General features: G+C 43.9%; 1 protein-coding gene and 1 long non-coding RNA gene across 4 annotated transcripts; one reads left to right on the top strand and one right to left on the bottom strand.

The window, feature by feature from the left end:
• The first annotated feature begins 187278 nt into the window (after nt 1-187278).
• Nucleotides 187279-1131979, top strand: DCC (DCC netrin 1 receptor). 3 transcript variants are annotated; one of them, XM_081881357.1, is made up of 29 exons: nt 187279-188093; nt 553437-553757; nt 663909-664193; nt 680669-680819; nt 681157-681293; nt 785612-785766; nt 790523-790643; nt 876165-876321; nt 887146-887300; nt 907060-907208; nt 907482-907620; nt 913837-913886; nt 979802-979943; nt 985132-985242; nt 990912-991106; nt 1018149-1018244; nt 1027358-1027536; nt 1029561-1029699; nt 1032489-1032596; nt 1037603-1037797; nt 1058976-1059008; nt 1076895-1076960; nt 1086354-1086516; nt 1094682-1094908; nt 1097644-1097760; nt 1102395-1102550; nt 1116635-1116847; nt 1128623-1128765; nt 1131640-1131979. In XM_081881357.1, exons 1-29 carry the CDS (start codon nt 188003-188005, stop codon nt 1131727-1131729), a joined length of 4284 nt encoding a protein of 1427 aa, XP_081737483.1. In that variant the 5' UTR covers nt 187279-188002; the 3' UTR covers nt 1131730-1131979. The 3 variants fall into 3 exon arrangements, with proteins under 3 accessions (XP_081737483.1, XP_081737482.1, XP_081737484.1); XM_081881356.1 differs by having other exon boundaries at nt 1027298-1027536; XM_081881358.1 differs by lacking the exon at nt 187279-188093 and adding an exon at nt 188675-188729 and having other exon boundaries at nt 1027298-1027536.
• On the bottom strand, nt 1084913-1094803 carry LOC309352917. The gene is made up of 3 exons (XR_014161478.1): nt 1094698-1094803; nt 1092454-1092614; nt 1084913-1085005 (listed from the first exon to the last, which is right to left on the bottom strand). It is a non-coding gene; the product is annotated as an uncharacterized lncRNA (long non-coding RNA).
• Nucleotides 1131980-1153433: the final 21454 nt, after the last annotated feature.

The following is a 1153433-nucleotide window of genomic DNA, read 5'->3' as shown; positions in this document are numbered from 1 at the left end:
AGTTCGAAAGCATGTCAAAGTGCAAGTAGATAAATAGGTACCACTCTGGCGGGAAGGCAAACGGTGTTTCCACGCACTGCTCTGGTTCGCCAGAAGCAGCTTAGTCATGCTGGTCACATGACCCGGAAGCTGTACGCCGGCTCCCTCGGCCAATAAAGCGAGATGAGCGCTGCAACCCCAGAATCGGTCACGACTGGACCTAATGGTCAGGGGTCCCTTTACCTTTACCTTTATATTTTAGTATTTTCTTAAGTTCATCATAAATCAGCTCCCAAAATGTCTTTACTTTATCACAAGTCCACCACATGTGATAATATTCATCACCAACCTCTTTATACTTCCAACATTTTTTATCCCTCATCCTATATATTTTTGCCAATTTTGTCAGTGTTATCTGTCCTGAATTTTCCAACCATCAGCTTCATTGACTGTTCTGGTGTTATGAGAGATAGAGAACATTTTCCCCTCTGTCCACCTTTTCTGTCCCTCACACAATTTTATAAACTTCTATCATGTTACCTCTTACTCTCCTTTCCTCTAAACTAAAAAAAGCCCAAATGCTGCAACCTTCCCACACAGGGGATTTGCTCCATCCCCTTGATCATTTTGGCTGCTCTTTTCTCAACCTTTGGCAATACGATGGACCTTTGTCCTGTTCCAGGAGGACTTTTCTTATATTCCTTAATACCTGATGCTGTATATGACTTCCTGATGAGCTAAACCTGGGATTTTTGAACCTCTGAAATACAGATCACAAGTTGTCACCCCTTCTGAGGCCGTGTAACTTATTGCTGAGGAGAAGGGGGTTGACAGCTCTTGCTAGCTCAGCAGCTATGAAATGTCCTTCCAAATTCTACGAGGCAGAATGTGCAGGGGTTTTGCTATGCTTTTGCCTTTTCCATGCAGCTTAGTACTGACTACAAAACACTTGGCTTTTGAGGATTCAGATGTCTGTGCATTAATCTTTGCAGGTAATGCTTGCAACCCTATGATCCCCATGTTATCGTAAGATATTTCTGAAATGAGGAGTGAGGAACCATGCATCGCACCATGAGCTCTTTGGAGGAAAAGGTGGTATATAGAATCCTAAGATCAGGAATCACAAATAAATTACAAATAAAGCATCCATGACAGATGACTATCCAACCTCTGCTTTAAATGAAGGAGAGTCCACCATCTCTTCTGGGAGTCTGTTCTGCTGTCAAACGGTCAAAAAGTTCTTCCTGATGTTTAGCTGGAATCTCCTTTCTCGTAATTTGAAGCCTTTGGTTTGAGTTCTACCCTCCAGAGCAGGAGAAAGCAAGCTTGCTCCATCTTCCATGTGACAACCATTAAGATATTAGAAGATGGCAGTCATATCTCCTGTCAGTCTCCTCTTTTCCAGGGTAAATATACCCAACTCCTTCAACCGTTCCTCATAAGGCTTGGTTTCCAGACTCTTGATCTTCTTGGTTGCCCTTCTCTGCACATGTTCCAGCTAGTCAACATCCTTCTTAAATTGTGGCACCCAGAACTGGACACAGTATTCCAAGTCTGACCAAGGTTGAATAGAGCAGTACTATTACTTCCTTTGATCTGGACACTATACTTCTGTTGATACAGCCTAGAATAACATCAGCTTTTTTTGTTGCAGCATCACACTGTTGACTCATGATAAGCTTGTGGTCTACAAACCTTTTGGGATCAAGGGATCACAGCAGGGGACCCACAAGAGGGGTAAAAATATTTGTTAAAAATTGGGGGGTCATGGGGGTTACAAAACCTCTTGGGGGGGAGGTTGTATTTGGCCATGGTCTGCAAGCTAGCCCCCTCTAGATTCGATGGCCATTTAGGTTCATTCTAACTTTATGATTCTGTGGTCCAGGTGTGGAACTTGATGGAAGAAACAGCAGATAATAGGAGTCTTTGTTCCCAGCTCAGTTGCAGCTGCTGTGCCTCACCAGATGCTTCTCTTGTGAAGCTCTTTTTTTGAATATCATATCCTGAGGTAGAACTCACGGAAGACAGATGGCACTGTCAGCACTTCCAAGCAGATGAGTTGAGCAGGAACTATTAGTAAAGCTGTGAACTGCCTTCAGTGCATGTGGATATGAAAATAACTACTATGTGGAGGTTGGGTTGTACAGCAGACAACCACCGTTTAGAGCAGTGTTTCCCAGCCTTGGGTCTCCAGTTGTTTTTGGACTACAACCTCCATCATCCCTAGCTAGCAAGACCATTGGTCAGGGATGATGGGAACTGTAGTCTGAAAACAGCTGGAGACCCAAGGCTGGGAAACACTGATCTAGAGAATGGAGTGTGACACAGGCTATAAAACTGCTTGCCTTATAGCAGGGACTGAGAACCCTTTGCAACCCAAGGACCACATTCGCCCCAGGCAAGCTTCTGGGGGCCAATGCTGGTGGTGGGTGGAGCCAGAGGCAAAAGTGGGTGGACATGACTATGCAGTAGACTACGCACAGGTCACGAGTTTTCTACACACACCTGTTTCTCCACCCTCCATCCTGGCAGGCGAGAGGCATTATCATAGTTAAAGAACACAGTCTAGCCAGACAAAAGCACTTGAGGAGCCCGGTGAGGGACGTGATTTGGGGAGAGGAGGTGTGGCCCAGAGACATCCCCAAGGGCCAGACACAGTGCTGCATCTCTGCCTTAAAAGTCATCAACTTTCCATGTTATTCAGCACTGACCTTTAAAAAGTTCCAGGGCTCCTCTGCACTTTGCACCATATTTTACCTCGAGTTCCTAATCTTGAAATGACTATGGAGAGATGCTCCTTTGAGATTCCTGTTCCCTTGTGCTCTTGTGTCATTTGTCTGGGCATAATCTGTGCAGAGAAACGAGAGCACATAATTTCCCTGCTGACTTTCAGCAACCGGTGACCCAGACTTGGAAACCGTTTTTTCTTCTTCTGGAGTTCTGCTAAAAAAATAGGTGGTGGAAACTCAAAAACTGAAAGAAGGAGAGAGAGTGAGGCAGAAAGAGAGACAAAGAGGTGGGGTAGGAGAGCCAAAGCATTAAAATGGTTGAAAGCTGAAAGTGCGGTTACAGTTGGCTGAGAAAGTGAAGGCTGGCTAGTAGCCAGAGCCGAATGGGTTTTTAAGAAGTCCCCAGTGAAAAGTGTGTGCTGCTTTTTCTAGTTACACTGCCTAAGAATGGCTGTCTTTTCCTCTTTCCTTCAACTGGCTGATATTAACGAAAGAATAATGGTCTTTCAGCTCTGGGAGAGGCTTGTCCAGTGGGGCGGAGCCGCAGGATAGCCCCCCCCTGCAGCAGTACAGTGGTACCTTGGGTTAAGTACTGAATTCGTTCCAGAGGTCCGTTCTTAACCTGAAACTGTTCTTAACCTGAAGCACCACTTTAGCTAATGGGGCCTCCCACTGCCGCTGCACCGCCGGAGCACGATTTCTGTTCTCATACTGAAGCAAAGTTCTTAACCCAAGGTACTATTTCTGGGTTAGCGGACTCTGTAACCTGAAGCGTATGTAACCTGAAGCGTCTGTAACCTGAGGTACCACTGTATCGCTGACACTTACTGGGGTGCTGAGGCAGAAAGGAGAGGCGGGGCAGCGGCGAGGTCAGGGCTGTGCAGCGCATTGATTGGCTCTGGCAGTGCACTGTTCACCGTGCAGCCTCACCACTGCCTTGCCCCCTCCCAGTAAACAACAACATTGCCACTGTCAGGAGGCCATCAGTATAACCCTACCCTATCGAGCAAGCTGCTCCTGTCCACTTTTTCTCTTCTATACACTGAGCAACTGTGTCAAGGAGGTAGTGGGACCATAATGCTAGCCCCACCTTGATAGGTATTGTGATTCCCTGGCTCCACCCTCAGTAAACCACATGGAGATCTGAAGTTCTGGAAAGTTCTGTGGATGCAGAAAGCAAGAGGAGTGATAGCAAGCTATTCTGGTTCTTCATGCCTCACAACTAAATATCTGCATTGTTTTACATTGGAGGTCCTCTTCCGCGTGCCATGACCAAGATAGGTTCAATTGAAGACGGGGCCTTTTTGGTTGTGGCGCCCCATCTTCGGTATGCTTTCTGCAATGAGGCTGCCTGGCACTGAAGTTCCTGTCTTTTCGGTGCCAGTTGGAAACTTTCCTCTGCTTCCTAACATTTCATGGCATGTGAAGGGCTGGTTTTAATTATCATTAATTGTTGATTCCTATCTGGAACCTTCTGTCGGTTTTTATTTTGTTGATTTGTATTGGATATGCCCTTTCATTTTGTATGGATTATATTGTTGTTATTTCACTTCACTTTTAATTTGTATACCACCTCTCTATATTAATATACACGAAGCAGTTTACAAGCTGAAGAAACAACAAAATAGACAGCAAAGATCACATACCCAACAACAATCTGATCCAAAACAAAAAAGTTACAATAAAAGCACAACTTTACAATAAGCAACATATCAAATAAAGCAATATTCAATGTAAACAGTAAAATTAAATACCAGCAAATAACAATTAAACAGTTTGCCCTTAGCAATTACAGTGAAGAATTACTAAACTATAATCAATGAAAATAGCGGCAAGTCACAAAACATAAAAAACCAACACAAAAGGATCAAACTGAGAAACAAGGATGCACAACTTAGAAAAAGTATTTTCTAAAATTATCCTTGAACTCCTGAACTTAAAATCAATTATTTTATTTTAAAACACACACACTCATTTTATATGTTACTGTATGATAAAATTCAATATACAGCTCTGAAAGTGGTTGAAGGTGTTGGAAGGTCCTTTTCTTTTCTCAGTAATGTAGTGAGAACACTATCCTGTGATGCTTATAAGGCTGGAGATGTTTGGCAGCACCACCAACGCTGCTGAAGAAGAAACATCTGTAGTATCCAAATTCTGCTTTATATACAATGCAGATTTAGAGTTCTTGTTGGGATAAAAGCCCTGAGTATCAGCTCAGCACCACATGCACCAATTTCTTTTGCACCCCAGCGAACATAAATTGCTGATGAACACAGCAAATATGCAAAGGGTAGTATTCTAATTCAGATTTCATGCATGGGGATGTGGGAGAGGAAAGAAAAAAGGTTGGAAGAAAGGCACGAGTAATGTAAAAGTGAAGGAATTAGCCATTTTAAATGAAAAACCTGAAAATAGATGGCGTCCCCCCCCCTTCTTTTGTCTTTCTTGTCTGACATTCTCAGCCGAGTAGAGGTTTTTTAGAACAAAAAAAGAGGAAAACACAGCAATGAGAAATTAAGAGCCCTTCCTTGGACGCACACTTGTTAGATGGGTACAAAACGGAGTCATTGCCTTGAGCCAAGCCAGTTATGGATTGAAGTAATACCATCAATGCCTGTCCTTTGTTTACAGATGTGGGAGGTGAGACGTCTCGACTGCCAGTGATTTGGTGAACTCTGTTCACTGCAGATCTCCATTTAAACCCTGCTGACTCATCGATCTTGTGCATTAATTCACCTTAATAATAATAATAATAATAATAATAATAATAATAATAATAATTTATTTATACCCCTCCCATCTGTCTGGGTTTCCCCAGCCAATCTGGGCGGCTACCAACAGAACACCAAAATACAATAACTTATTAAACATTAAAAGCTTCCCTTCAGACGTCTTCTAAAAGTCTGGTAGTTGTTTTTCTCTTTGACATCTGGTGGGAGGGCGTTCCACAGGGCGGGTGTCACTACCAAGAAGGCCCTCTTCCTGGTTCTCTGTAACTTGGCTTCTCACAGTGAGGGAACCACCAGAAGGCCCTTAATGTGAGAGCCAGTGTGGTGTAGTGGTTAAGAGTGGTAGTCTTGTAATCTGGGGAACCGGGTTCGCGTCTCCGCTCCTCCACATGTAGCTGCTGGGTGACCTTGGGCCAGTCACACTTCTTTGAAGTCTTTCAGCCCCACTCACCTCACAGAATGTTTGTTGTGGGGGAGGAAGGGAAAGGAGAATGTTAGCCGCTTTGAGACCCCTTAAAGGGAGTGAAAGGCGGGGTATCAAATCCAAACTCTTCTTCTTCTAACACTGGACCTCTACCTGCTTCTAAACTGTCTCAGCTGCTTCTAGATTGTCTCAGCTGATCAGTGCTGAGATGAGTTCCTTTGAAGCTCATTGGACAGCTCACTTTCCAAGGGGTGCACTTTCAGCACCTATCAGCTGATCAAAGGTGTGTGCTTTCAGCACACCAGCTGTTAGGCACTTAGAGAGCCCCATCAGCTGCCCTAGGAAGCTCCTGATACGGATAGAAGAAGGCATCTTTTCATGTTCTGACATGTGTTTGTCACATGCAGCACCGTTTCCTTTCTTCTGCAGTTTGTCCTGCTGTTGATTGCGGTGAAATTATGTAACTTATTCGATTTGTAGAATGAATTGCACAAACTGCACAACTTACATATTTGCATTGTCATTATATTATTCCATCCCATTCATTTCAATCCAAAGGGAACCCAATGCAAAAGGGGGGAGATGTAATCAATTATGTATCGTTTGTGGACCGAAAGCAACAACAGCAGTGAATACCAATCGTGTTTGCTGGATTGATTTCCATTCTGGACACGGCACGAATAAGCGGACGTTGGCAATTTCCACTCCTGTTTACATTTTCATTGGAATTCTCTGGCATCACAACATATCATTGGGCTGATAGGTGTGGTTGGGAGAGGGAATCAGCCTCATGGGCCTCATTTGACCCACAGGCCCGTGGTTTCACAATGCTGCTCTAAAAGTTGGGCCAAACACCATCCCTCTACCCAGCTGTATGGATTCCTTTGTCATACCACTGTGAGCACATGCAGGGCTTTGAAAAATGTGTTCAAGAGCAATAAAATGGTAAAGCAGTAGCTAGTACTCTGGAGAAAGTCTCTAACTGAACTAAAGGGTGAATATTTCTCAGTGCTCTTCTTCTTTGGCGATTTCTCAGTGCTCTTCTTCTTTGGCGATCACCGAGTAAGAGTGTCTTCCATGAAAACGGTTTTAACAGTGAGTCCGTAAGTGACTGTGGAGGCCAATTCTGTATCCACACATCCTTCCACAGTGGGGACACAGGTTTCTAGGTGGGAGTTGATCATGGTAAGGGTTTGCCAAGCGTGCCTTCCTCTTAGCACGTTTCTCCCTTTCATCCTGAGTTTGAGTGTTTTCAAAGCCCATGACACCTTTGGTAAAGGCTGTTCTCCAACTGGAACACTTGCAGGCCAGTGTTTCCCAGTTGCTGGTGTTTATACAGCATTTTTTAAAATTTGCCTTGAGAGTGTCTTTAAACGTCTTTTTTTGACCCCCTACATTACTCTTTCCATTTTTAAGTTTGGAATAGAGTAGTTGCTTTGGAAGACGATAATCAGGCATCCACACAACATGACCAGTCCAACGAAGTTGATGTTGAAGAATCATTGCTTCGACACTGGTGATCTTTGCTTCTTCCAGTACATTGGCATTAGATTGCCTATCTTCCCAAATGATGTGTAAAAATTTTCAGAGACACCATTGATGGAACCTTTTGAGGAGTTGGAGATGGCGTTTATAAGTGGTCCACATTTCACAAGCATACAGTAAAGTTGGTAGTACAATAGCTTTGTAAACAAGCATTTTGGTTTCCCTACGAAACCAAAATCTCAGTGCACGGTTGAGTTCAGTAGGCGAGTAAAGGTCATGCTTAAAAAATCTCTCCCATTGGGTCTCTCAAGATGCCAGGGCCAGATCCTGCCTCTGAGTTCTCCATGGCTAATTAACTTCATACTTCTTTGAAGTCTGTATGCACTTGCTTAATATTTGTTTGTTTGTTGTAACTTATTTGTTTATCCATATTTGTTAATTGCCTCATAGCATGGTCCTCTAAGTGATGTACAATAAGTTTAAAGCAAAACAGAAAAGCTGGCTACCCCCCCGGGGGGATGGTACATCCACCTTGTACAGTCATACCTCGGGTTACAGATGCTTCAGGTTGTGTGTTTTCAGGTTGTGCACCGCACCGAACCCGGAAGTACTGGAACGGGTTACTTCCGGGTTTCGGCACTCACACATGCACATAAGTGCTAAATACCGCTTCATAGCTGTCAATGTTTCCCTTTTTTAAAGGGAAATTCCCTTATTCCGAATAGGCTTTCCCTTAAAAAAAGGGAAAAGTTGACATCTATGTAGTGCTTTGCACATGCGCAGAAGTGCCAAATTGCGACCCATGCATGCGCAGACGCGGCGCTGCGGGTTGCGAACGTGCCTCCCGCATGGATCACATTCGCAACCCGAGCGTCCACTGTACAGCTAACAAGATAAAAGTAACCTCCCTTTCTGCAAAGTGCTTCTGCTCACAGCCTCTTGGGCGGGTGTGTTTTCATTTCGCCAACCATGAATTGCCAGAAAAGATCTGATGAAAGGCTTAGCTCAGCACTGCCCATGACTAAGCATGGTGGAGAAGCATGGATGTCTTATGTCAGGAACTGGCTGGATGAGGAAGAGTGGTGGAAGCCCCTTACTCAAGAGCCCCCCAGAGAAGGCATAGAAGAAGATGACTTAGATCCTGGATCCTGGTCGTGGGATACCGGGCACACCTCAGAGGAGGGGACAAGCTGGGAAGTACTAGAAGCAGGAAGTTTGAGGGATCATGAAGAGGCAGAAGCTGGCAGGTGGCCCAGCACAGGACAGGGTGTTGAGGTTTCCAGTTTGGATGCAGGCACTGACAGAGATGACAGAGGCGAGCCAAACCCTTCATCTCTCCTGCAGCTCCATTATGAGAGTCTCTCTGCTGAAGGCTGTCCAGCCCCACTTACTCCTAGAAAATGAAGGATGTCCCATGTTGCTGAACAACAGGCCAGACAGACACACAGAGAGGCTCCTGGAACTCACTATAGCAGAAGACTACAGAGGAGGAGAACCGTCTCTGAGGGCTAGAGAGCAAAGGAGGGGTGGCACGCCAGTTTGAGCAACTTCTGCATTAGGGGAGTTTGCCTTTATGAGCCTCCTTGTATTTCCCCTCTTTCCTTAATAAAGAAACTAACTGCAAGTTAGCCTCCCGTCTCTCTTTCTGACCTATGAATGACCTGCTCTTCCTGTTAGCCCCATGACACCTTACAAAGGTTGGTTTAGCTTACAAGGACGTTGCACATCTGCCTGCTAGAAGCTCACTTGTAATAATAGAAACATAAGAGCTTGCACTTTATTGAGTCAGTCCCTTAGTCCATCAAGCTCAGTGTTGTCTATGGTGACTGGAAGTGCTGACTCTCACAGCTTTCTAGTAGGAGCTTGCCCCAGCCTTACCTGGATTCACTGCCTAGCAACTTCTGCATGCAAAGCGGATGCTTTGCCACTGAGCTACTGTTCTTCTTCTCCCAGTAAACAACTTTGCCCCATGAGCCTGCTAAATCTCCTGCAGAGTAGGAGATTAACTCTTAGGCTACCACCCTCAAGGGTTTGTCAATGAACTCAAACAACTTCTGCAATCAATGGAACAAGTAAGTAAAGATACAGAACAGGTTGCCTGATCTCAGCAGGCTAAAGGAGGTGGGATGATTATTCTTCCCCAGTTATTGAGTCCAGCTTCATTTCCAGAGTCTTATATACTGGAGAGGTGAAGGAAGGCTCTCTCAGAGAGCCTCAGACCACTTCCAGCTTTTGAGGCCCCCAAATAAATAACTTATATCACTTAAGAAGGAAAAATGTGTATTTTTTTCCAAATCACACCTTTTATTTGCTTAAATTTGCAGCTCTGCTCGGAGAGTGTGTGTCACATTCTGGGCTGCTACGCATAAAACAAGTTGTGAAACTTATCAAATGTAACTGCTCCCCTCTCAAAACACCAATGTCTACCTTTGAGCTTCTCCTTGAGACTGAGGCCCACCCAGTCCAAATGGGCCCCTCTCCCCACCTCCCTCATTTGCCCTAAGTGAAGGCAGCACTCTCTGTGACTTACAGGTCTAACCAAAAGCCCTCACTGAAGCTTTCATGCTTCCCTTAGAAGAGGATAACCTTCACCGAGTATATGAACCGGGCATTGATTTGAGAATGCAAACAAAATCTTAGTGGCAGGGATTCCCAACCTTTGTAGGCAAATCGACGTATCTGGAATTTTGAGAAGGTTCCATGGGTGCCAGTCACAAAATGGCTACTGTGGGGGTGTAGCATAACACAAAATGGCTGCTGTGGGGGCCTGTAGGAGAAGCTGATTGTGTGCAAACTGGAACTGAGCAGGAAGAGGTGTTTTGTGCTTTGAGACCTTTCACTGGCACCATAGGAAATGCTTTGGGGCATATTTGTGCCTGCAGCTGTCTTGTTGGTCACTTCCATCAGAGCATTTTGACATGAAAAAAAATGTATTGGGTTTATGCTAGAAATGTGAAGGTGCTCCAATACAGACAGCAGAGGAAGGGGAATCCCAGACAGGATAAGAAGCAAAGGAGAGTTGAGGAAAAAACACGCTGAAATGACCTAAGAGAAAGGAAGCAAAGAGTTCAGAAGAATAGGGGGGCATTGGCTAATGATACACTCCAGGCCTTTTCGAAGGGCTCTGCAAAAGGTCAAAGGCCAGAGGCAGCCAGGATGAAACAGCTGGGAATTATACAATAGTATTAAATGCAATGCCCTAGATAGGGCAAAGATTCAATTACATCACCCATTACATTTGGTAATACACTTACTTTTGGTGAATTTAAGAGAGATCTCTAGTCTGCATTCTAGTTATATGAACTGCCCAAGAGGCAAGAAGATAGAAATTTAAATTGGGCAATTAGAGGAAGCAGCTAAACAGAAAGAAAGATAAAAAGTTCAAGCTTGGCCTAGAGAGGGAGACAGTAAAACAATTTTCACAGAGGCTGAGCTGGATATTTAGCCACGAACGCCTAACGGAATGAAAACTAACGTATTATTTACAGGTGCAGAAACCGACTGAGAGTTTTAAGAGAGCGGGGTGCTCTGGGGTTTCATGAAGCCTTATTAGTGCTAAAAGTTGCAGAAGCCCAAGAGGTTCTGAACATGGGCTAGCTGCTGAAAAATATAGTGGGAATAATTTATAAAACCATCCCTCAAGAGCTCACGTTATGATGATGAAGTCTACAAATCTTTGACTTGAGGTTTAAAGAGGAGGCAATTAGGCTGTTGGCCAGGCTGCGTGAAAAACCCAGATGCCCAGTCGTGGCTGCTGCCTTATGGAACTGCTGGCATGGAATCATGGCAGTGAGGCCACTAGTACCTGGAGTCAGAGCCAAGGACCGACAGAGCCAACAAATGCTTGTTTTGTCCCCATCCTCCTTCCAGCTGATTTCTATAAAGGGCAACACTGGGACTAAGGAGGAGGAAGACGCTGATAAGGTAGAGCCACCTCCTAGACTGGTTGTAAATAAGAGAGAAGGCAGGCAGGCAGCGACTGATTGGTAGGGAAGCACCCCATTTGTTCTAATGGGCCAGCCTCCACTGGAGGAACACCATCAGTCCTCAAGTCCAGTCTGGTAACTCTGTAACATAACTCATAACACCAGGGGTCCATTCACCCGTCCGTCTTCCAACATGGTTTATGGCCATTGTCTGCTCACAACACTCTTCTGAGTTTTACGTGGGACAAACAGATTAGTCTTTATGGACAGAAGAGGAAGAGGGTTCAGAGAAGAAATTGAAATTGAAATACTTTATTGTCACTTGTACAACTTGTATACAGTGAGATTACACGAGCACCCCCCCACTCAGCTCTCTTAGTCTTAATTCCCCTCATTTACTGACACCCACCCACCAAACCCGAAAGTCAGTTGCCCTGTTGTTATCTTTTCATTCAGCAGCCTAACAGCCCATGGATAGAAGCTGTTCTTTACCTTGTTGGTGTGACTAATCATGCTTCTATATCTTCTGCCTGAGGGCAGGAGATCAAGAAAGTGCCAGCCAGGGTGTGAATCATCCCTGAGAATTTTCCTCACTCTCCTGAGGCAATGTTCTTCCGCGGTGTCATCTAGCGGATTCACAGGACAGCCCATAATATCTTGTGCTGTATTCACGACCCTCTGGAAGCACTTCCTATCCGTTGATGTCAAACCATGTATCACACTCTGAGCTGTTTAATAATCCCTCATCTCGGGGAACTTGTGAAATCACCATCACCACCACCACCACCATTATTAATTAAATTTGTATGTCACCCTATACCCATAGGTCTCAGGGTGGTTAACAACAACAAAAAATGATGCAGTATGAAAGGACACTTTCTATTGTGGACTGGTAGAAGGAGATTATCAAATGTTGATTGACATCGTTCTTTCACAATACTCTGAAGATATCAGTGTTGGGATACTGCCAGGGAGACAAAAGCCATCATGCCCCCACGCTGTCTCCGGACGTCCATCGACCTCCCGTAGAAACGCAGTATCAATCAATTAGTGACATGAGCTCCAGAAATAGCTTGCAGAGCTGATGCACGCTCTATCAGCAGAATTCGCACAGCGAAAGATGCACGCAGGAGAGCATTATTTACAATTTTATTCAGCGTTGGTCAGAACAAAGAAAACATGACTGCCTGCTTCAGTGTCTCAGGCACAGAGAGAAAAACGAAAGCATAGACACAACATAAACATCCTGTGAGCAGGAAACACGTAGGCTGTGACTCACAACAGCTTGTCCCCTTTTTAAGGTGGAACGGAAATATCCTAACAATCAGAAGTGGCCAATGCTGGTATGTTAGGTGCTGGTGTCAGTTCTGAACCAGGCCTCAAGATTCCATCACACACCCACACCCTGGTGCAGTGAAGAAATACCACCTCAGATGGGGCTATGAAGATAAAGGGGCCAGGGTTATGAAAATACTGTTGGAAAAATAGTCCCAAATGGCTCCCACTAACTTCTATGGGACAGAGTAATGCTAGAGTAATGCTGCATTTGGGGCATAAAGATTAGGGCTGCAGGGAAATTCAATTCAGTTCACATCTATCCAATTCACACTTCCTGAAACAATACACAAACTGGAATTCCAGGGGAGAGAGAGGGAGTGTGTGTGTTGCGGTATGCCTCATTCCCTGGGAATCTGGAAGCTAGTTCCCAAATCAGGAGTCCATTAAATCAGTAGATGGTTGCGGAAGTGCAAAAAATAAAATAAAATGGGTGTCTTAGGAGAAAAGTGCATTAAAATGCTGATGAATTTTCACAAGGACTTCACATTTTCTTTTGCAGGTGGAGAACTAAACTTAACATGGGAAGCCAATTCCTAGTGACGCAAATATATAGATGTTCCAACTATAGTATAAGAAACTGTTCATGGAAGCATAAGCTACTTTTCTGGATGCTCTATAACTGCGGAACAGCAGAAGTAAACTGGGAATCAACTTGGAAGTAATGGTAAAGGTAAAGGACCCCTGACAGTTAAGTCCAGTCGCGAACGTCTCTGGGGTTGCAATGCTCATCTCGATTTACTGGCCGAGGGAGCCGATGTTTGTCTGCAGACAGTTTTTCCGGGTTATGGGGCTAGCATGACTAAGCCGCTTCTGGCGAAACCAGAGCAGTGCATGGAAACGTTGTTCACCTTCCCACCGGAGTGGTACCTATTTATTTACTTGCACTTTGACATGCTTTTGAACTGCTAGGTTGACAGGAGCTGGGACTGAGCAACGGGAGCTCATCCTGTCGTGGGGATTCAAACTGCTGGCCTTCTGATCGGCAAGCCCTAGGCTCAGTGGTTTAGACCACCGCGCCACCTGCATCCCAACTTGGAAGTACTTGTTGCTATAAACAGCATTAACCACCGTAAAGGTGATTTGAGATCTATCTATCTATCTATCTATCTATCAGTTGCCACTTTGAGAGTGGGCACAAAAACCTTCAGGGTTGGTGGCTGTGTGTGGTCTGCAAGCTACAGCTTACTCACCCCTTCTTTATACCCATTACCATGACCATAATTTCAGTTGTTCTTTTATGAAACGGTCCTGATGAAAGCAAAGGGCTGGAACCCACATTCTGCATCCAGAAGGGGTCGATATGGCTCTCAAAAGCTCTTCATTTACTTCTCCACTTGATAGTCCAAGGCCAATAGCTTTCTCCATCTGCATATTAGTGGCAGAAAACTTCAAAGAATTAGAGAGCTGGAGCTCTTCTTGGAAGCAACAGAGCACACCATCTCCACCAAGGAGGAGACAGGGGACTCCCCTGAGAAGGAGGCTAGTTCACCAACACAGGAGCCAGATATATGGAGAAACGTGACTCAAAGAAGTAGGAAGCCCAGGGTTCGCTCTGATTGTTTAGAAATACACAATCGCTTTGAGGTCCTCTCCCCTAGCATGGAAGACGAAGAGCAGACTCCGTTTGAGGATCTCTCCCTCATTACAGTCGATCAGGTATATGAAGACGAGAAGCAAAGTCAGTCCTCAGGGAACGTGCAGGCGACCTTGGAACGGACAGCTCATGGAAGAACCCCGACCAAACCTAAGAGGAGGCGTGTAGTGGTGATAGGGGATTCCCTACTGAGGGGAACAGAAGCAGTGATCTGTGGGCCTGACAAGATGTCTCGGGAAGTGTGCTGTCTTCCCGGGGCTAAGATCCAAGATGTAACTGAACGACTGCAAGGAATCATAAAACCCACTGACAAATACCCCTTCCTCTTGGTTCATGTGGGAACCAATGACACTGCAAGCAATAGCCTCCAGAAGATCAAAAGAGACTATGAGGCTCTGGGCAGGAAATTGAAGCAATTAAATGCACAAATTGTCCTCCCAGTTGAACGATGTGGCCCAGGGAGAGAGAGAAAAATAGTGGAAGTGAACAGCTGGCTTCGCAAATGGTGTAAACAGGAACGTTTTGGATTCTTAGATCACGGACAGCAGTTTCTTGAAGATGGACTTCTGGCAAGCGATGGGCTGCACCTCACAATGGTTGGGCGGAATGTTTTTGCCAAAAATCTCAGAAACCTCATCAGGAGGGCTTTAAACTGACTAATGTGGGGGAGGGAGACAGTGCTCCTGAAGGTAGGAGTCCAAATGTCATAGACCAAATGGAGCAAACAGCACGCAGACCTAGTGATGGGAGGAAAAAATCCTTAAATAAGAGACACGGGGGAATGATTAATGGACTTCAATGTCTGTACACTAATGCGCAAAGCATGGGTAATAAACAAGATGAGCTTGAGCTCTTGGTACAGCAAACTAAATATGACATAATAGGCATCACTGAAACCTGGTGGGATAAGTCCCACGACTGGAATGTAATAATGGAGGGATACAATCTATTTCAGAGAAACAGACCAGACAAGAAAGGAGGAGGAGTGGCGTTATATGTCAGGGATGTGTATACCTGTGAAGAGATCCAAGATTTAGAACCTCAAAGCCAAAGTGAGAGCATTTGGGTCAAAATTAAGGGAGAGAAGAATAACAGGGACCTCATTGTGGGAGTTTACTATAGATCCCCAAGCCAAACGGAGGACATAGATGATGACTTCCTGGAACAGATGGCCAAGCATGCAAAAGGAAGGGAGATAGTAGTAATGGGGGACTTCAATTACCCGGATATTTGCTGGATGTCAAACTCAGCCAAGAGCATAAGGTCAAACAGATTCCTCACTGGCCTTGCAGACAACTTCATTGTCCAGAAAGTGGGAGAAGCAACAAGAGGAACAGCCATTTTAGATCTGGTCCTAACCAATGTTGATGACCTGGTTAGTGGGGTAGAAGTGGAAGGATCATTAGGCGCGAGTGATCATGCTCTTCTGAAGTTTACTATACAGCGGAAAGGAGCAGCCAAGCATACTAGGACTCAATTTCTTGACTTTAAGAAAGCCGACTTCATAAAACTTAGGGAAGTGCTGGGTGAGATCCCATGGACAGTAATACTAAAAGGAAAGGGAGTTCATGATGGCTGGGAGTTTGTTAAGAGGGAGATAGTAAAAGCACAACTTCAGGCAATACCAATGAGACGGAAACATGGAAGGTGCCTAAAGAAGCCAGGGTGGCTATCTAAAGAACTTTTAACTGAGGTAAGATTAAAAAAGGATGTGTACAAAAAATGGAAAAGGGGGGAAACCACCAAAGAGGAATTCAAACAAATAGCCAGCACGTGTAGACACAAAGTCAGAAAAGCTAAAGCACAGAATGAACTCAGGCTTGCTAGAGAGGTTAAAAGCAACAAAAAAGGCTTTTATGGGTATGTTCGTAGCAAAAGGAAGAACAAAGAAACAGTGGGGTCACTCAGAGGAGAAGATGGTGAAATGCAAACAGGGGATACCGAAAGGGCTGAACTCCTCAATGCCTTCTTTGCCTCAGTCTTCTCCGATAAAGAAAACAATGCCCCTTCTGAAGAATTTGGAGCAAATGATTCAGCAGAGGAAACACTGCCCAGAATAACTAAGGAGATAGTACAAGAATACTTGGCTAGTTTAGATGTATTCAAGTCTCCAGGGCCAGATGAACTGCATCCAAGAGTATTAAAAGAACTGGCAGATGTGATCTCAGAACCACTGGCAGTCATCTTTGAGAATTCCTGGAGAACAGGCGAAGTCCCGGCAGACTGGAGGAGGGCAAATGTTGTCCCTATTTTCAAAAAGGGGAAAAGAGAGGACCCAAATAATTACCGCCCAGTCAGTCTGACATCAATACCAGGGAAGATTCTGGAGCAGATCATTAAGCAAACAGTCTGTGAGCACCTAGAAAGGAATGCTGTGATCACCAATAGTCAGCATGGATTTCTGAAAAATAAGTCATGTCAGACTAACCTGATCTCGTTTTTTGACAGAATTACAAGCCTGGTAGATGAAGGGAACGCAGTGGATGTAGTCTATCTTGATTTCAGCAAGGCATTTGACAAGGTGCCCCATGATATTCTTGTAAAGAAGCTGGTAAAATGCGGACTTGACTATGCTACCACTCAGTGGATTTGTAACTGGCTGACTGACCGAACCCAAAGGGTGCTCATCAATGGTTCCTCTTCATCCTGGAGAAGAGTGACTAGTGGGGTGCCACAGGGTTCTGTCTTGGGCCCGGTCTTATTCAACATCTTTATCAACGACTTGGATGATGGACTCAAGGGCATCCTGATCAAATTTGCAGATGACACCAAACGGGGAGGGGTGGCTAACACCCCAGAGGACAGGATCACACTTCAAAATGACCTTGACAGATTAGAGAACTGGGCCAAAACAAACAAGATGAATTTTAACAGGGAGAAATGTAAAGTATTGCACTTGGGCAAAAAAAATGAGAGGCACAAATACAAGATGGGATGGCCCTTGTGGTCTCTTCCAACTCTATGATTCTATGATTCTATGATTCTATGATTCATCTTTCCTGTCTTTGGGCTTTCATATTTCCACTGTAATGAATATGAGATCAATGGCTGCATAAGTGGTCAAGGCTTTTCACTCAATATTAACAGGATATAATTGGAATGCCAGCCAAGTCCACTGGAGGCTCGGTGCCTGTGTGTGGAGGATTCTCAAAGTCTTGGCAGAGCCCTGTCCCTCTCTCAACTTACACACATGGTAAGCAAGGGTAGAGGAGATACTCACTTGGTCCATATTTTAAAGTGAAACAATCTAATTTGATGGTCCTGGACTGGCCTGCAGATTAGAAAGTAGCTATTGATTGGGGCAAACCAGTCAGGTGGGTGGGGTACAAAAAATAAAATTGTTGTTGTTGCATTTTCATTAATGTTTTTATTTTTCTGATTGTAATTTTGCATGATATATTATGCCTTGCTGTATTTTTTTGTACTACGAAAGTACGGTTTCTAAACATTTAAATACTAATAGATAAATGCATACCCTCCAACATTCATCAAATGAAAATAAGGACACTTCTTCCTCCTCCCCCCCCCAGCTGACCCTCCTCAACCCCCCCTTTTTTATTGGCTTAAAAAAAATTATACAGACAGCAAAACAAAGAAGCCTAAATTAACACTGCCTTCTACTGATAAGAAATAATAATAACTATTACAATAATGAAAATACTAAAAGTACATTTACTTCCCCTTTTAAACTTCTATTCTGGTTACAATATATTACTATTCTATAAGAATCTATTATATCCTTTGCTGTCCCATATATTATTTTATTTCCCAAATTCAGCCTAACCCTCCCCTCCTCCCCACTGCTTCCCTTCACCTGTGTGAGATCTTCCCATCATAATATTTCTTTTTCCTAGTTGCTTTGATAAAAGAGAGTAACATGAAAACTGTTAAATTAGAATTACTTCTTTTGTCCTTACACATTTCACAATTGCCTATTAAGAGTTCTGCTTTAACACCATATTTCTTCATGTATTCCCCTATGCCTTCCCATTGTGTATAGAATTTTTGATTGGAGCAGCCTCTGACTGCTGCAGTCATTTTTGCCATCTCGGCTAACTCACAAATCTTAACTTGCCATTCTGTCATTTGTGGTATTTTTTCTGTTTTCCAATATTTTGCCATAAGTATTCTTGTGGCTGCAGTTACATACAAAAATATATTCCTTTTGTCCTTGGGTATGTCATTTGTCAATAAACTCAATAAATATGACTCTGGTTTTTTTTTTGAAAAAGAGCTCCTGAGGATCTTTTTGATCTCATGTATCTCGTTCCAAAATTGTCTTACCACCTTACACCCCCACCACATATGGTATAATGTCCCCATCTCTTTCTTGCACTTCCAGCAGAGATTTGGATGCTTTTTATAAATTTTTGCTAACTCCCATTTTTGTCTCCCCTGCAGACATATGACATTGCCCTTTCTACTTATCTCTGACTTGCAAGCATAAAGCCTTCCTCTCCCACTGATGTTCTCTTCCTGCCCCCCTTGCACATAGACACTTTAACCTCCCCAGCTATGATAGCTGGGGAGCACAGCATTTAACTGGCACTCCCCAGCCATCATGATGCAGTTAAAATTTCTGTCCCTGCCTTGCTATTAGCACACGAGCAATGAAAATCTTGGCTTTATCGGGAGCACTGACAGGGGCAGGTTAAAGCCAGTTGTCATGACGAAGCTAAAATTGCTGTCCATGCATCGCCTTGTTGGGTGAGCACAGCAATCTCTTCCCCTCTGGTCAAATAGCTGGTCAGTGTGGGAAATGCTGAGATGGTTGGACAGTGTTCTCGAAGATACCAGCATGAGTTTGACCAAACTGCGGGAGGCAGTGGAAGACAGGAGTGCCTGGCGTCCTCTGGTCCATGGGGTCACGAAGAGTCGGACACGACTAAACGACTAAACAACAAAGCGTGTTCTCCTTCATGGAGAGCACGTGTTGCGGTGGGGGCCGCCAGGACACTCCAAAGTTGGGGGCAGGCTAATTGATCATTGGCCACTGATGAGATTGGGGCTTCCCTTGTTGTTGGGAAGAAGTTAATGTTGCCATTTGTTGATTGACAGCCAGAAATGCTAAAACTCCTTGCACGAGGCTAGGGCTTCCTCTTTTCGCCCGTGTATCGGATTGCCCGTCCCCCCCTCCCTAGAATTAGGGTTGTTTGCTTTGACCTTGCTATGCCTGTCATGGGGTCATCTGCTCTTGGGGCAGGGGCCCGGTAGGAATTTTGTCCATCTGGCTGATTGGCTGGGGCCATTTGGTTTTTGCCTACTGCGTAGCAAATCATCACAACTTGTAAGGTTGCGGTTAGGCATTGGTTTATGGTTTGGTTGGTTGAGGGGCATGGATTGGCTGTGCCTGCCCCTCTAATGCTGCTGCTGCAAGGGATTCCGTTAAAGGAATCAGGGGCTAACTATTGCTTGTCCACTCTGTCAAGGGGGCTCGGGCCCTAGCAATGAGCTCCTGGTTGCATTTGGGGTGAGGGCAGGTTCCCTGCTCTGTCGCTACCCCAAAGTGTATTCCCCTATTCTGACTTTCACATTGTGCGGAATGTCAGTCTGTCCCCCATGGTGGGGGCAGATAGTCGCAACCAATGCCTAAGCAACCACTCACAAATTTGTATTTTAATAAAGTTGTGGCCAAAATTATGCCAAAAATCTTAAACAAAAAATTCTGTGTGATGCGTGAGTTATTGGGGTGGCCCTGGGGACCTCGACACACAACAACAAGAGTGGGAAATGCCCAGGGATTCTGCGGCATGGCAGGCTACATGCAGCCCGCATGTGCCATATGCCAGGGTAGGGAACATTATTCAGCCTGTGGGTTGCATTCACTTCTGGGCAATCTCCCAGAGCCCGTGTGCCAGAGGAGGGGGTGGGGTCCAGAGGCAATAGTGGGTGGAGCAATGAATGCAGATTTTGAGCAGCAGTCGCTGATAATCGGAGCTGGGGAGAGTGCCACTGCCCACAAGTCCTACTTGCAGGTTTTCCATTTGGGCATCTGGTTGACAGAGGCATATTTAGGGGAACATGACGGGTTCCCCTGCATTGGGTGCCAAGCCTAGGGGGCATCACAGGGTGCCTCAAAGTTAACGTAGTGAATTCAGCAGAAGGTGATAGGCAGGGTAGGGCTCCAAATTTTGACCTTGCATTGGGAACCACTGGTATTTGAAAGACCAAAATCTGCCACTGCGAGAACAGAGTCCTGGACTAGGCAGGCCTTTGTCCTGACTGAGCAGGCCTCTGCATATTTCCCTTGCCTGTGTCCCTCCTAGTGTCCCTATTTTCCAGGGACAGTTCCGGATTCACAGAAGCCGCCCCAGTTTCTGATTTGATCCTGAAATGTCCCACTTTTACTTAGGACATCCCTGTTTTCATCAGAGAAATGTTGGAGAGTATGGTAAGATGTCCCTATTTACATCAGAGAAATGTTGGAGGGTATGGGGCTATGCTACCCCCAAGCCAAGGAGATAAGTAATTTACAACTTTTAGAAGACATCTGAAGGCATCCTTTATAGGGAAGTTTTAAAATGTTTAATGATTTATTAAGCTTTTATATATGTTGGAAGCTGCCCAGAGTGTCTAGGGCAACCCAGTCAGATGAGTGGGCTATAAATAATAAAAAAATAAAAAATTATTGTTATGGAATAGGGCAGGGGTAAGCAAACTTTTTCAGCAGGGGGCCAGTCCATTGTCCCTCAGACCTTGTGGGAGGCAGACTATATTGGGGGGGGGGGGAATGAACAAATTCCTATGCCCCACAAATAACCCAGAGATGCATTTTAAATAAAAGGGCACATTCTACTCATGTAAAAACAGGCTGATTAGCGGACCATCCGCAGGCCAGATTTAGAAGGCGATTAGGCTGGATCCGGCCCCCGGGCCTTAGTTTGCCTACCCAATAGGGCATCCCTATTTTCACCCTTAACCCTTAGAGAGCCAGTGTGGTGTGGTGGTTAAGAGTGGTAGTCACGTAATCTGGGGAACCGGGTTCGCGTCTCCGCTCCTCCACCTGCAGCTGCTGGGTGACCTTGGGCCAGTCACACTTCTCTGAAGTCTCTCAGCCTCACTCACCTCACAGAGTGTTTGTTGTGGGGGAGGAAGGGAAAGAAGATTGTTAGCCGCTTTGAGACTCCTTAGGGTAGTGATAAAGCGGGATATCAAATCCAAACTCTTCTTCTTCTTCATCAGAGAAATGTTGGAGGTAAGTCTCGCTCTTTTATAGACTACTTCATTTGCTGGCATTTTATTGTCCGTAATCCCCATTTTTAAAAAAGCTGAAAAATACCAGCTGTTTATTCTGAGCCAAAGGCCCAGAGTTCCCAGGGAGGAGGGATTGATATTTTAACCACTCTGAGAATTGTATCTCTGTGAGGGAAATGGGGGTCTTCTGATATCTCCCAGCACCTTAACAAACTACAGGGGGAGACAGGATTGTTTAAAGTGGTAATTGTTACGATATGGATGCAATGCAGCTGCAAAGTGCTAGCTTGAATAGTAAACATGATGGGAATGTTGGGACTGCCCGTGGGAAACAGAGGGACAGTCAATTCACAGTGCGAAGCACCGGAATTAGCTCAGAGTGTAATATGAGCTCTTCCATTTGTTCCTGTCCAGGAAGTACAGGAAGTGTTTGTCGTCACTAGACTGCTGGAGCTTGATGAGAGCAGTCATGTTTTTTGTAACGCTGCAAAGACAGAAATAAAGGCATGTAAATACGTTTCTGTCTATCTCTTTCCCCTGCCAGGGGGCAGGAAAGAGGGGTGTGTTCTTCTCACGTTTGAGAAGAATCGCCTATCGAGACCTAGCCTGGATCTTGCTGGGGAATGCAGCCAGGGAGGTCAACAGGGAATCATGCCGGGTGCCTGGGAGAGTTGCCAGTTTCTCCTGATAAAGGCTTGATTTCCGACAGTAATGTAGTGCTTTAAATCTAGGCTGTGAATGTGGCCAGCCATTATTTTTCTTTCGTTGCTCCTTTTTTAATGTGCAGAAATTCATCCAGCCTTCAAGTTTCCTTTCACACATTTTCAGGCATTCATCTGACCCTCGATCAGAATGAAGGTTGCTCTCCACCCCCCACCAGATTCTGCAGCACCTGCCCATTGAGGGAGGTAGTCAAGGGCGTTCAGGACTGGAGAAAACCTTCTTCCTTCCCAGCTTCTATCATCTTGGTGAGCCCAAGGTTAGTCTGAAGCGTCGGCCTCCCACTGCAGCCATATCCGTCACTCTCTGAGCCCAAATGCTTCCCTGTGCATTCGTTAGTTACAATGCTTTGGCACGTAACTGATGCTCTAAGGAGCCATAGGAGTGTCATTACCTGGTTCAAGGTGACTGGCTTCAAATATCTCTCGCTCTTTGCAATCTCAGTTGGAGAGGAGTTCAGGCAAGGCCTATTTTAGGGAAACAAGGTGGGGTGTTGCCTATTTTAATAACCTGCTGTGGCTTAAACACCTTCTGCTCTGTTGAACAACTCCACTTAGTTTATTTTCCTGCTCTTTTAAACACTGTTACAGGTGCCACATGATACTCATTCCACATGGGTAAGAAACTTTTCCCCTTTTTCTTTGCTGTGGCAGCACCTTCACTTTGGAACTCCTTGCTTATCGACATCAGCTGTCCTCCTTTTTGCTTAAAACATTTTTCTTTTCAGAAGTCTGTTCAGACATGCAGAATGTTTACATGCCATTCAATCCCTTTTGAGCTTATTGTTGATTTTAATTCTCTCTTTATTTTTTATTTTTTTAAATGCCTGTTTGAATTGCGTTTTGCGCATAAGTCTAATGTTTTGGGCTTTTTTGCTAAACCATTTAGAGGTTTTATCAGAGCTGTAGCTTGGGGTGCACAATTTTGAGGGGAAGTGAACCAGGTGTCCCCACACTGGGATCCCTGTCACACCCTGCCTGCTGCTGGGGGTCTCTGGGCCCCAGAACCCCACCTGGCCTGGCCTCTGCATGCCTGGCTCCTTTGCTGAATGGTCACCTGGCCAGCATTGATGGATTCGTCCTCCAGAGGCTGCAATGGCTAGCCTGGCTCTCCCCATGTGGGCAGCCAGGCAGTGCAGTGTGGCCCCATGAACCTTCTGTGGCCCCCCGTCCAGTGATGGTGGTGGAGAGGGCTGGGCTGCTGCAACAGGTTTTGTTCACCCTCTGCACTCTGCCCCCATTCCCACCCAGCATGGCTGTGTGCAGGTGTGTGTGCCTACCCCGAGCACCAGCAAAGGATGTAACACCACTGGGCTTTATTACAATTAAGTGATAGCAGAAGGGGAATATGGAGAAGTGTGGCTTCTGGTCTTTTGTTCAACGATTGTGATGATGTCATCTGCAGGTGATGATGTCATCTGCAGGAGTGCCAAGGGAACTTGCTCTGTCAAGTAAAATTAGGTTATGACAAGGCTTTCAAGATGTGACAAAGACGAGCATAGAGGAAGTAGGAGAATGAAGACAATAGCCAAGCAAGGTCTGGATCCTTGTTCCTCAGCGATGTGGCTCAAATTGTAACAGTTCTTTGCAAGATGCATGGCGTATTTTAATTTAAAAACTAAAGGCTGCCTTTCACCTGGCTGCAGAGATTTCATTAAAGTTCAGCGAGTTTTACAAGTTGGAACTTATGCAGTCAGATGTAAGCACCGCTGAGCTCCATGAACCTTACTCTCTGCATCCATGCTGCTTATAATGAATTGAGTATTACCATGCTATTCACTGGTACCAATGAATACGTAAGGCAGAGACCTTTTCATCGAGCTAGGAAAGCTTGTTAAAATAGGTGTTTAGCCAAGCAAATCGCACAATGTGACATCATCTCTTTAAAGGTTTCCCTGCCCCTACAAGAACATGCATTTATTTCAGCTACTCAGTTATTTCCAGTATTCAGTGGTGGCTGCAGGTTTTTTGGGGGGGACTGGTGGGGGTGTAAGGCAGGAGGCTAACAGTAGGTGGAGCCAGAGCCAATACAGACACAAACACAGCCCGTAGTAGGCACAGTCAACTGATCCCAGCTTTGTCCACAGCCTTCTCCTTTCTGAGTTCTGCAAAATGATTAAGGAGTTAAAAATTAGATTAAGGAGGAAGAAGCTGCCAGCCAGAGCCACCCTCTGGACTTGTTGTAAGTAAGAAGGCAGGCTTGGGGTGTGTGTGCTGGCTGAGGAAAGGCTGATACTGGTGGGGCAGCACCCTGTTCACCCTAATGGACCAGCCTCCACTGCCAGTATGATATCAGACTTCCTTTCAAAGGCAAATGGGAAGAGAAGTCCTTCAGAACAACAACATTTATAATTTAAAATGCTTTGGAGCTATACAATACCACCACTGTTTTGTTTGAGATCGATTGATGTAGACCAGTGGGGAGGAACCTGTGGCCCAAGGGGTGTGCGATTTGATGGGAGCTCAGAGGGGGTGGGTGGTGTTGACATTTCCATTCCACCTTAAGGAACAGACATGCGATTGTCACATGTCACATGTCTGTTTACATTCCAGCCCACTATGCTGGGAACTTCTATTGTGTATTGCTTTTGCTTTTAGCTGTTCCCTCTGAGACGACATGAGAGACAGACGACATGTTTCTTTCTCCTGATTTATGATTAATAAATCTGTAGTTGTAATATGCTTCCACAAGCCTCACGCCTATTCTGTGTGCGCAGTTCTATCTGCTGATAGTGTGCCGTGGCTCAGAAGCCCGGGTCGCTGATTTACATCGGAGCAGAGGTGATGGTCTTTGGAGCGGGACAGCTGGAAGGTAACGGCCCAGCCAGGGCTAGCCAGCTGGCCTCCCGGCCCTCTGCACACCAACAGATAGGTGGGAAGGGGAGTTGGAAGGAGAAAATGGCAGTGGTCTTGGTGGGAAGTCAAAATGGATGGAGCAGTGGAACATAGAGGGGGAAATGGCTTCCGCAAGAGATTAGACCTCTGACCAGAGTGATGCGTCCTTCCCCATACAGCCCACTGTGCAGGGAGAAAGAGAGCATGAGAGAGAAGTGGGTGGCAGAGAGAAGGGGGCACCCCCTTTTTGCTCTGGCCCTTCCCACCACTTGCTTCTGCCCCTCTCGCCACCAAAATGCAAACCCCCAAGGGAAGAAGGCCCTTGACAGAATCAAAAGTTTCTCCATTTCTGGTGGAGCAGATGAGTTGTCCAGTTAATGTTAAACCCAAGGATCTTGCCTGATATGCTGCAGATGCTGCGATTCTAGGCCTAGACAACGTGGGTAAGAAGAGCTAAACCTTGACCTGGATTCCTCACTAGCTGAGCACACTGGAGAGTCAGAGCTCAGGCCTCACAGCCATGGCTGCCTAAGCCTTTTATGGCTTGGGGCATCTATAGCTAAAGGACCACCTCTTCCCATATGAACTTGCCCAGATTGTCATCTGAGGCCCTTCTCTGTGTATCCTCTCGAACTAGAGAAAGGGCCTTCTTTGTGGTAGCCCCTCATTTGTGGAATGCTCCCTCTCAAGGAGATCTGCCTCCTGCCAACTTTGGCATTGTTTTATTTATTTCTTAACCAATAATATTTATTCAAGTTTTAAAAGGTTACAGAGAAGAACACAATATACAAAAACAAAACATATCCAAGAAAGAAATAAAAATAGAAAAATAGCAAAAGCAAAAACAGCTAAAAGAGAGAAAAAAAAGATACAATCCAAAAAACACACACAAAAGAACAAGTTAAGCCTTAATATAACTCCCTTTCTTAACTTATCTCCTTGACTTCCTCACACCTCCCCTCTTTGTATTCTAATTCATATAGATATTTCAGCAAATCCTTCATCTTAATTTTATCCTTATATCTTATCTTAATATACTGTAATTTTCCATTCTTTCTTTCACCAATTAACCATCCACTTTTGCTTTATTTAATCTTATTTCTCATTAAAACTTATATATCTAAACTTATTCTTAAGACGTTTCCCCTAGGGTCAAAAAAAGATAAGAAAGAAAGAAAAAATTATAGTATATACACTTTAAATTCCCAATTTTCTTTCACCAGCTCCCCTCCCCAGTTTCGGCCCCTAGCAATAGTTCCATCAATCTCGGAAAACCATCAACCTGGAGATCTTAAGTCCGAGGCTCTTAAATCTCTTTCATGTCCCCTCTGCCGGTCTTTTTGGTAGTCTTTGGTGTTAAAAACCAAATCTCGGGGAAGCTCCAACCCAACGGTAATCGTATTCCTTCCTGTCAGACTTCCATAGTTAAAAGTAGGGCCTATAGGATATTCCAAATCTTGTTTCGCACTCCTTTCAAATCCAAAGGCCCCCAAAGCTCCAACCTCCACCTGGCTCAGATTTGTATCCCAAAAGTCATTTGATCTCCACATAGGGAGATCTCTTCATCTTTCATTTTCCAAACCAAGCCAGGCTTCCATCTCCAAAAACTGGCTTCTCCTAGTTGCCATCATGTAAGGCCTCGAGTTATAATCCACTATTTGCCTCTGTGGGGTTACGGCTCCCCCTTGCATCACTTTAATCACAACAAATTTCTCCTTCTCAGATTCTTCAATTTGTTCAGTTGGAAGAGGTTCCTGTGCCGGGTTCTTGTCAACTTCTTTACTGATGCCCACTTTTGTTCCCAAGATTACATTAGTAGCCATAACATTTATCTGGTCTTGCAGCTTTCCCAACAGATAAAGTGTCCTGTTCAATTCACACTCGACTTCTTTCCTGACCGCCATTCTTAAACAGTCCAAGGTCAAAACTAGTTTCTCCAACTTTGGCATTGTTTTAGTGCCCGGGAAAGACATTTTCATTTTCCTGGGCTTCTAGGCAGCACCAATGACTGCATGTTTTTATTCTGACTGTATGCTTTTCATTGCGTTGATGCAGTGGCTTTTCTTTGGTTAACCCCCCCCCCCAAAGAGGTTCTAGTATTCATATATTGATAAACATGCTGTGGGCGCCAGCACAAAATGGCTGCCAGGGCAGTGAAGATAGAGATGCTGGTATCCCATACTGTCATAAAAAAAGAAAACTTCCATTTGTTTCTGTCTTTTTACTACTGTATTCCCCCCCTCCCCCGTAAGTTGCTTCAGGGCTTTTTGTTGTGAGAATTGATTCATTAATTTAATACATTAAACTAAACTAACCTAACCGGTTCTGGAATATCGGCTCCCTTTGTGCTAATCCTAACAAGGTGAACCTACCTACACAAAGCCTTTCACAAATATACACCCACATAACACATTTTTAAAACTCTCCAGGGGACACAGGAGTATGTTGACTCATTCTGTCTGGACTGACTATGTGGTCAATTTGAGAGGTCCATGAAAGATGACAGCAGGAGCCATCAAAGCCAAGAAATAAATCTAGCCTGGCTCAATATGCAGTCCCTGGAAGTGACCAAGTCAAGAGAAAATGAGATGGATGAGCAAATGATTAGCTTGGCGTTAATGCCGGATTGTCACCAAGACTAAATGCAATTTGGTATAGTCAGCACAACTGGCTGCCTTTGCATCTTTCACCGTGCGAAAATCACACCTCTTGACTTGTCAGGAAGCAAGGTGGTGCCTTCTGGGGTTTGTTTTGATTTAATCTTAATTTAAATTATATAATCACGCTGCTACATTGTAAGGGATTTTGTGTGTCCTGCGAGTGGCAGGACAATCCCATGGAAGCCTACAAAAGGCTGCTAATGTATTCCTAATCCACATCCTATGATGGTCTGATTTGGCTAAAAGTCTGGGCAGTTGCTTCTCATTTAGTTTGGAGCGAAACAACCGCCACCAGTCTTTTGTGGTGACAGTCTTCCAAAGCAGGGGCAGGCGATGTTGAGCACGTTAGGTTGCAACGTGTAGCGTTATCACTCAACGTACTAGGCACTTTCCAGTTTTACCAGCACAGCTGAACGTATGAAGCTGCCTTAAACTGAGATGGACCACGCGGATTGGTGAAGGCTGTGACAGCATCACCCCCTACATCTGAGGCGGCAGGTCAGATCAGCAGGCTCAGGAGAGGCCACATGGCAACAGAAGGGAATGGCTGAAGGAATTGTTAGGTTTCTGTTATGCCACTGTGCAGTTCTTGGAGTCACAAGACTCTGTTGACATTCCAGACTGTTGGAAGTCTCATGGGAGACGGGAGACGGATGTTGATGTTACTGGTTTCCTGTTTCTCTGTCATGTTGTTTTCTGTCTCTCACAGAGAGCAGACGCATATTATTTTCTGTCTTACGTAGTTAGAAATAAAGTAGCAATGTAGCACATATTTCTGGCTCCTTCTGCTGCTGTCTGGGTACTCTGCACAATGGAGAGTGTGCCTGAAGTCTCATTCAAAGGCTTAGGTCATTAATCACCGTTGGAGGAGAGCCTGGATGGGTTCCGAAGATACGGCTGGAGGAGTAGCCATTGCAGCTCGGTCGTATGGGGCTCCGACAGGAATAACCAAGAAGTGCCCCTTAGCACTTGATGCCCGAGGTAATTGCTTCACTCTGCCCAGTGGTAGGGCCAGCCCAGCCTTGGAAAGACCAGAGTTGTTGTCATCAGCACCAATCATAATCACCCTTCCTCCTCCTCCTCCTCCTCTTCTTCCGTAGTTGCCTCATTCTGTCCAATGGTAGGGCCAACCCTGGAGGGACCAGAATTGCCATCATCACCATTCTCCTCCTCCTCCTCCCCCCCAAATTATGATGGTAGCCAAGGGGAGATTTCACACCACTAATTTCTATGGGTTTTAGCTCTCTGGTTGATGACTCCTACTAAGGCACCTCATTACTTGTCCTTGGGCTGTATGCAATTGTAGTCAGATTGGTTTTTGTGCATGCCACTTCATGAGCCGTTTTAGGGCAGGAAAATCAGGATTGAAATCTTAGAAACAAAGTAGGTGATGAAAACAAATAGTTGAGGGTGATGGTTTTTAAAGAATGAGAGCTCCAAAATCTTTGAAACTTTCTGGCTCAAAAAGAAAAGGGTGGGTGGGTAGGTGGAGTACATTCTGAGCTTCCTTTAGGAATAAAATAAAAGGCAAGTGGGAAAGTAGGAAAAATATATTAAATTGCTTCATTCGTAAGAACTCGTGGCACAAAATGTCATTTGATGCATGTGTGTGAGTCCCATTAACTCTAATTGGAAAGAGAAGACGGGAACTGTCTGCCCCCTGGCAGATTTATCTAGCAGATCTTGTTCCCTTTTGCTTAAGTCAGTAGTTTATGTGAGCAGCAAGATTAGGAGCTGGGGCTTATAGAGCTACAAATACAGTGCAGAGTGGAGGAAAAAGTGAATAAACAGCTACCTGCCCTAAGGATGTTTTAACTTGGGCAGTCGGATCCAGTCTTTCACTATGACTTATCCTCAGATCCTTTTGACTCCAACTTCTCTGAAGATGACCCCTAATCCAGGCTCTTTTGCCCAAGAGGTCTCCTGGCTCTTCTGCCTGCTAGAACTGGAGCTTTAGAAGAAAGTATAAGAAACCTAATGAATTTCCAAAACTCTCAACCTCATATTTGTAAAGACTGGGAATGAGAACCGGTCCAGACTCCTATAGGTTCCCAGGAGCTATCTCAGGACATTCAGTGATGCCACAGAACTGCAAAGCACTTTGTGTGGGACTTCCCTTGCAAATGATGTCCTGGAAACTGCAGGTTGTGCAGAATGCTGCAGCACAACTGCTGACACAGGTAAGATTCTGCCACCTGAGGCAGCTGCCTCCCTTGTCTAATGGTAGGGCTGTGTTTCAGTCTGTGTGTTGTCTCAGAAAGTGAGAATTAGGCAGCTTCACTTTTAAATGAAAACTGGATTGAATTTCTCCTAATTCCTAGTCAGCACTTGCTGAAATTCCCTCTTACACAAGTCCCTCATAGGTCTGGTCACTCCAGGAAATGAGAAGCATCAGACAGTGCCTCTTTTGTAGGGTGCTGGTTGCATACGTCCTCACTTACCCCCCTTTGGATGGTATGACTCAACATTCGCATTAGAAAATACACCTGAAGCCTCTCTCCTTGGGTCCCTGCCTCCCAGTGCAAGTCTGGAAGTTAACACTGTTCATCACATCCCCTGAAGTTTGCAACTGCTGGCATCTCACGTTAAGTCAGTTTCTAAGGAAACCATGAACCAAATCATTGAAAGCTTTCAAAGGTCAGAAACAACACCTGAAACCAGGCCTGAAAACTAATTGCTTATCCCCTGGGAGAGGAGGAACATTCCACCTGTCAAATCAAGTTTGTAAGGACAGGTTAGCTTGCTGCAGATGAGGCCATCGCAAGATGGAGGGAAACAAAGTTTGATCACACCTTACAACATCTCAAAGCCAGCTGTCCTCTCCTTGTCTTCCTTCCAGGGCCAAAGTAGGTGAGATATTTTTCAGGCTTAATTGTAGACGCACCAAATTTATTTATTTTTTGGTCTCGGTTCATGTCTAAAGGTGCAAAAAGGTAAAGGTAAAGAACCCCTGGACGGTTAAGTCCAGTCAAAGGCGATTATGGGGTTGCAGCACTCGTCTCACTTTCAGGCTGAGGGAGCCAGTATTTGCCCACAGACAGCTTTCCGGGTCATGTGGCCAGCATGACTAAACTGCTTCTGGTGCAATGGAACACTGTGAAGGAAACCAGAGCGGACAGAAATGCCATTTACCTTCCTGCCACAGCGGTACCTATTTATCTACTTGCACTGGCGTGCTTTCGAACTGCTAGGTTGGCTACCACATTCACATCCCTCAAAATCTGCATTTCTTTGAATTTTGAAATGCAGTTCTCCGCCCAAGCAAAAGTGTTCATAGAAATGATTTATGAAGAATTACATGCAAAAGTTTAGGGGAAATTGTTTTGCAAAGATGTGTATATTAGAGAAAATCGAATACAAACATTCATATCCAGGGAAATTTGCACTAAAATGCTGGTGAGGGCGTATTAAAAATAAATGCCCCAAACAATAGCAAAACGATGTGGAGATGTGGAAAACTGAAAATTGAAAATGTGTGAAACTCAGCAGAACTAAAATTGACAAATTCAACAGTCCCTGAAATTCAGCCTCCAGTGCAGTCTGCTTCTGTGACTGAAATGGGAGAGGTCATCTTCTTTTTCATTTACTTCTGGAGGAAAATGTGCAGGACTAATCCTGAATTTACTGACTCTTCAGACCTCAATATAAATTGCCAGACATTGGAACATTGGAAACAGAAGCAAAAAATGAAATGAAATGAAATGGGGCAGACCAAGAAGACTTTTGCTGATCCAACACTTTTTTTTTTTACTTTGCTGGTTCTCTTCTATTTCTATTTTGAAACCCTGTTCTCCGAATTTCACCAAAGACCAGCAGGGTGCAAGATACTGTATGTTGGATCAATAAACTCATTCTTTTTTTGCTTTTCTGTCCACTTGTTTTTGGGTGGCTACCACTTTTGTTGGTTTTTACCTGACCAAAAAAAAAAAGGTTGCTGGCTAAAATGTCAGCCTCTATGGTGGTAACCCTATGTGTTATATTACAAAGCCTGTCACCTGAAGATGATATCATCAGCTCAGGACTCAGGACATTCTTAGATACCTTCAACTCAAAAGTCAAAAGGTTTACCCAGACACAGTGGATGCAAGTCTCCCATGCAAGTGTGTGTGTGTGTGTGTGTGTGAGTGAGTGTGTATTTTCTTGTGCAAAGGTCAGGGCTAAATCACCTGGTTCTATTTTTTCTAATTCCCATCTGATGCAGAAACAGCTGCCATGTGGAACTAGCGTACAAAGCTTTCGTTGTGAACACTGAAAGAAAAATATCTGTTAGTGGCAGGCATACTGCAGTCATTTATTTTCTCTAAAATTAGGCTGAATGATCAATCAAGGCTACACCTAACGAGCGGAAGCAATACCAGAATTGTAAGGCACCGTAGCAGGAAGGTGGTAACAAATGTGCAATTCAGTACAAGCTTTGCTAAGGGGAAATGCATTAGTTCCATGCATTAATTTATCAACCTCATTTCCCAATACCCCAGAGAGTATTATACCAACCTGTGTTTAAAGGCTAAAGAGATGCTGCGTTCGCTGTCGTCAGCATCTGAGGACACATGGAAAGCCTTGCTGGATCGGGTCAAAGACCTGTCCAGTCCAGCATTCCCACTTCTGATTCCCAGCAACTGGTTTTAAGAGACATAAAGGTAAAGGGACTCCTGACCATTAGGTCCAGTCGTGACCGACTCTGGGGTTGCGGCGCTCATCTGGCGTTATTGGCCGAGGGAGCCGGTGTTTGTCCGCAGACAGCTTCCGGGTCATGTGGCCAGCATGACTAAGCCGCTTCTGGCAAACCAGAGCAGTGCACGGAAACACCGTTTACCTTCCCGCCAGAGTAGTACCTGTTTATCTATTTGCACTTTGACCTGCTTTCGAACTGCTAGGTTGGCAGGAGCAGGGACCGAGCAATGGGAGCTCACCCCGTCACGGGGATTCGAACTGCCGACCTTCTGATCGGCAAGTCCTAGGCTCTGTGGTTTAACCCACAGCGCCACCCGCGTCCCTTTAAGAGACATACTGCATGCCTATTGCGGCTAGTAGCCTTAGATAGTCTTAACCTCTACAAATTGGTCCAGTCTTCTTTTAAAGCCACCCAAATTGGTAGACTCCATCTTGTGGGTGTGAATTCCATACTTTATCTATGCTCTGTTAAAGTTATAAGTTCAATGTACATAAAACGCTGTGTTTGAATGCATTATATTTAAAACTCTATAATGTGAAATTTACCTTAGGCAAAAAAAGTTTCATTTTGGCAAAGGCGTCAGAGGTGGCTGGTATTTTCCCATCAGAGTGAGATAAGCTACCTGATGGCTCATCAACATCGGCTGCAGAGCTGATTTAATTTTTTAAAATTAACTTATTCATTGATACTTATTCGTAGATATACAAAAATGCATACCCATTGCAAAGTATCTTTTTATAGTATACTAAGATAGCTAATATTTAAGACCGTTATGCAGTAAGGCTTTGAAGCCCATTCTTGTGGAGAGAATTTGTTTCTACAATAGGTCCAGATCAGGGATTCCACTAGACAATTCTAACATGTGAAGAAATACTTTCCTTCGCTTGCCCTGAATTTTCCAGCTTCATCCAATGAGAGGGTGAGTTTTGCAAGACTTGTTAGCTTCGCGGAATTTACAAAATTTTGCTTATGATTGTCACATGCTTTTTTTTCCTGGTAGAGCTCCTGTCGTTTTTTTTAAAATAGTTACAGGACGCCTGCAGCTCTCCACATCTTTGAGCAAGAAAGGAAAGTCTAGTCCTATTGAATTTCTTTTTGTCATGTAGTTATGAATGGCAACTCTTGTCATTTGGCCCAAGAGGAAGTTGCTTCATACTGTCAGACTATTGGTCCATCTTGCTTAGTGTCCTCAGCACTAGCCATCCCAGATAGGGTGGCAGAGGTTATATTTTCTGAGAATCCTCAGGAAAAACAATCTCTCAAAGGACCTGTTGATGACATTTTACCATTGTACTGTGGAGAGTGTATTAACTTATGGTCTCTGTGTGTGGTTTGGGAGCTGCACGGTCAGGGGAAAAACAACGCTGTCCAGGGATGTAAAGACCGCGGAGAGAATAATTGGGTGCACTCTTCCCACCTTAAATCAAATCTATGCTGTCAGGTGCCATAAGAATAGTGCAGAGATAGCGCAGGATAGTACGCACCCCGGAAATGATCTCTTTCAGCTTCTGCCTTCTGGAAGAAGGTATAGGGTTATAAAGACCAGGACTAGCCGCCTGAGAAACAGTTTCTACGCAAATGCAATTCTCTTTCTAAATGCAGCATAAGGAATCTCTATAGTATATTTGTCAGGGGCTCAGGAGCAGAGGCACAGGGGAGAGAGGAAACGGAGAGCGAAGGGGAAGAATCTGAGGGCAGCGTAGGGGAGTATGACAGTGGCCCGAGAGATTCCATGAGCTTCTCCAGCAAATCAGAAGATTCCGAGAGGGGGGCGCCGAGGGCCACGGCAAGGGGGGTCCCAGGGAGGATGCACCAGAAGCAAGGGGCCAGCGGGGACTCCCAAAGCAGCAGCGGGAGATCAGGACCAGTTCCCCCACCAGAGCGTAGTGGGGGGGAAGAGTCCCATGCATCAGGGCCAGCGTCTCCTCCAGCAGGGAGAGAAGATGAGTCAGGGCTTACCACGCCTCTATCGGAGAGTGAGGGAACGGAGGGGAAGTCAGGTCCAGCTAGCACCCCCGAAGGGGGAAGCAGTGAGAGGAGCAGTGTAACGGTCAGGAGAAAGGTTGCCGGCTGGGCACGCGAGCCAAGTTCTAATGTACAGGCGCGCGGGACAGCGGAAAACCCGGATTGGGAACCAGGTCCCAAAGCCCGCCGGAGGCTGGGGGAAGACTCAGGGGACTCAGCGTCAGAAGAGTCTAGAAAGGACAAGACCCCAGCGGACAGGCGGACCCAGAGGAGGAAAGAGCAAAGGAAGAGGTGGAGCAAGGCTAGAGTCTTAAACTGGTGTCTGGGGGGAGGAGATTCAGACGGAGCTTCGGCGGTCTAGAGTTGAGACGTAGAGCTGCACGCCATGACTTTGAAATCGAAACAGAACTTCAATAAAGACTTTTGTATATAACAACGAACTGGCGTTGGTCCTTTGTGAGCTGGGACCTCGGGCAGCCCTGACAATATTGTATTTTAAAATGGGGTTTCAGAGTTTTTAGGGGTTTTTGAATGTTTTATGTAGATTTTCAGTTTCATTCTTCTGTATGGGACAATGACAATAAAGATATTGTATCGTATTGTATCGTATCGTATTTTGGATACTGCCATAATCCCTGACCTTTGACCATGCTGGCTGGGGCTGATGGGAGTCATAGTCCAAAGGGCTGAGGGGCACCAGATTGAGAAGGCTGGTCTACACTGACTGGTAGCAGGTTCTATGAGGTTTCAAATAGCAGTCTTATCCAGCTCTACCTGGAGATTGAAATTGGGACCTTCTGCATCCACTAAGCCAGGCACCTCCAAACTCAGCCCTCCAGATGTTTTTGGGACTACAATTCCCATCATCCCTGACCACTGGTCCTGTTAGCTAGGGATGATGGGAGTTGTAGTCCCAAAACATCTGGAGGGCTGAGTTTGGGGATGCCTGCACTAAGCTATAGCTTTTCCTCGATGGATTTGATCAAGAACATGTTGACTGACTCACATCAGCCAAGTTGTTGTGTGGAAGTCCGTAGTGTTCAGGCACAAATAATGCTAGCCAATTTTGCTTGATAACAGTTGTTCCCAGAAGTCCATTGAGTCTCAGAAGTACAATGCTAAAGTCTTCTGAACCCCCTTTAGCACTACATTACTTGGCATAGGACAGTGCGGATGCTACTGTGACATTAGAGCAGGTGCAGTCTATCCCACCGTTTCCTTCATGGAGCTTAATGTGGCTTACATGGTTCTCCCCCTCCTCATTTCATCTTCACAGCAACCCTCTGAGGTAGGCTAAGCTAAGAGTGAGTGACTGGCCCCAGGTCACCCAGCAAGCCTCACAGCCAAGTGGGGATTCAAACCCTGGGTTCCCAGGGCTCTCTAAGCAGTATGCCACCACTGACTCTCTTCCTGTTATCTTGCTGAGAATCCACTTCCCCTATAGGAAAATCTGTTTCTTCCTCTTCTGCAATATATCCACAATGAGATGACTTCAGCCAAACATGGCAGTCAGAGTGGATTTCTGACTTGGCGTGGCAGAAGCATAAAGCTTCCCCTCCACCGTAACTCTCTCTCATCGTTTTTCAAATGCATCTCAACCTTTGGCCCATTTCGCCACGCAAGCGTAGCAGCACCTTCAAACGAAGTTTCCATTGAGCTGCTGACAATGATGCAGAGGTCCACCTCTCTGAGTGCTCGTGTAGTTAATTTTGAAGCTAACAATGAGTTGTTTGAATTGCTCCTTTCAACAGCGTGTTGCCTTCCATTTGTCAACAGCTAAAGTTCACATGCCATCATACTGCTGGTTCACCCTTTTTTGTGAGACCCTCTCTGCAATCCGTCGCTGGCGAATAAGGTTGAATCATCAAATAATATTGTACCGTCGTCGGCAGAATTTCCTGCTCTGTTGTTTGCCGGCCTCTCCGTGTAATTAAAAATTACATCCCACAAAAATTACAAAGAATCTTTGTCAACCTTTTTACTCACCTTTTCAATGGATGCAGCACCCAGGGCTTTCTATGGAGTCCTCCTGTATCCTCTCCTAGTGCCTAAATCCATTCCTATAGGGCCAACTGACTATCTATGGGAAACCTGTAAGGAGGCCATGAAGGCAAATAGCTCTCTTCCTGTGTCATTGCACAGCAACTGATACTCAGAGGCAGATCAAATATAACCATCATCATGACTAATAGCCCATGATAGGCCAACCTCAGTTGATTGGAAAATAAGGCTATTGGGGCAAATGGAGCAGTGCCATAGAAACCTCAGGTAATAATAATAATAATAATAATAATAATAATAATAATTTATACCCCGCCCATCTGGCTGGGTTTCCCCAGTCACTCTGGGTGGCTTCCAACCAAATATTAAAAACAATACAGCATCAGACATTAAAAACTTCCCTAAACAGGGAAGTAAAAGTAAAATAGTTGTTTGTCGCCTTGACATCTGCTGGGAGGGCATTCCACAGGGCAGGTGCCACTACCAAGAAGGCCCTCTGCCTGCTTCCCTGTAACTTGGCTTCTCGCAGCGAGGGAACTGCCAGAAGGCCCTCGGTGCTGGATCTCAGTGTCTGGGCTAAACGATGGGGGTGGAGATGCTCCTTCAGGTATACAGGACCGAGGCCGTTTAGGGCTTTAAAGGTCAGCACCAATACTTGGGTGCCTGTCTTTTCACATCCAATAGCCACAGTAGCCATTGATGGACATCAGGGGTGCCAACTTGAATAAAATATTGGGGGGGGGGAGGTAAGCCCCACCCCATATATTTGATCACATGATGCAGTGCAGGCACACCATCAACTTTGCGGGGCCCACCCCCTCAAGTATTTTATTGGCAGCCCTGAAGACCCCTTGGCCCCTAGGAGTTGGCTCCTATGATGGCTGTCTTCTACCTTCACTATCAAATCCATTGTGAATACCAGTTGCTGCGAATCTTGTGTCCTGCTTGTGAGTTTCCTACAGACATCTGGTTGCCCACTTTGAGAAAAGGACTAGATGGGCTGCTGGCCTGATCCAGCAGGCTAAACTTATGTCCTCATGTGCTTGTCACCTTCCTCCTCCTTAGTCTCAAGTGTTTCTCTTGCAGAATTCATCTGGGAGGAGGATCGGTTCTGCCTGTCATTGACTCTGGATCCACTTTCTGTGGGTCTCCCTGCCTTCCACTCCACGCATCTTAATGTGCACCAGCCACCATTGCCTCCCATTAATAACCTTCTCTGGGGGTACACACTCCCCCTGTTGAATTTCAGCCTGCCATGCTGCTGCTGCTGCCTACCTTGTTTACATGCCCAGAGTTAAAAGCAGCAGAGGGAGAGAATTCTGATGATTGCAGCTGCCTCCTTCAAGCATTTAAGAGCGCCTTTGCTTTATATAAAGAGCAATAAAGTAAGTCAAACAGGAGAAGGCTGGGGAAGGGGGGGTGGGAGATGGAGGGAGAAAGCTAATGGGCGAGAAGAAAATAGATTAATTAGTTGCTGCTGCTTCCTGTGGCTGCAGGCACCAGCAATCTCCTGTCTGATTTGGAACCTGCATCCAGATAACAAATCCACCATTAATAAGGGAACTCGCAGGTAAGTCTATCACGGGGGCCAGATTAGCGGAAGTTTAATGGCCCGTGAGCTCCCAGCGCATTGCATATGGTTTCATTATATGGGACGGAAATTGAAAGCAGTGGCAAGGAGGAAATGGGCGGAATGACAAGGGAGTGGTGGCTGAGGAAATAAGATTGCATGTCGGGTAACAAATGAGAAAATATACTGTCTCCAGGGCTTGGCAAGGAAAGAACGGGATGGGGTTGCCACAGCTCAGATTTGTCTTTCTGTTCCCGGCTCCATCTCGCCTCCGTAATTACAGGCATTGCCCATCCTCCGGGCTTCTCCTTGATCACAGTTCCAATTTCCCCTTTCTCAACCCCATTGCTCCCTTTTTCTTCACGTGTGCAACTTTGCATGGGCAGTGAAGCTCACAATGAGAGCATAGAAGAACCCTGCGAGATCTGCAAGGTTCCCATCTCAGCCCAGCATTCTCTTTCCAGCAGCGTCCAATCAGATGCCACTGTGGTGATCACACAGGGTCCCCAGCTGTTTCACCATCTATTGAGCTCTGTGCCACCACTTTATTTCTCGCTGCCACCACCCAGGCCCTACCTGGTACAATACGGAGTCCAGTCAGGGTTAAATTGTAACATAAACTTCTGTTTATTAATTGCAGTTCAACAAGCGTGTGGTTTCATAAACGGTATCGGTCAATTACAATCATGGGGTGTCTATCCAGACCTATAATTTCCGCTACCTGCTCTCATTTACTAAACCACCTCACAGATACTTACTTGTCTTCCTAGCCCCTAACTGTTCCTGACTCCGCTTATTTCGCTACACTAACTCAACCTACCCACAGATTCTATGTGATGGCCTGGGATTCGGACTCGGAGGCTGAACCTGGGGAATCCCAGCCTGCACAGGATTCCCCGCCTCCAGAACCAGCTGACCTGGGGCTGGGGCTTGAGCCTGAAGGGTCCTCACCTGTGCTGGATCCTCAGGTGCAGGCACCAGCTGAGTCTGCTCTGGCTCCTGAGGTGATGGAGGACCCATTGCCTGCAGGTGCTCCACTCTAAGCCCCGTCAGGGGAAGGTGAGGTTGTCTCTGGGTCTGGTAACCCTCCAGCCTCTCCTGAGCTGCAGAGGCTCAGGGCAGAGAGGCGGAGGGAACTAAGTTCCTGCAGGAGGAGTGCTCGCCTCCAGGCCAGGAGAGGTGAGTCACCAGAGGATCGGGGCCACCCTATGCCTCGGGGCAGATAAAAGCTGGCCAGCCCCAGTCCCAGGTTGTGGGAGCAACATTGTTGGTAGCCTGTTCCTGCCTACACCCTGTCCTGCTCTTCTGCCAGAGCTCCTGACCTCACCCACCCTTGGACCTAGCTTCAGCTTTGACGGACAGCCTCCATACAGCACCCTTGACCTTGACCTTGGACTGGACTCGGACCTCGCCTCACTGTTAACCCTCGGGACCAGCACACTCTATCCCAATTCACTCCCACTCCAACCAACCTCCAACAAACTCCTCCTTTCGCCCCTCCCAGAGTTGGTTTTATAGTCCCTCTGACTCCACTCCCTGGGTTCTGATTGGGTAACCTGTTTAACTATTTCACCTCCAGCACTCTCATATGTTAACCTCACAGCCACCTCCCCACGAAGCCCACAAACAGGGCACAAAGGCATCTGCCCCGCCCTGTTGGTTTGGTATTCTGGAGGGCGCAGCTTGGCAATACCTGCAGGTAACATGATCATGCTGTCATGCAGAGAAAAAAAGGAACGTAACAGGCAGGCTCTCCAGCTTCCACAATTTGCTGCATTTATGTACTTTAAATATTTGAAGATGTTATTTTTGTTTCAGACCCTACAGATCATAGACAGAGTGGAGTGTTTTGGGAAGTGGCAGAAAGATATTTCTAGGTTTGTCTGGCAGGGCAAAAAGCCCCAAATAAAATTTAAAATACTAACGGATGCCAAAGAGAGAGGGGGGTTTGCCCTGCCAGATTTAAGGTTATATTATGAAGCTGCGGCTTTCTGCTGGATGAAAGAGTGGTTATTACTTGAGAACACTGATGTCTTGGATTTGGAAGGGTATGACAATGCTTTTGGGTGGCATGCATATTTGTGGTACGACAAGGTAAAGGTTCATAAAATGTTCAAAAACCATATTGTCAGAAAAGCTATATTCGCGGTCTGGACAAAATATAAAGACTTATTAGAGAGTAAAACCCCGAGGTGGTTATCACCAGTGGAGGCCAAGGCTAGAAAAAGACTCAATATGGAGGTCGGATGGCCAAAATATTGGGAAATGATAGAAAAAATAGGAGACAACTGGAGACTGCAGAGCTTCGAAAAATTAAAGAATAGGGTGCAAGATTGGTTTCACTATGCTCAAATTCAAGAAGTCTTTAAGTCTGATAAAAAAATAGGATTCCAGGTGGAAAAATCGAAACTAGAGACAGAACTGTTAGAACCTAAGACTAAGGTACTTTCGAGAGTGTATAACTTGCTGCTTAAATGGAACACTCAGGATGAGATAGTCAAATCAGCCATGATAAAATGGGCTCAGGATATTGGGTACAACATTATGTTTGAAGACTGGGAAAGGTTATGGACCACTGGAATGAGATTCACGGCATGCAATGCCTTGAAAGAGAATATTATGAAAATGATATATAGGTGGTACATGACCCCAGTCAAGCTAGCAAAAATTTACCATCGATCTGATAATAAATGTTGGAAATGTAAGGAGGCTGAGGGGACATTCTTTCACCTTTGGTGGACTTGCCCAAAAGTGAAGGCCTTCTGGGAAATGATCTACAATGAGTTAAAAAAGGTGTTTAGGTACACCTTTCCTAAGAAACCAGAGGCCTTCCTCCTGGGCATTGTGGACCAAAAGGTGTTAAAGAAGGATAGAACATTTTTTATGTATGCAACTACAGCAGCAAGAATACTTATTGCAAAATATTGGAAGATACAAGATCTTCCCACGCTGGAAGAGTGGCAGACGCAGTTGATGGACTATATGGAACTGGCTGAAATGACTGGCAGAATCCGAGATTTGGGAGAAGAGACAATGGAAGAGGACTGGAAGAAATTTAAGGACTATTTACAAAAACATTACAAGTTGTATGAATGTTAAGAATCTGCATGATTTGGAAATTTGAGCTCCTGCAATTAGATTGGGAAAACAGAAGATTAAGTTATAAGTAAGAAAAAGTTGAAATTTAAAGTTATTTTATGTATTATTTTAAGGTATAAACAATTGACAAAAGGTACTTTAAATCTAGAAGTAAAATATTTTGAAAGATATAAAAAAGATACGAAACAAGGTAATAATTTGCTGATATGTTTATTGTAAAGAATGCAGGGTGAGGGAGATGTGGGGAAGTCCAGTTAGTAACGTAAAAATGCATTTTGAAAGATGGATTGTTTTTCTTTTTCTTCTTTTCTGTTTGTTCTTTTTTTTCCCTTTTCTGTAAATTGAAAATGTAATAAAAAAATTATTAAAAAAAATAAAATAAATATTTGATTTCGTATTATTTACTGTTCACACTTTTTCTCCAGTTCAGGAAAGCAATGCAGGCAGAAAGGTTATCTGGAATCTGGAGGCTCCAACCCTCTCAGGGTCCTTAGCCCAGCCCTGATCCAAGTGTGTACTGAGATGTCCTTCCATTCCCTCTTTAAGTTGAGGTTCCTTTATTGCAGGGGGTTGGACTAGATGACCCTTACGGTCCCTTCCAACTCTACAATTCTATGATTCTGTGTATTGTTAGCTGGGCACTCTACTGACAGCCTTGAAGTGCCTGTCTGACTCATTATCTCTATAGCTCCTATGGCCCTGGAAGTGATGGGCGCATGCTTCCTAGAGTCACTCAGTAGCACAGGTGACTGATAGGGAGACATCGGTTGCGAGGCAGGGATTTATAGATCTGATGGCTTCTCAGCATCTCTGGCAGAATGGGGATCTGGTGGGAAGTCTAGCTTCCTGGATCCCTGTGCGAGGAGACCTCCGATTCTAGGTCTGCAGTAAAGATCTGCCAGTTACAATTCCCCTCACTTTCTCATTTTTCCAACCCACATTTTCTTTTGAAAAGGCCTCATGAAAATTCACCAAGATCTTAGTGCAGATTTCCCCCAATATACACATTTTGGACATAGTTTTCCCTAAGGCACACATTTTTGTAAAGCAATTTCCCCTAATATAATGCATTTTTTGGTATGTCCCCCCCCCCACAAATATATGCGTATATATGCACACTTTACTACATGCATTTTGGTGCACATTACTTGACTGGAGAACAGCACTGCAAAATTCAGAAAAGCGTGGATTTCAAAGAAGGGCTATATTTCAGTTTGCATTTTGTTTCAGAAAGTGTGAATTCGGTCCACAAAATTAAACCCAAAATGCTAAATGCATGGCTCCTGGTGTATCCGAACTGTGCATCTTCAGAGGAGCCATGGGGGACTATTAACAGTGGCTCCTCTGAAGATATCGGTGATTGTGCAGGGCTATAAAGGCTAAGGCACTCTTTAAGGTATCCTGGACCCAAGTTGATAAGGGCCCTATAAGTATATACAGGAACCTTTAACCTGCCCAGTAGCATTCTGGCAGCTAGTACAAACTTTGAGCACTGGAGTTATGCACTGGCGATAGTCTGTCCCCATCAAGAGTCTAGCTGCAGCATTTTGTACCAGCTGGAGCCTCCAAAAAGAAGAAGAAGAGTTTGGATTTGATATCCTGCTTTATCACTACCTGAAGGAGTTTTAAAGCGGCTAACATTCTCCTTTCCCTTCCTCCCCCACAACAAACGCTCTGTGAGGTGAGTGGGGCTGAGAGACTTCAAAGAAGTGTGACTAGCCCAAGGTCACCCAGCAGCTGCATGTAGAGGAGTGGGAACGCGAACCCAGTTCACCAGATTACGAGTCTACTGCTCTTAACCACTACACCACACGTGGCCCAACAGTAGCCCCACATAGAGCACATTGCAATAATCAAATCTTGAGGATATCAATTCATGACTGTCACAAGTTCAGGTTCCCAGCTTGATAACACAGTAAGCGTAGGTAATTAAAAAGGAGGATTTATTGCAAAAACAACCAGATAGCTCCGGACGGCTCTAACAAAACCTCTGGCATCATCACCTGATAACCCTTCTGAAGACTCCTTCCAGTGTCGACAGAAGATATTGAACTTATGACCCTTACGTCTCTTGTTTTGCTTCCTATCTAGGAGCCCTCCCATTTGCTGACTCTTCGGACTTAGTGGGTCAGCTCCAGCCTCTTCCTGTTTTGAGGAACTGTCTCTGTGTCTGTTCGCGCCTGTTTGAGCTTCCTGCGAGCTTTGGCTGTGTTCCAGCCTGCTCTCAGCTACTGCCATATCATCCTGCCATTCAAGGTCAGGAAGAACCGGAGTCTGCAGCTGTCGGCTCTCTCCTGCCTGAGTAAAATCTAAGCTTCTCTGTTCCTGGCTGCTTTCTGCAGTTGGCTGCAGACCTTCACTTGGAGCTGGCTTATTCCTGACAATGAATTATCATGATCAGACCATTCCAAGAATGGCTATAATTGGTGTAGCTGCTATAAGGCACTCTTAGCCACTGAGGTATGAAGTACAGTTCAGTCGGTTAGGGCATGGTGCTGATAAGGCCAAGTTTGCAGGTTCAGTCCCCAAACTGCTGAAGTGTGTGGCCTTGGGAGAGGGTATGTGGTTGAGGAAAGGGTGTGGCCAAGGCAAGAGACTCAATGGTCAGATAAAGAGGCCTTTGGCCCATGGGCTTGAGGTTACCCACCACAGATTTAAGGAATATAGAGCAGACAATTTGGTGGTTGCAGCACTGCCTCCTAACATCTTGCCTCAGCATAATCTACCGGTACCTCTTGAGATGGCTGCCTCCTTCTTCCTAATGTTATGACTGGTGCTGACTGAAGCGTTGCTCTCTTGTGATCCTCTCCCAGGCTTCTCCAGCAAATGTCTTCCTCCCCACCCCTCAGAAAAATAATAATAATGAATTATTTCCTGTTAACCTTGTTTTTCATTTGTCCTCCATCCCTCCTACAGTCACATCCTTTTGAATGGCTGATTAGAATCACTGGACACAATAAGCAGAATTGAGTCTCTCTGGCACAAGGCAGGGCAAAAAGAAGAGGGGGGGGGAGAGAAGAAAAAGATTTAGCATAGGCTTGATGGGAGAGAGATAAAAATGTTATTAGCTGAGAAGAGAGAGAGAGAGAGAGATTATCAAGCTTCGATGAATTGTCATTTAACAGAAAAATAATCTCCATTTATAGCACAAATCCTTTCTCTTCATCCTCCTGATTTCCATCCTTCTCAGAGGGCAACTGACTAACCCTTTAGAAAAACCCAGTTCATGGGGACCTGCTTCAAAAAAGCACATCATTTCTGAGATGGAGAGAATGGGAAAATTAAAGAGATGCACGATGAACTATGTTGGGTCTATCACTGTCCACAGGCGGAGCTAGCTGCTCTGGCACCTGGAGCAGAGTACACCCGGGGGGCGGGGCTAGCAGCCCACAGGGGCGGGGCTGGTCTAGGGTCCCAGAGGGGCAGGGTGAATGTCCCGGGGGGGCAAGTGTCCTGGGGGTGCGTGGCCACCCACTGCGAGCATCCCGCATGTGTGCTGCCGCCTGCCGTGAGTGTCCCGTGGGTGCGCCACCCACCACAAGCACAGCCATGTCACACCCCCCCCCAAGGGATGGCACCCGGGGCAGATTGCACCCACTGCTCCCACCTTTCTCCACCTCTGTCACTGTCTTTTTAGGGGAAATTTCGGATAGAGATTTGTGCAGCCTTAAGGCCAAAACAGCACTTTATGCTGGAGACATGAGACATGCTGATTGATTGATTTAAACTCTTTTTAAAACATCCCACTTCCTCCTAACAGATTCTAGGACAGTGTTCAAATGGTGGGATCAAGGAGAAGGGGACCACAGAGGACGAGATGGTTGGACAGTGTTCTTGAAGATACCAACATGAGTTTGACCAAGCTGCGGGAGGCAGTGGAAGATAGGAGTGCCTGGCGTGCTCCGGTCCATGGGGTCACAAAGAGTCGGACACGACTAAACAACTAAACAACAACAACCACTACCCTCTTGAATAGAATCAGATGCTCTTCTCATGCTCCACCCCCTTCCTCATGTTATACCAAAATCATCCAATACGCTCTATGGCTAAGTGGGTTTTGGAATGTTAGTTGCACCAGTCCTGTTCCAGAATTGATGGTCTTAGGGCAGGATACACATGTAATAAATAAATAAAAGTATTTGTCAATCAGTCCATTGCTCGGGGCTACAAGGCAAGGATTTTGATATGTCGACAATGATGACTGCTGAACTGAAACACTCTCGAAGCTGCCTGGATCGCTTTTCCATCATAGCCGCTGTTGCAATTTTAGGGTAAGGAGCTGTCATGATGCTCCGGCATCACTCAGTGCGAGACCTTCAGAGAAATGGGATTACCTGGTGGTCAGTGTATCAAAAGCGATGCTGGAGATGGAGCTCTGGGGACGGATTTAGCCTTTAGGATAGCAGTTAATCAAATGTTTTGCTGCAAAGGGCAAAAGCCAAGGCATCAGATACTTCGGCTGCCATGAAAAAATATGATCTGCGATGACCCCCCCAGGAACATTGACAAATCACACTTGGATTTTCAAAGCGCACTGACAGATTCAGATAATAGCTTTACTCAGGCAATTAGCTGCAACCTGCAACTCACTCGAAACCCAAGCAGAAGGCCTAGTCCTGCCAGGAGAGGGGAATCTGGAAGAGGAGAGGCCAGAATAGAAACTGTGAATGGATTAAGTCCTACTTGCCATCAATTGCCCCCCACCCCATCACTTCACACAGAAGTCCACTCCTGGTTTGCTTTCTTCATTTAAACCTAATTCAGGTGAGAGAGAGAGAGAAAGAGAGAGAGAGAGAGAGAGAGAGAATGTGTGTTTTTTGCTGCTTATGCTAAACAATTTGGAACCAGAAACTCTTGTATATCTACAGCAAATAACACAAAACTTTATTGGTAGATCCGCATATACTTTCTGCCCAGCTCTGCTGTGGTGCTTGAGACCCCAGGAGGGGCATTCTACAATCTATCTGGAAAAACTCATTGTACAGAAAACCAGCATCTCAGAGAGAAGACAAAGCTATGAAGTTGTAGTGGCACTGTGTCCTATGCTGGTGCCTGCACCAGGTGGGACCAGGGGCAGGACCAGGGGCGGGGCAGGAGAGTGAAGAAAACCCGCCGCACCAGCCCTGCCCTTGCTGCCAACACCACACCAGGTGGGTGCGGGGCACGAGGGGTTCATGGGGCTGCGCTGTGCCACTTGCCTACTCATGCATGGGGCAGCCTGGCTGTTTGACGCAGCCCTTGGTGGTTGCATCCTCCCAACACTGGCCAGGCAGCCATTCAGTGAGGGGGCTGGTTGCACATCAGCAAGGCCAGGCCAGGCTCCGGGGCCCAGAGAACCCTGGTGTCAGGCAGGGTGGGGCGGGGATCCCTGCATGGGGGGCGTCTGGTTCAGGCCCCCTCAAAATCATGGTTCCTCTGGCCCTCTCCATGCTATGTCCCTGTGAGGACGGACTGCAGCTCAGTGGTACAACATCTGTTCTGCATGCTGGAAGTCTGAGGTCCAATCCCTGACTTCTCCAAGTATGGATGGATGTTTCCGCTGACTGAAACCCTGGAAAGCCACCGCAAGTCAGTGTAGACAATACTGAGCTGGATGGAGCCATGGTCTGGCTCTGTATAAGGCTGTTTCCTGTGTTCCTTCGGCTGGAAACTACACTTTAATCCAGTTTTCTATGTGCAGGGCACATGAAACATGGGAAGAACGTTCAATCAGCCTCCCTTTCTTCACAATAAAGGTGATGCATCCCACTGATATTTTTGGCTGCATCGATTTTCACCTTTGCCATCTATCTAATTTGAAGTACAGGATGGCTAAAGTGGTGCAGAAGAGTCAATTTTTACTTAGCCTATGGACTGCGATGCTAGATTCCCAGTTGAGGTCTTTCAGAAGTTTCACTAAATCTATATACACTTCAAATGTCTTCCGCTGCCACCCCCACACCGTCCTTCATTTCAGTAATAACACGTTTCTTTTCCTGGAATAATCAGAGCTGCGCTATCTTCACATTTAGCTGCCGTGAGGTTAACACCAACCTACATCCATATTTTTGCAACTAAACTAGGTAACCTGCTGTCAGGCACTATCTCTACCTTGGCATGTGAGCACTGCTCTCCCAAGGAATGCAACCTGACTGCACTCGTCTTGGTTCAGTTTTGCCCAGAAACTGGCCTGTTCATATGCTTGTTTGTGGGTATGAGGAGTCCAGGAAGAAGCTGAGCTGAAAAAGACAGGGAACCCCACAATTTCACAGCCAAAGCAGACATTTCTTTCCCTGTTGCTGCCTCTTAAGTTGGAATGCCTCTGTGACCCCACATCTCATACTTCCTTCAAACATTTCCTCAAGACCCATTCCCCGCCCCCATTAAGTCTTTAATGCATCCCTCTCCTGCGACTAAGTACGTGCAAATGAACAAATCATGTCTTCTCCCCCTGTTTACCCTTGTCTCCATTTTATGCCCCCTCCTGTATTGTTAGCCGCTCTGCGCTCATATTGAAAGGAAAGGTGGGTCTAAGTATGAGTGAGCAAGTAAATAAATAAATTCATTATCCATTTCTTCCACTTCTTCAAAATCATCTTATGCTGTCAGGAGTGCAGTCCCCGGCTTGATAACACAGTAAGCGTAGTTAATTAAAAAGGATGTTTTATTGTCAAAACAAACAGATAGCTCCAGGCGGCTTACCACAGCCTCCGCCATCATCAATCAAGATGACCCTCTTGAAGACTCCTCCAGGTTACAGAAGATATTGAACTTTCTCACTTTGCGCCTCTTGCTTTGTTTCCGGTCTAACAGCCCTCCCCTTAGCCTACTCTTAGGAGGGATTGGCTCAGCTCCAATCTTTTCCCGTTCTGACAGACTACTTCCTTTTCTGTTCGCACCAGGTTGCACTTCCGAGAACCTTGGCTGGGTTCTGTCCTGCTCTCAGCCATTCCCTTATCAGCCAGCATTCCAAGGGGAGGGGGAGTTGGCACTAGCCGATGCTCATCCTGCATGGCAGTTAACCCTTTCTGTTCCTGGCTGCTTTCTTCAGTTGGCTGCAAACTTTCACGGGGAGCTGGCTGCAAGCTTTCACTGGGAGCTGGCTCATTCATGACATATGCTCCCTTACTGCTGCATTAACATTCCCAAGACCAACACTGAACTCTGAACTCAGCCAGGCACACTTCTTAGAAGCCTATTTTGGCATTGAGCAGTATATAAACCTTCATCCTCATCCAAAACATCAAGCCTTTGTACCAGATTTATTGTGCTGAGGATCCTAAGCCCTAAATTACTTAGGACCCAAATATCTGCAACACCACCACCATTATTTATCCACCCTCCACCTTAAGGTACCAGGTCAGGTTAGAAGAAGAAGAGTTTGGATTTGATATCCCGCTTTATCACTACCCAAAGGAGTCTCAAAGCGGCTAACATTCTCCTTTCCCTTCCTCCCCCACAACAAACACTCTGTGAGGTGAGTGGGGCTGAGAAACTTCAGAGAAGTGTGACTGGCCCAAGGTCACCCAGCAGCTGCATGTGGAGGAGCGGGGAAGCGGACCTGGCTCACCAGATTATGAGTCTACCACTCTTAACCACTGCACCACACTGGCTCTCGATTACCACATTAAAATGCAATATTAAAAACAAGGTGTTAAAATAATCATAGGGAGCAGTCTCAGTAGCTCCATCTCCTTCAGGGGTTGTGTGGCCCAGTAGATGGCATTCTCTGTGGCAGCCCCTAAGTTGTGGGACCCCCTCCACACAGAGATGTGTCTGGTAACTTCATTATACAGCTTTTGCCATATGCTGTAGACACACCTCCTCACCCAGGTCTTGGATACCTGAGAGGTGTATTTCTTAGGATCTAACTTGTTCTTTCGATTGTGATTTGTTTTAAACTCTTTTCCATATTGTATTTTACATGGCTGCAACCTACCCTGGGACCTTATGGTGAAGGGCAAGCAACTAATTGAAATAATGATAATCTTAATAACATGTTAATCCTTTGTTGAACGTTGTCTATTTTCACCCTGAAATCCTTCCAGTTTCTCCTGATAAAGAATTAATTTCTACCAAGAAGTTTCTTATCAAGTCAAGTCCAATTTCTTTCTAACAGAATCCCTTTCTCTCTTTTTATTCTTTCATCTTCTGTTTTATCCCTCTTTAGTCCCTCCATATTCTTTATATTCTGTGCAAGCACACACACAAAAATGGATCTAATTGTTTCCATAGATATTCCTGAGGGCATTTCCATCTCTCCTTACTTAGCACTTGCTATTGACAAGGTGGAAGTAAAGTTGGGCAAAGCAATGAAACTCTCGAAAGGTGCTAAAGGCAACAGCAGTGAATGCCAGTTGAGGTGGCACCAGAACAAAAACAAGGCATATTTCACTGCTGTAAGCAACATTTAGAGGAGAATCCAAAGTGTCAAGGCCACAAGTTTGCACTGACCAGTGTTGATGCAATAATATTAATAGTAATAATAGCACGAAATGAGAGAGACACCTTGGCAGCCTTTAAAGAACAATACCCCCCCTTCAAACAAATAAAACGTTTCCAGGTTTCACTGAAATTGAACATCCAACAAATGACTCTCCATCAAAACTCATTGTCAAGGACATCCCAAGGTCATGGTGTTCTTCTGAATTACGGCAAAACTCTAATCCCAAGAAAGGAAAGATGCTTTAGTGCCAGCAGTTCTGCCCATCAGTGAGACAGGAGAAATTGTTGTCAAATTATGTGATGTTTGTCTGCATTATTTCCAGAAGTAAGACTGACTAGTGGGCTAAGAGGGAGGAACTGTGGCAGGAAAAAAAAGAGAACCAACTGGCAAATTGTTACCAACTCAGGTCAATGGTCCATCCAGTTGGTCTGTTCTCACAGCGGACCAGCCAGATGTCTGTGGGATGCTCAAAGGCAGGACCTGAATGCAACAACCCTCTCACCACTTGTGATTCCCAGCAACTAGCATTCAGAGGCATGCTACCTCTGTTGGTTGAGGTAGAACATAGCCATTGTGGTTAGTAGCCATTGATCACCTTATCCTCCATGAATTTGTCTAATCATCTTTTAAAGCCATCCAAATTGGTGGCCGAGCCATGTCAGTGTCATTGGGGAGGAGGTTCCATAATCAGGGGGCCACCACTGAGAATGTTCTGCCCAGCAGGAGCTGAAGTTGGAATAAGAAGCAGGGCATCCCCAGAAGATCTTAATATACAGGAGGATAGTACTTGATGAGGTACTTGGGTCCCAAATCATTATCAACATATGAAATAACTTTGGGAGCCTGGTGTTCCATATTACCCAATGTAAATACAAACCGATGCCTGATTTTTTCTCTAATTTCTTGTTTGATTCCCCTACCCTCGGTCTTTAATCATCCAACTATGCCAAAAGTAGTTCTAACAGACTTAAATCCCCAACAATGATAAGAGATTGTTGGGAACTTTTTTTTGCTAATTTTGTTGTTGTTTAGTTGTTTAGTCGTGTCCGACTCTTCGTGACCCCATGGATCAGAGCACGCCAGGCACTTCTGTCTTCCACTGCCTCCTGCAGTTTAGTCAAACTCATGCTGGTAGCTTCGAAAACACTGTCCAACCATCTCGTCCTCTGTCGTCCCCTTCTCCTTGGGCCCTCCATCTTTCCGAACATCAGGGTCTTTTGCAGGGAGTCTTCTCTTCTCATGAGGTGGCCAAAGTATTGGAGTCTCAGCTTCAGGATCTGTCCTTCCAGTGAGCACTCAGGGCTGATTTTCTTAAGAATGGATAGGTTTGATCTTCTTTTGCTAATTTTACAAGGGTACAATACCATATTTGTATTAGCTTCATAACGTTTTCTTTCAAGTGCATGCTAATTACATTTTCCATAGCCTGGTCACAAACAAATCACCATTGTTAATCAATAACAGCGATATTAAATGTGCTCTCCCTTTTCTGCCTTATCGAATTTGTATTTCCACAATCCTCCGCTGCTAGAATCCTGCCAGTCTTAGACAGCAGCCCTTTCCATTGTCTGGAAAGTAATCACCTTTCACAAGCTGTTAAATTCCTTGTCATATCCACCCCCTCAACATAGTTTGTATCTAATTTCTTATTTGTAAATGTTGATAGAAAGGCTGATGAAGATTCACATGTCTTCGCACTGAAACAGCATACGGAGTTATATCCCCCTGTATAATAAAATCCATACAGAAGCAAGCTGGCCTCATTCAGCCATTACACTCTTGCTGTTCATGGATACAAATAATGCACTATACCTTCCTTGAGTGTTGGTTGCTGGTTGCAACGTGCCCTTGAAATCTGCTAATGCCTTTTGGCTCCCTGGATGTAGGATAAAGACATACACTCCTATATTTCTCTGATGAAAATAGGGACATCCTATTCCATAAAAAGGTAATGGGACCCCTAACCATTAGGTCCAGTCATGGCCAACTCTGGGGTTGCGGCGCTCATCTTGCTTTATTGGCCGAGCTTCCGGGTCATGTGGCCAGCATGACTAAGCTGCTTCTGGCGAACCAGAGCAGCGCACGGAAACGCCATTTACCTTCCCGCCAGAGCGGTACCTATTATCTACTTGCACTTTGATGTGCTTTCGAACTGCTAGGTTGGCAGGAGCAGGGACCAAGCAACAGAATCTCACCCCGTCACGGGGATTTGAACCACCGACCTTCTGATTGGCATGCCCTAGGCTCAGTGGTTTAGACCACAGCACCACCTGGGTCCAATCCTATTCCATACTCTCCAACAATTTTCAGATGAAAACATGGATGTCCAGTGCTCTTTTTCCCCCATCATGAATGCCTCCCTTGTTCTCTTATAATAGCAATAGCTCCTACCTGAGAGGTGCCTGAACTGAGTCCAGCGAGTTCTGGTTGGGGAAAAAAAGCCCCAGGGAGAAGCAGAAAAGACTTTTTATGTATGCCATGATGTTACTAGCCCAGAGATGGAAAGAAGACAAAGTCCCTACCAGAGAAGAATGGCAAAATAAACTGTTGGATTATGCCGAAATGGCAAAACTGACCAGAAAGCTCAGGAACCAAGAAGACCAAAACTTCAATAAAGAATGGGGAAAATTTATAATTTACTTGAGAGACCACTGTAAGCAGATGAAAACATTAGCAGGATTACAATGGCACTGTAATGCAGAAGATATTATGAACAAAAATGGAGAGACATAAAATTTGGATGATGAAATAATCCAGTTGAAAAGGTTTATAACAGGACCCATGGAGGGGGAGGTGAAAAGTCTAGAGATTCGGAGAAAACTCTAAATATGGATATGCATTTTGTGTGGCTATAACTCTACATTTGTAAAATCAAATAAAAATTATTTCAAAAGAAAAAAAGAAAAGAAAAAATAAAGCCCTGGGGTAATCCTGTTCCAAGACCAGCTTCTGTAAATCTGGGACCTGTCACTGGAAAATAGGGACACTTGGAGGGTCTGTAGAAAAATTGCCTATTGTATGCAAAGACAAAACATCCATTTGTGCCTCGAGGCCCCAAGACCCACCCCCAAAATAACTACACACGGACACTTATATTGGGCAAAATTTGGCCAGAACTTTATTGAAATACAATCACTTGAGCGGTATTGGCTTAGGCATTGACTCCCCACTATAACTTACTCCACCTCTCAGGGTGATCGTCCAATGAGGTAAACCAAACAAGGGAGCAAAGTCGATGAGGACCAACCTAAGCTCACCCTGGGGTTCCTGTGGTCCTGGCATGGCCCTAGCCCCTCAAGCGGACTTCGGATGAGTTCCAGGACCCCCAGATTCCTTTAACGGAATACCCTGGGTGATGGCCGCACCTCCCCTCCCCACAATCCAACTGAGCCAATGCCTAACCACCACCTTACAAGTTGTGACGATTTGCTAAGGGGTAGGCAAAAACCAAATGACTAAAGCAAATGGAAAAAAGTCCTACACAGCCCCTGTTCCAAAACAGGGAACCCAAACCAAAGCAAGGTCAAGCGACTCTAGGGAGGGTGGGCGGGTGTTCGGCAGTGTGAACCAAGTGCCCCTGCTTGTGTCACGTTACCGGTTTTAAAGCCCCTGGGATCACACCACCCTCCGGCTATTGGCTAAACAGCCTGGTGCAATCCCAGGGGCATGGTCAGGACTTCCTGCTACTTCCCCCCACCATTTTAACCCTATAGGGGTGAGCCCCTGGGTCCTGAGTGCAACCAGGACCCTCTGATATGAGGATCCCATTTCATTGCTCCACCCACATGTGCCTGTGGCCCCACCCACCACTAGCCTGTGGCCCCTGGAAGGTTGCATAGAGGGGAAATGTGGCCTTCATTCTGGACAAGGTCCAACCCCACCCTCCATAGCTGTCATGTACTGGAGCTAATGGGGAGATATGTAGCACACTTATACTCCTGTCAAATCTTCACAGCCACTTCCTGTGAACCATTTTCATGTTTGTTAAAGCAAATCCAGTCTGATACTACTGAATCAATTCCAACCTGTTCTGCAAGCCACAGCACCACTTCTTTGAATGTATCAAACCATAGTGTCATAGCAGTTAATATTGCTGCATGATAACACCTTGCAACGTTTGGAACTGACAGGCACCCGATGGATTTCTTAAGCTGCAAAAGTTGTGATATTGTGTTTGATGGTTCATACTTCCAAATGTACTCATTAAGTTCTGATTGGATACGGCTGTGATTTTGTGTGATTTCATAGCTAAAAGTGGGGGGCGGGAGGAAGATGTTATTCTGGGCAATATATTCATCTTCATGGCCAATACCCAGTCAAGCACACTTTCCTGTATCCTTTTGTTGTTGTTGTAATCTAGCTTCATGCTTTTATAAGGATTTCAGGAAAAGATGGAAGGAACAACAAAAACAACATCTGGAGGGATTTGCCTTTAGTAGGTTACTTTATATTACATCCTCTTTTCACGCCTTGCTTGGTTGACAGAGAACTCCCAGTAGTCCGCTGGCCATCACAGAATGTATTCCTATTCTCCAGCTGGCACATACTTTAAAAAATCAAATTCAAATACTGGGTCCTCATGATTATATTTTGTACACTATCAAGGATGTGTTCCCTGTCAACACTTAATGCTTCATAATGAATATAAGCAGGAAGTGGACTAAAGTGTAGAGTGAGAGATGGGGGAAGAAAGAGGGAGGCAGGTACGCAGCTTTGGAAACCTGAAGATCTTCCTTTAAAAATTCATCTGCTTTTATTTTACCACACAAGCTTTAACCAGTGCATCAATTAGCAGTGACGATCCCTGTTGTTAATGCAATTTCCTCCTTACATCTAGGCAAAATATTTTTCTTTAAAGGAGAGAATCGCTCAAAATGTGAACAGGTAGGACCATAAAATACTGTGTGTGTGTGTACACTCGCACAATAGGAAGCCCTCCCATTTGTTTCCGTCCTATTCATTTTCACACAGTGCAAATAATATATATTTTCCCCATGGTCACAGACCTCTATTTAACGTTTGTGTGCCCTGTCTTTTATTATGGCTCGAATGGGCATAAAAATCAGATAGACTTTACCGATCATTATTAGAGGTGATAATTTACAGACTATAGGCTGTTGCCATGGAGACTCAAGAAGGCCCCAAAGAGCTAGGCCAGGGAGTTAAGGCCTAATCCGGAGGTGATTTTTCAATAGCGCCAGCTGTCCTGGGTCTGAAAGGCGTGGCAAATTACACCATTATCGGAGGGAAATTGTACGGCTAAGTTAATTATGTGTCAGCTTTAGACACAGGTGTTCATAAAAGGGGGAACATGCACTCCTAATCAAGCCTGACTCCAGTGGAACAACAGCTCAGCGTGAGGTTTTCTAAGAGTTGTTTGTACTGTCCTTCATTTAAATCATAAAAGCGCCATCGTGCGCCTTCTGCGGTGGGAGCTTCTAATCATGCCTTTAGTTTGTCATTACAGGTAATGACGCTTTGGATAAGAGTCTCGGAGGCACCTTGCTAATGTTGCATTTCCGAAGCATCCCCAACCATGTGAGCTTCAGCAGAGAGATTGTTCTTAATGCAAAAAATAAATAAAAAATAACCGATTGGGGCGAGGGAGGGAAATGGGCATCTGATTTCTCCTCGAGCTCTAAATTGGCATAATGCGCTGGAAAGCTGCATGTTGACCGTGTTGGCGCCTTCAGATTAAAAAAGAAAAAGTGTTGTTTCCATAACAGTTTGTGATCAAACTTGAAAAGAGCTCATCTGCAAGTTATAGAAAATCGCTTGTAAGCAACAGCAGAAGCAGTGATATGGCTTCGTACCAGACAGCTTTTCAGAATCCAAACAAAAAAGGACTGAGGTTTCGACTCCTAGTCTCTCCCACTGCCTGATCTTGGGGTTGTCATCCCTTGCCCTCAATACTGTCAATAAGTTACGGCGTGTACCAATATTATACTAATCAAGCTTTCTGAAGTTTAAATCATGAGTGTGTGTTTTTTTGTATTCATGCCTCTGTCATCAGGTTTATTATTATGTTTTAATTATTTTGTTTAGTGGAATGGATATACCACGCAATATTCAAGACTTCTAAGCTGTGTACAGGAAATGAAATTTACATTAGAAGGTATCTCAGAGGTCATATACTCAGAGGTCCTCCTGTGTCATGGATGCTTTCATGAAGATTCCTGCATTTCAGGGGCTTGGACTAGATGACTCTCAGGGACACTTCCAACTCTACACTTCTATGATTCCATGACTCCAACCCCAGAGCCATGCATGAAATCTTCTGAAACCCAGATAGTTGGCTCTCTAATCTCTGCTTAAAAACTCTGAGGAAACGTCCATCTGCTTCCAAGGCAGCCTCTTCTGTTATCCAGCAGTTCACACCACCAGGAAGATCTTCCTAAATGCTTAGTCTAAATCATTTTTCTTGTCTATACCATCGGTTTGGGTCCTGAGCTCTGGAGCAAGGGGGGGGGGAAGCTTCATCATCTATGTCACCTCCTGACAGTCTTTTCTCCCAGCTCAACACACCAATGTCCTTCAACATTTCTTCACAGGGCTTGGATTCCCCAGGCCCATCATGGATGGCTGCCTTATAGTGAGCCAGACCATTGGTCCATCAAGTTCAGAATTGCCTACACTGACCGGCAGCAGCTCTCCAGGGTTTCAGGCAGGGAGAGACCCCTGCCCTACCTGGATATGCTGAGGATTGAACATGGGGCTTTCTGCATTCAGGAAAGATGCTCTGCCACTGACCTATGGTTCATCACCATCTTTGTCAACCACCTCTGGATTTGCTCTGGTTTGGTGGTATCCTCCTAAATTTTGGGGAAAGGTATTTCTGGAAGTCAACCTTTCCAATACAATTCTTTAAGTTTTATAAGAATTGATCACCATCATCAACAACAACAACTTCATTTTCTTGGACACTTTCTACTAAAAACAGTCCCAAGGTGACTTATGGGTGAATCCTTGAGAAAATAGACTATTCATGGTCTGATTCACTTATCCTTGATTGCTATTATTAATTTTAATTTATACATTGTTTACTTGCCAAAACGGCTTCTGTTAGCTGCATAATGTCCATCAGGCATCACACCTGAGGCACCAGACCCACTGTTGGAGGTAGCAATGCTTCTGAACACTAACTGGTAGAAACTGCAGAAGGTGGGAGCACTGTTGTCCTTAGGTCCTTCTTGTGGGCTTCCTATGGGCATCTGGTTCGGCCACTGTGGGAACAGGATGATGGACTAGATGGACCACTGCCCTGATCTAGCAGACTTTTCTTATGTTCATCACACAATGTCCTCTGCCATATGTTACTAATCTCCACCCTACCCCACCAGATTCCACTCAGCTCCAAGGCTCCACCACCTTGGGTAGGATCTGGGCCTCAAGATCCTCTAGCAAAGGGCCAAACTCTACTTGTGTGCAATGGTTCTAGGGGTTGCTCGTGCATAAGTCGTCACCACACCTGGCTGAGTTACCTGGGTGAACCCGATTCTGTCCGGACAGCCACTCACCCATGGCTGTCTCAGTCGCTGGCAGAATCCGTCAGTGGGCGTTTCTTGAACTTCTTCCAGCAAAGAAACTCTTTGACGCCTAGTCTCCGCCTACTCTCCCTGCGCAGAAGCCTTATGCGCAGGGAGGGTGTGGGCAGCGGAGGACCCGTGCTCTCCCCGCTGGTCTCCGGCGAGGAGTCATGGAGCCACCTTGCTGATTCCCCCATCTGCCCCCCTTCTCCACTGGTGCTACGCTGATTTCCCTCCCCAATAGCTGGGCTGCTTCTCTCCCTCCTGGGACGCTCTCCGTAATCCCTCTGGAGCCCCCCCTCTCCCTCTGGCTCCGATGGCAGTTCCCTGACATTGTGGTTTAGATTAGTGGCTCCCAACCTTTTTGGTATGGTGGCACACAAGTCTGAATTTGCTTGGCATGGTGACCCATCAGTTCATTGTCCCATGAAATTTGGACCTCACGTCTCTGGCAACCTTCAGCATCATGCATTTAAGCCACAAGTTTGTCCAGCTTCTGTAATAAGCATCATCTGAGGCACCCAAGCAAAAATTATGAAGCCCAGAATGTACTTGCAGGTCAAGACCCTCCGGTTGGGAAATGCTGGTTTAGAGGAAAGTATGATAGATTCTGAGCATTAAGGATTCGTAGCAGTTCACATTTTTTTACTCAAGAGTGTGAGTACACATTAGGATTTATTTATTTTTGACACATGAATACTCCCAAGAAGCAAAATTATAGCCAAGGAAGCAGCTCTGCTTGAGGCAGAGAGGGCAAGGTTCATGCCTGCATGGGGAAAACCCAAGCACAATATGGCAAGGGAGCAGGTTAAAGAGCATTTAAAAGCAATTATTTGACAGTGGTGCTTTTGTGGATGCCATTTGGTACCCAGTGCCCTGTGAGAAACCCTGACATGTAATTAACAGTGACTTCCAAGGAAAATGTTTATGAGCCGGTGACAGTTTTCAAACAAAAGGCCATATGTCAAAGGACAAGTGTGTGCATCATAAAAGAGAAAGGGAAAGTATAAATGAAAAAGCAAGCACTGTACTAGTCCGCAGACAGATTCATCCACAACAAACTGGCCACAAATGTTGCTTACCTGGTTTACTTTGTTATTTGTGCAATAGTTTCAAAATTGCCTTTGGTATTTGTGTTCCTGAGTGCTCTAAGACGTTTCGTTAGTTTCTCCATAAGGGTTCTATTCCAAAGTCAATTCCACCATGCTTCTGGCGTTAAGTTAGTAGCTGTTTTCCAATATTGTGTTATTCTATGTCTAGCTACAGATATGGCCCCTTCGTTACGTATCTTTAGGCACCAGGCAAAAACATTCCTCTTCTCCTTTGGCTAATTAAACAATCTATGGCCTTTTAAACTGTTTGTGTCTGGGGTTATTAGTTTTTTGTTTTGTTATTATGGTATGTACTTTTGTGTTTTTATATTGTGAACCATCCTGTGATCTTCAGATGGTATATGAAGGGTGGTATAGAAATTAAATACAACAACAACAACAACAACAACAGCAACAACAGGTCCTTGAACAGTAAATTCGTATGGTCATCTGTAAACAGTGTTAATAATGCTTGCCTTGGACCAGAGCAATGACTGAACAACCCATCATTGAGTTCATGGTGGAGTTGAGATTTCAACTGGTGATCACCAAGTCACCAGGTTAATTTTTATTTCATAGATGAAAAGTGGTCAAGAGCTATTACTCAATAACAGTGCACCAGGAAGTCCTAGGTTCAGTTCCTGGTACCTTTAGGTATGAGATCTCAGACAACAGGTAATGGGAAAGTCTTGTCTAAAATCAGGGAGAACAGCTGTCAATCAAAGTCAGCAGTGCTGGGCTAGATGCACCAGTGAAGGCTTGCCATATGTCAGGAAAATTCCTGCTATGTCCTGGTTTTTGGGTGTAAAAATGGTGTTGGGGGGAAACATATTGAAAAGCCTAAAATCATTATCTTGGGGGGGGGGAGGTTCAACAATTTGGGTTTATTCCCCCCAAAAAGCTCAAAAAAGTTGAGTTGTGCTTGAGCTTGAGCTTGGATGGGAAAAAGCAAACTCTGAGGTATATGATGCCCAGACAACTGAGGGCTTTCAGGGTAGGGAGGAACACTTGGATTCGATGGGACTTGGGCCGTGATTGGTAGTTGTACCAGAATAGATAGGGAGAGATAGAAAGTAGCATAGGCCTGCTCAGCTATATTTCCTTAGTTCCAGCCTAAGACATGGCTTCTGTGTTGCAAGCCAGGAACTGTAAACATTGCGCTTGAGAATATCTTGCTCCACTCATCCATGTCAAATCGGCCATCCCAAATCAGCCAGCCCTCACTCTGCTACAAATCCCAAATCTCTTCACAAACGGAAGGTCCAATCTCAGGCTCATTCGTTATTATTGTTCTTTCCTCTTGGGCTCTTGCTCAGAGCGCCTGCCCTGCCCTGAGCACATTTCTGGATCAAGTGATGTAAATGAAATATTTTGCTGGTCTTAATAGATGGGGATTTGATTGTGTTTGGTGGACTGGGGGCCCGAAGTGTTATGAACAAAGGGGTTAGTTCTTTATTTGCCTTTGCAAATAAAGTAAATTCTAATCATTACACATTTCGCCTCTGGCCATGCTATCAATTCATTACATTATTTTGTTTTGTGCCACCACTCTGTGTATGTGTGTGTGTGTGTGTGTGTGTGTGCATTTTAAAGAAAACTGTGTTCCTGTTTTCAAGCACAAATCAATGATTTTTAAAAATGTTAATAGCTAAACAACTTGGAGGGATTTTTTTTTAAAATATAGCTTAAAGCATATATTTCATGCATCAGAAAAGCCAGTCTTAAGTGGATAGATGCAGGGAAGCCTGGAGATCAGGTTTCTGACACTTAGCTTGCAGTCCTGTACTGAAGATTCACCATCTGAAGGGCTATAGCATTCTTTGGGGCAGTGATGACTTGACCTGCAGACCTGCAGTGTGTTCTACATGGGGCTGCCCTAGGAGACGACTGGGGAATTTCAACTGGTCCAAAATGCAGCTGCCAGATTCCTGGTTGGGGTTCCATTTAGAACTCACTTCATCCTTGTTCTGGTTTCCAGTTTCCCTCTGTGCCCTTTTCAAGGAGCTCAAATTGATGTTCAAGGGCCTAAGTGACTCAAGGCCCAAATATCTGACACCTCTACAGACCTTCTCAAGTGTTGTGACCTGCAGAAGGGTACCCCTTGGTAGTTCCATCACACTCAGAAGTTCAGGAGGTGGCAACCCAGGAGAGGACATTCTCTGTGGCTGCTACCAAATGAGGGCATTCTTTCTTCTGGGAAGTACACATAGTGTCCTCATTGTAGAGCTTCCATTGTATGTTGAAGACATTTTGCTCCTCAGCTGAAATATAAGATGGCAGCTTCTCCTCATTCCATGTGCAGAATGATCAAACAGGCAGTTCAATCCCATACACTCCAACATTTCTCCAACAAAAATAGGGATGTCCTATCCTGGTGCTCCACTACATGAAAGGGCAGCAGGCTAGCTTATGGAGAGGGGACAGGCAGGCTGCCTTAAAAACACAGCTCTGTCTTCCAACAACTCTCTGTTTGTCTACCCTCTACTAGTATTTGCTGCCAAAGGGAACTGCCTCACTCTGCCTAATAGTAGGATTGGCCCTATGCATTTCCCAGGGTACCTGGCAAACCTATGTTAGACGCAGGAGGACCAGTGCTTTCTTTCTAGAAAAATAGGTGCTGGTACTCACCATGAGTGGAACACGGGTGGCTCTGTGGGTTAAACTGCAGAGCCTAGGAGTTGCCGATCAGAAGGTTGGCAGTTCGAATCCCTGCGACGGGGTGAGCTCCTGTTGCTCGGTCCCTGCTCCTGCCAACCTAGCAGTTCAAAAGCACGTCAAAGTGCAAGTAGATAAATAGGTACCGCTCCAGCAGGAAGGTAAACAACGTTTCCGTGCGCTGCTCTGGTTCACCAAAAGTGGCTTAGTCATGCTGGCCACATGACCCGGAAGCTGTACGCCGGCTCCCTCGGCCAATAAAGCGAGATGAGCACCGCAACCCCAGAGTCGGTCATGACTGGACCTAATGGTCAGGGGTACCTTTACTTTTACTTTACTCACCATGAAGTTGTTACAGTAAGTGCCACACGTTTTATCAACAATAAAAGAGGTGCCGGCCTTTGATTACACCCTGAAAAGAAAGCATTGCAGACGACCATATTCTACTAATCCAGTATGCTAGCAGAAGCCAGTGCAGGGGCTCCTGTTCACACAATGGTACTCCCAATCTTCCCCACACATCTCCATGCCTCCCCCGAAACTTCTCCAGAGGGTTAGGAGAACCCCAAGCACAGTGCAGGCTGACAGAGACGAGGGGATGCCTACCTGACAAAACAATCAGAAGAGCACAATGTTACATTCTCATATTCTTAAGCCTGGTATTTTGGACCCTACAAAGCCATAAATCTCCAGTGCCAGTCTTTCAGCAGAGTAAACTATGGCCGCAACACTCAACAACTCCATGTTTTCAACTGCTTTGCCTCCCACACCAGCCTTTGGGAGGACAAAACAGTTCCACGATTGTCTAGAACAATGATTCCCAATTAGTTAAGTACTACGGACCCCGTGTTTTTCAGAAGTCAAGCCACAGACCCCCTACTTTTGAAAATGCTGATATCTCTGTGGTAATTTTTGTTACGTGGATGTTGCCACCATACTTTCCAACATGTCCTACTGCAAAACCGGGATGCACGTACGTGTTGACAGGTACGTGCCACAGACCCCTGTGGTCCGCGGACCACCAATTGGGAACCACTGGTCTAGAAAAAATATATATTCTTACCCTTCATGACCAACCTTACCTGATTTTACCATTTTATTTTTTTAAAAAAAGCTAGGGAAAGAATATGCAATCGATTTAGAAGCCTACAGCTTTCATTTGTTGCAGCCATCGTTGACACTCAAGATTGATTTTCCCCCTTCAGATTTACATCTCGAAAACAACAATTTCCAGTAATTTACCACATTGCCTGTGGGATTCGTTGCCGTGGCCATTAATCTAGGGAAGCATGGTCAGCTGGCGTACATCTGCACATCTCTCCAGGGGTGTGTGCATGTCGAACACTCTGATAAGCAAAACCTATATGACTCTCCATCTACGTGTTTATATAATTTGTCCTCCTTCCCGCGTAAGGCTAGGCTTTCAAATTATCTCCGAAGCTGTGCCAGTGATGATCTTATTCCATAACCAAGCTTTTGCTTTGACCTAGTTTAATGACACGACATCCTGATTGCCGGTTAAGACTTGTTTGCTGTTAAACTTGCTTCCTGTTACAAGCAATATAGTTTTCGCTGCCGATTCCCAAGTGGTACTTGGCTTGGAGCCGTGGCACTTCATTCTTGTTCCCATCGCCCTATGCTAATATGGAGACAATGCCTTCGTTCCCCAGCTGGTCTTCACCTGCAACCTCAAGAGCAGAAGAGCCCAGGGTGATGCTGTCGCTTCCATTGAAAAAAAACCAAAAGGGGCCCAGTGATAAATGAGGTGGCTGCTGCAGCCCGAGTTATAAAATTTATCTCAAATAAGCCCACCCCCCATCCAGACTGAGAATAATTGCAGGGAGGGAAAATATTCAGTTCAGCCACACTCCCCACCAATTTGAAGGAGACAATGCTGTGTGAATCCCAGCTAATGCTGCTCCCTGTTAAAATTAAGGGGCACAGCCATCCTTTCCATTAGACACAAGGAAAACTGCATTTCTGCATGACTGAGAAGACTACCGATGGCTCACTTAGACAAATTTCTATCTATTTACAAGCCATTTGTTTTCATTTTGCCCATTACCAAAATGTTCGCCTGCAGAACCTGTGTTTCGTTGTTGCTGGCAAGAGTTTTCAATAGCCATACAATATAAGCATGTTTGCCCCCCCCCAATTGCAAATTATTTACAAAAGGCTGTAGATGGAGGGGTAGTTGAAAATTAAAACTATGTTGAACTTTGGGGAATAGGATGGAGTTTGAAGAAGGGCCTTGTGGAAGAGGTGCAAATCTGTGAATTGGTTACTTGTTCTGCAACTTGAGGTGAGCTGGACACAAAGGAGGACTTTCCAGAATGCAGAACTACATGGACGTGGTTATCGGGGTCTGACCAGTTACAAGAAACCTTATGTATGTAACTTGTATCTTCTCAAAAAAAACCAAACCCTCTAGAACTCTGGATTGCACAATGGGTTTGATGGCAGGAGATTGATTCACAATTATTTGAGGGTTTTGTTGCCACACAATACGTCGGCCTTTAAGAACATAAAATGAGCCCTGCTGGATCAGCCCAAAGGCCCATGTGGTCCAACATCCTCTTCTTACAAAGGCCAACCAGATGCCCAGTTGAGACATCTGCGAGTCAAATCTGAGTGCAACCCTGTTTTCTCAACTTGTGATTCCCAAGGGAAGTTCCCTGGCAAGTTGGATCGGCTGTTAAATCACTCTGAACATTGTAGCCCTAAGAGGGGAATAGGAGTCTCCTAAGAACTCTCAGCAAACTATGGCTCCCAGGAATCTTTGGGGGATGCCATGGTGCTTAAAGTGGTACAATAACGCCACATCAAAATGCAGATGTGGATGGAGTTTCTTCCAGAAGAACTCTAAGGGGATTTTTCTGGGCTTTCCGGTTGAGGCATGAAAGATGAGTGGGGTTTGTTAGGTATAAACACCATAAGCTTTGGGACTGCTTTTGAATGGAGAGTTACTGGAGCTTTATACTCACTCAAATTTTGATCTATGTCAAATAAACTGTTCATTGTTCTTTTTCTTGGTGTTCTGTTGTAGTGATGTTATTATAGCGTTGCCATATTTCAAGCAGTGAAAATCTGGCAAAGTCGTTGAGCAGGTTGGCAAAATCGGATTGTCCTGGACGTTTTGCCGATCTCTGCAGTATTCTGGATACGTCCAGGAAATTCAGAACGTATGGCATCCCTAGAAGTATCCTCTATTCAGAATGGATGGGATAGTAGTGTAGGTGCCCAATTCTGTCATCCAGTGAAGTGCAGGTGTGTTTTAGAGGGCTGAGCCACTGGAAACAAGAAGTGAGTAGGAAGAACAACCAGCCTCTCATGCACTGTGGATTTTTGATGGGATATTTTATGAGACCTTTCATGGACACATCAGAGATCCTGATGTGCACACTGGCAGGTCTAGCCATTGCCAATGTTGGTTCGTTGTCGCTCTATACCATTCCATTTAATCCAACTACTGGACTAATGTGACTACCCATATCTGAGGTCAGGCACGCCATTATGCATAGAGCCTTGTGACAAATAATTGCCTCCAGCTAGCCTGGAGATTGACATCCTGTCAGAGACGCAGGCTCGAATGCGCCTCTGGTATATGCGCTGCTTATTATGCAGAGGTATGGTGTGAAGCAAATACAGCTGAAACCAGAACAAGGCCTTTGGCAGCCACTGATTCAACACATGAATATTAATCCCATTTCCTTGAGCATCCCTCCCTCTGTGTTGGGTACCAGGCGGCGGGGGAGCAGTGTGGGGGCTGCACTCGCAAACTACCCTACCAGGAACTCCTTTTGAAACTCTTGCCCAAAAGGAAGCCCAAAAGGAAGAAAAAGGCAGTCAGAACTAATTTTGTTTACCAATGCAAACAAGTTTGCTTGTAGGGGATTTCTGCACAATCATTCCTTTGATTTACTCAGAGCTGACCCTTGCTGTTCCCAACTCTCAACTCAGCAATCAAAACAGGCTTAACACAAAACTCCATGCATTCTCACTTGTCGAGAACAATAAACTCATATATTGCAAATTACTGAATTTCCCGGCAAAGAACAAACCCATGAACTGATGTTTTGATTTTTTTTAAAGTACCAGTGTTTTGGAAATCTTTGGGAGTAGAACCAGGAACCTTGGGTGGCCCTGAGTGGTGAGCCAGAGTCTGAAATATCATGTGTTCTACTTTATAGAGAACAGCCTCCTATAGGGAGGATTGTAAGACGACAATTCTCTATTTAAAGCAGGAATCGGCAACGTTTTTTGAGGTGGTCCGGTCCACTCCCAGGCAGAACTCTTGGTGGGCCGGAGCGTGTGTGCCCGTGCGTGCCTGTGCGTGCACATTCACTATTTCTGGCACACTTTCAGGATGGAGGAGTGCCGGTGCGCATGCACACACACTATTTCCAGGGCTCTTCCGACCCGGAAGTCGGTCCCCAGGGCAAGAAAAAAAATGACACCACAGAAAAGAAAGCACAGAATCTCCACGCCGATCCATGGAACAGCTGTGGGCCGGTTCCAGGAAACTCATGGGCTGGAATCGGCCCATGTGCCTTAGGTTGCTGACCTCTGATTTAAATGCACCCTCTAGTTGGAACAGAACTGCTAGATCCTAAAACTAAGGTATTATCAAGAATGTATAACTTACTGTTGAGATGGAATACTCAAGATGAAATGGTTAAATCTGCTATGATTAAATAGGCACAAGATGTCGGACATAACATTATGTTTGCTGACTGGGAACAGTTATGGACTACAGGTATGAAGCTTACGGCATGTAATGTTTTAAGAGAGAATATTATGAAAATGATATACAGGTGGTACATGACACCAGTCAAGCTTGCAAAAATATATCATTTGCCCGATAAGAAGTGTTGGAAATGTAAAGAAAATGAAGGTACATTCTTTCACCTTTGGTGGACGTGCCCAAGGATTAAGGCTTTCTGGGAGATGATATATAATGAAATGAAAAAGGTATTCAAGTATACCTTCCTGAAGAAACCAGAGGCCTTTCTCCTGGGCATGGTCAGCCAATTGGTGCCAAAAAAGGATAGAACTTTCTTTATGTACGCCACAACAGCAGCAAGAATACTCATCGCAAAGTACTGGAAGACACAAGATCTACCCACCCTGGAAGAATGGCAGATGAAAGTAATAGACTATATGGAATTGGCGGAAATGACTGGCAGAATCCGAGACCAGGGAGAAGAGTCGGTGGAAGAAGACTGGAAGAAATTTAAAGACTATTTGCAGAAATATTGTAAAATTAATGAAAGTTAAAATGATGTTGGATTGAAACGAAGTGGTTTTAGCAATAAGGTTAGAATGAATTTGCAAAAATAGAGTGATAACAGATGAAAATATAAAGTTACAATGCATTAAGACATTGGATTAAGATTAAAACAAAGAGGGAAAGGATTTGCTGAACTAAATATGTGAATTGGAATACAGAAAAGGGAGGTGTGAGGGGGTCAGGGAAATAAGTAAATGAAGTATAAGCTATGAAAAGATGGATTAGTTTTTAATTGTTTTTTTCCCTATTTTGTATTTTTTTTCTTGTAGTTTTGTACTTTTGTATCTTTTCTTTTTTTTGACATCTATTTTGTAATCCTTTTCCTTTTCTAAAACCTTAATAAATATATTTTAAAAAATAAATAAATGCACCCTCTAGTTGGACTGTTTGGACTGTGCCTGGTTTAAAGATGAATTTAAAGCACTAAAGATGAATTTAAAGCTTAGGGTTTAATTTCAATTGCTCCACAGGCCTCAGGAGCAAAGATTGTGGCAAACTAGATGGAAAAATAAATATCACTCATTTGGTTTCCATACAGCTCTATTGGCAGGGGTCTACATAGGAGACAGGATCTACTCAGGAGTAGGCATCGGTGACAGATGCAGTATGTATTTAAAGCTGAATTTATCACACTTGCACTTTCCAAAGCAATATGCAAACTGAAACACAGCCATCCTTTGAAACTTGCACTTATCCAAATTCTTCCATGCAGTTCTCTAACCGAGCCGTGTTTGCAAAAATGCATGTGTCAGAAGAAAGAAAAAGGAAGGTATTAGTGAAAATAACCTACAGTGGTGCATTATATTAAGGAAAATAGCTTTCAGAAATGCACCTATTAGTCAAAACTGCATATAAAAATGTGTTTCTTAGGAGAAATCCACACTAAAACTTTGATGAATTCCCATGAGGATTTGAAAAACAATTGCTGCAGAATGTGGAGAAATGAATTTAAGATTGGAAAAATGAAAAAAAGAGGAGAGAACTGACGCTGACAGATACTCCCATCCCTTCTCAGGAGGAAGAAGACCCAGCTGCAGGCAACTATCGGGCAGAGTAACAGCAGCTCTGTCTCCTCTGGACCTTGGCTGGTTTAACAGCTCCCTTCAGAGCTCATTAATGTTCCTGGTTCCAGTGCTGGTCCTGGGCAGCAGATCTATATGGGAGAAGATGCTTGTTCAAGTGCCTAGGTCAGTCTTAAAGGGCTAAACATGTCATCACAAGCACCTTGAATTGAGCTCTGTAGCATCGCCTGCAAATAAATACCAACTGGAAGTTTGATTTGTCTAGGCAGGAGACGGCGCTGAAGTTGAGAGAGGAGACCAAAGGGACAAATAACAAATCAACTAGCCTGGAGGGCAGAATGTAAGAAAATGAAAATAAGGGCAGAATGTAGGCCTAAGAGCTAAGGAGCCTTAAAAGTAACATAATATTTGATGTAGTATTTTACGATGAGCTGAATCGGAGACAAAAGAGAACACTAGCATCATAATAAATGTGTACATGACCTTTATGGAAGTTACTGCCTTTGCATTCATTAAATAAACCATATGCAAGGCTTGCAGTTCTTTTAAATCTATCTCAATTTTCTCTGATCTTTATTTAAGAACAGCAACCCCTGTGCAAATAAATCTAAATAGGTGTGACCGTGTTGGTAAACAGAGGATTTAAGCTTTTTTTTTCTTTTTTCTTTTTTTGCATATTCGAAGAGACCTTTAACATGCAAGGGCAGAAATAATTGGCCAGAATAGGGTGGTGGTGGCTGTTGTTGTTGTTGTTGTTGTTGTTGTTTTTGGCTTATAGGTAGCGCTGCAAGTAACATTAGGGTTTAGCTACACTTAACTTTTGCCCTGCTCTTTCCGGACAGAAGTCTGCACTTTTAACACTCTGTCTTTGTTTGCCTTGACATTTTCCTGCAAAAACAAACAAACAGAAACAGCACTTTAAAGCTGTATCGGAGCAAAAGTCAATCGGGTTTTCTACAGAGCTTTAAATTGCAGGCCGTGTCTGGAAAGAGCACAGGAAAGGCAGGGGTGTGGATAAGGCCTTTAGTCTCATATAGTCAATAAAGATCAGGACTTTTTAAAAAGGAGGAAAAATGTACTACTGAAAATAAATGCAAGCTGAGGCATTGCACATACAACTGGAAACAATGGGTCCAGTTGGGTCTGTTCACCCAAACTTGCCGTGGTAATGCATGCATTGGGCTATATGGAGATGGGACTATTGCGATGTGTTCTGTGTGACACCACCTTTGAAGAGTCTCTGGATCCTTCAGTTGATCAAGGCGGCTCACAGAAACATGTGTGAGCTCATGGCCGACTCTGGGGTTGTGGTGCTCATCTCACTTTAATCGTTGAGGGAGCTGGCATACAGCTTCCGGGTCATGTGGCCAGCATGACTAAGCCGCTTCTGGCGAACCAGAGCAGCGCACGGAAACGCCGTTTACCTTCCTGCCAGAGCGATACCTATTTATCTACTTGCACTTTGACGTGCTTTCGAACTGCTAGGTTGGCAGGAGCAGGGACCGAGCAACGGGAGCTCACCCCGTCGCGGGGATTCGAACTGCCGACCTTCTGATTGGCAAGTCCTAGGCTCTGTGGTTTAACCCACAGTGCCACCCGCGTCCCCTACTGCAGATAGAAACATAGAATTGTAGAGTTAGAAGGATTGCCAAGGGCTGTCTAGTTCAACCCCCTGCAATGCAGGACGTTGGACTTGGTTTTTTGTGTAAGCCTACTGTCAAAAGTGACACATCATGTGTGGTGTAGTGGTTAAGAGCAGTGGACTCATAATCTGGTGAACTGGGTTCACTTCCCCGCTCCTCCACATGCAGCTGCTGGGTGACCTTGGGCTGGTCACACTTCTCTGAAGTCTCTCAACCCCACTCGCCTCACAGAGTGTTTGTTGTGGGGGAGGAAGGAAAAGGAGATTGTTAGCCGCTTTGAGACTCCTTAGGGTAGTGATCAAGCGGGATATCAAATCCAAACCCCTCCTCCTCCTCCTCCTCTTCTTCTAGTGTGGATGTGACCAGTGGCGGAGTTAGCCACCCGGGCACCTGGAGTGGCACACATTCGAGCCACCCAGGGGGGCGATCGATGCAGGATGTTGAGAATTCCATTCCACCTTAAGGAACAGACGTGGGACTGTTGTGTGTCACATGTCTGTAACACACACCAGCATTGCATGGGAACTTCCGTTTGTGTATAGCTTTCTGTTTTGCTTCGGACATGAAGGAGATCTGACATGTTTCCTTTTGCCCTGATCTATGCTGAATAAAACCTGCTTGTAAATATGCTCACACAGCCTCACATGCCACTTCTGTTTGTGCAGCGTTTTCTCTGCTGATTAGCGTGCTCAGTCTTCTAAAGCCTGGGTCAGTGATTTATGCTGCACCAAGGACAGGAGTTTGCCTGGCACACCGGCTGGTGGGCTGGAGCCAGCTGAGGGCCTGCCAATTGCCCCCATTTCCTTGGGTGCATGCCAACATGGAGACTGACACCCAGGGAGGTGGCACAGCGATTGGCACCCATTGAGGGCAATTGGCACCCAGGGGGGTGATGGGTGCAGTGATCTGCCCAAGGGGGTGATTGGCACGGTGATCGGTGCCCAGGGGCATGGCACAGCAATCTGCCCAGGGGGGATTTTGTCACCCCCCCTCAGGGATGACACCCGGGGAGAGGTGCCCCCACTGCCCCCCTTCCTACGCCCCTGGATGTGACCTTCCTTTCAGTTTCCTGCTGGTGTTTCCAAAAGTGAGTCCTCTCATGTACACATTCTCAGAACTCGTTAGTTCTTGCTAACAGTGCAATGAGAATGCATAAGAATGGATTCGCTTCAGCTGGGGGATCCATGAAAAATCAGGATGAAAAATAATGTGGGGAGTTTGGGGGGGGCACCCACATCGATTGCAAATAAAGTTAAACTGTGTCAAAAAGCAACAAAGTAAAAGCTCATAATTAATTTTGAAGGCTCAACACACGCACACAGATATGGGGTGAGGGAGAGAGAGAGAGGGAGAGAGATGGTGAGAGAGAAATCTGAAACTGGAGCATTTATATTTATAATTATCTCACTGGTACTATACACAAAGTTGTATAGCTTCTCATGAAGGATGAAATAGATATACCATATTTTTCACTCTATAAGACGCACCAGACCACAAGATGCACCTAGTTTTTGGAGGAGGAAAACAAGAAAAAAAATATTCTGAATCTCAGAAGCCAGAACAGCAAGAGGGATCGGTGCGCAGTGAAAGCAGCAATCCCTCTTGCTGTTCTGGGTTCTGGGATAGCTGCGCAGCCTGCTTTCGCTCCATAACACACACACACATTTCCCCTTACTTTTTAGGAGGGAAAAAGTGAGTCTTATAGAGCAAAAAATACGGTATACACTTAAGTCCCTTTGCTGTAAAGACGAGTGATTGATTTTGGTTGGCATAATGCAGCTTTCGTTGATATGAAGGCTGAAACAGTAACCTCAAGAAATGCTTTCTAGAACTTGCAGTGGTGCTGTGTCTTAAGAAGCATTCATCCATGCTCTGCCCACTCCTACCTCTGACCCCACCCACTGCTGGCATGTGGCCCTCGGAACATTACACAGAAGGGAATGTGGCCCTTGGGATGAATAGTGTTTCCCACCTCTGCCAAAGGCCACCACTACATCTTGTTGCAGCAAATGTCATGGTTTAACTATGTGCTGTGTGAGGAAGTAGCACCTCCTCCTTCCTCCTGGCCCATCACTACTCAATATTGATCCAGAGCAGAACTCCGATGTATAGTTAGCGGAATAAAAACTTAAACACGTTGCAGGATTCCCCAAAAATAGACCAGAGGCCATTAATATTTCATTCAGCAGAGCTTTACTGCTACTGAAGGCAAATGAGCATAATAGTCACAAATCCAATACATCCAGGATTGGCACTGCCCGTAAGGAATCCAGTTGCAGTCGACTTAACTTAAACTTACAATAACTTATAATAAGTCTAAACCAGAAGATGCACCAGAATGAAAAGAGAGACAGAAAGAGAAAGTGAAACCCAGGCTCGTTCTGGCCTATTATTATACAGTCATACCTCAGGTTACAGAAGCTTCAGGTTGTGTGATTTTGGGTTGCACACCGCGCAGAACCTGGAAGTACTGGAATGGGTTACTTCTGGGTATTGGCGCTTGCGCATACGCAGAAGTACTAAATCACGCTTTGCACATGCACAGAAGTGCTGAACTGCGACCTGCGTGTGCGCAGACACGGCACTGCAGGTTGCGAACGTGCTTCCTGCACAGATCACGTTCGCAACCCGAGCGTCCACTGTAGTCAGCATGACCTTGACAGAAGAGATAAGAGAATCAGTTTAAGTCAGCTGTACTCAGCTTCTCTGAAGGAATAACCCAAACACCATGAACCTTCTGCTTGTTTCTTTCACACAGAGAAGCTTCCAGAACCCTCTTGAATTAATTAGAACAGGAAAGATCTCTACATATCAAATCAATACTTTCTGTACTAAGAAATGCAAACGGACAGGTTTAACTCTGTGCTGTGTGAGGAAGTAGCTCTTCCTCCTCCTCTTGTTCGTTTGATAGAAAATGCCTAATCTACTTTGCAGCGCTGATGTTTCTGTCTCCTGAAAGGAGCTTCTGTATTATTTTGCACCTCAGGCAAAGCCTCCATGGAAAGCTGCCGGAGTGTGCATCAATCAGCTAGTGTGATAGATAGTTTAGGATTCATGACCAAGCATCATGCTATTGTTGGAAAAGGCTCTCGGAATAACTTCAACAATTTTAAAAAATTGTGTGTGTGTGTGTGTGTGTGTGTGTGTGTGTAATTGGAGGTGCTCTATTGGAGCCTATTGCACCAATAGGCTCAATGAAGTTAGCAGAAGGTATTATTCATATCTAACCCCTTCCCCAGCTTTTAAATTTCCTTCTCCCCATTTCTTTTGCTGTGCCTGCAAAATCATAAATAGTTTCTATGCATATATATATATAAGCCAATAAGATGGGGAGATCTTGCCTAAATAGGTCAGGGAACTAATACGATACGGCAAGTCCAGTGTTGTAACATCTCTGTGGAACACCCAGAAACAGCTAATATCTCTCACTGACAACACTGACATGAGCGTGCTTGATGGGCCAGTGTGTACATGACAGCTGAGATGTGTCAACATGTGGAATTCAGACAGACGATGGACTGAGACAACCTACTTGCATACAAATTCTCTGAGACACTGGAGTGTCAGTGGGTGGGCACAGATGAGCGTCTACTCAGCGGTAGTTCAGACATCACTCAAGACTCAATATAGTATATCACCATCGGCATCAATCCATTTCCAGATACTGTACATTTTGAGAAATCAGCTGCTGGCAAGGCAAGGAGCATCAGGCTGGTCATCTAGACAAAGAGGACACATTCCTTCTCCCCATTCAAAAAAATGGTTGCTCGGAGCTGCCCCTTGATGAGATCATCATGTAGCCAGATCTGATTGGCTAAGTGATGCTGTGATGTCACCAAGGTCACGCCACCTGGGATAGCTCAGTTGGTAGATCACGAGACTCTTAATCTCAGGGTTGTGGGTTCGAGCCCCACGTTGGGCAAAGGTTTCCTGCATTGCAGGGGTTTGGACCAGATGACCCTTGGCTTCCCTTCCAACTCCATGTTTCTATGCATAGAAATTTTGCACCCATTCTTTTGAAAGATTTGTATATGTGTTGTCATTGTATAAGTTCTGTTTCAATCTGTCATGATGCATAAGTGCAAGGGAACAGGGAATATGAAGTGCCTGGGCTTCCTGTTGAAGAAGAGAAGAGTTTGGATTTGATATCCCGCTTTATCACTACCCAAAGGAGTCTCAAAATGGCTAACATTCTCCTTTCCCTTCCTCCCCCACAACAAACACTCTGTGAGGTGAGTGGGGCTGAGAGACTTCAGAGAAGTGTGACTGGCCCAAGGTCACCCAGCAGCTGCATGAGGAGGAGCAGGGAATCGAACCCGGTTCACCAGATTACAAGTCCACCACTCTTAAACACTACACCACACTGGCTCCCTCTGTTGAAACCACTTACAAATCATCCCTCATAAGTCACCCCAGATAGCACTTCCATTTCATCCTCAAATCCTCTATGAGCTGATTTAATAATAATAATAATAATAATAATAATAATAATAATAATATAATACAGCTCCAAAACTGCTGTCTCTTGAGCAAATCCACTACATCAGTGAGGCTGGGAGCCCTTAGTGGGGCTCACTTCAGAGTAGATTGGATTGGATTAAATGACCTGGTTGCATTGCACTGTAATATTTTGGATTAAATGACACAGTTTAAATGATATCAAATGATATCTTTTGGGGGATTTTTTTTTTACAGCCACAGCAGGCGCTGTAACTCTCCAACGGTATGACTTTACCTCCCAAAGCACACTTTTCCATTGCTTCCCGAGACAGACCGATTGCAAGAACCTAGTGTGGTGTAGTGGTTAGCTGTTAGAGACTGGGCAGAGGAGGAATAGTGGAGACCGCCTTCCCAGCCCGACCTTTCCAGTTTAGATTTACAACAGGGGTTTGAAGGAGGTCACAGCTCAGAGGCAGATGAGGGGAAAAGCTGAGAAATCATGGGATACCCAGAACAACATCCGGCTGACATGTTGTCATTAGAAAGCATTCCAGACCCTCCATCTCCCAGAACCTGGCGAGCCTTGAAAGTAGGAGAGCAAAGAGCTCAAAGACAGAGGGCACTTTTCAGCACTTGTAGGAGAGACATTGAGCTTGACGAATGAGGAAGTGGAAGAGACAGGGGGCGGCGCGGGGAGGGGCTGGAGATTCACTTGGGACAATGCCATTATCCAAGAAGCTGGGTTTTATAGTCTCTCTCTGTAAATACTGAATATAGGTAAAAATGTTTCATCTTTGTACATTCCTGGGCAACCAGCCCTGGAAGTCGTTGGCAGCAGCCTGACATTAGCGTGTTGGACTAGGACCTGGGGCAGCAGGGTTTAAATCCTTGCTCAGCCATGAAACTCACTGGGTGACCTTGAGCCCGTCACAATCTCTTGCAAGGTTGTTGTTAGAATCAAATGGGGAGGAATAGAACCACCTATGCCTCCTTGAGCTACGTGGAGGAAAGGTGGAATATGCATGTGATAAATTAACACCAGCTGCTTAAAGCAGTTAAACGAAACCAAGTAGTTATTGCTATAAACTCTGCATGCTCTTCAGTAGCACCGATTTATGAAGTCCCCTCCTTCTCCTCATCTAGGCCATGCTGAAAGCAGCATGTGGTTTGAGATGCATGGTGCGGCATTCACCAAGAGACATTGCGTCTAGTGATGCCATCTGGCCAGGATTTAGGGGGAGAATTTCAGGTCCCCAGTCAACAGGATGAGCGGGAGGGTCCCAAAACAAGGTACAGCTGGCTCACCACATTTTGAAATGGCCGTATAAAAAGCTCCCCCCTCGATGGATAAAAGAACACTAAGACAGAATGTAACATCACCTAACCGCACATCTGGCTGCACAGATGCTCATCTTTCTGGTTGCCTTGCTGCAGCTGCCATTGTTTGCAGGCCAAGGACTGCACTCCATAGTAGGGTTACCACTACTTCGGGATATGAAGTTTCAAGAGTGTAGCTTCCTTCTCAGAATCCCCAGAAGTAGATTTAAGGATGGGTTTTCCGAAGCTAGGGAGGATGCTGTTTTCTGGTTTTCTCTGATGTTTTTATATGGGCTCCCCCTCCGTGTCCACCAGGCACCAAGAATGAGCCAGAAGACACAGGCCAAGGTCTGCCCCATGGGAAACTAGATGACGTTTCCTGCCATATGCTGCTGGGGTTTCCCCCTTCTACAGAAGGCTCCATCCTTTCGGTCCAAAGTTCAATCTCCAGGACTTGTAGGGTTTGAATTACAGGAAAACCAGCAATTCTACTCCCGGGTCCCCTCCGATGTCACAAGAAATAATGGTTTCTCGTATTACAAATGACTTGGGGCTTTGCCCTTGCATTGGTTCCTTCTATTGCCTCGTCAGTGTATTGATTCTCTGTAAAAAATATTAGGGGGAATGACACCGGGTCAGGCTCAATTTCTGACATCTAAAATAAGACCTGGGTGCAGGCCCCCAAAGAGTCTTTCCAGGACACTAACAATATGCATGGTCTTGACCTTCTGTCTGCAACCAAGTTCTTTTCCTAAGAGTTGCTTGTTATATGTGAAATCTTGTAATACCGTAATCTTAAATTATGCACGCAACATTTTATTTCAGAATCAACAGAGACTAAGCATTTGGGGGGGTGTGTGTGTTATACATACCCCATAAACAATCTAGTTGTAGTGCAATTTTTATTTTATTTTCACTTGGAAAAGGCCTTCTGGAGAAGCTGGTTCCATTCTGAAAATAAGAGCTTGTTGTAGAATGATACTGCATTACCTTGCTGTGTGTTGATTTGAAAACAGATGTAAAAAAGAAAAAAAGAAAAAGTAAAGGACCCCTGGATGGTTAAGTCCAGTCGAAGGAGAATATGGCACTCATTTCACTTTCAGGCCTAGGGAGCCAGTGTTTGTCCACAGACAGCTTTCCAGGTCATGTGGTCAGCATGACTAAACTGTTTCTGGCACAATAGGAAACCGTGATGGAAACCAGAATGCACAGAAATGCTGTTTACCTTCCCACCGCAGCAGTACCTATTTATCTATTTGCACTGGCATGCTTTCAAACTGCTAGGTTGGCAGGAGCTGGGACAGAGCAACGGGAGCTCACTCTGTCACGGGGATTTGAACCGCCGACTTTCTGATCGGCAAGCCCAGGAAGCTCAGTGGTTTAGACCACAGTGCCGCCCGCGTCCCAACAGATGTGGGTGGTCCTGGCAATGGTGTGTCTATGTATCCGCACTTGCCTGATGACATTGTAGGCGGGTTGTGTACTAAGATCTCAATTGCTATTTCTTTCATTCACCTGGGACATGTGCAGGGCAGAAAGGGCAGGAGTGACCCAATTAACGGGAGAGGTTTCAAACACATACCAAGTAACCACACCTACTCTTATGAATGGCAGGATCTAGATCCATGGTTCTCAAAGGGTGAGGATGGAAGTGCAGTCAGAAGAATCAAGAACGAAGAAGCATTTCAGGATTTCAGTATAGTATAGTACAGAATTTTATTTATTTATTTGCGGAATATGGATTAATACCTTTTCAGAATACAGTGGTGCCTCGCAAGACGAAAAGAATCTGTTCCGCGAGTCTCTTCATCTAGCGGTTTTTTCGTCTTGCGAAGCAAGCCCATTGACGGCTTAGCGGATTAGCGCTATTAGCGGTTTAGCGGCTTAGCGGCTTAGAAAAAGGGGGAAAAAAGGAAAAAACCCCCGCAGGAACTCACAAGACATTTTCGTCTTGCGAAGCAAGCCCATAGGAAATTTGTTTTGCGAAGCACCTCCAAAACGGAAAACCCTTTCGTCTAGCAGGTTTTCCGTCTTGTGAGGCATTCGTCTTGCGGGGCACCACTGTACAGTGGTACCTCAGGTTAAGAACTTAATTTGTCTTGGAGGTCCATTCTTAACCAGAAACTGTTCTTAACCTGAAGCACCACTTTAGCTAATGGGGCTTCCTGTTGCCGCCACTGCACAATTTCTGTTCTCATCCTGAAGCAAAGTTCTTAACCTGAGGTACTATTTCTGGGTTAGCGGAGTCTGTAACCTGAAGCGTCTGTAACCTGAAGTGTCTGTAACCCGAGGTACCACTGTACTCCTCTTGGTAACAGCCACTGGGGCAGCTTAGCCAGCCCCACCTTTCCCCCATATTCCCCTTGCGGAATATGGATAAATACCTTTTCGGAATATCTTTTCTGAGAAATATGAAAGATCAGGAAAGACAAAGGCTTCTTTGTGTTAATGGGGAAATGAGGGTTTGTTTGTCACAAATTACACACAATATAAATGCGATTATCCAGCAAAAGCAAACACACATCTCATTGAGTTTGTCTACATGCTTAAAGTACATATGTAAGAGGCTTGTTTATAATCAAATTTTGGGAATGATTTGCATTCTTATGTAGCTGCATTGCTTTGTCTCGTGATCATATTCTAAAGTAGCTGCGTTCTGTGTTATAAATCAAGCAATGCTAAGAGTTGTTCCTTATTGTTTTCCAATGTATTTATATTGGGGAGGGGGAATGGATTTGGTGTGAACAAATTTTTATTTTGCATGGACAGGCGGAGTCCCCAGATCCCGCGCGATCCCCCCCATCATGTGGAATAACGACTCAAGACAATGTGCTATGGGATTAAATTGGCCACAACTTTATTAAATTTCAAATGTGGGTAGACCTTGGCTCAGGCATTGGGCGTTCTCCCTCCCCAGTCCCCAGCTGGGGACCTAGGGAGCATCAGGGTTATCCAGTGTGTGTGTGTGGGGATGGGCCGGCTCTGGAGAACATATGTTCAAGCAGAGATAGCCGCCCCCGTTACGCTGCCGACGCCGGGGAGAGCAATGACGACCTTTCGGCGTACGGCCAAAGCCTCCCTTCAGAAACCCCTTTAACGGGGAACCCTGGTATCGCCGCCGCAAAGAGGAAGATGGACTAAAGGATTCCGCCCAAGGCCTGATACCGCCAAAGTTGTGACGTTTTGCTACGGGAAAGGCGAAACCTGCCAATGCAGGGAAATTCCTTTCCGGCCCTTTAACAGCGACCTTAACGTAGCAGCGCCCGCATACCTGTGAAGAAAAGCTAACCTGCAAAACCTGTGAAGAAAAATTAACCTGCAAAATAAGACATTAACTGAGGGTGGGTAGGGCGGGAGAAGCTCTGGAGCCAAGTGAGGATTCCCAGGTAAGATCCTCCCTCTATTGTATGGGCAGGTAATCCCTCCCCTACCTGGCCTGGTCTCCTTGGCAACACTCCCCCCAGGTGGGATTGGACAATTGACTGAGGTAGGCGGAGACCTCTAGGTATCCCACCTGAGGGAGGCAAAGCCAAGCCTATGCTGTTGGAGCCGCTTCAGATCTAGGGGCTGCGCGCGTCCACGCAAAGGGCGCCCCCCGTTTTAAGCGGGGAGCGGTCATTGTGGCTGGGACAACCTAGTCCAGGCATAGGCAAACTTGGCCCTCCAGATGTTTTGGGACTACAACTCCCATCATCCCTAGCGAACAGGACCAGTGGTCAGGGATGATGGGAACTGTAGTCCCAAAACATTTGGCAGGCCGAGTTTGCCTGTGCTCGACCTAGTCAGATGGCTAGGGTACAAATAAAATACTGCTGCTACAACAACAACATTTCTGAAAGGGTGGCCCAGAGAAAAATGTTTTGAGAACCACTCATCTAGAATCATTCTAGCCTGAATGTAGCATATTGAAGATGAACATGACTAATTCTAAGTTGAGAAATACTACAGTTTTGTGCTACGAAGAGGTTAGCTGCCCTTGAGGCTGACCCAGAAACTCCAGCGGGTGCAGAATGCTGCGGTGAGACTCCTTACAGGATCCTCGCTGTGAGATCACATTCACCCGGTGCTATACCAGCTGCACTGGCTCCCAGTGGAGTACAGGATCAGGTTTAAGGTGCTGGTTTTAACCCTATATGACCTAGGACCCTCGTACCTATGGGACCGTCTCTCCTGGTATGTCCCACAGAGGAACCTACGGTCTTCAAATAAAAACATCTTGAAGGTCCCAGGCCACAGAGAGGTTAGGCTGGCCTCAACTAGAGCCAGGGCTTTTTCGGCTGTGGCTCCGATCTGGTGGAATGCTCTGTCACAAGAGACCAGGGCCCTGCGGGACTTGACATCTTTCTGCAGGGCCTGCAAGACAGAGCTGTTCCACCAGGCCTTTGGTCAGGGCACAGCCTGACTCCCTCCTTTGGCAATCTTCACAGAGCTCTGGCCCAGTGGTTGCCATTAGTTTGATTTAAGTTAATTTTATAATGAATGATTTTGGTATATTGTACTATTTTATTGTTATTAGCCACCCTGAGCCCGGATTCGGCTGGGGAGGGTGGGATATAAATAAAATTTATTATTAATTATTAGCGTATACACAGCCTTAAACTGAAATTGGAAAATTGGTGATTGGAGAGCCCAGTTTGGTAGGTGTTTTCCTGTCTCATTTGCTAAAGGGGGCTTAAAAAAAGAATTCCATATCATGTGGTATACGTGACCATTATAATTCTTTGACTCTTATTATAACGGAATTCTTAAATACTCTCTAATGACATCACAGGGGTCATTGGAAGAAGGGGGATTGCTTTCGAATGAGCAAACAGCCTCCAGCTGCCTGCCACCGTGGACCTTAAAAATGGAGAAGTGTGTCTAATTGGATCTAATTCAGCCTCAGTGACAATCCTAAGCCATTGAAAAAATAGTCACATGTCAAGACATACCCAACATAGCATAAGCTGAGGTGCATTTTGGGGCAAGATGTTTGTCAAAATGTACATAATTGGGGTCGGGTGGCAATGCTTCTATTCTACATGCCCACCCCCTCTTTCCCCCTTTTCTTCCTAATGTAACAGCAATGTCTCAACAAATGGAACTGACCTGTAGAAAATCTAACTTGAAAAAAGAGACATGGCACATACTTTTGTTTACCAAGAAACCTTGAATAATAAAAAAAATGTACATAATTGGGAAAAGTCACAAACTAGTGATATTGAATACATACTTAGTATCTTGTTTGTTCCTTCCTTCCTTCCTTCCTTCCTTCTTTCTTTCTTTCTTTCTTTCTTTCTTTCTTTCTTTCTTTCTTTCTTTCTTTTTATAAAACAACCTGGCAGTACTTGGCGATAATGGCTAATTATCTCTAAATTTGCATCTGTGCATATAAATTAGCACATGCAATCCCTGACCATTGCCTATTCTGGCTAGGGCTAATTGGAGTTGGACTCCAGAAACATGAACTATATAAGGTTCTTCATCTCTGCTTTCAACTATAATGATCTCCAGGCAATTTTTAAAAGTCGTTTTCTTATGCTGCTGTAAGTTAGCCCAGTATCACTATATCCAAACTTCTTGGAAAACTCAGCCATGGTATTAACACTAACAAAAACTGTTAGTTGGCTGTAAGTTGGCCCAGCATAGCTGGAATGAGCAAGTGGCTGTTGCCATCCCATTGGGAATCAACATAAAGCTATAGTTGATTAATTTTGTGTGTTTGTGAGGGGCTGTTTACTGGTGAAGTTGCCACGGAAGGGGACATTTTATTCTTCTATAGAGCCACGTGAATGCAAAAAAATGGCCTGCTAATCACATATTGTGGTTTTTGTTCACCACATTTTAAGCTATATCTCAGTCTCCCTACAACACCCATGGAAAAGTCGCTTGCCTTGAGGCATAGGCAATATGCAAATTTATTTAAATTAAATCAATTAAAAGCCAGATCATTAATCAACTTTTTTTTAAAAAAAAAATCTTGCATCTGTGGACAGTCCTAATAGATTACACCTGGGGGGTTAAGGGAGCTGCTACTGAATTATTTAATCAGATCCTATTGACCAACAACATGTCTTATTAATTTCCTTATAATGTTTAAAGGGCAAATCCATAGCAATTAGACACAAAGGAGGCAATCCAGGAAGCCTTGTGTCTGTGCAACTTGCATTCTTTTCAATACGAGGGCCTGTAAGAGGCCCATAGGAAAGAATGGCTGTTGGGTGCTCAGTTGGGTAATATCTGAAATCATCAGATAATAATTGCAATAACTGACTTTGGAAATCTGTTGGCTTGCATTCATTCACTCCAAGTGTATGCAATTAATATTTTAGGTTGCTTAAAGTGAGAATACAGGTGGTGCGTGTCGGCACCTGCACTCTGATTTTCAGTAAATACAATTGAAACACTTTCATTAGGAAGCTCCCTTGTTCCTTGCTAACTTTCCATCACAAGGGTGGAGAAAAACGAACAGAATAATGCTGAGTGCCCAACATTTTTTCAGTTGCTGTAAATGGCTCACAGATGACCTGCTTTCAGGAGGAAGGGGTTTGCTGTTCTCTGATCATAAGGTGTGTGAGGACCTCATTTGCTACCTTTTAAAGAATCTCAGGTAAAAAGATAAGAGAATACCAGACGTGGGACATAATATAATGTTTGAAGACTGGGAAAGGTTGTGGAGGAAAGGGGTCAAGTTCACTGCATCTACGGTGTTAAAGGAAAACATTATGAAAATTATTATAGATGGTACTTAACACCTGTAAAATTAGCAAAGATTTATCATAACAGTGATAATCTATGTTGGAAATGTAAAGAAAAAGAAGGTACTTTTTATCATATGTGGTGGACTTGCCCCAAGGTGAAAGACTTCTGGGAGAAGATTTATAATGAATTGAAAAAAATGTTGAAATATACATTTATTAAGAAACCAAAGGCCTTTTTACTTGGAATAACAGGTTTGGAATTGCCCAAGAAAGATGTTAGACTGTTTTTGTATGCCACAACAGCAGCTGGAATTCTGTTAGCTAAGAATCGGAAATCACAAGAAGTCCCAACAGTAGAGGAATGGCAGATGAAGATGATGGACTTTTCGGAGCTAGTCGACCTGACTGCAAGAGTCCGCGACCAGAAGGAGGAGGAGTACCAGGAAGAATGGAGGAAATTTAAAGACTATTTACTTAAATACGTTAAGATAACTTAATTGGAAAAACTTGCAAATATCAGATAGGCTTAGGATTTAAATATGTGATGCTAGAGAATAATATGTTTAAAGTTAAAATGAAAAGAAAGAAAGATGTCAAGTGATCAAGTTAATATTATGAGAAAAATAGGTTTTGGAAACCTGTTACAATGATATACATTGAAATTCAGCTAGGGGAATTTGAGGAAGTCATTTAACAATATTACTAAGATTGGATTAAGTTCAGATATGATTTATGTTTGTTTGTTAATTTTTTTTTTTGGAAAACCAATAATTTTTTGGGGAAAATAATAATAAGAGAATACCTTTGTTTGAGTTCCAAACGACATGCTATGCACATGCCTAACAGTATCCTCACAGATTTTTTTTTTGGGGGGGGCAATTGGGAGTTAAAAAGCAGTTGAGGGAGGGACACTTAACTCTTTCCCTGCCCACTGCTTTTTAAGTGTCTTTTGAGACATATGCTTGTGGTGGCTTAGTGAGCCACCAGTCACAGTAGAGTGGGAAGGGGGAACCAGTTGCTCTCCAGATGTTTCTGGACTACAACTGCAATACCTCACCATTGGCCATGCTGGATGGGGTTGATGTGAGTTGGGAGTCCAACAAAATCTGGGGTACCACAAGGTCCTCCATCTCTGCTGCAGAGAATACTGGATTAGGTTGATTGGACCCTGTTGGGTGATTGGCGTAGGATGAACTTAAATATTCACCTAGTAGATTGATGCTGTCTGTGGGAGAGTTTCTCTTGCAAGTTCCGAAGATCTCAGAAGCCTGCTCTGCAGTCACCCAGAGCAGGGCTTTTAGTGAGTCAGCCTCTGTTTTGTTGTGGAATAGCATTCCTGTTGAGATAAGACAGGCACTCACTATGTGTACTCTCCCAAAACAACTGAAGACATTCTTGTTCCAACAGGCTTTTCTCAGTCTTTGCCACATGTGTCTATTTTGTGTAGTTTTGTTGTTTTCTTTAACTATTCTTGTTTTATTAAACATCACCTGGAGACAATTGTATATAAGATGAATAAATTAATAACTTGTCAAGGTCTGCTCCTATCTCACTTTAAGAATTAGATGGCATAAGGTACTTTACCTTGTCCTATTACTAGCTGCAGTGGACGTGGGTGGCTGTGGTGGGATAGTGTGCTGCTTGTGCGTAAAAGCTTGATCCCTCTGGGGTTTGGCTGGTCATCCAAACCGATGCACTAACGGAGCCCCCAAAGCATGACTCCGTCAGTCGCTGGTAGAATCTGACAGTGGGCGTCTACGGAATTTACGCCAACATAAAAGCTCTTTGACAGACATGCGCTTTCGAGACTCTCTGCGTGACAGTTTCCGGCGAAGGGTGGGCGTTCCCAACGGGGGTCCCGTTACCTCTCCACTACTCTCACTGGAAGCATCCCAGAGCCTCCCCTCCGCTGTGACTCCTGCACTCCCCCTGCTGGTTCCCTCTTCTACTGCAGATTCTCTCCTATTCTCCTGTAGCCTGTCCACTACCTGTCTCTCCGATGGCAGTTCCCTGACATCCACCTCCCCCCCAGGGCCCCCTTCACCCCCTCCCGCCTCCTCTCCCACTGGCGGTGAGGGCGGAAAGCCCCTGAAGGAACTCTCCTCGTCGTCCGAGGATTCTAACACTTCCAGCCACGGCGTACCGTCTCTCTCCCCGTCTTCCTCTTCTTCGTCGGAGTCGGCTTCTTCACCCACCCCTGACTCTGGGAACCCTTCAAACTCTCCTTCCTCATCGGTGGTCCCAAAGTGTTCCCTTCTAAATCGAGCCACGGGTTGCGGTTTTCTTGGGAAACGCTGATGAAATGTTTCTATTAAAACCTCGTCATTGACTACCTCTGCTGGTACCCAAGTGTTTTCCGACTCTGCTTCCCCCTCCCATTCTACCAGATATTCCACCTGATTCCCCTTCCACCTGGAATCAATGATTCCTGCCACGTTCATGTCGCGCTCTCTCTCTTCTATCACGGGCGTTTGGGTGGCCTCTCTCTCACGCTCCCCCCACTCGCGTCCCTCTCGGTACGGCGACAGTAATGACCTGTGAAATACTGGGTGTAATTTCATGTGACTGGGCAGCCTGAGTTTGAATGCCACTGGGTTGACCTGCTGTATGACCTCAAAGGGTCCCAATCTTTTGGGCCTCAATTTCTTACTCCCGCCCTTGAACGGTAGCCCTTGGGTGGACAACCACACCCGGTCCCCCACCCTTATAGTTTCACCTTCCCTCCTATTTCTGTCTGCTTGCTTCTTATATTCTTCCTTGGCTTTCTCTAAGTTAAGTTGAAGCTGACGGTGGATCGCCTCCATCTCTTCAAAAAAATATTCCGCCGCCGGCACGCTCCACCTCTCCCCTCCCTCTCCTGGGAATGCCCGGGGGTGACACCCATAATTTGCCAGGAAGGGACTCATCCCTGTGGACACGTTCTCCGCGTTGTTGTAGGCAAATTCTGCTAGAGGTAACTTATCCACCCAATCATTTTCTCTGTCTTTTACATAACACCTCAGGTATTGTTGTAAAACCCCATTTGCCCTTTCCGCTTGCCCATTGGTTTCTGGGTGCCGGGCAGTTGAGAAATTGAGTTCTACGTGCAGTAAGCTCATAAGTTTCCTCCAGAACCTGGAAGTAAATTGTTTCCCTCTGTCGCTGACCACCCTCAAGGGGGCGCCATGCAACTTGAAAATATGTTCTACAAACAACTTGGCGGTTTCCTCCGCTGTGACTGCATGTGAACAAGCTATAAAATGACACATCTTGGTTAATTGATCTACCACCACCATGACAGCTGTTTTGCCTTTGGATTTTGGCAGGTCCGTCATAAAATCTATGGATACTGCCTCCCATGGCCTTTCGGGCGTGGGTAAGGGTTGTAATAGCCCCGCTGGCGCCACCCTCTCTCCTTTCGCTCGCTGGCACCTGTCGCAACCCCTGACATATTCCCGTACGTCCTCCCTCACCTTGGGCCACCAAAACTCCCTGGTAACCAACCACATGGTTTTGTGCTGTCCAAAATGTCCCGCTGTGGGGCTGTCATGCAACTGCTTGAGTACTCTGCCCCTCAGTTCCCCGTCGGGTATGTACAGTGCCCCTTTGTAATACAACGCCCCGTTCTTTTCTTCGAACCCCCCTGTGTTCTCCTCTGTCCTCCGGAGCTCTCTGAGTTTCTCTTGGGCGTATTCATCGTTCTCCGTACCCTCTATCAGTTCCCTCTGCCCCACCAATGCCGCCCCACACACCCAGCGGTCTTCAGGGATTACATGCCTTGCCTCAGGCGCTCCCTCCCCCTCTAAGTACTCAGGTTTCCTGGAAAGAGCGTCCGCCCTCACGTTCTCGGAGCCGGGCACGTAACGAATCTCAAAGTGGAATTTGGAGAACTCCTGGGCCCATCTCACTTGTCTCTGGTTCAGCACTCGGGCTGTTCTCCAGTATTCCAGATTTTTGTGGTCAGTTCGGACTTGAACCTTGTGCTGCGCCCCAATCAGCAAGTGCCGCCATTTCCGGAATGCTTCATGAATGGCGAGCAGTTCTCGGTCGTACACTGTGTAGTTCCTCTCTGATTTGTTCAACTTCCGCGAGAAGAATGCACACGGTCTCCATTCAGACGTATCTTTTCCCGGCTGGAGAAGAACGGCCCCCACCGCTCGGTCTGACGCGTCAGTCTCCACTCTCATTGGTTGTTGTAGATCCACGTGCAAGAGTTGCTCTTCCGACGCAAACGCCTGCTTTAAGCGTTCGAACGCTTGTTGCGCTTCTCCCGTCCAAACAAATTTCTTTTTGCTACTAAGACAATCCGTGATGGGCGCTGTTAAATGGGCAAAGTTTTTGATGAACTTCCTATAGAAGTTTCCGAAGCCCAGGAACCTTTGCACGTCCTTCTTGGTCTTTGGTGTTTTCCATTCCAGTACCGCTTGAACCTTGCTGGGATCCATGGCCAATCCCTTGTCAGACAACCGGTACCCCAGGAATTCCACCTCCTTGGTATGAAACTGACACTTCTCCAGTTTCACCCACAGCCGGTTTTCTCGCAGCTTGCTCAGTACCTCTCTTACATCTCGCACATGCTGCTCCTCATTGTCTGAGTACACCAGAACGTCATCTAAGAACGCTACGCAGTTCTTGTAGAGCAGTGGCCCCAGGACGTGATTCATGAATGATTGAAAACAGGCGGAGCCCCCTTGTAATCCGAAAGGCATAACGGTGTACTCAAAGGCCCCCAAGGGGGTGAACATAGTGGTCTTCCACTCATCCCCCTTTCTCACACGTATCAAGTTATATGCCCCCCTAAGGTCCAGCTTGGTAAAAATTTTCCCTTTTCTCACCCGTGTTAGAATGTCATCAATTCTGGGCATAGGGAAAGTCACTGGTTCTGACACTGCATTTAGGGCCCTGAAATCACATACAAGCCTGGGCTTGCCTGTGTTTTTTTTGTCCACAAAGAACACTGGGCTGCCCCCCACCGCTCGTGACTCTCTGATGAAACCTCGCTTGAGATTCTTGTCAATGAACTCCCTTAACTCCTGCATCTCACTGTCTGACATTGCATACAGCTTGCCCACTGGCAATTGTGCTCCTGGGAGTAAGGTAATTTGACAATCAAAGGGTCTGTGCGGGGGCAGTTTATCTGCTTCTTTTTCGCTGAATACGTCAAGCAAGTCAGCGTATTGTGGTGGCACCCTCCCTTTGTCCATCACTTCCATCCCTGCTAGAGTGCCCCTGGCGCCTGCCTGAGCCTCTCCCTCCTTGCAGTGTTCTAGGCAATGTGCTGATCCAAAGGAAACCACTCTCTGATGCCAGCCTACTAGCGGATCGTGTAGCGCCAGCCAGCTCATACCCAAGATAATAGGAGCTCCTCCCAAGGTGGCTACGTTAAACGCTATCAGTTCGGTGTGTCGTGCCACCCTCATTATCATTGGTACAGTCTGTTGGCTCACTTCTCCTCCCAACAGCTCCCTCCCATCAATCGTGGTAACCTGCAAAGGCTTACTCAATGGGATAGTCTGTATTTGGTGTGCAGCTGCAAACTCTTTGCTCATGAAATTACATGAGCTACCTGAATCCAATAGCGCCTTTATCTTCAGTGGGTGTCCGTTTGCCAGTTCCAGCAACACCTCTATCACAAGCGCTGGTCTTGGAGGTTCCGGCGTGGGCACATTCATTACTTCCTGGCCTGGCTGCTGTGCCCTGATGTTGGCAACCAGGCGTTGGCTTTTACTGGCTCCGTGATTTCTTCTTCCTCCTTCCCCCCAACAGTTCCCGCCATCCCTTGCCATTCCTTCCTTTGCGGACAGACTCTGGCAAAGTGACCTGGCTGTTGGCAGAGATAGCATCTCTTGCCGCTCTTTCCCTCCTTCTTCCGCCCTTCACTGGTGTTTGAAACTGCGCGCGCGCGCGCTGTTCCAAGTTCCATCGGCTCTGCTGGCGGGAAAGGCTGCTCCGGAATCTCTGGAATGCGGAAGTCCTTCCAACGTTCCCCCTTTCCTTCCCGCTTTTCCATAGCTCTAGCTTCCTGGCGTGCCCCAATGGACAGCGCTGATTTAGTCAGCTGATCCATAGACTCCGCCCTAGGCGCCCGGGAAAGTTCATCTTTCACTGCCGGAGAGAGACCTTCTTCAAACAGCATTTGAATAGGTTCACTAGCAAGGTCCCACCCAAGTCTATGAATCAGCATGGTGAACTCAGTCCAGTACTCACGTACAGATCGGCTCCCCTGTTTACACGCCATTAACTGCCTGCGCACCACTCCCTGCTCGATCTCGCTGGAAAACATCAAGTCCATGGCGCGGAAAAACTTCATTGTGTCCTTTAAGATTTCATTATTGGCTGCCATCAGGGGCCGAACCCAGTCCCTCGCCCCTCCCTCTAGATGGCCAATCACGTACGCCACTCTAGAGTTCTCGTCGGGGAAGTCATCAAACAGTAGATTGAGTGCATATTGCATCTCTGTCCTAAAGGCTTGATAGTTCCGGGGATCCCCCCCAAATTTCTGCACCAGTCCAGGCACCCGTCTGGCAAGTGGGGTGGTCTTCCCCTTATCTGCATCTTGAGCCCTCCTCTCCTCGAGCCTCGCCGTTTGCAGTGCCAGCTGGACCTCCAACGCCCTGTACCTTTGTTCCAGGCTTGGATCTGCGCCAGCTCCCGCTCCTGCTCCTCCGGTTCCGGATGGTTCGCTCATGATGCCTTCTGCTTGCACAAGCTGCTTTCAAAGACTGTCAGATTGCTGTGGTGGGATAGTGTGCTGCTTGTGCGTAAAAGCTTGATCCCTCTGGGGTTTGGCTGGTCATCCAAACCGATGCACTAACGGAGCCCCCAAAGCATGACTCCGTCAGTCGCTGGTAGAATCTGACAGTGGGCGTCTACGGAATTTACGCCAACATAAAAGCTCTTTGACAGACATGCGCTTTCGAGACTCTCTGCGTGACAGTTTCCGGCGAAGGGTGGGCGTTCCCAACGGGGGTCCCGTTACCTCTCCACTACTCTCACTGGAAGCATCCCAGAGCCTCCCCTCCGCTGTGACTCCTGCACTCCCCCTGCTGGTTCCCTCTTCTACTGCAGATTCTCTCCTATTCTCCTGTAGCCTGTCCACTACCTGTCTCTCCGATGGCAGTTCCCTGACAGTGGCACTGTGGTCTAAACCACTGAGTCTCTTGGGCTTGCTGATCAGTAGGTTGGCAGTTCGAATCTGCAATGGGGTGAGCTCCCATTGCTCTGTCTCAGCTTCTGCCAACCTAGCAGTTCGAAAGCATGCCAGTGCAAGTAGATAATTAAGTACCACTGCAGTGGGAAGGTAAACAGTGTTTCTGTGCGCTCTGGTTTCTGTCACGGTGTTCTGTTGTGTCAGAAGCGGTTTAGTCATGCTGGCTACATGAACTGGAAAGCTGTCTGTGGACAAACTCCGTCTCCCTCGGCCTGAAGCAAGATGAGCGCTGTAACCCCATAGTCTCCTTTGACTTAACCATCCAGGGGTCCTTTACCTTTTTCCTAGGACTTGCCGATCAGAAGGTCAGCGGTTTGAATCCCCGCGATGGGGTGAGCTCCCTTTGCTCGTTCCCTGCTCCTGCCAACCTAGCAGTTCGAAACCACGTCAAAGTGCAAGTAGATAAATAGGTACCACTCTGGCGGGAAGGTAAACGGTGTTTCCATGTGCTGCTCTGGTTTGTCAGAAGCAGCTTAGTCATGCTGGCCACATGACCCGGAAACTGTACGCCGGCTCCCTCGGCCAATAAAGCGAGATGAGCACTGCAACCCCAGAGTCGGCCATGACTGGACCTAATGGTCAGGGGTCCCTTTACCTTTTTAACTGCATTTTGCTAGTTTCACCTTTATGTTGCCTTGCTCAGCTCCTCTAGTACAAATTTCATCTTCTGCAGGTGTTCTTCAAATTATCTCCCATTATATCTCCCATATAATCAAGTACCCTAGGCAACACAGACCCTTTAGAATTGACACAATGGCTCCTATCAACCTTTGAAATGCCCCAGAATATTACTGTTGTGGGTTGGCCATCAGGATATACCTCGGCTTGTGAATAGCTGCTGGACAGAGCCAAGATATTGGCTTTTGATGCCAAAGATGTATACTTTTAGGATCCACTGTTTTCTATGATTTTAAGTTGTTTATAACTGTTTTTAACATTAATTGGTGTCACCTGCCCTGGGACCTTAGAGTGAAGGGCAGGTTAATGTTGATGAGGATGATGATGATGATGAAGAAGACTGAGCAGGAGTTTTAACCCTTGTCTTTCTGGTCCTAGCCCTTAGTCACTCCTTCATGCTAACATTGTACCTGCTTTTCAGATACAGGTGCACGTTTTACTGATGATTTCAAGTAAAATCTCTGCCTACCAAACAATTCACCATAGTTTTTCCTTCAGTTTTATTTAAAAAGCACACACAGCCCCCTTCAAAATTAGATACAAAATTGGGTTACAATTTCAGACAGCTGTGCTGATCCTGCCAAGAGATGTGCCCTCATTTGGAATAATTATGCCATATGAGAAATTTATAAATATTATGCTTGGTGGGGGAGGAGGGAAGAAAAAGCAACGTCTTCCCAGAGAGCGTTCAAAATACCTTTCCACTCTTCTTCCTTTTTTCCTTCCCCTGCCCTCCTTATTACACCCACTTTCCTTCCTTTCTTCAGAGAAGCTAATCACAGCACTGAGACAAACACAGACATTATCAGGCCAAATTAAGGTATAAATCATGGAGGGAAAAGCAGCTCTCCCTGGGTGCGTGTCTCTTCTTCAGCGGAAAACTGGAGAAATCTGATTTTGCACTTTACATTCTGTTTCATGTCTCTAACTCTGCCGTGGACCATTTGTCTCTCCTCCCTTTCATGCTTCATTATGACACAGCCAGGCGCACGGGAATGACAGAGTTGGTTATGCCAATACCTCTCAAATGGTGTGGTGGGGACAAACACCTGTGGGGGGACTGCATTGTGATGGCCTGGGAATTGGATTCAGAGGCTGAACCTGAGGAATCCCAGCCTGCATAGGAGTCCCCGCCTCCAGGACCGGATGAGCTGGGGCTTGAACCTGAAGGGCCCTCACCTGTGCCGGAACCTCAGGAGCAGACACCAGCTGAATCTGCTCTGGCTCCGGAGGTGATGGAGGACCCATTGCCTGCAGGTGCTCCACTCTCAGCCCCATCAGGGGAAGCTGAGGTTGCCTCTGGGTCCGGGAACCCTCCAGCCTCTCCTGAGCTGCAGAGGCTCAGGGCAGAGAGGCGGAGGGAACTAAGTTCCTGCAGGAGGAGTGCTTGCCTCCAGGCCAGGAGAGGCGAGTCATCTGTGGACTGGGGCCGCCCTATGCCTCGGGGCAGATAAAAGCCAGTCAGCCCCAGTCCCAGGTTGTGGGAGCAACGTTGTTGGTAACCTGTTCCTGCCGGCACCCTGTCCTGCTCTTCTGCCAGAGTTCCTGACCTCACCCGACTCCCTGCCTTGGACCCTGCTTCAGCCTTGACGGACAGCCCCCATACCACGACCTCGGACTGGACTCGGTCCATGCTGCACGGTAACCCCCCGGGACCAGCACATGTATCCTGTTTTGCATGCTTTTGTCCAAGGGCAGGGGACTTTTTTCAGACCGAGGGTTACATCCCTTTGTGGGCATCCTTCTGCAGGCCACATGCCCATAATAGTCACGTCCAGGTATAAAACTGTGTGGCACAATGAATGTGGCTCTTAACTTTGTACAGCTACTGTCAGGGAGCATGCTGAGGAAGGCTGCACTGAGGAGGAACGGTGGGAGTCTCCCCCTGCTCCTGATCATGATCCCAAATCTCCCCAGGAGCAGTGGGACAGTATAGATTTGGAACAGTGGTTTGCAGAAGGACATAGTTCAGAAGACAGAGTTGGGAAGAACTGGGTGGTGAGCAGCTAGGACATGGGTAGGCAAACTAAGGCCTGGGGGCCGGATCTGGTCCAATCGCCTTCTAAATCCGGCCCATAGACAGTCTGGGAATCAGTGTGTTTTTACATGAGTAGAAAGTGTCCTTTTTTTTAAAAAAAAAGCATCTCTGGGTTATTTGTGGGGCTTGCCTGCTGTTTTTACATGAGTAGAATGTGTGCTTTTATTTAAAATGCATCTCTGGGTTATTTGTGACAGTGGTGTCGCAACAGGGTGCGGGTTGTGTGTGTGTGTGCGCCCCGGGTGTCATGTCTGGAGAGGTGACAAGAAGGACCCCGCCGGGGCTGGTGGTGGAGTGAGCAGACATCGCACCCCCTCAACCACATGTGGAGGATCCTCCGTTCGTGGCTGCAACTGTGAGCAGAGGATCCCAGCGCCGGCAGCAAACCGCTATGTACAGTGCATGTGCTGTGGCGCTACGTACGGCGCATGCGTCGTACGTAGCAACACCACACGTGCGCCCTATGTAGCGACGCCATGCCCCGGGTATCATGACGGCTTTGTTCACCCCTGATTTGTGAGGCATAGAATTCGTTCATTTTTTCTTCTTCTTCAAAATATAGTCCGGCCCCCCACAAGGTCTGAGGGATAGGGGACTGGCCCCCTGCTGAAAAAGTCTGCTAACTCCTGAGCTAGGAGAAGAAGAAGAATTGGGAGAGAGAGAGTCAACAGACTTGCTTTCGCTGGAAAGCGTCCATCCGCTCAGCGCAAGGTCAAGAAGAGTAGATAAGGTGGCAGCACAGAAAACACAGTGGTTGAAAGGTGAAGTTGCAAGACATGGAAGTGATGTGGGTGACTAGGGGGAAGTGGGTGGAACCCTTAATTGGGAACACCTTGATTCTGAGGAATGGATTCTTTGTTCTCTCACTGTGATCATTAAAATTTCTAACTGGTAGGAGACTCCTTTCTCTTTGTTCTGCTTATCTTTGGCCAAAGGTGGGTGGGGAAGAAGACAAGTCGCTGAAACCTGACACCTACATCCAGTAACACAAAACTTGGAGGTTTCTGCATACTCACATTCACACACATGATCTTTTCATGCTGGTAAGTCTAGTATCATGGGTGTGCAAAGGAGATGGTGTGTGTGTGTGTGTGTGTGTGTGTGTGTCCACACCTAGCAAGGAAAGGTAGCTCTAGCTCCAGGGCCCAGGACATGATTGCTGAAACAGCAAGGAGCTGTCCACAAAGTTGCTAAGGCATGGACCAAGGAGTTGGGCAGGGTTGGGATACATCAGAAAGATACTGGGGTCCAGGAGGTGGTCATGGGAAAGATGTTGTGTGGAAAGAAGTATGTCCACGAGTCCTTTGATTTCACCAGAGTCCAGGGACAGAGGGTCCTTTACGGTGGCTGTGTCAGAGTCCACACTAGGGGGAGCCAAAGCCTTTGAGCCTTGCACACACTTTGTTCTGTTGGGTTGCCCTTTCCAAGAAGATCTCATCTGAGTCGGGTTCCAGACTGGGGGTCCTTGAATAGTGAGTGTGGAGGGGGCAGTATTTGCAGAACCCCATACCTGCATGCAGCAACATCACTCTTTGGAGATGAGGTCAGTTACCTGGTTTCCATAGAGAATAAGAACTCAACCACAAGCACTAAAGTGAAAATGCTGATGATTTTCATTCAAAACATTTTGCTTTGCTCAAGAAAATTATGGGAACCAGCCCCAAATGTCTGGGGATTACACAATTAGCCTAGAGGTCATAAAGCCACAACACACACACACACACACACACACACTCTCCACAATCCTAACTGAAAATGGATGGGGTAGAAAATATACAAAAAAGAGCATTTCTGTCTTCCCTCTCTTATGCACACTCAGCAATCAGACTTGCTTTCTGGATAAAGATCACTGACTAAGCAGTGCTGTGTTAAGCCTTAAAAATGTTAACATTCAAAAGTGATAAAGATTTGCAGGAAAAAATCATATCTGAGGCATTCCTGGTTTTATATATATATATAATATCTGAAGCAAGAAAGATTACAGAAAAACCATATCTAAGTTCTCAGCTGCTGAAGAGTTCAAGAATATCTAAAACAACCAAAGATGCAGAAAAATATCAAACAACACTTCTTTAATCTTGTAAATGTAGTCTGTCTCTGCAGTCAGAAGGAAAGCCACTGCCTTGATACAGTCCCTTTGCTGTGTGCCCAAGACACAGAGGAGGCTATTAATAACGTGCTTGTGCTGTTGTCCATTGGTCCAGGATTTGCTCCCATCACAAGACTAAACAACTGTTACTTGTCTTTTAAGAGCCGATATTTACATAAAAGATATGGTCAGGAATCTTTTCGGGTAGCTTAAAGATGTCTGACTAAGTCGCCACCTGTGGCCTCTGCTGCCTTGGTCAAAAGACTTCAAAGTGACAGAGGGAAGCGTGCAGGCCTTTTGCATGTATGCATACACAGAAGGAGATTAGCCTATTTGCAAAATCCTTTTAATTTTACCCCCTCCACACACACACATTGCCCACCCCTTAAGGACATCTGTTAGAAATTCTGCATGGAAGCCAAGCAAGGAGACATCTTGATTGCATAAGAAGCCCCATTCCCTTGTTAGATATATTCAGCCAATTAAGGCCCGGGATTGCACACATTTCCATTTGAATGCTGTTTATCGGTTGCCATTATTTCCAGCACGTGAAGAATAGAGTTCACGACCTAGGATTCGTGTGTTGGCTGATTTTGCACATTTGTTATTAAGGAAAACTCTAATTAACGTCATTTGGAAAATTTGTTTTCTGCAAACGAAAGCGAGAGGAATGGAAACAGGAGAAGCTACGACGGCAGCACAAATGGGGTAATCACCGTGCCAAATTGCTTTGAAACTGGGTTGCTTTCTTCCAATAGCCTCCATGGGTCTGGCGGCGAGAGCACTCTTGTTTTTCACAAATTAAGAGGAGCGGCAGGTAGTCAGTCGTCTGAGTTGCGCTGGAAATGGTGTAGAAGTGATGGCAGTGTGAATTTAATCAGGCCTAATCTTCCTTTATCACTCAAGCTCTCTGGAATAAATGCTTATTTATTCGTTTGACATTTTGTGGAGTTTGCACCCATTTCGAAGGATCCAGTCGGGGAAAACAAAATCCATATCTAAAGATAAGGAGGAAGAATATTTCTTACTGTTACTGTTACTGTTACTGTTACTGTTACTGTTACTGTTACTGTTACTGTTACTGTTACTGTTACTGTTACTGTTACTGTTACTGTTACTGTTACTATTATATAGGGCTGAATTCTTGCAGGGTTCCATTTTATTTATTTGCTTAACCATAATGTCTAAAAGTATGCATGGTGTAGGGAAAGTAGATAGGGAGATGCTTTGAACTTGGGGCCGTCCAATGAAGCTGGAAGATTCAGGACAGAAAACAGGAAGTTCTTTGCACAACACATTGTTGTACTATGAAATTTGCAATGGAGATACAATGGCAGCCACCAACGTGGATGGCTTTAAAAGGGGATTAGACAAATTCACGAAGGCTATTAATGGCAGGTGGCACTGTGGTCTAAACCACCGAGTCTAGGGCTTGCTGATCGTAAGGTCGGCGGTTCAAATCCCCGCAACAGGGTGAGCTCCTGTTGCTCAGTCCCTGCTGCTGCCAACCTAGCAGTTCGAAAGCACGTTAAAGTGCAAGTAGGTAAATAGGTACCGCTCCGGTAGGAAGGTAAATGGCGTTTCTGAGTGCTGCTCTGGTTCGCCAGAAGCGGCTTAGTCATGCTGGCCACATGACCCGGAAGCTGTACGCCGGCTCCCTCGGCCAGTAAAGCGAGATGAGCGCCGCAACCCCAGAGTCGGCCACGACTGGACCTAATGGTCAGGGGTCCCTTTACCTTTACCTTTTAGTCAGTGATGGCTACATTTTAGCTCCACTGTCAAAGGCATGGCCCTAAGGACCAATTGCTGAGAATCACAAGTGGGAAGAGTACAGGTGGAACTAAACACCCATACTAAGTAGAAGTCCTCTTTAGGTCTCAGTCTGGTGTTGCTGAAACAGTTGGAGAACTGCATTGCAAAATCGGAATAAGTGCAAGTTTTGAAGCTGTGCTTTGCTTTACATTTTGTTTTGGAAAGTGCAAATGTGATCAGTCTGGCTCTAAATGTATCAAATTTATCTTCATCCCTAACAACAACAACAATGACAGCAGCAGCATATTTTTATTTCTATGCTGTCTATCTGACTGGGTTGCCCCAGCCACTCTGGGCAGCATCCAACAAAATATTAAAACACAAAACTCCCTCAAACATTAGAAAACCTCCCTGTACAGGGCTGCCTTCAGATGTCTTCTAAAAGTCAAATAGATATTCATTTCCTTGACATCTGAAGGTAGGGCATTGCACAGGGAGGGCGCCACTACTGAGAAGGCTCTCTGTCCGGTTCCCTGTAATCTCACTTCTCGCAATGAGGGAACCACCAGAAGGCCCTCAGAGCTAGATCTCAGTGTCTGGGCTGAATGCTGGGGGTGGAGACACACTTTCAGGAACACAGGGCCAAGGTAATTTAGGTCTTTAAAGATCAGCACCAGCAATTTTGAATTGTGCTTGGAAATGTACTGGGAGCCAATGTAGATCTTTTATGATCAGTGTTATCCAGGCGGCTGCTCCAGTCTGGCAGCCACATTCTGCTGCCCTATTTGGTATTTTGCTATTTGGTATTGATTATGGTCATGGCAATAGCTTTGCATGTTCAGGGGTTAATGGAGAATTTCTGCCCTCCCTCATTTGCACATCACACATTTAAATTTGCCACATGCGGTGTGAAACACTTTGCTAGGAAAGCACAGTTCGCTTGGTGCGTGATTCCCTGTGTTTATCAATGATGATGTAGCAGATCAGTTCTCTTAAATTAAGTCAACCCTAACCTGGAGCAAAGCATCAGGGTTGCCGCAAATGAGTCTGAGACCCAAATGACTTAAGACCGTCAAAATGAAAATGCATCCATTTTGGTCTATGGTGACATCAGAATTCCTTTCTTTTGTGTTGCAATTTACTTGATTATCTGTATAATAACTGGTTTACCCTTAGCAGCTAGCACAAATAATCAGCATGTTAATTAAGACACTCTGGAAGGGGACCAAACACTGATAAAATTAAGAAAGAACCTGGACTCTTCAAATGAAATGGCTTGTCTGTGTAATGAAGAAAGAGAAAAGTTAAAAAGAACTACCTGAAGACCCCCCCCCCACACAATGAAGTATTAGTAATCTTTATTACTGGAAACCTGGAGAATTGGAAACCAAATTGTTCTATTATTTTTCTGTAATGCTTAATTTAGCTGATAAGCCGAAGTGATCTTTGCGGGACGGATGGAGGGAAGAGAAATCATTTCAAGGAAGAGAGTTATTACATGAGGTGCATTGAATCTGCCCCTCAGCACCCTGATACCTTTTAGTGGAATATGGAATACTGATGAACTGGAATACTTCACAAAGATCTGGTCCGTAGGGCCCTAGCCTCTTAACAACCTCGGCAGTCTTTGTCTCCTGCAAGAATCAGGAACACTCAGCAGTTTAGACAATTCAAACTTTAACAAGCTCAGGAACCAGCTCATTAGAGCAGTCCTTGCCAAAGAGTGTTTTTGTTACAAAATGCATGTCTGAGAAATTGAGTCCTATTATCACAGGATCGGCTCACTTCCTATCTCAAAGATACTTAACAGCACCAGAAATACATTTCTGGGGCTAACAAGGCAACATCACCACATTTTCTGGGCAGATTGCTGAGGAACATGGCCTGTTTGTTTTTCCGGGAACCCTGAGATAAAGCAAGCAGTTGTTTTCCCTGTCCACAGAGCATAGGATGAGAAGCAGGTGTTGTAGAGCAGTGTTTCCCAACCTTGTGCCTCCAGCTGTTTTTGAACTACAACTCCCATCATCCCTGACTAGCAAGACCAGTGGCAAGGGATGATGGGAATTGTAGTCCAAAAACAGCTGGAGGCCCAAGGTTGGGAAACACTGTTGTAGAGTATAAGGAGGTAGGTTTAGAGTCAGTTCAAGATGTATCATCAGCACTGTGGATCCTGCTCTCAACCTGAACCTGTCATTCAAAAATCAGCTCTGTGAAGAGCCAAGTCCTTTCTGTTTTTTATAAGCACACTTATGATGTGTGTTGTGATGTCATCACATCACAACGATGTAATTGCTTCCCCACCCCTGCTCCACATCATTGGTTGCTGCTAGGCAAGGAAGACACAAGGAAATGACCTCATGATTTAGATATATATGCACAAAGAAGGGAAATAATGGCAACACCAGGCTGCTATTTTCAAATGGCAGTGCAAAGTCTATAATATTCTGTTTTTATTTGGACTCGGGGCTCATACTATATATATGCTCCAGGAATCAGATAGATGCACCAAAGTCTTAACAGAGTAGCAACCTTCTCCCACCCCCCAGCTATGACACAGGTGAGAAAAGTCTTTCCCAACTTGGTGCCTTCCAGATGTGTTGGACTCGCAACTACTCTCGCAACTATGGGAGCCAGTGTGGTTAGTGGTTACGAGTGGTAGTCTTGTAATCTGGTGAACTGGGTTCGCGCCTCTGCTCCTTCACATGCAGCTGCTGGGTGACCTTGGGCTAGTCACACTTCTCTGAAGTCTCTCAGCCCCACTCACCTCACAGAGTGTTTGTTGTGGGGGAGGAAGGGAAAGGAGAATGTTAGCCGCTTTGAGACTCCTTCGGGTAGTGATAAAGTGGGATATCAAATCCAAACCCTTCTCTTCTTCTACTCTCAGCCTCAACCAGCATGGCCAATGGCCAAGGATTATGGGAATTGTAGTCCAACACATCTGGAAGGCACTAGGTTATAGGGCTCATCCATTTAAGGAGGGAATCCTTGGTTAGTAGCAGGCCATCACTGCCCCCTACTTATGAGGAGAAGGCCTATTTGCATATTTTGGTGCATTCAGAGGGCCCTTTTGCACTTCCACCAGATAAATATATGGATGCATGGGTGTGTGGCACAGAGGCAATGGAAAACTGGGCTAGCTGGCTCAACACCATAGCCACCTTAACAACAACAACAACAACAACAACAACAACAACAACAACAACAACAATTTATTTGTACCCTGCCCATTTGGCTAGGTTTCCCCAGCCACTCTGGGCGGCTTCCACAAAAACCAAAAATACATTAAGATGTCACACATTAAAAACTTCCCTGAACAGGGCTGCCTTCAGTTGTCTTCTGAATGTCAGGTAGTTGTTTATCTCTTTGACATCTGATGGGAGGGCGTTCCACAGGGCGGGTGCCACTACTGAGAAGGCCCTCTGCCTGGTTCCCTGTAGCTTTGCTTCTTGCAATGAGGGAACCACCAGAAGGCCCTCGGCACTGGATCTCAGTGTCCGGGCTGAACGATGGGGGTGGAGACGCTCCTTCAGATATACTGGACCGAGGCCATTTGGGGCTTTAAAGGTCAACACCAACACTTTGAATTGTGCTCGGAAATATACTGGGAGCCAATGTAGGTCTTTCAAGACTGGTGTTATGTGGTCACCTTAAACAGGGATGGGAAATATCAGGCCCAATGGCAAATGTGCCCCTCCCCCGGCCTCTCTATTTGGCCCTCAGTAATCTCCCCAGCCAATACCCTGCCCTGTTTTGCACATTCCTTGAGTGTTTTTTCCTGGCACCCTTGAACTCTCATAATACTTCTTGTTTGCCTGCATAGAGGACAGTGAGGGATGTGTGAGGGTGTTAGGGTGGGGAAAATCCAGAGGGTGTGGGAAATAGAATGGAGTAACCTATCTGGACAGGGATAGCCTAACTTCTGTGTAACCTCTAGGTTAGATGACTGCAATGTGTTATATGTGGGGCTGCCTCTGACTACATTTTGGAAACTTCAGCTGGTACAGAATTTGACAGCCAGCTTGCTCACCGGGGCAAGACAAGTTGGACATATAACGCCAATCCTGACCCGACTGCTGCCTCTTAGTTTCCAGGCCCAATTCAAAGTGCTAGTGTTGACCTATAAAGCCTTACATGGTTCAGAACCTCAATACCTTAAGGAGCAGATCTCCCCATAGAAACCAACCTGTGCTTGTCATCTGAGGCCCTTCTCTGTATCCCCTCTTCTCAAGAGGTTTGGAGGGTGACAGCATGAGAACAGGCCTTTTCTGTGGTGGCTCCCTGTTTGTGGAATAATCTCCCCAGAGAGTCTTGCCTGGCACCAGGGAGAAACATTCCTCTTTTCCCAGGTCTTCAGCCATTAAACAATCTACAGTGATGCCTCGGGTTACATACGCTTCAGGTTACATACGCTTCAGGTTACAGACTCCGCTAACCCAGAAATAGTGCTTCAGGTTAAGAACTTTGCTTCAGGATGACAACAGAAATCATGTTCCGGCGGCACAGTGGCAGCAGGAGGCCCCATTAGCTAAAGTGGTGCTTCAGGTTAAGAACAGTTTCAAGTTAAGAATGGACCTCTGGAACGAATTAAGTACTTAACCCGAGGTACCACTGTATGACATTTTAAATGTGGAGGGACTGTTACTGTATTGTTTTTCTGGGATTGTTTTTGTTGTTATATGTAAATTATGTTTTTAATATTGTTCACCATCCTGGGATCTTCAGGAAAAGGGCAGTACAGTGGTGCCTCGGGTTACATATGCTTCAGGTTACATACGCTTCAGGTTACAGACTCCGCTAACCCAGAAATAATACCTCGGGTTAAGAACTTTGCTTCAGGATGAGAACAGAAATTGTGCTCCGGCAGCGCGGTGGCAGCAGGAGGCTTCAGGTTAAGAACAGTTTCAGGTTAAGAACGGACCTCTGGAACGAATTAAGGACTTAACCCAAGGTACCACTGTATATAAATTGAATAAATTAAAAATAAAAATAGAAGCTAGCCGACGACGCAGAGGTAAAATGCACATTTGTTTTTCTGCCCACTCTGCTTGCCCAGAAATGAATTCCTCCAGCTGGAAAACATTCTCGATACTTGTCCTTTTGCACACTTCCAACATCTGATGGGTAACGGGGGTGGTGGTTGTGTGAAACCCCCTCCCCCAAGATAACACCCAGAGAGATTCAGAAGGGGAGATGGTACACATCTAAAGATACACTGTTACATATATGACAAAGCTTAGTATCTTATCCTGGTGACGTTACTCAGAGCTGTCAAGATTTCATTGTCAAGAATCTTCTTCCAGATGGCAATTATTGTGCTTGAAACCTAAGTTCATTTGTTTTTTCCATTTTATAACCGAGAAACTCAGTGCACATTTTAATGTGAACCCACCTGTACAAGACGTGTATAGCTCCGGGGAGTAAACCAATATAATGCGGCATTATATATTAATAATAGTAATTTATAACTCGGTTGAAACGGTATTCGAACCAAAACGCAGCCATCCTTTGAAAATGTGCACTTCTCTGAACATTGCAAAGCGGTTTCCCAATCGAAAACTGAAAAAAAAGTGTGTATTAGGAGGAGGTGTGCATAATAATGTACGTATTAGTGAAAATAACATGCAAAATGCCATAGGTGCCAACTCTATAGGGCTGAGGTGTTTACAGCCCCACTCCCCCAGCAATGTATGTTGGGATGGGGCTAAGGGGGCGGAGGTGATTGATAGGTGGGCAGCAGCAGCCACCTGTCACATTTGGCCCATGAGGCCCATCCCTGTGGTGCCAACCCAACGTTTATCATTATTACAGCCCTCCAGCACCACCAGGTTAACAATAAAAAGGCACATTTGAAACCACAGGGGCTACCTAACCAAAAGCGGATTGAAAAACAAATGTTCTCAGGGTCCACCTAAAAAACAAGAAGGTGGCCAAATGTGTCTTCCATGGGAAGGAAGTTCCATATTCAGAGTCATCACCAAAAAGGCCATGTCTGTGATTATCATATCATATCATATCATATCATATCATATCATATCATATCATCTCATCTTATTATTTTCATAAAATTTATACACTGCTTGATTGTAAAAAACAAACAAACTTCAAAGTGGTTTACAAAAAGAGAGAACAAGAAAATCAATTTAAAAAATACAACCGTACTTAAAAACATACGAAAGTTAAAATACTAAACAGATTAAAATTAATTCAACTTTCTAAGCATCAGACAAGAATGTAATTTTAGCAGGAACTCAAAAGAGTGCAGTGAAAGCGACTTGTTGATCTATGGTATTCTCTGTGAGTTCTGATTGGCATCAACCAATTAAAGGTCGGAATGCTGTTAATAAATAGACAAAGATGAGATTTCTTCTTTTGTGGTCCAGCACTTTCCAAGGTTGCGCCAGGCGTGTGCATCTGTGTGTAAGACACAAAATGAAAAGAAAATAAACAACCTCCCCACATTTTTATAATGTGTTGCTTTGTGTCTTCCGTTTGCCACCTCTTCTATTCAAGGTTCATTTGCTTAAGCACAGCCGGGACCTTTGGAGAAACAATTCCATTTGCTGCTTGGAGATGTCAGCGTCTTGCATATCTATTTCCTTCTCAACTGGCTGAGCAGGGACTGATGTGTAAATCTCCACACATCCCGATTAGCCTGTGCTCCAAAATGATGGGTTCAATAGAAAGGTGACAATGTTGCACGAGAAGTGGGCCTCTGTTTGCAGAGGGGCTTTTGGAGGAGTTGGCCTCAGAGCAGCACGCTCGCTTGCTCTCAGATACAAATCACTCGTCAAATGCTTTAAGGGGTATATTTTCCCCGTCAAACCGCTCTCTGAGGCAATAGGCATTTATCTCAGACTGCTACCTCCTGAAGGTGCTTGCATACTGCAAAAGGCACAGAATACCAATTCTTCCAGAAAGGCGCCATTGCTCTCCAGGCTGCTGCTCTTGCTGGGGGGGTTTGGAGGAACCCACCTATGCTATTTTCATGTGCAGTGTGGATCAAGGACAACTCAAGTTTTTTGTGAGCCCTTTGGCAATAGGGTATCAGTGACCCCCCTTTTCCCTGCCCCTTCCTCCTAAAGCCACACCCTCCTAAAGCCATGTTCCTACTTCTTCCTCCTGAAGCCACGCCGTCTCCTCTTTGGCCCCTCCCATTCCTCCTCCAAACTTCTTTGGCCTCCTTCCTTTTGGTTCTTCCCCTTTAACAGATCTTGACCAAAAGTGACAACCTCTATCTCACCAAATATCTTTTCCACCCAGCATTCTGCTTCCTACAGTGAACAGCCAGGTGATTTTTGGAAGCATATGATGAGCAGGCAGTGAAGATCCAGGAACTTCTCATGTCACCACCATATGATGTTCCAAGCTATACTGCTCCTGCATGTGGAAGTTCTGCGCAGAGGCGGTTTTAGGGTGGCATGACTGAGAGCTGCTGGAATTTGAGAACTCAAAGTCCACCACTGTTCTGGGGCTATCTTCATTCTTGGAGGTGGTATGCTTCCTCAATACCAGTTGCTGGAAACCCCAGGAGGGAAGATTGCCATTGTGCTCAGAACCTGCTTGCAGGCTTTTCACAAGCATCTGGGTGGCCAATGTGAGAATAGGATGCCGGGCCAGAAGGATCATGGGCCTGATTCAGCAGACTCTTCATATGTTCTTATATCATGGCAAATGGCTGGAATGTCTGTTTGATGAGAGCGAGCCAGCAGTAAATCACACTGTGGCAGAGTCTCAGGCCTAGCGAGTACAGGAACTCATCTCTGGTAGGTCTTGCCCCCATGGATCAGTTGTTAAGACTAAAGGTCCCCATCTCCCCATCTATGTCTCCTCCTTTCCGAAGCTTTTCTAAAGCAATCTGAGACTGTGCCTGCATGCCTGCCTTTGCTCCTCTTGCTTCATGCCTCTTCTGGTTCTGGGAGACCAGGGGGGAAGGGAGCTGGTTGCAGCAGGAAGGAGAGATACCCATGACTCTTCACTAGCCTGACTCACCTCTGTCTCTTGGCCTCTCTTCTCCCACCCTCCTGCTTCAGATTCTGCCTCTGGTTCTGGACTCCTTCTGTCACAAACTCTCCCTGCTCACTAAGCCCTGTTACCCCTTCAGCTTCTGACACCTCCTCCTCCTCCCAGTCTTCTCCCTCTGATCACTCATTGTTGTTCTGCCACTAGTTCCTGGGCTCTGAGCCTTCTTCCCTTAGTGGTTCCCCAGCTGGTTCCTCCCATTATTTCTCTGCACCCAGCCAGTCCATGACACCATTTGGGGGATGTTAGAATTCTCTCTGTGTGTGTGTGTTTTAAAATAATCTGAAAATTTAGAACCAAGTTTGCAGTAAATCTGAGCCAAAATATTTGGCCTAAACATTTTTCATCCTGTTTGTGGGATGGGATGAAAATGGCCAACAAAGATTGCAATAATCCAGGGTGGGAGTTATCGGAAAAGCATGACTTATTTCTAAATGTGCATCTCTGTATATAAATTAGCAAATGCAAATGTGTGTTTCCTTCCACCCTTGTTTGGGCGATGCACCTCTTTTTCTTTTCTTTTTGGCAGTGTGTCGCTGGCCACCTCATTGAGGGCTTTTGCTAAAGATTGCCTTGGAATGCCCCTGGAGATTAATGCTAAGCAAGATCCCCAAGGCTCAAATCAGAAATAGCTTGGCTTAAACCTGTTTGAAGAAAGGGAAGACTCGATATTTATAAAACGTCCTCAATTTAAAGTTGCAGAAAACTTGTTTCTCGTCAGGCCTCTGGCAGGGACTTTTGTGCGTCAGCAGGAGAAGCCTTAGCATGGGTACCGAAATAAGCAAATAATCACAAATGTGCTACGCCAGAATTGATTTTGCAGGGAGATTTCCTTGTATCAGCATTTGCAGCTTGACAACATCTTTCATTACGGATGACACAGTGCAGGAAAAATCCAAACCCTTTATGGGAACAAAACTGGGGAACACCCAGAAAAGAAAATTAGAACAGTACAAAGTAATGATGATAATAGAGCCATGCAATGTGCTCGTGGCAAGCAGCTGGATTTTCTTTGACCTGCCCACTCACAGTATTGTGCATGTTCTTTATTTTTAACCAGGGAAAGGTCACCCAGTGCCTTCCAGATGTTTTGGGTGACAACTCCCAGCTCCCCCTGCCATAGCCATTCTGCCTGCAGCTGATGGGAGTTGTAGTAAAAAAACCCAAACCCTGCCAAATCTGTTTTAATGCAATGCAATGTTATTTACTTATTTCATTTATATCCCACTTTTTTTCTCCAAGGAACAATGGTGATTGTAATGGTTCTAGGGGTTGCTCGTGCGTAAACTGGCGCCACACCTGGCTGGGTTGCCTGAGTGAACCTTTTTCCGTCCGGAACAGCCACTCACCCGTGGCTGTCTCAATCGCTGGCAGAATCCGTCAGTGGGCGTTTCTTGAACTTCTTCCAGCAAAGAAGCTCTTTGAGGGTGTGGGCAGCGGAGGACCCGTGCTCTCCCCGCTGGTCTCCGGTGAGGAGTCATGGAGCCGCCTCACCGATTCCCCCATTTGCCCCGCTTCTCCACTGGTGCTACGCTGATTTCCTTCCCCACAAGATGGGCTGCTTCTCCCCATCCCGGGACGCTCTCCGGAATCCCTCTGGAGCCCTCTCCCTGCCTCTGGCTCTGATGGCAGTTCCCTGACAGTGATGAACCTGGTTCTCCTCCTCCTCATCTAATCCCCATGACAACCCTGTGAGGTAGGTCAGGCTGACATCCAGTGACTGGTCCAAGGTTGGCTAGTGAGATTCACGGCTGAGTGGGGATTGGGATCCTAGTCTCCCAACGCTCTCAATCATTACACCACACTGACTCTTAACTGTTTTAAATGCTCAGTTTTAGATTGTTGCAACCCACCTGGGAGCTGCTGGTGAAGGACAGGTACTAAATTTAATCATTGTCGGCCCTGGGAATGTAGAGCAATAGTGGTGGAGTTCTCTGCCACCACATTCTAGCAGCTTCTGGTGGTGGACCTCCCTCTCTTCGGCGTCATCCCCCATCTCATCCCCCTACATGCCCCATAGGTAAAGGTAAAGGGACCCCTGACCTTTAGGTCCAGTCGTGGCCAACTCTGGGGTTGCGGTGCTCATCTCACTTTATTGGCCGAGGGAGCCGGCGTACAGCTTCCGGGTCATGTGGCCAGGATGACTAAGCCGCTTCTGGCGAACCAGAGCAGCGCACGGAAACGCCGTTTACCTTCCCGCCGGAGTGGTACCTATTTATCTACTTGCACTTTGACGTGCTTTCGAACTGCTAGGTTGGCAGGAGCAGGGACTGAGCAACAGGAGCTCACCCCATTGTAGGGATTCCAACTGCTGACTTTCTGATTGGCAAGTCCTAGGCTCTGTGGTTTAACCCACAGCGCCACTCGTGTCCCTTACATACCCCCCGGCTCTTGGAAGGTCAGTACAACCCCAAGAGCAGTACAGGGTTGGGGGGGGAAGGAGGATTGTTCAATCTGGCAAGCTGCCACTTTCCCACACAATAATTTCAGAAATGATCATTAAACATATTTATTTTTGTTCAACATTTTAATTTAATATTTTAGAAGCCACTCTTGGAGAATGTATTGCACCCTGTTAATAACACCTGGAAGGGAACGGAGCGATACAAAAGTGAGGACGGCTATAAGACGATTACACTGAGCTTGCAAATCCAGGCATAAAAAGGAAGAGAATATCTTATGTTTAATCTTTTCACTTGACTCTCTGATTAATTCCACTCCCCACCACCACCACCGGGCTTCAAAATCTTTTGCTTTTGCTTTGATAACATCAGTCACCTAATCTGGTTCATTACAACTTATTTTTCCTTTCTTTCTTTTGAGCCTTAGTAGAAGCCAAATGCAGATTGTGTTCATTTGGAATGCTTGAAAACAAAATATGCCAGGGCATCCAGCCAGTCTGCCGCTAAGAAAGTGAAAGGAAAAGGAGCAGTTTAGTCCATTTGATGCTTGAATGAAATTTGTGGTTTATCTGAGAAAAGCAAATGCCACCAATTAATTAATTGATTTCTTAGGTTTTCTACCCACTCTTTACCATAAGGTCCCGGGGCAGAGTTACCACAATGCATACACCATAATACCATAAATGCACACCAGATGTGCAATTATAGAACCTCTGCAATTATAGAACAGATAAAATGTGACTTTAGCTGATGTCCATAAAGCCATTCTTTACTTACTGGTTGCTACTAGGGTGGCAAGACCTATCTTGCTCACAGGTACCCGCCAACACCTTTCCAGATACCCTTTCAACATCAGTTGCTGAGACTGCTGCTCAAACTGCTTGTACAGTGGTACCTTGGTTTTCGAATGTCTTGGAAGTCGAACGTTTCAGTTTTCGAACACCGAAAACCTGGAAGTAAATGCTTCCGTTTTCAAACACGCCTCAGAAGTCGAACGGCTTCCTCTGAGTTGTTTTCAATTTTCTCTATTGAATTTGCAGGCCGTCCTTTGCACCTTGGTTTTTGAACGTTTCAGAAGTCAAACAGTCTTCCAGAACGGATTACGTTCAAAAACCAAGGTACCACTGTATAATACTTACCTTAAAACACATGACATAGCTATGAAGGCTATGTTCTGTCTCCATGATAATGAATATGAGTTACTGGGAGCCACAGGAGGGGAGGGTGTTCTGGAGTTCAGATTCTGCTTGTGGGTTGGCCACTGTGAGAACAGGTGTCAGGGACTGACAGGACTCTGGAGAGTGTGGGGTAGAGGCAGGGGACAGGGGGAGTGACCCAGGAGAGGGAACCAGTGATTTATGGGGTTTGATGCCACCCACAAGGGAGGAACAAGAGGATGGGAGGGAGCCAGGGCAGTCCAAGATGGAGGAAAGCACAGCAGATGTGGTAGAAGAAGAATAAACTGTTCAGCCAATGGATGGGTTAGTAGACTCTCCACCTTCCCCCGCACCGCTGTCTCCTAGAACCAGGAGCGGCATGAAGTGAGAAGAGCAGTGGCAACTTCTGTGCAGGAAAAGTCTCAGGTTACAGGCACACAACCAGTCAGAAGGGGGTATATAAGCCAGTGGGACGGTGGTGTTAGGATTCTTGCCCCGTGCTTGCAGTCATTGGATTGTTTTATCACATGATGGTGTATGTTTTCATTCCACATTGTGGGACGTGACGGAGACAGGATGTTTATATTACTGTGTTCTGTGATGTGGGACAATTGTCCTTTGTCCTTTCTCTTTGCTGTCTGATGAGAAAGAGGAAGGGACTAAGTCAGAATGCTCCAAGTGCATTATGTGTAAATAAAGTAATATAGCTAATTTTGCTGCGCTATTGAGTCTGTTATGCGGACTGCTAACATTCTACTGATCCTAAGTGTGCTGATGTCTCCAAGGCATCGGTTGCTGTGATGTTCGGGCTGGAGAAAGCTTTTGAAGCTCCCGACTGACCAGGAGGGTGAGAACATGCCAGCCGGGCATGTGTCTCTATCGGATTCCTACTCGTGTGTAGGATAATTCTGACAGGCGGGTGGTCTCCCTGTTGCTGTAACTACTCTGCAGGGCCTAGAGGCTGGAAAAGTGTGTGTGTGTGTGTGTGTGTGTGTATCCAGAGTTCTATGGAAGCTGCTGTGAGTGGTTTTCATGTCAACAAAGAGCTAACTATCAGAAGTATGCCTTCCTTGGCTGGGGAGGGCTAAGACAACAGGATGCTGGACTAGATAAGCCAGTAGACCAATCCAGCAGGCTCCTATTTCTGGTCACACCTCAAAAAAGGAAACTGTTGACCTTTACATACTCTTACTTCCCTAAGACTCCTTGACTAGTGGTCATTACTCCTGTCTCAGCAGCTAGAGCTGCTGCCATCCCTGCAGCTGGAGAAGAAGACCTCTTTGTCTTTCCCCTACATCTTCTCCTCTTCCTTTCTGGTGCCTGGGTGCTGTCCTTCAATTCTAAGGGCTCATCCACACTCCCACTTGTCCTGTGTCCAGAAAGTGTGGGTCACAGGGGTTTTCTGCTCAACCTACACTTTCTAGGCATGGGTCTGAGCAGTTTCTCCCTTGCTGCACTCGTTTCCCAGGGAAAACTTGCTCTTTAGCACTAATTGGTGCAAACGTCCATCTGGCAAAAAGCAAAACTGGTGTTTGTTCCAAATGAGTGCTAAAGAGCAGTTTTCTCAAGGGGGAAAGTCTACAGAACAGGAGCTGTTTAGGCAACTCCCAAATCCAGTTCCTTCTCTGTAAATGAAAGTAATACTCAAATGACAGGAACTATAATAATAATAATGACAGGAGGTGCATTGAGGACAAATCAAAATACAGATTAGAAAAGCATGTAAGTTATGGAATCATAACAATACACATGAAGTGTCTTTGCTTTCCCTCCCTTTCACCAACACTGCATATATTTCCTTCTGGCATCAGAATCACTTACTGTCACTAGATGCACAGTTAAAAAGCAATATACATCAGTGCAATACACCCACTCACACTTGCAGAAACCAGAGCATTCCCCGTATCACTGCAAATTTGCTTCCGACGTGTGTTCTTGTGATGCAGACAGTGCTGGTTGAAAGCAAGGCGTCAAAGAGAACTCGTCTCCTTCCCCAGGTCACCCACGCAGACCAAGGCAAACCGAGGCTTTAAAAGAAACCCATGTTTAATGTTTAAGCTTGACACAGCTTGCTGCCACGCTTGAATTGCAACACAGCCTTACGATGCCACCCTCTTTTTCTTCTATAAAAAGCTTCAAGGGGAAAAATGCATTTTAAAAAGGAAAAACCTCTGCATGTCCGCATTTGTCAGGCTTTTCTATGGCTTGTTTTGGGCTCATACATATTGAAGGGATCACTGTGTAAAACATGTGTCTCTCTGCCTCTCACATGCCAGGCATTTTCACGGAGCGGATGAAGTGGAGATGCATGAAACCACGCTTCTCAACGTAAGTGGGAGAGGCACAAATAACTTGCCTACCCTGGTGTGGATGAAGCCACCTCGGATGGGGGCAGAAATTCAGGCTGGTGCACATTTCTCCCCAAGCAATATGCAAACAAAAACACGGCTATCATCTGGAATTTGAATTTTACAATGCTGTTCTCCAGCCCCCAAAATCTGCATTTAAAATGCACATCTTAGTGAAAATAACACAGAGAGATTCATTAGATGAAAGCAGCTTGCTTACAAAACGTGCATATTAAGGCAACATTGCATTGCAAATGTGTATTTTATGAGAAATGTCCACTAAAATGAGCCAACAGTGTGATGCGGCAGCTAAAAAAGCCAATGCAATTCTGGGCTGCATCAATAGGAGTATAGCATCTAGATCAAGGGAAGTAATAGTGCCACTGTATTCTGCTCTGGTCAGACCTCACCTGGAGTACTGTGTCCAGTTCTGGGCACCACAGTTCAAGAAGGACACTGAGAAACTGGAACGTGTCCAGAGGAAGGGCAACCAAAATGGTCAAAGGCCTGGAAACGATGCCTTATGAGGAACGGCTAAGGGAGCTGGGCATGTTTAGCCTGGAGAAGAGGAGGTTAAGGGGTGATATGATAGCCATGTTCAAATATATAAAAGGATGTCACATAGAGGAGGGAGAAAGGTTGTTTTCTGCTGCTCCAGAGAAGCGGACACGGAGCAATGGATCCAAACTACAAGAAAGAAGATTCCACCTAAACATTAGGAAGAACTTCCTGACAGTAAGAGCTGTTTGACAGTGGAATTTGCTGCCAAGGAGTGTGGTGGAGTCTCCTTCTTTGGAGGTCTTTAAGCAGAGGCTTGACAACCATATGTCAGGAGTGCTCTGATGGTGTTTCCTGCTTGGCAGGGGGTTGGACTCGATGGCCCTTGTGGTCTCTTCCAACTCTATGATTCTATGATTCTATGATTCTATGAAAATGTGAAGGCAGTTCCGCCTCCTCCTCCTCCTCAACTGATGCAGAATGTGGCAAAAGAAACTTAAAACTGGAGGAAATCAGAATACTCAAATGGACAGTTTTGTCCATCTTTAGAAGCCACACGCAGCGCGCAAGCCTGTATGTATTTACTTAGAAGCACATTCTACAATGTTTAATAGGGTTTACTCTTAAGCAAGTGTTTGCAGGATTCCAGTTACCAGGTGCTTATAACTGAAACACAACCAATTGCTTGGCACAAAAACACAAAGAGAAACAAAGAAGAATGATTCCTGGCCACTCTGTGCTGCACAAAAACACCTTGAGTTACGACTGTCATCAAAGCAATTATCTGAAGGAGTACTGTTGCTTAGTTAATAATTTGTAGTTGATTAATCAATCATCTGCCTTTTCACTGTTTAAGTGTTTAATAGGTAATTTTCAGGAGGCAACAGGGAAAGGGCTGTAGCTCACCAGCACTTTGAAACACAACTGGTATATTACTGTGTCAACCAGAGATGTAGGAAGGCATCAGTTTCCATTCTGGTCTATATTAATCACCTGCACCACCGGTTCTGTTCTGCTGCAGTTCTGCTGCTGTCAAAAACTATGCTTTTAGTCTTGCTGTTTACTACAGTGAAATTTTACGTAATTCTGTAATTAATGACATTGTCATGCCATTATCCCACACCATTCAATTCAGTGCAAAGGAAGAGCCCTATCAAAGCACGGGATAATTGTAATAAATTAAGTGTCATTTGCAGATAACAAACAACAACAACAACAACAGTGAATAGCAAACCCATTCCCTGTTTAGGGAAGCTTTTGATGTTTGAGGCATTATTGTATTTTAATATTGTGTTGGAAGCTTCCCAGATTGGCTGGGGAAAATAAATTGTTGTTGTTGTTGTTGTTGTTGTTGTTGTTGTTGTTGTTGTTATTCCATTCTGGACACGGGATGAAGAAGTGAACATTAGCAAGTTCTGCTTCCCTTTTCATCTGATTTTTCTGACATCCCTATGTGTCCTGTGTTTTGACTGCTTAAGATTTGAGCTGTTTCATGCAGTATTAGTTGATTTTTCCAAACCTTCAAAGCCAGCCCCAAATAGAGCACAAGACAGTACTCTAGCCGGATAAGTTTGCCTTTGCTTAGGGTTGCCACACATCAGAAAATTCCAGACATGCCAGGAAATCAGATGCCTAAAATGGCGTCTGGGGGCAAGTTTTGAATTTTAAGAGATGTCAGGAATTTCCAGGACATATGGCAACCTGGGTCCCCCCCCCAGTTTTCTGCCCCCCCAATCCCCCCCGGTTTTTAAAAAAATATTTTATCGGGGGAGGCTGCACCGTGGCGGCACTGGAAGTGACAAGTCATCACTTCCCTTGGCTGGGGAGGGGGGAGAGGGAGGAGGCGGGGGAGGGAGGGAGGTGACACAGTGGAGAGATTAAAAATATGGTCAACCAGCAGGGCCAGATTAGGTTTGATGAGGCCCTAAACTACTGAAGGTAATGGGGCCCTTTATATGTCCAGCTGTCCTTTGTCAACAACAAATGGTTGCTGTTTTTGTGTTGAATATACAGTGGTACCTCAGGTTACATACGCTTCAGGTTACAGACTCCGCTAACCCAGAAATATTACCTTGGGTTAAGAACTTTGCTTCAGGATGAGAACAGAAATCGTGCTCCGGTGGCGCAGCGGAAGCAGGAGGCCCCATTAGCTAAAGTGGTGCTTCAGGTTAAGAACAGTTTCAGGTTAAGAACGGACCTCTGGAACGAATGAAGTACGTAACCAGAGGTAGCACCGTATGCTATATGGTAATTTATGGACCTAATAGGTATCTAAAGCCATTTACACATGCAGAATGTAGGCACCCTATATATAGAAATGAGCAAACCAGTGATATTTTAGGGAGCAGGCTAGCAGGTGGGGCCCATTACTTGCATCATAGGAGCCTACACAACACAAAACACTGTTGCTGTATGTTTTTTGTTTAGTTGTTTAGTCGTGTCCGACTCTTTGTGACCCCATGGACCAGAGCATGCCAGGCCCTCCTGTCTTCCACTGCCTCCCGCAGTTTGGTCAAACTCATGCTGGTAGCTTCAAGAACACTGTCCAACCATCTCGTCCTCTGTCGTCCCCTTCTCCTTGTGCCCTCCATCTTTCCCAACGTCAGGGTCTTTTCCAGGGAGTCTTCTCTTCTCATGAGGTGGCCAAAGTCTTGGAGCCTCAGCTTCAGGATCTGTCCTTCCAGTGAGCACTCAGGGCTGATTTCCTTAAGAATGGATAGGTTTGATCTTCTTGCAGTCCATGGGACTCTCTTCATTTTATTTGTTTTTTTATCTTATATTTTGGAAATGTACATCCAGTCCCCGCCCCCTTTAATTTTGGGGGGCCCCCCAAGAGAGTGGAGCCCTAAGCTATAGCTTGTTTAGTTTATCCGTAAATCTGGCACTGCCAACCCAACCCCAAAGTTTTTCTACCCCTGTTTTATGAGAAACAAGTCTATAGAAAAACCATCAGAACCTGAAGTGACTGACTTTTTGGGTGGCAAACAGATGCTAAAAAGCATTATTCAAGTCAGCAGCTTATATATTAGCATTATCTAAATCTCATGCTGCTTTTATTGAAGCCCATGTTGTGTGAATTGTTACTATTTATCGCTGTAATGCTAACTAATTTCGGTTGATCCCAATTTTGCCCTTGCAACCATCTGCATGATATGATTTGTCATCCATCACTGTATGTTCGTCTGTGTGTGTGTTTCACATTACTGTGATGATATATGACCATATTTCCAAGACTAGAAATAAACTTTTAATCTAAGCACAAAAGCAAATATTTGTTGTTTTAAGCAAGCCGGAAAACAAACATCAGATTAACAAGACTTGGATAGCGTGGGGTAGCGTGGGATAAACAAGAAAGTGTCTGCGGTATTTGAATTTGAGCTTTCACAGAATCGCAGCATTGTAGAGTTGGAAGGGACCAAAAGGATCATCCCCTGCAATGCAGGAATCTTTCAACATGGGGCTCAACCCAACTACAGTGGTTCTGAAACACTTTGGTTCTCAAACTCTGAAAAGCCGGAAGTAAGTGTTCTGGTTTTGAATGTTTTTTGGAAGCTGAACATCTGATGCGGCTGTCAGCTATTGTTTCCAGGGCACCTCCACCAATCAGAAGCTGTGCCTTGGTTTTTGAACATTTCAGAAGTTAAATGGACTTCCAGAACTGATTAAGTTTGGTACTTTTGTTTTGGCCATTTATTTTGTGTTTTCGTTTTTGAGGCTTTTTAGTTTAATTTGTTTTTGTGACTGTGTGGAACCCAGTTCAGCCACTGATTGATTGATTGTGTGACTGCAGAAATGGATAAAAGCCCCTTATCCAAACAATGACTACCATCAGTGCAGGTAAGAATTTTTTATTTTTTTTTATCATCTACAATACTGTCTTATTTATTTTATATTTTATTGCTTTCATTTTATGGATCAGTGGTCTCGTTGGATAGTAAAATTCATGTTAAATTGCAGTTTGAGGGGTTGTTTTTAAAAGTCTGGAATGGATTAATTTGTTTTTCATTACTTTCCAAGGGAAAGCACACCTTGGTTTTGGAACGCTTTGGTTTTGGAATGGACTTCTATAATGGATCAAGTTTGAGAACCAAGGACCCTGTACCCTGAGATTAAGAGTCTCATGCTCTACCAACCAAACTATATCTTCTCTCTTCTGCCTTATAATCCTATTGTGTTTTATATTAAAGGGCTGCGACTTGTCTTAGAAGGCTCTTTTGTGACTCAAAGGCTAACACAAGCATGATGAAAAAACTTACATGATGCTGGAAACCAGCGTTTTGTGTCAAGCACACAATAGCCCTATTAACTGTTATGATCAATGTTTGCTAAACAGAATTATCCAAGAGTTTTCAGGAAAAAACTATTTCTTCATCAAGTGGTGATGAAATTGCTTCTTAAGAAATCAAGATTTTCTGAATGGGCTTTTATGTGTTGTATAAAACTGAATGTGTGTGTTAGACCGGTCAAAACATTTCCTATGGTAAAGGTTAATATAGGATTGGCCATTGCTGGCAAACGATTGTGAAAATGTTACTGCTCTCTGTGTTTGAAGAAGGCAGAACAAGTGTGAGATGAAAAGAGCTTGCTGTATGTGGCTAGACTTGTCATTATGCAAAACTGGAAAAGTTCTGTACAGTTGACCACACATAGTTTGCCCTGCAGAGCTTTGGATGGCAGCAGTAGCAGAGAAGCTTGCCAATAATATACCTGCAATCATAGGGTTAGCGAAAGGAGACTCATACTTTTGCAGAGTGGACTGACTTCATTTCTTACACAATGGGAAGTATTTCAACAGCATACTCCTGCCTTTAAAAAGCATTTCAATTTGGAAAAAAAGCAATAGAGGGAAAGGTCAGAAATAGAAATTATGGAGATTGTGGCTAATGTATATGTTGACATTTGTGGTGTCGGCATTATAATTTGAAGTTCTTGCCGCTACTGATAAGGCTTGGACTTCTCAGCTTCTGGGTATTCATGGTCCTAGAACCATAGAATTGTACAGTTGGAAGAGACCCCAAGGGTCATCTAGTCCAACCCCCTGCAATGCAGGAATCTCAGCTAAAGCGTCCATGACAGATGATCATCTAACCTCTGCTTAAAAACCTCCAAATAAGGAGAGTCCACAAACTCCTGAGAGAGACTGTTCCACTGTCAAACAGCTCTTACTGTCAGAAAGATCTTCCTGATGTTTAGTTGGACTCTCCTTTCTTGTTACTTGAAGACATTGGTTTGGGTCCTTCCCTATGTAGCAGGAAAAAAACCAAGCTTGCTTCCACGTGACAGCCCTTCAGATATTTGAAGATTACTTTCAGATCTCCTCTCAGTCTCCTTTTGCCGGGCTTAACGTACCCAGCTTCTTCAACCTTTCCTCATAAGGCTTGGTTTCCTTTTTCAACTTGATTGTCTTCCTCTGCACATGTTCGAGCTTGTTAACATCCTCCTTAAATTGTGGTACCCAAAATTGGACACAGTATTCCAGGTGTGGTCTGACCAAGGCAGAATAGAATGGTACTATGACTTCCCTTGAGCTGGACAATATACTTCTGTTGATGTAGCCTAGAATAGCAACATTTGGCATCAACAGGACCACAAGGTGCCTTTATCCAATCAGAGCTTTCTACCTCGAGCAGGGACAGCCAATGTGGTGCCCTATACATGTTGTTGGATTACAACTCCCATCAGGTCCAGATAGTATTGTCAATGTCCTAGGATGATGGGATTTGCAGTTCAGCAACATCTGGAGGGCAACAAACTGGCTACTAGGAGCCAGAGAAATAATCTCTATTCAGGCTACCATTCTTTCAGCTCAGAAAGAGTAAGCATTTGTCTATGTGACTAATATACATGCCTGTGAGTCTAGTATTCTCAGGTTTAAGGTGCATAAGCACCTTTAGCCTGTACAGAGAGCTCAGGTGATTCAGCTGAAAATCATTTATGGTTTATTGGCATAAGTAGTATATTGGCTGTAGAAAGCTTTGTGCTGCCTTCATTAAACTTCATTAAAGAAAGAAATGAGAAAATATAGACTCACATCAGTAGTTCTTAAATGATACATTTCAGTGCTGAAAAACTGCAAGCCCACATTTGGTTACCAGTGATCTGTTGCTAAGAAAGTGTCAACAATAAAATATTTAAGGTATTTTATGAAGCAGTTCACAGCTTTTTGCTGCATGAAACATTTTCTTTTGGGGGATGAAAATTCTGCATTTTGCCAGAAATCTGAGAAATGGAAGCATATTGATGGTTTGTATCTTAGAATAAGTGCCGACACAAGTCCTCTGGTGATACACATAACAGGTGCCCAAAAGTTAAAACAAAATTTAAAGCCAAATCAATTGCATCACACTAACTCCATTTAAAATAGATGGTGGTGGTCACCAGCTGGTTGTTAGGGCAGGTTCCAACAATTGGTTTAGAACTAGCAACTTGAGGGGTTAGAAGAGGAAATTAACCCCATGCAGCCCTAGCCAGAGGAAGTAACTAGAGGCCAACCCATGAAGCTAACAAATAATAACCTTCTTGATACCAATAGATGGGAGGAGATCAAGCAGTGCAATGACCCTGGAGCCGAAAAATGAATCACATACAGTGGTGGACTAAGGACCTAGACCAGGTTCTTGGCTCTGAGGTTGATGCTGGTGACCGAGGGACCATTAAAGCTTAAGATGGCATGCAGGGACCCACTGAACTGGATCCTACAGAACTAGAGCCAGGATCCCCACAAGTGCCTCCCTTGAGTCAAAGGAACTGAGGCACACCAAGCTACCTTGCTAGTCCAACATCATTGGGAGTGCATCTGTTGTGAAACCATGGAACGCAGGAGAAGTGTCTATCTTTAGGTCAGAGGTCTGCACCTTTAAAAGGCTCCAGTTTATTATTATTATTATTATTATTATTATTAATAATAATAATAATAATATTCTGCTTTCTGGAAGAAGGTACAGGGTTATAAAGACTAGGACTAGCCGCCTGAGTAACAGTTTCTACCCAAATGCGATTTTGGTTTTAAACGCAGTGTAAGGAGTCTCTATGGGAGTATATTGTATTTAAAAATGGGGTATCAGAGTTTTTAGGGGGCTAACCAGGTTGGGATAGCTGGGATAGCAGGCTTGTTGGTTTTTGAATGTCTTATGTAGATTTTTCAATTTCTTTGTTCTGTATGGGACAATGACAATAAAGATTATCATATAATAATAATAGTAATAGTAATAATAGTAATAATAGTAATAATAGTAATAATAGTAATAATAGTAATAATAATAATAATAATAATAATAATAATAATAATAATAATAATTCATATGCCACCCATCTGATTGGGTTGCCCCAGCCATTCTCGGTGGCTTCCAATGGATTATAAAACCACAGTAAAACATCTAACATGACATGGAGCCTAGGAGAGGAAGAAGGGAGGGAAAGATTCAACTTTTCAGTCCACTTTTGATCTTGGTGTCTGCCAGATGCTGACTTGAATCTTGCCAACAAGCCATGAGCACAGTAGCATTCCCCTTTGCCTTCTTTATGCCCCCCGCCCATACTCAATAGGGGCCAGGCTTTGTGTAAGACCGGAACCTGACACCATGTGAGAATGACATTGGGATGAGCCAGAAATCTTTGGGGGGTGTCCAATACCTTCACATACCACACAGTGGGGAGGAGATGCACAAAAGCATGGGAGAGCAATCTGTACTGGACCAGACAGGCTGGCCGCCTTCCCCATGACTGGTGCAAGAAGCCAAGCGGAGGGGGGCGAGATCTTCCCTATTGATTCCCAAAGAGTCAGAGCTGTTGGCTAGATGCTTCTGCAGCAAGGAGATGCATTCAGGCCCCCGTTTCCTGAAGTGCAATGAACCAGAAGCCGCCCAGTGTTCCTGTGACTGGCTATCATTGGGATGTGCCAACTGGCTGCTTTGCAGAAGGCCACTGCTGCTTCCAGCCTCCCCTCAGTGTCCCCAAAGCCTAAACATAATGGGAAGCGAGTGTCGGCCAACACCTCTCGCTTTAACCAACACTGCGGAAGAAAAGACAAAGGCGTTTTCAGAGAGCAGGGAAGAGAATGCAAATCCAGTCCCCAGAGGTAAGGCAGGACACTGGACAGAAAGGGTGCTGTCCACCTCTGTTAACTTCAGCGGGACTTTTGCCACAGGCTTTCATGGGATGTGGGCTCCATCCAAGGTTGCTTTCTGTTTTAGTCTGGCACAAGCGCAGGCCATATCATTCACCAGCTGCCTGGTGCGAGGAACCAAGTGTGAAAGGATGTCCAGGGTTCCATGGCAAAGTCTCAGGTTGCCATAACTAGACTTTAATATATTTCAGCTGCAGTTCAGGAAAACGGGTTTGTATCTGTGTAACAGGCTGCCTGAGCATCTCTCCTAGCCATGGGAATCATTGCATGGTAACTACCTTGTTAGTGGAACGTTTATTACTCTTAGGGCAAAAACTCTAAAAGTGGGTGGTTGTTGTGCTTATTCTTTGTTTATATTATGCATTTGGTTTTTACTATGTATTTTGTGGTCCCCTTGTATTTATATACAGCTGTACCTTGGTTCTCGAATGGAGTCCTTTCGACTTCCGAAAACATTCAAAAAGCAAGGCGCAACTTCCAATTGGCTGCAGGAGCTTCCTGCACTCAACCGGAAGCTGCGGAAGCCACGTCACATATTCAGCTTCCAAAAAACACAAAACGGAACACTCACATCCGAGGTTGCAGCATTTGGGAGCCAAAAATGGAAGAGTACCAAGGCGTTCAAGAACCAAGGTACAACTGTATATATAATTTTAGGCTGATTTGTCCTTTTCCTTGCTTTAATGTTCATACAGTGGTACCTTGGGTTAATAACTTAATTCATTCTGGAGGTCCATTCTTAACCTGAAACTGTTCTTAACGTGAGGTACCACTTTAGCTAATGGGGCCTCCCACTGCTGCTGCACAATTTCTGTTCTCATCCTGAAGCAAAGTTCTTAACGTGAGGTACTATTTCTGGGTAAGCGGAGTCTGTAACCTGAAGCGTCTGTAACCTGAAGCGTCTGTAACCAGAGGTACCACTGTATTTGTAAATCATTTTTCAGTTCCTTTATTGTTCTTTTTTAAAAAGTAACTAGTCATCATAATCATATCACCATCTAGTTCAGGGGTCGTCAGCATGGTGCCTGGCAGATGTGCAGTGCAACTCCCATCATCTCTGACTGTTGGCCATGCCGGCAGGGGCTGATAGAAGATGGAGCCCTAAACATCTGGAAAGTTCCACGTGGCCTACTCTGATCTAATTCAACCCTCAGCTAAATGCAGGAATTGCAACTACAGCATCCTTGACAGATGGTTCTCCAGTCTCTGCCTAAATACTTCCAGGGAAGGAGATTCCGCCACCTTCTAAGGCAGAAGAACAGCTCCATTGCTAAGCGCTGTTAGGAATTTTCTCCTGAAATTTTGTTGTGGCACTGTGTTTATGTAATGCCATTTCGATGCCAGGCAAATATTTGGCTAGGCTTTTACTGGTAGCATCAATTCATTGTGTGATAGTTTTATCAGCTCTATAATTATTTTATCATGAACTCCAGTTTATACTTTTGTTCCACTCACTTGCTTGATTCTACATGGTTTCTATCTTCTTCTTCTTCTTCTTCTTCTTCTTCTTCTTCTTCTTCTTCTTCTTCTTCTTCTTCTTCTTCTTCCATGCTACCTTGACAGTTGCACTGAATGATAGCCAAAGCAGCTTTTAATGATGCTGGCCACAGGTGAAGATTTTGCATTAAAATAGCCAATTAATGTAACCAGAATTTCTTGTTATTTGTTTATTATTACATTTATATCTCACCTTTGCTCCAAGGAGCTCATAGTGATGTGCATGGCTCTCACCTTCCCCATATTACCCTTACAACAATCCTGTGAGGTTGGTTAGGTACAGAGATGATAACTGGCTCAAGCCCACTAAGGGAGCTTTACAACTGCTCTCCCAGGTCCTAGTCCACAAAGCCCTAAACACTGCACCAGATTTCAACCCCCCCCCCCCCAGATCAGGTAAGTTTATTGCACAGAGGCCTGTGATGAGAAGGTCAGTTTGTCTCTGATTTACTTGGTACAAATATCTGAAAATTGCAAAGGTCAAATTCACCATACCTTTTAAAAATTGTGATCTTCGGCTGGAGGGAACTAGAAGCAGTAGGAAATTTGTCTCTCTCTGACTCAAAGCAGCAACCCTACAGCACCTTTTCTTTTTCCTGGTAAAATTTAGCCATACAATATTTATCCATTTGTTTAAATTCATTTACATGTGTGAAATTCACGCTATCAATGTGTGTTGTTGTTCAGTTGTTTAGTCGTGTCTGGCTCTTCGTGACCCCATGGACCAGAGCACTCCTGTCTTCCACTGCCTCCCGCAGTTTGGTCAAACTCATGCTGGTAGCTTCGAGAACACTGTCCAACCATCTCGTCATCTGTCGTCCCCTTCTCCTTGTGCCCTCCATCTTTCCCAGCATCAGGGTCTTTTCCAGGGAGTCTTCTCTTCTCATGAGGTGGCCAGAGTAGTGGAGCCTCAGCTTCACGATCTGTCCTTCCAGTGAGCACTCAGGGCTGATTTCCTTCAGAATGGATAGGTTTGATCTTCTTGCAGTCCATGGGACTCTCAAGAGTCTCCTCCAGCACCAGAATTCAAAAGTGTACTGTACTGTACTCAATGCATACTGAACTGCAATTCTACCCCTCCACACATGGAGGAACATGGAGGTGAGGACAGTTTGCAACATGGCGCTGTGTTTCTAGATGTTTTGTTGTGTTACTGAGGGATGAAAGAGGAAGAGATGTGACGCCTTTATGTATGCCAGTGCTCAAGCATTTCCCATAATAACATGTCTTCTTCCCCTTGGATGTACACTCAAATGTAATGTGTGAATTAGTCCTGTCTACTTAGACCACATCCACACCATTCATTTAAAGTGCTATGATGCCACTTTAAACAGTAATGGCTTCCCCCCAAAAATCCTGGGTTGGGTAAGGGTGCTGTTTGTTGTTAGGAGACTTTAATTCCCCTTACAGAGCTACAATCTCTAGAGTGGTTTAACAATCAATGCGTCTTCACGGAGAACTCTGGGCATTGTAGCTCTGGGAAGGGAATAGGGGACTCCTCACAACTTTCAGCACTGTTAGCAAGCAACAACTCCCAGGATTCTTTGGGGAAAGCCATTGCTGTATCGAGTGGCATCATAATGCTTTAAATGGATGGTGTGGCCTTAGTCTCCTGACTTTAAAGAGATAATCTTCCACTGCTTCCCCCAGTTCAAAGCTTGAGACATATGATGCCTTCTTGAAGATTATGTGTCTGAATAGAATCATACTTTTTTGTTGTCGTTCTGGTTCTGGAGCTTTGCTATATTTGCATGAAAACAGGATCTTTTATTTCTTAAGAGCCCATCTGCTTCTAAGGTTTGTCCCCTGCAGGCCACTCAAAGGCCTAATCCTTTGTATGGTGATGTGATGTCTGGATGTTGGAAAGAAATATTGGTGATGTCAAAGACATGGGATTATGGTGCTTTTGCATGCAGGAGCAGATGGACTTTGTATAAAAAGTGGAATGCAACATCCTGAGTCGTAGGAAGTGAGGGGAGGATTTCAAAAAAACCCACAGAAACACTGTATACCAATGACACCCACATGAGCTGATAAATGAAGCATCAAACACACTATTCCACAATGCTTCCCTTCCTTTTATGAACCTGTGTTCTGTAACTTCCTGCTGAAATCCTGCAACCTTTCACACTGCAAATGTGCTGGGGTTTGTAATCCCACTTTTGTTGCTCTATATAGGAACAATATTGCCAGACCACAAAATTACAGTAACGCTGGGGACCAACATTATTAGTTGGCCGCAGACTGAGTAATAAAGAAGAATGATGTGCAGACTGTCCAGTACAGATTCACCACTAAAGGACTCATAGGTCTGCCGTGACCCATGTGGAAGGTAGGAGGAGGGATGCTGAGAGAGAGAGAGATGCAGAGAGAGAGGCTGGAATGAACCTGCAGCTTCTGTATATGGTGCATCTGTCTATGGTGATGAATGGGGTGAGGCAAAAATTGGAATGATGGGACTGGAGGGATGTGCGGTGTCTCTATGGCATTGAGTGAGGCAGGGAGGCAAGTGAGAGAGAAGTTATCACCTAGTGAGCTTCATGACCAAATGGGAATTTGAACCCTGGTCTCTGAGATCATAGGCCAACGCTGACTAACCACTACGCTACACTGGCTCTCATCCAAATTGGCTCATCCTAAAACAGATTAGTATGTAACCTCTCTCTGCTGGTTATCAATAAGTTATAAATACAGTGGTACCTCGGTTTTCAAACGTAATCCATTCCGGAAGACCATTCGACTTCCAATACAATCAAAAACTGAAGCATGTATTTTCGGAAGCATTTATGTCTGGAAAACTCAATACGGAGGCTGCGTGGCATGTTTGGCTTCCGAAAAGCATTTGAAAACCGAAGCTGTTACTTCTGGGTTTTTGGCGTTCGAAAGCCAAAACGTTTGTCTTCCAAGATGTTCAAAAACCGAGGTACCACTGTATAGATGTGCATGTGCGTTAGAGAGATGGGGGGTTGGATACGCAGATGCGAATCACCTTTCTTTCCGCTCTTTAATTTAAAACAACACATTTTCCTCAAGCAAACATTTTAGCACTTATTTTCAAGCCTTTCTGGCCAGTTGTGCATGAGGTTTATATGAGATGGTGTGCCATATGTAGAATGCAATCGCATAAGGCCTGATCATTTTGCCTATGCAAGTTGTTTATGCTCCCATAAATGGATATTCCTCCATGCTGCAGTGTCAATCAAAATGACCTGTGCTTGTTCCTTCTCATGCCGCTTTGAGGACATGGTGCCCTAGTAATTTCCAGCAATTGAAACTGAGCTCTACGTAATGAATTTCCTGGCTTTAGAGTAACTGGACTGTGGATCATGATACACTCTGTTGCCAAGCCAGCTGTAGAGAAGTCTAATGTAGTTGAATGGCATCACCCATTTGTCCGCATTAGCTTTTATTTAGATATGGCACTGGTTTGCTACAGAGAACACTCCTACACTCATTCAATCTTCTCAATTCACCCTGGGAGTCGGAGACAAATCATTCATGCTGTCATAACTCTTAGGCTAGACTACAGCAATCCATTCTACATGGGGCTCTGGTTGTAAAGCATTAAAAATGGAAAGGTTATTAAAAATATAATAAAATTGTTTGGCCCGTCCTGTCTCATTCACACATCACTAGCACTGCTTAAAAGTAAAACACACAGGAGTCCCGTTGATAAGGAATAAAAGGTGCATTACTTATACTTGCTTTGTGTTCACAAAGCAAACTTTGGTTCATGGCTTTGGATTCTACACAACATGACTGGAGCTGCTTTCATGGCATTCTTGTGCAAGGAAATGGGCTGAAGAGAGAGGGGAAGAGACTGGGAGAAAGTGGTGGAGCTGATGCATTTAGTGCAAAAGTACAAAGTGTACTTTTCCTATCTGTTAGTCTCGACACTGTCCTACTGACTGGAAGCATGCAAGGTTGCTTATACCCAACAAAAGCATGAACAGAAAATCAGTGGTGTGGGTGTCACACGTAGCACTGGCACAGGCAATGTGCTGTGGCTCAGCGGTAGAGCATCTGGGTTGCAAGAAGAAGAAGAAGAAGAAGAAGAAGAAGAAGAAGAAGAAGAGGAGGAGGAGGAGGAGGAGGAGGAGGAGGAGGAGTTTGGACTTGATATCCCACCTTTCACTCCCCTTAAGGAGTCTCAAAGCGGCTAACATTCTCCTTTCCCTTCCTCCCCCACAACAAACACTCTGTGAGGTGAGTGGGGCTGAGAGACTTCAGAGAAGTGTGACCAGCCCAAGGTCACCCAGCAGCTGCATGTGGAGGAGCGGGGAAGCGAACCCGGTTCACCAGACTACGAGTCTACCACTCTTAACCACTACACCACCCTGGCCCCATGTTCAATCCCCAACATCTCTAGGTAGGATTGGGAAGGAAAGATCCTGACCTGAAATTCCGAAGAGCAGGTGTCAGTCAGTGTACAGCAGATGAAACCAAGGAACAGAGGAAGCTGCCCTGCATGGAGTCAGACCCTTAGTCAATATAGTAGTTTCCTATGTTTCTCTGGTGCTTCAGGCTTTCATTGCCTTTTTTGCCTCCATTGGAGCTACACTTTGCCCTCTTCCTCCCTCAAACTCTGGTCTTTCTGGCATGTCCCTTTCATATTTATACATGCTCCCTCTCTCCTGTCATTGCAACACATTGCTTGTCAAGTGAGCAATGCTTTTGATAAATGCTGTCAGCTCCAGGCATTATTTATTCTCTCTACATTGAGAAGGAAACCTCTGTCAACTTTGATAATGAAGGGCTGAGCTTTCCTTTGTGATTAAAATGCTTGTGGGTGCCAGCTGCCTTTTTTTAGTGGCATGTGACCACTCTCGGGCTATGTTTATCAAACTCTTGGATTTCTTTAATCCAGGAGTGAGGAACTGGGTTAACACAGCCTTCTGGACTCTCATTGGTACTAATCCTGATGTCCACCTTCTGCCTCCATAGTCAGAGGCAGCAATCCTTCTGAATTCTTAGAAACCACAGAAGGGGAGAGTGCTATTGTGCTCAGGTCCTGCTAGTGGACTTTCCACAGGCATCTGGTTGGCCACTGTGAGAAGAAGATGCTGGACTAAATGGACCACTGTTCCCCAGGCTACACCCCTCACCAGTCCCATTCTGTGCCCTCCTCAAGAGCCTTTTCCTGCTTTTACTATGTCACTGACTTGTGATAATCTTGGTTGCTTGGCTGATTTCCACCTCTGACATTAGGGAGAAGAATATAAGCATGTGGGGTGACTTCTAAGGGGAGAGATATGCCTGTTGTCTTTGCTGATGACTTTGTTGGTGACTTCTAAGGGGAGAGATACCAGTGACAAACCTACACAGCATCTTAAAAAGCAGAGACATCACCTTGCCAACAAAGGTCCATATAGTTAAAGCTATGGTTCTCCCAGTAGTGATGTATGGAAGTGAGAGCTGGACCATAAAGAAGGCTGATCGCCGAAGAATTGATGCTTTTGAATTATGGTGCTGGAGAAGACTCTTGAGAGTCCCATGGACTACAAGAAGATCAAACCTATGCATTCTTAAGGAAATCAGCCCTGAGTGCTCACTGGAAGGACAGATCCTGAAGCTGAGGCTCCAAGACTTTGGCCACCTCATGAGAAGAGAAGACTCCCTGGAAAAGACCCTGATGTTGGGAAAGATGGGGGGCACAAGGAGAAGGGGACGACAGAGGACGAGATGGTTGGACACTGTTCTCGAAGCTACCAGTATGAGTTTGACCAAACTGCAGGAGGCAGTGGAAGACAGGAGTGCCTGACGTACTCTGGTCCATGGGGTCACGAAGAGTCGGACACGACTAAACGACTAAACAACAACAGCAACAAGGGCAGAGATGTGCGAGCAAAACAAGCAAAGGTGGCAGCCCTTAGATATGATACTGATTAGATTAGGGTGCCTGAAAAACATCTCCCATAAAGGAGACAATGAGACAAAAAGGGATAGAATTGGCTTAAGAGGTTGTTTCAGACCTTGATTGTACTCACTGGACATGTTTCCGAACTTTAGACAACTCCTTCATTAGGATTCATACAGTGATCTGCTAAACTTACTGTTTTGCTTTGCTGACATCACTGGATTGGTTTGCTGTTTGAATGACCTCAGTAGTACAGGATAGTCTGTGGAGCAGCATAATCTCTGTATCCTAGATTTGCTGAAAATAGGACATAAGGAATAGCTAGCAAAGGGACATCTCCAAGCAAGAGCTATCTAACACCACTTTCTCCTGCATGGTCAATAGTTGGAGATGTTGGGAGTTGTAGACCAAATCATTTGCAGGGCACCAGGTTCTGCTTAGCTTTTAGTAGGGTGGGGTTGTGTTGGAACTGCTCTTTTATACATATTATTGGTGAGCATTTTGGGTTGTTTTTACCCTTGTTTTTAACCTTGGTTTCTGTAAGCCAATGTTGACTTTAATGTTGGTTTCAGAAGTTCTGTATAATTAGATGTTCAGGCTTTCAACAAGGACCTTTGTTGATTCCAGGATGGTCATCCTGTTCCACTGGTGAAGGCTTGCTTCATGTCAACTGCAAAAGGTCCAGGTCTCAGTTCCACCTAAAGATTGGAGATATTAGTGGTACCCACAAGCTGAGAACATCATAGTTCAGGAATTACCCCCTGTTATAATTGGAACTCTGTGGTTGATTTATAATTGAATACAATTGTGCTGCATTTTTTTTTTCATAAATTTTTTATTGGGTTTTTACATTTTATAAAGACACACACACACAAAAAGACAAAGACAACACATATACAATTTCATACCCTTACTTTCTTTACCCTCTTTCCCTGACTTCCCCCCACCCCCTCTTCATACATCCCAATTCCGATAATTAGTTCAGCAAGTTCTTATCTATAATCTTAAACATATTATTATTATTTTAAAAACTTAGCTCTTTTTACTTGTCCACATTTAATTTATCCAATTCTCTTATAAACATTAAATCCTTTTTCTAAGGTCGACCTAACTTCCCTTCCACGAATTTCTCCCTTTATTATATTAATTATAGGTCACAATGGCCAAATACAAAAATCATAAAATTTTGAAATTCTATTCTCCCCTCCCTCCCTATCCCGGTTTCCATCCCTTCCCAAGCAAATGTCCACAAAAACAGTTCCTAGCCCGGATTCCTCATATCCGAGGCCTTCAATTCTCTGTCAGTCTCTCTCTGCCGATTTTGTTGGTAATCCTTTTTGTTGGTCCTCAGGTCTCGAAGGAGTTCTGTCACAGTCACATCAAATTTTCTTCCATCCAAAATGTTTAAAAGCAATTGCTGCAAAAGGTCAGCTGCTCTCCCATACTCAAAGAGGAAGTCCCGATCATGTTTCTTTATTCTTTTAAATTCCAGTATTCCAAGTACTCCAGGGACTTCCTTCCTCATCTTTCGCAGATTTGTAATCCAAAGATCTTCTTCTTTATTTTCTGACGATATAGGCTTCTGGTTGGTATTTTCCACCTGTACTTTCTCCACTCCTTCTTTCCTATCCGCCAATTCCAAAGATGTCTCTTCTGGTTCAGCTGCAGATTTTTTATCAGTCGAATCTTTTATGCATTCAGCAGAGTTGTTTGTTTTAGAATTCAAGGTCATAAGTTCTTTGTTCATAGCCGTACTCTGCTCTTGCAAGATTCCCACGGGAAAAAACATTTTTTCTATCTCTGCCAGTAATTTCCCCTCTGCAGCCATTGTAATGTCTCTAGTTCCCCCTAGGGGGATTCCAATTGCTTAATAGTCCTTTTCCAACAATCCGTTACTTTGTTGTTTATTACTACTTTGTTTCCAACCACCTCAATTCAAATGTAACACCTTTAGTTCAGAGAGTTATTAAATAGCAAAGTTCTTGACTTTAACCGCCCGTTTGACAGCTCCTTTCACAGCTGTCAAACTCCTTATTCTTTTTCCTCCGGCACACACACAGGACGCTCCCGGGTTCGGGGGGAGGGGTTACACAAAAACTTCCAAAATTCCTCCCTTTCTCTCCAGCACAAAGACTTCTTCTGTCAAATTCATGGAAATATCTTTTATCTAGCACCAAAAAGACAGTAATCTCTCCACCTTAGTTCTCCAATCCTTGCTTTAGATCGTTTGTAGGTAGGGGGGGTGCGGACTTCCCTTTAGCACATCCCCCGGTCGTGCCGAATTCAAAGGTAAAAATTTTAAAGTCCAAATTCCATTCTACTCACAGGTTGTTTGTTTTCCAGTCCAAATTTTGGGAAAAAAGTCAGTGCTCTCCGGCCATGGCTCGCTGCTTCGCTCCACTGAAGTAGCGGTCTACTCACAGCACCACGCCGCTCTCCGTACCTTCTCCGTAGCCTTTAAAAAGGCTCTTCGTGGGTCGGGGAGGGCGCTTAAGGTGCCCACCGAGTCACCAAGTCCGCAGGCTTCCGCGCCTGCGGTTTCTAAGGGTCCCCGCGTCGCCGGCGCGGCAAGACCCGTCTTCAGCAGAGCCGATTCCCTCCGGAGCTCGGAGGGAATCCGCCATTAACCGATCGCGCTAACCTGGAAGTCCCAATTGTGCTGCATCTTTCCCTTCTTTTTGCATTCTGAATTCCCTTTTGCAGTTATACAGCCTGGTTAATCCTTAAGGTGAGATGTGTAAGTGGTTGAAGAGAGATCTGATTCCTCCATTCTCTGTCTGGCACACTCATTAGGAGTGCCAAGAGAAATAGCTCAAGTGGCGTGTAGACCTGTATTGCTTTATTAAGGGCTACACAACCAAATGTTATGTTCCCTGTATGAAAATTACAGTTACAAGGATCCCTGGTACTTAGAATGTGGGGCACTTATTGTACTGAGCCCGTCTAATATGAAAATCCAGATACTCGCTTAAAACACTAAAGGGTATCTATATCACAAACTGGTTTAAAGCATTCATTCTCTCTACAGAACCCTGAGGATTGTGGGTTTGTGAGAGAGTTGAATACAGATCTATAGCAGATAATGTTCAATACCACCACCAAACTATAGTTTCTAGGATCCTGACAAGGATGGAGGGAAGCCTTAACAATATAACCATTCCCAGATGCTAAAAATATTAAATGGACATCAGATCTAAATGCGTTTCTAGCAGAGATACCTAACCAGTGGGTGGCAGTATTCTTTGCTTATTCTTTCAATACTGTATAGTTAATGTTGCTTGGTACTATTTATATGGTGGGTTTTTCTTTTTTTCTTTTTCATAAGTGTTTCGTTAGATGATATATTAATGTTTACATGACTCTCCCCTTTCACCCCTTCCCTTATGGAATTATATGTGTGTGTATGTTTACTGTAAGTTGCTTGGAGACCTTTGGGTGACCAGAGTTTAATAAGTTTAATAAAATGAAATGACCAGAAAACTTCTCTTTGCACCAGCCTAGTGTCCTTCAGTGCTGCTGGACTTCAGGCAACATGACCAATGGCCAGGACTGGTGGAAGTTGTAGTCCAGCAACATGGAAGGACATCTGGCTACCCCAGCTTACTGCTAAGTCTCTGTTCCTTTAAGAACAAGCAAATAGCCCTGCCCTATCTCCAGAATATAAAATGACATGTGTCGCATTTGGTTTGGGGTTTTGGGGTTTGTTTGTTTTTCAGTCAGAATCCTCAGATGTGATGTCTCTCTCAAAGAATGATTCCACTCTTACCCAGAAAACATCAGCATCCACACCAAAGTATTTTAAGCACCTCTTCAGGCAAAAATCCTGACTGCTGGAGAATTTCCCTGCTGGTGCAGAACTGCAAAACTTTTTCCTAGGTGTGATTTTCTCTTACATGGCTTACAAAAAGAGAGACGTGTTCTGGGAATCAGATGCCTGTCGGGTTTGGGAGTGTGATTCAAAAAATGTACAAGTGTTACCTTCAATTACTTCACTTGTTTTAAAACTAGTTGTTTTTAAACAATAACAACAGCAGCAGCAGCAGCAGCAACACAACATCAGTAAATGTTATTTTTTTCCAGTGGAAAGGAAATAGGTATACGCGTCTGTTAAAAATAACCATATGAAAGGTCTCATTTTTTCCAGGTGGCGATTTTCCAGATGTAGCGTGACAAAAAAGCAGCTACTTAGAAAAATGCCAGTCCCAAGACAAATTAAAGGAAGAGTGTTGAATCATCTAACCCACCGAAGCCAATACAGAAGCTGCATTGGGACTGAAGTTCTAAGGACCAGCAGTGTCAGGTGACCAGCATTAGGACCCTAGAGGGCATTTCATTAAGCCATATGGGAGGGCACTATGCTGAGAGAATTATACACCTGCTAGAACTATGTATAGTGTTATACAGTACGATATATTTATTTTTTACATTTATTATTTTTTTCATTGGCATTTGTAGTCCACCTTTCTTCCTAGGAGCTCAAGGTGGCATACGTAGTTCTCTCCCTGTTTATCCTCACAACCACCCTGTGAGGTAGGTTAGGCTGAGATTGAGTGACTGGTGTGAGGCCACCGATTGAGTGGGTGGGGATTCTGGTCCAACACTCTAGATAAATCTCAAAATGGGTGTTTCAGGACAGGAAAACATGTAGAAAAGGGGCAGCCATAACTGATTAAGGGATTGAAGCAACTCCCCTATGAGGAATGTTTACGAATTTGGGTGGGAGGTTAGCTTGGGGGGGAAAGGAACGGACACAGGATAGAGGTGTCAAAATTATGCATATTGCGTCTGAAATGGATAGAGAGTTTTTACCCTCTCATAATATCAGTGCTGCTTGGTTCTCTTTGGGATTGCAGTGAGTCCACAGCCAACTCCATTAACTCAGAGAATCACAGGAATAAAGTTATGAAATAATTCCTGCCCGGCCCCACCAATATGGTGGCCAACATTTGTTCATAGCAAGGTCACTGTTATAGAAATGCATATAAAGAGGGCAGGTGGGCTGGGAGATCTGGCGAGGAGGCGAAAGAAGGAATGATGATAATAATAATAATAATAATAATAATAATAATAATAATAATAATAATAATTTATTTATACCCTGCCCATCTGGCTGGGTTTCCCCAGCCACTCTGGGTGGCTTCCAACAAAATAAAGCTTCCCTAAACAGGGCTGCCTTCAGATGTCTTCTGGTAATTGTTTTTCTCTTTGACATCTGGTGGGAGGGCATTCCACAGGGTGGGTGCCACTACTGAGAAGGCCCTCTGCCTGGTTCCCTGTAACTTGGCTTCTCGCAATGAAGGAACCGCCAGAAGGCCCTCGGCACTGGACCTCAGTGTCTGGGCAGAACGATAGGGGGGTGGGGTGGAGACGCTCCTTCAGGTATACTGGACTGAGGCCTTTTAGGGCCCCAGCCACACCACAATTTAAACAGCCCGTGGCCATGCCCCCGGCTGTGCTGATTGGACAGCCGGGCACATGATGTGCCTGGGAGTCAGCGTGATGCGGGCCACATCGCTCCACCCCCCAGCTGGATCTCTGAGAGGTCCCGGATGCCTGGCTGCAACACTGCCCACCAGGAAAGGTGAGAGGACTTCGAAAACAGGGCAGAAGCACTAGCAGTATAACCAGGAAAACTACTGCAATATTCTGCATGTCTGAGGAATATTTGTAGGGGGTTGGACGTTTGGGTCTTTTCCAGCTCTACCACTCTTTGGGTCAAAACCCTTGGTTTTGACTAGCACATGATGGATCTTGTCCACGGCCCATTTGTCCATGGCTAAAACAAAGAGTGTGGATCTTTGACGGCAGTTCTTCCTGTGGTTCCTCCAAATGTATATAAATCTTGTCAGACTAACCAGCTTTTTTTTTTTTTTTAAAAAAAGAAAAATTTAATAACCGAGTTAGCAGACATTGAGCACGTGGTTGGAATAACAATTTATCACGTTCTTGGGTGAAATTGAGATAAATCTTTTCCGAGACAGAATAATATAGAAAAATGGTTAGAAATGGGGAAATGGATTAATAACCTGCACAGTGAAGACGGCGTCAGCTGTCAGGGTGTTTGCCTCTGAAGTCAGATAGGAACCAAATGTGCAAAGACTGAAACAGGAGCAGCAGACAAGGAAGAAGAATAAAGCAGTCATGTAATCCAGCTGTGAATACATCAACAGTCAAAAGACTTTCATAGGAGTTGGGCCATCATACAGGGGGAAAGTAAGGGACCAGAGGATGGTATGGAAGAATGCAATTTCAAGAACCAAAATAGTCAAACCATCTTTTCCTATTTTCCAGTTAGTCTCGTCCAGGCATGGCAGAGATGGGGAGGTTGTGATCCTCCACAACAGAACATAAGAAGATGCCTTATATTGAGTCAATTGGGCCATCCAGGCCAGTATTGTCTACACTGACTGGAAGGGACTTACTAGGGTTTCAGGCAGGGGACATTCCTAGCCCCGGGGAATGAAACTGGGACCTTCTGCAGGCAAGCTCAACTGCGGAGCTATGGACCTTTTTAGCTGCAGGAACATAGGAATTTGCTTTGTACTGAGTCAGACCACTGGTGCACCTAGTTCAATATTGTGTGCCAATTGCCCCGCAGTTCTCTCAGGTAATAAACACATGGACACAAATAATTTAGGTTTGTGGGATAAATTAGGCCCCAACTTTCTTGGTTACAGATGTGAGCGGTTTGGCTTAGGCATTGGGTGAAACCCAGCTATATCCTGACTCCTGCCCATCTGCAGGGAGTCTCACTAAACTTAAAACCATGGAGAGACCTGGTCTGAATAGAGACATTGGATTCCTATCTCATTATACGTGATTAAGCTATTTTTGGCCATCTCATCCCTTGCTTTTTCCCGTAAGACCAATTGCAGTCATTAACAGTCGTCAACAGGTTTACCATACCTATCAGCCAATCTCCCATTCCTACCACCCTTCTGGGGACGCAGGTGACACTGTGGATTAAACCACAGAGCCTAGGGCTTGCTGATCAGAAGGTCGGCGGTTCGAATCCCCACGACGGGGTGAGCTCCCGTTGCTCGGTCCCTGCTCCTGCTAACCTAGCAGTTCAAAAGCACGTCAAAGTGCAAGTAGATAAATAGGTACCACTCCGGTGGGAAGGTAAACAGTGTTTCCGTGCACTGCTCTTGTTCGCCAGAAGTGGCTTAGTCATGCTGGCCACATGACCCAGAAGCTGTACGCTGGATCCCTCGGCTAATAAAGTGAGATGAGCACCGCAACCCCGGAGTCGGTCACAACTGGACCTAATGGTCAGGGGTCCCTTTACCACCCTTCTGAGTAATACCCCTCCCCACCCTCTCACTATATATAAAGGTCTGGTGACTTCTGTTTCAGTGTATCTGAAGAAGTGTGCATATACACGAAAGCTCACACCAAGAACAAACTTAGTTGGTCTCTAAGGTGCTACTGGACAATTTATTTATTTATTTTTTATATGCCCTCAGAATGTAAGGGGTGGGCTTGGAACAGGATATTATTTTCACCGGCCCTTAAATTACAGAATTCCCTCTCCAGAGGAGTGCATCTAGCACCTTCACTGCATAGTTTCCTTTGTGTGAAGAGGATGCACCTCTTTACCTTGGTCTTTGACAGGAGATATACATTTTTGGACCCACCCCATTCTTGTGACCATAATTTGTTTTAAATATTGTATTTTTAAGTTGTAGTAACCCACCCTAGGACCTTAAGGTAGAGGATGGGTAAGAAATTAAAAATAATGATAATAATGATGATGAAATAATAATAATAATAATTAATAATAATAATAATAATAATAACAACAACAATAATAATTCCACTGAGCTTTGTTCCTAAATATTGCTATACAACTCCCAGCATTGAACAAGTGGCTTTGTTTGAAGGAGGTGGACAAAACTCTTGGTTGGATGGAGCTGATAGGAGTCTGGAAGGCCAAAGTTTGCCTAGTTCTGTGATAATGCTGAATTAGATGGACCTTGGTGTAATTGAGAGCAAAGCAATTCTTCCATTATGTCTTCTGACTGGCCTTGTTTGGAGTAAGAGTGGAAACTTGCAGACAAAGAATCATTATCATCTTTATGAAGCACTGCAGTGCATTCGATCAGAAGCCTCTTCAATTTCAAGTGGTAATCAGAATGTGTCTTTCTCTCTCTTTTCTGCTCTCGGGTTTTGTCATGACAGAATGACATGAGAATGTAATGCCGAAAATGGAAAATTAATAATTTACATGAACATGCATGCACACAATATTAAAGGTGACACGAATGCTTTAGAACACATGGTTGGCAATGTTCTCCTTTACTGGCAGTGGTAGGGAGGAGACATCTGTGCACATCATTCCTTGTTTAGTTGTTTAGTCATGTCTGGCTCTTCGTGAACCCATGGACCAGAGCATGCCAGGCACTCCTGTCTTCCACTGCCTCCCGAAGTTTGGTCAAACTCATGCTGGTAGCTTCTAGAACACTGTCCAACCATCTCGTCCTCTGTCGTCCCCTTCTCCTTACGCCCTCCATCTCTCCCAACAGCAGGGTATTTTCCAGGCAGTCTTCTCTTCTCATGAGGTGGCCAAAGTCTTGGAGCCTCAGCTTCAGGATCTGTCCTTCCAGTGAGCACTCAGGGCTGATTTCCTTAAGAATGGAGAGGTTTGATCTTCTTGCAGTCCATGGGACTCTCAAGAGTCTCCTCCAGCACCATAATTCAAAAGCATCAATTCTTCAGCGATCAGCCTTCTTTATGGTCCAGCTCTCACTTCCACACATCACACATATCACTACGGGGAGAACCATAGCTTTAACTATATGGACCTTTGTTGGCAAGGTGATGTCTCTGCTTTTTAAGATGATGCCTAGGTTTGTCATCACTTGTCTCCCAAGAAGCAGACATCTTTTAATTTTGTGGCTCCTGTCACCATCTGCAGTGATCATGGAGCCCAAGCTCCTTCATGGATCACTGCCTTGTCGTGGCGAAGGGACTTGAATAACTCAGAGAAGCTATGAGCTATGCGGTGCAGGGCCACCCAAGAGGGACAGGTCATAGTAGAGAGTTTTGACTAAACGTGATCCACCTGGAGCAGGAACCGGCAAGCCACTCCAGTATCCCTGCCAAGAAAACTCCATGGACAAAAACAACATCACTCCTAGGTGTGTGTTTTTAAAGACTATAGCCTAACAGGGGGTCAAAGCAAAAAAAAAAATCAATAAAATATCTGAAAATAAAGTGATATGAAAGAACTCAAATGTTTTTTGAGAGCTGCATCCAGCTTCTAATCCAGAGGAGTGGAACCTCTAGCATGTGGCCTACCAGGGTGTCCAAGTTGGTCTGTGAGGCCATTTCCCCTGAAACCATGCCCACCTGGCCATCACCTGATGTCATTGGGTGATGTCAGCTGATGGGTGGGCAGTCGAAGGTCAGTCCATCTGGGTGCTGCTTTGCCAGTTAATTCCTTGCAGGGAAGGTGCAGCTGAAGCAGAACTCTACTCCTTTGCCCAGGGTCAACTTTGACAGGTGGGTAGGACTACCCACCTATCACTCACCCAATATCATCATGCTGTGAATGATTTACAGAGTATGCTTAGTAAAGGTAAAGGGATCCCTGACCATTAGGTCCAGTCATGGCCAACTCTGGGGTTGCGGCACTCATTTCGCTTTATAGGCTGAGGGAGCCGGCGTACAGCTTCCGGGGTCATGTGGCCAGCATGACTGAGCTGCTTCTGGCAAACCAGAGCAGCACATGGAAATGCCATTTACCTTCCCACCAGAGCGGTACCTATTTATCTACTTGCACTTTGACGTGCTTTCGAACTGCTAGATTGGCAGGAGCAGGAACCGAGCAACGGGAGCTCACCCCGTCGTGGGGATTCAAACCGCTGACATTCTGATCATCAAGCCCTAGGCTCTGTGGTTTAACCCACAGCGCCACCCACATCCCATGCTTAGTAGTGTCCTTCTATAAAATCATTATTGGAGCCAAGATCTTGGCTGCATGTCTATTATCTCTGTATGAATGGTAAGCCTGCCGTGTTGAGTTTGGGGTTTTTGCAGTTGTCTAGTTCTGCATGGGGACATGAATCAAAAGCCAGTTTAAGAGCACAGGTGCAGCCAGTCCAACATTTTGTTCTCACTGTGGCCGGCCAGATGCCTGTGGGAAGCCTGCAAGCAGCACTCTCCTCAACTCTGTTTCCTAGCACTTGGTATTCAGAGCCATATGCTCTGTGGAGGGAGACTATCTTGGCCATTGATGTCTTTATCCTCCATGAATTTGTAGTATCCTCTTTTAAGACCATCCAAGTTGGTGGCCATCGCTACCCTTTGTGGAAACAAATTCCATACTTTGTGCAATATGAAAGATAGTTGTGCTGTGGAAGGAGCATAGGTCAAAAAGTAATATGTGACTCAATTTTTTTTTTAACCAAACCTACCCATATGCTCTTATGGTTGCTTGTTTATGAAGGAGTATTGACCCCATGGCTGCAGAGCTATTTCAGGGATCTAAAAAACTGAGTTCAATTTTTTAAAAGCCAGGATGAAGATACATCTATTTTCACCCCCCAAAAATGAAAATCAATAGCTGACCGTCAGCTCATTCTTATATCAGTCATTTCTTATGGTCTGGTGAAAACGTAGGTCAGCTTGCAGCCATCACAAGAATAGCCTCAGTGAACATTTTTCAGCGCACCTTCCCTTAAGTGCGTATTATTTAAATATCCTAAGAATCTTCAGGTTCTCCAACCCTACATACAGATTCAGAAGTGTCCTTCAAAAAATAGCTGTTGCCAAACGGCTGTTAAGCAGGAACTATAAAGAAATAGCTGGCAGTGCTGAAAGAAAACTGAGCATATTTTTCTTTCAACGTGTATTTCAAGGCATTGTGGGGTTTGAAGCCAAAACAGAGGTGTCAAGCTACACCCCATTATTCATTATACAACAAAGCTCTAGAGACAGGAAGCACTGGGTCAAAGTCAGGTGATCTTACACTACTTCCTGTTTGGTTCCTATAGCATGGAGAACCTGTGGCCCTTCTGATGTTGCTGAACATCCATTGCTTGGTCATGTAGACTAGGGTTGATGGGAGATGTAGTCCAAAAACATCTGAATTGCCACAAGTTTCCCCTCCCTGCTTTACGAAAAACAAGAGCCAATCTACCTGTGATAATAAAGTAATTGCACCATTTTAAGCTGCAGAAGAGTGTTCATATTTTGGAATAATCTTCTGCCCTTGTGAACCTCCAAGTCTCATTTGGTTGGCCTCAAATGGAATGGTGAACTAGATCAGTTTTCTTTGACCTCACTGATCTAGATGGACCTTGGCAGGAAATACAGTCAGCCCTAGTTATAGCTGCCATGGCTCAGCTAGGAGCCTTTGGGCTTCTGTGTGGCTGCCCCATGTGGTAGGCCAATGAATTGCACGTTGCTGCATCTGGCTAGGCCCCTGGAAAGACTTTGCCTGCCCAGCGTGGCCATTAACAACATAAGAAAAGCCTTGCTAAATCAGGCCAATGGTTCAGCAGCCTCTCCTTGCAGTGGCCAACCAAGTGTCTCTAGAAAGCACACATGCAGCACCTGAGCACAACAGCACTCACCCTCCTTTGGTTTTCAGCAACTGGTATTCAGAAACAAACTGCCTCCAACAGTGGAGGTAGAACATAGCCTTTAAGGTTCATAACCATTAATAGCCTTATCCTACATGGGCAGGAAATAGTATAAGAAGACTCCCTGTTCTGGTTAAGCCTTGCTTGAGCAGCAAAGTCTTCCTGAGCTCTGGTGTGGTCCTGCATCTTTTGGACATTCTTCAATTCTATCTTGCTGTGAACAGCTTTCCTTGAATGAGTACAAGTCAGTACTGGGAGCTCTCCAAGGTACTGATTTGCCTTGCTTAGGATCTGGCAATGTTGTCCCTGACCGGATGATTAAACATGCCTTGCCTTGCAGCTTTTCAAGCTGACCTCCTCTGGCAGAAGACAAGATGCTCCTTGACCCTGCTTTTTAGTTTGTCTTTCAGTCCTGAGTACTAGCATAGGCTGTGGTTCCTGGGTCACGAGAGACTGTTGATCATAGCCCAGCCATGATGTCCTCCTCCAAGTTTTGATCTAAATCATAAACAGCTAAGTACCGTATACACATTACACTGCAACCCCACCCCACCCCCAGAAAAATCCATTCTGACAAGGGAGATTCAATTTGCTCAGAAGGAGTCCCATTCTTCACATACAAAGCACCACTCTATCCAACTGTGTATATTCCAATGGTGGAAGACAGATGACTTGGCCATCAAAAAGCATTCATGCAGCCAGAGTTGTTGGGGGGTCAGTAAGTGCTCAAGCAGCCAGAAAACATCCCAACATTATTAAATGCCGGCCAAAATTCCCATCCAGAGGCCTTCTGCCCAAACAGCTGTGTTTGAAAGCACTTCCATGGTAGATTTGCCAAAGAATTGGTATGAGAGTCACATTGCCGGCAAGTATCACATTAGTATAAACATGGTATGATGGGTCATGCTGGATTCCAGCATCTACTGTAGAATATTTCTTTGGCTGAATCAAATGTCCAGGAACTCTTGTTGCTTCCTGACTCGCAAAGTTGGATTGGGAAAACAGGAAACAGAAACTGTTCGCCTTCTCATGTTGCCTTGGCGAGGTGTGACGGGAAAAAGGCTGTCGTTCAGTGGAACAGCCTCTGCTTTACATGCAGAAGGCCATAGGTTAAATCCCAGCAGCTCCATGTAGGGCTGGGAAAGTCTTTTATCTCTAACCCTGGAGAGCTGCTCCCACTCAGTGTAGATAATATTGAGCCAGATGAATCAGTAGGTTGACTTGGTATAAGGCAGTTTCCTTTTTGCCATCCATCCTGACCAGTAGCAACTCCTGTCTGTCTGTACCTGACTCGTCCGATGCCCAAGTCCCCAAATATATCTGATTTGGTTTAGGACTTGACCAAATGTGGTGCACAGCCCTAATATATAGGGATCTGAACCAGGATCACCCCAGTTCATACTCAGTACTCCATCCATGACATCACCTTACCTATGAAAAATTAGATTGTCAGTGGAATGTAGTCCAGGGCCTTCCCTGTTTTGCTTTATGCAATATTTTCTTCCTTTCTTTGTAGGACTAACAGAGGACAACAGGAGGTTGCATGCAGGTGAGCTGTGCAGAAGCACACTGGCAAGCATGCTCCAAGCAGGCTGCCGACTAGCTCTGCAGAGGCCCCTTTTATTAGCAGAAGTCAACAATTGGAAACAGTAGAGAAACCCCTCTGAACATGACGTATTTCCATCTAAGCACGTTTCCAGTGTTAGCAAATACATGTGTCAGCAGGTGTTTCCCTAAAATGTTTTCACCGATACTTGATTACATCTGCGTCCCCGGCCATGCTCCAGCCAAACGTTATGTCTAATAACCAAATCTGTGAGAGGACAAACGGTCGGGGGGGAAACCCTGTTTGCTAGCCAAGAAGGCAAAAGGTCAGGGAGCGTGGGCGCAATGCTCCTTGGCACACTGTTGCATGCCTGGTGCGAGGTTTGCCTCAGCACAGGTGGAGCCTCACCTCCACATTTCTTTCTACATGGAAACATTCAATCATGTCATGCCCCCAAAGCATTCTACAAGTGATGCAGTCTGAATAGGGTCTGGGATTCTTCTGAAAATAGAATTCATCCCTCTGCCTCATGGCCTATCAGTGCTATACACTACTGCTTCTAATAATAATAATAATAATAATAATAATAATAATAATAATAATAACCCCCCCCCAAACAACTATCTGAGTTAAAGTTATCTGATGTTTGTATGAAGCAAGCACCAGAGGGTCCTTTGGCAGTGCAGGAAAAAGGGCGCATGTTCCTAGTGAACCCAGCATGTTTCGTTTAATTCTACAACCTCATGTAATTTCAAGAGGGAATACGGACTTTGCTGATTAGCAAGTCGGCGTCTCTCACTCTCTGCTACAAAGCGAAAGCGAGGCTTCCCTGAGAAGACAGATATCTTTTTTTTTTAAAGAAACTTTCCTTACAAAGCATAACAATTTACAGCACATATACCAGTTGCAAACTCTATTCCCCCGAGTCCCTCGAAGAGAAGATTAGTAATGGCTGACAAGCTGCCTTGATTGAAAGAGTTTGCCCATACTATCAATCTTGAGTGTAGTTGCAAAAGAGGTTTGGGTGTGATCATGTTTGCACTCTCCGTTGGCAGGGAGAGAACAGTGAAGGCCAACTGGATCAGGCAGTGTCACACATGAACCAAAGCTCAATCTAGGCATGCAACAGAGCGCTGTGGGAATGAAGTACAATGCTGAGATGGTACTGTACCAATTCATGCTGCAGGTGGGACATCACATAGTTGAATGCTCCTCTATTTATTTTCAGTACATGTGATAAGAAAACTAGAACATTAAGGTACAGCTTTGGGAAAGAATCTTTGTTCCTGATATGTTACTCTTTTTTTTCTTGCAGGGAGCTGTGAAGCTCACTGGGTGACCTAGCAGGGTTATTGTTGTTGTGGGGAGATGGCGGGGGGGGGGGGGGGGGAGAGAATCCATCTACACCACATTTCAGCTCCTTGGAAGAAATGTGGAATATAAATGTAACATATAAACTAACGAACAATAAGAAACCATCACATGGGCAGAACAGTATCAGATGAGCCACTTCTTCGGTATTTGAACGTCTCAGAATTTGCCTCAGAATCAAATTCTGTTTCCTCATTCAGCCCTGGCCCTAGAATTTGCCTCAGAATCCTTTGTGATGCATACTGTCAACAGATGACTTGTTCCCTAAGGAAAAGACCCCTGAAGAAAGGAAGTTTCAAAACCAAAGTACTGTACAAACGAAGTTGCTCTTGGTTTGGAAAAGGACGTCCTCCTCATGCGGGCCAGCCAGTTCTCCCTCAGACACAGCAATTTCAGAAAGGGGAAAATTTTAAAGATTCATTTTAGACTGCAAAGCCTAGCCGCTTTATCATTTTGACTGCAGAGTTCTGGAACTGTGAATACCTGAGTGAGTGTTAGCAGTATAGTGAGAAAACTATTATGCTTTCCATCGAGTTAATGCAATTTGGGTGCCAGAGCATGTCTGGGTGTCTTTTTCTTCCCTTTAGACAAAAAGATGTTGGGGCAGGGAGGGGTACATAACCTGCTTCACTGAGAATGAACGTACCAATTAAACTCTACGGGAACCTTATTGAGCATGCCATTTGTAAAATCCAGCTCTTTGGAGGGAAAGGTTGGGGAGGTCAATGAGCAACTCAAAATCTACGGCCCACTGACCCCAACTTCATTTGTCACCTCTTTAATGAGCAACAGAGATGCTCTCATATGTGCAGCCAGCAGATCAAAAAGTCTGCAGTATTCTAAACCAGCTGCCTTGTACTCAACATGCCGGGGAATTCTAAGAAACTCAACAAAATCAACACAATTTTGAAATCAGTGGTTAAAATCAGTGAAGTTTTGAAAGGTTCAGTCTGCCCCCTTGATTTGAAATGGCATCCAATTGTATCCAAGCACAGACCGAAACCTTGAACTCAGGAACCTTGATGCAAAATTTGGATACACTATCATACAAGGTGTACAAATGCATAGGAAATGAACAGTTGATTATGATGGTGGGTTTTTGTAATAAAGGAAACCCATGTGACATTTGTTGCCTAGTTATCCCTTGAGTGTAAGTATTTGGGAAGAGCAGCATGGATTGGGGACTCGGCCAAAGAGTTTTAAAAATAAAAATGAGTAGGAGAATGAACTTGAAGATGAACTAGGAATCGTTCAAAGTTCTATCCCCCAAATGAACTTACAGTATTTTTCGCTCTACGAGATGCACTTTTCCCCTCCTAAAAAGTAATGGGAAATATGTGTGCGTCTTATGGAGTGAATGCAGGCTGCGCAGCTATCCCAGAAGCCAGAACAGCAAGAGGGATTGCTGCACAGGGATCCCTCTTGCTGTTCTGGCTTCTGGGATTCAGAATATTTTTTTCTTGTTTTCCTCCTCCAAAAACTAGGTGTGTCTTATGGTCTGGTGCGTCTTATATAGCAAAAAATATGGTAATTGACATTCAGCTCACCCAGCAATTATGGGAATGCCTTTGAGGTGTAGTTTAGAGATTTTTGAACTAGTTCAATAAGCTTCTTTGAAAAGAACTTGCTCCTTCCAAGCTCTGTATGTGTTTAATCTCGACATAGTGCCCGATTCCATTTCTTGCTCTTCTCAAATCAAGTGTGATTTCTATTAGCCTAAATACATATCAGGCTGTGGTCGGGAATTCTGTATCAAAGAAGTCTCAGAGCCATGCGCCCCTGGAACTGATCGTATTTATTCAATATTCAAGTCAGGACAGCTTCTGGCTCAAACTTATCTCCTCAGTCAACAAAGAAAGCAAATGTAGACGGTTACAGGTAATAATTTTCTGCCGCACCTTATTGAAATTCATACGGAGCAGCTATTTACTCAGGATTCTGCAGATAAATATGGGAATGAGACTCATGGCTTGGATACGATGGCCCAGGCAGACTCTCTGTTGCAACTAATTCACCTGCATGTCAACTCTAGTGATTGTGTCCAAAGTGAATGCAATGGCTGGATTCCCATCACTCACTTGGCAAGGAGAGCTTTGTTCATTGTGGCTGCTGCCTGGGTTGCTCTTAAAGGTGTATTAGCGGTGGGGTGTGGGTGGGTGTGGAAATGTTTTGCTGTGTATAGAAAATCATAGCATGGCAAGAAAATAAGGAAACTGGAAATGACTCCCATTTCCTCCTTGCACCTCAACAGAACACCTGAACAGAGGCTGGTCCATTATGTCAAATGGGGCACTGTCCTTTGCTAGTCTCTGCCTGCCTGCCTGGCTCCTTACTTACAGCTAGACCAGGGAGTGGCACTGGCTGTTAGTCTCTTCCTTCTTAGTCTCAGTGTCACTTTTATGCACTTCATCAGGGGGGAGGATAGGGACCAAACAATAACCAGGCAAAGGGCCTTCTTGGCAGTGGCACCCTCCCTGTGGAACACCCTCCCATCAGATGTCAAGGAGATAAAGAACTACACAACTTTTAGAAGGCATCTGAAGGCAGCCCTGTATTGGGAAGTTTTATATATATATATATATATATATCAGATGTTTTATTTTGTTTTAACATGTGTTGGAAACCTCCCAGAGTGGTTGGGACAACCCAGCCAGATGGGTGGGCTATAAATAATAAAATTATTATCAGTTATTAGTTATCTTAGTATTTATTTAGTTCATAAAATTGAGACACTGTTTGATTGTGAAACGAAGGGGGAGAAAGCCTCAAAGCAGTTTACCAAAAAAGATGAAACAACAAAATTACCACTTAGAAAAAATGAACAGCATAATTTAAAACTTTCTAAAAGTTAAAGCAGCAGCCGATTAAAAACAGATTAAGACTCATACTAGCTTTCTGAACATCCAAGTGAGACTTTTCTAAACAAAAATGTTTTTGGCAGGTGCCAAAAAGAGTACAGTGGTACCTCGGGTTAAGTACTTAATTTGTTCTGGAGATCCATTCTTAACCTGAAACTGTTCTTAACTGAAGCACCACTTTAGCTAATGGGGCCTCCTGCTGCCGCCGCACCGCTGGAGCATGATTTCTGTTCTCATCCTGAAGCAAAGTTCTTAACCTGAAGCACTATTTCTGAGTTAGTGGAGTCTGTAACCTGAAGCGTATGTCACCTGAAACATATGTAACCCGAGGTACCACTGTACAGTGAAGGTGTCTGCTGATATCGATAGGCAGGGAGTTCCAAAGTGACACACTAAACGACTGAATTCTTACAAATGCAGAAGAGGTAACACGTGGCACATGTAATAGTGCCAATTCCACTGATTGAAGCAGGCAAGTGGGTGCATATAGGGTAAGCCGACCTCATAGCTGTTGTTACTTAGCCTTCCCTGTTATTGGCTCTGGCCTCACCTACCTTGGTTTCTCTGCCTTCCATCCTAGCAGTCTCAATGGGTACAACTGCAGAACACCTAAGGGCTGCCAGAGCAGACTAGGGCAACTTTTGGCTCACCGAGCCAACAACTAAGTACAGAGTCTCAGCAGCAGTTCGAAATCATCTTCTTCTCCTTGCTGTCAGATTAGCAGGCCCAGTGGCAGTTCCTGGCAACCTCAGGCAGGACCCACCTTCCTTTGTACTCTACGTCCCTTGAGTTGTTCTTACTGGGCAGTCCTGGTGGATGAGTGGTAAGTCACCATTTCTGATGGTCCCCACAATGTGGTGGCATGATGCATTGTGGGAAGGGCCACATTTCAGTGTGGAACAGCTGTTCTGCATGCAGAAGGTCGGAGTCTTCCCAGCCCTACCTGGAGATGAAAGGGATTGAGCCTGGGAGAGAGCCAGTGTGGTGTAGTGGTTAAGAGCAGTAGACTTGTAATCTGGTGAACCAGGTTCGCGTCTCCGCTCCTCCACCTGCAGCTGCTGGGTGACCTTGGATAGTCATGCTTCTTTGAAGTCTCTCAGCCCCACTCACCTCACAGAGTGTTTGTTGTGGGGGAGGAAGGGAAAGGAGCCACTTTGAGACTCCTTTGGGTAGTGATAAAGCGGGATATCAAATCCAAACTCCTCCTCCTCCTCCTCCTCCTCCTCCTCCTCCTCCTCCTCCTCTTCTTCTTCTTCTTCTTCTTCTTCGGCATGCAAAGTAGATGCTCTTCCACTCGCTTCCTTAGGGATGATATATTATCCACTACTGATGCTTGAATTGTGAGGGTGCCTTTTGCCTCCATGGCTCCTGTTTTCAGAAAGCTATGGGGGAGATCCCGGAGGTGGGGCTGGGATATGGATTTCATCAAGGCCTCCTTACCTTTCGCCCATAATCCAAGCACGATGCAGAATCTCTGTGTTAGTATTATGCAAATAGAGTCTTGTTGAATCAATGCCAGAGGAACAAACCCCATTCTTACTTCAGTCTGGTAATGAGCATATATACCAAAGCTATTCACAAGAGGAGGATAAGAAAAGAAGATTAAGGAGTGCTTCGCTGACAATTTTTAGATATGTCAAAGGAGCTCAGCAAGAAGAAAGAGACTGAGTCGAGTACTGTGATCAGGCCGCTGTTATATAGACACTGGTACCTTCATGGCTGCGCTGTGTGTGTCATGTAGGACAACTCTTGAAGACACGCACACATGGAGCTGTAATGGGCAGGACATTGTGGCTAGCAGGCTTCTGACTTTGTTAGGGCCGTTCAGTGGTTGCCCTTCTCTAAAACACCCTAAGTCAGGGGTCACCAGTGTGCTTGCCAATATCTATTATGGCATCTGCAAAAGGTCTCAGTAAATAATACCCCCCCCCCGAAATCCAATACATGACTGACTCTTTGCTCTTCCTGCTCAGGTCCTGTTGTTTACTATGGAACTGAATATCAATATATGTATCAAAGGGATGCGGGTGGCGCTGTGGGTTAAACCACAGAGCCTAGGACTTGCCAATCAGAAGGTCGGCAGTTCGAATCCCCGCAATGGGGTGAGCTCCCATTGCTCGGTCCCTGCTCCTGCCAATCTGACGTTCGAAAGCACGTCAAAGTGCAAGTAGATAAATATGTACCGCTCTGGCAGGAAGGTAAACGGCATTTCTGTGCACTGCTCTGGTTCACCAGAAGTGGCTTAGTCATGCTGGTCACATAACCCGGAAGCTGTATGCCGGCTCCCTCTCAGAGTCGTTCACGACTGGACCTAATGGTCAGGGGTCCCTTTACCTTTATTCGTATCAAGGCTTTGAGATTAGACCACTGAAGAAGCCTGAAAAACTACCTTGGGAGTGTGCTACCTGCAAGCCCCAGTAAAAGGGCCCCATCAGGGGCAAACAGTGGCCTCTTGATTACTTGGACTGCCAGAGCGAAACAGGTGCAGAACGCTGGCACCCTGTCATCTACAACTTCATTAACATCCATCTACAACTTCACTAGCATCTCTCAGTATTGTGAACAATACCGAACTTACCCTTTGTTGGTATCTTCATGAACTTACCTAAAAAGATAAAGAACACAAAAGACTGAGTTAAGCACTTGAAAAATCCATTGAAATCAGACATTGTAAGTTCATCTTAGGTTGGGTAGTTCGCAAGTCTCTGTGGCTTTACATAAGGTTTTGTATTTTTCTCAGAAGATTGATAAAGAATGCATAATCGTTTTGGTGATTATTGTGTGTATATTAGTCATAGAATCATAGAATCATAGAATCATAGAGTTGGAAGAGACCCAAGGGCCATCGAGTCCAACCCCCTGCCAAGCAGGAAACACCATCAGAGCACTCCTGACATATGGTTGTCAAGCCTCTGCTTAAAGACCTCCAAAGAAGGAGACTCCACCACACTCCTTGGCAGCAAATTCCACTGTCGAACAGCTCTTACTGTCAGGAAGTTCTTCCTAATGTTTAGGTGGAATCTTTTTTCTTGTAGTTTGGAACCATTGCTCCGTGTCCGCTTCTCTGGAGCAACAGAAAACAACCTTTCTCCCTCCTCTATGTGACATCCTTTTATATATTTGAACATGGCTATCATATCACCAACGTGTTGCATGAGTCGTACTACTTCTACTGTATCAGCAGCACAGGTTGCATTTTTCTAGCAGGTCCTGTTGATGGCAGCCTCTCCTCCTCCTCACTTGCTCCCCAGCAGCTGCTAGGAGCTGCTCAGGGGAGGAGGCAGGCAGCAGTGACCACCGGGAGGCCATGGAGAGGCAATGGGATGTTCCCTCTCAGCCGCCAGCACTGTGGCCACTCAGGACAAGTGCCAGTTCATCCTCAATCCTGAGATTGGTGGTGGCGGCCCTTATGGGGGGAAATAGGGACCTTCTGGGTTCAAATCAGAAGTTGGGATGGCTTTCATAATTCTGGGACTGTCCCTGGAAAATAGGGACACTTGGAGGATGTGGAGCGTGCCTCCTTTGATGTGCCCCTTCCCCAAGGGTACAGCACATCTGTTCTCTCTCCTCACCATAACACTATGATAGTTTGCATGCAGAAGAGCCTGGATTTATTTCCTGGTATATCTGGTTAAAAGAAAAGACAAGCAGGCAGCAGGAGATGAGAGAGACATCTTTGTCAGATCCCAAGCAACCACCACCATGACTGAGCTACACAGACAAGCAGTTTGACCTTATTGAATTCGTTCTGGTGGGCTTTCCATGGGTATCTAGTTTGTCACTGTAAGAACAGGATGTTGGACTTGGGAATGTGGGAGAGATTTAATTCCGTTTGCATTTAAAGATGAACCTACCCAATGAGCTCTTTCTGGGACATTGTGCAAACCAAAATAGAGGCACTCTCCAAAATCTGCACTTCTCTGATGTTTGCAATATAGTTCTCCACCCAAGTGATATGTACAAACATCCATATTCTTGACCAGATTGTGCATAAAAAATGGGCATATTTGTGATTCCCTCCCCCTCTTCTTTTTTTCCTTTTCCCTCCTGTGATGGAACTCCTATTTGGGAACTTCCCTGGCTTTTTTCTGGCCCATGTAGGACCAGTCTGGAAAGTTAGCCTTGGTGAAGACTTGATGTTACCATCTCCAAAAAAGTTTTTTATTTGAGTTTCCATTGAAATGAGGCTGTATTTTAATGTTTTAATGTTGTATTTTAATCTTGTTTTTAAGTTGTATTTCAATCAACTTGTTTTTATATAGGGTGTTAGCCGCCCTGAGCCCGGTCTTGGCTGGGGAGGGTGGGGTATAAATAATAATAATAATAATAATAATAATAATAATAATAATAATAATAATAACAAAAAAATTCCTTCCAGTAGCACCTTAAAGACCAACTAAGTCAGTTCTTGGTATGAGCTTTCGTGTGCATGCACACTTCTTCAGATACCTTCTTAGGTGAGAGTCTCTGTCAGTAGAATTGGAACAGATGCGGCTGTAACGTAGTGCCTGGCTATATACAATGGACTGTTTGGTATGTTTGGGATGGTAGCTAGAGGCATGTAGATATGTTTGTCGGTCAGTTGGTTTACGGTATAAGGTGGTGTCTATGTGCCCATCCTGTATTTTTATAGTAGTGTCCAGAAAATGTATTTCTTGCATAGATTGATTCATTGTTAGGTTGATTGTGGGGTGAAAATCATTGAATTTCTGGTGGAAGGTGTTCAGGGTCTGTTGACCATGTGTCCAGATGATAAAAATATCGTCAATGTATCGCAGGTATAAGAGAGGTTTGAGTGGGTAAGAGTTTAGGAAACGTTGTTCTAAATCTGCCATGAAGATGTTGGCGTACTGTGGGGCCATGCGGGTGCCCATTGCTGTGCCGCTGATCTGAAGGAACAGGTCATCACCGAATTTGAAGTTGTTGTGGGTAAGGACAAATTGGCAGAGTTTGGTGGCAAAGTCCGCTGTGGTTTTATCTGAAATGGTGTTCCTTATAGCTTGTAAACCATCGTTGTGTGGGATATTGGTATACAGGGATTCCACATCCATAGTAGCTAGTATAGTATTGTTGGGAAGATTATTTAAAGATTGTATTTTCCTCAGAAAATCTGTGGTGTCACGTACATAGCTGGGAGCACTGATGGCATATGGTTTCAGAACAGAGTCCATATAACCGGAGACACCCACTGTAATAGTGCCAATACCTGAAATGATGGGGCGTCCTGGATTTCCTGGTTTGTGTATTTTAGGTAGAAGATAGAAAGTTCCTGGTCGAGGTTCTGTTGGTGTGTTAGTGAGGATCTGTTCTTGGATGTGTGGGGGTAGCTCCTTAACAATCTTGTTCAGTTCTTTTTTGTATTCTTGTGTGGGGTCTGAATCCAATTTTATGTAAAAGGCGGTATTGGAAAGTTGTCTGTGAGCCTCCTGGATGTAGTCAGTTTTGTTCATGATGACGACAGCTCCACCTTTGTCCGCTTCTTTAATTATGATGTCTGGGTTGTTTCTGAGATTATCTATGGCTCTCCTTTCAGCATGGTTTAGATTTTGTTGTAAGCGATGGTGTTTTCTGGTCACATCTGTTTGGATTCTGTGGCGGAAGCAGTCAATGTACAAGTCCAGTGTGGTATTGCGTCCATCAGGAGGGGTCCATGTGGAGTCCCTTTTTGTGTAACACTTTTTCGGTGGTAGTTGGTGGTCAGTGTTCTGTTGGGAGGGTGGTTGTTGTTCTCCAGTGGGTTGAGAGGTGTTGTGTTGTGAAGTTGTTGCTTGTTCTGCTTTGTCTTGTTGTTGTGTGTGTTGAAAATACTCCTTCAGGCGTAAACGGCGGAAAAATGCTTCCAAGTCCCCGTAGAACTGGATCATGTGTGGGGATTTGGCAGGGCAGAATGACAGTCCACGTGAAAGGACTGATTCCTCAGCTGGGCTGAGTGCTTGCTGTGAGAGATTGACAATATTGTTGATCTTGTTTTGATTTGTAGCCTGTAGGTTGGAAAGGTTAGAGAGTTTCTTGTTTTTCTGTTTTTTCAGTAGCTCCAGTTGAGAGTGGTAAATGTTTTGTTTTTCCTTTTGGAACTCTTGCCAAGCTTGGTGGTTCCTGATAGAGTTGTCCAATACAAGGAGTTCCTCCTTTATTAGCTTCTGTTTAGAGTAGAGAACGCTGATCAGATGTTTGAGCAGCTTCTTAGAGAAAGTGTTGCATAGTTTTCTTGCATATTCAGTGGGATACGTGGATTGTAGAGGGTTCTTAATTCTAAGACCCTTGGGTATAATGTCCAGGTTCTTGCATTTAGTAAGAAAGAAGATATCAGTCTGTACCTGTGCAAGTTTCTTGGTGAGGTTGATGGACTTCCATTTCATGCGGCTCAATGTGGTGCCTTCCATAGTTCCAGTTACAGATAGGTAGCCGTGTTGGTCTGCCATAGTCAAAACAAAAAAATTCCTTCCAGTAGCACCTTAAAGACCAACTAAGTCAGTTCTTGGTATGAGCTTTCGTGTGCATGCACACTTCTTCAGATACTTCTTCAGTATCTGAAGAAGTGTGCATGCACACGAAAGCTCATACCAAGAACTGACTTAGTTGGTCTTTAAGGTGCTACTGGAAGGAATTTTTTTGTTTTGACTATGGCAGACCAACACGGCTACCTATCTGTAATAATAATAATAATTATTATTATTATCATCATCATCATCATCATCATCATCATCATCATCATCATCATTATGTTAGGCTTTTGAAAAAGCCTGGTATGCAGGCTGAGACCCTACCTGCCCACGGACTGTCTTGCAAGAGTGGTGCATGTTCTAGTTATCTCTTGCTTGGACTACTGCAGTGCGCTCTACGTGGGGCTACCTTTGAAGGTGACCCGGAAACTACAACTAATCCAGAATGTGGCAGCTAGACTGGTGACTGGGGGCGGCTGCCGAGACAACATGACACCGGTCTTGAAAGACCCTACATTGGCTCCCAGGACGTTTCTGAGCACAATTCAAAGTGTTGGTGTTGACTTTTAAAGCCCTATATGGCCTCGGCCCAGTATACCTGAAGGAGTGTCTCCACCCCCATCGTTCTGCCCGGACGCTGAGATCCAGTGCCGAGGGCCTTCTGGCAGTTCCCTCATTGTGAGAAGCAAAGCTACAGGGAACCAGGCAGAGGGCCTTCTCGGTAGTGGCGGCCGCCCTGTGGAATGCCCCCCCATCAGATGTCAAAGAGATAAACAACTACCTGACATTCAGAAGACAACTTAAGGCAGCCCTGTTCAGGGAAGCTTTTAATGTATGACCTATTAGTGTATTTTTGGTCTTTGTGGAAGCCGCCCAGAGTGGCTGGGGAAACCCAGCCAGATAGGTGGGGTATAAATAATTAATTATTATTATTATTATTGTATGAGAAGAAATTCCCCATGAAATGTTGATATATTTTCTTTTTTTTTTTTTAAGAAAAAAAGGGAAACAGAGAGAACCTGAAATTAGCAGATGATTAGACCACCTTTAAGGGACGCGGGTGGCGCTGTGGGTAAATCCTCAGCGCCTAGGACTTGCCGATCGCATGGTCGGCGGTTCGAATCCCCGCGGCGGGGTGCGCTCCCGTCGTTCGGTCCCAGCGCCTGCCAACCTAGCAGTTCGAAAGCACCCCCGGGTGCAAGTAGATAAATAGGGACCGCTTACCAGCAGGAAGGTAAATGGCGTTCCGTGTGCTGCGCTGGCTCGCCAAATGCAGCTTGTCACGCTGGCCACGTGACCCGGAAGTGTCTGCGGATAGCGCTGGCTCCCGGCCTATAGAGTGAGATGAGCGCACAACCCTAGAGTCTGGCAAGACTGGCCTGTATGGGCAGGGGTACCTTTACCTTTACCTTTAGACCACCTTTAGCTGTTTTCTTTTCATTTTCTTCTCATATTCTTGTTTCTCCTTAGTCATCTTTTCACCCCCGCCTGAAACCTGAAAATCCCAAATGGCCTAGCTATTCCTTGCACGGTGTGTCCACGTAGAAAGGCTGTTTCATATTCACCACCGCTCCCTGCATCCTCCTCAGAATGGGGGAGTCTCTGGCTCAGTCACTTACTGAAAGGAATGGTCCCAGCCCCCTTGATAAATGGCAAACAGCATGACATTTCCAGCAGCGAGCCATGTGTGCTGCTTGCTTCCAACCCCTCTAGATAATATACAATGCGGCACCATCCATCGCAACAAAGCTAGGATGGATGTCAGACTCAGAGGAGGGAAAGCAACTCTGAAAGCAGTTTCCTCAAACTAGTTGGAATGGGGATGGCAAGGGCGGGGGGGATGAAATGATACCATTTTACTGCTGGACATTATCATTTCCCAAATGGCACCCCTGCTTCAAGCAACTAACAGGAGCGATGGCTTTATTACAGGGGCCCATATGTTCCATTGGCTTTTGGAAAAAGCCCTCCAGAGGTATTGCACATGGACGTTATTTTTGCTTCATGGTTTAATTTCTACTGGCGGGCTTGTTTTTTTTGGTTTTCCCCCTTGAAACACTTCAGTTCATTCAGTGAAGGGACAATACCTAAAACACTAGATCACTCTTTTCCTGGGCAGATGAGTGTTTTCTTCTCTGCGGAGCCTGCCAAATTGCACACTGTTAAATGTTCCCTGGGAATTAAACACGAAACAACTGCACTAAGCATTTGCGACATCATGCTCTCTGAGAGTTTATTTCCTATAGTTGCAGGTCACCTTTCCTCAAAAGGAACTCAGGGCACCATGAAGGGTTCTTTCTAGGTTGCACTGAGAGGTAGGGACAGATCAAAGGCCACCCAGTGAGTAGGGTCCATTGGGACTATGAATCCAGGTCCTCTCAGTCTTAATCTAACCACTAGTGCCTGCAGGCGGTTGGAGGATGGATTGTGGCTAGCAGATTGAGGTTGAATCCTGACAAGGCAGAAGTACTGTTTTTGGGGGACACGGGGTGGGTGGGTGTGGGGGACTCCATGGTCCTGAATGGGGTAACTGTGCCCCTGAAGGACCAGGTGTGCATCCTGGGAGTCCTTTTGGACTCACAGCTGTCCATGTAGGCGCAGGTTAATTCTGGGTTCTGGTATGCAGGCTGAGACCCTACCTGCCAGCAGACTGTCTCGCCAGAGTGGTGCATGCTCTAGATATCTCCCGCTTGGACTACTGCAATGTGCTCTACACGGGGCTACCTTTGAAGTTGACCCGGAAACTGCAATCAATCCAGAATGCGGCAGCTAGACTGGTGACTGGGAGTGGCTGCAGGGACCACATAACACCAGTCCTGAGAGAGCTGCATTGGCTCCCAGTACGTTTCCGAGCACAATTCAAAGTGTTGGTGCTGACCTTTAAAGCCCTAAACCTAAAGGAGCGTCTCCACCCTGATCATTCAGCCTGGACACTGAGGTCCAGTGCCGAGGGCTTTCTGGTGGTTCCCTCACTGCAACAAGCCAAGTTACAGGGAACCAGGCAGAGGGCCTTCTCGGTAGTGGCACCCGCCCTGTGGAACGCCCTCCCACCAGATGTCAAAGAGAACCATTACCAGTCTTTTAGAAGACATCTGAAGGCAGCCCCGTTTAGGGAAGTTTTTAATATTTAATGCTGTATTGTTTTAACACTCAATTGGGAGCCGCCCAGAGTGGCTAGGGAAATTCAGCCAGATGGGCGGGGTATAAATACATTATTATTATTATTATTATTATTATTATTATTATTATTATTACTACTACTACACCATACTGTGCTCAGATTACTCCTTTGTTTCAGTAATCCTTGTGAGACCCCTGCAAAGGGATGCCCCAAAGATGTTGTCAAGGTTACAGGTTCAATCTTCATTTGGGACAACTGCATATTCCTGCATTGCAGGGGTTTGGACAAGAGGATCCTCAGACGACTCTAAAATTCTATGTTTCTATGGAATTTCAATTCAATTCAAGCAAATGGCTCTTCATCTGGTCCACATTGTGTATGTGTTTGTTACCTATGTGGCCCTTTTGGCTGAAATCCTATGCTCCTTTAGCTGCGAGTAAGCCCCACTGAACACAGACTTACCTCTGAATAAGCATCGATTTATCCTGTAGCAGTCATCCTCCTCCTCATTTTGCAAATGGGAGACTGAGACTGAGATGGGGTGAGGAACCTCTGATCGCTCTGTGATCTTTCGGCAAGGGCAGCAGTTAAATCAGGAGCCTGATGAGTCACGCCTCAGCATCACAGCCACTAATGCTGCACTAACTCTTGCTAATAATGAGGTGTAACTAAAAAGGATAGCACACCTTACATTGTCATTCTGCAATGAAGGTGAAGCACTGCCAAATATTTCTTTTTTAAAAAATCAGCCTTTTTTTTTTTTTTTTTTGGCAGGGAGGCACTCTATCCTTTTGTAAGCAAACTTGGCAACTTGCCAAACCGAGTTGTCCTAACTGCCCTGCCATTCCCTTGGAAAGCTTAACATGGATGAAAATAAATATTAATAATGCTGTGCAAAGGAAATCAAACTTCCAGGAATTGCTCGTTCCGTTCTTGCATCAAGGTTGCTTTTTGCATGACCTGCAATCAGTCAAAGTTTTTGTGCCAAGCAGGGAGAGTCTAGAGCTGATTTCTTTATGGGTATCAGGTGCTGTTGGGCTCAGCCTTGACACCCAGAAGGAGAAGAACTGGTTCCTTATTCACTTCACTGCCAGGGCAGCTGGTTGGAGTAGAGAGCTGAAGGTACTTCACTAGAAACCTCTGTGCAGAATCTTTCTTTTCTTCCAAAAAATATTTATCAGAGTGGCTTACAATAATTGTATGTCTAACCATACAATAAAAACAAGAGGCAAAGTTAAAATAGGGAACCAGCTAACCATTATGGGAATTTGCAATCTTAATTGCCTGCGTAAGCTTGATGAAACAGAAGGTGTCTGATGAAGTTCTATTGGCAGAATGCTCAACAACACCAAAGCATTGTTTCTGTGTTGTTGTCAAATGAGCCCCATTAACTTGGGGAAGGGCCAGTGGTGCTCTTGCAAATGAACTCAGCAAGCGAGCTGGGATATAAGGGTTCAAGTGATCAGGGAATCATGGACCATATCTTGGAGGTAGAGCACCTGTTTTGCATGCAGAAGACCCCAGGTTTAGTCCTCAGCATCTCCAAGTAGAGCTAGGTGAGACCCCTGTCTGAAACGCTAGAGAGTCACTGCCGATCAGTTCAGACAACATGGGGAGCTATCACATACTGAATAAGACCATTGACTCATCAACCTCAGTACTGTCTACACAATTGTAGGGAATTAGAAAACCGCTTACCTGGAACTTTGTTTTGTTTTTTTTAATAATTTTTATTAACCGGCCAATCAAATCAAATCACATCACATCACATCACATAAATTCCAAATTACAAAGCCGAATTTTAAATTTTGTTGAGGGAACCCATATTTCAAGATCCGAAGGGGGATTCTGATTTATCTTCTTGCCACTGCGTTAATGTCCAAATCAGTCCAAACAAAGTTCATAATTCTATCCAGTCTTATCTTGCTGTTTCCACATCACATCTTTTTCATATATTTTCTCTTTTTTCTTTATGATCTCTTCTGATAGTCTCCTTAAGCTGATAAACACCAATAATAATCCTGTGTGAATTTTTCTGTTCTTCCAATCCTCAAATCAAGATGGTTTCCATATATCATCGCCTTCATAGATAACAGCGCTCTTTCCATCATTAATTACAGAACTGTCATTCTTAAGTCCCACTGAGGAGTTTCACCCACAATATAAAAAAGCTCTATTTCTCTATTTCTCCTCTCAGACTTAAGTCCTCCGACAGAACTTCCCAATATGGCGACGGAATTTTTAACTGCGTCATTCCAAAGCCCTTATACATTCCACGCTCTTCTTAAAACATGCTTTGGTTCAAAAGTTTATCTCCACACAGCCTTAAATCTACAGCCTTAAATCTACGACATTTCTGACTTGTGAGGGGGGGGGGATTCTTGTTTAATCACATAGGGAAAGAAAGGAAAGTTTTTTCCTCCCTCCCACATCAGTCCCTTTGCCATACCGAGTCTTGGCGTATCTTCTCATGATTTATACTTGTTCCTCCGACTCGTCTTGTTTTATCAGAGATCTCTTCTGTTAGCAGTCTGTACTCCCCCTTCTTCTTTGAAACATGTGCATTCACTTCATCCAAATTGTTTCTTGCAGCTAGTGGCGCGGATCAGAGACGGCGTCCAGGAGCGCCGAAATCCCACAGGAGGGCATTGTGCCTAGTGCCCCCATCCCCACAAATTCGGGGGTGGTATAGGGCACAGCAGGCAAGGGCAGTCCCCCACCACAATCCTGGGGGGGGGGTTGGGAGGCTATTTACTCCCATCACAGCCTCCAATTTACCTCGTGTGGGTCGGAGAGATGTTATTGTCAGCCATCTTCTGATGCACCCCTAGTGGTCCCTGCTTACCTGGAACTTTGATCCTGACTTACCACTTAGGATATTTAGATCACAACAGCATTTTCCATCTTAATCCCTCATCCTGGCTCATCTGCAAGATGCTCATTTACCTGTTTTTACAGGAGGCACGCTTTACCTCCTTGCCTGTTGTGTGCCTCTTTCTGCCACATCTCTCACTTCTCCTGTTTATTTTCTCGCCTTCTTTTCAATCCTCCAGTCTTGCATCCCTGTTCTTTGGATTTTTTTGGGGGGGTAAAATATAAGTTTGTTTTTAAAGCAGCTGTGGAAGGAGGAGAGGACAGAGTGTGAAGAAAGAGCTGTGAGTGAAGGGGAGCCCCATCCTTTGGACCCCCCCCCCCAGGAGACTCAACCAACCTGCTGTACCTGCAGTTGGGTCTGGAGAGTGCAGCTGAATGGGACACAGCCATAGGCAGTCTGAGGAAGTACCCTGCAGCTTGGGCCTGCCCATAAAAAGCAATTTTAGACTGAGAGACTAGGGTGGTGTCTGCTGTTTCCAGGAATTCTTCTCATTGTGAGACATTTGTGGATGAGACTAGAGTTTGTTTGGACCCTGGGTGAGAACCCTGAGGCTGAGACAGGGGGTGTGTCAGAAGGAAAATGAATTGATATTGATTTATACATATTAGTAACTTTGTATCAATACAACATTTTTATATGCAGCTGCATATTTTTGCAATGTTTTGTTTAAGCCGTGTGTTGTTACTTCAGTTTTTTTGTACGCTGCTTAGAGATATTTTTAATAGATCGAGCGGTATAGAAATTATATAATCAATCGGTCAAAATTGCACACACGCATTGCTTTCCATTTTTGAGAAAAGCCAACAGCTCAAAAACAAATCTTAACAAATAAAACATTTTTTTTTTTTTAAGGAACAGCAATATAAGGAAAGCAGCATAAAATTACAGTGCAGCAGTGGGGTGTAGCTGCAGCAATTGCTCTTTCATGGATTATACTGGGTACTTTCTTCCCTCCCTCATTCACAAGAGCAGCAGGGGTATTTGTATGGGGGTGGGGCAGGAAGCTGAAGGCACAGAGGGATAAAACATGGTTTGTGGATTGTGTGTGGGATGTGTGTGGGTGTGTGAAAGCCTCAAACTGGACCTGGTAGGTGCTTTTTTGAAAGTGTTTGTAGGAAGATGGAAGCATGGCGTTATTTTCATTTGCTTTTCCGTGATTATTGGGGTTTCTGCTACCAACCCTGGTTGTAATTTTAACCACAAATTGAAGCTCTTGCCAGCTTTTCAGAAATCTGAGGGAATCAATAACTTCAGGGGCAGGGGGAGACCTTTTACCAAGGGATTCCAATTTGTGGTGTGTGAAGGGATTAATGGTCAATATCACTTCTCTCTCCCCCTCCTCTAAAATGCCATTCTGCTGATGAAGCACTAACAGAACCTCTGGTCATCTTTTTCCACCCAGAAAAATACATAATGTTAGGCCTAAAAGACTCAGGAAATAAGAAAACAGATTAACTGTCATATCTCATCATGGATCCCACTTTGGGCTGTGGGATGAAATTACACTGGACTTTCCCCCCTGTCCACTCTGGAATCCCCATGGCCAAAATACTATCCCTAATGTCATTTTCTGTATATTTATTTACCGGTTTGCAGCTAGATTCAGCCCAATTGTCCTTATATTAGTGTAAAGGAACTGACGCCATATGGGATATATTAGTCGTGACACACAACACAGCTATTATATATGGGATAAAATATATCTGTTGATGGGAACCGATAGCTCACAGAGGAGGCAAAGAAAGTGAATCAGAAGCCCTTTGATCTCTATATGTTGGATTCAAATTCATCTTAGGTCTACAGTGGCTATGGTTTTATTGCCATTTAATGGCCTGGATGAAATGAATTGAAGGAATCAGTTCAGTCTATTTACTAATGGGCAGAGAGATGGCTTCCACAACATTCACTGGTTAGATATTTAGGAAGGCATCTGTGGCTGCATTCTGTTTCTTTCCCCCCCAAAACAATCCACAGTAGAGTAGTGGATTTTAGAGTAGGAAACTCCAAAAATGCAGGCAGCTGTGTTGATCCATTATTAACCCCCCCCCCACACCCATGAGCAGCAGTACACAGTATAATACCCAATGAATTGGCACCGTGTGATAATCCTAGAACAGTAGGAAGGCTTCATTCTCCAACTTCCTCTATGCTAATCTGCCCCAATTAATGGCCAAACGTGAATGTCTTGGTACCATTTCATTCATTTGCCAGTGCAAGGAGGTTCCATCAATTCAATTGGCATGCCTGCAAATGACATCACTGCTCAATCTGTGAAAAAAAGTCCCCAAGAAGCGCTCCTTTGCATTCCCCTCCTCTTGACTGAAGTCTATGTGACTACTCTTAAAATGTCTGAAGGTGAGAATTAAAGCTGCATTTCTGAAGCCACATAAACTGACAGAGTGGGACTTAATTGAGGAGTATGATCCAGCTGCAATGAAATTGGATAGCACAGATGCAAGTTAGCTTGGTGCGAGCCCCAATAGGACTATTTATTTATTTATTTATTTATTTATTCCTTCCATTATTCATGGTCTTGTAAGGAATAGACTTATTTGATTCAATTCCTCCAAGGGGCTCAGCACAGTATACATGAGGGTTATCCCATATTATCCATGCAGCAATCATGGGAAGTCAATCAGTGAACTTCATGGCAGAGCAAGACTTTGAAGGTCTCCCACCTTTTAAATCCTATGGTGTGCTCATCACAGCACATTAGTTGTTGAGGTTACCTGCATGGCAACTACACTAGCATTTAAGCTATTCTGCCTTGCCTGGTTACTGTAACCTGCCTCATGTGGCTATCAGTTGCAGCAATTTCAACACTAAGTCACTCTAATCACGGGCAGACATGTCACCTTGTGCACATTAAAAGACCCAAACTTTTGGGTGTGCAGTACATACCTATGCATGTTTATCCAGAAGTCAGTGTTATTATGTTCAAAGGAATTTACTCCCATGTAAGTGCATGTAGGACTGTAGTCTCAGTCCTTCTAGAGTCAGCTGGATTTTGTTCTGAGTAAGCATGTATAGGATTGTGCTATAAATGTGGTGGATAAATTATAAATACTATCCAAAGCCCTTAGTGTTCACCAGCAGTCCATGGGACTCCACCTGCAATCATAAACCATGCTCTCATAAATTTACCAGTTGGGTTTCATCATGGGCTGTTATGTGCTTACGAACATAGTTTATGGTGTTTATATTTTCTGTGCCCCCTCAGATATTTCATCCATCTTTTGGGAAGCACACTGGGACTCGAATGCCTTTGACCTGGCAATGTTTCTAAAAAAAATATGAGCTCACCTCATTAACAAGAAAGCAGTCCATGAATGCCAATAGTACCAGGAAACAATCGATTACATCTTCTTTAACCCAGGGAATGATGGGAAGACTGTGTGGAAGAGTGAGACGAGGGTGTGAGAAAGGTTAAGTTGTAGCATATAGCACATGGCAGCAGATTAGAATGTGCATTATATAAAAGAGAGAGATGTGTCTGTTGCAAGGAGGTAATATCACAGAAAACACACTACTTTCAAAAGATGCTATGAGAAACTAGGAAGGTGTGAAGGGTTTCTTTCTTCCATTCTCTCCCCCCACCCCCCACCCCAGGGAGCCGGTGCAATGAAAAATGTATATTATTATCCACATCCAGCAAAGAGAGATCTTCTGGGAGAAGAAGTCATCAAAGAATGATTGTACCCCATTATTATGCCCCAGGAAGTATAATAGTGACTGTACTCAGAAGAGCAGTTTAGCAAACTGGGAGGAAGAGATGTTATCACTGCATTGTTAATCCAGCACCTTGGACAGCGCTGTTCCTCTCTATGAATTCCGGTGTGGGTAGGGGAGGGAGATTGGGAGGCCGAGTTGAAGGAATTAGCTGTGCAGGCTGCTATTGTCAATTTGTAGAGGCGATGCCTGATCCTTTGCCCTCTTACCTACAGCGTATCCATAATCCCTCAAGGTAGGCAAGCCATTTTATACACAGAGTGATTACCAGCCTAGCAGGTGCAGTTTGATACAGAGATATTTAGCGAAACATTAATAGCAGGCCAGATCAAGGATGCCATAAATCATAGCAATGGCTAGAAACACTGCCTTCAGAAAATTAGAAACTCTGGCTCACAGGGCCTGTGGAGTGTTTTTATCTGCCCCCATTCTTGTAAGTAACAATGCCTCCTCTTTCTAGGCCACCAAGGACCTCAGGGTAATGAACCTGGATCTTACAGGGTGTGGGACTGACTTGGCCATGACTGGACATGGGAGAAGTTCTGTAAAAGAAGTTCCTCACTGCCACTCTTTTACAGTGAGAAGCAGAAGGGTCTGATCCTGCATGGCATTGCACCTTAATTAGTGGCTTCCCTGCTCATGGGCATAACACATGGGTAACGGGCATTGCACGGGACCAGATCCCTCTGCTTACCATCTGCTTAGCATGAGGATCCAATCTTGCATCGTGCTGCTCCTTCATGAAGGAGCAGTGACTGTCATCAAGCTCTTCCTGCTTGAGAGCTGATAAGCAAGAGAATCAGATTCTGCTTGGTGCTGCTCCAGGTGGTAGGAAGGTGTGGAGACATGGAAAGAAGGAGAAGCCTTTTTCCCTTACCTTCTGCTGTGAAGACACAGCTGCCAGTTTACGCCCCTTTATTTTTGCAGTTAATCCTTCTTCTTGCTCATGCCTGCCTCTCCTTCCTTCCTGACACCCCACCGACAGCTCAACCCAACCTTTAGCAATCCAGGGCTGCTTCAACCCAACTCACCCAAGACCTGGATCCTTCCAAATAGGATTAGTTGGATTCATGGTGGAGGAAGCTGCTCGTGTGCCTGAGGTGGGGTGAGCTGCCCATGGAGCGGGGCAAGGGCAGGGCACACTGCGGGGGCCTCTGGAATCTGCCTGCCTCCTCCCACTCAGCCGCCCTACAGCTGGGGGGGGGGGAGGCAGTTGGCGGACTGTTTGGGCAGCATAGAGCCTACATGAGCCCAAGTCACCACGTCACTCCCAGGAGAGACACGTGGCTCAGGCACACTGCAGGCCCCATGGTGAGTGCTGCCTAGCATTTCATCACCCCCCTCAGTGGTGACACCCGGGGCGGCCCGCACCCACCGCACCTCCCTTCCCCCACCCCTGGCTGGATTCAGGATTTGGGCCTCAGCTGAATCCAGTGCACAGTTCTAGTTCTAGGTCTCTTCTAGAGATCTGGTCCTCCTAATCCTCAGCATTTTGGGGGTGGGGGTAGAAAATGAACTCTTGTTTTTGGATCTTAAGTGGAAAACACTGTTTCATTTTTGAAATCCACACACTGTTTGGGTGCCATGATCTCAGGAAAGTCTGCCCTTTAACTCTTTGAAGGATGTGACAGATGGCTACTGCCCGCTCCCCTTCAATATGATGAAACACCATCCTCTTCCTGGAGATGCCATGATTTATCGCCTACATCCCTCATGCAATCTCTCTCTCTCTAAAAAAAAAAACAGAGGCGGCTTCCATTCTACCGGAAGCATGTTTACTTTCAGAAAGTCCATACAGAGATCCCAGCTGTTCTGGGGTTGGTTGGGGGAACTGCACCTCAACCCAGAGTAGCCTGGTGGTGCATCTCATCCTGTTCATTGGCGAGGAGCATTTTGCCACATACCAGATGCACACATGTGCTAAATGTTGTGGTAGAATGTGCAGATTAATGGCCATCTCTATGAGCCCAGCATGGTGACCAAACCATACCTGGTTGAGATTCTGTCATCCTGGAGTTGCTTGGCAATCTGTGCCCTCCTGCTAAAGGGTCAGGAAAATTTTAACACCATACACTTGCTTACCATGAGCATGAAGCTGTTTGTCCTTACTAGGGGTGAGTCCATTTTGGGGGGGGGCCCTAGCCTTATCCCTTAGGCGGGAGGATGGGTGATTTGGGAGAGAGGGCTCCCCACCTGAAAAAGCACAGGTGATAGTTCATTTTACTTTTTTGTTGTTTCGTATATTGTTGCTTGAATTTTGTGTATTTGATAACCTTTGTAAGCCAACTCAGGTAGCTTTTCAGCTGAGAGGTGGTCTGCAAATAAACCGCAAGTTGGTGGTAGGGAACCTCAGGGCCAGGGGCCAAAAATGGCCTTCTGGGATTCTCTTTCTGGTCCTCAAAACTCTTCCTGGGCCATTTCCCTCACTGATGGTTATGCTGGAAAGACATCACTAAAGCACCAGGTACTCCTGGAGTTCACTGCTGTGAGAAGTAGACTCTCTGCTTGAGAAGAAGAAGAAGAAGAAGAAGAAGAAGAAGAAGAAGAAGAAGAAGAAGAAGAAGAAGAGCAGTAGTAGTAGTAGTAGTAGTTTGGATTTGATATCCCGCTTTATCACTACCCTAAGGAGTCTCAAAGTGGCTAACAATCTCCTTTCCCTTCCTCCCCCACAACAAACGCTCTGTGAGGTGAGTGAGGCTGAGAGACTTCAGAGAAGTGTGACTGGCCCAAGGTCACCCAGCAGCTGCATGTGGAGGAGCGGAGACGCGAACCGGGTTCACCAGATTACAAGTCCACCGCTCTTAACCACTACACCACACTAGCTCTGAGAAACTGCAGAGCTCAAACTTGGGTTTCCAGCTGTTGTTGGAATACAGCTCCCATCATCCCTGACCACTGGTCCTGCTAGCTAGGGAAGATGGGAGTTGTAATCCAACAACATCTGGAGACCCAGGTTTTGAGAAACACTGTTGTAGTATATGAAGAGTGAGGAACCTGAGGCCCTTCAGCTGTTGCTGGACTCCAAATCCCATCAACCCCAGCCAGCATGGCCAATGGTCAAGGAAGATGGGAGTTGTAGTCCATGGAAATCTAGAGGCACCTCTGGCAACTCATTCTCTCTCAGACAAAACTATCTTGCAAGATGGTTGTGTGGCCAACCCTCCCCACACCTCCATATATGCCGTGCTCTGGTTCTCGATTAGAGCGACAAATAATCAGATGATTTGTCCCTAGGCAGATTCCTTGGATGGGATTTGTAAAGGGCCAGAGACCATCCAAACCCCAGAGTGGGACTCCAGCTGGCTGTTCAATGGGCAGTGTGCGAGGTGACTGGAGAAGAATGATAAAGGGGGGGGGGTGTAATCAGGAGTAGAGCAGCTGTATTTGCTTTGCATTAACTCAAAGGGAAGCTTGCTCTGGGATTCCCTTCCAACTGAGATGGTAACTTCTATTTTGGGTCAGAAGTGTAGGAAAATTGCTAATGTAGGGCCCACCCACCCCCAACCCCGACATATCCTTTGTTTCCAGTAAAGTTTTAAGGCGACAGTCCTACCATAGGCTATAGCATCTCTATCTATTCCCATAAAAGCCACAATGAGTGTTGTCATATGGACCAGGCATTCCATCCTCTCCACCTTTCAAAGTGTGCAGCATCATAACAGCTGCCCAAGCGATCAAAACTCAGAACCCAAATTGGCTCGAAACATAAATCACACATTTATAGGAGGAGGAGATGAAACAGTACATATTGCCCATCTCATATTTGTGAATTGGATGTTGTTTTACGCCGATTCAAAAGTTGCAGTCTCTAAGACTGTATAAACATCAATAGACTTTGATTAATTTGCTTGGCTTAATTAGTCATTTGCAGCTTTGCAGTTCTATCAATATAGTAACACGGTAGCATTCGTTTTTGTGACTGAAATTCCAATTAGTGAAATATGCAGATTTCCAGGCCACAAATAACCAATTCCACAACAATAAATAAAAGTTGTCAGTAGCTTCAGGCCTGTGAGAAAATTGGGTCCTTGCAACTGCAGGCAGATTCTTTAGTGAATGCACCATCCTATCATCGCATATGCATGTCAACACCCTGTCTGGTGCTTAAGCAATATTAACTCACACTGTCTGACAACCTACTGTCACCTATTTATAAATATAGAAACCATTACTTTTGCCCCATAACCCCCATGATAGCAGCTTTAAAAAAGTTATTGTGTCTCATCTAGTAATCCATGTGTGCTATGAGCTCCTGATGAAGATGTGGACAATTTAATTTTAAAATACTTGCCTGCCATTTTTCTTCAGCTAAGAAGAGGGACAGAGGATAAATTTGATTCCGTTCACATTTAAAGGTTCAGTCCCCAGCATCTACAGGTAGGACTGAGAATGTCCACTATCTGAAACCTTGGAGAGATGTTGCCAGTCTGTGCAGAAAATATTGAGATAGATTAACCAACAGCCTGACTCAGGATAGTAAAGGTAAAGGGACCCCTGACCATTAGGTCCAGTCGTGGCCGACTCTGGGGTTGTGGTGCTCACCTCGCTTTATTGGCCAAAGGAGCCGGCGTACAGCTTCCGGGTCATGTGGCCAGCATGACTAAGCAGCTTCTGGCGAACCGGAGCAGCGCACGGAAATACCATTTACCTTCCCACCGGAGCGGTACCTATTTATCTACTTGCACCTGGATGTGCTTTCGAACTGTAGATTGGCAGGAGCAGGGACCGAGCAACGGTAGCTCACCCCGTCGTGGGGATTTGAACTGCCGACCTTCTGATCAGCAAGTCCTAGGCTCTGTGGTTTAACCCACAGTGCCACCTGCATCCTAGTATAATAGTCTAATTGTCAAAGCAGCTCATGATTCCACTGGGGGTCTTCTGCAAGCACATACATTTAGGCCAGCCTTCGCCAGGTCAGTTCCCTCCAGATGTCTTGGACTACAACTCCCATCAGCCCCAGCCAATATGGTGCTGGCTGGGACTGATGGGCATTGTATTCCAAGACACCTGGAGGGGACTGACTTGGTGAAGGTTGTTTTTGGTTATATGTGGATTTCCCTAGCTAGAGATTTCAGCTGTTTTAGCGGTGTCTGACTTAGAGTGAAGGCTTCCCAGGGGGTGTCATGTTAGCAAAAGCTGCCTTTGCCATTGTACTGACGCAGGTAGATTACAGACCCTTGATGTCATCATCTCTAAACGGAAATCAATCAATCAAACAAAAGAGGCGGGGGAGGGGGTCAAGAGCGGTTTCCAAATGCTTTAGGAAATGCTGTCCTAGGCGCACAACAGTTTTCAGCCATCTCAGCTGTCACGCAGGCTGTCAAAAATGTTCTTTGTTGGGATGTGGGGGGGAATGACAGCTCCTGCTGATGCAAATTGACCAACGCTCAAGTTATCATATCAGGAGGGATCAAAAGCACAGCAGCTTGGGATAACTGTTACACTGCATGGTAACAAACTGATGTAGGGGCAGTCAAGGACAGTCCTGAGGCAGTTGCACCTCCAATAGCCCCCTATAATGTCTTCCTGTAGTTGTCTGGGATAGCTCAATAGGTAGAGCATGAGACCCTTCATTGCAAGGTCATGGTTTTGAGCCTCACATTGGGTGAAAACATTTCTGCATTGCAGGGGGTTAGACTAGATCACACTTGCGGTCCTTTCCAACTCTACAATTCTATGATTTTATTCCCCCCCCCCCTTCTTGGCCTGTCCATAGCTCAGCTTAATGGAATTGTGAACCCATTGTGCCTTCTTAATAATAATAATAATAATAATAATAATAATAATAATTTATTTATACCCTGCCAATCTGGCTGGGTTTCCCCAGCCACTCTGGGCAGCTTCCAACAGAATATTAAAAACATGATAAAACATCAGACATTAAAAACTTCCCTAAACAGGGTTGCCTTCAGATGTCTTCTAAAAGTCAGATAGCTGTTTATTTCCTTGACACCTGATGTGAGGGTGTTCCACAGTGCGGGCGCCAATACCGAGAAGGCCCTCCACCTGGTTCCCTGTAACTTTGCTTCTTGCAGTGAGGGAACTGCCAGAAGGCCCTTGGCACTGGACCTCTGTGTCCGGGCTGAACGATGGGGGTGAAGAGGCTCCTCCCAACTACCGCTGTCTTACACTTTCTCCTCCCTAAATCTGGAGATTCCATATGGTTTGAAAATCCAAATAGGAGAGCTACATTGATTGCATAGGGAATCTCCAGCTTGAGGAGGAAAAAGTGCAGGACAGCAGTGATGAAAAGTGCAGTGAAGGCTCCTGTTTAGAGGCAGGGAGTTCCAAAGAGTAGGTGCTGCCACACAAAGTTCAAGGTGATGAGTGTTTGTAATAGGAACCTGCCTTACGCTGAGCCAGACCATCCATCTATCTGGCCAAGGAGTGTCCACCATGAATGGCAGCAACTCTCCAGGGTTTCAGGCAAGAGTCTGTCCCAGCCCTACCTGGACATGCTAGCTGGGACTCAAATGGGAGCTGGAGTTCAATGACACCTAGAGAGCCGCCACTTTGCTATCATGGCTGTGGGTGGAAACAGGTTTATGGACTATTATACACCACCCCAAACTCTGAGTGGCGCAACATCCCAGGGGTTCCAGGCACTGACTCGGCGCACATGTTTCCATTTAGAAATGAGGCACAGTGGAGACTGTGGTGTCTTTATGATATATGGTTTACTTGCACATATACACAACCGGTGCCTATGATGGAGGAATTCACAGCACCAACACCCAAAAGGGCCTTGTTTCTCCCACAACTGCAGCCTTGGATCCAAACAGACACCAAACATTTCTCACTGCCTCTCTCTCCAGTTTGCTGCTTTGCTTCCAGTTCACATCACTCACCAAATCTCTGCTCTAAACTCTGGCTTTATCTGTGTAGGGAGATTGCCCCACCCATTCGTCATCTCCCACTGAGCCCCTTAATCCACCTTAATGGCTCATCACCCAGGCTATCACTTCACGGGACTGATTAGATTGATTGGATCAATTGTAACACTTGATGGATCCAGGGATTAAACAGGCCTAGCACCCAGTTTAACACACCAAGCCTTGATTAACTTCCTAACATTTGCTGCATCCAGGGATTAATTTTCCCAATAGCGATGTATGGAAGTGAGAGCTGGACCATAAAGAAGGCTGATTGCCAGAGAATTGATGCTTTTGAATTATGGTGCTGGAGGAGACTCTTGAGAGTCCCATGGACTGCAATTACAGATAGGTAGCCGTGTTGGTCTGCCATAGTCAAAACAAAACAAATTCCTTCCAGTAGCACCTTAAAGACCAACTAAGTCAGTTCTTGGTATGAGCTTTCGTGTGCATGCACACTTCTTCAGATACACTGAAACAGAAGTTTCCAGACCCTTCTATATAGTGAGAAGAAACCAGTAGGAGAACACTTCAATCTCCCAGGACATTCTATACAAGATCTCAAAGAGAAACCAGTAGGAGAACACTTCAATCTCCCAGGACATTCTATACAAGATCTCAAAGTAGCTGTTTTACTACAAAGGAATTTCAGAAATAGACTGGAAAGAGAAGCTGCTGAATTACAACTTATCACCAAACTTAAAACCATGGAGAAACCTGGTCTGAACAAAGACCTTGGATTCTTATCTCATTATACATGACAAAGCCATTTTTCACCTTTTCACCCCTTGCTTTTTCCTGTAAGACCTATTGCAGTCGTTAAGAGTCGTCAACAGGCTCATCACAGCTATCTGCCAATCACCCATTCCCACCACCCTTCTGAGTAATACCCCTCCCCACCTTCTCACTATATAGAAGGGTCTGGAAACTTCTGTTTCAGTGTATCTGAAGAAGTGTGCATGCACACGAAAGCTCATACCAAGAACTGACTTAGTTGGTCTTTAAGGTGCTACTGGAAGGAATTTGTTTTGTTTTGACCATGGACTGCAAGAAGAACAAACCAATCCATTCTGAAGGAAATCAGCCCTGAGTGCTCATTGGAAGGACAGATCGTGAAGCTGAGGCTCCAATACTTTGGCCACCTCATGAGAAGAGAAGACTCCCTGGAAAAGACCCTGATGTTGGGAAAGATGGAGGGCACAAGGAGAAGGGGACGACAGAGGACGAGATGGTTGGACAGTGTTCTCGAAGCTACCAGCATAGGTTTGACCAAACTGCGGGAGGCAGTGGAAGACAGGAGTGCCTGGCGTGCTCTGGTCCAGGGGGTCACGAAGAGTCGGACACGACTAAACAACAACAACAAAGCACCCACCAGCTCATAACACGGACCTTTGATCTGATCCAGTGAGTGATGCTCTACTTGTTTTCTTGAGTCCTCATTTGGCTTTTCAGCACTGAATTCTACGAGGGCCTGTTTCAAAAAGACTCAGCTTTGAAACTTGCTGAAAGCAAATGCCGTCAAGTGACAGGTTATTTACTTGCTGATATTTTACAGCTGCCATTAAGCTGCTAATCTAGGTTCACGTTGGAAGCCAGGGTTCAGCTGGTTCAGTAAAGTTTGTTGAGTATTTACACTCTTAATTCCCTCTCATCTTGGATGTGATCCTGGGAGGCAATTTTGAAAAAAAAAAAAAATGCCTTTCAACACAAGGCAGACAACCCTGAAGCAAAACTGTGGGGTGGGGGTGGAAGTGGAATGACCAGATGGTACATTGGTTTCCAGAGGGAGTAGCATATGGGACTGAGCATCAGATTTGAAATAATTAGTCTCCCTAAACATACAGCTTCCCATTCCCAAGAGCGTTGGCTCAGTAGCCTGTCATTCACAGGTAGACATAATAGGCTTGTTCCATTAACTACTAGAAGGGGGATGGTGTAATGAATTAGGCATGGACAAAATAGTCAATCAATTTGGGCAAGAAAGAAAGTTAATTGTTTGCTAGTGAACTTCACTGCTAATGGGCTTTGTGACCCAGGTTCATTTAAGCTAGTGGGAAGGCAGGATGCAGATGTGCTTACCTGGAAACATGAGAAGCAATGGGGTCAACACAGGTGGAAATATAAGGTGGAGCAGGACAGTTATGGCTCAGAAGTGGTCCTCCAGATGCTGCTGGACTACAACTTCCAACATTCCTGGCCATTGGTCATGCAAGCTGGGGCTGATGGGAGTTGGAGTTCAAGAGTACTAAATGTATCCCATCCATTATAGATGAATGGGGCAGCCTTCCTGCTTTCTTATCTTTGCTCATGCAGCCACTAAAACCACAACCAGCTCTCTGTCAAAGCAAATTTACGCTGAGCCATTTCTGGGTTGCTCTTGTTGATTTATTTATTTCATAAAATTTATGCATTACTTGATTGGGGGAGAAACATTCAAAGTGGATTATAAAAAAGATGAAAACAATAATATCAATAAGAACAATTAACATCAATAATTCAAACTTTCAAAAAGTTAAAATAACAATAGACTAAAAAGAGATTAAAACCTGTATCGAAACATCTAGGTAGGCTTGTCTAAACAAGAAGGTTTAGAGGAGGCGCCAAAAAGAGTACATTTAAGGTACTTGCCTGATTGCTGAGAGTTCCAAAGTTTAGATGCTGCCACACTAAAAGATGGAGCTTTTACAAATGTGGAGCATGTATTATGCAACTCCTGTAACAGTATCAGTTCTGCCAATTTAAGTGGTCAAGTGGTTGTCTAGAATAGAATAGAATAGAATAGAATAGAATAGAATAGAATAGAATAGAATAGAATAGAATAGAATAGAATTTATTATTTATACCCCGCCCATCTGGCTGGGTTTCCTCAGCCACTCTGGGTGGCTTCCAACAGAGTATTAAAATACAGTGGTCTGTTAAACATTAAAAGCTTCCCTAAAGAAGGCTGCTTCAGATGTCTTTTAAAAGTCTGGTAGTGGTTCTTCTCTTTGACATCTGATAGATGGGCATTCCACAGGGAGGGTGCTACCACCGAGAAGGCCCTCGGCCTGGTTCCCTGTAACTTAGCTTTTCACAGGGAGGGAACTGCCAGAAGGCCCTTGGTGCTGGACCTCAGTGTCTGGGCAGAACAATGGGGGTGGAGACGCTCCTTCAGGTATACCGGACCCAAGCTGTTTATGGGGTTGATTGGACTCACCGTTCACACTAATCTAATGGCTCAGGTTAGGCATCCTCTCCCACTCTATTCCCAGCTATGAAAAGCCAGTTTGAATAAAAGCATCCTACATTTCCTCCAGAAGATGAACAAGCTCAGGCTTTGGTGAATCTCCAGAGAAATCCATCACTGGGAAGTAGCCACCAAAATCACCTCTCTGCAGTCCTGGTTCAGTGCATTGATCGTGGGCTTCAGACAGTGTTCCAAGCTGATATCGAGTGTCATTTTGAAACATAAGGGCATAAAAGGAGGGTGGTGTCTCTTATATATGCTGTGCCTAGGCCATTTTGGGCTTCCTCAGGCATCATTGCATGTTCTTCCCAACAACATGTGCTTGTGACAGAAAGCACGTACTTAAAAATTAGGCATATCTTGTGGGGGTGGAGGAACAGGGATCTAGGTTCAGATTTCTCTGTGAGAATGGATATTATTTACACTTACTATAGGGACGCGGGTGGCGCTGTGGTCTAAACCACTTGGGCTTGCCGATCGGAAGGTTGGTGGTTCAAATCTGTGTGATGGGGTGAGCTCCCATTGCTCTGTCCCAGCTTCTGCCAACCTAGCAGTTCAAAAGTATGCCAGTGCAAGTAGATAAATAGGTACCATTGCAGCAGGAAGGTAAACAGTATTTCTGTGCACTCTGGCTTCTGTCACAGTGTTCCGCTGCACCAGAAGCAGTTTAGTCATGCTGGCCACATAACCTAGGAAACTGTCTGTGGACAAATGCTGGCTCCCTCGGCCTGAAGCGCCGCACCCCATAGTCGCCTTTGCCTACCTTTACTTATTTACACTTACAGTTCAAGAGCCCAGTCTTGGCTAAATTCCAGATTCAATTATAAACACCTGCATTTTGAAACAGGGTTGAGGAACCTTTGTCTCTCCTGATGTTGCCATATTGCAACTCCATGCTGGCTGGTGCTGATGGGAGTTGGAGTCCAGCAACATCTGGATGGCCATAGGTCCTCACTCTTGTTTTTAAACAATCAGTTGCAGATACTTCTTCATTCTTCTTATCCTGGGCCCTTGCCAAGGTCTTAGCTATGCATATTCTATAAGCAGGACTAATGGGCATTTTGATACATTTTCTATTTTTAAAGGTGAGTGAATTGTGCTCTTAACATTCACAGCTAGTAGACAGCACCATCTAATTCCTTATAACAAGTTTGCACATGGGTAGAATTAATAAGTCACGCAAAGATGTGGAATAATCACATCTGATCTAAAACACTGATATGCACACGAGTGAAAGAGATTATTCACAATTAGCCATTGTTTCACACAATGAAGTATTCAAAAGCATCTTACAAGTTAATAAGTCACAAGAAAGTCACAAACAAAAGTAATCATAAAATGAAATACCTAAGATGTGCTCATCCATCAGTATCTATAAAAAGGACAAATCCTATGCAGGGAAAGGAAGGCACCTGGAAGATGTCCATCAAAATTTTGCACATGGTCACACTATCACTCCATCCCCAGCATGGTGAGGTGCTCTGTGTTTCTATTTGAATTACAGTAAAAGATTTAAAATCTGCAGCTATACATATAAATTGGAAAATGCAAATTTTATGCAAAAACCGTATCCTCTTGGGAGGACTTCTTCTTCTTTGGCAATGCATACCTTACAGACTTCCACAATTATGTGCTGTGTGAAGAGCTGCATTCTCTTCTCTGTTGTGAATCTGTTCTGTCAATCAACTTCAAGAGGGAAGCCCAATTTCTAATAATGCAAGGCAAGCCAGGGGAGATGCATCCCTCCAGATTATGTTGGGTACTTCTCCCATCCTTTCTGGCCACTGCCCTTGCTGGCTGAGGATGGTGGGAGTTGGAATCCAACATCTGGGGGAACACAGGATCCCTGTTCCTCTCATATGGTCTATATTGCCTAGGAGTGGTTTGACTAAGCATAAAGCAGCTTTCCTATGTTGCAATTTAGAAGGACAACCATAGCTCAGGTGTGGAGCATCTGCTTTGCATGCAGAAGGTCTCAGGTCCAATCCTCAGCATCTCTAGGTAGGACTGGGACATTCCTGAAACTGTAGATACTCACTCCTAGGCAATATAGACCATATTGAGTTAGGTGGACCAAAGGCCTGACCCAATAAATGGAGGCTTGTTGCGTTCCTATATATTTTTGCAAACCTTTATCAAATCTCATCCCTGTCAGTCTTCTTCTATTTTAATATTTACTCACAGGGAAGGTGCCTCAGCTCCCTGTTTAACCCAGTCGATCTTCCATTCAACAATTGCCTGAGATGTCAATGACATGTTTTGTGTTTTACCTAGAAGCAACATTGTGAACAAGAAGCCAATAACAGGAGTAAGCAGAGGGTAAACCTGAAGCAAAAAGCCAGGGCCTTGCAAGATGGAGCTGAAGTTGTGTGTTGTATGAATGAATTTGCTACCATCAGATGGTGGCCACTGAGTTGGGCAGCTTTAAAAGGGGACTGGACATATTCATGGCCTGTAGTCATGATGGCCTGTAGTCATGATGGCTTCATATCAAAGGCCTGTAGTCATGATGGCTTCATACAACCTCTGCTATCAGAGACAGTTCATTGTATTCAATGAATGTTTGCTCAGAATTGACCTAAGTGAGTCACTGCCATTAATTTAAATGGGTATACTCTGAGTAAATGGGTCTGCAAGCCAGTATGTCTCTTAGTGGAAGAGTGCTGTTGTGCTCATGCCCTGCTTGTGGAATTTAGGCATCTATTTTGCCACTGTGAGCAGAGAATTCTGGACTAGTTGGGCGAAATGATCTGATCTACTGGATAAATTATTATGAGGTGTGTGGGCTACAGAGAAGCTACTCCCTAGCAAAGATCTTCTGGTACATGAAACAGAGAAGAGGTTCTTGCTGTGCAGGTGTTATTTCTGCTGGATGGCGGCACGCCTGGGGATGTCACCTTCCAATGCTTTGGGGGAATTGTCAACCGTCAAAGCCCACAGACAGGGGCGCCGACTTATAAAAAATATTGGGGGGGCGGGGGCCCATACCGACTTATAAAAAATATTGGGGGGGCCCAAGACCTCCAAACCGCTGCTGCTGGGGGAACGAAAGGGGCGAGCCCCGGGCTGCCCCGACCTTAAGTGAACCTGTGAGGGCCCGCCCTTTGCGGCAGCCAATTGGCTGCCGCCGTGGGCGGTGAATATTAATGAGCTAGGGGGAATCCCCGCTTCTCGCGGGGCTGACGCCAGCCCCGCGAGATTGTTGATGGGTTGAGATCGGGAGTGGCTTTGTTTTAACTCATTACTGAATGTATTTTAAAAGGTAACTATCGTCAAACAAGGAAAATAAAAAATACCAACATAATTTTGTGATTTTACAAAGCATAATATAACTAATAATTTTCTTAAATTATTGGGGGGGCTGAGCCCCCCCAAACGAATTTTTGAGGGGGCTCGGGCCCCCTCAGGCCCCATGGAGTCGGCGCCTATGCCCACAGAGCATTGCATAGATGAAGGATTCATTTTAGGTTCACTCAAGGTGCTAGACCGAATTGAAAACCCTACATAAATAAAGAGGACTGGTTGACTTTTTAAAGAAGAGAAAATCCCATCTCCTTGTTTAAAGTAGGACACATGGGAACAAGCACGGGAGGGAGGATATCAGATGGGTCACTCATCACGTCCCCTTCCCTGCTTCTGACAGATGTCACCCAACAAGTCGACTTTCGTGCCTCAGAGAATGCTGCTGAGAAGGTGAAAACCACAGACTCTCGCCTCTCTCAAAGATATGATTTAGCAGAGCCTGGATGCAAAGTGCAAAAAAAGAGAGAGTGAAAAGGCAACTTGTTGCCCAGTTACAGCAGCCAGCTAGCTCCCTCTAGCATGAAATCTGATTATTCTTATCTCATCGAAGCTAGTAAGCTAATTAGTTGGAGATTCATTAGCTAATGCTCGCATGGAGCTTTGACAGTGCAGTTCATGTTGCGGTTATTCACTTGATTTAAACATGCACGCACACACACATATACATCTGAAATTTCCTCCCCGGTTAAGGTGATACATCTCAAATCAGGGAGGGTGAGCAGTCGCAAGCGTCTCATGCCAGACTAGCTGAGAGCAGAAATGTGGGTAAATAAATAATAAACATCATTAGCTGTCATAAAAATGTCTAACCCTTTTGACAGACCCATCCATTACATCTGCCTCCAGCCCTCATCAGATGACCTCCTTTGGGAGAAAGTTTCATACTTTGGGTTTGGTGTTTTTTATTTGTTCTGCACTGTCATTCCCAACCCCAGAAAAATTACTGAGCGACGGAGATGATATCTTATCTTTTTATAAGGCGGTGTTATAACTGAATGGAACCCCAGGAGAGGCCAAGAATTCTTTGGCAGTTCCATTCAATGAACGACTATGCTCTAGAATCCAATATTCCTCTCTGCTGATGGAAAGGAACATTTCCCCCTGAAACCTGGATATTTTTATATGTTGTGGCCTGGACATATTTTTTGCAGAAGGGTGGCTGTTTAATGCCAACCCCCACAGCCATCCTAAAAGAAAAATCATTACTATGCAAATCCCCCCCCAAAAAAATACTTATGTTAGTGTGGAAAGGCGGTTTTAAAAAACCCAAAAACAATTTTCACACCTTTTTCAACAATGAAAATGTTAACTTCTTTATTGCTGTCCTCCTTGCTACTCAGATTTTAGTTTGCCACCCCAAAGTACAATATGTGGCACTGCAATACAGGTTACCTTGATTAATTTCTAAAAGGAGAGGTGCATGGGTTCAGCGTGTTCAAAAGCCATATCCTCTCACTAGGTGATCTTTATTTTAGGGCTCACCACCAAGGTTCAGTCACTAGACAGATTTTGGGTGTCAGTCCTGGAAAAGCCCTTGGCCCTGAGATTGCCCATGCAAGCCTCATTCTGATCTAGAACTCTGCATCGGAGAGTATGGGATGGTGTGATGTCATGTAACATCCTTGCTAACAGCCAATGTCATATAATCACCCCACAAACTTTCTGCAAACAGATAAAACTAATGCTCAGTTACCGTATTGGCCTAAATATAGGCCGCACTTTTTTTTCTTCCAAATTCCGACCGTGAAAAGTTAAAGTGTGGTTTAAATTCGTGACCTTACAAAAATTGGCTTTTACGATATCGCTCCCTTCTGGTCTGCAGCCCCCCCCCCCGCCTCTCCCAAAGCTGGGTAGGAAAAAACGTGGGGGAGGACCGCTGGCACTGTGGCACTGCTCTCCCTCAGCCCGTGATGCTCTCAGGAATGGGGGGAGGCGGCGCCCACCCCTGCCCACAGCTCCCCAGACCTTCCCCCCACAGCCAGGAAAGGGAGGAAGCGGGGAAGGGGGAAGGCTCCCCCCCACCCAATATGCAGCAGGGAGCACAAGACAAACACACCAGGAGCGCGGGGAAGCAGTGCCCGCCCCGCACATAGTCCCTCCATCCTCACCCCAAGGCCAGGAAGGGAGGAAGGGAGCAGCTTATATTCGGGTATTGTCTTTTTTTCTCCCCCCCCCCCCTTGAATTTTAAAGGCATGGCTTATTTGCAGGTGTGACTTATATTCGGGCCAATACGCTAATAAGTCATCTGGAAGTGGCCAGAGAGGGAGTCCTGTTCTTGAAGGAGCAACATTGCCTAGTGTCCAGGGATGGGCCAAGCAATAAATATTGGTTTGTCCCAGCTTGCCTTATTTCCAACCTTGAGTTCAATTCCCCAATGTTCCTAGAGCAATTTGCATTAAAAAATATATAAAAAAAATTCTCATGGAAATTCATTCAAGTTTTTTTGTTTGGATTTCTCCTAAGAAACACATTTTTTGGTTTGCAATGTTGACTAACATGCCCACATCTTTCCAAGCAATTTCTCGCAATATAATGCTTTTTGGTATGATTTTCACAAAAATATGCATGCCTACGCATGCTTTCTCCAGAGATACACGTTTTTGCACACACTGACTGTTTTCAGAACTGAATTGCAAAATTTGGAGAACTGTACATTTTGAAGGCTAGCTGTGTTTCAGTTCATGTGAATTAAGTTGTTTCACATTAAAATTAAAGCAAAAGCAAAAGCAATCTTCTTCTCCTACACCCTACTATTGTGTAGCATGATGGCTTTAGCGCAGAGCCCTCTACAGCCATGAAGGAAATAGAGGCAACCATTCTTATAATTATTATTTCCATATCTGAGAATCACAGGGAAGTTTACAATATAAAAACACAAAAATTCATTCTGCAGTGGGAAGCCACTGCAGAATAGGCCCATTTTCGTGTTGCCATCCTCTGGACCTGTCATGGAGAAGGCACATGAAGAAGAGTGTCAGATGATGATCTCAGGGTCTGGGTCAGTTCATATGGGGAGAAGCATTCCTTGAGGTATTGTGGTCCTGAATCATTTCAGGCTTTATAGGTCAAAAGCACCACTAATGGCGGCTAAGGCTGTTCAATTGGTCCCTGTAGCTTTGCCTTTCATAAAGGTAAAGGTAAAGGGACCCCTGACCATTAGGTCCAGTCATGGCCGACTCTGGGGTTGCGGCGCTCATCTCGCTTTATTGGCTGATGGAGCCAGCGTACAGCTTCTGGGCCATGTGGCCAGCATGACTAAGCTGGTTCTGGTGAACCAGAGCAGCGCACGGAAATGCCGTTTACCTTCCCGCCAGAGTGGTACCTATTTATCTACTTGCACTTTGACGTGCTTTCGAACTGCTAGGTTGGCAGGAGCAGGGACCAAGCAATGGGAGCTCACTCCGTCGAGGGGATTTGAACCACCGACCTTCTTATTGGCAAGCCCAAGAGGCTCAGAGGTTTAACCCACAGCGCCACCCGCGTCCATTTGCCTTTCATAAGTGAACTTAATTTGCAGTGATTAGCAGCTTACATTAATTACCTCCATGTCTTGATAAAGCTTCACCTTCCAATCTTTGCTTCTAGGTTCAGTCTAAAGAGAGCTGGTCTGGTGTGGTGTAATGGTTAGAATGCCAGACAAGGACCCAGGAGACTCAGGGTTCAAATCCCTGCTCAGCCATGAAGCTCACTCCATAACCTTGGGCCAGTTATCCTCACAGGGTTGTTATGGAGAAGGGGTGATCTCTTTGGAAGAAAGGTGGGCTATAAATTCAGGAACAAAGAAGGAGACAATGACCTAGCCTTCATCTTAACAGCGGGATAACAGAAGCAGGTATGTTTTGAGCGGGGGCAGTTGCATTTAGCATTAAGAAGAATGAAATTTTCTATTGAAAATTTCACCCTACTTGATTCTGTGGCAGAATTTGAGAGTGGAAGATTGGTGACTGCAGATACTCACAGTTCTGCAGCATAATCCTATACATACCTATTCAGAAATAAGCACCATTATTTCCGGGAGAGTGTATAGCTGGGATGGGCAACCTGTGACTGGGGGTGAAAATGGTGCTTCTCCAGTCCTCTCAATCCGGGCCTTGAGATTCTCCCCAGAGCCCACTGCACACACAAACACACAGCTCTGCTTTGTGTCATCCTTGGGCAGTTTTGCCTGAGTGGAAGGTGCCCTTGAACTTCAATAATACTACTTGCTTGCCTGGATTTTGGACTGTGTGTGTGTGTGTGTGTGTGTGTGTGTGTGTGTGTGTGTGTGTAAATTAGCTTACTGCACAAAGGCAAAATTCACATGCATGGCTCTGCTTAATTTTGCTTCTGCCTCCCTCTACAGCGGTACCTCTGGATGCGAACGGGATCCGTTCCGGAGCCCCGTTCGCATCCTGAGTAGAACACAACCCGCATCTGCGTGCCTGTGTGTGCATGGGTCACGATTCGCTGCTTCTGCGCATGTGTGTGACATCATTTTGAGTGTCTGTGCATACACGAGTGGTGAAACCTGGAAGTAACCTGTTCCATTACTTCCGGGTTGCCGCAGAGCGCAACCTGAAAATGTTCAACCTGAAGCATGTTTAACCCGAGGTATGACTGTATTGGCATTTGGGTCCTGACAGGCTGCTCAGAAGGGAATTTGACCCTCAGGCTGAAAAAGTTCCCCCACCTCTGATGTATAGGATTGCTACCTGGTAAGCCCTGCTGAACTCCATGGGGCTTAAATCTTTGCAGCAGACATGCATAGCATTGCACTGTAAGATCGTTCAATGGAGATTTAGAACTGCATTGCCCTGTTGACCCTTTTGGTGGTGTCTGCCAGTCCTTTCTTTCCCTCCACCCAGTTCTTTAACTCCACTGTAGGAGAATTCCATCTACAGGACCTCAGAAATGACCTCTTTGCAGTGATTGGGTCTAGAAGACACATTGCCAAGACTTTCTGCAGATGTAAAATTCAAACTATAACTTTTGACATGAGGAGCTATTCCATTTCCTTTCCTCAGCCTTTTTTATTTTTTTAATGGACAAGTTTCTGCTCCATGTAACAAAATAGTCATTTACAGACAGCGGTTCAAGTAACCAAGTCTAAGCTGGCCAATTCTCCCCTTCCCCCATTTTTCCCAAAACAACCGCTATCTTTAAGGTGTTTTCACTGAAGCAAAACAAATTCCTTCCAGTAGCACCTTAAAGACCAACTAAGTCAGTTCTTGGTATGAGCTTTTCGTGTGCATGCACACGAAAGCTCATACCAAGAACTGACTTAGTTGGTCTTTAAGGTGCTACTGGAAGGAATTTGTTTTGTTTTGACTATGGCAGACCAACACGGCTACCTATCTGTCACTGAAGCAGTAATGCTGTGTTGCGATTGTACCGCTGTAGCTTTAGGCATGGAACATTCTGATTCTCCATGGTGGTGTTGGAGGGTGAAGCCTATACATGGAAAACTAGCTCTTCAGCGAAAAGGAAGGGATGTAGTTCAGTGGCAGAGCACCTGCCTTGCATGCAGAAAGTCTCAGGTTCAATGTCTGGCCTCTCCAGGTATGGCTGGAAGTGACCCCTGTCTGACACCTTGGGGTGTCGCTGCCAGTCAGTTTAGACAATACTGAGCTTGATGGGCCATCAGTTTGCCTGAATGTAAGGCAGCCTCTTAAGTTCCTATGATTAGATGACAACCCTGACTTTTTGTTGTTGATGTGCATAGTTCATTTGCTTTTGTACAGAGAAGCATGTAAGCAACCAACCTCCAAAAAACAATCCAGTTCAATCAATCCAGTTCAAACAATCAACGATCACCCCTTAAATCCAGGGATGGAGACTTTTTTCCTGTCAAGGGCTGCATTCCCTCAAGGGGAATCTCTATCTCTGCCTGTTGGGATGCATGTTGGGGGGAGGCTGAAGGCAGTGGGGTGTGTGGACAGAGCTAAAAGGGTGATAAGGCCCCAACTCTCTTTCTCCACCCCCATCACCCCTCTCTCTCTTTAGGCCACTCATTTCTGTCCCCTGCAACCCATTTTCTTTCTCTCTCTTCTTTCCCACCAGTGAAGAGGCATATTGCTCCTGCCAGAGGTCTGGGATCAGTTGCGGGGGGCTTTTCATAAGAACACCAGCAGAACCTGCTGGATCTGACCAAGGACCCATCTGGTCCAGAACTCTGTTCTCACAGTGGTCAACTAGAGGCCCATGAAAACACACCTGTAACTCACAGCAACTGGTATTCAGCAGCAACCCTTGAATAAAAGGGTTTGGTACAGTTTGCATCTTGCCAGAGCAACTTATCTGCTGTGCCAGAGCTGTCCATTGTATGACAGTGTCTGCTTCTAAGACCTTGTCTTGGCTACCAGTCTCCATCCTGTGGCCCATTCCTCAGCCATCTGCCACCCAAATGGGGCACCACTCCACTAACCTCAGCACCCTCAGCCAGCCCCCATCTCCCTGCCTTCTTACTTGCAATCAATCAATCAATCAATCAATCAATCAATCAATCAATCAATCCAGGAGTTGACATTGTTTATCAGCTACTTTGTGATGGCCTGGGAATCCAATTCAGAGGCTGAACCGGAGGAATCCCAGCCTGCACAGGAGTCCCCGCCTCCAGGGCCGGCTGAACTGGGGCAGGGCCTTGATTCTGAAGCGCCTGCACCTGTGCCGGATCCTCAGGAGCAGGCACCAGGTGAATCCACTCTGGCTCCAGAGGTGGTTGAGGACTCAGTGCCTACAGGTGAGTCTCCCCCTGGGTCCAGTAACCCTTCAGCCTCTCCTGAACTGGAGAGGCTCAGGGCAGAGAGGCGAAGGGAACTGGTTTCTCCCAGGAGGAGTGCTCGCCTTAAGGCCAGGAGAGGCGGGTCTCCTGGGGGCCGGAACCGCCCCTGGCCTCAGAGAAGATAAAGGCCAGTCAGCCCGGTCCCAGGTTGCGGGAGCAACGTCGTTGAAGAGCTGTTTCGGCCAGCATCCAGTCCTGTTTCCCCCAGAGTTCCTGTCCTTGCCCCGCTCCTCGCTGTGGACCCCGCTTTGCCCGTGGAGGCCTGTCTGCCGACCCTCGACTCAGGTCCTGGACCTCGCCCCACGGTAACCTCCCCCCTGGACCAGCACATACTTCCTCTTTAGTCTCAGTGTTGCACCTTGTAGAATTCAACAAAGAGGAGGATGGGGACAAAGCTAGAATTAGTTGACTCTGCCTCTCTGGCTCTACCTAGTGTTGGGCTCCCTGCCTTCTGCCTTACCGGTCCCAATGGGCACCAGCCACTGTTGCTATCACCTCTGCTGGGATAGTTCAGCTGGTAGAGTATGACACGTGAGGGAAGTGAGGGGCAGATGGGGCTTATCAGTCTGGGAAGATGGGGCTCGTCAACCTGATCCCAAACCTCCAGTGCCTTGTAGGATATCTTCTTGAGAAGAAAGGGCTAAGGAGTAAACCCTAGACAAATCTGGAATGAAGTCCCTAAGGTGATTGGATGGTGCCTTGTGTGCCTCCTTCTGGCAACGCCTGCTGCCAAGCTGGTGCCAAACATATTGTTCTGCTTTTCTTTGGACCACATTAATGAGTCGGGGGGGGGGGAGTGTTTTCAACTGGGCAGCGCAGGACCTCCATACACACTGCCTAGGGTTGTACCCCAGGAAGGTCATTTTGGTGCTGCTAACATGGCGGTTTGACTTTACCCATTAAGGCACACTCCATTGTTTCTCAAGGCGGAGATGCCAAGCACAACTGGGTTTGAGCCTCACAGTTGGCAAAAGATTCCTGCATTGCAGGAGGTTGGACTAGATTATCCTTGTGGTCCCTTCCAACTTTGCAATTCTATTCTTCTGGTTATTTCCTCCTCCTGCTTTCTATTATTCTTTCATGGTTTCCAGACAACTGTGAATGACTTTGCCTGGCTTGCCAACGTTCATAAATGCGAGTTTGTGATCCCAACACAAAGAATTGATGCTTGCTGTCTGAATGTTTTCTCAGTTCTCACAAACTAAGTCCAGCTGAATTCAGTGAAATGTAACCTTGTGCAAGTATGCATAGGTATTGGGTTGAATTTGCAGCAAAGCCATTAAGACACACAAGAAACCTTTGAAATATTGAAAAATGGAAGACAGGATTCATCACAATCAGTCAAGGCTATAACTAAATAATGTGGAAGAAAAATGGCTTTGGGGGTCTAAGTGGAAAAGAGAATTGCATTCACACTTTGTTTAACATATACCCATTTTCTAATTATGCTTAAGGAGTATTTCATTGGAGTTTGTTAAAATTAGGTGTTGCACAGTTGGATAAATTCACGAAGGTGTATAAAACATTTCTTGGAACAAATGAAAGGGGAGTAGTGATTTTTAGAGAACAAAATTACAAGAGGGGAAGTAATTGCACATAATCTCCAGGAGCACAATATGAAATGCGTTAAATATAGCTTATTGGACTATAAGATTGTGGTGGTGGTGGGGAGCAGAAATCCAATTGTTTTCCAAAAGACTATGCAGGTAAAAGAAGCAAGAATTCTAAAGAGAATGTTGCTCTGTGTGTGATTGTCTGGCGGAGGGTGAATTCAATCAGTTTTCTCTCCCCCCCACTGCCCCACCCATACCATAATTTTTGCTACTGCAGAGCACAAACACTTTATCTGGAAGTGGAGCTAAAACAAACGTGTGTGTGTGGAATCTCTTTGATTCTCCTCCGTTGGATTTCAGATTCCAATTCATATTCTCTTAAGTTAAAACAATACAGAGAGATAGAAGGTTCTAGTGTCCTTGCACAAATGGAAGTGTCGTTCTGCTCAGGCAATGAGTTTTCTTGCACCCACAAATCTTCTCTGAAGGTCTGGAGGCTTTGGAAACTGCAAGATTCCGGATACCAAGACAGACCAATGGTCCATGTGGCTCAGTATAGTCTATGCTGACTGGCAGTGGCATTCCAAAAGTTCAACATATGCCTTACCTTTCCTCCCAAAGGAGCCCAGGGAGGCAATAAAACAATAGAAGTGACCAATACAAAAGGAGACTAGGAAAGAACTCAACTGAAAAGACTTGTTGAAAGGTGAAGGTCTTCAGCAGGTGCCGAAAAGGCAACAGAATAAAATCAGTTAAATTGAAACCATTATTGTTACTGATTGATTATTTGTTATGATGATGCTGTATTGTGCGGAAACTGCTTTGGGAAGAATCTGGTCCCTGCTATTTAGGTTTAAAAAGCAAGTCACGTGTTTTATCTAGAACAGCTGTAGCTTTTTCTTATCACTCCGATTTTGCTTTCAGACTCTAGCAAAGTGGTCCATATTTTGGCTCTTTTTTGCACATATTCCAGTGCCCACCCCATGGGCTCTGTGCTGCTGGGGTTCATGCACACAGCCACATTCTGTGTAGACTTCAGCTTGCTCTTCAACATAATCAAGATTAGGTTTCAAGTCGGATCCCCTCTGCACTCTGCGACAGCTACTAGAAACCATCCTTCTCCCCCCTGCCACCCAAAAAAACCTCAGGGAAAATCTATGCTTCTCTGTGTGATTTCTGCCGCTTAACACACTTCAGTTGCCTTTGCCAATATAAGATCTTTAATTTCTAGCAATCTTCCTCTCAATTTGCAATTATGTACTCCTAGGACAATCTGATCCCTTATTAATGAGTCAGCAAGCTATCCACAGTCACATGCCTGGCTCAGCCTTCTTGGGTCAGCTGAAAAACTGTAAGGATTCCATCTCATTTCGATTTCTTGTATGGAAAAAAAAAGCATCTCTTTCAAAGATCTCATTTTGCCTGGTACACAGTGTTCCTGAAACTTGTTAACCACAGCATCACATCTAGACCTCTCCGTTGCAGTTAGTGAGCAGGAATTAAAGAAATCAATACCTTGGGACCTTACAAGATTCAATAAAAGGGTTACCTTTTACTTGTGGGTGTCCATTGAAGCTGGATTTTGGAAGTTTCAAGACAGACAAAAGAAATCACTTCTTCATGCAGAACGTAGTTAAACTATGGAACTCACTTCTCCAGAAGACAGTGATGGCTGCCAACTTGAATGGCTTCAGAAGAGGATTAGAAAATTTAGGGAGGAGAGAGCAGTCAATGGCTACTATCTGCAATGGCAAAGCTCTTGCGCTGGGGTCCTTCTTGTGGTTTTCCCACATGCACCTGGTGAGAACAGGACTAAAGGGGTCATTGGTCTGATCCAGCAGGCTCTTCTTATGTCTTCTCATGAGCGCCACTTGAAGTCTTCCCCAGTTGTCTGCAGCCATGGTTGGAGAGATCCAACAGATCTTGAGCTCTAAGCAGTTCCATCTTTCCTCTTACACCAGGCATAGGAAAACTTGGCTCTCCAGATGTTTTGTGACTACAGTTCCCATCATCCCTGACCACTGGTCTTGTTAGCTAGGGATGATGGGACTTGTAGTCCCAAAACATCTGGAGCACTGAGTTTGCCTATGCCTGTCTTACACACACTTTCAGGCTTCACAATCACTGTATGGATCTATACCCCACTCGTAGCACCACACATTGCTTCTAGTATTATAGCTGAGCTGCTGGGAGCCTGAAGGACCCTGCCCTCCTTCTCTCCACCTGGCTTGGGGCTCCATAAAGGACTGCTGCTGCTGCTGCTGGGCAGAGAGGGTTCCGTTTTTGTTTTTGCTTTTTAAATTGCTTTTACTTTTTTATCTATGTCATTTTAAATTGTGATTGATATTAATGCTGTATTCTTAGTTTTAGATTTCATGATTTATGTGGAAATTGTTTTCCATTTGGTTGTGTACCTTTTGATGTGTTTTATTTCTTGTTTATAACTTTTGTTATGTGGGTAATTACGTAAATCTTGTCATGTTGTCAGCCGCCTCGAGCATCGTTTTAACTATGGAAAGACGGCACATAAATAAAATGGTGAATGAATGAATAGCACAAAGCTAGAAATCGTTGTAAACTAACAGCAAGTGTTTTATTGTGTTTCAGTACTGCCATCTTTCTCCCTTCCAGCTGAGCTTTTAAAGATGCCTTATTCTCCGGCATAGGAATTGTACTGTCTTATCCTGAGTCAGAGGGACGCGGGTGGCTCTGTGTGTTAAACCAGAGAGCCTAGGACTTGCAGATCAGAAGGTCGGCTGTTCGAATCCCTGCGACGGGGTGAGCTCCTGTTGTTCGGTCCCAGCTCCTGCCAGCCTAGCAGTTCGAAAGCACGTCAAAGTGCAAGTAGATAAATAGGTACCGCTCTGGCAGGAAGGTAAACGGCGTCTCCGTGCGCTGCTCTGGTTCACCAGAAGCGGCTTAGTCATGCTGGCCACATGATCTGGAAGCTGTACGCCGGCTCCCTTGGCCAATAAAGTGAGATGAGCACCGCAACCCCAGAGTCGTCCGTGACTGGACCTAATGGTCAGGGGTCCCTCTACCTTTACTATCCTGAGTCAGACTGTTGGTTAATCTATCTCAATATTTTCTGCAGTGACTGGCAACATCTCTCCAAGGTTTCAGATAGTGGACATTCTCAGTCCTACCTGTAGATGCTGGGGACTGAACTGGTTCCTTCTGTATATGAAACAGAATCCCTACCACTAAGCTACAGCACTTCCCCAATCTGATTTCTGGTTCTGATCTACATATTATTGTAGAGTGGTGTTTTCCTGCAACTATTCAAACAGTATACTGCTTTTGAACCTGAAACTTTAGATAGAAGTTGGGGCATTGTTTAGAGGGTTTTGGTTGGGTGGGAGGTTGTTGGCAATTGTTTTTGTACCTTTACTTTGGATCTTATGATTTATATGGAAGTTGTTTAATTTGGTTGTGTACCTGTTGATGCTTTGTTTATTGTTTAGGCCTATTTTTATTCTATTTATTTCTTAAATTTGTATACAGCCCTTCATACGTAGATCTCAGGGCAGTACACTTTACCAGTATACAACATAAAATTACAATATAAAAACCACAAAATGTGTCAGAAAAATAGGAACAACTAGCCAATAATTTCCCTTTGTTATGTTTGTAGCTATGCTATATGTTGCAAACTGCCTTGAGCATGGTTTTAACTTTGGAAAGGCGGCCTGAAAATAAAACGATTCAGTCATTGGTTATTGAGAGATATGTTCCCCGTGTATTTCTCTGATCCCTAAAGCATCCCTGTGTTCATAAGAATTTGTATTAGAGCATTTTTTCACCCACATTTTTTTTTTTTTTTAAAAAAAAGCTTTCAAATGCAGCCGAAGATCTGCAATGCAGCCTGGGCTTCCAGAGGGCAAGAGGTAATGATGAATGCCTCCTCTTTGCTCTGAAGGCCCACAGATCAAAGCAGCTGGCAGCCACCGTCACATCTGCATGGCAGCCAAGTTCGTGATTAGTGCTGCTTACTCTGCTGTACACAAACATTCACAGGTACTGAACAGGTTGCACAGCAGGTCTTGAGTGACAATAAAGTTTCTGGCACTGGTCTTGCTGCACTCCAAGGAACCTTGCTTAAATACAGTTCAGTTGGGAGGGGTTCCTACCAGGCTAGATGACATACAAAAGCGTTCCCATATAACTTCTCCAGAGGAGGCTGACAGCCACAAAAGGCAGATTTCAGGGAGGGCAATGGTGGTAAGTTTCTTCCCCAGCCTCCTGGAAGTATCAGCTGCTGATGCAGGTTTTATTGCAATTTTGCAGTCAATGAAGTCACTGTGCGAATGGCATTATTTCTGCTCATGCAACTGAGAGCACCAAAAAGCACGTGAGCAATGGTAAAATCTTGCAACACAACATTCACAGTGTGGCCAGGATTCCTTTTCCTTGAGGCACTCATGTGCCTCTTTGTCTGTAAGCTCTAGTATTGTTTGTATTTATGTACTTAAGCCTAGACTGTTTTTTTTTTTTAAATTGAATTCATTCTGTGCTTGCTAAATTGTTGTTGTTTTTTGAATCCACTGACAGGCTTTGTATTTGGCATATTTGTACAGTCAAACCTCGGTTGTCGAATGTAATCTGTGCTGGAACGTAATCTGAATGTAATCTGTACTGGAAGACCGTTCAACTTCCGAAACATTCGACAACTGAGGAACGGCTTCCGATTGGTTGCAAGAGCTTCTTGCAAGCGGAAGCCATGTTGGACGTTCAGGTTCCGAAAAACATTCAAAAACTGGATCATTTACTACCAGGTTTTTGGCATTTGGGAGCTGAAACGTACGATAACAGAGGCATTTGGGAACTGAGGTTTGACTGTACCTCCAATGCTCTGTATTTTGATGTTTTTGAATGTTTGCTGTAAGCCATTTTGGGGGCAGCTCATTGTGTAAAGTAGCATTCATCAAGCTCAACCAACCAACTATTGGATACAACCCTTATTTTATTTTTGTTAGGTTGGTGGATAGTTTGGACTGGCTTTATTGCAAAGGCGTCTTCTGCATGTCAACCTTGAGTCGCTCAGTAACATAGGAAGTTGCCTTCTACTATGTCAGACCACTGGTCCATCTAGACCAGTATTGTTGACACAGACTGGCAGCAGCTCTATATGACTTTAGGCAGGATTGTCTCCCAGTCCTACCTGGAGATGTTGGGGGTTGAACCCAGGACAGCTCTGTCACGGAGCTATAGCCCTCACCTTTGGGATGAAAAAGCAACTGTGGTCCATAAATTAAGCATACAAATCTGTAGATATAGACAAGGATGTTTTTATCTCACTGAACTAAATCTTAAGCTAAGCATGTGAATTGCATTTATGCTTCTCCAATCCATGTTGAATCTTCTCTCACCTTTTGCTCCCTCCCTCCCTTTCTCTTTGTTGTAATGTGGGTTGTAAGCACCTTGGGACAGAGGCGTCTCTTATTGCTGCTGCCCTATAAAGCACCATCATTCATGTGCAATGGTGGCTGGTCTATTGGGGCGCATGGGGCACTCCCCCACCAATTGCAGAGAGCTGGTTGGCCAGTGAATGGAATATTGACAGAAAAGTGTCAAGAACTCTCTTTCCATTGAAGTGGATTGTGGAAGGATGTGTTGGGCAGGAAAGAGTGTGGCTTTGAGATGGAGAAGAGGACTTAAAAAACACACACCCGTTGGTCATTTCACTTGGTGGGGCTGAGCCCTTTTTGCCTTAACAGACCAGTCTCTGCTAGGTAAACCTGGGACCTGTTCTGAGCATGTTCAGAATTGTTTCCTCCAAACAGCTTCAAGCACATTCTTGTACTCTCAAGGGTGTAATTTTCTCAGGGGAAAAGGGGTCTTTTCCTATTCCCTGAGCAGCTCCTGAGCTGCTTGGTGACTAGGAAGTACAGAAATGCCCTCCTTCTCCAGCTCTTTTATTCTCCATCTTCCAGACCATAAACCTTGTTGCCTGTGTCACATGAAAAAGTGTCTGCATTAAGTGTTGTTATGTCTAGATGTGTGTGAGAGAGAAATGGCTTGTGTGACCACCCCACCAGATTAAATGGGCAGCCCCCACCACTGGGCTCCCATCAAAGTGATTGATTGTCTCATCTGTGAATGTCCTGAATGGTTTAGATGAGCCTTTCCAAAACTCATGTTCTTCTGATAGAGTCCAATTCCCTTCTGTCCAGTCAGTAGAGCCAATGGACAACAATGAGATGAGCTGTAGTCCAAAGCATATGGAAGGCACCAGGCTGGTCTGGGACCTGGATATCTGGAGGACTACTTCCTTATAAGTCTCCCCAGGCACCTAATTCCACAACCGAGACCCTGTTGATCGTCTATCTTCACATTTTCTGAAGAATAGTCGGTGGGAAACGTGAGATAGATATATATATATTCTGTGGAATCCCCACTCCAAAAGCCTGTACTGACTGCTCTCTGAACAAAAATGTGGGCTTTTAAATAATAATAATAATAATAATAATAATAATAATAATAATAATAATAATTTATTTGTACCCTGCCCATCTGGCTGGGTTTCCCCACCCACTCTGGGAGGCTTCCAACAAAGATAAAAATATATTTAAAGTGTTTGGCCTGCATTGATATTACTTTCTGCTCCTGTAAATTTCCTTGTGCCTTTAAAAAACCCACTCCTGTGCTTGTGTTATATTGTAAACTGTAGGAGCCAACTCCTAGGGTCCGAGGGGGTCTTTGCCCTCCGCAAAGTTGAGGGGGCTGGCTCTCCCCAAAGTTGATGGGCATTGCCATTCCAATGGTGTGCATGCACTACATCATGTGATCAATTATGTGAGGCGGAGCTTACCTGCCACCCCCCCCCAATATTTGATTCAAGTTGGCACCCCTGTTGTAAACTGTTTTAAATGGGAGATGGCCTTTTGGTTTTGCATCCTAAGCCAGCTCTAGTCTCTGTTAGAGAAAGGTGGGATCCTGATGGTTAAGCAAGCAAACCCATAAAGGGACAAGCAATACACAAACTGCTTTGCCCTGCTAATTAATAATAATAATAATAATAATAATAACAACAACAACAACAACAACAACAACAACAACAACAACAACAACAACAACATGCACACTTCCATGCACATAGATGTGCAATTCTTGCTTTAAAGTCTTTCGGGAGATTTTCCTGAACACTGAACCAAGTGAGCCAAAGCAAAGTTTCCCACCCACGGGGGTGGGCACAGCCCAGCCTAACTGCAACCAGCCGTGTGTCTGGGCTATATTACTAAGGCCCATTGAGAAAAGTGACTTCCCACGCTTTGCCTACAGAGGGCATCCCTGCTCATTCATATGTAGGCTCAGCAAATACAGCTGCTGGAGGCAAAGCAGACTGCCTTTTTCTCTCTCTCCCTCTCGCCAGTCTGTCTCTCGCTCGCTCGCGCTCCCCAAGCAGAGTCTTTTCTTCCCCCGATCCAGTCGGCGTCTCTCTCCGCTCTCCACGTTTTCCCTCCCAGCTCTCCACTTCTCCGGATCAATGGACGTTACAGCTCTAACTCTTCCCTCTCACATACTGCTGGTGGGCAGCACCAGTAACAAGTGAGAGACCATCGCATCCTTCCCCCTTCTCCGCCCCTCTCTCTGCCACCCTCCCCGCAGCGAACATCTGCGGAGCCAAGAAGGAGGAATAATAACACTATTACCAATACTAGCCCAGCTGTTTGGTCTTGCACGGGATCGTCGGCGTTTCTGATTGCGTTTTACTTTGTACACCAGCAGGGATGGAGCAGCCCCGACGCTTTTGATGCGCCTTCCTTGGCTTTTTGATTTTTTTGCAGGATTTTTGTATGCGCGCGCGCCTATGGATGGTTTTCAAACGCTGGGAGACCCTTTCCTCTCCTCACCTCTTTTTCCTCGTTAGTTTCTGGACATTTCCTGGCTTGGGGACTACATTTAACTTTTTCTTTTTCTTTTTCTGCCTTCCGACCCACTTACCTTGCCCGTGGCGGGGGGGGGGGGAGAGCTAAGGGAACCCCACGACCACCCCATCGAAAAGGGAGGAGACCGAAGCGGCTTGTGGAGACGTGCCGGGATTGTTGCCTGTGTGACCCGGACCCAAATATCGCTTAGGTGTGGGTTGAAATATGGAGAATAGCCTTGGATGTGTTTGGGTACCAAAACTGGCTTTCCTGCTGTTTGGGATCTTTGTCATCACTCTGGACCTTACAGTCACTGGTAAGTCATTTGTGGGTTTCTTCCAACCCTCCTCCTGCTTTTCCCTTCTTCCCTTTGGCTTTAATGGATGAAGCAGGACAGTTCAAAGAGATGCTTGCAGATTTGTGATTTCGTGCTGTCTCTACAGCCTTCTAGCTGGATGAGTTGCTGTGAGCTTTGCGAGAGACTTGGGCAGGGAAGTCCATTAAGAAGATCCTCTTTTGGTCTTTATTAAGGAAAATTCAGTCAGGATGGAAGGAAGCCTCCAATCGAAAGGGAAATATAGCAGAAAGTGATGATGGTGTGATTTTTCTGTTCTGCTTAGCGGTTTGCTCTTCCGGGCTGAGAGATCACCAGCTTTAGAAATTATGGGGTTGTGTTTTTTTGGTGGTTGTTCCTCTTGTTATATTGAATGCAAGAGGTTGTCCGTAAGGTAGAGTGTGCAGAAAAAAAGGAAACATTTCACGTAGAGTGTCTCCAAACTCCATTTGATTGATATTCTGGAGGGCACGCCTCTCTTTGCACTTGGCAGACACATTTTTCTAATTAAAAATGGGAAAGCTGGTCGCGTTGCTGAATCGGAGAGGAGGGGGAAGCGATATGGTGTTGTTCAGCGTTTCTCAGGAGACTGGGAAGAGCTGGAGATGAAAGAACAGGGTAAATAAAATAAAATAAAACCCTGGAACGAAACGAGAGGTTTCTCAGGAAGTGTTGAGGAAAGTAGTGGTGCCATTTGCAGCGAATAGGGCTTGGGGACCGGTGTGTGATGGCAAGGGGGGGGGGGGACGTTCGCTTCCAGCGATCCTTTGCTTTGCTTTGGATGATCAACAGTAGCATTTCATTAGCAGGCAATCTTGGAAGGAGCGGATCACGTTCTACGAATCCAGCCGTACCTTAGGAGTGGCATATAAGCCACTGATGAACAATGCATGCTGATTTCTCTCACCCCACCCCACCCAGAACAGAAGCGAACATGACACCCCCACCCCACCAATGTACAAAAATGCAACATTTCAGCCTAATGCAGAATGAAAAGTTTACTCTGCTCCGGTGTCATTCGGTCGCTTGCAAATATTTGAAATGGCATCCTTTAGAGGGGCCCAAGAAAGATAACGCTTCCGCTGATTGTCTAAGGCTTAACAGGTGAACCGTAAGAAGCTCCTTTTAAATGCATCGAGGCTCATTTCTTTCGGTGCGCGCGTGTGTGTCTGTGCGCTATGCACACACAAGGCGCGCTGGAGACAGCCAGAATGGGGTAATGAATAGGCGTCTCTCCCGAGTTCCCGGCTGAACGGATGGCGCATGGAAACATGTTGGTGTGATGCTCTTTCTCTGAAAAGATGATGGACTTGCAAAGCATCTTTGCCGGCTGAGGACAGAAATGGGTGGGTGGGTGCGGGTATATGTACACATATCTGCGTACGGGGAAGGCACTGGGGGATGGGGTCGGGTTATAGGACGAGCAGAAGAGGTGTAGCACGCTGTGGTGCTCGGGAGTGAAAAGGGGAGTCATGAAAGGCGGTCCTTCTTGCTGTGGATTTTGGTGGTACGTTTTGCTCGCCGCCTCGGAGGAATTGGCGTTGCATGTTTGGCTCCCTGCTGCTGCTGCTGCTAAGGTCTTTCTCCTCCTGCCTTTGTGGCCCACGCTTTCTGTGCATGCTTGACTGCTGTGGCGACGGGGCAGGGCGGCTGCTGCTGGGTTTCTGTACGTCAAGACCAGGCAAAGTTTCCCTCTCCCCTCGTTTCACCTGTAGGCAAATTTTGGCCCAGGGCTGTTTGTTTTACGCGCAGCTTTGGGCGCCACTTGAATGGGCAGAGGCCAAAGGCAAGCCGCTCATCTGCTTGAATGTCTCCCCCTCCCCTCCTCCGGGAGCTATTTTCTCCCCACTTCAGCATCCTAGCAGGGGACTGATCAGGAAGAAAGCAGCATTTCGCTCCATGAAAGGACCAGTAGGAGGTGCCCTTATTAAGGCCAAGTAGCCAGTTTGCCGCTTGGTGAAATTCCCATTCAGCAGGGCATTTAAAGACTTTGTTGATGGGTAACAAAGGGCTTACAGATCTGCGGCACAATGTAGCTTTGTCCTTTACCCCCTTTCTAGCTAAAGCACAGCGCTGCTTCGGAGATGCAAGATTCGCGTGTGTGTTTCCTTTTAAACTTTCTTTCCGAAAATGAGCACGGCTCAGCGTTGGCGTTACAAGAGAAATAAACGTTATTTTCTCGTTTTCACACAGTCCTTTCTCTTCCGCTTCCCTTTCTATTGTTTCCAAGGTGCCTAAAGGATGCTTCCGTACAAAACACAAATGAACAAGCCGGCCACACAAACGAGGTTCCATCCATTTCACGGGCCAGAAGCGAGAGTGTCTGGTGCACACAGGGTCCTGAGCATGACTGGGTGTGCTCCGCTCTGCAGTTTGGAAACGCAGACGATAAAGAAATGATCGGGGGGGGGATCACCCCCCTGCATTTACGGATTGCATTTAACCCTTTCCTGTGTGCCGCACAATAGAGTGGGTACTTCGGGGTTCAGAGGGAAGTGAATGCTCAGGACCCCTTTGTCTGAAAGTGGAAGGAAGATCCCCGCCCGTTCTTACCCTTAATCCCTTTTCCTTCCGCACTTCCTTATTATGGTGCAGAGTCAAAGAGCGGGCTGCATCGCCTTGCCAGAGACCCTCCTGGTGTCTGGGCAGGAGAGCAATCATATTCTCGGCAAGTGGTGCAATATAAATCAACAGTGGTCTGTCATAGCATCCATTTCACACGCAGGCAGAGTTGCCCTTTGTGTTGTGGGGTGGCGGGAGCTACCACAGGTGTTGTATGACTTGGGCAAGTCGCCGTGCATTCGGTTTAATGTTGCTGGAAAGTTGGGGCTTGTGCTGCTTAGGGAAGAGCATGGATCCCACCCCATTATGCCACGGGGGCGGCACAGGACTACTCTGTGACATAGACATAGGTTCAAATTGGGTGGTTTGGGGTGTGGGTGCATGGCAGGAGACGTTGGTCATTATTTATTGGTCGCAAACTCCAGTCTTTAAAATAGGAATTCTAGTAAGGCAGTTTCACTTTATTGTTGTGAGAAAGGAGAACAAAAAATGCACCATTAACCCTGCAATCCTAAAGCTCCCTGCTCCAGAGTAACAGCTTCAGAGAAGTCTACAAACCTGCTACAAGATTCAATTGCAGTAATAATGTACCTTCAGGGTTTGGGTTTTTGGAAGAGTTCCTTTGAAATTAAACTTAATATGTGGGATGAGCAGAACAGAGTTTCACTGTTTACTTCCACAGAGTTGTTCATCTTTATGATCGGAGCTGAGTTCAGATCTCCTCTGTTTTCTTGAGTACCAGCAGCCTCAGTTGGAGTTTAATGATCCAATCTTAATTTCTGGGCTTGTGTTTTAGACTGAGATATTAGTCAGCATAGAGCCATGTAGAAAGTTACCCTACTCATCGTATGAGACATTCCAGTCTGCGGATGTAACAAAACCTTCCCTGGAAGTCTGTAGGAGTTTGAACTGAGTAAGTCTTCTAATTAAACAAGATCTGCAGCTCACGAGGTGGATGCCACTATTGATGGCTAACTCACACTTGCGTTTTATATCACTCAATAGCTCATCATTTGGCAACCTATCGCTCAATGACATTCAACTGGATGTGTGAATTGCCTCCATTGAGAAGTATTTGGTGTTTTGAGGTGATGTCAGGTGTGAAAGTTCTGCTCACATTGTTGGAGGCGCCATGCCTCTTCTACAAATCACCTCTTTAATGTCACAGGCATAAAGTAACAAATGTGTTTGTGTGAATCCCAACCTGAGATCGGTACAGCGGAGTATGGAAAAGAATCTGTAGATATAGTGGCTGGCATTGTTTTGGTTCTGCAATATGTATTCCATCCAATAGGAGGCCCATTAGCTTTTCTGAAATGATCAGATATTCTTTGGGATTGGCACCAAGTCATGATTCTAATTGAGCTCCACCACTGCTTTACAAGGAGGGTGCGGGTGGTGCTGTGGTCTATACCACAGAGGCTAGGGCTTGCTAATCAGAAGGTTGGCAGTTCGAATCCCCGTGATGGGGTGAGCTCCTGTTTCTCGGTGCCAGCTCCTGCCAACCTTGCAGTTCGAAAGCATGTCAAAGTGCAAGTAGATAAATAGGTGCCACTCTGGCGGGAAGGTAAATGGTGTTTCCATGTGCTGCTCTGGTTTGCCAGAAGCGGCTTAGTCATGCTGGCCACATGACCCAGAAGCTGTATGCTGGCTCCCTCGGCCAGTAAAGCGAGATGAGCGCCGCAACCCCAGAGTCGTTCGCGACTGGACCTAATGGTCAGGGGTCCCTTTACTGCTTTACAATAATATTCTAGAGTTTTCATCCTCCTCTCATTTCTGTAGCTGTCTGCATCATCTATAACCATCTCATAAAGGCTGGTAGATGGATTTGACTTATCAGTTATTGTACTGCAATGGAGGAAAGTCTTAATGAACTATTCCAATGATATTCCTGAATGGCTATATCAATTCATCTGGTTCTTAAGATCAAAATTTCCCCATTATCTTTGAGTAGCCTGATTTTACCCCATCCTTCCTGTGTCAATATTATTGCCTCTTCATTTTCAGTTGCATTAGCATTAGTGAAGGGAGCATAGAATCATAGAATCATAGAATCATAGAGTTGGAATAGACCACAAGGGCCATCGAGTCCAACCCCCTGCCAGGCAGGAAACACCATCAGAGCACTCCTCACATATGGTTGTCAAGCCTCTGCTTAACAACCATATGTGGGTTTATCCAGTAGTCAGTGGTGGGTTTATCCAGTAGTCAGCTGTTGAGCTCTGCTCAGAAAGAAACCCGTTCCAGACCAAACATCCCAGCTGGTCTGTTTTGTTTCTGCTTCTTTAGAGTTCAGAATTATTCAGTAGTTCAGAACTACTTGGTTAGAAATATAAATGTGCCCAAGCTTGTAGTGCTCAGATGTATTGTAACTCAAATGCCATTTCCCAGAGAAGTTCTCTTATGGCTTAGATTAAAAGGAGACTGTGCACATCTGGGAAATGACACTGAGCTTTTAGCTGAAGTCTAGCTCTATTGCTGCTGTATCTTATGCTACACATTCATGTGAGTAGATCTGTTTTTTGTGCTGGCAGTTTTATGAGTAAGTTAACAGTCAGAAATGACATTTCAGTGCACTCTCTCCCCCCCCCCCCATTTTGAGGGAGTGATACATCTGTAAAACAAAAAAACATTCCTGTTTCCTGTTTGTGCTGGTGAGTTTAGCAGAATCTATTTCTGCTTCTCCAGGCATGCTTCATGACTCAACTGGCATGGAACATGTGATCTCATGGTATAAAATAGCGGTAACCAATATGGTACCCTCCAAAACTTGGACTCCAACTCCCATCAGCCCCTGCCAGTGCACACCTGATATATAACATTCCATTCATCCTGCTTTGTGACAAAGCTTCTCCAACATACATACTTTAAATTGAAGGGATGATACAGTTTGCCTTTCTTTCTTTCTTTCTTTCTTTCTTTCTTTCTTTCTTTCTTTCTTTTCCTTTTTGGATGAGGATAATAAGAATGCCACAAGCTCTGCTGATGATAAGTCGTCTTCAACAAATTGCACCTTGCTTGGTGATCTTTCAGAATAATTCCATCAAACCCTATATACACCTCTGCAACCACACAGATCCTTTGTTGATTAGGCTTTTCAGATGACATCTGTTCAGTGTGGGAGGCATCTCATTGTGGCTGCTGTCAGGAGCTAAATGGGGCCATGGGTGGAAAAGAAGAAAGGGTGGGAAGGAAGAGGCCTTCATTTTATTTCTTAATATCTATTTTACAGTGGGTGAAACTCAGCATTACTCATACTCCTAACAGACCCATTGAAATCAATGGACTTTCCCACTGGATGGGAAACCTGTGACCTTTCAGATGTTCTTGGGCTACATGTCCCATCATCCCTGCCCATGGATTGTGGTGGCTGAGGCTGATGGGAGTTGCAGTCCAACAAGTGCATCTGCAAGTCCACAGGTTCCCCATCACCCAATACACCTGGCAAAGGTTTCAGCTGAAATGTGTTGAGCCTAGATAATAATTTTGAGCATCTTTGTGTACCCTTGTGGGTCTCCTCCCCTCCAGTAACTGGTCAACAGGCTGCCCCACTGTGAATTGCTACCTTACTAGCTTGCTGTGAGGATTACCAACACATAAGGCATGCAAACGCTTTTAACACCCTTTAGTGCTAACTTGAAGTCCTCTCCTCTGCTTCTCAGTCCACTCTGATAGTGACCATTCTGTAGAGTCAACTGCTATGCTTGATTCCCTTGCCATGACAACACAGCCCAAGAAGCAATGCTGATGCAGGAAATAATCACATCCACTGACTCTCCTGAAATGCTTGCTTGCTGCACACATCATTTTTACAGGAGTTGGGGGCGGGGGGGGGGGGGTAATGCCTTTATGAAGTGTTTCCCCGCTGCTTGGAAATAGTCAGAATGGTGCCTTACTTTCCTTCCATAGAAAACAAAATGACTTCATTACATCCCCCATCCCACTCCCCTGTGGCTACTTCCTCTGCCTTAAGAAAAGAGTGTCGCAAGTGATTTTGCAAACTGTACTTAGAGTGGAAAGGCGCCGTTGTAAGGATCATTAAGTAAATGTGTGCATATGGCTAAATCCAATAAAATTGTTTTCCTGGTTCTGGTACTTCCTAGATATAAAGTGCTTGCATGGCTTGTCACATTCTTTTTTTTAAAAAAATACCATGCTATAATCATTACTATGTAAAAACGTAATATGACAATCAATGCACTTTAAAAATAAATAAATCAAAAGGTATGAATCTTGGATCAAAAGCCAATCCTTAACTGCAGATATTTGAATTCAAATGAGATCATGCTGGTCTCATTTTATCCTTCGCAGAAGTGCTCCTATTGCAGAACTCAGTTGTGGCCCAGTTCATACTGGGTAGGATCAGGCTTATTCAACCTCGGCCCTCCAGATGTTTTGAGACTATAATTCCCATCATCCCTGACCACTGGTCCTGCTAGCTAGGGATCATGGGAGTTGTAGAGCAAAAACATCAGGAGGGCTGAGGTTGAGGAAGCCTGGGGTAGGTGGTTTGGGAAGCTGGTAGAGGAGATTATGGTGCTTGGTTTAATTTTGACCCAATTTAACATAAGCCATGGGTGGCTCATATATCTCCAGTTCATAAGTGATTGACCCTCTTTCCACCTGCCTTGCCCCACCCTCCAGTCTCTGGTTCTCCTTTTGTCTTGTATTATGTTGTGCACTGTGGCTTGCTGTTGTTTTATTGAATAGAGTTTAGAAATCACTTACTGTAACTGTTAAGAGTGGATTCGTGTTTAATCTTGAAATACTGGTGTTTAATATTATTCTATATTGCTTTAATGAATGTTGAATGTTATTTGCATATTGTATATTGTATTATGCATATTGTCTTATTTATATGATGTTAGCCGCTCTGAGCCCGGCTTTGGCCGGGTAGGGCAGGATAAAAATTATTATTATTATTATTATTATTATTATTATTATTATTATGTCACATAGAGTTTCACAGCTGGGATTTGAACTTTGATTTCGCTAGACCAACTCCAGTCTACTAGATAGATGCCATGTTTGGCATCTACCCTTTAACTATTGTTGTTGTTTAGTCATTTAGTCGTGTCCGACTCTTCGTGACCCCATGGACCAGGGCACGCCAGGCACTCCTGTCTTCCACTGCCTCCCGCAGTTTGGTCAAACTCATGCTGGTAGCTTCGAGAACACTGTCCATCTCATCCTCTGTTGTCCCCTTCTCCTTGTGCCCTCAATCTTTCCCAACATCAGGGTTTTCCAGGGAGTCTTCTCTTCTCATGAGGTGGCCAAAGACTTGGAGCCTCAGCTTCAGGATCTGTCCTTCCAGTGAGCACTCAGGGCTGATTTCCTTAAGAATGGATAGGTTTGATCTTCTTGCAGTCGATGGAACTCTCAAGAGTCTCCTCCAGCACTATAATTCAAAAGCATCAACCCTTTAACTATACACTCATCCAATCAACATGTTCTCTTTTCTGAATCCTGCAAGCCGATACTGATGTATGCCATTTCAAATAATCATAAATGCATGCAGATCATGTAAACAAACAAGATTTAGCTCTTGGCCCCTTGGGTACATTGGTCTAAGTGGAAAAAGATTGCTTTCACATAGCTGGAGAGGTAATGCAAAGTAGATTGTGAAGGAAAGCTAAGACTTGAATATTTGTATTTGACTACAGTGGGTGGGGAGGAGCTATAGATTGGTCCAATCTGGGAAATAATCTTATTTGTTGAAAAGTAAATAGATGGAAATATTGGGAAATGTTGATGTTGTCTGAATAAAAAGAATATTAACAGAGATGTCCTCAATTAACCAAAGACACAAAAACATCACTTGACTATATTAAAATAATCCCTGGGGTGGAACATTAAGTGGATTTTATTTCTCCTGTGTATAAAAACAGAAACAATTTTGGGTCATATTCTGATGACTGCTCCTCTGGTTTTACAGCTATGCAAATCAGGTATAGACAATCGACATGCCTTGCGATTTAAATAATGGTGAGGTCAGAATCGGGTTCACCAATTTGATTGTGAGGAACTTGCTCTGTTGGGCTGGATAATTTGTGGTGCCTAAGAGAAAGATTATGAGATTGTTCAAACATTTATTTATATTTTCCTTTATTGTTTATTGCATAATTGCTGGCTACAGCATTTACTGTTGATACATTAGTCAGGAGTAAACATTGCACTTAGGGAGCGAGAGAAAAACAGAAAAGTCATTCTGAGATTAGTCTATAATGTAATATAGATTCTATATTGTGTTGCACTTGTGGTGGTGAAGGCTTGGATACTGAATGGAGGACATGGTGTTGTGTGGAATGTTTGCAGTCCACTTTCTCTGAGGCAATAGAAAGTTGTCAGTATGGCTGGGATGAAAACTTCATATGGGTTCAAAAGATGGGCTGGCTGAGAACTGGGCCCTATGGGGGGTGGGGGGAGAGGAGAGGGTCCCAAGGAGATCATAAAATCATAGAGCTGGAAGGGACCTCAGGGGTCATCCAATCCAACCCCCTGGAAGCAGGAACCTCAGATACAGAAGCTAAGGGATAAGGTGTCCAAAAGCAGCGTGGCTGAGGGAAGAGGCAGAATAGGTCAGTGACTAAGAGATAAGAATCTGACAAAAGGGTAGATAATGGAGAAGTGAGTTTGAGGAAAGGGAAACAGGAGGCAGAAAACTACATGCATTGACTTCAATAAATCAGCAAATTCTTTGTGCCAAATGAATGAAAAGTCCATAAAAATGTATGCCTTTTCCAGATTTTCTTCCAGAAATGCATAATGTGTGTCCAAAATGCCTTTGTACCTTGGGTTTTGCTCTCTAATCTATCTCCCCTGAAGTCCTTTAATATGAGTGCTCTAGTGATCTTCCATAAGATATAGCTGGCTTCAACTAGCAATGTGATGAAATCTACTTTGATGTTTCATTTCTTATGAGGCTGGCAACACTTAAAAATACCGTATTTTTCACACTATAGGATGCTCCCGACCACAGGACACACCTTGTTTTAGAGGGGGAGAACAAGGGGAAAAAATCCCCCCCCCTCTCTGCTCAGTGCCCCTTCAGCGAAGCAGCAGGAGAAATTCTGGTTACGCCCATGCCATCAACATGGGGAGTTGAGCAGTCCCAGCCCCTTAGCTCTGCTTCCCTTTTATGCCTTGCATGTTGATTGCAGCATCTGGGTTGGATGAGGCCTGTGACCCTCACCTGTTCTGAGCATACTCCAGGTGAAGAATCACACACCTCCACCCTGAGCTATGATACGATACGATAATCTTTATTGTCATTGTCTCATGCAGAACAACAAAATTGAAAAAATCTACATCAGACATTCAAAAATCAACAAGCCTGCTATCCCAGGTATCCCAGCCTGGTTAACCCCCTAAAAACTCTGATACCCCATAATTAAATACAATATACTCCCACAGACACCACCTTACACTGTGTTTAAAACCAAAATTGCATTTGGATAGAAACTGTTTCTCAGGCGGCTAGTCCTAGTCTTTATAACCCTGTGCCTTCTTCCAGAAGGCAGAAGCTGAAAGAGATAATTTCCGGGGTGCGCACTATCCTGCGCTATCTCTGCAGCTTTCTTATGACAGCTGGAAGCATAGATTTGATCCTAGGTGGGAAGAGTGCATCCGATTATTCTCTCTGCAGTCTTTACAACCCTGGACAGCATTGTTTCCCCCCTGACCTGGGCTTTTGCCTGCCTTAGCCTCCCAGAATGTCCCTCCTACTCCTCCGAACCAGGGGTGGAGGAAGGGGTGTGCGGTGGGGGCGATCTGCCCTGGGTGTCACCACTGAGGGGGTGACAAAATGCCGGGTGGCACTCACTGCAGGGCCTGCCACGTGCCCGAGCCACGTGTCTCTCCCTGCTGCCTCAAACTGTCTGCCTGCCGCCTCCCCCTCAGCTGTAGGGCAGCTGAGCGGAGGAGGCAGGCAGACTCCTTGGAGCCCTTGTGGAGTGTCCTGCCCTGGCTGGCCCCGCCCCTGGGCGCAGGGTATGTGTCTTACCCCAGGTGCCTGATTGGTTTGTTCTGCCACTGCTCCCAACACCTTAGAACCCACCTTGTTCATGGAGATGCGGGTCTCTCTCTGACTTTGATAAGGTGTCCTCTCTTCTGGTCCCTGCATGGGTCCCCTTGCCATCTTCTGCCATCCCATATGTATTTTCCAGAAACCCAATCCATCCTTTCCCATCCCCGGCTTGCCACGGGGGGTCCCAGTCGCAGCTGCACCCCTTGTGGAGATCTTCTTACTCGCCACCCCACTGCCCTTCCAGTTCATGACAATGGGAATTGAAGTCCAACAACCTTTGGAGGGCCTCAGGTTCCCCATCCTTGATGTAGTGGAAAACACATCGGCTGCATGCCAATAATTGCAGCTCATGCTAAAAGTCTTTATTTGCAAGCTTGCATTTCTATGGACCCAGAGGCGGAGAAAGAAGAATGTGGTTTATCCCCCTCGGAAGGCAGCAGCAGTGCAGAGGCATACATCATAGCTTTACATTTCCATCACAAAGATCCTGATAAAGGAGAGTATATTATTTTCGAATGAGATAACAGAACAGATAACGGCAGGCCTATCGGAATCTCTCCCCCTCCACCCCGCTTTTAAATGGTGTTTGTCAGTTTAAGGCTTGATGTGTAAGCCTTCGTGTTACAGTGGGATAATCTAAAACTGTTGCACCATCTCATTTATAGATGTATGAACTGTAAAGGAATCTGCGGTTACAGAGAGACACAATAAATCACACAATTAAATGTCTGTCACTGTTTGCACTGATAGTAACCATTTGCCAATGGGGATGCCAATATATGCTGCTATTTTTTTTTTTTTTTTAAGAATAAAAATACAGGAAAAATGAATACTGTGCGAAGTGACTGCCCAAAGCAACTGGGGAGAAGGGGGGGGGGGGAATTGGCTGTCAAACAGAGGAAGCTTTTAAAAGAATATTGCAAATGTAGCAATCACATTTTGTACCTGGTACAAAAAAACACTAAAAGATTGCTAAAACGGAAATGGAGGCAGTGAAAGAAAAGCAGTATTTTATTTTATTTAGAGGAAGGGGAATCTTTACACATACAAATGGTTTAATCAGGGAATAATAGAACCCTACATCTGGGATAGTATTTAAAGAACACCTTGCCTATCCTCCTTTTATTGAGACAGGTGTAATTCAGTTGGAATGAAATAATAATACTTTACATTTGTAAAGCTCAATGGAAATGTGCAAAGCAGTCCACTTACACCATCTCAGTAATCTGAAGGATCTTCTTTCCACATGTCAATCTCCTGAGACATTTAGGTCACCGTTAGAAACCCTGCCCCAGATTCCCTGCGAAAGAAGCAGGCAGTTCCTAGGGAATGGCCATCTCAGTGGTGGCACCACAGCTATGGAGTTATCTCTCCAGTGAAACTAGTGTGACTCTTTCCTCTTTGTCATTTCTCTGAACTTTCTTTGCAGGAGAGATTTGCATATGAATTGTGCTCTACCGTTGGTTGGCTATGGCTGTGTTTATGAGCCACTATAAATCCACTTTGGGAAATTATGAACTGAAGGGTAGTATGGAGGTTTTAAATAAATAAGGTGAATTGCAGGTTGCTATCATATTTATATAAGGGACACGGGTGGCGCTGTGGGTTAAACCACAGAACCTAGGGCTTGCCGATCAGAAGGTCGGTGGTTCAAATCCCTGCGATGAGGTGAGCTCCCGTTGCTCGGTCCCTGCTCCTGCCGACCTAGCAGTTCGAAAAGACATAAAGTGCAAGTAGATAAATAGGCTCTAGCAGGAAGGTAAACGGCATTTCCGTGCGCTGCTCTGGTTCGCCAGAAGCAGCTTAGTCATGCTGGCCACATGACCCGGAAGCTGTACACTGGCTCCCTCAGCCAGTAAAGCAAGATGAGCGCTGCAACCCCAGAGTCGTCCACAATTAGACCTAACAGTCAGGGGTCCCTTTACCTTTACCTATCATATTTATACTGCTGCCATATCAGAATGGTAAGAAAACTGGGTTCATAGTGTTGTCATCCTATGGAACAGCTCAATGCTGAGCTACTTGGACCAAGAGTCTGGCTCCGTACAAAACATCTTGTACGGAGCCAGACTCTTGGTCCAAGTAGCTCAGCATTGCAGGGTTGCCATATTTCCAGACGTAAAAATCTGGACAAAAAAGATTGTTGAGCCAGAGCTGCCCACACAAGAGCCCGCAACAGAAACAGAGCCTGAGATAGAGCCCGGGTACCACCTGCTGGCATCCGAGCCTGAACCCTAACTGCCTGCGTGAGACATTTTTTTAAGCCGCCCCCCCTCCCCAAGACCCAGACATTTGCTTAAAATTGTAAAAATTCCCCCGGATGGGCATGTAGGCCCCCCAGAAAAAGACATTTCTGGGATTTCCCAGATGTATGGCAACCCTAAGTATTGTCAACAATGGACTGGCAGTAGTTGTCTAGAGTTTCAGACAGAGGTAATTCCCAGCCCTACCTGCAGCCGCCAGGGATTGAACCAGAGTCTTTCTGCAAGCAAAATGGGTACTTCACTGAGCCATGGCCTTTATATTTGAGACGGGGGGGAGACACAGTTGATTCCAGTCAGAAACACAGCTCATAACATGCCTTCAAGAGTCCCCATTTTCCAGAGACAGCCCCAGATTTATAGAAGCCCAGAAGTCGTCCCAGTTTCTGATTTGATCTGGAAATATCCCACTTTTACTCAATAGGAGGTTCCTGTTTTTATCAGAGAAATGTTGGAGGGTGGTGACACAAACATTGTAACTAACAGAATATTCCTTGTGAGAGCCCTGTCAGATAAGTTTGCATTGTGAATCACAATATGTAGATAGGTGTCTGAGGCAGAGAATTTGTGGTCCAGGCTGGCTCTGGGTTTGAAGGGGCCATGTGTAAACTATCCCTTGGTGGATGAGCCCCCTCTTAGGTTGATAGGAACATAAGAAGAGTTTTGCTGAATCAGGCCAGTGACCCATCTAGACCAGCATCCTGTTCTCACAATGACCAGCCAGATGTCTGTGGGAAACACAAGAGCAGAACATGAACACATGAGCCATCTTCCCATGGTTTCCAGCAACTGGTCCTCCTGGATTTACATGGTGGTGGTAGCTGTATTCCATGAATGCTTGGGAGCTGCCATTTTAATTTCCCATGATGCCCGAGAGGCCTGATGTAGTGTAACCCAAGGGAAATCAAAATGGTACACTGGTGACCACGATGGCTGATGGGAAGCCCAAAGGGAAGGTATCAGCTCCTGTGAACCCTGCTAGGGTACAAGGGCATCAGCAACTGCCCAGGGCACCAAGGGTTGATGCTGATTGCAAGCAGTGGCTTACTGAAGGCCACTTAGCATGATTGTGGATAAGGTGAGTGCTTAACAAGTGATTTTCTAGCTTACATTGATAGCAGCCACACTAGAATACCTCTCAAGGGTCCTCTCTGCTCTTCAGATTGATCATCTGAAGAGCAGAGAGGATGCAATTTTCCTTCCGATTGTTGCCATGGGCTGGATTTAGATGCCACTCACTGCATAAAAAATTGGTTGGTGCTTTTGGGGCCAACAAAGTTGCCGGCGGAGACAGGGGGCAGACAAAAGCCTGTAGGTTGGTTCTGAAGAAGTGTGCATGCACACGAAAGCTCATACCAATAACAAACTTAGTTGGTCTCTAAGGTGCTACTGGAAGGAATTTTTTTTTACTTTGTTTCGACTGCAGGTTGGCAGCTCACGATACCTGCCATAAACAGACACGAGGTGGAATAAACTAAGTTTTACTCAGGTTAGATTCATTGAAATTAATTTACATGAATAACTTGGGTCAATTAATTTCAATAGGTCTGCTCTGAGCAAAAGTTAGCTAAACATCACCCGTTAGGGTTGCCATCTTTGATTGGGCGTAATAAAGGACAGGTCAGGCAAAATATGGGACAGGTTGGGGGGAAATTAAGGAACTAAAAATTACTTTACTTCAAAGCAATCCGTTACAATGGCACATGGGGGCTATAGTGTTTTATTCAATGAAAACAACAACAAAAACACTATGCGGGCGCTCAGTGAATTCTTTTTCTTCTTATCTTGCTCTTTGGCCATTCTCCCTTCCTGCGCACTGCAAACTCTTCTGCTCTCCACCAGAGCAAGCCCATTGGCCAACCCCCCTCTCTTGCACTCCAAGTCCAACCACCTGCCCCTTCTGCAAGCACAAAAAGAAATCTCTCTCCACCAACACTGGAGCAGACCTGTGCTGATGCAACCCCCTTGCTCCCCAATGCACCCAGCACACCCCCTACCCATACAAAACCCAAGACTCCATGCTAGCAGGCCCTTGCACTGCAAACCCCCTCTCTCACTCTCCACAACCCACCCTGCACAAAAACTCTCTTTCTCTCTCTTTTTTAAAAAAATAATATTTATTAAAGTTTTAAATGTTACAAAAGGAAAAAGAGATAATTAAACAAAAACTTAACAACACATCACAATAAAGAAAGAGAATAGGATTTTTTTTATATAAAAACCAGAAAAACAGAGAAATAGAAACAATTAAAAAACACAACGAACCTTCCCATAACTTATCTTTCATTTACTTGTTTCCTTGACCTCCTCGCACCTCCCTTTTTTTGTATTCTAGTTCGGTTAGCTATTTCAGCAAATCCTTTCCAACTTTCCCAATTTTTATCCTATAATTTATCTTAATATAATGTAACTTTACCTTTCCTCCTTTCATCCATTAACAATCTATTTTTACTTAATCCTTTATAATATTTCCGCTAAAGCCACATAACTTCATTCCAGCCTCCTTCTAACTTTCCTTAATTTTACAATGTTTCTGTAAATAAACTTTAAATTTCTTCCAATCTTCTTCCACCGACTCTTCTCCCTGATCTCGGATTCTGCCAGTCATTTCTGCCAGTTCCATGAAGTCCATCCAAAAACTCTCTTTCTCAAACACCTCCTCCCACCGGACCCACCCTATACCCACTCAGTTATGAGGATGAGGATGAGCCTGAATACGTGAAAAAAGGCATCTTGTTTGAAGTCTAAACAGGACAGGGGACACTTTTCTCTAAAAAAGAAAGAAAGAAAAGGACTACCACATTTTTCTAGCAAGCCCATCATCCATGGACTGGTCCATGTTTTCCCAAACTAGTGCCTTCCAGAAGGTTTGGACTACAACTCCTAGAACTCCTGACCATTCTGGCTGGGGCTGATAGGAGCAGTAGTTGAAAACTGAATACCACCAGGATGGGGAAGGCTGCATTGGCCACCGCTTACTTTTTGTGGCATACTGTTTGAGATGTTCTTCTGGCTCAATTGCAAAAAGCACTTGTTCTCAATCTGAAATGGTAGACTGTGGGAAGGCCTCTTCCTGGAACATTAGAGGCTGCTGCCAGTCAGAGACAGAAGGCTGGCTAACAATCTATCCCACTATTATACTATTTCGTATGTTCCTTCCTGCCATTATATATTTTAGTGTCAATAGATGGCACTGGAGTTAGTTGTATTTGGGTGGAACCGGCAGTCTCCTGCTGCTGTTTGGTTCGTGCTTCAGAGATACAATGAAGTTCTCGTCTCGCTTCTTGATTGGTAAGTCTTCTTAGCTTTCTATGATACCCTCCCTGCCAGATCAGTCCCAATAACTCTTCACATGGAATCCTGTGTTTCTCTTCAGTTGTGAGATGTTATAAGCCAATCCAACTCTGCTTGTTTCTGCATGAATTCAACTGCTCCCCTAAAACTGCTGCAGTTACCGGTATCTGTACTCTGTGCAATCACTCACAATCCCTGCCCCATGCTTTCTGCCTGGTATCTAATAGCTCAATATATTCTTTAAATTTCTATATCTCATCCTTCATCTGAAGATCACTGGACAGTTTATAATATAGAACACTCCCCCATACATCCCATAATAACAAACAAAACAATACCCCTCCCTGCACTTCCCAGCAACCCAGGTTGATCCTTGATTATCTTGGCCAGTTGCTTTTTGAGACTCTTGCCAAGCTAAGTGACTGTGTTCTCTTCTCACAATAACAGATCCGCCTGTAAAAGACTGAAAGATTTCCCCCATCCCAGCAGTTACATTAATAAACATTTCATCACATCAGCTTAGTCAACTGCTAGAAGTGGGCTTGGGGCAGCAAGGCAAGAGTCTTTGCTTAGGTCCCACAAAACGAAGTTTTGTGTGAAGGTAGTGGATGGGCCCTGGCTGTTGACTAGGAGCCCTTGAAGGCACAGACTGGGACAGCTGTCAGCAAGTCTAGTCTGTGCCTCCAAAACTCCCACTTCTCAGGTGGAGAAAACCTGAGGGAAAGGATCTGCACCTGAGGAAAAATGGCTGAGGGATGGTTGAATCCATTCCTTCAGAGGCATGCCCTTTACAGAGGCTGTTCTGGTCTTCCTGTTTCTTCCTATCACCACATGCAGATAGGAGCCTGCACCAGGGTCCAGCCATCCCATGAATAGGATCCTTGGGGCAGTGGATCCTGAAGTAGATTTTTATTCCCCCTTTGTTCCTGATGTGACCCTTCGCTCTGCCCTTCTCCTGTGTCAGGGTGTGTGTGTGTCATTTTGTGGTTCCCCTCAGATGCCAAAGTGTCTTGGGCCAGGGTTTTGGAGCATCATTTAGAAGACGCAATGAAGAACCACTTCCCTCATTGCAGAAGTCCTATGCTCCAATTCCCAGGGCCTAAACCTGGGTTGTTATAGTACTCTCTTAGATGAACATACAGGGATGTGGGTGGCTCTGTGGTCTAAACCACTGAGCCTCTTGGGTTTGCCAATCAGAAGGTCGGCGGTTCAAATCCCCGTGACAGAGTGAGCTCCCGTTGCTTTGTCCCAGCTCCTGCCAACCTAGCAGTTCAAAAGCACACCAGTCAAGTAGATAAATAGGTACTGCTCTGGCGGGAAGGTAAACAGCATTTCTGTGTGCTCTGGTTTCCGCCATGGTGTTCCGTTGTGCCAGAAGCGGTTTAGTCCTGCTGGCCACATGACACAGAAAGCTGTGTGTGGATAAATGCCGGCTCCCTCAGCCTGAAAGTGAGATGAGCGCCGCAACCCCATAGTTGCCTTTGACTGGACGTTACCGTCCAGGGGTCCTTTACCTTTTACCTTCACAGGTGTAATATCTGTTCTGGCCCAGCAAGCAGCCAAACTGACATCAGATTGAACAGATATTCCTGTAGTAAGTTTGGAGTCTGGTACTGGAAATATCATGATCCAGAATCATAATGGCATCTTAACCTTATACATCCATCAATGTTCCTTGCTCTTTGACAATTCACCTTTATGAAATCCTCTTCTGCAGATCAACACAGGCTGAATGTCCAGTATCACCAGGCAGAACTTAGTTGGACTGGACTGTAAACACCCTCCCAAGTTAGTATGGAATTTTAATTGTTCTGAACTTGTGCCATTTCATACTAACATATGTGGAATCATTTCCTGTTACGTAGCTGGAGAGAGTACCTTCTCAGGTGGTCCCAATACTAACTAAACCAGTCAACCAACCAACCAACCAACCAACCAATAAACTGTATTGGGCTGGTCCTGGTTTGCACACTGAATGTTCATATCTTGCATGAACTCCCTCACATTAAAGATTAGACAGGTGCTGCCTCTGTTGTCTTCCTGGCACATCCTGAAGACAAGCATTTTCCGTAAAGATCTTTCCTAGTCTCCCTGTCTATTATAATTGTTTGTAGAAATTTTATTGTTAGGGATGTGGGTGGCACTGTGGTCTCAACCACAGAGCCTAGGACTTGCCGATCAGAAGGTCGGCAGTTCAAATCCCTGCGGCAGGGTGAGCTCCCATTGCTCGGTCCCTGCTCCTGCCCACCTAGCCGTTCGAAAGCACTTCAAAGTGCAAGTAGATAAATAGGTACCACTCTGGCAGGAAGGTAAATGGTGTTTCCATGCGCTGCTCTGGTTTGCCAGAAGCGGCTTAGTCATGTTGGCCACATGACCCAGAAGCTGTCTGCGGACAAACACCAGCTCCCTTGGCCTATAGAGCGAGATGAGCACGCAACCCCAGAGTCGTCTGTGACTGGACCTAATGGTCAGGGGTCCCTTTACCTTTATTTTATTGTTATGTTTGCTGCCCTGGGCTACTTTGTAGTATAGTATAGTATAGTATAGTATAGTATAGTATAGTATAGTATAGTATAGTATAGTATAGTATAGTATAGTATAGTATAGTATAGTATAGTATAGTATAGTATAGTATAGTATAGTTGTTGTTATTATTATTAGTAGTAGTAGTAATTGGTCTGGGTGAGCCAGGCATATAATAATTCAGCCTTTTTCTGTGCAGGGGCAGGATTCATCTCCTACCTTGTATTCATGGGTGGTGCCATTTTGGCTACATAACGATTTTCATTTACTCCTCAGTTTCAGCAATAGAGGGAATCTTCTTTTTTCAGTTTTTTTGGGCCCCGTTCAGCAATAGTTTAAGAATTAACACTAAATGACACTTAAGCTTAAGAAGATTTTGTATTTTTACAATAAAAAAATCCCAGTGCATTCATTTCAATGCATGGTTAAGATAAAAAAAAAAAACATTTTTTATTCCCAATTCATCAAGACAATCTGAGACAAAGCAACCCTGCCAAGGGATTTGGGTGGCTCAAAGCCAGCACGCACATTTAAGCAAGAGGGGGAAGAAAATGTCAGAGCAAGAGGCGAAAGTGCTAATTTTAAGCATTAAAACAATCCCTGGCTTTTTCCCATGTGAATTTGTGGGTGGACCGTTCTTCATGCTGGCAATCTCAGAAGCACGGCCGCTGAATTAATATGGAACTTTATTAATATGATACAACTCAATTATGCCTGCAATCAAGATATAACTAATACTTCAACGACGTAATGCTGGGACCTGACAAATTCCCTACACAGCAGATAAGATGCAAGACAGCTGACATTCACAAAATCTCCCCGACTGTGAGGTTAATAATCTCCTTAATACGAGCACAGCTGCTTTAGCAAAGCCAAGATGCTTAGTCCAGCTGGCAAGGAAAGAGTTAAAGCTTTGTGGGCTTCATAGAGGCATCTGGCTGGTCACTGTTAGAAACGAGATGCTAGGCTAGATGGATCTGATCCAGCAGGGCTTGTCTTAACCTTGCTGTTGTTTTCTGTGCAAGCATAATGCAAGATATCACCTACAGCAGAAAAATGATATTGCAGAAGCATTGCTGATTAAAAGGCAGAAACTGGGGTGGTGCCATGAAATGCTAGATTAGCAATCTAATCTAATAACTCTGAACTCGGGCAGGGAGTGCCAACAGGCAATGAGCCAAAATGGGAGCAATGGGGGGGGGGGATGAAAGATGTGTCAGCAGGTTCTGAGAAACCCAAGGTTTGCAAAGTTAAACCAAAACAGAACGACATGGCCCAATGAGGTCTGAGCATGCTCGGTAGCCATGGAATGTTGTGTGACAGTCGGAAAAGGGAAACTGATAACTTGGGGGAATGCCATGGCATGCTGGAAGAGGGAATTGCTAGCTGGAACCTTGAATAAGAGCATCCCTATTAGGAGGCGAAAACAGATTGCAATATTTCAGCTGCAGGTCCTGATTTTCTAATCTAATCTCATACTTTATTGTTTTAAGGCCTTTTTCCTAATTAGAAAAAATCAAGTACATTGTCCTTGCAAAGTTTCCCACAAATGCAGCATCTCAGCTCCATTGTAGGGCAGGTATGCATGGTCCTCGGGTGTATAATGTATGTACAGGAATAATAGTTGAGAATGCCCAATTTCTGTTGGAGGAATTCCCTTTTTGCTATGTGTCTAGTGAATACTGCCTGTGGACTCTGCTCTGTGTTGGATCCCTCCAACTGACCTAGTTCCATTTTGGATTGATAGCACTGGCAACTGGAAAATGCAACCTGTTGGATGGATTTAAATGAATAGGAGAGGTTATTTTATTTAGTAATTAGCCTTCCTCTTTCTCACTCATGTGAGGATGCCAATATCTATTTCAGCAGTGTTAAAATCACCATCCATTGTTGTTGTTGCTGCTGCTGCTAAAAATTGTATACCGCCCTTCATCTGTACATCTCAGGGAGGGTCACAACATAAAAATACAATATAAAAAACAAAAATTACATAGAAATCAATCAATCAATGCATACATACATACATTAATAATACTGATGGATCTCCTATTGAAAGCTTGTTGATGGCTCTTTCTGCTGCCACTGGAGTAGGGATCCTTTTCTCAGCCAATGTCTGCATGTCTTCGTGGGGAACCTTCTGGGAACCCATGATGCAAATTTGCTCTTACCCACAATATTTGCTCTTATCCACAATGATGCAAATTTGCATCATTTGCATTAATGGCTCCCACCCTTTTATGAATGGAGTAGACCAGGAGTGGGGAACCTTTGACCCTCCAGATGTTGTTGGACTCCAACTCCCATCATCCATGATTGGCTGTGGAGGCTGGGGCTGATAGGAGTGGTAGGGCTACAGATTTCCTACCATCAGCACAGACCTTCTAAACAAGATGACTACTGTGGGGCCCAAACATGTAAGGCCTATGGGTCTTACTCTCGGCCTATGGGTCATGCAGAAACTGACTGCGGACAGCCTTGCCTTGCAGTGAAAATCTTGGTCCACTTTCAGCCCCATCCAACTCAAACGTTCTCTTGTGGTTTAATATTAAGTATGATGGACAAGAGAAGAAAGGGGGGAAAGGCAGGGTGGGAGAATGAAGGGGCCACTTTAAAATGGCTCCTTTGATCAGCATCACAAAGTCTTGAGAGGGAAAAGTGATAAAAAGGGGGAAGGAATATGGATTGCGACATTCTTGATGCCGATTTTCTCCCTTTGTAGCTAAGAGAGGAACAGAGTGAATATTGTAGAGATAATCCCACCATCCCCCAAGTGCTCTTAGTGCCTTTTAGACTTCAACTAGCAATAGGGAGAAGATCAGAGGGAAAGATTCAAAGGGAAGGGAGGTCAGCATGTGAATCAAGCATCAAATGAGGACTTTTAAGTAGCTATCGGCTGGGACCATAATACCCAGCTTGGCTTAGTACAGGCAGGTATCTCCAAAGTCCCTGACTACTTGCTTAGAAGTCTACTCAATTCATAAAGAGAGGGTGTGGGGGGGGAGTTCTTCTTCTCTTGCAAGTCCTACATGTCATGCGGTTGTATCAGATGACCTTGTCCAGCGATGTCATGTCCCGCTAATTGCTGCTCTCGGGCTATGTAAAGGCAGATGAAAATGCCCACCGATTAAACCGCAGGTCACATAGATAATGCAGAAAGGCCTGGTAGAGGTTGCACTTCTTCAATCCCTTATGGTTCTCTGTCGCAGAAGCTCATTCTAAGAGGAAATAGGTAGAAAATATAAATGTGGGGAACTACGTTGACTGGGTGTCTGGGTCCAGCCCAGGGTTTCCCAAACATATCTCTCCAGCTGTTTTTGGACTACAGTTCCCATCATCCGGGACCACAGGTCCTGCTTGATAGGGATGATGGGAGTTGTAGTCCAAAAAACAGTTGGAGACCCAAGTTTGGGACACACTGGTCCAGCACAAGGAAGGCATTGGGAAAGTCCATGTGCCCTTCTCTACAATGGCCCCTTCAAGGTAAAGGTAAAGGGACCCCTGGCCGTTAACTCCAGTTACGGACGACTCTGGGGTTGCGCGCTCATCTTGTTTTACTGGCTGAGGGAGCCAGCATTTGTCCGCAGACAGCTTCCAGGTCATGTGGCCAGCATGACTAAGTCGCTTCTGGCGAACCAGAGCAGTGCACAGAAACACCGTTTACCTTCCTGCCGGAGCGGTACCTATTTATCTACATGCGCTTTGATGTGCTTTTGAACTGCTAGGTTGGCAGGAGCAGGGACTGAGCAATGGGAGCTCACCCCGTCGTGGGGATTCGAACCGCCGACCTTCCAATCGGCAAGTCCTAGGCTCTGTGGTTTAACCCACAGCGCCATCCATACCCCTTAGAAGCATTATAATCACAGGAGGTCAACCTTATCTTTGTACACTAGGCTGCACATACACCTTGCCTCTCCATCCAGGCATGGAAGTGGTATCACCAAAGCTCAAGCCAAGCAAAAGCCCGCAGTGAAGGAGAGGTGAAGGGCCCAGGAGGGATGTGGCCTAGGGAAGGTCTCAAGTGCTGGATGGTTAGAATTCTTAGACAATCCCTCTTCCCAGGGAACTCTGAGCTGTTTAACAATCCCTCATCTCGGGGAACTTGTGAAATTACCACCACCACCACCACCATCATTATTACCGTATTTTTCGCTCTATAACACGCACCTGACCATAACACGCACATAGTTTTTAGAGGAGAAAAACAAGGAAAAAAATATTCTAAACGAAACCGTGGATGTATGATTTTTGTGGTTCATGCTGTGGCCATAGACATGTGATCTGACAGTGAGTTTGAGGTAGCCCAATGCAAAAATCCTAAGGATCCATGTGGATCCATGCTTTGTAACCACGTTTTTGCACCACTGCGGCCCCAGGCAACAGTGGGTGCATGATTTTTTTGGTGCAAGCTGTAGCCATGGACATGCTATGTGATCTGATGGTGAATTTGGGGTGACCCAGTGCAAAAATCCTGAGGATCCATGTGGATCCATGCTTTGTAACCACGTTTTAAGTGGGGAGGGAAGGAAAAGCACTCAAGGGACAAGCAACACGCATGGGGTGGGTGGAGAAGGATGCTGTTAATAATGCAGAAGAGGGGTATAAGAGGAGAAGCAAGCAGGCTCTGCTTCTCTCCCTCCTCCCCGGCTCGCTGAAAAACTTTGCTGCTATTTAGCCAGCTGAGTGGGGAGGAGAAAGGGACAGAGAGCCTGCTTGCTTTAAAGGAGCCAACTAGACAGGAGCTGCTTACACTCGTGTAAGCGGCTCCTCTCCTCTCCCACTTTGCTCCTTTAAAGCAAGCAGGGTCTCTGTCCCTCTCTCCTCCCCACTCAGCGGCTCTTCTCCCACTTTGCTGTTTCAAAGCGAGCCACGGAGGAGGGAAGGAAGGGGAACCATGGATCCTCTGCTCACAACTGCAGCAGATCCCCCCGCCATCCGTAGGCATTCGCTCTATAACACGCACAGACATTTCCCCTTACTTTCTAGGAGGAAAAAAGTGAGTGTTATGGTGCAAAAAATACGGTAATTAAATTTGTATGTCACCCTATACCCATAGGTCTCAGGGTGGTTAACAACAACAAAAATCACTACAGTATATAAAAAACACAAAATACATAATAAAAACAAAAACAAAGATAATCCAATAACACCCCCCCTTCCATAACACATTTTGAAAGAGCATCAGAAGTCAACCAGCTAAAGACCTGGTTAAGAGGAACACTTTCTCCTGGCACCTAAAGGTGTATAATGAAGGCACCAGGCGATCTGCCTTGGGGAGAGCATTCCACAAACAGGGAGCCACGGCAGAAAAGGCCCATTCTCAAGCTGTCACCCTCCAAACCTCTCTTGGAGGAAGCACATGAAGAAGGGCCTCAGAAGATAATCTCAGAGTCCAGGTGGTAGGTTCATATGGAGAGAGGCAGTCCTTGATGTATTGTGCTGTCTACAGACAAATGCCGGCTCCCTCAGCCTGAAGCGAGATGAGTGCTGCACCCCATAGTCAAGTTTGACTGGACTTAACCATCCAGGGGTCCTTTACCTTTACCTTTGTTGTTTAGTCATTTAGTCATGTCCGACTCTTCGTGACCCCATGGACCAGAGCACGCCAGACACTCCTGTCTTCCACTGCCTCCCGCAGTTTGGTCAAGCTCATGCTGGTAGCTTCGAGAACACTGTCCAACCATCTCATCCTCTGTTGTCCCCTTCTCCTTGTGCCCTCAATTTTTTCCCAACATCAGGGTCTTTTCCAGGGAGTCTTCTCTTCGCATGAGGTGGCCAAAGTATTGGAGCCTCAGCTTCAGGATCTGTCCTTCCAGTGAGCACTCATATCTTTACCTAGGGGTCTCCTAACATATATCAGATCTCTTAACAAATGCAGTTCCAAGGATTCCTTGTGGCTGTTTAAAGTGTTATGATACTGCTTTAAATATATCACAGACTCAACAATGTCTGGAATCAGTTAGAATCTATGGCCTTAATAAAATGCCCTTGAAACAGTCCTTGTTTGCCTATGCAGGAGTAGCTGGTCTTTTCAGCCTACTGTAAAGTATGAAGTTAGCATTTCTCTCCCTCTAGCAGTCACCTGAAGCTATCCCTTCACAACCTTATAACTCTGAAAGAATACATACTTCAAGAGCTATTAGTCTTAGGATAGTGAGTGGAAAGAAAAATCCAGTCTCCCGTTGACAAAAGCTGCCTCGCCTCCGACCGTCACCACACCTGACACATTTTCTTGACGCTTCCCAGCGTTAGCAAAGGAAGAAACAGCACCTTTCTGTACTCCGCTGAGCTACAGTTGGTGACTTATCTCCATTATCTACAGTGTCATGCCTTTCCCCACCAAAACACCTTCTAGGCAGAGGGCTGAGTAAATCTCCACAGATGTTCGCAACAGCAGCAGGTCAAAAGGTAAAGCAACAAAATTGGTAGCATCTGTTTCTTGGCTCCAAACGCCATGAGGTGCCCACATTGTGCCCAGTGACGGTGAGAACATATGAGGCCTAGCTGAAGATAAACAAAGCTTCATGCTTCGCTCTCAGGTTTATTTCAGATTATAATGAAATGGGGCATTCATTTCATTATAACTCTCTTCAGAAATTAGGCCCCATAAGTTCAAAGAATGCAGAAGGCTGTTCTATATGACCCATTTATCAAGGGCTCATCCTGATTTGCATCCACAAAGCTTTTGAGGAGGTTAGGCCATACCTGGTCTTTATTGAGCATTATTTGATTGTGAGGCAGTTATATGAGCATTCATCCTGATCTGCTTGTGGGGTCTTTCTGTGGTTCAGCGGCATTGTGTGAGCTCACGGTGTTTGGGGTGGGCACATGCAAGTGCTGGGGAGAGTGGCAGGGCACAGAGGGTGAAGGAGCCCACCACAGCCCCATGTGTCCAGCACGCCAAGGGAGAAATGAGCTCCCTTGGGTACGGTGCCTTGCGGGACTGATGGAGCTCATTGTTCTGCACACCAGGTTCCATGTATATGGTTATATAGTTATTGTTGCAGATATTAATATTGCACAGTCTGAAGTGTTCGGAAGCATAATAATTATTTGGAATAAATAATTGTCCAGACCCATAAAAATATTATTCAAACTTTTACTGGCAGAACTCTTTAAAATAAAACAGAATACAGTAAATGATTCAGCCAAAACATTCATACAATGTATTGTACTGTTCAGCACAGGCTCAGCGTCTTACAAAAATATGAAATAATCCAAACATCTCCTAAAAGCAAAGGTCCCCCCCCCCTCTCCATAGCCTGCATTCCAGCCTCCAGGTTGTTTACCCTTTCTTCAGGAGGACTTCATTTTACATCTTCACTCCATTGGGTTTGGGAGAAAAACTCCCTTCAAAATGGAGATGTGCAACCTAATACCTCTCACATGATCTAAGGTTACAGTACATGTATGTTAGCTACTGGAGAAACAACAATCAGTCAGTTAATCATTCACTTAGCAAGAGCTCCAAGTGCTCTCCTTGGCTTTAATATAGCCCATGGAAAAACACCATGTTAAACCATTTTTCATTTCTGTGTCAATTTAACGGTTATACAGTCATACCTCGGATTACAGATACTTCAGGTTGCATGTCTTTGGGTTATGCACTGCGCCAAACCTGGAAGTACCGGAATGGGTTAATTCCAGGTTTCAGTGCTTGCACATGCACAGAAGCACTAAATCGCGACCCATGGGTGCGCAGACGTGGTGCTGTGGGTTGCAAATACTGCGGGTTGCAAACCTGCCTCCCGCACGGATCATGTTCGCAACCCGAGCGTCCACTGTACTTAACAGTCAAAAGCACAATCAACAACATTGATGGGATCACACTGCAAGGCTGAAATCCCCATGGAACTCAAGGACTGCACTGGTAGAATTAAGAGGCAACGTGTCTGTTGGATCGTACCACTTCAGGGTGCAAAAGTGTGCAGAGCAAAGTCATGAAAAAAATAGGAACATGTCAAAGATGAGCATTCAGTGCTCAAGGAGATTTCCCTCCTCTGTGTGAGTATTCAGATATGCGCTTACCCTTCCATTTGCAGTCCTGAATGGCTGCAGTCCAGGACATTTAGAAAAACAAAAGGCTTTACCACCTGATTCTGCTGATTGCACACACGGTGCTCATGAATCAGGAAACTGCAGGAGCTCATGATGTTGGCATGCAAGTATCCCTAATGGAGAAAATGCAGCAGCGCTAATTACCTTAATCTTCCAAAGTGTAATTCAAAGAAGTTAGAAGGCTTTAGCTTGAAACAAACAGCTCTTAGTTATTGCCAGCAGGGACCAAATGAATAGCTTGCCGATTTCTGAGAACTTGACATTTGTTTCCAGATTAAGTACACCCTTCAAATAGTTTGCTTTACAGTGCAGGAATGCTATATTTGTTACTGAACACACAATATTAAATGCATGCTCTCACCTGGTTCACCCAACGTGGTAAGCCAAACTATGGTTTTATGGGATGGCACGAGTATGTAGGCTTCCAGAGGATAACTCACAGCTGCTTTGCTTCTCCCTGGTTCTTTTCGCTGCTGTTTCAAGAACAAAAACATTGGCTACCGTTCAGGATTAGGGAGGAGAGAGCTTAATCTGGTGGAACGCTCTGTCACAAGAGACTAGGGCCCTGCGGGACCTGACATCCTTCCGCAGGGCCTGCAAGACAGAGTTGTTCCACCAGGCCTTTGGTCAGGGCGCAGCCTGACTCCCTCCTCTGGCAACCTGCACAGAATCTTGCTTAATCAGTTGCCATTAATTTGATTTTAATTGATTTTTATAATGAAATATTTTTAGAATGTGCGATTATCTGATTTTTTGATTTTTTGATTGTTGTTAGCCGCCCTGAGCCCGGCTTCGGCTGGGGAGGGCGGGATATAAATAAAATTTATTATTATTATTATTATTATTATTATTATTATTATTATTATTATTAATCCTGAGTCCAGGTTTGGAGAACACACACAAAGCTGAACCTTGGCTTAGCTCTGCATGGTGCAGCCTAGGGAGAGCAAAGTAGTCCTTAACTCCTCTCTGGGAGATTTTGCATATTTGCAGTTCCCGTAAGCCATAATTTGGCTAAACATCAATGGCTGCTAGCCATGACATACCCTCCAACATTTCTCTGATGAAAATAGGGACATCCTAGAGAAAAGAAGGGCATTCTTGGATCAAATAAGAAATTGGGACGGCTTCTCTAAATCTGGGACTGTCCCTGGAAAATGGGGACTAATAATAATAATACAGTCATACCTCGGGTTGAAGTTGCTTCAGGTTGAGCGTTTTTGGGTTGCGCTCCGCAGCGACCTGGAAGTAATGGAACACATTACTTCCGGGTTTCGCCGCTCGCGCATGCGCAGACGCTCAAAATGACATCATGCACATGCGCAGAAGCAGCGAAACGTATGCACAGACGTGGGTTGCCTTGGCTTCAGGATGCGAACGGGGCTCCGGAACAGATCCCGTTTGCATCCAGAGGTACCACTGTAATTATATTGATTTATTGATTTATTGATTTATTGATTTATTGATTTATTGATTTATTGATTTATTGATTTATTGATTTATTGATTTATTGATTTATTGATTTATTGATTTATTGATTTCCCACCCATCCATCTGGGTTTCCCCAGCCACTCTGGGCGGCTCCCAACAGATTAAAAACAGAACAAAACTTCAGATATTAAAAACTTCCCTAAACAGGGTTGCCTTCAGATGTCTTCTAAAAGTCAGGTAGTTGTTTGTTTCCTATTGGACTGCCATGGTCTGCCATGGTCTGCCATGATGGCTATCGTCTTCCATGATCAGAGGCTTCTGATCATGCTTCTGAATGCTTGCTGGAAGCCATAGGCAGGGTGAGTGCTCTTGTGTAGATCCCACAAGCATTTGATTAACCACCATGAGTATAGGATACTAGACTAGGCGAGCCATTGGCCTCATCCAGCAGGACTCTTTTGTTCTATTTTTTTTAATTTCATTTGAAATAGGACTTTGCTTAGCTGTGGATAGATAAGACATCACAGTTTTTCACTGTAGGGAATCTTCCCTCCTGAATTTAAATTGGAGGTACACTGCCCTCCTGCCTTCAGAAAGGTTCACACACAGAGACATATTGATCCGCTCCTAGAATTACGAACAGGCACTATCCTGCAATTGTGGAATAGTTCATATTGCTTGCTACCATCTTGCCACTGAGTCAGAGCCCAGGATAGAGATGCTTAAGGAAGTTGACCTTTTCAAATCTGGAGTCACCTGATCCACACCTCCTGGTCTAACAGGCAGCTCAGAACACAGTTATCTTTCAGATTTCACACATTTCCAAATTTTGCTCTGCTCAGTTATCTGCTAACCCTCCTTCCATATCACAATGCATTTCAGCATGCCTATTATGAGATACAATACGATATTGTATTTCAAGAGCAATGTGTATTCAAGAGCGATGTGTATTTTAAGAGAAGAGGCATTCAGGAAGACACAATTAAATGTGAAGTTTCATTTAGATCAAAAGTAAATAAATTGCAAGCTGATGCAGAAATGGGATGGAATTGACTTATGAATGAATGCATGTTCTAGTGACATGGACTAGAAGAATATGATCCACTGAGCCCTAGCTCAGGGCTGGGCATGAGGTTCTGCTTTCTGGGCAGAGGTGGCCATTCTGAGCTTCTGATCAACCTTCTGCTTTCAGTTGGGGTGATGTCACATAATGTCACAGAAAGAGACTGAGCATGCTCAATTGGGTCTATCCATTCTTTTTTTTTTTTAGTTTTATTTATTTATTAACGTTCTTATGTTACATTGGTAAACATTATCATATTACATCACAAGGCTTATTATAATATAATTTTCAGCCTGTATACAAAGTTTATATACAAAGTTTATATACCTAAAGAAAAGAAACAAGGACAAAAAACTATTCCAAAATCATATATGTACCAACACTTTGGACTTCCTGTATATCCCTTGTATATTCCTTTTTTACAAATAAATGTACGCCTATTATTGTAGATTTCTTTACATTTTATCTAATACATTCCTATATCAATGTGTACCCTTGGTCTTATTTCTCAACTCAGTCTCTCTCCAACGTCAATCGGATGCTAGCATAGATAGCGAACCTTTACAGTATTTTTGAACATATATCTTATACCTATCCCGCTTTCCCATAATTTTTTGTTTTGAATTGCCTCGCAGGCTATTTGTCAACTGCGCCATTTCAGCAAATTCTTGGAGCTTGTTATGCCAATCTGTTATTGTCGGGACTTCTTCTTCCTTCCACCCTTTTGCCACCAAAGTCTGAGCTGCAGCTGTTGCATATAAAAATACCTCCCTATACCTATGGGTCTATCCATTCTAGAATCATAGAATCATAGAGTTGGAAGAGACCACAAGGGCCATCGAGTCCAACCCCCTGCCAAGCAGGAAACACCATCAGAGCACTCCTGACATATGGTTGTCAAGCCTCTGCTTAAAGACCTCCAAAGAAGGAGACTCCACCACACTCCTTGGCAGCAAATTCCACTGTCAAACAGCTCTTACTGTCAGGAAATTCTTCCTAATGTTTAGGTGGAATCTTCTTTCTTGTAGTTTGGAACCATTGCTCCGTGTCCGCTTCTCTGGAGCAGCAGAAAACAACCTTTCTCCCTCCTCTATGTGACATCCTTTTATATATTTGAACATGGCTATCATATCACCCCTTAACCTCCTCTTCTCCTGGCTAAACATGCCCAGCTCCCTATTCTAATGAGCCCATAGTGGTCAGTACTAGAGTGCTAAACACATCCATCTTGAAGATTGTATTTTTCAAGGCACACACCAGTGGCTCATGCAACAAGCTTGTTGTCTTGCATGCGGACTTCACATTTGGGCGCCTGGCTGGCCACTGCAGAATGATAAACTGTGATGGACCTTTGACCTGATCCATAAAGGCTCTTCTTACATTCTAAATCACCGATTCAGCAATTCCTCTTTAGGCTTTGGAAGATTCACATGCTTTTGATTATGGTATAAATGAGGGCTATAAAGTAGAGTGCTGTGTCTTCATTAAAAAAGAAGCGGCAATAATAATGAAACAATATGCTGTGGTAGGCCTTCTCTCCTGTCCTTTTTTTGTTGTTGTCAAAAAAATGGAAAATAATAATTATGATGTATGCACAATACATTTTTCTATTCTTTTGCTTAACTTGGCTTTCAATGGCAAAAATATGTAATTCACCTTTACTAGCAAACCAGAGGATAAACTCACCCCTTATAAGAGATAAGGACACATGTATTTTTATATGCAATAACGGCAGCAAGAATATTATTGGCACAAAAATGGAAGCGAGAAGAATTACCGACAAAAGAAGAGTGGCAAATGAAATGGACTATGCAGAATTAGATAAATTACAGAAAGGATTCAAAACTTGTGGGACCAGAGATTCTTAGAAGACTGAAGTAAATATTTGAACTATTTGAAAAGCAATTGTAATAAACAGATCACTCTAGTAGGACTGCAAGAAGTTCTGTAAGGAAGATTATCTGAAATATTGCAAGACTATGAAGAGAACTAGGGATGCAGGTGGCACTGTGGTCTAAACCACAGAGCCTAGGGCTTGCCGATTGGAAGGTCAGTAGTTAGAATCCCCGCAACGGGGTGAGCTCCTGTTGTTCAGTCCCAGCTCCTGCCAACCTAGCAGTTCGAAAGCACGTCAAAGTGCAAGGAGATAAATAGGTACCACTCTGGCGGGAAGGTAAATGGCATTTCCGTGTGCTGCTCTGGTTTGCCAGAAGCAGCTTAGTCATGCTGGCCACATGACCCGGAAGCTGTTGGCCTATAAAACGAGATGAGCGCCGCAACCCCAGAGTCGATCGCGACTGGACCTAATGGTCAGGGGTCCCTTTATCCCTTTACCTTTTTATGACGAGAACTATTAGTTAATGATAATTAAAAGTAATAGAGAAATTAAGAAATGCAGAATAAGTGATAAAGAATGGAAAATCTTCAGAGGTTGTTGACGGAAGTCTAAAATGTTGTGTAAGATATGAAATGATGTTAAATGACGATTGGAAATGATATGTTAAAATTAATAAAAATGTATTTAAAAAAAGAGATACGGACACATGTTCACACGACACACACTGCAGCCGACACACCAACGTATCATGACACACCACCTGGAAAGCTCTGATCTCAAAGGCTGTTACATGGAAGATGGAGCAAGCTTATTTTTTTTACTGCTGCAGGGGCTGGGAACCGAACCAAGGGATTCAAGTTATAAGAAAGGAGACTCTGACTGAACATCAGGAAGAGCTTTCTGACAGTAAGAGCTGTTTGACAGTGGAACAGTCTCCCTAGGGAGGTAGTACAATCTCCTTCCTTGGATGTTTTTAAGCAGAGGCTGGATGGCCATCTGTCATGGATGCTTTAGCTGAGATTCTTGCTTTGAAGGGGGCTGGACTAGATGACCCCTGGGGTTACTTCCAACTCTATGATTCTATGAAATTCTATGTCTGTGCAACCCATTGCGAGGGCTACATAGATGATCATAAAGAAATCGAGGTCTGTTCTAGAGGGGCAAAACATTCTGTACGAGTGGATTTGTATCCCACAGAGTTTTGCCGAGGAAACAGCAATAAATTTTGATACACCTGAGTTTTGTGAAACTGCAGGCACGATGGTGTATGCTGTGATGATCAATGCAGGGAGAAGGAGAGGGGGGAAAGATATTGATTTGCCATGCAATAAAGCTAAGATTGTCTATAAATAATATATTTTTCATGGGCCTTTGATGAAATTGCTTGTCTTGCATAAATATTTGACTGGTATATCCACCCTCATTTGCACAACGGTGAATTGTGATTTAAGTACCGGGGCTGGATTGGTTGTGTGGAAAGCGGAGCGACAATGGCTTCAGACAATGAATTAATGTGGCAGAAAATTTACCAGGTTTTAAGGCTGGTGGGGGCTGTTGCTAACTAGTGGGGAGCCCATTAGTTTTCCAGTCAAATTTGCTTTCTTCTGCAAATTTCTTCAGCTTCTCTCGATTCAGAGGCTGTCTAAGCAGTTTGTCATGTGGCAAAGTGTTTACGGTAGTGCTGTGCCGAAAATCTCTCCTGTGTTTTCCCCCCTCACACACCTGCAACCATTCTACAAAAATTGCAGCTGCAGGACGTCATGTAAAAGTTTCCTAAAGGCAAGGAAATAAACATCCTTCCAGTGGTAAACAACACTCGGCCTTCCAAAGGATACATTCTCTGAGGATGGTATACTAAGCATGTTGTAAGATGAAATATGTGGCATTGGAGTGTCTTCAACAAAGACCTACTCAGAGTAGACCCATTGGCGATTGCCAGCAGGGTCATGCCGGAGCACCAGACTGGAAGACATGCTGGCACTCATCAGCAGGGTCGCACCACCTTTGGTGTGACCTTGTTGACTTGCGCCTGAGTGGTTGTCTTTTGGTCTAGCGCTCTGGCATGGAGACTTACGCCAGAACTCTGGAACAAAAAACCAGATGTTCTGGGATCCAAACGGAAGCTGGGATTGGCTTCTGTGATCCAGGATGTTCCACTTAAAATGGGACACTTGGGGTGTCTATGAGCTATGTTGCAGCTCTGGGAGGGGAATATAGTGGTACCTCGGGTTAAGAACTTAATTCGTTCTGGAGGTCCGTTCTTAACCTGGAACTGTTCTTAACCTGAGGTACCACTTTAGCTAATGGGGCCTCCCGCTGCCGCCGCACGATTTCTGTTCTCATCCTGAAGCAAAGTTCTTAACCCGAGGTACTATTTCTGGGTTAGTGGAGTCTGTAACCTGAAGCGTCTATAACCTGAAGTGTCTGTAACCCGAGGTACCACTGTAGTGTTTCTTAACAGCTGTGAACACTCTTTAAAATATAGTGGTACCTCGGGTTACAAACACTTTGGGTTACAAACACTTTGGGTTACCGAGTCTGCTAACCCGAAAGTAGTACCTCAGGTTAAGAACTTTACCTCAGGATGAGAACAGAAATTGCGCGGCAGTGGCATGGTGTGGTGGCAGCAGGGGGCCCCGTTAGCTAAAGTGGTACCTCAAGTTAAGAACGGTGTCAGGTTAAGAACGGACCTCTGGAATGAATTAAGTTCTTAACCAGAGGTACCACTGTACTCCCAGAATTCTTTGCAGGAAGCCATCACTGTTTAAAGTGATGTCATGGTGCTTTAAATGTGCGGCGTGAATGTGGCCTAACGTGGCCTACCTTTACTTAACTGCACCTGTGTTTGGCACTGAATAAGACAGGAATGGGAGCTAATGAATTAAGACAAAGGATTTCCAAGTTAAGGTGAGTTTTCAGCTGAGGTTGGAATACGATCAGGTACAGATGGCATGAGCATTGCTGACTTCACATGGAGAAAGTGAATGTAGCAGAGGTCTCTGGTATCACAGCAGCTTGCGGTGCGGCTGGGTGGAATGCTCTGTAGCCGCAGTTGCTGCCAGCCTTAACCATGATTTGTTATTGCACATGTTCCCTGCTGCTGTATGGAAGGCACACACCCTGACACATGCCCAAGGATGGGTCAGGACTGCTCCCACAGCCTACTGGGAGATGGTCCGACGAGAGCCAACCTTATGCCGCTTATTTTCTGGGAAGAACAAAAAAGCAAACCAATGCTACAGGGCTTCCGGAGTGATGTTCAGCCATGCATAAGGAGCCTCATAAGCCCTTGTGGCTGCCTGAGGCCCAGGGCCTTGTTCCAAAAGATGAACTTTACTCTTGCTTCATAAATATGAACCAAAACCACTTTAGCATTCTCGATAAAACCCCTCACAAGCAACAGTGACAGGTGGGCTTCCGTGTATCAGAAAGGAGAGTGAGATTAAAATGCAGAGGAAGATTTCAGAGGTCCCATTTCTGAGATCTTCACAGGGCAGGGCGAGCATGCTTTTGCCACTAACTTGCCCGCACCTGGGGTGTAATCCAGAGCCATTAATACCAATGAAGTTTTGGCCAGTGGCTTGAATGAGAAACGGGTTGCATCCCTTCTTTGTATGTAACACCTGAGCATCTTATATAGCAGGTTCCAACGGCTTTTCTGTCAGTGTAAACCTCAACCCTATATTCTTTCTTCAGCACACACCTAAACCAAATTTGGACCATATATTTAAAGCACTATGATACAACTTTAAGCAGTCATGGGTCCCCCCCCCCCAAAAAAATGGAAGCTGTAGTTTGCAAAGGGTGCTGAGAGTTGTGAGGAGACTGCTATTTCCCTCCCAGAACTACAATTTCCTGAGTTCCCTGTGAAGAGGAAGGGAATTGGGTTCTGCTAACAACTCTCAGCTATGCTAATTTTGTTTTGTGTCAGTTGGCCACCATTTTGCACATCTCATTTTGGCATGGTAAGTCTCAACTGCCACAGTGAACTTTCCCTAGGGCAACAGCATGTTAAGCAAAGTCCCAAGATCTGACCTGACCTGACCAGGGTTTAGGAACCACTGTAGGATTCCCTCCTGTCAATGAGATATTCACTCCATTGAAAGGTTGATGACGCGAATAGAGGGAAGTATTTCTCTCCAACCCCCTTGGCTTCTAGTTAGGACTGATTGTTTCCAGCTCTCTTGCACTTCCATCAAGAGTTAATGCAAGGATGGGCAAGCTACTTTCCTTTTCAGGGGCCACGTTCCCTTGAGTATAATCTGTTGGGGGCCACAGGCCCGGGCAGGGTCAGAGCTTCTGATGGGTGGAATCAGAGACAAAGGTGTTTAGGAAGAGATAATCCAGAATTAAGACTGTCCTCCTTCAAGTTTTACCAAAGCGATCACCAGTGCAGATCTACTCAGAAGTAAGCCCCACTGGGTTTGATGGCTTTTCTAACAAGTAAGCACACAGCAGATTTCCCCCCGCCCTTTAGTACAGACCAATACAGCTATTGACTTTAGTCTACTACGTGCACTGATGCACACAGACATGCCAGAAGCCTCCCAATTTGTTCTCAGACAGCAGACTCGGGGCAGCTTCTTTTCCCCAAGCAGTACAACTAGCAACAAAGCCAAAAAAACACATCAATTTGTTTTTATCAAATAAAATATCGCCCCTTCCAATCGTTCTGAAACTACAAAGTGTGTGTATGTGGGGAAACACTTTTTGAAGCTTGGGAGAAAAACATGGAGGAACAAGATGGAAGGCACCCTGAATGGGGCAACATCAGGGACTGTCTGTAATGGAGTTGAGGAATATATGAATATATGAAGAGGAACTGCAGGCTGTTGAATGGTTTCTTTAAATGTAAAGGTTCATCATTGTTCCACCCGATGTGTATGTCTTTAAGGGGCCAGAGCAAGGGCCAGAGCAAAATAACGAGACCCAGCTTTACAGCTGTGAAACATAGCAGGTGCTGCTGAGTTGTATTGATTAAGATGTGTCAGCAATTGGGTGTAGTATATAAGGAGCAGCACCTAGCTCTCCCATTACCCTGGGGGATGGGTTGGTGGTTGGGTCATGTTTGTTTGTTGATGTATTTAGTGTAAATGGAGTTTTTGTTTTTGTAATTAAAACCTTGTTTAAGTAATTTTTGAGTCCCTTTTTAATGCATGGTCTCCCCAGCAAGCTCTCTGCAGCATTACTATACTGCAAATAGTCAACATCTTTGGTTATGGGCCCAGCTGCTGAGTGGATGACTGCATATTTTTGGACTCTGTGAAAGGTTTGAAAACTCCTTCTCTTGTTGGCGTAATTCTGTGAGTCTGGAAGAGTTCCAGAATGGTTGACCGGGTTCCAGAAGCTGAGAAGGCTCTGGTCTTCCCACAGCTGACAGATGAGAACTATAGTTTATGGTCTTTTAGGGTGGAGGTGCTTTTGACCTCTAGAGAAGTATGGACCTATGTAACTGATGACCCTCCTAACCCTGTAACTAATGCTTGGTTGAAAGGAGATGCGAAAGCCAGGGCAATACTTAATTTGGCAGTCAGTGACCAGCAAGTAGTCTATATAAGGAATAAGAAAACTGCCAAAGAAATGTGGGACAGTCTTGCAGCAGTGCATGGTATAAAAGAGTCAGAGTCTTCATTGACGTTTTTCAAGCAGCTGTACCAGACGAAGTTGCAGCCTGGTGGTGATTTGGCAGCACACTTGAGATGTCTGGAGGCAATACGCTGCGAATTAATTCGAAGGGACATGGAGATACCTGATATTCAGTATGTTTTTATCATTCTATGTTCCCTTAATGAGGACTTTGATGGCATAGCTAGCCAGATATCTGCTGTTCCACCAGCACAATTAACTGTGGAAGGGGTAATGGCAAGATTAATGGGTGAGTTGGATAGAAGGGAGGCTTGTGCCATAAGCACTCCTATTTTCAGAAGTAATGAGGAATGCCACATGCAAACTTGTGGTGATACAACTGCATTTAAAGCCGCCAAACGTTGTTGGTTCTGCAATAAGCAAGGACATTTTGCAAAGGACTGCAGAGCCAAAAGAAAAGTACTCCCAAGTCTGTTTCTGTTCGTCAGTCACAGTCGTCAGCCCAGCAGCCGACATCTCGTAAAGACAGAAACAAGCCGCGAGCTTTTCATGCTCGGACTACAGATCGTAAAAGAATTAAAGGTGCCAAGTGGAATTCTTTTATTGTGGACTCAGGAGCATCTCACCATATTTGCAACGATCAAAGTTTGTTTATTTCTTTCGAAGAGGAAATTGGTAATGTACATTTAGCCAATTCACAAGTCCTGCAGTCGCTTGGCAGGGGTACTGTTAAACTTGACTCTTTAAACATTACAATAGCGAACTGCATTTACTGCCTGTCAGTGGACAATTTATTATCAGTAAGGTGTTTTGCTCGTCAAGGCATAACTGTGCATTTCCTAAATTCAATGTGTGAGTTTTTCAATGGGAACAAACGTCTATTGTATGCCAGGGACTCTGATGGTTTATATAGACTGTATTTTCGCACCTACTCACAATCACCTATAAATTGCACAGCAGCACAGTCAAGCCAGGGGTTGAGGAATGTTAGGCCACATTCCGGGTGTGTCCATGAGGTGCACAGACTTTTAGGACACCTGAATTTTGCTGATGTAATTAAGACAAAGAATATTGTTAATGGCCTCAACTTAAAACCATGTAAATTCTTTATGCAATGTCTATCCTGTTGCAAGAATAAGATTAAGGTTGCACGCAAGGGTAGGTGATCAGATAGGAAAGTAACTGAGCCATTTGAGCGCGTACATTGTGATTTAGCTGGGCCACTCCCACCATCATTAGGAGGTTTTAAGTACTGGCTCACTCTGATAGACCAGTATAGTAGATATTGTTGGACTTATGCAATAGCTGAAAAGTCCCAAGCATTTGAGAAATACAAAGTTTTTTGCAACTGGGTAAAAACACACTTTAACAAACCTATTAAGAACCTGTTTTCTGACCGGGGCGGGGAATTTGTTTCTGAGGATTTTGAGAATTTCCTGGAAGCGCAGGGGACTACTCATGAGTTATCTTGCCCCCGAAGTCCCTGGCAAAATGGGCTTGTTGAAGTTGTGCAGCATGACCTGCAGGCAGGGATTAAAACTTATCTGCATGATGCTAATCTGCCCAAAGTCTTTTGGGCTGAAGCACTCAATGCCTTTTGTTATATTAGAAATCGTAGTTATCATTCTGGTTTAGATGTCACCCCCTATGAGAAGTTGTTTAAAAAACGCCCTAATCTGAAATACCTACGTATTTGGGCTTCAGATGTAAGAGAGCTGGAGAGAGAAGTCGCCATGAATCCTCTGTCTGTACATAATGTGTAAATAAATACGTGGATTAGCTCTACGATGTCTCACGCTTCTTGCTGTGTTTTGCTAAAAGATTAGTGTGCATATATGTTGGATATGTTGCTGAAGCACACTGGAGAAGAAGGGAATTGCCTTTTCCAGAGCTGGGCATACCGGAGGATGCTCAGAGTTTGGGGCTGAAGGGGCACCCCAGGGCATTTCCCAACAGTCAGTGCATATCCCATAACTTCCTGCTGAAATTCCAGATGTTCTGGTTTATCATTGTCCTACTTTTATTGGGCTATAGCCTCTCTGGGCATCGATAATGTGTTGGGGAAGCATTGCAGAAAAAACAAAAGGGGGGGGGAGAATCTACCATTAGTGCACTATTATCATGTGTTGCAGAATATGCCCACTATAAAACATCAGTCTGTAGGAGTGCAGAGTCTCTTCAAACCTTTGGGTGAAGCAGAAAAGACTTCGCCAAGAAGGCCACACTCATTGCCCTGTTGCAACATCCTTCAATGCTGGGTGGGGCCCAAGCTGCTCTGATGGAGAATTCTCTGTTTCCAGGGTCAAATATATAAATGCCAGCCTCTCCCCACCCACTCAAAGTGTTATCTGCTGTTGCTAGTGACTCTGAAGCTTGCCAAAGCCTCTCCTTGCTCTGAACAGTTATGGAAAGATGGAACAATCAAGCAACCCATTCATAACAAATATGATGCAATCCAGGCAGAAACTGGGATGGGCCAATCTCTTGTTGATGTCACTTTTGGATGTGTTCAACCTGAAGTATTGTGGTCATGTATCCTACTGTAAGTTTTCTGCTTAAAGGCTTGTCAGACAGAACCATCTTCTGTTTGAGGGGCTGTCCAACGACCATCTGGTTTAAAGACAAAGTACCATGAGAAGTGAAAGCAGGAGGGGTACTGAAGGTGTCCAATGACAATTAATGTTTGCAAATATGTGCCCACTTTCCTGCTCTTCGTTGATGATGCATAAATCACCACCTTCCCCATAAGTCCTTTCCAATCCATGTTTGCATTAAGCTGCACTTAAGCTGCAATGGAATCTATCTGGACCCTTCTGAATTCACCTGAGACCTTTTTCCAGGTGGCCCCTCTGAGTGACATTTGAAGGGTGGTGACAAGAGGGTATTTTGGGATGTGGCTCCCTGTTTCTGGACTGTTTTCCCCAGTGAAGTCTGCCTGATCCATTCATGAACTCATTTTCATTTTTCTTCTCAAAGTATGCATGTGAATTATTTTACTACTTCTTTTTTGAGCCAAGTACTACATCTGAACATTTTGGAAGTGTAAAAAGCAAGCGGTTAAACTTCATACTGATCTGTATATCAGTCAGGCAGGTGTAGTTCATATTGGTATCTGCAAAGATCAAATCCCGCTAACATCCCAAGGTGGATAGGAAAAGCCACTAGCAAAATATAACTGGATCTATTTGGACCCATGTTGTATTCTATAGCTTAATAAATATCAGTGGGTGGAGAGCCTAATAAAAAGATAGAAACCGGATCTGTCCGCAGTCATTTTAAAGATGTCAAAAATCCACGGACTTCATATCTTATAGCACATTTGTTCTTCTTGCTCTGCATGGACCAGAGCGTAGTTTAAGATGCATCTGTATATTGTTTCTCTCTCTCTTTTTGCAGTCTTTAATTGGAAAAGCATCATCTTCATTCTCCTCACGCAGAGGATTTGTCATTGCCTCCAACTGTGCTGTTAGTTTTGCAAATTAAATACAGTCAGACCTGCTTAATCCATGTCTTGTTTAGCCATATGCCTGAGTGACCAAAACTCTATGTGGTAAACAACATACGCCTGTTCCTCGCTCACAGACGGAACCAAATTAAACAAGCATGACGTTCATACAGTGATTTCCGTCTGAGTTGGGATGAATGAAATTGGCGACTTCTGCAATATCTTATTGAATAATGCAGGGAAATTACAGGGACCATGAAGACAAAATGGTCTCCTCTTTTGCCTCCTTCCCCACGCTGCAAGTGATGCTGAGTGTTGTTTTTTCCCCCCAAGGCTTTTGCTCTTTCTTCCTAGCTGGAAATACTAGGTAGCATCTCAGCTGTCAAAACTGCTGTGGAGAGGGTGGTGGTGGCAGAGGTGAGGAAGAGCACAATGGACAATTCTAATTAATGAATAAATCTTTCATTTCTTAAAAAGTGCTCTTCATTCCTAGGATCCCAGGGCTGTTCACAAAACTGCCATGTGAAGGTAGAAGAAAACAGTATTTTGAAAACTATTTTTTTAAAAAATCCAACCTAGCAAAATAATAAGACAGCATAATAGTAGGCATCAGATTAGCCCTTAGAAATTTAATTAGCTGTTTCAATCATCCATTGCCTCCCAGAAGTCTGAAGTAAAAGATACATTTCAGTTCATGCCAGAAAGCTTTTTGTGTGTGGGAGAGCCACACTTTCAAAGGAAGGGAGTTCCATAATGAGGGGGCCATCACAAAGAAGGCTCTGCCCTGTGTCACCAACTAGCAGAGCAGTACCTAATTTAGTTCTTCACCAGCTGCCATTAGCTCTTTCAGAGAGGGTGTGAAGCCTTCATCAGAATCATAGGACAGGGTCAGGGGGTTGCATTTAGCTTATCCTGTTGACCAAGTTGCCAATCAGTCTAGCTCAACTTTTTTTTATGCTGAAGAGTTTTAGGAAAGCCCCACACATTCTCACAACAGTGTAAAAACTTTGCAAGCTGTGTTCCAGCCCAGGATCTCTTCCTGGTATGATTATGTGACCTCACAACCCTACCCAGAACAGGCCACCTTCCCAATTCCAAGATATGGGAATCATCAACCTTCAATAGCTCTATCTTGTTGGGATTCAGTCTCTGTTTATTGATCCACATCCAAGCTGTGACTGACACCAAGAAACCTGTGTATCTGTGTATCTGAAGAAGTGTATCTGAAGAACTGTGTATCTGAAGAAGTGTGCATGCACACGAAAGCTCATACCTAGAACTAACTCAGTTGGTCTTTAAGGTGCTACTGGAAGGAATTTTTTTATTTTGTTTTGTACCAAGAAACCAGTCCAGCACCTGAATAGCCTCTTCTGATTCAGGTGGTGGAGTGATAGAGAGATAGATAGATAGATAGAGAGAGATGGGTGTTATCCACATGATGATGGCACTGGGATTCAAATCTATTTTACTGTACTTCTGATTAGGCATGGTTAGGATTGTGCTGTGAGCTCTTGAAGTCCATGCAGTGCCAGATTTACGTATAAGCTAAACAAGCTATAGCTTAGGGCTCCACTCTCTTGGAGCCGCCCAAAAAAATGTAAAGGAGAAAAAAACCCTGGATGTGCATTTCCAAAATATAAGATAAAAAACAAATAAAATAAAACCTACATACAGCAACAGTGTTTTGTGTCGTGTAGGCTCCTATGATGTAAGTAATGGGCTCCACCTGTTATATAAAGGGCCCCAGTACCTTCAGGAGCTTAGGGCCTCATCAAAACTAAATCTGGCCCTGACTCCATGGAACCTACTTCTGTGTAGAGGCTTGCACTGTGAATCTCCACTGGAAGAATTGCTCTTATTCCATTACTTCACTTGTAGTTCTGAGGATTGCATCTACCTCTTGCACCAAAGGCTTGAGATGGATTTATTCTCTCCTTTGAGATAAGTTGCTACCAAATTAAAACCCCCAGCCCTTGTAGCCATGTCTCTGAAATTAGTTTAGTGCATGCAGAAATGTAATAAGTCTGATAGCCTGCAAGCCTTTGCACCGTATAGATTTCCTTTTACTTGGGCAAGTAATACATTTAAATTCCATGGGCAGGTTAACAGAATGATGTACAATTGTATCTGACTCCTAGGTCTGCTACACACTTTACGTTGCTGTGGAATCAGTCTTGCTGATTGTAGCCTGTAGCTAACAAAAGCAGATCTTCAAGTAGTACAGAAGTTCAGTGGAATACCTGGTGTGATGTAGTGGTTAACAGACTGAGTTTTGAATCAAGAAGTCTCCAAGTTGAATCTTGTCTCTGCCAAGAGCTCACTCAATGGCCTTAGGCAATCCAAACCCCTCCATCAGTCCTTCCATCTACAACATGGGGGATATGAACACAGACTGTTGTAAGGAGTGCAACTGGATAATTCATGGGAAACATTTTGAGCATTTGAAAGTAGCATCCCAAGGTGGAGGACCTCAGAACTGGAGGTGGAATGCAGGCATCTCTAGCTGGTCCTTGGAACTCCCTCCCACAAGTTGCTTCCCATCCTCAGCCACACCTTGCTTGAATTGTCTTTGTCTGCCTAGAATGCGTCCTTGAACTTTTCTTCCAGTTGAACATTGCAGGTGGAAGTTGCATGCATATGCAAGTCTGCAAATAATCTGGGAGGCCTCTCAAACAGTCCAGCTGGAATGTGTCAGTGGGGCCCGAAAAGACTAAATCTGCATTTGGGGATTGCATGTTTTATTGTAAAAATAATAATAATAATAATAAAAAAAAAACACCTATCAAATGTGTGATGTTCCTAAAGCATATCTTGAAGCCGCCCCCAGCCGCTGATGGCATTCTTCCCACAGACACCATGTGTGGCATTGTTGGCATCTCAGCTCAATAGCACAACTTCTAGGCCAACTGTACCCTCACAAAGGCTCTGGTGGTTTCTCTGCTACACCTCCACCCTGCAGGTACTTAAGCCTACAGCTTGGGTGGAGGAAGAGAAGAAGGAGCCAGGAGTTAGAAGGATGTAACTGGTTCACATAGAAACATAAGAAGCTGTCTTATTAGGAGTTAGCTTACTGCTCCAGCTAGCTAAATGCTGTCCACACTGATAGGAAGCTGCTCTCCAGCATTTCAGAATGCCATCTCCTCCAGCCCTACCCTACCTGGTGATGGCAAGGATTGAAACTGGTAACTTCTGCATGTGATTCAGATGCCCCTTCCCCAGCAACTAAAAAAAAATTGTTGAAAAAACTCATGGGGAGGCGAACAAATGAGCACAGAATGTTGGGAAAGGGTAAAGCAGAAAAGCAAGGAGGGGAGAAATGGAATTGCATGTCATTTTGTTGCAGGCTCTGCTTGTCAGTACTCAAACCACCTCTGACACAATCATTCATCTCCCTCCCGTTCCCATATTCCTCCACCAATTTCTGATACTGAACCACAATCATTTCAGATTTGGGGAGATTTATCTGAACCTTTGGACTGGCAAAATTGCAAGCAAAAATTAAGATGCATAGGGTTGAGGCCTCCAAGCCAAAGCTCTCAGACATAGTCATGAACAATGTTGAAAAGCAGGAGCTATGCATGTCTGAACACAGACAATCGACTCCTAGAGAACAGCTCAAGAAAAAATGTTTGTACAGTGGTACTTCGGGTTAAGAACTTAATTCGTTCTGGAGGTCTGTTCTTAACCTGAAACTGTTCTTAACCTGAAGCACCACTAATGGGGCCTCCTGCTGCCACTGTGCCACCGCTGCACGATTTCTGTTCTCATCCTGAAGCAAAGTTCTTAACCCGAGGTACTATTTCTGGGTTAGTGTAGTCTGTAACCTGAAGCGTATGTAACCTGAGGTACCACTGTATCTGTCATTCTCATGACATTCAAGAGAAACTGTTCATACTCTGCACATTTCACAAATTCGGTATTCAAAAGCAAACAATGGTAGTACAAACAATTCCACATTTTAAAGAAATGTAATGAAATAAATATTTCTAAACAACGTACATAATTTAACTAAGACCCACAACCACAAATGATATACAAAACTTTATAATACTGTATATAAGTAACGCATCATAATGCATCGGAGCTATCAAAGGCTCTCTTTCCTCAACCCTGCTGAGGTCAGAGCTCACAACAGAACAATATCTGTGTGGTAGAGCAGTGCAAGCTAGATCATAAATTCATAGATTCACAGAATTGTGGAGTTAGAAAGCACCACAAGGATCATCTAGGAATCTTTCACCCAACGTGGGGCTTGAACCCACATCCCTGAGATTAAGAGGCTCGTGGTCTGTACAAGAACAAAAACCCACAACATCTTTCCCCAACCTGATGCCCACCAGATGTTGTTGAGCTCCAGCTCCCATCGTCCCTGACCCTGGACTGATGCAAGTTGTAGCCAGAAACTGCTAGAGAGCCATGGGTCCTAAAAGGCTAGTCTACAGCAGCTCAAAAGGGAGAGACAAATTCCTACTCCCGCTCCATCCATCCTTCTACCCTCAAAAACTCTGAGTGGAGAAACAACAGGGCGCTGGAAACAGTGACAGAAGCAGGAGAGCAAAATCAAATTGGCTTTACGGGAAGCTGGCAGGAAAGAGGGAAGAAAATGGAATGACAGCATGCGATGTAACAGGGAGAATTTTAAAATGGATGGCACCGAAACCTCAGAAGTTAGTGACGTGTGAAAACAGGAGGAGTCATATGAGAAGCAAAGGAGAGTGTAAATAGAATGTTTTATGTGGTTGGCAGCTACCTGATGTGGTTGCAGCAAACAGCAGATTGGGCTGTGCATATCGGGAGAGAAGTGAAAAATGCGTGTGAATAGGATGTTGTCACAGGCTGTTAATTGGGGGAGGTTGCAGCTCAGTGGGAAAATAATATATTTTGTGTGAAGCGTGGATTTCCCTCTGAAAGTTTCTTAGATTGAAGCCCTAGAGTCACTCCCCTGGGTGCAAGTTCCAGCGAACATAATGGCACTTGTTCCTGAGCAAAAAAAATTGGATAGGATTGCACTGTAAAGACACGGCAATCAGAAAGCTGTCAGGCCTGCGTACCCTGGAGAGTCACGGTCAGGCAGAATTGCGCTCCATGCCTCAGTGGTCTGATCTAGCATAAGGCCAGTTCATAAACCCCCCTTTCATATTTCTGTTGCTTGCAAATTTAGAACTAACTGACTCCCTTAACAGCCTTAAATCACCAGTGGGGCTCTTTGGTTTATTTCATGCAATGGGTATTAATTCAATGTACATTAATATTCAAGAGTTATTTGATTACTATTAATTAATATATAATGAATTTGTTTTCCTGTGCAGAAAGGCTAAGGCACTTGAGGGTTTTCCATTTAGAAGGAAGGCAATTAAGGTAGGATGTGAATGACAGCGGTTCATAGGGGAAGTGGGTAGAGAAAGCAATGTTTCTCTTTCCATCGTAATAATACTGTAGATCTCTGAGATCACCCTGGGAAAAATTGGTGATGGATGCAGGATGAGCAAACACTGACTGGGGTCAGGGGCGAACGCAGGCATCATGACACCCAAGGCAGGGTGTCGCTATGTAGGGAGCATGTGCGGTGTCGCTACGTACGACGCATGCGCCTTACGTAGCGATGCCGCACATGCTCTGTACATAGCGGTTTGCCACCGGCGCCGGGATCCACTGCTCGTGGCTGCAGCCATGAATGGAGGATCCTCCACATGCAGTGGCGCGATGGCTGCTCGCGCCGCTGCCAACCCCAGTGGGGTGCCTTCTTGTCACCCCCCCCAGACATGGCACCCAGGGCGATCCGCCCCCCTGTTGCGACCCCACTGATTGGGGTAGATTCAGGAAAGACCAGAAAAATATATCCAAACAATGGTTTATTAGTTTATGGAAATTTGCCCCATAGGATGGGGTGATGGGCTTTAGCTCAGATGCTCAGATTAGACCGGGTAAAAAAGTGCATGGGGCAACTTTGTTTCTTTCTAATGCAGTGGGAGCCAATGCCATGCCCTCCAGATATTGTTGGACTGCAATTCCCTTCATCCCTGTCCATTGGCCATGCTGGACGGGGCTGGTGGGAGCAGTAGTTCAACAACATCTAGAAGGCATCACTTTGGCTAACATTGACCTTCCTACTGAGTCTGCAAAAACTCTGGTTCAGGTTTTCATTGTGTCCCGTTTTTATTGCAGCAATCTTTTATTTAAGGACAACTTCCTTTTTCTCATCTTGCTGCACTTGCTTCTCCCTGGAACTCATCGGCCCATTTGATTTATCTCGGTCAGCCTTGTAACCCTATTACACCTCTTTATCTTTCTCTCCATTGGCTCCCTTTATCTTTCTCATTAAGTGCAAGATTCTTCCTCTTATCTCTCTACAATCTTGTTCCACCTTTTGTCTCCTCATTGCTTTCTCTACATTCTCCTCCTTGCATTCGTCACTCTACTAGTACTGATCTACTCCTTAAGCCACCAATATCATGCACTCTCTCGTATTTGTCCTCTCTCACTGGGGGTCTCCCAATGCTTAGACTTCAACCCATTATTTGTTTTGTTCAAGGGTAAGAAACCTTTTGCAAGTGGAGGGCCACATTCCTATCCTAACCTTTTGAGGGCCACATGCCTGTGGAGGGTGGGGCCAGAGACAAAAGTGGGTGGAGGAACAGGCTTTTTACTTTTGTACAGTAGGCTAGTTTCTACACAACTCACACACTCTTCCAGAAGCTCCATCTTGCGCCCAAGATGGGGGTGGGTGGAGTAAGTCGTGTGTGTGACATCATATTCACAATGACTCATTGTGTGGTGAGCCAGTGTGGTGTAGTGATTAAGAGCAGTAGACTCGTAATCTGGTGAACTGGGTTCGCTTCCCCGCTCTTCCACATGCAGCTGCTGGGTGACCTTGGGCTAGTCACACTTCTCTGAAGTCTCTCAGCCCCACTCACCTCACAGAGTGTTTGTTGTGAGGGAGGAAGGGAAAGGAGAATGTTAGCCGCTTTGAGACTCCTTAGGGTAGTGATAAAGTGGGATATCAAATCCAAACTACTACTACTACTACTACTACTACTACTACTCTTCTCCTTCTTCTTCTTCTTCTTCTTCTTCTTCTTCTTCTTCTTCTTCTTCTTCTTCTTCTTCTTCTTCATTGTCAGGAGGAGACCAAATGGGCATTGTTCAATGGCTGGCTGATCTTGAGCATGAGAGAGGAAACCATGTTGGTCTTCCTGCTTAGCCTCCTTCTGACGATGTGATGTCACACGAGCATCACACGTATGACATCACATCTTTGGAAGGAGGCCAAATAGGGAGCCCAGTGTGACTTTCTCTCTGGAGGAGTCAGTCACTGAACTGCACCACACTCAGACTGCTTCACCTCCTCAACATTGAGGTGGCCAGGCCCCCCTGCCAGCAAATATTGAGGGGACCGAACCCCCCAGGAGTTGGCATGCCTGCACCCTCCTTTATTCTCCATCCAGACAAACAAGAGAAATTATCAGTGTCCAAGGTCACATTTGCAATCATTTGGGGTGTGAAACAGGGTGGGCAGGAAAGCCTGGGGAGAGCAGATAGTGGTCCTGGGAGAGTTCAAAGGAGCAGATAGAGAGGCCTTTGGCAGCCTGGACAGCTGCATTAGGCTCCCATATTGTGGCTCCCTGCCACTGGTTCAGCTACTTCTTTCTTTTCTTTTTAAATGTCATTTGGGAACAGTTGGGGCATAACACAGCTCCGGTTTCCCCAAGGAGAAAATGTTGACCATTGTCAGAAATGCTTTCTAATTTTAAAATAAGAGATTGCCCACTAAAATATAAAATACTGTAGGCAAACGCTCCCTCCCCTTGAAATGTTGAAGATCTGCATTTAGAATGTTGTCGCTGTTTGGAAGTCTCTCTGTGAAGAATGCGGAGCTGTCAACAGCATCGCTCTTCAGACACAGCTTCACTGAAGACATTTTGTGGTTGTTCTCGAATCGCATCTAATTTCAGTGCACTATCCCTATGTAAATCGTGGAGTTTAAATGAAGGAGCCTCATTTGTCATCCCCATGCCTCCTAGTTTTAACTGGCAGTAACATACTGGGGGGTTTTTTGCACACTAACGAGCATCAGAGTTAAAAATACCCACAGGCCCTTTTTACTGGGGTAGAATAGAGGAACACTATCAGAAAAGAAGTAGTCCCATGGTAGCTAACAGCCAACAGGTCCTGCTAGGCAGAGCAGCTGCTATAACAGATTTTGGTTTTATAGGGGATCATCTGCTATCCTGCAGTATTATTCTATTCTACTGTACCATCCATAGATAGGGCCCACAAAGTTGCTAGATCTCAAGGCTTTCATTTATGTTTGAGACATTTCCCACATGATAATACTCTCTTGGTAAGAGCATAAGAACATTAAAAGAACTTCCATGGATCAGGTTAAAGGCTTCTCTAGTTCCACATCTTGTTCTCCCAATGACCAGATGCTTATGGGAAACTTGTGATTTCCAGCAACTGGTATTCAGAGCAAGGACGGGGAAGAAATTTGATTTGGTCAGCATTTAAAGGCAACTCTCTCTAATTCTCACTTTCCAAATCAATATGAGAACCTTCCTGCAAAATTTGCACATTTCCAAATTCCAAACTGATGCAGTTCTCCAGCTTAGTGATGCATATAAAATTGCATCTACTGCAGTGACATGTGCAGAACAAATGCATACATTACTGAACCTAGCAATAAAAAATGCATTATAATCAGAAATATTGTTTACATGCATTTGTTTTGCCGGCAAAAATGTATACGGACATGGGCTATATTAGGAGAAATTCAACTAAAATGCTAACAAATTTTAGTGAAGACATGTTCACACACAAACACACACACGAAAATCACAAACTGATGTGGGAATGTGGAGAACCAAACTTAAGACTGGAAAAATGTGAAACATAACTTTAATAGTCACATTTCCCTCATCACCTTTCCTTGCTTCCTGGAAGTGCCCTCCATTAATAATAACAAAAAATAACAACTATAATATTTTAATTGTTAGTGGGTAAAGAATGACTGGGAACAAATTAGGTCACCCCAATGGTCTAACTCTGCGATTGAAGTCCTGCTGTTCTCCCAGCCAGAACTCAGAGGAGAATGACGACCCATGTGAAGAACAACACTATTTCTTCCTGCATCCCTCTCCCAAATCACTGTGATTGGAGGGGCCTTGGAAACTAATTCAACTCTGATGGAAAGGAAGACCTGTCCATCAAAATGAAAGATCTGGGAGTTTCCTTGATTTCAATTCTCAGGAAAGGAAAGAAAGTAAAAGAAGAGGGAGGTGTGTGCTTGTTTATGGGGAAAAAATAAGGCCAGAATTTAGGCAAGGGGTCCCGAATTTGTCTCAAGACACATTCTTAACAGCACAAACTGACTTAGGGATGTGAGATCATACTGTGGATTAGGCCCTGATACTCACCTAAAGATGACCCCAGGTGATGGCCTTATGTCCTACATTACAGAGGACAGTCCTCAGTTTGAAAGGATGTCTGCGGGCTTTTATAAGGCATCTTGTCTTTGATTGGCTGTTTTAAAGATAAAGAATGCTAAAGAGAAAAAACACGAGGGAGCCTGCAAGTTGTCCATCAACACTGAGAGCACCTGAGCAGGTCAACTGTGCAAACTCTTGTTCCCCACTTTGGTGAGAGGTATTGCATTTCTATTTAAATTTTGGTAATGGTCATTTCTAAATGTGTGCCTTTACATAAGTAAGCACATACAATAGTTATGCACATCTATGCCCCATTTTGTTCTCTTTTCTGGGCAATGTGTAACCCCCAACCCACTGACCCTGCCTCCCCTCTGACAACATAGGGGAGCCTAGAGTTTTCACTGATTGCTTCTCTTTGGCCTTGCCAGCTGTGTCCCCTCCATGCCTGGACCACTGAGGATTCCCCTTTAGGTCAGGTTCCTCAAGGGTGACCATTATATTCCAATAATGGCCTTCAATTAATGACTTCCAACCCGCCCACATTATACAACCTCTTGTTGAACCCCTTTCATTTATGCTCAGAGGAAGGAGGGGGGAAGAAAACTGAGAGATTTCAACCCAAAATAAACTCTGGCACTGGGTCTTGGTAGTAAAATAATGTGGAGGGAGCCTAGTTCTTCCCAGGCGTCTCTTTGCTCTGGCTTTAATAAATTGTTTTGATCAACAGCTGTGGCTCCTTTAGGCTCAGGAGACTTCTAAGTCAGATCGGATTCTTTGATGTGGTTTGAAAGGATTCGTCTGCAAAATGCCTTGTTACCTAAAAACGTTAATTTTACACAGCGCAGCAGGCTGATAGGTGAGGATTATTTTTCATTATATTGATTTAATGTGCAGCAAAGGGAGTGCTTGGTGTTTGCCAGCAACTGCAACCGGAATTATCGCTGTGATATTTGCCCACATGTTGCAAGGGAGAAAGAAAACCAAAAACGTGTGGCCTTTGAAATGATTAGTTTCATGCCATGCGAAGCTGCTTCAAAATAGCCTTCTGGTAGGTTGTTGTTTTTCACGGAAATAGCTGTTGAAAAGGAAACTCCTAGCAAGGTGTATAAATGGCAAACACAATCCAAATACATTTTTGAAAAGCTGGGTGTGGGGGAGGCTAGGAAAGAGCAGGATCTAATGCGATGAAACCCAGAAGCAAAAAAATAATAATACTGGATTGAATCAGCTTCTGTTGCAAGCATTTAAGAACCTAAAAATAGCCATGCAGGATCAGGCCAATGGCCCATCTAGTCCAGCATCTTCTTCTCATAGCAGCCAACTGGATGCCTGTGGGAAACCTGCAAGCAGGACCTAAGCACAAGAGCACCCTCTTCTCCCATGTTGTTGTTGTTTAGTCGTTTAGTCGTGTCCGACTCTTCGTGACTCCATGGACCAGAGCACGTCAGGCACTCCTGTCGTCCACTGCCTCCCACAGTTTGGTCAGACTCATGTTTGTTGCTTCGAGAACACCATTCAACCATCTCGTCCTCTGTCGTCCCCTTCTCCTTGTGCCCTGCATCTTTCCCAACATCAGGGTCTTTTCCAGGGAGTCTTCTCTTCTCGTGAAGTGGCCAAAGTCTTGGAGCATCAGCTTCAGGATCTCTCCTTCCAGTGAGCACTCAGGGCTGATTTCCTTCAGAATGGAGAGGTTTGATCTTCTTGCAGTCCATGGGACTCTCAAGAGTCTCCTCCAGCACCATAATTCAAAAGCATCAATTCTTTCACAATCAGCCTTCTTTATGATCCAGCTCTTACTTCCATACATCACCACTGAGAAAACCATAGCTTTAACTATACAGACCTTTGTCAGCAAGGTGATACCTCTGCTTTTTAAGATGCTGTCTAGGTTTGTCATTGCTTTTCTCCCAAGAAGATGGTTTCCAGCAATTGAGCTTTTGGGGTTCACAGAGCTCTGTTGTGGGGTGAAATGAAGATATTCGAAGAACACACTGGCACTGAAACGTAGGTATGGAAGTACCTAAAGGCCAATGGGCAGGGTAATGTGGAGTGGGTGGAAAATGTTCACCATTTGGGGCATATCATTAGGTGCATGTCAGTCATAACAGGGCTGTGTTGCATGGTGGGGTGGGGAGCAGTGGCATAGCGTGGGTGCCAGTGCCCGGGACCACACAGAGGGGGATAGTAGGAGGGAGGGGAACGGACGGAGTACGTATGCACATCCAACTGCCTAGTGACATCCATGTCACTCGGGAAAACTTTAGTGTAGGCACCAGTTGAGCCATTCTGGTGAGGGTGTTTCCCAGCCATCACGCCACGGCACAAAATAACAGGTGACAAGTGATGTTTCACCTTGCTAACTTCATTACTTTATGTTCAGGGCTGGCTCACCCATGAGGCAAGCCGAGGTGATCACCATAGGTGATAGGATCCACAGGGCCAGCAGATCCCAATGTAGATTTTTATTCCATCTTTGTTCCAGATGTACTGTACTTTCCCGTGTATTAGACAAGGTATTTTTACTGAAAAATAATGTTAAAAAATGGGGGTCGTCCTATACACGGATAGTGCATAGGGGGGACTGGCGATTGCTTGCAGCCTCGAGCTGCAGCTTGTCAGTGGTGATTTGGTGGATGATTGGTGGCTGTGGCAAGGGCTGCCTTGGATTGGCTGCCACTGCGGCAATTGGGCGTGCGATTGCCGGCTGCTGTTGTCAAGCGGGCAGACGCTTGTTGTCTTACATTGGCTCCCAGTATGTTTCCGAGCACAATTCAAAGTGTTGGTACTGACCTTTAAAGCCCTAAACAGCCTTGGTCCAGTATACCTGAAGGAGCGTCTCCACCCCCATTGTTCTGCCTGGACACTGAGGTCCAGCGCCAAGGGCTTTCTGGCAGTTCCCTCATTGCGAAGCCAAGTTACAGGGAACCAGGCAGAGGGCCTTCCCGGTAGTGGCGCCCGCCCTGTGGAACGCCCTCCCACCAGATGTCAAAGAGAACAACAACTACCAGACTTTTAGAAGACATCTGAAGGCAGCCCTCTTTAGGGAAGCTTTTAATGTTTAACAGACTACTGTATTTTATTACTTTGTTGGAAGCCGCCCAGAGTGGCTGGGGAAACCTAGTCAGATGGGCGGGGTATAAATAATAAATTATTATTCTTATATTATTATTCTGCTGCGATGCAAGCATTGTCAGTCAGGTTAGTGATTTTCTGCACACCACCAAAAAAGCTCAACAACTTTGGGCCATCTCCTCCCATTTTGAGTCTTAGAGATGGAAAAATATGGTAGTTCTCCACTCACTCCTACCTCCCTGGTGGGGAGTGCGGTGCAATTTTGTGGTTCATGTGCTAAAATGTCTTGGGCAGGCCCTGACTGTATTTTAAATTTGCAGCTGATTTAATGCTTAGGGATAGCAACTTTGCAAGCATTTCCACTCCAGATGCCCCTGACTTATTGGCAGAGATTGTCAATATGGCACACTGGGCATTATTTTGTGTGTGCTTCTGGAAGAAGTTAGTGTGGTTTGAATGTCAGACTAGGACCTCTGGGGAATGAAACCCACTGGGTGACCTCGGGACAGGCACTATTTCTCAGCTTAATGTACCTCACAGGAATAAAATGGAGAAGTGGGAAAGCACGTACATCACCTCGAGATTTTTGGAGGAGAGGTGGGATATAAATGGAATTTAGAACTTAAGAAAGGGGGGGGGGGCAAAATTGTGAATATTACATTCATACTTAAAAAGAGAAGAAACAAGAAGACACACCATATTCACTGGACCTTTTCCAGTGATTTGTGAGACATGTGTATCAAGTGTATCAAGAAGTGTTGGAACAAAAATCCACTATTTTTGAAATTCGCAATTTTGGCACTCAAATTTCAATTTCACCCTTCAAATTGGAATTCGGGAACTTTACGCTTGTTGGAATCTCTTTGGTGTTTTGGCAGGCATCAAGTATGAAACCATATCAGCTGTCAAGCAAAATAGTATTACATGTCAAATATCAGCTGTCAAATAGAAAATATTGAATCATAGGATTTCAAACAGATACGTCTCAAATATTCGGCAGCAGCTCAAGTACCTGGAGGGGATCTGGAGAATGTTCAGCATCTGATATTGTAGAGCTAGGAAAGGCACAGAAAAGAGTACTCCAAAATGATCAAGGGACTGGAACAACTCCTCATATTGTGGAAAGGTTACGTTTGGGACTATGTAGTTTGGAGAAAGGCAAGTAACTGGGGTGGGGGGCATGACGGAAAGTTATAAGAGTATGTATGATGTTGATAAAATGGACAGGGAGAATCTCTCTCTCCTTTCCCCTCCGTACTGGGATAGCTCAGTCAGTAGAGCATGAGACTCTTAATCTCAGGGTCGTGGGTTTGAGACCCACATTGGGCAAAAGATTCGTACATTGCACTGGTTGGATTAGATGACCCCCTTCCAACTCTACAATTCTATAATTCTATGGACTCTGCTGCCATAAGATATAACGATGGATCCTGTATGTGATGGCTTTGAAAGGGGGCTGTCAAGAACCTAGCAACCAGTGACTTCTGAGTTGCAACCTAATCTAAGGTGGGTTGCATTAGCACCATACGGATATATGGTTTTAAAGAATCAAGAGATGGTTCTCCAAATGCATGTTTGGGTCTGAAAACACAGAAAACAGCAGCTCAAGCAAGGGAAGAACTCCCTACAATTCATTTACACTCTTTCCCATACATACCACTTAGGAACGTTTTTTATGACATCCCACATATACCCCCCTGCTGCCTGTTAACACCTGGATTTCCTAATTATTCTAAATGTAGAACTTAATTATCTGTTGAACGTTTTCTGCACTGTTAAGATGTTAATTGTTCCAAAACCCTAGGAATAAAGAAACCTGGTGTATTTTATCATCCACCCCAGACTGCATTAAACAAAAATCCCACACTAATGCGAATATTAAAATAAAGCTCTTTTGTTTGCCATTTCAAGGCACAACGATACCTTGGTAAGAACTCATATTTACTTTTGCTTTTCCTAAGAAGCGTTTCAAAGCATACTGCATTAATTAATCATTTCTTGCAGATCTACTGCAAAGGAGGTGATTGATAATATCTCACAAAATGTGAAGGGAATTCAGTGGCCACTGTTCCTCCTAGTGCTGAGCTCTTGTGCCTTTAGCATTGCCAACTGAATATACAGAAATTCGGCGGGTGAAACTTTCCTCAATACATCTACCTACAAGGAGAAGAAGTGTCAGCTACATGTCTGTGGCTACATTCATACAGTTAATTCCATTCACTTGTCACTTCTCTGACTGTTAATTAGAACAATAGAACCATGGACTTGTAGGTTGTGACCCCAAATGTCATCTAGTCCAATCCACTGCAATGAAGGAATCACAGTTAAAGAATGCCTGGCAGATGGCCATCACTCTTTGCTTAAAAACCTCTGCGGAAGGAGAGCCTGCCGATGTGGCGTTTGCCCATTCTTTTTAAAATGTCTGTGCAGGGGGAGAGAAAGAGTTAATAGGTAGACCAATAGAAAAGCCAGAGGCGGAGCCTACCTGTTTATAAAAGGGCTTAGCCTGAGGTTTGGGTTGGTTGGTTTTAGTTGGTTGGGAAAAGGCAGTTGGGAAAGCAGTTGGCAGACAGTTGGAAATAGAGAGACAGTGCAGTTGGTTCTTGTGTGAGGGGAGGTAGCAGAGTTAGAGGCAGGATAAAAATAAGACTAAGAAGGTAAAGAGTAACAATGTTTTGAATGCAGTTAAAGTTTATTTGTGTCTGCAATAAACTGCACTCTTCTTTGTTAACTTAAGAACCTGACTGAGGCTAAGTGATTTACCGGGGAGGACCTGGTTGGTGGCAGCGGATTAGTGGTGTACGGGTCAATAGTCCGTGAGACAACCGGGGGCTCCGTACAAACGCCACAGCCACCTTCTAAGGGAGTCTGTTCCACTGCCCAACAGCTCTTAGCACCAGAAAGTTCTCCCTAACGTTTAGTCGGAATCATCTTTCTTGCCATTTGAATCCATTGATTTGGATCCAACTTCTGGGGCAGCAGAAAACAAGCTCACTCCATCTTCCATGTAATAGCCCTTTATATATCTATATCATCATCATCATCATCATCAATTAAATGGCTCTCATATCACCTCTCACTCTTCTCTTCTCCAGGGTAAACATACCTAATACCCTTGTTCCTTATAACATCCACATTACACGTGAGCTTCCACATAATTTAAAAGCCATTTTTGAAAAACTAATGGAATATAGTCCATGTTTAGCACTCATTTCTGCACTATTTGATTCCAGGAAAAAAAAAAAATATCAATTTGCAGCCTACTTAACCCAGAAAATCATGGGACTAAAGCAGGCTTCCTCAACCTCAGCCCTCCAGATGTTTTGAGACTACAATTCCCACCATCCCTGACCACTGGTCCTGCTAGCTAGGGATCATGGGAGTTGTAGGCCAGAAACATCTGGAGGGCTGAGGTTGAGACAGCCTGGACTAAAGTGAAGGAATTTGGTGTGGTTCTTTCCTGCCATTTTTTGGGGGGAGGGCAGGGTTGGGGAGGAGCTGATCACGCAAGAACGCTTGTGCAGAAAGGGTAGGAAAGAAGTGAAATTGTCCAAAGATGTCAATTGCTGTGTCACACCAGACCCACTGGTGTGAAAGAAATTTAGCATAATATATTGGCCAAAGAGTCACAGTTCCATAGCACAACAACCACAGCAGCGTGAAAATAACATGCAAAAAAGAGACAGAAGCACTATCATTGTAATCAAGAAAACTAATACAATATTCTCCATGTCTGGGTGCACCTTATGCCATTAGGCTGCTGTCACAGAGCAAGACATTGCACCAGGGCCTGGAAGAAAAGTTGGTTCTCCTAGATTAGTGTATCCCAAACCTGGATCTCCAGCTGTTTTTTGGACTACAACTCCCATCATCCCTAGCTAGCTAGTCAGGGATGATGGGAATTGTTGTCTGAAAACAGCTGGAGACCCAAGTTTGGGAAACACTGTCCAAGATGGAAGCCTAGGTGAAATCCTATGTGTTTACTCCGAATCAAGCTCCGCTGAGTTTAATGGGACTTACTTCCAGGTAAGCAAGTAAAGGATTGCACCCTAAAACTGGTGTATAGCCACAGTAATGTAGGCTTCTTGCAAATTTTAAAGCCTCCTCTGATTTTTTATACTCCTAGCGAAGTGAACTGAATGTTCACCTTCCATGAAAATGAGGTTAAAAACAACAGGTTCACCTCAACAATATTTATGACCTTTGTCACAGGCTGCAATGCAAATTTTCTAATTTATTAGATCCAACTTGTGCAGTGGGAAAAGCGAAGTCCTGTTCTTGGCTTTGAGCTGCAAAGGAAATGGACCAGCCTGGATTTCTGAGGAGAGTCTGTTCCCAAAGCTGCACCTCCATTTATCACTTTATTACTTCGACCCTTAATTTCCACAAAAGGATTGCTCATGGCAGCTGCTGATTTTCGGTGTCTGAGGAGGCCAACTACTCGTAACTCCTTGGTCTCATTCAGCAGCAGCAGAAGCAGCGAAATTTCCCAGGGAAAAAGAGTAAAAGGTGGAATTAATTAACTTTATTTCTGCTCATGGCAAAGAAGTCAGTTACCTTGTCGCTTGAAATCATGCTCCAATGACAGGAAGCAGAGCCAGCCCAAGACATCTTGGCACCTGAGGGAAACCATAAAATGGCTTCTCCCACCCTGCCAGGGAAGAAGTGGTGAGCGAATATTTACATTGGGAACAAAGGGGAAAATTAAATCAACTTTACCTGACAGTTGGAGTGGGAATCAAAGGCTGATGCAAGATGGAGGACGGAATGGGCCCACTATGAATCAGGTGCAGACCCCAGGAGACCCCAGAGGGCAGCCCCCACCATTTCTTCCCTAGAGATGGGAGGAGACAAGCAGAACCTCCTATTCACCCAAAGGCTGCTGTAGAGGCAGCAGATCTGGCTTCCAATGAATGAGCCACAGCAACAGGCGATGCATTTCTTGAAGGCCAGATCTGCTGTCCCTGTGGATCCTGCCACCTGAGGCAGTCACCTCACCTTGCCTCATGGGTGGGCCGGGCCTTCACTGAAGATTACAACTCTGGTAGCTTTAACCCCATCAAGGATGGGGACCATTTATCAGCTTGAGGGCCACATTCCCTTATGAGTAACCTTCCAGGGGCCACAGGCCAGCAGTAAACAGGGCCAGAAGCAAAAGGTGGACTATCACATTTGTACTGCAGGCTAGTTTCTGCACAAACTCACACACCCCTCTCTCTATCCTAAAGGTAAAGGGACCCCTGACCATTAGGTCCAGTCGTGGCTGACTCTGGGGTTGCGGCGCTCATCTCGCTTTATTGGCCGAGGGAGCCGGCGTACAGCTTCCAGGTCATGTGGCCAGCATGACTAAGCCGCTTCTGGTGAACCAGAGCCACGCACGGAAATGGCGTTTACCTTCCCGCTGGAGCAGTACCTATTTATCTCCTTGCACTTTGACGTGCTTTCAAACTGCTAGGCTGGAAGGAGCAGGAACCAAGCAACGGGAGCTGACCCCGCCGCAGGGATTTGAACCGCTGACCTTCTGATCGGCAAGTCCTAGGCTCTGTGGTTTAACCCACAGCGCCACCCCGCGTCCCCTCTCTATCCTACATCAAGGCAAATAAAGGTCGCCATGAGAGTTAGATGACAGATTCCAGCCAGGCGAAAACACTCAGCTGATGGTTTAAAGTAGCATACTGCACAACCGTTCCATTTTAAGCAGGATATCCCCGATTGACAGAAGCCACCCTGGCCTCTGATCCCAATCCCAGATGTCCGATTTTGGCTCCCATGCTCTGGCTGCTCCAGAGCACAGGACCAAAAGACTGACCCTTTTCGTCCCACCCTGTGGCGTGAGACAAGCACAGGCAGCTCTCAGAGCGAATCCTCCAGGGAGGGAAGTATCCAAACCTCCTTGATTCATGGAGCTGAGTAAGGCATGCTTTGAGATTCAAGGTCTTCTCAAGCTGCCCTGTAACACCCACGCTTCATCTGGATCCATTTCCTCAGAATGATTGTGATTCAGACGGCGTTGTAGCTGACCACAAGGCCTCGTTTCCTGCTTGCAAGTGTAAGTTATCATATCATTACTCCATTGTGTGAAATTGCATTCAAATTGTGCATCACCTCCTGGAAAATTAGAGCTCCTTTCTGTCTTACAAGGGCTAAAAATACTCTGCTGCTCACCTCCTCACACCCAGAGCACAGGAAAGCCAGCTGATGTCATCAAGTGCTTTTGTAATGTCTCCTTTAGTTGGGATCCTGATTCCAAAGGAACATTTTCTAAGGTTCCATCTGCACAATACATTTAAAGCTGAACCAGCCATGTCTGCTCCGAAAGAATCCTGGGAACTGTAATTTGCCAGGGATGCTGAGAATGGTTAGGAGACAGCTATTCCATTGACAGAGCTACAATTCCCAGTGTTCCATGGGAAAGGGGGTGGACTATTAAACTACTTCGCATTCAAAAGCCAACATGCTGGCTATTTGTCCCTCAAGGGCCAGTATTAGCTATTCTTATGGGCAGCAACCCTCCAAGGTCTTTCCCAGCAACTGCTACCTGCTCCTTTCCATTGGTTGCTTCTTACTGGAGATTGAATATAGCACCTTCTGCATGCAAAGCATGTACTCTCTACCACTGAGATGTGCTCCTTCCCCCATCTGGAAGGAGGCACTTCTTGGTAGACTTTTTGGCCAGCTGCTCTTCAAAATCCTCACCACAGCCCACCCCCCAAGCATCTGTGGAGAGGTTTGAGGAGGTGAGCAAATATTCTAGATGATATATGGACCACCACTACCCCTGGGGCAACATGCATAACCACCTTCTACATTGACAAGACTTATGAGAGGAGTGGGCAGATGTAGAAGAGGCCTAGACGCTTGCATCTTTCAGAATTGTGCAGATGGGGAAAGTTCAGCAGGGGTCTGTTGCATGATAAGCTACACCTGCTGAAACGTTCTCTTCTGCAATACAACTAAAGACTCAGGAGCCTTTCTTCTGTTTCAACCGGCCACCCTACTCATTGGGATGGAGACAAAACTCATCAGCTAGGGGAGACAAAACTTGCTCATTCTGCAGTGACCTGGCCTGATTCTCTGCAGAGCAGAGCAGAGTTACCCATAACACTTCTTGGAACTTTGCAACACAGCTTTGGTTCATGAAAACGAGTATTTTACAGGAAAAATGTGTATTGCACAAAACCACATATTTTAGGAGGAAAGCATTTCAGAGTGTACAAACATGTATTTTCAGTGAAACTACACAAGAAAATGTGTACAAAATGCACACAATTTACATGCCAATTGTTTGTTCACTTCTTCACGTCTGCTTATTTTTTAAAAGCAGGACAGATCTATGATTGAGCACATGCGAAATGGGCACAGAACAGAAGTAGGCTTTTCTACCCACCCTGAGAAACACAGAATATCTGAGGTCTCTTTAACATATGGTTCCACACACAGAGACACACACACACACTTTGCAGGTTTAGAAATCCTTTCCACCCACTCACCTCTTATTGTCTAATCAGAACATCATCTTCAGACACCTTGAAAAGGTTACAATGGTGAGACAGTCTCGCTGTTTTTAAAAAATTGATCTCAATATGTTCTCCAATTGTAAGCTTCTAGCTTTCCTGCTGCTCAATTCATCCCTGACCACACCAGACTTGCTCTGCTCCATTGTGAGAAGGAGCAAAACCTGACGAGTGGGAGGCTTAGGAAGCCGGAGAAGAAAAAGCTGTAATTTCAGCAAGGTCCCAGAGGGAGTTTCAGGAGCATAAAACTGCAAGACGGAAACCTCCTAGGAACATTGACTTTCAACCTTATTGAACACAAGTATTTCAATTTATCCTTACTCAGAAGATGCTGTGTTTCTTAGCTCCTTTCCTCCAGAGGCTTAACTAGTGCTTGGGGAGCTGTAGGCGAATAAAGATTTCCATGCACTTGGTTGGTCTTTGAGGGCCTTTCGCTCCTGACGGAATAGCGTTGTGTCAAAGACATTTGAAAGAGAGAGACCTCGTGGGCTTTCTCTTCATTGTGCTTGGTGTTCCCCTTTCTGGAGAGTTCACAAACCTAAATGCCAGCACACAGGAATGGTTTTCGCCACAGATCCTCCCCACCGCATTGAGCTTCTTACATGATCAGCTGACAACATCAAGGAGAACAAATATTATAAATGCAACTGCTGTGTCAGGCAACAGGCGACGTATGGGCATAAGTCGACATCATCCATTCATCACTTGTTAGCTAGTAATAACCAGGAACAGTTTCATTTTTCTGCTGCTTAATTATGCACTGCAGGTTACAGATGCCTTTTGACAGACAGATCCGTCACCACCAAACATTCTGAATTTCAAGTCCTGGCTTTCTCTTCCACTCCACTTCTTTCTTGTCGCCTCTGCTCCAGCCTGGCTTACACTAAAAGTGGGGGAGATCTATGATTTTGCTTGTATTTTGATGAGGAACTACCTTTTGAGCAATAACATTGCATTCACTGAGCAATAATAATGCATTCACCTTTTTTCATTGCTCTGTGATGCTTATCTAGTGTTGCCAAATCACTGTCATCTGAAGGGGCACAATAGCCCAACAAAAGTGACACACACACACACACACACACACAACCTCCTGGAACATTTGTAGCATGGAAAGCTATAGGATTTCAACAGGAAAGCATATGACATGCACCAATTGTGGAAAAAAGCAGTAGCACATACTCAGAACATTTGCAGGTGCAAACAGTATTGAAAGCATGATAATGTACGATCACCCTGATACCACTCGCAAGCAGAAACATGCACATTAAGAAATGATGTCTGGTGATGCCCTTATTCTGAGAACAACCCCGTGACAATAGGTTAGACCCAAGATGACACTACCGGCTTGATGGCCGAGTGGATATTTGAACCCACAAGTCCCTGGTTTAAGTTTTCCCATAGATATGGCTGCAAGAGCTATTTTATGCAGGCTGTAAATACCTCTCTCCACATAGGGGGCTGATTCCGTAGGTCCTTACCATCTGGAGAAAGTGGCAAGGGTCTTATTTTATTGTTTATTTTATTGCATTTATATCCCACCTTTTCCTCCAAGGAGCTCAAGATGCCATCCATGGTTCACTCTCCCCTCATTTAATTTCCACAACAACCCTGTGAGGTAGGTTAGCCTGAGAGGTAGCTACTGGCCCAAGGCCACCCAGTGAGCCTCATAATTGTATGGGGATTTGAATCCTTTTCTCTCAGGTCCTAGTCTAACTGCTACACCACTTTGGCTCTGCACAATTATCTTCTTTTCTGTCCTTTCGGGCCTTTTAATGTTGCTGCAGTTCTGAGTTATGAACCCATGTCTAAGAGTTCCTGCACACACAGGTGCTGTAGCATTGAAAATACACCTCAGTCCAGTGCTCTATTCACAATTTCACCCCCAAGAAAGCAGCAGCAGATCACCTCCCCTCCCATTTTCAAAGGAAGATAACAGTTTTAGGAGGCTAGGGTAATAGTTTTGGGACAGGGAATCTTAAGGTAAAGGGACCCCTGACTGTTAGGTCCAGTTGTGGCCGACTCTGGGGTTGCGGCGCTCATGTCGCTTTATTGGCCAAGGGAGCCGGTGTGCAGCTTCTGGGTCATGTGGCCAGCATGACTAAGCCGCTTCTGGCGAACCAGAGCAGCACACAGAAACGCCATTTACCTTCCTGCCAGAGTGGTACCTATTTATCTACTTGCACTTTGGCATGCTTTCAAACTGCTAGGTTGGCACGAGCAGGGACTGAGCAACAAAAGCTCACTCCGTCGTGGGGATTCGAACCGCCGACCTTCTGATTGGCAAGTCCTAGGCTCTGTGGTTTAACCCACAGCGCCACCTGCATCCCAGCCTTAACCCAGCCTTATTTTCAAGCCTGCTATTTTCACTATGTCCTCGGGCTGTCTCTCCTATTCTTCAGCTTCCTGTTCTCCTCCTCCTCCTGTTCTTTGGGGTTCACTCTTTTCACCTATTGGACTGTAACTCACATTGCCAGTTGGACTCAGGCATGCATGCCAAGGGGAGATCAGACCCCTTAAGTGGAGCTCATAAGATTCATCTTTAGAAGTCAGGACTTGCCTTCTCACAGGCCTCAGAAACTTGCTGCCAGGTGTGGTGCATCCTTGGGTGCCAAGCATTCAAAGGCAACCCCTTCAACCCTCAGCTTTCTGAGGGGCATAGATCATCCTGGAATGAATGTAAGGCCTAAGTAAACACATATTTTAGGACTCTCTGAGAATGCTCAGGCCACACCATCCTTTTACCAACATCTTTCGGGTTCATAAAATATGCACATTGTATTAACTTTCAAGGATTTCCCCAGGTAGCGCATCGCCTGGAGTGAGGATGTTAGAAGTACATAAACAGTGGGCCTTTAGATTTAAATGAGGCTTCAGAAGAAGATGCAAGCCCTTTCCAGTTGTTCATGCATGTAGAATGAAGGTGCTTTGATTATGAGGGTCACGGCACCATGGCTGTGCGGTGGCCATGTGTCCTACTTTACTGAGGAAAGTCCTTCATTTGAAGGGAAATCCAGTCCAAGTCTGGTTTAAAGGAGCTGGCTTTTTCAGTCATTGTCCTGAACCCTGGCACAACCAGAGGTAAGACGGTGATGCACACAGTCCCAAGGGCAATGCTAGAGACCGTCCAAATGGTCAAATATTGGTCCAGGTTCCAATACAACAAGCAAGGTCTGAAGTCAAACCTTAAGGCCAGGTTCTCATCTCTGGAGAAGATCCAGGGTTGAAATACCTGGGGTTAATCCCAGGTATTAAGTGGCGTTCTTGAAGCAGCCAAGCTGTGCTCCATCAAAGTTGAGCAGACCCAGTGTCTCTGTCTTGCTCCCCTTTTATCCTTCCTAAGCTTGATTGCTACACCTGAGTTTGCTCCAGCTGAGCAGCTGTGCTTCTACACTTGACCAAGCATGTGATCTTCAGCTGCCCAGAGCTTAACCCAGCTGAGTGACCACAAACCTCCTCCTAGACCTAACAAGTCCCCTGATCTCCACCTGGTACACTAGTGAGCTGAGCTGTGTTCCCTTGCCTGCCTCAGTTCTCAATACCTTAGAGCCCACCTTGTCTGCAGAAATGGGGGCACCTCTGGTTCCGGTGATGTGGCTCCTTCTCTTGGCTCCCACGAACTGTCCGCTGCCCCCTTGGCATCATCCAATGTCCTGTGAGTACCTCCTAAGTCCCCAAAGTCCTCTTCCCCATCTTCAGCTTGTCCTGGTGGGTACCAATCGTGGCTACACCACTTTCTCCTCCCCTTCCTCGGTGTCCTGCCTACTCATGACAGTCATCAGTCTTGAGCCTTGGAACAATCTTGGGTTGGCCATTTGCATAGAACATCTTGAGTTATTTCTGAAGCAAGCACAAGCAATTTTGTTGTGCCGTACTTTCAACAGATAGTTCTATCTCAGTGTATCAGAGAGGCTTTGTATTGTTTTATTGAGGGGATGTGGAACCTTTGGCCCTTCAGACATTGCTGGGCTACAATTCCCATCATCTCTGGCCATTGGCCATGCTTGCTGTATAGAATAATAGAATCACAGAATTGTAGAGTTGGGACCACAAGGGTCATCTAGTCCAACCCCCTGCAGTGCAGGAATCTTTTTGCCCAATCTGGAGGGCCACAGGTTCCCCAACCCTGTTTTATGCTATTTTTATTTGCTTCCTTCTCTCACCCTTCCCTCCAAGGAGGTCAGGGTGGGGTGCATGATTCTCTTATTACCTCTGCTTTACCCTGCTTTACTGGCCCAAGTCACATAATGAGCTTCATGGATGAGCGTTCCAGATCCTGGAACATTAAAACTACTACAAAACACAGAGGGCAGAGAGAGAAAGACTGCCAACACCTGATGCACAGCATCAAAAATCCATCAAATTTAGCACCTTGTTTCCAACTGTGGCCATCCATATCGTTCTTGGAAGCCTACAAGGCAAGTAACAGGCCTTCCCGGTTGTATACTGTACCTGGACATTACAAGCGTTTTTGTCATTTTGAAAGAAAATTGAACACAGCCAGCATGTTGTGAGTATTAGAGCTAATCCTTAAAGGACAGAGGGGTGCTTTAAACTGATGCTTTGTGGTTCTTTCCAGAGTGTTCACCCATTCAGAGTGAGGGAAGCAGTGCCATCACTCTGAATTGGCTTAACAATGGTATACCACAATCAAGTTGACTCCTTAGATTGGCTTAGCCTGTGTAGTGATCATGGAGAAGCCTGCTTAAGAGCTGCAAAAAAACACAGTGCTGTTGTAGTTATGTCCAGGCTCCCACAGGCATCTGGTTGGCCATGGTGAGATTAGGATACTGGACTAGATGGGCTCTTGACCTGATCCAACAGGGTTCTCCTTATGTTCAAATATAGTATTTAAAAGAATAGGTTAAGGCATTTTATGGTGGGGGGGCATTTTGGTCCCAGATAGTACTGCATTTACGCAATTCTTTAAATATGAGAATAGTTAGTGCAGCCCTAATTAAAATTAACTAAAATACAGTGGTACCTCCAGTTGCAGATGAGATCCGTTCCAGAGGTCCGGTCGGATCCAAAGACTTCTGCAACCTGAGGACCGCTTCTGCGCATGCGCAGACTGCTTTTGTGCATGTGCAAGCAGCAAAATCCAGTAAAATACTTCCGGGTTTGCCGCGTGCGCACCCCGAAGTTTACATAACCAGAGGGTTACGCAAATGGAGGTTCGACTGTAATGAAGAGTTAAAGACTCAGAAGTACATTCGTTTTCTCCCCATACATTGACCTTGCTGGTTTATGGCAAGAGGACAAAGGTCTTTAAACTTTGAAGAGAAAATTAATTTAAAATTCATCTCGAAAAACAACAGCCCTACACATACAAATGCAGATTATCTCGAGTACCACTGCCTTCTTTTGCTGAGCTGAGATTTCTTTATTGCCCTTTTTACTGAACAATTTCAATGAATAGAGTGGAATGAATGACCTCTCTGGAACATAATAGAAGACAGAGCGAGAGATATAACCGTAATGGATATCTTTAAGCAGCATATGTTTAAATGGAGCCATAAAGTGCAGCCGCTGTCCTATAAAGTCCAGTTGATTTTGACACAACTATTTGTAGTAAAAGGGAGTAAATAACAGAATGGGGGCACTTTTTAGGCAGTCGATGAGCAAGGTGGGCCTAGGATAGATGCTTCCACGCACTGCTTCCATGTCCTATCCCACTTGCCCAGGAATCATGGATCAAATGGTTGGACAAATCTGTAGCCTGCCCTGCCCCAAAGATGGAGGACTTGTTAGACTCCAACTCCCATCAGCCTTAGCCATCATGCTCAGTGGTCAGGGATGGTGGAAGCTGCAGTCCAGCAAGGTTTTGGTGTGCAGCAGGTTCTCCACCCCTGTCCTATCCCAAAGGCTTGTGGAGAGGTGGAGGGGTGATGCAAGCATTTGACAGGAACGTGTTATAAATGCAAACACTTTCTCAATCAGGGCTCCCCAATTCAAGTGGATGCAGCCACCATTGTGTTTAGTTTTATGTCTCCACCACTGCCATACCCAGCCCTTCAGACCCACAGCTTCCCCAAAGGGGGGGGGGAGAACTTAGCAAAATGGGAGGGAGTAGCCAGTAGGTCTGTGTGCTTTTTCAAGGCTCAGATTAATTCTACTTTTACCGCGGTCCCTAGGAAAAGCAATGTGTGTGAGCCCCTCATAAGCTGTTGGATCCCGACACCCATCAGCTTTCACCAGCACACTGAATGGTCAGGGATTATGGGATATGGAGTCCAGCAACATCTAGAAGGGCACAGATTCCCCAGTATTGTAGTACACATTACTTTTCTGAATAGGGAGCCTCTGTAGGGCCATTAATAAATTTTAAACTTTTGATTGACCATCTCTCATGGATGCCTTAGCTGAGATTCCTGTATTGCATGGGGTTGGCCTAGTTGACTCATGGGTTCCTTCCAACTCTACAATTCTATGAATAATTTTAAAAGAGAAGTTCCAGTTAATGTTGTTTCTTATTATTTAAATGGTGGGTTTGTTGTTGCTGTTTTTTGCATAAATGCTATGGTAGAAGATACACTAATGTATCATTGTATGTGTTAGAATTCCTGCTCCATGATTGCAGTCATGGGACTGTTGTCTATTACATGACGGTGTATGTTTCGACTCCACAGAGTGGGAAGTGACGGCGACAGGATGTTTGTGTTACTGTGTTCCATGAAGCGGGACTATTGTCCTTTGTTCTTTTTCTCTTTGCTGTCTGATGCTAGAGAGAGTGGGAGCCATGTTGCAGTGCTCCATGTGTGTTTATATGTAAATAAAGTAGATTAGCCAAAATGCTGAGTTGCTGAGGTCTTTCATGCAAGGTGCGCAAACTCTGTGGATCCCTAAGTGTGCCAGTGTCTGTTGGCAGCAGTGGCTGTGATGTTTGGGGTGAAGAAAGCTTATGAAGCTCCCAAACGATTGACCAGGAGGGAGAGAACATGCCAGTCGAGCATGTGTCTCTGCCAGGGTCCTACTCAAGTGTAGGCTGAACTCCTGACAGTATGACCCCCCCTCCTCCCCTTCCTTTATGTTAGTGTGGGTGTGTTTGCTGTAAGTCACTTGAAGACATTCAGGTGTCAACTAATGAGTATAATATATTAATATATTATATTAATATAATAAAATATACCGTATTTTTCGCCCTATAGGACGCACTTTTCCCCCTCCAAAAATGAAGGGGAAATGTGTGAACGTCTTATGGGGCAAATGCAGGATTTCACTGAAGCCTGGAGAGCGAGAGGGGTCGGTGCGCACCGACCCCTCTCGCTCTGCATGCTTCGCGGACCTCTCCGCAAGCAGCGGGAGCGCTCCCGCTGCTTGCGGAGAGTTGCTTGCATGCCGAAGCCTGCGCGCGCTGAGCTCAGCACGTCCAGGCTTCGCGGACCTCTCCGCAAGCAGCGGGAGCCAGCGCTGGGCTCCCACGGCTTGCAGAGAGCTGCCTGTTTGGGGGCTGGGGCGGGGGAAGCTCGGGCCTCCCCCGCCCCAGCCCCGCACCTGGGGGGGGGGTGAAATAACTTTTTTCCCTTTATTTCACCCCCAAAAAACTAGGTGCCCCTTATGGGACGGTGCGTCCTATAGGGCGAAAAATACGGTAATATAATATAATAATATAATATAATATAATATAATATAATATAATATAATATAATATAATATAATATAATATAATATAATATAATATAATTATAATATAATACAATACAATACAATACAATACAATACAATACAATACAATACAATACAATACAATACAATATAATATAATATAATATAATATAATATAATATAATATAATGTAATAGTTGCTCCAGAACAGTAGTGGCACTGCAGGCATCCTTCCAGAATGCCTCATTTTGAGGAATCACCCACTTCCTTTCCCCAGAGCAAGGCAGAGAGGAGGAACTGGTGCAGGAGACACACTATCACCATGCTAGCAAAACATTAAAAATAAAGGGAGGTGGAGAAGAGTAGTATCAGTGGGCAAGGTGAGCGAGGCCGTGTTGGGGCTAATTTGCTGCTCCAGGCCCTTGGCTGCCTGAGGCAGTTGCCACAGTTTGCCTAATGGGTGGGCCAGTTCTGCAATGCTGGTCCCCCCACCGCTGTTATTTAAAGGAAAGAAGAGAGACATACAAAATGGGATCACGCATCTAATGTCATAACTAGTTTGACCTTAGCAGTCTCCTCGGAGTGTATTGTGCCTACGGTTTCAATGTGATAAGGGGAAAAAACAACAACCACCGTGTCCCAGATATTGCAAATTTGGCAAACTTTGCTGTAGGCTCTTCTGCAGGCCCTGAGGGTAATCTCCCTCAGTTCCATGCCTCTGAGTTGCTTCTTCTTGAAAGCATTGTAAGACATTCCTTTTTTGTCCTAGCATTTATTTTCTAGGATTTATGTTAGGGGAAAGGCGTATTTAAAGTGACACAGCTTGGATTTTATCTTTGCTTTCTTATTTATTTTTGCCACAGCATTTGTTTTTATCATTTGGATTTAAATGCGCCATCTTAACAGGCAACGGCTTATTCAGTAAGTAAGTTGCCTCCTCTGAGTTTTCGGGAGAAGATAAGATCTAAATCAAACAAAAAGGTATTTAGGTGTATTATGTGAAAAATAATTTATTTCATGTGCATGTGTACCCAGAAATAAGTCCCATTGAGTTCCATGACACTAATTTTCAGGTCAGTGTGATTGACTAAGCTCAGGAATAGTTACATCTCTCTCTCTTTTTTTTAATGAATATTTATTGGCATTTTCAAAAAAAACCACACAAAAACAAGAATAAACAAAAAATAACAAAAATACAAAAGTCCAAAACTTAAAAAACACATAAGATTTCAATTACTTATTTTCATTTAACTTGTTTCTCAGACCTCCTCACACCTCCCCTTCTTGTATTCGAATTTAAATTATTAACTCAACAAATCCTTAATACTTATTTCTCAACTTTAACTTAATGATTTATTTTAGCATATTGTTATTTTACCTTTCCTCTTCTTCTATTTCCTCATTTTATTTTTGCAAACCTTATTTTCATTTAATTTAAACCATTTTGAAAACCAATTTTAACATATCCAAACTTAAACATCAATACTTATACATCATTACTCATTCTTAAACATTTTTCCTAAAGTCGACCAAAATTTCCCTTCCACAACTTTCCCAATTTCCATACCGATATCAAAACAAAATGAAAACAAAACAAAAAAAATGGTTATAATTATATACCCTTTGGATTCCCAGACTCCACCCACCCCTTTCCCAGTTTCAGTCCCCAACAAGTGTCCGTCAGTCTCAATATACTGCTTAGCCTGGGGATCTCACATCCAAGGCTCTTAAATCTCTTTCAGTTCCTCTCTGCAGGTCTTTTAGGTAGTCCTTAATGTTAAACCCCAAATCTCGGAGAGGCTCCGGCCCAACAGGATCCATGTTTCTTCCAGCCAGACCTCCATACTTAAAAGTAAAGCCTATGGGGTACTCCAAATCTTGTTTCATGCTCCTTTCAAATCCAAATGTCCCCAAAGCTCCAACTTCCACCTTGGTCAAATTTATAATCCTTCGGTCTTCAGATCTCCACATAAGGAGATCTCTCAGTTTTCCACTCTCCAATTCAGGCCAGACTTTCCACATCAGGTGTTTTTTTTTCCTTTGTTGCCATCATGTCAGGCCGCAAATTGCAACTCTCCTTTAACATCTGCAAAACAGCTCCTCCTTCCTTTTCTTCAGGGGCAACATATGTCTCCTTCTCCATATTCTCATGGCTCTCCAGTTTCTCTATTTGTCCAATTGAATAGGCTTCCTGCTTCAAATCCTTATCAGAGTCAACAATGTTATTTACTGCTAAGTCCAGAGTTGTGACGTTTATAGCCAAAACATTGATTTGGCCTTGTAACTTTCCCAAGAGAACAAATGTTCTTTCCAATTCAGTCTGGATTTTCCCTCCTCCAGCCATTCTTGTAATGTCCCTAAGCCCCCTCTAGGGCGATTTTGGTTCCTTAATGTACCTTTCAGCTCAAGTCCAAAAATCAAGTTAGTTTGTATCAACCCTTCCTTATTTTCAACAAATTGTAACAGATATAACCAGCAGAAGCAACAGAAACAAAGTTCTCTTTTTCCTTCTGACAGCTAACTTGACAGCTGTCAAACTCTTCAATACTTCCTCAACAGGCTCTCTCGCGGGACGCTCCCGGGTCCGGGGTGTGTGTGTGTGAAACTTTCAGCTCCCAAAGTTAATCTTTTATCCTCCAGTAAAGTTTTCTTATAATGTCAAACCGTGAAAGTTAAAGTCTTTTAAAAAATAAGAAAGAAAAGATTCTCTCGACCTTAGATAGCCAGTCCTTTGCTTTAGGTTGTTTACAAAGAGGGGGGGGGGGACTTCCTTTTTAACCCTTCCCCGCTCGTTCCTGATTCAACAAAAAAATTTTAAATTCCAATTTCTGTACTACTCACGGGTTGTTACTTTAAAGTCCAATTGTTCCAAGGAAAAAGTCAGCGCTCTCCGACAATGGCTTGCGGCTTCACTCCGCAGAAGGAGCAGTCTACTCACAGCACAGCACAGCACCGCGCCGCACCCCGTCCCCGTTCCGGAGCCTTTAAAAAGGCTCCTTCACAGCTTGGGGGGCCGCAAATGGTGCCCGCCGAGTCACCACGCTCACAGGCATCCGCGCCTGTGATTTTTGAGGGTCCCCGCGTCACCGCCGCGGACAAGACCCGATCCTGTGGAGCCGATTCCCTCCGGAGCTCGGAGGAAATCCGCCATTAATCGATGGCGCTAACCCGGAAGTCCCAGGAATAGTTACATCTCAAGGCTGAATTAGACATTCAATAACAAAAGTGGGTATGGGAGCCTTGAGTGGCACCCAACAACTGCAAAGTAGCACCGGGAGGGTGCAATTTACAGCAGAGAAGCCTCATGTAGGCGGAGGGTGCTTAACCCTTCCCCTGCCGACTCTCAGACTGATCTAGAAATGCTTATGACTGACGCCAGCATTCTGGCCTGGATTCATGTTGTGGCAAAACTCTGTTCTATCCTTCATTGGGCCAATGCTTTTTGTAAGCCACTGAGGTTTTGTACATTCAAGTGGTATACAGTGGTACCTCGGGTTAAGTGCTTAATTCATTCTGGAGGTCCGTTCTCAACCTGAAACTGTTCTTAACCTGAAGCACCGCTTTAGCTAATGGGGCCTCCTGCTGCTGCCGCACCACTCGAGCACGATTTCTGTTCTCATTCTGAAGCAAAGTTCTTAACCCGAGGTAATATTTCTGGGTTAGCGGAGTATGTAACCTGAAGCGTATGTAACCCGAGGTACCACTGTATATATATATATTTATAAAATAAACAAAAAAACCCCACATCCTTCAGCTCATAGCTGTCAACATTTCTGTTTTTTTAAGGGAAATCCACTTATTCCGAATAGGATTCCTCACAAGAAAAGGGAAAAGTTGACAGCTATGCTTCAGCTAGGAAAGAAGCCATCAAACCCTAACCAAATACAATGTAGTGGTTACGTCATCTTCTTTTTAATCCTTTGGCTCAACCACACGCTGACAGGAAGAACAGTTGAGAGGTCACTGGATGTTGAGGACCTCCTTCTACATCACTGGAGACAGTCCTATGGGCAGAAGCTTCCTTTCATTGTGTAGCAGCGGAGAGCTTTGGCGTCACTTCTGTACCAGCAGCAGTTGCTTCAGAGACCATCTCTCTCTCTCTCTCTCTCTCTTCACATTTGATGGTGGATCTACCAAAGTTGCACTCCCCACCCCCCAAAAAACAGAACAGAAACACAGCCATCCTTTGAGATTTGCGCTCCTCCATTTTTTTAAGTACAGTCCTCTAGCCAAGTAGTGTGGGCAAAAAATGTATATAGTAGGTAAACTCTGCATAAAACGCACATATTAGTGAAAATAACATGCAAAAAAAAGCATCACCTTGCAGAAAACTCCTTTGTGAAAATGAGTGAAGCAGGCAAAATTTCATCCAAGAAATGTCTCGCTAGGAGAAATTCACACTGATCAATGTTCATGACTTTTAAAAAATGTAAACTTGTATGGAAATGTGGAGAGTAGAAAAATAAAAACCTGAGAAGAAAGAGATGGATTTGCCCATTCCTAGTGTCCAGATTCCTGTTTTCTCAGAACATGACCCTAGAAAGGCTGAACCAGAGCTGGTATAGTTATTTGCCCTCCATTCTCTCAATAGGAGAGAAGTATTTTTCCCAGTAGTGATGTATGGAAGTGAGAGCTGGACCATAAAGAAGGCTGATCGCTGAAGAATTGATGCTTTTGAATGATGGTGATGGAGGACACTCTTGAGAGTCCCATGGACTGCAAGAAGATCAAACCTATCCATTCTTAAGGAAATCAGCCCTGAGTGCTCACTGGAAGGACAGATCCTGAAGCTGAGGCTCCAATATTTTGGCCACCTCATGAGAAGAGAAGACTCCCTGGAAAAGACCCTGAGGTTGGGAAAGATGGAGGGCACAAGGAGAAGGGGACAACAGAGGACGAGATGGTTGGACAGTGTTCTTGAAGCTACCAGCATGAGTTTGACCAAACTGCGGGAGGCAGTGGAAGGCAGGAGTGCCTGGCGTGCTCTGGGGTCACAAAGAGTCGGACACGACTAAACAACTAAACAACAACATTTTTCCTCCACAGGACTCAGTAAGAAAATGAAAATAAGAGGAAAATCTACCCCCTCCTCCCCATTGCACACCTTTTGCTCTGGCTGGTGTGAGCCAGCAGGACTTCTGAACTGATGGTTTCTCTACTTAAGATGGCCCCCTTGCCCATCTCAGCACCAAAGATATTCTGCAGGGAAGGAGTCAGCCTTACAGATATTTGGGGCCTGATTTGTTTAGGGCTTTAAACACCAAAATGAGCAGCTTGAATTGCTCACAGAAACGAACTGGCAACTAGTGTAGCTGCTTTAAAATAGGAATTATATGAGATGTACGTGGAACCTCAGTCAGTTATCTGGCTGCTGCATGTTGAACCAACTGAAGTTTCTAGTGGTCTTCAAGGTCAGCTTCAGGTAGACTGCATTGTAACAATCCATTCTGGAAGTTATCTGAGCATGGAATACGGTACAGTCACGTTGAATATGTGAATGCCCCATAGGATAAGCAGAAATAAAAGCCACCGATTCGGGCCCAGGATAGACGTATGGTGTCTAGACTTGCCTCCATAGACATTTATTCAGATATGAGCTCATTTTTCGGCGCTCCAGATGTATAATTTCGATAATTGAAATATGACATTGCACGAGGCAGTGGTGAGCACACCTATATTTTCCCCACTCACAAATGCCTTCAGGTTTTTGTAGTTAAACGACTTGCCACTGCGACTCACAAAGGTAACTCAAAGCCATTAGGAAATCTTTACGCCACATCTCTGCATGTGGAGGCAATTAAAGTGTCAGAGCCACATGAATACCAATATTAACAATGCAGTCAAACTTTAAATGATTTATCACAATTCGGGGCTGCTGTGTCAGTGAGGAAAACAGGCAGACACCCTTTTTTCCCTCTCTCCAAAGCCCCAAAAGGAAGCAAGTGGAGGGAGAAAGGATAATATGAATAAATCCACATGAAATATATTCAGTGCAAAATGCAAATTACTGAGATAGCAAAGAGGTGCTGTTGTAATGGGTGATGGATGGTGTTTGGCTAGCATAATGCTTCAGCCTTATCAGAAATGTGGGAACATATTCATTTTTTAAAAAATCTTTGCAAACCTTCTGGACATGGCCCCGGTTCTGGTGTGCTGTGGTGGAGTGCCAAAGAATTATGAAAATCTAGCGTAAATGGTTTTTCTTTATTATCAGCATTCAGACAAATTGAACTTTTCCGAGGAGCAGAGGGAGCCAATTTCTCCCCCCCCCTCAAAATGAGATAAAAACACATGAACTGCCAATGCAAGAACAGGTGAAGGTCCGTCTGCTCCAGCATTTTGTCTCCTCCATCCAGGTGTCCTCTGAAAGCTCACAGGAGCAAGATGGAAAAGATCATGTTGGAGACAGCAACAACCTTCTCTCTTTGGCTCCAGAACGGGCCAATCAGTAGCTTTTGCCTAGCTTGAGGTAGAGGACAGTATCAAGTCCTGGGGTGAACTTGACTGTTTCTCAGTTCTACTCAAAAGGTTCAAAGATGCTTTTAAACCAGGGTCCCCAGTGTGTCACCTTTGGGCACCATGGTGTTCTCAAACACACTCCTTGGTGCCCATCAATGTCTCCTGCCTGTCCCACTGTTTTTGAAAAAAGGGGGTGGCTGGAAGAGGTTGTGCTCTTTTGGGGGGTATTGTTAGCTTTTTTTGCCTGTGTTTTATTTGTTTTGGGATGGATTTTGCCTGTTTGGAGAGGTTCTGAGCATCACTAGTTTTTCATTGGTGAAATGGCTACTCTCTGGTACCCATAACCATTTCTTAATGTTTTAGATGTGTTTGGGAACCCCTGTTCAAGACCTTGGGCTAGTCCACACAGTTAACTATTTTCATTGTTTGTTTGCTAGTTTGTTATTTATTATCATTATCAATTGAATTTTTACACCTCCTCCATACCTCCACACCCTGTAAGTCTCAGGGTGGTTCACAGGATAAATTCAGAAGATAAAACCACAGAGTACATAATCAAAATAAAAACAACAGTGACCCAGTAACCCCCAACACATTTTAAAAGGACATAGAATGCAGGTTAAAAAGTGTTTAAACACCAATTTAAAAGCAATTTAGCAGAAGAAGCAGTCCTCTCTGCTGGGCAGCAGCAGGTCTTCTGAAACCTGTCAGGCCCCACCCTGGGCCAGGTGAAGTGAGGCAGCAGTGGAGCCCCAGGTTCTCAGCAGGGTGGTCCTTGCACAGCAGTTTTCTTTACATACTAAGGTTAAAGAGGCATGAGTATTTCTCTATACATGTGCTTCCCACATTCAAGAAAGTGGTCTGAACCTGGTGAGGGCTCTGAAGGAATTCTTTTCAAAGATTAGACAGATCAATGGAGGGTAAGTCGATGAATGGCTATTAGCCGTAATAGCTAACGGCAACCTTCTGCATTCAGAGAGAACTGTGGGCCCCAAGTACCAGAGAAATAGTGGTCAGGAACTGGATCAGGCCACTGTGACAGGTGGTTGAGGCCACCCATCTGTCAATCACCGGACTGGGAACATCCTTCCCAATTCATCTTCCTTGAATTTTCCTATGCCCAGAGTCATATATGACTTCAGGCCCAAGAATGTTGGTGTGGGTTGCCAAACAGGCCTGGAAGGTCAAACTCTGAGGCCTGGTGGGCCCAATTAGGTCAAAAGGGGGAAGAGAATCCTTTCCCCACATGTCCTAGAGGCAAATGGCTAAAAATAAAAATAAAAATAAAAATGGCACCCCACATCTTTGGTTTATTGTGAGCTTCCTAGGGTCAACTAAGCTAGACCCTGTTGAAGATCAAATGCAAGGCTACATGGACTCTAGGATTGACCTAGCAAAACATGTTTGTTTTTTAAAGTCATGTGACAGATTGGGTTACTGAAGCCAACTTCAACATAGGCTCTCTCACATTATGACTCTGTGTGTGTGTTTTGCCTATGCACCCAGAAGCGCAAATTCTAAATGAGGTGACATTTTTTGAAATGTAGAACTTAGATGAACTGCAGTTCTCAGCTGAATGAACAAAAATTGGATTTGATGCCATGAAGTGTGTGGAATGGCCTTTCCTGTGCTGCTCACCCACAGAACTTTCTGGAATGTGCGCAGGCCACCAATAACTTTCCCTATAAAAGCAGAGAAATACGGCACTATTCAGTAGTGCCTGATGATTTCTGAAACAGCCGCCTGTTTTCTTTACGTCTGTCAGGAAAGTTTTTCGTTTCAGCTTCGAGGCCTCTCTTCCCGAGACTTCTTGTACCCTCCTTGCTCCTTCATTCTGCTGGTGTTTGACTTTAATGCTGTGCATTATGTAACATGAGCTGTAGAAGGCATTTTCAGATACAGAGCGGGTGAGAAGGTGTGGAAAACAAGGTTTGCCTCTCTTGTATCCTCTGCATTTTTCAGCACGCCAGCTCATTTCTAACGAGGGCCAAAAATGCAATTAAATGCAAGAGGAGCTTCTCCTGGTCTAGGTAAAGCAGGGGCCCGACGGAGTGCCTTTCCTTGGGATTTAAAAGCCTTCTATCTCACTTGAGAGAAGGGGATTTATTGTATCTGATTATTGTAATGCCATTACACACGCAGCCGCTAGATTCCTAAAACAGTGAGAAGATGAGCCAATTATTTCTAACACTCTTTGTGTTTATTTGGATGTGGGCTGTTAATGGGAGGGTGGCTTGCAGCCACAACAGAGCTGATAAATCTTACATTTTGGTCTTCTTCAGTGTATTTTCCCCTATTCTTTCCTCCTGTATTTGACATCAAGGGCCAGACTTCCAAAGATTTGCTTCTGTAAGCAAGTTGTGGTTGTTGCTCTTATTTTTTTATTTTGTTCTATAAAACACAACATTTCAGCTTATGGTACCTGCAATTCAAAATAGCCTCAGTGAACTGCTGTAACTTGTATGCAAAGCATTCTGGGGATAAAACCACTTGCATCTATCAGGACTCAGACTCTAATATTATAGTAGGTCAGTTGCATACCTTCCAACATTTCTCCGATGAAAATAGGGACGTCCCATTCCATAATGATAGTTTTACTATTTATACCCCACACATCTTTTTGGGTTGCCTCAGCACTCTGGGCAGCTTCCAACGTATATATAAACATAATAAAATATCAAACATTTAAAAAAACATACCTGTACGGGATTGCCTTCAGATGGCCTGGGGGTTGGATAACTCCATACCCTACAACATTTCTCCAATGAAAATAGGGATACCCTAAGAAAAAGTGGGACATTCCAGGATCAAATTAGAAACTGGGACAGCTTCTCTATATCAGGAGTGTCCCTGGAAAATAGGGACACTTGGACAGGAGCCCACCCTATCACGTGGATTCAAACTGCTGACCTTCTGATCGGCCAGCCCAAGAGCTCAGTGGTTTAGACCACTGTAGAAAATGCTGAGCTAGGTGTGCAAATGGTCTCACTAAGGGCTCCATCCACACTTTACTTCTCCTGTGCCTGGAAATAAGCTTTCCATTTGCCCCATGCTTTTTAGACATGGGTCTGAGTGGTTTCCCATTCCCCCACCACTTTCTCCAGGAAAACCCACGCTTTAGAGCTGAATCGGAGCAATCGTCAATCCATAGAAGACCCTACCCCTTAGGATAGGGCAGCTTTCTATGTTCCTAACTGTCCACAGGAGCTGTGTTCCATCAACATTTTTTCTATGTTATACCCTTAGAAATAAAGGGACGTGGGTGGCGCTGTGGGTTAAACCACAGAGCCTAGGACTTGCCGATCAGAAGGTCAGCGGTTCAAATCCCCGCGACGGGGTGAGCTCTCGTTGCTCGGTTCCTGCTCCTGCCAACCTAGCAGTTTGAAAGCACGTCAAAGTGCAAGTAGATAAATAGGTATTGCTCTGGCGGGAAGGTAAACAGCATTTCCGTGCAGTGCTCTGGTTCGCCAGAAGCAGCTTAGTCATGCTGGCCACATGACCCGAAAGCTGTACGTCAGCTCCCTTGGCCAATAAAGCGAGATGAGCACCACAACCCCAGAGTCGGCCATGACTGGACCTAATGGTCAGGGGTCCCTTTACCCTTTACCTTACCCTTAGAAATGCTTTGGCATGGTAAAATTTGGATATTTTTGCTGCATGCCACCAAGGGATGACATTTCTGAAGTTTCAGGTCATTGGTCTCATCCTTCCTTCTTTGTCTCCTGTGCTGTTTTCTGTGTAGTGTTTTGCAAAGTGGGTGTGGAACGAGTCCCATTGATCTTCCCAATACTCCCGAGAGTGAGAAAGGGGGGAAAGAGCAAAGCGGCATCGATTTGGAAATGGTAGTAATGGAATCGGGGGGGGGGGGTGTTGTTTGCTCGAAACAGATAAAAATGAGCGACCTTTCAGGCGGGCTCTATCTGCTTAAATCAAACCATAATAAATGAGGCTGCCTTTTCAGACACACAGAATCAATAGGGCAGAGTGCATTCGAGGAACCTCGTATCAACAGAAACTAACTGGGTTGGACTTCATAATGCAGGTAATAGCATCGCGGAGGCCCACATAGCACCAAGAAACATCACGGAAATCATAATTCACAGGCCCCTGGATATAGCAAGGGGTCACCAGGGCAGTAACAGGCTGCTGAGACTGAAGGCTGTTATAATGTTTGTCGATTAAAAAAAAAAGGGGGGGGGGGAGAAAAGACAAGTAAAGCTGAGCTCAGCACTGATGTATGAGTAGGATGATCTTTATTATTGATGTTATTTTTATTTATTTATAAGATTTATGCCCAATCTTTCCTCCGAGGGGAGCATACATGTTTCCTTCTCGTTTTTCTTCTCCACAACAAGATATAGTGGTAGTGAGTGGCCCAAGGTCATCCAGTAAACTTCCTAGCTGAGATGGGGTATGAACCTGGGTCTGGTTGAGGCTGGTCCATTAAAGCAAATCATAGAACTGTAGAGTCACGTAGTCCAACGCCCTGCAATGCAGGAATCTCAGCTAAAGCATCCATGGCAGATGGCCATCCAACCTCTGCTTAAAAACCTCCTGGGAGTCTGTTCCACTGTATTCTTCCTAATATTTAGTCGGGAGCATCTCTGCCCCCCATTGTTTAGCCTGGACTCTGAGTCTAGCTGCAAGGGGCTTCTGGTGGTTCCCTCATTGCAACATTACAGGGAACAGGGAAAGAGGGCCTGCTTGGTAGTTGCACCTTGCCTATGGAATGCCCTCCCTTCTGATGTCAGAGAGAAAAATAATTATACAACCTTCCATAGACATTTGACAGCAGCCCTGCATCAGGACATTTTTAATGTGAGATGTTCTGTTGTTGTTGTTGTTGTTGTTGTTGTTGTTGTTGTTGTTGTTGTTGTTCTTCTTCTTCTTCTTCTTCTTCTTCTTCTTCTTCTTCTTCTTCTTCTTCTTCTTCTTCTCCTCCTCCTCCTCCTCCTCCTCCTCCTCCTCCTTTTCTATCATGTTATTGTTATTTATTATTTGCAAGACACTTTGGGATTCATTTGAATGAAAAGCAGCATTGAAATATAATCAATCAAATCAAACTTCAAGAGAGTATGGGAAAGATGACAGCAGCTCTAGCCTGGTGTTAAAGTTATAAGTGTAATAAAGTGCATTTTTGGGGGGCGGGGAGGGGATTGTATGGAGACAGAATGGGTACTTTTCCATTGGGTGTGGTAGTTGATTGTACCACAAGGTTTAAGTCTTATGACTAAACAGGAGATCTGAAATCTGAGTAATTGCTTGTGTATATACAGTAAATGACATGTAAATGAGGTTGCTTGCAACAGAGAGACACACACAGACAGACACTGTGAGATACCAGCATGCAGAGAAAGAACAGAGGCACATTTTGATTTCAGCAATGAAAACTCTGCAAATCTTGCTTAGATTCTCACTGGGATCAGAGGAAGAAATGTTTTAAGGACAGAACCATTGCTAGTTCTTTGCAATGTACTTTTTAAATTATTATTATTTTGCAACATTTAAGTTTTTAAGACTTCTTTTCTGCACCAAAGCTTTAAAACTAATTTCTTGTGTAGTCAAGCAAAAACAATACATGGTGTTCTCGATCTCTTCCCCAACCTGCCAGTTTGGGATAATATTTTGCCAGCTCCTTCCCCCCAGAAAACAGGGACCGAATACGGTATGCACACAAAAATAAGAACACGAGAATCAACTTTGAGGCTGAGTAATTTCCTAAAGTTTTTCAGATGTCTTCTTCATCTTGTTGAAAGTCCCAGGAACTTTCAGTTTCCAAACAAAATGCTTCCTTTGGAATCACAAAACGTTCATCAATCATCACAAGCTTCTTGTGAGGTAGGTTAGGATTGTGTTTCCTTACTCAGTACATAGAAATAAATTGGAGAGCAGAGAGATCAACCCTTTTGTTCAAGGTTGGGGAGAGAGAAAAAAATCCAGCCTCTTGATTTCAGCAGTGCTGCATGAACTTAAGAATCTAGTGGTTTCTTTCTACTTCTACAACTTATAAACTTAGATATTTCATATTTGAAAGATCAAGTGTTTTGTGGCTTTATTATTATTATTTATTATTAGCTACCTTCACCAGCAGAGCTGGTGTGCTTAAGGACCCTGAGAACAATAGATTTAAGCATACTTGTTGAATTTCAGTTATAGGTAAAGGTAAAGGGACCTCTGACCATTAGGACCAGTTGCGACCAACTCTGGGTTTGCGGCACTCATCTCGTTTTATTGGCCAAGGGAGCCAGCGTACAGCTTCCGGGTCATGTGGCCAGCATGACTAAGCGGCTTCTGGAGAAACCAGAGCAGTGCATGGAAATGCTGTTTACCCTCCCACCTATGGTGGTACCTATTTATCTACTTGCACTTTGACGTGCTTTCGAACTGCTAGGTTGGCAGGAGCAGGGACCGAGCAACAGGAGCTCACCCCGTCGTGGGGATTTGAACCGCCAACCTTCTGATCGACAAGTCCTAGGCTCTGTGGTTTAACCCACAACGCCACCCGTGTCCCTATACCTTTCCGTACAATGCTCCATTTAATTCCCTCTTCCACCCATTTTTTCATTTCCCTCACTGACCCTCTTCTGAGGTTCTTATAATGAAGTTGATCATTGGAAGACTCAGGGCAGATAAAAGAAAGTCCTTAGCCTTGCAGTACCAAATTAAACTATGGAACTTGCTCTTACAGAAGGCAGTGATGGCCAATAACCTAGATGGCTTTAAAAGAGGATTTGACAAATTCATGGAGGATCTACCAATGGCTACTAGCTATGATCTGCCTCCATGGACCATGGGCCTCCACAGTTAGAAACAGTAATGCTTCTGAATGCCAGTTGCTGGAAACCACAGAAGAGGAGAGTGGTCTTGTGCTCAGGTCCTGCTTGTGGATTTCCTACAGGCATCTGGTTGGCTATTGTGAGAACAGGATGTTGGACTAGATGGGTCACTCGCCTGCTCATCTTATTCAAGTCTGTATTCTGTTTCCATTAAGAATGCAACTGCTGCAGCCAGAATGATTATAGCAAAAAATTGGGAGAAAAAACTCTCTCAATAAGAGAATGGCAAATAAGATTTTGTGAATATATAGAATCAGCAAGACTTAACAGCAGTGGTAAGAGGCCAATCAGACCAAAAGCTGATAGAGGAGTGGACTTGTGTGAAAGAATACATTGTTCTGGTATTAATATATCAATATGCAATGAATTAAACTTATCGAGTAAAAAATTAAGAAGAAATGGGTATAAGATGAGATAGTCAAAAATAATATTGATAACACAGCGAAAAGAAGAAAAGGAAGCCACATATAGGTGGAGGGAAGTCAAAATTTATGTCTGTATGTTTAGTTTGTATGTTTGTTTTCTTTTTTTGTAATTAAGTTGAGAGGTGTATGTATCTATGTATAATAAGTTTGTTTCGTGTTCTGGTTTGTGTCTCGAAGTATTGCATTTACCAATAAAAGTTTAAAAAATGTACAGTTTTCAACAGACTGATTTTGGGTTTCACTGACCCCTTAGGTCTTTTCCTTAACAATATATATTTTTGTACTTCTGCGGACCTTGGGGTTCCCCAGACTTACTGCTACCACCCTTTTGTACGTAGTAAGCACTGTTCTGGCTCATGAGCAATGGCACTCATTGCCTGAACATCTGAGATAGAAGGAATAATTGTAAACACAGTCCCACTTCTTCCCCTGCATAGCTTTGTCTTTTGTTCCATCTCTTGGTCATGCTAGAGTGTGAGAGATGCTGGCAACTTGCTTTTACACCCACTGCAGATATTTCATGCAAGACCAGAGACAACCCCACTTCTACACCACCTCCCGAAAAAGAAAGGAATAACAATTTGATGCGTGGATAGATATCTGCAAAATCAGCATATGTATATATGCTGATTTTGCATATAACCATCCACGCATCAAATTGTTATTTCTTTCTTCTTTTATAGGGGTTGGGTAGACATGGAGGAGTTTCTGGCCTTGCATAATACGCCTCGAGTACTATTCCATATTAGAAGCTCTCCACACCCCTTTTCCTTGTATATACAGAGCATGGTAGAATGCGCAGCCAGTTCTTTAATTATCACCCTGAAGAGTAGCCACTAATTCAAAGAGATAAGCACTACAGGGGCAATAGGGAGTAAATGAGTGAGATTCCTTGATTTCCACAGCCCTGCAAAAGTGAGGCTAGCTAACACCCACCCACCCACACCCATCCACAAGAGCACATTTAAGAGAAGGTTCACCCTTCTTTTAGTGAAACTCAGTGGACCAATGGTCTGAATCAAGATGGACCAATGATCTGAATGAGCTTTCTATGTTCCCTACAACTCTCACCAGAGTTCCTTCCTCCCATTCCATATCAACCAAGTCAAGGACGATGAACGTGGCTGGATTTTTAGAAGACATCTGAAGGCAGCCCTGTTTAGGGAAGCTTTTAATGTTTGATGTATTACGGTATTTTAATATTTTGTTGGAAGCTGCCCAGAGTGGCTGGGGAAGCCCAGCCAGATGGGCGGGGTATAAATAATAAATTATTATACTTATATTATTATTATGGGCAGCTATTGACATCCCTATTTATTGGCCCTTCTGGTTGGAGCTAATAGGAGTTGGAAGCCAATGACACCTGGATTCTGTACCCCTGAATTACTCCACAGGGCCTAGCTTCCTTTTCCTGTTGACCACATGCTCTAACTCCAGGCATTTGTGAAGCGGGGCTATCATGGCGCACAAATATTTCAGCAGGATAGGCCACGAGAATCAGGTCAACTAGCACAGAATCTATTGCAGATGCTTTGGAGAGGAATAGCTGGGTTAGTTCATGCTGGTAGAGCATGAGACCCTTCATCTCAGGGTTGTGGGTTCAAGCACCACATTGGGCAAAATATTCCCAAATTGCAGGGGTTTGGACCAGATGGCCGTTGCAGTCCTTTCCAACTCTACAATTCTATGATCCTTTGGCCTCCATGTGACTGGGATGGCAAACCTTTTAGGAAGCAATAGACTCCTGAGCCTTTGACGAATTTGTCATTAACATAATCCTGGTTGAAATGCTCGGCTGTGATTTGGCAATCTTTGACCTGTAGAAAGACCCTACTTTGTTTTCTCTGATGCTTCTATATCACATTGGGTGTGCAGTAGCTTCTGTTTGAACCCTTCGTTGTCCAATGGAATGTAACCTAGAAACCTGCTGTCAGGACTTTGTGGAGCAGTTGACCCACCTCCATGTCTGCAGCCAGCCATGCTAGAAGATGATGGCGGGCAGTACAGAGTGATCAGGTCTGATCCCTGAGACAGCTCTAGGCTGACATAGTGATCATGTATGAATTGAACCCCATGCAATTGTGTGATGGCATCAGCAAGAGAACACCCATTTGGTGGTTGATGGGGGACAAGTTGAGCTTATTAATTCAAACCCACACAGCCCAGCAGAAGGGTTTATTATTATTACTCTGTAAGACTCTTAGCAAGGATAACAAAAGATAAATAAACAGGGAAACTTCTGCACTGAAATAAACAAAGCAAACAAGCTAGGCAAGAGAAATCTCTGGGTCAGAGCTAAGGTGGTGCTAGGATGAAATATGTATTCCTTCATACTTGATAAGACCGCTGTGTTTATTTTGGTTAGGGTGGCACTGGAAGATTGATGACATCATTAACTCTTCATTTCCTTGCTTTATGTGTTCGCACTTTCCTCCCCTTTTAAATGGTGTAGTAAGCAAGTGAATTGTTGTCACTTAGCAACCCTATCAGTAACACACACACACACACACACACACACACACACACACACACACACACACACTCACACACACACACACACACACACACACACATGCATACATACTAAGTGTGTTTTAGAAAATAATGGCGCTTTTTGAGTTTTCACAATTCCATTTCACAATTCCCTTCTAAAGTACGTTTGTATAGTTAGGTGGAATATAGATTTTAGCTAACGCTCTTTCTTTAATTGCCAGCCTTCCAAGCTAGGCAGGCAAGCAGACTGAAGCTGCTGACCTGTATGAGCTACAAGGGTGGGTGGAATTTCCATAGCCAACCCCTCCAAAAAAACCCCTAAATTAATTACACATCATAGTATAAAATACATTGGCAATCTATTCCGGTTGTTGTGGCCTAGCAGCTTAGAAGCTCTGTGTGTCAATGTAGAAATTCCCTCACCTGCAAAGGTGCCACATTCATTTCAAAGGAGATTCCAACTCCAGAATCCTGGCTTGGGACCCAAGGCCTTAAGAGATAATTTACTCCAGCATCAAACACCTTGGCTTTTGTAGTCAGCAGGGCAGATAGCTGCCACTGGGCACTGCCCTGTTGTTGGAGACATCATTTTCTCAATAGTGGATTCCAGTTTTGGAATGCCCTCCCTGGAGCGGTGCTTCTATTCGGATGGAATTCTGAAACCATCCTTTTTACCCAGAAATTTGGTGGTTAAAGGATACTGTGTGTTGGCAGCTGTGAAACAGCCATGGAAAGGTTGGTTCTTGTTGATGTTTAGGGTTTACACATCCTAGACAGAAGCAGTTATGCCTTGTGCAAGAGGACTGGTCCACGTAGCTCAGGATGCCCTACAACATAGGAGCCAACTCCTAGGGGCTGAGGTCTGTTTGCCCCCCCCAAAAAAAAATATTTGAGGGCCTCCCAAAATTAATGGGCATATGCCCTCCCCCATATTTTATTCAAGTTGGCAATCCTGTTCCACAAAGTCTCAGGAAGGAGCCTTTCTAACCTGAGATCCATTTGAATTGTAGACCCCCAGTAAGCAAATGGAGGATACTTGACATGCAAAGCATGTTCTCTTTCACCAGGGCCGTCTTTACCCAGGGGTGCAAGGGGTGCTGAATTCTGGGGGGCGCCAGGCACCCACTGCTGAAGCCACCTAAGCTCTTAACTATCTACCTGTTATGAAATAATAAATAATGTTGATCAAGCTAGAAAATCTATCTATCTATCTATCTATCTATCTATCTATCTATCTATCTATCTATACACACACACACACACACACCTAGGTATTACTGAAATGTATACCTACTGTTTCACTGAAGGACTCTAATTACTTACTACTTAGGGCTCTACTACATATGCATTTCAGCACGTGATTTTAGTTTTCCATTCCACAAAAACCCGCCTAGAGCACACACTATGAATCCTGTGAGCTGCATTTTTTTCTTCATTTTGCGATGAACGATAAGCGAGAAACACATTTCTTTTTCCTCCCTTCTTTCGTAAACAAGAGATAAGGCATAAGCGTGGTGTCTCACATAAGCATAATAAAAGTTAATTTGGGGGTAAACTAAATTGGGGGGCTCTGGGCGGATCTTTGCACCCCGGCGGCACATATGCTAAAGACGGCCCTGTGACTTTCACCAAACTATGGGCACATCTCAACTACCTAGAATGGGTAGATGTCATTTGGATATAGCCTTACGTTTGCCCTTCAGCAGTTCCTCCTGCCTGCATCCGTCTAAAAGTCCAGGATGCTTTCTCTTGGTCTTTCTATCTTCTCTTCTCTGTACCAGAAACCTTAATCTCCTTACCCTACTTCCACCCATGCCTATAATCATTTTTGTGTCCCCCTCTGAACATGCATAATTCTCTTTATCCTCCTTTCCTGTCCACTTCCATCAAACTACTATTCGCCCTAATTGTTCCCCCTTTTCCTCTTGATGGTATTCAATGCCCCTCCCTCTCACATTATACGCAAGTGGAAGATGGTGTGCATATGTTCCTTCTCCCCACCCCATCTTGCTGCAGAAGGAAGAGAAAGGAGGAAGGAAAAGATTTTAATCCACGCATTTTAAATATCCGAGCCTAAGGAAGACCACACAAATGCATTTTGATGCTAATTTGAGAATGCATTTCACATCCAAGAAATGTGCCCTGGTTCTTCTTTTTAATACTTTCCTTCCTTTCTTTTTTCTTTTTGGTGAAGATTTGGTCTCGGCACCTGCTCTCCGCAAAGAAGGGCTTTTAATGTATATTTTATGGCTCTGTGAGGCTGGCAAGGGAAGAGGGCTTTTTATTCAGAATTCTCAGTGTCAGTAAACACAGCGCTGGGATTTAGTCAAGGGTACTTAGTTAGCCTTGGCTCACAGACTGATTTACACCAAATACCATGAGCTTAAAAACAGCCTTTTCTCCAGTCTTACCCTATAAGCAAAAGAATGTCATATATTCTAAACAGAGGTAGGACTAAAAATGGTGCTCGGACAGACTGAAAGTATTGGATTTTTCCCCTAAACACAAACACACACACACTTACCTTGTTGAGCAAATCTGGAGATGTGGAAGAAATTCAATTCAGGTAGGCAAACCAACCTAATCCACACTTTCTGAAAACAGCACGTGAATAAAAACACAGCTGTCAGGGGCTCAGGCGCTGAGGCACAGGGAAGATGGGAGATGGAGAGCGAGGGGGAGGAATCCGAAGGGAGCGTAGGAGGGGACAGTGGTCCGAGGGATTCCATGAGCCTCTCCAGCAAATCGGAAGATTCACAGAAGGGAGCGCCAGTGGCCAGGGGCAGGGGGGTCCCAGGGGGAACGCCCCAGGAGCAAGGGGGCAGCAGGGACTCCCAGAGCAGTAGTTGGAAATCAGGACCAGCTTCCCCACCAGAGCAGAGTGGGGGGGGAAGAGTCCCAGGCATCGGGGCCAGTGCTTTCCCCACCAGGGAGAGGAGACGAGGCAGAGTCTACCACGCCTCCCTCAGAGAGTCGGACAACGGAAGGGAGTTCAGATCCGGCCAGTGTCACGGAAGAGGGAAGCAGTGATAGAAGTAGTGTAACGGTTAGGAGAAAGGTCACTGGGTTGGCGCGAGAAGCAAGTTCAAATGTACAGGAGCGCGGGACAGCAGAGAGTGAGGATTGGGAACCGGGTCCTAAAGCACGCCGGAGGCAGGGGGAGGAGCTAAGCGACTCAGCGTCGGAAGAGTCCAGAAAGGGCAATGCCCCAGAGGGCAGGAGGACCCAGAGGAGAAGAGAGCAGTGCAGGAGGTGGAGCAGGGCTAGGATCTTAAACTGGTCTGGAAGGGGCAGAGACTCAGACGGGACTTCGCCGATCTAGAGTCTAGACGTAGGGCTGCACGCTCTGGCTTTGAAATGGAAATTAAACTTCAATAAAGACTTTTGTACATAACATCAGCCTGGCGTTGGTCCTCTGTGAGCTGGGACCTAGAGGCAGCTCTGACAACAGCCTTTGAAATTCACCCTTCTCTGAATTTTGCAATGCAGTACTCCAGGCAAGTCATGTGTGCAAAAATGCATATACAATTTTAAAAGGATCTATTAGTAAAAAGAGCATAGAAAAATGCATTATTTTTTGGGGGGGGGGGAGTGGGAAATGGCTTCATAAAAAAGCATGTGATTGGGAAAATTGTATACAGAAATGCACACTAGGAGAAATTTGCACTAAAATGCTGGCAGTTTTTTTTACAAGGAATGCTAACTGATGTGGAAATGTATAGAACTGACATGAGTGGAACATGAGAAACTGAAAGAAACCAAAATTGGCAGATTCGCCCATCCTTCTGAATGGAGAGCCTGGGTGAGCGATGAAATCATATTACAATGGAAAGCACTACAACATTACATGAGGTGTGGGGAAGGGTTGTATTGTCTTGTTTGTATTATGCATTTTGTGTTTTTATCTTGTATACTAGTTTAACAAATGATTATGATTATGATGACTTTTAAATGAACTGAATAATAATAATAATATCAATAATATCAATAATATCATCAATAATATCAATAATAATAATAATAATAATAATAATAATAATAATAATTATTATTATTATTATTATTTATACCCCGCCCATCTTGCTGGGTTTCCCCAGCCACTCTGGGCAGCTCCCAACAGAATATTAAAAACACAATAAAACATCAAGCATTAAAAACTTCCATAAGCAGGGCTGCCTTCAGATGTCTTCTAAAAGTCAGACAGTTGTTTATAGTCATACCTCATGTTATGTTTCCTTCAGGTTGAGCGTTTTCAGGTTGCATCCTGCAGCGACCCAGAAGTACCGGAAAGAGTTACTTCCGGGTTTCGCTGCTCGCGCATGCACAGATGCACAAAATGACGTCACAAGCATGTGCAGAAGCGGTGAATCGTGACCCGTGCACATGCAGACGCAGGTTGCATTCCTTTCAGGTTGCGAACGGGCCTTCAGAACGGATTCCGTTCACAACCAGAGGTACCACTATATTTCCTTGACATCTGATGGGAGGGTGTTCCACAGGGCGGGCGCCACTACCTAGAAGGCCCTCTGAAATGAAAGAGGCCTCATTAATCAGTCCACCTTCTAGCAGCTGTCCCTCAGATCTCCGCCCTGTGGAGCACTTGCAACAACAGTGAGACCTCTCCTCTCTGCCAGCTTATACGCCCTCCCCTGAGACTTCTCCTGCACAGAAGTAGTCACTGCTCTTCCCACTTCAAGCCCCTCCTTGTTCTAGGTGACAGTGGGGTGGAGGAAGGTGGGGAGTCTACTGACCCATCTGTTGCCTGAACAGCCCCTTCTTCCTTCACATCCTTCACACCTTCCTCTTTCTTAGACTACCCTGACTCCTCCCCCTGCCCTGTCTCCTGTCTCGTGGGTGGCGCCAAATCCTATACATCTCTGGTGCCCTCCCCTGGATCGCTCACCTGGTCCCTGACTTCCCCCCACCCTCTATGGATACCTGCCAGTCCCTGCCTGTGAGGCACCAGACACCAGGTGGTGGAACATGGTGGTGGAACCAATGTAGCCATTTCTGGCAGCAGCACCATGGCTGTGGGGCGCCCTTCCCAGAAAAGCTTTCCTCCAGCCTTCTGTAATGCCATTTCGACACCAGGTGAGGACACTCATATTCTCTGGTTATTCTCTGGTTATTCTTCTCAACGCTGCAAGTTTGAATGCCACAAACAGTTATTTTATTATCAATCTGTGGTGCCATTTCCTTGCACAAACAGCCCAGAGAACAATTATTGGGTGGCTCTATATAAATGTAGTAAATCTGTGGAGTGTCCTCCCTGGTGACCATTCAGGGGGAATTTAAAAACATTCCTGTTCACCCAGGCATTTGATGGCGGAAATGTATCATTCCCAGCAACCTTCGAATCATTAGCTGTGTGGATATGTGATTGCTTTAAAATCGTTTTAGACGTTCTTACTGCTTTTATATGTCTTTATGTGTTTTTCTCCTTAATTGTATTGTTTTGCTACTTTCTTGTTTCCTGCCATGGGCTCCATTGGGAGGGAGGGAGGGAGGGAAAGAAATTTAATAAAAACACAGAAAATCAATGAAATAATTTATGAATTAAAGCCATCCTCCTGCAATTGGGCTCGTGTCCTCTCACTGGCTATTTCTTAAAAGAAAAATCAGCTACAAGAGAAAATGTTACATGATAAACTTCACATCTAGCTTGGACCTAAGTCAGTCACCTTGTTGAGGTTTAGAGGCTGCTTCCAAAGCAAATATGGGGAACCTTTGACCCTCCCCCCGATGTTGTTACAACTCTCATCTTCCCTGACCATTGGCCAAGCTTTCTAGGGCTGGTAGGACTTGTAAATGTTTAGGAGTGAACCTCACCAAGCGCTACATATAGCCTGTGATGCTTGCAGTGTGCCTGGAAAAAAGTGTCTCCTGGCCTGATGACTGTGGCATTTTCATCACTTTAAGAAACAATAGGAAAAGAAGTGATTTTGCACCACTGTAACTGAAGAATGGCCCTATGCTTGGGAAGTGTGACAAAGGCGATATTTCATCTGGTGCAGCCCTTCCACAGAGGCTCTTAAAATGAAGTGCTTTGGAGGAGAGTGGCGACAAAGTCACCTTGAAAGTACTTAAGAGCAGGAAGACTTGGCCACATCATCGTTCAAACTCAAATCTCTTCCCTGTCCGGCACAACAGAAATCTCAAACTGCACCCCGGTGACTCATATCTGGCTAAAAAAGAAAATATATAATTCCACATTTTGTCCTGTATAACCTTATTAATTTGGTGTTCATTCCCATGTAGCAGAAGGAGAGATTGCAACAGAGAACTGGATCACGCTTAGGTTTTTTGATGGGACGCCCTGTCCTCCATCTTGAAGGGCTGTTCTTAGGGAATTCTTCTTTTCTGATTTTGCTTGGCATCCGTGGTGGCAGATTAGAAGGCTGGGAAGCCACCTTAATAGACCAGCTCCCACTCCTTATTTCTGTCAGAAGTGGCCATCGGGAAATATTGGCAACACATGCCAGGACTCCCAGCAGTATCATCATTTTGACTTACTGGGAGAAAGAGGGAGAGGGACAAGAGGGGTTTGACTTTGATGCTGTGTTGACATACCAGTGGAGCCAACCTGATGCTCCCACCAATGTCCCCACATTGTGCTGACATCGCCATTGCCTTGGCCCTCCTCTTCTTCCTCCCAGTAAGCTGCATCAAAGCTGCTGTTGGTAGGCAAGATGTGCACTATCAACTGGGTCCACCTGATTTCTATCATTCATTCACAGAGCCTGTGGCCAACATTCCTGTTAGCTGCTGCTGCTGCTGTGTCTTTAATAGCAGCTGGATGTGCAGACATTAGCAGGTGATAATGTTTATCTCTGTGCTGCCTCCCTCGCTGCTTTCTATGCTGCAAGCATCTGTCAAGATGACAAGAGGCTACATGATGTTAATGATCAATGCCATATGCTAGGTAGATGAGTTGCGCTGTTCTAGGTTGGCTATCTCTGTGGTTTTGAAGACAACTTTAATTTGCTATATGTGTATAAAAACTTAATAAATACATTTTTTTAAAAAAGAAGACAACTTTATACACAGGAAGGCAGCTAAGGATCTAAGAAGATCAAACAAAAGGTCCATTTAATCTAGCAACCTTTTTCCTCCAGTGGCCCTCCAGATGCCTATGTAATATAACTGTTGATTTCCAGCGATTGCTATTCAGAGGCAAACTGTTTCTGATCCCTAGGTAGGATGTGGCGATCAAGACTTGTAGCCATTATGACTAGTAGCCACTGACAATTGAAATATGTTCAACAGCTCACTGGATTTACTCAGAATCTATAATATAGACAACACATGGGCGCACATTGCTACAAGCACTTAAAATCACTTGAATCCGAGACCTGGGAGAAGAACTGGTGGAGGAGGACTGGAAAAAATTTAAGGACTATCTACAAAAATACTGTAAATTGTATGAATGTTAAGAAAGATGTAAGATTAGTAATAATATGGCTTCAACAAATTAGCTATAAAAAAACACAAATTTAAGTCTAAATTGGAAGAAAAGACAAATTTTGGTTAAACAGTATCTTATAATTAAGTCTCTAAAAGAGTGATTTTAAATTCCAAAATTTGAGATTTAATCTTGGGAAATTATATTATATGAATGGAATCAACTTAATAATTTGCTAGTAAAATTTATGAGTTTAGAATGCAGGAACAAGAGTTGTGAGGAAGTCCTAGGATGAGAATGAAATGTGGATATTGGAAAATATTATGTTATTATGTATGTTTTTTATTGTTTAAAAAAGTTAATAAATATTATATATATATATATATATATATATATATATATATATATATATATATATATATATATATATAAATCACTTGAATGGGAAATAATGTTGACTATTGATAAGATTATGTTGCTTATATTACTCTCAAAGTTCCACTTTGGTGGTACAGGATGGGTGGATTCTCACTCTCGCACACACAAGTCTACAGCCACATTCATGTACATTTGTGCTAATACACCATTCTTCCATGATCTGTGTTTGTGGGTGGCGCTGTGGGTTAAACCACAGAGCCTAGGACTTGCCGATCAGAAGGTCTGCGGTTCGAATCTCCACGAGGGGGTGAGCTCCCGTTGCTCGGTCCCTGCTCCTACCAACCTAGCGCTTCGAAAGCATGTCAAAGTGCAAGTAGATAAATAGGTACCACTCTGGAGGGGAGGCAAATGGTGTTTCCGTGTGCTGCTCTGGTTCGCCAGAAGCGGCTTAGTCATGCTGGCCACATGACCCGGAAGCTCTTTGCTCTTCCTGCTCAGGTCCTGTTGTTTACTATGAAATTGAATATCAAAGGGACGCGGGTGGCGCTGTGGGTTAAACCACAGAGCCTAGGACTTGTCAATCAGAAGGTCTGCAGTTCGAATCCCCACAATGGGGTGGGTTCCCATTGCTCGGTCCCTGCTCCTGCCAACCTAGCAATTCGAAAGCACATCAAAGTGCAGGTAGATAAATAGGTACCACTCTGGTGGGAAGGTAAACGGCGTTTCCGTGCGCTGCTCTGGTTCACCAGAAGCGGCTTGGTCATACTGGCCACATGACCCAGAAGCTGTACGCCAGCTCCCTCAGCCAGTAAAGCAAGAGGAGTGCTGCAACCCTATAGTCGGCCACGACTGGACCTAATGGTCAGGGGCCCCTTTACCTTTTTACACATCATATTGTGTGTGCACTTTCCCCAATATATGCATTGTCACGGAGATTTTTTTGGATGGAAAACTGCACCACAAAACTTAGAGGAGCGTGAATTTCAAAGGATAGCTTTGTTTCAGTTTGCACAATTGGTTTTGGGACATGTGGATTTTCTCCCCTGCCTCTAATGATCCCATACACATAACAGTTGCAGTTTAACGAGCCTTACCAGTTACCTGTGGACCGACAAGCCAAGAAAGTGTCTGATGCATGATGTGCCATGCAGTAGCTGAGTTTGCCTTAAAATCCTAACCTATATAGATGGCAACGAAAAGATTTTCTTCTCCTTCTTGGATGTTTGGAGAACATTCCCTCTGTACTTCTCTTCTCCCTAGGTGATCTTCCTATGCTTTGAAGCGTGAAATCTTATTACCTTTTAACCCAGCTATAAAGTTTATATATATATAAATATATACAGAACTTTCAAACCGCAATGAAACATTTATTGCACCTGGCTTCCTTTGTGTGGTTTCGGGTGGGTTTCTGCTGGAACAAAACTTTCCATTCCTTCTTTGGCTTCCATATAATATAGCAGCGAGGAAGATGCTGATAAAATGACAACGAGGAAGTCATTAAAACTATGCCGCAGAGCAATTCTTTAGTAGTCCCGTTGCCATAATTAACTGTAGTTTTACATCTGGCAGGTGCATTGTATTACATTTAATGGACCTATGCTCACAAATGCTCACAGATATTCCCCACTATATGTATGTATTGGTATGTGCTTGAGAAAGAGATCCATAAGCAAAGATCACAACTGTTCTTGCAGAGTACATGGGCACCATTTATGGAAGGATTGGGGAACCTGATGCCCTCCAGATCTTAGTGAACTCCACCTCCCATCAGTCCCAGCCACCACTATTTATTTATTTATTTAATTTTCTATACCGCCCTATACCCGAAGGTCTCAGGGCAGTTCACCATAACCAAAGGATGATGGGTTCAGTGACATCTGGAGGGCCACATATTTCCAACCTCTGATTTGCGGGAAGGCTATGGTGACAGTCATCTTTTTGTTTCAGACCACGTGCATTTAGTTCTCAGGAGCAACTAAGGTTTATTTTTCATGGAGATAGTAAACTTAATCCTGAGCTGTACCACTTTTGATAACTGGTGAGACTCAGGTGATTTAATCCTTTTCTACACAGAGAGAGAGAGGGAGGGAGGGAGGGAGAACGGCAATTCTTGCAGATAGGAAATTAGATCTCAGGGAGAAGCATTTTATCCCAGCCTTGTGCAGGATTTCATTTTTAGTTTATTAACTATAGTACAGCTATTATGGCTTGCATCCAATGTTAGTCATACTCAGAGTAGACTCATTTGAATTAATGGGCATAGCTAAATTAGTTTCCTCTATTTCAACGGATCTACTTTAACTATGCATATCTCAGATTACACATCAGTTACAACCAACGATAAAATAAATTATAATAGCTCTACGATACCACATTGACAGTTCAACGATAAACAGTTCTTGCAAAGCATATCAAAAGCTTAAGTGAGCATAAAGCATAACAGAAGGTCAGTTTAACAATATCCAACCCCTAATAACATCAACGCATGCACATGCATCAGTTCATATTGCGAGACCAAATAAGACAGATAAGACACCAAAGTCTAAATCAAACTAGCAGCAAAAGCAGAACAGATGAAACGAACAAAATGGAACTACCCTTAGCATCAGCTTCCAACCAAGCTACGCCAAGCATATCTATATGCAGAAAAAGCACAAACAAAATGTTCATCTGAAAGCATAAGAACATAATAAGAACCATGGTGGATCAGGCCAATGGCCCATCTAGTAGCATCCTCTTCTCACAGTGGCGTACCAGATGCTTGTGGGAAACCCTTGAGGAGGACTTGAGTACAATAGCATCCTTCTTCTCCTGTGGCTTCCAGCAACTGGTATTCAGAAGCATTACTGTCTCAGACTGTGGCGACAGTATCCATAATAGTTAGTAGCCATGGATAATGTTATGTACTGAAGTTCTCACCCTGGGCCAGCAGAGGCTGTAGATAGTTCAGGTCCACATATGCAAATAAGGAATCGAAAGTGACATTCAGTGATTGGATAGTTATAGAAAGTTGTTACAGTTACGTTGTACTGGAGCTCTATATAAGCAGGCCGACTGAACCCTTCAGTTCAGTTCTGCTCTGACCTGTGAATAAACAAGAGCTGTTTGGAGAATTGCTGTGCCGTCTGATATATTCACCCACAACTTAACAGATAAACTTTTCGGCCATGAATTTGTATAACCCTCTTCTAAAGCCATTCTGTTCCTTCTGGAAGATTGCAACCCTGCCCAGGGCAGACCACATCCCCATGTCCCGGACGTGAGGACCTGTGAAAACATAACCTCTGTCTTTTCAGCTTCAGCTGACTGGCCAAATTCAGCCCATCACTGCCTCCAAACACTAGTCTAACATCTCAACTGCCTCTCCTGATTCAGATGAAGCAGAGAGTGAGACAGAGCTGGGTACCACCTGCATATTGGTGACACTTCACTCCAACTTTCCTGATGACAGCTCCCAGGGGTTTAATAAAGTACAACATATGTTTGGGAACTTTCCTGGGTTCAACACTGTCACTGGGGTCTCAGGTGGCCTTGGTGGCTCAGAGTGCCTTATTTCAGCTCCAGTTGGTTTGGCAGCTATGACTCCTTTGGACAGAGATGACTTGGCCACTGTATTCTATGCTCTGGTAACTTCCAGATTGGATCATTGCAGAGCTGCCATTGAAGATGATTTGGAAACTTCAATTGGTCCAAAAGCCAACAGCCAGATTTCTGGCTAATGTTCACTTTCAATCTCATGTAACCCCTGTTTTAAAATAGATGTACTGGTTGCTAGTTTCCGGGCCTAATTTCAGGTGCTCACGTTAGTGTTTCAGACCCTAAATGACTCAGACCCCAAATATCTGAAAAACTACCTCCTTCCCTACATACCCTCTCGGGCGCAGATATCAGCAGAGGGTGTCTTCTGGGTAGTTCATCCAGCCTCAGAGGCACAGGAGGGCACTCTCTGTGGCATTTCACACCTTCATTGTACTGTTATTGTTTAGTCGTTTAGTGGTATCCAACTCTTCGTGACCCCATGGACCAGAGCACGCCAGGCACTCCTGTCTTCCACAGTTGGTCAAACTCATGCTGGTAGCTTCGAGAACACTACCCAACCATCTCGTCCTCTGTCGTCCCCTTCTCCTTGTGCCCTCCATCTTTCCCAACATCAGGGTCTTTTGCAGGGAGTCTTCTCTTCTCATGAGGTGGTCAAAGTATTGGAGCCTCAGCTTCAGGATCTGTCCTTCCAGTGAGCACTCAGGGCTGATTCCTTCAGAATGGATAGGTTTGATCTTCTTGCAGTCCATGGGACTCTCAAGAGTCTCCTCCAGCACCATAATTCAAAAGCATCAATTCTTCGTCATTGTACAGATTCCGGCAAATGCTGAAGATGCATATCTTTAGCCTGGCCTTTGACACGAGGTGTACATTTTTAGGACTCACCTTATTTTTGTCATTTCATGTTGTTTTAAACTGTTTTTAATATTGTGCTTTAATGTTGTAGCCTGGCTTGGGACTTTAGGGTGAAGGGCAGGTCATAGATATAGATAATAGATATAGATATATTTAAAGGCCCCTCCTGCAGTTGAGTGGGTGCTATTCAAATAAGTTTTTTCCCCCCTCTCAGAGCAGATTCATTGAAATTAATGGACCTAACTTAATCATGTTCTTTAAGTTTGTTGGGTCTACTCTGAACAAAATTGAGTTGAATGCTACCCTTTGTATTTAAATCTGGCATCACAGAATCACTTCAAATGGAGGACCGTCCTCAGTCCTCAGTCATCTTGGTAGCGTCCTGAACTATCAATTGAACCCACAAGGTCAGCATCTTTCAACAGGATCATTAGCGGAGAGAGTTTCTGAAAGATGTTCTGTGTGAATCAGCATTTCAGTTCCTTCTTTCAGAAACGTTAAGAGCTCAGGCACTTTGGTTTAGGAACTTTTCATCCTGCTGGGTTTTTATTCCCCCCTCCCAATCAGCCGCTGTTACCAGTGTGGAATTTGTTCTGGGCAGAGGTTACCTAATTCCTTCTTGATGAAAATGCACGATTGCGAGGCACTGCTGCTTTTAAACAAGAAAGCAGAGGGGCTAGAAATTGGCAAAAAGCTTGCCCTGCTTGATGAGGGAAGGGACTCTGGAGAAGTGGTGATGGAAGTGTGCATTTAGTAGAGATAGTGCAAGCTCCAAAATATGAACTCCCTTACATAACAAGTACTCTAATAAGTGGCCCATTTGTTCTCTCTCATTTTCCATCTCTTTCCCTGATCAAAGTTTGACACAGTGTTCCTACTTCTTAATCTGCAGCGCTTAAATTTTTTTAGCACCAGTATTATATCTCCTCCTTCATGGCTCCCCACCAACTGCTCCTCTCCTGGAATCCTATCCATGTAACCTGATATCTGCAACATCCAAGAGTTACTTGTCCAGCCTGCAATATCCATCTTTGTCATGAAACCCACGGCACTCTCGGGATCTGGTTTGGGGTGGCAGACTCTGATGGAGGAAGTAACAGGGGAGGGGGACTGAGTTGTGGGTACCTGGGTTGCACCCTAACTTCAGCCACTTTAGAAGGGGATTGGGGGTGCTGGCTCTCCCCTCTGAACTTCCTGCAGAGCCTTGGAGGCTGTGATGGGCTTTGCTCAGCTGAGGTGGGAGGCTGAACGGGAGGCAGTGGCCACTGAACCAGAGCCAGAATGGAATGATCTGGTCATCTAGAACCAGGTATTGCCTTCCTAGGTGAGAAGAAACTCACCTTCATTGACAGCAGTAGCATAGGTAGTCAGTGGTGGGGTGGGAGTGGTAGGGTGACAAGGGGGTCTGTAGAGCACCACGGAGGTCCCCTGCAGTGTTTTCCATTGACTGCTGGCCTGCTCCAGGTGCTGGCAGAGGTTGCTATGTCACTGCCTGACAGAGTATCACCTTGCAATCTAAGCATTCCCACAAGGCGAGAGTCTCAGGAATGAGTGGGCCATGCTTGGTGGGTGGGGGTAGGTAAACTTGTTGGGACATCTTCATTGCTTCTGCCCAGTTCTGAACTACTTGCCCTGCTCCTGAACTCCTGAATTGTGGCTCCTGAGCACTGTGTCTGCTGCTCAGCCCGCCTGAATAAAAATCTCTTACTTATGAGCAAGACCCTCTTTGACTGTGTATGTTGGGTGGGAGCCAGGACAATCTGAGAGTAAAGTCTATGAGCTGATCTCATGACAACAGCATCCAGCACAATTCCATGTGCTCCATTTTATAAAATGACCAAATGCAGCCTTTTCCAGGTGCTTGTGGATCTGATCACACAGTACATAATTCAAATAGCATCCCTCCCTTCATCCTGCCTCCCCTTAACTCTGGTGTAGTTAGCAGCAGGAGTCATGCACAAGCCAGTTGGTACTGCAGTGCTGGTTTTATCCAGTTCTTGATATTAATAACCAATAATAATAATAATAAAAAGAAAGCATCAAACAAACAGGATCTTCCAAGAGGCTTTGATAGCTGGAGCATGCAGGGTGCATTTAAAAGACAGCAGCTTTATGTGGATGTGTTTCTGAGATTAAAAACTATCTCCGTCAATAGGATTCAAATCCCTTCTCTGCAAATTTAAAAAGGAGGCTGTTGAATAACATGCGCTGAATAAAGACATTTATGCTAAATGCTTGTCTGAATGGGAGTTTCAATAGCTCCTCCTGAACTGCATGTTGACTCGTAAATCCCAGCTCATCCCTGTTGGGTGTTGGGGCATGAAACAAAATAACCTTGGGGTCAGCTTGTTTGGTCTTGTTTGTGACATGGGGCCTTTTATCCTTCTGCCAAAAGAGTACCTCTTGGGAGTATCAATTTGGAGTAGCATCCTTTGGAAGCTGTCTTATATGGAGCTCCAAGGTCACCTAGCCCAACCCCTTGCAACGTAGGAGTCTCAGCTAAAGCATCCATGACATGGTCTGTCTAGCTCAGCACTGGGACCAGGTGACTTAAAGGATCACCTTGCCTTATACCCAATGGCTGTGATCTGCAGAGTTTCAGAGGTATCTTTAGGGTAACGTGACTGGTGTGGTTGCACTGAGTTCCACCCTGCAGGGGACACCAAAACAATGCTGTAGAATGGAGCATAAGAGGTGAGTGGGTTGCTGAATTTTAGTGTCGAACAGGGTGCTGCTGAAATTTGAGAGCCCAAAGTCTGTCACCAGGAGTCTGCAGGGTTTTTTTGGTTTTTTTGCAAGTGCCTTACAATGTCTGTTTCACATCTACGAGGGCTGTGTGAGTGAATGTGGAAACTGGCCTGCTGTACAAAGGTGAAATGTGTTGCTCCACCTACTTTTGCATCTGGCCCTGCCCACCACTGGCTTGTGCGCTCCAGGAAGTTGAGCGGAAAAGAATGTCACCCTCAGGCTGAAAATTGTTGCCCATTCCCTGGAATAGATAACAGTGGACTAAATAGATCACAGTTCTGACTCGGAACAAGGCAGATGCAGCGAGGGACTCTTATTTGTAGGTCCAAATTTGGCAGAGTGATGGAGACATGTCATCAGATTTCTCATGTCTTAAGCTTATAGTTAAAAAACCGCTGTAGGGTTGGGTGACTTTGATCAGGGCCACAGAAGTAGATAACAGTGGACAAACTTACTGAACACTTTCATTCTATAACACAATGCAGATGTTCTCACACATTGTCCCAATGGGCTGTCAGGGAGCAAGATCACACCATATAGCCATGCCACGGATTTCACATGCACGGACTAGCTCTACCCTCTGACATAAGAAAGTCAGAAGAGCCCTAGTGGATCAGGCCAAAGGCCAACCAGTGACCAACCAGATGTCTGTGGGAAGCCCAGAGGCAAGATCTGAGCGCAACAGCACTTTCCCCCCAACAATTGTTATCCAGAGGCGTACTGCATCCCCTCTACAGGGTGAATGTCTGAAGGGAGGGAACCTTTGCATTTCTGCAGACACATGTGCTGTCATTTCAGATGTCAAGAGACATGGCGAATCTGCATATGTAATGCTGGGGCCATGGCTACTCAGTGAAGCCCCCTTGCAGCAATGTGTATGTAAGATGCCTGTGTAGGGCTAATGCTTTGACCTAGTCAACGTCACAGGGCTGCCATGGATTGTTATAAATGTCACTTCTAGGATGGAGGAAAGGATATACTTGATAGCTTTCTTGCCTACGTCTTAGGATTGCCATGAGTCTAGAGGTGCCAGTAATGAGCTGCTTGGAGGAATTCTGGAGAGGAGAGCAATATTATGCCATTTCAGGCTCAGCAGCTATAGTAGCTTGGTGCATTCCATGCAGAAGATCCCTGGTTCAAATCCTGACATCTCCAGGTGGGGCTGGGTGCGCCCGCTATCTAAAACCCTGGAGAACTGGTGCCAGTCATTGCAGACCAAACCTCCCCAACCTGGTGTCCTCCAGATGTTTTGGGCTTCTGCAACCATCAGCTCTAAGCAGCATGGACAATGGTAAGGGATGATGGGAGTTGTAATTCAAAACATCTGGAGGGCACCAGATTGGGGAAGTCTGGTGTAGGCAATATGGAGCTATATGGACCAATGGTCTGTCTCAGTTTATGGCAGCTTCCTATATTTCTATGTTCCTATATTAGATGAAGCCAATCTCTTACTAATATATATATTATATTACATATTATATGCTCTTAATTAGACTATTTCCAGAGGCTTCCCAGGATCACCCTTCAACGAATTTCCAGGGTCCCCCCAAACTGCTCTTGGTTTCTTCCCCAATGTCTGAATGAATATTGCAGAAGTTGTGCAGAGGAAAATATGGATTATTTTTGTAGCAAGAGAAACTCCTGTGACTTACAAGCCACTTGGGGGGGGGATTGTGTATTCATTTTTATTAACTTTAATTATAGAAGCTTTCTAAAGTGATCCCATTCTGTGGTCCATGAAAAATGCATGAGTTAATTGCTCCTGACATTTAATTGCTTTATACTTCTCCCTAACACCGTCTTCTAAGGCATGAGAAGGGGATACTAGTTGGTTTGATTCAGAGATTGCCGGGGATTTGAGCACCACGAAATTAGACAATTTGTTACTTCAGAGGCAGAATTACAAATGCGATTTTAGAAGGGGTATGGAAATACTCAGTTAAAGGCTCAGGGATAGCAACCAGAGGCTATAGCAATTATTAAAGCTAAGTGGGCATAGATTTCATCAGAAGTTTGAATGAGTGACCACTGGGAGCCCTGTGAAAAGTAAGAGATGTGTATTGTAAGGAGAAAAAATGTGGAACTTGCAACAATGCGTTACAGTAGGGATGCCTGTGGAAAAAGATTTCTGGGAATTTTGATGTGTGCAAACAGATCCATGCTCCCCAAACTAATGTGAGAGTTGGAAAGTATCAATTGAATTTGAGACTTCTTCCAATTTTGCAGTACAGTTCCTGGCTCAGAAAAAAAGCCAAAAATGAATTAAAATGTGCCAAAATGTATTCAGAAATGTGTACTTTGAGATGCATTTGTCATAACGTGATAAATATGCATTTAAAAAGAATTTCTGAGTGAAAATTTTGGTAAAAACTAAAATAACGTTTTAATGCAGAAATGAGATTGGATGGATATACGAATGGGCACATGCAAAAATGACACAAATTGAAAAGAGACTGATCTAATCACCCCTAGCTGCAGCGTATAAACGCTTCCAGTCAACGTCAGAGGGGCAGGGCAGCAGCAGTTACCTGACCTCCCACCAACAGTGTTGCTGCAGGAGGGAGAATGAGAGGGGTAGAGAGGCTGCCAGATCGGCATCATAGAATCATAGCATTGTAGAGTTGGAAGGTACCCCAAGATCATCTAGTCCAACCCCCTGCCATGCAGGAAACTCAGCTAAAGCATCCATGACAGGTAGCCATCCAACTTTGGCTTTAAAACCTCCAAGGAAGAGACTCCCCTACCTTCCAAGGGAGTCCATTCCACCGTTGATCAGTTCCACACTGAGAGCCAGTGTGGTGTAGTGGTTAAGAGCGGTAGATTCGTAATCTGGGGAACTGGGTTCGCGTCTCCGCTCCTCTACATGTAGCTGCTGGGTGACCTTGGGCCAGTCACACTTCTTTGAAGTCTCTCAGCCCCACTCACCTCACAGAGTGTTTGTTGTGGGGGAGGAAGGGAAGGGAGATTGTTAGCCGCTTTGAGACTCCTTCGGGTAGTGAAAAAGCAGGATATCAAATCCATACTCTTCTTCTTACTGTCAAAAAGTTCTTCCTGATGTTTAGCCAGAATCTAACCAGTCCTGCTTTCCTGCCAGTGCATTTGCACCCCTCCAAAATCATCACAGTCTCAACCTTCCCAGTTAGCTGTAGCAATGTCAGTGACAGAATGCCAGATAAGCACTGATTCCCCATCATGGCACCTGCTACAACCTGGTCACCGCACCTACTCCGGGATATTATAAGGTGTTGAAGGTTCAAACAGGGCATTCAACTCCCTTCCTAAGAGTTTTCCATTTTAGTGGTGTTTTCTTAAAGAGACTTCTGTAAGCCTCAGAGCCCCCTCAAGTACAGTGAGGCGGAAAAGTATTTGATCCCCTGCTAAATGTGCCCGTTTGCCCTCTGACGAATAAATGACCAGTCCATAATTTTAACGGTAGGTTTATTGTAGCTGCGAGAGACAGAATAACATCAACAGGAAAACCCCAGAAACCCAGAAGACAAAAGTCAGAGATTGATGTGCATTATAATGAGTGAAATAAGTATTTGATCCCTTTGCAAAAGATGACTTAGTGCTTGGTGGCAAAACCCCTGTTGGTAATTACAGACGTCAGACATTTCTTGTAGGTGGCCACCAGGTTTGCACACATCTCAGGAGGTACAGTACCCGAGGGGGTTAAGAACTTAATTCATTCTGGAGGTCCGTTCTTAACCTGAAACTGTTCTTAACCTGAGGTACCGCTTTAGCTAATGGGGCCTCCTGCTGCCACCGCTGCACGATTTCTGTTCTCATTCTGAAGCAAAGTTCTTAACCCAAGGTACTATTTCTGGGTTAGCGGAGTCTGTAACCTGAAGGGTCTGTAACCTGAAGCGTCTGTAACCCGAGGTACCACTGCATTTTGTCCCACCCCTCTTTGCAGGGAACAGTGGGGGTTTTCCTGTTGTTATTCTGCCTCTCACAGCTACAATAAACCTACCATTAAAATTATGGACTGGTCATTTCTTCGTCAGAGGGCAAACGGGCAAATTTAGCAGGGGATCAAATACGTTTTCCCCTCACTGTATGCTGTTATTTCCCTTGGCCCGAAAGTGAGATGAGTGCTGCAATCCCATAGTCGCCTTTGAGTGGACTTAACCGTCTAGGGGTCCTTTACCTTTTACCTTTTGCTGTTATCTCCCTCCTGTGTCTTGGTGGCCCTGTTTGGGTTGTGATTCCATCGGCACTCACTACTTGAGTTTGCTGTTAGAGGGAGCGGTGTTTGTTTGTTTTAAAACCAGGGAGTGGTAGCATATTACACAAGAGAAATCTTCCTACGTATGATTATATCTGTAAGTGATTTGCTTTCCCCATCTCCCCTCCTGCATATCTCCCACTCCCATCTTTATCTTACTTCTACTATAGATCTGTCAGTCTTTCATCTTTGTTGCAAGATTTAAACCATCTGGACTCATCACTGTCTCCATTCCATTCCCCCTCCATCCCTTCCCACAAATGTCATCTCATCTGCTGCTAAGAAGGGTGGGGGGCTGGGGGTGGGGAAGGCAGGCTGCATCTGAAATCCGAATATTACCAATTATAATTTATGACGGGTAGATAATCTGAGAGATCAGCGGCGCCTCTCATTTCCCATGGCAGTCAGACGCGCTGGATCACATCCATCACCTCGGAGGAGGCTGCTGGAAGCTCCAAAAGGGGAATGGGGATATTTTATGCAAAAGCCAATGAACTTGATAGTGATTTGGGAAGACAGAACAATGCGCAACACGGCTAAGTGACAGCAGCGCAACTGCACGGTGTGCTTTGAAATGCTAAGTCGTTTTGCTCCTGGCGTTGCATGCTCAGGTGCTTCTTCAGCGCCGCCATCACTGGGAGCATACGAAAACTTTGAGTATGATTGAACGTTCTGAATTTTAATTCCTCTGGAGCAGGGAGCGGGAAGCCAGTGGTCCTCTGGATGTGGTTGGACTTCCAGATGCTGTTGGAATACAATTCCAATCAGCCTTGGTCAGGTCAGCCCATCGTCGGGGGTGATGGAAACTGAAGCCCAAGGACACCAGAAGAGCCAGAGGTTGTCCACTCCTGCTCTAAAGCACATTGTTCTTCCCTTTTAAAAATAAATATTATTTATTGAATTTTCAAATTTTAAACATTTTTCTATGGACATTACATTGAACTCCCCTTGTGATCTCCCATCCACCCTTCTGTGATGTTCTACGTTCACCTTTAAATGCTGTGTATTTTTGATTCCTAATCTCTATATTGAATCATCCTAAATTGTTCATCTCAATGTTTCGAAGCTGTTACTCATATTTCAAATCCTGCTTGCATTTTCATAATACTATAATATTTCTATAAATACTGTACGGGTTACTTCAGTTCCTCCAAAAGCACATCATACTTCCCAGATAGACACAATAGACACCCCTTCTTTGCATTTGCAAACCACCCGCAAGCTGCACAGGGAGAGTTAGTTGGTTCATTTTGTGAAGCACAGAAGGGCAGGTGGACTGAGCTTCAAATCAAGAAACCCCCAGGTTAAATCTGGCCTCTGCCACAATCTCACTAATAATAATAATAATAATAATAATAATAATAATAATAATATCCACCTTCCTTACAGGAATGTTCTAAGGATTCCAAAGAGGCTAAGAGGTTACTTGTCTTGATAACTCAAAAACACGTGATGTTGCATTCCATCTAATTCTGATGTTCAGGCTGTGAGTGCTGTTGTTGATGTGGTCAAATCTGCACCGCCCGCCAAAAGTGTTGTGGTCCAGGGTTGTATGGGAGTCAAAGACCCATGACTATATCTGCAGCATGGTCCCAGCAAGTCCCTGCCCCCAGCATTCTAGAGCTGCCCACTTAGTATGAAAGGGGAGCTTATTAGCATCTCCTCATCCTTTGTGCTGATTGGAGTCCATGAGAATGAAAGGAAGTGAGTCAGCTACTGAGGATTGGCTCCAAAGGTCCCTCCGGAGAAAAACACATGGGGAAGAACATAGAGAAGTTTTGTGTGCTCCAAAGCTAAGCATTTAGGAACATGGAAGACACAAGGTGCTTCCATTTCAAGAGAATAGTGTGCAAGTTCTGTTTCGTAGAATGGAAAATCAACAATGGAAAACGCAACCTGAAAGAAGATACCAAAGCACTCCAATTCATTTCTGCATAATCCAGGCACCCCCAAACTCGGCCCTCCAGATGTTTTGGGACTACAATTCCCATCATCCCTGATCACTGGTCCTGTTAGCAAGGGATGATGGGAGTTGTAGTCCCAAAACATCTGGAGGGCCGCGTTTGGGGATACCTGGCATAATCAAAGAAGGTTGTGCACTCTTAGAAGAGGATGCGGCTGAGACTATCTTGAAGGAACCTTCACTTCTGAATTTGCTACTATGCCCCTTGTTACCCACACACACACGAGAGGGAGGTATCAGTAGGCTTGGGGGAACCTTGCCAGAGTGCCTCTCTCAATATATCCTTCCCAAGCACTATGATCTCCCAGAAAGGCCCTTCAAACTGCCTCGCCTTTGGGAACCATACTGTATATGCCGCAACTCAGGAGAGGGTCTTCCCCACACTGGCTCCCTAACTGCAGAATACCCTCCCCTCTAAAGTCTAACTTGTGCCACCTTTAGCTCAGTTTCAGTGCCTTCAGGCATTTGTGAGCAGTGTAATAAAAAGGGAATCAGCCAATTTATTCTAAAGATTTGTTCCACATAGCACACTGGTTTATTTCTTGTTAACTGTATATACTCTAAGAGCAGATCAATTCATTGTCTGTTTTTGCTTTATTAATGAAATGTTTTAAATGTGTTTAAATGGAGGGGTTGGGCTGTAGCTCAGTGTTAGAGCATCTGTCCCTGGTTCATTCCCCAGCGTTTCCAGTTAGGACTGGGAGAGATCCATGTCTGAAACCCTGGAGAGTGGCTGCCAATCCGTGTAGGCAATACTGAATTACATGGGCTTAGTGCAAGGCAACTTCCTATGTTTCTTGAACCCCAGTGGGTTGGTACAGTTTAAAATACCCAAGGTTTGCAGGAGTACATAATTTCTTTTTATTTAGGAGCAGGGGGTTTAACCCCCAATGAGGCCTGAGCAAAGTTCAGTGGTCACAGAATGCTGACTGACTACGCTGGTGGTGAAAGAATATGGAAAACGAGGTGGGATCATGAATGGAACAGAAGAACATAATGTTATTGAGCCAATAGACCAGCATCCTGTTCTCACAGTGGCCAGCCAGATAATTTACGTAACTATATAATGGCACATGGTGGAGGAGGCTGTGACTGGCTGGCTGAAACACTGAAAAGAAGCACTCTGCTGCAATGTTTCATTGTGGGTCCCACCTATAGCAGTATTAGAAGTGGCAGTACTAACAGCGGGGCACATTGCAGTATACTTAGCAAACTGGCTGTTAAGGGTATCAGGGGGTTGCTCGAGAGCAATCAGACAAATGCCTCCCTGGTCTGTTGTAAAGCCTTGTTACTGGTGCAAAAACAAAACAAAACAAAAAAAAAACCCTTCACCATGCAGAGCGCCTCTATTCCGTGGCTGGCTCATTCACTGGCAGAATCTGAGAGTGGGCGGTCCTTAAACCTTCCCCAGCAGAGTAGTTTCTTGACGCCCAGTCTGCGCTTCCCCTCTCTGCGCGGAAGCCTACTGCGCAAGGAAGGCGTGGGCAATGGAGGACCTCTCTCCACCCCGCTTTGCTCAGGCAAGGTGTCCTGGCACTGCCTTGCCTCCTCCGAGCCCTGAAGCTCCTCCCCACTGGAGGCGTGGTTACTCTCCTCCGCTGAGGAGGAGCTGCTTCCCACAATCTTTGTGGGCTCTCTGTAATCCATCCAGCTTTTCCCCTCTCGACCCTGAGCCGATGGCAGTTCCCTGACACTGGCATCCCAGGGGGAATGACATAGACTGCTCACTGCCCCACCACCAATTATAACAGAACCAGTTACAACTAACATTCAGTCAATGTTAGTTTGTTCACAGTCATGGGGACTAGAAAGATGCTCTATATTTTTACAGGCACACACAAGCATAGTAAGAAATGCAAATTATATAACATTTCTATGGGCACATATGGACATCATTTTGTACCCTATCCAATAAGCCCAGTTTATTCTAAATATTTGCTCCATGTAGCACATGGAATATTTTGCTTTCTTTTGAAAAGTTTCCCACACTTTAATGAAGGCTCTTGCAATTTCCCATCTTCATAATACTCATTGCAAATTTAAAAGATGAGTAATTATGTAATAAGATAAAGCTATCTCAAAGATTAAAGGCAGTAAAGAAAAGAAAAAAACCCACAAGTGGGTTTGCTCCTTATGATTTCTTATCAAAGTTTGAAAGAATAAGATCCCAGAACCAGATAGGCAATAATTAAGCAAATTATTAAATTGCTATCAGATGTTTGTCTCTTGAAACAGTGAAATTAAACTGCATGTTAGGCCTTGAGGATGTTTTAACTTGCAGGGAGCAAATTCAAGCAAAAGCAAAATGGATTTGGAGGGATGCTAATTTGCTCGGAATCTGGCTGAATTTTCAAAGTCCTTTCTGCTTGTCAATCACTTTGTAGCTGATACGAAATAATGAGGTTGCGTGAGTGTCCAACACACCATCTGATGGGGGGGGGGTGAGCTGTAATTCTGTGTCCCTCTTCTTTTTCATTTTTTGCATTATTGCACCAAGCCAAAGAAACCTGTGATATTAGAATTCTGATGTGTTGTGAGGAAATCCTATACTTACTGAAACCATGCTGTTTGGGGGTGTTGTAAATTTCATGTTCTGTTGAGTTACTTTAGTTTTCCAATTTAAACAATGTGCTGAAGCAGAAACCCAGGTTCTTCCTCTTCATCATCTTCCTTTTTCTTTTCTAAAGAAGGGCTGACACTCATCTTATGAGCAGCGTGGCTCAGAATACCAAATGCAGCATATATAATCGAGAGCGGGGGAATGAGAGCAATCGTGGCTTGCCTCAGAGAGAGAGAGAGAGAAAGCGAGAGAGAAAGCTGTCAGAGACCAGAGATCAGTCGATTACAGGGTGGGTTACATTACCCACTGTGGCAGCGCTGCTTCTGGCAAACTGGCAAGACTTGTGTTTATCGCACATCATTTAGAATCATATTAGCGTATGGAGAGTTCGGCAAAGATTCTGCTGGCTCATTCAGAGACAGCATTTAGAATGTTAGTGGCAGTTACAGAGCTGGAGTCCTCCGTAATGGATATAATCTGGGGTGGGGAAAAGTGGTATCCAATTCCTGAGAAATACATGTATGGCTCAAAACCAATATGCCGTGTGTTGTCGAGTTATTTGCACCTTAGGGAAAAGGGTGGTCATGGGGCCTTGATATGCAAATACATGTATGGATGCCTGGCTCAGGATTCTAGCACTCCACACTTGTCCTTGCAGCCTGCAATTTTCTAGTCCTCATGATCACAGATGCATTTTTGCAAAGTGGTGAGAACTTATTTTTTTTAAAACCACCTGTCCATATTATGATTAGACAAGAGTAGAGTCAAGCTGAGACCTACAGCAAGGGTGGCCTTCACCATGAATTGGGGAAAAAACTATACTGTACATCAGCAGCATAGAACATTGGCTAGGAAAATGCATCTTGCAATGAGAGTTGGGGAATGGGTGCTGTATTGGGGTTTAAAATTAATAATAATAAATATGTTTTTTAAAATAGCCTGCTCCCATAGTTATGTCACTGTGTTGCCGAAAGGTTTTTTGTGGCCCCTTAAGTCCTCTGTACAGTGTTTCTATCATCTATCTATCTATCTATCTATCTATCTATCTATCTATCTATCTATCTATCATCTATCTATCTATCTATCTATCTATCTATCTATCTATCTATCTATCTATCATCATCTATCTATCATCTATCTATCTATCTATCATCTATCTATCTATCTATCTATCTATCATCTATCTATCTATCTATCTATCTATCTATCTATCTATCTATCATCTATCTATCTATCATCTATCATCTATCTATTATCTTTGCGTGTGCAGACCCAGAGGCCTCCCCCCTAAATAAATTCACACTTGACTCAAAATTTTGGGTTTTTTGGCAGAATTTAGGCCACAACTTTATTGATTATGGCAAGTAGTGGTTGCATAGGCTCTGGTTTGACTAGCTCCCTGCCATGCAGGTAGCGCTGACCCAGGGTTCCGCCATAGGTTAGCCAAGGGTGAACATCTGGATAGGCGGAAAGCTGGGAACAGGCTATCTCCACCACCCAAATGTCCCCCTGGACTCAGGCACGGGCACAACCCCCTCTCAGGGGTTGACCAAACCATCAAGACCCTGGTTCCTCTGCAACCTTACAAGTTGTGACAATTTGCTACACAGCAGGCAAACCCCAAAAGGCAACAGCCAATTAGCCAAGTGGGGAAAATTCCTGCTGTGCCCGTCCCAACGACAGACAACACACAACGGCATAGCAAGGTCAAGTGCAAAGCCCTAAAAGTAGGGAGAGGTGGGCGGGTGTTCCGAATGCACGCGCTGAAAGAGGAAGCTCTGGGTCACATGCATGGGCATAAATAGGTCCCTTGAACCGTTTGGACTGTGTTCCATGGGCCAGATTGTACCCAGCTACAAGGAACCTACCAATCGAGGGCTGTGGCTGACCAATCGTACCCACCCACAACACAGGGTATCAGTTTTCCAGGTCTCACCGGAATACGTGCCCTCTTTGATATTAGCCACTCTAGTAGATACTCTGCTGTGATTCAGTGGTTTTCAGTGCCATCTAAGCTAGTGTCCATCAACACATTTTCTATACCAGATTAAATGCACATACCACTTATGCAGAGTAAAACCTCTAGGTAACTTGTAGCAATGCCAGCTGCGGTGGCTGCCTCTATACCCACCTTTCTCTGCAACCCCTTCACCCTGCAGTAGAATCCAAGGTAGAAGGGAGCTTATAATTCAGTTGCAGAGCATAAGCTCTGCATGCAGAAGGTCCCAGATTCAATCCCTGGCATAGCAAATAAAATACGATCAGGGGTACTAGGTAATATTCTCCCCTTACATATTTCCCCCTACTTCCCAAGACCTCTCTCCGAGATCCTGGAGGGCCACTGTAGATGGCACTGGGCTTGATGGTCCGAATAGCAAGATCATTTCAGAAGAGCCTGGACCAACCCAAACACCCATGTAGTCAATTCTCCCAGTGGCCAAACAGATGCCTATGAAAGAAGCCAACCAGTGGGACTCCTAGCATACTGCCTCTGATGGTGGAGGTAATTTCTGACCTGCTATAAGACAGCCTTTTAAGTCACAGGAGTGGGCCAGGGAACCGTTCTGCTGTTAGTGTTAGCATGGCTTCCACCACAGCTCATCAAGCTCTGCCCCTCAGCCACTACCTGGATAGCCACCTGGCTCCCAGTACGTTTCCTAGCACAATTCAAAGTGTTGGTGCTGACCTTTAAAGCCCTAAATGGCCTCAAACCAGACTTTTAGAAGACATCTGAAGGTAGCCCTGTTTAGAGAAGCTTTTAATGTTTAATAGGTTATTGTATTTTAATATTCTGTTGGAAGCCGAGTGGCTGGGGAAACCCAGCCAGATGGGTGGGGTATAAATTATTATTATTATTATTATTATTATTATTATTATTATTAAATGTTTGAAATACAAATTAGCGATGGAATCCCTAAACCCAGTGTGTGTGTGTGCACCAGCAAAGTATCTTCATCAGTTTCACATTTTGCACAACCCTGCTCCAACTACCGTTAGTGGAGAATTGAACCTTGCAGGAGGGTCATGTACAGCACACTTAATTAACAGCCAAATGTTGAATTGGAGGATCAGGTTGTCTGAGAGTGATTATTTGCGTACTGGAAACCAAGCTGCCAATTGCATTGTACGCCGCGGTGTTTATGTGTATGAGCCAATCGCAGCACAGATCACCGTTCAGACTTTCTATTCCACCCATTGCCCTGTCAATGAACCCTGCTACGTGTCTGCTAAGAAAGCTTATTCACTTGCTGAATTAACCTAGTTTTGGGGCTCACATGGAATGATGGTGATGCTTTCCTTGCAAAAAGAGACACATATGGTTTATTGCAGCTCTCGTGAGTCATGGGGGCTGACTGGGGTCAGTGGAGATTGTACATATATACGGTATTAGTGCATTTGCTATTGCATCATGATTGCCTGAAGAAACATGCCTTCATGATTTGTGCATGTTGTTGCATGCTAGAGTGAGTGATCAGGTGTGCGTATGTGTGTGTAAACTTTCTGTTTACCTTAAATAACAAGGTGGATCTGAGTATTATTTCATGTCACCCTGTTAGATTGCACTGCTAACAAGTAATGTCAAGGCAGATCAGAGAGTGTCCAACTTTCTGAGTAGCTCGGTTGCCTTAGTTTTCCTTTCAAGTTAAATGCATACCTGTTTTGTCCCCCCCTTTTTTTCTTTCCTTTTCTGAGAAATGAAACCAAGCTAATGGGAAATTCTCAGAGCCCAAGAGGTGACAGGGTGTAGAGGAGAGGGGAAGGGGTGGATAATCTTTCATTTTGATGGACAAGTCTAGCTTTTAATCACAGTGAACGATTAACCCAGTGGGCTCCAATCACAGTGATTTTTTGGGGTGGGGGATTGAATAGACACAGGCTTTGCCATTTTCTTCCAAGTTTTGGCTGTGAGAAAAGGGAGTAAGCAGTGGGGTAGGAATTTGGGATTGTCTATTTTCTCTGAAAGCATTCTATTCTCTAACAAACAGTTAGCTACCATGGAATCTCTTTTTTCTTCACAGAGAGTAATTTCAGGAAGTTACCTAGGAGAGGGAATGGGATTTCTGTTTTCCAACACCAGAATGTTAAAATCTGCCCATTTCAGAGAAATGCAGCTCTCTTTCTGAAATTTGATAGGCTTCATCCCCCTCAGAAGAAGTGGCTATGCCTGCCATTTGCGTCCAATTCTGCCAGAAAAACATTCAAGACCCTCCCTCCCTCCCTTCTTTTTTAAAAAAATTAAACTTAAATTATTACTTTGTGGAAATTCCAGAAAATATGTCTGGTGTAATCCACTCGGGAGGGGCTCCTTTGTCTGCAAATTTCATTCACTTCTGTGAAAAGGAAAAGTGATTATAGTTGCTTTTGAGATTCCCACATTACAGTTAATGGGGGCAAACCAGAGCTCTGGATTTAACGGGTCAGATTCAGACCCAAATAACAAATGGAATCAGAATGATGCAGAGTGGATCTGAAGCAGGATGAGCTACTTCCAACTGCTACAGATATAAAGTGATGCACATACTATATTAATGCAAAGCAGAAGGAGCAATTTTACTGGTATATATACACATATATACATGCACATCGGTAAAATTGCTCCTGCTACTTTGCATTAACCTCTACAATACACTGGGAACTGTACAGAACAGGTAAATACATGTCTTGCTGGTTGCTTTGATATATTATGGATGAATTCACATGAGTCTATTGGAGATGGTGGCGTGTTTTCCTCTATCTCTCTCCATAACAAATTGCTTGCCTGGAAAGTTGATCAGAATAATGACTGCAACTTTGCACACTGCTGCGCAAACATTTTGAATTTGACAAAGGCTCTTATGACACGTCTAGGCACTCTGAACCTTTCCCAAAGAAGTGAATGTGATGCATTTACATATATGGGGGGGGGGGGGAGAGAGATTAAAATCTGGGCATTATCAGGGCGGAGGCTAAACCTGCTCATTACTCTTGGCAAATCTAGGGTCTGAGGCACAGGCAGATCCCCCTCCATGTTGCTTTTGTGTTCCAGATTGCTGCCCATTCTTTTCCATAGACCTCAATAGGAGACATCTAGCATGGAATCAGGCCTGAAATGACCATTCCCATTTCTTCATTTGCTGGGTTCCATTCAGAGGCGCAGAGTTCCACCCAAATTAGGGGGTGGGACTCATCATGTGTGTGCAATGACACACGTGTGATAGACAGGAGTGATGTCACAGGCATCAGGAGGAGGCCGCAAGGCCCAGCGATGCTCTCTGCCATCACAGGGAGACCCAGTGGGGCCCGACCCCTCAAGTTTGGGGGAGGGCTCAGCCCTGTCCCCACATCCTTGGGGGGACGACTGAGCTGTCCTCAGCCCCATAGAGGAGCCTATGGTTCCATTCCTTGGTCATGCTAGAGCTGGCTTCTCTCAACCTATGGCCTTCTAGACTGCATCTGCCATCGTCCCTGGCCATTGCCTATGCTGGTGTGGGCTGATGGGAGTTGGAAATTCAAGAACATCTGGAGGTCCACTGTTTGGGGAACACTGTGCTTGATTATGACAGGATATTAGTGTGTGTGACACATTTTATTTCCTTATAAGATTTCTTTACTGCCCTTTACCAGAAGATCCCAGGTCAAGTTACAATAGAATACATCATTATAAAAACAGATAAAACTGTTACAGTTATAATGCAGGTAAAACTATTCCAAATGGAACAGAACAGTCCCACAAAACAAAACACCTTAATTGTTAAAGGCCAGAGTAAAAAGGTACACCTTCAGCGTTCAGCTGAAGATGCAAGACACAGCGCTTTGGGATAGGAGTGGCACAACTTGGGGGCCACCACAGGCCACCATTCCCTGGATGTTTGGGAGTGATGGAACTACCAAGAAAGACCCTTCTGCAGAACTTGACACCCATGAAGATCAGAAGAGATGGAGATGATATGTTAGATGTTTTGTGCCAAAGTCATTTCGGGCTTTGATTGCTAACGGGAACATTTTGAATTGGTAAACAAACTGGCAACCAATGAAGCTGCAGCTATGTGAATTTTAAATGGATCCCCACCCAGCAATCTGCCATTTTGGACCACTTTAAATGCCTGCAGCATCTTCAAGGGCAGCCCCAGGTAGAATACATTTCAGTAGCCCAGTCCAGAGGGTACACGAGCAGGGAGTACAGTGGCTAAGTCACACTTCTCTGTTTTTAGAAAGCTCAGAATGGGTCATACCTACTTTGCTCCAGCAGCAATACAGCCTTGAGTATCTCCCAGAACATTCACCAGACCACTCACAAGAGCTACGTGAGCAGACATCCTCAAGAAAGCACCATATTCAAATAGCTGAATAGTGAGATCATAATTGCATGGCTGAGGGTGGTGGGGAGAACGAAATCTCTGCCTAATCACGAGTTGTTCATCTAAAAGTGGCGTCCCCGCCTGTTTCATCCAAGTTATTCTACATGCTGTTTTTGTGTTTTCCCTTCAGTGCTTACACATCTATAATGTGGATCGAAATGAGATCAAAGACGAGAATGCCAGCCAAGAAGAATAGATGCAAATCTATGTGTATCATGTGATGCTAATCTTATTGTGAAAATCGCTAAGGATACATAGCGCACATTCAGTCCGGCAGGTGTGTGGGTTGGTGTGAAAGATGTATTTAAAGCAAATACTTGCTGTGAACCAATCATTTACCTCAAGAGAAACACAGAGGAGGCTGTTTCTTTGAGGAATCCGCTAGCTCCCTTTGGATGGATGATAACCTCTTATTTCTAACAGCATCCGAAAGTCTGGGCTCTGTTTATAAATCCTGATAGGTATCTCATGTCCAGAGAGCGCCTTCTCTTCATCGCCTTCTTTCTCATTTCTTCCACTTGAATATTCTCGCCACCCTTATCCCTGAACCCTCCTCCCAGTAGACGTCTCTTGAAGGATTTTCTTTAACATGCTAGGAGACAAACAGTGTAATCTTTCACACTGCTGATCTGGAACAGAGAGGGGGGGAAGCCTCTATAATTTCTCCTGCTGTACATTCCCGTCACGTCCCTGGGACTCAATTGTCTTTGCTGGTGTCTTGCCTCACGTCTTCACTCCTTCCTTTGGCCTTGCATTTTGAATGCCATCTTCCTTATCGCTTTTTGGGTGTCCTCTTCCCTCTTATCTTTTGTCCTCTATCCAGGAACCACCTCTCAATGCTCTCCTGAATAATTATTAGATGCTGAACTCTCTCTCTCCTTATTCAGGGTTGCCATTGTGGGAAGCTGATTTGATTAGATCAACTCTGCATTCTTGGCTTGTTCTTGCATTGTAGTTTATTTCATCATCACCACCGCCATAATTTATCTCACTAATTAGTGACTTTCCACAAATAATCATCATATTAAAGTGACCTTTAAAGAAATAATAATATCCTGCCCTTTCTCTCAAAGGAACCCAAGATGGCAAAAAGCAAAACAATTAAAACTTCTTTAAAATGTCTTTAAAACAATTCCAGTACAGATAAAAACCGGGAGTGATATCTACTGAAAAGGCATGTTGGAAGAGGAAAGTCTTGAATAGGTACCAAAAAGACAACAAAGATGGAACCTGCCTAATAATAATAACCGGGGGGAAAAATGTCCAGTAGCATTTAGAGACCAACTGAGTTAGTTCTTGGTATAAGCTTTCATGTGCATGCCCGTGTATCCAAAGAAGTGTGCATGCACACAAAAGCTTATACCAAGAACAAACTTAGTTGGTCTATAAGGTGCTACTGGACATTTTTATTTTATTTATATATATATGTATTTTGACTGTGTCAGACCAGCAGGGCTACCTACCTGAATAATAATAATAATATTTAAGGGGAGAGACTTTCAAAGGTTAGGTGCTGCAATGCTAAGTGCCTGGAGCAATCCTACAAATGTACATTATGAGAAAACTTTACATACAGTTTAAAACCTTGCAAAAGCAGCTTTCCTGATTTGGCGGGGAAGATCCAATATACACTCAGAGGACAATGCATATGGTAATGTGGGGTTGCATCAGAAAAATAAAACTTCTGTAGTTAGGGGGTTTTCCAAGCCAGTTGTTGTTGTTGTTGTTGGACCAGAGCACGCCAGGCACTCCTGTCTTCCACTGCCTCCTGCAGTTTGGTCAGACTCATGTTGGTAGCTTCGAGAACACTGTCCAACCATCTCATCCTCTGTCGTCCCCTTCTCCTTGTGCCCTCAATCTTTCCCAACATCAGGGTCTTTCCCAGGGAGTCTTCTCTTCTCATGAGGTAGCCAAAGTATTGGAGCCTCAGCTTCAGGATCTGTCCTTCCAGTGAGCACTCAGGGCTGATTTCCTTCAGAATTGATAGGTTTGATCTTCTTGCAGTCCATGGGACTCTCAAGAGTCTCCTCCAGCACCATAATTCAGTTAGCTCAGTTGATTAGAGCATGGTGCTGATAATGCCAAGGTCATTGCTTCAATCCCCATATGGGCCAGCTGCATATTCCTGCATTGCAGAGAGTTGGACTAGATCATCAGGGTCCTTTCCAACTCTACTATTCTGTGGTTCAGTTCTATGGACCAGCTGTCATGGTCTTGCGAGAGAGGAGGAGCTAAGCATGACACTACAATGCCACCATCCTCACACCTTGCCTGCACCCATTCATTCTATTTGCTCTTAATATCAGTAAAGGGTTATAGAGTGAAAAAAAGTGTGTGGGGTCAGCTGCAGCGTATGGCAATGGAACATAAGAAGAACCCACTGGATCAGGCCAGTTGTCCATTTAGTCCAGCATCCTAGTCTCACAGGACAACCAGATGCCCATGAGAAACCTGCAAGCTACCCAGAGGTAGTAGCAATTGGTAGCATTATCTTCCATCAACTCTATACCTATTTTGTCTTATCTTCTTTTGAAGCCATCCTGGTTGGTGGCCATCATTCCCTTTTGTGGGAGCAAATTCTTGAATCTTCCAACATTCAACTTCACTGACTGTCCCCGAGTTCTAGTGTTCTAGCAGTTTTGGTCACAGCAGCTTACCTGGACAGGGCAGAGCAGCAGCAAGGTTGCAGCTGCATGGATGCACAGGTGGAAGCCCACCATTGGCTCCACCGGTGCGTCTGCACAGCTCTGACCTTGGTGCCCCCTTGCCCTACCCCAGTCCTGTCCAAGTAATCTGCAGTGATGCTAGAATTGGGAAGGCAGCTCTGCGTCACCCAACGGGCCACTACTAGTCCTCCTGACACATGCAGGTGATTGCAATGTCATCATCTGAAGTGGTGCTCAGCACACAGTGCCCAGTTATCAGTTGATTGGTTCCTAAAGCTTCCACCTCTGACTCCTCAGCTCTCTTGTTGCAGAGATAATATATCTGCAGTCTCAAAGACAGCGATGCCCTGCACACCTGAGGCTACTCACAACTTGAAGCGATTGTTAGGGAGTGAATGTTTCCTCGGAGGTTATTGAGATCTCAGTAGTGGCCCTTACAATTGTTACCTTTGCTGCATTTGTTACATGGCTAGACAGTTATGTCTCTATCCTCTCCCTGGATTATATATGTTTGTAAAGCTCGGTTTTCTGAAGTACAATTTTTCAGGACTGGACAGCCAGCTGGTCTTATCTGTGACAGGTCAAGCAGTTGTCAGTCTGTGTTATTATGTTGTGAACTTCACTACAGAAAAGGGGCGTCTTGCAGCAGGAAGCTACAACTGTGTGGGCTGTGTTGCGCGGCCGGTGCACATTTAAACTGGCCTATGCATTTTTTTGTTGAATGTGTGCACCAGGAAATCATTGCAATATCACATTCCTTTATTATGAGGGCTTGAACGCTGTGGCAAATTGTGCATGATTCAATGGCATAATTAATTTTAGAGATTCTCCTAAGTAAATGGGAATTCCAGAGGCATGCACATGTAGGATGTATCAAACACACAGAAAAATAAGGCAACAGGGAGGGGCAGTATGGTCCAACACATGGCCCTCAGAAGCATTTAACACTCCCCAGCCCTTGTGCTACCTTCCAAAGCCAGGTAAGTGAGGCACTGGGCTTTGGGAAAGAGGTGGGAGGGCTCTGACATGGCCCTAGAGTCCACTGTCCTCCTTCCCAAAGCCTAGTTAGCACTTTCCCAGCTTTGGGAAGGCTCTAAGACCCTGCCAGAGGTTTGCTCTTCCTTCCCAAAGCTCAGTGCCTTGCTTAGCCATCTTTGGGAAGGCAGTGTGGGGGATGTGTGTTACAGAATGTGAATTTTTGTCCCCACTCCCCCACTCCATGCACAAGGCAGTGTGCAGCCTTACAGTTCCATGTCAAAGTACTCTTGTGGCCCACTTTGTATGAAAAGTTGCCCACTGTGGGATAGGGGAATCCCGCTCATCCCTGCCGCCCAAGCACCTGAGACTCAAAGACTTTGGAAACACTGGAAACCTTCTTCATCCAGATCTCACTATTTGTCCATTGAGTCCAGGGTTCTCTACTCTGATTGGCAATGGCTATTCTAATGACATATGTCATTCCAACAGCTTGCCACCTGATCCTTTAACTGGAGTTGCGTTGATCCTGCGACATATGACTCGTGTCCTCTTTCCCTGTCTCCAAACACAACTGTGTTCAGCTACTAGCCATGATGTCTATCTTCTACCTCTACTACACTGCCAACTTTTTCCTTAAGAAATGTTATCCAGGCAGCAGCCAGGGAAGGGGGTACAGCTGGTAGAAACAGTGCTAACACTAAGAGCCAAATCATCTTGCTGCAGGCTTCTCTGACCGGTGTCTGTATTTGAAACTTGGAAAGTTGTGTTATTGCAGGTCAAAAATTGGTGAAGGGTGAGACTAGCAATGGCTACTGGCCACAACGGCTGTTTTGCCTCCACTGTCAGAGAAAGTATGCCTCTGGATAGAAGTTGCTGGGAATCACAGATGCATACCCTCCAACATTTCTCTGATGAAAATAGGGGCATCCTAAATAATAATAATAATAATAATAATAATAATAATAATAATAATACTCCTCCACACATCTGACTGGATTGTCCCAGCCACTCTGGGCAGCTTCCCATATATATAAAACCATAATAAAACATTGAACATTAAAAAACTTCCCTATACCGTGGTACCTCGGGTTACAGATGCTTCAGGTTACAGACACCACGGACCCAGAAATGTTATCTCGGGTTAAGAACTTTGCTTCAGGATGAGAACAGAAATTGTGCGGTGGCGGCACGGCGGCAGCGGGAGGCCCCATTAGCTAAAGTGGTGTCTCAGGTTAAGAACAGTTTCCGGTTCGCCATACCTTCCAACATTTCTCCAATGAAAATAAGGACATCTTAAGGAAAAGCGGGACATTCTGGAATCAAATCAGAAACCGAGACAGCTTCTGTAAATCTGAGACTGCCCCTGGAAAATAGGGAGACTTGGGAGGGGTCTGCAAGTGGGGAGATGGATATTGCTCTCAAAGAGGTCCTTCTGCTTTAGGGCCTCTCATATACATCTGTTTGGCCGCTGTGAGAACAGGATGGTGGGCTTGATGGACCATTGGGTTCTTCTTATGTTCTCATGATGCTAACTTGTGCAGATCTGACAAAACTTACTTTTTGCTCCCTGCCCCTTTCCCTATCCCACAAGATGGTATGGCCAGGGTACCTGCAGTCCTCTACATGTTGCTTCACTGCAGCTCCCACCCACCCCTGAAGTTTGTGGCTGGGGCTGAGTCCAGCAACATCTGGAGGGCCACATGTTTGTTTTCCCCTTTCCCTTCAGTCCTATAGCGATGGAAATCCAGACGCGTTTTGCTGCTCCACCACCCTAAGCCTAACAAGCTGCTTTCTTTCATCTTTGCTGGTGGAATGTACGAGGGCCGAGGCAATGAACCATGCCTTTAGAAAGCTGGTTTTCCATGTATGTTGGTTGCCAGGGGAAATGCTGATGAAAAGTCACCTTGCGCCTTTTAAAAATAGGAAAGTAAGGAGAGGTTTGCATTGTTCCACAGGAGGGAAGATGGAAAGGCAACACAACTCATACCAATAGGGGATACTGGCAGTTTATGCATTTCCCTTTTGGGGGTCTCCCAGGCAATATACAGCCTGGGCAAGGAAAGGATCAGCTGTCCCTCTGGGGATTCTGCTTCTACGGATGCTGTAGCATTTCTGTCTTTTAAGCGGCAATAATTCAAAACATGCTGCCTCCCAGAAGGATTGAGAGCAGTTCTAACATGCCTGCCTTCCTCTTTTGTCGGCCTCTATTCTCCCATCAGTGCACGAGAAAAAGAGATCCAGATATTCCTGTTTCTACTGACTGAACGAAAGCACAGGAAGAGTAGACAAATTTGCCCATTTTGGTTTCTCGCTTTCTCATTTTTCCAGCCTTATCTTCAGTTTGTTTTATTTCTGTATCAGTTTGTGATTTTTTTTTTAAAAAAAGCAAACACAGAAATGTGAATGCATTTTCATGACCATTTCTCCTAATTCACTTATTTTTCCTGTGCAAATTTGCCTAATAAATGCATTTGTGCAAACTTTTTTTCCTGATTTAATGCATGATTGCATGTAATTTGCACTAACTTTAATGACATTTTTGTGTGTGCTTTTCCCAAATACATTTGTACACATTTTTGGGGGGTGGTAGTGGTGGAGAATTGCCTCTCGAAATTCAGAGCACTGCAAAATACAAAGGATAACTGCATTTCTGTTTGCATTTTGGTTTGGAAAGTTAGAATTTTAAGTTTGCAGGGTTTTTGGCTTTGGGCTCTCACTCCCTACACCAGGGCAAGGCTGTCATCAATCTTGCATGGTGTCATTTTTCCCTCTATGAGACTCACTAATGTTAATGTTATTCTTTATTTTTTATGGCATGTTTTGGCCAATAGGCCCCCAAAGTATCATATAGAAGAAGTTAAAAAGCATAATAAACATATCAACATGAATTACAAACACTGCCATAAAAAGCACCACACAATGAAAGTAGTACAATGGCATTTTAAACAGGAAGCAATGACTATAGAGGTGGGGAAAAGGAATCTGATCCTTGTGAAAAGCCTAACATAAAATGATACCCTTCCGCATCTTTTGGAAGGAAGTTAGTGATGGAAGCAGGAGCAGCTCTCAAAGAGGGGGATTCCAAAACCTAGGCAACACCATCGGGGAGACCCGCTCTCAACCTGATCTCAGATAACAGTGGTACACGTCACAGAACCTTCTCCAGTGTCAGGACTAGAGAGCTTCTTCCAGTTCTTTTATTTAAATCAACAGAATACACAGAGAGACCATGAACTATGCTCCCTCAAGATGTTGCTTAGAGTGCCCACTCCACCACCCCTTCCTAGCTTCCAAACCCCTCCTTACTGCTTATGGTGGCCAGCAAAGGAAACTCTCTGTCTCTGTTTGGCTTTCTGCTCTAAGATACGAAGGGAGCGCCTGGTTCTCAGAGAAGGAGGAGGTTCTACCAAGCTTCCAAGTGGACGTAGTGTCCACTGTCTGCTGTACTGTTCCTCCCACTTCTGAGTCCTGTCTCTGATCAGGACTTGAGCATCTGCTAGCTTGCTCTTGTTCCTCATGCTCCATTGTTGTCCTGCTCTTTGCTTTATCTTCTGGGTCGTGCCCTGTTTGCCGCCACCATGAACCTGGGTCCATACTATCATCATCTTCCTCCTGCCTGGAAGCTTCTTGGAGTGGAGGTCTCCACCACTTCTCCTAATCTGCCCAGCCCCTGACAATCCAAATAGCTTAATAGGTGGACAGTCTCATACGGGCTGCCTCAGTATCACCATGTTACAGATAGGTAGCCGTGTTGGTCTGCCATAGTCAAGACAAAATAAAAAAATTCCTTCCAGTAGCACCTTAAAGACCAACTAAGTTAGTTCTAGGTATGAGCTTTCGTGTGCATGCACACTTCTTCAGATACACTGAAACAGAAGTCACCAGACCCTTCTATATAGTGAGAAGGTGGGGAGGGGTATTACTCAGAAGGGTGGTGGGAATGGGTGATTGGCAGATAGCTGTGATGAGCCTGTTGACGACTCTTAACGACTGCAATAGGTCTTACAGGAAAAAGCAAGGGGTGAGAAGGTGAAAAATGGCTTTGTCATGAGATAAGAATCCAATGTCTTTGTTCAGACCAGGTCTCTCCATGGTTTTAAGTTTGGTAATAAGTTGCAATTCAGCAGCTTCTCTTTCCAGTCTATTTCTGAAATTCCTTTGTAATAGAACAGCTGTTCTAGTCCTTATTTGGCATAGCAGTACCATCTAGGCCAGGCATAGGCAAACTTGACCCTCCAGATGTTTTGGGATTGCCACTCCCATCATCCCTGACCACTGGTCCTGTTAGCTAGGGATGATGGGAGTTGTAGTCCCAAAACATCTGAAGGGCTGAGTTTGCCTATGCCTGATCTAGAAACAAGGGGAAAGCATCAGCAGATGAAGTGGAATCCCAGAGTTTGCAGAAGCATCTTTCTGAAACAAAATAAATCTCCACTACCCCAACAGCTCAATGAGAACTGAGCATGCTCAGTGGCCAGGGAATGCTGAATGGTTATTGGCTAGAGGAGTTGAGTGAAAGACTAGGTGGGAAGTGGAAAATAAAACTGGGTGTTGGTGTATGGCTAATGAATAGGAACAATGAACAGAGGTACATCAATTGCTGCATTCCCACTTGTTATCCAGATTAATTTTGTGTATTTGACTGAAGCATATTGCATATCCATGCAAAGCTCCTACATGTAGCCACATCAATATAGCCTGCTATATTTTATCCATGCATGCATGGCACATCAGCAATGTACAGGGATAAAAAGAAAAGCATCAAAGGAACTGATAATTGTCAGAATACAGCATTCTGTATACAGTTTAGATTATTTTTATTTTTAAAGGAGTAGTGGAAAGACCCTAATGCATTGGTTCAATTTCAGAAGCAAGATAAAATAATTTGGAACTCCAAAGAGAGGGGGAGAAGTTTAGGTGAGAAGAATTTCAGAAGCATCCCTGATAACGCATAAACAGCAAACAGTCTTGTGGCACCTTAAAGACAAATAAGTTTATTCCAGCCTAAGCTTTCATGGATTGGAGTCCACTTCATTAAATAATCAATCAGTGCTAAGAGTTCCCGAGTGCACACTCTTATTTAAGAATATAAGAAATGCCTCCTGCTCTCGCTTAATGGTTGGCCACACTGGGTTGCCTGCATGTCAAGTGTGGAGCGACTCTGCCGAGTGTTAAGATTCATTGATGTGGGAACAGAGCATGTCCACTGATGTTCATTGGGACTGGTGAATGTAAGCTTCCTATTCACCCATCCTTCTCTATCTTTCATTCTGGCAAGCAAGAAGCATATCAGAGTTCAATAGTGAGGGTGTGTCCTGGGGATAGTTCTGAGACCCAGATAGAGAGGCTTGGGGGGGGTATTTTTGGCCCCCAGCCCTGAGTTCCCCCATCCCTTTGCATGAATTTCAAAACTATTCAGGAGTAATTGCAAATGGCATTGAGTACTGTGCATTCTGGCTCTTTCACCTAGCCGTTGATGCCAGTTCGACATTCTGCAGCCAGCACTGTAGTTTTCCCCTCCCTATCCCTTTTTGCAGCAGCCTTCACCATCAGACTCAATGTTAATCATGAAACAGTATATCTAATGACAGAGGCGGCTGCTCTGACAATGAAACACAAATGTGCTGTCACAGAGCCTCCTTGGTACTAAACCAGGAGCGACAAAGATCTGACTCCTCTGACCAGATGGTAGATGATTTTCCGATGTAACCTCAGTATATCTCACTCTTGGGAAACTAAAATACTGTAATGCTCTGACTCATAGAATCATAGACTTGGGAGGAGTCTTGTAGGTCACCTCATTCCTGATGCTGTATTTCAATGACAGCCAGCATCTGCTGCCCAACATGACCACCTTCTTCTGTCCAATGGCAGGGCCGGCCTTCGGCCCCCCGAGCACCCTATCTAGGACATGCTAATGGCCCACAATATGCCCACAATAGCAACTAATACATCTGTCTGAAGTCGCCCTTTCCCCCTTCAAACACCTGCCCCCCAAAGTCCAGATGTGGCCAAACACATTTCAGTAGAGATCTCTACGTGTAGGAAAGCACTTTAAGGTGCTTCACAATGCCCTGTTGTTTTTTTGCTTCTAAGGCAGCCCTGCCTCTGGAATTCATCCCTAAATTATGATTCAAAAATCTGACTGCTTTCCTCATGCCTCAATTCGTCACCATCTTCTATAGGTCTCCAGCTTTCCCCTGCAATTTTTTGATGCCTCCCAAGATCCTTTGGTCTCAGTCCAAGTAGCAGGTGACAAAGACTCTCCTTTGGTCTTTTTCTCTCAACCTCCTCCTTTTGAACTGGCTAGCTGAAAATTAGATCGCATCATGCCGGCAGGCTGGCTTCCATCTTCCTCAATCGCTGTGTGTGGAGGGGTGAGGTGGGGATGAATGTGAAAAGGATTTGAAAGTCGGAAAAGGGCAGTGAAGATCAGTAAGGCTGGGCAAGTTCTGAAAGATCTAAAGTGGCATGGGTTTCTTGCTGAGTAGGGTATGATGGGTGGTGAACATTCCCCAAGAAAAGTGAGGGTGATTTTTTATTTTATTTATTGAATTCCCATGAGTGATGTGCAGCTATTGGGCATATATGCTTCTGTTTTGCAACAGTTGCCTTGCTCCAGTTCAGACAACACTAAGCAGCATTGCCTAATCTGACTGGCAGCTACTTCCTATGGCATCATGAAGTGGTGTTTCTGATCACCTGCTTATTGACCCTCTCGAAATGGGAGATCCCGGGGATTAAAGCTCCAAATCTACATGCAAAGCATGTGCTGTACTGCTGAGCTATGGCTCCTCCCCTTTTGATTTACATTGCAGTAAGGACAGAGTTGGCTCTTCAGGTCTGTCTGTTTCACGATTCTTCCCCAGTCCCCATGGAGATAAGTAGCAATACAACCAGGGCTCTTTTTTCAAGCTGGAACTCAGTTCCTTCACATCTCAGGTTAGCTCAATTGCCATTATAAGAAAACAAGGGTTCATGGTGAGTTCCAGACCTCTTTCTAGAAAATTATCACTGTATACAGCCTTTAGAAGACATCTGAAGGCATCCCTGTACAGTGGTACCTCGGGTTAAGTACTTAATTCATTCTGGAGGTCCATTCTTAACCTGAAACTGTTCTCAACCTGAAGCACCACTTTAGCTAATGGGGCCTCCTGCTGCCACCAAGCCGCTGGAGCACTATTTCTGTTCTCATCCTGAAGCAAAGTTCTGAACCCGAGATACTATTTCTGGGTTAGTGGAGTCTGTAACCTGAAGTGTATGTAACCTGAAGCGTATGTAACCCGAGGTACCAATGTATAGGGATGTTTTTAAATGTTTAATTATATTTTTATATATGTTGGAAGCTGCCAAGAGTGGCTGGGGCAGCCCAGTCAGATGGGCGAGTTATAAATAATACAATTTTTATGAGTGTGGAATAGGACATCCCTATATTCACTGGAGAAATGTTGGAGAGCATGCAGTAGGCTAGTTTCTTCTCTTTCTCCCTCCTTCCCTCCTTTCTGCAGCCAGGCAAGCAAGGATCTTCAGAGTTTGGCAACAGACTCCAGCCAGGCAAAACACTTGAGGAAGGCATGAAGCATGTCCAGTTAGGGGTGTCGCCTGGGGAGAGGGTGTGGCAAAGGAAGGTTGTGACTTGATGAGATTTCCAAGGGCCTGGAGGGGCCACAGGTTTCCCATATTTATAGTAGTTGTTTCCACTTCTGCAGTACTGATGTAAGGGAAAGGGGAATGTATTTCAGTGTGGCAGGATGTCTTTAAGAAATGTGGGATGGCAGCAGATATGGGTAAGGAGAAGCCGGGAATTGTTCTCCTGCTGTTCTCCAGGTCTTGATGCCTGCTGGCGAAGAAGTTTGAGACTTGCAAAACTCACATCTGCTTTTTGTCGATGGCATTTGATTCTGAGCCAGAACTCAGAGAACTTCACCACCACCTCGGCTAACTTCTTTCCCCTCCGGGGATCACCTACGTTGAATCAGTGTTCCTGCCTGTGAAACACAAAGGGCCTTTTTATGAAGAGATCCACTGCAAACTGGCATTTCTTCAAGTGCAAAAAGCTCAAAAGAGAAGGATGAGGCGTATTTGTGCTTTGTACCACTAAGCTTCTGTGCACATCAAATGTAAACAAAAGAGAAGGGAGGAAGAAAGGGAGAGTTGAGCAGTTCAAGAGCATCTCGGAACAAAGGAGATCTCCTCAGCACGGCAGATCCGATCTGATTGTTGTGGCATTTAGTGGTGGTTGGAACTGCTTTGTGTTGTTCCTTCATAAGAATTAGCTTGTAATATTTATGACCGTCTTCCTTCATGACACAGAGAGAGCCTTTCTACAAATCTTGTATAACGTTGTTACACTTGGAGAACACTCTCTCAAAAAATTAAAACGTGCAAAGAGGTACATGACCCCTGGACGATTCCCTTCGCATCAGTTGCTTCTTGCCAAAACAAACAAAGCAGAAGGTCTATCTCAAAATCATTTGATGAATCTTTTACAGGGGGAAAAACATTTCAAGGTGAGATCCTTTCAGGCTAAGCTCAAGGAAAGCATCATTCAGCCCTTGCAACCTCAGACGCTCAGAGACAAATGTAGCTGAGACCAAACCAATTGCGGGTTTATTTTTGAACATTTTTGGCAGTATCAAAAATCCCCTCCTGCTTCCTGCCCTCTTGAATGTCCATGTACGACCGAAACTGATGTGTTCTTTATCAGAAGGGGTGTCAAGCATTGAGCTAAAATACCCCTGCCCCTTCTGAAATTTTGCCGTCCAGTTCAGAGGCTGAGGAATGGGGTGGCGGTGGTCATTCTTGTAGGATAGGTGGTGCATTTCTGCCACTTACTGCTGGTGGCATTTACACTCCAAGCCAACCAGCCTCATGCAACTGCTTGGAATTAGTTGGTCACATAAGAAACTGCCTCCTAGCCCTACCCAGAGATGCCAGGGGTTGAAGCAGGGAGCTTTTGCAGGCAAATAAGATGCCTCATCACTGAGCAAGAGCCAGTGGGTTGTGTTGTTTCTTTCCAGGTGGGGGCACTCAAAATCGTCACATGGAGTACCTCTTTTTATCATTAAGGATTGTGTACTGCTGGTTGGCTATTCAATTTGGTCACATTGGCAGGAGTGCAGACATGGAGGAAGCTAAATTAGGATACCCTGGTAAACAACCTGAGGTACCTTAGAGTGTAAAGAGGGGGCCCTCAGTTCAGTCTTAATCTGCATACAACATCCTCACCCCATCACATTATTTCAGCCTTGGTACTCATCTAGTAGGACGTGGGTGGCGCTGTGGTCTAAACCACTGAGCCTCTTGGGCTTGCCGATCAGAAGGTTGGCAGTTTGAATCCCCGCAACGGGGTGAGCTCCCATTGCTTGGTCCCTGCTCCTGCCAACCTAGCAGTTCGAAAGCACGCCAAAGTGCAAGTAGATAAATAGGTACCACTCCAGTGGGAAGGTAAATGGCGTTTCCATGTGCTGCTCTGGTTTCACCAGAAGTGGCTTAGTCATGCTGGCCACATGACTCAGAAAAACTGTCTGCAGACAAATGCCGGCTCCCTCGGCCAGTAAAGTGAGATAAGCGCTGCAACCCCAGAGTCGTTCGCGACTGGACTTAACTGTCAGGGGTCCTTTACCTTTACCTTTTTACTCATCTAGTGATGGGGGGAAGAGTTATGCCTGTTTTAAAGAAGTGAGTGAAGCACCTCTCAATCTCAAAATGCTTTTATCTCTTCTAAGTTGTGGAACATCTGAACTGTCAATTGCATTTTTTTCCAGGACCCTCTTTTCTCTTTTTTTAAACCCTGCAGTTCACTTTGACTTTGCCATATCCCCCTTTTTTTCTCTTTTTGGACAAAGGCTCCCTTTCCTGACTCTTTTACTGTCTCACCAGGCTTTCCTTTTGAACTGTGCCTTGTACCTTGCTGTGGGTTTTTCAATGGCCGGGACTTATTGCCAACACGCCGTGTGTTTGGACAGTCACCGTTCCTTTTATCGTGCCTCTCCACTTATGATCTGACAGAGATGTCCCCATGTGTGGCTACAGAATTAAAAACCTAGTTTGCCCTGCAGATTCCTAATGGGTTTGATGTTTCTGGCACATTGGCTGTTTGGCAGCTGACTTCAGATACTCTGCACAGCTTATTATTTCCAGTGTACGAAGTCTATTTCTTTCTGCCTCCTCCTGGTTGCTGAGATGAATCGAACAGAGGAACTTCTCCCTTTCACTCACATCTCATTTTCGGTTATCTAAGTGCCTTCTAATGGCATTAATAAAACAATGCCCTCTCCTTGCAAAGGGGGCGTACGCAAGAGTTTGGTCCAGGCAGGGGTGCAATATTGCTGAGTTGGGAGTGTTGCCATCTGAAGGTCCTGAGGGCTGAGCTTTATCTTCCTTTCACCTTTTGTGACACTAGAATAAATTATGCCTCTGGCACAGCAGCGCACGGAGAGAACAATGGCAGGGAGAATGAAATCCTAAGGATTTGCCTGTTTCATAAGAAAACCATCTCTTGGCCTTTATGTCCTGATCTGCTTTTATTCCTCACTTCATTACAGAGGAGGGAATAAAAGAGAAGGGGGGGGAGAGGATGAATATATTTTTATATATGTATGCGAAATGACCTTTTTCTTAATCTAAGCACGCAATATGTACAGGCTTAGCTGTTAACCATTCACACCGTGAGTCTTACCAGAATACAATCTTTGATTCCTCCTTTCCTCCATCTCTAATTTATCCCTGTAAGAGATTTGCCCAAGGGAACAGTGTGGTGTGAGGCCAGGATTTTGAAGCTTCGCTTCCCTTCCCAGGGGCCAAGGTGCATATATTGAAGCTTCAGATCACACACACACACACACAGACAGAGAGAGAGGGAGAGAGCGCAGAAATGCCATTGTGCCTTATCCCCATGTTTTTGACCATATGTGATGATTTCTCAGGAGTATTTCTCTCTTTGGCCAACTTCAGTTCTACACCTGGAGCGATTATGCTAGGAATAATTAAATGGCCCTGTGTACTAGCTTAAGCATGCCAAAAGCAACACTAAGGATGAGTTGCGTTTGTAACATTGCTACAGATATATGATGGGGGACACACACACATACAAGCACATACATTAAATGAATATTCTTAAAAGAATATTAAAAAGTTAAACTTGAATATTATATAGAGGGTTTGCAAATGAAATAATAATTGGGGGGGGGGGAATGATTTGGGGAGTTCTTCTTTTATGTGGTTTTGCTTTTGATTTGTTTGCTGCCTAGGAGTATTTTGGGTTCCGAAGGTATTTGGGTTGGAGCAGGTTCCATAAAAGCCCCACCTTGAGAGTCAGCCTTCTGACTTAAGGAAGGCGGCCTAACTCTTCTGGGGCTGGGTCACCTCTCTCACCCAGTGAAACAAGCCCCAATGTGATGGGAGTCAGAGGAGCTGCTGCTTCTAGCCATAAACCCGTGGCCACCAGCACGTCACTTGAACATCCCTCTGGGCTAGTGGGACCAGCTAAGGAGAGGGCCTCCTTTGAGGCAGCTTCCTGGAAGAGAGGTCTATTGGTAGTTTCTTTCTTTTAAAACAATCATTTTTACTGAGTTTTCCATTTTAACAATCCAATCAAATCATGTTAAATATTCCAAATTATACATATACAGTGCTGCCCCGCAAGACGAATGCCTCGCAAGATGGAAAACCCGCTAGACGAAAGGGTTTTACGTTTTGGAGGCGCTTCGCAAAACAAATTTCCCTATGGGCTTGCTTCGCAAGACGAAAATGTCTTGCGAGTTCCTGCGGTTTTCCCCCCCTCCCCCCCTTTTCTAAGCCGCTAAGCCGCTTATCAGCTGATCCGCTAAGCCGCTAAAAGCCGCTAATAGCGCTAATCCGCTAATCCGTCAATGGGCTTGCTTCGCAAGACGAAAAAACCGCTAGACGAAGAGACTCGCAGAACGGATATGCACCACTGTACATATCAAATAATCCAAATATTCTGCCAAATTTTATTTTTTTTATTGGGACTTCCCATGCTTCAAGTTCGGCGGGGGGGGGGGGGGGCTCTGATCATCTCATATCTCTACTGCTTTTAATAGTTATTTCCAATAGTTCCTTTAAATCTTCCTGTTGTTAACCTTCCTTCTTTCACATCCTCTGAGTTATTCCCACAAGCGAGTTGAAGTGTACGTTTCTGTGTGAATTTTATGTGTATGATTCCCCTCTGTCCGTACAGCATCTCCTCACACGCTGGTGTTTATGCCAAATCAACCCAAAGGTCTTTTCACTGCTGGCAGCCACCATCTTCCCTCAGTTCCGATGAAGGTCTATTGGTAGTTTCTAGGCAGGATAACTATGCTCCGCCCACCACAGTTGGGATGCAGCGATGCTTCTGGTTGCCAGTTGCTGGAAACCACGGGACGGGAGATTGCTCTTGTGCTCAATTCCTGCTTGCAGGCTTTCATTAGTGGGGGCACTTGGTTTGCTTCTGTGAGAAAAGGATGCTGGATTAGAGGGGGTATTGGCCTGATCTACCAGGATCTTATGTTTTATGGCATCGGTTAAACCACAGAGCCTAGGACTTGCTGATCAGAAGGTCGTCGGTTCGAATCCCCACGACGAGGTGAGATCCCGTTGCTCAGTCCCTGCTCCTGCCAACCTAGCAGTTCGAAAGCACATCAAAATGCAAGTAGATAAATAGGTACTGCTCTGGTGGGAAGGTAAACAGTGTTTCTGCGCGCTGCTCTGGTTTGCCAGAAGCGGCTTAGTCATGCTGGCCACATGACCTGGAAGCTGTACGCTGGCTCTGTCGGCCAATAAAGCGAGATGAGCGCCGCAACCCCAGAATCGGCCACAACTGGACCTAATGGTCAGGGGTCCCTTTACCTTTAACCTATCTGACAAGGGATGCGGGTAGCGCTGTGGTCTAAACCACAGAGCCTAGGGCTTGCTGATCAGAAGGTCAGCAGTTCAAATCCCCACGACGGGGTGAGCTCCCGTTACTCCGTCCCAGTTCCTGCCAACCTAGCAGTTCGAAAGCACATCAAATGCAAGTAGATAAATAGGTACCGCTCCAGCGGGAAGGTAAACGGCGTTTCCGTGCGCTGCTCTGGTTCGCCAGAAGCTGTTTAGTCATCCTGGCCACATGACCTGGAAGCTGTCTGTGGACAAACACAGGCTCCCTTGGCCTATAGAGCGAGATGAACACGCAACCCCAGAGTTGTCCATGACTGGACCTAACAGTCAGGGGTACCTTTACCTTTTTTAACCTATCTGACATAGTAGTCAGCATGGCTTTTCAGAAAAAAAAGTACTTGGTGGGGGGGACACATTTTTAGAAGATAGACATATTCAAATTCAGCTCGTTATAAATATAACATTGATTTCAACTGTTGAGAAGGAAGGGGGCAGGGGAGTTAAAAAACCTTGCAGGCTATGCCAAAGTTGGGGACACGTGAAACCAGCGTCTTCGGTTGTGACCTAGTATTCCTCCCTTCCCTGCAAGTAAATAATTTAGCACATGGAATAAGCAGGACACGCTGCTGCGCCTCTGACATTAGGATCCGGGAGTAAAAGAGAACTAGGAAGCTTTCTCCTGCTGGGCTTTGTCTGCCTCCCATTCCATTCACTCACAGCACAGTGTAGCTCTGCACACTGGGACAATCACACCTTGACCGCATGCAAAATGAATGTAATCAGTGCGGAACTCCAGCCTTCCATTTGGTCTCTGGGCTTTAATCAGAGGAGAAGGGGGGAGTGAAATGCTAAAAGCATTTATTCTGCATTTGGCATTTGCAACAGATGTTCGCTTGGGCGGATGGGAAGTAGTCACTTACAATATGTGCCTTGCTGGACCCTTCAAAAGAAGGTTTGTTCATTTTTGTGTGTGCAGGGATGCCATCTTATTTTCCCCATGTTCCTCCTTCCTATATGGGGAATCAGCAAAAGACTCACATTGCGCCATCAAGCAAATGATCCTGCAAAACATTCTCCTTAAGTAGGACAAAGTTGGGAGAGGAGGAAAGCAGATGGGCGGGCAGCAAAAGAAGAGAAGACAAGAGTTTGGATTTGATATCCCGCCTTTCACTCCCTTTAAAGAGTCTCAAAGCGGCTAACATTCTCCTTTCCCTTCCTCCCCCACAACAAACACTCTGTGAGGTGAGTGGGGCTGAGAGACTTCAGAGAAGTGTGACTAGCCCAAGGTCACCCAGCAGCTGCATGTGGAGGAGTGGAGACGCGAACCCGGTTCCCCAGATTACGAGACTACCGCTCTTAACCACTATACCACACTGGCTCTCATTTTAGTCGTATTGGATGAGATCACAGACTCAACAGAATAGATAGAAATTTTGTTATTGTTGTTAGTTTAACAGAATGCCACCTGTAGCATTCGTATTTCACATCAGTTGGCGGCATGAATCTTCGACATCACACATGTGCCATCTTCATATTATTATCATTGCTGCTGTTGTTCGTGTGCCTTCGATGTGGAGTTTAAGAGCATGGTTTCCTGCCCCAAGGAGCTTACAGTATAACCCCCATCACAAAGCAGACAACTGAGGAAGGGCAGGGAGGAAGGGCAGTCAGTTCAGCAGGCTGTGATGCACATGGGGACTGCATAGTGATAACGGCTACTATTGCACACTGATTTCTCCTCCTGGATTGGGATGTATGTCTTCAAGTTTAACAATGTTATTTTTGTACAGGGGGCAAGGTGTCTTCAATCTGTAGGCCAAAGTTGGCCCACCAGAGGGTCAAAGTTAGACTGCAAAGCCATTCCTCACCCCCCATGACACCCACCCATCAGCTGAGGCCATATGATCAGCAGGAGGACAGGGCTAAATTCGGTGTTGGCTGCACACTCCTGTTACCAGCAGGGAATAAGTGCACAGCCAAGATGGTGGGCTTTAACTCCCCACTTGTCAGCTGATAAACAAGGAGTTCAATCCTGCTCAGTTTGGCAGGATCTAAACCTTCCTTTTAGCAGCACCTTTGGGGTTTTAAAGCACCTTGCGCCTGATGTCATTATGAGGTCATTTGATTGACAGGTGGGTGAGGCAGATCCTGATCAGAATCTTGCCCCTGGAGCCAAAAAGGTTCCCTAGCCTTGTTTTAGGAAGAGGGTCCTGAAATTTGACTGACAAATTATTTGTCAATGCCGGCTTTTCAAGGAAAACTCCACAGCAATTTTCAGTGAGTGATTCTAAAGGTTTGACATGGTAGATAGTTATTACACAGCCATGGTAAGGAGACCTGTAAATGTTTTGGGCTTCTTCTTTTTTCTTTTTTCTTTTTCTTTTTGCCCTTCTTTTTCAAAGTTGAGTTATAGTGTTGACATTTAGTATTTCAGTTCATCTGCCAGCTCCGTCGTCTGTACAGAACAGCCAGGCAATAAATTAAAGTAGACTTTTTCTACACTAAATTTTTCTTCAGAATGGGAAGATTTTTCTTCCCTTAAAAAAATGAAATGAATTAGCAGAGTTCGCTTGAAAGGAGTCAAAGTGGCAGTCTTTGTGCAGAGCTAAAGGTTGTCATTTCAGTTGTTTACAATGAAGTGGTACGTACTGATACTTAGTGGGGAAGTGGTTTTCTGTTTCATTTTTGACACTTCACGAGTCCTTACGTGTTATTTTAAAAATGCATTTGAGTTAGATACCATAGGTCTTATGATACCAGTGTTTGTCACTATTGGTAATGATGGGTTTCACAACAAATAAACTGGGAACTGGGAATCTTTTGGAATACAGAGCAACATACGATTCCCACAATAGCCAGCCAGAGCTTGAGTACTGCTATTATGAGAAGAGGGAGAGATTTTACTCTTTATCTACCATCTCCACACCATGAATAATTGTATTCACCTCTATCATTTCCACCCTCCCCTTATTTGCCAGTTGCTTGGAGGCTTCAAATCATGCAGGGAGGGAAGAAGGGTAGAGGGAATTAATGTATTTAGTTACTGCTTTTGTGTTTGGGTTCTGCTTGCCAGCTTCCTACAGACGTCTCGTTGGCCACTGTGAGAGCACGATGCTAGATTATATGGGCCCTTGGCCTCATCTAACAGACTCTTCATAGGTCCTTTTGCTATCACCTTTTTCTAAACTGAAAACCCTCAAATGTTGCAACCTCACACATAACAATTTCTCCCTCTCTCCCTGCCTCCCTCTCCCTCTCTTGTATCTCCCTCTCCCTTTCTTGATTTCAGAGTAGCAAACACAAGGTTATCCAATTTTATGCTCTCAAAAGCTTTGTGAGTTAGGTGACGCTGAACGATAGGAACTTTGCTCAAGGGATCCTTCCTGCTGGTAAAGCTGCACATTGGCTTCCATCAATAATGGAGGCCATCATGGTACTCAGGCATCATGGCATCATTCTCAGTTTCCCGTTGTGGAGGACTGTTTCCTGGACCCAGGATCCATTCATACCCATTTTGTTTCAAGGATGTGACAGGCATGCAAGGCATCCTAGAGCAGTGGTGGGGGAATTTTTTCAGCCTAGGGGGCCACAGTTCCTTCTGGGTCCACATGCCAGTGGTGGATGGGGGGCAGAAGACAAAGTAGGTGGAGCAATAAATGTGAATTCTACCTTTGTACAGTAAGGTAGTTTTTTCACACCCACACATCCTGCTCCGTCCAGACAAGCAAGAAGCATTATCAGAGTTCAAGGGGACATTCTGGCAAGGGCAGTGTGTGCTTCCCTTCAACGCTTCAATCTTCAGGTAACTTGGTTAGATTCCTTGACTATTTGAATCAAGCGGGAATCTCCAAATTTAAAATTTAGATGGTTTTGCATCAGAATCTATACATTTTGATTTAAACAGCTGCTTAGGCGTGTTTTGACTCTCCCTCCCCAATTTTTATTTGCCACTACAGGTGGAATTTGGTGATTGACAGGTCAAGCACATTCGAAAATTCTCTGTGAGTTTCTTTCCTCTCCCCCCCCCCTCCCCACACAGACCCTCCCCTGGCAGAGGAACCTGGTGCTTAATAGGAAACAAAAGTTCAAGTTGGGTCAAGTCCCTCAACAGAAAACTGAATTTATTTTCTGACACAACGAGATTAGTGGATACTTCACAAATCCCCAGTCCACCCTCTCCATCCTTTCACTCTAATGAGTTTAGAATGCGATAATGATGCCGTGAGAATTCATATGAGTTCTGATGGGGGACGAAGAATTTCCAAACTCGGCCTGCAAATGAGGTCTGTGCCATAAACTGCAGCCATCCATCAAACGGAAGGTGCCTGCGCCTCATAAAAGGCTGTTTAGGCAGAGTCAATCAAACGGACATTAGTAGAGCCCGGTGGTATTAGGCTGTCCTTCAGAGGCATGGGAAGAAAGGGAGAACAGGACTGTGGCACTCTAAATGAGATACATTTATTCATAGCCTCAGACTTTCTGAAAATTTTGGATGAAGCACAAAGAGGGCATGCCATGCAAAACATTAATGGTATTTGCAATAGGACATAGGCAAAATGATATCATGGTACTGAGAAGGGTGATGGCATCTGCTATGCATGCAGAAGGTCCTCAGCATCTCCTTGTAAGGCAGGGAGAGATCCCTGAATGAAACCCCAAAGAGTCTCTCCCAGTCAGTGCAGACAATATTGAGCAAGGTGGGCCATTTGGTCTGAGTCGGTTCCAGACAGCTTCCTATATTCCTAAGTCTTAATGGATGGGGCATCGCTCTGTGGTGGAGCATCTGCCCAGGTTCAAGACCCACCATCTCCATGAAGGGCTTGAGGAGGCTTCAGCCTGAAATGCTGGAGAACAACTGCCATTCAGTGTAGACAATATTGAGCTTGAGGATAATCCATGAACAGAAAGAGGAGGAATACCAAGAAGACTGGATGGAATTTAAAGACTATTTAGCTAAATATTGTAATATAAGATAATTGAGAAGTCCTAAACAGGCCATGGACAACAATAAGAATGTGGTATAGCAATATGGATTTAAGACAATAAGAAAAGAGTTGAATATAGTTAATTGAAGGAACTATGTTTGGGAGAACTGTTACAAGGTGATATAACGAAATTCAGTTAGGGGGATTTGAGGAAGTCACTTAACAATGGAATTTAAAATGCATATAAGAAGGAATAAGTGTTTTTTTATTTTTTAGTATTCTAATGTGTTTTGTTTTGTGTATTTTATATGTTATATTTGTTATAAATGTGGAAAACTAATAAAAAAAAAATTGGGGAAAAAATATTGAGCTTGAGGAACCCAAGCTGCTGCTGCTATTGTCCATCCATTTCAGGAGACAATGGAGTTGTGCGCCTTTAGAGGTGAAGCCAAAGTGTTGGAAGGTTACAGCACCTACTGTAGCTGTAGAGACTGAAATGGAAGAGGCATGTTTTGTTGCAGATGGAGGAATTCAGTTTTGCTGTTACAGGTCCACGATGGCGTTTCTTCTCTCTGCATTCCATCTCTGGTCACTGCTGTGGACACACAACCTGACTGCCTGTCTCCTGGTGCTATGATCATCTGGAAGGGATTCCCACACAGCGGGGTTGATGTTGCCAGCCTTCATGTCACATCTGACACATCCTTTGTCCCTATATTCTTACCTATCACAAATAGCGGTCAGTTGCTCACTCCCCTTAAAAAATAGCTGTGTCGAAACCACAAGGCATGGGCCTCTGCCATTTGTAGAAATGTGGGTTAAACCACAGAGCCTAGGACTTGCTGATCAGAAGGTCGGTGGTTCGAATCCCTGCAATGGGGTGAGCTCCCATTGCTCGGTCCCTGCTACTGCCAACCTAGCAGTTCGAAAGACGTCAAAGTGAAAGTAGATAAATAGGTACCGCTCCAGCAGGAAGGTAAACGGTGTTTCCGTGCACTGCTCTAGTTTGCCAGAAGCAGCTTAGTCATGCTGGCCACATGACCCGGAAGCTGTACGCCGGCTCCCTCGGCCAATAAAGCGAGATGAGCACCGCAACCCCAGAGTCGATGGTGACTGGACCTAATGGTCAGGGGTCCCTTTACCTTTACCTTTGCCTTTACTGCCTTTCCAATATGACTTGAATCTCTGTGCTATGTACTTTATGGCTTCAAGATGTGATAGGCCAACCCTGCAGTGTTTGGGGACATCCCTTCTCATTCTGCTGAGGGGGTGGGGTGAAGCTGGACCTCTGCCCCAAAGCCCTGTCCTATGACATAACTAGCTGCAGTGTGAGGTTTGAGGAGACACTGACTGTGAAGTCCTCTGGGCCACACCTGCACCATCCTGGTGGTATAAAATCCCAACCCCACTTCAGCATGGCAGTGAGCAAGAAGCATCAATGAGGCTGGGCGAAAACAACTGGCCACCTAGCACTGGATGGGAATGTTTCAAAAATCGGGGCCCGGAGTATTATGGGCAAATGAAAACGGGAGTCACAACTCTACATTTTCAAGTCAAATTTGAGTCTTGCCTTCTGCAGGTTTTCGGTGGGATAGATGGTGCTTATCACAGGGAAGGTTTTGTGTATTTCTGGCATAGACATCTCAGGGTTACATATGCTTCAGGTTACTGTACATACACTTCAGATTACAGACTCCGCTAACCCACAAATAGTACCTCGGGTTAAGAACTTTGCTCCAGGATGAGAATAGAAATCGTGCAGCAGCGGCGCGGCAGCAGCAGGAGGCCCCATTAGCTAAAGTGGTGCTTCAGGTTAAGAACAGTTTCAGGTTAAGAACAGACCTCCGGAATGAATTAAGTACTTAACCTGAGGTACCACTGTATGTAGGGACATGGGTGGCGCTGTGGGTTAACCACAGAGCCTAGGACTTGCAGATCAGAAGGTCGGCGGTTCAAATCCCTGCGATGGGGTGAGCTCCCATTGCTTGGTCCCTGCTCCTGCCAGCCTAGCAGTTCGAAAGCACGTCAAAGTGCAAGGAGATAAATAGGTACCACTCTGGCAGGAAGGTAAACGGCGTTTCCGTGCGCTGCTCTGGTTCGCCAGAAGCAGCTTAGTCATGCTGGCCACATGAACCGGAAGCTGTACGCCGGCTCCCTCGGCCAATAAAGCGAGATGAGTGCCGCAACCCCAGAGTCGGCCAGAACTGGACCTAATGGTCAGGGGTCCCTTTACCTTTACCTTTACTACTGTATGTGGCTCTCTGAACCAGTCTTCCTGAATTCTAAATTTGCAGGGTTGAGTGTGTGCATCGCTTCCTGGCCTGGAGACTAGCAAATGGTAACATTTCTGTTGAATCAGCCTCACATGAAAATGCATTTGCTCTCAAATTGCAAGAGTAGTAGAGCCAGAGGAGAAGTGGGGAGGGGGAAGACGAGAGAATATGGTGTCTTTTCAAAATTTTGCCGGATGATTGCTAAACAACCCCAGTGGCGTTTCTTTCCTTTAAATTACAGCACAAGAAGATTAAAGGTCCCTATGAAAGAGACATCTTTCTCCAAAGCCTCCCCGTACCCCTCATGTTTAATGTATTTTCCTTGTGGTTGGAGATTGGACCGACTGAAATATGTTTATTAGCCCCATGAGAGTAAAGGTTAAAAGGCTTGTTTCTCATTCAAATGTTGTCGGGACTCTCGGATTTAATTTTCACAATACAATAAAACCGAGATTTGCTTTTCTCTCCCTCCCCTCCTTTTTAAAACCTTTTCTTTGCAGAGGGAATGTCAGTTTTGCTGCCAAAGAATCATCTAGCATCTGTTTTGGGGTCCCAATCTTTCTCCTGTGCAGTCGATGTTTTAAAATAAATAAAAGGAAGGAAATCCTCTTTGATTGCTTTGCTTGATCTCGAGGCTAAATGGGAATCTAAATGCAGGGGCAAATGAACAATAAGAGTTTTACTGGCCAGCTGCCCAGAAGCCCCCCATCCATCCGAGATTGGCTCTCTCTTTCTTGATACATTCTTCTTTGTCATATAAGATAGCTAGAGGTGAGTGGGTTTCAGAGACACTGCAAGGAACTTAAACAGCAAAGGCATAATACTGCATAGGAACAGATGGAAATTCAGGCTTTTGAGAAAATTCAGAGAATGGGTGGCTGTGGTCTCATCATTTTGTGGTATGTCCTTCTAAGCCTTGTAAACCAGATGTAGATAAACTGTGACGTTCTGCTCTTTCTGGTCCTTGGGCCACACTGCACCTACTTCATTCCCTCCTTGGGTGTTTTTTATGCCTGGCGGAATGTCTTCTTGAACCCTAATCATGCATCTTGCTGCTGCTACTTCTGCTCATTATTTTTATTTAACAAATTTATAGACCCACTTCATAGAATAACACAACTGAAGTGGTGCGCAAGACAGAAAAAAGAACAGAAACACAAGTTCTCAAAACAATAAGATCATTTCAACCAACTCTGAAAACAATAAAACCATCTTTATAAATTAAAAAACAAACAATAAAACAATGTCCTTGGATATACAATTGCTCCATAACTCACAGGGTCACATCACAGTGAATGCCTTGTTAAACAGAAAAATACTGTAATGTGTTCAGTAAGCACTTAAACATCATGACATGGCATGCCTGCCTAATTTCACCTGGTGAATTTGGTGTGTGCATGCGAGTATTTTGATGACTGAAGGTGTGTTCACATGTTTCAAGATGTGGGGCACTTAAAGAGTGGGGGCAGTTAAAAAAGGAGAATGGATCTTAACTCAGACCAGCAGAGCATAATGTTCACATAATATTCCTCAAGTGGGTTTGGATCTCCTGATTACCAAGGGCAACATAGATGAGTTCCTCATCAACAGTGCATGGGTTGGCTACCTGGAGCAACATCTACCTTGCCACCGGTGGTAGACAGGAGAGCCCCACCATCTCTACTGTGGCCCACCACTAGCTAGGACAGCAACCGGCACAGCATCTGGCTGAGCAGGCTGAACAATGGGCATTATGTGCATTTTAATGAACTGAATAGAGTGAAATACCATGAAGACATGGAGATTGTGAGTATGAACTTAGCAGTGCTTGGCTTGTTTTTTCTAAGTTGCTATTTTGTTAATATTGTTAATATTGTTTTATAGATGCCGTATTGATTTATGAATCACATAATGGGACTTTTGCTGTCATTGTGGATTTGCTCTCATTGTGATGTTTAGCTTAATTTATTTAGTTGTTGCTTTGTTAAAAGTCTTTCATAGATTGTAATTATTTAACTGATTATTTGTTCATTATTTTATATGATTTATGCTGTACTTATGATGCTCCATTGAGCCTGATTGTGTTATTTTTATTTATGGTTTGTAAGCCTCTTTGGGATCCATTTGAAAGAAAAGCAGCATGGAAATTCAATCAATCAATCAATCAATCAATCAATCAATCAATCCCATCTTATGATACAGCCACTTCTGACTGACTGTGATACAGCCACTTCTGACTGACAGCCACTTCTGACTGACTGACTGACTGACTGACCTGCAGAATGCCTGGGAAGTTATGGCATCTGGTAGACCACATTCTTCCCAATTGTTCCAACAACCCTGGGCCTTAGGCTACTTGTTATTGTTGCATTGTTCTAAACCACTGAGCCTCTTGGGCTTGCCGATCAGAAGGTTGGCAGTTCGAATCCCTGTGATGGGGAGAGCTCCCGTTGCTCTGTCCCAGCTCTTGGCAACCTAGCAGTTTGAAAGCACACCAGTGCAAGCAGATAAATAGGTACCACTGCAGTGGGAAGGTAAATAGCATTTCCGTGCGCTCTCGTTTCATAGAATCATAGAATCATAGAGTTGGAAGAGACCACAAGGGCCATCGAGTCCAACCCCCTGCCAAGCAGGAAACACCATCAGAGCACTCCTGACATATGGTTGTCAAGCCTCTGCTTAAAGACCTCCAAAGAAGGAGACTCCACCACACTCCTTGGCAGCAAATTCCACTGTCGAACAGCTCTTACTGTCAGGAAGTTCTTCCTAATGTTTAGGTGGAATCTTCTTTCTTGTAGTTTGGAACCATTGCTCCGTGTCCGCTTCTCTGGAGCAGCAGAAAACAACCTTTCTCCCTCCTCTATGTGACATCCTTTTATATATTTGAACATGGCTATCATATCACCCCTTAACCTCCTCTTCTCCAGGCTAAACATGCCCAGCTCCCTTAGCCATTCCTCATAAGGCATCGTTTCCAGGCCTTTGACCATTTTGGTTGCCCTCGTCTGGACACGTTCCAGTTTGTCAGTGTCCTTCTTGAACTGTGGTGCCCAGAACTGGTCACAGTACTCCAGGTGAGGTCTGACCAGAGCAGAATATAGTGGCACTATTACTTCCCTTGATCTAGATGCTATACTCCTATTGATGCAGCCCAGAATTGCATTGGCTTTTTTAGCTGCCGCGTCACACTGTTGGCTCATGTCAAGTTTCTGGTCAACCAAGACTCCTAGATCCTTTTCACATGTACTGCTCTCAAGCCAGGTGTCACCCATCTTGTATTTGTGCCTCTCATATTTTTTTTGCCCAAGTGCAATACTTTACATTTCTCCCTGTTAAAATTCATCTTGTTTGTTTTGGCCCAGTTCTCTAATCTGTCAAAGTCGTTTTGAAGTGTGATCCTGTCCTCTGGGGTGTTAGCCACCCCTCCCAGTTTGGTGTCATCTGCAAATTTGATCAGGATGCCCTTGAGTCCATCATCCAAGTCGTTGATAAAGATGTTGAATAAGACCGGGCCCAAGACAGAACCCTGTGGCACCCCACTAGTCACTAGGTTGCCAAGAGCTGGGACAGAGCAACGGGAGCTCTCCCCATCACAGGGATTCGAACTGTTCCGTTGCACCAGAAGTGGTTGAGTCAAGCTGGCCACATGACCCGGAAAGCTGTCTATGGACAAACACTGGCTCCCTCAGCCTGAAAGCGAGATGAGCGCCACAACCCCATAGTCGCCTGTGACTGGACTTAACTGTCATGGGGTCCTTTATCTTCTCGGCATTTGGAAGTGGGAAGGAATAGCAGGTACTTGGGGCATTCTGGGTGGCCAAAAAATGGGAAGATTTCGAGACTTTAGAAGCTGCCACCTTCAGCTGCACATTTCACAAAATTTTCTCCGCAATTGCCTCCACACAAAGTCTGCAAACTTTCGGCTAAGCACCAAATATTCCATCTGTGTGGTGGAATGTCCAACCTTTGACTGTACTGTCAAAATAGCGTTCTGGGCCGATCTCAGGGATCGCAGCTGCACAAAGGTTGAAGACAGCCTCTTAGGAATGCAGGGCCCAAGCTGTTAGGCTGCGAAAGAGGCCTTTCAAGCCCCCATCAAAGCTTTTCGAGTGTGAATCCCCCTACCCCCCAGCTAATCAGCTGTTAAGGGAATAAAAGTGTCTCGACAAGGGCACAGAGTACAAAAACTGTAGATTGCCGCGAATATGACAATGCGCTTCACATTTCCCCTCTGATGACATAAAGCAACATGTTCTTTCCGCGCAGCCAAGCTGGTGGGAAGAAAGGAGGGTGGCAGGAGAAACCCAAGACAACAAAACAAGCTCTAATGCATTTCTGATTGCGCCTGTGATGGAATAATACACATGGCATGTGTCAGCCCTTCCGATGCCATCATTTGTAACACCTGGCCCAAAATAGCATCCTTTTATAGTAATAGACACATTATTAAATGCATCCTGCTTATAAAGGCACCAGGGTGACTGACAGATCCAGACACCAACATGCCAGCATAAGGCAGGAAGGGTCCCGCTAATAAACCCTTGATTTACTTCTCTTATAGCTACCAAGAAGGTATGTTAGATTTTGATGCCTGCAACAGTCTCTGCACAAATGAAGCTGCCTTCTAGTGAGTCTTGCTGAGCCCCAGCTGTTCGGCGCAGCATTAGCGGGGGAACCTTGGGGCCTCATTCTCTTCTGGGAAAGCTCCCAGGGGCCGCATGCACATGGCAGGAGAGGCAGAGGCACAAGTGGGTGCAAATTTTACCTTAGTACTGCAGGCTAGCTTTGGCACACACTGACACGTTCCTCTCCATCGTCTATTCAGGCAAGTAAGAAGCACAGTCAGTGTTTAAAGACACATTCCAGCCAGGCAAAAACACTCCAGGAGGGTGTAAAGCAGTACCTATAAAGGGCATGGCCTGGATAGAGGGGTGTGGCTGTGGAGGTGTCAATGATTCATATTAGTATTTTTGTGTGTGGACAAGTCTGCCTCTTTCTTCATTCCTGTGGAATTAACTCCATCGTGCTTTTTGCAACACAGAAAGCATTTGTAAGATCTCAATCTTTTACCGCGGCAGCACCTACCACTTCAGAACTGCCTATTGATAGCCCTTCCCTGTCCTCTGTTCAGCACCTGCTTAAAGCATTCTTGGTTTCTAAACCCAGATGTTTAGAAAGTTGGTGCGAGTTTTCGTCTCTTTTTAGTCTATTGCTATTTTAACTCGAGAAAGTTTTAAATTATTGTTGTTAATTGTTCTTATTGATAATTTGATAGTTTTATCTTTTTCTGTCAATTGCTTTGAGGTTTGTTTGTGTTTTTTTACAATCAAGCCATATTTCAGTGATAGGAAATAATAAATAAACAAACCTCCGTTTCTTCCTCCCCTTTGCTTTTGGACCCTGCAACAGATACTGAACATGGGCTTTGTGATGAACTCTACTCAGCTTGATTTGGAGCTGGCTTGGTATTTTTCAGGAGTTTTCTCAGGGAGTCTTCAGAAAGAGCTTTCCAATAGTAACGCCCCCGCCCCACCCCACCCGGGTTGGGACATTATATCAGCCAAGAAGCACTGAGAACATCAGGATGCCGAGACCTGCAGGTTGTTGGCAACGATGGTGGGTGACATTGCACCTCCTCCTCACCTCACCTAAGTAACTCAGCTCCAGCTGCGGCTTTATTGGGAGGCATCTGCAGATGGCTCCCTGCCTCCCTGCTGACCTCAGCTGCATTGCTTTTCAGGAGAACAGTGGGATGCCTGGACCTGCAGGGAGTTGCTGAACGTGGCAGCTGGTGACGCCTGAGCTCCCAGGGCACTCTCCTTGCCTCAGCAAACAGCAAAGCCCTTTCTAACAAGCTTGGCTCCCAGGGATGGCTGGAATAGTAATTGCCAAATGTACAAAGGAGCAGAATAAGGGTGGCGTGCATACAAAGGCCACATTCACGCCATACCTATAAAAGCACTATGGTACCACAGCGGGTGGCGCTGTGGGTTAAACCACAGAGTCAGAATGTCAGCGGTTCGAATCCCCATGACGGGGTGAGCTCCCGTTGCTTGGTCCCTGCTCCTGCCAGCCTAGCAGTTCGAAAGCATGAAGTGCAAGTAGATAAATAGGTACCACTCTGGTGGGAAGGTAAATGGTGTTTCCGTGTGCTGCTCTGGTTCGCCAGAAGCGGCTTAGTCATGCTGGCCACATTACCCGGAAGCTGTACGACAGCTCCCTCGGCCAATAAAGCGAGATGAGCGCCACAACCCCAGAGTCATCCGTGACTGGACCTAATGGTCAGGGGTCCCTTTACCCTTTACCACTTTAAATAGTTGTGGTTTTCCCCAAAGAATTCTGGGAGATGTAGTTGGTTAAGTGAGTCATTAGTTGGTGCTGAGAGTTGTTAGGAGTATAAACAGATAACTAAATAAAACAAAAAAATAAACCATCCCCAGTGGGGTTTAACAATCAGACCCTTTTCATAGGGAACTCTGGGAATTGTAGGAAGAGAAATAGGGGTCTCCTAAGCATCCTTCAGAAGCTACATTTCCCAGGATTCTTTGTGGGGGAAAGCAAATGGGGTATCATAATGCTTTAGATGTATGTTGTGAATGCAGCCTAAGGTTTACTCAGGAAAGTAATGAACATGACTAACTTGGGTCCATTCAATTCAGTAGGTCTGCTTTGAGTGAAACGTAGCTGAGTAACACTCTTGAGTATTCAGCCTACCTTTGACGTACATCCTGTAGTGTGAAATATGGATGGGGGCAGGAATTGGATTCAGTCAGCATTTAAGGTTAACCCCCCCCCCCCAGTTGGCACTTTCTGAAACAATCCACGAACTGATAAACATTTGAAATCCACACCTTTTTTTTTTTTTTTAATTCTGCAGTCCAGCCAAATAATGTGTACAAAAATACCTATGTTAAGGTGAGGTATGTATAAAAAATGTGTTTGTTAGTGAAAATAACATACAAAAAATGTATTGTATAAGGGAATGTTGTATACAAACATGTGCAATATTGAGAGAAGTCCCAATGTACAGATGAGTTTAAAATGCTGGTGAACCTTTTTAAAAAATAAATAAATAAATAAATCACAAACCCATGTGGAAATGTGCAGAAACTGAGAACAATGGAAAGTGATAAGACTTGCCCATCCCTCTTTTGAAATATCCTTTGTGCTGCTTTTGTTTGCTGGTGGAGGGAAAGCCACTAACTAGATGGGTAACAACCTAGGAAACAAATGCACACCACCTTAGGTTCTGGGATGGAAGAAAGGTGGGGAGAACTCTAACACTGCTACTGCTAATAAATATTTAAACTGAATTATAAATTGGATTAAAATGTCACAGTTCCAGCAATGTTTCTTAAGTCCCAGCGATGTCTGTGACAGAGATTTAGGCATTTGCTTAACGCTTCAAAAGGCTTCAAATGCCATTACATGTGCCTACATTGTACCCATTGTTGCTTTTTCTTGAGATGCTGTATCAGGGGTGGAAAACCGTTTTTCAGTCCAATGACCACGTTCCCCCACCCAGCATTGGTTGGGGCCAGATTTAAAAAGAGACAGTGCATCAGATGGGACACTTAATCTTGTAAAGGAAGTTGCTTTCCAGCTGTGCAAAAGTTGGAGTTTTCTACACACACACACACACACACACACACTGCAATTGCACCATCCTTCTTCCAGGCAAGGAAGAGTTCAAGGATGATTCCAGCCACCCAATTGTCCCATTTTAAGTGGGACGTCCTGGATTGAAAGAAGCAGCCCTGACTTCTGATCCTAATCACAGGTGCCCTGTGTTGGCTCCCATGCTCCGGTTGTGCTAGAGCACGGGACCCAAAGACGGTGTGTGGTTTTTGTGTGTGTGTTTTGTTCCATGCAAATCAATTGGTTCCCACCAGAGCACAGGATAAAAAAAAAATGGAAGTGAAACCTACCTTGCCCTCGTCGCTACTCTTCTCACTCCTTCTGCCCTGGCACTTCTGGAAGCTGGCTTCCAGAAGTACATTTGCGGTGCTGGTGGAGGTGGCAGGTGAACGTGGGGGGGGGGAGAGAGAGAGCAATGTGAGCGAATGAGCATAGAGATGGGGAGGAGTGCTGAGATTTGGTGGGTGAACAAAGGAGTGTGGAGATAGGGCAAGCAGGTAGCACCGAGACTGGGTGGGTGGGTGAACTAAGGAGCATGGAGATGATGTGGTCAGGATGGAGTGGGGTGTCTGTGTGTGTCCTGCTGTCAGGAACTGGGCAGAGGATGAATGGTGGAGATTGCTTCCCCAACCTGACCCTTCCAGGGAGGAGGAAGAGGAAGACAGTATAGATTTCCAACAGGGGTTTGAGGGAGGTAGCAGCTCAGCGGCAGATGAGAGGGAAGCTGGGATATCATGGGACACCCGGAACAACACCCAGCTGACACGTTGTCATGAGAAAGCATTCCAGACCCTCCATCTCCCAGAACCCGGTGAGCCTTAAAAGTAGGAAAGCAAAGAGCTCAAAGACAGAGGGCATGTAACAGCACCTGTAGAAGTGATGAATGAGGAAGTGGGAGAGATGAGGGGTGTGTGTGGAGATTCACTCGGGACAACGCCATTATCCAAGAGTCTGGGTTCTATAGCCTCTCACTGTAAAGATTGAAATAAAAATGGATGGTAAGAAACTTTTCCTTGTCTTTATACTTACCTGGGCAACCAGCCGGGAACCATTGACAGCAACCTGCCACCCACTTTGCCCTCCTGGAATGTTGGAATATATGCAGCCAGGGATAAGCACTCAAGGAGGGTGTAGTCCATGTGACAAGGTGTGGCATGGGGAGAGTCTCATGTGTCCAACAGTGAGGCCTGGAGGGCCACATTTGCACCCCAAAGGTCTGAGGTTCTCGATCTCTGCACTGTGCAGTGCAGGAAACTGTTTCTCTCTTACTTTGTTCTTCTGTGTTGGTTCCTGGCCAAGCGAGACAAACTGATGCAAGATGGATGCAGCCAGATTTCTCCTCCTCCCCACACCCACTGGACCTGACTTTCCTGTTCAGATGTGTAATTTCTAGGCTGTGTGTTTTTGTCATAAGTCCAAATGAGTTTCAAAGCAGCTGTGAGAAATCTAACCTGAATGAGGAACTCCACCGAGTGTGCTGCTAAATAAGGCTGCTGTTGATTATACGATGAGACCCAGCTTCCTGCCAGCATAAAAGGTGCTGCATTTCTCATTTCCATTAATATTGCAACCTGCTACCACCTGTCACTGCAGAATTTAGATTAGGCTTTGTTGTTCATCTGGGCAGTAATATGAAAGAGTAATCCCTGCAAGACGTCACAATGGAGAGGAACGGGAGAGGGATGTCTAGATCAGAGGCAACCAACTCCTGCTCCCTTAAGGATCATTCTGTTCTCCCAATAGTACTGGAAGTATGTATTGCCCCAGAAAATGGCATCCTCATGAGTGGCCAGGCTCCATCTCGATAGTCAAGGCTTGACAGTCAAGCATCATGGAATACACTATCCCAGGTTTGAAGTGCAAAATCCAAAAGATGACCAGGGTATTAAATGGGTGGGATCCATAGTGGCCCTTACACTTATGTAAGTGAAGGCATCTGCTCACAGAAGAGGAGGGATGGGATTTTTACCAGCTTCCCTTCTCCCATGCTGATGTCATTTCCTGTTCCCCCATCAGCTCCAGAGAGTCAAGGGACTCAGACCTTTCTGAGAAGGGTGGGCAGTTAGAAGAAGGGGTTCAAGTGGAAATTGGCAAGAATTTCCTCTCCTCCTCCTCCTACATAAGTGGATCCCTCTAGTGGTTCACAAGACAGTGAGAACACCAACTGGATTCTCCCCTTCCTTGCACCATTTTCATAACCAAATACCACCCCCAGGCAATATTTGCACCAGTATTCGCCCCCCAGGTGTCCAATGACAACTGTGTGTGTGTGTGTGAAAAAATATGTGGGGGGAAGAGTTTTAACACCTATCCTATTCTGCTACTTATTTATTCATCCCAGGGCATTCTGGGGTGGGATGGCAGCCCTCATAGACACCATTTTGTTGAAGGAAGCAACTCCCCTACCCATTGCCACAGAAGCATACAATGCCCAAGAAGTTGTGAGTGAATTAAATGGTGGCCCTTCAGGATCAGCTGCAGGAGTGATCTCTGCTGCTGGACAGAGGCAAGCCATTCCCCTTCCAAATGGTACCAATCCATACTCATTGTTTGTTTTGGAACAAATGAAAATTGAATCCACATGTTCTCTTTCCTGAAACAAACCTGTACACTAGAATCCATACACTTAGGAACATAGGAAACTGCCTTATATATTTATAAATAAGACTATTGATCCACCTGCCTCAGTATTGCCTACAAGGACTAGCAGTGACTCTCCAGGTTTTTGGAGCATGGGACCTCACAGTCCTACCTGGAGATGCTAGAGACTGAATTAGGACCTTCTGCCTGAAAGCAGATGCTCTACCACAGAATTGTAGCCCTTCCCCTACCACAGAGATTTGGGGTAAAGCTCCATGGTTGCAGTCATGGGATTTTTGTCTATCACATGACGGTGTATGTTTTGACTCCACGAAGTGGGAAGTGATGGAGACAGGATGTTTGTGTTACTGTGTTCCGTGAAGTGGGACTAATGTCCTTTGTTCCTTCTCTTTGCTGTCTGATGCTAGAGAGAGAGGGAGCTCCGTGTGTGTTTATATGTAAATAAAGTAGATTAGCCAAAATGCTGAGTTGCTGAGGTCTGTTATGCAAGCTGCAAAGACTCTGCGGATCCCTAAGTGTGCCGATGTCTGTTGGCATCCGTCGCTGTGATGTTTGGGCAGAAGAAAGCTTTTGAAGCTCCCGAACGATCAACCAGGAGGGGGAGAACATGCCAGTCAGGGTCCTACTCAAGTGTAGGACAAGCTCCTGACAAAAGCCACATCATACACAGGTGTCTCTGTGTGTTTATGTGCAGGGCCAGATTAGGATATTTTGCTGCCTGAGGAAAAGAGCAAGATGGTGCTGTTGCCACCACCAATCTAGGCATGGAGACCTTAGACCATTGCCCCACTGTGCTTGATGTCAGGGTTGCCCTGTTTTCATGCAGCAAACCCAAGCTAGGTGAAGTGTAAACCAAGGCTTGCAAGATTTCCGAATGTCAAAGGACAGAGGTGGAATTTCTTCTTGGAGAGTGGAGAGTGTGAAAAGGTGGCTGCCCTCTTTGTTAAATGATTCAGGGCTACAGAGAAGCATGCGTAATTAATAAAGCAAGGCCATAACAATCCATCTTGCTGCAGCAAGCTCTTACACCCCAGCCATTAACGGAGATAAGCCTTTCTCTTTCCAACTGAGCCCATTGTCATGAAAAGGGCGGAAGCTGGACATTGATGGAGAGATGAATTGCCTCTCTGTGCTCGATGGCTCAGAGTCATCATTAAACCTCCACAGATCAATTATGTCTCCCCTTAGTTTATTAATGACACTCTTATCTAGTTTTAATTCCAGGGCACTAATATTTAAGGAAGATGTTCCACTGAATATAATAGGCCATTGGAAAGACACAGCTTGAGTCATTTTTGCCAATTATTCCCCAAGAGGTTTATATAGCAGAAGATATTAGATAAGGCCACCAGTCCTTTGTTAGGCTGATCTGTTAACAAGAAACTTCCATCCCTCAGTTCTTTGCCCGTATGCCTCTGTGCAATGGCAGACACGTATGTTGGGTAAATCAATTTCTTCTACTTTTGAAGACAGTATAATTTGGAGGTTGTATCTCTCTCACTCTACATTTCTGTGTCTTAACTGTACAAGCCTGGACACTGGCATTAGGCACAGGAACCACATCCTGCAAATCTCCTCTATTACTATACCAGCATTTGGCCCTTAAGGCTGCAGATGAAATTTTGGGAAATGTCTAGACAATGTGTGATGACATTATAAAAGATAGAGGCCATGCAAATTGTCTTCCAGTGGTCAAGCAGTGGGTGGACAACCATATTACTCTGCCATGTTGCAGTCTTTTCATCCCAGAGATGCATGTTGAGCAAAGGAGAGAAGGGAAGCAAGGACCAGCCTATCGGTTCTGCTTTGACTAGCAACTTTTGGTTCCTTCTCTCCTTAAACTGCAACTTCTCCATATTAACTGGTAATTTAGTGCATGCTTTGCTTTTTCACCCTCCACTTCACAATTTTTTTTTTTTTCCCTTTTGTGCCATGCTTTTAAGGCTGTTAGCCTGAGAGCAGGGACTGTTTCTGTACTACACCGGGAGTCTTTTTCAGCTGAAGATTTCTGCAAAAGTGCATGTGTATTCTACCCCCTCCTCCGCGAGAATTTTCCAAATGGGTAAATTACAAGTTATTTCACTTACTAGCATAAGAACACATCTTTCACTGCTACCTGTCACCTTTCCTTTGTAAGAGGTTCCTGGGTTGCTGTTGAACAGATGCTCAGGAAACTGTTGAAAATAAAATCTTTCACCATCACATCCTTCAGAACAGACTTACTCCTCCTCCCTTCCTTTGTTAATCTTCAATTATCACCTGAAAACCCTGTTGATGTATCCAGGACACTTGTCTGTGGTTCCAAATATGCAATTCTCGTTCTAAAAAGATGAAAACCATGAACGTCCATTGCATTCTTAGTGAAAGTGAGTCAGTGATCAATGGTCACAGTTTAAGAGTCACCAATATAATTAATCAAGTTGTTGTGTGACAGTCCTAAAATAGATTACAGTGGTACCTCAGGTTACATACGCTTCAGGTTACAGACTCCGCTAACCCAGAAATAGTGCTTCAGGTTAAGAACTTTGCTTCAGGATGAGAAGAGAAATCGTGCTCTGGCAGCACGGCGGCAGCAGGAGGCCCCATTAGCTAAAGTGGTGCTTCAGGTTAAGAACAGTTTCAGGTTAAGTACGGACCTCCGGAATGAATTAAGTACTTAACCTGAGGTACCACTGTACTAGTTTCTGGACTGTCTTCAAAGGCAGCCCCACAAAGCATATATTATGGTAGTTCGATTCTCTCTCTCTCAATCTCCTCTCTCACTCTTTCTCTCTGCTTGCAACAGGTGTGAGAACTGGAGTGTCCAAAATGCCAGACAGACTCCTGAAGTCTGTCTTGGAAATTCTCTAGGCACTTCCTAGCCCTTCATGTTGTAATTCTGTGTAACGGTTCCCTGCCGTGTTCATGCTACGCCAAACTCTCGTGACTTCAAAAATACCACAGTCACAAATGAACAGGAGGACTGCTTAGCTCTTAAGATGTGTAACTCTTTTGCCTGAGCTTAGTTTTGATGTCATTCCAAATGATCCCCCCCCCCCAAGCAGTGGGTGATCTGAGCCAATTAGAATCTGCACAGTTGGTAGCCACTTTAAAAGCTTACTGTATGGCTTCTGTGACTATTTGAGGAGATGCTTGACTGAGCCTTCACCTGAGCACAAGAACATTCTTCCTTCTAGCACGTTCCAGCAACTGGTATTCAGAAGCCTTACTGCCCCCGGTGGTGGAGGCAAGGCACAACCACCATGGCTAGTAGCCATGGCCCATGGGGAGAAAGGCAAAGAGATGGATCCAGTCTACTGACTGGATCCTGTTCTTTACCCCTAAGATTTAGCTGAAAATACTGACAAAAATGTGTAGCATTTAAATATTTTTAATATTTAAGTATTTTTGAGAGATTTTTTTAAAAAATGGAATGGACTTACAATTGAAAACTTACAGAATGGACACAGAATGGAAGCAAGTCAGATCAGGCGCACTGTCTTTGGAGATTACTGGTTTGGAAAACCAGGAGTTCAGATCAACTGGGCCACAATTTGCCTACAGATCTCACCAATGCAGAGCTTTACAGGAGTTAAATTAGCACATTGCATTGTCTTGTCGTCATAATCCCTCCCTCCTTAGTGCAGACCATGAACCAGGCCGTCAAGTTTGATATGGGATTGTTCCTCCCCCCCCCCAGCTCCAGCCCCAAGAACTAGTTGAGTGTTACGAATTAATACAGAGAGGCTCAGCAAAAAGGTTTAATTATGCAGAATCGAATGTGATAGGTTGAAAGCTTTGCACTCCCTCAGTGGAGTTCACAGCAAAAACAGTAAATAAGTCAACCTTGGTTCCCTGCTTCAATTGGCAGCTGATAAATGAACATAACTCACTGTCATAATTCCATGCTCAGCAATACGTTTTAGGGGATCTGTTTATTTCCTTTTATGCCAAGGGACTCTTGATTGGTATGAATGCATTTGCCTGGAAACAAAACTGGTGTAACACCACTGATTTAGGACAGAACATAAGATGAGCCTTCTGGATCAGGCCAGTGGCCCATCTAGTCCAGTATCCTGTGCTCACATGATGCTCTTGCAATGCCTACAAGCTGATCATGAGTGCAATAGCACAATTTTCTCCTGCAATTCCCAGCAACTGGTTTTCAGCTGCCTCTCATAGTGGAGTGTCAGGGACTGGCCGAATGAGGAACAGTGATGGGAGCTGCCTGCCCAGGGAGGCCACAGAATATGACAGCTTAGATCCTGGATCCTGGTGGTGGGACACTGAGGAGCAGTCTGGAGAAAGGACAAGCTGGAGGTGCCAGAAGCAGGGGGTTTGAGTAATTGAGGGGCGTCAGGAGAAAAAGGGCCTTCTTGGACAAAGGGCTGGAGGCTGAGAGTCACAGTGTGAGCGCAGATTCAGATAGAGAGGAGTAAAAAATTGTCCCTGCTCCACAGCAGCAGGGCAGTCCCAGTCTTGCTGGCTCTCCTCCCACTCTGACACCCCATTCAAGGAGAATCCTGCATGTTGCTGAGCAAATGTGTGACATTATCAGGGTTCAAGGATACATTTCAGCCTGGCAAAAGCGTTCAAGGTGCACCTAGAGAGGGGTGTGGCCTGGAGATTGGGGGAAGTGGCTGGAGAAAGGGTGTGGCCTCCTGAGAGCCAGTTAGAGAGGACTGCAAGGACATATTCACCCCCAAGCCTTTGGGTTCCTCACAACAGAGTGACAGCTGCCATATGGGAAGTTGGTTTCTACCCAAAACCACATTCCAGGTGGAGATAGGCTGTTAGGTTTTGGAGGAGTTCTAGACAATAGAGGAGTATAGCATCTAGATCAAGGGAATTAATAGTACCACTGTATTCTGCTCTGGTCAGACCTCACCTGGAGTACTGTGTCCAGTTCTGGGCACCACAGTTCAAGAAGGACACTGACAAACTGGAACGTGTCCAGAGGAGGGCAAACAAAATGGTCAAAGGCCTGGAAACGATGCCTTATGAGGAACGGCTAAGGGAGCTGGGCATGTTTAGCCTGGAGAAGAGGATGTTAAGGGGTGATATGATAGCCATGTTCAAATATATAAAAGGATGTCATATAGAGGAGGGAGAAAAGTTGTTTTCTGCTGCTCCAGAGAAGCGGACACGGAGCAATGGATCCAAACTACAAGAAAGAAGATTCCACCTAAACATTAGGAAGAACTTCCTGACAGTAAGAGCTGTTCGACAGTGGAATTTGCTGCCAAGGAGTGTGGTGGAGTCTCCTTCTTTGGAGGTCTTTAAGCAGAGGCTTGACAACCATATGTCAGGAGTGCTCTGATGGTGTTTCCTGCTTTGCAGGGGGTTGGACTCGATGGCCCTTGTGGTCTCTTCCAACTCTATGATTCTGTGATTCTGTAGACTTCCATTCATCTGAGGGGATTACAGCTTAGAGTTTGGAAGCTCCTGTGTTAGAAGAAGCTGGTCCCTTTATAATGACAGAGCGTGTTCCATGCATCACCAAGCCCTCAAGGTACTTTTGAAGGATAGTATTACTAGAGCTGAAGCTTTGAAGGTGGCGGGAAGGTGAAGAGAAAAGCAGCTTCTTGAAGTTTCAGCATCTTTATTGTTTCTAGATTGAATTCTGGTCCATTAAGCAGAGGCTTTTAATTGGGTAATGCAATTTCAGAAATACTGTGAATAATAAGTTCATTACATCTATTAGCCGGCAGATGATTACAAAGAAAGAAAAGGAGAGAGGAGAGAGAAAGAAAGAAAGGAGATAGTAAATGAGAACCCTTTTGTTGCCTTAAATACCTTCTCCCTACTCCACCACCTAATCAATCTTTAATCACAATGATCTTTCACTGAATCCTGGGTTCCTGCAATGAGAAACAAATACGACAATTGTCAGGTGAGAAGCTAAACAGTGAAAGGAATATTTGTGTATTGATTACATTAATGTGGTGTTGTGGAAAGCAACAAATGATCTACACCCCTGCAGCTATGATGCAAGTGACTGCTGATGGGGTCACCAACCCAGTGTGGGCATTGTATTGATTTCTGCAGAGACTTGGAAAGAGAGAGAGAGAGAGAGAGAGAGAGAGAGAGAGAGAGAGAGAGGAGTTGTCTGGATAAGTGCTGATCTGTAGGCAGCCTTTGGGGAAGAGCCAGGAGTGCTAAGTACATAAGAAGAGCCTGCTGGATCAGGCCAGTAGCCCATGCAGTCCAGTATCCCATTCTTACAGTGACCAAGCAGATGTTGTCAGGGCTGGTTCAACTGCATGTCAGCATGGAGACTCAGAGATGAGCAGTAAAGTTGATTGTGTATTCTGTTTCCTTGAGTAAAGAGAGATACAAGACTGGTGCTGGTATGGCAGTTGCCAGAACTGATAATCTGGGCCTCCCATTTTCCCCGTCTCTTCCCCAGCTGGCTGTTTTCCCAGCAGCCTTAAACTCCATTGGGGAGAGCTCTCGCCCTGCTCGATGTGCTCTTTGCTCTGCTACATGCAAAGCTCTCCATGCCCTTGGAGACAAATGAGGAGGGGAGCTAAACACAGCAGGACTGGCAAGCTCCTGTGAATCTGTTGCAGGCTCAGCCAGTGTGGTGTAGTGGTTAAGAGTGGTAGACTCATAATCTGGTGAACCGAGTTCGCGTCTCCACTCTTCCACATGCAGCTGCTGGGTGACCTTGGGCTAGTCACACTCTCTTGGCCCCACTCACCTCACAGAGTGTTTGTTGTGGGGGAGGAAGGGAAAGGAGAATGTTAGCCGCTTTGAGACTCCTTCAGGTAGTGATAAAGCGGGATATAAAATCCAAACTCCTCCTCCTCCTCCTCTTCTTCTGCCCCTACTTCTGCCTATCCTACATCTCCAGGGCTTTCTGCCTCTTCTTCCTCTCTCTCACTCAAGCTTGTTCAGCATCCAGCCAATCTTCACCCCCTTCCTCCTCTGACTGGTCTTCATTGACTGACCACCACTCCCCTGGCTCTGAGCCTTCCTCTTCTGAGGTTTCTCTAGGGGGTTCTCCAGCTGGAATCTCCCACCACTCCTCATCATCCAGCCAGTCCCTGACGTATGTGTATGGGAAACCCACAAGCAGGACCCAATCACAAGAGCCTTCTGTGGCTTCCAGCAATTGATATTCAGGAGTATTCCTGCCTCCAGCTGTGGAGGCAGAACATAGATATCATTGCTCACAGCCCTTGATAGTCATATCCTCCTTTTCTCTATCCACTTGGCTTATGCCATGCACAATTTTTAAAATTTCTGTCACGTGAAGGCCGAATACACACAATTCCGCAGAGGCATTTTCCCAGATACAATGCATACAATGTCCCCCCCCCCCACTAACACGTGCATTTTAGGGACACTTTACCCCAGCACATGCATTTTTGTACACGTTACTCAGCTGCAGAACTGCGCTGCAAATTCTGGAGAAGTGCACATTTTGAAGGATGTCTGTGTATTGTTTTGGAAAGTGGTTCACCTTTGTGTGAACTGAACTGAATTTCTCACCCATCCCTGTTCCACCAACCTAGCCACTTGACTATGATCTATGATACCAGATAATTGATAACCAAGTTAAGTTGCACCGGCCCCAATACAGAGATTTGCGAGACTCCACAGCTTACCTCCACCCACTGAAAGATCAGGGGGCAGAAACAAGGAATACGCAGAAAGGAAAACCATTTGTCTGTACTCTGCAGGGGAGTCTGGGAGAAGCTGTGGTAGCCAACCACTTTCCTCCCATTCTTTTTCCAATCAATGGGATATGCCGCTTTGTAGAACTTAAGCATTTGCTTCTGCAATCAGCCCCTTGCAGCCACTAATTACGCCTGTGATTTTGAACTGCCCCGTGTGAAAAACCAGCTTTGTGCCTAAGGAACTGTATTTTTAGATACAATACGAAAACCTATTTGAAGTCAGACATTGGTTCCTGATGCAAGAGGGAGGACTGAGGGTGGACAAAGGTTATAAAGAGGGCAGATGTCCTGAGATGGGGGAGCCAATGTCATCTGGGCACCCTGGCAGGCTGCCTGTTTTCTGGTGCTTTTTACATTGCCCTGCTTGCTGGATTGCTCACTAATTGTCCTAACTGTACCTATGTATTCCCCTCTTGTCTACACTGGGACAGAAGGAGCAGTGTGTGAATTAATTGCAAGCAGAGCACCATTATCTGGGCTACATATTTGCCCACTCTCCATCCTGCAAGGACCAATAAGGTTGGTTAAGCCACTTTTGATTTAGTTTACAGGATGCAGGGGGTGGGGACCAAGAAAAATTAACTGCCATTTCATCTTGCCCCATGTTACAATACAAATGCTCTAATTTATATCAAGGGCAAAATCTGAGGTATATATATATATGGCTCAGTTCCCACACCTCCACACCTCTGAAGGAAATATACAGCCTAAACAAGAGATGTTACAGAGCTAGAAATTTAATGGCAACTTTGGCTATATTTTCTAGCAACCTGAGGTTTACGTGAAGAGCATAAATTTCTCATTCGGAAAATGAATAATTGTGCAGGCAAAGCTTAGTACTTTGAAGTCAAGTGAGACAGAGTTAAGCAAATGTGTAACTCTCCCATTGAAATCCAGGGGACTTTAAACTGCTTAATTTTGGCTGGATCATGTTTATTTTTTTTGAATTGTATAATCTTATTAATCCAACCAAGAAACCCAAAAGTTCTTGAATTTTCCAGAATGCATATCAATATGCAAAATGGTGTCCAATCACTTGTGTTATTTGCTTAATATGCATCGTCTTGAACTAGCCAAAGTTAAGCATTGTTAATTCCCACTAATTTTACACTCATGTGTTTCCATAACTCCTGTGCAGCACAGTCCTGGATGTGTTTACCCAGGAGTAAATCACACTGATTTTCAGTGGGCCTTACTCCCATTTAGGATTCATCAGACTCCAGCCTTAATTAACACTTTTATTAACTTGCAGACTATATTATTTAATTTTTCATGGTTTAAGATAGAATTTGTGGGGGGAGGGGAGCCAGCGGGGTTCTCCCTTCTCCTCCCTTTTAAAAAAACCTAATTGCACAACACAAAGGAATGTCCTTAAGCCTGCTGCAAAATGGGTTGATTTTTCTTAATTTCAGCAAAGCCACACGCTAAATCCCTGCCGATTACTCCCTGAGCGCTTTTATAATTCATGCCCCGCAGGCAGGAGGGCCCCTGAGCCACAGCGGTGGGTAAAATAAATTACTAGGATTCTCAGCTGTCTGCAGGGAAGGCTCAACGCTCTTCTGCAGGGGATGGAAGAGTCTCTTGTGTCGCTCTGCGGAGGTGAGGGGCCTCTCTTGCTTGGGAATAGACATCTGCTACTAAATCATTTGGTCACCAAGTCCTCTCCTCATGGTTCCTTGCAGCAAAAAAGGCCCGGACTCCAGGTGCGTGCCAGAACTCCTCACCAAGGCCTCTGCGGCACAGTTGTTAAGACACAATGGGCGCGTCTCATCTCTGTGTGAACCCATCGCCTCCCTCCTTTCTTTCTTTTTTTTAAGCTGTCCCCAAAGAGTCTCAGCTTGACAATAGCCACCCCGAGGAAGCACTGTCCCCCTTTATGTTTGTGTTGCCAAAAGAAGCCGCATCTGTTTAAGGTCTAGCGCTTGAAGTGGCTCTATTCAGACCCTCACGGCGGCACTTGTTCTTTTTTTAATTGCTCCTTCCATTGTCTGGGAAGAGTGCGACACATTTGCGTCCTGAAAGGAAATCAAATGAAGTTAGTCCTTGTTTAGCAAATATTGTCTAGTGCCACTTCTCGTGAGTTTTGTTCCTCTCTGCCTCCTCCCCCCACCTATTCCCCAGCCCTCTTTGTCCCTTTGACACTTCTCCAATTTATAATTAAGTGCGTAAGGGTGGTGGTGACACACATTGTCAAAGCACTTCGGTTAAACTGATACCTCCTGACTCCGACTCAAAGCTCCCTGGCCTGATTATGATCCCAGTTCAGTATGAAAGGGTTGTGTTAAAACCTGTTCCATCACAGACATTCTGTTCCCTGTTGCAGCACAGAGAATGCAGATGCCCCAACAGTCGCTGTTTACCAGGAAGAGTCCATTCTGTGGGTCCTGGTTTTATGATTATGAATGGAAGACAAAGAAGGATTTCATTGAGGACAAGAAGTTGGTGTTTGCAATGTTTCCCCAAGGCAGGAGTCCATATTTCACAGATAGCACATTTCCCCAGAAACGGTCCGTGGTTTATATAGATTCTACTTGGGATTCTGCCATTGGTTGTTGTTTTTCCCCCTGAGGAAAAGAATTAAGTTTTAACTGTTTAACTGGGATGCTGTAATCAGGATAATCACTTTCTCTCTCTCTCTCTCTCTCTCTCTCTCTCTCTCTCTCTATATATATATATATATATACCCCACATGAGAGAATGAATGTAGCCATTCAACAGTCAATAATCCATACAAAACAAACATATCAGAGATCCTTCTCCAATTAATAATATTATTCCGTTGCTCAAAACCCCTGGACCATCATTGCTTCCCATCAGTTCCAGCTATGTGTTAATATGTCGACATTGCCCTTAATTTGCACTGTTTCTTGGAGCGATGATAGTTCTGGTAACAACTCTAATTGCGGGCAAAACTCCTATTGATTTTGAGAGCGGTTTGGGCAGTGTAAGATGCCTGAATTCACACAATTTTCAACATGTCCCCCCCTCCAAGCATTTTGTTGTTGTTCTTTTTTCCTTGCCACTTGGCACATAATTCATGTTTCAGAGGTGTCAGATACAGAATTACTATTCGAGATCGCACCCCTTTTTCTGTGAGGTTTGCTACAGAGGATGCTCTTAAATTATAAAGCAGAATTAATTGTGGGTTGTTTGGATATTAGCAAGTATGACATCATGGCAATGTTTTAATAGCACAGGTGGGTAGTCTGCAGTGGGTACCACTGATGGTCCTCCCATTGCTTTCAATACAGCCCCCTAAGCCAGAGAGGGGGGGAGAGAGAGAGAGGGAAAAGAGAGGGGGGGATATAAGTCAGTGAATGAGTGATGGGTGACTGAAGGGGAGGGAGGGATGATGGTGTTGGTTTGTATGTGTTTGTGAACAGGTGTTCATGTGAGAAGAGGGAGGGGGAGAATTAATGCATGGATGGAGGATGGAACAATGGAACAATGAAAGGGAGAAAAGGAGAGAGAGGTGGCGTATTGTCATCTTTTTTGCTTTGGTCCTTCTCATTGCCATTGGTCTGTGGCTCCCCCAAGGAGATGTGGCCTTCAACCTTGATCTGCTTGCCCATCCTCATGTTTTATAGGGTGGGGTGAAGGTTTGCAGAATTGGTGGCTTATTCCAGCTTGGGGACATACGATAGGCGGCCAACAACTCTGGGCCACCCCCCCCCAAAAAAGCTCAACAACTCAGGACAATCTCCCCCCATTTTCTTAATTTTGCGTCTCCAAAAATAGGGGGCGTCTTATACACTTATACACGGGGGGTTATTATACACAGAAAAATATGGGGTGTCTGTGTGTGTGTGTTTCATTCTCTTGAGCCCAAGAGAGTGTCTTCTTGCTTCTAAAAGTCCTTGAAGCAGTCTATAAATATCAGTCCACCATCTGTCATCACCAACTCCTCCAGGCAGCACATTTCATTTCATAGTTTTTCCTCCCCCTGCCCCAATACAATTTATTCTTTGTGAAATACATTTTCTAACCAACATAGTACAACACATCCTTCACCAGGTTGGCTTGGAGGGTGCAGGGTAGGTTCTGACATCTTGCTGCCCCGATACCTTCCAACTGACATGGCTGCTTCACTCTTCCTGATGGTAGAACCGGCCCTGCCAAATGATATAGCTACTACCAATTTGCAACCTGTGATGTGGAAGAAGCACAGTGGCTCAGTGGTAGACCTCATGGAGATGGTCTTAGGATCTACCCGCTTCATCTCCAGGTAGGACTGGGAAAAAGCTCTGTCTGAAATCCTGGAGAGCTTCTGTCAGTTAGTGTAGTAGGCAATGCTAAGCCAGGTAGACCAATGTTTCAGCTCAGCATAAAGTAGTTTCCTAAGAGGCACTACTTAGCAGTTTCCATGTGCAGGTGCAGACGCTGAATTGGGCCTAAGGGGAATAAAAGTCTTGAGAATGTTTTTCTTCTCCCGTGCTGCCTCTATTCAGCTCTGAGCCTCTACTGTACTCACAGGATGCAATAGAACAGTTTTATCTGATGACTTAATGTCATTACAACCTTTGGAAATGATGCTGAGATCTTTTTAGGATTAAGCCTATTGAACCTCTGGGAGGCCTGACAGCTGGGAGCTGGAAGCCTTATTCTTGCAGAGACAATTTAAGCAGGGGGTAAAACATCACTGCAACTTTTCCTAGTTAAACTCTAATAGGCTTAGGAAGAGGGGATAATAAAAACAGTTAATGTGAGGCTGGCTCAGAAGTTGAAAACGGGGGAGAAAAGAAGTGTGGGGGGGGAGGGGGGGCAAGAGAAATTTACAACCGGGAATCATCACAGATCTAGGCAGCAAAGTTAGCCAACTTTTGCCCCAGCCCCTTCCAAAAAAATAGGTTTTAATTGACCGTTCTCATTTGTTGATTTCAGGCTTGTCAGAAGCATTGGTTGAGGTCTTCCATCTTGTGACAGTAATGAATTTTAATGGCACACCACACAGCCTTTTGACACCAAACTCTGAGATGGGCTACGCTTGCTAAAGAGTTCCACATCTCTGACTTGGGAGCTGTCAGGGCTGCAGCTGTAGCTAGACAGGAAGATTCTCTCTCTCTCTCTCTCTCTCTCTCTCTCTCTCTCTCTCTCTCTCTCCACTTCCATTCTCTAGTATCTCTGAGATGGCAAGAACCAGATTAAATAGCCAACAAAGATTTTGCAGTTCAGCCTGGAGCCGAACCGAAGTCAGCCAAAATACACATTTCTGAGAAACGTCCTATATTTTTATCATCTCCCTACCCCCATGAAAAAGAAGGGTGCTCTGGATAATTTTCTCCAAATCTTGTCCACCATTTTGTTGTGGCTGTCACCATTCTGCACCAACAAAATGCTCTTCATGGATGCAAGGTCCCAGACATTGTGGAGGATGCAACATGGTGAATGCTGTTGCCACTTGTACTGGTGTCTGTGGGCATGTGGAAAGACAGAGGGAGAGAGAGAAAGAGAAATGAGGGGTATGTGGCCCTCCAGTTGTTGTTGCATGCCAGCTCCCATCATCCTTGACCATCGCCCATGTGGACTGAGGCTCTTCGGAGTTGGTGTCCATCAATATCTAAGGGACACAGCATTTCCATTGCTGGCATAGATTGAGCTGATGAGAATCAAGCACACACACACAGACACACAGACACACAGACACACACACACACACACACACACACACACAGAGAGAGAGAGAGAGAGAGAGAGAGGCATTGTTGGTCACCACAACCGTCTTTTATTATTTCCAGAGTTTGCAGCAAAAATTGAGGACTTTATAGCAGATTCTTTTATTATTAAAAATGTCAGTAGCAACAGCAACCCCCAAACCTAGAAACTGCTTCTGATAGCTTAGCAACCTTAACAATCTTTTCTAGCCCCCTCCCAAACTCAACCTGTTTGTTTCTCTTTTATTTTATTTATTATTTGTTATGTACTGAAGTTCTCACCCTGGGCCAGCAGGGGGAAACTGTAGATAGTTATGCAAATGAAGGATCGAAAGTGACGTTCAGTGATTGGATAGTTTGTATGCAAATGAAGGATTGAAAGTGACGTTCAGTGATTGGATAGTTTTAGAAAGTTGTTACAGTAACAAGGTACTGGAGCTCTATATAAGCAGGCTGACTGAGCCCTTCAGTTCAGTTCAGTTCTGGCCTCAGAATAAAGAAAAGCTGTTTGAAGAATCGCTGTGTCATCTGATATGTTTGCCCACAACTTAACATTATTTTTTAAAGAAAATAAAAATGTTTCTTTCTCCCAGTTGCAAGATTGAAAAACGCAAAACTTTTTGCCTATAAGGTATGAAGCTCGGCTATGTCACAAACTCCAGTTGCCTGAAGAAGACGGTGGTCATCAGAATACCATAACATAACAAAAACCTCTTGTCCTTCAAGTGCCAGATGTTACAGCAGGGACAGAGAGCCTGTGGCCTTCTAGATGTTGTTAGACTCCAACCTCTGCCAGTCCCACCCTGCTCTGACAATAGTCAGGGATGCTGGGAGTTGTAGCCCAGCAACATCTGAAGGACCAGAGGTCCTCCACCACCATCCCCATACCAAAAGGGAAAAGAAAAAGAAAAAAAAGAAAAGGTTGGTGTGTGTATTTTGTATGAACAAGGAAGGTGACTGCAAATAAAAGGAAAGGGGGAAAAAAATAGAAGAGCCACTGAGATAGTCTGTGGTTTAACTTGTCAACTCAACAAGTTCTTCATGATCAGCTTCAACTACTGTCATTAAATCTTGACCGGGGCACTCCTAATTTGTCTTGCTGTCAGACGTGCTATGTGCAATAACCATGCTTTGCCCTTAATTATTATGAAACGTACAGCAGTGGCAGAGATAATCTGACCTCAGCCTCAGTTAGATTTGTTGATGGGAGAGAAGATGGTGTCCTCTTTCTTTCTTTCTTGGAAAAAAGCATTATGGATGTTTCTTCCCTTTTTCCTGCAAAAGGAAGAGCAGCAAAATGGAAACAGGTGCAGGCATGGAAATAATGGTTGCATTTTCAGATCACTAGAAAGCCGTCTGCAAATTGTCTGATATCCGGAAGGGAAATGATAATAACAGGTAGGGACTGTACTCTTAAAGCATCAAAGCATGGGAGGGGTGCAACTTTACATGAAGGGCAGCTCAGACTCATTTATTCAAATTACAACCTGGATACCCATATTTTATGCATAACTCGGCTGCTATCCAGCTTTATGTGAACTAGAAGCCCAGGCTGGATACTAGGCGGTTGGGGAGGCACAAAAGGTGGAGGGAAGGGACATGCAAAATCCAACTCATAATAAGTTTGTTAGCTGTTAAGGAACCACAGGACTCTATATTGTTTCTGATTCTTTAGCTGTGGTTCCTGCATTGCAGAGGGTTGGACTAGATGGCCCTCCCAAGTCTACAATTCGGTGACTCTATTAATCTAATGACATAGCAGGTTAAGGCTGCATTCTAACTGCCTGTGCAGCTCTGTTGAAATCTAAAGTTCCCCAATGACTAAAGCAAATGCTGACGGAATTGATACGTTAGTGTACAAAGGGTTTAAGCACCCCTTAACTCTACTTAGGATACCACCCCACCACGAACACTGTTTTCTTTTAGTACCTGAGAACACTGAACTTGGAGCGGCTGCCGAGACCACATAACACCGGTCTTGAAAGACCTACATTGGCTCCTAGTACATTTCCGACCTTTAAAGCCCTAAATGGCCCTGGGCCAGTATATCTGAAGGAGTGTCTCCACTCCCATCATTCTACCTGGACACTGAGATCCAGCGCCGAGGGCCTTCTGGCAGTTCCCTCACTTCAAGAAGCAAAGCTACAGGGTCATTGGCTTGCATTCTTGTTTGCCCTTGATTGCTTCTGCCTGTCTGGAATATGTCTTTGAACACTGATAATTCCTCTCGCTTGCCTGGATGAAGGGTAGAAACTAGCCTACTGTACAAAGGTAAAATTTACATTGATCGCTCTGCCCGCTTTTGCCTGTTGTCCCGCCCAGCACTGGCCTGTGGCCCCAGGAAGGTTTGCTAGGGGGAAAGGTGGCCCCCTGGCTGAAAAACGATCCACATCCCAGACTTAGGGCAAGCAAAACATTAGCTGAGTCATCAATGAGAGTCAGTTGGCGAAGATGAAAACTGATGTATTATGGGAGACTGAAAGCATATTGAAATTGCTTCCCTCAATTGTCCCCACTAATTCACACATGCATTTTTAGCACCAGGCAATGGCGTGAATATACAGATAGGCCATCACAGTTTTGACTATGACTAGAACTTCCTCCGTTAGGAATAACTTTCTGAGAGTAAGAGTCATTTGACAGTGGAATGGACTCCAGGTGGTGGACTCTCCTTCATTTGAGGTTCCTTAGAGATTTTTTAAGCAGAGGTTGGATGGCCATCTGTCAGGGGTTCTTTAGCTGTGATTCATCTATTGCTGGGGGTTGGACTACATGGTCCTTTGGTACCCGTTCAACTCTACATTTCCTTAATTCTATGAACTTGCACGCCACTTCATCATAACACCTGGAGAGCAGAACACTTTATATACAGTGGGCGCTCGGGTTGCGAACGTGATCCATGTGGGATGCACGTTCGCAACCCACAGCATTTACAACCCACAGTGGCACACCTGCGCACACGCAGGTTGCGATTCAGTGCTCCTGCACATGCACAAATTTAGCGCTTCTGTGCATGTGTGACCCCCCAAATCATTCCAGTACTTCTGGGTTTTGGCGGGTTTTGAAGCGTCTGTATCCCGAGGTATGACTGTATTTGCAAGAGATAGTATATCTCATTTCTCCCATTTACCAGCTCTAGATAGTTTCCTGTTCTGCACAGGTCAGTTATTCACTATCTTCCCCACTGTATTGAAAGGTATTGCATTTCATTTAAATTATAAGACTGATTTCTAAATTTACATCCAGGTATATAAATCAACATATGCAAACCAGTGTCTTCTATTGATCTATTCTTTGGTGTGTGTGATTAATTTCCTTTGTACAATGCTTCAGTGACCCCAACCCCTTCCTTCCCTAATGCTTTAGCTGTGCAGAAAACAATGTTGCCACTTAAATAGTTGAGGACTCTCAAATTTTTCACATTCCGAGAAGGAAGCAAGTTTATGTCTTACTCAGAGAAAAAGGATACACAACTGGCTTAGAAGAGATGTGTGAAAGGGGGATCTTTTAGAGTAAGAATTTCAGGGACGCAGAAGGCCGCACATTACAATTCAGGAGCAGGAGGAGGGCAGCAGCAACATCCTTCTGTTTTTTTCCTTGGAGTTGAGAGCTTCGGTCTCTATTGACTGCTTTTAAAGTTAAAACATGAGGTGAATCCTAAATTCTTAAAACAACAACTGAGAAAGACAATATTTGCAGGCAGAAGGCAGTCAGTACACACAGGCCTCTCGGAAGCTAATCCTTTGTTGTTGTTTTTCCTGGGGATGCTTCTGAAATTATCCTCATTCAAATTGCCTGCCACCCAATCTCCAACACACACACACAATTTCTGAACTCTGAATCACCAGATCTTGGTTAATGCATTTTGGGAAGGATTTTCTTTCAATGATAGAGAATCAAATTTGCATGCATAATGTCTCAACACCAATCTGTAGAGTGTTCCATATACAGTGGTACCTCGGTTTATGGACTTAATCTGTTCAGGAAGTCCATTCTTAAACTGAAACCATTCTTAAACTGAGGCGTGCTTTCCCTAATGAGGCCTCCCATCATGATGCCCTTCCACTGTTCAGCTTCCGTTCTTAGACCAAGGCATTGTTCGCAAACCGGGATACTACTTCTGGTTTTGCAGAGTTCGTAAACCAAATAGTTCATAAACAGGGCTGTTCTTAAATTGAGGTACCACTGTATGGCTTAGTGGAACCAAGGATCATTCCAATATTGTCATGGGACTGCCAGAGAATGCCAGGGGGGAGGAGGAACATTCAGAGGGAGGTGGACAGGAAGTGACGGATGGGGAAGGGGGAGAGAGACAGGAGGCGGAAAGGCTCTTTGATGCAGAAGCAGAACCCCAGCACCGCACAGGAAGTTCTGGCACCAATGGTGAGGTGGTGCCTATTCTGTCTGCCCAGGAGAGGAGAGAGTTAAATAGGAGGAGGGAGAGGTGTCACAGGAAACTTGCCTGCCTTTTCTGTTGGAGGAGAAGCCGGCGAAAGCCACTCCCAGAATCTGAACTGGAGGACTATGCTACCACTCAGTGGATTTGTAACTGGCTGACTGACCGAACCCAAAGGGTGCTCATCAATGGTTCCTCTTCATCCTGGAGAAGAGTGACTAGTGGGGTGCCACAGGGTTCTGTCTTGGGCCCGGTCTTATTCAACATCTTTATCAACAACTTGGATGATGGACTCAAGGGCATCCTGATCAAATTTGCAGATGACACCAAACTGGGAGGGGTGGCTAACACCCCAGAGGACAGGATCACACTTCAAAACGACCTTGACAGATTAGAGAACTGGGCCAAAACAAACAAGATGAATTTTAACAGGGAGAAATGTAAAGTATTGCACTTGGGCAAAAAAATAAAAAAAATAAAAAAAAATGAGAGGCACAAATACAAGATGGGTGACACCTGGCTTGAGAGTGTTGGAATTCTGCCTCGGTCAGAGGAATGTGCCTACCTCTCTGGGCACCGGCTGAATTCCTTTGACCTCCCCCTGCAACTCCCGGCAGGTAAACAGGCGAGGTCTGTAACAGCGATTTTTCCCAGACTGTGAGAAAAACACACCACTGCTTCTCTCCTCCTCCCTGCTCCCCAGGGAGGGGAATCAGACTCAGACAGAAATGTATTTACATGTCTTTATTTCTGTCCTTAGCAGCCATACAGATAAAGATGTCTGCACTCTTTCAACAACAGCAGAGAGAGTATAACTCCACCCTTGTACATCCTGTACAGGTCATATGTCACACACTGAGCTCACATCCGGTGCTCAATATGAAGAATGGACTGCCCCTTTCTTGCCATGGTAACAGTCACAAACATCCTGTCTGGCTTTCAGCCACCAGCAGCTGGCTTAGCTGCTGCTTCTTTCTTCTGCATTGCTTCTTTATAGTAACATCCTCCCCCTAAAGAATCAATGCGTGCAGAGTGCAATGCCTGATCCAGAGAAGAAAACAAACAGTTGTTATATGTATAACATTCCCCTGTTGTTTCAGTTCCACCCTTGGAACTACCCGCCACTGGTTTTACCAATGTACCTCTCTGGTTGTGTGACTTCCAAGGAATGAGTGCATCTGCATTACCTTGGTTAGCAACTCTCTGTTGTGCCTTTGTCTCTGACTCAGACACAGCTTCAATTTGACCTTGGTCGTTTACAACAGCAACACATGCAATAGCTAGGTTTGCATACTCTTTTGAATACCTCTTGGGTGGTACACCCTTCGTTGCTCTCTCAGACCTACGTAAGAGGTGCTGCTCTTCTCTGCTTTCTGGTTCAGCCTTTGGACTCTTTGGTGAACCAGTACCAATTGTAAACAGTGGTTCATCCTCCTCTTCTGAGGGTCTAGTCATTGTATGAGATTTTCTCTCAATGACTGTGACAACTGAGCTGTCTGAGCTATCGCTGTCATCATCAGTACTACTGAATTCAATAAAATCAACATCATCATATCATCAGAATCATCATCTCCTGTGGGAAATGTGTGAACAATCACTCTCTCCTGTTCAGGAGCACTCTCTAGAAATTTTGTGAGAATCACCTGACCAGATTCAGACAAAATTACTCTGTAGAGACCCTTTTCATAACCCACAAAAATGCCTCTGGCATTCTTTACTCCACCCGGAGCTTCTGTCCTCACATGAGACCCAAAAACCTTGAAATGGGCAACAGAAGGTTTTCTGTGGAACAGTTTCTCAAAAGGAGAACTTCCCAACTCTGTTGAAAACTTTCTCAACCACGTATAACAAAACGACATTAGCAACTCAGCCCAGTACTCATGTGGCAGATGTGAACTTAGCAATTGCGCCTCCATTCCCTTTTGCAATTCTTTGTTCACCCTAACAGACACATCTCTTCCATGCTTCTTCGGAAGCAGCAATTTTGTGTCTTATCCCTTTCTTCTTCAGGAACCTCTGGAAATCCTGTAAAAGAAAAATTGGCTTCTCATCTGTGCAAAGACAATCTGTCAGCATCATGCATATTTTTAACCTTGTCACAAAACTCTTTAAACCTTTCTAAGGCGTCTTTTGGTCTCTCCAAAAGATAAATCCAGACAAAACCTGTGAAAGAATCAACACATATTAGGTAATATTTTGCATTGCCTCTAGATGGTGCTACAGGACCAATCACATCAGCATACACCTGCTGAAATGCCCTGTCGACCCTCGAGGTGACCTGCTTGGCGTCCTTCTTGGCTACACCTGCAAAAGAGATCATGTTAGAATTACATTTCATGTAATCATTTTGATCAAAAGTCAACAAATACAGTCCATCTTTCTCTTTGGCAGAAAGATACAACTCTCCATCTTTGTAGATTTCGCAGCTCTCATCATCATAGGACAGTTTTAGTCCTTTCTTAGCAATCTGCGATACGCTGAGCAGATTGTACTTCAAATCTGGAACCAAATAAACATTGTTTATAGTCAAGTTCAGACTTTCAAGATACACAGTTCCAATTCCGGTGGCTTCCAGCTCCTGACCGTTGGCCTGTTGTACAACGAAGCTTTGCTTCTTAAACGACAAAAATAGATCCCTGCGTGCTGTCATGTGAAACGTACACCCCGTGTCGATGACAAAAGCGTTCTCCACTTCTGGCGTGGTTCCTTTCGACATCAAAGCCTTTGCAGGCTTCGCCTGTGACATGGTATGACTTTTGCCTGATGCCTCAGACTTCGTGGAGCTTCCCTTGTGCTGACGTGGCTTCTTACAGCTCCGCTGAAGATGCCCAGTCTGTCCACAATTGAAACATCAGACAACGTTCAAAGCTACAGCGTTTTCTCCAGTAGCTACAGCAGTGGGGGTGTTAGAACTCTGTTCTTGTCTCCCCCTGTCCTTGACCTCCAGTGCAGCAAGTCTGTCCTGTTCATTAAGGACGACGGCAAAGACCCTCTCCGAAGTCAAATCATTCACTGGAAGAGACCCCAGCTGACTGGCAATGGATTTGTAAGTCCGATTCAGGCTGTTTATCATCATGAAGCAAAACACTTTCTCCTGCAGACGGAAATTGCGTTCCACCATCTGTTGACGCAGATATTTCATTTCTGTCAGGTGCGCTTGAACATCTCCATCAGGCGCAAGCCTCAGGTTGGTCAGCTTTTCAAAAGACAGCAACGCTGAAGAACCTGCATCTCTCTGATGTGTCCTTCTCAGCGTGTCCCAAACTTCTTTCGCGTGCTGTAAATCCTGTATATGCACAAGCTGTGAGTCTGACACGCACAGAATTATAGCCGTTCTGGCCTTCACATCCTGTGACTCCCAAGCACGCGTTGGTGCTGCAGGGATGGGGTTCTCAATCACCCCAAACAGTCTCTGATTCTGCAGCAGGGCCTTCATCTTAATAGACCAAGATGCATAATTGCCATTGGTCAGAAGGGGTGGAGAAGGCAGGGCTCCCCCCTTCTTGGCATCCAGTTTGAGTCCTTTGCCTTTAACTCTCAAACACAAGCCTCTAAAATCCAAAAGCTGGTTTGTTTACGCTCTTGGGCACCTGGCAGCTCTAACACAGGCTGCGTGGAAAGTCCCTTCCAAGAGTTCGTGAGAGCCTAGTCAAAACAAAACTTTGTTTTCGCCTCTCTGAGGCATAGCCTGACTGTCCAGCCCTCTCGTGTAACTTTCCACTAAACTGGCGGGCGTTGCTTAGCAACAGTGCATTCCTTTTCTTGTACAGGAAACCACAAGAATTTCTGGAATGCAAGCCTCTCTCACTCGGAGCTGTTTTCCCAAACGCTGCTCCCGTGAAGCAGAGAATGAATCAATCTGCTTTCACACTTCTAAGCCCGAAAATCTCATACCTTGGGCTCCGTGGCTTGGCTGTGAGCTTCTTCTGGTCAGCTTCTGGCTGCAGAGGATCAGCCCCTCACTTCAGGCTTCCAAGGAGAGAGATGAAAACAGCAGCTCTGCTACTATTTTTGCAGACTTCCATGGATTGAAGAAACCAGCAGCTCTGCTACCAGTGTTGGAATTCTGCCTCGGTCAGAGGAATGTGCCTACCTCTCTGGGCACCGGCTGAATTCCTTTGACCTCCCCCTGCAACTCCCGGCAGGTAAACAGGCGAGGTCTGTAACGGCGATTTTTCCCAGACTGTGAGAAAAACACACCACTGCTTCTCTCCTCCTCCCTGCTCCCCAGGGAGGGGAATCAGACTCAGACAGAAATGTATTTACATGTCTTTATTTCTGTCCTTAGCAGCCATACAGATAAAGATGTCTGCACTCTTTCAACAACAGCAGAGAGAGTATAACTCCACCCTTGTACATCCTGTACAGGTCATATGTCACACACTGAGCTCATATCCGGTGCTCAATACGGAGAATGGACTGCCCCTTTCTTGCCATGGTAACAGTCACAAACATCCTGTCTGGCTTTCAGCCACCAGCAGCTGGCTTAGCTGCTGCTTCTTTCTTCTGCATTGCTTCTTTATAGTAACAGAGAGCAGTACATGTGAAAAGGATCTAGGAGTCTTGGTTGACCACAAACTTGACATGAGCCAACAGTGTGACGCGGCAGCTAAAAAAGCCAATGCAATTCTGGGCTGCATCAATAGGAGTATAGCATCTAGATCAAGGGAAGTAATAGTGCCACTGTATTCTGCTCTGGTCAGACCTCACCTGGAGTACTGTGTCTAGTTCTGGGCACCACAGTTCAAGAAGGACACTGACAAACTGGAACGTGTCCAGAGGAGGGCAACCAAAATGGTCAAAGGCCTGGAAACGATGCCTTATGAGGAACGGCTAAGGGAGTTGGGCATGTTTAGCCTGGAGAAGAGGAGGTTAAGGGGTGATATGATAGCCATGTTCAAATATATAAAAGGATGTCACATAGAGGAGGGAGAAAGGTTGTTTTCTGCTGCTTCAGAGAAGCGGACACGGAGCAATGGATCCAAACTACAAGAAAGAAGATTCCACCTAAACATTAGGAAGAACTTCCTGACAGTAAGAGCTGTTTGACAGTGGGATTTGCTGCCAAGGAGTGTGGTGGAGTCTCCTTCTTTGGAGGTCTTTAAGCAGAGGCTTGACAACCACATGTCAGGAGTGCTCTGATGGTGTTTCCTGCTTGGCAGGGGGTTGGACTTGATGGCCCTTGTGGTCTCTTCCAATTCTATGATTCTATGATTCTATGATTCTATGATTCTATGATTCAGAGGCATGATAGTAACATGCTGCCTGTAGATATGTAAAATAAAGAACTGTAAATATCTCTGAGTGAGCAGAGGTGCTTATTGCGAAGAGCATTCACACGCCATCACAAATAGTCCAGCTTCCTGTTCTCGCAGGGGCCAACCAGATACCTGTGGGAAACCCACAATCGAGACCCAAGTTCAAGAGTACTCTCCCCGCCTACGATTTCTAGCCTTATCTTCCATGAATTCGTCCAATATCCTCTTTTAAAGCCACCCATGCTGGTAGCCCCCATTTCTTCTCATGGAAGCAAATCCAATAGTTTAGCTATCTGCTGTATGAAGAAGGACTTTATTCTGTGTGTCCTGGATCTAGGACGGGTGTATAGTAGGAGAAATTTGCACTAAAATGCTGATTAAATTTCAAAAGACTTAAAAATTAAAAGTAAATAAAAAGTAAATAACTGAATTTAAGATGGGGAGGGGGCAGAATGAGAAACTGAGAAAACAAAAATTGACATTGTCAGCCCATCCCTGTCTAGAACTAAGAAGGAACACAACAGAGGCAGCATCATAGATAGCTGGGCCATTTTCTAAAATGGAAGGAATTTTCTTTGCAAGGCCAGCAAACTGCACGTCTGGAAGGTTCAATTGATCAACAGGCTGGGGAAAAGATGCTATCTGTGGCATCTTTCCCAGACCAAAGTGCTGAATTGTTGTATCAGTTTTCTCTACGATCCTCCTCTCTCGCTTCAGCCCGCCCTCCCCCTGCTGCTGCTCATTCCAAAATTATGTTTGCAAAGATTTCTCTTCCTCTAACTAATCCATTAAAGTCTAGTTCAAGGATAGATGCAGACAACACCACTTTAACTTCGCCTTGATCTTGCTTGTACCAACAAGGCCACTGAGCAAAATCAATAGCAAGTGCAGAGACCTCAAGTACAGTTCTGCACACCTGGAGGATGCCATTCCTTTTCAGTCAGTGGGAGTGTCAAAGAGCTGGAGAGAATGGTGATGTTCATTTTTATTCTACACAAGATCCATTGAAGTGAATGGGAACTGCTCCAGAGCACATAACTACAAGGTACAGTGGTACCTCGGTTTATGAACTTAATCCGTCCCGGAAGTCCGTTCTTAAACCAAAGCTGTTCTTAAACCGATGTCCGCTTCCCTAATGAGGCCTCCCACCGCCAGTGCCCTTCCACCGTTCAGTTTCCATTCATAGAATGAGGTAAAGTGCACTAACCGGAACATGACTTCCGGTTTTGCGGAGTCCGTATACCGAATAGTTCGTAAACAGGGCTGTTCTTAAAACGAAGTACCACTGTAATGTTATCCTCCTGAGGCTAGGGTGTCCTCTACCACTAACCTAGGAGTTGGGAATCTCACACCTTGTGGCCCTCCAGGTCTTTATCAGGCCCTTTGCTCAAGCACCTTTCACTGGCCCTGCTTTGTGACCTCCCAGAATTGCTTGCCTACATGGAGAAATGCTTATGTGGAAACCTCTGACTTTTGCATGGCTAGAATGTACCCTATTACCCAGAGTTAAGAATCACTTCTGTTGTTCAGCCCACTTGCCTCTGGCTTCGCCCACCACTGGAATGAGGTCCCCAGAAGGTTACCCTTGAGGTAATATGACCCTTGGGGTGAAAAAGGTTCCCTCTCTCTTTGCCAGTCAACATCTCCTCCATGGAATTCTGTGCTACGTTAGTTGCAGAGAAGGAGAACCAATTTAGAGAAGTGGATGCATCATCTCCAGTGCAGGATCTATTTTGGGGAAGTATCCATGCCGCAGAGCTCCATTGAACACAGTGAAAAATAGCATCACACATATATGTTTTGTCATTCTTCTTCCTGACTAGTACATTCGTTTTTTTGTTGGTCTTCCTGACAAGTAAAGCTTCACTATAATTCATAAGATTGCTCCACTTGGGTAGTTCTGTCAGGCAAAATCAAGACGGATTCAGCTTTCTTGGACCTAGACAATGACTCTTGCCCTTTTTAATATTTGTTCTTCAAAGGCGATGTAAGCAGTATATCCTCCCTTTGTTCAGCAGTCAGCTGCAGCAGGGTGCCCAGCAATGTAGGAATTCATGTTTGCACCTTAGATCTGTGCATATTATGGTTTTTGCCCACCAAAATAATTGACCTGGAATGCATCTCTGGGCAGTTTTCTGCAAACTATTCGATCCTTTCCACTTATAAAACATTGCTAACTGAACAGCTGGACACTGCGTGGATTTCCATTTTTTCCAGGATACTTTCTGATATTATTTCATCACTGTATCATCTCTGGAATGGGTTTTCAAATGAGTATCATTTTTTTCTCCTTCCACGCTCTTGAAAGACCGGTTGCAGATAAGCCAAAAAAGCCGGTGTTCTTGTGAGTGCCATGAACATGGATTTGGCACACTGAAATTAACTAAATTGACATGAGTCTTAAACAAAGAATGATCCATGCAGCCAAATGTAATTGAGAATGGCAAGAATCCAATGCAGAGTTAAGCACGCTTAAGCCCATTGATTTGCCCATGTCCTGATGCAGTTTAAGGCAGCTTGAGATGTCCGTGTTTCGTTTGCTACAACTAAAAATGGGCATTGCAGCTCAGCAGTCACTGCACCTCATTGATTTATTTTCAAAGGTTCTTAGACCACCTTTCAGCTGGGGTCTCCAAGGCAGCTTACAAAAAGATTTATGAAACATTGGTCTTCCAATGGTGGGTCAGGACCCATTATCAGGTCACATAGTCTGATCTAAGATGGGTCACACTGCCAGCACTATTAAGATACAAATAAACGATAAAATAAGGAATATCTCTCCCCAATGCATTTTTGGGTTAAAGGTGGGTCCCAGGTCTGAAAACACCGAAGACTACTGGTGCATAGCAATGTACAAGAAAAGGAAGTCACAGACCTAAAGCATGGAATTTAGAACTTATTACCGTATTTTTCGCTCAAAGACGCACCAGACCACAAGGCACACCTAGTTTTTGGAGGAGGAAAACAAGAAAAAAAATGAAAGCAGCAATCCCTCTTGCTGTTCTGGCTTCTGTGATAGTTGTGCAGCCTGCATTCGCTCCATAAGACGCACACACATTTCCCCTTATTTTTTAGGATGGAAAAAGTGAGTCTTATAGAGCAAAAAATATGGTATTTATTCACCTAGGAGAACTAAGAGGTATTTACTTGGCACCAGAAATACAGCAGCTACTAGCTATGATGGCTGTATTCCAACTGTGGAGGCATTATGCCTCAGAATGTGATGAGCTGCAGGTGGCAGGGTGCTATTGCGCTCATGTCCAGCTTGCAGGCTTCTTATGGGCATCTGGTTGGCCACTGTGAGAGCAGGATGCTGAACTAGATTGGTCAATGGCTTGATCCAGAAGGCTTGTCTTCATTCTTATGTAGTGCCAGGTGGTGCATGGGATGCAGGTGGTGCTGTGGTCTAAACCACTGAGCCTCTTGGGCTTGCCAATCAGAAGGTCAGTGGTTTGAATCCCCATGTTGGGGTGAGCTCCTGTTGCTCTGTCCCAGCTCCTGCCAACCTAGCAGTTTGAAAGCATGCCAGTGCAAGTAGATAAATAGGTACCGCTCCTCAGGAAGGTAAACAGTGTTTCCGTGCGCTCGGGTTTCCATCACAGTGTCCCGTTGCACCAGAAGTGGTTTAGTCATGCTGACCACATGACCTGGAAAGCTGTCTGTGGACAAATGCTGGCTCCCTCAGCCTGAAAGCAAGATGAGCGCCACAACGCCATAGTTGTCTTTGACTGGACTTAACCATCCAGGGGTCCTTTACCTTTTGCTTTTAGTGCCAGATGGACACCCTTAGATAGAACATGTCACAAATGGGGGTCCACCACCAAAAAGGGCCCATTTCCACTTGACAACTGGCTCCAGTTGTCACCCAGTTCCAAGGTCCCCAATTGATACCTAGAAAATCTCACTTCCAATGGTGGCAGAACCTGGAGAGTAGCCTCTGAGGCTGATCTTAATGAACTGGCAGGTTCACACAGGAACATGCCATTCTGTAGAGACATGAAGGCGGGGTAGCTCAGTTAGTAGAGCATGAGACTCTTTAATCTTAGGGTCGTGGGTCTGAGCCCCATATTGAGCAAAATATTCATGCATTGCAAGGGGTTGAACTAGATGACTCTGGTGGTCCCTTCCAACTCTACAATTCTATGGTTCTATGAATGTACAGTGGTAACTCGGGTTACAGACGCTTCAGGTTACAGGCGCTTCAGGTTACAGGCGCTTCAGGTTACAGACTCTGCGAACCCAGAAATAGTACCTCTGGTTAAGAACTTTGCTTCAGGATGAGAACAGAAATTGTACGGCGGCAGCAGGAAGCCCCATTAGCTAAAGTGGTACCTCAGGTTAAGAACAGTTTCAGGTTAAGAACGGACCTCCAGAACGGAGTAAGTTCTTAACCTGAGGTACCACTGTATCTCAACACTTGATGACTCACAGGTCAACTGACCGAGTGGGGGGGGGGGATGAGCTGATGCTTTTCATCAGGTTTCTCTATCTGGCCCATAAAACTCTCCCCAGCCACACGCTTCCCAAGTACCACCTTCACTAGTCCTGTTTTGCACCCTCCTTGCCTGGTTGCAATGCATCCTTGAGCTCTGATAAGTTCCATTGATTGTTTGGATGGAGGATAGAGTGGGGTGTGTGTTGAAACCAGTCTACTGTACAAAGGTAACATTTACATTCATTGCTTCATTCACTTTTTCCTCTGGCTCCATCTGCCGCTGGGATTTGGCCCTCAGAAGGTCACCTAGAAAGGAATGTGGCCCTCCAACAAAAAGTTTTCCCACTCATGCTTTAAAATGGGCAAGCAGATGCAATGGAGCGCAGGACTCACATGCAACCATTTTTTAAAATCTTTTGATTTAGCACATTCCTATATTGTCATTCTTCCATCATGAAGCTGATGATGCGCTGGGGTCTCCAATCAGATCCAGACTTGCTCTGCCAACTGGCTGCATTGCCTACCCTCAAAGTGATTTTTCTTACGCATGAGAAGCTGCCCAGGACAAAATTCTCTCCTCTATATAACTAGCTCTGTGATCCTTGGCATAGGCTCTCCTTTTTTCTCAGGATCTAACCGTTCAACCCGTAATGCAGTTCTTAAACTGCTACAGGTCTAAATGGCATTAAACTCAGATTATTCTGTGTAATGCTGCAGCAGAAGAAAATCTCTTTCATCATTATTCCTCCCCCCTCCTTTTGGCAACATTTTTAGCCTGTATGTTTTTGCTCGACTTCTTGGCCCCAGTGTCCTAGATATTAAATCTCTACCTGGTTATTAGTACTTCAAGATTACATAGGCATTTAAAGAGGGATTGTGCTTCAAATCTTCTTTCGGTCCAGCAGTGAGGCATCCATCAAAGTTGAACTGATGCTTCAGTCCTCTCTCTCTCTCTCCTACCCCCATCTGTTATTGCAATTCTAGCCATCATTTCCACGAGTGGATTGTCAGAGGCATAATATGACAACTTGTGTTGCGTTGGTGCACGACGTGGATTCTTCTGGCAGAGGCTGGGAACATGCCCAAAGATTTAGGCAGCCCGCAGAACATCTCTGTACTACAGTTTGTCTGCCAATGATACGGTCTGAAATTTTAGAGTGGTGTGATTGTTTGGATGACACTTTCCCTAGGACAGGGAAAGGGGATTTGAGGCAATCTCAGCAGCTCAGCTGGGAGGGAGGCTGTAGAATGTGCTTTGCCTATAGAATAGGAGTGGAGGAATCAGAGGCGCTTGAGTTGAATGTTGCCCTCTCTCAGGCCTCTCTATCTGACTCTCCTGACTCTCAAAAGGCCACACCCCCTCTCTCCAGGCCACACCCCTCACTAGTCCTACACTGCAAGTTCCTTGAGTGCTTTTGCCTGGCTGGTTGGTGTCCTTGAACTGTGATAATTCCTCCTGAAGAAGGGAAAGATGTGAATATGCATGTGTAGAAACCTCATTCATTTTTGCTTCTGGCCACACCCAACACTGGCATGTGGCCACTGGAAGATTGCCCCAGAGGCTATGTGGCTCACAGGCTCTTGATATAGAAGTACCCAGCATCTCCAAATAGAAGGAACTTGCATTTCTGAAATGAAATTCCCCCAGAATCAGTCTGGAAGGGTCACAGCTCCATCATGGAGTTCATTCTTTGCCTACTTTGGCTTGTGTGGCTCTCCATTCGGTCTCCAATACCATTTTGGTCAAGATGAAGATGAAGCAAAATGGGAGTCTGGAGACACATGGAAAGCCCTGTGTGAAGTGCTTTGCTAGTATTGCAGGCCATGTGCTTCTGTATGATAGTTGTTGGAAATCGCACTCAGGTCCTGCTTGGCAGGCTTCCCAGGATCATCCCGTGCTGGATATTATTATTATTATTTGTATTGTTATTAGTATTATTATTATTATTGACCAGATGGGCCAGTGGTCTGATCCAGCTTATGTTTGTCCTTCCTGGTAACCAGTTGGTCTGTGGGGCATTTGTGCAGAGCACTATGCAAAATGGGTCACCTGACATTATTGTGACATCACGTGATTGATTGGTGGCCATAATAATAATAATAATAATACATTTATTGTCAATGTACAACCTGTGTACAATGAAATTAACCGAACCTCCCTTCCCCACAAACACTCAATCTCATTGCACTCTGTGTGCTTGTCGCACAACACACCAACCCAAAAAGTCAGTTGCACTATATTATATTCTGTTCAGCAGCCTAACAGCCCACGGATAGAAACTGTTTTTTAGCCTGTTGGTACGACTGATTATACTTCTATATCTCCTGTGAGGGTGGAAGATTAAAGAGGTGCTGGCCGGAGTATGAATCGTCCCTGAGAATTTTTCTTGCTCTCCTAAGGCAACGGTCCCTTGCGATGTCATCTAGCGGGCTCAGGGGACAGCCCATGATATCATGGGCTGTGTTCACCACCCTCTGTAAAGACTTTCTGTCCGTGGCTGTCAAGCCAACGTACCACACTGTGATACAATATGAGAGGACACTTTCTATTGTGGACCTCCACCCTGTTTGCTGATTCATTTCCACCTGTAATTAGACCCATTATGATAGTATCATCTGCAAACTTAATAATTACAGGTACTCAGTACCTGACCAATGGTGGGTGGGGGAGATCAATAATCAGCCTGCTAGCCAAATTCAGTTCCTCACTTCTACTCTAGATCTTGACTTAATGATGTGCCTCCACTGGGGATGGATGGATCTGTCTGTTCCCAGTCCATGTCAGTTTTTGAATGTGTTCATTCATAAGTCTGCTCTGCCCCAATTTTGCATCAATTTTCATTTTTTTAAAAAAGTATGAAAATCCATATTTAAAAATAAACACACACTTAAATACATATTTTATCACAGAAAGTATTTAAATATGTATCCAATCCCAATGCACACTGCTCTAAATGTATTTTATCCTAAAGCATGCAGTTTCATACGCCTTTTGGTATTTTGGAGGGGAGGGTGAAAACCATATCACAACATTTAGAGAAGTGCAAAATCAGAAGCATAATTATGTTCCCATCTGTGTATTGCAAAGTAAATCTGTTTGCTTAAAATTCAGACCAGACAAAATGGACTGGAAGTTGAAATGTCCTTTTCCTGTTAATGAAGAATTGCCAACAGCTACAGTACAACTGAAGCATATTATGGGTTCAGCGACAATTTCCAGGGTTTGGGCCAAATGGCATCACAATCAATGCACAAAAGGCCAGGCAATTAGTGTTTTGTGCAAAATTACATGTGCGGCTTCATACTTCACTTGTGAGGTTCATGTATTGTTTGGAAGAGACGTTCCTGAATTTATAGGAGCATGTTATTTTTCTAGAAAAAAAGGGGTGCCAGAACTCACCATGAACACCTCCCTTGTTCTCTTATAATGGCAATGGTGCCCACCTGAGAGGTGCTGGAACTGAGTTCCACTGAGGCATAGGGAGCAGCAGGATTGGTGCTCTAGAAGGCTGAGGCAAGCATGGACCCACAGCCCAGCTCCCTAGCTGGCCAGGTGGAGCTCATTGGCTCTGGGAGGAGGTGTGTGATTCCTCAGCTGGAATAGGCTCTGAACAGGTGGGGGTCATAGGCCTCATCAAGCCCAGATGCTGCAATCAACATTCAAAGTATAAAAGGGAAGCAGAGCTGAGGGGCTGTGTCTGCTCAACTGTCCATGTTAGTGGACCTTGGCTTGGATGTTTCTGGGCATCTATGGGAATGTGCTTTTGGGTTTGACTTTGGACAGTATCCAGACTGCTGGGCTTCAGACTTGGCTGCTTGGATTGACCCTGAACTGTGTTTCCTGACCATTGGACTTTGCTTGATGTGGCTTGACCTCTGGACTTTGGACTCTAGTCTTGACATACTGATTTGCTGCCAGGTAGGCTAGGGGTTCAGAACATTCTCTGAGTTTCTCATTTTATATAAATTTTATATATATTATATATATGTCTACATTAAAATTTGCCAGCATTTGTGAGCAAATCTTTCCTAATATACATGTTTCTGTATGCAATTTTAAGCTTACACCTCTTTGCGAATAATCTCCCCTAATTTGATGTATATCCAGTATTATATGCATTTTTATGCATTTATTCCTTAATATATACATTTTTTTATGTTGTAGAGCAGCATCACAAAATTTGGAGAAGTGCAGCTTTTGAAAGATAGCTGTGTTTTGGTTTATGTATTGTTGTGGAAAGTGCAAATTAGATAACCTTGAGCTCATTTGAGAGGAAGGGCTGAATACACTCGGCATAAGTAAAGCATTATATCTATTCATTTATATCTATCTGATTTCAGCCTTAGTGTGGCTCTAACCTCCATTTAAGTATTTTTATTTTTATTCGTAAGCTATCAGAGCTTACGATTTTTTTGCATCCAGAAAGTTCCTTACCGCAATATCATTGTTGCAATTTTCTTTCCCCTATTTTGGTAGCTATCACTGCTGTATTTTGATCTTGCAAGAATTCTCTGCATCCAAGAATGCAGCCAGTTTCACCATGCCTCTCCTCTGATTCATTGATCTGTCAATCTATCAATCTGTCAGCTTATTTATGTATGATAACAAATAAACTATTGCATGACACTGATTGAAAACAAAACAAAACATTGCAGCAACAACCAGAGCTTTGAAGTTGAGGGATTTAAGAAATTTGAATTTTTATTACATTCAGGGATATTTTGCGTAAAGGTCATGAGAGGGTTTTGTTTAGTTCGTTAGTTATGACTTAGAAGGTTATTACTGCAGTCTAGGCAGTGAGTGCTCCTGCTGTGTTCTGTACTGCCCCACTGAATGAGTAAATATATTTAACAGAGAGGAAGATTTGTTTCTCCTTTAGCATGATCAAATGTGCTTTGCCGACAAGTTATCAAAAGCGTGTTGTCAAAGAACTCTATGAGGATTTATTTTATGGCATGTTTTCACCATTTTCAACCTGATCTAAAAATAAGGACTACCCCAGTCATGGGGGTTATCTGCACGTTATTAAATTAACCTTCCGATGTACCTCTATGCTGCTCTGCATATGTTTACTTATTGTGGAATGACCCCATATGGTGGTCTGTTTCTACAGTATGTGTGCTGGGGAAGGGAATGTAAGGGAAGATGGGGAAAGAATCTAAATGAGTCCCTGGATGAGCTTTATAGCAGGGATCTGCAGAGATTGTTGCCCTCCAGCTGTTTTTGGACTTCAACTCACATCATCCTTGACCTCTGGCCATGCTGACTGGGGTTGATGGAACCTAAAAACACCTGTATGGGCACAGATTCCCCATTCCTGCTTTACAGTTGGATGTGGGCCAGTTATGGGTATCTCCACCCCATCGTTCAGCCTGGACACTGAGGTCCAGCTCCGAGGGCCTTCTGGTGGTTCCCTCACTGCGAGAAGTGAGGTTACAGGGAACCAGGCAGAGGGCCTTTTCGGTAGTGGCACCCGCCCTGTGGAACGCCCTCCCATCGGATGTCAAGGGGTGACGTAGTCTTGTGCCAAGGGGAAATAGTTTCTTTCTGTGTCCCTCTGGGGAACGGGAGGATGACCAAGGACAGAGTCCCTAAAGCTCTATGGTGTAGCATTTCCCCATATTTTAAGATCTGCTTTTGTTCATGTTTCTCCACCTAGGCTGAGAAAATTGAGCTGCACTTTGATTTACAAACCTCCAAAGCCATATTTTGTTTCAGCTCGATTGCTTAGCTAATATGCTAATGGTCGCTTGAAACTGTTGAGGACAGAAAGAAATAGTGAGGCGGGTCTATTCGGAATGGTGCCTTCCTTCCCCCCATTTGCATAAATGCTCCTTCACACCATTGCTTCTTGATATTTATTTCCAATCCTTTAATAAAACAATGCCCTTAATTTTTTGGCAGTGACGCAGAGGGGTTCAGCCCTCGGATTCCAATTAAATTCCATAGGAAATTTCTTTATAATTAAAACCTATGCATTATTGAGGCAGAGCCACTGGGACGGAGGGAGCTGAGAAACTAATTAAGAACCATTCCCAATCACTCAACTCCTGCAGTCTATTAAATTATTCCCTGATTGGCAAAGAGGGGGGAGCTGTAGCTCGACAAAGGAGTCTGTATGGCAATAATAACAATATTTAAAAAAAACACACAAATGCAACAGAACCAAAAAGTAAAATAATAATGGTGGTCCACAAGGGCAAACAGAGGAGTGCTGCTAGCATCATTAACAGTGCAAGTCTATTCAACTTCAGTGAGATTCAAAGAGTTCCCTGAGACTTGCTCCCAGCTGAATTGGGAGTTCAACTTAAAATAAAAATAAAAATAGATGGCTGTGATTTTGACGGAACCAATATGGAATATATATTCTAGAAACAACCATCATTTATTTATTTATTGTGGGGTAGATAGCCACCAACCTGAATGATTTTAAAAGAGGATCAGAATTCATGGAGGAGGTTATCAATGACCACCAGCCATAATGGCTATGTTCCACCTCCATGATCAGTCAGTAATACTTCTGAATGCCAGTTGCTGGAAACCAGAGCGGAGAATGCTCTTGTGCTTGGGTCCTGGCTGGCCCCTGTGAGAGAAGAATGCTGGACTAGATGGGCTTTGGTCTGATCCAGCAGGCTCTTCTTATGACTTTTGCTGTTCCATTTGATTTATTATTCCTAGTCGTACCTTGGATCTCGAATGCCTTGGCTCCCGAACAAATCGGCTCCTGAATGATCGAGACCTGGAAGTGAGTGTTCCAGTTTTTGAACGTTCTTTTGGAACCTGAACGTCTGACAGGGCTTCCGTAGCTTCCGATTGGCTGCAGGAGTTTCCTGCAGCCAATCAGAAGCCGCCCTTTGGTTTTCAAATGTTTTGGAAGTCAAACAGACATCTGGAATGGATTCCATGCGACTTCCAAGGTACAACTGTATTACAACACTTTAAATCCCACCCTTCCTCCAAAAGTAGCTGCTTAGGCTACATCATAGCCCTACGTATGTCAGATTGTATGTGTTTGTACACACACACACACACACACACTTACTTCCCCATCTTCCATCCAGACATGCAATAGGCATTATCGGAATTCAATTCTATATTTCAGCCAAACAAAAACATTCAGAGCTTATAGAACAAGGACAGGGAGGGATGTGACCAGGAGAGAATCCCAAGGGCCACATAGAAAGGACTGGAGGGCCACATTTTGCCCCCAGACCTGAGGTTCCCCACCCTTGTGTTGCATCTCAGCATAGATGCACAGAAGCAGGCAACGTAAATTCAAATATTGACTGCTTACTTTTACCTAAGATCTAAAAGCGCATTGGTTTTAGCTTATGCTCTGCCTCCACTTTGAAAGGTATATGGGAAGACGGAGCTGCTGTACAGCCTCTGCACAAGGATCTCCCTTGTGGGTAAATTAAAGGACGGCTACATGGGTAGCTGGAGCTGTTGGCAGGTGTTCTGCTCAAATGGGACACCTGCATCGTAGCCGGGCCCTCCTAACTAGCCACCTGTGGTGCATCTTTGGAAGTGCTGCGGACCCAGAAACCTCCACCGAGTCCTCTGGGTGCGCACTGCAAATGCAACATGGTTGGATTTTACACTTCAGATGGTTGGATTTTACACTAATGAGGAACAATGGGCATGTTTCAGAAGCCTTAAAGGATATGAAGACAGAAGCTTCCTTTGGTTGTATCAATAGCCTTGCACCTTGGTCCACAACAGCCATTCTCTGTTGGAATTAATAAGCACTGGAGAATCGTGTTGTTCTTCATACTTTTTGAAGGTCTTTCTGCCCTCCCTCCCTCTTGTTCCACCTGACTTTGGTCACACTTCATAGTCTATTTCCTTCATCTTGGACTTTTTCTCTTGGGCTGCAAACTCTGGCTAGCATTTCTGAGCACTGCTAGCGAACATGGGGAGCTGCCTTATACTTCTCAGACCAAGGGTCCATCTAGCCTTGTATTGTCTACACTGACTGACAGCAGCTCTTCAGGTTTTTAGAAAGGGATCTTTTATGGTTTTACCTGGAGACACCAAGGATTGAACCTGGGACCTTCTGTGTGCAGAGAAGATGCTCTAGCATTCAGCCAAGACCCTTCCTAAGCGCTTAGCTCTTTAATCACTCACAAGGGCCAGCTGATACAGTCAGCAGAGGCAAGAAGTAAAGTGGCAGGCAGCAAGTGAAGAAGTTTTATCACAAACACACATATATGAAAAGTACACTGCTCATGGGGATTGGAGATGTTAGCACAGTCACTTAAACAATGCAGATGGAGTCCAAGGAGAAAATAAATGCTGATAATGCTTTAATAAGTAAACTGAAGAAGAGTATAACCCAGGCTTCCTCAACCTCGGCCCTCCAGATGTTTTCAGCCTACAACTCCCATGATCCCTAGCTAGCAGCACCAGTGGTCAGGGATGATGGGATTTGTAGTCCCAAAACATCTGGAGGGCCAAGGTTGAGGAAGCCTGGTATCACCCAAGGAGAAAGCCAGGTCTTGTCTGTAGCAAGAAGACTTACAACAACTAAATATCTAGGGGTAGGGGAATTCCTCAGAACTACACAACCAATCGGAACATGAGTTACCTCAACAAAGATCATGGTTGCTAGGAAATGCCTCCACACACACTCCTCTTTGTTGGTCATAATAATCAACCCTTAGATTGCTAACTGAATGATCCCTGCTGTTGTACTTCCAACAGGAAAAGCAATTTATGGACTACATGTGGCATCAACAGTCTGATTAATAATAGTGTGTATATTTTAAAATGCCACATGTTGTGGGTTGGAGCAAAGAAAGAAAAGGCTTAAAGCCTGCCAGCCACAATCTCTGAAATCTCTCTCTCCCTCTGCACCCCTGACACTTTAATTATTAGGAAAAACATGCTATTGGTGCTAAATGGAACTTCCCCTCTAACAATTATAGAATCATAGTTGGAAGGTACCCCAAGTATCTAGTCCATGCCCCTGCAATGCAGGAATCTAAAGCATCTAATTTCAGTATTTGTGAAGGGGGCTAGTTTCACAGAGACTGCAACTGGGGAGAGATGGTTTGGGTGAATTTGCACAACATGCAAGATCCACAGAACACAGGAAGATGAAGTTGCCTTAGATCATTAGTCCATCTTGTTCACTATCATCTAAACTGCCTAGGAGCAGCTCTCCAGGATTTCTCACAGGGTTACTAGATGGAACTTAGGATTTTCTGCATTCAAAATAGATGCTGAGAGGGAAGGCTTAAATGTCCCATCCTCATACAGTCTTGATTACACCCCTCGACACACATAATATTGAATAATGTGATGAGATTGCTCATCATTTTGTGAACATGAGTCTTGAGGCCATTAGTCTTCATCACAGTGATGCCGGATAATGGTAGAAACTCAAGGAGTATATTTAAGGATGTCACTGAGCTGGGAACCCAATCTCTTCTCCATTCCTGGAGCCCCATTGAGAGTCATGTTTTCTTATCTACATACCCTTGGCTCTTCTAAATATAGCAGGTGTAAAAATCCCTTGACCTTTTGGATATTCATCCTATACATTCAAAGCACTATGATGCCCAGGTCCACAATTCCCAGAGTTCCCTATGAAGAGGGATTGACTGTTAAACTACTGTGGGAAATTGTAGGTCTGCAAGGGAAATGGGTTCTTCTAACCATCTTTAGCACCCTTAACAAACTGCAGCATCATTCTTTGGGTGAAGCAATGGCTGCTTAAACTGGCATCATAGTACTTTACATTTATTGTGTGAATAAGGCCCAGTTCACATCATACTGACAGGGGCTGATGGGAGCAGGAGTCCAAAGCATCTGAAGCGCCACAGACCACCCATAGAATCATAGAATCATAGAGTTGGAAGAGACCACAAGGGCCATCGAGTCCAACCCCCTGCCAAGCAGGAAACACCATCAGAGCACACCTGACATATGGTTGTCAAGCCTCTGCTTAAAGACCTCCAAAGAAGCAGACTCCACCACACTCCTTGGCAGCAAATTCCACTGTCGAACAGCTCTTACTGTCAGGAAGTTCTTCCTAATGTTTAGGTGGAATCTTCTTTCTTGTAGTTTGGAACCATTGCTCCGTGTCCGCTTCTCTGGAGCAGCAGAAAACAACCTTTCTCCCTCCTCTATGTGACATCCTTTTATATATTTGAACATGGCTATCATATTACCCCTTAACCTCCTCTTCTCCAGGCTAAACATGCCCAGCTCCCTTAGCCGTTCCTCATAAGGCATCGTTTCCAGGCCTTTGACCATTTTGGTTGCCCTCCTCTGGACACGTTCCAGTTTGTCAGTGTCCTTCTTGAACTGTGGTGCCCAGAACTGGACACAGTACTCCAGGTGAGATCTGACCAGAGCAGAATACAGTGGCACTATTACTTCCCTTGATCTAGATGCAATACTCCTATTGATGCAGCCCAGAATTGCATTGGCTTTTTTAGCTGCCGCGTCACACTGTTGGCTCATGTCAAGTTTGTGGTCAACCAAGACTCCTAGATCCTTTTCACATGTACTGCTCTCAAGCCAGGTGTCACCCATATTGTATTTGTGCCTCTCATTTTTTTTGCCCAAGTGCAATACTTTACATTTCTCCCTATTAAAATTCATCTTGTTTGTTTTGGCCCAGTTCTCTAATCTGTCAAGGTCGTTTTGAAGTGTGATCCTGTCCTCTGGGGTGTTAGCCACCCCTCCCAGTTTGGTGTCATCTGCAAATTTGATCAGGATGCCCTTGAGTCCATCATCCAAGTCGTTGATAAAGATGTTGAATAAGACGGGGCCCAAGACAGAACCCTGTGGCACCCCACTAGTCACTCTTCTCCAGGATGAAGAGGAACCATTGATGAGCACCCTTTGGGTTCGGTCAGACAGCCAGTTACAAATCCACTGAGTGGTAGCATAGTCAAGTCCGCATTTTACCAGCTTCTTTACAAGAATATCATGGGGCACCTTGTCAAATGCCTTGCTGAAATCAAGGTAGGCTACATCCACTGCGTTCCCTTCATCTACCAGGCTTGTAATTCTGTCAAAAAACGAGATCAGGTTAGTCTGACATGACTTATTTTTCAGAAATCCATGCTGACTATTGGTGATCACAGTATTCCTTTCTAGGTGCCATACCCATACCTGACACAGAACCATAGACTCTTACTGAGAGTTGGGAACTGACTTCCCAGAGTCTTCTCTAGCTGTTTCCAGGGTGCTCCTGTCCTATATAGTTCATAATCTCATCAGAGCACAATACCCCAGGGACCAGAACATTTAAAGATTGCTTGCAAAAAAAGAAAATAGCCCAGTTTTTCACCCTTAAAGCCTCCCACTCAGCAGACTCACCTCTGACATGAATAATGCTTTTGCTTTTCTTTCACATGTAAATATGTGAATACAGTGTTAGTTCTTTGCTCCGGTTTGGGAAAATCATTCACTGGGGCTGCCTGTAACTCAGAATGATGTCAGCTCTTCCAAGCCTTCGAGAAGTTCCCCGGGGGCATTGTTTACATTTTTTAATTGCTTACTAATGTAAAAATATCATTGCCAGCCTACAATAAATCATGACAATTTGGCCCCACCAGAGGTTCCAAGATGCACAAGATGTCATAATTAAGTGATACTAATAGATCTAGCAATTAATATAATGGGAGCTTTTTACAAGGTTAAAAATGGCATCTCCTGCTCGACTCCAGCAACAGGCAAAGACGAGACAAGAAAATGCAGAGCGCAATGCTCTGTAATGAGTTTCCGTGAGTACAAAATGAGACAAAAACTTCTCACTGAATTGTGAGATTCTGCTTCTCCTACTGCCTTCCAGGATGGTTGCCATGTTTGCCAGGGGGGAAAAAAATCAGATGCAAAATCTAGTGGTAAGTTAATAAAAACTATGAACTTGGTTAGGAAAAGGAATCCTATTTATTCATATGCATACATCTCCTCCCATGCTGCCAACAGTTTTGTAGGCAGGAGGAAAGGTGGGAGTGCAGAGATGACCAGCCTCCACCCACATTCATATGTGTTTCATAGTGAGAATGTCATTACAGCATTAACTGTAGGCATGCCTAATCCAGAATGGTGCCTCCTAATCGTAATCCAGAATGGTCCCTCCTAATCCAGGTCCCTCCGATTCAATTTGGGACCTGGATTAGTTGAACCCTTTCAATCTAACAAGCTTCTTCATCCACTTCTCCCATTCCTCCCTTCTCTAATCTCTTTCTCCTGCCTATTCTGCCTTCCTGCACTTCATACTTTGCATTTTAAACAGCTCAACCATCCATCACCCTTCTCCCCTTATTTCCCTTCCTCGTCCTTTGTTTTGTCCAGTGGTCCAAACACTCTACATTAAGCCGCCAAGTTGCTGCAGGAAATTTGGCTATGAAATACCTATGGAAAAGGTTGGCTCTACAGGTTGGCTTAAACAAAAACAGCACATGCATTTAAAAGTTAGGTATGCGCTTAAAAACCTTGTATCATGCAGGCTACTAAATGCACAATTGAGAATCTCATCACTCAGTAGAACATATGAATTGCTTCCCGTGGAGCGGGCTTGCCATTTGAAGTGAGGAAGTAAAAAAGATAGAGGAAGAATTTGTTGGGTCAACTTTTTGTAGTGGACTGACCTCATTCAACACTCCTGAACTGGCAGGAGGATTGTAATGCCACTCCCAGTCAGATTACTACTGTGGTGCAGTTTGGATACACAGAAAGTGCACATGAAAATACGTTTTCTACATAAGAAATTAAGAAGTTATGCTGCTGGATTGGACCAATGGCCCATCCTCTTCCTACAGCATCCTCTTCCTACAGTGGCCTTTCAGATGCCTGTGGGAAACCCACAAGCAGGACTCAAACATAACATCACTCTCCCCTTCCATGGTTTCCAGCAACTGGTAACAGAGGTGTTACTGCCTCCAGCCATGGAGGTGGGGCATAGCCTTCATGGCAAGTAGCCACTGGTAGCCTTGCCCTCCATGAACTTATCCAATCCTCTTTTAAAGACATCCCAGTCCATGGTCATCATTGCTCTTGTGGGGGCCAGGTCCCCTTATTTAACCATGTGCTGCATGGAGAAGTTCTCATTTTTTTTATCTATCTCAAATCTTCCAACATCAATAATAATAATAATAATAAATTTTTATTTATATCCCGCCCTCCCTAGCTGAAGCCGGGCTCAGAGCAGCTAACAACAATAAAAGTAACACAGCATTCTAAAATCAATTCATTTTAAAATCAATTCAAAATCAAATTAATGGCAACCATTGGGCTAGAGTTCTGTGAGGATTACCAAAGGAGGGGGGGTCGGACTGTGTCTTGACCAAAGGCCTGGTGGAACAGCTCTGTCTTGCAAGCCCTGCAGAAAGATGTCAAGTCCTGCAGGGCCCTAGTCTCTTGTGACAGAGCATTCCACCAAATTGGGGCAAAAGCCAAAAAAGCCCTGGCTCTGGTCGAGGCCAGCCTAACCCCCCTGTGGCCCGAGATCTCCAAGGTGTTTTTATTTGAAGACCGTAAGGTCCTCTGTGGGACATACCAGGAGAGGGGGTCCAGTATGTACGAGGGTCCTAGGCTGTATAGGGCTTTAAAGGTTAAAACCAGCACCTTAAACCTGATCTGGTACTCCACCGGGAGCCAGTGCAGATGGTATAGCACCCGGTGAATGTGATCCCGTGGCGAGGGCCCCTGATTAAACTTCAGATTGTGGAAGGTTGTCAGCTTTGGGTCAGGCCCAGATCAGTCCAGGTCAGATTGGAACCCAATCAGGATTGAAAGCAAATTTGGTCATAACCAAAAAAATCCCAAATGTTCCCAGCTCTGCAAGTGCCAACAGATTCATAACTGGCTGTTGAAAGCAGTTTCTTAAATTTGCTGGCATAGTGCTTATGGTTTCTCCAGAGGAATTATTTCACACTTCTCTTTTTTTCCAACACGTAAACCCAAATTGCCTCTGGCTTTTCATATAGTTGACAGCCCTGCTTCGAATGTTTTGACCACCGAACAGAGCTTCAAGAAAAATAAAGACCTTCCGTTAGCAGCATGTGCTTGAGGGTGGAAGTGGAGAGGCATAAAAGACCAGATTTGGCTCCCTCTTCCATGTTAAGTAAGCCGCTCTGATCATAACTCACTCAAGTCAAGATTTCCAGCTGTTTAACACAATCTCCCAGACCCGAACAAGCAGTAAATTTTTCTTAGCTTAGCTTAAAAAAGCAAGGCACCATGGAAAGAAATGAACAGAGATTCCTCTGGGAAGGGAAAGACAGTGAAAATATGATTTGGGCTTTTGTTGTTGCTGCTGCTGAAGGACTGCAAATCTCCTTGACCCGAGGCTGCTCACGGTGTGTACCGATTCCTTGGATGCGTCTGCCTCACACCTGGGCAGGATCCAAAGAGTATTCAGAGGCTGAACAAGAAATAATGAATGCAATATATTTGGCAGGCTCTACATTCTAAGAGCAAGGGCTAAGAGCTAGCTACCATCCCTGCCAAGTTTTATGGCATGTATTATGCCCTTTGCCACTTATGAGGCCTTTGTTACAGTCTTCAGCTGTTTTGGCCACAACCCACATATCACTTCTTTGGGGGAAATTTAATTGTGTATAATAGCCCACTCAGGAAATGTGCTATTACACATTTTTTAAAAAAACTCTCCCTCAAAAAAGAGATTCAGTTCTTCCAACAGTGGCTCGCCGTAATCATCAATCTTATTATAGTTTGCAAAATGCTGTGATATGAGTCTCACTCTTGTGCACTGGGCATTCTCTGACAGATGCTGTAATTATTTGTGGATGTGTAAGACACGGGTGGCGCTGTGGGTTAAACTACTGAGCCTAGGGCTTGTCGATCAGAAGGTCAGCAGTTCGAATCCCTGTGACGGGGTGAGCTGCTGTTGTTCGGTGCCAGCTCCTGCCAACCTAGCAGTTCAAAGGCACGTCAAAGTTCAAGTAGATAGAATCATAGAATCATAGAATCAGAGTTGGAAGAGACCACAAGGGCCATCGAGTCCAACCCCCTGCCAAGCAGGAAACACCATCAGAGCACTCCTGACATATGGTTGTCAAGCCTCTGCTTAAAGACCTCCAAAGAAGGAGACCTCCAAAGAAGGAGATAAATAGGTACCGCTCCAGCGGAAAGGTAAATGGCATTTCTGTGCACTCTGGTTTCTGTCAGTGTTCTGTTGCGCCAGAAGCAGTTTAGTCATGCTGCCCACATGACCCAGAAAGCTGTCTGTGGATAAATGCTGGCTCCCTTGGCCTGAAAGCGAGATGAGTGCTGCAACCCCATAGTCTCCTTTGACTGGACTTAACCGTCCAGGGGTCTTTTACCTTACCTTTACAGTGTGAATGCCCACACGGTCTTCTTTTGAGGTTTCTACATGCAGATACAGATCATGCTCCATGAGCTACAATGGGCTCTAAAGCTTGCATGAGAACAGACTCATCATTCGTGGGTTTGCTTCATTTGAGGGATTAAATGTTAATGTGACATAGTGACACGGTGACTAGAGTGATGGTCTAAGAATCAAGAGACCTAGGGTGGAGTTAAACATAAGTAGCCCCATTGAAATGAATGAACCTGACTTCCTCATGGACATACATTTCACTTCCTCTACTCTGTGTAAAATTTAGTTGAATACCACCCTCTGATTCAAATCCCCACAAAGCCACACAACTCACTGAGTGACATTGGGCTAGTCACTCTCTGTCAACCTAGCATGCCCTCACAAGGAGCTTGGGAAGATAAATGAGGAGGAATCTCAGATGGTACTCTGAGCTCCTAGGAGGAAGGATGAGACAGAATTACAATAATTTGCATGACTAGCCAGGACACTTTGTCTGTTCTTATGTGCATAAGAGTATACTGAGAGATTGCATAAACATAAAAAAGCTTTGATGTTGCATCCCATTCAGGGGAAAAAAGCAATAACCAGTAGCAATAAATAAAACAAATAGTATATCACACCAAAACCAGTAATTACTCTCCGTTTGGTACATCATCACTTTCCCTGTCCTAATATTTATTTATTTGTTATTCATTTATATGCCACTGTCAGGGGCTCAGGAGCAGAGACACAGGGGAGAGAGGAAACGGAGAGCGAAGGGGAGGAATCTGAGGGCAGTTTAGGGGAGTATGACAATGGCCCGAGAGATTCCATGAGCTTCTCCAGCGATTCAGAAGATTCCCAGAGGGGAGCGCCGGTGGCCAGGGCGAGGGGGGTCCCAGGGGGGACACACCAGAAGCAAGGGGCCAGCGGGGACTCCCAAAGCAGCAGTGGGAGATCAGGACCAGTTCCCCCACCAGAGCGGAGTGGGGGGGAGGAGTCCCATGAATCAGGGCCAGCGTCTTCTCCAGTAGGGAGAGAAAATGAGTCAGGGCTGGCCACGCCTCCATCGGAGAGTGAGGGAACGGAGGGGAAGTCAGGTCCAGCTACCCCCCCGAGGGGGGAAGCAGTGACAGGAGCAGTGAAACGGTCAGAAGGAAGGTTGCCGGCTGGGCGCGGGCGCCAAGTTCAAATGTACAGGCGCGCGGGACAGCTGGAAGCCCGGATTGGGAGCCAGGTCCTAAAGCACGCCGGAGGCAGGGGGAAGAATCCGGGGACTCAGCATCAGAAGAGTCCAGAAAGGGCAACACCCCAGCGGGCAGACGGACCCAGAGGAGGAAAGAGCAGAGGAAGAGGTGGAGCAAGGCTAGAGTCTTAAACTGGTGTCTGGGGGGAGGAGATTCAGACGGAGCTTCAGTGGTCTAGCGTTGAGACGTAGAGCTGCACGCCATGACTTTGAAAACGTAACTGAACTTCAATAAAGACTTTTGTATATAAGAATGAACTGGCGTTGGTCCTTTGTGAGCTGGGACCTCGGGCAGCCCTGACAGCCACCTTTTCTTTCAAGGAGCTCATGGTTGTGTAGTTGGTTCTCCACTACCCATTTTATCATCACAACAACCCTGTGAGGTAGGTTAGGCCACCCAGTGAGCTTCATGGTTGAGTGGGGATTCGAACCCTGGTCTCCCAGGTTGTCGTCCAACACTTCAAGCATTATGCCACACTGGCTCTCAGTTTATGCATTTTGGGTCTGTTCTTTATGCATCTGTGGGTCTCATCCTGTTTGCAACTAGGTGACATAGTTGGCAGCCCTTTCTGTACTGCAAGGGGTAGAAAGAATTGGAGATCTGTTGCTACCTTTTACATTTCTGAAGCAGTGTTGCCTTGGCAAGGGCAGAAATCATAGCACATAAGTAAACCTTTGCTATGTAATCCAAGTCCAGGGAGTTTTGATTTTGCAGCTGTATCAGTCAGGCACCTGTGCTGCTGATGCCACGTGGCGTGATATGCAGGCCTGAACTTCGACTGTATCCCTCCTCAATTTTCTGCAGCCGTGTTTGCACTTCATTTCACTGAACATGTATATCTGATTCATTGACATCTGTTAAGGAGGCAGTGGGAAGGTAGCCATGCATATGCAATTGCCCTGAATAACGTCTGCATTTCAATGAGCTTGACACCGTTGTTATATAGCCGTTTATTCAGTGGCCTTTCATGGGGGCGCTGTCAAGACAACACCCAATGTGCTTTGCAACCATCCGAACCCTGATATTTGCTCACCGACACTGTCACTATCAAGGCTCTGACTTAAGGCAGCACTTGTCAATTCCATGATGGGAAAAATCATCTTACTAAACCTAGCATGAGATTGTTTTGATGTGCTGACATTTAATAAAAATAAAAAGTGGAAAGGCCAGGAAACAGAAGTTCCAGCAAAAGGAAGGAAAAGAATAGGGAGACATTTGGTTAGTATTCATGCAGCTAGAACACCTGCTTGCAACTGACATAAGAAGCTGTGTCAGAGTCAGACCATCTATTGCAGTATTGTCTACTGAGGTTTCAGGTGGGGCATCTTCTGGCTCTACATTGGAGATGCCAGAAATTTAATCTGGGACCTTCTGCATGACCTCTAGTGCCCCAATGATGCTTGTATGACAAAACTGGTATTGTGGTTAGCCCAAAGTAGTATGGCACTTGGAAGACCTGCATCCTATTCAGAAGCCTTTGAGGGTCTGCTTTGTATGCAGAAGGACCCAGGTTCTAATCTCCAAGTAAATCTGGAAAAGTTCTGTGTCTGAAATTCTGGGGTGGGAGAATCAATTTATTTCCAGGCCATTTCGCTTTCACATGTGCTCCAAGTTCCCACCCACACATTAGTTCAAGAGGTGAGGAGCAAGTCAGTACATACTGGAATTTGCAAAGATCCAGTTCCTCGAGCCTTTTTACCTTTTACTGCATTGCAAATACCGAAACAGTAAATGGCTACATAGCTATTTAAGTGAAGTGGGCTTTAGAAAACCCTCCCTTGAGTTTTACGTGCAGAACGAATGAATGCTTGGAAGTAGTGCTCTGCTAAGAATTTCTCACAGCCATGCACTCCCTGCAACCATTCTCCATCAATTCATGAGAAAATAAATTGCATTTGAAAATCATCCAAGGGGAGAAAAACTTTCAGCAAAATTCTCATGGGTGGGATGCAGGGTTTTGTGTTTTTTTGGTCATGCTAACTTTTCTTCTGAGGTGACCAAGAGGTGTTTGTGAGGGTCATATCTTTGGTGGGCTGCATTTTAGTTTTCTGGGTGCCCACACTTTGGATGCATTCAGATGTGTTTACTTTTATTGATTATAATGCTAACACTTCCTTCCTACGGGATTTGTTGTGTCATGGAACAGTGTTGTCATTTGACCAATATACGGACATCTCATGCTTAAATTCATTTGCACCCACTGGAGAGCAGCTGCTAGTCAGTGTACTCAATACTGATCTAGATACTAAATCAGCTTCCTCTGATGTTCCTTGAATTCATCATCAAAACTGCTGGTACATAAGAACACAATTTGCCTTGGCAACTGCTTAGCTTGGGAGCTGTCCATGGTTCTGTAGAATGTGCCCAGCTAATTCTTCGTCCTGCTATGGCTCTCTGCAGGTGACCATCACCAGCTCCAACTTCTAATCTCCACTGCTTGCAGCTTGTCCTGTATGGTTCTGCCCCATTCCTGTGGGCCTAAAGCAGACAGGATGCAACAGCTAGGAGGAAGAAAATGGGTCTGGGGAAAGAATGGATGGGACAAGCAGTGGCTGCCTCTTGTCCCAATACATCAAGATTTCACTCTGGCAACAGTGGGCACTGACCTGAAGTGGGTCTATATACTTAATTCCCGCTCATGCAGACAAGCTCTTGCTGAAGGGCCAGGTATATAGGCTGCATGGCTGAACTACTTTGGAAGATTTGCTCCACTGGGTTATGTTTTACTTCACCTTTATTAGAAGGCAGCCTATGTTATGCAGCCGTTCGAGCAACTGACAGGTTGCTTAAGGCAGACTTCATTGTGTTTAACGCCCTGTGATAAATGCGCTCGGCAAAGCCCTCCAACACAGACTCCAGATCCTTTCCTGGCATTTTCAAATGTGTCAGCAAGAAATCCTCCACTGCTTCTGTTGATGCAATTGCAATTAAAGTGCCGTTTCTTCCTTACTCTCTCCAGCCATCAGCACTTACACTCTCCCTGTTCCAATAAAATATTTAAGGAACTCTCACAAACAATAAAATACACAGGAAATCTAAACCGACAGTTGCTATGTGTAAAAATCATTGATATTTTAGATAATTGCATTCAAAGTTCAGGCTCATAATAGATCATATTGATTGTGGAAAGCCTCAGAAGATGCTCGGTGGGGTTTGACTGATGGCCAGAGATGGCTCCCCCCACCAGCCTCTTAATAGATGGGCTTCTTGAAGGTTGGTTAAAGTCATTTATGATGGTGGGACTCCATTGTAAGGTAGACATTCAACACAAACCAGCAACCGAGACACCTAGTAAGAAAACAAACAGGGTATCTATTAAGTGAAATTGATGAATGAATTGTTGGAACACCATTCTAAGATTATAATTGGGTCTCAGAAATAACCCACACTTGGTACCTCCCTAGTACATCCTTGCATTCGTCTTGCATTCTTGACCTCACTGTTCCATTTTGAAATTCTTTCTTTCTTTGTGCAGCATTATGGTCACTGTGATGTACTACACAGGTGGGAAGAACTTCTCGGCCCAAGAGGCATGCTACCTTTTTGTGCAATGTTCCAGGGGACACATGCCAGCCATGTATTGGAGTACATCTGCTTACTTTTCAGTGCTGGATAGCAATGCACCTCTTAGCCGAAGATTTCTCAGAAGGCTAATGTTATGAGGCTGGGCTGGTTGCAAATGTTTTTCTGGGGTTTTCTATTTCTCTTTGACTAGCTTTGTTTTATTATTGCTAGTGTTTTTATTTGCTTGTTTGTCCTATGGTCATGAAAATTAAATAATAGATCAAACATTTGTGCAGTAGAACCCTGCTGAAGACCCAAACAGTCTAAACCCATTCCCTGTCTTTCTCGTTGCCCGCCACAAAAAAAAGTTCCCCTGTGCTGTGGTTAGGGTTGAAAAGCATCATTGCAGAAGGAAAAAGGTGAAAAGCAGGTGCTGTAGGCCCCAGGATGCTGTAGGATGCTGAGTAGTGAGGCCCCAGCTCCCCATCCCTTCTCTAATACACTATAAGCTTACTTGATGTTTCAGGCCTCTCCCAGAAGGAAGAGTTGGCACTGTTGGCAGGCACACACACACACACACACACACACACACACATCCCCAACATTTCTTCAGAAGCAAGAAGCAAAGAGGAGTTGCCTGAGGGGGCTGAAAGGAGATACGAATGAGACATTGCTTCCAGAATGAAATGGAGATATGCTTTGATAAATTATTTCGCTATTCATCCATATTAGCTTTGTGGCAGTTCTTGGAGGCTGAAACTGATAAGAATAATGTGTTTTATTATATACAACTGAAAGGCCGTGAGATAGAATTTTGGCCCTGGCCAATAGGGAGGCAGGCTTCAGTGGAAGAAAAGAAGAAAGAACTTTGGGAGTCATGAAGGAGGCAAGTTAGGACGGAAAATATGATTGAGAGCGAGAGAGGAGGAGCCAGGAGGAGAGAACAAAGGAGATGGTGCAAGAAGAAAGAGGATCAGAAAATATAAAGCTCTGCAGAACTAACTACCTATATTTCTATAGCCCTGCTCAAACATGCATATTTATCTCCTGATTGGATGGTGACTTTGGTGCGTATAAGCCATCAAAGATCAGATACTACTGATAGACCTTCTGCTTACAGTTCTAGCTTAATAAGCTGGGAAATGCATGAGCTTGTGCACCTGCTTGCAGCCGATTTATCCCTTCGTTTGCACAAGTGGGTTAACAAATCAGAGAGCTGCTCTTAAACATAGCTTCATTACATGCAAACCAGGGAATCTGCATAATGGCTTCCAAACCTAGCAGGTTTAAAATCAAGTCTAAACTATGGTTTAAGATCCTGGCTCGTTTGGAAACCACTAACCTTAGTTTCCTGGTTTGCACATAACAGGAAACCATGGTTCACTGCAACTCCTTGGTTTGTTTTCCAGGCTTGTGTAGACAGAAGGGGAGAGCAGAGGGAGCTTGTGCATATCCTGGGTTATTAAACCATGACATAATCCAAGTGTGGTTGCTGATTCTTTTCAATGGAGGTAGTTCACACATATTTTAGCTATACATCTGAAGCAGCAATGATGGTTTAATAAATGGGATGATTCAGCTACACCCACAGCTTTAAAAATATATAGAAAAAGGAAAAAAAGAATATAGAAATCTCTGGCAAGTACAAAGGGAAGAGAGTGAGGTCTAGGGATATATTGCTTCTGTTGCAGGAGAGAGAAAGGAGGACTTGGTGTGGAAGTTTTGGAATGGTTAAGTTGGTGGAAACACGGACGTTTCATTCCTTAGTATGAATGTATACAGCATAGGAGTAAGTTGATTTTAACCGTGGTTCAGTTAAGTACATTTTATTTATAAATAATTTCTATCCATAAATAATTTCAAACTGCATCGAAGAGCTGGAATCAATCAATAGCTCTTGCCTCTTCAAATGCTCCAATGCTCTTTATTGCCTAGAGACAGCTACTATTTTCTGACTCCTTGCTGCCCCTTGTATAAATCCTGCCCCTATTGTGTCCATAGGGAAAGCATTAGACTTAGGGGAAAGGGATGTAGCACAGTCAGAGAACGTGCTTTGCACGGTAAAGGTCCCAGATCCGATTCATGGCATCCCCAGATCGGTCTGAGCAGTGACGTCTGGTGCCTGGATTCTTCCCTGGATTCTAGCAAACATCTGGAATGTTTACATTTTGGCTAGCAAAGATACCAGAGACTATGAAGGCTTCATTGTCATTGTAAGCTATTGTTGGGCAGCGAGTCATTGATGGACAGTGAGCCCTGGGTGCACATGTTGGGTTCAAATACCCAAGGCTCACTTACCAAGGAATGATAATTCTCTCCCAATCTCTGGCTGGAGAGCCATGGAATGGGGGGGGGGAGCAATGAGTATAGGGTGACTTAGGGGCTATGTGCTCTCACTGCCTTTGGGGTTGTAGCCATTGAGAATCAAGCCTATTCCTGCCTACGGAAATAAAGCCTATCCCTTTATGTGAGAATCAAGGCAATCCTCCTCAGCAGGAATCAAGCCTGTTCCTGCTGTTGTAATTCCACCCTAGAGTCTGTTAACAGAATATTGAAGGAATGGGTCAAAAGCTGGGAACTGGTATATTCTCCATCTGGAAGCTCACATGCTACACAAGTGCAAAGTAAGAGCAGAGGATTTATTTTCAGGGAATGGGAGCAGCAAGAGATAAATCATGTGTTTTCAGCATGATAGGGAAAGGAGTTGGAGAAAAGCAAATAAATATGGAGCTGCACAATTTCACTTTTGGAAGGTTCAGTCTTCAGTCCATGCTTTAAATGTTTACAGAATCCGGCTGTCTTGTTTGCTTTTCATACATGGTTTATTTTTCTCCCAGACCACTGATTAATCACCTGTCTGGGCATCTGAAGTGCTGATTAATTGATGACCTTGAACAGTGACCCAGAAATACTAACTGCCATTCCCCCTGCATTTAAAAATGATCGTGTTGGTGAAGAGGAACCTCGATCTTAGTATACTGTGATAGGACTTGCCATGTATAACCTCAGCTTTCTAGCAATATTGGGATTGCTCAAAGGTTTTCTGTGTGCAATCAGTCTGCATGGAGGACTTTTATTGGGGCTTAATATGAGGTAAACTGCCTCATATTGACTCAGATTACTGGTGCAGTACTGTCTGTTTTGAATGCCAAACAACACTTGCATACCCACAACATTTCTCCAATGAAAATAGGAAGGTCCAGTGCTGTTTTTGTACAAAAAGTGGGTGCTGGAACTCACAATGAACACCTCCCTTGTTCTTTTACAAAGGCAATGGCCCCCACCTGAGAGGTACTGGAACTGGCTTCCAGCAAGTTCCAGCTGGGGGAAAAAAAGCCCTGGGGATGTCCTATTCCATACCCTCCAACATTTCTCTCATGAAAATTGGGATGTCCTAAGGAAAAGTGGGATCAAATCAGAAACTGGGACGGCTATGCGCTCAGTGCTGTGTGTGAGAAAAGGTGGATCTTCATTAAAATTCTTCCCCTGAAGGGTCTTTCTAGTTTCCATCATGTGGGGGTGGGGGGGAGCTTGTGCCGTCTGCCAACAAAGAGTTAATATGCGAGGCAAGAGACAATAATGACTGTGTTTAGTGGCTCCTGTCTCGGTTTTTGTTGCTTCCACCAGCGCGCCTTAGGTTTCTTCACAGGCTTCTAAAGTGGAGCCCTGGTGGGGCACTCTACTGTAATTCTCTCTCTTTCTCTCCTTCTCCCCCATCGTGCAGTGACTAAATAATGGAGAAATGAGGAATGGAGATAATAGGACCACTGACATCTGGCTAATTGCCATTCCAGCTGGAGGTTGCTTGGCAGCTGAGTGGGACATGATTTGTGGATGAAGAACTTCTAGTGAACCGTGATGGACAGAAGTCACTGGGGGTAAAGAGGGAGGGGAGGGAAGGAAGAGAGAATGCATGATTTTGTGCCCACAAAGAGGCCTCAGTGGGGTGGAGTGTGTGGGGGGGGTGGGGAGCCAGCACCTGTGATACCCCCTACCTTTAATGCCTCCAAGATGTGGTCAAAGATACAGTAGTTTACCAGCGTAGCACAATGATTACCTGAAGCTGGAATATAAATGGTTCTAGCACATTTTTTAAAATATAAAGAAATAAAACAAAAAAGGCTTGCGTCTCTGGAATTTTCTAACGTGGTGGTTTCTACACTGAAAGAAATCGCTTTCTGCTGACACAATGAAGGATCGATATTTCCTTTCTTCCCATTTTAATATTTCAAAATCACATTAAAATGATAACCGGAATGGTAGGATGAGAAATGGGCAATATCTTTCTTTCGCAACAGCTCACTGACACAGTTCTTTCTATTTCTTCTCTTTCATTGTCCACTTCATTCTGTGGAAGATGTTATTCAGGCTCAGAGGAGTGTAGACTTTTATGGGTTAGAAATCAATGGATTTCAGCAATGTGTCTACCTTGAGCTTACAACCGTAAGCTCATTTACCTGAGTGCTGGCCCTGCTGAATCCACTAGGACTGACTTCTGAGTAGACATGGTTAAGATTGCACTGTTAGTTGGACATTGACCTCTGTTTGTGAGCCCCCAGCCATAATTTAGATCAATCACTGTGATTAATCATCACATAAATATTGACAATCCCAGATGGATCTTCTGAATTACACACACACACACACACAGAGAGAGAGAGAGAGAGAGAGAGAGAGAGAGAGAGAGAGAGAGTGTTTGTATATCCCCACTTTTAAGACATGCATAAGAAAATGTTGACTACCTTATTTAGCATCATATCAGCACTGATGACTATGGCTTCCCCCACATTCACCAAATTCATCCATAATTATTAGTATTCATAGATATATGTTGTTATTCACCAAATCTTGGACACACACTTAACTTGTGATTCCTGGCAACTGGTATTTGGAGAACGAATGCCTCTGACAGCAGAAGTACAGCAGTCTTTGTATATTCTTCATGGGGGAGACTTTACTGCTAAACTGTTAGACAGTGTGGGCAAGGAAATGCATCCAATGACATGCTCTGGATAAGGAATGGGGAACTTCAGGTCTGGGAGTCAAATATGACCTCAGGGGTCTTCCCCAGCACACACCTTTCCCAGCCAACCTTCCTGCTGGATCTGCTTCACTCTCCTTGAGTATTTGTTGCCTGGTTGAAATGTGTCATTGAACTCTCACCTGGGTGAAGGATGGAGCTGTGTGTGTAGAAATGAGCCAACTGTACAAAGGTAGCATTTACATAATAATAATAATGTATTTATACCCCGCCCACCTGGCTGAGTTTCCCTAGCCACTCTCGAGTGTTAAAAACAATACAGCATTAAATATTAAAAACTTCCCTAAACAGGGCTGCCTTCAGATATCTTTTTAAAATAGGATAGCTGCATATTTCCTTGACATCTGACGGGAGGGCGTTCACTACCAAGAAGGCCCTCTGTCTGGTTCCATTGATCTGCTCACTTCTGCCTCTGGCCTCATCCAGGGCATGTGCACCCTGAAAAGTTGCCCAGGAGGGAATATAGCCCTACAGTTGGAGAAGTTTCCCCAACCTTGTTCTAGACATGGGCATAGCCAGGATTTATGTTAGGGGTGCAGGACACTGACCTGTCATCATTCTGAAGGAGCATCTCCGTCCCCATTGTTCAGCCCGGACACTAAGGTCCACCTCGGAGGACCTTGTGGCACTTCCCTCCCTGCGAGAAGTGAGGTTACAGTGGACCAGGCAGAGGGCCTTCTCGGTAGTCAAGGAAGTGTCAAGGAAATAAACAACTATCTGACTTTTAGAAGACATCTGAAGGCAGCCCTGTTTAGGGAAGTTTTTAATGTTTGATGTTTTATTGGATTTTAAATATTCTGTGGGGAGCTGGGGAAACCCAGCCAAATGGGCGGGGTATAAATTGTATTTTTATTATTTTATTATTTTATTTTACAGTGGTACCTCAGCTTAAGTACTTAATTTATTCCGGAGGTCCGTTCTTAACCTGAAACTGTTCTTAACCTGAAGCACCACTTTAGCTAATGGGGCCTCCCGCTGCTGCCACGCTGCCAGAGCATGATTTCTGTTCTCATCCTGAAGCAAAGTTCTTAACCCGAGGTAATATTTCTGGGTTAGCGGAGTCTGTAACCTGAAGTGTATGTAACCTGAAGCATATGTAACCGGAGGTACCACTGTCTGACTCTGTCCAGCAGATTCGGAATGAAATGTCTCAACAACAGTTGTTTTAAATTACTTTTCTTTGACCCCAAGTGCTCAGGAAAAAAATCTGTCAAAATCTTCAGTCATTTGAAAACTAGGAAGTTAAATAAAAACAATTAACATTTCACGCCATTAACGAATATATTTCGCAAAATTACAAAATCCTGGTTTTTTAAAAAAACAGCCCTAAACTAAAACAAGTTTCAAATATTCTGATTATTTATACTTTTAGTTAAATATTTTAATTTGTTTTCCTGATTTGAGGGAGGGGCAGTTGCTCCCCAGCCCCTGGCTACACCTATGTTCTAGAAACAGCCTTATAACAACATTTACCCCACGCTGAGTAGATGGTGCTAACCACCAGTCTTTCATTTGAAGGTCTAAGCCAGGCTTCCTCAACCTTGGCTCTCCAGATGTTTTGAGACTACAATTCCCAGCATCCCTGACCACTGGTCCTGCTAGCTAGGGATCATGGAAGTTGTAGGCCAAAAACTTCTGGAGGGCCAAGGTTGAGGAAGCCTGGTCTAAGCTGAGCCTGCACCAATGGTTGCCAATGGGATGCCCTCTGGGTGCTTGTTTTAACAACTTAATATATTGCTCGATGCCAGAGTTTCTAAGCCATGTACAGCAGGAATACAAAGGAGTACAGTAGGGATTCAGCATCCCTTCAGTTTCCCGGTGCAGCTGGGAATGTCCTATCTGAAGCCTTGTTATTGTGTAAACAATATTGAGCTAAATGCACCAGTGGTCTAATAATTTGTCTATATGGTCCGTGTGAAAGAGACAGGAGTGGGGGAGAATGGCAATGGCAATTTGAATGAGAACTTATTCCATGCTTAGGGATAACCAAGGAATATTAACCAGTTTCTTCTTTGTACCTTGTTAAAATTAGAATTTTTAAATTATTTCTGAAAAGGCATATCTTTATTTTTACACCTGAACGACTCCTTATCAGCTTTCTTGAACTTGCTTTTTAACTTGAAATTTAGTTTGCCATTGAAGTATTTTTTAAAAAGTGGTCATTTGGATCCTTTCCAAAAAACTAAGCCCTCTGCTTTCAGCATTTTGCTTCTACTGAAGTTTCCCCTTTTAACTTATCACTGCAGTTAGCGTTACTGCAATTGAAATGGTGCTATACAAGATCAAAGAAAACATACTTAGCCACATTTTAACTGAATCATCGTGAAAGCCCAGAGAAAAAATGTTTAAACACATGTTGTTGTTGTTTAGTCGTTTAGTCGTGTCTGGCTCTTCGTGACCCCATGGACCAGAGCACGCCAGGCACTCCTGTCTTCCACTGCCTCCCACAGTTTGGTCAAACTCAGGCTGGTAGCTTCGAGAACAGTGTCCAACCATCTCGTCCTCTGTCGTCCCCTTCTCCTTGTGCCCTCCATCTTCCCCAACATCAGGGTCTTTTCCAGGGAGTCTTCTCTTCTCATGAGGTGGCCAAAGTATTCGAGCCTCAGCTTCAGGATCTGTCCTTCCAGTGAGCACTCAGGGCTGATTTCCTTCAGAATGGAGAGGTTTGATCTTCTTGCAGTCCATGGGACTCTCAAACACATGTAGCTCACTGTAATTAAAACTAATTTCAAAAGTTCCTTTAGAAATGTTTATTTCTTTTAATGAGAAGGTTCATTTCATTATGGAATCATAGTACTATGGATTTGGAAGGTACCCTGAGGGCCATCTAATCCAGCCCCTGCAATTCAGGAAACTCAACTAAAGATCTGTCATGGTACCATCTAAGTAACCAAACAAACCCCTGTGTTGCAAAGTGTCTTCACAGCTTGTCTTTCATCGTACAAAGTCTGGTACCTCGCTTCATTTAAAGATTTTCAGAGACTTTGAGACTAAAGATTTCATTTTGGACTTGTTATGGTTTGAAGGAATTCTATAAAAGATTGTCTATTGTGTATGTACATGGTCACCGTGTTACCTAGACATTGCTGATGGTACCATCTATGGTAATTCTGCACTAAACATCACATGTCATTTGGCCTTAAATTTTGACTGAAGGTAAACCGTAAAACAAATGAAGTTTATATGGAATTTCATGAGAAGCAGTGCAGAGAGGGGACTGTTTTTGCTGCAACAAGCACAAACTTTTCACCTCCCAAGTGATTTCCACCCACCCTGGGGGCTTTTAAGCATATATTAGCAGCCCCAATTTGAACTTTGCAAAGACAACTTTGAGATGAACATGGTGTATCCTCTTAGGATGGGTGAGGGGTGGTGGCGAGCAAGAACATAAGAATTCTAAGGAATGTAAAAAGGAGGGGGAAAATGTTGACATCATTAGCAAAATGTTTTGCCCTTCTCCACATGCAATAGTTTCTAAGACTAGGCCTTGAGACCACCTGATGTTAATTGGGAGTAACTTAGCTTGTTTGCCTCTGCGTCTTGCATAGTTTGCCTTTCTAATAATTCAGCTGAATTGGTTGAACAGAAGAATTCAATTGAATTGAATTTTCAATAGAATAATCTATTTTAATTAGGCACTTTAAAAGAAACATCATTGTAATTAGAAAATGAAGTTGTACACTTCTAGAAAGAGTAAAGGCTGCAAGAGATTATCAACGGGAGTTTTTGTAGTAACATTATGCATATTCACATACACTGCCTTCATTTTGAATCATTACATACACACACACACACACACACACACACACACACTTTTTTAAAAATTACATAAGGTTTCTATAAAAGAATGCAACTAAGTTTCAGTCTGAAATCTCAGTTGCAGGACTAAACCAACAGCTTAAATGGAATCCTCCTAAACATGTGTGATGCCAACAAAATGTGAATTTGTTTATTTCATTTATGTCCCACCTTTTTCTCCAAGTTGCTCAAGGTGGTATAAATGGTTCTTCTCTCTCGTTTAATCCCTACAACAAATCAGAAGTAGGTTTAGCTGAGAGAGTGTGACTGGCCCAAGGCCACCCAGTGAGCTCCTGTTCCCCTCACAGAGCTATATTTTCTAGAGTTGCCTGGAAAAAAGGATGGTTTGTTAAGGCACTCTGGGTTTGTAACTCTTTGAGGGTAATAATGTTCTCCTAAGAGCTCATAGAATGCGGGTGGCACTGTGGGTTAAACCACAGTGCCTAGGACTTGCCAATCAGAAGGTCGGTGGTTCGAATCCCTGCGATGGGGTGAGCTCCTGTTGCTCGGTCCCTGCTCCTGCCAACCTAGCAGTTCAAAAGCACGTCAAGGTGCAAGTAGATAAATAGGTACCGCTCCAGCGGGAAGGTAAACGGCGTTTCCGTGCGCTGCTCTGGTTCGCCAGAAGCAGTTTAGCCATGCTGGCCACAGGACCTGGAAGCTGTACGCCGGCTCCCTTGGCCAATAAAGCGAGATGAGCGCCACAACCCCAGAGTCGGTCACGACTGGACCTAATTGTCAGGCGTCCCTTTACCTTTACTTTTAAGAGCTCTTAACTTCAGATTCAGCATGGAAATGACCTACACACATGAGCAACTACTGAATCGGGCTGTGCTGTCATAGCTCAAAGCCATCATATTGTTGTGTTTAAGAATTTTGTAGCGTGCACTTAGGATACCCAGGATATGCACAGACTATTGATCAGCATGCCCTCTCCCTACCCCATGTCAGTTCAATGTGCAATTGGGCTTGACAAAGTGAGTTATTTCCCAAAACAATAGAAAAATACCTTGGTTGATTATGAACTCAGCTCCAATCCAATTTGACTTCCTCCATGTTCCCAATGGCATCAATGCGAGGTGGCAATAAGTGAAGGTGATCTCTTTTCATAGAATCAGAGTTGAAAGGGACCACAACTGCCATTTATTCCAGTTTCCCCAGGGAGGGGAAACACAGCTGCCCCCAGATAACCGGGGCGGGGATTGGTTTGGCCCCCTTTTCACAGCAGACCAACCTGCTTCAAGAGTCCGAAACTTGCCTGCAGATTGGAATGCAACTCCTAATCAGATGTTGCACATCTCCGGGTGTTGCAATGCAATAGAATGCATTAAAAAGCATATTTTACACAAAAAGATGCACACTGAATGCATTGTTTACTGGTGAATGTATTAAACTTGAAATATACTCAGAGTCCTGTAGTGATTTCATGCTCTTTATTGCTGCTTGTAAAACAGTGATTGAATTGCCCCCCAAACCTCAGGCTTTTATATACATCATTTACACAATGAGTCCCGTCTGATTGGCTGATTCTGCTTCCCTCCTGGAGCCTGATTGGTCTTTTCCTGCAGGCCAATCAGTTGTTGCATTCTACGATCCTACCAGCCTAATAGACTGATTAACTTCCTCCTGGAGCCTGATTGGCTTGCAGGAAAAGACCAATCAATTGTTGCATTCCAGGATTCTACTTGTCTATTTTTCTAGGATCCAAACTTAGTACATAACAAAACTGTTTACTGGCTAGAGCTGTGAACTGGATATGGCTGAGGCCCAAGCCAAACCAGACATACCTGGAGGGGCTAGGACATTGGATGACATTGTACAGGTACAGACAGTGATACAGGATGGGGTAGATGGCCCAGATCAATCTCCAGAAAGGAGATGCAGACATCATGTGGGGACACTCCCCACACAAAGTTAGTGACTTACCCTGATCACCAGCTGCATTTTCCTGGGAGTAGGTAGAAGCCTGCTGCCTGGTTTTCCTTTCTTCCTGTGACCTGTCCCTGAAGCTGCACAATGCGGGATCAGTGGCGCTGTTGATGGAAGCATTGATCCTGTGTGGTGCAGGATGCTCCTTCGCAAGAGGCTTTCCTGCAGAGGAACATCTGCTTGCAAAGGAACACAGCACCTTTGCACGACTGTTGTACAGAGGCACTGATCCTGCATGGTGCATTGTCCTCTGCAGAGGAGAAGACACTTAGTAGAATTGACTGTCCACTGCTCTCAGTTGGGATTGCAGTGGTGGGGGGAGCTGCTATGTCTCCTTCTCCCCCTCCTAGCCATATGTTTATTTAGGAAGGGGTCGACTGGCCTGACTGGGGACACCCCAACTGGGATCGATGGGGTGCATGTGAGGGCTGTGTACAGTTCTAATTTTTTCCCAAAAGTACATATGGAATGAAGACAGTTGGATGGAACATTTCAGAATGGGATGGACCAGAACTGTGATTGATGTCAGAGATACCCAAATGGGACAGAATTAGGCCATTCCTGCAAATAAATGAGTAGGAGGGATTGCAAGGTTGGGATTCTTCTCTGCCTCAGATTACCATCACAGCTACTGAATAACTACTGGGGAAGACGGGGAGGGAGTTTGGAGCATGGATTGCTTCAAGAGCAAACCCAATTTGTATTCTAAACCTGGTAACTGTGAGGTTCTGCCACATCCCCAGCAAGGGCCTGTACTAAATAATTGGCTGTACATTATGAATGCCACAGGCTACAACCGTGCAACTTAAGTCTGGGAAGACTCTTTCATGCATTTCCATCAAATTTACAACAAAGCCCTGTTGTAAATGGTGAATTATGCATCAACATATGTTCATGCTAATTGATTCGCCACTGACAACGTTTTGGCACCAGATCAGTAACTAACAATTATATGTGTAAAAGTTTGTCTATTAATACTATCAAAGAATTGGGAATGCCACTTCAGAAAAGATGTGGGAGATTTTGGTATTTTTAACGAGGATAAGGAGAGTTCTAAAACAAGAAAACATTGGGTTGTGGGGTTTTTTGTTGTTGTTTTTTTTTAGCATATAACTGTAATCTAGCAAGGATGTTAAATTTCAAAGATGCCTGATAGTTACCCTTATCAAGACAGTGACATTTATTGTGCCAGATTCTTAATGTACTTCACCAATGCACACTTTCCCTGATCCCAAATGCGGGACCAAGGCTGAGACGTTTAAGCGTGACCCAAATCTGTGTGGGTGCATGTGAAATCACTAGTGTACTGCTCATTGCAGAATTTACATAGAAGTCCTGACTTCACCTGAACATGACAACAGCTTGGGAATTCCCAGGCCTCCCTCCCAAGTATTTTGTTTGGGCTGTAACCTTTTCTCAGTAGTGGAGATAGGTATGGGTTGTGAAGTAAGGATTACCTGGTTGGAACTGAATAGGAATTTTCCCATTCCCACTTTGGACCACTGGGGTAGGCATTCTGGTTTGGGCAGCATGGCTAAGTAAAGAATTGGTATTCTGTTCAAGTTTCAGTCTGAGTGAGAGAAGGCTTTAGGGGCTTCATAACACCCACCTCTTCTTTGAGGTGAGTACTACAAACCATCAAAACTCATATACAGACCTGAACTCAGCAGGCTTCGTCAACCTTTTCCAACAGGATATTTTTCTTGCATATATCTTTTAGAGATGAGTGGGAGAGATGCTCTTGTGTAGCTCACTTTAATTTCAATCAGGCATAAGCAGGAGGGTTTCTCTGAGGATGGAATCTTCCCATCAGTAGGAAAGCTGTATGGAATATGGTTTTAATATCAGTTAGGTTTTGCTAGATTCCTGGCTTGCTTAGTAATGCGGACATGCAGCCATTTGGCATTTAGATCCCATAAATATAAACATTGCTAATGACAGCATTCATGATGAATGGGTTCCTGATGGCTTACTGGTCATGATTTATGGACGACAAGTTTAAGCAATCATTAAGCATAATTATATTTAATTGATGGGGTATTTTTCCTAATGTTTGCTAGCAATGTGAATGAAAATAAATGGATTAAGAATATACAGTATGGATAAAGTGACACATGGGTACATTAATGGTTTGCATGTGTACTGATTCACATGTTTTAGTAATGCAGAAGGATGAATGAGTCTCAGATGTATCGCCAGTGGCCTCACTTTGGGAAAGATGTAACCATGAGAAGATTATATATTCATGCCTAGATCCCATAAGGTGTCAACTTGCCTAGGAATAAAGTCAATCTGTTTAGCTTGATGAGAAAAACAAAATTCTGCTGTGTGGGGGTGGGTAATTAGATATATAAAAAACAGAACAACGTATTATATTTAATCTGATTTCTTTCTTGTCCTTCAAAACAAGGTCCCAGGGTGAGTTTTGCATCCGTTTGTGCCTTCACTGGGCATTTTGTATCCACTGACAGTAGTCTCAGGATCAGACCTGCTGTATTTGGGGGTGTTTATTCGCAACAGTGAATATGCATTATTAGCAGTAGAATGTTTTCACCAGGAGTAGAAAATTAAGGATATTTGTATGCTTTCTAAAAGGTAAATTAAAAACACACACACATGCAAAACAAGTATCAATGGAGGCAAGAGATGGGAGAGTGAAGGGATGAATGAAACTCAATGCATACTTCCGATTCATAGAATGCAACCTGGAATCATCCACTAGAAAGCAGGAGGAACTTTGCCAGAGGTGCCTGAAGGGCAGATGATAATGAGACATGTGCAAATGACTTGGGGAAGCAAGGACTGCCAAGGGAAGGTGGGAAGAAAGAGCCCACAGCCAGCCTGAACTGCTGTCAGTCAATGATCTCATGTTGTAACAAAAGACTGACTCCATGCTATTAAGCGCTGGAGGTGGTAAGCCTCATGTTTTTAATTTTATAGTTCCTGTAGACAAGTAAGTGCTCTGATGGATAGCATCCAGCTGGCTCTTATATGGAGCTGTTCCCATATTTGCCACCAGCTGATGGGGAGATCCAAGGCAACAGATCTTGGGTCAGCATCTTGTGTTATTTAATGTCAAAGCACATCCAAATGACAGCTTTCTGTATCTTCTATGGAAACACTGTAGCCCAGAACGTTGATTCTGAAACTAGTCTTGAGCTAGGGCTATTGGTAGCGTACTTTCCCATCTTCTGTGGTTTTCCTGCTTACCAACCCTTTTCCCCAATGGTAACTCTGTCAGTTTCTATGAGGGAACCAGAGACTTTATTTCTTGCCCTTCACCATAAGGCCCCAGGTTGGGGTTATGCATCAAAATTTAAGAGTTGCATTATCAGATACTTGACTAGTCTGATTTGGAATGAATTCCAGAGACAAGAGAACTACGCCAGTGCCCAAAGATAAATTGGATTCAGTCTGTATTTTAATGTGGACCTACGTAATTTGCATTTGCTGAAGCAATGCATGAACCCAAACACAGCTATTTCTCAACATTTGCACAAAACAAAAATTGTGCTCAGCAATGTATTCTATTAGGCAAAATCACATGCAGAAATGTGTGTATTGGAAGAAATGCACACACACAAAATCTGCACAAAATTGCATGCAATTTTTAAAAATTGCAAACTGATGTGGGAACAATGTGGAAACGTAACTTAAGATGAAAGCAGGGGGGTGAAAAACAGAGGCAATCCAAAATTGACAGTTCTGTCTCTACTTCATATTTGGCCCCCATCTGCCACAGAATTATCTCCCTTCCCTCAAACCTTTGGAGGGAGAGTGGTCCTTTTCTCTGCTTACTATGCACAGCAGCCTGTGGTATGTAATTCCTGTTGTTTTTGACAGCCTGGTTAGGAGAATGCCTCTCTGCCATTACCTTGATGGTCTCTCCCCAGGGCATAAAATTTGTCAGCATTTCATGTCTCCAAGCCTGCCAGAAGCAGCTAATCTGTAGTGGCAAAAAGCCTGCCCAACATCCCTCCGTAAGAGCGTTCCCGTTATCGCCTGTGTTCTCATGCAGTGTTGTGACAGAATCCCTATCTGGAACCTGCAGGGAAATTTGCTATTATCTTTGTTATTAATTGTAAGATGATTTTATCTTTCAGGGAACAGTGCTCTGAAGTCTTAGCACAAAGAGATGTTAATTAATAAGTAAAAATCCCAGCGTCTGAGTCTGAAATGGTTCTCTCTGGGATTTGTGCGCACCAGAATCCCTGTGCAAATATTCTCCTCCACTTTTTGTTTTTATTAATGGAGGGAGCCCTCATAAAAACTAAAGCTGTGGAGGATGAGTCACAGAGCAACAGTTCTCATAGCATCTTAGCAATCATAGAATTGCAGAATTATAGAGTTGAGAGGTGCAACGAGGGTCACCTGGTCCAACCCCCTGCAATGCAGGAATCACAGCTAAATAATGCCTGTCTGGTGACCATCCAACATCTGTTTAAAAGCTTCCAATGAAGGAGAGAACACCACCTTCCAAGGTAGTCCATTCCATTGTCAAACAGCTGTTACCATCAGAAAGTTCTTCCTAATGTTTAGTTTGAATCTCTTTTCTTGTAATTTGATTCAATCCCTCTTTCCAGGGAACTTGGGGAATTGTAGCTCTATGAGGGGACTTTTGTTGTTTAGTCGTTTAGTCGTGTCTGACTCTTCATGACCCCATGGACCAGAGCACGCCAGGCACTCCTGTCTTTCACTGCCTCCTGCAGTTTGGTCAAACTCTTGTTGGTAGCTTCGAGAACACTGTCCAACCATCTCATCCTCTGTCGTCCCCTTCTCCTTGTGCCCTCAGTCTTTCCCAACATCAGGATCTTTTCCACAGAGTCTTCTCTTCTCATGAGGTGGCCAAAGTATTGGAGCCTCAGCTTCAGGATCTGTCCTTCCAGTGAGCACTCAGGGCTGATTTCCTTCAGAAAGGATAGGTTTGATCTTCTTGCAGTCCATGGGATCTCAAGAGTCTCCTCCAGCACCATAATTCAAAAGCATCCATTCTTTGGCAATCAGCCTTCTTTATGGTCCAGCTCTCGCTTCCATACATCACTACTGGGAAAACCATAGCTTTAACTATACGGACCTTTGTTGGCAAGGTGACGTCTCTGCTTTTTAAGATGCTGTCTAGGTTTGTCATTGCTTTTCTCCCCAGAAGTAGGCGTCTTTTAATTTTGTGACTGCTGTCACCATCTGCAGTGATCATGGAGCCCAAGAAAGTGGAATCTCTCACTGCCTCCATTTCTATGAGGGGACTAGTGTCAGGCTTTAGGGACTCAGCTTCCTCCCCACCCCCCTTTGGCAGTAAATAAGCAGAACAAAACGAAAGGAGTCTCTTACCAGTTAGAAATTTTAATGATCACAGCAAGAGAACAAAGAATCCATTCCTCGGGCTGAAGGTGCCCCCAATTAATGGTTCCACCCACTTCCCCCTAGTCACCCACGTCACTTCCGTCTTGCAACCTGATCCCTCAACCACTGTGCTTTCTGTGCTGTCACCTTATCTGCATTTCTTGGCCTTGGGCTGAGCAGATGAACACTTTCCAGCAACAGTGAGTCTGTTAACTCTCTCCCTCTCCCAGTTCTTCTCCCCCTAGCTGTTCCCCACCCAGTACTTCCCAGCTTCTGCCTTCTGAACTATGTCCCTCTGCAAACCACTGTTCCAAATCTATACTACTTCCCTGCTCCTGGGAAGACTCAGGATCCTGATCAGGAGCAAGGGAAGGAGGAGGCTCCCACCATTCCTCCTCAGTGCAGCCCTCCTCAGCACGGTCCCTGACAACTAGGTGTCAGAGACTGGCTGGATGAGGAAGAGTCTTGGGTGGGAGCTATCCACCCCAGGGAGGGCACAGAAGACAATGACTTAGATCCTGGATTCTGGTGGTGGGATACTGAGGAGCAGTCTGTGGAAGGGACAAGCTGGGAAGTGCTAGAAGTCAGGTGTTTGAGCAATCAAGAGGAGTCAGGAGAAAGGAGTTCTTCCAGGCTAGAGGCTCAGAGTCACAGTTACCAGGATTCTTTGGGGAAAGCCATGACGATGTTGAATGTATTGTGCAGACAGGGGATGAATGAGTGTTGCAGACATTCTGTCATTAACACCAGAGATAAGTCTTACTACTCTGCTGTTGGCCAATGGCAGCTTCCAAACAGTCTTCATGGATAACTCCACATATAGCACTTGCAGTAATACAAGTGGGATTGCACCAGAGAATGCCCTGTGGAGGTCATGTATTGTGTTCTTACATCCAAGTACTTAGCCCATGGGAGCTCATCACACTTGTGTTCTAAAACATTCCAGCACAAAATCTCACTAACAGACCACGGTGGTAGATTAGTGTCTGTCTTAAAATTATCTGTGGGTTATTTTCTTCTTCAGTGAGTGATCTGTCTTGCTGCACTAATGCATATGTTGCCTTCAAAGAGAAAAGATGCAGAGTTATCAAGAGCTGTACAAAGGAATTACAGAAAATTTCATCATAAGAGAGTAGCAAGTGATTGAGATCAATAATCAATCAACCCGTTTCTGACAGTTATCATGCATCACTTTCAGCACAGCTAGTCCTTAATGCTGTTTCAAAATGATACACACACACAAACACACACACACACACACACACACACACACACACACACACATTTTGTGGAAGCATCTTTATATTTAAGCCCCCCTGCACAGCTTTTTGTGTTTTGGAAAACAGAAGGTGTTGTAAAAATTTCAGCAATGTTGCCAGCATCTCAGAGTAGCAATTAAGAATGTGACAACAAAGAAATAGAGTCAAAAATAGTGCATTGGGGCTTTTCTTAGACTTTCATTGAATTCTGCTAGATGTTGGTTGATCCTCCATCAATGTCAAACTTAGCAATTCTGGTTGTCTTGCAAACCAATTTTGTGTTGTGGTGTTCCCACATTAACATTTTTTTTGTAAAGTACTTACATACACACACACACACAGAGAGAGAGAGAGAGAGAGAGAGAGAGAGAGAAGCAGTAGTAGCAACAACAGCATTCCTTGAAGGCTTCTCAACAAATGACCAAAGAGACTTATCTTTAACTTTTGTTGAAAGGAACAGCTTCAATTACTTGCCATTATTGTTCACATTTACAACCAGATCCTCTGCACTGAAAATAGCCATGGCTAAGAGTCCCCAGTCCATGCGGGTCACAAGGTACATTTGGAAATCTAAGAAACTGTCACAGGCACCACAAAATACTCATTTCATGCATGAAAAAGAATTGACAATGCTCAGAACTCCTTTCTCTCCATGACCCACCCCCCAAAATAGATAAAAGGAGCCCCCCCCGAAAACAGGCATCTCCCAATCAAACTAAAAGCATATAAATAAATTAAAAGTTGGAGGCCTTTGCAGTTGCCCAAGAGGGTCTTGAGGGTATCATAGTGTCCATGGGTGCCATGATGCAGACCCCAGGCCAAGGCCTGAGCAGACAAAGGCAGGTCTGACCTGGGAGGGCTGGCCTCAAATGCCTTCCCCTGGGCTATGGTTGAAGCATGGACACCCAGGAGGGCTGCAGCTACAGGCCACAGGTGAGATGGTTTGTATAGTGAGCCGTTCAGCACATCACTAAGCCTACCTTATATTTACACATTTGGCATACTGAAGTTCCCCTTTCCTTCATTATAAATGGATTTGCAGTTGGGCTTTTGTTCTACGAGATATTGTCACATTGTTTGGAGGTTCTTCCTTGCCAGCATCTACCCTGGATGGAAGATAGTCTTCCCTTTGGTTAAATTAGCAACTCTTATCGCTCCTACCTATTTAATAGCATTGTCACCACTTTCCAGCTCATTCTCTCAGCTCTTCTTGAAATCATTCAACCCCCCCCCCCATCTAAATCCTTTTTCTTATATGTACGGAGAAAGAAGGCAAAGGAAGAGACAATGGTGAGACAATGAAAGATATGTAAATTTACAATGGAACAAGATTGCATACTGCGAATTGTGTTTGCTTAACTCTTTGCCAAAGGGGAAAACTGCCAGAGTAGCTAATTTTCCATTGCTTTTCACTGTACGGGTCCATCAGCTTATTTGGGTCCATAAGTCTGCATATTTCAGAGATACATACATAGACAATTTTATCTTAACCGTAAGCTGGCTTTTCCCATAAGATGCTGCAAACAGTTCCTGTGGAAATCAAAGGAGTCCTATTTCTTTCCATCAGGATATTTAAAGAAACACAAGGAACATAAGACACTGATTTTACTGAATCAGACCATAAACTCAGTACAGTAGTACCTCAAGTTAAGAACTTAATTCATTCTGGAGGTCCGTTCTTAACCTGAAACTGTTCTTAACCTGAAGCACCACTTTAGCTAATGGTGCTGCCAGCCTAGCAGTTTGAAAGCATGCCAGTGCAAGTAGAAAAATAGGTACCACAGCGTTTTTCTGTGCTCTGGTTTCCATCACGGTGTTCTGTTATGCCAGAAGCGGTTTAGTCATGCTGGCCAAATAATAATAATAATAATAATAATAATAATAATATATCATTTATACCCCACCCATCTGGCTCGGTTTCCCCAGCCACTCTGGGCAGCTTCCAACAAAATATTAAAGTACAGTAGTCCATCAAACATTAAAAGCTTCCCTAAACAGGGCTGCCTTCAGATGTCTTCTAAAAGTCAGGTAGTTGTTTTTCTCTTTGACATGTGGTGGGAGGGCATTCCACAGGGCGGGTACCACTACCGAGAAGGCCCGCTACCTGGTTCCCTGTTCCCACATGAGTCGGAAAGCTGTCTGTGGACAAACGCCAGCTCCCTTGCCCAAAAGTGAGATGAGTGCCGCAATCCCATAGTCACCTTTGACTGGACTAAACTGTCCAGGGGTCCTTTACCTTTACCTTTTACCATAACTCCAGTAACCACATGCATGGGCCAAACAGGACCTTCCCCTGCCCCTCATGTGAAGGAGCTCTCATGTGTATGCGCATCAGCACATGCAGAGAATCCCTTCCTGCTCATGCAAACATAAGGACAGCTGTGGTGCTAACCTCCATGACCCTGCGACCCCCAGCTTCTAATGCATGGATTGGGGCAGTGTGTCTGAATATAAGAGTCCGGCCCAAAGCCTTTCCGATCCATCATTCTCAGTTGGTTAAAGTGTGGTGGTGATAACGTCAAGGTTGCAGGTTCAATTGTCAAATGGGGCAGGAGCATATTCCTGCATTGCAGAGGGGTTGGACTAGATGATCCTCAGGGTCCCTTCCAAGTCTACAATTCTATGAAACTCTCTTCACACAGTGGCCAACCGCATGCCTATGGGAAGCCTGCAAGTGAAGTCTGAGCGCAACAGCATTCTTCTCAGCAGCTAGTATTCGGAGATGCTTTGTCTCCTCTGAACACTCTCTTCATTGTGAGGCAGAAATTATCATCATTACTATTACTATCATTATTATATTTATCGTTATCCCACTTTCACCCCCAGACCGGGAATCCAGGCGTCTTACAAATAAAAATACAAAACACTGATAAGAGAAATGCTAAAAGCATGGAAAAGTCCATCCCTAAAAATCAATTAAACACAAGTAAAATTAAACAATTGGGGGGGGGGCAGATCTAATACAAATAACAATGACAATTAAAAAACACACCACAGCACCAGCCCTTACCTGATAAAACAGTCAATTCCTACAGACCTGTTGAAATAAAAAAGTCTTTATCTGCTGACAGAAGAACAACAAGGAGAGAACCAGTCTAACCAAGAAATGGATGGGAGAAGAGGAAGAGTGAGATAAAAATGTAATATATGTTGGACACATTTCCCCCCTCCTTTTATACATTGTACACAGGACAGTTGTAATTCTAATTACCACATTTTGAGATATATTTTTAAAAGGAGTCCTGATGCTCATGGCAGAATACAACCTGCTTGCGATATTTGGCAGTCAGTTAATTCATTCCCTTGAGCACATGGCATTTTAGCATTTTGCATTATCTCCTTAGTATTCATTCTGAATCGCCACAGGAAAGGGACCAAGGCAAAAAAAAATACATTCCACTCAATAATGGCCTTACATTGGACTCTCAAGGGTTTTTTATTGCTACACCCCCACCCCCACCCTTGAACAATGGTTGTTTATTAATTCAGGTGTGAACTTTCCCGGGTAATTTATTGTTTGCCATTTGATTCGATCTTGATTAAAGCTGTAGCATAACTATTTAACGGAGATAAGTATCACGTTTGCAAAATCAATCATAAGTCCTCAGGGACTTTTTAGCTGAGCTGTGTCAAACTCTTCCCCAACCTTGTGGAGAGGGAATTTTTCATTGGCTTGGGGTTTGTGTGTGTTTGGTTTTAAATTGCATTGATCCTTCACAAAGTAGATTGGGTGCGAAGATGTAATTTTCCTCCTTTTGAATGCTGGCAGAGTGAATACTTTCCAATATTTCATGGCTGGAAAAAGGAAAACTCTACTTCCGATGGCCTTATTCTCACAACTGCCTGAAAACTCGCACCCCACCCTACAAAAAACACACACAACACATTACTGATTCTTCTCTGCCTACCAGACGTAGTACCTGAAATAGCTTTTTCCGGACTGACTTGAAAGACAAAGGGGTGCTTGTTCTTTTGAGCTCAAGATATATTGGAAAAACATGCTTGTCCTATGCTGTGTTATCACACTCACAGTTGGAAACAAACTTCTCCAGCTGTGGCATACAAAATGGCAGGCCATGTGCTGTGGGGCTCATGTGGATGCATATTTTGAAATATATTAGCCAGTGTGGTGTAGAGGTTAAGAGTGGTGGACTCGTAATCTGGTGAACCGGGTTCGCTTCCCTGCTCCTCCACATGCAGCTGCAGGGTGACCTTGGGCTAGTCCTTAGGGTAGAGATAAAGCGGGATAGCAAATCCAAACTCTCTTCTTCTATATTTACATCTGCGTGTTCCAGATTCCCCACCAGTGACAGAGTTACATATAAGCTATAGCTTAGGGCCCCACTCTCTTGGGGGGCCCCAAAAAAATTAAAGGGAAAAAACCTGGATGTATATTTCCAAAATATAAGATAAAAATAAAATAAAATAAAACCTACATAAAGCAACAGTGGTTGTGTTGTACAGGCTCCTATGATTTGAGTAATGGGCCCCACCTGCTAGCCTGTTCCCTAAAATATCACTGGTTTGCTCATTTCTATATAAAGGGTGCCTACATTCTGCATGGACTAGTTGCACGGCAACATGTGCAAATGGCTTTACATACCTATTAGGTCCATAAATTACCATATAGCATATATTCAACACAAAAAAGTGACAATTTGTTGTTGACAAAGGACAGCTGGACATATAAAGGGCTCCATTACCTTCAGTAGCTTGAGGCCTCATCAAACCTAAATCTGGCCCTGTTCCCCATGAGTCTATGGGAAGGTGTGTAGCTCAGTGACAGAACATCTGCCTTGCATGCAGAGGGTCCCCAGTTCAATACCTGGCATCTCCAGGTAGGCCTGGAAGAGGCCCCAGCCTAAGACCCTGAAGAGCTGCTACCTATCAGTTTGCACATTGTTGATCAAGGTGGACTAAAAAATGGTGCATATAAAACAGCTTCCTAAGGATGGTGGGGGATGCGGGTGGCGCTGTGGGTTAAACCACAAAGCCTAGGACTTGCCGATCAGAAAGTCAGCGGTTTGAATCCCCGCGACGGGGTGAGCTCTTGTTGCTTGGTCCCTGCTCCTGCCAACCTAGCAGTTTGAAAGCACGTCAGAGTCCAAGTAGATAAATAGGTTCTGCTCCGGCGGGAAGGTAAACGGCGTTTCCGTGCGCTGCTCTGGTTCGCCAGAAGTGGCTTAGTCACGCTGGCCACATGACCCGGAAGCTGTACGCTGGCTCCCTCGGCCAATAAAACAAGATGAGTGCCGCAACCCCGAGTCGGCCACGACTGGACCTAATGGTCAGGGGTCACTTTACCTTTAAGGATGGTGGAGAAATTCGACTCAGGTCTCATTCACAGCCAAATCTCTCAAGTTTGCATTTTCTAAATCATTATGCAAATTGAAGCATGTCTACCCTTCAAAATCAGCACTTTTCCAAAATCCACTATGCAGTTTGCCAACCAAACAACGTTTACAAAAATATATGTATTCAGGGAGAGTGTGCATAAAAATGAACACCTTGGTGAAATAACACACACAAATGCATTATATTAAGGAAAATTGCTTCCCAAAATGTATTTATATATGCCTATAAAAACATGGTATTTGCCTTAAAATGCTGTCGAATTTTCACAATCCCCTCCCCTCCAAATTGCCGCAAAATGCAAAAAACGGAGCCAACCCAAATTGACAGATCCTTCACTCAGGCCTATTAATGCACCAGTCTTCTCCAAACTGGGATATGCCCGCCCCCACCCCCTGTGGTGCTCTTGATGACAACTTCCATCATTCCTGATCATTGCCAATGTTGCCTGGGGCTGATGGGAGTTGTAGTCCAAAATATTAATGTAAGCGCAGGCACCTTTGGCCATTGCAAGTCCTTCACATGAGAACTGTCATGCTTAAATTAACTTACAATGGCCGTGGCCCAATGCACATATAGAATGAGCATACCAGCAATCAGTGGCCTGGATGGAACTAACACTGGGTGTGCCAACAGCACATGGGAAGGGGCCAGCGCATTACACTGACAGCATGACAGGACATGCACAGAATGTGGACACGGATAAGTGCTTTGACTGTGGTCCAGTGATGCTGCTGTCAGTAGGTAAGCTCTGCCATTCTTCTTCATCACACTGGCTGCTACTGCTCCCCCCCTATTTTTAAGAGAGTTAACAAGATCAGAATTAGTACTTTTTAACAGCTTTGTACACAAAGAAGGTGTGTGTGTGTGTGTGTGTGTGCGCGCGCTGAATAACAATGCTGCCGAACATCTGCTGCCTTTGTGCCCTCTGACGCTCTCTTTTAAACCTGACTATGCAGACAGCCTAACCACCAGTTTACCTGTCACTAGCAGCTGATCTGTTCTTTTCTTCCCCCTCTCTCCCGCTTTTCCAACATGCTTCTGACACTTGGCAGTCCCAGGGGGGTGTCCTTTGCCAGTCCCTTGACCATTTCAGCTCTCTCCGCCAAGAAAGCTTTTGACAGCCGCTTAGGAATGCTCCTGAAATGGCATGTCATAAGAGAGAAGAGCTATAACAGGTCATATATATTTGGGTCGAAGAGCCTTAGATTCATTTTCTCTGGCCTTTCCGTCTGCTCGTCTTTCTAGGAGGTTCACCAAACACATTTGTTCATCTAAAAGATTTATATACCACCTTTCAGGAAGTAGAGCATGGGTAGCCAGGATAAGTCCTTCTTCCAGATGTTCCTGGGGTTGATGAGAGGTGGAGTCCAATAATGTCAGGAGACACCACATTTGTTACCCCTGCAGAGGAGCTGGTTGCAGAAACAAAATAACAAGATCCCATGAAGATCCAGTGTGACCTACAATTTAAAGACACCCACACCCAAGTGCCCCTATTTTCCAGGGACAGTCCTGGATTTACAGAAGGCACCCCAGTTTCTGTTTTGATCCCAGAATGTCCCACTTTTTCTTAGGACATCCCTATTTTCATTGGAGAAATGTTGGAGGGTATAGGGTTATGTGACCCCTGAGCCAATGAGATAAATAACTATACAACCTGAAGGCAGCCCTGTATAGGGAAGTTTTTAATGTTTAATTATGTTTTAAAAAATATGTTGGGCTAGGTTGCCCCAGCCCAGATGGTCAGGGTGGTAATAATAATAATAATAATGGTAAATTCTTTGGGACTAGGACATCCTAATTTTCATCGGAGAAATGTTGGAGGGTATAACTTTATTGTGGTTGAAGGGGCAGATTCTGTGCTCCACAAAAATAGATTATTTAATCTGTTGTGTTGTAGAGTTGAAAGGGATTTTCTCACTTCTCCCAAACTTTTTTTTTGGGGGGGGGGGGTGGGGAGAAATAAAGCACTCTCTACCCGTCCCCATTCCTTCATCCATGCAAGCAAGAAGGATAATCAGAGCACAAAAATAGACGGCCATACATCCAGATTTTCCTGAACATTACTGGAATTTCAAAGGTGGAATTGACATCCCGGAGATCTTAGCCAAGTCAATTAACTGCTCAACAAGTTTGAGGTTTGTCTAAAATAAGCTCAACAACTTTTTGGGTTTTCCTAGAAAAGCTCAACTTTCAAGGTGTCCTGGCAACCCCTGACAAAAACCCTAGGCAAAAACACTTGAGAGTCCTGGGGGGCAGATAGAAAGGTCTGGCGGGCCACATTTACCCCCTCTTTCTGAGGTCACTCACCCCAGTTTTCATAATTAGCAAAATCTCCTCTGTTTGTTGTTCTAATAAATCAGGCTTGCAATCCTAGCCTTACTTACCTGGGAGTAAGTTCCACTGAGTTTAATGGTGCCTATGTCTGAGTCAACATGATTAGGGCCACAGGCTTAACGTTTTGAATATTTAACAATTCTTGATGATAATTAACCAGTCAGTTCACAGGTGTGTGTGTGTGTGTGTGTGTGTGTGTGTGTGTGTTGACTGACAACTTCCAACTCCAACCCCATCTAAAGTGTCAGATTAAATGGTGCCAAGTTTTTCACCCTTTCTGTGAGCTACTCCTGTTGAATATCTGCCTGCATGTACATGGAAAGGAAGATGCCAGATGATCCTGCAGCGTTCAATCTGAATGTAATGCTTGGAGGACTGACGAAACAGCTGGACTAGAGATGAAGTAAGCTGTCCAAACTGTGGGTGAGCGAAAATCACCTGGCTGTGTGTGGATTTAACATAATCCTTTGGAGATTTCTGGCTGGAAGGGCCCAGCTGCTTGATCCTCTAAAAAGTGTTGTGGGCTGCATGCCTGATCTGGGTAAGCTCCCAAAACTGCAGGAACCTCTTGGAGCTGAAAAGGAAATGACTTGACGAATCAGTAAAACTGCTCTGGAAATTTTGCAAAGTCAGGCTTTGTGGAAACGTTTCTTTCTCTAAGCTTTTAGTCCCAGCTGGCAAAATCCCCGCACAGAAACGTATCTCTTGAAACACATATCCCTTCCCAATGTAGCTTTACTGCCCAACCACAGAGGCAAGCCAGTGTGAGGCTACAACTGTAGCTGTGAAATGTCTCGCAGCGATAACTGTTGCCTGCACTTTGGTACTGAGCTGCTTTTTCAAGGCGTACGCTGCCTGGATTAGAATTCTTATTTCACTTAGGTTACTGATAGTGCCTAAGGATCTAAGGAGTGTATGTGTGTGTGTCAGCTTTGCTTGTGCTGTTCACTTGTGTTCCTTTGGTGGTGAGAGAGTTTGGGGTTGGCCTAGGGTATGGTTGTTTGTTTGTGATTGGCTGTGGTGATCTTTGTTTTTGTGTGTGAGTGGGGTGGGTGGGTGTTTTGGATCAGGTTAGCCATATTGATTTGTATGCTGTTGGTGGATTTTTGTCATTGCCTTGTTGGGCTGTGTATGTGATAAAGGGGAGCCATACTGGGGTGAAGGCGTCTTCTTCTGTTTGTCCCCGTGTCAGTTTCAGTTTATTGGTTAATTTTTCTAGTAAGGCTGTTTCCCATACTATTTGGTACCATTGGTCCATGCTTACTCCTGACAGGTCTCTCCAGTGTCTGGTTATGATGTTTCTGAAATGGATTTGTAAAAATGTTACATGGAAAAAATACGAGAGACATTACACATACTTCTGTAAAATAAGAAAATCTTTAATAAAAAGAGAGAGAGAAAGAGAGTGTTTAATCTGGATCGCTTGGGTGCTCCTGATTGATCACGCTGCGCCCCGCTTGTTTTATTATTTTATATGAATCCTTCCCCAAAAGCTCAACAACTTTGTGCTAACCCCCTCCCCGAAAAAACTCTTGCCAATATTCCCCCCCCCAAAAAAGCTCAACAATGGGTAGATCACCGCCAGTTTTATTATACTGGGAGTATATTGCAGCCTCTAGAGAGTTGGACGTGCCTGCCTTATAGTGTGGAAGAATTACAGGTGTTAAAAATAAAATCAGAGGTGGTCTGTTCTTCTTGATGTTTCGAACTATTTGACATCTGTAAAACTGATACAAGAGAAGTCAGAAGTATTATATGTGTTGACTCTGAGCGTTTATTGCACAGGCTGTTGTTATGCTGCTCATTATGCAATACAAAATAAGTGTCTGCATTGTGGGGATTGGGGGGGGGCAGGCATACTTTTATTGAGCAGAAAAGGAGGGCAGACAACAGGCTCTGGCCTGGTAATTCATTGATTGTGGTTTTTTAGCCACAGATTAAAAACAATATTCCAATCTGACTCAGAATAAGATAAGCAAGAATGAGCATGCCAAATGTCTTCATTCAACCCATAAATTCACATGCGTTTCATTTTTATGTATTAATTTCAGAAGATGGATATACCAATTGATCATAAAAGCCCTAAAGAACAAAGAACAGTAAAATGGTCAGTAAAAAGCAGTGATAAACAACTTAAAGCATTTTTTATTATTTTTTAAAAAAATCAATGGAAAATTAAAAACTAGATTAAAACACATGTCAACATTCTACATGTACAGACAGGCTTGCCTACACAAAAATGTTTTTAGCAGGCACTGAAAGAATACAGTGACGGCACATTCTAGATGTCAATAGGCAGGGAGTTTCAAAGTGTGAGTGTTATTGTCAAGCACATTTAGATGTGTGGGCAGCACTAAATTATTTAGGTAGAGGGTGACTGATGTGTGGCTCAGATGTCATCTGACTCCAACTTCAGCCTAGGACACAGTCTAGAGAGTCTGAGATTCCTCACACTGATTGAGATGATTGAGAAGTGGGCATAACAAAGCCCTTTGTTAGTTCAGTGCTTTATTGATTCCATGGGTTGCTTGCCTGCCTTTCAAGGGGTTTAAATTGGTGTACGACAATCACCCCCAAACTCGGCCCTCTGGATGTTTTGGGACTACAGTTCCCATCATCCCTGACCACTGGTCCTGTTAACTAGGGATGATGGGAGCTGTAGTCTTAAAACATCTGAAGGGCCAAGTTTGGGGGTGCCTGGTGTACGAGGTTCTCTGTTTTGCATTTTACTATCACAACTACCCTGTGAGGTAGGGTAGGCTTACTGGTAGTGATACCACCTCAGTGTCGCTGAGTTTTATGGCTAGAACCAGGTTGTGGATATGAACATCCAGGGCTGTCTTAAACATTTGCGGTGCCAAGGTGCAAAGATTCACCCGGTGCCCTCTCCAGGTTGCCCAGTCTCAGGTGTGCAGGAGGGCAAAGCTGGCCAGCCACCTCAGCGTCTCACTGGCTCGGTTGCCCCCGAACTTGCAGTACAGAGCCGCCCACAGAAGAAGAGCCCGCTGCAGTGCTCCAACCAGTGGGTGGGCTCTTCCCTAGACTCAACTCTCGGGCCCCAGACTCTCGGCCTGGTGCCCCTGAGAGCCCGGTGCCGGGGTGCCCCACACCCCTAGTGCCTATGGGTAAGATGGCCCTGTGAACATCCTATGGCTGACTCCAGTCACTTGATTGATTGATTATATTTCTATGCCCCTTTTCATTTGAAGGAATCACAAAGCAGCTTACAAACAATAAACAATAATAGCATGATAGAGCATCATAAATACCAGTGGTACCTCGGGTTACAGATGCTTTGGGTTACAGACGCTTCGGGTTACAAACTCCACTAACCAGGAAGTGGTTGCCCCAGGATAAGAACAGAAATCGTGCGCCAGCAGGGCAGCAGCAGGAGGAGGCCCCATTAGCTAAAGTGGTACCTCAGGTTAAGAACTGTTTCAGGTTAAGAACGGACTTCTGGAACAAATTAAGTTCTTAACCCGAGGTACCACTGTACAGCATAAATATTATGGAATAATGAACAAATCACCTGTGAAACTATTACAATCTATGAAACACTTTTAACAAAGCAACAACTGGGGAAAAAATTAAGCTAGACATCTCAAATAAAGGAAAAGTCACATTATATGAAGCTGAGGCTCCAATACTTTGGCCACCTCATGAGAAGAGAAGACTCCTTGGAAAAGACCCTGATGGAGGGCACAAGGAGAAGGGGACGACAGGAGACGAGATGGTTGGACAGTGTTCTCGAAGCTATCAGCATGAGTTTGACCAAACTGCGGGAGGCAATGCCTGGCATGGTCTGGTCCATGGGGTCACGAAGAGTCGGACACGACTAAACAACAACAATAAACAACACATTATATGATCAACAAATCAATACAGCATTTGTAATCTATAACTTTCACCCTGTGGTAGGGTCAAAATCCAGGTATACTGCTGAACACATGGAAAGGCAGCAGGATGACATCCACTGTGATAAGAGTATAAGACTGGTTTGCTGGATCAGGCCAATGACCCATCTAGTCCAGCAACCTGTTCTCATAGGGGGTAGCTAGATGCTCATTGGAAACCTGGAAGCAGGACTTGAGCACAACCAGCGCCAATAATGGATGGAGAACATAGCTAGTAGCTATTGATAGCCTTATCCTTCCAGAACTGGAAATCTCAGATACAGAAAGAGCAGAGGGGGAAAATAGGTATATAAAATCCCGATACAGAATCTACAGGGGAGATAAAAATAAGCTCAATTAAATTTTGCAATCACAATTGCGCTCTTCCTGAGTATTGCATTATCCCTCCAGGAGATATTCATTCCCTGTGTTTTAGCTCGTTTTATGTAAGATGATTAGCTGGGATTGGAGGTGGTTTTCCACAGAGAAAATCCCTTGGCAAACAAAACACGAACATATTTGTATTAAAAGAAGCCAAAATGCAATCCTGTCACAAATGGGAAAGTGTGTGGACTCGAATATGTGGTGCGTTTGGCCCTCTGGCGAAAGATATCTCCGCAAAATAATACAGCCTCAGACCTTATGCATAATTGGGGCTTGGCTGCAATTTCTGTAGAAGCAGAGAGCAGTAGTTGCTAAACTGGGAGGAAAGATTTGTGGACTTAAGAGAGTTAGCATGTGGGAGTCTTCAGTGCTGGTTGGGAATCCTCTTCATCTTTTAATTTTCTCCATAGGCAGTAGAGCTAAGCATGCAGCGGTTAGAAATTATTTATCACAATTAATTTATTTAAAGCAAGATTTGTACACCACTTAACTGTAAATAAAACCCCTACGTGGTTTCCCAAAAAAGAGAGTAAAATATACATTTAATGACTGTCGTCCATCTGCGTGGGCTTAAGAGAAAATGCCCCAAGAGAAAATGGTGATAGACCAAAATTACTGTTATTAAACTAAATTGCTCTGCCTTACTTCCCAAGGAAACACAAGGTGGACGACAAGTACAATATGAAAGAAATAATCTCTCTCCTTGAACTTAATGGAATAATAAGCAAATCCAGGCTGTCATTAAAAAAAACCCCACACGACAAAATCCAGAAAAAAACAACACCCTTATATGTCTGCTCTGATGCAAAGATCTTCCATCAGGTTGTCCAAGGCTGGTTTGTTCCCAAACCCAGGTCAGAACCCAGTCTCAACCAGGAATTTCTGCAGTTTTTCTACCTAGGATGGAGGTATTTGTGACCAGATGATAGTTGTTGCAGTCTATTGAGTCCAGAACTGGCTGTTTCATTAGTTACTGCAGTACAATGATACCTTGCTTCTCAAACTTAATCTGTTCCAGAAGTCCGTTCCAAAATCAAAGTGTTCCAAAACCAAGGCATGCTTTCTCATAGAAAGTAATGCAAAATGGATTAATCCATTCCAGACTTTTAAAAACAGCAATTTAACATTAATTTTGCTATCTAACAAGACCATTGATTCATAAAATGAAAGCAACAAACAATGTACTGCAATCACAGAAACAATCAGTAGCTGAACTGGGTTCCATACAGTCACAAATACAAAACAAAAATGCAAAATAAATAGCAAAAACAGACAGACCTCAGCATAACACTCAAAACGGAAGCGTGGCACTCAAAACAGAGCATGTTCGGCTTCCAAAAAAAGTTCGCAAACCGGAACACTTACTTCCAGGTTTGCAGTGTTTGGGTTCCAAGTTGTTTGAGTACCAAGGCGTTTGAGAACCAAGGTACCACTGTATTACTTTCTATCAGCCAGCAAGCACCACACCTTCACTCAAGGAAGCATTCACCATTCTCTGGGCCCACCCAATCAACCCTTCTCAGCTTGTTTCACCTGTTAGGAATCAATATCAAGAGGGCATGTAGTTGGACACATCCCTGCAAGTACCCCGTTCCTGTCACCAAGTTTTACCAACTGAAATTGATCCCACTAAGGCAGGGAAGACATAGCGTTGGACACCTTAGCTGGAGCTATAGCCATAATGGTAGCCACTAGATCTCTGCAGGGTTAAGATCAGGCATCCCCAAACTCAGCCCTCCAGATGTTTTGGGACTACAGTTCCCATCATCCCTGACCACTGGTCCTGTTAGCTAGGGATGATGGGAGTTGCAGTCCAAAAACATCTGGAGGGCTAAGTTTGGGGATGCCTAGTTAAGATCGTCAGAATGGCAGGCCAAATGGTCACAGCAGACCTCTGTTGCTAACAAAAGCCCATCCTCACCCACAAGTGGAACCAGATTCCAGACAACCCAGAAAACCTCCAGTCAAAAATTAATTCAGGATACAAGAAGGTTGCAAAGCAAGACTTTTTCACTACCCATAGTGTTAAGTGTGATTATGTGCTCTAACCAGTGCTTGATCCAGAGAAGTTCTATGTCACCAGTGCTGTTGTTCAGTCTTTTTCATCATACACAACACCCTTTTCCATCATACACCAACAGGATCACTTACTCTGTTCCCTGGAAAGTACCACAGATTATTCAGGGATCCACCGGGCTCCTGACATTTTGCTTGTTGGGAACCTTGCGAATTTAAATCTGGTTCCAAGTATGAAATGTCAACATTTCCTATGAAACACAAAATGAGCCAGCCATAAGACGTTTGAAATTTGACCGAGAATATTCTGTCTGTCACTCAAAAGATATTTGCACAGTTATCTATTCTTCTCCTGCTTGTATGCCCCATGGAAGAAATTAAAATTCATGCCCACATTGATGATTGAAAGCAAACCTCTCTTCTTTGCCTTTTTCTGCACTCTTCATTTCTTTTGTTTTCCCTTTGACACTGTTATAATCCATACTGCAACTTCTTGCTGGAAGCTTTGCTTCTGAGAACAGACGAGCGTAGACTTTGTCTAAAGTCTGCCCTTGATGTGGCTCGCTCTCTCTCTCTCTCTCTCTCTCTCTCTCTCTCTCTCTCTCTCTCTTACCATCAAGTCCTTTGTTCTAAATCAGTCAAGCTAGGCTTGGCATCTTTCTGAGTGAAGCTTCCACGGACTGCCCAGATTATGATCTCTGTTGATCTTGTGGAATGCAGGACTTCACAGTGTGTCCTAGGTTGCATTCATATGGGGGAAAGGCGTTCACTCACTGGCATTTACAGTACCATCCGTCCCATAAATAGAGAGCAAACTGTTTGGGCTGGAAATATCGTCTGCCAAGTTGGGAGTTGCCTTCTGCTGCTTGAATTGGCTCACTTTTTTGATCCACCTGGATTATCTTCCTGAGCTATTATTATTGGCCTGCAGGCAGTTGCAACAGGATAGGGAGTCCTTGCTTTCCCTTGAAGATGTGTGTGTGTGTGTGTGTGTGTGTGTGTGTGTATGCTTTGTGCCTTTCCGGAGTGTGTTGGATTAAACTAGCTCTGTGTTCTGTTCCAGTCCTGTGCTTCTAAGGAGCAGGGAAGCCCATCAATGACAAAAGGCCACTACATAAATACTCATTAAGTACACCACTCGCTTCCACACCACCGGCACCCATTTTTAGATTCCAGTCTACATTTAACACTAATTGAAGTTAAAATGTTGGCAGTCGCCGGAGTCGCATCATTCAAACTTCCCCCTCCTCTCTGCTGGTGTGGAAAGCAAGCATCAAGCAACCCTTACTCATGTCTTCAAGTTGTCAGAATCCGTAAATGAGGGACCTTGTTCTCTGTCTGTAAAAATTAGCTGACAATGAAGATGAAGGTGCAGAGGCCCGGCTGCTGGCATTTCATTCAAATTTCAAGACAGATTGTGCCGGAATATCACTAGCGTGTATCTGTGGTAGCCGAAGGGAAAAAAAAATGTACTCAGGTTTCTTTTTAAAAAAAAGAAAGCTAGACGAGTGATAGAGGAAGAGTAGTTAGCAGAACGTCTGTAGAGAAAGGTAAAACAATGGATTGTCGCAGATTACACTCTACTCAGAGTAGACCCATTGAAATTAATTGACATGACTAACTTAGGTCCATTGCAGTATATTGACCATTTCATTATAACTTCTGGGCATTTACTGGGTGGTGTTGTTTCTTTCCTCTCCTAAATTTGGTTTCTGAAAAGTTTGATCTAGGCAGCCTGAACTTTACTGATGTTTTCTAAGCAGGAGCTATCAAAAATAGGGAAAGTGATGGGTTGAAGCAAATGTGAACAGGGGGAGGGTGTGCATTTGGTCAATCCTTCTAGGGATGTGCAAAAATATCCATTTCGATTTATTTCAGTATCTCTTTTCCCCAAAAGCTTAATTTCAATTCTCCACATTTCCACATCAGTTTGTGATGGTACTTAAAAAAACAAAAAGTCCTCATGGAAATTCATTTTAATGCAACTTTATTCTAATATATGCATTTTTGTATGCCTATTTCCATAAAACAAATTCCTTTCTTTGTTGCATGTTTTGTTCACTAATGATCTTTAGGATCATTAGTTTCCATGAAGTAGTTTTGGGAGGCCATGTTTGTTACCATGAGAGTTTCCTGTATGATCCTGGAAGGTTCCATCTTGCCCCCATGCTATTTAATATCTATTTGAAGCTGCAGGAGATGCCGTCAGGGGTAATGGAGTGAAGTATCACCAGTATGTGAATTACACCCAGCTCTATCAGGACAGGTGGCTGAGGTGCTTGGCAGGTGTTTGGCAGCAGTGATGGACCAGTGGTGGACCAACAAATTGAAGCTGAATCCCGAAGAGACAGGTGTTATGTGTATTATATGTTCTAAGTTCTCAAGTCCAGGAGGTAGGGAGACAGCCTGTTCTGGGTTAGGTTTTACTCCCCTGGAAGGAACAAGCTAGTTGGTTGGGAGTACTCCTGGAACCATCAATGTCACTTGGGCAAACCAGTCAGATGAGTGGGGTACAAATAATAAAATTATTATAGGAGTGCCTATTTCCAGCTATGTCTCATCTGCCAGCGGGAGCCTCTTTAGGAGAGAAATGACTTGTGCATAGTACTCCACATAATGGCAACGTCCAAATTGGATTTCTGCATTGCACTCTATGTGGGGCTGCCCTCAAAAATGACTCAGAAACTTCAACTGCTCCAAAAGGCAGTGGGTAGATTTCTGGTTGGGATTGCTTTTAGAACTCATAAAACCACTGTTCAAAACTGTTTCACTGGCTGCCAGCTTAGTTTGGGGCTCTTTTGAAGGAGCTTATGCTACTGTTTAAAGCCCTCAATGTCTTAGCCCTCAAATATCAAGATCAACAGAACAGGACCTTGTGCTTGTCCCACCACCCTCAAGGATTTGGGTGGTGGGGCAGGATAATAATAATAATAATAATAATAATAATAATAATAATAATAATTTATTATTTGTACCCCGCCCATCTGGCTAGGTTTCCCCAGCCACTCTGGGCAGCTTCCAACAAAGATGAAAAATACACTAAAATGTCACATATTAAAAACTTCCCTGAACAGGGCTGCCTTCAGATGTCTTCTGAATGTCAGGTAGTTGTTTATCGCTTTGACATCTGATGGGAGGGCGTTCCACAGGGCGGGTGCCACTACCGAGAAGGCCCTCTGCCTGGTTCCCTGTAACTTGGCCTCTCACAGTGAGGGAACCACCAGAAGGCCCTCGGAGCTGGACCTCAGTGTCCGGGCAGAACAATGGGGGAGGAGACGCTCCTTCAGATATACTGGACCGAGGCCGTTTAGGGCTTTAAATGTCAGCACCAACACTTTGAATTGTGCTCGGAAACGTACTGGGAGCCAATGTAGGTCTTTCAAGACCGGTGTTATATGGTCTCGGCGGCCGCTCCCAGTCACCAGTCTAGCTGCCGCATTCTGGATTAGTTGCAGTTTCTGGGTCACCTTCAAAGGTAGCCCCACGTAGAGCGCATTGCAGTAGTCCAAGCGGGAGATAACCAGAGCATGCACCACTCTGGCGAGACAGTCTGCAAGCAGATAGGTCTCAGCCTACGTACCAGATGGAGCTGGTAAACAGCTGCCCTGGATACAGATTTGACCTGTGCCTCCATGGACAGCTGTGAGTCCAAAATGACTCCCAGGCTGCACACCTGGTCCTTCAGGGGCACAGTTACCCCATTCAGGACCAGGGAATCCTCCACACCTGCCCGCCTCCTGTCCCCCAAAAACAGTACTTCTGTCTTGTCAGGATTCAACCTCAATCTGTTAGCCGCCATCCATCCTCCAACCGCCTCCAGACACTCACACAGGACCTTCACCGCCTTCACTGGTTCTGATTTAAAAGAGAGGTAGAGCTGGGCATTCTCTGTGGCATTCTCTGTGGTAGCCCCTAAGCTAGTGGTTTACAAAGGGTGTGGCATGCCCCACTGATGTGGCAAGAATGGATGTCAAGCATGGTGGGAAGATTCAAGGACAATCATCTGAAAGAATCTGAAAGAGTTGAAATCTACTCCTCTCTGTCATACACTGGCATGATAATTAAGAAAATGTCACTTGTGCACAGCGCGACGTAGAGAAGCTGGAAACCTGGTTTGTCAGAAACAAGTCAGACTTATTTGTGCGCCCATCGCATCCTACCAAATCCAACAGGCAGATGTTGTGTTGGGCAGCAGTTATGAATACAGCACATTGTGTCTAATTAAGGGCTCCCAGTAATGACATCTCACACACTTTGTTTGGATAGCTAACGAGAATGGAAGTGCATATGCAATTAGTACCCGTCATTCTTTCACGCAAATGAAAATGAGACAGAATGATATGCTTTGAAAGGTCTCCAATTACAAACCACTTGTAGCAGCTTTCGGGGGAAAAACAACTTCGTCTTGTGGCCTATCTTCAAGACAGCGCTTCGTCGGCTGCTGAGGGGCCCATCACCACCACATTTGCTCAGGAAAGTAATCAAAGAGTTGGGGATTGACATCAGTTCTTCACTAGCTCCCTGTTAGCTCCAGGATGCATGCTACCAGTACAGAGAAAGTCAAAAGATTATATAGAATGGAGTAAAAATGGGATGGTACCCTGTGAACAATTTTAGAGTTTGTTGTTGTTGTTGTTTAGTCGTTTAGTCGTGTCCAACTCTTCGTGACCCCATGGACCAGAGCACGCCAGGCACTCCTGTCTTCCACTGCCTCGCGCAGTTTGGTCAGACTCATGTTTGTAGCTTCGAAGACACTATCCAACCATCTCGTCCTCTGTCGTCCCCTTCTCCTTGTGCCCTCCATCTTTCCCAACATCAGGGTCTTTTCCAGGGAGTCTTCTCTTCTCATGAGGTGGCCAAAGTATTGGAGCCTCAGCTTCACGATCTGTCCTTCCAGTGAGCACTCAGGGCTGATTTCCTTAAGAATGGATCGGTTTGTTCTTCTTGCAGTCCATGGGACTCTCAAGAGTCTTCTCCAGCACCATAATTCAAAAGCATCAATTCTTCAGCGATCAGCCTTCTTTATGGTCCAGCTCTCACTTCCATACATCACTACTGGGAAAACCATAGCTTTTACTATACGGACCTTTGTTGGCAAGGTGATGTCTCTACTTTTAGAGTTTAGAAGAGCTCAAAACCTCTGGCCCCAGTATGAACCAAACCCAAATCTCATCCCAAGTTCAGGCTTGCCTTGACTGGTGTTTTCCACTATTCTGCCCTGCCTCCCTGACTCGTTTCTATCATACCTTGGTAAAGGGGAAACCTGGATATAGGAAGGGGTCATCCTTTACATTTTTTGGCTTCCAATTTGATGACATGAGCTCATTTGTAGAACCTCTTAATATATTTGTGAGGTAGGAGAGCTGGGGGGGAAATCACACCTGGCAACCAATGCACCCCATTGGTTTCAAATAGTACATGCATAGATGAGTCAAAAAAGCCCAGGACACAAATTTTCACAGCCCTCTAGCAGCTATGGTGGCTCATTTACCAAATGTATTTAGTGTTAACTCTGGAAGTTTATACACTGGTGCCTTAGTTCTCAAACGCCTTGGTTCTCAAACTTCGAAAACTCAAAAGTATTCCGGTTTTCGAATGTTTTTCGGAAGCTGAACGTCCAATGCGGCTGTCGGCTATTGTTTCTGGGGCACTTACACCAATCAGAAGCCGTGTCTTGGTTTTTGAACATTTCAGAAGTCAAATAGACTTCTGGAACTGATTAAGTTTGGTGCTTTTGTTTTCGCTATTTCTTTTGTGTTTTTGTGGCTTTCCTGGTTAATTTGTTTTTGTGACTGTGTGGAACCCAGTTCAGCTACTGATTGATTGATTGTATGACTGTGGAAATGGATAAAAGGCCTCCATCCAAACAATGACTATCATCAGGGCAGGTAAGAAAAAAAGTTAACTTTAATTTATATCATCTACAATACTGTCTTATTTATTTTATAGCACAGTACATTGATTATTGCTTTCATTTTATGGATTAATGGTCTTGTTAGATAGTAAAATTCACGTTAAATTGCTGTTTTAGGGGTTGTTTTTAAAAGTCTGGAACTGATTAATTTGTTTTGCATTACTTTCTATGGGAAAGCGCACCTTGGTTTTGGAATGCTTTGGTTTTGGAACGGACTTCTGGAACGGATTAAGTTTGAGAACCAAAGTACCACTGTATTTGATTCTGGCCAAACTAAGCTTCCTCGAGCTTAGGCAGGCTATCTAGTCCAACCCCCCTAAAGCTCAGAAGTTTGAAAGTGAATACAGTGGTACCTCAGGTTAAGTACTTAATTCGTTCTGGAGGTCCGTACTTAACCTGAAACTGTTCTTAACCTGAAGCACCACTTTAGCTAATGGGGCCTCCCACTGCCGCCGTGCCGCCGGAGCACGATTTCTGTTCTCACCCTGAAGCAAAGTTCTTAACCTGAAGCACTATTTCTGGGTCAGCGGAGTCTGTAACCTGAAGCGTATGTAACCTGAGGTACCACTGTAATCCAAGGGCCATGTTAAGTACAAGCTTTTCTGATTGTAGAACAGTTGGCTGCATGCTGCTGCCTTGGACATGAACCCGACACAAAGGCAGGACATAAGTAATAAAACCCCTGTGAAATTTCAGTGATCGGCTCTTTTTGCAGTGTATCAAACAGTATTTACCGTTTTAAGCTCCAATAGTTCTGGGGTGGGTGTGATATAATGGGCTAATTTTGGGAGGCTGCAGAAATGATGCAGTAGTTGGGGCTGATGAGATGCCAGTACAAGTGGGAGCATAAATGGATGATGCGTGCTGCGGTGGTTTTGTTGCCTCTGCATGAAATTTTAATGTAAAACAAATAGTCCCTTGACGTTTCTCAGGAAACTGTCCCGCGGGTCTATTGATTTTTTCTCTCTCTGCACCTCCGTATGAATGCTCATTACCGACAATGCCTTATTAACATGGAATAGCTACATGCTGCATAGTAAAGATTGCCACAAATCAAGCAGAATCTCAAGGTATTTGTGCTTGTTTGTAGTGACAGGTAACCAGCTTGGTACTTGCTCCCAAAATCTATTAGGACCTTTGAGATTTCCTTTTCCCCTTTCCCTTTTTAAACCATTGTAAAAATAAGAATTTCCACATAATAATGCCATAAAGGTAAAGGTAAAGGGACCCCTGACCGTTAGGTCCAGTCGTGGCCGACTCTGGGGCTGCAGCGCTCATCTTGCTTTACTGGCTGAGGGAGCCAGTATACAGCTTCCGGGTCATGTGGCCAGCATGATTAAGCCACTTCTGGCAAACCAGAACAGCTCACGGAAACGCCATTTACCTTCCTGCCAAAGCAGTACCTATTTATCTACTTGCACTTTGACGTGCTTTTGAACTGCTAGGTTGGCAGGAGCAGGGACTGAGTGATGGGAGCTCACCCCGTTGTGGGGATTCGAACCACCAACCTTCTGATCGGCAAGTCCTCAGCTCTGTGGTTTAACCCACCCGCATCCCAATAATGCCATGCTTTGGTCTATTGAAAACGGGAACCCAGTTATCATGAAATCCGTACATTAGTGAGACTGGCCTTCTGTCCTCTGCTGTATTTGAGAAGTCCCACCACTCTCCAGCAAAAGTGTTGTAAGAACGTAAGTGCATAACCAGAGCCTTCTGGATCAGGACAATGGCCCATCTAGTCCACTGTCCTGTTCTCACAGTCGTCAGCCAAAGGACTATGGGAAACCAGCAAGCAGGATTCAAGCACATGAGCACTTTTCCCTCCGTGGTTTCCAACAAATTCAGAAGCACTGCTGCCTCCAACTATAGAGGCAGAACATAGGCATCATGGCTGGTAGCTATTGATAGCCATGAATTTGTCTGATCCTCTTTTAAACCCATACAAGTTGGTGGTCATCATTGCTTCCTGCAGAAGCAAGTTCCATAGTTTAACTATGTGCTGCGTGAAGAAGTGCTTTATTTTCTTTGTCTTGAAACTTTAAACATTCAGCTTCATTGAATGCCTATAGGGGGATGGGATTCCCCCCCCCTGTTTCCTCTCTCTGTGCCATGCATGATTTTGTAAACTTCTATCATATTGCCTCTTACTCTCTACATTTTCTCTAAACTAAGAAATTCAATTCCCTCGATCATTTCAGTTGCTCTTTTCTGTACCTTTTTGGATTCCACAATATCCTTTTTGAGGTGAGATAACCAGAACTCTATTGCAAATGCAGTCGCTTGATAGATTTGCATAATGGCACAGTAAACCAACAACTTACGTGCATTTACGCATGTGGCAAAACAAGAGAAAGAAATTGAAAAGGGGGTGAAAAGGGGGCAGGCTCCAGGAAAAACATATTTGGTAATCCCACCTGCCATTGAACCCAAAGTGTTTTGACTATACATGATTTTGGCGTTAATAAAACAACAACAACAACAACATAGGTACAACTCCCGGAATGTAACCCCCACGTAAATTGCGGCTTACTGCATTATCATATCAGCAGTTTTATTTTAATTTGTTTTCCTAATGATCACTAGTGCAGAATTTTCCTTTTTCACAGCTGCCGTACACTGGGTCAACATCTTCATCAAGCTGTCTGTTATGATCCCCAGATCTCTTTCCTGATCTGCCACAGCCCCATGAGCATACATGTGAAATTAAGATTTATTTATTTTTTTGCCCTAACATGAATCGCTTCACACTTGTTTACAATGAATTGCATTTGCCACTTTACAGCCCATTCACTCAGTTTGGAGAGGTCTTCTTAGTTGACTTTTTCATAGAGCAGTTCTCCATCCCCTCCATCTGAATTGGGTTTGTTTGTTTGTTTTCATCTCTACTCCCAAAAGTAATGAATTCTTGCCTGAATACTTTGGCATATAAACATTGGCAGTGTCATATGTGGTGGACCTCCAAAATGCACTAGCATTGTTGTAGAAACCACCAAAGAATTTTAATTCCTTTCCTAGTTGTAAAATGACCAGGATGCCTCGTCCTCTTCCTCCTCCTCTTCTTTTTAACCTTCAGACTAATCCTTTCAGCCCCAGTGAGAAAAGGAACTGCAATAGGAATTGCTGATTGGATTCTAGTAACATCACTCAGAGAGCTCTTCCAGATGGCCGGATCCAAATAATCAGAGCTCTGTTTTTAATTGGCAATCAAAGCCATTAATCGGTTAATTACAGCAATTGATGCTTTCAGTTCTGCTTCCAGAAAATAGCAGCAACAGCATTTATTATACGCAGGGAACTGATCAAGGGGCTATGCTCTTCACAAAGAATTGCATGCAGATCTCGGAGGTTAAGGCAGCTGATTTGGGAAGGGGAAATGCCCCGTTCTGTTGGTGGGGGGCGGGGAGCAGACTTAGAGGAAACAGCCAAGCACATGGGCAAAGGGATAATTGAAAGAATTCTCAGTTCCTTTGGTGAGATAAGGAATATGCGCCTGTACCTTTAAGAGTTGGACAGGATGTGACTGCCATTACTAAAACGTTGCAGTAATTAAAGGTCAGCTGGGAGAGTTCTATTGCTCACAATGTGCTCTGAATGAAAAAGACCGCAGACACAATCTCTGGCCTCTCCAGGTAGGTTTTGGAAAGACTTCCGTCTGGAACAATGGAGAGGCACTGCCAGTTATTTCAGAGGATACTCAGCTAGATGGAGCAATGCTCTGACTCAGAATAAGACACTTTCCTGTGTGTGTGCATTTCTATGAAAAGAAAATCATTCCCACCTACAGAAAAATGGCATATCAGGGAGACAGCAAGACTGAATGCTGCTTCTCTCTAACACTGAGGTGGTCAACCTATGACTGTCAACAGCTTCTGGCTTGATTACACCAGTTGCTGGAAGCTACAAGAGAAGAGAGTACTGGGAGTCATTTTGGACTCACAGCTGTCCATGGAGGTGCAGGTCAATTCTGTGTCCAGGGCAGCTGTCTACCAGCTCCATCTGGTGCACTGGCTGAGACCCTACCTGCCTGCAGACTGTCTCACCAGAGTGGTGCATGCTCTAGTTATCTCCCACTTGGACTACTGCAATGCGCTCTACGTGGGGCTACCTTTGAAGGTGACCCAGAAACTAATCCAGAATGCGGCAGCTCGACTGGTGACTGGGGGCGGCCGCCAAGACCATATAACACCAGTCCTGAAAGACCTACATTGGCTCCCAGTACGTTTCTGAGCACAATTCATAGTGCTGGTGCTGACCTTTAAAGCCCTAAATGGCCTCGGTCCTGTATACCTGAAGGAGCATCTCCACCCGCATATTCTGCCCGGACACTGAGGTCCAGCGCCGAGGACCTTCTGATAGTTCTCTCACTGTGAGAAGCAAAGCTACAGGGAACCAGCCAGAGGGCCTTCTTGGTAGTGGCGCCCGCCCTATGGAACGCCCTCCCATCAGATGTCAAAGAGATAAACAACTACCTGACATTTAGAAGACATCTGACAGCAGCCCTGTTCAGGGAAGTTTTAAATGTGTGACATTTTAATGTATTTTTAATCTTTGTTGGAAGCTGCCCAGAGTGGCTGGGGAACAAATAATAAATTACTATTACTATTACTTGTGCTCAGGTCCTGCTTGCCATTTCTGACAGGTATCTGGTTGGTCACTGTGAGAGTGGGATGCTGGAATGGCTTGATCCCAGGGCCAGCTCACTCATGAGGCAAGGCGACGCGACTGGCCTGTGCAACAGGATCAACGGGGTGGCAGATCCAGCCTCCAAGGAATGCGTTGCCAGCTGCTGTGGTGGCAAGCGGTAGCTGCGTCACACTCCCTGAAGGCAAAATCTGCCACCTCCTTGGCTGGTGCCCTAACATCCCTCTACAGTGGTCTCTCAGCAAATAGGAGGTGTTGCTGGTCTCCTCCCACCCCTAGGAAGGAAAGGGCAGGAGCTGTCACCTGGGGTCTCCCGGGGTGTGCACCCACCTGGCATGATTCAGAGTGGGCCAATTTCCCTTCTGCAATGGCCTTTGGTTCCCAGTTCAACCATTGGGTTAGGTTGATTTAATACAGAATTGTAGAATTGTAGTGCAACCCCCTGCAGTGCAGAAATCTTTTGCCCAATGGGGGGCTCAAACCCATGACCTTATAATAATAATAATTTATTATTTATACCCCGCCCATCTGGCTGAGTTTCCCCAGCCACTCTGGGCGGCTCCCAAACAAGTGTTTAAAAAGTACAGCGTTAAATATTAAAAACTTCCCTGAACAGGGCTGCCTTCAGATGTCTTTTAAAGATAGGATAGCTGCTTATTTCCTTCACATCTGAAAGTAGAGTGTTCCACAGGGCGGGTGCCACTACTGAGAAGGTCCTCTGTCTGGTTCCCTGTAACCTCACTTCTCGCAATGAGGGACCTGCCAGAAGGCTCTCGGTGCTGGATCTCAGTGTCCGGACTGAACGATGGGGGTGGAGACACTCCTTCAGTTATACTAGACCAAGGCCATTTGGGGCTTTAAAGATCAGCACCAACACTTTGAATTGTGCTCAGAAACGTACTGGGAGCCAATGCAGATCTCTCAGAACCGGTGTTATGTGGTCCTGGCAGCCGCTCCCAGTCACCAGTCTAGCTGCCGCATTCTGGATTAATTGCAGTTTCTGGGTCACCTTCAAAGGTAGCCCCACATAGAGCGTGTTGCAGTAGTCCAAGCGGGAGATAACTAGACCATGCACCACTCTGGTGAGACAGTCCGCGGGCAGGTAGGGTCTCAGCCTGCGTACCAGATGGAGCTGGTAGACAGCCGCCCTGGACACAGAATTAACCTGCACCTCCATGGACAGCTGTGAGTCCAAAATGACTCCCAGGCTGCGCACCTGGTCCTTCAGGGCCACAGTTATCCCATTCAGGACCAGAGAATCCCCCACACCTGCCCGCCCCCTGTCCTCCAAAAACAGTACTTCTGTCTTGTCAGGATTCAACCTCAATCTGTTAGCCGCCGTCCATCCTCCAACCACCTCCAGGCACTCACACAGGACCTTCACCGCCTTCACTGGTCCTTGAGGTGAAGAGTCTCATGCTCTACTGACTGAGCTATCCCAGCTATATATTCATAGACTGGTGTTTAAAAAGGGGTCAGAACGGACTTATGGATAAACACATGGAAATCTGGCATGGACTGGTAGTAGACTGATCTGTCTCGTCCTGATCTGTCCACCCAGTTGGGGAGGGCACTGTTTCATTCAGGGTTTCCCACCGGTACATGATTGGCCACTGCAAGAACAGGATTCTGGATCAACCAGTCCTTTGGACTGATCCAGCCAAGGGTCTTCTTATATTCCTTGATGAAGTAACCACAGGAATACACTGCTATCATTTTGGTAACCTTCTCCAAGTCTGGATCCCTCAACCATAAGGGTAGGCTTGTTTTGCTGAAAGAATAGAAAGAGAATGCTTTAAAGAAAAAGCTGGTGACTGAAGGAAAGGCAAGGTTACGAGTTTTCGTTTTGTTTTGCAGGGGGCGGGGAGTGGTTTTAAACTACAGTGGTACCTCTGGTTAAGAACTTAATTTGTTCCAGAGGTCTGTTCTTAACCTGAAACTGTTCTTAACCTGAGGCACCACTTTAGCTAATGTGGCCTCCCGCTGCTGCTGCGCTGCCAGAGCACGATTTCTGTTCTCATCCTGAGCAAAGTTCTTAACCCAAGGTACTATTTCTGGGTTAGTGGAGTCTGTAACCTGAAGCGTCTGTAACCCGAGGTACCACTGTATATGCACTCTTTGAAATCCTAGTCCTGCTTATGTAAAACATGTGTACTCCAAATTTTCTGAGTTGTAGCCTTTTATGTTTCTAAGTCTTCCAGGGGAGTTGTCAGGCGTGAATTTATTCCTCTTTATTGAAAATCCCTGTTCTACTGCTGCAAGCAAAGGCTTCTCAAGATGCCAAGCCCCTTTCCCCCATAAATAATTGGGATTGCAGCCTGGTGTTGCTGGGTCTTCCTTTTTATCAAGATGGGCAAACACTGGCGAGAATAAAAAATGTGGCGTGCCAACCAGGGAGTCTTCCCAGTAATTGAATATCTGTAGCCGTATTTCAGAGGTTATGAGGGAAGGGCTAAACACATACAGCATGCCTTACCAATTAGTGAATAGTTAGGAAAGATCAATGGGAGGAACATGAACTCTACCAGGAAAGGCCTGCATAGGGTCATGCTCACACCGGGGGATAAAACTGCATACCGTAGCCTTAAAGATTAATTCACTTGGCCCAGTGGGTATAATTTAATAAGGTATGTCACTGATCCATTTAACATCTGCATGTTTTCAGACACTAGGCTGCGTATCCTCTCCATTAATAATACATGCCAGGTAAACACAATCTGGATTAAAATCCTTGGGGGGCAGTGGAGAAAGAGGGAGTGGATCAAGCTTTTTGCAGGTAGACCTATTCCTAATGCTAGTCGGCTTCGCAGATGCCATTTCACAGAATGCCATTTGTTGTGTGTGTATCTATATGCAGATGCTTGGAAGGATGTTGCGAGTCCTGTTTGCTGCATCTTGCAAAAGGGTATTGTAGAGATGGAAAAGCAGCAGGAAAGGATAACCGAGATGATTGAGGGGTTTCCATGCCTTCCACACAAGGAAAGGGATAAGTGTTCGGGACTATTTGATTTCTAAAAATGAAAATTAAGAGAGGGGAACCTGCTAGGGGCATATAATAATTATGCAGAAATTTGTCGCCGTTGCCCCCCGTACTCGGGTAACACTAGAAATTGGAATCTTCCAGTTTTCAGAACAGACCAAAGGAACACATAGTGTTTGCACAGTGCATGGCGAATTATGAGATGTAATGATTGTGGTGAGAGGAGCTGCTGGGATCTATGGACAGCTGTCCCATGTGGTGAGCTGCTGAATTGCAGGCGACAGCTTCTCAAGGAAATGCCCTCAGGCTTTGGGCTGTCTCCACCAGTCAAGTGAGGAAGGTTTTCCTGTTCTCGTGGGGTTTGCTCAAGTCCTTGGGTCTTTCTGAGCTCTGACTTAGGTGTTAGGTGTTCTCAAGCCTTGACTTCTGGCTTTCTTCTCAACCCTGCATTGGTTCTTTGGTTCTGACTTACTGTGTGATAGGGACAGACAAATCTGCCAGTTTCAATTTCCCCCAGTTTCAATTTTTTCCAGTCTTAAGTTCAGGTTCTCCCCATCTTCATATTAGCTTACAATTCCTTTTAAAATCTGCATGAAAATTTGTATGCATCTTTGTGTGCATTTCACATAATACACACATTTTTAAATGACATTCTGCCCAATATACATATTTTTGCAAGTTGCCTTAATGAAATTTTTACATTGTTTTCACCAATATAAACACTTTTGTGCATGCTTTCCTCAAATGCACACTTTTGGGTATGCTTTTTTTTTTTGTCTGAGAATTGCATTGCAAAATTCAGAGAAGTGTTAATTTTGAAGGATAGCTGTATTTTGGTTTGTGTATTACTTCTGTGTTTATACTACATTTTTAAAGATTGGCCTTTAGAGAGTCTTTAAACCTCTTTTGTTGACCAGCAGCATTACGCTTTCCATTTTTGAGTTTGGAATAGAGTAGTTGCTTTGGAAGATAAAAATCAGGCATCCGCACAACATGACCAGTCCAACAAAGTTGATATTGAAGAATAATTGCTTTGTCACTGGTGGTCTTTGCTTCTTCCAGTACATTGGCATTAGTTCGCCTGTCTTCCCAAGTGATGTGGGAAATGTTTCTCAGACACTGTTGACGGAATCTTTTGAGGAGTTGGAGATGGCGTTTATAAGGGGTCCATATTTCACAAGCATACAGTAAGGTTGGTAGCTTTGTAAACAAGCATTTTGGTTTCCCTGTGAATGTCCTGGTCCTCAAACACTCTGCACTTCAGTTGGGAGAAAGCTGCACTTGCAGAGCTCAGGTGATGCTGGATTTTGGCATCAATGTCGGCCCTTGTGGAAAGATAACTGGCCAGGTAGGAGAAGTGATCAACGTTTTCCAGCATTACACCATTCCACATTCGTAAGAAAGCAATCTTTTAGTGTGGCTGCACTCACACTTTGGAACTCCCTGCCTATTGACATCAGGCAGGCATCTTCACTGTACGTTTTGTGGCACCTGCTAAAAACATTTTTTGTTTGGGGTAACCAGTCTGGACATGTAGAATATTGGCCTGTTATAATCTGGTTTTTATCTTACATATACATTCATACCTCAGGTTACAGATGCTTCGGGCTGCATGATTTCGGGTTGCGCACCACGCTGAATCCAGAAGTACTGGAACTGGTTACTTCCGGGTTTCGGCGCTTGCGCATGCGCAGAAGCGCCGAATCGTGACCCACACATGCGGCGCTGCAGGTTGTGAATGCTGCTGGTTGCGAACATGCTTCCCGCATGGATCACATTTGCAACCCGAGCATCCACTGTACTTGATTTCACTTATCAGAGAGAGCCACTTCCCCTCTGGATTCCAGCCACAGAAGTACACTTGCCCTTGCTATGTTAGGGTGAGCATGCTGCTTTATTTATTTATACTTTCAGAAGGGGTTCACTGGGAGGGGCATGTTTCCTATGCAAGCTTCCCAGAAAGTGAGTAGCTATTGCTTACTGGGAAGGAGAGGGGGAGAGTCAAGGTAGCGGGGAGATCACAATTGATTGATTATTTAATTTCTACACTGCTTAACGTATTTAAAATATCTCGAAACGCTGTACAAAAAAGAAACGACAACAGACACTTAAACGAAATATTACCAAAAACACTCAGTTCCATATGAAAATGTTACATTAATACAAAGTTACTAATATACAAGAATCAATATCAATTCATTTCCCTTCTGTCGAACACACTATGATGCAGACATTCCAACAGGGCACCAGATTGGCTTTGCCACTGTAGTTCCACTGTGCTGAACTCCTTGCTGCTGCTTCTCCCTCATCGATAAGCAGCAGAGATGCACATGATGAAAAATTTAGCCTACTTGGCTCTGCCCCACGCAGCGAGCCGCTTCTGCTTCATTTCTTGAAACCCGATGAGTTGTTAAAGTGCTGCTCCAGGATTGCTCTTCAGATATGAGATATAATGCATGTTTCGTGGCAGTTTTGCTCCTTATTGGATGTTCCAGTTCGCTATAGCTTCCTGGAGTCGTGGGGATGTATATGAGTGGAAGGCAGCAGAAGTGCAATAATTGACCTCATGCAAAGCAGCACCTGGTCCAGTGCCAGGTGAAAATTGGCGACAAGAGTTTGAAAGTGCTTGAGATGTTGCCAGCTTCATCATTTTGTCTTCCCGCTGGCGCCCCCTCCCCATTGCCTGCATTCCCAATTCATTACAGCCATTCCCTCTTCCCCCTCCCTCTTGCTCAGCATCATTTCAACGTAGCGTGGCAACCTTCTTCATAAATCCTGCAGTTGCTAAGATGCAAAATGTGAATGAGTTCAAAAAAATCTCTGGGAGTGAATTATAAAACTGGACACATTCAGGCTGAGCAAGAATTCTCATGGAGATAAATCCAGCCTGCCGAGACGACGCCTCCCTAGATTTAGAATATTTCAGTGCCATAAAACTTTCAAAACTTCAAAGCTCTGGGAGGAAGGAAGGAATTTGCCCAAACAACTCTGTTGCTTTTCTGTTCCCCGCCCTCCCTGCTATGGATCACTGTGCTTAAAGACTCAAACCAATAGTCAGTCATCTTGCCCTTTGATGTCAAAGAGAGGAGACCAACATTTTCTCAGGTAGCATTCAGCTTTATAATCGGATAAACAATACATCATCAAAATGCCACAAACTACTGACAGTGCACTTCAGTGGGCCCTGCCAGCAAGAGTGCCAACTTTTAGACAAGTAAATCAAGGTGAACACCTCCAGTCCTCAGGATTCTGTTTGGCAATAGGAACGCTTGCACATTATACAAGGAGTCGCGTCTCCTTTTCAAAGCTATTTAATTAATGCATGACTGGGAGATCTGTATCCCTTCCAATGCTGCTGGGCCAGTCTGGCAGGGGCTGAAGAGGAGTCCAGCAACATTTGGAAGGCCACATGTACCCCACCACTGGTGTTGTCCATGGCTCTTTCTGAGTTGGTAAAACTGGGCGATAAAAATGGGCAGATCAGCCTACATTTGTCCCATTTTGTGCAGATTGTCTGAAGGAATATATGGAAAATTCACATTTAAATGGGATGCATTATTATAAGCGTTATTGTATATATTTCCCCAAAATATCATTTTCAATGCACTTTTATGTATAGTATTTATTTTATATTCATTTAAACCATAAGATACATATATTTCTATCCACTTTCTGAGTACCAGACTGTGCTGCCCAATTCAGGGAAGTGCATAATCTGATTGGGAGTTGTGTTCAGATCTGCAATCAGCTTCAGGATTATTTACTTGGGTTAATCAGTGGACCAGACTCCCTCAGGAGGTTGTGGACTCTCCTTCCTTGGAGGTTTTTAAGCAGAGGTTGGGTGGCCATCTGTCTTGCATACTTTAATTGAGATTCCTGCATTGCAGGGGGTTTGACTAGGTGATCCTTGGGGTCCCTTCCAACTCCACAGTTCTGATTCTTTAAAAGCAGACCAGACAAATTTCTTCTCTGTCAGTACTCTGGGCTATACCACTTCAGGCTATACCATTTCAGCTGAGGTCCCACATGACTGAATGGTCCTCTTTACAAGAGGAGCAGCAGCAGCAACAGAGCTCTTCTCAACTGAACATTCTAGGGATAAACTAGCCTGGAACCAGGAATATTCTGAATGAAGGAGCATTCAGTCACATGATGACCCCGCCTGCAACCTGAAATGGTTGAGGCCAAGCACAGACATGCCACCTCAGTGACACCCCCCATTCTGCCCCTGTTCCTGCCTTCTAGGGATGTTTCACTGACATCTTTATAACCTTTCCAGGTCACTTCTGGGTTCGGCATAATGGGCATATCCACAGTAGTGCACATATTGAGATACGTAAATGAGTGGCTACCTGTACTGTGCTTTGAAGTCTCAATTGTTATGACTTCCAAGTACATGGCTTTTGCAAACAGCCCTGTGCTTCTCTTTGAACCTCTGAGAACAGGAGGTTTAAAGAGTAGCATGGGCTGTTTGCAAAAGGGCTTTCAAGCAGCCCCACGTTGCACTTTTACTGCACATATTTGTTCCCATGAAGGGAATGGCATACACATCCAAGCTGAGCAGGATTGGGCCATGGGCCGGAGGTGCCCCACTCCAGCTCAAAGTTATGGGAGCTATAGCTCCTTGCAGAAAACATACTTTGAATGTAGAAGCTCCCAGTCTAAACTGGATATCTGCTTCTCCAAAGATCTCATTTTGTATGTCTGGAAATAATCCCCGCTGGAGACCCCCAAGACCTGCTCCCAGTCAGATTTGACAAACCCAGGCTAATGATGGACTAATTATCTAACTTAATGAAAGGTAGCCACATGTCCATATGAGTTATGTGCTAATTGAAAACAAAGGACCAGGAAGATTGGGTGGGCATAACCCTGAATGGATAATTGACTGGACTCATTTGCATATGATGGCCATTGCTGCCATATGCTCTTGTAGAAAAGCACAAGTCCAGTTGCATCAGACCAAAGGCCCATCAAGCACAGCATCATGTTCTCACAGTGGCCAAGCAGATGTCCATGAGAAGCTCGCAAACAGGACCTGTGTTCAACATTTCCCCCACTTGTTATTCCAAACAACTGGTATTCAGAGACATACTGATTCCAACAATAGAGGTAAAACATAGCCATTATGACTAGTAGCCATTGTTAATTTTGCCCTCCGTGAATTTGTTTAGTCCTGTATTCAAGTTAGTGGCCATCACTACATTTTGTCTGGAGTGAATTCCCTAGTTTAACTATGTGCTATGCCAGAGACCTACACCAGAATGTTGAAATGAATAAGCTGAAGGATTGCAAAATGTGATGTGTTCAAAAAGTACTATATCAGTGATGACTGATGGGCATAAATGCCCGAGTGAACAAATCTTTCCTGCTTGAATGTTTTGTCACATGCGGTGAAAAATTAATGCAGGCTCTGGTTTGTTTTTCAAAATTAAACACAACCAGAGGCAAAAGTTCACTGAGAAAATGAATAACACTATGGCATTATAATCACATTCAGCACTTTCTTGTGGAAAACTGAATGTACTTTGCAGTCATTAAGAAATGATCTGATGAACCTTATCATGTACCTCTAGGTAAGGGAAGAGATCATCTTCCTCAGTCTATAACTGACTGAAAAATAATCAAGAGAGGATAAATGATGATCACACAGGAAACTCGCAGCAAAGCCAATACTTTTGTGTGTAAGAGAGACAATGATCACTCAAATTCAGTTGAGTTTCCTATTGACTTCAAAGGCTACTAAATTCTGCCCTTACTGAAGAGGACCTGCATGTTCCATTTAGAGCATTGTACTAGGATTGATTGTCCAAATCCGTTTTTTTAATGGCAGATTTTAGTGAATCCTATCCTGTAGCCTCTATTTTACTTTGTTGCCCATGTGCAGAGACCATGGTTGTCACTTGCTGCAATCACAGTGAGGGGTGCATGTGTTGCTTCATTGTAGACTCTGAGATATCCTTTGTGTGTTGAGAGGCAATTCCTGGCTGGTCGAGGGTAGGAGCTAAGGACACATAGGGAAGGATCATTGACTATTGGCCATGCTGGCTGGGGCTGATAGGACTTGGAGTGCAACAACATCTGGAGGGTCACACTTGGCCTAACCTGTAGAGCATATTTTAGTGTACATTTTAGTGTAGATTTTATTCAATTGTCATGAATGTTTGTAAGTACATATATGGTATGAGTTAAATCAGTCTAGGACACAGTTCTCAGTGAAGTGATCAACATGGGCCTGGGGCACCTCAGGTGATGTGATGCTCCCCCATTGAAAACATCCCCCACCAGCATGTCAGGCAAAAGGCTGTCCTGGAACTGCAATGCTTTCTATGTGGAGGGATACAGTTGTGGATGGAGGAGGATTCAAGACACCTCTAGGTAGAGCCCAGGCATAGATGTACTCCTGGACCTAAACTAGAGGCTTATAAGTTCATAAGGACATATCCAACATTAGCCCACTGGAATTAATGGGCATTCCTAACTTAGTTAGGGATGGGCAAATATGTTGGTTTTGGTTTCTCTCTCTTTCTCCAGTTCCAATTTCTACACCAGTTTGCTATTTTTGTCCTCAAGAAAATTCATCAAAATTTAGTGCAAATTTATCCTACACTGCAGATTTTTGCAAAACAGTTTCCCCTGATACAATGTATTCGTGTCTGTCATTTTCACAAATATATGCATTTTTATGCCATGCTATTTTTGCATGGCATTGCAAAATTCAGAGAAGTGCAAATTTCAAAGAAGAACTGTTTTGGTTCATGTTCTGTTTCAGAAAGTATGAAAGATAAACTTACCCTAAAATGTGAACTGATTTGTGGATTTCTCCTCCATCCTTAGATCCCTTAACTTAGATCCCTGAATTTCAGTAGGTATACTCTGAATAAAATTTAGTGGACTATAACCTATGCCTTTCTTTTTAAAAAAATAATAATAATGCTGTGCTGCTATGGTATCACTCCCAACTGTATGTTACAACCCTAAAATTCTACCTTTTTCTGTATACATTAACCCCACCCCTGTAGCTTTCTGGAAGGCTACTGCTGGTGTGCACCTTTTAAACAGCCATCCATCTTCCTGGAAGACAAGTCTTGGCTATAGAAGGCTGCTGTGGATGATCAATTGCAACTCACCAAGGTCATTATCAATATCCAAACAAGTGGATAAATATCATTCAGGATTCATCAGCAGTATGAGCAATGACGTGAGGGTACTGTGTTACAGCAAACTTCATCCCCCCCCCCATAAGGTTTTATTGAAGCTTTTTTGTAATACAATAAGATAAAAAACAAATACAGAGAAAGAAAGAGCAAAAGAAGACAAAGTGCTCTCTCAAAGGTAGCTCTTAACTCTCGTCACCCACAGAAAGTGCTGGACCCTTACGCCTCTAATCTGGAAGCTTTCTTTACCCTAGGGTGGTGGTTCTCAACCTGTGGGTCCCCAGATGTTGTTGGACTACAACTCCCATCATCCCTGAGCTGTGGCCTTGCTAGCTAGGGGTGATGGGAGTTGTAGTTCAACAACATCTGGGGACCCACAGGTTGAGAAAGGCTGCCCATGGGAGATCTTCACTTCCCTGCCTCTCACTCAGGGTCTTTCCACCAATGACCAGCCACCTTCACATGTGTCCAGCCACCTTCACATTACATCAGACTTCAAGGGCAGTAAGGGGCCTCCTTAATGGTGTAGCAACTTATTCTACTCATAGGTAAGAGAATGGCCAGGTGCAGGATTTAGAAAGCCATCTAACGCCAATAGATGGGACAAAGAGATATAGGTTCTTGTATCTTCATCACATTCTGGTGTGTCTCCGCCCCTCCCCCCCCCCCAAGAAAGGATGACCCAGGACAGGATTATGCAAAGTGGCTTGGCTCCCAGTGTCCCCAATTGACCAATAAAGGTAATCCAATCTGGACGCAGTTTGTGGGGCAAAACCAGGCTCTCAACTTTGGACATTTTGTGTCCTATTTTCTGCTGATAGGAACTCCACCTTAGGGCAATATCTCACTATTTTGAGTCCATAGCTCCCTCACCAACTAATTTTTTTCTGAGACACCCCTGTGGGGCCCAGGAGTTCAGTCACGTCACCCCTTGCCTGCAGACCTGGCAGCCTCTCACCATTTTTTGAACACCCTCCCTTGTGGAGTGTTCCTTCAGCCTCCTCTCCTCTCCCCTCTTCCTTGGGAGTCCTCCGGGCAGCTGCTGCCACCACCCCAGTCTCTGAGCTGCCCCCACCCCACCCCAAAGAGAGGTGCTTCCTCACACTGCCCCACAGGAGCCTGGGACTTGTCTGTCTATTCCCAACAGCAAGGGCTGGTGGACTGGCTGGCTAGGCTCACTTACTTGCTTGCTTACTTACTCCGAGGCCACTTCAGCTCTTGGGCAAAGCAGCACCCCCTGACCAGCCCCAGAGGTACCATTGGCCTGCAGAGCTTGTAGCTAAGGCTGCTGCAACAAATAGATGTGCAAGCCTTTGGGAGGCAGAGACATGAGAGGGCATCTGAGGAAAGAGGGATGGAAAGAGGGACAGAGGCCAGTGTTGCCTGCAGCACCCCTGACCACCATTCAAGGAACGCCAGTGTGTCATGGCACTATGCACCTCTGCTCTATGCACAGAACACACACATACATCACTCTCAGAATCCCTATGATACACTGTGTACTACCACCCCCAGCTCATCATAATAATGGGCATTTTGGTAGTGCAGGGATTGGAAAGGAATACAAATAGCAGCCAGCCCGATACCTAAAAAGAGGTGCATGAACTGATTTGTAAATAATGCATTTTTGTGTGTAGATGGAGTCTTTTAATTTTTCTTTGCATTTTCTCCAAACCCACCAGTTTCACTGTTGCCTTCAGGGGGAAGTTCTCCTTCACGAAGGCAAGAGTATCTGTGAAAAGGTGATATAGGCTCGTGGGCAGAAAGCAATGTCAAACTCAAAATGCTGACAAAAAGATGGGATATGTTGGGGGTGTTCGACCCCCACCCCTTGGCCCTGGGATGCTTGACAAATTCAATTTTGTGAACTCCAATACAAATGTGCACCTCCTGGGGTAAAGTGCAAATTGGATTGTAGCTGTGCACTAGATTTTGCAACTCTCCGAATTTTGCAACCACGTTCTCTGCAGAGGGGTGGGTGGGACAAAATCCAGCTTCAAATACATGATATTTTAAATGTAAGTTTCTCTCTGTGTGTTTTTTTTTTTTAATTAAAAATTGCAGACTAATGCAGAAATGGGATAGAACAGACATTTGCAAAGGCGACAAAGACATTAAATGGAATGGTCTGCGCATTCCTATTTTAAGCCTTATAATCCGAAACTCAGAGCTGCTTTGGATGTTACCCCCCAGCTGAGTATGTAAGTGACTTCTGTATCCAGCTAAAGTTTTTGTAACACTGGAAATTCTGCTTCTAGCCTTTCATTCACTGCAGTCAGCTCTATAATCTATCCTTGCTTTGGAAGCCTGATTCAGCTTCAGAAGAAGATTCACCACATCCTTCGTGTAGTATTAATCAAATTGACCTGCCTTCTCCTCTCCCTTCCATCCTCCCCCTGCTTTCCATTATCATTACAAGCATCATGGAGATGACTTTTCAATGCGGGGAGGACATTTAGACACCTGCCATTATCTCAAAGTGCCTGTCAAGATGCTTAAGATGGCCCCTTGTGGGACAATTGGATGGAGGAATTATGAATATGTGCTTGGAAAAATGAAGGAATTTAGACCATCATGCTATTGCTCCCCCATAATGTAGCAGCTATTTCAGGAAAATCTGCTGTTTTGAGATAATCAGTGGAGGAATGAAAGGCTAGGCTTTGGAATACAGAACAATGTGGTTCTTTCTAGGACTTGACAAATTTGAGCTTTGCAAATTTCAGTGCAAACCAATGTATTCTGCAGCTGCTCATTTAATGTGTTGATTAGATTTTTACAATATTCTTTTTTCTTAATGCACAAAAATCAACAAAAAAAGATGAAAGCAAGCAAGAAAATCAGTGTTCTGTAATGGTTAGATTACTGGGCTATGACCAGGAAGGCCAGAGTCCAAATCTTTAAGTTCACTGGGTGACCTTGGTCAGTCACTGTCTCTCAGCCTTACAAGATTGTTGTGAGGATAAAATGGGGAGAGGAAAATGAGACGGGAAGTAATTCTAACAGGCAAGCGGAAATGATACCCTTGCATTTCTCTCTATATATTTACTTCATATTCAGTGCCTTCCCATAGCTTGATTGAGAAAAGGCCTACGAAGATGGATAGTTGATAAATTAGTTTTCTGAATGATAGTCAACTATTCGTGTTTCTGTGTGATAAAAAGAAAGCATTTAATTAAAAAAAAATCATCCTCGGAAAACAGCCTTGGCTAAAATGCAGACGTAGCTCTCTGTTAACCTCCGGTCATTATATGTCTCAGGAAATGCTAATGACCCTCCAACCTGTTGTGTTTAATGACAGTCGCCATTTAATCTCCAAGCGTAATTACTCCTGAAATTTATCAAGGAGCTCTTGCACCAATTAGCTTGTCAGAAATCCCAACATTTCAGATCTTAACCCTTACACTAAGTACTTTATACAGGAGGGCCTCAGCCAAATATATCCACCTAATATGCTAACATTGGATGGGAGTTGAGAAACTAGTTCTCTGGGCTCAAAAGAAAGTAGATACAGTGAAGGGTTGTCAATATATGAGTTGTATTTTTGTGCTGGCATAAAATCTGCTCCTTAACTTTTGATCCTTCCCTGACTGCCCTACCTCCCATGATAGGGTTGTGCAACTGAAAGTATCACGAGTTTGCTGGTTGCCATTCATTTGTAATCTCAGATGTCCCAGAAGGATTGGGGTTAGGCAACTGGTTAAAGATCAAGCCCCACATGGAAAACCTCATCCCTCTTGTGATGAAACCAACTCTCCTCTTCTTTCAAGGGAGGAGGATATGGCCAACTCCTCCCCCACCCCCAAGGAAAAGTGGGGGGCAATATTTGCAAACACTGAATTCCTCCAGCATTCATACGCATCATGAGTGATGGTTGACAAAGAGCTGAGTCTATCTTACTTTAGGCAAACTATATACTCTCGCTTTTCAGTATTCCAGGGATGAAGAATCAGGGACAATAGAGCCACCCCATATTTTTCCCATGCCCCATCATTCAGGCTCTCAGAGTGAATAATGATATTGTCGTTCTATATTACTAGCATTCCTCATATCATTTTTGCCCCCTGTGCTTGGCTCCAACCCTATAAACACACAAACCTATATCAGACAAATTGTTTGGCTTTGCATTTTTGCTGGGGAAATAAATGCTATTATACAAGGTTTTGGAGGGTTGGGTTTTGTTGTTTTTTTTGTTCTCTGGATAAGTGATATCCTATGACACACCATTATTTCAGTGATGGTGTCCATTTATCAAAATCATGCCTGCTAGTATGTGTGATTGTCACCTAAATGGGAGTGCACATCATAATTAGTCTTGCTGGGTTAAATTCCACGGTCAGCCAACGCAGGTGGTAAAACTACAAAAGGGATCTCAGCAGCATCTGTAAATGTGAGATTGCCCGAGATGGAAATAGCATTAGAGCTGAATGCATAATTTGGCATAAATTCCTTTTGCAGCATTTGAAGCACGTAGGAAAAATAAATCTTGCACACTCTTATACCTTAAAATCATAGGCAACATTTCTAATGGTATAAACTGAACTATGGGATGCAAAAATCAATGTGCAAGTTGAAGAACAGGTGTGGTCAGGTGTTCAAACTCTGGATGGGGCAAGGCTCACTTGCAAACATGTCCCCAATACCACCACCACCCCATGCATGTTGGCCCCACCCAATCACCAACCTACCCAAGTTGAGGGTGCTTTATGTTAGAATTCCTGCTCCATGGTTGCAGTCATGGGATTTTTGTCTATCATATGACGGTATATGTTTTGACTCCACAGAGTGGAGACAGGATGTTTGTGTTACTGTGTTCCGTGAAGTGGGACTATTGTCCTTTGTTCTTTTTCTCTTTGCTGTCTGATGCTAGAGAGAGAGGGAGCCATGTTGCAGTGCTCCGTGTGTGTTTCTATGTAAATAAAGTAGATTAGCCAAAATGCAGAGTTGCTGAGGTCTGTCACGCAAACTGCGAAAACTCTGCAGATCCCTAAGTGTGCTGATGTCTGTTGGCATTGGTTGCTGTGATGTTCAGGCTGAAGAAAGCTTTTGAAGCTCCCAAACAAACAACCAGGAGGGAGAGAACATGCCAGTCGGGTATGTGTCTCTACCAGGGTCCTACTCGAGTGTAGGACAAGCTCCTGACACTTTATTCATATCTGCCTGAACACAAGTAAAGGAGGGGGACATGATAGAAGCATACATAATTGTGGATGAAGTGGAAAGGGTGAAGGTTTTCTCCATCTTTCATAATAGTTGACCATGGGGCCATCCATTGAAGCTGAACATTCAGGACAGGCAAAAGGAAGCATTTCAGCATGCAGGGCATGGTTAAACTATATAATTCACTACCGTGAAGGGTAGTAATAGATGCCAACTGGGATGGCTTTAACAAAAACAACAATAATATGCCACTCATCTGACTGGGAGGTTTTATTATTTATATGCCGCCCACTCTGGGAGGCTTCCAACAAATTATTAAAACACACACAAAAAAACCTTCCAACATTAAAAACCTTCCTGTTCAGAGCTGCCTTCAGATGTCTTCTAAAGGTCAGAAGGATGTTTATTTCCTTGACATCTGATGGGAGGGTGTTTCACAGGGCAGGTGCCACTACTGAGAAGGCCCTCTGACTGGTTCTCTGTAACTTTGCCACTACTGCCAAAAGGCCCTCGGAGCTGGATCTTAGTGTCTGGGATGAACAGTGGGGTTGGAGACGGTCCTTCAGGTATACTGGGCCAAAGCCATTTAGGGCTTTGAATTTGATACATTTATGGAGGATAAGGCTATCAATGGCAACTAGTTGCAATAGCTATATTCTCCTTACACTGTCAGAGGCAGTAAAACGTTATTCCACAAGGAACCCATTGTTTGTGGCTTTCTTATTCTATGAAACTTGAATGATACCCACATTTTTCGCACTCCTGGTGCCAGATTTTGGTACAGCACTATTTGAAACCCTTTGTGTCTAATTCACAGATATTTTATTTATTTATTATTTATTATTTTATTTCCGCTCTATACGTGTGTGTTATTCTCTGATGTTTCTGAGCAGTGTACAGTAAGATTACAAGAAACATACCGCAGGCAAAATCAGTTAAAATAAATCCTAAAAGCAGAAAACTTTACAGTGGTAGCTCGGGTTACAGATGCTTCAGGTTACAGACACTTCAGGTTACAGACTTCACTAACCCAGAAATAGTACCTTGTGTTAAGAACTTTGCTTCAGGATGGGAACAGAAATCGTGATGCGGCAGCAGCAGGAGGCCCCATCAGCTAAAGTGGTACCTCAGGTTAAGAACAGTTTCAGGTTAAGAATGGACCTCCAGAACGAATTAAGTTCTTAACCAGAGGTACCACTGTATTTAAAATGCCTGCTGAAATAGAAAGGTCTGTGTCAAGCATCTGAAGTTCAACAGGGAAGGGGCTTGTCAGATCTCAGCAATGAGAAAGTTCCACCAATTTGTGTTCATAATACTGAATGCACAAACTTCTGGTTGATACAGGCATTTCTTCTGAGCCATGTGGGGCCAGTAGGAGAGACTCCCATAATAGATCACAGCAGTGCTTTTTTTCTGGTGGGACACAGGGTACACATACCCCTAAACATTTTGTAAATCTTTGTAGTTTTGTCCATCTACTGTATTTATTTTCCCTGGTTTGAACTATAAAATTGTGATTTTCTTGAGTCAAAATGAGAGTACCCCTAAACATTTATTATTATTTTTTTTTGAAAAAAGGACTGGATCACAGTGACTGGGCAAGGATATCTAGAATTGGGCAGTCGTTATGGCATCCTGGATCTAAGTTGTTAATTGTAAATTGACACCAGAACCTTGACCTTGACCCATGGGCAGCCAGTGCAAGCTTTTAAGCCCTGGAGCTAAGTGCTTGGCAGTAGGATTGTTTATAAAGTGGGATGCAGTTAAATGCAGGTAGCTGCTGAACAGAGAGGATGTTGATGGGAGAAATCTAACACACAGTTTCTGTATCTGGTGCATGTGCATCTTGGAGGAGAGCTGACCTTGTTTTTAAGATCCTTTCTATCATGTGCTGAGAACAATTCCTGTTACAAGAGCCTGTAAAGCACTCGTGATCTCTTATCACTCTCCCCTTACACCACACACACACACACACTGGTGCCTTCCTTTTTTGCTCTAGATTAAATGCATCCGAGTGCTTCTGTCATTCCTTATACAGCCCTCCTAACGCAAAGAATCTGGGTAAGCTTTGTTTACAGGCATCTTCAGTTCCTTGGGACAATTACCTCCTCATTACTGCTGTGATGGGTGCTCTATAAATGCCTCCTGCAGATCAATGGATTAGATTTATCTAGCACAGGAACATCGGTTGGACCAAATCTCTCAGCTGCAAGAAAGTGATGCAGCTCCATTGACTAATATAAAGTCTTGCCTCCATAATCCATCAATAAAGGTTTTTCCCCTTGACTTTTCAGCTGCATTGGCCTAGCCAATTGCTAGATCCAAGAGTTTCTAAATCAGCCTCTGGGAAAACATTTTGTTTTAATAATGCTATGCCATTAAGGCTGAAAGCATCCCTCAGTTAAATACAGGGCAATGGTGAACTTATTATTTCAGGAACTGTGAAACTGAGAATTTGCAGATGTTTATGGCAGTGTTGTAAGTTATATGTTATATGCTTTAGCTGAGATTGCTGCACTGCAGGGCGTTGGACTAGATGAGCCCTGGGGTCCCTCCGAACTCTACAATTCTATAATTCTACGATTACTGCCTATGGCGGTGCTTACAAATAAGTATTGCATTTGTGTGCTGCTTTCATTAAGACCCAAAGGTCTGCACTGGGTTTCAGATGCAAAACTCTTAAGGGTGGAATTGTGAACAGATTGTGTGTTTTCTGCTGAAACCAGCAACTCTGCATCCTGTTCCCACGCCCACTTTGGTAAAAGACATGTGTGGTGCCATGTACTTGTGATGGCCACCAACTTTCAAAGACGATTGGATGAATTCATGGAGGAAAAAGCAATCAACGTTAGCAGTCCGTAGTGGTGGTGTACCTCTGAATACCAGTTGCTGGGGATCACAAATGGGAAAACTTGCCTTTGCACACAGATCTTGCTTGAGGGATCCCCACAGATAGAATCAGACTGACTCCCACCTTGTTGTCTTACCTTCTTGCAGGGGCGTAGCAAGGCACCTGGGGTGGCATTCGTGCCCTGCACCTGGGGTGGGACCAGCCCCCCACAGGGTGGGGTCAGCCAGGGCAGGACAATCTATGGGGCCTCCAAGGAGTCTGCCTGCCTCCTCCTACTCAGCCGCCCTATAGCTGAGGGTCAGGCTGTGGGTGGACCATTTGAGGCAGCGCTGAGCCTGTGGGCACCCAAGCTACTGCATCAATCCCAGGAAAGACGGGTGGCTTGGGCGCACTGCAAGCCCTGCGGTGAGTGCCGCCCGGCATTTTGTCACCTCTCAGTGGTGACACCCAGGGCGGACCACCCCCACCGCACCCTCTTCCTCCGCCCCTGACTTCTTGTTCCAACAGGCTTTGGGGCACTTGACTGCTTTTAATGCAAAAGCTTGTGGCATGCTGTTTTTATGGCAATTATCACTATGTTTTTAACAGATGGGAGGGAGTTTTATCTCTATCATTGTTTAATTGTTTTTTTAATTGTTATTTCTATGATTTTAGCTGTGCTTAGTTTTGTCTATAAGCCGCCTTGAGTCCCTGTCAGGAAAAAGGGTGGGGCATAAAGAAATAAAACAACAACAGCAGCAACAATAGCAACAGCTCAGGATCTCTTTGCCCAGCTGCACAGTCTGCTATACAGGTCTTTCCACTTTTTCACAGCCCCTCTTACTCTCCCCTCTTATGGCTGTTGATCCTAACATCAGACATGGACCAGACAGCCTTTTAAATAGAAGACACGTTCAAATAGGGGGCTACCTTTGTAAAAAGGGACGCGGGTGGCGCTGTGGGTTAAACCACAGAGCCTAGGACTGATCAGAAAGTCAGTGGTTTGAATCCCCGCGACGGGGTGAGCTCTTGTTGCTCGGTCCCTGCTCCTGCCAACTTAGCAGTTCGAAAGCACATCAAAGTGCAAGTAGATAAATAGGTACCACTCCAGCGGAAGGTAAACAGCGTTTCCGTGCGCTGCTCTGGTTAGCCAAAAGCGGCTTAGTCATGCTGGCCACATGACTCGGAAGCTGTATGCCGGCTCTCTCGGCCAATAAAGCGAGATGAGCGCCGCAACCCCAGAGTCGGTTACGACTGGACCTAATGGTCAGGGGGCCCTTTACCTTTACCTTTGTAAAGTAGGACTCATAGCCATCCTAGACTGGTTTCTTTCACATGTTCCTCTCCACATGTCCAAACCATCCTCTGAGCTCCTACTCCACTCCCATCATTGAGCCCGGACACTGAGGTCCAGCTCCAAGGACCTTCTGGTGGTTCCCTCACTGCGAGAAGTGAAGCTACAGGGAACCAGGCAGAGGGCCTTCATGGTAGTGGCGCCTGCCCTATGGAACGCCCTCCCATCAGATGTCAAGGAAATAAACAACTATCTGACTTTTGGAAGACACCTGAAGGCAGCCTTGTTTAGAGAAGCTTTTAATGTTTGATGTTTTATTATGCTTTTAATATTCTCTTGGAGCTGCCCAGAGTGGCTGGGGAAAACCAGCCAGATGAGAGGGGTATTATGATGATGATGATTTATGATTTACATACCTCATCTCAGAAGAGCATGCAAATTGCAGCACTCACCACTCCCATTCCAATTTCTGATGGAATTCTCCGAGATCCCTACATGCAAACTGATGCGTGTTTGGGGTTTAATTTGCAGTGTTACTTTTTTCATATTATCTAATAATCTGTCAGCTGTCTTGGGTACCCTTGGAAAGGAAGGCAGTGTAGAAATATAATAATAATAATAATAATAATAATAATAATAATAATAATAATAATAAAACAACAACAACAACAACAACACTGGGCTTGGCTTGTTTTTCTGTTTTACTTTGGTGATGCTCATTAAATCCTGCCCTCTAGAGAAATGTTTGGAGATCCAGCAAAAACGTTGAACAGGATGGTGTTGTTCCTAGAAATGAATGTGAATAATTCCCACTGCTCCTTCCTCTCCTCCCGTCTCGCCTCCCAGTTGTCATTCTTGTAATCTGGGAAGGGAAGAGGCTGAGAAGCCTGTGTTTAGTCATGGCATTTAATGTACACTGTAGACAGCTTTGCTGCGTTCCCTTTCATGGCATGCTGTTGCTGCTGCTGTTGCTGCTTTTTTCAAAAGCTAAATCTTAAACGCAGCTTTGAAATGAAAAGGCCACTCTCATGTTCCTGTGTTTATAAAGCCAATCAATTGGTGCCTTCAAGCAATTATTGACTAATTAAAGACTATCTCACAGAAAACAGAGAAAGCATTAGGCTCTTGCATGTGGAGTTAACGACACTTCATAATATTTGCAGAAGGCCTCCTATACAGAGGAGCTAGCAGGCATTTATGGAACTGTCTAGCTTTCTTCACATGTTAATTTGCTAAGACGTCATCTCTGCCTTTCACATGGGCACTGGGGCTGTTTTTGCTGAAAATGCACCCAGGCAGGTCTGTTTCGCAGCCACAGAGGTCAGAGTTGAAAAGCTAGGTTTTCTAGACATTGTGGTTTCTGCAATACCCTCTATTTATATTTTAAATCCTGGTTGTTTGGATAGCATTATTTACTGCTATAATTTCTTACTATCAACATGGCACTGAAATTGTTCATAATGGATAGCTCCATATTTAACTGAATAATTGCAAATAATTGTGAGTTCTGAAATTACTAAGACTGCATGTTGGAGTCAGTCAGTTAGATAAATAGAACCAAATAATTGAAAGTACCTTAAAAATTATCTAGTCCTACCCCCAACTGATGCCGAAAAAAACACTCTTACAGCGTTCCAAATAGACCTTTGAGTCTCGGCTTTAAAAAGAGCTAAGAAAGGAGAGTTAAAGGCTGAAATCTTATGCACAGTTGCCTGGGAATATACCCCTTTGAACTCAATGGGACTTGCTTCTGATCTGACACATGGATGCTATTGATCAGTTAACCAGGCAGCAGATTTCTTTCCTCTTTTTTAATATATTTTTTATTAACAAACCAATCAAATCACATTAATTCCAAATTACAAAGCCAAATTTTTAATTTTTTGTCGGGGGTACCCATGCTTCGAGCTCTTTTTTGGGGGGTGAGGGGAACCTGTATTATTTCTTATAAGTAAAAAAAAGGTAAAGGACCCCTGGACAGTTAAGCCAAGTCAAAGGTGACTATGGGGTTGCGGCGCTCATCTCGCTTTCAGGCTGAGGGAGCCAGCATTTGTCCACAGACAGCTTTCTGAGTCACATGGCCAGCATGACTATATCGCTTCTGGCGCAACAGGACACCATGACAGAAACCAGAGCGCATGGAAATGCTTTTTACCTTCCCCCTGCAGTGGCACCTATTTATCTACTTGCACTGGCATGCTTTTGAACTGCTAGGTTGGCAGGAGCTGGGACAGAGCCACGGGAGCTCACCCCATTGCAGGGATTCGAACCACCGACCTTCCAATTAGCAAGCCCAAGAGACTCAGTGGTTTAGACCACAGCACCAGAAGTGGTTTAGTCCTGCTGGCCACATGACCTGGAAAGCTGTCTGTGGACAAATGCTGGCGCCTCGGCCTGAAAGCGAGATGAGCGCCGCCACCCCATAGTCGCCTTTGACTGGACTTAACTGCCCAGAGGTCCTTTACCATTTACCTTCTTATAAGTACATTTTTACCTTCTTATAAGTCCCACTATCCAAACACTCATTATACAAACAAAACAAAACAAGGCCACTTGCCCAAACTTGGGAAATTAGTACCCAAACCTTGCTGTATACGCCACAGATTCAGATATCCAAACAGCCGGACTTGCTTATAGTACTAGATAAGAAGCCTTAAACAAGTCTTGCTTTTTTGTGTTTTGTTGGTCCACAGCAGCTATTTTGCCAGAAACCATGGGTAGGAGGGAGGGAAGGAGGGAAGGGCAGGGAGGGTAAAAGATCAGACAAATAAGAGAGAATTTTTTCCCTTCCTTGTTTGCTTTTTGCAAGGTTAATCATCATCATCATCCACAGTGTGCTTAAGGTCCTTTATCAGCTTTATACTCAAATTGTCTTTGACCCTCTTTCCCTGGGGGGGGGGGTGTACATACACACCCCTACTCAACTTCAACCAGAATTTAGGCCTTAAATTTACAGTATATGAGGATGTCAGCATGTTATTTTTGTTGGTGCTTGGGATCAGAGGCTTCATTTTATACAAAGTGCTTTTAGGGGAGAGAGGAGAAAAAAATAGTTTCTTGATTGGAACTCCCACTGGCAACTCTTATAAGAAAATGAATATGTTTCAGCTCTCCTAAGACATCCTTGACAGGTCTCTTTGGAGCAATTGAATCTCCAATTTTGTAATCTTCGCCAGCAGAATTCCCCCCCCCCCAAAAAAAAATGATTTGGGGACCTAAGATATAGCACCCACGTGACTCTCTTTCCTCAGCACTCTGGCTTGTTCGTTCTTGCCAACAATTTATGCAGTCGTATGGCTCATTTTCTTTTTGTTTCCATACCACTTTCTATTGTAAAGAGTAAGTGCACTGTAGGGTGGGACACGGGTGGCGCTGTGGGTTAAACCACAGAGCCTAGGACTTGCCGATCAGAAGGTCAGTGGTTTGAATCCCCATGACGGGGTGAGCTCCCGTTGCTCAGTCCCTGCTCCTGCCAACCTAGCAGTTCGAAAGCACATCAAAGTGCAAGTAGATAAATAGGTACTGCTCCGGCGGGAAGGTAAACGGTGTTTCCGTGCGCTGCTCTGGTTCGCCAGAAGCGGCTTAGTCATGCTGGCCACATGACCCGGAAGCTGTACACCGGCTCCCTCAGCCAATAAAGTGAGATGAGCGCCGCAACCCCAGAGTCGGCCACGACTGGACCTAATGGTCAGGGGTCCCTTTACCCTTTACCTTTAATGGCATTGTAGACAAGTAGTTAGAATTGTCTAAAGTTTTCCTGCCCTTAATTTATCCTGCATCCTTTTTCAGAAAGAGGGGTGGGGGTAGGGTCAAGGCTGGCAAGTGGTCATTTTGCTAGGGAAAGTGTAGAAAGTCTTGGATTTATGACACTTTGGTGCCCTAGGCAATTTGCAAGATGGTGCACCCCCTTTCTACACAAAGATACTGAGTGGACTGGCAGCTGAATCTTACTTCAACATGGGCAAGTGGGTAGCATCCTCCAATGTATCTAAGATAAGCAGGCTCATTTGGGAGGCATGTGACAGGCTTTTGACACACACAACTCTGATTTCTAACAAAAGGGAATGGACAAGGGGGGGGCTCAGGAGTGATAGCTGCAGGTGACTGTCTGCTGCCATGGGTGAACATTTCACTTTGTCTGGTGATATGTCTGGCCCTGTTGGCATCTACAAATAGGCCTGGGAAAAGGCTGTCTCAAACCCTGAAAGAGATGGACTAATGCAATTTCTTATTATCCTAAAAGCCTGTTCCATCATTCCACTCTATACATATTCAGAAGTAGGAGTTCATGATATTACCCATCTTGTGGAGAATGTAGGTAGAGATAAAGCCCCCATCTCACAGTCCTCAAACCAAGAGTCATCCAATGAAGCTGAATTTTGGACCATTTGAGACAAACAAGAGGGAATAAATACTTCACCATGCAGTGAATAGTTAAACCATGGAAATCCCCACCAAGATGTAAAGATGGCCACCAGTTTGGATGGCTTTAATAGGCGATTAGCAAAGTCATGGAGGCTAAGGTTATCAATGGTCATGGTCACTATATATTAGTTAGATGAAATTTGTGGGTTGCAGGTACAGGGGAGTAGGAACAGCATCCTGAATTGGACCCAAGCCAATTGTTGCATCCATGACAACTGAACCACAAATGGTTATCTTCGGCTGACTAGGGGGTCCAGAACTCTGGGGTAATCATGCTTGGACTACTGCAATGCACTCTACATGGGGCTACCTTTGAAGGTGACTTGGAAACTGCAATTAATCCAGAATGTGGCAGCTAGACTGGTGATTGGGAGTGGCCACCGAGACCATATAACACCAGTCCTGAGAGATCTACATTGGCTCCCAGTACGTTTCTGAGCACAATTCAAAGTGTTGGTGCTGACCTTTAAAGCCCTAAATGGCCTCAGTCCTGTATACCTGAAGGAGCGTCTCTACTCCCATCATCCAGCCCGGACACTGAGGTCCAGAACCGAGGGCCTTCTGGTGGTTCCCTCGCTGCAAGAAGTGAGGTTACAGGGAACCAAACAGAGGGCCTTCTCGGTAGTGGTGCCTGCCCTGTGGAACACCCTCTCAGCAGATGTCAAGGCAATAAACAACTACTGTATTTTACTTTTAAAAGACAACTGAAGGCGGCCCTGTTTAGGGAAGTTTTTAATGTCTGATGCTGTATTGTTTTTAATATTTTGTTGGAAGCCACCCAGAGTGGCTGGGGAAATCCAGCCAGTTGGGCAGGTTGTAAATAATATATTATTATTATTATTATTATTATTATTATTATTATTATTATCCTCTCTTGCTTTGATTCTACCCTGTTCTTCTTCTACAACTTCTAAGGCAGCACTTTATTTCACTTCTCCAGCATTTCCTCGCCTGAAACTTTTCACATTTTGTGTGAAATGCAAAAACTGCTGCTGAAAACATAGCAATTTAGTGCTCATCTCTATGTTTGCAACCCTGTTAATTTGGGAAATGGTAGGAGTTTTGTGCTGTTTTCTTAGATCACACTGTGTGGTGAAAGTTGGAACCATTTTCTACCATAAAATCCTCGCTCCCTGTTCTCATGGGAATCACTGGGGAGCAGAAACATGAATGTGCATAATGGGTGATGACACGTCCAATGATGTCTGCTGCTGTGTCACACCACACCCACTGTTGCAAATGAAATTTAGCATGACATGGTAGTATGTCAGTCAAAAAGCCACAATTCTATAACACAACAGGTGTTTGGTGTGAAAGGAGCATTAGAAACCAGGATGGAAGCGCTGGTCTTGTAACCAGGAAAACGAATGCAATAACCCCCATGTCTGAACGTACCCTAAGTCATCCCTTGAATAACAATGATTGTTGTTTAGTCGTTTAGTCATGTCCAACTCTTTGTGACCCCATGGACCAGAACACGCCAGACACTCTTGTCTTCCACTGCCTCCCACAGTTTGGTCAAACTCATGCTGGTAGCTTCGAGAACACTGTCCAACCATCTCATCCTCTGTCCTCCCCTTCTCCTTGTGCCCTCCATCAGGGTCTTTTCCAAGGAGTCTTCTCTTCTCATGAGGTGGCCAAAGTCTTGAAGCCTCAGCTTCAGGATCTGTCCTTCCAGTAAGCACTCAGGGCTGATTTCCTTCAGAATGCATAGGTTTGATCTTCTTGCAGTCCATGGGACTCTCAAGAGTCTCCTCCAGCACCATAATTCAAAAGCATCAATTTTTCGGTGATCAGCCTTCTTTATGGTCCAGCTCTCACTTCCATACACTACTGGGAAAACCATAGCTCTAACTATATGGATACGAACAATGATACTTTTGTGAAAACATATGCCTGCTGATCTTGAGGCATTTAGAGAAGACTTTGTTTCTTTTTACTACTGCAAGCAACTTTTTTTCGCCTCCTTCAGTCGTACCATTGAATACTTAGAATCATAGAATCATAGAATCATAGAATCATAGAGTTGGAAGAGACCACAAGGGCCATCGAGTCCAACCCCCTGCCAAGCAGGAAACACCATCAGAGCACTCCTGACATATGGTTGTCAAGCCTCTGCTTAAAGACCTCCAAAGAAGGAGACTCCACCACACTCCTTGGCAGCAAATTCCACTGTCGAACAGCTCTTACTGTCAGGAAGTTCTTCCTAATGTTTAGGTGGAATCTTCTTTCTTGTAGTTTGGAACCATTGCTCCGTGTCCGCTTCTCTGGAGCAGCAGAAAACAACCTTTCTCCGTCCTCTATGTGACATCCTTTTATATATTTGAACATGGCTATCATATCACCCCTTAACCTCCTCTTCTCCAGGCTAAACATGCCCAGCTCCCTTAGCCGTTCCTCATAAGGCATCATTTCCAGGCCTTTGACCATTTTGGTTGCCCTCGTCTGGACACGTTCCAGTTTGTCAGTGTCCTTCTTGAACTGTGGTGCCCAGAACTGGACACGGTACTTCTTTGGAAGAAGGCTTAATTGTATCTGGAAAAGAATAAAACACACAAATTATATCTCTTGCAGGATCAATGTGCTTGTTGAGGTGGAGAAATGGCACTGGATTAATTCACGATAGTTCTTCAGTTTGAAGGCAGGGACATAGGAAGAATATTACATTTCATCATGAAATTAGTGGCCCTGGGTAAGAATGGGTAGACAACAGAGAGAATCATATTTATGGGTTCAGCATGCATGTGGGTGGGTGGGTGTGTATGTATGTATGCCTCTCCCTTTGGTGATTTACTGATGCACAAAGAATCTTGATACAGTTGTAAGAAGAATCTCATCAAGTTTGCTTTTCTGTGCACATTCATAATGAAAGGCATGTGAGTTAGATTTGAGCTGAAATTTCCCAGAAGACTTCATTTTTACTATTTCTGAGATATTTCATTGCCGCAGAAAAAGAAGACCACTCTACAGAACTTACTCGGATAATTCTCCATTCATTTGGTCCCCATTTTTAAACAAGCGGATCTTAATTCACACCTTCCAGACTAATATCTGAATTGGAAAGTAATTATCCTTCAGCTTTCACATGTTTCTGAATTTTGTGATCCACCTCTCACCTTAAAAATGTGTTTGAATGCTAAACAAAATTTTGTGGGGTTTTTTTTGCTGGTAAATGCATTTAAATTCATATTTAAATATGATTTTTTATTCAAAACTTTTTTATAAATAGTAATAGATCAAAGTATAAATGGGAGCAAAATAGACTTATGAGTGAACAGATACAAAATTTGCACAGGTGTGAAATAACATTCTCTATTATTGTTTTTGCTGCTGCTGCTGTCATCAACAACATCATTATCCCACAGTGCCCCAGAACAGGGCATTTGTGAAAAATACAACATAGTACTCGTGCTGCTAAGACAGTTGCTGTTCCTATCACTTACAGGAGCAGCAAAAGGACAACATCCCCAAGCAACCCCTAATCCTTCATCTGTATGTGTCTGAAATGTGTCTATTATTATTGGAGAACCCTGCCATCTTGGAAAATACACCCATGCAAACACACACACACACTTGGTAAAATGTCCCTCCTGATTTCTCTCATATAGCTAGAGTGGAGAGTTTTGAGAAGCTGTTTGTATCCTCCTCTGGTAGAAGAACTGTGGCCAAAATTCAGAAGTAGGTTCTGGAGCAGGGGAGAATTCCTAATGCATGGGGAAACCAACACAGTGCCCTCCATGTGCTGTAGGACTTTAAATTCCTATAATCCCCGTGGCCGGTGCTCAGGAATGATGGGAAATGTAGTGCAGCAAGATATGGAGGGCACAACATTAGCTCTCTCTGGCCGAATGAAACTTGACCAGGTAAATTTGAGAGTATTGGTATGGGAACCAGCACTCCTCCAGGCATTGGGGTCCCGAGTTGTTTGGGTCCTCTGCAGGACCCAAACAACCCAATCAATTGAAAACAATTTACCTCCCCAGTGACAAAATTAGATGGCATCCACTGCAATATTGGAGATAGTCTCTGGAGATTATAGATTAAATACTGTTTGTTTAATGGAAGTCTCCCTAAAGCGGCTTCATGTTTTTTGGCCATAAATCATTCCCCACAAAAAGTAATGTTTATGCAGTTACATGCTGATGGCTTAATCCCTTTAATCTTTTAATATTCTGTAACTAGCTTCTACTTATTGCTCAAGATCCCCTTTGGAACAAAACCCATCTTCTCAAGCATCAGTATTGCTTTGATCGGTAGGTGGTAATGATATCCTGAAAACGGCATAGCAGATGGAATGATTTACACATGCATCTCTCAGTTTAAGTTATCTCACAGGGTAGCTGTAAGAATAAAATGTATGGCCTTCTTAGGGGAGGATTTTGAAATAAATGCAGTTTTATGATTTGTTTAGTACAATGCCAAATGTTTAAAATATGAATCAATCCCTACAGGTGAGCATTTCAAATTATTTGATGCCAGCTGAAGGTACTTTCCAATTTAGATGGTTCACAGGTTCAGATAACATGCATGACCTCTAGTCATTTGCAGGAGGGAGATCTTTTCTTAGTCGGGCCTGCATGGGAGCAATTTAAAGGAGGTAGCCATAGGAATCCAGGCCAGCTTAGAGCATCCTAGCACATAGAAAGCTAGCACATCAGGGCACGGTTGGTTTAGAATCCTTGCTTGCTTTCCCATGCCTGGAAGTTTTTGACAAGGGAGTTGCTTCAGATATGTGAAATGGTCAGAGTCTGTGGGGTCATACCCCACATCAGGCACCCCCATTTTCCTCAAGCAAAGGATTCATATCACCTATTTGTATAAATGGCTTGTGTCCCCCCCCCCCCGAGACATCCCATAAATGCATACAACTTTAAACCTCCTATGCATCACTGCAGGAGCCTTTTGGTCTATTTCAGGCATAGGCAAACTCAGTCCTCCAGATGTTTTGGGACTACAATTCCCACCATCCCTGACCACTGGTCCTGTTAGCTAGGGATGATGGGAGTTGTAGTCCCAAAACAGCTGGAGGGCCGAGTTTGGGGGTGCCTGCCCCACATGCTGTTTCTCAGCATGTTGATGTGCCTTAAGACTCCAAAGTTTCTTGACATCAGTCTTGTTCCATTGCCATGCAGTTTGTTAGCTGTGTTTTGATGGCACTGGATGTGACACCCGTATGGTTGACAGGAAATCATACCGCTTGAAATTCTTTATTGGTGCCGGTGAATCTGAGCAAAATACAATTCCATCTGCTAGCATCAATTTGCAAGAGGTGTCTGCAGAACATCCTATGGAGTTGCGAGCAAATGAGGTTTCATCTCATTGTTAACAAGGTTGAAATGCCTGGCCTGTCACCAGCGGATATGACCCTCGTGCTCCAGCGGGCCTGTTATATTGTCTGTTCCAGCTGGTGCTATTGGTTGTTAATCAGAAGTGTTTATACCTTTCCATTCTCACTCGATTCCTGCCCTCCCCGACCAACTTTATATTCAAAGTTGGTTCATTACCAGGTGCATTGTGGCAACCTGGTCTTGACATTTTGCTGTCAGCTCCCAGTGATTGGTCAGTATTACTCCTGCCACCCATCACAATGCAGAAAATTTGTGATCACACCAATTAGGATGTTTACTCCATGTTTGGTTTGCAAGATAGCAAACTCCAAGCAGGGGATTGAAGCCAGGTGAGCAAGAAAGAAGCAGGAGGTGGGTGTGAGGGCGAGCTCCTGTAATGCAGGCACAAAGCAGTAACTATTGACGTAGCGAAACCAGATTTGCAGGACATGCCGCAATAGGCGACAGCCCTGTAGATCTGGTGTGAAACTAGACTCTTGGTGTCTCTAGGGCAGGGGTGCAGAACCTCAGGCCCAGGGGCCAAATGCAGCTCTCAGGAGCCATGAGGACTCTCCCCAGGTCGCTCTTCTTACTGGTAGCAATTCACGTCCTCTTTGAGTGTTTTTGACGGCCGGGATGCATCATTAAACTCGAATGCTCACTCTCGGGTGGAGAATAGAGAGGGGTGTGTAGAAGATTAGAAACTGCTTTATACTGGGTCAGATCATTGGCATACCTGTCAACTGTCCTGGAAAAAGCGACACATCCCATTTCCCCCGTGAGAGCAGGACAGCAAAATTTCGGGCCAAGATCTCGCCCTGGAAAAAGCTTTTTTTGGGGGGGGGGCTCTGTGATTTTGCAAAGCAGCCCCAAACACATGCTTTTAGGTGCTGTGCATGAAAACAAGTGCCTTTTCCAAGTCTGTGATCTTGTGCGGGTCATGTCACTCACACAGGAGTGCGGACCCAAGAGATGGTGTCCCAGGTTTGAGGCCACATCACATTGGAGGGTATGTATTTTGCTCAGTACACTCACGACACTTACTGGCAGGGTTTTAGACATTAGTCTCTCCCAATCCTACTAGAGTTGCCAGGAATTGAACCTAAGGCTTTCTGTGTGCAAGGCAGATACCCTGCCACTGAGCTATGGCTCTTCCCAAAGGGGATGTGTATGTGTGTGTAGAAACTAGACCACCATGCAAAGGTAAAAAATTACATTTCTTGCCCCCACCCTCTGTCAGGCCTGAGGAGTCTCTCCCTCCTCTCCTGATGGTTTCAAGGAGCCAGGAGGAAACAAGAAAGCTTTTACTTATGATTTATTCAGTCACTGTGGTAACAGACAAAGAATTCCAGTCTTTCCTCCATGAAAGAGTTGCTCACTCTGGCTCCTCGTCCTTCCCCAACAGCACCACCAGCCCCTACGGAAGCCTCCCGTTGCCAAACGTCGCTGAGTATGTTGCTCTTGCACCCTCAACGACCATTGCATCCCAGGGGATGGAGGATCCTCTATGCTGTCTATTGAAGTGTTCGCTGGCTGCTCTCTGCCCTTCCTTACTTCTCCTAACTCAGCATAGCTTGGCTGCTTGGCCTTCTCTGCCTCATTATCTCCCTCATAGCTTGGCTGCACTTCAATACTGTCTCTCTCCTCCCTGTCAGCTACAGGAGAAGGGCAGGGAAAGATTGCCACCAGGGCCGTCTTTACCCGGGGTGCAAGGGGTGCGGGGCACCTGGGCGCTAAATTCTGGGGGGTGCCAGGCGCCCACCACTGAAGCCACCTAAGTTCTTAACTATCTACCTGTTACGAAATAATAAATAATTTTAATCAAGCTAGAAAAACAAAATACATATATACCTAGGTATTACCAAAATGTATTGACTTTGTGCGCTCATTTACCAAAGACGTGCCGTGCCAGTGGTGGCGCTTGTCAGCCACAATGGCGGTGCTTGTCAGACTCAGTGACTTGGGGACACTGGGAGGATTTCTGCACCTCGGAGGTGCATATGCTAAAGACTCCCCTGATCCCCACCATTTCTATGCCTCTTCATTCCAGTCCCTGATACCCTTGTCCATTGGTATAAGGTCCCTAGAAAGTCCTCTAGATGTTGTTGGACTAAAGTTCCCATCATGCCTGACCATTGGCCAGGCTGGCTGGGGACTGATAGGAGTTGAAGTCCAGCAGCATCTGGGGAACACCATGTTAGCTACCCCCTGCAATGGCTTTTGCCAGCTGTGGCTTTCCTCTCAAGATTACTAAACTGTTCTTAGAAAATAGATGCCGGCTTCCTATTGATTTTAATTGAAGTCCAGTTAGTGTCAGAAACAAAATGTTTATGAAGTCGTCTCTATTGAGTACAGAAAGATGGCAGTGTTTAGATCTCTCTATGCCCGATCAAAAGCAGCTCACTAGACAAATGGAGAATGCATGTCCTTGCACACAGACACCACTGGGCTAGTTGATTTAATACAAAATTGGCATTTTAACTTCTCAGTGTTACATTTGAGATTATCGTGGGAGGGGTGGTTTGCAGGGGGAGAGGATTGTATACCATAGAGGCTGATTTAAAATCTTTATAATTATGCCACTGTTTAATGCAGGGCCACTGAAAGTAGGAGAGGCACAGCAATTATTATAACTGATAAGCTACTCTAGTCAATTTGTTAAGTACTAGCAACTCCTGCTACTGCATAGCGGCCAAGATTAACTTGCTACTTATTCAGGTATTATTACCCCTCCAACGACATTAAATGTTCCACTCCTCACAGTCACATACAAGTCTTTTTATATATTATATAATAATGTACTATGTAGGAAACAAATAATGGCTGTTGTTATGGAGAATGGGTACAGCAAAATTTAGCACGTTCCAAATTATCTTGGGCTACCAGGTCTCTTTTTCCTCCATACTGTGCAGAAGAGACATGCTGTTCTTGCTTATTCGATCATTTAAGAATATATAAGGGCCAGAAGCAAAAGTGGATAGAGCAAAGATGCAACTCTCACATGTTTGTATAGTAGTGTGCATTCCAGCCACAGAGCCAGTGTGATGTAGTGGTTAAGAGTGGTGGACTCGTAATCTGGTGAACTGGGTTCGCTTCCCCGCTCCTCCACATGCAGCTGCTGGGTGACCTTGGGCTAGTCACACTTCTCTGAAGTCTCTCAGCCTCACTCACCTCACAGAGTGTTTGTTATGGGGGAGGAAGGGAAAGGAGAATGTTAGCTGCTTTGAGACTCCTTCGGGGAGTGAAAGGTGGGATATCAAGTCGAAACTCCTCCTCCTCCTCCTCCTCTTCTGTCAACAGTTTCCTACTGTCATGAGCTGGCAGGACAGTTAGGAAGGGTAAGAAGATCCTGGTGAGGGGTGTAGTCATGATTGGTACACAACATGACAAGCTGAAGAATGGGAGGGGAGGTTGGGGACTTAGGAGGTACTCATGGGACATCAGAGGATGTTGAAGGGGCAGCTGACAGTTCACAGGAACCACCGAAAGGGGACATATCACCAGAACCAGTGTTGCCCACGTTTCCATGAACAAGGCATGCTCTGAGGTGTCAGGAACTGTGGGAAGTGCACTTTAAGAGACTGAGGCAGGTGGGAGAACACAGCCCAGTTTACTAGTTGATCAGGTGAAGATCATGGGGCTTCTTAGGTCTGGGAGGAAGTTGTGATCACTCAGCTGGATTAAGCTCAGGTGAGGATCACATGTTTTGTCAAGTGGAGAGGCACTGCTGCTGGGCTGGAACAAGCTCAGGTGTGTCAAACAAGATTGGGAGGAATGAAAGGGAAGCAAGGCAGAGACTCTGTGTTTGCTAAACATTCTCCATTGATAGTTCATGGCTTGGCTGCTTCAGGAACTCCACTGGACTGAAATTTTAGGACTGACCATAAGATTCAAAACTTGAATTTTCTGCAGAGTTTTATGGTTTGACCTTAAACCTTTCTCATTGACCTGCACCTGTTTGGAACCACTGGACTATTTGACTCCTTTCTAGTATTGCTCTTGGGACTGTGGTGCACTATCGGGACTTAACCTCCGAGTATACGGGGTCCACCTCCAACTCCTTATCCAGGTAAGTAAGAGGCATTATCACTGCTCAACGACATGTTCCATGTAGGCAAAACCACTTGAGGGTGCACAGCTGGGCTGGTGAGAGGTGTTGCTTGAGGAGAGTCTTGAGGGCTGAAGACAGAGGCTAGGAGAACAACATTTGGCCCCAGGTCTGAAGTTCCAAACCACTGCTATAAATCATGAGTCTGCCACTCATGCTTCTTCCAGCAAGGCTGACTCTGCAGGAAATTCTTGTGTCATGAGAGGGAGGGGAGAAAATGTTAGGTGCTCTCAGTTTAAAATGGGGGGTAGTCCACCTGTATTCCCTCCCCCACAAACCTTGCTTTCATGGTCTCTAGATTGCTGAATCACATGCTCTGCATATAGGAAGTCTTGCTTTGAGCCTTGGCACTTTCAGTTAATGAATCTTGTGTGTGGTTCCACTGCCAACTTGGAGATCCCCTGACAGTTAAAGCAGAGACTCCATCCATGGATAGCTGTTGCAATATTTATTTATTTTATTAAAAATATTTACAACCCACACTTCATTGGCATAGACGCCAGGGTGGGATAGAATGCATAATTGCATCGCTTGCATGTGGTGCCCTCTCCCACAGCACCACATAATCCACTTGGGACATGGGGAAAGGCCCCCCCCCCCACTGAGGACTGATCTTAAGACATAGGCAGGCTGCTATAGGGAGAGGTGATAGTATAAGGTAGCTTCATATCTTCCCCGTCACAACCGTTGAGGATAATAGATAAATCTTAGAGCTCAACAGGGGACACGTACCAAGGCCAATTTTAAAATGTGGTTCTGATGGCACAGTCACACTATACACTTAAAATCACTACAATACGACTTTATACAGTCATGGCTTCCCCCAAAGAATTCTGGGAAGCTTGGTTTGCTGAGGGTGTTGACTTATCAGGAGCCCATTTCCCTCACAGAAAAACAATTCCTAAAGTTGTTTAACAATCCCAGGGAACCCTCACAATTATAGCTCTAGTTACAGATAGGTAGCCGTGTTGGTCTGCCATAGTCAAAACAAAACAAATTCCTTCCAGTAGCACCTTAAAGACCAACTAAGTCAGTTCTTGGTATGAGCTTTCGTGTGCATGCACACTTCTTCAGATACACTGAAACAGAAGTTTCCAGACCCTTCTATATAGTGAGAAGGTGGGGAGGGGTATTACTCAGAAGGGTGGTGGGAATGGGTGATTGGCAGATAGCTGTGATGAGCCTGTTGACGACTCTTAACGACTGCAATAGGTCTTAGGTCTTTTTCTTACAGGAAAAAGCAAGGGGTGAAAAGGTGAAAAATGGCTTTGTCATGTATAATGAGATAAGAATCCAAGGTCTTTGTTCAGACCAGGTTTCTCCATGGTTTTAAGTTTGGTGATAAGTTGTAATTCAGCAGCTTCTCTTTCCAGTCTATTTCTGAAATTCCTTTGTAGTAAAACAGCTACTTTGAGATCTTGTATAGAATGTCCTGGGAGATTGAAGTGTTCTCCTACTGGTTTCTCTGTCTTGTGATTCCTGATGTCCGATTTATGTCCGTTTATTCTTTGGCGTAAGGTCTGGCCTGTTTGTCCAATATAGAGAGCTGAAGGACACTGTTGGCATTTTATGGCATACACAATGTTAGACGATGAGCAATTAAATAGTCCCGAGATGGTATGTGTGATGTTGTTGGGGCCAGTAATGGTGTTGTCCGGGTGTATGTGGCAGCAAAGTTGGCATCTGGGTTTATTGCAGGCTCTGGTGCCAGTGTCCGTGTTAGGTCTGGTTGTAGTATTATTGTGGGTTAGGAGTTGTTTAAGACTGGGTGGCTGTCTGTAGGCAATGAAAGGTCTTCCTCCCAGAGCTTGAGAAAGAGAACTGTCATTGTCCAGGAGAGGTTGCAGATCTCTGATGATGCGTTGTACTGTTTTAACTTGGGAGCTGTATGTGATGACTAGAGGTGTTCTGTTATTTTCTTTTTTTGGTCTGTCTTGTAGCAAGTTCTCTCTGGGTATCAGTCTGGCTCTGTTGATCTGTTGTCTAACTTCATCTGTTGGGTATTTTAGTTCTAAAAAGGTTTGCTGTAGATCTCTTAGGTGAGAGTCTCTGTCTGTAGAATTGGAACAGATGCGGCTGTAACGTAGTGCCTGGCTATATACAATGGACTGTTTGGTATGTTTGGGATGGTAGCTAGAGGCATGTAGGTATGTTTGTCGGTCAGTTGGTTTACGGTATAAGGTGGTGTCTATGTGCCCATCCTGTATTTTTATAGTAGTGTCCAAAAAAATGTATTTCTTGCATAGATTGATTCATTGTTAGGTTGATTGTGGGGTGAAAATCATTGAATTTCTGGTGTAGGTATGTTTGTCGGTCAGTTGGTTTACGGTATAAGGTGGTGTCTATGTGCCCATCCTGTATTTTTATAGTAGTGTCCAAAAAATGTATTTCTTGCATAGATTGATTCATTGTTAGGTTGATTGTGGGGTGAAAATCATTGAATTTCTGGTGGAATTATAGCTCTGTCAAGGGAACAGGAATCTCCTAACATCTTCCACCTGAGGTGGTTGCCTCACTCTGCCTAATGGTAGGGCCAGCCTGGCCTAGCAGTTTTGGTGGAAATAAGGAGAAACAGAACTTCATTGTTTCTAACTGGAAGAATTTCATCTGTTGTAGACATAGGGGCCAACTCCTAAGGGCTCAAATAAATTATTTGAGGGTTTTTTGGGGGGCAAAGTTGATGGGCATTACCCTTCAAACAATGTGCATGTGCCGTATTTTGTGATCGATTATGCAGGGTGGATCTTACCTGTCCCCTCCCTAATATTTTATTCCAATTGGCTCCCTTGGTTGTAGAAAAAGTTCTTCTCTTTCTATTTCTAGGCAAAAAACAAAACATCAAAGTTTAACCAAATTTGTTGCTTACATTTTCTTGTGGCAACTTTTCTTCTTCATTCCTGTTGATTTCTGGGTGTCATACTGCGGCAGCACTACATGAGTGAAGACCTAATTGATTAGGGATAATGCAAGTAGTTAAGTTTTAATCTGGCCATCCATCCCTCTGTGGTATCCTTCAGAATTTCAATCGATCTCCTCTCTCTCTCTCTCTCTCTCTCTCTCTCTCTCTCTCTCTCTCTCTCTCTCAGGTCTTCTTTGTGGTAATGATAGAGGCTGTTGGCTCAGGTCAGTGTCTTTGATCAATTAAAGTGCAGGGAGCTGGCAGGAAATGATGCAACAGAGTTCACCAGTTATCCTGATAGCAATACATTATATTTTTTTGTAGGTTAGGAGGAGAGAGAAGGGTGGGGGAAGATGTGAGCAATTTCTGAGGTAAATTAATTCAAGGACGCCTCTGAAACGCATTTAATATTGATTATTATGAGTCTCCCTCAGCAATTATATTCATGCCACATGGTTTACAGGAACTAAGGTTAAAGAGCCCCAGGTGGTTTTAAAAGCTGCCTGACGTACCTGCAGAAAAAAGTGTCTGGCAGTCATTTTGATTTTTGAGACAGCTAGAGATGCATGTATCAGAGAAGCTTCCAGAAAGGGCCACCAGCTCTAGCATTAGGAAGAATAAGGTGGCCACATCAACAGCTTGATGCTGCATGTCATGAAAGGTCAGCAAATTGTGAGTTATTTTGTTGTCGTTGGATTTTTACTCCTAGGGAAAGGCACTTGTAAAAATTTCTGTCTCAAATGGCAAAATAACTTGGCCAGGCTTGTATTCTAATAGAAATACCAGAGGAAACTGTCAAGACTGACAGTTATCCTTCCTGGCCACCATTTTGGCACAAAATGATTTTTGCCTTGGCTCTCTGTAACAAAAGTGGGTTTTTTTATTTAAAAAAGGTACATTTAAATGCTTTGCAATGTACAGTATTTGCAAATGTATTGATGCATAATTGGCACTTCCTCTACAGGTGCCTCATTGCTCCCCCCCAAAAAAGTTTGTTGTTTGTTTGTCAACTTTGTATAAGTTGCTCATTGCTAGAGGCAGGCTATAGGGACTAAGGCTGCAATTCTAAGCATGTTTACTCAGAAGTCTCAATGAATTCAGTGGTGCTCACTCCCAGATAAGTGGGGTTAGGAATGCAACCTTAATCTGCTTCCTGCTGTGAATTTTAATGCATTGTTCATTCTTGCTCCTTTCACATGGAAATTAGCTTGAGAGTTGTATTTCAATTGTCTGAATGTACTTTGCAAATTTAAAAAGGGACTTGTATGTGTTTAAGTGGCAGGAAACATTCCTACAATCCAGGACACAGAGTGCAAAATATCAACAGGAACCTAAATTGTACCCACCTCATGCCTGAGTGATAGAAATGAGACAGCATGACAAGTCTATACCGAACTGTGAAATTATGCCAGTGAGAGGCTGCAGTCCTGACCCACTATTGCCTGGGAGTAAGCCCCAACTGAATACTTGCACTGAACACTTGGCAAGGAGGAGCTCAGTATTATGAAGGAAAAGAGCCTCCTATCAAAATAAAAGGTAAAGGTAAAGGGACCCCTGACCATTAGGTCCAGTCGTGGCTGACTCTGGGGTTGCGGCGCTCATCTCACTTTATTGGCTGAGGGAGCCGGCATACAGCTTCCGGGTCATGTGGCCAGCATGACTAAGCCGCTTCTGGCGAACCAGAGCAGCGCACGGAAACGCCGTTTACCTTCCTGTCAGAGTGGTACCTATTTATCTACTTGCACTTTGATGTGCTTTCAAACTGCTAGGTTGGCAGGAGCAGAGACCAAGCAACGGGAGCTCACCCCATCGCGGGGATTCGAACCGCCGACCTTCTGATTGGCAAGTCCTAGGCTCTGTGGTTTAACCCACAGCACCACCCACATCCTTCCTATCAAAATATGCAGAGTGCATATTGAGAAAGAAACTCAAGAAAAACAAGTTACCTTAGCAACAATGATAGCATTGATTTGCTGGGTAGATTCTGGCTCTAAACAATATTCCAATGAATTGTAGAGGTAGCGGCCCTCAGAAACTACCTAGATCAGGAGTTGGGTACCTGTGGCCCACCTGATCCCATCCTATGGCTGTGGCTGGTGGGACTTGGGGCCAACCATATCTAGGGAAGCACAAGTTCCCCACCCCTGATCTAGGCAGACTCTTTCCATTGTGGAGTCTGCAGTGAGATTGTCCTCAGACTGATTAATTTAAACATAATCTGTCTCTAAAGGCTCACAATAATGTAGTCCTTAAGAGTCAACCTAGATGTTTTCCATTCAAACTAGAAAGAGAATTATGGTGAATCAGGTTCCTAGAAAGAGAATTATGGTGAATCAGGTTCCTAGAAAGAGAATTATGGTGAATCAGGTTCCTAGAAAGAGAATTATGGTGAATCAGGTTCCTAGGGAGGCACAAGGTTTTAGCTCAGGATCAGTTTGTTAATTTTACTTCTGACAAGACCATTCTTCTGACCAGAGGAGTGGTGGACAGTTCAGTTCTTGTGGTACAGGAAGGAACTCTGGTTTAAAAGATACTTTTGCATAGTTGCATCTCGAAATGTCTCCTTACACCTGTTTAGTTTTATCTTGCTCTGATTGTGGCTCTCCTGGTTGATTCAGGTGCATATGTGTATTTCAGAACAGTGTGAGTGTGCTTCAAATGTCAACAATAGATCATCATGCTTTAGGAGGACTTTTCCCAGTTCCATAAGTAGTCAGACTTTTGATGTTTTTTCTCTTTGGAAGGGCCGTGTTCAGAGGAGAGAGTGCTTCTGAATATTTAAAGCTATTTGAGTAGGTGGAATCATAGCAATAGCTTTTAAGAGTGAGCTGCTTATCCGTTCAAAGATCAAATCTGGAATTTAAAACTGAGTCAACTATCCTGGGTCAAATGTTTTTAGTAGCCAACAACCAGTAGCTAACCTCACATGAGTCAAAAGGTAGGTGATAATAATTTCATGACTTATTAAGCTCCCTGGTGGTCCTCTGAAGCAGATCATAGTTGTTCCCCGTTTTACAGGCATGAAACCAGATTTTGAGGTTGCATCTAAGCTGGGATTTAAATACCAGCCTGTCAAGACTACAAATCAATGCTTAAGTTCATCAGACTCCAGACCTCTGTAAGAAGCAGCTTCCTAAAGCACTTGTTGCTTCTCCAAGTCATGTGCTACTACCTTTTATCTCTACTATACATGAACCTTGAAAGTTAGTTGATGAATTGGTTTCCCTGGGTTCAGTTCAGATCAGCTTGGAAAAGGGGGGAGAGTTGGAGAACTCATATGAATTCTGTGTCATTGGGCAAGGTTCATTCCAGGAAGGCTATCTGGAAAGTGGAGGGTAGAGGCTCTCTGGCTGGGTATATGACATGGAGCAACATGTGTCTCACCCCATTGAGAAAACTCATCTATCATTATTCTCATTCACTGCATGATCTGTAAGTCAATAACGGAACAACAGGTCGCAGTTCAGTGCTTAACCGATGCTGTAGAACAGCCAAGGTGAGCCGATACTCCCTGGCATCTAACCTCATCTGAATGAAGCAAACGGCAATCACTTTCATTTTTTCAAAAGTGCAAAATTGCCTGTTTTAGAACATTACATGTATTATTTCAAAAGTGATCATGAGGGCACTTGGAGGGTAACACTCTTCAAGGTGAAGAGGTCCTTGCTGAATGCAGAATTTTAATGTGATGCCGCACAGCACCTAAACTTCTCAGATGTTGTCTCTACGACAGTGGCATTGCTAAGAATAACTGGGGAGAGGAGAATCGGAACAGGAGATATCCCTGAAGAATTTGACCTTCCTGTGTTGGATGTCTTTGAAGAACATCATGCTGAAATCCGGATAATGTTGCTGATAAATTGTGCTGCTGAACTATCCCCTCCCCCCAGCTTCCGAGCTCTCTAAAAACTAATTTGTCTGGGTGTGAAGGATATGTTGCATATTTATAAATCTGCAGTTTGTACAGCTACTGTTTCATAACCTCTTATAGCATAATGATCGTTGAGTGGTCCTAATTCCCTTAAAGTAGAAAATGAAATGGATTTTCAAGGCATATAAGGTATGTCCAATTCTTCTAATTATTTACTCTTTTGAAGTTTGATCTCATAGAAAAAGAAAATAGAATGTGCCTGCTTGGTGTGAAAGCTGGATAGGTGATGGGACATGAATAGGAGGTTGGCAGGTCTACCATGCTTCATGACAGTGCTGGCTCTGGCTCTAGGTTTTGGAGGACCTTTAGGCAACAGACTCTCAATTGTCTGTCCTGTCCTGCCTCATTCTGCCCAACAGTAGGGCCGGCCCTGGAGGGCTGTTCATTTCTTTGGTGCTATGATTACTGGAACATAGGCAGCTGTCAGTTCAGGAAGCTCTTGTCAGTGGGACTGCCTGCTATGTTGAGGACTCTTGGCAGATGCCTAACCTTGATGCTGGCTCTGCTTCATGAAACTATGAGTGGCTTCAGAGATTATGAACAGGCATTGTGGAATTGTTTTTCAAATGGTGGGATAGCCATTCCTGGAGATCCAGAGAGTGGCAACATGGCCTTTTCTGTAGTGGCTCCCTGCTTGTGCAATGCTCTCCCCAAGGAGGCTTGCTGATGCCCTCTTTGTCTGGTTTTTGGCACCAGACAAAACCTTTCCTTTTCATTGGGCTTTTGACCCTTAGTCTGAAGGGTTTTAAAATATTTGTGGCCTCTTTTAGTGAGGCGGGAACTGCCAGACCTGTCTTTTATTTGTATAGGTGTGTGTGTGTGTGTGTTGATTGATCATAGAGTTGGAAGGGATCCTGAGAGTCATCTAGTCAACAGTGCAGGAAATCTTTTGCCCAACATTTATCGTATGTCGTTTTAGTATTTCTTTGCACTTGTCACTTTGAGTCATTCTTGGGAACAAAGCAACGGCAACAACCACAAGTGGACTCCAGTTCTCACTGAGGTGTCTAGGCTGCCCCACTTCAGACAGCAGGTGTGGGCTAACATCGCAAAATGCTTCTTTGTTGCCTTCATTCTCTTTTTGTTGTCTTCCCAGATATATCTAGTTGATTATGGGCATCAATGACCTAGAGCAGGGGTAAACAACCTTCAGAGGTTGTTGGAATCTAGCTGCCATCAGCCCCCAGACAGCATGGCTAATGGCCAGGGAACATGGGAGCTTTAGCTTAACTTTTGGAGAGCACCATGTTGGTTCTCACTGAACTAGATGGACCTTGAATCTGATGCAGCAAGGCTCTTCAGATGTTTTGCAATGTCATGTGTACACACACACACATGCACACACACACCACATTCTCTTCATAATTATGATTACTTAGGTACTTTTCTCATAAACAAAACAAAGTGCAAGAGAAATAACATTAGCAACCCATTGCGGAGAGCTCATTTCAACATCTGCACTCAAATTGAAATAGCTCATGAAAAAATGCAGGTCTCTTCTTCCTGCCGGTTAGAAAATGTCATTTAAATGTCAGAGATTTCTACATTCTTGACAATAGCTTCAATAAAAAACAATATGTAAAGTTTAACCAAATACCTTTTGAAAAGTCAACCCTCGGTTAAAAAAAAAAATCAGTGTGATGTAAGGGAATACTGGCTTGTATTTGCTAGGGAATCATTGCAACAAGGATGTTTAGTACAATGTTATTGCTGGACGGAGCAAGGCCTTTCTGCTCTGAGCCAGCAGAACAAGGAGAGGAGGATGAGAAGAGGGAGGAAAGGCCAGGAATCTCAGCTCACTGTGACCACATCCGCATCATATGTTTAAAGCATTTGCACCACTTTAACAGCCATTGCTTTTCCAAATAATCCTGGGAACTAATAATAATAATAATAATTTATTACTTATACTGTAGTTTAAGGTGGCTGAAGGTTGTTAGGAGACCCCTCGACCCCTCCCAGACCTACATTTCCCAAACTTCACTGGGAAGAATGATTGTTAAACCTCTTTTTGTTTAAGCAAACTATCCAGAGGCATAGAATGTTGATACATTTTAATGTGGTTTTCAGGTTATTGCTGAGCTTAATTTTTTGAATATTAAATTGTTTTTAACTGTTTTTACTGAAAATGTCATTGTTTTATTCTTTTGTGAAACACTGAGGTTTGTGTTGTATATGATCAAGAGGCATACAAATTTTCATAAATGAAAGACAATTTTTTATTTGTAAGATTCCTTGAGAACTATTAGGTGAGGCTAAAATGCTGTAAATACGTGCACTGCTGCCTTTCGTATTATATTTGTCCTGAAAATGAGTGACACCCCCCCACACACACATTCTGTGCGGAAGGCAAGGGCCAAGCTAATATGTGACCCAGTTGTTTGTGTGATTCCTTGGTTTGCTTTCACGAAGAACACAATTTCTCAAATGTGTGGCCTTCTCTTCCTACTATCTTTCCCCCCTTTTGATTTTGTGTCTTCTTGCTCAAAATGTGGTTGATTGTTTAGGGTGCCTCATCACCTTCTGCCTTATCCATCCACGATCTTCTTTTTCTTTTAATGTGATAGGTGACAGAGGGTTATTGGGAATGGAAGCTCAGGCTAGGACTCCGTAATGGAATCTCTGAAGCAATGCTACTTCTGGGGAGATAAAGAGTCTCTGTCTTCCATTCTCCTGAGCAGATATTAACATCTGTCCTCCACAAACCTATCTAGTTCTTTTTCACCTGCTCTCCCCCACCCTCTCTTCTGGGCTGGCAGTTCACCTGACTCTTTGATTTCCTGAGCACCTTACTCAGCCTAAAGAGATACATCAGTTAGTTCCCACAGTACATATCTGGTCTTCCCAGCCAGATTCAACTGAATTTTTGTACCTTTAAAGGATGGAGCTCATAATTTCCCTTGTTTTATTTTACCACCTCTGTCTCAATGAAGATGAGTGCTGATTTAGCATCCCAAAATCCAGTGGCGTAGCGTGGGTTATCAGCACCCGGGGCAAGGCAAGTAATTTGCGCCCCCTAACCCATGGTTTTGCGCCCCCTAACCCGTGGATTTGCACCCCCTAACCCGTGGATTTCCCTAACCCCCAGATGTTGCGCCCGGTGCGGCCGGCCCCCCCTGCACCCCCCATGCTACGCCACTGCCCAAATCCACCTGAGTGAGAAAAGTTGCTCTAATAAACCCAACAACTTCCTCCATTCATTTAGAGAGTGGAGCAGGTGAGGACAGGGGCATTAGCGTCCCTCCACACTTTATTCCTAGAAACGTTGTTTGGTTGCGTGGCGAGTCTCCCCCCCCCCCCCGAGGAAATAAAGACACATGACACCAGTAATTAAGGTTAATGGGCTAAAATAGGCCACAACTTTATTGGTTGCAGGTAATGAGCGGTATTGGCTTAGGCATTGGTCCTAACAGTCTATCCGGCTTCAGCCGGCATGCATGAAGACCGGGAAGGATTAACCACCAATAGAGGGAGTCCTGCTGATGCACATCAACTAGGAGCTCCCCCGGGGTCACCACTCGGGGGCGTGCCTTGGGCCTCACCTCCATAGGCTTCGGACAGGGCCACGCCCCCCGGAATCCTTTAACGGACTACCCAGATTGAAGAAGCGGCCAAAAAGGGAGATCTCCCAGCCGCTCCAGCGCTAAATAGAGCTAGCCATACCCAGCCAGCCAATTGGCTGGCCGGGCTGTGACACGGCCAGGAGTTCCCTCAGACGCGCGGAGGCTGCAAACCAGTCCCCGTGCGCATGGGGTGGGCGTGAAGCCCGCAACCCCACCTCCTTGCCAGTTCGGAAGTGGCTATGTCTGAACAGAGCTAACCATGCATATGATTATTTCCATATCCAACTCACCCACTCGGTTCAAGTCCTGTGCAGCAATGCTAAACAAAGGAGAGCCCAAGTGCTTTACTTTGAAATTTACCTATTTGAGTATAGAGAACTATGCTCTATCTCTGAGCTATAGCCTCATCTTTTGTCCCACTGTTTGCCCTTCCTAACTTTTCTCTTCTCTTCTCCCACCTTCATCAATTGGCCTTCTTAATTACTTTCCATTATTTACCCATTCAGATGTTCATGCGTTTTCCTTCCCACCCAATACACTACCGCCAGACATGTTTACTTGCATGGTTTAATCTCATTACACTGTTTCTCTGTGAATGAAGCCTGTGAGCTGTTTGTAACTGGATTATACACAGTGGCTTTTTTATTATTATCATTGCAATTTGCTAAACAAGGTTATTCAAGGACTGCTACTTAGTGTAGAATTCCTCTTTGAGACATTTCATGTCTTTGCCTCGTAATTCAGGCACTCAATTCAAGCTTTCAAGTTTCCATCTTTTTCCTCTGTTCATCTCACCCCCTCCTACCTTTTCTGTGTCTTTTTATGTTCTGCATTTGCTGGCAATAATAAGCAATGTGCCATTTTTTTTCCTCCAGCTGTTGAGAAACAGCTTTGTGACTTATCATAATGTCGGCAAGGACACTAGACTTAATCAGCAATGCAGAAAATGTAGCACTGAGCACATTGCAAAGAAAAATGGGAATTTGCAACAAAAGAAGAGGAGGAGGAGAAAAAATGTTTTGCTCCAATAAACCCACTTTTTTTATTGTTTCGCTTGTATTTAACATTTTGATCCAGAATGGTCACAAGGATGTTGTGGAATCTCACAGGCCCCCATCCCAGAGTCCTACTTCAAGGACAATAATTCAATTTCTCATACAATTAAAAAGAGGGGAGAGGGGGAACAAAAATGAATAAAATCCCAACAGCAATCCGGCCCTCCAAGAAACCCCAATCTGTGCAATAAATTACACAGAGGAAATTCTCCCAATAAAGCTTTTTTTTAATGTGCCAGCTTAACTGGGTTGAGTGTGTGTGTGTGTGTGCGCGCGCACGCCTCAGCCTCATAAATCTTAAGGAAAAATTAAATTACGCTAAGTTGAGACTTGCATCTTGTAATTAAAACAAGGCTGATTCCACTAAGCCCTAAATATAAATTAACATTTCTATTTCCATTTTTATGTGCTCATATTTTCTCAGGATGAAGAGGAAGGGCGGGGGAGATGCACGTGTGGTGTGGGGAGAGGGAGGAGGAGGAAAAAGGAGATCCACCTTTCGTGTTGGGAAGGTAGCACACAATGCCGTTCATTGTCTTGCAACTCAGTTCAGTTAGCAAAGTCATTTGGGTTAGCCGTTGGGTTTGGATGAAGGCAAAAGATGAAAATCTCTCCATTAAAGGAAGGTGGGGGGAGTTCTCAAGGTTCCGACCAAAAAATGGAACTGTGGCAGGTAGTGTAGTGGACCAGGTAAATGGGAGAATGTAAGGACAATATTTTTTCAAAGCATAAATGATGTCATCTAAATGCAGAAGGGGGATTTGCTGGTGGTGTAAGCTCGGGGGCTTAGAGAATGGGGTTGTAGCCAACTCAAAGAAGACCTGTTGAAAATAATGGGCATGACTAACTTGGGTTTATTGATTTCAATTAGTATGCTCTGAGTAAAACATAGCTGGATACAACCCCTAGATCTGGCCTGTAACATTATCCTTTTTTAAGTAGGCTAGGCTCAGACCATGACTGACCAAGGTTATCCATTAAACTTCATGGCTCATCAGGGATGCAAAACCAGATCTCCCCAGTGAAATCCAGCATGCTAACCATTACAGCACCCTTTACCAGCATACGTTCCTGAATAACAGCTGCTGGGGATAATAAGTGGGCTGGGTGCTGTTGCGCTCAGGTCCTGCTTATGGCCATAGGCTTTGGGTTGACCAATATATAAGAACGAAATGTTTGACTAGATGGGCTATTGGCCTCATCCAGCAGACATCTATATTCTTATATACTGTACAGTCATACCTCGGGTTAAAGTAGCTTCAAGTTAAGTATTTTCGGGTTGCGCTTTGCGGTGACCTGGAAGTAACGGAATGCATTACTTCCTGGTTTCGCCATTCGCATATGCGCAGACACTCAAAATGACGTCAAGTGCATGCACAGAAGTGGCGAAACGTGACCTGTGTGCGTGCAGATGCACAGTCACATGTTACGTTTACTTCAGGATGCGAACGGGGCTCTGGAACGGATCCCGTTCGTATCCAGAAGTACCACTGTATTTTTCTGACATGTTGTCAGGCTTCTGTCTCCATTCTGGTTCAGAGAAAGACTCAGAGGGAGAGAAAATACCATTATTCCCCTCTCTTGGACCTTCCAGGCCCAAAATATGTGTCTGTACCTGACTCCTTAAACCCAGAAGGCTTCAAGATAATGAAGCTTGCATTCTAACTGCAGGCAACAAGAGCTATTCCAGGGCAGTAATAGACAATGTGGTCTTGTTGGACTCCAACTCCCATTATCCCTCACAATTTCCTGGCTTGGGCCAATGGGAGCTGTAGATCGGCAACATGTGGATGGCTCCACATTGACTATCCTTGTTCTAGGATCCAGGATGATTACAGTCTTGATGAGAAGCCAGTCCTGTCTCCCTTATTGATTTCCTTGATGTCTCTACCGGGACACCTAACAAGAAAGCCTCTTATTGTAGGTCAGGATTGTATAATGTCAGCTAAGTGCTGGGCCAAGATAACTCACTTAACTCATGTCAAATAGCCATTAGATTGCAAGAATGTCATATCGCTGTCAGCTTAGAGAAGTTTCAGGCTTGCCACTTTATATAACAGGGCTCTATAGTTCTCTTTCTTTCACTGAGCCTGTGAGTCATTTTCTCCCCTCGTTCATTAAACTGATCTCTTCTTTCAGCTATTTGCCTTCTCAAAGAGACTAGGGCTGAAAGGACAGAGCAAGTCAGACAGGAATAACCATCAGTATAGCTTCTCTAGAGAGCAGGAGCTCCTTGTTGAATTTCTTCTTCTTGAAATCTTTGGGTTGAAATGGATTGGGTCCTCAAGTGCTTCCCACAGGCATCTGGTTAGCCATTGTGAGAACAGGATGCTGGACCAGATGGGTCTTATGATAATGATGTCAGTATGGTGAAAAGTTTGCCGCCCCCACACCAAAAAGAAAAACTTAGGCTATACATGATATGTCCCGCTGTGGTGTAGGCCGGTAAAGAAACTAAAGTTAAGAAACTGACAAGAATATTATCTGAGAAATGATAAACTTGTTAACGCTTATAAAAGAAACTTGTTTATTTGGTTCAATTTTAATAACGGTCTGGACTCAGTGTGTACCTGAGAGTAACGGGTTGGTGGCAGCGGGGAAGTGAGCACAGTGGTGGCACAGGGATCAATAGACCTTCAAACGTCCAGGGACCCTGTGTGATGGCCACACCCGCTTTTGTTCTGATCAATATAATTGGTTGCTTTTTCTTCACCACCCTTTTTTCATCCCCAGTTGATGTCCATAATACTACTTAGTGAAATTTTATTGTACAGTGGTACCTCAGGTTACATACGCTTCAGGTTACAGACTCTGCTAACCCATAAATATTACCTCGGGTAAGAACTTTGCTTCAGGATGAGAAGAGAAATCGTGCTCCGGCGGCGCGGTGGCAGCGGGAGGCCCCATTAGCTAAAGTGGTGCTTCAGGTTAAGAACAGTTTCAGGTTAAGAACGGACTTCCGGAACGAATTAAGTACTTAACCTGACGTATAACCATACTTACTGTAGTTGGATACATCTGCATTTGAACCCCCCCCCCCACGATGGCAGATCAGCGAAGGCAAGCAAACAGACAGTCTATATCTTTGCAAAGAATGCACACACACACAAGAATCTATAAAGGAAGGCATTTTGGGCATTGTCAAATGGGGAAATAGATTCAACTCATCTCCCAGTTGTAGTATAATAATGGGAACAGTGGCTCATCGGGTGGGACAGAGCTACCAAGCTAGCTTCCCAGCAGGTGTTGCTTATTGGGAGGGAAAGCACAAGGAAGCAGGGAGTTCAGTGCAGTGCAAAAGAACCGGCAGAGCCAATCGGATGCTCCTGTTAGTGTGTTTGCACCACACTGACCTCTCCTCATCCCACCGAGTAAGCAACAGCAACCCACCTGCTGGGAGGCTAGCATAGTGACTCCTCCCCACTCAGTGAGCTGCTTCTGGGAATGCCCTGCTATAGAAAAGAATGCCGCATGGGTTTGTGATCTTTTCAACCAACTGCTGCAGCTGTGCCTTTAGCAGCAACTTTACATTAGCAGGCAATAATGTTTTCACTCCATGCGGTGAAGAACTTGATGTACTGATTCCACCACAGTGATATGTACAGAACAGTAGGATGGTCTCTTTCTGGTTAATTGGCAACCCCAGTGGTGCAAACTGTGTTCACAGAATGCAAACATTCAGAGTGCTATAAATAACGGCATAAGAACATTTGGTTGCAATCTGCAGAAATTTCAGATTTGATTAAACCCCATAACAATTTTTTTGGAATCTGCTATTGGGCAAAAGAATGTTTCTGACTATGACCAATTATCCAAAGAGAGGCTTCAATTTTGCACTCTCTGCTTACTTTTTTGACTTACACTATTACTCATCCAGGTTTTTCACCTGAGTACATTTTTCTCTCCTCACCATAGTGGTTATCTTTCTCATTTTACCTACATCTCTAAAACAATCAGCTTTGCTTACAGAGAGAATATATATGGTTTCTTTTTCTCTTCCCATCCCCTCATTTACTGCAACCTATCTCTTTCTCTCTCTTCTCAGTTCTAAATGTACTGGTTGTCCTTTACTGTGCCTTTCTCAAAGTAATAAATAACTTTCCCAGGCATAGAGAAAGTGACCTAAACCGAACAAATAAGAACTATGCAGGTAAAATTAAATCACGCTCATCTGCGGTAATTATACATCTTATTATATGTCTTCATTATTTTGCTAGTGTTGGAATCCACCTATAATCACATACTGAGATGATAGTATCAGATACAGTACAACCTTTTGAAAACTCCAAAGGAGATCCTTAAATGACTCTCTTGAGCATAAACAGGGCTCCATTTTTGCACTTACACACACACACACACACACACACACACACACACACAGCGCATGTGCAAAGGCTCTTTTTTCCATAAAGTACAGGAGGGTAGGGTTTGATCTTTCTGCCACTTTTAATTGTTCTCTGACATGTGGAGGGGAAGAAAAGGAAAACTAGAACATTTCAGGTTTCAGAAACCAAGATGGCTTCTGTAATTTCGGGACTGTCACTGGAAAATCAGGACACTTGGAGGGTATGTATCTGTCGCTTTGGCCTGCAGTGCAACCTGTGGCTTACATCCTTTCTTCATTAGCTGCAGCAAACATGCTTCTGGTGCATCTGAGGCTGGATCTACACATATCAAAGAAGCGTATCAGTTAAACGCGTTGCAAGCTTTGTACAGTGGTACCTCGGGTTACATATGCATCAGGTTACAGACTCCACTAACCCAGAAATAGTGCTTCAGGTTAAGAACTTTGCTTCAGGATGAGCAGAAATCATGCTCCAGAGGCGTGGCAGCAGCAGCAGGCCGCATTAGCTAAAGTGGTGCTTCAGGTTAAGAACAGTTCCAGGTTAAGAATGGACCTCCGGAACGAATTAAGTATTTAACCCGAGGTACCACTGTGTGAGAAATCAGGTTAGCAAAAACAGAACTCTACAGCACCATCTGGTGTCACAGTATTAGAATGCATAAACAATGCATATAAAGTGATTTTTCTTTGTCAATGTAGCTGAGCCCCAAGTCTGCCACACAGTTGCCAGACTCTCCACTTAACCTCAGCCCCAGGTACATAGACTTGCCCTTGTTTTCTTCTGTTTACTCCTGGACTCAGTTTTAAAAAAAAAGCAAAAAAAAAAAAGCAGTTCTTTGCTTCCTGGCTCATTCTAACTAGTTTTGGTGGCAAGTCTAGTTTAATCAATATAAACCTAGAATTCAGTTGCTGAACCATGACTTAAAAATCAAAGTGGGGTTGTTGTTTTTAAAGCCCTGTTGCACGCACAGTTATTGGTTTGTGTCTCACTAACAAGTGGGAAGAAAATTCTCCCCATGTTGTCCAGCAAAATTAAAGATACATTTGCTCAGCAGTGGCCCCTTGAGCTTTAAATGAGATCTCAACAGTAATAACATTCTGAAAAATAGCATTTCTCATTCCTTACAGCGGCTGTTGGAAGTGAATTGATTTTGATTGTCACAGCTGTTCAGATGAGGATAATGAAGGAAAGCTTCCTTTTCTTAATTATAACATAACAGTGCCTTTTGTGAATATTTAAAATTTCTGGTGTCAAATCCTTGCTGTTCTCGGTGCTTTCATCTACACAGAAAGAGCAAACTTCATAAAGTCTTGCTTCTGATCCGCTTTTAGTTTGGTATTTCTAAGAGAAGTCAGGTTTTCCTGGGGGAAAATGCACACAAACATCTATAGTACAATCTCCCCCTTTATTTTATTTTAAAATATCTTTAAATGTACCAATGCTATAAAGCATTCAGAAGATAAATCTAAGTGAACGGATGGACTTAGCAGTGTACCAAGTAGAAGAAATGGTTCAGTATTTTTCAACCATATCAAGGCCTAGCAGTGTCTGTGTGTGTGTGTGTGTGTGTGTGTGTGTGTGTGTGTGTTTTGCTGGATAGCTGCTTTTCAAATATATACCATTTTCCAAAGTGCTTTGGGTAGATCCTTTTGTTGCACACACACTCGCACAATGAATTATGTATAGCACTTCCACACTTAGTCATTGTATTAGTCCATGTAGTATTTATATGGAATCTTTTCAAATTCATTACCAGAGTATTATCATATTAATGACTCTGGCAACTGAAGTTATCGGGAAGAAGGAAAGGGGGTGGCGGAAGAATGAATATTAAAAAGTCCATGCCAGGTGAGATGGGGGAATATTAATTGTCAGTTATTGAAGAAATTGAGTGTCCAGAAATATTATGAAGACTACTTATCTGGATAATTACAGAAGACGAGTATTTGTTGTATGCTACAGGGCTGTTGGCTTAGGCCTGATTCACAGAGGCCAGTGGCTCTCCGCACAAGCAGACATGGGACCATAATTGTGTGAGGAAACCAAAAGCATCTCTGCCAACCAACCTAACTGTACACTAGGGATGGATGAATTTGCCATTTCAGATTCCGTTTTCCATTTTTGAATCGCGCCTGCCAAAATTCCCTCTTTTGTACAGCTTAAAAGTACAGTGGTACCTCGGGTTACATACACTTCAGGTTACACACGCTTCAGGTTACATACTCCGCTAACCCAGAAATAAGGCTTCAGGTTAAGAACTTTGATTCAGGATAAGAACAGAAATCGTGCTCCGGAGGCATGGCAGCAGCAGCAGGCCCCATTAGCTAAAGTGGTGCTTCAGGTTAAGAACAGTTTCAGGTTAAGAACGGACCTCCGGAACGAATTAAGTACTTAACCCGAGGCACCACTGTACAGGAGTTCTGCCTTCCTTTCCTTCTGGTGTGTGTGTGTGTGTTTGTGTTTGCAAGGAGTCATGTTGCAATTTGAGGTTGATGGAGAGTCTACTCCTGGGTCACACAATGAAACAAGGTTGGCAACCGGGATTAGCATCTTCAGCTGCCTGTTGAAGTTTGCACCCATGCAGGAGGTCTCCAGCATCTGCTGTCACTACCTCTTCACCCGCCATCTACATTTAGAAATAATTGATACAATTAAACAGAGAAACAATACCTCTAATCAGTGCCAGCCCATCCGTGAGACCAGATGAGGCGACTGCTTTAGACGGTAGGATCCACAGGTGGAGCACATCTGGCCCACCGCCTACTGCCACTGTTGCAGCAACAGTCCCCCTACATCACCTTTACAGTAACTAAGAAGTGCTGCTGGTCTCCTCCCACCCCCCTTTTAACCTTTAAAGCCCTATACGGCCTAGGAACCTTGTACCTACGGGACCGTGTCTCCTGGTATGTCCCACAGAGGACCTTACGTTCTTCAAACAAAAACATCTTGGAGGTCCCAGGCCACAGGGAGGTTAGGCTGGCCTCAACCAGAGTCAGGGCTTTTTCGGCAGTGGCCCCACTCTGTCACAAGAGACTAGGACATCTTTCCATAGGGCCTGCAAGACAGAGCTGTTCCACCAGGCCTTTGGCCAAGGCACAGTCTGACCCCCTCTCTCCTTCTGTAATCCTCACAGAACTCTAGCCCAATGGTTGCCATTAATTTGATTCTGAACTGATTTTAGAATGTATTTCAATTAATTGACTGTGATTTTATGTAAACAGTGCTATTTTTTACTGTTGTTAGCCTCTCTGAGCCTGGCTTTGGCTGGGGAGGGTGGGATATAATGATGATGATGATGATGATGATGATGATGATGATGATGATGATGATTAGGAAATGTTGGGGCTGCCCTCTGGGGTGGCCTGGGCTCTGCACCCACACAGTATGATTCAGAGGTCTTTCCCCTTCAATGGCCTTTGATTCCCACTCCAACCATTGGGTGAAGTTGATTTGATTCTGCCCCCTTGTTCCCGATGTAGATCTATATTTCCTTCACGTTTCTTGAGCTGGTGCTGCCTCTAACCATAGCAGGGAACAGTGACATGAACAGGTCACCTGCATGCTCAGTCCAGGTCCTCTGTCCTGCTCAATACCCCCTTTTTTCTCCATTCTTATGGTTCTTCTTTAAGAGACTTAGACCAAACAGCCTTTCAAACAGAGGACTCCTTCGCATAAAGGGCTGTCCTCTGTAAATGGCCATCGTATGTTTACAGCAGCCTTCTTCAAACTGATTCTTCAAACTCTTCAGACGTTGCTGGAGTCCAGCTCCTAGCACTCCTGGCCAACGTAACCAAGGGTCAGGAATGAAGGTGTTTGTGGTCTAAAACATCATTGTGTTGTTGTTGTTTAGTCATTTAGTCGTGTCTGACTCTTTGTGACCCCATGGACCAGAGCACGCCAGGCACTTCTGTCTTCCACTGCCTCCCGCAGTTTGGCCAAACTCATGCAGGTAGCTTCGAGAACACTGTCCAACCATCTCGTTCTCTATCGTCCGCTTCTCCTTGTGCCCTCCATCTTTCCCAACATCAGGGTCTTTTCCAGGGAGTCTTCTCTTCTCATGAGGTGGCCAAAGTATTGGAGCCTCAGCTTCAGGATCTGTCCTTCCAGTGAGCACTCAGGGCTGATTTCCTTCAGAATGGATAGGTTTGATCTTCTTGCAGTCCACGGGACTCTCAAGAGTCTCCTCCAGCACCATAATTCAAAAGCATCAATTATTTGGCAATCAGCCTTCTTTATGGTCCAGCTCTCACTTCCATACATCACTACTGGGAAAACCATAGCTTTTACTATATGGACCTTTCATTGTAGAGGGCACCTAAGCGAGGAAGGACTCCATTGAAGTCTGGGTTCCTCTCCAAACATGAAAACAAACCAAAAGCTGAAATGATTCATGTGGCTCTGTTACCCTCAAGATTCATTATCATGCACACTGGTCATTTACTGTGCTTCCTTTCTCCCTTTTTTCCTTTCTACAAAACCTGGTGACATTTGTGTATTGCTAAATGCAGCTCACTGAGCTGTAGACAGTAAATCCCATTAAACCTTTCAAATCAATCTGAAACCAGTTTCAGAAGAAAACTGCCCAACTCTCTAAGTGATGAGTGATATTTTTGAAAACAAAATCTGAGACATGGAAAACCACTCAAAGTGCGCTGGTGGGTTGGGGACAATCTACTCAACCGGTGTTGGAGAAAGGAATCACCAGGGCTCCTTTGGTCTTAATCAGTTGGGTAAATGTATATCAAATAATTCAAGAAAGAATTATTGCCTCTTCCTGAGCACTGTTCCGTTCCTCTCTTTTCTTTTTAAAAAGAGCAGTATTTCGAGAGTGTTTTCCCCTCATGGGACCATGGAGTAATTGAGCTTGCCTTACATTTTTCAAAAGGCATCAATTCCACGTTAGGCCAATAATGAGCACTATACCAAATCCCTTCCTAATGTCTTGGCAAATACTGAAGTTCTGTAGAACTACTTCCTGCTGTGTCTAGATAAAGCAAGAATCAAATAGAAACACTCACAGGACACTGTGTGGTCTGCAGCTGAATAGGTGTCTTTCCTCAAAATTTATGTCATCCGTGGTGAGGGCCTAAACTGGTTTATTTGCTGAAAATTGAGGAACCATAATAAGAGCTGAGGTTTGGTAGAGCAAATATTTGTGAGATTTTTTTTTTGGGGGGGGGCTGATAGAACACTGTCCAAGATTATTTTGTACATAATTGTGGTTTGTGCAATTATACTTGCTTTGAAAATTATTTCCCAACTACTGTTTACTGAAATGAGGAAGCAATGTAAAGTTCTGGTGGCTGTGAGGAAAACTGAGTGGAGAATCCTGGGTTTTAAACAGTAAAGGGTGCGATGAAATGTCATACCAAAAGATGAGCAGTAGCTGAAAATGCCACCCTTATGTTGAATTCTTGCTCTCCACTTCTGAAATGTCCCCCATGTCTTGCTATCATTGTGTATATAGTCCCCCCCCCAACCCGGTTAAGGCAAGTACTTGAAGGGGGTGTGTGGGTGGAGCAATCCAGTGTGGGCCTGGAGGCTGAGGAATAAGCAGGGCTCCTTGTCTGCTGTGCTTAAATGAGGCTGTTCCTTTTTTTATTTTACCTGGAGTACATTTTTTAAAAAATAAAAGGTAGCCCAGGTGGGCAGCAACACAATCATTATGCTGGGCAATTTCCTGCCACTGTCAGCCATTGGAATGGGATGAAGCAGGGAGGGCCCAAGACATTTTGCTGCCTGAAATGATGAACAAAATGGCGCCCCCATTCTATGAGCAGAAACTGACTTGCTGGCGGTTGAATCTTGCTTAAACACCAGCGACAGGACAGCTTCCTCCCGCTGACACCTGAGGGCAGCAGGGAACATGGCATCAAGGAGGGGGCTTTTAGCCCTTGCCCTGCTGCAGTCATGATCTGAATCAGGGCCAAAGGCATCTATTTTTTTAAAAAAATTGAAGTAATGGTGCATTGGAAGCTCTTTCAACTGCAAGTCGCAGGAATAGAGGCCTCTGGTTAGGGTAAGGCGTGCGATTGAGGGGAGGGGGGAGTTTAAAGCCTTGAGCCAGAGTCCTTATTCCCCCTCCCCCTCCCTGATCAGCTCATGGTTAAAAACAACAACAGGAGCTCGGTACCTCATCTCCTGTTTTTCAGTTTTTGTTGGCCTCCATCCCTTATATCTCCATCCCTAGAACCATAAGCTTATGGAAAGGGACAGTGTCAGCTTAAGAGATCTATATACAGTGCCTGGCTGCTGTAGGCAGGTACTTGATAGATTATTTCTAGTGAATATTGATAAATTGCAGGCCAATTTTTCCACTTCAGGGTGTGAGACTCCCATCAAACCTTGCTCTTTCTTACCATTTCCCTATGTTTGTCTCAAAGGGTGGCCCCCAACAGTTCCAGTGTTTTCTGGCAGGGATTCAGGTGTTTACTGGGAAATTTAGGTACTGTATGCACAACTAAAGTGGATTAAAGCATTCTGTTGCCCTAGTGTAAGAGATTCGCTTTAAGACATAGACTTTCTGCTGGTAGGAAAGTGACGAGGAAATGCATTAGAAAGTTTGGAATGCACAATGATTAACAGGAAGGTGGATGGACACCATGTAAGCAAGCCAAGATGAATGCTTAATTTCATTTAACTCCCCACTCACCCCCACAAAAACAAATCAGAACATATTTCCAATAAAGATCAGATATAGTCAGAGTTCCATGTAAGCTTTGCAAAAGCAAGCCAGGATGAATGCTCACTAAATTGGTCATATGGAAGAATCCAAAGACAGATGTGCAGAAATGAAACATTTGCTTACGGTTGTTGCTTTACGGTTGGCTTTAGAACTGCTTCCTTGCCATTTTTCATGGATTTTTTCCCCAGAGCAGTTGTCATGTTCCGCCCCCTGCCCCCACCCTCCCAAGCCACATTATAGTTGACATTACATTTTAAAGAGGGACCTCTTCCTTTGCAATTAGAAGCTCCTGAATGTTTGGATGAGGCCTCCTTGATTGAAACGGAGCAGGAGACCAAAGGGCTGGTAGTGTGTGAAATCCTGCTGTGTGTGACAAGGATGTTCCGATATACTTTGTTGCTGAGATGGTTGAAGCAGCGTCCTGGTGTTTTGCGATGGCAGCAGATGTAAATATGCTTGCGCTGTGCTCAGGCAGATAAGGACACTTGACTTATGTGCTGTCAGTGCTCTTCTGCTTTGGTAGGGAAAATGAAATCTGCGCCCAATGCAACTAGACAGAACTTTCAAAGAACTGGAATGACAATATTATATATGCAAACTAGTCATTCCTCTTTACTTTCTCAAGAGGAAGAATGTGACTCTTCAGCATCCAGCTCAGCCTGAGACATTCTAGTAGCAAAACAATCCAATGCGTTGAGGAAATTTTTTAAAACCAAAATGACAAGACACACCACTCCCTCCCCTTCCATTTTTTGGGTGGGTGGGTGGGTGGGGAGTATACAACTTCTTTTTCCCCACCACTGGTAGCTCCATGATCAATACAGTCTTTGCTCAGCAAAAATGCATTTTTTGTTTCCTTTTTAGTGAGCACCAGCTCCAAACCTGGATTTTTGCTCAAGCTTTTAGACATGGTTAATCTCATTCCTTAATGAGATTGCTTATGTTTATTTTTCTACTGTTTATCAGCTCCTGATCTGTAGTTGGATTGTTATTATTTGTTTGTTATTATCCAATGTATTTATATCCTGCCTTTCTCCCAAGTTGGGATATGTCAGGGAACTGCCATCGGAGCCAGAGGCGGAGGGAAGGCTCCAGAGGGATGCCGGAGAGGGTCCCAGCAGGGAGAGAGGCAGCCCAGCTGCTGGGGAAGGAAATCAGCGTAACACCAGGGGTGAAGGGGGGCAGATGGGGGAATCGGAGACAAGGCTCCAGGACTCTTCACCGGAGACCAGTGGGGAGAGCACGGGTCCTCTGCTGCCCGCACCCTCCCTGCGCAGAAGACTTCCGCGCAGGGAGAGTAGGAGGAGACATGGCGTCAAAGAACTTCTTTGCTGGAAGAAGTTTAAGAAACGCCCACTGACGGATTCTGCCAGCGTCTGAGACAGCCACGAGTGCAAGGCTGTCCAGAGAGAAAGGCTTCAACAAGGCAACCTAGCCAGGAGTGGTGGCAACTTACACACGAGCAACCCCCTTTGAACCATTACAGGATACAAGGCAGCTTATGCCTTTTAAAAACAACAGGGTTACTTGGCATAGCACCATAGAATTGTAGAGTTGGAAGGTACCCCAAAGCTCATCTAGCCCAGCCCCCCACAATACAGGAATCCTGCCCACACCAGTCTTGGGGTGGGGTAGGGGCTCAAACCACCAGCCTTCTGATTAAAAGCCAGACGCACAGACCCATTGGGCCATGGCTGAGTTGACATCTCTTAGTTAACTGCTTTTGGATGCCCACAAAATAGGCTTGCCCTTGGAATTTAGACAGCATTACTTGGTGGCGCTGTGGGTTAAACCACAGAGCCTAGGACTTGCTGATCAGAAGGTTGGCGGTTCGAATCCCCACAACGGGGTGAGCTCCTGTTGCTCGGTCCCTGCTCCTGCCAACCTAGCAGTTCGAAAGCATGTCAAAGTGCTAGTAGTTAAATAGGAACCGCTCTGGCGGGAAGGTAAATGGCGTTTCCGTGCGCTGCTCTGGTTCACCAGAAGCGGCTTAGTCTTGCTGGCCACATGACCCGGAAGCTGTCTGCGGACAAACACCAGCTCCCTCGGCCCATAGAGTGAGATGAGCGCCACAACCCCAGAGTCGGTCACGACTGGACCTAATGGTCAGGGGTACCTTTACCTTTACCTTTACTTGGCTTTGGAGCCAAAATCAAAACACAGAAATTTCAGAATTTCAGGGTAGGAAGGCAAGGAGAGCTGGCAAGCAGTTGGAATGAATGTAAATAAATGGAAACTTTCCACCTGTAGAATTTGTGGGAAAGATGCTTGTACTTAAATGAACTTGAGCTTTGGAAAGAGTTTTTACAGGGGATATTAAGTTGTTATTTTTCATTAATCTCTCTCACTATCTCTCACTGAGGTTAATTCTGCTCTAGAGACCATTGCCTCCTGAGGTACAAAAGAGAAATTCAATCTTTAGATAGTACCTATTAAATCAGAACGACTTCCCTGGTACTTTCTGTGATGCACACATCTATATCTGTAGAGAAAACGACAGTCTAATTCTGCTTAGTACTTTCAACCTGTTTTTTCTTTCATTGGAAAAGTTAATCTATGTGGCTAAAATAATCTCAGGTCACCCAAAAGGTGAATTGAGAATTTCTCTCCAAGATGAGAGAATAATTTAGGATGGTTGCATGGGCTTCTTCCAACCTCTTCCTGATGCTCACACTTGCAAACTACAGCTAAAGGAGTTCTACTCCTCCAGAGGGATCCTGATTGGGCTGAGGTCCCATCTTGCATGGATGAGCCGTGGGTGAAGGGACATTAGGGGAGCTTGACCACACAGTCTTTAACTCCCAGCACACCTCCTTTCAATGCATGGGCAGGACTGTCTGTGCTCTCCCTTCTTTTGTAAAGACTTGCTTCGAAAAACAAAAGAACAACACTTCAATCCTGAAAGTTATGAAGCAAACTGTGCAGGCAAGCCCTAGCTTTCTATTTCTGTGCAATAAGCCAGCCTGGCTGTTCCTGCCTTTCAGTGTTTTTAGCCAATGAGTGCAATCAGAGCTGTGATTGATGAGTTAGTTGTTTGGACACCAGACATGTCTGGAGTCCTAAAGGGCTGCCGTTTTCCCCCACCCCTGCACTTTTCATTCCGGCAAGCAGCTTCTGTTTGAAGATGGTTTAATGATTAAGAATGCATACAGGATGTGTTAATAGGTACAAATCCATGTATTGCTTCATAAGAACCATTTTCCTCAAGCAAAGGATTTATATCACCTATTTGTATAAATGGCTTGTGGTGTCGTCGTCCCCCCCCCCCCCCGAGACATCCCATAAATGCATACAGCTTTAAACCTCCTATGCATCACTGCAGGAGTCTTTCAGTCTATTTCAGGCATAGGCAAACTCAGCCCTCCAGATGTTTTGGGACTACAACTCCCATCATCCATGACCACTGTTCCTGTTAGCTAGGGATGATGGGAGTTGTAGTCCCAAAACATCTGGAGGACCGAGTTTGCCTATGCCTGGTCTATTTCTTTGCTTTGTTTCAATTGTAAAACTAAAGCATAAAAAGGAAGCTGGTCATGTTATATAAATGAACCTTTGCCTTTCCCCCATCAACCCATGTATCTCCTTTGCCTCTCAAATGATTATTGCAGATCTTGTTTGGTGTAGTGGTTAAGAGCGGTAGTCTCGTAATCTGGGGAACCGGGTTCGTGTCTCCGCTCCTCCACATGCAGCTGCTGGGTGACCCTGGGCAGTCACACTTCTCTGAAGTCTCTCAGCCCCACTCACCTCACAGAGTGTTTGTTGTGGGGGAGGAAGGGAAAGGAGAATGTTAGCCGCTTTGAGACTCCTTAAAGGGAGTGAAAGGCGGGGTATCAAATCCAAACTCTTCTTCTTCTTCTTGTTTTATGGGGCAGCGGTTGTTTTACCCCCATAAATTAAAGTGCACTGAGCATTTCAGTGTGGTGCCAACAAAAGGACCACCAGCCCAATGTGGTTTTCATTACTGAATATGAAGGGATTGCAAACATTTCCTTTGCTTTTGAAATGAACCCCACAGGTTTTGTTTTCTTTGAGTCACTGGTCAAAGCTGCCACTTCCCTGAAGCTTTGTTCCATGCTGATTTGGTCAGTGTCATAACTAGTAATTTCTGTGCTCCCAATTTTCCACCTACCATTCTTCCCTCCCAACTTAAGTTGAGCTGTTCACCTCTTAGCAGCACTGCTACTGAAAATTCTAAGTTCTAACCCCTCAGGGAGGTAGTTCATCTCAGAGCTATTATGTAAAAAAAACCTCCACAAATGGACCCCAAACTGTTTGCTTCTGCTATGTAATATTGTGTAGTTTTCTTCTCTGCTACCACCCGTCTCCAGTGGTTGAATGTGCTTTCAAGTTTATTGATACACTTATAGGAAGTTGCCTTATCTATATCTGTAGAGAAAATGACAGTCTAATTCTGCTTAGTACTTTCAACCTGTTTTTTCTTTCATTGGAAAAGTTAATCTATGTGGCTAAAATAATCTCAGGTCACCCAAAGGGTGAATTGAGAATTTCTCCCCAAGTTGAGAGACCTGTGTCAGACCTATGTTCCTTCTACTGTAACTCAGTATTGTCTACACTGATTGGCAGCTGCTCTCCAGGATTTTAGGCAGGAATCTCTCTCAGCCCTATCTGAAGACACCAAGGATTAAACCAGGAGGAGGCCTCAGTCTGTTCCCAACCTTTGTCTGAACGAACTGCTCACTGTGAGCTATCCATGGTTTAGGATCTCTGATCAGCTTCACCACTTTCTCTGTGGGATCCAGCATCACACCAGAACACAGTAAATCCCAGTGTTCCTCATCACATTTTTGCAAAACTAGTGAATTCGAGGAGGAGGCTTCAACCATGAGATACAACACCCCCAAAGTCATCTTCAAGTTAGAAAGAAGGCTTTATTTACTTAACTACCTCATAAATTAATGTGGTGGATCAAAGCCTCGAACCTGAAATTCTTCTGGCACTGCTACGTTGGTTGATGGTAGCAAGTGGATGCATGACATGGACCATTAGTTTAAGTGCAGAAAGTCTTCCCTCCCCAGCCTGCCACCACCCAAAAGAGAGAGAACCCTAGCTGCAGCAAAGTTATATAGTTGCCCATTATGCAAATCCATCTTTGGAAGAACGAGGGGAAAGAATTGCCAAGTAATGACACAAGGAGACATTGCTAAACAATAACATTAGGAGGAAGATGGGGGAAACGACAATCTCGGCAGCTAAGCAGATGCTTTCTCTCCACTAAATTCTAATTAAGTTCCTGACCCGTGGAGTATGGCAGGTAGACAGACCCAGTTTTATTGGCCGTGAGGCGACATCATAGAGTGATAATGGTCGGCCTGCTGTTCTTATTGATCGCCTGAAAACTTGGCTGAGTAACGCAGATCATAGTAGAAAAGAACGCTTGAGTGTTCTGACCTCTGAACCTTCATTGGGCTCTATGGATAGTGTGTGTGTGTGTGTGTGTGTGTGTGTGTGTAGGGTGGTGGCTTTAAAAGGGGCAGCAATGGCTGGAGGGCAACTCAAGGTTATTCATTTTCTGAAATTGCATGTGGCTGGCATTATGACACGATAATAATAATAATAATAATAATAATAATAATAATAATAATAATAATAAATTTATTTATACTCCGCCCATCTGGCTGGGTTTCCCCAGCCACTCTGGGTGGCTTCCAACTGAATATTAAAAACAATACAGCATCAGACATTAAAAACTTCCCTAAACATCTTTGCCATGTGCTTCTTAACTGGCATGGCCATTATTCCCAGCAAGAGAGAACCTTTGTTTATTATTAAATAATGTTGAAACAGCAGCTGATCAGAGAACAAGACGAAGAATGACTTAAGGAAACATTTTGGCCTCTTCAAAGCACTACTTTCACATTCACCTACCTACCAAAAATTTTAAGCAGGTGGACAAAAATTATGCAATTTTAGTGGTAGCCCATTTTGCCAAACACCTACACCTTCTATAGGAAGAAAGGCAGCACCATAGGACCATAAGAAAGCATCTTTGTACTGGGTCAGATCATTAGTCCATCCAGCTCAGGTTGGCAATGGCTGTCCAGAATTTCAGACAAGGAACATTCTCAGATCTGCCCAGACACACTGGGGATTGAACTCAGATCCTTCTACATTCAGGTGCTCAGCCACTGAGCTACAGCCATTGCGTGACCAGTCCATGACAGCCCAAGCCCCCTGGGATCATAAGAAAGGAACAAAGACTCTGACAATGTGTTATGGAATTTAAATTAGGCCACAACTTTATTAAACTTCTGAATGTAGGAAGACCTTGGCTTAGGCCTTGGGCATGTATCCCTCCCAGCCCCCCAGCCGGGGGAACTGGGGCACATCAGGGTAAATGAGATACGGGGGTGCACTGTGAGACGTATGTGTACACAGGCAGCCCACCCCTTTTCCCCGCACGAAGGGTAGTTTACTGACAACCTTTCAGTGTATGGCCAATGACACCCATTATATAACCCCTTTTAAGAGGGGAACCTGGAATTGCCACCGCAGGGGCGGTGAGTCACTGCTTCACCCCCCCCCCCCATTATAGGGAAGAAATGACTCAAGGATTCCTCCCAAGGCCATAAACTACCAAAGTTGTGACAAATTGCTACGGGGAAGACAAAACCTGCCAATGCAGGAAAATTTCTTCCCAGTCCTTCAACAGCAACCAGTCAAAGACCATAGCAGCATCCGCTAAACAGGAAGAAAAAGTTAACCTGCAAACAAGAAAACATTAAACAAAGGGAGAGTTTGTGGGTGAATCTCCTGAGCCAAATGCCTGGCTACTGTCAGCTCCACCCCCTATATATATATGGGACTGGCCCCACCTCCCAGCATTGAAACTTGCCTATTGAGGCTGGGTGTGAATCTCCAAATAATAACACTGAGAGGCAGGCCAGTCCCTGTTTGCCAGTAAGTTCCCTGGGAACTGTAGCACCGCGTGCGATCCCGCAAAGGGCACCCACAATGTAACGTATGAGTGCTCATTCCCCTTTCTTGCAGAAGCAACAAGGACCGCAGAAGAGCGAAACTGCACACACTGCTGAAGGAGCGCTCTTCGAAGTATGCAGGGAGGCTTGCAGAAATGTGTGGGGTTCCTCCTTGATGCACATCAGGCACCGGCAATTCCTCAGGGAATATTACAGTCCTCTGGTGAAGCAGAAGCTTCTAACTCCTTATGGCTGCACTGGAGGAAGAGAGGGAACACTTGCCTAGCATAGCTGTCAACCGTCCCTTATTTGGCGGGAAAGTCCCTTATCCCAGCACCGTGTCCCGCTGCTGTCCCTTATTGATGATGTCCCTTAAATTTCCTGGGTTTCAAAGGAAGCAGCTCCTCTCCCTCCCTTCCTGCTGGCCAGGGAGGAAGGAGGCTCCAACTGTGTTGCTTGGCTGCGTTGCTCACCCAATAAGGAGTCTAAAAACGACTGGGGGGGGTGGAGCTTGCATGCCTTGTGCCGATCAAATTGGCCACATCGCCTTTGCTCAGCGCTTCCCAGCGGAGAGGTGACCATGGTTTTCCTTGCTGCAACCCCTTTGCCGGGTTGCTGCGCTGTGGGAACCACCACTTGAGGTTTCATTTGGCTGCTGGCTGGGCTTTCTGCCTTTGGCTCAGAGGGGCTCAGAAGTTGAACATACCTGTGCTCTGAAAATCCCTTATTTTGGCTGCTGATCCCTTATTTCCGAGGCTGCTGGTCCCTTATTTTCAAATCTGTAAGTTGACAGCTATGTTGCCTAGGCTTGTTCAGATCAGCTTACTCCAAAGGTAGCCTGCACGCTCCCCCTGACCATTGGCTGATGGGAGTCCAACAGCACCTGCATGGGAGAAACACATGAAAAATGTCTTACATTCAGTAGGACAATTGGTCCAGCTAGCTTGCTATTGTCTACACTGGTTCGCAGTGGCTCTCCAGAATTTCAGCTAGGGATCTCCCCCAGCCCTGGAGATGATAGGGACGGAACCCAGGACTTTTTTGCATGCAAAGCAGACATTGTGCCCCTGAGCTACGGTTCTTCCCCTGCCATTGGCTACCCTTGCTTTTGTACTATGACACCCAAACACAGCCTTTGAAACTGCCTTTCTCTTTTTCTCGACACCTCCCCCCCCTTCTCCTCCTTTTCATCAAACAAGCTGTTTGAAAGAGAGCGGATGTCTCCTTTTGGCAAATCGCTAGTAAGAAATTCCATGATAAAGGGAGTGGAAGCTCACCTCGCTTTTGTTTTTAGTACACTAATTATCAGCAAGCTACCTCGGAGGACATAAATATAATCATATTAAGCTTAATTACAGATCATTAATTACAGAGAAACTATTTAAAGTGTTGCCTGGAACTGTGGAACATCAGTGGCTTCTGTACATGTTGATACAGAGGAGCAGATGCAGCTGAAGAAGACTGGATGATGTCCAGAAGCTGGCAATTTGATCCTGATTTACTGTGGTGATGGGGAAAATATATATGTTTACTTAGGAAAAAGCCAATGGAATTGTGTGCAATAATGAGCTGTAATTGCTAGGTAGTATTTCTGTAATTATACTGTTCCTGCAATTATGACCACAGATACAAATTGAATGCATATAAACAGGATAGGTCAGGTCTGTAGTTTTTGTTCTTTTGCAGTTCCCACAGTTGTAAATAAAAGACATAGCGATTAGGATCCCTCATATGTTACCATAGCTTTGTGGGAGCCATATGCCTGATTAGTCATACGTCCGTGATTGACTCCCTTGAGATTGAGTTAACATGTACCTGACCTAACTATGAGACAACCTCCCTGACTTTACAGAAAGTCAAGTCAAGCCCAAGGACCTCTCAGGGTTTTCAGGAAGTGCAGAAACCTGGAAATGCAGAAAACTAGAGAGTTGATTTGTAGAATGAATGAACACCCTGAGGCCACATCAAAAGTATGGTAAGCACCAGTGGCGTAGCGTGGGGGGTGCCAGGGGTGCCGGCCGCACCGGGCGCAACATGGGGGGGGGGGGCGCACTCGCACTAGCAGCTCTCTGCCCCTACTAAAATCCACGGGTTAGGGAGCCCGCGCTCGCTCGGCCTGGTGAGGAGGTCGCGGAAGGGGGAGAGCGAAGCCTTCTGCCGTGGGCAAAAAAAGGAGAGGAAGCCGGGTGGGCGGGCGGGCTGGCTGGCTGGCTGGCGGGGGTCTGGCTGCGCCTGCTGCTGCCGTTGCCGCTGCTGCCGGGCTTTGACAGCTTGGCGAAGCGGAGGGAGAGGAGCTTTATGAAAATTGTGGCTCTCTCTCCCCTGGCCGCCTGGGTAGTGAGCTGAGCCGAGCAGGGAGTCTGGCGAGGGGGCGGGAAGAGACTTCCCCCCCTTCTTTTCCACCTCGCCTGGTGAAAAAGGAGAGCGGAGTCTCCTCAGGGCGCCCTCAGGCAGGGCAGGGCAGGGCAAGGCAAGCAGAGCGAGGGGAAGGGGGGGGGGAGCAGCCAGGAAACGCCGTGGTGTGGAGGGGGAATCAATTAAGGAGAGAAAGCGAAAAGCCTTGGAGAAAGGGGAAAAAGGAAAGAAAAGAGGCAACTCCGGGAGAGCACGGGGAAAGAGAAGCCTCGCTGCTGCTGCTGCTTGGGAGAGTAAATTACTGTACTTGCCTTGCCCCGGGTTAGGGGGCGCAAATTACTTGCCTTGCCCTGGGTGCTGATAACCCATGCTACGCCGCTGGTAAGCACAACAGAAACTCGGCCTCATGCTCATGAGAATTCCACCATTTCCCCCTACCATACTCTTATCAATTACTGAGAAAGGAAATTGCACCAATTATCAAAGGGGAAAGTTTTTTTAGTGCAATTTCTTTTCTCATTAATTAATAGAAAATGGCCACACACACCAGACACTGAATGTTTCGCACAGCACTAATTTGGATGTTGCCCCAGCCATGTGGAAGTTAGTTGGAAACTGTGTGACGGGGGTAAGGTTTAAACTGAACTATCTCCTGGAACTGGGAGCTGTTTGCTTCGCACCTTTGCAGAGCAGGTTGTGTATACTGCTACCTTTCTTCCTCGTTGCTTTTCCTTCCTGGGAAAAACTGGGTCGCAACAGTCATTCAATTACATATTTATAATGAATATGATATCTCCTCCAGCTGCTGCTAATAATATAGCTGTGACTTGGAGCTCTTGGGAAAACAATTCGTTTTTTTATTATTAAAAAAGAAGACGACAACCAAAATATTTTTTGGAAGGAAGGGGGAATTGGGGGACGTAAGCCACGGGATTATGCCAAACAAATGATTTGAGGCTAGTACCCAATGAGATGCTAATATTGACTTGATCAATATGGAATGCCTTTTCCATTCAGCAGGAGAGATTTTTAAGGATGGTGTTAAAATCTGCTTGCTTCTGGATGGATCCTGACCTATATTTCATGAACTGTTGTTGTTGTTTAGTCGTTTAGTCGTGTCCGACTCTTCGTGACCCCATGGACCAGAGCACACCAGGCACTCCTGTCTTCCACTGCCTCCCGCAGTTTGGTCAAACTCATGCTGGTAGCTTCGAGAACACCATCCAACCATCTCGTCCTCTGTCGTCCCCTTCTCCTTGTGCCCTCCATCTTTCCCAACATCAGGGTCTTTTCCAGGGAGTCTTCTCTTCTCATGAGGTGGCCAAAGTATTGGAGCCTCAGCTTCAGGATCTGTCCTTCCAGTGAGCACTCAGGGCTGATTTCCTTAAGAGTGGAGAGGTTTGATCTTCTTGCAGTCCATGGGACTCTCAAGAGTCTCCTCCAGCACCATAATTCAAAAGCATCAATTCTTCGGCGATCAGCCTTCTTTATGGTCCAGCTCTCACTTTCATACATCACCGCTGCGAAAACCATAGCTTTTACTATACGGACCTTTGTTGGCAAGGTGATGTCTCTACTTTTTAAGATGCTGTCTAGAGGCCCCATAACCCCATATGGCGATCTTCTTTTGAGATTCAGAGGACTTGGGGGGGGGGGGGAGTTTGTGAACTGGAATGGCTTGTTGCTTGAAATTTGTAAAAGTTAAAAATCCTTCCACATAAAATTTAGCTGTTTTGCTCTCTTGCCTCTGCACTGGCTGGGTATAGCTAAGCGGCTTCCACCTTCACACAAAATGATCAGGATCACAGAGATGAACTGCTAAAAACATAGTGCCAGCCCAAGACATTTTGCCATCCGAGGCAGACTGGATGGTATCCCCTCCATTCTACATACAGAAGCTGACTAGACTTCTAGTTGAATTGTTGTTTGTTGTTTGTTGTTGGATGTATGTATACCTTTCATCTGAAAATCACAAGGCAGTTGACAACACAAATCTGACTTCAACACTGGTAGCAGGATAGCAACCTCCATGGCAGATGAGAGCAGTAGGCCAGATTATGGGCCTCAGGATAGATTGTGTGGCAACAGATGAGAGTGACTTGGAAGACTCAGGGGAACAGTGGCAGTCTGTTGGTCCAGCCTCCTGCCCAAGCATCTGCTAACTGAGGCAGTTGCTTCACTCTACATAAAGGGATGGACAGCTCTGAGAGGAAATGTGTCAATGCTCTGTACTAAAACAATTCATTTTTCAATTTTGGGCAATCAAACAACTTTGAAATAATGGAATATTTCAGAGATGCTGGTTTGTATAAATACAAAATTAATTATATATCCAATTATCCATGATCATTTTTTATCTTTGTGCAGTCTAACCTCTTTGCATATTTGGTATGTAATACAAAGATGTTCTCGAAGCTACAAACATGAGTCTGACCAAAATGTGGGAGGCAGTGGAAGACAGGAGTGCCTGGCATGCTCTGGTCCATGGGGTCACGAAGAGTCGGACACGACTAAACGACTAAACAACAACAACAACAAAGATGGAATAGTGCAGTGAGGGTTATGGTCATTAGGTAAGCCCAAAGGCAGAAATCCTGCCCCACCAAAAAAAGTTTGGCTACAGTGAAAAGCCCCTTATTTTTTAATGGTTGGTGGCAGCACATTGGAAGTGGGTAAACACATCTGCTAATTCAGAGTGAGGACTATACTGATACGGGAAACAGTTCCTTCACTCTCAGTTGGCTTTGTAATATTATTGCATAGCCAATTCAGATTGACAGTGTAGCTTGGCCATTGTTCCCAGGAAGAGGGATCCCTTTTTTTTAATTATTAAATAATGTTGAAATAGCAGCTGATCAGAGAACAAAACATAAAGAACAAGATGTATAATGATTTAAGGGAGGAAAATTGGCCTTCTCAAAGCACTACTTTCAAACTCACCTACCAACCCAGATGAAAAAGATTGTGCCATTTTAGTGGTGGCCCGTTATTTCAGAAATCACCTTGGCTGAGTCCCTCATGCTTTATTTTTTTCAAAATATGGACCTGCCAGTTCGGAGCCATTTATTTTTTAGAATATCAGTTTCCCCACAACCAAGTTTGGCTAACGTTTATCAAGGCAACACCCTAGCAGGAGGTGGCATTTGCATCTGTGCCTTTGAGGAGGGAGTGGTTTTTGTGAAAGCCCATCACGGCAGCCCCTCCTTCCTTTTGACAGTTGTGGCAAATAAGAACAAATTTATTCCTGACAGCATTTGCAACAATATCCTCTAATTTATGCAATATCTCTCCTGGGACAAAAAGGGGAACAGACATGTTCTGCCTAACAGCCAACGGGTCCATGGGAGACCCCAGGCTCACCAACTGCTCTTCCAGAAACAACAGGCAGGGAGCCAAGCAGATTTTTCCCTTTTCTGTATGAAATAAGGCACGATAAGGACTTGGAAGACAAAGAAATGAGCATTTGATGGGTCATCTGTCAGCAATCCCTGGTAAGGCTAGTGAGCAAACAAAGATGAGCTACATCAAAGGGAGCCCTGCAACTTTGAAAAGACATCAGTTTTAAATTTTTTTAAAGACAAACCAATGTTTTAAAAGCAGCACACTTCTCCAAGACATCCTTTTGCTTTCATATTCACAAATGCAGAAGCCCAATCCAATCAGCTGCAGTGAATGCAAAATGAAAACAATGTACGATTCCTTATTTCAGCTGGGGTCGGAGAGTGGCGGATTTAATTCATGTTGCTAAAACTTGGGAGATAGAACAGAGAGAGCACTGATTAAAGGAATTCTTGTAAAGACAATGCTGGTACCATGGGAAGAGAAATATTCCTTTTCCTTCGTCTTATTTGTGTCTCTTTGAATGTTAACAGAAAACTTTGAGCAGGACCAAAGAATATATTTGGACTCTATTCTCATGTATTCTAATAGGCTCAAAGGAGTGTAGCAGGGCAGTCTGATACATGATTACAAGGAAACCAGAGAGAAAAGATTTAGAGAAAAGATAAGTGAGAAGGAAATGTAATAGAAGGGTGCAAAATTATGAGTGCTTTGGAAAGGACAGATGGAGATTCCCCCCTCCCCCTCTCATAATATTATAACTCAGAGCCATCTGATGAAGCTGAAAGTTGGGAAGTTTAGAACAGACAAAGGAAAGCATTTTTCCACACAGTGCAGAGTTAAAACTATGGAACTCATTCCTGCAGGAGTCAGTGATGGTCACCAACTAGGATGACTTTAAATGAAAAGGCTATCAGGGACTGCTAGCGATGATGGCTATGTTCCACCTCCACTTCTGAGTGCAGTGTACCAATTGCTGGGAATTACAAGTGGTGGTTGTTGTTGTTTAGTCGTTTAGTCATGTCCAACTCTTCATGACCCCATGGACCAGAGCACACCAGGCACTCCTCCCTCCTGCAGCTTGGTCAAACTCATGTTGGTAGCAGAACACTGTCCAACCATCTCGTCCTCTGTCGTTCCCTTCTCCCTGTGCCCTCCATCTTTCCCAACATCAGGGTCTTTTCCAGGGAGTCTTCTCTTCTCATGAGGTGGCCAAAGTATTGGAGCCTCAGCTTCAGGATCTATCCTTCCAGTGAGCACTCAGGGCTGATTTCCTTCAGAATGGATAGGTTTGATCTTCTTGTAGTCCGTTGGACTCTCAAGAGTCTCCTCCAGCACCTTAATTCAAAAGCATCAATTCTTTGGCGATCAGCCTTCTTTATGGTCCAGCTTTCACTTCCATACATCACTACTGGGAAAACCATAGCTTTAACTATACGGACCTTTGTCGGCAAGGTGATGTCTCTGCTTTTTAAGATGCTGTCTAGGTTTGTCATTGCTTTTCTCCCCAGAAGCAGGCGTCTTTTAATTTCATGACTGCTGTCACCATCTGCAGTGATAATGGAGCCCAAGAAAGTAAAATCTCTCACTGCCTCCATTTCTTTCTCTTCTATCTGCCAGGGGGTGATGGGACCAGTGGCCGTGATCTTAGGTTGTGTTTTTTTTTTTATGTTGAGCCTTCAGACCATATTTTGCACTCTCCTCTTTCACCTTCATTAAAAGGTTCTTTAATTCCTCCTCACTTTCTACCACCAAGGTTGTGTCATCTGCATATCTGTTGATATTTCTTCCAGCAATCTTAATTCCGGCTTGGGATTCATCTAGTCCAGCCTTTCGCATGATGAATTCTGCATATAAGTTAAATAACCAGGGAGACAATATACAGCCTTGCCGTACTCCTTTCCCAATTTTGAACCAATCAGTTGTTCCATATCCAGTTCTAACTGTAGCTTCTTGTCCCACATAGAGATTTCTCAGGAGACAGATGAGGTGATCAGGCAGTTGCTAGGAATCACAGGTGGAAAGAATGCTGCTGTGTTTTGGTTCTGCTTTCATGCTAGCTGGTTGGCCATGGTGGACTAGATGGGCATTTGCCCTGATCCAGCAAGCTGCAGCTGGAGGAACCTGCAGGAGGAGCTGAGCAGAACATCACTCTCTCCCCTCCTGCAAAACAAAATAAAAAAATTCCTTCCAGTAGCACCTTAAAGACCAACTGAGTTAGTTCTAGGTATGAGCTTTCGTGTGCATGCACACTTCTTCAGATACTATTTTTATTTTGTTTTGACCATGGCAGACCAACACGGCTCCCCTCCTGCAGTTTCCAGCCAGTGGCAGTTAGATGCATTGCTGCCTCCAGCTGTGGTTTCTGCACATCCCTCTTCATCATCCAGGAAACCTTTTCAGAGCTCAGTGACACACTCCAGCCAGGCAAAAACACCTGGGGGCAGTGAAGCCAGTCAAGCAGGGACACTGAAGGGTGAGGCCCAGAGAGAAGGGGGCTTGGTTTGTGGAGACTTCCAATGGGCAGATACAGAGGCCCAGGGCCTGATGCTCCCACTTGTTCTAATGCATTGAAATAAGGGGTGGGACCCACTAAGACTGTGGAGAGCGTAGAAAGCAAAAAGAGTATCTGGTCCCTGGCAGGGCCCCCTGGCTGGCTTAGCCCTCCAAGGCCTGGGGCAACTGGACCTGGCTGCCCCTGAGACCCACAGCCACAATCCCGCTTTCCCTTCTATGTGTTCATTTAGCACCTGGAGCCAAAAGTGAGAATAGAACTTTGGTTCGTTTGTTGGGACAAGCCACAAACTCCGTGTGGCATACATGTCTATTTAAAATTACAATAATATTAAACAACATTTTGTTTAAAATTAGCCATGGATTGCATTGGATTGCTGTTATTCGCAAGGGAAGGAAACATACTGATAAGCGTTCTCTCATAATAACTTCACTGGGGCAATTTAAACTGGGAAGATGCAGGGGGGAAAGTTAAACCTTCCCTAGTGTCGTGAATCAGTTCCTTTGCATCTCTATATAACCTTTTTAAAAATAAATAAATGGGGATATTCCAAATTCTTTCCTAATTTGGCCCCCAGGGATTCAGCCATAATGCAAGACCTTTATATCCATGAATATTGTTGCTTTCCCTTTCTCCCCTCTCTCGCTTTCATGGTATTAGTTATTAATGTACTGACCTCTGCTGGGGAGCATCAAGATGACCAGACATTGGCCTCTCTGCTATTTTGATGTCTCTGAAACTAAGCGACTTTTGGAATGGCTTGTTGCCGCTGAGAAGCAGAATCGATAAAACAGTCACAGTTGCCTTTTCCTCCCTCCCCCCCCCTTTTTTATTCTGATCACATACAACTAACCACTAATCACCGGGGAGAAGATTTTCCCTTGCCACTCAAACCAAAGGCATGACTGAAACTGTGACCAATTAAAAAAATGGGATCGTTATGATAACACCAAGGCTGGTTTTTTCTGTTCCTCTTCCTTCCTTCGCCTGCGTCAGCTACCTTTGTTCTGTGTGATATGCAAAGTACCATTTCTGATCTTTTTCCATTGTGGATATATATATATATATATATAACACCCACCCACACAGGAAAGGCCAGATGATACCATTTCCCCTTCTGCATCTTATTTACCATCACAATGGTATGACTTGATTCTTTGTGCTCACAATTCATTACTCCTCTTGCCTTCCCAGAATTAAATAATATAAACAGCATAGCAAACGGATGATAGAAGTTTCCAGGTCATTCGACATGAAGATTTGTGCAGAAAGTAGTGGTAGGAATCTGCTGGGGAAATCCTGTGTGCAAAACCCATTTGATAGAATGGGAGTTGTGCAAAAGGGCTCTCAGGTCCAGCTCCCATCCACTTTGATGGGGCTTGTGAAGGAACTCCTGTGGATTGTCCTTTTGTTTTTGTTCGGTGGCAGAACAGCTGAAAGGCACTGTGAGTAGAACATCCTCATGTCCAATATGGCTGTCATGAGCATTGGCATAGGGGAAGGGCTATAGCTCAGAGGTAGAGAATCTGCTTTGCATGCAGAAGGTTCCAGGTTCAATTACCATATCTTCAGGTAGGTCTGGGAGAGGCATCTGCATGAAATTTCAGAAAGCTGGCTATAGCCATTCAATGTAGACAGTATTGAGTTAGACGGACTAATGGACTGACTCAGCATTGTTGTTGTTGTTGTTGTTGTTGTTGTTGTTGTTGTTGTTGTTATCCCCCCCCCCCATCTGGCTGGGTTTCCCCAGCCACCCTGGGCGGCTCCCAACAGAATATTAAAAACATGATAAAACATCAAACATTAAAAACTTCCCTAAACAGGACTGCGTTCAGATGTCTTCTAAAAGTCAGGTAGCTGTTTATTTCCTGGACATCTGATGGGAGGGCGTTCCACAGAGCGGGCGCCACTACTGAGAAGGCCTTCTGTCTGGTTGCCTGTAACCTCACTTCTCGCAGTGAGGGAACTGCCAGAAGAACCTCAGTGTCCAGGCAGAATGACGGGGGTGGAGAGGCACTCTTCAGGTATACTGGGCTGAGGCTGTTTAGGGCTTTAAAAGTCAGCACCAACACTTTGAAAGTATCCTATGTTCCTAGAGGTGCTTACATAAGCAGCCACCCTGCTCTGATGCTTGCAAGCTGGACTGAGCACGGATTTGCCTTGATCCTGCTAGCTGCCTCTGCCTGCCTTTGCTCTCAAAACTGCAGGGAGTTTTGACAGAGGCTTGAAGCTTTGCCAGTGAAAATGTCAACAGTCTCCTGTTGGGCAACAGGTATGACAAAGAAAGAAGGTGGTGGAGCTTGATAGTGGTAAGGTTTATTTTACTACTTCATTATTCTACTGCAGCATTCCACCGCATTTAAAGGCTAGGTCTCAGAACCCCCTCACCAAGCTACCCATTACACAGAATGAGGAAGTAGGAACTGAGGACAGAACTTTTTTTATGTATGCAACAACAGCAGCAAGAATACTCATCGTATTGGAAGACACAAGATTTACCCACCCGGGAAGAATGTTGGAATTCTACCTCGGTCAGATGTATGTGCCTATCTGTCCAGGCACCGGCTGAATTCCTTTGACCTCCCTCCGGCGACTCCCGGCAGGAAAAACACACGAGGTCTGTTCCGGCGATTTTCCTCAGGCTGTGAGAAAAACACACCATCTGCTTCTCCTCCTCCCTGCTCCCCAGGGAGGGGAATCAGACTCAGACAGAAATGTAACTACATGCTTTTATTCCTGTCTTTAGCAGTCATACAGTCAAAGATGTCTGCTCTCTTCAACCAACAGAGAGAAACTCCAAACTCCACCCATGTACATCCTGTACAGGTCATATGACACACACTGAGCTCACATCCTGTGCTCAATAAGGAGAATGGACTGCCCCTTTGTTTCCATGGCAACAGTCACAAACTTCCTGTCTGGCTTTGCAGCCACAAGCAGCTGACTGAGCTGCTAGAGCCTTTGCTTGCTGCAGCATTGCTGCTTTATGGTAACAAAGAATGGCAGATGAAAGTGATGGGCTATATGGAACTGGCGGAAATGACTGGCAGAATCCGAGACCAAGGTGAAGAGTTGGTGGAAGAAGATTGGAAAAAAATTAAAGTTTATTTACAGAAACATTGTAAAATTAAGGAATGTTAGAAGGTTGTTGGAATGAAGTAATGTGGTTTTAGCAGAAATGATATAAAGGATTAGGTTAAAATTGATTTATTAATTGGTGAAAGACAAGAATTACAGTATATTAAGATAAATTATTAGGAGAAAAACAAAGCTGGAAAGGATTTGCTGAAACATCTAATTGAACTAGAATACAAAAAAGGGAGGTGTGAGGAGGTCAAGGAAATAAGTAAAGGAAAGAAAGCTATGTAAAGGTCTGATCTGTTTTTTTCTTAATTGTTTGTTTGTATTTTTTATGTCTTTGTTATTTTTCTTTTTTATTGTTCCTTTTTGTAATTTTCAAAATTTGAATAAATATTTTATATAAAAAAAGAGGAAGTAGGAACTGAGAATGAAATTCTGAATGGTACCTCTTTGGATTGCAGGTATGGGGTGATATTGGTTCAACATTCTCACAAGTAATATTTTCTACATACACACTAAACAAGCCTATCAAAGAAAAAGAAAAATGTTCAGTGGTTCCATCCTCATTGGTATGGTGTTTATTACATGTTTATTAAAATATGTTCATTTCAAAATATGACCCTACATGTTCATTTCAAAATATGACCCTAACACCTGCAATCTACAGTGGTATAGTCCAGAATTCCACAACATTGGAATGCATAATGTCTTGATTGAGTCTCAGATTGTATAGGAAGTAGACAATAAGTAGGAACTGGTGGACACCTACCCCCAAAGGATTGAGACTGGACTGAATATTTGAAAAAGCCCCTATAGCACCCCAAAGCCTGGCTCCTGGTGGATGCAAACCATGTATCTGGACCATGGGGGACTATTACTAGCAATCAGGCAGGGATTAAAGAAATATGTAATTCTTTAAGGTATTTAATTGTAAATTAATACCATAACCTTAAACTTGGCCTTGCAACATACGGGCAGTCAGTGCAGGCTTTTAAGCACAAGAGTTATGTGCTGGCAGTTTGTGTAGCCACTTTCAGCTCAACTATGGCATTTTGCATCAGCTAAGGCTTCCAGACCAAGCCCAATCTGAAGCTTCTATATCAAGCCCAAGGGTAACAATTGTGGCATGGAAATAGTAACAGAGATCACCTGCATGAGGAAGTCAATAAAAGAACATCCTGGATGCCTGCATCCAGAAATGCATGTCAAGTAATTCTAGCAAAAGAGAGAGCAAAGTTGTAAAGTCACAACAGCAAGCAGCAGTGTAGCATGTGGATTTAGGCTGTTAAACATTTTTACATATCCCATTTAAGTTGCCAGCAGTGCTTCCCTTTTGCAATGAGCAAGCCACACTGTTCAGCAAGTTTAAACGCTTTACTTACAAAACTCCAAAGATCAGAGACATGTGTTATTCCATGCAGCAGCAGGAAGAACTCGGGTAGAAAAGCTTGGGCTACAAAATAAAGTGAAATAGCTCCAAGCACATTGTCTAAGCTTGCAGCGATTAAGTTCAGGCATGTCCTATCTTGGTGAGTTCACATGGTGAAAGAGAACGAACAAAGGAGAAAATGTAACTTCCTTCCAGGTGAGGGGTGTGACCTGAGTCTAGGAATAAACTTGTGTGATCTTAACCCCATCATGCATTAATTAGCCCCTTGCTTGCTAGTTATATTTGACTGCAGTTTCCCACAACAGTTGCAAACACATCAGAGCTGTTCACACTGTGTGTGTGTGTGTGTGTGTGTGTGTGTGTGTGTGTGTGTGTGTTAAAGAGCCTCTGCAGCATTTCCATTCAAAACATGGTGTTGCTTAAAAATGATTTGTCAACTGGGGTTGCAAAGGTTGCAGAGATAATATATGCAAAGCACTTTGAGCACTTAAGAAAAGGCCTGGCGAAGGCAAGGATCCAAAGATGCTAATTCCAGGTCCCCCAAGGGGGTCTTTGGTCATGGGCTTCTCAGACTGCAGCTGCATGTGCTCCTTTGCAAGCTGCTCTTGACTTTCCAACAGCATTTTGTGGTATCCATGCCATGGTCCAGTACAGATCTAGGGTTTATTCTAACCTTAACTGAGTCCCCCAACACTACACAAGTAGCCTCCCCAACACCCCCATACTTTTAGTAACTGACAAATAAAAGAGCAGAAAGTGTAAATAAGAGAGAAAGGAGGAAATAAAGAGATCAAAGATTGGGGGAACGAGAAGGATCAAGAATAATGAAGGTGCCTTGGAGGAAAAAATGGGAGAGTAAGTGGATGCTGTCCTCCCGCTAATATTTTGGGATGAGATAATCTGTCTTCCTTAACCCACAGCTACAGAGACTTCCTCCCTGCCCATCGAAAGAAAGAAGGCTTAACTGAGGGGCTGAGCCACCCTCCCCACTGTAATTGTGGAGACGTGTTTCCGCTGACAAATTGGCTGCATGTTCACCTTCTGTTTACATATTCTGTTATGGCATATTACTAGGAATTAATGAAGGCTCTTCACAAAATGGCCTCCCCAAAACTGCATAGTTGATGCTTAGGGCTGCTATACGTCCGGAATTTCCCATACGTAGCTGGGATACGTCCGTCGAAAATGGCGTCTGGGTGGAATTTTTGAAAAGCAGCTAAAATGCCTGGGAAAACTCGGGTGTCTGGCAGCCCATATCGGGAGTGTTGGCTGATTTCCCTTAAAAATTGGTAAAAAACGTCAACAACTTTGCCAAAAAAAGCTTTTAAAAATCTCAACAACTCTATTGTTACTTTAATAAGCAACTTGTGTCTACTTAACACTATCAACACGACTGTCCTTCAGTTTCTCTGAAGGCCTTGTACCTTGGCATGCTGAGTTCAGGACCTACCTGAGGTTTGTCCCAGTCTGGGAATGTCTCTGAGATGTGATCTCATAAAGCTGCTGCATTGACCTGAACTTTCCAGGGTCTAGACAATCATCTCAATCAATCATCTTAATGGGTACTCTCTCCAGGACAGCTGTCATTGATGTTTACAGACCCAACATTTACATTTACCCCAAACACACATTTGGGGACCCATTTCTTCCCCCTCTTTTTACCCACCTTAGATTAGGCCACAAATCTGTAGTGGGTCATAACCCATCAATTTGAAGACCACCAATGCTGAAATGGTGCTGAAATGCTAAGCTAATCCTCAATAATTCTGGGAACTATAGTATGACACAACAGAGACTTCTCCTATGCTGGTGTAGCTGCTCATATACAGTAACTGAGAGTAGAGGGTAGACAGGTTGGAGATGGAAAAATAGGGAGTCTGCACAAATTGCTTGGAGGAGAGCTAGGGACCTGTCCTCTGATTTGCCATGTTGCCTGCTGACTAAATGGGGTTGCCATGTGTCCTACTTTACAAAGGACAGTCTTCTGTTTGGGGGTATAAACCAAAAGTCCTGTATTTTTGCGTGTCCTCTACTTGAAGATCTTTCTGGCCCAGAGGTAGAGAGAGCAGGAAGGGCCTTGAGCAGTTGTTAGAACCTAGATAACGGATTGAGCAGGCAGACACACAAGTTACCCGGTCATAGTCTTGATACAATTGTATCTTTAATTAGATCACAGTGATATGCATGTTTACAGATTAATTTGCATGTGCAAAACTTATGCAAATCAGTGTCTTCTTTTGTGGCAATGTATAACTGGCCGCCCAAGGGCTAAGCCATTTCAAGGGCTGGGAGGAGCTGTGGCTGCTGGAGAAAGTTTTTGCAGCACAGGCTATAAAGACTAACAGAAAGCAGTATTTTAATTTTATATTTTATCCTTTTCTCACCTATTTTTTTTAAAAAAAACCTAGTTTCTTGTTGAATCCCCAAAACATATTTCACATTGCACAATTTTTTGACACTGTACAAAATGTGTCCAGCTGCACGTTGGAATAAGCCAATGGATGGATTCCCTTGCTTTTTTAAAAAAAAATTAGTAACAAATAGTGGACAAAATAAATATATCCTTATGTACAGTGGTACCTCAGGTTAAGTACTTAATTCGTTCCGGAGGTCTGTTCTTAACCTGAAGCACCACTTTAGCTAATGGGGCCTCCCGCTGCTGCCACTGCGTGATTTCTGTTCTCATCCTGAAGCAAAGTTCTTAACCTGAAGCACTATTTCTGGGTTAGCGGAGTCTGTGACCTGAAGCGTATGTAACCTGAAGCGTATGTAACCCAAGGTACCACTGTATTTATGTTTAAGACTTCCACCTTAAACAGAAAGCATCAAAAGGCTCTAGGTGAGCTTGAGGGGGCCAAGCATAGAATCTTACAAGCCTATGATAATATTCGTTCCATTTGGGAAATGGATTGACTGCATGCAAAAATTGCATCCTTCTGTTTTTGATTTTACTCCTGGGTGATTTCTGCTTGAGCATATCCCAGCTTCTTAATGTTTCCATGCTATTTCGAAAATATTCTATTTTCTTCCAGATCACTTTCAAGTTCTATCAAGGGTAATTACTTGAATGTGAGCTATCCATGATTTTAAAAAAGATGCACTATGTAGACTTCCCTCTGTCTTTCTGAAACTACAGTCATAACAAGTTTAGAAGCCAGGATATCTACTGTAGTACTGCCATGTCTTTGTATAGATATCCAGAATATTATTCAGTTTTGACTTTGATCTCCCCCTCCAAAAACCCCCCAAACCAAACCAAAAAGCCTAGCTTTTTTGATGGGGTAGAAATCCCCTCCACAATATTTATTCTGGGTCAGAATTATTTACTTTTTTATCCTGTTGGTGTCATTGTTTTTAATGACTACTGGTCATTGGGTACCATTTTCCCTCTGTTTGCTTCTTCTTACATCTTCCTAGTCAGTCATGACTACATGATGACATCAGTGAAAGCATCTGAGGACAATTGAGAGGGAAGGGAAAAATAACTTAATGAACAAACATTTACACAATGAGTGATTAAAAAATAATTTGCTAGAGGGAGAGTGATGATTGGGATTGCCAAAAATGTTTTTGTGGGGAAAACTTTGCATAGTTTTAGTTCAGTTTTATAGTATGTCTTTCACATTAAGCAGAGCCTTTTTTTGGTGAGATTTTGAATCTTCCATTGGTGCTTCTTTTATTGCTACAAGCAGAATATTTATATCAAAACACAATCTTAAGCAATTTGAACCTTCTGCTGTTGGTTATTGCAGTACTAAAGGCAGCACAAGCAGGTTAAGAATGTATGTTCAAGAGAGCAATTTCTGTAATGGCCTGGTCAGTGACCTTCATCAGTGATTGTGCAATGGATAGGCAATAATTACTTCTGTTCCCTGTGGTTTTTTGGGGGGAAGCATTGCAGTGGCCTTACCCAAGGAGATTTATGCAGGAATCTGTCCTAATAGCATAATTGTGTTCTATACATTTCTGTTAAGAGTGGTGGAAGGAGGCGAAAAGAGAAAAGCAGGTTGTTTGTAGTTAATGCAGCCAGCAACAATGGACACGTCTGCAATGCAAGATTTATTTGCAGTTCAACAGCTATACATTTCCAGCATTTCTACCTTCTGGAAAAGCAAAATAATGATTTATTGTAGGCTTCACTTCTCATGTGCCAAGTATGTGGCTAAATGGAACCTGAGAAAAAGGGCACTTTATATATTTACATTGTGCAGAAGTGGTTCCTAAACTATAAGCTACCAAAAGATTTAATTAACCTTTTCCACTAGAAATCTCTGTCCATTGATCATTTACTGTTTTCCCTCCACCCCATCTCTGTTCTCTCTTACTAAGGCTGGGTGTCCATATACAATGAGGCAGAGAGTTTGTATCACTTAGGGTGGAATAGCCATACCTGTAGCTCTTAGCGGAGAGTAGGGTTGGGAGGATCTCAACTTTGGGAGGATCTCAATTTTGGCTGTCCCCGATGCTCATTTTTCCAATCTTAAAGCTGCTTCCCAAATTTTTTGCAAGAGTTTTAGGGTTTGGGTTTTTGGTTTTCTTAGAATCCTCGTGAAAATTCATCAGCATTTCAGTGCAAATTTCTCTGACTATTGTGCACGTTTGACTAACATGCACATTTGTGCTAGCATTTTTTCCTTAACATTACTTTCATTCCTATACTAATATTTATGCACACTTTAATATATGGATTTTGGTCAACAACTGCTGGGCTAGAGGGTTTGCATTGCGAAATATCAAAATATGTTTGTGCTTCTGTTCTCATTTTGTTCTGGAAAATGCAGGTTTGATATAGTCACCTTTAAATGGAAACGGAATCAATTTTCTCCTCCTGTTCATCCCTAGTGGAGAACACATGCTTTGCATGCCCTTGTGTATGTTGTAAGTTACAGAGCAGGCATACAGGTCATTTGGTCACAGTCTACCCCACCATGGTGAGATGTATTTCTGTTTAAATTCTAGCAACAGTGTATAAATTTAATAGCATTCATATAAGTTGCCACATGTAATTTTTATACAGATCTGTATCATCTTGGCCTCTTTTTTGGTTATGTATTTCCTTTTGGGGGAGACATGCATGGGGCCACCTGAATCCAATATTAGGGTGAACCAGGTACCACACTTTTCTGTGTATAAGACAAGGGTTTTTTTTTTTTTTACTCAAAAATAATGTTAAAAAATGGGGCTCATCTTATTCACAGCCAGTGCATTGGGGGACCGGGTGATTGGTTGCAGCGGTGAGCTGCAGCTTATAAGCAGCGATTTGGTGGGTGATTATTAGCTGAGGCAAGGGCTGCTTTGGATTGGCTGCTCCTGCGTTAATTGGGGTGGGTGATTGGTTGCTGCGTTAAGGACTGTCTTGGATTGGCTGCCGCTGTGGCAACTCGGCATTCAATTTCCAGCTGTTGTTTGCAAATGGACAGGCGCTTGTCGGCTTCTGTGATGCAAGCGATTCTTAGAGCTTGTCATTCATGTTAGTGATATTCTGCACCCCCCCCAAAAAAAGCTTAATTGGCAATCCATATCCATCCCCCCCAAACCTCAGCAACTGTGGGCAATCCCACCCCAAAAAAGCTCAACAACTCTGATAATATTTGAGTCCCCCAAATTTGGTAATTAAATTTGAGTCCCCTAAAACAGGGAGCATCTTATACAAGGGGGCGTGTTATACATGAAAAAATATGGTATCTTAATCAGAAATGGATGTGCCTCTGTTATTCTGCCTTAGCCAAGGCGGAAGCTACTCCTGCCCCTGGTGGAGTCTGAGTCTTTCCAAGAGGCCAACACATAATTTTGCTTGGTGGAAAAAAGGCAGTTCTCTGAGCTGGCTTGTTCAATAGTGCAATAGTGCAATTAACCAACATGCACTGCCCACCATTCACAGCTGAAAAGTAGGCAAAGGACGGCCTTATTGTATAACTGGCACAAGTCTGTTTTGCAAAGCTTGTCATTAGGGATCTTCCCTCTTCAATTACAATGAGTTAAAATGCATTAAGTGCAATTTTCTTCCTGTTAGCCATTGGGGTTTATTAAACTTGATTTCCTTGTGCTTTAACTGAAGACTTTCACCAGTGTGCCTCTAACTCAATTTATATTAGAAAAGCATTTAAGCTTTGTTAAAACATTTCCAAAAATACCCGTTTGAAGAGCCGAGATGGGAAACACAATCTATTTGTCTTCTAATGGGGCTGTGTTTAAACTGTGCCACTGGCTGCCTTGGCTTCCACTGCCTTGCATCCTGCTACTGCACATTTTGTTCATGGAGCTGTCACCGAGAAATGTAGCAATTGATTTTAATTTGTTTAGGAAATATACGACCAGGCAGGCACAGAACTCTTCGAGCTCTTAGATCCAAGACTCATAATTGAGCGTTCGGTTTCCCAGAAAGCATTCCAGCCCCCGCCTCCTTGTGTGTGTTTTATTCCACTGTAGTTAGCTTTGTCAACCAGCAGATCATAAATCTTATCTATTTTTACCTTGGAAATGGCATGGCTTCCTCCAAAAAGGTGCGCTAGGAAATGGCATGCGTACAATTAATGGATGGCATTTTGCTGTGCAAGGAAATAGAGGAAGCACCTGCCTCTCTAGCCCTTATTTGCATTCAGAGAATAAGAACATAGGAAGTCGCCTTATACAGAGTCAGACCATTGTCCATCTTGCTCGGCATCAGGCAGAGGACATTTCCAGCTGTGCCAAGAGATGCAAGTCATGGCAAAGCAGGTGTTCTACCAATGAGCTAGGGTCCTTCATGGAGGGCGTGGGGCAGAATCTTGCCTACTGATGTAGTGTCCTGATGCAGTTTTGAACAGAACCAAAACAAATACACAATAGACTTGTCACATGTTTTCCAATATGTTATTTGTGAATATAGCAGAAAATGAAATATAATAATAATATCAGCAGCAAAACTATTGCCAGCTGACATTCACAGTAAGAATATTCCATCAATCCTGATTTAAATATATAAATTATGCTGTGAACCGCTCTGACATCTATGGGTATAGGGTGGTATACAAATTTAATAAAGAGAGAAAGAGAGAGAGAGGGAAGGAAGGAAGGAAGGAAGGAAGGAAGGAAGGAAGGAAGGGCAGTCCTGATCTTGAAGTAGGTTTCAGAATGGCATTGATGATTATAAGCTCTATGTGCAAATGCTGAAAAGGCAATGAGAGCTTCAGACCACTGAGTGATAGATGGTGGATGCATCTTCTGCAACCAGCCTTGCAGTGCAGTTCTCTTAGCCACTGCAAGAACTCGCAGAACCCACTTTTCTTGTCCATCTGCTAGTCGGACTACTTCATATTTTAAACTGAACACAGGTACAAGCTGCCTGTAAAAGGTAAAGGTAAAGGTAAAGGGACCCTGAACATTAGGTCCAGTCGTGGCCAACTCTGGGGTTGCGGCGCTCATCTCGCTTTATTGGCCAAGGGAGCCGGCGTACAGCTTCCGGGTCATGTGGCCAGCGTGACTAAGCCGCTTCTGGCGAACCAGAGCAGCGCACGGAATAGGTACCGCCGGAGCAGTACCTATTTATCTACTTGCACTTTGACGTGCATTCAAACTGCTAGGTTGGCAGGAGCAGGGACCAAACAATGGGAGCTCACCCCGTCGCGGGGATTTCAACCGCCAACCTTTGGATTGGCAAGCCCTAGGCTCTGTGGTTTAACCCACAGCGCGACCCGCGTCCCTACAAGCTGCCCGTACAAAGGTACAAATTTTTGATCAAAAGAGACTAGGCTTGTTTATTTGTACAGCTCATCTGTTGTGAGCACATGTACACTCATTGAGCCCTCACCTTGATAAGGTCATCCAGGCCATTTGCTCCCCGCATATGCCTCAAGAGAATGAAGAACAAACTTGTAATTGTGATCTTGGTTTAAGCTCACCAGCGTAATTGGGCAAGTGTGGATAACTCATGCCATAGCTTCTACCCTTTTCCAAACAGACACTGGAGGGTTATGCAGATCAATCTGCATTGAGCTTTTTTGGAATGAAACATTTTTGGTGTGTAAAAAAAAAAAAGCCCTTTTCAGGGGCATAAAATATGCAATATGTCCTGAATGTGTGCGGAATACATGGAAAAAACAACAACAGATTTCTGTGTGCCTTGAATGTAGAATGTCATGTCATACCAACACAGCCTTAGGCTCTGTTTCACAGGACCAAATAATTTACAAATCAAGATAAATAGTATTCAAAGCCTGCCAAGCTATTTTGGCGTGTGAGGTGGAAGATCCTATAGTCCCCTTCCCTCAGCAGTCATAATAATAATAATAATAATAATAATAATAATAATAATAATAATAATATATTGTTAATTCCAATGCCGCTCATGACTAGTTTGTGAGGCCAAATGGGCTGTACAACATTGTGCAGGGAAGCATGGGGGCAGGGAGGGTAAATTTTGAGGTCTTACCGGTAATTGAAATGATGATCTGTCTATATACCTCATCCCTTTTGACTGCTAGGAGCGCATTTGATGAGTCTTTGGTTTGGAAGACTTGGTCAAATATTGAGCTACTGCTATAGGTTAGACAGGACTCCTGCACCATTAATATCTATCTGAGAACCAGCTGTTTAAGTAAGTCATCTCAATATGCGATTGATATATTTTTTTAAAAAACCCAACCCTCTGAATATATGTCTATTTATTCAGAGCTTTTTGAATTCCACACATGAACTGATTTGCTTAAACAGATTCCTTTGATGACTCTGGGCTTCCCATTGGGTCACTGCTGCTTTCACTCTGAGGGCTGGGGTGGGGCAATGTGAAAGAATCAAGATCTAGTCAGGGCTTGGGATGGGTTTAGGGTGGTTCTTGTGAGGCCAAGGCAAAACATCTCTGAGATGTTGCTCTTCAAACTGTCTTTGGACTACTTCAGGTTCATTTAATGAATTTCAATAGGGACAAATGTAAGGTTCTGCACTTAGGCAGGAAGAACCAAGTGCACACATATAAGATGGAGGACACCTGGATTGCCAGTAGTACACGTGAAAAGGATCTAGGGGTCTTCGTAGACCATAAGCTTGAGTCAACAGTGTGATGCAGCAGCAAAAAATGAATGCTATTCTAGGCTGCATCAACAGAAGTATGGTGTCCTAAACAAGGGAAGTCAGTACCACTCTATTATGCTTTGGTCAGGCCATACCTGGAGTACTGTGTCCAGTTCTGGGCACACAGTTTAAGAAGGATATTGACAAGCTGGAAGATGTGCAGAGGAGGGTGATTCAAATGATCAAGGGTCTGGAAACCAAGCCTTATGAGGAATGGTTGAGGGAGTCGGGTATGTTTAGCCTGATAAAGAGGAGATTGAGAGGAGAGATGATAGCCATCTTCAAATATCTAAAGAGCTGTCACATGGAGGATTCAGCAAGCTTGCTTTCTCTTGCTCTGGAGGGTAGGACTGAACCAATGAATTCAAGTTACATGGTACCTCTGGTTGCAAACTTAATTCGTTCCAGAGGTCCATTCTTAACCTGAAACCGTTCTTAACCTGAGGTACCACTTTAGCCAATGGGGCCTCCCGCTGCCGCCGCACGGTTTCTGTTCTCATCCTGCGGTAAAGTTGTTAACCCAAGGTACTACTTCCGGGTTAGCGGAGTCTGTAACCCGAAGTGTTTGTAACCCGAGGTGTTCGTAACCTGAGGTACCACTGTACAAGAAAGGAGATTCTGACTAAACATGAGGAATTACTTTCTGACAGTAAGAGCTGTTGGACTAGAGTTCCTCGGAAGGTGGTAGACTGTCCTTCATTGGAGGTTTTCTGCAGAGGTCGCATGGCCACCTGTCATGGGTGCTTTTTTTTTTTAATAAATGTTTATTAAGGTTTTACATAATAAAACAAATATCACAATCAGAGAAAATAGAAAAGAAAAAGACAATCAAAAATAACACAGACCAAAAATGACAAGAACAACAAAGAAAACAGAAAAAAAAAATATTCCTTACTTACTATCTTTATAACCCTCTTTCCTGACTTCCTCTCATCTCCCTTTTCTGTGTTCCCCTTTACACAATCAAATTCAGCAATTTCCTGCCCTCTTTCCAATCTTATGCCCTATTAAACATTTCAACCTATTATGCCTTTGGTTTCTTTTCCTTTTTAAAAGCCACTTGTCACATGTTCTTTATAACTTAATCCCTTGTATCATTTGTTTAGTCTCGACATAATAATACTCTGGTCTTACCCCTTTTTTCTCAAATCATTTTTACATATTTCTTTTTACCATGTCACTGATGCCATATTATCTTTATATCCAACATCATTTTAACATTCAAACATTTTACAATGTTTTTGAAGATATTCTTTGAACTTCTTCCAGTCCTCTTCCACCGACTCTTCTCCCCGGCCTCGGATTCTGCCAGTCATTTCTGCCAATTCCATGTAGTCGATCACTTGCATCTGCCATTCTTCCAAAGTGGGCAAATCTTGTGTCTTCCAATACTTTGCGATGAGTATTCTTGCTGCAGTTGTTGCATACATAAAAAATGTTCTATCTTTCTTTGGCACCAATTGGCCGACAATGCCCAAAAGGAAGGCCTCTGGTTTCTTAGGAAAGGTATGCTTAAATACCTTTTTTAGTTCATTATATATCATTTCCCAGAAGGCCTTAACCCTTGGACATGTCCACCAGAGGTGAAAGAATGTTCCCTCAGTTTCTTTACATTTCCAGCATTTGTTATCAGGCAGGTGATAAATTTTTGCAAGCTTGACTGGGGTCATGTACCACCTATAGATCATTTTCATAATATTTTCTCTTAAAGCATCACATGCCGTGAACTTCATATCAGTGGTCCACAACTTTTCCCAGTCAGCAAACATAATGTTATGACCAATGTCCTGTGCCCATTTAATCATAGCTGATTTAACTGTTTCATCCTGAGTATTCCATTTTAACAGCAAGTTGTACATTCTCGAAAGTATCTTAGTTTTAGGTTCTAACAATTCTGTTTCTAATTTCAATTTTTCCACCTGGAAGCCAATTTTTTTATCCAAGTTAAAGGCCTCTCTAATTTGATGATAATGTAACCAATCTCGCACTTTATCTTTTAATTTCTCAAAACTCTGCAATCTCAATGTGTCTCGAGCTTGTTCTAGTATCTCCCAATATTTCGGCCACTTGGCCTCCATATTGAGTTTTTTCAAAGCCTTAGCCTCCATAGGTGATAACCACCTTGGGGTCTTGTTTTCCAGTAAGTCTTTATATCTTGTCCAGGCATTAAACAGAGCTTTCCTGACAATATGGTTTTTGAATGCTCTATTAGCTTTTACCTTGTCGTATCACAAATATGCATGCCACCCAAAGGTATTGTTGAACCCTTCCAAGTCCAAAATGTCAGTGTTCTCAAGAAGTAGCCAATCTTTCAACCAGCAAAATGCTGCTGATTCATAGTACAACTTCATGTCTGGCAGGGCAAACCCCCCTCTTTCTTTAGCATCAGTCAATATTTTAAATTTTGTTCTGGGCTTTTTGCCCTGCCAGACAAATTTAGAAATATCTCTTTGCCACCTCTTGAAACAGTCCATCTTGTCCACACTGTCATGGGTGCTTTAGTTGAGATTCCTGCATTGCAGGGGGTTGGACTAGATGACCCTAGAAGTACCGTCCAACTCTACAGTTCTATGAGGATTTGTGAATGCTATACAACACTAACGTATGTGTTAGATGCAGGGCTTTTTGGGGTAAGGGTGGGTTGTTGTTGTTGTTGTTGTTGTTGTTGTTGTTGTTGTTGTTTGCATTGAACCCTACTGGAATCTTGTACCAGTACAGGTTTCAGAATCAGCTAAACTTGTTGCTGCAGCTTAGCCACCTGCCTCCAATAAGCCTTTATTGTGTTTCTATACCAATGATTTAGGAGCTTTCACCACTGTAACTAAGCCAAGTTTTACTGCTTGTGTTTTATGACTACACATGAATCTGACCTTTTGAGAGCTTGTAAGTAAACCATTTTTAACTTACCAAATGTGTGGTGGGAACTTTGGAAAGAACTTAGAAGGGCATATTTTAAACGTGTAACGGTCTATATTTCCACGCTTAATATTGTGGCATGCGATTTTTAATCTCTGCCGGGGATCTCTCACCAAAGAGTACTTGCCCCAAACTTGGATCTTGGCATCCAGGGAATTCTCATTTTCATACATTCCCTTCAAAGTTTGGGAATCTTTGAGCCTCCTTTTCCAAATTCCCTTTGTTCATCTGTTAAAAAAACGAGCTCACCTCTATTTATCACTGCTTAGTAGGTGACATTTTCTCTCACATTATCTTCCTTCTAGGTGACATAAATCCTAAATGTACAGGGACTAAATTATATCTCCAGACCAACATTTTGAGCAGACATTAGACTACAGGTGCCCATCATAAGCACTTGACTGCTCTGTGGTTGTAGCCTACTGAGTTTGGGAGGAGGAGAAGGGATATGTGTCTCCAAATGACAAACAGGATTTGGCAAACTGGCACCACAACCAGTAATTTGAACAAATGTGACTGATTTCTCCCACAATTAAAATCTACTTCAAAGCTTATTTTCCTGAATAGCTGCCTCCATTAATTTTACTTTGGATAATGATACAATTATATCTAATCAGTGACAGAGTTCAGTATGTGACACATCAGTGCTTTTGTTCACAGCCTAGGAAAGCCCTCTCATTCACTTGGCTTTTTGTAAGCTTCCAACCTGTGTTTGCCAAGAATGTCTCTGGATTCTCTGACATTTTGTATGACATGACTGAAAGCTAATGCAGCCGTGGCCCCTTCTGCCAAAATACTGGTCCATCTTGTCGGCGCGGAGTTTGCAGTATGCTGTCAATCTCCTTAAGCCAGCATTTTGCATGGAGAGCAGTGATTCCAAGTGTGCATGTTAAGATAAAGTCGTTTTTCTTTTAAAGATTCGGGGAGCTGGTTGTTGTTGTTTTTTAAGTGATGAAATATATTCCAGGAAACAGCTTGGAGTTGCAATTTATGGGGTGTGGGGGGAAAATATTTGCAAGATGGATGGGTCATAGCTTAGTGGCACAGCATATGCTTGGATATGTAAGGGGACTAACTTCAATCCCTGCTACCTTCAGTTAGAGACCTCCATTCAGAAAGCCTCTTGTGTGAGAACCTAGAGAGCTACTGTCACTCTGTGTAGACAGCACTGGGTAAGCATGTGCCAAACCCAGGAGGAATGCTGTTTCTCTGACCCCAAGCAGCAGATTTCTGCAGAAAATCCATCTGCCTATTTGATTTTCAGCCAGATCTATGTGCTCCACCATTCTTTATGTGTAGTTAATTGCTCACAAGTACCCAATATTGAGCAAGCATTCCACTAGTGCCTCTGTTCAATTTGGGATTTGTAGTTTTTAAGGTTGCATAAACATGTTTGTGTGTTTTGTACATGCAAAAGGGTTAATATGCCATGGGAAATGGAAGATGGCTTGGTGATTCCTCACTACCAACAGGCTCGTTTTATTTGCCTTGTGATGAATTAATTATCGTAAGCCGCTTTGAAGATCGATGAGAAGAAGCAAGGCCCGCATTTTCTAAATAAATAAAATGGGTTAGAAATACGATGTTGCTGATGGTTTTATGTGAAAAAGCTAAGATATAGCAAGAACACTGATACTATGAAAACAGTTGTTTCTTTAGCCTGAGTTTGTAAACATAACTTCCCAAGACATAAGCCCATGCAAAGTGAGTGAGGAACTCCTGAATATGCTGCTAGGGTGCCTAAGGCTACACCTGCCTCGTTTCAGGTCCCAACTCAGTAACAGTCTTACTGAATAGCTTTGAGTAAATGTATCACTCTCCTTCTGTCTGTAAAATGAAGCCTATAGTATAAGACCTCCACAAGGTGGATCACCAATTGTCCAGTCATCAGGAAAACAAAAACAAACAAACCAGGACTCTGTTTTCTAGACTGGAAATAATCTACAGTGGTACCTTGGGTTAAGTACTTAATTCATTCCGGAGGTCCGTACGTAACCTGAAACTGTACTTAACCTGAAGCACCACTTTAGCTAATGGGGCCTCCTGCTGCTGCCACGCCGCCGAAGCACGATTTCTGTTCTCATCCTGAATTAAAGTTATTAACCTGAGGTACTATTTCTGGGTTAGCGGAGTCTGTAACCTGAAGCATATGTAACCTGAAACGTATGTAACCTGAGGTACCACTGTACTCTGGTAATGTTCATATGGACAACTGGTTCCTAAAGGGATAAAACCCATAGTCTTCCAAGCATTGTTGGATTCCAACTCCCATCAGCCCCACCCAACATGTTCAATGGTCAGGGATAGTGGGAGTTGAAGTCCAAGAACATACAAAGAAACACAGGTTTGCCATCCCTGCTTTAAAGAAGGGTCCATGCCATTTTCTATACATCCTGCCATCTTCTTGCTCACAGGAGAAGTCCAAGCATGTAAGCCCAAGCATGCAATATTTCTGTCTTGCTAAAAAGTGACATCACCTATCTGAGACATGTTATCTACAAAAGTGAATATGAATAGTTCTTTCCAAACTAGTTGCTTTGCAAGCTAGTTTATGGCTTCAATGTGTACCCTTCCCATTTGCACCATAGCTTAAAAGTTCCTGGTCCAAGGGCTGATTAGCATGCTATTATGAAGCTGGGTGGCTGTTGTTCAGATGACCAAATCGTTCATACCTTTCCCAATTCTGCATCACTAGATTAGATTCATTGTGAAATAAGTTTTTTTTTGGGGGGGGAATAGCCTTTTATGGGGCACTCATCCATAGTTGTGCATCTCAACGCATCATATTATGTGCAGTGCAAATTTGTGCTGTCCTCTATTGAGTCTGGAATGCAGGTTGCATGATGGAAGAGTGTCATGTGATGCAGGAGAAACTTGGCCAATCATGGACCTGGGAGCCAGCCTTATTGAAGTAAGAGCTGCCCCTCTGCTTCCATCAACCACCAAGTCAATATGGGCTGTGCTAGCCCACTGAGATAGATAGATAGATAGATAGATAGATAGATAGATAGATAGATAGATATATGGTGGACTATAAGGATAAAAGGGTCAGAGGTTGAAGATAGAAAGTGTGATATAAAGACTTGAAAACAACAACAACAACAAAACACGGCTGAAGGGATGGAGGGAAGTCACAAGCTCAGTAGAGCAAATAGTTTTTTGTTTGTTTGTTATTGCTATGTTGGAAATACTGTGTTAAAAAAAGAAATTAATAAAAAGTACATGAAAAAGACACCCCCCTTTTGTTGCCCTCCAGATGTTGCAAGACTATAGCTTCCACCTTTGACCATTGGTCATGCTGGATGGGGCTGATGGGACTTGGAATGCAACAACATCATCTGTGGCCACCACAAGTTCCCTGAATCAGGTGGACATACAGCACACCCCTTGAGCCTCGTGCACAGACAAGAACCTGGGGAAAGTTGTAATCTGAAACAGCTCCTCAAAGTTGTATGTGATTGCTTTGATTTATGCTTACTGGTTATGATATGCTTATTACAGGTCTGGAAGTTTAACAAAACTGTGGACCTCGATCTTACACCCTGACATGTGTCTTCATTCCTGTGGGGTGGCACAAATGTGCAATTTTCACTCCCACATATGAAAATCGCAGTTGCATCAGTTGTCAAACCAAGTGCCTGGGCGTTAAGTCATGATGGTTTCCAGTGGTGACTGTCAAATATTGGGAGGGAATATACAGTGCTTCATATAAGGAGCTAGAAAATGTGTCATTTCTTTGGCGCAATGAAAGGAGTGTAGACTGCATTAACCCCATTAGGTTGGGAGCTTCATCAGTTGACAGTTTAAGTGGGTTTGACCCCTGGGGAATTCACACCACTGACTGAGAGCTGTGGTGGTGATGGTTTCTAAACTCTGCTTTAGAAAGCCATGAAATCCATTCCTTTCCCTTCTTTCATACATTCTCTTGTGACCTTCCAAGCATAGTTTTGCATGCATTCTTCGTACCTTCAACATTCCAGTATTTTTTTCTCTTTTCTTTTCTTTTCTTTTCTTTTCTTTTTTTTTTTTTTTGGTGCTGAGCTATTGTACACTTCATCGAAGCCCCTTTTAAACCATGCGCACTCTCAGCTCCAAACCGTTTCAAAGCTAACAGAACCTTTGTTTTCCCACTTGGGGGTTGTTCAGGGTGGGCGTGGAAGATAAGATTTGCCATATGATTTATGCCATTTCTTCTGTCAGCTGAGATGATTCTCTATGTCAGATTTGGGAAGTATTTCTGTGTTACCCCGAGGGGGGGGGGGATCAGATTTATGCACTGGGAAGCATATTGGATTTAAGCTTAGAAGACCTACACCAGTCAATTGTCCAGGTCTGATGCTAACACCCCCCCCACACACACACCCCTAGGCAATCAACATTCTGCATCAAGTAAAGCTGGATTCTGCAACCAGAATAATTATATGAATTTAGATATTTTGCATAATTTCCAATTTCTAAAATATTTTTAAATTATCCTTGTGTTGCTCGCTGTGAGAAGGGAAGAGCTATGCAGATACCAGAACCCTCTCCCAATCTATTAGAAATTTCACTTTGTTTCAATAACATCACCCTAGTGAGTCACAAGAGCTCAAACAGGTGAATTTGTGTTATCAGGAAGCAACATTCTCTGTCTGCTTTCACATTCTGTGATTTTTCTATGCTTTCATGGAAATATGGCATTCACACAACCTTGCCTTAATTGTGTGGTGAGTGGTACTGTTTTGTTTTTAGCTCCTGTCCTCATAAACTGGGAATAACAAGGCCCTCCTTTGAAGGGCTGTTCTAATATATTGCACAAAATGAAAGTCTGTAAAAACAATTCGCATAAAAAGTGATAAAAATAATTAAAGAAATTAAAGGCAGCACATAGAGGCCAGGAATGAGTTTGGGACAATTAGCACTCTTGCAGGCTTATTGCTCTCTTAGACTGCAAGTGGAGATAGCATTAAAATGTCCTGGCCATTGATGGGAGACAATGGAAACAAATGGACAATTAATAACATATTGGACAAACTTTGTTTTGCCTCATTCCTTAACCTCACAGTCTTCTTTTTTACTGACATTTTGATAATGCAGAATATCTAGTGCCAAAAATAAGTGCATGGTAGCTTTATGCAGGCAACCCTGCCACATGGGTCAGGGAGACCCATAAAATTACCTGTTAATGTTGGGGCTCCTCAACTGTCTGCTCACGACATTTTTCAAGATTAAATGCCCAAAGCATGTTCAGTGTTCCAAGTGGAAAGGTTAAGCCATTTCCCCCCATTTTCTTCCCCAATTCTTCTCTATGTGAGCAATATTACAAGCATACGTGGTAGACTTCTTTTGCACTTGACAAACCGGAGCCATTCATTTATCTTACGATGCCGCGTAAAAGGTTCTTATTGACATTAAGAATACTGCAGCAAATGGTATGCAGCTGCCTTCTAAAGGTCTAGTGGAAGGAAGGTGAGGTGACGATTTATTTACTTGTTCCCTAATTCAACATGCTATTTTGAGACACTTAAGAAAGAAAGAGGCAACTTCTTTCTCCCAGAGACTCTGAAGTGTGGTTATAGTAACTGGGTGGGTAAAAGCTGTGGAGAGACAAGTAAGGTTTGCTGTTCTTGTAGTACCATTTGGTAACATCATGGCTGAGGTGATGCAGTGTACTTCTGTTGTGCTTCCTCATGCCACAGTGACCTCTGCTGGGAGGTTAGCCTCTGAAAGATAATATATATAGTACTACTGAATGCAACGCTGAGCTAGTTTCTTTTTTTTGCCTAGTCAAGGAACCTTTTTCAGATGTTAAAAAGGTAAAGGTAAAGGTACCCCTGACCGTTAGGTCCAGTCACGGACGACTCTGCAGTTGCATGCTCATCTTGCTCTATAGACCAAGGGAGCTGGCATTTGTCCGCAGACAGATTCCGGGTCATGTCACTAGCATGACTAAGCCGCTTCTGGCGCATGAAAACGCCGTTTACCTTCCCACCGGAGTGGTACCTATTTATCTACTTGAACTTTGATGTGCTTTTGAACTGCTAGGTTGGCAGGAGCAGGGACCGAACAACGGGAGCTCACCCTGCCATGGAGATTCAAACTGCCGACCTTCTGATTGGCAAGCCCTAGGCTCTGTGGTTTAGACCACAGCGCCACCCGCGTCCCCTTTTGCAGATGTTACAGAAATTTAATCCACTTAAGGAGATACTAAGAGCCTTGTTGGATCAGGCCAAAGACATCCAGCATCTCATTCTCAGAGATGTCCACAAACAGGACCTGAGTCGTCTTCTTTGGCGATCACTCGTAGCCGAGTAAGATTGCCTTCCATGAACACAGTTTTAACAGTGAGTCTGTAAGTGACTGTGGAGGCCAATTCTGGATCCACACGTCCTTCCACAGTGGGGACATAGGTTTCTAGGTACAAGTTGATCACTGTGAGGGTTTACCAAGCATGTCTTCCTCTTAGCACATTTCTTGCTTTCATCCTGAGTTCAAGCATCTTCAAAGTCCATGGCAGCTTTGGTAAAGGCTGTTCTCCAATTGGAGGACTTGCAGGCCAGTGTTTTCCAGTTGGCAGTGTTTATACTACATTTTTTAAACATTTGCCTTGAAGGAGTCTTTGAACCTTTTTTGTTGACCACCAACATTATGCTTACCATTTTTAAGTTTGGAATAGAATAGGACCTGAGTGCAATAATGCTCTCTCTACTTGCAGGGCTCTGAGATGAAACTGTGCAGGATACATGTCCAGGAAACTGGGCCTTTAGCCTCAGACTCCAGGCTTCACACCGCAATGTACTTCAGGGCTCCTTGAGGCGGTCTTTGATAACCAGCAAAACCAAGCATTTAGAACGTAAGAAGGGCCTTGCTGGAACTGCTCAAAGCCCCCTCATAGTCCAGCATGCTTTCCCTATCTTCTTTCTTTGGGCAGGAAAGGGGGGAACTGCAAAAAGTCTACTATTCCCAGACTGGAAGCGGGTTCTCCCTCCTCTTCCTCATTTACTTTATGCAGTACCATCAACAGAGGTGAAGACTTACAATTGGGAAGGCTGAGGAAACTGATCTCCTCTGCATCTCCTGGACTTGCATGAAGATTAGATTGGACCATAGCCTTCCCTTGGATTTTGCACTTCTCTGACTATTGTGAAACAATTTTTGGCTCACCTAGTGCATTTAGAAAGGCATATGTTGGGGAGAAATGTGTATTTTTGGATTGATTCAGAAATGAAGCAGAATTGGCACAGATGGGAATTAGACTAATTGATCCATCCTGTGGTATGGTAAGATCTGAAGGCTAAGAGTTCTGTGGCTGGATGGGAGACCACTTGGGAATCTGTCTTGGGTACACTGCCTTGGGTTCCATTACAGAAGGAGGGTGGGATATTTATGTATCTTTAAACATAACAACATAGAATGTAATGTCAGTTGAAGAGTTAGGTATTTGCTCCATGCAGCTTCCAACCTTTGCGAAGCACCATAGCTCAGGGGTAGAACATCTGCTTTGCATGCAGAAAGTCCTATGTTCAGACCTAGCATCTTCAGATAGGACTGGGGGGGAAACTGTTCCCTGTAACCCTGGAGAGGGGTGTGAGTCAGTGTGATCAATACTGAGCTGGGTAAACCAGTGGTCTGTCTTGTCTACATTGACTAGCAAGAAGCTCTCCAGGGTTTTCTAACAAGAGTTCTTCCCCCCCCTCCCCAATTCTACCTGGAAATGCCAAGGACTGAATCTGGGACTTCCTGAATGCATCTGAGCTGTGGTCCTTCCCCATGGCTCTGTTGAACCATTTTTGCCCAGGCCTAGTTGCAACCTCACAGTGTGAAAACTTGCTTTATGTTATATTGTTTTCATAGTGTGGCCAGAAAGCCAGCACTCACTGGAGCTCTTAGCCTGATAAAGACGCTCATAAACAATCACTCTCAGTGCCTGGAGGGCTTCTGCAAAGCAGATATTTCCATACATATATAAAACACCATCCTTCTTTTTAAAAGGTTAGGGTTAAACTACACTGCCACTTAAATGGTGAGTGGGAGGTAAGGCAATCCTCCAACCCCTGCTTTCAGGTCCTAACAGCTGAGCTAAAATACTACATTGCAGAAATGCACATAAACATTGTTAATATTTGAGCGGCATTCTTGGTCCTTTTACCATGCCCATTTTTGTTGCACAAGCATAGTGGTGAGTAAATTAGGTTCATTTCAGTTTTGCTCAGTTTCTCACTTTTCCAGCCTTAATTTCCATTCTTTACATTTCCACACCAGTATGCATTTTTTTGTAATAAGAAAAGCAAAGGAAAGAAAGTCCTTATTGAAATTTCATCAGCATTTTAGTGTGTATTTGTCCAAATAGACACATTTTGAATGGAATTTTACCTAATACATGCATTTTTTAATGGGCGCTTTCTCCTAATGCAATGCATTTTTGTACCTTATGTTCACTAATATATACATTTAGGCACGTTTGATCCTGGCATGCCCATTTTTGTACATGGTACTTGATTGTTTAACTGCATCATAACATTTGGAGGAGGGTAAATTTTGAAGGACAGCTGGGTTTTGGTTTGCACACAGTTTCAGGAAGTGCAGGTTAGGTAGATTGACCACTGAAAGCAAACTGTGTTAAATTTCTCCCCAATCCTTGCTCAAACATTCTAAGCAAGGAAAGGGTGAGGCAGTGGCTGCTGGTGAGGTTTTGCTCTGGACTTAAAGGAGGCGGAGGCAGTTAGCAGGCTGCCTGGTGCTTTTTGACTCTTGAGAAGCACTGAATTATTTAATGTGATATTTATTTTTAGTATTTCTATCCCTCCATTATTTCTGAGCAGGAATCTCAAGACAGTTTACTTACTCCACAGAGAAAGAGAAAGGCAGAGGGAGTTGTATATCTCAGAGCACTGGCAAGGAGTAGAAAACATATTATGGGTGCAATCTGTGGATTTTATGGGAGAGCAGAAGTTGCTTGTCCAAAGTGAACATTTATTGGCACCACCATCACCCTGCACCAAAGATGCCATGTGTGCATGCTTTGATGCAATGCGCCAGTTGGCTATTTCTTCGGGTCGCAAAACATCACTCAGCCCAATACTTTCAAGGTCGCATGGTAGAACATGTCATCTGTTGGTACACTTTTGAAAATGTGTATTTGTGAAGAAAAGGCTTTTGCAGGTTGCAAAGCATGCACTTCAAGTATGGTGTGCTGTAAAATTGAAAATGCATGAATTTAAATTAAAAGAAGCAGCAGCATGCATTTCAAAAGTGCTACGGGTGAGGTGTTAAGTAGAAATAAACCATGAAATTGCACTGTGCATTTTGCTATTTAATTGCTTGAAAATCAGTAGGATGTCATGGGGCTCTCTAATAGGTGTGTGTCCAGTTTCCAACTCTATATAACAGAAATCTAGATAAACTAGCAATAGAAAAAAACTGCGTCAGAGTTTGCTGGGGTGCAAGCCCTCAGTGGTAACTGGGCCAGAACCCAAAGGTCATAAAGTCACTCTCCTGGTGGGGCCCAGATCTATAATTGCAAGTAGGCAAAAATGTCATGTCCTGGAGGATGCACCTTTGGGGCAGATAGGCCAAAACAGAGACAAGTTGCATTTTCTGATGCAGGCAGAAGACCAGGCTCCAGGTGCAAGGGAGGGTGGAGAGTAGGTGCTCATTCTGTTAGAATCATCTCATTTGGGGGGGGGGGGGTGTGTGACATGTTCAGAGCGAAGACCAACCCACTGAGCAGCTTTGTGTGGGAATGTTTAGGGTGGCAGGAGAGGATATATTGTTTATTAATATCCTTCCTAACTTGTGCTGGCAAGTTTCTTATGTAGCAGAGTTACATTTCCCCTTCTCACACACAGCAGAAAAATGGTTGCAGGCTCATTAGAACCTCTTATTATTATGCAGTTCATTCTGCCTCAGACTGAATTGTATGTTCCTGGTAAGATCCTCTTTTAAATCCCTCCTAAAGGACTAAAGTGGAAGGTTGGCGGTTCGAATCCCGACGACGGGGTGAGCTCCTGTTGCTGGGTCTCTGCTCCTGCCAACCTGGCAGTTCGAAAGCACATCAAAGTGCAAGTAGATAAATAGGTACCGCTCTGGCGGGAAGGTAAACGGTGTTCCCGTGTGCTGCTCTGGTTCGCCAGAAGCAGCTTAGTCATGCTGGCCACATGACCTGGAAGCTGTACGCCAGCTCACTCGGCCTATAAAGCGAGATGAGCGCCGCAACCCCAGAGTCAGTCACGACTGGACCTAATGGTCAGGGGTCCCTTTGCCTTTACCTAAAAGACTAAAGACACCACAAACTTATTCATAGTCAACAAAAAGTAAGCTTACTGACATTCAGGCAGTACACAATATCAATCCTGAAGGCAGGCTTAAAGACTTAAAGTTACAAATAGCAACATGTGGATTTACCCCATGTGGGAGACAATCCCTGTGCTGCAGTTGGCTGAAAGCCAACAGAGCAGTCCTAGCTGGAAGCAGACGAAAGGAGAAAGAGGAAAAAGGGAGGGGTGCTGTGTGACTTCTCCTTTTGTTACCTGAACAGGTGAGGTCACACCCACCTCTGGTCACATGCAAGAGGAAGGATGCTCCAGGCCAGGAGGAACAGGAAGTTTCAACTGACTGGACCAAACATTCCCTTGCATGTCCACTCTAGCATTACTACGAATGTTACACTTGACTGCTACCCACGGATCACATCCCACACTTTGCAAGGGCAAAACTGAGAGACATAAGCTTAAGGAAGATGGAAGAAGGTAGAATAAAAGTTTGCAGATTATATAAATTAAGTACAATGAGTATGTACATGCTGGTCTGAAGAAGTTCTGAAATCGCCCAAATCCAGCTATGTTAACTGGGGTCCAAAGTGCTGGAGGTGCATCTTGTTGCATGTTCAGGCTGTTTTGTTGCACTCTGCTAAGTGCTTTGCAGCAGGTTTTGTTTTTGTTTTTACCTTGCAGCCCCAAAGTCAAACTGTTCCTTTAGGTTTCCTGCTGTTTGAGCTAAATTAGTCAACGATCAAACATGCTGGGAGTGTACCTGCTCAGGAGAATAAAAAATTAAACTAGATAAGCAAAAATCCTTTAGAGGTTTTGTTAATTGCTAGTCCCAGCTTAATTTAAATGTGTGCCGGAAGCATAAGAAACCTATGCACACACCTATCTGTTTCATTTAATCCTACCAGGGTGGGTGTGTGGAGAGAGAAAAGGAAGCCTTCACACATACCAATAGATCATTCTGTTTCCAATGTTCCTGCTAACTGCACTATCGCTTATGTAGCCGAATGACACCACCCATCCACAAATTGGGAGGTATCCACAGGCTTGTGGGAAACAGAAAGTTTGCAGAACTACAATCAAAAGCACAGGCTGGGAATCCATGGAACAGGTTAGGTGTTGAGTGCTATACCCCATAGCAACTGAATGTAAAGGCATTTCCAGGCTGTTGCTACATTCAGTCACATACTGTGAAATCGGGGTTGTGCAACTGTAGTTGTTTGGGAGGACTTGTACAGCAAACCCATTTCCCTCAGAATTGAATAAGAAAAAGTGATGGGAAAACACTCAGGATACCAGTGCTATTTTTCTAGAAAAAGAGGTGCCTGAACTCACCATGAACGCCTCCCTTCTTCTCTTATAATGGCAATGGCACCCACCTGAGAGGTACCAGAACTAAGTCCCAGCAAGCTCTGGCCAAAAAAAAGCTCTGTTGGGAAGCACATGGCTTGCTCCACCTGCAAACATATAAGAATGAATGCTCATTAAATGGCAACTGGCATCTTATCTCCCTGCAAACAAAACAGAATGAATGTTCAATAAACAGGCCATCTGGAAATGCTCGAAGTGCAAGAAATGCCATAAAATTGTATCAGTCCTGATACTTTTGATGTTTCAAACTGGATCTGAGAGGGTTTGCTGGTCTCATGTCCATATACGCGAAATCATATTACAGTCAGTGGCAGGAGAAGTTGCATGAATAAATAAAAAAATAACACTTGGCAGGAGCCCTGATGCATGATACAGTGCAAACCTCGGTTTAAGAACTTAATTCGTTCCAGAGGTTCGTTCTTAACCTGAAACTGTTCTTAACCTGAAGCACCACTTTAGCTAATGGGGCCTCCCACTGCCGCGTGATGTCTGTTCTCATCCTGAAGCAAAGTTCTTAACCCGAGGTACTATTTCTGGGTTAGCGGAGTCTGTAACCTGAAGCGCATGTAACCTGAGGTACTACTGTATTCTTTCCCTGCTGTAGAAAATGCAATTTGCTTCTAAATTGGAATGAGATCTTAATGGTACTTCTTGCAAGCAGTGCTTCCTTGTATATCCCAGGGAGGGAACCTGCATTACATTCTCTCTCCAAGCACCCAAACTCTTGGAGAAATAAATTCTGTGGTTAGACTGCAAGCTTCTTTTATCCTCGAAGGACCTCTGCATTGTGAAAGTTTCCCAGAAGCCAGATGTACAACAGATGCAGCTTTCAGATGATGCAGTGGCCCTTTCAGAAAAGGAAGCAGCTCGTCATTTCAAGAAACACTGCACCTATTGAATTTCTGCCTGTAGCTACGATTGTGAAATCTCATAGAGCCTCTGGCAGTGGGGAAGGAAGAATTGTGCTGCATTCTAGAGGATCTTTGAGCACTTACAACATAGTTTATATGGCACTGTGTGGTGATTTACAAAGCCAAAGGCCATGGAGCTTACAAGGAGGGGGGGTGACACAGAAAAGGCAAGAGAAAGGAGCGCAGGGAAATCGACACCTGGTAAAAAGGGGAAGAATATGAAATTATTTTCAATTACATGATCTCAGGGTGAGTTACAGTGCTTTGTGTTTATATTCCTTGAACAGCCTGGAAGCCCAAGTGCTGGTGAATTTCTTGCATTCTTAACCAATGTCAGCAGAAGAAATTGTAGTCAGAATTGTGTGCTCCCCCACCCCCCAAAGGGTATACTTTTAAACTGCAAATAAGAAACATCTGTTTGTGATATATTTGCTTTCTGATATGACCATGTTAAACAAGCTTCAGAACCAGAGGCAAGATAGGGTTTCTGAGAGCTGAGCTCCCTTTCGCTGTAAGGGTGATAATGGAATTGTAGTTGTGTTAAGAGCAGCTGCAGCATAGCTGGTCTATTACCTAATTTTTCTCTTCTACAGAACTAGGGCAGCAAAGGAGCTGATGGAGTGTGGGGTGACCTGGGAAATTCCTGTTCAAACTTCATCTCACTGAGTCGGCCTTAGAAAAAAAAAAAGCCTGTCTGTAGTATACCAATAATTATACTGGCCTACTTTGACGAGTTGTCATAAGAGTTACTCAGAGAATCAAAGAATCATAGAATTGTAGAGTTGGAAGGGACATTGAGGATCATCTAGTGCAGTGTTTCCCAAGCTTGGGTCTCCAGCTGTTTTTGGACTACAGTTCCCATTGTCCCTGATGACTGGTCCTGCTAGCTAGGGATGATGGGAGTTGTAGTCCAAAAAGAGCTGGAGACCCAAGCTTGGGAAACACTGATCTAGTGCAACTCCTCAATACAGGAATATGCAGCTGTGAAAAGCATGCAGATAGCATCCTCCTCAATGACTCCCAGCAATGGGAATTCAGGCATACAGCTTCTGGCATTGGAGGCAGAATGTGATACCATGTCTAGTAGCTACTGACAGCCTTCTTGTCCTTGAATTGTGGGAGACAGAACCAGTGTCCAACTTGGGCATGGCCTTCCCAATTTTCTCTCGGCCACCCCTTTCCTCTCTCTCACCTCACTTTCTCTCTTCCCCTATTCCTCTCTGCCCATCAGCCATCAGGACAGGGACAAATGACTCTTGCAAGAAATCTGAACTGATCTACACTGAGGGCCAAAGGTCACCATATCTTTGACTTAACGACCTAAGTGGGCTTTTAAACAAATGGACCGCTTTTAAGTGTACAGCAGGGCCCAAGTGTCAATGGGTGGGGGGCAGAGGCAGATTTAGGGCAGTGCAAAGGATTCTGCCACACTGGGCACCAAGCCTAGGGGGTGCTGAAGGGCATCACAACTCTGACATACTGACTTGAGCAGAAGGCGAGAGGCAGGATGTGCTGAATTGTGGCCTTGCATAGAGCACTGCTGAAATCTGAAAAACCAAAGTGTACCCTTGTGGGGAAGCCCTCTGACACTAATGCCATGAGCCTATCTTGTACATACATTCCCATGAGTTCTTGGAAAAAGCGTTTTGAATTCAGAAATCACACCTTGAAATCTTTTGAATATAGAAATCACACTTTATACAGTGGTGCCTCGCAAGACGAAAAGAATCCGCTCCGCAATTTTCTTCGTCTAGCGGTTTTTTCGTCTTGTGAAGCAAGCCCATTGACAGCTTGGCGGATTAGCGCTATTAGCGGTCTAGCGGCTTTTAGCGATCAGCTGTTAAGCGGCTTATCAGCAGAACAGCTGATAAGCGGCTTAGCGGCTTAGGAAAGGGGGGGGGGAAGGCGGAAAAAAAACCGCGGGAACTCGCCAGATTTTTTCGTCTTGTGAAGCAACCCCATAGAGAAATTTGTTTAGCGAAGCACCTCCAAAACGGAAAACCCTTTCGTTTAGCGGGTTTTCCGTCTTGCGAGGCGTTCGTCTTGCGGGGCACCACTGTATATTTAATGTGATTTGATTGGATTCTTAAAATGGAAATCTTAACAAAAATTATTATTTTTTAAAAAATATAGAAATCACACTTGCTACATTTCTCAAATTATGCCATGGCCAATGCCGGAACCCCACCTAAGTTTACAAATTAGGATTATGCACGTTACCTTATTTATTTATTTTGCTATTTTTGTTTAATATAGCATCGAGCGTGAAGGAGTGCCCTGCAAAGCTTGCTGACTCTCTTGCAATTTTGGGTTGGTCTGAATAGAGTTATAATCCTGTCTCTCGTTTGATTGTTAAAGGATCGGCAAGGCTGCAAACATTTTGTAAATGGATTCACTTTAAAGTGTTACTTGTTCTAGGCTGTTTCATGGCAAAACCATGAAGAATCTCATGAAAGACAATTGCTCTTGCAAGGTCACACTTGGTAGGCAAAATAGCTAGCTGGCTTAACTGTCCTAGTTGCCTAATTTTGTGGGAACTTGGAGCTCACAGTGGAAGCAGGCTTGTCCAGTTCAGAGGAGGATGTTCAGGACCTTGGACAGCTCCAAGGGATGCTAGGAAAGCAGCATAATCAGAATCTACCTCTGCAGGCAGCTATATTTATGTAGGCTGATCAGGCCTGATGGTCTACACCAGTGTTTCCCAACCTTGGGCCTCCAGCTGTTTTTGAACTACAATTCCCATCATCCCTGACCACTGGTCTTGCTAGCTAGGGATGATGGGAGTTGTAGGCCGAAAACATCTGGAGGCCCAAGGTTGGGAAACACTGGTCTACACCACTATGGAGGAACTGACTGGGTGGTTTGAAGGCCCCTTATTTTGTAGTCTTTGGCCTTGGTGAGTCTTGGGGAATAGAGGTACTCCTCTGTGTCTGAGGATGGTGGTAGCCTGTGTCCCCTGGCTGGAAGGGCTCTGAATGAGGTAGAGACAGATCTACCCACAAAGAAAGAGCCTGAACTTTATCCTCTTTGAACAACTCCATGCACTTTAAATATTTTTTTTATTTTTATTTATTTATTGCCTTCTTACACATGGGTCTCAAGGCAGGCAATGTGCAATATAAAATAAAAAGCAGTTAAAAGCAAAGCAGAGAATAACAGCAGAAAGCCTATTGGAACAAAAATGACTTCAATTGAATTCAAAAAGAACAGAAAGTAGAAGCCGGTCATATCTAAACAGGAATGCTGTTCTGCACATCAGGGCCATGTGGATTATGTCTAGAGATGGGAAAAGCTGTCCATTTTTTGTTCTGTTGCTCATTCTTCAAATCATAGAATTGAGCTGGAAGGAAGCACAAGGGTCATCTAGTCCAAACCCCTGCAATGCAGGAATCTTTTGGCCAACTTGGAGTTCGAACCCACAACCTTGAGATTAAGTGTCTTATGCTTTACTAACTGAGCTATCCAAGCTATCAGTTTGCTTTCTTAAAAAAAGAAAAAAAATGTCCTCATGAAAAGCCACCAGCGTTTTAGTATGAATTTCACCTAATATAAACATTTTTGTATGTTATATACATGCAAAACAATATCCCCTAATATAATGCATTTTAATAATTGTTTTTATTTTTATTTTCAAATAGTTTTTATTAAAGATTTTCTTAGTTTACAAGAGTATGTGCATTGTCTCTTTTTTCAGGTTGTGTTTTCTACAAATCAGTTACATTTGTTGTGAGACATTAGAAATATATGCAGTATAACTGTTTTTGTTTTCTAATACACAAAAGCAATAACAACAACAATAAATAAAGAGAAAAGTTCAAAGCAAGAAAGGGAAAGGCTTTCAAGAGCGAGCGGTAGTATTCCAAAATCAGCATTGTCATTTGATGCATCCTTGTATGTCATTTTGCCTAATATGTGCATTTTTGTGCATCCATCACTTAGCTGGAAAACCTCATGGCAAAAAAGTATGAATTTTCCCTCCCTGCCGCTTTTGCTCTGCTGTCCACAAGTGTGGAGGAGAACGAGTTCTAAACCAAATCTGATTCAACCTCACAGTGACACTGAGAGTCACATGGAATATTTTGATAACTGCTTATTAATCTAAATGGATCCTCATTCTTTCTGAGTTTATTCCTGGAGAAGCTCAGACACCTCTGTTCCATCAATTCTCGCCCCTCCTCCACTAATTAATTGGCATAATTGGTAGAAATAGGCCATTTGAGAGCTAAAACCTCTTTAGTGCTTTGCTAAAATGACTGAGTGCTGTTTATCGGTGGAAGTACTGGTAATTTGAGGTAAAATGCTTGATTGTAACCTTCCACACCTCCCATGCTGTGCAGTTTGGGTTTTTTGTTCTGTTTTTTTACATCAGTATTCTCTCCAGGAGAGAATGCTTAACTATTTCCTTTACTCATAAGACTTTAAGAGTATTTTTTTAAATCAAAGACATCTTTGTATGTGCACAACTCAATGTAGTGGCTTCATTTTATAAAAGGGCTAAATGCTCTTTTCCATTACCTGCTATGATGAACTCTTCTGCTGATTTTCATTGTGTCCACTGTTATTCCTACTCAGAGTAGACCTATTGAAATTAATATGTATTGCTAACTTAGTTCAGTTAATTTCAATTGGTCTATGCTGTGTAGGGATGGACTAATTAATACTAATACTAATACGAACACTAATACTAATAATTTATTTATACCCCACCCATCTGGCTGGGTTTCCCCAGCCATTCTGGGCGGTTGTTAGTTTCTCTTATCTCAGTTCTCCACAATTCTGCAGCAATCTGTGAATCTTGTTTTTTTAAAAAAAAAAAGAATCAGAAAAAAATCAATGGAATTTTAATTCATTTTGTTTAACACATTCTTGTATGCAATTTTGACTGACATACACATTTTTGCAAGCAATTCCCCATTACGTAACACATTTTTGTATGTTAATTTTTTATTTATTTATTTATTTTTGTTATACATGCTTTCCCTAATAGATCCTGTTTCTTAAAATGGTTGGAAAACTGCCTGATAAAATTCAGGCAACTAAGAACAGTGAAGGCCACTTGTGTTTGCATGCCGAATGTCTAACAAAATTGGATTGCCTCATACATATCGCCTAGAGAGTACCCTAGTAGAATTATCCTAATGCAGGGATTTCTTTTTTACTTTGAACTCCTTGTAATCCTGGGTACAAGAGTGCCTTTTTTAGCAGAGTGCCCAACATATATAAAATATAATCCTATAATTCCCTTAGGCATTAGTATGTTGTAAGATGTTCTTTTGGAGATCTCATGCACTTAGAATAATAGAGTCTTAGAGTTGGTGAGTCCACCACCTCTCGTCCACCACTGCTGAACAGCTCTTACTGTCAGAAAGTTTTTCTGAATGTTTAGCCAGAATCTCCTTTCTTGCAACTTGAAGCCATTGGTATGAGTCCCACCCTCCAGAGCAGGAGAAAATAAGCATGCTCCCTCTTCCATGGGGCAACCCTTAAGAAATTTGAAGATGCCTATCATATCTCTTCTCAGTCTCCTCTTTTCCAGGCTAAACATACCCAGGTCCTTCAAGCGCTTCTCATAAGGCTTAGTTTCCAGTCCCTTGATCATCTTGGTTGCCCACCTCTACACACATTCCAGCTTGTCATCATCCTTCTTAAATTGTGGTGCCCAGAATTGGACACAACATTCCTAGTGTGGCCTGACTAAGGCAAAATAGAGTGGTACTATTACTTTCCTTGTTGGGGACACTATACTTCTGTTGATGCAGCCTAGTATAGCTTTAACTTTTTTTGCTGATGCATCACACTGTGGACTCATCATAAGCTTGTGGTCCACCAAGACCCCTAGATCCTTTTCACATGTACTGCTAGTAAGCCAGGTGTCCCCCATCCTATATTTGTGAATCTGGTTCTTCCTGCCTTACATTTGTCCCTATTGAGATCGATTTTGTTAGCTTCTGCCCAGTTCTCCAATCTGTTACGGTCATTCTGAATTCTGATTTTGTCTCCTGTGGCATTAGTTACCCCTCCCAGTTTGGTGTTCAACTCAATACAGAGGCACAGCCATATGATAGAGACAGTCGCAGGCAGAAGAAAAAGGCTGGAATGGACCTGCAGCTTCTGCCTGCATCTACCACTTCCAGAGACAGATGCAGGTAAAAGCGACTGCTCTATTCCAGCCTTTTTAATTCTAGTTTCTCTTTGTCTGATTCCCTCCCTCCTCCTTTCTACCTTCGTTCCTCCCACACCACTACTTCCCTGCAGCTGAGGGAGCTGGATTGCCACATACACACCCTTTTTAAGGGTTATCATATGTCCAGGAAAACCCGGATGTATCCTCTTTTGGGGAGCCAACATGCCCATCCAGGCAGATTTTTACATTTTAAAGGAAATGTCTGCGGGGTTGGGTTTTTCCTGGGCTTGGGCTGCTCTGCACACCGCAGCTGCTGCCAGCCCAAGCCCTGCAGGCACGGCGGCGGTGGCGCCACACACTCTCAGCCATTTACCTCTTTCCCCAGCTCAGGCTGGCAACGGCTTGGGCTGCCCTCTTTTTTGCTCTTGAAGATATGGCAACCCTACCTTTTTGAAACATTAGGGTTTTCCTAGGAACACCCAGCATACCCTGTGTGCATGGCCATGATTGCAGAGACGGGGAAACCTCAGGCATGTCAAATCTAGTTGTTGTTTTTAGAACCCCAAGATCTGCCAGCGAGTGCAGAGTGCAAAACTCATACAGCTTGAATTAAAGAACAAGACACATTACAGCCTGTTCTGAGCCTAGGAGTTTGTTGTCAGTACCAGAAATGAATCGATCTCATTGTCCTTTTACACAAAAGTCGATGACTGATTAGCTTTATTCATTTCATCAGCCTGATATCTGGAAGTGGTGGTGGTAGCTGAGTTGAATACTTCATTACTGCACTAGCATTGTGCAATTTCTGGTAGGGAGAAGTAATGCGGACAACTACCTTGTGGGTTATGTGCTAACGAAGTTCCACAGCATTTATTCTCTCTGCTTCAATATGTCCCTCTGTGGTCCATTGTCTTCTCACATTCTGTGGCCAGTGGCTTGGTAATCTGCAGAGACAGCAGTCTGTGCTCTGCTCTTATGTAACATCGATTCTCCAAGTGCTCTTAATGGCTTGTTCTGCACATATACAGTTGAAGTGTGTCATGCTGGAATCTAAAAATAACATTTTGCTTTCTCTCTCCCGCCCCTGATGTACCGGTATTTCAATGGTTCTTAAGATGTAAAACCAGGGCTGAAGAGCAAGTTTGCACTGGAATGGCATCTTAATATTCCACTCCTGACTTATTGCACTGGTGAACTATGTCTGTAAGATCATGTGTTGTGATGTTTCTCGGACAGCTTTACCAGAGGGCATAGGTTTGTGCTAAGGTACTGCTGTATAGATCTGACAAACACACCGGTATAGAAGGAGCATGCATTGGCGGTGTGTGTGTGTGTGTGTGTGTGTGTGTGTGTGTGTGTGTGATTGAGGGGATTCACATTAACAAACTGTTGTTTGCATCTGTCTGTCTCAGAAGACCATGGAAAAGTGCACCTTTGGGAGTAAAGTCAAACTGCTAGAGAATTACAGCACCTGCTGTGGCTGTAGAGACCCAATAGAGGAGAAAAATATTTTGTTGCAGCAAGGGCAGATGACGGCATCTGGTTTTGCTATTACAGATGCATCATGTTGTTACTTTAAAAAGAAAATTTATTTATGAATTTGTAAGAGTACAAAATACAGAACTGAAGAATAAAATTAAAAAGTGGAAGAAAAGGAAGAAAAAATAGATACATTACATCAGTTCATAATTCTGTTCCATTGACTTCCCATCCATCTTTCCATGGCTACCTAAAATTTCCTTCTGGATATTCTATTTTTTCCTAACTATTTAAGCATTCGGATTCTTTTCATTATAAACTATAACTGCTGAGTTCCCTAGAAACTGACTAAATTTCTAACATTTTTACAATGGTTTTTTAGTTAATCTACAAATGGCTTCCATTCCTCTTTAAAAATTTTATCTTCTTGCTCTCTAATTTTCCTGATTAAGCTTGCTCATTCTGCGTATTCTATTAATTTCATCTGCCACTCCTCCCTTGTAGGTACTATCTCCTCTCTCCATCTTTATGCATATAGGATTCTCACTACTGTAGTAGCATACATTCTTTCTCTCTTTTTTCTTCATGGGCAATGGGTGGTTTTACTCAAAGTAGACCTGTTCACATTAATAGCCCTAGCTTTGTTGTGTGTATGTTAATTTTTATTGTTCTGCTCTAAAACTTGTTTTAATGTCACCCATTCCTTCAAGGAAGGGAGTGGAGTAAAGGGAAAATGTGACTTTTAAAGCATTTCAGTAACAAAGGGGAAAAGCATGAGATAGACCTAGTCACCTGAATTTTTCTGGTTTCTTACTCAGCTGCACCCTCCTCATGTCCCCAGGTTTCAAACTGATTGGGGGGGGAGGGAAAAACACATAGGAGAGAATGTGATTTCTATTTTCCCACTCCAAAATAGTAACATCTGCCATTGCAAGAGAACAACTGCACCTTATTGTTTCAAGATTCATTCCCTCAGAAGAGGCAGCCAGGCCTGCAACGTGCATCCAATTCTGTCAGAAAAAAAGTTAGACTTTTAAAAAGTATTTTAAATCCCCCTGCATGCTAACACCTGAATACATCTGCCTACAATTTGGCAGGTGTTTGATCAGGTAGTAGGAGGGGCTGAGTCGGAGAAGGAGGCAGCAGAGGTGGAGTCAGATTGTGAGGGCATTGTTTTGTCACTGAGAATTAGGTGCTACCTCCAGAAATGAGATCAGATGCATCTATTCTGGTGAACCACACAACGCAGTGTGCAGGGGTCTTGTCAGGTGTGGTGAACCCCCACCCCACCCCCATAGATCCTATATAACCACCATGGGTTATCTTTTGGGTTTTGTGTGAGGGTGTGAGGGTAAACTTAGATAGGGAGGCAGGTGGCACTGTGGGTTAAACCACAGAGCCTAGGACTTGCCGATCAGAAGGTCAGCAGTTCAAATCCCTGCGACGGAGTGAGCTCCCATTGTTCGGTCCCTGCTCCTGCCAACCTAGCAGTTTGAAAGCACAAAGTGCAAGTAGATAAATAGGTACCACTCCAGCGGGAAGGTAAACGGTGTTTCCGTGTGCTGCTCTGGTTCGCCTGAAGCAGCTTAGTCATGCTGGCCACATGACCCGGAAGCTGTACTCCGGCTCCCTCGGCCAGTAAAGTGAGATGAGCGCCGCAACCCCAGAGTTGGTCATGACTAGACCTAATGGTCAGGGGTCCCTTTACCTTTTTAAACTTAGATACTTGGAACTAAAAATGGGGTACAACACCTTTTTATTTTCTTCATTTGTTGGAAAGCTATGACAAGGAAACAGCTAATTAAGCCATTCACCTATAATTGGATAGATAACATCTTCAGTTCTCATCCCAGCATTGAATAGGCTCATATTACAGCTGCACTATCCATTCATGTAGAATATTCAGTCCATGGCACCCATCTCCCTTTGTTTTTAAAGAACATGGACATCAGAGCCAGTTCTGAATGCACTGAGATAACATCCAAGTGATGCCTTCAACTCAACATCCTGACCTTCTAGGCTATCAATATGCTAGGCTTAAGTCAGTCTTCAATGAAGAGAGAAAGAGAGAGAAAAAAATCATTATGAATGGGGACAGTGTGTTCACTGCCATTGGGTGACTCAGTCACTTTGCTATAGCATGCTGAATGGATAGGGTCATTATCTAAGCCTCTGTTGCCATTAAGTGCTGGGAAATGATCCATCCCACAGATCACTCATTTGTGGATCTGCACAGCTGACTCACCGCGTAAACTGAACATTCAATTAGGATGTCAAAAGAGGAGTTTCCACCAATTCTCGCAGGGAACAAAATTACCAGGCAAATGCAGAGCCTCCTTTTGCTTGGCTTTCAGTAAACTGCTGTCAGGGGCTGGTGAGGCTCCGAGGTGTGAGTGGAAGAGAAAGCAGGCCCAGAGGCTGATCCAGGAGAAGGGGATAGCGATTTATGGGGTTTTGTGCCTCCCACTAGGCAGGAGCCAGAACTGGAGGATGAGGAGGGGTCTGAGCAGTTGGAGATGAGGGAGGAGATGCAAGACATGGGGCCAGAGCTGGAGAAAGGACAGGATGCACCAGGATCAGAGGGAGAGTCAGTGTTCAAATGTAGGGACCTGGAAGAACCCCCTCTGTCCCCTCCCCGGACTGGGAGGCAGGCACAGTGACAACTTTTGTGTAGGAGAAGTCAAGGGTGCTTACGCTTGCAACTTCAGATGAGTTTGGCTGTAGGCATGTTCACACCATTGTTCCAAAAGTCCAGCTTGGAATCCAAGCCCAGAGAGGGACACCAGCTTCCCCAAAGCATTTGTGTATGTGTTTGGTGCACCTCGGAAGGTCGGCGGTTCGAATTTCCATGACGGGGTGAGCTCCCGTTGCTCGGTCCCTGCTCCTGCCAACCTAGCAGTTCGAAAGCACGTCAAAGTGCAAGTATATAAATAGGTACTGCTGCAGCGGGAAGGTAAACAGCATTTCTGTGTGCTGCTCTGGTTTGCCAGAAGCGGCTTAGTCATGCTGGCCACATGACCCGGAAGCTGTACGCTGGCTCCCTCGGCCAATAAAGTGAGATGAGCGCCGCAATCCCTGAGTCGGTCACGACTGGACCTAATGGTCAGGGGTTCCAGGAGCTACTGTAAGTTAGTGCATTGTCGACAATTAGTTGAACTACCAGCCATTTGTCCTCCTTGGGCTGGGTGTGCTCAAGAAGACTGTCACCAGGGGACCGGTCCTAGCTGCCAGCTTCCTCCTCCTTAGTTATAAAGGTAAAGGACCCCTGACAGTTAAGTCCAGTTGCAAGTGACTCTGGGGTTGCAGCGCTCATCTCGCTTTACTGGCTTATCCGCAGACAGTTTTTCCAGGTTGTGTGGCCAGCTTCTGGTGAAACCAGAGCAGTGCATGGAAACGCTGTTTACCTTCCTGCCGGAGTGGTACCTATTTATCTACTTGCACTTTAACGTGCTTTTGAACTGCTAGGTTGGCAGGGGCAGGGACAGAGCAACAGGAGCTCACCCCGTCATGGGGATTCGAACTGCCAACCTTCCGATCGGCAAGCCCTAGGCTCAGTGGTTTAGACCACAGTGCCACCCGCGTCCCTCTCCTTAGTTATGGTGTTGCCCTTATAGATCTCTTCAGGGAGAAGGATGGAGACAAAACTAGAATTACTTGACTCTGCCTGTCCTTAGCTCTGGCTCCATCTGCTGTTGGCCTCCCTGCCCTATCCTTCTCAATGGGCTCTGTCTCCTCACCTACGCCAAATGATATTTTTGAATTCTAAACCCAAGTATGCAAAAAGCCAGTGACAGGCTGAGTTGATGAATGTGGCATATGTGTGAGGAAGGTCTGTCTATTCTATTGCCTCAGAATAAAGAGTGTGAGCAGCTCCATTGCTAAGTGTGTCCTTTGAGACATGCGATATTAGAGGTCAGTTCATGTAATTTGCTATTCACAATAAACCTTATGCCACAATAAATCCATCAGATTTGCACTCATTGCTAAGGAGTCTCCCACTCGCCATTTCCCATCTACCTTCATAATTTGAACTCCTGATGTTAACTTTTTTATATGGCTTTCATTGTATTTGTTTTTTGTAAAGTTGATGTGAACTGCTTTGATATATATATATATATATATATATATATATATATATATGACATGACGAGACGAATTGGCAGTATAAAAATATTTTTATATATTTTTATAAAGGCTTGTTTACAATAAATTCATTTTTTTAAAAAAAAAAAGAAAAGAGAATAGAAAAATTGTTGGGCGTTTGTCACCACCAAAGGGAAACAGAAGGAACGGCCCTATGTTAAATTATTCCCTTGAATGGGTTTCCAAATTGAAATCGCCAACATAGCAAGTGCAGAGTTGTTACGACACAGGGATCCATTTGAAATGATTTTCAGACTGGAATAAGACCATATGGTTCCATTGATTTTGAGGGCGGAAACCTAGTCATGTAGATAATACTATGCAGATGGGACCTTGGCTTTAGGGACTCGTGCCAAGGCCTTGTCTGCTCTTGGCCACCCTGAGAGCCAAATGCCTCCTGATTAAAATGTGCATGGATGACAAATATTGCTAGCAGAAAACCGTACACCCAAATATTTATTATCCCTTAGCAAGGGATAATGTTGCTGATGCTGCCATATGGCTGGCCTGCTTTTTCTAGAAGTCCAGAACATCATGCTCCATACTTCTATGACCTGTCAATGTAACTGAATTTTAGGAAAACTTGAAAACCCAGTTTGATGTTTGGTGTGACAAATGGGTGCCAGAAAGAATTAGGGAGGAAACGAGATTTCAAGCAGGGGATGGGGTCCCTCCCAGCCTTACCTGGAGCTGCCAGAGATTGACCCTGGGATCTTCAGATGCTCTACCTCTGAGCTATGGTCATTTCCCATATGAGTTGGGTGAGTGGTCCATTTAGGCTAGTGTTGTCTGCCCTGCCTTAGAGAAGCACTCCCTTCCACTCCTTCCACAGAGGAAGATTGATTGGCCTGCTCTTCATATAAAAATTATGCTGTGCCATTGAACTAAAGCGCCTCCCTGCACATTGTTTGGCAAATAACAATCCCACAAGAAACTCACAATTAGGCAGCTGATGTGTCTGTGTCCAGGGGTCTCTGTGGAGATTTGGCAAGTCCTAATTGATAGGTTGATGGACCATGTTTGGGGGAGCTGTGGCTTGAAGAGATGCCCTATTTGCAGTGTCTCAGGGTTTGGGTTTTGTTGTTAACTTTCTCCAGCAATTTACAGCTTGACTCGTTCCGACGAGTTATTTCTGATTCTTCCAGTGGATCTGTTTCTGACAATCTGTGGTTCCATAGATTGATTTGTAGGAAACTGTGAAATGGAAACTGTGGAACAGAGTGTTTCTTCGTAGCTTAGGGTTGCATTAGGTGGCTTTATGTTCCTGACTCTGTATCAGGACCTCACTGCTTGAGACCAGTTACATCAGTGATTTGCCATGTAGGGCAGTCCACTCAAGAGAATTGATTTCCCTGCCGGCATGGGACTGCAAAAATAGGACAGTTGTCAAGCACCTGTGTCAGAGCTGTGGCTGGTAAGCTACATTTTGCTTGTTGAGCCACAAATTGTGCAGGTCTATTCTGCATCCATACCTAATATGTAGAAAGGGAACGAATAAGTAGGGAAGTGTAACATGAACTGGTGGGAACTGTGTGATGATAATTTCCTAGCTTCTTCATCTACTCCTCCAGATGAGGAGGAGGAAAAAATAACATGCACAGAACTGGATGCAAGCTGAAGCCTTTCTTGCAAAAGACACTGATGTTTTCACTGAGATGCAGTCAATGCTGTACCATGCACCATTTAATAGGTAGTTTGTGATTCTGATTATGCCCATTTCCTGCTAGTTTTCTTTCTTTACTTTCTTCTTCTTCAAATCTCTTCTTGTGAGTTCTGAAAAGCTAAAATATTGCAGTCAGGACCCCTGCTCTGTTGGCTCGCCGGGATCTTTGCAGCTTGGAAAAAAAGGCTGCTTTGTGTCTGCACTGAATAACATCATTTGTTTCCTTAACGGTAACATACATTATCTTAGCAGTGCCGTTTGTTTTCTTAACGGCAATCATTTTGCTCTTCTTCTCCGGCATCTTTCAATGAAAGGCTCTAAAGATTTGGGAGAGGGAGTTATTCATTCCAGAAATGGAACGGAATGCTCTTTCTTATTTTGGGTATGGAATAATGCATAAAGGATAATTATAGCGAGAGATTGCAGCTTGGGAGAGAAAGGAAAGTATTGTTATTTATAAAGGTACCCCTGCCCGTACGAGCCAGTCTTGCCAGACTCTAGGGTTGTGTGCTCATCTCACTCTATAGGCCGGAAGCCAGTGCTGTCCGCAGACACTTCTGGGTCACGTGGCCAGCGTGACAAGCTGCATCTGGCGAGCCAGCGCAGCACACAGAATGCTGTTTACCTTCCCGCTGGTAAGCGGTCCCTATTTATCTACTTGCACCCGAGGGTGCTTTCCAACTGCTAGGTTGGCAGGCACTGGGACCGAATGACGGGAGCGCACCCCGCCATGGGGATTCGAACCGCTGACCATGCGATCGGCAAGTCCTAGGCACTGAGGTTTTACCCACAGCGCCACCCGCGTCCCATTGTTATTTATAGGTGTGCCCTAATGCACAGGTGTGGGAGATGAAGCAGGTTTTCTCTGTTACGAGCATTTTGAAGGTTTCTCTCCAGATGCATAGCTGCCAACCATCCCTTATTTGGCGGGAAAGTCCCTTATCCCAGCGCCCTGTCCCACTGCTGTCCCTTACATTTCCCGGGTTTTTGATGATGTCTCTTAAATTTCCCGGGTTTCAAAGGAAGCAGCTCCTCTCCCTCCCTCCCTCCCTCCCTCCCAGCCAGGGAGGAGGGAGGCTCCAACTGTGTTGCTTGGCTGCGTTGCTCACCCAATAAGGAGTCTAAGAACGACTGGGGGGTGGAGCTTGCATGCCTTGTGCCGATCAAATCGGCCGTGTTGCCTGGGGACTCGTATTTGCTCAGCACTTCCCAGCAGAGAGATGACGGTCATTTTCCTTGCTGCATCCCCTTTGCCGGGTTGCTGCGCTGTGGGAACCACAGCTTGAGGCTTTGTTTGGCTGGTGGGCTGGCTGGGCTTTCTGCCTTTGGCTTGGGAGCTGGTTGACTAAAATCCCTTATTTTGGCTGCTGGTCCATTATTTTCAAATCTGTAAGTTGACAGCTATGTCCAGATGAGAACTTTTTGGATAGTGTAGCTGCTCCCTGTGCAATAGGATATGGTCAGGGCTGAGCACCCAGGTGTAATAGTTTAAACTGGATAGTGCTGTATTTTAATGACTGTCTGCTTTGAGGTTTGTGGTGTGTCATCTTGGCCTCTGAAAATCTGGGACTCTTGGTACTGTGTGAGGTTTTGTGGAGGATGGAGGTGTTGGTTTGTTGAAGGAGCTGTGAGTGGATGTGGGGGTTGGAGATGTAAAAAAAAATGTGGAGGGTTGAAGGGGTTGAGTGAGGTGTAAAGGGAGGGGATGGCAAGGCGTTTGGAGGTTGGCAGGGAGGTGGGGTTTGCAGGACATGGGGTAGTCAGGTTGGGGAGCAATGCCAGCAAAGGAAGCAGCCCCTAGGTAAAGGTAAAGGGATCCCTGACCATTAGGTCCAGTCGTGCCCGACTCTGGGGTTGCGGCACTCATCTTGCTTTATTGGCAGAAGGAGCCAGCGTACAGCTTCCGGGTCATGTGGGCAGCATGACTAAGCCGCTTCTGGCGAATCAGACCAGCACACAGAAACGCCGTTTACCTTTCCGCCGGAGCGGTACCTATTTATCTATACTTGCTCTTGACGTGCTTTTGAACTGCTAGGTTGGCAGGAGCAGGGACCGAGCAACGGGAGCTCACCCCGTCGTGGGGATTTGAACCGCCGACCTTCTGATCGGCAAGTCCAATGCTCTGTGGTTTAACCCACAGCACCACCCATGTCCCATAGAGCAGCCCCTAGTCCATATCAATACCAATACCTATCTATCTACTAAAAGCTCAGCCAGACTTCCTTTTATGCCACATTTCTAGGCACAAGTCTGTGCTTTCAAAGCCCCTTATCCAAGCACTTTATTATTGTTATTTTTGCCCCAGTGCTTTCCCTGTGAAAACCTGCTCTTTACCCCTGAGTCTGAGCAAACAGCAACCTGCAGAAAACCTCAATTGCCATTTATTCCGATTCAGCATTAAAGAACGGGTTTTCCTGGGGAAAGCGGCAGGGAAGAGAAAAAGTGCTCAGACACCGAGCTTGTGCCTAGAAAATGTGGGGCAAAAGATAAGTGTGACAAGCCCTAAGCTAGGGTTTTCCTGAAAAGGCGGTATATCAGCATGGATTTGTTGAGCAAATATGTGTATGGAAATAATGAAAACAAATATTATATAAGTTATACACATTGTAGACTGTTATACACACTGTATAACAGTGTGTATAAGTTATACACACTGTACTGTTAGGAAGAAACAGTACGTTGTAAATTATGGACAGACTATCCAACCCACTAATTCTTTAAGCCACATATAAGCCCATTTACTCCAAAACATAATGAGCCTTGCCACAACCTTTTGAAGCCAGTCAATGAGTGACGAGACTCTTAAACATCGACGCTTCAAAACTAATGCTTCTTCAAAGAAATGCAAAATGAAACAAAGAAGCCGCCTTGATTTCATGCATTGTGATATTCTGTAGCTGTTGTCTGACATGGCACCTTCCTCTCTCGGCTTCTGCCTCATTTAATTAAAAAAACCACACTATTCCTTCTGTTTCCTTGAGCTAATTTTTACAGATGATACCTAAACAAACAAACAAAAGCATTTCTTTAAAGGTGTGTCCAGACTGTGAGTCAGCAAAATCTGTGAAACCTGACAAATCCTTGAAACCTGGGCTGGCAAATCTACAGTTGCTACTGGATTCTACCGAAAAAACATTAAGGAAAGTCAGTGTGGGTTCCATGAAGCTGGCAAAGCTGTTGAAAGTTGCAGTTAGATTTGCAGTTTAGTTTTGTGCTGATTGGCTTGGCTTGTGGCTTGTGATCTCAGTTAACTGTATTGGGAAAATGTATTGTGTGTACACCAAACAATGTAAACACACACCCACACACACCCACACACACCCACACACACACCCCTTTCCAGCCTAATGACACCCTGCCTCTCATAATCTCGGGAGGCATTCCTGCTTTATGATTTTTCTGCATGAGCAGCAGTTTAACTGAGCCTTACCTTTGGGACTACTGCTCCCAAAGAGCCATGAAACGAAAGCTTGCTTCCAGTTTTATTCTGGGAGATCTATGTAGCCTCTTGTGCTACTGTGCAGCAGGGGGCAGGCTTAGGAGACAGCTGACCTCCTGCTGCCGGGGCTGTACCAGTGCGTCCCATCTCATCCCCCTTGTGTAAGTGCAGTCTTCAGCTCCAGCAAATACAGCAGCACACAATTTATCCATGTATCATTAAGATAATTGATATTTATTAGTCCCCTGGTAATTTTCCGCTTTTTGTTTTTGGGTGTTGGGGATAAATCACAGCTGCAACAGGCACAGAGCATGCGTTTTGTGTCTATTATGTTGTCTTGATAAGGCTAGCTGGTGTTGTTCACCTTCCCAATGTGATTCATTGAGATTGATTGAAGCGCCGGGCTTGTCCTAGCTGTGGTGCAGTGTAATTAATGTCTCCTTATGCTAATATATGCAAATTCGGGAGTGTGCATTGGGAGGAGGGAGAGAACAAATAAGGATTAAAGCAGGCTTCCTCAACCTGCGGCCCTCCAGATGTTTTTCGCCTACAACTCCCATGATCCCTAGCTAGCAGAACCAGTGGGCAGGGATGATGGGAACTGTAGTCTCAAAACATCTGGAGGGCTGATGTTGAGGAAGCCTGGATTAAAGTGATCACTCCAAAGTATAAATCAAAATTTTGCCTCACTAAATTCCCCCACTACCCTGAAGAAGGCAAGAACCCATCAGAGGCACAACCAAAAGCAAAGATTGTGCCTGAATGGGACACCATTTCTTTTAGGTTGTGTGACATCACAAGATTTGAATTGTGATGTGCTGCTTAGTTGATGAAGTGCTGTGTCTGGGTATATTAAAAGAGAAAAATCTGGATAACTAAGAGGATCAACGCTCTGCAACTGGAGCTAAAGTGGGGGAAGCATACTGATTTTCCTCTTGCTGCCTTGCTCCCACATTAACTTTCGTCTCAGGTAAACTGTCTCTTGGATTTAAATGCTTCCATCCCAGACTAAACACTTCTCGACCCTTTTGACACATGTGGATCAAAGAAACGCTGGGAATCCATCCCCTTCTTTTAAATTCTCGTGGCCTACAACAACCTAGTGTCTTCCAGATGGTTTGGAGTACAAATCCCACCAGCACCACCCTATGTGGCCATGCTGATGGGGGATGATGGAAATTGTACACCAGAACATCTGTAGACACCAGATTGACAATAGCTGCCTTCACATCTTGAAGCTCCCATTCTTGCATTTCTTCCTGCACTGCATACTCTGGCATACAAAGATTCTCTAAGTCAGGCTTCCTCAACCTCGGCCCTCCTGATGTTTTGAGACTACAGTTGCCATCATCCCTAACCACTGGTTCTGCTAGCTAGGGATCATGGGAGTTGTAGGCCAAAAACATCTGGAGGACCGAGGTTGAGGAAGCCTGGTGTAAGTTCTTAGGCAGGGATCTTTCCCAGTTCTGCTCCCTAAGACCCTTTAAACTCAAAGACCTCATAGAACCATAGGAGACCTCCTTATACTGAGTCAGACTGTTTATCCATCCAGCTTACTATTGGCAGCTGCCCTCCAGCATTCCAGACAGGGTTCTCTCCCAGTACTACCTAGAGATCTCAGGGAGTGGAACATAGACCTTCTGCATTCAAAGCAGATTCTTGGCCACTGAGCTATGCCCTTCAAGGTTTTTGCTGTTAGCCTCTGTCTGTCGAGAGCCACATTGTCCTGTTTATCATCATAGTAGCGAAGGCGCACATCATTGCAACAGACCATACCCAATGCAATGTTTGATTGCACACCATGTCTTAGTGGACAGATGGTAGCTGTAGCCTTATTGTCTCCTGTTGCAAAGCACCTCTCATTGGGCACATGATCAAGGATTGTTCTTCAATCATCCTGTCATGCCACTTTGAACCCATGAGAGGAAGGATGGAGCATGATAAGAAAGGAAGATCCATGTGGGTCAATCTGGAAATGCATTGATCCTTGATAGCAGCCTCGTGCATCCAAGATAACCATAGATTTCAGGTAATAAACCTGCATGTTTTGTCGTGCTTATCGATTGTCTGAATTACCCCATGTTTTCGCATTATCAGGACATAGGTACATTAATTTGTTTAAATGTAACAAAGCTTCACAACTGGCTTTTGCCTAGCTAGCACTTGAGGCTGCTAGCTATTTGCTGTTTTATACAAGTAGCATGGATAGGATTGGAACCTAAATGTTTGAATGTGAGAGTTGAAGCAAATGTGAGATTGCGAATCCATGCACTGGGGCTCTGCATCCGGTTTAGGTGAATTTTGGAGGCTGGAGCAAATAGGACTGATCCCAGCCATTCCAGGATTTGTCAGCAGCAGGTTAAGGCTGCCCTGGATTGGATCAGACCCACCTGGGGCAATCTGGAGCTGTCAAACAGGGAGGCGGTAGGCATTAAGTATGCAGTCAGGGTGTTGGGAGGAGAGAAAGAAGCTATTCAAGAACCTATCTCTGCTCACCGTCCAAATACATTTTTAAGCAGGGTAATCCACTCAATATGAAATGCCCACATTCTGAGCTTCCTTATGTGTGGAGTTTCAACTTAATTTGAAGTTTTGCTAGTTCATATTTTTTAACGGACAAACTGGAAACTTAGGCAAAATATATATATATATTTTCTAAGGTTGGCAGCACAGTGCCAAAGACCTGTCACAACAGAAACTTCTTCAGTATTCAAAATAAGGGTGCGCTTTTCTTTTTTTCTTATTGTACACAAATAACATATTTTTGAAAGATTGAAGAAACCCAGCTGTGAAGCTCTGTTGAGAACTGCAGGTATTTGGAGACAGAAAAGCCCTTTTCTCCTTGACTTTATTGCATCTTATCGACAAGAAAGCGCACCCAACTGTACACAAGACAGGGCTGTATTTTCTTTCCAGAGTTTATTTCTGGTGACATGTTCATACTGCTTGAGTATTGATCTCAAGGCTTATACTGTTGTCAATTAAAAAAAAAAAATGCAGTCTTATGTTGCAGAGTTGGGTATAGCCTGATGTCTCAATAACTTTTTGAAATGGGTAATATGCCATTAAAACTTTGAACTATGCCATTTTCTTCAGTAAAGCAAACACACAGAGGCACACACACATGTAAGCCCTCTCTAGCATTCGTGGAAAGTGTTAAGTAAACTCACAACAGGGAAGTGTTGTGAAGGATGATTTTGCTAGCTCTGCTCCTTGCCGCCATTGTTGTTGCCAGCGTGGTGTAGTGGTTAAGAGCAGTGGACTTGTAATCTGGTGAACCGGGTTCGCGTCTCTGCTCCTCCACATGCCGCTGCTGGGCGACCTTGGGCCAGTCACACTTCTCTGAAGTCTCTCAGCCTCACTCACAGAGTGTTTGTTGTGGGGGAGGAAGGGAAAGGAGATTGTTAGCCGCTTTGAGACTTCTTAGGGTAACCTCATCATAGAATCTCAGAGTTGGAAGGGACCCCAAGGGTCATCTAGTCCAACCCCCTGCTATGCAGGAATCTCAGCTAAAGCATCCATGACAAGTGGCCACCCAACCTCTATCAAACAAATTAGCTGTTTTAAAAGAAGCATGTCCTCAACTGTACTTCCATTTCATCAACTGTTCAACTGATGGCAATAACAACAACAACAACAACAACAACAACAACAACAACAATAATAATAATTTATTTATACCCCGTCCATCTGGCTGGGCTTCCCCAGCCACTCTGGGCGGCTTTCAACAAAATATTAAAATACAGTAATGCATCAAACATTAAAAGCCTCCCTAAAACATGGCTGCCTTCAGATGTCTTCTAAAAGTCTGGTAGTTGTTGTTCTCTTTGACATCTGGTGGGAGGGCGTTCCACAGGGCGGGCGCCACTACCGGGAAGGCCCTCTGCCTGGTTCCCTGTAACTTGGCTTCTCACAGTGAGGGAACCGCCAGAAGGCCCTCAGTGTCAGGGTAGAACGATGGGGGTGGAGATGCTCCTTCAGATATACTTCTCAATAATTACAGATAACTTCTTAGAGCTTCATCCCATGTCAGACTGTCTTCCACAGAGCCTTGATTCATATTTCTGAGCATGCCTTTGTCCCCTCCACAAGTCAGATCTAATGCGAATTTCATGAGTTCCAGTGCTGGACTCTGACCACAAGAGGTTTTGAATAGCTGATATTTTGTTGTATTTCTATATTCCAATGGAAGCCGCCCTGTGTGGCTGGGGCAACCTAGTCAGAAGGGCAGGGTGCAAACAAATGATGATAACAATGTTTGAACCTCAATCTGATACTTTGTAAAACAGTCCACCTTGGTCTGATGTGTTTCAGAGGTTGCCTAATTTCACTTGAGATCTGAAGATGCTTTGACATACGTGTGTGTAGAAGAGGCTTAATTATCCCACCCACCTTATATGAAATTAACTAAATTAACTAAAATATTTTTAAAATGACGATAACTGCTTTTTCATTTGAATGTTTATTATACAGTATTTTTTATTTATCTGTAATTACAAATAACAATACTAAAAATGCGAAAGTCATAGGAAAAAAATCTTCAAACTACGTGAATAAAGTTAGATAGTCTTATTAAACAATAAATAAAAACCAATCTTGGTTCAGAAAAGAGGACGTACTTCTTCTTTTTTCTTACATTTTGATTGAAGTGGATGAAATCTGTAGGCATAAGAGGCCCTCCAGAATGGACTGAGCCTGCCAAATTACAGATAAACAGGTCCAATGGATTTTGTGCCAGACCCTGCTAAAGTTCTGTCTAGCTATCTGGAAACATTAATAACTTTTATATTTGGGGGTGAAGTTTGCAGGCATGTTCATCCCTTTGGAGGGGATAAATCCTGCTAAATTCCAGAATGATAGCTGCAGTGGTTTTCCTGTCAGCTTCCCCCTGGGGAGAGATCAGTTTAAAAGCTGCTCTGCTGATCACCATGTACGAAAGGGGAAAAAAGTCCAGTTACAGATAGGTAGCCATGTTGGTCTGCCATAGTCAAAACAAAACAAATTCCTTCCAGTAGCACCTTAAAGACCAACTAAGTCAGTTCTTGGTATGAGCTTTCGTGTGCATGCACACTTCTTCAGATAACAAACTTCTTCAGATAAAAAAGTCATTAGTGAAGAACTACAAAGCCTGTTCATTTCATCTGCAATCATCTGCTCTGCAGTGTCAGGGTAACCTACTGGCTAAGGAATCCTACTTGCTCTGGGGAGACAGGGATTCAAAAATTCTGGTCAGTTATGAAGCTCACTGTATGACCTTGGAGAAGTCCATGCCTCTTATCTACTTAAACTACCATGGAGGTGCTGCAAAGATGAGAACGGTGAAAGAGAGAAAACTGGATGGAAGGACAGTGAATGCCTGAATGCCCAGGGAATGCAATTTTATGCTGCAATGATAGCACCATACTTTGCAAATCCTGGGAAACAATGGGTGGCATTCAACTAAGTTTTACTGTATAGAGCCATTGATATTAATGGACACAATTGAGTTCTCTATATTAATGGACGCTCACCATTTTCCTGGTGGGCGTTGGTTGTGGACTGTGGTGATCACACAGTGTCTCCAGATGTTTAATGGTCTATTGATCCCTGTGCCACCACTGTGCTCGCTTCCCCACTGCCATCAACTAGTTACTCTCTGGTAAAACACTGAGTCCAGTCAGTTGTTAAAAGTGAACCAAAAACACAAGTTTATTTTACAAACATTAACAAGTTTATGGCTTCTCAGATAATATTCCTGTCAGTATCTTAACTTTAGTTTCTTTACCGGTCTATACCTTCCTAATACCTTCTGACTGATTATCTCAACTGTTTGACTGACTCCTCTTAACAAATTCTCTCACTCTTTCCCACCAGACTAGCCCAACCCACAGACTTTTTTATCCGTCTCTTCTAAATGCAGACTATCTTCTCGACAGTAAAAATATCACACGTTAAAAACTTCCCTGAACAGGGCTGCCTTAAGATGTCTTCTGAATGTCAGGTAGTTGTTTATCGCTTTGACATCTGCTGGAAGGGCATTCCACAGGGCTGGCACCACTACCGAGAAGGCCCTCTGCCTGGTTTCCCTGTAGCTTTGCTTCTCGCAATGAGGGAACCGCCAGAAGGCCCTCGGTGCTGGACCTCAGCATCCGGGCAGAACGATGGGGGAGGAGACGCTCCTTCAGATATACTGAACCGAGGCTGTTTAGGGCTTTAAAGGTCAGCACCAACACTTTGAATTGTGCTCGGAAACGTACTGGGAGCCAATGTAGGTCTTTCAAGACCGGTGTTATATGGTCTCGGTGGCCGGTCCCAGTCACCAGTCTAGCTGCCGCATTCTGGATTAGTTGTAGTTTCCGAGTCACCTTCAAAGGTAGCCCCATGTAGAGCGCATTGGTTAGTCATTTTACAATTAGTTAACCCTTTCCCTATGAACCCAGTATGATGTCACACACATAGGAGGGCAAACGCCACATGGACCTTCACTCTCTGCCTCCTTCCTAGCCATCCAGACCCACGTGGTCATCAGCTGAAGGTGTATTCATTTATTGGCTGTTGCATTACCTTCTGGCTAGCAGCCAGGTTCAAATGGGCCAATCAGGGCCCAGGTGTTGGGGAATTCCTTTGCTGGCCAGCCAGGCATTGGCCACCACCATGACTGGCTAGGCAGCAACATATAAAAGAGCCGGCCCCATGGATCCACTTTACTTGACACTAGCCAGACCTCATATGGAGTATGGTACCCAGTTTTACACTTTCAGAAGGATGTAGGCAAATGAGATAATGTGCAGAAGGACAAGTCATAAGAGGAAAGTTTGAGAGAAGCAGACAATGTTAGCCCGGGGAAGAGAAGACTGAGTGGAAATGCATGATAGCTCTTGTCAGTGACCTGAAAATCGGCACACAGAAGGGGGACAAAGACAAAGAAAAGAGCTGTTGCCCCAGAGGGTGGGAAAACATCTAACGGGCTTAAGTTGTAGAAGGGTAGAGTTCAGCTGAACATTAGGAGATACCTTTTAAAAAGTTTGTTAGGGGTGTTTTACCTCTGGGTTCCCTGTATCAGGGAGTGGGTTGAGCGAGGTGGCCTGGAAGACCCACCCCTAACTCTATAACTAGTTGCAGATAAAACAGTGTGAGGGTGGAAGGAGGGTGAAATCATCACATTGAGAGATGAATTAAGAACAGATAGGGCTGTACCAATGTGCTTACAATTGTTGAGCCTACAGTAAATCTCAGGGATTTATGGGCTGTCAGGCTGGGGTTTAACCTGTGTGCTCCCACCAAGCCCTGGCCAAAGGAGAAGATTACAGAGAGAGCACAGTACCGCCAGAAAATCTCCCAGAGCAACCTTCTAAATGGTCTGAACAACCTGAGCATTCTGCCATTTGTGCTTCTTATGTGCAATGGTCTGTCCTTGCTGGGTTGAACAGAACTGGATCCGACACATTGTGTTACAGACTTATATTTCTAATGATTTCATTACAAGGAAAAGTGCATGCTCCTTGTCTAGCTTCCTTTTCCCCACTGCTTTCTGCAACAACCATTTCTAATTATTGAAGGTGGTCTCCCCTCCTCTCTGTCAAATGCATAGAAAACAAATGGGATATGTTTGTGTCATTTCCCCTCTACAGTGGTACCTTGGGTTACAGACGCTTCAGGTTACAGACTCCGCTAACTCAGAAGTAGTACCTTGGGTTAAGAACTTTGTTTCAAGGTGAGAACAGAAATCGTGAGGCAGCAGCACAGTGGCAGTGGGAGGCCCCATTAGCTAAAGTGGTACCTCAGGTTAAGAACAGTTTCAGGTTAAGAACGTACCTCCAGAATGAATTAAGTTCTTAACCCGAGGTACCACTGTACTTTTTTGTGAGATCACATTTCTTATAGTGTGTGTACGTGTGCATAACTTTATATATTCACATCTATAATATTTTAAGATGGGGATGTGGCTGTCAAATTGGCATTAATAGTAAAGGGGCCCTGACCATTAGGTTCAGTCGTGGCCGACTCTGGGGTTGCGGTGCTCATCTCGTTTTATTGGCCAAGGGAGCCAGAGTACAGCTTCCGGGTCATGTGGCCAACATGACTAAGCCGCTTTTGGCGCCGTTTACCTTCCTGCCGGAGTGGTACCTATTTATCTACTTGCACTTTGACATGTTTTCAAACTGCTAGGTTGGCAATAATAGTTTAGCCTTAATTAGTTTACTCTTAATTACTCTTAATTAACAATGGATAAACTACCTTCACTTCAATAATGAGAAATCCGGAGAATGCTTAATGGTGGGGAATCACTCCCCCCCCCCAAAGTTCTAAATTAATTATTATGCTGGTCACACTACATTCAATGGACCTAAAAGGTCATCTATTTTTAGTCCAGTTTCTGGACACAACTTGCTTCTTACATGGAGCAGAACGAAACATAGCCATTCATATGTATAACGTATGTACTGTTCTTGGAACTTTTGGGCAAGACTTTCCCAAATCTTAGGCTATGGTTGCTGGTGAGAGAGAAGCAGTGATGGTGCCAACATCCCTCCCTGCAGTCCACATCTGTTCTTTCCTGTAAAAAGGAACTGAAGCACAGTTTGAACGTTCTTCCAGCAGCTCCTAGGGTAGCAGTCATACATTTTCTGTGATATAACACCCTGTGACTCTTGCTTCTTCACCTTGGTTTTTCCAGGCACCGTATTTCAGAGGTGATTTCCCTTTCTTTCCCCTTTCACCAGTCACTCAAACTGTGACTCTTTCACCAGTCACTCAAACTGTTAAGCATCGCCTACCAAAGCAATTTTCAGCTAACTGTAGCTTTTGGAGTGAATATGAATAGCTGAAATTGTGACTCAATGGCTGGGGTAATTGCACAAAAAATAGAGTTAATCTTTGTTTAACTCCTGTGACTTTATGTACTCAGCACACTGAAAACTGACAGAGCACCACGGTTTCAAAAGACGAGGATTGTTTTCCTGCGGTAATAGATCACTGGCGTAAGGTCTTAAATGGTTTTGCTAAAACGAATGGCATCTTCACTGGAGCATACAAAACGTCCCTGATTATTCTATGACTATTGTTTTTAAAGTGTCAGTGAAAGTAGAGAATTATTTTTGGAAGTGTTATGGAGTTTAGAAGTTGGGCTATGAACGGGGTCAGGTATGAGTGCAATAAAACTATGGAGGAAGAAGAATTTTGCACAGTCCACATTTTAAAGCAAACTGACCTACTTTGCTCACCACAGACCAAAACCAATGCATACATATACTGTAATTATCTGTTGGATTTTGCACCTTTTCAAATTTTGTGCTATAGTTCTCAACTCATAAAATGTACCATTTAAAGTAGATTAACAGTATTATTTCACAATTGCTTTAGGGTAAAATAAGTTTATAAAGGCATGCGTTGAGATAAAATATTTTTATACCATTTTTCCTACTTCTTTTTTTAAAAAAATGTAGTCTGATTTAACAGCATAATGGAATGGACTTTTGAATGAAAGAATCCAAAACTGACACAGACTGTTCATCCTTAGTAAAGGCAGAGAAACTGTCCCAAATGTCTTGGACTATAATTCCCATCATCCCTAGTCTGTGTGGCCAATGTAGTCAGGGATGCTGGGAGTTGAAGTCAAAAACATCTGGAGACTTAGAAAAGGCCGCATAACACAAATATGTATTTCTCACCAACAGTACACTTGATGAGAAGTTGCCACCAACCCTAGCAGCCACATGAAAATCTTCTTAGTATGTGTAGACATCACGTTTCTTAGATGTACATCTCATAGTATAAAGTATAAGTTATAAGATGTACACCAAAGAAAGGAAATGTTCACAGCAGCCTTTGACAACCTGGTGCCTTTTATATGTTTTGGGCTAGGGCTGATGTGGGATGTTTTTGACTATATCCCCCATCATCCCTGGTCCAAAATAACTGGAGGTACCAGGCTGGCAAAGGCTGGTCTACACACACTAAGAAGGCATGGACCTGACTGCTGAAATGCTGTCTGTCAGTTCCAGCCTATAACATTGGTTGTGGACTGAGTTGGATGAATGGAGTCAATTCATAGGTTGGGTGATTCAGTCTATTTTTCCAAGTATTTGATCCTGTTTCCATGTTGATATGTGACTTGAGAAGGCAAAAAAAAACCCTCACAGAAATTTAAATAAATATTTAAATAGTATTTTAAAAAATATTTCTCTCAAAACATGCATTTATAAAATGTATTTTGATAGGGTTTTGAGCTGGCATGCTCAGAAAGTGAAGAAGCTTACAGTTCTGGTCCATACTTTAATCAAGGTTGTGCAGATCAGGTCAGGCTGAACGGGGATTCGCAAAGATAAAATACTTGAAGCATCCTTACCAATTCATGTCTGTGGCTGAATGTAAACTGATGCCTTCAAAGGTTCTAGCCAGGTGCTTGTATAACCTGCCTGCAACAGTCATCATGTCTAATCTTTTCACTTGGAAACCTTTGATAAGTTTCTGAGAAATCCAATGGTCCCCAAGGGCACAGTTTGAAACCTTTGTAATAGAGGTTAGTGATATGAAAACTCATAGAGCCCTTTTTTAGTGTCTTTCTTGTAGTTCAGTTTTTACGGGAAGCTGTTGCACTGGATGTTATGAAATTGCAAAGAACAGCAGGCAGTGAGATGTGTACTGTACTTTGGTGTTCTACCCAAGTGGCTTGGTGGCATTCAGAATTTGCTTTCTCTTCCCTAGGAATTTGTTCATTTGAGAGAGCTCTATCGAATAACAGCAGTCCTCTTGGGAGTAAAATTCATCTCGGTGCAGAGGGCTGGCACAGATGTAATAAACCACTTACAGTAAATCCCAGCTAAGCCCTCTAAATAAGAAATAAGTTGAGCAGAAGTTGTTGTTGGGCCTCTGCTGTTGGCTGAATCTGATGTTAACTGCTCATTTTTCTGTATGCTATCTTGGCTGGAGACGCGGAGGCTGTGGGGAGATTGGGTTGGCTGCTTAAATTACAAATTGGTCTCTCTTCTCTCATTATTTGGTTTGCATAGGTTGATAAGGTAATAATATATCCCTGTTGAAATTTTGCTAAGAAAGAGAAGTTTCTCTAAAATAGCATTTGTAGAATTGCCACCAGTTTTCTGCCAAAAGAAAATTCAAGGCAGATTGACAAGGTGAGGCGAGGGATGATTTTGATATTCTTGGAAGGGCCACACAACCATAAGTTGTGTCTGACTTTTTCCTAAAGCAAAATTCGAGGTGGATTTGTATGCTTTTAATGCAGGCAAAATGTCCGTGGGAATTTCAACCATAATTAAAGGAATTTATACATTAGCATCATTTCTTCAGAGGCAATCTCAATGTTCCCCAGACCCAAAAGTTGATTTCTGAGGACTGTAGTGAACTAACTGGGCTATTCTTCACCATTTATCCCAACAGGCACACAAGTTAAGGGATTTACAACATTGCGGTTCCTGATTGAGCCTTCGGATGCTGTCACCATGCGAGGAAGTAACGTGTTGCTCAACTGCACGGCAGAATCGGATCAAGGGATTCCCGTCATCAAATGGAAAAAGGATGGAGTCTTTTTAAACTTGGCAGTGGATGAGAGAAGGCAGCAGTTTCCCAATGGATCTCTTTTGATACAAAACATAGTCCATTCCAGACACCATAAACCCGATGAGGGTCTTTATCAATGTGAAGCATCATTAGAAGGTATTGGAGCTATCATCAGTCGGACAGCCAAAGTCTCTGTAGCAGGTAAGAGCTCACCTCTTTCTTTCTTTCTTTCTTTCTTTCTTTCTTTCTTTCTTTCTTTCTTTCTTGGCATGGTGAGAGGATGTTCTCGTGCTAACTCTACATGGATTAAGACTTGTTTTGTTTGTGCATTTTGGATTAATGCTTTTCCTAATCCTTGCTAGGACAGAAGCACATAGTGGACCTTAATCCAGGGCAGGCAGGAATTCAGACTGTTGTGGCCAAAAGAGAGAAATGCAGGGAGATGAGACAAATAATCAAGGATACCTCTATACAACAATAGGACAGAGGAAATGAAGAGATTGGCTTGCTCTCTGGTCTGCAGACTTGGGGGACTGAACTTCTGCTGCTGGCTACAGAGTGCCCCTTTCACCTTGCCTCATCTTGCCCCTCCCCCAACCAAAGAGCTGGGTTTGACACTCGCAAAGATCAGTGTAAATGTGGAGTAAGGGATAGCCTAGAATTGAAGTATGTGGTGTGAGGGTGCTGTAGAATCAGAGCACCAGTTCCTAGGGATGCATCTGGTGCAGAATGTGGCCACCAGACTTCTAACTGGTGTGGACAGGCTTATGCTCATCACACCAAATTTTAAAATACAGTGGTGCCTCGCAAGACAAAATTAATCCGTTCCGTGAGGCTCTTCGTATAGCGGTTTTTTCGTCTTGCGAAGCAAGCCCATAGGGAAATTCGTTTTGCGAAGCGCCTCCAAAACGGAAAACCCTTTCGTCTAGCGGGTTTTCTCTCTTGCGAGGCGTTCGTCTTGCGGGGCACCACTGTAATTTCAATGGCTACCTGTTCATTTTATGGATCCAGTGCTGTGTGCTCTTTCCTGCCATTGGGGCCCTAAATGGCTTAGGACCCAAATATTAGCAGTAACACTACTTCTCATTTCAGTGTACCAGTGGTAAACTCTTCTAGAGTACAACAATGATGGAAATCTTGTTGCGTGCAATCAACTTTTAATTTTAAATAACTGTCAGGACAAAAGGGAAAACTTTTATCATTCCTTTTTTTTTAAAAAAAAGTGGTATTTCTCCTCCACAGAAATGAAGTTAGACATGACATTACTGCCACAGTAATTTATTTCTGACAAGCTACTATTCATGCTTAAATATGTCTAATCAACCCTTTGTTGCTGTGTGATATTTGAAGCATGTTTATTATCTTCAAAAACAAGAAGCAGTCTTTGAAGCTAGAAATTAACTGCTTTCCAGATTAATTCAGGGTCAGAAAAAAACAAAATACCAAACTTCTGCAGAATGTGAAATGTGCTTTTATTAGTATTCTCCCCCCCTCCTACTTCATTAGAGAACTTACTGGATTCAGCAGCATTAGTTTCTGCCGCTCATTTTTGGGTGAAGTGCCTCTTGTACAGAGCTGACGCAAATTGGCCACTTCTGAAATCGCAAGATGGTTTAGGGTGTTTAACAAATACTTGAATTCAGATTCATGACCCTCGTGAAGGTTGCCAAATCCAAGACTTTGCTACATCCGGATGTTAAAAAGAATCCCACCATTTGTACTTGGTAATCTGCTGTCTTGTACTTTAGAAGTGTCTTCCAGCCGTGATCTATATTAGCGTAACCAATCAATAGAACCTTGAATGGAACCTCCCAAATAATGAATGAAGACTGTGGGGAAGGAATCCTGATGTGAATGAAGATTTGCAGGGAAGCCTCACCCCACTGCTGGTTTGGGGTACTAAGTGAAAGCTTTTTAATCCCTCCCCTGCAAGAGTCTCTCTCCCTCTCCCTCCCGCCTCTCTTTTTATTCCTAGAAAAATAAAGCCAAGTTGCATAATTTCCCCACAATCAGTGGAGACTGCCCTCAACCAGCCTCTACCTACAAACTTCTTCCTTGCAACCAGTCCAGGGTGGGGTGGCTTTGCCTGTCAGCTTCCTTCTCCTTTGTCTCAGTGTTGCCCTTGCAGAACTCTCAGCAGCCTTAACGAACTACAGTTCCCATAATTCTTTGCTGTTTGAAGTGGTGTGATGCTGCTTAAATGCTGAGGCCTAATGCTCATCTAGGTAGTTTAGGAGGTTTAACAAACTGAAGGATGTCATCCTCTTTCTGTGCACCTCCCGATGGAAACATAGAGATGGGGACAAATATAGCCCTGCTTTAAGTCATTTACATACTGTCTTCTCTTGTTTATTATTTACTACAAATCTTGATGACTAAGCTCTTTAGCGACGAAACGTTGGATTACTGGAATGACGTCCAAGCACTGAACCACTGGTATATCAAGTGATTTTTTTCTGGGGCAGGGGGGACTCAGGGGTATGCATACCCCTAAACATTTTGTGAATTTTTGTACTTTTGTCCATTGACTGTATTTGTTTTTCCCAAACTGAACTATAAATTTGTGATTTCCTTGAGTCAAAATGAGAGTACCATTTTTTCAGGAAAAAAGCACTTGGTATATCACAAGTGGACTCTTTATTACTGCATTTGCAATTGTTCAAGACAAAATCTAATTCGGAAAGAGAAGAAATGAGCACTGAACCACAAGTGAACTCTTTATTTACTGTGTTTGCTATTGTTTAAGATAAAACCTATTTGGGAAAGAAACTACTTTTCCCATTTTTATGGACGTTTAGTTACAGATAGTTGCCTTGGTGATATTATCTTGTGTCCATCACAGTAGTCGTTGTATCACCACTCTGGTCATTGTTTTCTTGTAGAACTCTCAGCAGCCTTAACAAAAATACACTTCCCATAATTCTTTAGGGGAAGCTATGGCTGTTTGAAGTGGTATGATGGTGCTATAGTGGTATGATGCTGGAGGTACCTCTCTTAAAGCAGAACCAGTGAAGGCGGTGAAGGTCCTGTGTGAGTGTCTGGAGGCAGTTGGAGGATGGATGGCGGCTAACAGATTGAGGTTGAATCCTGACAAGACAGAAGTGCTGTTTTGGGGGACAGGAGGCGGGCAGGTGTGGAGGATTCCCTGGTCCTGAATGGGGTAACTGTGCCCCTGAAGGACCAGGTGCGCAGCCTGGGAGTCATTTTGGACTCACAGCTGTCCATGGAGGCACAGGTCAAATCTGTATCCAGGGCAGCTGTTTACCAGCTCCATCTGGTACGTAGGCTGAGACCCTATCTGCCTGCAGACTGTCTCGCCAGAGTGGTGCATGCTCTGGTTATCTCCCACTTGGACTACTGCAATGCGCTCTACGTGGGGCTACCTTTGAAGGTGACCCGGAAACTACAACTAATCCAGAATGCGGCAGCTAGACTGGGGACTGGGAGTGGCTGCTGAGACCATATAACACCGGTCTTGAAAGACCTACATTGGCTCCCAGTACGTTTCTGAGCACAATTCAAAGTGTTGGTGCTGACCTTTAAAGCCCTAAATGGCCTCGGTCCAGTATATCTAAAGGAGCGTCTCCTCCCCCATCGTTCTACCCGGACACTGAGGTCCAGCTCCGAGGGCCTTCTGGCGGTTCCCTCACTGCGAGAGGCCAAGTTACAGGGAACCAGGCAGAGGGCCTTCTCGGTAGTGGCGCCCACCCTGTGGAACGCCCTCCCATCAGATGTCAAAGCGATAAACATCTACCTGACATTCAGAAGACATCTGAAGGCAGCCCTGTTCAGGGAAGTTTTTAATATGTGACATTTTAGTGTATTTTTCATCTTTGTTGGAAGCCGCCCAGAGTGGCTGGGGAAACCCAGCCAGATGGGCGGGGTACAAATAATAAATTATTATTATTATCATATAGGTATCATGCTGGAGCCTAATGCTCATCTAGATGCTCATCTAGATTGGTTTATATATTGCCAATCCCTATTTGAACCAGAATCACAAACTTGAGGCTGTTCTGATCATTCCAGTTTCACATAGTTTCCCTCTTTCTCTTCCCCATACCCCTCTGAAGCTTAGCATAAACTCCAGAATCACTTGCAATCCCACTTCCTCTCTCATTTCTACCTTGCCCAACTGCACAGTGTTGTGTGAAAGTCCCTGCAGTCAACACTTGGGACAAATGGTCCATTAATACTGCAAGAAGGGCAGTGCTATTTATTAATTTGTATTACATTTGGTGCGTCTCAACCCTCATTCTTAGGACGCGGGTGGCACTGTGGTTAAACCACAGAGCCTAGGGCTTGCTAATCAGAAGGTTGGCGGTTCAAATCCCCACGATGGGGTGAGCTCCCGTTGCTCGGTCCTTGCTCCTGTCAACCTAGCAGTTCAAAAGCACGTCAAAGTGCAAGTAGTTAAATAGTGGGAAGGTAAACAGCGTTTCCGTGAGCTGCTCTGGTTTGCCAGAAGTGGCTTAGTCATGCTGGCCACATGACCCGGAAGCTGTGTTGGCTCCCTCGGCCAATAAAGCGAGATGAGCGCTGCCACCCCAGAGTCGGTCACGACTGGACCTAATGGTCAGGGGTCCCTTTACTTTTAACCCTCTTTCTAGATGGCCTTCCCTCATCTGTTAATGGAATCGTTCAAATGCTAGAAATTAGGAGTGCCTGCTGTTTGAGAGGCTTAAATGATTTTTAGTGTTCTGGGGAACATGTCGGAGGCTGCAAGGGAAGAATTTCTGCATTCAGCTGCAGAGAAACATTTTCCTCTGCATGAGAGATAAATATTGCTAGCTGAACTGGAAATGTGCTTGAGCTGACCCTCGTTAAAATATTGGCAGCATGTTCCTGTCTTAAGGCACAGGGCAGATGGAATATAAGAAAGGAGAGAGAGAGAAAGTGTAAGGATAAAAAAAATAAAAATAAAGGAAGGGCTGACCTGGTATCATGTTTATCTTGGCATCTGTAAGGCAAAGCAAAGCAAGAAGTATTACTTCCAGAGTAAGGTTGTTGCTTGGGGTAAGTTCATGCAACTAATGAGGCATGGGAAAGATTCTTTTTAAAAATATCTATGGCACAGAAGAAGTTGGTGCAGAGAATGCTCCCTCCTGCCTGTCAGACTTGGGTTGATTTGGCAGTAGACTTAAGATAAATAAAATAAACCCCCAGTTTTACAGAAAGGCATAATTGCTGTCATGCCTCACATGCTGGCTTTAAGAGATCATCTGGCTGGCTATTTGTAGAAATAGGACAACAGACTAGAAGAAGCATTGGTCTAGTTTATCAGAGTTGCTCACATGTGCTTATTCAGGCAGGACAGCAGTCACAACAAGTGATAGACGATTTTAACTCCCACTGAAAGAGGCTATGGAGGTATGAGAAGATATTGCAGCAATACGTAACAGGCGACTGGGTGATTTTGCACAACGTATGATGATTACTTTTATTTTTACAAATATTATTACTGATTAAATTTCTACCCCACCTCTCTTCATAAAAGAACCCAGGGGAGCAAACCCCTTGAATGTGAAAATTGTAAAGTTAAAATAAATTAAAAATATGAAGAATATCTAGAAACATTTAAGAACAATCATGTAGCTTCACAGCTAATAATATTGAGATTTCCAGGAACAGCATCTGCACAGTCCCCGCCCAATTCAGGCTGACCTGGAGAACACCTGACCTGACCCAAAATCAATTTTGGAGGCCGGGCTAATCTTTCCTTGGGGTTTTTAAATTGGTGGCCAGAGGATTCAATCCTGATCGGGTCTGCTGCTTTCCTAGCATGGGGAATTCAGTAGGGCTGGCTGCCTGCCTCTCTCTCTTGCCTGACACCCCACCCCCTGACAGCACAGGATCATTCCATGAAGCCTGATCTGACCCAGGAAAATCTGGGGCTGTCTCCACCTGACTTGCCCAAGGTTTCAGTTTGGGATTTGGCCGAATATGTTGTGCGGCCCTATCAGGGATGTTTATAAGTTCCTCCTGAATGTTAATAATGGGAGAGACAGAGGCACCTTTCCAGGAGGGCATTTCACGAATGGTGAACTGCCCTGAGAAGCCCCCGTCACAGGTCAATGCTACCTGGGCATTGTGTTCCATTCAAAAATGTCCTCTCCCTTCCTCTTTTAAAGAATAACTGGGAAACATTCTTTCCCTAAGCTGTTTTAGAGGTTACCATCCATACACTTTCGCTGCACAGGTACTAGTGGTCAGGTGGAGTTTAGCAGAGTTTATCTTCTTTCTCTCATGGAAGTGGTGAACAATGATGAAGTTATTCTAAAATATTAATAATAATAATAATAATAATAATAATAATAATAATTAATAATTTTTTAAAATGATATATATTAAAAGTTTAAAGATTACAGAAAGAAGAAGAAAGAAAATTAAAAAAAAAAAAATTAAGCAAAACAAATCAATACATTACAATACACACAAAAAACCCACAATACATCCAAAACAAAAATAAAAGCAAAAACAGTTAAAAACACATTCAATTTTTCCATTTCTTTGTCTTTCATTTACTTGTTTCATCGACCTCCTCACACCTCCCTTTTTTGTATTCTAGTTATTAATTATTTCAGCAAATCCATTCTTATCTTAATTTATTTTAACCTTATCTTACCATTAATACCACAAAACTTATTTGTACTTAACTCCTTATATCATTTCTACTAAAGCCATGTAATTTCATTCCAACATTTTTCTAACACTCATTAATTTTACAATATTTCTATAAATAACTTTTAAACTTTTTTTCCAATCTTCGTCCACCGCCTCTTCTCCCTAGTAATAATAATATATTTATACCCTGCCCTTCCCAGTTCAAAAACCATGCTCAGGGAGCCTAACAACAAATTTAAAACAATTATAAAAGCAGCATAAAATACAGTATAAAAACATGAATAACAATAAAAATCAAAAATCAGTTTAGGGGAAATAAGCATTAGATAATCCCCAGGGCTAGCTGGCTGAATTGGTCCTACTTGGGCCAGCGAGGAGGCCAGTGGAGAATTAGCTGTGGGGTCTCAGAGCAGGTGATCTTCATAAAAGGGGAGGGGGAGGGAAGAGAAGGGAAATAAAAGATCAGGCTGAATTCAAATTAAAGGCCAGGTGGAATAGCTCTGTCTTACAGGCCTGACGGAAGGAGGTTAAATCCTGAAGGGACCTAGTCTCATGAGACAGAGCATTCCACCAGGTCGGAGCCATCACTGAAAAGGCCCTGGTGGAGGATAGTCTGACTTCTTTAGGGCCCAGGACCTCTAAACTATGGTTATTCATGGACCTTAAGGTCCTCTGCAGGGGCAGACCAGGAAAGGCGGTCCCGTAGATACGATGACTAACTAAAAATGACTAACAAACTCTGTGAAGTCTCGGTCAAGAGATTTTATTCCCAGACTGGGTACAAGCATGACTGTAGCAAAGATATTTTTGACTGTTAACATAGACAGCAGTTAACAGCACACTATCAAACCAAAGTCTTATCTTGTCCTAAATTACAGCAACAGTCCTTCAGCAGATTTTACAGGCAACAAGACATTTGCTATCGGGTGTCTGCAACAACAAAGCCTAGTGGTCTTCTTCTTATTGGCTGACACTAGTTAAGCCCTGAGTGCCACTCCCAAATTTAAAGGAAAACTCTGGCACCCTCTAGAATCTTTCTACTTGTTTCTGGCAGAATGATTCCGCAACAAGCTGATATATAATAAATATTTTGAACAAGGAGAGTGACGGGTGATAATCCAGTGAGAAACATTACCCCCTTGGTCTACTTTAACAAACAATAGGAAAGGACTCTTGGGCGCCTTCTTTTCCATTATGCCAATAGTATGGAGCAGCCACAGTGCCTCTTCTTCCTGTCCTGTAATGCTAAGGTGAGCTCCTTCCTGTCCTAACGCTAATGTAAGAGAGAAGCCCACACTACCATTGCAACCATTTCCAACAGGATGATACAGGCATAAAGGAAACCACAGCAGAGTCATTTTGGACTCACAACTGTCCATGGAGGCGCAGGTTAATTCTGTGTCCAGGGCAGCTGTTTACCAGCTCCATCTGGTACACAGGTTGAGACCCTACCTGCCCGTGGACTGTCTTGCCAGAGTGGTGCATGCTCTGGTTATTTCTCGCTTGGACTACTGCAATGCACTCTATGTGGGGCTACCTTTGAAGGTGACTCAGAAACTGCAATTAATCCAGAATGCGGCAGCTAGACTGGTGACCGGGAGCGACCGCCGAGACCATATAACACCGGTCCTGAAAGATCTTCATTGGCTCCCAGTACGTTTCTGAGCACAATTCAAAGTGTTGGTGCTGACCTTTAAAGCCCTAAATGGCCTTGGTCCTTTATACCTGAAGGAGCATCTCCACCCCCATCATCCAGCCCAGACACTGAAGTCCAGCTCCGAGGGCCTTCTGGCAGTTCCCTCCCTGGGAGAAGTGAGGTTACCGGGAACTAGGCAGAGGGCCTTCTTGGTAGTGGCGCCTGCCCTGTGGAACGCCCTCCCATCAGATGTCAAGGCAATGTCTGACGCTGTATTGTTTTTAATATTCAGTTGGAAGCCGCCCAGAGTGGCTGGGGAAACCCAGCCAGATGGGTGGGGTATAAATAATAAATTATCATTATCATTATCATTATCATTATCATTATCATTATCATTATCATTATCATTATCATTATCATTATCATTATCATTATTATGGCTTCTCCTTTGCACCCCTGGTGTTCCTTATCTCGCCTGATGCTTGCTGCAAAGGTGCTGTACTGCATAGGAACACAGGAAGTTGCTTCATAGCGAGTCAGACCATTGGCCCATCTAGCTCACAACTGCCAGTGACTCTTGAGGGTTTTAGGCAGCGCATGAAGAACCCTATGCATGCAACGCAGATGCTTCACCACTGAGCTATGACCCTCACAACTCACTGTTTATTTGTTCCCCCAAAGTGGATTCATTTATTCATTTTGAGATGTGTATTTTGTGGCTAGCAGCCGTCTCTGCACTCCCCAACCAGCTCATGCTAAAATAAAAAATCCAGTGTATGTAAATCCATCCTTAAAAATCCGAAACATCTAAACAGAAAAGTTTAAACAGGTTGGGAGGGCTCCAGCCTGCCCAAATTCCCTTGGCTCGCTTTCCCTTTTGAGAAAGAAGACTCCCGTGGCTTCTGATTGCACAACATGAGTTTCACAAGCATTGCTGATTTGGCCTTCTCAGTTAAGTGAGCTGGCAAGTTTGTTTGGATTTGTTCTGAAATACCGCTTGCCATATTGAAGGGAAGCAGCAGCCGGAGGAGGAGGAGGAGGAGGAGGAGGGGTTTTCTAGGCCTGAGGTGTTGCAACAAAACTCTTTGTTTATGAGAAAATCACCTTACAGTTATATTCTAGAATTAAGCTGTGCCTTAACCTGTTTTCTAACTGTTAATGCAGATAACCTCTGCCTACTTCATAAATTCTTTTTTTATATATATAAATATTTATTAAAGTTTTTAAATATAAATGCACAAATAATAAACAATCTTACTTCTGTCACAAACATAGTTTCATCACTTCTTTGGACTCCCTCACGTCTCCCGCTCCCATTTACATCATTAAAAGTTTTTTTTCCAAACAAATTATCAACTTGTTTACAATCTCATATCCACTCATTCAAATATAATCTAGCAATTCTTCCAAAAAAATTTTATATTTTCTTTAATCTCACTTATCATCAAATTTAAATCTAATTTAGTGGTGGCCAATTTTTTATAATCTAGCATCCTTCTTAACATTCAACCAAATTACAATGTTTTTGTAGATACATCTTAAATTTCTTCCAGTCTTCCTCCATTTTCTCTTCTCCCAGGTCTCGGATTCTGCCAGTCATCTCGGCCAGTTGCATATAGTCCATCAGCTGCATCTGCCACTCTTCCAGTGTGGGTAGATCTTGAGTTTTCCAGTTTTTTGCGATGAGTATCCTTGCTGCCGTTGTTGCATACATAAAGAATGTTCAGTCCTTCTTTAACACCTTCTGGCCGACAATACCCAGAAGGAAGGCCTCTGGTTTCTTAGTGAAGGTATACTTAAATACCTTTTTCAACTCATTATATATCATTTCCCAGAAGGCCTTCACCCAGAAGGTTTCTCTTCAGATCGTATAAATCTTTTGCCTACTTCATAAATTCATACACAAATCCAGCACATAAAAAGAGATTACTGAATCAGCCCAGTGGCTCATCTAGTCCAGCATTCTGTTCTCACCATGGGAAACCAGCAAGAAAGATTTGAGCACAATAGCAGTATCCTCTCCTGTGATATTCAGAAGTATTGGTATTCAGAAGTATTTCTGCCTTCAACTGCCTTCTGCCATCATAGCTAGTAGCCATCAATAGCCCCCTTCTCTATGAATTTGTCTAACTCTCTTCTAAAGCCATCTAGGTCAATAGCCATCATTGCACTGGGCAGGTGGCATAGAATCCATGGAGAATCAAAGCACTGAGACTGGATATGACCTCCATGAAGGGCCAGCATCAAAACTTGGCTGTTTGGGCATTTGCTGAGGGCATCCCTGACAATAGCCCCTTAGATTTGCTGCAGTGACGAGCTGGGGTCACCGGGGGAGAGGGAGCCCTTGGAGCCTGTCTTGCCTGAAGACCCTCCAAAATCTGCAACTGACACAGATCACACAAATATACCCTGCATATGTAAAGCTTTTACACAAGATCTGATAAGCGCATGGAGGACTGGAACAGCCAATGGGCATGTTACCCCTCCTGCTGCGTGCACTAATTTCATGTAATTTCAACAGAAGCTCATCCAGGAAGAGTCTTGCTTTATCAGAACAATGACTTTCCAATCCCAGAATCCTATTTCTCACCATGGCCAATCAGATGTCTCTGGGAAGCCCTCAGGCAGGCCATGTAGTAAAGATCTATTTTCAGTGGAAGGGAGAAGAAGCAAGTTTATATTGGAAGTAAGTTGCTGTCAGGTAAAAATGAGTGTTGAGTTTCATAGAGCAAGCTGTGTGAAGTTGAAACCACAGGCTATTGCACTGACACATTTTTTGTGGTATAAACTCTCATGCTGAAATTCTTTGTACTGCCTCTGTTGGAGAATGTCATCCCTTGACGAGAGTCTTCATTCTGTGTACTTTTGTGCCTTACACCAAGTGTCTACTTTCTAGAGTCAGACTGCTTCTTTCCTTCTATGGAAGTCTGAAGATATATCCAAGAGTGTTGGACAACCATGTCTTTCATGTGCTGAAACTGTCCCAACACTTTGTTCTGCATTCAAGAAAGTATCTGAAAATAACCTTATAGTAAGGGGGAGAGAGTGGGCAACAGATTCAATTCTGTTTTAGGTATATAATTGTTTGTTTGAGGGGATTTACATCCTGCCCATAAGTAAAATTCCTAGGGTAGCTTACCATGTTTAAAACCACAACAAAGCACATTTAAAATATATGAATAAAAACATATAAATATATAATAAAACAGTAAAAATCTGAGTAGCATACAAACAATAAACTCAACTGAAATGAGACCGATCAGACAGAAATAAAAGACCTGAGAAAAATTAAAAGAAAGGTCTTCACCTGGCTCTGAAATCAGATTAGCCTAGACAACAAGTGTAGGAGCATCCCTGAGGAGAACATTGAAGGTGCCTACACTGAGGAGGCCCTTTTCCCCAGAAGCCACCTGCATCACCTTGGATGGTGAGGGAACCCTAAAGAAGGACCTCCAAGAAAATATTAGTGTACACACAGCACAAGATAGGAAATGCAGCTGGTTAACTTCAGAAGGGAGGTCTAAGCCTGAGAGGAAACATTGTTGTACACCACTAACTCCTCATATTACAAAGGTTTTCTGTATTTCCATTATAGTTGCAGAACTGCAATTGCATCCTAAAGCAGGTTTTGCTAAAATGCCAAGTCTGTTTCTACCTTTTCTAAATGGGTTCCATAAGAAGTAATGATTTTCTGGAGGATTTTTATGTATGGCATGAGGAACTTTCATGCTACTAAATGTTAAATTGCTTTGATGCATTTTTTTTTTAAAAAAGAATATTATACTAGCAAAGAGATTAAAATAAATTACTTGCCCTTTAATATTTCATATAGTGGGGATGGATTTGGTCACTGAATCCTTACAATCTAATATTAGACTCTCATTCAGAGACAATAGGGCTGCTTGCAGCATTTTAAGATCTTGCTTTTATGTCTTGGGTAACATATTAAATCAATGTCTTTCGTGGTTATGAATGACAAACCACAGGGACCCACTAAGTCAAACACATTTTCTTCCAAGAGCGAGTATGTGCTTGGTTTCATCTAATTTTCAAAGCATTAGTAGTTCATAAACCAGTTCCTGATGAAAGCAGTCAATTTTACTTAGCGTAGCATACGTGAGCCTTGCAAGTACAATGTTGTTTAAAGCTACAAGTTGCCAGTGAAATTTCAAACAAACCAACATTTGAAGTGGATTTGGAGGCATTCCTTGGAATTTCGAAGTAATTCAAAATTGGGAGCTATTGTTGAAAGACCATCGTCAAAAGCTGGTGTGTACAACACAATAGCCAGGGTGAGTCAGCATCGGGAAAGCCAACTGTTGGTCAAGCAAAAGTTCCCAGTTTGAACAGGGAGCCCTGGACTTTGAAGAGGTGATGGAGATCCCACTTGCTCAGACTGCAACAAGTAAGAAGCCCATCTTGTGTCTACCTCTCTGACTTGAGGCAGTTGCACTGATGTCCTTGGAGCATGAGGATTCCAGCCTGAATGCTACAGCAGAGCCACCATACTCCCAACACCATCTCCTAAAAAAAACAAGAACCCTTTAACTACAAGAGGCTTTTCCCAATGGAGGCAGAGCTAGAGACTGCCCCCATATTTTCGTCTCAGTCTAGCATAGCCATTTGCAGAAGCAGTATTTCTTTCTGTTTGTACAGATCATCATCATCAACAACAACAACAATTCTCTGTTGCCCTTCATCTAAGGATCATAGGGCAGTATACAATATAAAAACACAAAAGTTCTTAACATACAGTGGTACCTTGGGTTACAGACACTTCAGATTACAGACGCTTCAGGTTACAGACTCCGCTAACCCAGAAATAGTACCTCGGGTTAAGAACTTTGTTTCAGGATGAGAACAGAATTCATGCTCCAGCGGTGCGGCGGCAGCAGGAGGCCCCATTAGCTAAAGTGGTACCTCAGGTTAAGAACAGTTTTAGGTTAAGAACGGACCTCTGAGACAAATTAAGTTCTTAACCCGAGGTACCACTGTAGTAACAAACAAAAACAATAATCCCGCTACACACAGATTAAAAGTCAAAACAAAACAAATTCCTTCCAGTAGCACCTTAAAGACCAACTAAGTCAGTTCTTGGTATGAGCTTTCGTGTGCATGCACACTTCTTCAGATACACTGAAGAAGTGTGCATGCACACGAAAGCTCATACCAAGAACTGACTTAGTTGGTCTTTAAGGTGCTACTGGAAGGAATTTGTTTTGTTTTGACTATGGCAGACCAACACGGCTACCTATCTGTAACAGATTAAAAGGTCACAGATGGTTTGATTAGCCAAAGGCCTGGGAAAAGAGGAATGTTTTTGACTGGCGGCCAAAGCAACAAAGGCGCCAGGCAATTCTCCCTAGGGAATGCATTCCACAAGCAGAGAGTCACAGTAGAAAAAGGCCACCTTTTGGACATCTCACTCTAGCCTCAGCTTCTATCGGAGCTGTCCAGGGTGCTACCTGGAAAGTGAAGCCTTATATAATAATAATTTATTATTTATACCCCGCCCATCTGGCTGAGTTTCCCCAGCCACTCTGGGCGGCTCCCAATCAGTGTTAAAAACAGTACAGCATTACATATTAAAAACTTCCCTGAACAGGGCTGCCTTAAGATGTCTTCTGAATGTCAGGTAATTCTTTATCTCTTTGACATCTGATGGGAGGGCGTTCCACAGGGCGGGCGCCACTACCGAGAAGGCCCTCTGTCTGGTTCCCTGTAGCCTCACTTCTCGCAATGAGGGAACCGCCAGAAGGCCCTCGGCGCTGGATCTCAGTGTCCGGGCTGAACGATGGGGGTGGAGACGCTCCTTCAGGCCTTGCCTTCCTTCACCTTGCAGCCCTGCTTGGACTGGAACTCCAGTCTGCCTCACCACTTGGAACAGAGCAAAAATGCCTTTGGATCCAAGAGAACAGAATGAGTGGGATCCATCTTTTTAATTAGGCAAGATGCTTTGTGCACAGTGCTGACAGGGCATCAGAAATCATCTTTTCCCAGGACTTTCTCAAGGGCTCCCCAAGCCTCTGCAATCTCCATTTGTAAAAGTATTCTTGGCTGGAGAGGGAATGAGAGCAGTGAAGAGAAACTAAGAGGCTGCCTCCTACTTTAACATCTTATTAAAAGTCCCAATTTAACAGGCTACTGATTATTGGTATTTCTCGTAATTGGTAGGTCTGAAGATAGAGACATTATGTTAAACCATTTGGTTTTTCTTTTCATCAACAATTCCTGGGTCAATGCACTGAGGTTTCTCGGGCTTTAGTTGCCAGCATAAGCATTGGTCATTTGAGGGTGTATGGGGAGGAAGGGAGGAGAAAGGGACATTTTTCTTCATGTATCAATTGCATGCATTGGTAATGATGAGAAGGATAATTGCAGAGGTGATTCAGCTCTGCTAATTTGATTGAGTAAGGCATAATTTCCTTCACATTCAGACCAGGTGTTCTACGCTGATTCCATTTTTATTTTTTCTCTAATTGGGGAGCTTAAGGATTGGTGATTTTGTTCACAGATACCATTTTCTGGAAACATGTTAAAAACATAACCTTGGTGGGGAAAAAATAAAAAGGAGATATAAAGCTGAAGTGTTTTTCCTCATGAGCTCATAATTGTGTTTGGGGTAACACAAAAGCTGCTTAGGGGCATGACACAATCAGTAATAGTGGGTGTTTATTTGAAAGAGATATTTTCAACACTGTTCCTCTCCTCTGCAATGCATAAGTTCAAGGAAGTGTTCAGGGTACATAGCGCTTACATTTTAGAAGTTTACAACCACTTGCCAAATCCCAAATAACAGTGAATACTATTGTTATTGATAGTTTCTGATCCCACAGGAAGAAGTTATTTTTCAGATTCCAGCTTGAGTACCCCCTGGGGGGGAACCCTGTCAGTCAGTATCCCGTGTGAACTGAAACATGCCCTTGTTGGAATTTCTGTGTTGGACACAATTTTCTTGAAAGACTACTGTCCTTGGAAGTGGTCCTGGCTCAGTGACACAGCACATGCTTTCTAGGAACACAGTCCCAGGTTGACTCACTGACATCTTCAGTTAAAAGGCTTGGGTAGCTGGTTGTCAGGGCTGGAGCCAAAGGTGGATAAGCATGAAAGACAGAGGCCTCCATTATCAGTGAAGTTAGCTCTGTATACAAGGAAATGGCTTACAACTCAGCAACCCTTCCTAGAAGGTCTTGCCCCTATATAACAGTTGCCAAGACAATCTCAAACTGCACCTGCACACATTTGGCCTCACTTCTGCTCTCCTCATTATTCTGTGCATTCTTGGAGACCATGGGGGAAGGGGACTTGTCACAAGGAATATTTAGTCAGTTCTTCAGCAGCCTCTTGAGACCCACTCCTCTGCTTCAGCCTCGGAGTCTGAACTGCTCCTGTCACCAGCTGCCCCTGCTTACTAAACTCTGTTGCCTCTTCAGCATCCAGCCATCTTCTCCCACTGATCTCTCCCCAGTGTCCCACCACCAATGCTCTGGCTGGTGCCTCCCACCACTCCTCTTTGTCCAGTCAGTCCCTGACACTGCAGATAGGAAGGGTCTTCTGCCTAATAAACCTGGAAATTTGCTGACTCTTGGCCTGATAGTAGACTCTTGACATTCCTACGTTTCCATAAAGAAGAAAGTGTGAAAACCACTGTTCTAAGCAGTCTTGAAATCAAAATGGAGAGGCTTCAGCATATATATTTATATATTATACCCCGTCCATCTGGCTGGGTTTCCCCAGCCACTCTGGGTGGCTTCCAACAGAATATTAAAATACAATAGTCTATTAAACATTAAAAACTTCCCTAAACAGGGCTGTCTTCAGTTGTCTTTTAAAAGTAAAATAGTTGTTTATTGCCTTGGCATCTGCTGGGAGGGCGTCCCACAGGGCAGGCGCCACTACCGAGAAGGCCCTCTGCCTAGTTCCCTGTAACCTCACTTCTCGCAGGGAGGGAACTGCCAGAAGGCCCTCGGAGCTGGACCTCAGTGTCTGGGGTGGATGATGGGGGTGGAGACACTCCTTCAGGTATACAGGACCAAGGCTGTTTAGGGCTTTAAAGGTCAGCACCAAAACTTTGAATTGTGCTCAGAAACGTACTGGGAGCCAATGTAGGTCTTTCAAGACCAGTGTTATGTGGTCTTGGTGGCCGCTTCCAGTCACCAGTCTAGCTGCCGCACTCTGGATTAGTTTCAGTTTCCGGGTCACCTTCAAAGGTAGCCCCACATAGAGCACATTGCAGCATTGCTCTAATTTCAGCCCAAGTTGTCAGCCAGGAGTGGCAACCCGAGGTTAAACGTCCCATTGCACTTTTTACCAAGGCATTAATATGTAATAACAAACAGGTGCAGCATTTTAAAAATGGCTCCCTTTTCAAGGGTTTTTGCTCTTGCAACATTTAAAAATTGATTTGTTTGATAGCACTGAAATAACAAATGTCTAAATCCTGGCAACTGACAATGCAAAGGGGAAAACAATCCATGGGGGAAATGTGACTAGCCAATTGCAAATTTACGTGGCTGGCTGCACTTTTATGAACTTCATATCAATATCTCCCTGCTATGGATTTTCTTTTAATGCAAATCTAATATGATTCACACTCAGGCCTGGTGTGAAGCAGTTTTAGACCACATACTCAGTATAATTTTAAGCTGTAAATATGCCAAGTCCATTGAATATCTGTGCATGTTGGACTTTGGGAAGCCCTCTGAGGAATAGTTGTTGTTGATGATGGTTTTCTAGTAGTACTTCTATTTACTTGAGAGCAGATCTGATATTTCTTTTCTTCTTCTTTTTTTTCTTTTTTAAAATGATATTTATTAAGTTTTAAATGACACATATAAACACAAAAGACAATAAAAACATAAACAAACAAACAAAACAAATCAAAAACAAGTATAAGTTCAAACCATAATTTCTAATCCTAATTTCACCGACCTCCTCACATCTCCCCCTTCTGTATTCTAATCTCATTTATCTTATCAGCAAATCCATTCCCACATTTCCCATAGTTTTTATTAATTCTATTCTTTTTCCTTAGATCAATTCCCCTGCAAACCACTAATTTTTAAACCCATATCATTTTAGCCTTCATTAATTTTGTAATGTTTATTAAAATAATCTTTAAACTTCTTCCAATCTTCTTCCACTGTCTCTTTGTCCTGATCTCGGATTCTGCCAGTCATCTCTGCCAGTCCCATGTATTCTGTCATCTTCATCTGCCATTCTTCCAGAGTGAGTAGATCTGGTGTCTTCCAATACTTTGCGATGAGAATCCTTGCTGCTGTAGTAGCATACATAAAAAAAGTTCTGTCCTTCTTTAACACCACGTGGCTTACCATACCCAGGAGAAAGGCCTCTGGTTTCTTCAAGAAGGTATATTTAAATACCTTTTTCATTTCATTATATATCATTTCCCAGAAAGCCTTAATCCTTGGGCATGTCCACCAGAGGTGAAAGAATGTACCTTCATTTTCTTTACATTTCCAACATTTGTTATCTGGTAAGTGGTAAATTTTTGCAAGCTTGACTGGGGTCATGTACCACCTATAGATCATTTTCATAATATTCTCTCTCAAGGCATTACATGCCGTGAATTTCATGCCGGTGGTCCACAACCTTTCCCAGTCAGCAAATATAATGTTATGACCAATATCTTGAGCCCACTTAACCATAGCTGATTTAACTGTTTCATCCTGTGTATTCCGACAAATTCTTAGTATTGGATTCTAGCAGCTCTGTTTCCAGTTTTGATTTTTCCACCTGAAAGCCCATTGAGAGCAGATCTGATATTTCAAACCTCTTTCTGTATGACGTCCCAATAATTGTTTAGGAATTATCTTGTTACGTCGCAAGTATGGAGAATAATAGGGGCTTTGTATTGTATTGAATAGTAACAATGGCACATGTAATCTCAAATTTTTGTTTGAGGGCTTTTGGAGCAACTCCTGCAGCTGATATTTAACATGAATTATTTTTACTTCCCAAACAGGCTTTATTCCAAGGCTAGGTTTTAATGTTGGTTTTGTTATATTATTCTCAGGTGCTTTTCCCCCTTTCAATTTTATGTGTGTGAAATATTGCCATGTCTGTTTAATAGCTACCCTATTAAAATAAGTAACTGTTTAGTAGTATATTCTATTGGGGGGGGGGTTAAGAAAAAAAAACTTGACCCCCCCCCAGTTTCTTATATTGGTGCTATAAACGACTCATGCTGATACAATGCAAAATTGCTGTTTACAAGATCTGGGTTAAGGGACTGTATTTAAAGTAAGGGGGCACTTCATACCCAGTTGGTGGTGAATGCTGTTTGCATTGCGATTGCGTCTGGCAAGGCAATCCATATGAAACAGAGCAGCTCTTACCATTTTTATAGTTATATTGACATTTTGCAAAAGTTTCTGGGTTCCAGGATGACATTCATAGAATCATAGAATCATAGAGTTGGAAGAGACCACAAGGGCCATCGAGTCCAACCCCCTGCCAAGCAGGAAACACCATCAGAGCACTCCTGACATATGGTTGTCAAGCCTCTGCTTAAAGACCTCCAAAGAAGGAGACTCCACCACACTCCTTGGCAGCAAATTCCACTGTCGAACAGCTCTTACTGTCAGGAAGTTCTTCCTAATGTTTAGGTGGAATCTTCTTTCTTGTAGTTTGGAACCATTGCTCCGTGTCCGCTTCTCTGGAGCAGCAGAAAACAACCTTTCTCCCTCCTCTATGTGACATCCTTTTATATATTTGAACATGGCTATCATATTACCCCTTAACCTCCTCTTCTCCAGGCTAAACATGCCCAGCTCCCTTAGCCGTTCCTCATAAGGCATTGTTTCCAGGCCTTTGACCATTTTGGTTGCCCTCCTCTGGACACGTTCCAGTTTGTCAGTGTCCTTCTTGAACTGTGGTGCCCAGAACTGGACACAGTACTCCAGGTGAGGTCTGACCAGAGCAGAATACAGTGGCACTATTACTTCCCTTGATCTAGATGCTATACTCCTATTGATGCAGCCCAGAAATGCATTGGCTTTTTTAGCTGCCGCGTCACACTGTTGGCTCATGTCAAGTTTGCTCTAAAGCCAGGTGTCACCCATCTTGTATTTGTGCCTCTCAATTTTTTTGCCCAAGTGCAATACTTTACATTTCTCCCTGTTAAAATTCATCTTGTTTGTTTTGGCCCAGTTCTCTAATCTGTCAAGGTCGTTTTGAAGTGTGATCCTGTCCTCTGGGGTGTTAGCCACCCCTCCCAGTTTGGTGTCATCTGCAAATTTGATCAGGATGCCCTTGAGTCCATCATCCAAGTCGTTGATAAAGATGTTGAATAAGACCGGGCCCAAGACAGAACCCTGTGGCACCCCACTAGTCACTCTTCTCCAGTAGAGTAAGTTCTACCCAGAGTAGACCCACTGAAAATAATGAATATGACTAAATTGGGTGCATTAATTTCAATTCAATGAGTTTACTCTGGATGAAGCTTAGTTGAATCCTGCCCCTGGTTTGGACAATATTCCATGGATTTATGGACATAGCTTATGTTGGCCATAATGCCCATAAGTCTATGGAATATTCCAGACCCTCTCAGTGTCCCTATTTTCCAGGGACAGTCCTAGGTTTACAGAAGCTGCCCTGGTTTCTGATTTGATCCCAGAATGTCCCGCTTTTCCTTAGGACGTCCCTGTTGTCATCGGAGAAATGTTGGAGGGTGTTGAGTTATACGACCCCCTGAGCCAAATAGAGAAGGCATCTGAAGCCCTGTACAGTGGTACCTCAGGTTACATACGCTTCAGGTTACAGACTCCGCTAACCCAGAAATAGTGCTTCAGGTTAAGAACTTTGCTTCAGGATGAGAACAGAAATCGTGCTCTGGTGGTGTGGTGGCAGCAGGAGGCCCCATTAGCTAAAGTGGTGCTTCAGGTTAAGAACAGTTTCAGGTTAAGTATGGACCTCCGGAACGAATTAAGTACTTAACCTGAGGTACCACTGTACAGGGAAGGGTGTTTTTTTTAAAAAAAAGTTTAATGTTTTACTATGTTTTTATATATGTTGGAAGTTGTCCAGAGTGACAGGGGCAACCCAGTCAGATGGGTGGGGTATAAATAATAAAAATATTATTATTATTCTGCAATATGACATCCTATTTTTGCCAGATAAATGTTGAAGGGTGTGATATTCTCCACTAAGCTTGCTTTTAGCCACTTCACTGATGGAGGAGCATTCACGATTCCTCTGCTAAAGCTATTGCTTTATTTCCAATGTGAGGCTTAAGATTCCTGTGTTACATTTCTTTTGTTGGTTCTGAGGCTGGCTGGAATGTTTCATCTCTGAGCCTTGCAGAGAGGTGAAGTTCTGGTCCTCCTTAACTAACACTGCTTGGAGACCTAGGTGATCAGTTTTTTCTGAAGTAATTTTAGAGGTTGCATGTCTGATTTTTCCAGGCTGAAGGTAGTTGTGCTAACCCTTTACCTCTTTGTGAACTGAGGCATTTGACCTTAAAGACCAACTAAGTCAGTTCTTGGTATGAGCTTTCGTGTGCATGCACACTTCTTCAGATACTGTGTAGTTGGTCTTTAAGGTGCTACTGGAAGGAATTTGTTTTGTTTTGACTATGGCAGACCAACACGGCTACCTATCTGTAACTGAGGCATTTGAGTGATGCATTCAGAACCTTGTCACAAGTGTGGGTAGGTTAATCTGTTAGGTTCATTTAAATTAGTATCAGGCTATTTAATTATCCCCATCGAACTGGAACGACCCAGGCAGGTGTTAATTGCATTTATTTCACTACTATCAGTAAGCTCCTTATTCAGTGTTTTTAAGGAGTCTTCTCTATCTGTGGAGAAGCTGGTAAGCGGATTTGAAACTTAAGTAGGTTCTCGGATTCCCAGGTACCTGGAAAGTACATCAAATACAGCATAGGGAGCAAATTAGTGTTTATTTTGTTGTTTTCTGCTGTGGAGGATTGTCACTTTAATCGTGAGCTGCAGATTTTTCAAGGCCTAAAGAACATTTTTATATCTTTACCAATTTTTGGGAGGTGGTTACAAGCCTGTTGAGTCCAATTGGAGATCTAGCAAATAATGTGTCAAATCTGTATGATTCCACTGCTGTCCCTGCCTCTTTTGAGTTGATAACTGGAGTTAGGTCTGTTAAACAGTACCAAGAGTAATGCAACAGCTAAGCAAAACCTTGTGAGCTTCGTGGGTTCCTGTTATAAATTCTCCTCCCGATCTGAACTTTATTGATGTTCATGTTGTCTGGATTTGTTTTAGAAGTCCATTCTACTATTGTACTTTCTGACACAGTGGAATGCATTATGTACTCCCTAAGTACTTGCACTAGTCAGGAATGTGTCATGGAACCAAAGGAAATTATGATGGCAATGCTAATTATTATTCCATTGATGTACTTGGTGCTGTACGGAGGTGGGGTGGGGGAACAGAAATACAAATCCCTGCTCTGATTATAAATCTTAGTTGCAGTTTATCCCCCATCCCTAATATTGACTCAAACAGCAGTTTGTGCAATGTTAGCTGAAGTGCCTCCCCCCCCCCCCCAAGAAAGAAAGCTGTATAGCTCTATATGTGATCCACATGCTGTTGCACCAGATCCCAGCTCTTTCTCATACCAGGACTGTTTGCAAAATGCAATTCTTTCCAAGATGCTGGCAGGTCTGCCATAACTCTCCAGAACCCTGTTACTATATCTGGGACACTGAGCTGCAGCGGTGACCATGTGATTTTCACTCCTGAAAACAAACATCAGCAACGTTGATTGAATCAAAAAAAGATGGATTCTACACTGGTCATGCAAATGCACTTATATTTGCATGCAATTCCTGGGACTAATGTACATAGGTGTTTGCCCCCTAGGCTTTTTCAGTGTAGGCTAACGTTTTTAAAATATATGTGCATGATCGATCAGCAGTAGCACCACCTCAAAGAATAGGCATAGAAGCCACAGCAAACAGGGCATCAGTTTAAGTGAATTAAACACTTAAGACATGATGCAATACATCATAGCCCTGGAAGATTGGCTATTAGATTATCCAACTAGTTTCTCTTCTCTGAAAAGAACCATTCCCTCCAGCACATTTTCTAGAGGTTTTGTTTTTTTAATGGCAGATGACGAGGTTTCTATCACTTCCTTATAGAAAAGGACCCAACAGAAGTGTCAAGTCAATCTCTTAATACTATTCTATTGTGTGTGTGTTTATTGCACAGCATTTTTAAAAGTTTTGTGACTTCTCAATTCACTTCCAATGTGTGAGAGTTTTGGTACTGAGAGGTTTGCAGCCAAATCACAAATGCATGTTTTGCTAGACAAGCACAGGGCTAGCACTTAGAGAGGTATTATACATTCTAGAGAGGAAAGTGGCCACTTTCTTGCCTCTTCTGAGTGGGAATTCTGTAATAAAGGAGATTATTGTTTACACTTCATTCCATTTCTGAGGAGACTCCCTCTTTTTCAGTTTCCAAGCTAAGCACACCTGTGCTTGGGAGCTCCAGAATAATGCACCCTAGTTTGAGACTCCCAGCTTTTATTTTACTGTAACTTAGAAGTATTTTTCTGTATACTGCCTTGCTGTATTTGCTGCCTGCCTTGAAATGTAAGTAAACCTTTCGGTTCATCCTATTAAAATGTGTGGTTCATCTTCTGCGACAAGGGTGAAGAAGTCAGCAGACCACAAATAAAAGGGGATGAAAAAGTATAACTGCCTTACTCCTAAGCTTCAGTAAGCTGCAAAATGTGCTTTAACTCTGCTAAAAAAGGCTTCACAGCCTGCTTATTTTTGTATTTCTCCCACAAACGTGAGATGGGGGGAGGTTACATCTTAATCTACAGATTTAATCCTTAATCCATCTCCCACACTTACTTACCCTTTCCCTTCAGTTTTCGTACATTATTGTCAGAGACTATCAGGGGCCATAGGTGTGACTGACCCAGGGTAGAGATCTGCCTTGGGGTTTTCCAGCCAAGAATCCCTCCTTTCTGTTAGGGAAACCGAAACCAGGAACTGGAGCTAGAATCCCGATCATTGGGCTTTGACTACAGATGTTTTTCTTTGCTGAGAAGGGCTAGCTCTTGCTTTCCATGTCTGGCTTGGTCATATTTGCACTGTAGAATGCTCTTGAGGACTCAGTGCCTACACTACAGTCTGCAGAATCCTGTTTTGAGGTGAACAGAATTCAGCAGGAAGTTGTAGGACATGCACTGATCGGAAATGAGACAGTATGTCTGCTCTGGACCTTTGCAGCACAAACAGGATTGAAAGACTCGTCATGTCTAACTGTCTAGAAACCAGCAGAAGCACAAGTCCTCATGAACTTACAATAAAAAGGATCTTGGGGGGGAGGGGTCCTCAGTCTGTTCATGTATTCTACTCTGAATATCCATAACATTTCTGTTGCAAAGCAGCATCAAATATATGCTAAAGATTTTTCCCAACTACCTGAATCATTTTGTTTGTCCTTCTCCGTAACCACTTTCCCTCTCCCCACCAACAAACTGTCTCCTCGTAGATGAGCAAGGATATTAACGTGTGTTGTCAGCATTTTGTTCCTCGGAGCCTTCTGTCTCGACTTGCTCTTGGTCTGCTCTTTCTCTTCCTCCACGGTCCACCCAAATGGCATTCGCTGACCTTTAGGCTATTTGTTCAGCCGTAACCTGCCAGATGGAGAAGCCAGACTGTAGGTTGCTAAGTCAAGTGCAAGACCACAGTGTCCTAAAAGGTCACTTTTGACTTGCTGGCAGCCTTAAGGCTGTAAGTGCTGTTGGTTGCATAACCAACCTAACCAAGGTAAGCAGCTCTCTCTCCCTCCCCCCCCCTCTCTCTTTTCCCCCCACCCTGCCTCCTGTAACCCTCTGTTATCCTAACAGTAGAGCAGAAATAGAGTGTGCTGGATCAGGCCAGCGGCCCATCTATCGCAGCATCCTGTTCTAAACAGATGCCTCTGGGAAACCCACAAAGTGGATCCAAGCACAAAATTACTCTCATCTCCTGTGGTATTCAGAAGAAACTTGGCGCCTGGATTAAAGTGGGTTGAGGTATCCCCAAGGAGTAATGGACAGGAATGGACACTCAGCAGCCCCGTATGTGGCTAAATGTATAGGAACGGTTCTTCCATTCTCCTGTTGGTTGCAGCAAGAATACCAATCTCTCTCTCGGGAGATAGAGAGAGAGAAGAAAGAACCGGGAGTAAAGTAAATATCTAACTTGAGATTTCAACCACTGGGAAATTTATTTCAGCAGGCAAAACTGGGTGCATATTCCCTCTTTTTTTGCCACTTAACTTTCCTTCCTATAGTGCAACATGGCTTCCTGCAGGCAGGTTGACCAAGAAAATCTGCTTTGCGAAGGCAGCAACAGGTGCTATCGATCATGTGCTCAAAGGACAAGCCTCAAAAATGGTTCGCTGCAGGGGGATTCTGATGGAATTCATTCGCTATGGAAAGTTACCGTGTGGTGGGTAACAATAAAACCTCCATATACCACCAAATACATACTCTTTGGAATTCAATCTCATTCACCTCATTAAAAAGAGGGGGGGGGGACTTGAGACAACTACCAGAGGGACTTTGAAAGGTTAATCTAATTGTGTTGAGTGAAATGCTCTTGTGACCTGCTCACATGCTCTCCTGGTTTCAGTTTAACCTCTTTGATGACATCATGACCTCCTATACTTGAAATCTGTTCATGCTTCAAAGGAAAGGCTTAATAAGACAAGAGCTCTGGTTTACAAGCTTTTTTTGGTTGCTTTTGGTGATATTACCTGGCTGGATAACAAGAAGTACTCTTTTTCTTCTTCACTTCTTCAACTTTATTTTTCCATTTTCTAAAAATAAATATAATAAATAAATAAATAGTAGTAGTAGTGATAGTAATAATTATAATTTATTACTTATACCTTGTCCATCTGGCCGGGCCTTCCCACCCACTCTGGGTGTCTTCCAACAGAATATATTTTTTAAAAACAACAACAACAACAACAACAATAAAACACCAAACATTTAAAACTTTCCTAAACAGGGCAGCCTTCAGATGGCTTCTAAAAGTTGGATATGTAGTTGTTTATTTCCTTGACATCTGATGGGAGGGCTCCACAGGGCAGGCGCCACTGCTGAGAAGGCCCTCTGCCTGTTTCGCTGTAACCTCACTTCTCGCAGGGAGGGAACTGCCAGAAGGCCCTTGGAACTGGACCTCAGTGTCTGGGCTGAACGTTTGGGGTGGAGATGCTCCTTCAGGTATATATAACATATGCCCCCCTAAAAAAAAAAACATTCCATGCATATACAGTGTAAAGAACGCAGTCAAATATTAAGTGAGTTTGTTTGGAATTGGTTATATCAGTTACGTGTCTTTTACTCTCTGTCTTAACAGCTTGTCGCAGTGTGAGCCAGGGGTAGCTGGTGGTGAGGGGACAGCATTGTCCTTTCCAAAGTACTGAATTAATATATACCATACAGTTTTGAAATTGTTGCTGGTCTTTGTGTTCCTGAGCACTCTTAGATGCTTTGTTAGTTTCTCCATAAGGGTTGTATTCCTTAGCCTTTCTGGCTATGCCTCTAGAGTTAAGTTAGTAATTGTTTTCCAATACTGTGTTACTATATTTCTAGTTGCAGACATGAAAAAAAATATTTGTTTGTCCTTACAGTAAATTCTGATTTAATAAAGAAACTGATTTAATAAAGCCAGCCTCAGGACTTCCGGAGGCGGCGCGAAACAGCGATGGCGGTCCTCTTCGTCGTCTGAAGAGGGGCTCCGCAGAAAAGGGTCGTTCGCTGCGGCATAGCGACGACCCGTTTGAAAAAACCACGGGCAGAGGGAGCCCGTGGCCGTGGGACTCGGCGGGCGCCAGGAACTTCCCCAGAAGTGCGGAAGGGACCCCGTAAGGGGCTCCGGAGCGCGAAAGGGGGAGCGGCGCTGTGAGTTCATCGCTCTTTCTGCGGGAGGCGAAGCCGCGCAGCTGCTGCTGATGAGCGTCGACCTTTCTTCCTGTGAACATCAATTCGGCAAGCAACATACCCGTGAGTAAAGTGAACTACAATTTGGACTCTAAATATTCTTTCTCCGGGTTTGAAAACGGGTGACGAGTAAAAGGAAGTCCGTCTCCCGATACTGCTTACAAGATCAAAAGCAAAAGTACAGAGGAGCGCTGAGGCGCTTAATAGGAACTTTGTAAAGTGGAACTATCGTGCATTTACAGAATTTGCAGTCTTCTTATTTAAAAGACCAAGAGAGACTTTATTTTTGCCTATGGGATTTATATTTGGGACTTTGTTTTAAGAACGCAAGTCGTCGGGCTGTCAGTATGTAACTGAGCTGTCAAACTGCGGACTATAGTAACAAGATTTTAAGCTGCTACATATATTGAAACTTTAAACGTTTGAAATACTGTTGCAATTACCAGTCTGGCTCCTAGTGGCTTTAGCTTAAAAAGTAAAGGACTCTGTGAATCTTCCTTTTTGTCTTGGAATTACAAACTAAAAAAGAGATTACAGAAACTTTAAATGGCGGAAAAACCTTTTCCTTCCCTGAAATTTTAAGATACTCCCCCTAGAGGACTGTGGAGCTATAGAGGCCTGGGAAACATTTTTTGTTTGGAATTTCTGTGGTTTAATTGTGTGTACTCTGGACTTGCTTTCTCATGGAATAAAAGATAACTTGACCTTGAACAAGAGGCAGGTGTGGAATGAGTGGCACAGGGAAAACAAGAGCAGCCAAAGCTAAAGAAAGAGAAAAAGAAAAAGAAAAAGAAAGGAAGCCTGTGCAACTTGTCCAAACAACTTTAGCTCATCATCGCAGATCATCTGTTCCAACCGTCCTGATAGCACAGGAGGTGGAGGCCGAACAGCCTGCTGAAGAGGACATGGCAACAGGAGGATCTGACACAGTTTTGAAACAAATTCTAGAACAACTAGCAATTTTAAATCAAAAAGTGGACAGTCAATCACTAAAAATAGACCAAGCAACAACTACTATTGGCGTACTTTCTGAAAAGGTCTCTCAGAACACACAGGCAATTGAGAATTTACAAGGAGCTACAGCTGAAAATCATAAATTAGCTGTGGAAGCCTATCAAAAAGCGGAGCAAGCAAGTAAAAAAGTTGATGAGATTAAAGGCGAAATCAAGCCTTTGCAAAGACAGGTAGGGGAACAACAGGCCTACCTGTCGATGGTGGAATTGAGAAACAAGGAGAATAACCTCAGGTTGAGAGCTGTCCCAGAATTGGAGGAAGGTAACTTGGAGGGATTTTTGACACTTTTATTCTCCAAATTTTGGGGAATAGAAGAGGATAAAGACTTTAAAATTGTGACTGCATTTAGACTGGGCAGATCGGTGAAGAAAGACAAGTCCAGAGATTGTTTGGTTATTCTGAAATCAAGAGAGGAAAGAGACAAGATACTAGGCCTACATTTCAAAAAATCTCTAGAGATAGAAGGTAAAAAGGCTGAAATTTACAGAGATATACCTAAATTGTTATTGGATCTTAGAGCCTCATACTTAGAACTGGCAAAGTTGTTGAGAAACAACACAATCCCTTATAGGTGGGAGTTCCCGCAAGGACTATCATTTAGTTATAAAGGAAGGAAAACTAGAATCAGAACACCAGAGGACCAGCAGAAGTTTCTTCACGACAACGGGGAAGACCTCCAGAAAGGAGCAGTTGCGTCTTGGCCACCTCTACCACCAGGAACTAAACAGCCTGGAGCTGGACCATCACTGCCACCGCCGGGAACGGGAGATCTAGACACCCCATTGTAAGGCCTATAAATTGACTCAGGATGTCTCTGCAACTTCTTAGTTGGAATATAAATGGCGGAAATTCCCCAGAAAAAAGAAGGAAAGTATTCCATATATTGAAGAAAGAGCAATTGGACATTATTTGCCTGCAAGAAACACATGTGACAAGGCTTCATCGGAAAGTGCTAATCAATAAAAGGCTAGGCCAAGAATTTATTTCTTCGGACAGAGTTAAGAAAAGAGGAGTAGTGATCTACGCAAAGGAGAGCCTGTCACCGAAATTTCTATTTAAAGATGAACAAGGCAGAATTTTGGCTATTGAAATTTACACACATGGTGAAAAATTTTTGATTTTAGGAATTTATGCGCCAAATGATGGAAAATCGGAATTTTTTAAGAAGCTGCATGAGACTTTATTGGACTATCTGGATTATAACAACATTATTATGTTGGGAGATATGAATGGGGTTGTCTCTGTAAATATGGATAAGTCGCAGAGTGTAAATATAACAAAAGAAGGCAGACTACCTAAAACTTTTTTTGAAATGACAGACAATATGGATTTGATTGATATATGGAGAGTCAAGAACCCCCTAGGAAAAGAAGGAACTTTCTTTTCTGAAGCTCATTTGTCATGGACACGAATCGACCAAATATGGATAACTAAAGGACTGGCACCTAAAACTAGAAAAGTGGAAATCTGCCCAAAAACTTGCTCCGACCATAATGCTTTGAAAATGGAATTGAGACTAAATATAACCGGATCCTTCAGATGGAAAATGAATGACACTTTATTCAGAGATCAGGAGATTGTGAAGAAGGCCCAAAAAACTTTGAAAGATTACTTTGAGATAAATCTGAACACTACGGTGGAAAAAAGAACAATCTGGGACGCAAGTAAAGCGGTGATGAGAGGGTTTCTAATACAACAAAACACTGTAAAGAAAAGACTCTGGAATGAAAAGAAGCAGAAGATATTGGAGAGAATAAGCGAGGGTGAAAGGAAATTAAGATCTAGGCCCAACTCTAAGGAAGTGCTGAGAGAAGTGAAATTTTTCCAGGCCCAATATATGAAACTGATAAACCAAGAAGTGGAGTGGAAAATTAAACAAATGAGACAAAGATCTTTCGATTCAGCAAATAAATGTGGGAAACTGCTAGCATGGCAGTTGAAAAAAAGACAAAAATTAAATACAGTTACAAATCTAGAGATTGAAGGAAGAATGGTTCAGAAGCCTGAAGAAATTAGGAAATGTTTCCAGAGATATTTCAAAGATCTCTATGCACAAGGGCCGCAGAAAGAATCTGAGATAGATCAATTTATTAAAACTAATGGATTACAAAAAATTCCTCAGGAAATGAGAACAACCCTGAATGTTAAAGTTACACAGCAGGAAATCGAGAGTGCCATACAGAACCTCCAATTAGGCAAATCTCCAGGCCCTGATGGACTTACCTCCAAATATTATAAGGTTTTGAAGGACTATTTGATACAACCCTTGATGGAGGTATGTAACCAGATTATGGAGGGTAAGAAGGCACCAGAAACGTGGAAAGAAGCTTTCATCACATTGATTCCTAAAACAGAAACTGAAAAGACTCAACTTAAGAACTACCGTCCCATCTCACTCCTAAACGTGGATTACAAAATTTTTGCAGACATTTTGGCAAATAGATTTAAAAAGGTATTGAATGAAGTGATTCACAAGGACCAAGCAGGCTTTCTCCCGGGTAGGCATTTGTTTGACAACACGAGAAACATTATTGACATCTTGGAACTCTTACAAACAAATATTAACACTAGAGCGGTGTTAATTTTTATTGATGCGGAGAAAGCCTTTGACAACATTTCTTGGATGTTCATGAAGAAAAATTTGGAAGGGATGGGAGTGGGACGGGGGTTTGAAAATGGTATAGAAGCAATATATTCAGACCAAAAAGCTAAATTGATAGTAAACAATGTGGTGACGGAGGAATTCAATATTGAAAAAGGGACACGGCAAGGGTGCCCTCTATCCCCATTACTGTTTATCTCGGTCCTGGAGGTGCTTTTGAATATGATTAGAAGGGACCGGTCAGTTCGGGGCATTGAGGTCGGAGTGAAACAATATAAACTGAAAGCATTTGCAGATGACTTGGTACTAACATTACAGGAGCCAGTTTCTAGCACAAAAAGAGTTTTGGATTTAATATCTGATTATGGTCGGGTGGCGGGATTTAAGTTGAACAAGCAAAAGACTAAGGTTTTAGCTAAGAACCTAACGTCTACAGAAACAGATGAGTTTTTGAAAGAGACAGGATTAAATGTGGTTAAAAAGGTAAAATATTTAGGGGTGTTCTTGACTTCTAAAAACTTGAATTTGTTTAAGGACAACTATGAGAAATGTTGGTCAGAAATCAAAAGGGATTTGGAAACTTGGACAAGATTAAAACTTTCCTTGTTAGGCCGAATAGCAGCTATAAAGATGAATGTTTTGCCGAAAATGTTATTTTTGTTTCAGACCCTGCAGATTGTGGACAAAGTGGTATGCTTCGAAAAGTGGCAGAGGGATATTTCTAAGTTTGTTTGGCAGGGCAAAAAGCCCCGAATTAAGTTTAAAATACTAACAGATGCGAAAGAAAGGGGGGGATTTGCCCTGCCAGACTTGAGGTTATATTATGAATCTGCAGCCTTCTGCTGGTTGAAAGATTGGTTTTTGTTAGAGAACACTGATGTCCTAGATCTGGAAGGGTTTGATAACGCTTTTGGGTGGCATGCGTATTTGTGGTATGACAAGGTTAAAGTTCATAAAATGTTCAAAAACCATATTGTTAGAAGAGCAATCTTTATGGTCTGGACAAAATATAAAGACTTATTGGAGAGTAAAACACCAAGGTGGCTTTCACCGGCAGAGGCCAAGGCACGCAAGAGACTTAACATGGAGGCCTACTGGCCAAAATATTGGGAATTAATAGAAAAAGATGGTGACAATTGGAAGCTGCAGAGTTTTGAAAATGTAAAAAGTAAGGTGCGAGACTGGTTGCATTATGCCCAAATTCGGGAAATTTTCAAAACAGACAAAAAGGTTGGGTTCCAGGTGGAAAAATCGAAATTAGAGACAGAATTGTTAGAACCTAAAGACAAATTACTTTCAAGAATGTATAACTTGCTGCTTAAATGGAATACACAGGATGAGACAGTCAAATCCGCCATGATAAAGTGGGCACAGGATATTGGACATAACATTATGTTTGAGGACTGGGAAAGGTTATGGACCACCGGATTGAAATTCACGGCATGTAGTGCCCTGAAAGAAAATATTATGAAAATGATACACCGGTGGTACATGACCCCAGTCAAGCTTGCTAAGATATATCACCTGTCTGATAATAAATGTTGGAAGTGTAAAGAGGCGGAAGGGACGTTCTTTCATCTCTGGTGGACATGTCCGAAAGTGAAGGCCTTTTGGGAAATGATCTATAATGAGTTAAAAAAGGTATTTAGATATACCTTGCCTAAGAAACCGGAGGCCTTCCTTCTGGGCATTGTAGACCAGAATGTGTTAAAGAAGGATAGAACTTTTTTTATGTATGCTACAACAGCAGCAAGAATTCTCATCGCAAAGTGTTGGAAGACACAAGATTTACCCACACTGGAGGAATGGCAGACGCAGTTGATGGACTATATGGAACTGGCGGAAATGACTGGCAGAATCCGAGACTTGGGAGAAGAAAAAATGGAAGAGGACTGGAAAAAATTTAAGGACTATTTACAAAAATATTATAAGCTGTATGAATGTTAAGAAAATGCACTTTTTAGGAAATATTAGCCCCAGCAATGGTAATTAGGTGAAATTAAAATTAAGGCACAAGAAAAGAGAGGTGAAATTAAGAAAAATCTTTATTGCATTACGTTTTAATCACAATATATAAGATTATGGTTACAATAACTTTGATTTTGGTAACATGAAATTGAAAGATACAATAATGAATTGAAAGATACAATAAGTAATGAAATAAGATAATAAATAACTGAAGATTTTGTATTATGAACATTGGGTTATAAATATATTGAAAAGGGTAATATGACAAAATGAAAGATACAATAAGTGATGAAATAAGATAACAAAATGCTGAAATTGGTATTATAAATAATGCAGATTCGGGAAGATGTGGGGAAGTCCAAAAGATTCTGTAAAAGAAATATGATTTATGAAACTTTTGTATTTTATTTTTTTGTTTTTTTTTCTATTCTGTAAAATTAATAAAAATATTTAAAAAAAATAAAAATAAAGCCAGCCTCAGATCAGGCTGAATCATGGAATCGTAAAGTTGGAATGAATTCCACAGATCATCTAACTCAACCCCCTGTAATGACCAGGTGTCCTAATGGGAAGCCTGCAAGCTGGATAGACAATCATACAATTGTAGAGTTGGAAGGGACCCCGAGGGTCATCTAGTCCAACCCCCTGCAATGCAGGGATCTCAGCTAAAGCATCCAAAACAGATGGCCATCCAGCCTCTGCTTTAAAACCTCCAAGGAAAGAGAGTCTGTCATCTCCAAAAGGAGTCCGTTCTACTGTCAAACAGTTCTTACTGTCAGAAAGCTCTTCCTGATGTTTAGTCAGGATCTCATGGTGTTTATTTTGACTCTCCTTTCTTGTATCACCTGTGTCATAATAGAATAGGTAAAGGTAAAGGGACCCTTGAGAGTTAAGTCCAGTTGTGGACGACTCTGGGGTTGCGGCGCTCATCTCGCTTTACTGGCCGAGGGAGCCGGCGTACAGCTTCCAGGTCATGTGGCCAGCATGACTAAGCCACTTCTGGCGAACCAGAGCAGCACATGGAAATGCTGTTTACCTTCCCTCCAGAGCGGTACCTATTTATCTACTTGTACTTTGATGTGCTTTCAAACTGCTAGGTTGGCAGGAGCTGGGACTGAGCAACGGGAGCTCACCCTGTTGTGGGGATTTGAACCGCCGACCTTCTGATCAGGAAGCCCTGGGTTCTGTGGTTTAACCCACAGTGCCACCCGTGTCCCACCATAATAGAATAAACTAACTCAAATACTGTTTTCCAAACGTAATTGTACAGGCTTGCATTCCCATCACACATGGAAATATAAGCCTAACTGTTGACATCCTCTCCAAAGCAAAGTTTATTCCTTTAAATTAATTAAATTAAATTAAACTTAACTTGCACATGTTATGTAATTGTATTAATTCTTTTAAACTTGGGCATTTTTTATTCATCAGTGACATAAAAACCTTTTCAAAGTCCCGGAGTTGTGGGGATGGGGGCAGTGTAGGATATTTTCATGCAGGCTTCGCTTCCTCAACCTTGGCCCTCCAGATGTTTTTGGCCTACAACTCCCATGATCCCTAGCTAGCAGGACCAGTGGTCAGGGATGATGGAAACTGTAGTCTCAAAACCTCTGGCGGGCTGAACTTGAGGAAGCCTGTTTTAATGATTAAGGTGCATTATGCTCCTGCTTGCAGCATAGTAATAGCAGTAATAATACTGCCTCAAGATCCGTTTGTAATATAAAATGACAAGATAGGATTCCAACACAGAGGTTTTGGAAAGGTATCAAATTCCTGGCACTAAGAACACGGCTATTGGGTCTCAGCTTCATTATACCGGACAAGCAGACCATACGGTTGTGTCCCATTTATCTATGTATCTGTTATATAATTTTTTCAGGGACAAAATTTATCTTTCAGCTCCGTGGGTCCTTTGGATGGCTGGTTCCCTGTAACAAAACACTGCTGTCCTGGAGAGGAAGCTCATCTGTCTGAGAGTAATGCATGTGGGGTTATAACTCTTTGTGACATGTGCTGTGTAGAGCACAGTTGAAACTCTCTAATCAAGTAATGGATCTCTGCCAGGCTAGATGAGCATGATCAGTATGAATCTATGTGTTTTTATCTTGTATCTCTCAGGGGCAGAAAAACCTTTTTAGCCACATTCCCTTCTGGGGGCTTCATGCCAGCAGTTGGTGAGGCTATAGGCAGGGCCGGATTTAGGCTTGATGAGGCCCTAAGCCACTGAGGGTAATGGGGCCCTTTATATGTCCAGCTGTCCTTTGTCAACAACAAACCAGTGATATTTTAGGGAGCAGGCTAGCAGGCGGGGCCCATTACTTACATCATAGGAGCCTACACAACGCAAAACACTGTTGCTGTATGTAGGCTTTATTTTATTTGTTTTTTTATCTTATATTTTGGAAATGTACATCCAGTTTTACCCCCATTTAAATATTTGTGGGGGGCCCAAGAGAGTGGGGCCCTAAGCTATAGCTTGTTTAGCTTATACATAATCCGGCACTGGGTAGAGGCAATAGTGTGCAGAGGAATGGATGTAAATTTCACCTTTGTTACAGTATGCTATTTTTTACAAACACACACTCTCCTTTATTCTCCATCTAAGCAAGGGGCAATATCACAGTTCAGGGACTCATTCCAGCCAGGCAAAACCACTCAGCATAGCTGGTGAAGGGAAGATGAACTGGAGGGCTGCGTTTGGCCCAAGACTTTATAGGCTGCTTGATTGTAAGAAACCTCAAAGCAGTTTACAAAAAGACAAGACAATAAAATCAATTTGCAACCCCGCTTTGAAACATACAGAAGTTAAAAGACTAAAACAGATTAAAAGTATATCAACTTTCTAAGCATCTGGGCAGCCTTTTCTAAACAATAATATTTTTAGCAGGTGCCCCAAAGAGTAAAGTATAGGAGCCTGCTTGATATCAATAGGCAGGGGGTTCCAGAGTGTAGGCACTGCCCCACTAAACCACTTACAAATATAGAATGGGCATTACATGACCCTTGTAGTAGTGCCAATTTTGCTGATTGAAGCAGTCAAGGAGACACATGTGGGGTAAGGTGATCTCGTAGGCAAGCTTCTCCCCAGTGGTTAGGTGTCAGGCTTTGGGGAATTGTATCCCTCCCCCAGTGGCAGTAAATAAGCAGATCAAATGAAAGGAGCGTTCTTCCCAGCTAGTTTCTTTAATAATCACAATGAGAGACAAAGGAATGCATATCTCTCTAGAAATAACATTGCTCCTCCATCCCCATTAATCCATGCCACTCCTACGTTGGGTAATCTGAGCTTGTTGCCTCTGAGCTCTCTGTTCTATCACTCTGGCGGAGAGCTAGTGTGGTGCAGTGGTTAAGAGCGGCGGATTCGTAATCTGGTGAACCGGATTCGCGTCCCTGCTCCTCCACATGCAGCTGCTGGGTCACCTAGGGCTAGTCACACTTCTCTGAAATTTCTCAGCCTCACTCACCTCACATAGTATTTGTTGTGGGGGAGGATGGGAAAGGAGATTGTTAGCTGCTTTGAGACTCCTTCGGGTAGTGATAAAGTGGGATATCAAATCCAAACTCCTCCTCCTCCTCCTCCTCCTCCTCCTCCTCCTCCTCCTCCTCCTCTTCTTCCCTCAAAGCCTGTCTAGTCCTAGGTGAGGGAGCGGTCAGGAATGCTGTCCAAGGACACTGAATCTGCCAACTGTCTCTCTCCTGGTGTTCCCTCTTCTAGCTGTTCCTCACCTAGTATTTTCCAGCTTTTCCCCTCTGGACTATGCCCCTCTGCAAACCACTGTTCTAAATCAGTACAATCCTCCTGCTCTTGGAAAGGTTCAGGAAACCTTTCCTCCTCACTCCAGTCCCTCACTCCTCACTCCAGTCCCTGACATTAGGGCATAGTTCAAAAGCTGGAGGTCCAGGGCTAGTGTCAACCACTCTGCTCATCCTGCTTTGTGGTAATCACATGACACACCCTCCACAAAAGGCATGTGAAGGGCTCGTGTTGCACTCTTAGGTTCTTCTGGACTGTTTCCCAATACTCCTTGCCTTGGATCTCTGTTTCAGTGAAGATTGTACCCAGTGAGTCCTGAGGTTCAGACAGAGAGGTCTGGGGAAACCCTGAAATAAGGATACCAGTTATTGGCCAGTAGAGGTTACTGATCCAAGTCTCATTGTGCTCCTGCCACCATGACCAAGAACCCCAACTCTGACTTCAAAGACTGAGCGTTTGCATTTTATATGCCACTTTCCTGTTAATTGGCAACTGAGTGCCACAGAGAGAGAATGAGTTTCGATCTAGAAGAATAGCTTTGAATCCCCCCCCCCTCTCTCACACCCACACACACCCACACACACAGAGAGAGAGAGAAAATAAAAACAAAAAGGGAAATGAGAAAAAGAAGAAAGTAGTTCTGGAAGAGGAAGAGAAGAGGGCAATTTAGTGGAGTGCAAAAAGTTAAGTTTTTTAATTTCCTGTGTAGCAATACAATTTGGTAAAATGAAATGAGTGATTGCCTTTCATGGCTGCCACTAGTGCAACCGCAGTTAAGCGCTTGCCTGAAATTTCCATTATAAACTCTATTTTCCTGAGCTGATAACTCATCCGTAAGAACTCACCTGGGCTGAAGTCTGGCACACACAATTTTAACTTAGGAATGAATATTTCACAGATTTAGAAAATAAGAGAGGTGGACATATCTAAATAAGGCATGGCGCCTGAAAAGAGCATTTCTTTATTTAACGTCTCAGAGGACAGGGAATTCACATCTGCAGGTTTTGGTTTAGTTGATCGCAGTCAGGTGGTTGCTTAAGAGATACTTCCATGTTTATATCGTCCATGTTCTGTGGGGCACTGAAGCTTCACCCATCCCCAGGGGTCCCATTTATCAGCATCTATAGAGTCCAAGGCCCCACCTACATCACACAATTAGAACAAAGCATTCCACTTTAAATAGTTGTGACTTTCCTCAAGGAAACCTGGGAACTGTTAAGGATTATGAGAGTTGTTTGGAGACCCCTATTCCCCTCAGAGAGCTACAAAGTGGTTTAAAAACCAGACCCTCTGGGAACTGTCAGTCTGTGAGGGGAATAGAGGACACCTAACAACACACAGCACTCAAAACAAACAACAGCTCCCATAATTCTTTGGGGGAAGCCATGGCTGTCCAAAGTGGGGCATTATTCCTTTACATGTTTAGCGCAGGTGGGGCTTAACATTCATAGACCCAGTGATACTTACCTGACCCAGGTGGTAATCACATTGAGGGCAAAACGATGTTGAGCTGAATTAAATGCCAAATGAGAAGCTGTGGCTCAGGGCAAGATGGGCAGGTGTGATGAGCCAGCTGCTGGATATTGAGGTTACAGATTTATTTAGTTAAAAACATGGTTGCTGGCATCCGTATGTCTCAGGAATCAATTGAAGAGTGTGTCTTTGGGGGGGGGGGGAGTCAAACTGTTGGAGAGTTACAGTGCCTGCTGTGGCTGTAGAGACCGATATAGGAGAGACATGTTTTGTTGCAGCTAGGGCAGATGAAGGCGTCCGGTTGTGCTGCTGCAGATGCACCAGGTATTTCTTCTCTCTCTGCTTCTCCCAGCAGTCATTCCTCCTATAAGGGATGAGGGTGGCACTGTGGTCTAAACCACTGAGCCTCTTCGGCTTGCCAACTGGAAGGTTGGCAGTTCGAATCCCCACAACAGGGTGAGCTCCCCAGCTTCTGCCAACCTGTTTAGGGAAGCTTTTAATATTTGAGGAATTATTGTAGTTTAATATTTTGCTGGAAGCTGCCCAGAGTGGCTGGGGAAACCCAGCCAGATGGTAGGGTATACATAAATTATTATTATTATTATTATTGTTGTTGTTGTTGTTGTTGTTGTTGTAGTTTGAAAGTACACCAGTGCAAGTAGATAAATGGGTACCACCGCAGCGGGAAGGTAGACGGTGTTCCCATATGCTCTGGCTTCCATCATGGTGTTCCATTGCACCAGAAGGGCTTTAGTCCTGCTGGCCACATGACCTGGAAAGCTGTCTGTGGACAAATGCTGGCTCCCTTGGCCTGAAAGCGAGATGAGTGCCGCAACCCCATAGTCACCTTTGACTGGACTTAACTGTCCAGGGGTCCTTTACTTTTACCTTATCATTCCTCCTGTGGTCACTGGCATGGATACACAACCTCCAGGCACTGCAGTCATCTGAAAGGGATTCCCACAGGGCAGGGTCAATGTTGCCAGTCTTCATGTCTAATTTGCAGATATCTTTGTAACATGGAGTTAGTCTGCCAATACGTCTGGTGCCTGAAACCAACTCCCTGTGGAACACTTCTGTGAAAAACATTATATCTTGCTTTTCACCATGGGCTCAGAAGAACATCAAAAGAACCATGCTGGATCAAGCTAGTGCCCCATCTAGTCCAGCAACCTGTTCTCACAGTCACCAGCCAGATGCCCATTGGAATCCTGGAAGCAGAAGAAGAAGAGGAGTTTGGATTTGAGATCCTGCTTTATCACTATCCGAAGGAGTCTCAAAGTGGCTAACAGTCTCCTTTCCCTTCCTCCCCCACTACAAACACTCTGTGAGGTGAGTGGGGCTGAGAGACTTCAAAGAAGTGTGACTAGCTCAAGGTCACCCAGCAGCTGATGTGGAGGAGTGGGGAATCGAACCCAGTTCACCAGATTACGAGTCCACCACTCTTAACCACTACACCACACTGGCAGGACCACAGCACAACAGTTCTCTGCCCACTTGTGATTCCCAGCAACTGTCATTCAGAGGCCTACCGCCTCTGGCACTGAAGCCTCCTATTCACTCCTTAGAATAACCTAAACCCAAACTATATAGGATTCTAAATGCTATAACTGTAAGCAGCACTCTCAGTTGTGCTTGGAACCAACCAGCATTTTTGTTCCAAACAGCAGTGAAACTACAACACAATTACAGAGTGGGAGGAACAAGCCTTAGGCCTAGAAGCGGAAAAATCTTATTCTTCTTGTTTGTAGTTATAGCTGGAAGCATTGCTAAGACCTCATTACTTTGGTTGTAGTTGTTGGGGATTAAAAGAAAGCTCCAAAAAGCTCAAAGCCCACAATCATCCGTCTCTCTTAAAAAATAGACAATGCACTTTTAAATCCTACAATGGGAGTCAAAGGATTTGGAAACATACCCTATGGGAAAATGATGTCTTCTGGCAAGCATAGTGTTTAAAAGGTCCAGAGGCAGTGTACTCTGCCCCAGTATTCAAGGGCTTCCACCTTCATGCTTTGCCTGTGAGCATCCCAGAGGGATATGGATGGCCATTGCCTATGATTAGGGTATTGTTTGGGGGTGTTGCTGGTTTTGGTTGTTGTTGCTCTTATTGATATTACAGTGGTACATCAGGTTACAGACACTTCAGATCACAGACGCTTCGGGTTACAGACTCCGCTAACCCAGAAATAGTACCTTGGGTTAAGAACTTTGCTTCAGGATGAGAACAGAAATTGTGTGGTGGTGGCATGGCGGCGGCAGTAGGCCCCATTAGCTAAAGTGGTACCTCAGGTTAAGAACAGTTTCAGGTTAAGAACGGACCTCCAGAACGAATTAAGTTCTTAACCCAAGGTACCACTGTAATTTTTGTATCTTTATTTTTAGATCTTAAGATTTATGTGGGAATTGTCCGGTTTTGCTGTGCACTTTTTGCTGCATTTTATTTATTGTTTGACTACTTTTGTCATTATGTAAGCCTTTTCATGCTGTAAGCTGCCTTGAGCATGGTTTTAACTATGGAAAGGTAGCAGGCATACAAATAAAATGATGATGACGATGACAAGAGACCCCTGCACACAAGTTTCATCTGGCATCAGTGGACACTGGTGGGCAGTAGGGGCTGGTGGTGAGAGGGGGATGTCTCACAGTGGGTCTCTGGTGCTTGGAAGGATGGGCAAGGCTCAGGAAGCTCAGTGCTGTGGGGTGCATTGTGGCATGAGCTTCTGTTTGGCATTGCACAGTGCCAAGCTCTCTTTCCCTCGTCTCACTCTCACTGTGTTGGGAAGCTGGGAGAGCAACAACGCCCCAGCTCACCAAGTGCTACCGCTGGTGGGTTTCCATACAGGTGACCTGCAGTCACACCCAGCACCAAGCATCTCTATCTAGCCTCCATCTTAATTTCTCACAATGCCTGTTGTTTGGGAGTACAGTGGTACCTCGGTTTAAGAACTTAATTTGTTCTGGAGGTCCGTTCTCAACCTGAAACTGTTCTTAACCTGAGATACCACTTTGGCTAATGGGGCCTCCCACTGCCACCATGCGATTTCTGTTCTCATCCTGAAGCAAAGTACTTAACCCGAGGTACTATTTCTGGATTAGTGGAGTCTGTAACCTGATGTGTCTGTAACCTGAAGCGTTCTGTAACCCAAGGTACCACTGTATTGTGGGAAAGCAAAATGCCTCCAAGACCCAGATGTCCAGTGCTGAGAATAAATGTGTGGTGGGCAGTGGGGGACGGGGCAAGCATTAATGCTGGGTCCTTCTTAGCTGCTGAGGCAACTGCCCAAGAATGCCAGGTGCTGGACCTGCCAAACAAGGTGGCTCTCTGGTCTCCTTCAGCAAGGAAAGACTTCTGATCTTCTCATTATAGAGGCTGACATCAACATGTGGCAAACTCCAGAACCATGAATATTTTAAGCACCTGCTCTGGGATGAAATTCCAAGCATGCTGACTAGCAACAGATCAGAACATTACCCCTTAAAGGCCTTGTATAGCCCATGGTGTCACTGAAGAAAGCGTGATTTAAATTCTACTGCCAAGAGTCACAGATCTTGCAAAGTTCATGCAGAGGAAGGAAGGAGGCACTCTCTGATTTATGCCACGCTCTGATGTGCTATTCGTTTTGTCTTTTAAACCAACTTTGCACTCGCAAGCTTTATTCCCTCTGTCTGCCTCCTTGCCTCTGTCTCAATCTAATTCATTGTATTTTTAACCCCTTTAAAGAAACTTCAGCATGTGTGGGAAGTATTTTAGCATTTTCTAGAATCGACAGGCATCAGGAAAGGAGGTCTGTAATGCACTTATTGTCTCATTAGAGGTGATCAAACTCCTTATCCAAAGTGGGAAATAGCTAATTTCCAAACTAGCCCAATTTCACAGTTGTGTGTGTTTTGAGGTACAGCATTTCAGAGCAGCCATTATGCAAACAGATGAAAACCACAAGGGGCCCTTGCAGAAGATGGCCATTTGCCCTCTTACAGGACTAGTTTTTCCTGGGTGCAGCCTGTTGAGTTTTTCCTATTGAAATCAATGGCTGCAGCATTTCCCATTGATTTCAATACATAGACTGAAAGTGGCTGTAGCCTTGAAAGTGGTTGGTGGTGTTAATCTGAGCAAGAATCCCTGAATCCATTTTATTGGCCCAAGTACAGAGAACTTCCCTGCCATCTGTACTTCTCACCCTTTCCAGATTCCAACCCAAGGTGAAGGAATGAGTTGGTGAGGCAATGAGCTGGATCGTGCCTGCTGGCCCCATTCTAAAACCTCTGTCTGTGCAGAGATCAAACCACTAGCACATTTGCAAAGCTAAGCAGAGACTGGTCTGGTTTCATATTGGATGGCCGACTGCCTGTTGAGATTCCTGAACTGCCGGGGATTGGTTTAAATAATCCTCAGGAATCCCTTCCAACTCTATGATTCTGTGAAACTGTAGATGCACAGTCTGCACAATCTCATACCCTGGGAAATTAAGGAAACAGATATCAAGGGCTAAGCCTATGTGCATATGATTTGGGGAAAAGCCATTCATACATCTGCTTTACATGCAGAAGGTTCAATCTGTTGCATCTCCGGCCAGTCCAGCCAGTACAGAGCTAGATGCGCCAATGATCTGACTGTGTATTAGGCAGATTCCTTTGTTCCTATGTGTGTAGTTTTGGTGCACGAGTTTGATGAATTTGTGGAGGCTGAGGCAGGTCTAGTAGAATCGTGGAATCAGCTTGATTGTTGTCTGAAAAGGCAACAGAATTCTTTTAGTTAGTGATAAGTGAGGTGATGATTAACAAAGTAAAAGGCAATAAGTAAAAAAATAATAATAATGAGCCAAGGACAATCATTGTCAGGCTTTGCTGGTCTTTTCACAGCTTAGCTTTTCATGATTATTACTCCATTGTACCATGAGTCAAAACAACTTGTAAATTATGGATGTGAGAATGAGAATAACCATAGGTCTGGAGGTACACATTGCATAGAACACCCCCCTCCCCCAACACACGCATGTGAACACAATGAGAGCCATCTCTAAAGACTTTGGTTCAAGTGTTAACATTTTGCATGATACAGGCATTTCTGTTGTGATGCAATATTTTTTATGCTCCAATATATTTCCCTCTCTCCTCTGAAAAATGGACCAGGGATAAAATATGTGTTGGACAGTATCAAAGGGATCATGGAGCTGTATATTTTCCTGGTTCACTTTTTTCTTTTTGTCTCAAAAATAGCATTGGGATTCCCCATAGCTACCACAGCTGCACTGGCTCCCGGTGGAGTACAGGGTCAGATTTAAGGTGCTGCTTTTGACCTTTAAAGCCCTTCACGGCCTAGGACCCTCGTACCTACGGGACCGCCTCTCCTGGTATGCCCCACGGAGAGCCTCAAGGTCCATAAATAGCAACACCCTAGTGGTCCCGGGCCCTAAGAAAGTTAGATTAGCTTCAACCAGAGCCAGGGCCTTTTCAACTCTGGCTCCGGCCAGGTGGAACGCTCTGCCTCATGAGACCAGGGCTCTGCAGGATCTGATTTCTTTCCGCAGGGCCTGTAAGACAGAGTTGTTTCGCCTGGCATTTGGCTTGGAGCCAATTTGATTCCCTCCCTCCCTCCCTCTCTCTTTTTCTTTTTTCTTCTTCTTTTCCTTCTCCTCCTGCGATGAGGCTACATTTTAATATTTTAATGTTCCATTATTTTAATGTTGTATTTTATTTTTGTTTTTAAGTTTGTAATCATTCATCTTGTTTTTATTATTGCTTGTAAGCCACTCTGAGCCCGGCCTTGGCTGGGGAGGGCGCGGTATAAATAAAAAATTATTATTATTATTATTATTATTATTATTATTATTATTATTATTGCTTATTATTATTATTATTAATGTCCCTATTTCTGTATCCCTAGAATCAGTTTTGAGGAAGGGTGATATAAAAATGTTTGAACTGAAAGGTTTCTGAAAGGTTTCTGAAGGTTTTTGTTGAGGGTGGAGGTTCAGGCGTTGTCTCTAGCTCAAGGTAATTTTTTTGTTATTGTTTTTAATTGTGTTTTTCAATGTTTTACACCAATCAAATATTTTTTATGGTAGCATAAAAAATGTCTTTTTTTAATAAATAAATGCATGCATTTAATATATTTATATACCACCAACAGGAAGAAATTCATAAATTGAATATAAACCCCCACCTAATTGGATAACTTGAAATTGAACAGGAAAGAGAATATTAGAATAATAGAATTGTAGAGTTGGAAGGGAGGTCAAGGGCCATCTAGTCAAACCCTCCACAGGGCAGGAATCACAACTAAAGAATCTCTGACAGATGATTGATCAAACTCTGTTTAAGTACGCTCAATTAAGAAGAGCTCACCAGCTTCCCATGCAGTCTGTTCCACTGCCAAACAGCTGTAATTGATTTAAAATGACCCTGACCATTAGGTCCAGTCGTGACCGACTGGGGTTGCAGCGCTCATCTCGCTTTATTGGCTGAGGGAGCCAGAGTACAGCTTCCGGGTCATGTGGCCAGCATGACTAAGCCGCTTCTGGCAAACCAGAGCAGCACACAGAAATGCCGTTTACCTTCCCACCGGAGTGGTACCTATTTATCTACTTGCACTTTGACGTGCTTTCGAACTGCTAGGTTGGCAGGAGCAGGGACCAAGCAACGGGAGCTCACCCCGTTGCAGGGATTCGAACCGCCGACCTTCTGATCGGCAAGCCCTAGGCTCTGTGGTTTAACCCACAGCGCCACCCGCGTTTCATTGAATTAAAATAGTAGTATGCAAAACTGTGAGGGGATGAGAAGACTTTATTCCCAAAGGACATTCCACAGAAACTTACCACAATTAGCTCGTAGGCACAGGCTGGCAGCCACACATCTCGATTGTGGTATTTCCCCCTCCCATCTCTCTCCTGGGGGTAGCACCATAATAAGGTAGCACCATTGGACTGGACTGCACCTTTGTGTATCCTTCTCCTCTTTCCAAGTTCTTCTGGCGAATGTGCCATTTTTCTCGGGGTTTCAGCCCGATCCCTCAGCAAACAATTAATCAGAGCAAATTACATATTTGAAATAACCGGCTGTGCAGATAGTAATTCTTAGAGACTGTAATTGCTCTCAGCATGTCAGATGAGTCTGTCTCGGAGCAAACAGGACCTGCACCTGATTTCTGGAGCTCAGTATACTCTCTAGGAGGTCTATCTGTATGCCTTGTTTACCGCAGGCAATCACAGGCTGTTACAAGGAGTGCAAGATGTCATCTCGAGAGGAGCAGCATCTTCTTAGCAGCTCTCAATTTGTGTTTGGCTGTTGCATGGAACCTTTTCCTCACGTCTGCAGCCCATATGGAAGGGTTAGTGGTCAGTGGAGAGTTTCCAGGTTGTCACGACAGCGGCTTCTGCTCACCTTGACTGGGTTCCAAGCAGTTATGCAGATTGCTATTCAGGACTGTTTCACACAGCGGGGCTTTTCTTTTAGTGCATGCGTGGAAATGCACATGTAATAATAATAATAATAATAATAATAATAATAATAATTTTATTTATATCCACCCCTCCCAGCCGAAGCCAAACTCAGGGCAGCTAACAACAATAAAATAATACAACATTCTAATAATAATATAATATAATATAATATAATATAATATAATATAATATAATATAATATAATATAATATAATATAATATAATATAATATAATATAATAATATAATATAAATAACAAAAATGCAATTTTGATGGTTGACAATTAGGGTTGGGGGAAGAGACTGGATTCAGTTTGTCTTAAAAGATGGATTTATCTAATTTGCACTTTCAGAAACAATTTGTGAACCGATAATAAGGCATCCTCCTAAATTTGCTTCTCTAAAAACCTTCTCTAAAAACAAAAACAAAGGCTTTGTAAAAATTAATCAGCATTCCTGTGCAAGATTCTCCTATTTATTTATTTATTTCATGTATATCTCACCTTTTTCTCCACGCAGCTGAAGATGCTGCACATGGTTCCCGTTTCCTCATTCAGTCCCCACAACATCCCTGTGAGGTAGCTTAGGCTGAGGGGACTGGCCTAGTGAACTTCATGGCTGAGCGGGGATTTGAACCTTGGTCTCCCAACACTATAACCAGTACACGACACTGCCTTTCTATACAAAAGAAGAAAAAATACAATTTTGTCACATATACATATTTTGTAAAACAGGCTTTTTTTAAAAAAAAAACCCAAACATTGTTTTCTATAGTATTTTTGCTAATTTATGTGGTGATTTGCATACTGTACCCTACTATGTGCACACATTATTTGGGTGGAAAATTGTCAGGGCTATCGGGCAGGCAGGGTCATCCGCAGGTCAGAATGAAGATTTGAGACCCAACATGAAGTCAGCTTTTTTTAATTTAGAAAACACAGCAGAGTTCGCCTAGACTCAACTGCCTTAGTTGAAGACCTTGCTGGGACAGGCTTCTGGTCCCTCCTTCCCTCTCTAGCAATCTGCCTCTGAACTCCTCCCAAACAGATGTAAACTATGGCGAGGCAGAGGGACCCCCCCCTCTGGACCTGTCTGGCCCATTGCTCAGTAATATAATAATAATAATAATAATAATAATAATAATAATTTATTATTTATACCCCGCCCATCTGGCTGAGTTTCCCCAGCCACTCTGGGCGGCTCCCAATCAAGTGTTAAAAACAGTACAGCGTTACATATTAAAAACTTCCCTGAACTGCTTTAAGATGTCTTCTGAATGTCAGGTAGTTGTTTATCTCTTTGACATCTGATGGGAGGGCTCTGTTCAAGGCTCTTTGTGATCCCCAGGTCAGTGGAGGAGGAGAGCCCACTGCAGAGGGACTGGCCAACTGCTGTGAAACTGAGGCTGCATCTGGCTCCTCTCTGTCAGAGTCTGCGCTCAAACTGAGACCCTTAGCACCAAGCCATGTTCTTGAACATCTTCTTTCTTCTGACTCCCTGTGTTCACTCGAAACTCCCAGCTTGCCCCCTCCTCTGACCTGTCTTCAGTGCCCCACCACCACTGTCCTGGGTCTAAATCTTCTTCCTCTGTGTCATCCTTGCAAGGTTCTTGGGCTGGCATCTCCCATCATTCTTCTTCTTCCAGCCCATCCATGACAGAAAATGAATTGCAAAATTCAGAGAAGCAGAAATTGTCTAGTCAGTTGTGGAACTAGTGAGTCTGAGAGTGTTTTCTAAAACTTGCTTCCAAAACCACCTAGCCCTGTTGCCTTGTCCCTTTAAAGTTTCTTCATAGCTGCTCTGAAATGGAGTCATCTAGGACAGTGTTCTCGAAGCTACCAACATGAGTCTGACCAAACTGCGGGAGGCAGTGGAAGACAGGAGTGCCTGGCGTGCTCTGGTCCACGGGGTCACGAAGAGTCAGACATGACTAAACGACTAAACAACAACAAATGGAGTGCACCTTCGGGGTGAAGTCAAGCCGCTGGAGAATCACAGCGCCTGCTGTGGCTGTAAAGACCACTAACTCGTAACTGCTGCCTGCCGCATTGTTTTTGCTGTGTTAGCAGTGCCAAATTGACCTCTCCAGGCTGCAAGCCTGGGCAATGGACATCCTTGGCTGCCCAGCCGATAAGACCCCCCCTCTCAGCCTCGCTGATGTGGCCCAAAGGAAAGCAGAGCAATACCTTCATAGCACCAGCTGGGCTGCGGGAGTTCCTGGAAGGAGGCATACAAGGTGCCAACCCAGCTATCTTAGGGACTTCGCTCTGGATTTGTGCTGAGTTATGTGAGCGTTTGGTCTGATTCCCTGTATGGCAGCTTCCTATTTAACACAAGAGGACTCCAAAGTGAAACAGGACTTTGTTGTCGTGCTAATTGGTCAGATAATAAACACAAAGCAAGGAGCAGAGTAATTACCGCAGTTGCTCGTGTCTCCAAAAATAGCAGAGAGCTGTGAGACTGTCTCTTTTTTGGTGTTAAATTTGTGTGTCTAATGACTGCCCTATGCAAAGGCAACAACCTGATGTTGGGAAGGGGACAAGATGGTTGGACAGTGTTCTGCTACCAACATGAGTTTGACCAAGCTGTGGGAGGCAGGAGTTCCTGGCATGCTCTGGTCCATGGGGTCACGAAGAGTCGGACATGACTGAATGACTAAACAACAACAGGGACTCCCAAACTGAGAGCTTAGATAGTTTCAAAGGCACCTCCAATCCAGGAAGAAGGGCTTTTCATCTTAATATTGCAATATGCTCACAAATGGTCAGAAAACCCTCTCCCCGTGTCTTTTATTTAGTTCAATTCCTGTGAAATCTCAGTGATGGGAGGATATTCCATTGGAGGAAAAAGATAATACTGAATGAGGAGTACTAAATATCAAAAGTTCATTGTGCCCCTTTCCAAGCTTAAATTTAAATACCAGGAGTATTAAATCGTGCGATGCACTGCACAATGTTTGTTTCTTGGGCAAAAAGTGTATTAAGTAGTTTTTATTAAATGTAGGACATTTGTGGTCGACAGGGAAAATTGTGTAGGCAAGGTAGTAATAATGTATTTAACAATGGAAGAAAAAAAGATATGAAGAATGTTTCCTCCATAAAAACATTATCAGTCGCCAGAGGATTTGAACTCATGCTTTTGCCATGTGCAGCTGATATCATTTATCCTGAATTGCTTTCCCCCCACTATCATTCACAAGCATTTATAAAGCATTCACACATGAGTACTTAAAAAATAATAATCATAAAAATAAAGGGAAGTTATTTTGTGGGGTGGAGGGTGGGTACTGAAATGTTGTAGGTGATGAGGGTGATGATAGACTATATTTCCTACCCTTCACCAGCAGGTCCTAGGGCAGGTGACAACAATTTAAAAATAAAGCTAAAACAGATTACAATCACAAGTATAGAGGTGGATCCTAAAAACAAGCACCTGATGTGTCAAAAACCAGGATAAAGAGGTGTATCTCCAACATTTCCCGAAAACTGTATAGTGAAGAAGCCAGATAGCTCAGTCACAAGAACATGAGACTCTTAAACTCAGGGTTATAGGTTGGAGCCCCACATTGGGTGAACAATTTCTGCATTGCAGGGCATTGGACTAGAAGACCCTCGTGTCCTTTCCAACTCTATGGTCCTTTCCAACAATCTATGGGGATGGAATTCCACAACTTAGATGCTGCTCTCTACTGGGCCACCACCAGCCTAATGTCTGAGGTGATGCAACTACCAAGAGGGCCCTCTCTGATTATTTTTACACCTGAGAGGGTCTGTAGGGAAGGAGATGGTCTTTCAGATATGGACAAAGGCTTGTGAGATGGGGATTAGAATGAATCATTTTTGAGGCTGACAGGAATATGGAATGTGATGAGGTAGTATCCAGAATGAGTCAGTCCACCCCATTTTGGGCTCCACTCTTTTATTTTTTATTTTTTAACCACTTTGTCAGGGTGCAACAAGAGGCACAATATGCTTCTAGACCCTGGTATACCCTTACAGTCAAACCTCGGTTGTCGAACATAATACATTCCGGAAGACCGTTCAACTTCTGAAACATTCGACAAAGCCACTTCCGACCCTAGGGAGGAGGTGGGGTTGCAGGCTTCCCACCCCCAACTCTCAGCCCCACGCGTACAGGGGAATCCAATTTCCGACCCACCCTCCCTTTAAGGTTTCCCTTTGACCTTGCTATGGACTTCGGTTGGTCGCCGTTAAGGGGCCTGGTAGGAATTTTTCCACTTGGCAAATTGGCACCGGCCATTTGGTTTTTTCACCTACCTCGTAGCAAATCATCACAACTTCCATGGTTTGGCAGTGAGGCGTTGGTCGGGGTATTGTTGTGTAGATGGATGGGGGGGGAGCGCCATCACCTCCCCCTGTTATGAAGGACTCCGGGGACGTGGCCCCGTCCGTAGCCTAGGGAGGTCAGGGCACAAGGCACGCCCCTGAGCGGTGACCCCAGGGGAGTGCCTAGTTGATGTGCATCAGCAGGGCTCCTCCTGCTGGTGTTAACCCTTCCCGGCCTCTCAGGCATACAGCCTGAAGCCGGATAGTTGATAGGACCAATACCACTCATTTCCTGCAATCAATAAAGTTGTGGCCAATCTTCGCCCATTAACCTTAACTTATGGTGTCTTGTGTCTTTATTTCTTCTGGTGGGAGGTGGGAACTCGCCAAGCAACTAAAGATCAAAGGGCAGTCGGCAAATCAATGGAGGAAAAAAAGAAGAAAAAACTCCCTGGAAACAGTTTGGCTTCTGAAAATTGTTTGAAAACCAGAACAATTACTTCTGGGTTATCGGTGTTCAGGAGCCGAAATGTTCTAAATCGGAGGTGTTTGGGAGCTGGGCGTGGATTTTTATTCATTTTATTTATCAACTCACACCCATATATGTATATATAGAGAGAGAGAGAGGGAGAGATTTCATTTTAGGTACCCAGTGAGCATTCAGTGTTATTAAATATATCCAGCTCGTAGATGTGTCTTCCTGCTGTCTTGCATTCAACAAACTGATCAGGTTAGCTTCAGCAAAGCTATTGTTTCATGCACCCCAAACCACTCACTGAGCCCTAGTTTAGCAAATAAATATATATGAGTCTGGGTTTTCTCGTTAATTATACCGATGCAGCAATGTATAACCTACTCTAAGCACAAGAAAGATGTATGTGTGTGTTTGAAAGAGCATTATGCTCAATTACACTTGCAAAATATTACGCGCGTCGCTCAGAACAATTATAGGTGCATGATTTATGAACGTGCCAGGTACCTTCTTGTCTATCAACACCAGAGAGCGTTTCTTCATCCATATATGCATTACATTTCTCCTTCTTGGGTATCTGAAAGGAACATATGCGATTATTCTGGTATATTCAGCATAGGCAATTTCACACTATGTCATTCCGGCTCAAGTACAAACGGCTGTTTCCCCACAGACAAGCGAACAGTGTGAATCTTTGATCTTTGCCTGACATGCCATGCCTATAATGGTGCGTTGGAAAAATCATATGTATGCCAAAGGAACAAGCTTTAGTTGGAGAGAGAAATATATATAAAAGAACATCAAAGAACAGATTAGAGTTTAGGAAGACACGCTGGGAGAAGAAAAGGGGTGGGGAATGGATGCTCCAGGCTGCGAGGAAAAGAGGAAACATTATTATAACGTTGTCTCAGAAATCTGACTTTTCATTAAAACCATCCAGAGAAAGTCAATTCTGCTGTAATCCCACCGTCTGCCTCTGGAGTAGTTTTGACAAGATCCATAATAATCCCGGGATGCTGTGTAATTTCCTTTTCAAGCCCGGAACGCAAACAACTGCTTATCCCTTTCTTTGTAAGGCACTGCCCATTCTAACGAACATGCAACTTTAAAGCCTTAATATGATTTGGTGTATTTTTTTTCCATTAGTTTCCCAAGGGAGCTCATCCGGTTATGTAACCACCATTTCTAATCTCTTTTAGGACAGGATGAAAACACCATTTTGTTCCGAACGCCTTGCTCTTTTCCCAGGCTGGCTTGTGGGCCGGCAGTCGTGGCTCGGCGCTATTGACTTGAGCCCTAAATAGGATGGTTAAAATGGCATTATGGTTGCCATGACGGCTAATGCTTTATGCTCTTGATAACTCTCAGCCAAGTTTTCAGACGTGTAGTTTGGCTGTGATGGGTTCTCTGTTCAATGCACTGACTGACTGACTTGTTGATTGTGGAAGGTGGAATAATAATAATAATAATAATAATAATAATGTTATTTGTATCCCGCCCTCCCTAGCTAAGGCCGGGCTCAGAGCAGCTAACATAAAAACAACACAATATGCATAAAAACAGACATCAGTTAATTAAAATACATCTTAAAATTAATTCAGACAAGTTAAAATCTGGCCAGGTGGCAATTATCAGGTTGGAACTGAGAGTGGTTAATACTTGCTGCCAGGACCAATTGTTTCCACTGATCATACATTGACCTGTGAGCGGGTTGGGAGCCTCCTTCAGGCTTGTTTTATACAAAGGAAAGCAAGTCAAACTGCATCCTGCCCAAAGACCTGGCGGAACAGCTCCGTCTTGCAAGCCCTGCAGAAAGATGTCAAAAGCCGCAGGGCCCTGGTCTCTTGTGGGAGAGCATTCCACCAGGCTGGGGCCACGGCTGTTCTACCACAGTTTCTCATTTGGGTGCTGGCCAGCTTTGCCCATTGATTACTGTTGTCTCCTACCCAAGGGCTGAAAGGTGAAGCTGCCTAACCCACAGTTTCCGAAACTATCTGTGTACCGAAACACAGCCATCCTTTGAAAGTTGGGCTTTTCCGAATTTTGCAGTGCAGTTCTCCAGCCATGTAATTTGTACAGAAACACATATGCTAGAGTCAAATGTTCATAAATATATTTGTGAAAATGATACCCAAGGATGTGGTATATTGCAGAAAATTGCTTTGCAAAAATGTGGATTCGGGGCAATACATGGACGTAGGCCAAAATTGCATACAGTAATGTGTGCATTAGAGAACTTCACACTAAAATGCTGAGAAATTTCCATGAGTCACAGACTGGTGCAATTTTGGAGAACAGAATTTATGACTGGATTCTTTTTTAAAGAATCAACTGAGTGCATCCCATTGGCTGTGCCCTCCTTATACTAAATCTGAATGTTGTTCCATATAGGAAGTTATTATTGATGGCTACTAACTCCACCTTCTCTCTAGCTCTGAAACATCCCTAATCTAAAGATTTCATCAATCTTGTACATTCATATCCTCCCAAAGTGTTGATGTTTGTGTGTGCATGTGTGTAGAGTTCTAATATTATTGCCTCCACTATTCCACACATAATTTACTTACTGGGCATCAGACAAATATATTTAACTAAAGGAGAGACCATGCTAATATTGCTCCTATTAATTACTTACTACTGGGCTTTCCTCCCATCAGTCTGTATTCATTTTCTGATAACTTCCTGTTAAAGAATACCCAGATTAAGTACAGATATATTACACAGAGTGTCAAAATTTGGTGTTCCGCTCTCCCCACTCCTTGCCGATCAGAAGGATTGAGGTTGAATCCTGACAAGACAGAAGTACTGTTTTGGGGGGACAGGGGGTGTTGAGGACTCCCTGGTCCTGAATGGGGTAACTGTGCCCCTGAAAGACCAGGTGCGCTGCCTGGGAGTCATTCTGGACTCACAGCTGTCCATGGAGGCGCAGGTCAATTCTGTATCCAGGGCAGCTGTCTACCAACTCCACCTGGTACACAGGCTGAGACCCTATCTGCCCGCGGACTGTCTCGCCAGAGTGGTGCATGCTCTAGTTATCTCCCGCTTGGACTACTGCAATGCGCTCTACGTGGGGCTACCTTTGAAGGTGACTCGGAAACTACAACTAATCCAGAATGCGGCAGCTAGACTGGTGACTGGGGGCGGCCGCCGAGACCACATAACACTGGTCTTGAAAGACCTACATTGGCTCCCAGTACGTTTCCGAGCACAATTCAAAGTGCTGGTGTTGACCTTTAAAGCCCTAAATGGCGTCGGCCCAGTATACCTGAAGGAGCGTCTCCACCCCCATCGTTCTGCCCGGACGCTGAGGTTCAGAGCCGAGGGCCTTCTGGCGGTTCCCTCATTGCGAGAAGCAAAGCTACAGGGAACCAGACAGAGGGCCTTCTCGTTAGTGGCGCCTGCCCTGTGGAACGCCCTCCCATCAGATGTCAAAGCGATAAATAACTACCTGACATTCAGAAGACATCTTAAGGCAGCCCTGTTCAGGGAAGTTTTTAATCTGTGATATTTTAGTGTATTTTTGGTTTTTATGGAAGCCGCCCAGAGTAGCTGGGGAAACCCAGCCAGATGGGCGGGGTACAAATAAATTATTATTATTATTATTATTATTATTATTATTATTATTATTATTCGTCCAGTGATTATCATGAAGATGATTGGACAGTTCATCGAGGGGGGGGGATGAAAAATAAACCAAAACATGTATTCATTTCTAAGTGGGAAGTAGTTAAAATATATTTGAAAAATAATTGTTGCAGTCTAAACTCTGTTGTAGCATTCAAATAACATCTGTAGTAGTTGGTAGTAAGAATCGAGACCACAGATAATCAAATATTTGTTTATACAATCTGACAAGTTTTGGCAATAAGTTAATAAAGAATATGTGAAATATGGAGTGGATGGGAAGTTGTATGTAAAGTAAGACGACACAGTGGTACCTTGGGTTAAGAACTTAATTCGTTCTGGAGGTCCTGAAATTGTTCTTAACCTGAAGCACCACTTTAGTTAATGGGGACTCCTGCTGCCACCACGCAATTTCTGTTCTCATCCTGAAGCAAAGTTCTCAACCCGCGGTACTATTTCTGGGTTAACGGAGTCTGTAACCTGAAGTGTCTGTAACCTGAAGCATCTGTAACCCAAGGTACCACTGTATTCTTTATTCTATTTTATTAGATTCTTTTTTACTTTAGTTGATTTGTTTTATATTTTTGTATTAATGGATGATGAAGAATGTTTCTTTTGTTTATTTCAATTATGTAAATAAAATTATATATATATAAAGATAATCATGAAGATGATATAAAAGGCTATCTCATTAAACTGGGATGTTAAAGATGGATGAGATTTACCCTCTAGCTAAAATGGCAACAACAAAACCCCCACCTTAAAAAAAAAAAAGGAGACAGAAGGGGGCTGAGTATTAAAACTAATTGTTCAAAGATTGTTAGCTGAAAGATGATTAAGACGTGCAAGATGAATGGGGGCTAGTTTGATGGGAAAATATAAAGGGTCATATTAATTTCATAAATTGATTCACCTAATGGTTGTAAAGGAGTGGTTTGCCTGATTGATTTTAATTTGAGCTGAGTATTCTCCTAAGAGGCTATAAATGCCTTTCCCACTCTTTTTGCTGAATCTTTGAGCAGGTTATGAAATTGTCATTGAATACTGACATCATCATCTAGTGCCTTCCAGATGTTGTAGGACTCCAACTCCCAACATCCCCCCAACTTGCTTATGGGAGTTGGGAGTCCAAAAAATCTGGAAGACGGTGTTGACTACCCCTGAGCTGGACGCTCATTTCCCATACCTTTTGGGGCTCATTTCATGGCTGCTGAGCCAGTGTGGTGTAGTGGTTAAGAGCGGTAGACTTGTAATCTGGTGAACTGGGTTCACATCTCTACTCCTCCACATGTAGCTGCTGGGTGACCTTGGGCTAGTCACACTTCTCTGAAGTCTCTCAGACCCACTCACCTCACAGAGTGTTTGTTGTGGGGGAGGAAGGGAAAGGAGAATGTTGGCCGCTTTGAGACTCCTAAGGGTAGTGATAAAGTAGGATATCAAATCCAAACTACTCTTCTTCTTCTTCTCCTCCTCCTCCTCCTCCTCCTCCTCCTCCTCCTCCTCCTCAGCCCCAGCTTTGTGTGCTTAAGAATGCTGTCATTTTGAGGTAGCCTCTGGGAGGCAGGTCTAACTTTTGATGGCTAAGGAAGGAGGGTGTAGCTGTGAGAGGAATGTGAAGCGGGCAGGGTCTCTATCCTGCAAGCGGTTTTCGGCTAATGCAATAAAAGACCAAGCAGCTGGAGGAAGGATTAGGGGAGGCAGTGGAACGAGGTGTGCCCTTGGGCCAATCACTCAGCCAAAACTACCTCACAGGGTTGTTGTGAAGAAAAATCAGTGGGGAAGGGTGGGGTATAAATGAATGCCACCTTTGGTTCTTTGGAGGAAAGGTGGGGTGTAAATGTAATTAATAATACTTGGGGGAGCAAAAGGAAGTTCAGAAGTTGATTTGTCTCTACTTCCTTAGGGTATAGGGATGCAGGTGGCGCTGTGGGTTAAACCACAGAGCCTAGGGCTTGCCGATCAGAAGGTTGGCGGTTCGAATCCCCGTGACAGCGTGAGCGCCCGTTGATTGGTCCAAGCTCCTGCCAACCTAGCAGTTTGAAAGCACGAAGTGCAAGTAGATAAATAGGTACCGCTCCGGCAGGAAGGTAAACGGCATTTCCATGTGCTCTGGTTCTCCAGAAGCGGCTTAGTCATGCTGGCCACATGACCTGGAAGCTGTACGCTGGCTCCTTCAGCCAATAAAGAGAGATGAGCGCTGCAACCCCAGAGTCGTCTGTGACTGGACCTAATGGTCAGGGGTCCCTTTACCTTTACCTTTTACCTGAGGGTATGCACTGCCATTCTAGCTGTTGCTCACCTCTGTATGCCTGTATTCATGTTCAACATGCAGAGTTGTCCTTTCCCTTAGTGGGAGGCATGCAGTGAGATATGAAATGAAGGTGGCATTGGTGTAATGATTGCCAATTTAGCAAAAGCACCAACATCTCCTGGCTTGAGAGCAATACATGTGAAAAGGATCTAGGAGTCTTGGTTGACCACAAACTTGACATGAGCCAACAGTGTGACGCGGCAGATAAAAAAGCCAATGCAATTCTGGGCTGCATCAATAGGAGTATAGCATCTAGATCAAGGGAAGTAATAGTGCTACTGTATTCTGCTCTGGTCAGACCTCACCTGGAGTACTGTGTCCAGTTCTGGGCACCACAGTTCAAGAAGGACACTGACAAACTGGAACGTGTCCAGAGGAGGGCAACCAAAATAGTCAAAGTCCTGGAAACGATGCCTTATGAGGAACGGCTTAGGGGGCTGGGCATGTTTAGCCTGGAGAAGAGGAGGTTAAGGGGTGATATGATAGCCATGTTCAAATATATAAAAGGATGTCACATAGAGGAGGGAGAAAGGTTGTTTTCTGCTGCTCCAGAGAAGCGGACATGGAGCAATGGATCCAAACTACAAGAAAGAAGATTCCACCTAAACATTAGGAAGAACTTCCTGACAGTAAGAGCTGTTCGACAGTGGAATTTGCTGCCAAGGAGTGTGGTGGAGTCTCCTTCTTTGGAGGTCTTTAAGCAGAGGCGTGACAACCATATGTCAGGAGTGCTCTGATGGTGTTTTCTGCTTGGCAGGGGGTTGGACTCGATGGCCCTTGTGGTCTCTTCCAACTCTATGATTCTATGATTCTAGGTGGAGGAATTCTCCAATTTAGCTCCTAGGGAAATGACATGGGGGAATCTTTCCCAGATGGGAGGCTACATGTTTCTCCAAACACAATCTTTTCTCTTATCTGTACTTTCAGTTATCTCACCTTCAGGGAGAACACACACACACACACACACACACACACACACACACACACATGCTATTTGAGCCTTTCCCAACCTGGTGCCCTTCAAGTTTTTTCAGCTACAACCCCACCAACCTCAGCCATTGTCAAAGGCAATGGGTTGTTTCACCAGGTTACGGAAGACTAGATGGTTATAAAGAAGTGGCTTGCGACATGCAACATGCTTCCATATTTTGTAGTCACCCAGGCTTATTTGCAGCTCTATCCCTGTGTGGTGGTGCGGAGAGGGAGGGAGGGAGGGAGGGAGGGAGGGAGGGAGGGAGGGAGGGAGAGAGAGAGAGAGAGAGAGAGAGAGAGAGAGAGAGAGAGAGAGAAAGAAACAGTTCCAGAATAAAAACAAATCTAATTGTTTCCTAGCCAGTCTGCACACACGTCGCTTCTGAGTTAATGCAATATTTTTTCAGGAGGTGTGAAAACCCAGTGGTGCTGAGCCACTCTGGCAAAATTCACAGTCTGTAAGCAGGAGAATTCCGCCCCTAAAGTGTGCATTTTGCCAAAGGGTGGAAAAACTGATCTGAAAACAATTACAAAAAAAAAATACTCCATGGTTTATCCTAAGTGCCCTATCATAATATTGAAACAACCTTTTGTCCTGCAAAACATAGTATTGAAAGTGAAGGGAGAAATTAAAACACTGTTGGGGTGTGCAAAACAGTCTTTCGGAACATTGCAAGTAATCTAAACTCAAAATTCCTCAGATGTTTCATCTGTAGGGGCAGCCTCCAAATTCAATTTGAAATAAGGTTTGGGTGGAATCGAGGGACAGAGTAGTGAGGGGAAGAACTCCCCTGAGAAATTTCCTTCTCTTATTGGAATTTCATTGTCTTCCCCCAAGGCTCCTCGGGGTTTTGCTCAAAAGGTAGCTCCCAAATAGATTTTTTTCAAAGTTTGCTTTAGAAGAATTTGCTGGTGAGACTATATTGAATTGTGTCGATCAGCTCTTAATAGGACTTGCCATAGAAACTTAAGGCAAAGCTGGGGGCATTTTCTTGTTGTTGTTGTTGTTGTTGTTGTTCTTGTTGTTGTTGTGATTTTCAGAGAGTAAAGGGGCTAGGGTTTGGCGACAGATACTGTTCAAAGCCTGGTTGCTGCCATTCACTCCCCCCCCCCAAATAAATCTCTAAATAATCCTACTTGTTGAAATAATGTTCACTGGGAATCTGGAGGGATGTGGGAGGAATACTGTTGGCCACTAGGAAGACCACTTCTGCTGCAAAACTACCGCAGTGATAAAGGTAAGCAGGTTTGGCCTACTATCTCCCCCACCCAAAAATTAGAACAGGAAACTATCCCTCAAAATGTTGGCCCAGTCTTATGGAGGTCAAAGTGCAAGAGGCTAGATTTATTTTTTATATTATTGTGAGTTGGGGGAGGGTAGTTGTAAATATCGTTTTGGGGGCCTCTCCAGGCCTTCCAACTTTTATGTGTAAGATGGGATTTCTGCAAAGAAAAGTGATGCTAAAGTGTTCAAACCAGTCTGTTTTGTGTGTGTGTGTGTACACAGGCTGATGAAAGGTTCTTCAGCATTAACACTCCAACAGAACTTGTTCCACATTAGGTTTCTGTAGGGTGGAACATCAAAGCTACAGTGGTACCTTGGGTTAAGTACTTAATTCATTTTGGAGGTCCATACTTAACCTGAAACTGTTCTTAACCTGAAGCACCACTTTAGCTAATGGGGCCTCTTGCTGATGCCGCGCCACCGTAACACAATTTCTGTTCTCATCCTGAAGCAAAGTTCTTAACCTGAAGCACTATTTCTGGGTTAGCGGAGTCTGTAACCTGAAGCGTATGTAACCCAAGGCACCACTGTATTGGGATAAATTCAATGCCCTGTTGCTCTGGTGGTTCCTTCAGTGCAAGCTTTTCTGCTTATGAGATGGAATAATCCTCACTCCTACCTCTGCATGCTGTTCTGGGGGTGTTCCTGACCCTCTAGATTGGATTTGGGGAAGGTACAAGGAGAGGAGATGGAGGAAGCCCCCTATTGCTAGCAGAAACCCTTGCACTGGCTTCTGCCAGGCCACTGCTTCAGCTTCTCATGGAGAGTGTACCTGTGTTTCCAGCTCCTCATTGCAACACTGACTGCCAGATCTTTCCTTCTATTGCATTCATCAATGACATACCCACAAATCAGGAGAGAGTAGAATCCTGCTTCCCTTTAGCCCACCTTCTGGAAGGGTCTTCATCTAGTTGGATGGAGCACTCTTGTCCTGGATGAAGCACTCTTGTCCTGGCTTAACATAACAAAGCCAACACTAGGAAGACCTGACTAGAGGCCTATTGTAAGTAGGGATAGAAGAGGAATTCGATTCAGTTCAGATTTAAAGGCAAATCTACCTAATCTGCACATTCCAAAACAGCATGTGAACCAATAGGTTTGGAGACCTATCTCAGTGCTCAAACGTCACAATCTAAAAATAAACATAGAAATGCCCCAAACTAAAATTTAATTAAAATGGATGAAATAATCTGCATCAGTGGTTTGCTTGTACCATACATCATTTTCAAGCTGTATGTGTACCCATAGCACTGTTCATTAAATTTCAGCACAGCAATAACAGCCTAGGAAAAGAAATAATCTGGGGCTAAAGATTGCATCCGACCAAGGGCTGGAGATTTTAATGATTGGAAATTTGAACTGTTATTACCTTCTGGTGACCTGGGATGGCCCAACACACAATGAACACATGCACACGTCAATCCACCTAAAGAGAGCCATGCGCACAGACATGCTTATGCACACATATAACTTACTACATTGAGAACCGCAGGATGCGCATCTAATGCTGATTTGAATGCACCCTCAATAAAGCACACAATCTGCCCATGTTATTTTGCATGGAATATGAATGCATTTAAGTTGGCAACTCTGTCATAATAATAATAATAATAATAATAATAATAATAATAATAATAATAATAATTCCTATTTATACCCCGCCCATCTGGCTGGGTTTCCCCAGCCACTCTAGACGGCTCCCAATCAAATATTAAAAACAACAATGCAGCATTAAACATTAAAAACTTCCCTAAACAGGACTGCCTTCAAATGTCTTCTAAAAGTCCGATAGTTGCTTATTTCCTTGATATCTGATGGGAGGGTGTTCCACAGGGCAGGTGCCACTCCTGAGAAGGCCCTCTGCCTGGTTCCCTGTAACCTCACTTCTCACAGGGAGGGACCTGCTAGAAGGCCCTCGGCACTGGATCTCAGTATCTGGGCTGAGCAATGGGGGTGGACAAGGCCGAGGGCATTTAGGGCTTTAAAGGTCAGCACCAATACTTTGAATTGTGCTCGGAAACATACTGGGAGCCAATGCAGGTCTCTCAGCACCGGTGTTATATGGTCCCGGTGGCCACTCCCAGTCACCAGTCTAGCCGCCACATTCTGGATTAATTGCAGTTTCTAGTCACCTTTAAAGGTAGCCCCACATAGAGCGCATTGCAATAGTCCAAGTGGGAGATAACTAGAGCATGCACCACTCTGGCGAGACAGTCTGCAGGCAGGTAGGGTCTCAGCCTGTGTACCAGATGGAATGGTCATAGAATTGGGCGGGGCCCCTGAAGCTCCTTGCTCAGTGTAGGAATCTAGGCATTGCCATGTACTGCATTTTCCACAAATGCATCTGTACTCAAATCAGTTCACATAAACGCGTGTGCTGCAACACCACCCAGTCATGACCTCTTCTATCTATGGCCATTGCCTGTTGTAGGAGAGATGTGCTTCCAATTCACACAAAGCTACCAGAGTGGCCCACCAGGCTTTGGCAATGTGACACATGAACCAACCATAGGGCTGAAGAATGCCCAGAATCCATCAAGCCCTACTCAATACATTTTCCCGTCCACGGAGAAGGGCAAGTTGTCTCTTTCCTCAACCTATGAACAAAAGCCAATCTGATTAGCAATTGACTCTTTCTTTGTGCCGGTGTGGTGCTCCTGCAGGTATATTTGCACCATACCTCCTCACTGCCTCTCCCTTCCCCCTCCTGATAGGCAACTGTGGCCCACTTGCCAGGAAGCTAGCTTAGCAGCTCCATCCAGTCTGGTGAGCCATTTCTGACTTCAGCACTAGCAAATGAACAGCTCCCTCTGCAAGACCTTGCAGTAACAGCACACAGCTCTGCTTTCTGTGTACCATTCAGCATTTGGTACCTGAAGCAGCTGCCTCACTCTCCTCATGGTAGGGCCGGCTTTGCTTCACACACAATACAAAGGAGTACCATGGGAAATGAGTTGGTATAGATGAAAAAGTGCTTGCCAAAGGCAGAAAACCCAACACCACTCCTCTAAATTCTTGAGAAACAATAACAGTCTCAGCAACGTAGCCTAGCTTGAAGCACTAGATGTTTCTAATATTATATATAGGACTGGGAAAAGGTTTCACATGTACTAGTAGTTTTGTCTACAGCTGTTCTGCGATGCTTGAATTGTGATGGTGGTGAGGAGATTGATGTATTGACCAAGAAATCTCTGATCCAGAGTGTTTACATGCATGCCCTCTTGGAGAAAAATAGTGAAGTCAAAATTCAGCCTGAGCTGTAAGGTGGGTGAAGCTCTTTGCAGTCTGTCTTTCAGAATAAGAGTGGCCGGCGGAGTGGAAAGTGGCACTTTCTAGTAGTATCTTTCCTGCTTAACAAAATTCCTGCATGGATAATATGCAAGCCAGGACCCAGATGGTTAAAGGGAGGGGAGACAGAGTGGAGTATTTTACATTCAGTCAAGGTATATATTACCAGCCAAGCTGCAAATGCCATGTGGTCTGAAGCAAAAGGTGGAAAGGGGAGAGGAGTACCTACACTTGTAAGAATTCATTCAATAGAGAATTAATATTTTTTTCCAGAAATTTAGTAGCTCAGATATATCATCAAGTCATGGTGAGCAAGATGCGTGCTATAATTATTTAATTTATGTATTTTATTCTTAATAAATGAATCCAAGCACAATTGTTGCAACATCAGTGCTTTCTCTCCGATAGGCAGCCCAACCTATGCTATTTACCATGGCAATATTATTTGAAATGTAGATTTGTAGTACTTATTCTCTGACCTTGATGATTAATTTGTTCAGTTTGTTTTTCAAGTGGACTGATCTGACCTGATGCCTCTTAGCTTGCTTGTGGATTGGAATAACCTCTAGTGAAGTGGCCATGTGCTACTATGAAGGCATTAGGTGGCATTTGCACCTTCATATATGAATTGGTGCAAAATGGCCAGTCAGAAGACGACCAAGGAGGAAGACACAGGTGGCCCTGAGACCTGGTATCAACCCAGTCTGCCCAGTCTCAATAAAATGGAGCTTCACCTGGGCTTTACCTACTCAGTCAATATGCAATTCCCCACAAAAATTTGGTAGAGTTATTGTTTTACTTACTTGCTTACTTACTTACTTTTATACCCTGCCCATCCAACTGGATTGTAAATGATAGTTTCATACCATAGGATAACTTCTGCACCCACACACCTGCTCTCTGTCCTTCATCCAGACAAGGAAGAGGCATTATCAGAGCTCAATACAAATTCCCGACAAAAGCTTGGACTAAAGTGCAGGGCCAGATGAGAGGAAAGGTGTGTGTGTGCCTTGGGAAGAGTTCCAAGTGGTAGACAGTGAGGTCTAAAGACTCCTCAACTCTGATTTAATGATTTGCAATACCTTTTAAATAGCTTCAGGATATAATGATTGCCTCTTCTGAGATCTCAGAGAAAGCAAAGGGTTTTGCGGGGTTAGTGGCTTGATTCAGACTCCTTGCCTGAAAACTTGTGACTACAAGTCATGGCTTCAGAATATGGCAATGCTCCCCACCTTATTTTATTTATTTATTTCGATTTCTAACCTGCTCTTCATTAAAAATAATAATCCTAGCAGGGCGTACAATGTAATTGATTGGCAGAAGCTGGGACAGCGCAACGGGAGCTCACCCCATTGCGTGGATTTGAACCGCTGACCTTCTGATAGGCAAGCCCAAGAGGCTCAGTGGTTTAGACCACAGTGCCACCTGCATCACTTCTGCCAACCTAGCAGTTCGAAAGCATACCCGTGCAAGAAGATAAATAGGTACCACTGTGGCAGGAAGGTAAACGGCATTTTCATGCGCCTGGGATTCCATCACGGTGTTCCGTTGTGCCAGAAGCGGTTCAGTCATGCTGGTCACATGACCCGGAAAGCCAGCTGTGGACAAACACCAGCTGCCTCGGCCTGAAGGGAGATGAGCGTTGCACCCCATACTTGCCTTTGACTGGACTTAACAGTCCAGGGATGATTTACCTTTACGTACCTTACAATTTAATAAACCTGATGCACTATAAAATATAAGTTGTATAAAACAAACAAACAAACAAAATCAATAGCATCATGTGATGCTGTATTATCTATTATGTAATAACAGTATGATTTCCTTTTCACTGTTAATCATTCTATACCCTCTTACTCTCGATTAAGCCATTGCTTCATCTCCAACTCCCCCTGTAGGTCTATGAAGAATTCCCTCTTTGATTCAGAATTTGTGGGACTTCTTTTGTTGGCATCTGTCAGAGCCACCCTGGGTCCCAGCTCACAAGAGACCAAAGTCCAGTCCAAGCTATATACAAAAGGTTTTATTGAAGATCATTGTCGTCATTACATCCAAACTCCGTGGCTCCGCATCTGTTACCCTTAGATGTTAGAAGTCCCCTCTGAGTCCGTCCCTCCCCTGCACCAATTTAAGAGGCTTGTACTGCTCCACCTTTTCCTCTCTTTCCTTTTCCGCAGGGTCTTCCTGCCCCCCTGTCTTCCCTCTTTCCGGGACTCCCCAGAGGCTGAGTCTTCTCCCGCCTGCTCCCCCCTCCTTCGTGCTTTGGCACCAGGCTCCTCCTCAGAGCTCTCCTCATTTCCGCGCGCCTCTATATTTGAACTTGGCGCGCGTACGTTGCCTCTGACCTTCCTTTCTACAGTTACGCTGCTCTCGGTACTACACTCCTCCCTTTCAGGCAGGACGTCTTGCTCCGAACTCCTCCCCCTTCCTCCTTCCTGTCCTGCTCTTTCTGACACACTGGCAACTCCCCCCCCTCTACTCCGTTCCGACGGGGGAGCTGGTCCCGCTTTGCCACTCCCACTGGGGATTCCCTCTTCGTTCCCCTCTCTCTGACTGATTCCCTCTCTATTGCCCCTTGGCCTGACCAGGGGGGCTCCCTTCTGGGAATCCTCTGATTCGCTAGACGGACTTTGGGACAACCTCGGCTCGTTGTCGTCCTCTTCCTCCTCGCCCTCGCTCTCTGTCTCCTCTCTCCCTAAAACCCTGACAGCATCCATTTGTCTCAGGAGACAATGGAGGAGTTTGCCTTTGGTTCCAGCACCTGCTCTGTCTGTAGAGACCAATAAGGGAGAGACATGTTTTGCTGCAGCTGGGGCAGGTGAAGGCGTCCGGTTGCGCTGCTGCAGATGTTCTATGGCATTTCTTGTCTCTGTTCTTCTTCCAATGGTCATTCCTCTTCTGGTCACTGGAGCGAATACACAGCCTGATGGTCTGCCTCCAGGCACTGCGGTCAGTTGCAAGGGAGTCCCACACGACAGGGTGGATGTTGCTAGCCTTCATGCCACGTTTGCAGACATCTTTATAACACAAAGATGGTCTGCCAGTAGGCAGGTTATTTCTGGTCAGTGATATGGAGATTTGTAGGATCAATAAAATGTCTGGTGGGTTTCCATGCATGCACTTTTACTCTGGGAAGAACTAGCAGTCTGATTTGAAGCTTAGATGCTAATGGCAATTGTTTTCTTTACACACTTATTCATAAAATAAATTAATCAACATATATACCTTGTTGCTCTGCCTAGCATGCGACTTCCCTCCCTCCCTTCAGCTGGTATCCCTTATCAGATCCAATCGTGCATTCTAAATCTTTACATCTCATCTACATTGTAGGAATTACTTCAGTCCTGCTAGTGTCTTAAGATTTTTACAATTATCATTTAAGTATACCATAAATTTACTCCAGTTTTTCTGGAATTTCTGATCGTCCTAGTCTTGGATCCTGCAAGTCAGTTTGGCCAACTCAGCAAAATCCATCATCTTCTCCTGCCACTCTGCAATCGTAGGGATTTCTTGTGATTTCCATTTTTGGGCCAACAAAATGGATTTTGTTGGCCCGAAAATGGATTTTGTTGGCCCAAAAATGGATGCTAATGGCAATTGGAGCTGCTGTCTGTTGAGGACAATGGGGAGCCAGCAGTATAAGTCATTTTTATACTTCAAACTTCATTATTAGCAGTGCTTTTTTTCTAGAAAAAGAGGTGCCAGTAATCACCATGAAGTTGTTACAGTAAGTGTCATGAGACAAAGGTTCTTGAGAGCAGAAGCAGTAAGGCCTACAAGGCCTACACAATCGTTCAAGCCTGCTATCTGCTGTGAACAGCAAACTGCTAAGTCACTGTGACTCGTGACTCATCTTGAATGATGACTCATTCTCCCTATAAAAGTAGCCAGCCTCTCTGGGGGTCTGTGTGTGTGTATGTGTGTGAGCCGGTGTGTGTGTTGTGTTGTTGCAGACAGAGTGGCTCCAGGACTCTAGTACAGTGGATGCTCGGGTTGCAAACATGATCCGTGCGGGATGCGCATTTGCAACCCGCAGTGTCCTCAACCCGCAGCGTCGTGTCTGCACACGCGCTGGTTGTGATTCGGTGCACCTGCGAATGCGCAAAGCACGATTTAGCGCTTCTGCGCATGTGCAACCGCCGAAACCCGGAAGTAACCCATTCCAGTACTTCTGGGTTTTGGCGGTCCGCAACCCGAAAAAACACAACCTGAAGCATCTGTAACCCGAGGTATGACTGTAAATCAGTAACTAGCACTGTGTCTCTGTGAAGAGTCAGGTAGCTGCTATGAGCACTCTGTGCATGCTCTTTAACTATGCTGTTTATGAACAACTTTATTTTCTCAAGTAAAAGTTTTATGAAGACGACTCTGCGTTGCTTAATTTACCACTGTGCCACACTTTTTAGCAACATCAGAAGGGGTGCTGGTACTGCGTACCCTTGAGTGTCCCCTGAAGAAAGAAAAAACACTGATTATTAGGTTGCCCATCATGGACCTGTCTTATATTTCCCATCATTCAAAAAAAGGCGGGGGGGAGTCATCCATTTTGTGTGAATGGCTCCTTTGCACAAATCTGCCATGAAAAGGTGTGCTTTGCTACAGTGAGTCATCCTGCCCTCCCCACCCCCCTTTGCTCATGTTGATGTTCTGGAACATAAGCCTCAGCAATCACTGCCTGAATGCTATATTGATATGAGCACTGCTTGTCATTTCCGTGGAAGCGCCACTAAAAGCAGGATCCGCAGCAAATGGGCAACATGATCAAATCGGACTAATACAGCATGGCGAAGACTGTCATGAACATTTGCAAGCTGGAGTTGGGAAACATTCTTGCTTGATTTTCCACTATCATGATTGATGATGTAGAGGTTTTAAAAATAATAATACCCTGGATGTTTTCTCACCAGCCTGTCCAAAAGCATTTAGTTAGCCCAGATGAATAGACTAGTGGGGGTCCCCCCCCCAAAGGTCTGATAATATTCCATACACTGATTTGGAGTTCCCCCAGTGCAGAGTGGCTTCTCTTTCACTAAGGATTGATTTCAATGTTGATTAATAAGTATGACACTGATATTATATGTTATTACCTTGCATAGCTCAGGGGCAGTACACTGCACAACAGCAAGCAGGGTTCATGTGATCATTTCAGTACTGAATAATGGTGGCTGCTTCTGGTACATGCGGTTTATGCAAGACATATGGCATCCATGCAGAAGAAGAAGAGGAAGAGTTTGGATTTGATATCCCGCTTTTATCACTACCCGAAGGAGTCTCAAAGCGGCTAACATTCTCCTTTCCCTTCCTCCCTCACAACAAACACTCTGTGAGGTGAGTGGGGCTGAGAGACTTCAGAGAAGTGTGACTAGCCCAAGGTCGCCCAGCAGCTGCATGTGGAGGAGCAGGGATTCGGGGATGCAAACCCAGTTCACCAGTTTACGAGTCCCCCGCTCTTAACCACTATACCACACTGGCTCACCACACATGCAGTCTTCAAATGATTCACTTTGACTGTCTGTGAGGGAAATGCTGTGTGTGTGTGTGTGTGTGAGAGAGAGAGAGAGAGAGAGAGAGAGAGAGAGAGAGAGAGAAGATTTGGAAAATAAAATAATCTTAACTTTAGAGAATCAGATTTTTCACACACATGCACACACAGCACCTTCTAGGCCAGTGATGGCGAACCTTTTAGAGACCAAGTGCCCAAACTGCAACCCAAAACCCACTTACTCATCACAAAGTGCCAACATGGCAATTTAACTTGAATACTGAGGTTTTAGTTTAGAAAAAAAACAAACAACTCATACATTAACCTCTTTTGTCTTAAAAGAAAAACACAGTAACAGAGCTTTCAATGATACAAACAACTTTTTATTGAAAGGTAAAAGTTTGCATTTGGCATGCTTTTGAACAAGTGAACTCTGTGCTGGGGCAACAGTGTGTGTGTCCACAGAGAAAGCTCTGAGGTTTGCCACCACTGTTCTAGCCTATAGATACTTCTATGGGGGGGGGGGGAGGACCAAAGCACAAGAGTTAAAGCAGGAATAGCTAAAGTCCCACATGGTCCAGGGACCATTCCCCCAAACCATATCCACCCACCCCACACCTGATGTCATATATGATGTTGGATGCAGAGTGGGCAGAGGTGTGTCTGTTTTCCCTGCAGAAAAGCCAATGGGTCTCTGTGTGCCTGAGAGTTCCCATAGTAAATTATCTCATACACTGGAGCCCTGCAGAAAGCACGATGTGGAAAGATGATAAAAAAACAAATTGATCAAGAATGGAGAACATTTATAGAATACCCTAAAAGCCACGGTGGTTATATAGAAACTTTATAACTTAGTTATAACATTCATGAAGTAAATACAGTGGTACCTCGGGTTACATACGCTTCAGGTTACATACGCTTCAGGGAGGGAGGAGGGAGGGGGTTATCCCCCCCCATCCCACTGAGAACACAAACCTTTTCTGGACATTGTCAGATGTGTGGCATCAACAAGAAAAGGAGGTTCTGCTATAGAGGGTAGGGGAAGAACCAATGGATTCAAGTTACAAGACAGGTGATTCCGACTAAACTTCAAGCATAACTTTCTGACATTAAGAACTGTTTGAGAGTGGAACTGACTGCCTCAGGGGGTTGTGGATTCTCTTTCCTTGGAGGTTTATAAGCAGAGGTGGTGTGGCCATCTGTCATGGATAATCTAGTTGAGATTCCTGCATTGCAGAGGCTGGACTAGATGGGGGATACCTTCCAACTTTGTGATTCTATGAGTCTATGAGTACTAGATTCTATCGCTTCACATTACAAGAAATGAGATTCAGACAAAACGTTGGGAAGAACTTTCCAACAGTGGAACAGACTCCCTCAGAAGGCGGAGGACTCTCCTTCATTGGAGGTTTCTAAGCAGAGGTTGGCTGGCCATCTCTCATGGATGCCTTAGTTGAGACTTCTGTATGGTAGGGGGTTGGACTAGTGATCCTCATGGTCCCTTCCAACTCTACAATAATGTGCATCTATGGCAGTGGTTCTCAACCTGTGGGACCCCAGATGTTGTTGGACTACAACTCCCATCATCCCTGAGCTCTGGCCCTGCTAGCTAGGGGTGATGGGAGTTGTAGTTCAACAACATCTGGGGACCTACAGGTTGAGGAAGGCTGATCTAGGGTGAAGTGAAGTTGTGCTCACCAGCACCACTCACAAGTTCCATGTGCTGTGTTGACTGAGTGTGTGCATGCACAAGCTGTTTTCCTTGTAAACTCTGAATATGAACTCTGCTACCCTGGAGACAGAGCTAATATGTACATATATGTAGAATCTACATACTACAGCTGATCAATACATGGCAGGTGGTGGTGGACTTTGCAAACATGATTCATGATCAGTTGAACACAACACAGTGGTACCTTGATTCTTGAATGGCTCAGTTGTTGAACAGCTTGGAACCCGTATGCTGCAAACCCGGAAGTAAGTATTCCAGTTTGTGAACTTTCTTTGGAAGCCAAACATGCTCCATTGTGAGTGCTGTGCTTCCGATGTGAGTGCTGTGCTGCCCTTCTGAGCGCCACAGATCTCTTCTGAGTGCTACACTGAGATTTGTCAGCTGGCGAGTCCTGAGCACCCACACAACACGGAAGTGATATTTGGAGCTTATATTTGGCACTTTTGTTTTTGCTATTTATTTTGTGTTTTTGTTTTGGGGGCTTTTTCAGTTAATTTCTTTTTGTGACTGCGTGGAACCCGGTTCAGGACATTGTTTATTGCTTTCATTTTATGGATCAATGGTCTCCTTAGATAGTAAAAATTGCTGTTTTAGGGGTTGTTTTTAAAAGTCTGGAACAGATTAGTCCGTTTTGCATTACTTTCTATGGGAAAGTGTGTCTTGGTTTTAGAATGCTTTGGAAGTCAAACGGATTTCCGGAACGGATTAAGTTTGAGAACCAAGGTACCACTGTATAGGGGAAGGGGTGGGGAACCTCTGGCCCTCAAACTGATATGGCTCGGCAGAGGTCCCACTTTGGCCCATGGAACTGTTTCTCCTCCCCACAAACCATACCCACCTGCCCCAAGCCTGGTGTCATACATGACCTCAGGTGTGGGGCAGGTAAGGATGTGGCTCCAGTGAAACAGTTGGGGGTTAACGTGAGCTCCTGCTTGTTCCTATTGCAAAGTGGCTCACTGACAGCCATCACCTGATGTTGCTGGGTGAACACCACTAGATTCAATTGTACTAGGAGTTCCTCTTAGGACATCAGCTAAATGTTAGTTCTTACAGAACACTGTTGCTTTCAAACTGTGGGAAGAAAGGGAAATGGTCCCCAGCTTTCAAATCTGGCCCACAAATTGGAGGTGGTGGGAGATTTAGGATGTCTGAAAAGGGCTTTGGGTGAGTATTTTACAATCTTCAAGGTAAGCTTAAAAGAAAGCTATGGTGCATATCAACATCAGTGCTTGGGGTTGTATTTATATACAGATAAACAATCTAATTCCAACCCAGTAAAAGATAATACTGAAACTCCACCCACATACTCGCTTAATTCCAGCTATTGAAAGCCAATAAAAAACTGTTTTACAAAGCTCATAAAAAAGTAAATGGTACCACCAATTTAGAAAGAGGACCATAGATTTTGTAAATGATCCAAAGGAGGCCACATTTGTCAAGTATGTTGAGTTGTAGTCAGAGCACTGAGATGGAATATTTCCATACAAGGATATTTGGCTACTCATCAATCTCCTGAAATGTCAGAGGAACACTGAGTGACATTAAACAGGATCACAAGAAAAAACAAAGTTGGAGAATCTTTATATACAATTTCCAGTCGAGCAAACTTCCAGCCTAGATAATTTGTCTACAAAATTTTATGAAACATTTAAAGATAATCTTTGGCATTCTTTGCCAAAGGGAGCCTCTTCTCCACAGTGCAAGCAACAGTGAGGCAACGGAAAGAGCTCGGTCAATTTATTGGGACTTTCTCATCCAGCTGATGGAGGAGAGTTGATTATGTAGAAAAGATCGATGCTGTCCTAGTTTGAAGCAAGGTGTTACCATTTCCCATCAACTGATGAGAAAAGAAATGGCATTTGTAAATTATGAAAGAGGAGATATCAGTGAAGATCTTGGTGGGTGCAGTGCAGGGATTTTGTGATTATATTTAGCCGATTTTGATGTGGTCAAGGGGTGCTTGTATCCTTACTTTCATAGAATCGTAGAACTGTAGAGTTGGATGGGACCCTGAGATTCATCTTGTCCAACCTTCTGCAATGCAGGAATATGCAGCTGTCTCATACGGAAATTGAACCTGCAATCTTGGCATTATCAGCAGCACATTCTAACTAAACTGAGCTATCCAGTTGCAAATTATCTCTCCAGTGGTCTGCACTCTACAGCCATCCTGAGGGTCTGTGCTTTTAGTAAAGCCCATTATGTTCTTGGCTGTAAGTTCAGAAGACAGAGTTGACTGCTATTTGGGTGATATTCAGTTAAGCTATACAGTGGATGCTCGGGTTGCGAATGTGAATGCAGAAAGATATTGTTAAAATGTAAAAAGGAAGCAATTTCCTTAACAGAGGGGTGGCTAACCTTGCTCGTTCCTAAGGACTACATTCCACATGGCAGTGGTGGTCAGGTCCTAATGCAAAAATGGGTAGATCAAAGGATGTGATTCTTTCCTTTGCAAGAATGTAGTAGATACATTCCAATCACACAAAAGACAGAGGTTTGCCTGGCAAGGTATCTCCCTTGTCCTTTGGACTGCCTCAGCTCCAAGAATAAGAGGCATGCCAACTAGTGTTTTGGGGTAAAATCAGACCACAACTTTATTGAGTACAGATGTAAGAGGATTGGCGTAGGCATTGGGTAGAACTCACCACTTCAAGTCCACCTGCTGGGGAAAAAATGTTTTGAGAGGGTGAGTGAAATTTCTATACATGATTCTCCACATCCCTAATATTGAAGGTAAAAAGTTAACTTACAAAAGAGATTGAACCTTCCCCCCCCCCCTTTCTTTCCCTTTCCTTTTTGCATTCTGTTCCCTTTGGATGGACTGTGTTGCTCCCATCAAAAATGATGTGTCATTAAAGCTGCCATACACACTCTCGGTCTCTATAATGGATAATACAGCTTTCTAAGATGCCAGACTGTACTTTCTGGAGTTTATTTTGAATAGATAAAAAAAGGAGACTCTACAATCACCTTTTTTTTCAATCCTACAAACCTGTAGTGGTGCAGTTGACAGTCTCAGCTGTTATATTTCCATGATTGTCAACTCAAGTTCTTAAAAAGATGTCTGGGTCATAATAGAAATGAGTCATGGTGCGAATCAGAGCAAGCAGGCATTGATTGTGTTTGGTGCACAATATAAAAGATCCCAGCGACAAAGATTGTGAGGATGCCTAAAAGAGGACATGTTTCAAAGTCAGGGACAAATGGAGAAACAAGACAACACTCAGATAAATGGGAATCTGCTGCCACAAGAGCTGGGGATGGCCAGTAGTGTTGGCTGCTTTTTCTTTTTCTTTTAAGGAGTTGGGGGAATGCATGGAGATTGCTTATTGATAGCTATTAGGTGGAATTATCTAGGGAAAGAAGAGATATTTGATTGCCAGAGGCAAAATATGTATGGTAGTCAGAAAAAGCCCACTGAGAGCAGGAAACACATCATTTGGGAGGGGGGCCAGGTGACAAAAGGGACTGTTAGGGCTCCATTCCCCCCCCCCTTGAAACATGTGTTGAAACAGACATGGGCTGAGCTGGATGGCTGCGAAATCTAGGGTTTAAGAACCCACTTTAGCCCTTCTATTAAACTTTCCGGGTGCTACTTGCTAATAGTTGGCCAGTCTAGAAGCAAAAGTGGAGACAGAAGCAAATATTCCGCTCAGTGCTGATAACACGAAGGGCGCAGGTCCAATTCCCATAAGGACAGCTGCATATTCCTGCATTGCAGGGTGTTAGACCTGGTGATCATCTGGGTCCCTTCCGACTCTACAATTCTATGTTTCTGTGATTCTGCTCACATCCTCCATAGAGGGAAGCAAAAGGCATTTTCAGGGTTCAGGGACACGTTTCAGCTGGGCATAAACAGTGGCAGAGGAAGGGGTGGGGGTGGTCCGACCCAGGTGCCAAGGGGCTCGCCCTGGCACCCTGGGCGTGGTGGGCGTGAGCCACCGCCATCGCGCTGCTGCAGCCACGTTCAGAGAATCATCCGCTCATGGCGGCGGTGGAATCCCACCGCCGTCTGCCCGGTGCTCAAGCATCAGCGTCAACAATCTGCCCAGCTGTGCATGTGTGTGTGCCATACGTACAGCGCATGTGCCGTACGTAGCTGATGGCACCAGTCGAGCACTGTACAGACAATGACAAGATCCCTCCACTACCACTGCAGCCACAAGCAGAGGATCCTGCTGTCGTCTGTACACCACTCGAGTGGGGCCGTCAGCAAGCCACCCCGCAGCGCTTGTGTGCCGCCACTAAGTACTATGCATGCGTGGCGACACTACGTACACCCCACCCCGGGTGCCGGTTAGCTTTCCTTTGCCCCTGTGCATAAACACGCATGGTGGATGCAAAGCAGGGTTGATAAAGGGCATTGCTGTGGGTGGGGATGTCCTGGTGTTAGTCTTCAGGGAATCGGATCCCTCCCCCAGTAGCAGTAAATAAGCCGATCTAATGAAAGCAGAGTTTTTACCAGTTAGTTTCTTTAATAGTCATAGCGAGAGACAAAGGAATGCTTATCTCTCTAGAAATGACATTGCTCACAGTAAAGGTTCACCCCCTCCATCCCCATTAATCTATATCAGGTAATCTGAGCTTGTTGCTGCTAAGCTCTCTGTTCTATCACTCTCAAAGCCCATCTAGTCTTAGACAAAGGGGGGTCAGGAATGCTGTCCAAGGACACTGAATCTGCCAACTGTCTCTCTCCTGGTGTTCCCTCTTCTAGCTGTTCCTCACCTAGTATTTCCCAGCTTTCCCCCTCTGGGCTATGCCCCTCTGCAAACCACTGTTCTAAATCAATACTGTCCTCCTGCCTTTGGGAAAGTTCAGGAGAAGGGGGCAGCGGCTCCCACCATTCCTCATCAGTCTAGCCCCTGACACCTGGGAAGAGTCCTGAGGGGCTAGACACAATGATCTGGAGGGCCACGTCTGGGCCCCAAGCCTGAGGTTACTTATCTCTGACCTACCCATGTTTGAGCTCGCTAAACATGTCTCTCCCCGCCCTCCTCTATGGAACCATCTTTCTCATTGCTATTGGAGGCGGAATGCTGTTCTCATGCAGTTCTCATATTATTCTGTTTTTTCCTTGTGTGTGCATGCTTGGAAATGCAAGAGCAGGCAGCTAATTCCAAAATATTATACCGGAAGAACATTTTTATGCTTCATTTCATTCTACCTACCCACACACTCCCTGGTCTTCTGGCAATCCAAGCAGATCCCTTTGGATGCATGAAACAGAAAATTTGTTCCTTCCTCAAATTTTTTTCCCCCAATTTCACACACTCTGCTTTATTACGGCAGGTTGCCTGTGCATGTTTGGCTGCGACTAGCCTTGTTTCCTACATTGGTAGACGTAGGGGAGAGCCCATAAAACACGCCTGAGCAGCTTTAACTCTTCCTATATCTATCTGCATGTGAGTGGATGTATTTTGAGATAAATCCTCAGCAAAGAAAACAGTGTTTTATTCTTTGATAAGGCCTTTCTTGGTAAGGAGGGAAATATGCAAAAAAGATGGCGAGTCTTAAAATAGTACTAAACCACAGCACAGTTTATTTTCCCTACTGGTGGGTTGTTTGAATACATAATGTGTGCATTACTTCAATGGATTCTGTTTGGGCTCACATAGGCTGCCATAATGTTCTTCAAAATGTTTTCTAGCATGCATGAGACTGACTAAGTAGCTATGCAGTTTCTGACTATCTAGCCTATCATGCAGCACAACTGCAAAGGGAATGCACTTTTGCTAAAAACACGTGAAGCTTGTAAAATATTGATTTTTAAAAAGGGAAAGGACACACACACACACACACACACACACACACACACACACACACACACCAGGGAGCTCAAGGCATGCATGCATGACCCCCTCAATTTTATCCTCACAACCACCCCTTGAGGTAGGCCAAGCTGAGTGACAGTGACTGGACCAAGGTGACATGATGAGCATCATGGCTGGAGTAGTGATTTGAACCTTTGAATCAGGTCCTAGTCTTGCATTCCAATCTGTACACAGGCTCTCTAGGAGGTATCATATGGAATAATAATAATAATAATAATAATAATAATAATAATAATTTATTATTTATACCCCGCCCATCTGGCTGGGCCTCCCCAGCCACTCTGGGCGGCTTCCAAAAGAATATTAAAATACTATGATACATCAAACATTAAAAGCATCCCTAAACAGGGCTGCCTTCAGATGTCTTCTAAAAGTCTGGTAATTGTTTTTCTCTTTGACATCTGGTGAGAGGGCGTTCTACAGGGCGGGTGCCACAACTGAGAAGGCCCTCTGCCTGGTTCCCTGTAACTTGGCTTCCCACAGTGAGGGAACCGCCAGAAGGCCCTTGGCACTGGACCTCAGTGTCCGGGCAGACCAATGGGGGTGGAGACACTCCTTCAGGTATACTGGACCAGTATATGGAAGTTTTGATAGCACATATGTGACCAGAACAGTCGCCCCCCCCCTCCATTGAAATCTGATGTTTGGGACAAAGCAGAGCCAAAGAAACTGTTTGGCCTTGGAGATATGCACATCTGTCAGAAGGGAGATAATCTACCCCCACAGATAAAGGATATAGGAATGACAATGTGCTGCCTAATTGTCAGTGTATATCTCAATTATATGTTGTTGTTGTTTAGTTGTTTAGTTGTGTCTGACTCTTCATGATCCCATGGACCAGAGCACGCCAGGCACTCCTGTCTTCCACTGCCTCCCGCAGCTTAGTCATACTCATGTTGGTAGCTTCAAGAACACTGTCCAACCATCTCATCCTCTGTCGTCCCCTTCTCCTTGTGCCCTCCATCTTTCTCAACATCAGGGTCTTTTCCAGGGAGTCTTGTCTTCTCATGAGATGGCCAAAGTATTGGAGCCTCAGCTTCAGGATCTGTCCTTCCAGTGAGTACTCAGGGCTGATGTCCCTCAGAATGGATAGGTTTGATCTTCTTGCAGTCCATGGGACTCTCAAGAGTCTCCCCCAGCACCATAATTCAAAAGCATCAATTCTTCGGTGATCAGCCTTCTTTATGGTCCAGCTCTCACTCCCATGCATCACTACTGGGAAAACCATAGCTTTAACTATATGGACCTTTGTCGGCAAGGTGATGACTTTGCTTTTTAAGATGCTGTCTAGGTTTGTCATTGCTTTTCTCCCCAGAAGCAGGCGTCTTTTAATTTCGTGACTGCCATCACCATCTGCAGTGATCATATATAATCTCAATTATATACCTTCTGGCTATCTGGCTTGACTAGTCATGGATCAAGCAGCGAACGTGGCCATTTCAAGCACTCGTACCCTTCAAGTGTCCTGATTTTCCCGGGATAGTCCCCAAATTACAAAAGCCATCCCAGTTTCAGATTTGATCCCGGAATGTCCCGGGTTTTCCCTTTTCCTTCCCTCCGCATCTCAGAGAACAGTTAAAAGTGGTGTGTGTGTGTATGTAGGTGCAAAAATGGAATCCTGATTATACTGAAAATAAAATCCCTGCACCAAATGATAGAAATGGAGCTGGCATATAAAGTCCTTCCTTTTGAAGAAAAATGTCACCAATCCACTTTAAATTCTGTAATTGCGTTGCTTCAGCAGCCAGCTCTTTTTAAAGGAAACCTTTCCTTTATTGTAAATGGAAACTTACCCTGTCTACTCAGAAGGAAGCCCCACTGTATTCAATGGAACTTACTCCCAGGTAACTGGGTAAAGACTGTGGAGCCTTACCTGGCAATCCTAAGCATTTTTACTCAGAGGTACATCCCACTCAGTTCAATAGGATTAACTCTCTGCTATGTTCCTGATCATTACCATAGTTTCCATATTATTATTATTAATAATAACAATAATAAAAAAAAATATTTATATCCTGCCCTCCCCAGCCAAAGCCAGGCTCAGAGCTTCTTATTTGCTTTCCTGTTATATCTTTCCATCATTACTTACTCTGTTACATTCATGCACAAAACGGAAATAAAGGCGATAACATAAATATAAAACATGAACATATAATAATGGTATCATGTCTAATTTCCTTCAAGTTGTTTAATTCCTATATATCTTTACATTTACTTCCCTTCCACTCTTCCCATGGTTTCCTATCTACTATCTTTTTTTAAAAAACAACAACTGTGTTTTCTTATTCTTCTACATTATTCTCATTGCGTGGCTATTCCCTCCCCCCCCACAAGTGGAATAAATGAAGACACAGGACACGAGTATTTAGGTTAATGGGCGAAAATGGCCACAACTTTATTGATTACAGGTAAGAGAGGTATTGGCATTAGGCATTGGCCCCTATCCGACTATCCGGTCTAACCAGGAAGGGTTAAACGCTAACAGGGGGAGCTAACCCGAGATGCATATCCCTAGGCGCTCCCCGAGGGGTTACCGCTCGGGGGGGCGCTTTAGGCCCTAGCCTCCGTAGGTTTCGGACGAGGCGTCGCCCCTCGGAGTCCTTTAACGAACTACCCTTCAGGCATTGGTGGAGGTGATGGCGCTCCTCCCCCCCGATCTCATTTGCATGACAATACCCCTGCCAATGCCTACCGCCAAAACCGAGGTCCGCTGCGAAGGAGAAAAGGGGCGAGCCAAGGGCTGCCCCGACCTTAAGTGGCCTCTAGAAGGCCCGCCCCTGCCGCCAGCCGATTGGCTGGCGTGCGGGGATACCTACAGAGGGAATCCCAGCTTCCCGCGAGGCTGACGCCAGCCCCGCGGGAGTGTGGGTGGGGTCGAGAGCCCGCAACCCCACCTCCTCCTGAAGCTCGGTAGTGGCATTACCTTATATAGTCACATGTTATCACATATACTGCTGTGTTTGTTCAAGCGGTTATAATTCCTTTCTTCTTACAGTATTTTTCCATATAATCTATATATAATATTCAGTCCTCTTTCAGTCATTCCCATAGTTTCCATTATTATTATTATTATTATTATTATTATTTCTTCCCATCTTTTTCCCTGACAGGAACTTACAGTGAAACATTTTTTTCCATTCTATTTATCTGTGGGAGGTGTTGTAAAAGATCCCTTCCCTCACACATTTTTTTCTTTACAACAATCCTGTGAGGTAGGTTCAGCGGAGGGATTGTCATTGGCTCAAGATGACTGATGTATGTGACGTGTATGTGTGCGGCAAGATCAAATGTGGGAGAAGCTTCCTGATGTAGAATAGGATGTCCCTATTTTCATCTGAGAAATGTTGGAGGGTATTTATAAAGGTGTTAAGCAATAGCTGAACTGGGGGTGCAACTAACTTGAGTTGGATTGTTTCTGCGGTACTATTAAGTTCAGAATACAAAGAGCAAAAATGAGGAAAGAGGCTAAGGAAGATTCCTCCAAGCTTCATTTCAGAGATTCAGGCCTGTGTGTAAACTCCTCCTTCGAGATGCCTCAGTGGACCACTTTGTTTTATGACTTGCTTATCTATGATGGGAAAACTGAGAGTAAATTCCTGTGGGGAACACCCAGGAGAAAACGTGTATCTACATGGAGAACAACATTTGCTCAAATAAACATGGCTCTTTTTGGGTGAGGGGGGGAGGGAGCAGAGATGCATCAGTGGAATAAACATGTGTGATGGTGTTAGAATGAAGCTTTTTTGTGCTTAATACATTGGAAAAAAATTGCTCAGGAACTGTTCAGCCGTGTGACCCCTTTAACTCTACTAAGGTCAATGAAGACCTATCAGACCACTGTGCAAATGCCTGGGATGCAAGTTTACGCTCCTTGGGGGCAAATGTATGGAGCAGAAAACGAGGCCTTAATGGCTGCTTTTAATAGTACTCATCTAAGTCAATTCCCCCAGCTTCCACTGAGTGAAAATGCTCCGATATCCTTTTCACTAAGTACAGCATGCTCAGTTGCCCTAATTTTCCTTTTTCTCTTTCTCCATCTTGCCATTAGTCTTGGGACTCCTGTCCACTCTCCCACTGCTATGTGCCCCTCATTAATTCCCAGTATCCAGGAGCAGGACAAAGGAGAACTGTTGTTGAGTAGGGTGGATGCTGATATCCCATCACTGCATGGCCAGAAGGGAGAGGATGAGAAGTGAAGTTGCAGAGAGGTCAGTGCAGTGCAAACACCCCAGCAGGAGGGCTGGATTGGACCTGCCAGTGTGTTTTCACTGCACCAACCTCATTGCTGCCCCACCCTTCTACAGAAATTCCAGTAATGGAAGGTCAAGTAAGCACCCCCCCCTCCGCTGAACCACCACTGCTGTTGCTGAAGCTAGGATCACCTGGAACAAGGTTGAGCTGAAGCTCAAAGAAGTTAAGGCACAGGTGTGGGGAAGCTTTTTCATGCCGGGGCATCATTGCTTCATGAGCAACATTTCAGGGGGTCATGTGTCAGTGGTGGGCAGAGCTAAAGGTCAGTGTGGGTTCACTCAGGACAGGAGCAAAAGTGGTCTGACCAATAGATGCTATTCTTATCTTTGCACAGTAGGCTACATTACAGCCACACAAAAGTCAGGCACATGTACAAGGACTCATTCATCCTTTCATCCTTATAGGGGCTAAAATTTAGCCGGGCAAAAGCACTCAGTGTGAGCAGAGCTGATGGTGAGTGGGTATTGCCTGGAGAAAGTCACAATGGCCTGTGGAGAAGCCTAGAGTTCCACATCTGTCCCCTGGGATGAAGTGCCCCATCTCTGAAGACTTGTAACTGGGTTCGTGTCTCCGTTCCTCCACATGCAGCTGCTGGGTGACCTTGGGCTAGTCACACTTCTCTGAAGTCTCTCAGCCCCACTCACCTCACAGAGTGTTTGTTGTGGGGGAGAAAGGGAATGGAGAATGTTAGCCACTTTGAGACTCCTTTGGGTAGTGATAAAGTGGGATATCAAATCCAAACTACTACTACTACTACTACTACTGCTCTTCTTCCTCCCCCTCCTCTTCCTCCTCCTCCTCTTCTTCTTCTTCTTCTTCTTCTTCTTCTTCAGTTAGAGCTACCAAAACCAGGAGAGACCTGCTATCCCAGCAAATGCACATACTGGGAGGTTTACCCCTCTCAGGCAGCTCCTTCCTAGTAATTTGCTGTGTCCTATTGCACACCGTGTCCTCTAATTTCTCCTCCTTCCCTTTGAGTGGCACCATTGGTTAGTGAAGCTTCTAATCTAGCTCTCTTCTACAAACTACAAATTTATTTCTGAGCCCAACACCACCTCTCCTCTTAGGCGATTGGAGCTGAAGGGGGAGAATCTAGAGTTGAGACAAGAGACTAGGTATGGTATGTAAAGTTTCAAGGAGGTCAGGCAAAGTGTCTTTCGGACTGGGTAAATCGGGCTGCTCAGTTGTGACACTGGCACCAGAGGTTCCCCTGAGACCTCTTCCTCTTCCCTGAATGAGGTTCCTCTGGAGTTATGGCAAGGCTGAACTCTGTCATCAGGGTGTGTTCATGTTTTTAAATGATATATATCGTTTGCTCAGAGCTTTCATCATAATCCCTTTTGATTTACTTTTTGCAAAAGCTGCCTCTCTAATTATCTTGGAGCAACGCATCATAGGAATGCTGGAAATTCAACATCAGAACAGTATTATACATTTGTCTTCCCAAGCACTGCATACTCTCCCTTGCTGTTCACTAGCACTGTACTATAGGCTAGTGGTGAATGATGTTTGCACACCATCTGTCAGGCACTCTTGACCCTAGGTAATCATGCTTTCCCAGGTGGTTTATAGCTCTTATAGTAGCTTGATGCACTTATAGCAGGGGTAGGCAACCTAAGGCCTGGGGCCAGATGTAGCCCAATCACCTTCTCAATCCAGCCCACAGATGATCCGGGAATCAGCATGTTTTTACATGAGTAGAATGTGTCCTTTTATTTAAAATGCATCTCTGGGTTATTTGTGGAGCATGGGAATTCATTCATATTCCCCCCCCCAAAAAAAATATAGTCCGGCCCACCACATGGTCTGAGGGATGGTGGACCGGCCCCCTGCTGAAAAAGTTTGCTGTCCCCTGACTTATAGCCTTCAATATGGCTTATATAGTTCCATATATAAGCTTATGAGCAGAGCATCCGTGGTTTTGAAGCTCAGCTACAAATTAACAAGGCTAAAGGCTAACCTAGGTGTGACATTAAAGGCAACTAGCCTATGTTTTTGTTTTAAAATGCTTTTTTAAAATGCAGAGCATCAGCTGGGGTGGGAGATAATTAACAGGATCAGACCAGGCTAGAAAGGGAACTTCCCCTGCTGTGGTTCTGAGAAAAAGAAGCAGCGCTTTTCTGAAGCTGGTATTTTGAGTGGAAAATCCCCCACTGGTGTCAGCTGGGAATTTTCTCCCAATGGTAATACGAGTTTCAGAGGAGGCATTTTCCTCAGGAAACCATGGCAGGAGAAGGTTAAATTCCCTCTCCATGCCAGGTCTGGTCCTGTTAATTATCACCCAGCCCAGCTGATGCTTTGCATCTTTTTTTTTAAGCATGCAAAGACACATTTAGCATTGATCTGATGCAAGCTGCTATCATCTCTCAACCTTTCAAAAAAGCCACCTCTGTGACAATGTAGTTTTTGTGTGTGGTGCTGTGTGCGTGCTTGCGTGCATGCACACTGTGGTACAAATCAGTTGTGCCACACACAGAGACACCTTATTGCAACTTACCCAGTTACCGATTAATAATGCATTTGGTTCTGCCAGATTGCTTTTCTTGCTGAATTATCTCCAAATCTAGCAATCCTCAAAGAGGATGAAATTCTACAGTTTTGTAAAACTGGGGGCATTTGGCAGTCTTATGCATGGGACTGTAGCTGGTAGCAAACCAGGGTAGCCTGGAAGGACTATTTTTTTTAAGTCTCATGCCAACAAATTTCTCCCGGTTTTCCCCTCAACTAGCCATCCCCAACCTGCGGCCCTCCAGATGTTTTGGCCTACAACTCCCATGATCCCTAGCTAACAGGACCAGTGGTCAGGGATGATGGGAATTGTAGACCAAAACATCTGGAGGGCTGAACACAATGTGTTCCTTTGCAAACTGGTTCATAAATGTTGCTGTGTAAATGCAAGTTATTTATTGAAGAGGAGCCTCTTTTCCCCATTTATATTAACTGCAAAGGAGGTGTCTGCGTTTCTTTTCTGTGTTACTGTAAAACAACTGATCCAAATTAAGAAACATAATCCTAGGCTGCAATCCTAATCACCAGGGGGTAGAGAACCGTTGTGGGGTTTTTTTGCTTTGCAGTCAAGGACCATATTCATTTTGGGGTTATCTTATGGGGGTCACAGGTTAGCAGACACTGGTGGGAAGGGCCTGAGCAGAATGTGGGTCTCTCTTTCTGCCCAAATGGGCAGCTGGAAAGGACTGGGAGCATCATCTAGACTGACCCCTCCAAACACACAACAGTATATCTATATACGGCCTGATCCAGTTGACTGACCTTATGTTTCTAAACCCAATTTCTCCCACATTCCTAACCTTGATCACTTCTAGATGCCTCCCATTTTGAAGGCTGCAAATCACTACTTTTATCATTGTCAACTTATTCTCCTCCTCCTCACCTCCCACTAATCAAGAGCAGGTGCCAAGTTACAAATCTGACAAGATTAACAATATTTTTAATGGCGTTATTGTTTTCCCCCTCCAACTCTGGCAAAGGTTTATGTATTCTGATTTACTTAATGCCCTAAAAAAGCACTTTGTGAGCCCACTTCCTGGCGTGTGATCAGCCTATCTCCTTTATTTGTTGAGAAGGTTGTATAAATATAGTTGTGTGTGTGTGTGTGTGTGTGTGTGTGTGTGTGTGTGTGTGTGTATTAGAGACCGAGAGCTTATAAATCAAGCTGCCTTGATCGATGAACATAAAATGAGCCCACGGGACTTTCTATCAAATATCGTACGTAGAATAAGGCAATTATTTTAAAGTAAATCTATAGACTTGCACTTTGCCAACTCTTAAATCGGCAAGACTTGCCTCACTGTAAATAATTTTAATCGGTTTAGGCGGGAAGCAAACAATCACAGGAAGTCCTTGCACACTCACTCCCTGAAAGTGATGGTGGCAGAAAGCATCCAACAGTCAGAGTCCCTTGGCTGGTTGAGACTGGGGGCCAAAGTACATGTGTGAATCCTAAGAATATGCTTGGCCTATTTGCATGTAAAGATGGGCCTTGGGGAATGGCCAAAGCTCAGAGGTACAAAATCTGCCTGGCCTGGGAAAGGCCATTGGTTCAATCCCTGGCATCTCCAGGTCTCAAGGTAGGGCTGGGACAGTCTCCCATCTGAAATTCTGGAGAGCTCATGCCAGTCAGTGCAGACCTAGATAGACCAATGGTCTGACTTCTCTCTCTCTCTCTCTCTCTCTCTCTCTCTCTCTCTCTCTCTCTCTCTCTGTGTGTGTGTGTGTGTGTGTGTTGATATTGGAGCTCAGCTGGCAGAGTTGGGGCCAGACTATTTTAGGACACAGGTGGTGCTGTGGGTTAAACCACAGAGCCTAGGACTTGCCGATCAGAAGGTCGGCGGTTCAAATCCCGCGACGGGGTGAGCTCCCATTGCTCGGTCCCTGCTCCTGCCAACCTGGCAGTTCGAAAGCACATCAAAGTGCAAGTAGATAAATAGGTACCACTCCGGCAGGAAGGTAAACGGCGTTTCCATGCACTGTTCTGGTTTGCGAGAAGCAGCTTGGTCATGTTGGCCACATGACCCGGAAGCTGTCTGCAGACAAACGCCAGCTCTCTCGCCCAATAAATCAAGATGAGCGCCGCAACCCCAGAGTCGGTTACGACTGGACCTAATGGTCAGGGGTCCCTTTACCTTTACCTTATAGAAGGCCTTCAGGCCAAAAAGGTTGCAACATGGAGTGCTTCTTTCCAACATTCCAGCCAGCCACACATATTCTATCCCTGAATACTCCATTTCATTTCCCCCAGATTATGTGAGTGCTGAGTTTACTTAGTCCTCTTTGAGTTATTTTGTGCTCCCTACTTCTCTCTCTCTCTCTCTCTCTCTCTCTCTCTCTCTCTCTCTCTCTCTCAATTTTTGGTCGTTGTCCATGCCACCCAAACCTCTTCATACCCCACTCTTGTGCATAGATGGCAGTGTTTTGGGTACATGAGGATCCTCACTCAAATAATTGTGTTGCCATTAGTACATGGGATACAATGAATATATTGAGGATTCTCGGCCCCTCCCAGGAAGTGCTCAGAGGCCCACAGGCCCCTTCCCTAAGTGGGTAATTTGAATATCAAAGTCATCGGAAAGGTTACCAGCAGTCTGTAAAATGAAGGGAAGGGATTATGGTGCTAATGAGGCAGATCAGCACCAATGAGAAAATAATAATCATCTTGTAATTAGAACATCCTCTTTCAGTCTAAACATTGACCATAAATAACTAGCTCCTTCTTCATTATTTGGTTAAAGGGATACATAATTGATTATTCCCTAATATGGCTGATGGGGGGGGGACACTGGAGGGTGGAGGGGGGGAAGGGTTATATTTTTAACAGCTGAAATTACACAATTAGTTTCTTCGCTAATGTACTGTACTTTATTTAGAGCACAGATCTTTCCATAGAATATATACCCTTGAGCTAGCTTGTGAAACCACTTTCCACAGATTGTAAGTTGCACTGAGCCATTTGCTTTTGTTAGGGAAGATTTTATATACTAATTAAAAGCTGCCACTTCCCATGTGGACATGGTAGTCGGTTGCTTTCCTTGCGCAAGTGGGCAGACATCACTGGACGTTGCTTTAGGTGTAGATTAAATCTGTACAGTAGAAGAAGTAGTAGAAGAGTTTGGATTTGATATCCCACTTTATCACTACCCGAAGGAGTCTCAAAGCGGCTAACATTCTCCTTTCCCTTCCTCCCTCACAACAAAAACTCTGTGAGGTGAGTGGGGCTGAGAGACTTCGGAGAAGTGTGACTGGCCCAAGGTCACCAGCAGCTGCGTGTGGAGGAGCAGAGATGCTAACCCATTTCCCCAGATTACGAGTCTACCGCTCTTAACCACTACACCACACTGGTTCTCACTGGCAGCAATAGATCAAATATTTAATGAATCTCTCTCTCTCTCTCTCTTTTTTTTTTTTGATAACATTTTATTAATTTTCCAAAAATAACAACAAAAAGCATCATCAACAAATTTTTAAACCATAATTTTTGCTTGACTTCCCTCCCCTCCCCCTCTTGGTTCCATTGTTTAACACTCGTTCACGCACGTCCTTAAAACCTTATACTCTTAGTATTTCAATTTTAAACCTTCGTCATCTTATTACAAGTGACTTTTAATGTAAAAACGATACACAAAGCTTAAAAGATATGCATTAAACAATTGTCCCTTTTTTAAAGTTCAAAGTCCTCTTTCTTCCTTGGGTTTCAAGTTGACTGATTAGTCCTGCATACTTCAATAGTTTATTTTGCCGATCTTCTTTATCTTCTTCGACAGAGGCTTCTTCATTCTGTAGGAGGTGGTTAGTCTTAACCTGCCACCCGCTCTTCTTGGCCTGGCATCCGCTCTTAAGTATTGGAACAAAGTATAAAAGAAAGAGCCAAACTTAAAACTTAACTACATAAAAAGTGCATTAAAGTGAAATATATTCTGCGTGTTACAGTAGAAACTGAGCACAATAACACTCTCCACTCCATTGGCACCATCTATTGGGGGGGGGTTATCTTTCAGGGGCCATGGGGGCCAGGGCTACCCAATGCTTTCAAGGAGGGCCCCACCCATTCCACTGTGTTCTTCAAAAGGATGCACGAGCAAGAAGCATCTTCACATTGGTGCATCCTCTTCCAGGGATGCAGTGAAGGTAAGACTGTTGGTGGTGGGGAGGTGGTGGTGGACCAAGTTGGCCTGACTGGGATGGGGGTGGTCTGAGTGTGATATCCTACATGCGTGATGGGCCCCCACAATGTTGGGGGCAACTCGGCACACCTGCTCCCCTCCTGCAGTTTCCAGCAACTGGCACTCAGAAGCATTACTGTGTCTGAGTGGGGAGCATAGCCATCATTGATACTAATCATTGCTAACTTTATCATCCATCAAGCTCATTGATTGATATGCAAGCAGGGGCTGAGTTAGCAAATTTAGTCCATTGTTGCATCCACACTCATCTGGATGTGACCCCAGTGGTGGAGCAAGCCGATTGGGCAGCTGGGGCAGCGCGCATACCCTGCCAGCCACCCTTGGGGCAGGGCAAGCTGGGGCAGGATGCTCCATGGAGCCTCCAAGGTGTCTGCTTGCCTCCTCCCATTCAGCCACCCTACAACTGAGGGGTAGGCAACAGGTGAACTGTTTGTGAAGTGAAGGACATGAGGCAGGAGTTGATAATGCAGGTGAGCTGTGCACAGGTGAGCTGCAAGCAAGCTGCCGGCCAGCTCTGTGGAGGCTCCTTTTATTGACACAATATGCAAACCCAGGCAGATACATTTTGGGCTGTGACCTTTACACATCTTCCAGTCCCAAGATTGTGGGGTGGTACAAAGTTATTTGGGCACCTGTTTCCACCTCGTCATTTTCCCCTTGCACAGTGTATGACGAAGGAGACAAAGGTCTCAGAGACAAAGGTCTCAGAAAGACTACTGAGACTGCAAAAGGTTAGACAGAGGGCAAGATGTTCAGACAGCTGTGGCTTTATCTGTGAGGGGGAGTGTGCCCCGCACCCCAAGGTCATGCGTGCAGGCAGCTGAGGCTGCCTGTGGGCGGGGAGTGTGCTCCACACCCAGCAATCATTCCTACAGTTTGGGGTAGCGGGGAGCCTGCAGACACTCAAACCGCTGCTTCACTCCTAGGAGAGACGCGTGGCTTGGGAGTGCTGCAGACCCCGCAGTGAGTGCCACCCGGCATTTTGTCACCCCCCTCAGTGGTGACACCTGGGGCAGACCGCCCCCACCGCACGCCCCTTCCTCCACCTCATGTGACCCAACTGTGTTTTCGCTCTGTCGTGATGGATCTAGCAAGCAAACAGCAGGCAGGCTTGTAGCTGGCTACCTCCCAACATCGCCATTCAGAGCCACTTGTGCACAGTTCTACCATGTAAAAGGTAAAGGGACCCCTGATCATTAGGTCCAGTCATGACCGATTCTGGGGTTGTGGCACTCATCTCGCTTTATTGGCCGAGGGAGCCGGCATACAGCTTCCAGGTCATGTGGCCAGCATGACTAAGCCGCTTAGGTGAACCAGAGCAGCACATGGAAATGCCGTTTACCTTCCCGCCAGAGCGGTACCTATTTATCTACTTGTACTTTGATGTGCTTTCGAACTGCTAGGTTGGCAGGAGCAGGGACCGAGCAATGGGAGCTCACCCCGTCACGGGGATTCAAACCGCTGACCTTCTGATCGGCAAGTCCTAGGCTCTGTGCCGTAGCTCTGTACAATTAAGTCCCTCCATCAAAATCTATGAGATTTGCTTCAGGGGGGAGGCATGGAGATAAATGTCTACGGTGGGAATCTTTATTTTGTTAGCTTATTTATTTGGGCATTTATATCTTGCCTCTTCTTCGAAAACAATCAAACTCCAGGTGGTTTACAAGTGCAAATATCAATCACTAAAATTAAAGTTGAAAAGAAGCTTAACAGCACAAAACAAACGGCAGGGGGAAAGCCATAAAAGAAAGAGCCAAACTTAAAACTTAACTACGTAAAAAGCGCATTAAAATGAAATATATTCTGCGTGTTACATTCCCGAAACTGAAATGGCATGTGGGTTATTAAAACACACAGTGCATGGCGGAATTGTGAAATACGCTCCCACAAGGCTTGGGAGTCTTTAAAAGATTAGACAAATTCATAGCAGATATGGCTATATCATTGGCTACTAGCCATGATAGCAGTGTTCTACCTCCACTGTCAGAGGCAGTCCATTCAACTTCCAAAACGTTCAGAAACCAAGGCACGGCTTCTGATTGGCTGCAGGAAGCTCCTGCAGCCAATCAGAAGCCACAGAAGTCATGTTGGACATTCGGGTTCCAAAGAAAGTTTGCAAACCGGAACACTCACTTCTGGGTTTGTGGCATTCATGAGCCAAAACGTGTGACTCGCAAAGTGTTCAGGATCCAGGGCACAACTGGAAACCCCAAATTGGAAGAGTGCTGTTGCACTCAGATCCTGCTTGACAGCTTGCCATGTGCATCTGGTTGGACACAGGATGCTAGAATAGATGAGCTTTTCACCTGATCCAGCAGGGCTATTCTCTTCCTTGCCTCCATGGTCTTTTTGTTTTTCTGCTTCTCTCACTGCTCTGCCATAGTTTAATAAACTATGGACTCTGCACAGATATCTCATTCTCTTTGCAGTCACCAAATATATATATATTGTAATGGGATAAGGGGTTGCTTGTGCGTAAGCGCCACACCGCTCCAAGCTGAGTAGTTGGCTAAAACTTCCCTGCCCGGACAGCCCTTACTTAGTGGCTGTCTCAATCGCTGGCAGAATCCGTCAGTGGGCGTTTCCTGAATTTCTTCCGACATAAAAGCTCCTTAACCAAGAGTCTCCGCCTAGCTTCCCTGCGCGACAGCTTTCTGCGCAGAGTGGGCGTCCCAATGGGAGGTCCTGAGCTCTCTCCGCTGCCCTCGCTGGAAGCGTCTCTGAGCCTTCCCTCTGATGCTTCCCCCTCCTCTACTTCCTCAGCAGAAGTTCTCCCCCTGCTGGTTCCCTCCCCCGCGTCTGGGAGCCTCGCCACCTCCCTGAGCTCCGATGGCAGTTCCCTGACATCCATATATATATATATATATATATATATATATATATATATATATATATATATATCAGGAAGAGTGTGTTGTTGTTGTTAATTAAATTTATATACTGCCCTTCATCATAAGATCTTGGGATGGTTCACAGAATAAAAGACAAGTGTCAGAGTCACCCGTGGTCCCAGCTCACAAGAGACCAAAGTCCACTCCAGCTTATGTACAAAAGCTTTTATTGAAGAACATTTTTAGCTTCACATCCGAGCTCCGTGACTCTACGTCTGTTACCCTTAGACCGCTGAAGTCCCCTCTGAGTCGGTCCCCCCTCTACACCAGTTTAAGAGGCTTGTACTGGTCCACCTCTTTCTCTCTTTCCTTTTCCGCAGGGTCTTTCTGCCCCCCTGTGTTCTCTCCCTTCGGGACTCTCCAGAGGCTGAATCCTCTGCCGCCTCCTCCCCCCTCCTTCGGGCTTTGGGACCAGGCTCCTCCCCAGGACTCTCTTCATTTCCGCGCGCCTCCCATTTTGAACTTGGCACGCGTACGTTGCTCCTGACCTTCCCTTCGACAGTTACACTGCCCTCGATACTACTTTCCTCCCCTTCCGGCAGGACGTTTTGCCCTGATCTCCTTCCCCTCTCTGCTTCCTGTTCTGCTCCTTCTGACACACTGGTCACTCCTCCCCCCTCACTCCGTTCCAGCGGAGCAGCCGGTCTCGCTCTCCAACTCCCACTGGGGGTTCCCCCTTCGTTTCCCTGCTCCTGACTGCTTCCCCCTCTAGCTCCCCTTGGCTTGACCAGAGGGGCTCCCTTTTGGGAGTCCTCCGATTCACTGGACGGACTCATGGACAATCTTGGGTCATTGTCATCCTCTTCCTCGTCACTCTGGAATCCTTCCCCCTCACTCTCTGTCTCCTCCCTCATCTGCGCCTCTCTCCCTGAACCCCTGACAACAAGATACAAGAGAAAAACACAAGTCAATAATTAAAATAAAACAGCACTCTGGGCGGCTTCCAACAAAGATTAAAAATACATCAAAATGTCACACATTAAAAACTTCCCTGAACAGGGCTGCCTTCAGATGTGTTCTAAATGTCAGGTAGTTGTTTATCTCTTTGACATCTGGTGGGAGGGCGTTCCACAGGGCAGGCGCCACTACAGAGAAGGCCCTCTGCCTGGTTCCCTTTGCTTGTCATAGTAAGGGAACCACCAGAAGGCCCTTGGCGCTGGACCTCAGCGTCTGGCAGAACGATGGGGGTGGAGACACTCCTTCAGGTATACTGGACCGAGGCCATTTAAAAGGCCAAAGGCCTGGTTGAAGAGGAACCTTTTTCACCCGCCGCCTAAAATATATATATAACAAAGGTGTCAGGCAAACCTCCCTGTGGAGAGCATTCCACAAATGGGTATCTGCTACAGAGGAGGCCCCTTCTCTTGTTGCCACCCTTTGGACCTCATGAGGATGTGGCACACCAAGAAAGGCCTCAGATAATGAATGCAGAGTCCAGGATGGTTGATATGTGGAGAGGCGGTCCTTGAGGTATTGAGATCCTGATCTCTTTTAAGTCTTTATAGGTCAAAACTTTGAATTGGGCCCAGAAGCTTATTGGCAGTCAGTGCAGAGTTATCTTACCTCATAAAATAACGACATGGAATTCATTGGGACAATGCAGTCTACTGTAACCCATCGCTAACTACTGATTTTCTTTTTTTGAAAGCTAAATGTGAAGTCAGACATGGTGCAGTATAAAATATTCATGTGACTTATTGACGCTGAAGGCTGTGGCTGATTTATTTGAGATGTTTGTGGTGAAGCATAACAACGATACAGCCTAAACACTAGCAGGGTGTTGAATTTTTAAGAGACTTAAACTTTGGAATCCATAGTCATTATTCTCCCTCCTGCTCACCTCCCCATGAAATAATACTAATGGATAAAACGAGTAAACTTTGTTGGACTGGATTATATGTTCTAGTTAGCAATGATACTGTTGATCTAATAAATTACTGTATTTTTCTGTGTATAAGACTAGTTTTTTTAACCAAAAAAATTAGGTTTAAAATTGGGGCTCATCTTATACACGGGTAGTGCTGAGGGGGTGTATTCTTAATTTGAGTCCCCCAAAATAGGGTGCGTCTTATACATGGGGGCATCTTATACACAGAAAAATACAGTATGTGGCATAGGGTCATAGAGTTGAGATGACCCAACCACCTGCTGATGTAAAAAATATATGCTCCCTTCCTCTTGCGGTTTGAATTTATAGGTTCAGGTTCTGTGCTCTTGAGCTGGGTCACCAAGTTGACACCCATGTGGCTTTGGGTCAGTTGTGCATTTGAAAAACTTTCCTGGTGCCCACAGAGCATCTCAGCTCCTTCCCACTTTTAGACATGTGGTGGTTAGATTTTAACATTTTCTCTCTCTTGAAAAGTACATAGACCTGGAGGTGGAAGTTGGAAGAGGATATATCTTCCCTACTTCCTCTTCCACCTTTATGTACTTTTCAAAGTTCCAGTAATCATAATCGTGTTGATATTTATATTTCTAAGCCACCTCTCATCCTGTATGATCACAGAGTACTGTATGAGTAGTAAGAAAATCTATAACATCATGAAATTATTCCTGAACTATTGAAGTCAAGCCATCCTGAATGAATCAACTACTGTGAATCAGGGGTGGAGAAATTAGTATATTTGTGGGGTTTTTTACAGTCTTAAATTGATATTGTTATTCCTACACCAGTGCTTCTAAATACAAGTTGCTGGAAACTGCAGATGGGGAGAATGCTCTTCTGATTAGGTCCTGCTTGTGGTCTTCTTATGAACATCTAGATGGCCACTGTGAGAACAGGATGCTGGACTAGGTGGCCCACTGTCCCTTCTTATATTCTTAATTTCAAAAATGTTCCACTGACTTTTTGTCAGAGGAAATAAGGCCCAGTTTGGCTGACGCTAAAGGAGTTTGATGCAAACTTTGCTTGTGAACTGAGCAACTTACAGCTATTTCATTGCCATCCAACTCCTGATGCATAACACCCAAAGGATTGTTCTTACATTTAAAATAAAAAAAAATAAAAATGGTTTTGATATATAGCCCCTTCTGCCAAAATCACCTCATTCAAGGCAGTGGACAGAGCTATTTCACTTAGTGAAGTATTACTCTCTCCCTGGACATATCCAGTCAGGAAAAAAATAACTCACTCTGCCCTTGTGTTTTGTAGGCAATTGGTCTGAAAATTGCAGACATGAGAGAGATACCTTTAGGTGTGAAATCTGATTTTGGGGTGGGAAGAACTAATAGAGACTTTCTTCCCAAGTAAAATAATTTTCTCTGGTTACAAACTTGATACGTAAGTCACAAAGGTGTTCTCTGTCCACCATCCTAATCCTAGGCTCTTCCTTAAATTAAAAACATATGTTTCAGTTTTGCAATGCTGCTCACACTCTTCCCCCCACCCTGGTCTTTTCCTTATATGCTAAGCTTAGAGACTTAGTTTTGTTTTTTGCAGATAATTGTCTGCAGCATTTATTTATTTTTTTAATGGCTGGATCACTGACGCACCACAAACTGCTTCAGAAGTTCCTGCTTTGATTTGTGCAGCCTCACAAAGATCTGCTTCAACCTTAATTCCTCTGAAGGAACTCCATCTAAGCTGATAGTAGACTAAGAGTCCAGGGAACTGCTGCCAGCTAGCGGAAACAAAACTGGGCTAGGTAGAGAAATTATCTGGCTTGTTGCCATATTCACTGGTCAACTGGTGTTCCCAGAAATGGGAATGCAAGTCACACCCTCCACTGCCAGAGCTGAGCTGAGAGTATACAGTAGTACCTCGGGTTACATACGCTTCAGGTTACATACGCTTCAGGTTACAGACTCCGCTAACCCAGAAATAGTACCTTGGTTAAGAACTTTGCTTCAGGATGAGAACAGAAATCGTGCTTCTGCCCCATTAGCTAAAGTGGTGCTTCAGGTTAAGAACAGTTTCAGGTTAAGAACGGACCTCTAGAATGAATTAAGTACTTAACCTGAGGTACCACTGTAATATTTTTAGAAATTTGAAGGTCATATGATAGAGGCATCATTCCTTACAGTGGGCCCACACTCATTCCACTGTTGCCTTTCTTGGCAACTTATCTATGTGGGTTATGATAGCAAAAGCCCGTTTGACCAGAGAGTACTGCAGAATGAAAGAACTGAGAGTTTATATACCACAGGTTATATGATATCGCCTTCAACCCTCTTAAAATTTACTGTGAGTTGGCTTAAAGGTTCAGCTGCCTTCTCTTTTCTGGGTGTAGTAGTGTTGATATGTAGGTGAACTCTGAGCACAAGCTGTATAACCTAAATAATCTAATGCGTTATTTCCAGAGAGGGCATACCACAAAGTTTGGCCCACAGAAAGATGACTCCCTCTGTTGCAAAGCATTTGTGGATAATGCAGCAGCCAGACTTATGATTCCAGCACTTGTGCTTGAGCATAACTGATATCTGTGAACATAACTCAAGGCATCATAAAGAAGAAGGATGTTTTTACAAAATTCATCAATTAGATAACAGGCCTAGGAAGCCTCTCCAAAGATTAACCAGATTAAGGAAATGTTAATTAACAGACCTTAGAATTGATCATCATTAGGGGAATAGCTCATGTTGCGCTCTCCATAGCATGCCAGTTATTGCAATGTGTCAAATCATGGCCATGTTCATAATTTGGGTGACTAATGGCGAAAGGATGCCAGCCCAGAGCCTTATAGCTACAGGAAATCATACTCAGAAATGCTTGGATGACAGTTAGCATCAAGTGGGAACTGCAACAAAATGTGGCTGTGAATCATTGGCTGCTAATCAGGTTCTTGCTCTTGTTTCAGATTCTAGCCAATTATGTCCTTTTTCAAGATACTATAATCTCTAAGTGACTTATAGAGGGGCATTTTACTCCCCTCTTTCCAGCTGAAACAAAGGGACGCTGGTGGCGCTGTGGGTTAAACCACAGAGCCTAGGACATGCCGATCAGAAGGTCGGCAGTTCGAATCCCCATGAGAGGGTGAGCTCCCGTTGCTCGGTCCCTGCTCCTCCCAACCTAGCAGTTCGAAAGCACGTCAAAGTGCAAGTAGATCAATAGGTACCGCTCCGGCGGGAAGGTAAACGGCGTTTCCGTGCACTGTTCTGGTTCACCAGAAGTGGCTTAGTCATGCTGGCCGCATGACCCGAAAGCTGTACGCCGGCTCCCTCAGCCAATAAAGTGAGATGAGTGCTGCAACCCCAGAGTCAGCCACGACTAGACCTAATGGTCAGGGGTCCCTTTACAGCTGACACACCTCAATAGTTGCTGAGGAAGTGGAACCCTTGTTGTGATTTTACCCCTCCTCATTTTTAAAAAAGAATTGTGCTCCAAATCTTGGGGTCCCCCCAAGCATGCTGGAAGCCCCCCTTGTTTCTCAGTGACCAGTCCTTTAGGCACCTTCCACCTCAGTTTGCTTCTTAGAGAGCAATGTAGGTTGTTTGTACACCTTCCATTCCTATAAATAACCATCACTGCATATATTTTTTCCAAATACAATTGGATTCTTCAGGAGCTTAGGTCAGAGTTCGAAGAGCACATGCTCAATTTCCCAGGCTCAACCTCTGGCACCCCCAATTAAAAAGATCTCAGGTAGCATTTGATCTGTGAAAGACCTCTCTTTCTCCAAGATCCTGCAGGGTCTTTGTAGGTCAAAAGTTGATAGTTCTGGGCTAGAGAAACCCATAATTTGACTCAGTGCAGGTTGGCTTCATGTATTCATAGTAATTTTCTTCCTTGACTCGGTCCATTTCTAGGGATATTAGAAATATCTGCATTTTTAAAAGTGAAGTGAAATACCCACTTTTACTGCTGCAGATAAGTGGTCCCACAGTGGGCTGCTGATGGTGATAATTCAGATATGAGTTCATTTATATCATTAGCATTCCTTTTTATGCCAAATGTGATGTTTGACAGTAACCCAGTGTATTTGGCAGGTCTATCTGCATACCTGGTTCTGAACTTTGACTCAGCTCTGGGTGACACTGTTGACCTACAACAGATCCTACATCTTTGGGCCTTCCAGATATTGGGACTTTGGGCCTTCCAGATGTTGCTGAACTACAACTCCCATAATTCCTGGCTATTGATAATGTTTGCTGGGGCTTGTGGAAGTTCAACAACATCTGGAGGATCCCCACAAGCATTATTCCATCCCTGTTCTTCCAGATGTGTCTGCTGACCTTGCAGAAGATGTGGCAGGGAGCATGCACATGATGGTGAGACACATGATCAGCAGTACATGGGTAAGCCAGAGAGACTGCACCTTTGTGCAGTGTGGGTGGGGATCATAGTCAAGTAGGGCGCATCAGCACACCAGAACATTTGAGCAGCAGCAAAGGCTAACTGCCACCACCTGCTGCACCAATCAGTGACCTCCACCTAGAGTCTGGGCTTAGTTTGGAGGAACATTTGGCTGCAACCACCACTCAATATTTCACCCCAAGCGCAGCTATGTGCCCCTACAAACCAAAACTTCCAAGGACCACCTGGAACTGTGAATTGACTGAACTAGTTCCATTTTGGAGGGAGTGAACTGGAACTAATTCCTTTTTAAAATGAACTTTCCAAGCACTCATATAGAACTGCATATTCATGAACTCTATCTTGGGGGTCCCCCTCTCTTTTTTAGCATTCTAATGTCTCATTCCCTCTCTTTCCTTCTCCCACTTAACTAAACCTGCCCAGCGTATATAGCAGCATTACAGCATAGCGCCATGTGCCTTGCAGATCCTTGAAATCCATGAATTGAATACAGTGGTACCTTGGGTTACAAACTTAGTTCATTCCGGAGGTCCGTTCTTAACCTGAAACCATTCTTAACCTGATGTGCACTTTCGCTAATGGGGCCTCCTGCTGCTGCCGCTCTGCTGCCACACGATTTCCGTTCTCATCCTGGGGCAAAGTTCTCAACCCGAGGTACTACTTCTGGGTTAGCGAAGTTTGTAACCTGAAGTGTCAGTAACCCTAGGTGTCTGTAACCCAAGGTACCACTCTAGTGTTAAGTCAGGGTTCCATTAGTGCAAGGATTCCAGCTTGCAGCCCCTCTCCCTCCATGCACCCCCTAAATCCCTCAATGCTCCTGAACAGATTTGGGGATGGTGTGGGGCACAAGCAGGGAGGGAGGTGGGAGAAGGGAGAAGTCTCATTGTGCTAGCAGTAATCCTTGCACCAATGGGGTGAGTTAGCTGAATACCAACCCATGTGTTTAAGATATCTCTGTGCTAGATTAGGACCAATACGTGTGTGTGTGTGTGTGTGTGTGTGTTTAGACCACAGTGCCACCCGCGTCATAGAAGTAGTAAGCAGCTAAATTTCATCATTGTTACTAGATTTCCAGAGTTCTGGTGTCTCAAAGGCAACAGCTATTTTTGCCAGAGAACTTGGATCAGAGAACACAGTGAATAAGCCAACATAAAACTGACTGTGGAACTGTCCAGTTCACAACAGACAATTCTTTTGCTTGCAGCATAAATATTCAGCCAGAAAGAAAGAAACACATTCGATTTTTACCGGTCATGCTGACTGACACCCAGCAAGTAAACAAGCAAGAGAAAAGCTGAGAAAATTTGGGATTTTTAGATATCCCTTTGGTTTCAGTAAACCAGTCCAAATGCGAGGGTGATATAAAGTCTAGCTCCAGGGTAAGAGAACTGGTCTGGCTTACAGAAAATAAGAGACATAACAAGAAATAGCAAAAAACTTATTTTTCTTTGGGTTTCTTTAAATACAGTTTTGTTGTGATTTTCTTTTTTTGACAGTGGTTTAATAGCAAATAGCTCAACAAGGGAAGAGTAAAGATTAACCAACCAACCAGGTTGTGAGAAATGAGGAATATTTTTTTTTTTTTACTAATGGGTGCAAAATCAGGTCACCTTAAACAGGGATAGCCAATACGGTGCTCCCTAGAGACTCACATCAGCCACAAATATCATGGACAATAAAGGGAGATAGGTGTTGTAGTTCAGAGTTAATGTGGTGTAATGGTTAAAGTATCAGTCTGGTGTGCCAGCTTCTAAGTTTGCCCCTGACAGCAATTGAGATTGTGTCCTATTTCAATGCTAATAATAGGAACCTAGGAAGCTGCTTAATGGTGTGTCCAAACATATGTCCATATAGCATAGCTGTCAACGTTTCCCTTTTTTAAAGGGAAATTCCCTTATTCTGAATAGGATTCCTCGCAAGAAAAGGGAAAAGTTGACAGCTATGCCATATAGCTCAATACTTGGTGTCATTCAACTAAGTCTTATTCAGAGTAGCCTCATCAAGACTGAATGAATATGACTAAACAAAACAAATTCCTTCCAGTAGCACCTTAAAGACCAACTAAGTCAGTTCTTGGTATGAGCTTTCGTGTGCATGCACACTTCTTCAGATACAAGGGTGTATCTGAAGAAGTGTGCATGCACACGAAAGCTCATACCAAGAACTGACTTAGTTGGTCTTTAAGGTGCTACTGGAAGGAATTTGTTTTGTTTTGACTATGGCAGACCAACACGGCTACCTATCTGTAACTGAATATGACTAAGTTAGGTCCTTTGCTTTCAATAGGCCCATAATGAGTAAAGAATAAATACCACTCATTATCTGCACTTCAGAGGGGTCTCTACCAAGGACTGCACCTGGGACTGTGTGCAGACAGAGCCTACAATCTAGCCATGAGCTATGGCCTTAGAAAGCCAAAACAGGGTCCAGGTTCTTAGCAATCCTAATTCAGGCATTTAGCACAACGATAGTTCTTTTCTTGCAATAAAATCTAAAAATCAGAAATCAGCTATTACATGCAAGCTGCATAAAAAGAGCAACTCCAGTCTTTATCTGCTATTTAATTCCTTTGATGAAGTGGAGTGGACTCCAGCATATGAAAGCTTATGGTGTAATAAATTTTGGTCTTTAAACCACTGTTGTTTTTCTGCGAGACTAACATGGTTACCCACCTTATTTATCAATTATGCCACATTGCTAGAAACAGTTCTATTTTGTTTTTATCTTCCTCCTTTCTTTGAGACACCGTTAGCTATGCAAATCATTTATTTTACCCCTGAGTTCTCCTGTTTTCCTTCCAATTACATTCTTGATTTTTATTATATTTCACCTCCTGGAAGATATATAGGGTTGTACCCAGCAACGGTTTGATTCAGAGTACATCCATTGAAATTATACTTAAGGTACTTGTGTCCATTAGTTCCAATGGATCTACTCTTGAGTGGAAGTTAGTTGCAAACAACTCTTTTGTCTTTCTAATTTTTTTTAACAAATCAACAACAGCCTTACACCATTTTTTATTATTAAATAACCCAAACAAATCTACTTTAAGAAGATGATGACCCTTAATGCAAGGTCATAAAATTAGAGAATGAGAATCCTGAATGTAATTTAGGCAATTTATGCTGCAAACTTATACATCAGGGATGGGAATCTTGCAACTCTCCAGATGTTTTTGGACAACTCCCATCGGACTCCAGCCAGCATTGTCAATGGTCAGATAGTATGGGAACTGGAGTCCAATAACATTTGGGGGACCCGGGTTCTGCACCCCTCTTGTGTGCTCTTACTGAGGAGTTGGTATATTTGAACTCAATGAGGCTTACTTCCAAGGAGACATATATTGGGTTACACTGTTAGTTCCCATATTACTCTCTTAGACATTTTATATTGCATTATGCTTGCAATGGTTGTGAAGCACATGCCTGGATATTAAAGCACGAGGCAGGAGGTGGAAAGCGAGGGGCGATGTCTCCCAACTTTGTAATTACCTGCTTCAGAATACAAATTTGCTTAGCTTGTAATGCTGAAGTGTATTACGAATCAAACATAATTCCCTTCAGAAAAATTCTCCAGTGATGCTTGTAATTGCTGACCCAGTTCCAAATCAAACTGAGAGGAGTTTACCCGTCACCGAAAGAACAGGGTGAGGAAGAGTTGATGTGAGAAGGAGAGAGACAGATGGAAACATGCCAGAGAGACACACACATAAAAAAGGTGGCAGAATACAAAGGGGAGAGATTCTCTCATGTTTTGTTGATGTCTCTCATGCTGGGGTGGGAAGTGGGGAGTGAGGGCAGTGCTCAGTTTAAAGAAGAAGAAAAAGCAACACGGCCAGAGCTTGTCTGTCCAGACTTTCTCTTTGCAAGGGGGGGGGAAAATTCGATCAAACTGGGATCTCTTTTCTCTACTTACGCAAACTCCACAGATGCTCAAAGGAGGTGTCATTATTTTTTCATAATAAACAGAGCTGAGCCCTGACACTAAAATTATTTACTGAATCTCAGCTTTGGCACAAATGAAGTGGTGCAGAACAGAAGGTGGTCTGCACAAGAACTTGCCAGCCAAAACGTTTGGTTGCAGTTCTTGAGTTTCATTATAGGAAACTCTGAGGGACTACGTAGAGAGGTGTGATGGACTCTTGGCAAGGTACCAAGTCATGCGTTTTTGCTTTGTTTCTTGGTACACAACTCATCTGTGCCAAGCCAGTCAAGGGCTGTATTTCTGGTTGTGCGTTGCAGACAGAAGCAAAGGTGGTTTTAGGGTGCCACAACCGGTGTGGTCACTGCCCTACACGGGGCACGCAAAAAATGTGGTGGAATGGAACAAGAGAGGCAGGGGAGGGGTGCACACTGAACTTTAGCATCACACAGGGCACCGCTGAGATCTGAGAGCCCAAAGTTCTCCACTGACAGAAGGTCCCATATTCAATTCTTGGCATCTTCAGCTAGGGCTGGGAGAGGTTCCTGTGCAAAATCCTGCAGAGCCACTGCCAGACAGCATAATGTTCATAGAATCATAGAATCATAGAATCATAGAATCATAGAATTGGAAGAGACCACAAGGGCCATCGAGTCCAACCCCCTGCCAAGCAGGAAACACCATCAGAGCACTCCTGACATATGGTTGTCAAGCCTCTGCTTAAAGACCTCCAAAGAAGGAGACTCCACCACACTCCTTGGCAGCAAATTCCACTGTCAAACAGCTCTTACTGTCAGGAAGTTCTTCCTAATGTTTAGGTGGAATCTTCTTTCTTGTGGTTTGGAACCATTGCTCCGTGTCCGCTTCTCTGGAGCAGCAGAAAACAACCTTTCTCCCTCCGCTATGTGACATCCTTTTATATATTTGAACATGGCTATCATATCACCCCTTAACCTCCTCTTCTCCAGGCTAAACATGCCCAGCTTCCTTAGCCGTTCCTCATAAAGCATCATTTCCAGGCCTTTGACCATTTTGGTTGCCCGTTCCAGTTTGTCAGTGTCCTTCTTGAACTGTGGTGCCCAGAACTGGACACAGTACTCCAGGTGAGGTCTGACCAGAGCAGAATACAGTGGCACTATTACTTCCCTTGATCTAGATGCTATACTCCTATTGATTCAGCCCAGAATTGCATTGGCTTTTTTAGCTGCCGTGTCACACTGTTGGCTCATGTCAAGTTTGTGGTCAACCAAGACCTCACTCAGTTCTCACTCAGTATAAGGTAGTTTCTCTGTTGCTAAATTGCTGCAACTAGGGATAGGGGAGAAGCAAGGCCAGTCAGAAGCAGGAAGGGCAGGAGGGCATTTGGCCCACGACCTCAAGCAGAAAGTGGAGCTTACTAAGGGTTGCCATGTGTCCTCTTTTTCCAGGGCACATTCTCTTTTTCCAGGGTAAAATTTGAGACAAATTGCATGTACTGTATTTGCTTTGAATGCCATTGTAGAGTCCTCTTTTTTGCTCTTCAAAATATGGCAGCTCTAGTACAGGTAGACACTTATTAATTTTTTGGCAGTTGATAAGTTTCACAAATATGTGTGTGTGTGAATTGGATCAAATTGTGACACACTCTCTCATCTGAGATCTGCAAATTTAAGCAAATAAGACACGTGATTTGGGAAAAGCCATACATTTTTGTGAACTGATATAGATTTTGTCATATGCACAGCATTGACAGTGACATTGCATGAAAGTGAGACTTTCTTCAGTAATTAGTGCACATCACAGAAATAGCTGGAAAAGCATTTGTTAAAGAAATGTATTCAAATTACATCTCACTCTTGCTATTTGACACCTTATTTTGTTTTCACGTTTCATTTGTTCACCAAGTGTGTTTATTAGGGCTAAGGGCCTCAAACATGGAACTAGGTTGGGCCTCCACAGAACTCTGAGAGAGCTAGAGACAAATGAAATTCACCTTCCGTTTAAAGGTGAACCAATTTGATTCACTCTTTCCAAAATAACATGCAGATCGAAACACAGCCATCCTTCAAAATGCATACTTCTCTGATTTTTTAAATGTTCCAGCCAAGGAACATGCACAAAAATCCATATACTAAAATGTGTATAAAAATGCTTGATGCTTGTGAAAATAACATCCAAAAGTGCTTTCTATTAGGGAAAGTTGGTTTCCAAAAATGTGTATATAAGACAAAAATACATAGGAAAAAATGTGTTTGTTATGAGATCTTTTCACAAAAATGTTGTCGAATTTTCATGAGGACTCCCCCATTGTTGAGTAAAAGTCATCCCCTTGACAAGTTCCAATCACACCCTTGGAAAGAGGCATTGTGGGCTGCCGCTTATACCTCCCAGGACTCTTATTAACAGGGAATATTGGCACTCGGTTCTGCTGGTCCTGCCAGCTCCAGAGATAATTAACACCCCCAATGATGTCTTTCAAAACTCTGTTGACAGTTTGTCTCTGCCACTGTGATAGCTCCACAAAACAGCTTCCTGTTCCTATACTTAAGCTGGGGCATCCTCTCTGTGTCACCAGAGGAACCATTCTTGTTTCTCACTGGCTCTGAGGTCCCCACACCAAATCCTTCAGCCATTGCCTCAGCCCAGCAGCTAACAGCAATGATCCTCCAGATGAGCAAACTCCCCGACTTCTTCCACTTTATGAAGTTTCCTAGCTGTCATCAAATGCCCCAGGGGATGGCCTGAAGGCTCTTGAGACCACCAACTTGCTGAAGCTAAACCTACAGCCTCTGGATGGGAATTGCCTGTGGACTGCCTCACCAGAGTGGTGCATGCTCTGGTTATCTCCCGCTTGGACTACTGCAATGCACTCTACCTTTGAAGGTGACCCGGAAACTACAACTAATCCAGAACGCAGCAGCCAGACTGGTGACAGGGAGAGGCCGCCGAGACCATATAACACCGGTCTTGAAAGACCTACATTGGCTCCCAGTACGTTTCCGAGCACAATTCAAAGTGTTGGTGCTGACCTTTAAAGCCCTAAACGGCCTCGGTCCAGTATACCTGAAGGAGCGTCTCCACCCCCATCGTTCTACCTGGACACTGAGGTCCAGCACCGAGGGCCTTCTGGCGGTTCCCTCACTGCGAGAAGCCAAGTTACAGGGAACCAGGCAGAGGGCCTTCTCGGTAGTGGCGCCCTCCCTGTGGAATGCCCTCCCACCAGATGTCAAAGAGAACAACAACTACCAGACTTTTAGAAGACATCTGAAGGCAGCCCTGTTTAGGGATGCTTTTAATGTTTGATGTATCATAGTATTTTAATATTCTTTTGGAAGCCGCCCAGAGTGGCTGGGGAGGCCCAGCCAGATGGGCGGGGTATAAATAATAAATTATTATTATTATTATTATTATTATTATTCCCCGACCAGAGACGACTGCTGCTGCTGCTGTGGCTGTTGTTGGGGACTGCCATCTTCCCCACCCACCGCTTCTTAAAAAAACAACAAAAAACATCTCTGGACCCTGCCAATATGGGTCCAGAGACCCATATTTTGCCCAGTCTCAAATCTTCCATTCTTGGGCAAGGTGATTGAGCGGGTGGTTGCTGAACAACTCCAGGCATGCCTGGAGGATGCTGGCCACTTGGATCCTTTCCAGTCAGGATTCAGGCCTCATCATGGGACTGAAACTGCCTTGAGTTGAAACATGCTAGTCAAAGATCTCCAGCAGACCAAGGACCAAGGTGAAAACTGTTTCCTGGTCCTGCTGGATCTCTCAGCGGCCTTTGACGCCATTGATCATGACATTCTTCTGGACCGTCTAAAGGAGTTGGGAGCTGGGGGCACTGTTATACATTCAGAAAGGTATTTCATAAACCTTCCTGCCAAGAAATGTTGCAAATCTGATTAAAATTCTGTGGTCTTCATCTTAACGTTTCTGCAGATATCTGAGCTGAACAGGGATCTCCATAATCAGCTTGCTTTAGGCAAAATACACTTGGTGGCTTTTTGTTGCACCATCAAACTATACAAATGATTTGCTTTTTAGGGAGATTTGTTTTGAGATTCTCATCCTCTATGCTTTCTGGTGTCACCTTTTTTACTTCTCTTGAAATGACAGTAATTTTCCCAGTGTTGTAAATGGCATGTGACTAAAGTATATTTCATTGCCTTTTGTTGAACAACTCAAACATCGGATGAATTGTACTAACAAACCTGATAAAAATAAGACTCTGGTTATCACTCCCCCCCCCCTCCTGATGTGAAGTAGCTTCCTTAGCTTTCCATTATAAAAGCATTTCTTAGATGCATATGATTAACACCAATTTTCTCCCAGTAGGTTCTTCTAAATCAGAAATCTGAATTGCACAGATTTACTGGAAACTCTGCATCAATATTATTACTTCCACTGAGATTTTTCGCTTATAGTTTTTCAAAAGATGGGATTTGAAGACACAGAAACAGAGCCACTTAGACCATTGTTCTTAAAAATTTAGCCTGTCTGCACATTATATTTATTTAACTACTCATCCCCCCCCCTTAATCTTGGCTTTCTTTTTCTCATGTTCTTTTTCTGTTACTTCTGTATTGTATCCCACCAGGAATCAGAAGTGCCAATTCACACAATGTTCGCATTTATTAGCAACACTAAACAGGATACAACACCAAATGTAAAGTACTTTCCCTGCAGCAGAACGACTAATCTTCTGCACCATTCTCAATGGGACGCATCAATTTGTTTAATGGTGCACAAGAATGATAGGTTTTAGACTAGATACAATGAGAAATAATTCTTTGAAATTTCAAGACTGGAAGCAGCAAAAAGTGAGCTATTTAACTAAGAATTAGACTCAGTTGCAAGACAAACCATATATAATCTTGGTAAGAATACACCAGGTTTGGGTAAGAAAAACCTGGTGGATGATGATGTATCTGAACAAAAAAGAGAAAGAAAAAGAATGTCGGGTCTGAAAATGAATAGGAGCAGAAACACCCTTCATTCATATTATTAAACTTAGAAAAGGGACATCTAATGGCTGCTCTACACAATAAGAACTTGAGAACTAGACCTATGCTGAAAAAAATACCTTGTTTCCACCCCAACCTTTGTCCATCACTTAATGTGAAAAGCAATTGCATTTGAAAATTCTCAAAGGGAAGAGGGAAATTCAGGGAAATTCTTATGCATGGGGTGCTGGTCCTTTGTTTTGCTTACTTTACTCTTGAGGTGACCTGGAATGTTGTGAGTGTCCTTTCTTTCATTTTGTAAAAGCTGTCCAGGGGTCTGCACTCCACAGCCTTCCAAAGTGCCTGCACTTTGGTCGGGGAAAACCTGTGGATATATCCATTGGATAAATCCTTTCCATGGAGCTTTTTCATAACTGGAGTTTTGGCAGCCAGGGAGACTGCAGAGTGCTGGATAAAGGTTTACTGTAAAGAAAATGACGTGTACCATTCTTTGCCACTCTGTAAACTCAAATTTTGCCCCCAGGTGAAAACCCTGCTCCTAAAACAACAACACCAACAACACCCTGCACCAACTAGCGGGATTATTGATTGTTAGTGGGATCATTGACTGAGTGTTTGTGGGGGTGGGTGGGGAAAGTAAGGATCTGGCCCACCAGCCAGATCCAGCCCACCCCCGCCTCCATCTCTGACTGAGTTAGATACAATTCTCTAGCAATATAGCCAGCTCAATGACTGCTTCATTTGATATTTGGAAGCCAGTTCTCTTGGGTCTGCAGTGTCCTCGTCTGGTAAGGAGTTGGAATCTTGGAGACTTCCGGGATAGCGCGAACGGGTAATGGCGGACTCCCTCTGAGTTCCGGAGGGAGTCGGCTCCGCTAAGGACGGGTCTTGCCGTGCCGGCGACACGGGGACCCTTAGAAACCGCAGGCGCGGAAGCCTGCGGACATGGTGACTCGGTGGGCACCTTAAGCGCCCTCCCTGACCCGCGAAGAGCCTTTTTAAAGGCTACGGAGTGGACCGGAGAGCGGCGTGGTGCTGAGAGTCGATCGCTGCCTTGGCGGAGCGAAGCCGCGAGCCATGACCGGAGAGCGCTGTCTTTCTTCTTAAAATTTGGACTGAAAATGTAACCCGTGAGTAAAAGGAAATTTCGGCACTAAAAGTTTCTTATTTACGAATTCGAGTATGATCGGGGGGACGTGTTAAAAAGGAAGTCCGCACTCCCCCTCCCCACCAAAAGATTTAAAGCAAAGAGATAGCACCAGGTCGGAAAGACTTTGGTGCTTAAACGGAGAACTTTCACAAACTGAATTAAGAAGTAATTTGAGCAGGAGTGGAAGAAAGAGGAATTCCGGGGGTTTTGCTTTTTAAGTTGACCCCCCCAGACCCGGGTAGCGCCCAGTGTGGGAGCCCGAGAAACAGAATAAGGAGTTTGACAGCTGTCAAAAAGAGCTGTCAAACGACTAGCCGAAACGTGGAACTGTGTTATAACTGCTTTTCTGGATTAAATGCTACATTGAAACTGAATTGATTGAACTGATTGGAAACAAAATAATTCTTAACAACAAAGTAACTGACTGTTGGGTGAGATTCATGATGGAGATCCCTCTGGAGGGAACTGATGACATTGCAATGGCTGCTGAAGGAAAATTACTGGCAGAGATACAAAAAATGTTTTGTCTGGTGGGAACCTTGCAAAAACAGAACACAATTATGACTGAACAGTTGATGACCTTCAGTCTTAAACTTAACGACTCTGTCAATGGAACTAAACAAGTGGAAAAAAAATTTGCAGCTGCAGAAGGAGAGATAACCCTATGGGGGGAAGGAGAAAAAGAAAGAGTTCAACAAGAATGCAAACAGAAACCTGTAACTTTTGGGAATCAAAGAAACAAGGAGGATGACTATGGGATTGCAGATCTGCAGGGCCAGAGGAAGAGAGAAGCCCCTGGAATAATCAGAATATTGAATCAACAAAGAATGAACAAGTTCAATGGGGACTTCTTTCTGGGGCTGGACTTTGGGAGATTTGTTGTCTTTGGTCAAAAACTGTCTTTGTTTGATTTGGAAGAAAGAAAATATGAGGAGCTGCTGACAGAACTTCATGGAGAAGGGAAGACCAACAAAGAGGACTATAAACAAAATCGGCGGAGAGAGGCTAACTGGGGCCTGAAGGCCTCGGATGTCAGAAATCCAGGCTAAAACTGTTGTTTATCTATTTGGGTAGGGGCAAAGCGGGGGCAGGGGGGAGGGGAATTTGGGGTGGTAAAAACCTGGGATTTGGAACTGAAATAATATGATTTTAGATTTAATATTAAAAAAAAAGAAAAAAAAAAAAGGATGAATTTGTGGGAGAGAAATTACGCCGACCTTGGAGAATAGATCCAATATGGGAAAGGGAACATGTAAAATTATGATAAGTTAAAAAGGGGGAAAAGATAAATTGGAAGGAAAGAATTGAATAATTTTTAAGAGACCTAATAAATAATTTGCTGAGCTATGTAGTGAAAATGGAAGGTGGGCAGGGGAGTGCGGGGAAGTCATTGAAAGAAGGAGATGAAAATTTGGTTGTGTTTTGTTTTGTTTTGTGTTTGTTTTACTTTTGTTTTGATTTTTTTTTATGTAAGTTTGTTTTGTCTTTAAAATTGAAAATTGAATAAAAATTATTTAAAAAAAAAAAAAAAAAAGGAGTTGGAATCTTGGACCATTCACAGCTTCTGGCCAGGGTTGTGTTTCAGGTCTCATTGCCTGCACTGTCACGGCCAGTGAAATGGAAATTGCTACAGTGTTCGTGGTCCAGAATAAAAATCAGTCAGTTTTTGTTCATGTCATTGTTTTAAAGTTCACAAATGATAAGGAATTAATTACTTTCTTTTTACATTGCTTTGACATTTCCTTTACGTCAAAATGAAGGGAAGTTGCTTATACAGTTGGGTACGTTATTGTACTACCAACCTTACTGTATGCTTGTGAAACATGGACCACTTATAAAGGCCATCTCCAACTCCTCAAAAGATTCCATCAATGGTGTCTCCTAAATTTTTTACACATCACTTGGGAAGACAGGCGAACTAATACCAGTGTACTGGAAGAAGCAAAGATCACCAGTGTTGAAGCAATGATTCTTCAACATCAACTTAGTTGGACTGGTCATGTTGTGAGAATGCCTGATTATTGTCTTCCAAAGCAACTACTCTATTCCAAACTTAAAAATGGAAAACGTAATGCTGGTGGTCAACAAAAGAGGTTTAAAGACTGTCTCAAGGCAAATCTAAAAAAAAATGTAATTTAAACACCAGCAATTGGGAAACACTTGCCTGCGAGCGCTCCAATTGAAGAACAGCCTTTACCAAAGGTGTCATGGGCTTTGAAGACCCTCAAACTCAGGACACAAGGGAGAAACATGCTAAGAGGAAGGCATGCTTGGCAAATCCACACCGTGATCAACTCCCATCAGAAAACCAATGTCCCTACTGTGGAAGGATGTGTGGATCCAGAATTGGCCTCCACAGTCACTTACGGACACATTGTTAAAACCGTGTTTATGGAAGACAATCTTACTCGGCTACGAATGATCGCCAAGAAGATCAGTTACCCAAGTTATGGTTAAGTATTCGACAGTGAGATGAATAACATGGTGTTTGATGGAAACTGAAGTGCAGCAGAATGGAAATAGTGCTGATTGTGATGAATGCAGGCCAGAATGAAAATTGCTGCCTTCTTGAATCCCCATTGCGTTCCCCATCTCCTGAGTCCTCTTCCCAAAGTTTGAGCTTTGTCCCTACGCCCCATGTCCTCAGTGCAGTACCCCCAACCCCCACATGTAAAGGTAAAGGGACCTCTGACCATTAGGTCCAGTCGTGGCTGACTCTGGGGTTGCGACGCTCATCTCGCTTTATTGGCCGAGGGAGCCGGCATACAGCTTCCGGATCATGTGGCCAGCATGACTAAGCCGCTTCTGGCGAACCAGAAGCAGCACACAGAAACGCCGTTTACCTTCCCGTCAGAGTGGTACCTATTTATCTACTTGTACTTTGACATGCTTTCAAACTGCTAGGTTGGCAGTAGTTCCAGGCTAATATGGGAGAGAGAGAAAGTAAGTAAGTAAGTAAGTAAGTAAGTAAGTAAGAAAACTCAGGCAAAGCTCAAGAAGGACTTGTGGAAGATTTGACTTTGCAACTTTGCTGTTGTTCATTCCCTTTGGTATTATCTGAACCAAACTGAAGCAAATGGCTCCTTTCCATTACTTTGGTTCTCTGCCCTTCAGCTGTAGTACAAATTGAAAATGGAAGGAGGGAGGCGATGGGCGGGGAAACAGGTCCTTCCTTTCTGTTAAATAACCTTGCAGACTTTAATTTGAAACAAACAAAGCATTTTAAAGCACTGCTCCTTGGGGGATTGCACCGACTGTTACTAAATTGCTGAATATTTAACAGTCACACACATGCTCCAGACCCCAAGGTCTGTCCCCCAAATGATAAGCCCTTTTTTATTAAATGAACTTTAATTACTTAATAATTAGGCCTTCTGTAGGGGGAAGATGGGGATCTTGATAGGCTGCCAACCAGGCCGTAGGGCAAATCAGGCTTGCGTGCCATTTCCCGATTAGAATTTAAAAGCAGGTGTACTATTCTCCGAGACCCTAGTTAGGAGACAATCTTCCCTGAAGGGACAAAGACACAATGTGAAGTTGAGCTGTGGAAGACTTTGTCTTGACAGTTGCATCAATTAACAGAGCAAATGCTGCAGAAAAAAAAAGTCAAAAAGGGGGGAGGAGGAGTTGGAGGAGGAGGCTCGGATGAAGCATGAGCAAGTCAAATTTCTGGATTTTGCAATTCCAGAGCATGGCGGTACATAGGAAGCTGCCTTTAGCCAAGTCAGAGAACTGGTCAGTTTAATTCAGTACTGTCTACACCAGGGAATGTGTGGCACTCCAGGTGTTGCTGGACTACAGTTCCCATCATCCCCGACCATTAACCATGCTTTCTGGAGAAGATGGGAGTTGTAATCTAACAACATCTGGCGGCCAAAGGTTCTCAGTCCCTGGCAGTGGCTCTGCAGGGTTTTTGCTGGGGCATATTCCTAGTCTTTCCTGAAGATGTCAGGAATTGAACTTTCTGCATGCAAAGCATGTGTTCTTTTCCTAAGCTTGAGACCCCCTCCAGTAACACCTGAAGGGAGACGTACAGTGGTACCTCGGGTTACAGAAGCTTCAGGTTACAGACGCTTCAGGTTACAGACTCTGCTAACCCAGAAATAGTACCTTGGGTTAAGAACTTTGCTTCAGGATGAGAACAGAAATTGCACGGCGGCAGCAAGAGGCCCCATTAGCTAAAGTGGTACCTCAGGTTAAGAACAGTTTCAGGTTAAGAACGGACCTCCAGAATGAATTAAGTTCTTAACCCGAGGTACCACTGTACATGTTTCTTCTACAGGGATTGGCACAAGCTTCAGATGTGAGGACTCTGTGGAGGGTTGCATGAGCTTTCTCATCTGCACATCGCTCCAGAAGGACACAAAGAGCACACATGAGAAGTGTCCACCTACAATGGAGCACAGGCCCATATAGTTTTATAGCACCCTGTTTTCCAATAATAGCTTATCAGATGCTTTTGAGAAGACCATAATCAGGGTAGAAGGGCAACAGTCGTCTCCTGTTCCTTGCCTCATTATGCAGAGGTATACCGGCTCTGAATATGGAAGCTGATTGCTATCCATATACCTGTATTCAAATATTGTAGTTCAGTAAAATAAAAGAGACACTTGTGTTAAGGTTTGCCAGAATGCCCCATTTCCTGACTTATATTTATTTAGTATTGCATTCCTCCAAGGGGCATAGTGGCATACATAATTATCCCTTTTGAGCTACATTATGCTGAAGGATTGTGACTGGCCCAAGGTCACCCAGTGAGCTTCATGAGTGAGTGGAGATTGGAATCCTTTTCTCCTGGGTCCTTTCCCAACACTTTACACCACATTGGCTTTCCACTCCAGTCTTCAATACAGAGATCCTCTTGGCGAAATAGCTTTTGTGTTTGTTTTATTATATAACCTATGGTTTTGAAAACACACTTTTGATTGACAAAGTGTTATCTTCTAAGACAAATAATACATGTGCAGATATCAAGTCTTGTATGGCATCAAAACAAACATGGAAAATCTTACATTACAAATTCAGCTCACATCCACAGGGTATACTTCAATCTTAAGCATTAAGACAATTCTCCATAGTGGCTGCTGTGACAGAAGGGAGATTACTGTACTATTTTTAATAAATGATATAAATTGAGACCATACAGAATCAAACCCATCTTTCTTTGTTACCCCTCCTGTCATCCTATTAGTATGAATTAAGTGCTCCTTAAGTGCTATCTTCCACACATATTGGGTCCAGGTTTCTGTGGTGGAAGGTGGTGCTTTTTCTAGTTGGAAACAATGGTTTGCCTCATTGCTGTCATGAGAAAGAAGTTCAACTCTTTATGCTTGACCATTGGATTGATAGATTTTTTCCATGAACATCAAGGCTAGCATGGGTTCGGATACAAGATGCTGCCTTGTAATGGTGAATGGTAGTGGGGGGAAATGGGTCTAGAAATCTTTAAGCAATGTACACTCCCACCACATGTGGAGAAGCATTCCATTTAGCTTATGTCCTCTCCAGCATGAAGACGAGAAAGTGCAATTAACTCTTGAAGGGTATAGGGGTGTCCAGTGCCATCTTTAAAGAGACTTCATGCAATTTAGCCAAGATAGTAACTCTGGAAGTGTATACTCTATACCAACAATGTCCAACCGGTTGACTGTGATTGACAGGTTGACCATTGGGGTGCTCCAGGTCAATCGTGTGAGTAAAAAAAGTGATTGCCTGCTTTCTCATGAGCGATCGTGATGTTCCCCGCACCCTGTGCTATGCATTGTGAAAGTTTGTAATCACTGAGCCTGCTTCAGAGTGGTGGAAGGATGGAGGGCATTGGAGTGCCGGGCGATTGATTTTATGCAATCCCCCCTTAAAAAATCTCAACAACTATGGGCAATGACAATGGGTAGATCACTGCCACTTTTATTATACTGTGAGTAGATCACAGTCTCTATAGAGTTGGTCGTGCCTGAGTCTATACTGACCAAAGTTAGCCTCCTGGTGTATATTGTACTCTAGGAGGCTTGGTTTGGTCAGAATCAAAGTATACACTTCCAGAGCTAACACTAAATGCATTACTTTGGGTAAATGAGCCACCATAGACGCTAGTGGGCTGTGAAAATTTGTGTCTCAGGCTTTTTAGACTCGTCTACCCATGTGCTATCTGAAACCAAAGGGGCACATTGGTTGTCAAATTTGATTTTTTCCCTCCTAGCTTTCCTACCCCACTTCTACAATAATTACTTGGTAGTTTTATTTTCACTGTATTTTTAAAATGATCCCTATTATGGAATTCACCTTTTTCACAGCTGCCTTGCATCTTGATGGATATTGTTCATAAACTACTTCTGAGCCATAGTTTCATTCAAAAAATATGGTACAAAGGAAATAGGTTAACCCAATTTAGACCTGAAGAGCAATTAAGTGAAACCAAACCAGCAGGAAACAAGGGGGAAAGACACCCCTGCATTTTAGATCTTCTTTTCAACTGGTGTTTTGTTTCTGTTTCCACAGGTCCGTTGAGGTTTCTATCCCAGACAGACTCCGTCACAGCATTTACAGGAGACACTGTTTTGTTAAAATGCGAAGTCGTAGGGGAACCTATGCCAACCATCCACTGGCAAAGGAACCAAGAAGATCTGGTTTTGAATCCTGGTGATACCCGTGTGGCAGTTCTGCCTTCCGGATCTTTACAAATTAGCAGAATTCAAGCAGGGGATGGTGGGATCTATAGATGCCTTGCAAAAAACCCTGCCAGTTCAAGAACTGGAAACGAGGCAGAAGTCAGAGTTTTGTCAGGTAAGAAGCTTTAAAAATATATGTAAAATCACTCATTAAAGTTATGGCATTGAAGTCTGATTACATCTGGTTTGCAATGCAAATTTACCCACCAATATGTGAATATCTTTAGAAGTGAACCCGTGAAAATTGACCTTTTTTTGCAATTTAAATTGTAAGTATTACCAGCTTATGTGCCTGTTTTCTGCCACTGTGGTCTCTTCACAAGGGCAGAGCATGCAACATGTAAATGTGACCTTTACAAAAGCAAATCCCATGAATACCTTCCCAGAGCACTGGGGGGAGGGGAAATGTCTTGCTTCAAGAAGAACCAACCAACCAATATATGGTGTTCTCAACTGCAGCCTTTGAATCTATTTCCCAGCTTCTCATGGGATCCTGGAACTATTCAATTTTTGTCTTCATTTCTGAACCACTAGGTAGTGAAGGTGGGGTAGCGGGCTTTGTGCTGACCTACTACAAATAAATATAATTTTGAAGTCTTGATGTAAAAACAATAAAAAACAAAAACTGCAGATCTGTTTGATGCGGATAAGAAAATATTGTTACGCAGTATACAATATATTATTGGGGGGAGTCAGTGTGGTCCAAATGAGGGAGTGTTGCAGTATGATATCGGATTTAAACCCCACTTCTGCCTGGAATTTTGGGTAACCTTGGCACTGCCATTCACTTTGCTTTAGTACCTCCTGCTTAAAAGGGGATTAATGGTCTGGTTGCCTGTAGAATAGCTTTGAGAGGTGCCTGAGGCAAACTTACCTTGTCAAGCAAATATGCCACAGAAATAGTTGGCAGTAATAGGGTTCTTCTCTCCAAATCTGGCATAGCAACACTGGTACATGTTTAGTGCTTCCTGAACCTATAAATGAAACAGAAGCACAGCTACCCTTGGAAATTCACACTTCTCAGAGCTCTTTGGTGCAGTTCTCCATCCAAAATGTGTGCACCAAAGTTCATGTATTAGTGAAAACAATGGACAAAACTACATCCTATTATGGGGGATTTGCCTGCAGAAAGGTTAATATTGGGCAAAGGTGTGTCTAAAACTGCAGACATTCAGAGAAATGTACACAAAACGCAAAAGTTTTGAATAGCCTTTTTTAAAAAGAAAAGTAAACTTCGTGAGTTGATACAGAAATGGAATTCAAATCTACTTGGTACTGAGCTGAAGACTGGGAAAAATAAGAATCTGAAAGAAACTGAAAGTGACAGATTCATCCATCCCTGTCCTTGCTAAATAAACTCTGAAATATAGGATGCTTTTATCTGAGAGAAGTAAAGTTTGACAGTTATACTTCTGATTTGTTTTCTGACGGGTTTCCCCAAAGAGCAATGGTTTTCAATGCACTAGCTAACTTTATTTGAAATGCCCCTCACTTCTTCAAACCTAAGAAATGTCATTTGGACCAGGCAATCCGAATTGACACTTCCAAGACTTGAGGAGAAATAACAGTGGTGGGCCACCATGCTTTCAGCACTAGAGGAATATTTTCAGGCATAGGAAGAAAACAAAAACTAAGAGAGGCCTAGGGAACTTGGCCAAATCCCAGCCTCCCCCATCACCCAAATGTGGCACATAGGTGTGACTACCCTCCTGTCAGTCACTGATGTCATAATGACACCCAGAAAATGACACCTGTCAAAATTCAAAGAAGGTTGCCAATCAACTGATTGGCGCTGGGAGGATGCCTTCAAAGAGACTCCCTCGAACTGCTGATCAGCTGATTGACAGTTACAGGGAACCCCTTTAAAGTCCCCACAGATGGCCTTGTGGGCCAAATGGGAAGGCTTGAAGGACCTAATTTGCTCTATGAGCTGGAAGTTCAACCTGCCACTGATGCATTATTTTCAATTACCTCAATTTTTAAAAGCTTTTCATACAGGGTTTTTTTTTAAAGAAAGCAAACAAATAATTGAGGACCGTGCAGCTCTTTTGTGTAACTATTTCCCCCCATTTATTACTAACGATATTGCATCATCATTAGCGGAAGATGACAATGAGCCTTTTCCACTTTTTGTTTTCCTCAAGTCTTTTCTCTTTTGTCTCTTCACTCCTAATGGAAAGAATTACAATTCAGAGACAATTCCAAGGCAATCAATGGAGCAAAAATGAAGAAAACCTTGTTAGTCTATTTCTTGTTTAACATTCTGGAGTCAATTGGCTTTTTAGATGATTCACTTCTATGCATAAAGGTGTTAATGGGGATGGGGGAGGGAGAGGGGATGAGATGGATACAAAGCAGCATTAAGAACAATAAAATAAAATTGCCATTCCATCTACAAAAAACACCCCCAACAAAGCAAAATAAAACCAGAACAAGACAACAACAGGCTTTGCATATAAAGAGCTTGATGGTTGTTAAGCAACAGCTACATTAGATGAGCAGAAATTAACACTTCACAGCTCCTTAAACACCACATAAAGCACCCCGGGTCCCAGTCAGCAATGGAAGACTTCATTCCCATTCAGGAGAACTGCTTTAGCATTTAAGCACAAAGGCATCATCATTAGGCTGAATAAATTCTCTGAGACATGTCTCAGTTATAGCGACCCTCCATACCAAAAGTCTATTTTTTTAATACCTTATAGAAAGACATTATACACACCCAACAGGCTTGTTGGTGTGTGCGTTTATAATCACCTTATAAATCTTGCTCTGTGTTTGTGTGTGTCATGGGAGGTTCAAGAAAGTAGTTAAGCTCACCAACAGAAAACAGTCCTTTAAGGCAGAGTTGTTTTACTTGGCACACACAGAACACACACTCTGTATTTACACACTACATACAGGGTACACAAAGGCTTTTCTCCTGTCTGGTTCCAGAGAGGTTTCTGCACTTCAGAGTCCTTGCTGAACAAAGTCCACATCCAAGTTCTAAGTCAATTTGCAGAGAGTCCTGCCACGACTCTGAGTCCTGAAGTCTGACAATTCCCCAAGTCGTCTTCTCAGATCAGCTCTTCTCAAAATGCTCTGATAATTCTGCAGCTCCACAAGGACCCACATCTTCCTGATAATGGCCAATGACTTGTGTCCCATGCTGTAATCTGAGCCCTTTAAACAGAAAGATATGTACCTAATCTGCCCAGTAATACTAATGAGGAAGTCACCAGATTCAGCCAGGTACATCTCAGGAATGGGCAAGCTCTTTCCTCACTAAATAATTGACTTAGAACTTGACCCCCACTAACACACATACCGCAACAAGCATTTTTCTACTGTCTACTAACAGCACATTTTTAGGCTTTCTGCTCTATGGGCAGCATCAAGAAAATCTCCATTACAAGGAACATTGATATTAATAGTATTTTGTAAGGGGGTTCTTAGGCAGTTGCCATAGCCCTTTAGCACTTCTTGGCTGCCATGTTTTCCAAGCCAGACCACAGAGACTGCCAGTCTCTTTACTGAGCCAACTGCAAGCAGTGTCAGCTGGTGTGACACGAAGTCTGTCCTATTTTGCTTCTGATACCTAATCACACCTTCCCAAAGAAACCAGAGGCTTTTTTGCTAGGGATAAAAGGGGATGAATTAAGAAAAGAGGATCATAAGTTATATATGTACGCCATGACCGCCGCTAGGATTCTAGTGGCTCAAAAATGGAGAACCCAGGAAATCCCAACTTTAATGGAGTGGCTGACAAAAATGTTTGAATATGCAGAATTGGCAAAAATGACCTATAAGATTCGGAACCAAAAAGTAACAAAGTTCGAATAGGAGTGGAGTAAATTTGTTGAGTATATACGGAATAATTGTACAAGCTTAAAGACTGCTGCAGGGTTAATATAAATCTTGTGACGTGGATAGAGTGTAAATAAGAATCTGTAAGAGAGGATTTTAATTGTGAAAGCCGAAGTAGGGAAGGAAGGAAGTCCAGGCGCGATAATGCGTGGTAAATAAGAAGATACAAAAATGTTGAATGTAAGAGTGTATGTTTTATTTAATCTTGTTTTGGAAAACCAATAAAAAGCATTAAAAAAAAATTGATACCTAATCACAACTGATTGCATGCCTTCTTACATTGCAAAGAAGACAAAGGCGGGGATATGTTTGCCATTCACTCAATAAATGTATTGATCCCATGGTAGGTGATTTTGAATCACCTACCATGAAGAAGAAGAGGAGGTTAAGGGGTGATATGATAGCCATGTTCAAATATATAAAAGGATGTCACATAGAGGAGGGAAAAAGGTTGTTTTCTGCTGCTCCAGAGAAGCGGACACGGAGCAATGGTTCCAAACTACAAGAAAAAAGATTCCACCTAAACATTAGGAAGAACTTCCTGACAGTAAGAGCTGTTCGACAGTGGAATTTGCTGCCAAGGTGTGTGGTGGAGTCTCCTTCTTTGGAGGTCTTTAAGCAGAGGCTTGACAACCATATGTCAGGAGGGCTCTGATGGTGTTTCCTGCTTGGCAGGGGGTTGGACTCGATGGCCCTTGTGGTCTCTTCCAACTCTATGATTCTATGATTCTATGATTCTATGATTCTATGAATGTTCTTATAGCAAACTATAACTGAAAGTCATCTTGAAATGTATGGAATTGGTTCAGTTGATTAATAAATTGCTTTAATGGGATTTTAAGAAATTGAGATGCTTATTTGGCCAACTTTTTAATTAGACTAAACTAACTTTGGGGACATGGGTGGCACTGTGGGTTAAACCACAGAGCCTAGGACTTGCCGATCAGAAGGTCGGTGGTTCAAATCCCCGCAGCGGTGAGCTCCCGTTGCTCGGTCCCTGCTCCTGCCAACCTAGCAGTTCAAAAGCACATCAAAGTGCAAGTAGATAAATAGGTACCGCTCCGGCGGGAAGGTAAACGGCATTTCCATGTGCTGCTCTGGTTCGCCAGAAGCGGCTTAGTCATGCTGGCCACATGACCCGGAAGCTGTCTGCAGACAAACGCCGGCTCCCTCGGCCTATAGAGCAAGATGAGCGCCGCAACCCCAGAGTCGGTCACAACTGGACCTAATGGTCAGGGGTCCCTTTACCTTTACCTTCCCTTTATAAAACAATATTCAGATGAGCCAGCTCAGCCCAGTGGTTCCATCGACCAAAGCATTGCTTAGATCCTATTATTATTATTATTATTATTATTATTATTATTATTATTATCATCACTTCCAGCAGTTTGAGACCAGTGGGTGCTGCCTGGCTTTATATATATAAAAAATCAACCCCACAATATTCGGATATTGTAACCAGTGGAGGATTTGCACTAGAGCTCCTGGGTACCCTCCCAGTGAGAATGTTAGGCAGTTCTAAATAGGATTCCATAACCATCCCTAGAACTTTATTCCAATACAAGCATTATTCACTGTGAATGACAAGATAGGTGAACAAAAAGAAACACAGACATGACCACACATCCTTTGGCAGTGAGTCACTTTGGGATGAAATTGCTCCATGAACTCACAAGAATAATAGAGTTATAAGAGCCAGAATGAATAGCTGTCGGGAAAGAGTTGACTTTCACTCTGTCTACACAGAGCACATTGGCCTGTGGCCAGGTGAGGGTTTTGTCCACTGTCGATTAAAGAAATTTGCACCTGTGTGATCAATCTGAGATTGATAGGATTGCTGTTCTTTGCTTAAGATATGCGAAGCACCGGCCTGAGTCATAGCAAGAGGCTTAAGGGTGTCATGTAATTTGGAGCTGAATCTATTTGAAGAAGGAGATGATATTCAGAGGTTCCACAGCAGACTGAACTCTGTGTGCTTTGATGCGATGGTTGGCGGAGGTATCGCCCAAAAGGTTACCTGACAAATGTAGGACTTTATTGTTTGCTTTGATTCACTTTGCAATGTGCGGACTTGGAAAGCAATCAAAAAGAACAAGGAGCCTGTTGCTGGGTGTTTTGCTGTCTGTTTCAAAAAAGTCAGCCCTCTTCGCATCTGAAACCCACATACTGCCCCACTCTCGCTTCTGGTTTATCTTTGCTTCTCAGGATTTCATCTTTTGTCCAGGACTCCTTGCCTTGCCTCTCTGTGTGTGTGTGTGTTTAATGAGGCCCTTCCTATTGTTTTCAACCCCCTCAGCACTTTCTGTTGCCCTCCTGTTTTCCCTTCCCCTGCCTTAGATCTGAGCACCTCTGCCAAAGACATGGCTTAGCTGAGGTCTTACTGAATGCACAGCTCAGGAGTTAAACAGCTGCCATGAATCTCCACCAGCATCTCCAGGTGTGGTGGGAGAGACTCTGCCTGAAACCCCGGGGAGCTGCTGCCAGTCAGTGTAGACCAGTGTTTCTCAAACTTGGGTCTCCAGCTATTGTTGGACTACAGCATCCCTAGCTAGCAGGACCAGTGTTCAGGAATGATGGGAGTTTAGTGCAGCAACAGCTGGAGACCCAACTTTGAGACCACTAGTGTAGACAGTGCTGAGCTAGGTGGACCAATGATCAGACTCAGCAGCTTTTTGTGTACCCCTCTTAGGGTCTATCTCCACCACCTGAGGCACTGCAGGGATGCTGCCCAGCCTTGGAAGCAAACGCTTATTGTCTCTCAGTGGATTCTTGATGCACCATGAGACAGGAGTGTGCCCAGCTGAATCATTCTTAAGGATGTGGTTCTGTGGTTCACATAAATCAGGCTTGAGTTCACATAAGTCCATGGGTGTGATGACTCAGAGTCAGGTTCATGGCTATCACCTTGGGTTAAGTATCAACAAAATTGGTTGACTTTTTTTCAGGTGGTTTCTATGGTTTTAAGCCTTGGATATCATTCATGGCTAGGGCCATGACACTGCATGCCCAGCACCTTGCCTGTGACATCAGGACAGCTCATCCAATCACTACCATTTCCATAAAACCCCAAAGCACTGTCAATGGTATCTTCTAGAGCAGGTGTGGGGAACTTTTGGTCTTCCAGATGTTACTGAACTACAACTGCCATCAACCATGACAGTTGGCCATGCTGGCTGGGCCTGATGGGAGCTGTATTTAGCAACATTTGGAGGACCACTTCTGAGCTAGATCATTTTTACCCTGCTGTTCAGTGAGCTCACATACAATTTGATAACAAAACATATAAATTGTTTTGTGGCTGTGAACTTCCCCTCTGCCAGTTGTTTCACAAATGGATGCAGGACAGAGTGAGGACAAATTGAAACAAATGAGATGGGTTACTAGAGAGAGGACCTTTTCAGTATTGGTATCCCATAGTGGTCTTCCTAGTGCCCACTTGATGACCTTTTTAGGTGTCAGATACATGCATTTTCAGTCTCTCTCTCTCTCCCCTGCTTTTTATACATATATTTTATGGACGTCATTTTCTGTTGCTAGTCCTATTCTGGGTGAGATTATAGTTTCCTTTTCTATTTTATGTTTTTGTAGTATTTACTTGTGAGCCACCCAGAGGGCACTTGTCATTGGGTGGCATATAAACATTGGAAATAAATAAATAGACAAATGAATGAATGAATGAATGAATGAATGTAAATAAATTAAAACACTATGTGTTTACAAACTGAAAGACATTACATAAAATGGGAGGATGGTGAGAAAGGAAGGGGGGAATTGATTACCAATAGTAGTTCTAAAGTCAGCTGGAATGGAAGCTGTTCAAACACAGAAGGAACTCCATGGAGTTCGTCTTTCAGCAGTGCTGTTCGGATGACCCTCTCCTTTCCATCGCTTCTGTGGCTTCAGCCTGCTGATAAATGACAGCTGAAGGAGAGACATCTTACTGGGCCTGGGCTTTTCAGTGGAGTTGATGGAATGAGTCCTGCTTATTCACTGCAAGTCCACTCTGCAGTGTATGGGGGAGAAAACAAACACACACACACTAAACATGGGATAATGTGAAGATCTTGCTATGCATTCTTTGCCTGTGTAAGAGACTTAAAATACTTAAAACTACCAATGCACTTGAGTGATAAGCAGCAAAGGCTTCTCTTTTCCTTCCTTCCTAGGCTTGTTACTTTTTCACTTCATGTATTATGAATACTAATAACCTGGCCTTCACCGTGTGGTCCAAGGGCAAGGAACATATGGAATCAATCTAGCAAATGAAAACAGCATACAACATATGTTATGTGCAAGTTCTGCCTTCCAGCATATTGAGGTGTTCTCAGATTCATAGAGATATAGGAAGCTGTTCAGATCATTATTCAATCTTACTCAGTATTGTCTACACTGATTGGCAGCTACTGTTCAGAGATTCAGGCAGGGCACACCCCCAGTCCTATGTGGAGATGCCAAGAATTGAACTTGTGTGCAAAGCAGGTAAAGGTAAAGGGACCCCTAACCATTAGGTCCAGTCGTGACTGACTCTGGGGTTGCGTCACTCATTTCTCTTTACTGGCCAAGGGAGCCGGCGTACAGCTTCCGGGTCATATGGCCAGCATGACTAAGCCACTTCTGGCAAAACAGAGCAGCGCACAGAAATGCTGTTTACCTCCCTGCCGGAGTGATACCTATTTATCTACTTGCACTTCGTGCTTTCGAACTGCTAGGTTGGCAGGAGCAGGGACTGAGCAACGGGAGCTCACCCCATCATGGGGATTTGAACCGCCAACCTTCTGATCGGCAAGCCCTAGGCTCTGCAGTTTAACCCACAGTGCCACCCGCGTCCCGTGTGCAAAGCAGAGACTCCACTATTTAATAATAATAATAATAATAATAATAATAATAATAATAATACCTCATTTTGAGAAGAAATACCAAGGCAGTTCACAGACACGCAAAAGCCAACAGCAGAATAGCAAGCAAAACTGAATTATAAAAATATAACTACGCATAATTAAAGAACGTAGTAGAACAATTTCATTAAAACATCCATAATTAAAACATATAATAAACAAGCTCATTAAAATAGCATAACAGTTTAAAATGATGATTTCTGCCCCCCACCCTTTCCACTCCCACGTGCTCTGCCTCTTTTATCAGTTGCAAGCCTATGGCAAGAACTTGTCAGCATGACAGGTCCAGAAACAAAGGAGCCCTGTGGTTTATAGGCAAAGGTGAGCACCTTTTCAAAGCTACTCACAGTATAGTATATACGAAATAAAATGCAAGGTAAAACAGTTTAGTGATACAAGATGTGGCCAAGTTGTACTTCAAGGAAAGCCTGAATAGATGTGGATGTATTGACCACATGGCATGGGCAAAAATGGTCATTCTAATGTTAGGCAACTGGCAGCTGTTTGCACCCACATGGCAAGCTTGGCCTATGGTGGTGGTGGAGATAAGATTCTGGTCCATGGGCATTATCCACCTCCCTACCCATGTTCTTAAGGCACCAAACATAATGCTGTGTGTAGGTGTTTACCCAGTGTCCAAAGGGAAGGAATTATCTTAGGCAAGTGCTAGTGAGGTCCTGAGAGGCTAGCACTACATTCACACTTGATGAATGGCAGGAAATTATGTCAGAACTTGCAGTGAGGGAACATGTGAAGCTCCAAAGGTGAGGAACACTTGAGAAAATATGAAATCAGTTGGCATACTCGACCTGGCTCTTTTGATGAAAATTATGATGCTCAAAGACATGCATCTTCAACAACTATCTGGCTTTAGCAATCTTTCTGTCCATTCGCATTGTTGTCTGCTTTCTTTATTCTTTTCTATTTCTCTTCTCTTTAGTGGTCCAAATTCAACTAAGCTTTCCCATCTTAAATTTCCTTTTGACCTGTTATTCCTGGGAGAGGACCATTACCTTTATGGGACGCGAAGGGAAGCCTTTCAAACCATATTCCCTGTATAGCAGAGTTTTTAATGTTTTAATGTTTTATTATGTTTTTTTATATGCTAGAAGCCGCCCATAGTGGCTGGAGCAACCCAGTCAGATGGGCAGGATACAATTAATATTATTATTATTTATTTATTTTCTGGGCAAGCTTCCAAGGTTCTCTTGAGAGTGATGTGAGTGGTCAGAGGCAAAGTGGGCAGGGCATAAAACACACGTGCTTTGAGCAGTGGGCTAGTTTGTACACAAACTCACTCATAGTTTGGGGCAGACAGGACAGGAGGTAGGGGAAGCTAAAAAGTTCTGTTTCTCTTGCCTACATGAGTATGGTTCCGCTTTCTTTGCCTGCTTGAGTAAGCCTGTAAGAGGTTGTTTGTCGCATACTGTTACGTACTGAGTTGAATAGGATCCAAAATGCAGCAGTCTGATTGGTCCTAGAACAATAGGATCCAGAATGCAGCAGTCTGATTAGTCCTAGAACAATAGGATCCAGAATGCAGTAGTCTGATTGGTCCGCAGGAGCCACCCAATCCAACTCCAGGTGGAAGTGAATCTGCAACCTGATTGGCCTACAGGAGAATCCCTGAATTAGCCAATCACATGGGGTCCATTGTGTAAATAATGTATATAAAGCAGACATTTCCGGGGAACTTCCATTCCTCACTACTATGAGCTGAAAAAAGAGCATGAAATCCACACTCAACTCCTAGTATATTTCACATACTATAAAAGGAAGCTATAGAGAACAAGGAGGGGCTCAGCCTTTGGGAGAGATCCCACTGCAGCCCCTGCACAGGTGAATAAATTCTGACCCGGTGTCTGTCTTTATTGACAGGGAAACCTTCAACACAGCAAGTGAGGGGTGTGGGTTGGGGCAATAGGCTGTGACTTGCAGAAAGTTCCAGTGGCCACATAAAGAGGCCTGAAGAGGCAGGTTTCCAGGTTTGAGGTTTCCCATCCCTGCTCCATGGCTTCTCACTGACACCTGGTTGGACACCATGGGATCAGGTAGATCAGTGCTCGGATCCAGTATGGTGAAATGTGTTTATATTGAAAGAGGTATTACTACATATTAACCTGTCTTGGAGCCAGGAAGGCCAGCCTGCATGCCACAGAGAGCAGAGCGTATCCTTTTCTTCACAAACAAGGGAAAAAATAATAACAAGCAGTTAATAATAATAAAAAGGAGCCTGACTTTGCTCCAGTGAGCATTAATTTCAGAGTTCATGGAGTATGAATTCAACATGCTTGATTGGATTAATACAAATAAATAAATAAATAAATAAAAATGTTAATCTAATATTTTGGTCTTGCCTCTGGTTAAAACAGCCATAAATTTGATAATGCATTTTTGAAAACACTCTCTGAGTGAGATCACAGTATGAATTTGATTATCCTTTTACCTGCTTATTGCTTTATCCTGTTCCTTATCACATCATTTAGTTGGCTTTGTGGAGCCCAGCTTGAATTTCCATCATGAGAGCAGGGTGGGGAGGGAGTCAGACCTCCAGACAGGTTGCTCGCACTGTGGTTATACACCTTAATGCATTATATAAATTGAGAGATGAGTATCGCTTTAATGACGGATTTCTCTATCGTGGTTTACAGTAGGTTTCCTTCCCTAGTTGGATTAGCAACACAGCCCCCAAGGCCCAATGGCCAGGCATTCAATTTGACATTTCCATTCTGACAAGAGAGAAAAGAAAAGTCTTGTTTTGCCTTTTGGTTTTTAAAGATGCACACAAATCTTCATCTTTTTTCCATTTTCCATCTTTTTTTTTTTACAAATTAACAAATATAAATCATCCTGGGAGGCTTTTTGTCAATAGATCAGGGTGAAGATGCTTTAAAGAAATAAAGAGCTTGTCATATTCTCCAGCCAACCCAAGAGAATCAGGAGGGAACTCACTCATCTCTGTGTTGTGCCTTTTAAAATAACATCACTGGTCTTGCCTCAGCCTGCCTGCCTCCACCCCTACTGCCTTGCTAGTGCTTTTCATCTGTTGTAGATTTTGAAGTGCATACCATCCAACATTTCTCCAGTGAAAATAGGGATGTCCAGTGCTATTATTCTAGAAAAAGAGGTGCCAGAACTCATCATGAATGCCCTCCTTGTTCTCTTATAATGGCAATGGTGCCCGCCTGAGAGGTGCTGGAACTGAGTTTTGGTGAGTTCCAGCTGAAAAAGAGCCCTGAGGATGTCCTATTCCATACCTTTCACCATTTTCCCAGTGTAAATAGGGATGTCCAGTGCTATTATTCTAGAAAAAGTGGTGCCAGAACTCACCATGAACACTTCCCTTGTTCTCTTAGAGAGCCAGTGTGGTGAAGTGATTAAGAGTGATAGACTCGTAATCTGGGGAACCGGGTTCGTGTCTCCGCTCCTCCACATGCAGCTGCTGGGTGACATTGGGCCAGTCACACTTCTTTGAAGTCTCTCAGCCCCACTAAGAGTGTTTGTTGTGGGGGAGAAAGGGAAAGGAGAATGTTAGCCGCTTTGAGACTCCTTTGGGTAGTGATAAAGCGGGATATCAAATTGAAATTGAATTTGAAATACTTTATTGTCACTTGTACAACTTGTATACAGTGAGATTACACGAGCACTCCCCACTCAGCTCTCTTAGTCTTAATTGCCCTCGTTTACTGACGCACACACACCAAACCCGAAAGTCAGTTGCCCTGTTGTTATATTTTCATTCAGCAGCCTAACAGCCCATGGATAGAAGCTGTTCTTTACCCTGTTGGTGCGACTAATCATGCTTCTATATCTTCTGCCTGAGGGCAGGAGATCAAGAAGTGCCGGCCAGGGTGTGAATCATCCCTGAGAATTTTCCTCACTTTCCTGAGGCAACGTTCTTCGCGATGTCTTCCAGTGGATTTGCAGGACAGCCTATAATATCTTGTGCTGTATTCACCACCCCCTTTGGCACTTCCTATCAGATGATGTCAAACCACCATGATGCAGTATGAAAGGACACTTTCTGTTGTTGACCGGTAGAAAGAGAACATCAGATGTTGATTGACATTGTTCTTCCGCAAGACTCTGAGGAGATGGAGTTTCTGTTGGGCTTTCTTAACCACCTGGGTTGTATTTATTTTCCAAGTAAGGTCTTCACTGAGATAAACTCCTAGGAATTTAAAGGAAGAGACTCTCTCCACACAACCCCCCCCCCCATATACAACGGGGCTAGTTCTCCTCTCTTCCTCCGAGAGTCCAACACCATCTCCTTTGTCTTGATGATATTAAGGTGCAAGTTGTTCCCTAGGCACCATGTAGATATTTTTTGGATCTCCCCTCTATATGCTGATTCGTCTCCACCTGTTATTAAGCAATGTTATTAAATCCAAACTACTACTTCTTCTTCTTCTTCTTCTTCTTCTTCTTCTTCTTCTTCTTCTTCTTCTTCTTCTTCTGGCAATGGTGCCCACCTGAGAGGTACTGGAACTGAGTTCTGTCAAATTTCAACTGGAAAAAAAGCCCTGGGATGTCCTGTTCCATACCCTCCAACATTTCTCCAATGAAAATAGAGACATCCTATGGAAAAGCAGAACATTTTGGGAACAAATCAGAAACCATGATGGCTTCTGTAAATCTAGGACTGTCCCTGGAAAACAGAAACACTTCGAGGGTCTGGAAATGATGGCAGGGACTTTTCTGTTTTATTGGTCTAGGTACAAAGAATTGGGCTGTTTGTGAGACAGAGTTGAATCCTTTCCCAAAGGCCCTTTTATCTTTGCTAGCGTCCTGCCTCCAGCCTACTGTAATTAATATGTCACTATCCTACCCATCCCCTCTGTTCTGTACGGAAATGGTGATCAGGTGGAGTCACCCTGTTCACCCTATGGCTTCTCAAACCACCAGCAGCTATCTGCAAATTGGGAGGGTGGCACTGGGGTTTCACATCCTTGTAGAAACTGAGCAAACCGCAAAGGCACTGAGGAGCAAGTTACTAAGTTTCAGTTGTAACCTGTTGCACATAGTGACCTGCACTAGAGAGCTTTGAGCTTTATACAGGAGTATTCAGGAGATGGTGGGTTTTCCGTTCTAATCATATTTAGGAATGGGGAGTATGAGGCATTCTGTCTCATCAGTGTCATATTAATGGAACCTCGCTAGGTTGCTAGGATGAAGTGCTGCTTTGCAAAACAATGGAATCAAATTTGCACCAGCCTAATGCATTGTATTTGTTGATTATGTTTCAGTGGAAATTGCAATTGTGGCATCGTAGTTTACCTTCAGCTACACACTCCAACAGGAAGCAATTCAGGGCCACAAAGAAGGTTGTGCATTTCTCTAGCAAAATAAATTGTTGTTCTGAGTGACTCCTTCAACTTTCATGGTTCTGTGCAGTGTGACTCAAAGCGAGCAGTGACAAATCAGTCTCCCTTGTGAAGCATCATCCATTTATCTGGAGTAGTTACAGCCAAATTCCATCAAATATCCCAGCCCTCTCACACAATAGTAGACAATTCTTCCTTTCAACGAACACAAAAAGGGTTCCTGTTATTTCACTTCAATTTGATTGCACATTAAAAACCTTCCAAATCTTTCTAGTGTTTTATTATACTGATGTAAAGCCTATCCTTGATTTAATTAAAGAATTGTGGGTTGGTGCTTTACTTCTCTGCCCCCTTTCTCAGTGTTTCGTTTTGTTTTTTGCATAGCAAGGACATTCATTTAGGCAATCGGCAATGTAGGGAACAGGAAAGTTTTAATGATAATGACAGAGCGCATTATGTTAATCAGGAGGGGGGATCTGATATACATCTGGGGTCGAGATGCTTCTGTTTTGAACTACTTCTTCACAGAAAATATGGTAGTAACTGCTGGGTCTAGAATGTTTGCTTGCCTACTTTTATAAATTCGAAGAAAATGGGGGATAGAACCACAGAGTTAAAGGTAAAGGTAAAGGGACCCCTGAACTTTAGGTCCAGTCGCAGATGACTCTGGGGTGGAGGCGCTCATCTCGCTTTATTGGCCGAGGGAGCCGGTGTACAGCTTTCGGGTCATGTGGCCAGCATGACTAAGCCCCTTCTGGCAAACCAGAGCAGCGCACGGAAATGCTGTTTACCTTCCCGCTGGAGTGGTACCTATTTATCTACTTGCACTTTGACATGCTTTCGAACTGCTAGGTTTGCAGGAGCAGGGACTGAGCAACGGGAGCTCACCTCATTGCGGGGATTTGAACCGCCAACCTTCTGATCAGTTCTTTGAAGTCCTAGGCTCTGTGGTTTAACCCACAGCGCCACCCGCGTCCCTAAGTTAGGTTACTGCTAAATTTGGGGGGGTGTTCAATGGGGAGATAACAAAATAAAGTTTGGTTCTCATAACATATCTGTTCAGATGTTAACTAAAAATAAGTAGGGTGGGGGTGTTTCTTAAGTGCCTCACTTTGGATCTGAAATGACTTCTAATTCCCAGTCTGTACCAGATCCAGTGTTCTGCTTTCCAGTATATATGGTGGTTTTTCAGGGATTCCCCTCTTGTCTGCAAGGTGTGAACACACTTAACATTACATTTCTTAATCTGTGCTCTGGCTTCGCCAGTACAGCACACTGCTACAGATCTCTGTTATGAGCAAGAGCCTTCCCTGAACTATACTTTCTAAACTCCGATCTGTGTTCCATATCAGGGCTGTCAACCAACTGAAAAATATTGAGTTGCATAGCCATGGAAGCTTTTTGGGAAATTTCTCCTCCTCCCCCTTAAAATATGCATTTCACCAAACCTCATTTATTTATTTGTTTTTTAGGAACTAGAACTACTGTGAGGCAACTAGCACTCATGGTTATAAAGGAAATATCAGATTTAATATTTTATTTTTCATTCCCTATTGGAGGAAAACACCAGAACCAAAACACAGCTTTGCAAAATGCACAAGGATGCCATTAACTCTCAACCTCGCCAGTTAAAATTGACCCTTCATTAATCATCAAAAGCTTTAGTTGCTGGATTTGCCCATTAAGCCTAGAATCAGGCTGCAATCCTGCACCCACTTACCTGGAGCAGCTGGACAAGGGAATGCAGGATGTGGTGATGTCATCAGTTGGAGCACCGGGGTTACTGATGAGTCTCCTTGCTCTGGCAAGAAAATAAACTCTATAAGAGTTTAAGTCATAGCAATCTTTGCAAGCTTGTGTGCATTTCTAATTAAAGGCTTAAGGTTACATTTCAGTGGGCAGGAGATCTTTTGCTAAAGCTCAATTTGTTTTGCAAGTTTAATCCATACATTCGGAGGTAAGCATCACTGAGCTCAATGAAGCTTACTCCCAGGAAACTATACATGGGGCTGGAGCCATGCTGCTGGGAAGTTTATCATATGCTAGGACTCCATATAAGTGTCACAATTTTTCATAGCATTTAATTCTACAGAAGCCTGCATTTCTGGATTCCCCTATGGGGGAATGTCATAATGCACTCGTATTTTAAAATTTACCACTACACCAGTGCCTGGTAGTAAGTTGAATTAAACTCAGTATGACTTATTTCTGAGTCAAACTCTGTAGAATTACGCTTTCATTTAGTATGTAAATCGCTGTTCACTTCTCTGGATTCAAATGTTTATCCTGTATTTCGTTTTCTGCTGTCTTTCTGCTCCCTTATTCTATAGTGTGTGTGTGTGTGTGTGTGTGTGTGTGTGAGAGAGAGAGAGAGAGAGAGAGAGAGAGAGAGAGAGAGAGAATTTTCTCTCTTGCATTGAAACGGAAGATTTCCCACTGAGAATATTTAAATACTCCTCCCCGCCGCTCCTAAGACAAATGGTGTGATTATTAAGTAATAACCATTCCTTTTCCTTTTGTAGATCCCGGCTTGCACAGGCAACAATTTTTCCTGCAGAGACCGTCAAATGTGGTAGTTGTCGAAGGGAAAGACGCTGTGCTGGAATGCTGCGTCTCTGGCTATCCAGCCCCAACGTTTACGTGGCTGCGAGGAGATGAATCAATCCCGTTCAGGTACCTAGTTCCTCAGTTTACAACAATGCATTGGGAAGAGCAAATCTAGAATTCTGCTGCTCGCTTTTGGATCAGCTGCTTTGTCCCATGTGGGAACACCATTGCTGAAAGGAGAGAAAATTATAAGTCTGCTGGAACCCTACATATGGGAAGGAGTGAACAGCCCTCCCACTGAATATAATCGATCATTCATGCTTATGATATCGTATAATTTCTTTTTAAATTGACGTGAGCTACCGGGAACAGTGGAGAGGGTGGGATGTAAACCTTCTAAAACTAACAAAGCCATCCTATCCATTCCCTTATTTTAAACCAAGTTTTCTTGCCAATATTCCAGATCCAAAAAGTATTCATTGCTGGCTGGGAGTAACTTACTGATATCTAATGCAACAGATGATGATTCTGGGACGTATACTTGTGTGGTCACCTACAGGGAGGAGAACAGCAGTGCTTCAGCTGAGCTATCTGTTTTGGGTGAGTACAGAGAATTCTATATCTTTTGTGGCCTGAAAAAGTCCTTTGCATCTGAAGAAAGATTCGCTGCACTTCCAGATAGATATTTATTGTGGAGGCTCTCACAAAAAGTGTCCAGACTACGTCACTGGCATAAAAATGCTGGCTTATACTGTATCTTCTCCCCACCTTTAATACAATTTATACTTTCAAGGGCTAATCTGATAAGTGAAAAAACCTGTTACTTGTTTGCTATATCACAATGACTGGTTTGCAAATTAACTGGAACACCCTCAGATGTCTTTGTTATTATTTGGGTTTTCTTTCTGAATCTCAGTCAGGTTGAAAGACATCTTCACATGCCTACAATGCCATGAAAAACATTCAATTGTGTTTATTCTCAAATTGAATTCCAAATATTGTCTCTGTGGTTGGGTGATTTTTTAGCTCTGTGGATAAGATGATTGGGTTCCTTTATTGGGTTGGGTTGTTGGGTTCCTTTATTGCTGTTTAGTCGTGTCCGACTCTTTGCGACCCCATGGACCAGAGCACACCAGGCACTCCTGTCTTCTACTGCCTCCTGCAGTTTGGTCAGACTCATGTTGGTAGCGTCAAGAACACTGTCCAACTGTCCTCTGTTAACCCCTTCTCCTTGTGCCCTCCATCTTTCCCAACATCAGGGTCTTTTCCAGGGAGTCTTCTCTTCTCATGAGGTGGCCAAAGTATTGGAGCCTCAACTTCACGATCTGTCCTTCCATTGAGCACTCAGGGCTGATTTCCTTCAGAATGGCTAGCTGCACCTGACCTTAGCAGGGCAGCACTGGCGACTGGACTCCAGCAGAGGTCAGTGAGGGAAAACATCATGGGGAAGCATTGGACCAGGTTCAGACTCAAGGTCACCCCAAATGCTCCCAGGGGCTCTGGTTTGGCCCTCACCCCTGGATGGGGATCGGACAAAAGCAAGGCACACCCCTGGATTCCTTTAACGGAATACCTTTTGCGCATTGGAGGGGTAGGTGTGACAACATCCCCTCCACACCACATTGAACCAATGCCTAACTGCCAAACCTTACAAAGTTGTGATTATTTGCTATGCGGCAGGCAAAACCCAAGTGCTGCCAGCCAATCAGCCAAATGGGAAAATTCCTACCGGTCCCCTGTCCCCAAAACAGATGACCCACGGCGGCATAGCAAGGTCATAATGAACCCTAAATATAGGGAGGGTGGGCTGGTGATCCGATGCACGAGACGAAAAGAGGAAGCTCAACGCAACGTGCATGAAATGATCCAATTGGCAGCCAGAATTACCCCAGCAACTGAGGGACCACCAATCGGGCTGTTGTGGCTATCCAATCGCTCCCACCCACAATAGCAGTGAGGGCAGTCTTGGTGATCTCACCGCAAAGCGTGCTCTCTGGGAGGAGGACATGATTTGCCAAAATGTGCCATTATACACTCAACAGGATAGCATTCATCCCTAAGCAGAAACATAACTTTTGCACGGTGAAATATACTCGGAGTCGAGGGTGGATTTCATGCTCTTTATTCAGCTCATAGTGGTGAGGAGGAATGGAAGTTCCCCCACAATATCTGCTTTATATACATTATTTACACAATGGGCTGCACGTGATTGGCTAATTCCAGGATTCTCCTGTAGGCCAATCAGGTCGTGGATGCACTTCCACCTGGAGCTGGATTGGGTGGCTCCTGCAGACCAATCATACTGCTGCATTGTTCTAGGACCAATCAGACTGCTGCATTCTGAATCCTATTGTTCTAGGACCAATGAGACTGCTGCATTTTGGATCCTATTCAACTCAGTAGATAACACACGGGCTGATTTTTTGAACCTGTGTGGCCCGATTGAATATCAGCTCACATCCTAGCATATCCCTGCATCTGTGGATATTTCTGCCTCGCCAAAAAGTCCCCATTGCATGGATTCAGGGTAGGGATAGTGTTTTCAGAATGGGTAGATGGCATATTGGTGTGTGTGTGTGTGTCAGTTCACACGATCCTTTCATGTGTGTCTATTGTTCCTTATTCAAAGTGCTGCCTGACTTGTTGCTCTTGCTTATCTCTGTGTCTTATCTGAATGCTTACTGCCATGCTGGTGCTTTTCTTCCCTTCTCATCTAAGTGCTTTCTTGACGTGCTAGCTCTTAACCTTCCTCTTAATCTAACATCTGACCAGCTTGCTGGTACTTATCCTTCCTCCCCATCTGAATGTTTCCTGGCTTGTCAGTGCTTATATTTAGACCCCATGCTTGTATACTTGCTAACTTTAACATTAGCCCCTTGGCTTCCCAATGTTTGTCCATGATCACCATCTAGCAACTTCCTGGCTTATTAGGGTTCATATTTCTAACCCTTCCATCTAACTGCTGATTGCTTGCTGAGGCTTATAGCTTGCACATTAGTTTGCATCCTAGCATTGTTCTGTGTTGATGTGCTGCTTCGTTTCCTGGCAGAGCCATCCCTAGCATTAGGCAGAGTGAGACAGCTGCCTCAGGCAGCAGGTGGGTGGGGCAGCAGTTCTCCATCATTTCCCCAGAGTCCCCTAAGCTGGCTTGCTCTACACCTCCTAAGCAAGCCTGCTGCTTTCAGCTCCTGTCAAGGATGTCATCCCACAGCCTGGTTTTAATTTTTTTGGTAATATAATTTTTTATTAAATTTTCCAAACATTTTCACAATAATCCTCATATCAAATAGTTACATCCATAAATTGACTTCCCACCCACCCCCACTCCCCGCACCGTTTTTACTCAAACCTTTTCTACTGCATTATATCTTTATCTATTACACAAAGTTCCTCTTTTACAACTATTTTATCGTTTTTCTGCTGCTGCTGCTTTTAGCTCGAATCCTGCCCATGATTTCATTTGACTATAGTATTTTTGAAAAATAGTCCATGGAAGGTTTTCATTCTTCTATGAAAAATTCACCATAGCCAGTATTGAACTAAGATTCAGCTGCTAGTTTGGTTGGATTCTGTACATGGAATGGCAGGGGGCAAAACCTTGTCCTGAACCCCAGGCACCAAAGTACCTTGGGCTTGGTCCTGCTTCCCAAGCTTTATGGTTATTCCCTAACTGCTTCTTGGCACGTAATCGAAATGTTCAGCAGATTTCTAAGAGTTCAGCAGATTTCTCTTGTTTCTCTTCCCAGCTTACTAATGCTTACCTGGAAAGGAAAGGGTCATGGCTTTGTGGCAAGATGCAACAGGTCCCAGGTTCTATCGCTCACATCTCTAGGTACTAGAGCTGAAACCCAGGAGACCCCTGCCCATCATTGTAGACCAGGTGTGAGGAACCCTTGGGCCTCCTGATGTTGCTGAACAATTTCCATCATCAATAGCCACTGACCATGATGGAAGCTGTAGTTCAGCAACATCAAGGCCAAGGTTTCCCCATTCATGATGTGGACAATACAGAATTAGATGGACCAATAGTCTAAATTGGCATAAGGCCTGTGGATTGTTGTTGTTTGTGGGTTTATTGCCCTTTCATTTGTGGATACCAACATGGTGCAGCAACAGCTTGCTCCATTTTTTTGCAAATGTGCAAGGTGTGTATTTTCCACATGCATTTCATCTGTGCAAACATCATCATCATCATCATCATCATCATCATCATCATCATCATCATTTTATATGTATGCCGCCTTTCCACAGTTAAAACAATGCTCAAGGCGGCTTACAATATGAAAAGATTTACATAATTACAGTGGTGCCTCGGGTTACATATGCTTCAGGTTACATACGCTTCAGGTTACACATTCCACTAAGCCAGAAATAGTGCTTCAGGTTAAGAACTTTGCTTCAGGATAAGAACAGAAATCGGGCTCCTGTGGCACGGCAGCAGCAAGAGGCCCCATTAGCTAAAGTGGTGCTTCAGGTTAAGAACAGTTTCAGGTTAAGTACGGAGCTCCGGAACAAATTAAGTACTTAACCTGAGGTACCACTGTACAAACATAGCAAAGTAGTCGTAAAAATAAATAAGACACATTGAAAACTACAAAACCAAACTGAACAGTTTCCACATAAAAATAAAGATACAAAAAGTTAATATCAGCAATATCACTAACAGCAGCAAAAACTCCCAACGAAACTTTCCCCAAAAGACCCAAGTCCTTGCTGGGCAGCAGCCGCAGCCGCAGTTCTTATGAGGCCAGTCAAGCCCCACCCTAGGTCAGGTGGAGAGAGGTAGGAACAGGGCCCTCAGGCACTCAGCAGGGGAGTCCTCCATGGGCATGCAACTTATGCTTCTGAAAATGAAAATTTTAATTATTCATCCAATTCCCAAACTTCATCTCCTGTTATTCCAGATGACATAGAATCATAGAATCATAGAGTTGGAAGAGACCACAAGGGCCATCGAGTCCAACCCCCTGCCAAGCAGGAAACGCCATCAGAGTACTCCTGACATATGGTCGTCAAGCCTCTGCTTAAAGACCTCCAAAGAAGGAGACTCCACCACACTCCTTGGCAGCAAATTCCACTGTCGAACAGCTCTCACTGTCAGGAAGTTCCTCCTAATGTTTAGGTGGAATCTTTTTTCTTGTAGTTTGGAACCATTGCTCCGTGTCCGCTTCTCTGGAGCAGCAGAAAACAACCTTTCTCCCTCCTCTATGTGACATCCTTTTATATATTTGAACATGGCTATCATATCACCCCTTAACCTCCTCTTCTCCAGGCTAAACATGCCCAGCTCCTTTAGCCGTTCCTCATAAGGCATTGTTTCCAGGCCTTGGACCATTTTGGTTGCCCTCCTCTGGACACGTTCCAGTTTGTCAGTGTCCTTCTTGAACTGTGGTGCCCAGAACTGGACACAGTACTCCAGGTGAGATCTGACCAGAGCAGAATACAGTGGCACTATTACTTCCCTTGATCTAGATGCAATACTCCTATTGATGCAGCCCAGAATTGCATTGGCTTTTTTAGCTGCCGCGTCACACTGTTGGCTCATGTCAAGTTTGTGGTCAACCAAGACTCCTAGATCCTTTTCACATGTACTGCTCTCAAGCCAGGTGTCACCCATCTTGTATTTGTGCCTCTCATTTTTTTTGCCCAAGTGCAATACTTTACATTTCTCCCTGTTAAAATTCATCTTGTTTGTTTTGGCCCATGCATCTGCCTTCACCATAGCTGTCCCCACAAAAACCTGCTTTAGCACATATATTAGTGCCACTGTCAGGAGGAATAGCCTTGACTGATTTTGTCTCTGGGTCCCTATCCAGGCATCATGCACGGCACGGTTGTGATGCAACATTTTGATGCCAGCAGTTACCACACAGAAATAACAGTACTCAGGGAAAAAATTGGAAGCACTGTTGTTTTCCGTGCCACCTGCTGAGCAGCAAAGCATACCACTTTGCCCCTTCTTTCATCCTTGTGAAAACCTCTCTTTCTTCCTGCAAATGATTCATTAGCCAGTAAGCATGCTATTTGACAGAGATGTGAGAGGAGGGGAAAATGTCTTGGGTCTGGGATCAAAGAGTTGAGTTTGCCAGTGTGTCAGTTTTCCGTGGAATCAGAATTGTACAAACACTGCATTTAGAGAGGTGGTTTGTTTTTAATTACTGAACAATGCTGAGTTATCTTTGGGTGATTCCAAAAGATTTAAGGAACCACACAGATAATACTTACTCAAACAGGAGCCCAATATCACTGTAATGCTTATTTAGCATTTGGGCTTTAAACCTTATGCATAAAAATGCTTTCATTAGTGAACAGAAAGCCCTTATTTGGATTAGAAGAGATTTGATGTGTGCACAACAATATCCTTTTATTAAGCCACAATGCAATGTTATGGAAATTATGCATGATGGAGGCTTTGAACTCTCTGGCTTTTGGTGCATTAATGTTTCATGGGTTTCAATTATTTCATAATGACAAAAGTAATTTTTGAGAGAGAGAGAGAGAGAGAGAGAGAGAGAGAGAGAGAGAGAGAGAAGCAAAACAAGTTGTTTTGCAAAACATTTTCTTTTTATTTGGTCTTACAAGCTGGTTAATGATGGTATGTGCATGATGTTTTGCAATTGTGTAGTGTAGCACTCACATCTATATCTAGAGACCTATCTGTCAAGTTTTGTCAGGACTGTGAAAGTCTTCAAGGTTCCTGCTTATCACGGGTTCCTGTTAGGATAGCCATGTTCCTTGCATTATAGAAGAATAGTCTTCTATCTGAACAGCTGTCAGCAGACAGTCCTCTACTTGAAAAGAGAATTTAAAATTGGTAGTGTTGTACAGTGAAGCTATTAGAATGTAAAAGAAAGAAAGAAATGTTTTTCTTTCTGTTTTCCCATTTCTTTTTAGTCCCAGTCAATGATAAAAATAGCATACAAACAAGCATGGATGTAGAAGACGGTTGCAAATTATCCCTTGTTCTCACTGCAGTTTGATGCATGTGACTATCGCTAAACAAAGACCTCTCCTTTTGTTTGACTGCTAGTTTTCATTTGCAGCATCAGTGGAAATTTTCAGGTGATTCAAGAAGTTACTATTCATTGAATTTAAAATGTATGACCATTAAGGAGTTGTTAAATATCAGTTTAAATATTCAAGTCATCTTTTCATTTCAGAAACAAGTGTCTATAAACAAAATAGTGCATGTTATTTTCTCGTTGCTGTGCCTTTTAGCAACTGTTCAACACTGACAAAGAGAGTTCTTTTGAGAAAGAAGCTTCTGTATGAATAGTTGCTATTAGGGTGTATGCTTGCCCTAATTTGAGGCTTAAATCCCAAGTTTCTGAACTTGAAAGTGTCAACTTGCTTCTTGTAGTTGGTTTATCTGGTTCCTTTAGAGCTGGAGTGCCCAACATGGTCGTCACTACAACTCCAAACGCTGAGAGGAGTTGGCACACCAAGGTAATCATGGGCTTTGGGACCTCGTGAACCATGAGTTCTGCTTCTAAGGGACCTCGTGAACCATGAGTGATCCTCTCAGTGAGTAATTCCTAGTACATTTCTTTCTGTAGAACCTCAAGTACACCCAGGAACACCATTTGAAAATCATTAAACTAGTTACTAGCAGATAAGCTTGGGAATGCTTAGTAAAATGCAAAGGGGATAAAGAAAAAAAACGCTCTTGAAGGATATTGGAAATAATCTTCCATATTAATTTTATTTAATCACACTTCAAGGACCTTAATGAAACTTGTGACAAATTATGAGCCTTCAGACCCCATCTTGTGCCTCCTCCCTGCACTCAGAAGAGTTTTGCCCAGACTGGTCTTAAAACTGGTAGTTATAATTAGCTCTTAAATGGATCGGACATTTTGCTAACAATTACATAGAACAGATTCTGTTTACAGCAAAATTCATCATTTCACCAGGAGTGTGGCTCATGCTCGTAACAATTACCACGCACTGTCTGTTGCAATAAAATATATTTTACTAGAAGTTGTCAGCTTGGCAGCATCATAAAAAATGAGATGGAAGTGGGGAGTTGGTGATTTATAACCATTATATTTGATACTCTCTTCTTTGTTTAAAAGGCAGTGTTGTAGTCTCCTCTTCAAAGAAGCTTAGTGGCTAGAGCCAGGGATTAGTGGCCTCCCAGTTCCTAGGTCTAAAATGGTAGTGGCTGGTGTGTAGCATAGGCACAATTTTCGGTGTGTGTGTGTTTGCTGCTCATGCTGCCCTGCCGTTCCTGCACCACTTTATGAGGCTGGGATTCCAGCCTTGCAAAGTGGTGCACGGCTGGCGTCACTACGGTGATATCGGTGGCAGGAGCTGGATTGTTGCAGCAGGCTCTGTACACCATCTGCACCCCACCCCGGGCACCAGCAAACCATGCTACACCACTGGGTGGTGGTGAACCCTTTTCAGACGAAGGCCTTCAGTCCCTTGAGGGCACCTTTCTGGGGATGGGCATGCCCAGAAGCAAAGAGGTCTTCCTCTGTGGCAGCTTGCAAGTAAAAGACAGGTGGATGGGAATCCTTGTGAATCACACACAGTGGTGCTGCCTCATGCTGCTTTTACTGGCAATCTTCTCAGCGTTTGGCAAAGTGAGGAAACTGTCATTGAATTCTATGTCTGCAAAAGGTTCCAGTTTCTATCCTCCATAGGGCTGGGAAAGACTCCAGTCAGTTTCTGCCAGTCAGCATAGACAGTACAATGGTACCTCGGGTTAAGTACTTAAATCGTTCCGAGGTCCGTTCTTAACCTGAAACTGTTCTTAACCTGAAGCACCACTTTAGCTAATGGGGCCTCCTGCTGCTGCCGCACCGCCGGAGCACGATTTCTGTTCTCATCCTGAAGCAAAGTTCTTAACCTGAAGAAGAAGAAGAAGAAGAAGAGTTTGGATTTGATATCCTGCCTTTCACTCCCTTTAAGGAGTCTCAAAGCAGCTAACATTCTCCTTTCCCTTCCTCCCCCACAACAAACACTCTGTGAGGTGAGTGGGACTGAGAGACTTCAAAGAAGTGTGACTGGCCCAAGGTCACCCAGCAGCTGCATGTGGAGGAGCGGAGATGCGAACCCGGTTCCCCAGATTATGAGACTACCCCTCTTAATCACTACACCACACTGGCACTATTTCTGGGTTAGCGGAGTCTGTAACCTGAAGCGTATGTAACCCGAGGCACCACTGTACTGAGCAAATGGACTAAGGGGCTGATTCAGTACAAGACAGCTTCTTGCTTTTGAATGTTTTGCTTTGCTTTGTTTCATGGAAGTTTTTAGTCTCTCAGTGACTGTGCTTGTTGCTTCAGAACCCTTTCCCCCTCTGGGTCACCCATGTGCTGGATGTAGCTGTGTAATTTCTTGAATCACCTGAAAATTTCCACTGATGCTGCAAATGAAAACTAGCAGCCAAACAGTGTTGCTGATGGCACAGCTCTCATCCACTTCTACTTGTAGGAAAAATAAGCAAATGGGGAATATTTTTCTCTCGAGCTGCACAGGAAGGTTTGCAATCATGTTGTCCACCCACCATGTCAAGCCTTCTTTCAGAGACTCTTATCATAGAAAAGTGCTTTCTGTACCCTTTTTTATTTTTTTGCACATTTTTTTGCACAAAGCTGTCTAGACTTTCAGAGCACAAACATGGGAAGCACAAAAGGTTCATCTACAAAATAGCAGCAGTGAATAAAAGGAGCAAATCTACTATTGTTTTATGTAAACAAGATATTTACCACATTTATAGCGCCACCCTTTCTCTAACAGGATAACAAACAGGACATCTGAGAACAGAAAATGTATTTAAAATACATTCAAATAACAGTAATGTCATTAATTAAGCAATTAGAGTGGTTGTTCTTATATAATCCTTGTTTTCAGCAAAATGACAGCTTTGTCATAAAGTGCAGCAAATGTCCAAATGTGCAGAGACAAGTACAGATAAATTTACTGATTAAAGATAGTATAATGCAGGGGTGAGGAATCCACAGTATCATTTTAGGGATTGCCCACTCGTCCTACACCTGACAGCATACCTGATATCAGGTGTGGACAGGGCTTCAAAGGAATCATCTGTTGTCCTGAACCCCTGGCCCACCCAGCACCAAGTCAATATAGTCATACCTTGGTTGGTGAATGCCTTGTGACTCGAATGTTTTGGCTCCTGAATGCTTCAAAGCCAGAAGTGAGTGTTCCAGTTTGTGAACATTCTTTGGAACCCAGATGTCCGACATGACTTCCACTGTTAAGTTGTGGGTGAACATATCAGACGACACAGTGATTCTTCAAACAGCTCTTGTTTATTCACAGGCCAGGACAGAACTGAACTGAAGGGTTCAGTCAGCCTGCTTTATAGAGCTCCAGGGGACGTGGGTGGCGCTGTGGGTAAAACCTCCGCGCCTAGGACTTGCTGATCGCATGGTCGGCGGTTCGAATCCCCGCGGCGGGGTGCGCTCCCGTCGTTCGGTCCCAGCGCCTGCCAACCTAGCAGTTCGAAAGCACCCCTGGGTGCAAGTAGATAAATAGGGACCGCTTGCCAGTAGGAAGGTAAATGGCGTTCTGTGTGCTGCGCTGGCTCGCCAGATGCAGCTTGTCACGCTGGCCACATGACCCGGAAGTGTCTGCGGACAGCGCTGGCTCCCGGCCTATAGAGTGAGATGAGCGCACAACCCTAGAGTCTGTCAAGACTGGCCCGTACGGGCAGGGATACCTTTACCTTTACCTTTACCTTTACCTTTACAATGTAACTGTAACAATTTCTTAAAACTATCCAATCACTGAACGTCACTTTCAGTCCCTTATTTGCATAACCATCTACAGTATCCCCCTGCTGGCCCAGGGTGAGAACTTCAGTACATAACACCCGCGGCTTCCAATTGGCTGCAGGAGCTTCCTTGCTTTCCGAACATTTTGAGAATCCGTTCAACTTCCAAGGTATGACTGCATGTCAAGTCCAAAGTTCAAAGACCAGGGCTCAATCCACACAAGCAAAGTCCAAAGGCCAGGAAATGCAGTTCAGAGTCAAACCCAAAACAAAGTCCAGAGGTCCAGGAGCATCCACACCAAGTTCCAACCAATGTACTAAGTTGAGCAGATGCAGCACCTCAGCTCTGCTTCCCTTTTATACCTTGCATGTTGGTTGCAGCATCTGGGCTGGATGAGGCCAGTGACCCTCACCTGTTTTGAGCCTACTCCAGCTGAGGAATCACTCGCCTCCTCCCAAAGCTAGCAAGCTCCACCTGGCCAGCTAGGGAGCTGGTCTGTGGGCCCTTGCCTGTCTCAGCCACCTAGAGCATACCCCCCACTGCTCCCTAAACCTCTCAGCCTGCCGTGTTCATGGAGACAAAGGCCCCTCTGGCTCTGGAGATGGGTCCTGTTGTTCCGGTTCCTGCACACTGACCCCCTATCCCCTCGCCATCCTCTGTCACCCTGTGAGGACTTCCTTCCCCATCCTCTTCTTGCCCTGGTGTGTCCCAGTCCTGGCTACACCCATCATCAGGATCCTCTTCCTCCTTCTCATCGTCCTGCCAGTTCATGACCTCTGGAGCTTGAAGTGGGCTTCCAATTGTTCCTCTCCTTGCCCTAGGTGGGCTTCTAACTGCCCATCAGCTGATGGACGGTAGAAGCAAAGACCTAAGAACATGGTTATAGTCAGTGCCAACAGCGAAATTAAGATCTAGAGATTTCTTAAAAACACCAGCTGTCAGCGGGGAAGTCCCTGATGCAAATCTCAGCTGTGATCCCATTTGTTGGCCTTAGGCGAACCATTCTTCTTTACCTTCAGCCTGGAGGAATATTGACTCTAGTGGTGATTTGATTTAGACCTGCTTCTTAACAAAAAAGTCTAGCGTAATCAGCTTACTGACATTTTAAACAAAGAAGTGTGTGGCTTTAAGCTTTTGTTCCTGAGGTTCCATGGTAATATAAGAATGTAGAAAACCACATGAGAAAGATGGGGTCACATGAGGGAAAAACATGCAGCTATTAGATGCAACCCTGCATGGGAGCCAACTCCTAGGGACCAAGGTCCCTTTGCCTCCCCCCAATAAAATATTTGAGCCCACCCCCCAAAAAAGTTGACGGGCATTGCTATTCAAATGCAATTACAATTATTTATTTATTTTGCTAACACTGAATTGGGATTGGGGGAGAGAAGCCCCTGGAATGATACTGAGATATAGAGATAGATAGATAGATGATAGATGATAGATAGATAGATAGATAGATAGATAGATAGATAGATAGATAGATGCACATTTATATATATATATACGAGAGAGAGAGAGAGAGAGAGAGAGAGAGAGACATAGGGGTAGCTCGGGTTAAGTACTTAATTCATTCCAGTGGTCCGTTCTTAACCTGAAACTGTTCTTAACCTGGGGCCTCCTGCTGCTGCTGCGCCGCCAGAGCACGATTTCTATTCTCATCCTGAAGCAAAGTTCTTAACCCGAGGTACTATTTCTGGGTTAGCAGAGTCTGTAACCTGAAGCATATGTAACCTGAAGCGTATGTAACCCGAGGTACCACTGTGTGTGTGTATATATATATGTAACTTTGTGTTAATGTAACATTTTTATATGTTACTGTGTATTTTTGAAATACTTTGTTTAAATTGTCTGTTGCTGCTTCACTTTACTTTACACTGCTTGGAGATACTTTTAATATATTAAGCAGTATAGAAATTAAATAATCAAGTTGAATCAATCAAGTATATGAAGTGCCTCAGGCTGAGGCAGGCAGATTTCATAAGTGTTAAATCGGGGCTCAGACTGAACCTTGTGGCTGTTGTGCACCTCTGTCTACTGTCTAGTATATCTCTCTAAACGGAGCTTAAGAAGTCCTCTTACTTCCACCTAGCTGAGTATCTCAGCTATGAACAAACCTCCCACTTCATTGTTACTTCTCATTCTCAAGCCCTTTTGTTACCCACTGAATTCTCACACAACATGTCAGAAAGTTTTCTGATGAATTCACCCCATGCTGAGAGAGGAACATGAGAATAATTTGTAGTTCTTGCCTATGGTAGCCCATCAATCCCCTCTGGAGCACTCAGACTGTACTGAAATTCACTAGGCAGTCGGAGATCAGGTCATGGTGGGGTCTCCTCCACCTATTTGCTGGTTCTCAAAACATCCTGGGAGAATTGGTTCAGGCTTGATTTATTAAAATACAGTGGAGTGCAGCACAGCAAGGATTTATCTGACAAGTGAGCTGGGTTAACAGAGGCCACGTGTCCTAGCAGAGGCAAACACTGGGCTATGGCTGAAAGAGAGTATTAAAATCGCCAAACCACCCAAGTGGGCTTAGCATTGTGCATCTGTATAATGAGATTAAGCAAATGAGTGTAAATTCAAAATGACAGACAACCAGTGACTTTTAGATTCGCCTTCTTTTTCCTCTGCCCTGATCAGATGCACAAATTAATCCACGCAACGTAAACTGATAAGCATCAGCATACATAAATGGGTGATAATTTAGTGATATTCCACATCATTATAATTTTACATTGTTGCTTTATAATTTTGTGCTATAGCTATGTCATAAAAAGAAAAAGATTGAGCATAGATTCCTTCCTGCAGTCAATGCTATCCTTGCATTCTTTTGCATATGCTTTTTGCATGGATATATAAAAGTGTGTTTACTCGGGATTACTCGGGGTCTCAAATCATATCTACCAGCCCAGTTTGCCTATGCATGCTGAACTTAACATGTAAGTAGAAAATTACTGAATCTGGCCTGTTGGTTATTTAAGTCTCTGGGTACATGTACACTTTATGTGCTGAAATATTTGTATTTGTACAAACACCAGCATCTGAATGTTATTTTCTGCAAAGGCAGTCACAAAATATGTCTGTTATTTCCTAGACAGCATGGACAGGATTCTAGGATGATGGGAAGGGCTTTAATGTGGGACATGGGTGGCGCTGTGTTCTAAACCACTGAGCCTCTTGGGCTTGCCGATCGGAAGGTTGGCAGTTCGAATCCCCACAACAGAGTGAGCTCCTGTTGCTCTGTCCCATCTCCTGCCACCCTAGCAGTTTGAAAGCACGCCAGTGCAAGTAGATAAATAGGTACTGCTGTGGCAGGAAGGGAAGCAGTGTTTCCATGCACTCTGGTTTCCGTCATGGTGTCCCGTTGCGCCAGAAGCGGTTTAGTCCTGCTGGCCACATGACCTGGAAAGTTGTCTGTGGACAAATGCTGGCTTCCTCGGCCTGAAAGCAAGATGAGCATTGAGAGCCAGTGTGGTGTTGTGGTTAAGAGCGGTAGTCTCGTAATCTGGGGAACCGGGTTTGCGTCTCTGCTCCTCCACATGCAGCTGCTGGGTGACCTTGGGCCAGTCACACTTCTCTGAAGTCTCTCAGCCCCACTCACCTCACAGAGTGTTTGTTGTGGGGGAGGGGGGAAAAAAGAAAGAAAGATGAGCACTGCAACCCCATAGTTGCTTTTGACCGGACTTAACTGTCCAGCGGTCCTTTACCTTTACCTTTTACCTAATGTCGGAAGCACTGTGCATACTGCTTCTGTATATACGACAAATTTAGGCAAAGGATGCTTAAGCAGAGATTGGCCAACTGAAGGGAAGTAGCAATCTTGTGGAAGCAAGATGACTGGAAGATGCTGGGGATGGAGGAGGAATCTGGAAAGCCATGATTCCAGAGCCGATGGACTCACCTGCCAGGACCGATGTGTGTATCAGAGCAGGGGGTACAGCTAGAGGCAGCAACGCTTCTGAACAGCAGGTGCTGGAACCAAAAATGGGGACTGCCATTGTGCTTAGATCCTGCTGGCAGGTTTCCCACAGGCATCTGGTTGTGAGAACAGGATGCTGAGCCATTGGCCTGATCCAGCAGGCTCTTCTGATGTTTTTAGTAAAGGTAAAGGGACCCCTGACCATTAGGTCCAGTCGTGACCGATTCTGGGGTTGTGGCGCTCATCTCGCTTTATTGGCCGAGGGAGCTGGCGTACAGCTTCCGGGTCATGTGGCCAGCATGACTAAGCGACTTCTGGTGAACCAGAGCAGCGCACAGAAACGCCGTTTACCTTCCCACCAGAGTGGTACCTATTTATCTACTTGCACTTTGACGTGCTTTCGAACTGCTAGGTTGGCAGGAGCTGGGACCGAGCAGTGGGAGGTCACTCCGTCGCGGGGATTTGAGCCACCAAGCTTCTGATTGGCAAGTCCTAGGTTCTGTGGTTTAACCCATAGCTTCTTATGTACACTCTATTATTCATGCGCTGCCAGATTCTCACTCTCTTGTGCATTGCACACTGGTGTCCTGCCACTATACATGTTGAAATCAATGCTGCAATCCCCCCTGAGAATGATGGGTGTTTGCTGAAGTACCATTCCTTTCAGGAGGAATTGTGCATATTATGCAAGTGTATTTGATATTGAATTCATGTTAGAGTTACAGAAGGAAATGAATGTCAAATACATAATATGTATGTAAAATATGTAAAATCTCCCGCTGAGAGTAACAGCATGTTGTCTGTTCAGTCTGGTATCTAATCTGTGCATGGGAAACATACGAACATACACAGACTTTTGCATTAGTGAAAAGGACACACACAAAAAGCATATTAGGACAGATGCTTTCAAAAATGTGTATATTAGGCAAAACAGCCTATAGAAATGTGTGCTTTGGTAGAGATGCACACTGCAATTTTTGCAAGAGTTCCTTTTTCTGGATATATTAATCACCAAGGCAATGGAATGTGCCTACCTACAGAGTTCGTTTTGGAGGGATGCATTTGGGTGAAGTGAATTCTTTTCATCTCTCCCCACCCCCCACCCCTGCCATCTTATCCTTGGATAATACCCTAGGGACATAGTCTCACATGGTAGTGGTGAATCTCCCATTCTGTAACACTTGTTTTATGGTTGATTTTTATTATGCTGAATTTCTTAATGACCATATACATACTGTTTAAAACAAACTTGTTCAGAAGTGTGGCAAAATGAATTAAGGATTGGAAAAATGAGAAAACTAACATTGATGCATTTGCATATTCCAATCCTTCTTCTCAGTAATCATTCAGGAGAGTTCACATCTGCAAGATTCCCTAGATTAATTTATTGCAACATCTCTACTAAACAGCCTCTCTCTGTAGACCTTTACAATGTCCCTTTGGATGTGTGGTGGTCAGGATTAGATACAGTATTCCAACCTGGGATAGCTCAGCCAACTGAGACTCTTAATCTCAGGCTGGTAGTTTTGAGCCCAGCATTGGGCAAAAGATTCCTGCATTGCAGGGGCTGGACTAAATGACCCTTGTGGCCCCTTCCAACTGTACAATTTTATGATCCTATGAAGTGTAGCCATAGTTTTTTGTACTGGCATGATGATAGTTAATTTTCAATTCCTTATCCCCAAAGCAATGCTTACAGAAGTGGCAAGTCTGGAGTCTCTGGTCCTTTCATGTCTGCAGTTCTATTATTTTACCCAGGCATAAGCAATTAAAAAATACTTATGAAGGTTTGAACACAAACACACAGTCTTCCCTTATAAGTATATTGTAGGAGCATTAGTCACACTCAGCATAGGGTTTATGGGCAATGATTTATTTCAATATAGCCTGTTAAACCATGACTGTAGACCATTTATTAACCATGAATGTATTTTCTCCCAACTTGCATGTATAAGAGAAGAAAACATGTACCTTCCATTTTTAACTTTCCAAGTCTTTTTTTTTAAAAGCAAATGAGCAGTTATGTTATACATGAGGACTTTGGTTGCAATATTTCTTTCCAACCAATGTGGGGCAGCTGCCAAAAGTCCCAACCCATCCTTTTTGAACAATCTGACAGATTTAGAGGCAGGGGCACCAACTTGGGCCCCAGGTTATGAGTGCCCAATGGTGCCTGCGATGTCGTGCGATATTATAATGTCATGACGTCAAGCTAATCAGCACACTGCAGCAGCGCTTCTGAGGCCTAGCAGGGCCTTAGATGTGATCTCCAAGGCCTTGTGGGGCCTCAGAAATCATGCCTGAGGCCTTGAGAGAACTCTGATGCAACTTCCAGGTTGTACCGGAAGTCACATCAGAGCCCATGCTGTGGGTGCTGAGCACCCACAATTTTTGTGGGTGCCTGGGTCCCCAGGGCCCCCTAGAGTTGGTGCCTATGTTCAGAAGTAAGGGTTGTAGGTGGTGCTGTGGGTTAAACCACAGAGCCTAGGACTTGCCGAACAAAAGGTCAGCGGTTTGAATCCCCGCAACGGGGTGAGCTCCCATTGCTTGGCCCCTGCTCCTGCCAACCTAGCAGTTCGAAAGCACGTCAAAGTGCAAGTAGATAAATAGGTACCACTCTGGCGGGAAGGTAAACGGTGTTTCCGTGCGCTGCTCTGGTTCACCAGAAGTGGCTTAGTCATGCTGGCCACATGACCCGGAAGCTGTACGCCAGCTCCCTCGGCCAATAAAGCGAGATGAGTGCCGCAACCCCAGGGTCGGTCACGACTGGACCTAATGGTCAGGGGTCCCTTTACCCTTACCTTTATGTTCAGAGGTGGCAGTGGTGAGGGACCTCTAAGAGTTGTTAGACTGAGTAGTTGCAGTAGCACTGTGCTGAATGGCATGGCTCTGTATAACTCACTGCTACATGGTCTCACTCTGCACTTTGCAAAACTTTACTTCTACTGGGGGAGAGAGGAGGGAACCACAAAGGAACATAAGGAGTGTCTGCTGGATCAGGCCAAGGGCCAATCTAGGCCAACGAGTTACCCAAGCAAGACAAGCGTGCAACAGCACTCAGTTCCCAGGAACTGTTATTCAGAGAGGTACTGTGTCTGACCATGAATGCAGAGTTTAGCCCGCAAGGCTAGTAGCCATTGATAGCTTTGTACTTCGTGAATTTGTCTAACCCTGTTTTACAGCCATCCAAATTGGTGGCCATTACTACTGCCTCTTGTGGGGCTGAGCCTATCATGGGACCTTGATGACTACCTCTTCCTTGTACCCATCAAAATTCCAGCTTCTGGGTTGTATTTAATAAAACCCCTCACGTCCAAGCCATTGTGATAATTCATCTAGGAGCTGCCAGAGCATGGATCACTGTGGCTTAGGGAATCTGGAGGAAGTTTGTTTGTCCACAATCTGAAGCAAACTCACCTGATCTGTACCTTTCAGGTTTCTGCACGGGTCAGATCCTGTGCTCTTCAGGATCTGTACTTACACTGACTGCTATCAGGTAGTCCAAGGGCTACATCCTGAATCTCTCCCAGTTTTAGTCATCTGCAAAGCATGGCTCCTGCCACATGGGTGGAAAATGGGGCTGCAAATGCCTGCAGGAATTATGGCACCACTACCAGTGGGAGATTGGTAGTTTGCATGTTCTATCCCCATAAAGGACAGCTGCAGATTTCTACATTTCAAGGGGCTATACTAGACGTTCCTCAATGTCTCTTCCAACTCTATGATTCTGTGGTCATTCAAACATCCCATTTCCTCTTCAAGCATAAAGTACAAGATTTGGAAGTTTTATCATTTGCTTCTGCTGCACGTTTAGCTTTCTTTACTCTTGTCCTCTTGTATCACATGCAATAGATGGAGCGGTTGGGTTTTTTTATATAAAAAAACCACGCTCTCTTTGCAAAGACTGCAGGGAAATGTTTTAATACATCTGTGGGAATGAACAAAAGGTCTCTTCAAATTACACACTTGAAGTCAAGTTTCTCCTGAGGGGATGAAGTGAAAAAAGAGGCTCTATTATGTAATTACTTCTGAAGCTCGTGTATTTGAAATTGACCTAATAAAAGGAACCTATTCAGATTCCTGCAGGTTCTAGGTAGACATATGTGGCAGTGAGACAACGCACAGGGCATGTTTTATAGTGCCCCCTCATATTCTGAGTATCTATGCGAATATGCATTTCAGCCGGCCTAGTCCATCACTGGACAGCTGTGGTATCGTAGGCTATATCTTCACTGCAGAGTTAAATTGCTTTAAGAGTACTTCCCTCTCTTCAGAGAACTCTGTGGCAGGAGACAGGAGATCTCAAACATATTTTTAGCATATAAAAAAAGAGGCAGTACATGCCAGATCTTTATTTCTCTGAATTTCCCTGGAGAAGGGCCATTAGGGTCCAAAATGCACTGAGATTATTTATTTATTCATTTTATCTATAGAAATATTGATATACAACTATTCTTTTTTATATAGAAAAATCTGAGCAGTTTAGCATTTTACAACAATTATACATAAAAGCAATACAATAAAAACCATGTGGAAAATGTGAAAATCAGAAATCCGCTATTATGGAAGCTATTATCAGCATCTCTCTCATCTACCTCCTAGCTTTCTAGCTCCTTTTTGTGTGTGTGAAGTTTAAGTACCCTTAAGGCTTGTTCATGTGCTGCACTGAACTCAGGTACAAACTGTCTTTATGTGTGTGCAGGTGTCTGTGCAAAAGAGCATACAGTGGTACCTTGGTTCTCAGACGGCTTGGTACTCAAACAACCAGAACCCAAACACTGCAAATCCAGAAGTAAGTGTTCTGGTTTGCTAACCTTTTTCGGAAGCTGAACATACTCCATTTTGAGTGCCATGCTTCCATTTTGAGTATTACGCTTCTGATTTGAGTGCCACACTTCATTTTGAGTGTTACGCTGTGGTTTTTGCTATTTATTTTGTGTTTTTGTTCTTCTGGCTTTTTTGTTTTCTTTTTGTGACTGTGTGGAACCCAGTTCAGCTACTGATTGATTGTGTGACTGCAGCACATTGTTTATAGCTTTCATTTTATGGATCAATGGTCTCATTATTCATGTTAAATTGTAAAATTCATGTTAAATTGCTGTTTTAGGGGTTGTTTTTAAAAGTCTGGAACGGATTAATCCATTTCGCATTACTTTCTATGGGAAAGAGTGCCTTGGTTTTGGAACGCTTTGGTTTTGGAACGGACTTCCAGAACGGATTAAGTTTGAGAACCAAGGTACTACTGTAAATTGTTAATTTACACGGTTCAGCTAAAGTGTATGAGGTACACAGACAGTACCCTTGCTGAAGATAACCCTTTGGCTACATTTCTTGGGGTATTTGGGGAGGAAGTGACCACAACATGGTCCTGAAGACACTAGCAGCTGGGAGGTTGGCATAGCACAAAGTGCATTTGCACTGTGCCAGCCCCCTGGCTTCTTTGCCCCTCCACTTTCTGTCCTTGGAAGCAGCAATGGCCCACCTGCAGTGAAGTTAAGTGCAGTAGCTCCTTCCCACTTCTGTTTTTTGGCCTTGCTCAATATTGGGTGGCGAATTTCAGGCGGATCCCTATGCAAGGCAAGTGGAGGAGGGCATGAAACTAATGAAACCATTTTGGTGAAGAAGGGAGGAGATTTTCCACCCTCTGTTTTACCATTTAAAAGCTATTAGGTCTACAGACATATCTGGCAACACATCAGCAGGATGAAATAGCTGGTGCCACATTTGCACTAGAGGAACGGCACTAGTGTGGGCATGTTAGCATCTTTTCCGGAGGTGAACACAGTTCTGTTCCTGCTGCTGGCAGAGATGGCAGCTTCTAAATGGTAAAAGAGAGAGGGGTAAGAAGGCCCCTTGCCCATCACCACAGTATGAACCCTCTCTCCCATTTTTGTTGGGAGGCAGAATTGTGGCCCCAAAATGGCATTGGAACAGCTGTTCCTACATTCTACACCATGCATGGGCATACTCGGCCCTCCAGATGTTTGGGACTACAATTCCCATCATCCCTGACCACTGGTTCTGTTAGCTAGGGATGATGGGAGTTGTAGTCCCAAAACATCTGGAGGGGTAAGTTTGCCCATGCCTGTTCTACACCTACAAATGGGATAGCAAATGGAAGGAGGCAGTTTATGTTTTTCCTTCAGTACAACTAGAACAATAAAAAATGACATTTGGATCTTTATAGATTCGAAAAGTATGTTTAATCAGCGTGTCCTTTTCTTGTTAGTTGCAGAAAGACGAAAGTGGAGCATTTAATTAAACTGGATTGTGTTTTATTGTATATTGTCCTCACTTGATTTCTAAATAGTTCTGAAATAGTTTTTGTTGTTTCGTGGGTTCAGGGGAGCAGAACTCATTTGTCTAGTGTGCACTTTAATTCCTAACACTTCCTAAATAGAAAGCATGGCAAAGCCTTTTATTCACAATTACTGGTAGCACTTGGGTATATTTGTTGATGCCAGCACATTTGTAACTGTTAAGGTGGACTAGAGACTCATTCCAAGTTTAATTCTCCTGCCTTGCTGCATCAACTTCATGCCAAACTCAGAGAGATCCTCTTTGTTTTTGTGTGGCTGTCTTGCTTCATTGCAATATACATAGTGCATAGGCTTAAGTCCAGGGGCAAGATATCAGTAAGAGATGTTGCTGAGTGTTACAGTGTATATGTGAGTGTGTGGACATGTTCAAAAGAATACACCCCTTTCCCCAGCTGCCAAATGTCCTTTGAATTCTGGCTTGGCTCATAAATAAGATCGAACCATTCCAATCTTTTTCTGCTTCCTTCCCATTTCTCAAATTGTAACTTCCTTCGGTAGAAATGAAACCATTCTTTCCGGTATCAGAAACAATTTGCATCTGAATGCCAGTTGCTGGGGAACACAAGTTAAGGAAACAGCTGGTGTGCTCATGCCTCCTTTAGGGCTTCCCAAAGGCATGTAGTTATCCATTGCTGAGAACTGAATCTTGGGCTTGATAGGCCTTTGGTTCTGATCCCTGTGTTGCAATAAGAACCAATCACAGAAATATAGACACAATATATAATAGAATAATGGTATCATTCAAAAAGTAGAAATAAATCTATTGGAGTTCATATATACAATGTAACAGACTAGTGGCACAGAACGTCAAGCCATGTGTTCAAGATAGGCGTCAAAGGTCACTCTCACAATGGTTATTCAAGGGTTCCAACAGAAGACTTCTCAAAAGTCTAAAAAGAAAAGTTTTCTTAATAGTTTTACAACAGTTACAATGGAAGACATCCCAAAAGTCTCAAGGACAGTGTTTCCGGAATGATACTACTGTTTCGTGATAGTCTTCATCAGCCAATATTTTTCACAAGAATATGTAAGTCAGATTCATGCTACGGATCAGTGCTATTCTATTATATACGCTCTAACAGTTATTAGCCTACGTGTTGTGTCTATATGTTTGTCTTTGGTCTGATCCAGCAGGGCTCTTAAGTTCTTACACTTAATGGTAAATCTCTCTAAAACAAAAGCAGCTGGCAGTTCAAGCTGCAGTTTAAGTAACACTTTGATGCTCAGTTCTCCCCAACCCCAGAAGAACTAGGAGTTGGTAGAAGCGCTGGGGATGCGAGCAAAGCTGTAGGCCGGATTCTGATGCAATGAAGGGAATGGGATTAGGAAGCAAAACCCCACTCTTCCTTTCACACAATGGTAATCCCACATTGGGAAGAAGACCTGAGTAAGGCTAATGCTCCTGATTCTTATGCTGCTTGCCCCTCCCCCTCCTTATTTGTGCCCATCTCCCGCTACTCTTTCTGCATGTGTGAAGGAAATGCCAACAGGAATTCTGACTTTTGTAATTCTTGAGAGAGCATTCTGTCTCTGCAGATCATGCCATTCTTCAAGAAGCTTAGTCACTCACTCTTTTTTCAAGAAGAGAGGCTACACCATCCTGCTCTGTTTCATCATTTCTCCTGCTTAGCTCCATCATAGACCAAGATGCCTCATACAGAGATATGGGTAAATGCTTTATGTAAACATCCGCAAGCATAATCTACAATATTGCCCCAACTTTTCCTCCATGGTAAGGAGCCCCATTCACCATGGCCTTCGGGGCTTGGATAAATGCCTCCCTCACCCTTTCTTAGACCTGCCCAGAGTGTCACTATCTGCAAGTTGTGTGTGTCTCATCTGTTTCCACTTGCTATGACTATTCTTCAACTGCTAGATGCCAAGATGAGAATTTTGGCTCCTTCCTCGATTTTTGTCATCTGAATTTACATCTTCCTTAGTTTTCTCCACCCGCTTTCAGTGGGAGCCCTTATTTGGGTTGCATTTCAGCTGCACTGGCAGCCAAGAAAGTTGTTCAGCTACTCATCTTTAATTCGGTTTGTAAACAAATCCGCAGCCCTCTAATGCTTCCCCCCACCTTCTCCCCACCTTGAAGATTAGTGTGTTTATTGCAAGCCATTCCTCTTTGTCATTTCCTAATTTCCCATATGTAACGTTGGTAAAAAGGACAGAAAAGAAAAATGATCCCATTTGGGTAGAAGACAAAAGCTGACAAACTCTATCACTGGAGTTGCTATGCTTTTTCAAGTGCCTTTCTGCATCTCTGGTTTCATGCAGCCTTCGCTGGAATAATTCTAAACAATGCCCACGTTGCTGAGAATTCATAGCTTAAAGAATTCACTGCATGGTGTACAAAGGGGTGAACCGTCAAGCATTCTCCCCAGCCAAAGGAGTGCACATGGCAGATAGTCAACTCTTTAATGTCAAAGACAACACTTACAGTTGCTTCTATAGCTCTGGATACCTATGCCCACTAAGCATCTACAGTGGTACCTTAGGTTACATACACTTCTGGTTACAGACACTTCAGGTAACAGACTCCGCTAACCCAGAAATAGTACCTCAGGTTAAGAACTTTGCTTCAGGATGAGAACAGAAATCGTGCTCCAGCGGTGCGGCAGCAGCAGGAGGCCCCATTAGCTAAAGTAGTACCCCAGGTTAAGAACAGTTGGAGGTTAAGAACGGACCTCCAAAACGAATTAAGTTTTTAACCTGAGGTACCACTGTATTCCCAGGTTTGCATACTATGGAGCAGTTGCAGCAACAGGGGGCCATCCTCCACCACCTTTTTATGAACCTTCCTCCGATGGGCTGCATGCATGTAGCTGGAGACTATGCCTGCATGGAAACTTCCTTTGCTCATCCCTTTTCAATCCCCTCCTGGTTCTGGGAGACAGTGAGGAAGCACCTGACCCTTCACTTACCTGACCTGTCTCTTCTCCTGACCCATCCTGTGCTCCACCCTCCAGCTCTAAAGCTTCCCCTGCCTCCAACTCTTGCCTCCTGGCTGGTACAGTTCCCCACAAATCACTGACCCCCTCTCCCGAGTCAGACTCCAGCCCCGCTTCCAGCTCATACTTGCCAGCAGCCTGCTGGTCACGTGAACTTGTTGTTGCTTTCATTTTTATTCCGTGTGCTTCTTGTGGTCTTAAGCAGGGGTGGGGAGTTCTTTTTAGCCAAATAGCCCCATTCGGTCATGCCCAGGGACTATATACCAGGAGTAGGGTGGGGGTTGGAGGCTAAATATTGGTAAGGCAATAGATGTGACACTTACCTTTGTAAAATCTGAGTTTCTACACGCAGCTCCATCTAGGCAAGCAAGAGCTTGTTATTACAACCCAATGGTGCATTCTTGCAAGGCAAAAGCACTTGAGGACAGGGGCAGAGCAAGGCTGGTAAAGGACAGAAGGTGTAGCCTGGGGCAAGTTATAAGGGCCAGATAATGTTGCCTGGAGGGCCACATATGGCCCCTGGACCCGTGGTTCCATTGTCACTCTAATACATTAAGTATGACCAGTTTAATTCCCTACGATGTGGTAGTCCTGGTCGAGACTTAAGTCCTTTATAAACTACCTGCTCCCCCTGCCCCACAGCGCAAAAGATTATGTTTAAGCCTCTCTCTCTACCACCATTACTAATGATAATAAAAGTAGGAAAACTAGAGCTGTGTTTCTGCTAATGTACATTAGCAGAAATGCTAGATACATCATAACGCCACACCATATGGCTGAACATTTCTTGGTCTAGTGTAGGGATAGCATTTAGGGGGCGGACGGGCTGGTACAAAGTCATAACACAGGTCCTCCTCCCACACTTGCCACAGCCTCATCCCATCCTATCCAAAGAATCTCACAAGGCATGGGGAAGTTTCTGAAATTAGATCACAGCAAAAATTTAAAAATCCTCCCGCTGCACCAGGTGCTTTGGCTTATTTTGGTTTATTTTGGTAGTGTCCAGTCTGATGAACAGTTCTTCAAAGCTTGTTGACTATTTGTAGCTCAGGGTTGGTCCTAACACAGTCCTTGTTACATTGATATTTTTTTAAAAAAATATTCTGATGGATCAGTGCAGCTGTTAACATTTTATCAACAGACAAATTCATTTGAAAGCTTCATTTTCCCCCAGGTCTTTTTCATTGCAAAATCATTGATTATCACCCCCAAGTTGATTTCCCTCACAAATTCATACCTGGCAGATGAAATAACCAGATGTCTTAAGTGTTCCACTTCTCCTGTGCCTGGAAACACGGGGCTGAGTGGTTTTTGACTTGACCTGTGCTTTCTAGGCATGAGTCCAAGCAGTTTTGCCTTTGCTTCACTGTTTTCCCCTGGAAAACCTGCTCTTTAGCATTAAATTGGAACAAATGGCAATCCATGGAGAATCAAATTGCCATTCCAATTCAGTCCTAAAAGTCAGATTTCCCCAGGGGAATGTGGCAGGCCAAATGGAGGTGTGGATAAGCCCTAGCACACACACACACACACACACACACACACACACACACTACTATCACCACCATAATTTTTCTTTGGATCAGGCCTCCCACATCTGCAACTTACCGTATTTTCTGTGTGTAAGACAATGCTTTTTGCTTAAAAAGGGGGGGGGGGCAAAAATTGAATGTCATGTTATACACGGATAGTGAATGCAGAAGGGGGACATGTGACTAATGGCAGCATCAAGCAGGAGATTGGCAGCAGCGATTGGGCAGGCGACTAGTGGCTGTGGCAAGGCCTGCTGGCGATTGGCTGTGGCTGCTGCAATTGGGCAGGCGATTGGCGGCTGTGGCAAGTGGACGGGTGGGCTGTTGGTGGCGGCGAATGGGCAGACAATTGGTGGCTGTGGAGAGGTGTACGATTGGCAGTGGCTGTGGCAAGCGATTGGCAGTGGTGGGCAGATGGGTAAGCGATTGGCAGAAGTGACTCCCCCAAAAAACTAAACAACTTAATTTATTAATTTCGGGTTAAAAAAAAATAGGGGTCATCTTATACATGGGGGTGTCTTATACACGGAAAAATGCAGTACTTAGAAAGGGCCATTCATGCAATTGCTAATTGTATGAATGATGCCCTGTCTAGTTTGACCCTCACTAAGATGTCTGCTCTCATCATAATGAGGTTTCCACTTATGGGAAAACAATACTTCTCATGAATACAAGCCTTGATGGTTTGGTGTTTGTTTTACTGTAGCTGACTTCTCTCTCTCTCTCTCTCTCTCTATATATATATATATATATATAAAATAAGCACCACTAATTCGTTTAAGGGCTTTTCCCTCCTGATTGATTAGTCATCTTACTCCATGCTTCCGATTGAGAATTATTAACTGAACTTAGAAATTCAGCAAGCTCGGCAAATCTAAACAGTAGGCAGATTAGAAATGGATGCTTAACCTCCTGAGGCTCTTAGAGATGGGAATGGGCTGGAGAGTGATTGCCTGTCTGGCTTCAGTGACTGCAAGGGGAATAGAGTATTTTTCCAGTTCAATATTGTCAATGGATCATTCATACATATAAGGAGAAAGAAAATGGGTTGGCTTCCTGCAGTCATGTTTTCCTCTATGTGTTCTTTGTGATTGCGCTATTTGTATGCTACTTGCCAGCAATTGCATGTTTTGAAAAACACAACAGCAACAAATTTGTACAACAAGTAGGGTTGCCATGTGTCCTCTTTTTCCAGGAGATGCCGTCTTTTTCAGGGGTAAAATTTGGGACAAATTGCATTTATTTGCTTTGAATGACTCTGTCATAGAGTCATAACATCCGCTTTTTTGCTCTTCAAAATGCGACAACCCTATCCCGAGTAGCAAATGTGACACCCTCCAGATGTTTAAGACTCCAATTCCCATCAGTCCTGATCACTAGCCATGCTTGTGCCTAATGGGAGTTGTGGTCCACAATTGTACCATGTTTGGTGACTCAGTATGTAGAAAGCCCAGGTTCTTGCACTGGATATTTTTCCTCTCCCCACTCCTCAAGCTTATTATAGTCTATGCTGTATTCATCTGATCACAATGAAGATCAGTTCTCCCAGAAATTGATCGTCTGCTACAGTAGATATTTGCAACCAGCAACACTGATTAGACACTGATTGGCCATCTGTCATGGATGCTTCAGTTGAGATTGCTGCATTGCAGGGGGTTAAATTAATGACCCTTGGGGTCACTTCCAACTCTACAATGCTATGAGCCTATCTCTTTTCCTATCCACACACAACATGTGTTGAAGGGTTGTGAAAGGATCTCACTTCTTTTCCAAATTTACTCACCTTCATTCTTATGAATTTTAAAAAAATTGTGATTAGAATGTATTCAACATCATCAATATATGTTATGAATTTATAGGGAAGAAGAGACATCAACAGTATAGATGGATCACTGCTAGTCTTCTGCTGTAAAAATAGCAATGGACCCCATGGGAGCTGAAGGTTTATCAGTTTTATTTTGTCAAAAACTTGGATAAGAATGTGTCCATTTCACCAGAATGCAAAAACTAGGGGCCATCTGAAATCTGCCTTCCTGTAATCTAGGCCCCTGAAATGTCTGCATGTGGAAAATCTTGCAGATTTCATGATTCAGGTCACAATGTTTTTTAAAAATAAAATAATATAGACCCTTTCCTTTGGAAAATTGATAAAGAAACTCAATAATTCTCAAGTGTTCTTTTCGCTGTGAGATGGTTTCTTAGGAAAGCTCTGGGCTGTGAAAAGAAAATTAAAGTTCATCAGCCAAGCTCTTAACCTTTAAACATGATAATTGACTTTTGGTACTCTCATACTTTAGTTATTATATCATTATGAATTATTTGTGTACCTAATACAGAGCTAGAAAATAACACTGCAGTAGTAAAAGGATCAAATTTTAAAAGTTTCATTTTGCTGAAGTAATTTCCCCGCACCTTTGTAACTGAGCCCCAAGGGTAGGAAATCATTGGAAGATTTTTATTAAAGAAAAAGAAAAGAAACTTCACCTCTGATTGCTCCCTAAATTAGGTGCCAAATAGATGATACATTCATCACATAGTCATCTCTTGCAGGCTTATTTCTCATTTAGAAATGGCAGCCTTGGGAGTGAGGCGATCATAATCCCCCTCCTTCACAGTTGCTAAGAGGAAGAGGAAGAAGAAGAAGAAGAAGAAGAAGAAGAAGAAGAAGAAGACGACGACGACGACTCCTGGGAGATACAATCATGTGACAAATGTGTTATCCATTCATGGCTTCACAGATGCCAACTGGGTTCCCTCCAGATGTTTTGAACTACAACTCCCATAATTCCCTGCCAGAATGTGCTAGCTGGAGCTGATATGGACTTCAAATCAGTTTGGGGTGATATGTCAATATATTGTCCATCCCATTTTAGGAGTGCTCTATGCTGCAATGGCTTCCATTGAGGTAACATGGGACATTTATTTAAGAATACCTTGGGGAAGTAAAGAAGGCTGTGAATTGCAAGCCACAAGGCAGGACCTTATATTTTCACTCACACTGAAATCTTAACATAAATTCGAATGCAGATTTACAATATCCCAAGTCAACTGTGAGGCACATCAAGTTTTCATGAAATTGTGAACACAGCCTGCCAGATCAGGCCAATGGCCCTTTCAGTCTAGCATCCTCTCCCCACAATTGCTGACCAGAAGCTTATGGGAAACCTGAAAGCAGGACTTGAGCACAAGAGCACTCTCCCCTCGTGTCACCAAGCAGAATCTGGGCACAAGGGCACTTTCCTGTCCTGTGCTTTCCAGTAACTGGCATGCAGAAGAATTACTGCCTCCAACTGTGGAGGCAGAGAGTAGCCATTATGGCGAGTAGCCATTGATAGCCTTTCCCATGAATCGGTTGCCCATGGAAAACTTGTAAGCAGGCCATGGGTGCAACAGCACTCTGCTCACCTGTGATCGCTGGAACTGGTGTTCAGAGATATACTGTGCCTCGCCTTCTCCATTAATTTGTCTAATCCTCTATTAAAGTCGTCCAAGTTGGTGGACATTAATGCCTCCTGTAGGAGTGAGTTCCATAGTTTAAGTATGCACTGCATGATGGAGGAATTTCTTTTATCTGTCCTGAATTTTCTGTATTCAGCTTCATTGGATGACCACGAGTTCTGTGGGAATGTTGAGGAAAGTAGGAGATTAAATATTATCCCTCCTCACTCACGCTAGTGAGCAAGCAGCAGAGCACATTCCCTTGCACATTGCTGGAAGCAAGTTGATGGATTCTTTGTTGTTGTTGTTTAGTCATTTAGTCATGTCCGACTCTTCGTGACCCCATGGACCAGAGCACGCCAGGCACTCCTGTCTTCCATTACCTCCTGCAGTTTGGTCAAACTCATGCTGGTAGCATCAAGAACACTATTCAACCATCTCATCCTCTGTTGTCCCCTTCTCCTTGTGCCCTCCATCTTTCCCAACATCAGGGTCTTTTCCAGGGAGTCTTCTCTTCTCATAAGGTGGCCAAAGTATTGGAGCCTCAGCTAAAGGATCTGTCCTTCCAGTGAGCACTCAGGGCTGATTTCCTTCAGAATGGATAGGTTTGATCTTCTTGCAGTCCATGGGACTCTTTAGAATGGTTGTTTAGAATCATTTAAATTAAGCAATCCAGTCTGGCTTGTCCAGTCTGGATAGTTCCTGGTAAGTTTCCCATTTTATTTCCCTCTTAAAAACAATAACACGACAATCTTCTTTAAAAGTAAGGGTAATGTTTACTTACAATCAGTTCACAGTGGTGAAGGCAGGCTTTATCTTGTGATTACAGTTACATTTGTAGAGAAAAGAAGTCTGAGCTAGGCTTCCATCTTCCTGGTGGCTTCCATCTTCTGGAAGGATGAACCATGTGCTGGCTAAGAGCCAGAAGAGAGGAAGATGGCAAAAGAGTAAGAGTCAAAAGAGGGCAAAGAGGAAGATGGCTGTGTGGCTAGCCCTTTTATAGGGTCTGCTAGGGTCACACCCATCTATCTGGTCACATACAGGGGTAGGGGGCTTCAGAGCAGGTATGGCAGGAAGTCCTCCCTTCAGTGATGATACACCCCACAAGTTCTAGTGTTCAAGACATAGAGAAAAACCTTTTTCTTTATCCACTTTCTCCATGTCATACCTCATTTTATAAACTAATATAAATTGATATGAACATGGGCCAGCAAACATTAATATGCACCCCTGATTAATCCACTAGATGAAGCAACCAAATGATTTTAAAATCTGCATTTCAAATAGGTCTTCACTCCCTCTATCTCTCTTAAACTTCTTTTTATTTTGGGTTCACCCAGTTCACTGCATTGAGTAGGGGTGAAAACTCATTTCACAGCTGGTGCAAGGCAGTAGGCAAAAGTGTTTCTCAATCAAATTTCTGGTAAAGACAGGAGAGACTGCCTTGCTTCTCAGAAGGTGTCACTGAATAGATCAAAACTGATTTGCCGAACACTGCTGCATTTCAAAAGACCATTTGAGAAAGCAATAACATGTAAATAATCACATAAGATGGACAGGGGCCATTCAGCTTGCATACTGAGAAGGTGTTCGCAGAGTGCAGGCATATTGGAATTTCTTAGTTGAAAAGAAATGGGGAAATGAAGGCTTCTTCTTCTTTAACTATACACTTTCCTCTTACCATGCCCAAATCACACATAGCAAAGGAGGCACTTCAAATCCAAGTATAACAGAACAGAAGGTGGAAACTGCTTTGTGAACCCGTCCCTGCTATTTCTGTGTAACTGAGAAATGACACTGGATATTCAGGACATGTGTGCAGAAGGTTGTTGTTGTTGTTGTTGTTACATCTTTATGCTACCTACTACCTCAGGTCACCTCCAGACTGTCAATATTTTGCAGGAGGGATTCAAGCACACTCCAGAAATTTAAATTTGTACAATTAAACTGGATTAAAATGCTCTATTGGCCCAGTGCAATATATATTTGTTTTTTTAAAGAGTGAATTGACTTTTTGCTGTTAGGGAAGTGACAGGAAAAAACACTGAAAAGAGTAGGATAAACAAATGATTACCAGGAAGGTATAACTGCTGTGCCAGCAAATCAAGATGAATCCAGGAAGAATGCTCACTGATGTCTAACTTTCCCATGAGGAAATCAGAATGAATATATAATAAAGGCTGAACATAATCTAATGTCCCACATAAGCTTTGTTCAAGCAAAGTAAATCAAGAAACAGGTCATGTGTAGGAGCCCTCAGCAATAAAAACCAGCAAAATATACCATATTGGCCCAAATATAAGCTGCACCTGCAAATAAGCCACACCTTTAAAATTTGGCAGCTTGGGGGAGGCTGGGGAGCCATGGATGGGACGGGCGCCATTGCCCCACACTCCCGGGCTGCTCCCGGGGGGGGGGGGGGAGCCACACCGCTTTGCTGGTGGCATAAGGTTGCGAATATAAGCCACACTTTAACTTTTCACAATTGGAATTTGGGGGAAAGTGTGGCTTATATTCAAGCTAATACAGTAAGTTTTTGTGAAGTTTTTCCAGATTGTTACTTTGCATGTTATTTTGGATGTTAGCATTATTATGCATTTATCTTCATAAAAAGATGAAGCACTGTGCAAGGATTTGATCCGCTGTCTTAGTATCCATCATCGTATCCCTCATTTTAGGAAATCGATAAGTGTTGGTCATCCATCTTTTCTAACTAGTGCTCATCCTATCCAAAGCAAGGACTGGCTAGCTATTGTGCACTCCTCTGCTTTAACTAGTGCTCCTCCCTCCCTCCTTCCCTCTCTCTCTCTCTCTCTCTCTCTCTCTCTCTCTCTCTCTTCTTTTCAACAGCTTGTGTCAATCTGCAGTAGCTATTTTTAGATCTGCTTCTTTATTTGGGACACTTATTCACAACTGTGAACATTCAATTTTTACATCAGAAGACAAAAAGGTTTGCTGCATTTCCAGTTTATTTACAAAAACAAAAGACAAAAACCTATCCAGTACGTCTCAACCCCCAAAATGGGTGTACTTATTGGAGGGTGTGCATTTGAACCTTCAGCAAAACAATCTGCAGCAACTGTAATGTAAAGCAAATCCTCTGAAATTCAGTTCCCCATGATCTTTTAAATCCACATGGAAATCAATTCTGTGCAAATTGTTAGAACTACATGTGATGTATATAGGATTGTGCCTTAAGCTTTTCATTCCTTTTCACCACTGCACTGCAGGTTGGCTACGAATACAATAGGCTTGTGTGGAAGCAATATGGCTGCATAAGCAGGAGGCTTCTTTCAGTGTGCTAAGAACATTCTGCTCCTGCAACAGATTTTGAGCAGGATCTTTGTTGTGCTGAGAGAATTTGGGTCCAGTAACTGGAAATGCAGGAATCAATTTCCATTAGCAGGGAAAGCATGCCTGGGAACTTAGAAAACAGTCTTGTACCAGACTATTTGCCCTTGTACATATGGGATGGTCTAGCTGATGCTATTGGGATTACAACTCCCATCAGTTCTGACCATGATCGCTGGGGCTGATGGAAGTTGGAGTCAAACACCATGACCTAGCTTGATACTGGACATCAGTTCTCCAAGCAGAGACAGGTCTTTTCCATCATTTGCTACCTTACTTTTTTATTTGGAGACACCAATGATTGGCTTTCTACAAAAAAAAGCATGATCTATGATTCTTTCTCAAATGACCAATTTCAGTCTGAATGAGAACTCAAGACATGTTCTTGGTGATGCCCAAAGTGGCTGCAAGTATTTTATTCTAAACTCTCTCTCTCTTTTCCTAATTAAGCGCAGTCAGAGTGCCCCCAAATTTCTGCTCCATCCAAGAAATGTGGATTAAGAAATAACCTTGCTTAGTAGAAAATATTTGTGTTGAGCATTATAGAGCAGAGATTTGGAGAGTCCCATCTACACTGTGAACACTAGCCTGCTTATGTTATTAATTGTATCTCTTTGAGAAATGGGGAAATGGTAAGATGGCTTATTACTCCATTTCCCCCCCTAGAATCACGAAGCAAATGAGCATTCCATTCCAAATCCATGGCTGATACTCCATTGGAGATTAAATTCTAAACATGCTGCCAGAAGATCTGCATTAGCTACTAATTCCTAGGGAGTGGTGTTGAAAGCATCACCTTGATGCGAGCTCTATTTTGGCATTGCAGAGCCTTAATCCTCATGAGAAATCAGCTTACCCAACTTGGCAGGCAGAGCTGGCATATGGCATGGCCTTTGTTTCTTCTTGGCACTGGCTAGCAGAAAGGCAGCAATAGAGAAATGGAAGCATTTGTATTAAGAGAAAGTTGCATGCAAAACCAAGAAGATGCTGAAATAAATTTGTTGCAGTAGAAAGTCTGGTCATTGCCATAGTAATTTTCAAAGTTCCAGTGCTCATAGGTGGAATCAAGCTCTAAACAAATTCTCAGAAGAGACATTGAAGTTCTATGGAACTGTGGTTAGGAGATTCACAATTACTTTCAAATTTGGCTTGAAAATCATTTTGGAACCCTTGAGTCCAGAACTGACTTAAATCTAGAGTACATCAGCTGACACTTAGAATATTAGCCATTTGAGGCTCTGGATTTCTGCCCCCACTCCCATTTTTGAAAGATGGCATTTTAATTTCAAATTTTGAAGAATGCCGTTATTCTGCATTCAAGCTCTTTAACTTCCATTGACTCCACCATCCACACACAGGCACCTACATACATCTGCACATAACATGTGTGTTAAACACGCTTTGAGTGTATAGTGTGCATGTGACCAAAATGTATTATTGCTTCTAGCCCACATTATGACTTGTTGACACTCTAATACATTTCTCTTAGTTTTACGTGTTTCAGAAATTATCTATTTCACTACTTCCTAAACCTTCTAGCTATTAGGACACACTTCATTACAATCCTAAGAGCTTTACCCTCAGAATATACCTGTAGGCAGGGAGAGGGTACCCATGGACTTCCATGGGACTTCCTTCCAACATCCCTGGTCATGCTAGCTGGGCCTGAGATGGAATCCAACAACATCTGGAGGGCCTTCAACCAAGCAATATCCATCTCCATTTTAAATATGGGGAAGTGGCTCTGTGATATAGGGACCCCTAAAAAACTCAGTGAAAGGCCCACCTAATCCAGAAAGCGTATTAGCCCAAATGTTCCATCCAGTGTCATAAGTCGTTCACTTTAAGCAAGACTTTTACTACAGAAAGTGTTATCCTGTAATCCTGGCCCAGATTCACTAAAGTAATGAAGTATATGTCTTTAGTCTCGTAGTTAAGCACCTAATTAAGTGCTCCAATGAATTTGATCCTGTACTACTGACGTTTATTAAGTTTAATTGGAAGGCTTGCAACCCAGATTTTTCTCTTCCCACCGACCTTGATTTAGATAAAACCAGTTTTCTTTTATTTCATGAAAAACATATTGTCACCTTAGTTTTCAAAAATAATCCTCCGTCTTCATTTCAGCCTCTGACTTGCAGTGGTGGCTGGTGCCCATTTGGAGAAGTAGAGCAAAAATGAGAGAGACCAGCTGTAGGCAGAGCCAGAGCCAATGTAAAAAGGTAAAGGGACCCCTGACCATTAGGTCCAGTCGTGACTGACTCTGGGGTTGCGGCGCTCGTCTCGCTTTATTGGCCGAGAGAGTCGGCGTACAGCTTCCGGGTCATGTGGCCAGCATGACTAAGCCACTTCTGGCGAACCAGAGCAGCACACGGAAATGCCGTTTACCTTCCTGCTGGAGCGGTACCTATTTATCTACTTGCACTTTGATGTGCTTTCAAACTGCTAGGTTGGCAGGAGCAGGGACCGAGCAACGGGAGCTCACCCCGTAGCAGGGATTCGAACCGCCGACCTTCTGATCGGCAAGTCCTAGGCTTTGTGGTTTAACTCACAGTGCCACCCGCTTCCAATGGAGAGCCAATGTAGGCCGAACCAAATAATTCTAGCTTTGTCTTCATCCTCATCACTGCTCAGTCCTACAGTGCCATCACTGACACTAAGGGAGGAGACACAAAGTGCCACCCCCTGGGCTAGTCGCAAGTAAGGAGGTAGACAGGTGAGGGGTGGCTGATGGAAGATGTAGCTTGGTGGGGAAAACTTTGTGGCTCTGTCTCTTCCCATGCCCTTTTAGATGTGACAGACATGTTATCATGCCACGTCCTCACGGCAGCCATTTTTGTTATGCAATACCCCACTAGCATCCATTTTGAGACTGGCACGCACAGCACTTTCTCAACATTACAAACTCACCAATTGGCTGGGAAAGGTTGCCAACCCCTGGTTTATTCAAATGGTCCAGTCAGACTTTTGATATCCAGCGATGTTTGTTGGAGGTCTGAAAAATGAGAAAGGATGTGGGTGAACAGGTTAGGGGAAATGCAATCCCCCCCCCTCCACCACAGTCTGGAGAGATTATCATCCCAACTAAAATGAGTGTCAAATGTGGCCTTTGAGCCAATGCTGAAATGTGCTTATTTCACTGGGAAACATCCTTGGCCACAAATGATTGTTGAAGCAGGAATGTGTATGCACGCCTGGGCATGCACCAGGGCTTATCGTGACTCCTCATTTCGCTTTTATGGAAATATTCCCAGCTGCAGCATCGCCAAGTCTCACGTGGGCTGGCATTAAAAAAAATATATAGATTTCAAACACCCTGAAAGGGATCTTATTGCAGCATCTGTAGTTGGTTTTATTAAAAGCAGTTTAAATTCCCATCCCCGGAGCTGTTTGGAATTATAGAGATGGGCTGCAGAAATTTACATTTTAATTGAGGCAGAAGACAAAATAGGGCACAGCACAGCATTCACACATTACAAGGGAGAATAAATAAGATATGTATCAGCTGGGGGAGAAGAAAATTCTGGCCGTTTTTCACTGCCTCCTGTGTTTTATTTTCAAAACGAGAAGCCTTGGTCTTTGTCGCTGTTTCCCTCATCAGCTCCTCGCAGCCAAGAGGCATCTGTGTTTTCTTGAGCAGGTTATCTTATTAAAATCTGGCATAAAATCTGGCAGCTAGATTGTATTTTGTTGTTGTTGCCCTCATCAAGATGCAACTGGAGAGAGCGGGGAAATATCTCATCATGCAAAGTGCTTTCCATATGCCAGTACATCCCAGCTGGGGAAATCGTGGCCAGCCAGACGTTGATGGACTCCAACTCCCATCAGCCTCAGCCACCATAACCAAAGATCAGGGATGATGGGAGTTGGAGTCTAACAGCATTTGGAGGGCCACAGGTTCCCAAGCCTGTGCCACATAGATTCCCACTCTGCCATGCTCCTCAGCAATGGAATCCAAACTTGTTAAACAAAGATCGTCTTTGAGTCCTTGAGAGGAATGCACATGGCTCTGAGAATGTTCTTAAATGTAAGTGATACTTGGACTGCCACCATGCACTGCAAGTGTGTGTGTGTGTGTGTGTGTGTTTTAATCAGAGGCAGAGATGCCACAGCTATTCACAAGAATCCCTGTCTCTGTCAGAATTCCTGGCTTGAAAGTTCACATGCTACCTAAGGAGATGGGTCTCCTCTTTTCTGGTGATACCAGACTCACCTCCTTTTCCTCCAATGGGGAAATGGCCACTACAGTTCCTAATGGCATCCTCTCTTCACCAGATGAGGAAGAGGCAATCTCTGGGATGCCCACATCCTCAGTAGTTTGGGGCAGGTCTGGAAGTGGTGGTGGGGAGTCATCAAAAAGGTTCTGTTCCATTTTCTCATTCCCCCTTCCTTCCCTTTAGAGTCCTCTTCTTCAAATGCCTCCTACTCCTGGTCTCAATCAGAGTACTCCAAGAGGATTATGAAAGGGAGGTGAATTCAGTGCACTTTCTAGGACTTGTGATTATCATTCAGCAGATGGTTTCCATGTCTTCCTTTTAAACCAAAGTTTGCCACCATCTGAAGAGATGGAGGTCAACAGCTCAGCTGCTGCTTCTGTCATATAGAGTGTTGAGAAGGGCAGATCCAGAAGAAGAGATGAGGCTCTATGTTCATAGAATCACAGAACTGTAGAGTTGGAAAGGATCCCGAGAGCCATTAAGTACAACCCTCTGCAATGCAGGTACAACAAGACGGAAGTACGAGACCCCTTATGAATCACACACAGCGGCTCTGTTTCACATTGAGTACACTGGCAATCTTTCCACCATTTGGCAAAGTGGGGAAATAACTCCCAGGTTCAGTCCCACTGCATCAGAGGCAACCCAACTGTGCAGATCCTCACAACTTGCAATCCAGGGGGAAAGCCATTGCTGAATGCTGGAACATTTGATTTGCGTGCAGAAAGTCCTAGGTTCAGTCCCCACCATCTCTCTGTAGAGAACCCAGCCCAAAACCCTGGAGAGTTATTTCCAGTCTGTGCAGGCTAGATGCACCTATGCCCTGATTCAGTATAATCCTGCATCCTTTGTTCCTATGCCTAAGTGGGAACCAAACTACATCAAGTCATAGTTCAGAGGTATAGTTGATAATAAATAAGATGGGTGCCCCAGATGGATGGATACAACCATTGCTGCTTGTCAGACATTCTCTACATGTAATTGCTCACCACTCCTTGACATCTGGTACCCTTGACCTCCTACTCTCCTGACAAGTTGTTTGCTGAGAAACTGAATAGCAGAAGTTAGTGAGTAGTCTGGGGGAGAGGGGGAGAAGACGAATAACTTCAATTGACTTGGAGACAGTGATTTGACCCTCGAGTATGAAGAGGCTGCTTTTTTTGGCAGAAGCATGAAGCTTTTGAATGTGTTGGGTGATGTGTTGGGTTTTGTTACCATTGAAGCAGGCATCCGCATGCAACCTTCCAATACGTGCATGGAAACTGCAAGCACTTATTAAGTATCTGTAGCCCAGTGAGAGATGAATGAACAGAACTAGGTTGGTTTGGAAGCTGGCAAAGAACTGACATGTGTGTCTTCCATATGGCTTCTCTGGTTTTACCTGGCTGCATGAGAAACAGGTGCTTCGTTTGGGATAGCATCTCTGCTTGGAGAATTTGAGAAGCAATTCAGCCCCACAATTTCTCTGACCCTGAATGTTTTTATCTCTGCACTGGAAGTGTGTGTGTTTGTGTGTGTAAATAAAAACAAATCTCACAAAACAATCATTGTCCACATATTCATCTGGAAGGGATTAAGTCGCTGCAATGATAAAATAAAATCATTTTCTTCCTTTAATCCCCCCGAGTTTTGACCTTTGTCATCTTTTGATCCCGGCAACTCAACCAATCCAAAGTTTATTTTTTATTTTTTAATTGACTGGCTGCTGGTGTTGGTATACTTAAAAGTAAGCACATCCCAGAGACAGTGTTAGTCAGAAGCATGGACTTTGGAGCTATCCTAGAAGTAGGATCCAAATCTGCTGGCTTTTGGTCTAGTTCCCTCTGTGGTGATAAATATGTGCCTGAACTGTAAATGTAAAGGGACCCCTGACCATTAGGTCCAGTTGTGGACGACTCTGGGGTTGCAGCACTCATCTCGATTTATTGGCCAAGGGAGCCGGCGTACAGCTTCCGGGTCATGTGGCCAGCAGGACTAAGCCGCTACTGGTGAACCAGAGCGGCACATGGAAATGCCATTCACCTTCCTGCTGGAGTGGTACCTATTTATCTACTTGCACTTTGTTGTACTTTCGAACTGCTAGGTTGGCAGGAGCAGGGACTGAGCAACAGGAGCTCACCCCGTTGCGGGGATTTGAACCGTCAACCTGTTGATCGGCAAGCCCTAGGCTCTGTGGTTTAGACCACAGCGCCACCTACGTCCCTCTCGTGCCTGAACTGTACCACTTCAAATTTTGGTTGCTGGTCATATGGTGGAATACTCCTCCATCGAGAAAGCTGAAATAAAAACCCCAAGGTACCAGGAAAAAGAATATAACACCCTGCTTACAAGTTGGCACTGTGTGTCAATGTGCTGCCCGGCCAAGTTCAATGAGTTGCTACTAATATATGAGTCCCTCTACTTCTTTGGCTATCACTCGTAGCTGAGTAAGATTGACTTTCATTAACACTGTGTTTGGGTTTGAGATGGGTTTTTGGAAGATGTCTCTGTGTGAATTTGGGTAGATGGTGCTTTGCCACGAGTGTCTGTTTAGTAGGATTTTCAATGCACCTGCTGGTGTTTGTGCTTTAAACTTTTTTTTATTGTACATTGCCTTGAGATGATTGCAGTACTTCCCCCCCCCCAAAAAAAAATGTTTAGGGGTACTCTCATTTTGACTCAAGAAAATCACCATTTTATAGTTCAAATCAGAAAAAATAAATACAATACGGTGGTACCTTGGGTTACATTCGCTTCAGGTTACATACGCTTCAAGTTACAGACTCCGCTAACCCAGAAATAGTGCTTCAGGTTAAGAACTTTGCTTCAGGATGAGAACAGAAATTGTGCTCCGGTGGCGTGGAAGCAGCAGGAGGCCCCATTAGCTAAAGTGGTGCTTCAGGTTAAGAACAGTTTCAGGTTAAGTACGGACCTCTGGAATGAATTAAGTACTTAACCCGAGGTACCACTGTAAATGGACAAAAGTACAAAGATTCACAAAATGTTTAGGGGTATGCGTACCCCTGTGTCCTACCCAGAAAAAAGCACTGGATGATTGGATAGGAGGTGATGGAGATTATGATTAATAATAAAAGAATGGTAACAATCAAGACATTAATAACTTTAAAAAAACACACCTCCTAGGCTGGAAATCCTCCTCACTGACTTGCTAGTCTTACAAATGGAGTGGTTTGTTGGTTTGTTTGTGGGACTATTGAACCTCTTATGTCACTACCTGTAGTCTAAGGTAATAGAGCTGAGACACTGGTTTACCATCTCAGAGCTCCCCCACACAACCTGTTTATTGAGCATGAATCCCTTATTTATTTGCACAAAGCTTGCAGAGAGGTTATATGATGTCCAATCTTTATTGAGCGTTTGTTCTGATGTTATTTTTTATGGCAATTTAAAAAAAGAGAGAATATTGCCAATGCTGAAAGAAAAGTATTACTGTGGTGAGCGGCATAAAAAATAATAAAATTACAAATCCTTGCGTCTGTGAATACTTTAGGCCTGTACTGAAAAAATGCTCCCTATTTACTACCCCATTTGCAAATGGTGAATTTGGGGCACCTTTTCTGGTGGGCAGTTTCAGGAGCCACAATTCAGCCCCCCAAAATTGGACTTTTTAAGGAGGAGGGTGAAGAGGAGCAGGGCTTCCCCCATCCCTCTTTCTCTTTTGTAAACTGCTCAATAAAATCAGCCTGTTCTTTTATTTAAAAGCTGCTAGCTCTTTTATTTCAACTATTAAAAAGCGAAGCACAATAAAGAGAGGAAAAGCCCCATCACTGATCCCGTAAGCCCCCTCAAGTCCCCCTAAAATGCTGTTATATGATTCATGCCATCAGGGCCAGAAGTAGACTTCCATGCTCTCTTGGTCTGGTCTTTATTTATTTTCTGGATTGTAAAATCCTTAAAGCACAGGTATATTTGTGAATACAAGTGTGGTAATATCAATTGACCCAGACTCTGGGTTATTACTGGAGCCTTCTCCCATTCTTTTTCATTTGTCTATTAGTTTTTCATTTTATATCTCCAGTACCATATCCACCTGTTCGAGCCAGTGCCTTTAAAAATAAAGGAATGTATTTTCACTGTTTTCCACAAATGCCAAGTTACAATTTCTCTTTAAGATGATATGTAAATGTTAAAACAATCAGATGACAATCCTTTCTTATTTACCAGCAAATTGAAAAGAAAAATGTGCCGGTAATGCAGGGGTAGCTTCCATTGCAGATTCCTTTCTAGGTCACAGACCACATGCACCAGCCAGATAATTATTATTATTTTTATTTATTTATTTATTTATTTATTTATTTATTTATTTATTTATTTATTTATACCCCGCCACCTGGCTGGGTTTCCGCAGCCACTCTGGGCGGCTTCCAGTAAAATATTAAAATACAATAATTCATCAAATATTAAAAGCTTCCCTAAACAGGGCTGCCTTCAGGTGTCTTCTAAAAGTCAGATAGTTGTTTATTTCCTTGACATCTGGTAGGAGGGTGTTCCTCAGGGTGGGTGCCACTACTGAGAAGACCTGGTTCCCTGTAACTTCGCTTCTCATAGTGAGGGAACCTCCAGAAGGCCTTGGCACTGGACCTCAGTGTCCGGGCAGAATGATGGGGGTGGAGACACTCCTGCCAATGATGCACACCCAGGCATCATTGAACTAGATGTGAATCACCAGAGTCATAGAATAGTGGAGTTGGAAGGAACCCTGAGAGTCATCTAGTCCAACCCCCACAATACAGGAAACTCAATGAAAGCTCTACTTAACTTCTACTTAAACATCTCCAAGAAAGGAGAGTCCACCACATCCCAAGGGAGTCTGTTCCACCGTCAAAGAGCTCTTACTGTCAGAATGTTCTTCCTGATGTTTACAAGAAATCTCCTTTCTTGTAACTTGAAGCCATTGGTTCAAGTCCAACCCTTCAGAGCAGGAGAAGATAAGCTTGTTCCCTCATCCATGTGACAGCCCTTGAGATATTTGAAGATGGCTGCAATATCTCCTCCTAGTCTTCTCTTTTCCAGGCTAAACATACCCAGTTCCTTCAACCGTTCCTCATAAGACTTGGTTTCCAGACCCTTAATAATCTTGGTTGGCCTCCTCTACGTGTTCCATGTTCATTGTCAACATCCTTTTTAAATTTTGATTCCCAGAATTTAAGAAGTATATATTCTTCACCACTGAGTATGACAGGGATGTATCTTCCCACACATTTTGGGGAAAAAATTAGATGATCAGATGCTAGCCAAATGGAAAATTTGTAACATTATTGGGTCAATGGTTCATCTAGACAAGTAATATCTATCCTGACTGGAATCTGCCCTCCAGTGTTCCAGACCAGGAGTCTTTCCAAATCCATTCTGGAGATGCTGAGCATTTAACCTTGGGTCTTCTTCATGCTCTATCACTGAGCTACAGCCCTTCCTAAGAGCTTCCTCAGTACCCAAAGGTACCCAACAGCTGGACTTTGTGAGCCACTTCATAAGACCTTCCTAGAAAAGATGAATAAAGAAAGTAGATGGGGAGAGGAGGAAGGAGAGGACCATCTCAAAGGTGGCAGGGAGCTCCCCACCCAATTGGCTTTCATTAGCTGCAGAGAGACTTCTGGACTGGATGAAGAGTTTGGATTTGATATCCCGCTTTATCACTACCTGAAGGAGTCTTAAAGCAACTAACATTCTCCTTTCCCTTCTTCCCCCACAACAAATACTCTGTGAGGTGAGTGGGGCTGAGAGACTTCAAAGAAGTGTGACTAGCCCAGCAGCTGCATGTGGAGGAGCGGAGACGTGAACCAGGTTCACCAGATTACGAATCTACCACTTTTAACCAATACACCACACTGGCTCTGCATTTGTTTACCCCCAAAGGTGTGTTGATATTGGTTCAAGAGCTCCATACATAGCCTGAATAAGCAGTTTAAGTTTACTTATCCCTGTACTCCCAGATAAGCTTTGCATTTTCCAAGATCACGCACCTCCATGACCTACTGGTGTGTCTTCTTTGAGGTGCATAAATTGACAGGTTTGCCTATACCTAGGTTCCACCCAAACTTATTGAAACCCACGTTTGAAACACAGCACCTAGTGCTTGTTTTATGACTTTATGGATGCACCAATGTGTTTCGCAGCACCTTCCCTCTGTCCGTTCAGGCACACCTCCCCCTTAAAATGATTGCTGTCCTTTCTGCAGAGTATTTGAGAACAGCAATCCTTCAAACATTCATGTTTCTGGCCTTTCCCTGAACATCACTATGAGGTCTTCCTTTGTGTTTTCTTATTTACCTCCTTGGTGCGAGCTTCTTTTGAGGCAGCACAGTGTGGTTAATGCACCGCAACAGAGGTTTTCCCTACAACCAAAGCTGGTTTAAATAAGAGCAGAAATTAGAACATAAAAATAATCCTAAGAAGCAAATGCAATTATTTTGTGATTTCTTTTTCGCCCCAACTTGGTAACATTAAAGTTTTAAAATAACAGAAAATTGCAAGGTGAGATTGAATGCAGCAGATAGCTATAAAGATTAATTGCACAGATAAGGTCTCCTCTCTTCTTATTGGTTTTATAATAGACACTCCTCAATGCCCTCTCTGAATGCATTCTGACAGCAGAAGGAAGAGCAATGGGAGATGGGGATGCAAATGGAGGGGCAGTGGGAAAAAGCATTTAAAGGGAGAAGAAACAAATTGCTCAAATTAAATCTCCCACTAAAAAAAAAAGGCATATGAGAATGGAGGGTCTAATATAACTATGCTATGAACGGCCTGTATTCACTTTGCAAACAAAACTCCCCAACACAAATGCAACTAAGGGAGACTTCATTAGATACTTGTCCCTTGTGTGACCTTTTTCATAGAATCATAGAATCATAGAATCATAGAGTTGGAAGAGACCACAAGGGCCATCGAGTCCAACCCGCTGCCAAGCAGGAAACACCATGATAATGCAAGACTTTTGATGCAAGACTTTTTCATGGCACTACAGTGGTACTTTGGTTCTCAAACGCCTTGGTACTCAAACAGCTTGGAACCCAAACACTGCAAAACCGGAATTAAATATTCCTCTTTGCGAACCTTTCTCGGAAGCTGAACATGCCCTGTTTTGAGTGTTATGCTTCTGATTTGAGTGCCGTGCTTCTGTTTTGAGTGTTACACTGAGTTCTGTCTGTTTTTGCTATTTATTTTGCATTTTTGTTTTGTTTTTGTGACTGTGGGGAACCCAGTTCAGCTACTGATTGATTGTGTGACTGCAGTACATGGTTTATTGCTTTCATTTTATGGATCAATTGTCTCGTTAGATAGTAAAATCCATGTTCAATTGCTGTTTTAGGGGTTGTTTTTAAAAGTCTGGAACGGATTAATCCATTTTGCATTACTTTCTATGGGAAAGTGAGCCTTGGTTTTGGAAATCTTTGGTTTTGGAACGGACTTCCGGAACAGATTAAGTTTGACAACCAAGGGACCACTGTATCTCAAGACACTTTTGGGCGAGGAAATAAACAGGTCAAGCCTAAGACAAAAGGGCTTAAACACCTGTTTCCATGCCACCATGCGAAACAAATAGTCCAGATTTCAGAAATACACATTTATTTAAGGTGTCCGTGCACTGCCTTTTCAATTAAGAAAATAACCACAAAGCAGCTTCCAGCCTGGAATGAAAGAAAAACAACAAAACGTTATTTTGCATGGTATCCAGCCAAGTAGCTCTGCTGCCTCTAGGATGTCTGCTAGCCCAATGGAAGTTCCTCTTCTACATGCACCTTCCCCAAATCTGCTCTGGAGAGTTGTGCGAACCTCCAGAACAGATGTAAGGGGCACTTGAGGAGAAGAGAGGGAGGGCAAGTTCTGCTGCACCACCAAAAGACCTTGGATAAGTAGATCTCCACTCTAGTCAGGTGGAATGCTAAACCATGGTTTAGCATTACATAAAGAAGCAGGCACAAGCCTTGGACTCATGCCCTTCCTCCTTCCTTTGAATTGAAATACAGTGGTGCCTCGCAAGACGAAAAGAATCCGTTCCGCGAGTCTCTTCGTCTTGCGGGTTTTTTTTTTCCTTGCGAAGCAAGCCCATTAGTGGCTTAGCGGATTAGTGCTATTAGCGGCTTAGCGGCTTAGCGGATCAGCTGATAAGCGGCTTAGCGGATCAGCTGTTAAGTGGCTTAGCAGCTTAGCGGATCAGCTGATAAGCAGCTTAGCGGCTTAGAAGAAGGGGGGAAGGGGAAAAAACCCCCGCAGGAACTCGTAAGACATTTTTGTCTTCGGAAGCAAGCCCATAGGAAATTCGTTTTGCGAAGCACCTCCAAAATGAAAAACCCTTTCGTCTAGCAGGTTTTCCGTCTTGCGAGGCATTCGTCTTGTGGGGCACCACTGTACGTGATTGTCACTTGTACAACTTGTATACAGTGAGATTACACGAGCAACCCCCCACTCAGCTCTCTTAGTCTTATTTCCCCTCATTTACTGACGCACACCCACCAAACCTGAAAGTCAGTTGCCTTGTTGTTATCTATTCATTCAGCAGCTTAACAGCCCACGGATAGAAGCTATTCTTTACCCTGTTGGTGCGACTAATCATGCCTGAGGGCAGGAGATCAAGAAAGTGCTAGCCAGAGTGTGAATCATTCCAGAGAATTTTCCTCACTCTCCTGAAGTAACGTTTTTCCGCTATTTCATCCAGCGGATTCACGGGACAGCCCATAATATATTGTGCTGTATTCACCACCCTCTGTAGGTACTTCCTATCAGTTGATGTCAAATCAGCGTACCACACCATGATGCAGTATGAAAGGACACTTTCTATTGTGGACCGGTAGAAGGAGATCATCAAATGCTGATTGACATTGTTCTTTTGCAATACTCTGAGGAGATAGAGTCTCTGTTGGGCTTTCTTAACCACCTGGGTTGTACTGATTTTCCAAGTAAGGTCTTCACTGAGATAAACTCCTACGAATTTAAAGAAATTTGCAGTAGACATTAAAAAATATCTGAATCTGGTTTATTGCCCATAGCTCATCCACAACCCAGGAACGGAAATGAGGATCACATCATTTGTTTGAATAGGTTCCCGTTTATTAACTTTGCTAATGTAATGGAAAACAGTTACCACCTTTAGCGTATTCTCACCTTTGGACATACTAACTGATTTTTGTTTGCTCTTTGATATCTTTATGCACATAAAAGGAAGGGAAAGAGAAGCAGACCATTAAAAAAGCAGTGCTGCTGTGTTGAACTCCGAGACAATGTATTTTCACTTCTCTAAGCACCTATTTTTCACTTACTGACAACTTACTCTAATTGTCTGTATGATTTTGTACATAGTTATGTAAGTTTGTGATGGTCCCCCCCCCCCCTTTATTGTGAACTGTGGGAAGGGAAAATATGGTTTTCTCTTAGTTTTTTTTCCTTTTTGTTTGTTATTGCTGTTACACAATTTTTTAAAAAGTTTAATAACATTATTTAATTGAAAAGAAAAAAAGTTTGAGTAGGAACAAAGTCTCTATAAAATAAAGAATCAATAAGGCATCAGGAGAGGCATCACGAAAAAGCATTAAAAAACAACAACCACCTCAGTCTTTCTGTACGAAATATTCAATAACGCAGCAGCTGTTGAGGGAGCACTCTCAGATAAACCAAATGGTACATATGAAACTCAAACTGAGATAGAGGCATTCCTAAAATTCTCAAAAGTTAAAATTTTGGCAGTTTTATAACTAGTTTGAGTGTAGTTGTAAATAATGCAATAATAAAAGATGGCAACATTGCAAGATCATTAACTGACAATTGCAAAATGTAAGAAAATTTAAAGAAGCATCCAATACTACACCTACCATTCTCTTTAATATTCTTCAGTTCTCATGAAGAAAGGTTGCAGTGTTTGGAACATTATTGTTTAGAGAAAAGGCAAGTAAGAGGTCATATGATAGAAATTGATAAAATTATGCATGGCAAAGAGAACGCGGTTAGAGAAATATTTTTCTCCCTTCCTCATATTACTAGAATTCATGGAAATTCAGTGAAGCTGAATGTTGGGAGATTCAGTACAGGTCAAAAAGAAGTACCCACAACACATAGTTAAACCACTCTGTTCTGGTTTGGTCAAACCCAGCACCTGCCGTCCTTTGTCAAGCTCTGGGCACCACAAATAAAGGAGATTGACAAGCTTGAAAGTGAGCAGAGGAGGGCAAGCAAAACGATCAAGGGTCTGGAAACGAAGTCTTATGAAGAACAGTTGAAGGAGTTTGGTGTGTTTAGCCTGGAGAAGAGAAGACTGAGAGGTGGTATGATAGTCATCTTCAGATATCTAAAGGCCTGTCACATGGAAGATAGAGCAAGCTTGTATTCTGCTCCTCAGAGGGTAGGACCCAAACTAATGGATTCAAATTATGAGAAAGGACATTCCGGCTAAACATCAGGGAGAATCTTTTGATGGTAAGAGCTGTAAGACAGTGGAGCAGATTCCCTCGGAAGGTGGTTGGGTCTCCCTCGTTGGAGTTTTTTAAGCAGAGGGATTCTCTGTGATTCCTGCATTGCCATTGGGGATATTGGGCTCCCTTCCAACCTTACAATTCTACAATTTTATGAGTTGGCAGTAACATCAAAAAGTGGGGGAAGTGTTCTTGTGCTCAGGTCCAACTTGCACTCCCCACAGGTATATAGTTGGCCACTGTGAGACAGGATGCTGGATCTCACAGGCTCATATGTTCAAAATGCCACAACAAAAGGGATGGGGGGGAAATGAGAAGGAAATAATTCAGCAGACTAACAGAGTTTAATTAATTATTCTGCCTACAAAAGTGTTCACACACTATTAGCTATCTTAACAACCAGTTTTACAAATGACATATCCCCAAATAACATGTCTTGTTCCCTGTATTTTGGTTTCACAATGCTCTGCATGGCATTGTGTTTTCTTTTGTTTTGACATTGCATTTCAGTTTGTGATGTCACACTTTGTTTTGAGATATCCAGTTGTTTTCCTACTACTGGCAAATTAGACCTTTAAAGAATCAAAACAAAACTTACAATGTTAAACAGAACTTTAAGTCCATGAAGGTACTTAGAGCTAATTAAACTCATCAAGGGCTTCTTTAGCTATAACAAGCATATGTAATCTGAAATACAGGCGTCTCCTCACTTACTTTCATGGGTACGGTGTGTATATGTGAAAAGCTGTATACTGGGGAACACCATCTTAAAAGCCTGTAAATAACTTCTAAACCTCTAAAAACCCTCTTGAAAAACCCTCCAAACTTCCTTTCTCACACTCTTCATAGGCCTCAAAGGTTAGCGCAAAGGCTCGTGGGTTTGCAGTTGCAAAGGCAGCTAGGATTGCCAGTTGTTTTCCAGCTGTTTCCATGCTATTTTTGCAGTTTCCTGCTTTTTTGGGGCTGTCTTTGCTATTTACGTGCCTTTTTGCAGATTGAATCAATTTATTTATTTCCCAGTGCCACACGTAAACGTGGTTGCACGCAAGTTAAACGTGCATGTGTGAGGAGACGCCTGTAATTTAAGCCACCCTCTGGCCTTTGCAAGCCCCACCATTGCAACCTTCTAAACATACCAAGTTGTAGAAGGCCTGTAGCTCAGTAGTTAGAGCATCTTCTTTGCATGCAGAATGCTCCAGATTCAATCTTCAACATCTCCAGGCAGGGCTGGGAGAGACCCCTGCCTGAAACCCTGATGAGTCACTGCCACTCAGTGTGGACAGTACTGAGCTAAATGGACCAATAGCCTGTCTCATCCTATGACAGCTTCCTATTTTGTTATGTTCTCAGAGAAGAAGCCATCTTCCCCATTATTGAGGTTCCTCTGGCTCTGTCAATGGGGGAAAGGAGAAACTTAGTGCTACAGTTATAGCTATTATGGAACGCTGGGGAAACAAAATGCATATCTCAATATTTCTGGCCTCTGGCTTTCATTGCAGAGCTCTATGGAGGTGGGTAGAGGAAAAGGCTAACCTCCAGCAAGTAGCAGGGAGATTGGAATAGATGGAGAAATAGGCTCGTGTCAGAGGATGAATGGACTTGGATGGGTTTGAAGAAGGACAATACATTTCCTACTTCAGAAAGAAAGTGCCTGACTTATTCCAAACCAGTTCAAGGTGCACTGTGAAATGTTTGTGGCATCTGTTGCGTCAAATACCAGGGATGTGCATAGAACTGTCTACATAAGAGGTTCATCTTTGCTGCCTCTTCTTGGCATGATTTATGTTGGTTGCTGGACATGCAAATAGGTCTGAGTGTTAGGATATTTCCGTTCCTCCTTAAAAAGGGAGCAGGCTTTTGTGTGTCACAAGCCTGCGTACTTCCTGTTCACAGGGAGTTTCCGTTTTGTATATAGCTTTTGTTTTCTGGCTGTTTCCTCGACATTGAAGCAAGCAGTCATGTTTTTCCTTTGTTCTGACCAACGTTGAATAAAGCTGTAAAATATGCTCTCCTGGGTGAATCTTCCGTTGTGGAAACTCTGCGAAAAGGGCGTACATGAGTCCTGGAATGTGTCTGAGGCTCGTGTCGCTAATTGACCAGTGCTGTTCCCATGGGAGACTGATGATCGTCTGCAGATGACGTGGCCTGCATGATGGCCTTTGTCTCCCTGGCAGTATCCCAACACTGAGGTGGTATAATGGCCGATGCCACGAAGGCACCAACATCTCTTTAACCACCTAAGAGCAGTGCTGTCATGACTAGGGCATTTGAAGGAGCTTTCTGAATCTTTCTCTCTCTCCAGTGAAAGAACATCGATTCCAAACGACAATCTTTACCTTTCATTACCTCTTCTTCTTCAAGTTGTTTCACGTTCATCTGTGCCAGCAAAGCAGATTAAAAAGCGCCAAGGAACAAGACTTACATTATTATGAAGCAGTATTCATTGGTGCTAGGAATGGATGAATCTGTCACTTTCAGTTTCTCCCATTTTTCAATCTTAGGTTCAGCTCAGTTAGGATTTTAGTGTGACTTCTTTGTATAAAAAAATGCCTAATGTAGACTTTTTTTGCAAAGTAATGTTCCCTGATGTAATGCATTTCTGCATGCTATTTTAGAAATAACTTTTTCTGGCAGGAGAACTGCATTGCCACATTCAGGGACATCTGAAATTCAAAGGACGGCTTTGCTTCAATTTGTATGGGGAAGTGCAAATTAGTTAGGTTCACCTTTAAATGCAAACTGAATTAAATTTCTTCCGCATCTGTAGCTGGTACCCCATCCCAGCCCCTTCCCATACTGGCTGAAGTTAATGGGAGTAGTCTGGAAGGCACTAGGTTGATGGACACAGTTATATAAGGTAATGGTTTTATTGCTGTTTAAGTGTTACAGTAGATGCCAACAGTGATTTTTTTTAAAATCATAATCATAAATATCACATACCCATGAACAGCATGATGGCAACAAACAATAACAGAGTTAAGCTTTGTAGCAAAGTTCTAACAAAATGTCCCTGAGGCAGCAAACCACATTATTATTTTTGAACAAAATTGCTTCTAATCTTGGCAGCTGCATGAGGACACAAAGCCACATTGTAGTTTACCTGCTTGGCTTTGTCGTTCGGCAGGCGCTCTCCTTTGAAGCAGATTGGCTGAAAATGTATTGTGTCTGAAGGCCTAGAAAGGAATAATTGTTTCTTCTTTGTGTTCAGTGGGCCAAAAAAGCCTTGTAATCCTGAATGTTCTCCAGTGACTGCTAAGTCTTGAATGGCTTCTTAGCAAAGTATCCCTCTTAAACACTTCTACACATCATTTGAAATTAAAGATCAGTGGGAATGTCTTCCTGCACATCCAAGGGAAAAAGAAGAGGTTGTCTGTGTAATATATCAGGGAAGGGGGAGAAATCTACATTTGAAGTGATGCCAGATCAGCTTGAACATCTATGCTTATTTATTGATATTGTGCCTTTCCCCCCAGATCTGGGACTCGAGGTGGCTCCCAAAAAATTAAAACAAACGCAGATAAAACACCCAAAACTAAAATCATATAAAAGATAATATTTTAAACCTCATTACAATAAAAAAAACCCTAATATTTAAAATCTAGTAAATAAATCTTCCGTCAGGCATGGAGAGTCCTCCTCTCCCTTCGGTAACTTCAACACATAAGAATTAATGAGCAGCTGATAGATTTATAGTCCTTTTATTACAGCGTCGCGGGTGGCGCTGTGGGTTTCGGCGGTTCGAATCTCCGCAACGGGGTCAGCTCCCGTTGCTCAGTCACAGCTCCTGCCAAAAAAAAAAAAAAAAAAGCATGTCAAAGTGCAAGTAGATAAATAGGTACCGTTCCGGTGTTTCCATGCACTGCTCTGGTTTGCCAGAAGCGGCTTAGTCATGCTGGCCACATGACCCGAAAGCTGTACACCGGCTCCCTTGGCCAATAAAGCGAGATGAGCACCGCAACCCCAGAGTCGGTCACGACTGGACCTAATGGTCAGGGGTCCCTTTACCTTTACCTTTACATGTTGTGAGCACAAATACACAGCTCTCCTCAAGGAGGGCAGTTGGCTATTCTAGTTTTCCTTCCAACTACTGCAGCATTTTGGGCACCAACAGGAAGTCCCTCCCTCCCTCTGACTCCTTTGCTCTCTGATACATTTGGACCTCCGAGTCCGTGGTGAGGGGGGGGTCCCCCACGCTCTCAAGTGATGTCTCAACTAACTCCCTTCTGGCTCTGTTGTCATTATCTCATAACTGGGTAACCCCCCCCCCCAGCTCCTGTCTCTCTCTTTGCTTCACTATACGCTGTGGACAAAAGGGGTGACTCTTCCCCCTCCAGCTCTCCATCGGAAAGAAGCTGGGCTGCCATGCAATGCATTCCGAAGTCCTTTGTTAATATATATGTATAAATTTTTCTTTTTCATTCATTACATACATCTCAGATTCTTAACATTTATTATGTATTCCTTCCTCCCTCCCCTCCTAGGCTTCCCCCAACTTCCACTTCTGGTTTGTTTCTCCCTTCACCCACTTTGCTACCTCCTAACAGAAAAAGTTGTTAATAACATAACATCAAATATAAAAGTTAAAGTAAATACACCATAATATTTCTCTATCTTCTAAACATCTTCTAATACTAATAGTATGGATGTTTATTTAAATCCTACCATCAAGTCTATCGACTTTCTTTGTTTCTACAAGTATTTAGTGTATTTTTGGTCTTTGTTGGAAGCCACCCAGAGTGGCTGGAGTACAAATAATAGATGATGATGATGATGATGATGATGATGATTATATAAATGGTTCCCATTCTTTTTCAAAGTCACTGTCATCTTTTTCTCTTAGCCTGTCTGTCATTTTTGCCAGTTCTGCATAGTTCATCAACTTCTCTTGCCATTGTTCTTTAGTTGGTATTTCTCCAGTCTTCCAGTTTTGTGCAATCAATCAACATTCTTGCTGCTGTGACTCTTTGCCCTCCAGCTCTCCATCGGAGAGAAGATGATCTGCCATGGAATGCATTCCCCAGTCCTCATCTTCAGACTATTCTACTAAAAACAGTGCAGCACTATTAAAAGACCTTTCCTCACAAGCAGTCATTTCCTAAAACCCTGCCTGAAGTTTGTGCTGTTTTGTTTCGAAATCCACATTAGGTATTCATGTTTCTTCTCATATGCCTAGTTCCAGGCCCATTAAGCATGGGTGCCTTTGCCCGGTAGCGCTGTGGCTCCATAAATACTGGGCATCTCCTGCTAGAGATGGCTGCTGTGCTCTGTCTCACGGCCTGTTGACTTGTGGCTGCATAAGAAGATCAGAAACAGAGAAGGAGGCAGACTTTCTCTGCAGGGGATCCTTGTCTCTGCCAATTGGATCACCTGGGTATTCTCTGCAAAGCTTATATTTCAGAGCAGGTACGGCAATAGGTTGTGACATGTGATCTAAGCTGTCACTGTTGGTTTAGATGGCAAATGCTCTATGATACTGGAGGATAATTTAATGCAGGATGATGAACTAGTGAATTGATATTTGGCAGCAGACTAGGAAAAGGAGACTGTCTTGCTCTGTTTTGGAGTTATCGCCTTAGGATCTTGGAAAGAAGAAAACTGAAAGGAGGAAGCCATGCAATAAAAAGGGCTGTTCTTGGTTTTTCTTTTTTTTAAAAAATAGTTTCTCATCCATCTTCTTTAGTGCCTGTTCTGGTACCAGAGGTATGTATGTTTGTGCGTTACATGAAATACCATCATTTCATTAGCCTGGCTCTAAGCCATTCAATTTAAAGACTGGTTACAGATAGGTAGCCGTGTTGGTCTGCCATAGTCAAAACAAAACAAATTCCTTCCAGTAGCACCTTAAAGACCAACTAAGTCAGTTCTTGGTATGAGCTTGCTTTTTCCTGTAAGACCTATTGCAGTCGTTAAGAGTCGTCAACAGGCTCATCACAGCTATCTGCCAATCACCCATTCCCACCACCCTTCTGAGTAATACCCCTCCCCACCTTCTCACTATATAGAAGGGTCTGGAGACTTCTGTTTCAGTGTATCCGAAGAAGTGTGCATATACACGAAAGCTCATACCAAGAACTGACTTAGTTGGCCTTTAAGGTGCTACTGGAAGGAATTTGTTTAATTTAAAGACTTTCATAGATAGAGATTGCAGATGTGGATGCAGTATGGGTGTTACTATTTCCAAATGTGCTTCCATGAGGGTGGGAGGGAATCCTCCATAGATGTGCAAATATAGCATCTTTCTTTCTTTGGTGACCACTCCTAGCCAAGTAATATTGCCTTCCATAAACACAGTTTTAACAGTGAGTCCGTAAGTGACTGTGGAGGCCAATTCTGGATCCACACGTCCTTCCACAGTGGGGACATAGGTTTCCAGGTGGGAGTTGACCGTGGTGAGGGTTTGCCAAGCGTGCCTTCCTCTTAGCACATTTCTCCCTTTCGTTTTTAGTTTGAGCGTCTTCAAAGCCTCTGACACCTTTGGTAAAGGCTGTTCTCCAATTGGAGCACTCACATGCCAGTGTTTCCCAGTTGTCAGTGTTTATACTACATTTTTTTTAGATTTGCCTCGAAAGAGTCTTTAAACCTCTTTTGTTAACCCCCTGCATTACTCTTTCCATTTTTAAGTTTGGAGTAGAGCTTTGGCAGACGCTAATCAGGCTTCCACACAACATGACCAGTCCAACAAAGTTGATGTTGAAGAATCATTGCTTCAACACTGATGATCTTTACTTCTTCTAGTACACTGCCATTAGTTCGCCTGTCTTCCCAAGTGATGTGTAAACAATCACTTCATGAAATCTTTCGAGGAGTTGGAGATGGCATTTATAAGTGATCCATGTTTCACAGGCATACTGTAAGATTGGTAGCTTTGTAAACAAGCATTTTGGTTTCCCTGTGAATGTCCCAGTCCTCAAACACTTCAATCAGAAGAAAGCAGCACTCGCCAAGCTCAGGCGATGCTGGATTTTGGCATCAATGTTGGCCCTTGTGGAAAGATATAGCAAACATAGCTTGTCAAGGAGTGGACTAGGCTAATTCCTGCTGTGCTGCATTTCTCCATGCAAAGGAGCATTCTGAAACATCACATACATGCACACACAACACATTCTGAAGTGCAAGAGCACAGAATTCTGCCAACTCCCTTTGCCATCACCTAGGAATGTAAGCACCTGCCTTATAAGTGCGTCAGAACATTGGCTTCTCTCACCCAAGATTGTCTACACTTATTGGCAGTGACTTTCCAGGGTTTTGTACAGCATCCACGAGTCTTTCCTAGCCCTGCTTGAAGATGCCAGGGACTGAAACTGGGACCTTCTGTAAGAGGAGCATTTGCTCTCGCCGACGCATGTCACATTCATTGTACCTTGCTGAGCTGCCCTTAGTTCTGGGCCAGTTGGAGCAGCACTGATCGTAGTTGTTTTGCAGTTCCCAAGGGACCACATGCCCTCTTCATTACAAGTGCTCCAGGTCTATATGTCAAGAGCGATGAGGGCCCCAGTTCACTGCAGCTCTCATTGCAAGGCAGAGCTCCCTGCTGCGAGTGGAAGGTACAGTAGCAAAGCATACAAGAGTTCGATGAAGAGCAGCAGGAGGTAGTCATTAGTGGTTTGGGTCAGAAAGTCAGTTGTCCAATTTTATAAATAAATGCAACTGCAGTTAGAGGAATGCAAGCGCTCTGGCACAGCCTGAATGATCCTGTTCCATTGTGTGGCCTCAGAGGTATGGTAAGCAAATATGGGATGTTTATTAAAAGGAGCTCCTAAATAGGACTGGGCATTTTCATATTGAATATTAATACACAACAGCTCAGAGAGTATAGCAAGCAGTAGATTTAGCCCACTTTATTAGTGCAAACACAGCATATTACATTTTACACATGGGGGACAGATGCATGCTCTATTGTATTTCCCCTCTTCTTAATTAGCCAGTGTTAATAAGCTTCTACTGACATTTTACTTCTTTCCCTGCTTATTAGATTCTTGCTAGGGTTGAAATCATCCCTACAGGCAAACAAAATAAGATAAGAGAGGGGTGGAAAGGTGCATTTGAATGCTGGAATGCTCTGAAGCAGACAGAATGTGATTCCCCCTCCCCCCAAGATAAGCTCTGTTGAATTTGATTTAGTTTAATGGGAGACTTCATCCTGTGCTCAAGGAGCCAGAAGCAAACCACAGTTCCCAGATATCCTTCTGCTGGGAATTTCCTGTTGGCAAGACTTTAAGGACAGAGGTTGCCGATCTTTTGTGGGCACATTTGGATTTTTGAGTGAGTGCTCTGGGTGTTGCCCCCCCCCATCGCTTCTTACCCCAATTTCCTAGATCTGCCCCAACCCCCGGAGACAGGAAGAGAAAGCGCAGACACATTTTGCACCCCCAAATTTATTCTTTGGAAAAGGCACTCCTCTGAATTTTTCACTGCAGTGCTCCCATCAAATAAAGTGGCCAAAAATGTACACATTGGAGAAACATTCACACGTGTGTGTGTGTGTGTGTGTGTGTGTGTGTGTGTATGAAAAGTCACACATAATGTTTGGATAAATTGTGCACGAAATATGTGCATTATTAAAAACTGCATTCGAAAAGGTGTTTACTATGAGAAACTTACACTAAAATGCTAATAAATTTTCATGAGGATTTTTTTTGGGGGGGTGGAAATTGCTGAGGAAATGAAGAGCTGAATTTAAAATTGGGTGTGGGGAGATGAGAAATTGAGAAAAACAGATTTGCCTATGCCTCGCTGGAGTAGGGAAGCCTTCTCTCAAACTGATTTTGAACTTTCTTCATAGTTTGGTTTGAGGAATGGGAGGCAGGAAGAACTCTATAGGAAAGATTGGAGATGGCACTGAGATGATACGGAAGCTTTCAGAATAGCTGGATCATTTTAGTTGAGAAATTCTCCCCCCAAATGGGCAAAGGTTTCAATGCTATCTGAGGTCCCGAACGGAAGGACTCCCTATGAAGTGCTGGAGGTACATTTGTTACAGGTCTCAGACGTTTCTCTTAAAGCAAGATTTTGCAGTGAAAGTTGAGGTTTCTGCTAAGGAGAAATGTCTGAGGACTTTTGCAAGGAGCCCAAAGAATCCCTCGTTATAGCTGGGAGGCAAATAAGGCAACCACTCTGCTGAAAACAAGCAGATCTAAATCTGTGCATGGAACTGTGTTTAGGGATGGGGTGGGATTTTATTCAGTTCAAATTTAAAGTTGAATTTGCCCAATTGTCGCTTTTTGAAATGCTATGCGAACCAAAACCGCCATCCTTCAAAAGTCACATTTCTCTGAACTTTGCAATGCAGTTCTCCTGCCAGATATTCATATGAATACATATACTAATGAAAGCAACACATAAATGTCGCAATATTAGAGAAACCTGCTCAGCAAAAATGTGTATATTAGGAGAAATTGCACAAAAGTGTGAATATTAGGAGAAATTCACTCTAAAGTTCTGATGAATTTTCACGAGGACTGTAAATATACTATGGTGGACATGTGGATAAATGAACTTAGGACTGGACAAATGAGAAGCTGAGACAAACTGGATCTGACATATTTGTTCATCCCTAGGGTTGACCCCATGGGAACCATGTGCATATTCCATTGGACTCCACTATAGAAGAAAGGGTGGATAAAACATATAAGAAAGTATTTTAAAACAAAGTAAATAATGCCAGTGATTCATTGTGCCATTCGGTATTTTATCTAATAGGCATATACAGTTTTTTATTCAACAAATATTGCTGAAGGGGAACCAAGATGAGGTGGATCAATAAATATTTCTAAAAGGGAATGAAGATGAGGTTGATCAAATGTTAGACTGGGTGAGTGCTTAAAGAAATAAATAACTGAGCAGACACATTCACCACACACAGAGATGCTGCCAATAATTCCTGTTATCTGAAAATGTCAAACATTATTTTCCTAGCTGCCTGACAAGGGAAATCCCATTTTACAAAGAAAATATTACTGATATTTTCCGCAGTGGGAGGGTGGGTGGAGATGAGGAGGAGATGTTTTCTTTTCAGTTCAGTTCCACTCATCTCTGGCCATGTATTATTGATTGGGAGCCCTCTTTGGATTATCGCCATGCCTCTTGCTCACTTACTAAACCGTAAATATTCACCCATGCATTCCTGCAGACAATTTGTTTCTTTGCAGGAGGTTATGTGGAGTGGGCAAATATATACGTGCAAGAGAGGCTGCCTGGAAAGCAGTCTAGTGGAGATCTGTGCCCTCGAGCTTGCTTAAAATAAACACCTCGCAGCTCACTTCTGGGAAGGATAGCTGTGCTTCTTTTCAGCTCGATTTATATGGAAAGGCGTCCAGGTCCATTGTTTCTGTGGCGGCAATACAAAAACCATTAACTCCAATATATATTGCTTTGTAAAAATGTTCACGCTGCAAAGTTGTGCTTGGTTGTTGGCAACAGATGGGAGAACAACATGCTTACCTTGATCCTCCATGTTTACTAACTGCAACAAACAATATCTTGTACTGAGAATGTGGCCAGGGGGTGTCAAAGACTGGGCAGAAGAGAAATGGTGGAGACCGCCACCTCAGCGTGACCCTTCCAGAGAAGGAGACAGTTCAGAATTACAATAGGAGTTTGAGAGATCACAGCTCAGAGGCAGATGAGGGGAAAAGCTGAGAAATAATGGGAGAGGAGGAGGAGGAGGAGGAGGAAGAAGCAGCCGAGGGGCAACAGCTGACAGACACAGTGTCTTTAGTAAGCATTCCAGAACCTCCCCTCTCCCAGAACCTGGCAAGCATCGAAAGTAGGAGAGCAAAGAGCTCAAAGAGGGAGAGGGTGGAGACTCACTCGGGGCAACGCCATTATTCCAAGAGTCTCTCTCTGTGAATATTGAATAAAAAACAGTTGGTAAGAACCTTTCCTTATCTTATCCATTCCTGGCAAACTGCTGTAGGGGTTGGATCCTCTGCCACCTGACAGGGGGAGATAAAATCCTCTGCTGCAGTAGTAGTCATCGTGACATCCTCAGGATTTTTTTGGACTCCAACTCCCATCAGCCACAGGCAGAATGGTGGATGGGCAGGGTTGGTGTGAGCTGCAGTTCAGTATCTTCTGGAGGGCAACACATTGGCGACCCCATTCTACCAATTATTTTCCCAGTCTGAGAGCTTACAGAGGAAATGAGAGACTTCTGACAGTCCTCTGACATTTTAAATCTCTGGCCCTCTCCACAAAACCTTTCCTTGTAGTGTACACCTCCCCCAACTCCAAAGGAGATGTCTGGTCAATTAAAAAAAAAAAAAACTCAACTAGGGGTTTTATTCAGACATCCTTCCAAACCATGGTTTGCAATAACCAAAGTCAATATCATGGCTTTAGCTTCCAAATATGTATATTGTGCTTTCTCTCTTTTTTAGTGTTCAAAGTCCTTCACATAGAACTGATTATTGCAGTAATCCTTAAAACCACTCTGAATGGTAGATTGGTAGCTAATGCAAGTAGTTTTGGGTCATGCTGTGAGAAAGTAGTAGTAGTAGTAGTAATTTTATTATTTATACCCCACCCATCAGGCTGGATTTCCACAAAAGTAACCAACGAATATAATGAATAAATAAAAATAGATCAAAACATTATTTTTGTATCTGTCACTTGTCTGGAGAACTGCATTGCAAAATTCAGAAAAGTGCAAATTTTGAGGGATGGCTGTGTTTCGGTTTGTGTTTTGATTCAGAAAGTGCAAATTAGGTGGGTTTGCCTTTATATGTGAATTGAATTAAAATTCTACCCCATTCCTTTTTTACAGCTCCAGAATCTGGATTTGAGTGTAGGTCTCAGTGTTCAGAGGGTCGTGGCCATAGTACGTTGAGTTTTCCTCTCCTTCTCCTTTAGCCCATCCTGTGCCTTAAATGTCAGTAAGAAAGGGGAGGGGAATCAATACAATTTACAGGATGTCTCCCACTGTGCTTGCAGTTTATTAAGCGAAAGTCAAGCTCACTGGTGGAAAACAGTAGGTCAGTCACTTTCAGCAAGCTTTTCTTTCTCTAGTTCTTGCTGTGGCTTAATAATTGCTCATTTTCATCTCCTTCTCTTCTCTCAAGTAGGGGAAAAAAACGGTTGCATAAGATTTTTGTTTCCATTTTTAGTCTTCATTACTTTTCACCCTGACTTTGGAGGATCCTCGAAGGCACCTTACAAATTATAAATGAAAAATCGGGATCTGAGTCTGCTTCCTCTTAAGGATGCTTGAAGAATTTCTTCAGTATTCTTCAATATTCCAGAATTTCTTCAATATTCCAATATGAACTGTCTAGTCTGACTTCCCTGGACTAATATTATTTTTTTTTACTAAAATGTATACACCGCTAGATTGTGTGTTTTTTTTAAAAAAAGCCCAAAAGTCATTTACAAAGAGTATAAGACAATTTTTTTCATTAAGAACAGTTTTTTAAAAAACTATTGAAAACATTCAAAAAATCAGCAATAAACTAAAAATAGATAGGACCAAAGAGGTTTTTTGCTCCACAGAATGTGCATTTTTCTGAATTGTGGCAGGGCTTCACTTTAAACCTCCTGAGCTGGTTTGAGGACTGCTTTTTAATTCACACACTCACCACTTAGATTCCCCCTGCCCCGGGCACATCTTCAAAATGGGATCAAAAATGTCCCTTGGTGGAAGCCATTTTTCTTTTATGTACAGTGGCTAATGTCCGATGCGGTTCCTTCTCAGAGTAGACCCACTGAAGTTAATGGCCATGACTAACTTAGGTTAATCAATTCAATGGGGCTACTTTGAGTAGAACCTATTTGGATATGTATGTATGTAGTACCTCTGGTGGTGGAAACATTGTTTTCCTTCTGGAGTAGTTTGTCCAACTTTGGTCCCCACCCTCCACTTAACTCTCACCTGTTGCTCCTAGAAAAAGGTGGGATTTAAATGCAGTAAACACACACACACACACACACACACACACACACACACACACATTTCCAGGAGGGAGGATTCAGAAAACCAAATCTCTAGAATGACTTAAACAAATGAAGAGAATATGCAAACTCATTGCATATCCGACACTAAAACTAGACAGCTGCAGCCTTCAAGGTGCTCCCAATTAATGCTTTGAAGAAGACGCTTGGTTGTTTGTGGTTATGATTAAACTTTACAATTAGGGCCCTGCTTAAATGCATATTGCTTGATTTAATTAGAGCGATTACAAAATGCTTAGCTCAAGAACAAGGGTATTAATCACTTTCTTTTCTCTTGATGCCAAGCTGAGGGGAAAGAAAACAAACTCAGAAAGGTTATGCGCAAAGCTCACTTGGGAAAGTTAAACACAGGGGAAGTTATCAAAACACCCTCTTGACAAACTGTGATCTACGCAGCTAATACTGTGCAGAGAAGTGGGATTCTCAGCTTCAGTGGGTGGGCCCAACTTCTCAGCATTATAAGGGAGGGAGAAAACGTTTCCATATTCACTTTTCTCTCTCCTGTGGATAACTCTATACACCTCTATCATGTCCTATGTTACTTGCTGCTTCTCTAAATGAAGAAAATCCAAATGTTGTAAACTTTCCTCATGGGGGATTGCTCCAGGCTTTTGCTCATTTTGGTTCATCTTCTCTGAAATCTTTCCATCTCTAAAATAAACTTCTTAAGGGGTGGTGACCAAAATTGCACCAGCCCGTTTTTGTTTCTCTCATACCCTCATTTTCCCAATCGTAATTTCAGTTCTCCACATTTCCATACTGGTTTGCCATTTATTTATTTACCAAAAAGAGTGCTCATGAAAATGCTTCAACCTTTCAGTGTGAATTTCTCCCAATATACATATTTCTGTAGGTTCGAATGTCTCTCCCATCTCTCTCCTCAGCTCCTGCTGGCTTCCCTACTTGAAATAAGTTTAAATGCTCCTGTGCCACCTTTTAATTTTAAGCACCAGCAGTCTGGCTTCATCCCAGTCCGAATGGAACCTATCCTTTTTGTACAGGCCTGACTTGTCCAAAAACATTCCCTAGAGCCCAAAAGGTTGTTGAAATATCTCCCCTGCCCCTCTGCGTCTCTCCCTACAAACAAGGTAGAAAATTTCAAGCGGCCATTTGCACACAGCAAATTTATGCAAGTGAGTTTCGGCAGAGGGCAGAAATGCTGAAACAAAGCCTGCTCAGGACCTGCCTTGTTGATCAATCCAGTTTGATCCCAATGAAAGAAGTGAATCTACCATAAAGGTCTGTGGATTTTGCCTCATCCCAAATATGTGTGGTGAAGTGCACAGTCTAGTCCTCTTTTGCATCGCCTTCTTGAATCGGCAACATGATTACTCAAGAAGTCGCTCCAGTCTTGTCAGTTCCGGTGAGAAGAGCACATAAGTCATGGCCTTTGTCAATAAATATGTGGCAGCTGGATTGCTTTAGTCTTGGCAAGTCAAAGTCTCAGTGGTGTTCATGCTGTGCCCTAACAAATTGTAATGACCTTGTAGAGTCAAGGGAATCCCTAAGCTCCTTTGCTCTGCTCCTCCAACCCCCACAGTGGAGAGGATACAGATACAGAGACGTCGTGTTAATCCGAGTTGCATCAGAATGATATTGCCAGAGTGGAAGCATGAATGAAAGGGCCACATCAGTGGAATGTGTGTAATATTTTGCCCCACAACATTGCTAAGAGGCTGTTGTTGTTTTTAATGCAATATTTAATTACCATTTATGTTCAGATTTTAATAATGTTAATCCCATCTCTCCAGTCTGTCTTCAGACAATATATTCGAACTCCCAACAGTACATTCCAAACCCAAGATCAACTGGGATAAGAGTTTGGATTTGGGACTCATCTGGCATAAACTCCTCACCCCAACCGAGACAGAGTTGCACTGGTGTAAGTGCCTTACCCCAACACAGCTGGGGCTCTTTCAGCAGAATTTAAGCCACTGTAATTGTCAGGCTTCAGGGAATCAGCTTCTTTACCCCCACCCCCCTTGCAGTAGATAAGCAGGACAAAGGAAAAGGAGTCTACTTACCAGTTAGAAACTTTAATAATCACAGCAAGAGAACAAAGAACCCATCTCCTAAAAATGGTAGTGTTCCCAATTAAATTCCCTTCCTCTTCCATCCCTATTAAACTACGTCACTCCTGTGTCTTGTAATATGAGCTTGTTCAGAACACTTTATGTTCTGACACTTTCTGAGCTCTCCGTGACTTTGGCAAAGGGGGGCGGATACTACCCAGAGACTGTGAATCTCTCCCTCTTCCAGTGTTTCTTCTGCTAGCTGTTCCCCATCCAGTATTACCCAGCTTCTGCCTTCTGAACTATGCCCCTCTGCAAACCACCCTTCCAAATCTATACTGTCCTCCTGCTCCTGGGGAGATTCAGGATGAGGAGGAGGGGGTGGCTCCCACCATTCCTCCTCAGTGCAGCCCTCCTCAGCACGGTCCCTGACAGTAATCCACTCCACAAAACGGGAGTTCTGGGGGAAGTGGCCTGGGGAAGAAGATATTTGCACCTGTTCCAATCCCTTCTCAGCTCAGCCCAGTGACAGGGTCAAATCTGTAAAACTTACCTGCTGACTCAGCCACCAGTAGCCCCTCTCTGAGGCTCCTGAATGCAGTTTGGAACAGTGGTAACTTACACTGGACTTCATATTGTTGTGAAGTTGTGCTGGCTTCATATTGTTAGATTTGCTCTGCAAAGCTGTGACTGCAAACTAAAACGTTCCCACTGAATACTGATGAGTGATACATTCCTATCTGTAGGACCCATTGATTTCAGTGGTGCTGGCTCTCAGGTAGATGGGAATAGGCTGTGCAGAGCAAGCTGATGTCCATGTTTATGATGGTAGAAGAACCAGAGGGAAAGTAGCTGGAGAGAACGTTGACACCCTGAAGTAAAATTATGTTTTTAATTCCACCACTTGCCACAGATAGTTGTACTTCCAGGAAATATGATGCTTTTAATACATACAAGACAACATAAGAGAAAAGGATGTCAAGGATATAAAATGCTCCTTATTAACCCACTCGCTTAAATCTTTTATGTTTTATGTTAAGAAAACAAGAGATTTAGAGCAGAGCAGTCAGGAAGTCACATGGCGGCTAAACGACTTCCATGAGACCTGCAAAATATACATTCCTCAATAAATTCAGTAGTACATTTCTGTATGTAGATCACATAAATGGGTCATCTTAGGACAGCTGTATGATAATATGCCATTCTTTTCAAACCTTAAACGCTTAGCACAGGGACACAGAAAAGGCATAACATTTTATGCCACTCAAGATAATAAAACAATTCCAAGTGGTTTACGTAGAGGCAATAAAAGTACAACAGTTCCCAAGTGATGTGAGTTACCCATTACTGTACCACTTGAAAGAGGCACAATTCAGGCATCATTTCATCAGTAGGGAATAATTCATTTCCTTTGTTCTTCTCATTACTACACGGGTTCACTCAGTCATGTATTGGAATACTCTTGAATTCTGCCTTAACTTGGAGAATGTCTAGACATAATTCTGGAACTTGCACACGCACCGTTTGCTACATTTTTCAGTTCATTACACTCATTCACACCTCACTCTGCATTACATTGTTAAAAATCTGCCACACAAAAAAATGCAACCTAAATGTTCATATGACGGTACAAACAGTATGACTGCTTGTACCATACATTTATTGCCTCCCAAGTACATAGCTCTTTTTGTTTCTATTGGTCTCTGTCTCCTTACTTTCCTCTCACTTCCTCCCATTCTATGACATTGCAGCAGCCTAGCCAATGACTTTCAAACACAGAAAACGGGGGGGGGGGGGGGGACTGGAAATCTAAAGGGAAAATACTGGTGCAGAAATCCTTGTAATGCTAATATATTATGATCCAGGTTATGGTTTCTTTGAAGGAAGCAATCACCTAAATCTATGATGGTAAGAGCTTCAAATTTCATTGCCCTCACTGTTAGCAGCATTGGCACACAAATGAGCCCAAGGGATTTTCTCCACTGCAAAATCCATCTGGCAGAAGTTTAGGAAATCAATAAAATACTACCCCTGCCTTCTAAATTTTACTAAAAAGTGAGTAAGACTAGTTGTAGGTGCTGCCACATACTGGGATAATCTTGTTTACTTAATGTGGCAATTAGTCTAAGCAAAGGAAAAGAAATCAACTCCTCCCCACCCCATAAAAATCAGCTTTAATGCACAGCACAGGCAAGTGGCATGTGATGAAATTATATTTCTTGGGGATAGGTGTAATCAATCTGATTACTGTTGTGTGCATTAGTTCTCATAGGCTTTAACATATAGTTAACATTTATAATTTAAAATCACCCAGTTTGATTTTCATTACATTTGCATTTATAGTCTCCCCTGTCATGAAGATTTCCTCTAGCTTATACCATAGGAACAATAGAAAACCTCTGCTAGGACCATCAATTTCATTTCCCGCCCCCCTCCATAGTAACTAACCAGATGGGAGGGGGGATTCTTGGTTTGCTTTGTTCTTATTTTTACTATGTATTTTATGTTTCTTGACCTCCCCATCTGATTCCTCAGGTGATGCAAATGGAAGGTGCAGAATGGACCTAATGTCCATTCCTCTGCATTGCTGGACATGTCCAGAGGTCATGCTGGAGTCAGGAGGCCCCTTAAGGCCCCTCTTGAGAAGGCAGCACTGGATCTTATGTAGAAGAGTCCTTTAATCACTCTTTCTGTCGAAGCTGGGCTGCGTGAGATTCAGCAAAGCATCCCACTAACCAGCACTAAATGAGAAATTATCTGCATCAGAGTTTATGTTGTGACAGAGCCTAGTTTACTCATTTAGGGAGCAGTCTAGTGTACAATTAAGCAGGCTGACTTCCTGTTAGTTTCATGGAGTGGGATCTGAGCATCCTTTATGTGTGCTGCATGGTGTCTTTAGCATGAAGGAAGATTTTCAGCTGAATTCTACAGTCGGCTGCTATTATTGGCTTTCTTGGGCTGTGTCACTCTACAAACTATTGGCCTTCATTCTAAAGAAATGTGCATGCATTCCAATCCTATTAAACATGGCGGAGCTGAAGCACACAACTAATTACATGGTTATTCATCTCAGTAGGTGGGAGAGCAAAGATGTTCATAAGCCTGAGGCTCTTGCAATTTGAAGGCACAAATTAAAGAAAGCTGTGATTTAATATTATACTGCTGATTCGCAGTGAGATCCTCGGCATGCATGTTGAGAAATACCATTGAGTTAAATATGATTCCCTCCACAGTGAGTGTGCTTTGGATTAGAGTCCAACATAATTCTATGCATATGACCCAGAAGTAAGTCCCACTGATAAACATGCATTTACATGAAGGAGCTTCTCCTCCCCCATCGTTCTGCCCAGACGCTGAGGTCCAGCGCCAAGGGCCTTCTGGCGGTTCCCTCATTGCTAGAAGCAAAGCTACAGGGAACCAGGCAGAGGGCCTTCTCGGTAGTGGCGCCTGCCCTGTGGAACGCCCTCCCATCAGATGTCAAAGTGATAAATAACTACCTGACATTCAGAAGATATCTTAAGGCAGCCCTGTTCAGGGAAGTTTTTAATCTGTGATATTTTAATGTATTTTTGGTTTTTATGGAAGCCGCCCAGAGTTGCTGGGGAAACCCAGCCGGATGGGCAGGGTACAAATAATAAATTATTATTATTATTATTATTATTATTATTATTATTATTATTATTATTATATTACTCTTAAGTCAGTTTGCAGAAGATCACACAGTAGACTGATCTTTACTGATCATATGTAAGTTGGGGAGCCTCTGGCCCTCTAGACTGGGGTGGGAAACTTTTCCAGTCTCAGAGCTGCATTCTCTCATGGGGGATATTCCAAAGTGGCTTCATGACAGTCATGGGTGGCACCAGAGGCAAAAGTGGATGGAGCTGGGGGCAACCATGTATAGCTTAATGTGAGTCAACACTATGCTGCAGCAGCAAAAGAAAGCTGATGCTATTCTAGGCTGCATCAACAGAAGTACAGTGGTGCCTCGCAAGACGAAAAGAATCCGTTCCGCGATTCTCTTCGTCTAGCGGTTTTTTCGTCTTGCGAAGCAAGCCCATTGACGGCTTAGCGGATTAGCGCTATTAGCGGCTTTTAGCGGCTTTTAGCGACTTATCGGCTTAGCGGATCAGCTGATAAGCAGCTTAGCAGCTTCGAAAAAGGGGGGGAGGAAAAAAAACCCGCAGGAACTCGCAAGACATTTTCGTCTTGCGAAGCAAGCCCATAGGGAAATTTGTTTTGCGAAGCGCCTCCAAAATGGAAAACCCTTTCGTCTAGCGGGTTTTCCGTCTTGCGAGGCGTTCGTCTTGCGGGGCACCACTGTATAGTGCCCAGATCAATGAAAGTCATAGTACATCTCTATTCTGCCTTAGTCAGACCACACTTAGTCAGACCACACCAAATGGAATACTGTGTCCATTTCTGGGCGCCATAATTTAAGAAGGATATTGACAATGTGCAAAGGAGGGAAGCCAAGATGATCAAGGGCCTGGAAACCAAGCCTTATGAGGAACGGTTGAGGCAGTTGGGTATGTTTACCCACCAGGTCAATGACTCCCCTTGTTTGTGCTTTCAGTGCAGTTTGGGAGCCTTCTTTTCTGTCTGTGCTAAAAGGCATCACCCTTGCTATGCAGGGAAGCATCACCAGCCTTGGTAAGCTTCGATGTTTGCAGAAGTACAAAAACAATATTTGGGGTGGGGACCCCATGAGGCAGAAACAGGCATGGCTCAGCAGCCATGAAATGTTGGATGACTGTTGTGGGGTGTGTATGTGGAAAAGGAAATGAAGTATCCAGTAAGACAGTGGGGTGGTTGTTGTTGTTTGCCAGCCAACCATGAACTACTGCCAGCCCACCCTCAAGCCCACCCTCTACATTACACAATTTATTATATAAAGATAATAGAATTGTAGAGTTGGAAGTGACACCAAGGGTCATTTAATCCAACCCTCTGCAATGCAGGAATCCTGACCACAGCTGTCCCTGTTAGAATTCCTGCTCCATGATTGCAGTCATGGGATTTTTGTCTATCACATGACAGTGCATGTTTTGACTCCACAAAGTGGGAAGTGACGGAGACAGGATGTTTGTGTTACTGTGTTCCATGAAGTGGGACTATTGTCCTTTGTTCTTCTTCTCTTTGCTGTCTCATGCTAGAGATAGAGGGAGCCATGTTGCAGTGCTCCGTGTGTGTTTATATGTAAATAAAGTAGATTAGCCAAAATGCTGAATTGCTGAAGTCTGTTATGCAACTGCGAAGACTCTGCGGATCCCTAAGTGTGCCAATGTCTGTTGGCATCAGTCGCTGTGATGTTCGGGCTGAATAAAGCTTTTGAAGCTCCTGAAAGATTGACCAGGAGGGAGAGAACATGCCAGTCGGGCATGTGTCTCTGCCAGAGTCCTACTTGAGTGTAGGCTGAGCTCCTGACAGTCCCTGGGTGGCCTCACACCACTGACCTTCTGGTTAACCAGACACACTGAACAATTTATATGTTACGGTTCACACCAGTCAGTATGAATATTCCTTTGAAGATGCAGGTGAGTTATTAAAAAACCATGTTTGAAATAACTCTCAACGCGGAACAAAAAAAAAAGCATAGAGATATATTGTAGGATTAATTTTTGAAGATTTGTTTTGCTTTAATGGTATGTAGTTAAGTGGTTGCTTCTTTAAACTGCAAGTATTTCCCCTCCCACCTTCAAGGGACCTGGTTGAGAAGAGGAAGGGAGGGGCTCTCAATACAAGACCTCAAATGGTAAGATTTGTTAATCGACACCTGAGAACTAGAACCTCATCTATAAATCAAGATGCAGGCATTCTGTTGGGTACCTTGAAGTGCCTGAGGAAATGTTAGCTTTATGAATAAATGTAAGCACATTCATCTTTGAAATTCTTCCTCTATGAAGTCTGGAATCACAGTATGAAGATGAAACAGTACATTTTGCACAGATAAATAGCTAGATGCTAGACATTTCAATAATTCAGTATGATTGCGGAGTACATAATCTGCGGGAAACCAATAACGCTCCACTTAAGAAACTACTCAAAAACCTCCTGAAAATCTTCAATAAACATTTTATTTAGAAACAGCTCTGAATTTATGTTTTCTGTGTTTCTTCCTCTTTGTTTTTGTTTTTTTGCATTACTCAACAGATTTGCATGGAAGACTTTCTAAACAAAATGTCAACTCTGCTTATCCCATACCCAAAGTTGTGACTCTCTATGCATTGATGGTAATATAATTGCTTCTGCCAAAATTCATTCCAGCCATTTGGAGATTGCACAAAAAGGGCATGGACAAACATGAACAAAAGCAACGTCTCTATCTGTAACAATGCGACGGCAACATTTCCAGGAGCTCTTGGAGCAAACTGACTTTCTAGATCCATTTCAGTCAGGGTTTAAACCTGGTTTCAGCACAAAAACTGCTGGGGTCGCCCTGTATGGTGACCTCTGTTGGGAGACAAGCAGGGGAAATGTGTCCCCTTCAATTCTCCTTAATCTCTCAGCAGCTTTCAATACCATCAACTAGGATCTCCTTTTGGAGCGGCTGTCCCAGTTAAGAGTGGGTGGCACCATTTCAGTTAACTTGTGAGATCTCCTTCCTTGGGAGGTATTTTAGCAGAGGTTGGATGGCCATCTGTCATGGATGTTTTAATTGAGATTCCTGCATTGCAGGGAGTTGGACTAGATGACCCCAGGGTCTCTTACAACTTTACAATTCTATGATTCTATGAGGGCAGCCAAGATGATGAAGGGTCTGGAAACCAAGCCTTATGAGGAATGGTTGAGGGAGTTGGGTGTGTTTAGCCTGGATAAGAAATTGAGAGGAGAAATGGTAGCCACATGGAATAACTAAAGGGCTTATATTCAAATAACTAAAGGGCTGCCACATGGGAGATAATAATAGTAATAGTAGTAGTAGTAGTAGTAGTATTTATTTATTTATTTATTCATTCATTTATTCATTCATTCATTCATTCATACCCCACCCATCTGGCTGGGTTTCCCCAACCATTCTGGGTGGCTTCCAGCAAAAGATTAAAAATACATTAAAACATCAGTCATTAAAAACTTCCCTAAACAGGGCTGCCTTCAGATATCTTCTAAATGTCAGATAATTGTTTATATCTTTGAGATCTGATGGTAGGGCGTTCCACAGGGCGGGTACCACTACCGAGAAGATGGAGATACTGAATCAGTATGCGTTTTAAAACGCTGAAATAACATTGCTAACAGATGTGGAAATGTAGAGAATTGAATTTAAATGGAGTTGAAAAGAAATGAGAAGGCAAGAGAAACCTAATGTGACAGATTTGATCATCTTTACTTCTGAGTAGACAGTGGTTAGGACCACAGCTTTAGTTGATCAAATTTTGAAGCCAGTGCTAGCAGTTATGAACAGACACCTTTGCAACCATTCTTTTTATTTTCTATAGCTTAATGGTGTGGCACTCTCCCTCAACCCTTTTTTATAAGAAATGCTGGACAAAGGTTATAAGCAAAATGGTGGAACCCATTTTATATGATTGAAATCTCTCCTTCACAATGAGAAGACATGAGGACTTGGGCTGTGAGTCAACTTACAATCTGGCCGGCTCTTTATCAGTAACAGTCAAAAGGAAAAGCTGCAACAAAAGATTTACATTCTGAGAGTTCCAGAGTTCGGTTATGCAGCAAACATGTGCCTGAAGGTAATATATACAGAAGAATAACATTTGAAAACACGCACAACAACAGCTTATAGTCCAGGGGATGGGATAAAAAGAAATATTCAGCAAGGTACAGTGCCTGAAATATGAGACCTTTTGAACAGGTTTATCCCCTGTGACTTCTCAGCAGGGGAAAACTTATTATAGACCACTGATCTGTTGCATAAAGCTATCAGTTCAGCCAGGAAGTGCGAAGGATTACACTGCAAGTAGGAAACTTATAACACTCCCTACAACAGTTGGAGTGCTTAGCTTTTTGGCCTTTTTACCTCGCATATCCCAGATGCTCGCATTAAGCGCTTCTCAAAAGGAGCATTTGGAATGCCAAGGAAAACACAGATATTTAGCAATTAAAATTGGTGTGCTTCTTTGTTTTGCTTGATACGTGCTATCTGTTCAAGCACCTCTCCACCATCTAGTAAAAGGAATCTGAGCCATATTAACACAACTGTGTGGTAAACCCTAAGCCAAGGAGTGGCAATTAATTAGGCAAAAAAGGCCAATATCACAGATAGTTACAGGAGTTTCTTTAATTGGCAGCCAGACCCCCCCCCCAAAAGCGCAGTTATTGTCATGGCGGGGGGAGATAAGTACTTAAACAAGAAAATTCATTGAATTGTAGAGTTGGAAGGGACCCCAAGAGGCATCTAGTCTAACCCCCTACAATGCACAAATCTCAACTAGACATGACAGATGGCGACCCAACCTCTGCTTAAAAACACCTAAAGATGTTTTTATATGAAATATTAGCACTATCAATAAAACACCCAATTAAAATCGATTAAAATTAACCTTATAAAGATTGCAAGATGGAACATAAACCTTTCTGGATAGGCTTACCTAAACAGAAATGTTAGAAGACATCTGAAGGCAGCCCTGCTTAGGGAAGCTTTTAATGTTTAACAGACTACTGTATTTCAATACTTTGTTGGAAGCCGCCCAGAGTGGCTGGGGAAACTCAGCCAGATGGGTGGGGTATAAGTAAATTTATTATTATTATTATTATTATTATTATTATTATTATTATTATTATTATTAAAATGGAGAGAACATTGAAGATGTCTTCCTGATGCCAATACACCGGGAGTTTCAAAGTGTGGGCTCAGCACTGCCACACTAAAAGATCAGTTTCTTAAAAATGGTCGAATGAGTATTATGTGGCATCTGTAACACTGTTCAAAATGGTCAAGTGGTCAGGTATGGGGTATGGTGACCCTGCAAGTAAACTTGATGCCACAAGGATTCTGAAATGGCAGGTATCAGAATCAATGTGGGCCAACACACATGCTTACTGAGACAACTTGTACTCCTCCTGTGGTGTAGAAGAGAGCACATATGCCTCACTCCACCATGTAATGTGGATTTTCCGCATGGTGGGATGTGCAGAGATCAGGTTTGCCCAACCTGTCTTCCCTTTTGTGTGTGTGTATGTGTGCACAGAAGGAATCTTGTAAATCAGACTTAAGTACTTGTGGGATCTTCAGTCTTAGCTCCCAGAACAACTTAAGCATCCTTGAGAATCATATACTATACCTTGATTAGGGGGGGGGGTCTTTTGCCTCAGGCTTACCTGGGTTGCTGTTGCTATGTGGCAATCACAGCTTAGTAAATTGGTTTTGATAAGCAGTAACTCAAACGTCTGAAGCAATGAGAACATTCTGCTCCAGAACCAGCTCCACGTTTGCTTTATGCTGTCAGTAATTCTGATATGTGCACAGTTGTAAAAGCATACTACCATACTATTCCATTAGGTCTTGATACCCTTGCCTTATTGACCTGGAGTAGACTGCAGCCAAACCAAAAGCATAGTGCTGGTAACCATGTTGCATGTAGATGCTGGATCAATACTGAATATAGGAGGGTTTTGTTTTGCCTCCTGTCTGTGGATTGTGTGTGTCTGTGTGCATGCATGGGTGTGTGGCTGTCTTGTGCTTTTATCCATTATTCTGCTTTTGATTTGCATCAAAGAGGGAATTTGGGAGATCTGCATTATTTACTGTGAAATATCTTAAGCTATGTGATGGTGTTTCAATGCCGCAATGATTAGTTTTGATGCCCGCAGTGGATGTTGTGTTGGGAACAAGAGGTCTCCACTGTGAGGAAGGATTGAGTAACTCTATAAGGGCATAAATAATAAACATTTTGATATTGAATTGAGTTGTTTTCTAGCCAAGGATGGGGAATAGGTAAAAGTCAATGCATCAGAATTTCCTGGGTTCTTAATTGACGCTTCAATCCAGGAACCCATTGGTTTAGGTGAGGTAACTGTGTATTCTCTCTTAGGCGAGTTTCGTGTAGAAGTCATTCATTTACATGGTTTCACAACTGAAATAGAAAGTCAAAATGGTTCCTCTGCTCTGGGTTGTGGCTCATTTTTTAAAGCATTTTAAAATAAATGTCTGAGATGATAGACAGACAGACAGACAGACAGATGATAGATAAATAGATTAGATAGGTGATAGATATTTTGATGCTGCTTTTTATTCTAATAAATCCCAAAGTGGCTTACGAACAAAAGAGAAAAAGAACATAATGGAACATCGCAAATACAACATATAATGGTACCTCTGGTTGCAGATACAATCTCTTCCGGGGTGCCATTCGCACCCCAAAAAGTTCATAACCAGAGTGGTGCTTCTGCGCATGCGCGAACCGCGCAGAATGCTTCTGCGCATGTGCGCACGGCGAAACACAGAAGTAAACACTTCCAGGGTTGCAGCGTTCTTAACCTGAAAAAAGCAACATGAAGCATTCGCTAGAAGAGGTATCACTGTAAATCACATAGAATACTTAACAAATCACCAGTAAAACAATCCCAAATCCCAAATAAAACAATTACCATCTATGTAACACTATTAGCAAAACAACTAAAGAATAAGCTAAACATCACAATTACACCAAAAATCATATTATAGGATTCACAAAGTATGACAGCATTCATATCTATAAAACAATATTAGCAACATTAATAAAATAGCAACAAAACAAACAGACAAATGCATCGAAATACACCTGCACGTAATGTTCTTGGCAGGATCCTTGAGATGGAGGCGGTCAACACAAAGACACTCTCCCCTCACATCCTTTCTGTCACTATGACACTTCCATTTTCATAACAGAAAAAAATGGAATACCAGAATAAGAGTAGGTTGCAATTTGGAGGTTAGGTGATACTCAGATGCTGAGGGCAGGAAAACAGTGTTTTCTTAGGAATTATGTTGGGAAGAGTCATAGCTAAGTAGCAACGTATAAGAAGAGTCCTGTCGAATTAAGCCAGTGACCCACCCATTTACCATCCTGTCCTCACAGTGACCAAACATGTGCCAATGAAAGGTCTGTCGGAGGACATAAGCACAACATTGTTCTACTTATTTGTGGTTCCCAGCACCTGATATTCAGGGGCTTACTTGCTTCTGAGAGTGGAAGGATAGACTCATATGACTGTAGGGTTGGAAGGGAATGAGGGAATGAGAAATGGAGAGAAACCTAAACTGACATTTTTTTTTTTAAAAAAAAATATTTATTACGGTTTTTTTAGATATAAAATGCACACATAAAACAATCTTGCTTCTATCACAACAAATTCTTCGCTTCTTTGGACTCCCTCACGTCCCCCTCTCCCATTTACGTCGTTAAAAATTTTTTCCAAACAAATTATCAACTTGTTTACAGTCACATGTCCACACATTCAAATATAATCTAGCACTTTTTCCAATAAAATTTTTATATTTTCTTTAATCTCACTTAGCATCAAATTTAAATCTAGTTTAGTGGTGGCCAATTTTTTATAATCTAGCATCCTTCTTAACATTCAAACAAATTACAATGTTTTTGTAGATACATCTTGAATTTCTCCCAGTCTTCCTCCATCTTTTCTTCTCCCAGATCTCGGATTCTGCCAGTCATCTCGGCCAGTTGCATATAGTCCATCAGCTGCATCTGCCACTCTTCCAGTGTGGGTAAATCTTGAGTTTTCCATTTTTTTGCGATGAGAATCCTTGCTGCCGTTGTTGCATACATGAAAAATGTTCGATCCTTCTTTAACACCCTCTGGCCGACAATACCCAGAAGGAAGGCCTCTGGTTTCTTAGTGAAGGTATACTTAAATACCTTTTTCAACTCATTATATATCATTTCCCAGAAGGCCTTCACCTTAGGGCATGTCCACCAGAGGTGAAAGAATGTTCCTTCATTTTCTTTACATTTCCAACATTTATTGTCAGACGAATGGTATATTTTGGCAAGTTTAACTGGGGTCATGTACCATCTATATATCATTTTCATTACATTTTCCTTCAGAGCATTACATGCAGTGAAGTTCAGCCCAGTGGTCCACAACCTTTCCCAGTCCTCAAACATAATGTTATGCCCAATGTCCTGTGCCCATTTTATCATAGCCGATTTAACCATTTCGTCTTGTGTATTCCATTTTAGCAGCAAGTTATACATTCTAGATAGTACCTTGGTCTTTGGTTCTAACAATTCTGTTTCTAACTTCGATTTCTCCACCTGGAACCCTAACTTTTTGTCATTTTTAAAAACTTCTTTAATCTGAGCATAATGTAACCAGTCTCGCACCTTGTCCTTCATTTTCTCCAAACTCTGCAATTTCCAATTGTCTCCATCTTTTTCTAATATTTCCCAATATTTTGGCCATTTGGCCTCCATATTGGGTCTTTTTCGGGCCTTAGCCTCCAGAGGTGAAAGCCACCTTGGAGTTTTATTTTCCAATAAGTCTTTATATTTTGTCCAGACATTAAACACTGCTTTCCTGACAATATGGTTCTTAAAGGCCTTATTGATCTTAACTTTGTCATACCATAAGTATGCATGCCAACCAAAAGCATTGTTAAAACCTTCCAAGTCCAGCACGTCAGTGTCTTCGAGAAGTAGCCAATCTTTTAGCCAGCAAAAAGCTGCGGCTTCATAGTACAACTTTAAGTCTGGCAGGGCAAAGCCACCTCTTTCTTTCGCATCTGTTAATATCTTAAACTTAATTCTGGGCTTTTTGCCCTGCCAGACAAATTTAGATATATCTTTCTGCCACTTCCGGAAGCACTCCGTTTTGTCCACAATCTGTAATGTTTGAAACAAAAACAACATTTTTGGCAATACATTCATCTTGATAGCAGCAATTCGGCCTAACAAAGAAAGCTTCAATTTTGTCCAACTATCCAAGTCTCTCTTAATTTCAGACCAACATTTTTCATAATTATCCTTAAATAGACTCAGGTTTTTTGCTGTTATGTTTACCCCTAGGTATTTTACTTTTTTAACCATAGTTAGTTCTGTTTCTCTCTGAAACCGTTCCGACTCTATATCTGTCAAATTTTTTCCCAACACTTTAGTTTTCTGTTTATTTAATTTAAATCCTGCCACCCGACCAAAATCCTGTATCTCCTAAACTGACATTTTTACCTACCCCTGCACTTGAACATTGCTTAACAATCCTGGTCAAAACATACATGTGGCTCCTGGCAAATCATGTCCACAAAATTTCTGTGGGTCTCATGTCAGCTTGTTGTTGTTGTTTAGTCGTGTCCGACTCTTCGTGAGCCCATGGACCAGAACACACCAGGCACTCCTGTCTTCCACTGCCTCCTGCAGTTTAGTCAAATTAATGCTGGTAGCTTCGAGAACACTGTCCAACCATCTCGTCCTCTGTCATCCCCTTCTCCTTGTGCCCTCAATCTTTCCCAACATCAGGGCCTTTTCCAGGGAGTCTTCTCTTCTCATGAGGTGGCCAAAGTATTGGAGTCTCAGCCTCAGGATCTGTCCTTCCAGTGAGCACTCAGGGCTGATTTCCTTCAGAATGGATAGATTTGATCTTCCTGCAGTCCATGGGACTCTCAAGAGTCTCCTCCCGCACCATAATTCAAAAGCATCTCTTCTTTAGCGATCAGCCTTCTTTATGGTCCAGCTAACACATTATTCATGCTTGTCACAGTGATGGATATTAAGCTGATATCTACTTTGTATTTTAATTGGATTTATTTTTTATTTTAAAAAATGCATATATATTTTATGCTATTGCTATATACTTTACTTATTTACAAATGTTGTGTACTCCCTTTTGAAAAGATTTATTTTTAAAAACTGGTTTCGAGTTTATTAAATTAAATATTTAGGCTTCAAGGAGAATTTATTTCAAAGCATTCTGTTGACCTCCCTCATCTATTAGGGAAGGAACAGACTCAGTCAGACGCTTTGTGCTAGAAATTGATCAGCCAAACCAGGTGAGAGTCAAGCAAGCAATCCCCTTGTTTTGCAAGTTGACATTCATCCCAGTTTTACCTTTTAAGCAGAAAAGGTCCCCTCAAATCAGACCTCCACACGCAATCATTCTTTCTATTAAAAAAACATTTTTTATTTCTCTTTTTAAAAAGCTATAAAATTTGTATTTTTAAAAAAATGCTCAGACTTTAAGGAATCTTAGACTTAGAATTTAAGGAATTTTGAGATATTTGAATCTGCAGTAATCATTAGGTTCTTGAGAGCAACAGTGTTGAAGAAACTCAATGTTTAAACTAGGATAGTTTTGCTTGTTCTTGTAGCTTTTAGATATTAACAGAGGTGACAGTCAGGAACAATGTTTATTACACTTCCATAAGCCCTTTCTCTCTTCCCCACTTTCCTCCCCACCAAGCCCTTTTATAAATAATCGATAACCACAAACTAATCCAACAAATGCTCAGGAAACGTGGAGTTCAAAAGAGCATTAATATGGATACTGTTGTAATTGTAAATAGCACTCTCAAACAAGTAAGGTGATGGATGAGATTTGCTTTCTGAACCTCTGATTAAATTCACCAATGAGTTCAGTAATGGGACAAATGCAGCTGGAAAGTATGAGAGCCCTGAGGCTGAGGGTGCTACTACTGGCAAACAAAACAGCTCCCTAGCTAGTGATTGAAATTGAGCTTAAGAACAGGTTTTACCGGTATATCATATGGCTTATTTCAGCCCTTGGGAAAGCACAGGATGAACTGCTCTGCCAGAAAGTGGCAGCTAGACTGGTGACTGGGAGTAGTGGCCAAGACCACATAACACAGGTCCTGAAATACCTACATTGGCTCCCAGTATGTTTCCGAGCACAATTCAAAATGTTGGTGCTGACCTTTAAAGCCCTACATGGCCTCGGTCCTGTATACCTGAAGGAGCATCTCCACCTCCATCGTTCAGCCCAGAGCTCTGAGGGCCTTCTGGCAGTTCCCTCACTTCAAGAAGTGAGGTTTCAGGGAACCGGGCAGAGGGCCTCCTTGGTAGTGGCGCCTGTCTGTGGAACGCCTTTCCACCAGATGTCAAGGAAATAAACAACTATCTGATTTTTTAGAAAACATCTGAAGGCAGCCCTGTTTAGGGAAGTTTTTGATGTTTGGTGTTCTATCATGTTTGTAATATTCTGTTGGGAGCCGCCCAGAGTGGCTGGGGAAACCCAGCCAGATGGGTGGGGTATAAATAAATTATGCTTTTTATTATTTAAACTTTTTGCCTCTTTATACCAGCTGTTGGGAAGCAGAAGTGGGGAGAACGCTGTTGGACTCAGGTCTTGCTTGCGGGTTCTCCATAGACCAGCAGGCCTCTTCTTATGATCTTGTGCCCCAGCAGTGGTAAAAGAAAAATGTCTGCACTACAAACAATGGCCTTGGACCTTTGAAGGTTTGGGGAATGAGCCAAAAGTAGTTGCCTTCCAAGAAAGTCCAACAGAAGAAGAAGAAGAAGAAGAAGAAGAAGAAGAAGAAGAAGAAGAAGAAGAAGAGTAGTAGTAGTAGTAGTAGTTTGGATTTGATATCCTGCTTTATCACTACCCTGTTGTTGTTGTTGTTGTTGTTGTTTAGTCGTTTAGTCATGTCCGACTCTTTGTGACCCCATGGACCAGAGCATGCCAGATACTTCTGTCTTCCACTGCCTCCCGCAGCTTGGTCAAACTCATGCTGGTAGCTTCGAGAACACTGTCCAACCATCCCGTCCTCTGTCGTCCCCTTCTCCTTGTGCCCTCCATCTTTCCCAACATCAGGGTCTTTTCCAGGGAGTCTTCTCTTCTCATGAGGTGGCCAAAGTATTGGAGCCTCAGCTTCACGATCTGTCTTTCCAGTGAGCCATCAGGGCTGATTTCCTTAAGAATTGATAGGTTTGATCTTCTTGCAGTCCGTGGGACTCTCAAGAGTCTCCTCCAGCACCATAATTCAAAAGCATCAATTCTTTGCCGATCAGCCTTCTTTATGGTCCAGCTCTCACTTCCATACAGCTGGACCATAAAGAGGGCTAATCGACCCTAAGGAGTCTCAAAGTGGCTAACAATCTCCTTTCCCTTCCTCCCCACAACAAACACTCTGTGAGGTGAGTTAGGCTGAGAGACTTCACAGAAGTATGACTAGCCCAAGGTCACCCAGCAGCTGCATGTGGAGGAGCGGGGAATCGAACCCGGTTAACCAGATTAGAAGTCCACTTCTTTTAACCACTACACCATGCTGGCCATAAGGATGAGAAACCAAAACAATATCACTTCTTTAAAACTCAAAACCGTATTGTATTTGTGAGTCGCTTTGAGTTGCCATGGCAAAAAAAAAGTGACTAATAAATTTAATAAGTCACCACCACCACCCTTAGGAGAAGTTTTATACTCTTATGTACCAGATGACCCCCCCCCAAAAAAAAATCCTCTTTCCTTTATTGGGATGGTGGATTGTGATGGGCAGTACCATGGAAGGGGCACATGAAGAATGAAATCGCAGAGTCTAGGTTGGAGTATATGGGGAGTAGCTTCTCAAAGTGGCTAACCAGAAGCTTTGAGGAATTATTGTGGACTTTAGGAAATGTAAATTGAATATTCAGCCACTTATTATTGAGGGGAAGTGTGTGGAACAGGTCTCAGTGTTTCGATTTCTGGGAATGGAGTTGAGAGACGACCTAATCTGGGGAGAGAACAGCAAAGACCTGGTGAAGAGAGCACAGCAGAGGTTATATTTTCTGAGAATCCTCCGGAAAAACGATCTCTCAAAGGACCTGTTGATGGCATTCTACCATTGCACTGTGGAGAGCGTACTAACTTATGGTTGTGCGTGTGGTTTGGGAGCTGCAGGGCCAGGGAAAAAACAATACTATCCAGGGTTGTAAAGACTGCAGAGAGAATTATTGGGTGCACTCTTCCCACCTTAGATCAAATCTATGCTGCCAGGTGCCATAAGAAAGCGGCAGAGATAGCACATGATAGTACGCACCCCGGAAATGATCTCTTTCAGCTTCTGCCTTCTGGAAGAAGGTATAGGGTTATAAAGACTAGGACTAGCCGCCTGAAAAACAGTTTCTACGCTAATGCAATTCTGGTTCTAAACGCAGCATAAGGGGTCTCTGTAGTATAGTGTTTTTTAAAATGGGGTTTTAGAGTTTTTAGAGGTTTTAGAATATTTTATGTATTTTTGTAGTAGTTTTATGTCGCTTTTATGTAGTTTTGTGGTAGTTTTATGTAGTTTTAATGTAGTTTTATGTAGTTTTCAATTTCATTGTTCCGCAAGGGACAATGACAATAAAGATATTGTATACTGAATATCGTTTATCGAAGTGTGCAAGCAGGAGCTGGGTGCAACAGCACTGTCCCAGCAATTGGTATTCAGAGGCAAACTGTCTGCAACAGTGGAGGTAGAACCTAGCTTTCATGGCAAGTAGCTATTGATAGTTCTAGCTCTAATAGCTCCTGACACGAATGTCAACAACAAGTTAAATGTTAACCAGTAAACTTTGTTGGATGAAATCAATTATGCACTTGTTAACAAAAAATGAATGCTCTCCCAAGATCATAATAGTCTACTTAGTATGCATTTTACCAAGCTGTTAACTGAATAGTACAGCTCAAGCTGCTTAGTCATGCTGGTCACATGACCCAGAAGCTGTATGCCGGCTCCCTCGGCCATTAAAGCGAGATGAGTGCCGCAGCCCCAGAGTCAGCCACGACTGGACCTAATGGTCAGGGGTCCCTTTACCTTTACTACATTATTTTATATATTTCTAGGATTATATCCCACCAAAGGTTATTTACTGGCAGGTACAGCAATTTGTTAAGATATTTATATACCACCTGCTATGTGTGCCTTTCAAGATGGCGTACAGTAGTACCATAATATACAAATATAATTAAAATCATGTCCAATCAAGCAGGCCGTGGCCAGCATCAATTATGCTGTTCATGAATCTCAAGTAGGTCCAGTCAGGGCTTTGTTCTTAAACTGATAACCCAGAAAGGCAATTAAGAAGAAATATAAAAGTAGTAAATAAATAGCAAATATGCACATCATCTAAAAGTTATGAAAGTTAGCTTTTTTAAAAAAAAGTACTATTGTTTCCCCTCCCTCGTTTGCTAATTAATGCAGTTTGCACTGGTTAATCAACTAAGGTTTATTTAATCAGCATAAAGGCCCAATTAGGATAGTTTTAGTACCATCATGTTTGCACTTTATTAAAACTGGAAAAAAAAATCAAGCTTTTCAATGCTGAGAAACAGGTCTTTTAATTTATTCATTATGAGATGCTGGCTGTTGTCCTTTTCCTTTTGCGGCTGGTATTCGTTCACTTGATTGAGCAGTTGTTCTGTCAAGTCTGCCTTCCATGTTCTACATATTGATATGGCGGGCTAGATTAATTCCTAACGGCTCAACAACATTTCTCTGTAGTGTAATGGTCTTCCTGAGAGAGCTATAAAATGTAATGTGAGGTGGGGGGGATGTTTAATAAAATATATAGAGCATCAAATCTTCACCATTCTTCTTCAAGATGTTAGAGGAGTGTTTTGTATGTGCTTTGAGAGTTGTCTTCCTTGGTAACATCATACTCTGGCACATGAATATCTCAAAGTACTTACTAACTCCTGATCAGAAATATATTGTACAGTACCTTTAAAAACAACTCTGTGCATGTTCAACTGTGCTGTGCATCTCCCGATGAAAGCATGGAAGACTTTTTCTCTGATTTTTTTTTCTATTTCTAAAAATCTGCTTTTGTGTCCACCGACTTTCAGATGTTTATGTACTATGGTAAGAGCATGACTGTAGGATGCGGGTGGCGCTGTGGGTTAAACCACAGAGGCTAAGTGCTCTGCTCTGGTTCGCCAGAAGCAGCTTAGTCATGCTGGTCACATGACCTGGAAAAACTGTCTGCAGACAAACGTCGGCTCCCTCGGCCAGTAAAGCGAGATGAGCGCCACAACCCCAGAGTCGTCCGCTACTGGACCTAAAGGTCAGGGGTCCCTTTAATAATAATAATAATATTTTTTATTTATACCCCACCCTCCCCAGCCAAGGCCCGGGCTCAGGGCAGCTAACAACCAATAATAAAAACAAGTTGAATGGATACAACTTAAAAACAAGATTAAGAAACAACATTAAAACATTAAAATGCAGCCTCATCACAGGAGGAGAAAGGAAGAAAGGAAGAGGGGGAGGGAATCAAATTGACTCCAAGCCAAAGGCCAGACGGAACAACTCTTACAGGCCCTGTGGAAAGAAATCAGATCCTTTACCTTTTTAAGAGCATGTCTGATTCCCCACTGTGAGAAAACAGGTATAGGGAGGAGCACTTTTGGCAAAAATAAAGAGGTGGGGAGGGGAAGGGGCTGAGCACCCTTCCCCCCCCCCCGACACATACTTCCTCCCCAGTATCAATCACAGCCAGGGGCGGAGGCAGGGGTGTGTGGCGGGGGTGGTCCACCCCAGGTGTCACCACTGTAAAGGTAAAGGTAAAGGGACCCCTGACCATTAGGTCCAGTTGTGGACAACTCTGGGGTTGCAGCGCTCATCTCGCTTTATTGGCCGCAGGAGCCGGCGTACAGCTTCCAGGTCATGTGGCCATCATGACTAAGCTGCTTCTGGTGAACCAGAGCAGCGCACGGAAACACCGTTTACCTTCCCACCGGAGCGGTACCTATTTATCCACTTGCACTTTGACATGCTTTTGAACTGCTAGGTTGGCAGGAGCAGGGACCGAGCGACGGGAGCTCACCCCGTCGCAGGGATTTGAACTGCCGACCTTCTGATTGGCAAGTCCTAGGCTCTGTGGTTTAACCCTCAGCGCCACCCGCGTCCGTGTCACCACTGAGAGGGTGACAAAATGCCAGGTGGCACTCACCACAGGGCCTGCAGCGTGCCCATACCACGTGTCTCTCCTGGGAGTGACATGGTGGCTTGGGCACCTGCCGGCTCTGCGCTGCCCCCAAACGGTTCACCCGCTGCCTCCCCCTCAGCTGTAGGGTGGCTGAGTAGGAGGAGGCAGGCATACTCCTCCGAGGCAGCACGGAGCGTCCTGCCCCGGCTAGCCCCACCCCACGGGCACCTGGCCCCAACCCTGGGCGCAGGGAACGGGCACCGCCCCAGGCACCCAATCAGCTTGCTCTGCCGCTGATCACAGCATCCTGATGTTGCTTTTGCATATATAAGACAGGTGACAGACAATGTTAGTCATGCTTAGAGTAGAGACTATGAAATCAATACACTTAATTTATTGTCTGAGTATGACAAACTCTGGGTGTCATCTAATAACTGCTATGAATTTTAAAATGTGCATTGGTGTGTCACTTCGCCTTACTGAGGTGCTTTTGAAGTGGGAACATAGTACACAAGTTAGCCAATTGCAGATAATAATTTGCAAATCCTGTACAATAATCATTTGATTCTGCATTAAAACAGATTTATTTGTGGATAATTGTCCCAACAATGCCAGCATTTATTTGTTTGTTTGTTTGTTTTTAAAAAACAGCTTTTCATTTCTAGTTAAAACATTACATTCTGCCCTCCAGGAAGTTTTCGCTGAAGGGCAATGTAGAAATACTTTGTCATGATTTCATACTGGAATAGAGACAGTGCAGTGGATTTAAACTAGGGAAACTGAGCTGAAATCCCCATTCAGACACACAGTTTCCTGAGCCAGTAGCTATTGCTCAGACCTATTTACCTCACAAAATTGTTGTGAGGATGGAAAAATGCCTCACCTTGAACTCCTTGGAGGAAGGTCAGGATAAAAATAATAGAAACAAATAAACTAATGTCAACTTTCAGAGACATGGTGATGATTAACAGGATCCTGCTTATTTCTGAGGCCATTTTGGTAAAGGTAAAGGTAAAGGTAAAGGTAAAGGGGCCCCTGACCATTAGGTCCGGTCGTGGCCGACTCTGGGGTTGTGGTGCTCATCTCACTTTACTGGCCGAGGGAGCCGGCATACAGCTTCCGGGACATGTAGCCAGCATGACTAAACTGCTTCTGGCGAACCAGAGCAGCACACGGAAACGCTGTTTAGCTTCCTGCCAGAGCGATACCTATTTATCCACTTGCACTTTGACATGCTTTCGAACTGCTAGGTTGGCAGGAGCAGGGACCGAGCAACGGGAGCTCACCCTGTCGTGGGGATTCGAACTGCCGACCTTCTGATCAGCAACTCCTGGGCTCTGTGGTTTAACCCACAGCGCCACCCGCGTTAATGTAATAAGTGGGGATGTTCACACAATTTCACCTAAAGCAAAATTCAAGGGGTGTGTGTGTGGAGCTGCGTAACTTGGTTAGATTTGTTGGAGAAGCAAAAGAGTGAGATCCTTGAAACTCCACATGTGAGAGGATGGGAAGCTTTGTACTTTTTGGGGAACATAGGAAGCCGCCTTGCAGTGAGCCAAACCTCTGGTCCATCTAGCTCAATACTGTCTACACTGACTAACAGTAGCTTCCCAGGGTTTCAGACAGGGATCTACCTGTTTATAGTGGGGAATGAACCTGGGAGCCTCTTTGGGCATTCAGATTTAAAGAATGAAGAATATTCCTTGGATCAGTGTGTGGTGGTGGTTCTATGCATCATTTGTAAGAAACGGAAGGGAAAATACTCAATCATAAATATATATATTCCCAGTATCAGTGAATTTACAGGTTCTTTTCACAGTGCAGCAGTGCTCCCATACCACAGCTTCTGAAGTTTATCAATTAAATGGAAGCTCCTTTATCATCCATGCTGTCGTATTCCTGAAAGCTCAGAATAAATAGGGCATTTTCACCATCTGATTCCGAATAGGCTAATGCTTATGTATCCTAGCCATCTAGCTGTTAAATGTCATGTCATTCTCTTAAAAATGTGTCAGGCTGTATCTTTGCTTCTCTTTACAGCTTACAACCCATTAGTGAATTTGACTGCAGGGGGTGGGAAGGCTGGGCTACCCCTCCCTGGTTCCTGTTAAAATATACTTACTGTTGATCAAAACACTAAAACTTCCAAAGGTCATTGAATACCAAAGTGTAACCTTTTGCCTTCTCGTGGAACAGCATAAAAGTGCTCAATGCCTGCCTCTCAAAAGCCTCAAATGCATAGTTAATCTGTGGTATTCACACAGATCTCTAGTGGAGATCCCAGCAATGTGGAGGAGATTATGTTGAACGGTTCTGTAATATTTATGGGAGGAGGAACAATGGAAGATACAATAGGACACCCTTTCAAAAATGTCAGTGTCGCTAGCCTTATAGAATTGTATTTATTGTACTTATGTCACTGAGATACCCTGTCATAATCTGGTAGAAAGTCAAACCAAAGCTGAATTGCAAACAAGGCTGGGCCTTTATTTCATCTGTAGATGGAGGGGGGGGGACCCTGAATAATTATATGCATTTCTCTGTTGATCCCACCCTGAGACATTTCCTCATGCAAATTCACATCACCAATTCAAAATAAAAATTCAAGTGATGTGGTGCAACAAATGGGCTGTATCCAACTAAATTCTACTCATTATAGGCCCATTGAATTTAATAGACCTAAGTTAGATGCATTTATTTCCATGGATCTGTTCTGAATAACACTCTTTTGAATACCACCCATTGTGTATCCTCTTGAGTATGACTAACATTGGATGGAATCCATAGTCTTAAATCAGGGGGAACCAACATATTTTGTTGGACTACAACTCCATCTCCCTGGCCAGTGGTCATGCTAGTTGAGGCTGAAGGAACTTGTAGTTTTACATAATCTGGAAGGCACCATGTTGACTGTCCCAGTTCTAAATTGTCCTATTCATTCCCCATTGAGGAATAATAGACCAGGTAGATCAGTTGTTTCAGCACCATGGAGAGCTCTGAATGAGCAACTTGTTCTGGCAAGAGATTGAATGAAGCCCTTTGAGCCTCTCCATCCATACCACCTCTCCTGGTTTCTACTCATTTATGAGAACTGGGGAGTTCTGATGTGGCCACTTCTGCATGAGCAGTGAAAGAGGAGACCTTTCACCCCCTATGTTTTGCAGTGGAGCAACAAGTAAGTCAGGATGTGGTACAGTCCAGTTGCTTAATATCCTTGTCCTTTTGTGCACAGCAAGGATCTTGTGACTTGCATGCAGTGGTGGCTGATGCCCATTGAGACTGTTAAGGTGGAAGGCAGAGAGGCCAATGGTAGGTGGAACCATAGCCAATGACAGACAGAGCCAACTAATGCTAGTTTTGTCCCCATCCTCATCCCTGCTGAGTTCTTCAAAGGCAGCACTGAGACTAGGAGGAGGAAGCCCCCTGTACTGGTTTTAAATAAGGAGGCAGGCAGGTTGAGGCTGGCTGAGAAAAGGCTGCCCCATTTGCCTAAATGGATGGGTTTCCATTGCTTTCAGGGATCCCTGCAATTCATGATTATTCTCACCAACCACCTCTTACAACAGGACTTTTGCTAGGAAAGATAAACAAAATTTATTAGAGGAGACATGGGAACAAAAAAAAAAAAAAAAAAAGGTTCATTCAGACCCTTGATGTCACTTTGGGCACAGAGAAGGTTAGAAGTTTAATTCATGTATGGCAATATGATTTATGCTGGAGGGGGTTGTATGTGACTCAAGCATCTACCTGACCCTAATGCTTGCAAAGGTAAGATAAGATCTATGGAAGAAACATTGCCTTACCTGTTCAATATCGCCTTCTAACTTGCTAAATTTATTACCTTCTGTTAGTTTTGTGCATATAATAGCAGAGAGGCAAATAATGCAGTACAGAGAGAGAATAAATAAGCGGAACGGAGAGGAGTGTAATTATAAAATTTGTTGCTGATTGCAGTTTTGGAGACACAATGCAACAGAGGTTTCTAATAATTTAATTCTATTAATAGTCCCCCTTCATATTCCAGTTCAGGGCCATGCATTGTCATCTGTCTGTCTCTAATAATGGATAATTCAACTAACTGGATCATGAGGGATGCAAGCATTGCAGTGCCTAGAGAAAATGCACGGAAACCTTTTGTGTAATAGAGACAAATATAATGTGAGTCAAGAGGTAATGAGCCAAGCCAAGGGATACACATGACTGTAATAAGAAAATCCTTGAGGCCATTATCTTAGAGTTCTTTGTCACTGTGGTTTTGTAGAATGGCATAGCAATGAAGTCATGGAGATACATCGACAAATGGCTTAGTTGAATAAAATTAGTGCGTTAGATATTAGGTAAGTATTTAAAATCACATACTTCTGGCATGCGAGCTGAAATTTGCATTGGCTTCTGATCTTCCTGATTCTGGTGATTCCAGAAGTATCACTGCTGCAGAAAGCGTTCAATGAATACTAATGCAAGGATGAAGCTACTGGAACCATGAAGCATGGATGTCAGGTTTGTCTTGGTGCAGTTCTACCATTAAAAGGAATGGTAACCTTGATGGGGGAAATTGCTGGGGGCACAGTGACAACCTAAAGAATGCCCTCTTCAGGAATTCCATTGGGGACACACACCCTGGACACACTCCTTCCGACACAATGCCATCACTTCTCCCACACCTCTTTTCATTGTTGTAATAGAGACCCTTTCCCACTTTTACAGGCATCTTACACAATTAGGAACCTTGCATAATTTAGGACTGTGATCTTCCAGGATTGTAATTAAACAGGGAACCTTGGCAAGTAGAGCAGGCTTCTGTTTTACAGAAGTTCAGCTTCTAACACAGAGAGGGCTGTGGGAGTGTTGATAGTGTTGTGAGTGAAGGGGGGGCGGGCAGAGAGGATGCCCTCAAATGATTAGGGAGATGGGGAGGAGGACATCTGAATACCCAAACTGGTATAAAACTAGCCCATAAGCATAGGAGCTGAGGGAGTTGCAGCTCAAATTTTAGAATTTAGAAGGATAGCTGTGTTTTGGTTCATGTATTCATTCAAGAATTGTGATTTTTGGGGGGTTCCCATTAAAACTGAAACAGATGGGTGGAACATAACTGTAAATAGGGCATGCACACAGGGAATGAAGACCACTCATGCAATGGGACTTCATCACCTCTATTTCCCCAATCCCCCCCAACCCTCCAAAGTAGATTTAGGGAGCACAGGGGAAGAAATGGGAAAGCAAGTTGACTTCTTTCCATGCCTAAAACAACTTAATTGAATCCCAACCAGTGAATCAATCCCATCTTCCATCACCCCTACCCACATAGTTGAAATAATTATCCAGTCCAACCACCCCCGGAATGCAGAAATCGCTCCCCTACTTTCACAGCCAGAGAACTAGAAATCAGCACTAAATAACACTTCAGGAAGATTTGTTCTGGTTACTTTTAAATGCTTCATACTAACATTTCTGTAAACACAGACTGAACAACCTCTGCACTGTTTTTCTTTTCTTCTTTTTCTTTTCTTCTTCTGTTAACCCACAATATTATTTGTGCCTTTGGCAAACATGCCTGGTACTTAAACCTGTTTTATTGTGTCTAACAATAATCCCTTACTGTGTAGAATCAGCAAGTGAGTCAGAAATACAGGTGCGCCTTTCTGTATGGCAATTCATGTGTGTAATATCTGTTGGGGGTTTGCATCGAATAATTCAGTAACACACACACACACAAACCCCAGTAACAATAATGATGATGAGAAAAGAAAGGCAAGTATTCCTGAGGAATGAGATCCTAAAACACAGGGGGATTTGAAGTTCCCTCCCTGCTTGTCCCTCTGTGCTCCCTTGAAATAAATTGCCCCCCCCCCAACAATAGATTTCAGAGGGTATTAGCTATTCATTGTTATGCCTCACAATGTTCTCTCCAATGTTCCTGTTTCAGCTGAGGCTGTTTTTTGTTTTCAAAACCACCTCTCAATATGCACAAGCCAAATTGTCCAAATTTTCAAGATGCAAGTGCAATGATAGGCTGCGGCTCAGTGAGAGAGCATGAGATGTTTCTCATGCAGACAGCCTCTGGTTCAATCCCAGAATCTCCAAGTAGGACCAAAATAAACCCCTACTTGAAACCCTGGAGAGCCTCTTCCAGTCTGCGTGAACAAGGCTAAGCTACAAGGAATCAGTATAAGGTAGGGTCAGACTCAGTATAAGGTAGGGATGGCCAGCCACTCTAACTCAAACTTTTTGAAACAGTGCACGATTTGGGACACTGCCATCTCTTGAAATTTGCCCTTCTCTGAATTTTGCAGTGTAGTTCTTGAGCAAAGCAATATTTACAAAACACATACAGCCGTACCTTGGATCTCAAATGACTTGCAAGACAAACATTTTGGGTCCCAAATGCTGCAAACCCAGAAGTTATTGTTCTGGTTTGTGAACGTTCTTTGGAACCCTCATGTCTGTTGCAACTTCCTCGGCTTCCAATTGGCTGCAGGAGTTTCTTACAGCCAATCAGAAACCTTGGTTTCTGAACCATTTTGGAAGTTGAACGGACTTCCGGAACAGATTCCATTTGACTTCCAAGGTACCACTGTATCAGAGAAAGGTTTGCACACCAGAAATATTAGTGAAAATAGCATACCAAAATGCTTTATATTAGATGAAATTGTTTGGCCAAAAGCAAGTATATTAGGCAAAACTGCATACAGAAATGTGTATATTAAGATAAATTTGCACTGGATTCCTGATGAATTTTCAAGGCAAGTTTATGGGTTTTTAAAGAAAATTGTGAATTGATGTGGAAATGGGGAGAACTGAATTTAAGACTGGAAAAATCAAAACAGACATGTTCACCCATTCCTAGCATAAGGCACCTTTCTAAGTTTCCTGTTTGCAGATATTTGCCTCCCTTTCTAAAGAGAGAGTCTTGGGGACATGAAACTCTCTGTGTGTTGTGTCATCATTTTGTAACCCATGCTTCTCCATTCTTAATGCATGGGGAAGAGGGAGGTTGTAATTGTTCATCAGAGGCTACAGCTGCTGGTTGTCGTAATGCTAGAGGCACAGACTTGCATCCCCTTTCTATCCATATTGCCCTTTAGCTCGAGTAATGTATGAAGTGGACTAGAGTAATCTCCCCCGATTTTGCAGTCCTTGCCACACTCAGTTGTCCTTAGAATTGCTTCCCTTCCCCTGTTCTCTAGTGAATAATAATCTGACCTGCCGCTTGCTATACCTTCTAGAGCATCATCCAGTAGGCACGTGAACAGCTTCTCAGTTGTAATTGTTTTGCTTTTCGATTCCTGTTTCTTGTTTTGCTGTTAAAATTCATATGCTTTGGACATTTTGCAGTTGAGAACAGCTTGAGGTCAAGGCTCTAGGCAGCTCAGAAATGGCACAGGTAGACGTATGGCACAATTGTACCCGAGGGGCTTCCGGATAAGATTCTCAGCTTGCATATAATGAGTCATGCCTCTCCTCCCGCAAAAGTGAGGTGCTCTAGTGCCTTACCACCATATTTTTTTTTTATTTCACTAATGCACCCCTGAGCAAATTGAGGCTTCTAGAGAATTAATAGGAGCTTGAGGCAGCAAGTGCCCCTCTTAATTCTCCCCCCTTGGAAATTTACTGAAATGTCCCCATATTTACCTGCACAGAAATGAGATGTACAAATGGAAGGAAATTATGCTTTGACCCTGCATTCAATATTTTTTAAATTATTTTTGCTCTGGAGCCGTCTTTAATTCTGACCTCTTTCCCCCCAGAATGTAACAAGGCAATTGTTGTTTCGTTTCATTTTTCTTTCTTTCCCTTTATGAAAAAAACCTCACATTGTATCTGGATTTGTTTGCGGTGTTTCTTCTTATCTCAGCTACTAGATGCATTGACATCTGCAAAGGACCACCACTGCCCTGTGTGTCCCTTCTGTGTGGATGCAGGATCAGGACGCTGGTGAATAAGTCTTCTTGGTGAGAATAGATGAGAGCAAGTCTGCAGCCAGAGAAAGGCAGTGGGAGCAAAGCAGATAAGAAAAAGCTGGGAAGAAACACTACTGTTAACAGTGAGGCGCCGGAGTTCCTTAAACCTGAGGAGGAAGGGAAGGAGAAGATCTGACCAGCATGTCTATTGAATCAAAGCCCAGCGGGGAGAAGGTGTGGGAATGAATGTGAGGGATTGGCATGAGGCCTCAGACCAGGGGTCAGCAAACTTTTTCAGCAGGGGGCCGGTCCACTGTCTCTCAGACCTTATGGGGGACCGGACTATATTTGGGGGTGGGGGGTGGGAAATGAATGAATTCCTATGCCCCACAAATAACCCAGAAATGCATTTTAAATAAAAGCACACATTCTACTTGTGTAAAAACACCAGGCAGGCCCCGCACATAACCCAGAGATGCATTTTAAATAAAAGGACACATTCTACTCATGTAAAAACACACTGATTCCTGGACCGTCCATGGGCCGGATTGAGAAGGCGATTGGGCCGCATCCGGCCCCCGGGCCTTAGTTTGCCTACCCAGGCCCCAGACTATATCCAACTGCTGCCCCGACAAGCGATAGCCGGAGTATATTCAGTCAAGGAATAGTGTGTGGTATAACAGGTAAAGGTAAAGGGACCCCTAACCATTAGGTCCAGTCGTGGCCGACTCTGGGGTTGTGGCGCTCATCTCGCTATATTGGCCGAAGGAGCGGGCGTACAGCTTCCAGGTCATGCGGCCAGCATGACTAAGCCACTTCTGGCGAACCAGAGCAGTGTACAGAAACGCCGTTTACCTTCCCGCTGGAGCGGTACCTATTTATCTACTTGCACTTCATGCTTTCGAACTGCTAGGTTGGCAGGAGCAGGGACCGAGCAACAGGAGCTCACCCCATCGTGGGGATTCGAACCACTGACCTTCTGATCGTCAAGTCCTAGGCTCTGTGGTTTAACACACAGCGCCACCCACGTCCCTGTGTGGTATAATACTCTATCCCTAATAAACAACTGTGCACCAAACAAGCTGTGACTATTGGTTTGCAGGAAGATGAAGTAGGGGTTTGGACACTCGGTCTTTTAATGTATGCCTACCTATGGAAGCTAACAAGTTCCTCAGGAGTCTGCTTTGTTGATGCCACAGCCCTAAAATACTGAAGACAGCATTGGATATAAATAATTATTGTATGTTTATTTAATTTATGTACCAACCTATACCTGGGGATCTCAGGGCGGTTCACAGAATAAAATCAAGATATAAAACCACAAAATACCTAATAAAAATAAAAAAGCAACCCAATAGCCCCCCCCAAAAAACACCACATTTTAAAAAGGCATAGGATGTAAGTTGGATCAACCAAATGCCTGGTTACAGAGGAACGTTTTTGCCTGGCACCTTAAGGTGTATAATGACGGCGCCAGGTGGACTTCCCTGGGGAGAGCATTCCACAGATGGGGAGCCACTGCAGAGAAGGCCCTGTTCTCGTGTTGCCACCCTCTGGCCCTCTCAAGGAGGTGGCACATGAAGAAAGGGCCTCAGAAGATGATCTCAGGGTCCGGGTAGGTCCATATGGAAAGAGGCAGTCCTTGTGTTATTGCGGTCCTGGGCCATTTAAGGTTTTATAGGGAATTGGGCCTGGAAACTAATTAGTAGTTGTAGTCTGGATCTAGTCTGGGCTTCAGTGGGAAACTCCATGGGAGTCTTCCTGGACAATCTAAAATAATAATGGCATAAGAAATGAACCAACTTGTGGGAAACATTGGTGACAATCCTTTCATGAGTGTGTGATTATGGTACAAGGGACCAGACACGGTCTTGTGATTCCTTGCACTGCACTGCCCTTGCAGAAATTTTAGAACTGATCCTGCAATGGCACCTCTGTGCAGCAAATGAAATGGCTGAATGGTTTGCATTTCCCTGAACAACCCATGCAAAAGAGCAGCGCTTTCCCTACCCGGTGACCTTGGATTACTTAAAAACCACATGGCATGCTTGCTGCTAATCAAATTAGAGTTCGATGATTTCTTCCTATTTGATCAAAATGGAGCCACCTCATCAAAAATGGAAGGGCAGTAATGTAATGGACTGCCTATAGCTGCAAGGCTTGGTTTGATTCCCTTTCATCTATCTGTACTTAACTTTTAGTGCTGAGAACAAAGGTTATTCAATCCCTAGAGCAACAAATTGGCTGAACGGTGAGAAGGTAGCCTGGTTCAGCCGCAATTGTTCTTTGTATTATTTCCCCATTTATTTTAAATTCAACTTCTCTCCCGGAGTGTGTGCACTTTTTTTCTTCTTCTGAGAACTGATCCAGTGGTCTATTCCACTTGGGATTCTAATGTTGGTTGTTTGGGCCATGTTATGGAGAAGACATGACTGAGAAATACGTTATGAGCACTGATTGTCCCAGGTTGCACATCACAGCAAACCACAGTTAATGGTTTGTCTATTTTGAAAGATTTAGAAACCACTCACATTATAATAAGGGAAGGAGAAGAGGGCAGGACATTTGGGGAATTGGTGGGTTTATGGATTTCCAGACAAGTCTTAATTCAGATTGGCTCAGAAGTAATCTAAACTATGCCCCTAGTTTTGGGGGAAGTAACTTATGAATCACTAATGCTATCATAACACTCTTTCCTTCTAGGATTTGAATTCAGTGTACTGAATGTCACTCCCCCATGTCATCACATTTTATTTTTATTTTCTGTGTTTTATATCACAGATAGAAATGATATCTTCATATCCCAGTCCTGTTGCTATGCAATGTATGGTTCTTTATGATTATATATAGTCACAAAGTGGGAGGGAAGAGAAAGAAAGAAAGAAAGAAAGAAAGAAAGAAAGAAAGAAAGAAAGAAAGAAGTCTCAGGTGCTGCTATGATTGTGGATTCCAATCCAATGGGTTTAGCTCCCAGATGCTGCAGGACTCAGTTATACTGGTGATTGCTTAATTTCTGCATTTTTTTAAAAAAAAAAACCTCTGAGCTTTATGTTCAGGTTGATAAGGAGATTGGGAGATTGCCCAGCTAAGCAATTACACTGGTCAACAACAAATTTGTTGTCTGCGTTTTTTCAGTTGATTTAGGACGAATCTGATGCACTGAATCCAAAAATCACATTGGTTTTGCTCAATCAGGTCAAGTTTTTGAGCTATGGCCACATGTTGTTTTTTTACGTTTTTGTTCACATGTATGCTTGTGTGGAGCATTTTAGAAGAAGTTGGTGGGGGTAAAATGCCATGTTGAATAATTGTTTTGATTGGAAATGATTATTTTAATGACAAGAAGTATTCAGGTCCGATAGTTCTGGGTGATTATGTTGAAAAGGGATCAGTTTGAAGTCATAAAACCTCGAAATCTTCCATAAATTGGTGTGGCAGAGCATAAAGTTGCTTATTTTGGTATTAAACTTGGTAACCAGGATAAAGCTTGGGTGCCACACATGGTGTGCAAGGCATGCACCGAGACTCTACGTGGGTGGACCAATGGCAAGAGGAGTCCGAACTTTGGAATTCCCATGGTTTGGAGGGAGCCGACAAACCATGTCACTGACTGCTACTTCTGCGCTGTTGATGTGACTAGGATCAACAGAAAGAACTGGAGCAGCCTCAAGTATCCTGATCTTCAATCAGCACATCGTCCTGTAGCTCATTGTGATGAAATTCTAGTGCCTATCTTCGGAGAACTTCCTGACATTAGTAACGAAGATGCCTCCAGTGTTGAAGGACATGAAGAAGTGGTTCTTGAAGATGATGCTCCACATCCATTTTCCCAAAAGGAGTTGAATGATCTAGTTCACGACCTCAGCTTGTCAAAGGACTCTGCCGAACTGTTGGCATCCAGATTGAAGAAAAAAAACCTCCTCTCTGACAGTGCTCGCATCAGCTTCTTCCGCAACAAGCATCAAGAGACCTCCATTTTTTCTCAGAAGAGAAGGACTTGGTGTACTGTGCAGATATGCGCAGCTTCTGCTCAAGCTTGGAGTGCCACAGTACGAACCCAAAGATTGGAGACTGTTCATTGGCAGCAGCAAGTGATCACTGAAATGTGTTCTGCTACACAACGGCAACCAGTTTGCCTCTATACCCCTGGCTCACTCGACTACACTAAAGGAGAACTATGAAGCGGTGAAGTATGTGCTGGAGAAAATTGGTTATGATCAGCATAAGTGGTTTATTTGTGTTGACCTGAAGATGGTGAACTTTTTGTTGGGAAAACAGTCTGGCTTCACCAAGTACCCATGTTTTCTATGCATGTGGGATAGTAGGGACTGTGCTCAGCATTACACGAAGAAGGACTGGCCTGTGCGGAAGGAATTGGTGCCTTGCAAAGAAAGGAACATCATCAACGACCCTCTGGTGTACAGAGACAGAATACTTTTCCCACCACTGCACATCAAGCTCGGCTTAATCAAGCAGTTCACCAAGGCTCTGGACAAGGATAGTGACTGCTTCACTTACTTGTGCCAGGCTTTTCCAGGATGGATCATGGAGAAGTTGAAAGCTGGCATCTTTGACGGTCCTCAGATCCATCAGCTCATCAGAGATCCAGAGTTCGGAAACTCAATGAACGAAGTGGAACTGGAAGCGTGGAAGGCATTTGTTCTGGTAGTGAAGAAATTTCTTGACAACAATAAGGCCAGAAACTACGCAGAACTTGTCAACAACATGCTGACTGCTTTCAGAAACCTGGGCTGCAACATGAGCGTCAAGATGCACTACCTATTTTCACATATGGACTGGTTTCCTGAGAACCTGGGTTCAATGAGTGATGAGCAGGGGGAGAGATTCCATCAGGACATGAAAGAGATGGAGACCAGGTATCAGGGTCGCTGGGACGCAGTCATGATGGCTGACTACTGTTGGACTCTGAAGAGAGACCTCCCTGCTGCTGAGCATTCCAGGAGTTCCAAGAAATGGAAGTTCAAGCCCTGAAGTTTGAAAAATGGTGAAGCAACATGCAATTTACGTGTACTTACCTTTATCAATGCCCACCATTCAGTTTACAGTAAACCTGACCTGATGGAGAGAAACGGATGCCAATTCCGGATTCAGCAGTGCAAAAATACCCTAAATCAGTTGTAGAAATCTAGACAACATTCAAAAAGTAAAAAAATTGTTGCCCAGTGTTATCATTTCCAAGAAAGAGACAAAGACAGTAAGAAGAAAGAGGTGTTGAGCAGAGACATGAATGCAGCCTGTGCTCTGGATCCACTAAAGTCTCCAAAGTTGTAGAATCATGGGTAGGCAAACTAAGGCCCGGGGGCCAGATCCGGCCCAATCGCCTTCTAAATCCAGCCTGCGGACAGTCCGGAAATCAGCATGTTTTTACATGAGTAGAATGCGCCCTTTTATTTAAAATGCATCTCTGGGTTACTTGTGGGGCCTGCCTGGTGTTTTTACATGAGTAGAATGTGTGCTTTTATTTAAAATGCATCTCTGGGTTTTTTGTGGGGCATAGGAATTCGTTCCATAGGAATTTGTTCCTGGTTTTCCCAGTAGTGATGTATGGAAGAGAGAGCTGGACCATAAAGAAGGCTGATCACCGAAGAATTGATGCTTTTGAATTATGGTGCTGGAGGAGACTCCTGAGAGTCCCATGGACTGCAAGAAGATCAAACCTATCCATTCTTAAGGAAATCAGCCCTGAGTGCTCACTGGAAGGACAGATCGTGAAGCTGAGGCTCCAATACTTTGGCCATCTCATGAGAAGAGAAGACTCCCTGGAAAAGACCCTGATGTTGGGAAAGATGGAGGGCACAAGGAGAAGGGGACGACAGAGGACGGGGTGGTTGGATAATGTTCTCGAAGCTACGAACATGAGTTTGACCAAACTGCGGGAGGCAGTGGAAGACAGAAGTGCCTGGCGTGCTCTGGTCCATGGGGGTCATGAAGAGTCGGACACAACAAAATGACTAAACAACAACAACAACAACAACAAGGAATTCGTTCATTATTATTTTTTCAAAAATAGTCCAGACCCCCACAAGGTCTGAGGGACAGTGGACAGCCCCCCTGCTGAAAAAGTTTGCTGACCCCTGTAGTAGATCATTCACCTGTCCCTGTGAGATGCACAGATGCTGAACTCATCATGACAGGAAGCTGGAGAAAACACTTTCTTCTGAATCAGTTTCACGATGTTCCTCCACTGTTGGATCATCAGCTTGTTTCCAACTTAGATCTCCTGGTTGCTCTTGTTTGTCTGGCTTTCTGTCCTCCCCACCTCTCTGACCTGTCTCATTTTCTTCCCTACTTGGCTACCTATTAGCTGTAGCTTCTTCGTAGAACATCTACTTTGCATGTAGTAGCTCTAGGTTCAATTGCCAGTATTTCCAGGCCGGGCTAGAAATGTCCCTTGACTGAGATCCTGAATGCCAGTCCGTGTGGATGAGCCAGATGGACCAATAGCCTGACTAAGTAAAAGCAGCTTCCTCTAAACCATGGGAGGCAGGTCAAAGGTTTGTCATGGCTAAAATGGCCGCTGTTTCTTTAATGCTTAAAAAGCTGGGTCAGCATGAGTCAGCGGCCTGCACCGGGTTGTTTATAGAGAGTGAGAAATGTTAGTTTTTGGTTGGGTTGGTTGGTTGGTTATTGAAAGCTGGTAGTGTTGATGTGCATAGTTGGTCAGTCGCTTCTGCACAAAGACTTTTAAGAATAAAAGCAGAAAGCACTCTGCAAGGATATTCTTGTGGACTATTTTATGCCGACAAGGGTCTGAGGACCAGGCTGAGGAGACAAAGGGAGGTCAGAACCCTTTCCTTTTTTAAAAAAAACAACAAACACTGACAAGGTTTTCCCTATAGTGGCTAAAACATCAAGCTGCAACTGTCCCATTTTAGAAGCACTTTCAATTTGAGGTGCCTCTTGTCCATGGAATAGTTGAGTGGCATAGTCTCTGAGCCATTTTCATTGTCTTATATTGAGGCATTACCAACCAATAGATGACATGGAAATTGAAAGTTGTGATGTTCCATCAGAATGGCAGTGATAGACAGGGTTACACAGGGCCACCGACAAAAGGGAGACACAGGGGCTAAATGTGTGCCAGACCCCAAGTTACCAGGGACACATTAGTTTTATTTTTAAACAAGCAAGTCTTAGGGCTTAGGCTAGATTTATTTAGTATATGTATTTTAAGCATTAGCAGGGGTGCAACTTGAATAAAATATGGGGGGCAGGTAAGCCCCACCCCACATAATTGATCACATGACTCGGTACATGCACACCATTTGAATGGCAATGCCCATTAATTTGGGGGGCCCCAGCCACCTCAAATATTTTATTGGGGGGCAAAGACCTCTCGCCCCCTGGGGGTTGACTCCTATGAGCAGCAGTTCTTGGCAATTTATTGCAGTGAGGGGAATATAAGGTCCCCAGTCTTCCAACTCTACAATTCTATGATAATCTGTGATAATCTGCATACCATAGAACAAGCCCAGGAAAATTCGATTGGCATGCTTGCAGGTACATGTTGAAAGCTAGTTCTTAGCCTGGGGACTTCTGGTTCCTTTGTAGAAAGGAGCTGCAGAATTTCTAACTAAGCAAAAATTATGTGTGAAAAGCTTTGGCTATAATTACCCTAAAGGTTAACAGGAAACCTGAGATGTGACCCCAAAGTCCTATCTGCAGGTTTTTTTAATATATAAAAGCCTTACAAAATAAAGTGGCTCTCGTGGGAGTACATAACAGATGCAAGAACAGAGAGGCATCTGAACAGGAAAGAGTTGAGCTCCAGTGTTCCTAGTAAAGGTAAAGGGACCCCTGACCATTAGGTCCAGTTGTGACCGACTCTGGGGTTGCGGTGCTCATCTCACTTTATTGGCTGAGGGAGCTGGTGTACAGCTTCCGGGTCACGTGGCCAGCATGACTAAGCCACTTCTGGCGAACTTGAGCAGAGCACAGAAACACCGCTTACCTTCCCGCTGGAGCGGTACCTATTTATCTACTTGCACTTTGATGTGCTTTCCATCTGCTAGGTTGGCAGGAGCTGGGACCGAGCGACGGGAGCTCACCCCGTCGTGGGGATTCGAACCGCCAACCTTCTGATCGGCAAGTCCTAGGCTCTGTGGTTTAACCCACAGCACCACCCGCTTCCCTCTTGTGTTCCTAAGGAAGGGATTAAAACAATTTCACATACTATGGCTGTGCGATGCCACTTCCATCAAAGGCAGCACACCTCTGAATAGTAGTTGCTAGAAATCACCAGTGGAAAGAGAGCTGTTGAACTCCTATCTCTTGTAGACTTCCCACAGACATCTGGTTGGCCACTTGGAGAACAAGATGGTGGGCTAGATAGATCTTTGGTCTGATCCAGCAGGGCTCTCCTTATGTTCTCATGTTTGCAGACTCTCCTCTGCTTGAATTGAGCAAGATGGACATAATGTGATCCCTGTAGGTCCTTCATTCTGTCTGTCTTTTTCCATAATCACATTAAACCATATACCTATAAGCCAAAAGCAGCAGGCACGTAATCTGGTTAAGTTACAAAGAGAAGACAAGAAACATTGCCAGAGTATTGTTCATAAAGTGAATATATCATGAGAAATACATCAGAAATTCATTTGAAACAGCTTAAAAGAGGACAATCTGGCCTGCTAATGATGTGCCCCCTAGAGCCTTCCTTTTGGAAATGTTGACAGGGCTAAGGAACTGATGACAGCCATCATCTTCCTTGGCTCCACCACCACATTTATTTTATTGCTATTCAAAGCATGAGACATTATGCATTAGCAAATAGCGGACATCTTTTGCTCTCCTTGGCGAAAGCAGGTGTCATTTCTAAGGAAGACATTTCAAGGAATGGTGAGGTCGTCCAGCCATGCCCCTCACGTAACGAGCTCCTTTGCTGGTAATCATTCAATGGGTTGCTGAGACACCTTTGTGTGCTCATTACAGGAATTGCTTGAGATTTTCTACAGTAATCTTGAAGACACACGAACACCCCTTCAGGAGGGAATTCCATTCCTCAGCATCAGCTCTCTTCATGCCGGGCATACTGAGCCATAAATGTGGACAAAGGGTGTTCTCAGACAATGAGAAATAGCCTTTGAAGTCACTTGCTACCGGGAATGTTTGAATATCAGTTTTATAATGGCATCAAAGGCAAAAATTGATCATTACTCTCTTTGGCAACCATTTCTTTAACGTCCTTCTGAATGGTGAAAAATTGATTTTTGAAAAATCATTAGACAACAAATTCTCAGATAGACTATTAATTGACTACACTTGCCCATTTCTCTACTATTGTCCAACATGACTATGGTGAACTATATAATGCTTTCCTTACAGAAGGGTAGCTTGTATTGTATTTATTATCATTATTCACAATATTCACTTTAAGTCTGTATACGTGATAGATATATGAAATTGAGCATAAGTATCAAATGCACTCTGAATTAAAATGTTTATAGTCTGTTTTCTTGGACTGCAACTCCCATTGTCCCTGATCTTTGGACCTGCTGGAAGGAGCCGATGGGAGTTATAGTTCAACAACATCTTTGTAATATTACATATAACATGCAAAAAAATTGTTAATTCTTTTAGTGCAACTGGTTGAAGAAATACACCCAATTGAGATTAAGCAGCAAGACAGAACACAGAAACAAAATAAATCATCAAACCATTATTAATTCTAGCACGGGGGGCACCTAAATTGTATAATTCGGCATCTCAGTTATTGGTATTATTAATTGTATTATAATTTGGCATTGCTGTAATGAGGCTATTATTGGATTGTTGTAACTGAAAACTAATAAAAATTATTATCAGAGATTAAACAGCAAGACAAGAGTTTGTGGGGGGAAAGGCTCAACAGCAATATTTTCAGAAAATTCCACCCCCTAGACATATCCTCTTCTAGACAAATGGCTTAGGAGCAACTTCTTAAATATTGATGCTTATTGTGAAATATCTTACGTAAACCACTTTGTGAGGTCTTCCTGGAAAGTGGTATTTAAATATAAACAAGAAAGAAACTGTATGGGAACTAAACCTTGACAGGATTGCATTAAAAAGTGGAATGTCCCAATTTTCCTAGGACAGTTGAGTGGTGTGATATTACAGATGTCCAATGATGAAATCTGTAGAGAAGAGGAGGGGGATGGAAACAATTGAGCGATGCTATGTCCTTACCCAGACTGCACTGCTATTCATAGCTTTCTTTCTTACAAGCAGAGTCAACAAACAATTAACCTTTCCCTCCTTCCCACCATGCAGTTCCTTTGGAACTGTGTGAAAGGCTAATCAGAGAACTGGTGTATAATGCCAGCATTTGATTATGACCAAAGGGCAAAATCAGAATAAAGCTAAAAGGGAAAGAAGCTGATTTCAAAATTGCTTTCTAATATCAGTTGAATTGTGCAAATTGGCCTAAAGTAGATGGATCGGTGTCTGTTTGTTTAGGCACGGGATTCCTATAGCAGAAGCATAGAGAATCACACTCATTTTGTGTGTGTGGATCAGAACTCCATTGCCTCATGTTCCTGAAATCAAATAGCACTTGAAGCGGTTTCTGGTATGCTTCCCTGTTACAAATGCCAAGGAATCACTTGTCAGGGTTCAGGCTTGAGGCCCTTCCGGGCCTATTCTCCAGCTAAGACTCCCAGAGGTCATGGGCTGGAGCTTAAGTTGGAGAAACTGGCCTATAGGCAGAGGACCTATAGTGGACTGATATGTCTGTAGTAGCTCATTAGGCTATCTCCTTGGCCTTGGGGTCCCACTCAAAAAAGGGCAGCCAGAACAAGGGACTGGATTAGATCAATACCCTGTTGAGGAAAGGTTGCAACATTTGGAGATTTTTATATTAGAATAAAGAGTGAGTAAGAGGGAGCAGGGCAAAAATTCTGCATGGTATGGGGAAAGTAGGTTAGGGGACATTTTTTGTCTTTCCACATAATGCTAGAGCTCATGTCTGTCCAGTGAAGATGGTTGTTGGAAGATTCAGGTCAGACAAAATAAAATGGCAGAGAGGCTTGGTGTGAATGTATGAGTAAGTTTACGCACATGTCTGTGGTTCAGCAGCCTCATGAAACAGACAGAATTACAACTCTAACCATTGTTGTCAATACTTTGTGGATGTTGGAAGACTCTGGACACAAAGAAGGAAGTATTCATTCAATTAATTAAATTATGGGATTCGCTGTCATAAGAGGTAGTGATGGTCTGCAACTTGGTTTGCTTTGGAAGAGGATTGCGCAAGTTCATGGAGGAAAAAGGCATTAACATTCTCACAGTGACCAATCAGATGACTACAGGGAGCCTGCAAGCTGGACAGCACTCTACCTGTGATGGCCTGGGACTCAGGATCGGACTCGGAACCAGAGGAATCTCAGTCTGCACTGGACCCTCTTCCTCAGGCGGCATCGGAACCAAGTCTGGGGCCTGATTCTGAAGAGCTCCAGACTGCACAGGTTCCCCTGCAACAAGCACCAACTGGGCAGAGTCAGGGGCCTGAGCCTGTCCTGGCTCCCGATGTGGGGATTACCTCGTTGCCTCCAGCTGGGCAATCACTTACAGCTTCTCCACTACCAGTTGGGTCAGGAGAGGCTGAGGCGAGTTGCAGAGACTAAGGTCTGAGAGAAGGAGAGACCTGAGTACTTGCAGGAGAAGTGCTCACCTTCGGGCAAGACAGGGAGGTGGTGAGTCACTGGGGGATCAGGACCGGCTGTTACTCTGACAGAGATAAAAGGCTGCCAGACCCTGCCCCAGGTTGCGGGAGAAACATTGCTGTTTGCTAGTACCTGCCTGTGACCCTGTGCCTGCCTGAGCCTGGTTTCCTGCCTTGGCCCTGTTGAACTGACTCTTCGCAGAACCCTTGGATTCGGGACCGGATCTGGACTGCGATGCTCGGGTTTACCCACGGGCGCAGCACACTACCCACCTGTTCAGAGTCATAATTCCTCTGACAGTGGAGGTAGAACATAGCCCTAATGGATAGTAGCCAATGATAGCCTTGACTTCCATGAATCAGTCTAATCCTCTTTTAAAACCATCCAAGTTGGTGACCATCATTGCCTTCTGTGGGAGCAAGTTCCATAGTTTAATTATGTGCTGTGAGAAGAAGGACTTTCTTTTACCTATGCTGAATCTTTCAACATACACCTTCATTGGATGTTCGTGAGTTATAACGTTTTGAGAGTGGGAGAAAAGCTTTTCTCTGTTTGCTTTCTCCATGCCATCCTTTTTACTCTTTTTTAATGAAGTTTTTTTTTTAAATTAAAAAAATATATCCTGACATTCCTTGTATAGCCAGGATGTGCCACTTCTTTTCCTGATGATTGCTGCATTTTCCTGCAATCTGTCAGGGGCTGTATGCTGATTGTGTGTGGCGATAAAGTCAGCAATGGACAAGGACAGTATATAAAGCATGCAGAGCCTCCATCTCCCTTTCCACCCATCCTCCTTCCTGTTCCTTCCTTTTCCTCTCCACCCAGTGGGGCTGCGGTGGTAGGGGACAGGTTGCTCACGCTAGTGGGCTCCACTCCTCTCTTTCAAAAGGGCTTTCAAAATTAGGCTGGGAGCCACAAGTTGCCTGTACAGTGGTACCTTGGTTCTCAACTTGGAACCCAAACACTGCAAACCCGGATGTAAGTGTTCCAGTTTGCAAACTATTTTTGGAAGCTGAACATGCTCTGTTTTGAGTGCCACACTTCCGTTTTGAGTGCCACACTTCTGTTTTGAGTGTTACACTGAGGTCTGTCTGTTTTTGCTATTTATTTTGTGCTTTTGTTTTTGCGGCTCTTTTTGTTTTGTTTTTGTGACTGTGTGGAACCCAGTTCAGCTACTGGTTGGTTGATTGTGTGACTGCAGTACAACGTTTATTGCTTCCATTTTATGGATCAATGGTCTCGTTAGACAGTAAAATTCATGTTAAATTGCTGTTAAATTGTTGTTTTTAAAAGTCTGGAATGGATTAATTCCCATTACTTTCTATGGGAAAGTGCACCTTGGTTTTGGAATGCTTTGTTTTTGGAATGGACTTACAGAACAGATTAAGTTTGAGAACCAAGGTACCACTTTTTGTGCCTCAAGGCCCCAAGCCACCCCCCAAATAAATAACTTCACACTGACACATAATTTTAGTTTAAGTAATTGGGCAAATTTGGGCCACAACTTTATTGATTACAGCATAGTGAGTGGTATTGGCCTTAGGCATTGGCAACGGACTATAACTGACTCCTGCCTCTCTGACAGGAAGTCTGGAAGAGTAAACACCAAACGAGGGAGCAACATCGATGAAGATCAACCAAAACTCACCCCGGGGTTCTGGTGGTCCTGGCATGGCCCTAGCCCCTCAAGCGGACTTTGGACAAGATCCAGGACCCCCAGATTCCACTACCAGAATACCCTTATTCATGGAGGGGCAGGTGATGGCCGCACCTCCCCTCCCACTGAGCTCCCCAGCCAATGCCTAACCGCCAAACTTTACAAAGTTGTGACGATTGCTAAGGGGGTAGGCAAAAACCAAATGGCCATTGCCAATCTGCCAAATGGAAAAAAAAAAAAAACAAACCTACCCGGTCCCCATTCCAAAACAGGTTAACCACACTATGTCCAAAGCAAGGCCAAGACAAAACAAACAAACAAACAAACCATAGGGACGGGAGGGCAGGTGTTCGGCAGCGTGAAGCAAGGGCCGTTGACCATGTTGCGCTTCCGCTTTTATAGCCTCCCCAATCACGCCTCCATAACCTGATTGGCTCAAGCAGCCTGGCTATGGGGCCTCACTATACATGCCTGGCTCCACCCTAGGACCCTACCAAATAAGCTTTTGGGGATGGCCCCTGGCCCACGCGCAACCAGGACCCCCTCTGAGGAGGATCCCGTATACAGCTACTGTTTCGCTGGTGCTCTCATTCATACTTACTATGTTTATATCTTACTGCTCTATGATTTTATTTTTTAAAATGTTCATATTGTCACTTTTGGATATGGTTATTTTTTATCTTGAAATTTTACCTGACTTGGATTTTTTTAAAGGAAAGCCTAGATATAATTTTTAACATAAGTATTTTTACTGACCTTGTGTGATGGAAAGTAATGATATGAATTGAACCTTAGCTACTGCGTACAAGAAGGTTGAAAATTCATGATATCTGTCTGCAGCCCTGGTAGACTCTGGAATCCACTGTGTGCATATTTCACAATGCCATTTGCTATTGATACAGTTGTAAAAACTTTATAATTCAGACATTATGCATGGCTGCTTAAGAAATACAATTGCATTTTCTGTATCAAAAAATAAGCCAGGGATGCTACCCAGGAAATTAAAATCTAATCTGGTTTTCTAGCAACCATGAATATTCAAAATAATGAATATTGTTCCCTGGTTGAAAGCTGACAAACAGGACTGATTCCCCTCACCCCTCCTTGTCTCCTTTGATGATGGGAAAACTCATTAGAAATGTGATGTTATTAGCAGTTTCTCTTGAATTGCAAATTTTTATCATACTATAACTAGTATTATGGTAATGATGAAATTAAATTAAATTAGCATATCATATACCATACAGCAAAAGTGTTAATACATTATAGTAATACAAGACAACAGATAATTGCCAGCTTAATAGGAATTTGTCCTCCGAAAAAATAATCTGGCTTAAGTCTTCCTCCTCTGTGCTTGGAAATAATGTTGCGCGTATTGATTCATTTTGCAAAGCTAATCACAGGTTATACTTATGCAAATGAAGATGTTGTCCCCACTGTTACATAATCAATGTGGTTATCCAAGCTTTGCCCAGACACATCAAAGGTCTGGCCAGTTTTGAAACATGATGCATCATGAAAACCTATATTAGATATGGTTGCAGTTGAATGGCTGCTGTTATAGATCCAGGGTGCTGGTGTTTGTAGGTGCAAGTCACCCATAATTCTTAGAATTAGTAGAAGTTAGAATTAATCAAGTTTGATTAAACTGTGTCAAACACCAACATACCTGGGTTTAGCTTGTGCTAGTAAGCTACCCTAGCCTGGCAGAGCTAGCTGAGTTTAAGCCATTAAGGCACAAAGACCAGTGATGGCCCATGAAGGAAGCCATCAAGAGATAGTGAACACTGCCAGACAAGGAGGGGAGGGACCACTCCTCCAGCTATATATAGTGGGCAGGGGCCAGTGCCAGGTTTAAGCTTTCAGCATTGAATGATGTAGGCTGGAGGAAATTGTTTTCTCTGGGCTGTCGGCGAGAAGGAAAGGGAGAGCAGAACACGATGCGTCAATTTTTGTTGTTGATATATATATATATATATATATATATTTGTGATATATATACATTCATGCTGACTAAGATCTTTTTCTCCCTGTTTTGTTTTTGCAGTTCCACCATGGTTTATCAATCATCCTTCAAATCTCTATGCCTATGAAAGTATGGACATCGAGTTCGAATGCTCTGTTTCTGGAAAACCGATTCCTACAGTGCAATGGATCAAGAATGGGGAAGTCGTCATTCCTAGTGATTATTTTCAGATAGTGGTAATCATTATTTGTTTTTACCATTATTCCAAAACAAGGAAACAGACAATTCAATGGGCTCTGTAAAAGGTTCTACCAAAAGTAGACTTAGTTTTAGCTTTAGTTTTCCTTTAGCTCCTGGATCCTTCAAGCTTCCCCAGTTTTCTTCCAGGTCCCTTGCTATTTCCCTCCATCTGCCTTCGGCTGCAGCAACTGTTTCCCCTGTCCTGTTCTGAACCTGGTCCTTTAATATGCACCAGCCAGACTTCTCTACCTGGTCACTTGGGTATACTCATTTAAAAAAGAACACTCCCCATCAATAGCTAAAGGAAGCTATGGCAGCACACTAACAGCAAAAGAAAATCAGCTTAGTCCATCAAAAGCCTATGAGTAGAAGGTACGTTTTTACCTGGTTCCGAAAAGATGTCAGCAAAGGTGGCAGGTGGATCTCAGTGGGGAAAACATTCCACAGATGAAGAGCTACAACCGGAAAGGCCTCTCACCTTCTGAGACTCCCTCAGAGGGAAGACCTGGAGAAGGGCCTCAGAAGAAATACCTAGGGCACCTTCAAAGATGCTACAAATATGTGTAGCAGTGGGCAACCTGTCTGTTCAGGAAACTTGTCTGTCATCACTCACTGCTTGTTGAGGAACCCTTAAAATGTTTCTGGGGTACTTCAAGGATCCCCAGAGCACAGCTGAAAAAACCCCTGCCACAGACCACTGGTCTTTAATGACCCGTTACTGAGCCCTATCTAATGTGAAACACAACAACAGCACTACTATCATACAAAGTGGTTAAAAAGAAAAAACAAATAAGTGAGAAGTCAGGTGTATTTTTGTACTAAAGGTGGGCCCCAGGTGAGGAAATTTTGAAGACTACTGCATCATAGAATTATAGCAAGGGTCAAGAACTGGATCAGGATAGTGCAAAACGCCCTCCATAAACCCACTCTGTCAGGTGGATGCCAATCACTTGGCATCCTAATGACATCTACCCTACAGTTGAACAGCTCTTACCATTAGGCGGTCAAAACAGGTATGTCCCATCCTGTCATAACATTCCAGACTTTCTCTCCCCCCCCCCCGATAGATCTCTTGCATAAAGCTCTTTGATACAGGAAATCATGGATGTACAATGGAAGTTACCAGCCTAAGGTTACACCTAACCTTCATTGTATGCCTGCCCAGACAATACGTGGAATATGCGGTGTTGCCTTCAGTTCAGAAGTAGTTAACTGATGCTTTATAAAAAATTGTGGCCATTGGATAATCCACCCCGCCATAATGACTTTTATTTTAGAGGTTTAGCAATCTCATGCATATAGATCAGCTTGCCCTTTCTTAATTAATGTTCCTTCTATTAAGTGAAATTGACAATGATTATCTAAATTAAACATGTTCCAGTTAATAAAAAGGCATGGGCGCTTTCCCCGCTTTTCATTCAGAGAGGAAGATTTACTCAGTTATAGGAGCATCCAAGTTCACACAACTTTACCCACCATTGCTGTTTATAATAAAGACAATCAGGCAGGCTTTGCTCAGCTTGCCAAGAGACAGACATTTTCATTAAGTAATTGGGAAAGGGCAGGTTCCCCTTTTGTTCTTTTTTTCCAAAACTGCCCAGGGAAGAAAGACTTTTAATAAGAGAATCATTCTAGGCAGAACATTTTTATTTATTTCTTCTCCTTTTTTGCGGTGCCAAAGACTCTTCCTTAGAAGCCAAAGTTTTACAGCATCATTTAATTCTGCCTGCCAACAGCACCTCCAGATGAAACCCTGCCCAGATGCAGCTGAAACGAAATGGCCTCCTTCCCTTTGTGGCTGCCTGTAACCTGGGAAGGGTTAACCTTCAAATCCATTCGCTTGCCTGCAAAAGTATTTAAAAACACCCAAAGAAATCCACCGAATCTTCTGCCACTAAGTGCACCCATTATGCAATGCAGACCCCTCTTGATGTTGATTCTACATGTTGCATAAAGTGTTTGCACTGCCCTTACGTGCGGCCGCAGTATTACTATTAGTTAATCAAATGTCCTGGTAGCAGGGTGAGCAAACCGAGTCAGCACATTATTTAATGTATGTGCATTTTATTACAATCCTCTAGGGAGGAACTGGCGGGCATGAGTGAATACCAGCATACCTTAAAGAGGATGCTTTTTTTGGATGGCTTTAAAAGAGGATCAAACAAATCCAGGGAGGCAAAGGCTTTTAGCCATAGTGGCTATGCTCTGCCTTAATGTTCGAGGCTTACAGGCTTGACTACTGTAATTCGCTCTATGCGGGGCTGCCCTTGAAGCTGTCCCAGAAACTCCAGTGGGTACAGAATGCTGCAGCGAGGCTCCTCACGGGGTCTCTGTCATGGGAGCATATTCACCCAGTGCTTTTCAAGCTGCACTGGCTCCCGGTGGAGTACAGGGTCAGATTTAAGGTGCTGCTTTTGACCTTTAAAGCCCTTCACAGCCTAGGACCCTCGTACCTACGGGACCGCCTCTCCTGGTATGCCCCACAGAGGACCTTAAGGTCCATAAATAACAACACCCTAGTGGTCCCAAGCCCTAAGGAAGTTAGATTGGCTTCAACCAGAGCACCCTTTTCAACTCTGGCTCCGGCCTGGTGGAACGCTCTGCCTCATGAGACCAGGGCCCTGCAGGATCTGATTTCTTTCCGCAGGGCCTGTAAGACAGAGTTGTTCCGCCTGGCCTTTGGCTTGGAGCCAATTTGATTCCCTCCCTCCCTCTCTTTTTTCCTTTCTTTTCCTTCTCCTCCTGCGATGAGGCTACATTTTAATATTTTAATGTTCCATTATTTTAATGTTGTATTTTATTTTTGTATTTTAAGTTGTAATCATTCATCTTGTTTTTATTAGTGCTTGTAAGCCACTCTGAGCCCGGCCTTGGCTGGGGAGGGCGGGGTATAAATAAAAAATAATTAGTATTAGTATTAGTATTAGTATTAGTATTAGTATTAGTATTAGTATTAGTATTGAAGGCTGTTTGCTTTTTACTATCAGTTGTTGGAAACTGCAGGAGGGTAGAGTACTCTTGCCCTTGGGTCTTGCTTGCAGGATTCCCATAGGCATCTGCTTGGCCACTGGGATGACAGAGTGATGGATTCATCCATGCTTCTGACTTCCAGTTGCTGGAAACCTTCCACACTACTCATTCCCCTGTTTTAGCCATATCCATGTTGCTGGTGGTGCTGGCTTCTAAAACATGACTAAAGGAGGCTGGCACTAAAAGGGTTTTGCTGAGGGGCTGGGTTCCAATAGTGGCAGCAGTAATAAACTGCTTTAACTGCAATAATCTCTCAGCGGTGTGCAAGAAATACAATATAGAAAATGTAAAAATTGGTCCAGACTTTTGCAGTTCCACCTCGTGCGGATCGGGGTTACCTGTCCTCAGAGGATCAACAGCAATGTGTGGCCGAAGCGCAAAAAAAGATGGGCTTGTGAACAGATAGTCTTGTAGTGTGGTGGTAGGGCAGGCAACCTTTGTCATGTGGGTGGCAAGGAGAGGTAAAAATTGGTTGAAAGGGGTTGGCTGGACAAAAGAGAAAATTGGTGGCAGGAAAAAAAGGACCTGTGACAAATCTGTTTTCAGTTCTTTGTTGTTGTTGTTTAGTCGTTTAGTTGTGTCCGACTCTTCGTGACCCCATGGACCAGAGCACGCCAGGCACTCCTGTCTTCCACTACCTCCTGCAGTTTAGTCAAAGTCATGCTGGTAGCTTCGAGAACACTATCCAACCATCTCATCCTCTGTCGTCCCCTTCTCCTTGTGCCCTCCATCTTTCCCAACATCAGGGTATTTTCCAGGGAGTCTTCTCTTCTCATGAGGAGGCCAAAGTATTGGAGTCTCAGCTTCAGGATCTGTCCTTCCAGTGAGCACTCAGGCCTGGTTTCCTTAAGAATGGAGAGGTTTGATCTTCCTGCAGTTCTGGCCACAGTCATAGTTGGTGCTAGGCCTATCAACCTTTTTGGCTCCAGATAATAATAATAATAATTTATTATTTATACCCCGCCCATCTGGCTGGGTTTCCCCAGCCACTCTGGGTGGCTTCCAACCGAATATTAAAAACAATACAGCGTCAGATCTGCCCACCACTAGCATCAGACCTGCACACCATGAGCCAATGAACCCAACTGGTTACTGGCCCCAAGGGAATGCAGCCTTGTACACAGGTAGTGGCCTATAGGGATGGGTGGCTCCTTGCACCTGACCTCTGAACAGCAGTCATTACCTCTTAGAATCCTGGACTTGTAGAGTTGGAAGGGACCCCGAGGGCCAACTAGTCCAGCTCCCTGCCATGCAGGATACTTAAGGAAAGCATCCATCATAGATGCTCATCCAACCTCTGCTTAAAAACCGCCAAGGAAGGAGGACCCACAGCCTCCCGAGGGAGTTTGTTCCACTGTTCCACCTCTTAGCAGGAGACAGAAGAGGGTGAGGCAGCAGGTGGCTGATGCCATGTGGGTGCCCCAACGGAGTCCACCTGGCATACCTACCCATCTGCTTGCAAAATGCCAGTGTCCTCACTCCTCCCTATAAGTGGTAGCTACCCTGCAATGGGAGGTCAGGTACAAGGAGTCCCCCGCTCCCTGCTGGCCGCTACTGCTATATAGAAAAGAAGTTTTCCCACAGCTTATCTCACTGAAAACATTGAGGAAACTGTAAAACTGAAGTGTGCCTCCAATTTTAATTCAGGAGAGAGAAAAAAACCTGTGAAGTTTGTGAGGCACAGCTCTAGGTAATTGCATCTGCTTCTCTCCCTCTCTTTAGGGTGGCAGCAACCTGCGGATTCTGGGCTTGGTAAAATCAGATGAAGGCTTCTACCAGTGTGTAGCTGAAAATGATGCTGGGAATGCTCAAACCAGTGCACAGCTCATCATCCCTGAACCTGGTAAGATGCAAGAGACATAAAGAATCGTTTGCTTTGTTTTAATTAATATGATTAGCAGAGTCTTGGACTGTGTGACTAGCGGCAGAACATATGCCAGCGCTGTCCAGGGCGGGCACGCTCCTGAGGGGGGCGGGGCGTGCTCCCAAAGGGGGAGGAGCACAGAGGGTGCCCTCCCAGGTTCAGGATAGCTGCTCGGGTGCATGGAGCGGCGTGTGCGCCCTGCAGCCAGGAGTGGAGCGAGCCGCCCACTGGGGCCGAGCAAGCCGCTGGTTGTGGACATTCAGCGCGCCACCCGCCCGTGACTCCCAAGCCTCCCCCAGCTGTCAAAATGAAGGGGGAAGGGGGAATGCCATTGGCAAAGCATCACAGCTCCCCCCTTCCCCTGATGGCTTGGGGTAGGCTTGGGAGTCGTGGGTGGGAGGCACGCCAAATGTCACCCTGGGAGGTCTGCCCCCACTGCACCCTACTTCATCCACCCCTGTTTGTGACCTACACCAGCTCCTGCGTTTTTTTGCTTGGATTCTTACTATTGTGGTCATCAGTCTATATCAGGGGTGGCCAACTCCCAAGAGTCTGCGATCTGCTCACAGAGTTAAAAACTGGCAGTGATCGATCCCCTTTTGGGGGGTTCAGGTTGAAGTTCTTGAGCTTTTTTTTTTAGGAAGGAGGGCCCTGTTTTTTTGGGATGTAGGACAAAGTTTTTGAGCTTCTTTGGGGGAGCCAGTGATCTACCAATGATCTACCACTGACATCCACTGGACTACCAGTAGATCACGATCTACCTGTTAGACATGCCTGGTCTATAGCGATACTGGCGAGTAATCATTCGTTGTTGTGTATCACCCGTTTCCATTGGGACAGAAGAGCCCTAGGTTGGGCCCTTGAATGATGCTAAGTAGATGCCACATGTGCTGCAGGAAATGTCATTCCCCTCCATGTCCCACCCCAGCAGAAGGTATGCGGAATCACATCTCTGGGTTGTATTTGACTAAGTCTACTCAGAGTAAGCCCACTGGAATCCATGAAAATGACTAACTTAAATGCATTTTTAAATGGGCCCATTCAGAGTAGGACTTGGTGACATACAAGCCTTCATCTCCTTTTTAGTTGGTGGTTTTGCTATTTGTGCTGACCTAGGAGGCGGTGTAGACAAGGCAATTAGAGGAAGCCCATGGAAGAAGGCAGGTCCATGGTGGCTGGTGCCCTTTGGTAGGCTGGTGGATGGAAGGAGACGCCAAATCTGGTCCTGAGCGTCCCACCTGCAAATGTTTCATTACCTGAAGGGGACATGTGTTTCCTTGCTGCATGCTGTTGTTTAAAGTGTTTGCATTACAAAGAAAGTGAAAGATCAGGCATATGCTGAAAAGTAGGCTTTGATGTGGACGGATGTTGTTCTTTAAAGAGGAGGTGGTGAAAAAGAAGCCACGTTTAGAGAACAGAACAGAGGTACTGAGTTGAAACTCCTTCTTTGGGTCTGACCTTCATAGAAAGTGTGTCATATTTTTTGCTGTCCATTTGCATTCTCACCTTATTGTTATTCTGGAGGCAGAATAATCTTGGCTAATTGACTGAAACCAAAGGTAGAAAAATAAAAATAAAATAAATGCATTTAAAAATAAAATAAAAATAAACCATCCTTATGAAAACAGATGGGGAGACAGGGGCAGGTGGCTAATTCCACCATAGCCTTTATCTCTATCTCTTTATCTTTGACCCTGAAAATAATCTGTGTTCCTAACCTGCCAATCTTCAATTACATGCATACAAATGCAAATCAGGGGCTGATTCACACAGGTATTATGGCAGAGGTGGGGAACCTTTTCTGAGGTTCATGGGGCACGTTCTATAGGTGAGTGGGGGTCAACGACAAAAGTTGGTGGAGTAATGGATGTGACTCTCACCTTTGTGAAGCAGATTTTATTCCAGCCATGCAAAAGTTAAAGGGCGTGCGCCATGATTCTTTCATTTTTCTAGGACAAAGACATTCCAATGCAATCTTGCTGTTGATCAAATCTGTGTTTCTTTGTGCATGTCATTTGATATCCTGCCACTGAAATTCATATGCAGCAGTTGTTTTATTATTAAGAATGTGATTATGATCTGACATATTGCAAGTCACATTGTACCTATGATGGCTTTCATCATTCTCTGATGTTTCTCTTTCTGCATTTTTGTACATCCAGAAAACCTTTTAGGGTTGTCAACATTCACATTACATTTAAGTGCTGATATTCACCTAGCTTTCAGACACTCACTGTAAATGGTATATTTATATGTTATGAAATAAAATAATAAATAAGCAACATATGGAAAGGGATACTTTAGGAATTAATTTTTTGCAAATTCCAATATGAACAGACCTGGTCCATGACTCCCTGGACTAAGGGTAGCTGAATCTGGCAATCTGGGTTTCTAATTTTCCCCGTCTTAAATGCAGTTAATATTTCCACATCATTTGAGGATTCTTTTCTAATAACATGAAAAAGTTTCAGTGAAAATTCATCAACACTTTAATGTGAGTTCCTTCTAATATTCACTTTTTTAATGCAATTTTGCCTAATATACACATTTTCCCAAAACAGTTTAATATAACACTTTTTTTGGCATGCTATTATCACTGACATACACATTTCTATGTATGCATTGCCCTAATATACACATTTTTGAACATGGTATTTGGCTTGAGAACTGCCTTGTAAAATTGAATTTCAGTTAACATATATTAGAAAGTGTGATATAGGTCAGTGCGCCTTAAAATACAAAGTTCATCCAGTTGCTTCCCAACCTTGGACTACTGTGCAGATTGGAACACTTCTCCAGATTTTGGCAATGTGCCAGTTTTCAGCCCAAAGCAATGCTTAAAATTGTGTATGTTTAGGATAAAATAAATTCAAAATGCATTATGTGGGAGAAAAATGCATTTAAATACAAATTTACGCAGTTATCTTTTTATTCACCCACTACCACCACACACATAGAATAATCCATAAATAGAACATAATGGACTTAAAGGTAAAGGGACCCCTGACCATTAGGTCCAGTCGTGGCCAACTCTGGGGTTGTGGCGCTCATCTCGCTTTATTGGCCGAGGGAGCCAGCATACAGCTTCTGGGTCATGTGGCCACCATGACTAAGCCGCTTCTGGTGAACCAGATCAGTGCACGGAAACGTCGTTTACCTTCCCGCCAGAGTGGTACCTATTTATCTACTTGCACTTTGACATGCTTTTGAATTGCTAGGTTGGCAGGAGCAGGGACCGAGCAATGGGAGCTCACCCCGTCGAACCGCAACCTTCTGATCAGCAAGTCCACACTCTGTGGTTTAACCCACAGTGCCACCCGCATCCCAATAATGGACTTATGCGAGTGCAAAACTCACACGGACCAGAAGTGTGCTGATCCAGCCACACCTTGCCCCTCCCCATTGGTGCCAGGAAGTTCAGCTGCTCCTGCTCGTAATTCAACTTGTCACCTGTGCTTAGAAGGATGACCTTCCTCTTAAGAACTGCTGTGTGTGTCACACACCTCACTTTTGGCAAGCCTACAGTTTGTGTGTGTGGCTGTTTTACATGGAAGTCTGGTTCCCACATTCAGCTTCTGCTCTTTTACACAGATGCCAACCCAGTGGGGGAGCGATAGAGGCCATCTTTTGTGATAGAGTCATTTAATTCATCACTGGGAACAGCCTAGAGGAAGTTGTATAATTCATTGCAGTTGCCACCTAGATATTTGAGTGCTTGACAGCAAATTGCTGTTCTTTGGGTGTGCATTTTTTTTAAAAAAAAAAGTTTGGCGTTGGACTAGAATGAAAGCAAACACAAATGAAGACAAAATCCTAAAGAGCTATGGGGATGCCATTGTAAACTGTCTCCATTCTCCCCCTTATAAATGATGGATTGCTTTTCCCTGGCTATTTAATCAGATCTTCAAACAATGCCACTCTGATTCCTCTGAGATGTTGAGAACGGCAGCATGCACAGATGGTGGGGGGACCCGGTATAAATACAAATTGAGCCCTGGACTTCATCACACTGAGAAGAACATAGCCTTCTCTGTTTTAAAACCTTGTCAATAAATGGACACCATCCCTGTCTCACACGGCATGAGGGCTGCATTCCCCAGCTGTTCTGTTTGAGCCTGTCCACAGGCCACAGACGGGGTGTTACCCCTAGCAACTGTGACAAATATGTTTGGTGCTGAAATACAGACAATGGCCTATTAAAGCCACCCCTGGCTGTCGGAGGATATTTATGGGAGCCTAATGAACTTTTGATATAGTCTTCTGAGTGGCGGCCAGTTCCTCCTTTTGCAGATATTCAGGCTTCCAATTCCAAGTCTAGACTAACTGGCTAGAGTTTAGGTTCACAAAGCCTCTCCTCTTCCCCGAGGGGAGGGGTTGTGAGCAGGAATTGCTTCCCGCCTTCACATGGGGGCGTGGCCAGGCCCTTGTGTCACTGGAATGCTGTGCCCGCGTCACACACCCTAGCCAGCCAATCCGGCTGCCTGGGGGTAGGGTTTAGCTGTTTAAAAATGGTCGCGGGCACACGAGCACTGTCTTGTTGTCCCAGCTTCCTCGGATCACCCTCCCTCCCTCTAGGTTTTGCTTCTGCACCTGTCCTTGCTATGGACTTCAGTTGGTCACCTTGGTTGTCCAAGGGGTCTGGTAGGAATTCTTTCTACTTGGCAGATTGGCACCAGCCACTTGGTTTCTTGCCTACCTCATAGCAAATCATCACAAGTTTGTAAGGCTTGGCGGTTAGGCATTGGAAAATGTGTTGTGTGTTGGAGGGGAGGTGGTGGCCATCACCTACCCCTCCCCTTGAAGGGTATTCCATTAAAGGAATCCGGCGGTTGTGGTTCCTGTCCGATGCCCAGGTGGTGGCTAGGGCCATGGCATGACCCTCCAGCGACTCTAGGGGAAAGCTTCCAGTTGATTTGCATCAACAAGCTCCCCCTGCAGGTTGTTAACCCTGCAGAGCAGGCAGGAGTCAAGTATAGTCTGTTCTGATCCAGTGCCTAAGCCAATACCACTCACATTCTGTAACCAATAAAGTTGAGGCCTTTTTTAGCCCATTAACCTAAAACGCTTTTGTCCATGTGTCTTAAAAGGTAAAGGTAAAAGGACCCCTGACCATTAGGTCCAGTCGTGGCCGACCCTGGGGTTGTGGCGCTCATCTTGCTTTATTGGCCGGCGTACAGCTTCCAGGTCATGTGGCCAGCATGACAAAGCCGCTTATGGCGAAGCAGAGCAGTGCATGGAAACGCCATTTACCTTCCCGCCGGAGTGGTACCTATTTATCTACTTGCACTTTGACGTGCTTTCAAACTGCTAGGTTGGCAGGAGCAGGGACTGAGCAGTGGGAGCTCACCCCGTCATGGGGCTTCGAACAGCCGACCTTCTGATCGGCAAGTCCTAGGCTCTGTGGTTTAACCCAAAGCACCACATTTCATCACAAAGCGGGGAGCGGGGCCTCCACTCACAAGTTTATTTCCCAAGCGGTAAATTCACTGTATGTCCAGATAGCCACTCAGATCATCCCCAAATCCAAAGTTCAGAACTGATGATTGGTGATAAAAGCTCACAGATCCCTAGAGATGAAGTTTACCATAGTTCAAAATCTACTCCTTTCAAAATTCATACCAATATCCATTCAAGAGCCAGTCAGTTTCAGTGTCTGTTTCCATTTAAACCAACAGTCCCTTGTCTTTTAGACATTTCTGTATATTATATTCCATCAGACATGGTTTCCCTCAAAGCATTGCAGATTAAGTATGGCAGACTGTCCCTGGTAGCAGTAGGTCAAACAGTAATTTAAAGAGCTTAATGAACTTTTGATACAGTCTTGTGAATCAGGATAGAAGGATCTGTCAGTTTCAGCTTACAGTTTCTCATTATCCTGCTCTTAAATTCAGTTTTCCCCATTTTGCAGCAAATCATGAATTAACCCCCCAAAAAACTCATGAAATCTCATTGGCATTTTAAGTGCGAATTTTTCCTAATGACCACAGTTTTATTTTGACTAACATACCCATTTTTGCAAGCAATTTCCCTTAACACAATGTATTTTTGTATGATAGTTTTCACCAAAATCTTCTATTTTTTATGCACGCTCTCCCATAATATATGCATTTTTAGAAAAACTGCTTTATTGGAAAACAGCTTCATGGAATTTAGTTAAGGAATTCCAAAAGGATCGCTGCGGTTCAGTTCACATATTCAGTTCAGAAGGTGAGAATGTGATAGATTCTGCGTTATCGAATCAAATGTCTCCCCCATCCCTGCTTGTGAGTGGTAACCAACTCATCCTTTTGCAATAGTTGTGTTGAGGGAAAGGTGCTAATGGCAGATGACTGGTTCATGAAGACGCAGAACCAGCAACATGCAGGGAAAAGCCTTTTGGGGCAACTAAACATACTTCCCTCATGAATTTAGTCAATTGGTGTTGTTGAGCTACAGCTTCCATCTTCCCTGATCATTGGCCATGGTGGCTGGGTCTAATGGGAGTTGAAGTCCAGCAATGACTGTGGAGAGGATGCACATTCCCATCCCTGGTATAGTCCCTCCACTGAAACAGGAAAGCTGGCCACTTAAGGTTCTCAGTTGGGTGAAGAGTACTGTGTTAGAATTCCTGATCCATGATTGCAGTCATGGGATTGTTGTCTTTCACATGACTGTGTATGTTTTGACTCCACAGAGTGGGAAGTGATGGAGACAGGATGTTTGTGTTACTGTGTTCTGTGAAGTGGGACTATTGTCCTTTGTCTTCTTCTCTTTGCTGTCTGAGGCTAGAGAGAGAAGGAGCCATGTTGCAGTGCTTCGTGTGTGTTTATATGTAAATAAAGTAGATTAGCCAAAATGCTGAGTTGCTGAGGTCTGTCATGCAAGCTGCGAAGACTCTGCAGATCCCTAAGTGTGCCGGTGTTGGTTGGAATCGGTCGCTGTGATGTTCGGGCTGAATAAAGCTCTTGAAGCTCCCAAACGATTGACCAGGAGGAAGGGAACATGCCAGTTGGGCATGTGTCTCTACCAGGGTCCTACTCGAGGCTGAACTCCTGACAACTGTAGGTGCTTCATTTTGTTCATCTACAGCACATGAGGATGTAGGATGCATGGGATGAAAAACTGTGGCCCTCTAAAGGTTGTTGGACTCCCAACTCCCATCAGCCCTAGCCAGCATGGCCAGCGGTCAGAAATGATGAGTAGGGCACCAGGAGACCCACCCTGATGTATGGAGTGGGGCCAGAGAATGCACAGAATGAGGCTGCTAAAAACTCAATATCCCCCCTTGCGTTTCTATGACTGAACACAGCTCAAGTCTTTCAGCCTCTTCTTAAATGGCTTTTGCCGACTTGTAGCCGTAAACTTGAGTGGCTCTGAGGCTATTAAAACAACAGGCAACGAGAAGCATGTCCCTGAGGAAACTTCCTTCCCCAGAAGTGAACTAGCAAATAATCATAGTGAAAATCATTTGCTTTAGCTCTGTTTTGTTTTGCTATTCAGATATAGGCTCAGAGAAGCATTGTTATTATTATTATTCCATAGAGTAACACATTGGGCAGTGGGGGGAGAAGAGAAACGCCAGCCAAGGCAAATTTGAAATAATCAGCTTTTCCCACACCTGATGTATAACCAGTAGGATAATTGTCAACAGTATTTCATAACACTTTCCTCGCTAGCTAGAAACTTAGCTGGAGGATGCATGCTCAATCCTGGGCATGTGAGAAAAATATTAATTAGTAGCTCCAGGCATTGTTTGCAGGAGCTAACTTACAAGTGCCATGATAAAGAAAACCATGTCTTACCAAAATATTGTGCTAGACAGCCCCCACGCTGTACTGGCTTTATCAGACGGAGAAAGGATCATAAGGCTGCACAGGAATTACTTGCAAAATATATATATATATATACCTTGTTATGAATCGTAGGCAAATCTTCCCACCTCTTACAAAAACTTCATTTCAGTACAGCTTGCAGGGAGATGCTCCCAGTGGGTTGAGTCAGATCTACTGGCAGGGTGTAAAAGCAGAGGTAGCTGGTGTGATCCACTCCAGATGTTGTTGGATTCCATCTCCCAGCAGCCCAGGCTTTCGTAGTCACTGGTCAGGGACTATGGGAGCTGTAGCTTGACAACATGTGGAGGACACCATGCTGCTTGAAGCTGTGTCCAGTGTCGGCTCACAAATTGTAGACAGGGATGGGGAACCTCTGGCCCTCTAGATCTACAGACTACAGCATCTATCAGCCCTTGACAGCATGGCCAATGCTCAAGGGTAATGGGAGTTATATTCTGGCAACATCTGGAAGCCACCCTTGATAATCTAGGAGACCCAAGAGCTAAAGGGGAAATTGTGGGATTCCTATGTTTGGCCATTGTAGGAAACAGGAAGCTGTACCAGGTAGGCCTTTGGTCTGAAACAAAAGGGCTGTTCTTGTGTTCTTAGGGCACTTGCAGACCACAATAAATAAGGAATCCTGCTTCGCCCAGGCTTCTACTTGCAGGGACTCCAAAGTCTTGGTTACCAGATTTTTTTCAGTGAATCCAGGGACACTTTTCTTTTTTTCTTTTTTCTTTTTTTGAAGCTGAGTAGCAACAGGGAGTCAGTGGTGGGGATGGTGAGGCAAAAGACCCTGGGCCCAAACACACATGCATATTGTATAAAGGCGCAAAGCCCTTCTTTCTTACCCTGTGGAACATAAATGCGCAGAGTTTGTAAAAAAACTGGGCAATGGTGCGCCACCCGCCTGTGACTCCCGAGCCTTCCCCATTCTCCTGCCCCCATCCCCCTTTGTTTTGACAGATAGAGGGAGGCTCAGAAGTCGCAGGCGGTTGGTTGTTGCCCAGTTTTTTAAAACTTCTGCACATTTATGTTTCACAGGATGCAAAAGAAGATTTTTGCACCTTGCCTTGCAGAGAAATCACACGCCTTGCACCCCTCCTGGGAAATGGCCACCCACCTGCGACTCCCGAGCCTCCCCCAATCTGTCAAAACAAAGGGGGAAGGGGGCAGGAGATCTGTACATCTCCGGTTCCCCTTCAGCAGTGGCAGCGGCAGCGAGCAGCTCCTGAAGCCAGCCAGAGCCAACTGCACTACCAGGCTGGCTCTGGGCTGCTGAGACTGCCACTGCCACGTTTCCCAGGGACAGATTTGAAAATCTGGGGACTGTCCCCAGGAACCAGGGATGTCTGGTAAGCCTATCCAAAGAGGATTCAGGAGAAGTAGAATTGGAGGAGCAGAAAGAAAGCATGGTCAGGCAGTCAAGGAAGTTGGGGTAGAATCCATTGGTTTTGCCTCAGCAGGTATAGAGGATCCCTAAAATTGCAGCACTTCTGTTGTGAGTGATCCTCTGAGACCTTGATAGGGATCTTGGCCTAAAAGCAGTCCTTTGGCGTGAAGGACCCTCAGCCTAAAGACTGTAAAGAGGATGGCACTGAAAAGCTCCCCTCTACTGTCCTAAGCTAGGTTTAGAACACTTTTCTGCAGTTCCGCCATGTCTGGATGAAGGGTTAACATGTTGTTGTTGTTGTTAAGTTGTTTAGTCGTGTTTGACTCTTTGTGACCCCATGGACCAGAGCACGCCAGGCACTCCTGTCTTTCACTGCCTCCCACAGTTTGGTCAAACTCATGCTGGTAGCTTTGAGAACACTGTCCAACCATCTTGTCCTCTGTGCCTTCTCCTTGTGCCCTCCATCTTTCCCAACATCAGGGTCTTTTCCAGGGAGTCTTCTCTTCTCATGAGGTGGCCAAAGTATTGGAGCCTCAGCTTCACAATCTGTCTTTCCAGTGAGCCATCAGGGCTGATTTCCTTAAGAATGGATAGGTTTGATCATCTTGCAGTCCATGGGACTCTCAAGAGTCTCCTCCAGCACCATAATTCAAAAGCATCAATTCTTTGGCAATCAGCCTTCTTTATGGTCCAGCTCTCACTTCCATACATCACTACTGGGAAAACCATAGCTTTAACTATATGGACCTTTGTTGGTAAGGTGATGTCTCTACTTTTTTAAACAACTTACGATGATGTAACCCACACCTAGCAAACTCTCTCTTTTAGAATCTAAGTACATGCATCTCTGAAACCCATATTTTTATTTCCTCCACCTTCAGTGTGTCAGCAATTAGAATCCCCACATTTTCTGTGCCTAAAAACAATCATATGCTATAAATTTATGTTGCAGTTCAATGCCTTAGGTTCAATGTCAATAATTTCTACTTACGTTTTAGGGCTATGTGCAGTTTCTGCCTCCCTTTTCTCACATTTGTGCCCCCCCCCCCCCCGAGCACTGATCAATAGAGCACTGATCATTGTTACAGCACTGACCTCATCTCACTCACCTTATCCTTACATTGTATTACCCATGTCCTTGTTATTCAGGCTACTATGTGTTAACAGGGACATTTTGCTCAAAGCAATAGTGCAATGGAGGTCATTTCAATGCACTTCATTCTCCAGGAGCAACCGTGGTTTTAATTTAAGGCTATATGTCCTCCCCCGCCCCCCACTTGCCTGGGGAAAATGTGTTAATAAATAAAAATAAACAGGGCTTATTTCTGAGTAGACATGCATAGGATCATCATTATTTTTTATCTGTGCACCGTTTTCCCCACAAAGTTGTGCCTGAAGTGTCTCACAGCATAGCAAGTGAACAATAAGAATTCAAAAATATATTAGAAACCATCAGAAATAACCACAATGGCATGGATTCAGCTAAACCAGTGTGCTAGCAGAAGGCAGTTGCAAGGGCTCCCATTGTCAGGAAGGCTGACAGGAAAGTGCCTTGACCACTGCAGGTCAGGAAAAGGCCAGAGGCTTGAAATGCAATTGACTTTTACTCACAGAAAGTAACACAGTGAGTCCCTGGCTCAACACCTTCGGCTTGAGAAATTTCTGGAAACTGAGCTCCAGCCACACCTTCCCCCTTAAGAGCGGTAGATTAATAATCTGGGGAACCGGGTTCGCGTCTCCGCTCCTCCATATGCAGCTGCTGGGTGACCTTGGGCTAGTCACACTTCTCTGAAGTCTCTCAGCCTCACTCAGCCCACAGAGTGTTTGTTGTGGGGGAGGAAGGGAAAGGAGAATGTTAGCCGCTTTGAGACTTCTTCGGGTAATGATAAAGCGGGATATCAAATCCAAACTCTTCTTCTTCTTCTCATTCTGGAGCCCTCTCCAACAGTCAAAGACTGTGACTTTAGGGGTAAGCTCTTCCTCTGGGCCTGTCTGGCTCATTGCTCAGCAACATGTAGGATTCTCCTAAAGCAGGTTGTGAGAGGAGGAGAGCCAGCAGCACTGAGCTGTCCTGCTGTGGGATGGCAAATGTACCCTCTGATTCCCCCCGTCTATGTATGTGCTCACACTGAGGTGCTCAGCCTCCAGCCCTGTAGTGGAAGCCTTCTTCTGACCCATCTCTCCAACCTACTGCTTCCAGCACCTCCCAGCTCATTCCTTCCCCAGCCTCCTCCCCGTTTTCACACCACCAGGACCCGGGGTCTAAGTCTGTCTTCCTGGTCCTCCTTGGGGGCTCCTCATTCACCCAGTTCTCCTCCCCTCCCCTCCCCTTTCCCCATACGCCCCCCAAATCCACTCTTGGGGGGAGGTCAGAACATGCATATTGGGAAATGATAAGGGATTGTTCCATCTAGCAGACCTTCAGCTTCGTTGATTGTCCACAAGTTCTACTAGTAAAAGAGAGGAAGAAAAACATTTCTCTCCACACCATTCATAATATTATAAACTTCTACCATGTCACCTCATACTTGACTTTCCCTTAAAAAGAAAGTTTGAAATGCTGCAATCTTTCCTCATCTGGGAGTCGCTGGATAAACCTTGAAGTCTCTTCCAACTGTGATTCTCCATTTGTCATCCTGTAACCATCCCTACACCTTCAGAGGAGGAATTCCTCCTATCTATCTAATACACAATCAAAATATAAAACCAAAAGCTCCAAAGCACATCACATACAAAACAATGCAGATGGGCAGGGAGGGGGGAGAGTGACTTTTTGACTTCCTGCCATATTCTCTTTATGTCCCATAGTAGGAGAATTTGATTACCCATATTTTAGCATGCATAACCAGTTTGTTATGCCCTTATGAGTCCACATAAGCACCAATAATAATAACAGTGACGATGCTAACTGTGAATTATTGCTTATGCATATTTTATGGCGCCCTTTAGTTTAACATCCTATAACTTTACACTGAATGTGTGAGTTGTAACAAACTTGCTTTAAAACCAAATTAGCCAAATGTTTATCTGGATTCAACTCTGACCCGCAAATTGCCTTGCAGTAAATGCTGTTCTGATATCCTTGGGAGAATATGAAGTTCTTTTAATGGGACTACTTATTCCCTCCTTACAAGACATACCTAGTTTTTTCTCTGTACACCTGGGGTATGGAATCGCCTCAAACGTTGATCCCTTCCTTGAATTCCCAGTTTCCCTCTGGGGGCAAAATGCACACTGGGTTGTCCTGATATGCATGGGAGCAGGGCTTATTTCAGCCGCAACTCCATACCAGCACCTCTCAGATGGGTGTCATTGCCATTATAAGAGAACAAGCAAGGCGTTCATGGTGAGTTCCGGCACCTCTTTTTGTAGGAAAATGGGCCACCATTTCTGATTGACAAGTTAGAAAAGGTGGTAGGGAGGAGGGAAGACAAGGTCAACTGAACTATGGTGATGGAAAATGCCCCCTTTTCTTCACTGGACCTTTCCACTGAAGACCGATGGACATTCAAGGACATTCTTGGAGGTGCAATTCTTCAGGTTTTCAAGGAGGTGGTGAGGATAGTACTTACAAATTGTGATCCAAGAGCAGCTTTCTTTTTCTCCTAACCTTTGAAAGCATAGCCATGGCTCAGCTGAGCACCCATTTGCAGCACAGCTCCACTGCACTTCGGAAATGGAGTTGCAAATGGCCCTAGGAAGATGTCCCATGATGCTTTTCTCATCCACACACACATCTCTTCTCAAAGCAATGAAGAGTGCAGGCTCCATTATTCATAGCTCCATTATTTAGAGCATGTGCCCACAAATTCAGGGACCACAACATGCTTCAGTGGAAGAAATGCTGGGTCACAGGTTATTGTGCTATGACTTGGTGCATAGACGTGCACCTGATAAATCGTGGACTTCTGCAACTTGCTATATTCCTGGTGTTTTTGTTGACCTCAGTGGCTTTGTGTCTTTCCAAGCTAATAAATTTGATTTGTTAATCTGTGATTCAAAGTGCAAACTCAGAACCAGGAGCAGCTTGAGTGAGCCATCACTGTGTCATCTGAGTTGAGCCAGAGGCTTGTATTTCAGAATTTTGCAATAAAGAGAGGTGCCTATAACAAAGAAAATTGTTATAAGTTATTAACTGCAGCAACAGTATATTACACCTTGGAAGTTAGATAAGATCTATAAAGCCAGCAATGGGTGCGGCTGGTGTTGTAATGACACCAAGGGAGACTTTAATAATATGTGGTGATATCTGTTATGGACAGAAAATGATTGAAGAAACTATGAACTGGGACACCCTGAGATCATCAGGTTGACCTGGTATATGTGACCTTAATGAAGTAGGTACAAGTTAACAAGGTGAGAGAATGTTTAGTTATTAATTTTGTTGGCAGCCGCTAGACTGAATTTTCTAATGCAAAGGAAAATATCAGTGGTGCCTTTCAAACATGAATGGGTTGGGTAGGGAAACTTGGATATTTGTGAATTCCAATAGGAAATGAACAGCTCTACCCTTCCCAGCTAAAGTATGGGGTGGAATACTGATAGATAGACAGAGTGATAGATAAAATACATTTAAAATGCTTGTTTTCTAGAGAATGTGCTGCATTTCAAAATGTGTATTTAGTGAAAAAAATGTGTTCAGTGACACATATTTGATAGTCGAAATAAAATTTAATTTTTTTAAAAAAATTCCTTCCAGTAGCACCTTAGAGACCAAATAAGTTAGTTATTGGTGTGACTAACTTAGTTGGTCTCTAAGGTGCTACTGGAAGGAATTTTTTAAAAAAAATTTTGTTTGTTTGTTTCAACTACGGCAGACCAACACGGCTACCTACTTGCAACTAGAATATATTTGATAGGGTTATGCATGCCCCTCCCATCTGATTCAGGGCCTTAAGAGGGGCTTCAGTGTGGCTCCATTCTGATCCAGGATAATGCAGGACTCTCCCAATCCAGATCTGGGCCATGAACTGAATTTGAGGCCTTGTATAGTGTTTAATTACGGTCTTGAAACCCAATTAAGCATGCAGTCAGAAGGGAGAAAGTAAGGAGACACAAGCAGGCCGACTGCATCTCTCCCCCATCTCTCCTTTTGGTCAGATATGACCTAGGCTAATCTAGGATTCCTTCAGCTCACTCATGCAAGCCCTGGGTCAATGCAAAATGACCTAATTAGGTTCAGGATCTGGGATTCAGCTGGAATGGTTGCACAGCACTAATGTTTGGATACTTATGTAAATTTGTCATGCAGATTTTTTTAAAAAATAGCAGCTAAATGCAAAATGAGGCAGAATAGATTTGAATAGAGATGAAATTGATAATGGACTGGAATTAGATTGTTTTTTTCCATTCTTAGAGTGCTGGTCCAGGAGAAGTTCCTGAGAGAACAGGCTCTCATTTCATTATTTACTGTTTGGAAAACTAGGCTAAGTTTTGTAACTTAAAGGGCAGCCTTGCGGATGGTGTTTCTTACTCTGATGAGAAACGCTGACATCAGGGTGATTAACTTTTCCCCTTGTCCCATTTCCTTGATCTTAATTGTCCCCTCTTAAAAATAAAAATAAAGCTTTTAGACATGTAGTTCAAAAAGATGCCTACAGTTCTCTGAACTTTCTTTTTCAGACAGAAGTCTAATAATTTCAGGAGGATGATTGAGTAGGACAAACCCTTATAATCCTTCCTGTTCACTTCCTAAGTGCTACTGCTCCCTTTCAAATTGCAATGGCTGCTTTTAAGTTTGAAGAACATGTTGGGCAATCTGAACTTCCATGTCTCAGCTGTGTAGTAAACCGCCCCCCCCAAAAAAAGTCCCTGTTTCCTGTGCAATGAGTTGCAAAGAAGAAGATGCAATGGGAAAAAAATAGCATTCAACTCAAAACCTCCTTCAACAAGCTTCTAAAAATAAAACCCGTCATCTAACTCAAGCACCATTTGGGTGTTTTTCCTCTTGGCTCTGCTGGTTGTAAGAGGAGGAGGAATAAATGGAATATGTCAGTCTCTGAATCTTGCCTATTAGTGTGTCACTTCTTACTTTGTGACACAACATGATGCTATGTATTATTTATAAAGAGGTGCAGGTTTGGCTTATCGTATGTTTACTTGTGACTTTATTGCAACAACTTCTACCACACTTGGTCTGTAAGCGATGTACAGTAAGGTTAAAAAGATGCAATAAATGTAAAACCAGTCAAAACTAACCATGAAATCAGAACGTCTACTTAAAATGCCTAATGGAATAGAAAGGTACTCACTAAGCGCTGGATGTGCAACAGAAAAGGGAGCTTGTCTGATTCCACGTAATGGGTATAAACGATAATGATGAACACAAGGCTCCTGGTAGATACAACTTTTGTACCCAAACCACAGGAGACCATGAACAGTGACTCAGCCATGTTGGAATTGAGAAATGTAAATAATGATCAGGGGGGAAAGAATGGAATTTGGCAGAACTAACTCTACTGTATGGGGACGCAGGTGGCGCTGTGGGTAAAAGCCTCAGCGCCTAGGGCTTGCCGATCGAAAGGTCGGCGGTTCGAATCCCTGCGGCGGGGTGCGCTCCCGTCGTTCGGTCCCAGCGCCTGCCAACCTAGCCGTTCGAAAGCACCCCTGGGTGCAAGTAGATAAATAGGGACCGCTTACTAGCGGGAAGGTAAACGGCGTTTCCGTGTGCGGCTCTGGCTCTGGCTCTGGCCAGAGCAGCGATGTCACGCTGGCCACGTGACCCGGAAGTGTCTCCGGACAGCGCTGGCCCCCGGCCTCTTGGGTGAGATGGGCGCACCAACCCCAGAGTCTGGCAAGACTGGCCCGTACGGGCAGGGGTACCTTTACCTTACCTTTAACTCTACTGTACTTTAAGTACATCTTTCATTGGCATCCATCTGTCTCAAGAGACAATGAAGTACCGCCAGGAGTGAAGTCAAACAGCCTTAGCAGCACGGAAGCGACCTCCCTGGGGCACAAGCCTGGGCAGTGTGTATGGAGGTCCTGGACCGCCCAGTGACAAGACCCACCATCTCGGCCTCACTGATGTGGTCCAAAGGAAAGGAGAGCAATATGCTTGGAACCAGCTTGGCTGCCGGAGTTGCTAGAAGGAGGTGTTGCAAGGCACCATTCAACCACTCCAAATTTGTGTAGCCCTTTCTTCTCTTGAAGATATCCCACAAGGCAGCAAACGGTTAGGACCATAGCTGTCAACCTTCCATTTTTTTGCTGGAAATTCCCTTATTTCAGTGCCGTTTCCCGCTGCTTCCCGCTGCTATCCCGGATTGTTAGATATCCCGTAGACTGTCTCTGGGACAGGTGAGGCTGCTGATCCCTTATTTTCAAATCTGAAAGTTGACAGCTATGGTTGGGACTAGAATTTTCCTGTTCCTCTCTTCCCTCTGTGGCACATGCAGAAACTGCCTTCTTGACTGTTGGACCCACTATTGGTCTTGTCTGCTCATTCCACCATAGAAGTCCCCAACTCATTGGCTACACTCACCTAGTTATCCCACCAGTCAAGGCTGTTTCCCATGGTGTGGCCACTGTCACATGATGGCAGCTTCTAAGAGCCACAAGTGAGAGCTGAGTGCAGGGACAAACTGCCGCAGAAGGAGAGCAGTGTGTCCCCTACCGGAGGAACTAACGCTCTCCTATACTTTAACACAATTGTCTGACATTCCCAGTGCCCAATCCCTCTCCTTAGCTACTCCCCCACCAATGGAGCCATAAGCATGTGTTTGAGAACATGTGCAACCACATCTGAGAGAGTGGAACTAGACTAGAAATAAGTGGCTTGTTTGAAGGCTACAATGTGGGTTTCAGCAGAATCACAGGGACAACATTACTGGGAAACTTCAGAGGGCTGGCGGGATAGAAAGACTAATTACACAATTTGCCCTAACACTCCAGGATCTTTTAAAATTTAATTTGTGCCTGGATTTGCAGTGCTAAAGTACTTGCACACAAGTAGCAGAAGTAATGTACTACTTAGTCCCCTCTTAGCCAGTTGTGGACAATTAAGTACAATGATTAACACCCTTTAATATACAGAAGAATTTCTAGAGCTACAGATTACTGTGTTGCATTGTGTTGGGGAAAAAATGTATTTAATTTGAACCCATTAATTACAGGGCCCACTGTGCAAGCTGTTCTGCAATTTAAGCCAGTTGCTCTTTGAATGAATATGGCTTCAATGACATTGATTCACACCTGTTTTATGATTTTGAGCCAGTTGTGGGTCATCCTATGTATGCAGCACAGAACAGTGATTCAAATCTGCAATGCAAGGTGTTGTTGTTTTTAGAAGTTCTGTATTTTGAACTTTTGTATTTTGCTACATAGGTTAAATCTTGACCTCAAAAGCACAGAGTTTCGAAGGTTCGATTTTTTTTTAAAGGAACTAGTTCAAATCTGACATGCCTCAAACAGAACTAACTGCAGTACACAGTTGCCCCTTTACAAAATGAAGAGGTTCAGTTCATGTTCAATTCAGAGTTCTAATTCAACTGCTTCCAAATGATCTGTGGTAATCAATCAATCAATCAATCATCACATTTAGAATGTTAGATGCTTCCGTGCTGAAGTGTAAAATATATTTCAAAAGACTATGAAAACATCAAAGTGCACACATAGCAGAATGTTAATTGTTTCATTTATGTTTCCCAACAATTATGACCTTTAGCTTAAAGGCCTGAAGAGTTTTTCTAAGAACACATGTAAGAAAATGAACTTGAATATGAACTTGAAATAGTTAAAAATTCTGCACCAAAAACATATTAATTAATGTTCAGTTCACTCAGCAGTTATGGGAACTACTTTCAAGTATAGTTCAGAGATTTTTGAACTAATTCACTGAACTTCATTAAACTGAACTAGTTATTTCCAAGCACTGCAAGATAAACTAGGTTTGGAGAGAAGTGAACATTATTGAGTAGATTGAACTCCTATAACTTCTAGGCTTCGTTTCCCACGGAAAGATTTTTAAGTGAAACGGCAAGAGTTTTCTTCTGAAAGCTCATCTTATCTTTGAGATTAATATAGATGTATCTATCTGGCACTAAGTCAGCAATTTTTATGTCCTCCTTACAGTGCTGCAGCACATTACGCAGTGATTAGAAGCTCTTGAGGGGGAGAAAATAACCACCCCTAAAAGTTGCTGTGTCAAGTTTTCACGAAACCTTAATAGGCGTTCTAATGTCAGATAAGTGTGAAAAGTTCAGACCGCTTCAGTTTAATGCTACCTGCCTTAAACAATTATCCATCTGCCTCCTCTCCATTTAAATATTATAATTCCCCAAAGCATTTTGCACATAAAAAGCAGGTTGATGGGACTGTTTTTATATCGCCTTCCGTAAACTGCAGACTCAATGAAGACAGCACTGCATGACAGCCATAGCAGTCCTGTATTGCAATTGCATGATCACATTCCCTTCTTCTGGAGCTTCCATCCCTTGTCATTGCTGGGGGGCAGGATGCTGACCTAGAGAGCCACTGGGTGACCCAGAAGGCACACTTCATTGGACTGACATACTCAGAATGCCGCTGAGGCATCAGATGCCCAAGAGGCAACAGATTTAATAATGTTATTATTGCATACCCCCTTTCCCACCCACCTATGTAGGATGGATTGGATGCACAGATAGGCCGTTAAACCAATTGAGCATCTGAGCACAGTTATGAGTCTGGTTTTTATTGGGCGACTTGGAGAGAGGTCTGTGCTAGGGAATGGAGAACAGGGTGTGCGGCTGAGGCCAATTGCAGATCATAATGTTCAGGTCCATAGCAACCATGACTCAGAACCGCATTGCAAAAACGTACACACACTATTTTGGGGATAAATGCCCAAAATAAATGATGCCAGTGTGTTGGAAGGCAGAAATACAAATGGAGACAATGAGCAGGCCTGGCACTGGCACTTGGCAAACTTCAATAGCTGCTAGGGCCCATTGGCAGATGCTGGGTACCTCTGCCCTGGCAGGACATCTTGGGACTCACACCTTGCCTGGGCCTTTGCTGCTACCACCCCTGGCACTGCTACCATCCCTCCCTGCCTCTTGGACTCCTGGTGATGCTGGCCCTGAGAGTGCTGTAGCTTCCAGCAGCCTCCTGCCAGCTTTCCCAGGAGACGCTCAACTCTCAGCCCATTACTTTGCCACTGGGTAAGCCAGCCCACCTATGGCAGGGGAAACTGATATCTGTAGCAACATGCCAGGGCCTGGTATCAGGCACAAGCAGCAGTGCTGGGGGTAGTGGGGTTTGCCAATCAGCATCAATGGGGCACATCAGTGGCAGAAGTCTGGAGACAGCCCTGACACCTTTAGCACTGCCTAATAGTAATAATAGGGATGTGGGTAGTGCTGTCGGTTAAACCACAGGGCCTAGGACTTGCCGTTCAGAAGGTCGGCAGTTCGAATCCCTGCAATGGGGTGAGCTCCTGTTGCTCGGTCCTTGCTCCTGCTAACCTAGCAGTTCAAAAGCATGTTAAAGTGCAAGTAGATAAATAGGTACCACTCCGGTGTGAAGGTAAACAGCATTTCCGTGGGCTGCTCTGGTTCGCCAGAAGCGGCTTAGTCATGCTGGCCACATGACCCGGAAGCTGTACGCCGGCTCCCTCGGCCAATAAAGTGAGATGAGCGCCGCAACCCCAGAGTTGTCTGCGACTGGACCTAATGGTCAGGGGTCCCTTTACCTTTACCTATAATGACAGTAGATTTCTAGATTTTCAGAGAGGGAAGGGTCCCAGCTTTATCTGGAAATGCCAGGTTGAGTATGAGAAGCCCAAGAAAGCTGGCATGCAGTGAAATCCTGTGTGTGTTTACACAAACGTAAGTTCCATTAACTTAATTGGAGCTTACTCTCAAGTAGGTGGGCATAAGGACACTTAGCTAAGAGTAAGCCCCACTGCATTTAATAGGACTTGCTTCAAAGTAAACGTGCTTCAAAGTGCAGTTTTATTTTTAATAAAATGTTTTTACACTTTTCCTGAGGCATATGAAAGATGTTGCATAATACAAAGTGGATTCATGTTGCTTCCTAATGGCTCTGTTGTTAAACAACAATGGTATTAATTAAAGAAAAATATTTGACTCTGTTAATGATGGAATTTCAATTAGAAAAAAGTGAGGAGCAGGTGGCATTCTCATTCTGCTGTAAATAAGTCTCCATATGCCACATAAGAGGAAATTTGCACGGAGTCTGTTTTTGTGTTTGTTTTGCTTTGCTTTGCTGTGCCTCCCATGATAGGAAGAAAGATATCATGAAAAGGATGATCAGGTTTCAGATGTTAAAAACTCTATCTGGATGGTACCAAATAGTTTTATTCTTTATTTTATTTTTTAGCATGGACTCTTCTTGCACCCCTTACAGCCTTCTGCCGTAGACCTTTGACTGTTCTGTAAAAAGAAAATAAAAATGAGGATGGATTTGTGCCCTTTCTCTATTTCAAGGTCCCTTTGAATGCTCCCCTCCCCCCCATTTCTAGTCAGTCACGGCAGTATAGTATGCATGCATATTAATCATCCATGAGTAACAAATGCCCTTTAGAACTTGTTCCCAGGCATCTAGTGTCAGACTCTCCTGTGCCAGCTTGGCACAGTGTTTCTCAGCTCTTAGGCACCAGGCTAAGGCATTTTTTGTCCTCCCAGACTTTGGGTTGTTAAATTGAATTTTGGAGAGGTGTGATTTCTGGCCTGTTTTATGGTGTTCATCTTGCGATTCGTCCCTTTTTTATAGTTATTGATGGATGAGCACTTTTGGGACATTTCGTTCATTTGTCGTTTTTATATACTTGCCTTCAGTGCTGGTTTTGCTATGTGTATTTTATGACTTGTGAGTCACTTTCGGACATGTTCTTTGTGAAAAGTGATGAATAAAGAATAAATAACAGTAACAACAACCGGCTGTGATGAATGGGGTTGATGAAAGTTGTGGCCCAAACCATCAGTGAAGGGTGCTGTGGGAAGAAGAGGCCAAAGCTAACTATTCACATAGGTTCTGGGGCCTGTAAATCCTATTGTTGGCACAGACTCTCACTATTCCCAATTATTACGGTGCTTGGGTATTTCTAGACTTGGCACGTGGGTTTTTCTGGAGGGTTTTGCTGTAGGGGAGTTGCACCAAGAGCTTCCACAAAACTAAAAGTTTCAAGCAAACTTTGTAGGACAAAACAGCTGAGGGATTTTGTCAGGAAAATATAACGTTTTGGTGGTAAGATTTCTCAGTGCAAAGTGGTGATGATGGGGAATAACTGCTGATTCCCATAGTATCTCAGGATCTTGTCCAGGGAGAAATCCAATGTGAGTTTGGAGGTTTTTTGAACTGGGTAAGACTGCAAGGGGCTCCCTACAAGATCAAACCAAAAGCCTATCTAGTGTAATAGGGTAAAGGTAAAGGACCCCTGGATGGTTAAGTCTAGTCAAAGGTGACTATGGGGTTGTGGCGCTCATCTCACTTTCAGGCCGGGGGAGCCAGCGTTTGTCCATAGACAGCTTTCTGGGTCTTGTGGCCAGCAGGACTAAACCGCTTCTGGCACAACAGAACACCGTGACGGAAACCAAAGTGCGCGGAAATGCTGTGTACCTTCCCGCCATAGTGGTACTTATTTATCTACTGGCACTGGCGTGCTTTCGAACTGCTAGGTTGGCAGGAACTGGAACAGAGCAGCAGAAGCTCACCCCATTGTGCAGATTCGAACCGCCAATAATATCCTGCACAGGGAGGATATGAGCACAAAGTCACTCTGGCTCCATCCATGAAAAGAATGGGAAACAAACAAACAAACAAACAACCACACTTACTTGCATGTATAGTATGATCCATTCTGGCACTTTCCATCTATGTAATTGCAAAATCTTTGCTTAGAACAAGGCAATATGGGCAGAATTCGAATGAGGCCGCACAAATGCATTGTCAATAGCACCCGGAGGATTGAATATATTGATCTCATTAGGATTTAAAGACATAATAATGAAGGACTGTCGATTTTTCACCCCCTTCCTTTTGCATGTGAACACCTCTTTCTTTCCCATAGCTGCTTCTAAATGCCAATTTCCCTCCCTCTCTCTCCTCCAGTTACAAAAAGGTTTAGAAGGCCTACAAAAGAAGTGCGCACACATAATACTAAAAGGAAAAAAAAGAAAGAAGGGTTAATGCTGGCTTTCTGCCATCTAGAAATACAATCCATTTAATTCACCCTGCCTATCCCTGCTATAGTGTTAAATATAGACTAAATAGTTTAATATGGATTTATGTAATGAGCTCACAAATTGATTTTTTGCAGTGCAAGCCCAGTTTAGAGTTTAGGAGCAGACAGTCTCTTAATGAGATCAAAAGAGCACCCTCTTGGATTGTGATGCTAAGCAATGTCTTCCTTTTGTTGTTGCCATGTTACAATGGCAGGAGTGTGTGTGTGTTTTCTTTAGTGTTTTGAGTTGTTTATTGAATAACCTACCACAAGATGGAAATGAGACTTCAGAATGTCAACAGTGGGGGGCGAGGGAAGGTTTCTCTGCAGGGCTGATAAAATGAGTATTAGATTCTGCAGCCAGTGCTTTTCCTCAGTAGTATTTTACACAATTAGGTTGCTACCATTTGCCTGCAATACACCAAACCTTGTACACATCACATTGCATATACATACAAAAAGAATGAAAACTTCCAGATACTTTTCTAGTTTTCGCATGAACACATTTCATTTAAATTTAGTGTGTGTTTTCTGATGTAGGGCTTATCCCATTGCTATTCCCCCACCCCCCAGAATTCTTCTATTTTAAACAGAATAGGTCCTCAAAACACCTTAAAAATTCTGTTGGAAGTTGTTTCTTTTCCTTTTAAAGCAGCAGGTAGAAATGTACTAATGTATATATAAAATATTTCCTGAATGTAACTCGCTTTTCTCCTGTAAACAATTTTCAGAATGCTATGGAGAAAACCTCCCAACCCCCAACCCCCTGCCTTATTTCTTTCTTTGGGAAAAAAAATAAGAACACAACCTTCTTTCCACAACCCTGGAACACCTGAGAATCTCTTATGGGTAAAATGGAAATATTGCATCGCACTGAGTGACAAGAGAAAATAGGCTTCATATCTCTCTCCCCTCCCCCTTCCTCTCCCAACTCTCCGTCTCTCTTCGGTTCAGGAATAATAACACACACCTGATTTAAACATCAATTATTTAGAAGGGATGATCTGCTGATAATTTATGGGATAAGATTCCCCCCCAAGTTTGTGGAAGGATGAATCCCTGAGAAGGGCCTGTCTCTCCATCCAGCCCTCTCCTCTGTCAGGTTCCTTGGCCTCTGTTAGATGTATTTGTAATTGGTGTCTAGGTGGAAATGGCGGTGTCAAGCCTATCATTTCAGGGTTTAGAGCAGAGCACTGGGTAGCTGGATTTGTAATTATAATAGACTTTATTCCTATTTATATTCAGAAGCCTCCTTGCCTCCCATCCCCTCAAATGGCACAGCAGTTAGAAGAGACTGGAGACTTTGGAGCAGTAATACTGTTGCTCGGCCCTCTTGCCCCTCAGAATACATGAGTGTTGTGAGAGGCCAAGATGCCTCTTCTTTAGGAAAAGTGGGGCATTCTGGGATCAAATCAGAACCTGGGACAGCTTCTGTAAATCCAGGACTGTCACTGGAAAATAGGAACATTTGGAGGGTCTGCATCTCTGGGCAGGGGGTGGGTTACCTCAAGGCCCAGTGGGAGAGCTTAATCTTTCCATGCAGGTTATTCCCTGATTCTTCAAGTAGGGCTGGAAATGTGCCCCATCTTAAGCCCCGAAGAGCTGCTGTCAGTCAGTGTTGGCAATAACTGAGCCTGACACTGAGGACCAGTGCCGAGGGCCTTCTGGTGGTTCCTTTGCTGTGAGAAGCCAAGTTACAGGGAACCAGGCAGAGGGCCTTCTCAGTAGTGGCACCAGCCCTGTGGAATGGCCTCCCGCCAGATGTCAAAGAGAACAACAACTACCATGCTTTTAGAAGTCATCTGAAGGCAGCCCTGTTTCAGGAAGCTTTTATTGTTTGATCCAATAGTGTATTTTAATATTTTGTTGGAAGCCGCCCAGAGTGGCTGGGGAAGCCCAGCCAGATAGGCAGGGTCTAAATAAATTATTATTATTATTATTATTATAATTATTATTATTATTATAATTATTATTATTATATAGAAAGGTCCGGTGACTTCTGTTTCAGTGTATCTGAAGAAGTGTGCATGCACACGAAAGCTCATACCTAGAACTAACTCAGTTGGTCTTTAAGGTGCTACTGGAAGGAATTTTTTTATTTTGTTTTGACCATGGCAGACCAACACGGCTACCTATCTGTAACTATTATTATTATTATTATTATTATTATTATTATTATTATTATTATTATTAGACTCAGTATAAGGCAGCTTCCTATGTCCCTAAGGGCTAGTATATGTGGAATTATGCTTTAGTTAAAGCATTGGTTTTCCTAGTTGTGATATATGGAAGTGAGAGCTGGACCATAAAGAAGGCTGATTGCCAAAGAATTGATGCTTTTGAATTATGGAGTGGAGGAGACTCTTGAGAGTCCCATGGACTGCAAGATGATCAAACCTATCCATTCTGAAGAAAATCAGCTCTGAGTGCTCACTGGAAGGACAGATCCTGAAGTTGAGGCTCCAATACTTTGGCCACCTCATGAGAAGAGAAGACTCCCTGGAAAAGACCCTGATGTTGGGAAAGATTGAGGGCACAAGTAGAAGAGGATGACAGAGGACGAGATGGTTGGACAGTGTTCTCGAAGCTACCAGCATGAGTTTGACCAAACTGCAGGAGGCAGTGGAAGAAGGAGTGCCTGGTGTGCTCTGGTCCATGGGGTCACGAAGAGTCAGACACGACTAAATAATAATAGTAATAATTTATTATTTATACCCAGGCCATCTGGCTGGGTTTCCCCAGCTACTCTGGGTGGTTTCCAACAGAATATTAAAATACAATAGTCTATTAAACATTAAAAGCTTCCCTAAACAGGTCAGACTGTTTGTCCATCTAGCCAAGTATTGACAAGTCCATCTAGCCAAGTATTGACAAAGCCACTCCCGACCTAATGAGGGGGTGGGGTTGCGGGTTCACGACCCCTACTACAATCTCGCGGGGCTGGCGTCAGCCCCGCGGGACTCAGGGATTCCCCTAGGTCCTGAATATTCATCACCCACAGCGCCAGCCAATCGGATGGCGCTGGAGGCTGGGCTTACCAGGGCATTTAAGGTCAGGGCAGCCCTGGCTCACCCCCTTTTCTCTCCTGCAGCAGCTGCGGTTTGGTTCTCCCCTCGCACATCGCTGCAACTGCACTGTTGGGTAGTTCGTTAAAGGACTCCGGTGGGCGTTGCCTCGTCCGAAACCTACGGAGGCTAGGGCCTAAAGCGCGCTCCCGAGCGGTAACCCCTTGGGGAGCGCCTAGGGATGTGCATCTCGGGGGCTCCCCCTGTTGGTGCTTAACCCTTCCCGGTTAGACCAGATAGTCTGTTAGGGCCAATGCCTAAGCCAATACCGCTCTTACCTGTAATCAATAAAGTTGTGGCCATTTTCGCCCAATTAACCTAAATTCCGGTGTCTGGTGTCTTTATTTACTCCATTTATGGGAGGGGGCGGGTATCGCCACGCAACCCCAACTAGCAAAGGCAGGTCTTTTCCATTGTGGTGTAGTGGTTAAGAGCGGTAGTCTCATAATCTGAGTAACCGGGTTTGCGTCTCCGCTCCTCCACATGCAGCTGCTGGGTGACCTTGGGCCAGTCACACTTCTTTGAAGTCTCTCAGCCCCACTCACCTCACAGAGTGTTGGTGTGTTTGTTGTGGGGGAGGAAGGGAAAGGAGAATGTTAGCCGCTTTGAGACTCCTTAAAGGGAGTGAAAGGCGGGATATCAAATCCAAACTCTTCTTCTTCTTCTTCTTCCATTGTGTGCTTCCTGAGCCATTTAACTGAACATGCCAGGGCACCCTTTACCTGCAAGGGAAACACTCTTAATATTCCCTCTTAATATAGGCCAATGGTTCTTCCCCCCAGATGTTTGCCAAGTCACTGCTGACTCAGCCGTCATTCCCAGGGTGTTTGTGGAGGGAGGGGTTGCCATGAGGTGAGAATCAAAGTGAGGTGCACAGCATGCATGCATATATCCTTGTCATATACTAGTAAATCCTGCTTTCATTCTGCTCACACGTATATTATGTTCCACTGAAAATTCACGAAAGCAAAGAAATGCTACTTAAAATTGCCAACAGAGATCTTTCAGTGCCAATTCCCGGGGAAATTTGTTTGTGAAAATAAGAGTGGCATGCATCCAATACCGTCACGCTGGTTCCTCTTATTCCTGGTTCTGTTTTAAATACACTGAAGGCTGAACTATGTGACTTTCACTTGAAAGGACTTCTTCCATTTCCTCTTGATTTCAGACCAGAGACTTTGAAAACCCCTAGTCTTTAAATTAGGCTATATTCCTGCACAAGACCAGACTGAATCTCTTTCTTCTTTTCAGAGCCTTTCTCTCGTATTCTTTGAGCAGATTAAAACATTTTACGAGCATGGAATTTTCCCTTGTAGTCTCTTATTTTACACCCCCCCCTTTTTTTTCTTTTAAAAAAAATCATCTTAAAGGATTTTTCACTTTGCTCTCCCGGTTCTTGTAGACAAGGTCTTTTGCTGGCGACATGAGCAGGCGACATGACTTAAAAATAATTCTTGGGTGAGGAAAACGTTTCTGGAAGACTCGGTCTAACACATGATGGTATGCAGTGCCCCTGTGTTTCCTCTTCCTTTCCCCCTGGCTCATGATATTTGGTACAGAAAAAAATGTGTAGTGTGATCAGGGCCGGATTTAGGTTTGACAAGGCCCTAAGCTACTGAAGGTAATGGGGCCCTTTATATGTCTAGCTGTCCTTTGTCAACAACAAATTGTCGCTGTTTTTTGTGTTGAATATATGATATATGGTAATTTATGGACCTAATAGGTATCTAAAGACATTTGCACTTAACAAATAGGAGCCTACACAACACAAAACACTTTTGCTGTATGTAGGTTTTATTTTATTTATTTTTTATCTTATATTTTGGAAATATACATCCAGGTTTTTTCCTTTAATTTTTTGGGGGGCCCCCAAGAGAGTGGGGCCCTAAGCTGTAGCTTGTTTAGCTTATACGTAAATCCGGCACTGAGTGTGATATAATCCTTGTAGGGCCACTCACAATTTATGCCAAACACAGGTACAGGTTTATCCTCACATTCCCTTCCAAGTCTGTGATTCTCCGTGGTGTTCAGATATGAGAGGTGCCCATTATCAACACTTTGTGGGAAGAACTGAAGGCATTTTAGTTCCTACAGGATTTTAGAGCTGCATAAAAGGGTATTTACAAGTGCCTATTTGCTAGAGTTTTAGTCTTGCTTTAAACATATTGGTTGTTTTTTGTGCTTTTCACCTGTTTTTAAATTTAAATTCACCTGTGTGTAAATTGCCTTGAGACGACTCTTTAGAAGGTGAGTGACATATTGATGATGGTGTTTATTTTAAAGTCAACATGTAGACTAAATTACGGTGGTACCTCTGGTTAAGAACTTAATTCGTTCCGGTGGTCCGTTCTTAACCTGAAACCGTTCTTAACCTGAGGTACCACTTTAGCTAATGGGGCCTCCTGCTGCCGCTGCGCCACCACACGATTTCTGTTCTCATCCTGAGGTAAAATTCTTAACCCGAGGTCCTACTTCTGGGTTAGTGGAGTCTGTAATCCGAAGTGTTTGTAACCCGAGATGTTTGTAACCCGAGGTACCACTGTACTACAAAAATGCAGAGTACAGAATGGCTGTACCACTGCTAGGGGAGGGGGGAGAAATTCCATTCAGTTTTCATTTCAAGGTGAAGCTAACTAATTTGCACTTTCTGAAACAATAAGAGAAACAGAACACAGCCATTCCCTGAAATTCAAACTTTTCTGAATTTTGCATTGTGGTTCTCCAGCCAGGTAATGTGTACAAAAGTACTTCTAGTGTAGTGAATTCTGCATAAAAATCCACATTTTAGTGAAAATGCCATTGTAGAATGCATTATATTAGGCAAAATTGCATGCAGACATGTATATTAGGAGAAATGTCCATTAAATGTTTTTGAAATATAATAACAAATTTTAAAAAGTTGCAGACCACTGTGGAGATATGTAGAACTGAATTCAAGACTGGAAAAAATGAGAAACTGCAAGAATCTAAAATTGTCAGATTTGCCCATGCCTCCCTGTTGCATTGATGTCAAGTGGTATTTACGTATGATTATGTTTAGTGTTCCGTGGTGAAAGTTTGTAAAACTGTCTTATAAAAAGTCACGCTGTTGGACCATTTAGGTCTTGGGTATCTGACCCAATGCCCTGCAGATAATGTTAAATAACAGCTGCCATCATGCCTATTCACTGGCTGTGGCTGATGGGAGGTGGTGTCCAGCAACAGCTGGGGGGCACCAGGTTGGCTATCCCTAACCTAGCTTGTAATTTTCCATATCAGATGACAAACCCTCTGTTTGGGGGCCTGATCAGCCACCCAGGAACTTTTAATGCCAAACCAATTTTGTTGGTGGTGAGAATAAGGAGAGTGGTGGGGGAGAAGCAGAGGCAAGACTAGGGTGATCCTGAGGGTCATTCAGCCCAACTCCCTGCAATGCTAGAATCTCAACATGCAGTCCCCCATCCAGTTTGTAACCAGACCAGACCCTGCTTAGCTTTGCAAATGTCCTTGAACTTTTATTGCTACACCACTAGGAGGTAGTACCCTCCATCTGAAACCCTGGAAAGCCATTGACAGTTCATGTTGGCAAAACTTAGTTACGTGGGCCTATGGCCTCACTCAGTAGAAGGCAGCTTCCCAGTGCTATTTTTCTAGAAAAAGAGGTGTCATAACTCACCTTGTTCTCTTATAATAGCAATGGCACCCACCTGAGAGTGGAACTGAGTTCCGGTAAGTTCTGGCTGAAAAAAAAAAGCCCTGCAGCTTCCTATATTAGATGCACACTGCAGATATTGGCCATTTTTTGTTTTGTTTTGTTTTGAAGTTTTATTCGAGTTTGGGATTTTTATATACATTATATTATCTTCTTCCAATTTTAAATTTCTAGTACAATTTTTTCCTCCCCCACCCCCCATATCCGTTGGAAGGGTTCAAACTATTATCCAGCCATGGGCATAGTGTCTTTAGTTTCCACCGAATGTCTTTTGTTCCAGTAGTTTTTATCCATTGCAGATAGGGGTTCCATCTGTTCCTTATCATGGTGGAATTGACCTTCCACGTTGTTTCCTGTGACATGACTGCGACAATGTCCGACTGAATAAGTTCAAACAAATAACCAATCCATACCTATACTGTCCATTTTTCTCTATCTTTCCATCCTAAAGCTATCATTGCCTTTCCCGCTAATATCATAGCTTTGAAGATAAACTGCTCACCTTTTTCTATATATATTGGCGGTTTTGACTCTGTATTTCTTTTCAGTATTCAGACTGTGAAAACTTTCACCTTCTGATTTCTGCCTACAAAGCTGACATTAAAGGCTGGCTTCCTCCTCCTGCCCCCTGGTGGCAGCCCTCTGGATGAGGAGGGATTTTATATACCGTATTTTTCGCTCCATAAGACGCACCAGACCACAATACGCACCTAGTTTTTGGAGGAGGAAAACAAGAAAAAAAATATTCTGAATCTCAGAAGCCAGAATAGCAAGAGGGATCGCTGCGCAGTGAAAGCAGCAATCCCTCTTGCTGTTCTGGCTTCTGGGATAGCTGCGCAGCCTGCATTTGCTCCATAAGACGCACACACATTTCCCCTTACTTTTTTAGGAGGGAAAAAGTGAGTCTTATAGAGCAAAAAATACGGTATATTAAAAATACCCTGTTGTGACCTCCTTTGTTGTGTGTTTGTGTGTGCAAATGATTTATTTATCCAAATAAGCAAATACTGCTGCAGATAATCACTTTTGCACAGGAGTTTACTCTTGCTTGACACACACACAGTTTTCCTGGCTGTTGCTGGTGCAGTTGGAGCTTTTGATTCTTCATCTCTGCTCCCACCGCTGCCACTCCCCGTTTGCACTGAGTTAACCATTCTTTGGCACCCTCGCCGAGCTCTCTTGCTTTCTGCTGCTAAAGCGTCTGTCAGTAGGAATGACGGCCACTTTAATCTTTCATTCGCCAGTACAAATCTGGTGTAATTTCATTAAGTGAAACAGATTTGTTCCAGATTTAAATTAATGTAACTCACTGTGAAGTACTGATAGATAAAAATCGAGACAGCTGCTCACCTACCGATGCAGAACTAGGCATTAAATAAGATCTTAAACATGGAGGGGTTCTGAGGCTCATTAAAAAGACAGGTCACCCAAACTACAGTGTTTCAGCCACAGTTGAATAAGGCTTCCTTCTTTGTCTCTTACTTAAGACAGTGCAGGAAAACATAAATGTAAAAAAGCTGTCTTATACGGAACCGAGATAATTGGTCCATCTATCTCAGTGTTGACTACTACATGGATTGACAGAGGAGCTCCAGGATTTCAGACAAGGGTCTCCCCCAGACCTACCTGAAGATGCCTGGGACCTTCAGCCCTTCTCCAACCCTATATGTAGCAGGGAAAGGGAAAGGGAAAGGACCCATTGGATGGTTAAGTCCAGTCAAAGGCAACTATGGGGTTGCGGCACTCATCTCGCTTTCAGGCCAAGGGAGCAGACATTTGTCCACAGACAGCTTTCTGGATCATTTGGCCAGCGTCACTAAACTGCTTCTGGTGCAGCAAAACACTGTGACGGAAACCAGAGCGCATGGAAACGCTGTTTACCTTCCCGCTGCAGCGGTACCTATTTATCTACTTGCACTGGTGTGCTTTTGAACTGCTAGGTTGGAGAGAGGGGAAAGGAAGCCCCACCTTCTTGTTGACCTTATTGGAACGATGCAATCGCCCTTGGGTACCTCAGCATTCTCCGCCAACCAGGACAGACAGTATTCAGCTCCATGGCCCAGTATTTAGACTCAATACGCAATATCTTCCTATCCATCCTCACTTCATTTGTTGCTTCACTTTTCAGGGGTGCCCAGACCTTCAAGCCATTCTGCTGCAGTTCTAAATGGCAGAGTTGTTGTTGCTGTTGTTTTGCAAAACCTTCAGATGTGTCTTACTTTGTAAAACATCAGAGAGGAACATAAAGCAAAAAAACCCTGCCTATTACACATCATAAACATTATGGTGGGTTTGTGTAATGTGCAGACCGTGCTTAACGGCATCTAATTTCGATCCAGTCTGTTTTGCAGAAATGCCAAACTGTATGTGATGGGATATGGCTTATGCATAGTCTTTCCTTTTATGAGATGCAGAACTATACCTTTCTTTCTAAAAAATGTTTTATAGACTTCCAGTTCCTTGAATCCCATGATAGATGTGGCTACAAAACAGAAAAATCATGGTTGCTTTTAGCAGCAGCAGTATTAAATTTATGATCTGCCCTGCACCAGCAGCTCCCAGGGCAGGTTACAACAATTATTTTTTTAAAAAAAAAATAAAATAAAATAAAAAATAAAATGGATGACAATCACAGGAATAGTGTGGTCCCTGGGAACACACATCTCAGGTGTCAAAAGCCAGTGTAAAGAGGTGTGACTTCAGCAATCAACCAAAGCTGTACAGTGAAGAACTCACACTCTTTTCCTACCCTCCAACTTGCCACAGAGGATCATTGGGACATGCATATGTGAGGGCCGTGCTCCTGTGCAAGTCACATGATTTGTGCAAGTCACATGGCACCCCAAAATCGGTGCCTTTTGGGGACTTGCTCTTGTGGGAGCCAGGTTAATTGCTAGAGAGCACTGCCCCCAAAATATGTGTCTTTTGAGGGCTGCACTCTCGCAGGAACCAAAATGGAACATCTTGGGATCCAATCAGAAGCCGGGATGGTTTCTGTAAGTCCTGGGTGTGCTGCTCAAATCAGGGCGGTTGGTGGGTATTTCATCTCCAGGGTGTGGAAATTCCACAATGCAGGTCCTGCCACAGAGAATGCCCTCTCCTGGGCCACCTCCAAACTTATGAGGGAGGTGGAAATACTAAGAGGGTCCCTTTTGTGGTGCTTAACACCCAAGAGGGTCTGTAGGGAAGGAAGCGGTCTTTGAGATATTTTGGGCCTAAGTCATTTAGAGCCTTAGACACTAAGGTGAGCACCTTGAATTGGGCCTAGAAACAAACTGGCAGCCAATGTAGCTGCTTTAGATTCAGCGGTTCACTTTCCAGGTGTTGGTGGTCTGTTGTGGGCCCTGAGTTCCCTGGCAGCACAGCAGGTGGTAGCAGTGTTATAATTAGTGTTGGGCAGCTTGGAAAGCCTTTTCAATTGCCCTCTGTGTGGGGAAGCAGCAGATATAACATCTGCTTTCTCCTGGGGAGACCATCACTAGTGAGTCTGCAGACATGTGGAAGAGTAATGAGAAGCTGAAGGCTACAGTCGTTTATAAGAGGGATAAGGGACCTGTGGCTCTCCAGTATCTTCAGAGTGAGTCCTGGGAAGGAGGAGGAGGAGAGATCTGAAGAAGGCAGAACCTGTATCTTGAAGAAGGAAAGAATAGCTTGGCAATGGTAGGCTTGGTAATTCACTCCCTACCCCAAGATGAGCAGGGTTCCCCTGGTCTGATGGAAGGCAGAGAAGGCATGTGCTGTAGAAGGAACCAAGGAACAGTTGCTCTAACCTCTGAGGGGGTAGAATGGGGCTCTGGAAACACCTGCAATGCCCTATAGTTATGCTACAGCCCTTACTGAGCCTGGCCTGGTATTGATGGCTGACAAAAAGCTGCCTTGATTCATGCAAAATCCATGCCCAGATCACTGAAATCACAAGATCTCTACTCACTGACTCCCAGCCCACTCCCAGGTATGAGATATCTCAGTACACATTGCATATGGCTTAAAGCCACGAGGGCTAGAAACTGTTGATATTTGTTAAGCAAGCAAGCTGAAGTTCTCAACATACGGGCTTCTGTAAAGGTAAAGGCACCCCTGACCATTAGGTCCAGTCGTGGCCGACTCTGGGGTTGTGGCGCTCATCTTGCTTTATTGGCCAAGGGAGCTGGCTTACAGCTTCCAGGTCATGTGGCCAGCATGACTAAGCTGCTTCTGGCGAACCAGAGCAGCGCATGGAAACGCTGTTTACCTTCCCGCTGGAGTGGTACCTATTTATCTACTTGCACTTTGATGTGCTTTCGAACTGCTAGGTTGGCAGGAGCAGGGACCGAGCAACGGGAGCTCACCCCATCGCGGGGATTCGAACCGCTGACCTTCTGATTGGCAAGTCCTAGGCTCTGTGGTTTAACCCACAACGCCACCCGCATCCCATTATGGGCTTCTGTAGCTGGTACCAAATTCTGTGAGTTTTCTGTACCGATGCTGAACTGCTGAGCATCCTCCACCTTCCTCCACCTTCATTCTCATGCGCTGCCCACCTGTGAGTACACTGGCAACAACACAAGCTTTTCCTCTGCCCACATCAAGATGATGGAAATGTATCTGATATTCAGATTTTTACATCTTGACCTTCTCCGCAATTATTGACTCTTCTTTATATCCTCCTTACCATTCATAGCCCTGCTCCGGTGCAGCTGTTATGGCACATGTGCGGATACATCAATGTTTCCAGCGCATGCTGATTGGCATTCATGCATGAGTGTCTTTTTTATTTTCTCCTTGGCTGCTGGGAGCAGGCCGAGTAGCTTGGAAACTAAAGAGCGTCATCTATTAGGCGTGACAGATTTGTATTTAGCGGTAAACGCCTGACCTTGCTCAGGCTCCCTCATCCATTCCTAGCATCCCCCCCTCCTCAGATGAAAGATTTTGCTTAACTCCCGCTTCCTGTCTGTTGCCTTGGAAACATGGACTAAGCAACTTGGCTAAGAGAATAACTAATAAGAGGAGATCTCCGTCTTAAGGAAGAATACATTGGAAGAAGTGCTTCTTCAACATCATCTCATGAGTATGAGCAGTTTTCAGAGGGGAGCATTCAGAAGAGTATGCAAACATGAAAAATAGGAACACATTCTATGGAAGAATTGTCCTCCATGCAAGTTTCATCGAAGTGAATGAGGTTTGCGCAAGAGCACAGCTTGGTTTGCTGTGTAGTTCCCATAGTATTTAATGGGAGCATTTGGTGGGTCGGTTTTTGTAGGTGACCAATTTGTTTTAATGGGGTTTGTTTGTGTACATCAGAAGTTTCCAACGAACTGAGCCCTGCATTCACCATAAAAGTATTGCAAACCCCTCCCAGCTAAATGGCCATGATTTTTAAGGCTTCATTTCCATGAGGTTCATGTTATAAAAAGAGCCCGTAAAGAATCGATAATCACCTTATTTACGATGGGAAACTGGAGGAAAATGTATGCACAGAAGTCTGTCAGTTGAGTGGAAATTTCAGACCTAGGAGACATCCATCACATTTTCTCTCTGTGTGTGTGACTTCTCAGCTGAGCTCTTTAACCCTTCAGAGCTGGAGAAGAAAGTAAAGTTGAGGCTGTTTTAGTTCTCGCAGCTGCTTGGATTGAATGTTGCCTTGTGCACTGTAGTTTTGTAGATCCAGTGAAGATCTCAGATTTGCTTTGTCTGGGGAGGAGCTATCACTCTGCTATGTGAGAAGAAATGAAAACCCAAAGGTCTGTTTTCTGCTGCCCTGTGGGATGAGATGCCCTCTGTTTTTGTGTCACAATTCCCTGATCACCCTTAATTCCAGAACAAGGTGTTTATCAAGTTAACTGTCTCTCTCTTTTTCTTTTTCTTTTTAAAAAGTGCACAGTTATACACTCTCAAAAATTTATTTATTTGTTTGGACAAAATGATAAAAGAGCTTAATCGATGAACTTTCTAAGCTGTGTACATAATAACACTGAGAATAAAAGGCAGCTGAAAACTACAAAACTACAATGTGAATATAATAATTATTTAAACTGAATGATATCGGTGGGGGTGGGGGTGGGGGAGTCCGCAAAGGCAGGCAGATTTTCCAGAGGAATGAACTGAATGATGAATCATTTAAAATTCATAAGGTTTTTAATTGTGCAAATCCTTTGCCTCTAGAAGAATATCAGCAGCTTTCTAGCTGACTGTGTTTATCCAGGGCAGCTACAGATAGGTAGTGTTGATTACTTCCTCTTTGGACCATTAGTGATTTTGCTGTATGTACCTTTAGATTAGGAACTGCCCCTATTTTTAAGAAGACTTGCTATGAAAAGAAATAATGGCAGTGACTTAAAAAAAAAAGGTTTCTGATTGCATAGATAAAAGCCATAGTTCAGCGCCCACATCAAATATGAATAATACTATGACAGAAAGTAGGTTGGACCCAGACTCAATTCGCTGAATGTGAGTTCCTTTCAGGGCTGTCTTTAGCATATGTGGTGGGGGCAGGCCAAAGTTCTTGAGCTTTTTTGGGGGGGGGGAGGTAAAGGGACCCCTGACCATTAGGTCCAGTCATGAACGACTCTGGAGTTGCGGCGCTCATCTCGCTTTACTGGCCGAGGGAGCCGGCGTACAGCTTCCGGGTCATGTGGCCAGCATGACTAAGCTGCTTCTGGCAAACCAGAGCTGTGCACAGAAACACTGTTTACCTTCCTGGCAAAGCGGTACCTATTTATCTACTTGCACTTTGAGGTGCTTTCAAACTGCTAGGTTGGCAGGAGCAGGGACCGAGCAATGGGAGCTCACCCCGTCACGGGGATTCAAACCACCGACCTTCTGAAAGCACTTTGAGGTGCTTTCAAACTGCTAGGTTGGCAGGAGCAGGGACCGAGCAATGGGAGCTCACCCCGTCGCGGGGATTCAAACCACCGACCTTCTGATTAGTAAGCCCTAGGCTCTGTGGTTTAACCCACAGCACCACCCGCGTCCTTTGGGGGGAGGGGTGCACAACTCTCTCCCATGCTGCTGTGGGAGAAGAGGATTTCCCGCAGAGGCTTGGGAGGGAAGCTGTGCACCCTGTGTTTGCAGCGTCCATGTGCTGGGTGGGCCTCTTGAGGGCGGAGCCAGCCAGCTGCCTCAGTGCCCACAGCAGAAAAGCCTGTGGTGCTCCGACGGGCTCTGCTCCGCTCAGCAGTGGCTGTCACCTGGCCTGGCTCTTCAATCGCCGGACTCCAAATCTCTGCCTCAAACTCTTGCCCTGGCATCCCTGAGAGTCTGCTGCCTGGATGCCCTGCACCCCTAGCGCCTATGGGTAAGCTGGCCCTGGTACCACTAGAAACTTAATTTCCATTCTTTTAAATGAGAACTAAGATCAATCAGTGATCTGGATCCAATCCAATAGCATCCTTGAACAGAGTGGATCCTCTAGCATAGTATTCAACACACCGATTACTTATTATTATTATTATTATTATTATTATTATTATTATTATTATTATTTATACCTTCTCTTTTCCCAGAAGCAGGACTCAAGGTGTTTTACAGAAATTAAACAAGCACGGCTAAAATGCAAAAAAGCTAAAAATAAATAAAAGATAATTGTCTTTTAAATAATTATAAAATCATAGGATGTAGTGATGGAAAGGACATTGGGGGTCATCTTGTGTAGCCACCTGCAATGCAGGAATCTCACTTAGATTGTACGTGACAGATGGCTATCCAACTTCTTCTTAAACGCTAATGGAATTAATATTGAGAAACAAATCTAGGTTTTTTTAAGGAATAAAAAAGCAGAGCACAATTAAAAGCCCTTTCCTTAACAAAAGCCAGCATAAAACAGCCTTCTGTTTTATTTCACAATAGTATCACTGCAGATGTTCTCCCAAGAGTAAAGGAGAAGCTGAAAACAGTCCCCTAATGCAGAAACCTCACATGTTGCTCATCACATAGCCCAACAAACTCCTGCTGACTAAAAGGCAGAAATGCTTCTCCCACAGTGAGTTTCAAAATGATTTTCAAGGCAGCTCAACTAGCCGTTGCACCACATACATGGTGGCTCTTTCATGAGATAGCTTGCCTGCCACCCAAGAGCAGCCAAACTCTTTCGACAAGAGTTTCAGTCTCGTGCATTGTGGTTTCTCTGACTAGGCAGAGCAGTAACGCCGTCTGCCACAGGGGAGAGCCAGCTTTTCACTGAAACCGAGGAGAAAAGTGAAACAGCACTGAAAAGCTGGGACTTTGGCGATGTCCATTGCTAGTTGCACGTTCAGTCCCTGGCGTCTCCCAAGTTGGGTTGGAAAAGGAAGGCTCTTATCTGAAACCTTGATATGACTCAGTGCAAGGGAGCTTCCTATGCACACACTGGCATCATAGCCCAGAATTTGAGACTTCTTGCTGCCTGAGGCAAAGGACATGCTTAGTACCCCTTCCATTGCATTTGCAGAAGCAGATTGGGTTGGCCGCTGAATCTGGCTTCAAGAATAGCAATGAAATAGCATCCTCCAGTGAATCTGAATATCATCATCATCGTCGTCGTCGTCGTCATTATTAGTTGCTTGTTTCCTTAAGATCTCCAAACAACTTATAAGACTTTTAAAACATAAATATAAATACATAATACTGTGAAAACAGAACAAAAAACTTACATAGCAGCCACGGGAAACTTGGCAACACATTAATAACAAAACAATATCATTTCAGTCTACCAAAAGACACAGCGGGGGGAGAGATAGTGCCAAAACAATATCAATGAAAGCACCAGGCAGACTTTGTTGGAGAGTGCAATCCACAGACGAGGGGCCACAACTGAAAAGGCCCTTTTCCTTGCCACCACCCTCTAATTCTCTCTCATAGGGGACACCTGGAGAAGGGCTGCAGAAGATGACCTAAAGGTCCATGTAGGATCATATCTGGAGATGGAGTCCAGAAGATACTGATGTCCTGAGCAGTAGCACTAACTCAGTCTCTTGGGCCAAAGTATTGTTTGGGGCTTGTTGTTGGGGGTTGCTGCTGCTGCTTTTGCTGGGTTGGTTGTTGTTGGGGTTTTTTTTGTAACTTTATTTTAGATCTTGTGATTTATGTGGAAATTATTCTGTTTAGTTGTGCATTTTTTAATGCTTTATTTATGGTTTATGATGGTTTTTGTTATGTTGTCGTTATGTATATTTTCATGTTGTAAGGTGCTTTTGAGCATGGTTTGAACTGTGGAAAGGCAGAATAAAAATACAGTCATACCTTGGAAGTTGAATGCCTTGTGACTCAAACGTTTTGGCTCCTGAACGCTGCAAACCCAGAAGTGAGTGTTCCGGTTTCTGAACGTTCTTTGGAACCCGAATGTCTGATGTGGCTTCCATGGCTTCCGATTGGCTGCAGGACCTTGCTGCAGACAATCAGAAGCCGCGTCTTGGTTTCCAAACATTTTGGAAGTTGAACAGACTTCTGGAACGGATTCTGTTCGACTTCCAAGGTACCACTGTACAGGTGTGTGTGTGTGTGTGTGTGTGTGTGTGTGTAAAAAGGTTTATAGCTTAAAACCAGCACTTTGTATTCAGATCGGAAGCATAGAGGCAGCTGGTATAGTTGTAACAGTATTGGTGTTACAGTATATGATCTGCCTGCCTCAAATCTGTCAGTGGTCAGGCATCCCCACCTAAACTGTATTGCAGGTGGCGCTGTGGTCTAAACCACTGAGCCTCTTGAGCTTGCCAATCAGAAGGTTGGAGGTTCGAATCCACTCAACAGGGTGAGCTCCCTTTGCTCTGTCCCAGCTCCTGCCAACCTAGCAGTTTGAAATCAAGCCAGTGCAAGTAGATAAATAGGTATTGCTGTGGCAGGAAGGTAAACACTGTTTCCGTGCACTCCACTTTCTGTCACAGCATTCCATTGTGCCAGAAGCAGTTTAGTCCTGCTGGCCACATGACCCGGAAAGCTGTCTGTGGACAAATGCCGGCTCCCTCGGCCTGAAAGTGAGATCAGCACCACAACCCCATAGTCGCCTTTGACTGGACCTAACTGTCCAGGAGTCCTTTACCTTTTGCCTTTTGTACCTAGTCATGAGGTGCATCTGAGAGCAGCAGGCTAGTTTAGGGGGTGCATGACATTTGCAGTATACAAAGCTCTGCTCTCCAGCAGTGGGGAGTTTCCAGCGGGCTCCCTAAGAAGGGCTGTGTGAGTTGTTGTTGCAGCAACTGCCAACTTTTCCTTCCAGTGACAGGGCTGGCCCTTGATGGCAATACTCGTGAACATCCCCTCCCATTGCAGAGATCACCTGTGACTGGCAGTCATTTTGTACTAAATGACTGCTCTAAGTTCCAGAGGCAGAACAGGGGGAGGGAAAATTTTATTAGAAAGAGATGAGATTTTGAAGGAGTTAAGAGCAAAGCTGAAACTCAGTTCGAAAGAAAATGTCCCTCGTTAATGCTCCGAGGGGAGAGTGCCACGATACAGAGAGAAATAGCCAGCTTGAGATAAAACAGGTGAGCAGCATGAAAGAACGGCAGGTTGGCATTCAGGGTCAGTTCACGTACCTGGCAAGTTAAAAGAAATAGGGAAACTGCTCCAGTGCCACTATGCAATGCTTAAGGAGATAAACGTCTCAGTGAAATGAGATGTAGTTTAATTAATCTTGCATAATCATTCTCATTTTCATCTTGCATCAACTGGAATGCCCTTCTCAAGCCTTGCTGAGGCATTTTGGGGTACTTGTTTAGACATCAGTGTCTTGGAGTTGGTGACCCTTAATTTGGTGCTAGATATTTCCTGCTGAGATCTCTGCTCTCTTAGCTACTTTCTTTTGAGCTCTACCCTTTGAGACACCCTCTTTTTGGTTCCTCTTAATTGTGACTATCTACAAAAACGTTCAACTCTGGTCTGCACGTATGTGGTTAGGTACTTATTGAAGATTCAGGGTGCAAACCCTTGGCACAGATGTGCATAATATTTGCACATGCCAATTTTTTATGTATAGATGCCTCTGGAAAATTAGCATAACATAATGCCAAACACAGGGATGTGGGTGGTGCTGTGGGTTAAACCACAGAGCCAAGGACTTGCCAGTCAGAAGGTTAGCGGTTCAAATCCCCGCGACGGGGTGAGCTCCTGTTGTTCGGTCCCTGCTCCTGCCAACCTAGCAGTTTGAAAGCACGTCAAAGTTCGAGTAGATAAATAGGTACCACTCCGGCAAGAAGGTAAATGGTGTTTCCATGCGCTGCTCTGGTTCTCCAGAAGCAGCTTAGTCATGCTGGCCACATTTCCCGGAAGCTGTATGCTGGCTCCCTTGGCCAATAAAGTGAGATGAGCCCCGCAACCCCAGAGTCGGCCACGACTGGACCTAATGGTCAGGGGTCCCCTTTACCTAATGCCAAACATTAAAAACTTCCCTATACAAGGCTGCCTTAAGATGTCTTCCAAAAGTCAGGTAGTTGTTTATCTTCTTGACATCTGATGGGAGGGCATTCCACAGAGTGGGCACCACTACTGAGAAGGCCCTGTAACCTCACTTCTCAGAGTGAGGGAACCACCAGAAGACCCTTAGAGCTGGACCTCAGTGTCCAGGCTGAACAGGGGTGGGGTGGGAATGATCATGGAGATAATTCAGCATCACATTATGGTTCATCAGCACAAGCTTTTCAATTTTTCATACGGAATTATTTCCCCTGCCATTTTTCGGAGTTCTTCTGACCTTGACAGAGCCAATTTCAGAGGTGCAGGAGTATGCCAGGGGGAGAGTGCGGAGAAGACCTGTTTCACAAGCAGAAGACCTTGTTCAGGGCTCCTGCTGACAAGACTTATTACTTCAATCCCACCCCCATATGTTTAACTTTATGGGAAACCAGGGGCAACAGAGCTACTCAGAAGTGAGGCATTCCCTGATTTGCCTCAGCAAGTCATGTTAGCAGTGTGATCCAACTCGGTAATGTGGAAGACTGCCTTGAACTTTTCCCATTCACCTCATTACTCAGAGTACACACAGTGCCAGCGCACAGCCCTATAATTTATTAGGACCATTATGCTGGTTTATTTATTATTTAGTTAAGAAGATGCACTTCTCACCCTTCTCAAGGTGGCTTACGGAAATATAAAATGATCCGCATAAAATGATACAGTCAAACAACTCAAAAACTGTCGAAAACATACTGGAAATACAAAACCCAGAAGAACTCTGGTTCCTGACATTAATCATTTCCACTTCGGTAACCTTGCTCCACAAAGCAGAACCTCAAACTCCAGGGATGAATCCGGCAGGGACTGATTCTGTAAGCACCCCTAATAAAACATAACTGCGCAACAAATGGTTTGTAGGCTAAACAAGTCATAACATACAAAAAAACCCAAAATGCAAAACTGGTATAACCAAGACAACAGGCAAGGTTAAATTTTCGGTCAGATTAGCCACATACCTCTTGTTTTCGGATTGTGATGCTTTAGTTCCAAATGCACTGGAAATAGAGAGAACTGGGACAGATGACTGGATCTCCCACATCCAGAGCTGATATCGCCACTTATGCAGGTTTAACTTGTGCATGACTGCATAGACATGTGGCACCAGGAAATAATTTAATACATCCATTTAAACCACAAAAAGGTGTGCAAAGGGCCCCCAGAGAGCAAGAAGACTGCAAAAAAAGCCACAAAAGATCGGGAAAATGGCTAGCAATCACAGGAGCCTTTGCACCAATCTTTTAGGCCTCAGGAGAGGTCATTTTAGATGTTGTTCTCCACTAAACATTATTTCATGTACATGCGCGTTACCCAGAAATGTAACAACAACAACAACAAATCTATTATTTATATGCTGCCCCATCTGACTGAGTTTTCCCAGTCACTCTGGGTGGCTCCCAACAGAATATATAAACACAGTAAAACATCAAACATTAAAAACTTCCCTAAACAGGGAATGTAACACCCACATAAGTGGGGAGACTCTGTATACCAGATGCTGCAGGCAAACCACTGGGGAAGGCCATTACTAAAGTAAAATAAAATAATAAAATAAAATAAAATAAAACCTTTCCAACAGAATCCTGCACGTGTTGCAGAAATAAGGCTTGCTGAATTCTGAGGGACTTTGAAATTAAGTATGCATAGTGTCAGGGTTTTAGGGAGAGAGGAGACAGAGAGCGAGGGCGAGGAGGAAGAGGACGACAACGAGCCGAGGTTGTCCCAAAGTCCGTCTAGCGAATCAGAGGATTCCCAGAAGGGAGCCCCCCTGGTCAGGCCAAGGGGCAATAGAGAGGGAAGCAGTCAGAAAGAGGGGAACGAAGAGGGAATCCCCAGTGGGAGTGGCAAAGCGGGACCAGCTCCCCCGTCGGAAAGGAGTGGAGGGGGGGGAGTTGCCAGTGTGTCAGAAAGAGCAGGACAGGAAGGAGGAAGGGGGAGGAGTTCGGAGCAAGACGTCCTGCCTGAAAGGGAGGAGTGTAGTACCGAGAGCAGCGTAACTGTAGAAAGGAAGGTCAGAGGCAACGTACGCGCGCCAAGTTCAAATATAGAGGCGCGCGGAAATGAGGAGAGCTCTGAGGAGGAGCCTGGTGCCAAAGCACGAAGGAGGGGGGAGCAGGCGGGAGAAGACTCAGCCTCTGGGGAGTCCCGGAAAGAGGGAAGACAGGGGGGCAGGAAGACCCTGCGGAAAAGGAAAGAGAGGAAAAGGTGGAGCAGTACAAGCCTCTTAAATTGGTGCAGGGGAGGGACGGACTCAGAGGGGACTTCTAACATCTAAGGGTAACAGATGCGGAGCCACGGAGTTTGGATGTAATGACGACAATGATCTTCAATAAAACCTTTTGTATATAGCTTGGACTGGACTTTGGTCTCTTGTGAGCTGGGACCCAGGGTGGCTCTGACACATAGGATCACAATAATGGTGCACTACATAGGAAATAAGTGTGCAAGAGGCACAAGTGCAAAAAGCATAAACTTGTTTCTTTGTAATTTGTAGCATTGATTTCCATGGATATAGATGTTAAAGGTAGAGACCTGAAGCATCTCCATTTAATTCCCCATGTTGTCTGAGGAAGTCAGACGATGTCCTCTTAACCTTGACAGCATCCCAGGGGCAGGCCTAGGGATATATAAGCAGCAATCACTGTGGAGTAATTTCTTCAGCATTATTAGTCACACTCTAGCTTTCCCTAATATCAGATATTCATGGAAATTTGTTCCAGTAATTCAGTTTCATTATAGGCACCTTGAACAAAATGATGCCCTGTGTATAACACCCATGGATATTTCTAGGAGTTTGGGGGTATGTACAAAGTTATATTGATTCTGTCATCCACTTACTCCCTTTTTGTCCTGAGGGGTTTATTTATTTCAAGTCTTTATGTTCGCTTTTCACCACAAAAGATGGTAACTTAGTTAACAGTACAGTGGTACCTTGGTTTTCAAACTTAATCCATTCCGGAAGTCTGTTCCAAAACCAAGGCGTTCCAAAACCAAGGCACTCTTTCCCATAGAAAGTAATGCAAAAAGGATTGATTTGTTCCAGACTTTTAAAAACAACCCCTAAAGCAGCAATTTTCCATGAATTTTGCTATCTAATAAGACCACTGATCCATAAAATGAAAGCAATAAACAATGTACTGCAGTCACGCCATCAATCAATCAGTAGCTGAACTGGGTTCCACAAAGTCACAAAAACAAAAGAGCCACAAAAAGGAAAACACAAAATAAATAGCAAAAACAGACAGACCTCGGCGTAACACTCAAAACGGAAGTGTGGCAATCAAATTGGAAGCGTTAACACTCAAATTGGAAGCATAACACTCAAAATGGAGTGTGTTTGGCTTCTGAAAAACTGGAGCACTTGCCCTGTTTGGGTTCCAAGTTGTTTGAGTACCAAGGCATTTGAGAACCAAGGTCCCACTTTATATAAAACGATGAAATGACATCATCTACTGACTATATTGACTGGTTGGAATCCTTTTTATAGATGCTGGTGTTTTATCAACACACTTCAAAGGTGTGCAGATCACTACTGCCTCTGTTCCCCTCCAGAGAGAGGTTTTGGAATGGGAGAGTGGTTATCAGCATTCCTAGTTGCAAGCTGGAGAAAGACACCCACCTTTAAATGCAGCAATGACACAGGACAATGACCCTTCCACCTACAGTGGCAAGGTTTTGCTCTAATTAACAATGACTTGTCCGGTGACTGGGGTGACCTTTTGCTCACTCCCCCAGTGATTGAGAAAGAACAGTAAAGACTCACTACACTTGAATACTGTTGCCTGCTCCTCCATCTCCCAAATCCCGAAGAAGGATGTTTTCATCCAAACTCATGCGTAGGTGGGAACAATTGCACAATGTTCCAAGAGGCTGGTGTTTGTTTGACAGTCATTCACTGCCAGAACAAGGGCACAAGCATTTGATCGGTAAGCCTTTTTTTACTACCAGAATAACTGCAGCGCAAAGTAACAATGTGAATTATCAGCAACTGCAAAATGGGATGACTTGGAAGTGTACAAACAGCTTTTCCAGTGAAGTATTAACCTGCTCTTGGGGAAAGTGGTGGGTTCCAGGAGCGCTATCCCTGGCCTTTGGATAATCCCACCTTTGGATGTGAGAGCAGAGTCTGGTTTCCCAGGGCCATATGTTTATATGAACATAAGAATTGCCCTGTTGGATCAGACCAGTGGCCCATCTAGTCCAGAATTCTGTCATCACTGTTGCCAACCAGATGTCCATGGGAAGCCCACAAGCAAGACCTGAACACAACTCTCTCCTGGTGTTTCTGAGGATGTTTCACCCCTCCCATTGCAAGAATCTGCTGACAATGTTTCAGAAAGGAGGGGCGGATTTTGCTCGTCACTTCTTCCGCTCCAGCCTGTGGGAGTCTGAGTGTTATCTGTATATAGATAAGGTGACTGCTCAAGCAGCTTTAACACTCATGCAGTCCAGCGTCTCCGATTAGTCTTTAGTTGGTTTATTTTAGTTCTGCAGTAGCTGTAAAGAATAAAAGAAGTTATACTTCAGAGCTGTTGTTCGTGCGGTTCATATACTGCTGTGCTCCGCTGACTTTTGGAACTGAGTTTGGTCTCACAGCTCTAAGTTGTGAGTCCACAGCACTTAGACCTGCTCCCAGCAGTGGAAGATCTCTGGGAGTGCTTTTCCAGCTCGCCTGGCCCAGTCGGGGCTGAAGAGGTTGAGCCCAGTCATTGGCACTGGCTCAAAGGTGAAGCTGACAATGTCCAGCAACTGGTATTCAGCAACATACCATTTCTAACTGTGGAAGCAGAGCATAGCCATCATGGCTAACATCCATTGATAGTCTTGTCCTCCTTTAATGCCATCCAAGTTGGTGGCCTTCACTGTTCTGTGTGCCATAGTTTAACTATGTGCTGTGTAAAGAAGTTCTTTCTTTTATCTATACTGAATCATCCATCATTCAACCTTATTGGATGCCCAGAAGCTCTAGCATTAGGAAGAAAAACTTTTCAAGATCACACTGTTGAAATAAGCCCCACCCCTTTCAAGCAATCCTGAATTGCCAAACCCCAGATGATGAGATGAAGAAAGAAACCCTGACGGGTGTGCCAAAGGGACCATCTTGCTTTCCTAGGAGCTGCCCTGGGTGCTCCCCAGAAGTTTGCAGTCAGAAGGGAGAGGAAGCACAGCTCATCTGGTCCACCACAAACATCACTCCATAAAGGATCCCTGATCAACCAACCAACCTCTGATTAGAGGCCTTGGCCTCAGCCCAGTAGACCTGAAGGAGCGTCTCCACCCCCCATCGTTCTGCCCGGACACTGAAGTCCAGCGCTGAGGGCCTTCTGGTGGTTCCCTCACTGTGAGAAGTTAGATTACAGGGAACCAGGCAGAGGGCCTTCTCAGCAGTGGTGCCCACCCTGTGGAACGCCTTCCCACCAGATGTCAAGGAAATAAACAACTATCTGACTTTTAGAAGACATCTGAAGGCAGCCCTGTTTAGGGAAGTTTTTTATGTTTGATCTTTTATTGTGTTTTTATTATCCTGTTGGAAGCCGTCCAGAGTGGCTAGGGAGGCCCAGCCAGATGAGCAGGGTATAAGTAATAAATAATAATAATAATAATAATAATAATAATAATAATAATAATTGAAACCTCCATGAAGAATCTCCCACAATCTTGGGCAGTTTGTTCCACTGTGTAACAACATGTGTACTCATACTCACGCTTCCTAAAGTTACGGCAAACCCTATCAAAAGTAAGACTGAAACAGCCAAAATGGAGCTAATTCAGACACCCTTCGCAGAGCAAGTTTCATTGGCCAACAAAGCCTCAAATGAATGAGTTGTGCATAGTAGAGCAAGCAAAGAAACAAAACAATGGGCCTCATAGAATAATCAGAGAGCTTTCGTGGGAAAATTTCTTCTCAGCCTGCTACTCCAATTTAACTCACAAAGTGTTAGGCAAACTGCAGCTTGATCCAGGTGTGTCAAACTCCTCAAAGAGGGAGGTGAGGTGACAGCTGAGTCATTGCTATGGCAATGCCAAAACAGCAGGGTATAAATGACTTAGTGCCTTCCCACATTTTCAACTGGAGGGAGGGAAACTTTATTCCAACCTACAGTGTATGAAGGAGGGAACATTTGTGACACATAAGCATTTATATATCTCCACTCATCCGTGAGCATGGATATCCAAACACTGCCCCTGGCAGGCATTTTAAATATAGTAAGTGAGAACAGATAAGAAAATTGCTGGGTTCCCCCGCTTTTTTAACCAATATATTTGGCCTTAAGATTTATACTGAAAACCCGTTTAGAATGTGTAATGAAACCTTAAAGGCAGAATACTTCTGTCTTAGTCTGATCCTGAGACATATTTTCCCAGCCCAGAGCAATGAATTCCTGTGAAAAATCTTTCTAGATTCCAATTAGTCCTCTTTTCGCTCACCACACATCTCTTAGATATTTTTGTACATGTGGACATTTGCTCACAGTCACACTGCATCGTGGGTTTTGGAGGCTTGTGGACCTCCACCTACAGGTTGTCCTTCTGCATGATATGGTGAGGACACAGAGGATACTCTCTGAGTTAATGAACAGCAGAAGAGAAGTACAGATTTTGGTAACTATTCCTACAGGTTTAGGAAACTGTCCCTAATTCCACTAACTTCACTTTTAGTAAAAGCTAGAAAGAGTAACAGGCTTAGAATCATAGAATCATAGAATCATAGAGTTGGAAGAGACCACAAGGGCCATCGAGTCCAACCCCCTGCCAAGCAGGAAACACCATCAGAGCATTCCTGACATATGGTTGTCAAGCCTCTGCTTAAAGACCTCCAAAGAAGGAGACTCCACCACACTCCTTGGCAGCAAATTCCACTGTCGAACAGCTCTTACTCTCAGGAAGTTCTTCCTAATGTTTAGGTGGAATCTTCTTTCTTGTAGTTTGGAACCATTGCTCCGTGTCCGCTTCTCTGGAGCAGCAGAAAACAACCTTTCTCCCTCCTCTATGTGACATCCTTTTATATATTTGAACATGGCTATCATATCACCCCTTAACCTCCTCTTCTCCAGGCTAAACATGCCCAGCTCCCTTAGCCGTTCCTCATAAGGCATCGTTTCCAGGCCTTTGACCATTTTGGTTGCCCTCCTCTGGACACGTTCCAGTTTGTCTGTGTCCTTCTTGAACTGTGGTGCCCAGAACTGGACACAGTACTCCAGGTGAGGTCTGACCAGAGCTCTTTTCTTTTTCATAGATTCTGCTTAAACTACTCATTAGTTCCTCTTGGACTTTAAGGGCTGGCAATTTGAACAATGGTAGTTTAATGTTCAACCGATGATGAGTCATTGATTTTCAGGCTCCCTTCTGGGCAGCGGGTTCCAGGTTTCCCATCTCTCAATATTCATCCTGACACAAAACCATGTCTGGTTCTAAATGAGCAAAGCTTTGAAAGGTTTTTTTTCTTTTCATTGTGGGGGTTTGGAAAATGCAGACAACACTTGTGCTAAATGTGAATTGCAGGGTTCATTTCCAACGAGAGTCTTCATCATGCCAGCGGTGCCTCTTAGGCTGTTGCTACTGATTATCACAATGGCTCTGAGCATTCCAAGTTCAAGATAATAATTGTGTTTGGTTACATATTTCTTTCATAATCTAGGATATGAAAAAAATGAATCAAATTACTTTTTTGTTGGCACAGTTTCTTTCCCCCCAGTTTTTAGCAGTTAGGATCCTTGCTGCTCCTGTGACATAGAGGAATATTTTCTGATCTTCTCTTGCTATACCACTATAGCAATAGCTATAGCATCATGGATTCTTTAGCTGAGATTCTTGCATTGCAGGAGGTTGCACTAGATTATCCTTGGGTCCCTTCCAACTCTACAGTTCTGTGATTCGACACTCTCTATGAGCTCTGGAATTTCAGAGAAGCCCCCATAGCATATAAGGCAGGGAGAGAGAACCCGTGGTTCTCTGGATGTTGCTGGGGTATAGTTCTCAGCACCCCTTCTGTTAAGCCACTGAGATTCATTGGTTTAAAGATCTCAGGAACTACCAGCTCTCATTTATTCAAAATATTTATATCTAATGTCTGAAATTCCATCTCTGAAAAAGCTGAGGTTCAGATTCTCCACTGAACCATGAAACCAGCTTGAAAACCTCAAAGTGCCTTAACTAGGGTTGTTGGGACGATAAAATGGAGGGTCATATGGGTTGCCCTGAGCACCTTAGAAAAAGACTTGGCTAAAAGATGTAATCAATAAATACTGATAGCTAAACAGAACCTCCACTTTCAGAAGCAATAGATGTCTGAGTACCAGATGCTCAGAGGAGCAAAGAGGTCATCAGTTTCATGCCCTGTTGATAGACTGAAATATTTGCTTCTTTGCTGCTGGGGACAGTGGCTAAGTAATTCTCCTGAAAAACAGTCCAGTGAGGACTGAAGAATGGAATGTCGCAGCGTTTGGAAAACAAAAATGGAACACAAGGGGAGAGTGCAACGCCCGATCTAGAAGTAACAATTGGCTGGAATTGTGGACAACAATGGACCTTTTCAGACAAATGATGCGCTGTGGCATTATGTGGCTACTTGACCCCTGTAATCTTGAACGCAGGTCATGACTAGTCATGACTAGAGCTGAAACAGGATGCAGAAATTTAAGTTTAGGAGACTTTATTTCCAATCCAGAGTTTGATGCAGAATCTCCTACAAAACTATCCTATTACGTTTTAAGCTTGGTTGCTTGCTGGACATGCAATCAGAACAAACAAGCTTATGCTTTAAACAAGTTTAAGTATTTTTAAAAAAGATACATGCACACAATAAAGTCACATAAATATATAAGAGAGAGAGAGAAAAGGCTTTTGTTTTTAACACAGTAGGGCTGACCTGTTATCCCAGGCTCCTATACTCCCCAGCATATAACCCACCAGGTTGGAAGTCAATGTCCTAAAGAAATAAAATGCACACACACTAAATTCCTCTTCTTACCTTGGATTCAGTATAAGGTGGTGTACCTCAAACCCCATCGGCTCTCTGACTCTCCCTCTTTCCCTTCATGCACATTTGACTTGCAAAAGTCAGGCACATGTACTGTCTTTGAGTCAAATGTTCCAGCAATAAACCAGCAAGTCTCTGGGCATTTATATTTATACCTATTAGGGTGTGCAGATACACTGCAACATTTTGTTGCAGCCCCCACTTGTGACTCTTAATATCAGCTAACATTCACAAAGTGTTATCTGTCTATCTGTGACATGGCCCCTTTGCAGAACAAGTCCGGGATTCAAATGATGTTTCACATTATAGAAATACTAGCAGGGCTGTCCCTGACCTTGGTCAGGAATTCTAAGGAAAAAAAAATGTGCAGTTTTGAAAGGTTCAGTTCACCATCTTAATTCAAAATGGTGTCCATTTAGACCAAACAGAAACTAAAACCTGTTCCTTCAGCTCAGGAACCGCCATGTAACATTTTGATTACAGTACATTAAGAGGTTTCCAAATGCATAGCAAATAAGCCAACCTTCCAAAATATATAGCAGATTTTTAAGCCAACACAATAAAATATGCACAAGTTCTTATTCTAATCTGAACCTAAAGTTCATCTTGAGCTTTATTGCCCTGTGAATTTTGGGTCCCCCGTGAAATTGAGTAAACAAACCCACTTAAGAAACACATTCTACTTTGAAGGATCCCATAAATCACTTATTAGGGAGAAAACCCAACAAGACAAATCAAGCAAGGACCTAGTTGTCCTTTTTTCTGTTTTAAAGAGATGTAACACAATGTTCTTGCCTTGATGATGAAACAGAGTCTGAGTGACACATAAATAACAGCGTATGAAAGAGATATTTGGGGAGACAGTATGAAGATCTGGCATTCTTATTTTCACCACAGAATTGCTTTTTTTGGAAGGGCTTGGCGGGGGGAGCATGGGGGGCAGTCATAGTCTTGCCATGAGGGATGATGTGATACTTGAAGATTTGTTGTCTTAGTTAAATGCTGAATGTTCGCTGTGCTTGCCTAGAGGTGCAGAAAATGGCTTGTCTTCCTGAATTAGTTTCATTCAAGGAGCATAGTATGCCCCATTTAGATAGCTCTTTGTGAATGTTCAACTCATTTCACATAGATTTTTTTACTAATCCTTACAAGAGGAAGGCAATTGTTTTCTCCTCCCCACCTGCCCACCACTGAAACTTATGACTCGGTGTGAACGTATCATGACCCCGGTTGAGTTGTAGGATAGCATGGCTGCCTCCTGGGTGAGGGAAGGGCTGGTTTCAGGTAGTCTGGTGAGACCTTGTGGAGGAGGCAGGGTAAGGTTGCCACCCATCCCTAGAAAAATGTGGCCGTCCCCCCCTTTTTTTGGAAAGAAGTGTCCCCTGTCCTGTTTAAATATATTCAAGCTCATCCTCCTCCTACTACTCAAAACTGCATGGGCAGAGGGTGCGTCTGATAGGAGGAGAGCCAAGAATGAAAATGAGAGTTATCATGGGACATGGGCAGAGGGTGGGGTGGGGCCAGGAGAGCAGTCAGATATCATGATTCCTTTGAGACTCTTATAGGACGTCTTCCTTTGAGAGATGGTTTGGCGTTCCTTGCTATTCATTGACTTGTTTGACTCCTCATTTGACTCTTATACATACAGCAACTTACAGTTACTTGTATATTTTGTGAGATGTACTGTTTGATGCATACATTATTTTGAAGTGGCGTATTAGTATATTTTGAATGGCATTGTAATTAATTATATATCCACTTCCAGTTATTAGCCAGCGTGTTGCATTTGCATTTGTGTTGATATCCTGATTTGACAGCACCTCATAAAATCATAGCAATAATAATAATAATAATAATAATAATAATAATAATAATAATAATAGTAATTTATTATTTATACTCCATTCCATCTGGCTGGGTTTTCCCAGCCAATGTAGGCGGCTCTCAACAGAATAATAATAATAATAATAATAATAATAATAATGTGATAAATCATAAAACATTAAAAACTTCCCTAAACAGGGCTGCCTTCAGATGTCTTCTAAAAGTCAGATTTATTTCCTTGACATCTGATGGGAGGGCATTCCACAGGGCAGGCGCCACTACCGAGAAGGCCCTCTGCCTGGTTCCCTGTAACCTCACTTCTTGCAGTGAGGGAAACACCAGAAGGCCCTCAGCACTGGACTTCAGTGTCCGGGCTGAACGAAGGGGGTGGAGACGCTCCTTCAGGTCTACTGGACTGAGGCCATTTAGGGCTTTAAAGGTCAACACCAACACTTTGAATTGTGCTCGGAAACGTACTAGGAGCCAGTGTAGGTCTTTGAAGACTGGTGTTATGTGGTCTCAACGGCCACTCCCAGTCACCGGTCTAGCTGCCACATTCTGGATTAGTTGTAGTTTCCGGGTCACCTTCAAAGGTAGCCCCACATAGAGCACCTTGCAGCAGTCCAAGCAGGAGCTAACCAGAGCATGCACCACTCTGGTGAAACAGTCCACGAGAAGCCTTGTAGGGCAGCTAACACAATCCATGTTTGATAGAGGGGACAGCCATCATCAGTTCAAACACAACACCAAACCATGGCTTGTCTTTACAAACCATGGTTTAATGTTATGCCTGTCTGCATCCACTGACAAATGCTATAACTATTATAAAGCTTAAAACACTTCACTCTCTGTTGAGGGAATTTTTTTAAAAAAATATCCTGCATTGAAAGTCAGAGCAGAACTTTTAGCCCCAGATGGTATTTGAAAGAAAAGGAAATCTGCAGTTCATGCAGAACAACCCATATATTCTCCCTCATCTGCAGATCATGCTGATCATTTTCCAATGATGACCTCCCAGTTTTGGGAGGATTTCTCTTTGCATATTCTAGAGCATGGGTAGGCAACTAAGGACCAGGGGCCGGATCTGGCCCAATTTCCTTCTAAATCCGACCCACGAACGGTCTGGGAATCAGCATGTTCTTACATGAGTAGAATGTGTTCTTTTCTTTTATTTAAAGTGCATCTTTGGGTTATTTGTGGGGCCTGCCTGGTGTTTTTACATGAGTAGAATGGGTCCTTTTATTTAAAATGTGTGTTTTTTGTGGGGCATAGGAATTCATTCACCCCCCCCCAAAAAAAATAGTCCAGCCCCCCCCACAAGGTCTGAGGGACAGTGGACCGGCCCCCTGCTGAAAAAGTTTGCTGACCCCTGTTCTAGAGTGAACTCTATTTGAAACAGTAGTAGTAGCTGCTTCTTTCTTTTTAAAAAGGATATTTGCAAAAGAAACAAACCATACCATGGCATCTATTTTTACTAAGCCAGATAGAAGCCTTATAATGCAGAACAGCAGCTTCAACTGTGTGCTCCCCCCCCCACCACTTTACAGACTATTTTCTTTCTCAGGTCATCAGGGTGGTATAAAAAAATGGCACTCTGAGAAACTGCCTCAGGCAGAACTTGAGAGTACACCAAAGAGTACATTCAAACAGTAGTCACACTAGAATAATTCTACCAGTCTGGTGTGATGGCAGACAGCGGGATGTTAGAATACAAATTGTCAGAGACTGATAAGAAAAATAATATATCAGCTGCAAAAATAAAATAAAAAATAGCATTATAGTTGGCCAGGCCGGGGAGGGGGGGGGGAATCATGTTAGATCGAGCAGGGGAGTGGAAGTGCGACAATGGAAAGGAAATATAAGAGGATTTGTTTAGATGCCCAAGGGGAAAGAAAAAAACTTATTGCAGAGAGGGAGGTTTAATTGTTGGTTATGACAATATTTTTTCCTTGTTCCATTATACATGAAATGCACTAACCTGCATATATAGGACTTAAATGCCATGAACAAAATGTTTGGTAATTTGTGAGTTCCGTTTGAAACAGTCTGCATTAGTGGGCTAAACGGACATAAATCGGACATCAGGAATCACAAGACAGAGAAACCAGTAGGAGAACACTTCAATCTCCCAGGACATTCTATACAAGATCTCAAAGTAGCTCTTTTACTACAAAGGAATTTCAGAAATAGACTGGAAAGAGAAGCTGCTGAATTACAACTTATCACCAAACTTAAAACCATGGAGAAACCTGGTCTGAACAAAGACCTTGGATTCTTATCTCATTATACATGACAAAGCCATTTTTCACCTTTTCACCCCTTGCTTTTTCCTGTAAGACCTATTGCAGTCGTTAAGAGTCGTCAACAGGCTCATCACAGCTATCTGCCAATCACCCATTCCCACCACCCTTCTGAGTAATACCCCTCCCCACCTTCTCACTATATAGAAGGGTCTGGAAACTTCTGTTTCAGTGTATCTGAAGAAGTGTGCATGCACACGAAAGCTCATACCAAGAACTGACTTAGTTGGTCTTTAAGGTGCTACTGGAAGGAATTTGTTTTGTTTTGCATTAGTGGGATTAATGGTACAACTATAAGATGATGAAACAGAGAACGCTCAGAAGTGTGTGTGTGTGTGTGTGTGTGTGTGTGTGTGTGTATTCTATATCAGGGCTACCATAGATTGTATGGAAAGGGGATTTTGGGTAGTGGTAGCACTTTACAGTTTTTAAATTGGGTAGTATTAAGCAGATGGTAGCATGGAATGGTGGAGAGGCAATTGGACTTTGAGACATTTTCAAAACCTAAGGGCTAGCTTGTGCTAAGTTACATCCATCTGCATTTGCTTGCATCAGCAAACAGCAGGGTTCCTGGATCAATAAGATGCTGGACAATCCATCCCCCCCAAATCAATAATCCAAAAAAAAAAAAAAAAAGGCAAAGCTAATTTTATACATTCTTCTTCAAACCGTGCAGGAAGAAAGAACATAGAAAAGAACGGAAGTTCAATAGAAGACAGGAAGTATTACTCTTGTTATTGGGACTCATGATATTGGGACTCTTCGTCTATGTAGTAATAGCTAAACACCACACTTGATGGCTTGCAAACCCTTTGAGCACCCACAAAACATTGAAGGGATGAATGATTGCAAATCCTCAGGGAGTTTCTTAACTCTCCACTGCTGGTCCCTGTGCCTTGTTACTAAGCTGTTCACAAGGGGGGGGGGGATACTGGATACAGGAAGGAGCATAGCCCTCTTTCCTGTCACCCCTTCCACCAAGTAGACAGGAGACACTGGAAAAGTGGAATGGATAGCAATCAGAAGGGTCTAGAAGATCAGAGGGCAGACAGGGGCAAATAAGGAGCTATTCTTCCTTTCACTGCCATAGAATCACAAGCTGAGACAGAAGAAGAGCCTGCTGCACCAGGCCAAAAACCCGTCTAGTCTAACTTCCTGCCTTGCACCCACTTCTAACCCTGGGCTCCTTTATTACTTTGGCTCCACCCACCACTGATACATTGCCCCCAACAGATTACCCTGATGCAATAAGGCCCTTGACAGGGGAAAAAGGCTGCTCAGTCCTCCTGCATAAGAAGACCTTCATCTATTTCTAAATGGTCAGAACTACATGCTTGCCCGCCATTCCCAGATTGCACTTGAGGGGAGTGCAGTGGCCCAATGGTAGAGCATATTATTTGCATGAGGAAGGTCCCAGGTTCAATCCAGTACATCTCCAGGTACAGCTGGGAAGGAATCTTGCCTGGAGAGGCACTTCCATTGTGTATAGGCAAAGCTAAGCTTGATGGACCAATGCTTTGACTCAATATAAAGCAGCTTCCTCTCCACTGACCTATATATATATATATCCTTTTTCATTGATTCCAGTGGTAGAAGGCACAGGATTCCAACTAGAACGCCTGCCTTCCAAAATGCTCTGCCAATAAATAATGACATTAAACAATGTTGTTTCCAGTTTGCATCCTTTCCCCTCCCATAAATGTGTGTGCAAACCTGCCAGAAAATAATTTCTCCTGTGATTTTAAATGGTGGAAATTACAATAATCTAGAGGTGTATCTGCCCAGAGTTGTTCAAATCTGCACCCTGCATCCTGTTAAAAAGAATCAATCTTGTTATTTATAAGGGATGTGGTATAAAATGCGCAAGATTAATCACTGTATAATGATTATAAATAATGAATCTTGGGGAGTTAGAACACAGTAAAGATACATTTGCATACTATGTCTTGTTGCTCAATTATTTAAGGATTCTTGATAATTATTTGCTTGTTTTGAAGCCTGTCTCAGTAAATGATTAGGAACCTCGGATATAAAGAACATTTTGACATAACATTTCAAATAGAGTATATTTAAGAATGAAATGATTCCCACCCACCACGAATCCACACATTTCTTTTCCTTTCCTTTTGTATTTTCCTTTCATGAAGCTTCATCAAACCAAATCCATACGTACTATAGGCCTCAAAGTGGACAGATGGGGATAAGGGAACTAATAATTCCTAATGCCATCTTAAAAATAAAATCACACTGGAGTTGGAGTGCACCTCTGGGGAAGAAGACCAACCGCTGCATTAACAGCACTGGAGTGACTTCGGGGAGCTAACTTGGACAGTGTATATGGAGGTCCTGGACTGCCCAGATGACAAGACTCCTGTCTCAGCCTTGCAGATGTGGTCCAAAAGAAAGCAGAGCTAGGGGTAAACATAACAGCAAAAAACCTGAGTCTATTCAAGGATAACTATGAAAAATGTTGGTCTGAAATTAAGAGAGACTTGGATAGTTGGACAAAATTGAAGCTTTCTTTGTTAGGCCGAATTGCTGCTATTAAGATGAATGTATTGCCAAAAATGTTGTTTTTGTTTCAAACATTACAGATTGTGGATAAAACGGAGTGCTTCCGGAAGTGGCAGAAAGATATATCTAAATTTGTCTGGCAGGGCAAAAAGCCCAGAATTAAGTTTAAGATATTAACAGATGCGAAAGAAAGAGGGGGCTTTGCCCTGCCAGACTTAAAGTTGTACTATGAAGCCGCAGCTTTCTGCTGGCTAAAAGATTGGCTACTTCTTGAAGACACTGACGTACTGGACCTGGAAGGTTTTAACAATGCTTTTGGTTGGCATGCATACTTATGGTATGACAAAGTTAAGATCAATAAGGCCTTTAAGAACCATATTGTCAGGAAAGCAGTGTTTAATGTCTGGACAAAATATAAAGACTTATTGGAAAATAAAACTCCAAGGTGGCTTTCACCTCTGGAGGCTAAGGCCCGAAAAAGACCCAATATGGAGGCCAAATGGCCAAAATATTGGGAAATATTAGAAAAAGATGGAGACAATTGGAAATTGCAGAGTTTGGAGAAAATGAAGGATAAGGTGCGAGACTGGTTACATTATGCTCAGATTAAAGAAGTTTTTTAAAATGACAAAAAGTTAGGGTTCCAGGTGGAGAAATCGAAGTTAGAAACAGAATTGTTAGAACCAAAGACCAAGGTACTATCTAGAATGTATAACTTGCTGCTAAAATGGAATACACAAGACGAAATGGTTAAATCGGCTATGATAAAATGGGCACAGGACATTGGGCATAACATTATGTTTGAGGACTGGGAAAGGTTGTGGACCACTGGGCTGAACTTCACCGCATGTAATGCTCTGAAGAAAAATGTAATGAAAATGATATATAGATGGTACATGACCCCAGTTAAACTTGCCAAAATATACCATTCGTCTGATAATAAATGTTGGAAATGCAGAGAAAATGAAGGAACATTCTTTCACCTCTGGTGGACATGCCCTAAGGTGAAGGCCTTCTGGGAAATGATATATAATGAGCTGAAAAAGGTATTTAAGTATACCTTCACAAAGAAACCAGAGGCCTTCCTTCTGGGTATTGTCGGCCAGAAGGTGTTAAAGAAGGATCGAACATTTTTTATGTATGCAACAACGGCAGCAAGGATTCTCATCGCAAAAAACTGGAAAACTCAAGATCTACCCACACTGGAAGAGTGGCAGATGCAGCTGATGGACTATATGCAACTGGCCGAGATGACCGGCAGAATCCGTGACCTGGGAGAAGAGAAGATGGAGGAAGACTGGGAGAAATTCAAGATGTATCTACAAAAACATTGTAATTTGGTTGAATGTTAAGAAGGATGCTAGATTATAAAAAACTGGCCACCACTAAATTAGATTTAAATTTGATGATAAGTGAGACTAAAGAAAATATAAAATTTTTTGGAAGAAGTGCTAGATTATATTTGAATGAGTGGACATGAGATTGTAAACAAGTTGATAATTTGTTTGGAAAAATTTTTTAACGATGTAAATGGGAGCGGGAGACGTGAGGGAGTCCAAAGAAGTGATGAAATTGTTGTAATAGAAGTAAGATCGTTTATTATGTGTGCATTTATATTTAAAAACCTTAATAAATATTTATTAAAAAAAAAACAAAAGAAAGCAGAGCAATATGTTTGGCACCAGTTTGGCTGCAGGAGTTGCCAGAAGGACACATACAAGGCACCATCTAACTCTCAGGGACTGATTTCTGGATTTGCATAGGGTTTACTCCTTAGCTTTTTCTTCTCCTTCATATATCCCACAAGGCAGAGGAGGTTTGGGACCAGAGCTTTCCTTATCCTAGATGGGCTACCTTCCCAGGGGGGATGAGTGAATATACTGAGTGCTATCGGCATAGATTACAAGGGTAGGAAGAGATGAATGTGAGCAAGCTGGGAACCAGAGACTAAGGAGTTAAATGAAATGGCTTACAGAAGAGGTAATGGAGAGGTGAAGCAATGTCATCACTGACCAGAGGGAAAATGCTGACCACAAAACACTGCCACTTTTGATGGAGTTGAAAGTGACATTGCAATTTAGGTCCTTATCCAAACTGAGAATCAGAGTTCATAATCACCTGCATCGTCTACTTTGGAGCATTTAAAAACATTGACTTCTTTCCTGAGCTTTCCAGCTTTTCAGAATTAACTTTGTCCATTTTAGCCTTCTGTTGTAATTTTAACCTTGGCCCTTTGGCATGTGATTTGAAAGAAGTACTATTGTTATTAGTATTGGCATCATAACATTTGCTTTAGTTAAATCATTGCTGGTTGCCCCAGCAGTGGAAATGGCTGAGTGTTCAGATGTGCTTCTGTTAACAAGATGGCAATGTGCAGAACACAGCCTATTGACTGTAGTTAGTGGCTCATGGGTTAAACCACAGAGCCTAGGACTTGCCGATCAGAAGGTCAGTGGTTTGAATCCCCCCAATGGGGTGAGCTCCCGTTGCTCTGTCCCTGCTCCTGCCAACCTAGCAGTTTGAAAGCACGTCAAAGTGCAAGTAGATAAATAGGTACCATTCCAGCGGGAAGGTAAACGGCGTTTCCATGCACTGCTCTGGTTTGCCAGAAGCGGCTTAGTCATGCTGGCCACATGACCCGGAAGCTGTATGCCAGCTCTCTCGGCCAATAAAGCGAAATGAGCACCACAACCCCGGAGTCGGTCACGACTGGACCTAATGGTCAGGGGTCCCTTTACCTTTTACCTTTAACAGTAGTCTGTATTAGAAGAAATCCTCTTGGATTCAGTTAATATTGTTATTATTTGTTTATTTAGGTAATTTATATTCAGCTCCACACGGCAAAGAAAAACTCCAAGTGGTTTGCAACACCCTAAAAATATTGCAAATGAAAGACAAGTACAAGAAATGCAGTAAAAAACAAACAAACCACCACATTTTAGAACTGCATGGATAATACTTAGCTAAGCTACCCTCTTAAACATCAATGCAAAATTAAACACCTATCACTTGGAGGACCATAATAACCAGGAGCAGATCCAAAATGCAGAAATACAGCAGAGATAACTGCCCACCCACAAATATACCAACATGCCTTTTATATGTAGCAGAAAAGTTTTACTGGTATCGCCCCAGCTTAAGCTCACACTGAAATAATTATCTGTGTTGGGCCATATGCTACATTTTCTGTGGTTCCCCTGAGTCTCCAATTATTATTATTTTTTAAAAAAAACAACAAAAAGGGTACTGGGCGCTATCTGGAAAAGAACAATTTGCTTAGTTTATAAAGTGTTTGCCCATGCAAATAGGGATGGATAAACACCCCAGGGTTCAATCCAGATTTGGATCATCAACTGCAAGCGTTGGAGGGGGGTGGAATGTGTGCCCCCTTCCCCCAAATTTAAATGGGCTAAAAATGCTGCTTGCTTGGTAACACATTGCCATAAATTTCCATCTACTGTATGTCCAAGTTCCTGACACTAATTAGAGCTTGCACTGAATTCCAATTAGCAGCCAGGACGTGGACAAAGAATTTGGGAAACCAGTCTATTTCTGGTCTGTGTCATTCTCAAATGTGTCCATCTATAAGTTTAGGGTAACCCAGATGGGCAGGGTATAAATAATATCATCATCACCATTAGTATTATTACTACTACACAAATTTGCATTTTGAAGCCATTTTAAAAACAAACAAAAAATCAAAACATGATTATTATTATTTTTTTTTAAAAAAAAACACTTTCTGTGCTGCTTCTTTTGAGCCTAGATGTGTGCTGGGAAATGCAAAAGCAAACATTAGTCAGGGGGTTACAGCTCAGGTCAATTTACATTAGAATTTGCAAACACCAAATTCTTCAAGCATCCCTGCAATGAATAGATATAACCTTAGGGGCCCTGTGTGCATTCAAAGAATCTCATTCTATATTCTGAGACAAAAGAGAACTGAGAATTACAAGCTGGATAAATTTGGGGTTTCTCAAGAGCTTCTGTTGAGCATCAGTCCTGATTTGCTTGCACAAAGCTTACATTGAGGTTAGACTGAGTACAGTCTTTGTTAAGCATTCCTTTTCCTTCATTTGCAGGGTGCTTATATGCGGGTGGCACTGTGGGTTAAACAACAGAGCCTAGGACTTGCCGATCAGAAGACTGGCAGTTCAAATCTCTGCTATGGGGTGAGCTCCCGTTGCTCGATCCCTGCTCCTGCCAACCTAGCAGTTCAAAAGCACGTCGAAGTGCAAGTAGATAAATAGGTACCACTCCGGCGGGAAGGTAAATGGCGCTTCCGTGCGCTGCTCTGGTTCACCAGAAGCGGCTTAGTCATGCAGGCCACATGACCCAGAAGTTGTACGCCGGCTCCCTTGGCCAATAAAGCAAGATGAGCGCCACAACCCCAGAGTCGGCCACAACTGGACCTAACGGTCAGGGGTCCCTTTACCTTTACCTTATAATACAATAAAAATACATCCTGATTGCTGGTGCAGTCAGCGGTGGAGCAAGCCGATTGGGTGCCTGGGCGTGCGTGCCCTGTGCCCAGGGGCGGGACGAGCCACGGCAGGATGCTCCATGGGGCCTCTGAGGAGTCTGCCTGCCTCTTCCCACTCAGCTGCCCTACAGCTGAGGGGGAGACGGTGGGTGAACCATTTGAGGCAGCGTGGAGCCTGCAGGCACCCAAGCCACCGCATCACTCACAGGAGAGACGCGTGGCTCGGGCGCACTGCAGGCCCCATGGTGAGTGCCACCCGGCATTTTGTCACCCCCCTCAGTGGTGACACCCGGTGCGACCCGCACCCCTCTTCCTCCACCCCTGGGTGCAGTGGTGATCTTCCAATCAGTCATTTATTCATCCCCCACTTTTCACTGCAACTCCACGTTACCTTCCTAGCCTCAAAAACTGGATTTGTTCCAGCAGGGTGACAGAGTGCTTCAATCCACTTTAACTGCACAAACCTAAATTTCCCAGTGTTCACCGTAATGCCTCCCACAAAATATTGGCAGTCTTATATGGAGTATGCATGGACATTCAACTGCCTAATGGCATCTGCGTCAGCCAGGAGATCACAGCCACAGTGATAAGATACGAAGCGCCATTCTGTTGTCTGGAGAGGTCACATCCTGGTTTGCATGGAGAAGTTATTTTCAATGGAGCCTAGCAATGGAAACATGCAGCTGTCTTGAGGCAGCACTAGGTGTTGAAATTTTGCAGCCCTAACAACTTTGTACTCCGGGCAACTGCCCCTGTCGCCCCACCATGATACACCACTGGTTCTGGGGCATTGCAAGATTTTGCCAGAACCTGGAAGCCAAAGCCATGTGACCCCCAGTAAACGAAACTTCAACAGGGGTGGCAAGGGGCAGAAGGGCAGATTCAGATTAGATTTATTGCGGCCATTGGCCCATAACGAAAACAATACATCCAAATTTATCCATAAACAATACAATTTAAACAGTTCCAAGTTAAAACACCCATATAAAACCAATTTTACTTCCGTTAAGTAAACACTATACACAATAAGCTCCCTCTATGTAAACCGCAATTCAAATCCATCAGATTTTGGGGGGTATGCGTCCTGGTTCTGGCACTTATTAATGGTTCTTAAGTTTAGCTAAGCTGTCAGAGTCATACAGTGCTCCATTTCTCCTCTTTTGAAATAAAACATTAATCAGGTATCTAGCGACTGCAAGGGATCTACTTGTATCTTCGGCGTTTAATAGGTATATTATTTGGGCTTCCTGAGGTCCGTCAACAATTCTCGATAAATATGGGGCCAGAAACTTGGACCGTGAAGCCGAATGTAATGGACAACAGAAGATTATATGATATAACGATTCTATAGATCCACTTTTACAGTCGCAGAGGAGTGAGATCTGTCCGTTGGAGAGTCTGTTACCCAACACATTTGATGGGAAAACATTGAATCTAGCCTTTATAAAGGGCAGAAGGGCACATTGTGTGTGTGTTGGGCAGCACCTTCCTGTTTCACCTCAAGCAGAGAAACAGGATGAGTTACGCCTGCTGGTAGGCAGATATTAAACAGAGTAAACCTTTTAGTAATATGGAATGACATTTACAAGGAAAGCTTCACCTGTCTATAAGCATGTCTGTCAGACATGCTTTCCTTTTTGGCATGCCAATCACACCTACAAAAGAGGGTTCTGATTCACATATGGCATAAAGTGTATGCATTTTTAAATGCAGAATTGTGTCTTCTTTGCGGAGAGTGTAGCAGAGGGCCCAATCTACATACCATAAACTGGGCCCAGAAAATCCTGCCAGCACCACTAGATAGGACTGCTTGGAGCACCAAAGTGAGCATTGTGAGAACAAGCTCACAAAGGCTGGCCTATTGTTTATGGCAGGATTTCAACAATCTTATGTTAACATCCCCACTAGGATTAATATCAAAATAGGGTCGGCATTGATCACTGGCAGCGGTGGATTCTTTTCTCCTAGAATAATGCAATAGTCATGGGTGCATTGTTGTATTTGATACCTCCCCCTCCCCTTCTATAATATTGAATTCTACTGACTTACGCAGGAAGCCAGCAATGTACAATCTGTTCCAAAGTGAAATGAAACACTTCCCAACGCAGGAAATATAAAGTAGATTGTAAAGAAAATGACCCAGGTTTCCTTTAACTTTGCATGCTGTAGATCAAGTCTTTATCTCACTGTTACCAGCGTTCTTTACAGAATGGAGTAGGGCAAAGTTTCATACAAGGGTAAAGTCACTTTCATTCAGTGTATTCTAGCCTATTACAAGCAGAGTTCTGCTCATAGAATGGGGCTTTCCCCTCCCCTTCTCAAAATACAGTGGTACCTCTGGTTAAGAACTTAATTTGTTCTGGAGGTCCGCTCTTAACCTGAAACTGTTCTTAACCTGAGGTACCACTTTAGCTAATGGGGCCTCCTGCTGCTGCCACACTGCCGGAGCATGATTTCTGTTCTCATCCTGAAGCAAAGTTCTTAACCCAAGGTACTATTTCTGGGTTAGCGGAGTCTGTAACTTGAAGCGTCTGTAACCCGAGGTACCACTGTATGTAGCCCACTGGAGGATTGTCAGGAAGGAAATGGGATATCACAGGCCTGTAGCTGGAGGGTAGTGAGCTTGATGGAAAACATGTACACTCTTCCCTTGCATGGGCAAAGAGACATCCCAGGGAAGGGCTATCTCTTGCCCTTCCATCAAAACGTAAAAAGGAGTAGCCTGCCTTTTCATTGTAGAAGTTGTGCTCACAATCATTCTTGGATACATCATATTTATTTATTTATACCCTACCTTTCCCCCTGTATGGGACGCGGGTGGCGCTGTGGGTTAAACCACAGAGCCTAGGACTTGCTGATCAGGTCGGCAGTTCAAATCCCCGTGACGGGGTGAGCTCCCGTTGCTAGGTCCCTGCTCCTGCCAGCCTAGCAGTTCGAAAGCACATCAAAGTGCAAGTAAATAAATAGGTACCACTCCAGCGGGAAGGTAAATGGCGTTTCCGTGCACTGCTCTGGTTTGCCAGAAGTGGCTTAGTCATGCTGACCACATAACCCGGAAGCTGTATGCCGGCTCCCTCAGCCAATAAAGCGGGATGAGCGCCACAACTCCAGAGTTGGCCACGACTGGACCTAATGGTCAGGGCTCCCTTTACCTTTACTTTTTCCCCTGACAGAACTCGGGAAGTCTTATAGATAAAAAAACAATAGTGATTTTCATTTAACATTCATAGAATTGTAGAGTTGAAACAGACCACCAGGGTCATCTAAATAGTAATAGTAATAATAATAATAATAATAATAATAATAATAATAATAATAATAATAATTTATTATTTGTACCCCGCCCATCTGGCTGGGCTTCCCCAGCCACTTCGGGCGGCTTCCAAAAAAATATTAAAATCCTCTAATACATCAAACATTAAAAGCTTCCCTAAACAGGGCTGCCTTCAGATGTTTTCTAAAAGTCTGGTAGTTGTTGTTCTCTTTGACATCTGGTGGGAGGGCGCCAAAAATATCACGGCACCAGCCTTTCCCTTAAAAGCAGTCAGGCCTCCCCCCAAAGCCTGTTGGAGCAAGAAAGTATTCACCTTTCTTGGTGGTGGAAGAACGAGGAGGGGAGTCAGTATTGCTCCTCTAGGGAGAGAGTTCTAAAGTCTGGGAGCAAACACTGAGAAGGCCCTCTTCTACCTTGACTAGAACCTCTGTTGCCCTTTGTTGCTGGGGGAGGGGGGTGTTTGTCTCAACTTCACTGACAAGCACTCTGCTCCTGGGCAGATTAATTATCCATTTGAAAATCTTTTTAGAGAAAGATACTGCCAAGCACAGTCTTCTCCTCCATGATGGAATCATGCCCTTTCCCCAAGATCAGTAGGAGAAGCTTTCTTGTATGTCCTGTCACTTTCACAAGTATTGCTGGTTGGAAGAAAAGGGAAAGTGCCTTCTCTGTTATGGGGCTCAGAATGTGGCATTCTCTGCCCCAGAAGGTTCAGCTCTTCCCCACACTATCTATTTTCTCCCACCTCCTTTTAATTTTGGCAAGACTGTGTTTACTGTGTGGTTTTCTTACTCCACCCACAATCTATCTATTGCTGCTAAGAGTAGCGTTGAGCCAAAATCTGTCCTCCAGTCCCTCAACAACACCTCTATGAAAGAGGCTTCTATTTTTCTTCAGATGTTGTTGGTATCCAACTCCCATCACCCCCAGCCAGTGCGGCCAACGTTCATGGTTGGAAGTTCCAGTCCAATGCATTCAGTGGGCATCAGATTGGGGAAGGCTACTGTCAGTTGTGTGCTGAAAGAGAGCTGACTTGCATTCACTCCAAGGTGTCTTTGTTACCCTTGGGGCTAATTCACAAGTCATTCGAACCACATTACTGTCATGAACACTCAGTAGCCCTAGGGAGAACTGCTGTTCTCTTAGCCTCAGTCTCCCATCTGCAATATGGAGGAAATAATATTGGCTTACCTCACAGGATTGTTGCAGGAATTTGTGAGGTAATCTCTGTGTGAATGCTTTGAAAGGTGCCTTTTAAGTTATCGTTTCATGGCAAATGTTTGCTGCAATATGCGCATGGAATAGCTGCATTGTGCGGTGAGACAGCTAGTTTTGTGGCTTGCTAGAGGGCTTCCTGTTGAGTGCAATGTGTATAAATGGCCCAGTGCCTTGACTCTGAAGTATGTGTAACAGCTGGAGAAGGGAGAACTTTGGAACTGCACTTTAGGGAACATATTTTCTGAGCTGCTTGCAGATTTCACTGTTGACCTCGCCACCCCCAGCTGCTTGTTCCAGGTGTTTAGCCCAAAATGTTTCATGCATTATGAGCCGTCAAGGAAGCCACTGCAGAGCTGGCCTGTTCATTAAAAGATCTTGCTCTTTGACTTGCTCCTTGAATTCTGATGTCTCTTTCGGTACTGTTTGTTCTGAAGCTAGCTGGCAAAATTTATTCCTGGTAGCCAAATGAAAGGGTTGTAAAAGCCAAGGTGACTTTCCATTAACAGTGGTCAGCGAAGGGTAATTGAAGTTATTGGTTAGTTTCCAAAAAGAAAAGTTGTGTGTATCACTACCCCCACCTGCATACTTTGCCCAAACCTCTCTTCAAATCAGGAGGTGTTACAAGATAGCTGAGTGACTCATCCATTTGGCTGTCTATTTTTGCCATCTGAGCTTCCACTGGGACCCTCTCTCAAAATGTTTGCTGTGATGTAACACTGTTCTCTTTTAAATGAAAAAGAAGCAGTGTTGGGCTGCTCAGCTATTGATTGAAGTGTCAGCGAAGTGTTTTGTTCTCTTTAGAGAAGCGGCCTCAGCAGGATCACTGCAAGGCTTAAGTAGCACCCTGGACAGCTCCATGGAGAACTCATGCAGCAGATCACAAGAGCAGAGCTCAAAGTTGGGTTTCAGCAGCAGTCAGCCTCGAAAGGAGCTTTCAATAAGACATGCAGATCTGCCTAGGTACAGGTGATACTGGGAAAATTAGAATATCATGGAAAAGTTCATTTATTTCAGTAATTCAGCTTAAAAGGTGAAACTAATATATGAGATAGACTCATGACATGCAAAGCGAGATATGTCAAGCCTTTATTTGTCAAGCCTTCCACACACTGAACTTCAAGCATCTGACATTGTGTGCCTTCAACCTGGGACTTCCTGCATGTGGAAGACGCCATGGTCTCTTCCAATATCTCCATACCACACTTTTTAAAAAGTACAATGAATTATTAGGACAGCTTTTTCTCCTTTTTCCTTAACTGTTGATTGATCTCATGACACTAAAACTTGGAGGCATTCAATGAAGCTGAACACTGGAAGATTCAGGGCAGACAAAAGAAGGCTCTCCTCATGGGAAGCTTTTTAATGTGCAGTCTTTTATTATGTTTTTATATTGCAGGCCGCCCAGAGTGGCAGGGCCAACCCAGTCAGTTGGGTGGGTACTGATGATGATATCATCAGCAGCGGCATTATTACATTCTCATCCCCCCTCCTTATTCCCTTGCTCCCTATCCACTCAGCATGAAGATCAGTATATGTGGTTAAGATTCTTGAAAGTCTTGTCTTCCCTTGTTGCTATGTGGGCAGGGCTTAGGTGGCATTTAACAAAAGCCAGCAAGAAGTTTTTGTTCCTGACCAGGCATCTTAGAAGGGCACCATGAGGCATAAATACTCTGTACTACAGTGAATGATGTAGGTACAAGCAGTCCTCTGCAGCACAGAGAGAGGATGTTTGGAAGCCAAAATGTGTCCTTAAAAGAACAGTGTTTTTGAGTGAGGGATTTGATTCATTTTGTTTATTGGTTTGCTGTTCCCAGTTTATAACCACAGGAGGCAAGGCTGAAAACTTTACTGAAATATATAGCATGGTTGAAGGGATTGGATCTGTATGAACCCTTCATAATAAATCTTCAAGGTTGCTCTATATATAAACAGATATTGTCTACAAGCATGAGGGATGTAAAGGAGTGTGTTTTCTTGACAAATACACTGACATGTTTCCTGCTCACCTGTCCAAGGAAATGGTGTGTTCTCCTGGGTATTGTTCCCCTTTCTGGAATTGAATTGATCACATAATTGAGAATAAGGGGTGCTAAATTCAATCCTATCCTGCTGGTTGTGTTAAGGTAGAATCAGCCAACATGTAGCAAATCAGCACATCTCATCTGTTTTTTGTTTTTGTTTTTGTTTTGTTTTTTGTATCTGGGGCATTTTTACTCTTCAGACAAAAAGGGAAAAAAGGGGGGAAGCATTCTAGAATGACCTTAACAGCTCAGCATTTAGACAGCCCATGCTTACAATCTTAAAGACACAGAAGGAAAAGAACTGGGAACAGAGGAGGAAAAGTCAAACACACAGGCACTAGTTCTTAGCTACAGAGTCCTGATAATTGCTAGCTGAAATGGTAAACAGTTCAAGCAGAAGAGAAGCCAAAATTTTCTGGTGTCACAACTGAGCAGAAACCAAATGGAGCCCATTTGAGATATTTGCTGAAGAAGAAATGTGTCTTGTAGAGCACAAAAAGATTACTTAGGACTCAAATCACCATGGCATGGTTCCACGAGAGTTCCTAGATAAGATTTCTGCCATTGGAGGTATCTGATTCTGACTAGAGAATTGGCAAAAGGTGTAAGGGAGGAAGAGGAGGACGAGGTTTACCCTATCCCCAGCTCTGGGGTTCATCAAACACTGATGTTGCTATTCTGCTCATGTAACAAACTTCCACTTGAAGAATGGAATACCTCCTCCATTCTTCCTTACTCCAGCCTCCATGAACCCTCAGAATTTGGTTGGGGGACCCTCCCAAGATGATTTGGAGGGCAAGAGGTGAGAGGAAAGGAAAGAGAAGTACCATTATGTGAGTGGAACATCATTTTGCAGTGTTAGAAGCAACCCTCTGTTTTGAGATCTGAACCACATACCCTAAATCTGCTGTGAGCCCTGCTCCTTCTGTCCGTCTATACATCTGTTTTCTGTCTCTCTATGCATACGCACTCACATACACATAACAATACAGATACTTGCGCTATTTCTACTTATGCTATTTCTCTCTCATTGTTTATTTGTTTTAATCTTCTCCGCTTCCCCCTGTTGCTGGCATTAATTATTCACATATGTTAATTATGTATATTCCTCACAGGCTCTCATTTGGATTACTGGAAACTACTGTGTTCATTAAAAACCGTATAGCTACCTTCAGGGATGCAAATAGTTCCATTTTGCAAGATGTTGGGTGAGCAAACAGAGTCTGCAACCCTCTAGACATAAGTCTGTGGTTTCTGATGAACAAGGCAGACCTCATTGAAAAGACACAAGCATTTGCTAGGGTTTGAGGACTCCATTAGAGCCCCCCCAATTCGTTTTCCCTGTGAGTCCAATCAAGATGTTTCCTTTTCCTATAATTCTATATCATGTGGAGTTACCCCATGGAATTGGTGGGAATTAGACACCAGAGTTCTTTGTCCAATATGCAATTCATTTGTGGAATATATTGCTACAAAATGTATTGGGAGCTTCTAACTTTATATGCTTTTAAGAGAGAATTGGGCAAATGCATAAATGAGACGTGTGAAACTTCACAGTAGTCTGTATGGTTTCCCTCATTCTCACCACAACCCTGAGAAGCCGGTTAGCCTGAGAGATGCTGACTGGCAACGAGGTCACCCAGTAAGTTTAATGACTAAGGAGGGTGGAGAGTAAACCCAAGTCTCTCCAAACTAAACCTTACTCTTAATTCACTCTCATCCTAAACCTCCACTGCCTTGTGCTTATACTCATTCCCTGAGGAAAAATACATAACCGCTGCCTTGCAGGACATCTTCGGGAGAAGAAAAAGCTAAGGAGTAAACCCTAAGACAGTTGGATAGTGCCTTGTGTTCCTCCTTCTGGTAACTCTTGTAACCAAGCTGGTGCCAAATGTATTGCTCTGCTCTCCTTTGGACCACATCAGTGAGGCTGAGAGAGGGGTCTTGTTGTCTGGGCAGCCCAGGACCTATGTAAACTGCCCAGGCTTCCACCCTGGAGAGGTAGGTCACTTTGGTGCTGCTAACACAGCAGTTTGACTTCATCCCCACAGGCTCACTCCATTGTCTCTCAAGACAGATGGATGCCAACACCACCACACTGGTTTTAAGTGGTGCTTGAATGCCAGAAAAGTAATATGCTGTTAGGATTCTTGCTCCGTGTTTGCAGTCATGGGATTGTTGTCTATCACATGACGGTGTACGTTTTCATTCCACAGTGTGGGAAGTGACAGAGACAGGATGTTTTGTGTTACTGTGTTCTGTGAAGTGGGACTGTTGTCCTTTGTTCTTTCTCTCTTTTCTGTCTGATGAGAAAGAGGAAGGAGCTAAGTCAGAATGCTCCGAGTGTATTATATGTAAATAAAGTAGATTATCCAAAATGCTGTGCTACTGAGTTCTGTTACGCAAACTGCAAATACTCTGCAGGATCCCTAAGCGTGCTAATACCTTTTGGTATCAGTCGCTGTGATATTCGGGTTGGAGAAAGCCTTTGAAGCTCCCAAACAACCAACCGGGAGGGAGAGAACATGCCAGTCGGGCATGTGTCTCTGCTGGGGTCTTACACGAGAGTAGGACAATCCGGACATATGCTACCAGTGACAGATCTTAGCGTCTCAAATTCCTGTGTGATGCCAAAATTCAAGGCCCCTCCACCTCTCACACTACATTGCAAATCATAGTTGTGGCATCTCCAGAGGCACCTCTGAGGCTCCAGGCCCAGTGTGACCAAAATGGTGCTATTACTGTAGTAATAACAGGCTTTAAAAGAGGCTTCAAGAAATTAATGCAAGATTAGGCTATCAACGCCTACTAACTCTGGTGCCTATGTTCCATGTCCACTGTCAGAGGCATGACAGTTGCTGGAAACTTCAAGAGGGGTGAGTGTTGATGCACTTAAGTCTTGCTTGTGGGCTTCCCATAGGTATCTGGGTGGCCACTGTGAGGGCAGGATGCTGGACTAGATGGGCCATTGGTCTGATCCAGAATCACCAGGTAGGGCTGAGAAAGACTCCTTCCTGAACCTCTGGAGAGCCGCTGTCAGCTGGTGTAGACAATATTGAGCTAGATAGACCAGTGCTCTAACCCAGAGTAAGACAGGTTTCTATGTTCCTATGCAGGGTTGCCATGTGTCCTCTTTTTCCAGGACATGTTCTCCTTTTCAGGGGTAACATTTGAGACAAACTGCATTTGTTTGTTTTGAATGGCCGTCATAGCATCCTAGTTTTTGCTCTTCAAAATATGGCAGCCCTATCTATGGAGTTACAAATCATTAGTTTATTAATCATTTTTAGTATAATAAATAATAATAAAATGCAGCCGACTGTTCTTCAGGGAACCTAAAATGCCTGACTAGATTAACTGACCTCTGTTTCCTAAGGGACCATTTGCGGGTGATTGAATTTCTTTGAAATCTCCAAGCTATTGTTCCTTCTCTCACGTAACCCACATCTTTCTAGTTGACTAATTGCTTATGACAGGTGTCACCTGAGCTATGAAGTGAACACTGCCCCAGCAACCCTTGATTGAGGCAATAATAGGGTGACTCTGAGTCTGAAGGCCTGATCACTGTTATTTTTGCCAATTGATTTCCTAGTGTTTGGTGTCAGTTAATTACTAAGACCTGTTCGGCGCATAAATGAAAGTGGCCATTATGGCTGTATTTCCAATTGATTTTTCTCACAAACATGAACAACAATTTGCCCGTCCAATGAAGGAGAGAAGTGAAATAATACTTTCTTTCTTTTTTTAAGAATGAAACTTGACAGGAATTCCAAACTGCTGCCAAATACAGAGACAGGGGATATGTGGGCCCTCCAAATGTTAGATGGCAACTCCCATCATTCCTGACCATTGAACATACTGGCTGAGACTGATGGGATTTGGAATCCAAAAATATCTAGAGGGCCACAGGTTCTCCACCCCAGCCTAATATAAGCAACACAATATAGGGTGCATATTAGACAGCATCTTAAAAAGCAGAGACATCACCTTGCCAACAAAGGTCCGTATAGTTAAAGCAATGGTTTTCCCAGTAATGATGTATGGAAGTGAGAGCTGGACCATAAAGAAGGCTGATCGCCGCAGAATTGATGCTTTTGAATTATGGAGCTGGAGGAGACTCTTGAGAGTCCCATGGACTGCAAGAAGATCAAACCTATCCATTCTGAAGGAAATCAGCCCTGAGTGCTCACTGGAAGGACAAATCCTGAAGCTGAGGCTCCAATACTTTGGCCACCTCATGAGAAGAGAAGACTCCCTGCAAAAGACCCTGATGTTGGGAAAGATGGAGGGCACAAGGAGAAGAGGACGACAGAGGACGAGATGGTTGGATAGTGTTCTCGAAGCCACCAGCATGAGTTTGACTAAACTGCGGGTGGCAGTGGAAGACAGGAGTGCCTGGCGTGCTCTGGTCCATGGGGTCATGAAGAGTCGGACACAACTAAACGACTAAACATCAACAAATAGGGTGCATATGTGATTTTGCAGCCAAAAGTCAGAACAATGTAGGATCACCATGGAATTTTGTCTAAAGGGAATCAGAAATACCTACCAACTTAAATAAGGCATGTTATCCATAGCAAGGAACATAGCAAGCTGCCTTATGCTGAGTTGACCATTGATCAGTCTATCTCAGTATTGTCCACACTGACAAGCATCAGGTCTCAGGGTTTCAGGCAGAAGTCCTTCTGAATCATACCTGGAGATGCCTGAGGAGTGAACCTGGGACCCTTCTGCATGTTGGGTGTTGCATATGTGCTGTGTAAGTTGATTCAAGTGGTTAAACTCACCACAGGAAACAACTGTGTGCTCAAGATAGCTTTTACGTGACATACACAAACACTATATGCATACAGTGGTACCTCAGGTTACATACGCTTCAGGTTACAGACTCCGCTAACCCAGAAATAGTGCTTCAGGTTAAGAACTTTGCTTCAGGATGAGAACAGAAATTGCGCTCTGGCAGTGCGGCAGGAGCAGGAGGCCCCATTAGCTAAAGTGGTGCTTTAGGTTAAGAACAGTTTCAGGTTAAGTACGGACCTCTGGAACGAATTAAGTACTTAACCTGAGGTACCACTGTGTTTGCAATTGCTACAAGACATCTTCACTCTCTGAGCCCAGAGAGGGTTCTCTGCCTACAAAGTCCTTACTGTGACAAAGTCCACAAGACTAGTTCAAAAATTCAGTTGCTAACAAAGTTCTGCAACTGCCAGAGTTCTCTGAGTCCAGAAATCTTGCAAATTATTCAGCTTCCTTCAGATGATCTCCTCTCAAAGTTTCCAACATTTACACAGTTCCATAGATTTCTTCAGCAGTCTCTAATAACCCCCAGCAATGAATGCTGTAACCCAAGTCCTATACAGTGGAAACTCGGTGTTTGAATGTAATCTGTTCCGGAAGACCGTTCAGCTTCCGAAAATTGTTCAAAAACTGGAGCAGTTACTTTTCGGTTTTCAGCATTCGGAAGCCAAAATGTTCCAAAACGGAGGTGTTCAGGAACCAAGGTTTCACTGTACATACTCAGTGCTACATGCTGAACTTGCCTAGCAACTCAGATAAGAAAGTCACAAGATTCCTGCAACTGCGGGCCTGTGTGTGACATTTTTGCTGACTCATGGAGAATTGACCCTTTTTTCACTTCCCCTAACACTGCATGGAATGCAGATGTTCTGCCACTGAGTTATGGTCTTTTCATAGAACTATATGTCTGAAGTTGTATAGTGTAATCCACCTTCTTATATTTTGCAGTGGCTATCAATGTTAATGTATGTTAAGTCCATGCTGCATTTTCTTATTTATTTATTTGTTTGTTTATTTATTGTGTGTGTGTGTGTGTGTGTGTGTGTTTGTACACACACACACACACACACACACACACACACAGTAATTTTCTTTTGGTGTGGTTGGCAGAAGTTTTCCTTTAAAATAATTATTGGCACCACATCATTATTTCCCAAACTCTAGCAAATTAACATTTTTTCTACCTAAAATGATAGGAAACAAGATAGTGGTCAATGCATCCCCATAATTTATGATCACATAATGAGTTTTTATTACTTTAATTAATCATTCCAGGGAGTTACTTCTTTTTTGCTTGCTTACACATAATGGAGAGCACAAGTGCCATTTGCAGGCCAATGAGCTTTCTGCTTAAGCTTTTTACAGCCTTAGTGGCATTTTTTTCGCTCGTGCCTGGATTTTTGAAAATGAAGGGGGACAGAGACACTTGCCTGAGATTTTGGCACAGCAACAAAGAGATACACTGGCCATGATCTGTTGCAAACAAAGTGGTAAGCTTCTGGAACTTGTTTGGAGTTTTCACTACCAGGACGAAACAAAATGAACATAAGAGTCCTAGGCAGCAAATGTAGTGCATTAGTCTCATGTGAAGCAGCCCCTAGGCCACTTTCTCCCAGACTTGGCTACACTGTATTTTAAATTAAAATTGCAGGCACAGCTTCATTCTTCCACTCAGAAATGTACCTATATATTAGCTCCCCCAAACAACAGGCCAGCATCCTATTTACTGCTACAGGGATAGTTTGGTTAATATTGCCTGCTGGAACTTAGTCCTTCCATTTAGGACAGGCATGGTCAAACTTGACCCTCCAGATGTTTTGGGATTACAACTCCCATCATCCCTAGCCAACAGGACCAGTGGTCAGGGATGATGGGAATTGTAGTCCCAAAACATCTAGAGGGCCAAGTTTGGCCATGCCTGATTTAGGAGGACCAGAGATAAGGAGTTAGAAGGGTACCTTCTACCAAGTCATTGGTCCATCTAGCTCTATATTGGTCCATCTAGCTCTTCATACTGGTGGGTTCTCCACGTTTTCAGATGGCATGCAAAGTCCTCTCTGGAAACGCCATAAATTGAACCTGGAGCCTTCTGCATTCAAAGCAAATGTTTTACCACTGAGCTATGGAACTAGGGACAGTGTCAAGGATCAAAGATTATGCCTGTGCTTCCAATAGAGCTGCCATTCCCTGTACCTTCCTGAGTCTGCTGCTCCTGTTGCTGGTGACATGGTGTCAGCAGACAAGCAAACAGGGAAAAGACTTCAGTGAAGGAACATCACCTCTCTCTTTCTGTGAGGTAATGTGGATTGGGTCCTGAGAGAGGCAATTGAATGTGCTGTGGCAAAAGGTCCACTAAAACAATCCTTTTTGCCCTCCCCCCAATGTGGTCTACCCCACCAACTTTCTGTCAGGATCAGCCATGAACTGCACAAGACCTCAAAGGAAAACTAGGGCCCTCTCACTGATCTCCAGGTAACAGTCTCAGGAGTATCAGTGGAGACCAGTGACCCTCCTGACTGTGGGAGATTTTATGCAGAACGTTGCATAATTGCTAGTAAGTAAGGAGTTAAGGGGGACACGGGTGGTGCTGTGGGTGAAACCACAGAGCCCAGGGCTTGCCGATCAGAAGGTCGGCGGTTCGAATCCCCACTATGGGGTGAGCTCCCGTTGCTCGGTCCCTGCTCCTGCCAACCTAGCAGTTCGAAAGCACGTCAAAGTGCAAGTAGATAAATAGGTACCACTCCAACGGGAAGGTAAACGGCGTTTCCGTGCACTGCTCTGGTTCGCCAGAAGTGGCTTAGTCATGCTGGCCACATGACCCGGAAGCTGTACACCGGCTCACTTGGCCAATAAAGCGAGATGAGCGCCGCAACCCCAGAGTCGGTCACGACTGGACCTAATGGTCAGGGGTCCCTTTACCTTTACCTTTAAGGAGTTAAGGACCACAGAGCTGTAAATTTCCAGAGAAGGCACAGCTCGTTCACACACACATGCCTCACCTTCAGGGAAGGAAGAAGTATTGCTTGTTTCCCATTCCTCTCTCCCTCTTCTGTTTGAACCATGTAACTGACCACATGCATAAGACTGGAGCTCCCTAACCCAGACTTTACGTTTGAAGACATCCTTTTGTATTTTTGCACCCAAGAAATTTTTCGACCTGTGTTATCTTTGCTGTGGCATTGAGATGCATGAGTGAGACCTCTGATTACTGTAAGGAAAGCATATAAACTTACTCAAGATCGTGGTCTATTCACTCTGAGAGGGGTAGAAGCAGGGGATCACATTGTCAGCACTTAATAATGGGGCATTTAAAGGTCTAACAACCTATATTTCCCACAATTCACAAATGCTGGGGGCTTTTTTGACTAGAGATTGAGTCAAGCACTGTGCACTTTTTGAATTCAGGTGGTCAGCTGTGTTTCCTTTGTAGTTCCCCATTGATGTGGGGCTTAAATATTAATTGGTATTCACCAGTTATTTCCCAGCACACTGACCACATGGAAGATCAAGCCACTGGTTTGAAAGGACCATTGCACATTGACTGGCCTCATTACCTCACTCCAGACCCACCAACATTGCCCAGGAGCAGAGGTGACAGTGTGTCTGAATTGACCTTCCAGGTTACCTGCTTGTTGAGAATTCACCCTGATTTGTTCATGAGGAGGTTAGATGATATTCCATTAAGCAGTTACTATTTGTCACTTTGCAGTGCAGTTCCCCATTACTTTCCTTATTGTAAAAAGTCCAAACTTTTGTGAAAGCTGGTTTGTTGCACAAGACCTCCAAATCAGCTTCCGGTGCATGACCTGAGTATGCCAGTATGTAACTGAATCACACCTGAAGACAACAACTGTTTGGAAGCTCCTTAAATGATCCTTTTCAAGAGAAGAGAGAGAAAGTTTAACCTGGACACAAGTGCAACATGCTGCAAAACAATCAGTGTGACATGCATGCAATCACCAGAATTGCCATGTGGCTGAGCCTGTGTTGGCTTGCCAAGTGAGTTTGTGGCGATATTCAAACCGGGAACTTCCCTGCTTGCATGTCTAATCAGGACATTACACCGCACTAAATGGTTATTGATTTTGTGAAGGGAAGACTGATGAGTCGGTGGCAAAGCACACACTTTGCATACACAAAATCCCAGGTTTAGTCCCTGGCATATTCAGTGGTAAAGATCTCTGGTTACAGGGAAAGCTGAAGGCAGGGAGACACCTAATCTAGGAGAGAGCTGTAAGCATCCTGAGTGGTCAGAGCTGGACTAGATGGGCTAGGATGATCTGATTTGACATAAGGCAGATGTGAAAAGGTCTTGGTGCACTGGAGCTGGCAGAGGGCTTTGTTTGGGCTTCTAAGTTTAGACTCGCTCCGTTTCTTCAGATGGTGCATGCCAAAACTAACAGAATGGATGCTGTGATGTTGGGAGGAGGAGATCTGTGGATTTTTTGCAGGCTTACGCTGCGTAAGTTCATATATTCTCGGATATGCATGTTGTTAGTAGGCACTTTGATCGCGCACAGTTTGTACAAAGCTAATTGGTTTGTAGCATTGGCAGTTCCCTCCATTCCCTTTTAATTTGTCTGTGCTCATGAAAGCGAGAGACCATTAGCTTGGGGCTCAAGCCAGAGACAGGGTGGCCAGATGCTCTTTTGAGCATCCTGAGCTCAGCTCAGCTCTGCCAGCAATTCTGTATCCTCACCTGCCACCCCTCCTGCTGTTGTGCACTTGTATCAGCAGCAATTTGCTAATGGAATCCAGCAAAAATGCTTATGATGGGGGAAAAAATACATCCCGTTTCCTCCCATCAGACATGGAAAAGTTGCCTTTTGCAAGCAGAACATATCAAATGCAATGGCTGAGATTCCCCAGCAGGTGTTGTGATCACTTAATGCTACATTCAAAGACAGAGAGATAAGGTTGTTATCTTGCATCAGGCTGAACTCTGGCCATTACCTGTGTGCACTTCTTTTGTGACATGCATCAAATGTCCTTGCTGAAATGTCTAGGCTTCTTCAGGCTCTCTGTGATCCAAAGGTATGCAAGAGCCCACCGCAGGCTGAAATAGGAGCCAGGACCTGAGTTTTTGCTCCTTGATCCAGGAAATTGGTGGAGGTTTGAGCTGTACAGGATTGTCTTCCATAACATTCCCATGTTAGCTTGGCACAGATGGCCGAGATTTTTAAGTATAATTGTTTAATTGTACATTGAAATAGAAAATAACTCTGTATGTGTCTGCTTGTATACTGTGTAGCATGGCATGGAAATTTCCATTGAAGCTAAACAAGAGTTGCAGAGAGCTTAACAGTTAATGATTCAGTAGGGCTGCATCCATTGTCTCTTGAGACAGACAGATGCCAACAGGACTGTGCCTCACTTGCAAGCTGTTTAACTTAAACCATATGAAAAGGATACAATTACAGATCTATGCATGTGCTAATCTGTAAATCTCCATTTTCGGTGTTAGTTCTTTATTCTGAAGCCACTGAAGAGAAAGGATGTTGCTAATCTCTCTCCAGGAAAACAGCCGAAGGCTAAAGTAGGTTGTTTAGCTCTGGATTGAAGATATTCTAAGATATTTTGCCTGTGCTGGGATCAGCATATGATATTATGCATCTATCTGAATCTATGATATTATCATAGATCATATGATAATCATATGATATTATATCATATATCATATGATAATCATATGATAATCATATGATATCATATGATAATCATATGATATCATAGATCATATCATAGATCATATGATAATCATATGATAATCATATGATATTATGATAATCATATGATATTATCATAATATCATATGATAATCATATGATATTATGCATCTATCTGAATGTAATTTGTTTTAAGTTTGTTTTAGAATTAAGTTTTGAAGTAAGGCTTTTCAACCATATTTTTGGACTGGACAATTTTTATTTTAGGAAGAGTCAGTTTTTATTCATCCCATTTGCTTCCAAATGCATGCTATTAATAACCTCAAGAGCAGGCTTCCTCAAACTCAGCCCTCCAGATGTTTTTGGCCCACAACTCCCATGATTCCTAGCTAACAGGACCAGTGGTCAGGGATGATGGGAATTGTAGTCTCAAAACATCTGGAGGGTTGAGTTTGAGGAAGCCTGCTCAAGAGGTTCTAGTCAGGAGACTGGGTGTTGGTGTTGGTGGGAGAGGAACTGCAGTTTCTCTAATAGCTAATGCTATTCACATTCACCCAGACTAATATAGCTGTTCCAGTTTATTTTTCCATCCATACCAGCCTGCCCAAGAAGCTTCTTCCATTCTGAGACTTGTTGCAGTGTCTTAGCTTCCTGGGGGTAGTTCAAGATCTTAAGACTCCATGTTCTTCTCAAAGGAACTCAAGAACAAGTAAAGGCATAACTTAGAGCTTTGTGGGACCAAAAGCAAAGCATGGAACAGGTGGGTTGTCTTAACCCAACCAAGCTTCCTGGAGTTGTATTGTATTTCTGCTGCTTATAGGAAGCCTGTAAGTGAGACTTGAGTGTAGCAACAGTTTGCCTACACTTGTGACTCCCAGCAACTTGTATGGCTGGAGCAACCATACATTTAAAGCCCTATGGTACTACTTTAAATAGTCATGGCTTCCCGCAAAGGATTATGGTAGCTGTAGTTTGTTAAGGGTGCTCTCTGAACTAGTTTCCAGAGTGGTTTAAGTCTCTCCCCGTCCCCAGGAAACTTTGCATTGGAGCAGGAAGGGGAAGAACGGTTTCCTAACTCTCAGTACCCTTAACAAATTGTAACTCTCATAATACTTTGGGGGAACCTACAACTGTTTAAAGCGGTATCATAGTGCTTTAAATATATGGGGACTCCTTTCTCTCTGGGTCATCCATTTTCTTCTCCATGGACAACTTACTTACTTTACTTTCATGTTGTGGTGTGAGAAAGCAGCTCCCTTTTTTCTTATGGATGCCCTGGCATGGATGCTTACCACCCAGCCCCCCACCCCAATAAATGCTCATGCAAGCAGGCCCTGATCCAATAGCTAAGGATGATGTTTAAGAGAAGTTCTTTATCTTTCCACCAACTCCATTGTTTTTTCTTAGCAGTCACACTATGTCGATGAGATGTAGATAAATGTCCATAAGGGAAATTGCTGGCCTCATTTAAGTATCAGCTTGATAGGTTGTGTGCTTGGGTCTCTGAGCAAAAGGCCAGATGTCCGTTATTACAATGCTCTCTTAGCAGCACTAATGACTTATTAGGAATATATAGGTCCCCTTAGCCTCTAATAACAAGCCTTATGAGAGGCAGCGATGCCCCTGTTATGACCTGATGAAAAGCTCTTCTCTGCTGCCATTGTGTGTTTGTATACTTGCTGCTGGCCCTTCTGTTCTTGTACTGGCAGATTAGATCAGTCAAGAGATCTAATCCGAGTCAGAATGGCTCAACTTTGCTCTTCTGCGCTTTCTGGGTTTGTAAACAAAACAAAGCAAAGTAAAACAAAACAAAACAAAACAGAAATAATCAGTTATCTACCTCTGGCTGTCCTGGAATGGTCCTGGAATGGTCAATGAACTTCAGAGCATAGGAATCATAGAATTGTAGAGAGTTGGAAGGGGCCCCCATAGTCATCTCACCCAACCCACTGCAATACATGAATCACAGCTAAAGAATTGCTGACAGATGACCACCCAACCACCGCTTAAAATACTCCAGTGAAAGAAAGCTCACCATCTTCCGAGGGAGTCCAAATTATTAAACAGCTTTCACTGAACGTTCTTCCTAATGTCCCTTCTGGCAATCCATCTGGAGCAGCAGAAAGCGATGTAGGGAGCCACTTTGAACTGAACAAAACAAATTCCTTCCAGTAGCACCTTAAAGACCAACTAAGTCAGTTCTTGGTATGAGCTTTCGTGTGCATGCACACTTCTTCAGATACACAGAAGTGTGCATGCACACGAAAGCTCATACCAAGAACTGACTTAGTTGGTCTTTAAGGTGCTACTGGAAGGAATTTGTTTTGTTTTGACTATGGCAGACCAACACGGCTACCTATCTGTAACTTTGAACTGAGTCTGCCCACTGGTCCATCTATTGCCTGTATTGATTGTCAATGACTATCCAGGGCTTCAGGTCTTCATGGTCTAACCCCAATGCAAGGCAGCTTCCTATGTTCCACCCATGCCCAAACTCATCCTTCGCTCCTTCACCAAAGTACCATTTCCAGGACTCTTTCAGGGTTTGATTAAGACTGAGGCAAAAGGGCATCCTGAGACTTGCCTCTGAATCTGCAAATATTTTTTTTTTATATATAAATATTTATTAAAGTTTTTAAATATAAATGCACAAATAATAAACGATCTTACTTCTATCACAACAATTTCATCACTTCTTTGGACTCCCTCACGTCTCCCGCTCCCATTTACATCGTTAAAAATTTTTTCCAAACAAATTATCAACTTGTTTACAATCTCATGTCCACTCATTCAAATATAATCTAGCACTTCTTCCAAAAAATTTTATATTTTCTTTAGTCTCACTTATCATCAAATTCAAATCTAATTTAGTGGTGGCCAATTTTTTATAATCTAGCATCCTTCTTAACATTCAACCAAATTACAATGTTTTTGTAGATACATCTTGAATTTCTCCCAGTCTTCCTCCATCTTCTCTTCTCCCAGATCACGGATTCTGCCAGTCATCTCGGCCAGTTGCATATAGTCCATCAGCTGCATCTGCCACTCTTCCAGTGTGGGTAGATCTTGAGTTTTCCAGTTTTTTGCGATGAGAATCCTTGCTGCCGTTGTTGCATACATAAAAAATGTTCGGTCCTTCTTTAACACCTTCTGGCCGACAATACCCAGAAGGAAGGCCTCTGGTTTCTTAGTGAAGGTATACTTAAATACCTTTTTCAGCTCATTATATATCATTTCCCAGAAGACCTTCACCTTAGGGCATGTCCACCAGAGGTGAAAGAATGTTCCTTCATTTTCTTTACATTTCCAACATTTATTATCAGACGAATGGTATATTTTGGCAAGTTTAACTGGGGTCATGTACCATCTATATATCATTTTCATTACATTTTCCTTCAGAGCATTACATGCGGTGAAGTTCAGCCCAGTGGTCCACAACCTTTCCCAGTCCTCAAACATAATGTTATGCCCAATGTCCTGTGCCCATTTTATCATAGCCGATTTAACCATTTCGTCTTGTGTATTCCATTTTAGCAGCAAGTTATACATTCTAGATAGTACCTTGGTCTTTGGTTCTAACAATTCTGTTTCTAACTTCGATTTCTCCACCTGGAACCCTAACTTTTTGTCATTTTTAAAAACTTCTTTAATCTGAGCATAATGTAACCAGTCTCGCACCTTATCCTTCATTTTCTCCAAACTCTGCAATTTCCAATTGTCTCCATCTTTTTCTAATATTTCCCAATATTTTGGCCATTTGGCCTCCATATTGGGTCTTTTTTGGGCCTTAGCCTCCAGAGGTGAAAGCCACCTTGGGGTTTTATTTTCCAATAAGTCTTTATATTTTGTCCAGACATTAAACACTGCTTTCCTGACAATATGGTTCTTAAAGGCCTTATTGATCTTAACTTTGTCATACCATAAGTATGCATGCCAACCAAAAGCATTGTTAAAACCTTCCAGGTCCAGTACGTCAGTGTCTTCGAGAAGTAGCCAGTCTTTTAGCCAGCAGAAAGCTGCGGCTTCATAGTACAACTTTAAGTCCGGCAGGGCAAAGCCCCCTCTTTCTTTCGCATCTGTTAATATCTTAAACTTAATTCTGGGCTTTTTGCCCTGCCAGACAAATTTAGATATATCTTTCTGCCACTTCCGGAAGCACTCCGTTTTGTCCACAATCTGTAATGTTTGAAACAAAAACAACATTTTTGGCAATACATTCATCTTAATAGCAGCAATTCGGCCTAACAAAGAAAGCTGCCTCTGAATCTGCAAATAGCACCAGCCATGGAACTCATCTCAGTGGTTGATAATTGGCAATTTCCATGTCTCCCTTCCCCCTCCATGCCAGATTGAACAAAAGAACATTTCACAAATTCCTCCTTCAGCACTTAAAAAATGAGGCAAATGACCCCGTCATTTTGCCTCTTTTGTTAATCTTCAGATGCATTTTTTCCTCATTAATTGATGGAGAATAGTTGTGGGGGTGGGATTCAGGAGAAATATTTGGCACAAGTCTAGTATCCTAAGCCTGAGTACAGAAATGGAGTGACTCTGGTTTCGATCCTTGTTGACTGACAAAGGTAGCTGTGTGGGCTTGGGCAAGTCTTGCAAGATCCCTGTGAGGATAAATGAGCTGTAAGCTGTAAAGTGCTTTGCACATTGGAAATGGCTGTAGAGATAATTAACAGTAATGGACCTGGCTGTTAGATTCATTTCCACCTTGTTCAGCCATTAATTCCTGGGCAAAAGTATTCTGGCACATGTTTAAATGACTGTGCAAGGACAAAGCGTTAAGGGAGTGCCCATTGTCTGCAGATTAGTACAATCTATTGTGAAAGGCAAATATCCCTGGATTAGAAAAAAGGAAAAGGAATGAAATGACTGAGCATGCTTGTAAAAACTTTCATTGATTTAGAAGGGACCTATTGAGAAATATTAAAAAATGGCTGTTGCTGTACTTGTCTCTTTTTGCATTGTACTCTGAGTGTAAATAACATGTTTACTATTCACTGCCATCCTGCTAGCAGCTTGCAAAGGTGAAAGAGGTATGGGCTTTCCCTTCACCAGCAATAACAAAAAATGTTATGTTGTAAGCACATCACTGTTTGCAGAACTGCAAGAGGATAGGGGGTGGAGATGCATGAAATGGCTTCTGAACTCAGGTTCATTACTGATATCAGAAGCGCTTAGAAAAGCCAATAGAATTTCAGCCTGATTCCAAAAGAGCCAGTTTAAATCCTTTTATTTAAGGCTGCAATCTTTTACAAGCTTACCTGGTAATAAGCTCGACTGAGCTCAGTGGACTTATTTCAATACATGCAGACAGCTGCATAGTAAAGCGTGTTGTTGGCTGGTTGGTGAGTTAAGCAAGGCATCACATTGCTACTGATGCAGTTTGCTTGAGTTGATTTAGCTGTTGCTCAGGTATACATCAGAAAGGGCATCGCCAAGGGTGTAGGCTGGATTTTGAATCCAAAGGAAACTGGATTCACACCAACATCAGCATGAGATGTGGGGTCCCTGCTGGCAAAGTGCCCTTGCACAGTAGGAACACAGAAAGCTGCCTTATACTGAGTCAGACCATTGGTCCAGACTGGCAGCAGCTCTCCAGGTTTCCAAACAGAGCTCTTTCCCAAGCCCAGCCCTACCTGAAAATGCCAATGATTGAATCTGGGAACTTCTGCATGCAGAAGAGATGCTCTGCCACTAACTTACGGCAAGAGGGCCACCTTTGACACTGGTAGACCCTCCAAGCTGGCTAGTTTATTGGTTATGATGAGAAGCAGTAACAGCAGCATTGCTGCGATATGTAGAAGATGAGCTTGCATCCATCCACCATTTTCACATTCCCACACTGTCTAATGTAGTATCACTCCAGGGCACTGTAGGAACATTTAAAAGGTCAGCTCCTCAACTGCCTGCCCTTGTGGCACAACCAACCCAAGTCTGGGAAGACCCCACATAGGTCAGGTATCAGTATGCCCTGCCAGAGCAATAATTGAAATTTTTGTAGCAGTAGATTTGATCACCTATGGCAGGGATGGGGAACCTCAGAAATGGGGAACAAATGTGGCCCTTAGCACACCTTTCTGTGTGGCTCTTGGGACTATACCCCTCAGAAGCCTTGCTGAAGTGCTTTTATTAGGTTGGAATGTGTCCTTGAACAGTGATGGTACCTATTGGTTGTCTGGATAGATATGTCTGTGCATAGAAGACTTTTGATGTTCTGTGGCTGCAGTGTAGCATTCTGTCACATCCATTGTTCCTCCCAGGTTTGCACCTTGCTTTGCCCACCATTGGTGTGTGACCACCCAAAGCTTCTCCAAGAATGTAGCCATTGGGACACAAAAGCTTCCCCACCTCTGACCTTTGGCAAGTCTCTTGTAGTTCTTTAACATCAGAGAGTAACCGCTGCCTGTGTGATTGTGTCAGCAGGGGATTCGTTGTTGAATGCTTCTGTTGAATCCTCATCCCCTCATTTTCTGAACTATCCATCCCCTGTGAAGTTGAGGGTGTCCAGGTCTTTAGTGTCTGCACATTTGGTGCAGCTGTACAAAAATCCTTCATCTGGTACCTTAAGACTGATTCTCAATTTAAACTTTCTAATGTCTTAATCATTTGTTTGCAAGTTCTGATTTTAATTCTTGTCTCTTTGCATTGTGGTTGCATTTCGTATTGTGTTATGCTTATATTCTGTGGCTTGCTGGTACAAGTTCATGGTTGTACAAAATTGCAACGACTACCTTCATTGGGCCTTTGACATATTCATTATTAATGGTGGCATCAGGGAGACCTGAGGATGACCTGAGAAATTTCTAGGTTTGTATCCCTAATAATCCTAGTTTTCTCAGGAATCCAGTATTTGGGCCTTGTACCCATGGTATTCCACGTGTATCATTGTGTGTTGCAGAAGGCAGTCTATTGAAAACAGATGTTTCTAGACACTTAAGGGCACAAGCCCATGGCACAAATTTGCATAATGTTTGCACATGCAGATTTAAATCCATAGTTGTCGTTGGGAAATCAAAATGGTGGGTGACTGAGATCCCATCAGCACTGTGTACACAGCTGCCCTATAAGCATAAATAAAGTAAGATTTTGTTTTATTTAAAGAAAGTGGGGAAATTGGAAGGAGATCAATGGCCCACTGCAAAAGACCCTGGCCTCAGACCCCTTGAGCTACCTCCTAACAATGTCCCTGATCTTAGATTCTGGTCAAAATCCAGCACAGAGGTTGTGTACACACTCCTGCTTACTTGGCATGCAGTGCATTCCCACCCCTGGTTTGGGACGCAGTGTACACATGTGAGCATTCTGCAGTCCATATCCACCCTGTTGTTTCTTATGAAATACTGTATTTTGATGCATCTTCCCCCAAACTAGCTATGATCCTAATTGAGAAAAAGAGCAATCTAGTTGTGTTTTAAGCCAGTAATGTGTGTGCAGCCAGTGTTACTGAACCCAGTTAATAATTTTGCTTAACTCTCTGTAGGAATGTGAGCTCCGTGAAAAAGGGGGTAGTTTAAACTGTAATCCTAGCCCCACTTACCTGAGAGAGAGAGCCCCATTGAATTTAGTGGGACTCCCTCCTTACGACGACACCCTTAAGTTGGGGAAACTAAGGTGTTTGCTGTTTCTGTTACAAAATTATGTCTTCTTGATGTTTTTTATTATTATTATTTATAAAAGAAAGGAACTGAATTTTAAAGAGTGGTTTTACTATCAGTTCTCTTCTTCTTTTCTCTTTTTGTTCCTCCATTCATCTGAATCACACCTGATCCACTTGGTCCTTTTGTTTTCAAAAATGTTAGTTGTGCCTACTACAGTTCTTCCCACTAGCCCCAAAACCCCTGCACCACCAACCTCTCTGACGGATTCCTCTCCTTCCCCTTCTTTAGCTATCCCAAGTTCCAGTATCCTCCCCTCTGCTCCCCGAGATGTGGTCCCTGTTTTGGTCTCCAGTCGATTTGTCCGTCTCAGCTGGCGCCCACCTGCGGAGGCAAAAGGGAACATTCAGACATATGCAGTCTACTTCTCCAGAGAAAGCATCAACAGGTAGGTCCCAATGCTGGACGCCAACTTGGATAGCATGTGTAGCTTATGCCTGTGTATGCTGAAGAATTCTGCTCCTAGAAGGATCTAAATTCTGCGACCTGCACAAACTAAGATCTTCATAGTGTTGCGAGATTTGTTTTGCTTTTCCTAGTCATGAACATATCAAACAGCTTTATACTGAATCAGATCGCCCAACCTGCTAGTCAAATATTCAAGTAGATAGCATACTGATGATGATGATGATAGTGATGTATTATTTAAACCCTGCTCATCTGACTGGGTTTCCCAAGCCACTTTGGGCGATTCCCAACAGAATATTAAAAACACGATAAAACATCAAACATTTAAAACTTCTCTAAACAGGGCTGCTTTCAGAAGTCTTCTAAAAGTATTGCCTTAATAAAAAGACTTAAGCCTCCTCAAAACAAAGCAAATACATGCTAGTATCAATATAGTATCAAGGGGAGTAAGAGTGATAATTCATTGTAAGGTTCTTTTATTGAACCAGCGAAAGAGGAGATATTAGCCTGGTTTGAACATAGCCATGGGTCATTCAACGAACTACAAATAAACCGCACCTTGTCCCACAGATGACCTTTCACTTATAGATTCCTGCAGAAAAACACCCAGACCTGTACCACCAAACCCCAGGAAATAATATAATTGTAAAGTTGGATCCCAAGGGGCATCTAGCCCACCCACTGCAATGCAGGAATCTCAACTAAAGCATTCACGACAGATGGCCACACAAACTATGAAACCCATGTATAATTATCATAATTAGTAAGCCAGCCCAGCAGTGATATTGTTCCCCATACTCCCAACTGAATCACACCCTTTCTGCTAATGAAGACAATTGTTTTATGGGTTACAATAGTTATTGATTACAACAAGGACGTCCAACTCCCAAGAGACTGCGATCTACTCACAAAATAAAAAACTGGAAGTGATCTCCCCATTTTTTAGGGGTGCAGGTCAAAGTTGCTGAGCTTTTTTTTACAGAGCCAAGTTTAAGTTGTTGACCTTTTTTAGGGGTGCAGGTCAAAGTTGTTGGACTTTTTGTAGGGAGGCAAGTCTAAATTGTCAAGGTTTTTTTAGGGGGAGCAAGTCAAACCTGCTGAACTTTTTTTGACATGGGTAAGTCAAACTTGTGAAGCTTTTCTTAGGGGGACACAGCAAATAATTTTGCTGCTTTTGGGAGGGCAACAACAAAAGTCTATAAACAATAAGTCAACCTGCCAACAGAAACTCCGTCTTCCCTTCTTGAAATCATTCATGGATAAAGGAAACAGGGAGGGGGTGGAGCCGAATGCTCCTTTTCACCCGTGGATGAAATGAGCCTGTGATCAACTGCGATCAACTTCTAACAACCGGAGGTCAACCTGTTGATCGCAGTTGACCTGTTGGACATCCCTGGATTACAACATTAGAAGAACCAACTGATGCAACTGAATACAGAAGGAGCTCATCTATAGCTCTGCCTCACTTTCCACTTTGTCTCCTGTTGAAATGATGGCATCCTTAAGGTGATTTTAAGAGCATGAGTGCCTGGCATTTCCCCCCCTCGAAGAAGGGATTTTTATTTCTGGCTGCTTTTTAGATGTGGTGCCACATGATGCTCCTTCCTCCACATTTGAGAGGGGAGAAAGGAAAGGGAGGAAAGGATTGACAGTCTTTGAGGCCTGTAGTTATGGGGTGGAGGCGGGGTTTGGCACTTCTGCTGCTGTGATTGGATAGTGGAAGATAGTGGAAGATGGTTGAGGTAGGAAATGTATGATGGCTGAAGGTGGCAGTTCAGATGCCAGCATTTGGGTGACTGGCTGTGGGGAAATGGTAGTGGTGGGGTGTATGGGGCTGACACTGATGGGATTCTGGTGCTTGCTGGCGGGAGGAAATGGGAGCTTGCAGATTGGTGACGGAGGCCGGAAAGATAGTGGAGAGGTCAAATGCCAGCTGGAGATCATTCAGGTCGTATGTAGGATATAACTTTTGACCCCCAGTTAAATCAAGAGTAACTCCTCCGCCATCTTGTTTCCTGTTTTCAAATTTATTTCCATGCTGGAAACTCACTGAGTGGAGTTAGTCATAACTTTCTGTAAGATGGGGAAGGAAGGAAATAATGGTGGGACGATGCTAGGGTGTGTGGCTGTAGGAAAAGTAGTTACACATGTTTGGTTGTATGTCACTGCACTTCCACAGTTGTGATGTAGCACTATGACAGTGGCACAGTAAGAAATAGAGGGTGATGGCGGGGGTAGGTAAAGGGTAAAGGGGACCCCTGACCATTAGGTCCAGTCGTGGCCAAATCTGGGGTTGCGGCGCTCATCTCGCTTTACTGGCCGAGGGAGCCGGTGTACAGCTTCCGGGCCATGTGGCCAGCATGACTAAGCCACTTCTGGCAAACCAGAGCAGTGCATGGAAATGCCGTTTACCTTCCCGCCAGAGCAGTATCTATTTATCTACTTCCACTTGGACGTGCTTTCAAACTGCTAGGTTTGGGACAAAGCAACGGGAGCTCACCCCGTTGTGGGGATTCGAACCGCCGACCTTCTGACGGCAAGTCCTAGGCTCTGTGGTTTAACCCACAGCACCACCCGCACTGGGAGCGTCTACCGCGAGGTAGAGGTATACCTTAATCTACGATTTCCCCCAAGTCATCTTGCACTTCTCCGATGCCAGCAACTTCTTTCTCATTCATTTCTGCATCCTCTCCTTTTCTCGCCTGAACTATTCAGCTTGCCCTTCCCCTGCACATTCCTTGATGTTCCCTGCAACTTTTAGCTCTAGTATTTGTGCCTACTTTAGTACAGCAACCGTATCCCTCTCCAGTGTTGAAATAAGAGGCTCCAGTTTTGAGTACTGGTGTTTTGTTATTTAATTGTACCTAAACCCCAGCTTTTTTTCCAATTTTTCTAATTGGTTTTCCAAATTTATGACAAACATATAAAAGAAAACATCAAAAAGAAAAACAAACAAACAAATAAACATAAATCCTAACTGTAATAATTCCATTTTTGTTAACATTTTTTGGTGACTTCCTCAAATCCCCCTGGCTGAATTTCCATATATGCCATTGTAGCAGTTTTCCAAAACTAATTTCACCTAAAATTTACTTAATCAATTAACCTCTTTCTTTCTTTTCATTTTAACTTTAAACATATTGTTCTATAACAGCACATATTTAAATCCTAGGCCAATCTGATACTTGCAAGTAATTCTATTTAAGTTATCTTAACATATTTAGCTAAATAGTCCTTAAATTTCTTCCATTCCTCCTGGTATTCCGCCTCCTTCTGGTTGCGGGCTCCTAAACCCCAGCTTTTTAACTGCGTAATTTTGCAGGATAGCTTTCAGAGTAGGTATTAATGTTTTCATCATGCATCATCATATGCAGTTAGAGTGCTGGATTAGAGCTTGTATTCAAACCCCTATTCAGCCATGAAGCTCACTGCCTGCAGTCACTTTCTCTCAGCCTAGCCTACTTCACAAAGTTGTTGTGATGATAGCTAATCATTGCTATATTTCTCTATATCTCAGTTACTCTTGCTATTACATTTATCCCCTTATCAATGGAGTGGGGGCTCTGAAGTTTCTTTTCCTCAGCAAAACCTTTGGAAAGTACACAATGCCCAAAGTGGTTTTTATTTTGCTTTGCTTTTTTTGTCATCAAAGTGTGAAATGCATGTATTTTCTCCCAACAACTACATGTTAATTAAAGTTGGCATTTCTGGAACTGGTCCTGGAGGCAAGATGGTGTTATTTGTGGGTCCTTGAAATTGCTGTACCATAGAAACAGGAAGATGCAGCGCAGCTTAAATGGGAGGATTAGAAATGTTGTTGACATCTTTGGTAAACTGGAGCTGAGCAGTCAGATATTACCTTCACTCTGAAGCATTGCAGGAGGAGGTAGAAAGTCTTGTTTTTAGCATGGTTGCATATGTTGACAACATGCAAGTAAAGCAGCTTGGATGTTGAGGCTCTAAAATGCATAAGAGATGTTTGTCGCTTGCCCCCCCCCCCATCAGCTTGCCCCTTCGGATTTCAAGCATTCAAATTAAATACTTTAAAAGCTCCCCCCATTCTGCCTTTCTCTTTGAGTGTTTGATTGGGACGCTCAGCCAAATCTGGAGTTCTCAGCTGCACCACAATACAATCAAATAACAATTTAAACTATACAGATATACTGCGGTCTTTATTTTAGAAACATTACCCAGAAACATGAAAAAGAAAAAAATCCACCATCCATCCAACACAAAAATGAACACCTAATAGGCGCTAAAAGCCAGGCATTCATGTCACACAAATGCCCAGGAAAACAAATAGGTATTTCTTAACTTTTGGGCATCAGGCAACACCCTCCCTGTTATCCTCCTTCTCCACACTAACAAAATACATTGCAAAGGGCTTCCACAGTCCCATGGGGCTATAGGGATGCACACCAGTGGAACAGATTGCCTCAGAAGGTGGTGGCCTCCTCATTGTTGGGTGGTATTAAGCAGAGCCTGGATAAGCATGTAGAGGTCCTCTAGCAACAGTTGTTCTGCACCGGCATCAGGTTGGAATAGATGGGAGTCAGGACCCTTCAGACTATGCAATTCCAACTTGTTGATGTCATCCTAACAGTAAGCCTCAATTGGCTGCAGGGAAGACAATTCTTCCCTGCCTGTCAAACAGTGCTGGTTAGGAACACACAGTGTCTCTAGTGTGTGGCTTGCAGCTGTAGCAGCATGCCAGATGTCAAAAGGGGCAGGGGCGAGGATGCCACCCTTTGTTCCCTCTCAGCGCTACAAACAAAGGAAGCAGATGGGAAGCAGAAAGTCTAGGGCTGGGGAAGCAATGAGAAGGCAATGATTTGGAGAATCAACAGGTTTGGAAATTTATGGAACAGACTCCCCCATAAGAGGTGAAACAAGTTCTGGTTTGGCTTGCAACAGAGCTACAGCAAGTTTTTTAGTTTGGAGGGAAATCATCATAAAAAAGGGGCCACCAAGATCCCTGTGTCAAGCATAACATCTAGTTCTGCCTCTAGCAACAAGTTGTGTTAATTTGCTCATGCATACCCTTGCTTTGCACACATGTGCACATACACGCACACACACACATAGGTAGTGACTGTCATGAAACAGAAGATAGAGGCCCATTGAAAAATAGTGTTTGCCCCTTACCGAGTCTGCTACTGTAAAGAATATCATCTATTTTTGCCGGTGGGATGGCACTGGGCTTAAAATGCCGCTTTTAATTTTAAAAAGAAAGAAAAAGAAAAACCATTTTAAAACTTCCATTGTGGCGAGAACTGCCTCCGGTCCTGTGAACTTTTAGGCTTCCAATGTGTGAACAAAATAAATGTAGTTTCCTTTAAGTGCTCGGGTAGAACACTGAGTCATTTATTGTTTATACATTATTTTTACAAAAGAGCTATTTTTCTCTTTACAATAACAGCAGATCTGACATTAACCTGAGGCATGCACAGAAATTGTCAGACAAATTACTGTAACTCCGCAGTCCTGAACGATTCCTGGTGTTGGAGAATAACAGTAATTTTGCTTGACAATTGACAGTTCTCGTAATGCCAGAACTGCATATAGAACCGTTCTGCAGCACATCTTCAGCTAATGCATGTCCTTATATTGTAACCGTCCTGTGACATCACACTCAAAGGTTTGACCAGCCTTTGCCAGTCTGTTTTGGATTACAACTCTCAATCAGACCCACCAGCACAGCTGTTTTGTAGTCCACAACATCTGTAGGGCACCTGGTTGGGGAAAGCTGAGTTAGATGTTCTGGGGCATCCTGAGATTCCTCAAAGGTTTCCCAGATGCTTCTCAGTTGAGAAGCTTAGCAGATGTAAATGGTGGGTGCGCTTTCCTTTAAAGTCTGCTTTTTTATTGCTGTGCTAGCTGGAAGGAAGACTGTAGCTTGGTGATAGAGTACATGATTCACACGAAAAAGGTCCCACAAATCAGAATAGACAATTCTGGACTTGCTGAAAATCTGTTCTGGGCTTGGAGACTGACTGGCCCAAAATTACCCAGTGAGTTTCTTGACTGAGTGGGGTTTTGAACCCTGGTCTCCCAGGTCATCGCCCTCTACTCTAACCACTATGCTGGCTCTTTCGCAATTGTCTCCAAGATTGCAAAATAGCCTTTTGGTGGATACAAGTTACTGTGCCCAAAGAGCAAATCAGCCACATGAATCCAACTGGTGTTGGATTCACTGTAGCCATTACAAGCATATCAACTCTTTGTTCCATCACCCTATTATCTGCACTGGTGAATAGGTAATACATTTCCTGTAAATTGACCAATGACTGTGACCTTTAGGACGATGGGGAAAGATGTTTACTACAAGCCTGTTCTGCAAGATAGCAATTGAATGCATAGTGAAACAAACCCTCAGCTTCCTCTTTGCTATATGTACAGTAGCATGAATCACAGGGGCTATTTAGGCATGCTTGAGGAATTTTTATCTTTTGGAATTCTGATATGAACAGACCCTGATCTGCACCTGCTTGCTGGTTGGTGAGAACCCAGAGCCAACAGTCAGATTTCACACTCCTCCAAATGTTGTGATGGGTTTTTCCATTCAAAACGTCTCAAGATGCTTTTAAAAGTAGGCTTAGAAATCCATACTGTGAGAGAAACTACATTCAAAAATGTGTATTTAAATACTATTTGAATGCAATTTTTGTCCATTGCAGATCAATGCAGAAATGGGACAGACCTGAAGTAGACTAAACCCTAGGACTGTCCATTTGTGTTACTTAACATTGTAATATATCACCTCAAAGAGCAGGTCCCTGCTATAAGGAGTTTCTAGTAAATTTTGACTGAGGTAGTAAGGAGACCACAAAATCAAGGGGAGAGCAAAGGTCTTAAAATATAGAAAAGGAAGGAATTGGAAAAGCAAAGGCAAATGCTTACTGACTTGATTACAGAATTGCCACGCATAGCCAACCCCTCCTCCCTTTACACTGCACACAAACCTCACCTATTCCCTCACAGCCCAGACAATGCCCTTCCCCTCCCAGCCTGCCCAAATCCCCTTCCCTCCCAGTTCATTTCAAGCCCCTCCCCTTCTCACAGCTTACCCCAAGCCCCTCCCCTCCCAGCTCATGCCAAACCCCTCCCCTACTCCTCACAACTCACCCAAGCCCCTCCCATAACAGTTCACCCAAGCCCCTCCCATACTCACAACTCACCCAAGCTCCTCCCCTCACAGCTCATGCCAACCCCTCCCCTTCTCCTCAGAACTCACCCAAGCTCCTCCCCACCCAGCTCATCTCAACCCCAACCATCTGCTGTTGCTTTTAATGGGGTGTCAGAAGAGGCATTTCAGGGAGCAGTTTGCCAAAGATGAAATCCCTCTCCAACCTTTCATTTACGTAATTTGAAGTAGGTATGCATGTATATGAGTGAATCATGGAAATAACCATTTTTTAGTACCAATTGTCTCTCCACCCCAACCCTCTTTTTAGGGAGAGGTTACATAGGTCACATGTTCACATTTCCTGCCCTTGTAGAAGCCAGTGTGCCTTAGGTTGTGTGTGCATCAGGGTTAATCTCCCTATGGCAGATGTTGGGAATCTTTCACCCTCCAGATGATGTTGAGCTACAACTCCCATCATGCCTGGCCACTGACCATACTTGCTGGGTCTGATGGGAGCTGCAACATTTGGAGAGCCAAAGTGCTCAGGGAAATCCCATAATGGCTATTATTCCTGCTTAGATGACCCTTGGGGTCTTTTCCAGCCCTACACTTCTTTGATTTTATAGTAATTTACATACTTTTATTGTTATTAATTTTTGTCAAGGTAGTCTGAAGCAACAGGTGAGAAAGGACCTTGGCCAACCTTTGGTCCGTTTTCATAGTATTAAGTACTGTGCAGTCAGAGACATTATCATGATTCTTCCACCATGAAGCAACTAATTAGGTGTTTAATAGATTGTAGAAGTATTGGCGGCCCACCTACCAAGTGTGCAAAAATGCTGCAATTACATTTTTGACACCTCAATGCACTTATAAGTCACTCTACGTTCATTTCAGCAAATTACCCTGGGAGGGTTCCATGTTTTGTAAGTAAATGAGTCATATTTGAAGCTACCTTTTATTTTACATTTCAGCATTTCAGAGCAATTCTCTCTGTGTGTGTTTTAATGAATTGCTTCTCAAGAGCTCCTAGATGCTGTCTTGTTTTCAAATATAGCTTCGTTATTAATTTTTATACTAAAACCCCTGTTCGTGTGTGTCGCCAGAATTCTGAGAGGTTCTCAAAGGCTAACTATTGCATTTTCCTCTTCTGCGGCACAGTAACTCCCATTAAGTCTATACCATAGTATGCTCTACCCAAAGAAGAATGCCAGAAGGAGCTGGGCAAAAGATTCCTGCATTGCAGCAGGTTGGACTAGATAACACCTGCAGTCACTTCCGATTCTGTGACCAGTTGGATCTGTGTGCAGCTTTCCTAGGTGGTCAACATTTGAACTGCAGGTGGCAGTTTCTCAGTGAAATAACTTCAAGTTCTGGACTAACTCTGCCTACTCAGGTTGACCATTAGATCCTCCAGAACAGGAAGGAATAGAAGAGGAACGTCCTGTTCCAGCTGAACTTTGGCTGAGCAACAGGATGTTTCAGAGGTCTGGTGTGTTATTGCATCTTTTGGTTGTGACTTTTCCCTGATCCTGCCGCCTGAAGGTTCTAGTCCAGGCATAGGCAAACTCCAGCCCTTCAGATGTTTGGGACTACAATTCCCATCATCCCTAGCTAACAGGACCAGTGGTCAGGGATGATGGGAATTGTAGTCCCAAACATCTGGAGGACCAGAGTTTGCCTATGCCTGTTCTAGTCTCATAGCTGCTGCAAATGTTATCAGAGGAATGGCCATAGTTCAGTGGCAGAGTGTCTGCTTTCCATGCATAAGGTCGAAGGTTCAATCCCTGCCACCTCCAAACAGAGCTAGGAATGTCCTCATCTCTGAAACCCAGGAAAGCTGCTGCCGGCCAGTGTGGTCAGTACTGAGGCAGATGGACCATTGGTCTGACTTAGTTTAAGGCAGTTTCCTGTGCTCCATTTGGAGTCAGCAGTGGCTAAATAGGCCCTATTAATTGGCACTACACTACAGCAAAATCACTTAGACTGTCTAAAGCAGCATTATTTGATAACCACAATCCTCCACAGAGAACACATTTTTTAGTAGGCACATAGGATAATGGTCAAAGAAATGAAGCCAGTTTTGTTTTGATTTGGTGCTTTATTAACATCAGATTTGGAGTTTTCCTGTTTCAGATCCATGGGAACTGTGCTGAGCAAAGAGGGCTGTGGATTAAGAGAATTAGTATTGAAAACTGAGCCCCTTTGCTTTTCAAGATGCCCATCTGGATCTGTTATTTAATACTCTGTGATGGCTAGAGCTCTGAGACCATTACCCGTTCTCTCCTCAGGCAAATTTGAAACATTTGATCTTTTTGCTATGCTACATTTCTTATTTAATGTTGTTTATGCCATAAAAGCCCTCAAACAGCACGCTAAAGAAAGGTCGTGAAAGATGGGGTGAACAAAGAAAATTACCAATTTCTCCCCACCCAAAATGAAAGATGAGCTAGTCCCAGGCCAGTAATCGGTGGTCTATTTCATGAAAGAATATTAAATCCTTATTTCCTTGGGGCTCTTTGTTTTTAACCAACAATATCCACTGAAGGAACATGTGGGGAAAGGGTTAACTCCTTCATCACTGAAAATCACTCCTGAGAGCAGCTGCAAGTCAGAGGAGACAATATCAGCTAATGGTCTGACTTAGTAGTGAGGGAATCTATGTTGTTCTTTTCTTGCTAGGTGGGCAAATTTGTAAGAAATTTTGAGGGAGTGGGTGGGTTGACTCAACTTGCAGATGAAAAGATAGAGGTTAGCTATTTATTCTAATTTAAAAGAAGCCTCTCCAGGCATGTTCAGGATCTAGTCCAGGAAGAGGAATGCAGGTAGATCAAAGTCAGAAGGCTATTGAGATGGATGGGCTTGCCAGCCACTGTTTGCAGCTGGAGAGGCTTATTTTAAATCAAGGATAGGCAACCTCAGGACAATGGGATGAATGTGACCCTCTGAGCCTCTCTGCCTGGCTCTGAACCTCTCCTCTGGCCATGCTTGTTCTCCCCAGTATGACTTACCGTGTTTTTTGCTCCATAAGATGCACTTTTTTCCTCTTAAAATCTAAGGGGAAATGTCTGTGCATCTTATGGAGCGAATGTATGGTCCCTGGGGCTGGGGGGGGGGACCCGGGCTTCCCTCGCCAGCCCTGACAAGCTCTGGGAGCAGCAGGAAGGCTGTGTGCAGCCTTTCCACTGCTCCTGACCTGCTCTTTGGGGGCTGGCGGTGGCTTTCCCCAAAGAGCAGGTCTTTGGGTCAAGCAGCTCTGGGGTAGCCCGTGAAGCCTCTGTGGCTATCCCTGGCTTTTGCGGGAGGTGGGGGAAGGGACAGAGCGAGGCTCTCTCACTTCCCCCACCTCCTGCAAAAGCCCCCAAGAACCGCATATTTTTTTTCTTGAATTCCCCCCCCCCCCAAAAAAGTAGGTGTGCCTTATGGTCAGGTGCGCCTTATGGAGCGAAAAATACGGTACATTGCAGAATGGGTAAGTAAAATAAAATAACAGCAACCGGCCATCCACAATTTCTTTGAAACAACATTATATTCATTAAGCTGTTTTCTGTTTATTCAGCAGCATTGCCTCATCGTTTTCACATTATCGAGCACTTCTGTGAATCCAACTAGAAATATGTGACTGGAAGTATTTCATCCTGATGTACCCCCCCCCCTTGTGCTGCTGTTTCTGGTTAGGGAGCGGGCTCTGAACACATCACAGCCTGGGATGCTCCAGCTTACCGTGGGGAATCTGAAACCAGAAGAGACCTACACCTTCCGAGTGGTCGCGTACAACGAATGGGGGCCAGGAGAAAGCTCACAGCCCATCAAGGTGGCCACACAACCCGAATGTAAGTATCCTTATTTGTTGGCAGCCATTTGTGTTTTCACATCTTTACAGCTGACCTTTATATGCACACTCCAAATGTTTATGAAATGATTTCTCATCATGGATGGGCAGCATTAGAATTCTCCCATTGATTTCTGTGGCTGCACCCCCTCCGATTCTGGACCAGGTTAGTGTTAAAGGAATGCATACATTAATTTCATTTGCATGTGTTCATAATGTTTGTTGCGTTTCATTTAGAGGAGAACAGGGATTTGTCTTGGGGTTTTAAATGAAGGGCTAAGATTTAAGTTGGGGACCAATCAACTTGCCAGAAACTTTCCTTTAAAAATCATTGGGGTAAAATTCATGGGATGTTGGTGAGGAGGCGATGTGGGAAAGTTGTGAGGTGTAGTAAGATCATAGATCGCCCTTTCTTTATCACAAGGAGCTAAACAGATGCTGCAGTTAAATTTTAAAGACATGGGTTGCATAATGTGTGCCATCAGTGTAGATGATGCTTCTCATCAGCCTTTGGCAACCTGGTGCCCTTCAAGTGTTTTGGTCTACAACTTCCACCAGCTCCAGCCAACACATGAAAGCTGTTGTCCAAAACATCTGGAGGGCACAAGGTTGGCAAGGGTTGTTTCTCCAAGTCCCATCTCACATTCTCCTTTCTGTAGCTGATCATTGCAGACCTGAAAACTTTTTCCTAATGGGTTACTTGAATTGGGAGATCCATGTGCATGCATGATTTTGTGAATTAAAAAGAAGTGCCTCTTCTTTCCTCCTTTCACAATAGAAAGATGTATAAAGCAATGCAGGGGTGGATTGTGTATCTGAATGGAAATGGATAGGAAAACTGTCTTGGGGTATGGAGCTCTTCTGCGCACTTCAGAGCAACCATGCCTAGAGGAGACATGTGAATTGGGTCAGTCCAATGAAGAACACAGAACTAACGAAATCCTTGAGCACCTTTACTGGCCTCACATTGCGCCTGACAAAGCCACAGTGTACGGATGAAGAGAAAGGAGGTTTTGCATTATTGCCCCTCCAGAGACTCCAAGGTAGAGGAAGGACCATCTGATTGCAATTGCCTGGCCCACTTATCTTTATCTTTATATCTATATCTATATCTATATCTATATCTATATCTATATCTATCAATATCTACATCTACATCTACATCTACATCTACATCTACATCTATATATATATCTATATCACCTATATCTATATCATCTATATCTATATCTATATCTATATCTATATCTATATCTATATCTATATCTATATCATCTATATATCATCTATATATCTATCTCTATCTCTATCTCTCTATCATCTATCTATCTATCTATCTATCTATCTATCTATCTATCTATCCTTGACAACATTCGCATGCTACATTTAAAGCACTATAGTACCACTTTAACAGTTATGGTATCCCCCAAAGAATTTTGGGAGCTGTCGTTTAACATGGTGCTGAGAGTTGTTAGGAGAAACGCCCCCTTCCCCTCACAGAGCTACAATTCCCAGAGTTTGCTGTGAAAATGGATTGATTGTTAAGTCACTCTGGAAGAATACTTTGGGAGAAGCCATGGCTGTTTAAAGTGGTATCATAGTGCTTTCAATGTATGGGCTCTAGTTACAACTCCCTGGAAACTTTTTGTTTAAACCCCTGTTAATTTTGGGCAGGGAGGGGCTCCCCACCCCTTGTGATAAAATAATCTCCACTCTATCAAACATCCTTCATTCTATGCATAATCCTACAGCTTTGGCCTCTGCCCTTTCCTGACGTAATCAGTGTGCATTTCCAATTGAATGCCAAGGTTCTTTGTATTATTTTGAAATACCAAAAGTGTGACGCAAATTATCCCAGTTGAGGATTAATAGATGATGGAAAAGAGCATCCAAAACACACACCCTTTACTCTCTCTTTCTAACAGAATAAAATATGTGCATTCTCTCCAGCTGTAATCAGTTTAAAAGATCAGTACAAGTTCCAGCTCTTCAAATAATTATTCTGACTAGGAGGACTAGATTTATATGAAGGGTGGCGTGTGTGTGTGTGTGTGTGTGTGTGTGTGTGTGTTGCTGGATTAAGTCTTCCCATTTCTTTTAATTATTTAGCTGAAGCCTGCCCACTTTCACTTCCACTCGCTCTCACACTGTATAATTCTACTAGCATATTATCAATCAGGATAGAAATCTCTTGCTGTTTTAAGATTATCTCATCTTTTTCACCCTGCATGAGGATCATATGCGAGCTATAGCTGTGGTTCTTCTAAGAGGCTGCAAGAGGTTGCCAGAGAACAGAGGGCACCAGTTTCTATCTTGTATAGTTGTTGGGTACCAATTTGAATTTCTAAGACAGCTTGCCTGGACACGGGACAGCTCCAGGGGGGCCTGATATGAAAGCTTTGAGAGAAATAATCTCTGTAGGGAGAAAGTGTCAACAGAAGCCTGAGGTAAGCTGATCAAGCCTGGAGTGCAATAGGCTCCTTTGCTGTAAGGGAGCTGGCTGGGTGGTCAAAGGACCCTCACTTTTTTTGTAGTCTTTGCTTTCTGCCAGGATGAGGAGATTGAGGGACTAGAGGGGACTCACCCTCTGAGTCAGAGGATGGAGTCAGAGCTATGCCCTTTGACCAGAAGGACACAATACTCAAGTGTCCCGAATTAAGCAGGACATTACAGATTCACAGAAGCTTCCCCCACTTCTGTTGGAAGTACATGATGTCTTGTTTTCGTCGCCTCGTCTCTGCCTCCTCCTCCTGCAATGGGGTGGCCTGCAACTGCCATAATGGTTGACCTCTGCCACTGCCATATTCCTGGAAGCGGGCACAGCACATCCAGAAGCACACCACTTCCCATGGCCAGTAGCTTAATGATGATGATGATGATGATGATGATGATGATGATGATGAAGATGAAGATGAAGATGAAGATGAAGATGAAGATGATGGACTTGGGTGGCGCTGTGGTCTAAACCACTGAGCCTCTTGGGCTTGCTGATCAGAAGGTCGGCAGTTTGGGATGAGCTCCCGTTGCTCAGTCCCAGCTCCTGCCAACCTAGCAGTTCGAAAACACACCAGTGCAAGTAGATAAATAGGCACTGCTCTAGCGGGAAGGTAAACGGTGTTTCCGTGCGCTGCTCTGGTTTTGGTGTTCCATTGTGCCAGAAGCAGCTTAGTCATGCTGGCCACATGACCCAGAAAATCTGTCTGCGGACAAATGTCGGCTCCCTCAGTCTGTAAAGCGAGATGAGCACCACAACCACAGAGTCGTCTGCGACTGGACTTAACTGCCAGGGGTCCTTTACCTATAATATAATATAATATAATATAATATAATATAATATAATATAATATTTATTATTTATACCCCGCCCACTCTGGGCGGCTCCCAATAGAATATTAAAAACATCAGTCATTAACAACTTGCCTAAACAAGGCAGCCTTCCAATGTCTTCTAAAAGTCAGATAATTTTTTATTTCCTTGACATCTGATGGGAGGGCGTTCCACAGGGCAGGTGCCACTACCGAGAAGGCCCTCTGCCTGGCTCCCTGTAATCTCTCTTCTCGCAGTGAGGGAACCACTAGTAGGCCCTTGGTGCTGTACCTCAGCACCCGGGCTCAACGATGGGGGTGGAGATGCTCCTTTCCATGTGCAGAGTGTGCAGATATCCTGCTTTCCTGTCCCAAAACGTTGGATGGTATGGGAGGACCCTAAATAAGGTCCTGATGGCCTTTCCCCTAAGGATGCAGCCTGAACCTCACCTGTGTCCTCGCTGTGCATTGTGCACTGTGAAGCCTTCCCCCACAACCCAGGTTGTAGGTCACAGCACCAATGAAATATTTGAGGGGGCCACCCCCCCCGGTTGATGGGCATTGCCATTCAAATGGTGTGTGCGTGCCATGTCTTGTGATCCATTATGCAGAGTGGGGCTTACATACCTCCCCCAATATTTTATTCAAATTGGCACCCCTGCACGCCAGTATTATTTTCTTGGCATCGGGAATAGAGAAACAATAAGCAGTGGGGGTGCTTTGTGAGAGTGCTTAGCTTTCTTGTGAGCATTTGATTGGAATGCCCACAAGTTCTCATTTGGGGGTGAGCAGTCCTTTTGGAAAGGCTTTCCTAGAAACTGGGAGAGACCACTGGAGGGAATTGCAGCCCCTTTCTCCAACCAAGGTTTATCTTTGCTTGTCATTTCTCAGTACTCAAGGGTGATTTTTCCTAAGGGGTGGAAAGGGATAGAACAAAGAGCTAAAATGAGAAATGGATATGTACAGACAGAACAATGGACAGAGAAAGGAAGGCAGAACCTCTGCTATGCCTGCCTGCTGGGGAGCTTTTAGAATCTGGCTTTACCCTTGACTACATTTCACAGGGGGACACGGGTGGCGCTGTGGGTTAAACCACAGAGCCTAGGACTTGCCGATCAGAAGGTTGGCGGTTCGAATCCCCGTGACAGGGTGAGCTCCCGTTGCTTGGTCCCTGCTCCTGCCAACCTAGCAGTTCAAAAGCACGTCAAAGTGCAAGTAGATAAATAGGTACCGCTCCGGCAGGAAGGTAAACGGCGTTTCCGTGCACTGTTCACCAGAAGCGGCTTAGTCATGCTGGCCACATGACCCAGAAACTGTACGCCAGCTCCCTCAGCCAATAAAGCGAGAAGAGTGCGCAACCCCAGAGTCGGTCACGACTGGACCTAATGGTTAGGGGTCCCTTTACCTTCACCTTTTTATATTTCACAGGAATAATGTAATGTGCAGCTGGGATCTCAGAAATGAGAGGAAGGCAAGCAGTTTGAAGGTACCAACACAGGAAGTGCCAAAGGAGGCTTAGGACTGAACTTGCAGGCCTTCAGTTTCTGCTGCAATTCGACAGGTGACCTTAAGGTCAACCACATAGATTGCAACATAAAAGGGAGGGGGGCTTTGCTTAGCAGATCAAATAAATCAAAGGGGCTAAGTAAAACTGACAGCCTTTTAATTCACTCTTTGAATCTGCAGTTTATTGTCGGATTTATCAGCACAATGTGTATTGCTAAAATAAATAAACCCATCTCCCTGTGATAGACAGATGCCAGCAAGATAATCCCATCACCTGCACTTTGTCAATACATACTTGCCAGTCAGCCTGGAATTAAATATTGCAGTTAATCATGCCGTACTGGTTTTTCCTCCCGAAAACGCTTTAAGAAGATGGAAAATCACGCACACACAATCCAAGCCGCCTGGAAGACATTATTGCATAGATCGATACAATCAAGCTACTTTTGATTCGGAACTCTTGAAAGGATGAAAAGGAAATGAGCATAACTTTTAATTCAGTTTTTTTTTATTTATCCTGTATAAATTAGAATGGGGAAAGGCTACAGTGTAGAGTAGGGCTGGGGAACCTCAGGCTCAGGCATCAAATATGGTCCCACAGCCCTCTCTATCAGTCCCTTGGGCCTCTTCTCAGACCACACCCCCTTCCCAACCACATCCTCTGCCCCAAGCCACGTCCCTCACTGGCTTTGCTCCATATCCTCCTTGAGTGTTCTTGGCTGACTGAAATATGTCCTTGAAGAGTAATGACTCTTGCTTGCCTGGGTTGAAGACAGAGACAGGTATTGTTGTTGTTTAGTCGTTTAGTTGTGTCCAATGCTTTGTGACCCCATGGACCAGTGCACGCCAGGCTCTCCTTTCTTCCACTGCCTCCCGCAGTTTGGTCAAACTCATGCTGGTAGCTTCGAGAACACTGTCCAACCATCTCACCCTCTGTCGTCCCCTTCTCCTTGTGCCCTCCATCTTTCCCAACATCAGGGACTTTTCCAGAGAGTCTTCTCTTCTCATGAGGTGGCCAAAGTATTGGAGCCTCGGGTTCAGGATCTGTCCTTGCAGTGAGCACTCAGGGCTGATTTCCTTCAGAATGGATAGGTTTGATCTTCTTGCAGTCCATGGGACTCTCAAGAGTCTCCTCCAGCACCATAATTCAAAAGCATCAATTCAAGTGTAGAAACTCTGTTGCATCTGTTGGCCTGCCCATGTTTGCTTCTGGCACGTGGCCCCAAAGAGGTTGCCAAGAAGGGAATGTGGTCCTCAGGCTGGAGAAGGTTGCCCCACCATTGCTGTAGAGAATGGTGTCTTTAAAGATCAATACATTTCCAGTATGCAAATTTAATTAAATGTGTATAGGCATCCCACAATCGAGGAAGTTGTTTTAATCTATGGTGTGGAATTGCTTTAGCACAGGGATGGCTAAACTGTGGCCCTACCAACATAATTGGACAGCAGCTCCCATCATTCCTGACCTCTGGCCATGCTGTCTCGAACAGGTGGCTGTTGGAGACCAACAACTTCTGGAGGGTCACAGGCTACAGTCAGGTTAGTACAGGATATCAGTTGCACTCCATGATCCATCTCACTCTGTTGCATGAAAAGTGGTGGATAATGGATTGTCAGGAATTCAGGCTCAGGCTTCCAAACCTGAGATACTTTTGGTAAAGTATTGCTTTGTAAACTACTTATAGGTCCTCGATAGAATATAATAGGAGAGAGAGAGCGCGCAGATGGGGCTCATCAACCTGGGAAGGTAGCCCATATAGGAGAAGGAAAACTCTGATCCTAACCCTGTGCTGCCTTGCGGGATATCTTCAAGAGAAGAAAAGGCTATGGAGTAACCCCTGCACAAATCCAGAGGGAAATCCCTAAGATGCTTGAATAGTGCCTTGTCTGCATCCTTCTGGCAACTCCTACAGCCTAGCTGGTGCCAAATGTATTGTTCAGCTTTCCTTTGGACCACATCAGCAAGACCAAGATGGGGGTCTTGTCATCTGGGCAACCCAAGACCTCCAGGCACGCAGCGGTTGGACTTAATCCCTGGAAGTGCATTCCATTTTTTCTTGAGACCAACAGATGCCAACAATATAGAGAGAAATAGCATTTTCCAAACTTCTGAGAACTGATTTATGAATTAAAATTGGAGGAGCACTTCAATTCTACATCCTCCATTTGTTATTTATATCCCTGTAAATATATGAGCGACCTTTCTTTAGAGAGCTCCCTCTTCTCATCTACTGTGGGTAGGTAATTGTATTAAGAGTGGAGTTTGCGCACCCAGAGTGGTGGATTAGTAGGAGGCAAGGCCAGAATGACGAATCAGGCAGGAGTGCAGCAGGCAGCACCTCTTAGTGGTGTTAGGATTCCTGCTCCGTGTTTGTAGTCATGGATTGTTGTCTATCACATGACGGTGTATGTTTTCATTCCACAGTGTGGGAAGTGACAGAGACAGGATGTTTTGGTATTACTGTGTTCCATGAAGTGGGACTATTGTCCTTTGTTTTCTCTTTCTTTGCTGGCTGATGAGAAACAGGAAGGAGCTAAAGCAGAATGCTCCGAGTGTATTATATGTAAATAAATGTAGATTAGCCAAAATGCTGTGCTACTGAGGTCTGTTACACAAACTGTGAATACTCTGTGGGTCCCTAAGTGTGCTGATGCTTCTTGGTATCAGTCGCTGTGATGTTCGGGCTGAAGAAAGCTTTTGAAGCTCCTGAACGATTGACCAGGAGGGAGAGAGCATGCCAGTTGGGCATGTGTCTCTGCCAGGGTCCTATCCGAGAGTAGGGCGATCCTAACAAGTGGATGGCTGAGTGTTTGGAGATCACAAGAGAGCCTCAATTTATTTATTGTGTCCCCGTTGCCCACTACTGTGCCCCAGCACACATTTTGTTGATGAGCTAACCCACCCCCAAGTTACATGGGGCTAAGACTGGGGTTTTATTTTCAATACTTCATGGAAAGTATTTGTTAAAGAGATTGTCTCAGGAAAGGCTCCAGGTTTGAGGTGAGGGTGCTTTGCACCCACTAATGGGTGGAGGCTCCAAACTTTCCTTATAGAGCAGCTCATTCTCCCTGCCTTAAAAAATAAAATGCACACTAAGTGTCCACCATTTTGGTTTCCCCGCAAAATGGTGGCTGCCAGAAGCTTTTGAAGCTTCTGAAAATGAAATTGTTTTAAAAATTGAGTGAGCCAGCACGGCGGCAAGCCAAGAGTTAATTAATGTCACTTCTTTAAGGATTCCCCAGAGTTTGCCAGATGGTTTAACTTGTTAATGGCCTTGTCTTTAACTGTAATTATTACTAAGTAGATTAGTTATTACCTGACTCATGTTCGTTTTAATTTAACTCAGGGATAAAATAATAATAATAATAATAATAATAATAAAACCAAATAGTTTTCCTTAAAAAAGAAAAAAGCCTACTGTCTCCTTTGAAAAGCACCAAAACATGTAAGACTCTAATAATAACCATGTAACTCAGAGTGAATTTGAATTAGTCTATATCTTCCTTAATCCCCAGCAATAGCATCCAAAGTCTCTTAACAAAAGAATGCCTGTAAGTCAAGAACATGTTCTACATTCAAAGGCATATAATAATGTTGAATGCCAGGAAAAGTATTAAAAGTATCCCTGAAGGATTACACCCCTCTCCTCTCCTCCCCAGCTCCCACATTTGGGGCAAGGCTTTTACCCAGCCAACACTGCATGAGTGTTGCACCCTATAGTCGCCTTTGACTGGATTTAACCGTCCAGGGATCATTTACCATTTACCTAGTCCCACTTACTTGTGAGTAAGCCACATTGAATTCAATAGGATGCACTTCCGAGTAGGATAAATTCAGTAGGATGTACTTATGAGCTTAGGGTTGCGCTAGCACCTAGGATCGTGTCAAAAACATCATGTATGGGTGGCCAAAGATACCCTAAGGGATACAGGCAGCAGTAGAGCTCAGTTCTGTAGGATGGCTTTGCTTTCTCCTTAGGGGAAAAAAATTATCTTCTGCTGAGGAAGACATTTGTTTTAATTGTGCTCTGTTATACAGAAGCGTTTCTCTGAGGCCTAATGAGCTGCAGCTTATATTTTTGCAATGCCCTTTCCATGTAAACTTTTAGCTGGCACAATTATAGCAGCAAAACAACATCCGCAATCATAATAGCATCAGCAATTAGAACAGGAGCATTCCGAGCAATTATCTGCAAGGATTCCCTCCTATTTAGTATAGCTACTGTATGGCAAGATGTTCTTGTTCAAAACAAAGCAATCTGAGCTTTGGCCACCTAGTTATACATTATCTGCTTGGCTTTCCACAATGATCTCCTAATTTGTTGTCCACTTCTCTACTTCCTCCTATTTTATGAAACTGATCCTACACTGTAAGGCTTGCAGTGATTTTCATAGACTTTCCGATATGGAAATCCATTAGTTGTATGGACTGTACAAAACTTGTTTGGTTTTAAAAGAGGATCAGACCCATCAATAGAGGATAAGGCTACTCAATGGCTGTGCTGTGCACCAGATTTAGCGGAGGCCTGAGCCAAATCAGGCATCTTCAGAGGGCCTCAATATTGCAGTTACAGTGGTACCTCTGGTTACGAATGCTTCAGGTTATGAACTCCGCTAACCCGGAAGTAGCTGCTCCTGGTTGAAAACTTTGCCCCAGGATGCGAACAAAGATTGCGTGCCAGAGGCGCGCATGCAGCAGGAGGCCCCATTAGCAAAAGTGCGCCTCAGGATTGTTAGAATTCAGGCTCGGTCAGAGGTATGTGCCTATCAGCAGGCACCGGCTGAATTCCTTTGACCTCCCTCCAGCGACTCCCGGCAGGAAAAACAACACGAGGTCCGTTCCGGCGATTTTCCTCAGGCTGTGAGAAAAACACACCAACTGCTTCTCCTCCTTCTCCTCCTCCCTGCATATCCCCAGGGAGGGGAATCAGACACAGACAGAAATGTAACTACATGCTTTTTATTCCTGTCTATAGCAGTCATACAGTCAAAGATGTCTGCTCTCTTCAACAAACAGAGAGAAACTCCAAACTCCACCCATGTACATCCTGTACAGGTCATATGACACACACTGAGCTCATATCCTGTGCTCAATAAGGATGGACTGCCCCTTTGTTTCCATGGCAGCAGTCACACACATCCTGTCTGGCTTTACAGCCACTAGCAGCTGTCTGAGCTGTTAGAGCCTTTGCTTGCTGCAGCATTGCTGCTTTAGAATAACATACTCCCCCTAAAGTATCAATGCGTGCTGCGAGCAAAGCGTCATCCAGAGAAGAAAACAAACTGTTGTTATACTTATAACACTCCCCTGTTGTTTCAGTTCCACCCTTGGAACTACCCGCCACTGGTTTTACCAATGTATGTCTCTGGTTGTGTGACTTCCAAGGAATGAGTGCTTCTGCATTACCTTGGTTAACAACTCCCTGTTGTGCCTTTGTCTCTGACTCAGACACAGCTTCAATTTGACCTTGGTCGTTTACAATAGCAACAGCTAGGTTAGCAAACTCCTTTGAATACCTCTTGGGTGGTACACCCTTCGTTGCTCTCTCAGACCTACGTAAGAAGTGCTGCTCTTCTTTGCTTTCTGGTTCAGCCTTTGGACTCTTTGGAGAACCAGTACCAATTGTAAACAGTGGTTCGTCTTCCTCCTCTTCCGAGGGTCTAGTCATTGTGTGAGATTTCCTCTCAATGACTGTGACAACTGAGCTGTCTGAGCTATCGCTGTCATCATCAGTACTACTGAACTCAACAAAATCAACATCATCATCATCATCATCAGAATCATCATTACCTGTGGGAAATGTGTGAACAATCACTCGCTCCTGTTCAGGAGCACTCTCTAGAAATTTTGTGAGAATCACCTGACCAGATTCAGACAAAATTACTCTGTAGAGACCCTTTTCATAACCCACAAAAATGCCTCTGGCATTCTTTACTCCACCCGGAGCTTCTGTCCTCACATGAGACCCAAAAACCTTGAAATGGGCAACAGAAGATTTTCTGTGGAACAGTTTCTCAAAAGGAGAACTTCCCAACTCTTTTGAAAACTTTCTCAACCACGTATAACAATATGACGTTAGCGATTCAGCCCAGTACTCATGTGGCAGATGTGAACTAAGCAATTGCACTGTCATTCCCTTTTGCAATTCTTTGTTCACCCTAACACAGACACATCTGTTCCAAGCTTCTTCTGAAGCTGCAATTTTGTGTCTTATCCCTTTCTTCTTCAGGAACCTCTGGAAATCCTGTAAAAGAAAAATTGGCTTCTCATCTGTGCAAAGACAATTTATGTCAGCATCATGCATTTTTTTAACCTTGTCACAAAACTCTTTAAACCTTTCTAAGGCTTCTTTCGGTCTCTCTAAAAGATAAATCCATACAAAACCTGTGAAAGAATCAACACATATTAGGTAATACTTTGCATTGCCTCTAGATGGTGCTAAAGGACCAATCACATCAGCATACACCCGCTGAAATGCCTTGTCGACCTTCGAGGTGACCTGGTTGGCGTTCTTCTTGGCTACACCTGCAAAAGAAATCATGTTAGAATCACAAGAATTACATTCCATGTAATCACTTTGATCAAAAGTCAACAAATATAGTCCATCTTTCTCTTCGGCAGAAAGATACAACTCTCCATCTTTGTAGATCTCGCAGTGTTGATCATCATAGGACAGTTTTAGTCCCTTTTTGGCAATCTGCGATACGCTGAGCAGATTATACTTCAACTCTGGAACCAAATAAACATTGTTTATAGTCAAGTTCTGACTTTTAAGATACACAGTCCCAATTCCGGTGGCTTCCAGCTCTTGACCGTTGGCCTGTTGTACAACGAAGCTTTGCTTCTTAAACGACGAAAACAAATCCCTACGATGGGTCATGTGAAATGTACACCCAGTGTCTATGATAAAAGCGTTCTCCACATCTGGCTTGGTTCCTTTCGACATCAAAGCCTTTGCAGGCTTCGTCTGTGACTTGGCATGTCCTCTGCCTGACGCCTCAGACTTTGTGGAGCTTCCCTTGGCTCCCTTGTTCTGACGTGGCTTCTTGCAGTACCGCTGAAGATGCCCAGTCTGTCCACAATTGTAGCATCGGACAACGTTCAAAGATACGGCATTTTCTCCAGTAGCTGTAGCAGTGGGGGTGTCAGAACTCCGTTCTTGTCTCCCCCTGTCCTTGACTTCCAGGGCGGCGAGTCTGTCATGTTCACAAAGAACCACGGCAAAGACCCTGTCCGACGTTAGCTGAGCTGCTGGGAGAGACCCCAGCTGACTGGCAACCGTTTCGTAAGTCCGATTCAGGCTGTTGATCACCATGAAGCAAAACACTTCCTCCTGCAGACGGAAATTGCGTTCCACCATCTGTTGACGCAGAAATTTCATTTCCGTCAGGTGCGTTTGAACATCTCCATCAGGCGCAAGCCTCAGGTTGGTCAGCTTCTCAAAATACAGCAACGCTGAAGAACCTGCATCTCTCTGATGTGTCCTTCTCAGCGTGTCCCAAACATCTCTCGCGTGCTGTAAATCTTGTATATGAATAAGCTCAGAGTCTGACACGCACAGAATTATAGCAGTTCTGGCCTTCACATCCTGTGACTCCCAAGCATGCGTTGGTGCTGGAGGGATGGGGTTCTCAATCACCCCAAACAGTCTCTGATTCTGCAGCAAGGCCTTCATCTTAATAGACCAAGATGCATAATTGTCACTGGTCAAAAGGGGCGGAGAAGGCAGGGCTCCCCCCTTCTTAGCATCCATTTTGAGTCCTTGCACTGATTCTCAAACACAAGCCTCTAAAATCCAATAGCTGGCTTGTTTACACTCTGTGCACCTGGCAGCTATTACACTGGCCGCTTTGGAAAGTCCCTTTCCAACAGTTCCTTCTGGGCCTAAGTCATAACAAAACTTGTTTTCGCCTCTCCGAGGCACTGTGTGACTTTACAGCCCTTATCTTGAAACTGGCCTGTGTTGCTAAGCAACTGCATTCTTTTCCTTGGACAGGATTAACCACAGGAATGTTTGGAATGCAGAGTTCTCTTCTCTCGGAGCTGTTTTTCTCAAACACGGCTCCCTTGAAGCAGAGAATGAATCAATCTGCATTCACTCGTCTAAGCCCGAAAATCTCATACCTGGGCTCCGTAGCTTGGCTTTCAGCTTCCTCTGGTCAGCTCCTGGCTGCAGAGAATCAGCCCCATGTCAGGCTTCCATGGAGAGGGATGAAAACAGCAGCTCTGCCACTCCTTGATGCAGACTCCCATGGATCGAAGAAACCATCTGGCTCTTGCTACCACTGTTATAAATTCAGGCTCGGTCAGAGGTATGTGCCTATCTTTCCAGGCACCGGCTGAATTCCTTTGACCTCCCTCCGGCGACTCCCGGCAGGAAAAACAACACGAGGTCTGTTCCGGCGATTTTCCTCAGGCTGTGAGAAAAACACACCAACTGCTTCTCCTCCTTCTCCTCCTCCCTGCATATCCCCAGGGAGGGGAATCAGACACAGACAGAAATGTAACTACATGCTTTTTATTCCTGTCTATAGCAGTCATACAGTCAAAGATGTCTGCTCTCTTCAACAAACAGAGAGAAACTCCAAACTCCACCCATGTACATCCTGTACAGGTCATATGACACACACTGAGCTCATATCCTGTGCTCAATAAGGATGGACTGCCCCTTTGTTTCCATGGCAGCAGTCACACACATCCTGTCTGGCTTTACAGCCACTAGCAGCTGTCTGAGCTGTTAGAGCCTTTGCTTGCTGCAGCATTGCTGCTTTAGAATAACAAGGATAAGAACGCTTTCAGCTTAAGAACGGACCTCCGGAACGAATTAAGTTTGTAATCAGAGGTACCACTGTATTGCACAGTTTGAAGCGACCAGAAGAACTGACTCCAAAAACAAAACAGTGTCTCTCTCCCCCGTTCCAGTCTGCCTTAGCCTGCCTAAGGCTATGCAGCTCTTTTGGAGAGCCATTTGTTCACGGTTGTGTTCAGAGAAAGACTAACAGCCAGGGCTTTTTTTCAGCTGGAACTCGCCAGAACTCAGTTTCAGCATCTCTCAGGTGGGCACCATTGCCATCATAAGAGATCAAAGGAGGCATTCATGGTGAGTTCCAGCACCTCTTTTTCTAGAAAAATAGCACAGCTAACAGCTACCACCCTTTCAAGATTGCGAATTTGCAACTCAATACCTTTGTCACCTGATCTAAGGTTACAACAGTTTAGAGTAACAGAAAACAATCAACAGGTAATTAGGATGGAAAACCTTGGCCAAAAGGAAACAGGATTGGAAGATATGGACCTGTGTATTAATTAATGAATAAACAAAAACTGAACAATTATGGGTGCCTGCCTTAGTATATGACCACAGTGAAGAGACCCTTGAGGGGATAAAGATCAATAATATATTGTTTCTCGGGATTGGAGGCAAAGCTGGTGTGCTGGACAGGAGGAAGACTATTGTTGACTTTTATTGATAATAGTATTCAGAGAACCTCTTTTTGTGTGGAAGTAAAATGAATTTGAGATGCCTGGAATTGAAGACTGGAAAAAATATCATCTAGCAGAAGGAGAATAACTGGATACCATCCTGGAGCGAACTTTTCAAATATTTTAAAGAAATCTCATATATACAACTGACAGATGCCTTCCATTACGTAGTTGCAACACCCTATAGCACCCCCTCAGCTCAATGCCCAGTGTGGGGCAACTGGTTGTGCTGCCCTAAATCTGCCTCTGCTGGCAGCAGTTCTCCTGTATCTCCAACACTGTTTCCAGCCACTCACAGCTTCAGGGGTTGGGATCACTGTTGGTCTCCAGTTCCCATCACTCCCAACCAGAATGTCCAGTAGTCTGGGAAGATGGAAGATGTAGCCCACCAGTACATCTAGAGGACCACAGGTTCTCCATCCCAGTGCTACCCAAGGCAAGTTAGAAGTTTCAGAAAGTGCCTTATTCCACGACATGCTGATTTCAGCAGTCAAGAAAAAGAAAAGAAAACAGAATATGCACTCCAGAGTGCTGGAAACAAGTCTAGTGAACCGCATTCAAAGTGTGGTTTTTAGAGAAAGAGATAGATAAGTGAGGGTAAATGATCAATGAGATCATAGAATCATAGGATCATAGAATCATAGAATCATAGAATCATAGAGTTGGAAGAGACCACAAGGGCCATCGAGTCCAACCCCCTGCCAAGCAGGAAACGCCATCAGAGGACTCCTGACATATGGTTGTCAAGCCTCTGCTTAAAGACCTCCAAAGAAGGAGACTCCACCACACTCCTTGGCAGCAAATTCCACTGTCGAACAGCTCTCACTGTCAGGAAGTTATGTGGCAGGGATCAAGAGAGAGAGGATCATAGCTCATTGGACCCCAAAGCTTCCCTATTATTGCAGTGTGCCCATGACTAGTACATAATAAATACCTTGTTAATCTGTGCTTTAAGGATTCTCAAGCTACTGCTGCATTGATCTAACATTTGGATCCCCTTTCAACAACTTGGTTTGGACTTGGCTTTTAAAGAGCACTGTATTGTTGGGAAAATGCTAGTTGTTTTTTGACTCCAGCCTCTGTGCCATAATAACTCAAAGAAGGATTTAGCTTCTAGCTTTCAGATTCTTTCAGCAAGCAGGTTGTTTGGGTTTTTCTCCTTCGATTTTTTCTTTTTTAAACCATGGGACACATCATCTTCTCCATATGAAATATTTCACACTTCAAACTGGCTGAAAGGCCACGGTCAATTTCCCTTCTTCATCTTTAGGTCCATCAAAGGATGGTTGTGATTAAGCGGGCCTTGAGTAGCTTGGCTGTGTGTTTTGTTCACTTTGGGCCTGACATAATCTGAAAGGCTTTGGCAATTACTATAAAGCAAAACAGATCTAATCTCTCCCTTCGCGAGAGAACACAAACAATTTTAGATGCTTTTGAGATTATTCCAAAACTCCCGTTTGATGGTCTACTATGGAAATCTATTTGTCTTCTTCCAGCTCTCTGTGCACTAGCCTAAATCTGCCAGCGGGGTAATGAACTTCTTATCTTTTGAATACCAGAGCTGGAATCAGCGTAATCATCCCTGTTGTGGTTCAGTCAGGGAACGAGGAGTCTCTGATGTTTTCAGCAGATATGGCCCAACCATGTTTTCTTTCCATAATGGCATTATCAATCTCCTCCTCTCCCAGCCAGTCTTTGATTTGGAGGGTTTCAAGAGCTGTGTTGCCTTCCTCAGTTACAATCTCCCCAATTATAACCTCAAGGACCACCTCTCCCCATATAAACTGATCCGGACTCTGTTCATCATCTGAGGTCCTTCTTTGTGCTCCTCCTTCACGTGCAGTCCAGAGGGTGGCAACATGGGAACGGGCCTTCGCTGTAGTGGCTCTCTGTGTAGGGAATGCTCTCCCATGGAGAGTGTATATATTTTCATGCACCGGGAAAAATGTTCCTCTTTGACCAGGTGTAGGACTGATTAATATTCTACAGCCTTTTAAATGTATTGGTGGGAAGTTGGGGTTATTGTTTTGCTGTTTTGCTTTTACTTTTTTTTATCCTGTGTTTTATTCTGAGAACCACCCTAAGATGAAGGGTGGTATGTAAAGCTAATAAAGAAGAAGAAGAAGAAGAAGAAGAAGAAGAAGAAGAAGAAGAAGGATGAATGAATGAAATCTTTATTGCTAAAAGCTATAAGCCGTCACAATTGGTCACAATGCATAAAATACAAATAATTTAAAACTGAACAGCAACAACAGCAAAGCAAACATACAAAACTGCATAATAATAATAAAATAATCGTAATCATAAATTGCCCCATAAGACCATTTTGACCAAGCCACACCCATTTGTCCTATATGATCTCAGGTGTGGGGCATGCCAAATATAGGGGCAGACCAAGTATGTAGCTAGGCCAAAAGGGGGTTTGAGCAGCCCCATGCATAGCCCCATGCACAGCATTTTCTAGAACCTGATCATTGGGACTTGCGTAGTACTGTGGCTTTGCTTGCACTGTTTGATGTTAAACTGCATTGCGGGGACGGGGAAATGGGTTGCCTGATGTCATTGCAGCATCAAGTGATTGGCAAGTGTGTGTTTCCACCCGACCTTCCAGATGTAGCCCACTGGAGGAAGAGGAAAAGAAGGATCCAGCCCACCTGCCAGATTCATTTAAAGGTGCCCCAATGTGAAATATATTCTTAGAAGCACTTTGATATTTAATTGGTCCCACAAGGGTCCTAATTTAGCTCATGACACCATTCCCCCCAAACCACAGCCACTTGTGCTATCCCTATATCACAAGGGTAATCTTGGGCTTTGTTTGAGACAGCAAAATGTCTTGGAACAGTCCTGAACATAAGGATCTTGGAATGAGGATCCCAACCTGTATGGATCATCAGCAAAGGTGTGTGTGTGTGTGTGTGTGTGTGTTGTTATTTTCTCTCTCTCCCTTGCCAAATAGCTGTCGTGTCTTCTAAACATGTTCAGAGCAAAGGAGCAGGGATTTCATTACATTAATAATTACATTGCCTCCAAGTCTTTTGAAGTTGCATCACCCCCACAGAAGCCCAGAAGCGGGTTTTATAGAAATGTCATTAAAGCTGTTAAGTGCAAGGAGACAGAAGGAGATGAAGCAGGGGAGGGGAGGAATCGCACACCCACACACTATCAAGGCATGCTCTCTCTATTATGAATAAAGTCAAATGGCTTCATAAAGGGGTGATGCTGGCAGTGCTTTCAGTCTGGAGGATCAGGACAAGGAGTGGCGGCTTTCCTGCAGCTGTTGATCAGGGGCATTTATCCTGTGGGGCACTAGGCAGGAAGGAAAGCCATGGCTTGGGTCTACCTTCTCCTAGGAAGACACAGCCACTGGTCAGGTAGGTCCCAACATTCTATGTGCACTGCATGCCTCACCTTCCTGCCTGATGCCTCAACCCCAATGGCCACCGATTGCTCTGGACCACTCCAACCTGACCCACAGTGATCCACAGCTGTGTGTACCCAACTTATTTGAGGCACTCTTTATATACTCAGTTTGGCTCAGGCCTCTGTTGTGTGGGGTGCAGAGCCCTAGTACAGGCATCTCCCCACTTGCGCACAATGGTCTCACTCGCAACCTTGTTGCACAGTGCCAGGACATCCATCCAGCCATCAATTCTAACCTGAAATAGTGAGAGAGAGCTGGAAAGTCCTTGTGGCTTAGGGGGAGATTCTCCCCAGAGCCTGAAGAGGATGTCAGTGAGCCAGAAGTCCAGAAGAAAGACTCCGAAGGTTCCGAAATGGCACATGGGAGCTCTCACTGCTGCCATGCTACCCTACTCAACAGCTGTTGGGTGGGAAGCTGCATGTATTGCAGTGGGTTCCCCCACTTGTGTGCATTTTGCTTATGTACACAGGGTCCAGAATGTAACCCCTGCGTAAGTGGGGGAGTCGCCTGTATTCAAACAGAGGTTTGATGGCCTTCTGTTATGGCTCCAGTAGTTGCGTCCTTCACTGGCAGGAAGTTGGACTTGAGTCTCTTCCAGCTCTACAATTCTATATTCTTGGGGAATAGTCTAATGTACAGTTTGTAAAAAAAGAGATTCCGACACAGCCCTCAAATCAAAAGGAACTTTTAAAGGAGAGGGAAAGCAGACCATAAATGTTAATTTTCAGTAAATTGTTATTTAACAGTGGGGAATCTATGGAATTATTGAAGACTTTCTGCACGCTGAGGAACAAAGCACATTAGTTCAACTGCCTGTCTTGCAACCAAATGGAAAGCTTGGGGAATTGAAGAACCAACACTCTCACTCTATTGATTTCACAACTGAGTATTAATATTAAATGCCTTTTAAAGTCCATTTGTATTGTGTGTGTTTTATGACATGAGGCTGTCAGCTTTTCATTGATTTCTACTTTTTACATTTAAAGGCTGCACGGGAGGCAAAATGGATAATGCATGCCTGGCTATGTCTTTTTTCCTACAAAGAAAACAGGAAGTTGTTAAAGGCATTTAACTATACAAATGCCTCAAATGCGAGGGATAATGAGAAAGCAATAATTAATATTTCTTGCTCACAGTAAAGAAACATTGAAACATCCCAATACTCTCCACCACCCAGGGTATCTGAAGAAGTGTGCATGACCACGAAAGCTCATACCAATAACTAACTTAGTTGGTCTCTAAGGTGCTACTGGGACACAGGCGGCACTGTGGTCTAAACCACAGAGCCTAGGGCTTGCTGATCAGAAGGTCGGTGGTTCGAATCCCCACGACAGGGTGAGCTCCTGTTGCTCGGTCCCTGCTCCTGCCAACCTAGCAGTTCAAAAACACGTCAAAGTGCAAATAGATAAATAGATACTGCTCCGGCGGAAAGCTAAAAGGCATTTCCGTGCACTGCTCTGGTTCACCAGAAGTGGCTTAGTCATGCTGGCCACATGACCCAAAAGCTGTACACCGGCTCCCTCGGCCAGTAAAGTGAGGCAAGCGCCACAACCCCAGAGTCGTCCGCGACTGGACCTAACGGTCAGGGGTCCCTTTCCCTTTACTTTTAAGGTGCTACTGGAAGGAATTTTTTAAATCTTTTTAAATTTTATTTTATTTCGACCCAGGGGGGCGTAGGAAGGGGGGTGCGGTTCACACTGGGTTTCATCTGTAAGGGGGGGGGGTGACAAAATGACAAAAATATGAGTTAAGTGTTACAGTGTTACTGAATTTTAAAGCATTCAAATCCAGCCACATTGCCTCACACCCAACTTTACTGAGGAATGTTGTCACAGGATTACAGGGGGAAAGATGCAATAATTGAAATTCCCTTCCTCTTTCACTAGCAGGTGCCTGTGATAGATCAAGAACACTTCTACAAATGGGAGTGGGGGACTCCTTTCATGGGTGGAAGGACTCCCTTCGAGACAACCCCAAAACTCTTAAATCCCAGCTTCGCTTTTGCATAACTTAATTCTTGTTTGTGTTTCTTTCAACACAGTGCAAGTTCCAGGACCGGTAGAAAACCTGCGGGCTGTATCAGTATCACCTACCTCAATTCTTATTACGTGGGAACCCCCTGCCTATGCAAATGGTCCAGTCCAAGGTTATAGACTGTACTGTACAGAAGTAGTTACTGGGAAAGAACAGGTGAGCAAATGAACACATGGGCAAAAAAACAATGAAGGGAGGGAGGGAATCATTCATAAATTTAGTTGGCTAAATTAAATGCAGGGTTCAATTGCAACTTCAAGTCCTCTTTGCAGAATCCATCTGAAATGGGATAAGTTCTCAAAATCCTCACCAGCTAGAGCTGGAATAAAGAAGTTTTTAGGAGGCCTCAAAAATGAAGGCATCTAGCTAATATTATCTGTAATAACAATTTGGTGCAGTAATAATTTTCGCTGTTTCCTTTGTGCCCAGAATATAGAAGTTGATGATCTGTCATACAAGCTGGAAGGACTGAAGAAATTCACAGAATATACCCTACGATTTCTGGCTTACAATCGTTATGGACCTGGAGTTTCAACTGAAGACCTGACAGTCAGAACCCTTTCGGATGGTAAGGCAGAGCAAATAATATACAGACAGGAGAGAGGAAGGGGGTAAATGGGCAGAAAGTGGTACAGTCTGCATCTCTTCTTATGCCAAGCACTGCCCTTGTGAATTGCTATTCATGCATCAAATGCTTGGTGGATTGGCCCACTGTGGAGGAGGGGAAAACCCTATGAATTGACTGAGACAGAGTGGTAGGTTGGCTCAGCCCTTTGCTCAGGTTTGCCCTTTGAAATGGTTGTGAAGCGTTAGCCTCCAGAAAGTATCTGCAGGTTTGGAGATCTGGATTCCGGAACCATTAAAATAGCCTATTTCAGTGGTTCTCAACCTGTGGGTCCCCAGATGTTGTTGGACTACAACTCCCATCATCCCTGACCACTGGTCATTAGTATTTCCTTAATACAGTGGTGCCTCGCAAGACGAAATTAATTCGTTCCGCAATTTTTTCGTCTTGCGAAGCACGGACTTTGGAAAAGCTTCAAAAATCACCAAAGTCTTCAAAAACCTCAAAAAAGGCTACCACACCGCGTGCTATGAGTTGCTCCTCGAAGTGAATGCATGGTTTTAAGAAAAAGGAAACAAACTTGCAAGACAAAGGAAACAAACTTGCAAGACGTTTTCGTCTTGCGAAGCAAGCCCATAGGGAAATCCGTCTTGAGAAGCAACTCAAAAAACAAAAAACTCTTTCGTTTTGCGAGTTTTTCGTCTTTCGAGGCATTCATCTTGCGAGGTACCACTGTATTCCAGATCACTGAGTCAGAATGTGATGTCTCGGTATGATAAGGAGGGGTGGAAGAGAATTTGTTCAGTTTGCACTTTTAAACGAACCAAAATAATCCGCACCTGCCTGACTAATACACAGATCAGAACCCAATCATCCTTCAGATTTCACACTGCTCCAAATTTTCAGATACAGTTCTTGTCTCCAAAAAAAGCACCCTAAGGCATTAAAATGTGTGTGTGTTAGAATACAGAAATGTATACCTTGAGATAAAATGTATATTTTTTTTAAAAAATGTACTGAATTATTTAAAACAAATCTCGAATTAATGCAGCTGGCTGGCCAATGTGAGAATGGGTTGCTGGACTAGAGGGGTCATTGGCCTGATCCAACAGACTCTTAATAGTAGTAGTAGTAGTAGTAGTAATTAATAGTAATAATAAAATTTTATTTGTATTCCACCCTCCCCAGCCGAGGCCGGGCTCAGAGCGGCTAACATCATAAAAACAACACAATATGCATAAAAGCAGACATCAATTAATTAAAATAAATCTTAAAATTAATTCAGACAAGTTAAAATCTGGGCAGGTGGCAATTATCAGGTTGGAATTGAGAGTGGTTAATACTTGCTGCCAGGACCAACTGTTTCCACTCATCATACAAAGACCTGTGAGCGGGTTGGGGGCCTCCTTTGGGCTTGTTTTATACAAAGGAAAGTAAGTCAAACTGCATCTTGCCCAAAGGCCTTGTGTCCTTATACATATTTTCACACATTTCCTGACCCTTGTAATTGCTGGCCTGACCCCAACTTGAATGTGGGATGGTGATGGCAGAAAGACTTGGAATTGATCGCTCTCCCTTGATTGCCTCGCAGTGATAACCTGTGGTTACTTGAATAAAACCTCTTCAGTAACCACAGAGGACTGTTTGAGATAGCCATTCAAATATCCTTTTCAAAGCTAAGTAGATCAAACCTCTTTACAGATGTTATTGTAAGCAGCACTGTTTATTACCTTGTAAAAGTTAATTTGTGATACCGTTGGAGAGCTGGTCTATTTATTTCCACCGTTGACATTTCTCTAATACATTTTCAAGTGGCACTTTCACCTATCCATCTAATTGAGATACCTTTTTATACTACAAAACAGACCTTGGCAGAATAAAATACCTCATGCGTATAATTATGAAAACAAAACACACACACCAACACAATTGGGTGAAAAAATTATATTGCACTTAATTTATGGAGATTGAATTGAGACTCTGAAGACCAGGATGATGGCCTCAGCACTGAACTTTGACTTTCCAGGAGAAAAAGGGAGATTCATATTCATGGAGGAATTTAGAAAGTTAGCTCATAAAGTTTTAATTCTTCTTGAGCAGAAAAGCATCAAGAGACGAATATTTTTAAAGAAAACCTTCCACTCAACATCAAGGTCTGCTAATGAGCTAGAGAGCTCTGATAACCTCAGATTAACAACAGCAGGCTGAATTGAAGAATATATTTTATTTTATTCTATGCACTTATAATACCAGCAGGGCAGTTTATGATACACTTTGCTTATTGATGCAAAACACTTGCCCTCTCAATCAACAGAGTCTTCTGGGTAGTTCACATGAAGTCCCAACAACATACCGTTAAAACGTTAAAATGTGTTGTTGTTTTATAACAAGACTCACTGAATTCTGTCCCCTGTGTTAAAACCAGCTCAAGTAGTATTGAAACATGTCAAAATAATTGATCCAGGAAGGGCAAATTAGGCATTAAAATGAGAACCAAATTATTGCCCCTCCCATTCTCTTCTCTTCTCTTCTATCCCTCAGTGAAGATACGAGCCTGGAACTTTATCCTGGACAACTTTCTGAGAAGTGAACCAAGTAGTTAACTAGCACCCAAAATATGTGGTTTGGTTATATTGTGACATTTTTTTTTTAAAAAAAGCAGCAATTAAATTCTCGCAGGCTGGCTATTGATGCTTCATTGCCTGGTTAATTCCATCTAGCAATAGCTCTGTGGAGCTATTATTATTTTAAATAAGCAGGGAATGCCCTAAAGGGGGACTTCACAAAGTAAAACCCCCAGAACAACTATTTTGGGTAAAACCAATAAAGAAATTGACAGGAATGGACAAGGCAGATTGATCACATTAAGGCAGTATATATACGACCATGATAATTGGTTTGAACCGTTAATATTTTCCTTGATCTAGTTATTTCTCACAATCTGGTTTTACAATTCCTAGAACCGGGAGAGGAACAGTAATTCTATGTGATTTGGTCTCTGAGCTTATTGGATAATTCCTTCTTATTGATCTTTCAGAGTAATAGGATTGACCCATTCAAGAACTGGTACACTATGCAGCAATGTCTGCCCAGAATAATAATAATAAAAAGGAGACTGCCATATGAAATGGCTGGAATACAAAGCAGCATGAAACAAATCAATAACTGTATCTATAATCACATTGCAACTTTTACTTTTTCTTTTGCTAGTTGTAAATATGTGCTCATTTCTCAAAAGTAGGACAGATTGTTTGAAGAATGGGCCTTTCCAGAGATGCTGTCAACTCAGGGGTCTATCTCATCATCCGCCTCTTCAAAATAGTGTGAGAATGTTAATAGTCATCACCAAATGTACAGAATTATTCTGAATTCATCAAAATCTTATAATTAAGTAGCACAGGAAGATGACTTAAGCCAGTTGAGACAGTTGGTTCATCTAGCTCAGTGTTGTCTGCATCAGGGACAGGGAAGCTGTGGCCCTACAGGTCAACAGCTAGTGGGACCAAGAGAGGCATAAAATGGGAGAAGCAAAGGCAGGCACACAGACTTAGTCTCTGATTGTTTGGGGAAAACCTTGGAGAGGAGGAGACATGGATGGCTGTGGGGAGGCTGGGACCTTTAGTCCTGGCTACTTCCTTATAAGGGCAAGACCTGAGTTGATGTGGTTATTAGGCTGGACACCCCTGTGCAGATCCTGTTTTGCTAATAAAAAGTGGACTCCAGCTTGTTCAGTGCGATTTACTGCTGGCTCGTTCCTGTGCCCTTGTCATATGTTGTGTCCTTGGCCAGATTATTTTGACTGGGTTTCAAATGTGCTGTACTACTTGAGCTGGTTTTTACACAGTTATCCATTGAAACTTGCACTTCTTTGTCTTTTGTGACGTAATTTTGCGGCCAAAAATACATTGGAAAGTCCACTGGAAAACATGCATTAGTGAAAATAACACACATGCACATGAATTATGTAAGACAAAATTGCATATAAAAATGGGTATATTAGGGAAAAGATGCAGATGATTCTTGTGAAGGCTTGTTTTTTAAAAAGAAATTCTAAAGTGTCATGGAGTGAAGTGAAGGGTGGGAAAAATGAGAAACTAAGAGAAGCTGAGAGTCATCTGCTTCTACTTGAGGAGTGGTTCTGCCCCAGATTTCTCCATAATAAAACTGCCTGATATATGTTTTTAATGAGAATATTTTTACGTGAAGCTGATCACCTATGGATGAAAACACTTTCAAAGTTGTCAGTGCTTGCCCCAAACTGTGCAAGGCAGCAACTGAAGCTATTTAACATGTAAATACGCACACCAGTGTTTGAGGTCAACTTTTGATGTTAAAACATTTCATTTGAGAAAACAGGTGCATCTTGTTCTTATTTATAACACCCTGATTGCTTTGATCTTTAATTAAAATCTCAATCTTGGTGCTATAACAGCTTGATCTTTCAGAATTAAACAGCTGATATAATGTACACGCAAATCAGCTTTCAAGCTTTGCCGGTGCCTCCATGATAAAAGTTACCATTCTACATTTTGCATGATAGCAGTTCATGTCTAAGACAGGTTCAAAGAGATTTTACATTATGTTGTGTTATAATATTTAGTAGGTTTACACCCTGCTTTTTGAACTGAGTCCTCCATGTGGTTCACGATCTTTATAAAGGACAGCCACTACATTAAAAGACAATATATTTAAAACTAAACTAAACTCAAAAAACAGTCTAAATGGGGTAGGAGGATAAATGTGGGTCACATCGACACTGTTCATTTAAAGCCTATGGCTTCCCACAAAGAATCTTGGAAAGTGTAGTTTGTTAAGGGTTCTGGAAACTGTGTGTGTTGGATCAGACCACAGGTCCTACTAAATCAACATCTGGCTTCCTGTAGCGACCAACCATATTCCTATGGGAAGCCCACAAGAAAGTAAAAGGTAAAGGTAAAGGGACCCCTAACCGTTAGGTCCAGTCACAGATGACTCTGGGGTTGTGGCGCTCATGTTGCTCATGTCACTTTACTGGCTGAGGGAGTCGGCGTACAGCTTCCGGGTCATGTGGCCAGCATGACTAAGCTGCTTCTGGCGAACCAGAGCAGCGCATGGAAACGCCGTTTACCTTCTCGCCGGAGTTGTACCTATTTATCTACTTGCACTTTGATGTGCAAAATTTAAAGAAGTGTGAAAACCAAAGGATAGCTTTGTTCCAATCCGCATGTTCGTCTGAGAAGATCTAATTTACTCTGTTGGCTAACAAATATCCTGCTGATTGCAACGGCCAATGTTTTACATCCCTGATCCCAAAGGTAGGGGATCCATGCACATTTCCTTCCTGCCTTTTACTACTAGAATACATTTTCAAAGCAGCCATCAACAGTAATAAAAAACAATCAATTAAAAGGTATAAGAAAAATCAAGAAGCAGCAATAAAAAAGCCAGTCGTAAAACAATCAGCAGTCATAAAAACACTAATCAGTAATAAAACAGCAAGAGCACTGTTAAAATATTATCCATTAAATCGTGTCCTCCCTAAAAGAAGGCATGTGTTGCAGTGAGATCTGGAAACTGACCTCCTGTTTGTGGGTGGGTCTATTGGATAGCCACAACACCTGATTGGTAGGTCCCTCGTTGCTGGGTTTAATCTGGCCAATGGGGTGCAGTCTAAATGGATCGAGGAACCTATATAAACCCATTCACATGACCCAGAGCTTCCTCTTTTGGCTCGTGCATTGGAACACCCTCCCACCTCTCCCTAATTTTAGGGCATCTTACGATTGACCTTGCTACGCTGTCGAGTGTCATCTGTCATTTTCCCCACTTGGCTGATTGGCTGTAGCCATTTGGGTTTTCGCCTGCCGTGTAGCAATTTGCTTTTTCCTGTAAGACCAATTGCAGTCATTAACAGTCATCAACAGGTTTACCACACCTATCAGCCAATCACCCATTCTCACCACCCTGCTGAGTAATACCCCTCCCCACCCTCTCACTATATATAAGGGTCTGGTGACTTCTGTTTCTTTCAGTGTATCTGAAGAAGTGTGCATGCACACGAAAGCTCATACCAAGAACAAACTTAGTTGGTCTCTAAGGTGCTACTGGAAGGATTTTTTTTGTGTGTGTTGTTTTTTAGAGGAGGTAAGGAAGATAGGTTTTTTTAGAAAAGGTGCCATTGGCACATGTAACTTTAATTACGGTTTTCCCAGTCTCATCCATTCCCCCTTTTCATTTCAGTTCCAAGTGCTATGCCTCAGAATGTCTCCTTGGAAGTGGTGAACTCAAAGGTAAGTCAGGGTCCAGCACCCTAATTGGAAATGATCCAGATTTGTGTCTATGCCTACATATATACAAACATACACATGGGGGGATGACTGTTATTATTATGATTATTTTACTATTAGGCTGTCTGACAGTATACTTTTTTACCGTGTTTTTATTATCTTTTTATCATGGATGGTTTATGGTGTGTTTCTAATGTACTCTATCCTGAGATACTTTGATAAAGGCTGGTATATAACTTGAATTGTTGTTGTTGTTGTTAACTCTATTTGCCAGTATGAATATGCATAGCTAGATGCTTCTGGAAGCCAACACGGCCACCCCCAACCACTACCACCCAGTTTATTGAAGTGTATGAAGGAGGAGTGGACCTGCCACTGCTCAGCCTTCAGTCCTGCACATGGTTTTGTTGGAAGGCCTCCCTGTTTCTGAATTTTGTATTGTGCAGCTGTCATAGGTTGCAGGTCATTAGCATGGCAGGAATAAGTGAAACAAAGACTCATTTGTGGGTTAAAACAGGCCACAGCTTTATTTAGTTTTATACAATGGGGAAGCAGGATTGTCATGGGAGTTGGGTAAGGATCTGGTCTTCATTCCACCAGCCCTTGATGTTCAGATGCTTGTTGTTGTCTGTTAGCTAGGAAGCAGCCAGGGGAGTTGGCCTGTGTTAGAGCCCAATGTGGCTCAGGCTAGTGGGATCTCACTGTGGTGGCAGCTGTGCTTTTCTCTCATCAGACCCCTTATGTCCACCCCCACTTAGATTCTGCCCATTTTGTGCACTGATGGAATTATCAGCTTAGGAAGGCATTGAATTCTTGGATTACCTGTGTCCTAAATTTCAAGTTTCTGAGTGCTTTCCATTTTGTGCTCTGTGATATGAAAGATAGCCTTTCAGGCTTCTTTTGCAATCCAAATGTCTTGGGCTAAATGTGTACAAGTTTTCAGATTTCTAGCTAGTGTGTTGGAATAATTCAGACCTCTTAGGGTGCACGTTTTGAGATGTTTTTGAAAACTATTCAAACAGTCCTGGAGATGCATGTACTGCCATAATTTAGGAAATATTGATCATATCTGAGTATTCCAAGTGAGAGAGGACAGCTCCGTTTCTTTTTGCTTGCTTTTCTTCTCTTTTTAGATTTTTGTTCTTTCCCTTTTTAAATATTTTAATTAATATTCTCCTGTGATGATACGTAGCAAAACCATTCTGTGTCAAACATCCTTGCTTCTCACGCAAAAGAAGAAAGCAAGTGATATAAAAAAAGAGAAAATAAAAAAGAGAAACAAGAAAATGACATATGTAAAGGGGAGAGGAACAACGTAACAAGAACTCTGTAACGCAATGGATAAATTAACTTTTGCTTTTCTATGCCAGCTGAAAACAAGGTTGTTCACTCAGGGATTTACTGGATGTTTCTGTCTAGACTGGGTACTAAAATGTAGTTCGCTGTTTTAACGGTGTCTGCTTTACTGATCTGTTTTAATGGCCCTAGTTTTATCATATGGTTGTATTGATTAACAATTTGGATTTTTTCCCCTTATGATTTTATTCTTATGGTTTTAGATTGCTTATTGTACCCTACCCTGGGGTCCCTTGTGATGCTAGAAACAAAATAAATATATAAATGAGCAAAAAATGCCGCTTTTTTTAAAAGCCAACTTTTAAGGATGAATTAATTTGGCGAGGGGCTGGCAGATCATTCCAAACCCCCTTTGCACTGAGCTGAAGTGTGTGGACTTGGTGGAGGTCTCCCTCTGCCAGCCCTCCTGGCTCCATCCTTCTCCTGCCTGCATCATTACACTGGTGTAGAGCTCATCTTTCCACCTGCCAAGTGGGCGGAAGTGCGGCTGGTCAGCTCCCCACTGATGGCAGCTGGTGGATACCCCTAAAATGGGGTGTAGATGTGGTGATTGTCTAGCTACTCCTTAAAGCCCCACCAGACTGGAGAGGAGTAGGATGGGATTGCTCCCTACCAGCCACTGCCTGGACATCCTCCTGGTCCCTCCCAGTTTTAGTGTATAACTTAATACTTCCCCAAAACTACTGAGAGCATTCTTCTAAGACAACCTAGCATGGTCCCTGGGCACTTGCGGGAAAGGAAAATGGCAGCCAGCCATCGCTCAAAGGATCTCAACTGCAACAGCAAGTTCTCCCTAAATGTTGCCAGCAGTGGTGGCTGCTCCATTAGGGCAGATGGGGCACTGCCCTACCAACCTCAGCCTGCCATCACTTCCCTGTGTTCTTGCAACCTCATTCTCCTTAGTCTCAGCGTTGATCTTGCAGAACTCAGCCAGGAGGAGGACAGGGACAAAACAAAATGAAATTGTTCATTGGCTCTGGTTCCTCACCAACTGCCCTACCAGCTCCAGTGGGGACCATTCATCCCTGGTTGCTGTTGACGTTGCAGGTCTGCTTTGACACATTTCTTCCTGCAATTCAGGCAGGAATGGATCGTATAATTGTAGAGTTGGAAAGGGACCCAATGGTCATCTAGTCCAACCCCCTGCAATGCAGGAATCTCAGCCAGCTCATGCATGACAGAAGGCCATCCAGCCTCTGCCTAACAACCTCCAATGAAGGAGAGTCCACAATCTCTTGAGGGAGACTGTTCCTTGGGAACACTTTCAGCTCAGCACTAGCAAAGGCCAAAGTTATAGAAACGTACCTGGCGATAAGCAGACTATTTTTCAAATACTTGCTCTAAATTTGCCAGGAAGCTATTTCTGTTGATTACCTATTTATCCTTCCTCATTAGTTCCATTGGCCATCCCAGCTGCCAATGGTTGTTTGTGATAGAAAAGCAGCGGGGGAGGCATTATGTATTTCCAGCATGCGTGCACACATGCGCTCACACACACACATTGCATGAGGTGAGATGTCGCAGGTACCAGAGCGACCATTTAATTAATAAAACCACCCTGCTTTGCTAGAACTTGGGCAGATGTGGGTAGTTATTAATTGCTGGCAACAACAAGACTTTGCAAGGCAGTTGCTGACACTAAAAGACAGACAAGAGAATGGCTTCTTCTGATACTTTTAATGAGGCATCACTCATGTGGCACACTTGATGTTGCAATCTGGAATTTATAAGAGAATACTAGCTTTCGAGCGTAGACATTAAAGCATTCCTTGCCACCCATAAAGCAGCTCATTTGTGTGCCGGAAGCCATGAAAAGAGACGTCCTCCTGGAAGAAAAAAATATATATGAAGAAGTTGTTTTTTTCTCAAACCAAATAATGAAACTCATTAATTGCCTTCTGTACTTTCTGGCTCTAAAGAGATGCCTCTGCCCAACTGCAGCTTAATTATTCAAGTCCACATTTCACTGATGAATCAGTGGGGACCAGCAGTGTCCCTAATTATGCAGAAAGTCTATAGAGTGAAATGAAGGTTGGCCTTAGAGGCTGGCGAGGCAGGGCAGGCTGTGGGTTTGCACAAACCACAACATCATGTTGTGCAACTGAAGGAAGCAAGGTGTACCTTTTAAACCAAGAAACCACCAACTTCTACACTCATTCTAACTAATCTAGCTGGAGGTCCCTTTTTCTCTAGAGGCCCATATATCTTCCTGCAATGTATCTTCAGTATGCTTGAAAAGATGAAGCTACCTTAAGTTGAGTCAGGCATTGGTCACCTTAACATTTTCTGTGCTGACTGGGAGCAACTCTCCAAGGTTTTTTTTCCAGATAACTGGAGAAACCAGCTCCAGCTCCTGGTCCACTTTGCATGCAACACATGTGCTCTACCACATTGACTGTAGGTATGCAATCCTGCAATCTACAGCTGTGTGAATCCAGAGTGATGTCAGGGGCCTCATATGGGGAATCTGCAAGATTAGCCACTGCCTCCCTGTGCTCCTGGGGCTACTGCTGGAAAACCTTTCTCTTCCCATAAATTCCTAAAAATAGCAGAATATGCAGTCACTTTGCTGCCTGCTCTATTCATCCTACACAGCCTCTGTCTACACATTTTCTCCCACAGCAGGCAGACACAGGCATCATCCTATCCTGGATCTGTGAAATCAACAGGCAGGATCTCCAAGCAAGATTTGGTTTCAGTGATGCTTTAGGAGGAGATGCATTCCTCCAAGTATTATGGAGCCATTAGTTGTCTGTGGCTCCAGAAAGACCACCCGTTTAAAGCAGACAATTCCACCCTGGGAACTGTAGTTTGCCTCTCTCAGAGCTGCCATTCCCAGTACAGTTAACAAACTACAGTTTCTGGGATTCTTTGGGCGGTGTCATGTGCTTTAAATGGATGGTGTGTATGCAACCAATAGGTAAAGGTAAAGGGACCCTGTCCATTAGGTCCAGTCATGGCCGACTCTGGAGTTGCAGTGCTCATCTCGTTTTATTGGCTGAGGGAGCTGGCATACAGCTTCCAGGTCATGTGGCCAGCATGACTAAGCCGCTTCTGGCGAACCAGAGCAGCGCACGGAAATGCCATTTACCTTCCCCCCGGAGCGGTACCTATTTATCTACTTGCACTTTACGTGATTTCAAACAGCTAGGTTGGCAGGAGCAGGGACTGAGCAATGGGAGCTCACCCTGTCGCTGGAATTCGAACCGCTGACCTTCTGATTGGCAAGCCCTAGGCTCTGTGGTTTAGACCACAGCACCACCCACGTCCAACCAATATCAGTGGGGAATTCTCTTCAACCTGAGGGCTGTGTTTTCTTCTGAGCAACTTCCTAAGGGGCACTTGCCAGTGGTGGGTGAGGCCAGAGGCATATGTGGATGTGGCACTGAATGTAAATTTTGCCATTTTAGAGTTGCTTAGTTTCTATGCATACTTCAACAGCATGCTCTGTCCTCCCGCATCAGAGTGCAAGGACACATTCCAGCCAGGTTCAAAACCCTCAAGGAGGCCATTGCAGGTTTGGCTGGGAGGAGGTGTGGCCTGTGAAGAGTCCCGAAGGCCAAATGCGGAGGCCTAGGGTGCTGTGTTTGGCTCCTAGGCCTGAGGTCTGCCCCTTCCATCTATATAGCTTTCATCAGTGCAGATGATAATGTCCAGGACACAATAGCTTTATGACCTAGAAGGTCAGGGAGTAGTTGAATGCAGAGGGATGGAGGGAGGAAGCCGCTGGGCAGAAGGGCAGAAGACTCAGAGCCCAGAGAATGGTGGTGGGATGACAATATACGGTCAGAGGGAGAAGATGGAGAAGCCCAGAAAAAGGAAGTGTCAGAAGCTGAAGGAGTAACAGGGCTTAGTGAGCTGGGAGAGTCTGTGGAGCCTTCAACATGTGTCCCTGCACTCTTCGCAGTAACTTGAATAGAATGCAATTAGAATTCTACACCAGTTTGTGGAACATGGTATTCCTCAATTGATCATAGTGCCTTTGCTCTCTCTGCAAGCAAACAATGTCTGTTTCACAGCAGTAGTGCCAATGGAATACGGACTTGGCTGGACTTGGCATAGTGTTACATGCAAAGTAGGTATTCTAAATATACCAATGAATGCTTCTGGGCTACCATGTTGGTTGGCTGAGTCCCTGCATCAAAGCGCTCTTGCCCATGGGATGGAACTGGGCAACCTGCCACTGCTTTGTAATTAAGAGCTATAGGATATTATGTGTCAAACTTGGCTCCTGCACAGCTGAAGATGGAGATCAGGCAAAGCAAGGATAAAGGAAGCTTGTATCCTGGATCCATAGTGGTCAGGGAGCATCACCTCATCAGGTGTCAGTTTTGTCTGATCTACCTGGAGTTTTCTCTTGGTTAAGGCTGGGTGTTGGTGCACAATTCTCTCCTGACATCCCTGAATACTCTGGTTCAAGGTTCTTTCTGTGTCCTTGACTATTTTCCCCAAACTATGCAAAATGACCACCTGCCTCTTTCTTGGGTATACAGCTAAAATCTTTCCATTGTGTTTTCAGACACCTTGGTGCAAAGAGATTAGAGCTTTTCTCTTGAGGGGATGATGATGATTTTTATTTTTTTAAAGAATTATGTGGGCAAAACTACGCTCCACTTGCAAATATAAGAACACCTTGTTTGAACTCCTCTTCTTCATCTGGAAATTATGAGGGATGTACACATCTTACAACTGATTTATTTATGAGTGGCAAAGACAATCAATCAAAAAGCCTCTTACATAATTCTTCTTCCACTGCACTGCAACACATTTTGGCTTCCCGAGCGTGTATCTGGAGACGCGGCAATGAGGCTGCACAGCACTTATCTTTAAAACTGGAATAAAAATATTTTAAAAAGTGAGAAGAAATATTCATAAATTGAAATGCTGCAAAATAATTCATGATGCATAGTCTCAGAAGATATGGATTTTTCCTTCCCCTCTCTCATGGTAATAAAGAAATATTCTCAATTTAAGTTCTAAATGTTGACAAGACTTCCTGCTGGGCGCAAGGAATGTTTTCCCCAGACCTTTACTAAAGCTATTTTACTTGATTTTAGATTTATTGATCTCTGATCCCTAGAGTTCAGAGGAGATTGTATTTTCTTTGACTGTGTGGTTATGGAGTTGTGCTACTAATAACAGCAATGGGAATCTGTAAAGTCATTTATCATCTATGGCATCTATCACTGACCCCTTGGTGAGCTTATAAAGTTGTCATGGACCCCAGCTCATATTCTTAGGAATGTAAATGAAATAAAGCCAGGAGATATCAATATTTATTAATTATCCATCTCTATTACTAAGAGTTATAAAATGTGAAAAAAGGAAAACTGTTGTATTGTGATCTTACTAAACACAGATGTTTGTCACTGGCAAAGGAAGGGCACACTCTACCTGCCCGTGTCCCTTATTTCTGAGGCTCATAGTTCCTTTTTTCTTTTTGGCATTATACTACTAAAACTTATTTTCCATCCCTAGGCCCCTTTTGACTCCCTTTCAACCCCTAGGTCTTTATTCATCCCCTAGCACAGTCCAATTGAGCCTTGAGGATCAATATCAACCACTTTAGAAAAACCCTGATTTATTGTCTAGGACAAGAAGTACACTCAAACTTGTCAGGTGTTGAGATCCAAAATCTACCGGTAATCTTTGCTTCCTAGACTCTCAGGGAAGGAACAGGGCTGCCATAGGACGTTTTGCTGCTAAGGCAAAGGACGACACCCCCTCCAGCTGACTGGATCGAAAGCTGAATCTTACTTTGATATCAGTGACAGGATAGCATCTTCTACCATATGAGGTCAGATTAGGGGTCCCAGAAGAAACTGTGAGGCAAATGGAACAGCCTGGTGCTGCTCAGCCTTCTCTTTCTCAGCATCTGATGCCTGAGGCCCTTGCTTTACTCTGCCTCATGACAGGACCGGCCCTGGATAGGAAAACAACCAAACACCAATTATTGAGATTGGTATAAGCAACATTTCTACCTTCAAATGCTGTGGAATTACAATTCCCATCAGTCCCAGCCAGCAAGAATGATGGGAGTTGTAGCCCCATAGCATCAAGAGGGCATGAAACTGCTGGGAGAGATCATTGGGGGGTTGGGGTTGGGCTGGGTGTCCATCAATATGCGGATGGTACCCAGCTCTACCTCTCTTTCAAATCAGAACCAGTGAAGGCGGTGAAGTTCCTGTGTGAGTGTCTGGAGGCAGCTGGAGATTGGATGGCAGCTAACAGATTGAGGTTGAATCCTGACAAGACAGAAGTACTGTTTTGGGGGGACAGGGGGTGGGTGACTCCCTGGTCCTGAATGGGGCAACTGCCCCTGAAGGAGCAGGTGCGCAGCCTGGGAGTCATTTTGGACTCACAGCTGTCCATGGAGGCACAGGTCAATTCTGTATCCAGGGCAGCTGTCTACCAGCTCCATCTGGTGCACAGGCTGAAACCCTCCCTGCCTGCAGACTGTCTCGCCAGAGTGGTGCATGCTCTGGCTATCTGATTACTGCAATGCGCTCCATGTGGGGCTACCTTTGAAGGTGACCCAGAAACTACAATTAATCCAAAATGCGACAGCTAGACCGGTAACTGGGAGTGGCCACCGAGACCTTATAACACTGGTCCTGGAAGACCTACATTGGCTCCCAGTATGTTTCCGAGCACAATTCAAAGTGTTGGAGCTGACCTTTAAAGCCCTAAATGGCCTTGGCCCAGTATTCCTGAAGGAACATCTCCACCCTCGTCATCTGGCCCAGACACTGAGGTCCAGCTCCGAGGGCTTTCTGGTGGTTCCCTCCCTGCAAGAAGTGAGGTTACAGGGAACCAGGCAGAGGGCCTTCTCAGTAGTGGCACCCGTCCTATGGAATGCCCTATAACCAGATGTCAAGGAAATAACCAACTATCTGACTTTTAGAAGACATCTGAAGGCCTGATGGGCAGGTTATAAGTAATAAATTCTTCTTCTTCTTCTTCTTCTTCTATTATTATTATTATTATTATTATTATTATTATTATTATTATTATATTTTATAAATGGCCTTTTGTAACAGGCATGTATTCCTAAGGTAAGCATCCCTTCCCTTAATGAAAATTAGTGACGGACTAAACCTTTCCCCAGCCTTCATTTAGGCTTGGCTTTCAGAAAAGCAAGTTGTTTTCCTGAAAGACTAGAAACTCACTCAGGCTGACATCATCAGGAATCCCACAGGGTTTCTGAATCTATTCCCTCTGCCTTTATTTTTTAACAAGACATGGAAGCGGCCAGGCACACCTTCACCCTCAGACTTGCTGAAACATTTGGTTATCACTGCGGACAAGCAGAACCAAATGAAGGTAGAGACATGGAAGCCTCTTTATGGTGAGTCAAACAATTGCCAGGTAGAGGCACCTAACTCAATATTGTCTACAAACAGGGTGGCTAAAACTTTTTTAACCAGAAGGCTATGTTCACCCCTAGCCAGTTCTCTGAGGGCTGCCTGCCAGCAATGGGCAGATTATAGTGTTTGGCTGATCCCTCTCAAAATTAATGTTCAGCCAGTGGTGAAGGAAGGCTCACCGGCACCCAGTGCGAGGTGTCAAGGGGCGGGGCAAACTGTTGGAACTTGCGTTCGACCGAGCTACTGCTCCGGTCGAGTCCTCCGACCTGAGCCTTTGATGAGGATCCAGGCACGTTCCCTCATTACGCAGGGTATCCAAGCAGCAGGAAGATGAGAAATATGAGCTAAGAGTTTTATTTCTAACTACGCAGACAGAAAAGAAATATACATCCTCTCTCTGTGAAAGCAGAGAGGCAACTGGTACAAAGAAGCAGGAAAGCAGTAATATCAACATCCATCTCCCGTCTCCCATGAGACTTCCAACAGTCTGGAATCGCTGGAATATAAACAGAGTCTTGTGACTCCATGCACTGCACAGTGGCACAAACAGAAACCTAACCACCCTGCAGCGCATGCGTGACACCGATATGAACAGTGCACGCGCATCGCTGATATGGACAGCACCACTCGAGCACTGCTGATATGGACAGCGCTTGAGTGCCGCCCATAACAAAAGTGTGCACGTGCCTTTGGCCACCCTACAGTGAGTGTAGCTCTTGGCTGTCCACCATTTTGTCACACACCCCCTCAGGGTGACACCTGGGGCAGACCACCACCCCCTTTCTATGCCCCTGGTGCCAACTTGAATAAAATATCTGGCATAATCGATCACCATACATGATGCACACGCACTGTTTGAATGACAACGACCATCAACTTTGGGGGGGGGGTAGTCCTCTCAAATATTTTATTGGGGTGTGTGCAAAAGGACCTCAGCTCCTAGGAGTTGTCTCCTATGCCGATGTTGTCCTAACAATTATTTCAGAAAGCCAGCATTACCATAGACTGTTTCTATTCAATTCAGCTGATAAAGAGGTTCCCAGAAATAGTGTGAAATGTTTTTGGATGGGTGGTTGTTGTTTTTTGGAAATTAGTAGAAGCTAGTGTTTTATTGTGTTTTTCTGACAGTATGGGAAATGTTTTATACGAGGAAGGGGGTGGGCAGCTGCAGAGGTAGGGCTTTTCAGACTGCAACTTGACAGAATGATTTGCCTGTGCAAAGGCATAAAGTTTTGGGGAAAACTACCATAAAACTCATTATGTACCAGATTGGTATGTTACCCTCAAGTGAGAGCTTCTGTGTGAAATCCTTCAATTCTTTATTCCTCTGATCAAAAACAATGAGGTTTTTCTGCTTCCCTCTCCCCGCCCTAGTTTCAGATAGAGCAGAGAGGGAGCAAAAATAAGGTTGTCAGAGATCAAAACCCTTCCAAACATGACTTTTATTCCTTTGACAGAGCAGCTGAAATTTCCACTTGGGGCATTTTGCGTTTAAGTGGATGATTTTCCTATTCTGTTTTTAAACAGATTGGCTATTTCTTACAAAAAGGGTCCCGTTGGAGTGCACAAATGCTTCAGAACTGTTTTCAGTCTAATGAGAGGAACTGAATTTTTTTTTCAGAACCAAGCTAACCAAAGTTCTCATAAATTGATCCACCAATTAAAATTACCCATAACTTCATTCTGGGAAGACCTTTTGTTGATTAACTGAGACATTCATTACTGTTTTCGCTACTGGCAAGGAATCCAAACTCCTGGCAATCAATATGGAAATAAATAGTGGAAATATGTGAAGGGCTAACTATGCAGAATTTCATGCACCTGAGAGAGTTTGGAGTTCAGTTATCCTAACAAATGATGTCAGGGTTTTTTAATCAATTATTATTATTTTTTGCAGGATTTTCAAGGTTTTTTACAATGGGTATTACATCCCCAATAGTCTCGGGGAAAGCGCTCCCCAATTAAACATTTTGCATTTCCCACACTTGCAGTGATTGATAAGTAGACTGTTGTGTTGGTAGAACCTCAAGTTTTGCAGAAGTATTAACAAAAAATAGAAAAATAAAATAAATCCCCACTTAATGGAGACTCTGTGGCTCTTTTCTGTGTGGAAGCATGAGAGGGTTGGATAATAGTGAGGAGCTTTGCAGTGGCTGTGCTTGTTCTGTGATGTGTTTTTATTTCCTTTATTTATTAAATTTCTATCCTGCTCTTCCTCCCAAGTGACCTGCATTGACAAGATAGCTGCCTGCTTGCTTGACCCCAGCCATCAAATGCTGTGGAAACTAATTGTGTAGGATAAGATTGCAAAGTATTTTCTGCCTTGGGTGATGCAGAGTGCACACTTAGGACCTAGTTAATATTTAACAATAACAGAAGTACTCGTGAAAAATTACTTCTGCCCCCTTGAAAAAATGTAGAAAAACCAGCAGTCTTGGTTTTGCTAATCTTATTATGCGATTTGCTCCTGGGTTGCTTCCTGCTCTTCCAGGATGCCAAACAGACCATACCCAGAGTAATGTGTTGAGTTCTGGGCATCACAATTTAAGAAAGGCATTGACAAGCTGAAATGTATGCAGAGGCTGGCAACCAAGACAATCAAGGGTCAGTGTCAGGAGTATGTGCAGTTGTCAGGTACTGTGACCAGTAGGACTTTGCAGGCCTGGGGCCTTCCTAAGTTTGTTCTGAAGAGGCAAGGCGTGGCTGCACAGGTGAGGCCTATTGGTAACTCACAGCACCTGGTGGCAAGAGCCGGGAAGGGATATAAGGTTAGCATTTTTCCCTTCGGCTCTTTGCCACAGCAACACATTCCCTGCCTTGCTGCGTTTGGTTCCTTGACTCCTTGCTTCTTGATCCTCGGACCATTGACTTCATGACTCCTTGCTTCTTGATCCTCGGACCCCCTGACTTCATGACTCCTTGCTTCTTGATCCTCGGACCCTTGAATTTGTAACTCCTTGCTTCCTGACCCTTGGACCCTTGGATTCTTGACTCCTGGCTCTCTGACCCTCAGACTCTTAGCTTCCTGACTCCTGGCTTCTGGACCCCCATTCCTGCTCCCACCCTGCCATCTTGCCCCAGGTCCCAACATCCCCAGCCGGGACTTTGATCACCCGTGAACTGGACCATGACAGTCTGGAAAACAAGTCTTATGAGGAATGGTTGAGGGAGCTGGATATGTTTAGCCTTGATAAGAGGAGACTGTGAGAGGAGATATAACAGCCAACTTCTAATATCTAAAGGGTCATCCCTTTAGATGACCCTCCATGGAAGATGGAGTATGTTGGTTTTCTCTGTCTCTGGAGATTAGAACCTGAACCCATGAATTCAAGTTAAAAGAAAGGAGATTCCGACTCAACATCAGAACTTTCTGACAGTAAGAGCTGTTTAACAGTGGAACAGTTTCCCTCAGAAGGTGGTGGACTCTCCTTCCTTGGAGGTTTTTAAGTAGAGGTTGGATGGCCATCTGCTATGTTTGATCTGTTAGAGATTCTTGCATTGCAAGGGGATTGACTAGAAGACACTTGGGGTCCCTTCCAACTCGATAATTCTATGCTTCTGTGACAGCCATGTGGCACAGAAATGGCAGATGTTTCCAGTGGATGAAGGTTGGGAATAGCATGGCTTGACATCTGTGTTTGCTGACTTCTTTCCATGGAAGGGAGGTGATATACTGTAGCATCGACCAGCCTGTCACAATGCATTTTTGCTTCCCTCCCTTAAGACTGGTCACCTATTAAATTTCTAATAAACTCTCATGTTGCAAATCCATCCAAACTGATCATACTGTATTGGCAGAGCACTGCTGGCCTAGCTCCAGTGATTAATGCTGCTTCAAGCAGGATGAATACTGAGGATCATCAAGCCACTTATCCAGAGCTCTTTGCAGCGTGGATCACTGGACCAATTTGTGCTCCATCTCTGGCACTTATGCATAATTCTTCTCCCTCCCGAATCCACATTAATCTGTGTATATTATTAACCCCCCCCTCAATACATGTATTTAAATATGCACTTTATTATGAAAATGCATACAGGCAATGAGCAATTGATGCATGTGCGACTGACATGATATTGCAAATGCTCACATAGCATTGATTCAGGAAGTGACCCGAAAATGTCACTAAATGTGAGGAATGAGGCTGGTGTGGGAAGAAGAAGAAGAAGAAGAAGAAGAAGAAGAAGAAGAAGAGTTTGGATTTGATATCCCGCCTTTCACTCCCTTTAAGGAGTCTCAAAGCGGCTAACATTCTCCTTTCCCTTCTTCCCCACAACAAACACTCTGTGAGGTGAGTGGGGCTGAGAGACTTCAAAGAAGTGTGACTGGCCCAAGGTCACCCAGCAGCTGCATGTGGAGGAGCGGAGACTCGAACCCAGTTCTCCAGATTACGAGACTACCGCTCTTAACCACTACACCATGCTGGGACAGAACTTGAAGGCGTTACGTGGGCCCTGCCAACACACACACAGGTCTGGAATGTAACCTCTGCACAAAACAAGGATTGCCTGTATTTCAATGTATATATTTGAACAGTGTCACAGCACTAAACTATGTCACAACACTGAGATAAGGGCAACAGCCAGTGGATTGCCAAGTGTGGAAACAGTTTCCTGCATTGCAGGGGGTTGGATACTAGATGACCCTTAGGATCCTTCCAGCTCTACAATTCTGTGATTCCAGATTAAGGAAAGTAAAGTGAAGATTGGATTAGTGCAATATACCACCTTCCGAGGTCGTGCGTTCCACTGTTGAACAGCTCTTTCCATCAGAAAGTTATTCATAATGTCTAGTTAGATTCTCCTTTCTTAAAATTTGAATCCATTGGTTCGGGACCTGCCTGTTTCTCATTATGGTTGGTTTCCAGGTGCTTCATATAGAAAATTACACATACTGAATTCATGAAAAACCACTACCATGCACATCTAACACACACACATGGCTCCTCCATGAATGAGCTCCCTCATTTATTTCAACAGATTGAGTTGCTGGGCTTCCTCATCCCATTTTTGAGACCTGTCTCCAGACATTTCCATCAAACCACCAAATATTTACACCACCTGTCTTAAGGTTCAACTAATTCAAGACTGAGTGGCTTCTCTCTTGTATTACATGCATATCTCTTGAGATGTGAGGAGAAAACCAAATATTATGATAGCCTCTCACTTGCCATGTTAAGAACTTAGTACCTCTCCATCATGAGAAAAGTTTGCACAACCTCCATTGCAGAGATTTTTCCTGCGTGCATTACTGTGGCAAACAGCACTTGCAGCCGCATTGCCACATCAGGCATGGCTGAGTACTCACCTGAGAATGGTCACGATTCACCCTAGGTGCACAAGCAAGTGGAATTTGCAAAGGTGTTCTAAACGAGGCACAACATTTTGGAACTAAATTATAACGTTAAAACACGCATGTGCGTGCACACACACACACAAAGCATATTTTAAAGCTCAAATGTTTGCATTGTCTCTCTCTCTCTCTCTCTCTATATATATATATATTCTCTTTTTCCTTTGCTGGATAAGCAAGGGTTAACAATGGACTGGAGAAGTATGAGATAGCACTAGTAGAAAGGAACAGGGCAAATTGCTTCTTTTCATTGAATTCTGTGCCACCTTTAGCCTTGGAGATTAGTATCCCTGATCAAGAGTAAGTAAATTACATGGGTGGTGTAATTAACTCCTGTTGGCTCTGTGTAACTATTACTGAAGGGAATCCACTGGTAACAAACCTACCTGAGTCTTTGCTTTGAACATTTAGCACAGTGGCTAAATGATCTGCACCTCCAACCATTTTTTAAAAAGGAGAGAGCAAGAGAGACAGGAACAGTGTCGGAGGAACCCTCTCTGGCACCCGGGGCGGGACGCTGAGGGGCAGGGCGAACCCCCCGGCGGCACACACACAACATCCACACAGACTGTGCATGCACAGCATCCTGTAAAGTCACTGTGCGAGAGGCAGCCCGGATGCCACACGAGCGGTGCCCATACTGACTGTGTGCACGCCCTTGGCCACTCTACAGCTGGGAGGAGGCAGCGGGCCATCTTGGCACACACACCCCGAGTGGTACCTGGGGCGGACCGCCCCCTCTGCCCCCCCTCTTCGTATACCCCTGGACAGGAAGACAGACTGGTGGTTTTGATGCCAAAAATGAGGAAGCACATAGTAATTTTTTTATACCCATGAGTTTCTGGGGAGGAGACTTGAGCCCCCCCACTTCCTCAAATCCTTTATTTATTTAAATGTACACAGACATGTGCATATCCAGACAGTCAACAAGTGGCCTAGTGTGATCTCTGAGCCTCAGGCAGCAAGATCCACCAGGGCAGCAAATCCCGATGTCAATATTCACACACACACACCCCTTGTTCCTGATGTAGATCTTCACTCACCCCTTCTTCCCTGGAGAGGTAGGCACTATTTCAGGGTTCACCTCAGGTGTCAAAATGTCATGGTATCTGCTGAGGTTTGCACAGTGTCTAGTGCACTTCAACGCAGGGATTAGTAAACTGAGAGAGGCGCCACTTTGTCATGTGGTAAAATGGGCGGGTGGAAATATTCAAGGACATTCAGGGATATCCATAAGCTTGTACAAGGTGGAGGTACATTGGACACTTCTGGTAGAGTGGAACAAAACTGTCGTTTTCAGTTTCTCTGCGTTTTTCATTTTTCCAGTCTAAAGTTCAGTTCTCCACATTTCCATATCTGTTTGCAGATTTGTCCTCATAAAAATCATTAACATTTTAGTGCTCATTTCTCATAATTTCTCATGTAGATAGAAGGATAGATGGATAGATGGATGGATGATAGGGCTTTCATATCACCATGTGGTTCAGATATTTTAGGATTTTCTGTTCATCACTTTTTTATTGGGGGAAGGGGATGGGGGAGCTGCCTATATAGCAAAAAGTCAAAATTAGATGGGGAGAAAAGTGACAGAGTTCATTAGACATCATTACATAAATAATTTCCTTAGCCAATCTGTTAGAGCATTAGCGAGTACAAAAAAATAAATAAAAAATAAATAAATGAGGGGGTGTATAGAAGAGGAGACAAAAAAAGAAGGGAAAATAAAGAGCAAAAGTTTGTTGAAGCCACTTTACTGTGAATGGGTTGTAGGAATGTACAAGCTAATATAATTAATGCAATTTTGTTTAATATACACATTTTTGCAAATGAATATCCTAAATACAATGCGCCAATATAGTCATTTGGTGCATACATTTTGCCCATGTTACTTGATTGAATAACTGCACTGTAAAATGTGAAGAAGTATGAATTTCAAAAGACTGGCATGTTTCAGTCTGCTTATTGTTTCCAAAAGTGTGAATTAGGTAGGTTTGATTTTAAGTGCAAAGGAAATCAAATTTCCTCCTCTTCCCTAACTGCTGACTGGTCACTTGCTTTGTATGTGCCCTGCAACTTTGGCAGATAATTCATTTATTAAACTTGCAAGTGATTTGGGTTCAGTAATGAAATCTACACATATGCTGAGAGACTTTCCCAGGGTCAACTAGTGAGCTTCATGGCTGAATGTGAATTTGAACCAGGGTCACCCCGGTTTAAATCTGACACTCTAACCACTATGCTACACTGATTTAAAAAGGGAAAGGGACCCCTGACCATTAGGTCCAGTCGTGACCGACTCTGGAGTTGCAGCGCTCATCTCGTTTTATTGGCCTAGGGAGCCGGCGTACAGCTTCCGGGTCACGTGGCCAGCATGACTAAGCCGCTTCTGGCGAACCAGAGCAGCGCACGGAAATGCCATTTACCTTCCTGCCAGAGAGGTACCTATTTATCTACTTGCACTTTGATGTGCTTTTGAACTGCTAGGTTGGCAGGAGCAGGGACCAAGCAATGGGAGCTCACCCCGCTGCAGAGATTCGAACCGCCGACCTTCTGATCGGCAAGTCCTAGGCTCTGTGGTTTAACCCACAGCGCCACCCACAGCCACCCTACACTGATTTACAGTTATACAAATGTGTTTGCATGCTTAGACTTCCTAACAATGCCTCAAATGGTTTAGAGCATGTTTTGAATGCCCAAAGTAAGAGACTCTTACTGCTTTTTGTTGTTGTTCTGCTTGTCCCAGCTTCAGCAGAGTTATCACTTGCAGGTCAACTCTGAAGGATAAAGGAGTGATATTTCATTTAGATAATAAAGTTGTACTCAAGGCAGAGAGTAAACAACCCCCTTAATCATAGTCATTCAGGCAGCAAGTTGGGGCTTTTATGCTACGGTGTGCAAGCCAGAGTGTACATATCTATGTCACTTAAATCTTAGTCCAAGAAGAATCATGCAGCTGGTACATTGTCTCATTTGCTGTTCCTAAAAAAAAGTTCCATTTCTGGACACCAGAAATGAATGTGTTTACTCAAATGCTATCATTTTGTGCCCTGAAAACAGTGGTTTCCACAAGGCATAGAAATGGTTATCAAGACAGGTGGACACCTGAAGATGTTTCCAGATGAAAGGTTTTTTATTTCAGTGCTGCTTTCTTTCAGCTGTTTACTACCTTTAATATATCCTTGATGCCATAGTATATAAGCCAACATGACCCCTGGCACACCTGGAAATAACCCTTCTTTTGTTTAATTGCAACATTGCAGATGCTGAACACACAACCTTCAAAGCATTTGCATGGGAAGGGGGAATAAGGATCAAACACAGTTAGAATAGGATGGGGATGAGACCATAAAAAGAGCTCTTCCAGATCAGGTCAAAAGGTATCTAGCCCAACATCTTGTCCTCACAATGGGCAACCCAGATGCTCAGGGGAAGACCGCAAGTAGAATCTGAGTGTGACAGCACACAGAGAGCACTTGTGATAGAAAATAGTCAAGATGGGCAGAGGGATAAAGATAGAAAATGGGAATTATTCAAAATAGCATGGGTGTGTGTGTCCCTTGATGTTTTCTGTTGACATTACAGGTACCATCAAAGCAGTGCCCATGATACTGAGAAAGTCATTTTTACCGTACTACAGGAGTCGGCAATGTTTTTGTAGCTTGGGCCGGTTCACGGTCCCGCAGATGCCACAGTGGGCCATGGGTGCACACACACGCACGCAGGTGCAAATGCTGTTTCCGGTGCTTCTTCCAGTGCAGAGGAGAAACGCACAGCTTCCCATTGGCTGGAGGAGCTTCCTACAAAAGAAGCCGGCCAGCATCGCAGAAGGCGGTCCCTGCTCTGCTCTGCGCCGGTTTAGTGCGGCACACAGCAGCCAACCGAGCAGGCGGTGGGAGTCCATGGGCCGGTTAAACAACCCCCATGGGCTGCTTGTGGCCCATGGGCCTTAGGTTGCTGACCCCTGCTGTACTACTAAGGCAACTAGACTGATAAAGGGGATGGAGCAACACCCCTATGGAGAAAAGCTACAGTGTTTGGGACTTTTTAGTTTAGAGAAAAGAGGGAGGGAAAAGTAAGGGAGGGAAATGACAGAGGCGTGTTAAATTTTTCAAGAGAAGGAAATAGAGAAAGCTTTCGTCCCATCTCTCAAAGCGCTAGAATTCAGGGACAACCAATGCAGCTGAATTCTGGAAGATTTGTGGTCGGAGGCAGTGATGCTTCTGAACACCAGTTGCTAAAAAACCCTGGCGGGGGAGAGTGCTCTTTTGCTCAGGTGCTGCTTTTGGGTTTCCCACAGGCATCTGGGGGGCCACTGAGAGAATAGGATGCTGGACTGTATGGGCTCCTGGCCTATTTCAGCAGACTCTTATTATGTTCTTAAAAGGAAATGCAACAGTTTCAAATGCCGAGGGCATGACTAGCATAACATATACAGTCATACCTTGGGTTACAGACGCTTCAGGTTGCATTTTTTCGGGTTAAGGACCACCGGGTTACTTCTGGGTTTCGGCGGTCGTGCATGTGCAGAAGTGCTAAATCGCGCTTTGCACATGCGCAGAAGCACCGAATCACAACCCGTGCATGTGCAGATGTGCTGCTGCGGGTTGTAAACACTGCGGGTTGCGAACGTGCATCTCGCATAGATCACATTTGCAACCCGAGCTTCCACTGTATGGGGAAATTGGTTGGCAAAAGCATGGATATTAGGAGAAATATACATGCTGATTTAATTTCCATGAAGACTTTTTTTAAAAAAATCCCCAACAAATATGGAAATGTGGAGAGCTGAACTTTAGAGTTGAAAAAATGAGAAACAGAGAAAAAACCAAAATTGACAGACTGGCCCATCGCTAGTTTGGGATAACAGTGATTTTCATCACTTCAGGGTTGGAGGGAGCAACGCACAAATAACTTCTGAACTATGATATGCATATTTTGCCCATCAAGTCTACTTCTAATTCTCAGATATTTTAGAATAAGCTTTTTGTCTCTGCGTGAAGAAATGCCTATTCTGTACCCATTTTATCTATTTTGTCGTATTGCTCCTGTTGTTTGGGTAACCTAATAGGATGTATTTTTCTCTCAGCACCTCTTTTTCCACCTGAGTATATTATGAGAGCAGTTTTGTATCTCGAGCGGCTACAAAACAGCTCTTCAGGCCCCAGCCTGAATTATGGTCATTATACAAAAAAAAAAGACCCATCATTCCCAAGTATTACTGTTAGCTGGATGCCTCATTGCAGGGGTAGAGAGAGTGGTCTTCCCTTCTGAAAAACCTGTAAAGTTCAGAACAGGGGTGTCAACTTGAATAAAATATTGGAGGGCCCCAGGTAAGCCCTGCCCTGCATAATTGATCACAAGATACGGCACGCTCACACCATGTGAATGGCGGCGCCTATCAAGTATTTTATTGGGGAGGCTGAAGGGACCTGAGCCCCTAGGAGTTGGCTTCTATGGATCAGAATAACTTTTTGTCTCTTGAACTAGACATGGACCCGTAGCACAAAACCCACAATCAGGCCCTCACCTTGGTGAGTGAGTCCCATACTGACGTTCCAGAGGAGGAACTACTCATGGTGAGAATGGAGAACTTCCTGGTGTTTTCATAGTACAACTCCCAACATCCTTCACCATTGGCCATTCTAACTGGGGCTGATGGGTGTTGAAATTGAACAGTTTCTAGATGGCCATGCAGGTTCCCCATTCCTGGTTTACAGCATATATTGTCAGCATTTCTGTTGAGTCTCCATGCCCTCCATGTTTCTGCATCTCTAACTTCTGCCTGCCTCTTAGCTCAGATCTCACACAACAAACACTCCTGTTGTTCTGTCTACCAGCCAGGTGAAGAGGCAGAAGCAGTGCCAGATTTATGTATAAGCTAAATAAGCTATCGCTTAGGGCCCCAATCTCTTGGACTCCCCAAAAAAATTTAAAGGGAAAAAAATACAATTACTTTGATAAAATACATATTTTGTTATGTGCAAATGGCTTTAGATACCTATTAGGTCCATAAATTGCCTTGCCGACAAAGGTCCGTATAGTTAAAGCTATGGTTTTCCCAGTAGTGATGTATGGAAGTGAGAGCTGGACCATAAAGAAGGCTGATCACCGAAGAATTAATGCTTTTGAATTATGGTGCTGGAGGAGACTCTTGAGAGTCCCATGGACTGCAAGAAGATCAAACCTATCCATTCTGAAGGAAATCAGCCCTGAGTGCTCACCGGAAGGACAGATCCTGAAGCTGAGGCTCCAATGCTTTGGCCACCTCATGAGAAGAGAAGACTCCCTGGAAAAGACCCTGATGCTGGGAAAGATTGAGGGCACACAAGGAGAAGGGGATGACAGAGGACGAGATGGTTGGACAGTGTTCTCGAAGCTACCAATATGAGTTTGACCAAACTGCGGGAGGCAGTGAAAGACAGGAGTGCTTGGCGTGCTCTGGTCCATGGGGTCACGAAGAGTCAGACACGACTAATGACTAAACAACAAAAATTACCATCTAGCATATATTCAACACAAAAAACAGTGACAATTTGTTGTTGACAAAAGACAGCTGGACATATAAAGGGCCCCATTACCTTCAGTAGCTTAGGGCCTCATCAAATCTAAATTCGGCCCTGGGCAGAATGCCCATCCATTTGCCCAGAAGGGACCATCACTTAGTTGTAGCTCTTGCAACCTGGCTCATTATTTTGGGTTGTTGATTGTCATGGTTAACTAGCCAGCTACAACCTTTGAAAAGACAAAGGGGCTTATTTAGCAAGCTTCCACTCATATTTCTACCCCTACAGATACAGGATCTGGAGAACTGGAAGGGACTAAGGACATCATGCAGGCTGACTCCCCAAACCTACATCAATATGGGGGGGGGGGAATGTGCCCACCACCACATAAACTCACACCATCCAACAGAAGACTTCATTATTATTGGGAGGAAATCAGTGTAGTGAAAGTTTTTTGGTTTTTTAAAAAAAGGATTCTTAGGGTGATGAATTTTGGAAACCATTCTGCATTCCTTGCTCTTTCTTCTTCTTTCTTTTTTAAAGGAATATCTGCTCTTTGTTACTGTAGGAATGCACTCTTTGTGTATTCGCTTGCTCTGTTATCCAAGACCAGACTTTGTAACCATCTCATAAAGACCCAGTTGTCCCTTTCCCGTCCCCAAACACAAATTTCCAAGCTTAAAATAAAACTTTTTAAATATAAAACTTCAATTGCTCAATATTTTACTGTAAATCAATAAAATGAATGTTTTTTTTTTAAAAAAAATAAATAAATAATAAATTATCCAACTCATACATCATTTTTCTTGGCTAAAGTCCACCATATAAAGATTGCCATTTATAACCTCCCCCCCCCCCCCGAGAGATATCACACTAATGTTGCTGATTTACAATAAATTGCAATAAAATTTTATACCATTGTCCAAATGATTCACATTAGGGCATTTGCTCCGCTGGATCTGATTAAAAATAATTGGCAACCATTTTGTGACCTCTAGTGTTAAGGCCATGGCTTGGGCTACCTTTCTGAATTTAATGAATAAGCTTACAAAAGAATGAGCATATGGGAAATTTGGATTCAAGATCAGCAGAAACAGGGAGACTAATTGCATCAGTAAGCCTGTGACCTCTTACAGTCTTTGGTAGATTATGGGCCATTAAAATTGTTACATATGTGTGTAAAATGATGAAGTTGTTAATGAAAGGACAATCATGTTTTTTTGTCTGCGTCTGCAGCAAGTAGCCTGGTTGCCGCTATGCTGGTCTAGACCAAAGCCATGTTATTACACCCTGAAGATGTCTGTATGAAAGGATTATGGGTACCACTGCAGACTGCATTTACCTGGCTTGGAATAGAAATTTGCCAGGCTCACAATGCATAGCTGTCTTGTGGATCAAATGCAATTTCCTCCAAATTTTCCTTTTATGGCTTGGATTTCAGACTGAGTTTGTAAGTAAGCCTGTTTCCTTTCTCCCCAGGGCATCCTGAATGGGCGGCATCTAGGAAACCAATAAATCAAGGGAAACCATATAAAACAGCAAAATACCCACCAACCGCACTGGGTATGTGCTTGAGAGCTACATCTGTGCTCTCGCCACATCACAGACAAGGCTTGCTCCAAGTTTTGGACAACTTTTGGCAAAAGACAAATAGACAGACAGACAGACAGATATAGATAGATAGATATAGATGGATGGATGGATGGATAGATGGATAGATGGATAGATGGATAGATGGATAGAGATAGATAGATAGATAGATAGATAGATAGATAGATAGATGATAGATAGATAGATAGATAGATAGATAGATAGATAGATAGATAGAAGATAGATAGAAGATAGATAGAAGATAGATAGAAGATAGATAGATAGATAGATAGATAGATAGATAGATAGATAGATAGATAATGTAGGCCCATGGCATCATCAGTAGGCTATGCTAGGGAACTGGCAACTAGCCAAAAATGCCAGGTTCTGATGCTAGTCATAAGACTGGGAGAAAAACCCTATGGGAAGCAAACATGTAGAACATGCACACTCTCCCAGTTTTGTTCCCCAGCAACTGGTATTCAGAAGCATGCCCCCTGTGGTACTGGAGGTGGTATATAGCCATCATGATGTGTCCCCATAGATACCTTTAGCCTCCATGGATTAGTTAAATCGACGTTAAAATCCTAGCTTGCAGCCATCATTTTACAGGAGCTAATCCCGTAGTTCCACTATGCAACGTGTGCAGAAGCATTTCCTCCTGTCTGACTTGAACCTGCCACCATTCAGCATGGTCGGCTCAACCCTCTGAGTTCTAGTACGGTGGTATCTCGGGTTACAGACGCTTCAGGTTACAGATGCTTCAGGTTACAGACTCTGCTAACCCAGAAATAGTACCTCGGGTTAAGAACTTTGCTTCAGGATGGCAACAGAAATTGTGCGGTGGCGGCAGTGGGAGGCCCCATTAGCTAAAGTGGTGTCTCAGGTCAAGAACAGTTTCAGGTTAAGTACTGGCCTCCAGAATGAATTAAGTTCTTAACCCAAGGTACCACCGTATTAAGAAAGAAGGAGAAACATCTCTCCCAGTCTACTTTCTCCAAACAACATCTGGGATCCAAAGGCTGAGAAACCTTTCTAGATGTTTCTAGATTCAGGTAGGTAGCTGTGTTGGTCTGACGCAGTCAAAATAAATAAATAAATAAAAATTTTAAAAGTCCAGTGGCACCAGTAGTATCTGAAGAAACGTGCATGCACATTAAAGCTTATACCCAGAACAAACTTAGTTGGTCTCTAAGGTGCTACTGGACAATTTTTTAATTTTTTAATTTATTCTAGATCCATGTTGTCTACATGCTGACTTGCAGCAGCACTCCAAGATCTCAGACTGGAGTTTCTCCCAGCCCTGCTTGGAGATGACAGAGATTGAATCTAGGAGCTTCTGCATACAATGAGAGCCAGTGTGGTGGAGTGGTTAAGAGCAGTAGTCTCGTAATCTGGGGAACCGGGTTCGCGTCTCCGCTCCTCCACATGCAGCTGCTGGGTGACCTTGGGCCAGTCACACTTCTTTGAAGTCTCTCAGCCTCACTCACCTCACAGAGTGTTTGTTGTGGGGGAGGAAGGGAAAGGAGAAGGTTAGCCGCTTTGAGACTCCTGAAGGGGAGTGAAAGGCGGGATATCAAATCCAAACTCCTCCTCCTCCTCCTCTTCTTCTTCTTCTTCTTCTTCTTCTTCTTCTTCTTCTTCTGTACCACTTAGCTATGGGCCTTCCCCATGCCAGAGGCCAGGCATTTATTGGATATGCTCTGTCTCTGGATTTCCTAACCCAAGTAGTGGCCTGGACAACTTGACTTGCAAGTCTGCCTCCACCACTTTGATTCTATTATTATAAGCACAGCAGGCAGATCTTTTATTCCCTTTCTTGCCACCAGCTTAAAAACACACAATACAGAAGCATCTTACTTTGCCAAGCTCTTATGCATTAAAAGCTACTCTCAAGCTCCCTTTGCCTTCCTCCGAGTTACGCAAAACATCTGCTAGATCGATTTTAGGGGGCTGTTTCCAACTTTTATTTGTATCTTCCTTTTGTTATGAAGATCTTCCTCCGGTCCATTTTCAGGCAGAGAGAGGGGGAAGGAAGGGTCTAAGAAGAATGCATAAACCTCCCAGGAAGTTCTGACTGTTTCTAAAAAGCTTGCAATAACTAGTTGGTGACCTGTCTCAGTAGCTTGGTGACTCCATTTTCAGCATGGCAAGACCAGCCCAAACTTCAGGGACATCAGACTTTCAGTATAATGTTCCCACATTTTGCCACTTGCCATTAAAACGAAATGAAAGCCTGACCATTATGGGAGTGGGGAACAATGAAATGAAATTGAAGTCTGAAAGAACAAAGATGTCCTAAATTGTTATGATATTAAAGTAAGAAAAAGGAAAGAAGAAAAGCTATCTATGTTGTAGGCTCTGCTGACGTATCACTGTCACATAAACAGAGGGATTGCTAGAGATGGAGAGATCTGTCAATTTCACCCCCCCCCCCCGATTTTCATTTTTCCAAGTTCGTTTCCCCACAATTCTACATCAGTTTACAATTAATGAAAAAAATATCCTCACAAAAACGCATCAGTATTTTAGTGCACATTTCTACTAACAGATTTTTTTATTACAGATAGGTAGCCGTGTTGGTCTGCCATAGTCAAAACAAAAAAATTCCTTCCAGTAGCACCTTAAAGACCAACTAAGTCAGTTCTTGGTATGAGCTTTCGTGTGCATGCACACTTCTTCAGATACACTGAAACAGAAGTTTCCAGACCTTTCTATATAGTGAGAAGGTGGGGAGGGGTATTACTCAGAAGGGTGGTAGGAATGGGTGATTGGCAGATAGCTGTGATGAGCCTGTTGACGACTCTTAACGACTGCAATAGGTCTTACAGGAGGAAGCAAGGGGTGAAAAGGTGAAAAATGGCTTTGTCATGTATAATGAGATAAGAATCCTAGGTCTTTGTTCAGGCCAGGTTTTTCCATTGTTTTAAGTTTGGTGATAAGTTGTAATTCAGCAGCTTCTCTTTCCAGTCTATATATATAGCCAGGCACTACGTTACAGCCGCATCTGTTCCAATTCTACTGACAGAGACTCTCACCTAAGAGATCTACAGCAAACCTTTTTAGAACTAAAATACCCAACAGATGAAGTTAGACAACAGATCAACAGAGCCAGACTGATACCCAGAGAGAACTTGCTGCAAGACAGACCCAAAAAAGAAAATAACAGAACACCTCTAGTCATCACATACAGCTCCCAAGTTAAAACAGTACAACGCATCATCAGAGATCTACAACCTCTCCTGGACAATGACAGTTCTCTTTCTCAAGCTCTGGGAGGAAGACCTTTCATTGCCTACAGACAGCCACCCAGTCTTAAACAACTCCTAACCCACAATAATACTACAACCAGACCTAACACAGACACTGGCACCAGAGCCTGTAATAAACCCAGATGCCAACTTTGCTGCCACATACACCCGGACAACACCATTACTGGCCCCAACAACATCACACATACCATCTCGGGACTATTTAATTGCTCATCGTCTAACATTGTGTATGCCATAAAATGCCAACAGTGTCCTTCAGCTCTCTATATTGGACAAACAGGCCAGACCTTACGCCAAAGAATAAACGGACATAAATCGGACATCAGGAATCACAAGACAGAGAAACCAGTAGGAGAACACTTCAATCTCCCAGGACATTCTATACAAGATCTCAAAGTAGCTGTTTTACTACAAAGGAATTTCAGAAATAGACTGGAAAGAGAAGCTGCTGAATTACAACTTATCACCAAACTTAAAACAATGGAAAAACCTGGCCTGAACAAAGACCTAGGATTCTTATCTCATTATACATGACAAAGCCATTTTTCACCTTTTCACCCCTTGCTTCCTCCTGTAAGACCTATTGCAGTCGTTAAGAGTCGTCAACAGGCTCATCACAGCTATCTGCCAATCACCCATTCCTACCACCCTTCTGAGTAATACCCCTCCCCACCTTCTCACTATATAGAAAGGTCTGGAAACTTCTGTTTCAGTGTATCTGAAGAAGTGTGCATGCACACGAAAGCTCATACCAAGAACTGACTTAGTTGGTCTTTAAGGTGCTACTGGAAAGATTTTTTTATATATTCAGTTTTGCTTAGTACACAAAATGTATGAATAATCTGTATGAATGTGGCTTGGGAGTAAGTGTATTCAGGGAAAAGATTAAGCATCTTCCACATTTGTGCATGCACACAATGTGGCTAAAGTGAGGTCAGGATTCACTTTCAGATCGGCTTTTCTGTTTGTTAGTGTTTAAAAGCCGCTTGAATTTTTATTTTATTTTTAAAGTTTCTTGGCAACTTTTTGCACAGAAACTCATGAATTTCAGAACCTGACATTGAGAGGGAGCCTGGTACAGTGCCTGGGGACACTTTGAAATCAGGACTCAGAACTACCTTCAAACCAAGAAAGTACAGTGGTACCTCAGGTTACAGGCGCTTCAGGTTACAGACTCCGCTAACCCAGAAATAGTACCTCAGGTTAAGAACTTTGCTTCAGGATGAGAATATAAATTGTGTGATGGTGTGGCAGAGGAAGCGAGAGGCCCCAATAGCTAAAGTGGTACCTCAGGTTAAGAACAGTTTCAGGCTAAGAACAGACCTCCGGAAAGAATTAAGTTCTTAACCCGAGGTACCACTGTAATGGTGACTGACTGACAGTATGAAACCCCTGGATTGGTCAAGTCTGAGATAAAATCTAGGAATCTGGCTTGGTTGGCATCACAGCGCATGCTCTTTGCTGTACTTCAGTCCTCAGCAGAGGACCAAGGGCCTTCTCGGTAGTGGCGCCATCAGATGTCAAGGAAATAAACAACTACCTGACTTTTAGAAAACATCTGAAGGCAGCCCTGTTTAGGGAAGTTTTTAATGTCTGGTGTTTTATTGTGTTTTTAATATTCTATTGCAGCGGTGGCCAAACTTGGACTACAACTCCCATCATCCCTAGCTAACAGGACCAACGGTCAGGGATGATGGGAATTGTAGTCCCAAAACAGCTGGAGGGCCAAGTCTGGCTACTACTGTTCTATTGGGAGCCACCAAGAGTGGCTGGGAAAATCGAGCCAGACGGGTGGGGTATTAATAATAATAATAAATTTATTAAGCTACTGACCTCAGAAACCCATGAACTGTAGAACCCAGATCCCAGGTTCACATTCATGTATGACCACCTATGGATTTGGCCTGGCCCTGGTACGTGGTATGTCTGCAAATGTTTTTAGGTTGATTTGTGCAATCTTTCTTCTGCCTCAAACTGGTTTGCTGTGGCCCAAATTCCTGGGGACCCAACAGCTCATCATCACCCAGTTTCAACCCAGCTTTGCCAGCAGGAGTGAGCAAGAATGTAGGCGTTTGGTTCCAAGGCCGGTCATCCCAACAGATGGTTTTCCCCAGACTTTGAGCTAGTCTTATTTGGAGCTTATTGGTTTTGTGTAATAATTAGGATTTGGATAAACACTGAAGGCACAGATGAACTTAGAGGCTAGGCAAACGTCTGCCAAAGGAATGAGAAATTAATATATGCTCTTATTTCATTCCACTGTGTTGAGGCTTCTGCTGAGAGATGGGTACAATTAAAATAACCCTTTACAATAAGGTGGGAAGGAGCCTGCATCTTTTGGAAGCCAATTCTCTCCACCCCCACGCGAAACAGGATAATCTATGGCTAGCCTATGGATGCTTAGGTCTTTATTTGACCATTTTTGGAGAATGAGATCCCACAACTTGTTTCATATCCTCCCTGATACAATTCTCCCAATCAACAATTTGTGCAAATTTGCAGGTTTTGTCTCCTCTGGTTTCGCTGCACTGAACAATGACAAATAGTGAATGGTGCAAATACCTTTTCCTAAGTGTTATGTCACAAGTGACACCCCCCATCAGTCTAAAGATGTGGCTGTTTTATTTAGGTTTTGCAAAATGATCTTTCTATGCCTTTCAGTTTCTCTTACTCTTGCACATATCTCAGGACAGGAGAAATGGTCCATTTCAGTTTCATAGTTTTTCATTTTTCCACTCTTAAGTTCAGCACTCCACATTTCCACATCAGTTTGCGTTATTTCAAGACAAAAAAGTCCTCTGTGAAATTTCACCAGCCACGTACTTTCTCCTAATATGCACATGTTAGTATGCCATTTTGCCTGATGGACACAGATTTGCAAAGCAGAATATGATATAAGCAGTTGGCTTTTATGCCGCCTGCCTGGGCATGGCCTGCAGTCAATACCCAGCCAGGCAGTAAGGCATTGCCCTTAGCAGAGCCTCTGATTGGCCCATTATATCTTGACTTTCTGGCTGGGAATCCTGATCAGTATTTCGCCCAGCCAGGGAATTCCCTTAACGGCCGGCCAACATGTGGACTTCTGATGCTGGGAATGGTGGATTGTGCGAAGGTTTGCAACCGTCGCCCATCCGAAAACAATGAGCAGCCTTGTTGGAATGTTATTTTCTCTTTCGTAAGCAATTTTTGCACAGTTTACTCTAGCAGATACATATCTGAACACTTGGCCAGAGAACAGCATTGCAGAATTCAGAGACTTGTGCATTTCAAAGGGTGGCTGTGTTTTGACTTGTAGGTTGTTTCGGAAAGTTAAGATTAGTCAGGCTGGTAAACCTTGGTAAGCAGGTACATCTTGACCCAACTGCCGAAAACTATAATTTGATCATACAAGATACACTTCAGAAGCCATTCCACAGCCCAGGGGACACCACGGAGAATGCCCTGTAAATGCAACATTCATTTGTACACACTATGCATGCACGCAATTCACAATGCAATGTCTTTCAGATGCGGGGACCACACATGTTCTGACAGTCGACTATAAAGCTGTGTTAGGGCTGCCAAAACCCTTCTCTACTGCACCACTTCCCACCACCAGAAACACCAGCCCATTTACACCAGGCTTCATGTGCTGGCAGCTTTAAACATGACACTTGGTTGGGACATTCATAAACCTTTCATGCCACCTCAGCAGCTGAGCCAATAGTGGGGGAAATGTCATTGCAGTCAACTGAATCTAGATCCCTCAAAACCAAGGGTCAAGGATTGCAGCTGATGCGAGAGTGTGTTTGTCAGATTTTAGCAATAATTTGGCAAAGCTGCTTTTTCCTCCAAAATCATCTGTTCTGCAGTTTAATTTGGCATTTTGTTCATCTCTCTGCAACCATAGTAACTGCGCTGAAAGATTATCCAAAGCTGGCATTGACTTTACAGATAGATATCTAGATACTATACAGTGGCACCTCAGTTTTCGAACGAAATCCATTCTGGAAGACCATTTGAGTTCCGAAATGTTCAAAAACTGAAAACTCAATATGGAAGCTGTGTGGCATCTTCGAATTCTGAGGCGTTTGAAAACCGAAGCATTTACTTCCGGGTTTGCGGAGTTCGAGTTCTGAAACATTCGTCAACGGAGACGTTCGAAAACTGAGGTACCACTGTACTGTGGTACCTCAGGTTACATACGCTTCAGGTTACATACGCTTCAGGTTACAGACTCCGCTAACCCAGAAATATTACCTCAGGTTAAGAACTTTGCTTCAAGATGAGAACAGAAACCGTGCAGTGGCAGCAGGAGGCCCCATTAGCTAAAGTGGTGCTTCAGGTTAAGAACAGTTTCAGGTTAAGAACGGACCTCTGAAACGAATTAAGTTCTTAACCCGAGGTACCACTGTATAATACATGTAGATATATAGATATGATATACCGTATTTTTCCATGTATAAGACACCCCCATGTATAAGATGACCCCTATTTTTTTTAACCCCAAATTAAGAAATTAAGTTGTTTAGCTTTGGGGGGGGGGAGTTCACTTCCACCAATTGCTCACCTGCCTGCCACTGCCAATTGCTTGCCACAGCCACTGCCAATCGCAAATCTCACCGCAGCTGCCAATTGTCTGCCTGCTCGCCTCCACCAACAGCCCACCCGCCCACTGGCTTCAGCCACCAATCGCCTGCCCACCTTGCCACAGCCACCAATTGCCATAGCCAATCACCAGCAGGCCTTGCCGCAGCCACCAATCACCTGTCCAGTCGCCGCTGCCAATCTCCTGCTTGCTGCTTCCATTAATCGCATGTCCCCCTTCTGCATTCACTATAAGACGATACCCAATTGTTGCCTTTTCTTTTCTTTTTTAGCAAAAAGCATCTTCTAATACACGAAAAAATACCGTGGGTAGATAGATATAATATAGGCTATATATAGTTGACGAAAGATCATTTCAAGGCAGAGATAACAAAGGGGGGGGGAGAGACCCTGTTGAGGTGGATATAGCCAAATAAACTAGAAGATTGTTTGGCCAGACGGAAAGAGAGTTCTCTCCCCTCCTCCTCATATCAGCCCCACAGACAACCCAAGGGGGATTAAAAGAATGTGCGCTTATTAGAAAGAGATTTGATGGGAATCTTATCATTATAAAGCTCTTAATAAAATGAAGGAAATCCCGGTTTAGGCTAGTGCTGGATTATGAATTATCTTCCTCTTGGCCTATTCTCTTTTGCCCAAGGGAAGGGGATGATGTTTTGATGCACTTTGGGTTGTGTTTGCTTTTCTTCCAATAAATCAAGAAAAATCAGCTTGACATGGCATTGTCCATGGGGGCAGAAAGAAGGGATGGCTTCCCCCAAATTTGGAGGATCAGGGTTTTTTTTTTTAAAAAAAGATGTATTCCACCTAGATTCTTCTTCTTCTTCTTCTTCTTCTTCTTCTTCTTCTTCTTCTTCTTCTTCTTCTTCTTCTTCTTCTTCTTCTTTTAGAAGCTTGAAAGAGATAAAGGTGGTGACTAAAATGGATCAATTGCATATAAATGCCGGCAGATCATTTCTAATAAGTAGTACTTTTAAATACTCATTTAAAGAACATGTTCTGATCAAATAATGAGGTATGATATGTTGAATTGCAAATAGAAAGGGAGAGAATACATTATATTTTAGGTACAGGTAATCGAATATCTAGGGCCCACAGTTTCATTTAAACAAAGGACGTGTGGACTGTTCTAGCCAAGTGCAACTGCTGGCAGTCAGCTGGCAATCTCTCCCTGGAAATCAGTTGAAACTGACAGGGAATTCCCTTTCTCCAGAAGGGTGCAACATGGTGCTCCCTAGGAAATCTGCTTAACACTGTTCTTTTTTGCACTTTCATTGCTACTCCCTTCATTTGAGGATCACAGGACAGTTTTCAATATGAAAACACAAAACTGTATGACATAGGAACATAACATAGGAACAAACAAAAACAATAACCTATTATTATTATTATTATTATTATTATTATTATTATTATTATTATTATTATTATTTCAAAACTTTAAAATGCCTGCATGTCAGAAGAGGATAGAGCATGCAAACCCATTCTCCCTCTGTGTTGTCTGGAAATGGTCAGGATGCATTAAGCAGAAAAGCAGTCAAGACTGAGCATGAAAACACAGTAAGATGCTTTGCACAGAGTCAGACAGATAATTTATTACAGTCAAAGACCAGCTCGCACTGTCAGACTATTGGTCTATCTCAGGCACAGGCAAACCCCAGCCCTCCAGATGTTTTGAGACTACAATTCCCATCATCCCTGACCACTGCTCCTGTTAGCTAGGGATGATGGGAATTGTAGTTCCAAAACATCTGGAGGGCTGGAGTTTGTCTATGGCTGGTCTATCTAGTCAGCATTACCTGGCAGTGGCTCTCCATGGTCTCTGGCAGGGAATCTTTCTCAGTCCTGCCTTGGAACCTTGTGCAGGCAAAGCATATTTTCTGCCACTGAGCTATGGCTCTTCCACTCCCACTGGACATGCAAAAACACACCAGGGTGGAATCTACACACATAAAAAAAAAAGGTCAGAAAATGCTTTTTTAAAAAAAGTTTTCCAAAATATATTGAATTTTCCCTAAGGCTCACCATCGCCTTCTGGTGTCACATTGTATATCGCGCTTAAAATGCACTTAAAACTGAGTCCCAGGATTCAGTACCTCCCTTGGAGGAAAGAGAACGTGGAGGAAGCAATATAATATTTTGAAGACAGCCATTTGTTGGCCATTTCAAGCGAACCATCACACTGCTCTCAAATGCCTTTTGTTTTGAGGGATGTTTAATGAAGTTTTATTTGCTCTCCGGGTGCTGGAAGCTTGGAGGAAGGACTTTGGCAGGCACCTGAGCTTTTGAGACTTTGCAGGAATAAATAAGAGAAGGTGAGAAAAGCTTGCTTCAGACTGGAGCAAACGTGGGAGGAGCTGTCTCTCACAATAACAAGAATAAAAAAAAGATATTTGGGTTCTAGAGTGTAAATGAAATGTAGAAAGACAAGGGGAGAGCATGCAGACAAGGATGTCAGGCACCAGTTCTGTTTGATGCCCCTGTGAATTCTGCTTTTTGCATTTCTTATCTGGCTGCTGAAGCAGGTGGGAAAGATGCAATGAAATGTGATGTGTCTGTTCAAATAAATGGCTGCACACTGCTACATGAAGACGCATTGACAACAATTGTTTGTTCATTCATTACAACAAGGTCTTGCATACCTTGTTTGTTTATGGGGGTGATATGCAACAGAAATAAAGAAAGATACAACAATTCTTTGGAAAGACTTTAAAGTCAATCCACTTTAAAAGCTTATTATGCCTCTGATGCACACCCAAATCAGCACACTAGTAATTCCTTTCTCTAATGTTCATACAAATCTCTTCTCTTCTGTTGGCACCCCTGTGGCTTGTTATGAGTCAGAGGAATTTTACATCACCTGCAAAATTTGCTTGATTTTTGCATTACTGTATCGTTTAGCTAAAACGCCTCCCATTAGCAACACTTTGATTTTCATGTTATACAACAGTACTATTTATACAGATGCAAAGAGAAGAGGCTGGGAATCTTTTCTTTTGGCCTGCTTCTAGGAATCAGAAAAGTTAGCCAGCCACTTAGGTAAAGGTAAAGGGACCCCTGACCATTAGGTCCAGTCGTGGCCGACTCTGGGGTTGCGGCACTCATCTCGCTTTATTGGTCGAGGGAGCCAACGTACAGCTTCTGGGTCACGTGGCCAACATGACTAAGCCGCTTCTGGCGAACCAGAGCAGCGCACGGAAATGCTGTTTACCTTCCCACCGGAGTGGTACCTATTTATCTACTTGCACTTTGACGTGCTTTCGAACTGCTAGGTGGCAGGAGCAGGGACCGAGGAACGGGAGCTCACCCCGTCACAGGGATTCTAACCGCCGACCTTCTGATCGGCAAGTCCTAGGCTCTGTGGTTAAACCCACAGCGCCACCCGCGTCCCCAGCCAGCCACTTACTGTCCTTTAATTTCTTGAAAGTTTCCTTGCGATCTTTGAATAGCTTCATTTATAGGACGCTTTATGATTTCAGTGGATGCAAGCTTACGCTTCATCATCTGGAGGTCGCCAAAAGTAGTATGTGTGTTTTCTTTCTCCTGCATTTCTGGATCTGAAAACTATAAACTCTTAAAAAGAAAGTAAACTGTGACCACATTCGCACCGTACATTTAAAGTACTATGACACCACTTTAAGTGCTCGTTCTGAGAGCTGTAGTTTTTTAAAGGTGCTAAGAATTGTTCCCTATTCCCCTTCTAGAGCCACAGTTCTCAGAGTTTTCTGAGAGGATAGATTGACTCAGAATTGTAGCTGTGCGAGGGGTTATAGAACTCTCCCAACATCTATCAGCACCCGCAACAAACTACAGTTCCCAGGATTCCTTTGGAGAAGCCATTACTAATTTTTATTTGACATTTACTTCATACCCTGCCTTTCCATATTGCTATACAGAGGGTGATTTACAAGCTGAAGAAACAACAAAATATACAAGAGCATCTTATAGCAATCCGATCCAATGCAAACAAGTCATAATAAAAATATAACAAATAAATTAATGAGCAATAATCTATTAGAATTTAATTATACCCAATAAAATTAACTCTCAAAATATAAACAAATAATAATTAAACCAAAATTCACTCTCAACAATTACAATAAAACATTACTAAATTTTAATCGATAGAAATAATGGCATACAATACGTGTAAACCATGTAAAGAGGCTGAATTGGGCAACTAAGTCAGATATCGTTTAAAATTATAGGTTGTGACTGTACAATTAGGCATTTTTAATGGCCACAATGTTGACATGAATCTATTCCATCATCCTAGTCTATACCAATTAGGGTACTGGGCCCCCATGTCTGACCTGAAGTCTCCTGATTTGCTTCTTCCCCTTCAGGTGGCAAGAGGAGAATTTGAAAATATATCAGGAGAGTGGCATCTATGTGACTTAGTGTAGGGTTAGCAGACATCCCTGTTTCCCGGGGACAGTCCCTGGATTTGCAAATAAGTCCCCAGACAAATTCTATCCCTGGAATGTCCCCGGATTTCATCTAATGTCCCCGGGAAATGCAGCTGCGACAGTCCCAGCAGCCCGGAGCAGTTGGCTCTGGCTGGCTTCAGGAGCTGCTTGGAAGTCCCCATATGGGTGGTGCAGGGGCTCTAAGATGCAGCTTCTGGGCTGCCTCCACCTTCCCTGACCCCAGCAACTAAGCTGTGAAGGGAGGCTTCATGCTGCCTTTCCTAGCCTCCTAACTCCTACTTGTGTGCAAGCAGGGCGGGGATCTCCCAGCTATGAAGGGAGGCTTCACACTGCCTATCAGAGCTTGCGTGCAAGCAAGACGGGGCAGGGATCTCTCAGTTAGGCAACAGGAAGCCTCCCCAGCTGAGGGATCCCTGCCCCCTCCTGCTTTCACGCAAGTAGAAATGGGATTGGGGCTGCTCCAATGGGAAAGGAGGCATCATGTTGCCTGAGCCTCACCACTGCCGCCGCTCTCGGCCCTCCTTCTCCACCTTCCATGCCTGACCCACTGTGCACCGCTTCCCCACCAACACCACCACTAAAGAACCAACAACTCGGGGGCTGCCCAGGCTCATGGAGAAAGGAGGTAGAAACCTCGGAGGAAGGGGAAACGTGGCGGTTGAGGTCAAGGCATCTGCCACCACCCTGAACATGTAGTATTTATTTATTTAATTAAAGTGTCCCCAGATTCATTGAAAAAAATCTGTTAACCTTAACTTCATGAGCAGCTTGCAAGGTTCAGCCCAGCAGGAACCATCTGCAAATTATTACACAAACTCTTGAGCAGGAGGCGTCTGCCCTCTTCCCTTCTTCCAGTTAGCCTCCCTCTCTGCAAATTATTGCATAGACAGTTTGGGACCTGCCTCCTTTTCTCAGGTTTGGGCCCTGAAAACTCAGGATCTGGTTTCTTCTGACCCAGCTACTGTATGTTCTGTGTTCCTCTGTGGAGTTTACTTCCATTTCCCATGTCCCTCTTCCTGCCTGTTTCGTTCATACAGAGCCCACCCTGCCCCTGAATAGTAGAGCAATATGTCAGCTACACCAGAAGAGCTCGTCACCTTTTGATAGCAAAATTAAACATGGTGTTTCCTTATCCTGCGAGTAATTAATCACAGAGGCAAATGAGAAAGTGCACATTCTGTTACGAGTATTATAGCATTGTTATAATATTTTCAGGAAGCTGAAACCTCCCGAGGCATCATAGAAATAAGACTACTTGAGTAAAAAGGAGAATTAATTTTCATTCCTGCATATGTGATAAGTTTAACCGGGATGTCTCTCAAACCTAATTTGTAACTGAATTGCTAATTGCTCAGCAGCTGTGCCCATTGGGGATTTGGGCTGCTAAATAAACACATCTTTATGGCAAAGTAGTAATATATCAAAGTATTTTTGGTGAGGAAAGTAGAAATGTGTCAAATAAGAGTGGATCCCGAGGGTTTCAAGCCCCAGAGATGAAGGGAGAATTCTTATTTTTCTCCTCTCTCCCCGATGTGACTGTGACAACCACGACTCATTCAGATTTCCAGGTGCTGCCATGCTAAAAGCCAGCTATACAAGTTCTGTGTGCATCATTGACCTTGAAGGAACTGAGTATGTTTAGCCTGGAAAATGGGAGATGGAGGGTAGGAGTCATTTTGGACTCACAGCTGTCCATGGAGGCGCAGGTTAATTCTGTGTCCAGGGCAGCTGTCTACCAGCTCCACCTGGTACGCAGGCTAAGATTTTCCGTATTTTTCGCTCTATAACACGCACCAGACCATAACACGCACGTAGTTTTTAGAGGAGGAAAACAAGCGGAAAAAAGTTCTAAACGAAACAGTGGATGTATGATTTTTGTGGTTCATGCTGTGGCCACAGACATGTGATCTGGCAGTGAGTTTGGAGTAGCCCAATGCAAAAATCCTGAGGATCCATGCTTTGTAACCACGTTTTTGCACCACTGCGGCCCCAGGCAACAGTGGGTGCGTGATTTTTTTGGTGCAAGATGTAGCCATAGACATGCTATGTGATCTGATGGTGAATTTGGGGTGACCCAGTGCAAAAATCCTGAGGATCCATGTGGATCCGTGCTTTGTAACCACGTTTTAAGTGGGGAGGGAAGGAAAAGCACTCAAGGGACAAGGAGCACGTGTGGGGTATGTGGAGAAGGATGCTGCATGCAGAACAGGGGTTTAAGGGGAGAAGAAGCACGTGTGGGGTGGGTGGAGAAGGATGCTGCTAATAATGAAGAAGAGTATAAGGGGGAGAAGGCTCCTCTCCTCTCCCATTGTGCTCCTTTAAAGCAAGCAGGCTCTGCTTTTCTCCCTCCTCCCTGCTCATCCCTGGCTTAGTGAGCTGAAAAACTTTGCTGCTATTTAGCGAGTGGGGAGGAGAGAGGGACAGAGAGCCTGCTTGCTTTAAAGGAGCAAAGCGGGAGAGGAGAGGAGCCACTTACATGGCTCTTCTCACGCTTTGCTGTTTCAAAGTGAGCCACAGAGGAGGGAAGGGGAGCCATGGATCCTCTGCTCACGACTGCAGCAGATCCCCCCCCCCCGCCACCCATAGGCATTCGCTCCATAACACGCACAGACATTTCCTATTACTTTCTAGGAGGAAAAAAGTGAGTGTTATGGTGCAAAAAATACGGTATATACCAAATCCCATTTAAGGGGTTAGAGTGAGCCCAAGCCAAAGGCCAGGCGGAACAGCTCCATCTTGCAGGCACTGCGGAAAGATGTCAAATCCCACAGGGCCCTGGTCTCTTGTGACAGAGTGTTCTGACTAAACATACAAGTCTCTCACCAACCCTTGATGTCATGGCCAGAAATATTCTACCTGAAGGAGCGCCTCCACCTCCATCGTTTGGCCCGGACACTGAGGTCCAGCTCCAAGGGCCTTCTGGCGGTTCCCTCACTGCAAGAAGCGAGGTTACAGGGAACCAGGCAGAGGGCCTTCTTGGTAGTGACACCAACCCTGTGGAACGCCCTTTTGGAAGACTTTTAGAAGACATTTCTGAAGGTAACCCTGTATCTGGAAATTTTTAATGTCTAATGTTTTACAATTTTTTAAGTGCTGTAAGCCGCCCAGAGTGGCTGGAGAAACCCAGCCAGATGGGTGGGGTATGAATAATAAAATGATGGTGATGATTCGGAAAAAAACGTTCTGACAGTAAGAGCTGTTCAGCAGTGGAACAGACTCCCATGAGAAGTGGTGGACTCTCCTTCCTTGGAGGTTTTTAAGCAGAGGTTGGATGGCCATCTGCCATGGATGCTTTAGCTGAGATTCCTGCATTGCTCAGGGTTGGACTAGATGAGCCTTGGGTCCCTTCCAACTTTAAGATTCTGTGATTCCATGACCTGACAGCACTGCAAGCCACACTTTACAAACTGAAGGTGGTTATGGGATTCCACCTACATTTTGTTGATCCAGTAGAATGTCCCTAAGATTCTTGTGAGAACAAATGGATGCCCTTGATGGATAAATATAGTGTCTTCAGTAATGTCCCAGGGCAAATGGCAGCTTAAAACAAGAACCACCACTTAATGTTCTCCTGGCAACCAGGTTATCTCAGAAAGCCAGTTTTGTGCCACTCTTAAGCTTCCAGATTTCCTGAATTCCTGTAGCCTATGCCACTTTTTTGCTGATGGATTCCTTTCCAGGTATCTGGAACAAACTTAGGAAAGCCCCAGTCCTGTGAAGCCCTACCAGTCACAGCGCCTGGCTCCTGCACACACTCCTGACAGATCATCAGGGGAAGGCTGTGGCTCAATGGTGCAGCAGTTGTGCAAAATGTGCCCAGTTCAATCCTGGGCAAAAAAACTCATAAGAAAAGACCTGCTGGATCAGGCCAAAGGCCTAGCCAATCCTTCTGTATTCTTAGTGGCCAGACTGATGTCTGTGAGAAGCCCTCAGGCAGTACCTGAGTGCAATGGTGCCCCACTTGTGATACCTAGCAACTGGTATTCAGAGACATATTGTCTCTGACAGTGGTGTTAGAACATAGCCACTTTGACTAGTAGCTATGGCTGATAGGCATCTTCAGATAGGACTGAAGAACACTCCAGGCTGAAATCCTGAGGAGCTATTGCAAATCAGTGTGGACTTCAAAATTTCCAGATGTTGTTGGATTACAAATTACCATCAGTCCCAGATTGCATCAAGGAAGATGGGAGTTGTAGTCCATCAGCATCCTGGAGGGTCACAGGTTTCCCATCCCTGCTGTAGGCAATATTGAAATGATGGACCAATGATCTGACTCAATATAAGGAAGCTTCCCATGTTCCTAATATGAGTCTGGATCAGTCAACCTTGGTCATAGCAGGACCAAGGAGGACCTCATCGTAGGACATCAATATTATAATAATAATAATAATAATAATAATAATAATAATAATAATAATAATGTCACATACTACATCTTCCCCCTTCACTGGGAAGTCAAAAACCTTTGCAGCAGGTAGAAATCTGCTTAAGCTGATGAAAGGCAATATCCTGCCAGATCACAATGACTTCATTGCCCAAAGTGTGTATGCTCATTCCACTATAATTTCTATTCACATAAAAAAAAAAAATGGGACTTTTTCTAGAATCTACAAAAACTTCTATGCTCTTATTTCATTCCACTGTGTTGAGGCTTCTGCTGATAGACGGGTACAATTAAAATAGCCCTTTACAATAAGGTGGGAAGGAGCCTACATCCTTTGGAAGCCAATTCTCTCCACCCCCACATGAAACAGGATAATCTATGGCTAGCCTATGGATGCTTAGGTCTTTATTTGACCATTTTTTGGTGAATGAGATCCCACAACTTGTTTCATATCCTCCCTGATACAACTCTCCCAATCAACAATTTGTGCAAATTTGCAGGTTTTGTCTCCCCTGGTTTCGCTGCACTGAACAACGACAAATAGTGAATGGTGCAAGTACCTTTTCCTAAGTGTTATGTCACAAGTGACACCCCCCATCAGTCTAAAGATGTGGCTGTTTTATTTAGGTTTTGCAAAATGATCTTTCTATGCCCTTCAGTTTCTCTTACTCTTGCACATAAACTTGTTTGACCAAAGGGGACAATGAGACGAAAGAAATAAGTATCTGTGCTACAGGGAACTATGCCTAAATCATACCTCTTCCAACCCTCTTGAAGACTCTTACCTCTACAAAGAGTAGCAGAGCAGCCTCAGTTGACATACCTCACAGAAGCAGATGAAAGTTCTTGGATCACAAACAGTTTTTCAACCAATCCACACTTGGCAGGGATGAGTTTATATTGCCTGTTTGCATACAGGGGCTGCTTCTGCTGATAGAAAGTTTTCATTATGCTCTGAAGTGATCTAGGAAGGCATGACTTAGCTTTATCTCATTCCCATTTAATAATAATAAATATGGGTGGGTGGATTCTCTGATAAAGTTCTTTATTTATGCAGGAGCCTGCCTTACAAACAGGGATTTGTGGATTTCAGTTTTTCTGTTTCTCATTTTTCCATTCTTAATCCACATCAGTTTGTGGTTGTTGTGTTTTTTTTTAAAGAAAGAAGCATTTGTGAAACTTCATCAGCATTTTTGTGTGAATTTATTCTACTACACATATTTTTATATGCAATTTTGCTTAATATACACTTTTTTGCGAAGAAAGTTTCCCTAACAAAATGCATTTTAATATGTTATGTCCTTTAATATATGCAAGTATATGGACACTTTACCTTAGTATATGCATTTTTGTACACATTTCTTGGCTGGGAAACTGCATTGCAAAATTCAGACAAGTATGAATCTGTAGGATAGCTAATGCTTCTGTTTGTGTATTGTTTTGGGGAAGACTGTTTCAATAACTTTGCCTTTCAATGTCAACTGAATCTAATTTCTGTCTCATCCCTACTTCCAAAGTATGTATGATAAAGAGGAGCATTGCTGCAGATTGCTTTTGCTTCTCCAGCGGCCACGAATCGAGCCCCTGAAGTGTCAATCGCTTCTTGCCTTTCTTCTAGGGGGTAATGTTCTAATAAAGTGTAAACCTGGGTGAGATTTGTCTCATCTGTCGACGGCTCTTTTTTGTTCTAACTTACACGTATAATTGTTTTGAAGTCATAAAAAGTAAGCACTCCGCAGCTCTGGAAAGATTCCCCTGCGAGAAGGGTTATGCGGCAGAGTTATTGCTTCAGCGTAGCTCGGGAACTTCCTCTGTATCTGCAGTATTTGATTTTGACTCAAACACAAGCAATTGGAATGAGTGCTTAAAAGGTCTCGGAGGTAAATTTACCCAGGAACAAGATTAATATTAAGAGCTGCCTATGGCTTTCAGAGAGAAGGCACTTTGAGAAAGAAGGGTAGGAGACTGGTTACTGTGACTAGCAAAATGGAAATTGGCTTTCTGATGTGTGGAGATTGAATGAGTCCTAGAGAAAGAAAGAAAGATTATAGAATCATAGAATCATAGAGTTGGAAGAGACCACAAGGGCCATCGAGTCCAACCCCCTGCCAAGCAGGAAACACCATCAGAGCACTCCTGACATATGGTTGTCAAGCCTCTGCTTAAAGACCTCCAAAGAAGGAGACTCTACCACACTCCTTGGCAGCAAATTCCACTGTCGAACAGCTCTTACTGTCAGGAAGTTCTTCCTAATGTTTAGGTGGAATCTTCTTTTTTGTAGTTTGGATCCATTGCTCCGTGTCCGCTTCTCTGGAGCAGCAGAAAACAACCTTTCTCCCTCCTCTATGTGACATCCTTTTATATATTTGAACATGGCTATCATATCACCCCTTAACCTCCTCTTCTCCAGGCTAAACATGCCCAGCTCCCTAAGCCGTTCCTCATAAGGCATCGTTTCCAGGCCTTTGACCATTTTGGTTGCCCTCCTCTGGACACGTTCCAGTTTGTCAGTGTCCTTCTTGAACTGTGGTGCCCAGAACTGGACACAGTACTCCAGGTGAGGACTGACCAGAGCAGAATACAGTGGCACTATTACTTCCCTTGATCTAGATGCTATACTCCTATTGATGCAGCTCAGAATTGCATTGGCTTTTTTAGCTGCCACGTCACACTATTGGCTCATGTCAAGTTTGTGGTCAACCAAGACTCCTAGATCCTTTTCACATGTACTGCTCTCAAGCCAGGTGTCACCCATCTTGTATTTGTGCCTCTCATTTTTTTTGCCCAAGTGCAATACTTTCTCCCTGTTATAGTTCATCTTGTTTGTTTGGGCCCAGTTCTCTAATCTGTCAAGGTCGTTTTGAAGTGTGATCATGTCCTTTGGGGTGTTAGCCACCCCTCCCAGTTTGGTGTCATCTGCAAATTTGATCAGGATGCCCTTGAGTCCATCATCCAAGTCGTTGATAAAGATGTTGAATAAGACCGGGCCCAAGACAGAACCCTGTGGCACCCCACTAGTCACTCTTCTCCAGGATGAAGAGGAAACATTGATTCTCAGAAGCCAATTGGCAAAGATCTGAAGGGCAGTGATGGTTGTTTCTGAAAGGTAGCATGTGAATTCCCTCACTCTAGAGCTTCTGGATCTGTTTTTCCTACTCATACTCTCACACAGAATTTCCTTTCCTCATCTGCAGACTCCACCCTCCTCCTTCTCACACCTTTGGACCTAAAGGGCAAATGAAAGCCTGCCCAATAGGATCTCCCCTCTTGCTTCCTTTGTATGCACCCTGTGCTATCCTAAAATCCGCTCCAAAACCCCAGAACTGATTTACAGGTGTCTCAATTGTGGTAGAACATTCCATTGTGGAAGAAGAAACATTTGCACTGATGGAGTTTTCCATTAGCACTACTTTGGATACAACCCATTAATGTTAATAGACATGACTCACTTAGGTTCATTAATTTCATTGGGTCTACTCTGAGTATAACTTAGTTGGATATAACCCAGAGGAACGAAACATGGATACCTGAAAGACTGGGACTGGTGATTTTTCCTCCAGAAAAATACTACATCTGTTGGCTACCCCCCTCACTTTCAAAATAAACTCAGATATTATGATTTGTTTCTCAGGTTGACCTTAGCCAGTCAAGAAACAAGACAGATAACTCCCCCCCCCCCCGAAAAAGGCCAACACAAATTATCAAGGGGATAAAGTCAGGAGTAACTTCCTCATAAGAAAATTACTTATGAGGAAACGTTGCAACATTTGAGGGTTCTGTTTAAATAAAAGGCAAATAAGAGGGGACATAATAGTGGTTTATAAACTTAGACATTGTGTGGAAAACATTATCCCTCTCTCATAATACTAGAATCTAAGACCATCCAATGAAGCTGTCAGAAGATTCAGGTCAAAGAAAAGATATTACTTAAACTATGGAAATAGCTCCCACTGGGAATTGCCAATGGGCAGAGTGCAGTTATACTCAGGTGGGGCTTCCTCGAGGCATCTCGTTGGTCACCGTGAAAAGTAGATGCTGGACTAGATAGGTATTTGGCCTGATCTGATACTTTTCATTCATGCATAGCTAGAAGTTAAGCTGTGGTAGATTCAGATTCAATTTTGGGGTTCTTTAAATTCAAATCTGAAGTGTATCACTTGCATTTGCTCCATTATGGTTTTATTATTCTGCATTTTACGCAACGCTATACTGTAAGGCTTTGCTGCTATGCTGTGGAAATCTCAAAGCTGTAGCTTAGGAAATGTAAGATTTTCTTCTTTTTTCTGGAAGAGAGAGTTCTGCTGCCTGATTTTTAACATAAAGCTTGCACTATACATGCTGTATTTGCTACACTAGAGCAGTGCTTTTTTCAGGGGGTACGCAGGGGTGCACATACCCCTAAACATATTGCGAATCTTTGTACTTTTGTCCATTTACTGTATTAATTTTTCCCAGTTTGAACTATAAAATGGTGATTTTTTTTCTTGAGTCAAAATGAGAGTACCCCTAAACATTTTTTTAGGAAAAAAGCACTGCATTAGAGTATACCTTTCCTTGTATGGAGGTGGAAACCTCTTCTGGAAATTAAGCTGGAAAAGGATGGAGTAGATCTATAGTGGATATGAGACCTTGGGGCAAATCCAATTAAGACTTATGTCTATTTTTTCAAGTAGGTCTACTCTGAGTAAGAGATAGTTGGATAGCAACCTCTTGTTTCGTTCCATTTGGGATAAAGGTGATATCTCTTCTTAGTTTGAGCAATGTTTATGACTCAGTTTAGATAAGAACGTTTAATAATTTGGGAGTGTGATTAAAAGAAGACGAACAAAGATCTAGGAACTTGGTTTAAGTAATAAATTAAAATAGGCTCGATTTCTAATGCGTGGGGGAATTATTCAGGAGTAACTAGAGAGAACCAATCAGAATGCTGCAAAAGTTGGAATGATTCTCTTTGCCAAGAGGAAATAAAGGACAGTTTTTCAGCTCAAGATTATGCCAGTCTAGAAATGATGTTCAAAAGACTATTCAAACATACAAACCTTCTACCCAGACTGTTCTGTTCTGCCCCACTGCTCCCTGACCCAGGTTTGAATTGCTCCATAAAGACATTCATATTTTAACCAATGTTTGATGTTAAAAATGTGAGTCTTGTGATAAGAAATCATTCTAACTAAAAAAAAATACATTTGATGGAATGAGCCTTATGGTGTTGAAGTATTAATATCAACACAAATGAAGAAACCATATTTTAATTCAGAGAACATTCTATTGCAGTATAATTCACTGCTGACCTAATTGGTGCCCCAAATGTTACAATTGTAGACTCATTCATTCATGCCTTCTTGCTTTTCCTTGGATTTTCTCAAGTAGCACAAATTCCTAGACTGCTTTCAAACATATAATTTCCTCTTTCTGCAACACTAATGCTTTACTCCTGGAAGAATCTAGAAATGAAATGGAAATATTTTTGCATATCTAAATTATAACTGCCACTCAGATTATTTTTAATATAGAAGCACTGGGAGGAAAAGAGCAGTGTAATGTTATCCATTAAATAACATTACTGTTGGGGGACAAAACATTCTATTAGTAACTCACTTACAGTCCAATCTCAAATCCAGTTACAACCAGCATTAAATTTACCATCTGTTGAAAGCTCTGACATCAACTTCAATTTCAGGACTGTAGCTCTCAGACTGAGAGAATTAATGAGTTTCTCTACAATAAAGGATTTGTTTTCCATTATTCATTACAGCTATATAGTCCCTGATCATCCATCTGGGGTGTCCAGAAATAAAATGTAGGGCCATATCCAATGGGTCACCAAGCCAGTGGGCCAAAGCCAATGAAGACAGTCTCTGTTCAGCTGCCTTTGTTCCACACAGCAAACTAGCATGGAGGGTCAAGTATCTGACTAGAATAAGAGGACAGACAAGGAACACACCAGAATGCAAGAAGCCCTTCTTGCCCAAGTAGGAACAGGAAGACTTCTATGCTCCTTTTTGTCCAGGAGGAGCCAGTGACTAACCTGGGTGGGCAGAGTCACAGACCCTCTAAGTGTCCCTATTTTCCAGGGACAGTCCCAGATTTACAGAAGCTGTCCTAGTTTCTGATTTGATCCCAGAGTGCCCTGCTTTTCCTTATGGTGTCCTTATTTTCATTGGAGGGTATGGAGTTATCTGACCCCCAAGCCAACTGAAGGCAGCCCTGTATAGGGAAGTGTTTTTTTTAAAAAAATGTTTAATTGTGTTTTTATATATGTTGGAAGCCGCCCAGGGTGGCTGGGGCAACCCAGTCAGATGGGTAGGGTATAAATAGTAAAGTTGTTATTGTTGTTGTTTAGTCGTTTAGTCGTGTCCGACTCTTCGTGACACCATGGACCAGAGCATGCCAGGCATTCCTGTCTTCCACTGCCACCCGCAGCTTGGTCAAACTCATGTTCGTAGCTTCGAGAACACTGTCCAACCATCTCGCCCTCTGTCATCCCCTTCTCCTTGTGCCCTCAATCTTTCCCAACATCAGGGTCTTTTACAAGGAATCTTCTCTTCTCATGATTTGGCCAAAGTACTGGAGCCTCAGCCTCAGGATCTGTCCTTCCAGTGAGCACTCAGGACTGATTTCCTTAAGAATGGATCGGTTTGATCTTCTTCCAGTCCATGGGACTCTCAAGAGTCTCCTCCAGCACCATAATTCAAAAGCATCAATTCTTCGGCGATCAGCCTTCTTTATGGTCCAGCTCTCACTTCCATACATCACCACTGGAAAAACCATAGCTTTAACTATACGGACCTTTGTTGGCAAGGTGATGTCTCTGCTTTTTAAGATGCTGTCTAGGTTTGTCATTGCTTGTTATGGAATAGGACGTACCTAATTTCATCAGAGAAATGTTGGAGGGCGTGGAGTCAGTCCAGGGGCTGAAACTAACCCAAAAATCCCCCCTTCCAATCAGTCAAAGGCCAGCCAAACCTCCCTGGGGAAAGCATTCTTACTCTGTTGTTGGAAGTTGCCCTGAGTAGCTGGGGTAATCCAGTCAGATGGACGACATATAAATAATAAAATAAAATAATTCCAAAAACAGGGAGCCGCTGCTGAAAAGGCCCATTGTTGTGGCGCCACCCTCCAGACCTCTCGAGGAAAAGGCACATAAAGAAGAGCCTTAGATGATGATCTCAGGGTCCAGGTATGTTCATATGGGGAGAAGTGGTCCTTGAGGTATTGCAGTCCTGAGCCACTTAAGGCTTTATATGTCAAAACCAGCACTTTGAATTGGGCCGAGAAACTAATTGGCAGTCAGTGCAATCGGACCAGGATTGGTGTAATATGCTCAAACTGTCTTGCCCCGGCGAGGCAGGCTGGTAGCCCTGTTGAGCTGTTAAGCACTGCTGTTCCCCCAATGGATCACATGGCTGAGAAATGGATCAAGTCATATGCAAGACAGCCAGTGTGGTGTAATGGTTAGAGTGTCAGGCAAGGACCTGGGAGAGCAGGGTTCGAATCTCCACTTGGCTATTAAGCTCACTGGGTATGACCTTGGGAGATTCACTGCGTCTCCGCCTAACCCATGCCACAGGGTCACTGTGGGGGATTAAATGAGGTCCTTGAAGAAAAAGGTAGGTACAAATCTGAAGTCTCAGAAGTTGCATCAGGGAATGTGAATGTGTCTTCCGGTCTGTATGAGAACATATCTAAGATCATGCAAACTCCCATTTAGAAAAAGGGAATTATAAATGGGCCAAACATGAAAGATTTATTGCTAACAATTATGCAAAACTGTAGCAGACCCAGTAATATAGGGTTTCGCCCCACAAATGTTAGTGTAACTGAGAACACTGAATGTCAGTTGTGACAAAATGGAAAGGACAGGTAGTTTGTTGCAAGGGACTGGGCCAACTATGGCAGTGGGTAGGATCAAAGGTACTTCACCCTCTTTCTCCCCCAGCCTTCCTTTCCCTGCTGGGCAACCTTTCCCCAGCTGCTTAAATCTTCCCTCCCGTGCTATTCCCGTGATGGCTGGCCCCATGCTGCTATTAAGCTTTTTTCCTATGCTTAATAGCAAGATGCAAGATTCCTTTTCATGCTGTGATTTAATCAACGTTCAGTGTGCATCAGTAGCCTTTAAGGAATCCGGCACTCGCTGGGGATGCACAGAGGTTTTAAGAGAGCCAGGTTATTTTTTTAATGGAAGACACGGGAAGGTGTCTTACACCAAGTCAGCCCATTGGTCCATCTAGCTCAGTATAGTCTACACGGACCGCCAACAGTTCTCCATGGCTTCAGACCCTGATCTCTCTCAGCCCTACCTTGAGTTGCCAGGGGTTGGACTTGGAACCTTCTGCATGCTCTGGTCATTCCTTTCATGGGAAGATGTCCTCCACTGGACTTTAACTGATGTACAGTGGTACCTCGGGTTAAGAACGTAATTCGTTCTGGAGGTCCGTTCTTAACCTGAGGCACCACTTTAGCTAATGGGGCCTCCCACTGCTGTCGCACTGCCGATGCGCAATTTCTGTTCTCATCCTGAAGCAAAGTTCTTAACCTGAGGTACTATTTCTGTGTTAGCGGAGTCTGTAACCTGAAGCGTCTGTAACCCAAGGTACCACTGTACAGGCATCCAGGAAGGCTGCAGAGTGCTGGCCACCAGAGAGATGATTTGAAGAATGAAAATGCAAAGCAGATTCTCTATCACCGAGCTATGGTCCTTCCTCATATAGGTTGCTAAGACTTTGGCAACACTCCAGAAATAAAGGGTGCTTCCACACTAGGATTTCTGATGTGGAGTTTCCACTCTTTGCGAGTTAGCATTGGCATGAAGGAAGGCAGGAAAATGTATCTACTGAAATGTGGATAATTCTGTATCACAAAATGAAAGAACAATGAGTGGATAATGCTAGGACCCACTTTATTTCTCTTAATTTTAAGTCATTAAAATCTGCTTTTAAAATTGTATTCTAATTGTCGTAATCTGCCCTGGGAACTTAGGGCGAAGGGTGGGTGAAACATTTTGTCGCAATAATAATAATAATATAGAATAATCATCAGCCTGGAAGCACCCAAGATCAGGTTATTTGGAACCCCAGATTTGCATGTATCATAGGTGTCCCTAATTCTAAATGCAATGCAGGTGGAGAAAATGATGCCATAAAATCGTAGTTATCACATGTTTTGGAAATTGTGAATTATATAAGGTAAAGGTAAAGGGACCCCTCACCATTAGGTCCAGTCGTGACCAACTCTGGGGTTGTGGCACTCATCTCGCTTTATTGGCCGAGGGAGCCGGCATACAGCTTCCGGGTCATGTGGCCAGCCTGACTAAGCCGCTTCTGGTGAACCAGAGCAGCACATAGAAATGCCATTTACCTTCCCACCGGAGTGGTACCTATTATCTACTTGCATTTTGACATGCTTTCGAACTGCTAGGTTGGCAGGAGCAGGGACCGAACAACGGGAGCTCACCCCGTCACAGGGATTTGAACTGCCAACCTTCTGATCGGCAAGTCCTAGGCTCTGTGGTTTAACCCACAGCGCCACCCATGTCCCTTGTGAATTACCGTATGTAGGTTTGCCTTTAAATGCAAACTGGATCAAATGTCTCCCTCATCGCTACTTGTGGTTAAGCTCATCGCTGACCCTGGGCTTTAACTGGTGAGGAGAGAAGTTAATCTAGAGTTCTTGTTCAGATGTCATGCAATGCTAAAATGTGGCTGAGTTGAGTATGATACAGCAGACAAAAGGACCCGGGTCGAGCAAAGTGGCTGTGAGTGCCTCTCTGGGAGCCTGCAGGTTAAGCCAAAGTTTGGAATGGTGTGCCGTGAGAAGCAGCTTACAGGAATGATGTGGTTTCTTCTCCTCCCGATCCCCATTTCTTTGATTTACTGAGGGTTTTATTTTACCCAAAGGCTGATAATAATGCATGGAAACATATCCACAATAGCCAATTGAAAAATCAGCAGAACAGACACAGAGATAAATATTTCAGCTTAACCTCCAATGCCAAATGGCAGCTCCAGTCCCTCTAAAATGCACCTGGGCGAGTTTCTGTGCGAAGGAAATCTCAAACACTAAGGAAGCTTCTGTGTGTGTGCTTGTTGACCTAACTTGGCACAAAGAAGATAAATTATTAATAGGCTATTCTTGGCCCATCTTATAGTTTATGACGGAACATAAGGGGAGGACGCATCAACTCAAGAGTGCTCAGGCTGAATGCCAGGCCTGGCTCAATTGCGCATGCCACTCACAAAGCTGTTTCTGCAGAGCGGTGGTGTAGCCACTGGGGGCAGGGGAATAGGGGCAGTTGCCCTAGACACAAAACTGTTAGAGGGTGCAAAAGTTTGACATTTGGTGCTGCCTCAATACAGTTACAGGGTGTGGCAATCACACAGGGTCCCCGGACGTTTCACCGTCTATTGATCCCTGTGCCACCACTTTAGTTCTCACTGCCACCACCCAGGCCCTACCGGGTACAATACTGAGTCCAGTCAGGGTTAAATTGGAACATAAACTTTTGTTTCTTTAACAAGCATGTGGTTTCATAAACGGTATCGGTCAGTTACAATCATGAGTTGCCTATCCAGACTTATAACTTCCGCTACTTGCTCTCACTCACTAAACCACCTCTCAGATATTTACTTGTCTTCCTAGCCCAAAACTATTCCTGACTCAGCTTATTTCGCTACACTAACTCACCCTACCCACAAACTCTATCCCAATTCACTCCCACTCCAACCAACCACCCAACTCCCAATGAACTCCTCCCTTTGCCCCTCCCAGAGCTGGTTTTATAGTCCCTCTGACTCCACCCCCCTGGGTCCTGATTGGGTAATCTGTTTAACTATTTCACCTCCATCACTCTCATATGTTAACGTCACACAGGGCTCTGTTGAAAACAGCTTCTCCATCTGTACCCGGAAGTGGCCTCTCCAAACAAGGGAACAACACTTCTATTCTTATCTCTGCGGCCAAGATTTCCTGGGTGACACAGGCGCCGTAAGGCAGCTGAATGTGTATGCATACTCCATCCATTCCCCTCCCTTCCAGCCACCCCCTCAGCGTAGCCCCAGGCACTGGCAACCCACGCTACACCACTGCTGCAGAGGCAATACTTCCAATGGTGCTGGGGCACCAAATGTGTGTCAGGAGGTGTAGAGCTCAAACTGGGAACCTTGTGGATCCATGCGGAGGTGATTCATGTGGTAAGCCACAGAACTACACTTGGTGCATTGGACTAGCAGTTAAATACACTTAGGCTCTGGACCAGTCCTGCCCACCCAAAGCAGGCTTGTTCTCTATGCTGGAACCTTACAGAGGCAAAACAGCTCCATTCTCCTCTGAGATATTCCTTGGGGGTATCCTAGCTGGTGCCTCCCACCACTCCTCATCATCCAGCCAGTGCCCAACATCCCCATGTGAAACCCTGGAGAGTTGTTGCCAGTCAGTTTCAACAATACTGGTCTAGATGAACCAATTACATGACTTAGTATGAAGACCAGCTTGAGGACAGCCTCAGGTTTGCAGATCTATAACAGATTGCTAGGAGAGCACCCTAAAAGGGGAAGGGGAAACACAGCCTAATGACACATGAGCACATGCAGTAACCACAGAATGCTAACTGAGGGTTGGGTTGTTGCTTTTTGGGTGGGGGGAATGGACAGTCTAAGGGAGAGAGTGGTGGCCATCAAGTTGGATAGCTTTAAACAATTGTTGGCATCCGCCAATGGAAGAGTGCGCCTTTGCGGGTAAAGTCAAACCATTTGAGAGTTACGGTGTCTGCTGTGGCTGCAGAGACTGATATAGGAGAAGCATGTTTTGTTGCAGGTGGGGCAGATAAGGCGTCCAGTTGTGCTGATGAAGATGTACCATGGTGTTTCTTCTCTCTATGTTCCTCCCAGTGGCCATTCCTAAGTTGCCCACTACTGTGGACACACCATCTGAGTGCCTGTGTCTCCATAGTGGATTAGTTTATTAATGGCTGTTAAGCTGGATGGCTATGCTTATGTCTACTGTCAGAAGCAGTAGACTTCTGAATATCAATTGGTGGGAACCATGTGAGATTGTTGTTGCACTCAAGTCCTGCTTGATGGCTTCTCTCCAGCCTGATCCATCAGTCTCTTATGTCTTTATAAAAATGGAATGGAGCATCCCAGTAAAGGGCACAACCATATTTTAGACCAGACCTTCTTGTGGCTCCCCCTATTTTTTTATGTGATGAATACTACTATTACTAATCCTATTAACATACCTGCTGAATACCAAAGGTGCAGGTCTAAATATCATTTTCAAATGTTTGGCTCCTTCACAATATAATTGCTTTGTAATTGGGAAATAATCTCCATTTCAATGGATGGGGGGGTGTCACTTTGAAAGAGAGCTTTTAAAAATGAATAACAAGGGGAAGAGCTGTTTCATGGCAAAGTTCTTGATTTTCAAGCACTCTGCTTAATGTTAGTGCATGTGTCGTGGAATAAAAAGTAACTTAATTAAACAGATGCCACAGGGTGCAAAATTTTAAGACCTATGCCTGAATGACCCTGGCCATTAATCCTGTAAAAATCAATGCAATGTGCTACACTCTCTGGTGACTTCCAGTCATATTCATTTCGCCTCTAAGCCCAATCGCTGAATCTCCTGATAATTACAGAAACCTTCTGGCCCCCTAGAATTTAACAAAACTAAAGAGGGAAATAGAGAGATCAAAAGGAAAATCATTAGTAAAGATTTTGTGTTTTCATGGTCGACTGCAGTCAGGGACGGTATGTGGTGCCAAGGAGCGGGGGGGGGGTCTCCTTTAAGGATACAATATTTTATAGATTTGAGAGAGAAGGGAGCTCAAGGAAAAGGAACAAATAGAGTTCAATCAAATTGTATATGTGGGAACAGCCTTGGGCAGGGTGAAGTGTACAGGCAGTATTTAAAATGTGATGGTGATGCTTTTTTGATACAAGCAGAAGATCACATCTCTGAAAGAGAATGTAGAATTTCTGGCAGCCAAAAGAGACATTGGTCTTGTAACAGTAAACCATGGCTTGTTATGAGCAGTGCCAGTTTTAGAGGGCCCTTTGACAAGACTCCCTCCATGCTTCCTTCAGTGAGGCCATCTCTTCACCACCATTATCTGTTGTACCACCTGCTTACTTGCCAGGTAGAGAGCCAATAAGATTTTCTATCTGGTAAGTGCCTCCTTCTCACTTCATCACTGTTTTCTGGGCCATAGTGAGAGGCAGATGAACATGCAAGTTGCAATGATGTTAGGAAGAACTGGTCCAGGGGATGCTTGTTCCTGGAATGTGAGCTCTCAGAAGATGCTCAAGCATGGTGACCAGTCATGTTTGTGAGAAAGAACCCAGCATCTTCCCTGGCCCACTTGCCTCCCCTCCATCTCTGGTAAGGCTGGGTGGAAGAGTTCAGTGGTTTGCACTGCCGTTTTAAATAACCATAACTTGCTGTGATGTCTGAACCTGGACTCTGGTTAGTCTTTTAACTATGGATAGTGGAATCAAGCCAACTTCAAACCCTGGGTTACACGTATGATACAGTGCAACTAGCCAAAGTTGAGAGTAACCCAGTTTAGGGCTCTGGCAGAAAGCTATGGGGTTGGAGTGACTCCCTTAGGGGGAAAGATGGTCCATGTGATATTGAACTCCTGAGCCAATGAAGGGTTCATAAGTCAAAACCAGCACTTTGCATTGGGTCTGGAAACTAACTGGCAGCCAGTGCAGTTGGGCCAGGGTTGATGTTATGTGCTCAGACTGACTTGCCCCAGGGAGCAGCCTAGCCTCTGAATTCTGCAGTAGCTGAAGTTTCCAAACCTAGAGGTTACCAAAAGTAGACAGAATAATGGATGTGACACTTTCTATTATGCTGTAGTCCTGCCGCTCAAAAACCAGTCATTTTATCATGTGTGTTTCCATCGCAAAAGGCAAATGGCATTATTGCAATGTGAGGAAATAGCCTAATCAATCAATCAATCAATCAGTAAGTAAGTAAGATGATGATTATGATGATGATGACAAGCTCAGAGCATGTCTTTGGGAGTTTTGTCCCCAAGCCTGAGGTTCCCCTGAGCCACAACACTAAAACATGTTTGGTTTTTTGTGTATGCAAATCAAGTACTCCTCTGGGGCATGTAGTACACTTAGGTATGAAGAGTAAATGGTCAGAATGCCAGCAGAAAATCTTCAGTGAATGCTGTTCCCAGCTACAATGCTGAAGAGAATTATGCAGCTTGCACAGTTCACTGAACTTCTTCATGCACATACCAGAAAGTTGCTAGAAAGTTGCTATTGCGGCAGAAAAGTGAAATGGGAAAGCGAAAGAGCACAAAACCATTCCCTCTGTCAAAGCACAACTATTTAATAAAACCGATTAGAAGTCAGGGTGATCTGCTGGGAGCTTCTCTCGATAGGCCTTTTGTCCTGATGGACAATTGGCTTATTTCAAATGACTTTCCCACCCCATAGAGAGGCAAGTGATTAGTGGCATTATGGTGATTGCTGTCCCCTTCATATCAGTACTTCTGGATTAAAGGAATAGCGTATCCACCTTGTTTAAAATGGAAATCCTCTTTAAAAAAAAGAAAGAAAGAAATATTTTAGAGATTTGCTCCTCATCTGAATTTGTATAGGTTAATTGCCTTGGCATTGTTTTGCCCCTCGTTAGATAAACCCTTAATCACAAGACCCTAGTGTAGCTATCATTAAGTAATCGCAACGGGTGCAATCCGTAATTAAAATGATAGCCGCTAATTATACATCAGTTTAGAAAGCATCACTCTCCTGGCTGTAATTGAAAACAGGACTGAGGTATTGACAGTTGCTTGTGGCCCTCAAAATGGTCGAAAGCCACAAGGTGCTCTTAGAAATGAACTTTGGCATCTCAGAGAGGCAGCCTTGGAGAAATACGATCTTCCCTGAACCCTTTCTCATAATGCCCCCTGCCCTTCGTATGATGGAAGACTAAAAACCGCTGCTCCAGACCAGGATTGTCTTGATGGGTTGTTAAATGGACACGTGCATTTTAATGGGTTTATTTGCATGCTAATAGGGAGTGCGTAGCAGACGGATTTACTGTGGCAGTCATGTCTGCTGCTGGCAAATGCCAGGCCCATTACATGGCCGATCTGACAGGCATTAGACAGTGATAGGATTACTCTCTTGCCAGGAAGCTGTTGTTTTGTATCTGTGTCTGCTCAGCCCTCCCGGAGGTTAATTAGACTGCATACTGATAGCCTTTTGGAAGCTGTAAACTGGACCGCTTAAACTTGAGGCTGAGTCAGCTAAAGAACTGGGACGACCTCTGCGTCTCTTGAGCCGCAGGTGGCCTCAGTGGCGAGGAGTGCCTTTTCCCAGTTTTGGTTGGTAAGACAGCTACAGTCATTCCTGGACCAAGATAACTTGGCCACTGTGGTCCTGGCATTGGTAAGCCTCAAGATCAGATTCTTTAAACAAGCTCTTTGTGGGGCTCCCATTGGGCTTAGTTCAGAAACTGCAGGGGGGCCACTAGGGGGCGCACCGGAAGATGGCTGACATAACATCTCTCCAACCCACACGAGGTAATTTGGAGGCTATGATGGGAGTAATTAGCCTCCCTACCCCCCCCCCAGGGTGGAGGGGGGGACTGCCCTTGCCTGCTGTGCCCTATACCACCCCCAAATTTGTGGGGATGGGGGCACTAGGCACAAAGCCCTCCTGTGGGATTCCGGCGCTCCTGGACGCCGTCCCTGATCCGCGTCACTAGCTGCAAGAACTTCAAAAGAAACAATTTGGATGAAGGAATGCACATATTTCAAGGAAGGAGGGGGAGTAAAGACTGCTAACAGAAGAGATCTCTGATAAAACAAGACAAGAATAAAACATGAGAAGATACGCCAAGATATGGTATGGCAAATGACTGATGGGGGAGGGGGAAAAACTTTCCTTTCTTTTCTTATGTGATTAAACAAGAATCCCCTCCCCTCACAAGTCAGAAATGTCGTTTTAAGGACTTAAGCTGTGGATTTAAGGCTGTGTGGAGATAAACTTTCGAACCAAAGCATGTTTTAAGAAGAGCGTGGAATGTATAAGAGCTTTGGAATGACGCAGTTAAAAATGCCGTCGCCATATTGGGAAGTTCTGTCGGAGGTGTTGAGTCTGGGAGGAGAAAGAGAGAAATAGAGCTGTTTATACATTGTGGGTGAAACTCCTCAGAGGGACTTAAGAGCGACAGTTTTGCATGATGGAAAGAGTGATGTTATCTATGAAGGTGATGATATATGGAAACCATCCCGATTTGACGAATGGAAGAACGGAAAAATTCACACAGGATTATTATTGGTGTTTATCGGCTTAAGGAGACTATCAGAAGAGATTATAAAGAAAAAAGAGAAAATATATGAATAAGATGTGATGTGGAAACAGCAAGACAAGACTGGATAGAATTATGAACTCTGTTTGGACTGATTTGGATTGATTTGGACATTAACGCAGTAGCAAGAAGATGATCAGAATCCCCCTTCGGATCTTGAAATATGGGTCCCCCCAACAAAATTTAAAATTCGGCTTTGTAATTCGGAATTTATGTGATGTGATTTAATTTGATTTGATTGGCCGGTTAATAAAAATTATTTAGTTCAGAAACTGCAGCTGCTACAGAATGCAGTAGCTAGGTTGTTGACTGAGACATAGCTCAGTTGGTTAGAGTGTGTATTGCTGACAACGGCACGGTTGCAGGTTCAATCCCCATATGACACAGTAGCATATTCCTCATCGCAGGGGGGTTGGACTAGATGATCCTCGAGATCCCTTCCAACGCAATGATTCTATGATTCTATCCCATCAGACCTAATAATACTTGGTAGACAGAGCTGCGTTGACAGCTAATGTGCTAACGGGCACAGTTCTGAGGGAATAATGGTCCTCAGAAGGTGGCGTACGGAATCAAGTGGTGGTGAGTTCCCATGTGTTGATGCTAGAGGTAGATATTTCATAGAGTTGGAAGGAACCCCAAGGAGTTTCAATATTGCTTCACATCAGCTCCAAAACAAATTTATTCAAGAGAGCCAATTCATGCATTCATCTTTGAACCATCAAATGAGAGTTTAAGGACAGAACGTGTAGATGGGAACCAACCCTTAGCCCCTCCCCCTTTCTCTCTTTAGTCATGTGACATAGATGTATGGATTGGCGTGTTGAGTTCTCTTCCCAGTGTATTCTTTTTTAATGCTCGAATAATTTGACAGTACTAAGTGTTATTTAACATATAAGCTATTTATGAAAATAATTGTGGAAGATAAACATTGCAAAATGGAAATTAGAATTTGCGCTTTGAATCTGATGCTGCCTGGAAGGGTTTAATGTTTTAAAAGTGACAGCCAAATATAATTATTTTCTTTTTGTTGATTGAGAGAGGAGAGTGCTCAGAGAATGTTTTGCAAAAGCAGCAACATAGTTTTGGAAGTTGAAAATGCTTGTATCCTAGGCAACTGCAAGTGGTCTCAGGCACGGTTAGCAAATTAATTTGCAGCGTATATGTTGGGTTTTAGGGTGGAGGCATAGATATCTTCCATCAGTAGGCTCTGCCTAGTGGTCCTCCCTTCCCACCTTCCAATTACAGTCGTACCTCGGAAGTCAAATGCCTTGCGAGTCGAACGTTTTGGCTCCCGAATGCCGCAAACTTGGAAGTGAGTGTTCCGGTTTGTGAACTTTCTTTGGAACCAGAACGTCCAATGTGGGTTCCGAATGTTTTGGAAGTTGAACAGACTTCCAGAATGGATCCTGTTTGACTTCCAAGGTATGACTGTACAGTGGTACCTCGGGCTAAGTACTTAATTCGTTCCAGAGGTCCGTTCTTAACCTGAAACTCTTCTTAACCTGAAGCACCACTTTAGCTAATGGGGCCTCCTGCTGCCGCCGCGCCGCTGGAGCCTGATTCCTGTTCTCATCCTGAAGCAAACTTCTGTAACCCGAGGTACTATTTCTGGGTTAGCGGAGTCTGTAACCTGAAGCGTATGTAACCTGAGGTACCACTGTACTTGAAGAGAATTTCTGCAAATCATTTTGGAAGTGGCACATCTACAGGTTGCTTTTGTTGTAGTTTGTGATCCTTTGCTTTTTACATTTTTTTACATTAACATGCTTGATCCCTGCCCCCTTCTGCAAATTAGTCATGTACATGAGAAATCATGTGCAGCTGAAAGACTGAGGACATTTTTTTTTGCATGTGATGGAATGTACTTTCATGCCATAGACAGTGCTTAAACAACAACAATACACGTACACACATATAAACATAGGTGCCAACTCCCTGGGGCCTTGGGTGCCTGAGCACCCACAAAATTCTCCATGAAGGGGATGGGCACCCACAAAATTTGGTGCCAGGGCCATGCATGCTGCATGACAACCATGGTCATGGGGCCGAGTTGGCACTCCTGCATACATACACACACACACACACACACACACATATACGTGGGTTCAGCAACAAAATACCCGGCCTGGTGGAATGCTCGCTCACAAGAGATCAGGGCCCTGTGGGATTTTACATCTTTCCACAGGGCCTGCAAGACAGAGCTGTTCTGCCTGGCTTTTGGTCAGGGCTCAGCCTGACTCCCCTTTTCTTTTTGTATAAGAACTAGTATGAAAGAGGCCTCCTAGCATTCTCACAGGCCCATATAATAGCAGCGTAAACAGTTGGGCCAATGAGCACTTCCTGCTCCCAACCCTAACCCTGTGGGAAGCCATCTAATTAGACTTTAATTTGATTCTGACCTGTTTTTAGGAGGTAATTTAATTATTGTTTGATTTTATACCAATGTTATATATTTGATGTTAGCCGCCCTGAGCCCAACTTGAGCTGGGGAGGGCGGGAGCCAGTCACTCCGTGTTGATGCTCAATTCCATCCCTCGTCTCATTCTATCCAACTGTCAGTCTGCATTTTGTGGTGCTTGAATATGTTCTGTCCTCTTTGGGCTCTTTTGGCATTATTGTCCATTGGGGTTCCTTGCTTTTCTAAACCCCAATGAGTTTTTTATTGATTTGCTGCTTGTGTTGTTTTTAACTGATGACTAGTGGTTTTGGTCTTTTTTTTTTTTTGGTAATGATTCTCTGATTTTTATTTCCTATATTTTCATATACTTACATACTGCTTAGAGTCCCCTCCTTCAAACGTTGAGTGGTATATAGACCAGCTAAATTCATAATTAAAGGACAGCACACATATATGTTTGTGCAATGCACACACACTTCTTCAAACTTTGGGGTATCACTGAATCTGCTGATACCTCTGTCTTTTGTGTGGCCAGTGCCATTTTGGTTAAGTGAGCAGTGGGGTTGAGATCACAATAAGTAGACACAAGCAGAACCCTGCTTCTGTACCACAACTCTCATCTTCCCTGACCACTGGCCATGCTGTAGTCTGGATGACTACAATGCACTCTATGTGGGGCTACCTTTGAAGGTGACCCAGAAACTAGAACAAATCCAGAATGTGGCAGCTAGCCTGATGACTGGGAGTGGCTGCCAAGATCATATAACACTGGTCCTGAAAGACCTACATTGGCTCCCAGTACGTTTCCGAGCACAATTAAAAGTGTTGGTGCTGACCTTTAAAGCCCTAAATGGCTCAAACCAGTAGACCTGAAGGAGCGTCTCCACCCCCATTGTCCTGCCCAAACACTGAGGTCCAGCGCCAAGGCCCTTCTGGTGGTTCCCTCCCTGCGAAAAGTGAAGCTACAGGGAACCAGGCGCAGAGGGCCTTCTCGGTAGTGGCTTCCTCCTCGTGGAATGCCCTCCTATCAGATATCAAGGAAATAAACAATTAACTGACTTTTAGAAGACATCTGAAGGCAGCCCTGTTTAGGGAAGTTTTTAACGTTTGATGTTTTATTATGTTTTTAATATTCTGTTGGTTTCCCCAACCACTCTGGGCGGGGTATAAATAATAATTATTATTATTATTATTATTATTATTATTATTATTATTATTATTATTATTCTGGATGAGGCTGATGGGAGATGGAATCCAATGATTCCAAAAGGGCCACAGTTTGGTGTGAAGGATGAGCAAAAGGATTTCTCTCTCATATGCAAACACACAAGAGAGAGACAGCACATATAATTCCATAAAGTGGCTCATTTAGAGAGATACAGGTGATTGAAGGTGCGTCAAGCAGAGATATGCATCATATTCTCTGCTATGTGATGTGCATCCTCCCCCCCCCCGAACTCACACACACCAGCTTTCCACAGCTTGAGCAAAGAATATGAATTTTGCATATCGTGCTTCTTCTTCTGACACTCAGCAGCTGTTGTCTGTAGCAGATTCACAGCTGCTGTAACAGGTACCTACTAGAATGTATCTTCCCCTTGGAAGAAGCTGAAAGAGCTCACTCCTGGCAGTGTGTCAGGACGTCACACTTTCTTCCTTTCTCCTCAGGATGCTTAGGTTCCTGGTGAAACCAATTACTTTCCAGTTATGCTAGACACAGAACACCTTGCTGCTTAAAATAATAAAGTGTGTGGTTGCGGGACGTGGGGGAGTACCCATTGATTTTTGTCTTCTCAGCTAGGAAAGGAAAAAATAGCTTGGTAATATGGTGGATGTATTTAAAGCTGGGCCGTAATTTCTTAGGCAAAATGATATTTTTCTTACCATTCCCCCCCCCTGAGAATGTTCTTCTTCATGGTCTTCTTGAAATATGGGTGTATTTTGATTGCACCCATCCTAGAATATTTGGCAAAAACGCCCCTCCCCCCTCGTGCTGCTGCCCACTAACATGGTGGAATTTTTTTTGATGTAGCTTTGTGGTTTTTTTAAAAAAATACTTTTTATTGAATTTTCTTCAACAAAAACAAAACAAAATAAATACACTAATGTTCTACAGTCTTAAAGGAAAGGTAAAGGGACCCCTGACCATTAGGTCCAGTCGTGGCCGACTCTGGGGTTGCAGCGCTCATCTCGCTTTACTGGCCGAGGGAGCCAGCGTACAGCTTCCGGGTCATGTGGCCAGCATGACTAAACCGCTTCTGGCGAACCAGAGCAGCGCACGGAAACACTGTTTACCTTCACACCAGAGCGGTACCTATTTATCTACTTGCACTTTGACATGCTTTCAAACTGCTAGGTTGGCAGGAGCTGGGACCGAACAATGGGAGCTCACCCCATCATGGGGATTCGAACCGCCGACCTTCTGATCGGCAAGACCTAGGCTCTGTGGTTTAACCCACAGTGCCACCCGTGTCCCTTTCTACATTCTTATGTACACTTATTTTCTCAACACTCTATCGAGCATGGACTTCCCTCCCACCCTTCAACAGGTTTTCATATTAATCTTTTTGATGTAGCTTTGGAGCCTGGTTTTGTCAGTCTTTGTCTTGCGTGTAAAAGGTCCCAGGTCCGGTCTCCATCACCTTCCACAAAAAGGTCGAGTTAGTGGAGCTGGGAAAAGAACCTGAGACCTCAAAAGCGTTCCTGCAGTCCGAGTATGAAATACCAGACTAGATGGACTGATTCAAGAAGGTAGACTCATATGAGTCTCAGCTGTTCTCTATATAGAACTAGTTCTACTGCATCCAAAATGGAAACTGAAAAGTCTTAAAGTGGATAAATTGATTGAACAAAGTCCCCAGTTATTTAAATAATTACAGTATTCGGGGCTGTGACTGACTTTAGAAAAAGTCACCTAGGAAGAGACATGAGAGAAGGGTGTCACATGATGTACATCACGGAGAACATGGGCGCTCCAACGATATTGAATAGTGAGAGATTCAAGAGCAGGTGAATTGTACAGTCATACCTCGGATCCTGAACGCCTTGTGACTCAAACGTTTTGGCTCCCGAACGCCGCAAACCCGGAAGTGATTGTTCCAATATGTGAATGTTCTTTGGAACCCAAATGTCCAACAGGGCTTCTGTGTCTTCTGATAGGCTGCAGGAGCTTCCTGCATCCAATCGGAAGCCATGCCTTGGTTTCCAAATGTTTCAGAAGTCAAACAGACTTCTGGAACGGATTCCGTTCGACTTCTGAGGTACCACTGTACTTCATCACATAGCTAAACTGTGGGGTTTGCTTGCACAAGATGTCTTGATGCCCCCCAAGTGGTCTGGCTATAGATGGGGATTAGAGAAATTCATGGAAGATGTATTCATGGAAGGCTGCTTTGTATTGCTACTAGTATCACATGCAGCATGCTATTAAATGCCAGCTGTTTAGGGTGTGGTAGGAGACAGCAAGAGGCACAGCTATGGTGTCCATGTCCTGCTTCGGGCATCTTGTAGGAATCTGGTTGGCTATTGTGGACTTTAAAAGCCCTTTGATTTTCCAGTGATTTTCTAATCACAGAAGAGAAATAGCCAAAGATAGATAGAAAGACTGTCAGATGACACTCTGGATGCAAACCTCATGAGAATAAATATTAATTTTTGGCCAAGTTGATCTGAAGCATTTTGGGGTCTGAGATTTAAAAGGAATTCCTAATGTTCTCTCCCCCAACTTATTAATGTGAGAGACAATCGCGAATAAGGTTTCTTGTAGGATCCTCTTTGCAATGCATGGGAGCTGGGCCAAGAAAGCTGCTTTGTTATGATTTATTTCACTAAGCTTTGGAACAGGGGAAGTCTCTATTAGGGCGACCAGTTGTGCATTGCCAAGAAAGTGGATTCACAGCACCAAAAAGAAGAGGACATACTGTCCAACCTTTTCCGTTCAAAAACCAAGATGCACGTTTTCCGGGATGTGCCCCCGGGAGGGAAAAAAGTGCTTGGGGAGGGGTGAGAGCAAGAAATCACAGCATCCCAAATGGCCACCATGAACTTGTGTGAAAAAACAGGACGTCCCCTCTTTTTTCTTTTTCTTTTTGAACACTTGGTGGGTATGGAATCTGTTTAAAATAGGAGGAATTCAACATAGTGGCAGGGAGATCGCTCCATCAATGGAAGCATTTCTGCTTGCTTCAAGGAACATCTCATCTCATCCATCTCCCCATGTGCTGCTCTGGGGGTTCTTCTAACACCCCCTTGGACCAATTTGTGGAGCATGGGGGAAGAAGAGGGGGGGAAAGGTCCATTGTGCTAGAGAAAATCCTTGTACAGGCTTGTGCAAGCAGAACCAGTTAGACAAATCTGCCCCAGTGTTCATATGCCAACTTAGATGTACAAATGAAAATTATTATTATTATTATTATTATTATTATTATTATTATTATTTATATACAGCCCTATACACGGGGGTCTCAGGGCGGTTCACAGAATAAAATCAAGATATAAAACCACAAAATACCTAATAAAAATAAAACAACAGCCCAATAGCCCCCCCCCAAAAAAAAACATTTAAAAACATTTTTAAAGGGTGTAGGATGTAAATCGGATCAGCCAAAGGCCTGCTTAAAAAGAAAAATTTTTGCCTGGCACCTAAAGGTGTATAATGAAGGTGCCAGGCCAACTTCTCTGGGGAGAGCATTCCACAGATGGGGAGCCCCTGTAGAAAAGGCCCCGTTCTCGTGTTGCCACCCTCCAGACCTCTCGAGGAGGAGGCACACGAAGGAGGTCCTCAGAAGATGATCCTAGGGCCCGGGTAGGTTCATATGGGAAGAGGCAGTCCTTGAGGTATTGCGGTCCTGAGCCGTTTAAATTTAGAAGTAATTGCTATCATTTAAGTAGAATTACCACAAATCTTCCTGCTCAGTCTGCTGTCCCAATGCTTCTATTGAAGTGCAATGTTGAGGCTGCTGCTCCTCCCCTTTATTTATCTTGAAACCAGACTTAAATCAGATAGTCCTTCCAAAAAAATTTTATTTTAATGGTCACCTTCGAATAGAGGAGTGCTTTCTAGAAAACAGAACTGGCAGCCACTCTATTATCCATTCATTGTGCCTGATAGAGTCAGATTTGCTTGTCTCCCACTCTGCCACCTTTGAAAGCTTTTAAAATCGGCTGCCTCCCTTTGCCTCATGGAATGCTTCTGCCTTAGTGTGAAATTTCCTAGGGGGGAAATGCACTTCTTATCAAACGCATGCATTGCGTTCTAAAAGGCCTATTAGGAAATCAAGAGGTGTGATATATCACAACTCCAAATAATGGGTTTTTAAGGTGGTTACCCTGCCCCTCTGTCTGGAGTAGGGTAATTAGTATTCTTTTCTGTTATCTCCTAAGAACTTTATGATGCTACGGCATAGCTTGCAGCTTTGCCATTGATTCTGCGAGAGCCAAAGCAACAGCTAAAATAGTATTGATTAAGAAAAGCGGAGACAGCGCAGAAAATACTGCACCCTCCCAAAGGAAATTGGCCTCAGTCCGGTCTGTAAGTCATGTTTGATGACCGCTGTATCTGTATGAATGCAAATGTGCAGCTCTGTGTCCAGTGTGCAGCAGACTCCTGATTCAGGCAGAGCTTAATTTGAGCCACAGTTTACTGAGCAATTGTGTGAATGGCTTTAGCCCATGGGTAGGTAAACTAAGGCCCAGGGCCACATCCAGCCCAATCGCCTTCTAAATCCGGCCTGTGGACAGTCCGGGAACCAGCATGTCTTTACATGAGTAGAATGTGTCCTTTTTATTTAAAATGCATCTCTAGGTTATTTGTGGGGCATAGGAATTCATTCATATATATATTTCAAAATATAGCCCGCCCCCTCTAAGGTCTGAGGGACAGTGGTCTGGCCCTCTGCTTAAAAAGTTTGCTGACCCCTGCTTTAGCCGCTAAGATCTTCATTCCAGGCCCATCACTGGTGATGTTATCAGCTCTGAACATTGAGCCAGGGTCAGCAGCGGAGCACGCTCCCGAGGGGCTCGGGGCTCGGAGGGTGCCATCCCAGGTGTGCGATAGCTGCTCAGGTGCACTATTTCTGGGTTAGTGGAGTCTGTAACCTGAAGCGTATGTAACCCGAGGTACCACTGTATATGGTTGGTATCATGTAATCTGACATACGAGCAACTAACACAAGCATTGCACAACCAAAAGTGGGCTGAGAAACCTTCTGAGTTAAAATAGCAACCCAAGTAACATAAAGGAGCCCAAATTTATATGGAAACAACTCTGTGCTGTACAGTATCCATTCTTACTAAGGTGAAAATGGTCAGTTATGTAAGCAGTTGTGCTTTGTGGATATTCCCATAGGAGAATTGAAGTAGTTTATTTGACTGCTTGGACTTGAAATAAATTGTTTATTTTGACATCTCAAGAATCTGCAGTTCACTGCTTTCACAGGGAAGTCTTGGTGTTCCACCCCTTGCAGAACTAGGGCTTTCATTGACTCTGGTGGATCTGAACTACTAGATAAAACCATTCATTTAATCCTGTTTTATAGGATTGCATTTACGTTAGGTTTTTATAGGATTGTTGCTACTCTCTGGAAATGATAGTGCTTCAAGAGTGTTTTATAAGTTTGCTCTGTGGCTTATGGTGTGCATTTTAAAGCTATTTTTGAACATTTGCATTTTCATATAAGCATTATCTGCCTACAATTTTCTTTACAACCCTGGCTACTAAACCCACATTTAAAATAACCATTTCCAGAATTGAAATACGCAGTCTGTTCAGCCATAAGGGCACTTTGTATCATCCTGCACAGAGCACAGCTGAGATTGTATCACGCAACAAAATCTTAGGCAGCACATATACACAAACCCGAGTTTTATAATGAGCAAATAAATTACGTGTGTGCCAAAGCTTATATTTATTTATGAACTAATCAACTTCCTACTGATAAAACTGGGTATGTTTGCAAAGTATTCATTGACACCTGCTATTAATTGACATTGAAGGAACAGCAGAATTGTGACAAGATTTTGTGCAGTCACTGGTAGGCGTCACTTGACTCCCAATTTAACTTGTAATCCTGACTGACCCTCCACTTTCCCTGATGTTATTATCCATCCAAGGTGGTGGAAACAGCATCGTTTTTATCACAGCAACTGATGCAAATATTTTGCTATTCAACATTAAAATTACTGTTTTGTTATCACTGAAATACACATGGTTTTAATGACTGACTGCATTCTAGCAGGATCCAGAACAAACTTGTCTGAAGTGCTGTTTGGTTCTTTCATTAGTCTCACATTTAGAAACAGACACTATAAACTTAAACAGAAAGGCAGTCTGTCTCCTCATAGCGGGGAAGGCTAACCAGGGTGGATCTACACACAGGAGGAAAAACAGTATAAATAAGTCAGAAATTAAATCGTTATAACAAAAGAAAAGAAAACACTATGGAATATCGGAAATATTTTTTTTGCTCTCCAGCACCATCTGGTGCTGAATGTTTATAATGCATTCAAAACATTGTTTTTTGACTAATGTAGCCGAGTCCCAGTTGTCCTGCGTGTGCCTGCCAAGATCTGCTGTTGATGGTCATCTTCAAGGCCCCTCCAGCTCTTCCTCCTTGTGTTTCTTCATTTTGAAACCAGATGTTGACTGGATGACCCTTCAAACAGAGGTGTAGCCTCTGTAAAGTAGGGCACATTGGCACCACATTGCAATCTGTAAAAGAGAGACTCCTATGACCAAATAATCATCTGTATGAACATAGCCCACCACATGAAAAGTAAAAAAAAACACCCAGAACCTAGCATGTGCATCTCATGGTTGTTTAGTTTTATATACAGAAAAGTACTTTATCTCCCTTTTTTTCATGGAGAGGCATGCATGGAGAATCTATTTCAAGTCTCTGGTCTAATTGCCTATGGTCTATTTTTGGGGAATCCTGCAATGTGTTTAAGTTTTTACTCTGCTAACTATACGTTGGGAGTTCTGCTCTGGATCAATATTGAGTAGAATTCCCACGATTGTGAGCCTCAAACCAGAGTCTGAAGTGGCGCCACCCTGACACTTCAGCTGGCTTTAGCATGTTTGTATGATTTAGTTTTAAAAAAGAGTACTTCTATTTTGATAAAAGTGTCAAAGGTGGCAGCACAAAATGGCTGCTATGGGCAGCAAACAAACAAAATGGCAACAGTACTCTGTACCAGTGAGTACTGTCAAATAAATGTGTGTATATACGTGTGTGTGTGTGTGTGTGTGTGTGTGTGTGTGTAGGTGAGTATTGTGTGTAATTTGATGTATAAAACCTCTTCTACGGAAATAAAATCAGCTTTAACGTTTTTGTTTTACAGAGCATCAAAGTGAGCTGGCTACCACCGCCTCCTGGCACACAAAATGGATTTATCACTGGCTACAAAATACGACACAGGAAGACAGCCCGCAGGGGTGAGACAGAAACATTGGAGCCAAACAACCTCTGGTACCTGTTCACAGGTCAGTGTTTACACGGTTGTGGCCTTACAGTGTTGTTGATGAAGGAAATGTTTCGGGAATAAAACACACTTTCCGTTCAAATGGGATGTCATTTCCCTTGTATTTAGCTGACGCTTATTGGACTGTACAGCAACAACCCTCATACATTTTTACTTTGTTTCCTCCTTAATGGCTTTATCCTATGTGTGTGCCTCTCCATTTTCCTCCGCTTAATGAGATTGATACACAATTCCCCATTCTGCCTAGCAGTTTCTATCCTAAATTAGTTTCCATGAATGCCAACTCAAATATGAAACCAAAAGCTGTCATTGCTGCTACCGGGGTATTTTTTTATTCTTCATAAACAAACCAAAATGTCCATTTTTTTATGACAGGTTGGATATGCAAGGATTCTCTCTTGGATTTTTACAGTGGTGCAACGTCTCTCTGGCCCATTTTGCATGAATTGCTAAGTCAAACCATGGATTAGCACAAATAAGTAAGCATGTGGGCTCCCAGACAGGAGATTTTAGGGACTTTGCTTCTCCTTGATCTTTCTTCTGCTGCTGCACCATGCTGAGTTATGATACGATATGATGCAATAATCTTTATTGTCATTGCCCCATACAGAACAACGAAATTGAAAAAATCTACATCAGACATTGAAAAACCAACAAGCCTGCTATCCCAGCTATCCCAGCCTGGTTAACCCCCTAAAAACTTTGATACCCCATAATTAAATACAATATACTCCCATAGAGACTACCTTACACTGCGTTTAAAACCAAAATTGCATTTGGATAAAAACTGTTTCTCAGGCGGCTAGTCCTAGTCTTTATAACCCTGTACCTTCTTCCAGAAGGCAGAAGCTGAAAGAGATCATTTCCGTGGTGTGCACTATCCTGCGCTATCTCTGCAGCTTTCTTATGACACCTGGAAGCATAGACTTGATCCAAGGTGGGAAGAGTGCACCCAATTATTCTCTCCGCAGTCTTTACAACCCTGGACAGCTTTGTTTTTCCCCTGACTGTGCAGCTCCCAAACCACACAGAGACCATAAGTTAATACACTCTCAACAGTACAATGGTAAAATGCCATCAACAGGTCCTTTGAGATATTATTTTTCCGGAGGATTCTCAGAAAATATAACCTCTGCTGTGTTCTCTTCATCAGGTCTTTACTGTTTTCAACTGTTTTCAATGTTCAACCATGGTTGGGCATTGTCTGTCATCTGAACCCATGCTCATTGTTTAGCTATATCCAGAAAGTGAAGTGACATAGTGCAGCAATTGTGAATGGCAACTATGCAGTCTTAGAAGATAAAATAAATAGGTGGACTCTTGTTTCTCTGGTCCTTGTTTTGGCTCTGTTCCTGTTAAACCACCTGAGTTTGCTATTAGAGGGGATCCTGGTACTGTTAATGGCACTACTAGTCAGGGAGGGATAGAGGAAGCGGAAAAAAGAGCGCCTTGTGTGGTTGTTGTTTTGATATTTCATCCGAAAGGTCAACTCTGCCACTTCTGCAATAGGACTCTGGTAGTTTCTCCTCCACTTATGGGAAGTTCTCCTTCAGCTTCCACATCTAGAGGATGTTGGGGGCCATATGATCCCGTCCCAAGCTCCTTACCAAGACATGATACAAATTAGAACAGAATTAGAAAGGTCCAGGAATAAAAAAGAAAGAAAAATGCCCCTTCATTTTCTAAAGAATAATTCCATGTGTGATTGTTGGAAGAAAACATGCTTTTATTTCCTTTGGAAAGCTGTAAAGTAGGCGATAATCAGGTATGAAGTAGAACAAATCTACCTTCTAAACATTGTTTAGAAGAGAACATTCTGCTGAGAAGCTCCTTGTGCAGAGCTGGTGTAGTTGCGTAACGATGCACCAATGAAATTTCCTTCTTCTGCATAACTCTCAGTGATATTTAAGAGCTGTCAGTGTGGTTGTTGTGAGATCGATTTAATTTTGATTAGTTTGGATAGAGGTAGCCTGTGTATGGAACGGAAGGCTAAAATTACAGCCATATAAAGATATAGGAGCAGCTTGCACCAAAAGCCTATGGGGGAGCACATTATCTGATGATATGCCTAAGACTTCTAGTGCGCTGGCAAAATCAGCCCTCCAATTTCTTGCAAGCGTTCTTCCCCTGCAACAGACACTTCTATTTTTCCATCTCAGAGTGCATGATAATTTCTTTAAAGCAGGGATAAGGAACCTGTGGTCCTCCAGCTGCTTCTGAATTGCAATTCCCATCATCCCTGACTATTGACCACGCTGACTGGGGTTGATGGGACTTGAAGTCCAACAACAACTGGAGGGCGACAGTGAGGTGGCCAAGGATGATGTGCATCTTTGGCTTTCCAGGAAAAAATTCACCAGCACTCAGTCCCCTTTCTGGCTGCCCATGCTTCCTGTTCTGGAAAGGTGGCTTATACTGAATCAGACTGTTGGTCCATCTAGCTCAGTTTGTCTACACTGACTGGCAGCAGCTCCCCAGGGTTTCAGGAAGCAGTTTCCAAGCCCTAGCGGGAGATGCTGGGGCCTTCTCCAAATAAGGCAAAGGCTGTACCAATGAGCTATAGACCTTCTCTACATAGGAGGAGGTCTTCCCCTGGGCTATAATTGGATACTGAGAGCTATAGTGAGAGAACGGTGCTGAGAGTTGTTAGAGGACACCTATTCTGGTTACACAGCTACCATACCCAGAGTTCCCTGAGAGGAGGGATTGATTGTCAAACCACTCTGGGAATTGTAGCTGTGTAAGGGCACCCTTAGCAAACTACGCTTCCCATAATTCTTTGGGTGAAGTGGTACATTAGTAATTTATATATATGGTGTTTATGTGGCTCTTCACTTCAATGGGTCTACTCTGAGCAGGTCTAGCATTGGATACAATTCTGGGACGCGGGTAGCACTGTGGTCTAAGCCACTGAGTCTCTTGGGCTTGCCGATCGGAAGGTTGGAGGTTCGAATCTGCCCGACGGGGTGAGTTCCCGTTGCTCTGTCCCAGCTCCTGCCAACCTAGCAGTTCGAAAGCATGCCAGTGAAAGTAGATAAATAGGTACGGCTGTGGCAGGAAGGTAAACGGCGTTTCCGTGCGCTCTGGTTTCCATCACGGTGTTCTGTTGTGCCAGAGGCGGTTTAGTCCTACTGGCCACATGACCCGGAAATCTGTCTGTGGACAAACGCTGGCTCCCTCAGGCTGAAAACAAGATGAGTGCCGCAACCCTATAGTCACCTTTGATTGGACTTAACCGTCCAGGGGTCCTTTACCTTTCTTACCTTTACAACCCGTTTCTCTTTTATTGTTTCTTTGGAAGCTCAAAGTTTTTAAAAAATTTTGCTGTCCTGCAGTTTTGTATTTATTGGCCCAATTTTATTTCTGTTCTCAGTTTTCTGTTTCCTGATATTTTATGATGCATTGCAATTTGGTTCTTTCCGTTTTTGGCCATACATCACTTTAGAAATAAATATTGAAAGGTGAAATAAAAATCTTGTAAATAAAGCAAAGGTGCAGGGTATCTGTTGCAATTTGTCAGCCCGCATATAAAATGAGCTGTTCGAGAACTTTCAAGGAAGGCTGTAGAAATTCATTTTTAAGTAGGCCAAATGGAAAGGAAGCAAACACATCTTTCATTGCTGCTGTTTAGTTGTGTATTACAGGATTTCCAAAGGAGCTGGAAATCATGCAGCTTTTAAAGAGATGATTTAAATATCCAAGCAGCAAGACTTTATGTCTCCTTAAAAGCTTCTCTTGGTGAAGGCAGGTGTTTCTGCCCACTAATGAGGACAGCTGCAATAGCAAAGAAATTCAGAGCTACAACAAGGACTCTAAATCAAGACGATTGATTTTATTGTAAGATTTGCCATCAGCTAAAATTTAAAAGTGTTGTTTTTAATTTTGAACATTCTTCCCCAGAGGAACTTTGCAATTAAATGTGACTGTTTATCTTTATGCTTCATGGTCAGTATGAGATACACAAAATGATAAAAAAGCATATATTGCTGTCACAGGGAACAAAGGCGCAGCGCACAGTTAGCACCAGCATGATGCTTCTCTAATAGAGCCTAGCCATAGAGCAGAAGGCATTAGCTGTGCCAGGATTCACACTGGTTCAGATTCATTCACACTTCTGTTAGGAACACTGCATGGTGCAATCAGTAAGGCTATGCTTTGCCAAGGCACAAGGCAGGTGGCACCTCTAGAACTGCAGGGAGGTGTTGTGGTTAGATTGTCAAGCTAGGACTTGGGAAACCAGAGTTCACTGGGTGAATTTGAGCCAGTAACTGCCTCTCAGCCTCAGCTCCCTCACATGGGGACGCGGGTGGCACTGTGGTCTAAACCACAGAGCCTCTTGGGCTTGCCGATCGGAAGGTCGGCGGTTCAAATCCCCACAGTGGGGTGAGCTCCCATTGCTTGGTCCCAGTTCCTGCCAACCTAGCAGTTCGAAAGCACACCAGTGCAAGTAGATAAATAGGTACCACTGTGGTGGGAAGGTAAATGGTGTTTCTGTGCACTCTGGTTTCTATCACAGTGTCCCGTTGCACCAGAAGTGGTTTAGTCCTGCTGGCCACATGACCTAGAAAGCTGTCTGTGGACAAACGCTGGCTCCCCTGGCCTGAAAGCGAGTTGCCTTTGACTTTACTTTTACCTTACCTCACATGGTTGTTGTAGGGATTAATTGCAGAGGGAGAGAACCAGTGACATGCGGTCAGTTGCCTAGGGGAATTAAGTTTGTCCCCTAAATGTTCCCCTGGTGCCTCCTTCCCAAAGTCCAGGAAGCTTTTGCTCGGCTTAGGGAGAGAGGCACGATGCTCTGACGGGTCAAAGAGCCCTTTGACCACCTTCCAAAAGCACACCCAGCTTGAGGAAGGATACAGTAAGGCTCCAAGACCCTGTCCCAAAGCCCAGGAAGCTTCTGTGTGGCTCAGGAAGGGAGGTGCAATGCTTACAACTCATGACATCAGCCCTCCACCAATCGCCCTCGCAATCTGGTGCCTGTGGCCCCAACAGCTCTCCTACGGAAAATCTCACCACACGCCACTGGAGAGAACTGTGTACACCACCTTGAATTCATTGGTGGGCTGTAAATGAAACAAATAAACAAAGCTCCTTTTGGGTGTACATGGCCTTTGTAGATTGTGGCTCATCAAATCCTGCTAATATTAACTGAGCTTTTTGTATGTCTTGATTTGTATCATACGCAGGTCTTGACAAAGGCAGCCAGTACAGTTTCCAAGTTGCAGCTATGACAGTCAATGGGACAGGACCCTCCTCCGACTGGTATACTGCAGAAACTCCAGAGAGCGATCTTGATGGTAATTGTATTTTTTTCACAGCCATTATAACTGCCTTTTTGCTCATTCTGATGGTTGCCTTGCCCTTCAGCTAAGGTTCATAGAATCATAGAATCATAGAGTTGGAAGAGACCACAAGGGCCATCGAGTCCAACCCCCTGCCAAGCAGGAAACACCATCAGAGCACTCCTGACATATGGTTGTCAAGCCTCTGCTTAAAGACCTCCAAAGAAGGAGACTCCACCACACTCCTTGGCAGCAAATTCCACTGTCGAACAGCTCTTACTGTCAGGAAGTTCTTCCTAATGTTTAGGTGGAATCTTCTTTCTTGTAGTTTGGATCCATTGCTCCGTGTCCGCTTCTCTGGAGCAGCAGAAAACAACCTTTCTCCCTCCTCTATGTGACATCCTTTTATATATTTGAACATGGCTATCATATCACCCCTTAACCTCCTCTTCTCCAGGCTAAACATGCCCAGCTCCCTAAGCCGTTCCTCATAAGGCATCGTTTCCAGGCCTTTGACCATTTTGGTTGCCCTCCTCTGGACACGTTCCAGTTTGTCTGTGTCCTTCTTGAACTGTGGTGCCCAGAACTGGACACAGTACTCCAGGTGAGGTCTGACCAGAGCAGAATACAGTGGCACTATTACTTCCCTTGATCTAGATGCTATACTCCTATTGATGCAGCCCAGAATTGCATTGGCTTTTTTAGCTGCCGCGTCACACTGTTGGCTCATGTTAAGTTTGTGGTCAACCAAAACTCCTAGATCCTTTTCACATGTACTGCTCTCAAGCCAGGTGTCACCCATCTTGTATTTGTGCCTCTCATTTTTTTTGCGGTGGGGGTCAGGAGCATTCAGCTTCCAGACCCATTGGAGCTGTTGTCTGAGTGCTTTCTCTCAGCAGAAGGTTTTTACTGGCTGCATGCTGTTAAAATTCTCCCTGTGTATGGACAAGTGAAGCAGAAGTGAGAAAAGAAAGGCAGCTTCATTTCTCTCCCACTACGCTCCTAGCACCTGTGTTTAATTTTAACTTCTTTCCCAGCTGTTGCTGTTGCAACTTTTGCCAAAATTGTAATATTGGGTGGGTACTGAAAGCCAGGTTAGTTTTTAACCATATTGCTTATTCTTCCGTGATACAATTCTTCTGGGGGGTTATCAAAAGAACCGATCTATTTGTGGCAGGCCCAATGGTCTATCTGCTATCAAAATAATATGCAGAAGTTCTCTGGGACCTTGGTCTTCCCTTGCTCTGAAACACTTGAGCAGCCAGTTCTGGGCACTTGGATCTGGGATTTCCATTGCCCCTGAAAAACCTATACGAATGCCATGATGGTGATGACCATTCCTCATCGGATCTGTAGCCTTCCGGTCCCCAACTCCTATCACTCCAAGCCAGCATGGCCAAGGGCCTGGGATGATGGGAGCTGCACCCCAACACTTGGGAAGGCCACAGTATCCCTGCCCCTCTGGTACAGTTTTCAAATATGGATGTTTCATTCAGCTGTCATAGCTGATTGGTCAATGATAGAGCCATTCATGGCCCCATATGCAGCATACATTTAAAAGGGTATCATGCCACTTTCAATAATCACACCTCTCCCCAAGGAGTCCTGGGAAACCTAATTTGTCAAGGGTGCTGAGAGTTGTTTTAGGATACCCCAATTCCCCTCACAAAGCTCCAATAATTGGTTTAACCCTCAATCCCTCTTCCCAATAAATTCAGTTGATCTGTGAGGGAACTGGGGTCTCCTAAGTACTCTCAGCACTCTTTACAAAGTACAGTTCCCAGGATTCTTTGGAGGAAGCCACGACTGTTTATGATACTCCTTTAAATGTATAGCTCAGATGGGAGCCATATAGGGATATGAGATCCTTTCCCTCAGGCTGGTGTTTTTTTTGGGGGGGGGGGATGGGGGTTGGAATTGGGATTTTGCAACTGAAACTTCAATAACCTGTTTCCTGCTTGGAAACTCCAATAACCTGTTTCCTGCTTGGCAGGGGGTTGGACTCGATGGCCCCTGTGGTCTCTTCCAACTCTATGATTCTATGATTCTATGAACCATCTCACTGCTGAGAGCAGCACCCTGCTCCATACTTGGTTTTAAACCTGTTTCCGTTTGTTCACACTGCAGAAGCAAGCACAAGGGCACAAAAACATTTAGAGCCAAGCCTGTACCTTGAATCACTGACCCAGTTCTCTACCCCAGCGCAGACCCAGTCTAAATTGCTTCAGAACAAACACACAGTCTGGCTTTTTAAACAACCATCACCTTTCAGCTTCATGTTTTGCGCTCTAGCTACCTCTTGGGATGGCTCCTTTGGCAAGATCTGCAAGGTTAGAGACATGCAAGGATCAGCTAAATTCCTTTGGTACTGCTATGCGGATGGTTAACTGCAATTCCCTCTCTGCTCTTTTGCTGTAGAAGTTCCTTCACCGGATGTTTTGCATCTGCAGTAACACATACACACACAAAATGAAGAGTGTCTTGAAGAAACTCCCTTGACTCCCTATGGATTGCCCATTTAATTAGTGCGTTTTGTTAAAGCGATTAGAAATCCAAACACTGCTGCTGATCCAAGGTTCCCTGGAAAGCCAGAATAGTCTTTCTGACAGCTGGGAGCATTTTAAATATTTATTTTGAGCATAAAGCATTATGCTTTTTTCTCTGAGGGGGGTGGAAACCACTGGATGCTCAATTTCCCCCAAAACATCCGACTCAAACAGTTTAAGTAATGATGTTGGGGATCCTGGATCAGTCTTGTATAGGAATATTCTGGAGGAATATATTTATGTGTATTCTGGGGATGCTGTTTAACTTCCTTTCAAGACAAGAGCAGATCTCCTCCATTTCTGCACTAGGTTCACCCTCCATTCAGTTCTTACCTAGAAGAATTCCTGGAATTAATTCTAGAACTGGATAATGCCCAGTTTGCTCCAATTTTCCAATTCATTTGCATTCATCTTCCCCTCTATATTACCATTGTGTCTGTGTGCATTGATGAAACACTGGACTCTTAATGCAACTGTATGTACGATTGCACTTGGCACAGTGTTTTATACTGATGAACCTGTGCTCTCCTGAGCACTGATAACCATGTAGGAAGCTGCCTTTGGCTGAATCAGACCATTGGTACATCTTCTTCAATATTGTCTACAATGACTGGCAATGGCTCTTTGGGGTTTCAGATACAGATCTCTCCTCGACATACATGGAGATGGAACCTGGTTCCTGGAACTGTTAAGAACTGGAAGCAGTGGCACCCTGTGCTGTCTATATACAAAATTGGTGCAAAAACAGTGGTACCAAATAATGTGGTATTTCAAAATCTAGAATAAATTTGAAGGAGGGAAACTTTAGAAGCAATTTTTTTCCCTCTTGAAGGATTGAGGCATATGATCTCCCTACTCATAGTTGGACACACACACACACACACACACACACATTCCTTTCAGGTTGTATCATTGTCACATTGATTGACAGATTCACTGACTGGTAGAATCCTTTGCCCCAGGTTGCTCCTTAGGTGAACTTCTGTCAGTGTAGAAATATCCAGGATGGGAGTAACAAATATGGTGCCCTCCATATCTTGCTGGACTCCATCTCCCATCAACCCCAGCCAGCACACCCAATGGCCAGGTATAATGGGAGCTGGAGTCCAGCAATGTTTGGAAGGCACAACATTGGCTGCCCCTGATATAAGAATATGCATAGATACAAATTTCACCTCCTTGTGTCTGGCTAGACCAAATAAAGCCCTCTGCACAGGAAAAAGGCTGAAGCAGGTGATATTGCTGAAATTCAAAGTTCATTTGATCAGAATTCCAATTTGCCTCCCTCCTACAGGTAAATTATGAATCGAACACTACTTCTCTTTAAATTCTTCCTCAGCTTTCAGTAGGGAAAACCAACATCCATGCAGGAAACATCTGCTACCAGTTAACTATCCCATATTCCATCAAGTTTTGCATTTAAGCTATACCTGTACCCTTCCTATGTTTTCATCCTCTCCCTTTACTCACCCCTCCCCTTGTGATTGTACACCTATGAGGACACATGCATGTGCTATTCAGTGCCTGGTATAAAGTTGTCCTTGAAGAGCAATGAAGGATTATGAAAAATAGTAAAGTATCCTGAACATTTTGATGTGCCTCATTTTAATCCCTGCCCTTGGAGCACAACATCCCAGCCCTTTATGTCTGTTGCGTTTGAATATGTTCCTAATGATGTCCAGCATTCCAAAACAGCTTGCTTTATTTTAACAGTAAGAAAATGTATTGCATTTCAAACATGTGCTCACAGTGGTCCGGGAGATACTTAATGGTGTCGTGTTTGTTTGTTTCTTTGTCTGCTCTTCCTTAAATGAAGCATCATTCAATAATAGATTGACTTTGAGACTGTGGCGATTGTGAAGCCCTTGGAAATGTTGCTGTGTGCATTATGCGACCTCTAACATTCTCATAAGACTTTCCAGTGGATCCAGCAGTTCCTCAGAAGAATTTTATTCTGCCCCCAAAATTCACTGCAAAGCCTATAAACTATCAAGGGCACGGACGGCAGAATCAATGACAGCGCCGCTGAAAAGTATTAATCCCATCAGTTTTTTACAGCCTCCCTTCCGCCACCCGTCACCCAACGTTTATAGTGGGAATACTTCACAATCAAAGGAGGCCCTTTTCTCGGATTTTGCACCAGCATTTTGCATCTGAGTCCTTTTACCTCTTCCATTTGGCTAAAATATGACAGGCCTCCTCATGTGGGGAAAGGATTGCAACTTGTTTCTTCCGCTCTCAAAGAGACAAACTGCTTTCTTGCTCTTCTGAGGAGACTTGTGGTATGGTAGCTCCTAGGCAAACGTCCAGCAAAAGGGCTTGCTTTCACCCCCAAAGGGTTTTTAAAACACCCACCCACACCATTAGACTTGATAACCATCTCCTTCCTGGCTTGCACGTAATAAAATGCAAACGAATGCATTGTTAATAGAATGCTGTCGGTATATCATTATTTTCCTAGACAGATATCTTACTCCCCCCCCTTGTGCTTTAGTATTAATCAGAGGAGGCAGGGTGAGTGAAGGAAAAATGAAAATATGCATGGTTGCGATAATGAATGCCACAGGCCTAGACCGTCGCCACGTAATATTAGAAGCACTGACTTATTTAATACTGCTTAAGTTGCTAGTCCATTGTTCGCTTACTGGCTTTTCTGAGCTTGCTTGCTGTTCACTATTATGAAATGTTTTTCTGTGAGTAATATATGCACACACAGAGAGAGAATGAGAGTGACTTCCACGTATTTAATTTATTGAACTTACTAGCTTTGTCCTCCGCCATTTTTCCATAAAGGATAATTCTTGCTTCCCCGCTTGTCTGACTCTTCAAAGAATAATAATTCAATGACAGGAAGGCAAAAGCATAGTTTGGAGATGACTGCATCTGTTGAATGGCACAGTTAGACACCTTGTGCTTGGCGATGGGAAAAAATTCAGTTGTGCGTTTAAAGACGATAACCCAGCCTAGATATTTTACAAGCTGTATATTTTAATGACTTGCATGCTACTTCTGCATGTGAGAAGGATGTGATACTTTGCTTCTTTCCAGAAACAATGGCAGGTCAGCCTAAAGTGTGCTCTTGCCGCCGATCAAACGCAGACGGTGGCACTGCTAACAGCATCTTCCTTTGACTCCTAGAATCTCAGGTTCCTGACCAGCCAAGCTCTCTTCATGTGAGGCCTTTGTCAACCAGCATTGTAATGAGCTGGACGCCGCCACTGAACCCAAACATCGTTGTGCGCGGATACATTATTGGCTACGGAGTGGGGAGCCCATACGCCGAGACGGTGCGAGTGGACAGCAAGCAGCGCTACTATTCCATTGAACACTTGGGTAGGTGGGATTTCCACTCCAGGAAATGCTTAGAAGCTTGGGGAGGGGGCGAAATGTGTTTCTAGGCTTTCTAGTCAACCTGTCTATTCCAGCCATAAATGCAGAGTATCCCCGGGGAATGCTAGGGTTCCCCCCCCAAAAAACTGCGGATTAAGAATCCTGGATTTGTAGCCTTGTGATGGATATACTACAGTTCCTTTGGTAGAAGCCATGTGCATTAAATGTATTGTGTGGATGTGACCTAGGTCAGAAAGATCCTGCCACCCTTCGAGGCAATGAGTTCTGTTAGCAAATAGTTATACAGTGGACAATTGGGTTGCGAACGTGATCTGTGCGGGAGGCACGTTCGCAACCCGCAGCATTCGCAACCCGTGACCCGCACGTCTGCACACATGCAGGTCGCAATTTGGTGTTTCTGCGCATGCACAAAGCGTGATTTAGCGCTTCTGCGCATGTGCAAGCGCCGAAACCCAGAAGTAACTGTTCTGGTACTTCCGGGTTTGGCACGGCGTGCAACCCGAAATCATACAACCCGAAGTGTCTGTAACCCAAGGTATGACTGTATTAACATCCAACCGAAATATTATTAATTATTAATTATTAATTATTAATTATCAGTTATTAGTTATTAGTTATTAGTTATTAGTTATTAGTTATTAGTTATTAGTTATTAATTGTTAATTGTTAATTGTTAATTGTTAATTACTAATTACTAATTACTAATTATTAATTATTAATTATTAATTATTAATTATTAATTATTAATTATTAATTATTAATTATTAACTATTAACTATTAACTATTAACTATTAACTATTAACTATTAACTATTAAAATACCCCAGCCACTCTGGGTGGCTTCCAACAGAATCTTGAAATGCTGTCCTCTTGTTATTTGACTCATTAGATGTCATCCAATCATCTTTCTTGCCGATACAAATGAGAGGAGAGCCTAGCCCAAAGTAAACCCCATGCCCTCTTTGCATGCATGTGGGGGGAGGGTTGTTTGTTTTTTAGTATCCAATGAATGGTTGTGGCAGCCCAGGGCAAAATCGACTTGAGATTAATTGGGATTGCCAATTAATTAACTTTGAGAACGATGAAGTTGAACTCCTAGCTTATGTGCTTGTTGGAGTGGGGCTCAAGCTCCAGGGTGTGACTTTTGAAACAAATGTCTTGGCTACATGCCGTAGCACCAGGAGTAGAAAGAAATATGTTTACAATGACTGAGCTCCGGCTTTTTCTCTTGCTCAGGTGTGAACCTCTTTTCAGTTTTAGAGTAGCCTCAGTTCTCTATTGAGTTGTATAGACTGCAATCACAGACTCAGTTGGATGGATTGACAAAAATCAGCTCCCCTTCTTCATCATATCCCAGGATTGGCAGCGTCTGAGGTTGGGGGTAGTTCCACCCCCTCAACTGCCTAAAATTATTGTCTCTTTTTCTCTTATATAATTCAGTAACTCTTATTGCCTGGATCCTTGTACTTAAATTACTGAAGGTCACTAAAATGATTTGTCTTATTACTTCCTGAAATATTCAGTTCTGGTCATTGGGGTATACTGTGAAACTCTGGCAATAGTAAGACTTGCTAAGTAGTATTTGAATATTTGAATATTTATGATCTACACTTTCATCAAACATATTAAGGCATACGTTATACTTTATAACATAAAGTATAGCCAGTCTATAAATATCTATAAAGCGTCAATAAAGCATTAGTAGATTCTGGTTGGTTAAAAAGAAATGCCATTCTTTATTTATTAAGATTTATTTATATATTTCTATTTAGCAAGAGTCCAAGTCCTTGTCTCAGGGGCACAAAAAGTGACCCCTTCACTTGTGGTGCTCTTTTGACAACCAGTGATGATGGCATTTGTCGTGGTGATGTCATCTGTGCACTTTCACCTTTAGTCAACCAGCAAACCTGTAGCTGAAAGGAAACGGGGGTTTCTGTCCCCTAGAGGAAGCCACTTTCTGAATTGAACTTCAACAGAGCACATTCATGGGAATATATCTCCAACTGGGTGCTCAACTGAATGTTACCTTAAACAAGGTGAATTTCAAAACCTGCGCTTGCTAAGATGACAGGAAGCCATGCATAACTTTCCACCTCCACCAGTTCTGCTTTGCCCTCAGCTGGGCTTAACCTCTGGTTTTGGTGTCTGACTTGGTGGAAATCAACTGAATCTGCATGGGAGGGATCCTTGCACATGGGAAGTATAAAACTTATGCCATTCCCCAGTTCTCATCTACAAGTGCATTAAGTGGGATTTAGGTTTACAAGGAAAACCTTTTTCATTTTTCACTTCCAAATACTGTATTTTTAAAGGAATGCATGATTATTTTTCAAGTTCGGATACACTCCCTCATTTTTCCAGCCTTAAATTTGGTTGCACTATTCCTACTGTATGTCAATTTGTGTGTTTTCTCTCTCTTAAAAGTCTGCATATTTCTCCTAATACCTGTATTTCCCCAAGCTACACATTTTTGTGAGTAATTTCCCCTACTATGATTTAATTTTGTACAATAGTTTGACTAATGCATGTATTTTGGTGCACACTTCTGGGTTGCAGAGTTATATCACAAAACTAGTAGCAACTGGCCAGATAAACCAGGTGAGGGGAGCCAGTGGGTCTCAAATCCTCCCCTGCATGTGAAGACAGGCTCCTGTGGATTAAGCAGATGAGATTGATAGTGGATCCAATGGTAAAGAAGGCAGTTTTAGCATATGCTGTAGAGCATGGGTAGGCAAACTAAGGCCCGGGGGCCGGATCCAGCTCAATCACCTTCTAAATCCGGCCCGCAGACAGTCCAGAAATCAGCATGTTTTTACATGAGTAGAACGTGTCCTTTTATTTAAAATGCATCTCTAGGTTATTTGTGGGGCATAGGAATTCATTCATTTATTATTATTATTTTCAAAATATAGTCCAGCCCCCCACAAGGTCTGAGGGACCTGCTGAAAAAGTTTGCAGACCCCTGCTGTAGAGGGAGGTGAGAGGCAGGCATAGTTCATCAACCTGGGAAGGTAGCCTATCTAGGAGAAGGAAGACTCTGATTCTAAACCTCTGCTGCCTTGTGGGATATCTTCAAGAGAAGAAAAGGTTAAGGAGCAAACCCTGCATAAATCCAGAGTGGAGTTCCTAAAATGGTTGGATGACGCCTTGTATGTCTCCTTCTGGCAACTCTTGCAGCCGACCTGGTGCCAAATGTATCGCTCTGCTTTCCTTTGGACCACATCATCAAGGCCAAGAAAGGTCCCTTGTTGCCTGGGCAGCCCAGGACCTGGGCAGCCTAGGACACACCGCCTTCAGTGTTTTAATACAGAGGTTTGACTTCACCCCTGGAAGCACACTCCATTGTCTCTCGAGGCAGGTGGATGCTCTAATAAGTGCAAAGTAGGTAGATTTGTGTTAAAACATTAGATTAAAATGTTAACCAATTTCCCCCTCACCTCCGCATCCCTAATTTCTATGAGATTCCATTTCTGCTCTTTGCTAAAAAGATTATTGGTGTGTCTCCCTGTATGACTTCCGATATTCTTCTGACTTGGCTTGCGGATCAAAGGCAGTGCCCTTGCAGCTGTGACTGTTAGCATCAAGACAGTAACAGGCATGAGAAAGTGGAGTGTTTCTTTTTAATCTTCCTCTGTGGAGGCAAGAGTCTGATCTAGCAAACGGTAGATCACAAACTCAGGAGTCCCCACCACCGCTTTCCTGGAAACAGCCTGTGTTTGTCTTGCTCATTAATTTCTTGGCATCCTGAGCGCCGCTAACACATTTTCCTTATCAAGTTGCTTTGCTGTGCAGGAGGCTCTGTGAAAAAGCTGATCTAATGATGAGCTTGTTACGTCAATGGCAGAGTCCGAAACATAATCAGCGTTTTATACGCCATGACTGCAATGCTGGTGGGGTTATTCCAAAGGGTGCCGTTGCTTCATAGAGAAGTTGAAATGCTAATGAGTTCCATGCTGAGTGGATGCAAAGTCCCACGCTTGACTTCTGAGCACATTCGTTCCTCCACTGCCAGTGTCTGAACACAATGGCAATCAAACCCTCATACTTCCCCTGTGTCAAAATAGTGTCAGGGGGTGTTTCATTATCCATTATTCATTGTGTGCTTTCTCTGACACGTTGCCTTGATGCCATATCAGGAAAAATGTATTGAAATGCGGTGGAGGGTGGGATGTGCGTGCTAGCTTCAGGGAAACAAAGATCAAATTTTGAGGAAATGACTGCACAGGATCATCTTAATGGCCTGCATAATAGCCTGATTTGCACATCACACTAAGCTAACATTGTTGCTTAGCACGAATACATGGGGACCTGGAGAGGAAATTGTGCTGCTTGGCTCCTACTTGGCTTTGCTGCTGCGCCAATAGGTTGTGGTTTTGCTTAGGTCATGATTTAGCTTTTTCTAACCCCAAGCTGAAGGTCCGTATAGTTAAAGCTATGGTTTTCCCAGTAGTGATGTATGAATGTGAGAGCTGGACCATAAAGAAGGCTGATCGCTGAAGAACTGATGCTTTTGAATTCTGGTGCTGGAGGAGACTCTTGAGAGTCCCATGGACTGCAAGAAGATCAAACCTATCCATTCTGAAGGAAATCAGCCCTGAGTGCTCACTGGAAGGACAGATCCTGAAGCTGAGACTCCAAGACTTCGGCCACCTCATGAGAAGAGAAGACTTCCTGGAAAAGACTCTGATGTTGGGAAAGATGGAGGGCACAAGGAGAAGGGGACGACAGAGGACGAGATAGTTGGACAGTGTTCTCGAAGCTACCAGCATGAGTTTGACCAAGCTGCGGGAGGCAGTGGAAGACAGGAGTGCCTGGCGTGCTCTGGTCCATGGGGTCACGAAGAGTTGGACACGACTAAATGACAAAACAACAGCAACAACAAACCCCAAGCTGAAACCAAGGTTTCTCCTATGGTTTGCTGCTCATAGTTTGGCAAAGCTTGCCCTCCTTGTTCTGGAAGGCAACTAATTGGGAGGCAAACTACCCCTGTAACATGTGTCTGGTTGTGTAAAACTAAATACTTTTTCTGGAGAAATGTCCATGTTATCTGGATTTTGAAGTTCAAGTTTTGAAGATGTGAGCAGTGGTATAAGCACTTGCTGTTTTTATCACAACTTGGTTTTCACATCACATTAAGCCATAGTTTAACAATTATGGTTTGACAGGAACATGCAGCATGCTGTTTTATGTTGTAAACTGCCCTGAGCTCTTCAGATGAACAGCGGTACATAAATGCAATAAATAATAATAATGATCTTTCTCACTTCGCTTCTTGCATATGTTTTGCACATCCTCCTGGCCCTAGGCCTAGTCTGCAAAACACTGAGCGTCTGCAAAATATTCAGCCTTGGAGGAAGGAAGTCCTTCCTACCTTTCAGGACTAGGGAATTAAGAAGACACGGTTTTCCATTTCACTCTGTCTCCATCACATGCAGCACTGTTTCCATACCACAGCAGTTCATTTTCTGCCCAAAACTATGTTATTCGCCTCACTGTCTACTGCAGTGAAATTATGTAACTTACATAATTACTGTATTTTTCGCTCCATAAGACACACTTTTTTCCTCCTAAAAAGTAAGGGGAAATGTCTGTGCGTTTTATGGAGCGAATGTGTGGTCCATCGCTGGCTCCCTTTCCAGCCCCTTGCCCAGGCCTCCATTGTTGAATGTTCTGCAGAAGGAGGCCGTTTGTTTCCCCAGCAACATGTGACTGGCTGATTAGATTATCTGTCTGGAAACTGTAGAAACCACTCCCTTTCCTTTCCTAAAGAAGCTGCAGAACTGTGAGTTGAACCCCGTAAAAACAGGATTTTTTTCCCTTTGCAAAGAAAGCTCAACAACTTTGAGATGATCCTCAAAAAGGGGGCTTTTCCCCTTTGCAAAAGAAGCTGCACAGCTGTGAGCTGATCCCCCAAAAAACAGGGCTTTCCCCCTTTCCTCCTCTAAAAACTAGGTGCGTCTTATGGTCAGGTGCGTCTTATGGAGCGAAAAATACGTTAATTATGCAATTTATGATTTCATTACATTATTCCATCCTATTCATTTCAGTGCAAAGGAAATGCAGTGCAAATGGGGGGGGGGGGACATGATCAGTTATGTATCATTTGCAAACCGAAAGCAAGAACAACAGTTAATGTTGATTGTATTTGCTAGATTGATCTCCATTCTGGACATGGGACGAAGACATGAACATTGCAAATTTCTGTCCTGATTCTATTTTTATTGGAATTCTCCATCTCTACTCAGAACTAATAAACACTTGCCTGCCTGCCTGCCTGCCTGCCTGCCTGCCTGCCTGCCTGCCTGCCTGTTTGTAGTACTTCTGCCCCAAGTTTCCTTGTTCAGCTGAAGGCAGCGAATACCAGACATTGTAAAAGGCATTAAAAATTAACTAAAACACAAGAGGAGAGGACCAAATGACTAGCAAACCAGCAAGTAAAATGTGTTGTTGTTCTTAAGGAGGGACAATAAAATGAAATATAAAATCAAAAGGATTATGTACCAGTTATGTCAATGCCAAGGGTATGGTACAGCCACTAAAAGACCAAAAACTTCCTAAACAGGAAGGTTTAAACAACGTGCTGGAAGGCTAAAGGGCCCAAAATGGACCTTCTTGGGTGCTGAAAGATGTCTCACTTGTTCCAATCAAGGATGGGTTTGGAACTGACTAGAACACCCCCTTTAGCTACGCTTACATCAGTTTTACGCCAACGTAACTGCCATTGTTCTGCGCCAACAAATCCTGGAAATAAAGGGCATTGAGAATCCCATGGGCCTCTTACAGATTCCTAGCTTCCTTCAAAATACTACAGCTCCCTCTGGAGGAAGATAATGACTGTTAGACCAGTTTAAGTTTGTAGCTTTGGCATTCCCGTGAGAGGATGTGTTCTTCTGATTATGCTTCCCCCGCATCGTTCTTACAACTGGCTGTTTTAATCAATCTCCTGTCCTGGTTGTGATGAGCCACAAGGAACACATTGCACCGTGTCCCAGGATTTGTTGCCTTGTGGGTACAAGTAATGATGACCTATAATTCCCTTAGTAGCTCAGACTCAGCCATCTCCCTTCCTCCCCACCCCATCATGACTTCTAAGGATGGATTATCAAGTCACCATCGTTGTAGTTTTTTGGGGGAACAAAGTGACAACTGTTACTCTTAGTGCTGAGACGAAGCGATTGATTCCATTTTAGTTCCTACTTTGCCATCGTTAAAAGACACTCGGTTTTTCAAAGTGCTTTTGCATGCCTCCTTCGATTTTCATCTGCTTTTCAGTCAGCAGACCTGAACACTAGTAGTAGGTGTGAAAAAGTTTCCAAAGGCTGATAAAAAGGGGGGGGGGGGGACGACTTCTGAAGGGATGCTGAAAAGCAGTTCAGGTGCTGAGAGGGAAGAAGGTCAATGTTACAGCAGATCAGCTGCAAAATACAGGTTCTGTAGAGTATTTGTTTCCTTGAACATGTGAACATAGGATGCTGCCTTATTAAGTTAGGTAAAAGGTAAAGGTAAAGGACCCCTGGGTGGTTAAATCCAGTCAAAGGCGACCATGAGTTGCAATGCTCATCTCACTTTCAGGCTGAGGGAGCCGGCATTTGCCCACAGATAGCTTTCCGGGTCATGTGGACAGCAGGACTATACCACTTCTGGAGCAACAGAACACCGTGATGGAAACTAGAGCACTGGGCCTAAGGCTTGCCAATCGGAAGGTTGGTGGTTTGAATCCCTGCAGCGGGGTGAGCTTCCATTGCTCATTCCCAGCTCCTGCCAACCTAGCAGTTCGAAAGCATGTCAAAGTGCAAGTAGATAAATAGGTACCGCTCTGGCGGGAAGGTAAACGGCGTTTCCGTGTGCTGCTCTGGTTTCGCCAGAAGCGGCTTAGTCATGTTTTGCCACATGACCTGGAAAAACTGTCTGTGGACAAACGTCGGCTCCCTCGGCCAGTAAAGCGAGATGAGCGCCGCAACCCCAGAGTTGTTCATGACTGGACTTAAGTGTCAGGGGTCCTTTACCTTTACATTTGGGTGGGTTTAAGAGTGCAACCTTAGTTTATGAACATATTTGGATAGAACACCTAATCATGATTTGTGGATTGGCTTGCAGTGGTCTATTGCAGCTCCACCTGGAGGAGTCGGGGGTTGAGTTTGCGATCCTTGGCATACAAAGCAGATTCTCCTCTTCTCCTGCAGGTTGTTGTTCTCGTTGATATTAATTTATATCCCAAATTATATGCCAATGTGGCATATAACAGATTTAGAACTATAAAATCCATGTGTGATTAAAATTCACAAGAGCAATTCCTTCTGAGCATCAAAAGACCCTTAACTTAAATATACAATAAAGCAAGTCAGTTAAAAATCATGGAAGTTAAAACAGTTTTAAAAAATAAAATAAAATAACAGATCAAAAAATCAAGTTCAGAGGACTGGTTGCCTAAACAGGTCTCTGGGAGACAGTGGGATGCCAATTTAAATGGAGATGCTCATATCTCACCATGGAGGACATTCCACAACCCTGGTGGTGTCTTCAGTGGAAAAGCCTGCCACTGTGCCACCACAAGCCAATAAGCATCAGGCTGCAGCCAAACTCATTGTGTTCCATTTGCAGTCAAGTTTTGCAGTCATATTTTCCTTGATCCCCATCACATGATGACTGAATGCACGGCCCAAAACTAAACACAAGCAGAACTATTTCAGGGTGGTTGGGAGAAAGCTAAGCATCCCTTTCCCTTCTTCCTGCTATCACCAATTCCGGGTCTTTTAATAAGGCATTCTTAATTTAGCTACCACTGAACTGCATGACTGTAGCATGCCTCATTTCAAAAGTAAATCGTTTGGCTTATGATTGAATGCAGCAATCCATAGTTTGTTTAAACAGCTGTTCAGTACTCTCTGCTAAGCAGATGTTCAGCCTTCTTTCATATCAGTGGGGCTTCTGAGGGGAGGGAAAACACACACACTACCTGGTAGACTGCCTCCTAAAATCAATTAACATTAGCTGACATCACATACTAGCTAGGGATATAGACAATGCAAAGGATATTATATAAGCATCTTAAAAAGCAGAGAAATCACCTTGCCAACAAAAGTCCGTATAGTTAAAAGCTATGGTTTTCCCAGTAGTGGTGTATGGAAGTGAGAGCTGGACCATAAAGAAGGCCGAAGAATTGATGCTTTTGAATTATGGTGCTGGTGCTCTTGAGAGTCCCATGGATTGCAAGAAGATCAAACCTATCCATTCTTAAGGAAATTAGCCCTGATCGTGAAGATCGTGAAGCTGAGGCTCCAATACTTTGGCCACCTCATGAGAAGAGAAGACTCCCTGGAAAAGACCCTGATGTTGGGAAAGATGGAGGGCACAAGGAGAAGGGGACGACAGAGGATGAGATGGTTGGATAGTGTTCTCAAAGCTACCAGCATGAGTTTGACCAAGCTGCGGGAGGCAGTGGAAGACAGGAGTGTCAGGCGTGCTCTGTTCCATGGGGTCACGAATTGTCGGAAACGACTAAACAACAACAGCCACCATAGTTTGTTTAGGTTGCTTGCAAAAGAAGATATAGTCTTCTGCTGCTGCCAGAAAAGTTACCAGCCTCAGTGCCCAGTATGTTTCCGAGCACAATTCAAAGTGTTGGTGCTGACCTTTAAAGCCCTAAACAGCCTCATCACAGTATACCTGAAGGAGCATCTCCATTCCCGCTGTCCAGCTCGGATCTTCTGGTGGTTCCCTCATTGTGAGAAGTGAAGCTACAGGGAACCAGGCAGAGGGCCTTCTCAGTAGTGGCGCCCACCCTGTGGAACACCCTCCCATCAGATGTTAAGGAAATAAACAACTATCTGACTTTTAGAAGATATCTGAAAGCAGCCCTGTTTAGGGCAGATTTTAATGTTTGATCTTTTATCATGTTTTTAGTATTCTGTTGGGAGCCACCCAGAGTGGCTGGGGAAACCCAGCCAGATGGGCAGGGTATAAATAATATATTATTATTATTATTATTATTATTATTATTATTATTATTATTACTACTACTACTACTACTACTACTACTACTACTATTACCACCTCCCTGAAGGGGAGAGCTTTCCATTGTCAGGACACCACTACCAATGAGGCCCTATCTCAAACTTTCCAAGTATCCCTATTTTCCAGGGACAGTTCTGGATATACAGAAGGCATTACAGAAGGAATGTCCTCTTTTCTTTAGGACATCCCTATTTTCATCAGAGAAATGTTGGAGGGGAAGGAGTTATGCGACCCCCGAGCCAAGGAGTTTTAGAAGACATCTGAAGGCAGCCCTGTATAAGGAAGGGGTTTTTTAATGTAGGAATCCACCTAGAATAGCTGGGGCAACCCAGTCGGATGGGCAGGGTGTAAATAATAAAATTATTATTATTATTATTATTATTATTATTATTATGGCATAGGGCATTTCCATTTTCAGTGGAGAAATGTTGGAGGGTATTCTATTACCACCACCACCACCACCACTACTACTACTACCAAGAACAACAACAACAACAACAACAATTATTATTCCTATAACAACAATCAGAACTACCACAAAAAGACCCACACACCATTGAGTAACACATGAAGGTAGCTTTCGCAAAAGCTTGGGGGAGATGAGATTTCTCTGTGTGGTATCCATATATGTTTTATGTTAGGCCTGATGTCCTCAAAGCACTTCAACTTGAGGGTAGTTCTGTTGACATCCAAAGCAGATTGTGGTCTTCCTCTTGATAGATGTGCTGATAACTAGTTTAAGTTGTGCAGAAGCTTTTTTGATGAACTTTCAAGGTTCCCCAGCTAGGAGCATCACTCTTGCTGACATTCAAATTCAGCCAAAACAGAAAAAGTGTGCTCTCTTTTGGACTTCACCTTCCTATTTAGGGTGTCATTCCATAGTACAGTGGTACCTGGGGTTAAGTACTTAATTCATTCCAGAGGTCTGTACTTAACCTGAAACTGTTCTTAACCTGAAGCACCACTTTAGCTAATGGGGGCCTCCCGCTGCCGCCGCGCCGTCAGAGCACGATTGCTGTTCTCAACCTGAAGCAAAGTTCTTAACCTGAAGCACTATTTCTGGGTTAGCAGAGTCTGTAACCTGAAGCATATGCAACCCAAGGTACCACTGTAATAATAATAATAATAATAATAATAATAATAATAATAATAATAATAATTTTTATTTATATCCCGCCACTCTGGGCAGCTCGCAGCATATATCAAAACATACTAAGACATCAAACATTAAAAACTTCCCAATGCAGGGCTGCCTTCAGATGTCTTCTAAAACTCAGACAGTTGTTTATTTCAGTGAAATCTGATGGCAGGGCATGCCACAGGGTGGGTGCTGTTGTAAATAAAAATATGCCCTTTTCCCTTATGGGGTATCCAAGAGCCCATATAGAGTCCTTACATAGGTTCCCTATTGGTAGGAGAAAATAACAGAGGCCAACCAGAGAATATTGAGAAGCAAAGCAGCTAGTAAGCTTGATCTTTATTGATCTGTTGCAACAGGGTACTCCCCTCACACGCAGGAGAGGAAGAGGACCCACAAAAATGCTGTGCAAGGGCTTATAAAGACTTTTGAAATTCCCATCCTCTAGATCAAGACCACCCCCAGAAACATTATGCATACATCACAGAAGGGGTGTAACCTAAGACCACCCTTCAGATACATCCCACCCACATCACAGAAATTTAAATGTTGTTTTTCTCTTGTCCTTGTTTATCTCCTGTCTGGCAGGTTACTTGATTGGATTGCCTGGGGAGCCTGGCCATTCTTTTGTAGTGGTAAAATACTTATTTCCTGGGCCAGGTCACAGGCTCACACCTTTATTCAAACACAGATTAAGACAATGAAGGAAGGAAGAGACAATGGGGAGGCTTTTCCATTTTGACCATGCAGAGAAACATTTGCTCAGTTTAGGAATCAAAATGGTTCCAGGTTGGCTTTCCTGTGCTGATCTATGTACGTGTGGTTATGAACATTGCCATATATCTAAGACCATAAAATTCCTATCACAGTGCCACTACCAAGAAGACCCTCTGCTTGGTTCCCTGTAACTTCGTTTCTCGCAGTGAGGGAACCGCCAGAAGGACCTTAGTGTCTGGCCTGAACGATGGGGGTGGAGATGCTCCTTCAGGTATACTGGACTGAGGTCGGCACCAACACTTTGAATTGTGCTCAGAAACACACTGGAGCAAATGAAGTCCCCGTTCTCCCCCTCCTCTTCCCCACTTTTGGTATAGAAATCCCTGGGCTGACAGCTAGCTATATAAACCAAAGGGATTTTGATCTGTGGAGAGCCTAAGCTTCACGATTTCATGACAAAGTCCCTGTCTTGCTTCCCTGCAGGAAGACAAATAGAATTTGATCCTCACAGTCCTAAATTCATCAGAAGTCTGTGATACCCAGAAAGGGAGACCGATACACTTGAAAAAAGGCAGAGAGAACCCCCATTGAATACAACAAAAGGCAGATAAGGAGCGATGCTGATAAAACAGCCTGAGAACAGATCCGTTTCAATTGAGCACGCCAAAATGAATGTCAAAGACTCAGCGAATATACCTTTCTTTTAACTTTATATTTATTTGACCTGCGAGGGTCAAGTGCAGTTTCAGCACGTCAATTTTATTTTACATTTTCCCCCCTTGGTGTAAAGAGCTATAACAAAAAGATGAAAGGAATTTTTTGTAAAAAGCACTTTGACACCCAATCAAAAACAGAGTAGGTTTCTCATTCACATCCCTAAAATGGAAGAAGCCGCCTCTGCAGTAACTCAGGTCCCACTTTAAACTGGCATGGCTTTCCTCAGAGAATCCTGCCAAGTGTCCTTTGTTAAGGCTGCTGAGAGTTGTTAGGAAACCCTAACAACAATTTCAGTATCACAGTTTCATGTTCTTTTCCTTTTTCCCCCTTTCCCTTAATTTCCTCACTGAAAACTTTCAATATAAAATAAAATAAAATAAAATGAACCCTCACAGAGCTACAATTCTCAGAGTAGTTTAACAATCAATCTGTTATGTACTGAAGTTCTCACCCTGAGCCAGCAGAGGGATACTGTAGATAGTTATGCAAATAAGGGATCGAAAGTGACGTTCAGTGATTGGATAGTTTTAGAAAATTGTTCAGTTACATTGTACTGGAGCTCTATATAAGCAGGCTGACTGAACCCTTCAGTTCAGTTCTGTCCTGGCCTGTGAATAAACAAAAGCTGTTTGAAGAATCGCTGTGTCGTCTGATATGTTCACCCACAACTTAACAGAATCCCTCTTCTTTTGTAGCTCTGTGAGGCGGGTTGAGGCCTCTTTATGGCTCTCAGCACCCATAGCAAACCACAGTTCCCATGATGGTGGAAGTTATGAATGTTTAAAGGGATATGATATTGCTTTCAATGTGTACTGCAGATATGGCCCCAGAGCAGGGCTTTCAGTGTGGCTTCCCTTATCTTTGCTCCCCATGAAGAAGTGAGAGATTCTGTGAAGGGTCAGGATCTGACAAGCTCTTCCATCTGAATTTAAAAATGTCCCTGTCTTAAGCAGTGCTCCCCCCCCAAAAAAACATATTTAGGGGTACTCTCATTTTGACTCAAGACAATCACTCTTTTATAGTTCAGATGGGGAGAAATAAATACAGGAAATGGACAAAAGTACAAAGATTCACAAAATGTTTAGGGGTATGCGTACCCCTGCTTACCCCCAGGAAAAAGCACTGGTCTCAAGTATTCATTTTGTATTGTTTTCAACCTTATGTTTACTTGTTGTTTGTTCTCTACAGTTTTAAGAAGAACTGTTTTCTGTTGCATGTTTGCAAACTGCCTTGAGACGCGTGTAAAAGGAGACCCATACTTTCATAAATAAATCAATAAAATGAAGAATAACAGGCAAAAAGATTTAGAAAGCACAGAATGCTACCTTAAACTAGATAAGGCTACTTGTCCATTTAACCTAGTAATGTATAATCTGACTGACAGCAGCTTCCAGTGGTCTCTGTGAAGGTTTTCCCCATCACCTGCTCCCTTTGGTCAGCAAATCACACTGGGACTTCCTGTGTGCAAAGAATTTGCTGTACACCTGCCCATATTGAAAAACTTATAGAAATGCATAACATCACCAGTTCAAATGTGGATCGTATGTTTCACATTCAGATGCACGCTGTTGTATTGACCCAAATCTGCTTCCACATCTGGACATGAATTTAGGCCCTATTCACATGTACTTCCCCATCCAGCAGGAAAACTGTGTGCAGGAAATCTTTTGATGTTCTCCTTGCCTTCTTTCTTCCTATGCAAGGAGCTTCTATAATTGCCTAAGCTGGAAGCAGCCATTTCACAGGCTGCCTCAGTGGGAGAGAGGGGAAGCAGGGCTCCTTCTATCAACCCAGCTGAAAGACGAGCTCCAAGAAAGAGTCATTTGCCCCTGAACTCTTTCCATTGCTGTTGGGCATCAGAAGAACTGTTTTAAATGCCTGAGTTTGCTTTCCCCCTCTTCCCTCCACATCCCATTTTCTTTCTGTGTTGTGTTACCAACTTACAGAGAGTGGCTGTCTTGTTTTAACCTGTTGTATGTAAGCCACTCTTGAAGGCTTTTTGGCTGAAGAGTTTGGTAAAGGTAAAGGTAAAGGGACCCCTGACCATTAGGTCCAGTCGTGGCCGACTCTGGGGTTGCGGCGCTCATCTCGCTTTATTGGCCGAGGGAGCCGGCGTACAGCTTCTGGGTCATGTGGCCAGCATGACTAGGCCGCTTCTGGCGAACCAAAGCAATGCACGGAAATGCTGTTTACCTTCCCGCCGGAACGGTACCTATTTATCTACTTGCACTTTGAGGTGCTTTCGAACTGCCAGGTTGGCAGGAGCAGGGACCGAACAATGGGAGCTCACCCTCTCATGGGGATTCGAAACACCGACCTTCTGATTGGCAAGCCCTAGGCTCTGTGGTTTAACCCACAGCGCCACCCGCATCCCAATTCTCTAAACCAAGACTGCAAAGGGCCATGGCACCCATATTGAAGACGTGCACACAAAAGAGCAGGAAACTGGCCTGGAATCTCTTGATATCTATGCTTATGTTTTGCTCATGCAACCATTTAACATATTTTGTTTTTTGTTTTTCATTTCTGGCAAAGCAACTGTGAAAACTCTGGCACAACTTGTGCATTAATGTTTGCACACAGGGCTACATGCTGAATGCACTTTATATCCCAAAGTCACAATGCCTCTCAGATTATGGTGGCTCATTTTTAATTAATTTCTCCATATGTTGTCTTCTTCTTCTTCTTCTTCTTCTTCTTCTTCTTCTTCTTCTTCTTCTTCTCCTTCTTCTTCTTCTTCACTTCACTACTTGCTTTCCAACTTGGCCAGTTTAACATTCTGTTTGTTGCATCGATTCCAAACCTTATATGCCACATGCAGACTACTTATTTTCCCCAAGCTTGGTTAAGCTTTACGCTCTTCAACGGATGCACTAAAGTTGCAATGCACCGTGGGAGTTGTAAAGGTTCATGCCTCCACAGGGGGTTTGACTTCCTTTTAAGTGTGTTCAGGCTCCAGCCTGCCTTTAAAAGGCCTTGGCATTTGGCTACGAGGCATTCGGGATGTCTCTCATGTGAGAAATTGGAGAGCAGGTGTGAGGTAGGATGGGCTGACATCTTAAAAGCTACTGTAAAGATGGGATTTACTGTTAATCTCTTGAACTGCATTAATATAATGTGCCTGATGGTTTAGCGAAGCAGAGAGAATTTATAACGAGAGCCCGGCTCCCTAATTTTAAGGTCTTCCGTTGGAAGGCATCTGTGTCCATCAGCACACAAAAAGACCTCTGAAATCTATCATAGTATCAGAACGACATCTTCTTAATAGCATGTAGTTCAAGGAAGGGTTACCTCCCTCATGCCCTCGGCCTCACGAAATGTGTTTGCTGAAGAGCCATCAAGGCTTTTCGGGTGTCCAGGCATCTGGTTGATGTAATAACTCACCGGAGACTTGGCCTTTTGGAAAGTCTTTGAGCAGTGCAGTGCCGACATGAAGTGTTAATATCCACCTCACTGGAAAGCGACACCTGGGTCAACTTCCCTATTACTCATCAGTCCAAGAGCAATTCCCTCACACGAAGTATAAATCATGCTGGGATTGAGCTTGGGAAACTGTTGGAGGGGAATAAGAATAACAGGTTATGCCAGGGGGTCAGAGGCAAGTAGGACAAGGGTGGGGAGCTGGTTCCAGCTGGATGCAGGAGATTGGGTACTTATCTCCCCCACACACATGCACAAGCACACCCATTGGCCAGGTTTGACAGGTGGGCAGGGTCACCACCTGTCAACACAATAGCATCAGGTGACTCATTTTTGCCTGTACAGTGGTACCTCGGGTTACATACACTTCAGGTTACAGACGCTTCAGGTTACAGACTCCGCTAACCCAGAAATAGTGCTTCAGGTTAAGAACTTTGCTTCAGGGTGAGAACAGAAATCGTGTGGCGGCAGCACAGCGGTGGCAGGAGGTGCCATTAGCTAAAGTGGCACCTCAGGTTAAGAACAGTTTTAGGTTAAGAACAGACCTCCAGAATGAATTCAGGATGAGAACAGAAATCGTGCTCCGGCGGTGCGGCGGCAGCGGGAAGCCCCAATAGCTAAAGTGGTGCTTCAGGTTAAGAACAGTTTCAGGTTAAGAAAGGACCTCCGGAATGAATTAAGTACTTAACCCGAGGTACCACTGTACTTAAGATCTGTGGTCTAAACCACTGAGACTCTTGAGCTTGCCAATCAGAAGGTTGGTGGTTCAAATCCCCACGACGGGGTGAGCTCCCATTGCTCGGTCCCAGCTCCTGCCAACATAGCAGTTCGATAGCACACCAAAAAGTGCAAGTAGATAAATAGGTACTGCTCCGCCTGGAAGGTAAACTGCATTTCTGTGCGCTGCTCTGGTTTGCCAGAAGCGACTTAGTCATGCTGGCCATGTGACCTGGAAAAACTGTCTGCAGACAAACGCCAGCTCCCTCGGCCTGTAAAGCGAGATGAGCGCCACAACCTCAGAGTCGTCTGCGACTGGACTTAACTGTCAGGAGTCCCTTACCTTTTTTTTAAGATCAGCTGAGTGCCACACAGCTCTCTGTGGTGCAGCTGCATCTTTATCTGCCCCCCACCTGATCATATGACATCTGTTTTGGTGCAGGTGGCTTGGCTAAAAGGCCTTTCAGTTCACTTGGGTACTGAAGTGGGTATAGCCCAGACAGGGATTTGACATGTCCATAAGAACTAGACTTCAATTTTCCATACTTTCTAAATTTGCCACAATTCTTAAAAGAGAACCATTTCAGTTTAAGAATACCATAGAATCTGTGCAATATGTCGACCAGCTGTACTTGGAAGCCTGCCCAGGTTTCACACACACATGCAAATTGCTATGCAAGTTGTTGGTTACAGTGAGTGTATACAAACAGAATGGCATCCATCTGGCTTTTGCAGAGGCCCTGAATGCAGAATGAGTGATGTGTCCGTGTGCATTTCTAATGCCATAAGGAAATAACTCCAACAACTCGGTTCCAAACTGGATTCAGTAAACTGGGCCATTATCTGTAAAAATGAGGAAAGAGTATGTCCCCTCCTCTAATTCAGTTCTGCCTTTAGATCCTGTCACAGCCTCAGTAGCATCATCTGCAGCACAATGGGGTCTGAGTGCCTCAGCACATCTCCCACAAATGTTTTCAGTGCTGCCGAGCCACACCGCACCTCCTTTTTCATTTCCCTCCCTCTGTCCTATAAATATAGGGACTCTATGAAATATAGGGATCCTGAGAAATGTATTTTTTCCCAAGGCCATCCAAATAACCACTCTTCCTCTGGAAAATAAGCTACTGTTGCTAAGCATTAGGACAGGTGTGCACCCTTCAGGTATTTGGATAGTGTGTTAAATATGTGAAGGGATGAACATGCTAGATGTCCCCTGGTGGGCTTTGTTGACACCAACCACAAATTTCAGGGTGACTGCCTGAAGCAGGGAGGTTCCCCACACATTGTAGGACCCTGCAATCTGGTGTAGATCCCTGCATATTTAACACTCAATTTGAGTGTCAGAAGACAGCTCCAGTTTCCATAACTTTGTTGCTAAGGAGTTGGGTTTCCTGTGAAATCTATATTTTCTGGGATATTCCATTTATTGGCAGCATTTAAATTTGGCAGGCAGATAACAATTTTGGTGCTCTTCTGGACAGAGTCATATTCTGAACCGGGGAAGTACAGATTTTGGGGTGCTGCAAGCCATTGACAGCAAAAGAGAAAGGTGTAGGGCAGGGGCAATCATGGAAGATGGAGGTGAGATGTTTGGGCTTGAAGCTATAGCAAGTCTTGAACTGCTGACCTGAGATGTGTCAAGTGGAGATTTGGCTGGTTCTTGCTAAATAAGGGAACCGCAGGGAGTCCAGCCAGCAGCACGCCAGAGCAGTTTTGTGGGCACTCCCCAGACCTTAAAGGCTTCTGTGGACTAGCTCTCCCACACTCTACTCTCAAGCCAGAGGGATTAAAATGTGTCCAAGTCAAAGATGCATGCTAGGCCCAGGTACCAATTACTCAACAGGATCCTAACTAAGATATGCACAATTTAGAGCAGGTTCCTGGGGGACATTAGGTGTGCCTAGGCATGCTTAAGGAATTTGATCTTTGTGAATTCTGATGCAAACGGACCTGAGCCTTGCCTCTTGGGCTAATGAACAGATGGGAACATAATTGTCTTTTGAATATTGCACCCTTCTGAATTTTGCAATGCAATTCTCAGCTTTAGAAATGTACCAACATGTGAATGGGTGAATAAGGGAAAAGTACATTTTAAAGTGCAAACATTAAGAGAAAACGCTTATTTTTTTTATAAACAGATGGTATTATTATTATTATTATTATTATTATTATTATTAACCATCCCTTTACCTTAAGGTCCCAGGGTGAGTCATGACAACCCAAAATACAGCATTGAGAACAGTTTTTAAAACTTACAATTAGAAGGGGGGAAAACTCACCAAAAATGGGATGAGCCGGAAAGGTGTTGGGTTTTTTTAAAACCTACTTAGAGGTTTTATTACAATCCAGTAGTACATACATTTTGTTAAATAAAAACAAAAACGTGCATTTTGTAAGAAAACCACTTTTTAAAAAAGTTCAAAAAAATATATAGTGTCCTGTGGTTTGTTTGAATTTCAAATAAAAACCATGGTAGTGCAGAAACAAGATGGGATGGATTTATGAATGAACACGTGCAATGTTGCCATGGCCCTAAAATAGACTCATCCTTCCATCCCTGGCTGCAACAAGGCCCATGAAAATGAAGGGGCTTTGCTGGCTGTACTTAACTCTGCATCAGTCCTGGGTTTATCTATTGTCTGTTTCTCCAGGCCTTGTAGGAAAGGTATTTGCCTCTGTATTGGCTTTGCATTAATCCCAAACTATAATAGAACAAAAAAAGATGAGGTCAGATTTTAAAGAGGGGTTTCATTAACAGAGATTATGCCTTCCTGAGAGGCAGGATTATTTCAGAACTCTGTTCAGGCAGGGCGCCGTGCAAGATGGAAGACGGAAGCATCGCAGAAGCAGAGTCTTGCTGTGGTTCAAGGCAGCAAGGGAAATTAACTGCTTTGGCGAACATGACCATGATAGGAGGTTAATGCTATGTTAATACTGCGTTTAAAAGAAAAAATAATGAGAACTGCTAATGTGATTAAAGGCAGCTAATAGGATTAAAAAGGTTCTTTAAAGGGGGATATGTTCTTAAGGTGGGCTCTGTGTCATTCTTGACTTACTGTGCACCTGCTCCAGGTGGCCAATGAGGGTGTGGGGGAGGACACTGGTCCCCCCCCCAAAAAAAAACCACCCCTCAGTGCCAAACTTCCTGAACCCTGTTTGCAAAAGAGTTGGTATGGTGAAATGGACCATTGTCAGCCTTGGATTTTGCATACCAGGTTATGAACCACATGAGAGATCTTTTGTAGTCAAGAGAGGGTTTGACTACAAAACATGTCCTTTGGCTAGAAAAATATGCTTGAGTCCCTGCAGTAACCCGAAGTGAGTTCTGATACCTGCAGGCAAATGTGTTTAGGGAAGATGGATTGGGGTTGAAGGATGAGCTCTTAGGTGGAAGGGAGATGATGGTGATAGAGACTAGTACTTAGGGGTCAGCAAACCTTTTCAGCAGGGGGCTGGTCCACTGTCCCTCAGACCTTGTGGGGGGCCGGACTATATTTTTTGGGGGGGGAAATGAATGTGCCCCACCAATAGCCCAGAGATGTATTTTAAATAAAAGCACACATTCTACTCATGGAAACACACCAGGCAGGCCCCACAAATAACCCAGAGATGCATTCTAAATTAAAGGACACATTCTACTCATGTAAAACATGCTGATTTCTGCGTCTGCGGGCTGGATTTAGAAGGCAATTGGGTCGGATCCCCCCCCCCAGGCATTAGTTTGCCTACCCATGGCTTAGAACTTGTCCTTGAGTTTGCTTTTCCCTCCTCCCTCCTACTCTCCCTTCCTTTCATGCCATGCGCTTCAGATTATAAATTTGCATCTGTGAAATTTGTAAGCCACTCTTGGAGCCTTCCTGTTGAATTTTGTTTTGGCTTGAAGAGTGGGACAATAGTGCTTTAAATAAATTAATAAATAAACAACTTGATGGAGTACACTGGTGGTGGACCCCTTTCCCTAATGACCTCCCAGCCTTTAAAGGTGTTTGTTGAAATTCCTCTTACAGAGGGACGGGAAGAGTTTTTGAGCGCAGCCATGTTGCTATAGAGACAGCAGGTCTGTGTTTGTGGCTGTTGAGGATTCAAAACAGCTAACCTCACCCACCCAGCTCTTCATATGTTCATTTGTAGGAGGCAACCCTGTGCAAATTCATTCTGTGCAAATCACATCCTTAGTCGGAAAGTTAATAGTGGAAATTCTATGAATATATCTCTGCATCCATCTCCATGAATACCAAATCGTTTCTGCTTGGCCAATAAGGCTGCAGTGAATGCCAATGGAATGAATAATGCTGCGAAAATGATCTGTTCGCCCTCAAGTGTTGTGAATGGATAACTGCTCTGGTAATTCATGAAGCCTTAAAAAAAAAAGTTTCACTTCTCCCCCCCCCTTTTTTTTTGGCAAGGAGCACGCCATCCATCTCATTAGTAACATTAACCAAATGTATCCGTGTAGAACATAAAAGTAATTACAAAATATGGGGGCAGGGAATCATTAAGCAGTATTGTAAAATAAGTAATATTGATTCATTTGGCATTTGAATAATAGGATTAATCATCCTGAGCATGTCTGGGATTATAAATTGGAATGAAATATGGAATTCTGAACCAAGGGTGTCAGTCTCGCAAGCTCTCCAGATCCAGTCTAGCTAAGTACTGTAGCAAATGCCAGACTCTAAGCATCATGGACTAGGCATGTCAAGCGGGTTGGATCCTTGATCCAGTGGTTGCCTGACATCAGTGACTCCTATATTGTACACTAGGGGGAAACTCATATGCTGCAAAGATGGATACACTGTGCCTTGAAAACTTAACCTTCCAATGCTGAGTACCCCCATCATTCTCTGCCCATCAGGTGGTGGTGGGAAGGTCATATGTATCACTAATCGTGCAACTACCTTGAATTATATCTTGGCAAAGGGAGGCAAGAAGGTAATGCTAGGTTTTCCCAGTGCGGTCATAGACACAGAACAGCCTGGCCACAGGGTCTGAAGTACAGTTGAGGAACCTCTGATATTATCATAGCTGTCAACCTTCCCTTTTTTTGCGGGAAATTCCCTTATTCCAGCACCGTTTCCCGCTGCTTCCCGCTGCTATCCTGGATTGTTAGATATCCCGTAGACTGTCCCCGAAACAGGTGAGGCTGCTGATCCTTTATTTTCGAGGCTGCTGATCCCTTATTTTCAAATCTTAAAGTCAACAGCTATGGATATTATTTATACCCCACCCATCTGACAGGGTTTCCCCAGCCACTCTGAGCGGCTCCCAACAGAATACTAAAAATACAATAAAACATCAATCATTAAAAACTTCCCTAAACAGGGCTGCATTCAGATTTCTTCTAAAAGCCAGATAGTTGTTTATTTCCTTGACATCTGGTGGGAGGGCGTTCCACAGGGTGGGCGCCACTACCAAGAAGGCTCTCTCCCTATAACCTCACTTCTAGCAGTGAGGGAACTGCCAGAAGGCCCTTGGAGCTGGACCTCAGTGTCCAGGCTCCAAGAACTCCACGTGACATGGGACAGATAAAGCCATGGCTGTATAGGAAAAATTGGTCGCCTTAGAGCGTGCTCCCAAACTTCTTTTGCAACCTCAGTTTGCATTGGGTGCTTCTTAACTGTCGGTGCCAATTGTAAGCTGCCCTGATTTGCCCAGAGACTTGTTACCATGTTATGATGGCAGGTGATTGATAGGCAAAGAGCTCCACCCACTTCTCAAATGTGGCCAATGGAAGGTTGACATCAGTTGGATCTGGTCCACTGCCCAACAGTGATTCCCCACCTCTGTCATGAAGGCTCATGAGGCTGCCATGTTGCTGAAGCTAAGCTGGTCTGGGACATTGCCTTGCTGGGTGCCAGCTAGGGAGCTGGGCAGCTAGAGAGAGATTTGCTTGTATTTAAGTTAATTAAATAGTTTGCTTTGCCTCACAATACAGTGTTAAGCAAGGTGAGGAGCCAGCTAGCTCAATGAGTATTACAGACATGTCCCGCTCAAGAATTTAAGAAATTTAGAGGTATCATAGTCATAGATGATCTCCAAATAACACCATATTAGAATTAGTAGTTCTGAGAAGCACATTACCAGGAGCCAAGGGGAAGTAGCAAGAGAAGGTGTGAGGAAGGTGAACAGTTTGAATTTATTTATTATCCCTGTTCCCTTACTGTTAGCTGCCTGTCGCTAGCAGGCTTCCTCCTCTGTATTCTCATAAAAACTGGATCAGGGCCAATGCTATCTGGGTAAAGGAATAAAGATGATTCATCTGCAAATATTTGGCAGCAATCCCTGGGTATTTTTGCTTTGTAGGGTTGGTTGGATGCATGATCTTCAGCTATTTTTTGCTTCCCCAATGCCCCAATATTTATATATACTTTCCCCTTCTGATCTGTGCTACAAGAATGAGTGGGTAAATGTTGCATAATTGGCACCCACTATTTGCTTAAAATGGATACGTCTTGCTTTGTTTTCCTTGGTATTTTTTGTGAGTTTTTGGCCAGCAATATTATGGCATCATCCAAACCAAAATTAAGCAATTTGACTAAATATGTCCCCCGTTGTGAAGCTCCTTGCTTAACCTCCTCATTGAAATTATGGGATGTACAGCAAATCCAGTGAGTTGAATGGGATTCTCAGGTAAATGTGCACAGCATCACAGCCATTTAAAAAAAATGTCTATCTTTTATCAGGATTGTGCCCAAGTTATTTGGATTAAAGATCTCCATCAATGTTATTAAACTTCTAAAGCCAAATACAAAAATAAATAACAACCGGGGGGGGGGGACACCAACTGCCCAGTGAGTTAATTAAATAGGTATGCAGGAATCTGCTTCAGACTAAATCAAGCCATTGGCCCATCTTGTGTAGCACTGTTTATGCTAACGAAAGTAATTTCGTTGTCCCCGAGAGGGGGCAATGACAATAAAGATATTATTATTATTATTATTAGTAATAGTAGTAGTAGTCATAGCTCTCCAAGGTTTTAGGCAGGGAACACTCCCTGGCCTTCTTGGAGATGCCAGGATTGAACCCAGGCCCTTCTGCATACAAAACAGAGCTACAATCTTTCCCTGCAGTTGAGCACCACAAAATATTCTTTGCTAGATGTGGATAGTTCTCATTTGATGATGATAGTGATTTTCATTAGTACAATACTTTGTAAATTATAATCATTTCTTCTGTCATGCTCCAGTGAAATATGCGGCGCCCAAGAGTTAAGTCAAGGGAATCCACATTATTTAGGCAGCTGAGCACTTGAGGAGATCTCAGTATTAGTAAGAAGGAAAGTTTAAAAGTGAACATTACTGATATAGCTGCTCTCCTGAAGTAAGAATTAACGGGTCAAGAGACTTGATCACTCAGTAACCAGGCAGGTAGCATTTAACAATAATCTAAAAGTTATATTGCTCCAGTAACATAGCATGTCTGTGATGTGAATGGAAATAAAGAAGACTCTCTTGTACTTGGTTTGTCAAGGTTGTGGCTACACTCATGTTAAAAGTAGCAACATGTGTAAGCTGAGCTCTTACTGTTGAGAATTCTGATGGCTTTCTCTAAGAGATAAGCAGCACCAATGCTGGAAGGAATTATCGAGTTCCTAGCCACTTCTCCCCTTCATTCTGCTTTCCTTATTTCTTCTTTACTGGCATTTGGAAGAAAAGGAGCAAGGATGATCAGCTGTTAACAGAGATATAAGAATGTAAGGATAGATCACTGATGGGGAAAAGCAACCTTCTCTTCCTATCCCCAACGATGGCTTCATGAGAGCCAGTGTGGTATAGTGGTTAAGAGCAGTAGTCTTGTAATCTGGGGAACCGGGTTTGATTCCCCGCTCCTCCACATGCAGCTGCTGGGTGATCTTGGGCTAGTCTCTCTTTGAAGTCTCTCAGCCCCACTCACCTTACAGAGTGTTTGTTGTGGGGGAGGAAGGGAAAGGAGATTGTTAGCCACTTTGAGACTCCTTAGGGTAGTGATAAAGTGGGATATCAAATCCAAACTCCTCTTCTTCTTCAGAATTCTCAACTGGAAATTCCTAGCTCATGTCTGAGAAATTCTCTCATGGTGAGTTTAACATGTAGCCAGCTTCTAAACAAGCCCAGTCAGTTTATATTACACCAAGCTGAACACAGGTCACCATGTGTAGCAGCCTTCCAGGAGTTGCCACAAGACATGAACTTCCTTTTCTCCCTTTCAGCCCTAGGACTAGGAGGGAAACTCCAGAATTGTTATGCAGCCACCAGGTCACATGACTAAAGGGCTGCATTTAATTTGTTTGGGTGCAAGCTGTGTTGTTGGCATCCATCTGTCTTTAGAGACAGTGGAGTGTGCCTCTGGGCGTGAAGTCAAACTGCTGTGTTAACAACACTGAAGTGACCTCCCTGGGGTGCAAGCCTGGGCAGTGTGTGTGGAAGTCCTGGGCTGCCCAGATAACAAGATCCCCCTCTCAACCTTGCCGATGTGGTCCAAAGGAAAGCAGAGTAATACATTTGGCGCCAGCTTGACTGCAGGAGTTGCTGGAAGGAGGCACACGAGGCAAAATCTAACCATTTTAGGGACTCTAGTCTGGATTTGTGTAAGCTTTACTCCTTAGCTGTTTCTTTTATTATTATTATTTTTTAAATAATATTTATTACTTTTTAAAAAAGGGAAAAAAGACAAGAGAGAAAAAAAAGAACAAGAAGAACAAGAAAAAATAGAACAATACAATACAATATGTAAACCATACAAAACACAACCTTAACACATTAATCTAACACAATGAACTAAACAAAACAAAACAAAAACAATTTAAAAACATATATCATACCTTTTCCATATTCTATCTTTCATTCCCTTGTATCATCGACCTCCTCCCACCTCCCTCTTTGTATTCCACTTCCATTAATTGTTTCAGCAATTCCTTTCCATCTTTCTCTATTTTCTATCATATAAATGTCTTAACATATTTTTAATCTTATTTCCATTAAAATTAGTATACTTATTTAAGCTTAACTCCTTATATCATTTCTACTAAGGCCATAAAATTTCATTCCAACATTTTCCTGTCACTCATTAATTTTACAATATTTCTATATACTCCTTAGCTGTTTCTTCTCCTGAAGGTTTCGCACAAGGCACTGGAGGTTTGGATCAGAGTTATCCTTCTCCTAGATGGACTCCCTTCCTAAGTTGATGAGCCCCATCTGCCCCTCACTTCCCTCTACAGCCCATTCAGAAATCATCTTCTTGACCATTAGACCCACTCTTGGTCTTATTTAGCAACTTGTACTTGTTTAGCAAGTACAAAGAATGTTTCTTACCACCCGCTTTTTATTCAGTATTTACAGAGAGAGGCTTTGGGACACAGCCTCCTGGATAATGGTGTTGCCCCAAGTGAATATCCACCCCACCCCATCTCTCCCACTTCTTCATTCGTCATCCATGTGGGTGCTGACAAGTGCCCTCTGCCTTTGAGCTCTCTGCTCTCCTACTTTCAAGGTGTGCCAGGTTCTGGGAGAGGAAGGGTCTGGAATGCTTTCTAAAGACACTGTGCCCATCAGCTGTCTCTCCCCTGGTGCTTCCTCCTCTTCCTCCTCTCCCATTATTTCCCAACTTTCCCCCTCATCCGCCTCTGATCTGTGATCTCTCTCAAACCCCTGTTGTAATTCTGAGCTGTCTTCCTCTTCTCTGGAAGGGTCAGGCTGGGGAGGCAGTCTCCACCATTCCTCCTCTGCCCAGTCCCTGACAAAAAACTATTATATTTTTTTTAAAAAAAAATATAAGATTTTTAGAGCACTTTATATATGCCTAATGCATGTTTGAACTAAAGAGCACTGGGCCTGGTCTAAAGCAGTTAATTTGTCATTTTTGGTCTTCCACTGAGGTCCAGTGCCGAGGGCCTTCTGGCGGTTCCCTCGCTGTGAGAAGCCAAGTTACAGGGAACCAGGCAGAGGGCCTTCTCGGTAGTGGCACCTGTCCTGTGGAAAGCCCTCCCAGCAGATGTCAAAGAGAACAACAACTACCAGACTTTTAGAAGACATCTGAAGGTAGCCCTGTTTAGGGAAGCTTTTAATGTTTAATAGGTTATTGTATTTTAGTGTTCTGTTGGAAGCCTCCCAGAGTGACTGGGGAAACCCAGCCAGATGGGCAGGGTATAAATAATAAATTATTATTAATTGTTTTTATTATTATTCCATGAGAGCTCTTGCCAAGGGTCCTGTCTGCATCCTGCACGTCCCTTTGATTCTTCAGCTGTACATTAGATGGCTGCCAAAATCTGCTTTCAGGCCATTAATTCCAGCTGTGTTGTGTCTGTGCTTCTCCTACAGAACCAAGTTCCCACTACGTCATATCTTTGAAAGCCTTTAACAATGCTGGGGAGGGAGTCCCGCTTTATGAGAGCGCCACTACCAGATCTCTGACAGGTGAGTTGGAATGCTTGGCTGATATGTTTGCCCATTTCTATCGCTAACTCTCTCGTAGCAACGCATGTGCTTAGGAAGCAGGGGATGTGTATGTAAGGTGAGTTGATGCGTTTTTAATTGGATTACCTGCACCGATAAGTGTAATGCACTAGGCTGGGTGTGGTGATCTTTAAAAGTTGAGAAAGTTGAGAAAGGACTGGCTCAGAAATGCATGAGCATTGCTTTCAGGTGCATGACTGCCCTGACCCCATAGCACTACATCTGAGATGGCATCGTGCAATATAAATGTAGCTGTGTTACATATCTGTGATGACTTAGCCACACGTGAAAACAGCTTTTTAGCTTCACGGGGTTCCTTTTCATCAGAAAAAACAGGAATGCTGAAGGGAGGGCGAAGCCTGTGGTCCTCCAGATATTGTTGGGCTAAAGCTCATATCATCCCTGGCCATTGGGCATGCTGACTGGGGCGGATGGAAGTTGGAGTCCCCTGCTGTCTGGAGGACCACAGGTTCCCCATTTCTGATTAAGGCCATTCTTGCATTGCATGCAAAACAGAAGAAGCAGATGACTTGCTCCAAGGATGTTGCATGGAAGAATGGCATGGGGCAGAGCCTTGTGCTGGATCATTCACAGAACTGAATGCATGTTCATTCACACCTTAAGTTTGGTTCTTGAGCAATAAGCCATAAATGCCATAACAGAATAGGTACCTGAAAGGGGGAAGGATGTTCTTCTCCTGTTCTTTGGACGCACAACCAATGATTCCCTACATCTATCATGTAGAACTGATGGGGGAACCCTGAATCACTGTGCATTGTGTGAGCTGTGTATCAATACACACTGGAGATGGTCTACACAGCCTGCCTTCCATTCTTCAAGTCTACTGAACTCCTATAATCCTTTTACAAGACTCCACACACCCATGTTTTAGATTATGCCTGGGGATGGAAGTGGAGATGGAGGAAAGAGTCACCACAGCCTGAAATCCCATGTTTCACCCAGACCATCATCTTTCATTGTCCTACAGCCTCAAAGTAACTGTAACCCTTGCAAGTTTCCAAGATGAAAGGAGGAGCTGCATGGTGTGTCTGCCTTCTTTGCTCCAAATGGATTGCAAATATATCCCTTTGCCATAACCATCTCCCCCCCCACCCCCATGATTCTCTTTTGCCTCTGAGGTCACAAGTGGGGAAACCATGTGTGCAACTGTTTATTAAGGTATTTCTGTGCCACCCTTCACCGCAGGAGACTCATCGCAGCGTGAAAGCAAAATTAAATTCAACAAAACACAAATACAGTCATTACAACCAAGCCTCATAAAATACCTGCATAGCAAATACAGCAACAGTGTCTTATGTAAGAACGGGCTTGACCCATCACACCCCTCCCCTCCACCTCTAAAAGTCAGATGAAAGAGGTGTGTCTTCACCTGTGGCTGACACAAAGGCACTGTAGGGGCAAGGCACAGCTTAGGGGACGATGGATTTGACTCAGCAGACCTCTGTTTTTTATCACTAAATTAGAGAATCCATGCAGTGCCCAGTTGCCCAGTGCTCTTTGATAAGGACAAGTACTTACAATGCTGTAAAATGTGAGCTGAATAAATTACTGAAGCTGTTAACACCTGTGGAAATAGTTGTATTTATTATTTACTATATATATTAGTTGCTTTCCTCACAAAAGGGGCCCAAAGCAACTTGTAAAAATGGCTGAATTATAAAGACACACAAGCCTCTCCTTTCTCTTGCACCAACCTAGCCCCACCAAGTTAGGTCCTGTATCCTAACTTGAATCTGAAGCCTACAGGGGAGAAGCTCCATAGAGTAACTCTCCTCCTGTTAGAAGGAATGCTGCTTTATTGCATTCTTTCAGCAGCATTTCTTTCAACACAAATATTATTCTTCCAGAATAATAAAAGACATTGGCAACCTCAAGAGTTGTCATCTCTCTTACCCTAGCACATGCTTTCTCTGTGTTGGTGGGAAGAAATGTCCCCATTCATTTCCATGGAGAACCTTCTTGTATCTATGTAGAATGGATTTCTCAGTTAGGATCAATGTGTGTGCACCCATGAAAACACACACACACACACACACAGAGAGAGAGAGAGAGAGAGAGAGAGAGAGTGTGTGTGTGTGTGTGTGTGTCATGGTGCAGACATGAAAACATCCCAGCTTCCAGGCTAAAGGTAAAGGTAAAGGGACCCCTGACCGTTAGGTCCAGTCACGGACAACTCTGGGGTTGCAGCGCTCATCTCGCTTTATTGACCGAGGGAGCCGGCGTACAGCTTCCGGGTCATGTGGCCAGCATGACTAAGCTGCTTCTGGCGAACCAGAGCAGCACATGGAAACGCCATTTACCTTCCCGCCAGAGCGATACCTATTTATCTACTTGCACTTTGACGTGCTTTCGAACTGCTAGGTTGGCAGGAGCAGGGGCCGAGCAACGGGAGATCACCCCGTCGCAGGGATTCAAACTGCCAACCTTCTGATCAGCAAGCCCTAGGCTCAGTAGTTTAGACCACAACGCCACCCACGTCCCTAGCTTCCAGGCTATGAAGTAACAATTGAAGGGAAAATTTGCAAAGTGATGGTTCCCGTACTTTGAACTCAGGGATTATATGTGCCCTGAAAGAACAGTTACGATGCTGAGAGGCTCCTTATTTTTGTTGCCCCTGTTGAAGGACTTCTTCCTCCCATGTTTAGAAAGACCCCCTCCATAAATGTAATTCACTTTCTGTGAATAGACGTTACTTCCATTTTATGGAGTAAAACATTAGGATTCAGGCTATAGTATATTAACAAATTCTGTAATACTATTCTATTCTACTAATATATAGTGAAAAACTTCAGATTGGAGAAAAGGGGTGTTAAGTCTTTGGCCAGCTTCATCTGTTACCATTACCTTTACATATGGATGGTAATTTCATCCAATGTGGTTCCTCTTTATAGATGTTATGGTGGTAGCATGGGGTTCAGTTCCACTGAAGCAAATGTGAATCAATCATTCTTCTTTCAGGGCATAAAAACCTGACCTTGCATGGATATTTTGGGATGGCAGTGGCAACCGACTCTGATCAAATTGACTCTGTGCGATGTCAACTGTTCTTTTGTCTAGATTTAAATTGAAGGACCAGTGACAGAGCAAAATGAAATGATTATACCTCTCAGAAATGATTACATTTGTGCTGCTGGCTATAAACTCCAGGCAGCCTTGTGACAATGTTCTCTAGTTGAGCAGTTTTACTTTTCAAAATGCCAGATCTGGGCATAATTTGAATATGTAAAGACCACATTAGAAGAATTCTAACACTGTCGCCCCTCCAGAAATGGGTTTTTGTCATTCCCCCTATCATTTATAAGTTTTGCTAGGTTGAAAATAATCTGCCACAGCCAGCAAAAGTCAGAGACACAGACAAGGGTCGGGCAGAGAGGTTGTACTTTGAGATGATATATTAGCACTAATTTAAGACACTGCCAGTTTTGCTCAGCTTTGAATAGCAGTCAGAACCATCCACATCCTTTCTGAAGCATCATCTTCCTTCCACGCACATTTCCAGGCTGCTACTGAATGACACTAGAGGTGCAGTATTGGGTTCTAAGCCACAGAATCAGTGTGCAATAGAAAATATCATTCAAGGGGATGTGAGAGCTCAGTGATGTCTGCTGAGATATAAGCTCCATAAAACTCAATGGAATTTACTCTGAAGAAAGTGTGTATTTGACAACAGCTTCAGTGAGCTAACGCAGTGCAGTGGCTAGGTGTACTGGGAGCCCCCAGTGATACTCAACTCTGACACGAACTCTTAATAAGTAGTCTTAAGCAAACCACTCTTTCTTAGTCTCTCCCCTCCATCACCTTAAAGATGGTGATAACCATGACCTGTTGTAAGCATTACTAAGACAACGTATGAGAAGAGCTTTGAGCATTCCAACATGCCTTACAAATCTTAAGAATTATATCATATTTCCCCCCACTGGAGCAACATGTGTAATTTGGTAGACAATTGTCGTCTTTCCTCATGCAAAACCTATCTTGTTCAGAACTTTCCTAAAGTAGAGGAAAGTCAAGTCACTGAGAGCAAAGCAAGAAAGAACAGACTGAATAACAGAACACTAAGGTTGTTCATGAGGAATAGCTGGACCAAATTATAGCATGTTAGCTCCAAGTGGCAAACCATTCATTGCACCTATGAGTTTTGTGAAGTATTCCCATTAAAAAAAAAAAAAGTATTGGAAATCATAAAGAGAGAAAATCTATTATGTTTTCCAATCTTCAGCCTTAAAAAAAAACCCCTCTCCTAAGAATAAAGTGATCCATACTCTAATAACTTCAGTATGTGTTGGTTTTCCATTGTAAATGCAACTTCTCCACTCCGGTGGTTGCAAAGGTCGCCTCTCCCTCTTCTGTGCATGCAGGTTTTGAAACTTTTCTGAATATATGTTTCACAAAATGATCTAAGGTTAACTTTTTCTTTTAAAGGTTTTTTGAAGTACATGGTTCTATCAACAGTTGTGTGCCTAACCAGTGAATTGTTATTGTTATTGCTGTTGTTGTTAAAAATGTGGAATATAATCCCTACCAGAGAGTAGGGAACTGCAGGACAGGGAGTTGAATATGGCCCCCAGGCCTCTAGGTCTCTCTTGAGGCCACACTCAGTTCTCAAATAATGCCTCTTGTTTGCCTGAAGGATGGATGTTTAAGTGTGTAGAAAGCTCTGGAATGTAGTCTTCTGTACCAAGGTAAGAATCACACCCATTGCTCTAGCTACCATTGCCTCCGTCCCCACCTATTTTAGTCTCTAGCCCCACCGAGCATTGGTACTTGGCCCTTGAAAGGATGTCCCTTCAGGAATGTGGACCTCAGGTGGTGTCTACTTTGTGAGGAACACAAAGGAGAAATGAAATAGCCTTATAGAGGCTACGTCTTCTTCCACAAAAGGCCACTGAGATGAGCATCTTCTTAGTTCGATAAATCTGGACATGGGGCAGAGTGTTGTACATCACATCCTTGAAGTTACTTTCCCAGCCTCTTTTAGTAGCTTGTAAAAATCCTTGTGAACCTTTGTAGGTTAGACTTTTATATACATACATATTTTAAGCTGCGTCAGCAGCAGGATTCAGCATCAACATCAGGACTCATTTTTGCAACACTGAGAGTAGCAGCAAAAAAATAGAAGCTCTCAGTATAAATAATGTCTTACCCTCCCCACCCCTAATGGGCCAGTTTTCCCTGTAACTGTGGCCCACTGAGAGACAGTGTGCTTAGAGTGCTGCAGATCAAATCTCCATTCAAATGCAAAAGCTCATTAGGAGATCTTGAACAATTACCTCTCTTGGTTTAAACTACTAAAGAGGGTTGATAGTGAAGGTAAATTGCCACAGAGTGACCATAACCTACTTTTGCACATCTGAGAACAAAAGGAATGTCATCAAGGTCAAAGGATGTGTTTTCCAGATTGGCTGATCCCAAGCATAAATTAAGAAATTGACAGCCATGTGTGGATGCAAAGGAGGACTTGCTTAAGGATTCAGGGGCTCTTTGGCAAGAGATCACTAGTGTATTTCCTTAAACTTGACAGGGCGTACAAATGGAGAAAGATTCCTTCAGTATAGAGCACAGAGTCTCCGGCAAGCCCTCAATATGATACGGATGACTCTGGAGGAACAGAATTGTACCACAATGCAGTGAGAACCCAGGGAAGACACAGACCACACCAGAGATACTTTCGCTGTCTCCATTTCCCCACAAGAAGCTCAGCTGGTTCCCTGGTGAACCTTGAGCCCTTGGCGAATCATGCAAGCCCCAAGCACTGGCTCTGGTGTGAAAATGTGTGTGGTCAAAACAACAAACAAAATGAGAAACCATGCTCTATTTTCTTTCACTGAGAGCACACAATTACTAAATGTCAGCTGTCAATGTGCCAACATCAACGAGTGACAATATTCTGGGGAAGGAAATGGTTCAAGTTTTTAGGGTCCTCTTTTTTCAAACACCAGTGGACAAGGGTGCCAACTTGAATAAAATATTGGGGGTCCATGTAAGCCCCACCCTACGTAACCACACATACACTTTGGGGGACCCTGGCCCCCTCAAATATTTTATGGGGGGTGAAGGGACCTTGGCGCCTAGCAGTTGGCTCCTATGCCAATGGATTAGACTACTGAGATGCCTCTGGTTTTGCTGTTTAGCAATGAAATAGCTCAAAATCCAATTCACCCCAATGGACTCCAACCATTAATATTGCTAGACTGGATTATTATTATTTTCACTGTGTCATATGCAAGAGGCCTTCAAATTGCTAGATCTCCCAAGGCAGATAAAATGTAAAAGGAAGATGTAAAGTGTTTCATATATTTAATGTACAACACACATTACCTTTTGGCTAGAGCCATGGAAACTTGCAATATTGCATCTATAAATTTTTCTATTACTTCATTTTTGAGGGTGGGAGAATGGATGTTTGGTTTACAAGTAGAACTTGAAAGCTCTAAGAACAAATGGGTAATATTCTCCATTATTCTCCAACAGAGGCATAAATCACGTTGCATAGTCTACTTGAATTTCATGCACAAATGAAAATTTGGCATGTTCTGTTCTGTACTGAAGTTTCATAAGGTAGTCCTCAAGGATGAAAAAGTGGGGAGGGGAAACCCCCACAGTAATATACCCACTCTGCCCAAATTTATGGTTCTGCATAAATTTCCGATAGCATTTTTCTCTTGGGTGTTTTTATTTTTATTCAAAACACTGCTGTACTGCTTGATAATTGTTTGGAAAATTTGCAGAACTAATTGCTTTTATAAAATGTACTTTTAAAAAAAGACATACAGCTAGATAGACAGACACAGAGGAAATGATCTAATACTCAACTAGGAAATTTCACAGATATTGATACTTTGATTTGACTTCTACAAGTATGACTCCTTATCCACTTCACCCAGAATAGTATAATGAATTTGCTAACATAAAATTCATTAGCCTAGTTCAGGTGTAATGGGATTTGATGTAATAGGAAACCAAGCTCTCAGACTTGTATACTTCCCTCTCCCCTTCTTTCTTACCTCTGGTTGTAAACTAACCACAGTGCTCTATGACATCCAAATGCAGGTAACTGTGGTTAGCGAAATCTAGCCAGGATCAAAATGTAGTGTTCTGAAAGCATCATTTGATAAACAAACCACAATCTCCAGAGTTAAGCCATCACAGGAAATTGTGGTTTCTAAATTGAGGTTCATTTTAAAAAGCTGAACTGGGGACCTTTGATCTTCTCATCTGGCATGTGAAAAAGGAAAAGTGTCAGGGAGACAACAGAAGCCAAAGATTGATGCTGACTCAGTGTGTGGTGTAATCTCCACCATTTCAAAAAAAAACATGCATCAAAAAGCAGAGAACTCGAGGGAGCTTCAAAACTGTAATCCAGATCTGCCAAATTCAAAAAATGTTTGAAATGCTATGCTTTTTATATATTCTGCAGTGTGTTGACAAAACCCCAGAATGTACTCTGGAGGTTGTTGGAATGTGTCAATTTGTGCCTTCAAAATGTCTGCTTCCATGGCCTAGAGATTGTCATGCCACGTAGCGCATTGTAAAGGCAAAAGGCTCAGCTAAGGCCCAGAAGAAGCAGTGCTGTTTAGTCCTCAAGCAGTAGACAGACACGATTCTGAACAAATCAATTATCCATCTGTAGCTAATGAATCATTTTTAACAGCATCAAACTAGCAAAAATGGATCACCATCACAATTAGCTGCATATTCCCTAACCCTCCCCACAATTTACACATTCAACAGAGGCAAATACATTTTCCCCAAAATACACACAGCTTTACTTACCTTTCCTGAAAATTTGGATTGGGTTGTATCCAACACTGCCATTCCAGAACAGATTTCCACTCCTGCCTTGGAATATTCTTCTCCTCTCCACTGCAGCTCTCTACTGCACTTTCAGAAAGGTTACGGGACCCTCTGGAGGAGATTTGGAAGGCGTGGGGAAGGAAGAGGAAGGTGAAGTCCCAAGCAAAACATGACTTTCACAGCTTTGGATATAATTTAGTATTAATGTTTGATCCTGGTTTCATCCTGCTGTCCCAGCTGTTGTTGCTTCTCAGCACCATTTTCTTATTTTTAACTTGTCCTCACTGACCAATGGACCTTATTTACAATTTAATTTTCCGCGTGAGGTCACATTGTTCTGTTTACAAATATCATTTATCCTATCTCATCAAATGTAGTCTCATGATGCTGTAAGCAAAATTGCTGGAATCATTACAGAATCACTGCGGAATTACTTGAATGCAGTAAGTGAGAGCAAAGCTGGTGGGTGAGGACATGGAGTAACAAAAACATCACAGAGGAGAACAGCATCACAACACAGCAGATATTTTCAATGAGCCCTGAAAGTAGGCATAAAGAGAAACACATTTCAATGCTCACAATAATGAGGAAAAGCAAGACAAATAGTTTTGGCTCAGGACTAATCCCCCACACATAAGCCCATACTGTTCTGACTTCCCTGAAAACAAAATGTTAAGCAGATGGTACAATGTTCAGAGAACAAATTATCGAGCAGTTCTGAAAGAGAGAGGCAGTAATACAGGTAAATCTAACATGCACTGCATTTACAAAACAAGGCTTTCAAATAACTTCTGCTTTAGGACATTGTAGGGAATTTAAAAAATAACGCATCGATTATCTGTTTCCTTGAAAAGGCTTGTGGATCATTCTGAAAACACACCAAGTATTGCAACTTCACTGGGAGAAAAGAAAGCAAAACAGTGTAATGAGAATGCATATGATTATGCCTTTAATGTTGGTTTGCTCTTGACAAATTAATGTGAGTTAACTTGTTGCTCATGTATTTTTCAATTAATGGCTGTTTGTTTGTTTTTCTCCTGTTCCTATATTCTCCTCCCATCATCTTTATTGCCATACATTTAACCCATTTTGATGTGTATCTCACTGGTGGCTGTTTATTTATTTGTTTCTTTGACGATGCTGTTCTTTATTTTAATTTGTGGTATGCTCATTTTTTTCTGGTGGCTTTTGTGACCCAGATCCCATTGACCCATTAGAAGTTGATTTTTATCCTTTGCTTGATGATTTCCCTACCTCAGTCCCAGATATCTCCACCCCCATGCTCCCACCAGTAGGTGTCCAGGCTGTCGCGTTAACCCACGACGCCGTGAGGGTCAGCTGGGCAGACAACTCTGTCCCCAAGAATCAAAAGACAACAGAGGTTCGGTTTTACACGGTCCGATGGAGAACCAGCTACTCTACAAGTGCAAAATACAAGGTGAAGTTTCGCTTTAGGCATAAATGGGCTTCTCTTTCTGAATCCCAACATTTGCTCAAAAAATGGGCCTGTCATGAGCTGGGCTCCACATACCCCACAGTTCCAGAAAACATGGTTTCATACTGCTGGGCAGGAATGGATAACCTATGGTGGTGCAAACATTATTGAACTCCAGCTTCCATTAGCTCCAAGCAACAGGAATGATGGAATCTGTAACCCAACAATGTGTAGAGATTCTCCACTGCTGATGTGAAGGATTGCTTGAGAATGGGAGCCTCATGAGGCACTAATTTTCAAACTTATCTTCACACCCATAGGGTTTTGTGGCCAAGATTAGGGGGGGGCAGCAAACAACATGTGTGTATTGTGCACCATGCACCCATGATGTTATGTGCCCAGCATGCAATGTGCATAACGTTGCATCATCGGGAGGAGGACGAGCATGGAGCCCACCACAGCATGGCTCTTGCGGTCAGGAGGAGCCAGCCACTGAACCGCTCTGCGCTTGACTCCATGCTTGGCCTCCTTATGCCCCTCAATACTGAGAGGGCCAAAGACACTTCTGCCCCTAGGAGTTGGCACACTTAACCCCTGCCCACTTGTGAAGAGGGTCACCGAATCCTCAAGAGCCCTGGAAAATATGGGAACTAAGCTGCGTACATGGGAACATAGGAAGCCACCTTCTACCAAGGCAGGTCATTGGTCTGTCTAACTCAGAATTTTCTACACTGATTGGCATCAGCTTTCCAGGGTTTCATGCAGGAGACATAGCTGAACCTACCAGGAGATTCTGGGGATTAAACCTGAGAACTTCTGCATGCGAAGCAGATACTCTTCCAAAGGCTACATCCCTTCCTGAGTTGTTCTTTAATGCTCTCAAGTTGCAAAATAGTCCATGATCCTCACAGCTGGCTTCCTCTGGTTCTGCTGCTCATTTTCATACTTCAAGATAAAAACTTGCCATTCTCAAGTGGGTCCTTAATGCAACCTTAAACAAGAGATAGATGAGGAGAAATATTGTATTACCAAAGTCCCAATATACCTATTAGGACCCTTCTGTTTGCCTGTTCTTAGCACACTTCCATCAACAAGATGAATAATGCATTGGCCTCCATAAAACGCGTGATCAAAAGCACACACTTAACCAAGCCAAAGCACAAACAAGCACAAGGTATTAACATCAGAACTTTTTATAAGAGCATCAGTACATATTTACCCAAGAGGCAGCAGAGGTGTTTTCGATCACCTGATTAAATATGTAGGAATATGGCTCAGAATGTCCTTGTTGCAAAGGACAGGTAAATAAGCATTCTTATATGTCTGTGTGTGTTTTAAAGGAACAACTTCTTCAATAAAGTGCATGTTATAGGTCCCAGGTAGGGTTTAATATAATATCAAAAAAGTAATTCAAACCAAAGTAGTCCAGTAACATTTTTTAAAACTTGTTTGTCCCATAAAGGGCATCCAATGTCCCAACCCAGCTTGAATAGGTTAGGACACTGCTTTTTAACAACCTGTGGTGGGGAAAAAGTTGGTCCCTGGGGTGCACCAGTGTAGAGCTGAACTGAAATGTCTTCTCCCCCATGTTTACAAGTCCATTTTCAGGCCAGGAAGTTGGGTGAGGGGCTTTTTAATTGTCCTTCCATTTTTCCCAAATTTCTTAGCATTTATGGTCCCCAGGGACCATGCAATGCAATGTCAAAGCTTGATGGATGAGAAATAATCAAGGGATGGGATACAGTTGAAGAGAAGGAAGACCCAGAGTAAAAAGGGATGGATATTAGCAAATACAGTTACAAATAATTGTATTTGAAGAATAGCGAATGGGGGGGGGGAATGATCAATAGGTTTGTGAGAATGGAAGGTTTTGAGGAACAATTTGAAGAAAGGGAGCGTCCCTGATAAGTGAGGGTCCCTGAATGAGGAACTAGCCTCAGAAGATCATTCTCAAAGTTGGTTTTCCATCAGGAATATAGCATGATTGTCCTTTATACCTATATTTTCTGTCCCTCCCCCCTTTATAGTCCGCAGACACAACAGCCTTGAGTCACACCGTATCAGGACTGAAGCCAAATACCATGTATGAGTTCTCAGTCATGGTCACGAAAGGTCGAAGGTCGAGCACATGGAGTATGACAGCTCACGCTACTACTTACGAGGCAGGTATGTCTCCGTTAGGTTTCTTCGCCCAGTGTTTTCAAATGTTGGCAAGTTTATTTTAATGGCTTCCACTACAACCATCCACTTCCGCTGCTAACACAGATTGCATTTTCCTTTGGCCACATTTTACTGTGTTGCTGTGAAAAGCATGACACATTCTAGGGGGAAGCACGGCAAAACAGGCCCATCACCTAGCAGCTGCTTTTTGGCTCCAATCCAGGATTGCTGCACTTTAATAAACGGGTTAGGTAGTATTTACAATACTACGCTGCATAAATGCAGTGAACTTCAAAGACCTTTCCTGCTAATGATGAGGCATCATTGCAATTCATTTTTCAAAAGAGCTCGAGATCAGATGAAAACATATGTAGAAATCCTCTTTTATTATTAGAAAGAGAGAAAACCATGTTCTGCACTAATTTATCAAGTGCTCAAGTAGTCTGACTGCATCCAGGCATGGATGTATGAAGGCAAAGTTTTGTTTTGAAACCGTATTTTAAATCAGAACCAGTGAAGGCGGTGAAGGTCCTGTGTGAGTGTCTGGAGGCGGTTGGAGGATGGATGGCGGCTAACAGATTGAGGTTGAATCCTGACAAGACAGAAGTACTGTTTTGGGGGGACAGGAGGCGGGCAGGTGTGGAGGATTCCCTGGTCCTGAATGGGGTAACTGTGCCCCTGAAGGACCAGGTGCGCAGCCTGGGAGTCATTTTGGACTCACAGCTGTCCATGGAGGCACAGGTCAAATCTGTATCCAGGGCAGCTGTTTACCAGCTCCATCTGGTACGTAGGCTGAGACCCTATCTGCCTGCAGACTGTCTCGCCAGAGTGGTACATGCTCTGGTTATCTCCCGCTTGGACTACTGCAATGCGCTCTACGTGGGGCTACCTTTGAAGGTGACCCGGAAACTACAACTAATCGAGAATGTGGCAGCTAGACTGGTGACTGGGAGTGGCCGCCGAGACCATATAACACCGGTCTTGAAAGACCTACATTGGCTCCCAGTACGTTTCCGAGCACAATTCAAAGTGTTGGTGCTGACCTTTAAAGCCCTAAACGGCCTCGGTCCAGTATATCTGAAGGAGCGTCTCCTCCCCATCGTTCTGCCCGGACACTGAGGTCCAGCTCCGAGGGCCTTCTGACGGTTCCCTCACTGCGAGAGGCCAAGTTACAGGGAACCAGGCAGAGGGCCTTCTCGGTAGTGGCGCCCGCCCTGTGGAACGCCCTCCCATCAGATGTCAAAGCGATAAACATCTACCTGACATTCAGAAGACATCTGAAGGCAGCCCTGTTCAGGGAAGTTTTTAATATGTGACATTTTAGTGTATCTTTCATCTTTGTTGGAAGCCGCCCAGAGTGGCTGGGGAAACCCAGCCAGATGGGTGGGGTACAAATAATAAATTATTATTATTATTATATAGTATTACCCCTCTCTGTTCGAACTACATGCAAAAATCAGTGAAAAAAGGCAACCATGAAGAACACAAAGTCTTGAGTTGTTCTTATATAACTTCCTCAGTGTTTTGAATTATTTGCATATATATTCAGGCACTTTCAGGTTCTAAGCTGTCATTTCAGATAACCACTCTGCAGTCTGACGATAGTTTAATGACTGCTGATTGCATTTATTTTTTCAGCTGCTGTGTTTATCTATTGTACAGGAATTGTTGTGTTTTAAACTGAATTTTATTGTTCCAAGATAGCTATGGCGAAGGGTAGGTTATAAATATTATAAATATTAATCATATTGGGCAACATCCAAACCTAAATAAATCACATTTATTTAGATTGGTGCTGCATATACAATAGTTTAATGTATTGCTTTGGGGTTTCTGTTTTGAAGCTGGGAATATTGATTTCACAGTAGGTAAGCGCAGAATATTCTCAAACAGTACTTTGCGTGTATGTTTTCACTTTGTGTTCAAGCCCTTCTTCTTGCCATTGTTTACCCCCTAACTATTACACTTTCAATGTCAGCATGACCATATCCCCTCTCTCATTCCTGGTTCATTCATGAGTCCTGGATCTCCACCAATCAGAGGTCATATAACAAATACCAGTGCCTCACAATGGCTCTTTTACACACTCATTTCCCATTAATACGCCTAACAAATGGAGGGGGTAGATGAACCACAGCTTGCAGTTCTGCCCTCAGCCTCTGAATCCTCCCTTGGAGTCTGAAAACTCAGGGCAATCTCTAAAAGGGAAATCTAGAGCTGTAACTGCTCTTTAAATTTAGACTTCCTCCACTGTTAGGGACCTTGCACAACTAGGGTCCCCAATCATACATTCCTGGAGATGCCCCCTTTTCAGATGTTCTGCACAACATGTTGATGTCAGCCTGGGGACAGTGGTCGGGAACTGTGCTTACAGTCACAGAGCTAGTGTGGTGTAGTGGTTAAGAGTGGTGGACTTGTAATCTGGTGAATAGGGTTCGCTTCCCCACTCCTCCTCATGCAGCTGCTGGGTAACCTTGGGCTAGTCACACTTCTCTGAGGCCTCTCAGCCTCTCTCACCTCACAGAGTGTTTGTTGTGGGGGAGGAAGGGAAAGGAGATTGTTGGCCGCTTTGTGACTTCTTAAGGGGTTGGCCTCAGGGTCCCTTCCAACTCCACAATTCTATGATATGCCCGAATGAATTGGCTGCTACTATACCTCACTCTGCCTAAATGACACTTCTGGCCCTGCTTATCAGTACCTTTGTTGCACACTGTGCCCAATGTTGTTTAGCTTTCTTTTCCAATATGTCACCTTATGCATTTGTCTGTTGTTGTTGTTTTTTGCCTTCTCCTAAGCCCCAACCTCTGCTCCCAAGGATTTGACAGTCATTACTCGAGAAGGGAAGCCCCGGGCTGTCATTGTCAGCTGGCAACCTCCATTAGAAGCCAATGGGAAAATTACTGGTAAGGTCCTCTCACCTTCTATGTCTTCTTTTCTTTTTCACACTCAATACATAGAGTTGTGTGCTTTTAAACAGAGCCCACCACAAAATCATGGGGGTTTGGGGGGTAGGGATGAGTGGAACAGAACCATCACTCTCCATAAACACACTGGGGGTTCAAATCTCTATTCCAGGCTACAAACGTTTCTGCCCTGATCTCTTTTTCTAGCCTGAGTTTCTAATAGTGTCCCCAGAGTCAGCAAGGAAATAGACTATCCCCCTTCAAGATCCACTCCAGGAATCAAGTTGGAAATACAGGACCACAAAATTGGGGTGGGAATCTAGTTGAGATAAATTCCATATGCAAGTAGCCCCCCCCCCATAAATGGCATGGAATTTGCTGTCAGTGGAAATGCCACAAAAATGGCAGTGCTGTCAAGTTTGGGGTCATATTTTCTAAGGAAGGACTGGTCTATTTCTAGCGCATGTCAATCTCAATATGTGTTTATTGATAAGTCTGTTGCGTCTAAGAATGGGGAAGGCATTCAGTCCAGTCAACATTTAAAAGCAAACTTAGCTGATTTGCACATTCTGCAGCTATACATGAATTGAAACATTGCCATCATTTGAAGTCATGCGTACCTGAATGTTGCAATGTGCTTCCCTGGCCAAGTAATGTACACATCAATTAATACACCAGGGTAAAGTATGCATATTAATGCATATATTAGTGAAAATAAAATTGCAATTCATTATGTTATGGGGAAATAGCTTTGCAAAAATGTAAGGAAGTGTTGCATATAAAAATGTGTGTGTAGTGGGAGAAATCTGTGTGGAAATTGTGAAGAATTCTTGTAAGAACTTCTCTCTCTTTTTTAAGCAAACTGATATGGAAATGCACAGAACTGAATTTAAGATTGGGAAAATGAGAAAGTGGGAGTGTCCAAAATGTGCACATTCACCTGTCCTTATTTGTGCTCCGTTCCTGCATTAATCTGACCCACCCGCATAACAAGCTGAATAAAAATCCATATAAAATACAGATTGAAATATGTAATTAAATATGCATTTGATCACAGCACCATGCTTCTAAATAACCATTGCTGGGAAAGAACAGTGAAAGAGGGCTGTTAACACTGTGTGCTCTACCTATGCATCTCTCATCAGCCTGTAGCTGCCCACTGGGGAAAGCAGGATACTCTGACTCATCAAACTAGTCTCCCCTTGCCTACTTATATGCTCCGTAACTAGCATAAGAGCACATGTCCATTTTGCTTACCTTACTGGGGCAGCTGTATCATTGCCAAATCCAGGTGAGAATTGAACAGGCTCCAGGTTCTATCCACTGCTGTTCCTACGCAGAGCAGACCCATCAAAACTAACACAGGTTCATTCATTTCATTGGTTCTACGCTGAGTAGAAGTTTGTTGGATACAGCCCAGTGCAGCTAGACACTATAGAATAGGGAAGTGGTTTTGCGCAGAGCTCCCATAGTTGGAAGAAAATTCCAGCCATTATTTTTGTTGGTTTGTTTTTTCATTCCAGCTGGCAAAAGGGTCCAGTAATTAATTCAGTGCAAGGGAGAGTTGATGAGAAAGGAACAAAGTGAGTCCTTGGTTTTTCATGGACAAAAATACTGAATGCATTAACAAGAACATAGCCCTCCAGAGCAAAGGTCTTCCGATGTGTTCTGCTCAGTGGCAATTAGGGATAGCTAATAATAAGCAGGCTGTTTGACAATAATGTAAAACATAACGTACATAATGATAGGGTGCCTGGCCTGACACATTATGGTAAGATTTATTGGTGGATATTTAACTTTGTAATAGCAAGGTAAGGCGCTGATGATCTGAAACCCTTTAATACTGACTGACAAGTTCTGAGCTTAATGAATGGTATACAATGACAGACCTTATCCCCGCAAATATTGCCGTAACATTGCTGCCTAATTAAGATCTCCATTAGGAGTCTGTAATGCTAATTTGCTATGAAAAATAGAACAGAGCTGCTTTTAAAAGAAACAAATAAATAAATGAAAACCCAGAGATGTTGCATTTAAATGACGCCTTTAGGCTATTAATGAATATCTCCAAAGCATGTGATTATGATGAAGAATATTGTGCAGCGTATGAAATGTGCTGACTGTGACCTCGTAGATTGGAACAATGGAGTTAGAGATCTGAAAACCTTTCACTCACAGTGTATATTTACATGTCTGGAGAAGAGGGGTGGGGGAATCAATTATCCTAATCCAGCAACTTCATTGTGTGTGGAAGGAGACACTGACAGTGCATTCCTATACATGTCTACTCAGAAATACTGTAAGTCTCATTGAGTTCAATGGAACGTTCTCCCAAACCCATAATAAACCATTGCATCTAAACGCTAGGACTGAAACTGTTTGAGCAGAAATGAGACTATATGCTGACACACATTCAAATACTTTCTGGGTAACCCCCTTGCTCACTCTGCCTGGAGAGAGGCATGCGCCGGAGGGGAGTATTAGAATTCTCCCCTTCTCTGCCAGGTCATCTTTGTGTAAATGCAAATATGTGGCTGTTCTACCTGCCAAGCAGCCCTTCCCTTATGCCTTGGCTTAGTGCGTCTACCAGAACACTCTTTTGCCAGCAGACTATCTGCAGCAGGAACATCAGTAGTCTGCACACTGAGAGGCTGGGAAGGAGCAAGCCACTAGATGTACCATGGTGAGATACAGAAGTCCCTGAAGTCAATGGAAGCTTTACTGTGCATGTGGGATCTGTGTGTGCACATTAACATGCCTTGCGTTGGGCCTTCTGGTGTGCTCTCATGCAAGTAGTGATAACAAGATTCCAGCAAGACAGACTTGAGCACCTAACACAAGGTCTCAGGAAGCCCTGGTGGCCCAAGGTGGTGAGGTGCCATCCTGGTGCCCGCTCTCCTTTTCTAGTAAACTTCCCAAGCAGTGGTCAGGGCTGCCTCCCCACTTTTCTGCATTTTTACCAGTGTGCCCTGCAAATTGGGGATGCGGGTGGCGCTGTGGGTTAAACCACAGAGCCTAGGACTTGCCAGTCAGAAGGTTGGCAGTTTGAATCCCTGCGACGGGGTGAGCTCCCGTTGTTCGGTCCCAGCTCCTGCCAACCTAGCAGTTCGAAAGCACGTCAAATTGCAAGTAGATAAATAGGTACCGCTCTGGCAGGAAGGTAAACAGCGTTTCCGTGCGCTGCTCTGGTTCTCCAGAAGCGGCTTAGTCATGCTGGCCACATGACCCGGAAGCTGTATGCCGGCTCCCTCGGCCAATAAAATGAGATGAGCGCTGCAACCCCAGAGTCGGCCACGACTGTACCTAATGGTCAGGGGTCCCTTTACCTTTACCTTTTACCCTGCAAACTGAAGAACCATCCAAGGTGGTGGTCTCCTGCCATCTTCTATCTTCCCAACTGGCTGTGGACCCTAATGTGGTACAGCCCAGGGATATCGGGGGTGGGGGCTACACATGGCAATAAAAGAAGAAGAACCATTGTGCAGAAGGACAAAGAATAGCTAAACACTTCTTTCAAACTGAGTTACCATACTTTCCCTGGAATATATTGGCATGTTTCTCATGAACACCCAGGAAATGATGCGCCACATTAATGCCACTTACATTTACTCCAGCACTAACACATTCAAGTCTCAACACATAATCTTTATAGACTTGCTGTTACCTCAAGTCCATCAACAGCTTGCAGAGTCCTGAGGCATTCCCATGGAGAACAACTTCAAGTATGAACTAGCTCTGAGTACACATGAATAACAATGCCGGTGCACAATCCAAAGTGTTGGTGCTGACCTTTAAAGCTCTCAACAGCCTCGGTCCAGTATACCTGAAGGATCATCTCCACCCCCATCATTCAGCCGAGACATTGAGATCCAGCGCCGAGGGCCTTCTGGCGGTTCCCTCACTGTGAGAAGTGAGGTTACAGGGGGCCAGACAGAGGGTCTTCTTGGTAGTGGTGCCCGCCCTGTGGAACGCCCTCCCATCAGATGTCAACGAAATAAACAACTATCTGACACTTAGAAGACATCTGAAGGCTACCCTGTTGAAATATACTCAGAGTCGCAAAGTGATTTCATGCTCTTTATTCAGCTCATAGTGGTGAGGAGGAATGAATGAACGTCCCCTCAAAGTATCTGCTTTATATACATTATTTACACAATGGGCTGCACATGATTGGCTAATTCCAGAATTCTACTGTAAGCCAATCAGGTTGTGGATTCACTTCTATCTGGAGCATGATTGTGTGGCTCCTGCCAACCAATCATACTGCTGCATTGTTCTAGGAGCAATTAGACTGCTGCATTCTGAATCCTATTGTTCTAGGACCAATCGGACTGCTGCCTTTTGGATCCTATTGTTCTAGGACTAATCAGACTGCTGCAGTTTGGATCCTATTCAACTCAGTACATAACACCTGTTTAGGGAAGTTTTTAATGTCTGATGTTTTATTGCATTTTTAATATTCTGTTGGGAGCCACCCAGAGTGGCTGGGGAAACCCAGCCAGATGGGCGGGGTATAAATAATAAATTATTACTACTACTAGTAGTAGTATGAACTAGCTCTGAGTACACATGCATAACAATACTGCTGGTGGGTGCGCTCCCATAGCACCAAAATAAAAAAAGGGGAAGGGGAATGGATCATTGTTATTTATGGATTGCAGACTTCACCCAATATATGCCACACAGTAGCAGCTGGTGGGAAGGAGCAGGACAATGCACCAGGCTCTCCCTTCAGTACAGTCACTGCCACTTACCTGGAGGGAGGGCGTGAGGCAGTGGAAAATCACCACTGTGCCGGCATGCTGGCAGAGTCAATCCACCATTGAACCCACACCATGCCGTTGTCCTCTTCCCCTCTACCATTGGGTAACTTGCAGAAACTCTGCTGGTGGTTCGCCAGCACTTTGCCCCACCAGGTGGACCACTTCTGATGACACAGATTGTAGTCAGTGTGAAGATGTGTGCTACATGTATTAAGAGAAAGTGTGTCTTTGTGTGTGTTGCAGCTTACATTCTGTTCTTCACCTTGGACAAGAATTCCCCCATTGACGACTGGGTCATGGAGTCCATCAGTGGCGACCGGCTCACCCATCAGATCATGGACCTCAATCTTGACACGGTGTATTACTTTAGAATACAAGCCCGCAACGCCAAAGGAGTGGGTCCTCTCTCAGATCCCATTCTCTTCCGGACTCTTAAAGGTTTGGATTTCCAACTATTTGTTGTGAATTGATGTGTTAAGGAGTTGGATCATAGGATAGGGCAGGATTTTGAGTTTTGACATCAGTTGCAGTTTTGGTGTGCTCTTTCTGGCAAGACGATGGACATAGGAACATCATCATTGTCCGGTGATGGTGTGGTTGCTCGAAAGCAAGCAGGCAAGACTCCGACCTGTCTTTTCCAGGCTTTATTATTAGTGCAAACTATTTACAGTGAAGAGTGTCACAAGTTCATTCCTGGCTCAGTCGCTAACAGAATCTGAGAGTGGGCGGTCCTTGTACCTCCCCCAGCATAACAGTCACGTGACCCCCCAGCCTTCTCCTCCCCTCCTTGTGCTGAAACCTACTGCGCAGACTGGGTGCTGGCAAAGGGGTACTTCCCTCCTCTCCGACTTGCTCAGCCTCGGCATTGAGGCTCTCCCTAGCATCTCCTGGTCCCACCACCTCCTCTCCACCGGAGGTGGGGCTTTCCTCCTCGCCAGAGGAGGAGCTGCTTCACAAGATCTTTGGAGGTTCCCTATAACACAACTGCCCTTCCCCCTCTCACCTCTGACCTGATGGCAGTTCCCTGACAATCATCATAAACTTTATTGCACTAGGCAAAGGAACATAGACGGCTGCCTTATGCTGAGCTCAGATCGTGGTCCAACTAGAGCGGTATTGACTACACCAGGCTTCCTCAACCTTGGCCCTCCAGATATTTTGAGACTACAGTTCCCATCTTCCCTGACCACTGGTCCTGCTAGCTAGGGATCATGGGAGTTGTAGGCCAAAAACATCTGGAGGGCCGAGGTTGAGGAAGCCTGGTCTACACTGACTATCAGTGGCTCTCAGTGGTTAGCACAACAAACTTTTTTCAGGGGATTGAACCAAGGACCTCCTCCATGCAGAGCACATGCCTGGCCATTGAGCTATGGCTCTTCCCCTGAAAACATTTGACACAACTGTTTTCTGCCACTGGAAAGAATAATAATAACAAACTAGCAGTCCCATGTACAACAGAAGTTCAATTGTAGCTCAATCGTAGCTCAAAATAATGAGCGGCGGTTGTGATTGCATCAAAGTCATTAAGAAAAAGATGAGTGAAATTTGTGCCAGTTACAGAAGCATCAAACATGAAATTTCCTTTGCCCACATTTCCTCCAGCCAGGGGCCTGTTCATTTCTGTATTGATTTCTTGTGAATTAAGAAGCTAGCGGTGACTCACTCATTGAGGTTAATGGAAGTTCAAAATTGCAGTCTCCGTTTCTTGTTTTGTTTGGAGATTTTTCAAATGCATTAAAAAGTAATAGGCACAATAGAATTGTTTTATGAACATACCCAAGGTTTATAAGATGTCGTGCGGGCAATGTTTTCTCTGCCATACATGAAACAAATAATCTTTATGTCCTGAGTAGTTATAGTGTAGTATGTTTTTCAAATCATGTCCTGGGAAATCCTGGAGTTCCTCACCAGCTTATTGGAAGTAGCTAAAGGAGAAGATCAGTAATGGCAGAGAACCCTAGCAATGAGAAGGGCATGCACCAAAATGGCCTCTGAATTTCATGGCCCCAGTTACACCAAGAATAATTTTGGGGTGGCGTTTCTTCAAGTTTTTCCAGGGACAGACCACTGTTAGCAGTGGCTGTTGCCTTCCTTCCTTTACCTCGGGAAACTCTTTTGGTGGCCTGGGTGCAGGTTTACTTCCTCTGATGTACTACCCATTCTGTGGCATTCTGGGCAAGGGGATTAGTGGCCACAGTGAAGTCTACCACTTTCCACAAGAGTGTCCATAAATGGCACCAACCCATTTAACGCATTCACATTGAGTATTAAGAAAACATTCGGGGGGGGGGGGGAGGCAGCAAGGATGAGTACTAATCACCCTAGGATCACCATTCTGATCACATACTGTCAGGCTTTGGGGAACCGGCTTCCTCTCCCGTGGCCGTAAATAAGACGATCAAATGAAAGGAACGTCTTACCAGTTAGAGTCTTTAATAATCACAGTGAGAGAGAAAAGAGCACGTCTCCCTAGAAATGGCGGTGCTCCCAATTAAGGCTTACCCCCCTCCCAATCCCTATTAATTTACGTCACTCCTACGTTTTGTAATCTGAGCTTGTACCCTCTGCGCTTTCTGTTCTAACACTTTCTGAGCTCTCCATGTCTTTGGGGATGGGGGGTGAATGCTGTCCAGAGACTGTGAATTTGTTAACCCTCTCTCTTCCAGTGTTTCTTCTCCTAGCTGTTCCCCATCCAGTATTTCCCAGCTTCTGCCTTCTGAACTATGCCCCTCTGCAAACCACTCTTCCAAATCTATACTGTCCTCCTGTTCCTTGGAAGATTCAGAATCAGGGGTGACTCCTACCAATCCTTCTCAGTGCAGCCCCCCCAGCATGGTTGGGAAGGATGATCTTCTAAAGTGGGCAGCCCCCCACCCCCCACGTGTGTCAGGGCAACACTTTCTGGGTCAGAGGGCAAAAGCCCATTCACTACTTGTAAAAGTTCTGCCAGACAGCTACTTGTGGACACCATGGAGTTAGAGAAGTAAGATTTATTCACTGCCGCCACTACTACCATGTGATAGACATGATGGGTGAGGTAGGCCTCAAAAATGTTTGGTCAGTTTCTGACTGAGCCTTACACCACCTGGGCTCTAGCCACCGATTTCATGTTTCATTGCTCACATTGAGTATCAAGGCAGCCAACATGCTCCATAGCGATGGTGAGAGCACTCAGCGAGCCATTGTGTCAATGGATCTTAACTATTTTGCACCTTCTGAAATAATACACAGACTGAAACACAACCACCCTTTGACATTCACCTTTCTCTGAATTATGCAGTGCTTTTCTCCCACCAAGTAATCTGTACAAAAACACATGTGCTAGGATGAACTGTGCCTATAAATGCTTATATAATTGGAAATATACCAAAATGCATTCTATTAGCAAAACTTGCTCTGCAAAAATGTGTACATGAGGCAAAATCACATAGGAGAAGGTCTGCATAGTGAAAAATGATCACACTAGAATGCTGATGATTTTTCATAAGGACCCCACCACCCAAAAAGCAAATAGATATGGAATTGTGAGGAACTGTATTTAAATTTGGAAAATCTGAGAGAAACCAAATTGATATATTTTTTCACCCCTACTCTGGGGAAGGGCATTCCACAATATCAAAAAGGGACCCCCTGCAAATTATATCAAGTTCTTTGTTTTATTTTCCAGAAAAATGATTCGTGCCCTTGGAATGTGCAAGCCCATTCCATTTTTCCTAGCAACTTTCAGTCCGCAGAGGCAGTGAGCTAGCCTAGACATCAGGTTTCTCCTAAGAAATAATCTCTCATGGCCTGGCGCTTGCCTCTTCCAATGAAACCCTGAAGAAACAAGTCTCTTCATCTGTGCTACTCAATGAGTGAGCAAGTTAGGGCTGATTTGAAGCACTGGAATTTGTCTTGGAGAATTTAAAAGCCCAGAGCACTAAGCTGCTCTGACAGATGGCTGCTCTTTTTGCAGAAGCTGATACCTCTCTGTTTAATTTTTATTGTTGTTTTTTTAAAAAAAGCTACCAAGAAATCAAATTGAACATGGGAGACCTTCTTTATGTAATAGTTTGTAATGAATTAAAAGGAACTGGGTGAAGCAATTCTAAGCAATTCATCTGCATGCATTCTTAGCTTATCGCATCCCAGCCAGGATTTTCAGGAGTTTGCCTCGCCTGTCCAAGTCAGATTTCTCTTTGCATTAAATAATCAGTGCAACTCTGATGGCTTTTCACTTCTTTTAAACCACCATAAATTGCAATGAGAGAATACTTCCTTTGCTATGGCTTCTCATCTACCAAATTAAATGGGCACCAGCTTCCTTTCATACTTGCGATGAGTGACAGAGGAAAAACCCATGTTAAAATAAAGGGTTTTTCCCCCCAACTAGGTGTCACAGCATCTAAGTATAATAACTGCAGAGCAATGAGACATCAAATGCTAAGGAGACCTAGATATCTAACTAGATCTGAACTCAAAATCACCTACTTTGTAACATTTATGCAAGGTATCATCAAGCTCATCGGGGAGATGAATTTTAGATCAGAGGAGATGTATTTTTTTGAAAATAAAAAAATAATTTTCTTCCGTCATCTAATAGCCTATGAAGACACTGTCTAATACCCTGGCATGAATATTTAATGCTATCCACCCTAAATATGTCATGTTCAATAACATTCAAACTGTTTTTTTCTGATAAATCTGCTTCTACATGTAAGGTGCAAAGAGCTTCTGATGTCTGGCTCACACTCTCAATTATGCAAAGTTATTGGATTCTTGTCCTTAATAATGATTAAGAAGATTAAGAAGATGTGTTTGGTGTCCCACAGAAGGATCTCTTGGCAATAACTATATCCACACATACAAACATACAACATACAAACATACAAACATGTCTACCAGCTCCATCTGGTACACAGGCTGAGACCCTACCTGCCCGCGGACTGTCTCGCCAGAGTGGTGAATGCTCTGTTTATCTCCCGCTTAGACTACTGCAATGCGCTCTACGTGGGGCTACCTTTGAAACTACAACTAATCCAGAATGTGGCAGCTAGACTGGTGACTGGGAGCGGCCGCCGAGACCACATAACACCAGTCTTGAAAGACCTAAACAGCTATCAGATGTTTAGAAGACATCTGAAGGCAGCCCTGTTTAGGGAAGCTTTTAATGACTGATGTTTTAATATATTTTTAATCTTTTGTTGGAAGCTGCCCAGAGTGGCTGGGGAAACCCAGCCAGATGGGCAGGGTATAAATAATAATTTATTGTTTTTATTATTATTATTATGGAGAAAGAGAGAGGTCACAATACATTTAATTTCACAAGGAACCATGTTAGCATCAAAAGAACAACCTCCATCTCTAAAATATGCAGAAATACTATGTGTGTGTTTGTGTATCTATATACTTAGCATGACTGAAAAGGGTTTTTTGCTTTCTTTCTTCTTTCTTTCTGAATGTGGATTAAGGATAAATGAATCTACCAATTTCAGTTTTCCTCATTCCAGTCCAAAATCCCATTCTTCTCATTTTCCATCTTTGACATCTTCAAGTACATTTCTCCTAACATAGGATTGTGCCCAGTGCTAGTCTTATCCAGAGTAGATTCATTGAAATCAACAGATATGGCTACCTTGGGTCCATTAATTCCAGATGATATCCTGTCAGTAGGATTTGGTTGGATCTAATGCATAGTTAGGGACGCGGGTGGCGCTGTGGGTAAAACCTCAGTGCCTAGGACTTGTCGGTCGTATAGTCGGCGGTTCGAATCCCCGCGGCGGGGTAAGCTCCCGTCGTTCGGTCCCAGCTCCTGCCCACCTAGCAGTTCAAAAGCACTCTTAAGTGCAAGTAGATAAATAGGGACCGCTTTATAGCGGGAAGGTAAACGGCGTTTCCGTGTGCTGCGCTGGTGCTGGCTCGCCAGCTGCAGCTTTGTCACGCTGGCCACGTGACCCGGAAGTGTCTTCGGACGGCGCCGGCTCACGGCCTCTAGAGCGAGATGAGCACGCAACCCCAGAGTTGGACACGACTGGCCCGTACGGGCAGGGGTACCTTTACCTTTACCTAATGCATAGTCATTTGTGTGTGTGATATAATTCATTTTTGTACGTTATTTTGCTCACCTTTTCTTGGTCGGAGACCTCTGTGGCCAGAAGTGCCTCTCACCTACTTCTGTTGGTACCACAGTTAACAATCACTCCTGGGTCAGGAAAGTTTTTCCGCAGTAGTTCTTTCATTGGTTACTTCAAGACTGGATTACTGCCAGGGAATCTATGTGAGACTTCCCTTGTGCTTGATCTGGAAGCTGCAGTTGGTGCAGAATGCTGCAGCACAATTGCTGACAAGAGTGAAGCCTTGCCCACATATAATACCTGTGCTCAAAAATCTGCACAGATTGCCTTATTTTCTTCCGGGCCAAGTTCAAGGTGTTTATATCCTAACACTGTGTCCTTAACAACTCGGGATCACGTTACCTGTGAAATTACCCCAGCACATGCCCACACAACCACTCTGGCCTGAGGGACTGGCACTGTTTCACATGTCTCACAATACCCATTCTGCCTTCGTAAGAAATTAATATTTAAGTATAGAAGCACCTACCCTTTGGAACTCCCTGCCATTTGATATTAGGCAAACACCTCCACTGTACTCTTTTTCGGCAGCTATTAAAAACGTTTCTGTTTAGACAATCCTACCCAGATATGTAGAATGAAGTTCATTTTTCGTTTAGTGCTGATTTTTTTAATATAAAAAAATGTTCTAAGTAGCTGTTTTTAACTGTTTTTATGGATAGATTTATGGTTTTGTTCTCTTTGTAAATGGCTTTGAGGGTTGTTGTTTTTTACAATCAAGTGGCATATAAGTTTTATGAAGTAAATGCCCTCTTCATAGATGCTTACAAAAATGATGCAATGTGGCACCAGAAGTTCCCTTTGCAGTTAATGATCCGTACTTAATCATTCTGAAGACAACATTTCACTCTCAATGTCCCATTAGGCTTACAGCAGACAGATTAATAACACTAAATAGTAAATATTCAGCAGCAATGTTCTTCTTTAGTATCCAAAGTTATGCCGCTATGTTCTAGAAGGTTCTTTACTACAGAATTGCAGGTTGAAAAGAGCCAAGTGAATAAATGTCACGCAGAGAAGGGATTCCCACCACCACCACCCCCTCGGTCTCTGAAATAATTCATTAAGAGTCTGCCTTTCCCCTTCACCTGTGGCTGAAATAGGTAAGTCAGGAAGAGCAGGGCTAATGAGAGTTATTCTGCTGTGCCACAACTGTAGCATAATTTTCTTCTAATGTGTCACTCCTCATTTTCAAAAGAATCTTAATTGCAAACTGTATTATAAGTGGGAACTGTGAGGCAGTGGCTTATTAAGAGTCCTTTATTGTGCCAAGCCATGAACTGAGGGAAGGTTTGCTGCCCTGGAATCATAGAAAAATAGAATTATAGAGCTGAAAGGGACCCTGGGGGTCATCTAGTCGCACCCGCTACAATGCAGGAATCTCAAGCATAGATGACAGATGGCTGTCCAACCTTTGCTAAAAGACAACAACAAACACCTTCAAGGAAAGAAAGTCCATCTTCTGTGGGCTTTTATTCCATATGTGTATTCAATAGATGCACATACTTGTATTTCAATTTCACACATATTATGCTGCTGCCAGTAATCTGAATGGCAGGCCCATCCCTTAGTACTTTCTGTTAGAATTCCTGCTCCATGATTGCAGTCATGGGATTTTTGTCGTATCACATGACGGTGTATGTTTTGACTCCACAGAGTGGGAAGTGATGGAGACAAGATGTTTGTGTTACTGTGTTCCATAAAGTGGGACTGTTGTCCTTTATTCTTCCTCTTTGCTGTCTGATGCTAGAGAGAGAGGGAGCCATGTTGCAGTGCTCCGTGTGTGTTTATATGTAAATAAAGGAGATTAGCCAAAATGCCGAGTTGCTGAGGTCTGTTACGCAAGCTGCACAAACTCTGCAGATCCCTAAGTGTGCCGATGTCTGTTGGCATCGGTCGCTGTGGTGTTCGGGCAGAAGAAAGCTTTTGAAGCTCCTGAACGATTGACCAGGAGGGAGGGAACATGCCAGTCGGGCATGTGTCTCTACCAGGATCCTACTCGAGTGTAGGCTGAGCTCCTAACACTTTCTCCATTCCGGCAGACCTCCTTGGGTGTTAGGATTGGCAAGGGGGTCCCTCTTGGTAGTTTCACCACCCTCCAAAATTCACCTGGGTGTCAGCCCTTCAGAAGGCATTCTCTGTGTCAGCCCCTAACTGTGGAATCCCCTCCCCACAGGGTGCATCTCATTAATTAGCTTTTGGCATTTGCCAAAGATGCCACCCATACTTCTGAACTAAATTGTTTTGATTTTACTACCATGCTAGTATATTGTTGTAACCTGCCCTGGGAACCTATTCAAGGGCAGATAAGAAATCGTATAAACCAACCAACCAACAGTGTGGTTAGTTGCTGTTTGTGTGACATTGTTGTAAGCCAAAAATAGCTTCTCTCCTGAATTTATGCCAATAAAACTCAGAAACATGAGGAGTTAGGAGTCCAATGTTGTTTATTGCAAAGCAATAGGTTACAGTCGTTCCACAAAACTGCAACCCTGCCTGGTTGTCCAGGCAGTGGTATTTATAAAATTTCAAACAAAGCATTTCAATTTTCACCAATCATATACATCATTACCTCATTTCATGTTTAATACACATGTGCAATAAGCACTGGCAATTTCTGCTGATTAAGTTCTGATTTCCACCATGTTCTGTTACATTGTGTTAGTATGCATGTTGGGAACCTGTGTTATGTGCAGCCATTTGCACCATGTAGCAACTGATGTTCTAGCTTTGAGCTGTATCTTTATGATTCACATACAGTCATACCTCAGGTTGAAGTAGCTTCAGGTTAAGCGTTTTTGGGTTGCGCTCCACAGCGACCTGGAAGTAATGGAACGTGTTACTTCCAGGTTTTGCTGCTTGAGCATGTGCAGACACTCAAAATGATGTCACACACATGCGCGGAAGCGGCAAATCACAACCCGCACACGCGCAGAAGCACGGAGGACAGATCCTGAAGCTGGAGCTCCAATACTTTGGCTACCTCCCTGGAAAAGACCCTGATGTTGGGAAAGATGGAGGGCACAAGGAGAAGGGGACGACAGAGGATGAGATGGTTGGATGGTGTTCTCGAAGCTACCAGCATGAGTTTGACCAAACTGCGGGAGGCAGTGGAAGACAGGAGTGCCTGGCATGCTCTGGTCCATGGGGTCACGAAGAGTCGGAAACGACTAAATGACTAAACAACAACAACACATTATTGTATTTTAATATTCTGTTGAAAGCTGCCCAGAGTGGCTGGGAAACCCAGCCAGATGGGCAGGGTATAAATAATTTATTATTATTATTAATCACCTTCTCCCCTACGGGTGACGTTGAGGGCCCTTTGCTTCTGAGCCCTTCGCTCTACTACTTTCAATGCTCGCTGGGTTTTGGGAGAGGGTGGGTCTGAAATGCTTTTTAAAGACACTGTGTCCGTCAGCTGTTGCCCTCCTGGTTCTTCCTCCTCTCCCATGATTTCCCAGCTTTTCCCCTCATCTGCCTCTGAGCTGTGACCTCCCTCAAACCCCTGTTGTCATTCTGAACTGTCTTCTTCTTCTCTGGAAGGGTCAGGCCGGCTCCACCGTTCCTATGATGTCCAGTCCCTGACACCATGTGGTTCAGACCAGTTCCATAGAACCATAGAATTTTAGAGTTGGAAGGAACCCAAGAGTCATCTAGTCTTAACCCACTGCCATGCAGGAACATCAGCTAAGGCATCTATGGCAGATAGCCATCCAACTTAAAAGGAAGGAGAGTCCACCACCTCTTGTGGGAGTTTGTTCCACTGCCCAACAGTTCCTACTGTCAGAAAGTTTTTCCAAGTGTTTTGTCGGAATCTCCTCTTTTGTAACTTGAAGCCATTGCCTCAAGAGCAGGAGGATACAAGCATGTTCCCTCTTCCAGGTGACAGCCCTTAAAATATTTGAAGATGGCTATCATATCTCCTCTCGGTCTCTTCTTTTCCTGGTGTGTTTTCATCCAAGTAGGAACCAAGTAGGTCCCAATTCATGCAAATGGGTACAGGCTGGAATCCACATGGTTTAAGTATCTACCAGCAACCACATATATGAACCTACCCGGACCCTGAGATCATCTTCTGAGGCCCTCCTTTGTGTGCCCGTTCCTTGAGATGTTCGGAGGGCGGTGACTTGAGAACGAACCTCCTGCAGTGGCTCCCCATCTGTGGAATGCTCTCCCCAGGGAAGTTCACCTGGCGCCTTCATTACACACCTTTAGCGCCAGGCAAAAAAAATCCTTTTTAACCAGGCCTTTGGTTGCCCTGATTGACATCCTATGCCCTTTTAAAATATGTTTTTTTTGGGGGGGGGCTGATGGGTTGTTGTTTTTATTTTTATTATGTATTTTGTGGTTTTATATCTTGATTTTATTCTGCAAACTGCCCTGAAACCCCCAAGTATAGGGTGGTATAATAATAATAATAATAATAATTATTATTATTATTATTATTATTATTATTATTATTATTATTATTTATTTGTACCCCGCCCATCTGGCTGGGTTTCCCCAGCCACTCTGGGCGGCTTCCAACAAGGATGAAAAATACACTAAAATGTCACATATTAAAAACTTCCCTGAACAGGGCTGCCTTCAGATGTCTTCTGAATGTCAGGTAGTTGTTTATCGCTTTGACATCTGATGGGAGGGTGTTCCACAGGACGGGCGCCACTACTGAGAAGGCCCTCTGCCTGGTTCCCTGTAACTTGGCCTCTCGCAGTGAGGGAACCACCAGAAGGCCCTCGGAGCTGGACCTCAGTGTCTGGGCAGAACGATGGGGGAGGAGATGCTCCTTCAGATATACTGGACCGAGGCCGTTTAGGGCTTTAAAGGTCAGCACCAACACTTTGAATTGTGCTCGGAAACGTACTGGGAGCCAGTGTAGGTCTTTCAAGACCGGTGTTATATGGTCTTGGCGGCCGCTCCCAGTCACCAGTCTAGCTGCCGCATTCTGTTTTTTTTTTTTTTTAATATTTATTAACAGTTTTATTCTAATTACAATACCAATAAACAATACAATACAACACATCTCTTAACATAATTTTCTTAACTTCTTTGGACTCCCTCACATCTCCCGCTCCCGCGTTCCTGTCTATAAAATTTTATCCAGCAAATTTATTCCCTTGTTTCTATTCTTCTTATCTAATTTGCCGATATTATATCTCTAATTTTAAATATCCTTTATTCAGATCTTTAAAAAAAATTAAATATAACCTGAAATTTCCAAAAAATTATCTTTTCTTAAATTTAGCTTATCTTCATAATTCACTTCATCTAGCCCAATGGTGCCTAGTTGTTTGTACTCTGGCATCCTTCTTAACAATCATACAATTTACAATATTTTTGTAGATAAATCTTGAGTTTCTTCCAGTCTTCTTCCACCGTCTCTTCTCCCAGGTCTCGGATTCTGCCAGTCATCTCAGCCAGTTCCATATAGTCTATCAGTTGCATCTGCCATTCTTCCAGTGTGGGTAAATCTTGGCACCAACACTTTGAATTGTGCTCGGAAACGTACTGGGAGCCAGTGTAGGTCTTTCAAGACCGGTGTTATATGGTCTTGGTGGCCGCTCCCAGTCACCAGTCTAGCTGCCGCATTCTGGATTAGTTGTAGTTTCCGGGTCACCTTCAAAGGTAGCCCCACGTAGAGCGCATTTCAGTAGTCCAAGCGGGAGATAACCAGAGCATGCACCACTCTGGCGAGACAGTCTGCAGGCAGATAGGGTCTCAGCCTACGTACCAGATGGAGCTGGTAAACAGCTGCCCTGGATACAGATTTGACCTGTGCCTCCATGGACAGCTGTGAGTCCAAAATGACTCCCAGTCTGCGCACCTGGTCCTTCAGGGGCACAGTTACCCCATTCAGGACCAGGGAATCCTCCACACCTGCCTGCCTCCTGTCCCCCAAAAACAGTACTTCTGTCTTGTCAGGATTCAACCTCAATCTGTTAGCCGCCATCCATCCTCCAACTGCCTCCAGACACTCACACAGGACCTTCACCGCCTTCACTGCTTCTGATTTAAAAGAGAGGTAGAGCTGGGTATCATCCGCATACTGATGAACACCCAGCCCAAACCTCCTGATGATCTCTCCCAGTGGCTGCATGTAAATGTTGAAAAGCATGGGGGAGAGGACAGAACCCTGAGGCACCCCACAAGTGAGAGCCCAGGCGTCTGAACACTCATCCCCCCCCCACCACTTTCTGAACACGGCCCAGGAGGAAGGAGCGGAACCACTGTATGACAGTGCCCCCAGCTCCCAGCCCCTCAAGACGGTCCAGAAGGATGTTATGGTCGATGGTATCAAACGCCACTGAGAGATTCAGCAGAACTAGGAAACAGCTCTCACCTTTGTCCCTAGCCCGCCGGAGATCATCAACCAGTGCGACCAAGGCAGTTTCAGTCCCATGATGAGGCCTGAATCCTGACTGGAAGGGATCCAAATGGTCCGCTTCTTCCAGGCGTGCCTGGAGTTGTTCAGCAACCACCCGCTCAATCACCTTGCCCAAGAATGGAAGATTTGAGACTGGGCGATAATTGGCCATCATGGACTTCCGGGTTAGCGCCATCGGCTAATGGCGGATTCCCTCCGAGCTCCGGAGGGAATCGGATCCGCAGGATCGGGTCTTGTCCGCGGCGGTGACGCAGGGACCCTCAAAAATCAAGGCGCGGATGCCTGTGAACCTGGTGACTCGGCGGGCACCATTTGCGCCCCCCCAGACTGCGAAGGAGCTTTTTTAAAGGCTTCGGAATGGAGACGGGGTGCGGCGCGGTGCTGTGAGTGCATTGCTCATTCTGCGGAGTGAAGCCGCAAGCCATTGTCGGAGAGCGCTGACTTTTTCCTTTGAACAATTGGACTTTAAAGTAAAAACCCGTGAGTAAGATGGAATTCGGAATTTTAAAAAAATCTTTGTTAAATTAGGAACGAGCGGGGAAGGGTTAAAAAGGAAGTCCGCCCCCCCCCTTTGTAGATAATTTAAAGCAAAGAACCTGCTATCTAAGGTCGAGAGGATCTTTTCTTTTTTTTTCTAAAAGACTTCAACCTTCATGGTTTGATACCATAATAAATTTTACCGAAGGATAAAAGATTAATTTTGGGAGCTGAAGTTTCACCCCCCGGACCCGGGAGTGTCCCACGAGAGAGCCTGTTGACGAAGTACTGAGGAATTTGACAGCTGTCAAATTGGCTGTCAGAGGAAAAAGAGAACTTTGTTTCTGTTTGTTTCTGTTGCCTCTGCTGGTTATATTTGTTACAATTTGTTGGAATAAAGAAGGACTGATACAAATTAAATTGACTATTGGATGTGAGCTGAAAAACATTAAGAAACTTCAATCCCCCTAGAGGGGGTTCAGGACATTACAAGAATGGCTGGAGGAAGGAAAATTTTGACTGAACTGGATAGAACATTTGTTCTCTTGGGAAAGTTACAAGGTGAAATTGATGTTTTGGCTACAAGTGTTATAACTCTGGCCTCAGCAGTAAACAATTTTGTTGAGGTTGATAAGGATTTGAAGCAGGAAGCTCACACAACTGGACAAATAAGAGAAATCTGAGTGTTATGAGAATATGGAGAAGGAGACATATGCTGTACCTGAAGAAGAGGAAGGAGGAGCTGTAACTTCGCAGATGTCAAATGAGAGTTGCAATTTGTGGCCTGACATGAAGGCAATAAAGGAGAATAATAACTTGATGTGGAAATCCTGGCTGGAATTGGTGAGTTTAAAACTGAGAGATCCCCTTATGTGGAGATCTGAAGACCAAAGGATTATAAATTTGATCAAGGTGGAAGTTGAAGCTTTGGGGACATTTGGACTTGAAAGGAGTATGTTTGAGTACCCCATAGGCTCTATTTTTAAGCATGGAGGGCTGGCTGGAAAAAATATGGATCCTATTGGGCCGAAGCCTCTCCGAAATTTGGGGTTCAACATTAAGGACTATCAAAAAGGCCGGCAGAGAGGAACTGAAAGAGATTTAAAAGCCTCGGATGTGAGATTTCCAGGCTAAACATGTTATTGAACTGATGAACACTTGTTTGGGACTGAAACCGGGAAGGGGGTGGGTGGAGTCTGGGAATCCAAAGGGTATATAACTACAACTTGCTTTGTTTTCATTTTGTTTTGTTATTTTTTTGGAACTGGGGAAAGCCGTGGAAGGGAAATTTTGGTCGACTTTAGGAAAAAATGTTTAAGAATGAGCAATGATGTTCAAGTATGGATGTTTTAATTTGGATAATAAGGATTTGCTGAATTAATAATCTAAATTGGAATACAAGAAGGGGAGGTGTGAGGAGGTCTGAGAAATAAGTTAAATGAATTTAAGTAATTGGAATTATATGTGTTTTTAAATGTCTTTTCTTTTTTCTCTTTAAAATTTTGGATTTTTGTTATTTCTTGTTTAATTGTTGTTTTTGTGTGTTTTTATTGAAAATGCCAATAAATATTCATTAAAAAAAAAAAAGATAATTGGCCATCGTGGCCGCATCTAAAGATGGTTTTTTAAGAAGTGGTTTAATAACCGCCTCTTTCAGCGGGTCTGGGAAGGCTCCCTCACGGAGGGAAGCCTTCACCACCCCACGAAGCCCATCGCCCAGTCCTTCCCGGCTAGCTTTTATAAGCCAGGATGGGCAAGGCTCCAGGAGACAGGTGGTTGGCTTCACTCGTCCAAGCAGCCTGTCCACATCCTTGGAGGTAACAGATTGGAATTGATCCCACACAACTTGACTAGACAGGACTCTAGCACTCTCCCGCCCTGGCCCTGCTCCCACGGTGGAGTCTACTTCTTCCCAAATCTGAGCGATTTTATCTGCAAAAAACTTTGCGAAATCATTGCAGGAGATCATGTGGCCCATACTGGGCCCCAATGTCACAGGTGGTTCCGCTAAATTGTGAACCACCTGAAAAAGTCTCCTGCTGCTGTTTTCTGCAGATGCAATAGAGGCGGCGAAGAAAGTCTTCTTCGCTGTCGCTATCGCTACTTGGTAGGCTCAACGTTGAGCTCTAACCTGTGTCCGGTCAGATTCGGAATGAGTTATCTGCCACCGGCGCTCTAGCCGTCTCAATGATTGTTTCATTGCCCTCAGATCTGTGGAAAACCACGGGGCTGCCCGGGCTCCATGCAATCGGAGAGTGCGCTTCGGAGCCAAACAGTCAATAGCCCTGGTTAACTCCACATTCCAGCGGGCCACCAGGGAATCGGCTGAAAGGCCATCAACATGGGATAAAGCATCCCCTACCACTCTCTGGAAACCATTTGGATCCATTAAGTGGCGGGGGTGGATCATCCGAATCGGTCCCACCTCCCTGCAGAGGGGATGGGTCGCAGAGAAGTCCAGTTGCACCAGGAAGTGATCTGACCATGGCACTTCTTTCGTTTCGCTTTTACTTAGTGTCAGATCACCAACATCCATAGAGGTAAACACCAGGTCCAAGGCATGTCTGCGGCTATGGGTTGGGCCAGACTTATTCAGGGACAGCCCCATGGAGGCCATGCTTTCCACAAAGTCTCGAGCAGCCCCTTGTAAGGTCGTGTTGGCATGGATGTTAAAATCCCCTAGGACAACCAAGCTAGGTGTCTCCAGGAGAACATCCGCCACAACCTGAAGCAGCTCGGGCAGGGAATCCTTGGTGCAGCGGGGAGGTCGGTACACCAAAAGGAATCCTGTACTGCCCCTATTGCCCAACTTCCAGAACATGCACTCGGAAAACTGGGTCTTCCCAATAGGACGCCTGGTGCAAACTAATGACTTCCTAAAAATCACTGCAACCCCCCCTCCCCGCCCACATGACCTGGGTTGCTGTGTGTAAGAGAAACCTGGTGGACAAGCAGCAGCAAGGACAGGCCCATCTGCTTCATCCAACCAAGTCTCTGTTACACATGCCAGGTCAAGTCCTCCATCCATAATCAAGTCATGGATGGCAGTGGTCTTATGAATCATTGACCTGGCATTGCACAGCAGCACCTTCAGGTCATGTGGGTATCCCTTGCTGATTCTAGTATCCATCCGGTCAGGACCAGACCCGGAGGCAGGGATAGTCCTCAGACAGCGACTAAACCTGCCCCCTCTGTAATGACATGGTCTGGTCTTAGCGTAACACCTCCTCCTACCCGTGATCACTGAGATCGGTTGTCCCAGTGCATCCCCCCCTGTGGAACATGCCCCAGCCATTTTGTTGGCTGGGACCTACTCCCCGGCAGCCCTGACCCCTCCCCTTAAGAACAAAATAACACCTTAAAAAAACACACCAAAAAACCAATAAAACAATACAAACAAAAAACAGTAAAAATTACAAAAACATAAAATCAAACAAATTCCCAGGCCCAATAAACATCCATCCCACATACAAAAAATTCAAAAGAAAAATTTTAAAACATTTTAAAAGCACTCTGCACCCCTCCAGCAGTAACAGCAACTGTCCTAGTGAGGCCCATCAGGCCCTGCCCTGGGCCAGGTGGTAAGTGGCAGGAAGGAGCAGGGCCCCCAGACACTCACACAGCAGAGTCCTCCTGGGCAGCAGAGCGTAGCAGTCCCTGTGAGGCTTCAGGCCCCGCCCTGGGCCAGGTGGTAAGTGGCAGGAAGGAGCAGGGCCCTCAGACACTCACACAGGAGAGTCCTCCTGGGCAGCAGAGCATAGCAGTCCCTGTGAGGCTTCAGGCCCCACCCTGGGCCAGGTAGGGGGTAAGCGGCAAGAGCAGGGCCCTCAGACACCCACACAGGAGAGTCCTCCTAGTATAGTGGTCAAACTGCTCCCACCCCAGTATTATCAAGGGGACCTGCTAGCAAGAGCTCTACCCAGTTTTCCCACAGTTCCCCCTGTAGTCTGTATTTTTTTCCTTTCATTCCTTTTCACCTCACTGTGGAAAATCCACCACTCCTAACTAGTTGTGTGTCACCTGCCAAATGAAAAGGACATACTTCATGCATCCGATGACATGGACTACATTCCATAAAAGTACCATATTCTTCCACGTATAAGACTAGGGTTTTTTCCTACCAAAAAATTAGGTTTAAAATTGGGGCTCATCTTATACATGGGTTGTGCTGAAGGGTGTTTTCTTAATTTGGAGTCTCCCAGAATAAGGGGCGTCTTATACATGGGTGTGTCTTATACACAGAAAAATACAGTATATGCCATCATCTTTCTTCCAGGGTTGTATCTGACTAAGCCATACTCAGAGTAGACCTACTGAAATCAATGGCCTTGGGTAAGTCATGACCGACTTGAGTCCATTTATTTCAGTGGGTCTGCTCTAAGGGTCGCTAAAGTGGGATCTAACGCTTCCTATTTAAGATGCCAGAAGACTCTTTGTTGTTTTCACGGCAGCTGACTAACAGACTAACCCTCTGGAAATTGCCTAGGAGATGCGTTGCTATCACAGTACATAGAGCATCCGTAACCTTAATTTGAAGGATGTATAAATTATGTGAACTGATATGTGTCAGTCGGGGAGGGAGGGAGGAAGAGAGAGGTTGCTCTTTGCTTGTTAATTCTGATCGGCATTACCCTCCTATTAACACAGACAAGAAAGGTCTTTATTTGGGGCTTTCTGCAGGACATGATCGACAACGGTGTTAAATTTGCAATCATCCTTTTCTCTTTTTTGAAAAACTGCTCTATAATTGCTGATATTGTCATCATGGAGTGTTTCTCTCCCTCTCTCTCTTTTTTGAAGAGACAACATCAGGCAGAATTTTTAGCGTTACAGTGCCCTCTAATGCTTCACTGGGGTGACAAGTGTGGGAATGGGAAACCAACTTACATCCCTGAGTTACAGAGAACTTGCCAGGAACCAATGTCATAGACCAAAGCAACCCTGAAATATGGCGCTATTTATGACAAGGGTTACATCCTCTTAGCAGTACAGCAGTGGAAGGGACATGAAAAGCAAAAAAAGCTTAGTTACAAATGCCATAAATGCTTGAGATAAAGGTTTTGGCCAGGGGATGTTGACAAACTGTATTTGTTTTTGATGCCCTAATTATAAATCATAGGTATAGACCTGTGAAGAAACCCATTATAAAATTATGCTCTAGGATTTCTGTCCTTTGGTTCCATGTGGAAGGGAAAGGGTCAGTAGATTCCTACACACTTCCTTATAAAGTTCAGCCTTCTCCACACTAGTGCCTTGAAGATGTTTTGAACAGATGGTTGTTGGTCAGTTATGAGAGTTGTAGTCCAGAACATCTGAAGGGCATCAGGTTGGGGAATACTGTCCTAGATATGGTCTCACCTTGCAACAAGAACTGGATTTTGGGGAGAGGAGCTGAATATGGGTTAGCAGGACTGTAGGGACGCGGGTGGCACTGTGGTCTAAACAACTGATCCTCTTGGGCTTGCCAATCAGCAGGTTGGCAGTTCAAATCCCTGCAACAGAGTAACCTAGCAGCTCGAAAGCATGCCAGTACAAGTAGATAAATAGGTGCCGCTGTGGCAGGAAGGTAAATGGCATTTCTGTGCGCTCTGGTTTCCATCACGGTGTTCCGTTGCGCCAGAAGCAGTTTAGTCCTGCTGACCACATGACTTAGAAAGCAGTCTGTGGACAAACGCTGGCTCCCTCGGCCTGAAAGCGAGATGAGCGCTGCAACCCCATACTCGCCTTTGACTGGACTTAACCATCCAGGGGTCCTTTACCTTTACCTAGCAGGACTGTAAGATTTTCAACGACCAAAACCAAGAGAGATATTTAGTAGAATTCTTCTCACAATCACATTTTGTTGGGTCGTTATTCATTAGCGCAATAGCAAGAACATAAATCCATAAAACCTGCATGAACTTGTGCAGAGTCCTGCAGGATCAGAGCAAATATTGATCTAGTCCACTATCCTGTTTCCTACAGTGGCCAGTCAGATAACCTCAGGAAACGCACAGCTGGGATATGAAGCCAAGAGTCCCTTGTGCTGTTGCATAGCTCAGGAGTAGGGGAAGGGTGTAGCTCAGTGGTAGAACATCTGCTTTGTATGCAGAGGGTCCCTGGTTCAATCCCCAGCATCTCCAGGTCAGGCTGGGAGAGAGTCCTATCCAATGTCCTGCAGATCTGCTGCCTGTCAGAGTAGACACTACAGTGGTACCTTGAGTTACATATGCTTCAGGTTACAGACGCTTCAGGTTACACACTCCGCTAACCCAGAAATAGTGCTTCAGGTTAAGAACTTTGCTTCAGGATAAGAACAGAAATCGGGCTCCAGCGGCGCGGCAGCAGGAGGAGGCCCCATTAGTGGTGCTTCAGGTTAAGAACAGTTTCAGGTTAAGAACAGACCTCTGGAACTTAACCTGAGGTACCACTGTACTGAGCCAGATGAACCCAGTGGTCTGACATGGTACATGACACCTTCGTATGGCAAGGTGTCAATTAGTTGTCATAAGTAAGAGATATTAGTAGACTTACCATTGCCAACTTATTTAATCCAACTAAATTTTAAAAGATACAGCTTCCTTTGTATTCAAGGATATGTTGCCTCTGGTTTTGTAAACCATAATTTTCCATGAACCACCCAAATTCCACCATGGCTATAATAGAAAGATGCTTTTCATTTTTTATATATCCTCTTCTCTGTCTCCAACAAGCCGAGAGCTGGATTACCAAAATAGCATATTCCTAAGCAAATCAGCAGCACTCATTATGCCTCAGATGTTCTCCTAATGGAGAATTGGTTATATATTTATGTTTGGCAGATTTAACACAATAAATGTATTTTGTGAGAGTGCCACCCCTATCAGAAAACTGCAAAGACTTGAGATTTGATTCCTTATACCCACTGGCTTGTTTTATCACACCTTTGACAACATAAAGATTGGATTGAGTAGTGAATGGACAGATAGAACAGTATCCATCCCTTATTACTTGCCTTCATTTATGAAGACCAAAAGTATTTTGTCACCTTCTGAACACAACCTGGTTCAATTGCTTCATACTTTAAGCAAGATTCAGTCATGTAGGTAGCTGACCTACCCCAAAAGGCATACGACTCAGTTGGGTGGTCAGCTAGAGGATGATACTATGTGTGGGCTCTGCGTGTGGGCAGGAGCATGACTGGATAATGGGTATAAAAAGGAGAAATTGGGTGATGAATGAGATGCCACTGAACTACTCGGGCTTATGTTCTGGTGCCCCTTTGATGCATAATTGCTAGATATGCAAAGCATCTACACAACGATATTTCTTGGGCAGACATTTCATAACACAGGAGTAACTAACATGGTGCCCTCCAGGGTTGTTGAATTCTTCTTCTTCTTCTTCTTCTTCTTCTTCTTCTTCTTCTTCTTCTTCTTCTTCTTCTTCTTCTTCTGCGATCCCTCGTAGCCAAGTAAGATTGTCTTCCATAAACACAGTTTTAACAATGAGTCCGTAAGTGACTGTGGAGGCCAATTCTGGATCCACACATCCTTCCACAGTGGGGACATTGGTTTCTGGGCAGGAGATGATCATGGTGTGGATTTGCCAAGCATACCTTCCTCTTAGTACATTTCTCCCTTGCGTCCTGAGTTCGAGAGTCTTCAAAGCCCATGGAACCTTTGGTAAAGGCTGTTCTCCAATTGGAGTGCTCACAGGCAAGTGTTTCCCAATTGTTGGTGCTTATACTATGTTTTTTAAAATTTGCCTTGAGACAGTCTTTTGTTGACCGCCAGCATTACACTTTCCATTTTTAAGTTCAGAATAGAGTAGTTGCTTTGGAAGACGATAATCAGGCACCTGCACAACATGACCTGTTCGAAGAAGTTGATGTTGAAGAATCATTGCTTCAACTACAACTTCCATCAGCCCCAGGCTGATGGGTTCTTTAGTCCAAAACATCTAGAGATCACCACATTGGTTACTCCTAACATAGTTACTCCCAAACATTCTGAAACAATAGAAGAGCAGTACAGAATTCTGTAAGATTTCAACTTGAGCTGAGTTCTCTGCACTATTTAAATAAATAGCTGAAGGCCACTGCAGCCTGAGAGTCTTGGCAATGTCTATAAATCCTGAAGACTTAACTGGAGCACTTGTAATCCCATCTTTCCTTTGTATGTGATTATTATATTTTAAAAGCATGTAAAATCACTTTTGAAATGAAACGACGACCTAGCTTTCAGTGTGAAGGAGGGTTTGTGCCTAATTATTCAAAGAAACCATTTCTTCTTCTTTTTCTTGAATCTCACTTCTTAATTAAGCTTTCCTAATGATACCCCAGATCAGGGGAGCTGTGGGTGGGGACAACCTGAGATTTCTTATTCTCCTTCAACAATCAACATCTGACTTCATTAGTTATGAGATACAGATGAACTGACTGACACTTGTACTTTCCGTCTCTCAAGATGATTCTGAAATTAAAGAATAACGTCAAAATCTTCCCTGTCATATTCTGATACAATCGACTGGAGAGTAAAAAAAAAAAGGGGGGGGGAGAACAGAGAGTCTGCAACTTGATAAGAAAGTTAGCTAACAAAATGGCTGATTTGATGCATCGAAGTGCCTACTGATAAAAAATGACTGACAGTGTTGTTTTGTTGTTGTTTTTGCCTTGCAGTGGAACATCCTGACAAAATGGCTAATGATCAAGGTAAGATGGCCTTATTGTGTCCTGCCTTCTCTTGAAATCAGTGCCAAGCTGTAGGTGTGATGCCAGCACCCCTTCCTTTGTGTTCTGCTCTTCACCTGGCCAGCACACCTGATGAGGCAGACACTGGCATGATAATTAATCTTGTTAATGAAGTTCTGCTCGGCTGAGGCTGCTGTTTTGATGGGGAAGATGTAAATTTTCTTGAGAGGAAATTGTTTTGTCTCTTTTCTGAAGGACCAATTAAAATGTCAGGCTCCTTTGTATGAAATAAATTTTTTCCTCTCTCTGCTGCACTTCTGAATAATTCACATTAAGTATAATTAAGGTTGGCATAATTTCCAAGCTGCTCTTACACCCTTTTGTGGGTTATAGATTAAAGTTCTGGAGCCTCATGGTAAGAACCACTATATCTATCTATCTATCTATCTATCTATCTATCCATAAATCAGTTTCTCCCTCATGTTGGAAGATGGTGGTTTAGTCAACTTTTCAAGGCATAATTGTTGGTAGCGTTTTATCCTCTTCTTACTATTTTTAAACTCATTGTGATGTTTGTTCTTCATTTCAAGCCAAATGCTTGTAGTCATTTGTTTACTATGAAGGGGAAAATAGTTGATTATCACTTTAGGTAATTACATTTTTTTTTTGTGGGGAGGAATGGCTGAGTCTCTCCAGGTATTTGGAAAGGAAAATAGCTGTCTTTGCTTAGCTGTTGGCTTCTATTGATTCACCCATTGGATATGTATGGGTAAAACACCCATAACACCAGTTTCATGTCCTGAGGGTTCTGTTTTCCCCCACTTGAATAGGTTCTCCTTTCATCAAGCTTGGTACAGTGGAACCTCTACTTACAGATGTAATCAGTTCCAGAGGTCCGTCCGTAAGTCGATCCGGGTCGCTGGTAGAAGCGCCGTTGTGCGCAGTTGCATTTGACAGCGGTGTGCTTCTGTGCAGGTGCAGACTGCGGCAGCCACTTCTGCGCATGCGCAAATGGCAGAAGCCGCTTCTGCGTGTGCGCGAATCACGGCAAACCCAGTATTTACTTCTGGGTTTGCAGCGGTCACAACTTGGATTGGGCCCAAGTAGAGGCGGTTGTAAGTAGAGGTTCTACTGTACTTAATGTACTTTGGTTGCACTGGTCACTCTGGGACATAGTGAAAATTAGGTCTTATATATGATGAGGAAATGATTCTACACATATTTTTATTATTATTATTATTATTTTACTTTGAGAGATGTCACCTCTCTGGATTTGCCTGTTTTCCTCTTGGCATACCTGATGCCCAGTGTCAACATTTGGATTAGGCCTAGGTGCATAAGATTCATGTAGCTCTATATGTTGTGATCAACAGCTCACACACAGTCTTTGAATCAGATGCGTGCATCTGTCATTTGCACATTCTGTGTAGGCCCTATGTAAATATTATAGCCATGTGTGGATGCTCAGTAGGCCCAATGGTGGGAGAGGAGCCTCTGACTGGGTATGCACCATGATGTTTGTCTGAATGTGTCCTTGGTGTGCATGTGCATTATATATACTACATATGACAGGGACAGGGTGGCGCTGTGATCTAAATCACTGATCCTCTCGGGCTTGCCGATCAAAAGGTTGGCGGTTCGAATCCTCGCGATGGGGTGAGCTCCCGTTGCTCTGTCCCAGCTTCTGCCAGCCTAGCAGTTCGACAGCATGCCAGTGCAAGTAGATAAATAGGTACCGCTATGGCAGGAAGGTAAACTGTGTTTCTGTGCGCTCTGGTTTCCATCACGGTGTTCCCTCGTGCCAGAAGCGGTTTAGTCATGCTGGCCACATGACCCGGAAAGCTGTCTGTGGACAAACGCCGGCTCCCCAACCTGAAAGCAAGATGAGCGCCGCAACCCCATAGTCGCCTTTGACTGGACTTAAGTGTCCAGGGGTCCTTTACCTACTTACCTTTACCTACTTACATATGATGCTCTAGTTTCCATGGAAACATGGCCCTACATGGATTGGTCTTAAATATAAATGTTGGGGGGTGATAACCAGGAAACAGAACATGTTTTGCTCCATAAGACTCCACCCCAGAAACAAAATATTATAGCAACTTGAACATAGGTCCTTCCCACCCACTCCTCTCTCAACCGCCCCAAGAAAGCTCTCTCTTCACATTCTCTCCTTAAGTAACGCTTTTTAGGCTCTTGAGGATGAATAAAAATGAATATGGAAAATGCAGCACAAACTCTTCTCCTAGTGCATCCTTTCCAACTTTTAGATTCCTTTAGATCATTGGACTACAGCCTCCACCTTCCCTGGACAGCATAGCCAATGGTCAACAATAATGGGATTTGTAGCCCAAGAATATCTGGGGACTCCAAGTCTGGGGAATACTGTACACTATCAGCTATCAGACTTACCCCATCCCACATCAGATTTGCCCAGAAAATAAGTCAAGAAGACAGAATCCTTAAATAGCTCTGGTTCATTTCCAAACCACCCTGACTTTGAAACTCATCCTTCTTCCTTGCAGGGTATGTAGGTTTCCATCAGGACATTTCTGCCTGCTACACTACCAGTGCACCAGAGTGGGGTAGGAAGGGACAGATCACCACCCCAATTCCCACAGAAAACATCTGTTGCTACTGCCCAGTAGGATAAGGGTTGTTTAAATGGAATGGAGATAGGTGGCCCAGATATTTGAGGTCTAGTTGGGTGAGTAGGTTGGGAATTTTCCTCTACCTTAGATTTCAATCCAAGCTAGAGGTTAATTCTGGAGTCTCATGGTGCTCACCTCTTCTTTGAAAGTAAACATTATAAGTCCCAGATTTTATGTGGGCCCGAACTAAGGATGGATGAATCTATAAATTTCTCTCTGTTTCTCATTTTTTTAAATCTATACTTCAGGCTTTCACACTTCTGTCACAATTTGCATTTTTAAAAGAAAAATCCTCATGGAAAATATGAGCATTTTAGTGTGAATTTCTTCTAATCACCTTTCTGGATGCAGTTTTGACTGATGCATACTTTTGCAACCATTTCCCCTAATATAGTGCATTTTGCACACTGTTTTCACTAATATATACACCTCTTTGCACGCTTCCTCCTCATATATGCATTTTTGTACAGACTGATTGGGGAACCACAGTGCAAAATTCAAGGAAAAGCAAATTTCTAAGAACAACTGTGTTTCAGTTAATCTATTGGTCTGAGAAGTGCAGATTAGGAAGTTTCTCATTAAATCGCAAGCAAAATCCAGTTTATTACCCAGCCCTAACCTGAAAAGCTTTGCTGCAGCCCCTAACAATGATGTCCTTTACACTCATATTTCCTAGGCGTTAATGCACGCTAAGTAATATAAACATTTCTACTAAAATAATAGCCCGTAGCTGTCACTTCACACTGCCACTGAATAAAACGAGTAACTCAAGAGAACGTCTGGACGGCATTTCTCCATGAGGCAAAAGCCTTGGAATTAATTTGTTTTTGCTGGAAAGTCATGCAGCGTAACAAACTGTTCTCTCCAACTTTAGCATTCCGTTATAAATGGGCAAAGTAAACAATTGAATGTGTTTGATCTTAATAGACATTCTGGAACATAAAGTAGATGCCATTTTCCTTACATACCTTGTAGCGATTCCGAGTAAACACAAATAGAATCAAAGGCAGGGCTCTTTATCATTCGGGTGACAGCACTGCTAATTTCCCTGCCTACGTGGTATCAGAATAATAAATTGAGATTTGGAAAAGTGAAATGTGAAAATAACAATGGGAATGTGCTTGAAAAATGGAGGTTTTCTGGGCAATTATTGCTGCTTTGCGAGGCATTGTTTCATGTTGTAGTACAGCTTAGAGTTAAAAGACCATGGATATTTTAAGGTGTTCTTTTTAAGTGTCATAATGCAGCGCTCTTGTAAGAAGTATCAGGAATAATAAATATTTATTCCCTTTCTTGAATTCGTTGTGATATCATTTGATAAAAGCAAATGCTTAAGACAAGAGCTACCTAGATATGCAAAGCTGACAGGTATTTTTGGTACCACATTTTATTTTGTAAGACACATGTTTTTAAATTATGGTTTTGTTTTGTTTTGTTTAAAAATGGCTGCCTTGTAAGCATATCGGCTAGCCCCCATGATTAAGGGGGCTGGAGCCACACAACATGCATGCATGCCATGGGGCATGCTGATGTCACTCATGCACATGATGGGGCTGGCTGACAGGTCATGCACACACTGTGTGGCACACATGAGTGATGTAAGCACGTTGCATGGCATGCATTACTGAGGTGAACACATCGTGCAGCATGTGTGCATGGCTGCCACAGAATTTTGAGGATCCCCTCCTTGAAAAGTTGGGGTGCCCAGAGCCCCACTCCCACACCCAGTTGTTACCTTGTTCTTAACACCTGGTTCTCTTGGTAATTTTGACGTTTATTTTATGTAATCTTCATAGAGGTGTGAAGGATTAAGTGGTTTATAAATCCTGTTCCTGAAAAGGGACCTGAAGGATAAGGGAAAGGTGAAAAAGGACTTTGCCGTTGCACTGATGAATGTAGCCTGATCTACTCATGCAGCAGTATGGTGGGGTGGGGAGAGATAAGGACAGCCTTTCTCAACCTGTGGGTCCCCAGATGTTGTTGAACTACAACTCCCATCACCCCTAGCTAGCAAGGCCAGAGTTCAGGGATGATGGGAGTTGTAGTCCAACAACATCTGGGGACCCACCGGTTGAGAACTGCTGGACAAGGAGGTGGTTGAATGAGCTGCATCACTTCTGATTTTCAGCAGAGAAGCTAATTTTGAATGCTTCCACACAGAAAGCCAGCACATGAGGCAAAAGGCTGAGACCCCTGTTGGGTTCCCTTTCTACTTGTGGTGAGTTCTGTTGTGTAGGCTTTGTTGAGTTTTTTGTTTTTGTGTTGTTGTTTTTTGCATGGAAGAGCAGCCAAAACTATACCCCACCTGCAATCTGAACTGGTAGTGCAGCCCCATCCTACCACCTCAGGATTGTATCCTGCAACCTCACTCTTCTATATGTATAGACAAGGCCTCAAACAAAACAGAGCAGAGGCTCAGATGTAGGAACAAGGAGGAAGGTGGCTAAAATGGGATTCATAACACACAGAACTGAGCAAGTGGACTTGCATAGAAAATATTGGGGCATTGTGTTAATTACAGTGAGCGTACAAAGAAGAGTGGGGGCATACCAAGGACTATCTATCTCATCCTCTTTTTCACAGCAGCCAATCAGGTGCCCCTTGGAAGACAGCTAAAAGGGCATGGAAGCCACAGCCCTTCACCTCCAATGTTCCCCAACAGCTAGTACTCAGAGATGTGCTGCACCCCAGCTAGAAGGTTCTTTATAGCTGTTAAGGATGTGCCCCGGCTTCCATTGAATGCTGAATTCGACACCAAATGCAGACTCCTTTGGAGTGATTTAGGCTTTGCACCAAGTGAAGCAAAACTTTCCCCAAAGTAGTGCCTTAGACATTCAGAGGATGCAGAGAGAGTCAGACAGTCTCAAGGTCCATTAAAAACCCCAGAGAAGTTCTCCGTTGAACAAAAAGCTCAAGGAAGGAAGGAAGGAAGGAAGGGAGGGAGGGAGGGAGGGAGGCGAAGGAAGGAAGGAAGGAAAGGATGTGGGGACAGTGGCGTAGCGTGGGGGGTGCAGGGGGGGCCGGCCGCACCGGGCGCAACATCTGGGGGTTAGGGTTAGGGGGCGCAAATCCACGGGTTAGGGGGCACAAATCCACGGGTTAGGGGGCGCAAATTACTTGCCTTGCCCCGGGTGCTGACAACCCACGCTACGCCACTGTGTGGGGAGCTTGTAGTGTTGTGCCTAACTGCTCTAGCTCCCAAACAAGGCATATCTTGCCAGAACTCTCAGTTTTCACATTTCCAACCACCATGCTTTGGGAAGGGAAGTAAAAGGAACTTGCCCATTGCTATCAACTCACAGGAGCTTCAGACAGCTTTTCCTCCGCTAATTTGTCTAATCTAAGGCTCTTCCTCCCCATACATCTCCTTACAAAGAATGTAGTACCAGAGGCAAAGGCTGCTTCCTGCGCATTCATCCTGTTTGTATGCTGTTTGTAGGGCATTCATTTCAATTTGTGTGCAGGGAGGTTATATGATGCTGCAGTGATCAGCTGTTATCCTGCACTTTCCAGTTCCTTTTCTTATTGCATTCCCTGTTGCAAACAAGTCTGGTTTTCGGAAGAAGCAGGCTTGTTTGCGAGAGCTTCAAATCCACTTTAACTGCGCAACCTGAATTTGCTGGCACGTGACTGAAAATTGCGGCAGCCCAGAAGCGCCCTGAGTGTCATTTCAGAACCATTGTTTCCTGCCTCATACAAATGAACAGAATAAATGGCTCTTTTCATTTTCTGCAGGGGAACAAAAGGGCTCTATAGTTGGAAAAGGCCTTCCGAGATTTCGAGGGTGGCTGATTAGCAAAGCCTGCTTTTCCCTTCACCTGACTATACCCTCACTTACAACTGAGATTTTCCTTGCCTATAGCTTCCATGCATCTTGACCATGACTCTTCCATTTCTCATTCAGTTTCCTTGCATTTCCTCCCCCACATTAAGGTAGGAGTGGAATTGTTGTGGGAAAAGATTTGAGCTATGCGCACATCGTGTGCTTTCTGCCTGCTACTTTCTTTCTCTGCCAAACCAAGCAAAGACCAAAAGGGGGGGGGGAGAGACCCTCCATTGAATATTCTTGTTACAGCCTTGGTTGTGCCTTGTTGTTTATAAATCATTAAAGTAAGTCTCTCTCTCTCTCTCTCCACACACACACACACACACACACACCCTAAATCCCATCGTCATGATGCCAAGACCGTTGCTTCTGTTGTTGTTGGGGGCTTGTTCTACTTATCAGGCATAGCCTGTAGAATTCTATAAAAAGATTACATTAAAAATGCTCACTGGGTTGAAAAGCTCAAGCAATAACAGGAGCCAGAGCAGTTCCTTCAGGCAGCAAGGCAGGCTATGCACTGGTAACTGCTATTAACTGACGGCTATGCTTCAGAGTCCAACCGGCTCTCGTTTTCCCAGCCTCCACCAGCAGAAAAGGATGGATGGAGTAAGGAGCATCACCAAAAAAATAGAAATAGAAAAGGTAGGATGTAGCAAAAAGGAGAGGGAAAGAGGGTGCCACTTTTCTGTGTCAGGGATGGAGAGCATGTGGCCTCCAGATATTGTTGGGCTGGATCTACACTGATCTGTAAAAATTCTATTGAAGGCTATAAAAAAGTTATATAGCTCTCAATGTAATTTCCCATTGCCAACGTATTGCTGCTCTGCTGTCATATTTTTATAATGCATTTTAACGCTATAACCGAGCAGTGTAGAAGATTCCATTAGCCCCAGCCAGCATAGCAAGTAGTCAGGGATGCTTTTACAGTCCTGGTGTTCAGTTGCTCTGAGTAGGATCACAGTAACAAGGTTAGCCAAGCAACAAACTACGCTTAGAACTGAGCTTTCTGGTTTAGTGTCCTTGCAAAGAAGGTGGCACATGATTCCTTTTAGCAGCAGGGTGGTTTGATCAGTGAAAACTTCCGAATCAAGCTTCAAGATTACTGCTATAGCTCAGGCGTGGTGCTTGTTTGCTGACTCCTGGTTCGCCAGAATTGGGGTGATTTTTGGAAAGATGAAGTACTGCCTTAGTTGCCCAAGGTCTTGATTGTATTACTAGATGAATCTTTTCCACAGCAAATCCCATTTCCTAATGAGAAGTGGTTAAATTTACCTGCTGACAAGTGTGACCAGATCAATCGTTTGTTTGGTTTTCCCCCAGCATGCCCCACTGGTCCCCCAGTTTCCCCATTCAGTGTCTGGGGAATAGAAGTGGGCTGCAATAGGCTGCCGTGTTCCAACCCCAGAGGCTCACCTGTGAATTTGGGAACATCTTTTTCCTTTGAATGCGTTTGAATCAGGATAGAAAAGAACCAAGTCCCTTTAGGACTTGGCCCAGTCTGAGAAAGCTCATACTACTTTATTTCATGTGGAGAAATAAATAAACATGCTAGATTCAAATTAGATTGTGTATGTGGCAGTAACCTCACTTTGGTCAACAAGACATTAGTTCCCAGTATGTAATAATAAAACAAATCTCTTCTCCTCCCACCCACACTCCCTTCCATTTGTTCATTCTGCTTGCACTGTGGGAACCAAAGAAATTAAATGGGAAGTGGCAGAGGTTAGCGATGGGTTTGGCAGAAAATGTGTTTGTATGCTGCAATATGCCTTCCTCTTCAAGGAGTTGGAGGCTGTAACTAGGCCTCATATGCTCACAGCAGTGCCGTTTGTTGTCCAGAAATCATGTGTTGCCTCATTTTGACTGGTTCTCTGGGGAAAGCTCTGGGAGCCAAGGAAACATAAGGTAACCTAATAAGGTAAATGATCACACCTTCCTTTTTTCTGCTGCAGGCATTCAGCTAAACTTTATGGGTAGCTTCCATCAGTTTCCCTTTTTTATAAGCATGCATTAAACTAATACATGCATGCACAGAAATGTTGATGCAGAGGACTCTTTATAAAGCGTCGTGAAAAGCAACAGTCGGGTTCTCAAAATGATATCTAGGACTGATTTCAAAATGCAGCAGTCAGATGATGGGCTACTGTTCAGTTTAGAACTCACATGACCCCTGGGTTTTTCTTTATTTTAAAAAGTCCTTACAAAAACTGCCAGCACTTTAGCGCGCATTTTTCTTTATATACACGTTAATGCCAGCAATTTCCCCATATGTACTCTATATGTTATTTTCCCTAATATTTTTGCAAACATTTTTTGGTGGTGAAGTGCACTGCCAAATTTGCAAGTGCAAATTTCAGAGGATAGCTTTGCTTCAGTCCACATATTGCTTTTGACAAGTGTGAAGTAAGGTAGGTTTAAAATGAAAACTGAAGTAAATTTCTCCCCCAATCCTACTCTGGGATCTAATCTAGGGCAGCAGATGTGGTGTGTTGTAGCAGACCACCTATCCTCAACTAATTTGTAAAAAAAACCTAGATATTACAAACGGCATAAACCTCCAGTGTACTCGTCTTCCAAAAGAAAACAGGTACCCCTGGAACTCATTGCTACTCTGGGAAGCAAGGAAACACATAACAGCATGGAGCAGTGCAGGTAACTTGTGTAGAAATTTAATTTTAGGAGATTATTAATTAGGTGCTGGAAGTTTGGAAGCTCTTACAAAACTTCTGTATCCCCTTTTAGCTGGTCCATGGAGCTTTTGGTCCCTTGGTGGACTTTTGGTGCAATCAGAACAAGCGACGTTATAGCTTAGCAAGAGCTTTATTTGAATGGCATATGCAAATAACTTCACACAAGAAGAAGAAGAGCCATTCCTTACAGTCCCAAAATAGTTAAGATTGGAGGTTGAGCAGTGACCTGCAGTAGGAAATGCAAAGCAGCAGATTTCTGTCCCATCCTAGGTTTGTTGCAATCAGTGCTGCTTCTGCTCCTCTGTAGTTTGGCTTCTGCTAAAACCTACATTGTTCATCTTGCTGTCTGCTATTGCTGCAGCTTACGTAATTAATTACATGATTAATTTCAACTGCATTTCAGTGGAAAAGTTTTTTTAAAAAATGCAGACTTAAAAAGATAACAGATGTTACCCACATTTGCTTGCGTGATTTCCATCCCTGACCATGAACAAACATACGAACTGTAGGAATTTCCACCCCCATTTTCATTTCAAGTGGAATTCTCTGACATCCCTCCTTGTCCTGTTCCCGGGGACAGTCCCCGGATTTCCAAATCTGTCCCCGGACAAATTCCGTCCCTGAAAGTCCCCAGATTTGCAAATCTATCCCTGGGAAACGTGGCAGCGGCAACCTCAGCAGCCTGGAGCCAGCCTGTTAGCGCAGTTGGCTCTGGCTGGCTTCAGGAACTGCTCGCTGCCGTGGCATCTGCCACTTTTCCTGTGCCATGGCAGTGAGCAGCTCCTGAAGTCAGCCAGAGCCAACTGCACTACCAGGCTGCCCGCCCGTGACTCCCGAGCCTCCCCTGATCTGTCAAAACAAAGGGGGAAGGAGATCAGGGAAGGCTCGGGAGTCATGGATGGGCGGCGGGCCATTGCCCAGTTCTTTAAAAAAACTCTGTGCATTTATGTTTCACAGGGTGTGAAAGAAGGGCTTTGACCTTTATACAGTATGCATGTGTGCTTGGGCCCAGGGTCTTTTGCCTCACCATCCACACTACTGACTCCCTCTTGCTACTCAGCTTCAAAAAAAAGTTTCCCCAGATTCATTGAAAAAAATCTGGTAACCAGAACACAGGCATGCACAGAGTGCCTCTGCCCTTTGTTCCTCTTTTCCCATTTCTCACTCAAGCCTAACTGCATTTTTACTTCCTGCTCCGGCACAGCCCACATTTTGCTGTTAAGTGCAAAATAGGAGGAAGCTAAGTTCTAGAGAAATAAATTTATGGAACTCCTACACTTGAAGCCAGGACTATTTTTGAAACCAGCTGGACAAGGCCAAAAGAGGGCCCTTAAATCATTTCAAGGTAGATTTCCATTCACCGTTTATTAAATCAGTTTTCCGTGTCAGGCTAAAGGTGTTGAGTAAATGCAGTCCTTGATTTGATTTGATTTTATGTCGGCACCTAATTTAATTAGGTCAAGTAACAAAAGCCCTTCATTTGCTTCTCCTGAAAGCTACAAGGTGGCTCTACATGCTATTAGCTGCTGCATACTTTATGAAATGGTTGTATTTCTCCAGTGGCCAGCACAAGGTCTCTGCAGAGTTTGGGTTGCCTATATATACGAAGTGTGTATATATACAAAGCCAGCTGTTTTCATAACGAAATTACTTTGGTGGTTATATAATTATACCAAAGTGCATTTCTGCATTTCTTTGCACTGGTTTCAGAGTGATTATATAATGAGGAATTAATTCCCTTAAGGAAAAGGAAAACTGTGTGCAGGAGGAGGAGAAAGTTAAGCAAGAACAACTGTACTATAGGAAAACCTGGGAAATTAGAGAATTGTTTCTAGAGAAGCCCAAACGTATGTTGGATGGGACTCTTGGTTTGAAGGGGACCAGGGGTGGGGGAATAATCTGTTGTACACCTGAGCTGAAGCAAAGGGTGGTATCCAACTAAGTTTTACTCAGAGTAAACCGACTGAAGTTCTGCTTATTCATTTCAGTGGGTTTACTCTGAGTAAAACTTTGTTGAATGCTGACCTAGGGGTTGTGTCCATTGCTAGCCCTACTCATTGAAAATAATGGATACGAAAATAATTATGAAAATAGCGGATAAATCCAAGTTAGGTCCATTCATTTCAATAGGCCTACTCAGAGAAAAACTCACGACCCATAATGTTTAACTTTACAGTCTTATTCAAGAACTGCAAACTTGCAGTCTCCACTTTGGATCAGTTTGGGGAGCCATAACGTTTGCCCCTTGCACTGTCTGGCATGTTCTCTCCTCCAAGAAAACCACCCTGATATTCATTTCTTTTCTGATCCTTTCCCAGCACAGTGATGGTGGCTGTTTTGTCCCTTTCAGCACTGTGCTGAAAGTGCCAGGATGCAGGAAGAAGTCACTCAGTTGCCTAGGAAACCAACCATGCCTTCCAAATTGTTATTGTTATAATTTGGCTATTACTGGAGGTATACTGGAAAATTAATTTTTAAAAAAGTTGTTGAGCTTTTTTTTTTAGGGAGGGGCAAACCAAAGTTCCCCCATGGAGGAAAAAATGAGCCTGCAATTGACCGCTATCACACGGGGACCTGTAGATCGCGGTTGACTAGTTGGACATCCCTGGTCTAGACAACCAGATGACTTTTTCCTCTATTGTGGGACTATGCTCTGCAGGATGGTTCTGGAAAGTACAAAATGGATGTGAAGAGTCACAGAAAAGGGGAGAAATTTAAAGCAAATGGGGGAAGTGTAGGGGGATTCCTCAGAAACTCCCCAGTTTTGTCCTTCAGTGGCCTGCAGTGTGTATTAGAATCACAGAACCGTAGAAATGTAGAGTTAGAAGGGACCTGCTGGAAAGAGACTCATAATCCTCCAGTTGACTGACACCACTGCGCAGACCTTCCAGGCTGAAAACCAGAACCATATGCTTCAAACTTCAGAAATGGTTGCCTCCTCTGTTCCATGGAAGGCAAACAGCAGAAACTTGAAACCCACCCTGTTGAGTTCAAAATGCCGAGCCTTCTCTGGCCAAGGAATTAATGTGTTGCATTTGACAGGACACCTGCCATTTTACACCTCGCTGCTTTTAATCTCATGAATAAACAGAGTGCTAATTGTCTGAGTTTTCAAGGAAATAGCATTTGTAAGGCAGTTGAAGCGTTGCCTGGGCATTCCAATTTTTACTCTCTCTTTTTCCAAACAAAAATGCAATTCAACCTGTGCCGTGTTTGGATTACAGCAGTTATGTTGCTGCTTGGCTGTTTGAAGCAGAAACTGCCTCTGCTCAACACTGTTTGGCCGAACACCAGAAATTGTCTGGTTTTGCTTGTTGCGGTGCTTTCTCCCAGCTGGTAAGATGTAACTGAAAGTTACATCTATTGCTTAATGCCAGCGTGCAGACAGACCCCTCTTTCAATGCTGTAATAGCAGAAAGATGCCTCGTTTTTTATTTTCTTTTTTTTACCTTTCCCTGGATCACAGCTGCCGTGCAGTGAAGAGAAATTCAGATGGATTTCAAAGCCTTTTTTAAGAGTGAGAGAGACTGAGAAAGCAAGAGTGAGAGATGATTTTGAACCGATACATATTTGCCTATTCTCTCAAAAGAGTTCCTCTCCTCCTGCTTCAACTCTGATTTTTATGAAACATTTTTCCTGTAGGGAGAATACTCAGCGGGATGTGGAGATAATAAGATATAATTGGATGTCAGTGGTCCAATTGTGGTCTTTTTTTGGGAGGGGACTTGCAGCAAGTGCCAGAAGATTCAGGAGATCAGAAGATTAATATAGCTTTAGGCTGCCATCCAGTGTACATTTATCTGTGAGTAAGCCTCATTGGCCATAGTGGGACTACTACTGAGTAAAATATGCCAAGACGTTGGTGCTGTTGGAATAATTTTTCAGTGCTATTCATATGTCCAATCCTAACATTGGAGGAATGTCACCTTGGAATTGTTTTCTGTCTTCATCTACTTGTCGTTTTAAGATATTCTAGCAAACCAAGATTGGTGAGGAACTCTGGGTTAGCTCAGTTGGTAATGTTGTGGGTTCAAGCCCAACTTTGGGTGAAAGGTTCCTGCATTACAGGGTTTTGACTCGATGACCCTTGAGGTTTCTTGCAGCCCTATGATTCTCCTGGTTTTCAGTTTTAATTTAAAGTAATTTATACATTTAGAGCATCTGTTCCCCACTTTTCAGCTGAATGGGCTCCTGCAGTACCTGGCATAGAATCAATAAAAGCAAGATAGTTTTTATCACAGTCTTTCGCTCTAAAAAATAAAACGTCACAACAATTAAAAGCAAGGAAGAGGAAAAATGCAAACATAGGTACCATCTCTTCAGCTTAAATAGTAATCTAAAGTGTGTGAGGTTCTATTATATAAGGCAAACACAGAAGTCTTTCTGAATTTGCTTTTGAATTTGAAGTGTTACTTTTCCATAGCAAAACTCAGAGGCTCCTTATAGTTATTGAAAAGCACAGGGGCAAGATGGAACCCAGGTGTGTTTTCTCCAGTTGGAAAAAGCAATGATATATTGAGAGAGAGAGAGAGAGAGAGAGAGAGAGAGAGAGAGAGAGAGAGAGAACGAACACTACCTCTTAATACTGACCCCTCAAATAGGAACAGAACTACTGTCAATCACTGCTCTCCATTCCCATCCCTTTCAGGTGGTCAAGAAGGATTGATTATCAAATTATCAAATGCTTCTGAGTGGTCTAAGATGAGCAGGATCACACTCCCTCTGGTGAGCTTCAGGCTCCCTTTCCATGTCTAAGCAAAGTCTAAGCTGAGTAATAAAATTGCATCACCATAAATCCAATATGAGATATTGGTTGGATTAGTTTTGTTGAAATGCCATGCACTAGACTTGTTAAGGGCTATTTGATTTATAGCTCTGCTATCAGCCTAATTGCCACAAATCAAAAGCTCAGACCTTTTGCTTTCATGCATAAAACTAGTCTTTTGCTTCCCTAAGGAGAAGGTCTATTTTGAAAACACTTTAGAATATATTCTAAAGCTGGAGTGGGTCTTATTTGATAATTATAGGAGGTTTCGGTAGATTGCAATGAAATCACCAACTCATATATATTTGCACTCATTACATTATTTTCCAGCATAATTGGAGCTTAAAACTAACCACAGGGTTGTTTTTTTGTAAAGCTAAAGGCCATGTGTCTCTCTCACCACCCCTAGGAATACAGCAAAAAGGTATGGTTGGGCAAGGATAGAATTTTGCTCAAATGGGATGGGATCCATTCTAATAACATCAACATCGCTGCTGCCTACTTCTTCCACATGTTCCAGCATTCCTTCTAAAATTTGTACAGTAAATATGTGACAATTTTTCAAGGGGTGCAAGTTCCAGCTGGTCTAAGATTTCTGACCACATGCACAAACAAACAAACAAACACCACATATCCTGCTCGTGGGTGCAAAATGACTAATTTGCTCTCCATTTCTAATGATTACGACTGAGCCGTTGTGCAACTCTACTCTGCTTCCGAGGATCAAATGCCAATGGCTCTGCAATTATCCTGATTGAGAAGTTGATTATGCTGAAAACGCCCGTGATGATAATGACCTTACATTCCTAATTGGGCCTTTCAAACCAGAGCACTTCACACTGTTGATAGGCAAATCAGCAAAGAGGAATAATTTCAGGTGTACCTAAGCTCCAGACGCCTCTCCTGCACAATGAAACAACTTCTCAGGTTAACCACCGTCATTCTCAAAGCATATGTCAGGTCTCCCTGCGGGCTGCTGCAAAGCCTCTCCTAAACTCGTTTCACGGTGTGCACCTCCAAGGTAACATGGGCAAATCCATCAGTTGTATGCCTGACCACTCGGAGCCTGTGGGGCAGCCCTGTTATTTTTATGAGACTATAAACCCTGTAATTTTTACGAGTCTATAAAGTTTCCGTTGTAATTTAAGACCCTGAATTTGCTGCATGCGGGTAATCACGATAACATATCTTGTAGTTCCCAACTCTGCTTTGATCTCTCTGCCCGGTTGTTGGTAGGTAGCCATATTGGTCTGCTGTATGCCATCAAATGCCAGCAGTGCCCTTCAGCCCTCTATATTGGACAAACAGGCCAAACCCTACGCCAAAGGATAAATGGAAATAAATCTGATATCAGGAATCACAAGACAGAGAAACCAGTAGGAGAACACTTCAGTCTCCCAGGACATTCTATACAAGATCTCAAAGTAGCTGTCTTATTACAAAAGAATTTCAGAAATAGACTGGAAAGAGAAGTTGCTGAATTGCAACTTATTACCAAACTTAAAACCATGTAGAGACTTGGTCTGAATAGAGACATTGGATTGTTATCTCATTATACATGATTAAGCTATTTTTAGCCATCTCATCCCTTGCTTTTTCCTGTAAGACCTATTGCAGTCATTAACAGTCGTCAACCAGTTTACCACACCTATCAGCCAATCACCCATTCCCACCACCCTTCTGAGTAATACTCCTCCCCACCCACTCACTATATTCAGTGGCGCAACGTGGGGGGTGCAGGGGGGGCCGGCCGCACCGGGCGCAACATCTGGGGGTTAGGGTTAGGGGGCGCAAATCCACGGGTTAGGGGGCGCAAATCCATGGGTTAGTGGGCGCAAATTACTTGCCTTGCCCCGGGTGCTGACAACCCACGCTACACCACTGACTATATTTAAGGGTCTGGTGACTTCTGTTTCAGTGTATCTGAAGAAGTGTGCATGCACACGAAAGCTCATACCAATAACAAACTTAGTTGGTCTCTAAGGTGCTACTGGAAGGAGTTTTTTTTTAATTTTGTTTTGACACTTAAAAAGGTAAAGGTAAAGGACCCCGTCCATTAAGTCCAGTCACGAATGACTCTGGGGTTGTGGCGCTCATCTTGTTTTACTGGCCGAGGGAGCCGACGTTTGTCCGCAGACAGTTTTTCCAGGTCATGTGGCCAGCATGACTAAGCTGCTTCTGGTGAAATGGAAACGCCGTTTACCTTCCTGCCAGAGTGGTACCTCTTTATCTACTTGCACTTTGATGTGCTTTTGAACTGCTAGGTGGGCAGGAGTTGGGACCGAGCAATGGGAGCCCCCACGAGGATTCGAACTGCCAAGCTTCCGATCGGCAAGCCCTAGGCTCAGTGGTTTAGACCACAACGCCCCCCGTGTTTCTATATACACATATACATCCATAATAATCTTTTTAAGAAATGAAGCTGAAGTATATGAGTAAACTGCCTGGTTTAATCACTTTGGGCTAGAACTGGCACAGTTAGAAATTATCTGGAGTGCTTCTGACTCTTCTGAGAATATATCCTAGGACTGATATAGAACAAAGATAGCTAGAGGGCCTTTTTGTGAGTCTTTGCGAAGGAATGGCAGTGCAGGGCAGCGCCACACTTGCTGAGTCATTCTTTTCTGTCAAGTCATGGAAAAATGTGACTTGCATAATAAGCACAGTGCACTCAACATCATTAGTACCGGGAGGCAGTGAGGCAATTTGTGAACAGTTTGCAAATCCTGCTATTGTAAGAAACTGCTATAATTTCGTACAATTTTATATGTGTAATAGCCATGTGCCCTTAGAGGTTAGCTTATTATATGTGTCGTCCTTCAAACAGCTAATATATACTTCTAAAAATGAACTTCACTTTTTCAGAAATACTTCATATAGTAAAATAACCACTTTCCATTTGTATTTGACAAAGTCTACTCACATCCATTACTATGTTCTGGAATACGACGTCCAGAAGTTGTTATGCTGCTTTGTATAACAGAGTGTGAAAGGAGGCTATATATTTTACTTATTTACAAGATTTCTATACCATCTGTCAATGTTTTTTTTTTTTTTTTTTTCATTCTGTGACATATTATTAAATATTATACGAACAGTTAGGAACCAGGCAACACAAAGAGAAAACAGAATCGATCAATACAAGAGCAGGATTGTTATTATTTTATTTTTTAAAACACCAGCTTTTGGTAGCATATTCCTTTTGAGTGATTTGACTTTGCATGAAAGTCTGTAAGTCAACAGGAGACATATACACCAAGAAAGCATTTGGTCTAGTTCGTGATGCCCTTCCATCAGCCCTAGTTAGCATTGTTAAAGTCTGTTATTGGGCTCCCCATTGACTACTCCAGATGTGTGTGCCTTAAAGCAGTAATGGCCAAACTCAGCCCTCCAGATGTTTTGGGACTACAATTCCCATCATCCCTGACCACTGGTCCTGTTAGCTAGGGATGATGGGAGTCGTAGTCCAAAAACAGCTGGAGGGCCAAGCTTGGCCATCACTGCCTTAGAGAGACATGGTGTTACCTGGCAGAATAATACAGTTTCCATGCACAGAAATAAAATGTCAAAGGTGGAGCTTTGAGGGGGGGAAATGGACCTCTGAGAAGTGAGCACATCTAACACTAAACTTGTCTTAAGATGCATGAATATCTCTGCTGTCAGGTTTGTCATCTTCTGAGAGAGAATATTCTAGCTCATGCCACAATCCTCACCTTCTTTTGTCACTTTTAACTAGCAATTCTGAATAGCAGAGTAATGACAAGCAGCATGTGGCTGGGGAGCGTCAAAGTGCTCAGAGATTTGGTTTAGAAAAGGCTGCTTTTATGGCAGATTTTTCTCAGGCAGCTGTTCAGTCACCTCCTCTTACAATATCTAATAGCTTAAACGTCAGATCGACACTGTTTGAAGAACTGAGCCTGTCTTGTCTCAGGTATATAAGCCATTCTGCACTGATGCTCATTTTCCTTTTCGCAGGTCGTCATGGCGATGGGGCCTACTGGCCAGTTGACACAAATCTGATTGACCGAAGCAGCCTTAATGGTAAATATGGACTAAAACCATTTTCCTCTGAATTGGCCTTCTTTGTTCAATACAATTAAACTCCAGAATGTCTTTGTTATCCGTGTCCCCCTCCTTGTCTCCACTTTCATCAAATCTTTCTGCATTCATCAGATGGAATAATACATTTTAGTATGGCACAGTCAACTGCAGCTGTCGTAAACAGGCAACTTGGCCTAAGAAGACATAGCAAGATGCCTTATACTGAACCAGCCCTGCTGGTCCCTCTAACTCAGTATTGTCTAAACTGACTGGCAGCTGCTCTCCAGGGTTTCAGAGAGGCAGTCTCTCCCAGCCCTACCTGGAGATACCAGGAGTTGAACCTGAGTCCTAGATGTAAGCAGATGCTCTGCTTCTGAGCCACAGCCCCTACCATAACAGTCAGAGTTTGTTGGTGAAATTATGAGAAATACGACTTTGGAGAATGCCCCAGCGTATATGGCAGCACCACAAGGATTCTTAACACTTAACATTAGTACAGCACATTGACAGGTCATAGGAGCTAAAAGCTGAGATATGTGGCCCTGTGAGCCCCTTAATGGCTTCCATCAAGTGAGCAGCTCTGGGATTTGCAATGTCATCTGGTGCTAGATGTTTTGAACCACAGCTATCATCATCCCTGGCAATTGGCAACGCTGGCAGAGGCTGATAGGAGTTGCATGTTAGTTTGCATTTCTTAGTGCAGAAAGTATGGATCTGATGTGTAGAGATCTTTCCTATTCTAATTACAGTGGTACCTCGGGTTACAAACACTTCAGGTTACAAACACTTTGGGTTATAAACTCCACTAACCCAGAAGTAGTACCTCAGTTTGAGAACTTTGCCCCAGGATGAGAATGGAAATCGCGAACCGGCGGCACGGCGGCAGCAGGAGGCCCAATTAGCAAAAGCACACCTCAGGTTAAGAACTGTTTCGGGTTAAGAATGGACCTCCGGAATGAATTAAGTTCATAACCTGAGGTACCACTGTAATTCAAGAGGGTTTTGGAAGGCTTCTCTGTGTGAAAGAAACAAGCAGAAGGTTCGTGGTGTTTGGGTTATTCCTTCAGAAAAACTGAGTACAGCTGGCTTAAGCTGAAATGCTTTCTGGCTAGCCATCCCCAGATAGGCTTCCCATATTTCAAAAAGTGAAAATCCAGACACAAAAGTTCTTGAGGGTTTTTTTTTTGGGGGGGGGCACAGTTGTTGAGCTTTTTTTACTCTTGCCCAAAATTTTTGAGCTTTTCTTTTGCACAATCTCAAAAAAGAAGTTTTCCAGCTATTTTTAAGGGAAATCACCCAAATCTAGACTTCTGACATGGGTTGCCATACATCTGGATTTTCCGGACATTGCAGCGATTTCCGCCCAGACACTGTTTCCGACTGCCATATTTAGGCTATGGCTGGGGCATTCCAGATGTATGGCAACCCTATCCCCAGATCTGCCTGTTGTATTTCTGTCCAATCCCTTTTGGGGAAGCGGATTTGCATGGCGCTAATGCATTTCATCCTATGAGAGTGTTGTTGATCAGTGTTTAAGCCAGGGGTCGTCAACCTGGTCCCTTCCCCCCACTAGTGGGTGTTTCAGGATTCTAGGTGGGCGGTAGGGAGTTCTATGGCACAAGCTGAATCCTCCTTCCATCGAGCACTGGTGGGCGGCAAGGAAATTTTACCATCAAGAAAGATGCACTAGTGGGAAGTAGGTATAAAAAGGTTGACTACCCCTGGTGTAAGCTCTAGTGTCCACCACCATGCTGCTGTCATGTCCCATGTATACATGGAATCACATTGCGACTTTTCACTGTCACCGCAGTTCCAGCTCCCCGGGGAAATCATTTATTTACCTTTACAACGGCTCAGCAGATCAGTTTAGATACATCTTTTTTTCCCCAGCATCATGCTTTTGAGCTAGGTGAGCAGGCGAGGTCAGGAGAAGCTTGAACAAAGCTTTCAAAGAGTTGTGACCCAACACACAAGCTAGGAAAACAGATGACAGTGATAAGGTATTAAGCAGGCTGGAAGCCTGCAATAAATTTACAGTCCTTTCCCATGTGAGGGTGCCACCAGAATCACTGGAGCAAAAGAGTCTCTGTGAGAAAAGAAAGTTTGGGAGATTAAAGAGGGGAATGGAATAGATAATTGGGGGGAAATTCATTATTCCTTGGCTTCTCCTAGCCATGACAGAGCAGTCATTATATGCACTGTAGCTTTAGCAGATATAAACTGCAGAGCCAGGAAATTGCACTGTGTTAAGAAGCAGGCCCTATTTTGTCTCAACACCACCCACCCACAGAAATCTATATTAGTATTGCTTTAAATTGGCCAACGCAAATCCTTTGTTTCCTTTGGTACAATGCCAGCCATTAAAGTGTATGGGACACTCCATGCGTTGGAATCTGTGCCTCCATTCTGACACACCCCAAACAAACCTGTTACTCAGATCCCTAACAAAATACAAGGTGTGACCAGAAAGTTCGGTGAATGGTCATAGAAATCGAACAGCAAGAAATATTCAAACATACAATCGGCATCAGATACCCACAAAATGCACACAATTGTGTATGGAGATGAAGCTGTAACTCGAAAGACAGTGTATGAATGGTTTAAGCATTTCCGTGAAGGGTGGCAAACCATTGACGATGATTCTCATTCTGACACACTGTTGACAAGCAGAACAGCAGCAAATGTTGACAGAGTTTGTGAGTTATTGATGCAGGGTCGATGTTTTCTGTCCGAATGGTGGTGGAAGCATTGCATATTCCACGTGAAATTGTTACTGAGGATATGAGTTGTTCTACCCTCCATATGAGGGATGTGGGTGGCACTGTGAGTTAAACCACAGAGCCTAGGACTTGCCGATCAGAAGGTCAGTGGTTTGAATCCCCACGACGGGGTGAGTGCCCGTTGCTCGGTCCCTGCTCCTGCCAACCTAGCAGTTCAAAAGCATGAAGTGCAAGTAGATAAATAGGCGGGAAGGTAAACAGTGTTTCCGTGCGCTGCTCTGGTTTGCCAGAAGCAGCTTAGTCATGCTGGCCACATGACTCGGAAGCTGTACGTCGGCTCCCTCAGCCAATAAAGTGAGATGAGCGCCGCAACCCCAGAGTCGGCCACGACTGGACCTAACGGCCAGGGGTCCCTTTACCTTTACCTTACCCTCCATATGCTCTCGATCTGGCGCAACCAGATTTCTTTCTTTTTCCAAAACTGAAATCTGCACTGAAAGGGCACAGATTTCCCAACATTTCACACGTCCAAGCTTCTGTGACGAGGGAACTGAAAGTAGTACGAAAAGAGGACTTCTCCAGAAGTTTACAACAGTTCTATGAACCTTGTCAATGGTGCATTGTATTAGAGAGGGCCTACTTTGAAGACCTGTAAGGTATACGTGTTCGAATATTTCTCGCTGTCCGATTTCTATGACCATTCACTGAACTTTCAGGTCACACCTTGTAGGAGAGGCTCTGCAATACCCTGTGACCTTTCAGAAACCACAGGGTAGCACCCTAGGAAGAAGAGTGAGAGTTCATGGCAGAAGAAGCACCACATCTGCCCTTGTGACAGCCAGGGATGAAGGGGAAACAAGTATGTCAGTTCCAGAGGCGCCATTGGAGCCCCTTGTTGGATGTCACCCCATTGCATTGAATGGGGCATACAGTTGTACAAGTCATCTTTGCCTTTCAATAAGAAGAGCTTCCTGATGGATGATGTCTGAAATGGCTACTAAAATTGCTCTCACACAATAAAAATGATTTTCAGATAATTAGAAAAGAACATAAAATGCATGCAGTGAGGTTTGTTTCCATTTTGCTCGTAAAGGCTCCTGATGGGACATGTAATTTTAATTAAGCCTGACCTGATATTGCAAGTTGCGGAAGAAAAAACCCCTATGGTTTACAAAAGATTTATAACTTCTGATCATTATCAACTTCAGTTAAGGCATGCTACCAGCTTCTTTCCTTTACCACGCCATACCTAATGGGGATTCATGAATTTAAAAGAAGAAAATAAATGTAACCTGAAGGTTACATAAAGCCAGCCTCAAAAATGGAAAATTAGTACAAGACACATAGCTGATTAAATCAGATGGGCTATTTTTTTCTTCCATACACAAGATGAGGAAGCAATTATTGATTCTGTCTTCCTTTTTTTAAAAAGTAGCTTATCGGTAGATAGATGACTTCTTCTTTTTTGTCTTTTAGGTAGCTAAGTCATAGATAGTATCAGTAAAACCTGTTTAATTAGGTCTCCATGATGTTTTGCACCTAATAATTTTCTTTATCGGAGCCTGGGTAAATCAGGGGTCTCAACTGTTGATGGCAGTGTACATCGTCAGTGGTGGAAACCATATTGTGTGCAATAAACTTCACAGGAAGCCAAGGACTTCTGGGTTTGTTTCCCAGGATTTGAAATGTGAAAATCATTTCCAAGTTGTTGTTTTTTAAAAAAATAAAAAGACAGAAGATGCCTTGAACCCTCTGTTCACAGGTAATGGTGGGTACAAGATAAAGCTCCTATATGAGAAGCCCTGTAGACTTTGTGCTATGAGATCTCTGGTGTAAAGTCAGAAGTGCTCCGCAATCTCATTTGCATCACTGTATCATGTGTCCAGAGCCAAGTAAGCTTGGGTCAGTGCAAAGGGAAATCAGTTTATATCCACCTAGTCATGTTGCACCCTTTGGATTCAGATGATTAATACCTGCAGCATCGCTTGAGTCTGTGGAAAAGCAGCTTCTGGGAAAAGGTTATTTTGGGAAAGATAGCACCAAATCAATCATTCTTTATCGGTTTTAAATATTAAAATCTTCTAGCTTTTCAAGCATTACATTTGCAGGGCGGGGGGGCTTTACATTACAGTGGTAAACACATGAGTGTCCTGTAAAGCCACAACAAACTGTATTTATTGGAAAAGCACACCAGATGGTTAGAAACACTGTTATATGAAACGTCTGCCATGTGTCAGAAATGAAGCCATTGATGTGGAGGCTGGTCTATGGAGTGAGGCATTAATGTGTAGCAGCTTCCCATGCAGACTGGATTCCACTTTGTGGTTTCTTTTCCTACTGTTGTGTGCATTAGTGGAGGTCAATGGCAGCATGCTCATGAATACCTTGATTTAGATCAGGGACCCCCCAAACTCGGCCCTCCAGATGTTTTGAGACTACAGTTCCCACCATCCCTGACCACTGGTCCTGCTAGCTAGGGATCATGGGAGTTGTAGGCCAAAAACATCTGGAGGGCTGAGATTGAGAAAGCCTGATTTAGATAGAGTCATATTGGCATGGAAGCCGGCTGGCTGGCTGGCTGATTGGTTGGTTGAGTTTATTTATATGCTGCCTTTCCATATTAAGCTGTGCTCAAAGCAACTTACAATTTAAAAAAAAACAAAATTCCACAAAGCATGGGTTTTTTATTGTTATTTTTTACAAAATCAGTTTACAAAACGTGTTTCAATGAATTCAAAGATCAACAGTTTAGCAAACATAGAATAAATCCAATTATAACCTAGAAATATTTATTTAATTACTGCATTTATATCCTACCTTTCCTCAAGGTTAGTGCACACAGGTCTGCTCCTCCCCATTTTAGCCTCACAACAACCCTGTGAGGTAGGTTAGGCTGAGAGTGAGCGACTGCCCCAAGGTCACCCAGTGAACTAAATGGCTGAGTGGGGATTCAGAGTCTGGGCTCCCAAATTCCAGTCAGACATCCTAACCCAGCCTTTCTCAACTTTGGGACCCCAGATGTTGTTGGACTACAACTCCCTTCATTCCTATCCAGCATAGCCAGTGATCCAGGATGATGGGAATTATAGTTCAGCATGGAGCCTCAGCAGCCTGGCTTAACTGATGAGCTGAACTGAGCCAAGTGATCTCCTTTGGAAAGGACTGGAATCCTTAAAATGACTTCCGGTCGGCGCCAGCGATTAATGGCGGATTTCCCTCGGAGCTCCGAGGGGAGTCTGCTTCATGGGTTCGGGTCCTGCCGCTACGGCGAAGCGGGGACCCTCAAAAGTCACAGGCAGTGAAGCCTGTGAACAAGGAGACTCAGCGGGCACCATTGTGCTCCCCCCAAACTGCGAAGGAGCCTTTTTTAAAAAAATAAAATGAATTCTGGAGTAGGTGGTTTAGTATAATAAAGCAAAGAATATTAAACTTAACCAGCATGGAAATGACAACATTTTCTTGACATGCTTTAGCAGTGAGAAACATGTTATTAAATAATATTAAGGTAATTACTCAAGGATTTCTTTTTTCCTTTTTTTTTGAGAAGTGTCTGAGTTGCAGCACATAATAAGAAGAGTTTATTTTTCTACAGTATTTTACTTGTTCTTTCACCAGTATGTTAATAAGGTTGAGCGGCCAGTCAAAAAAAAAAAAAAAAAAAAAGGAGTAGTATTGAGTTGGTCCCACCTGTAGAGTTTCAGCCATGGTAGTCCTCTGGATATTCTCCTGAGCCCAAATAATGATCCAAATGATTCTCCTTAGAATAAAATAAGCACCAATACCAGGGTAGGTAGAAGTCTCACAGGGTGACAACTAAGCAGTCACAGCTCACACAAGTGTTCCCATTCTGCTCAGTTCTGCTCTGCCCTCCACACTCAGCACAGCAGCAAATACTTTGGGGACCTAAGTGCAGGGAAGAATGAAATTAGGTGCACAGTCCCTTGCCATGGTTTTGTTGGCACAAACAGAGAAAGCTCATCACACCGAGCTTGGTATATACATCAATGATTCCTGAGAGGAGAGCGATCATAATTTTGAATCAAGGGTGCTGTACCAATATATTAACATAATTTGTGACAGATTGTGAGCTGAGTGTTAAAACAGGCGCTCGAATTAGACAACAGATGAGGAGGTTCATTATACCATAAACACCACTGGGCAGGAAAATAAGAATCCATCTCTCCTGTTCTCCCATCTTCAAGGAGATCATGTTAATAAAATGATGGGCACCACCAATTGCTAACTAAATGGCTGCTAGTGTGAAGTAAATGAAATGGCTTCTTCCTTTCTGTGTTGTTATTTAAGACTTAGGAAGTGCCTGAAATTTCCCAAGAACTGTCAGGGGTCTAAAGATAAGATAATTGCTGCTTGTAGGCTAAGTATTCAATTGATGTGATACAAAGGAAAGAGGCAAGAAGGAAGGCTGTACCTTCACTGGTTAATGACTGGCATTAGGGTGCTGTAGGGTTCACTGGATTCACCTGAGCCATTTTGGAGGAATCCAGGCATTGGTTGGGTCATGTTGAGACAGCCCCAGATTACTATGGGTCAAGTTGTGCATCCCAGAGCAATCCAGGTCTGTCAGGGGGCATCAGAAGAGTTAGGATTTGATACCCCACCTTATCACTACCCGAAGGAGTCTCAAAACGGCTTACATTCTCCTTTCCCTTCCTCCCCCACAACAAACACTCTGTGAGGTGAGTGGGGCTGAGAGACTTCAGAGAAGTGTGACTGGCCCAAGGTCACCCAGCAGGGGCATGTGGAGGAGCAGGGAATCGAACCCGGTTCCCCAGATTACGAATCTACCGCTCTTAACCACTACACCACACTGGCTCTCAGGCAGGAAGGAGAGGTAGGCATGAGTAGGAAGAAGGAGAAGCCACAAAAGGTGGAACCTACTGGACAATTGCATTGTCACAAGGGAAGGTAGGATGGGAGCCATTCCCACCCTGCCTGCCCTTCTTCCCACCAGGCCTCTCCTTCTTCCTGCCTCCTGAAGCAGCACCACACAAGATCTAACTCTCTGCAGTGCTGGTTGGTGCCCCATCGCAATACTGAGAATCTTCATTCAATTGGGTAACACCCTGCAGGATCAAACCTGCCTGGTCTTGGTCGGAAGATGGGGATATCTCCTTCTCCCTCTACCTCCCTCCTCATCATAAGTAAGAAATTGGGTTTTAACAACCCTTAGCCTTACCTCTACTAAACAGCTTCAGGCATGGATCCAGGGTGGAGCAGGTAGCCTTGGGGATGACCCTGGACAGGTCAGGATGATTGGAAGGGAGCCACAAAGTGGATTGGGGAGGCTGTGCACAGTCCTTCCTCCTATGAGGCAGAATTCGAAGCCCTGGGGACCAGTGGCAGAAGCTAGAGTGTGCCTTCCTTCACCTCTGCTCCCCCAATTGGAGCAAAGTGTTCTACCAGAAAAGTTCTCCACACCTGCTCCTTCTCTGGCCAATGGATGAGTATCTCCCCTTTTCCATGATGTGTCAAAGCATAAATTCCCTGAGTTTTATGGCCCCTTTCCCAAGCAAGCCCTGTTCTTTAGAGCAAAATGCACATGCACTTGGCAGGTATTAAATTGTATCTGTTTTTATAGGTGGGGATGGGGAATAAGGGGAGTAAATTTGTGCCAGTGGAGCATTAAGTAGTTTGTCTTCCTACACATCAAAATACATCAGATATTTTTCATAAGCCATGATATTTCACTGCTCAGATCACAGGATGTGTTTCTGCAGTATAAAACATCTTACTGACGTGCAAAAAAGAATTGCTCCTCATAGAAATCCATAGAATTTTTTGCCAGCTCTCACTCTGCATAATAGTTATGCTTCAAGTGATGCCCACATGTGTCAGCATATATATTTTGAGATCTTCAGCCCAAGCAAGAGGAACTTGGCCCAAATGTCTGGTTTTCTGTGGACGCTCCTAGAAAAAAAGCTTCAAGTTACAGACAACAAACTTTTCCAGTTTCTAAGTTCCACTTCCAGTTTAAGACCCTAGGCTCTCAGATAAAAAGCCCATTCACACAATCTGTTTTCAAGATGTAGAAGTCATTACAGAGTTGCAGATTTTTGCCTTTAATGTCTTCCTCCCTCCCTCCCTCCCTCCCTCCCTCGCAGTAGAATTATCAACATGTAAGTTCTGCAGGGTTGTAAGATCAAAAGAAAACTGAATCCTAGAAAGTTCTCGAAAGCTAGTGGTAGCTAGTGATAAAAAGTCACCTGAAAAATGTTAATCGGAGTTGGCTTTCAATCTATTCCTATTAACATTTTCGGATGATTTTTTTTCTTTCATTCATTTATTCTCATCCTTAGGGAGATGACCAAAGGCCAATTCCTATTGTCCTCTTTCATGCTTCTTTACAGCAGAAGGAGCTAACCTTTGGCCTTCCAGATGTTCTTGGACTCCAGCTCACATCACCTCCAGCCATTAGGACCAACTGTTGGGATGATGGGACTTGTATTCCAGCACTGGACCACAGCTTAGCCACCCAAGCTTTATAGTCAGGTTGACCTGGTCCTCCTTAACTTTTTAGCAGCTTAAAGGAATCAAAGAAGGCTTCAGTAGTCATTTGCTAAAGGTTCATGCTTCCTTATTTTTTCATTTGGAAAACTGTGAATGTTACATTATAGTTGTTTGCAGTCTTTCAGGACTTTTTATGTTCTTGCAGAACCCCCCATTGGGCAGATGCACCCTCCTCATGGAAGTGTAACACCCCAGAAGAACAGCAACCTTCTTGTCATCATCGTTGTCACCGTTGGGGTGGTTACTGTCGTGGTGGTGGTGATTGTGGCTGTGATTTGTACCAGGCGTTCATCAGCGCAGCAGAGGAAGTAAGTAACTGGAAAATATCCCTGTCCATCAATCTTTCCATCCTGCTCTGGAGCAAGTCAATCAGAGCAAACCTGGTTTTTTTTCACCCTAAAGTAGAGTCCATGCAATGGTGAAATATGCTTAGGAATCCAGATACTTCACACAGTCTCATCACTTTTGTGGAACAAGTAAATGTCAAATTCATTTGATTTAGCGGCCAGGAAAGACAGCCCCAACACTTTTTATAAAACTCAGGCAGAAATCCAAGTTGTAAAGCATGCACACCCATAATGGCAAAAATACAATAACATAGGAAACAACGGGGCTTCTTTACCTGTTGGAACATAAGGAGTTGATAGAGATCTAGGGGGGATTTCGCACATGGGATGCATGCGCAAAGAGCACATCGTGGAGCACATCATTGTTAGAAGTTGGCTACAAGTGGAACTTTGTAGCTGACAGGCCATTCTGATATGGATGTGGTATATAAATTAAAAATAACAACTGAAGAGCTGCAAAGAATCTCCCAGAATCAAAAGCCAGAACCAGGCTAGAATCTGGGACTTTGAGATCAGTTATTTGGGTAGTATTCAACTACATTATGCTTATTAGGAGCGGGTGGCATTGTGGTCCAAACCACTGAGCCTCTTGGGCTTGCTGATCAGAAGGTCGGTGGTTCGAATCTGCATGATGGGGTGAGCTCCCATTGCTCTGTCCCAGCTCCTGCCAACCTAGCAGTTCGAAAGCACGCCAGTGCAAGTAGATAAATAAGTATCGCTGCAGCAGAAAGGTAAACGGCATTTCTGTGCGCTCTGTTTTCTGTCACGGTGTCCCATTGCACCAGAAGCAGTTTAGTCCTTCTGGCCACGTGACCCAGAAAGCTGTCTGTGGACAAATCCCTTGGCATGAAAGCAAGATGAGCACCGCAACCCCATAGTCGCCTTTGACTGGGCTTAGCCATTCAGGGGTCCTTTACCTTTTACATCATCCTGAGAGTAGATCTACTGAAATCACTTGACATAAATCAACCAAGACTAACTAACTGATTTAAACAGGTCTACGCTGTGCATCTTAATCAGATGCCACCCTTTGTTTGTCCTTGGAGTGCATTCTGGACTGAAGGTTCCCATGCTTTTTGGTGGGTCAACCCACCCAAACAACTCATAGGTTTCCCATAAGTTTGTAGAACTATAAAAGCTTCAGCATCAGAGTTGCCAGGGAAAGAGCATAAGCCTTGTCTGGATCCTTTCCCTAATTTTTGCATTCTCTGCTGCCCACTGAATTTCCCCCTTTGTACCTTCAGCTACTCATCCTCTCTTCTGCCCAACATCACAATGCCTAGGGACATCACAAATGAGGTGGGAGGAAGTAAAGCGAAACAGAACAAATGCGAAGTGACTTTTGTATGCCTTATACTGCCAACTAGTAGCATTGAAGAATGTGTTAGGAAACTTTAATAAGCTCTGTTAAGGATAAATTATGTAATTAGGGTGAGGAAGCAGTTTCAAATGGAGCACTTCGGCAAAAGATCATAAGCCTATCCAATACACATAAGAGACAAGTTATTGGCTTACATGGATTCTGAGTTTGTTATAAAATAACTCCCAGAACCAGAAAGAACTCAAAAATCCATACGGCAACTTGATCATAGGAGAGTGGTCTTTCCTCCCATCCCTGAAAAAAGCATCAATCTGTGACTATTATATTAGAAAGCTATCTGGAACAAAGACAGCCCTCACTAGTAATGGGAGGGAAACTAAGTATATGTTAAGAATGCCTTCTGGCACAGTTATAACTTATCATGACAAGCATCTATGGGCCTGGATCAGGCTTTGAAGCTAAGCTGATAAAAATGAGGAATTATCATCCTGGCATTGAAAGAACGCAGCATCACTAGGAAGTCTGCCATTTCCCCCTTGGGATATTGTTCTTCTTTTAGCTTTTCACTATGTTTCCAGCACTCATTAGCTATGGCATTCTGCTTCAAAATCTTGACTCTTTTCTGCTAAGCGTGGATGTGTCTGGGCTGTGTGTGACCATAGGAGAGCTTCACTTCCCCTCCAAGCCCTTCTGTGACAGCATGTAAAGCAAGAAGACACATTTGCACAACATTATTTCTTGTTTCTAAATACGATCTATTCCTTACTGCCTTGTGCATTGATATCAGTTGAGGCCCCTTTATGGAGCCATGCGAAACAAAAGGAGGCAAGTATTTCATACCACCGGCTTACATGCAGTTGGGACCAAGGAGGCAAACTGAAATCGGTATCCTTTGGCTTCCTTTGTACCTGTTTACAGCTGTGTATGAGCAGAATCCCTACTGACGGGAGGACTGATATGGGGCAATAATTGCTTTAAATTGGCAAGACAGAAAACTGCATACCAGCCAGCTATTGAAAGACCTGATGGTAATGAATAATGAGCTTTTGTTTCACTTGTTATTTGCCATTACTGCGCAGCATCAGAGTACAACAATATGATTAGGAAAGCAACATTATGGCAAATTTGATACAAAACTCTGGCTGGAATCCAAAGAACCCATGCATAAATAGAAAGCGCTTTCACATGTGGAGGGAAGGTTGACAGTTTATTGCTCTAGCTGTGAACCCTTGTGCTGGGTTGAATTCTACTTCAGCAGATGTCCCACTCACTAACTAATCCAAGTTAAACAGCAGCAGCAGCAGTATAGGGGGGAAGTTGTGCCACTAAGGCAGTAGCAAGGCTACACAAATGGCACTGATCACAACCAGGGTGGAAGAAGAATATTTACTCAGTCTAGGTAGTTTTCTGCCTTACTGGAATCTCTGGTTTCTACTTGAATACTGAAATTTTAGAACATTCAAGGCAGCACCACATAAAATGTGTTTGGCACAGTTCAAGGTGTACTTCTATTCATTTAGAAGATTCTTGAAAGCCTTTAGCTGTGCATACCAAACAAATGCAATCCTTCATTTGTTATGTTCATTCATTCATTCATTTTATTTCCATACCGCTTTATAGTTTTCAGGGGGGAAATCTCAAAAGTTCTTTATAGCCTACATTAAAACATCAGATAAAACATTGCAAAAAAAAGGAGGTCAAATACAGTATGCATTCAAAGAAACATAATTAACAAACAAAAATTTATCTTAAAGGTTTCAAAATAAGACATTCCACAGGAAAGTCATGTATAGAATATACATAAGCTGCCATTGTGCGAATCTCCAAGGTGGATGCAGCCAACATTGTCCGTTCCAAATGTTATTTAGCTACAACTCCCATCAGCCCTAGCCAGCATGACCAAATGAAGGAATGGGTTTTCCAAACCCAAAACTGACTGTGCAGGCAGTTTGAAACGGGCACCAAAATCCCTATTTTTCCTTAGCTAAAATCCATTAACTTGAGCTCTGAGTCAATGTATAAACAAAAACCCGGCTGTATAAACAAGTGCTCAGAGCCCTCTCCTTTATCAGTTTGTGACGGCAAGGATGACCTTGGCTGTTTCAGTGGAGTAGGGATGACATGTCTAGGTCTTATCTAGACTGTGGACACACTACACAGGTGCCTTTCTGCTGTTCCGGAGAGCAGAAATAAAGAACTCTTTCTCTGAACCAACCCTCAGTGTCATTTGACTTCCTTCCTCCTGTCTGGGAGCAACACAGACCCAATCAATGAACTCCAATAAGGCTACACAAGAACACTTGAAGGCCACTACTTTTGCTACCCCTGTTCAAAAGTCATCTAAGAGCCACTCTACACAGGAAGTCTTCCAGGGACTATACCACTTTGCCAAGCAAGACAAGAAATCGGATGTTTGCATTTCTTTCCTTTTTTTATGGATAAGCATTCAAATACAGAAAACAAGCAGTCCTGAGAAAAGGCTAGACTAGAACCCTTGTCCCTGACAGGCTAGTATTTAATAGGCATTGAAAAGAGGGCAGTGCGTGCACCTGCCTGCTCTCAATAGATTCCAAAGTGTAAGCAATGCCACACTAAATTAAACTGTCATGTCCCCTTCATTTAGTCTGGGTTCTTAAAAAATAAAATAAAACAAAAAGCTACCATATGCATTGTTGTATCACAGAATAAAGGCATTGCAAACTGGTCCAGATTCAGCAGAACAGCTGAGGCTGACTTATATTGAATTAGTCCATTGATCCCATCGCTGGTCAAAAAATTCATCCAAAGATCTCGGGGCAGTTCACAGTATAAAAATGCAAAATAAAGCCATAAAGTATATAATATAAACATTAACAAAAACAAAAGAAGCCAATAGCCCTCCCCCCACAAAAACCCCATTCTTCTCACCATGCTGCCTGACATAAATAAATGGATTTGGCTCACTGACTCACTCAGAACAGAGCCAGGTTGCCCTACATTTATATTGCAACAGGCTGTCAAAATTCATTATAGAAAGTTTGCAGGGAGGTATTGCTTCCTGAGAAGTCCTGGAGCTTGACAATAATTGAGAACAAAACTCAAACCTGATGTTTATACAAGGAGAACATACATTTGGATGACTCATTCATTTTCATCTCTTTGTTATTGATGTCCTTTCATTCTATAGTCTTGTCTCAGATTTCTGTCACTGCTTATTATCAGTGAGACTGGTGGTAATGTGCAGAAATAAACAATGTACTGAATGCTAAATTGTCTCCTTTTAAAGACTTTAGGCAGCAGTAGTGTCGCTGATGCAAGACCAAAGATCTGTCTGGAATGACACACTCATTATTTATAACCTCTTACTTACAGTTTCTGGGAACATTGCTGAAGTTTCTGTGGCGTAGCACAAATTAGGTTGAATGAATGGTGATTTGAAAAACCAATCAAATCCCCCCAAATAACAAAAGTTGACTTGACCTTTCAAATAGAGCTTGCACTGTACGTTTGTGGCATGGATGAGGAACCTCCAATTGTTGCTGGGCTACAGTTCCCATGATCCCTGCCCCCATTGGCCATGATGGCTGTGGCTGATGGAAACTCGAGTCCAACAATGTCTAGAGGGGAACAGATTCCCCACTCCTGACCTATAGAACTAGAGTCATAGATAAACATAGACAAGTCAATCCACATGCAGCTTCCATTTGCTGAACATGGTAATACTAGATGAATGACATGGTTTAGCTTTGCATGTAAAGGTAAAGGTGAAGGGACCCCTGACCATTAGGTCCAGTCGTGACCGACTCTGGGGTTGCGGTGCTCATCTCGCTTTATTGGCTGAGGGAGCCGGCATACAGCTTCTGGGTCATGTGGCCAACATGAGTAAGCTGCTTCTGGCGAACCAGAGCAGCGCACGGAAACGCTGTTTACCTTCCCTCCAGAGCGGTACCTATTTATCCACTTGCACTTTGAGGTGCTTTCGAACTGCTAGGTTAGCAGGAGCTGGGACCAAGCAACGGGAGCTCACCCCATCGCAGGGATTTGAACCGCCGACCTTCTGATCGGCAAGTCCTAGGCTCTGTGGTTTAACCCACAGCGCCACCCGCGTCCCCTTAGCTTTGCATGTAACCCCTTTTAAAAGAAATGAATTCCATATTCTATGTAAACAGCATCCTCAGTAATGTGCTATGTGGGTAAACTGCTTAAGAGCACTTGGTTTTTCTCATATGAAAAGTGAAATGCTTTTTAAAAAAAAAAAAAAAATGTGAAGAGTGGTCAGTTGCACAGACATCCTAAGTCATACAGCAAGAGAACATATTGCGATTAGTAAATGGGATCTGACACTGAATGCTTCCTTGGATTAAAAAAACACACACATTTTAATGTATGTCAAAAATAAATGCAACATATGCTGCATAACAGAGGGGGAAGTGTAGATGCGCAAGCCAGCTCTACTAATTAAAGGGTTGATGCTACTAATGGGTGATTGTTGCATCATAAAGAATGCATTTCTAAAAGGGGAACTTCACACTATTCCCTCTGTTTCTGGAGGGAGCCGTTTTAACGGTTGCGTATCATCTGGTTAACAAATGACTTACTCTGTCAAGCTGCAGGCCTGCATCCCTTCAAGCCACGATTGACATTTCCTCTCATTGGACGCCTTCCATGCATCTTCCCAACATATGCTGTCAGCGTGGGGCCTGATGTCTAGCTGGAAGGGGTTGGCAGGTAGCCTCAGCTGGAGCTAAAACTGGTGTCACTTTATGTAACAGAAGACAGCATATGATATGGGAGTACACAAGAAGAACCCTGCTGGGTCAGACTGGAGACCGATCTTCTCCAGGGTCCTGTTTCACAAACTGGCCAACCAGATGCAGCAGCCATCCATTGCTATTGCTTCCCAGCATATATAGAGTCCGATCCATGTAGCCATCATGACTAGAAGTCATTGAGAGCCTTACTCTCTGTTTGTCTAATTCCCTTCTAAAACCATCTCACATGAGCACTTCTCTCTGGATCCAACTCTATAAATAGCAACAGCAGCAGGTTATATTCAAACTTTTTTTTTAAGTCCTCAAAAATAAATGCCTTATTTAAGTTCTTATGGACATCTGAAGGAACTCCTTCCAGTTCTTAAATGTATTTACCTCTGCATTGCCATTGTCTAAAAAATGAATTAAGTAGTTTCTATTGACCATATATATAAACATACATGAGCTACTTTCATACTGGGGTGCAAAATCTGGTCAAGCTGAGTAAATCTCCCAATCTATGGCTATGAACTGGACCTCTTGACTCTCCCAAATGACTCAGGAGATGCTTTTTTGGTAGAAGACATAACTATGGATGTATAAAGTCAGTTTAGTAAACCCACACAGGTTCACTTTCCTGTCTACTTTAATGGCTTGCCTTAACTCTTTATTACAGGGACTGAAATCCTTTGTCAGCTGGGGCTCCCGTTGCACTTTTAGACCAAGCAGAAACCAGGCATCTGACCCCATTCCCTTGGGAATTAAAGATGTCATCCTGGTCTCAAGAGGCATAAGAGCTTAAAAGGCAGGAGAGATAAATCACAGGAAGCTTTCATAGAAGACAGGATGATCAACAGATCAAGACATCTATCACTGTAACAGTCATGGCTGTATACTATATTGGAACATTGCCCCAATGGCATCTTCTCCATGCCATTTCTATAATACGAAGCCTGATTTGTTGCATGAACAGTTATTTTGCACATTCCACTGTTTACTTTCTCTTTAAGAAAGGTCCAGCTCACCATTAAGTTGTTGCAGTAAGTCACCAGTTGACTATGGGCAGCCCACAATGGATGCTAGTTTGACAACAGCCTGCAGAGGTGCTAAAAACTATGGCAAGCTGTCTCCCTAGCTGGTTTGGGGGTGGCCCCTGGCTCTAGAGTTGGTCAAATAAATTAGGGTTGTTGCTTAAAGGCCACCACTGCTACATAGGAGCTGAGTTGAAGCAAAGGAAATATGAATTGGCCCAGCCCCATAGCTTGACCAATCACAGCTAGGAATGGCTAGGAACTAGGTGGAGTCATAGATTTTAAAAGTGGAAACTCACCCACGCTGGCCAGATTTGAATATGCTAAGAAAAAATGTTAGTAAATTTCACCTTTGCAACCCCCACCCCAGAATTTTCAACAAAATATTCCTCCCATTTCACTGCTAATAATAATAATAATAATAATAATAATAATAATAATAATAATAATAATATAATTTATACCCCGCCCATCTGACTGGGTTTCTACAGCCACTCTGGGCAGCTTCCAACAGAATATTCAAATATAATAACCTATTAAACATTAAAAGCTTCCCTAAACAAGGCTGCCTTCAGATGTCTTCTAAAAATCTGGTAGTTGATTTTCTCTTTGACATCTGGTGGGAGGGTGTTCCACAGGGCGGGTGCCACTACCAAGAAGGCCCTCTGCCTGGCTCCCTGTAACTTGGCTTCTCACAGAGAGGGAACTGCCAGAAGGCCCTCAGCTCTGGACCTCAGTGTCCGGGCAGAACAATGGGGGTGGAGATGCTCCTTCAGGTATACTGGACCGAGGCCGTTTAGGGCTTTAAAGGTCAGCACCAACACTTTGAATTGTGCTTGGAAACATACTGGGAGCCAATGTAGGTCTTCCAAGGCCAGTGTTATATGGTTATATGGTCTCATCACAACTAGTGATGAGAATTTTGGGAGCCTGAAGACTGAAGCCCTGATGATGCAAATAGTATTATCTACTGGATGGAAAGTTACACAGCATTGAAGTACTTCAGGTGTTTTGACTTTCCACTCCTTTTCTCTTCCCCAACAGAAAACGTGCCACTCACAGTGCTGGCAAGAGGAAAGGCAGCCAGAAAGACCTGCGGCCCCCAGATCTCTGGATCCACCATGAAGAGATGGAGATGAAGAATATCGAAAAGCCAGCGGGTTCCGATCCAGCAGGAAGAGATTCCCCGATGCAGAGCTGCCAGGACATCACCCCAGGCAGCCACAGCCAATCTGAAACTCAGATGGGCAGCAAGAGTGCCTCGCAGTCTGGTAATAATGCTATCTGTACGAAGGGCCAGTCAGCACATGCATAGAGATTGTTGACACTCCATTACTAAACCCTCTATGACTCACAGATGAATGTGTGAATGGCCATCAGTGACAAATATTGAATTTGAGGCAAATATCAAAGCTTTTCTCTGTTGTGAATTTCTGTTTGGTTTGGTTTAATGCATGAAAGTGATAACCTGACCCTGCAGTTATTCATATGATAAGTAAGGGTGTCTTGGAGGAAAGGTGGAATGTAAAAAGCAAAAATAAATAAAACCCTGCAGTGAATTCCGGCCCTTTGGCCCATGTCCCCTCCCCCTCCAAAAAGGTGCTGAGCTTAAGAGAAGTTTAAGATTTTTTGCTGTTGACTTTTCTTTCTTGATTTGTTTTGTATTGCTGATTTTTGTGTATTCTGAGCCTCCTTGGAAGAAAGGCTATACAGCGGACGCTCGGGTTGCGAACGTGATCCGTGCGGGATGCACATTGGCAACTGGCAGCATTTGCAAGCCACGTCTGCGCACGTGCGGGTTGCGATTCGGCGCTTCTGTGCATGCACAAAGCACAATTTAGCACTTATGCACATGTGCAACTGCCGAAACCTGGAAGTAACCCATTCCAGTTCTTCCAGGTTAAGGGGAAAGCTCTCCTACACAGATCAAAGGAACAAAGTTTTTATTGTCTGCAGATACAAGACAAAGCTGAGCACTGCTATTTACCATATGCAGTTCTTTGGGTCCTTGAAGTAAAGATACATATGTACAGAGAGATCCACTAGCACTATCACCATTCTAGCTAACACGGCTGTGTAAAACCCACAGCCTCTTCCCCTGACACTCACAAATTCAGAGTCAGACCCCAACAGCAAACAGTACAGCAACAGGACTTGACAAGACATAGTGAAAGCAGTGCCCTAGACACTCTAATACCTGTTTCTACACATAGTCATATTTCCTGAGCCAATGGGAGGGCGAGCAGTTCAGCAAGTCATACACTTGACCTCACTGGTGTTGCTACGGCAACCCCAGTGCGCCTGGCGCCCTTATCTCAGAACATCCAGACATGGGGGATGTGCTCCTCAAGACATGAGCCCAAGCACTGGGTGATTTAACCCATTGTTCACATTATACCAACATGGTCACCCTAGTCCAACTGGTCCACCTAATCCCTGGATCAGGCACCTGGTACGGTCACCAGCGCAGACCTATGTTTATGTACATGTATTGCATTATTTGCAAGGAGCTCATGGTTGATTGGCACAACATAGCCCAATGAGCTTCAGTGGGGCTGAGTGGGGATTCGAACCCTGGTCTCACCACTCATCACTCCAACCATTATACCACACTGCCTCCTTCATTAATATGGAGCAGAAAGTGTGGGCAAAGTCCATGATTGGTTATGCCAATACAGTTTTTGCAAAATGCAGCCAGAGGAATTTCCTGCTTGAGGCTGCGTGCTCTTTATTCATTTTGGTCCTTAGCTGGAAACTTTGCTAATTATATCCATGGCCCGATTTAATCGGTGATGCCGGTTGGGGGCAAAAATTGTTTATCCATGCATCAGTGTTTTGCTTAGCCAGCTCCACATTTAAATTGGGGCCCCAGCCCATTTGGATGCCAGGATAGCACCTGCTGGGGCCACAGATCCCTGGCACAATTAAGGGCCCAGTTTAAACATGAAGCCCACTGCATGGAATTCGTAATGATAAAGCAATTTTAGCCCAATCAGCATCGCATTTAAATCTGGCCTCGGACATTCCAAATATATCATTATTTCTGCAAAGCATGAGCAAAAAGCAGATCTGAAGTCAACATGGAGAAAAATGATATTTACATAGTTCAAAGGTCATTCGAAGCTTAATGAAGCGCTAACGAGCTTCAACTGATTTCATTTAGCAAACCTTCCACTGGCAAAACTACTAATTGATACTTTAGGATCTAGTTGGGTTATTTATGTCAGTATTTAATATAGCAAATGATGCATATGGCAAAAAAGATATCTGCCTAGCTTCCTTTACCTAACCACATTTAGAACTAAAACATTATCTCATTGCATTCATCATTAGCCTGCCAAATCTTCAAGAGCTTAATTTGGGGTAATATTAAACCACTTTTTATGCTCGTAACTCAGCTAAAACATTTAAATCTGGTGCCATTAAACAGAGAGCGAGGCTTATTTTTGTTCCCAAATATACTGCATAGACTCTCATTTGTATAGCAAATGGCCCTGAGTAAATGGGTGATTATACGCCGCCTTTTAAACACTACGGCCAATCACACAGAAGGCAGAATGCTGATTTGAGCAAATAATTAGCATGTGGGAGTTTGGCCATCCCTGCAATGGAGTTTTGCCGTGAACTTGAAGGGAGGTCGGCAACAAACAACATTTTAGGATGACAGTCAGGGTCTCTTTCTCTCTTTTTTGGCAGTGTACATTTTACTGCAGCTACAAAGAGGCATGACTGTGAAGCTGTGATGAAATTTCATAGAAATGAACTAACATTAAAAGTCAATTGCAAAAAAGGGGGGAAGCAATTATTTCTGTTCCAAAGTGTTCTTTCAAATATTCTGTGGTCCTAGGAGGAGGCAATGCTTACCAAGTGACTAGCATTTTCCATCTTGGAAGATATGGGGAAACTTCTATCTTGCACGGAGCCCTCTTGGAGGGGGATGAGGGTACCTACTCAGCTTGATGTGCAGAGCCCTTGCTCATTTAACCTTTGTATTGCAATTTCCCAGCTCCAGACACAGAAGAAGTGGGGAGCAGCATGTCCACGTTGGAGCGGTCACTGGCGGCCCGCAGAGCAACACGCACCAAGCTCATGATTCCAATGGACTCACAGCCCAGCAATCCTTGTAAGTTGTGTGTCTGCAGCCAGGGTGGGGAGCTTGTGGCCCTCCAGATGTTGGCCTTCGCCTCCCATCAGTCCTGGCCAGCATGACCAATGTCAGGGATGATGTAGCAAAGCTACAGGTTCCTTGGCGTAAAGGATAAAGCCCAGCCTAATTATGAAAGGGACACAAGGGACGTGTGTGGCGCTGTGGGTTAAACCACAGAGCCCAGGACTTGCTGATCAGAAGGTCGGCGGTTCGAATCCCCGCGACAGGGTGAGCTCCCATTGCTCGGTCCCTGCTCCTGCCAACCTAGCAGTTCAAAAGCATGTCAAAGTGCAAGTAGGTACTGCTCCGGCGGGAAGGTAAATGGCGTTTCCGTGTGCTGCTCTGGTTCACCAGAAGTGGCTTAGTCATGCTGGCCACATGACCCAGAAGCTGTACGCAGGCTCCCTCGGCCAATAAAGCAAGATGAGCACCACAACCCCAGAGTTGGCCACAATTGGACCTAATAGTCAGGGGTACCTTTACCTTTAATTCTGAAATACAAGGTCTATTGCATTTTGTCATATGAGAAGCTAACAATATCTCAATAGATAAAATTTTTGAGAGTGTTTTCTCCTATGTGGTCCTGTCCACCAGCTCAGGACATCACTGTAGCCCCTGCTCCTTGCCCCACTGGTGGGCATGAAGGATGGTGTCTTTTCAAACCAGGGATGCCAATAGGATTTCCTGGATCTAGGAAGCTGTACAGTGGTACCTTCCTGAATGGCTAGGCTCCCGACAGAGGCAAAGCTACAGTAGCTGCTCCAGCACCCAGAGTGGTGCACATGCACCCACGGGCGGAGCTAGTCGCCCACGGCGAGTAGCGAGCATCCCGGGGGGTGGCGTGGCAATGTCACCCCCCTCAGGGATGACACCCGGGGTGGACCGCACCCACCGCATCCTCCTTCCTCCGCCAGTGGCTCCCAAACACTGCAAACCAGAAGTAAGTCTTCCAGTTTGTGAATGTTTTTCGGAAGCTGAATGTCCGGCGCAGCTTCCGATTGAATGCAGGAAGCCGCACCTTGGTTTTTGGATGGTTTTGGGAATCGAACAGACTCCTGGAATGGATTAAGTTCAAGAACCAAGGTACCACTACATATGAATTGCGGGGCTAGCATCCTTCCGATCACTGCAGATGGTGACAGCAGTCACGAAATTAAAAGATGCCATGGACCAGAGCACGCCAGGTACTCCTGGGAGCTGTGGTCCAGCAACATCTGCAAGGCACACATTGACTACATCTGATTTTAGATTCAAAGGTCAGTATCAATATCAACACCTTAAAATGGGCCAAGAAACAGATAGGCATGGTGCCAATGCAGCTGCCACAGCATAGATGCAACATAATTCAGCTGGCATTTCCAGACCCACCCAGGTCAATGTGAAATCACCAAGCATTCCAGGTGCTCAGTAACCCCACCCCTTGGGATTTTTATTTTATTTTTACTTTTTGGCGTTCCCAAGCTACAAGCAAAAATGGGAGGCTGATCAAGTGCCTGGAGAGTTCACCTGTATGTAGCTGAAGGGGAATAGTCCCTGTCCTGGAAGGTCAAAAGTTATGCAAACCTAATGTAAACAAATTGGTGGGTAAGGGAGAAAGACGGGGAGTAACCTGCAACAACAATAATTTGGAATACATGGCAGCACCAGATCATTTTAATCAGGGAGTAATTACTAGAAGCTAATAAGGATGTAATTGGTTTCTGAGCTGCAAGCAGACGCTGTTCAACAAACTGCACAGAATGAGTTTATAGAATTCTGGACTGGACTCCTTCAACGTACAGGTTGAGGATCATGTTTTTCAGTGAAAGCCCATAAAAAGGCAATTCCCTGCACATTGCATTTTTAAAAAGTATTAAATTCTGGTTGTTGTAAACTGAAAATAAGGGGCCTGCTGTATCAAGCCAAAAGTCTTTGGATAAATCTCAAAGGAAGCCCTAAAGAAAGTACAATATAGTAATCTATTCTTGGTATTATCAAGGTATTGATAGCTGTGGCCAGACCTAACTTGTCTAGGATAGACTGAAGTTGGCAGAACAGTCAAAGTTGGTTGAAGATGCTTCAAGCCACAAATGACATTTGAACATCTGTCTACAATGTTGGCTCTAAAAGGGCCCTGCCCACTCCCCAAAAAGTTGTGGACTTAATCTTTTAGGCTCTAACAAATTGGCAGATAACACTGCGGACTGCAAAAAGGTAGGACGAACCGGTTCCCCATTTTCATAAAAAGCTAGTGCATCAAAGATGTTCCTACCTTGGTGTGTTATTTGAACACATGCAGTGATTTATTGTTATTGTTTGCATTGTATTCAAGCTGGTGCATTCAAAAAACATGACTCTCTACAATCCAAAGTAGTACAGTTCAGAATTATGCTGTATCAGTGTGCCAGCTGCATCTGGAAAAATGGGTTGGTGTTAGTCTGAGTCAAGTAGTAGAGGATAGCATTGTCTTTTTGTTAGAACAGCTTTTGCCACTTCTTCCTGATTTGAATTTGGAAAATGCTAGCAACATCCCCTCTCTCACACACACAACTTCTATATCATGTATAATAAGCCATTATTGTAAAATGTTCTTTCAGAAAACAACAATTTGTAGGTGTAATCTGTTTATCTGTGCTATAATTGCTTTGTAAAAGCCATGCGTTTTATAATTGCACAAAATGAAATTGAATCTTCACTCACTTGTGCCAGCATAAATCTGTTGGGCTACCACTGAGCTTGTTGCGATAGAGGATTCTGGCATGACATGGATGCAAACTTATTTATCCATTTGTCAGGTGGAGGGCTGGGAAGAAGGAGGGGGCAGGAGAGAGACAGCTGCCACTTTTTCTAATGATGGTCTAGTTCTCTCTCTCTCTCTCTCTCTCTCTCTCTCTCTCTCTTTCTCCCCCACCACACCCCCTGCCCACCCGTCCTCAACTCACAAATAGTATTTAATCTTCTTGTTTAATCCTCAACAGCATTTATGTTCCACCGTTTCAAAGGCCACAAATGTGAAAATTCTTTATCTGCTTTGCTTTTGTGCCACTGCCTTTCAAAAAGAGGTTACCTATTGGATAGCTATGGGTAATTTGTGTTTGAATCCAGCAGCAGGGAGAAACTTTAAGTCTTCATTTTCCTTTGAAAGCACAGGTGGCAAGGAGGACAGAGAAAGCCAAACAGCCAGTAATTTATTCACAGGCTAGTGGTTGGTAGCTGGCCTGCGGTTTTCTACTCTCAGTACGAAAAGTGCACATTCACTGTTGCAAAGGAGCATCTCAAACATATATATGGGGTTGAGGGGAAAGCAATGAAGCACAATTAAATCCATGGAGATTATAAATAATAGGCTTCACATTCACAATACTTACTTTGTTATAACAGCAATCTAATCAGAACAAAATAAGATCAGGTCATGATATAAATTGAATGCCGGATAAAAATTCTTGCCTGTGAATTGCAGTAGCAGGCTAACATCCTATCAATGTCAGGCAGCTATGAACCTGGGGCCAGAATGTCAACCATGCCAGCGCCAGCTCTTCTTACCCAACAGTTTTACTATTGGACAATGCCTTCTTATTGCAGTGTTTATTTTGCCCTTACTATGTTGCTGTTATATTTTACTTAGATGCTTTTGTATCTTTTATAAATTGATTTTTAATAAAAATTTGGAGGTGCCTAGGGAAGGACTCATTTGAGAAATGTGGCAACTGTGTAGAAATACAAAGAAACACGTTGATAACCCTCACAATCTGCAGTCTTCTGAGCCTATTCTGCTTCCCATCAGAGATGTATTATTGCATACTTTAATGATAATTTTGTTTTTATTATTACAGTCACCTCAAAAAAAAAAGCATTTAGAGAAACAAATTACCAGTTTGAATTGGCCCTGATCATTGTGATTGTAAAATTTAGCTATAGTAATGATTACAGTAGATTTATGATTCTGACCTTGAGATCCTCGAGTGATGTATTCAAAATAAACTCCTTTACCCTCATGCTTATTCAAGAAACAGAATGATTAAGATGGATTCGCCTCTCCCCAGCCCTTCTTTCCTAACTCCTCTCTATGGTGTGCATTAAATATGTTATTCTCTAATTTTTCAGACCACTATAGGCAAATCAGGAAAAAAAGAAATGAACTATGATAAATTCTTTTTCTTCTTTAAAACAAAATTAATTTCACATTTTAATTCTACCTTCCTGCAGCTCGCATGGATTTGACAGCAGTGGGCATCTTCCAATTACTCACTGCCATTAAATCATGCCTCGCTCTTAATTTGGAGGCTGTGCTGAACTTTAAATAAGCGCTAATTGATCAGTTTTTATTATGAATAGCATCAACTTGATTTGTTATTTAATTCATCATGTGCCTTCTTTCCTTTGAGCAGCTGATTTTGACATGATTGAGCAGTTTTGCTTTTATTTTCTCCTACCCAGCAATGAGGCTCCAATGGAGTCTCTGCCAAACATCATGTCTCCCACCTCTCAGAAGCATCTCCCTTGCCCAAACAGCCATGATAATAATCATCACCCCATTCCTTTGAATTAATTCTGGGGCCAAATATCCCCTCGTGAGTCTTCTATGGGAATCCACAGCACTAAGACTATTCTGTCCCTTTTTTTATTTCCAGCTGTGGTGAGTGCCATCCCAGTGCCAACGCTAGAAAGTGCTCAGTACCCAGGAATCCTGCCATCCCCCACATGTGGATACCCACATCCTCAGTTCACACTTCGACCTGTGCCATTCCCAACGCTCTCGGTTGACCGGACATTTGGAACAGGAAGAAGTAAGTAAAGTGTTTTCTCTTTTCCCCCTCTGCTTCAGGACACTGAAATACATAAGACACAAAATGGATGCTACAAGTGTTATCCCACCAGTAACAATGCATTTTTAAAGCGAAATGACCCCTAGAGCCAGATGAATTGGGTTGACAGGTGGAAATAATGGAATAATCCAATTACAGTGGTACCTCGGGATGCGAACAGGATCCATCCGGAGCCCGGTTCGCATCCTGAATAGAACGTAAGACACGTCTGCATGTGTGTGGGTCGCACTTCGCTGCTTCCACACATGCGTGTGACATCATTTTGACCGTCTGCATATGCGTGAGCAGCGAAACCTGGAAGTAACATGCTCCGTTACTTCCGGGTCGCCGCAGAGCGCAACCGAAAATACTTATCCTGAAGCATATTTATCCCGAGGTATGACTGTAATTGTTTCATGAAAGCACATCTAAAGGCTCATTTTTACCCATTTACACTTGGACCTAGAGGTCCTGTTGGTGTGTTCGCACCACAACAACCTCATTGCTGACTCGCCCTCTACCCTCCTGGTACACCAAAGCAATGATGCTGATGGGAAGTTAGGGAAGCAGTGTCACCTTGCCAACCACTGCTGCAGTGGCGTAGCGTGGGTTGTCAGCACCCGGGGCAAGGCAAGTAATTTGCACCCCCTAACCCGTGGATTTGCGCCCCCTAACCCTAACCCCCAGATGCTGCGCCCAGTGTGGCCAGCCCCCCTGCACCCCCACGCTACGCCACTGCACTGCTGCTGACCCCTATAGATGACATGTTTTCATTCTTCCTGACCTGCATTTGCCACCTTTCCCTTTGCCTTGCTCCCCTTCTGCCTTTTTCCTTTACCTTGGTTGCACAGGAGTTTAGTCTGATACCTCAGCCATCCTCCTGCTGGCTCAAACAATGGGGGCTCAGCAGCAAAAGCTGATGGGGAGAGAGTTTTCTCAAAGCACCGAGGGTTCTCCTATTCTCCTTCTGTCTCTAGCAAAGATTCTGCCTGCTGGGATAGGAACCATGCAACTGAAGTATCCTTATTCATCTCTGATTGATTGTGATCTTTACCTTGTTTTGCCTTCACAACTAACCAAGGAAGGCCACCCACCCCTCCCATTTAGCAGACCGGGAACTGAAGCTGAAAGAGAGAGAGACTACTCTCAAGATTGAATTCTTTTTCCCATTGTTGCCGCTGGTGTGCCTAGTATCCGCACTCCTCTTGCTGTCAAAGCAAGAGGCATTCATAGGCAACCAGATGAAAACATGACACTTTGTACACATTACCACCAGCCAAGTGGTTGCTTTTCATTGCATTTTCCTCATGCCTGGTTAGCTCTACAGTGGTACCACAGGTTAAGAACGTAATTTGTTCTGGAGGTCCGTTCTTAACCTGAAACGGTTCTTAACCTGAGACACCACTTTAGCTAATAGGGCCTCCCGCTGCCACTGCACCGCTGCCACGTGATTTCTGTTCTCATCCTGAGGTAAAGTTCTTAACCCGAAGTACTATTTCTGGGTTAGTGGAGTCTGTAACCTGAAGCGTCTGTAACCTGAGGTACAACTGCACGTTTCGGAAGGGCCCGCACAGAATTTGAATGCGACACCTGAACTTTTCACGGCCATTTCTTGCCGATAGCAGCAAAATGGGATCTCTCTGTACATATGTATCTTTACTTCAAGGACCCAAAGAACAGCATATAGTAAATAGCAGTGTTCAGCTTTGTCTTGTATCTGCAGACAATAAAAATTTTGTTGCTTTGATCTGTGTAGGAGAGCTTTCCCTTTAATCTGGAAGAAACTGTCTAGGAGCAGGAAATCTCTGAAGACTCTGCTGGGGCTGTGCTTACTCTGTTGATACATTACACTGGTTGAGGTGTGATGAACTACCAACTGGTGTGGTGAACTACCAAAAACCCACTCAGCCATGAAGCTCACTGGGTCACCAAGAGCCAGTCCTTGTGCTTCAGCCTAACCTACCTCATGGAGTGGTTGTACCTCGGGTTAAGAACTTAATTCGTTCCGGAGGTCCGTTCTTAACCTGAAACTGTTCTTAACCTGAGACACCACTTTAGCTAATGGGGCCTCCCGCTACCACTGCACCACCATCACGCGATTTCTGTTCTCATCGTGAGGTAAAGTTCTTAACCCAAAGTACTATTTCTGGGTTAGTGGAGTCTGTAACCTGAAGCGTCTGTAACCTGAGGTACAACTGTACGTTTCGGAAGGGCCTGCACAGAATTTGAATGCGACACCTGAACTTTTCACGGCCATCTTTTGCCGATAGCAGCAAAATGGGAAACTTCAGCTATCTCACCGAAAGGGTTGTTCTGTAAATAAAGGATATAGTTACTTTAAACGAGGGATAGCAAACTTAATGCCTTCCAGGTGTTAGTTGACTACAACTCCCATAACCATTTGCTGCGCTGGCAGGGGCTGGTTGCAAATGTAGGTGTCAGGACTGGTTCAGCTGCGGTTCAGCACAGAAACTTAGAGATGAGCAGTAAGGCTGATTTTTCATTCAGAAAGGCAAAGCCCAACAGAGAACACCATGGGCAGAACTAGCCTGATGAAGCAGTTGCCAGAACTGAGGATTTGAGCCTCCTCCTTCTCAGCTGCCTCACTCTCATAATTGCTTGCTCAGGTGCCAACTCATCTGCCCCCTTTTTCTTCTGACATGCCTTCTGTATCCCGCCACCATTCACCTTCCCACTCTGATGCTGCCTTGAGAAGTTCTTCAGATGTAGCCTCCTACCATTGCTCCTCATCTAGCCAGTCCCTGACAGTTGGTTACCTCGACACCATACATCTCAACCACTCTTACACAGCCATGGCTTCCTCCTGAGAATCCTGGGACTCGTAGTTTGTTAAGGTTGTTGGGAATTGTAGCTCTTTGCGGGGACTAGGGGTCTCATAACAGTACTGAGCTGAGTGTTCCCGTGGTTTTACCCAGTGTAGGATAACTTCATGGGTTCATAAATGAGATATACTGAGATGTTGGATATGTGCACCAGGAGTATTTAACTTGAGCCATGAGATCCATGCTCAAATGTAGACAAGTACAAACTGTGCACTGCATTAACTCATTTCAGAGTCACAGTCCCTACATTATTACATGACTGCACATACTATTGATTGGAGAGAGGCACCCTTCAAATTCATCATATGCAATGCCACTATGGACGGTGCAGCCATTCATCCTGCCAAATGGGCCGTGATTGAATCCCTCTTTTCTGTTCTTGAAACCCATTTCTAATGAACTAGAAAGAAGCCAATGCAAAAAAAAAAAATCAAAAAAAATCAGCCTTAGCAAAAAAAGAAGAAAAGGCCAATATTCTCCCTCAGCCATCTGCTGAAAGAGAAACTGAAGAAAATGAAGGAGAAAGGCAGACTTCAGTCATGCCTGCCTCCATTGGATGATAAACCTGCCTGCCATTTTGTCTGCTGTCAAAGCAGGTGGTAGCAATTGACCAGAATAATGAGTTTGCACTGGCTTCTTTCTTCTTTTTCCTTCTGCCAGAAAATAAAGGTGCATATCTTGTCAGAGTGATCTCAACCCATGGCACTGTTTCAGTTTGTGTGTGTGTGTGTGTGTGTGTGTGTGTGATGGAAACATCTAAGCTGCGTATTCTAGACTACCGACCCTGGATTTTGTTCTGGACTACAACTCCCATCTTCCTTGACCATTGGCCTTTCTGGTGGGAGCCCAACAACTTCCAGAGGGCCACAGGCCTCCCCCCATTAATGCTCCAACCTCAAACAATAAGAACTTTATTGTACCCTGTGTATGATAGCATTGAATTAGAGTACTGAAGCTGGTCCAGGGCCCATGGAAAACTGTTCCAGGCATGATGACCACCTTGTCCAGATCAGGGTCCATGAAATCAGTGGTATGACCTTGATGCTAGGGCATCCACCACAGCAAGCATGTGGTGGACTACATGGTCTCAAAAGGAAATGCCTCCAGTGGGCCACTAGTGAATGTGTCCTTGCTACATGCATTCAGAAACATATAACAAGCTGTGATTTTGGATAGAAATGTGCAGAAGGGAAGAAGGGTTATCAGTTCTCTCTCCCCCAACCCGCTGAACTTCATGCAGAGCAGAGTACAGTGGTATCTTGGATTACAAACACCTCTGGTTGCAAACACTTCGGGTTACAGACTCTGCTAACCCAGAAGTAGTACCTCAGGTTGAGAACTTTGCCCCAGGATGAGAAGGGAAATTGCGTGCCAGTGGCATGGTGGCAGCAGGAGGCCCCATTAGCTAAAGTGGTACTTCAGGTTAAGAACAGTTTCAGGTTAAGAACGGACCTCCGGAACGAATTAAGTTCATAACCAGAGGTACCGCTGTACCTCAATGGAGGGCGGGGAGTGTTTTGAACAGCCAGGGGGAGCCAGGCACCACCTTATCAGATTAGAACAGACCCACCCACCCACACTAACAAAACCCGTGTTTGCTATCTCAGCATTCCTGCAAAGATAGTTAGTCTCACACATGAGCACACTACACCTAATCTTTAAAGGCTTGCCTGGCAGGTGGGATGCGAGAACTTGTTGGGACGTCTTTGTTGCTCTTGTCCAATTCTGAACTTTTTGCCCCACTCCTGAACTCCTGAAACGTGATTTCTGAGCCCTGTGTCTGGTGCTGAGCATGTACCATTACTTATCTGACTGAAGATCTGTCACTCTTTTATGAGTAAAAGCCGCTGCTTGAGTATTGTGGGATAGAAGCCAGGGCACATGTAGGCTGTATCCCAGACCCTTACAATCCACAATTCTTATGTTAGGTCTTTTATGTAATTCGTGGTTTGTGTTTTTTTGTAGTTTGCACAGAGGGTTGTTTGTGCCACCGCCAAAAGATTTATTATCGTTTCTCTAACTTCAGATAGAGCTACGTCCTTTATATAGCTGAGCAATGTGACTAATGGATCTAATGGCACTTTATATCTCATTACTGTATTAATTTCATTTCATCTGCTTGTCCACGGCCGTGTCTTTTAACCACTTTGTAATATTGTAGCCATGCAGAGAGAGTTTGTGGAATGAAGAGCAAAGAGTATTTAAGGCAAAAGGCAAATTTTTAACAACTTCAAGCCAGTTTGTGTGTTTTAGTGCTTAATGCACATACATTAACTCAGTAATAACTCTGTTGTAAGGGGGAAATTGGTATTATTATCCCCTATGGCAGGGTGGGGGGAGTCTGAGTCTAAGAATCAGCAGCTTGCCTTGCAACAGAAATCTAGGCATGTCTACTCAAAAGTAAACCCTATTGGGTCAAATGAGACTTAATCCCCAGTAAGTGTGGAAAGGGTTGCTGCCTTAATTTGCATGTGGCTGAAGCGAGATTTCTGCAAGAGACCCTTCTGGCTCACACCTCACAAGCCTAACCCAGTTCATCCAGACCAGCTTCCAGAGACATCTTGGCAAGGATGGTGCCAGGCCAAATTACATCCCAGGCAAACTCCCTTCAGCACTGCCGCCTTTATTTGTTCAACTTCTGAACACCCTTTTCTTGCAATTGTGCGACTTTGCATTTCACAATTGCACTGTACAGTTTGCATGTGTGGTTTATCCCTTGTCATATAAGATGAGAATTCTACACACATGGATCCAATCGCAGTGACTGCCTTTTGAATGGGCACCAGTGTTGTAAGTTTCTGCTTTTTTCATTTGTTTTGTTTGTTTTAATTAATGCAAGGTTGCCTACACACATCAGTGCTTACAGCTTTCCAAGATGAACTAATTGCACTATACATTTCAAATGCTGGATGAGTAGTTGACTAGGCACCTTTAACCAGTGCCCCATCCCCTGCCATGACCAAGGCCCTCCCACCTAGCCCCCCAGGCAGTTTCCTGTCAGCTGCCCCTAAATTGGATCCTGTTTCCTAGCATACCTAGTTACCCTTTCTACTTCCTTGCTTGCATTCCATATTCTGCACCTCTCTCAAATTCTCAGATCCACCAGCATTTTCCTAGATGAACCCATTTGTAAAGATTTGCAAGTCAGGCCAGCTTCCCCTAAATCCTGATAGAACAAGCCCACTGCTCTCTTCCGTAGCAGCTAGGGTGGGTGGAGGAGTCTTACTTCATCAAGCTTTCATATGGCAAATCCAGATGTCTCTCTGCATGTGTGTCAGCGCATGACACTTGGGTTTCCTTCCAATGTCAACTTTCATTTTGAATTTTTAGCTCCTGCACCTTTAGAAAGGCTTTCAAGAACGACAGTGCATGTCGAACGGTCCATCAGGCTGATTGCCAACCTGCGTAATGAAGCCCTTGGTATCAGCCCAAGGAGCGTTAAATATCACCAAAGGATAGCAGCTCCCAAAAGAGGTGGAGGGAGTCAATGGAGCTTAGTAAGACATCTCTGTTCATTTTTGCCTATGCACAACCATCCATCACCTTCTGTTATGAATCTAGTTCCCATGGAGCTGTCTGGTTTTACCATGGTGTAACTTTTAACAGCCTGCATGGCATGTTGGTAAGAATCCTGGACGAGGGCCACACCCACACCACATGTTTAAACCACAAAGATACCAGCCATGGCTTCTCCCAGAGAACCCTAGGAACTGGAGTTTATTAAAGGTGGCAATAGTTATTAGGAGACCCGCTATTCCCCTCACAGAGCTACCGTTCTCAGAGTCATCAATCCCTCTTTCCAGGGTATATTGGAAACTGTGACTCTGTGAGGGAAACAAGGGCCCTCCTAACAACTCTCAGCACCTATAATGCAAAGCGACTAGGTGCATATGGGTGAAGACGTCCAAAGCTTGAATAATATGACATTTGGGAAATGTTTCAGCAAATGGGGACAAAGCAGTACCAGAATAGATGCAAAGAATGGTTAGGTTCAATAGCTGCTTTCTTGGTGGAGCTCCAGTTAGGTATTTCATGGCAACCCTAGATGGGGAGACAGCTGGACAAAATATATAGTCGAGGTAGGTATTTGAAGATGGTTATTGAATCTCCTCTCAGTCTCCTGGGAGAGCCAGTGTGGTGTTGTGGTTAAGAGCAGTAGACTCGTAATCTGGGGAACCGGGTTCGCGTCTCCGCTCCTCTACATGCAGCTGCATGTAGAAAACCCCATTGTTTTAGTGCCCTTGGGCTAGCCACACTTCTTTGAAGTCTCTCAACCCCACTCACCTCACAGAGTGTTTGTTGTGGGGGAGGAAGGGAAAGGAGAATGTTAGCCGTTTTGAGACTCCTTCGGGTGGTGATAAAGCGGGATATCAAATCTAAACTCTCCTCCTCCTCCTCCTCCTCCTCCTCCTCCTCTTCCTCCTTCTTCTCAGACTAAACATACCCAGCTCCTTCAACCGTTCCTTATAAGGCCTGGTTTCCAGACCCTTGATCATCATAGTCAGATAAGCTCAGGGGTCGTACGCCTTCTTTGTCCCATGGGCTTTCTGGACTTTTTCTAGATTTACACAGAACCTTAAAAAATATGCATTTGTGTTCATTTGCTTAGATCTATCTGAGCTTGAACTATTGTCTGAGACTCTGACAAACAAAAAAAGAAGATTTAAATTGAAAATGCACTCTGTGTGTGTGTGTGTGTGTGCGCGCGCGCACACATGCAGAACCCTTTTTTACATCCCAAGCTAATCTGTATTGCATTTCAGCCTTACAAGCTATCAAATTTGTATTTTGAATGAGATAATTATGAGCTCTGGCAACATCAATACCAATTGTTTATTGCTGAAGGACTGCAGTGACCAAGAGAAGCAGCAGAAGGAAATGAGCACAAACTCGCTTGTTCTCTAGTCATTAGGAGAAACTGGGGGACTTAACTATACATAGGAAAGCTTTTTGCAAATGGCACTGACCTCTGCTTTCCCTTGTAGCTTTCAGCTAGTCTCCAGTGTCTGCAGTTCATTATGACAAAATTATCCCCGGTATTTCCCAGGAATTGGATAATCTGATTCTGGGAAAGCATAGTAATGATGCATTTCAGTCCAGCATTTCCTACTTAGTTAGTATCTCATTTGGTGCCTATAGAGAAATATATGCACACCCCAAGGCATTCTTCATTATAATGTGCCTGGAGAGTTCACCTGGCTATGCTCTTTTTTAGTTTTCTGCTGCTGGTCCTAGAGTGCACTAGAGTGCAACGGTCTGCTCTCATCATGTAGATAAGCAGAGAGGCTGTTACCTCCAGCAAAAAACAACGAAATGCTTGGGTCTTGGGGGCTCTTGATGAATGTTGCATGACTGACTGCTAAGCCCTAGGTGTTCCCACTAGCATAGATATTAAGAGGCTTTTGTACCTGCAGTGGATTAAACCACTGTGTTTTAGATTAAGACATGCCTTTCCTTTGCAGGGCTTTGTGCAGCCCAGGCCCCTGAGATCAGAGCATGCAAGCACAGAATGAGGGATCTGTTTTGAAATTCAACATCCTGACAATCACATCTTTCTGTAAAGAAGCACTAACACACACAAGTTTGGCCTCCAACAGTATAATAATAATTTTCTGCCATTTATGGCCAAACAAGACCTGAGGTGGGAAATTCATGATCGGACATCCCAATGTCTTTTTCTTTCATTAAAAATAGCCAAGATGGAGGTCCAGTTTGGGCTGAGAATATGGTACTGAAGGACAAAGGTTGTTATCCCTTTATTCCACTCCATTTCCAAAGCTTAAATTGCTTTCTTTAAGTTGCTGTTATCTACAGTGGGGCGTAGTAAAGGTAAAGAGACCCCTGACCATTAGGTCCAGTCGCAGCTTCCGGGTCATGTGGCCAGCATGACTATGCCACTTCTGGCGAACCAGAGCAGCACATGGAAATGCCGTTTACCTTCCCGCTGGAGCGGTACCTATTTATCTACTTGCACTTTGACGTGCTTTCGACCTGCTAGGTTGGCAGGAGCAGGGACCGAGCAACGGGAGCTCACCCCGTCGCGGGGATTCGAACCACTGACCTTCTGATCGGCAAGTCCTAGGCTCTGTGGTTAAACCCACAGCACCACCCACGTTCCCACAGTGTGGCGTAGGGAGGGTCAAATATCCATGTTGCACCTGACATTCCCCTCTATAGCCAGTAACAACTAGGGGAGAGGATAATTCAGTTGGAGAAATATGACATAGGGAAGTGGTTAACAAAGCCTTCTGTGGTGTCACGGCTGTGATCCAAATGGAAACTTCCTCACAGCTAGAGATTTCAGGAGGAATCATGCTCCATTTATTAGAGGTGATAATGGGATGGTGGAGAAGACTCGGTTCAAACCAAGAGAAGTGCAAGATTCACAAAGGCCTTTGCTACTCCAGGGATGTTTTATGGGAACCACAACTGCCAAGCCCCATTGCCAAGATGTATATGAAACATGTGACTTGTCTAGTATGGATCGGTTCCTCTCTGCCATCTTTCCTCATATGTGAAAGGTTTAGCCTCCCATGATGCAGAAATGTTCAAGATACATAAAGCCTCCGTGAAGTCTACATCTCCTAGGCCAAAATTGGGGTCTTCTCTCTAGCACAGGCATGTCCAAACTTGGCCCTCCAGCTGTTTTGGGACTACAATTCCCATCATCCCTGACCACTGGTCCTCTTAGCTAGGGATGGTGGGAGTTGTAGTGCCAAAACAGCTGGAGAGCCAAGTTTGGCCATGCCTGCTCTAGCACATGCCTCTAGTATTACATATATCAGGAATTGGGGAATTTATGGCATTCCAGATGTTGTTGAACTCCAGCTCCCATCAGCCCCATCCAGTATGGACCATGATCGGGGATGCTGAGAGTTGGAGTCCAACAACATCTGGAGAGCAGCAGGTTCTCCATCCCTGATGTACATGGAGGGAGATGTTGGGAGTAGCCAGACTGATGAAAGTACAGGTTTCACAGAGAGGTCAAATACCGGTACCTGACACACAACTGGAGATATATTTTCAGCTGCATGTCACAATCTAGAGGCATAGACCACCTTCTCAAACCCCATTGTTTTAGTGTTTCCTTCATTCATTCAGATTTTATCTTAAATGTTTTATGAAATGGGCCAAAAGCAGTTAGCCCATTTCTGACTTATTTTGTTAATACTGTGACATTTTTATGACATTCTGTTTTGCGTCTTTGTGTTGTCTGTAATAAAAGGTGTGGCATTTATGAATAGCCCTCGTAGTGGGTGTTTTTTTACCAATTTGATGTGATTACTCATTATCAGGCCCTCAACTTCCCACAGTGCTGGTACTTCAGGTGCAGGCCCTCTGCGTTTAACTTTATGCTCTTTGGGAAAATGAAACACTCGTTGATGTGAATAAATGCATGGGAGCAATAATTTAACATCCTTGCCAGACTTGTAACCAAGCAACAAATGGACATGAAAATTGAGTTGAACTCTCGTTCCTCTCCAGGTGGCCCTCTGAAGTTATGGCTGCCTCATGTTGGCAGAGCAGTTTGGGCCACATTCATTAGGATGCCCTGAGCTGTAATAATCAGCCTGTAATTACTAGCCTGCGTACAAAGTGGCTAGAGAAGAGGGAGGGAAATTATGTTGTGTAGAACAACCTTTTCCTGTTGGATTATCTTTCGCTTTCACTCCTGCCTCCAACTTTTACATTATGGCTTTATTCCAGGGGTGTTTGTTGCATGCCTTTGAGAGATAGAATCAGAGAATTGTAGCATTGGAAGGGATCCCAAGGGCCATCAAGTCTAATCACCTGCAATGCAGGAATCTCAACTAAAGCATCCATGACAGATGGCCATCCAACTTCTGCTTAAAAAATCTCCAAGGAAGGAGAGATCACTGCCTTTTGAGGGAGTCCTTTCCACTGCCAAACAGCTCTTACTATCAGAAAGCTCTTTCCGATGTCTAATCAGAATCTCCTTCCTTGTAACTTGAAGCCATTGGGTTGAATCCTGCCCTCCAGAGCAGGAGAAAACAAGCTTGCTCCTTCTTCCATGTGACAGTCCTTTAGATATTTGAAGATGACTATCATATCTCCTCAAAGTCTTCTCTTTCCTACGCTAAACATACCTAACTCCCTCAAAGATTTTGATTTGAGTTTCTACTGAAATGAGGTTGCATTTTAATGTTGTATTTTAATCTTGTTTTTAAGTTGTATTTTAATCAATTGTTTTTATACCTGGTGTTAGCCGCCATGAGCCCGGTCTTGGCTGGGGAGGGCAGGGTATAAATAACAAATTTATTATTATTATTATTATTATTATTATTATTATTAACTGTTCCTCATAAGGCTTAGTTTCCAGACCCTTGATCATCTTGGTCACCGTCTTCTGCACACATTACATGAGTCCTGAATGCTTGTGACAGCCCTGGATCATATCAGTGTTCAGTGTATCCCAATACTCTCTCGCTGACAAGAAACAACATTCCAAGCTGTCAAGCAAGGATCTTCATGGTCCTAATTACCAGGACTCCTTAAATTGAGAAAAGGGGAACCAAACTTCTCATGCATGCATGTACAGCACACACTCTTATCTCCAAGCACCATGGTCTCTCAGCTGCTAAGGTTTGGGGGGGGGGGGTAAGAGGAAAATGGCTTTGTTCTTGAATTCAAAGTGAAGTTCCACTAAAAGCAGGGGGAAAATTCACATTTGAATAAGGGGTTTGCATTGGGAGAGGATATAGTCCCTACCCAGCTGAGACTGATCCTGTGCAGCCCTAATGGCATCGCCAATAGCATCACATGTGAAATAGTCACCCCATTAACTTTGTGTCCAGGATAGAGGGGTGAGTTGGGTTCATATCTCTATTTTGGTATCCATGCTACTATCAAGGGCTGAAAGCACACAGACTGTTTTTCTTTTCTTTTCTTTTCTTTTCTTTTCTTTTCTTTTCTTTTCTTTTCTTTTCTTTTCTTTTCTTTTCCCTCATCTATAAGCAATACTCCAGACAATGGGAGAGCCCAATTTAAATGCGAAGGTTTGAAGTGGCATATTCAAATCAGAGAAAAATTGACTCTCAATACAGGATAATAAAGCATAAAGCAACAGCTCTGGCAATATTGCAGCTGTCTCAAGGAAGGATATGGCATTTGGTTTAAATAGAAATTAATTAAGCAACCTCTTTGTCTACAGTCTTTGTCAGAAGGTGTAGATATCATAATGTCATAGGCTTCTACACAAAGGATCCTGTATGCAGCAATTTGTGTCACTGTCTTCCTTACTCGGCTGCTTTACTTAAGTCTTTTGTTGATTTTTCCAAATCCTGAAATCACAGTAGAAAAGTTAAGAAGTACAGTCCCCAGGTGTGTGTCCCCCTCCCTTGAAAATTCATGCATAGACAGCCAATTACTGGGCTCTGTGCAAATTCAGCAGTGCACTGTAACAGGAGTAAGTAGATAGATATAGGTTGATGCTAGCAATGGGAATACAGTCATACCTCGGGTTACAGACGCTTCAGGTTACGTTTTTTTCGGGTTACGGACCCACCGGAATGGGTTACTTCTGGGTTTCGGGGGTCACGCATGAGCAGAAGCTCTAAATCGTGTGTTGCGCATGTGCAGAAGCACCAAATTGCATCCGTGCATGCACAGACGAGTCACTGTGGGTTGCGAACACTGCGGGTTGCGAATGTGCATCCTGCACAGATCACTTTCACAACCCAAGAGTCCACTGTATTGCTCTGAGTTCAATTCAGAAACAGATCACCAATTGTATTTTTAGAAAACTTTCAGACCTGCCCCCCAAAAGCTCACAACTTAATGTTAGATGCACTATATTTGATTTGCTGAAAATGTCAACTCTTCCTCCTTCCCAAAGGCTCAAGAGCATCACTGGGCTTAACTACTTTCCTCTACTTGAGCATTAATTGGTGTCTGGCACTAAATTAGAACCACGTGCATAAGATATACCTGTGCACGTGCAGAATCTCATTTTCTGTATTTGTACTTATAAACTGTTGATTTGTATTGTACCTGAACAATATGAGCTAGGCAAATAGATATTCTTAAAGAGGTAGCCACAGTATTAAATGACTTCATTAGTTGGCTCTGTTCTCAGAAGCTTTCATTAAGTTCTATGATCCTGCTTATTTATTAAGATCGAGGGCGGGGGGAGAACTTTATCTCCCTTTCTTATAATACTAAGATTTATGGACATTCCATGAAGCTGAATGTTGGAAGATTTAAGACCGACAAAATGAAGTACTTTTCACAGTGCATCGTTAAACTATGGAGTCTGATCCCACTAGATGTGGTGATGGCCACCAAACTAGACAGCTTTTAAAAAAATGCTTAAACAAATTCATGGAGGATAAAGCTACCAGTGGTTACTAGCCATAATGGCTATGTTCCACATCTATTTGTCTCAGGAAGTATTTCTCTGAATGTCAGTTGCTTGCAATTGCTGATGGGGGGGCACACTTGCACTCAAGTCCAGAGGCATCTTGTTGGCCACTGTGAGAACAGGATTCCGTACCAGATGGGCCTTTGATTTGAAGATCCAGCAGGGATCTTCTTATGTTCTTCTCAACTCCACAGACCCTCCTTGAATGCCTACAAGCATGGCCAATTAGGGTTGGCAGGCAAAAGGGATAGGATCTTCTTTGTGGTGGCCCCATGGTTAGAGAACTCCATTCCTATGGAACCATGGAAGGCCCTTTACATGTACTTTAAAGACTCATTTGTTCCAGGCTGAAATCTGTTGATGTAGTGGTGGGACCTGCCTTTCACCAAAGACCAGATAATAGTTTTCGCCTCCACCCCAGTCATATTTCCAAATACAGCCTTTTTCTTGCTTGTGGTTAAGGTACCATATGCCACTCACTTTATGGTTTTCCTAATAGTCTTCCTATTAAGTGCTAAGGCGGCTAAGGACTGTTTCTGCAACGTGGAAGAAAACCTTCTCCAATCTCTACTGGTATGGCTCAAGCAGGGAGTGCAAGGTGTATCTGCAAGCTCAGAGATCTATCCAACTGCTACACATCCCCACCCATGATGATGCCAAGGCTTTCGCTCCTAAGAAAGAATGCCCAGCTCCTTTTAAATATAGGAACAGGAACAGGCCCAGTAAAGAGTTGTGGTGGTGGTGCTGGATTAACAATATTTATACTTATTACTTATAAATGACCTTACAGTTCAGGTTGGTGTTCAAGCTGGTGACATCTTCTTCCATCTTCCCTCTTGCAGCAGTGACTGAAGGACCAGCCCCACAGCAGACATCCATGTTACCGCAGACGCAGCCCGAACACTCCAGCAGCGAAGATGCCCCAAGCAGGACAATTCCCACAGCATGTGTCCGGCCTACACATCCACTGCGCAGCTTCGCCAACCCCTTGCTACCTCCGCCAATGAGTGCAATAGAACCGAAAGTCCCTTATACACCCCTTTTATCTCAAACAGGTAAGTGATCTCTGGAAAAAAATAGAGTGCCCACTACAGAATAAAGGCCCTTCACTCCATGGTAGAACCTCTGATTTGCTTGCAGAAGGTCCTAGTTTCAAACTCCTGGTAGGACCAAAGTTGGTGATGGACACTCTGGGCCACTGAGGCCTCTAGTGACCTGGACCTATACCTGCAGTGGAAATATGCATGTCTTATTTCGCCCTGTGGTTGTGCAGTACAGAGATGGAGCTAAGTGTGGAGGCTTAAAGCACAAAACAAAAATATGTCTCTGATTTACACACTATAGGTTTTAGCATGTAAATATTGCATCACACACAATATCGTGTCTTCTTTCTAATGAGTGGTATTGGCAAACTGGCCGAATTCCCACTCCCTGGACTAACATGTGGATCAGAATGCAGTTATCGTTCAGAATGCACACTTGTCCAGATTTTGCAGTGCAGTTCTTCATTCAGTATTAGGAGGAAAACGCATGCAGGAAAATGTGCATTTAAAAGGAAATGTTTACAGAAACGCCCATTTTGCCTTGATACATTAATATAATAATAATATGGACATATGATTGAAAACATGCAACATCAACATGGACAAGAAATACATTGACCTAAGCATTAGGATACAGTGAGGGACGGAAGTATTTGATTCCCTGCTAAATTTGCCCATTTGCCCTCTGACAAAGAAATGACCAGTCCATCATTTTAATAGTAGGTTTGTTGTAGCTGTGAGAGACAGAATAACAACAGGAAAACCTCCCAGAAACCCAGAAGACAAAAGTCAGAGATTGATGTGCATTATAATGATTGAAATAAGTATTTGATCCCTTTGCAAAAATATGACTTAGTACTTGGTAGCAAAACCCTTGTTGGCAATTACAAAGGTCAGACGTTTCTTGTAGGTGGCCACCAGGTTTGCACACATCTCAGGAGGTATTTTGTCCCACTCTTTGCAGATCCTCTCCAAGTCAGTAAGATTTCGAGGCTGATTTCGAGGCAAATTTAGCAGGGGATCAAATACTTCCCCCCCTCACCGTAGATGCCCTAAATTCCCATGCTCATGGCAGCTTTTGATAGTTCTGTCTGCCAAGACCATGTCTGCTGTAATCTGTTTGTCTTGCCACTGGCTAGTAGATCTGTGGAGTGATCAATTGTTAGCCAAACCAAACAGCAGGACTCAAAATGGCAAGCTACAAGTGGATTTTGTGAAATTCTGAGGTGAATATCTCAAAGAAATGAAAGGTGCCATCACACAATGTTTTCTTGCAGTTTATGTACTGCACAATGGAGATCGTTTGAAGTGTCCAGAATCGGATTACTCCCAGCTGCTCAGTCTTCCAGGTTTTCTTAATCCTTGACAGATAAGAATTACACAACAGTTGGAACCCACACCATGTTTCCCCCCCCCCACTTCAAGCACCTGCTGCCCATCAATAAATAATCCACTTCTGACAACAGACAGAAGGTCTGAAAATCCTGCACATCAAGGGGACCGCCAATGTTGTCTTTTCCCTAACTAATGCCGGCAATAAATCTTGGAATCCAGTGGATGAGATGTATTCAACCCTGCTCGCCCTACTTCTTTGGGATATTTATTTATTTATATACAGTGGTACCTCAGGTTAAGTACTTAATTCATTCCGGAGGTCTGTACTTAACCTGAAACTGTTCTTAACCTGAAGCACCATTTTAGCTAATGGGGTCTCCTGCTGCCGCCGCGCTGCCGGAGCCTGATTTCTGTTCTTATCCTGAAGCAAAGTTCTTAACCTGAAGCACTATTTCTGGGTTAGCGGAGTCTGTAACCTGAAGCGTATGTAACCTGAAGCGTATGTAACACGAGGTACCACTGTACCTCTTTTTTGGTGAACCTCACAAAGGAGCTTAAATAAGATTATTACAACAATAAGCATCATTTTTTAAAATAATGTTGCCACAAAAGCAAAAGACAAGTGTTTGTTTAAAACAAGGATGGGGATCCTTTCACTCTCCTGGTGTTGTTGTACAACAACTCTCATCATCCCTTACCACTGAGTATGCCAACTGGTGCTGATGGGAGTGCAGAAACAAATGTAGATTACCTTTGTACAGTAGGCTAGTTTCCGTACACACTCATGCAACCCCCTCGATCCTCCATCGCAACAAGCATGAGGAATTATGGGAGTTTAAGGACCCATTCCAGAGGTCATTTACCTGGAGAGAGCCAGAGACTGAACCTGGTAGACCTTACGCATACAAACCATAGCATTAATCAAGATGATAGCATCAGATATTAGCTCCGTAGTCGTACTGCCAAGTGGCGCATATAGCTCTGATTTATGGCAGCACAGGTGTTTGGCACCTGGATATTTTGTAGATGCCAAAATATGCATAAACAACATTGTAAAAGGACGACCATTTTGAGGCATCGAGGCTATGGAAGGAGCAGAAAATGTCACATCTGTTAAGGTCTCTCTTGTTTGTGCACCGATATGAAATGCTGCCGAACTATTAAAGCAAGCTTCAGCTAATATGCTCAAGGAGGCCTTCCGGTAATAATAAGCTAGCCAGTATTTGCACCTGGCAGACATATATCGTCAAACTAATGAGCTAATGAAATGTTTAATAACCCTATGGAGGAAATAAAATTTTCCTACAGTCAATGCTTGCTGTGGTTCTGCACAGCAGCAGCTGATCAGCATCACCCTCTCTTTGCTTTCCAACCTGTGCAGGGCTCCTCCCCCCTTTTATTTTTCTTTCATGTTTCTAGATTTTACTGGCACTTTGAGATGCCCTACTGGATTGGCATGCGTTAGGACCCAAGTGCCATTTGTTTGATTAATTTTATAATTAGCCTAATTCAGTATACTTAGAGTTCCAACCTCCCGTGCGCCAGACTTTGTTTCGCTGCGTTTTGTTTTGCTGTCATTCTCTTGAATCGGTTTTTGCATTCAAAGAAAAGAAGCCTTCTTGGACATTTTAATCGATTGCAGGGAGTGAGCTCAGCTAGCTGCAGAGACCCAGGAACTGGACTAGCCCACCACGGCTTGTTGAGTGAGCCACTTGGATGGTGGAAAACAACACATACACACCAAAGTGACCATGCAGTTTGGCCAAAGTTTTGCAAGGCTCTGGTGGCATCTCATGAGACTTTCTGTCACATCTTGCGAGGAAAGTGAGACTGTGACGCAAGCATGAGGAACCTTTTCAAGCCAGAGGGCCATGTTGCCTCCTGGGAAATCTTCTGAGGGCCCCATCCCTGGTGGGGCCAGAGGAAGAAAAAACTGTACAGAACAACAAAACCAGGACAGGGGCTGTGTAAGAGCCAGGGGCTACCAGTAAGGGCCACCCAGTCATGAGGCAGGTTGAGGCAGCTGCCTCAAGTGGCAGTATGCATGGTATCTCTGTTCTGTCTCCATGGCCAGAGGCAATAATACTTCTGAAAAGCAGCTGCTGGGAACCACTGGAGGGGAGGGTGCTCTTTTGCTTGGGGCTTCCTCCCGGTTTCCCATGGGCATCTGGTTGGCAACTGTCAAAACACATTGATGGACCTGCCTGATCCAGCAGCCTCTGGTGGAGGGAGCAATTTGGTGTCTCCATGGACTCCTTCTCTCTTGCCTTACTGTTGGCCTCACATGGGTGGCAGCATTCCTGCTGCACATGCAAGGCTTCTACAGGCTTCTGCAGGTCAGTCCCCTTCCATCCCACCTTAATCTGGGAAAGGATCAAAGAGGGAGGTCCTTCCATAGAGTGTGATGTATTTAGGTTGAGGTGGCTGGGAGACCACCTGCCCCTCTGCTGCCTTGCTGCAAGGCTTAAGAGTGCTGCCTGAAAGCCCTAAATGGCCTCGGTCCTGTATACCTGAAGGAGCGTCTCCACCCCCATCGTTCAGCCCGGACACTGAGATCCAGCGCCGAGGGCCTTCTGGCGGTTCCCTCATTGAGAGAAGTGAGGTTACAGGGAACCAGACAGAGGGCCTTCTCGGTAGTGGCGCCCACCCTGTGGAACACCCTTCCTTCAGATGTGAAGGAAATAAGCAGCTATCCTATCTTTAAAAGGAAGGCAGCCCTGTTCAGGGAAGTTTTTTTTTAATATTTAATGCTGTACTGTTTTTAACACTTGATTGGGAGCCGCCCAGAGTGGCTGGGGAAACTCAGCCAGATGGGAGGGGTATAAATAATAAATTATTATTATTATTATTGAACTTAGGTAAAAATGCAGAACACTTCCAATGCTTTGCTCTAAGGTAGAATCCCAACACACACACACACACACACACACACACACACACACCCTTTGGGCGCTTTCTCAGAACAAGGCAAAGTGAGGTGATGAAGAGAGCTAGCTACCGATGCAATGGCAATAAAAATAAGAGTAAGTTTGGTAAGAAGGAAGGAAGGAAGGAAGGAAGGAAGGAAGGAAGGAAGGAAGGAAGGGTGATCAGTGATCAGTGGTAGCAGAGAGAGGATGAGCAGAAGGTAGCAGAGAATGAAATTCAGGAAGAGTTGGCATAGGAGTAAAGATTCAGCACAGACTTCTGAGCTGACCCTACTACCTGTTGCTTATTCCTCACTCTTACAACATTGATTAAGAGGTTATCCCAACATTTGCTTCTTATTTATTTATCCCTCTGTGTGTGATTTTTTTTTTTACTTTAAATTTTGAGCTTTAATTGCTACCTGTTGCTAGTCCCAAACCAAAGACAGAGGAGGGGAAACTTAATTGCCATTTTGGTTTCTCATTAGCAATGCCCAAACGGAGCCATCTGCCTTTGTGCAGAGAAGCAGCTCTTTAAGGCCCAGTGACATCAATTAATGAGTTACATGTGAATAACATGATTTCTCTTTCCCCCCCCCTTCCTTACCACCTCCCTGCCGCAGCAGGCTCACAGGTGCAAATATTCCATGTGCCAGGCATATATTAGCAAACTTTATTCTGCTATATAGTTTGTGTGCCAGGCCTAAATGGATTTTGAATGACTGGCTTGTTCCAGGAGAGAGAGCAGAAGTCCTGTAATTTATTTGGCAATAATTTTAATTAGCATTGCTGTGCAAATGCGAAGAACAAACTGAAATGAAAGAAATTAGCATAAGCTTTGAAAGACTTGTGTCAGCTGTGCCCCCTATGCTGTTTATTTATTTACTTTTAAGTCCTGAATACATATGCAGTTACTAGCTGCTCAGCACGCAGGTGCTGTCTCTATAAAGTCCCATTCTGCAACTGGTGCCACAGATTCCATAGTTTACCTGCAAGATCGCCTTACCCAGTGCATGCGCTCTCGACTACTTCGATCACTTACACTCTGGAACTCCTAGCCTATTGATGTGAGGCAGGTGCCTTCACTATCCTCTTTTAGGTACCTACTAAAACATTTTAGTGATGCGGGTGGTGCTGTGGGTTAAACCACAGGGCCTAGGACTTGCTAATCAGAAGGTCGGTGGTTCGAATCCCCACGACGGAGTGAGCTCCCGTTGCTCGGTCCCTGCTCCTGCCAACCTAGCAGTACAAAAGCACGTCAAAGTGCAAGTAGATAAATAGGTACCACTCTGGCGGGAAGGTAAACAGCGTTTCCGTGTGCTGCTCTGGTTTGCCAGAAGCGGCTTAGTCATGCTGGCCACATAACCCAGAAGCTGTATGCCAGCTCCCTCGGCCAATAAAGCGAGATGAGCACCGCAACCCCAGAGTCAGTCACGACTGGACCTAATGGTCAGGGGTCCCTTTACCTTTACCTTTAAAAACATTTTAGTTTAGACATGCCTACTCAGTTGTGTGGAATGTGGATGTACCCTTTAATCTGTTTTTAGTTTATTGTTGATTTTATGTTTTGAAAGATTTTTAAAGCTGGGTTTTTTTTCTTTGTTTGTTTGTTTGTTTTTTGGCAAAGTAACAATAATAAATAAATAAGAATAAAAATGTGCACCCCATCACCGAGACCATTCCATTGTAACTATCCAACCTCCAAAATTTCAAGACCTCTTGCGATGGTTTGACCCCTTTCCACTTTTAAGGACTTAAAAAAAATAATCTCAAACTGATGTGGAAGGTATGAAGCACTAAACATAAGACTGAATAAAATGAGAAACTGAAAGAACCTGAAAATGGCAGATTTTCCCTTCCCTACTCTCACACCATATAGAGGAGCAACTGAGAGTATCAAAATGCCTTCAAGCAATTGTGCCTAAAAACATTTTCTTCCCTTTACTCTTTCCCCTCTTGGATCATATTATTTTAAAACACACACCCGTTATCTTCTGTGGATGGCTATATCGTCTGTTCTTTCTTTGAGATTCTGGGAAGTTCAGCAAAACTAGTTATTGAGGAACTCATTTATTACAGTGAAGATAGGGTGCTGATTGTTATCTTTTGAAGAATTTATTTAACTTTCTTTCTTAGCTTTCCCTTTTTCATTTCAGCTAAACTTGGATTATCAAAGAGATTCAGGCATGCAGAAAATATCTGGCTCTCTTTTTGTCTAATGCTTCCTAGTAGAAAGATATTTATAAGTGGCAAAGTTCAACGTGACACTCTAATTTGGGAGAGCTTTGCTTTGAATATTCTTCAGCATTTAGCAATGCAAGCCTCGCTCACCCTGTGCTTTAACATTTGATTAAAATTAATGTTTGGGTTTTTGAAAAGGGGGGGAAAATCAGTTCTAAAGAAAAGAAAATCAAAATGCATTTTTAAACATTCTCTCTGTAGCCTGTTGTTGGTGTTGGATTACACTTCTTAAGTATAGCCAAATATATATCTTTAAAACCAGATGTTTAGAAATATTTCCACTGCAAACTAGAGCAGAATACGAATGGCTCACCCCATTTCATCACCCTATTTGGGGGAGGTGGCCATTTTTGGGGGGGGGAGCTGTGCTGAATTGTTAAAGGAGAAGTGGTAGTTGTGTCCAATTGGCCTGGAAGGGTGGAAAGCAGGGAGACCAACAGTTGATAGAGCCACAGTCAATAATGGGCAGAGTCAAGTAATTTTAGTTTTGCCCCCCATCTTCCTCTCTACTGAGTCTTACAAAGGCAACACTTGAAACTAAGGAGGAAGCTGACAGCCTGGGCATGTTGTAAGTAAGCAGGCAGGCAGGTAAGGGTGAGAAGGTGGCAGTCCAAGGGCAGACTGAGGTTTGTAGGGCAGTGTCCCATTGGCGAACTAATACCAGTGTACTGGAAGAAGCAAAGATCACCAGTGTTAAAGCAATGATTCTTTAACATGGTCATGTTGTGGAGATGCCTGATTATCATCTTCCAAAGCAACTACAGTGGTACCTCAGGTTACATATGCTTCAGGTTACATACGCTTCAGGTTACAGACTCCGCTAACCCAGAAATAGTGCTTCAGGTTAAGAACTTTGCTTTAGGATGAAAACAGAAATCGTGCTCCGGTGGCGCGGCAGCAGCAGGAGGCCCCATTAGTGGTGCTTCAGGTTAAGAACAGTTTCAGGTTAAGAACGGACCTCCGGAACGAATTAAGTACTTAACCCGAGGTACCACTGTACTCTATTCCGAACTTAAAAATGGAAAGTGTAATGCTGGTGGTCAACAAAAGAGGTTTAAAGACTGTCTCAAGGCAAATCTCAAAACATGTAGTATAAACACCGACAATTGAGAAACACTTGCCTGTGAGCGCTCCAATTGGAGAACAGACTTTACCAAAGGTGTCATGGGCTTTGAGGACACTCAAACTCAGGACACAAGGGAGAAACATGCTAAGAGGAGGGCACGCTTGGCAAATCCACACCGTGATCAACTCCTGCCTGGAAACCAATGTCCTCACTGTAGAAGGATCAAGAATTGGCCTCCACAGTCACTTATGGACTCATTGTTAAAACCATGTGTCAGGGGCTCAGGAGCAGAGGCACAGGGGAGAGAGGAAATGGAGAGCGAAGGGGAAGAATCTGAGGGAAGCGTAGGGGAGTATGACAGTGGCACGAGAGATTCCATGAGCTTCTCCAGCGAATCAGAAGATTCCCAGAGGGGGGCGCCGAGGGCCAGGGCAAGGGGGGTCCCAGGGGGGATGCACCAGAAGCAAGGGGCCAGCAGGGACTCCCAAAGCAGCAGCGGGAGATCAGGACCAGCTCCCCCACCAGAGCATAGTGGGGGGGAAGAGTCCCATGTATCAGGGCCAGCGTCTCCTCCAGCAGGGAGAGAAGATGAGTCAGGGCTGACCACGCCTCTATCGGAGAGTGAGGGAACGGAGGGGAAGTCAGGTCCAGCCAGCCTCCCCGAAGGGGGAAGCAGTGACATGAGCAGTGTAACGGTCAGGAGAAAGGTTGCCGGCTGGGCGCACGCGCCAAGTTCGAATGTACAGGCGCGCGGGACAGCAGAAAACCCGGATTGGGAACCAGGTCCTAAAGCCCGCCGGAGGCAGGGGGAAGACTCAGGGGACTCAGCGTCAGAAGAGTCTAGAAAGGGCAAGACCCCAGCGGACAGGCGGACCCAGAGGAGGAAAGAGCAAAGGAAGAGGTGGAGCAAGGCTAGAGTCTTAAACTGGTGTCTGGGGGGAGGAGATTCAGACGGAGCTTCAGCGGTCTAGAGTTTGAGACGTAGAGCTTCGCGCCGTGGCTTTGAAATCGAAACTGAACTTCAATAAAGACTTTTGTATATAACAACGAACTGGCGTTGGTCCTTTGTGAGCTGGGACCTCGGGCAGCTCTGACACCATGTTTATGGAAGACAATCTTACTTGGCTACGAGTGATCGTGAAAGAGGAAAGTCCTAATGGACCAGCATCTCTTTTAAGGGAGTACTTTCAAAACACTCATTATTTAGCTCTAGGTGTTCTACAAATCCAGATATACAAGAGGGGGACAGGGAGCAGGAGTGAGGATGGCAATTCTACCCAACACCACTGTGCCTGTCACCCTCCATGAGCTGAAGATCAAATATCCAAAAGAGGGAGCCTGCCATGGTCATGGAGACTCTCCACATGATGCAGACTCATGGAATTCAGGGTTCTATATTGCATGGGGTGCCTACAACAGCAGAAACACATGGCCTACTTTGAAAAGTCACCCTCCAATGTGTGGGGTAGCAGGGGTGAAGGTAGTACTCTCCTCCCTGATCACACATATTATGGTTTCTCAAGACTGGATAGCCCCTGCTCTCTTTTTCACACATGTACACACATGCCCAAACACAATGGAGTAGAGAAAAGTCTTCAGGACATCAGCATTATTTTTCTCTCGGAAGGTCCAAGCAGTAGCACTGCTTCTTGTGTTGAGACCAAGCTACTTGTCTGTAGTGACACCAGCCCTCTGGCCCACGCTTTCTCATGCAGTTTGGGAGGCACCCACTGTGGCCAGATTTAAGCAGCTCCTGAAAACCTACTAGTTTCCATAGACTTTCCCTGCCTCTGGTCACACTGCTCAGTGTTTCTGTTTTAATGCTTTGCTTTGCTTAACTTTTTCTTTTTTAATGTATTTACTTTTTGCTTGTGATTTCACGGTTGATGTGAACTGCTTCAAGATTTTGTTATATTTACTGGTGTATCGGTTATTTTAAAGAAATCCAATAAATATTTGCCTCATCCCAGCACCTTCTGGGAGGAGAATGGTGGTAGTTGAAACCAATTGACCTGCCAACTGACCAAGAAATTATCTCTCGCTGCGTAAGGAGAGAAAGAGTAGCTGCCTTCAAGGCTGCAGAGAAATAAAGCTATAACAGATAAGCATCCCTGGGATTGTTCCCACTCTGCAAAAATTTCCTCTCATTTTTGGCATTTTGGCTCTGCTCAGTCCAGCTACAAATGCAGCTTTTTTATACCAATTTAACTGTGATAGCTTCCCCTTAGTGTAGTTGTGGTTTTGTGCGGGTGCAGAGAAGTCTCTTAGCCCTCTCCGCCTCTCTTTACTCAAGGTCAACCACTCTTAGTATACATACTTGAGCTGGCCCCCAAATCCTTCCTTCTGCCTGCCAGTCCCTCGGGTCAATATTTCAAACCCCTATTCTTTTCTGTTCCTGAAGATGCTTTGATGTTCTGCCAAGCGCTCTGATATATTTTATTTCTCCACCACCAAATATTATCACAATAATATTATTCCCACAACTTCCCTCAACTTCCTGCTCTGGTTTTTTACACATTAACTTCTCCTGCCTGTTATGTTATACCTTAACATTGCAAGCTTTAAATTAAATGTTATTATAGTCTCCTCCTTTTTATACCATACTTATTTTCAAATCACCTCTTACGTACATTTTGATATTTTCCTGTTATTGCATCTTGATCTCTCTATTTTGTTGATTGTAAGTGTTTAGTCAAACCCAACTAGTCAGTCTACTTCTATACAATATTTCTGTAGATGCAACATAAATGCTTCCCAGTCTTTTAAAAAGTCTCTATTGTCCTTGTGTCTTGAGTTTTCCAGTTAGCTTCGCCATTTCAGCATACACCATCAGTTTTTCTTGCCCTTTTTCTTTAGTTGGTATTTTGTCGTCTTTCCATTTGGGGGCTAGTAATATCCTAGCCACTGTTGTGGCATACATGAATAGTCTTCTATGCTTTTTTGGCAAGTCTTGGCCTGTAATTCCTAGCAAAAAGTCATCTGGTCTTTTAACAAACCTTCCCAATTTTTGAAGCCCACTTTTACTTAGTACTACTCTGGAGCACAAAGCACAAAGACCCATGGTAACTTTCAGATCTAGGGGAGGTGCCACCATGGTTCTTGGTGGATTACACCCTTTTGGGAGGAAATCAACATAGGAATTGCTATATATGAAGTCCTATATAGACAGTAGGAGGCCTTCTCATCCCTTGTGTCCTATCATGATCTCTTCAGTCACCCAAGGGATAATTCAGTTTATGTCCCAACTTTTCTTCTGGCTTCCCCATAGCTGGAAAAGCCTCTCCCTTGGAGACTTACAGAAGTCAGAGCCTGAGCATATTTTGAAAGCCCTGCAAGACCAGCAGTTTGAAGAAGGATTCAGGATTAAGAGATTTAGGTAGGGCTAGGGGAGAAATTAGACTCAGTTAGCATATAAAGGCCAGTTTACCTAATTCACACACAGACAAAACAATGCAAACTGGAGCACATCCATGCTTTGAAATTCACATTTCTCTGGCTTATGCAATGTAGCTCTCCAGCGAAGTAATGAGTGCAAAAATGCATATACTAGGGTGAAGTGGGCATAAAAATGCATATATTAATTAAACTAATATAATTCTATGCATCAAATGTGGATATTAAGCAAAGCTACATACAAAATTGCAGCTGTATGGAGAAATTCACACTAAAATGCTGCTGAATTTTCATGAGGACTTTTTTTAAAAAATTGCAAACTGATGTGGAAATGTGAACTGAACTTAAGATCAGAAAAATGAGAAACCGAGAGAGACCAAATCTGAGATTCATCCATCCCTTGACTGGGGGGATTTAATATTTTGCACTCATTGATTGCAGTGGGAAAGGCTTGAGCATGTAGTTGGGTAGCCCATCGAAATCCATGAAAAAATTAAAAGTGTTTATTACCTAGATATCACCTGTAATTGAGTTGGAAATGGTTGTGATTAATTTCTGTGGAACTTACTTCCAGGTAAGTATGCTTAACACTGTAGCATTAATCTAATTGGGTTTTATTTTAAGATTCCTATTTGGATCCTGGGCTGTTTAGATTCAATATGCTGTTGTGGTTTCATTCTTTTTAAAAATGTGTGCTACACGTTTTAGGTAATAACAGATTATAAATGTAAGGAAGGGCCTGGGCAAAATACGGCTGATTTCATGTGTATTCTCATGTTGCTTCTGCTTTCTTCAGGGCATGATTCATGTGCTAATATAGTCCTAACTTCTCCATTTATATTGCAGCACCCAACCTTCCCAAGGCTCAGGTTAAGACAGCATCGCTTGGACTAGCTGGCAAAGCAAGATCCCCTCTGCTTCCTGTTTCAGTGCCAACAGCCCCAGAAGCCTCAGAAGAGGGTCACAAACAAACAGAGGATGCTGCAAATGTAAGTGCAAGTCAATGGCTCTCTTGTAGTCCAGAAGCACTAGCTGAAATGTTTTGTAGATCCAGTCCCGTATCAGTTGGATTGATGGGACTGCCAAAGGCAGGTGTTACTGGAGAAGCAAGGCTGGCACTGAAAATAACTGTCCCATTTCCTCCTCCTCTTCCTTGCCTTATGAGGAACAGCTAAGGGAGCTGGGCATGTTTAGCCTGGAGAAGAGGAGGTTAAGGGGTGATATGATAGCCATGTTCAAATATATAAAAGGATGTCACATAGAGGAGGGAGAAAGGTTGTTTTCTGCTGCTCCAGAGAAGCGGACACGGAGCAATGGTTCCAAACTACAAGAAAGAAGATTCCACCTAAACATTAGGAAGAACTTCCTGGCAGTAAGAGCTGTTCGACAGTGGAATTTGCTGCCAAGGAGTGTGGTGGAGTCTCCTTCTTTGGAGGTCTTTAAGCAGAGGCTTGACAACCATATGTCAGGAGTGCTCTGATGGTGTTTCCTGCTTGGCAGGGGATTGGACTCGATGGCCCTTGTGGTCTCTTCCAACTCTATGATTCTATGATTCTCTTCCTCCCCTACCGTATAGCGGTTTGCACTTCCCTGGTTTAGAATACAAGGGATAATACTCATTTCTCCCACATTTCATCCCCATTTTTTTTCTTCCAAAGCTTACCCGCAGTCAATTGGAGCCTTAACATTTACTTTTCAGGTTCAATATATTACAAAATCTGTGTCAAGTTCAAATGCACTCTCAAGTTCAGGTCTGTTGTTCAAATTCAAATTCAATTTAAAAAAAAAAAAAAAAATCTGTAAAGTATCCAGATTGGTATTCAAAGAGCTTTGTAAAATCCTTGTCAGCCATTAGCTGTTTTAACTTCCAAGGCTAGTCTGCAACTTTTTCACTTGTAAAGTTTTTCATGCAGTTTAAATACCCAGGGATGGGAGTGGACTTCCTTTTTATCCTCCCGTTGTGCCGAATTAATAATTATTAGTTAATTTCCTTCTCACCTTGCAAATCAGTTTGAAGTTAGTTGGAATGGTAAGCGCTGCTGACTGGTTCAGAGGCTTCGCTCTGCAGAGTGCCTAAATCGCTGGCTTTTCCTCAGCTCCCCCCCCCCCCGCCCCCACTCTCCGCACCTTTCGGAGCAGAGGCAGAGACCAGTCGGCACCTCACATTTTCCTTTGCAGCTTTTGGGGGGTACGCCTTGCCTTGCCACTTCCCCCATGGACCTCTGCAGTGTCAGGCCTGACGGAGCTGTCAAACCCGCAGTGCGTCCGCCATTCACGCCGACCCCGGAAACACAGATTTGTCTCAGTTGACAAAGCTATTGACCTCCAAGGAAGTTCAAAATATTTCTGAGATGAATCAGGGAAAGACAATAACATATCAGCAAACATGGGGAGTAGATCACAGGAACCACAGTTTTCTACAAGGATGCTTCACATCTTTGTTGGCCAACTTGTGTGGGTGACAGTGGGAAGTCTTCTTGCAATGCAAGTTTCAGCTTCACAGAAGAGGATTCTGTTGTCACCATGGCAGGGCAGGAAAGAGTTAAACTTCTCCTCCCCAACCACCATGGTTCCAAGTCCACTCAGGTTTTCCTGAGACTTCTACAAAAAGATGTGTACTTTGATTGCAATACTGCAAGTAATGCCGAGTCCAGTTTGCCTCTGGTTGGATGGCAACCATTCCCTCCATGTAAAAAGCTATATCACAAAGAGCAGTAGTGCTGTTGGGGCAGAACTTTGGAGTGGGTGACCATGACCCCAGTCAGGAGAAAGAGCAGGAGAGCCCCAAACACAGCAGGGCTGGCTCACATTTTGAAATAAGTAACGCCTGTTGCCATCTAAAGCCCCCCTTATTATCCTCACACCCTAAAAGGAAGAATCTTTCCAGTGATTCTTTCTTTCTTTCTGGTGATTTGCGGTTCTATTTCCCTGTCTGGATCCTGTCCAGGGCTTTTGCTCTACTAGTGCAATTCAAGCACCATGATTTAGAGGCCATCCCCTGCAAGTAGCAGCAGCAACTGAAACAAATGGTAATTGAAGTGAGCGGAAACACAATAGGCAGCCTAACTGGTGGACAAAAGCCATCGCTGCACAATGCCATCCCAGGGCAGCTCTTGGATTATTGCACAGCTTTTTTTTTTTTTTTTTTTTTTTGCCTCTGAATGGTTTCCAAGCCTTGCCGGCCGCTCTGTGTACAGGAGATAAGGAAGCCTGGCGCCATGCAATTGGGAAGGGAGTGAAGAAATGAAAACGACCACTTTGGTTGAAATAACTGGTATAAGGAGCTGTCGAGTGTGGAACATTTCAGCTCTAAATATCTTATTTTTCGTAATGGCTGGACAAATTATTTCCCAAGGGAAGTCTCTGCAGAAGTGGGAGCACTTAGAGGAGATAATGGAAGAGGAGCCTATAGGGAGCAAAGTTCAGGCTCTCAGTCCCACTCAACCTCTATGGGCATGCTAAAGACAATGACCTTTTATTAACACTTGAGTTTCCTCCCAACTTACTTTCAAATAATGCCATTCCCTTTCAAACACATATAAATAAAGATGCCTTTTATAGGACATTCCCTTCAACCTCTTCCATTTTACATGCGTGATGTACTGATACTGAATCAGGATAGTCATGCTGAAAATATCTGCCGAAAGACTGCTTTTAAAACTGGCAAGACAGGAGAAGGTCAGGGTTGGATCCAGGGTAGGGATGGATGGATCTGTCCCTTTCTATTTTTCCCCAATCTTAAATGCAGTTTTCCATGTTTCTGCAGTGACTGGTCGTAATTGTTATACATGCTGATTATCTTGGATAGATTCGGACACAAGCTTAAAGAAACAGAATTAACTAGCTGCTTGCTTTCTCCACAGGTATATGAACAGGATGATCTTAGTGAACAGATGGCTAGTTTGGAGGGGCTAATGAAGCAGCTTAATGCCATCACAGGCTCGGCCTTCTGAAAGCTTTGGATGAACAGAAGAATGGAGTAACCCGGGAACATTGCAGCATACCAGCGTTTCACACACACAACACCACCAAACACCCGTGTCTGCCATAAAGCCAACCGATGCGCCATCAAACCCCGTTCTATGGAGAGATCTCACACTCTTGAAATGGCATCGTGCATTCCTATTGGTCAAGCAACAGTCTGAAGCAGTGATGAAAGAGCAGCCCTGAGAAGCAAGAAACAAGATGTCTCCATGACTCACCCCCAGTGCCTCCTGTTGGCCTATTTTGTTCTGCTGATCTTCGCAGTGTGTGCTGGGTGGGATCTTACTTAAGGTCTGCTTCACACATTATCATGTGGCTGGTAACCTGACCTAGGCTGGCCTCTCTCCACATGAGGGAGGCCACCAATTTTGTCCCCAGTGAAATTCAAAATGAATTGGGTGGTTCTTCCTCAGGTGAAACTCCTGAGATCTTTTGAGGGAAGTCAAAGAGACTCCTGGCATTTCTTGGTGGGTGGTAGAGTGAGTGCCCATCCACAGATTGTCAGAAGTGATTCTGCTTCCAAAAATGTATAATTTGAAAACTTGTAAAGACACTTTACAAGTCATTCCCGTTCCCACTGAAGCCCATTCCAAGCCAAGCCTGCGGTTCCACCGAGCATGTAATGGACTCATCCTGCTGTCAACATTCCCTGTTGCTAGCAAGCCATCACTTCCTCCAGCCCTTCTCCTTTCCCAAAACTGATTGTTGCCAGAGAGCCTGTGCAAACAAGTTTCTAATATCTCTCACTTTCCCAGCATTAACCAATTCTCCACATGAGCATCCAGGTTGGAGTGCCTAAGTCTTAAAGAAGGACCTTTATGACTGCTTATGCTCCCTACCAGCCCTTCTCACCACTGGCCTCCTTATGGGAAGGGTAGTAGAGAACACAGACAGGAAGCTCCCCAGATGCTCATTACCAATTCTACAAACATTTGCAAAAATAAACACCCTTCGTTTTCGCTAAGTCCAAGTGAGGAACCTGTTGAACTACATGTGTTGCTGAACTACAACTCCCATCAGCCCTGAACATTGGCCATGCTAGTTGGGGCTGATAAGAGCTGGAGTCTAGCAAGATATGGAGAATTTACAGGCTTCCCCATCCCTACTCCAAGAGATCTCTGAGTAAGTGAGAAATAAATAATGAGATGAGCTGGAGGGGAGCTTATCCATTGCTCTGTCCCTGGATTGTTCATAATATGAAATGAGAAGCCAAACTAGATTTTTCTCCTCAGGCAGAAGCACTGTAGGAATTTCTAAGGAAGCCAAAAGAGTTTTTGATACTGCTAGCAAAATTTACCCATGTTTCGCATACCCATCGCTCATGTAGCTTGGCGTTTTGGGAAGGGAGCCTTCTTGTGCTTTGTGCTAGTTTTATTCATACTGATTTAATTCCACTGTTGTTGAAATTGGCGTGTTCAACTGTGAGGAAGCACCCATGTGCGTCAGGTTCCCCGCCAAAATTACACCACCAGGATAATATGTGTAGCAGGCCCAACAATTTTATTTTTTAACTTGCTAAAGAGGGTTCTAGGAGAGTTTTTGTGTGTGTAGATCTTCCAGGTGCATTGCGATGCACATTGTAGGCCACTGTGATATCATATAAAATATGTAGATCCTCTTATTTTTCATCGTTTCAACACAAAAGCATTATCACATAGCACCAAAGGGTTGGAAGTATTCTCAACAGCACAAAACATGAAGAAAAATAACAATAACACTCATTTTTTTAAAAAAAAAATTAAAGCCAAGAAATATTATTTTAAGCACTCAACTTGCACAAATGGTGGAGCCATTTATGCAGAGAAATCGCCCCACATAGCAAGTATTTGCAAATCTCCCCATAGTTAAACGTATGCCTAAACATAAGATATGAGTAGAGGGGGGAGTTAATTGGCAACAGAGCCATGCTGTCAACCTCTATATACATCTGAAATGAGCTCTAATATGCAGTTGTTCTGCTCCTAAGCTAGGAATTGAGGCACGTCTAAAGCTATGCAGGTTTTGTGCCACCCTGAGCCACCTTTTTAGCAGCACCACAGTGGGAAAGGATGCTCACTCTAGCCCTCTCTCTGCTTCATCCTGACGCCCCCAAAGACTGCTTGGTTTCATAACTCCGCAACACAACTATCCAAGAAAAAAACATCTAACGTATGGGAAACGCTGAGCTTTGTCGACATCAAGCAAGTCCTAGGTGCAGACAGTGAGTTGAAGAACCAGTGGCTAGATCTGTGTGCTGGCGAAGAAATTCCTAGAACAGGATGGTAAATAGGATGTTGTGTCACAAGGTATGACATTTTGCCAGCACTACTGGGGGTAACACCCCCCAGTGCAAATGTTTACAAACAAGGTGCCAGAAAGTTTTTAAAAAAGGAAGTCCTTCTACAACAGTTTCCATATTGGCAGCAGCCAGCGAATGGTCTGCACCATTACAGCAGGATACTGGCTATGAACCGAAATGATGCCTTCTAAGTGTTACCTACCACTCCCATTCCAGTATTCTGGCTTTTTGTTGCAGTGTTTATTGACATCCATAAGTGGTAACATGAACAAAATGTTGTGTGCATACTTCCCAGTGCTGAACTTTCCGCATTCATTCAGAGTTAATCCCTGTTTTCGCAGGCAAATCACCAAAAGGGAGCTAAATTTGCATATTTATCAGTTATGAGGCTGCAAAAGCCCAATGAGAAGGTTTCGGCTGAGTTATTACATTCAGCACTGCCTTTGATTTCAAGCTTGAGTAGGTCATAATTTTAAAAGAGCATGGAAGGGAGAGAGGATCTTTACATCCTAATAGCTCTTTTTATTAGGAAGGTAATTATATGTGAAGTCCTGAATAAAATATTTGGAATAAAATGGCACAGTATCAGAAGTAATAATTCGGAAAACTTACACATACACACACACAACCTTATGGTGGGTAGGAGAAGAGAGAATTCAAATGCTTCATTAGAAATGCTAGTTTCTTTGTGAAAGTGTTCTCCCAAAATAATGCTTCTTATTCAATTTAGCCTGGAATGCTAATGCAACATTTCCTAATGACTAGGCAGTCTTATTTAGTATGGGAGGTTGAGTTTTTAATGTTCTGACCAATTTGGGATGGCATCCAGCTGCATCCAGTTGCATTGATGCCGTGGAACTCAATGTCTTGTTTCAACAAAAGCAGGAATGACAAGATTGCTTCTCCAACTGGGAGAGATCAAAAAAGAAGAAGAGAAAAACATCTATGAATTTTTAGTAGTCTGATAAGGCCTGCTTCTAAATTCCTAAAAGCAAATCTGACTCTGCATTTAAAACACTATCAGCTGAAAAGATAGTTCTGCAAGAATGTGAAAATGAGAACACACTTCGTTCTTTGTTGTGAAGGCCCCTAATGGGTTCTGAACCTGTATCTTCAGAACTTTCTGGAACACTAGTCAGAGGGCAAGTGCACCTACCCATGGTTAAGTAGGATGTGTCCATCTATGTCCTGAAGATGCAACAGATCCCCTCCCAGTCAGTTAACGTCTGACTTCCATGGAATCAGGATCACTACAGTGCCCCCCCCCCCCGTAAATTTCCTTATGAAACTCCACATTTCCTTCTTCCCTTTCTCTCACTTGTTGCCATTGCAGGGGAGGCGACATGTGATTTGTCTTAGATGTTGTGAATTCTGCTTCCCAGAAATTATTCTTCTGTATTCAGCAACTTGTGCATCTGTGGAACAGCAAAGGCACGTTTTTAACAACGACAACAAGCTTGGAGTGGTGAGGAGTTCCTATTTCAGAGGGCCTGATCTATGCTGGTGGAGAGTAAAAGGTCAACACCAAACACAACGTGAAGAAATTATTCTCCTGGATTTATTTTTATTCGGTGCCCTGATGTGGGAATAGACCCAATGAGGGAACTCATTTACAGAGATAGGGTTGCCATATGTTGAAGAGCAACGAAGAGGACACATTTGCCGACTTCGACTTTTTCCTATGGATCGCTGTGACAACTCTCATTTTACTTACCCATGAAAAAGAGGACGTATCCTGGGGTGGAGACAGGACATATGGCAACCCTACTAGCACATCTGCTCAAACAACTTCCTTGCTGAGCAATGATACCAGTTCTCAACAGGCTTCTACAATATTGGTATCCCCCCTCAAAGGACAAACTTTCTATGCCACTGGTTTCAAAGCAGTTGGATGGGTGTGCTTAAAATCAGATGGTTTATTTAGTGCACAATCTGATGGTGCTCTTGAATATTTCTAGTTATATATCTGAGAGGTGCCACCTCATTCTGTTAGCACAAACAACACTACAGTTGCTTACCCCCAAAGCCCTTGAGACATCTCCCAGCTAAGAAAATGTACTCTTCCAAAAGGAAGTATCAGAAGCCAAAGGGTGAACTTCCTGAGATTTAGACAATTTCTACACATAGTCATCAATTTTTCCATGCTAATTCATCCTTTTCATTCTCTAGTTTACATTCAGAGATGGATTTAGACAGTTGGGTGTTTGCCATTGTCAAATTAGGTTATTCCACAGAACTTCACTTCTAGAGTACCTGTCCTAATCTAGTATTACTTTGGGAGGAGAACCCTCTTGTAAACAAAGGACCTATTGAATCTGTTCCCATACATAGACATCAATATGGTTTCTACTTTTATTACTTCACTGTCCTGAAGAAAGATAGTTGATTGGGTCCATCTGTTACTTCAATACCATTGATTCCTTCACTTTGCTGCCAGGGACAAATACTTCCAGTCGAACTGTCCATGGCACTGAGAGTTTGGCACACATAAGTGTTTTTCTCTTGTTTCAAGAACCTGTTGATCTTCCCTACCAATCCTATCGTTGTTATCAGTCTATAGCAAACCACTGAACAGAAACCTCTTCATTTCACCCTTGATGTTTTTGTCTGCATCAATATGGACAAATAATTTGATGAATTGGGTCCATTTTGCATATGCTTCACAGATGTGCCTTTTCCCATCAGGACAGTGTCTATGATAATAGCTGTTACATCCTAATTGTGTCTGCATCTGGTACCAAGGGCTATACTTAGATTCATCACCCCTCATTATTTCTATGACCTTCACGATTGTGTATATGCATCTCCCTAAGAGGCAATTTCAGACAATACCAAGTGCTGAATTTTCTGGTTCAAGGTAACCAGGTATTGGGGTTCTCTGAGATTTTGGTACCATTGGATGGGGCTTCTTAGGTATATATTCTCTCTATCCACAAGTACTTCCCAAAACTGTATTTTCATAATCTCAACCTTGGCTCACAAACCTTCTTTAACTGTCCAGAAATTATTTTACACATGTCTCTCCAGTGCCAGACTTTCCTTCTTTGCATCCTAGTAGGAAACTTCAAGGTGTGGAGAATGGACTCATACTAGATCTGACTTCTGAAATGTATTATTGAATGCATATGAATCCCCTATTAGAATATCTTTCTGAAGATACTGGGAAAGATGAGTTCATATGTCAGCAATTTATGAACATCATTTCCGTGTCTTCTCTTTATTTCGCCCATCTGCTCTGGAAGGGGTTGGCTCCCATGTACTTGCCTGCCAGAATTCCTCTTTCAATCTGAAGCCTCTCCCTAGTTCTGATGCAACTCATGGATGATCCCTGAAGCCGTGATGCCCTGTGATTTATGCCTCCTTTGCTTTAAGATCGAATTTAGAGCTCAATCTATGCTGCACATAGAGCAATTCAGATGTTGGTTCTCCATACTAAACCAGCATTCCTACTTTAACCTGATGCTTACCATTCTCCGTGATTTGGCATGTCCATTCCACTTGTGCCAGGATATTAGCATCACTGCTTTTTATTTGGAGCTTAAGAAATATAGACTTTACATACCCCAGATTTCCTGACTTTCCATCTTCATACATCTGTGGATACAATATATGTAGTAATTGCATTGCTTCCCAGAAGTTGTTCCATTGGGTTGGTTTGTTTCATTATTCTATTACTCCTGGTTACCAAATGGTGAAGCCATCCTTTCCTCTACTCTTAAGAGTCAAAGTACCAGAGGCTACATTGTCGGCTTTCCTCTGGGGTGTTCCTTTCCATGCTTGGCCTTTTCAACTTTAATATTAATCAAGCTCTGTGCTCTATGCAAAATGCTGCATTCCGTAGAACAATCCGCAAGAACCTTATACGGACATCACCAGAATTCACTTTAAAATTTTCCAATTGTGAGACTGCACAAAGTTCATAACAAACGGCAGTTATTATTAACCTCTAATGGGTTTTATTCACATGGGCATTTCTGCAGTCACACGGCCCACAGATTAAGAAAGTTCCAAAATTGCTCTGCACAAGCTGGAACGTGTGCACAGGAGGGTGACCAAGATGTTAAAGAAACAGTTGAGTGAGTTGGAAAAGAGGAGACTGAGAGGTGATATGGTAGCCATCTTCAAATATCTCAAGGGCTGTTACATGAAAGATGGAGCAAGCTTGTTTTCTCCTGCTCTGGAGGGTAGGTCTCAAACCAATGGCTTCAAGTTACAAGGAAGGAGATTCTGAGTAAACATCAGGAAGAACTTTCTGACAGTAACAGCTGTTTGACAGTGGAGCAGTCTCCCTAGGGAGGTGGTAGACTCTCCTTCCTTGGAGGTTTTTAAGCAGAGGTTGGATGGCCATCTGCCATGGACACTTTTGTCAATATTCCTGCATTGCAGGGGGCTGGACTAGATGACCCTTCCAGCTCTACAACTCTATGCTTTTGTGATTCTAGGTGCAGATTCAAATTAATCATTTACAGATCACCATTCAAAGAATACCAGCCATGGGTAAGCATCTTGTCAATCCTGATCATAGAAAACAAATGCAAAGGATGTAGTTGTGCATTCAGTTTGCTGTTCCCATCCAGAGTATATTTACACTGAGGGATGTTACTTTGTTACTACTCAGATTATTCTCCCATCACACTAATAAACAGGAACGCACTAAATTACTGCACTAGCATTGTTAATCTAATGCAGCATAAATGACCGTGGAGCTGAAGTTCAGAATAGGTGAGATTTAGAAACAACCCCATCTCATAAACCCTGAGCTTATTACGAGCTGAGCCCAAAATCTTTCTAACCTTCTCGTTCCCTCTACTCCCAGGTCCCAGCAAACAATTTCCTCCTCCTATGATCAGCTCATTCCAAGTAGTGGCCATAATTCATTGGCTCCAATGTGTATTCCAATCCCTGACAGAAGAGAAAGGGAAGCCCTGGCAGTTGTTGGCTCCTCACAAGGTCCCGTGTTTTTAGGGTTGCAGAGCACTCAGCATTTTGTTCATCTCGACCTTGCCTATTTCCTCTCCAATTTGTCTACACCATTCACATCTATAACAGCAACACTGACTCACTGTGGCATGGATATTGCTCAGCAGAGTGGCGCCTGCCATATTGCACACCGTCCTCCAATAAATGCATTCCCATTCAAACTTTCCATTTGATATCATTGCTTTTTATTAATGTGCCATCTTAACTGCAAGTCCTCAGATCTGATCACCCAAATCCATTCCCCCTAAAATTATGGAAAGCAAGGAGTGGAGGGATATTTCCGACCATAAGCATAGTGATAACTCCGAATCAACGAAGAAAAGGGAATACTGTTCTGAATTCTCTTTAAAAATACCCTGCTGAGGCTGTATATTGGTGAAGCCACAGTTTTCCGTGCTTTGTTGTATATGGGAATTGCTGTGGATGCTACTTGAATTCTAGTGCATGGCTAGAGAAGGGAGCAAGCCCTGTATGAATGAGTATCTGGTGCTTGAAAGAGAGATGACAAATGAGTTTACACCAGTCTGGAGAACTATTGCAGTGACTTCCCATGTGCATTTTAAACGATCAGTCTTTTGTCATATCTTTGCAAATTTGAGTGTCTTCAAAAAAAATTCCACCTCCCATTCTAACTTGTGTCTTTTAAGATGTGATTAGAAAAGACTAATCTTTGTAACGACTCTTTGCTCACCCCTATTAGCCAATTCTATGCCTTCTCTGATTCAAAAAATGATAATAATACTCTGAGGTTATGTATCTTCCTTGTTAGCTATGTTAGCAGACATTTTGCAAATGTTCAATCATCCCCCCCCCCTCCTCCTTTGGTTTTCTCCTTGAGACCAGTAATAACAACATGGTAAAAATAACATGCTATGAAGTCACCCAGGCCAGTGATATCTCACTGCTATGCTGTAAATGTCTTTTGACGAAGAGTGAGGGAACGATGCTGGTAGGTAGAAGGAACAATGCTGTTTTTATTATTGTAAAATAGACCTGGCAATTCTTACCTTTGTGAATTGTCATCATGTTTGGGACAGGGAGGGGAGGGAGGGAAGAAGGGTACAATTTTTTATAAGTAATATTTAATTTATTATTTAGAGTGGTTTCTTTGGGATAATTTATGATCGGGGTGGGTGGGGAGAAAAGGGACACCTGGTTGGAGACCTAGAGCAGGATGTTAAAGCTGTGGTGTATCTCATCTCGCTGTACGTTGCGCTCCCCTTATCTCAGCCTCAGTCTTTGGCGCAGTCTTCTCCAGGCAGATCTTCCTAGGCATCTTAAAGGAAGCTTGGATTTCAGGTAATCAGTATGACAAAATATGCCACTGGGACCTAGATCCCTTTTAATTTCTGTGTATTGCAATGGGAGAGGCATATGCAAATACATAATCCTTTGGTTGAAATACCGTATTTTTTGCTCTATAAGACTCACTTTTTCCTTCCTATAAAGTAAGGGGAAATGTGTGTGCGTCTTATGGAGCGAATGCAGGCTGCGCAGCTATCCCAGAAGCCAGAACAGCAAGATGGATTGCAGCTTTCGCTGCACAGCGATTCCTCTTACTGTTCTGGCTTCTGAGATTCAGAATTTTTTTCCTCTTGTTTTCCTCCTCCAAAAACTAGGTGCGTGTTGTGGTCTGGTGCGTCTTATAGAGCAAAAAATACGGTAAATGAGATTTCAAATTGCTTTTAAAAAAGGAAAAAGTTCTACAGTAAGGATGGCATTCTTCTTACGTCTAGGATGAGATTGCAAAAGGTGACCACTTAATTAAATTAGCTCAAGGAGCAGCCTTGGGAACCAGGAGTACTTAGAAAGCTGGATGATATTTATTCATCGTAATGTGCAAACAGTTGCTATGTGTTCATTTCCCTGGGGTGAAAAGAGCAAGCCAGGAGGTGACTTTTGTGTCTGTAACCCAAGGCAGATTCTCAATGAGGTAGTCAACTTCATTGAGCTATGTTTCTTCAAAGTGCAGGTGAGGCATGCAGAACCACCTTCCCACACAGTAGGCATTTCCCTACCAGGCTAGTTTTCTATGTAGAAATTTCTGGAATTTGTTCACCTTCCACAAGTCACATTTCACAGGTGGGTGGGAACACCTGTCTGTTCATCACCTGACATCATATGAGTCAGGTGGATCTGATCCCCAGCACACTTGCCTTCAGCACCAAATTTAAATAGAATCAAATGCAATATGTGCTCTCAAATCAACCCTCCAAGACCCCCAGTTGTTCCTTAATAGCCATGGTTTTTACCTGCCCCACATCCTATGATGTCAGTTGGATGACAGGTGGCATGTTAGGGCATGTGTGTGTGTGTGTGTGGCCTTGCAGGTCAAATTAGTCCTCATTTGGAGGTCCCCCCATGAGAGCAGCATGTCACACTGGCTCTCTCGAGTGCTTAAGTATACATTGACATAAACGCACACGGGAAGCAATGTTTTAATATGCTGATGTGACCCTCTTCTTCATGAGGGCTGGAGACATAGGACACAATCCAGAGACAGGTATGCCTTGAAATAACTGGACTTCAGTTATTTCTCTATAGCAAGCGTAGCCAACTTGGTGCCCATCTGGATGCTGTTCGACTCGAACTCCCCAGTTAGCCCCAGTTAGCATGACCAGTGGTCAGGGATGATGGGAACCGCAATCCAGTGACAGTAAAGGCTGTATAGCCTTGAGTTCACTTCTCTCCATTTCTCTTATAGTCTCATGACCCTACCCTACCACACCTTGTTTCCCAGTTTCTAGCTAGAGACTCTCAACGCAAACTGATTCAGAGCCTTCCCATATGTGGCAGGAAGCCAGAGTTGGTGACCAAGAGTACATTTGGCTCAGCCAATCTGGCTCTATGATACACGTGTTTGTCTCTTTCATACATTATATTTGTAAGTTTACATTTAAAAAAAAAGAAAAAAAGATTGGTGTTCACCTGCAAAATGCAGTGTGTGTATCAGTCCTCAAAGGTTCAGGAAATATGCAGTTCTACACATTTTGTTAAAATGCAGACCAATAGAAAGCTGCATAGTTTCTCTCAGTGTGCAAAATCGATTCCAGTGGCAGATTTTAGCCTCCTGTTCTTAGCATTTGGTTTCACAGCTGCCCAATTTGGGGATTTGTTTTTGACTTGCTTTCCAGAGCTCCTGACTATATCGGAGAATTCTGCAGTTTGCTTTTGAGTTTCCTGTTTATATCCATTGCAACCAATTGTTTGCCTTAAGCACATACATTGTATTTGGTGTGCACTGTATTCAGTGATTTGCAGGGATTGGATATTCAGAAACATTGGACACGATCTGCTGGGAAGTTCTCCTCCTGAAAGAAATGGAAGCTAAGTGGCAGCTTTTGCTCATTTCCATTGGGGCCTGTCTTGTGCTGGAGAACTTCCAAACAGATGGAGACCTTATTTGTAAAAAACAAAACAACAAACCAAAAGCCTTTCATCAGCGTAAAAAAAATAATGAGGATGTAACATACTAAGCATTGTTCCTTCTCAATTATTATTGAAAAGGTGTGTCGGTATGCAGAGGAGATTTCTTTCTTCTTCTCCTTTTAAGGATTGTATCCTAAAGCATGGCTTCCAAGGTTTCATCCTCTGGCTAATTCATAGTTATTAGGTTCTGCCGTTGTCCAGTCTTCAAGAGAGAATCCATACAAGTCATTAACCTGTGTCTGGAGGCATTTATTAAACAGGAGTGACTTACACCACAGTTTTAACTAGCCTTAGGGGGAGAAAAAGAATCTTGTTGTTACAAAAAGCCTAAAAATTGGGCATTTTGAGCCTACAAAAGTTTTCTTTGAATTGTTGGACTCTAGCATTGTTAACCAAATTAGATTAGTGACTGCAATATTTAAGTGTAAATCTTGTTCTACGAGGAAGGGAACTTGCTTAGGGTTTGGAAATAAATGACTGTTTCTACACACAATCTTGTATACTACTACATGAGGAAAAAAAGGGGGGTTTTGTAATGTACTGTAGAACAGTCTCATATTCATTTTTTTATAGAAATGTTATTCCAATGGTGCATTTTTTTGTTTAATAAATAAAAGTTTTGATACAAAATCTACTTCTGTCGGCCTCATGCATCAGGTGTGAAAGAGATGTTTGGGTGAATTGGGATATGCATTCTCAATCCAGAAGCGCAACAAGCTCAGCCCCGTGACATCCTGTCGTACAGACTTGATTCGTTTATTTGCTTTATTCAGGCCAGGGGTCCTGCCACACATCTTCCTGCTGCCTGAAATGTTGTGGGTGTCCATGGAAAGCAGGGTCTTCTCGGTGGTGGAACCTAGACTATGTCACTCTCTTCTCCCAAAGGGCTTTCGTTGCAGCTTTACTACCACGACTCAGAGGACAAATTAAATCAGGGTTGGGGGATGTTTTGCAGGCCGGGGCCTCATTTCTTCATGACTAGCCTTTCAGGGGTCACCTTCAAGGTGTGGGCAGAATCAGGGGCAAAAGTGGCCAGGGCAATAGCCGTGACTCTCCATTCCAGAGATTCCCAACCTTTGCACTGAATGCTGTCATCAGATGTGGCTTGCCAGCTTCATAACAGGCGGCTTGCTGTTGCTTACCAGGATGAAGAGGAGGCAGGTGAGTCAGCACGGTGCAAAAGCACCAGCTGAGTCAATCTAGTGCTCATGCCATCATATTTACACACGCACCCCAACTTCCTTGCCGCCTCTTCCCTCCCAGAAAGCAACAGTGATTCACCTGGCAAGAGGCTAGCCTAGTGGCTGCACCCCTCTTGGTGAACTGCACTGTCAAACATCTAATACCATCTTGCCTCCCTTCCCATTCTTTTCTGTCAAGGTGGTGCTTTTAACTCAACCTTCCCACAGTACTTTTGAAGCAGAGAAGCTTGCACTTTGGGGGGAAAAGGCAGCCACTCACCATGGGCGCCTTAAGAGGAAACCGCTTTGGTTCTGACAGCTGCAGACTTGATGGCTTTTCTTTCCGTCTCTGGCAGGTTTCTTGCGTTTGGTTTTCCTTTCCTCTTAATTCCTCAAAAGATGCTTTTAGAAGCCTCGCTGGAAAAGAGAAAGCAATAATAACCCAAGGTGTTGGATGCACATCCAGTAGTCCTTTCTCCCACACACAATGCGGATTTCTACTGACGAGGCAATACTTTGCGATAGCTGAAAGAGTCGGCTGGAGTGGGAGAATGCTGCTCATCTCGCCTATTTTTTAACTCCAGATTTGCTTGGGATTCTTAAAGAGCAGGGGTGGGAAAATTGGATCTGCTCTATGGGCCACAGGAGGATGGTCTATTACAGTGAATGTGGCAGAACCCCACCAACTTCAGCCCCCCCCCCTGATACTTGTTTTCTTACTTACAATTACTCCAAAGAGTGGCACTGCCTGTCTACTTTCCCCTGCCCCTTAGTCTTGGTGTTGCCTTTGCCGAACTGGGCCAGGAGAGGGATGGACTCTACCTGTCCTCTGATTCCACTTGCTGTTGCTCTCTGTGCCTTCTCATGCCCCACCAGTTCCAATGAGCAGCCACTGTGGCAAGTCAAAATGTTATCTCCCCCCTAAAAGAGGAGGAGGTGAAAGATGTCATGATACGTTGGGCCCAAGATATTGGACACAATATATACATGAATGAATGGATGAATGAATGGGAAAGGCTGTGGAAAGAGGACACCAGATTCACTGCATGTTACAATCTTAGAGAAAATGTTATGCAGATGGTACCTAACCCTGGCCAAACTGGCCAAGATGTATAAGAACAGTTCAGAGGTTTGCTGGAGGTGTAAAAATGGGGTAGCTACATTTATGCACATGTGGTGGGAGTGTAAGAGAATAAGAGAATTTTGGGACAGTATATGTAATGAACTTAAAAAGATACTCAAACGCTCATTTACACACAAAAAATGGAGGCCTTCCTGTTAGGAATTATGTCCATGGAAATCAAGAGACATCTTAGACCTCTTAGCGGCTAGGATTTTAATAGCAAAGAACTGGAAAAGTGATAACATCCCCACAAAAACTGGCAAGCAAAAATGATAGAATATTTACAACTCACAAGGATGACAGGGAGATTAAGAGGAAACTCAGTACAGAAAGTGAATAAAGATTGGATAATTTTTAAAGACTATCTTAAAAACTATTGTGATAACGGTAAACTGGCAGACTTTGAATGAATCTTGAAATACAAAGACACTATATAAAAGAACATTCTGGATAAGTAACAGGAAAGTTAATAATAATGAACTGTGTAACAAAGATTAACAAAATGTAAAATAGTACAATGAGAATAATCGGAAATTAGTGTCTAAGGTGTGTTTATGTTGTAAAGTGTGTAATGTGTATTGTTTGCGTTATATGTAATGTCCAAGTTTGATGTAAATTGATGTATAATAAAGGTTTTTTTAATGTGTCCCCCCCCCGTCCCTTCCAGGCCACGTTTGACAGGTGAGTGGGGGCCACCCACCAGTCAATCACCTGACCAGTGGGTGGCACCACCTACCTGTCAAACTTGGTGGGTCAGTGATGTCAGGTGACCTTTTCACAAGCATATGCCTGGCAAAGTGCTCTGCAAAGAGGCTTCTCAAGACCTGACAACCATCTATCACATGGGCGCTTTGCAGAGGGGTGCCTGCAAACGCACTTTCATCAGGTGTAGAGCAAGTGGCGCTAGGCACGAGGCCTGTTGGCAGACCAACTCTGTATTACAAAGATGTCTGTAAATAATAATAATAATAATAATAATAATAATAATAATTTATACCCCGCCCTCCCCAGCCAAGGCCGGGCTCAGAGCGGCTTACAAGCAATAATAAAAACAAGTTTAATGATTACAACTTAAAAACAAAATTAAAATACAACATTAAAATATTGAAACATTAAAACAGATTTGAAATTCATGGCATATTGTGCATTGGAAAAAAACTATATGAAAATAACATACCGGTGGTATTCAACTCCTGTTAAATTAGCAAAAATGTACAGAACGGGTACAAATAACTGCTGGAAATGTAAAGAAAAAGAAGGTACCTTTTATCATATGTGGTGGACATGTAAAGTAGTTTAAAAATTCTGGGAAATAATATATAATAAAATGGGGGGAAAAAAATGTTGAAAATAACCTTTGTTTAAAAAAACCCAGAAGCTTTTTTATTAGGAATTATAGGTACCAACATTCCAAAGGACCAGAAAAGACTGTTTATGTGTGTGAGAACAGCCGTACGGATTCTACTAGCCCAGAGATGGAAGGATGAGTCAGCCCTGACCAGAGAAGAATGGCAAACCAAGATGATGGACTATGCCAAAATGGCAAAGTTAACTGTAAAGCTCAGAAATCAAGATGACAAGTACTTTTTTAAAAAAATGGGAAAAGTTTATAATGTATTTACGAGACCATTCCAAGCAGGTCAAAACATTGGCAGGATTTTAACCACACTTGTAAAGTAACAAAAAGTATGGATAAATTAGAAGGATTGTTTTTTATTTATTTTTTTGATAAATACTGATATGCAGTTGTAAATATTATCATTAGGACCCATGGAATGGAGTGGGGAAAGTCAGGAGATTCAGAGTAATCTCAATATTCGGATTCTGAATTGTTGTTTGCTGTTGTTTGCATTTATTTACAGCAGTAATAAATCAGCCAGTGTCCGGTATGAAAAACATCCTCCGTCCCAGACAAAATCGAAAGTCAGACAGAACAAGGAAACCAGCTTCTCTGGAAGTTGGAGAAAGCTCCTCCCCAGAGCAGGACACACTGAGCTGTTAACCCTGTAAGCTCTGATCCTCAGAGTTTATACTTTTTTGAAATAAAAAAGGATTTAACCATAGATGGGCCTTTGCTGCGATCTATCAGGGCCATGGATTCCTATTGTCTGGGAAAGCTTCACTTGTTAGCAAGGCTGGTAATAAAGTATCAACCATACTCATTTGGCTTCTTCCTGGAGGGAGTGGGATGGCCAAGACTTGTCACATGTGTTCATCAGTATGTTCCAACTTTACCCATCCCAGAACCAGCCTGAAATTGGGCAGCTCAATTAGTTAGAGTGTGGTGCTAATAATGCCAAGGTTGCAGGTTCGCTCCCTGTATGGGACAGCTGCATATTCGTGTATTGCAGGGGTTGGACCAGATGATCCTTGGCATCCCTTCCAATGCTACAATTCTATGATTCCAGCAAAGAAAGCTGCTTTAGCAGTAGTAGTGGGCTTGTGGTCCTCTAGGCTGCCTTTATTACAAATTGGGTTGATTGTTTGCTGCTTCAAAGATGCTCTGTTCAATAAATGCAGATCAACAAACAGAAAAATGAATTCATGTGCATTGAAAAAACCCTCTCTGCTTCATTTAAATGTTTTCATCCAAAACATCCTTTGCATACGGTGAGGTCTTAGAATGAAACAATTGTATTTTTCTTTCAAGATATTTTTTAATGAAGTTTAATTAAGATACACGCACACATGATAATACTACAATATTGTGCAGTCCCTGTGAACTTGGAAGTAAATATACTCATGAAAATTCATCAGCATCCTATTGCAAATTTCTCCTAATATGCACATTTGTGTGCACTTTTGCTTAATATACAAACATTTGCAAAGCAATTTCCTGCATTTTCTCTGTTGTTTTCACTCATAGCTTGCATGCACATTTTACCCTAGGGTGTGCATTATTGTACACTCTACTTGGCACGAGAACTGAATTGTAAAATTCAGAGTAGTGTGAAGTATGACTTTCCAAAGCTGCTATTTCAGTTTGCATATCGTTTTAGAAACGAGCCTTCTAAACAGCCACTTCCCATTCATACTCAAGGTGCTGAAGCTCCAAAACTCCTGTTTGAATGTGCTGCCAGCAAAAAGAGCTGTCTCATGACCCTAAAAGGTTAGCTTTTGGTGAATTGTCTAGCCAATGTGTTGAGGAGCCTGTCACTGGAAATATAACTCAGTTTGATGAAGTTTGTGAGTCAGCGGAAATTTCTTTGGCAAAGTCTGGTGAGAATACCCTCCTTCACCCCTTCATGATAAGGACTTTAAGAAAGAACTGCTTAAGGACCCAACTTTATATATATATATATATATATATATATATATATATATATATATATATGATATTTATTAAAGTTTTCAGAAATAATACTTCACAGAACAGAAAAAACAGAAAATACAAAAATACAAAAATACAACAAAATAAAAACAATTTAAAAAACACAAAGAGTTTCCATTTACTTATTTTCTTTTAACTTCCTTTCCAGACCTCCTCATACCTCCCTTTCTTATATTCCAGTTCAGATTGTTTGTTCAGCAAATCCTCACCATTAGTTCTCTTACTTATTTCAAAACCTTATTTTCCATATCTCTTAAGCATTACAGCTGAAAACCACTTAATTTCTATCCAGCATCATTCTAGCATTCCTTAATTTTACAATATTTCTGCAAATAGTCTTTAAACTTCTTCCAGTCTTCTTCTGCCGACACTTTTCCCTGGTCTCGGATTCTGCCGGTCATTTCTGCCAGTCCCATATAGTCGATCATCTTTATCTGCCATTCCTCCAGAGTGGGTTAAGGACCCAACTTTAGAAGTATGTAGAAGTGCATGGGATCCCTAGGGCTGGCACTGAACCAAGAGTTAGTCTCATCTGGGAGGAAGGTTGCTTTATAAACAATTCTTTCCAAAGAAATCTGCCCAAGAATGCGAGCCAAGAAGACGGTTGGTAGTGACCCAGACATACAGAAAGACTGTTTTACTTCTGGCTCATGAAGCTGCCTATTGGGGTTTAAGCGTACATTAGAAAAGGTCGCTAGAGAATTTTATTAGCCTGATGTGTTTCAAGAAGTCAGATATTAGGTCTTGTGATGCGTGCCAATGAATGGGACATGATGGAGATCATAAGCATTTTCCGTTACAACCCAGTGAGATCATTGGGGAACCATTCACTAAAATTGGAATAGATGTTATTGACCCAATTCCACAAGCCACAAAATCTGGCAGTATTGTAACTGTTACTGATTATTGTAGCCGCTTTTGCAAAATGATTCCAGTGATTCCACCTCTGCCTTCATGTCAAGAAGGGGGTTGTTTTCCTGAGTCCTCCCTCCAACCTACTAATCAATCACACACAGGGATGGAATGGGTTACCAAGCCTTATTGGCTTCTTCTCTGGCACCAGCTACAGAACATCAAGCAGCAACTCTAAAATAGATGGGTTCTCTCCCTTCCCCAGCAGGTTAACTCGAAGATTGATAGGGGTTGGGGAATGATGGCAACCAGCCAGACCCATCTCATGCTCCCACTTTGGGGACTAATTGTTACCACCTGCCTGAGGGGCCCCACCCAGCAGTACCTGCCCACAGGATCACGACTTCATGATATGAATTAGGTAGGTTTGCTTCTAAATGTGAACTGAACCAAATTCCTTCACCATTCCAAGACACCGCTGTCACCTGGTATGGCATGGTCTGGTATCTAGTGATACTAATAAAAATAGCTGAAAGGGTTGAAGTTCATTACATTGAAACAGTGTTGTGCTACAGAATCTTGTTCTTCAATAAGTTGATAAGAAGGAATACACCTCCTTCTACGAAGGCTCTTCCTTTCCCCCCATGGTATAGACAATAGGTGAAAATTAATTATATTTGAATGATGACCCAAATGGCAGACCTGAGGGTTACGTTCTGTCCCTCTTCTTTCTCTATCTGTGCTGTGGAGTCCTTGAAAAATTCTATTTGGGATTGTCAGTAGGGATTAATGGGTGCCTATTCTATTATATTACATTTAAGCACAGAGAAATATGACTGTAGGGTAAACCAACCTGTGATGTATGGTATTTGTTGAGGTTTTCATTTTGAATTGAAAATGGCGGGGCTCTAATAAATTTATCATGGTTCAGTATATTATCAGGCAAGTGGGAATATTTTACTCCATGCACAAAAAGATTCTGTCCTCCTTCGGGCCTCATAAATTAAATCCCCTTTGAGTTTCTCAGGTAACAAAATAACATTAGGCTCATAATAAATCAGCCGGGACTTTGTAAGGAGGAGGGGGGAATTGCTACAAGGTGTTTTTGCTTTAGAAAGTCAAGCTGACAGTTTAAGCGATATGCTCTACTTGGCTGACCTTTGTCTTTAATATTTCTTGCACTGCGCATTATTTAAACGGATGCAGGTTATAGCCCAGATTCTTACCTTTGATCCATAAATTTTCTGCCTCCTTGAATGCTCTCGGCTCCAGATGCTCAAGGGGTGAGTCTGGATTTCCTTCTGTCCCTTTGTGGAATGTCAACATCACCAAAAACAGACAAGATACAAATACTGGCACTATTATTTGTTTGTTAACATAAAAGTGCCGATCGTCATGATGAGCAGGATATGTGTGGAGGAAGTCATGTACGTTGCATGAGGTGCAATATGTATCTGACCACAACAGACTGGAACCCCATGGAAATCCTATCAGGGGAGCCAAGACCACCAAGAGACAGACAGAGCTAGCATCTTTCAGCACTGCCAGGGCCCCGGTTCTTTGGCATGGTCCGCCACTGATTCCTACCTGGACCTCCATTCAACTTTTTATGATGCTCTAATCCAGTGGAGAGGGGACACAGGTGGCACTGTGGGTTAAACCACAGAGCCTAGGGCTTGCCGATCAGAAAGTCGGTGGTTCGAATCCCCGCAATGGGGTGAGCTCCCGTTGCTCGGTCCCTGCTCCTGCCAACCTAGCAGTTCGAAAGCATGTCAAAATGCAAGTAGATAATAGGTACCACTCCAGCGGGAAGGGAAATGGCATTGCTGTGTGCTGCTCTGGTTCTCCAGAAGCGGCTTAGTCATGCTGGCCACTTGACCCGGAAGCTCTACACTGGCTCCCTCGGCCAATAAAGCGAGATGAGCGCCTCAACCCCAGAGTCAGCCACGACTGGACCTAATGGTCAGGGGTCCCTTTACCTTTACTTAATCCAGTGGATGGGGGCAGACCTCAGGCCCAGGATCACTCCCTCTCACAGGGAGGCATTAAACACCTCCCTGGCCCAGCCAGCTGACCTCCCTGCTAGTTTTTATCAGCCAAGAGGGGCGAGGGTCCAGAGTTCAAGTGGTCACCCTAACAGCTTGTCTACCTCCTTGAGCCTTAAAAAGGTAAAGGAACCCTGACAGTTAAGTCCAGTCGCGTACGACTCTGAGGTTGTGGCGCTCCTCTCATTTTACAGGCTGAGGGAGCTGACGTTTGTCCATAGAAAGTTTTTCCGGGTCATGTGGCCAGCATGACTAAGCTGCTTCTGGCGAAACCAGAGCAGCGTACAGAAACTCCGTTTACCTTCCCGCTGGAGTGGTACCTATGTATCTACTTGCACTTTGACGTGCTTTCGAACTGCTAGGTTGGCAGGAGCAGGGGCCAAGCAATGGGAGCTCACCCCGTTGCGGGGATTTGAACCACCAACCTTCCGATCGGCAAGCCCAGAGGCTCAGTGGTTTAGACCACAGTGCCACCCCTGTTCCTCTTAAGCCTTACCAGCTGAAAAGCATCCAATGCAACAGAACTAGAAAACTGCTCTGGACACCCCTTGAGACAAGAGCCTGGTGAATGTAAGCAGTTTTATCCTCAGAATGCCTTGCAAACAAGTCACAGAACCTTCAGTTCTGCCACCTCCTTCAAACAAGACTGTAAGAAGCCCTAATGCCACACCAACTACCCAGGTGGTCACAGCTAGTTAAAACCAACCCTTTCCCGCTTTCCCATCCAGGTGTTAGTGATACAGGCAAGATCACTTCCATAATAATAATAATAATAATAATAATAATAATAATAATAATAATATATTTATACCCTGCCCATCTGGCTGGGCTTCCCCAGCCACTCTGGGCAGCTCCCAACAGAATATTAAAATACAGTGGTCTGTTAAACATTAAAAGCTTCCCTAAAAAGGGCTGCCTTCAGATGTCTTCTAAAAGTTTGGTAGTTATTTTTCTCTTTGACATCTGGTGGTTGGGCGTTCCACACGGCGGGTGCCACTACTGAGAAGGCCCTCTGCCTGGTTCCCTGTAACTTGGCTTCTCGCAGTGAGGGAACTGCCAGAACGCCCTCGGTGCTGGACCTCAGTGTCCGGGCAGAACGATGGGGGTGGAGACGCTCCTTCTGGTATACTGGACTGAGGACGTTTAGGGTTTTAAACGTCAGCACCAACACTTTGAATTGTGCTCGGAAACGTACTGGGAGCCAATGTAGGTCCTATAATCAGATTATGGATGAGGGAGGTCTTACTCAGAGCTGACCTGGCATTCAGCAACAGCATCCACAGACCCAAGAGCTGGCTAATATGACAACTGCAATTCCCCAGTTTAGAGGAGGGTCTGGTACACAGCACCATCACTAACTCTATAGTGTTACCTCTTTGTCTGCATAGCTGCATCCTTGCTTCTGTTTCTTAGGAACATGGAAGTTGCCTTATAATGAGTCAGACCTCTTGTTCCATCTAGCTCAGTATTGTCTACACTGATTGGAAGCAGTTTATTAGAGTTTCAGGCAGGGAATTTTTCCCAGTCCTACCTGGAGAACCCAGGGATAGATCCTGGGACCTTCTGCATGTAAGATACAGTGGTACCTTGGTTCTCAAACACCTCAAATTGGAACCCAAACACTGTGAACCTGGAAGTAAGTGTTCTGGTTTGCAAACTTCTGTCGGAAGCCGGGCATGCTCCGTTTTGAGTGCCACACTTCCATTTTGAGTGTTACACTGAGGTCTGTCTGTTTTTGCTATTTATTTTGCATTTTTGTTTTTGTGGCTTTTTTGTTTTCTTTTTGTGATTGTGTGGAACCCAGTTCAGCTACTGATTGACTGATTGTGTGACTGCAGTACATGGTTTATTGCTTTCATTTTATGGATCAACGAACTCGTTAGATAATAAAATCCATTTTAAATTGCTGTTTTAGGGGTTGATTTTAAAAGTCTGGGATGGATTAATCCATTTTGCATTACTTTCTATGGGAAAGCGCACCTTGGTTTGGACGCTTGGGTGTTGGAACAGACTTCCAGAATGGATTAAGTTTGAGAACCAAGGTACCACTGTAGATGCTTCACCACTGAGCTACATCTCTTCCTCATATATTTTTTACACGCGTCAGGGTGGGCTACAACTTCAGAACTAGTATTATACATCAGGCAGCCTGTAAATATTTATTTTAAAACTCTGTCTCTGCTATTTAGCACACATTGATTGCATGTTCTCTCCATCTATATCCTTCTCAAGGTCGTTTTTGTGGGAATATCGAGGGGTATAATAACCAGGACTTCTTTGCTCCCTGAAGCATCTCTCCTTGCTAGAGAAATGAGTCTCTTGCCGATTTGGACACGACTGATGTGCTGGAATTGTTTGGTTGTTGCGTGACTGATAAATGGCTATAGATCTGAATGTTGCTCAAGGACAGAACATCAAGCATTCAATTGGCCATATATCCCTCTATGCTGCAAA

Source organism: Podarcis erhardii (assembly GCF_964252035.2).
Source record: "Podarcis erhardii genome assembly, chromosome: 11".
In the NCBI taxonomy this organism is placed as follows: domain Eukaryota; kingdom Metazoa; phylum Chordata; class Lepidosauria; order Squamata; family Lacertidae; genus Podarcis; species Podarcis erhardii.
The sequence above is the reverse complement of the archived record's forward strand: the minus strand, read 5'-3'. Positions and strand labels throughout refer to the sequence as shown.

What these genes read in the sequence shown, in the direction of transcription:
- DCC (XM_081881356.1), top strand. Translation starts at nt 188,003, where the DNA reads ATGGAGAATAGCCTTGGATGTGTTTGGGTACCAAAACTGGCTTTCCTG. An exon ending in AGAAGTCAGAGTTTTGTCAG is followed by an intron (nt 664,194 to 680,668) that starts GTAAGAAGCTTT and finishes TTCCTTTTGTAG; the next exon opens with ATCCCGGCTTGCACAGGCAA. An exon ending in GATGAATCAATCCCGTTCAG is followed by an intron (nt 680,820 to 681,156) that starts GTACCTAGTTCC and finishes CCAATATTCCAG; the next exon opens with ATCCAAAAAGTATTCATTGC.